The 1,153,433-nt window shown below is 41.2% G+C and overlaps 1 protein-coding gene, 1 long non-coding RNA gene and 1 other non-coding gene across 3 annotated transcripts; 2 read left to right on the plus strand and 1 right to left on the minus strand.

Moving 5' to 3' along the window:
* The first annotated feature begins 425,882 nt into the window (after window positions 1-425,882).
* Window positions 425,883-426,655, plus strand: LOC132651352 (pro-adrenomedullin-like). Its single transcript, XM_060376577.1, has 3 exons — window positions 425,883-425,971; window positions 426,123-426,272; window positions 426,463-426,655. Exons 1-3 carry the CDS (start codon window positions 425,883-425,885, stop codon window positions 426,653-426,655), a joined length of 432 nt encoding a protein of 143 aa, XP_060232560.1.
* Window positions 426,656-1,144,230: 717,575 nt separating this feature from the next.
* LOC132651351 (uncharacterized) lies at window positions 1,144,231-1,150,445 on the minus strand. Its single transcript, XR_009589070.1, has 3 exons — window positions 1,150,159-1,150,445; window positions 1,144,506-1,144,632; window positions 1,144,231-1,144,293 (listed from the first exon to the last, which is right to left on the minus strand). It is a non-coding gene; the product is annotated as an uncharacterized LOC132651351 (long non-coding RNA).
* Window positions 1,146,162-1,146,298, plus strand: LOC132651354 (U4 spliceosomal RNA). The gene has a single exon (XR_009589071.1). It is a non-coding gene; the product is annotated as a U4 spliceosomal RNA (small nuclear RNA).
* Window positions 1,150,446-1,153,433: the final 2,988 nt, after the last annotated feature.

Here is a 1,153,433-nt window from a genome sequence, read left to right on the forward strand (position 1 = left end):
TATGTTGATCCTACTGATCCATAAGCATGAGAGATATTTCTATCTTCTGGTATCTTTTTCAATTTCTTTTTTGGGTTTTTTTTTTGTTGTTGTTGTTCATATAGGTTTTTTACTGGCTTGTTGAAGATAACACCAAAATACATTATGTTTTTTTTTTTTTTTTTTTTTTACTGGCTATTTTGAAGTGTGTTATTTTCCTAATTTTTTTCAGTCCATTTGTCCTTTGCATACAGGAGTGTATTTTTTTGAGTTTTCTTTTTCGTTTTTAGTTAACTTTATATCCAGCCACTTTGCTGTAGTGTTTTTCAACTGTAGGAGTTCCCTACAGTAGAATATTGGGGGTCATTTTTGTTTACTGTCATATCATCTGTGAATCAAGATACTTTGACTTCTTCCTTATCAATTTGTATCCCCTTAATCTCCTTTAGTTGTCTTATTGCCCTAGATAGGACTTCGAGTACTGTATTGAAGAGATTTGGAGAGAGTGTGTAGCCTTGTCTTGCCCCCAACATTTTTTTCATTTAGTTTGATGTTAGCTATATACTATTCTGTATATATTCTGTATATTCTGTATATATTCTGTATACTATCTTTACTATTTTTAGATATGTGCCTTTGTCCCTGGTCTCTCTAAGACTTTAAACAAGAATAACTGTTGGATATTGTCAAATGCTTTTTCAGCATCTAAGAAAATGGTCTTTTTTTTCAATTTGTTTATACAGTGGATTACATTGATGGATTCCATATACTTAACCACCCTTGCATGCCTGGGATGAAGCCTAATTGGTCATGGTGGATGACATCTTTGATATGTTCTTGGATTTGGTTTGCAAGTATTTTATAGAGTATTTTTACATCATTGTTCATAAAAGAGATTGGTCTGAAGTTCTCTTTCTTTTTGGGGATCTTTGAGGATTTATCAAGGTGACTGTGGTCTCACCAAAGGAATTTGGTCATGTTGCATCTATTTCTAGTTTGTGAAATAATTTGGAGAATATCAGTATTCGCTCTTCTTTGAAGGTCTTGTAGAATTCTGCTCTGAAATCATCTGGCCCTTGGCTTTTTTTTGGTTGGGAGTATTTTGATGGCTGCCTCTATTGCCTTATTCACTATAAGGCTATTTAATATCTTTACCTGATGTTGATTCAACTTTGCTAAGTGGATTTTAAAGAGAATTGTATATTTCATTTAGATTTTCAAATTTTGGAGCATATAGGCTTTTGACATAAAAGGTAATGGTTCTTTGGATTTTCTCAGTGTATATTATATCTTTTTCTTTCAGACTTTGTTGATTTGGATAGTGTCTTTCCGCCATTTACTTAGTTTGGCTAAGAATTTGTCTGTGTTTTTTATTTTCTCAAAGAACTAGCTCTTGGTTTCGTTGATTCTTTGAATTATTATCTTTGTTTCTAATTTATTGATATCAGGCCTGAGTTTGTTTTTTCCTAGTGGTCTACTCTTGCTGGGTGTGTCTGTTTCTTTTTTCTTAGGTCTTTCAGGTATGCCATTAAGTTGCTTGTATGGGATGCCTCCATTAGCTTATGATGGCCTTTGTTGGTATTCAAACTCCTCTTCGGACTGCTTTCATTGCATCCCATATGAAGTTGAGAAATCTTCTATCAAGGTTTGTAAAATATTCTGTTGGTATTTTGATGGAAATTTCATTGAATCTGTACATTACTTTTGGTAAGATGTCCATTTTTACTATGTTAACCCTGCCAAGCCATGAGTATCGGAGATAGTTCCATATTCTGATATCTTCTTCTAATTCTTTCTTCAGAGACTTGAAGTTTTTTTTATACAAGTCTTTGACTTGCTTGGATATGGTCACACCAAGGTACTTTATGTCCTTTGTGGCTATTGTGAACGGTGTTGTTTCACAAATTTCTTTCTCAGCCCTTTTATCTTTTGTATACAAGAGGGCTACTGATTTTTTTTTTGAGATAATTTTGTATCCAGCCACTTTGCTGATGGTGTTTATCATCTGTAGGAGTTCCCTGGTAGAAGTTTTGGAGTTACTCAAGTATACTATCATATAATCTGCAAATAGTGATACTTTGACTTCTTCCTTACCAATTTGTATCCTTTTGGTCTCCTTTAATTTTCTTCTTCTTCTAGCAAGGACTTCAAGAACTATGTTGAAGAGATATGGAGAGAGTGGGCAGCCTTGCCTTGTCCCTGAATTCAGTGGGATTGCTTTAAGTTTCTCTCTGTTTACTTGATGTTGGCTACAGGCTTGCTGTATATTGCTTTTACTATGTTTAGGTATGTGCCTTGTATCCCTGATCTCTCCAATAGTTTAAACATGAATGGATGCTGGATTTTTTCAAATGCTTTTTCAGCATCTAAGGAGATTATCATGTTTTTTTCTTTCAATTTTTTAATATTGTGGATCACATTAATGGATTTCCGTTTGTTGAACCACCCCTGCATACCTGGCATGAAGCCTACATCGTCATAGTGGATGATATATTTGATGTGTTCTTGTATTGGGTTTTCAAAGTATTTTGTTGTGTATTTTTGCATCAATGTTCATAAGGGAGATTGGCCTGAAATTCTCTTTCTTTGTTGGGTCTTTGTGAGGTTTAGGTTACAAAGTGACTGTGGCTTCAATGAATGAGTTTCGTAGTGTTCCTTCTGTTCCTATTTTGTGGAATAAATTGAAGATAGCTGGAGTTACCTCTTCTTTGAAGGTGTGGTAGAATTCTGCACTGAAACCATCTGGTCCTGAGCTTTTTGTGGATTGGAGTCTTTTGAGGAATGCTATTTCCTTAGTGGATAAAGGACTATTTTATTGATTCAGCTTTGGTAAGTGTAATTGATTAAGAAAATTGTCTATTTCATTTAGATTTTCAAATTTTATGGCATATAGACTTTTGAAGTAAGTCCTAACGATTGTTTGGATTTCCTTAGTGTCTTTTGTTTTGTCCCATTTTCATTTCTGATTTTGTTAATTTGGACAATCTCTCTCTGCCTTTTAGTTAGTTTAGCTAAGGTTTGTCTATCTTGTTAATTTTCTCAAAGAACCAGGTCTTGGTTTCATTGATTCTTTGAAATGTTTTATTTATTTCTAATTTATTGATTTCAGTCCTGAGTTTGATTATTTCCAGGTGTCTCTTCTTTTTCGGTGTGTCTGCTTCTTTTTTTCTAGGGCCATTAGATGAGCTATTAAGTTGATTGTGTGAGATGTTACAAATTTCTTCTTGAAGGCACTTAGTGCTATGAACTTTCCTCTTAGCACTGCTTTCATTGTCTCCCATAAGTTTGGTTGTGTTGGGTCTTCGAATTCTAGGAAAACTTTAAGTTCTTTCTTTATTTCTTCCCTGACCCAGCTGTCATTTAGTAGTGAGTTGTTTAGTTTCCATGTGAGTGTAGGCTTTTTGCTATTTCTGTTGTTGTTGAGGTCCAGCTTTAGTCCATGGTAATTAGATAGGATACAAGGCATTATTTCAATCTTCTTATATCTGTTGAGATTCACTTTGTGACCAACGACATGGTCTATTTTGGAGAAGGTTCCATGAGGTGCTGAGAAGAAGGTAAATTCTTTTGTCTTTGAGTGTAAGATTCTGTAGATATCTGTTAGGTCCATTTGATACATGACCTCTATTAGAGATATTGTTTCTTTGTTTAATTTCTGTTGTTTACTTGTCCTTTGTTGAGAGTGGGGTGTTGAAGTTTCCCAGTAGTAATGTATGGGGATTTGTGTGCGGTTTAGGTTTTATTGATCTTTCTTTTACAAACGTGGGTATCTTTGTATTTGGAGCATAGATGTTCAGAATTATGATTTCTTCTTGGCGGAATTTTCCTTTGATGAGTATGAAATGACCTTCCTCATGTCTTTTGATTAATTTTGGTTGAAAATCTACTTTATTAGATATTAAAATGGCTACTCCTGCATGTTTCTTGGCTCCATTTGCTTGGAACCTTCCACCTTTCTATTTTGTGACTTAGATGTGTTTCTTGTATGCAACAGATTGTTGGGTCTTGTTTACATATCCATTCTGTAAGTCTGTGTCTTTATTGGAGTGTTAAGTCCATTGATGTTGAGGGAAATTAATGACCAGTGGCTGTTAGTTCCTTTTATTTTGATGTTGCTTGTGGTAGTGTGTTCGTGTGCTTGGTTACTTTTAGTTTTGCTCTAGTGACATTATTTCTTTCCTGTGTTTTCCTGAATGTAGTTAGCTTTCCTGGGTTGTAGTTTTCCTTCTAGGAGCTTCTGTACCCCTGGATTTGTGGGTAGGTGTTGTTTAAATTTGTTTTTGTCATTAAATATCTTGTTTGCTCCATCTATGATGACTGAGATTTTGCTGGGTATAGTAGCCTGGGTGGTCATCTGTGTTCTCTTAGGGTCTTCATGATATCTGTTCAGGCCCTTCTGGCTTTCATAGTCTCTGATGAAAAGTCAGGTGTGATTCTTATGGGTTTGCCATTATATGTTAAGTTGGCCTTTTTCCTTTGCAGCTTTTAGTATTTTTTCTTTGTTCTGTATACTTACTGTTTATTATGTGGTGGGAGGATTTTCTATTCTGGTCTAATTTATTGGGTGTTCTGTAGACCTCTTGTATTCTTATAGACCTCTCTTTTAAGTTGGGGAAATTTTCTTCTATGATTTTGTTGAAAATATTTTGTGGGCCTTGGAGGAGGGAATCTTCTTTTTCCTCTATTCCTATTATTTTTAGGTTTTGCTTTTCATGTTGTCTTGGATTTCTTGGATGGTCTGTGTCAGGAATTTTTTAGATTTAACATTTTCTTTGATAGCTACATCTATTTCTTCCATGTGTCTTCCACACCTAAGATTCTTTCTTCCATCTCTCGTAGTCTATTTCTTATGCTTACCTCTGTAGTTCCTCTTTTCCTCTCTAAATTCTTTCTCTCCACAGTTTCCTCCACTTGTGTTTTCTTTAATTTTTTTCCAATTCTCTTATCAGATCTTGAGCCATTTTATTGATTTCCTTCACTTCTCTGACTGTATTTTCTTTCAATTCTGTCAGCTGTTTGTTCGAACAATCCTCTGTTTCATTAATATCTTTTCGTGATTTAAGTATTTCCTCTCTAAAGGCCACAAATTGTTTGGCTGCAACTTCCTGTATTTCTTTAAGGATGGCCATAATCTGTTTGACTTTATCTTCCTCCATTTCTTTGCAAATGGCAATAATCTGTTTGACTTTATCTTCATCTAGGTCTTTACGCAGTTTATTTTTTTTTTCCTCTATTATCCTGTTCATAAGCACAGATGTAAGGTCATCTTCTTGAATTTCATTTACCCTGGTATGTCCAGGGCTGCTTGCCCCGAATAACTGGGTTCTGGAGATGCCATATTGCTTTGTCTTTTTGAGCTTTTACACTTGCCTCTACCCTTTTGGCTATCTTAGGTGTTGGGTGTTAGTTTCTGGTGCTTCCTGGAATCCTGTGGTGGGGATAATCCCCTTGGCAGGAAGATGATTTTTCCTGAAGGAGGCCTCCTCAGCTTTTGGGATACAGTCACTGAATAGCAGGTATTTTTCAGGAATTGCCAAAACTCACCACAGGCATAGAGACCTGAGTGGTAATTGTGGTCTTTGTTAGTCAAGGGGGCTCTCCTCTCACCCAGAGAAGTCCTGGAGACAGCTGTCCTGCTTCTGGCTTTCTTGCTGTAAAGTTAGTAAGCTGCAGCTGCAACCTGGGCACCCCATGGTTTGGTCTGCTTAGTTAGGGATAACTGGTCGTCCCTTGGAGCAGTATCTGGGGTTGATCTTGGGGATCCCAGGCTTCTGTATGTCTGAGGTTAGAGCTCTGTGCCCCAGTACCCAAGCAGTAATCCATGGCAGCTTGGCACTGCTCTCCCATGTGCAGCAGGAGGCTAGAGTCTGGAGCCTGTGAATAAACAGAAACTTCTCCAGAGCTAGGTGTCCTGAGGTAGGGCCAGATGTTTTCCCCACCTTTGGGTTTTCTCCCAACATGAAGACCTAATCTGTGGTTTTTGATATGGTGTGTAGAAAGGGTAGGCACTTGCCAGATGGCTACCAAGCCGGTGACTGGGAAAGAACCTGCGAACATTTCCAAGAATGTTCCCATTTGTGGTGGTGGTAGTGTGTGTGTGGGGGAGGTTGGCTGAGTGCTCTAAGCTGGGACCTGCTTTTTCCCTGTCTGTGGGTTTTTCTCCAGACAGGGAAACCTATCCTCTAGTGTCCTGGGGCACACAGTTCTGTCTGTGATGGAGAATAGGGCATGCCGGTCTAGTGACTGGAGGCCCACTCAAGGCTGGCAGCTGTGCACCCACCAGTCTGCAGGATCTTTTCCAGGGATAGACTGGGTGACCTGAGGTCAGTCCCACTTTCTTCTTCCCTGTTTTTTTTTTTTTTTTTTTTTTTTTGACACTTGGCTCCCAGTCTCTGGTGCCCTGGAGCACACAGTTTGGCCTGGGAAGGTGATCAGGACACACAAGTGTATCCTGAGCCTGGAATATTTTCCGGGTTCTCACTGAGTGACCTGAGAGTGGAACTGAGTGATCCCCACACCATGGAGTTTCCTCTCACCTGGGAAACACGATTGCTGTTGTTTTAGGGCCCAGAATTCAGTCTTTTAGTTGCTGTACCAATATTGCTGTCCTGTTCCTGTCCTGTTCCTGTTCTGTTCCTGTCCTGTTCCTCCTGGCAATGCCATCTTGGATTCCCTCTTTATCATCCCTTTCAATTAATTTTGGTTGAAAGTCTGTTTTATTAGATATTAGAATAGCTACTCCTGCTTGCTTCATGGGTCCATTTGCTTGAAAACCTTATTCCTGCTGCAACATCCAAGAAATTTTCCCAGAGATTAGTGGGGTTCTCTGAGGTTGGACCCAATTGTTTCCCTCATCATTGGTTTTCTTCTTACCTAGGAAACACAGTCAGTGGTGTTTGGGGGCCCACAGATCCAACTATTGGTCACTGTGCAGTCTCTGCTACCCATCTTATCAGAACAGTGTGAAATCAGTCCAGCCATCTGGGATCTATTTTTAGTTTTTACTGAATATAAGTATTTTGATTGTATGCATGAATATGCATCTCTTCTGTGCCTAATCCTCACAGTAGTCTGAAGATGTCTTCAGAACTCATGAACTTATAGCAATTGAAAGTAGCGGGTCCCAGGTAAACACTAACAATTGAGCCCAATTATTTGCAAGAGCAGTAAGAGCTCCTTACTGCTGAGCCATCTCTCCTATCTTATGTGGCTCTTTTATGATCAGCATTTACACTGCTAATATTTTTGTCTTCTATTTTTACCTGTTTAAACATGCATTCCCTTTTAGTAAGATATCATTGCAGTTGCAGTTTAAGCTGGGGCAGTACAGATTTCTGGAAAATAAATATACAATAGGAGTGAATGTATAACTCCTTGTAGAAGCTTCAGTAAAGACCTCTGAGTTCTTTCAATATTTTGTGTTTGTTTGATTGACTTTTAGGGGAGGCTCTGTCTTAATATATAGGTCTGGCTGTCCTAGAACTCTTTGAATAGATAATGCTGACATCCAGTTCAATAAGATACACCTGCATCTGCCTCCTGAGTGATGGAATTGAAGGCATGACAGAATACACCCAGCTTGTCCACCATTTTTTGTAGTTAGTAACTGTTAATAAATTTCTCTGATTTGTACTTAGTATTGTTCATCTGTTAATTTCTCTCTCTCTGTGTCTCTGTCTCTATGTCTCTGTCTCTCTATTTCACACTCTTCTCTCTGTTTGTCTTTGTCCACATTAATTGCCATGTCTATTTCAAAGCTATATCCTCTTCAAAAAGTTTAGATATGATACAGTTAAAACTTGTTATTCCATTTTCTTCTAAAATGACTTAGTGATAACATTAACACTTCTTTTTTAATAGAAAAGTTTTAATCTTTATTTTTAATCTATAGACTACATTATTTAGTAAGGAGGATATACAAAACAATGATCAAAGAATAATCACGTGTTCTATTCCTATTCTTTTGTCTGGTCACTCAGAAATATGATGTTATTGGCTATGATTGTTGTTGCTTGCCACTCCCATTATTTTTATCCATGTATTCACTGTAGTCCACTTTCCCTTCCACAATTATATGAGCCCCCCTCTTCACATACTGATATGCCACATCCCTGAGCCCTGGTCAAAACATAATATTCAGTACCATGTTGTCTTTTGACTGATGTTACCCATCTGTTCAGTGTCCCCTGATCAATACATCTCATTTATTGCTATATAAAATATCATGACTGTGTTTTGTCCTTCCACTTGTCTCATGACAGAGTCCTGACCTACTCACCCAAGTAACTGAAGATGATTCATAGATTGCTCAAGAACCCAACTAATGGCTACTTTATATTAATGTCTTACCAACTGATGAAACACAGGTTTTTGAAGCATGCCTTTTTTTTCAATCTAACCCTTAGGCTTTTTCATCTCCCCTACTGCACATCACGCACAGCACCCAACTATATAACAGTCACACTTCTGTGTCAGAAAATAAATTGAAGAAGCAGTAGAATTATATGATTATATTGACAATGAAGTATAAATTTATATTGTTGCCACTGTTTCTGTTGTACAAATGTATGGCATATTTTAGAATTCAGTGACCTTCAATGATGTGCATGTGAAATTCAGCCAAGAAGAGTGGGCCTTGCTGGAACCTTCCCAGAAGCAACTCTACAAAGATGTGATGCTAGAGACCTGTGAAAACCTCACTGCTATAGGTAAGACTGCAATTTTTCTTTCACTTTTAAAATAAAGAGACAACTCTTACTTTGTTATTGATCCTCTTCTGTTATTCCAATTGAGAATGAGGAGGAATGAGGTAAATAAATCAGGCATGGTTCTAAGGATCACAGATCATAGTGATTTAAGTTTTGCCTTAATAATAACATGATATTTCCAATAATATATATTTTCTCATACTATATTTTAGGCTACAATTGGGATGACCATGATATTGAAGAACATTTTCAAAGTTCTACAAGTAATAAAAGGTAACTTTATGTACATGTTGACACAGATGTAAATCTTAAATTTTAATGTGTCCTGGAAGTTTGGTGTTTTTTGTTTGTTTGTTTGTTTGTTTATTGGCTGCTTTTTATTTTCTGTTTTTGAAATATATTTTTTTCTGGGTATCTGTGATTTTCTTAGACTTACTTGTTAGACCAGCCTGACCTCAAAATCACAGAGATATGCCTGCTTCTGCCTCCACAAGTGCTGGGATTGAAGGCATGTACCAGCACACATGGCTGTGTCCTGGAAGTTTTAAAGAAAAGCAACAGTGTAAAAACAGCACTACTTTAAGTGTACTGATGATCATTAAAATCTCATAATTCCATGTACTTCAATGTCAGGTATCTGATTTGTGTTTACAAGGCACTCCCCTAAGATAGAAGAAAATAAAATAATGTTGTAACAAAAATAACATTTGAATCATATGGACATTACAGCTACTGACTTGAACTGCCAATCTCTTTAGTCTCATTCTGTCTATTCAGATATTGTAAGAGGTATACACACTGAATTGGTGATCAGTATGTGTCCAAAACCTTCTAATAAGCAAAAGTTTCATAGTAGACCCAGTGCTACTCATTTTCGTGCAGTAACATTGTAAAGTTTAGTGAAAGGAGCAGCTTATGAGAATCAAGAATATTGTTGTGGAGAAATCTTAATCCCTATATGACATGTCTATGATGAACAAAAAACAAAATGTTTTAATTCAATGTGGGAATCTTTATTATTTTTGTAAATTAAACTGGTATATCATATGTCAAAATGATTCTAAGACACAGGAACATAGGGTTATTGAAAGAAGCAGTGTCCCTGTCTTTCTCCAAGAACAATTGATTTGGTAGTAGTCCCCACTGTGAGTAAATTTTCTGAATGTGATAAATGGTTACTGTTAATTGGTTTTGCAACTTCACTGAGAATTCATTAGCAAACACATATTGCTGAAAATATCTATGAATACAAGGAATTTGGAACTTCTGCTTGTCTTGGCTCACATTGTAAATGAAGTATCATTCATACAGTACAAAAATTTGTGAATGGGATTGCTGTGGTAAAACTCTGAATTCTTACAATACTCTTCATATATAGGAGAAAACCTCATATAGAAAAATGATGCTATAAAAGTGATCCACATAACAAATGCTCTTACCATCACAGGGATCTTCAAAAATACCCATAATGAAGGCGAATACCGTGAAAGTAAATAAAGTGATAAAACTTTAAAATTTGATTCTTCTTTACCATTAGACCAAATTATGATATTAATTCATATAGATAAATATATTTATTAGTGTAATGAAATCACTGTGGTAAATCTTTCACATGTGTCAATTTTCTTTGCAGGCATGAATATAGTCATACTGGAGAGAAACCCTTTAAATGCACTGTATGTCATAAAGCCTTCCCGTATAAAAGTTTTCTCATACGGCATAAAAGAACACACACTGGAGAGAAACCTTACGAATGTAACCAGTGTGGTAAAGCCTTTGCAGAAAAGAATAATCTCATATGGCATAAAAGAACACACACTGGAGAGAAACGTTATGAATGTAACCAGTGTGGTAAAGCCTTTACACGAAACAGTCATCTCATAAGACATAAAAGAACACACACTGGAGAGAAACCTTATGAATGTAACCATTGTGGTAAAACCTTTGCAGAAAACAGTACTCTCTTAAGCCATAAAAGAACACACACTGGAGAGAAACCTTATGAATGTAACCAGTGTGGTAAAACCTTTGCAGAAAAGAATAATCTCATACGGCATAAAAGAACACACACTGGAGAGAAACCTTATGAATGTAACCAGTGTGGTAAAACCTTTGCAGAAAAGAATAATCTCATACGGCATAAAAGAACACACACTGGAGAGAAACCTTATGAATGTAACCAGTGTGGTAAAGCCTTTGCAGAAAACAGTACTCTATTAAGCCACAAAAGAACACACAGTGGAGAGAAACCTTATGAATGTAACCAGTGCGGTAAAGCCTTTGCACAAAACAGTGCTCTCATAAGCCATAAAAGAACACACACTGGAGAGAAACCTTATGAATGTAACCAGTGTGGTAAAGCCTTTGCACAAAACAGTGCTCTCATAAGCCATAAAAGAACACACACTGGAGAGAAACCTTATGAATGTAACCAGTGTGGTAAAGCCTTTGCACAAACCAGTACTCTCTTAAGCCATAAAAGAAAACACACTGGAAAGAAACCTTATACGTATACTCAACATGATAAAGCCCTTGCACAACAGAGTAGTCTCCAAAAACATGAAAAAACACACAGTGGAGAGAAGCCTGGTGAGGGTAATTAGTTTGATAAATTCTTTGCATGTAACAATCATCTCCTAAGACAACAACACATTCTGGAGGGAAACCATATGAATATAATTATGTGGCAAAGCCTTTGCATATAACATCTCTTAATACATAAAAGAGCACATACTGGAAAGAAGCTGTCTCACTGCATCCAATGTGAATAAACTTTTGCACTTCAGAATCATCTTCAAACTCATGAAAGATATCCTAATGGACAGAAAGCCTATGAGTCCTTTTAACATGGTGAAACCATTCTATATTTGTACAATCTTCATCATCATGAAAGGATTCATACTTGAGAGAACTTATGAATATGTTAAAATAGTGAGGCCTTGCACAAATCTAGAGTCGTCATCATCATCATAAAATTATCCTTACTGGAGAGGAATTCTGTGACTATAAGCAAGGTGGAAAGCCCTTTGTGTACTTTGGTCCACTGAGATGCAACAGAAGTGTAAAACTAGCACATTGGAAATGACCTCACTTTTCTGAAGGGGAAAGGGAATAGAGGCAATAAGAATGGAGGGTAGTAATGGGGGAGTGAAAGGGGGGAGACTTAAATTGGAATGTAAAGTAAATAAACTCATTTTTTAAAAGAATACAATGGATAGTGAATATGAATTACACGCAACAGTATTATATGATAAGGTGTTTATGGAAGACTTATTGATAATCCTGATTCTCAACATTTAGTGTTTTCTTTTTTTTTCCTACTCCATCATTTATTTTTCCATAATATGTAAGAACAAAGCATCGAGAGCATGATAAAGTGGGGAGCAGAGAGTGTTTTAATCATCACTTCTTGAAGGATGGAGTACATTTAGATAGTTTCAAGGTTGAGGGCCATTACCTCCCTACACAGATGTGAAGGGGTTGCTCGACTCCCTACCCTTCCCTCTTTTTCAGCACCCCTGGGGCAAGCTGTGAAACTCATGGTGTTCTCCTGAGAAAGGTATTGCATGCCTTCTTCTGCCATTGTGCAATCACAAAGGACAGGACACAGAACTTATCATACTATAGCATATCTTAGGGAACAAAAATACATTACAAGGAACAAAAATCAAACTTAATTGCCGCACTTTACACAAGAAACTGTTAGTTCAGTGGATGAATATGTAGGAAATGAACTTTCACCAGCCAGGAAGTTCTCTGAGAGTATCACAAGATTGGTAGCCTGTAGAAGTTTCTTTGTGTACATCTACCTATTGTTCCAGGGGTACTATTGAAAAAAATCACTTTTTTTTCTATGTATGACTGCTTCTGGCCTAGATGGGTAACCATGTCAAGGGTGTGTTTTCTCTGCCTGACTTCATCTGGAGAGTATCTTTAGACATGGAAACCACCAATCAAATTTGATAGATGGCCTTTGACACAGATCCCTGATAACTCTCCCCTCCCTTCAAATATAGGATAATTTGGTTCTGTGTTCTTGTTCTTCTTATTCATATAATAGGAATGTGCTGTTTAATGCAAATCTAGCATTCTTGAATTTCCTAGTATTAAACAATTATCTACACCTATGCTTGGAACATCCCTGGTACTCCCCAAGGGATACAAGCCACTGTGTTCTGTTTTCTGGAATTAAAGTTGAACTTACTTTCTGAAGTGGTTCCCAGAGTGGCTAACCAATGTTATGCTTGTGAGCTTTCCAAGCTTTATACTACTCATCTTCTGCCCCTCATGCCTTCCTGGGCTGGTGGGAAACAGCCATCCAGGTAGCAAGAGAATCACATTCTCTGAAATGCCTGTGATAAAATATTTCAGACTGCATAGCATTTCAAATTTCACATGTTTCTGGATTTGAGATGGTCAATCAAACACTATCTTGGGATGGGACTCATTAAAATGAGTTATACTTATTGTTTAGTTCAAGGTAAGGTTGCAGGCAAGCTTCATGGTATGAAATCTTCTAAGGTGAGTACAGTGGCCCATGGAAAATAAATACAAGCAGAAATTTTATTTTTCTGTTTTTAATAGCTGAGTATTGTTCTGATAATGTAAGGGTGAATGGCAGGCGAGAGGAACTCTCCTTTTGAGTAGTCTATGGGAAGGGGATGGGGGAAGGTGGAGGGAGGGACCAGTAGGAGTTGAGGGAGTGACCTTCAATCAGCATATATAATGAATAAATTGTGAATAAATTGTGAAAAATAAAAACAATTGATAAAATAATATATAGTAAAGAAAACAAAGCAAAACAGCAAAAATTTGAGTCTAGTTTGGGTAACTGCCCTCCCTCAAAGAAAAGAAAGAAGATATATAGAAAGAAAAGAAAAACAGAATCTTTGTCTTTGTCACCTTTCTTCCCTATGAGCTCAGTTGAAGATCATTATGCAATGGAGACCATGATTCTCTCTCTGAAGTTTATGTTACCATAGAAGTAGGATTCAAACCTGAAACTAATGGCAGAGTTTCCTAGTTAACATATCAAATCAAACCCACCTGCCATTTTCTCTCAGAAATCCTTCAGTCCTTCCATGTTATCTGGCCATCCAGGCTAGTACAGCCCATGCATTACCCTGAATTCTCCTTCCCAGGTCCTGAGATAACCTTACCCCCCCACACACATATAGGCAAACTATTTTGGCTACCTGGTTCTGTCAAGCGCCATGCAGGAGCAACAGCAGAACAGCTGTAGAACTCATGGAATGTGGCTCCCCTGTTAGCATAATCATGATGAGTTTGTCTTGGAGAAGCATAATCCCAAAAACTGATTTTCCAGATGAATTTGTGTTCTTATGTAGCATATCTCTGCTTGTTGCCCTTATGATGTCCATAATCCTTATAACATGAGTTGTATGAAAACTTTAAGAAGGCTTCTAGCTCTTCACTGGGAAATATCACTGACATTTAAAATTAACAATGCTTGATCTCTTTTCACATGTTAACTGGAGCAGATTAATGAATTAACCACTGTCCTTGAAATGAGCCATAGATATAGATTGTTAGCAATGACCATTATACTTAGAAACAATTTGGAAAAATAGATTGTTTCACAAGGTCAGGGAAGATGTTTGGCTCTGATGTAAAAAATCTTAGAGAACAATTTAAAGTTAAGAAAAGTACACTATTAATAGTAAATCCAGGGATATTTTAAGGTTGATGAGCTGAAACAATAGCCCAAGGTAGCATTGGCCGTCTGGGCACCCGCAAACTAGGTCTAAACCTGAGACAGCAGTTGATTCCCTTATATTTGTTTTTCCCCTCAGCTTCTTGATATGATTTAATAAAAATGATTAATGAGTAGATGCACACCCCTTTAAGATTTAAAGTACAGGTGCCAGTACCATGCCATTTTTTATTACTGTTGCCCTATAGTACTACTTGAGATTGTGGATGAAGATACCTCCAGAAAATATTTATTGTGCAGGCATTTTTTTTAAAATCAATTCTGGGTTTCTTGTTTTTCCATATGAAACTGAGAATTGTTCTTTGGAGGTCTGTAATGAGTTGTGCTGGTGTTTTGATTGGAATTGCATTGAGTCTTTAGATTTCTTTTGGTAGAGTGGCCATTTTTACTATGTTAATCCTACCAATTCTGGAGTATGGGAGATTTTCTGATATCTTCCTTGAAGTTCTTTTTTTTCATACAAGTCGTTCACTGGCTTGATTAGAGTCACACCAATGTACTTTATATTATCTCTGGCTTCTGTAAAGGGGTTTTGTTTCCCTAATTTCTTTCTGAGCTCATTTGTCTTCTGTATACAGGAGGGCTTCAGATTTTTTTAAATTTAATTTTGTATCCAGTCATTTTGCTAAAGTTGTTTATCAGCTGTAGGAGTTCCCTGGTTGAATTTTTAGGGTTATTCATGTATACTATCACATTATCTGCAACACAAGCTGGACTGGATATGGAGAAAAGGGAACCCTTCTCCATTGCTGGTGGGAATGTAAACTTGTACAACCACTTTGGAAATCAATCTGGTGCTTTCTCAGAAAACTATGAATAGTACTACTAGAATATTCAGTTATACCAACTCTGGGCATATATTCAGAAGATTATCAAACAAACAACAGGGACATTTGTTCAACTGTACTCATAACAGCTTTACTGATAATAGCCAGAATCTGGAAACAACTTAGATGTCCCCAAACCGAGGAATAGACATAGAAATTGTGGCACATTTATACAATGCAATACTATTTAGCAATTAAAAACAAGGAAATCAGCAGGCAAATGGATTGAACTAGAAAAGATCACTCTGAGTGAGGTATCCAGAAGCAGAAAGACACTCATGGTATATCCTCACTTATATGTGGGAATTAGTCAAATAATGTAGGATTAAAATACTAAAATTTATAGTCCTAAAGCAACAGGAAGAACCCTAGGGAAGATGCTTAATCCTCGTTTAGAAAGGCAAATGGGATAGACATCAGTAATGGGAGAAGACAGGGAACAGGGCACGAACCAACCACAGAGGGCCTCTGAAAGAATCTACCTAGCAGGGTACTGAAGCAGATGGTTAGCCACAAAGCCAAACTTTGGGTAGAGAGCATGGAATAATATGGAAGATTCAGGAGATAGAAAGACCTGGATGAGAGAGGCCCTCCACAAGGAGGCCAATTGAGCCAAAAAATATGGGCCCAGGGGGTCCTTTTCCAACCAAGGACCATGCATGAAGAACACCTAGAACCCCTGCTCAGATGTAGCTCATAAGTATCTCGGTTTCCATGTGAGTTCCCTATTAAGGGTAACAGCAGCTGTCTCTGACATGAACTCAGTGGCAGGCTCCTTGATAACCTACTCCTGGAAGGTGCAGCCTTGCCAGGCCACAGAGGAAGATGCAGCCATTCTTGGTAAGACTTGATAAGATAGGCTAGGATAAGACAGTAGGGAAGTAGGACTTCCCCTATCAGTGGACTAGGAGAGGGGCATAGGGGTAGAAGAGGGAGGTAGGTTGTAATTGATGGAAGATGAGGGAAGGTCTTACAGCCAGAAAACAAAGTGAATAAATTGTAATAATCAATAAAAAAGAAAAAAAATAAGTTTTTTTTTCCTGAAATGGCTGCACTCAGGCAACTGTCTCTTAAAAACAACTAGAAAGAATAGTATTTCACCTCTTCACATTTTCCTTTTTCCTGTATATAATAAATACCCTTGATAAAATTCAGTGGTTTGTTATATATTCCTAGTATTATAATATTATAAAATATTTTACAAATCAAATTTTGATATATTAAGTGTGTAAAAATAGTTTATGAAAAAGTGGCTTGAATTTTCAAAAGAGCAAAGAATGTTTACTCAAAACTCAGGAGGGTGAAAATGGAAGGAAAATTGATGGAAGAATAAATAATATATAAATAAATATCTCTTACACAGTAATTATAACATTTTGATTATTGAGATTTAAAAAAAATATACAGAATATTTCTCAAGTAAACAATGTAAGGTATTAGTAATAGCTCTTATGCATGTACCCTGAGATATTTCTTTAAATTATTCCTCTTGTCACTTAAATGTGTTCTTTGACAAGTCATGCCACTACACCCTGATGTTCAGGCTCTAATACTGACTTTTCAGTTCTTATTTCAGTGTACTGACTTCTTTTAGCCCAATTAGGACTGAAGTCATACAATGTTTGATTTCTGCGTCTAGCTAAGGTCACAATTTTTGATGATACATTTTTAGTTCATCCACAATTTCAAAGTAAAATGATTGCCTTTCTTAAAATGTTAAATGTTCTCTCTCACACACATGCGCACACACACACATAATGCATGATACATGTAATAGTAGTTATTGGAAACACAAGACTTGAAATTGAAAGAACCAAAAGAGGGCTGTATGGGAGATTTTGTATGTGGGGAACAGAGAAATGAGAAAAAAAAATGTGATTATATTAAAATCTCGAAAAACAAATGTACATGTTTTCTATGAATAAAAAAATTGAATAATATAATATTTTGCACTGATGTGATTCAGGACAATCAGGTGTATTCTATCTTAGCACACAGTCAGCTGTGTTTCAGTAAACATGAGTATATATGTGTGCTGGACCTGCCCAAGTCATCTGTTGTTTTTATGTGGATAATGGTAGAACTCCTCATTCAGTGTGTACAGTATATATTCTCTTTTAAATTGACTCAAGAATTTTAGGTATTTTGTGTGTGTGAACTGTATAAAATAAAGCGCCCCTAAACTTCTTTCTTGGTCCACTTTCTTCTACTGTCTCCTTCCATCCTTTTACACAAAAATGCTATCTAATGTGGATGGTACAGAGTGTTCCGTAGATGCAGCAGAAGAATGGACATTTTTTGTCTAGTCCATTCTGTTAGTTCCTGTCTTTCTATTGGAGAATTGAACATTCAAGTTGAGAGTTTTCAATGAACAATGTTTATTATTTCCCTTTATTTTGTAGTTATGGTGTGGGGAGTTTACTTCTTTATATTTGATGCTTGGGATTATTCACTTTTTGTCTGTTATTGGGTGTGGTTAACATTTTTAGATAGGAGTTTTGCTTTGATTGGCTTCTGTAGTGAAGGAGTTTTACAGAGATATTGCTCATATTTGGTTTAATTGTGCAATATATTTTTATTCACCATTTATTATTGAAAGTATACTGGATATAGTAATAAGGATCCCTTAAAGATTATATACAATTTGTCTCAGCCATTCTAGGTTTAGAATTTTTCTTGAGAGATCAGGAGTTACTCTAATGAGCCTGAATTTATATGCAACTTAGTCTTTTCAACTTGCAACTTTTAATATACCTTCTTTGTTTAATATAATTTTCTTTACATTTAGGGTTTTGATTTTATATGCTGAGCACAATTTCTTTTCTGGTATGCTTTGTTGTTTTCTATACTTTTTGTACTTTTATAGGCTACCCCGTCTTCATTAGGTTAAGGATATATTCTATTATTTTGCTGAAAATATTTCAGGGATTTTGATGTGAGTTTTGTCTTCTTCCTCTATTTCTATTATTCATAAATTATTTTTTTGCACTTTTTAGATATTCTGGATCTTTTGTGCATGGCTATTTAACATTTCTTTTGATGCAATTATCCAGTTGTTGTTGTTTCTTTATTCTTGTTGTTCATAATCATCTTCAACTTCATCTCTTCGTCCTCCTCCTGCTTTTCTTCTTGCTCCTCCTCCTCCTTTTTTTCTTTTCAAAATAGTCACTTTACTCATATATTCACCCTGATTAAAGTTTTCCCTTCCTCTAATCCTGGCAATTCTTTCCCATCTCCCCTTCTATCCTGTTTAAATTTACCCTCATATAAAACAAGAAGGGCTATAATGTATAATAAGAAAGTAAAATAGAGAAAATACAAAAACAATCACATCTTATTATAAAAGACCAACAAAAGAAAAAGAGCTCAAGGGGGGAAAATATGTAGACTTGTTCACACATGCAGAAATTTCATAAAATATTAAACATGAAACAGTAGTACACACAGAGGGTCCATGTAGCTTTAAAACTAGGAAAAAACTCTTCAGCAAATTAAAATGAGAAATGTGATAAAATTTTTAAAATGCATACCAGAATTACAGGACATGGAAATCCAAACGTGCCAGTGAGTGAAATTTTTGGCCATCTACCTTTTGGAATGTATGCTTAAAAGTACAATTAAGTGTAGTTCATTGGATAAAATGAGTGCACCTTGGAGAAAACTACATTTTCATTTGCAAGCACTTATCAATTAGAGATAGGGCTAGGGATAACATTAAATTCCTTTTGCATGCTGCCTCAGTCTCTCACAGCTTATATATTCTTCAGTCCTCTTAATTTATAATGCTTTCTTCTTTGATATCCTCTATCCTTTCTGGCTCTTATACTCTTCTGGCTGAATTACTGAAGAGTCTGAAGGGCATATTCTGAGGTCTCTCACTGACTGTCTATTTTCTCTATGGGTCTCTGAATTTGTCTCCATCAGATGCAGGATGACTTTTTTTTTATGATGGCTGAACAAGATACTGGTCTATGAGTATAGCAGAATGGTGTCAATGGTCATTTTATTACTTTTAGTAGAATGCAGTATTTGCTTTTCCCCCAGAACCATGGTCTGTGTAATTTCTTTTTCTTGATCAATAAACCAGTGTCAGGTATGGATTCCATCATGTGAAGTGGGCCTTAAGTCAAACTATAGATTGGTTATTTACTCCTACAACTCTTGCACTAATATGTCTTACAGGTAGGAAACTGTCATAGTTCAAAAGTTTGGTAGCTGGCTTAGTGTTTGTATTTCTCCTCTTGTAGTTGCAGTATACTTCTCATATCAAAGTTGCTAGAATGTAAGTGTGAAGGTTCTATGTAAGCACAAGCTCTATTTATCTATGTTCCATGTAAGTGTAAGTGTTATCTCCAGCAAAAGGGCACTGCAGTCAATTTGTGGAGAGCAGCCTATAGTCTTGGCAAAAGCCTATATTGTTTTGGCATTACAATCACACTACTTTGGCCAATACCTCAGTTAAATATAGACTATTACCAGTACTGGATGCTTTACTTAGTGACAAGAGATTTCCAGTTGGGACTTTCTTTTCTGGTGATTTCATTTATATTGGCTCTTAATATGAACATGATTTAAAATGTTTCTATTGCATTAGGTTTCCACTGTACCAAACAAATGACCCTTAATTTTACCTGTCTTTCCTCATGTTACCTTTTCATTGCCCTCTTCCTTTCCCAATATCCTTCAATTCTATCTTTTTAGCCCACCTTCCATTTGTTCCAAGTATTTTATTTCCCTTTCCTATGGAGAAATCTCTGCCTCCCCTAACCTCCAGTTTTTAATTTGTATGTATCCCCTGTGGTATTATGTCCAGTTGCTTGCATATCATACATCTTGCAACTAATATATATGTAAAAGCAAATACATACCCTATTTGTCTTTGGGGGTCTAGGTTCTCTCACTCTCAGTTACCTGCAAAGGTGCATTTACCTTCATGTTTCATGATTTGATTTTTTAAATGTCTGAGTAATGTTTTATTATGTAAATGCACTAGTACTATAACAAAAATAGTACTATGACAGAAAAACAGTTAAAATCTTCACAAATGATGCTGACCAAACTAGATGTCTATATGTAGAAACATGGAAATTGATGCTTATTTTCACTCAAAAGTCACCTCCAAGTGGATTAAAACCTCACAAAAGTTTATATACACTTAAAGTCTTGAAGTCAGCACAGATATTTGACAAAGATCAAGCATATCTGAGTTGCATGTTACAATAGCCTTCATACTATCTTTCAGCCTTGGTCTTGATCTCCACTTGCTACATGCTTAGAGGGCTTTCAATACATGTACAACCTGGGGCCATTGGAGCAATGGGAATTTTTTTCATGAATCATTTATGCCTTCACCCTGGAGTACTGCTTCTTAGCTTCTCCAGAAAAATCCTGAGCATACTGCTCCTCTCATATTTAGGGGAAATATCCATTATCTGGCCCTACATAAATGTCTTTCTCATAAAAATGTCAGAAAACTCCTTATGAGACTTTAGCTTCAAGATAGTCTTGCAAAATCTACCCCTGTGTTTCCTCAAGAAGAAAATAATCAGAACATACTCTTAAAAAGGCAAACAAATTTTCTAGAGCCAGGAGAGTTGATAGTATTTGAGATTAAATACCTTGTACTGCTGTATCCTCAGATGAATACTTGGCATATAAGATTAGGAGTTACATATGGTATGCCCTCAATGATTAGATAAAGATGTAAATGAATGACTGGAGACATCTTCACCTTACACTAGGGTCTGTAATGATGGACAAAGAATGTTTTATAAAAATGATTTTTAAAGTGAGGTATTAGGACCTCCTTTTCCTAGAAATATCAGCTTTCACATTATCACTGTGATGTTGTATGACCAAAATAATGAAAGAATACTTAGATTTAGCACCTAAGTAAATTCTACAAAGATATGAGATATAGACAATGCATTATGCCAGGAATTTAATAACAACTGTTGCTGCTTTGGCTTAAATTGTTTTTCTTGAGGCTGTCCATTAAAATATGATAATATACTAATTGGGACAAAGCAATATGCCCAGGCTGGCTTGAAGATTTTCTACCTATTGCCATTGAATCTGAGAATGCATCCAACCTGAGAATGGGGTTTCAGGCTGTGGCAAATATGCCTCCATATTCTCAAAAATGTCAGGTTATGGCATTGATGAAGAAAAATGATAGTAAAAAGATAAGGTTTATCAATGATGACTAAATTTATGACAGATAAAACACCTGTCTGGAGACAAAAAGGATATAATCTATGTTTTAGAAGAATGCGAATCTATCTTTTATTATTGAAATCTGTCTAAATAAAGAAGTACTCTGACTGCCAGTCCATCAAGACTTTAAGTTTCTTTGGACAACCATGTCTGACTCGTTTCTGCACCAACTTATTCTTCTCTCCCTCAACTGCTGGGGCTGATCCCCAGTCTTTTGCCACACTCTTTCTATTCTTTCACAGTAGGGTGAATAATCACAACTGAAGATCTAGAACTATATTCTTCAGAGTAGATAGGACATGTGATATCTGTTTTCTGGATTTGAGTTACCTAAATCAATATCGTCATTTATATTTCTATCTACTAATGTGCATACCATTTCACTTATCTATATCAGTTGAAGGATATTTAAGTGTTCTCATTTTGTACCTATTGTGAACAGAATAGCAATGAGTATGGTTGAGAAAATATTTTTGAAGGAGTATATTGAGTCCATTGTGCATAAGTCAATGAAAGTCATAAGTGGTTCATATGGTAGATTTATTTTCATCATTTTGAGAATTCTGAACACTGATTTCTGCTATGGATGTACAATTTTGCAAGCTCCCTTTGCCAGAGGTCCAGGTTTTTGTCTGTCCAACAGAAGATGTTAACTGTCAACCTAATTCCTGTTTTCTCCAGAAAAAAAAATACTAAGGAAAAATATATAGTACCTGTGTTATTTATCACAATTACTATTATGTAATTAAAATTTGAATACTTATATTGTCCACAAATTAAAAAGTAACATGTATAACTTACTAAAATGTGTTTTCAGAAGTAGTTTATATTCTGAAATAGAGTGTATCTATATAACATTGCTTAAATGAAGGGCTCTTTTAGTTATGGTTAGATATACATTTTATATAAACTTACTAAAATTAAGGGTAAATAATTTCATTTGAAGACACTAAGGTATTTTATTATAGTCCAGTTATTGGACTTAATGATGGGTAGGTCATGGTGCTTGAGAAAGATCCCCAAAACTATAGCTGTGCTGACAGATAAACACAAAGCCATGCAGGCCAGGACCAAACCCAGAGGATCCTCAAATGACAGGAAGGTCACTGCCATGGGCAGGCACTTGTTTCTCTCAAGGTTTGGGTACTCTTGAATTCAGCAAGGGATACACTCCTGCTGATCTGTGGGGAGAAAGTAAATCAACATCTCAACTCCTACAAGTCACTCCATGTTCAGTGCATGAAGAAAGATTTCCAATGATACTGTGTGCATCCTATCACATTCTCTTTTACTATAGTACCAAGAAGGACACTAAACATACATTATTTGTCATTTGAGGTAATGGTTGCCTAAGGTTTTTTTTCTAGCTAGATCTATGATTAAAGATGTGAGTATTTTTTGTGTTTTTCTCAGTCAATTGTGTTATTTATGCTTTATTCTGTCACCCTTGTTTATCATTAATTTTTACAATTTATTCACTTTGTATCCCAATTGTAGCCCCCTCTTTCTTCTCCTCTAGGTCCCAGCATCCCTCCCTACTTCTCTCCTATCCTTCTCCTGTAGTCCTCTGATAGGGAAGGTCCTATCAGACCCTGTCCTATCAGGTTCCTTTAAGACTCCCTGTATCCTATTCATCTGTAGGTTGACTAGGTGGTCCCACCAGGGAGAAGTGATCAAGAAGCAGGCAGCCAAGTTCAGAGACTGTCTCTTCTCCCCTTACTAGGGATCCCATAGGGACACTGAGCTGTCTATGTGCTACATCTGAGCAGGGGGTCTAATTCCTCTCATGCTCTTTGGTTGATGCATGAGTCTATGCAGGGCCCCAGGACCCAGATTTTTTTTTGTCGGTCTCCTTGTGTGACTCCTGTCCCCTTTAGGTCCTTCTATCTCCCACTTCTTCAATAAGACATTTTGTGCTCTATACAAAATTTTGCTGTGGGTCTCTGTATCTGCTTCAATCACCTCTTGAGTGGAGTCACTTAGTGTTCATCTGTGAAAGGCTCCTATCCTGTTCTCTCTCTTCTATGCGTTCTGGCGTCTATCCTGTTTTCTTTTCTGAATGAGAATTAAGCATCTTCCCTATGTTTCTCTGTTTCTCCTTGTACTTTAGGTTTTTAAGGTCTGTAGATTTTAGTATGTCCAATCTATATTGTATGGGTAATAATCACTTGTAAATGAATATATACCATACATGTATTTCTGCTTCTGAGATATATCACTCAGGGTGATTTTTTTTAGTTCCATCCATTTGCCTGCAAATTTCATGATTTTCTTGTTTTTAATATCTGAGTAGTATTTCCTTGTGTAAATGTACCACAATTTCTGTATCCATTCCCCCATTGAGGGACATCTAGTTTGATTCCAGATTCTGGCTATTATGAATAAAGCTGTTATTGTCATAGTTGAGCAAATGTCCTTGTTGTATGGTTGAGCATCTTTCTGATATATGCCTAGGATTTTTTTAGCTGAGTCTTGGGGTAGCAGTATTCCCAGTTTTCTGAAAAAGCACCAGACTGATTTCCGAAGCAGCTGTACAAGTTTAGATTTTCACCAGCAATGGAGGAGGGTTCTCCTTTCTGCACATCTTCTCCAGCATGAGTTGTCCCTTGAGTTTTTTCTCTTAGTCATTCTGTTGGGTGAGAGGTGGAGTCTCAGAGTCGTTTTGATTTTCATTTCTCAGATTTTTAAGGATGTTGAGCATTTTAAGTGTTTCTACACCATTCAATATTTCTCTGTTGAGAATTTCTGTTTAGCCTTGAATCATATTTTAAATTGGATTATTTGATTTGTTGGGTTATTTATATATTCTGGATATTAGCCTTCTGTCAGATGTAGAGTTGGTGAAGATCCTTTCCCAGTCTGTAAGCCATCCTTTTGTTCTGCTGACAGTGTCCTTTGCTTTAGGGAAGATTTTCAGTTTCATGAGATCCCATTTATTGATTGTTGATCTTTGAGCCTGTGCTGCTGGTGTTCTCTTCAAGAAGTTGTCTCCTGTGCAAATATGTTCAAGCCTCTTCCTCAATTTTTTTAATAACAGATCAAGAATGTTAGTTTTATGTTGAGGTATCTGATCCACAAGGAATTTACTTTTGTGCAGGGTGATAAGTATGGATCTATTTGTATGTGTGGACATCCAGTTAGACAAGCACCATTGATTGAAGATGTTCTTTTTTCCATTGAATGGTTTTGGCTTCTTTGTCAAAAATCAGGCATTGTAGGTGTGTGGGTTTATTTCTGGGTCTTTGATTCAATTCCACAGATCCACCAGTATGTTTCTATGCCAGTACCACACCGTTTTTACTGTTTTTCTGTAGTACAGCTTGAGATCCAGGATGGAGATACCTCCAGAAGTTTTTTATTGTACTGAATTCTTTTAACTATTCTGGATTTTTTGTGTTTTTTATGTAATGTTGAGAATTGTTATTTCAAGGTCTGTAAAGAATTGTGTTGATATTTTGATGGGAATTGCATTGAATCTCTACATTTCTTTTGGTAGAATGGCCATTTTGCTGTTTTTTCTTACTGGTCAATGAGTATGGGAGATCATTCCATCTTATGATATCTTCTTCAATTTCTTTCTTCAAAGACTTGAAGTTTTTTATACAGATTTTGCACTTGCTTGGTTAGTCACACCAGTGCACTTTATGCTATTTGTAGCTATTGCAAGGTTGTTTTTTCTCCCTAATTTCTTTCTCAGCCCTCTTGTCTTTTCTATACAAGAGGGCTTCAGATATTTTTTAGCATCTTTGTATACAGCCACTTTGCTGAAGGTGTTTATCAGCTGTAGTACTTCTCTGGTAGAATTTTTAGGGTCACTCATGTATACTGTCATATCATTTGTGAATAGTGATACTTTGACTTTTTCCCTTCTGCTTTGTATCCCCTTGATTTCCTTTAGTTGTTTTACTGCTGTAGCTAGAACTTCCAGTACAATGTTGAAGAGAAAGGAGAGAGTGAGCAAAGTTGGCTTGTCTCTGATTTCAGTGGGATTGATTTAAATTGCTTTCCATTTAGTTTGCTATAGGCTTGTTGTATATTATCTTTGCTGTGTTTAGGCATGTGCCTTTTATCTGTGATATCTCCAAAACTTTAAATATTAATGGAACTTGGATTTTATTAAATGCCTTTCAGCATCTATTGAGATGATTTTGTGGTTTTTGTTTCTCAGTTTGTTTAAGTCGTGGATTACACTGATGGATTTCTGTAGATTGTACCTCCCCTGCATGCCTAGAATGAAGCCTACTTGGTCAGGATAGGTGAGATATTTGATGTTTTCTTGGATTCATTTTGCGAGTATTTTATTGAGTATTTTTGTTTCAATATTCATAAGAGAGATTGGTTTGAAATTATCTTTTTTAGTGTATCCCTGCCTTTTAGTTAGCCTTTGTGAGGTTTAGGTATCAAGATGAATGTGGCCTCATAGAATGAGTTTGGTAATGTTCCTTATTTTTCTGTTTTGTGAAATAGTTTGAAGAGTATTGGTGTTACCTCTTCTTTGAAGGTCTAGTAAAATTCTGCGCTGAAACCATCAGGCTCTGGGCTTTGTTTGGCAGGGAGAATTTGATGATTGCTTCTATTTCATTAGGGCATATAGGTCTATTAATTTAGTTACCTGATCCAGATTCAACTTTGATAAGTGGAATCTAGCAAGAAAATATTCCATTTCATTTAGATTTTCAAATTTTGTGGCATATAGACTTTTAAGGTAAAACCTAATGATTTTTGAATTTCCTCAGTGTCTGTAATTATACCTCCTTTTATTTTCTGATTTTGCTGATTTGTATAGTGTCCCCCTGTGTTTTAGTTAGTTATGCTAAAGGTTTCTCTATCTTTGTCATTTTCTCCAAGAACAAGCTCTTGCTTTTGTTTATTTTTTGAATTGCTTTCTTTGTTTCTAATTTATTGATTTCTGCCCTAAGTTTGATTATTTCTAGCCATATACTCCTCTTGTGTATGTCTGCTTCCTTTTGACTAGGTCTTTCAAGTGTGCTGTTATGTTGATTTGAGATGCTTCAGATTTCTTTATGAAGTCACTTAGTTCTATGAACTTTCCTCTTAGAATTACTTTCATTATGTCTCATTAGTTTGGGTGAGTTGTGCCTTCATTTTTGTTAAATTCTAGAAAGTCTAATTAGTTTATTTTTTCCATAATCCAGCTGTCATTGAGTAGAGTTCACTTTCCATGCATATGCAGGCTGTTTACTATTTTTGTTACTATTAAGGTCTATCTTTAGACCATGTTTTTCTAATATGATACAAGGGATTATATTGGTATAATGTTTTTTTTGGATGTATACAATTTACCCTTATTCATTCAAATGCTGATTTCTCTATTCCACTGCCTGGTTTCAATGCAAATATTGCATTGTGATGCTTTTTCTAAGCATCGCCTGTCTCAAGTTTGCATAAACATGCCACCATTTGTTCTCTATATTGTCAATTAAAACAACCAGCCCCAATACTGAATAATGGAGAGGATAAGGTGAGACATCCTGGTCCAGAGTGGGAGGAAGAGAAAGGAGACAGGAGAGGAGAGGAGGAGAATCTGCAGGAGAGGGCTTGGCACCACATGCAGAAATTAACTGGAACTAAAATATCACAAAAAGCAAGTATGATGGGTGAATCTGAATCCGAGGAATCTCTGCGGGCTTGGAGGTTTAGGATGGAGTAACTGTTAGCCAACATTGTGCTCTAGGTTAATTAATTAAATCCTAGTCTCTGTGTGGTGATTTGGTTATACAGCTGTTTAGGAATAACCACTGCTTAACCAAAAGATTTATCAATAGTAAATATTAATAATCTACAACAAATGGCACTCAACTAATCTAAGTATCCACACCCTTTAAATCCTACTTTAATTTAATTTGGTGGGGGAGAGGAATAAGCTCTCAGTGATACAACCCAAACTTTAAACCTAAAAACTCCCAGATAAATTACTGGCTCTTTAAAAGAGACTCTTAAACATGCCTCAGAGCAAAAGACAGCCTACTGTGGGCAGACCTGAGACTGAACAAAACTGGTTGCAACTACAGTCTAACAGGATGAGAGATAAAACAGACTTCTTTGAGCTTGGCTGATAATCTCTTCTACAGTTTTAAGACAGAAATAAAGGAAAGTTTAGAAATTATGACCATGGTTACATTCATATTCCTCAATTTAACTTTAAAAATTGATTTAGCCTTTTATGTGTTCTCAAAGGCAAAGGCTTTCGAAAAGATACTGGAACAACACAAAGAACAAGTAGAACAATATGAAGAAAAAAATGAAGGTTGGAAACAGGACATAAAACGAGATACAAAAACTTACAGAACATGATAAACAACAGGAAAAGAGGGCAGAGGTTTTAGAAAATATACTGGAAAACACAAAGAACAAGTAGAACAATATAAAGAAAAAATTAAAAGTTAGAAGCAAGGCATAAAACAAGACATTCCAGAGATTATTGAACAAAACAAAAAAATAGAGAGATGGGTGTAAAATATGGGTACAGACCTTAAAAAAAGAGTTTAGAATACTAAGTAATACTCAGGCAGACGCAAAAGATAATAATATAGAAAGCCAAACAAAGTTGGTTAGAAAACAAATGTTAGCTTATCCAGTCAGTGTACAACAGAGACCAGCAGATGATTACCCACAGGATTACCATGAGGCTGAATGGCACCCTGTGGAAGTGCTAGACCTGAGAAAGTTTAAAGAGAGTGTCACCAATTTTGGAATGCATTCACCATTTGTTAAACAAATGCTGACTTCCTGGCCAATCAGTATAGTAATCCCAAAGGACTGGGAGGATATGGCAAAGACAATAAAAGAACCTGAGCCATATTTACAATGGCTATCATGGTGAAGAGAAGAGGCTAGAGAGATAGCATACAAAATAGAGCCAGGGCTGTTGGTATTTTTAAGGAATGGCTGCTTGGTGATGGCCAATAGGCTCACACAGAGATACAAGCTGTATATAATGAAGAAACCTTAGTATTATGTCACCTAGCAGCCTTAAATACCTGGGACAAGGTTGAGGGATCAGGAAAAAGGCTTGAGCCATTCTCTCAGGTCATACAAGCTCCAAGTGAAACATTCACTAATGTTTTGCAAAGCTGGGGATACAAGTATATCAGATCCACTAGCTAGAAAAGCACTAATAGAACCTTTAGCTTTTGAAAATGCAAAGATTTTGATTGTAAAGAGGTAATACGGCCATTAAAAGCAAGGTGTGCACAAATAGACGAATGTGTTATAAATAGGATTGACATCAGACCTCAATTTGACCTTGATAGGAGAAGCTACCCCTAAAAACATTGGGAAATGTCTTAATTTTGATGAGCAAGGTTGCTGCAAATGGAGTTACCAGGAAAAACAAAATAATTCAAAAAGGGAGCTTATACGTCCTAGAATATGCAGAAGATGTGCAAGGGTTGACATCGGATAAGTGAATATAGAGCACAGATAAATGGGGTAATTCTTTATCAAAAAATGCCTGAAGGGGCCTGTCTCAAGCCCCAATACAGGACAGGGATACTCCTCCACAAGAAAGATAAACACCACTGCTCTGGGAATAAACATTAAAAATTTCAACAGTGAGGCCAGGGTAGGTTTTATAGGTAAATAAATAAAAAAAAAAAGGAAGGGAAGGGAACAAAAAAGCAAATATATTGGCAAACCTCTATAAATGATCATAGGGCAAAGTTAAAGATAATTTTAAATAGTATTGAAATTGAATGTGTGGTGGATACTGGGACTGATGTCACAATTATTACTTGTAAATCCTGGCCTCCAAATTGGCCACTTCAGGAGGTGGATATTCAATTCCAAGGAGTTGGGACTTTATCTAAAGTGAAACAAAGTGTTAGATGGTTTAAATGTACAGAACCAGAAGGTCAAATAAGAAAACTAAGACCATATGTGGCTGAGATAGCCATAAATTTATGGAGAAGAGATGTGTTACAATAATGGAAGACCCACATTAACATCCCCCCATGTTATGAGGCAAAAAACAGGTAATACTCCTGATAAAGAAGCTAAAATTATTTTAAAATGCCATCAAAAACAGTTTCAGACTGTCCAGGCTGTCCATAAACAAAATACAGCAGAGGCCATTTTTTCAACTGCCTGTTGGAAAGCCACTGCTGATAAAATTCCCACAGCCTTACCACTAAGGTGGTTGGAAAACCAACCTATTTGTATTGAACAATGGTCTATGAGTAAAGAAAAATTACTGGCACTAGAACAGCTAGTCCTGGAACAACTGGAGGCTCAGCATATAGAGGAGTCCAACAACCCTTGGAATTCTCTGGTATTTGTCATCAAGAAGAAATCTGGCAAATGGAAGATGTTAACAGATCTCAGAGCCATTAACAAAATTATTCCAGCAATGGGGTCATTACAATCCGGAATCCCATTGCCTTCCGTGTTACCTAAACAATGGCCTATTACAGTGATTGATATAAAGGATTGCTTTTTCACAATTCCTTTACATGAGTATGATAGGGAAAGGTTTGATTTCTCAGGACCCACTTTGAATAGAAGCTGTCCAATAAAGAGATACCACTCGAGGGTCTTACCACAAGGGATGTTGAACAGTCCTACTTTGTGCCAATATTTTGTACAACAACTGTTGGAGGTAATTTGTAAGCAGTTTCCTCAATGAATAATTTACCACTATATGGATGATATCTTATTGGCTGATTCAGATAGAAAAACATTAGAAAATATATTTGATGAAATAAATAGAACTTTGCCTTGTTGGGGTTTAGAGATTGCGCCCGAAAAAGTACAAAGAGGAGATTCTATTAATTACCTAGGATACAAAATAGGTCTACAAAAAAACTCAACAACTTGGAAGAACCCAATTAAAAACTCTCAATGATTTTCAAAAAATTACTGTAAGATATTAACTGGCTATAGCCTACATTTTGTTTAGCTACTCAAAGCTAAATAACTTATTTTATACCTTATATGATGATAAGGACTTTAAATGTCCAAGAACGTTATCAACTGAAGATGAAAATGAATTGGCTCTGGTAGAAAGGAAATTACAAGATGCATATATAGACCATATTGATCCAAAGATGGCCTATATTTTGGTTATCTTGCTTTTCACTCATTCTCCCACAGGAATTCTAATGCATAAGGTGGACTGTGTCTTAGAATGGGGTATTTTTGGTACACAAGCAAAATAAAAAAAAATTAAAAATCGATATAGAAAAGTTCCTGAATTACTCTTAAAAGGAAAAATGAGACTTCATCAGTTGGCTGGAATAGATCCATCTGGAATTGTGGTGACCTTTCCCAATGCTGAGATTGTATCATTATGGGCAGTGAACGGATATTGGCAAAGAGCTTGTTGTGAGTTTTTTGGAGAAATCAGCAACAGATACCCCAAAATCAAGTCACTTCAGTTTATAAAAAGAAACAATTGGATTCTTCCTCATATAATAAAAGGAACTCCAATTTTTGGAGCTCCCATATTTTATACGGATGCCAATAAATCAAAAATGGCAGGTTCTAAGTCAGAAAATCTGAGTAAAGTGATGGAGAGTGCTTATGATTCAGTTCAAAAATCAGAATTATATGCAATTCTCTTGGTGTCATCAAATTTTCAAGAATTTCTTAATATAGTCACTGACTCAATATGCAGAAATTATTGTTCTACATATAGAAACTTCTGATCTAATTCAGGATTATTTGGACTTAACTTCACTGTTTCTTCAATTACACCGAGTAATAAGAAATAAAAATAATACATTGTATATAACATAGATCAGATCTGATATGCATCCACCAGGCACTCTAGCACAGGCAATGATGAAATTGATCAACTATTGACAGGAAGTTTGTTTGAGGCCTCAGAATTTCATTTGAAAAACAGTATGTTAACAGCAAAGGTTTAAAAAGAGAGTTTTCTATCACTTGGCAACAAGCCAAAGAAATTGTGCGAAAATGTCCCACTTGTTCTTTATATAATTAAACTCCACTACCTGCAGGAAGTAACCCAAATGGTAAACAAAGAAATGAAATTTAGCAAATCATGTGTTTTATTTTATAGAGTTTGGTAAACTGAAATATGTGCACCATACTATAGACACATATTCAGGGTTCTAATGAACAAAAGCCACAAGTTCTTTTTTCTTTTTTCAATGCAGTTTATTCAGGAACCTTGAACAATCATCTGACCCTGGGAAAAGCCAGCCCACAGGTTAAATATCCTCTGGGTAGCCAACCTCAGCATGCCACGTGGGCAATGAAGATAGGTCCACATACATGGAAGCAAGCCAGATCCTCAGCCTTAGCCAAATGCGGAGTTGTTTGTGACAGAGAGCACTCACCATCGGGAAGGTGGAAGGCGGAAACCAGCTCCATCTTTCAGGCGAAGCCACAAGTTCTAAGAAGGCTGATTTAGTTATTACAAATTTATTAGAAGTTCTGGAAGTTATGGTTATGCCTACACAAATCAAGTCTGATAATGTTACAGCATATGTCTTTAATAAAATGGAAAGATTTTTTTACATATTATAAGCTAAAACATGTAACAGGTATTCCGCAGAATCCTGCCAGTCAAGCAGTCATTGAAAAATTGAATCATACTTTAAGGGACATGCTTAACAAACAGAGAGGGGTTTTAACCCCCCCCCCACGAGATAGATTACATAATGCTTTTTTGACCTTAAATTTCTTAAATGTTAATGAACAACAAACAACAGCTGCACAAAGACACTGGGTTATAGAAAAAAAATTGCTGAATTATTTCAGCCTATATATTTCAAAGATACCCTAACTTCACAATGAACAGTAGGGGATGTATTACATACTGGGGAAGAGGTTTTTCATATGTTCATACAGGAGAAGAGAAATTATGGGTTCCTTCAAAACAAATAAAAATCAGATATCACAGAGGAAGACCACCCGAAAACCTTGGTCACACACAAGAAGAAAGAAATTAAGAATACCAAACAAAACAGGCAATATAAATTGATAATCGCTTCACATAATTCTAAAGCTGACTGAGACATAAAAAATGTCTCTAGCCAGAACTTCAGCAGTACATGACCAATAAATCCTTGGCTATAATATCCTCAATTTTTATTATGTCATTCTTTTAATTGGCATTGATAAAATTGGTTTACAGTTTAATTTCATTCTGAACATCTCATACATTTATAATTTTAGAACTGTATAATGCTTGTGAGAAATTATATGTTTGCAGAACAAAAGGAGTGAATACTGGAGATGCTGGACCAAACCTGACAGAATTTTTCTTCCAGCATGCTGAGATATTGACACATCTGTTTGTATCTTGCATGTTCCAGAATTGTGCTTGTTCCTGCCTCAACAACTTCAATTGCTGTTTCTCATCACGGCCTGCTCCCAAGAGAGCTTTGAAGAAAGCTACAAATCTTAATTGGTCCAGCATTTTAAACTGTTCTAAACAGGACTTTTATTATTTTCTCAACATTCAAAGAGTGGACCACAAATATTGCTTACTTAATTAAACATTTTTCCAATTTTCTTTGGGCCCCCAACAGGATTTCTGCATGTCCAAAATGTCAGCTAGAAGAAATCAATGAGAATGATGTCATATTTTCCTTAAGGGGGATTGGGTAGGTTTTTGGTTGTTTTCTGTGGCTACAAGTGTTTATTGTCATTGGGAGATGTTTATAAATTACTAATGGTATTATTCAGAGTGAAACTGTTATGCCATTTTAGGAAACCCAAAAGACCTGGGATACACTCTGCTGTAAATACATGAGGTTTTTAAAATTGTATACGTGTTCAGACATGGGACACAAACTTCCTGTGGACACAGGACAGGAATGTAGCCCTGAGATCTAGGGAAGCAAGGTTTTTATGGGGCAAAACTGCAAGCAGGGACTTACATGCTTTGGCTTTACATGATTGTGTAATGGAAACTCAGTTTGAAATGATTGGTTACTTTGGGCATCAAGACCACAAACAGTTCTGGCCTGGTCCTATGGGCCAGTTTCCTAGCAACTGTATAATTAGTGGGCAGGAAAGAATGCAGTAAGGTTAATTTGTCCCCTTAAGGCTAGTTCTTCCCCAAAGGAGGCTGGACATGTTTCCAACTAACTAGGCTTTATTCATGCTTATGCTTTAAACTTTAAAACAATACCCACTGATTTTAAGTCTTTGCTCTCTCAAATCCACTAAGAATTAATGTAATTGAGATTTTAAAAATGAAATAAAATGAAGTTTCAAATCTTTCTTCCATCTGCTATTTTTCCCATAAACTCTACTGTGTGCCTTCCTTGGGAAAGGAACCTGTTTCTGACAATGTGCCAGCAGGCCTGGCTCTGATTTTTTTAATTTCAATCTTATTATTATTATCATTATTATTATTAATTTGGGTTTTTGAGACAGGTTTTCTCTGTGTAGCCCTGGCTTTCCAGGCCTCATTGTATACCAGGCTGGCCTCGAACTCCCAGACATACTCACAGACATCTACCTGCCTCTGCCTCCCGAGTGTTGGGATTAAAGGTGTGTGCACTGTGCTTGGCAGGACTTTCTTATAGCCTGGTTGAAGTCATACTTTATGACTTAGGACATGTGAGTGTGAAGAGCTGGCAGGGGTGCAAACCCTTCCTTTTGGAGAGAGGGTTTCTCTTGTGGCCTTGCATGTCCTGAACTCGTTTTGCAAACCCAGATGGCCTGGAACTCACACCAGCCTCTGCTTGCCCCACTGACAGCCACAGGCATGCAACACCACACCTGGCTTCTTGTTATAGTCTTTAAGAATGATTAATCTCTGTCTGCCTTCCTGGGACCAGCTCTGTTTTGACTGGGAGAGTTTGCAATCACTAAAAGAAAGGGGGGCAGGGACCCCAGGATTCCTTCTGCAGTGAGCAGGGACTGGCTGGGCCCTGGCTGAGCAGGGAATTTAAACTGGACACATTTAAACTGGGAATACATAAATTTAAGCTGGGGCTGTGTGTGCAATAAACTAGCTTTACTTACTAATGGACCCTTGTGCTTTTTTCCCTTCTTCTAAGAAGTGTAAATCCCATCTATTTGTTTATTTTTACACGTATGACTGTTTTGCCTGCATGGATAGGTGTGCCTGTGTACCAGGTGGATGCCTGGTGCCTGAAGAGGCAGCATTGACAACCCACAAGTATACCTTTGAGTTTTTCTTTTGCCATCTATTGCTTCTCATGGGACCTACACATTAGTCTGGTTTGTTGCCTCAATGAGAGTCCCTTGGAGAAAAATAAGATTTTCATTTATTATCATTGTTATTATTATTGTTATTATTATTATTAAATAGGGAATGAGTGTTCTTTTTGGAGGGATGGACACTTTATTTATGATTCATAGTGTAGTTCTCTTTATTATGGAAGATTTTTTTATTATTTGTACACTATTCTGTCTGTATGCCAGAGGAGGGCACCAGGTCTCACGATAGATTGATATGACCATGTGGGTGCTGGGAATTGAGCTCAGAAACTCTGGAAGAGCAGCCTGTGATCTTAAACTCTGTGCTATCTCTCCTGCCCCCTTATTTCTTATTTTTATTTTTTAAATTTTTATTTATTCATTTTACATCCCTGTCTTAGACCTCCCCTTCTTCTCATTCTCCTTCCAGTCATACCCTCCCTTTTTTCCACTATCATCCCTCACCTGGCTCTTCAGAAAAGAGGATCACCCTGCCTCTCCTGTGCATACCCACCCACCCCAGCATATCAAGTGGCATCAGGACGGAACACATACTCTTTGCCTGTTGAGGCAACCCCAACAGGGGAAAGTGAAAGAAAAGATAGCTTGTGGGTCAGGGTGCATTCATATGTGTATTGGTCCTGCTGTGTTTACAAGGCCTTGTTACCCTTGTGTCCTTCATCCAATCTGGCGCTTACACTCTGCACACAGAGTTTCTTGAGCCCTTAGGGGCTTAGGGTTTCTTGCAGACATCTCATTTAGGGTGGAATGGTCCAAGGCTTCTCACTGTTTGCATATCAACTGGATGTGGGTCTCTGTATTTATTCCCATCTCCTGCAGGAGAAATTTCCAATGATGGCCTAGCAAGGCACTAATCTGTGAGTATGGCTGTGCTCCTTTAGCACAACTGTAGCATTTAGATTTCTCTTATGTCCTTGGCCTCTGTAGACTCAGGTTCCTGGCCAATCAAGCAGTATTGGATCAAGGTTCCTTCTCATGGAGTGGGCCTCCTGAAACCCAACTAGATATTAGTTGGTCTCTTCTGTGACCTTTATACCACAAGTGCACCAGAAAATCTTGTAGGCAGGTCACTGTTGGAGAGTGAAGGGTGTATGGCTGGGTTGGTGTGTACTTTTCTCTTCTGGTGGCATGCAGCGTATGTTCCTGTATCGCAAACAGCAGTCTATAAGGGTGAAGGTTCTCGGTAGGGGCCAGCTGGGATTCGCTGTGTCCAATGACTTGTGAAGGTGTTGTCCTCAGCAACAGAATCTTACCATCAGGTTGGGGAGAGCACTGGAGGATGGACACAGGTGGGGGGGCCCAGGCCCTGCTTTGATCTAGCACAGAGACCTCCTGCGTACCGACTCCACAGGACTCTGGGAAGCCTGCTCTCAAGACACGCCCTTGTCTGTTCTTATTAAATTGAAATAAATACATAGTATTAAATGAAAACATCATATATATAAAGCTAGTTATTAAGTGACACGTGTGCTCCACCAGAGGGCACCAGATTCCTTGACAGATGGTTGGAGCGCCACCGTGTGGTCCCTGGGATGGAACCTGGCACCTTGATAAGAGAGGGATTTTCTGTGTCTGATGGCTGTTGCGATGACAAAGGTCGGCTTGTTTTTTTAAGATTCATCCATCCATGTATTCATTCATCCATTCATTCATTCTGCTTGTGCACCAGAAGAGGGCACCAGATCCCATTACAGCTGGCTGTGAGCCACCATGTGGTTGCTGGGAATTGAACTCAGGAACTCTAGAAGAGCAGCCAGCGTTGTTAACCTCTGAGCCATCTCTCCTGCCTCCAGTTATTTTTTAATATTTAAAAGACATTTATTTTCCCTGTGAGCGCGTTTCTGCCTTCCCAAGACTAGTCCTCCTTTGACTGGGCGACTCAAAATTAATTTTCAAAAGGGGGAGGGACCTCAGGATCCCTTCTCCAGGGACCAGGGACCAGCTGGACTTCCTCTGATCAGGAGAATTCAAAGCGCTCATTTTTCCTGCACACAAGTGCAGCAGCCCTGTGTGTTTACTTCCGGTACCAGGGGGCGGGGCGATGGCATCACAAATTGGCTTCGAAAGGCTCCTGAACCTGAAGACTGCGAGGGGCACAGGGCAGGGACATTGACAGAACACCAGGGACCAGGGAAAACACTGTGCGCTTTGTGACGACGGGGAAAGCGCTTCCGGGGGATACTTCTGGGTCCTGACAGAGCTCTAGGCTAAGTAGGGAGGAGGAGGATAGCTTGTGAGGGTGTAATGCGATAAATACAGCATTCTGGGAATTGTATTTTTGCGTCTGCAACTCGGCAAAGCGACGATATAGTGAGACCTGGCTATGTTACTACAAACAATCCCAGAAGTCCTTGCTCTGAGACAGTTCTCACTGAGGCTCCCAGCAGGCACAATGCACTCTGGGATTATTTGTAGTTCCCTGGCTATGGAGTGCTTGGCTTTAAGAATTTCCGTGTCTGGGACATTTCATCATGAATTCAGTAAGGATGTTCACAATCGTACAAGATAAAACAGATAATTTTTTTTTTTTTTTTTTGTCTATGAGACACTTATAATACAATGTGAGTGGCTGGAAGTGCAGCTGAGATGCGGTAGATAGATTTAAGATTGATTTAAAGCCTGGACAGCTCCTAAGAGGGTGGATGGGGTATTGGAGCTTTTGGACAGGACTGTGCTGGATGTTAAGTGGAACGCAAGCACCCACAAGCATACATGCCATGTCTTCAATGTGTTATGTACTGTTGAAAAAGCAGGCGCTTGAGGACAACTATAAGTTTATATTCCAAGAAGCTGGCAGTTGGCGTAAATTCAAAGTTCAAGAGTTAGCACAGCACCTCTTCATTTTCCTAGTTCCTCATTCTGCATCCTGTTATTTTCAGGTATTTCAGACCGAACAAACAGCATCTTTTCAGGCTGAAAATGGACTGTAGTTTTCAGTTCAGATAGGTAGTAGCATATGATTCTTGAGGATTCTCTTAGAAAACCCTTCCCAGTAACTCAAAAGTTGACTTCTCATGCCTGGTGTTGGAGTTTTTGTTAGATGGAGGGACAATTGTCATCACAGATGGCAAAATTTCATTTAAACTAAATTTTAGTTTTATACAATAGCTTACATGGATTATACATATCTTAGATAGTTACTAATATTATTCCATATTACTTTTTCAGACATCCTTACCTTACCATCTTCCCTTTTGTATTTCTTTCTGTCTTACCTCCGAAATTATTATACCCCCTTCAAGTTTTTCCCATTTCCTCTTTCAAATCTCTATACCTTTCTACTTCCTTCTGCCCCCACACACTTCCATTCTCACCTTGGAAATGGTCACTATTTCATTCTTGGTTTTTTAATTACTGCCGGATATAGACTCACATATGAGTACACACATATTCCGTTTAAAGCTGGGAAACTTAGAAGAGAGAATATGTGGAATTTGTCTTTCTGTGTTTGGATTACCTCATATAACATGATTTTTTTTTCTAGTTCCATCTATCTACCTGCAAGTTTTATGTTTGCATACTACTCAATAGTGATACATTTTAAAATCATGACCTAAAGAGCTTATATTTAATTCATTTTAAGGTTATTTAATAATTACATCATTTTGTGCCTTCTCTTTTCTTCCCTCCAAACCTTCCCACAGACCTCTCCTATTTCTCTTTCAAATTCATCTTCTTTTTTCAAATTTGTATTATGCTCTTAATATAAGTTGCTCAGTTTAATAATGTTACTTCCATGCATGTTTTCAGGGTTGATTGCTTGGTATTGGATAACTAAATGATTTTATGCTCTTTCCTGGAAAGATTTTTTTTCTCATACTCTCAGCATTTATTAGTTCCCTGCAGATTTTTGTGTAGGATTAAGGACAATGGTTTCTTCCTAGACCACTTTTGCATGTCTATTAGCATTTTCAATTTTTAGTTCGTTTTTATACAGGTATATTGGTAAGCCTTTTTTTCTTTATTTTTTTTTATATTGGCCCATCTTATGGGTGTAGCTTCTGGTATTATTAGGAGACACATTACCAGACCATACTCTGATCCTCTGCCATATATATATATATATATATATATATATATATATATATATATATTACCTCCTGTTATGCATGATCACTGAGTCTTAGATCTGGGAATTGTTTTGTAGATGTATCAGATGTGACTGTTCTCCAGAATTCTGCCTTGTGATTGGTTGTGGTTTTCAGTCATGATTGTGGTTCAAGGAAAAGCTTCCTTGGTCAGTGGTGAACTATACTTATCTATGTGCATTATTAAAAGCATTTAGGTTGCTACATGTTTATATTCATGCATGTACTTACATGTATTATAGGGATTTATGTAGATAATTCACAGTATGATTGCTTAAAACTCTTTAAAAAATTTACTGTTATTTTACCTACTTCCTTCTTTTATATTTATCCTGTAAAAGACCTGGGGTCTTACAGCTCAGGAGTTCAAGATCGCACTCTTCTCAGGAATTCCCACAGACCACAACTCAATGCAAAAGCAAGAGCATTTTTTTTATTTCAATCGCGATAGGGTCACCCCTCAAAAGGCAGGAGATGGCCCCAAGCATGCAAAGCACCGGGTTTTTATACTTAAAAATCTGGCCACTTTTGCTCTATACATTGATTGGTCAGCAAGAATAGCATGAAGATAGTTTATGCCTAGTTGTTTGCAGTTTTTGGCCATTTGTGAGTTTTCTCAAAACAACTCACCCTGCCCTTCAAGAGCTACCTGCCTTTGGCTTCAATTCAAGGCTATCTCAGAGCAGTTCATCCTGCCATTTGAGACCTATGTGCCTCTGGCTTTAATTCAAGAATGGGAATGGTCACAGCTGTTTTTCTTTTACAGTTGTTTTCATTCTCGGGTGAGCTCTCATCCCCCTTTTCTTTGTGCTCCAATTTTAACCCTAAAATTGTGGATCAATCTCAGAGAGAGATCGATACTGCCTCTGGAGCATCAGGACCTGAACCACACTTACACATTCCCTGACAAAGGCCAGTAATTGGTTAACAATACAGGGTAATATTGTGACAAGGAGCAAAAGGGTAGCAAAAGGTCCCAGTAAGAGAAGCACATAGGGGAGCATACCATTAAACCCATTCCAAAAAGGATATTCTATTAATTCTCATCTTCTGTTTTCAAGATCTTTTTTTTAATCTTTCCTTTAACAATGCCTGATTTATTAGTGTAAAAAACGGCATTTCTCCTGTGGGGCTAAGCAGATTCCTCCTTTTTCAACCGTAAGGAGGTCTAATCCCCTCTGGGTCTGGAGAACTACTTCTGCTAAGGAATTGAGCTGGTCTTGGAGGTCATTGATGGTGCTCGAAAGCAATTGTACATCATTAATTAACTGTTGGGACAGTTTGTTGTATTTATATAATAAAACACCCAAGCCAGCTGACCCAGCGCCTATGGAAGCACTCAGCCCAGTTCCCACTAACAGAGGAATGAACTGAATGGCTCTCTTCATTCTTCCAGCCATTAAGTCAAAGGTGGTGACTAGGACTGGCTCATCCCCTGGAATGATGCTAAGATCAGGGAGTTGCCTGTACACAGGTCCCAGTCCAATCTGTGGGCAAGAATGTATAGGCTTTATTATTCCTGCATAAGAAAACAGTGTTATTGTCAGGGCAGAGAGCTGTGGAGATGTCAATTGCTGAATCACAAATGGCAAAGGTAGCATCCCCTACAGGTAGAGCTGAGCTATCATTTTTGTAGGGTTTTGTCAAACAAGTAACATTTTGCTTGAAGAGAGGCTGCACTCTCAGAGAGGGTGCTGAGTGTCAGGACCCCTCAGCAGTGGAATAAGTGGCGTTGGGGGGGAGCTCCAGAGGAACAGGCTGCCCTTGTCAGAGGCGGAGCCAGAAGTCACTTGCAAGCGAAGGGTTGGTGTCATTTAGGAGGCTATGAGTGGCAGTAATAACATCTACAGTCTGGGGGTCTAAAATAAAGTTTCCTCTACTATCAGGAAGAACCAGAGGGTGGTAATTGAGGGACGAGTATTCTTTTTTCTATTAACCCTTCAATGCATTGTTTAACCTGTTCTTGTCTGGCCTGATCCTGCACCCCTCCTCCATCTGAGAGGTGAATGGGAGGTACCTTTCTTCAGCGTACAGGCTTTCCTACCATCCCAGAACAAGGGGCTTGGAGTAATTAAGATCCATGGACTCCTGTTGGCATACTGTGGAAACAATCGTCTATCCTCATCTCCTCCCTGACTTGGTTCAATATGGCAGTGAAATAGGTGATGTTATCTTTTCCAGTACATTGTTGCACAACCCTATAGCAACTGCTATGCACAACCTGTTGATAGGTATCACAAGGGCAAGGCACGGGGCACCCATTTACATAAGGAATCATCTTAGGCTTAGTTACACAATGCCATTCTAAACTTGGGGTACTCCCTGAAGGTTGTAGGGCTCTATATGCCCATGTATCGCCAAACTCAACTTGAGCATAGGCCTTGTTGGGGCTCCAAATCTTACCAATAAGTAAGGCTCTGCCATTCATCACACCACCCTTGCAATCACAGGGTTTACCATACATTGCTTCCAGGGCCTTGTGAGCCTGGTGAGGATCACCAAAACTCCAATTGAGTAAAAACAGCACCACCCAGAGGTACCATTGTCTGTCCACTTTACTGGTCAAAGAGTTCATTGTCCCTGATGAGTTTCAGTTTTAACAGGTTGCTGGAGGCTTGGACTTTCCAGGTGTCAGAAGGTTTATGAAGAGCAGGCTTGACATATGACCCATGGATCCAAGCTGCAATGCTCTCTACTTTGACGGCTGTTGGGGTGTTGAGCAGGACACAATAAGGAACCTTCCAATGAGGTTCCAAATTCTGGCTGCGGTGTCATAACAAGTACACCATCTCTCCAACCTAGAACTAATGGGGGACCTCCAAGGACCTGGGCGCATATGCACTACCAACCTTGCTCCAAATCTCTTTCTGAATAAGTTGCAGTCCTTTTCACCTGGACAACAAGTCAGAGTTACCACTAATTATGTCAATGGGGTCCCCAAGAAGAGTCAGGGTAGCAGGAACCCCATATAGTAGTTCAAAGGGAGTTAAACCTAGTATGGAGGGAGTACTTCTGACTCTAAAGAGGGCCAAGGGAAGGATCACTGCCCAGTCACCATCAGTCTTCATGGTCAATTTAGTGAGAGTCTCTTTGAGAGTTCTATTCATTCTCTCTACCTGTCCTGAACTTTGAAGTCTATAAGCACAATGTAACTTCTAATCAAGTCCCAGAAACCTGACCACCTCCTGGTTTACCTGAACAACAAAGGTTGGCCCATTGTTTGACCCAATTACCTTTGGAATACCAAACCGAGGAAAAATGTCTTCCAGAATCTTTTTGGCCATGACCAGGGAGGTTTCTTTCTTTGTGGGAAAAGCTTCCACCCATCCTGAGAAAGTGTACACAAAAACCAGGAGATATTTATTGCCATCTCTAGATGGTCTACTTTCAGTGAAATCCACTTCCCAATGCATTCCAGGTCTAGTTCCTTGTCACTGGCCAGCAGTGACACCTGAATACCACCTGAGAGAGGGCTGGGAAAGAGAGAGAGAGACAGGGTGACACAGAGAAGGACACTGAGTCTACATGCTGATCCAAGTGTCAGTTTAATGGACGTCAGGTTAACACTTAAGTAGGCCAAAAAGTACAAGCAGTTTCTCCTGTAGGAGCTTTACATGGTCAAAACATAGGAGAGCTCACTCAAGGTTACACAGTGCCTGCTGTCTGGTTACTATGGTTGCACACAGTTTCGCAGGGTCAGAGCTGTTTGCTGTAGGACCACCAAGGTCAGTTTATAAGAAATTGGACTTTGGAAAATAGCCAAAGCCAAGAGGCCAGATTCCACTGTTCAGATGCCATTAACTCCAAATTTGCCATATACTCCAAAAAGGCTGCCACAGTTCCTCTCAGCTGCTTCCCTGGAAGCAGCTCTGGAAACTCTTACCTATGTTTACCTACTGGCAAGGTTCACATGCCCTAGTCACTGTCTCAGTCAGGGTGGTGAGGTTTAGTATTCAGTACTGGGATGGGTAGGCAATTTCAGCTAAATTCTTTGCCCGCAAGTGAGTCCACTTACACATCTGAGTAATTTATCTCTCAGCGTCTTCCTGTGGTAGAATGATCTTACCTTTAGAGTCAATCCATGCCCCCACATAGGTGTCAAATATCCCCTGTGTTTTACCATATTAACTTTAAGTCACTTTCTGAGTAGTTTAGTCATTCTTCTCTGGGCAGTTCAGCAGTTAGTACCACTAGGACAGTTCCTCTAGCAGCTGCTTTAGCCTCCTGATCGGCCATGTTATTCCCCTTTCCTGCCTCAGAAATCCCCTTCTGATGTCCCAGACAATGAATAATGCTTACCTTTTCCAGCAGCAACAAGGCATTGAGCAAAGTCAGAATCTCATTTTTATTTTTTATCTCTACCAGCTGATGTTAGCAGAAATCTCTGCTGATAGATGGCCCCATGTACATGGGCTGTTGGTAAGGCGAACCAACTATCAGTGTAGATGTTTATCTTTTTAACCTTTTCCAGTGTTAATGCCTGGATTAAAGCAATCAATTCAGCTCGCTGAACAGATGTGCCCTCCGGCAACGCCTGGGCCCATATTACCTGATGTCCATCTACCACCACTGCCTCTGCCTTTCTCTTCCCGTTCTACAAAAAACTGCTCCCATCCTTATAGTGTGTCACCTCAGCATCAGGAAGAGGTTGATCTTTCAAGGCCTTTAGCCATCCCTGTTCCTCTGCTAGAACCTGTAAGCAATCATGCTCCAGGGGCTGGATTTCTGGATCTGGCAATCAGGTGGCAGGGTTTAGCCCTGTAGCCGGGGCAAAGGTGACTCTATCATTATTCAAGAGCAAGGCCTGGTAATGTGTCTTGCTGGCATTCATGAGCCAGAAATCAGGTGGCTGCCTTAAGACACTCTCAAGGGCATGAGGAGCACAGATGATGAGGTCCTGTCCCAGAGTCAGTTTGTCTGCATGTTTTACTAGTGCCGCCACTGCTGCTATTATTTACAGGCAGGTTGGCCATCTTGCCACTACTCAATCAAGTGTTTTGGATAGATAGGCTACTGGTCTCTTCCAGGGTCCAATTTTCTGTGTTAGCACCCCATTGGCCATTCCCTGATTCTCATACACATAGAGATGGAAGGGTTTGGTTACATCAGGGAGTCCCAATGCTGGGGCCAATATTAAGGCTTGTTTGTTATTACCAAATGCAGCTTGTTCATCCTTTCCCCAGATGAAAGAGTCACTGCCCTTTGTAAGGGCATGCAGAAGGGCTGCCATGTTGGCAAATCCCGGGATCCACAGCCGGCAAAACCCCGCTGTACCTAAAATTTCCCTCAGTTGTTCAGTAGTCTGTAGAGGGGGAATATGAAATACAGTCTTTTTTCTAGCCTCCGACGGCCATCTCTTTCCCTCTTTTAATATATATCCCAGATAACTGACCTGTTTCCTGCAGAGATGGGTCTTTTTCTCTGTAGCTGAGCTTACCCATCTCTTGCAACAGCTGATCGATGGCCTCAAAACAGGTTTCTTTACAATTTGCAGCTAATAGAATGTCATCCACATATTGGAGAAGAGTTACCTGTGGATTGGTGGCCCGGAGGTGTGCCAGGTCCCAAAGAAGGGTTTCATCTTCCTTTTGGGACAATTCTTGATCCAGTGTCCTTTCTCCTTGCAATAGGCACACTGATCCTTAGACAGAGGGCCCTCTGATTTCCAGGATCTCTCTCCCTATCATTATGACTGCACTGCGGTGGCCAGGATCTTAGTCAACTTTCTGTCTTGCCTCTTATCCTTTCTCTTTCTCTTGCTTCCTGCTCTTTCTGCTTTCTTTCCTCTTTCTCTTCTTCCATCTCCCAGCTGTAGAAAACCTTTTCTGCTACCTGCACTAAATCCTTAAAGAACTTGTCCTGTAAACCCTCTATTTTCTGGAGTTTTCTACAAATATCTCTGGCTGACTGGTCTATAAAGGTAATAGTCACCATTGGTTTATGCTCATCTATGATAGGGTCATAGGGCGTAAACTGACAGTATGCCTCTATCAGCCATTCCAGAAAGGCTGCAGGAGATTCATGCAGCCCCTGAACCATCTCTCTTACCTTCATCAAATCAGTGGGATTTCAAGCAGCCCCATGGAAACCCGCAATTAGAGTCTGACGGTAGACCTCCAGTCATTCCCTACCTCCAGATGTGTTGTAATTCCCGTTCAGTGGGTGAGGGGAAAGCCATCATCAATCTCATTAGGGAGGATAGAAGGCCTCCTGTCCATTCCAGGCACAGTCTTTCTCTTCCCAAGGAGGACCCGTCTCGTTCCTCAGTAGTTAAGAGGGCCTGCAAGCGTTTCTGGCAATCATCCCAAGTGGGCTGGTGAATAGGACAGATTCAAACAAATATGTGCCTTTTATCTCACCTCCAAGAAATGATAGTCACCGCCTGTCCCATAATAAAGTCGTCCATCAAGAAAGTCAAAGAAGCAACAATGATAGAGACAAAGAAAACAAGAAAGGCAGTTACACAAGGACATCCTTACGGGTGGTACTACAGAATTCTGATTGAGAGGCTGCCTCATGGCGGCTGTCTCTGAAGAGAAACAGATGGGAGGAAAACCATCCCGGAACTAGCCTCCCAAATGGAATCTGGAAGGTCCTCCAGTTCCCAGGCAACCGATATTCTGACAAGTTTGTCTATCGCAGGGAATGAGCAGATGACCAAAAATGTCTAGATAGGTGACTAAAGAGAAACAGTGGTATACCAAAAATCAGACTAACCTGTTCTGAGCTCACTTCTGAGCCCAGCCAGCTGAGTGTTAAGGAAGGGCACACTGTTTTCCGGGCAACGCACCAAAATGGAAGACCTAGAGTCTCACTTCTCAGGAGCTCAGGATCTCGCCCTTCACAGGAAAACTCACAGACCACAATTCAATGCAATAGCAAAAGGTTTTATTGCTGTTGAGATAGGGCCGCACCTACAAAGACAGGACATGACCCTGAACATACAAAACAGGATTTTTATGCATGAAAATCAGATCACTTTTGCTCTACACTTTACAGCTGGTTGTTCCTCAGAACAGTTCACCCTGCCCTTCAAGAGCTATCTGCACCTGGCTTCAATTCAAATAATAACAGTTGTTTTTCTCATTCCCAGGTGGTCCCTCATTTGTTCTGATGATGAAATCACTGAATAATGTCATGTTGCAGTGTTAAGGGTGAAGGGATCTGTTTAGGAGCCTGTGCAAAACAACAGCCTCATTCACTAAGGTAATTCAAGGCCCTGGAGAAGACTGTTCACCAACTTCATACAGAGATTGGATTCAGCTCTAAAGAGGGTAGTACCGGACTGACACCAGATAAGCACTGATGTCATTCTTGGCGCATGATACTGCAAATACCACATGTAGGAGAGCATTTAGAGCATGAAAAGGAGGAGCAGCCCCAAGAGAAGATTGATTAAGAGAGACAACTGCTATTGACTCTCAGGAACATCATGCCGACCTCACAGGACAAGCTACAGCTAGAGTTCCCAGTTCTCAAAACACCTGGTGTGCTATTTTGGGTGAATCCAGGAATTTACCAAAAGAACTGTGAGGTTAAAATCTCTAGAATGCAAAATAGGAGGTGTGTTAACACAGAGGCAAGTTGTGCCTTTACTCACAGAAGGGAACAAGCAGATTTTGGCTCCAAGGGAATTCAAAGGTTCCCGGGGTTTCATGGCAGCTGTGGCAAGGGAAAGCACAGGTCTAGGGATTACTGCTCTGAGAGGGACAAACAGGCTAACCTCTTGCCATCAGGAAACCAACAGAGGGGCCTGTCAGGCTTAGGCCCCTCATGCAACAATACGAGCTGTCTCCCATCACGCAGCCATGAGGTACTAGGCAGGTAGGAAAATCTCAACTGAGCGCAGCTTTGCATCTGGCTGCATATAAACCTCTGACCCTAAGCACAAGGGTTCTATGTCACAAAGGAAATACAGCTGTTTATGGACCTGTGTATTCAGGGATGCTAAAGAGGATCTCTGGAAGAAGCAGAATAACTTCTACAGGATCTATTGTACACCCAGTTACTGTAGATGGGGACTGCAAGGAAGAAGTTAAAATCATGGTGCATGTAAAACACGAGATGCAAAAATAAGGCAGGGGTAGAATTGCTCAGCTGTTACTGTTCTCCTCCATCTAGGGCAAAGCCGAACCCTTAGGAAGGACAGGCACATTTGGCAGTACGGGAAATTGTGTGTTCTGGAAAGCAGTGTCTAATGATCAGAGATCCAAATTAATGGCAGCAACAAGTGGTGTTCATTGAAATGCAGGAGATGACTTCAGTATCCTCTCCCAAAAGTCTTGGGATCCACAATGTGTGCTTCTGAAGGTTCATATACAGTTTCTAGGAATCTGTAAAATTTCTCCAGTAGGACAAAGTGTATGGGGGATTAAATAGGTGGAACCAGAGGGTCCAAGAGGGAAGTTGACACCTTCTGTAGCCTGCCACTGAAGGAGAAATTCAGAAATAATTCCAGGAATCTTTCTGCAGGATAAGTCTCCTCTCTGCCCAAATGCTTATACTTGCAGTTTCCTAACCATATTTAGATTGTTGAAATCATACACTGGGAGACTGAAGCTGAAAGGAACTTAAGGCAGAAGCACACGCAGAATGCAAGATCTGTTCTAGCCACGTTCCTCCTTGAGCATCAGCCAGAGCTGAATGAATGACTTCGTTAAAGTAGGCAAAGACTGCTCCTGGCTTCTGCCCCTTCTCCTTGCCTGATCATCAGAAGCCGTGCCTTAGACTCTCCCCTCAAACTCCTTGTGGGCCAACACAGGTGCGTACTGTGAGCTAAGCAGTGGAATTTGGGTAGAACACAAGACCACCTGTATCTGGAAAGGGTGCTTTAGGGTGGGATATGGGAAAATTCGCAGGAGGAAGGAAGGGTTTCACAGTTTGGAAGCAGAAGGGCGTTCCACGGTTTAGCCTGTAATTGGAAGCCTCGAGGGAGTGGGTGGTGCCTAGGTCGGTATTTAAGGGTGAGCAGCGGACCCCTTTACGCATTTGCCATAGCCTGCACTGTCCTGGGTGTTGTTCTGAGTACACACTGGAGAGGAAGAACCCCTGTCAAAGTGTCCTCGGCAGGATGGAAGATCAGGCAGATGTGAGTGGCTGCAGTAAGACAAAGACATCCTTGCGTCTAAAAACTGTTTGGCAGGCTAAGCAGAAGGAGGTCTTGCTCTCAGTTTTCGCCAAGACACTTTAACCGAGCTTCAGGACCAGGCAGGAACTGGCCAGGGAATTTGGGGTTCCAGAGTCCTGCATCTGCATGTGGTTTCAAAACTGCAGAAATAAGACTGGCGTGTCGAGGAAGACCTCAAAACAGACCACCGCAGGCTCCAGCCTTGAAGCCTCCCAACAGCCTCCTGAAAAGCTTGTCGCCAGGGTACAACAAGCAAGAGGCCCGCCCTCAGAACGGAGAAGGCCTCGAACGCGGCTTAGTCCAGCGCAGATCAGCATGCTAATCTTTTGAGATCTCTCCATCCCCAGACTATGCCACGAGAGTGCAACTGGCACTGAGCACAGGTTTGCCTGAGGACACCGACCACATATGGTTCCAGAACAGAAAGGCCGCGCTGGAGGCAGCACAGCTAAAGGTGAGGACCTGCCTGCCTCTCCTGACCCAGAAAGGGCTCCTGGAGCATCGTATTGCATTGAGCAGGAGGCTTCCCGCGACAGCTTGTTGACACCGGGTTCTGCAGGAGGCGAGTATGGAGAAACGTTGATGCCAACATCCGAGCTCACCTTCTCCACAGAGGCCTACCCAGAACCCAGCAACTCCTGCCCTGTCCAGCTCTTCCTGGATCAACTGCTGAGTACAGCGGAAGTCAAGGAACAGGTACCAGCTGCTCTGGACCCAGATGACCCATGAGAGCAGATCGAACCAACACTTGAGGCTCCTCTCACGGAAGAAGAATATCAGTCTCTGTTGTATGATATTTGACCCCATTGGTAACCCCTAGAATTAGGACTGTAAAACTCTGTTGCTTGGACCCTCACCTGACCATTGTCTCAGAGACTCCAGCCAGAAATGAGCTTGGACAGATGCTCAGGCTTGCACCTATGAAAGGTGCAGAGCTCTAGCGATCCTGAGTAAGTGTTGGGAAAAAGATGGAAGGCCCTGGAGGTGCGAGGAACCTCACAAGAAGACCAACAGAAACAGGTGACCCAGACCCCAGGGGGCTTGCAGAAACTGAGACATCAAATAAGGAGCATGCTTGGTCTGGACCTAAGGACCCTGCACACACGTAGCAGGTGGGAGGTGAATCCTTGGGCTTAATGTGGGTTGCCCTATGAGGGAGGTGTTGTGGAGTGGCACAGCGGCGGTGGAAAGTTGTTTCTAGCCTGGACTTTGTTGTTTCTAACCTGGACGGTTTTTGAAGGACAGTTATATCATGTTAGCTTCAATTATGATGAGTATAAATATGTAATTTGTCTGTTATTGTACTCTGCATCATTAAATTACTTTTAGGCATTACTATGACCTGGTTATTGTTTTCATTTGGAAGTTAATGTAAAGAGGAGATATGATTATCTTTCAAGCTGAAAAGAGGTGTGATCATGAGTCTTGGTTTTTAACTTGACTGCATGTGGAATTAAGCAAAACACCTAAATTAAGGACACAATTGTGAAGTACTCTTCCTTATTTGAAGTAGTCTTCTCTACTTCTCTTCTGGATCTATAAGGCTGAAAAACACACCTTTAATCCATATCTTCATACTGCAAAACCAACCACTCACCTTTGCCTCATCTTCTACTGGAAACCTATACAAGGACATGGAAGAAGGAATGTTTTACTCTTTGCCTGTTCTTTTTCGCTTTGGTAGCAAGTCTATTTCTTCATTGACTATAGAACCTTCTTCTTGAGGATTTCAGTGTATTTGAAGGTGAGTTGCACCAACCAGCCTCATGGACCAAGCCACTGATAGATTCCTTGATTTTCCATTTTTAGCCATCCACTGTTGAATTAATTGACTCACAGATTGTAAATCATTCTCATAAATTTTTTCCTATAAAGAGAGAGTTAGAGGGAAACATAAACTATGCGTATAATTATCTTTCACATAGAACTACCAAATTTTCTGCTTTTAATAATGTTATGTAATTCATTCAGGAATCACTTAAACAACAGTAATTTTCATATGAGGAGTTATAGAAAAAATATTCATCACCATGCAAAATCAAAATGCTACATAACTTTTTGGGTATATTGATGGACTAGGAATTAATTTTTTTGATGCAGTTATATTCTAAAATATCGTAATTGAATTACAAGTATTTTAATTTTTTGCAGCATTTATATATAGTTTATTTTTACCTCAAATTAATCCCTTCTTTGTCTTAATTCCCTCAACACACATTAAAGTGTGTTCATTTTTCATTTTCATAGGTTACAGAGATTCTATTTTATATGGGGATGACATCATGAAAATTAACTGTTCTATGCATGACACTGCTAATACCAAAACATCATTCAAATAATAAGTAGACCTATCAGAATCACACTAGAATTCTCAGCAGAGATTATGAAAGCCAGAAGGGCTTGGATGGATATCATGCAGACACTAAGAGACCACTGATGCCAACCCAGACTACTATACCCAGTATATATGCAGCCATCCAGCCCTACAGAAGATACTAGAAGGAAAACCCCAACCCATTAATATTAAATACACTCCAGAAAACACATTGTGGCCCACACCATGAGGGGAAGTCCATGCCTGACACTGCCTGGATGACCATGAACCAGAGTCAAGATAACCTAGAGACACACAATATCTGTAAACATGACAGGCAAAAAAATGTCAATGAAAGATACTCCGCTATAATCATATATGAGTGCCTAGCCCAGTTGTCATCAGAGAGACATCACCCGGCATCTGATGGGAGCAGATGCAGAGAACCACAGCCAAACACAATTATGTATCTAGGGGAACGCCACAAATGATGGAATATGTATTGTAGGAATCAGAGATATCAAGGACAGAACAAGAACATGGCTCACTAAGTCAACTGGGCTCATAGGGGATCACAGAGACTGAAAGAAAAAGGCAAACATTCTATGAGTCTTGTGAGCTAGGTTGTCTGCATACATCTTAGATGTTGCTGAGGGACTTCCAACAGTGAGTGTGTGTGTGTGTGTCCGTGGGTGACTCTGACTCTTTTTCCTGCTCTAGCTACACTTTCCTCATGTATTGCTTTGACCAACTCTCATGTGAGGGATTGTTCCTAGTCTTATTGTAACTTGTTATGCCATCAGAATTTTTTTCATTGAAAATAAAGAAGCAGTGGATCTGAAGGAGAGGTGAGTTGGGCAGAGTAGAGGTGGATAGATTGTGGGTAGGAGGAATGGAGGAACAGGAAACTGCAGTTGGGATGTAGTGCATGAAGCAAGAACAAAAAATAAAATGCTAAAACAAAATAAACTATCAGCAGCTAGGGCTGTTGGTGAGTACCTGCAGTGCTAGCACTCAGGAAGTTAAAGGTAGGTGGGTCTCTGTGAGCACAGAGAGCACAGGCTGTTCTACAAACAGAGTCCAGGACAGCCAAAATTATTCAGAAAAATCCTGTCTTCAAACAAACAAAAAACTGTCAGCATTTTGTGTTTCATCTTTAGGAACTTTGTTTTATGTCCTACTTTTTTTAATTTTTTATTTTTTAATATGAGATACAGTTTCTTAACTTTGTATCCTAGCTGTAGCCCAGTCCCTCATTTCGTCCCTTTCCCACCCACCCTCTCATCTCCTCCCTACCCCTTTCCAAGTCCACTGATAGGGAAGGGCCTCCTCCTGTTCCAACTGACCATAGCATATCAGGTATCATCAGGACTGGCTGTAATGTCCTCCTCTGTGGCCTAGCAAGTCTCATCCTCCCTTGGGAGGGGGGAGGTCAAAGAGCCAGCCATTGAGTTCATGTCCAAAATAGTCCCTGTTGCACTTAGTATGGTACCCACTTAGATACAGAGCTGACATGGATATATTTGAGCAGGGGTGCTAGGTTACATGCATACATGGTCCTTGGGTAGAGATACAGTCTCATAGAAGACCCCTGTGCCCTGATATATTTGGTTCTTGTGGAGTTCCTTTCCTTTCCAGGTCACACAAACAACCCCTTCTTTCATATGATTCTCTGTGCTCTGCCCAAGGTTTGGTTATGAGTCTCAGCATCTGCTTTGATACACTGCTAGGTAGAGTCTTTCACAGGGCCTCTGTGGTAGGCTTCTGTCCTGTTTCTTGTTTTCTCCTATGTCCATCCCATTTGTTTTTTTAAGTGAGGATTGATCATCTTAACCCAGGTCCTCTTTCTTGTTTGTCATCTTTAGGTGTACAGATTTTAGTATGTTTTTCCTATGTTATAGGTCTAGCATCCACTTAAAAGTGAGTGTATACCATGTATGTCTTTCTGCTTCTGGGATACCTTACTCAGGATGATCTTTTCTAGATTTTTTTTTTGTTTCTTTATGTTTATATCTCATGATTTCTTTGAATGGACTAGATAAAAACCTGTCTGTTGCACAGCTGGTAAATAGGTTTCCCATTTTATAAGCTGCTTCACCACCTAAAGAATGGATAGCAAAAGCATTTTAGTCTCCTGTTGTTAGACCTGGAGTCTCACTGCTCAGGAGCTCAGGATTGTGCACTTCCCAGGAACACTCAGAGACCACAACTCAATGCAAAATCAAGAGTTTTATTCCAATTGTGATAGGGTCGCCCCTCCAAAGACAGGAGATGACCCTGAACATGCAAAGCACAGGGTTTTTATACCTGAAATTCAAACCACTTTTGCTGTATCCATTGATTGGTCAGCAAGAATAGTATGATAGTGTACAGCTGATTGTAGATAGTGTACAGCTGGTTGTAGATTGTGTACAGCTGGTTGTAGATAGTTTTTCTCAGAACAGTTGACCCTTCCCTTCAAGAGTTATCTACACATGACTTTTCAATTCAAATAATCACAGTTGTTTTTCTCATGCTGAGGTTGTCCCTCACCCCCCCTTTTTTCCTCAATTGTAACCCTAAAATTGTGGATCAACGTCAGGGAGAGGTTGATACTGTCTCTGGAGCATCAGGAACTGAACTGCACTTATAAGTTCCCTGACAAAGGCGAGTTCTGGTCGGAGAGTTTATTGTCCTTGATGAGTTTCAGTTTTAGCAGGTTGTTGGAGGCTTGGACTTTCCAGGTGTTGCAGGTTGATGAAGGGCAGGCTTTACATGTCACAGGTGGACCTGAGCTGTGATGCCCTCTACTTTGACATCAGTTGGGGTGTTGAGCAGGAGGTAATAAGGACCCTTCCACCCAGGTTCCAGATTTTGTCTGCAGTGTCATGACACATATACCAGATCTCCAACCTGGGATTGATGGGGCACCTCCAAGGACTCAGGTGCATATGCACTGCCATCCTTGCTTCAAATCTCTTTCTGAATAATTTGCAGTCCTTTTAGCATGGACAATAAGTCAGAGTAACCACTACTGATGTCAAGGGGGTCCCCAAGAAGAGTCAGGGGAGCAGGAACCCCATATCATAGTTTGAATGGAGTCAGGCCTTGTACAGAGGGAGTATTTCTGACTCTAAAGAGGGCCAAGGGAAGGAGCACCACCCAGTCACTGCCAGTCATCACTGTCAATTTGGTGAGAATCTCTTTTAACAGTCTATTCATTCTCTCTACCTGTCCTGAACTTTGGGGTCTATAAGCACAATGTAACTTAGAGTCAAGCCCCAGAAACCTGGCCACCTCCTGGCTTACCAGAGCAACGAAGGCTGGCCCATTGTCTGACACAATTACTTTTGGAATACCTTACTGTGGAAAAAATGTCTTCCAGAATCTTTTTGGCCATGACCAGGGTTGTTTCTTTCTTTGTGGAAAAAGCTTCTTCCCATCTTGAGAAAGTGTCCACAAAAACCAGGAGATATTTATTGTCGTACCTGGCTGGTTTAATTTCACTGAAATCCACTTCCCAATGCATTCTGGGTCTAGTTCCTCTCAGCTGCTTCCCTGGGCTCTGGAAATTCTTACCTATGTTTACCCTCTGGCAAGGTTCACATGCCCTAGTCACTCTCTCATTCAGGATGGTGAGTTTTAGTATTTGGTACTGGGATTCGTGGGCAACTTCAGCCAATTTCTTTGCCCTCAAGTGAGTCCATTTATACATCTGAGTTATTAATCTCTCAGTGTCTTCCTGGGGTAGAATAATCTTACCTTTGGAGTTAATCCATGCCCCCAAGTCAGTGTCAAATATCTCCTGTTGTTGCCATATTAATTTTAAGTCACTTTCTGAGTAGTTTAGTCATTCTTCTCTGGGCAGTTCAGCAGTTAGTACCACCAGGACAGAGTTTCCTCTAGCAGCTGTTTTAGCCTCTTGATCAGCCATGTTATTCCCCTTTGCTGCCCTGGAAGTTCCCTTCTGATGTCCAGGGAAATGAATAAAGCTTCGCTTGGCAGGCAGCAACAAGGCATTGAGCAAAGCCAGAATCTCGTTTTTATTTTTTATCTCTTTACCAGCTGATGTTAGCAGGCCTCTCTGATGATAGATGGTCCCTTGCACATGGGCTGTTGCGAAGGTGTACTGACTATCAGAGTAGATGTTTCTTTTTACCCTTTCCCAGAGTTAATGCCTGTGTTAAAGCAACCAATTCAGCTCGCTGAGCAGAAGTGCCCTTCAGTAACGCCTGGACCCATATTAACTTATGTCCATCTATTACTGCTGCCATTGCCTTTCTTTTCCCATTCTCCCAAAACTGCTCCCATCCATATAGTATGTCATCTCACAGTAGGGCAGAGGCTGATCTTTCATGTCCTTTCGCCATCCCTGTTCCTCTGCTAGAACCTGGATTTGTGGATCTGGCAATAAGGTGGCAGGGTTTAGCCCTGTAGCCGGGGCAAAGGTGACTCTATCATCATTCAAAAGCAAGGCTTGGTAATGTGTCATGCGGGCATTCATGAGCCAGAAATCAGGTGGCTGCCTTATGACACTCTCAAGGGCATGAGGAGCACAGATGGTGAGGTCCTGTCCCAGAGTCAGTTTGTCTGCATGTTATACTAGTGCCGCCACTGCTTCTATTATTTCCAGGCAGGTTGGCCATCTTGCCACTAGTGAATCAAGTGTTTTGGATAGATAGGCTACCGGTCTCTTCCAGGGTCCAATTTTCTGTGTTAGCACCCCATTGACCATTCCCTGATTCTCAGCCACATAGAGATGGAAGGGTTTGGTTACATCAGGGAGTCCCAATGCAGGAGCCAATATTAAGGCTTGTTTGATATTATCAAATGCAGCTTGTTCATCCTTTCCCCAGATGAAAGAGTCACTGCCCTTTGTAAGGGCATGCAGAAGGGCTACCATCTTGGCAAATCCCGGAATCCACAGCCAGCAAAACCCTGCTGTACCGAAAATTTCCCTCAGTTGTTCAGTAGTCCCTGGAGGGGGAATGTGAAATACAGTCTCTTTTCTAGCCTCCGAAGGCCATCTCTTTCCCGCTTTTAATATATATCCCAGGTAACTGACCTGCAGGATGGGAGTTTTTCGCTGTAGCTGAGCTCACCCATCTCTTGCAACAGCTGGTCGGTGGCGTCAAAACAACTTTCTTTACAATCTGCTGCTAATAGTATATCATCCACATATTGGAGATGAGTTACCTGGGGATTGGTAGCCTGGAGGTGCGCCAGGTTTAAGTGTAGGGCTTCATCTTCCATTTGGGACAATCCTGGATCCAATGTCCTTTCTCCTTGCAATAGGCACACTGATCCTTAGACAGAGGGCCCCTCCGATTTCCAGGAACTCTCTCCCTATCATTATGACTGCACTGTGGTGGCCAGGATCTTAGTCAACTTTCTGTCTTGCCTCTTATCCTTTCTCTTTCTCTCACTTCCTGCTCATTTTGCTTTCTTTCCTCTTTCTCTTCTTTCATCTCCCGGCTGTAAAAAACCTTTTCTGCTACCTGCACTAAATCCTTTAACGACTTTTCCTGTAAACCCTCTATTTTCTGGAGTTTTCTACAAATATCTCTGGCTGACTGGTCTATAAAGATTATAGTCACCATTGCCTTATACTCATCTGAGGTAGGGTCATAAGGTGTAAACCAGCTATATGCCTCCATCAGCCATTGAAGAAAGGCTGTGGGAGATTCATCTGGCTCCTGAACCATCTCTCTTACCTTCATCAAAATGGTGGGCTTTTGAGCAGCCCCATGGACACATGATAGTAGAGTCTGGCGGTAGACCTGCAGGTATTCCCTACATCTGGATACGTTGTAATCCCAGTTGGGGTGGGTGAGGGGAAAGCCATCATCAATCTCATTAGGGAGGATGGAAGGCCTCCTGTCCATTCCTGGCACAGTCTTTCTTGTCTAAAGGAGGACCCGTCTCCTTCCTCACTAGTCAAAAAGGGCCTGCAAGAGTAGCTGGCAATCATCCCAAGTGGGCTGGTGTGAGAATAGGACATATTCAAAGAAATATGTGCCTTGTATCTCACCTCCAAGACATGATAGTCACAGCCTGTCCTATAATAAAGTCATCCATCAAGAAAGTCAAAGAAGCAACAATGATAGAGACAAAAAGAACAAGACGGGCTATTTGACAAGGACACCCTTTTGGGTGGTACCACAGAATTCTGATTGAGAGGCTGCCTCACGGCAGCTGTCTCTGAAGAGAAACAGATGGGAGGAAGACCATGCAGGACCTAGCCTCCCCAAATGGAATCCGGAATGTCCTCCAGTTCCCAGTCAATCGATATTCTGACAAATATGTCTATCGCAGTGACTGAGCAGACGACCAAAAAGGTCCAGTTAGGTGACTAAAGAGAAACAGTGGTATACCAGAAATCAGACTAACCTGTTCCGAGCTCGACCTCTGAGCCCAGTCTGTTGAGGGTTAAGGAAGGGCACGCTGTTTTCTGGGCAACGCACCAAAATGTAAGACCTGGAGTCTCACTGCTCAGGAGCTCAGGATTGCGCCCTTCACAGGAACAATCACAGACCACATCTCAATGCAATAGCAAAAGGTTTTATTGCTGTCGAGATAGGTCGCACCTCCAAAGACAGGACATGACCCTGAACATGCAAAGCACAGGGTTTTTATGCCTGAAAATCAGATCACTTTTGCTCTATACTTTACAGCTGGTTGTTTCTCAGAACAGTTCACCCTGCCCTTCAAGAGCTATCAGCACCTGGTTTCAATTCAAATTATCACAGTTGTTTTTTTTTTTCATTCCCAGGTGGTCCCTCATTTGTTCTGATGATGAAGTCACTGAATAATGTCATGTTGCAGTGTTAAGGGTGCAGGGATCTGTTTAGGAGCCTATGCAAAACAACTGCCTCATTCAGTAAGGTAATTCAAGGCCCTGGAGAAGACTGTTCACCAACTTCATACAGAGATTGGGTTCAGCTCAAAAGAAGGCAGTAACAGACTGACACCAGATAAACACTGATGCAATTATTGGCACATGATATTGCAAATACCACATGTAGGAGAGCATTTAGAGCATGAAAAGGAGGAGCGGCCCCAAGAGATGAATGATTAAGAGAGACAACTGCTATTGGCTCTCAGGAGCATCATGCCGACCTCACAGGACAAGCTACAGCTAGAGTTCCCAGTTCTCAAAACACCTGGTGTGCTATTTTGGGTGAATCCAGGCATTTACCAAAAAAAAAAAAAAAAACTGTGAGGTTAAAATCTCTAGAACCCAAAATAGGAGGTGTGTTAACACAAAGGCAAGTGGTCCCTTTACTCACAGAAGGGAACAAGCAGATTCTGGCTCCAAGGGAATGCAAAGGTTCCCGGGGTTTCATGGCAGCTGTGGCAAAGGAAAGCACTGTACTAGGGATCACTGCCCAAGAGGGACATACAGGCTAACCTCTTGCCATCAGGAAACCAACAGAGGGGCCTGTCAGGCTTAGGCCCCTCATGCAACAATACGAGCTGTCTCCCATCACGCAGCCATGAGGTACTAGGCAGGTAGGAAAATATCAACTGAGGATTTTAGACTTGATACACACCACTGCATGCAGCAGCACAGCTTTGCATCTGGCTGCAGATAAACCTCTAACCCTATCCACAAGGCTTCTATGTTACAAAGGAAATACAGCTGTTTATGGACCTGTGTATTCAGGGATGGTAAAGCGGATCTCTGGAAGAAGCAGAATAACTTCTACAGTATCTATTGTACACCCAGGTACTGTTGATGGGGACTGCAAGGAAAAAGTTAAAATTATGGCACATGTAAAACATGAGATGCAAAAATAAGGCAGGGTTAGAATTTCTCAGCTGTTACTGTTCTCCTCCATCTAGGGCAAAGCCGCACCCTTAGGAAGGACAGGCACATTTGGCAGTACCGGAAATTGTGTGTTCTGGAAAACAGTGCCTAATGATCAGAGATCCAAATTAATGGCAGCAACAAATGTTGTTCCTTGAAATGAAGGAAATGACTTCAGTATCCTCTCCCAAAAGTCTTGGGATCCACAATGTGTGCTTCTGAAGGTTCATACAGTTTCTAGGAATCTGTAAAATTTCTCCAGTAGGACAAAGTGTATGGTGGACTAAATAGGTGGAACCAGAGGAACTGCCACACCCACGCCAGTGTCGCCATAGTAGCATAAGCTACAGGGCGGGGGATATGATTTCCTCGGAAATAATGCCCCCTGCAAGGTCCCTGGCAAACTCATCCCACTTGGAAAAGAGACGTGTTCTGAGATTTCTACGCTTCTTCAGTTGTGGCTCTGGGGCTAAAATAATAAATTCTTTGATCTTTCCCTGTGATACCTGAAACAGCACAATTAACTTTATAAAGAAATTTATTATTAGTAGATTGTTAAAGGCTTTAATAAAAATAAGTTTAAGAAAAGTAATGAATTAAATTTAGTATTAATAGGCATTAAGGATAGTAAAATAATAATAGGCTCCTTCTTAAGAAATAGTAGCATGAGAGGTGCAGCTGGCGGGAGTTTCCCCCTCCCTTCAGTGCCTTGTTCCTAGAGAAGATCATAAATCTTGGGCAGGACATATGGGAGGAGGGTTAACAAAGATGTAGTTAGATTTTGATATAGAGAAGGAACTTTGGCAGGCATCTGATTTAGCTCCTGACTTTCCTCTTCATTGGTTAGCAATAATAAAACTATATTTGAGGTTTCTTTTCCTTTGTTTGCTCTGATCAAAAAGTTTCTAGGCCAAGATTATTTGTGGGTACTGCTTTATGTTTAATTGCATTTTGAGTTAAAATGTAAACTTTGTATTCTTGGTGAAAGTCTGAATGTTCTGGAAAATATGCCAATTTTAAGGTGCCTTTTGTGAAATCATTATAAAAATACTAGCTTGATTTCAGTAAAGTTGCAGCAGAGTCAAAACCATCAAGGTGTCTCTATCAATTCTTTGCCGAAACCGTGTCTCCCTGTCTAAAGCCTTGTTCTCCCGCGGAAGACAGGAGCCAGACTGGGCCGGTCCGTGGCAGGGAACCAAGAGGGAACTTGACACCTTCTGTGGCCTGCCACTGAAAGAGAAATTCAGAAATAATTCCAGGAGTCTTTCTGCAGGATAAGTCTACTCTTTGCCCAAATGCTTAGACTTGCAGGGTCCTAACCATATTTAGATTGTTGAAATCATACACCGGGTGACTGGAGCTCAAAGGAACTTAAGGCAGACGGCACACGCAGAGTGCAAGATTTGTTCTAGCCACGTTCCTCCTTGAGCATCAGCCAGAGCTGAATGAATGACCTTGTGAAAGTAGGCAAAGACTGCTCCTGGCTTATGCCTCTTCTCCTTGCCTGATCATCAGAAGCCGTGCTTTAGACTCTCCCCTCAAACTCCTTGTGGGCCAACACAGGTGCGTACTGTGAGCTAAGCAGTGGAATTTGGGTAGAACACAAGGCCAACTGTTTCTGGAAAGGCTGCTTTAGGGTGGGATATGGGAAAATTCGCAAGAGGAAGGAAAGGTTTCACAGTTTGGAAGCAGAAGTGCGTTCCACGGTTTGGCCTGTAATTGGAGGCTTCGAGGGAGTGGGTGGGGCTTCAGGTCGGTATTTAAGGGTGAGCAGCGGACTAATTTACGCATTTGCCATAGTCTGCACTTTCCTGGGTGTTGTTCTGAGTACACACTGGAGAGGAAGAACTCCTGTCAAAGTGTCTTCAGCAGGATGGAAGATCAGGCAGATGTGGGTGGCTGCAGCACGGCAAAGACATCCCGGCGTCAAAAGACTGTTTGGCAGGCCAAGCAGAAGGAGGTCTTGCTCTCAGTTTTCGCCAAGACACCTTACCCGAGCTTCAGGACCAGGCAGGAACTGGCCAGGGAATTCGGAGTTCCAGAGTCCTCCATCCGCGTGTGGTTTCAAAACCGCAGAAACAAAACTGGCATGTCGAGGAAGACCTCAAAGCAGACCACCGCAGGCTCCAGCCATGAAGCCTCCCAACAGCCTCCTGAAAAGCTTGTCGCCAGGGTACAACAAGCAAGAGGCCCGCCCTCAGAACGGAGAAGGCCTCGAACGCGGCTTAGTCCAGCGCAGTTCAGCATGCTAGTGCAAGCTTTTGAAATCTCTCCATCCCTAGACTATGCCACGAGGGTGCAACTGGCCCTGAGCACAGGTTTGCCAGAGGACACCGTCCACATATGGTTCCAGAACAGAAAGGCCAGGCAGAAAGGCCGCGCTGGAGGCAGCACAGCTAAAGGTGAGGACCTGCCTGCCTCTCCTGGCCCGGAAAGGGCTCCTGGAGCATCGTGTTGCATTGAGCAGGAGGCTTCCCGCGACAGCTTGTTGACATCGGGTTCTGCAGGAGGCCAGTGTGCAGAAGCGTTGATGTCAAGACCCGAACTCACCTTCTTCACAGAGGCCTACCCAGAATCCAGCAACTCCTGCCCTGTCCAGCTCTTCCTGGAGCAACTGGTGCGAATAGTGGAAGAGGAACAGGGACCAGCCGCTCTGGACCCAGATGTACCATGGGAGCAGATCGAACCAACACTCGAGGCTCCTCTCACAGAAGAAGAATATCAGGCTCTGTTGGACGATATTTGACCACATTGAGAACGCCCAGAATTGGGACTGTAAAACCCGGTTGCCTGGACCCTAACCTGACCATTGTCTCAGAGACTCCAGCCAGAAATAAGCTTGGACAGATGCTCAGACTTGCACCTAAGAAAGGTGCAGAGCTCTAGCGATCCTGAGTAAGTGTTGGGGAAAAGATGGAAGGCCCTGGAGGTGCGAGGAACCTCACAAGAAGACCAACAGAAACAGCTGCCCCAGCCCCCAGGGGGCTTGCAGAGACTGAGCCATCAAATAAGGAGCATGCTTGGTCTGGACCTAGGGACCCTATATACACATAGCAGGTGGGAGGTGAATCCTTGTGCTTAATGTGGGTTGCCCTATGAGGGAGGTGTTGTGGAGTGGCCCAGCGGCGGTGGAGAGTTGTTTCTAACCTGGACTTTGTTGTTTCTAACCTGGACGGTTTTGAAGGACAGTTATATAATGGTAGCTTTAGTTATTATCAAGATAAATATGTAATTTGTCTGCTGTTGTACTCTGCGTCATTAAATTATTTTTAGGCATTACTATGACCTGTTATTCTTTTCATTTGGAAGTTAATGTAAAGAGGAGATATGATTATCTTTCAAGCTGAAAAGAGGTGTGATCATGACTCTTGGTTTTTAACTTGACTGCATATGAAATTAAGCAAAACACCCAAATTAAGGACACAATTGTAAAGTACTCTTGCTTGTTTGAAATAGTCTTCTCTACTTCTCTTCTGGATCTATAAAGCTGAAAAATATAACTTTAATCCATATCTTCATACTGCAAAACCAACCACTGATCTTTGCCTCATCTTCTACTGGAAACCTATACAAGGACATGGAAGAAGGAATGTTTTACTCTTTGCCTGTTCTTTTTCGCTTTGGGAGCAAGTCTATTTCTTCATTGACTATAGAACCTTCTTCTTGAGGAGTTCTGTGTATATGAAGGTGAGTTGAGCCAACCAGCCTCATGGACTAAGCCACTGATAGATTCCTCGATTTTCCATTTTTAGGCATCCACTGTTGAATTAATTGACTCACAGATTGTAAATCATTTTCATAAATCCTTTCCTATAAAGAGAGAGTTAGAGGGAAACATAAACTATGCATATAATTATCTTTCACATAGAACTACCAAATTTTCTGCTTTTAATAATGTTATGTAATTCATTCAGAAATCACTTAAACAACAGTACTTTTCATATGAGGAGTTATAGAAAAATATTCATCATCATGCAAAGGCAAAATGCTACCTACATTTTTGGGTATATTGATGGCATAGGAATTAAATTTTTTGATGCAGTTATATTCTAAAATATCATAATTGAATTACAAGTATTTTAATTTTTTGCAGCATTTATATATAGTTTATTTTTACCTCAAATTAGTCCCTTCTTCGTCTTAATTCACTCAACACACATTATAGTGTGTTCATTTTTTATTTTCTCAGGTTACAGAGATTCTATTTTATATGGGGATGACACCATGAAAATTAACTGTTCTATGCATGACACTGCTAATACCAAAATAGCATTCAAATAATGAGTAGACCTATCCGAATCACACTAGAATTCTCAGCAGAGACTATGAAAGCCAGAAGGGCTTGGATGGATATCATGCAGACACGAAGAGACCACCGATGCCAACCCAGACTACTATACCCAGTATATATGCAGCCATCCAGCCCTACAGAAGATACTAGAAGGAAAACCCCAACCCAATAATGTGAAATACACTCCAGAAAACACATTGAGGCCCACACCATGAGGGGAAGTCCATGCCTGACACTGCCTGGATGACCATGAACCAGAGTCAAGATAACCTAGAGACACACGATATCTGTAAACATGACAGACAAAAAGTGACAATGAAAGATACTATGCTATAATCATTGATGAGTGCCTAGCCCAGTTGTCATCAGAGAGACATCACGAGGCATCTCATGGGAACAGATGCAGAGACCCTTATCCAAACACAATGATGTATCCAGGGGAACCCCACAAATGAGGGAATATGTATTGTAGGAACCAGAGATATTAAGGACACAACAAGCACATGGCCCACTGAGTCAACTGAGTTCATAGGGGATCAGAGACTGAAGGACAAAAACATAAACATTCTATGAGTCTTGTGAGCTAGGTTGTTGGCATACACCTTATGATTATTATCCTGATTTCGCTGAGGGACTTCCAACAGTGAGAATGGGGGTGTCTCTGACTCTTTTTCCTGCTTTAGCTACACTTTCTCTCCTCATGTATTGCTTTGACCAACTCTGATGTGAGGGATTGTTCCTAGTTTTATTATAACTTGCTATGCCATCACATTTTTTTTTCATTGAAAATAAAATAAATGGAAAAAAAGCAGTGGATGAAGGAGAGGTGAGCTGGGCAGAGTTGGGCAGAGTAGTGGTGGATAGATTGTGTCTGGGAGGAGTGGAGGAAGAGGAAACTGCAGTTCAGATGTAGTGCATGAAACAACAACAAAAATAAAATGCTAAAACTAAATAAACTGTCAGCACCTAGGGCTGTTGGTGAGCGCCTGCATTCCTAGCACTCAGGAAGTTAAAGGTAGGTGGATCTCTGTGCGTTCAAGCACAGGTTGTTCTATAAAGAGAGCCTGGGACAGGAAAATTGTTCAGAAAAAAAATTCTGTTTTCAAAGAAACAAAAAACTGTCAGCATTTTGTGTTTCATCTTTAGGAACTTTGTTTTATGTTCCACTTTTTTACTTTTTATTTTTTTAATATTAGATACAGTTTATTAACTTTGTATCCAAGCTGTAGACCAGTCCCCTCATTCCCTCCCTTTCCTACCCTCCTTCCCTCATCTACTACCTACACCTTTCCAAGTCTACTGATAGGCGAGGGCTTCTGCCTGTTCCAACTGACCCTAGATTATCAGGCATCATCAGGTTTGCTGCAATGTCCTCCTCTGTGGCCTAGCAAATCTGATCCTGCCTTGTGAGGGGGGAAGTCAAAGAGCCAGCCATTGAGTTCATGTCTGTAATAGTCCCTGTTCCACTTAGTATGGTACCCACTTGGAGACAGAGCTAACATGGACTATATTTGAGCAGGGGTGCTAGGTTCTATGCGTACATTGTCCTTGGTTGGAGATACAGTCTCATAAAAGACCCCTGTGCCCTGATATATTTGGTCCTTGTGGAGTTCCTGCCCTCTCCAGGTCACACTAACTCCCCCTTTTTTTATATGATTCCCTGTGCTCTGCCCAAGGTTTGGTTATGAGTCTCAGCACCTGCTTTGATATACTACTAGGTAGAGTCTTTCCCAGGTCCTCTGTGGTAGGCTAGGGTCCTGTTTCTTGTTTTCTCCTATGTCCATCCCATTTGTCTTTCTACGTGAGGATTGATCATCTTATCCCAGGTCCTCTTTCTTGTTTATCTTTTTTATAGATTTTAGTATGTTTATCCTATATTATAGGTCTAGCCTCCAGTTAAAATCGAGTATATACCGTGTATGTCTTTCTGCTTCTGAGATACCTCACTCAGGATGATCTTTTCTAGATTGTTTGTTTGTTTGTTTCTTCATGTTTACATTTTATGACTTCTTTGAATGGTCTAGATATAAACCTGTCTGTTGCATAGCTGGAACAGTGGTTTCCCATTTTATAAGCTGCTTCACCACCTAAAGAATGGATGGCAAAAGCGTTTTAGTTTCATGTTGTTAGACCTGGAGTCTCACTGCTCAGGAGCTCAGGATTGTGCACTTCCCAGGAACACTCATAGACCACAACTTGAGGCAAAAGCAAGAGTTTTATTCCAATTTCTATAGGGTCCCCCTACAAAGACAGGAGACAGCCCTAAATATGCAAAGGACAGGGTTTTATACCTGAAATTGAAACCACTTTTGCTCTATACATTGATTGTTCAGCAAGAATAGCATGAAGATAGTTTACACCTGGTTTTAGGTAGTATACAGCTGGTTGTAGATAGTTTACAGGTGGTTGTAGATAGTTGTTCTCAGAACAGTTGACCCTTTCCTTCAAGAGTTATCTACACCTGACTTCAATTCAAATAATCACTGTTGTTTTTCTCATTCCCAGGTGGTCTCTCACCCCCCCCTTTTTTGCCTCAATTTTAACCCTCAAATTGTGGATCAACCTCATGGAGAGGTTGATACTCTTTCTGGAGCATCAGGACCTGAACTGCACTTATACTTTCCCAGAAAAAGGCGAGTTCTTGTCTGAGAGTTTATTGTCCCTGATGAGTTTCAGTTTCAGCCGGTAGCTGGAGGCTTGGAGTTTCCAGGTGTTGCAGGTTGATGAAAAGCCGGCTTAACATGTGACACGTGGATTCAAGCTATGATGCCCTCTATTTTGACGGCAGTTGGCGTGGTGAGGAAGATGTAATAAGGACCCTTCAACTGAGGTTCCAGATTCTGGCTGCCATGTCACTGCACATATACCAGATCTTCAACGTGGAACTGATGGGGCACCTAAAAGGACCCAGGCACATATGCACTGCCAACCTTGCTCCAAATTTCTTTCTGAATAAGCTGCAATTCTTTCAGCCTGTACAAGTCAGATTTACCACTAGTTTTATCAAGGGGGTACCCAAGAAGAGTCAGGGAACAGAAACCCATATAGTAGTTCGAAGGGTGTTAAACCTATATGGAGAGAGTATTTCTGACCCTAAAGAGGGCCAAGGGAAGGAGCACTGCCCTGTCACCGCCAGTCTCCATGTTCAACTTGGTGAGAATCTCTTTGAGATTTCTATTCGTTCTCTCTAAATGTCCTGAACTTTGGGGTCTATAAGCACAATGTAACTTACAGTCAAGCCCCAGAAACCTGGCCACCTCCTGGCTTAACTGAGCAATGAAGGTTGACCCATTGTCTGACCCAATTACCTTTGGAATACCAAACCGAGGAAAAATGTCTTCCAGAATCTTTTTGGCCATGACCAGGGAGGTTTCTTTCTTTGTGGGAAAAGCTTCCACCCATCCTGAGAAAGTGTCTACAAAAACCAGGAGATATTTATTGCTGTACCTGGGTGGTTTACTTTCAGTGAAATCCACTTCCCAATGCATTCCAGGTCTAGTTCCTTGTCACTGGCCAGCAGTGACAGCTGAATACCACCTGAGAGAGGGCTGGGAGAAAGAGAGAGACAGGGTGACACAGAGAAGGACACCAAGTCTACATGCTTATCCAGGTGTTGATTTAATGGACGTCAGGTTAACACTTAAGTAGGCAGAAAAGTACAAGCAGTTTCTCATGTAGGAGCTTTACTTGGTCAGAACATAGGAGAGCTCACTCAAGGTTACACAGAGCCTGCTGTCTGGTTACTATGGTTGCACACAGTTTCTCAGGGTCAGAGCAGTCTGCTGTAGGACCACCAAGGTCAGTTTATAAGAAACTGGACTTTGGAAAATAGCCAAAGCCAATAGGCAGCGTTCCACTGCTCAGAGGCCATTAACTCAAAATTAGCCATATACTCCAAAAAGGCTGCCACAGTTCCTCTCAGCCACTTCCCTGGGCTCTGGAAATTCTTACCTATGTTTACACTCTGGCAAGGTTCACACGCCCTAGTCACTCACTCACTCAAGGGGGTGAGGTTTAGTATTAGGGACTGGGATTGGTGGACAACTTAGGCAATTTCTTTGCCTTCAAGTGAATCCATTTATACATCTGAGTTATTAATCTCTCAGCATCTTCCTGGGGTAGAATGATCTTACCTTTGGAGTTAATCCATGCCCCCACGTCGGTGTCAAATATCCCCTTTTTTTTTGGTTTTTTTTTTTTTTTCCATATTAACTTTAAGTCACTTTCTGAGTAGTTTAGTCATTCTTCTCTGGGCAGTTCAGCAGTTAGTACCACCAGGACAGAGTTTCCTCTAGCAGCTGCTTTAGCCTCCCGATTGGCCATGTTATCCCCCTTTGCTGCCCTGGAAGTCCCCTTCTGCTGTCCCGGGAAATGAATAATGCTTACCTTGTCGGGCAGCAACAGGGCATTGACCAAAGCCAGAATCTCATTTTTTATTTTTTATCTCTTTACCGGCTGATGTTAGCAGGCCTCTCTGCTGATAGATGGCCCCATGTACATGGGTTGTTGGTAAGGTGAACCAACTATCAGTGTAGATGTTTGTCTTTTTACCCTTTTCCAGAGTTAATGCTTGGATTAAAACAATCAATTCAGCTCCCTGAACAGATGTGCCCTCCGGCAACGCCTGGGCCCAGAATACCTTATGTCCATTTACCACCACTGCCTCTGCCTTTCTCTTTCCGTTCTACAAAAATCTGCTCCCATCCATATAGTATGTCACCTCCGCATCAGGAATTGGTTGCTCTTTCAAGTCCTTTCGCCATCCCTGTTCCTTTGCTAGAACCTGCAAATCATGCTCCATGGTCTGGATTTCTGGATCCTACAATAAGGTGGCAGGGTTTAGCTCCATAGCCAGGGCAAGGGTGACTCTACCTTTATTCAATAGCAAAGCCTGGTATTATGTCATACAGGTGTTCGTGAGCCAGTGATCAGTTGGCTGCCTTATGACACTCTCAGGGGCAAGACGAGCATAGATGGTGAGGTCCTGTCCCACAGTCAGTTTGTCTGCATCGTTTACTAGTGCCGCCACTGCTGCTATTATTCACAGGCAGGTTGGCCATCCTGCCACTGCTGAATCAAGGTTTTTGGATAGATAGGCTACTAGTCTCTTCCAGGGTCCAATTTACTGTGTTAGCATCTGTTGGCCATTCCCTGATTCTCGGCCACATAGAGATGGAAGGTTTTGGTCACAATCTGAGTACCAAAGCTGGGGCAGACATTAAGGCTTGTTTGATATTATCAAATGCAGCTTGTTCATCCTTTCCCCAGATGCAAGAATCAATGCCCTTTGTAAGGGGATACAGAGGGGCTGCCATCTTGGCAAATACTTCTTTACTTAAAATTTCCCTCAGTTGTTCAGTAGTCCATGAAGGGGGAATATAAAATACAGTCTCTTTTCTAGCCTCCGATAGCCACCTCTTAACTGACCTGTTTCCTGCAGAGATGAGCATTTTTCGCCGACAGTCTATAGCCAAGGTCACCCAGTTCTTGCAACAGCTGATCTGTGGATTCAAGTAAGGTTTCTTTATAATCTGCAGCTAATAGTATATGATCCACATATCAGAAAAGAGTTACCTGGGGATTGGTGGCCCAGAAGTGTGCCAGGTCCCGGTGTAGGGCTTCAATTTTCTTTTGGGACAATTCTTGATCCAGTGTCCTTTCTCCTTGCAATAGGCATACTATTCCTTAGACAGAGGGCCCCTCTGATTTCCAGGAACTCTCTCCCTATCATTATGACTGCACTACAGTGGCCAGGATCTTAGTCAACTTTCTGTCTTGCCTCTTTTCCTTTCTCTTTCTCTCACTTCCTGCTCTTTCTGCTTTCTTTCCTCTTTCTCTTCTTCCATATCCCAGCTGTCTAAAACCTTTTCTGCCACCTGCACTAAATCCTTCAACGACTTGTCCTGTAAACCCTTTATTTTCTGGAGCTTTCTACAAATATCTCTGGCTGACTGGTCTATAAAGATTATAGTCACCATTGGCTTACACTCATCTGAGGTAGGGTCATAGGTTGTAAACCAGCTGTATGCCTCCATCAGACATTCAAGAAAGGCTGTGGGAGATTGCCTTCTACACGCACAAAGTGTATGGTGGATTAAATAGGTGGAACCAGAGGGTCCAAGAGTGAAGTTGACACCTTCTGTAGTCTGCCACTGAAGGAGAAATTCAGAAATAATTCCAGGAGTCTTTCTGCAGGATAAGTCTACTCTTTGCCCAAATGCTTAGACTTGCAGGGTCCTAACCATATTTAGATTGTTGAAATCATACACCGGGTGACTGGAGCTCAAAGGAACTTAAGGCAGACGGCACACGCAGAGTGCAAGATCTGTTCTAGCCACGTTCCTCTTGAGCATCAGCCAGAGCTGAATTAATGACCTTGTTAAAGTACGCAAAGACTGCTCCTGGCTTATGCCTCTTCTCCTTGCCTGATCATCAGAAGCCGAGCCTTAGACTCTCCCCTCAAACTCCTTGTGGGCCAACACAGGTGCGTACTGTGAGCTAAGCAGTGGAATTTGGGTAGAACACAAGGCCAACTGTTTCTGGAAAGGCTGCTTTAGGGTGGGATATGGGAAAATTCGCAAGAGGAAGGAAGGGTTTCACAGTTTGGAAGCAGAAGAGCGTTCCACGGTTTGGCCTGTAATTGGAGGCCTCGAGGGAGTGGGTGGGGCTTCAGGTCGGTATTTAAGGGTGAGCAGCGGACTAATTTACGCATTTGCCATAGTCTGCACTTTCCTGGGTGTTGTTCTGAGTACACACTGGAGAGGAAGAACTCCTGTCAAAGTGTCTTCAGCAGGATGGAAGATCAGGCAGATGTGGGTGGCTGCAGCACGGCAAAGACATCCCGGCGTCAAAAGACTGTTTGGCAGGCCAAGCAGAAGGAGGTCTTGCTCTCAGTTTTCGCCAAGACACCTTATCCGAGCTTCAGGACCAGGAACTGGCCAGGGAATTCGGAGTTCCAGAGTCCTCCATCCGCGTGTGGTTTCAAAACCGCAGAAATAGAACTGGCATGTCGAGGAAGACCTCAAAGCAGACCACCGCAGGCTCCAGCCATGAAGCCTCCCAACAGCCTCCTGAAAAGCTCGTCGCCAGGGTACAACAAGCAAGAGGCCCGCCCTCAGAACGGAAAAGGCCTCGAACGCGGCTTAGTCCAGCGCAGATCAGCATGCTAGTGCAAGCTTTTGAGATCTCTCCATCCCCAGACTATGCCACGAGGGTGCAACTGGCCCTGAGCACAGGTTTGCCTGAGGACACCGTCCACATATGGTTCCAGAACAGAAAGGCCAGGCAGAAAGGCCGCGCTGGAGGCAGCACAGCTAAAGGTGAGGACCTGCCTGCCTCTCCTGGCCCGGAAAGGGCTCCTGGAGCATCGTGTTGCATTGAGCAGGAGGCTTCCCGCGACAGCTTGTTGACATCGGGTTCTGCAGGAGGCCAGTGTGCAGAAGCGTTGATGTCAAGACCCGAACTCACCTTCTTCACAGAGGCCTACCCAGAATCCAGCAACTCCTGCCCTGTCCAGCTCTTCCTGGAGCAACTGGCGAGAACAGTGGAAGAGGAACAGGGACCAGCCGCTCTGGACCCAGATGTACCATGGGAGCAGATCGAACCAACACTCGAGGCTCCTCTCACAGAAGAAGAATATCAGGCTCTGTTGGACGATATTTGACCACATTGAGAACGCCCAGAATTGGGACTGTAAAACCCGGTTGCCTGGACCCTAACCTGACCATTGTTTCAGAGACTCCAGCCAGAAATAAGCTTGGACAGATGCTCAGATTTGCACCTAAGAAAGGTGCAGAGCTCTAGCGATCCTGAGTAAGTGTTGGGGAAAAGATGGAAGGCCCTGGAGGTGCGAGGAACCTCACAAGAAGACCAACAGAAACAGCTGCCCCAGCCCCCAGGGGGCTTGCAGAGACTGAGCCATCAAATAAGGAGCATGCTTGGTCTGGACCTAGGGACCCTATATACACATAGCAGGTGGGAGGTGAATCCTTGTGCTTAATGTGGGTTGCCCTATGAGGGAGGTGTTGTGGAGTGGCCCAGCGGCGGTGGAGAGTTGTTTCTAACCTGGACTTTGTTGTTTCTAACCTGGACGGTTTTGAAGGACAGTTATATAATGTTAGCTTCAGTTATTATCAAGATAAATATGTAATTTGTCTGCTGTTGTACTCTGCGTCATTAAATTATTTTTAGGCATTACTATGACCTGTTATTCTTTTCATTTGGAAGTTAATGTAAAGAGGAGATATGATTATCTTTCAAGCTGAAAAGAGGTGTGATCATGACTCTTGGTTTTTAACTTGACTGCATATGGAATTAAGCAAAACACCCAAATTAAGGACACAATTGTAAAGTACTCTTGCTTGTTTGAAATAGTCTTCTCTACTTCTCTTCTGGATCTATAAAGCTGAAAAATATAACTTTAATCCATATCTTCATACTGCAAAACCAACCACTGATCTTTGCCTCATCTTCTACTGGAAACCTATACAAGGACATGGAAGAAGGAATGTTTTACTCTTTGCCTGTTCTTTTTCGCTTTGGGAGCAAGTCTATTTCTTCATTGACTATAGAACCTTCTTCTTGAGGAGTTCTGTGTATATGAAGGTGAGTTGAGCCAACCAGCCTCATGGATTAAGCCACTGATAGATTCCTCGATTTTCCATTTTTAGGCATCCACTGTTGAATTAATTGACTCACAGATTGTAAATCATTTTCATAAATCCTTTCCTATAAAGAGAGAGTTAGAGGGAAACATAAACTATGCATATAATTATCTTTCACATAGAACTACCAAATTTTCTGCTTTTAATAATGTTATGTAATTCATTCAGAAATCACTTAAACAACAGTACTTTTCATATGAGGAGTTATAGAAAAATATTCATCATCATGCAAAGGCAAAATGCTACCTACATTTTTGGGTATATTGATGGCATAGGAATTAAATTTTTTGATGCAGTTATATTCTAAAATATCATAATTGAATTACAAGTATTTTAAGTTTTTGCAGCATTTATATATAGTTTATTTTTACCTCAAATTAGTCCCTTCTTCGTCTTAATTCACTCAACACACATTATAGTGTGTTCATTTTTTATTTTCTCAGGTTACAGAGATTCTATTTTATATGGGGATGACACCATGAAAATTAACTGTTCTATGCATGACACTGCTAATACCAAAATAGCATTCAAATAATGAGTAGACCTATCCGAATCACACTAGAATTCTCAGCAGAGACTATGAAAGCCAGAAGGGCTTGGATGGATATCATGCAGACACGAAGAGACCACCGATGCCAACCCAGACTACTATACCCAGTATATATGCAGCCATCCAGCCCTACAGAAGATACTAGAAGGAAAACCCCAACCCAATAATGTGAAATACACTCCAGAAAACACATTGAGGCCCACACCATGAGGGGAAGTCCATGCCTGACACTGCCTGGATGACCATGAACCAGAGTCAAGATAACCTAGAGACACACGATATCTGTAAACATGACAGACAAAAAGTGACAATGAAAGATACTATGCTATAATCATTGATGAGTGCCTAGCCCAGTTGTCATCAGAGAGACATCACGAGGCATCTCATGGGAACAGATGCAGAGACCCTTATCCAAACACAATGATGTATCCAGGGGAACCCCACAAATGAGGGAATATGTATTGTAGGAACCAGAGATATTAAGGACACAACAAGCACATGGCCCACTGAGTCAACTGAGTTCATAGGGGATCAGAGACTGAAGGACAAAAACATAAACATTCTATGAGTCTTGTGAGCTAGGTTGTTGGCATACACCTTATGATTATTATCCTGATTTCGCTGAGGGACTTCCAACAGTGAGAATGGGGGTGTCTCTGACTCTTTTTCCTGCTTTAGCTACACTTTCTCTCCTCATGTATTGCTTTGACCAACTCTGATGTGAGGGATTGTTCCTAGTTTTATTATAACTTGCTATGCCATCACATTTTTTTTTCATTGAAAATAAAATAAATGGAAAAAAAGCAGTGGATGAAGGAGAGGTGAGCTGGGCAGAGTTGGGCAGAGTAGTGGTGGATAGATTGTGTCTGGGAGGAGTGGAGGAAGAGGAAACTGCAGTTCAGATGTAGTGCATGAAACAACAACAAAAATAAAATGCTAAAACTAAATAAACTGTCAGCACCTAGGGCTGTTGGTGAGCGCCTGCATTCCTAGCACTCAGGAAGTTAAAGGTAGGTGGATCTCTGTGCGTTCAAGCACAGGTTGTTCTATAAAGAGAGCCTGGGACAGGAAAATTGTTCAGAAAAAAAATTCTGTTTTCAAAGAAACAAAAAACTGTCAGCATTTTGTGTTTCATCTTTAGGAACTTTGTTTTATGTTCCACTTTTTTACTTTTTATTTTTTTAATATTAGATACAGTTTATTAACTTTGTATCCAAGCTGTAGACCAGTCCCCTCATTCCCTCCCTTTCCTACCCTCCTTCCCTCATCTACTACCTACACCTTTCCAAGTCTACTGATAGGCGAGGGCTTCTGCCTGTTCCAACTGACCCTAGATTATCAGGCATCATCAGGTTTGCTGCAATGTCCTCCTCTGTGGCCTAGCAAATCTGATCCTGCCTTGTGAGGGGGGAAGTCAAAGAGCCAGCCATTGAGTTCATGTCTGTAATAGTCCCTGTTCCACTTAGTATGGTACCCACTTGGAGACAGAGCTAACATGGACTATATTTGAGCAGGGGTGCTAGGTTCTATGCGTACATTGTCCTTGGTTGGAGATACAGTCTCATAAAAGACCCCTGTGCCCTGATATATTTGGTCCTTGTGGAGTTCCTGCCCTCTCCAGGTCACACTAACTCCCCCTTTTTTTATATGATTCCCTGTGCTCTGCCCAAGGTTTGGTTATGAGTCTCAGCACCTGCTTTGATATACTACTAGGTAGAGTCTTTCCCAGGTCCTCTGTGGTAGGCTAGGGTCCTGTTTCTTGTTTTCTCCTATGTCCATCCCATTTGTCTTTCTACGTGAGGATTGATCATCTTATCCCAGGTCCTCTTTCTTGTTTATCTTTTTTATAGATTTTAGTATGTTTATCCTATATTATAGGTCTAGCCTCCAGTTAAAATCGAGTATATACCGTGTATGTCTTTCTGCTTCTGAGATACCTCACTCAGGATGATCTTTTCTAGATTGTTTGTTTGTTTGTTTCTTCATGTTTACATTTTATGACTTCTTTGAATGGTCTAGATATAAACCTGTCTGTTGCATAGCTGGAACAGTGGTTTCCCATTTTATAAGCTGCTTCACCACCTAAAGAATGGATGGCAAAAGCGTTTTAGTTTCATGTTGTTAGACCTGGAGTCTCACTGCTCAGGAGCTCAGGATTGTGCACTTCCCAGGAACACTCATAGACCACAACTTGAGGCAAAAGCAAGAGTTTTATTCCAATTTCTATAGGGTCCCCCTACAAAGACAGGAGACAGCCCTAAATATGCAAAGGACAGGGTTTTATACCTGAAATTGAAACCACTTTTGCTCTATACATTGATTGTTCAGCAAGAATAGCATGAAGATAGTTTACACCTGGTTTTAGGTAGTATACAGCTGGTTGTAGATAGTTTACAGGTGGTTGTAGATAGTTGTTCTCAGAACAGTTGACCCTTTCCTTCAAGAGTTATCTACACCTGACTTCAATTCAAATAATCACTGTTGTTTTTCTCATTCCCAGGTGGTCTCTCACCCCCCCCTTTTTTGCCTCAATTTTAACCCTCAAATTGTGGATCAACCTCATGGAGAGGTTGATACTCTTTCTGGAGCATCAGGACCTGAACTGCACTTATACTTTCCCAGAAAAAGGCGAGTTCTTGTCTGAGAGTTTATTGTCCCTGATGAGTTTCAGTTTCAGCCGGTAGCTGGAGGCTTGGAGTTTCCAGGTGTTGCAGGTTGATGAAAAGCCGGCTTAACATGTGACACGTGGATTCAAGCTATGATGCCCTCTATTTTGACGGCAGTTGGCGTGGTGAGGAAGATGTAATAAGGACCCTTCAACTGAGGTTCCAGATTCTGGCTGCCATGTCACTGCACATATACCAGATCTTCAACGTGGAACTGATGGGGCACCTAAAAGGACCCAGGCACATATGCACTGCCAACCTTGCTCCAAATTTCTTTCTGAATAAGCTGCAATTCTTTCAGCCTGTACAAGTCAGATTTACCACTAGTTTTATCAAGGGGGTACCCAAGAAGAGTCAGGGAACAGAAACCCATATAGTAGTTCGAAGGGTGTTAAACCTATATGGAGAGAGTATTTCTGACCCTAAAGAGGGCCAAGGGAAGGAGCACTGCCCTGTCACCGCCAGTCTCCATGTTCAACTTGGTGAGAATCTCTTTGAGATTTCTATTCGTTCTCTCTAAATGTCCTGAACTTTGGGGTCTATAAGCACAATGTAACTTACAGTCAAGCCCCAGAAACCTGGCCACCTCCTGGCTTAACTGAGCAATGAAGGTTGACCCATTGTCTGACCCAATTACCTTTGGAATACCAAACCGAGGAAAAATGTCTTCCAGAATCTTTTTGGCCATGACCAGGGAGGTTTCTTTCTTTGTGGGAAAAGCTTCCACCCATCCTGAGAAAGTGTCTACAAAAACCAGGAGATATTTATTGCTGTACCTGGGTGGTTTACTTTCAGTGAAATCCACTTCCCAATGCATTCCAGGTCTAGTTCCTTGTCACTGGCCAGCAGTGACAGCTGAATACCACCTGAGAGAGGGCTGGGAGAAAGAGAGAGACAGGGTGACACAGAGAAGGACACCAAGTCTACATGCTTATCCAGGTGTTGATTTAATGGACGTCAGGTTAACACTTAAGTAGGCAGAAAAGTACAAGCAGTTTCTCATGTAGGAGCTTTACTTGGTCAGAACATAGGAGAGCTCACTCAAGGTTACACAGAGCCTGCTGTCTGGTTACTATGGTTGCACACAGTTTCTCAGGGTCAGAGCAGTCTGCTGTAGGACCACCAAGGTCAGTTTATAAGAAACTGGACTTTGGAAAATAGCCAAAGCCAATAGGCAGCGTTCCACTGCTCAGAGGCCATTAACTCAAAATTAGCCATATACTCCAAAAAGGCTGCCACAGTTCCTCTCAGCCACTTCCCTGGGCTCTGGAAATTCTTACCTATGTTTACACTCTGGCAAGGTTCACACGCCCTAGTCACTCACTCACTCAAGGGGGTGAGGTTTAGTATTAGGGACTGGGATTGGTGGACAACTTAGGCAATTTCTTTGCCTTCAAGTGAATCCATTTATACATCTGAGTTATTAATCTCTCAGCATCTTCCTGGGGTAGAATGATCTTACCTTTGGAGTTAATCCATGCCCCCACGTCGGTGTCAAATATCCCCTTTTTTTTTTGTTTTTTTTTTTTTTTTCCATATTAACTTTAAGTCACTTTCTGAGTAGTTTAGTCATTCTTCTCTGGGCAGTTCAGCAGTTAGTACCACCAGGACAGAGTTTCCTCTAGCAGCTGCTTTAGCCTCCCGATTGGCCATGTTATCCCCCTTTGCTGCCCTGGAAGTCCCCTTCTGCTGTCCCGGGAAATGAATAATGCTTACCTTGTCGGGCAGCAACAGGGCATTGACCAAAGCCAGAATCTCATTTTTTATTTTTTATCTCTTTACCGGCTGATGTTAGCAGGCCTCTCTGCTGATAGATGGCCCCATGTACATGGGTTGTTGGTAAGGTGAACCAACTATCAGTGTAGATGTTTGTCTTTTTACCCTTTTCCAGAGTTAATGCTTGGATTAAAACAATCAATTCAGCTCCCTGAACAGATGTGCCCTCCGGCAACGCCTGGGCCCAGAATACCTTATGTCCATTTACCACCACTGCCTCTGCCTTTCTCTTTCCGTTCTACAAAAATCTGCTCCCATCCATATAGTATGTCACCTCCGCATCAGGAATTGGTTGCTCTTTCAAGTCCTTTCGCCATCCCTGTTCCTTTGCTAGAACCTGCAAATCATGCTCCATGGTCTGGATTTCTGGATCCTACAATAAGGTGGCAGGGTTTAGCTCCATAGCCAGGGCAAGGGTGACTCTACCTTTATTCAATAGCAAAGCCTGGTATTATGTCATACAGGTGTTCGTGAGCCAGTGATCAGTTGGCTGCCTTATGACACTCTCAGGGGCAAGACGAGCATAGATGGTGAGGTCCTGTCCCACAGTCAGTTTGTCTGCATCGTTTACTAGTGCCGCCACTGCTGCTATTATTCACAGGCAGGTTGGCCATCCTGCCACTGCTGAATCAAGGTTTTTGGATAGATAGGCTACTAGTCTCTTCCAGGGTCCAATTTACTGTGTTAGCATCTGTTGGCCATTCCCTGATTCTCGGCCACATAGAGATGGAAGGTTTTGGTCACAATCTGAGTACCAAAGCTGGGGCAGACATTAAGGCTTGTTTGATATTATCAAATGCAGCTTGTTCATCCTTTCCCCAGATGCAAGAATCAATGCCCTTTGTAAGGGGATACAGAGGGGCTGCCATCTTGGCAAATACTTCTTTACTTAAAATTTCCCTCAGTTGTTCAGTAGTCCATGAAGGGGGAATATAAAATACAGTCTCTTTTCTAGCCTCCGATAGCCACCTCTTAACTGACCTGTTTCCTGCAGAGATGAGCATTTTTCGCCGACAGTCTATAGCCAAGGTCACCCAGTTCTTGCAACAGCTGATCTGTGGATTCAAGTAAGGTTTCTTTATAATCTGCAGCTAATAGTATATGATCCACATATCAGAAAAGAGTTACCTGGGGATTGGTGGCCCAGAAGTGTGCCAGGTCCCGGTGTAGGGCTTCAATTTTCTTTTGGGACAATTCTTGATCCAGTGTCCTTTCTCCTTGCAATAGGCATACTATTCCTTAGACAGAGGGCCCCTCTGATTTCCAGGAACTCTCTCCCTATCATTATGACTGCACTACAGTGGCCAGGATCTTAGTCAACTTTCTGTCTTGCCTCTTTTCCTTTCTCTTTCTCTCACTTCCTGCTCTTTCTGCTTTCTTTCCTCTTTCTCTTCTTCCATATCCCAGCTGTCTAAAACCTTTTCTGCCACCTGCACTAAATCCTTCAACGACTTGTCCTGTAAACCCTTTATTTTCTGGAGCTTTCTACAAATATCTCTGGCTGACTGGTCTATAAAGATTATAGTCACCATTGGCTTACACTCATCTGAGGTAGGGTCATAGGTTGTAAACCAGCTGTATGCCTCCATCAGACATTCAAGAAAGGCTGTGGGAGATTGCCTTCTACACGCACAAAGTGTATGGTGGATTAAATAGGTGGAACCAGAGGGTCCAAGAGTGAAGTTGACACCTTCTGTAGTCTGCCACTGAAGGAGAAATTCAGAAATAATTCCAGGAGTCTTTCTGCAGGATAAGTCTACTCTTTGCCCAAATGCTTAGACTTGCAGGGTCCTAACCATATTTAGATTGTTGAAATCATACACCGGGTGACTGGAGCTCAAAGGAACTTAAGGCAGACGGCACACGCAGAGTGCAAGATCTGTTCTAGCCACGTTCCTCTTGAGCATCAGCCAGAGCTGAATTAATGACCTTGTTAAAGTACGCAAAGACTGCTCCTGGCTTATGCCTCTTCTCCTTGCCTGATCATCAGAAGCCGAGCCTTAGACTCTCCCCTCAAACTCCTTGTGGGCCAACACAGGTGCGTACTGTGAGCTAAGCAGTGGAATTTGGGTAGAACACAAGGCCAACTGTTTCTGGAAAGGCTGCTTTAGGGTTGGATATGGGAAAATTCGCAAGAGGAAGGAAGGGTTTCACAGTTTGGAAGCAGAAGAGCGTTCCACGGTTTGGCCTGTAATTGGAGGCCTCGAGGGAGTGGGTGGGGCTTCAGGTCGGTATTTAAGGGTGAGCAGCGGACTAATTTACGCATTTGCCATAGTCTGCACTTTCCTGGGTGTTGTTCTGAGTACACACTGGAGAGGAAGAACTCCTGTCAAAGTGTCTTCAGCAGGATGGAAGATCAGGCAGATGTGGGTGGCTGCAGCACGGCAAAGACATCCCGGCGTCAAAAGACTGTTTGGCAGGCCAAGCAGAAGGAGGTCTTGCTCTCAGTTTTCGCCAAGACACCTTATCCGAGCTTCAGGACCAGGAACTGGCCAGGGAATTCGGAGTTCCAGAGTCCTCCATCCGCGTGTGGTTTCAAAACCGCAGAAATAGAACTGGCATGTCGAGGAAGACCTCAAAGCAGACCACCGCAGGCTCCAGCCATGAAGCCTCCCAACAGCCTCCTGAAAAGCTCGTCGCCAGGGTACAACAAGCAAGAGGCCCGCCCTCAGAACGGAAAAGGCCTCGAACGCGGCTTAGTCCAGCGCAGATCAGCATGCTAGTGCAAGCTTTTGAGATCTCTCCATCCCCAGACTATGCCACGAGGGTGCAACTGGCCCTGAGCACAGGTTTGCCTGAGGACACCGTCCACATATGGTTCCAGAACAGAAAGGCCAGGCAGAAAGGCCGCGCTGGAGGCAGCACAGCTAAAGGTGAGGACCTGCCTGCCTCTCCTGGCCCGGAAAGGGCTCCTGGAGCATCGTGTTGCATTGAGCAGGAGGCTTCCCGCGACAGCTTGTTGACATCGGGTTCTGCAGGAGGCCAGTGTGCAGAAGCGTTGATGTCAAGACCCGAACTCACCTTCTTCACAGAGGCCTACCCAGAATCCAGCAACTCCTGCCCTGTCCAGCTCTTCCTGGAGCAACTGGCGAGAACAGTGGAAGAGGAACAGGGACCAGCCGCTCTGGACCCAGATGTACCATGGGAGCAGATCGAACCAACACTCGAGGCTCCTCTCACAGAAGAAGAATATCAGGCTCTGTTGGACGATATTTGACCACATTGAGAACGCCCAGAATTGGGACTGTAAAACCCGGTTGCCTGGACCCTAACCTGACCATTGTTTCAGAGACTCCAGCCAGAAATAAGCTTGGACAGATGCTCAGATTTGCACCTAAGAAAGGTGCAGAGCTCTAGCGATCCTGAGTAAGTGTTGGGGAAAAGATGGAAGGCCCTGGAGGTGCGAGGAACCTCACAAGAAGACCAACAGAAACAGCTGCCCCAGCCCCCAGGGGGCTTGCAGAGACTGAGCCATCAAATAAGGAGCATGCTTGGTCTGGACCTAGGGACCCTATATACACATAGCAGGTGGGAGGTGAATCCTTGTGCTTAATGTGGGTTGCCCTATGAGGGAGGTGTTGTGGAGTGGCCCAGCGGCGGTGGAGAGTTGTTTCTAACCTGGACTTTGTTGTTTCTAACCTGGACGGTTTTGAAGGACAGTTATATAATGTTAGCTTCAGTTATTATCAAGATAAATATGTAATTTGTCTGCTGTTGTACTCTGCGTCATTAAATTATTTTTAGGCATTACTATGACCTGTTATTCTTTTCATTTGGAAGTTAATGTAAAGAGGAGATATGATTATCTTTCAAGCTGAAAAGAGGTGTGATCATGACTCTTGGTTTTTAACTTGACTGCATATGGAATTAAGCAAAACACCCAAATTAAGGACACAATTGTAAAGTACTCTTGCTTGTTTGAAATAGTCTTCTCTACTTCTCTTCTGGATCTATAAAGCTGAAAAATATAACTTTAATCCATATCTTCATACTGCAAAACCAACCACTGATCTTTGCCTCATCTTCTACTGGAAACCTATACAAGGACATGGAAGAAGGAATGTTTTACTCTTTGCCTGTTCTTTTTCGCTTTGGGAGCAAGTCTATTTCTTCATTGACTATAGAACCTTCTTCTTGAGGAGTTCTGTGTATATGAAGGTGAGTTGAGCCAACCAGCCTCATGGATTAAGCCACTGATAGATTCCTCGATTTTCCATTTTTAGGCATCCACTGTTGAATTAATTGACTCACAGATTGTAAATCATTTTCATAAATCCTTTCCTATAAAGAGAGAGTTAGAGGGAAACATAAACTATGCATATAATTATCTTTCACATAGAACTACCAAATTTTCTGCTTTTAATAATGTTATGTAATTCATTCAGAAATCACTTAAACAACAGTACTTTTCATATGAGGAGTTATAGAAAAATATTCATCATCATGCAAAGGCAAAATGCTACCTACATTTTTGGGTATATTGATGGCATAGGAATTAAATTTTTTGATGCAGTTATATTCTAAAATATCATAATTGAATTACAAGTATTTTAATTTTTTGCAGCATTTATATATAGTTTATTTTTACCTCAAATTAGTCCCTTCTTCGTCTTAATTCACTCAACACACATTATAGTGTGTTCATTTTTTATTTTCTCAGGTTACAGAGATTCTATTTTATATGGGGATGACACCATGAAAATTAACTGTTCTATGCATGACACTGCTAATACCAAAATAGCATTCAAATAATGAGTAGACCTATCCGAATCACACTAGAATTCTCAGCAGAGACTATGAAAGCCAGAAGGGCTTGGATGGATATCATGCAGACACGAAGAGACCACCGATGCCAACCCAGACTACTATACCCAGTATATATGCAGCCATCCAGCCCTACAGAAGATACTAGAAGGAAAACCCCAACCCAATAATGTGAAATACACTCCAGAAAACACATTGAGGCCCACACCATGAGGGGAAGTCCATGCCTGACACTGCCTGGATGACCATGAACCAGAGTCAAGATAACCTAGAGACACACGATATCTGTAAACATGACAGACAAAAAGTGACAATGAAAGATACTATGCTATAATCATTGATGAGTGCCTAGCCCAGTTGTCATCAGAGAGACATCACGAGGCATCTCATGGGAACAGATGCAGAGACCCTTATCCAAACACAATGATGTATCCAGGGGAACCCCACAAATGAGGGAATATGTATTGTAGGAACCAGAGATATTAAGGACACAACAAGCACATGGCCCACTGAGTCAACTGAGTTCATAGGGGATCAGAGACTGAAGGACAAAAACATAAACATTCTATGAGTCTTGTGAGCTAGGTTGTTGGCATACACCTTATGATTATTATCCTGATTTCGCTGAGGGACTTCCAACAGTGAGAATGGGGGTGTCTCTGACTCTTTTTCCTGCTTTAGCTACACTTTCTCTCCTCATGTATTGCTTTGACCAACTCTGATGTGAGGGATTGTTCCTAGTTTTATTATAACTTGCTATGCCATCACATTTTTTTTTTCATTGAAAATAAAATAAATGGAAAAAAAGCAGTGGATGAAGGAGAGGTGAGCTGGGCAGAGTTGGGCAGAGTAGTGGTGGATAGATTGTGTCTGGGAGGAGTGGAGGAAGAGGAAACTGCAGTTCAGATGTAGTGCATGAAACAACAACAAAAATAAAATGCTAAAACTAAATAAACTGTCAGCACCTAGGGCTGTTGGTGAGCGCCTGCATTCCTAGCACTCAGGAAGTTAAAGGTAGGTGGATCTCTGTGCGTTCAAGCACAGGTTGTTCTATAAAGAGAGCCTGGGACAGGAAAATTGTTCAGAAAAAAAATTCTGTTTTCAAAGAAACAAAAAACTGTCAGCATTTTGTGTTTCATCTTTAGGAACTTTGTTTTATGTTCCACTTTTTTACTTTTTATTTTTTTTAATATTAGATACAGTTTATTAACTTTGTATCCAAGCTGTAGACCAGTCCCCTCATTCCCTCCCTTTCTTACCCTCCTTCCCTCATCTACTACCTACACCTTTCCAAGTCTACTGATAGGCGAGGGCTTCTGCCTGTTCCAACTGACCCTAGATTATCAGGCATCATCAGGTTTGCTGCAATGTCCTCCTCTGTGGCCTAGCAAATCTGATCCTGCCTTGTGAGGGGGGAAGTCAAAGAGCCAGCCATTGAGTTCATGTCTGTAATAGTCCCTGTTCCACTTAGTATGGTACCCACTTGGAGACAGAGCTAACATGGACTATATTTGAGCAGGGGTGCTAGGTTCTATGCGTACATTGTCCTTGGTTGGAGATACAGTCTCATAAAAGACCCCTGTGCCCTGATATATTTGGTCCTTGTGGATTTCCTGCCCTCTCCAGGTCACACTAACTCCCCCTTTTTTTATATGATTCCCTGTGCTCTGCCCAAGGTTTGGTTATGAGTCTCAGCACCTGCTTTGATATACTACTAGGTAGAGTCTTTCCCAGGTCCTCTGTGGTAGGCTAGGGTCCTGTTTCTTGTTTTCTCCTATGTCCATCCCATTTGTCTTTCTACGTGAGGATTGATCATCTTATCCCAGGTCCTCTTTCTTGTTTATCTTTTTATAGATTTTAGTATGTTTATCCTATATTATAGGTCTAGCCTCCACTTAAAATCGAGTATATACCGTGTATGTCTTTCTGCTTCTGAGATACCTCACTCAGGATGATCTTTTCTAGATTGTTTGTTGGTTTGTTTCTTCATGTTTACATTTTATGACTTCTTTGAATGGTCTAGATATAAACCTGTCTGTTGCATAGCTGGAACAGTGGTTTCCCATTTTATAAGCTGCTTCACCACCTAAAGAATGAATGGCAAAAGCGTTTTAGTTTCATGTTTTTAGACCTGGAGTCTCACTGCTCAGGAGCTCAAGATTGTGCACTTCCCACGAACACTCATAGACCACAACTTGAGGCAAAAGCAAGAGTTTTATTCCAATTTCTATAGGGTCCCCCTACAAAGACAGGAGACAGCCCTAAATATGCAAAGGACAGGGTTTTATACCTGAAATTGAAACCACTTTTGCTCTATACATTGATTGTTCAGCAAGAATAGCATGAAGATAGTTTACACCTGGTTTTAGGTAGTATACAGCTGGTTGTAGATAGTTTACAGGTGGTTGTAGATAGTTGTTCTCAGAACAGTTGACCCTTTCCTTCAAGAGTTATCTACACCTGACTTCAATTCAAATAATCACTGTTGTTTTTCTCATTCCCAGGTGGTCTCTCACCCCCCACTTTTTTGCCGCAATTTTAACCCTAAAATTGTGGATCAACCTCATGGAGAGGTTGATACTCTTTCTGGAGCATCAGGACCTGAACTGCACTTATACTTTCCCAGAAAAAGGGGAGTTCTTGTCTGAGAGTTTATTGTCCCTGATGAGTTTCAGTTTCAGCCGGTAGCTGGAGGCTTGGAGTTTCCAGGTGTTGCAGGTTGATGAAAAGCCGGCTTAACATGTGACACGTGGATTCAAGCTATGATGCCCTCTATTTTGACGGCAGTTGGCGTGGTGAGGAAGATGTAATAAGGACCCTTCAACTGAGGTTCCAGATTCTGGCTGCCATGTCACTGCACATATACCAGATCTTCAACGTGGAACTGATGGGGCACCTAAAAGGACCCAGGCACATATGCACTGCCAACCTTGCTCCAAATTTCTTTCTGAATAAGCTGCAATTCTTTCAGCCTGTACAAGTCAGATTTACCACTAGTTTTATCAAGGGGGTACCCAAGAAGAGTCAGGGAACAGAAACCCATATAGTAGTTCGAAGGGTGTTAAACCTATATGGAGAGAGTATTTCTGACCCTAAAGAGGGCCAAGGGAAGGAGCACTGCCCTGTCACCGCCAGTCTCCATGTTCAACTTGGTGAGAATCTCTTTGAGATTTCTATTCGTTCTCTCTAAATGTCCTGAACTTTGGGGTCTATAAGCACAATGTAACTTACAGTCAAGCCCCAGAAACCTGGCCACCTCCTGGCTTAACTGAGCAATGAAGGTTGACCCATTGTCTGACCCAATTACCTTTGGAATACCAAACCGAGGAAAAATGTCTTCCAGAATCTTTTTGGCCATGACCAGGGAGGTTTCTTTCTTTGTGGGAAAAGCTTCCACCCATCCTGAGAAAGTGTCTTCAAAAACCAGGAGATATTTATTGCTGTACCTGGGTGGTTTACTTTCAGTGAAATCCACTTCCCAATGCATTCCAGGTCTAGTTCCTTGTCACTGGCCAGCAGTGACAGCTGAATACCACCTGAGAGAGGGCTGGGAGAAAGAGAGAGACAGGGTGACACAGAGAAGGACACCAAGTCTACATGCTTATCCAGGTGTTGATTTAATGGACGTCAGGTTAACACTTAAGTAGGCAGAAAAGTACAAGCAGTTTCTCATGTAGGAGCTTTACTTGGTCAGAACATAGGAGAGCTCACTCAAGGTTACACAGAGCCTGCTGTCTGGTTACTATGGTTGCACACAGTTTCTCAGGGTCAGAGCAGTCTGCTGTAGGACCACCAAGGTCAGTTTATAAGAAACTGGACTTTGGAAAATAGCCAAAGCCAATAGGCAGCGTTCCACTGCTCAGAGGCCATTAACTCAAAATTTGCCATATACTCCAAAAAGGCTGCCACAGTTCCTCTCAGCCACTTCCCTGGGCTCTGGAAATTCTTACCTATGTTTACACTCTGGCAAGGTTCACACGCCCTAGTCACTCACTCACTCAAGGGGGTGAGGTTTAGTATTAGGGACTGGGATTGGCGGACAACTTCAGCCAATTTCTTTGCCTTCAAGTGAATCCATTTATACATCTGAGTTATTAATCTCTCAGCATCTTCCTGGGGTAGAATGATCTTACCTTTGGAGTTAATCCATGCCCCCACGTCGGTGTCAAATATCCCCTTTTTTTTTTTTTTTTTTTTTTTTTTTTTTTTTTTGCCATATTAACTTTAAGTCACTTTCTGAGTAGTTTAGTCATTCTTCTCTGGGCAGTTCAGCAGTTAGTACCACCAGGACAGAGTTTCCTCTAGCAGCTGCTTTAGCCTCCCGATTGGCCATGTTATCCCCCTTTGCTGCCCTGGAAATCCCCTTCTGCTGTCCCGGGAATTGAATAATGCTTACCTTGTCGGGCAGCAACAGGGCATTGACCAAAGCCAGAATCTCATTTTTTATTTTTTATCTCTTTACCGGCTGATGTTCGCAGGCCTCTCTGCTGATAGATGGCCCCATGTACATGGGCTGTTGGTAAGGTGAACCAACTATCAGTGTAGATGTTTGTCTTTTTACCCTTTTCCAGAGTTAATGCTTGGATTAAAACAATCAATTCAGCTCCCTGAACAGATGTGCCCTCCGGCAACGCCTGGGCCCAGAATACCTTATGTCCATTTACCACCACTGCCTCTGCCTTTCTCTTTCCGTTCTACAAAAAACTGCTCCCATCCATATAGTATGTCACCTCCGCATCAGGAATTGGTTGCTCTTTCAAGTCCTTTCGCCATCCCTGTTCCTTTGCTAGAACCTGCAAATCATGCTCCATGGTCTGGATTTCTGGATCCTACAATAAGGTGGCAGGGTTTAGCTCCATAGCCAGGGCAAGGGTGACTCTACCTTTATTCAATAGCAAAGCCTGGTATTATGTCATACAGGTGTTCTGAGCCAGCGATCAGTTGGCTGCCTTATGACACTCTCAGGGGCAAGACGAGCATAGATGGTGAGGTCCTGTCCCACAGTCAGTTTGTCTGCATCGTTTACTAGTGCCGCCACTGCTGCTATTATTCACAGGCAGGTTGGCCATCCTGCCACTGCTGAATCAAGGTTTTTGGATAGATAGGCTACTAGTCTCTTCCAGGGTCCAATTTACTGTGTTAGCATCTGTTGGCCATTCCCTGATTCTCGGCCACATAGAGATGGAAGGTTTTGGTCACAATCTGAGTACCAAAGCTGGGGCAGACATTAAGGCTTGTTTGATATTATCAAATGCAGCTTGTTCATCCTTTCCCCAGATGCAAGAATCAATGCCCTTTGTAAGGGGATACAGAGGGGCTGCCATCTTGGCAAATACTTCTTTACTTAAAATTTCCCTCAGTTGTTCAGTAGTCCATGAAGGGGGAATATAAAATACAGTCTCTTTTCTAGCCTCCGATAGCCACCTCTTAACTGACCTGTTTCCTGCAGAGATGAGCATTTTTCGCCGACAGTCTATAGCCAAGGTCACCCAGCTCTTGCAACAGCTGATCTGTGGATTCAAGTAAGGTTTCTTTATAATCTGCAGCTAATAGTATATGATCCACATATCAGAAAAGAGTTACCTGGGGATTGGTGGCCCAGAAGTGTGCCAGGTCCCGGTGTAGGGCTTCAATTTTCTTTTGGGACAATTCTTGATCCAGTGTCCTTTCTCCTTGCAATAGGCATACTATTCCTTAGACAGAGGGCCCCTCTGATTTCCAGGAACTCTCTCCCTATCATTATGACTGCACTACAGTGGCCAGGATCTTAGTCAACTTTCTGTCTTGCCTCTTTTCCTTTCTCTTTCTCTCACTTCCTGCTCTTTCTGCTTTCTTTCCTCTTTCTCTTCTTCCATCTCCCAGCTGTCTAAAACCTTTTCTGCCACCTGCACTAAATCCTTCAATGACTTGTCCTGTAAACCCTTTATTTTCTGGAGCTTTCTACAAATATCTCTGGCTGACTGGTCTATAAAGATTATAGTCACCATTGGCTTACACTCATCTGAGGTAGGGTCATAGGTTGTAAACCAGCTGTATGCCTCCATCAGACATTCAAGAAAGGCTGTGGGAGATTGCCTTCTACACGCACAAAGTGTATGGTGGACTAAATAGGTGGAACCAGAGGGTCCAAGAGTGAAGTTGACACCTTCTGTAGTCTGCCACTGAAGGAGAAATTCAGAAATAATTCCAGGAGTCTTTCTGCAGGATAAGTCTACTCTTTGCCCAAATGCTTAGACTTGCAGGGTCCTAACCATATTTAGATTGTTGAAATCATACACCGGGTGACTGGAAAAAAATACAACCGGATGAAGGAGAGGTGAGCTGGGCAGAGTAGAGGTGGATAGATTGTGGCTGCGAGGAGTGGAGGAAGAGGAAACTGCAGTTCAGATGTAGTGCATGAAACAACAACAAAAATAAAATGCTAAAACTAAATAAACTGTCAGCACCTAGGGCTGTTGGTGAGCGCCTGCATTCCTAGCACTCAGGAAGTTAAAGGTAGGTGGATCTCTGTGCGTTCAAGCACAGGTTGTTCTATAAAGAGAGCCTGGGACAGGAAAATTGTTCAGAAAAAAAATCCTGTTTTCAAAGAAACAAAAAAACTGTCAGCATTTTGTGTTTCATCTTTAGGAAATTTGTTATATGTCCCACTTTTATATTTTTATTTTTTAATATTAGATACAGTTTATTAACTTTGTATCCCAGCTGTATCCCAGTCCCTCATTTTCTCCCTATCCTACCCTCCTTCCCTCATCTCTTCCCTACCCCTTTCTAAGTCCACTGATAGGGGAGGGCCTCCTCCTATTCCAACTGACCCTAGCTTATCAGGTATCATCAGGACTAGCTGAAATATCCTCCTCTGTGGCCTAGCAGTCTGATTCTCTCTTGGGAGGGGGGAGGTCAAAGAGTGAGCCACTGAATTCATGTCTAAAATAGTCCCTGTTCCACTTAGTATGGTACCCACTTGGATACAGAGCTCACATGGACTACATTTGAGCAGGGGTGGTAGGTTATATGCATACAAGGTCCTTGGTTGGAGAAACAGTCTCATAAAAGACCCCTGTGCTGATATATTTGGTCCTTGTATAGTTCCTGTCCTCTCCAGGTCACACTAACTCTCCCTTCTTTCATATGATTCCCTGTGCTCTGCCCAAGGTTTGGATATGAGTCTCAGCATCTGCTTTGATACACTGTTAGGTAGAGTCTTTCATTGGTCCTCTGGAGCAGGCTTCTGTCCTGTTTCTTGTTTTTGCCTATATCCATCCCATTGGTCTTTCTAAGTGAGGATTGATCATCTTAACCTAGGTCCTCTTTCTCAATTATCTTCTTTAGGTGTACAGATTTTAGTTTGTTTATCATATCTTATAGGTCTAGCATCCACTTGAAAGTGAGTGTATACCGTGTATGTCTTTCTGCTTCTGGGACACCTCACTGAGGATTATCTTTCTGGATTGTGTTTTTTTTTTTTTTTGTTGTTCATGTTTACATTTTATGACTTCTTTGAATGGTCTAGAATTGAACCTGTCTGTTGTATAGCTTGTAAAGAGGTTTCCCATTTTATAAGCTGCTCCACCACCTAAAGAATGGATTGTAAAAGCATTTTAGTTTCATGTTGTAAGACCTGGAGTCTCACTGCTCAAGAGCTCAGGATTGTGCCCTTCCCAGGAACACTCATAGACCACAACTTGAGGCAAAAGCAAGAGTTTTATTTCAATTTCTATAGGGTCCCCCCTCCAAAGACAGGAGACAGCCCTAAATATGCAAAGGACAGGGTTTTATACCTGAAGTTGAAACCACTTTTGCTCTATACATTGATTGTTCAGCAAGAATAGCATGAAGATAGTTTACACCTGGTTTTAGGTAGTATACAGCTGGTTGTAGATAGTTTACAGGTGGTTGTAGATAGTTTACAGGTGGTTGTAGATAGTTGTTCTCAGAACAGTTGACCCTTTCCTTCAAGAGTTATCTACACCTGACTTCAATTCAAATAATCACTGTTGTTTTTCTCATTCCCAGGTGGTCTCTCACACCCCTCCTTTTTGCCTCAATTTTAACCCTAAAACTGTAGATCAACCTCATGGAGAGGTTGATACTCTTTCTGGAGCATCAGGACCTGAACTTCACTTATACTTTCCCTGACAAAGGGGAGTTCTGGTCTGAGAGTTTATTGTCCCTGATGAGTTTCAGTTTTAGTGGGTTGCTGTAGGCTTGGACTTTCCAGGTGTTGCAGGTTGATGAAGAGCAGGCTTAACGTGTGACACATGGACCCAAGCTGTGATGCTCTCTACTTTGGCAGTTGGGGTGGTGAGCAGGATGTAATAAGGACCCTTCAACTGAGGTTCCAGATTCTGGCTGCCATGTCACTGCACATATACCAGATCTCCCACCTGGAACTGATGGGGCACCTCCAAGGACCTGGGCGCATAAGCACTGTCAACCTTGCTCCATATTTCTTTCTGCATAAGCTGCAGTCCCTTTAGCCTGGACAAGTCAGAGTTATCACTAGTTATGTCAAGAGGGTCCCCAAGAAGAGTCAAGGTAGGAGAGCAGGAACCCCATATAGTAATTCAAAGGGAGTTAAGCCTAGTAGGGAGTGAGTATTTCTGACTCTAAAGAGGGCCAAGGGAAGAAGCACCACCCAGTCACCCCCAGTCTCCATTGTCAATTTTGTGAGAGTCTCTTTTAGAGTTCTATTTATTCTCTCTACTTGTCCTGAGATTTGGGGTCTATAAGCATGATGTAACTTCCAATCAAGTCCCAGAAATCTGGCCACCTCCTGGTTTACCTGAGCAAGGAAGGCTGGCCCATTGTCTGACCCATTTAGCTTTGGAATACCTTACTGAGGGAAAATGTCTTCCAGAATCTTTTGGTCATGACCATTGTGGTTTCTTTCTTTGTGGGAAAATCTTCCACCCATCCTGAAAAAGTGTCCACAAAAACCAGGAGATATTTATTGTCATACCTGTCTGGTTTAATTTCTGTGAAATCCACCTCCCAATGCATTCTGGGTCTACTTCATCTTAGCCGCTTTCCTGGGCTCTGGAAATTCTTACCTATGTTTACTCTCTGGCAAGGTTCACATGTCCTAGTCACTCTCTCAGTTAGGATGGTGAGGTTTAGTATTCGGTACGGGTATTGGAGGGCAACTTCAGCCAATTTCTTTGCCCCCAAGTAAGTCCACTTATGCATCTGAGTTATCAATCTCTCAGCATCTTCCTGGGGTAGAATTATCTTACCTTTAGAGTCAATCTATGCCCCCACATTGGTGTTAAATATCCCATTTTTGCCATATTAACTTTAAGTCAGTTTCTGAGCAGTTTAGTCATTCTTCTCTGGGCAGTTCAGCTGTTAATACCACTGGGGCAGAGTTTCCTCTAGCAGCTACTTTAGCCTCCTGATCGGCCATGTTATTCCCCTTTGCTGCCCTGGAAGTCTCAACCTTCTGCTGTCCTAGGAATTGAATAATGCTTACCTTGTTGGGCAGCAACAGTGCATTGAGCAAAGTCAGAATCTTGTTTTTATTTTTTATCTCTTTTTATTTTTTATCTCTTTACCAGCTGATGTTAGCAGGCCTCTCTGATGATAGATGGCCCCATGCACATGGGCTTTTTATGAGGCGTACTGACTATCAGTGTAGATGTTTATCTTTTTACCCTTTTCCAGAGTTAAATCCTGGGTTAAAGCAATCAATTCAGCCTGCTGAACAGAAGTGCCCTCTGGCAATGCCTGGGCCCATATTACCTTATGTCCATCTACCACCACTGCCTCTGCCTTTCTCTTCCATTCTCAAAAAAACTGCTCCTATCCATATAGTATGTCACCTCAGCTTTATGAAGAGGGTGATCTCTCAAGTCCTTGCACCATCCCTGTTCCTTTGCTAGAACGTGCAAACAATCATGCTCCAGGGGCTGGATTTCTAGATCCGTAAATAAGGTGGCAGGGTTTAGCTCCATAGCCAGTTCAAAGGTGACTCTATCATTATTCAAGTGCAAAGCCTGGTAAGGTGTCATGCAAGTGTTCGTGAGCCAGCAATCAGGTGGCTGCCTTATGACACTCTCAGGGGCATGAGGAGCATAGATGGTGAGGTCCTGTCATAGAGTCAGTTTGTCTGCATCTTTTACTAGTGCCACTACTACTGCTATTATTCGAAGGCAGGTTGGCCATCTTGCCACTACTGAATCAAGCGTTTTGGATAGATAGGCTACTGGTCTCTTCCAGGGTCCAATTTTCTGTGTTAGCAACTCCTTGGCCATTCCCTGTTTCTCAGCCACATAAAGATGGAAGGGTTTGGTTACATCAGGGAGTCCCAATGCTAGGGCCGACATTAAGGCTTGTTTGATATTATCGAATGTGGCTTGTTCATCCTTTCCCCAGATGAAAGTCTTTGCCCTTTGTAAGGGCATACAGATGGGCTGCCATCTTGGCAAATCCTGCAATCCACAGCTGGCAAAACCCTGCTGTACCTAAAATTTCCCTCAGTTGTTTAGTAGTCCATGGAGGGGGAATATGAAATACAGTCTCTTTTCTAGCCTCTGATAGCCATTTCTTTTCCTCTCTTAATATATATCCCTGATAACTGACCTGTTTCCTGCAGAGCTGGGCCTTTATTGCTGATGCTCTATATCCAAGGTCACCCAGCTCTTGTAACAGCTAGTTGGTGGCTTTAAGGCAGGTTTCTTTACAATTTGCAGCTAATAGAATGTCATCCACATATTGGGGAAAAGTTACCTGGGGATTGGTGGCCCGGAAGTGTCAGGTCCCAGTGTAGGGCTTCATCAAATATAGTAGAAGAATTTTTAAACCTTGAGGAAGTTGAGTCCATGTAAGCTCACCTGAGTCCCCTGAGTCTGGGTCTTTCCATTCAAAAGCAAAAATGTCTTGCCTGGTAGGGCTGAGTTGGAGACAAAAAAATAAAATGTGTCCTTAAGGTCCAGGACCATATACCAAACCCTGTCAGGGGGAGGGGAACTCAACAGGTTATATGTGTTGGGTGCGGTAGGGTGTAAGTCCATGACCTGTTTGTTAACTTCCCTCAAGTCCTGTAGGGGTCAATAGTCATTGCATCCAGGCTTCTGAATTGGCAGCAATAGAGTATTCCAGGCAGAATAGCCCCTTCTGAGAACCCCTAGATCAAGGAACCTCTGTTTGTGAGGGTGGATCCTCACGGGTTATCTTAGACATTGGATATTGTTACACCGTAATGGGGTAGCCTGAGGCTTCAGCTCTATCAGAACTGGAGCTGTTTCTCTGCTTTTCCTAGGCCATCTGTTTCAGCCCATGCCCGGGGAATCTCTGTAGCCACCAGTCAATGTCTTTTTCTGGACTTACCACCTTTTCAGAAAGGCGGCATTCATCTTCCAGTTGAATTTTCAGTACATGAATGGGATCTCCTTTATTGTCTGTCAAATGTGGGCCATCTGGTCTAAAATGGATATGGGCTCCTATCTTAGTTAGAATATCTCACCCTAACAGCGGGTATGGGCATTCAGGGAGAACTAAGAATGAGTGGTATACCCGGTCCACTCCAAGGTCCACCATTCTTCGGGTAGTCCATGAGTATTGTTTACATCCAGTGGCTCCTTGGACCGATGATTTCTTCTTTTTTAGCTTCAAAATCTTGTAACAGAACAGAATGCTGGAAGCCAGTGTCCACCAAGAAGTCGACTGGCTTCCCGTCCATCTTAAGGGTTACCCTGGGCTCTGGGTGAGGGCTCAAACTCTGTCCCCCCCTAATCATTGTCATCATCCAGGGTTAGGACCTGGGTCTCCAGGGCTTGGGCATTCGGTTTTTCTGGCTTTTTCGTCCTTTTAGGACAATCCTTGATCCAATGTCCTTTCTCCTTGCAATATGCACACTGATCCTTAGACAGAGGGCCTCCTGGAGTCTGGAGGGTCTTAATCTTGACAGCAAGGATCTTGTCAAGGTGAAGGGTGCCCTCGTGTGGCCATTCAACCTGAAAAGTAGGCCACTCTGAGGAACAGAAAGTTTGCCATTTTCCCTTTTTAACTTCAACTGAAATGTTATGTGCCCTATATCTCACCTCTGAGAAATGATCAAGGGTGAGGGATAAGGGTGTAGTCACAGTTTGTCCCATAATAAAGTCATCTGTCAAGAAAGTCAAAGAGGAAACACAGATAGAGACAAAGAGAACAAGACAGACAATTAGACAAGGACGCCCTTGCGGGTGGTACCACAGAACTCTGATTGAAAGGCTGCCTGGCGGCAGCCATCTCTAACAGGAAATAGATGGGAGGAGGAGCGTCCCAATCCTAGCCTCCCAAACCGGAGCGTCCTCCAGTTCCCAGTCAAGTGATAGTCTGATACGTCTGTCTATCACAATGAATGATCAGATGACTAAAAAAAGGTCTAGATAGGCGCCTAAACAGAAACAGATTGGTAAGACAGAAACAAGCAAAGCAAAACAGAAATTAGACTAACCTGTTTTGAGCTCAACCTCCGAACTCAGTCTGATGAGGGTTGGGGAAGGGGCACGCCCTTTCCCGGTCAAACGCACCAAAAATGTAAGGCCTGGGGTCTCACAGCTCAGGAGTTCAAGATTGCGCCCTTCCCAGAAATCCCCACAGACCACGACTCCATGCAAAAGCAAGAGTTTTTTGTTTGTTTGTTTGTTTGTTTGTTTTTTGTTTTTCCAATCGTGATACGGTCACCCCTCCAAAGACAGGAGACGACCCCAAGCATGCAAAGCACAGGATTTTTATACTTAAAAATCTGGCCACTTTTGCTCTATACATTGATTGGTCAGCAAGAATAGCATGAAGATAGTTTACAGCTAGTTGTTTGCAGTTTTTGGCCATTTGTGAGTTTTCTCAAAACAATTCACCCTGCCGTTATTTTTTAAAACCTATCTCAGAGCAGTTTATCCTACCTTTTGAGAGCTACGTGGCTCTGGCTTTAATTCAAAGATGGGAATAGTCACAGCTGTTTTTTATTTTACAGTTGTTTGCATACTCAGGTGGTCTCTCGGATGGAGATGAAGAGAGAGAGAGAAGGAGACAGCAGGACATGATAGCAGAAGAGAGAGAAGGGGGCACCCCAACAGAGAAGGGGGAGAGCGCAAGAAGGCAATAGCAAGAGGGCGAGAGGCCAAGAGAGAGACAAAGTGGGCAGGCAGATCCTTTTAAGGAGCAAAGTAACCACACCTGCCCTCCCTGGCAGTCAACACGTAATGTCATCACAGGTTGCTAGGAAAGCCAGAAACAGGTGCCTAAATACTAAGAGTTGGCATAGGCCTTTAATCCCAGTACTCTGCCAGGCAGAAGCAGGCCAGTCTCTGTGAGTTCAAGGTCAGGCTGGTCTACAGATCTAGTCCAAGATAGCCAAGGCTAAAAGGAGAAACCCTCTCTCAAAATACCAAAATATTCATATGTATAATTAATATATTCTCACTAAATATAGTAATATAAACCAATATATTTAATAAATATGTTATATATTAATATATACATTTTGTTTTAATCATATGTATATGTTTCAATTTATGTTTTAATCATATAGATATATTATTGAAATAAAAAATCTGAGCCAGGCTTTGTGGCACATATCTCTAATCCTGTCTCTCTAGGAGACACAAGCATGCTGCTGTGTAAGTTCAGTGTCACCCTGGTCTACAAAGCAAGTCCAGGACATGCACGGCTAGAGAGAAACATTGTCTAAAAAAACAGGCTAGATGTGTGGCTAGATATATCTGAAATCACATAGTGTGACAAGGCTATAAGAAAGTCTTACAAGGCATGGTGACACACATCCATAGTCCCAGCACTTGAGAGGCAGATGAAGGTAGGTCTCTGTGAGTTCAAGGTCAGCCTGGTTTACAAAGAGAATCCTGGATTGGCAATGATGCACTGAGATACCATGTCGCAAAAATAAAACATTAAATTAAATTTAAAAAATCAAAGCCTGGCTTGTTGGCAAATGCCTCTAATACTAGCACTATGACTGGCAGAAGGAAATGGATCTGTGTTAGTTTAAGGCCTGCCTGGTCTAGAAAGTATGACAGGTCAGTCAAGGCTATACAGAAAATCTCTTTCTTAAAAAACAATATCCTGGGATGTAAACAAAAAAACCTTCTAGTATCTGAAGGTTGTTTCTTTTTTTTAACTTTTAAAAAATTTATGTTTTTGTAAATTACAGTTTATTCACATTGTATCCATGCTGTGGCTCCATCCTTCATCCCCTCCTTTATTCAAACTCCTAACTTCCTCCTATTTCTGTCCTAAAGTCCACTGATATGGGAGGTCCTCCTCCAATTTCCTCTGACCCTAGCCTATGAGATCTCATCAGAACTGGCTGCATTGTCCTCTACTGTGGCCTGCTACCCCATCAAGGAGAGGTGACCAAAGAGCCAGACACTGAGTTCATATCAAAGACAGTTCCTGTTCCCATTACTAGGAAACTCACTTGGAGACTGAGCTGCCATGGAATATATCTGGGCAGGAGTTGAAGAGGTTCAAGGTTATCTCCATGCATGGTCTTTGGTTGGAGTATCAGTCCCAATGCCCTCCTTGTGGAACTCCTGCCCCCTCAAAAGTCTTCCTTAGTCATCAGGGAAATACAAATCAAAATGAACCCAGGATATCACATTACACCTATCAGAACAGAAAAGATCGAAAACTCAAGTGACAACACATTCTGGAGAGGATGTGTGAAAAGGGGAACACTCCTCCATGTCTGGTCGTGATGTAAACTTGTACAACCACTTTGGAAATCAATGTGGTAATTTCTCAGAAAATTAGGAATAGTGCTACCTCCAGATCCAGCTATACCACTCCTAGGTATATATCCAAAATTTGATCAAGTGTACAACAAGGACATTTGCTGGACCATGTTTGTAGCTGCTTTATTTGTAATAGCCAGAAGCTGGAAACAACCCAGGTCCCACTCCATTGAGGAATGGATATAGGAATTGTGGTACTTTTACACATGGGAATACTACTAAGCATTTAAAAATAAGGAAATCATGAAACTGGCAGGCAAATGGTGGGATCTAGAAAAGATCATCCTGAGTGAGGTATCCCAAAAGCAGAAAGACACACAGGGTATATACTCACTCATAAGTGGGTATTAGACATATAATACAGGATAAACATACTAAAATCTGTACTCCCTAAGAATCTACTAAAAAAAATTTTTTTAATCTGTTTTTCATCATAGCCTTGGAGGAAGTAAATTATTTACCATGTTCACTTATAACGTAATGGAGGAAGTCACCAATTGTGGTTGTGTTCTATATTTTGAAACATTGGAGTAGGTATTGAAGTTTGATGTATGTGTATCAAATCCAATCACAGAAGTTTATTAGGTAAATCTGTTATTCTTTCTGTGGCTGCTGTTGATCTAATGCATTTCCACTTGCTGATAGGTATTTTTCTGCTGAAAAGTATAGAATGGGATTCCCATCATCTATGTGATCCATTGCTTATTTATACCATGTGGTATGTGATCATGCTTTTCAATGAAGGGCCTCTGAGAAAGCATGGTGCTTTTGTTTTTCATTTTCACAAATTCCTTTAAGATGTTTGTTTTCAAACCTGATTTGGATGTCAGTAATTAGGCAAAGCTGCATTTGAAGTCTTGATTCTCATGTCAGCTTTCTGAGTACACGTCCAAGGGTGGAAGATGTTCCCCCAATGTGTTCTATTTTTACCAACATTAATGTTAAAATGCTTAATAGTGTATATGTATGTATGTATATATGCATAAATATATATGAATATATATATACACACATATATATGTTATTTGAAGTTCCATTCTTCTTATGTTCCCATTAGTTACTACATGACACATAATGTTGAAGTACTGCCTTCTGAAAGAATTATCTAGAGGTGCTGAATAATGTAACAGCAATGATATTTATTTCAAAACAGCATGTTGTGTGTGTATGTGTAATCTGACTATGGGTTCTTAGGCCATGACAAATGTATGAAGACTTGGTGACAGCTTTGTGGGGTTTATTTTAGTCATTGTTATATGTTCAAAGTCATGTTGCCAGTTTTGCTTACCACAGACATTCCCCACTGAGTTCATTGATACTCAAATAAACTTAATTGAAATATTACATCAGTAAAACATTGTCTTCTATCCAGATTATAAACCTATTGTCCTATAAGGATGGAAGAACATGAAATAATAATAATAATAATAATAATAATAATAATAATAATAATAATAATAAATGCTATGTACAAATTAAAATGATATAATGCTGTCATTTTTTTTTTGGAATGTGTTAGTTCATTCTTAGGAGTAAAGACTTATTCATAAAACTGTCTCAGATCTACAAGTGAATGTCAGAGAGTTGTCTCAGTGGGAATACTTGGTTGTTTCTAAGCCTGATGATTTGAGCTCAATTTCTGGGTAGCCAATATTACTCCTATAGAATTTTTCTAATATTTCTATACTTGGGCCTTTGTATGTACAAATTCACACACCAGCACATACATAAATCATTTTTAAACCTAAATAAGGGCCAGTTCTTTCACTGGTCAAAAGACTCTTTGGGTTTCATGTTGAAAACTCATATATGGGATGTAAACAGATAGTAAACAGCAATAAGTTGTCCTCTCATGGCACATACATACTCAAACATTTTTCAATGGATGAAATTAAAGCAAAGGAGAAAACCCACTTACTGACAACATCAGAAATGATTTTGCAATTGTAAATAAATGTAGAATTTGAAGACTTATTACTGTTCATTAAAAGAAAAAAAATGTTACCTGTGTACATCTTATTTTATCCATTCATTCCTTGATTCAAGAATAAGTCATTAAAAATATCTTAGCTTTGCTCAGAGATGCATCCCTGTCATCGTAGACCTGGGAGTCCATGGAAACCTAATCTTTCTGAGATTATGGTCAGCTTGGTCCACACAATTAGCTCTCTTTTGTGTTTGTTCGTTCATTTATTTGTTTGTTTTTTAGACAAAATTTCCTTGTGTAGTCTTGGCTGTCCTAGATCTACTTTGTAGACCTGGCTGGCCTCAAATTCAAGTCTCTTCTTCCCTGAGTGCTGGGATTACAGGTGTGTGCCACCATGCCCAGCTCCAAAACTGAGTTCTAAAACAGGCATGGCTATGTAGAAATATCATGTATTTAAATGATCCCCCAAAATGTACTCTGTATCTCAAATTATAGGGTTTTTTTCCCCTCAGGGATAGTGTCCACAGAGCTGGGTCCTGGTACTGTTCCTGGTCCTGGTCCTGGTCCTGGTCCTCAGAGCCTAGCTCTTGGCCCAGCTGTGGCCCCAAAATTCTGCTGTCAAGCACTGGCCCTGTTGGGCTTTTTTTTCTGGGGCTCAATCTATCCCAGTAGACCCCCTGCGCACCAACTACACACCTGGCAGCATCTTCTATAGATGGATGCACATGCCCAACTCGCAGGAAACTCTCAACAAAAACAGGCTCCATACCCCTTGGCTAAGCCACCCACTGTGGGCCGATGGGGAGGCCCCATCTCTGAATACATCACTTAAGTTGAGTAAGCAACACGTTTTAAATAATAATAATATGAAACCAACAACAATAACACAAGAGTGAAAAACAGCAATTTAAAAATATACAAAATTAAGGGAATCTTTTCTCTAAGGGGAGAAGGCGCTGGATGCAGCTCAGCCGGCAATTGTACGAACTATATGTCTACCTCGGGCAGCGGGGACAGGGGAATGGGTGCCCCCAAGTGCACTACAGTGGAGAGAAACAGTAGCTCATCCGCCAAGTCCACAAGGGCCTGTGTGTCCTCTGATGCTAAAGCCAGAGGTTGCACTGGTCCAGCTTCTGGCAAGACTGGGGATCCTGCAGCCATGGGATCCAGGATCTCAGCATCCTCTTTGGGCTTAGCATCTGCCTCCAAAACCAGGCTCCGTTTCTCCTGTACCACCAAGGTGTCTTGCATGGACAGCTCTGCAGTTGAGGCCCCAAGTAGCCCCGGATCTGGGCAAAGAAAGGGGTGAGCCGTCATCTGGGATAAGGGAGCAGCCTGAAGGCACGCAGAATGGGGTGAGCTAACCCAAGATGGCCTCTCCATGCCAGGGAAGGCACAGTCCCCTCTCCTACCCGCAGGACAGTCGATTTGACAGTCTTCCTCCTCTGCTTCCTTGGCCAGAGCTTCAGGACACTTCCCCTGTGGGACACGGGGTTGGAATCAGCTGCTACCTCACTAGGCGCCTCCCTCGGTTCCTCATCCTCCTCCTAATTCTCCTCCTCCTTCTCAGGCTTAAGCTTATCTAGGGCTTATCCATTGCCCGGAGGATCTCCCCAGATTGGCAGTCCGACTCTGCAGTGGGCACATGGATCCTTGCATAGTCCAGCAGCCGTCTCACGATGGCCAGGTCCGGGGGCCCAGAGAAATCCTGGGGGAATTTCTGCAGCCACTGGGACAAGAACGAGAAGATGGCACTGTGGGTGAGAGCAGGGCAAAGGGACACTGTGTCGGGAGTCTGGCCTCTCTTTGGAACTGCGGGGGGGCATTGGTATCCCCCAGGGCCTTTCCTTTTTTGTCTCTCCCTCTGCTGCTCAAAACCTAGGAGCCCAGTGGGAAACCTCTATCCTCTACCAGCAGGTTAGGTCGTGAGGACAGTCCCTAGGTAGAGAACCCCAAAGGTGAGGCTCCTGGCCAAAATTGGCCCTCCACCCTGGCCTTAAACGCCCCTTCCTGCTCACCTCCCCCTCCACCCCAAGCCTACTCATGTCTTTGTCTGCTTTTCCGCCTGAAGGATCTATACCTGTGACAGTTCATGGGGGTGATACCCCTACTGCCCCATGTCCCCAAGCCACCCAGACATCTAGAAGGAACTATTAGAATCTTCCCAGGGATGGGTGTGGGGGTGCTAGGGGCTCCATCCATAACAAACAGTGCAAATGGGGTCCAGAATCCTTTACACAAACGGGGAAAGGTCGCTCAGGGCATGAGAAATGGTGGTGTGTGAGATTCCCTGGGGAAGGTGAATGGCACCTGTGAGAGCCCCACCCTGCCACAATCACCCATGTTTGGCCATGTCACTTTAAGGGGTCTGGCCTGGGACTCAGGCTGCTGGGACTCACACGTCCGGTTCTGTGAGGGCACAGGGCACTGGCCCTGGGAAACAGCAGGAGAAGATCTGAGAGCTGGCTAGATCCCTGGTGGAACCACTCTCCTGCCTTTTCAGCATCAGGTCCAGAACCAACCAGATGGTGGCAATCTTTGGATAAAGGGCCAGAAGGTGGGCAAATAGGGAATCATCTGCTTCACATAGTCCATGTGATCATTGCTGAGCATAAGGATGCCATGAAGGAAGGCTCACTACCTTTCGCTATGAGGAAGGACCAGGGCAGGAGGGAGGCTTTAAGTGTGCAAACCCCGAGGGGCACCAATGACCAATTTCCCTACACCTAAGCGGGAAGCAGGCATGAAAAGCGTTCCTCAGTGTCCCAACAGGAACACTTTTCCAGGCTGCGATCGCGGTGGATGGGGGGTGGGGTGGACCAGAAAGCTTCCCTGCTGCAGGACGGCCCTGGTTACCTTGGTCTCCCAGTGGGGAACAGGCCAGAAATGTGTCAGGGAGCGCACCACATGTCTCCAGCAGCGGCACAGGCGACCACCGCTGTCTTCTCTGAGACCTGAGCCCGTGGAGGTCTGGAAGCAGAAGAGACTCATCTCTCCAGCTCCTCTGGACCGGCTGGTCTGTCCAGGCTGCTGTTGCTGCTGCTGGCCTCCCGTTACCTGGCAACCAGGGTTCCGAGTTCCATCCAGAACCGGGCTGAGGAAGCATGGTCACTTCCTGGAGTCACCCTGCCAGAGCCTCCAGTTCATGGGTTCTCCCTGGAGGCCACCAGCCCTGCAGGCTCTGCTGATTAAACAAACCATCAACAGTTCCAGAGAGAAATGATGGAGAAGTTGCCTCCCGTCACCACTAGAGGGCATAGAGTCACATGAGAGGGTTGCAAGGATGAAAAAAAACAGCAGCAGCAGAGAGGGATGGCTACCATCCTTCTTTAATCTTTTTATTATTATTATCATCATCATCATCATCACCATCATCATCATCATCATCATCATCATTCCATTCTTCTTCCCTAGTATACTGAAAACAAATTCACCTTCTTTCATTTCACCTACTGAACTAAAATGTTCTCATCTCTCAGCCTTTGAATATGTATGTTCTTTATCTTTTCTGGGGTGTTAGGTACCTCTTGCTTTCCTTTAGGTTTCATAGTGGAATTTATAGTGATGTATACATTTCTATGCATGGTCTATGGGTTTGTTTATGGTGGATTACCCCACAAGACTGTAAGCTTATAGAGAAAGTGGTGTTTACATCAATCATTTTTGTGTGTTCAGGACTTAGCAGAGTATTGGGTACCTAATTCACAATAACTCTCTGTGAAAGGACAAATAACCTTTTAAAAAGTAAATTCCTTTAACAAAGTCTTCATAATCTGATAGTAAAACAGAATTCTCACCTAAAGGATGGGAGCATGTAGCATTTTATTTGTTAATGCCAGCCATTGTGCCATCTGTAAAAAATTTTTCCTGGAGTCTTTTTATCTTGTTCTGTTACTGCTGTTACTAGGACACCCTACTCTATGCCTGTTGCCTTCTCTGTGTTCTCTTTAATTTATCCCATAACAAGTTACTTCCTTTAAGCTTTAGTGAGATTTAGCATCTGGCTTCATTATATCCAAAGATTATCTGTTTCTGCCTGTTTTGTACAGAAGGCAGGAATACAACTAAGAGGTAGAACATTTGCTTCATATATAGGAGGTAAGGAAGGAGGAGGAAGGGGAGAAGAAAAAAAGAACAGGAGAATTGAAACATTGCTTTTCTTTATGCAGATGCACTTCCTTCAATACAGGAGTTAACAGTCTTCTTGTCTCTGCATTCCAAATAAGGTAGAAATTCCAGATACAGCAACAGTGATACTTATTTGGTGTTAGTTTTTAACCTGGTCCTTCTCCTGACATTTACCTGCTTTATATGTATTTGGTTTTATGTATATGTTCATTTTCTGGGATGAATCAATTTTTTCATTAGGTTTTATGAGAAGTCATATTCTCAGAAAGTGTCCTGAGCTTTGAATCCTACCATACTTATCCCTAGGAGCCCATATCTGCAAAGGTGATTATGTCCTCTCTGTACATCATTTGATGTTATGACTTCAGGATTCATCTTGAACCTTGTTTTCAAGAGAATGTTGTAAACAAGCCTTAAGCTTAGCAGGCATTTTGTGCCTCATGAAAAAAATTTCATCATAAAATGTCCTGTCTGAAAAGAGCATCTGAGATCATTGTACAATGCACTCAGTTATTTTCATTTTAGTCATTAACATTATTAGTACTATTTAATGTTTTTCATTACTTTGTTAGAGACACAAATATGATGACCCTGGTGTAAGGGACTGTGTACACACTGTTAACTAAGAAAATAAAACCACACATTCAAAACAAGTAAAACCTCCAAATATTGATAAGAATTAGGTTTAGATTTAGTGCCCAAAAATAATTCAGTTGAAATGTGGGAACGACATTGAAACACCATTATTCAGCAAACGTTTAGAGTATATATGTAAATATGATGAAAGGAATGTACACATAAACACAACTTAAAAATTCTTGGCACACGGTATATACTCACTCATATAGACATATAATATAGGATAAACCTACTAAAATCTGTACATCCAAAGAAACTAATCAAGAGGGAGGATCCTGACTAAAACGCTCAATCCCTGTCCTGTAAGGCAAAGAGGATGGACATCAGAAGAAGAAGAAAACAGGAAACAAGTTCGGAACCTGCCACAGAGGCCCTCTAAAAGGCTCTGCCCTGCAGACTATCAAAGCAGATGCTGAGACTTATGGCCAAGTGTTGGGCAGAGTACATGGAATCTTATGAAAGAAGTGGGAAATAGTAAGATCTGGAGAGGACAGAAACTCCACAAGGAGAGCAACAGAATGAGAAAATTTGAACACCAAGGTCTTTCCAGAGACTCATACTCCAACCAAGTACTATGCATGGAGATAACCTAGAACCCCTGCATAGATGTAGCCCATGACAGTTAGTGTCCAAGTGGGTTACATAGTAATGGGAAGAGGGACTGCCTGTAACATAAACTGATTGGCCTGCTCTTTGATCTCAGGCCACAGAGGAAGACAATGCAGCCACTCCTCATGAGACCTAACAGACTAAGATCAGAAGGAAGGAAAGGGAGACCTCCCCTATCAGTGGACTTGGAGAGGATCATTCATGAAGAAAGGGAAAAGTAGGTGGGGTTAGGAGGGGAGGAAGGAGGGGCTTATGGGGGGGATACAAAGTGAATAAAGTGTAATTAATAAAAGTTTAAAAAATTAAAAAAATATTTGACACAAATAATTAAATAAATAATGATAAAAAAATTCTTGGGCACACATACAAAAAGTGGGACTTCATTAAGATTTTTTTTTCTTTTCGTTTTCTTGACAGGAAAAGTTTGAACATGTTTCTCCCCTGTCCTCCTTTTTATTCTCCTCCCTCCCCTTCCCTTCCCTGCCTTCCTTGCTCAGTGTGAATTTACAAACATTGCACTTGAATGGATGCAGTTCTTCAAAGCATTGCCAAATGGACCCCTGCAGCCTCACTTCTAAACCTTGAACCTCAAATGCATTCTAGCTATTTTTTTTTCTTGCATTGGTGATTAATTAAAGCAACCCATTTTCTGGGGGGTAGGGGTAGATACTCAGACATGGTGAATTCCTCATCTACTCCTCCCCATTCCCCATGCTTACGACCTTTAGCACTTTGGGGAGCACATTGACAGAGGTTCCCCACCCATTCAAACCACAATCATACATGTGCTTTCTAAGATTTTCTAATAAAATTCTTTTAGTTGCCAGTATGAGACCTTAACTAAAAAAGAATTGTTTTCATTCTCAGGTGACAATCTCATAAGTACAGCCATGATAATAAGTGACATATCAAGATGCTCAGGTGGGTATTCTGTGTACAGTGCCAGTACACAGGCTCAGACCCAGGAACTCAGTGGAGCCAAGCCTTCCCTATTTGAGTTTGGTTCACTTCCTTGTTGAAGCCACCTATGGCTAAAAAAAGAAGTTTGTGGGATTGGGAGTGTACCTCACTTGATACGAGGTGGAGCAGAAGGATCAGAAATTCAAGGTCATCTTATAGCTGTTTAGTTTAAGGCTGGGCTGGGCTACAGGGGACCCTAACCAAATAATAATAATAGTAATAACTACAATACCTTTCAACTAAGAGCATTATTTGGTGGTCATTGTTCCAAGCTAGAGCTAACCTCAGGTCACCGAACTTCCTCATAGAGATAGCAAGGAGGCAACAAGATCAAGCCCAGAAAGACTATCTGCACACAGACCCCTCTCCAACCGAGCCTTCCTCGCCAAATATGTGGAAATATGTGTTTCCACTGATGACCAGAGGTGCCCCAGCTTGTAGTGTTGGGAGCATGGGGAAGGCAAAGTCACAATGGAGCACAGCTGTTTGATCACCAGCCCACTGAGACCATCACAAGCAAACAAAATCACAAAAGTACAACAAAGGAAAAAAAAATGTACTGGGTATAATGCGCTCGAAGAGAATGGAAGAAAAAATACCAAAAACTCAGAACAGTGGCCTGTCTCTCTATGGGCCCTCTATCCTATTCCATTAGTGGTGACCTACCCCCAAATCAGGCTCCATCCAACTACACCCGAGTTTGGAATGATGACCTGCATTCAGCCAGACCAGAGAATGGAGCAGCAACATATTTGTTGATCTCTGTCTACCAGACCAGAGCCCAAAGCACCAGCCAAACTCTGCCAGACCAGAGACCACAGCAGCAGCAAATTTCTGCCAGATCAGAGGCCAGAGCAGGGGACACACTCTGCCAGACCCGAGGCCAGAGTAGTGGATAAGATCTGCCAGACCAGAGACCAGAGAACATTGGCAGAGGTGCCAATCCTGAGCTCCACATACTGTATCAATCCCTTGCCACATTCTTGCCACTCTCACTGGAGACTGTGAAGCATGGCTCAAGCCTCCTGAAATGGGAAAAAAATCAGGTCTAGGGGCATAGAAGGATTTTGTCCCATGTCCTCAGTCAGTCCCAGAGACAAAAAATGACAGCGAGAGTCAAAACAGTTAAACAAGACACAGACTAGATCCCATTGCTTGTGCAGCAGAAAAATACACAGAGCCAGACAGCAGATCCCACCACTCCTGCAGTGGAAAAGGAAAGTAGGATATCAGTGAATCTCTGCTGCAGGAGCTATCTGCATTATCCTTGTCCAAAGATCCAGAGATCAAAGAAAACTCGGTGCTCAACTCCCTTTACAGATGTACCCTTTTGGGGGGATCTGGAAAGTCTTCCAGACCCCCTGTGGCCCACAGCTGTCCAGAGCATCAGCTCTAACCTTTCTGACGACACATATTACACATTTTGCCTTGAGTCCCAAAAAAACAAACTAGAGAAACACCGAGAAAGACACAGACAGATACAGACAGAGTGCTCATTTACTGGCTGTTGTTCAGCTCCATGTGCCTGGGGTGCTTGGGAGACTTGGGGATCCAATATAAGAACCCATATGTTATGGCCAGATCTTAGGGTGACCAAAGATCATCAGGAGCCAGACCACATATGCAAGAGCAAAGAGTTTTATTTGGGCTTATGCTGGGTCTCTCCATTTTTACAAACACAGTGGATCAGAGAGAGCCCTGAGCAGGTGCATGGCAGGGTTTTGATTGGGGTTTTAGGAAGGACCAGGAAGTTCTGGTTTAATAGTTACAGGATTGGTTGACATTCAGCAAGGGCAAGCTTTTTACAAAGTGATTGGCTAGCTAACATAACTAACATTGAGGGAGCTATCTCTAGGCCTCAGGAATGTTGGGTATTTTCTTTATCACTGAAGGTTCTACTACAAAGTTGGTAGACTGCTCAGCACAAATGCCCCACTTTGAGATAAGATACCTTCCCATTCTTGTTATCCTGAGGCTGTTCCTTGGGTAAGGAATCTTACGACCTTGTATTTAGAATTGGTGACCCATGGTCCAATTCCTGGTGGCTTTATAATAGAGTCACAATTCTGGTGAAATTTAAGTGCCCTTTTTTAGGCCTAGTTCCTGGTGACCTTTGAAGATGTCTCTCCATTCTAAAAGATCCATTTGGATTTTGTGGGGGTTATAAATTATATGTCCTGTGTCAGAGAGCACTCAAATATTAAGCTGTGATATAGAAGAGTAGAACTGATGATGTAAAGGATTTCCTATCGCTGAGAAACTAGTGGTACCAGTTAGAATTTAGCTGAGGGAAGACTGCCTGTAAAACACTCCACAGATACGCAGTATGCTAACCAGACCTGTTAGAGATTAGGATCCCGGGATACACATGTTTGCTCACCAGGATTGTGTAGAAATGTGTCAGGGTTATGTCTTTTTAATTTGTAAATTCCCAATGTGTATTTATTAATTCATGAATGCAAATGAAAGCAGACAAGATTGGTGGGTGTACAATTTGGGTCAGGTATCTTGCTCCAGTAAATATTGAATTTCAAATTAAGGGACTGTCCTATGCCCATATGTACAATCCTCATTGACACAGTTCTGTCAGTTCAAATTTGAGACACAGGCTATGGGCTTAAGCTGTGTCTGTCAGGTTACAGGTCTCAGCAGCTAATATTGTACACAGGGATAACATCAAACAGTATCTTATTAATGGCTTTCCCTCTACAAGAGAATGGCCTGTGTTTTTCAAAGTCAGTATGCTATGTGTTTTTTTTTTCAACTCTGAGTTTAAGAGCACTGGCTGCTCTTCCAGAGGTCAGGAGTTCAATTCCCACCAACCACATGGTGGCTTACAACATCTATAATGAGATATGGTGCTCTTTTCTGGCATGCAAGTGTAGATACATGCAGAACACTGTATCCACAATAAATAAATATATGAATAAATAAATAAATAAATAAGTCAGTTGTTGGTATTATTAAATTTTATTTTGTTGATGCATTACTGCTCTAGTCTCATATTAAATAATATTCTTTGATAATCCAGTCATTAAGAATTTCATTCCTTTTCCCCTAGTGCTTTGATATTTGTTTTTGTTAAAGCAATGTCTCCTGTAGATCAGCCTTTCACATGCTATGTGGTTTACACTTTATTGGAACACTGAATGCTGCCCCTACTGCCTAGTGCCTAGAACATAGTCCTGCAGCTCTTTTTAGGTGGGCCCTGACTAGTGAGTGTGAAGTAAAATAGAACAGTGAATTAATGTCCCCTGAAGACCCTAAAGTTTTAGAGGTGGGCAATTACAAATAAAGAGGGACCTGTGTAAGAATTGAGTTCACTAACCTACTTTGAAGCTGGTGTAGTCACAACACAGAAAGGGAGGGGGAGAAGGGAAGATGGTAATGAGTCATGTAATCAATTTTAGATGGTCAATAAAAGTGAAAACTGTACATTTGGGGGGAGTCATACACAAAGGGAATCAAGAATATGGATTAGTTGCTGAGCTTGTTTCTGGGAAGCAAATTTCTATAGTTGCATGAGTTCAAACAAAACAGAAGTTCTGGATAAACTGCTGTGGTAGTGACTAACAGGGATGTTTCCCCTCCCCACATTTGAAAATGCACAACCTGAGAAAAGAAGTTGTGAGTAATACTTGGTGTTCTCTAATACATATTCAAAGTCTCTGAAGAATATTGGACCATAAGGCCATTTTCAACTTTTAAAAATAATTTTAAGGTTATAATGAAATCATTTCAACCTTTTCATTCCTCTCTGCTCTTACGTCTCAAATGCTGGGATGAATCTTTAAGGAGGCTACTTAACAATCAAAGCAGACCTGGCTGTCAGGTTCTCCCAGCATCCCTCAATCTTTTCCTGTTACAAGGTATGGGTGTCATACACAGATCTCTACCTCAGAAGTTGAGCTGCCCTCCTCCCAGCTCTCATTCCTTATGTATTCCAACCATTTTGGTTACCTGGTCTTTTTCATTTATCATTTACCTTCCCACCCTTTTCATCTGGCTCTCTTCTCCTCTCACATGGCTCAAGTTCATGTCAATCCTAGACTGTCCCAGATGTTCCTGTGTCTGACTATGTTCTCTCATATATCTATAATAAACTTTCTATTCCAACATTCCTAGGTACAGCCATATCCTTTTTGTTTTATTTCTCATTTTCATTGAGCTCTCATTACCTACTCCTTTCTTTCAAATTCATGGCCATTTGTTTCTTTAATGGTTGTTACTATTTGGCTTTGACTAAAGTTTGGCTGAAGGACTTCCCAAATATGAGGTAGAGATGACTGCGTTGGACACTGATCATGTAATGGAATGTGCAACATAAATGACCTGTATCTTGGAAGATGAGCAGGTGCCCTGGGAAAGTAGAAGATTGTATTTTAAAACATTTCCAAGATGAGGATGTTGCAGGATATTTGATCCCAGTGTGATCCCATAGATTGTGAACAGTAAAAACCTGTGCTTTGTTTGGTATGGTTGAGCCCTAACACAAACCTTAATTCCAACAACTTTCTGTTTATTCTAAAGAGGTGATTATGGTATGGTTCCGTCAGCCCTGGAACATACCTTTAATTCAAAAGCTCTCTGTGCACAGGATTTAATAATGTTAACCCTAGATCAAGAGGCAAAGCAAGAAGCCAGCTGACAGGGATTAAAGAGTAAGTGGAACTTTCAGCTGAAATGTATTTAAGAAAGAGTGTAAAAGTGGAAGGAGTTTTAACATAGTAGATTTTGGGCTTTTTGAGCTTTGAGCTAGAAAGCCTTTGGCCTTGGGTTCCTTTGGCCTATCTCCCCTGATCTGTCATCTGAACTGGTGAGCTTTTGGGGCTTTTTACTCTTGGAGTTGAGGTGAGTAGGATGGTCAGATGGGTGCTTTCTCTGCCTCTCTTCACTGGAAGGTTTTAAAATAGAATAATTGAAATTTTCATTCTTTTATAACAACATTAGCATTCTGTGTGCCCATAGGGGTTAGGGCAAAGCTAGAATGCCTCTGCTATCAGCATCATTTGATCTTTGATCCACTGGTAGAGGAGCTACTACTGTCCTAAGACTCAGCTGTAGTGTTCAAGCTAATGAGGGATTCTGGGTAGGCCTAGCAGTCAGGAGCAATAGTGGGAGATAATTTATGGGTTTGTTTTGGGATTTTCCTCTGATATAGCTCTAAAGAGCTGTGAGTGAGAACAGAGGCCATGTCATGCTGAGTGTGGGGCCATTGTCCCCAGGCCAGGAATAGCAGGCTCCTGAGCTATCACAGCCTGATCTGCTTTGAATGAGATGGACTGTGGTTCAGGCTGTGGTTCTGTTGGTCTCCATGTGGTGATCTTGACAGAGACCCTTGGCCTCTGACCCTTCCTGAGTGTTGATTGTCCAGAGAAGTGAGGACTTTGCCACCTGGGCAGTAGAAAATTGTGGTGCTTATAATATCACTATCTAGTGTACACACGCAAGCATTGGTTTTGCAGTGGACAGATTGGAAAACTGAAGGTCTCATTTCTAGAAATGATTAATGTTGTATTCCACATAGAGATTTGCATAACAAATTTTACAACTCGTTTTGAACCTGGAAGAAAAGAGGGGTGGTGGTCATCTTTCAGCAATACTTGATTACATTTTTTTTAACCTTTCAACTACCACCAGTCACAATGGCATGATTTAGGGAAATTCAATTCCAGGGTACAAAAGGAATTTCTGAGATGCAGAATTTTGTCAGGTGTGCCTGGTTTTAAATAAGAGGATAGGAAAGATTCCACATATTGTGACATAAATCATGCAGAAGGAAACAGAAACTAAATTATTCTCCATCATTTTTTGTGTGTGAGTGTCTGCAAGGGCTGGGCTGTGCCTGAACCCACAAGGGGACATGAGGGACTGCAAGCCATAGCCCAGCTTATGATCACCTCCATTTTTTAAGAGACTTCTAAAGCAAAAGGACTCTCTGTAAAGGAGGTTAGTAGTAGCTGGAGGGTCAGGAAAATATAACTGTTTAGGTGTCACTTTGAGTTTGTCTTGTAGCAGTTGTGAAATCTGTGTTTATTTAATTTGTATTAATTAGAAAATCAAAGGTATCTCTGGTTCCATGCCAATTTTTCATGATAGGAGTTACTTATGTCTTTTCATGTTAGCTTGGCTATATTTTAGGCTTATTTTTTTGGCTTTTTTTCTCACCCCCTTATTCTTTCACAAACACTGTACACATTCTTGATTATTGAAGTTTGTAGTAAGTACAAAAGTCACATCATGCCAGAAGATTATGAGATTCATGGCAATGGAATCATCCCTTATTTTTCTGTTTTCCTCTGTTTCTTACCAGGTGGCTTTTCTGATATGAGATAGAGATTTTGGATTGTTCTTTAGCAATCACATAAAGACAATTTGCACTTATATCTGTAGAAGACAGAAGAGATAACATGAAGGTGAGTGATACCAGTTGGCCAGTTTACTCCTTCTCTTTTCACATTTTTTTTGGTGATCTGTCATTTTCTTCAGAAGTTTCATGTGTCCAGTGGTCTCCATATTCTTTAGTTGGATGATTTTATTCTCCTGAAAAGATTAAATCAAAACCCTGCCCCATCCCTAATTCTGGGGTGAGGGTTGTAGCTTTTTAGGCATGTTATATCTTTTATAGAGCAAAATGTTTTTTTCGAAATAGAAAAAGTATAATATCTCAATTAAAGTTAAAAAAAATCTTTGAAAGTTTCCAAATATACCTTAAAGTGTATTTATTTCTAGATAATAAAGGATATTCACTTTGATTTTCAGCCTGCCTTTTATAAGCAGCTTTTAAATAAAATCAGTGTAAATCCTGTGTGCCTGCCTCTGCCTCCCAGGTGGTATGAAAAGGCACGTGCCTCCCAAATGCTGGGATTAAGGCTATGAACCACCAACACCCTGTCATTGTAACTCCTGAATTTAGAAAACAACTAATTAATATAGAACTGCTTGTCTCTTCTGGGATTAAATGCATGGTCTATCACCATGCTGCTCAGATATGTTATAGTCACTCCAAATTATTCCAACTCAAAAAATTTATACCTTAGAATTAACTTAAAACTTTTTAAAGCTCTTAACTGTTTTTAATATGAAACAACAAAAGTATCTTTTTTATTTAAGAAAAAAAACTTCAGTCTTTATTAAGTTAGTTTGGAGTGAATGACCACACTGTCTGATGAAAAGTTACCTCTGCTTATTCAGGAGATCTCCACTATTAAAATCTAATCATTATCAATTTTGTTAGGATCCTCCTTTCTTTTCCTGTGGTAACATTTGGTTTTACCAGTGAAGACATAGTTCAGTAATTTCTCACTGTCTACTCCTTTTAGTTTTGTTTACTTCATTTTTTTTCTAGAGTATTCAGGTGTGCTGTTAAGTTGCTACTAAGAGATCTTTCTGATTATTTTTTCTGAATGTACTTAGTGGTATGAACTGTCTTCTGGTCAACAATTCCGTTGTGTACTATGACTTTTGATATCTTATGTATTCATTTCATCGACTTTTAGAAAGTCTTTAATTTCTTTATTTCAGTTTTGATCCAATTTTTATTTAATAGAGTGTTGTTCAATTTTTATGAGTTTGTAAGCTTTCTATTGTTTTTGTTATTGGTGATGTGCTGCTTTAAACCTTAGTGGTCTGATAGGATGCAGGAGGTTATTGAAAGTTTCTTATATCTTTTGAGACTTCCACAGTTCAAGTATATCATCAATTATGGAGAACAATATATGTGTTGCTGAGAAGAGAGAACAATCTTTTTGTTTGGGTGGATGTTCTGTAAACATCATTTGGGTAGTGTTTTGATGTCAGTTATCTGGACCATTTCTCTGTTCAGTTTGGTCAGGAGGACCTGTCCATTGGTGAGAGTGATATATTGAAGTCTTCTCCTATCGGTTTATGAGGGCCAGGATGTGATGCCAGCTGCAGAAGTGTTTCTTTTATAACTTGGGTGCTCTTAGGTTAGGGGCATTGATGTTAAGTATTGAAATGTTATATTGCTGGATGTTTTTTTAATATGTCATGTCTTTTGCCATCTTTTGATTAGTTGATTTTGAAGTCTGTTTTGTTAGATATTAAAATTGCTTTACAAGCTTGATATTCTAATTCATTTATTTGGAATATCTTTTCCAACCCTTTACCTTGAGATAATGTCTATCTTGATGTGAAGCTGTGTTTGATGTATTTAGAAGAAGGGTGGATTTTGTTTTATCATCCATTTTTGTGAGCCTGTGTCTTTTTATTGGTGAATTTGCGTCAATGGTATTAAGAGATATCAACAAACAGCGATTGTAAATCCTGGTATTTTGGTGGTGGTGGTGGTGGTGGTTTTAGCACCCTGTGTTGGGCTATATTTATAGATACATATTGTTTAAATTTGACCTTATCATGAAACATCTTATTTTTCTTCATTTGCTGATTGAAACTTTCTGGGCATGGTTAGTAATTTGTCTTGGCTTCTGTAGTTTTTTAGAGTCAGAAGCACTCTGTCTAAGCTGTTCAACTTCTAGCATTTTTACTGAGAATACAGGATTAATTCCAATAGATCTGCCTCTTTTTTTTTTTTTTTGGTTGGTTTTTGTGGGTTATTTTTTGTTTTGTTTGGTTTGGTTTGGTTTGTCTGGTTGGTTAGTTTGGTTTGTTTTTGTTTTTGTTTTCAGTTGCAGCTTTTTATATTCTTTCTTTGTTCTGCATGTTTTGTATTTTGATTATTCTGTGCTAAGAGGACTTTCTTTTCTGGTCCAGTCTCTTTGGTGTTTTTATGCTTCTTGTGCCTTCATAGACATCTTCTTTAGGTTAAGAAATTTTTCTTGTATGATTTTGTTGAAAATATCTTCTGGAACTTTGATCTCATCCTTCTTCTTCTAATCTGATTATTAGTATGTTTTGTGTTATCATAATGTCCCAGAGTTCCTGGATGTTTCCTGAAAGTTTGTATGTAGACCAGGCTGGTTTTGAACTTAACAGCTCTAACTCAAGTCAAGTGTTGGGCTTAAATCTAGGCCAACATGCCTGGCATCAACATCACCATCATTGGCTGCTGAGCATGGAATATAGAGTTTTAGGTATTTATTTTCTTTTGTTTTGTATATGTAAGCATAGGTTATTGTGTTGATCTTCATCAACATCTTGCATTTGAAATTTGGCAGGGAGTATATTTAATTTCTTAGGATGCCCTTTATTTATGACACTAACACTATCTGAGCTTTCCAAGTCATTGAATTGTAGGTGTGTGACGCTCTTCTTACCAGTTGTATTTGTTTTATTTTAATTTTGTTTGTTTTATTCACATTTAATTTATTTTTAATTTAAATTGTTTTTTTTTTTTGTTTTTATTTATTCTCTGACATGAACTTGAGTCTTGATCACCTCCTCCTGGGTGGTGCAACCTTGCAAGGCCACAGAGGATGACCTTGATGAGGTCTGATGAGACCTGATAATCTAGAAGGGAAGGAATCCCTCCCCAATTAGGAGACTAGAGAAAGGGCATAGGAGCAGAAGAAGGAGGGTGGGTGGGACTGGCAGGAGATGAGGGAGGGGGCTATGGCAAGGATACAAAGTGAACACATTGTAATAAATAACTTAATTAAATTAAAAAAATAATTTATCCACTTAACATCCCAATTGTAATCTTCTCCCTTGACTCTTCCTTGTCTCACCCTCCATTTTTTTCCTCCTTATCCCATTTCCTATATCTCAGATACAGGGAACCCTCCTCTCCTACCATCTGAAACCAGCCTATCAAGTCTCACTAGGACTTCCTGCATCCTCTTCCTCTGTGGCATAGCAATGCCCCTCCACCACGGGGAAATGATCAAATAGCACACAACAGAGTCCATGTCAAAGCCAGCACCTTCTCCCCTTACTATGGATCAAACATGGAGACTGAGCTGCCTATCAGCTACATCTGAGCAGGGGTCTGTTTCCTCTTCATGAATGGTCTTTGGTGGGTCCATCAATCTCTGCAAGTCCCCATGGGCCCAGATTTGTTGTCCTTGTTGGTCTTCTTATGGAGGTCCTGCCAGCTCTGGGTCTTTCTACATTCTATCCTCTCACTCTTTCCTATGATTCCCTGTGCTCTACCCAAAGTTTGGCTGTGAATCTTAGCATCTGTTTCGAACCCCTGCTGGGCGTCTTTTGGAGGATATGTATGTTAGGCTCTCATCCTCTTCCCTCTCCTCAGTCACTTCTGGTGTCGATTTTATATGCACTTTTGCATAAGAATTAAGCATCCTCCATAGGGTCCTCCTTTTTATTTAGCTCCTTTAGGTCTATAAATTGTAGTATGTTTATCCTATATTATGACCATTATCCATTTACAAATGAGTATATACCATGCATGTCTTTCTGGTTTTGGAATAACTCACTTAGGATGATCATTTCTAGTTCCATCTACTTGCCTGAAAATTTTATAGTTTCCTTTTTTTTTTAATACCCGAGGTGCATTCCATTGTGTAAATGTACCACAATTTCTGTAAAACAATGGTTTGGTTGAGAGACATATAGTTTGTTTCCTTATTATGGCTATTATGAATATAGATGTTATGAACACAGTTGAGCAAATATCTTTGTTGAATGGTGGAGCATCTTTTTGATATATGCCCAGAAATGGTATAGCTGGGTCTTGAAGTAACATTATTTCTAATTGTCTGAGAAAGTATCAGATTGATTTCTAAAGCGGTTGTATAAGTTTTCACTCCCACAGCAATGGAGGAGTGTTCCTTTCTTCACATTCTCACTAACTTGCTGTCACTTCAGGTTTTGACCTTAGCCATGATGGGTTTAAGATGGAATGTCATTTGCATTTCCATGATGACTACAGATATTGAGCATTTAATGTCCACCATTTGATATTCCTCTGTGGAGAAATCTTTGTATAGTTCTGTACCCCAGTTTTAAATTGGATTATTTGGATTATTGGAGTTTAATTTCTTCAGCTCTTTATATATATTGTTTTTTAGCTCTTTCAGTTGTATGAAGGGTTGGTGAAGATCTTTTGTCAGTCGGTAGGCGGTCATTTTGTTCTATTGACAGAGTTCTTTGCTTCATAGAAGCTTTTTGTTTCATGAGATCCTATTCATTAATTCTTGATCTTAGAGCCAGTGTTCTTGGTGTTCTGTTGAGGAAGTTACCTTCTATGCGAATGAGATCCAGGATCTTTCCCAATTTTTTTTCTAACAGATTTAGTGTATCTGGTTTTATGTTGAGGTCTTTGAACAACTTGGACTGCAGTTTAGTGCAGGGTGATAAATATGGATCTATTTTCATTTTTCAACATGTAAACTTCAGGTTAGACCAGCACTGTTTGTTGAAGATGCTGTCCTTTTTCCATTGCATGGTTTTGGCTTCTTTGTCAAAAATCAAGTGGCCATAGGTGTGTGGGTTTATTTATGTGTCTTCACTTCAATTCCATTGATCCACTAATTGTTTTTATTATAGTACCATGCAGTTTTTATTACTATTGATTTATAATAGAGCTTGAGATGAAGAATGGTGATACCTCCTGAAGATCTCCTATTGTACAGGATTGTTTTAGCTATTCTGGCTTTTTTATTTTTCCATATGAAGCTGAGAATTGTTCTTTCAAGTTCTTTAATGAATTGTGTTGATATTTTGATGGGAATATCATTGAATCTGTAGATTGTTTTGTTACGATGGCAATTTTTACTATGTTGGTCCTACTGATCCATGAGCACGAGAGATATTTCTATCTTCTGGTTTCTTTTTCAATTTCTTTCTTCAGAGGCTTGAAGTTTTTGGTTTTGTTGTTGTTGTTGTTCATATAGGCTTTTTACTGGCTTGTTGAGGATAACACCAAAATACATTTTTTTTACTGCCTATTGTGAAGGGTGTTATTTTCCTATTTTTTTTCAGTCCATTTGTCTTTGGCATCCAGGAGTGTATTTTTTTGAGGTTCCCTACAGTAGAATTTTGGGGGTCATTTTTGTATACTGTCATATCATCTGTGAATAGAGGTACTTTGACTTCTTCCTTATCACTTTGTATCCCCTTAATCTCCTTTAGTTGTCTTATTGCCCTAGATAGGACTTTGAGTACTGTATTGAAGAGATTTGGAGAGAGTGTGTAGCCTTGTCTTTTCCCCAAGTCCAGTGGAATTGACTTAACAATCTTTTCATTTAGTTTGATGTTAGCTATATACTATTCTGTATATATTCTGTATATTTTCTGTATACTATCTTTACTCTTTTTAGATATGTGCCTTTGTCCCTGGTCTCTCCAAGACTTTAAACAAGAATAACTGTTGGATATTGTCAAATGCTTTTTCAGCATCTAACAAAATGGCTTTTTTCAATTTGTTTATACAGTGGATTACATTGATGGATTCCATATACTTAACCACCCTCGCATGCCTGGGATGAAGCCTACTTGGTCATGGTGGATGATACCTTTGATATGTTCTTGGATTTGGTTTGCAAGTATTTTATTGAGTATCTTTACATCATTGTTCATAAAAGAGATTGGTCTGAAGTTCTCTTTCTTTTTGGGGATCTTTGAGGATTTATCAAGTTGACTGTGGTCTCACCAAAGGAATTTGGTCATGTTGCATCCATTTCTATTTTATGAAATAATTTGGAGAATATCAGTATTCACTCTTCTTTGAAGGTCTTGTAGAATTCTGCTCTGAAATCATCTGGCCCTTGGCTTTTTTTTTGGTTGGGAGTATTTTGATGGATGCCTCTATTGCCTTATTTACTATAAGACTATTTAATATCTTTACCTGATGTTGATTCAACTTTGCTAAGTGGATTTTAAATAGAATTGTATATTTCATTTAGATTTTCAAATTTTGGGGCATATAGGCTTTTGACATAAAAGGTAATGGTTCTTTGGATTTTCTCAGTGTCTATTATATCTTTTTCTTTCAGACTTTGTTGGTTTGGATAGTATCTTTCTACCATTTACTTAGTTTGGCTAAGAATTTGTCTGTGTTTTTTATTTTCTCAAAGAACTAGCTCTTGGTTTCGTTGATTCTTTGAATTATTATCTTTGTTTCTAATTTATTGATATCAGCCCTGAGTTTGGTTTTTCCTAGTGGTCTACTCTTGCTGGGTGTGTCTGCTTCTTTTTTCCTAGGTCTTTCAGGTATACCATTAAGTTGCTTGTATGAGATGTCTCCAATAGCTTATGATGGCCTTTGTTGCTATTCAAACTCCTCTTAGGACTGCTTTCATTGCATCGCATATGAAGTTGAGAACTCTTCTATCAAGGTCTGTAAAGTATTCTGTTGGTATTTTGATGGAAATTGCATTGAATCTGTAGATTGTTTTTGGTAAGGTGTCCATTTTTACTATGTTAACTCTGCCAAGCCATGAGTATCAGATAGTTCCATATTCTGATATCTTCTTCTAATCTTTCTTCAGAGACTTGAAGTTTTTTCATACAAGTCTTTGACTTAATTGATTATGGTCACACCAAAGTACTTTATGTCCTTTGAGGCTATTGCGAAGGGTGTTGTTTCCCTAATTTCTTTCTCAGCCCTTTTATCTTTTGTATACAGGAGGGCTAAATTTTTTATGAATTAATTTTGTATCCAGCCACTTTACTGATGCTGTTTATCATCTGTAGAAGTTCCCTAGTAGAAGTTTTGGAGTTATTCAGGTATACTATCATATCATCTGCAAATAGTGATACTTTGACTTCTCCCTTTCCAATTTGTATTCTTTTGATCTCCTTTAATTGTCTTATTGCTCTAGTAAGGACTTCAAGAACTATGTTGAAGAGATATGGAGAGAGTGGACAGCCTTGCCTTGTCCCTGAGTTCAGTGGGACTGCTTTAATTTTCTCTCCATTTAGCTTGATGTTGGCTATAGGCTTGTTGTATATTGCCTTTACTATGTTTAGGTATGTGCCCTTTATCCCTGATCTCTCCAATACTTTAAACATGAATGGATGCTGGATTTTTTCAAATGCTTTTTCAGCAACTAAGGAGATTATCATGTGTTTATTTTTCTTTCAATTTGTTAATATGGTGGATCATATCAATGGATTTTTGTATATTGAACCACCCCTGCATACCTGCCATGAAGCCTGTTTGGTTGTAGTGGATGATATATTTGATGTGTTCTTTTATTGGGTTTGCAAAGTATTTTGTTGAGTATTTTTGCATCAATGTTCATAAGGGAAATTGGCCTGAAATTGTTTTTTATGCTGCGGTATCCAGGGCTGCTTGCTCCTGGATAACTGGGTTCTGGAGATGCCATTTTGCTCTGTCTTTTGTTGGTTGAGCTTTTATGCTGGCCTCTATCCATTTGGCTATCTTAGGTGTTGGGTGTTAGTTTCTGGTGGTTCCTAGAATCCTGTGCTGGGGAGAAGGAGAATCCCTTTGGCAGGAAGAAAATTTTTTCAAAGGAGGCTTCCTTAGCTTTTGGGGTACGGTCACTGAATGACAGGTGTTTTTCAGGAATTGTCACAGCTCACCTTAGGCATACAGACGTTAGTAGAAATTTTCCATGTTAGTCAAGGGGGCTCTCTTCTCACCCAGAGAAATCCTGGAGACAGCTGCCCTGATGTTGGGGTTCTTGCTGTAAATTTAGTGAGCTGAAGCTGTAATCTGGGTACCCCATGGTTTGGTCAGTTTAGTTAGGGATAACTGGTTGTCCCTTGGAGCAGTATCTGGGGGTTGTTCTCAGGGAACCCAGGCTTCTGTAGGTCTGATTTTGGAGCTCTGTGCCCCAGTACCCAGGTGGTAATCAGTGGCAGGTGAGCACCACTCTCATGTGTACAGCAGGAGGCTAGAGTCTGGAGCCTGTAGATAACCAGAAACTTTTCTGGAGCTAGGTGTCCTAAAGTAGGGCCAGATATTTCCCCCACCTTTGCGTTTTCTCCCAACAGAAAGATCCAGTCTGTACTGTTGGGGGGTGTAGAGTGCATAGGCACTTGCTTGCGAATGGTGGCTCCAAGCTGGTGACTGGACAGGAACCTGGAAAATTTTTCCGATATTATTCCCATATGTGGTCGTGGTAGTGGTGGTGGTAGTGGTGGTGGGAGGGTCAGCTGAGTGCTCTAAGCTGGGACCTGCTGTTTCCCTCCCTGTGGGGTTTTCTTTCTACAGGGAAACCCATCCTTTAGTTCCCTGGGGCACACAGTTCTGTCTGTGATGGAGAGTTGGTTACGTGGGTCTGGCGGCTGAAGTCCCACTCAGGGCTGGCTGCTGTGCACCTGCAAGTCTACAGGACCTTTTCCATGGATAGACTGGATGACATTCAGTCAGTCCCACTTGCTTCCTTCCCTGTGGGTTTTTCTTGAGAGTGGGACTCCCAGTCTCTTGTGCTCTGGGGCACACAGTTCAGCCTGGGAAGGTGATCAGGACACACTTCTTGGGTCTATTTTCTTGAAAACTTTATTCCTGCCAAAACAGCCCAGGAAATTTTCCAGGGATTAGCTGGGTGCTCTGAGGTTGAACCCAATTGTTTTTCTCATCATTGGGTTTCTTATCACCTGGTAAACACAGTCAATGTTGTTTAGGGACCAACTGTTCCAACTATTTGTCACTGTGCAGTCTCTGTTACCCCACTGATCAGTATGCAATCAGCCCTACCATCTGGAATCTGTTTTTAATTTTTACTGAATATGAGTATTTTGATTGAAGTCATGAATATGAACCTCTTGTGTGCCTGATCGTCACAGTAGTCCAAAGATGTGTTCAGAACTTATGAACTTATAGCAATTGATAATAGTGGGTCCCAGTTAAACACTGACATTTCAGACCAATTATTTGCAAGAGCAGCAAGAGCTCCTCACTGCTGAGCCATCTCTCCTGCCTTATGTTGCTTACATATATCATCATTTACATTGCTAATATTTTCATCTTTCTATTTTTAGCTATTTAAACATGCATTCCTTTTAGTAAGATCTTATTAAAGTTACAGTTTAAGCTAGGGCATTGTAGATTTCTGAAAACTGAATACACAACTGGAGTGAATGTATAATTCCTTGTAGAAGCTTCAGTAAACACCTCTCAGTTTTTTCCATGTTTTATGTTTGTTTTATTGATTTAAAGGGGTGACTCTGTCTTACTATATAGGTCTGGCTGTCCTAGAACTCTTTGTATAGATCATGCTGGCATCCAATTAAATAATATATACCTGTGTTTGCCTCCTGAGTGATGGAATTAAAGGCATGACAGAATATACCCAGCTTGTCCATCATTTTTTTTGTAGTTAGTAACTGTTCATATTTCTCTGATGTGTACTTAGTACTGTTCATCTGTTAATTTCTCTCTGTGTGTCTCTGTCTCTCTCTTTCTATTTTGCTCTCTTCTCTCTGTTTGTCTTTGTCCACATTAATTGCCATGAGTATTCCAAACCTCTATCCTATTCAGATATGGCACAGTTAAACTTTTTTATTCCGTTTTATTCTAAAATGACTTAGTGATAACATTCACACTTATTTTTTAATAGAAAAGTTTTAATCTTTATTTTAAACTATAGCCTATACATGATTTAAAAAGGAAAATATACAAAACAATGATCAAAGAATAATCATGTGTTCTATGCCTTTTCTTTTGTCTGGGAACTCAGAAATATGATGTTATCAGCTATGATTATTGTTGCTTGCCACTCACATTATTTTTATCCATCTATTCACTGTAGTACAATTTCCCCTCCACAAATATATGAGCCCCCATTTTCATATACTGGTATGCCACATCTCTGATCCCTGGTCAAAACATGATATCCAGTGCCATGTTGTCTTTTGACTGACACCACCCATCTGTTCACTGTCACCTGATAGCCACATCTCATTTGTTGCTAGATAAAATATGATGACTGTGTTTTTTCCTTCTACCTGTCTCATGACAGGGTCCTGACCTACTTGCCCAAGTAACTAAAGATGATTCATACATTACTCAAGAACCCAACTAATGTCTAATTCATATTCATGCCTTACAAACTAATGAAACGCCTTTAACAAAGGTTTCCAAAGCATGCCTTTGGTTTTCCTTACAATCTAACCTTTAAGCTTTTTCTTCTCCTCTTGTTCACCTCATGCACAACACCCAACTATCTAACACTAGCACTTCTGTGTCAGAAAATAAATGGAAGCAGCACTAGAATTATATGATTCTATTGCCAATGAAGTATAAATTAATATTGTTGCTACTCTTTCTGTTGTACAAATGCATGGCATATTTTAGGATTCAGTGACCTTCAATGATGTGCATGTGAAATTCAGCCAAGAAGAGTGGGCTTTGCTGGAACCATCACAGAAACAACTCTACAATGATGTGATGCTAGAGACCTGTAAAAACCTCACTGCTATAGGTAAGACAGCAAATTTTCTTTCACTTTTAAAATAAGGAGACAAGTCTTACTTTGTTATTTATCCTTTTCTATGATTCCAATTGAGAATGAGGAGGAATGAGGTGACTAAATCAGGCATGGTTCTAAGGGTCATAGAAGATAGTGATTTAAGTTTTGCTTTAATAATAATATGATATTTCCAGTCATATATATTTTCTGGTACTCTATTTTAGGATACAATTTGGAAGACCATACCATTGAAGAACATTTTCAAAGTTCTACAAGTAATAAAAGGTAACTTTATGTGCACACTGATATAGATATGAATCTTAAGAAATTTTAATGTGTCCTGGAAGTTTGTTTTTTTTTTTGTTTGTTTGTTTGTTGGCTGCTTTTTATTTTCTGTTTTTGAAATAGTTTTTTTATTCTGTGTAGCTGTGGCTTGACTTAGACTTGCTTGTTAGAACAATGTGATCTCAAAATCACACAGATCTGCCTGCTTCTGCCTCCACAAATGCTGGGATTAAAGGAATGTACCAGTACACCTGGCTGTGTCCAGGAGGTTTTAAAGAAAAGCAACAGTGTAAAAAGAGCACTGCTTTAAGTGTACTGATGATCATTAAAATCTCATAATTCCACGTACCTCAATGTCAGGTATCTGATTTGTGTTTGCAAGGTACTCCCCTAAGATAGAAGAAAATAAAATAATGTTGTAACAGAAAATACCATTGAAATCATATAGACATTACAGCTACTGAGTTAAACTGCCAATCTGTTTAGTCTCATTCTATCTACTCAGATATTGTAAGAGGTATACACATTGAATAGGTGATCAGTATGTTTCAAAACCTTCTAATGAGCAGATATTTCATAGTACAACCAGTGTTACACATATTCATGTAGTAACACTGTAAAGTTTAGTGAAAGGAGCAGCTTCTGAGAGTCAATAATAAAATTGTGGAGAAATCTTAATCCCTATATGACATGTCTATGATGAACAAAAAAAAAAAAAACGTGTTAATTCAATGTGGAAATCTTTTATTATTCTTGTAATTTAAATTGGTATATCATATGTCACAATGTTTATAAGACACATGAGCATAGAGATATTGAAAGAAGCAGTGTAACTATGTTTCTCCAAGAATAATTAATTTTGTAAAAGTCCCCACTTTGAGTAGATTTTCTGAATGTGATAAAAGGTAACAGTTAATTGGTTTTGCAACTTCACTGAGAATTCATTAGCAAAATCATACTGCTGAAAATACCTATGAATGCTAGAAATTTGGAACTTCTTCTGCTTGTCCTGGCTCACTTTGTAAATGAAGTGTCATTCATACCGTACAAAAATTTGTGAATGGGATTGCTTTGGTAAAACTCTGAATTCTTACAATACTCTTCATATACACGAGAAAACCTCTTATAGAAAAATGATGCTATTAAAGTGAACCACATAATAAATGCTCTTACCATCACAGAGATCTTCAAAAATACCCATAATGAAGGGGAATGCGATGAATGTAAATAAAATGATAAAAGTTTAAGATTTGATTATTCTTTTTATCATTAGACCAAATTATAAAATTGATTCACATAGATAAATATATTTATTAGTGTAATCAAATGACTGTGGTCAATATTTCACATGTGCCAATTATCTTTGCAGGCATGAAAGCAATTGTACTGGAGAGAAACCTTTTAAACGCACTCTATGTGGTAAATCCTTCCACCATACCACTGTTCTCATAAGCCATGAAAGAACACACACTGGAGAGAAGCCTTACAAATGTAATCAATGGGGTAAAGCCTTTACAAAAAACAGTCAGCTCATAAGGCATAAAAGAACACATACTGGAGAGAAACCTTATGAGTGTAACCAGTGTGGTAAAGCTTTTGCAAAAAACAGTCATCTCATAAGCCATGAAAGAACACACACTGGAGAGAAGCCTTACAAATGTAACCAGTGTGGCAAAGCCTTTGCAGAAAACAGTACTCTCTTAAGCCATAAAAGAACACACACTGGAGAGAAATCTTATAAATGTAACCAGTGTTGTAAAGCCTTTGCACAAAACAGTCATCTCATAAGCCATAAAAGAACACACAATGTAGAGAAACCTTATGAATGTAATGAGTGTGGAAAAGCCTTTGCACGCCACAATAATCTCATAAGCCATAAAAGAACACATACTGGAAAGCAACCTTATGAATATACCCAATATGATAAAGCCTTTGCACAGCTGTCTCCGGAAACATGAAAAACGCACAGTGGAGAGAAGCCTGGTGAGGATAATTAGTGTGATAAAACCTTTGCATATTACAGTCATCTCCTAAGACAACAACACATTTTGGAGGGAAACCATATGAATTAACTGTGTGGCAAAGCCTTTGCACATAACATCTCCTAATACATACAAGAAAACATACTGGAAAGAAGCTATCTGACTTTAACCAATGTGAAAAAACTTTTGCACTTCAGAATCATCCTCACAATCATGAAAGAAATCCTAATGGACAGTGGTTTTAACATGGTGAAACCATTCCATATTTGTATAATCTTCATCATCATGAAAGGATTCATACTGGAGAGAGCTTTTGAATGTGTTAAAATGGTGAAGCCTTGCACAAATCTAGAGTCATCATCATCATAAAAGTATCCTTACTGGAGAGGAATTCTTTGACTATAACCAATATGGAAAGGCCTTTGTGTTCTTTGGTCTACTGAGATCCAACAGAACTGAAAAACTAGCTCAATGGAAATGACTTTCCTTTTGTGAAGGGGAAGGGGAAAGGGAATAGGGGCAATAGGAATGGAGGGTAGTAATGGGGGAGAGAAGGGAGTGGGACTACAATTGGAATTTAAAGCAAATAAAATTATTTTTAAAAAGAATACAATGAATGGTGAATATCAATTACATGCAAAAGTATTATAAAATGTGTTTAGGGAAGACTTATTGATAAATCTGATTCTCAATATTTACTGTTTTCCATTGCCTCACTTTAGACAAGAAAAGTTCAGTCCAGTGGATGAATATGTAGGGAATGGTGAACTAACACCAGCCAGGAAGTTCTCTGAGAGTAATATAATAGTGGTAACCTGTAGAAGTTTCTTTGTGTATACATATATATTGTTCCAGGGGTTCTATTGAAAACCATCACAACCCAGACTGAATTTTGAGATGTGAAGGAGGAGGCTTTCTCTTCCATGTATGACCCTGGTGCTGGCCTAGTTGTGTAACAATGTAAGGGTGAGTTTTCTGTGCCTGACTTCAACTGGCGAGTGTCTTTAGACATAGATGCTACTAGCCAAATTTGATAGATGGCTTTTGACACTGATCCCTGCTAACTCTCTCCTCCTTTTAAATATAGGATGATTAGGATCTATGCTCTTGTTCATATGATAGGAATGTGCTATCTAATGCAAATCAAGCATTATTGAAGTACCTAGTTTTGAACGATTATATACACCTATCCATGGAGCATCCCAATCATTTCCCAAGGGGTATATAGCCTCTGTTTTCTGGAATTCAATTTGAACTTATTTCCTGAGGTGGTTCCTCTAGACAGAAGGAGAACCAAATTCTTTGAAATGCGTGTGATCAAATGTATCAGACTTCATAGCATTTCATATTTCACATGTTTCTGGATGTGAGATGGTCAATTAAACATTGTCTTGTGTGTGGGACTCTGTAAAATGAGTTATACTTAGTGTTAATTTCACAGTAAGGTTGCAGGCAAGCTTCAGGGTATGGAGTCTTCTGACGTGAGCAGAGTGGCCTATGGAGAAGTAATAAGAGCACAAATATTATTTCCTTGTTTTAATAGCTGAGTAGTATTGTGATAAGACATGGGTGGATGGCAGAGGAGGGAAACTCACCTTTTGAGTGGGATAGAGGGAAGAGAAAGGATGTGACCAGTAGGAGTTGAGGGAGGGGCCTTCAGTCAGGATATATAATGAATAAACTGTGAAAAATTAAAAATAATTAATAAAAGAAAAACGAATTAGAAAAACAAAACCAGAGAGCAAAAATTTGAGTTCAGTCTGGGTAACTGCCCTTGCTCAAAAAAAAAAAAAAGATATAAAGAAAGAAAAGATTAAGCATCTTACCATGGTCTTCCTTCTTGATTACCTTCCCTAGGTCTACAGATTTTAATATGAGCATCCTATATTATATGTCTAATATCCACTTATATGTGAGTATGTACCATGTGTGTCTTTTTGCTTCTGAGATACCTTACTCAGGATGATAATTTCTAGATCTCACCATTTGCCAGCAAATTTCATGATTTCTTTGTTTTTAATTGCTGAGTAGTATTCCATTGTGTAAATGTACCACAATTTCTTTATCCATTCCTCAACTGAGGGATATCTGGCTTGTTTCCAGCTTCTGGCTATTACAAGTAAAGCTGCTGTGAACATGGTTGAGCAAATATCCTAGTTGTATACTTGAGCATTTTTTGGATATATGCCTAGGCGTGGTATAGCTGGATCTTGAGGTATCACTATTCCTAATTGTCTGAGAAATAACAGGAGCCTATCACAGAGGTCCTCTGAAAGACTCTACCCAGCAGGGTATCAAAACATATGCTGAGATTCAGAGCTAAACATTTTGCAGAGTGCAGGGAATGTTATGATAGAAGGGGAAGATAGAAATATCTGGATGGAACAGAAGCTCCACAAGGAGAACAACAGAATCAAAAGGTCTGGGCACAGGAGTCTTTTTGAGACTGATATGCTAAACAAGGACCATGCATGGAGATAAATTAGAACCCTTACACAGAAATAGTCCAATGCGTCTCTGTATCCAAGAGGGTTCCCAATAATAGTACTAGGGACCATCTCTGACATGAACTCATGGGCTAGTTCTTGGATCAGCTCCACCTGAGTGGGGAACTATCCTTCCAATCCACAGAGAAAGACAAAGAAGCCAGTCCTGATGAGACCTGATTGACTATAGTCAGATGGAAGGGGAGGAAGTCCTCCCCTATTACTGGACTGGGGGAGAGACATAGGAGAAGAAGAGGGAGGGAGGGTGAGATTGAAAGGGGGTGGTGGAGGGGCTACACCTGGGATACAGAGTGAATAAACTGTAATTATTAAAATAAAAAAGAAAAGAAAAATTAAAAAAAAATGTTTAATAAAAGAAAGGAGAATCAAAGATGGTGGTACCAAGAGGACAGTTTCTGCAGAGCAGTAGAGCAGTGACTACACAGCAAGCAACAGACCAAACTCTGAGCCCTAAAACAACAGCAATTGTGTTTCCAAGTTAAGAACAAACCCCATGGAGTGGGAAGTAATCGCTTCTTTTCTCAGGCCACCCAGATAAACCATGGAAGATTTCCTGGGTCCCTGCAGGCAATAGGTCACCAGCCCAGAGCCACATGACTGTGCTCTGGCTCTGGTCACCATCCCAGACTGTACTGTGGGCCCCACAACACCAGAGATTGGGATTTCCAGGCTATAGAAAACCCCATGGAGTAGGAAGCAATCAGGACTGACCTCAGGTCACCCAGAAAATCCCTGAAAAAGGTCTGGGCTCTAGAAGGTGCTCAGGCCAGAGAGCTGCTTGTATGCCCAAATCACTGTCCCACACAGAACTGTGGGTACCAAAGCACCAGGGACCAGGTTTCCTGTTGGGAGGAAACCCCATGGTGAAAGAAACATCAAGTCCAACCTCAGGGCATCCAGTGGAATTCCACCACACTCCCCCAACAACTTCTAATGAAAAGTTTTTGGGTTCCTTCAGATGCCCAGTCAGCAGCATAGAGCCACTTACCTGCTCCTGTTTGTTCTACTCAACATCCTAGACTGAACTGTGGACCCGAAAACAGGACAGACTGGGTCACCCTGTTGGGAGGTAACCATAGGGTGGGGGAAACATCAGTTCCAAACTCAGGACAGCAGTTCAGGAAAAGTTTCTGGGTTCCCACTGGCTCCAGGATCTAGCATCCTGCTGTATGCATGACTGCTGCACTTACCTGCTGCTGATTACCGCTTGGGTACTGAGGCACAGAGCTCCAACCTCAGATCTACAAAAACCTGGGATCCACAGATCAACACTAGACAAAACAGTCCCAGCATGATTCTTAAATTTCTAGCAGGGTGGCAGTTCTACCCTAGCCTCGCCCTAACAACAGAGGAAACACTCTGTCTGTACACCCTCAGGGACACAGAGCTAAAGTCAGTTTCACTGTTATCTGCAGTCTGTGGCCTGGAACACAAAATGTGGACCTGAAACCATTCAAGAAAAAGACTGGCAGGCATGAAGGTGCAGGCTTGTAATTGGAGGACAAGAAGCTGAGGGAGGATGATGAGTTCCAGACCAACCTGGGCTTCATGTTTCCAACTGCTTGTCCCATCAAAACCCAGAGAACTGGACTGAAGATATAGATCAGTAGTTAAGACACATGCTGCTCTTGCAGAGGACTGCATTAGGCTCCCAGAATCTGTATCAGGTGGATCACAATGATGTCTAGCTCTTGAGCATCTCCTACCCTCTTCTGGCCCTTGCCAGGCATGTATACCCACATGCACACAGATAAATAAAATAAAGCTACTTAAAAACTGAGAATGACAGACAGAGAGATGGACAGGTGGACACAGCATGAGCTTGCCCTGCACTGGAGACTACTACTGTGCCTAAGAACCCTCACTGTGCCTGCCAAGCTGCTGTGCCCATCGACCTGCTGCAGTTCCTGCTAACCCTACTGCCAAGTCCATCAAATCTTCTGCCACTTTCTCTGTTCATCACTGCACAGTAGTTCACTGTTTTTTTTTTCTTTCTTGAGATGGGATCTCATATACCCTGGCTGCCCATAATCCTGGTCTGTAGCTGAGGGGGACCACAAGCCTGAATAGTCTTTTGAGCTTTTGCCATTCTGATGGGTGTAAGGTGAAATCTCAGGGTCATTTTGATTTGCATCTCTCTGATAACTAAGGGCATTAAGCATTTTTAAGTGTTTCTCTGAGATATTCCTCTACTGAAAATTCTATGTGTAGCTCTGTCCCCATTTTTGATTGGATTACTTTTGATTTAAAACATAGTTTTTGAACAATTTTTGAACCATGTTTCTTTGGAAGAAATAACAGATTTTTACAACAATATGTGTGTGTAATAGATATATGACAAAGATGATAGATAGACAGATAATAGATGTGAGATAGATGGTTATATAACTGTAATAATATGTGTGCAACAATAGGAGGGAGACTTGTATAAAACATCATGATAGGCTAGGGTCAAATAGAAGGGGAGTAGGATCTTGCCTATCAGTGGGCTAGGGGAGGGGCTTAGGCACAGAAGAGGGAAGGAGGATGTGAGCAGATGGAGATGAGGGAGGAGGCACAGCCACAGTACAATTTGAATAAATTGTAATAAATGATAATAATAAACAGTAATGTAAAAAAATCACCTTGAAATTTATATTCATCTCCAAAGATTATGAATACCTAATTCTTTTAAACTGTTAAAGGTCCATAGTGAAAATAAAAGAACAATAAGGCAAGAATTCTAGAAAAACCAGAGTGTGTAATCTTGACTGCTTAGAAGGACAGAAAGGCCCCAGGTGAGGCTTATTATTAACTACTATCAAGCATTATTAACTACTCATACAATGTCTTTGAGTCCTTTAAAAAATAAAGATTTGAAGTTGGGCATCTTGGTGCAAGCCTACAATTCCAGCATCTCAGGGAGGCAGAGGCAGATGGATCTTTTTGATTTCCAGGCCAGCCTGGTCTACAAAATGAGTCCAGGATAGCCAAGCTATAAAGATCAAAGAAGGAAGAAGGAAGGAAGGGAAGGAAGAAAGGAAAGTAAAAAGTCAGACCACACTAGTACATGGAGCTGGTCTTTTTAAGTTTTAATAAAACGCATTCAAAGTTTTCCAAACATATGTTCATACCTATCACAATGAGATTTCTCACATGGGGGGGAGTGTTTAATCAGCTAACCTCAATTCTTATAATTACTTCTACCAATATTCTGCAATTTGGTTAGTAAAAACAACAATCAAATAAGGAAAGTTAGAGTTAAAAATGATTCTTTATGCCAAGCAGTGATGGCACACACCTTTAATCCCAGCAGTGTTCAGGAGGCAGAGACAGGCAGATCTCTGAGTTTGAGAACATTCTTGATTTACAGAGGAAGTTCCAGGACAGTCAGGGCTACATGGAGAAACCCTATCTTGGGAAAACAAACAAACAAACAACAACAACCAAAACCTGAAAAAAAAATGTATAAATTCTCAAAAGAGTACATCATTCATTAGAGTAAACTTGCAGTTCATGATTTGCTATTCAATGATGGAGTTAAATACTCACAAGAAAAAATGGGAGGCCACAGGAAGGAGGGAGACTTTACAGTCTTCTCCTTATCTGTACAATGCATATAAGTAGATCATCTGTACATTCAATCACAAAGTTTTTCAATAACTGCTTCTCTCAATGGTGCCCTCAATTGGTTACACATAACACTGAAAAACATTCCTTCACTATCTATGTCCCTGGATCCTGATAACCCATCCTGTCACCTTGTACCTGTTTTGACAGCATGTAACTGAAAACTCAGATTTATATTGCTTTAAACATATAATGTTTTTATTTATCGTGTTAAGAACAAAGAAAAACAAACCACAAAGCAGCTATCTAGACTTGCTATGGCAACCCTACTGTCTGTCATTAGTTATCCTACCCAAGATGGCTGCTACATCTCCAGTCCATTTCTTGCTTGCTTGCTTGGACTGGGTTTCTCTGTGTAGGTTTCCCTGCTGTCCTGGAACTAGATCTATAGACCAGGATGGCTGTTAATGCAGAGATCCAAATGCTTCTGCCTTGCCTCCCAAATTCTGGGATTAAAGATGAGCCACCACCTCCCAGCCAATCTCCAGTCTCAGCTAAAGAAAGGCTAGGAGGGAATACACACCATTATCCCCTTAGAACACTTTTGAAACATTATATTCATCATTCTATTTATATTCAACTAATGTAGACATAGTCACATGATTATATCTGTTAAAAATTTTAAAAGCACTGGAGTTGACTCAGTGATTAAGAGTATTGACTGCTTATCAAGTGGTGCAAGCCTTTAATCCAAGTGCTTTTGAGGCAAATGCAGGTGGATCTCTGTGAGTCTGAGGACGAGTTCTAGAACAGCCTGGACTACACACCCAGAGTCCATGTCTTGATGACTCCTTCTCTCCCCCACAAAAAAGTAGAAAAAAAGAAATGTAAAAAATTCGTTTTAATTTGAAAACAATCTCTTCTATACAGCCATGTAACTAGACAAAAATTATGGCTCATATCACCTACAAGAAATATAATATCTATTAGGGAGAGCTGAATATCTCTTCCAAGTTCACAAAATGCATTTGCTGCTCCTCTTCTTTCACCCCTAAGCAATGGTGTACCCCAAAGCCTGGGCCTTCGTCATTTAATCATATCTTTGCTATGCTTGTAGACAGGAGACCAGCATAACTGTCATCTGAGAGGCTTCATCCAGGAAATAATGGAAACAGTTGCACAGACCCACAGTCAAACAAACATTAGGCAGAACTCTGGGAATCTTGTGGAAGAGTTACAGGAAGGATTGGAGAGGTAGGAGACCATAAGAAAACCTACATAGTCAGCTCACCTGGGACTATGGGGCCTCATACAAACTGAACCACCAACAAATGAACATGCCTGGCCTAGCCCTGGGCCTCTTACACATATGAAACTGATGGGTTTCTTGTCCTCAAGTCAGTCCCCTAGCAACTAGAGCAGGAGCTGTCTCTGACTTGGACTCTGTTGCCTCCCTTTGGATCCCATATTCTTATCCAGGGCTGCCTTGTCTTGCTGCAGTGAAAGAGAAGGTACTTAATCCTGATATAACTTGATGTGCCTGGGTGGGTTGGTTGGGGGAAGTACAGGGAAAGTGTTTGGGAGTTTGGGACTGGCAAAAGATGAGGGAGTAGGGTTGTGAGTGGACTGTAAAATGAACAAATAAATAAATTAATGAAGAAAAAATGTTACTGACCTATAGTCATCAAAGTGACAAGATCATGAAAAAGTTGAGGGAACTGTTCCATACTGAAAGAGACTAAAGAGATAAAAAAAAATGAAACACTTAAATATACCAGCTTCTTTTGACATTTTTGTGAGTAATAACATAGTCAATAAAACCCACATTAAATGGAATATTATGTCAACGTGAATTTCCTATTTTGATAACTGCATTGCCATTATGTAGGACAACATTCTTGTTTGCATAAAATTGACACTAAACCATTCAGAGTGACAGGGCATAAGGTCAACAGCTTCCTCTCAAAATGTCCAAAACAGCACTTAACTGTGTACCATACTTGGAACTTTTTTCAAGTTTGTTATTGTTTTAAAATTGTTGTGGAGGAAGCTGGGCATGGTCTTTAACCCCAGCAATTGGAAGGAAGAGGAAGGCGGATCTCTGTAGGTTCAAGACCAGCCTCTACTACATAGGGAATCCCAGAACAGCCAGCCAGGGTTCTGTAGATAGAATTCTCAAAAAAACCCTAAATAAAATTATTTTAGGGGGAAGAACAATGTAACTGAAAACTGAACAAGATTAAAAACAAAACTGAATCTCCACGCTAGCAGTCTGGGTAAGATTATGTCTGTAAGAAACTGACAAGTGAAATGACATGACATTTTGGAGCAGCAAGAATATTCTCTAAATAAAGCCCAATGTCGTCTTTGTGTGTGTGTGTTCATGATGCTGGTGAAGCATGCATACTAGGGAACACATAGGAAGGTTAGAAGACAACTCTGTGCAATCACTTCTTGCCTTCCACCTTTTCATAAATTCAGGGATTGAACTCAGGTCTCCAGGCTTGCCCAACAAGAGCTTTTATCTGCTGAGCCATCTCATCGACCTGCAAGTGGTTTTTTAAGTGACCTCAATTAGGCAGTAGTGAGAAAAAACTGGGAAGAATCCCTTCTCTGAAACAAATTCTTAGGAATGAATAAATAATAAACATTGGTACTCTAGTGCTACCAACGACTAACAATCGGCAAACACAACCTAAGCACCTCCAGAGACAAGGGGATGCAGGGCTGGTAGCTAAAATTCCTTGCAAGTGTAAAACTGGAATTACCCTGAAATAAAAGAGCTTTCCCAAGTCTATAGTAACCTTGTTATTATGTCCTGGTTATCTATACATAACAACACAAAGAGATAAAAATAAGAAAATAAGCCTGCGTGAACCGTGTATACTCCTGGTTGTGCAAGTCCATTAAAGTATAAACAGCAGTGTATCTGCCAAACTGTTCCTTATGAAGAATTCTCGGACAAATAAACGGAACAATCAAAACTCATGAAAGCCCAGTGAGAGAGAGCACTGGCTCTCTTTACCCAAGAGTCTGGCTGTCTACTTAAGAAGAATCATTTCATTCTGGAATGCTGGCATATACATCCTGAAAAAAATAATGTTCCTAGAAATGTGCATGGATCCTTTAGCCTTTCCAAGTACGCTGATTTCTTTCAGCCCAGATGTGTAAGCTCCCCACCCCACGAGCTCCAGAGCAGGGGGGAGGCAGCACCGGACTCTCTGCTCTTACTTTCCAGGAGGACTGGTCCCAGCATCACTCTTCCTCAGGATGCAGGGCACAAGTGTATCCCTAGGAACTCCACACAGTGTGGTCCTGCCCTCCCAACTCAGGCGGCCCGAGGGCGTGGCTCCGGGTAGCAACAGCCTCCACAGAAGCTCATGGAGGAACTCGGGCAGGCTCTCCCGACCCGGCCAGCCCACCAGCCTCCAACTGCACAACCCTGGCCTCCTCCACAACCGCCGTCTTGCGGGTCCCTCACATATGCCGACAGCCAGCCAGACTCAACCGCTCCGAGATGGCCGACACCCGTGGACCCGCCGCTCCTCCACCGCGGGACACAACCGTCTCTCCTCCTCGCCTCCCAGCCAGGACGCCAGGCCCAGCACCATCTAGCCCAATGGATGGCTGCTAGGGGCGGAGGCTGAGCCCAGAGGCGGAGGAGGGGGAGGAGCCCAGGGCAGGGACAGAGCCCGAGGGGGCGGAGGCGGAGCCCGGGGCGGAGAAGGGGGAGGAGCCCGGAAGATGAGGGAGGCGGAGCCCGCAGTAGCAGAGGCGGAGCCTAGTGGAGGCGGAGGCGGAGCTCGGAGCGGAGACGGGGAGGGGCCTGGAAGCGGAGAAAGGCGGAGCCCTGGGAGGTGAAGGCGGAGCCCGGGGGAGGAGGGACGCGGAGCCCGGGGCGGAGGCGGAGCCTAGGAGGCACCCGCTCCACACCCTTACCTGGCTTCTCCTGGTCTCAGCCTACCATGATGAAGTAGTCCACTAGCTGAGCCATGACCGCCGCCATCGTGCCAGGGAAGCGGGTTCCGGTCCACCAGCCCTCGCCGCCACCGCCCACCAGGCCCAGGAGAGCCCAGCGTTTTCCCTTTAGCGTCTGTAGCCATAGCAACGGCGTTTACGCCAAGCTTGACAATGGAGGCGCGCACTGCGCCTGCGCTGCGCCTCGCGCAAGCCCCTCCCCCGCCCCATCTGAGAGGGCTCGGCCTTCGGGTTTCCCCGAGGCCGCTTGGACCCTGGGCTCAGGAAGTGGGCGGCTGCTCCGAGGGGGAGCTCTTAGAGTCCGCTCTCTGCCTCAACGCCCCCCTCCCCTATTCTTTATTTTCCTCTATCAGGGGTCTTTCCTTCCGCCTTCTCTCTCCCTTTTGCAGTGGGAGGAGAAGGGCTTGGAGGATCGTGAGGTCACTGGAAAGCTTGCTCTTTGCTGCCTGCTTGCCACTGGCCGCGCAGCAAAGATTCTCCCGCCCTCTGCTGGAAGCTTGTAATTTGCACCACCGAGGCTTTCTGGCTGCACGTTTTCTGTTTATGTTGTGCAGATTGGGATTTTAGAAACATGCCACCGAGCTGGCCGGGGGGGAAAAAGACTTGCGCAATCTTCAGAGACACCTATGGTTTCTGGGATTCCTGGGCTGGGAGCGTTCACCTTGGGCTTTCCTCTGAGTGCCCAAGAGAGTTGGGTTCCACCTAAGAACAGGGCATCCCAGGGATCCTCCTGAAATGGTCCTGTCGCTCCCCAGGGAGCCCTGCCCACCTGAATTTCACTGCTTTTTTGTTTCAAAGCTCTGGTAGCTGAAACAGGTATTAACTTCCAAGTTGCTCTATTGCAAAAGTGCAATCAGATAAATTCATGGGGCTCTTTGTCCAGTCTAGAGATTATCCTAGTCGATTGAGTTTATTTTTTATTTCTTTTTTATTTTTTTTAATTTTCATTAGTTACAATTTATTCACTTTGTATCCCCCCTGTAGCTCCCTTCCTCCTCCTCTCCCAATCCCACTCACCCTCTCCCTTCTCCACCCATGCCCCTCTGCCAGTCCACTGATTAGGGGTGGTTTTCCTCCCCTTCATTCTGATCCTAGTCTATCAGGTCTCATAAGGACTGGCTGCACTGTCTTCCTCTGTGGCCTGGTAAGGCTGCTCCCTAAAGGGGAGGTGAACAAAGAACAGGCCAGTCAGTTCATGTCAGAGACATGCAAAATCCATACACATAAAATAAACAATCTTTTTATACTTGGAATAAATTTATATATCATAAAAGTAGATATACACTCCATTGGCATTTAATATATCTCACCATTGGACAATGAATACAGCTGTCTTGTTTCAAACCATTTTCATCACCCACCCAAAATCCATTAAATATACACTACCATTTCTCTCTCTAGGCCCTGGCAATAACCACTCACTTTCTGATTCTATGGGTTTTCCTGTTTCTTATAACTTGAATTAATCTTGTCTGTAATATTGTTTCCTAGGTTTTGGGGTTTTGCTTTTGGGTTGGTTGGTTGGTTGATATTTTGAGTGAGGGTCTCTCTGTGTAACCTTGGATGTCCTGGAACTCTCTTTGTAGACAAGGCTGACCTTGAACTCACAGAGATCTGCCTACCTCAGCCCCCTGAGTGCTGGGATTAAATGTGTGAGCCATCACACCACCACCTGGCTTTTTTCCTAGTTTTATCCATGCTCTATCATTAGTGCTGCCTTGTACTATATCAGAGCATCAGTACTGCATTCTCCTTTACTGTTGAATAACCCTCTTCTCTATGTACAAATCAGGCCTTGCTTATCCACTGGTGATTTAGAGCATTGTTTCTGTCTAGCGCCATGACCATGTATAGAAAATATGTGAGTGGGGCTAAAGAGATATCTCAGTGGTTAAGAGTACTGGTTGCTCTTTCAGAGGTCCTGAGTTCAATTCCCAGCACCCACATGGTAGCTCATAACCATCTGTACTGAGATCAGATGCCCTCTTCTGCCATGCAAGTGTACATACAGATAGAGCACTCACATACATAAAATGAATAAATCTTAAAAGAAAAAAAAAGTGCCTGAGTACCAGTTTGCAATTCTCTTGGTATATCCTTAAGAGTAGCACTAATGGACAGTAGTAAATTACATATGGTAATGATTTTACCTACCAACACTGAACAAGAATTCTAACTTTATTTCTATCTTTATATCTTTGTCAGCAGTTGTTTCCTTGGTTGTTTCTTTTTTAAATATTATAGATATCTTAAGAGGTATAGATTACTGTTTGTTTGTTTGTTTGGGATTTTGTTGTTTTGCTTTACTTTTTTAGCTTGTTTAAAAAAAAAAAGGGGGTTTTCTCTGTGTAGCCCTGGCTGTCCTAAAACTCACTCTGTAGACCAGGCTGGCCTCATACTCAGAGATCTCTCTGCCTTGTACTCCTGACTGAGTGCTGGGATTAAGAGTGTGCCACCACTGCCTGGCCCAATAAGTGTGAATTATTAATTTATGCTGTTGCTCTTAAGACAGGGTCTCACTAGAGACCCAACTAACCTGTGACCTAGTTTACTCTTGTACTCTGGATCCTCCAGCCTAATTTTCACCCCCAATACTGAGGTTAACAGCATTGAATTAACCACCAGGCCTAGCTGAGTAGATGTCTTACTGTCCTCCTGATTTATATTTCTTTAATGACTCATGGTGTTCAGCATATTTTCCTCTGTATGTCTGCCATTTCTAAATCTTCCTTGGAGAAATATCTATTCTAGTCCTCTGCCTAACTACACCTTTACCACACCCTGCTGAGGTGTCTAACCCTTGGCTTCCCCCATGCTAGGCAAGCTCTGTTGTACTGAGCCATATCCCTAGCCCAGCCCTGTTTGTTTTTGTTGTGTTTGTTATTCTAAAAACTAGACTTCTGTCAAATAAAAACTCTGCAGACTTTCTTTCTGTAGACTGTCATGTTATCTTCTTGATATTACACTTTGGTTCAAAAAAGTATTTTACTTTGATGAAGTCCAAAGTTTTATTGGTTTTCTATGATTTTTGTGTCATATTTAAAAATTAATTATTGAATTTAACATCATGAAAGTTCACTTCTATGTAACCTTTACACACTTATAGCTCTTATATTTTGGCCTTTGATCCATTTTGGGTTGACTTTGTAATGATAGGGTTCTCATTTTATCTTTTTTAAAAGATCTATGTTTATTTTGTGTGTGTATAACTCTTTGTGTGTACGTATGTATGTGTGTGCATGTGATGACCAAAAGAGAGTGTCAGAGACCCCAGATCTAGAGGGAGAGACAACTGTGAGCATCCAGCATGGATGCTAGGAACTGAACTTAGTTCTTTGGATGAGAATCAAGTTCTCTTAACCACTAAGCCATCTCCCCAGCCCCCATTTACTGTTTAAATGCATATTGTTTAAATTCTCTTTGAAAATATTGACATTAACCTGAGGTAATCATTGTTCATCTAATCATTGTTCTACTAATACTAAACTACATTCCCAACTTGCAAGTTTATTTTAATTTCTTTCTTTTTCTTTATCGAAGTTGTTTTCCAAATCTAGAATTGAGAACTACCTTCTTGACTATGTTTATTCTATTAATGTCTTAGATAGACTAGTGGACATTTAAATGGCTGTTTTGTAAATGAAGTTTTCCCATGACATAAGGTAAAGGCCTAAAAGTACTGTGTGTTTCTATCTATGCATGAACACATTAACATCCACTGAAGATATACTTTGGTTTCTCACCTAACAACTGCCAGGCTGCTGAAACTAATAAGCCTGGACAGGACAGCCTGATTGATGAGGCTGGCTAAAGGCCATTCCACCCCCTAAGATAACTACCATCATCTTTCACTAACAAGGGAGAGAAAAATCCAAGTCCAGATTTGTTTTGCTGAGGGCTGGGAGCCTCAAGTGATAAAGCTATGCAAGAGAGAAGACAGCCTTTCTTGCCTTACAAGACAAGATGAAGCTGATTCCTAGTGTGGGGGGGATTTCTCAGCCTGATACTCCCCATGTGGACTGTGGTGGGGTAAGTGGTTTCACTGTACAGTCATTGCCAATGCTTGCTGTGGTTAGCCACTACAGTTTAGGCAGGCAGTCTGAGAGTTGGATTTGATCACATTTCCTGCAGCCACAACCAGGGCTCCTTCAGATTTCTTCTCCCAATCCATAACTTAGGAGACTGAGAGATGTGGAAATTTCCCTGATGACTGCCATATCTCAAAACACACAGTTGCCTAAGCAAAAATCTCAATGACTGCTACCCTCGATACTGGCCTTTCACTCAGGCCCACATTCGTCTTTCAGTCCTGTTGCTCCTACTTCCCACATGTCCATTTCACACTCACATCATTGTCATTTCCCATCTTGATAGTTTATAATACCTTCCTTACCCTTTTCCCTCTTCATTGGTTCCATGTGTGTAAAAAAATGGCTTTTTATATGTAAAACTTATTTTTTAAAATCAGGTTTTACTTATCTCAGGCTAGCCTCAAAAATTCCAAGCACATTAAGATGATGCTGAACTTCTGATGCCCCTGACTGCACCTCCTTATTAGGATTACAGGTGTGTACAAAACACGAGGTTTGATGGATGCAAGGCAAGCACTTTACCAACTGAGCTATGTTCCAAGTCCTTATATAGAAAACCTAAAGACAAAAAGCAAGATATTGACCCAGTCTTAAAATTAAGTCTGTAAGCCTGGAGCAGTGGCACACACCTGTGAGCCCGCACTCAGAGAAGCAGAGGCAGGTGGGTCGCACTGAGTTCAGGGCCAGCCTGGTCTACACAGAAAAGCCCTATTTTGAGAAAAAAAAGTTAGTGTACCAAGCACACATTTTCAGTTTGAACTATGTTTGGAGTGCAGGAAAGAGAAATCCAGAGATGGCTGACAGACTGTATCTTAGGCCATTGTGTCTTGACATTTTTTTTTTCGAAATATCTGGGACTGCAGTGGTCACAGTGGTACTGAGAGGCTTTGCAGGCTGTTCTTATATAGACTGAATATTTGGTACACAGGCCTTGGTTACATAATTTGCAGAGTCCAGTGCAAAACAAAAGTGAAGGATCCCTTGTTCAAAAGTTAAAGATTTCAAAAGCTTTAGCAGAGCATTAGAACAAAGGTGGGCTCCTCTGAGTGCAGATCCCTAGTACCTGAACAGGGTATGTTTCCACAAAGCTGACTCTGTTGGTGCAGTCTGTGTGCATGCTGGAGTAGAGAGGGGGGGTGGTTGCTGGGAATTGAGCTCAGGACCTTTAGAAAAGTAGCTAGTGTTTTTAACCTCTGAGCCATCTCTTCGGCCCATTTTTTTTTCTTTTTTTGATTTTGATTTTTATGTCTATGAGTTCTCTACATGCATATACACCTGCATGCCAGAAGAGGGCATCAGATCCCTGTATAGTTGGTTGTGAACCACAATGTGGTTGCCAGGAATTGAACTCAGGTCCTCTGGAAGGACAGCCAGTTCTATTAGCCTCCAAGTCATCTCTCCAGCCCCAATATTCTGCTTTGGTTGTTTGGTATTTTGGAGATAACAACAAAACCTAGAACCACCTTGTGCATTCTTAGCACATGATTTACCACTGAGCTACATACCCCAGCCTCAAAACAATCTCTAGTTGTTCTAGTCTTGTCATTATTGTTGAGATGATCTCACTACATAGCCCAAGTTCACCATCCTTCTGCCCCAACCTCCTAAGAGCCAGGATTACAGAAGTGTACCATTACACCCAACACTCAAAACTATTGTTTCTAAAGTGTGTGTGTGTGTGTGTGTGTGTGTGTGCATATTTTCAGCTTTTAGGAACTTTATTTTCATTCCACCTTTTCTGTTTGCACAGGTTTCTGCAGAGGAGCTCAGGACCCCTCAGGGGTGGCTCCAACCCAATCAATGGCCTATGCTGTGGGAGCTGTTCACCAGTCCTCAGTGTCTGGCTGGACACTCCAGTCTTCAGTAGGGAACTTCTGGATGGGTACAGAGGGCACCTGCATACCCTCAGACCGGTCTGCCACCTCGGGATGAGCGACAGTGAACTCAGGAGCTGGCACAGTCCATTCACCCTGGAATTCCTCCTCGGTCATGGCCTTCTCAGCAGCAGCCTGCTATTCTTTCTCAGTCTCCTCTGGGTATATGTAGAAGTAAAGATCAAGCATAACCTCCCATGACTGCTCACAGGAGATAGTGCCATGCATGAGGTGTACTTCCTCGGCCAGCATCCACCACTGAGTGAACTCCCTTGTTACGTGGATGGCAATGTTCACATAGTGCAGAGAATCTGTCTTGCACTGAGCAATGGTAGGCAGGTTGACCTAAGCAGCCTCTGGGAAGGGCTGGTTTCAGCCCTGAGATCAGTTACCACTAGAAGCCATGGCTCCCTGAAGCTGCTTGCATCTGGTTAGTGAAGATCCCAGGTGTGAAGGGGGCAGCAATTGGAGTGGCTACAGTGGTAGCGGCAAACTTCAGCACAGCTTGCTCACCAGTGTTCCTGGAGGCGATGACACTGCCATCAGCAAGGTTCTCAATGGCAACAATAGCCTGAGCTGCAAGCAACAGGTCCTTTTCAGATTTATGATGTAGATACCATCACTTTCCTTTTTGTAGATGCATTGCTCCATCTGAAAGTCAAGGTTCCTGCCACCTAACTGGGTTCCTGTGGCAAGGCACTTGAGGACATCCTCCTACTTCATCTGCAGGACATCAAGGGCTCAGAACATTGTGTAAGTTTCCCCTTTAAATTATGCTGGGAATCAAGAACAAGACCATATGGACCCATCCACAGGCAGTGCATAAAAGTGTGTGTATGTTTAAATTTTTGTAATCTTACTATTAAGTTTATAGGACAAAAAGATCTTTGAGATAAGTGTACACTAAATCATTTCTATCCTATTTTCAAACCACTTGTCTTAGTTACTTTTCTATCACTATGCTAAGATATCATGACCAAAGCAGCTTATAGAAGAAACAGTTGTTTGGGTACTTAGAGTTTCAGATGATAAGTCCATGAATATCATGGCAGGGACCATGGTGGCAGACAGTAATGGCAGACAGAGCACCAGAGAGAACAGTGGTTCAGAGCTTACATCCTGATCTATAAGTATGAGGCAAAGAGCTAACTGAGAATGTGTGGGATTTTAAAACCTCAGAGCTGACCCACAGTGACACACCTCTTCAACAAGATCACACTTATTTTTCCAAAATTGTTCCACCAATGGGAGATCAGATTTTCAAACATATGAGATAGTAGGGGTCATTTTCATTCAAAGAACTACACTCCTCAATAGCTTCCTATGTAGCCAGGAATTAAGATAAAAATTTGAATGTCCCAAAGCATCTCAGGCACTCAGATTCTTGTGCTGTTTTGTTGTTGCTGCTGCTGTTTTGTTTTTGAGACCGAGTTTCATATAGTCCAGGTTGACCTTCATTCCTGACCTCCCTGTTGCTCCATTTACAGGCATGTGTCACCACACTTGCTTTATGATAGTTTTTGTTTTGTTTTGTTTATTTGTTTGTTTGTTTTGGTTGGTTGGTTGTTTTGCTTTGCTTTTCAAGACAGAATCTCCCTGTGTAGCTTTGCCTGGACTGGACTAGCTCTGTTGACCAGGATGGCCTCAAAATCACTGAGATCCAGTGTGTGCCACCATGCCTGCTGACCTCTTTTTTTTGAGGGGGTATTTTTATCTTTTCTTTAGATGAGTGATAAGATTATTTTACTTGTATGTATATAAGTGTACCACATGTGTGCCTTATATCCCAGGAGGCCATATGGCATCAAATTTTCTGTAACAGGAGTTACAGAAGATTGTGAACCACCATGGACATGCTAGGAACTCTGCAAAAAAAAAGTAGAGAATGTTTTGCTTTGTTCTAAGATTTATTATGTATACAATGTTGTGTTTTCATATACACCTGCATGCCAGAAGAGGGCAACAGATTTCATTGTGAGCCACCATGTGGTTGTTGGGAATTGAACTCATGACAAAAAGCAGCCAGTCCTCTTAAGGAATGAGGCATCCCTCCAGCCCCACAAAAAATACAGAAAAATACAGAAAGTATTTTTCATCACTAAGCCATCTCTTCAGCCCCTCTGGCTTCCTCTTTAATCTTTGTTATTTCTTTTTGAGAAGCACATGGTGGGAGTGTAGCTCAGTTGATAAGAGGTGGATCAGACGGATCAGAAATTTAAGCTGTTTAGTATAAGGCCAGGCTGGGGTACAGGGGACCCTAACCAAGTAATAATAATAGTAATAACTATAATACGCTTCAGGTAAAAGAATTATTTGGCGATCATTGTTCCAAGCCAGAGCTAACCTCATGTCACCAACTTTCCTCAGAGAAAAAGCAAGGAGGCAACATGGTCCAGCCCAACAGGATTTTCTGCATACCGATCCCTCTCCAACCGAGATTTCCCAGCCAACCATGTGGAAATGTGTGCTCCCACAGGAGACCAGAGGTGCCCCAGCTTGTAGCGCTGGCAGTATGGGGCAGGCAAAGTCACAATGGATCACAACTGTTTTGTCACCAGCCCACTGAGACCATCACAAGCAAACAAAACCGCAAAAGAACAACACAAGAAAAAATGCACTGGGTACAATGCGTGCAAAGAAAATGGAAGAAGAAAATACCAAAACTCAAAACAGTGACCTGTCTCTCTATGGGCCCTCTATCCTGTTCCATAAGTGGTGACCTACACCGAAATCAGGATCCAACCAACTACACCAGAGTTTGGAATGGTGTCCTGCATTCAGCCAGACCAGAGAATGACGCAGTAAAATATCTGTTGATCTCTACCAGACCAGAGTCCAAACACCAGCCAAACTCTGCCAGACCAGAGACCACAGCAGCAGCAAATCTCGGCCAGATCACAGTCCAGAGCAGCATCCAAACTCTGCCAGACCTGAGGCCAGAGTAGTGGCTAAGCTCTGCCAGACCAGAGACCAGAGAACATTGGCAGAGGTGCCAAGCCTGGGGCTCCACATACTGTATCCATCCTTTGGCACCTCCTTGCCACTCTCATGGGAGCCTGTGGAGCATAGCTCAAGCTTCCCTGAAATGGGAAAGAATCAAGTCTAGAGGGATAGAAGGATTCTGTCCCATGTCCTCAGTCAGTCTCAGAGACAAAAAAATGGCAACAAGGGACAAAACAGTTAAACAAGACACAAACAGCTAGATCCCATTGCTTGTGCAGCAGAAAAATACACAGAGCTAGACAGCAGATTCCACCATTCCTGCAGTGGAAAAAAATGAAAGTAGGATATCAGAGAATCTCTGCTACCTGCATTGTCCTTGTCCAACGATCCAGAGATCACAGAAAACTGGGTACTCTACCACCCTTTACAGATAGGGGCACATTCATCCTCTCTGAGGTCCAGAGATCACAGAAAACTCAGTACTCAATTACCTTTACAAATTTGCCTCTTTGAGGGGGGTCTGGAAAGTCTTCCAGGCCCCCTCTGCCCCACAGCTGTCCAAAGCATCAGCTCTAACCTTTCTGACCACACAGATTACACATTTTGCCTCGAGTCTTGAAAAAAGAAACTACAGAAACACAGAGCCAGACACAGAGAGATACTGACAGAGTGCTCACTTACTGGCTGTTGTTCAGCTCCATGTGCTGGGGGTGCTTGGGAGACTTGGGAATCCAATATGAGACCCCATATGTTATGGCCAGCACTTAGGGTCACCAAAGATCATCAGGAGCTGGACCATATATGCAAGAGCAAAGAGTTTTATTTGGGCTTAAGCTGGGTCTCTCCATCATTACCAACACAATGGATCAGAGAGGAGAGCCCTGAGCAGCTGCATGGCAGGGTTTTGATTGGGGTCTGAGGAAGGACCAGGAAGTTGTAGTTTAACAGTTAAAGGATTGGGTGACATTCAGCAAGGGCAAGCTTTTTATCAAGTGATTGGCTAGCTAACATAACTCTAGGCCTCAGGAATGTTAGGTATTTTCTGTGTCATTGAATCTTCTACAAGGTTGGTAGGGTGCTCAGCACAATTGTCCCACTTTAAGATACTTTTCCATCCTTGTGGTTATCCTCAGACTGTTCCTTGGGTAGGGAATCTTATGACATGGCCCAATTCCTGGTGATCTTGGGGTAGAGTCACTAGTCTGGTGACCTTTAGGTGACCTTTTTTAGTCCTAGTTCCTGGTGATCTTTGGGGGTGTCAGGTAGGTTCTCTAAGTTCTAAAAGATCCATTTGGATTTTGTGGGGGTTGTAAATGATATGTCCTGTGTCAGAAAGCACTCCAATATCAAGCTATGATATAGAAGAGTAGAACTGATGATGTAAAGGATTTACTATTGCTGAGAAACTAGAATTTAGCCGAGGGAAAACTGCCTGTAAAACACTACACAAATAAGTAGTATGATAACCAGGCCTGTTAGAGATTAGGATCGGAGGATGCACATGTTTGCTGACCAGGATTATCTAGAAATGTGGCAGGATGAGTTCTTTTAATTTGTAATTTTCCAACGTGTATTTATTAATTCATGAATGTGAATGAAAACAGACCAGATTGGTGGGTGTACAATTTGGGTCAGGTAGCTTGATCCAGTGAATATTGAATTTCAAATTAATGGACTTTCCTATGCCCATATGTACAATCCTCATTGAAATAGTTCTGTCAGTTCAAATTTGAGCCACAGGCTAGTGGATAAAGCTGTGTCTGTCAGGTTACAGGTCTCAGCAGCTAATATTGTACACAGGGACAACATTAAACAGTATCTTATTAATGGCTTTCACTCTACAAGAGATTGACCTGTGTTTTTCAAAGTCAGTATGCTATGTGTATTTTTCAACTAAGAGGTTAAGATCACTGGCTGCTCTTTCAGAGATCACAAGTTTAATTCCCAACAACCACATGGTGGCTCACAACATCTATATGAAATCTGGTGCTCTCTTCTGGCGTGCAAGTGTACATGCATGCAGAACACTGTATACATAATAAATAAATAAATAAATAAATAAATAAATAAGTCAGTTGTTGGTATTACTAAATTTTATTTTGTTGATGAATCACTGCTCTAGTCTATTAGTTAATATTCTCTGATAATCCCCAGTCATTAAGAATTTCATTCCTTTTTCTTTAGTGCTTTGATTTTTGTTTTTGTTTAAAGCAATGTCTCCTGTAGATCAGCCTTTCACATGTTATGTAGTTTACACTTTATTTGAACACTGAATGCTACCTCTACAGCCCAGTGCCTAGAATATAATCCTCCAACTCTTTTCAGGTGGGCCCTGACTGGTTAGTGTGAAGTAAAAGAGATCAGTGAATGAGTGTCCACTGACTTCCCTGGGTTTTGTTTGTTTGTTTGTTTGGAGCTGGGTGATTACAAATAAAGCGAGACCTGTGTAAGAATTGAGCTCACTGAGCTACTTTGAAGCTGGTGTTGTCACAACACAGAAAGGGAGGGGAAGAGGGAAGATGGCAATGATAATGGTAATCAATTTTAGATGGTCAGTAAATGTGAAAAGTGTATACTTAGGGCTGGGAGTTATACACAAAGAGAATCAAGAATATGGAATAGTTGCTGAACTTGTTTCTGGAAAGCAAATTTTTACAGTTACACTAGTTCAAACACACAGAAGATCTGGACAAAGTGGGGTGGTAGTGCCTAGCAGGAATGCTTTCCCCTCCCCCCATTTGAAAATGCACAACCTGAGAGAGAAAAGGTGTGAGTAATATTTTGTGTGCTCTAATACATACTTGAATTCCCTGAAGAATATTGGACCATAAAGCCATTTTCAACTTTTAAAAATAATTTTTAAGATTATAATGAAATCGTTTCAACTTTCTCATTCCTCTCTACTCTTACATCTCAAAAGATGGGATAAATCCTTAAGGTGGCTACTTAACAATCAAAGCAGATTTGGCTGTCAGGTTCTCCCAGCATCCCTCAGTCCTTACCTGTTACAAGGTATGGGTGTCAAACAGAGTTCTCTAGCCCAGGAGTTAAGCTGCCCTCCTCCCAGCTGTCCTCCCTTATGTATTCTAACCGTTTTGGTTACCTGGTCTTTTTCATTTATCATTTATCCTCCTGGCCCTTTGTTCTGGCTCTCTACTTCCCTCTGTCCTCTCTTCTCACATAGCTCAGGGTCATGTCAACTCTAGACTGTCCCACATTTCCCTGTGTCTATCTATAATAAACTTTCTACTCCAACATACCTAGGAACAGCCACATCCTTTTTGTTTTATATCTCATTTTCGATGAGCTTAACTACTCCTTGATTCGAATTCATGGCCATTTGTTTCTTTAATGGTTGTTACTGTTTGTCTTTGACTGAAGTTTCGATGAAGGACTTCCCAACTATGAGGTAGAGATGAATGCACTGGACACTGAGTGTGTAACATAAATTACCTGTATCATGGAAAATGAACAGGTGCCCTGGGAGAGTAGAAGACTGTATTTTAAATTATTTCCAAAATGAGGGTGTTGCAGGATTTGATCCCAGTGTGATTCCTTAGATTGTGAACTGTAAAAACCTGGGCTTTGTTTGGTATGGTTGAGCCCTAACACAAATCTTAATTCCAAGAACTTTCCATTTATTCTAAACAGGTGATTATGGTATGAATCCGTCAGCCCTGGAACATACCTTTAATTCAAAAGCTCCCTGTGCATAGGATTAAATAATGTTAACCCTAGGTCAAGAGGCAAAGCAAGAAGCCAGCTGACAGGGATTAAAGAGTAAGTGGAAATTTCAGCTGAAATGTATTTAAGACAGAGTGTAAAAGTGGAAGGAGTTTTAGCTTGGTAGCTATGGGGCTTTTTGAGCTTTGAGCTAGAACGCCTTTGGTGTTGGATTAGTTTGGCCTATCCCCCCTGAGCTGTCATCTGAACTGGTGAGCTTTTGGAGCTTTTTCCTCTTAGATGTGAGGTGAGTAGCAGGGTCAGATGGATGCTTTATCTGACTTTCTGAACTACCAGGTTTTCTCCCCAGTACCTAGCTCCTGGGTCTGTATTGGTAAACTCAAACAATTGGGATTTTCATTTTTTTATAACAACACTAGGGTTCTGTGAGCCCCTAGGGGTTGGGGCAAAGCTAGAATACCTCTGCTATCTGCATCAGTTGATCTTTTATACACTGGTAGAAGAGCTACTACTGTCCTGAGACTCAGCTGTATTGTCCAAGCTAATGAGAGAGTCTGCATGGGACTAGCAGTAAGGACCAACAGTGGGAGGTAGCTTATGGGTTCGTTCTGGGATTGTACTCTGATGTAGCTGTAGGGAGCTGTGAATGAGACCAGAGCCCATGCCATGGTGAGTGAGGGGCCATTGTTCCCAGGCCAGGCAGAGCAGGTCTGCTAAGCTATCACGGCCTATTCTGCTTTGACCGAGATGGGCTGTGTTTCAGACTCTGATTCTGTTGTTTTCCATGTGGTGACTTCAGCAGAGATCCTTGTCCTCTTACCCTTCTTGAGTGTTGACTGTTCAAGGAGGAGGGGACCCTGTGGCTTGGGCAGTAGAAAGTTGTGGTGCTTATAGTATCACTATCTAGTGTGCACACCCAGGCATTGCTTTTGCTGTGCATTAGATAGATAGATTGGAAAACTGAAAGTCTCATTTCTAGAAATGCCTCATGTTATATTCCACACATGGTTTTGTGTAACAAATTTTATAAATAGTTTTGAAAGTGGTAAAAAAGAAGTGGTGGTGGTCATCTTAAGCAATACTTGCTTATTTTTTTTTAATTTATTTTTTACCTTTCAACTATCAATGAACACACTGGTGTAATTCAGGAAAATTGAATTCTTGGGTTCAAAAGGATTTTCTGAGGTGCAAAATTTTGTCCGTGTCAGGTGTGCCTGGTTTTAGATAAGTGAATAGGGCAGATTCCACATCTTGTGACATAATCCACACAGCAGGAAACATTAAATTATTCTCCAACTTTGTTTTGGGTGTGAGTGTTGGCAAGGGCAGAGATGTGCCTGAACCCACAAGGCGACATGAGGGACTGAAAGCCATAGCTCATCTTTTTGATCACCTCCACTTTCTAAGAGACATCCAGAACAAAAGGACTCTCTGGAAAGGACATTAGGAGTAGCTGCAAAGTCAAAAATATAACAGTTTTGGTGTACTTTGAGTTTGTCTTGTAGGAGTTGTGAAATCTGTGTTTATTTAATTTGTATTAAATTTAAAAAAAATCAAAGGTATCTCTGATCCAGTGTACATTTTTCATGTTAGAGTTTCTTTAGGTTTTTTCATGTAAAATTGGCTATATTTTAGGCTTATGTTTTTGGCTTTTTTCTCCCACAAATACTGAACATATTCTTGATTGTTGAAGTTTGTGGGGAGTACAGAAGTCACATCATGCCAGAAGATTTATGAGATTAGTGGCAATAGAGTCTTCATTTATTTTTCTGTTTTCCTCTATTTCTTACCAGGTGGCTTTTCTGATATTAGAGTTAGAGATTTTGGATTGTCCTTTAGCAAGCACATAAAGACAATTTGCACTTATGTCTGTAAAAGGCCGAAGAGACAACATTAAGGTGAGTGATACCACTTGACCAGTTACTCCTTTTCTTTGGGCATATTCTTTTGGTGACATATTCTGTCCTTTTTCTTCAGAAGTTTCATGTGGTGGTCCAGTGGTATCCATATTATTTAGTTGGATGTTTTTATTCTCCTGAAAAGATTACATCAAAACCCTGCCCCATACCCATTTTTTTATTTAAGAAGAAATCACTAGTCTTTATAAGTTTGTTTGGACTCAATGACCAAGGTCTCTGATGAAGAGTTACCTCTGCTTATTCAGAAGATCTCTACTATTCAAATCTTATCATTATCAATTTTGATAGGATCCACCTTTCTTTTCCTGTTAAAACATTCGGTTTTACCAGTGAAGACACAGTTCAGTAGTTTCTCACTGTCTACTCCTTTTAGTTATGTTTACTTCTTTTTTTTCTAGAGTATTTAGGTGTGCTGTTAAGTTGCTACTAAGAGATCTTTCTGATTATTTTTTTCTGAATGTACTTAGTGCTATGAACTGTCTTCTGTTCAACATTTACATTGTGTACTATAAGTTTTGATATGCTGTGTATTCATTTCATTTACTTCTAGAAAGTCTTTAATTTCTTTATTTCAGTTTTGATCCATTTTTTATTCAGTAGAGAGTTGTTGAATTTCTATGAGTTCGTAAGCTTTCTATTGTTTTTGTTATTGGTGATGTGCTGCTTTAAACCTTAGTGGTCTGATAGGATGCAGGAGGTTATTGCAAATTTCTTATATCTTTTGAGACTTCCACTGTTCAAGTATATCATCAATTTTGGAGAGCAATATATGATTTGCTGAGAAGAAGGAACAATCTTTTGTGCTTGGGTAGATGTTCTGTAAATATTATTTGGGTATATTTAGATTTTTGATGTTAGCTGGAGCATTTCTCTGTTCAGTTTGGTCAGGAGGAACTGTCCATTGGTGAGAGTGATATATTGAAGTCTTTCCCTATCAGTTTATGAGGGCCAGGATGTGATGCAAGCACTGCAGAAGTGTTTCTTTTATAACTTAGGTGCTCTTAGGTTGGGAGCATACATGTTAAGTATTGAAATGTTATATTGCTGGATTTTTTGAATACATCATGTCCTTTGCCATCTTTTGATTAGGTTTTTGAAAGCTGTTTCATTGGATATTAAAATTGATATACAAGCTTGATACTCCAGTCCACTTATTTAGAATATCTTTTTCCAAACCTTTACCTTGAGATAATGTCTATCTTGATGTGAAGCTGTGTTTTTTTGTATTTAGAAAAAGGGTGGATTCTATTTTATCATCCATTTTGTGAGTCTGTGTTTTTTTATTGGTGAATTTGGGTTAATGTTATTAAGAGATATCATTGAACAGTGATTGTTATTTTGGTGGTGGTGGTGGTTTTAGCACCTTGAGTGGGGCTGTATTTATAGATACATATTATTTAAAATTGGCCTTTTTATGGAACATCTTATTTTCCCCATTTGGTGATTGAAAGTTTCTGGGCATAGTTAGTAATTTGTGTTGGCTTCTGTAGTTTTTTAGAATCAGAAGCACTGTGTCTAAGCCCTTCAACTTCTAGCATTTTTACTGAGAATACAGGATTAATTCCAATAGATCTGCCTTTTTTTTGGTTGGTTTTTGTTTGTTTTGGTTTGTCTGATTGGTTGGTTAGTTTGGTTTCTTTGTTTGTTTTTAGTTGCAGCTTTTCATATTCTTTCTTCATTCTGTATATTTAGAGTTTTGATTATTCTCTGGTAAGAGGACTTTCTTTTCTGGTCCAGTGTCTTTGATATTTTGTATGCTTCGTGTGCCTTGATAGACATCTTCTTCTTTAGGTTAAGAAATTTTTCTTGTATGATTTTGTTGAAAATGTCTTCTGGACCTTTGATCTCATCCTTCTTCTTCTAATCTGATTATCAGCATGTTGTGTGTTGTCATACTGTCCCGTAAATCCTGAATGTTCCCTGAAAGTTTGTATGTAGACAGGCTAGTTTTGAACTTACAGCTCTAACTCCACTCAAGTGTTGGGCTTAAATGTAGGCCAACATGCCTGGCATCAACATCACCATCATTGGCTGCTGATCATGGAATATACGGATTTAGGTATTTATTTTGTTTTGTTTTGTATATGTAAGCATAGGTTATTGTGTTGATCTTCATCAACATCTTGCATTTGAAATATTGGCAGGGAGTATATTTAATTTCTTAGGATGGCATTTATTCATTGACACTAACACTATCTGAGCTTTCTGAGACATTGAATTGTGGGTTTGTGACGCTCTTCTTACCTGTTGTATTTTTTTATTTTATTCGTTTGTTTTATTCACATTTAATTTATTTTTAATTTAAATTTGTTTTTTTTTAATTTATTCTCTGACATGAACTTGAGCCTTTGATTACCTCCTCCTAAGTGTTGCAGCCTTGCAATGCCACAGAGGAAGATGATGCAGCTATCCTTGATGAGACCTGATAAGCTAAAAGGGAAGGAGTTCCTCCTCAATTAGAAGACTAGAGAAAGGGAATAGGGGCAGAAGAAGGAGGGTGGGTGGGACTGAGAGGATATGAGGGAGGGGCTACAGCAAGGATACAAAGTGAACACATTGTAATAAATAAATAAATTAAATTAAAAATAATTTATTCACTTAACATCCCAATTGTAATCCTCTCTCTCGTCTCTTCCTAGTCTCACCCTCCATTCTTCTTTCTCCTTTATGCCATTTCCAATATCTCAGATACAGGGAGCCCTCCTCTCCTACCATCTGAACCCAGCCTATCAAGTCTCACTAGGATTGCCTGCATCCTCATCCTCTGTGGCATAGCAATGCCCCCTCCACCAAGGGGAAGTGATCAAATAGCAGACAACAGAGTCCATGTCAGAGCAGGCACCTTCTCCCCTTACTACGGATAGAACATGGAGACTGAGCTTCCTATCAGCTACATCTGAGCAGCGGTCTAGGTCCTCTTCATGAATGGTCTTTGGTGGGTGCATCAATCTCTCCAAGTCCCCATGGGCCCAGATTTGTTGTCCTTGTTGGTCTTCTTATGGAGGTCCTGCCAGCTCTGGGTCTTTCTATATTCTATCCTCCCACTCTTTCCTATGATTCCCTGTGCTCTACCCAAAGTTTGGCTGTGAATCTTAGCATCTGCTTCGATCCCCTCCTGGGCAGAGTCTTTCGGAGGATATGTTTGTTAGGCTCTCATTCTCTTCCCTCTCTTCAGTCACTTCTGGTGTCGATTCTATTTGCCCTTTTGAATAAGACTTGACCATCTTCCATAGGGTACTCCTTTTTATTTAGCTCCTTTAGGTCTGTAGATTGTAGTATGTTTATCCTATATTATGGCCATTACCATTTACAAGTGAGTATATACCATGCATGTCTTTCTGGTTTTGGAATAACTCACTTAGGATGATCATTTTTAGTTCCATCTACTTGCCTGAAAATTTTATAATTTCCTTGTTTTTTTAAAATACCCGAGGTGCATTCCATTGTGTGAATGTACCACAATTTCTGTAAAACAATGGTTTGGTTGAGAGATGTGTAGTTTGTTTCTCTGTTATTGCCATTATGAATATAGATGCTATGAACACAGTTGAGCAAATATTTTTGTTGAATGGTGGAGCATCTTTTTGATATATTCCCAGGAATGGTAGAGCTGGGTCTTGAAGTAACACTATTTTCAATGTCTGGGAAAGCATCAGATTGATTTCTAAAGTGGTTGTATAAGTTTGCACTCCCACCAGCAATGGAGGAGTATTCTTCTTTCTCCACATTCTCATTAGCTTGCTGTCACTTCACGTTTTGACCTTAGCCATGATGGGTTTAAGATGGAATGTCATTTGCATTTCCATGATGACTACAGATATTGAGCATTTAATGTCCACCATTTGATATTCCTCTGTGGAGAAATCTCTGTATAGTTCTGTACCCCAGTTTTAAATTGGATTATTTGGATTGTTGGAGTTTAATTTCTTGAGCTCTTTATAAATATTGTTTATTAGCTCTTCCTGTTGTATGTAGGGTTGGTGGAGATCTTTTGTCAGGCTGTAGGCAGTCATCTTGTTCTACTGACAGAGTTCTTTGCTTCATAAAAGATTTTTTCTTTCATGAGATCCTATTTGTTAATTCTTCATCTTCGAGCCAGTGTTCTTGGTGTTCTGTTAAGGAAGTTACCTTCTATGCCAATGAGATCAAGCTCTTTCCCAATTTTTCTTCTAACAGATTTAGTGTATCTGGTTTTATGTTGAGGTCTTTAGAACAACTTGGACTGTAGTTTGATGCAGGGTGATAAATATGGATCTATTTTCATTTTTCTACATGTAGACATCCAGTTAGACCAGCACCATTTGTTGAAGATGCTGTCATTTTTCCATTGCATGCTTTTGGCTTCTTTGTCAAAAATCAAGTGGCCATAGGTGTGTGGGTTCACTTATGGGTCTTCACTTCAATTCCATTCATCCACCATTCTGTTTTTATCACAGTACTGTGCAGTTTTTATTACTATTGTTTTATAGTAGAGCTTGAGATCAGGGAAGGTGATACCTAATGAAGATCTGTCTTTGAACATGATTGTTTTAGCTATTCTGGCTTTTTATTTTTCCATATGAAGCTGGGAATAATTTTTTCAAATTCCTTAAGAATTATATTGATATTTTGATGGGAATATCATTGAATCTGTAGATTGTTTTTGTTACGATGACAATTTTTACTATGTTGATCCTACTGATCCATAAGCATGAGAGATATTTCTATCTTCTGGTATCTTTTTCAATTTCTTTTTTGGGTTTTTTTTTTTGTTGTTGTTGTTCATATAGGTTTTTTACTGGCTTGTTGAAGATAACACCAAAATACATTATGTTTTTTTTTTTTTTTTTTACTGGCTATTTTGAAGTGTGTTATTTTCCTAATTTTTTTCAGTCCATTTGTCCTTTGCATACAGGAGTGTATTTTTTTGAGTTTTCTTTTTCGTTTTTAGTTAACTTTATATCCAGCCACTTTGCTGTAGTGTTTTTCAACTGTAGGAGTTCCCTACAGTAGAATATTGGGGGTCATTTTTGTTTACTGTCATATCATCTGTGAATCAAGATACTTTGACTTCTTCCTTATCAATTTGTATCCCCTTAATCTCCTTTAGTTGTCTTATTGCCCTAGATAGGACTTCGAGTACTGTATTGAAGAGATTTGGAGAGAGTGTGTAGCCTTGTCTTGTCCCCAAGTCCAGTGGAATTGACTTAACATTTTTTTCATTTAGTTTGATGTTAGCTATATACTATTCTGTATATATTCTGTATATTCTGTATATATTCTGTATACTATCTTTACTATTTTTAGATATGTGCCTTTGTCCCTGGTCTCTCTAAGACTTTAAACAAGAATAACTGTTGGATATTGTCAAATGCTTTTTCAGCATCTAAGAAAATGGTCTTTTTTTTCAATTTGTTTATACAGTGGATTACATTGATGGATTCCATATACTTAACCACCCTTGCATGCCTGGGATGAAGCCTACTTGGTCATGGTGGATGACATCTTTGATATGTTCTTGGATTTGGTTTGCAAGTATTTTATAGAGTATTTTTACATCATTGTTCATAAAAGAGATTGGTCTGAAGTTCTCTTTCTTTTTGGGGATCTTTGAGGATTTATCAAGGTGACTGTGGTCTCACCAAAGGAATTTGGTCATTTTGCATCTATTTCTATTTTGTGAAATAATTTGGAGAATATCAGTATTCGCTCTTCTTTGAAGGTCTTGTAGAATTCTGCTCTGAAATCATCTGACCCTTGGATTTTTTTTGGTTGGGAGTATTTTGATGGCTGCCTCTATTGCCTTATTCACTATAAGGCTATTTAATATCTTTACCTGATGTTGATTCAACTTTGCTAAGTGGATTTTAAAGAGAATTGTATATTTCATTTAGATTTTCAAATTTTGGAGCATATAGGCTTTTGACATAAAAGGTAATGGTTCTTTGGATTTTCTCAGTGTATATTATATCTTTTTCTTTCAGACTTTGTTGATTTGGATAGTGTCTTTCCGCCATTTACTTAGTTTGGCTAAGAATTTGTCTGTGTGTTTTATTTTCTCAAAGAACTAGCTCTTGGTTTCGTTGATTCTTTGAATTATTATCTTTGTTTCTAATTTATTGATATCAGGCCTGAGTTTGTTTTTTCCTAGTGGTCTACTCTTGCTGGGTGTGTCTGCTTCTTTTTTCTTAGGTCTTTCCGGTATGCCATTAAGTTGCTTGTATGGGATGCCTCCATTAGCTTATGATGGCCTTTGTTGGTATTCAAACTCCTCTTCGGACTGCTTTCATTGCATCCCATATGAAGTTGAGAAATCTTCTATCAAGGTTTGTAAAATATTCTGTTGGTATTTTGATGGAAATTTCATTGAATCTGTACATTACTTTTGGTAAGATGTCCATTTTTACTATGTTAACCCTGCCAAGCCATGAGTATCGGAGATAGTTCCATATTCTGATATCTTCTTCTAATTCTTTCTTCAGAGACTTGAAGTTTTTTTTATACAAGTCTTTGACTTGCTTGGATATGGTCACACCAAGGTACTTTATGTCCTTTGTGGCTATTGTGAACGGTGTTGTTTCACAAATTTCTTTCTCAGCCCTTTTATCTTTTGTATACAGGAGGGCTACTGATTTTTTTTTTGAGATAATTTTGTATCCAGCCACTTTGCTGATGGTGTTTATCATCTGTAGGAGTTCCCTGGTAGAAGTTTTGGAGTTACTCAAGTATACTATCATATAATCTGCAAATAGTGATACTTTGACTTCTTCCTTACCAATTTGTATCCTTTTGGTCTCCTTTAATTTTCTTCTTGTTCTAGCAAGGACTTCAAGAACTATGTTGAAGAGATATGGAGAGAGTGGGCAGCCTTGCCTTGTCCCTGAATTCAGTGGGATTGCTTTAAGTTTCTCTCTGTTTACTTGATGTTGGCTACAGGCTTGCTGTATATTGCTTTTACTATGTTTAGGTATGTGCCTTGTATCCCTGAGCTCTCCAATAGTTTAAACATGAATGGATGCTGGATTTTTTCAAATGCTTTTTCAGCATCTAAGGAGATTATCATGTTTTTTTCTTTCAATTTTTTAATATTGTGGATCACATTAATGGATTTCCGTTTGTTGAACCACCCCTGCATACCTGGCATGAAGCCTACATCGTCATAGTGGATGATATATTTGATGTGTTCTTGTATTGGGTTTTCAAAGTATTTTGTTGTGTATTTTTGCATCAATGTTCATAAGGGAGATTGGCCTGAAATTCTCTTTCTTTGTTGGGTCTTTGTGAGGTTTAGGTTACAAAGTGACTGTGGCTTCAATGAATGAGTTTCGTAGTGTTCCTTCTGTTCCTATTTTGTGGAATAAATTGAAGATAGCTGGAGTTACCTCTTCTTTGAAGGTGTGGTAGAATTCTGCACTGAAACCTTCTGGTCCTGAGCTTTTTGTGGATTGGAGTCTTTTGAGGAATGCTATTTCCTTAGTGGATAAAGGACTATTTTATTGATTCAGCTTTGGTAAGTGTAATTGATTAAGAAAATTGTCTATTTCATTTAGATTTTCAAATTTTATGGCATATAGACTTTTGAAGTAAGTCCTAACGATTGTTTGGATTTCCTTAGTGTCTTTTGTTTTGTCCCATTTTCATTTCTGATTTTGTTAATTTGGACAATCTCTCTCTGCCTTTTAGTTAGTTTAGCTAAGGGTTTGTCTATCTTGTTAATTTTCTCAAAGAACCAGGTCTTGGTTTCATTGATTCTTTGAAATGTTTTATTTATTTCTAATTTATTGATTTCAGTCCTGAGTTTGATTATTTCCAGGTGTCTCTTCTTTTTCAGTGTGTCTGCTTCTTTTTTTCTAGAGCCATTAGATGGGCTATTAAGTTGATTGTGTGAGATGTTACAAATTTCTTCTTGAAGGCACTTAGTGCTATGAACTTTCCTCTTAGCACTGCTTTCATTGTCTCCCATAAGTTTGGTTGTGTTGTGTCTTCGAATTCTAGGAAGACTTTAAGTTCTTTCTTTATTTCTTCCCTGACCCAGCTGTCATTTAGTAGTGAGTTGTTTAGTTTCCATGTGAGTGTAGGCTTTTTGCTATTTCTGTTGTTGTTGAGGTCCAGCTTTAGTCCATGGTAATTAGATAGGATACAAGGCATTATTTCAATCTTCTTATATCTGTTGAGATTCACTTTGTGACCAACTACATGGTCTATTTTGGAGAAGGTTCCATGAGGTGCTGAGAAGAAGGTAAATTCTTTTGTCTTTGAGTGTAAGATTCTGTAGATATCTGTTAGGTCCATTTGATACATGACCTCTATTAGAGATATTGTTTCTTTGTTTAATTTCTGTTGTTTACTTGTCCTTTGTTGAGAGTGGGGTGTTGAAGTTTCCCAGTAGTAATGTATGGGGATTTGTGTGCGGTTTAGGTTTTATTGATCTTTCTTTTACAAACGTGGGTATCTTTGTATTTGGAGCATAGATGTTCAGAATTATGATTTCTTCTTGGGGGAATTTTCCTTTGATGAGTATGAAATGACCTTCCTCATGTCTTTTGATTAATTTTGGTTGAAAATCTACTTTATTAGATATTAAAATGGCTACTCCTGCATGTTTCTTGGCTCCATTTGCTTGGAACCTTCCACCTTTCTATTTTGTGACTTAGATGTGTTTCTTGTATGCAACAGATTGTTGGGTCTTGTTTACATATCCATTCTGTAAGTCTGTGTCTTTATTGGAGTGTTAAGTCCATTGATGTTGAGGGAAATTAATGACCAGTGGCTGTTAGTTCCTTTTATTTTGATGTTGCTTGTGGTAGTGTGTTTGTGTGCTTGGTTACTTTTAGTTTTGCTCTAGTGACATTATTTCTTTCCTGTGTTTTCCTGAATGTAGTTAGCTTTCCTGGGTTGTAGTTTTCCTTCTAGGAGCTTCTGTACCCCTGGATTTGTGGGTAGGTGTTGTTTAAATTTGTTTTTGTCATTAAATATCTTGTTTGCTCCATCTATGATGACTGAGATTTTGCTGGGTATAGTAGCCTGGGTGGTCATCTGTGTTCTCTTAGGGTCTTCATGATATCTGTTCAGGCCCTTCTGGCTTTCATAGTCTCTGATGAAAAGTCAGATGTGATTCTTATGGGTTTGCCATTATATGTTAAGTTGGCCTTTTTCCTTTGCAGCTTTTAGTATTTTTTCTTTGTTCTGTATACTTACTGTTTATTATGTGGTGGGAGGATTTTCTATTCTGGTCTAATTTATTGGGTGTTCTGTAGACCTCTTGTATTCTTATAGACCTCTCTTTTAAGTTGGGGAAATTTTCTTCTATGATTTTGTTGAAAATATTTTGTGGGCCTTGGAGGAGGGAATCTTCTTTTTCCTCTATTCCTATTATTTTTAGGTTTTGCTTTTCATGTTGTCTTGGATTTCTTGGATGGTCTGTGTCAGGAATTTTTTAGATTTAACATTTTCTTTGATAGCTACATCTATTTCTTCCATTGTGTCTTCCACACCTAAGATTCTTTCTTCCATCTCTCGTAGTCTATTTCTTATGCTTACCTCTGTAGTTCCTCTTTTCCTCTCTAAGTTCTTTCTCTCCACAGTTTCCTCCACTTGTGTTTTCTTTAATTTTTTTCCAATTCTCTTATCAGATCTTGAGCCATTTTATTGATTTCCTTCACTTCTCTGACTGTATTTTCCTTCAATTCTGTCAGCTTTTTGTTCGAACAATCCTCTGTTTCATTAATATCTTTTCGTGATTTAAGTATTTCCTCTCTAAAGGCCACAAATTGTTTGGCTGCAACTTCCTGTATTTCTTTAAGGATGGCCATAATCTGTTTGACTTTATCTTCCTCCATTTCTTTGCAAATGGCAATAATCTGTTTGACTTTATCTTCATCTAGGTCTTTACGCAGTTTATTTTTTTTCCTCTATTATCCTGTTCATAAGCACAGATGTAAGGTCATCTTCTTGAATTTCATTTACCCTGGTGTGTCCAGGGCTGCTTGCCCCGAATAACTGGGTTCTGGAGATGCCATATTGCTTTGTCTTTTTGAGCTTTTACACTTACCTCTACCCTTTTGGCTATCTTAGGTGTTGGGTGTTAGTTTCTGGTGCTTCCTGGAATCCTGTGGTGGGGATAATCCCCTTGGCAGGAAGATGATTTTTCCTGAAGGAGGCCTCCTCAGCTTTTGGGATACAGTCACTGAATAGCAGGTATTTTTCAGGAATTGCCAAAACTCACCACAGGCATAGAGACCTGAGCGGTAATTGTGGTCTTTGTTAGTCAAGGGGGCTCTCCTCTCACCCAGAGAAGTCCTGGAGACAGCTGTCCTGCTTCTGGCTTTCTTGCTGTAAAGTTAGTAAGCTGCAGCTGCAACCTGGGCACCCCATGGTTTGGTCTGCTTAGTTAGGGATAACTGGTCGTCCCTTGGAGCAGTATCTGGGGTTGATCTTGGGGATCCCAGGCTTCTGTATGTCTGAGGTTAGAGCTCTGTGCCCCAGTACCCAAGCAGTAATCCATGGCAGCTTGGCACTGCTCTCCCATGTACAGCAGGAGGCTAGAGTCTGGAGCCTGTGAATAACCAGAAACTTTTCCAGAGCTAGGTGTCCTGAGGTAGGGCCAGATGTTTTCCCCACCTTTGGGTTTTCTCCCAACATGAAGACCTAATCTGTGGTTTTTGACATGGTGTGTAGAATGGGTAGGCACTTGCCAGATGGCTACCAAGCTGGTGACTGGGAAAGAACCTGCGAACATTTCCAAGAATGTTCCCATTTGTGGTGGTGGTAGTGTGTGTGTGGGGGGAGTTGGCTGAGTGCTCTAAGCTGGGACCTGCTTTTTCCCTGTCTGTGGGTTTTTCTCCAGACAGGGAAACCTATCCTCTAGTGTCCTGGGGCACACAGTTCTGTCTGTGATGGAGAATAGGGCATGCCGGTCTAGTGACTGGAGGCCCACTCAAGGCTGGCAGCTGTGCACCCACCAGTCTGCAGGATCTTTTCCAGGGATAGACTGGGTGACCTGAGGTCAGTCCCACTTTCTTCTTCCCTGTTTTTTTTTTTTTTTTTTTTTTTGACACTTGGCTCCCAGTCTCTGGTGCCCTGGAGCACACAGTTTGGCCTGGGAAGGTGATCAGGACACACAAGTGTATCCTGAGCCTGGAATATTTTCCGGGTTCTCACTGAGTGACCTGAGAGTGGAACTGAGTGATCCCCACACCATGGAGTTTCCTCTCACCTGGGAAACACGATTGCTGTTGTTTTAGGGCCCAGAATTCAGTCTTTTAGTTGCTGTACCAATATTGCTGTCCTGTTCCTGTCCTGTTCCTGTTCTGTTCCTGTCCTGTTCCTCCTGGCAATGCCATCTTGGATTCCCTCTTTATCATCCCTTTCAATTAATTTTGGTTGAAAGTCTGTTTTATTAGATATTAGAATAGCTACTCCTGCTTGCTTCATGGGTCCATTTGCTTGAAAACCTTATTCCTGCTGCAACATCCAAGAAATTTTCCCAGAGATTAGTGGGGTTCTCTGAGGTTGGACCCAATTGTTTCCCTCATCATTGGTTTTCTTCTTACCTAGGAAACACAGTCAGTGGTGTTTGGGGGCCCACAGATCCAACTATTGGTCACTGTGCAGTCTCTGCTACCCATCTTATCAGAACAGTGTGAAATCAGTCCAGCCATCTGGGATCTATTTTTAGTTTTTACTGAATATAAGTATTTTGATTGTATGCATGAATATGCATCTCTTCTGTGCCTAATCCTCACAGTAGTCTGAAGATGTCTTCAGAACTCATGAACTTATAGCAATTGAAAGTAGCGGGTCCCAGGTAAACACTAACAATTGAGCCCAATTATTTGCAAGAGCAGTAAGAGCTCCTTACTGCTGAGCCATCTCTCCTATCTTATGTGGCTCTTTTATGATCAGCATTTACACTGCTAATATTTTTGTCTTCTATTTTTACCTGTTTAAACATGCATTCCCTTTTAGTAAGATATCATTGCAGTTGCAGTTTAAGCTGGGGCAGTACAGATTTCTGGAAAATAAATATACAATAGGAGTGAATGTATAACTCCTTGTAGAAGCTTCAGTAAAGACCTCTGAGTTCTTTCAATATTTTGTGTTTGTTTGATTGACTTTTAGGGGAGGCTCTGTCTTAATATATAGGTCTGGCTGTCCTAGAACTCTTTGAATAGATAATGCTGACATCCAGTTCAATAAGATACACCTGCATCTGCCTCCTGAGTGATGGAATTGAAGGCATGACAGAATACACCCAGCTTGTCCACCATTTTTTGTAGTTAGTAACTGTTAATAAATTTCTCTGATTTGTACTTAGTATTGTTCATCTGTTAATTTCTCTCTCTCTGTGTCTCTCTCTCTATGTCTCTGTCTCTCTATTTCACACTCTTCTCTCTGTTTGTCTTTGTCCACATTAATTGCCATGTCTATTCCAAAGCTATATCCTCTTCAAAAAGTTTAGATATGATACAGTTAAAACTTGTTATTCCGTTTTCTTCTAAAATGACTTAGTGATAACATTAACACTTCTTTTTTAATAGAAAAGTTTTAATCTTTATTTTTAATCTATAGACTACATTATTTAGTAAGGAGGATATACAAAACAATGATCAAAGAATAATCACGTGTTCTATTCCTTTTCTTTTGTCTGGTCACTCAGAAATATGATGTTATTGGCTATGATTGTTGTTGCTTGCCACTCACATTATTTTTATCCATGTATTGACTGTAGTCCACTTTCCCTTCCACAATTATATGAGCCCCCCTCTTCACATACTGATATGCCACATCCCTGAGCCCTGGTCAAAACATAATATTCAGTACCATGTTGTCTTTTGACTGATGTTACCCATCTGTTCAGTTTCCCCTGATCAATACATCTCATTTATTGCTATATAAAATATCATGACTGTGTTTTGTCCTTCCACTTGTCTCATGACAGAGTCCTGACCTACTCACCCAAGTAACTGAAGATGATTCATAGATTGCTCAAGAACCCAACTAATGGCTACTTTATATTAATGTCTTACCAACTGATGAAACACAGGTTTTTGAAGCATGCCTTTTTTTTCAATCTAACCCTTACGCTTTTTCATCTCCCCTACTGCACATCACGCACAGCACCCAACTATATAACAGTCACACTTCTGTGTCAGAAAATAAATTGAAGAAGCAGTAGAATTATATGATTATATTGACGATGAAGTATAAATTTATATTGTTGCCACTGTTTCTGTTGTACAAATGTATGGCATATTTTAGAATTCAGTGACCTTCAATGATGTGCATGTGAAATTCAGCCAAGAAGAGTGGGCCTTGCTGGAACCTTCCCAGAAGCAACTCTACAAAGATGTGATGCTAGAGACCTGTGAAAACCTCACTGCTATAGGTAAGACTGCAATTTTTCTTTCACTTTTAAAATAAAGAGACAACTCTTACTTTGTTATTGATCCTCTTCTGTTATTCCAATTGAGAATGAGGAGGAATGAGGTAAATAAATCAGGCATGGTTCTAAGGATCACAGATCATAGTGATTTAAGTTTTGCCTTAATAATAACATGATATTTCCAATAATATATATTTTCTCATACTATATTTTAGGCTACAATTGGGATGACCATGATATTGAAGAACATTTTCAAAGTTCTACAAGTAATAAAAGATAACTTTATGTGCATGTTGACACAGATGTAAATCTTAAATTTTAATGTGTCCTGGAAGTTTGGTGTTTTTTGTTTGTTTGTTTGTTTGTTTATTGGCTGCTTTTTATTTTCTGTTTTTGAAATATATTTTTTTCTGGGTATCTGTGATTTTCTTAGACTTACTTGTTAGACCAGCCTGACCTCAAAATCACAGAGATATGCCTGCTTCTGCCTCCACAAGTGCTGGGATTGAAGGCATGTTCCAGCACACATGGCTGTGTCCTGGAAGTTTTAAAGAAAAGCAACAGTGTAAAAACAGCACTATTTTAAGTGTACTGATGATCATTAAAATCTCATAATTCCATGTACTTCAATGTCAGGTATCTGATTTGTGTTTACAAGGCACTTCCCTAAGATAGAAGAAAATAAAATAATGTTGTAACAAAAATAACATTTGAATCATATGGACATTACAGCTACTGACTTGAACTGCCAATCTGTTTAGTCTCATTCTGTCTATTCAGATATTGTAAGAGGTATACACACTGAATTGGTGATCAGTATGTGTCCAAAACCTTCTAATAAGCAAAAGTTTCATAGTAGACCCAGTGCTACTCATTTTCGTGCAGTAACATTGTAAAGTTTAGTGAAAGGAGCAGCTTATGAGAATCAAGAATATTGTTGTGGAGAAATCTTAATCCCTATATGACATGTCTATGATGAACAAAAAACAAAATGTTTTAATTCAATGTGGGAATCTTTATTATTTTTGTAAATTAAACTGGTATATCATATGTCAAAATGATTCTAAGACACAGGAACATAGGGTTATTGAAAGAAGCAGTGTCCCTGTCTTTCTCCAAGAACAATTGATTTGGTAGTAGTCCCCACTGTGAGTAAATTTTCTGAATGTGATAAATGGTTACTGTTAATTGGTTTTGCAACTTCACTGAGAATTCATTAGCAAACACATATTGCTGAAAATATCTATGAATACTAGGAATTTGGAACTTCTGCTTGTCTTGGCTCACATTGTAAATGAAGTATCATTCATACAGTACAAAAATTTGTGAATGGGATTGCTGTGGTAAAACTCTGAATTCTTACAATACTCTTCATATATAGGAGAAAACCTCATATAGAAAAATGATGCTATAAAAGTGATCCACATAACAAATGCTCTTACCATCACAGGGATCTTCAAAAATACCCATAATGAAGGTGAATACCGTGAAAGTAAATAAAGTGATAAAACTTTAAAATTTGATTCTTCTTTACCATTAGACCAAATTAGGATATTAATTCATATAGATAAATATATTTATTAGTGTAATGAAATCACTGTGGTAAATCTTTCACATGTGTCAATTTTCTTTGCAGGCATGAATATAGTCATACTGGAGAGAAACCCTTTAAATGCACTGTATGTCGTAAAGCCTTCCCGTATACAACTTTTCTCATACGGCATAAAAGAACACACACTGGAGAGAAACCTTACGAATGTAACCAGTGTGGTAAAGCCTTTGCAGAAAAGAATAATCTCATACGGCATAAAAGAACACACACTGGAGAGAAACGTTATGAATGTAACCAGTGTGGTAAAGCCTTTACACAAAACAGTCATCTCATAAGACATAAAAGAACACACACTGGAGAGAAACCTTATGAATGTAACCATTGTGGTAAAACCTTTGCAGAAAACAGTACTCTCTTAAGCCATAAAAGAACACACACTGGAGAGAAACCTTATGAATGTAACCAGTGTGGTAAAGCCTTTGCACAAAACAGTACTCTCTTAAGCCATAAAAGAAAACACACTGGAAAGAAACCTTATACGTATACTCAACATGATAAAGCCCTTGCACAACAGAGTAGTCTCCAAAAACATGAAAAAACACACAGTGGAGAGAAGCCTGGTGAGGGTAATTAGTGTGATAAATTCTTTGCATGTAACAATCATCTCCTAAGACAACAACACATTCTGGAGGGAAACCATATGAATGTAATTATGTGCATATAACATCTCTTAATACATAAAAGAACACATACTGGAAAGAAGCTGTCTCACTGCATCCAATGTGAATAAACTTTTGCACTTCAGAATCATCTTCAAACTCATGAAAGATATCCTAATGGACAGAATGCCTATGAGTCCTTTTAACATGGTGAAACCATTCTATATTTGTACAATCTTCATCATCATGAAAGGATTCATACTTGAGAGAACTTATGAATATGTTAAAATAGTGAGGCCTTGCACAAATCTAGAGTCGTCATCATCATCATAAAATTATCCTTACTGGAGAGGAATTCTGTGACTATAAGCAAGGTGGAAAGCCCTTTGTGTACTTTGGTCCACTGAGATGCAACAGAAGTGTAAAACTAGCTCATTGGAAATGACCTCACTTTTCTGAAGGGGAAAGGGAATAGAGGCAATAAGAATGGAGGGTAGTAATGGGGGAGTGAAAGGGGGGAGACTTAAATTGGAATGTAAAGTAAATAAACTCATTTTTTAAAAGAATACAATGGATAGTGAATATGAATTACACGCAACAGTATTATATGATAAGGTGTTTATGGAAGACTTATTGATAATCCTGATTCTCAACATTTAGTGTTTTCTTTTTTTTTTCCTACTCCATCATTTATTTTTCCATAATATGTAAGAACAAAGCATCGAGAGCATGATAAAGTGGGGAGCAGAGAGTGTTTTAATCATCACCTCTTGAAGGATGGAGTACATTTAGATAGTTTCAAGGTTGAGGGCCATTACCTCCCTACACAGATGTGAAGGGGTTGCTCGACTCCCTACCCTTCCCTCTTTTTCAGCACCCCTGGGGCAAGCTGTGAAACTCATGGTGTTCCCCTGAGAAAGGTATTGCATGCCTTCTTCTGCCATTGTGCAATCACAAAGGACAGGACACAGAACTTATCATACTATAGCATATCTTAGGCAACAAAAATACATTACAAGGAACAAAAATCAAACTTAATTGCCGCACTTTACACAAGAAACTGTTAGTTCAGTGGATGAATATGTAGGAAATGAACTTTCACCAGCCAGGAAGTTCTCTGAGAGTATCACAAGATTGGTAGCCTGTAGAAGTTTCTTTGTGTACATCTACCTATTGTTCCAGGGGTACTATTGAAAAAAATCACTTTTTTTTTCTATGTATGACTGCTTCTGGCCTAGATGGGTAACCATGTCAAGGGTGTGTTTTCTCTGCCTGACTTCATCTGGAGAGTATCTTTAGACATGGAAACCACCAATCAAATTTGATAGATGGCCTTTGACACAGATCCCTGATAACTCTCCCCTCCCTTCAAATATAGGATAATTTGGTTCTGTGTTCTTGTTCTTCTTATTCATATAATAGGAATGTGCTGTTTAATGCAAATCTAGCATTCTTGAATTTCCTAGTATTAAACAATTATCTAGACCTATGCTTGGAACATCCCTGGTACTCCCCAAGGGATACAAGCCACTGTGTTCTGTTTTCTGGAATTAAAGTTGAACTTACTTTCTGAAGTGGTTCCCAGAGTGGCTAACCAATGTTATGCTTGTGAGCTTTCCAAGCTTTATACTACTCATCTTCTGCCCCTCATGCCTTCCTGGGCTGGTGGGAAACAGCCATCCAGGTAGCAAGAGAGTCACATTCTCTGAAATGCCTGTGATAAAATATTTCAGACTGCATAGCATTTCAAATTTCACATGTTTCTGGATTTGAGATGGTCAATCAAACAGTATCTTGGGATGGGACTCATTAAAATGAGTTATACTTATTGTTTAGTTCAAGGTAAGGTTGCAGGCAAGCTTCATGGTATGAAATCTTCTAAGGTGAGTACAGTGGCCCATGGAAAATAAATACAAGCAGAAATTTTATTTTTCTGTTTTTAATAGCTGAGTATTGTTCTGATAATGTAAGGGTGAATGGCAGGCGAGAGGAACTCTCCTTTTGAGTAGTCTATGGGAAGGGGATGGGGGAAGGTGGAGGGAGGGACCAGTAGGAGTTGAGGGAGTGACCTTCAATCAGCATATATAATGAATAAATTGTGAATAAATTGTGAAAAATAAAAACAATTGATAAAATAATATATAGTAAAGAAAACAAAGCAAAACAGCAAAAATTTGAGTCTAGTTTGGGTAACTGCCCTCCCTCAAAGAAAAGAAAGAAGATATATAGAAAGAAAAGAAAAACAGAATCTTTGTCTTTGTCACCTTTCTTCCCTATGAGCTCAGTTGAAGATCATTATGCAATGGAGACCATGATTCTCTCTCTGAAGTTTATGTTACCATAGAAGTAGGATTCAAACCTGAAACTAATGGCAGAGTTTCCTAGTTAACATATCAAATCAAACCCACCTGCCATTTTCTCTCAGAAATCCTTCAGTCCTTCCATGTTATCTGGCCATCCAGGCTAGTACAGCCCATGCATTACCCTGAATTCTCCTTCCCAGGTCCTGAGATAACCTTACCCCCCACACACACATATAGGCAAACTATTTTGGCTACCTGGTTCTGTCAAGCGCCATGCAGGAGCAACAGCAGAACAGCTGTAGAACTCATGGAATGTGGCTCCCCTGTTAGCATAATCATGATGAGTTTGTCTTGGAGAAGCATAATCCCAAAAACTGATTTTCCAGATGAATTTGTGTTCTTATGTAGCATATCTCTGCTTGTTGCCCTTATGATGTCCATAATCCTTATAACATGAGTTGTATGAAAACTTTAAGAAGGCTTCTAGCTCTTCACTGGGAAATATCACTGACATTTAAAATTAACAATGCTTGATCTCTTTTCACATGTTAACTGGAGCAGATTAATGAATTAACCACTGTCCTTGAAATGAGCCATAGATATAGATTGTTAGCAATGACCATTATACTTAGAAACAATTTGGAAAAATAGATTGTTTCACAAGGTCAGGGAAGATGTTTGGCTCTGATGTAAAAAATCTTAGAGAACAATTTAAAGTTAAGAAAAGTACACTATTAATAGTAAATCCAGGGATATTTTAAGGTTGATGAGCTGAAACAATAGCCCAAGGTAGCATTGGCCGTCTGGGCACCCGCAAACTAGGTCTAAACCTGAGACAGCAGTTGATTCCCTTATATTTGTTTTTCCCCTCAGCTTCTTGATATGATTTAATAAAAATGATTAATGAGTAGATGCACACCCCTTTAAGATTTAAAGTACAGGTGCCAGTACCATGCCATTTTTTATTACTGTTGCCCTATAGTACTACTTGAGATTGTGGATGAAGATACCTCCAGAAAATATTTATTGTGCAGGCATTTTTTTTAAAATCAATTCTGGGTTTCTTGTTTTTCCATATGAAACTGAGAATTGTTCTTTGGAGGTCTGTAATGAGTTGTGCTGGTGTTTTGATTGGAATTGCATTGAGTCTTTAGATTTCTTTTGGTAGAGTGGCCATTTTTACTATGTTAATCCTACCAATTCTGGAGTATGGGAGATTTTCTGATATCTTCCTTGAAGTTCTTTTTTTTCATACAAGTCGTTCACTGGCTTGATTAGAGTCACACCAATGTACTTTATATTATCTCTGGCTTCTGTAAAGGGGTTTTGTTTCCCTAATTTCTTTCTGAGCTCATTTGTCTTCTGTATACAGGAGGGCTTCAGATTTTTTTAAATTTAATTTTGTATCCAGTCATTTTGCTAAAGTTGTTTATCAGCTGTAGGAGTTCCCTGGTTGAATTTTTAGGGTTATTCATGTATACTATCACATTATCTGCAACACAAGCTGGACTGGATATGGAGAAAAGGGAACCCTTCTCCATTGCTGGTGGGAATGTAAACTTGTACAACCACTTTGGAAATCAATCTGGTGCTTTCTCAGAAAACTATGAATAGTACTACTAGAATATTCAGTTATACCAACTCTGGGCATATATTCAGATTATCAAACAAACAACAGGGACATTTGTTCAACTGTACTCATAACAGCTTTACTGATAATAGCCAGAATCTGGAAACAACTTAGATGTCCCCAAACCGAGGAATAGACATAGAAATTGTGGCACATTTATACAATGCAATACTATTTAGCAATTAAAAACAAGGAAATCAGCAGGCAAATGGATTGAACTAGAAAAGATCACTCTGAGTGAGGTATCCAGAAGCAGAAAGACACTCATGGTATATCCTCACTTATATGTGGGAATTAGTCAAATAATGTAGGATTAAAATACTAAAATTTATAGTCCTAAAGCAACAGGAAGAACCCTAGGGAAGATGCTTAATCCTCGTTTAGAAAGGCAAATGGGATAGACATCAGTAATGGGAGAAGACAGGGAACAGGGCACGAACCAACCACAGAGGGCCTCTGAAAGAATCTACCTAGCAGGGTACTGAAGCAGATGGTTAGCCACAAAGCCAAACTTTGGGCAGAGAGCATGGAATAATATGGAAGATTCAGGAGATAGAAAGACCTGGATGAGAGAGGCCCTCCATAAGGAGGCCAATTGAGCCAAAAAATATGGGCCCAGGGGGTCCTTTTCCAACCAAGGACCATGCATGAAGAACACCTAGAACCCCTGCTCAGATGTAGCTCATAAGTATCTCGGTTTCCATGTGAGTTCCCTATTAAGGGTAACAGCAGCTGTCTCTGACATGAACTCAGTGGCAGGCTCCTTGATAACCTACTCCTGGAAGGTGCAGCCTTGCCAGGCCACAGAGGAAGATGCAGCCATTCTTGGTAAGACTTGATAAGATAGGCTAGGATAAGACAGTAGGGAAGTAGGACTTCCCCTATCAGTGGACTAGGAGAGGGGCATAGGGGTAGAAGAGGGAGGTAGGTTGTAATTGATGGAAGATGAGGGAAGGTCTTACAGCCAGAAAACAAAGTGAATAAATTGTAATAATCAATAAAAAAGAAAAAAATAAGTTTTTTTTCCTGAAATGGCTGCACTCAGGCAACTGTCTCTTAAAAACAACTAGAAAGAATAGTATTTCACCTCTTCACATTTTCCTTTTTCCTGTATATAATAAATACCCTTGATAAAATTCAGTGGTTTGTTATATATTCCTAGTATTATAATATTATAAAATATTTTACAAATCAAATTTTGATATATTAAGTGTGTAAAAATAGTTTATGAAAAAGTGGCTTGAATTTTCAAAAGAGCAAAGAATGTTTACTCAAAACTCAGGAGGGTGAAAATGGAAGGAAAATTGATGGAAGAATAAATAATATATAAATAAATATTTCTTACACAGTAATTATAACATTTTGATTATTGAGATTTAAAAAAATATATACAGAATATTTCTCAAGTAAACAATGTAAGGTATTAGTAATAGCTCTTATGCATGTACCCTGAGATATTTCTTTAAATTATTCCTCTTGTCACTTAAATGTGTTCTTTGACAAGTCATGCCACTACACCCTGATGTTCAGGCTCTAATACTGACTTTTCAGTTCTTATTTCAGTGTACTGACTTCTTTTAGCCCAATTAGGACTGAAGTCATACAATGTTTGATTTCTGCGTCTAGCTAAGGTCACAATTTTTGATGATACATTTTTAGTTCATCCACAATTTCAAAGTAAAATGATTGCCTTTCTTAAAATGTTAAATGTTCTCTCTCACACACATGCACACACACACACATAATGCATGATACATGTAATAGTAGTTATTGGAAACACAAGACTTGAAATTGAAAGAACCAAAAGAGGGCTGTATGGGAGATTTTGTATGTGGGGAACAGAGAAATGAGAAAAAAAAATGTGATTATATTAAAATCTCGAAAAACAAATGTACATGTTTTCTATGAATAAAAAAATTGAATAATATAATATTTTGCACTGATGTGATTCAGGACAATCAGGTGTATTCTATCTTAGCACACAGTCAGCTGTGTTTCAGTAAACATGAGTATATATGTGTGCTGGACCTGCCCAAGTCATCTGTTGTTTTTATGTGGATAATGGTAGAACTCCTCATTCAGTGTGTACAGTATATATTCTCTTTTAAATTGACTCAAGAATTTTAGGTATTTTGTGTGTGTGAACTGTATAAAATAAAGCGCCCCTAAACTTCTTTCTTGGTCCACTTTCTTCTACTGTCTCCTTCCATCCTTTTACACAAAAATGCTATCTAATGTGGATGGTACAGAGTGTTCCGTAGATGCAGCAGAAGAATGGACATTTTTTGTCTAGTCCATTCTGTTAGTTCCTGTCTTTCTATTGGAGAATTGAACATTCAAGTTGAGAGTTTTCAATGAACAATGTTTATTATTTCCCTTTATTTTGTAGTTATGGTGTGGGGAGTTTACTTCTTTATATTTGATGCTTGGGATTATTCACTTTTTGTCTGTTATTGGGTGTGGTTAACATTTTTAGATAGGAGTTTTGCTTTGATTGGCTTCTGTAGTGAAGGAGTTTTACAGAGATATTGCTCATATTTGGTTTAATTGTGCAATATATTTTTATTCACCATTTATTATTGAAAGTATACTGGATATAGTAATAAGGATCCCTTAAAGATTATATACAATTTGTCTCAGCCATTCTAGGTTTAGAATTTTTCTTGAGAGATCAGGAGTTACTCTAATTAGCCTGAATTTATATGCAACTTAGTCTTTTCAACTTGCAACTTTTAATATACCTTCTTTGTTTAATATAATTTTCTTTACATTTAGGGTTTTGATTTTATATGCTGAGCACAATTTCTTTTCTGGTATGCTTTGTTGTTTTCTATACTTTTTGTACTTTTATAGGCTACCCCGTCTTCATTAGGTTAAGGATATATTCTATTATTTTGCTGAAAATATTTCAGGGATTTTGATGTGAGTTTTGTCTTCTTCCTCTATTTCTATTATTCATAAATTATTTTTTTGCACTTTTTAGATATTCTGGATCTTTTGTGCATGGCTATTTAACATTTCTTTTGATGCAATTATCCAGTTGTTGTTGTTTCTTTATTCTTGTTGTTCATAATCATCTTCAACTTCATCTCTTCGTCCTCCTCCTGCTTTTCTTCTTGCTCCTCCTCCTCCTTTTTTTCTTTTCAAAATAGTCACTTTACTCATATATTCACCCTGATTAAAGTTTTCCCTTCCTCTAATCCTGGCAATTCTTTCCCATCTCCCCTTCTATCCTGTTTAAATTTACCCTCATATAAAACAAGAAGGGCTATAATGTATAATAAGAAAGTAAAATAGAGAAAATACAAAAACAATCACATCTTATTATAAAAGACCAACAAAAGAAAAAGAGCTCAAGGGGGGAAAATATGTAGACTTGTTCACACATGCAGAAATTTCATAAAATATTAAACATGAAACAGTAGTACACACAGAGGGTCCATGTAGCTTTAAAACTAGGAAAAAACTCTTCAGCAAATTAAAATGAGAAATGTGATAAAATTTTTAAAATGCATACCAGAATTACAGGACATGGAAATCCAAACGTGCCAGTGAGTGAAATTTTTGGCCATCTACCTTTTGGAATGTATGCTTAAAAGTACAATTAAGTGTAGTTCATTGGATAAAATGAGTGCACCTTGGAGAAAACTACATTTTCATTTGCAAGCACTTATCAATTAGAGATAGGGCTAGGGATAACATTAAATTCCTTTTGCATGCTGCCTCAGTCTCTCACAGCTTATATATTCTTCAGTCCTCTTAATTTATAATGCTTTCTTCTTTGATATCCTCTATCCTTTCTGGCTCTTATACTCTTCTGGCTGAATTACTGAAGAGTCTGAAGGGCATATTCTGAGGTCTCTCACTGACTGTCTATTTTCTCTATGGGTCTCTGAATTTGTCTCCATCAGATGCAGGATGACTTTTTTTTTATGATGGCTGAACAAGATACTGGTCTATGAGTATAGCAGAATGGTGTCAATGGTCATTTTATTACTTTTAGTAGAATGCAGTATTTGCTTTTCCCCCAGAACCATGGTCTGTGTAATTTCTTTTTCTTGATCAATAAACCAGTGTCAGGTATGGATTCCATCATGTGAAGTGGGCCTTAAGTCAAACTATAGATTGGTTATTTACTCCTACAACTCTTGCACTAATATGTCTTACAGGTAGGAAACTGTCATAGTTCAAAAGTTTGGTAGCTGGCTTAGTGTTTGTATTTCTCCTCTTGTAGTTGCAGTGTACTTCTCATATCAAAGTTGCTAGAATGTAAGTGTGAAGGTTCTATGTAAGCACAAGCTCTATTTATCTATGTTCCATGTAAGTGTAAGTGTTATCTCCAGCAAAAGGGCACTGCAGTCAATTTGTGGAGAGCAGCCTATAGTCTTGGCAAAAGCCTATATTGTTTTGGCATTACAATCACACTACTTTGGCCAATACCTCAGTTAAATATAGACTATTACCAGTACTGGATGCTTTACTTAGTGACAAGAGATTTCCTGTTGGGACTTTCTTCTCTGGTGATTTCATTTATATTGGCTCTTAATATGAACATGATTTAAAATGTTTCTATTGCATTAGGTTTCCACTGTACCAAACAAATGACCCTTAATTTTACCTGTCTTTCCTCATGTTACCTTTTCATTGCCCTCTTCCTTTCCCCAAATCCTTCAATTCTATCTTTTTAGCCCACCTTCCATTTGTTCCAAGTATTTTATTTCCCTTTCCTATGGAGAAATCTCTGCCTCCCCTAACCTCCAGTTTTTAATTTGTATGTATCCCCTGTGGTATTATGTCCAGTTGCTTGCATATCATACATCTTGCAACTAATATATATGTAAAAGCAAATACATACCCTATTTGTCTTTGGGGGTCTAGGTTCTCTCACTCTCAGTTACCTGCAAAGGTGCATTTACCTTCATGTTTCATGATTTGATTTTTTAAATGTCTGAGTAATGTTTTATTATGTAAATGCACTAGTACTATAACAAAAATAGTACTATGACAGAAAAACAGTTAAAATCTTCACAAATGATGCTGACCAAACTAGATGTCTATATGTAGAAACATGGAAATTGATGCTTATTTTCACTCAAAAGTCACCTCCAAGTGGATTAAAACCTCACAAAAGTTTATATACACTTAAAGTCTTGAAGTCAGCACAGATATTTGACAAAGATCAAGCATATCTGAGTTGCATGTTACAATAGCCTTCATACTATCTTTCAGCCTTGGTCTTGATCTCCACTTGCTACATGCTTAGAGGGCTTTCAATACATGTACAACCTGGGGCCATTGGAGCAATGGGAATTTTTTTCATGAATCATTTATGCCTTCACCCTGGAGTACTGCTTCTTAGCTTCTCCAGAAAAATCCTGAGCATAGTGCTCCTCTCATATTTAGGGGAAATATCAATTATCTGGCCCTACATAAATGTCTTTCTCATAAAAATGTCAGAAAACTCCTTATGAGACTTTAGCTTCAAGATAGTCTTGCAAAATCTACCCCTGTGTTTCCTCAAGAAGAAAATAATCAGAACATACTCTTAAAAAGGCAAACAAAGTTTCTAGAGCCAGGAGAGTTGATAGTATTTGAGATTAAATACCTTGTACTGCTGTATCCTCAGATGAATACTTGGCATATAAGATTAGGAGTTACATATGGTATGCCCTCAATGATTAGATAAAGATGTAAATGAATGACTGGAGACATCTTCACCTTACACTAGGGTCTGTAATGATGGACAAAGAATGTTTTATAAAAATGATTTTTAAAGTGAGGTATTAGGACCTCCTTTTCCTAGAAATATCAGCTTTCACATTATCACTGTGATGTTGTATGACCAAAATAATGAAAGAATACTTAGATTTAGCACATAAGTAAATTCTACAAAGATATGAGATATAGACAATGCATTATGCCAGGAATTTAATAACAACTGTTGCTGCTTTGGCTTAAATTGTTTTTCTTGAGGCTGTCCATTAAAATATGATAATATACTAATTGGGACAAAGCAATATGCCCAGGCTGGCTTGAAGATTTTCTACCTATTGCCATTGAATCTGAGAATGCGTCCAACCTGAGAATGGGGTTTCAGGCTGTGGCAAATATGCCTCCATATTCTCAAAAATGTCAGATTATGGCATTGATGAAGAAAAATGATAGTAAAAAGATAAGGTTTATCAATGATGACTAAATTTATGACAGATAAAACACCTGTCTGGAGACAAAAAGGATATAATCTATGTTTTAGAAGAATGTGAATCTATCTTTTATTATTGAAATCTGTCTAAATAAAGAAGTACTCTGACTGCCAGTCCATCAAGACTTTAAGTTTCTTTGGACAACCATGTCTGACTCGTTTCTGCACCAACTTATTCTTCTCTCCCTCAACTGCTGGGGCTGATCCCCAGTCTTTTGCCACACTCTTTCTATTCTTTCACAGTAGGGTGAATAATCACAACTGAAGATCTAGAACTATATTCTTCAGAGTAGATAGGACATGTGATATCTGTTTTCTGGATTTGAGTTACCTAAATCAATATCGTCATTTATATTTCTATCTACTAATGTGCATACCATTTCACTTATCTATATCAGTTGAAGGATATTTAAGTGTTCTCATTTTGTACCTATTGTGAACAGAATAGCAATGAGTATGGTTGAGAAAATATTTTTGAAGGAGTATATTGAGTCCATTGTGCATAAGTCAATGAAAGTCATAAGTGGTTCATATGGTAGATTTATTTTCATCATTTTGAGAATTCTGAACACTGATTTCTGCTATGGATGTACAATTTTGCAAGCTCCCTTTGCCATAGGTCCAGGTTTTTGTCTGTCCAACAGAAGATGTTAACTGTCAACCTAATTCCTGTTTTCTCCAGAAAAAAAAATACTAAGGAAAAATATATAGTACCTGTGTTATTTATCACAATTACTATTATGTAATTAAAATTTGAATACTTATATTGTCCACAAATTAAAAAGTAACATGTATAACTTACTAAAATGTGTTTTCAGAAGTAGTTTATATTCTGAAATAGAGTGTATCTATATAACATTGCTTAAATGAAGGGCTCTTTTAGTTATGGTTAGATATACATTTTATATAAACTTACTAAAATTAAGGGTAAATAATTTCATTTGAAGACACTAAGGTATTTTATTATAGTCCAGTTATTGGACTTAATGATGGGTAGGTCATGGTGCTTGAGAAAGATCCCCAAAACTATAGCTGTGCTGACAGATAAACACAAAGCCATGCAGGCCAGGACCAAACCCAGAGGATCCTCAAATGACAGGAAGGTCACTGCCATGGGCAGGCACTTGTTTCTCTCAAGGTTTGGGTACTCTTGAATTCAGCAAGGGATACACTCCTGCTGATCTGTGGGGAGAAAGTAAATCAACATCTCAACTCCTACAAGTCACTCCATGTTCAGTGCATGAAGAAAGATTTCCAATGATACTGTGTGCATCCTATCACATTCTCTTTTACTATAGTACCAAGAAGGACACTAAACATACATTATTTGTCATTTGAGGTAATGGTTGCCTAAGGTTTTTTTTTCTAGCTAGATCTATGATTAAAGATGTGAGTATTTTTTGTGTTTTTCTCAGTCAATTGTGTTATTCATGCTTTATTCTGTCACCCTTGTTTATCATTAATTTTTACAATTTATTCACTTTGTATCCCAATTGTAGCCCTCTCTCTCTTCTCCTCTAGGTCCCAGCATCCCTCCCTACTTCTCTCCTATCCTTCTCCTGTAGTCCTCTGATAGGGAAGGTCCTATCAGACCCTGTCCTATCAGGTTCCTTTAAGACTCCCTGTATCCTATTCATCTGTAGGTTGACTAGGTGGTCCCACCAGGGAGAAGTGATCAAGAAGCAGGCAGCCAAGTTCAGAGACTGTCTCTTCTCCCCTTACTAGGAATCCCATAGGGACACTGAGCTGTCTATGTGCTACATCTGAGCAGGGGGTCTAATTCCTCTCATGCTCTTTGGTTGATGCATGAGTCTATGCAGGGCCCCAGGACCCAGATTTTTTTTTGTCGGTCTCCTTGTGTGACTCCTGTCCCCTTTAGGTCCTTCTATCTCCCACTTCTTCAATAAGACATTTTGTGCTCTATACAAAATTTTGCTGTGGGTCTCTGTATCTGCTTCAATCACCTCTTGAGTGGAGTCACTTAGTGTTCATCTGTGAAAGGCTCCTATCCTGTTCTCTCTCTTCTATGCGTTCTGGCGTCTATCCTGTTTTCTTTTCTGAATGAGAATTAAGCATCTCCCCTATGTTTCTCTGTTTCTCCTTGTACTTTAGGTTTTTAAGGTCTGTAGATTTTAGTATGTCCAATCTATATTGTATGGGTAATAATCACTTGTAAATGAATATATACCATACATGTATTTCTGCTTCTGAGATATATCACTCAGGGTGATTTTTTTTAGTTCCATCCATTTGCCTGCAAATTTCATGATTTTCTTGTTTTTAATATCTGAGTAGTATTTCCTTGTGTAAATGTACCACAATTTCTGTATCCATTCCCCCATTGAGGGACATCTAGTTTTATTCCAGATTCTGGCTATTATGAATAAAGCTGTTATTGTCATAGTTGAGCAAATGTCCTTGTTGTATGGTTGAGCATCTTTCTGATATATGCCTAGGAGTTTTTTAGCTGAGTCTTGGGGTAGCAATATTCCCAGTTTTCTGAAAAAGCACCAGACTGATTTCCGAAGCAGCTGTACAAGTTTAGATTTTCACCAGCAATGGAGGAGGGTTCTCCTTTCTGCACATCTTCTCCAGCATGAGTTGTCCCTTGAGTTTTTTCTCTTAGTCATTCTGTTGGGTGAGAGGTGGAGTCTCAGAGTCGTTTTGATTTTCATTTCTCAGATTTTTAAGGATGTTGAGCATTTTAAGTGTTTCTACACCATTCAATATTTCTCTGTTGAGAATTTCTGTTTAGCCTTGAATCATATTTTAAATTGGATTATTTGATTTGTTGGGTTATTTATATATTCTGGATATTAGCCTTCTGTCAGATGTAGAGTTGGTGAAGATCCTTTCCCAGTCTGTAAGCCATCCTTTTGTTCTGCTGACAGTGTCCTTTGCTTTAGGGAAGATTTTCAGTTTCATGAGATCCCATTTATTGATTGTTGATCTTTGAGCCTGTGCTGCTGGTGTTCTGTTCAAGAAGTTGTCTCCTGTGCAAATATGTTCAAGCCTCTTCCTCAATTTTTTTAATAACAGATTAAGAATGTTAGTTTTATGTTGAGGTATCTGATCCACAAGGAATTTACTTTTGTGCAGGGTGATAAGTATGGATCTATTTGTATGTGTGGACATCCAGTTAGACAAGCACCATTGGTTGAAGATGTTCTTTTTTCCATTGAATGGTTTTGGCTTCTTTGTCAAAAATCAGGCATTGTAGGTGTGTGGGTTTATTTCTGGGTCTTTGATTCAATTCCACAGATCCACCAGTATGTTTCTATGCCAGTACCACACCGTTTTTACTGTTTTTCTGTAGTACAGCTTGAGATCCAGGATGGAGATACCTCCAGAAGTTTTTTATTGTACTGAATTCTTTTAACTATTCTGGACTTTTTGTGTTTTTTATGTAATGTTGAGAATTGTTATTTCAAGGTCTGTAAAGAATTGTGTTGGTATTTTGATGGGAATTGCATTGAATCTCTACATTTCTTTTGGTAGAATGGCCATTTTGCTGTTTTTTCTTACTGGTCAATGAGTATGGGAGATCATTCCATCTTATGATATCTTCTTCAATTTCTTTCTTCAAAGACTTGAAGTTTTTTATACAGATTTTGCACTTGCTTGGTTAGTCACACCAGTGCACTTTATGCTATTTGTAGCTATTGCAAGGTTGTTTTTTCTCCCTAATTTCTTTCTCAGCCCTCTTGTCTTTTCTATACAAGAGGGCTTCAGATATTTTTTAGCATCTTTGTATACAGCCACTTTGCTGAAGGTGTTTATCAGCTGTAGTACTTCTCTGGTAGAATTTTTAGGGTCACTCATGTATACTGTCATATCATTTGTGAATAGTGATACTTTGACTTTTTCCCTTCTGCTTTGTATCCCCTTGATTTCCTTTAGTTGTTTTACTGCTCTAGCTAGAACTTCCAGTACTATGTTGAAGAGAAAGGAGAGAGTGAGCAAAGTTGGCTTGTCTCTGATTTCAGTGGGATTGATTTAAATTGCTTTCCATTTAGTTTGCTATAGGCTTGTTGTATATTATCTTTGCTGTGTTTAGGCATGTGCCTTTTATCTCTGATATCTCCAAAACTTTAAATATTAATGGAACTTGGATTTTATTAAATGCCTTTCAGCATCTATTGAGATGATTTTGTGGTTTTTGTTTCTCAGTTTATTTAAGTCGTGGATTACACTGATGGATTTCTGTAGATTGTACCTCCCCTGCATGCCTAGAATGAAGCCTACTTGGTCAGGATAGGTGAGATATTTGATGTTTTCTTGGATTCATTTTGCGAGTATTTTATTGAGTATTTTTGTTTCAATATTCATAAGAGATATTGGTTTGAAATTATCTTTTTTAGTGTATCCCTGCCTTTTAGTTAGCCTTTGTGAGGTTTAGGTATCAAGGTGAATGTGGCCTCATAGAATGAGTTTGGAAATGTTCCTTATTTTTCTGTTTTGTGAAATAGTTTGAAGAGTATTGGTGTTACCTCTTCTTTGAAGGTCTAGTAAAATTCTGCGCTGAAACCATCAGGCTCTGGGCTTTGTTTGGCAGGGAGAATTTGATGATTGCTTCTATTTCATTAGGGCATATAGGTCTATTAATTTAGTTACCTGATCCAGATTCAACTTTGATAAGTGGAATCTAGCAAGAAAATATTCCATTTCATTTAGATTTTCAAATTTTGTGGCATATAGACTTTTAAGGTAAAACCTAATGATTTTTTAATTTCCTCAGTGTCTGTAATTATACCTCCTTTTATTTTCTGATTTTGCTGATTTGTATAGTGTCCCCCTGTGTTTTAGTTAGTTATGCTAAAGGTTTCTCTATCTTTGTCATTTTCTCCAAGAACAAGCTCTTGCTTTTGTTTATTTTTTGAATTGCTTTCTTTGTTTCTAATTTATTGATTTCTGCCCTAAGTTTGATTATTTCTAGCCATATACTCCTCTTGTGTATGTCTGCTTCCTTTTGACTAGGTCTTTCAAGTGTGCTGTTATGTTGATTTGAGATGCTTCAGATTTCTTTATGAAGTCACTTAGTTCTATGAACTTTCCTCTTAGAATTACTTTCATTATGTCTCATTAGTTTGGGTGAGTTGTGCCTTCATTTTTGTTAAATTCTAGAAAGTCTAATTAGTTTATTTTTTCCATAATCCAGCTGTCATTGAGTAGAGTTCACTTTCCATGCATATGCAGGCTGTTTACTATTTTTGTTACTATTAAGGTCTATCTTTAGACCATGTTTTTCTAATATGATACAAGGGATTATATTGGTATAATGTTTTTTTTTGGATGTATACAATTTACCCTTATTCATTCAAATGCTGATTTCTCTATTCCACTGCCTGGTTTCAATGCAAATATTGCATTGTGATGCTTTTTCTAAGCATCGCCTGTCTCAAGTTTGCATAAACATGCCACCATTTGTTCTCTATATTGTCAATTAAAACAACCAGCCCCAATACTGAATAATGGAGAGGATAAGGTGAGACATCCTGGTCCAGAGTGGGAGGAAGAGAAAGGAGACAGGAGAGGAGAGGAGGAGAATCTGCAGGAGAGGGCTTGGCACCACATGCAGAAATTAACTGGAACTAAAATATCACAAAAAGCAAGTATGATGGGTGAATCTGAATCCTAGGAATCTCTGCGGGCTTGGAGGTTTAGGATGGAGTAACTGTTAGCCAACATTGTGCTCTAGGTTAATTAATTAAATCCTAGTCTCTGTGTGGTGATTTGGTTATACAGCTGTTTAGGAATAACCACTGCTTAACCAAAAGATTTATCAATAGTAAATATTAATAATCTACAACAAATGGCACTCAACTAATCTAAGTATCCACACCCTTTAAATCCTACTTTAATTTAATTTGGTGGGGGAGAGGAATAAGCTCTCAGTGATACAACCCAAACTTTAAACCTAAAAACTCCCAGATAAATTACTGGCTCTTTAAAAGAGACTCTTAAACATGCCTCAGAGCAAAAGACAGCCTACTGTGGGCAGACCTGAGACTGAACAAAACTGGTTGCAACTACAGTCTAACAGGATGAGAGATAAAACAGACTTCTTTGAGCTTGGCTGATAATCTCTTCTACAGTTTTAAGACAGAAATAAAGGAAAGTTTAGAAATTATGACCATGGTTACATTCATATTCCTCAATTTAACTTTAAAAATTGATTTAGCCTTTTATGTGTTCTCAAAGGCAAAGGCTTTTGAAAAGATACTGGAACAACACAAAGAACAAGTAGAACAATATGAAGAAAAAAATGAAGGTTGGAAACAGGACATAAAACGAGATACAAAAACTTACAGAACATGATAAACAACAGGAAAAGAGGGCAGAGGTTTTAGAAAATATACTGGAAAACACAAAGAACAAGTAGAACAATATAAAGAAAAAATTAAAAGTTAGAAGCAAGGCATAAAACAAGACATTCCAGAGATTATTGAACAAAACAAAAAATAGAGAGATGGGTGTAAAATATGGGTACAGACCTTAAAAAAGAGTTTAGAATACTAAGTAATACTCAGGCAGACGCAAAAGATAATAATATAGAAAGCCAAACAAAGTTGGTTAGAAAACACATGTTAGCTTATCCAGTCAGTGTACAACAGAGACCAGCAGATGATTACCCACAGGATTACCATGAGGCTGAATGGCACCCTGTGGAAGTGCTAGACCTGAGAAAGTTTAAAGAGAGTGTCACCAATTTTGGAATGCATTCACCATTTGTTAAACAAATGCTGACTTCCTGGCCAATCAGTATAGTAATCCCAAAGGACTGGGAGGATATGGCAAAGACAATAAAAGAACCTGAGCCATATTTACAATGGCTATCATGGTGAAGAGAAGAGGCTAGAGAGATAGCATACAAAATAGAGCCAGGGCTGTTGGTATTTTTAAGGAATGGCTGCTTGGTGATGGCCAATAGGCTCACACAGAGATACAAGCTGTATATAATGAAGAAACCTTAGTATTATGTCACCTAGCAGCCTTAAATACCTGGGACAAGGTTGAGGGATCAGGAAAAAGGCTTGAGCCATTCTCTCAGGTCATACAAGCTCCAAGTGAAACATTCACTAATGTTTTGCAAAGCTGGGGATACAAGTATATCAGATCCACTAGCTAGAAAAGCACTAATAGAACCTTTAGCTTTTGAAAATGCAAAGATTTTGATTGTAAAGAGGTAATACGGCCATTAAAAGCAAGGTGTGCACAAATAGACGAATGTGTTATAAATAGGATTGACATCAGACCTCAATTTGACCTTGATAGGAGAAGCTACCCCTAAAAACATTGGGAAATGTCTTAATTTTGATGAGCAAGGTTGCTGCAAATGGAGTTACCAGGAAAAACAAAATAATTCAAAAAGGGAGCCTATACGTCCTAGAATATGCAGAAGATGTGCAAGGGTTGACATCGGATAAGTGAATATAGAGCACAGATAAATGGGGTAATTCTTTATCAAAAAATGCCTGAAGGGGCCTGTCTCAAGCCCCAATACAGGATAGGGATACTCCTCCACAAGAAAGATAAACACCACTGCTCTGGGAATAAACATTAAAAATTTCAACAGTGAGGCCAGGGTAGGTTTTATAGGTAAATAAATAAAAAAAAAAAGGAAGGGAAGGGAACAAAAAAGCAAATATATTGGCAAACCTCTATAAATGATCATAGGGCAAAGTTAAAGATAATTTTAAATAGTATTGAAATTGAATGTGTGGTGGATACTGGGACTGATGTCACAATTATTACTTGTAAATCCTGGCCTCCAAATTGGCCACTTCAGGAGGTGGATATTCAATTCCAAGGAGTTGGGACTTTATCTAAAGTGAAACAAAGTGTTAGATGGTTTAAATGTACAGAACCAGAAGGTCAAATAAGAAAACTAAGACCATATGTGGCTGAGATAGCCATAAACTTATGGAGAAGAGATGTGTTACAATAATGGAAGACCCACATTAACATCCCCCCATGTTATGAGGCAAAAAACAGGTAATACTCCTGATAAAGAAGCTAAAATTATTTTAAAATGCCATCAAAAACAGTTTCAGACTGTCCAGGCTGTCCATAAACAAAATACAGCAGAGGCCATTTTTTCAACTGCCTGTTGGAAAGCCACTGCTGATAAAATTCCCACAGCCTTACCACTAAGGTGGTTGGAAAACCAACCTATTTGTATTGAACAATGGTCTATGAGTAAAGAAAAATTACTGGCACTAGAACAGCTAGTCCTGGAACAACTGGAGGCTCAGCATATAGAGGAGTCCAACAACCCTTGGAATTCTCTGGTATTTGTCATCAAGAAGAAATCTGGCAAATGGAAGATGTTAACAGATCTCAGAGCCATTAACAAAATTATTCCAGCAATGGGGTCATTACAATCTGGAATCCCATTGCCTTCCGTGTTACCTAAACAATGGCCTATTACAGTGATTGATATAAAGGATTGCTTTTTCACAATTCCTTTACATGAGTATGATAGGGAAAGGTTTGCTTTCTCAGGACCCACTTTGAATAGAAGCTGTCCAATAAAGAGATACCACTCGAGGGTCTTACCACAAGGGATGTTGAACAGTCCTACTTTGTGCCAATATTTTGTACAACAACTGTTGGAGGTAATTTGTAAGCAGTTTCCTCAATGAATAATTTACCACTATATGGATGATATCTTATTGGCTGATTCAGATAGAAAAACATTAGAAAATATATTTGATGAAATAAATAGAACTTTGCCTTGTTGGGGTTTAGAGATTGCGCCCGAAAAAGTACAAAGAGGAGATTCTATTAATTACCTAGGATACAAAATAGGTCTACAAAAAAACTCAACAACTTGGAAGAACCCAATTAAAAACTCTCAATGATTTTCAAAAAATTACTGTAAGATATTAACTGGCTATAGCCTACATTTTGTTTAGCTACTCAAAGCTAAATAACTTATTTTAAACCTTATATGATGATAAGGACTTTAAATGTCCAAGAACGTTATCAACTGAAGATGAAAATGAATTGGCTCTGGTAGAAAGGAAATTACAAGATGCATATATAGACCATATTGATCCAAAGACGGCCTATATTTTGGTTATCTTGCTTTTCACTCATTCTCCCACAGGAATTCTAATGCATAAGGTGGACTGTGTCTTAGAATGGGGTATTTTTGGTACACAAGCAAAATAAAAAAAAAAATAAAAATCGATATAGAAAAGTTCCTGAATTACTCTTAAAAGGAAAAATGAGACTTCATCAGTTGGCTGGAATAGATCCAGCTGGAATTGTGGTGACCTTTCCCAATGCTGAGATTGTATCATTATGGGCAGTGAACGGATATTGGCAAAGAGCTTGTTGTGAGTTTTTCGGAGAAATCAGCAACAGATACCCCAAAATCAAGTCACTTCAGTTTATAAAAAGAAACAATTGGATTCTTCCTCATATAATAAAAGGAACTCCAATTTTTGGAGCTCCCATATTTTATACGGATGCCAATAAATCAAAAATGGCAGGTTCTAAGTCAGAAAATCTGAGTAAAGTGATGGAGAGTGCTTATGATTCAGTTCAAAAATCAGAATTATATGCAATTCTCTTGGTGTCATCAAATTTTCAAGAATTTCTTAATATAGTCACTGACTCTCAATATGCAGAAATTATTGTTCTACATATAGAAACTTCTGATCTAATTCAGGATTATTTGGACTTAACTTCACTGTTTCTTCAATTACACCGAGTAATAAGAAATAAAAATAATACATTGTATATAACATAGATCAGATCTGATATGCATCCACCAGGCACTCTAGCACAGGCAATGATGAAATTGATCAACTATTGACAGGAAGTTTGTTTGAGGCCTCAGAATTTCATTTTAAAAACAGTATGTTAACAGCAAAGGTTTAAAAAGAGAGTTTTCTATCACTTGGCAACAAGCCAAAGAAATTGTGCGAAAATGTCCCACTTGTTCTTTATATAATTAAACTCCACTACCTGCAGGAAGTAACCCAAATGGTAAACAAAGAAATGAAATTTAGCAAATCATGTGTTTTATTTTATAGAGTTTGGTAAACTGAAATATGTGCACCATACTATAGACACATATTCAGGGTTCCAATGAACAAAAGCCACAAGTTCTTTTTTCTTTTTTCAATGCAGTTTATTCAGGAACCTTGAACAATCATCTGACCCTGGGAAAAGCCAGCCCACAGGTTAAATATCCTCTGGGTAGCCAACCTCAGCATGCCACGTGGGCAATGAAGATAGGTCCACATACATGGAAGCAAGCCAGATCCTCAGCCTTAGCCAAATGCGGAGTTGTTTGTGACAGAGAGCACTCACCATCGGGAAGGTGGAAGGCGGAAACCAGCTCCATCTTTCAGGCGAAGCCACAAGTTCTAAGAAGGCTGATTTAGTTATTACAAATTTATTAGAAGTTCTGGAAGTTATGGTTATGCCTACACAAATCAAGTCTGATAATGTTACAGCATATGTCTTTAATAAAATGGAAAGATTTTTTTACATATTATAAGCTAAAACATGTAACAGGTATTCCGCAGAATCCTGCCAGTCAAGCAGTCATTGAAAAATTGAATCATACTTTAAGGGACATGCTTAACAAACAGAGAGGGGTTTTAACCCCCCCCCCACGAGATAGATTACATAATGCTTTTTTGACCTTAAATTTCTTAAATGTTAATGAACAACAAACAACAGCTGCACAAAGACACTGGGTTATAGAAAAAAAATTGCTGAATTATTTCAGCCTATATATTTCAAAGATACCCTAACTTCACAATGAACAGTAGGGGATGTATTACATACTGGGGAAGAGGTTTTTCATATGTTCATACAGGAGAAGAGAAATTATGGGTTCCTTCAAAACAAATAAAAATCAGATATCACAGAGGAAGACCACCCGAAAACCTTGGTCACACACAAGAAGAAAGAAATTAAGAATACCAAACAAAACAGGCAATATAAATTGATAATCGCTTCACATAATTCTAAAGCTGACTGAGACATAAAAAATGTCTCTAGCCAGAACTTCAGCAGTACATGACCAATAAATCCTTGGCTATAATATCCTCAATTTTTATTATGTCATTCTTTTAATTGGCATTGATAAAATTGGTTTACAGTTTAATTTCATTCTGAACATCTCATACATTTATAATTTTAGAACTGTATAATGCTTGTGAGAAATTATATGTTTGCAGAACAAAAGGAGTGAATACTGGAGATGCTGGACCAAACCTGACAGAATTTTTCTTCCAGCATGCTGAGATATTGACACATCTGTTTGTATCTTGCATGTTCCAGAATTGTGCTTGTTCCTGCCTCAACAACTTCAATTGCTGTTTCTCATCACGGCCTGCTCCCAAGAGAGCTTTGAAGAAAGCTACAAATCTTAATTGGTCCAGCATTTTAAACTGTTCTAAACAGGACTTTTATTATTTTCTCAACATTCAAAGACTGGACCACAAATATTGCTTACTTAATTAAACATTTTTCCAATTTTCTTTGGGCCCCCAACAGGATTTCTGCATGTCCAAAATGTCAGCTAGAAGAAATCAATGAGAATGATGTCATATTTTCCTTAAGGGGGATTGGGTAGGTTTTTGGTTGTTTTCTGTGGCTACAAGTGTTTATTGTCATTGGGAGATGTTTATAAATTACTAATGGTATTATTCAGAGTGAAACTGTTATGCCATTTTAGGAAACCCAAAAGACCTGGGATACACTCTGCTGTAAATACATGAGGTTTTTAAAATTGTATACGTGTTCAGACATGGGACACAAACTTCCTGTGGACACAGGACAGGAATGTAGCCCTGAGATCTAGGGAAGCAAGGTTTTTATGGGGCAAAACTGCAAGCAGGGACTTACATGCTTTGGCTTTACATGATTGTGTAGTGGAAACTCAGTTTGAAATGATTGGTTACTTTGGGCATCAAGACCACAAACAGTTCTGGCCTGGTCCTATGGGCCAGTTTCCTAGCAACTGTATAATTAGTGGGCAGGAAAGAATGCAGTAAGGTTAATTTGTCCCCTTAAGGCTAGTTCTTCCCCAAAGGAGGCTGGACATGTTTCCAACTAACTAGGCTTTATTCATGCTTATGCTTTAAACTTTAAAACAATACCCACTGATTTTAAGTCTTTGCTCTCTCAAATCCACTAAGAATTAATGTAATTGAGATTTTAAAAATGAAATAAAATGAAGTTTCAAATCTTTCTTCCATCTGCTATTTTTCCCATAAACTCTACTGTGTGCCTTCCTTGGGAAAGGAACCTGTTTCTGACAATGTGCCAGCAGGCCTGGCTCTGATTTTTTTTATTTCAATCTTATTATTATTATCATTATTATTATTAATTTGGGTTTTTGAGACAGGTTTTCTCTGTGTAGCCCTGGCTTTCCAGGCCTCATTGTATACCAGGCTGGCCTCGAACTCCCAGACATACTCACAGACATCTACCTGCCTCTGCCTCCCGAGTGTTGGGATTAAAGGTGTGTGCACTGTGCTTGGCAGGACTTTCTTATAGCCTGCTTGAAGTCATACTTTATGACTTAGGACATGTGAGTGTGAAGAGCTGGCAGGGGTGCAAACCCTTCCTTTTGGAGAGAGGGTTTCTCTTGTGGCCTTGCATGTCCTGAACTCGATTTGCAAACCCAGATGGCTTGGAACTCACACCAGCCTCTGCTTGCCCCACTGACAGCCACAGGCATGCGACACCACACCTGGCTTCTTGTTATAGTCTTTAAGAATAATTTATAATCTCTGTCTGCCTTCCTGGGACCAGCTCTGTTTTGACTGGGAGAGTTTGCAATCACTAAAAGAAAGGGGGGCAGGAACCCCAGGATTCCTTCTGCAGTGAGCAGGGACTGGCTGGGCCCTGGCTGGCAGGGAATTTAAACTGGACACATTTAAACTGGGAATACATAATTTTAAGCTGGGGCTGTGTGTGCAATAAACTAGCTTTACTTACTAATGGACCTTTGTGCTTTTTTCCCTTCTTCTAAGAAGTGTAAATCCCATCTATTTGTTTATTTTTACACGTATGACTGTTTTGCCTGCATGGATAGGTGTGCCTGTGTACCAGGTGGATGCCTGGTGCCTGAAGAGGCAGCATTGACAACCCACAAGTATACCTCTGAGTTTTTCTTTTGCCATCTATTGCTTCTCATGGGACCTACACATTAGTCTGGTTTGTTGCCTCAATGAGAGTCCCTTGGAGAAAAATAAGATTTTCATTTATTATCATTGTTATTATTATTGTTATTATTATTATTAAATAGGGAATGAGTGTTCTTTTTGGAGGGATGGACACTTTATTTATGATTCATAGTGTAGTTCTCTTTATTATGGAAGATTTTTTTATTATTTGTACACTATTCTGTCTGTATGCCAGAGGAGGGCACCAGGTCTCACGATAGATTGATATGACCATGTGGGTGCTGGGAATTGAGCTCAGAAACTCTGGAAGAGCAGCCTGTGATCTTAAACTCTGTGCTATCTCTCCTGCCCCCTTATTTCTTATTTTTATTTTTTTAAATTTTTATTTATTCATTTTACATCCCTGTCTTAGACCTCCCCTTCTTCTCCTTCTCCTTCCAGTCATACCCTCCCTTTTTTCCACTATCATCCCTCACCTGGCTCTTCAGAAAAGAGGATCACCCTGCCTCTCCTGTGCATACCCACCCACCCCAGCATATCAAGTGGCATCAGGACGGAACACATACTCTTTGCCTGTTGAGGCAACCCCAACAGGGGAAAGTGAAAGAAAAGATAGCTTGTGGGTCAGGGTGCATTCATATGTGTGTTGGTCCTGCTGTGTTTACAAGGCCTTGTTACCCTTGTGTCCTTCATCCACTCTGGCGCTTACACTCTGCACACAGAGTTTCTTGAGCCCTTAGGGGCTTAGGGTTTCTTGCAGACATCTCATTTAGGGTGGAATGGTCCAAGGCTTCTCACTGTTTGCATATCAACTGGATGTGGGTCTCTGTATTTATTCCCATCTCCTGCAGGAGAAATTTCCAATGATGGCCTAGCAAGGCACTAATCTGTGAGTATGGCTGTGCTCCTTTAGCACAACTGTAGCATTTAGATTTCTCTTATGTCCTTGGCCTCTGTAGACTCAGGTTCCTGGCCAATCAAGCAGTATTGGATCAAGGTTCCTTCTCATGGAGTGGGCCTCCTGAAACCCAACTAGATATTAGTTGGTCTCTTCTGTGACCTTTATACCACAAGTGCACCAGAAAATCTTGTAGGCAGGTCACTGTTGGAGAGTGAAGGGTGTATGGCTGGGTTGTTGTGTACTTTTCTCTTCTGGTGGCATGCAGCGTATGTTCCTGTATCGCAAACAGCAGTCTATAAGGGTGAAGGTTCTCGGTAGGGGCCAGCTGGGATTCGCTGTGTCCATTGACTTGTGAAGGTGTTGTCCTCAGCAACAGAATCTTACCATCAGGTTGGGGAGAGCACTGGAGGATGGACACAGGTGGGGGGCCCCAGGCCCTGCTTTGATCTAGCACAGAGACCTCCTGTGTACCGACTCCACAGGACTCTGGGAAGCGCTTCCGGGGGATACTTCTGGGTCCTGACAGAGCTCTAGGCTAAGTAGGGAGGAGGAGGATAGCTTGTGAGGGTGTAATGCGATAAATACAGCATTCTGGGAATTGTATTTTTGCGTCTGCAACTCGGCAAAGCGACGATATAGTGAGACCTGGCTATGTTACTACAAACAATCCCAGAAGTCCTTGCTCTGAGACAGTTCTCACTGAGGCTCCCAGCAGGCACAATGCACTCTGGGATTATTTGTAGTTCCCTGGCTATGGAGTGCTTGGCTTTAAGAATTTCCGTGTCTGGGACATTTCATCATGAATTCAGTAAGGATGTTCACAATCGTACAAGATAAAACAGATAATTTTTTTTTTTTTTTTTTTTTTTTGTCTATGAGACACCTATAATACAATGTGAGTGGCTGGAAGTGGAGCTGAAATGCGGTAGATAGATTTAAGATTGATTTAAAGCCTGGACAGCTCCTAAGAGGGTGGATGGGGTATTGGAGCTTTTGGACAGGACTGTGCTGGATGTTAAGTGGAACGCGAGCACCCACAAGCATACATGCCATGTCTTCAATGTGTTATGTACTGTTGAAAAAGCAGGCGCTTGAGGACAACTATAAGTTTATATTCCAAGAAGCTGGCAGTTGGCGTAAATTCAAAGTTCAAGAGTTAGCACAGCACCTCTTCATTTTCCTAGTTCCTCATTCTGCATCCTGTTATTTTCAGGTATTTCAGACCGAACAAACAGCATCTTTTCAGGCTGAAAATGGACTGTAGTTTTCAGTTCAGATAGGTAGTAGCATATGATTCTTGAGGATTCTCTTAGAAAACCCTTCCCAGTAACTCAAAAGTTGACTTCTCATGCCTGGTGTTGGAGTTTTTGTTAGATGGAGGGACAATTGTCATCACAGATGGCAAAATTTCATTTAAACTAAATTTTAGTTTTATAAATTAAAACTAAAATTAGTTTAGTTTTATAGCTTACATGGATTATACATATTTTAGATAGTTACTAATATTATTCCATATTACTTTTTCAGACATCCTTACCTTACCATCTTCCCTTTTGTATTTCTTTCTGTCTTACCTCCGAAATTATTATACCCCCTTCAAGTTTTTCCCATTTCCTCTTTCAAATCTCTATACCTTTCTACTTCCTTCTGCCCCCACACACTTCCATTCTCACCTTGGAAATGGTCACTATTTCATTCTTGGTTTTTTAATTACTGCCGGATATAGACTCACATATGAGTACACACATATTCCGTTTAAAGCTGGGAAACTTAGAAGAGAGAATATGTGGAATTTGTCTTTCTGTGTTTGGATTACCTCATATAACATGATTTTTTTTTTCTAGTTCCATCTATCTACCTGCAAGTTTTATGTTTGCATACTACTCAATAGTGATACATTTTAAAATCATGACCTAAAGAGCTTATATTTAATTCATTTTTAAGGTTATTTAATAATTACATCATTTTGTGCCTTCTCTTTTCTTCCCTCCAAACCTTCCCACAGACCTCTCCTATTTCTCTTTCAAATTCATCTTCTTTTTTCAAATTTGTATTATGCTCTTAATATAAGTTGCTCAGTTTAATAATGTTACTTCCATGCATGTTTTCAGGGTTGATTGCTTGGTATTGGATAACTAAATGATTTTATGCTCTTTCCTGGAAAGATTTTTTTCTCATACTCTCAGCATTTATTAGTTCCCTGCAGATTTTTGTGTAGGATTAAGGACAATGGTTTCTTCCTAGACCACTTTTGCATGTCTATTAGCATTTTCAATTTTTAGTTCGTTTTTATACAGGTATATTGGTAAGCCTTTTTTTCTTTATTTTTTTTATATTGGTCCATCTTATGGGTGTAGCTTCTGGTATTATTAGGAGACACATTACCAGACCATACTCTGATCCTCTGCCATATATATATATATATATATATATATATATATATATATATATTTACCTCCTGTTATGCATGATCACTGAGTCTTAGATCTGGGAATTGTTTTGTAGATGTATCAGATGTGACTGTTCTCCAGAATTCTGCCTTGTGATTGGTTGTGGTTTTCAGTCATGATTGTGGTTCAAGGAAAAGCTTCCTTGGTCAGTGGTGAACTATACTTATCTATGTGCATTATTAAAAGCATTTAGGTTGCTACATGTTTATATTCATGCATGTACTTACATGTATTATAGGGATTTATGTAGATAATTCACAGTATGATTGCTTAAAACTCTTTAAAAAATTTACTGTTATTTTACCTACTTCCTTCTTTTATATTTATCCTGTAAAAGACCTGGGGTCTTACAGCTCAGGAGTTCAAGATCGCACTCTTCTCAGGAATTCCCACAGACCACAACTCAATGCAAAAGCAAGAGCATTTTTTTTATTTCAATCGCGATAGGGTCACCCCTCAAAAGGCAGGAGATGGCCCCAAGCATGCAAAGCACAGGGTTTTTATACTTAAAAATCTGGCCACTTTTGCTCTATACATTGATTGGTCAGCAAGAATAGCATGAAGATAGTTTACGCCTAGTTGTTTGCAGTTTTTGGCCATTTGTGAGTTTTCTCAAAACAACTCACCCTGCCCTTCAAGAGCTACCTGCCTTTGGCTTCAATTCAAGGCTATCTCAGAGCAGTTCATCCTGCCATTTGAGACCTATGTGCCTCTGGCTTTAATTCAAGAATGGGAATGGTTACAGCTGTTTTTCTTTTACAGTTGTTTTCATTCTCGGGTGAGCTCTCATCCCCCTTTTCTTTGTGCTCCAATTTTAACCCTAAAATTGTGGATCAATCTCAGAGAGAGATCGATACTGCCTCTGGAGCATCAGGACCTGAACCACACTTACACATTCCCTGACAAAGGCCAGTAATTGGTTAACAATACAGGGTAATATTGTGACAAGGAGCAAAAGGGTAGCAAAAGGTCCCAGTAAGAGAAGCACATAGGGGAGCATACCATTAAACCCATTCCAAAAAGGATATTCTATTAATTCTCATCTTCTGTTTTCAAGATCTTTTTTTAATCTTTCCTTTAACAATGCCTGATTTATTAGTGTAAAAAACGGCATTTCTCCTGTGGGGCTAAGCAGATTCCTCCTTTTTCAACCGTAAGGAGGTCTAATCCCCTCTGGGTCTGGAGAACTACTTCTGCTAAGGAATTGAGCTGGTCTTGGAGGTCATTGATGGTGCTCGAAAGCAATTGTACATCATTAATTAACTGTTGGGACAGTTTGTTGTATTTATATAATAAAACACCCAAGCCAGCTGACCCAGCGCCTATGGAAGCACTCAGCCCAGTTCCCACTAACAGAGGAATGAACTGAATGGCTCTCTTCATTCTTCCAGCCATTAAGTCAAAGGTGGTGACTAGGACTGGCTCATCCCCTGGAATGATGCTAAGATCAGGGAGTTGCCTGTACACAGGTCCCAGTCCAATCTGTGGGCAAGAATGTATAGGCTTTATTATTCCTGCATAAGAAAACAGTGTTATTGTCAGGGCAGAGAGCTGTGGAGATGTCAATTGCTGAATCACAAATGGCAAAGGTAGCATCCCCTACAGGTAGAGCTGAGCTATCATTTTTGTAGGGTTTTGTCAAACAAGTAACATTTTGCTTGAAGAGAGGCTGCACTCTCAGAGAGGGTGCTGAGTGTCAGGACCCCTCAGCAGTGGAATAAGTGGCGTTGGGGGGGAGCTCCAGAGGAACAGGCTGCCCTTGTCAGAGGCGGAGCCAGAAGTCACTTGCAAGCGAAGGGTTGGTGTCATTTAGGAGGCTATGAGTGGCAGTAATAACATCTACAGTCTGGGGGTCTAAAATAAAGTTTCCTCTACCATCAGGAAGAACCAGAGGGTGGTAATTGAGGGACGAGTATTCTTTTTTCTATTAACCCTTCAATGCATTGTTTAACCTGTTCTTGTCTGGCCTGATCCTGCACCCCTCCTCCATCTGAGAGGTGAATGGGAGGTACCTTTCTTCAGCGTACAGGCTTTCCTACCATCCCAGAACAAGGGGCTTGGAGTAATTAAGATCCATGGACTCCTGTTGGCATACTGTGGAAACAATCGTCTATCCTCATCTCCTCCCTGACTTGGTTCAATATGGCAGTGAAATAGGTGATGTTATCTTTTCCAGTACATTGTTGCACAACCCTATAGCAACTGCTATGCACAACCTGTTGATAGGTATCACAAGGGCAAGGCACGGGGCACCCATTTACATAAGGAATCATCTTAGGCTTAGTTACACAATGCCATTCTAAACTTGGGGTACTCCCTGAAGGTTGTAGGGCTCTATATGCCCATGTATCGCCAAACTCAACTTGAGCATAGGCCTTGTTGGGGCTCCAAATCTTACCAATAAGTAAGGCTCTGCCATTCATCACACCACCCTTGCAATCACAGGGTTTACCATACATTGCTTCCAGGGCCTTGTGAGCCTGGTGAGGATCACCAAAACTCCAATTGAGTAAAAACAGCACCACCCAGAGGTACCATTGTCTGTCCACTTTACTGGTCAAAGAGTTCATTGTCCCTGATGAGTTTCAGTTTTAACAGGTTGCTGGAGGCTTGGACTTTCCAGGTGTCAGAAGGTTTATGAAGAGCAGGCTTGACATATGACCCATGGATCCAAGCTGCAATGCTCTCTACTTTGACGGCTGTTGGGGTGTTGAGCAGGACACAATAAGGAACCTTCCAACGAGGTTCCAAATTCTGGCTGCGGTGTCATAACAAGTACACAATCTCTCCAACCTAGAACTAATGGGGGACCTCCAAGGACCTGGGCGCATATGCACTACCAACCTTGCTCCAAATCTCTTTCTGAATAAGTTGCAGTCCTTTTCACCTGGACAACAAGTCAGAGTTACCACTAATTATGTCAATGGGGTCCCCAAGAAGAGTCAGGGTAGCAGGAACCCCATATAGTAGTTCAAAGGGAGTTAAACCTAGTATGGAGGGAGTACTTCTGACTCTAAAGAGGGCCAAGGGAAGGATCACTGCCCAGTCACCATCAGTCTTCATGGTCAATTTAGTGAGAGTCTCTTTGAGAGTTCTATTCATTCTCTCTACCTGTCCTGAACTTTGAAGTCTATAAGCACAATGTAACTTCTAATCAAGTCCCAGAAACCTGACCACCTCCTGGTTTACCTGAACAACAAAGGTTGGCCCATTGTTTGACCCAATTACCTTTGGAATACCAAACCGAGGAAAAATGTCTTCCAGAATCTTTTTGGCCATGACCAGGGAGGTTTCTTTCTTTGTGGGAAAAGCTTCCACCCATCCTGAGAAAGTGTACACAAAAACCAGGAGATATTTATTGCCATCTCTAGATGGTCTACTTTCAGTGAAATCCACTTCCCAATGCATTCCAGGTCTAGTTCCTTGTCACTGGCCAGCAGTGACACCTGAATACCACCTGAGAGAGGGCTGGGAAAGAGAGAGAGAGACAGGGTGACACAGAGAAGGACACTGAGTCTACATGCTGATCCAAGTGTCAGTTTAATGGACGTCAGGTTAACACTTAAGTAGGCCAAAAAGTACAAGCAGTTTCTCCTGTAGGAGCTTTACATGGTCAAAACATAGAGCTCACTCAAGGTTACACAGCGCCTGCTGTCTGGTTACTATGGTTGCACACAGTTTCGCAGGGTCAGAGCTGTTTGCTGTAGGACCACCAAGGTCAGTTTATAAGAAACTGGACTTTGGAAAATAGCCAAAGCCAAGAGGCCAGATTCCACTGTTCAGATGCCATTAACTCCAAATTTGCCATATACTCCAAAAAGGCTGCCACAGTTCCTCTCAGCTGCTTCCCTGGAAGCAGCTCTGGAAACTCTTACCTATGTTTACCTACTGGCAAGGTTCACATGCCCTAGTCACTGTCTCAGTCAGGGTGGTGAGGTTTAGTATTCAGTACTGGGATGGGTAGGCAATTTCAGCTAAATTCTTTGCCCGCAAGTGAGTCCACTTATGCATCTGAGTAATTAATCTCTCAGCGTCTTCCTGTGGTAGAATGATCTTACCTTTAGAGTCAATCCATGCCCCCACATAGGTGTCAAATATCCCCTGTGTTTTACCATATTAACTTTAAGTCACTTTCTGAGTAGTTTAGTCATTCTTCTCTGGGCAGTTCAGCAGTTAGTACCACTAGGACAGTTTCCTCTAGCAGCTGCTTTAGCCTCCTGATCGGCCATGTTATTCCCCTTTCCTGCCTCAGAAATCCCCTTCTGATGTCCCAGACAATGAATAATGCTTACCTTTTCCAGCAGCAACAAGGCATTGAGCAAAGTCAGAATCTCATTTTTATTTTTTATCTCTACCAGCTGATGTTAGCAGAAATCTCTGCTGATAGATGGCCCCATGTACATGGGCTGTTGGTAAGGCGAACCAACTATCAGTGTAGATGTTTATCTTTTTACCCTTTTCCAGTGTTAATGCCTGGATTAAAGCAATCAATTCAGCTCGCTGAACAGATGTGCCCTCCGGCAACGCCTGGGCCCATATTACCTGATGTCCATCTACCACCACTGCCTCTGCCTTTCTCTTCCCGTTCTACAAAAAACTGCTCCCATCCTTATAGTGTGTCACCTCAGCATCAGGAAGAGGTTGATCTTTCAAGGCCTTTAGCCATCCCTGTTCCTCTGCTAGAACCTGTAAGCAATCATGCTCCAGGGGCTGGTTTTCTGGATCTGGCAATAAGGTGGGAGGGTTTAGCCCTGTAGCCGGGGCAAAGGTGACTCTATCATTATTCAAGAGCAAGGCCTGGTAATGTGTCTTGCTGGCATTCATGAGCCAGAAATCAGGTGGCTGCCTTAAGACACTCTCAAGGGCATGAGGAGCACAGATGATGAGGTCCTGTCCCAGAGTCAGTTTGTCTGCATGTTTTACTAGTGCCGCCACTGCTGCTATTATTTACAGGCAGGTTGGCCATCTTGCCACTACTCAATCAAGTGTTTTGGATACATAGGCTACTGGTCTCTTCCAGGGTCCAATTTTCTGTGTTAGCACCCCATTGGCCATTCCCTGATTCTCACACACATAGAGATGGAAGGGTTTGGTTACATCAGGGAGTCCCAATGCTGGGGCCAATATTAAGGCTTGTTTGTTATTACCAAATGCAGCTTGTTCATCCTTTCCCCAGATGAAAGAGTCACTGCCCTTTGTAAGGGCATGCAGAAGGGCTGCCATGTTGGCAAATCCCGGGATCCACAGCCGGCAAAACCCCGCTGTACCTAAAATTTCCCTCAGTTGTTCAGTAGTCTGTAGAGGGGGAATATGAAATACAGTCTTTTTTCTAGCCTCCGACGGCCATCTCTTTCCCTCTTTTAATATATATCCCAGATAACTGACCTGTTTCCTGCAGAGATGGGTCTTTTTCTCTGTAGCTGAGCTTACCCATCTCTTGCAACAGCTGGTTGGTGGCCTCAAAACAGGTTTCTTTACAATTTGCAGCTAATAGAATGTCATCCACATATTGGAGAAGAGTTACCTGTGGATTGGTGGCCCGGAGGTGTGCCAGGTCCCAAAGAAGGGTTTCATCTTCCTTTTGGGACAATTCTTGATCCAGTGTCCTTTCTCCTTGCAATAGGCACACTGATCCTTAGACAGAGGGCCCTCTGATTTCCAGGATCTCTCTCCCTATCATTATGACTGCACTGCGGTGGCCAGGATCTTAGTCAACTTTCTGTCTTGCCTCTTATCCTTTCTCTTTCTCTTGCTTCCTGCTCTTTCTGCTTTCTTTCCTCTTTCTCTTCTTCCATCTCCCAGCTGTAGAAAACCTTTTCTGCTACCTGCACTAAATCCTTAAAGAACTTGTCCTGTAAACCCTCTATTTTCTGGAGTTTTCTACAAATATCTCTGGCTGACTGGTCTATAAAGGTAATAGTCACCATTGGTTTATGCTCATCTATGATATGGTCATAGGGCGTAAACTGACAGTATGCCTCTATCAGCCATTCCAGAAAGGCTGCAGGAGATTCATGCAGCCCCTGAACCATCTCTCTTACCTTCATCAAATCAGTGGGATTTCAAGCAGCCCCATGGAAACCCGCAATTAGAGGCTGACGGTAGACCTCCAGTCATTCCCTACCTCCAGATGTGTTGTAATTCCCGTTCAGTGGGTGAGGGGAAAGCCATCATCAATCTCATTAGGGAGGATAGAAGGCCTCCTGTCCATTCCAGGCACAGTCTTTCTCTTCCCAAGGAGGACCCGTCTCGTTCCTCAGTAGTTAAGAGGGCCTGCAAGCGTTTCTGGCAATCATCCCAAGTGGGCTGGTGAATAGGACAGATTCAAACAAATATGTGCCTTTTATCTCACCTCCAAGAAATGATAGTCACCGCCTGTCCCATAATAAAGTCGTCCATCAAGAAAGTCAAAGAAGCAACAATGATAGAGACAAAGAAAACAAGAAAGGCAGTTACACAAGGACACCCTTACGGGTGGTACTACAGAATTCTGATTGAGAGGCTGCCTCATGGCGGCTGTCTCTGAAGAGAAACAGATGGGAGGAAAACCATCCCGGAACTAGCCTCCCAAATGGAATCTGGAAGGTCCTCCAGTTCCCAGGCAACCGATATTCTGACAAGTTTGTCTATCGCAGGGAATGAGCAGATGACCAAAAATGTCCAGATAGGTGACTAAAGAGAAACAGTGGTATACCAAAAATCAGACTAACCTGTTCTGAGCTCACTTCTGAGCCCAGCCAGCTGAGTGTTAAGGAAGGGCACACTGTTTTCCGGGCAACGCACCAAAATGGAAGACCTAGAGTCTCACTTCTCAGGAGCTCAGGATCTCGCCCTTCACAGGAAAACTCACAGACCACAATTCAATGCAATAGCAAAAGGTTTTATTGCTGTTGAGATAGGGTCGCACCTACAAAGACAGGACATGACCCTGAACATACAAAACAGGATTTTTATGCATGAAAATCAGATCACTTTTGCTCTACACTTTACAGCTGGTTGTTCCTCAGAACAGTTCACCCCGCCCTTCAAGAGCTATCTGCACCTGGCTTCAATTCAAATAATAACAGTTGTTTTTCTCATTCCCAGGTGGTCCCTCATTTGTTCTGATGATGAAATCACTGAATAATGTCATGTTGCAGTGTTAAGGGTGCAGGGATCTGTTTAGGAGCCTGTGCAAAACAACAGCCTCATTCACTAAGGTAATTCAGGGCCCTGGAGAAGACTGTTCACCAACTTCATACAGAGATTGGATTCAGCTCTAAAGAGGGTAGTACCGGACTGACACCAGATAAGCACTGATGTCATTCTTGGCGCATGATACTGCAAATACCACATGTAGGAGAGCATTTAGAGCATGAAAAGGAGGAGCAGCCCCAAGAGAAGATTGATTAAGAGAGACAACTGCTATTGACTCTCAGGAACATCATGCCGACCTCACAGGACAAGCTACAGCTAGAGTTCCCAGTTCTCAAAAGAAAAAAAAAAAAAAACGTTGTGCTATTTTGGGTGAATCCAGGAATTTACCAAAAGAACTGTGAGGTTAAAATCTCTAGAATGCAAAATAGGAGGTGTGTTAACACAGAGGCAAGTTGTGCCTTTACTCACAGAAGGGAACAAGCAGATTTTGGCTCCAAGGGAATTCAAAGGTTCCCGGGGTTTCATGGCAGCTGTGGCAAGGGAAAGCACAGGTCTAGGGATTACTGCTCTGAGAGGGACAAACAGGCTAACCTCTTGCCATCAGGAAACCAACAGAGGGGCCTGTCAGGCTTAGGCCCCTCATGCAACAATACGAGCTGTCTCCCATCACGCAGCCATGAGGTACTAGGCAGGTAGGAAAATCTCAACTGAGCGCAGCTTTGCATCTGGCTGCATATAAACCTCTGACCCTAAGCACAAGGGTTCTATGTCACAAAGGAAATACAGCTGTTTATGGACCTGTGTATTCAGGGATGCTAAAGAGGATCTCTGGAAGAAGCAGAATAACTTCTACAGGATCTATTGTACACCCAGGTACTGTAGATGGGGACTGCAAGGAAGAAGTTAAAATCATGGTGCATGTAAAACACGAGATGCAAAAATAAGGCAGGGGTAGAATTGCTCAGCTGTTACTGTTCTCCTCCATCTAGGGCAAAGCCGCACCCTTAGGAAGGACAGGCACATTTGGCAGTACCGGAAATTGTGTGTTCTGGAAAGCAGTGTCTAATGATCATAGATCCAAATTAATGGCAGCAACAAGTGGTGTTCATTGAAATGCAGGAGATGACTTCAGTATCCTCTCCCAAAAGTCTTGGGATCCACAATGTGTGCTTCTGAAGGTTCATATACAGTTTCTAGGAATCTGTAAAATTTCTCCAGTAGGACAAAGTGTATGGGGGATTAAATAGGTGGAACCAGAGGGTCCAAGAGGGAAGTTGACACCTTCTGTAGCCTGCCACTGAAGGAGAAATTCAGAAATAATTCCAGGAGTCTTTCGGCAGGATAAGTCTCCTCTCTGCCCAAATGCTTATACTTGCAGTTTCCTAACCATATTTAGATTGTTGAAATCATACACTGGGAGACTGAAGCTGAAAGGAACTTAAGGCAGAAGCACACGCAGAATGCAAGATCTGTTCTAGCCACGTTCCTCCTTGAGCATCAGCCAGAGCTGAATGAATGACCTTGTTAAAGTAGGCAAAGACTGCTCCTGGCTTCTGCCCCTTCTCCTTGCCTGATCATCAGAAGCCGTGCCTTAGACTCTCCCCTCAAACTCCTTGTGGGCCAACACAGGTGCGTACTGTGAGCTAAGCAGTGGAATTTGGGTAGAACACAAGACCACCTGTATCTGGAAAGGGTGCTTTAGGGTGGGATATGGGAAAATTCGCAGGAGGAAGGAAGGGTTTCACAGTTTGGAAGCAGAAGGGCGTTCCACGGTTTAGCCTGTAATTGGAAGCCTCGAGGGAGTGGGTGGTGCCTAGGTCGGTATTTAAGGGTGAGCAGCGGACCCCTTTACGCATTTGCCATAGCCTGCACTGTCCTGGGTGTTGTTCTGAGTACACACTGGAGAGGAAGAACCCCTGTCAAAGTGTCCTCGGCAGGATGGAAGATCAGGCAGATGTGAGTGGCTGCAGTAAGACAAAGACATCCTGGCGTCTAAAAACTGTTTGGCAGGCTAAGCAGAAGGAGGTCTTGCTCTCAGTTTTCGCCAAGACACCTTAACCGAGCTTCAGGACCAGGCAGGAACTGGCCAGGGAATTTGAGGTTCCAGAGTCCTGCATCTGCATGTGGTTTCAAAACTGCAGAAATAAGACTGGCGTGTCGAGGAAGACCTCAAAACAGACCACCGCAGGCTCCAGCCTTGAAGCCTCCCAACAGCCTCCTGAAAAGCTTGTCGCCAGGGTACAACAAGCAAGAGGCCCGCCCTCAGAACGGAGAAGGCCTCGAACGCGGCTTAGTCCAGCGCAGATCAGCATGCTAATCTTTTGAGATCTCTCCATCCCCAGACTATGCCACGAGAGTGCAACTGGCACTGAGCACAGGTTTGCCTGAGGACACCGACCATATATGGTTCCAGAACAGAAAGGCCGCGCTGGAGGCAGCACAGCTAAAGGTGAGGACCTGCCTGCCTCTCCTGACCCAGAAAGGGCTCCTGGAGCATCGTATTGCATTGAGCAGGAGGCTTCCCGCGACAGCTTGTTGACACCGGGTTCTGCAGGAGGCGAGTATGGAGAAACGTTGATGCCAACATCCGAGCTCACCTTCTCCACAGAGGCCTACCCAGAACCCAGCAACTCCTGCCCTGCACAGCTTTTCCTGGATCAACTGCTGAGTACAGCGGAAGTCAAGGAACAGGTACCAGCTGCTCTGGACCCAGATGACCCATGAGAGCAGATCGAACCAACACTTGAGGCTCCTCTCACGGAAGAAGAATATCAGTCTCTGTTGTATGATATTTGACCCCATTGGTAACCCCTAGAATTGGGACTGTAAAACTCTGTTGCTTGGACCCTCACCTGACCATTGTCTCAGAGACTCCAGCCAGAAATGAGCTTGGACAGATGCTCAGGCTTGCACCTATGAAAGGTGCAGAGCTCTAGCGATCCTGAGTAAGTGTTGGGAAAAAGATGGAAGGCCCTGGAGGTGCGAGGAACCTCACAAGAAGACCAACAGAAACAGGTGACCCAGACCCCAGGGGGCTTGCAGAAACTGAGCCATCAAATAAGGAGCATGCTTGGTCTGGACCTAAGGACCCTGCACACACGTAGCAGGTGGGAGGTGAATCCTTGGGCTTAATGTGGGTTGCCCTATGAGGGAGGTGTTGTGGAGTGGCACAGCGGCGGTGGAAAGTTGTTTCTAGCCTGGACTTTGTTGTTTCTAACCTGGACGGTTTTTGAAGGACAGTTATATCATGTTAGCTTCAATTATGATGAGTATAAATATGTAATTTGTCTGTTATTGTACTCTGCATCATTAAATTACTTTTAGGCATTACTATGACCTGGTTATTGTTTTCATTTGGAAGTTAATGTAAAGAGGAGATATGATTATCTTTCAAGCTGAAAAGAGGTGTGATCATGAGTCTTGGTTTTTAACTTGACTGCATGTGGAATTAAGCAAAACACCTAAATTAAGGACACAATTGTGAAGTACTCTTCCTTATTTGAAGTAGTCTTCTCTACTTCTCTTCTGGATCTATAAGGCTGAAAAACACACCTTTAATCCATATCTTCATACTGCAAAACCAACCACTCACCTTTGCCTCATCTTCTACTGGAAACCTATACAAGGACATGGAAGAAGGAATATTTTACTCTTTTCCTGTTCCTTTTTGCTTTGGTAGCAAGTCTATTTCTTCATTGACTATAGAACCTTCTTCTTGAGGATTTCAGTGTATTTGAAGGTGAGTTGCACCAACCAGCCTCATGGACCAAGCCACTGATAGATTCCTTGATTTTCCATTTTTAGCCATCCACTGTTGAATTAATTGACTCACAGATTGTAAATCATTCTCGTAAATCCTTTCCTATAAAGAGAGAGTTAGAGGGAAAATAAACTATGCATATAATTATCTTTCACATAGAACTACCAAATTTTCTGCTTTTAATAATGTTATGTAATTCATTCAGGAATCACTTAAACAACAGTAATTTTCATATGAGGAGTTATAGAAAAAATATTCATCACCATGCAAAATCAAAATGCTACATAACTTTTTGGGTATATTGATGGACTAGGAATTAATTTTTTTGATGCAGTTATATTCTAAAATATCGTAATTGAATTACAAGTATTTTAATTTTTTGCAGCATTTATATATAGTTTATTTTTACCTCAAATTAATCCCTTCTTTGTCTTAATTCCCTCAACACACATTAAAGTGTGTTCATTTTTCATTTTCATAGGTTACAGAGATTCTATTTTATATGGGGATGACATCATGAAAATTAACTGTTCTATGCATGACACTGCTAATACCAAAACATCATTCAAATAATAAGTAGACCTATCAGAATCACACTAGAATTCTCAGCAGAGATTATGAAAGCCAGAAGGGCTTGGATGGATATCATGCAGACACTAAGAGACCACTGATGCCAACCCAGACTACTATACCCAGTATATATGCAGCCATCCAGCCCTACAGAAGATACTAGAAGGAAAAACCCAACCCATTAATATTAAATACACTCCAGAAAACACATTGTGGCCCACACCATGAGGGGAAGTCCATGCCTGACACTGCCTGGATGACCATGAACCAGAGTCAAGATAACCTAGAGACACATGATATCTGTAAACATGACAGGCAAAAAAATGTCAATGAAAGATACTCCGCTATAATCATATATGAGTGCCTAGCCCAGTTGTCATCAGAGAGACATCACCCGGCATCTGATGGGAGCAGATGCAGAGAACCACAGCCAAACACAATTATGTATCTAGGGGAACGCCACAAATGATGGAATATGTATTGTAGGAATCAGAGATATCAAGGACAGAACAAGAACATGGCTCACTAAGTCAACTGGGCTCATAGGGGATCACAGAGACTGAAAGAAAAAGGCAAACATTCTATGAGTCTTGTGAGCTAGGTTGTCTGCATACATCTTAGATGTTGCTGAGGGACTTCCAACAGTGAGTGTGTGTGTGTGTGTCCGTGGGTGACTCTGACTCTTTTTCCTGCTCTAGCTACACTTTCCTCATGTATTGCTTTGACCAACTCTCATGTGAGGGATTGTTCCTAGTCTTATTGTAACTTGTTATGCCATCAGAATTTTTTTCATTGAAAATAAAGAAGCAGTGGATCTGAAGGAGAGGTGAGTTGGGCAGAGTAGAGGTGGATAGATTGTGGGTAGGAGGAATGGAGGAACAGGAAACTGCAGTTGGGATGTAGTGCATGAAGCAAGAACAAAAAATAAAATGCTAAAACAAAATAAACTATCAGCAGCTAGGGCTGTTGGTGAGTACCTGCAGTGCTAGCACTCAGGAAGTTAAAGGTAGGTGGGTCTCTGTGAGCACAGAGAGCACAGGCTGTTCTACAAACAGAGTCCAGGACAGCCAAAATTATTCAGAAAAATCCTGTCTTCAAACAAACAAAAAACTGTCAGCATTTTGTGTTTCATCTTTAGGAACTTTGTTTTATGTCCTACTTTTTTAATTTTTTATTTTTTAATATGAGATACAGTTTCTTAACTTTGTATCCTAGCTGTAGCCCAGTCCCTCATTTCGTCCCTTTCCCACCCACCCTCTCATCTCCTCCCTACCCCTTTCCAAGTCCACTGATAGGGAAGGGCCTCCTCCTGTTCCAACTGACCATAGCTTATCAGGTATCATCAGGACTGACTGTAATGTCCTCCTCTGTGGCCTAGCAAGTCTCATCCTCCCTTGGGAGGGGGGAGGTCAAAGAGCCAGCCATTGAGTTCATGTCCAAAATAGTCCCTGTTGCACTTAGTATGGTACCCACTTAGATACAGAGCTGACATGGATATATTTGAGCAGGGGTGCTAGGTTACATGCATACATGGTCCTTGGGTAGAGATACAGTCTCATAGAAGACCCCTGTGCCCTGATATATTTGGTTCTTGTGGAGTTCCTTTCCTTTCCAGGTCACACAAACAACCCCTTCTTTCATATGATTCTCTGTGCTCTGCCCAAGGTTTGGTTATGAGTCTCAGCATCTGCTTTGATACACTGCTAGGTAGAGTCTTTTACAGGGCCTCTGTGGTAGGCTTCTGTCCTGTTTCTTGTTTTCTCCTATGTCCATCCCATTTGTTTTTTTAAGTGAGGATTGATCATCTTAACCCAGGTCCTCTTTCTTGTTTGTCATCTTTAGGTGTACAGATTTTAGTATGTTTTTCCTATGTTATAGGTCTAGCATCCACTTAAAAGTGAGTGTATACCATGTATGTCTTTCTGCTTCTGGGATACCTTACTCAGGATGATCTTTTCTAGATTTTTTTTTGTTTCTTTATGTTTATATCTCATAATTTCTTTGAATGGACTAGATAAAAACCTGTCTGTTGCACAGCTGGTAAATAGGTTTCCCATTTTATAAGCTGCTTCACCACCTAAAGAATGGATAGCAAAAGCATTTTAGTCTCCTGTTGTTAGACCTGGAGTCTCACTGCTCAGGAGCTCAGGATTGTGCACTTCCCAGGAACACTCAGAGACCACAACTCAATGCAAAATCAAGAGTTTTATTCCAATTGTGATAGGGTCGCCCCTCCAAAGACAGGAGATGACCCTGAACATGCAAAGCACAGGGTTTTTATACCTGAAATTCAAACCACTTTTGCTGTATCCATTGATTGGTCAGCAAGAATAGTATGATAGTGTACAGCTGATTGTAGATAGTGTACAGCTGGTTGTAGATCGTGTACAGCTGGTTGTAGATAGTTTTTCTCAGAACAGTTGACCCTTCCCTTCAAGAGTTATCTACACATGACTTTTCAATTCAAATAATCACAGTTGTTTTTCTCATGCTGAGGTTGTCCCTCACCCCCCCTTTTTTCCTCATTTGTAACCCTAAAATTGTGGATCAACGTCAGGGAGAGGTTGATACTGTCTCTGGAGCATCAGGAACTGAACTGCACTTATAAGTTCCCTGACAAAGGCGAGTTCTTGTCGGAGAGTTTATTGTCCTTGATGAGTTTCAGTTTTAGCAGGTTGTTGGAGGCTTGGACTTTCCAGGTGTTGCAGGTTGATGAAGGGCAGGCATTACATGTCACAGGTGGACCTGAGCTGTGATGCCCTCTACTTTGACATCAGTTGGGGTGTTGAGCAGGAGGTAATAAGGACCCTTCCACCCAGGTTCCAGATTTTGGCTGCAGTGTCATGACACATATACCAGATCTCCAACCTGGGATTGATGGGGCACCTCCAAGGACTCAGGTGCATATGCACTGCCATCCTTGCTTCAAATCTCTTTCTGAATAATTTGCAGTCCTTTTAGCATGGACAATAAGTCAGAGTAACCACTACTGATGTCAAGGGGGTCCCCAAGAAGAGTCAGGGGAGCAGGAACCCCATATCATAGTTTGAATGGAGTCAGGCCTTGTACAGAGGGAGTATTTCTGACTCTAAAGAGGGCCAAGGGAAGGAGCACCACCCAGTCACTGCCAGTCATCACTGTCAATTTGGTGAGATTCTCTTTTAACAGTCTATTCATTCTCTCTACCTGTCCTGAACTTTGGGGTCTATAAGCACAATGTAACTTAGAGTCAAGCCCCAGAAACCTGGCCACCTCCTGGCTTACCTGAGCAACGAAGGCTGGCCCATTGTCTGACACAATTACTTTTGCAATACCTTACTGTGGAAAAAATGTCTTCCAGAATCTTTTTGGCCATGACCAGGGTTGTTTCTTTCTTTGTGGAAAAAGCTTCTTCCCATCTTGAGAAAGTGTCCACAAAAACCAGGAGATATTTATTGTCGTACCTGGCTGGTTTAATTTCACTGAAATCCACTTCCCAATGCATTCTGGGTCTAGTTCCTCTCAGCTGCTTCCCTGGGCTCTGGAAATTCTTACCTATGTTTACCCTCTGGCAAGGTTCACATGCCCTAGTCACTCTCTCATTCAGGATGGTGAGTTTTAGTATTTGGTACTGGGATTTGTGGGCAACTTCAGCCAATTTCTTTGCCCTCAAGTGAGTCCATTTATACATCTGAGTTATTAATCTCTCAGTAGCTTCCTGGGGTAGAATAATCTTACCTTTGGAGTTAATCCATGCCCCCAAGTCAGTGTCAAATATCTCCTGTTGTTGCCATATTAACTTTAAGTCACTTTCTGAGTAGTTTAGTCATTCTTCTCTGGGCAGTTCAGCAGTTAGTACCACCAGGACAGAGTTTCCTCTAGCAGCTGTTTTAGCCTCTTGATCAGCCATGTTATTCCCCTTTGCTGTCCTGGAAGTTCCCTTCTTATGTCCAGGGAAATGAATAAAGCTTCGCTTGGAAGGCAGCAACAAGGCATTGAGCAAAGCCAGAATCTCGTTTTTATTTTTTATCTCTTTACCAGCTGATGTTAGCAGGCCTTTCTGATGATAGATGGTCCCTTGCACATGGGCTGTTGCGAAGGTGTACTGACTATCAGAGTAGATGTTTCTTTTTACCCTTTCCCAGAGTTAATGCCTGTGTTAAAGCAACCAATTCAGCTCGCTGAGCAGAAGTGCCCTTCAGTAACGCCTGGACCCATATTAACTTATGTCCATCTATTACTGCTGCCATTGCCTTTCTTTTCCCATTCTCCCAAAACTGCTCCCATCCATATAGTATGTCATCTCACAGTAGGGCAGAGGCTGATCTTTCATGTCCTTTCGCCATCCCTGTTCCTCTGCTAGAACCTGGATTTGTGGATCTGGCAATAAGGTGGCAGGGTTTAGCCCTGTAGCCGGGGCAAAGGTGACTCTATCATCATTCAAAAGCAAGGCTTGGTAATGTGTCATGCGGGCATTCATGAGCCAGCAATCAGGTGGCTGCCTTATGACACTCTCAAGGGCATGAGGAGCACAGATGGTGAGGTCCTGTCCCAGAGTCAGTTTGTCTGCATGTTATACTAGTGCCGCCACTGCTTCTATTATTTCCAGGCAGGTTGGCCATCTTGCCACTAGTGAATCAAGTGTTTTGGATAGATAGGCTACCGGTCTCTTCCAGGGTCCAATTTTCTGTATTAGCACCCCATTGACCATTCCCTGATTCTCAGCCACATAGAGATGGAAGGGTTTGGTTACATCAGGGAGTCCCAATGCAGGAGCCAATATTAAGGCTTGTTTGATATTATCAAATGCAGCTTGTTCATCCTTTCCCCAGATGAAAGAGTCACTGCCCTTTGTAAGGGCATGCAGAAGGGCTACCATCTTGGCAAATCCCGGAATCCACAGCCAGCAAAACCCTGCTGTACCGAAAATTTCCCTCAGTTGTTCAGTAGTCCCTGGAGGGGGAATGTGAAATACAGTCTCTTTTCTAGCCTCCGAAGGCCATCTCTTTCCCGCTTTTAATATATATCCCAGGTAACTGACCTGCAGGATGGGAGTTTTTCGCTGTAGCTGAGCTCACCCATCTCTTGCAACAGCTGGTCGGTGGCGTCAAAACAACTTTCTTTACAATCTGCTGCTAATAGTATATCATCCACATATTGGAGATGAGTTACCTGGAGATTGTTAGCCTGGAGGTGCGCCAGGTTTAAGTGTAGGGCTTCATCTTCCATTTGGGACAATCCTGGATCCAATGTCCTTTCTCCTTGCAATAGGCACACTGATCCTTAGACAGAGGGCCCCTCCGATTTCCAGGAACTCTCTCCCTATCATTATGACTGCACTGTGGTGGCCAGGATCTTAGTCAACTTTCTGTCTTGCCTCTTATCCTTTCTCTTTCTCTCACTTCCTGCTCATTTTGCTTTCTTTCCTCTTTCTCTTCTTTCATCTCCCGGCTGTAAAAAACCTTTTCTGCTACCTGCACTAAATCCTTTAACGACTTTTCCTGTAAACCCTCTATTTTCTGGAGTTTTCTACAAATATCTCTGGCTGACTGGTCTATAAAGATTATAGTCACCATTGCCTTATACTCATCTGAGGTAGGGTCATAAGGTGTAAACCAGCTATATGCCTCCATCAGCCATTGAAGAAAGGCTGTGGGAGATTCATCTGGCTCCTGAACCATCTCTCTTACCTTCATCAAAATGGTGGGCTTTTGAGCGGCCCCATGGACACATGATAGTAGAGTCTGGCGGTAGACCTGCAGGCATTCCCTACATCTGGATACGTTGTAATCCCAGTTGGGGTGGGTGAGGGGAAAGCCATCATCAATCTCATTAGGGAGGATGGAAGGCCTCCTGTCCATTCCTGGCACAGTCTTTCTTGTCTAAAGGAGGACCCGTCTCCTTCCTCACTAGTCAAAAGGGCCTGCAAGAATAGCTGGCAATCATCCCAAGTGGGCTGGTGTGAGAATAGGACATATTCAAAGAAATATGTGGCTTGTATCTCACCTCCAAGACATGATAGTCACAGCCTGTCCTATAATAAAGTCATCCATCAAGAAAGTCAAAGAAGCAACAATGATAGAGACAAAAAGAACAAGACAGGCAATTTGACAAGGACACCCTTTTGGGTGGTACCACAGAATTCTGATTGAGAGGCTGCCTCACGGCAGCTGTCTCTGAAGAGAAACAGATGGGAGGAAGACCATGCAGGACCTAGCCTCCCCAAATGGAATCCGGAATGTCCTCCAGTTCCCAGTCAATCGATATTCTGACAAATATGTCTATCGCAGTGACTGAGCAGACGACCAAAAAGGTCCAGTTAGGTGACTAAAGAGAAACAGTGGTATACCAGAAATCAGACTAACCTGTTCCGAGCTCGACCTCTGAGCCCAGTCTGTTGAGGGTTAAGGAAGGGCACGCTGTTTTCTGGGCAACGCACCAAAATGTAAGACCTGGAGTCTCACTGCTCAGGAGCTCAGGATTGCGCCCTTCACAGGAACAATCACAGACCACATCTCAATGCAATAGCAAAAGGTTTTATTGCTGTCGAGATAGGTCACACCTCCAAAGACAGGACATGACCCTGAACATGCAAAGCACAGGGTTTTTATGCCTGAAAATCAGATCACTTTTGCTCTATACTTTACAGCTGGTTGTTTCTCAGAACAGTTCACCCTGCCCTTCAAGAGCTATCAGCACCTGGTTTCAATTCAAATTATCACAGTTGTTTTTTTTTTTCATTCCCAGGTGGTCCCTCATTTGTTCTGATGATGAAGTCACTGAATAATGTCATGTTGCAGTGTTAAGGGTGCAGGGATCTGTTTAGGAGCCTGTGCAAAACAACTGCCTCATTCAGTAAGGTAATTCAAGGCCCTGGAGAAGACTGTTCACCAACTTCATACAGAGATTGGGTTCAGCTCTAAAGAAGGCAGTACCAGACTGACACCAGATAAACACTGATGCAATTATTGGCACATGATATTGCAAATACCACATGTAGGAGAGCATTTAGAGCATGAAAAGGAGGAGCGGCCCCAAGAGATGAATGATTAAGAGAGACAACTGCTATTGGCTCTCAGGAGCATCATGCCGACCTCACAGGACAAGCTACAGCTAGAGTTCCCAGTTCTCAAAACACCTGGTGTGCTATTTTGGGTGAATCCAGGCATTTACCAAAAAAAAAAAAAAACTGTGAGGTTAAAATCTCTAGAACCCAAAATAGGAGGTGTGTTAACACAGAGGCAAGTGGTCCCTTTACTCACAGAAGGGAACAAGCAGATTCTGGCTCCAAGGGAATGCAAAGGTTCCCGGGGTTTCATGGCAGCTGTGGCAAAGGAAAGCACTGTACTAGGGATCACTGCCCAAGAGGGACATACAGGCTAACCTCTTGCCATCAGGAAACCAACAGAGGGGCCTGTCAGGCTTAGGCCCCTCATGCAACAATACGAGCTGTCTCCCATCACGCAGCCATGAGGTACTAGGCAGGTAGGAAAATATTAACTGAGGATTTTAGACTTGATACACACCACTGCATGCAGCAGCACAGCTTTGCATCTGGCTGCAGATAAACCTCTAACCCTATCCACAAGGCTTCTATGTTACAAAGGAAATACAGCTGTTTATGGACCTGTGTATTCAGGGATGGTAAAGCGGATCTCTGGAAGAAGCAGAATAACTTCTACAGTATCTATTGTACACCCAGGTACTGTTGATGGGGACTGCAAGGAAAAAGTTAAAATTATGGCACATGTAAAACATGAGATGCAAAAATAAGGCAGGGTTAGAATTTCTCAACTGTTACTGTTCTCCTCCATCTAGGGCAAAGCCGCACCCTTAGGAAGGACAGGCACATTTGGCAGTACCGGAAATTGTGTGTTCTGGAAAACAGTGCCTAATGATCAGAGATCCAAATTAATGGCAGCAACAAATGTTGTTCCTTGAAATGAAGGAAATGACTTCAGTATCCTCTCCCAAAAGTCTTGGGATCCACAATGTGTGCTTCTGAAGGTTCATACAGTTTCTAGGAATCTGTAAAATTTCTCCAGTAGGACAAAGTGTATGGTGGATTAAATAGGTGGAACCAGAGGAACTGCCACACCCACGCCAGTGTCGCCATAGTAGCATAAGCTACAGGGCGGGGGATATGATTTCCTCGGAAATAATGCCCCCTGGAAGGTCCCTGGCAAACTCATCCCACTTGGAAAAGAGACGTGTTCTGAGATTTCTACGCTTCTTCAGTTGTGGCTCTGGGGCTAAAATAATAAAATCTTTGATCTTTCCCTGTGATACCTGAAACAGCACAATTAACTTTATAAAGAAATTTATTATTAGTAGATTGTTAAAGGCTTTAATAAAAATAAGTTTAAGAAAAGTAATGAATTAAATTTAGTATTAATAGGCATTAAGGATAGTAAAATAATAATAGGCTCCTTCTTAAGAAATAGTAGCATGAGAGGTGCAGCTGGCGGGAGTTTCCCCCTCCCTTCAGTGCCTTGTTCCTAGAGAAGATCATAAATCTTGGGCAGGACATATGGGAGGAGGGTTAACAAAGATGTAGTTAGATTTTGATATAGAGAAGGAACTTTGGCAGGCATCTGATTTAGCTCCTGACTTTCCTCTTCATTGGTTAGCAATAATAAAACTATATTTGAGGTTTCTTTTCCTTTGTTTGCTCTGATCAAAAAGTTTCTAGGCCAAGATTATTTGTGGGTACTGCTTTATGTTTAATTGCATTTTGAGTTAAAATGTAAACTTTGTATTCTTGGTGAAAGTCTGAATGTTCTGGAAAATATGCCAATTTTAAGGTGCCTTTTGTGAAATCATTATAAAAATACTAGCTTGATTTCAGTAAAGTTGCAGCAGAGTCAAAACCATCAAGGTGTCTCTGTCAATTCTTTGCCGAAACCGTGTCTCCCTGTCTAAAGCCTTGTTCTCCCGCGGAAGACAGGAGCCAGACTGGGCCGGTCCGTGGCAGGGAACCAAGAGGGAACTTGACACCTTCTGTGGCCTGCCACTGAAAGAGAAATTCAGAAATAATTCCAGGAGTCTTTCTGCAGGATAAGTCTACTCTTTGCCCAAATGCTTAGACTTGCAGGGTCCTAACCATATTTAGATTGTTGAAATCATACACCGGGTGACTGGAGCTCAAAGGAACTTAAGGCAGACGGCACACGCAGAGTGCAAGATTTGTTCTAGCCACGTTCCTCCTTGAGCATCAGCCAGAGCTGAATGAATGACCTTGTTAAAGTAGGCAAAGACTGCTCCTGGCTTATGCCTCTTCTCCTTGCCTGATCATCAGAAGCCGTGCCTTAGACTCTCCCCTCAAACTCCTTGTGGGCCAACACAGGTGCGTACTGTGAGCTAAGCAGTGGAATTTGGGTAGAACACAAGGCCAACTGTTTCTGGAAAGGCTGCTTTAGGGTGGGATATGGGAAAATTCGCAAGAGGAAGGAAGGGTTTCACAGTTTGGAAGCAGAAGAGCGTTCCACGGTTTGGCCTGTAATTGGAGGCCTCGAGGGAGTGGGTGGGGCTTCAGGTCGGTATTTAAGGGTGAGCAGCGGACACTTTACGCATTTGCCATAGTCTGCACTTTCCTGGGTGTTGTTCTGAGTACACACTGGAGTTGAAGAACTCCTGTCAAAGTGTCTTCAGCAGGATGGAAGATCAGGCAGATGTGGGTGGCTGCAGCACGGCAAAGACATCCCGGCGTCAAAAGACTGTTTGGCAGGCCAAGCAGAAGGAGGTCTTGCTCTCAGTTTTCGCCAAGACACCTTACCCGAGCTTCAGGACCAGGCAGGAACTGGCCAGGGAATTCGGATTCCAGAGTCCTCCATCCGCGTGTGGTTTCAAAACCGCAGAAATAGAACTGGCATGTCGAGGAAGACCTCAAAGCAGACCACCGCAGGCTCCAGCCATGAAGCCTCCCAACAAGCCTCCTGAAAAGCTTGTCGCCAGGGTACAACAAGCAAGAGGCCCGCCCTCAGAACGGAGAAGGCCTCGAACGTGGCTTAGTCCAGCGCAGATCAGCATGCTAGTGCAAGCTTTTGAGATCTCTCCATCCCCAGACTATGCCACGAGGGTGCAACTGGCCCTGAGCACAGGTTTGCCTGAGGACACGGTCCACATATGGTTCCAGAACAGAAAGGCCAGGCAGAAAGGCCGCGCTGGAGGCAGCACAGCTAAAGGTGAGGACCTGCCTGCCTCTCCTGGCCCGGAAAGGGCTCCTGGAGCATCGTGTTGCATTGAGCAGGAGGCTTCCCGCGACAGCTTGTTGACATCGGGTTCTGCAGGAGGCCAGTGTGCAGAAGCGTTGATGTCAAGACCCGAACTCACCTTCTTCACAGAGGCCTACCCAGAATCCAGCAACTCCTGCCCTGTCCAGCTCTTCCTGGAGCAACTGGCGAGAACAGTGGAAGAGGAACAGGGACCAGCCGCTCTGGACCCAGATGTACCATGGGAGCAGATCGAACCAACACTCGAGGCTCCTCTCACAGAAGAAGAATATCAGGCTCTGTTGGACGATATTTGACCACATTGAGAACGCCCAGAATTGGGACTGTAAAACCCGGTTGCCTGGACCCTAACCTGACCATTGTCTCAGAGACTCCAGCCAGAAATAAGCTTGGACAGATGCTCAGACTTGCACCTAAGAAAGGTGCAGAGCTCTAGCGATCCTGAGTAAGTGTTGGGGAAAAGATGGAAGGCCCTGGAGGTGCGAGGAACCTCACAAGAAGACCAACAGAAACAGCTGCCCCAGCCCCCAGGGGGCTTGCAGAGACTGAGCCATCAAATAAGGAGCATGCTTGGTCTGGACCTAGGGACCCTACATACACCTAGCAGGTGGGAGGTGAATCCTTGTGCTTAATGTGGGTTGCCCTATGAGGGAGGTGTTGTGGAGTGGCCCAGCGGCGGTGGAGAGTTGTTTCTAACCTGGACTTTGTTGTTTCTAACCTGGACGGTTTTGAAGGACAGTTATATAATGTTAGCTTCAGTTATTATCAAGATAAATATGTAATTTGTCTGCTGTTGTACTCTGCGTCATTAAATTATTTTTAGGCATTACTATGACCTGTTATTCTTTTCATTTGGAAGTTAATGTAAAGAGGAGATATGATTATCTTTCAAGCTGAAAAGAGGTGTGATCATGACTCTTGGTTTTTAACTTGACTGCATATGGAATTAAGCAAAACACCCAAATTAAGGACACAATTGTAAAGTACTCTTGCTTGTTTGAAATAGTCTTCTCTACTTCTCTTCTGGATCTATAAAGCTGAAAAATATAACTTTAATCCATATCTTCATACTGCAAAACCAACCACTCATCTTTGCCTCATCTTCTACTGGAAACCTATACAAGGACATGGAAGAAGGAATGTTTTACTCTTTGCCTGTTCTTTTTCGCTTTGGTAGCAAGTCTATTTCTTCATTGACTATAGAACCTTCTTCTTGAGGTGTTCTGTGTATATGAAGGTGAGTTGAGCCAACCGGCCTCATGGACTAAGCCACTGATAGATTCCTCGATTTTCCATTTTTAGGCATCCACTGTTGAATTAATTGACTCACAGATTGTAAATCATTTTCATAAATCCTTTCCTATAAAGAGAGAGTTAGAGGGAAACATAAACTATGCATATAATTATCTTTCACATAGAAATACCAAATTTTCTGCTTTTAATAATGTTATGTAATTCATTCAGAAATCACTTAAACAACAGTACTTTTCATATGAGGAGTTATAGAAAAATATTCATCATCATGCAAAAGCAAAATGCTACCTACATTTTTGGGTATATTGATGGCATAGGAATTAAATTTTTTGATGCAGTTATATTCTAAAATATCATAATTGAATTACAAGTATTTTAATTTTTTGCAGCATTTATATATAGTTTATTTTTACCTCAAATTAGTCCCTTCTTCGTCTTAATTCACTCAACACACATTATAGTGTGTTCATTTTTTATTTTCTCAGGTTACAGAGATTCTATTTTATATGGGGATGACACCATGAAAATTAACTGTTCTATGCATGACACTGCTAATACCAAAATAGCATTCAAATAAAGAGTAGACCTATCCGAATCACACTAGAATTCTCAGCAGAGACTATGAAAGCCAGAAGGGCTTGGATGGATAACATGCAGACACGAAGAGACCACCGATGCCAACCCAGACTACTATACCCAGTATATATGCAGCCATCCAGCCCTACAGAAGATACTAGAAGGAAAACCCCAACCCAATAATGTGAAATACACTCCAGAAAACACATTGAGGCCCACACCATGAGGGGAAGTCCATGCCTGACACTTCCTGGATGACCATGAACCAGAGTCAAGATAACCTAGAGACACACGATATCTGTAAACATGACAGACAAAAAGTGACAATGAAAGATACTATGCTATAATCATTGATGAGTGCCTAGCCCAGTTGTCATCAGAGAGACATCACGAGGCATCTCATGGGAACAGATGCAGAGACCCTTATCCAAACACAATGATGTATCCAGGGGAACCCCACAAATGAGGGAATATGTATTGTAGGAACCAGAGATATTAAGGACACAACAAGCACATGGCCCACTGAGTCAACTGAGTTCATAGGGGATCAGAGACTGAAGGACAAAAACATAAACATTCTATGAGTCTTGTGACCTAGGTTGTTGGCATACACCTTATGATTATTATCCTGATTTCGCTGAGGGACTTCCAACAGTGAGAATGGGGGTGTCTCTGACTCTTTTTCCTGCTTTAGCTACACTTTCTCTCCTCATGTATTGCTTTGACCAACTCTGATGTGAGGGATTGTTCCTAGTTTTATTATAACTTGCTATGTCATCACATTTTTTTTTCATTGAAAATAAAATAAATGGCAAAAAAGCAGTGGATGAAGGAGAGGTGAGCTGGGCAGAGTTGGGCAGAGTAGTGGTGGATAGATTGTGTCTGGGAGGAGTGGAGGAAGAGGAAACTGCAGTTCAGATGTAGTGCATGAAACAACAACAAAAATAAAATGCTAAAACTAAATAAACTGTCAGCAGCTAGGGCTGTTGGTGAGCGCCTGCATTCCTAGCACTCAGGAAGTTAGAGGTAGGTGGATCTCTGTGCGTTCAAGCACAGGTTGTTCTATAAAGAGAGCCTGGGACAGGAAAATTGTTCAGAAAAAAAATTCTGTTATCAAAGAAACAAAAAACTGTCAGCATTTTGTGTTTCATCTTTAGGAACTTTGTTTTATGTTCCACTTTTTTACTTTTTATTTTTTTAATATTAGATACCGTTTATTAACTTTGTATCCAAGCTGTAGACCAGTCCCCTCATTCCCTCCCTTTCCTACCCTCCTTCCCTCATCTACTACCTACACCTTTCCAAGTCTACTGATAGGCGAGGGCTTCTGCCTGTTCCAACTGACCCTAGATTATCAGGCATCATCAGGTTTGCTGCAATGTCCTCCTCTGTGGCCTAGCAAATCTGATCCTGCCTTGTGAGGGGGGAAGTCAAAGAGCCAGCCATTGAGTTCATGTCTGTAATAGTCCCTGTTCCACTTAGTATGGTACCCACTTGGAGACAGAGCTAACATGGACTATATTTGAGCAGGGGTGCTAGGTTCTATGCGTACATTGTCCTTGGTTGGAGATACAGTCTCATAAAAGACCCCTGTGCCCTGATATATTTGGTCCTTGTGGAGTTCCTGCCCTCTCCAGGTCACACTAACTCCCCCTTTTTTTATATGATTCCCTGTGCTCTGCCCAAGGTTTGGTTATGAGTCTCAGCACCTGCTTTGATATACTACTAGGTAGAGTCTTTCCCAGGTCCTCTGTGGTAGGCTAGGGTCCTGTTTCTTGTTTTCTCCTATGTCCATCCCATTTGTCTTTCTACGTGAGGATTGATCATCTTAACCCAGGTCCTCTTTCTTGTTTATCTTTTTGTTTATCTTCTTATAGATTTTAGTATGTTTATCCTTTATAATAGGTCTAGCCTCCACTTAAAATCGAGTATATACCGTGTATGTCTTTCTGCTTCTGAGATACCTCACTCAGGATGATCTTTTCTAGATTGTTTGTTTGTTTGTTTCTTCATGTTTACATTTTATGACTTCTTTGAATGGTCTAGATATAAACCTGTCTGTTGCATAGCTGAAACAGTGGTTTCAATTTTATAAGCTGCTTCACCACCTAAAGAATGGATGGCAAAAGCGTTTTAGTTTCATGTTGTTAGCCCTGGAGTCTCACTGCTCAGGAGCTCAGGATTGTGCACTTCCCAGGAACACTCATAGACCACAACTTGAGGCAAAAGCAAGAGTTTTATTCCAATTTCTATAGGGTCCCTCTACAAAGACAGGAGACAGCCCTAAATATGCAAAGGACAGGGTTTTATACCTGAAATTGAAGCCACTTTTGCTCTATACATTGATTGTTCAGCAAGAATAGCATGAAGATAGTTTACACCTGGTTTTAGGTAGTATACAGCTGGTTGTATATAGTTTACAGGTGGTTGTAGATAGTTGTTCTCAGAACAGTTGACCCTTTCCTTCAAGAGTTATCTACACCTGACTTCAATTCAAATAATCACTGTTGTTTTTCTCATTCCCAGGTGGTCTCTCACCCCCCCCCTATTTTGCCTCAATTTTAACCCTAAAATTGTGGATCAACCTCATGGAGAGGTTGATACTCTTTCTGGAGCATCAGGACCTGAACTGCACTTATACTTTCCCAGAAAAAGGGGAGTTCTTGTCTGAGAGTTTATTGTCCCTGATGAGTTTCAGTTTCAGCCGGTAGCTGGAGGCTTGGAGTTTCCAGGTGTTGCAGGTTGATGAAAAGCCGGTTTAACATGTGACACGTGGATTCAAGCTATGATGCCCTCTATTTTGACGGCAGTTGGCGTGGTGAGGAAGATGTAATAATGACCCTTCAACTGAGGTTCCAGATTCTGGCTGCCATGTCACTGCACATATACCAGATCTTCAACGTGGAACTGATGGGGCACCTAAAAGGACCCAGGCACATATGCACTGCCAACCTTGCTCCAAATTTCTTTCTGAATAAGCTGCAATTCTTTCAGCCTGTACAAGCAGATTTACCACTAGTTTTATCAAGGGGGTACCCAAGAAGAGTCAGGGAACAGAAACCCATATAGTAGTTCGAAGGGTGTTAAACCTATATGGAGAGAGTATTTCTGACCCTAAAGAGGGCCAAGGGAAGGAGCACCGCCTTGTCACCGCCAGTCTCCATGTTCAATTTGGTGAGTATCTCTTTGAGAGTTCTATTCATTCTCTCTAAATGTCCTGAACTTTGGGGTCTATAAGCACAATGTAACTTACAGTCAAGCCCCAGAAACCTGGCCACCTCCTGGCTTAACTGAGCAATGAAGGTTGACCCATTGTCTGACCCAATTACCTTTGGAATACCAAACCGAGGAAAAATGTCTTCCAGAATCTTTTTGGCCATGACCAGGGAGGTTTCTTTCTTTGTGGGAAAAGCTTCCACCCATCCTGAGAAAGTGTCTACAAAAACCAGGAGATATTTATTGCTGTACCTGGATGGTTTACTTTCAGTGAAATCCACTTCCCAATGCATTCCAGGTCTAGTTCCTTTTCACTGGCCAGCAGTGACAGCTGAATACCACCTGAGAGAGGGCTGGGAGAAAGAGAGAGACAGGGTGACACAGAGAAGGACACCAAGTCTACATGCTTATCCAGGTGTTGATTTAATGGACGTCAGGTTAACACTTAAGTAGGCAGAAAAGTACAAGCAGTTTCTCATGTAGGAGCTTTACTTGGTCAGAACATAGGAGAGCTCACTCATGGTTACACAGAGCCTGCTGTCTGGTTACTATGGTTGCACACAGTTTCTCAGGGTCAGAGCAGTCTGCTGTAGGACCACCAAGGTCAGTTTATAAGAAACTGGACTTTGGAAAATAGCCAAAGCCAATAGGCAGCGTTCCACTGCTCAGAGGCCATTAACTCAAAATTTGCCATATACTCCAAAAAGGCTGCCACAGTTCCTCTCAGCCACTTCCCTGGGCTCTGGAAATTCTTACCTATGTTTACACTCTGGCAAGGTTCACACGCCCTAGTCACTCACTCACTCAAGGGGGTGAGGTTTAGTATTAGGGACTGGGATTGGCGGACAACTTAGGCAATTTCTTTGCCTTCAAGTGAATCCATTTATACATCTGAGTTATTAATCTCTCAGCATCTTCCTGGGGTAGAATGATCTTACCTTTGGAGTTAATCCATGCCCCCACGTCGGTGTCAAATATCCCCCTTTTTTTTTTTTTTTTTTTTTTGCCATATTAACTTTAAGTCACTTTCTGAGTAGTTTAGTCATTCTTCTCTGGGCAGTTCAGCAGTTAGTACCACCAGGACAGAGTTTCCTCTAGCAGCTGCTTTAGCCTCCCGATTGGCCATGTTATCCCCCTTTGCTGCCCTGGAAGTCCCCTTCTGCTGTCCCGGGAAATGAATAATGCTTACCTTGTCGGGCAGCAACAGGGCATTGACCAAAGCCAGAATCTCATTTTTTATTTTTTATCTCTTTACCGGCTGATGTTAGCAGGCCTCTCTGCTGATAGATGGCCCCATGTACATGGGCTGTTGGTAAGGTGAACCAACTATCAGTGTAGATGTTTGTCTTTTTACCCTTTTCCAGAGTTAATGCTTGGATTAAACAATCAATTCAGCTCCCTGAACAGATGTGCCCTCCGGCAACGCCTGGGCCCAGAATACCTTATGTCCATTTACCACCACTGCCTCTGCCTTTCTCTTTCCGTTCTACAAAAAAACTGCTCCCATCCATATAGTATGTCACCTCCGCATCAGGAATTGGTTGCTCTTTCAAGTCCTTTCGCCATCCCTGTTCCTTTGCTAGAACCTGCAAATCATGCTCCATGGTCTGGATTTCTGGATCCTACAATAAGGTGGCAGGGTTTAGCTCCATAGCCAGGGCAAGGGTGACTCTACCTTTATTCAATAGCAAAGCCTGGTATTATGTCATACAGGTGTTCGTGAGCCAGCGATCAGTTGGCTGCCTTATGACACTCTCAGGGGCAAGACGAGCATAGATGGTGAGGTCCTGTCCCACAGTCAGTTTGTCTGCATCGTTTACTAGTGCCGCCACTGCTGCTATTATTCACAGGCAGGTTGGCCATCCTGCCGCTGCTGAATCAAGCTTTTTGGATAGATAGGCTACTAGTCTCTTCCAGGGTCCAATTTACTGTGTTAGCATCTGTTGGCCATTCCCTGATTCTCGGCCACATAGAGATGGAAGGTTTTGGTCACAATCTGAGTACCAAAGCTGGGGCAGACATTAAGGCTTGTTTGATATTATCAAATGCAGCTTGTTCATCCTTTCCCCAGATGCAAGAATCAATGCCCTTTGTAAGGGGATACAGAGGGGCTGCCATCTTGGCAAATACTTCTTTACTTAAAATTTCCCTCAGTTGTTCAGTAGTCCATGAAGGGGGAATATAAAATACAGTCTCTTTTCTAGCCTCCGATAGCCACCTCTTAACTGACCTGTTTCCTGCAGAGATGAGCATTTTTCGCCGACAGTCTATAGCCAAGGTCACCCAGCTCTTGCAACAGCTGATCTGTGGCTTCAAGTAAGGTTTCTTTATAATCTGCAGCTAATAGTATATGATCCACATATCAGAAAATAGTTACCTGGGGATTGGTGGCCCAGAAGTGTGCCAGGTCCCGGTGTAGGGCTTCAAATTTCTTTTGGGACAATTCTTGATCCAGTGTCCTTTCTCCTTGCAATAGGCATACTATTCCTTAGACAGAGGGCCCCTCTGATTTCCAGGAACTCTCTCCCTATCATTATGACTGCACTACAGTGGCCAGGATCTTAGTCAACTTTCTGTCTTGCCTCTTTTCCTTTCTCTTTCTCTCACTTCCTGCTCTTTCTGCTTTCTTTCCTCTTTCTCTTCTTCCATATCCTAGCTGTCTAAAACCTTTTCTACCACCTGCACTAAATCCTTCAACGACTTGTCCTGTAAACCCTTTATTTTCTGGAGCTTTCTACAAATATCTCTGGCTGACTGGTCTATAAAGATTATAGTCACCATTGGCTTACACTCATCTGAGGTAGGGTCATAGGTTGTAAACCAGCTGTATGCCTCCATCAGACATTCAAGAAAGGCTGTGGGAGATTGCCTTCTACACGCACAAAGTGTATGGTGGATTAAATAGGTGGAACCAGAGGGTCCAAGAGTGAAGTTGACACCTTCTGTAGTCTGCCACTGAAGGAGAAATTCAGAAATAATTCCAGGAGTCTTTCTGCAGGATAAGTCTACTCTTTGCCCAAATGCTTAGACTTGCAGGGTCCTAACCATATTTAGATTGTTGAAATCATACACCGGGTGACTGGAGCTCAAAGGAACTTAAGGCATACAGCACACGCAGAGTGCAAGATCTGTTCTAGCCACGATCCTCCTTGAGCATCAGCCAGAGCTGAATGAATGACCTTGTTAAAGTAGGCAAAGACTGCTCCTGGCTTATGCCTCTTCTCCTTGCCTGATCATCAGAAGCCGTGCCTTAGACTCTCCCCTCAAACTCCTTGTGGGCCAACACAGGTGCGTACTGTGAGCTAAGCAGTGGAATTTGGGTAGAACACAAGGCCAACTGTTTCTGGAAAGGCTGCTTTAGGGTGGGATATGGGAAAATTCGCAAGAGGAAGGAAGGGTTTCACAGTTTGGAAGCAGAAGAGCGTTCCACGGTTTGGCCTGTAATTGGAGGCCTCGAGGGAGTGGGTGGGGCTTCAGGTCGGTATTTAAGGGTGAGCAGCGGACACTTTACGCATTTGCCATAGTCTGCACTTTCCTGGGTGTTGTTCTGAGTACACACTGGAGAGGAAGAACTCCTGTCAAAGTGTCTTCAGCAGGATGGAAGATCAGGCAGATGTGGGTGGCTGCAGGCAAAGACATCCCGGCGTCAAAAGACTGTTTGGCAGGCCAAGCAGAAGGAGGTCTTGCTCTCAGTTTTCGCCAAGACACCTTACCCGAGCTTCAGGACCAGGCAGGAACTGGCCAGGGAATTCAGAGTTCCAGAGTCCTCCATCCGCGTGTGGTTTCAAAACCGCAGAAACAAAACTGGCATGTCGAGGAAGACCTCAAAGCAGACCACCGCAGGCTCGAGCCATGAGGCCTCCCAACAGCCTCCTGAAAAGCTTGTCGCCAGGGTACAACAAGCAAGAGGCCCGCCCTCAGAACGGAGAAGGCCTCGAACGCGGCTTAGTCCAGCGCAGATCAGCATGCTAGTGCAAGCTTTTGAGATCTCTCCGTCCCCAGACTATGCCACGAGGGTGCAACTGGCCCTGAGCACAGGTTTGCCTGAGGACACCGTCCACATATGGTTCCAGAACAGAAAGGCCAGGCAGAAAGGCCGCGCTGGAGGCAGCACAGCTGAAGGTGAGGACCTGCCTGCCTCTCCTGGCCCGGAAAGGGCTCCTGGAGCATCGTGTTGCATTGAGCAGGAGGCTTCCCGCGACAGCTTGTTGACATCGGGTTCTGCAGGAGGCCAGTGTGCAGAAGCGTTGATGTCAAGACCCGAACTCACCTTCTTCACAGAGGCCTACCCAGAATCCAGCAACTCCTGCCCTGTCCAGCTCTTCCTGGAGCAACTGGCGAGAACAGTGGAAGAGGAACAGGGACCAGCCGCTCTGGACCCAGATGTACCATGGGAGCAGATCGAACCAACACTCGAGGCTCCTCTCACAGAAGAAGAATATCAGGCTCTGTGGACGAAATTTGACCACATTGAGAACGCCCAGAATTGGGACTGTAAAACCCGGTTGCCTGGACCCTATCCTGACCATTGTCTCAGAGACTCCAGCCAGAAATAAGCTTGGACAGATGCTCAGACTTGCACCTAAGAAAGGTGCAGAGCTCTAGCGATCCTGAGTAAGTGTTGGGGAAAAGATGGAAGGTCCTGGAGGTGCGAGGAACCTCACAAGAAGACCAACAGAAACAGCTGCCCCAGCCCCCAGGGGGCTTGCAGAGACTGAGCCATCAAATAAGGAGCATGCTTGGTCTGGACCTAGGGACCCTACATACACCTAGCAGGTGGGAGGTGAATCCTTGTGCTTAATGTGGGTTGCCCTATGAAGGAGGTGTTGTGGAGTGGCCCAGCGGCGGTGGAGAGTTGTTTCTAACCTGGACTTTGTTGTTTCTAACCTGGACGGTTTTGAAGGACAGTAATATAATGTTAGCTTCAGTTATTATCAAGATAAATATGTAATTTGTCTGCTGTTGTACTCTGCGTCATTAAATTATTTTTAGGCATTACTATGACCTGTTATTCTTTTCATTTGGAAGTTAATGTAAAGAGGAGATATGATTATCTTTCAAGCTGAAAAGAGGTGTGATCATGACTCTTGGTTTTTAACTTGACTGCATATGGAATTAAGCAAAACACCCAAATTAAGGACACGATTGTAAAGTACTCTTGCTTGTTTGAAATAGTCTTCTCTACTTCTCTTCTGGATCTATAAAGCTGAAAAATATAACTTTAATCCATATCTTCATACTGCAAAACCAACCACTCATCTTTGCCTCATCTTCTACTGGAAACCTATACAAGGACATGGAAGAAGGAATGTTTTACTCTTTGCCTGTTCTTTTTCGCTTTGGTAGCAAGTCTATTTCTTCATTGACTATAGAACCTTCTTCTTGAGGAGTTCTGTGTATATGAAGGTGAGTTGAGCCAACCGGCCTCATGGACTAAGCCACTGATAGATTCCTCGATTTTCCATTTTTAGGCATCCACTGTTGAATTAATTGACTCACAGATTGTAATCATTTTCATAAATCCTTTCCTATAAAGAGAGAGTTAGAGGGAACATAAACTATGCATATAATTATCTTTCACATAGAACTACCAAATTTTCTGCTTTTAATAATGTTATGTAATTCATTCAGAAATCACTTAAACAACAGTACTTTTCATATGAGGAGTTATAGAAAAATATTCATCATCATGCAAAGGCAAAATGCTACATACATTTTTGGGTATATTGATGGCATAGGAATTAAATTTTTTGATGCAGTTATATTCTAATATATCATAATTGAATTACAAGTATTTTAATTTTTTGCAGCATTTATATATAGTTTATTTTTACCTCAAATTAGTCCCTTCTTCGTCTTAATTCACTCAACACACATTATAGTGTGTTCTTTTTTTATTTTCTTAGGTTACAGAGATTCTATTTTATATGGGGATGACACCATGAAAATTAACTGTTCTATGCATGACACTGCTAATACCAAAATAGCATTCAAATAATGAGTAGACCTATCCGAATCACATTAGAATTCTCAGCAGAGACTATGAAAGCCAGAAGGGCTTGGATGGATATCATGCAGACACGAAGAGACCACCGATGCCAACCCAGACTACTATACCCAGTATATATGCAGCCATCCAGCCCTACAGAAGATACTAGAAGGAAAACCCCAACCCAATAATGTGAAATACACTCCAGAAAACACATTGAGGCCCACACCATGAGGGGAAGGCATCTCATGGGAACAGATGCAGAGACCCTTATCCAAACACAATGGTGTATCCAGGGGAACCCCACAAATGAGGGAATATGTATTGTAGGAACCAGAGATATTAAGGACACAACAAGCACATGGCCCACTGAGTCAACTGATTTCATAGGGGATCAGAGACTGAAGGACAAAAACATAAACATTCTATGAGTCTTGTGACCTAGGTTGTTGGCATACACCTTATGATTATTATCCTGATTTCGCTGAGGGACTTCCAACAGTGAGAATGGGGGTGTCTCTGACTCTTTTTCCTGCTTTAGCTACACTTTCTCTCCTCATGTATTGCTTTGACCACCTCTGATGTGAGGGATTGTTCCTAGTTTTATTATAACTTGCTATGCCATCACATTTTTTTTTCATTGAAAATAAAATAAATGGAAAAAAAGCAGTGGATGAAGGAGAGGTGAGCTGGGCAGAGTTGGGCAGAGTAGTGGTGGATAGATTGTGTCTGGGAGGAGTGGAGGAAGAGGAATCTGCAGTTCAGATGTAGTGCATGAAACAACAACAAAAATAAAATGCTAAAACTAAATAAACTGTCAGCAGCTAGGGCTGTTGGTGAGCGCCTGCATTCCTAGCACTCAGGAAGTTAGAGGTAGGTGGATCTCTGTGCGTTCAAGCACAGGTTGTTCTATAAAGAGAGCCTGGGACAGGAAAATTGTTCAGAAAAAAAATTCTGTTTTCAAAGAAACAAAAAACTGTCAGCATTTTGTGTTTCATCTTTAGGAAATTTGTTATATGTCCCACTTTTTTATTTTTATTTTTTAATATTAGATACAGTTTATTAACTTTGTATCCCAGCTGTATCCCAGTCCCTCATTCCCTCCCTATCCTACCCTCCTTCCCTCATCTCTTTCCTACCCCTTTCTAAGTCCACTGATAGGGGAGGGCCTCCTCCTATTCCAACTGACCCTAGCTTATCAGGTATCATCAGGACTAGCTGAAATATCCTCCTCTGTGGCCTAGCAGTCTGATTCTCTCTTGGGAGGGGGGAGGTCAAAGAGTGAGCCACTGAATTCATGTCTAAAATAGTCCCTGTTCCACTTAGTATGGTACCCACTTGGATACAGAGCTCACATGGACTACATTTGAGCAGGGGTGGTAGGTTATATGCATACAAGGTCCTTGGTTGGAGAAACAGTCTCATAAAAGACCCCTGTGCTGATATATTTGGTCCTTGTATAGTTCCTGTCCTCTCCAGGTCACACTAACTCTCCCTTCTTTCATATGATTCCCTGTGCTCTGCCCAAGGTTTGGATATGAGTCTCAGCATCTGCTTTGATACACTGCTAGGTAGAGTCTTTCATTGGTCCTCTGGAGCAGGCTTCTGTCCTGTTTCTTGTTTTTGCCTATATCCATCCCATTGGTCTTTCTAAGTGAGGATTGATCATCTTACCTAGGTCCTCTTTCTCATTTATCTTCTTTAGGTGTACAGATTTTAGTTTGTTTATCCTATCTTATAGGTCTAGCATCCACTTGAAAGTGAGTGTATACCGTGTATATCTTTCTGCTTCTGGGACACCTCACTGAGGATTATCTTTCTGGATTGTTCTTTTTTTGTTCATGTTTACATTTTATGACTTCTTTGAATGGTCTAGAATTGAACCTGTCTGTTGTATAGCTTGTAAAGAGGTTTCCCATTTTATAAGCTGCTCCACCACCTAAAGAATGGATTGCAAAATCATTTTAGTTTCATGTTGTAAGACCTGGAGTCTCACTGCTCAAGAGCTCAGGATTGTGCCCTTCCCAGGAACACTCATAGACCACAACTTGAGGCAAAAGCAAGCATTTTATTTCAATTTCTATAGGGTCCCCCCTCCAAAGACAGGAGACAGCCCTAAATATGCAAAGGACAGGGTTTTATACCTGAAATTGAAACCACTTTTGCTCTATACATTGATTGTTCAGCAAGAATAGCATGAAGATAGTTTACACCTGGTTTTAGGTAGTATACAGCTGGTTGTACATAGTTTACAGGTGGTTGTAGATAGTTTACAGGTGGTTGTAGATAGTTGTTCTCAGAACAGTTGACCCTTTCCTTCAAGAGTTATCTACACCTGACTTCAATTCAAATAATCACTGTTGTTTTTCTCATTCCCAGGTGGTCTCTCACACCCCCCCTTTTTGCCTCAATTTTAACCCTAAAATTGTAGATCAACCTCATGGAGAGGTTGATACTCTTTCTGGAGCATCAGGACCTGAACTTCACTTATACTTTCCCTGACAAAGGGGTGTTCTGGTCTGAGAGTTTATTGTCCCTGATGAGTTTCAGTTTTAGTGGGTTGCTGTAGGCTTGGACTTTCCAGGTGTTGCAGGTTGATGAAGAGCAGGCTTAACGTGTGACACATGGACCCAAGCTGTGATGCTCTCTACTTTGGCAGTTGGGGTGGTGAGCAGGATGTAATAAGGACCCTTCAACTGAGGTTCCAGATTCTGGCTGCCATGTCACTGCACATATACCAGATCTCCCACCTGGAACTGATGGGGCACCTCCAAGGACCTGGGCGCATATGCACTGTCAACCTTGCTCCATATTTCTTTCTGCATAAGCTGCAGTCCTTTTAGCCTGGACAAGTCAGAGTTACCACTAGTTACGTCAAGAGGGTCCCCAAGAAGAGTCAAGGTAGGAGAGCAGGAACCCCATATAGTAATTCAAAGGGAGTTAAGCCTACTAGGGAGTGAGTATTTCTGACTCTAAAGAGGGCCAAGGGAAGAAGCACCACCCAGTCACCCCCAGTCTCCATTGTCAATTTTGTGAGAGTCTCTTTTAGAGTTCTATTTATTCTCTCTACTTGTCCTGAGATTTGGGGTCTATAAGCATGATGTAACTTCCAATCAAGTCCCAGAAATCTGGCCACCTCCTGGTTTACCTGAGCAAGGAAGGCTGGCCCATTGTCTGACCCAATTAGCTTTGGAATACCTTACTGAGGAAAAATGTCTTCCAGAATCTTTTGGTCACGACCATTGTGGTTTCTTTCTTTGTGGGAAAATCTTCCACCCATCCTGAAAAAGTGTCCACAAAAACCAGGAGATATTTATTGTCATACCTGTCTGGTTTAATTTCAGTGAAATCCACCTCCCAATGCATTCTGGGTCTACTTCCTCTTAGCCGCTTTCCTGGGCTCTGGAAATTCTTACCTATGTTTACTCTCTGGCAAGGTTCACATGTCGTAGTCACTCTCTCAGTTAGGATGGTGAGGTTTAGTATTCGGTACGGGTATTGGAGGGCAACTTCAGCCAATTTCTTTGCCCCCAAGTAAGTCCACTTATGCATCTGAGTTATCAATCTCTCAGCATCTTCCTGGGGTAGAATGATCTTACCTTTAAAGTCAATCCATGCCCCCACATTGGTGTTAAATATCCCATTTTTGCCATATTAACTTTAAGTCAGTTTCTGAGCAGTTTAGTCATTCTTCTCTGGGCAATTCGGCTGTTAATACCACTGGGGCAGAGTTTCCTCTAGCAGCTACTTTAGCCTCCTGATCGGCCATGTTATTCCCCTTTGGTGCCCTGGAAGTCTCGACCTTCTGCTGTCCTAGGAATTGAATAATGCTTACCTTGTTGGGCAGCAACAGTGCATTGAGCAAAGTCAGAATCTTGTTTTTATTTTTTATCTCTTTTTATTTTTTATCTCTTTACCAGCTGATGTTTGCAGGCCATGATGATAGATGGCCCCGTGCACATGGGCTGTTTATGAGGCGTACTGACTATCAGTGTAGATGTTTATCTTTTTACCCTTTTCCAGAGTTAAATCCTGGGTTAAAGCAATCAATTCAGCCTGCTGAACAGAAGTGCCCTCTGGCAATGCCTGGGCCCATATTACCTTATGTCCATCTACCACCACTGCCTCTGCCTTTCTCTTCCATTCTCAAAAAAAACTGCTCCTATCCATATAGTATGTCACCTCAGCTTTATGAAGAGGGTGATCTTTCAAGTCCTTGCACCATCCCTGTTCCTTTGCTAGAACGTGCAAGCAATCATGCTCCAGGGGCTGGATTTCTAGATCCATAAATAAGGTTGCAGGGTTTAGCTCCATAGCCAGTTCAAAGGTGACTCTATCATTATTCAAGTGCAAAGCCTGGTAAGGTGTCATGCAAGTGTTGGTGAGCCAGCAATCAGGTGGCTGCCTTATGACACTCTCAGGGGCATGAGGAGAATAGATGGTGAGGTCCTGTCATAGAGTCAGTTTGTCTGCATCTTTTACTAGTGCCACTATTACTGCTATTATTCGAAAGCAGGTTGGCCATCTTGCCACTACTGAATCAAGCGTTTTGGATAGATAGGCTACTGGTCTCTTCCAGGGTCCAATTATCTGTGTTAGCAACTCGTTGGCCATTCCCTGTTTCTCAGCCACATAAAGATGGAAAGGTTTGGTTACATCAGGGAGTCCCAATGCTAGGGCCGACATTAAGGCTTGTTTGATATTATCGAATGTGGCTTGTTCATCCTTTCCCCAGATGAAAGTCTTTGCCCTTTGTAAGGGCATACAGATGGGCTGCCATCTTGGCAAATCCTGCAATCCACAGCTGGCAAAACCCTGCTGTACCTAAAATTTCCCTCAGTTGTTTAGTAGTCCGTGGAGGGGGAATATGAAATACAGTCTCTTTTCTAGCCTCTTATAGCCATTTCTTTTCCTCTCTTAATATATATCCCTGATAACTGACCTGTTTCCTGCAGAGCTGGGCCTTTATTGCTGATGCTCTATATCCAAGGTCACCCAGCTCTTGTAACAGCTAGTTGGTGGCTTTAAGGCAGGTTTCTTTACAATTTGCAGCTAATAGAATGTCATCCACATATTGGGGAAAAGTTACCTGGGGATTGGTGGCCCGGAAGTGTGCCAGGTCCAAGTGTAGGGCTTCATCAAATATAGTAGAAGAATTTTTAAACCTTGAGGAAGTTGAGTCCATGTAAGCTCACCTGAGTCCCCTGAGTCTGGGTCTTTCCATTCAAAAGCAAAAATGTCTTGCCTGGTAGGGCTGAGTTGGAGACAAAAAAAATAAAATGTGTCCTTAAGGTCCAGGACCATATACCAAACCCTGTCAGGGGGAGGGGAACTCAACAGGTTATATGTGTTGGGTGCGGTAGGGTGTAAGTCCATGACCTGTTTGTTAACTTCCCTCAAGTCCTGTAGGGGTCAATAGTCATTGCATCCAGGCTTCTGAATTGGCAGCAATAGAGTATTCCAGGCAGAATAGCCCCTTCTGAGAACCCCTAGATCAAGGAACCTCTGTTTGTGAGGGTGGATCCTCACGGGTTATCTTAGACATTGGATATTGTTACACCGTGATTGGGGTAGCCTGAGGCTTCAGCTCTATCAGAACTGGAGCTGTTTCTCTGCTTTTCCTAGGCCATCTGTTTCAGCCCATGCCTGGGGAATCTCTGTAGCCACCAGTCAATGTCTTTTTCTGGACTTACCACCTTTTCAGAAAGGCGGCATTCATCTTCCAGTTGAATTGTCAGTACATGAATGGGATCTCCTTTATTGTCTGTCAAATGTGGGCCATCTGGTCTAAAATGGATATGGGCTCCTATCTTAGTTAGAATATCTCGCCCTAACAGCGGGTATGGGCATTCAGGGAGAACTAAGAATGAGTGGTATACCCGGTCCACTCCAACGTCCACCATTCTTCGGGTAATCCATGAGTATTGTTTACATCCAGTGGCTCCTTGGACCGATGATTTCTTCTTTTTTAGCTTCAAAATCTTGTAACAGAACAGAATGCTGGAAGCCAGTGTCCACCAAGAAGTCGACTGGCTTCCCGTCCATCTTAAGGGTTACCCTGGGCTCTGGGTAAGGGGTCAAACTCTTTACCCCCCTAATCACTGTCATCATCCAGGGTTAGGACCTGGGTCTCCAGGGCTTGGGCATTCGGTTTTTCTGGCTTTTTCGTCCTTTTAGGACAATCCTTGATCCAATGTCCTTTCTCCTTGCAATATGCACACTGATCCTTAGACAGAGGGCCTCCTGGAGTCTGGAGGGTCTTAATCTTGACAGCAAGGATTTTGTCAAGGTGAAGGGTGCCCTCGTGTGGCCATTCAACCTGAAAAGTAGGCCACTCTGAGGAACAGAAAGTTTGCCATTTTCCCTTTTTAACTTCAACTGAAATGTTATGTGCCCTATATCTCACCTCTGAGAAATGATCAAGGGTGAGGGATAAGGGTGTAGTCACAGTTTGTCCCATAATAAAGTCGTCTGTCAAGAAAGTCAAAGAGGAAACACAGATAGAGACAAAGAGAACGAGACAGACAATTAGACAAGGACGCCCTTGAGGGTGGTACCACAGAACTCTGATTGAAAGGCTGCCTGGCGGCAGCCATCTCTAACAGGAAATAGATGGGAGGAGGAGCGTCCCAATCCTAGCCTCCCAAACCGGAGCGTCCTCCAGTTCCCAGTCAAGTGATAGTCTGATACGTCTGTCTATCACAATGAATGATCAGATGACTAAAAAAAGGTCTAGATAGGCGCCTAAACAGAAACAGATTGGTAAGACAGAAACAAGCAAAGCAAAACAGAAATTAGACTAACCTGTTTTGAGCTCAACCTCCGAACTCAGTCTGATGAGGGTTGGGGAAGGGGCACGCCCTTTCCTGGTCAAACGCACCAAAAATGTAAGGCCTGGGGTCTCACAGCTCAGGAGTTCAAGATTGCGCCCTTCCCAGAAATCCCCACAGACCACGACTCCATGCAAAAGCAAGAGTTTTTTGTTTGTTTGTTTGTTTGTTTTTTGTTTTTCCAATCGTGATACGGTCACCCCTCCAAAGACAGGAGACGACCCCAAGCATGCAAAGCACAGGATTTTTATACTTAAAAATCTGGCCACTTTTGCTCTATACATTGATTGGTCAGCAAGAATAGCATGAAGATAGTTTACAGCTAGTTGTTTGCAGTTTTTGGCCATTTGTGAGTTTTCTCAAAACAATTCACCCTGCCGTTATTTTTTAAAACCTATCTCAGAGCAGTTCATCCTGCCTTTTGAGAGCTACGTGGCTCTGGCTTTAATTCAAAGATGGGAATAGTCACAGCTGTTTTTTATTTTACAGTTGTTTGCATTCTCAGGTGGTCTCTCAGATGGAGATGAAGAGAGAGAGAGAAGGAGACAGCAGGACATGATAGCAGAAGAGAGAGAAGGGGGCACCCCAACAGAGAAGGGGGAGAGCGCAAGAAGGCAATAGCAAGAGGGCGAGAGGCCAAGAGAGAGACAAAGTGGGCAGGCAGATCCTTTTAAGGAGCAAAGTAACCACACCTGCCCTCCCTGGCAGTCAACACGTAATGACATCACAGGTTGCTAGGAAAGCCAGAAACAGGTGCCTAAATACTAAGAGTTGGCATAGGCCTTTAATCCCAGTACTCTGCCAGGCAGAAGCAGGCCAGTCTCTGTGAGTTCAAGGTCAGGCTGGTCTACAGATCTAGTCCAAGATAGCCAAGGCTAAAAGGAGAAACCCTCTCTCAAAATACCAAAATATTCATATGTATAATTAATATATTCTCACTAAATATAGTAATATAAACCAATATATTTAATAAATATGTTATATATTAATATATACATTTTGTTTTAATCATATGTATATGTTTCAATTTATGTTTTAATCATATAGATATATTATTGAAATAAAAAATCTGAGCCAGGCTTTGTGGCACATATCTCTAATCCTGTCTCTCTAGGAGACACAAGCATGCTGCTGTGTAAGTTCAGTGTCACCCTGGTCTACAAAGCAAGTCCAGGACATGCATGGCTAGAGAGAAACATTGTCTAAAAAAACAGGCTAGATGTGTGGCTAGATATATCTGAAATCACATAGTGTGACAAGGCTATAAGAAAGTCTTACGAGGCATGGTGACACACATCCATAGTCCCAGCACTTGAGAGGCAGATGAAGGTAGGTCTCTGTGAGTTCAAGGTCAGCCTGGTTTACAAAGAGAGTCCTGGATTGGCAATGATGCACTGAGATACCATGTCGCAAAAATAAAACATTAAATTAAATTAAAAAAATCAAAGCCTGGATTGTTGGCAAATGCCTCTAATACTAGCACTATGACTGGCAGAAGGAAATGGATCTGTGTTAGTTTAAGGCCTGCCTGGTCTAGAAAGTATGACAGGTCAGTCAAGGCTATACAGAAAATCTCTTTCTCAAAAAACAATATCCTGGGATGTAAACAAAAAAACCTTCTAGTATCTGAAGGTTGTTTCTTTTTTTTAACTTTTAAAAAATTTATGTTTTTGTAAATTACAGTTTATTCACATTGTATCCATGCTGTGGCTCCATCCTTCATCCCCTCCTTTATTCAACCTCCTAACTTCCTCCTATTTCTGTCCTAAAGTCCACTGATATGGGAGGTCCTCCTCCACTTTCATCTGACCCTAGCCTATGAGATCTCATCAGAACTGGCTGCATTGTCCTCTACTGTGGCCTGCTCCCCCATCAAGGGGAGGTGACCAAAGAGCCAGACACTGAGTTCATATCAAAGACAGTTCCTGTTCCCATTACTAGGAAACTCACTTGGAGACTGAGCTGCCATGGAATATATCTGGGCAGGAGTTGAAGAGGTTCAAGGTTATCTCCATGCATGGTCTTTGGTTGGAGTATCAGTCCCAATGCTCTCCTTGTGGAACTCCTGCCCCCTCAAAAGTCTTCCTTAGTCATCAGGGAAATACAAATCAAAATGAACCCAGGATATCACATTACACCTATCCGAACAGAAAAGATCGAAAACTCAAGTGACAACACATGCTGGAGAGGATGTGTGAAAAGGGGAACACTCCTCCATGTCTGGTCGTGATGTAAACTTGTACAACCACTTTGGAAATCAATGTGGTAATTTCTCAGAAAATTAGGAATAGTGCTACCTCCAGATCCAGCTATACCACTCCTAGGTATATATCCAAAATTTGATCAAGTGTACAACAAGGACATTTGCTGGACCATGTTTGTAGCTGCTTTATTTGTAATAGCCAGAAGCTGGAAACAACCCAGGTCCCACTCCATTGAGGAATGGATATAGGAATTGTGGTACTTTTACACATGGGAATACTACTAAGCATTTAAAAATAAGGAAATCATGAAACTGGCAGGCAAATGGTGGGATCTAGAAAAGATCATCCTGAGTGAGGTATCCCAAAAGCAGAAAGACACACAGGGTATTTACTCACTCATAAGTGGGTATTAGACATATAATACAGGATAAACATACTAAAATCTGTACTCCCTAAGAATCTACTAAAATTTTTTTTTAATCTGTTTTTCATCATAGCCTTGGAGGAAGTAAATTATTTACCATGTTCACTTATAACGTAAAGGAGGAAGTCACCAATTGTGGTTGTGTTCTATATTTTGAAACATTGGAGTAGGTATTGAAGTTTGATGTATGTGTATCAAATCCAATCACAGAAGTTTATTAGGTAAATCTGTTATTCTTTCTGTGGCTGCTGTTGATCTAATGCATTTCCACTTGCTGATAGGTATTTTTCTGCTGAAAAGTATAGAATGGGATTCCCATCATCTATGTGATCCATTGCTTATTTATACCATGTGGTATGTGATCATGCTTTTCAATGAAGGGCCTCTGAGAAAGCATGGTGCTTTTGTTTTTCATTTTCACAAATTCCTTTAAGATGTTTGTTTTCAAGCCTGATTTGGATGTCAGTAATTAGGCAAAGCTGCATTTGAAGTCTTGATTCTCATGTCAGCTTTCTGAGTACACGTCCAAGGGTGGAAGATGTTCCCCCAATGTGTTCTATTTTTACCAACATTAATGTTAAAATGCTTAATAGTGTATATGTATGTATGTATATATGCATAAATATATATGAATATATATATACACACATATATATGTTATTTGAAGTTCCATTCTTCTTATGTTCCCATTAGTTACTACATGACACATAATGTTGAAGTACTGCCTTCTGAAAGAATTATCTAGAGGTGCTGAATAATGTAACAGCAATGATATTTATTTCAAAACAGCATGTTGTGTGTGTATGTGTAATCTGACTATGGGTTCTTAGGCCATGACAAATGTATGAAGACTTGGTGACAGCTTTGTGGGGTTTATTTTAGTCATTGTTATATGTTCAAAGTCATGTTGCCAGTTTTGCTTACCACAGACATTCCCCACTGAGTTCATTGATACTCAAATAAACTTAATTGAAATATTACATCAGTAAAACATTGTCTTCTATCCAGATTATAAACCTATTGTCCTATAAGGATGGAAGAACATGAAATAATAATAATAATAATAATAATAATAATAATAATAATAATAATAAATGCTATGTACAAATTAAAATGATATAATGCTGTCATTTTTTTTTTGGAATGTGTTAGTTCATTCTTAGGAGTAAAGACTTATTCATAAAACTGTCTCAGATCTACAAGTGAATGTCAGAGAGTTGTCTCAGTGGGAATACTTGGTTGTTTCTAAGCCTGATGATTTGAGCTCAATTTCTGGGTAGCCAATATTACTCCTATAGAATTTTTCTAATATTTCTATACTTGGGCCTTTGTATGTACAAATTCACACACCAGCACATACATAAATCATTTTTAAACCTAAATAAGGGCCAGTTCTTTCACTGGTCAAAAGACTCTTTGGGTTTCATGTTGAAAACTCATATATGGGATGTAAACAGATAGTAAACAGCAATAAGTTGTCCTCTCATGGCACATACATACTCAAACATTTTTCAATGGATGAAATTAAAGCAAAGGAGAAAACCCACTTACTGACAACATCAGAAATGATTTTGCAATTGTAAATAAATGTAGAATTTGAAGACTTATTACTGTTCATTAAAAGAAAAAAAATGTTACCTGTGTACATCTTATTTTATCCATTCATTCCTTGATTCAAGAATAAGTCATTAAAAATATCTTAGCTTTGCTCAGAGATGCATCCCTGTCATCGTAGACCTGGGAGTCCATGGAAACCTAATCTTTCTGAGATTATGGTCAGCTTGGTCCACACAATTAGCTCTCTTTTGTGTTTGTTCGTTCATTTATTTGTTTGTTTTTTAGACAAAATTTCCTTGTGTAGTCTTGGCTGTCCTAGATCTACTTTGTAGACCTGGCTGGCCTCAAATTCAAGTCTCTTCTTCCCTGAGTGCTGGGATTACAGGGGTGTGCCACCATGCCCAGCTCCAAAACTGAGTTCTAAAACAGGCATGGCTATGTAGAAATATCATGTATTTAAATGATCCCCCAAAATGTACTCTGTATCTCAAATTATAGGGTTTTTTTTCCCCTCAGGGATAGTGTCCACAGAGCTGGGTCCTGGTACTGTTCCTGGTCCTGTTCCTGGTCCTGGTCCTCAGAGCCTAGCTCTTGGCCCAGCTGTGGCCCCAAAATTCTGCTGTCAAGCACTGGCCCTGTTGGGCTTTTTTTTCTGGGGCTCAATCTATCCCAGTAGACCCCCTGCGCACCAACTACACACCTGGCAGCATCTTCTATAGATGGATGCACATGCCCAACTCGCAGGAAACTCTCAACAAAAACAGGCTCCATACCCCTTGGCTAAGCCACCCACTGTGGGCCGATGGGGAGGCCCCATCTCTGAATACATCACTTAAGTTGAGTAAGCAACACGTTTTAAATAATAATAATATGAAACCAACAACAATAACACAAGAGTGAAAAACAGCAATTTAAAAATATACAAAATTAAGGGAATCTTTTCTCTAAGGGGAGAAGGCGCTGGATGCAGCTCAGCTGGCAATTGTACGAACTATATGTCTACCTCGGGCAGCGGGGACAGGGGAATGGGTGCCCCCAAGTGCACTACAGTGGAGAGAAACAGTAGCTCATCCGCCAAGTCCACAAGGGCCTGTGTGTCCTCTGATGCTAAAGCCAGAGGTTGCACTGGTCCAGCTTCTGGCAAGACTGGGGATCCTGCAGCCATGGGATCCAGGATCTCAGCATCCTCTTTGGGCTTAGCATCTGCCTCCAAAACCAGGCTCCGTTTCTCCTGTGCCACCAAGGTGTCTTGCATGGACAGCTCTGCAGTTGAGGCCCCAAGTAGCCCCGGATCTGGGCAAAGAAAGGGGTGAGCTGTCATCTGGGATAAGGGAGCAGCCTGAAGGCACGCAGAATGGGGTGAGCTAACCCAAGATGGCCTCTCCATGCCAGGGAAGGCACAGTCCCCTCTCCTACCCGCAGGACAGTCGATTTGACAGTCTTCCTCCTCTGCTTCCTTGGCCAGAGCTTCAGGACATTTCCCCTGTGGGACACGGGGTTGGAATCAGCTGCTACCTCACTAGGCGCCTCCCTCGGGTCCTCATCCTCCTCCTAATTCTCCTCCTCCTTCTCAGGCTTAAGCTTATCTAGGGCTTATCCATTGCCCGGAGGATCTCCCCAGATTGGCAGTCCGACTCTGCAGTGGGCACATGGATCCTTGCATAGTCCAGCAGCCGTCTCACGATGGCCAGGTCCGGGGGCCCAGAGAAATCCTGGGGGAATTTCTGCAGCCACTGGGACAAGAACGAGAAGATGGCACTGTGGGTGAGAGCAGGGCAAAGGGACACTGTGTCGGGAGTCTGGCCTCTCTTTGGAACTGCGGGGGGGGCATTGGTATCCCCCAGGGCCTTTCCTTTTTTGTCTCTCCCTCTGCTGCTCAAAACCTAGGAGCCCAGTGGGAAACCTCTATCCTCTACCAGCAGGTTAGGTCGTGAGGACAGTCCCTAGGTAGAGAACCCCAAAGGTGAGGTTCCTGGCCAAAATTGGCCCTCCACCCTGGCCTTAAACGCCCCTTCCTGCTCACCTCCCCCTCCACCCCAAGCCTACTCATGTCTTTGTCTGCTTTTCCGCCTGAAGGATCTATACCTGTGACAGTTCATGGGGGTGATACCCCTACTGCCCCATGTCCCCAAGCCACCCAGACATCTAGAAGGAACTATTAGAATCTTCCCAGGGATGGGTGTGGGGGTGCTAGGGGCTCCATCCATAACAAACAGTGCAAATGGGGTCCAGAATCCTTTACACAAACGGGGAAAGGTCGCTCAGGGCATGAGAAATGGTGGTGTGTGAGATTCCCTGGGGAAGGTGAATGGCACCTGTGAGAGCCCCACCCTGCCACAATCACCCATGTTTGGCCATGTCACTTTAAGGGGTCTGGCCTGGGACTCAGGCTGCTGGGACTCACACGTCCGGTTCTGTGAGGGCACAGGGCACTGGCCCTGGGAAACAGCAGGAGAAGATCTGAGAGCTGGCTAGATCCCTGGTGGAACCACTCTCCTGCCTTTTCAGCATCAGGTCCAGAACCAACCAGATGGTGGCAATCTTTGGATAAAGGGCCAGAAGGTGGGCAAATAGGGAATCATCTGCTTCACATAGTCCATGTGATCATTGCTGAGCATGAGGATGCCATGAAGGAAGGCTCACTACCTTTCGCTATGAGGAAGGACCAGGGCAGGAGGGAGGCTTTACGTGTGCAAACCCCGAGGGGCACCAATGACCAATTTCCCTACACCTAAGCGGGAAGCAGGCATGAAAAGCGTTCCTCAGTGTCCCAACAGGAACACTCTTCCAGGCTGCGATCGCGGTGGATGGGGGGTGGGGTGGACCAGAAAGCTTCCCTGCTGCAGGACGGCCCTGGTTACCTTGGTCTCCCAGTGGGGAACAGGCCAGAAATGTGTCAGGGAGCGCACCACATGTCTCCAGCAGCGGCACAGGTGACCACCGCTGTCTTCTCTGAGACCTGAGCCCGTGGAGGTCTGGAAGCAGAAGAGACTCATCTCTCCAGCTCCTCTGGACCGGCTGGTCTGTCCAGGCTGCTGTTGCTGCTGCTGGCCTCCCGTTACCTGGCAACCAGGGTTCCGAGTTCCATCCAGAACCGGGCTGAGGAAGCATGGTCACTTCCTGGAGTCACCCTGCCAGAGCCTCCAGTTCATGGGTTCTCCCTGGAGGCCACCAGCCCTGCAGGCTCTGCTGATTAAACAAACCATCAACAGTTCCAGAGAGAAATGATGGAGAAGTTGCCTCCCGTCACCACTAGAGGGCATAGAGTCACATGAGAGGGTGCAAGGATGAAAAAAACAGCAGCAGCAGAGAGGGATGGCTACCATCCTTCTTTAATCTTTTTATTATTATTATCATCATCATCATCATCATCATCATCATCATCATCATCATTCCATTCTTCTTCCCTAGTATACTGAAAACAAATTCACCTTCTTTCATTTCACCTACTGAACTAAAATGTTCTCATCTCTCAGCCTTTGAATATGTATGTTCTTTATCTTTTCTGGGGTGTTAGGTACCTCTTGCTTTCCTTTAGGTTTCATAGTGGAATTCATAGTGATGTATACATTTCTATGCATGGTCTATGGGTTTGTTTATGGTGGATTACCCCACAAGACTGTAAGCTTATAGAGAAAGTGGTGTTTACATCAATCATTTTTGTGTGTTCAGGACTTAGCAGAGTATTGGGTACCTAATTCACAATAACTCTCTGTGAAAGGACAAATAACCTTTTAAAAAGTAAATTCCTTTAACAAAGTCTTCATAATCTGATAGTAAAACAGAATTCTCACCTAAAGGATGGGAGCATGTAGCATTTTATTTGTTAATGCCAGCCATTGTGCCATCTGTAAAAAATTTTTCCTGGAGTCTTTTTATCTTGTTCTGTTACTGCTGTTACTAGGACACCCTACTCTATGCCTGTTGCCTTCTCTGTGTTCTCTTTAATTTATCCCATAACAAGTTACTTCCTTTAAGCTTTAGTGAGATTTAGCATCTGGCTTCATTATATCCAAAGATTATCTGTTTCTGCCTGTTTTGTACAGAAGGCAGGGATACAACTAAGAGGTAGAACATTTGCTTCATATATAGGAGGTAAGGAAGGAGGAGGAAGGGGAGAAGAAAAAAAGAACAGGAGAATTGAAACATTGCTTTTCTTTATGCAGATGCACTTCCTTCAATACAGGAGTTAACAGTCTTCTTGTCTCTGCATTCCAAATAAGGTAGAAATTCCAGATACAGCAACAGTGATAGTTATTTGGTGTTAGTTTTTAACCTGGTCCTTCTCCTGACATTTACCTGCTTTATATATATTTGGTTTTATGTATATGTTCATTTTCTGGGATGAATCAATTTTTTTCATTAGGTTTTATGAGAAGTCATATTCTCAGAAAGTGTCCTGAGCTTTGAATCCTACCATACTTATCCCTAGGAGCCCATATCTGCAAAGGTGATTATGTCCTCTCTGTACATCATTTGATGTTATGACTTCAGGATTCATCTTGAACCTTGTTTTCAAGAGAATGTTGTAAACAAGCCTTAAGCTTAGCAGGCATTTTGTGCCTCATGAAAAAAATTTCATCATAAAATGTCCTGTCTGAAAAGAGCATCTGAGATCATTGTACAATGCACTCAGTTATTTTCATTTTAGTCATTAACATTATTAGTACTATTTAATGTTTTTCATTACTTTGTTAGAGACACAAATATGATGAACCTGGTGTAAGGGACTGTGTACACACTGTTAACTAAGAAAATAAAACCACACATTCAAAACAAGTAAAACCTCCAAATATGGATAAGAATTAGGTTTAGATTTAGTGCCCAAAAATAATTCAGTTGAAATGTGGGAACGACATTGAAACACCATTATTCAGCAAACGTTTAGAGTATATATGTAAATATGATGAAAGGAATGTACACATAAACACAACTTAAAAATTCTTGGCACACGGTATATACTCACTCATATAGACATATAATATAGGATAAACCTACTAAAATCTGTACATCCAAAGAAACTAATCAAGAGGGAGGATGCTGACTAAAACGCTCAATCCCTATCCTGTAAGGCAAAGAGGATGGACATCAGAAGAAGAAGAAAACAGGAAACAAGTTCGGAACCTGCCACAGAGGCCCTCTAAAAGGCTCTGCCCTGCAGACTATCAAAGCAGATGCTGAGACTTATGGCCAAGTGTTGGGCACAGTACATGGAATCTTATGAAAGAAGTGGGAAATAGTAAGATCTGGAGAGGACAGAAACTCCACAAGGAGAGCAACAGAATGAGAAAATTTGAACACCAAGGTCTTTCCAGAGACTCATACTCCAACCAAGTACCATGCATGGAGATAACCTAGAACCCCTGCATAGATGTAGCCCATGACAGTTAGTGTCCAAGTGGGTTACATAGTAATGGGAAGAGGGACTGCCTGTAACATAAACTGATTGGCCTGCTCTTTGATCTCAGGCCACAGAGGAAGACAATGCAGCCACTCCTCATGAGACCTAACAGACTAAGATCAGAAGGAAGGAAAGGGAGACCTCCCCTATCAGTGGACTTGGGGAGGATCATTCATGAAGAAAGGGAAAAGTAGGTGGGGTTAGGAGGGGAGGAAGGAGGGGCTTATGGGGGGATACAAAGTGAATAAAGTGTAATTAATAAAAGTTTAAAAAATTAAAAAAATATTTGACACAAATAATTAAATAAATAATGATAAAAAATTCTTGGGCACACATACAAAAAGTGGGACTTCATTAAGATTTTTTTTTCTTTTCGTTTTCTTGACAGGAAAAGTTTGAACATGTTTCTCCCCTGTCCTCCTTTTTATTCTCCTCCCTCCCCTTCCCTTCCCTGCCTTCCTTGCTCAGTGTGAATTTACAAACATTGCACTTGAATGGATGCAGTTCTTCAAAAGCATTGCCAAAAGGACCCCTGCAGCCTCACTTCTAAACCTTGAACCTCAAATGCATTCTAGCTATTTTTTTTCTTGCATTGGTGATTAATTAAAGCAACTCATTTTCTGGGGGGTAGGGGTAGATACTCAGACATGGTGAATTCCTCATCTACTCCTCCCCATTCCCCATGCTTATGACCTTCAGCACTTTGGGGAGCACATTGACAGAGGTTCCCCACCCATTCAAACCACAATCATACATGTGCTTTCTAAGATTTTCTAATAAAATTCTTTTAGTTGCCAGTATGAGACCTTAACTAAAAAAGAATTGTTTTCATTCTCAGGTGACAATCTCATAAGTACAGCCATGATAATAAGTGACATATCAAGATGCTCAGGTGGGTATTCTGTGTACAGTGCCAGTACACAGGCTCAGACCCAGGAACTCAGTGGAGTCAAGCCTTCCCTATTTGAGTTTGGTTCACTTCCTTGTTGAAGCCACCTATGGCTAAAAAAAAGAAGTTTGTGGGATTGGGAGTGTACCTCACTTGATACGAGGTGGAGCAGAAGGATCAGAAATTCAAGGTCATCTTATAGCTGTTTAGTTTAAGGCCGGGCTGGGCTACAGGGGACCCTAACCAAATAATAATAATAGTAATAACTACAATACCTTTCAACCAAGAGCATTATTTGGTGGTCATTGTTCCAAGCTAGAGCTAACCTCAGGTCACCGAACTTCCTCATAGAGATAGCAAGGAGGCAACAAGGTCAAGCCCAGAAAGACTATCTGCACACAGACCCCTCTCCAACCGAGCCTTCCTCGCCAAATATGTGGAAATATGTGTTTCCACTGATGACCAGAGGTGCCCCAGCTTGTAGTGTTGGGAGCATGGGGAAGGCAAAGTCACAATGGAGCACAGCTGTTTGATCACCAGCCCACTGAGACCATCACAAGCAAACAAAATCACAAAAGTACAACAAAGGAAAAAAATGTACTGGGTATAATGTGCTCAAAGAGTATGGAAGAAGAAAATACCAAAACTCAAAACAGTTGCCTGTCTCTCTATGGGCCCTCTATCCTGTTCCATTAGTGGTGACCTACCCCCAAATCAGGCTCCATCCAACTACACCCGAGTTTGGAATGATGACCTGCATTCAGCCAGACCAGAGAATGGAGCAGCAACATATTTGTTGATCTCTGTCTACCAGACCAGAGCCCAAAGCACCAGCCAAACTCTGCCAGACCAGAGACCACAGCAGCAGCAAATTTCTGCCAGATCAGAGGCCAGAGCAGGGGACACACTCTGCCAGACCCGAGGCCAGAGTAGTGGATAAGATCTGCCAGACCAGAGACCAGAGAACATTGGCAGAGGTGCCAATCCTGGGGCTCCACATACTGTATCAATCCCTTGCCACATTCTTGCCACTCTCACTGGAGACTATGAAGCATGGCTCAAGCCTCCTGAAATGGGAAAAAAATCAGGTCTAGGGGGATAGAAGGATTTTGTCCCATGTCCTCAGTCAGTCCCAGAGACAAAAAATGACAGCGAGAGTCAAAACAGTTAAACAAGACACAGACTAGATCCCATTGCTTGTGCAGCAGAAAAATACACAGAGCCAGACAGCAGATCCCACCACTCCTGCAGTGGAAAAGGAAAGTAGGATATCAGTGAATCTCTGCTGCAGGAGCTACCTGCATTGTCCTTGTCCAAAGATCCAGAGATCAAAGAAAACTCGGTGCTCAACTCCCTTTACAGATGTGCCCTTTTGGGGGGGATCTGGAAAGTCTTCCAGACCCCCTGTGGCCCACAGCTGTCCAGAGCATCAGCTCTAACCTTTCTGACGACACATATTACACATTTTGCCTTGAGTCCCAAAAAAACAAACTAGAGAAACACCGAGAAAGACACAGACAGATACAGACAGAGTGCTCATTTACTGGCTGTTGTTCAGCTCCATTTGCCTGGGGTGCTTGGGAGACTTGGGGATCCAATATAAGAACCCATATGTTATGGCCAGATCTTAGGGTGACCAAAGATCATCAGGAGCCAGACCACATATGCAAGAGCAAAGAGTTTTATTTGGGCTTATGCTGGGTCTCTCCATTTTTACAAACACAGTGGATCAGAGAGAGCCCTGAGCAGGTGCATGGCAGGGTTTTGATTGGGGTTTTAGGAAGGACCAGGAAGTTCTGGTTTAATAGTTACAGGATTGGTTGACATTCAGCAAGGGCAAGCTTTTTACAAAGTGATTGGCTAGCTAACATAACTAACATTGAGGGAGCTATCTCTATGCCTCAGGAATGTTGGGTATTTTCTTTGTCACTGAAGGTTCTACTACAAAGTTGGTAGACTTCTCAGCACAAATGCCCCACTTTGAGATAAGATACCTTCCCATTCTTGTTATCCTCAGGCTGTTCCTTGGGTAAGGAATCTTACAACCTTGTATTTGGAATTGGTGACCCATGGTCCAATTCCTGGTGGCTTTATAATAGAGTCACAATTCTGGTGAAATTTAAGTGCCCTTTTTTAGGCCTAGTTCTTGGTGACCTTTGAAGATGTCTCTCCATTCTAAAAGATCCATTTGGATTTTGTGGGGGTTATAAATTATATGTCCTGTGTCAGAGAGCACTCAAATATTAAGCTGTGATATAGAAGAGTAGAACTGATGATGTAAAGGATTTACTATCGCTGAGAAACTAGTGGTACCAGTTAGAATTTAGCTGAGGGAAGACTGCCTGTAAAACACTCCACAGATACGCAGTATGCTAACCAGACCTGTTAGAGATTAGGATCCCGGGATACACATGTTTGCTCACCAGGATTGTGTAGAAATGTGTCAGGGTTATGTCTTTTTAATTTGTAAATTCCCAATGTGTATTTATTAATTCATGAATGCAAATGAAAGCAGACAAGATTGGTGGGTGTACAATTTGGGTCAGGTATCTTGCTCCAGTAAATATTGAATTTCAAATTAAGGGACTGTCCTATGCCCATATGTACAATCCTCATTGACACAGTTCTGTCAGTTCAAATTTGAGACACAGGCTATGGGCTTAAGCTGTGTCTGTCAGGTTACAGGTCTCAGCAGCTAATATTGTACACAGGGATAACATCAAACAGTATCTTATTAATGGCTTTCCCTCTACAAGAGAATGGCCTGTGTTTTTCAAAGTCAGTATGCTATGTGTTTTTTTTTTTTTTTTTCAACTCTGAGTTTAAGAGCACTGGCTGCTCTTCCAGAGGTCAGGAGTTCAATTCCCACCAACCACATGGTGGCTTACAACATCTATAATGAGATATGGTGCTCTTTTCTGGCATGCAAGTGTAGATGCATGCAGAACACTGTATCCACAATAAATAAATATATGAATAAATAAATAAATAAATAAATAAATGAGTCAGTTGTAGGTATTATTAAATTTTATTTTGTTGATGCATTACTGCTCTAGTCTCTTATTAGATAATATTCTTTGATAATCCAGTCATTAAGAATTTCATTCCTTTTCCCCTAGTGCTTTGATATTTGTTTTTGTTAAAGCAATGTCTCCTGTAGATCAGCCTTTCACATGCTATGTAGTTTACACTTTATTGGAACACTGAATGCTGCCCCTACTGCCTAGTGCCTAGAACATAGTCCTGCAGCTCTTTTTAGGTGGGCCCTGACTAGTGAGTGTGAAGTAAAATAGAACAGTGAATTAATGTCCCCTGAAGACCCTAAATTTTTAGAGGTGGGCAATTACAAATAAAGAGGGACCTGTGTAAGAATTGAGTTCACTAACCTACTTTGAAGCTGGTGTAGTCACAACACAGAAAGGGAGGGGGAGAAGGGAAGATGGTAATGAGTCATGTAATCAATTTTAGATGGTCAATAAAAGTGAAAACTGTACATTTGGGGGGAGTCATACACAAAGGGAATCAAGAATATGGATTAGTTGCTGAGCTTGTTTCTGGGAAGCAAATTTCTATAGTTGCATGAGTTCAAACAAAACAGAAGTTCTGGATAAACTGCTGTGGTAGTGACTAACAGGGATGTTTCCCCTCCCCACATTTGAAAATGCACAACCTGAGAAAAGAAGTTGTGAGTAATACTTGGTGTTCTCTAATACATATTCAAAGTCTCTGAAGAATATTGGACCATAAGGCCATTTTCAACTTTTAAAAATAATTTTAAGGTTATAATGAAATCGTTTCAACCTTTTCATTCCTCTCTGCTCTTACGTCTCAAATGCTGGGATGAATCTTTAAGGAGGCTACTTAACAATCAAAGCAGACCTGGCTGTCAGGTTCTCCCAGCATCCCTCAATCTTTTCCTGTTACAAGGTATGGGTGTCATACACAGATCTCTACCTCAGAAGTTGAGCTGCCCTCCTCCCAGCTCTCATTCCTTATGTATTCCAACCATTTTGGTTACCTGGTCTTTTTCATTTATCATTTACCTTCCCACCCTTTTCATCTGGCTCTCTTCTCCTCTCACATGGCTCAAGTTCATGTCAATCCTAGACTGTCCCAGATGTTCCTGTGTCTGACTATGTTCTCTCATATATCTATAATAAACTTTCTATTCCAACATTCCTAGGTACAGCCATATCCTTTTTGTTTTATTTCTCATTTTCATTGAGCTCTCATTACCTACTCCTTTCTTTCAAATTCATGGCCATTTGTTTCTTTAATGGTTGTTACTATTTGGCTTTGACTAAAGTTTGGCTGAAGGACTTCCCAAATATGAGGTAGAGATGACTGCGTTGGACACTGATCATGTAATGGAATGTGCAACATAAATGACCTGTATCTTGGAAGATGAGCAGGTGCCCTGGGAAAGTAGAAGATTGTATTTTAAAACATTTCCAAGATGAGGATGTTGCAGGATATTTGATCCCAGTGTGATCCCATAGATTGTGAACAGTAAAAACCTGTGCTTTGTTTGGTATGGTTGAGCCCTAACACAAACCTTAATTCCAACAACTTTCTGTTTATTCTAAAGAGGTGATTATGGTATGGTTCCGTCAGCCCTGGAACATACCTTTAATTCAAAAGCTCTCTGTGCACAGGATTTAATAATGTTAACCCTAGATCAAGAGGCAAAGCAAGAAGCCAGCTGACAGGGATTAAAGAGTAAGTGGAACTTTCAGCTGAAATGTATTTAAGAAAGAGTGTAAAAGTGGAAGGAGTTTTAACATAGTAGATTTTGGGCTTTTTGAGCTTTGAGCTAGAAAGCCTTTGGCCTTGGGTTCCTTTGGCCTATCTCCCCTGATCTGTCATCTGAACTGGTGAGCTTTTGGGGCTTTTTACTCTTGGAGTTGAGGTGAGTAGGATGGCCAGATGGGTGCTTTCTCTGCCTCTCTTCACTGGAAGATTTTAAAATAGAATAATTGGAATTTTCATTCTTTTATAACAACATTAGCATTCTGTGTGCCCATAGGGGTTAGGGCAAAGCTAGAATGCCTCTGCTATCAGCATCATTTGATCTTTGATCCACTGGTAGAGGAGCTACTACTGTCCTAAGACTCAGCTGTATTGTTCAAGCTAATGAGGGATTCTGGGTAGGCCTAGCAGTGAGGAGCAATAGTGAGAGGTAATTTATGGGTTTGTTTTGGGATTTTCCTCTGATATAGCTCTAAAGAGCTGTGAGTGAGACCAGAGGCCATGTCATGCTGAGTGTGGGGCCATTGTCCCCAGGCCAGGAATAGCAGGCTCCTGAGCTATCACAGCCTGATCTGCTTTGAATGAGATGGACTGTGGTTCAGGCTGTGGTTCTGTTGGTCTCCATGTGGTGATCATGACAGAGACCCTTGGCCTCTGACCCTTCCTGAGTGTTGATTGTCCAGAGAAGTGAGGACTTTGCCGCCTGGGCAGTAGAAAATTGTGGTGCTTATAATATCACTATCTAGTGTACACACGCAAGCATAAGTTTTGCAGTGGACAGATTGGAAAACTGAAGGTCTCATTTCTAGAAATGATTAATGTTGTATTCCACATAGAGATTTGCATAACAAATTTTACAACTCGTTTTGAACCTGGAAGAAAAGAGGGGTGGTGGTCATCTTTCAGCAATACTTGATTACATTTTTTTAACCTTTCAACTACCACCAGTCACAATGGCATGATTTAGGGAAATTCAATTCCAGGGTACAAAAGGAATTTCTGAGATGCAGAATTTTGTCAGGTGTGCCTGGTTTTAAATAAGAGGATAGGAAAGATTCCACATATTGTGACATAAATCATGCAGAAGGAAACAGAAACTAAATTATTCTCCATCATTTTTTGTGTGTGAGTGTCTGCAAGGGCTGGGCTGTGCCTGAACCCACAAGGGGACATGAGGGACTGCAAGCCATAGCCCAGCTTATGATTTTTTAAGAGACTTCTAAAGCAAAAGGACTCTCTGTAAAGGAGGTTAGTAGTAGCTGGAGGGTCAGGAAAATATAACTGTTTAGGTGTCACTTTGAGTTTGTTTTGTAGCAGTTGTGAAATCTGTGTTTATTTAATTTGTATTAATTAGAAAATCAAAGGTATCTCTGGTTCCATGCCAATTTTTCATGCTAGGAGTTACTTATGTCTTTTCATGTTAGCTTGGCTATATTTTAGGCTTATTTTTTGGGCTTTTTTTTTCTCACCCCCTTATTCTTTCACAAACACTGTACACATTCTTGATTATTGAAGTTTGTAGTAAGTACAAAAGTCACATCATGCCAGAAGATTATGAGATTCATGGCAATGGAATCATCCCTTATTTTTCTGTTTTCCTCTGTTTCTTACCAGGTGGCTTTTCTGATATGAGATAGAGATTTTGGATTGTTCTTTAGCAATCACATAAAGACAATTTGCACTTATATCTGTAGAAGACAGAAGAGATAACATGAAGGTGAGTGATACCAGTTGGCCAGTTTACTCCTTCTCTTTTCACATTTTTTTTGGTGATCTGTCATTTTCTTCAGAAGTTTCATGTGTCCAGTGGTCTCCATATTCTTTAGTTGGATGATTTTATTCTCCTGAAAAGATTAAATCAAAACCCTGCCCCATCCCTAATTCTGGGGTGAGGGTTGTAGCTTTTTAGGCATGTTATATCTTTTATAGAGCAAAATGTTTTTTTCGAAATAGAAAAAGTATAATATCTCAATTAAAGTTAAAAAAATCTTTGAAAGTTTCCAAATATACCTTAAAGTGTATTTATTTCTAGATAATAAAGGATATTCACTTTGATTTTCAGCCTGCCTTTTACAAGCAGCTTTTAAATAAAATCAGTGTAAATCCTGTGTGCCTGCCTCTGCCTCCCAGGTGGTATGAAAAGGCACGTGCCTCCCAAATGCTGGGATTAAGGCTATGAACCACCAACACCCTGTCATTGTAACTCCTGAATTTAGAAAACAACTAATTAATATAGAACTGCTTGTCTCTTCTGGGATTAAATGCATGGTCTATCACCATGCTGCTCAGATATGTTATAGTCACTCCAAATTATTCCAACTCAAAAAATTTATACCTTAGAATTTACTTAAAACTTTTTAAAGCTCTTAACTGTTTTTAATATGAAACAACAAAAGTATCTTTTTTATTTAAGAAAAAAAACTTCAGTCTTTATTAAGTTAGTTTGGAGTGAATGACCACACTGTCTGATGAAAAGTTACCTCTGCTTATTCAGGAGATCTCCACTATTAAAATCTAATCATTATCAATTTTGTTAGGATCCTCCTTTCTTTTCCTGTGGTAACATTTGGTTTTACCAGTGAAGACATAGTTCAGTAATTTCTCACTGTCTACTCCTTTTAGTTTTGTTTACTTCATTTTTTTTCTAGAGTATTTAGGTGTGCTGTTAAGTTGCTACTAAGAGATCTTTCTGATTATTTTTTCTGAATGTACTTAGTGGTATGAACTGTCTTCTGGTCAACAATTCCGTTGTGTACTATGACTTTTGATATCTTATGTATTCATTTCATCGACTTTTAGAAAGTCTTTAATTTCTTTATTTCAGTTTTGATCCAATTTTTATTTAATAGAGTGTTGTTCAATTTTTATGAGTTTGTAAGCTTTCTATTGTTTTTGTTATTGGTGATGTGCTGCTTTAAACCTTAGTGGTCTGATAGGATGCAGGAGGTTATTGAAAGTTTCTTATATCTTTTGAGACTTCCACAGTTCAAGTATATCATCAATTATGGAGAACAATATATGTGTTGCTGAGAAGAGAGAACAATCTTTTTGTTTGGGTGGATGTTCTGTAAACATCATTTGGGTAGTGTTTTGATGTCAGTTATCTGGACCATTTCTCTGTTCAGTTTGGTCAGGAGGACCTGTCCATTGGTGAGAGTGATATATTGAAGTCTTCTCCTATCGGTTTATGAGGGCCAGGATGTGATGCCAGCTGCAGAAGTGTTTCTTTTATAACTTGGGTGCTCTTAGGTTAGGGGCATTGATGTTAAGTATTGAAATGTTATATTGCTGGATGTTTTTTTAATATGTCATGTCTTTTGCCATCTTTTGATTAGTTGATTTTGAAGTCTGTTTTGTTAGATATTAAAATTGCTTTACAAGCTTGATATTCTAATTCATTTATTTGGAATATCTTTTCCAACCCTTTACCTTGAGATAATGTCTATCTTGATGTGAAGCTGTGTTTGATGTATTTAGAAGAAGGGTGGATTTTGTTTTATCATCCATTTTTGTGAGCCTGTGTCTTTTTATTGGTGAATTTGGGTCAATGGTATTAAGAGATATCAACAGTGATTGTAAATCCTGGTATTTTGGTGGTGGTGGTGGTGGTGGTTTTAGCACCCTGTGTTGGGCTATATTTATAGATACATATTGTTTAAATTTGACCTTATCATGAAACATCTTATTTTTCTTCATTTGCTGATTGAAACTTTCTGGGCATGGTTAGTAATTTGTCTTGGCTTCTGTAGTTTTTTAGAGTCAGAAGCACTCTGTCTAAGCTGTTCAACTTCTAGCATTTTTACTGAGAATACAGGATTAATTCCAATAGATCTGCCTCTTTTTTTTTGGTTGGTTTTTGTGGGTTATTTTTTGTTTTGTTTGGTTTGGTTTGGTTTGTCTGGTTGGTTAGTTTGGTTTGTTTTTGTTTTTGTTTTCAGTTGCAGCTTTTTATATTCTTTCTTTGTTCTGCATGTTTTGGATTTTGATTATTCTGTGCTAAGAGGACTTTCTTTTCTGGTCCAGTCTCTTTGGTGTTTTTATGCTTCTTGTGCCTTCATAGATATCTTCTTTAGGTTAAGAAATTTTTCTTGTATGATTTTGTTGAAAATATCTTCTGGAACTTTGATCTCATCCTTCTTCTTCTAATCTGATTATTAGTATGTTTTGTGTTATCATAATGTCCCAGAGTTCCTGGATGTTTCCTGAAAGTTTGTATGTAGACCAGGCTGGTTTTGAACTTAACAGCTCTAACTCAAGTCAAGTGTTGGGCTTAAATCTAGGCCAACATGCCTGGCATCAACATCACCATCATAGGCTGCTGAGCATGGAATATAGAGTTTTAGGTATTTATTTTCTTTTGTTTTGTATATGTAAGCATAGGTTATTGTGTTGATCTTCATCAACATCTTGCATTTGAAATTTGGCAGGGAGTATATTTAATTTCTTAGGATTCCCTTTATTTATGACACTAACACTATCTGAGCTTTCCAAGTCATTGAATTGTAGGTGTGTGACGCTCTTCTTACCAGTTGTATTTGTTTTATTTTAATTTTGTTTGTTTTATTCACATTTAATTTATTTTTAATTTAAATTGTTTTTTTTTATTTATTCTCTGACATGAACTTGAGTCTTTGATCACCTCCTCCTGGGTGGTGCAACCTTGCAAGGCCACAGAGGATGACCTTGATGAGGTCTGATGAGACCTGATAATCTAGAAGGGGAGGAATCCCTCTCCAATTAGGAGACTAGAGAAAGGGCATAGGAGCAGAAGAAGGAGGGTGGGTGGGACTGGCAGGAGATGAGGGAGGGGGCTATGGCAAGGATACAAAGTGAACACATTGTAATAAATAACTTAATTAAATTAAAAAAATAATTTATCCACTTAACATCCCAATTGTAATCTTCTCCCTTGACTCTTCCTTGTCTCACCCTCCATTTTTTTCCTCCTTATCCCATTTCCTATATCTCAGATACAGGGAACCCTCCTCTCCTACCATCTGAAACCAGCCTATCAAGTCTCACTAGGACTTCCTGCATCCTCTTCCTCTGTGGCATAGCAATGCCCCTCCACCACGGGGAAATGATCAAATAGCACACAACAGAGTCCATGTCAAAGCCAGCACCTTCTCCCCTTACTATGGATCAAACATGGAGACTGAGCTGCCTATCAGCTACATCTGAGCAGGGGTCTGTTTCCTCTTCATGAATGGTCTTTGGTGGGTCCATCAATCTCTGCAAGTCCCCATGGGCCCAGATTTGTTGTCCTTGTTGGTCTTCTTATGGAGGTCCTGCCAGCTCTGGGTCTTTCTACATTCTATCCTCTCACTCTTTCCTATGATTCCCTGTGCTCTACCCAAAGTTTGGCTGTGAATCTTAGCATCTGTTTCGAACCCCTGCTGGGCGTCTTTTGGAGGATATGTATGTTAGGCTCTCATCCTCTTCCCTCTCCTCAGTCACTTCTGGTGTCGATTTTATATGCACTTTTGCATAAGAATTAAGCATCCTCCATAGGGTCCTCCTTTTTATTTAGCTCCTTTAGGTCTATAAATTGTAGTATGTTTATCCTATATTATGACCATTATCCATTTACAAATGAGTATATACCATGCATGTCTTTCTGGTTTTGGAATAACTCACTTAGGATGATCATTTCTAGTTCCATCTACTTGCCTGAATATTTTATAGTTTCCTTTTTTTTTAATACCCGAGGTGCATTCCATTGTGTAAATGTACCACAATTTCTGTAAAACAATGGTTTGGTTGAGAGACATATAGTTTGTTTCCCTATTATGGCTATTATGAATATAGATGTTATGAACACAGTTGAGCAAATATCTTTGTTGAATGGTGGAGCATCTTTTTGATATATGCCCAGAAATGGTATAGCTGGGTCTTGAAGTAACACTATTTCTAATTGTCTGAGAAAGTATCAGATTGATTTCTAAAGCGGTTGTATAAGTTTTCACTCCCACAGCAATGGAGGAGTGTTCCTTTCTTCACATTCTCACTAACTTGCTGTCACTTCAGGTTTTGACCTTAGCCATGATGGGTTTAAGATGGAATGCCATTTGCATTTCCATGATGACTACAGATATTGAGCATTTAATGTCCACCATTTGATATTCCTCTGTGGAGAAATCTTTGTATAGTTCTGTACCCCAGTTTTAAATTGGATTATTTGGATTATTGGAGTTTAATTTCTTCAGCTCTTTATATATATTGTTTTTTAGCTCTTTCAGTTGTATGAAGGGTTGGTGAAGATCTTTTGTCAGTCGGTAGGCGGTCATTTTGTTCTATTGACAGAGTTCTTTGCTTCATAGAAGCTTTTTGTTTCATGAGATCCTATTCATTAATTCTTGATCTTAGAGCCAGTGTTCTTGGTGTTCTGTTGAGGAAGTTACCTTCTATGCCAATGAGATCGAGGATCTTTCCCACTTTTTTTTCTAACAGATTTAGTGTATCTGGTTTTATGTTGAGGTCTTTGAACAACTTGGACTGCAGTTTAGTGCAGGGTGATAAATATGGATCTATTTTCATTTTTCAACATGTAAACTTCAGGTTAGACCAGCACTGTTTGTTGAAGATGCTGTCCTTTTTCCATTGCATGGTTTTGGCTTCTTTGTCAAAAATCAAGTGGCCATAGGTGTGTGGGTTTATTTATGTGTCTTCACTTCAATTCCATTGATCCACTAATTGTTTTTATTATAGTACCATGCAGTTTTTATTACTATTGATTTATAATAGAGCTTGAGATGAAGAATGGTGATACCTCCTGAAGATCTCCTATTGTACAGGATTGTTTTAGCTATTCTGGCTTTTTTATTTTTCCATATGAAGCTGAGAATTGTTCTTTCAAGTTCTTTAATGAATTGTGTTGATATTTTGATGGGAATATCATTGAATCTGTAGATTGTTTTGTTACGATGGCAATTTTTACTATGTTGGTCCTACTGATCCATGAGCACGAGAGATATTTCTATCTTCTGGTTTCTTTTTCAATTTCTTTCTTCAGAGGCTTGAAGTTTTTGGTTTTGTTGTTGTTGTTGTTCATATAGGCTTTTTACTGGCTTGTTGAGGATAACACCAAAATACATTTTTTTTTTTACTGCCTATTGTGAAGGGCGTTATTTTCCTTTTTTTTTTTTCAGTCCATTTGTCTTTGGCATCCAGGAGTGTATTTTTTTGAGGTTCCCTACAGTAGAATTTTGGGGGTCATTTTTGTATACTGTCATATCATCTGTGAATAGAGATACTTTGACTTCTTCCTTATCACTTTGTATCCCCTTAATCTCCTTTAGTTGTCTTATTGCCCTAGATAGGACTTTGAGTACTGTATTGAAGAGATTTGGAGAGAGTGTGTAGCCTTGTCTTTTCCCCAAGTCCAGTGGAATTGACTTAACAATCTTTTCATTTAGTTTGATGTTAGCTATATACTATTCTGTATATATTCTGTATATTTTCTGTATACTATCTTTACTCTTTTTAGATATGTGCCTTTGTCCCTGGTCTCTCCAAGACTTTAAACAAGAATAACTGTTGGATATTGTCAAATGCTTTTTCAGCATCTAACAAAATGGCTTTTTTCAATTTGTTTATACAGTGGATTACATTGATGGAAAAATTAAAAAAAATGTTTAATAAAAGAAAGGAGAATCAAAGATGGTGGTACCAAGAGGACAGTTTCTGCAGAGCAGTAGAGCAGTGACTACACAGCAAGCAACAGACCAAACTCTGAGCCCTAAAACAACAGCAATTGTGTTTCCAAGTTAAGAACAAACCCCATGGAGTGGGAAGTAATCGCTTCTTTTCTCAGGCTACCCAGATAAACCATGGAAGATTTCCTGGGTCCCTGCAGGCAATAGGTCACCAGCCCAGAGCCACATGACTGTGCTCTGGCTCTGGTCACCATCCCAAGACTGTACTGTGGGCCCCACAACACCAGAGATTGGGATTTCCAGGCTATAGAAAACCCCATGGAGTAGGAAGCAATCAGGACTGACCTCAGGTCACCCAGAAAATCCCTGAAAAAGGTCTGGGCTCTAGAAGGTGCTCAGGCCAGAGAGCTGCTTGTATGCCCAAATCACTGTCCCACACAGAACTGTGGGTACCAAAGCACCAGGGACCAGGTTTCCTGTTGGGAGGAAACCCCATGGTGAAAGAAACATCAAGTCCAACCTCAGGGCATCCAGTGGAATTCCACCACACTCCCCCAACAACTTCTAATGAAAAGTTTTTGGGTTCCTTCAGATGCCCAGTCAGCAGCATAGAGCCACTTACCTGCTCCTGTTTGTTCTACTCAACATCCTAGACTGAACTGTGGACCCGAAAACAGGACAGACTGGGTCACCCTGTTGGGAGGTAACCATAGGGTGGGGGAAACATCAGTTCCAAACTCAGGACAGCAGTTCAGGAAAAGTTTCTGGGTTCCCACTGGCTCCAGGATCTAGCATCCTGCTGTATGCATGACTGCTGCACTTACCTGCTGCTGATTACCGCTTGGGTACTGAGGCACAGAGCTCCAACCTCAGATCTACAAAAACCTGGGATCCACAGATCAACACTAGACAAAACAGTCCCAGCATGATTCTTAAATTTCTAGCAGGGTGGCAGTTCTACCCTAGCCTCGCCCTAACAACAGAGGAAACACTCTGTCTGTACACCCTCAGGGACACAGAGCTAAAGTCAGTTTCACTGTTATCTGCAGTCTGTGGCCTGGAACACAAAATGTGGACCTGAAACCATTCAAGAAAAAGACTGGCAGGCATGAAGGTGCAGGCTTGTAATTGGAGGACAAGAAGCTGAGGGAGGATGATGAGTTCCAGACCAACCTGGGCTTCATGTTTCCAACTGCTTGTCCCATCAAAACCCAGAGAACTGGACTGAAGATATAGATCAGTAGTTAAGACACATGCTGCTCTTGCAGAGGACTGCATTAGGCTCCCAGAATCTGTATCAGGTGGATCACAATGATGTCTAGCTCTTGAGCATCTCCTACCCTCTTCTGGCCCTTGCCAGGCATGTATACCCACATGCACACAGATAAATAAAATAAAGCTACTTAAAAACTGAGAATGACAGACAGAGAGATGGACAGGTGGACACAGCATGAGCTTGCCCTGCACTGGAGACTACTACTGTGCCTAAGAACCCTCACTGTGCCTGCCAAGCTGCTGTGCCCATCGACCTGCTGCAGTTCCTGCTAACCCTACTGCCAAGTCCATCAAATCTTCTGCCACTTTCTCTGTTCATCACTGCACAGTAGTTCACTGTTTTTTTTTTCTTTCTTGAGATGGGATCTCATATACCCTGGCTGCCCATAATCCTGGTCTGTAGCTGAGGGGGACCACAAGCCTGAATAGTCTTTTGAGCTTTTGCCATTCTGATGGGTGTAAGGTGAAATCTCAGGGTCATTTTGATTTGCATCTCTCTGATAACTAAGGGCATTGAGCATTTTTAAGTGTTTCTCTGAGATATTCCTCTACCGAAAATTCTATGTGTAGCTCTGTCCCCATTTTTGATTGGATTACTTTTGATTTAAAACATAGTTTTTGAACAATTTTTGAACCATGTTTCTTTGGAAGAAATAACAGATTTTCACAACAATATGTGTGTGTAATAGATATATGACAAAGATGATAGATAGACAGATAATAGATGTGAGATAGATGGTTATATAACTGTAATAATATGTGTGCAACAATAGGAGGGAGACTTGTATAAAACATCATGATAGGCTAGGGTCAAATAGAAGGGGAGTAGGATCTTGCCTATCAGTGGGCTAGGGGAGGGGCTTAGGCACAGAAGAGGGAAGGAGGATGTGAGCAGATGGAGATGAGGGAGGAGGCACAGCCACAGTACAATTTGAATAAATTGTAATAAATGATAATAATAAACAGTAATGTAAAAAAATCACCTTGAAATTTATATTCATCTCCAAAGATTATGAATACCTAATTCTTTTAAACTGTTAAAGGTCCATAGTGAAAATAAAAGAACAATAAGGCAAGAATTCTAGAAAAACCAGAGTGTGTAATCTTGACTGCTTAGAAGGACAGAAAGGCCCCAGGTGAGGCTTATTATTAACTACTATCAAGCATTATTAACTACTCATACAATGTCTTTGAGTCCTTTAAAAAATAAAGATTTGAAGTTGGGCATCTTGGTGCAAGCCTACAATTCCAGCATCTCAGGGAGGCAGAGGCAGGTGGATCTTTTTGATTTCCAGGCCAGCCTGGTCTACAAAATGAGTCCAGGATAGCCAAGCTATAAAGATCAAAGAAGGAAGAAGGAAGGAAGGGAAGGAAGAAAGGAAAGTAAAAAGTCAGACCACACTAGTACATGGAGCTGGTCTTTTTAAGTTTTAATAAAACGCATTCAAAGTTTTCCAAACATATGTTCATACCTATCACAATGAGATTTCTCACATGGGGGGGAGTGTTTAATCAGCTAACCTCAATTCTTATCATTACTTCTACCAATATTCTGCAATTTGGTTAGTAAAAACAACAATCAAATAAGGAAAGTTAGAGTTAAAAATGATTCTTTATGCCAAGCAGTGATGGCACACACCTTTAATCCCAGCAGTGTTCAGGAGGCAGAGACAGGCAGATCTCTGAGTTTGAGAACATTCTTGATTTACAGAGGAAGTTCCAGGACAGTCAGGGCTACATGGAGAAACACTATCTTGGGAAAACAAACAAACAAACAACAACAACCAAAACCTGAAAAAAAAATGTATAAATTCTCAAAAGAGTACATCATTCATTAGAGTAAACTTGCAGTTCATGATTTGCTATTCAATGATGGAGTTAAATACTCACAAGAAAAAATGGGAGGCCACAGGAAGGAGGGAGACTTTACAGTCTTCTCCTTATCTGTACAATGCATATAAGTAGATCATCTGTACATTCAATCACAAAGTTTTTCAATAACTGCTTCTCTCAATGGTGCCCTCAATTGGTTACACATAACACTGAAAAACATTCCTTCACTATCTATGTCCCTGGATCCTGATAACCCATCCTGTCACCTTGTACCTGTTTTGCCAGCATGTAACTGAAAACTCAGATTTATATTGCTTTAAACATATAATGTTGTTATTTATCGTGTTAAGAACAAAGAAAAACAAACCACAAAGCAGCTATCTAGACTTGCTATGGCAACCCTACTGTCTGTCATTAGTTATCCTACCCAAGATGGCTGCTACATCTCCAGTCCATTTCTTGCTTGCTTGCTTGGATTGGGTTTCTCTGTGTAGGTTTCCCTGCTGTCCTGGAACTAGATCTATAGACCAGGATGGCTGTTAATGCAGAGATCCAAATGCTTCTGCCTTGCCTCCCAAATTCTGGGATTAAAGATGAGCCACCACCTCCCAGCCAATCTCCAGTCTCAGCTAAAGAAAGGCTAGGAGGGAATACACACCATTATCCCCTTAGAAAACTTTTGAAACATTATATTCATCATTCTATTTATATTCAACTAATGTAGACATAGTCACATGATTATATCTGTTAAAAATTTTAAAAGCACTGGAGTTGACTCAGTGATTAAGAGTACTGACTGCTTATCAAGTGGTGCAAGCCTTTAATCCAAGTGCTTTTGAGGCAAATGCAGGTGGATCTCTGTGAGTCTGAGGACGAGTTCTAGAACAGCCTGGACTACACACCCAGAGTCCATGTCTTGATGACTCCTTCTCTCCCCCACAAAAAAGTAGAAAAAAAGAAATGTAAAAAATTCGTTTTAATTTGAAAACAATCTCTTCTATACAGCCATGTAACTAGACAAAAATTATGGCTCATATCACCTACAAGAAATATAATATCTATTAGGGAGAGCTGAATATCTCTTCCAAGTTCACAAAATGCATTTGCTGCTCCTCTTCTTTCACCCCTAAGCAATGGTGTACCCCAAAGCCTGGGCCTTCGTCATTTAATCATATCTTTGCTATGCTTGTAGACAGGAGACCAGCATAACTGTCATCTGAGAGGCTTCATCCAGGAAATAATGGAAACAGTTACACAGACCCACAGTCAAACAAACATTAGGCAGAACTCTGGGAATCTTGTGGAAGAGTTACAGGAAGGATTGGAGAGGTAGGAGACCATAAGAAAACCTACATAGTCAGCTCACCTGGGACTATGGGGCCTCATACAAACTGAACCACCAACAAATGAACATGCCTGGCCTAGCCCTGGGCCTCTTACACATATGAAACTGATGGGTTTCTTGTCCTCAAGTCAGTCCCCTAGCAACTAGAGCAGGAGCTGTCTCTGACTTGGACTCTGTTGCCTCCCTTTGGATCCCATATTCTTATCCAGGGCTGCCTTGTCTTGCTGCAGTGAAAGAGAAGGTACTTAATCCTGATATAACTTGATGTGCCTGGGTGGGTTGGTTGGGGGAAGTACAGGGAAAGTGTTTGGGAGTTTGGGACTGGCAAAAGATGAGGGAGTAGGGTTGTGAGTGGACTGTAAAATGAACAAATAAATAAATTAATGAAGAAAAAATGTTACTGACCTATAGTCATCAAAGTGACAAGATCATGAAAAAGTTGAGGGAACTGTTCCATACTGAAAGAGACTAAAGAGATAAAAAAAAATGAAACACTTAAATATACCAGCTTCTTTTGACATTTTTGTGAGTAATAACATAGTCAATAAAACCCACATTAAATGGAATATTATGTCAACGTGAATTTCCTATTTTGATAACTGCATTGCCATTATGTAGGACAACATTCTTGTTTGCATAAAATTGACACTAAACCATTCAGAGTGACAGGGCATAAGGTCAACAGCTTCCTCTCAAAATGTCCAAAACAGCACTTAACTGTGTACCATACTTGGAACTTTTTTCAAGTTTGTTATTGTTTTAAAATTGTTGTGGAGGAAGCTGGGCATGGTCTTTAACCCCAGCAATTGGAAGGAAGAGGAAGGCGGATCTCTGTAGGTTCAAGACCAGCCTCTACTACATAGGGAATCCCAGAACAGCCAGCCAGGGTTCTGTAGAGAGAATTCTCAAAAAAACCCTAAATAAAATTATTTTAGGGGGAAGAACAATGTAACTGAAAACTGAACAAGATTAAAAACAAAACTGAATCTCCACGCTAGCAGTCTGGGTAAGATTATGTCTGTAAGAAACTGACAAGTGAAATGACATGACATTTTGGAGCAGCAAGAATATTCTCTAAATAAAGCCCAATGTCGTCTTTGTGTGTGTGTGTTCATGATGCTGGTGAAGCATGCATACTAGGGAACACATAGGAAGGTTAGAAGACAACTCTGTGCAATCACTTCTTGCCTTCCACCTTTTCATAAATTCAGGGATTGAACTCAGGTCTCCAGGCTTGCCCAACAAGAGCTTTTATCTGCTGAGCCATCTCATCGACCTGCAAGCGGTTTTTTAAGTGACCTCAATTAGGCAGTAGTGAGAAAAAACTGGGAAGAATCCCTTCTCTGAAACAAATTCTTAGGAATGAATAAATAATAAACATTGGTACTCTAGTGCTACCAACGACTAACAATCGGCAAACACAACCTAAGCACCTCCAGAGACAAGGGGATGCAGGGCTGGTAGCTAAAATTCCTTGCAAGTGTAAAACTGGAATTACCCTGAAATAAAAGAGCTTTCCCAAGTCTATAGTAACCTTGTTATTATGTCCTGGTTATCTATACATAACAACACAAAGAGATAAAAATAAGAAAATAAGCCTGCGTGAACCGTGTATACTCCTGGTTGTGCAAGTCCATTAAAGTATAAACAGCAGTGTATCTGCCAAACTGTTCCTTATGAAGAATTCTCGGACAAATAAACGGAACAATCAAAACTCATGAAAGCCCAGTGAGAGAGAGCACTGGCTCTCTTTACCCAAGAGTCTGGCTGTCTACTTAAGAAGAATCATTTCATTCTGGAATGCTGGCATATACATCCTGAAAAAAATAATGTTCCTAGAAATGTGCATGGATCCTTTAGCCTTTCCAAGTACGCTGATTTCTTTCAGCCCAGATGTGTAAGCTCCCCACCCCACGAGCTTCAGAGCAGGGGGGAGGCAGCACCGGACTCTCTGCTCTTACTTTCCAGGAGGACTGGTCCCAGCATCACTCTTCCTCAGGATGCAGGGCACAAGTGTATCCCTAGGAACTCCACACAGTGTGGTCCTGCCCTCCCAACTCAGGCGGCCCGAGGGCGTGGCTCCGGGTAGCAACAGCCTCCACAGAAGCTCATGGAGGAACTCGGGCAGGCTCTCCCGACCCGGCCAGCCCACCAGCCTCCAACTGCACAACCCTGGCCTCCTCCACAACCGCCGTCCTGCGGGTCCCTCACATATGCCGACAGCCAGCCAGACTCAACCGCTCCGAGATGGCCGACACCCGTGGACCCGCCGCTCCTCCACCGCGGGACACAACCGTCTCTCCTCCTCGCCTCCCAGCCAGGACGCCAGGCCCAGCACCATCTAGCCCAATGGATGGCTGCTAGGGGCGGAGGCTGAGCCCAGAGGCGGAGGAGGGGGAGGAGCCCAGGGCAGGGACAGAGCCCGAGGGGGCGGAGGCGGAGCCCGGGGCGGAGAAGGGGGAGGAGCCCGGAAGATGAGGGAGGCGGAGCCCGCAGTAGCAGAGGCGGAGCCTAGTGGAGGCGGAGGCGGAGCTCGGAGCGGAGACGGGGAGGGGCCTGGAAGCGGAGAAAGGCGGAGCCCTGGGAGGTGAAGGCGGAGCCCGGGGGAGGAGGGACGCGGAGCCCGGGGCGGAGGCGGAGCCTAGGAGGCACCCGCTCCACACCCTTACCTGGCTTCTCCTGGTCTCAGCCTACCATGATGAAGTAGTCCACTAGCTGAGCCATGACCGCCGCCATCGTGCCAGGGAAGCGGGTTCCGGTCCACCAGCCCTCGCCGCCACCGCCCACCAGGCCCAGGAGAGCCCAGCGTTTTCCCTTTAGCGTCTGTAGCCATAGCAACGGCGTTTACGCCAAGCTTGACAATGGAGGCGCGCACTGCGCCTGCGCTGCGCCTCGCGCAAGCCCCTCCCCCGCCCCATCTGAGAGGGCTCGGCCTTCGGGTTTCCCCGAGGCCGCTTGGACCCTGGGCTCAGGAAGTGGGCGGCTGCTCCGAGGGGGAGCTCTTAGAGTCCGCTCTCTGCCTCAACGCCCCCCTCCCCTATTCTTTATTTTCCTCTATCAGGGGTCTTTCCTTCCGCCTTCTCTCTCCCTTTTGCAGTGGGAGGAGAAGGGCTTGGAGGATCGTGAGGTCACTGGAAAGCTTGCTCTTTGCTGCCTGCTTGCCACTGGCCGCGCAGCAAAGATTCTCCCGCCCTCTGCTGGAAGCTTGTAATTTGCACCACCGAGGCTTTCTGGCTGCACGTTTTCTGTTTATGTTGTGCAGATTGGGATTTTAGAAACATGCCACCGAGCTGGCCGGGGGGGAAAAAGACTTGCGCAATCTTCAGAGACACCTATGGTTTCTGGGATTCCTGGGCTGGGAGCGTTCACCTTGGGCTTTCCTCTGAGTGCCCAAGAGAGTTGGGTTCCACCTAAGAACAGGGCATCCCAGGGATCCTCCTGAAATGGTCCTGTCGCTCCCCAGGGAGCCCTGCCCACCTGAATTTCACTGCTTTTTTGTTTCAAAGCTCTGGTAGCTGAAACAGGTATTAACTTCCAAGTTGCTCTATTGCAAAAGTGCAATCAGATAAATTCATGGGGCTCTTTGTCCAGTCTAGAGATTATCCTAGTCGATTGAGTTTATTTTTTATTTCTTTTTTATTTTTTTTAATTTTCATTAGTTACAATTTATTCACTTTGTATCCCCCCTGTAGCTCCCTCCCTCCTCCTCTCCCAATCCCACTCACCCTCTCCCTTCTCCACCCATGCCCCTCTGCCAGTCCACTGATTAGGGGTGGTTTTCCTCCCCTTCATTCTGATCCTAGTCTATCAGGTCTCATAAGGACTGGCTGCACTGTCTTCCTCTGTGGCCTGGTAAGGCTGCTCCCTAAAGGGGAGGTGAACAAAGAACAGGCCAGTCAGTTCATGTCAGAGACATGCAAAATCCATACACATAAAATAAACAATCTTTTTATACTTGGAATAAATTTATATATCATAAAAGTAGATATACACTCCATTGGCATTTAATATATCTCACCATTGGACAATGAATACAGCTGTCTTGTTTCAAACCATTTTCATCACCCACCCAAAATCCATTAAATATACACTACCATTTCTCTCTCTAGGCCCTGGCAATAACCACTCACTTTCTGATTCTATGGGTTTGCCTGTTTCTTATAACTTGAATTAATCTTGTCTGGAATATTGTTTCCTAGGTTTTGGGGTTTTGCTTTTGGGTTGGTTGGTTGGTTGATATTTTGAGTGAGGGTCTCTCTGTGTAACCTTGGATGTCCTGGAACTCTCTTTGTAGACAAGGCTGACCTTGAACTCACAGAGATCTGCCTACCTCAGCCCCCTGAGTGCTGGGATTAAATGTGTGAGCCATCACACCACCACCTGGCTTTTTTCCTAGTTTTATCCATGCTCTATCATTAGTGCTGCCTTGTACTATATCAGAGCATCAGTACTGCATTCTCCTTTACTGTTGAATAACCCTCTTCTCTATGTACAAATCAGGCCTTGCTTATCCACTGGTGATTTAGAGCATTGTTTCTGTCTAGCGCCATGACCATGTATAGAAAATATGTGAGTGGGGCTAAAGAGATATCTCAGTGGTTAAGAGTACTGGTTGCTCTTTCAGAGGTCCTGAGTTCAATTCCCAGCACCCACATGGTAGCTCATAACCATCTGTACTGAGATCTGATGCCCTCTTCTGCCATGCAAGTGTACATACAGATAGAGCACTCACATACATAAAATGAATAAATCTTTAAAGAAAAAAAAAGTGCCTGAGTACCAGTTTGCAATTCTCTTGGTATATCCTTAAGAGTAGCACTAATGGACAGTAGTAAATTACATATGGTAATGATTTTACCTACCAACACTGAACAAGAATTCTAACTTTATTTCTATCTTTATATCTTTGTCAGCAGTTGTTTCCTTGGTTGTTTCTTTTTTAAATATTATAGATATCTTAAGAGGTATAGATTACTGTTTGTTTGTTTGTTTGGGATTTTGTTGTTTTGCTTTACTTTTTTAGCTTGTTTAAAAAAAAGGGGGGGGGTTTCTCTGTGTAGCCCTGGCTGTCCTAAAACTCACTCTGTAGACCAGGCTGGCCTCATACTCAGAGATCTCTCTGCCTTGTACTCCTGACTGAGTGCTGGGATTAAGAGTGTGCCACCACTGCCTGGCCCAATAAGTGTGAATTATTAATTTATGCTGTTGCTCTTAAGACAGGGTCTCACTAGAGACCCAACTAACCTGTAACCTAGTTTACTCTTGTACTCTGGATCCTCCAGCCTAATTTTCACCCCCAATACTGAGGTTAACAGCATTGAATTAACCACCAGGCCTAGCTGAGTAGATGTCTTACTGTCCTCCTGATTTATATTTCTTTAATGACTCATGGTGTTCAGCATATTTTCCTCTGTATGTCTGCCATTTCTAAATCTTCCTTGGAGAAATATCTATTCTAGTCCTCTGCCTAACTACACCTTTACCACACCCTGCTGAGGTGTCTAACCCTTGGCTTCCCCCATGCTAGGCAAGCTCTGTTGTACTGAGCCATATCCCTAGCCCAGCCCTGTTTGTTTTTGTTGTGTTTGTTATTCTAAAAACTAGACTTCTGTCAAATAAAAACTCTGCAGACTTTCTTTCTGTAGACTGTCATGTTATCTTCTTGATATTACACTTTGGTTCAAAAAAGTATTTTACTTTGATGAAGTCCAAAGTTTTATTGGTTTTCTATGATTTTTGTGTCATATTTAAAAATTAATTATTGAATTTAACATCATGAAAGTTCACTTCTATGTAACCTTTACACACTTATAGCTCTTATATTTTGGCCTTTGATCCATTTTGGGTTGACTTTGTAATGATAGGGTTCTCATTTTATCTTTTTTAAAAGATCTATGTTTATTTTGTGTGTGTATAACTCTTTGTGTGTACGTATGTATGTGTGTGCATGTGATGACCAAAAGAGAGTGTCAGAGACCCCAGATCTAGAGGGAGAGACAACTGTGAGCATCCAGCATGGATGCTAGGAACTGAACTTAGTTCTTTGGATGAGAATCAAGTTCTCTTAACCACTAAGCTATCTCCCCAGCCCCCATTTACTCTTTAAATGCATATTGTTTAAATTCTCTTTGAAAATATTGACATTAACCTGAGGTAATCATTGTTCATCTAATCATTGTTCTACTAATACTAAACTACATTCCCAACCTGCAAGTTTATTTTAATTTCTTTCTTTTTCTTTATCGAAGTTGTTTTCCAAATCTAGAATTGAGAACTACCTTCTTGACTATGTTTATTCTATTAATGTCTTAGATAGACTAGTGGACATTTAAATGGCTGTTTTGTAAATGAAGTTTTCCCATGACATAAGGTAAAGGCCTAAAAGTACTGTGTGTTTCTATCTATGCATGAACACATTAACATCCACTGAAGATATACTTTGGTTTCTCACCTAACAACTGCCAGGCTGCTGAAACTAATAAGCCTGGACAGGACAGCCTGATTGATGAGGCTGGCTAAAGGCCATTCCACCCCCTAAGATAACTACCATCATCTTTCACTAACAAGGGAGAGAAAAATCCAAGTCCAGATTTGTTTTGCTGAGGGCTGGGAGCCTCAAGTGATAAAGCTATGCAAGAGAGAAGACAGCCTTTCTTGCCTTACAAGACAAGATGAAGCTGATTCCTAGTGTGGGGGGGATTTCTCAGCCTGATACTCCCCATGTGGACTGTGGTGGGGTAAGTGGTTTCACTGTACAGTCATTGCCAATGCTTGCTGTGGTTAGCCACTACAGTTTAGGCAGGCAGTCTGAGAGTTGGATTTGATCACATTTCCTGCAGCCACAACCAGGGCTCCTTCAGATTTCTTCTCCCAATCCATAACTTAGGAGACTGAGAGATGTGGAAATTTCCCTGATGACTGCCATATCTCAAAACACACAGTTGCCTAAGCAAAAATCTCAATGACTGCTACCCTCGATACTGGCCTTTCACTCAGGCCCACATTCGTCTTTCAGTCCTGTTGCTCCTACTTCCCACATGTCCATTTCACACTCACATCATTGTCATTTCCCATCTTGATAGTTTATAATACCTTCCTTACCCTTTTCCCTCTTCATTGGTTCCATGTGTGTAAAAAAATGGCTTTTTATATGTAAAACTTATTTTTTAAAATCAGGTTTTACTTATCTCAGGCTAGCCTCAAAAATTCCAAGCACATTAAGATGATGTTGAACTTCTGATGCCCCTGACTGCACCTCCTTATTGGGATTACAGGTGTGTACAAAACACGAGGTTTGATGGATGCAAGGCAAGCACTTTACCAACTGAGCTATGTTCCAAGTCCTTATATAGAAAACCTAAAGACAAAAAGCAAGATATTGACCCAGTCTTAAAATTAAGTCTGTAAGCCTGGAGCAGTGGCACACACCTGTGAGCCCGCACTCAGAGAAGCAGAGGCAGGTGGGTCGCACTGAGTTCAGGGCCAGCCTGGTCTACACAGAAAAGCCCTATTTTGAGAAAAATAAGTTAGTGTACCAAGCACACATTTTCAGTTTGAACTATGTTTGGAGTGCAGGAAAGAGAAATCCAGAGATGGCTGACAGACTGTATCTTAGGCCATTGTGTCTTGACATTTTTTTTTCGAAATATCTGGGACTGCAGTGGTCACAGTGGTACTGAGAGGCTTTGCAGGCTGTTCTTATATAGACTGAATATTTGGTACACAGGCCTTGGTTACATAATTTGCAGAGTCCAGTGCAAAACAAAAGTGAAGGATCCCTTGTTCAAAAGTTAAAGATTTCAAAAGCTTTAGCAGAGCATTAGAACAAAGGTGGGCTCCTCTGAGTGCAGATCCCTAGTACCTGAACAGGGTATGTTTCCACAAAGCTGACTCTGTTGGTGCAGTCTGTGTGCATGCTGGAGTAGAGAGGGGGGGTGGTTGCTGGGAATTGAGCTCAGGACCTTTAGAAAAGTAGCTAGTGTTTTTAACCTCTGAGCCATCTCTTCGGCCCATTTTTTTTTCTTTTTTTGATTTTGATTTTTATGTCTATGAGTTCTCTACATGCATATACACCTGCATGCCAGAAGAGGGCATCAGATCCCTGTATAGTTGGTTGTGAACCACAATGTGGTTGCCAGGAATTGAACTCAGGTCCTCTGGAAGGACAGCCAGTTCTATTAGCCTCCAAGTCATCTCTCCAGCCCCAATATTCTGCTTTGGTTGTTTGGTATTTTGGAGATAACAACAAAACCTAGAACCACCTTGTGCATTCTTAGCACATGATTTACCACTGAGCTACATACCCCAGCCTCAAAACAATCTCTAGTTGTTCTAGTCTTGTCATTATTGTTGAGATGATCTCACTACATAGCCCAAGTTCACCATCCTTCTGCCCCAACCTCCTAAGAGCCAGGATTACAGAAGTGTACCATTACACCCAACACTCAAAACTATTGTTTCTAAAGTGTGTGTGTGTGTGTGTGTGTGTGTGTGTGCATATTTTCAGCTTTTAGGAACTTTATTTTCATTCCACCTTTTCTGTTTGCACAGGTTTCTGCAGAGGAGCTCAGGACCCCTCAGGGGTGGCTCCAACCCAATCAATGGCCTATGCTGTGGGAGCTGTTCACCAGTCCTCAGTGTCTGGCTGGACACTCCAGTCTTCAGTAGGGAACTTCTGGATGGGTACAGAGGGCACCTGCATACCCTCAGACTGGTCTGCCACCTCGGGATGAGCGACAGTGAACTCAGGAGCTGGCACAGTCCATTCACCCTGGAATTCCTCCTCGGTCATGGCCTTCTCAGCAGCAGCCTGCTATTCTTTCTCAGTCTCCTCTGGGTATATGTAGAAGTAAAGATCAAGCATAACCTCCCATGACTGCTCACAGGAGATAGTGCCATGCATGAGGTGTACTTCCTCGGCCAGCATCCACCACTGAGTGAACTCCCTTGTTACGTGGATGGCAATGTTCACATAGTGCAGAGAATCTGTCTTGCACTGAGCAATGGTAGGCAGGTTGACCTAAGCAGCCTCTGGGAAGGGCTGGTTTCAGCCCTGAGATCAGTTACCACTAGAAGCCATGGCTCCCTGAAGCTGCTTGCATCTGGTTAGTGAAGATCCCAGGTGTGAAGGGGGCAGCAATTGGAGTGGCTACAGTGGTAGCGGCAAACTTCAGCACAGCTTGCTCACCAGTGTTCCTGGAGGCGATGACACTGCCATCAGCAAGGTTCTCAATGGCAACAATAGCCTGAGCTGCAAGCAACAGGTCCTTTTCAGATTTATGATGTAGATACCATCACTTTCCTTTTGTAGATGCATTGTTCCATCTGAAAGTCAAGGTTCCTGCCACCTAACTGGGTTCCTGTGGCAAGGCACTTGAGGACATCCTCCTACTTCATCTGCAGGACATCAAGGGCTCAGAACATTGTGTAAGTTTCCCCTTTAAATTATGCTGGGAATCAAGAACAAGACCATATGGACCCATCCACAGGCAGTGCATAAAAGTGTGTGTATGTTTAAATTTTTGTAATCTTACTATTAAGTTTATAGGACAAAAAGATCTTTGAGATAAGTGTACACTAAATCATTTCTATCCTATTTTCAAACCACTTGTCTTAGTTACTTTTCTATCACTATGCTAAGATATCATGACCAAAGCAGCTTATAGAAGAAACAGTTGTTTGGGTACTTAGAGTTTCAGATGATAAGTCCATGAATATCATGGCAGGGACCATGGTGGCAGACAGTAATGGCAGACAGAGCACCAGAGAGAACAGTGGTTCAGAGCTTACATCCTGATCTATAAGTATGAGGCAAAGAGCTAACTGAGAATGTGTGGGATTTTAAAACCTCAGAGCTGACCCACAGTGACACACCTCTTCAACAAGATTACACTTATTTTTCCAAAATTGTTCCACCAATGGGAGACCAGATTTTCAAACATATGAGATAGTAGGGGTCATTTTCATTCAAAGAACTACACTCCTCAATAGCTTCCTATGTAGCCAGGAATTAAGATAAAAATTTGAATGTCCCAAAGCATCTCAGGCACTCAGATTCTTGTGCTGTTTTGTTGTTGCTGCTGCTGTTTTGTTTTTGAGACCGAGTTTCATATAGTCCAGGTTGACCTTCATTCCTGACCTCCCTGTTGCTCCATTTACAGGCATGTGTCACCACACTTGCTTTATGATAGTTTTTGTTTTGTTTTGTTTATTTGTTTGTTTGTTTTGGTTGGTTGGTTGTTTTGCTTTGCTTTTCAAGACAGAATCTCCCTGTGTAGCTTTGCCTGGACTGGACTAGCTCTGTTGACCAGGATGGCCTCAAAATCACTGAGATCCAGTGTGTGCCACCATGCCTGCTGACCTCTTTTTTTTGAGGGGGTATTTTTATCTTTTCTTTAGATGAGTGATAAGATTATTTTACTTGTATGTATATAAGTGTACCACATGTGTGCCTTATATCCCAGGAGGCCATATGGCATCAAATTTTCTGTAACAGGAGTTACAGAAGATTGTGAACCACCATGGACATGCTAGGAACTCTGCAAAAAAAAAAGTAGAGAATGTTTTGCTTTGTTCTAAGATTTATTATGTATACAATGTTGTGTTTTCATATACACCTGCATGCCAGAAGAGGGCAACAGATTTCATTGTGAGCCACCATGTGGTTGTTGGGAATTGAACTCATGACAAAAAGCAGCCAGTCCTCTTAAGGAATGAGGCATCCCTCCAGCCCCACAAAAAATACAGAAAAATACAGAAAGTATTTTTCATCACTAAGCCATCTCTTCAGCCCCTCTGGCTTCCTCTTTAATCTTTGTTATTTCTTTTTGAGAAGCACATGGTGGGAGTGTAGCTCAGTTGATAAGAGGTGGATCAGACGGATCAGAAATTTAAGCTGTTTAGTATAAGGCCAGGCTGGGGTACAGAGGACCCTAACCAAGTAATAATAATAGTAATAACTATAATACGCTTCAGGTAAAAGCATTATTTGGCGATCATTGTTCCAAGCCAGAGCTAACCTCATGTCACCAACTTTCCTCAGAGAAAAAGCAAGGAGGCAACATGGTCCATCCCAACAGGATTTTCTGCATACTGATCCCTCTCCAACCGAGATTTCCCAGCCAACCATGTGGAAATGTGTGCTCCCACAGGAGACCAGAGGTGCCCCAGCTTGTAGCGCTGGCAGTATGGGGCAGGCAAAGTCACAATGGATCACAACTGTTTTGTCACCAGCCCACTGAGACCATCACAAGCAAACAAAACCGCAAAAGAACAACACAAGAAAAAATGCACTGGGTACAATGCGTGCAAAGAAAATGGAAGAAGAAAATACCAAAACTCAAAACAGTGACCTGTCTCTCTATGGGCCCTCTATCCTGTTCCATAAGTGGTGACCTACACCGAAATCAGGATCCAACCAACTACACCAGAGTTTGGAATGGTGTCCTGCATTCAGCCAGACCAGAGAATGACGCAGTAAAATATCTGTTGATCTCTACCAGACCAGAGTCCAAACACCAGCCAAACTCTGCCAGACCAGAGACCACAGCAGCAGCAAATCTCGGCCAGATCACAGTCCAGAGCAGCATCCAAACTCTGCCAGACCTGAGGCCAGAGTAGTGGCTAAGCTCTGCCAGACCAGAGACCAGAGAACATTGGCAGAGGTGCCAAGCCTGGGGCTCCACATACTGTATCCATCCTTTGGCACCTCCTTGCCACTCTCATGGGAGCCTGTGGAGCATAGCTCAAGCTTCCCTGAAATGGGAAAGAATCAAGTCTAGAGGGATAGAAGGATTCTGTCCCATGTCCTCAGTCAGTCTCAGAGACAAAAAAATGGCAACAAGGGACAAAACAGTTAAACAAGACACAAACAGCTAGATCCCATTGCTTGTGCAGCAGAAAAATACACAGAGCTAGACAGCAGATTCCACCATTCCTGCAGTGGAAAAAAATGAAAGTAGGATATCAGAGAATCTCTGCTACAGGAGATACCTGCATTGTCCTTGTCCAACGATCCAGAGATCACAGAAAACTGGGTACTCTACCACCCTTTACAGATAGGGGCACATTCATCCTCTCTGAGGTCCAGAGATCACAGAAAACTCAGTACTCAATTACCTTTACAAATTTGCCTCTTTGAGGGGGGTCTGGAAAGTCTTCCAGGCCCCCTCTGCCCCACAGCTGTCCAAAGCATCAGCTCTAACCTTTCTGACCACACAGATTACACATTTTGCCTCGAGTCTTGAAAAAAGAAACTACAGAAACACAGAGCCAGACACAGAGAGATACTGACAGAGTGCTCACTTACTGGCTGTTGTTCAGCTCCATGTGCTGGGGGTGCTTGGGAGACTTGGGAATCCAATATGAGACCCCATATGTTATGGCCAGCACTTAGGGTCACCAAAGATCATCAGGAGCTGGACCATATATGCAAGAGCAAAGAGTTTTATTTGGGCTTAAGCTGGGTCTCTCCATCATTACCAACACAATGGATCAGAGAGGAGAGCCCTGAGCAGCTGCATGGCAGGGTTTTGATTGGGGTCTGAGGAAGGACCAGGAAGTTGTAGTTTAACAGTTAAAGGATTGGGTGACATTCAGCAAGGGCAAGCTTTTTATCAAGTGATTGGCTAGCTAACATAACTCTAGGCCTCAGGAATGTTAGGTATTTTCTGTGTCATTGAATCTTCTACAAGGTTGGTAGGGTGCTCAGCACAATTGTCCCACTTTAAGATACTTTTCCATCCTTGTGGTTATCCTCAGACTGTTCCTTGGGTAGGGAATCTTATGACATGGCCCAATTCCTGGTGATCTTGGGGTAGAGTCACTAGTCTGGTGACCTTTAGGTGACCTTTTTTAGTCCTAATTCCTGGTGATCTTTGGGGGTGTCAGGTAGGTTCTCTAAGTTCTAAAAGATCCATTTGGATTTTGTGGGGGTTGTAAATGATATGTCCTGTGTCAGAAAGCACTCCAATATCAAGCTATGATATAGAAGAGTAGAACTGATGATGTAAAGGATTTACTATTGCTGAGAAACTAGAATTTAGCCGAGGGAAAACTGCCTGTAAAACACTACACAAATAAGTAGTATGATAACCAGGCCTGTTAGAGATTAGGATCGGAGGATGCACATGTTTGCTGACCAGGATTATCTAGAAATGTGGCAGGATGAGTTCTTTTAATTTGTAATTTTCCAACGTGTATTTATTAATTCATGAATGTGAATGAAAACAGACCAGATTGGTGGGTGTACAATTTGGGTCAGGTAGCTTGATCCAGTGAATATTGAATTTCAAATTAATGGACTTTCCTATGCCCATATGTACAATCCTCATTGAAATAGTTCTGTCAGTTCAAATTTGAGCCACAGGCTAGTGGATAAAGCTGTGTCTGTCAGGTTACAGGTCTCAGCAGCTAATATTGTACACAGGGACAACATTAAACAGTATCTTATTAATGGCTTTCACTCTACAAGAGATTGACCTGTGTTTTTCAAAGTCAGTATGCTATGTGTATTTTTCAACTAAGAGGTTAAGATCACTGGCTGCTCTTTCAGAGATCACAAGTTTAATTCCCAACAACCACATGGTGGCTCACAACATCTATATGAAATCTGGTGCTCTCTTCTGGCGTGCAAGTGTACATGCATGCAGAACACTGTATACATAATAAATAAATAAATAAATAAATAAATAAATAAATAAGTCAGTTGTTGGTATTACTAAATTTTATTTTGTTGATGAATCACTGCTCTAGTCTATTAGTTAATATTCTCTGATAATCCCCAGTCATTAAGAATTTCATTCCTTTTTCTTTAGTGCTTTGATTTTTGTTTTTGTTTAAAGCAATGTCTCCTGTAGATCAGCCTTTCACATGTTATGTAGTTTACACTTTATTTGAACACTGAATGCTACCTCTACAGCCCAGTGCCTAGAATATAATCCTCCAACTCTTTTCAGGTGGGCCCTGACAGGTTAGTGTGAAGTAAAAGAGATCAGTGAATGAGTGTCCACTGACTTCCCTGGGTTTTGTTTGTTTGTTTGTTTGGAGCTGGGTGATTACAAATAAAGCGAGACCTGTGTAAGAATTGAGCTCACTGAGCTACTTTGAAGCTGGTGTTGTCACAACACAGAAAGGGAGGGGAAGAGGGAAGATGGCAATGATAATGGTAATCAATTTTAGATGGTCAGTAAATGTGAAAAGTGTATACTTAGGGCTGGGAGTTATACACAAAGAGAATCAAGAATACGGATTAGTTGCTGAACTTGTTTCTGGAAAGCAAATTTTTACAGTTACACTAGTTCAAACACACAGAAGATCTGGACAAAGTGGGGTGGTAGTGCCTAGCAGGAATGCTTTCCCCTCCCCCCATTTGAAAATGCACAACCTGAGAGAGAAAAGGTGTGAGTAATATTTTGTGTGCTCTAATACATACTTGAATTCCCTGAAGAATATTGGACCATAAAGCCATTTTCAACTTTTAAAAATAATTTTTAAGATTATAATGAAATCGTTTCAACTTTCTCATTCCTCTCTACTCTTACATCTCAAAAGATGGGATAAATCCTTAAGGTGGCTACTTAACAATCAAAGCAGATTTGGCTGTCAGGTTCTCCCAGCATCCCTCAGTCCTTACCTGTTACAAGGTATGGGTGTCAAACAGAGTTCTCTAGCCCAGGAGTTAAGCTGCCCTCCTCCCAGCTGTCCTCCCTTATGTATTCTAACCGTTTTGGTTACCTGGTCCTTTTCATTTATCATTTATCCTCCTGGCCCTTTGTTCTGGCTCTCTACTTCCCTCTGTCCTCTCTTCTCACATAGCTCAGGGTCATGTCAACTCTAGACTGTCCCACATTTCCATGTGTCTATCTATAATAAACTTTCTACTCCAACATACCTAGGAACAGCCACATCCTTTTTGTTTTATATCTCATTTTCGATGAGCTTAACTACTCCTTGATTCGAATTCATGGCCGTTTGTTTCTTTAATGGTTGTTACTGTTTGTCTTTGACTGAAGTTTCGATGAAGGACTTCCCAACTATGAGGTAGAGATGAATGCACTGGACACTGAGTGTGTAACATAAATTACCTGTATCATGGAAAATGAACAGGTGCCCTGGGAGAGTAGAAGACTGTATTTTAAATTATTTCCAAAATGAGGGTGTTGCAGGATTTGATCCCAGTGTGATTCCTTAGATTGTGAACTGTAAAAACCTGGGCTTTGTTTGGTATGGTTGAGCCCTAACACAAATCTTAATTCCAAGAACTTTCCATTTATTCTAAACAGGTGATTATGGTATGAATCCGTCAGCCCTGGAACATACCTTTAATTCAAAAGCTCCCTGTGCATAGGATTAAATAATGTTAACCCTAGGTCAAGAGGCAAAGCAAGAAGCCAGCTGACAGGGATTAAAGAGTAAGTGGAAATTTCAGCTGAAATGTATTTAAGACAGAGTGTAAAAGTGGAAGGAGTTTTAGCTTGGTAGCTATGGGGCTTTTTGAGCTTTGAGCTAGAACACCTTTGGTGTTGGATTAGTTTGGCCTATCCCCCCTGAGCTGTCATCTGAACTGGTGAGCTTTTGGAGCTTTTTCCTCTTAGATGTGAGGTGAGTAGCAGGGTCAGATGGATGCTTTATCTGACTTTCTGAACTACCAGGTTTTCTCCCCAGTACCTAGCTCCTGGGTCTGTATTGGTAAACTCAAACAATTGGGATTTTCATTTTTTTATAACAACACTAGGGTTCTGTGAGCCCCTAGGGGTTGGGGCAAAGCTAGAATACCTCTGCTATCTGCATCAGTTGATCTTTTATACACTGGTAGAAGAGCAACTACTGTCCTGAGACTCAGCTGTATTGTCCAAGCTAATGAGAGAGTCTGCATGGGACTAGCAATAAGGACCAACAGTGGGAGGTAGCTTATGGGTTTGTTCTGGGATTGTACTCTGATGTAGCTGTAGGGAGCTGTGAATGAGACCAGAGCCCATGCCATGGTGAGTGAGGGGCCATTGTTCCCAGGCCAGGCAGAGCAGGTCTGCTAAGCTATCACGGCCTATTCTGCTTTGACCGAGATGGGCTGTGTTTCAGACTCTGATTCTGTTGTTTTCCATGTGGTGACTTCAGCAGAGATCCTTGTCCTCTTACCCTTCTTGAGTGTTGACTGTTCAAGGAGGAGGGGACCCTGTGGCTTGGGCAGTAGAAAGTTGTGGTGCTTATAGTATCACTATCTAGTGTGCACACCCAGGCATTGCTTTTGCTGTGCATTAGATAGATAGATTGGAAAACTGAAAGTCTCATTTCTAGAAATGCCTCATGTTATATTCCACACATGGTTTTGTGTAACAAATTTTATAAATAGTTTTGAAAGTGGTAAAAAAAAAGTAGTGGTGGTCATCTTAAGCAATACTTGCTTATTTTTTTTTTAAATTTATTTTTTACCTTTCAACTATCAATGAACACACTGGTGTAATTCAGGAAAATTGAATTCTTGGGTTCAAAAGGATTTTCTGAGGTGCAAAATTTTGTCCGTATCAGGTGTGCCTGGTTTTAGATAAGTGAATAGGGCAGATTCCACATCTTGTGACATAATCCACACAGCAGGAAACATTAAATTATTCTCCAACTTTGTTTTGGGTGTGAGTGTTGGCAAGGGCAGAGATGTGTCTGAACCCACAAGGCGACATGAGGGACTGAAAGCCATAGCTCATCTTTTTGATCACCTCCACTTTCTAAGAGACATCCAGAACAAAAGGACTCTCTGGAAAGGACATTAGGAGTAGCTGCAAAGTCAAAAATATAACAGTTTTGGTGTACTTTGAGTTTGTCTTGTAGGAGTTGTGAAATCTGTGTTTATTTAATTTGTATTAAATTTAAAAAAATCAAAGGTATCTCTGATCCAGTGTACATTTTTCATGTTAGAGTTTCTTTAGGTTTTTTCATGTAAAATTGGCTATATTTTAGGCTTATGTTTTTGGCTTTTTTCTCCCACAAATACTGAACATATTCTTGATTGTTGAAGTTTGTGGAGAGTACAGAAGTCACATCATGCCAGAAGATTTATGAGATTAGTGGCAATAGAGTCTTCATTTATTTTTCTGTTTTCCTCTATTTCTTACCAGGTGGCTTTTCTGATATTAGAGTTAGAGATTTTGGATTGTCCTTTAGCAAGCACATAAAGACAATTTGCACTTATGTCTGTAAAAGGCCGAAGAGACAACATTAAGGTGAGTGATACCACTTGACCAGTTACTCCTTTTCTTTGGGCATATTCTTTTGGTGACATATTCTGTCCTTTTTCTTCAGAAGTTTCATGTGGTGGTCCAGTGGTATCCATATTATTTAGTTGGATGTTTTTATTCTCCTGAAAAGATTACATCAAAACCCTGCCCCATACCCATTTTTTATTTAAGAAGAAATCACTAGTCTTTATAAGTTTGTTTGGACTCAATGACCAAGGTCTCTGATGAAGAGTTACCTCTGCTTATTCAGAAGATCTCTACTATTCAAATCTTATCATTATCAATTTTGATAGGATCCACCTTTCTTTTCCTGTTAAAACTTTCGGTTTTATCAGTGAAGACACAGTTCAGTAGTTTCTCACTGTCTACTCCTTTTAGTTATGTTTACTTCTTTTTTTCTAGAGTATTTAGGTGTGCTGTTAAGTTGCTACTAAGAGATCTTTCTGATTATTTTTTTCTGAATGTACTTAATGCTATGAACTGTCTTCTGTTCAACATTTACATTGTGTACTATAAGTTTTGATATGCTGTGTATTCATTTCATTTACTTCTAGAAAGTCTTTAATTTCTTTATTTCAGTTTTGATCCATTTTTTATTCAGTAGAGAGTTGTTGAATTTCTATGAGTTCGTAAGCTTTCTATTGTTTTTGTTATTGGTGATGTGCTGCTTTAAACCTTAGTGGTCTGATAGGATGCAGGAGGTTATTGCAAATTTCTTATATCTTTTGAGACTTCCACTGTTCAAGTATATCATCAATTTTGGAGAGCAATATATGATTTGCTGAGAAGAAGGAACAATCTTTTATGCTTGGGTAGATGTTCTGTAAATATTATTTGGGTATATTTAGATTTTTGATGTTAGCTGGAGCATTTCTCTGTTCAGTTTGGTCAGGAGGAACTGTCCATTTGTGAGAGTGATATATTGAAGTCTTTCCCTATCAGTTTATGAGGGCCAGGATGTGATGCAAGCACTGCAGAAGTGTTTCTTTTATAACTTAGGTGCTCTTAGGTTGGGAGCATAGATGTTAAGTATTGAAATGTTATATTGCTGGATTTTTTGAATACATCATGTCCTTTGCCATCTTTTGATTAGGTTTTTGAAAGCTGTTTCATTGGATATTAAAATTGATATACAAGCTTGATACTCCAGTCCACTTATTTAGAATATCTTTTTCCAAACCTTTACCTTGAGATAATGTCTATCTTGATGTGAAGCTGTATTTTTTTGTATTTAGAAAAAGGGTGGATTCTATTTTATCATCCATTTTGTGAGTCTGTGTTTTTTTATTGGTGAATTTGGGTTAATGTTATTAAGAGATATCATTGAACAGTGATTGTTATTTTGGTGGTGGTGGTGGTTTTAGCACCTTGAGTGGGGCTGTATTTATAGATACATATTATTTAAAATTGACCTTTTTATGGAACATCTTATTTTCCCCATTTGGTGATTGAAAGTTTCTGGGCATAGTTAGTAATTTGTGTTGGCTTCTGTAGTTTTTTAGAATCAGAAGCACTGTGTCTAAGCCCTTCAACTTCTAGCATTTTTACTGAGAATACAGGATTAATTCCAATAGATCTGCCTTTTTTTTGGTTGGTTTTTGTTTGTTTTGGTTTGTCTGATTGGTTGGTTAGTTTGGTTTCTTTGTTTGTTTTTAGTTGCAGCTTTTCATATTCTTTCTTCATTCTGTATATTTAGAGTTTTGATTATTCTCTGGTAAGAGGACTTTCTTTTCTGGTCCAGTGTCTTTGATATTTTGTATGCTTCGTGTGCCTTGATAGACATCTTCTTCTTTAGGTTAAGAAATTTTTCTTGTATGATTTTGTTGAAAATGTCTTCTGGACCTTTGATCTCATCCTTCTTCTTCTAATCTGATTATCAGCATGTTGTGTGTTGTCATACTGTCCCGTAAATCCTGAATGCTCCCTGAAAGTTTGTATGTAGACAGGCTAGTTTTGAACTTACAGCTCTAACTCCACTCAAGTGTTGGGCTTAAATGTAGGCCAACATGCCTGGCATCAACATCACCATCATTGGCTGCTGAGCATGGAATATACGGATTTAGGTATTTATTTTGTTTTGTTTTGTATATGTAAGCATAGGTTATTGTGTTGATCTTCATCAACATCTTGCATTTGAAATATTGGCAGGGAGTATATTTAATTTCTTAGGATGGCATTTATTCATTGACACTAACACTATCTGAGCTTTCTGAGACATTGAATTGTGGGTTTGTGACGCTCTTCTTACCTGTTGTATTTTTTTATTTTATTCGTTTGTTTTATTCACATTTAATTTATTTTTAATTTAAATTTGTTTTTTTTTTAATTTATTCTCTGACATGAACTTGAGCCTTTGATTACCTCCTCCTAAGTGTTGCAGCCTTGCAATGCCACAGAGGAAGATGATGCAGCTATCCTTGATGAGACCTGATAAGCTAAAAGGGAAGGAGTTCCTCCTCAATTAGAAGACTAGAGAAAGGGAATAGGGGCAGAAGAAGGAGGGTGGGTGGGACTGAGAGGATATGAGGGAGGGGCTACAGCAAGGATACAAAGTGAACACATTGTAATAAATAAATAAATTAAATTAAAAATAATTTATTCACTTAACATCCCAATTGTAATCCTCTCTCTCGTCTCTTCCTAGTCTCACCCTCCATTCTTCTTTCTCCTTTATGCCATTTCCAATATCTCAGATACAGGGAGCCCTCCTCTCCTACCATCTGAACCCAGCCTATCAAGTCTCACTAGGATTGCCTGCATCCTCATCCTCTGTGGCATAGCAATGCCCCCTCCACCAAGGGGAAGTGATCAAATAGCAGACAACAGAGTCCATGTCAGAGCAGGCACCTTCTCCCCTTACTACGGATAGAACATGGAGACTGAGCTTCCTATCAGCTACATCTGAGCAGCGGTCTAGGTCCTCTTCATGAATGGTCTTTGGTGGGTGCATCAATCTCTCCAAGTCCCCATGGGCCCAGATTTGTTGTCCTTGTTGGTCTTCTTATGGAGGTCCTGCCAGCTCTGGGTCTTTCTATATTCTATCCTCCCACTCTTTCCTATGATTCCCTGTGCTCTACCCAAAGTTTGGCTGTGAATCTTAGCATCTGCTTCGATCCCCTCCTAGGCAGAGTCTTTCGGAGGATATGTTTGTTAGGCTCTCATTCTCTTCCCTCTCCTCAGTCACTTCTGGTGTCGATTCTATTTGCCCTTTTGAATAAGACTTGACCATCTTCCATAGGGTACTCCTTTTTATTTAGCTCCTTTAGGTCTGTAGATTGTAGTATGTTTATCCTATATTATGGCCATTACCATTTACAAGTGAGTATATACCATGCATGTCTTTCTGGTTTTGGAATAACTCACTTAGGATGATCATTTTTAGTTCTATCTACTTGCCTGAAAATTTTATAATTTCCTTGTTTTTTTAAAATACCCGAGGTGCATTCCATTGTGTGAATGTACCACAATTTCTGTAAAACAATGGTTTGGTTGAGAGATGTGTAGTTTGTTTCTCTGTTATTGCCATTATGAATATAGATGCTATGAACACAGTTGAGCAAATATTTTTGTTGAATGGTGGAGCATCTTTTTGATATATTCCCAGGAATGGTAGAGCTGGGTCTTGAAGTAACACTATTTTCAATGTCTGAGAAAGCATCAGATTGATTTCTAAAGTGGTTGTATAAGTTTGCACTCCCACCAGCAATGGAGGAGTATTCTTCTTTCTCCACATTCTCATTAGCTTGCTGTCACTTCACGTTTTGACCTTAGCCATGATGGGTTTAAGATGGAATGTCATTTGCATTTCCATGATGACTACAGATATTGAGCATTTAATGTCCACCATTTGATATTCCTCTGTGGAGAAATCTCTGTATAGTTCTGTACCCCAGTTTTAAATTGGATTATTTGGATTGTTGGAGTTTAATTTCTTGAGCTCTTTATAAATATTGTTTATTAGCTCTTCCTGTTGTATGTAGGGTTGGTGGAGATCTTTTGTCAGGCTGTAGGCAGTCATCTTGTTCTACTGACAGAGTTCTTTGCTTCATAAAAGCTTTTTTCTTTCATGAGATCCTATTTGTTAATTCTTCATCTTCGAGCCAGTGTTCTTGGTGTTCTGTTAAGGAAGTTACCTTCTATGCCAATGAGATCAAGCTCTTTCCCAATTTTTCTTCTAACAGATTTAGTGTATCTGGTTTTATGTTGAGGTCTTTAGAACAACTTGGACTGTAGTTTGATGCAGGGTGATAAATATGGATCTATTTTCATTTTTCTACATGTAGACATCCAGTTAGACCAGCACCATTTGTTGAAGATGCTGTCATTTTTCCATTGCATGCTTTTGGCTTCTTTGTCAAAAATCAAGTGGCCATAGGTGTGTGGGTTCACTTATGGGTCTTCACTTCAATTCCATTCATCCACCATTCTGTTTTTATCACAGTACTGTGCAGTTTTTATTACTATTGTTTTATAGTAGAGCTTGAGATCAGGGAAGGTGATACCTAATGAAGATCTGTCTTTGAACATGATTGTTTTAGCTATTCTGGCTTTTTATTTTTCCATATGAAGCTGGGAATAATTTTTTCAAATTCCTTAAGAATTATATTGATATTTTGATGGGAATATCATTGAATCTGTAGATTGTTTTTGTTACGATGACAATTTTTACTATGTTGATCCTACTGATCCATAAGCATGAGAGATATTTCTATCTTCTGGTATCTTTTTCAATTTCTTTTTTGGGTTTTTTGTTGTTGTTGTTGTTGTTCATATAGGTTTTTTACTGGCTTGTTGAAGATAACACCAAAATACATTATGTTTTTTTTTTTTTTTTTTTTTTTTTTTTTTACTGGCTATTGTGAAGTGTGTTATTTTCCTAATTTTTTTCAGTCCATTTGTCCTTTGCATACAGGAGTGTATTTTTTTGAGTTTTCTTTTTCGTTTTTAGTTAACTTTATATCCAGCCACTTTGCTGAAGTGTTTTTCAACTGTAGGAGTTCCCTACAGTAGAATATTGGGGGTCATTTTTGTTTACTGTCATATCATCTGTGAATCAAGATACTTTGACTTCTTCCTTATCAATTTGTATCCCCTTAATCTCCTTTAGTTGTCTTATTGCCCTAGATAGGACTTCGAGTACTGTATTGAAGAGATTTGGAGAGAGTGTGTAGCCTTGTCTTGTCCCCAAGTCCAGTGGAATTGACTTAACATTTTTTTCATTTAGTTTGATGTTAGCTATATACTATTCTGTATATATTCTGTATATTCTGTATATATTCTGTATACTATCTTTACTATTTTTAGAAATGTGCCTTTGTCCCTGGTCTCTCTAAGACTTTAAACAAGAATAACTGTTGGATATTGTCAAATGCTTTTTCAGCATCTAAGAAAATGGTCTTTTTTTTCAATTTGTTTATACAGTGGATTACATTGATGGATTCCATATACTTAACCACCCTTGCATGCCTGGGATGAAGCCTACTTGGTCATGGTGGATGACATCTTTGATATGTTCTTGGATTTGGTTTGCAAGTATTTTATAGAGTATTTTTACATCATTGTTCATAAAAGAGATTGGTCTGAAGTTCTCTTTCTTTTTGGGGATCTTTGAGGATTTATCAAGGTGACTGTGGTCTCACCAAAGGAATTTGGTCATGTTGCATCTATTTCTATTTTGTGAAATAATTTGGAGAATATCAGTATTCGCTCTTCTTTGAAGGTCTTGTAGAATTCTGCTCTGAAATCATCTGACCCTTGGATTTTTTTTGGTTGGGAGTATTTTGATGGCTGCCTCTATTGCCTTATTCACTATAAGGCTATTTAATATCTTTACCTGATGTTGATTCAACTTTGCTAAGTGGATTTTAAAGAGAATTGTATATTTCATTTAGATTTTCAAATTTTGGAGCATATAGGCTTTTGACATAAAAGGTAATGGTTCTTTGGATTTTCTCAGTGTATATTATATCTTTTTCTTTCAGACTTTGTTGATTTGGATAGTGTCTTTCCGCCATTTACTTAGTTTGGCTAAGAATTTGTCTGTGTTTTTTATTTTCTCAAAGAACTAGCTCTTGGTTTCGTTGATTCTTTGAATTATTATCTTTGTTTCTAATTTATTGATATCAGGCCTGAGTTTGTTTTTTCCTAGTGGTCTACTCTTGCTGGGTGTGTCTGCTTCTTTTTTCTTAGGTCTTTCAGGTATGCCATTAAGTTGCTTGTATGGGATGCCTCCATTAGCTTATGATGGCCTTTGTTGGTATTCAAACTCCTCTTCGGACTGCTTTCATTGCATCCCATATGAAGTTGAGAAATCTTCTATCAAGGTTTGTAAAATATTCTGTTGGTATTTTGATGGAAATTTCATTGAATCTGTACATTACTTTTGGTAAGATGTCCATTTTTACTATGTTAACCCTGCCAAGCCATGAGTATCGGAGATAGTTCCATATTCTGATATCTTCTTCTAATTCTTTCTTCAGAGACTTGAAGTTTTTTTTATACAAGTCTTTGACTTGCTTGGATATGGTCACACCAAGGTACTTTATGTCCTTTGTGGCTATTGTGAATGGTGTTGTTTCACAAATTTCTTTCTCAGCCCTTTTATCTTTTGTATACAGGAGGGCTACTGATTTTTTTTTTTGAGATAATTTTGTATCCAGCCACTTTGCTGATGGTGTTTATCATCTGTAGGAGTTCCCTGGTAGAAGTTTTGGAGTTACTCAAGTATACTATCATATAATCTGCAAATAGTGATACTTTGACTTCTTCCTTACCAATTTGTATCCTTTTGGTCTCCTTTAATTTTCTTCTTGTTCTAGCAAGGATTTCAAGAACTATGTTGAAGAGATATGGAGAGAGTGGGCAGCCTTGCCTTGTCCCTGAATTCAGTGGGATTGCTTTAAGTTTCTCTCTGTTTACTTGATGTTGGCTACAGGCTTGCTGTATATTGCTTTTACTATGTTTAGGTATGTGCCTTGTATCCCTGATCTCTCCAATAGTTTAAACATGAATGGATGCTGGATTTTTTCAAATGCTTTTTCAGCATCTAAGGAGATTATCATGTTTTTTTCTTTCAATTTTTTAATATTGTGGATCACATTAATGGATTTCCGTTTGTTGAACCACCCCTGCATACCTGGCATGAAGCCTACATCGTCATAGTGGATGATATATTTGATGTGTTCTTGTATTGGGTTTGCAAAGTATTTTGTTGTGTATTTTTGCATCAATGTTCATAAGGGAGATTGGCCTGAAATTCTCTTTCTTTGTTGGGTCTTTGTGAGGTTTAGGTTACAAAGTGACTGTGGCTTCAATGAATGAGTTTCGTAGTGTTCCTTCTGTTCCTATTTTGTGGAATAAATTGAAGATAGCTGGAGTTACCTCTTCTTTGAAGGTGTGGTAGAATTCTGCACTGAAACCATCTGGTCCTGAGCTTTTTGTGGATTGGAGTCTTTTGAGGAATGCTATTTCCTTAGTGGATAAAGGACTATTTTATTGATTCAGCTTTGGTAAGTGTAAATGATTAAGAAAATTGTCTATTTCATTTAGATTTTCAAATTTTATGGCATATAGACTTTTGAAGTAAGTCCTAACGATTGTTTGGATTTCCTTAGTGTCTTTTGTTTTGTCCCATTTTCATTTCTGATTTTGTTAATTTGGACAATCTCTCTCTGCCTTTTAGTTAGTTTAGCTAAGGGTTTGTCTATCTTGTTAATTTTCTCAAAGAACCAGGTCTTGGTTTCATTGATTCTTTGAAATGTTTTATTTATTTCTAATTTATTGATTCAGTCCTGAGTTTGATTATTTCCAGGTGTCTCTTCTTTTTCGGTGTGTCTGCTTCTTTTTTTCTAGGGCCATTAGATGGGCTATTAAGTTGATTGTGTGAGATGTTACAAATTTCTTCTTGAAGGCACTTAGTGCTATGAACTTTCCTCTTAGCACTGCTTTCATTGTCTCCCATAAGTTTGGTTGTGTTGTGTCTTCGAATTCTAGGAAGACTTTAAGTTCTTTCTTTATTTCTTCCCTGACCCAGCTGTCATTTAGTAGTGAGTTGTTTAGTTTCCATGTGAGTGTAGGCTTTTTGCTATTTCTGTTGTTGTTGAGGTCCAGCTTTAGTCCATGGTAATTAGATAGGATACAAGGCATTATTTCAATCTTCTTATATCTGTTGAGATTCACTTTGTGACCAACGACATGGTCTATTTTGGAGAAGGTTCCATGAGGTGCTGAGAAGAAGGTAAATTCTTTTGTCTTTGAGTGTAAGATTCTGTAGATATCTGTTAGGTCCATTTGATACATGACCTCTATTAGAGATATTGTTTCTTTGTTTAATTTCTGTTGTTTACTTGTCCTTTGTTGAGAGTGGGGTGTTGAAGTTTCCCAGTAGTAATGTATGGGGATTTGTGTGCGGTTTAGGTTTTATTGATCTTTCTTTTACAAACGTGGGTATCTTTGTATTTGGAGCATAGATGTTCAGAATTATGATTTCTTCTTGGCGGAATTTTCCTTTGATGAGTATGAAATGACCTTCCTCATGTCTTTTGATTAATTTTGGTTGAAAATCTACTTTATTAGATATTAAAATGGCTACTCCTGCATGTTTCTTGGCTCCATTTGCTTGGAACCTTCCACCTTTCTATTTTGTGACTTAGATGTGTTTCTTGTATGCAACAGATTGTTGGGTCTTGTTTACATATCCATTCTGTAAGTCTGTGTCTTTATTGGAGTGTTAAGTCCATTGATGTTGAGGGAAATTAATGACCAGTGGCTGTTAGTTCCTTTTATTTTGATGTTGCTTGTGGTAGTGTGTTTGTGTGCTTGGTTACTTTTAGTTTTGCTCTAGTGACATTATTTATTTCCTGTGTTTTCCTGAATGTAGTTAGCTTTCCTGGGTTGTAGTTTTCCTTCTAGGAGCTTCTGTACCCCTGGATTTGTGGGTAGGTGTTGTTTAAATTTGTTTTTGTCATTAAATATCTTGTTTGCTCCATCTATGATGACTGAGATTTTGCTGGGTATAGTAGCCTGGGTGGTCATCTGTGTTCTCTTAGGGTCTTCATGATATCTGTTCAGGCCCTTCTGGCTTTCATAGTCTCTGATGAAAAGTCAGGTGTGATTCTTATGGGTTTGCCATTATATGTTAAGTTGGCCTTTTTCCTTTGCAGCTTTTAGTATTTTTTCTTTGTTCTGTATACTTACTGTTTATTATGTGGTGGGAGGATTTTCTATTCTGGTCTAATTTATTGGGTGTTCTGTAGACCTCTTGTATTCTTATAGACCTCTCTTTTAAGTTGGGGAAATTTTCTTCTATGATTTTGTTGAAAATATTTTGTGGGCCTTGGAGGAGGGAATCTTCTTTTTCCTCTATTCCTATTATTTTTAGGTTTTGCTTTTCATGTTGTCTTGGATTTCTTGGATGGTCTGTGTCAGGAATTTTTTAGATTTAACATTTTCTTTGATAGCTACATCTATTTCTTCCATTGTGTCTTCCACACCTAAGATTCTTTCTTCCATCTCTCGTAGTCTATTTCTTATGCTTACCTCTGTAGTTCCTCTTTTCCTCTCTAAGTTCTTTCTCTCCACAGTTTCCTCCACTTGTGTTTTCTTTAATTTTTTTCCAATTCTCTTATCAGATCTTGAGCCATTTTATTGATTTCCTTCACTTCTCTGACTGTATTTTCCTTCAATTCTGTCAGCTGTTTGTTCGAACAATCCTCTGTTTCATTAATATCTTTTCGTGATTTAAGTATTTCCTCTCTAAAGGCCACAAATTGTTTGGCTGCAACTTCCTGTATTTCTTTAAGGATGGCCATAATCTGTTTGACTTTATCTTCCTCCATTTCTTTGCAAATGGCAATAATCTGTTTTACTTTATCTTCATCTAGGTCTTTACGCAGTTTATTTTTTTTTCCTCTATTATCCTGTTCATAAGCACAGATGTAAGGTCATCTTCTTGAATTTCATTTACCCTGGTGTGTCCAGGGCTGCTTGCCCCGAATAACTGGGTTCTGGAGATGCCATATTGCTTTGTCTTTTTGAGCTTTTACACTTGCCTCTACCCTTTTGGCTATCTTAGGTGTTGGGTGTTAGTTTCTGGTGCTTCCTGGAATCCTGTGGTGGGGATAATCCCCTTGGCAGGAAGATGACTTTTCCTGAAGGAGGCCTCCTCAGCTTTTGGGATACAGTCACTGAATAGCAGGTATTTTTCAGGAATTGCCAAAACTCACCACAGGCATAGAGACCTGAGCGGTAATTGTGGTCTTTGTTAGTCAAGGGGGCTCTCCTCTCACCCAGAGAAGTCCTGGAGACAGCTGTCCTGCTTCTGGCTTTCTTGCTGTAAAGTTAGTAAGCTGCAGCTGCAACCTGGGCACCCCATGGTTTGGTCTGCTTAGTTAGGGATAACTGGTCGTCCCTTGGAGCAGTATCTGGGGTTGATCTTGGGGATCCCAGGCTTCTGTATGTCTGAGGTTAGAGCTCTGTGCCCCAGTACCCAAGCAGTAATCCATGGCAGCTTGGCACTGCTCTCCCATGTGCAGCAGGAGGCTAGAGTCTGGAGCCTGTGAATAACCAGAAACTTTTCCAGAGCTAGGTGTCCTGAGGTAGGGCCAGATGTTTTCCCCACCTTTGGGTTTTCTCCCAACATGAAGACCTAATCTGTGGTTTTTGACATGGTGTGTAGAATGGGTAGGCACTTGCCAGATGGCTACCAAGCTGGTGACTGGGAAAGAACCTGCGAACATTTCCAAGAATGTTCCCATTTGTGGTGGTGGTAGTGTGTGTGTGGGGGGAGTTGGCTGAGTGCTCTAAGCTGGGACCTGCTTTTTCCCTGTCTGTGGGTTTTTCTCCAGACAGGGAAACCTATCCTCTAGTGTCCTGGGGCACACAGTTCTGTCTGTGATGGAGAATAGGGCATGCCGGTCTAGTGACTGGAGGCCCACTCAAGGCTGGCAGCTGTGCACCCACCAGTCTGCAGGATCTTTTCCAGGGATAGACTGGGTGACCTGAGGTCAGTCCCACTTTCTTCTTCCCTGTTTTTTTTTTTTTTTTTGACACTTGGCTCCCAGTCTCTGGTGCCCTGGAGCACACAGTTTGGCCTGGGAAGGTGATCAGGACACACAAGTGTATCCTGAGCCTGGAATATTTTCCGGGTTCTCACTGAGTGACCTGAGAGTGGAACTGAGTGATCCCCACACCATGGAGTTTCCTCTCACCTGGGAAACACGATTGCTGTTGTTTTAGGGCCCAGAATTCAGTCTTTTAGTTGCTGTACCAATATTGCTGTCCTGTTCCTGTCCTGTTCCTGTTCTGTTCCTGTCCTGTTCCTCCTGGCAATGCCATCTTGGATTCCCTCTTTATCATCCCTTTCAATTAATTTTGGTTGAAAGTCTGTTTTATTAGATATTAGAATAGCTACTCCTGCTTGCTTCATGGGTCCATTTGCTTGAAAACCTTATTCCTGCTACAACATCCAAGAAATTTTCCCAGTGATTAGTGGGGTTCTCTGAGGTTGGACCCAATTGTTTCCCTCATCATTGGTTTTCTTCTTACCTAGGAAACACAGTCAGTGGTGTTTGGGGGCCCACAGATCCAACTATTGGTCACTGTGCAGTCTCTGCTACCCATCTTATCAGAACAGTGTGAAATCAGTCCAGCCATCTGGGATCTATTTTTAGTTTTTACTGAATATAAGTATTTTGATTGTATGCATGAATATGCATCTCTTCTGTGCCTAATCCTCACAGTAGTCTGAAGATGTCTTCAGAACTCATGAACTTATAGCAATTGAAAGTAGCGGGTCCCAGGTAAACACTAACAATTGAGCCCAATTATTTGCAAGAGCAGTAAGAGCTCCTTACTGCTGAGCCATCTCTCCTATCTTATGTGGCTCTTTTATGATCAGCATTTACACTGCTAATATTTTTGTCTTCTATTTTTACCTGTTTAAACATGCATTCCCTTTTAGTAAGATATCATTGCAGTTGCAGTTTAAGCTGGGGCAGTACAGATTTCTGGAAAATAAATATACAATAGGAGTGAATGTATAACTCCTTGTAGAAGCTTCAGTAAAGACCTCTGAGTTCTTTCAATATTTTGTGTTTGTTTGATTGACTTTTAGGGGAGGCTCTGTCTTAATATATAAGTCTGGCTGTCCTAGAACTCTTTGAATAGATAATGCTGACATCCAGTTCAATAAGATACACCTGCATCTGCCTCCTGAGTGATGGAATTGAAGGCATGACAGAATACACCCAGCTTGTCCACCATTTTTTGTAGTTAGTAACTGTTAATAAATTTCTCTGATTTGTACTTAGTATTGTTCATCTGTTAATTTCTCTCTCTCTGTGTCTCTCTCTCTATGTCCCTGTCTCTCTATTTCACACTCTTCTCTCTGTTTGTCTTTGTCCACATTAATTGCCATGTCTATTCCAAAGCTATATCCTCTTCAAAAAGTTTAGATATGATACAGTTAAAACTTGTTATTCCGTTTTCTTCTAAAATGACTTAGTGATAACATTAACACTTCTTTTTTAATAGAAAAGTTTTAATCTTTATTTTTAATCTATAGACTACATTATTTAGTAAGGAGGATATACAAAACAATGATCAAAGAATAATCACGTGTTCTATTCCTTTTCTTTTGTCTGGTCACTCAGAAATATGATGTTATTGGCTATGATTGTTGTTGCTTGCCACTCACATTATTTTTATCCATGTATTCACTGTAGTCCACTTTCCCTTCCACAATTATATGAGCCCCCCTCTTCACATACTGATATGCCACATCCCTGAGCCCTGGTCAAAACATAATATTCAGTACCATGTTGTCTTTTGACTGATGTTACCCATCTGTTCAGTTTCCCCTGATCAATACATCTCATTTATTGCTATATAAAATATCATGACTGTGTTTTGTCCTTCCACTTGTCTCATGACAGAGTCCTGACCTACTCACCCAAGTAACTGAAGATGATTCATAGATTGCTCAAGAACCCAACTAATGGCTACTTTATATTAATGTCTTACCAACTGATGAAACACAGGTTTTTGAAGCATGCCTTTTTTTTCAATCTAACCCTTAGGCTTTTTCATCTCCCCGACTGCACATCACGCACAGCACCCAACTATATAACAGTCACACTTCTGTGTCAGAAAATAAATTGAAGAAGCAGTAGAATTATATGATTATATTGACAATGAAGTATAAATTTATATTGTTGCCACTGTTTCTGTTGTACAAATGTATGGCATATTTTAGAATTCAGTGACCTTCAATGATGTGCATGTGAAATTCAGCCAAGAAGAGTGGGCCTTGCTGGAACCTTCCCAGAAGCAACTCTACAAAGATGTGATGCTAGAGACCTGTGAAAACCTCACTGCTATAGGTAAGACTGCAATTTTTCTTTCACTTTTAAAATAAAGAGACAACTCTTACTTTGTTATTGATCCTCTTCTGTTATTCCAATTGAGAATGAGGAGGAATGAGGTAAATAAATCAGGCATGGTTCTAAGGATCACAGATCATAGTGATTTAAGTTTTGCCTTAATAATAACATGATATTTCCAATAATATATATTTTCTCATACTATATTTTAGGCTACAATTGAGATGACCATGATATTGAAGAACATTTTCAAAGTTCTACAAGTAATAAAAGGTAACTTTATGTGCATGTTGACACAGATGTAAATTTTAAATTTTAATGTGTCCTGGAAGTTTGGTGTTTTTTGTTTGTTTGTTTGTTTATTGGCTGCTTTTTATTTTCTGTTTTTGAAATATAATTTTTTCTGGATATCTGTGATTTTCTTAGACTTACTTGTTAGACCAGCCTGACCTCAAAATCACAGAGATATGCCTGCTTCTGCCTCCACAAGTGCTGGGATTGAAGGCATGTTCCAGCACACATGGCTGTGTCCTGGAAGTTTTAAAGAAAAGCAACAGTGTAAAAACAGCACTACTTTAAGTGTACTGATGATCATTAAAATCTCATAATTCCATGTACTTCAATGTCAGGTATCTGATTTGTGTTTACAAGGCACTCCCCTAAGATAGAAGAAAATAAAATAATGTTGTAACAAAAATAACATTTGAATCATATGGACATTACAGCTACTGACTTGAACTGCCAATCTGTTTAGTCTCATTCTGTCTATTCAGATATTGTAAGAGGTATACACACTGAATTGGTGATCAGTATGTGTCCAAAACCTTCTAATAAGCAAAAGTTTCATAGTAGACCCAGTGCTACTCATTTTCGTGCAGTAACATTGTAAAGTTTAGTGAAAGGAGCAGCTTATGAGAATCAAGAATATTGTTGTGGAGAAATCTTAATCCCTATATGACATGTCTATGATGAACAAAAAACAAAATGTTTTAATTCAATGTGGGAATCTTTATTATTTTTGTAAATTAAACTGGTATATCATATGTCAAAATGATTCTAAGACACAGGAACATAGGGTTATTGAAAGAAGCAGTGTCCCTGTCTTTCTCCAAGAACAATTGATTTGGTAGTAGTCCCCACTGTGAGTAAATTTTCTGAATGTGATAAATGGTTACTGTTAATTGGTTTTGCAACTTCACTGAGAATTCATTAGCAAACACATATTGCTGAAAATATCTATGAATACTAGGAATTTGGAACTTCTGCTTGTCTTGGCTCACATTGTAAATGAAGTATCATTCATACAGTACAAAAATTTGTGAATGGGATTGCTGTGGTAAAACTCTGAATTCTTACAATACTCTTCATATATAGGAGAAAACCTCATATAGAAAAATGATGCTATAAAAGTGATCCACATAACAAATGCTCTTACCATCACAGGGATCTTCAAAAATACCCATAATGAAGGTGAATACCGTGAAAGTAAATAAAGTGATAAAACTTTAAAATTTGATTCTTCTTTACCATTAGACCAAATTAGGATATTAATTCATATAGATAAATATATTTATTAGTGTAATGAAATCACTGTGGTAAATCTTTCACATGTGTCAATTTTCTTTGCAGGCATGAATATAGTCATACTGGAGAGAAACCCTTTAAATGCACTATATGTCGTAAAGCCTTCCCGTATACAACTTTTCTCATACGGCATAAAAGAACACACACTGGAGAGAAACCTTACGAATGTAACCAGTGTGGTAAAGCCTTTGCAGAAAAGAATAATCTCATACGGCATAAAAGAACACACACTGGAGAGAAACGTTATGAATGTAACCAGTGTGGTAAAGCCTTTACACGAAACAGTCATCTCATAAGACATAAAAGAACACACACTGGAGAGAAACCTTATGAATGTAACCATTGTGGTAAAACCTTTGCAGAAAACAGTACTCTCTTAAGCCATAAAAGAACACACACTGGAGAGAAACCTTATGAATGTAACCAGTGTGGTAAAACCTTTGCAGAAAAGAATAATCTCATACGGCATAAAAGAACACACACTGGAGAGAAACCTTATGAATGTAACCAGTGTGGTAAAACCTTTGCAGAAAAGAATAATCTCATACGGCATAAAAGAACACACACTGGAGAGAAACCTTATGAATGTAACCAGTGTGGTAAAGCCTTTGCAGAAAACAGTACTCTATTAAGCCACAAAAGAACACACAGTGGAGAGAAACCTTATGAATGTAACCAGTGCGGTAAAGCCTTTGCACAAAACAGTGCTCTCATAAGCCATAAAAGAACACACACTGGAGAGAAACCTTATGAATGTAACCAGTGTGGTAAGCCTTTGCACAAAACAGTGCTCTCATAAGCCATAAAAGAACACACACTGGAGAGAAACCTTATGAATGTAACCAGTGTGGTAAAGCCTTTGCACAAACCAGTACTCTCTTAAGCCATAAAAGAAAACACACTGGAAAGAAACCTTATACGTATACTCAACATGATAAAGCCCTTGCACAACAGAGTAGTCTCCAAAAACATGAAAAAACACACAGTGGAGAGAAGCCTGGTGAGGGTAATTAGTGTGATAAATTCTTTGCATGTAACAATCATCTCCTAAGACAACAACACATTCTGGAGGGAAACCATATGAATATAATTATGTGGCAAAGCCTTTGCATATAACATCTCTTAATACATAAAAGAACACATACTGGAAAGAAGCTGTCTCACTGCATCCAATGTGAATAAACTTTTGCACTTCAGAATCATCTTCAAACTCATGAAAGATATCCTAATGGACAGAAAGCCTATGAGTCCTTTTAACATGGTGAAACCATTCTATATTTGTACAATCTTCATCATCATGAAAGGATTCATACTTGAGAGAACTTATGAATATGTTAAAATAGTGAGGCCTTGCACAAATCTAGAGTCGTCATCATCATCATAAAATTATCCTTACTGGAGAGGAATTCTGTGACTATAAGCAAGGTGGAAAGCCCTTTGTGTACTTTGGTCCACTGAGATGCAACAGAAGTGTAAAACTAGCTCATTGGAAATGACCTCACTTTTCTGAAGGGGAAAGGGAATAGAGGCAATAAGAATGGAGGGTAGTAATGGGGGAGTGAAAGGGGGGAGACTTAAATTGGAATGTAAAGTAAATAAACTCATTTTTTAAAAGAATACAATGGATAGTGAATATGAATTACACGCAATAGTATTATATGATAAGGTGTTTATGGAAGACTTATTGATAATCCTGATTCTCAACATTTAGTGTTTTCTTTTTTTTTTTCCTACTCCATCATTTATTTTTCCATAATATGTAAGAACAAAGCATCAAGAGCATGATAAAGTGGGGAGCAGAGAGTGTTTTAATCATCACCTCTTGAAGGATGGAGTACATTTAGATAGTTTCAAGGTTGAGGGCCATTACCTCCCTACACAGATGTGAAGGGGTTGCTCGACTCCCTACCCTTCCCTCTTTTTCAGCACCCCTGGGGCAAGCTGTGAAACTCATGGTGTTCCCCTGAGAAAGGTATTGCATGCCTTCTTCTGCCATTGTGCAATCACAAAGGACAGGACACAGAACTTATCATATTATAGCATATCTTAGGGAACAAAAATACATTACAAGGAACAAAAATCAAACTTAATTGCCGCACTTTACACAAGAAACTGTTAGTTCAGTGGATGAATATGTAGGAAATGAACTTTCACCAGCCAGGAAGTTCTCTGAGAGTATCACAAGATTGGTAGCCTGTAGAAGTTTCTTTGTGTACATCTACCTATTGTTCCAGGGGTACTATTGAAAAAAATCACTTTTTTTTCTATGTATGACTGCTTCTGGCCTAGATGGGTAACCATGTCAAGGGTGTGTTTTCTCTGCCTGACTTCATCTGGAGAGTATCTTTAGACATGGAAACCACCAATCAAATTTGATAGATGGCCTTTGACACAGATCCCTGATAATTCTCCCCTCCCTTCAAATATAGGATAATTTGGTTCTGTGTTCTTGTTCTTCTTATTCATATAATAGGAATGTGCTGTTTAATGCAAATCTAGCATTCTTGAATTTCCTAGTATTAAACAATTATCTACACCTATGCTTGGAACATCCCTGGTACTCCCCAAGGGATACAAGCCACTGTGTTCTGTTTTCTGGAATTAAAGTTGAACTTACTTTCTGAAGTGATTCCCAGAGTGGCTAACCAATGTTATGCTTGTGAGCTTTCCAAGCTTTATACTACTCATCTTCTGCCCCTCATGCCTTCCTGGGCTGGTGGGAAACAGCCATCCAGGTAGCAAGAGAATCACATTCTCTGAAATGCCTGTGATAAAATATTTCAGACTGCATAGCATTTCAAATTTCACATGTTTCTGGATTTGAGATGGTCAATCAAACAGTATCTTGGGATGGGACTCATTAAAATGACTTATACTTATTGTTTTGTTCAAGGTAAGGTTGCAGGCAAGCTTCATGGTATGAAATCTTCTAAGGTGAGTACAGTGGCCCATGGAAAATAAATACAAGCAGAAATTTTATTTTTCTGTTTTTAATAGCTGAGTATTGTTCTGATAATGTAAGGGTGAATGGCAGGCGAGAGGAACTCTCCTTTTGAGTAGTCTATGGGAAGGGGATGGGGGAAGGTGGAGGGAGGGACCAGTAGGAGTTGAGGGAGTGACCTTCAATCAGCATATATAATGAATAAATTGTGAATAAATTGTGAAAAATAAAAACAATTGATAAAATAAAATATAGTAAAGAAAACAAAGCAAAACAGCAAAAATTTGAGTCTAGTTTGGGTAACTGCCCTCCCTCAAAGAAAAGAAAGAAGATATATAGAAAGAAAAGAAAAACAGAATCTTTGTCTTTGTCACCTTTCTTCCCTATGAGCTCAGTTGAAGATCATTATGCAATGGAGACCATGATTCTTTCTCTGAAGTTTATGTTACCATAGAAGTAGGATTCAAACCTGAAACTAATGGCAGAGTTTCCTAGTTAACATATCAAATCAAACCCACCTGCCATTTTCTCTCAGAAATCCTTCAGTCCTTCCATGTTATCTGGCCATCCAGGCTAGTACAGCCCATGCATTACCCTGAATTCTCCTTCCCAGGTCCTGAGATAACCTTACCCCCCCCACACACATATAGGCAAACTATTTTGGCTACCTGGTTCTGTCAAGCGCCATGCAGGAGCAACAGCAGAACAGCTGTAGAACTCATGGAATGTGGCTCCCCTGTTAGCATAATCATGATGAGTTTGTCTTGGAGAAGCATAATCCCAAAAACTGATTTTCCAGATGAATTTGTGTTCTTATGTAGCATATCTCTGCTTGTTGCCCTTATGATGTCCATAATCCTTATAACATGAGTTGTATGAAAACTTTAAGAAGGCTTCTAGCTCTTCACTGGGAAATATCACTGACATTTAAAATTAACAATGCTTGATCTCTTTTCACATGTTAACTGGAGCAGATTAATGAATTAACCACTGTCCTTGAAATGAGCCATAGATATAGATTGTTAGCAATGACCATTATACTTAGAAACAATTTGGAAAAATAGATTGTTTCACAAGGTCAGGGAAGATGTTTGGCTCTGATGTAAAAAATCTTAGAGAACAATTTAAAGTTAAGAAAAGTACACTATTAATAGTAAATCCAGGGATATTTTAAGGTTGATGAGCTGAAACAATAGCCCAAGGTAGCATTGGCCGTCTGGGCACCCGCAAACTAGGTCTAAACCTGAGACAGCAGTTGATTCCCTTATATTTGTTTTTCCCCTCAGCTTCTTGATATGATTTAATAAAAATGATTAATGAGTAGATGCACACCCCTTTAAGATTTAAAGTACAGGTGCCAGTACCATGCCATTTTTTATTACTGTTGCCCTATAGTACTACTTGAGATTGTGGATGAAGATACCTCCAGAAAATATTTATTGTGCAGGCATTTTTTTTAAAATCAATTCTGGGTTTTTTGTTTTTCCATATGAAACTGAGAATTGTTCTTTGGAGGTCTGTAATGAGTTGTGCTGGTGTTTTGATTGGAATTGCATTGAGTCTTTAGATTTCTTTTGGTAGAGTGGCCATTTTTACTATGTTAATCCTACCAATTCTGGAGTATGGGAGATTTTCTGATATCTTCCTTGAAGTTCTTTTTTTTCATACAAGTCGTTCACTGGCTTGATTAGAGTCACACCAATGTACTTTATATTATCTCTGGCTTCTGTAAAGGGGTTTTGTTTCCCTAATTTCTTTCTGAGCTCATTTGTCTTCTGTATACAGGAGGGCTTCAGATTTTTTTAAATTTAATTTTGTATCCAGTCATTTTGCTAAAGTTGTTTATCAGCTGTAGGAGTTCCCTGGTTGAATTTTTAGGGTTATTCATGTATACTATCACATTATCTGCAACACAAGCTGGACTGGATATGGAGAAAAGGGAACCCTTCTCCATTGCTGGTGGGAATGTAAACTTGTACAACCACTTTGGAAATCAATCTGGTGCTTTCTCAGAAAACTATGAATAGTACTACTAGAATATTCAGTTATACCAACTCTGGGCATATATTCAGAAGATTATCAAACAAACAACAGGGACATTTGTTCAACTGTACTCATAACAGCTTTACTGATAATAGCCAGAATCTGGAAACAACTTAGATGTCCCCAAACCGAGGAATAGACATAGAAATTGTGGCACATTTATACAATGCAATACTATTTAGCAATTAAAAACAAGGAAATCAGCAGGCAAATGGATTGAACTAGAAAAGATCACTCTGAGTGAGGTATCCAGAAGCAGAAAGACACTCATGGTATATCCTCACTTATATGTGGGAATTAGTCAAATAATGTAGGATTAAAATACTAAAATTTATAGTCCTAAAGCAACAGGAAGAACCCTAGGGAAGATGCTTAATCCTCGTTTAGAAAGGCAAATGGGATAGACATCAGTAATGGGAGAAGACAGGGAACAGGGCACGAACCAACCACAGAGGGCCTCTGAAAGAATCTACCTAGCAGGGTACTGAAGCAGATGGTTAGCCACAAAGCCAAACTTTGGGCAGAGAGCATGGAATAATATGGAAGATTCAGGAGATAGAAAGACCTGGATGAGAGAGGCCCTCCACAAGGAGGCCAATTGAGCCAAAAAATATGGGCCCAGGGGGTCCTTTTCCAACCAAGGACCATGCATGAAGAACACCTAGAACCCCTGCTCAGATGTAGCTCATAAGTATCTCGGTTTCCATGTGAGTTCCCTATTAAGGGTAACAGCAGCTGTCTCTGACATGAACTCAGTGGCAGGCTCCTTGATAACCTACTCCTGGAAGGTGCAGCCTTGCCAGGCCACAGAGAAAGATGCAGCCATTCTTGGTAAGACTTGATAAGATAGGCTAGGATAAGACAGTAGGGAAGTAGGACTTCCCCTATCAGTGGACTAGGAGAGGGGCATAGGGGTAGAAGAGGGAGGTAGGTTGTAATTGATGGAAGATGAGGGAAGGTCTTACAGCCAGAAAACAAAGTGAATAAATTGTAATAATCAATAAAAAAGAAAAAAAATAAGTTTTTTTTTCCTGAAATGGCTGCACTCAGGCAACTGTCTCTTAAAAACAACTAGAAAGAATAGTATTTCACCTCTTCACATTTTCCTTTTTCCTGTATATAATAAATACCCTTGATAAAATTCAGTGGTTTGTTATATATTCCTAGTATTATAATATTATAAAATATTTTACAAATCAAATTTTGATATATTAAGTGTGTAAAAATAGTTTATGAAAAAGTGGCTTGAATTTTCAAAAGAGCAAAGAATGTTTACTCAAAACTCAGGAGGGTGAAAATGGAAGGAAAATTGATGGAAGAATAAATAATATATAAATAAATATCTCTTACACAGTAATTATAACATTTTGATTATTGAGATTTAAAAAAAATATACAGAATATTTCTCAAGTAAACAATGTAAGGTATTAGTAATAGCTCTTATGCATGTACCCTGAGATATTTCTTTAAATTATTCCTCTTGTCACTTAAATGTGTTCTTTGACAAGTCATGCCACTACACCCTGATGTTCAGGCTCTAATACTGACTTTTCAGTTCTTATTTCAGTGTACTGACTTCTTTTAGCCCAATTAGGACTGAAGTCATACAATGTTTGATTTCTGCGTCTAGCTAAGGTCACAATTTTTGATGATACATTTTTAGTTCATCCACAATTTCAAAGTAAAATGATTGCCTTTCTTAAAATGTTAAATGTTCTCTCTCACACACATGCGCACACACACACATAATGCATGATACATGTAATAGTAGTTATTGGAAACACAAGACTTGAAATTGAAAGAACCAAAAGAGGGCTGTATGGGAGATTTTGTATGTGGGGAACAGAGAAATGAGAAAAAAAAATGTGATTATATTAAAATCTCGAAAAACAAATGTACATGTTTTCTATGAATAAAAAAATTGAATAATATAATATTTTGCACTGATGTGATTCAGGACAATCAGGTGTATTCTATCTTAGCACACAGTCAGCTGTGTTTCAGTAAACATGAGTATATATGTGTGCTGGACCTGCCCAAGTCATCTGTTGTTTTTATGTGGATAATGGTAGAACTCCTCATTCAGTGTGTACAGTATATATTCTCTTTTAAATTGACTCAAGAATTTTAGGTATTTTGTGTGTGTGAACTGTATAAAATAAAGCGCCCCTAAACTTCTTTCTTGGTCCACTTTCTTCTACTGTCTCCTTCCATCCTTTTACACAAAAATGCTATCTAATGTGGATGGTACAGAGTGTTCCGTAGATGCAGCAGAAGAATGGACATTTTTTGTCTAGTCCATTCTGTTAGTTCCTGTCTTTCTATTGGAGAATTGAACATTCAAGTTGAGAGTTTTCAATGAACAATGTTTATTATTTCCCTTTATTTTGTAGTTATGGTGTGGGGAGTTTACTTCTTTATATTTGATGCTTGGGATTATTCACTTTTTGTCTGTTATTGGGTGTGGTTAACATTTTTAGATAGGAGTTTTGCTTTGATTGGCTTCTGTAGTGAAGGAGTTTTACAGAGATATTGCTCATATTTGGTTTAATTGTGCAATATATTTTTATTCACCATTTATTATTGAAAGTATACTGGATATAGTAATAAGGATCCCTTAAAGATTATATACAATTTGTCTCAGCCATTCTAGGTTTAGAATTTTTCTTGAGAGATCAGGAGTTACTCTAATGAGCCTGAATTTATATGCAACTTAGTCTTTTCAACTTGCAACTTTTAATATACCTTCTTTGTTTAATATAATTTTCTTTACATTTAGGGTTTTGATTTTATATGCTGAGCACAATTTCTTTTCTGGTATGCTTTGTTGTTTTCTATACTTTTTGTACTTTTATAGGCTACCCCGTCTTCATTAGGTTAAGGATATATTCTATTATTTTGCTGAAAATATTTCAGGGATTTTGATGTGAGTTTTGTCTTCTTCCTCTATTTCTATTATTCATAAATTATTTTTTTACACTTTTTAGATATTCTGGATCTTTTGTGCATGGCTATTTAACATTTCTTTTGATGCAATTATCCAGTTGTTGTTGTTTCTTTATTCTTGTTGTTCATAATCATCTTCAACTTCATCTCTTCGTCCTCCTCCTGCTTTTCTTCTTGCTCCTCCTCCTCCTTTTTTTCTTTTCAAAATAGTCACTTTACTCATATATTCACCCTGATTAAAGTTTTCCCTTCCTCTAATCCTGGCAATTCTTTCCCATCTCCCCTTCTATTCTGTTTAAATTTACCCTCATATAAAACAAGAAGGGCTATAATGTATAATAAGAAAGTAAAATAGAGAAAATACAAAAACAATCACATCTTATTATAAAAGACCAACAAAAGAAAAAGAGCTCAAGGGGGGAAAATATGTAGACTTGTTCACACATGCAGAAATTTCATAAAATATTAAACATGAAACAGTAGTACACACAGAGGGTCCATGTAGCTTTAAAACTAGGAAAAAACTCTTCAGCAAATTAAAATGAGAAATGTGATAAAATTTTTAAAATGCATACCAGAATTACAGGACATGGAAATCCAAACGTGCCAGTGAGTGAAATTTTTGGCCATCTACCTTTTGGAATGTATGCTTAAAAGTACAATTAAGTGTAGTTCATTGGATAAAATGAGTGCACCTTGGAGAAAACTACATTTTCATTTGCAAGCACTTATCAATTAGAGATAGGGCTAGGGATAACATTAAATTCCTTTTGCATGCTGCCTCAGTCTCTCACAGCTTATATATTCTTCAGTCCTCTTAATTTATAATGCTTTCTTCTTTGATATCCTCTATCCTTTCTGGCTCTTATACTCTTCTGGCTGAATTACTGAAGAGTCTGAAGGGCATATTCTGAGGTCTCTCACTGACTGTCTATTTTCTCTATGGGTCTCTGAATTTGTCTCCATCAGATGCAGGATGACTTTTTTTTTATGATGGCTGAACAAGATACTGGTCTATGAGTATAGCAGAATGGTGTCAATGGTCATTTTATTACTTTTAGTAGAATGCAGTATTTGCTTTTCCCCCAGAACCATGGTCTGTGTAATTTCTTTTTCTTGATCAATAAACCAGTGTCAGGTATGGATTCCATCATGTGAAGTGGGCCTTAAGTCAAACTATAGATTGGTTATTTACTCCTACAACTCTTGCACTAATATGTCTTACAGGTAGGAAACTGTCATAGTTCAAAAGTTTGGTAGCTGGCTTAGTGTTTGTATTTCTCCTCTTGTAGTTGCAGTGTACTTCTCATATCAAAGTTGCTAGAATGTAAGTGTGAAGGTTCTATGTAAGCACAAGCTCTATTTATCTATGTTCCATGTAAGTGTAAGTGTTATCTCCAGCAAAAGGGCACTGCAGTCAATTTGTGGAGAGCAGCCTATAGTCTTGGCAAAAGCCTATATTGTTTTGGCATTACAATCACACTACTTTGGCCAATACCTCAGTTAAATATAGACTATTACCAGTACTGGATGCTTTACTTAGTGACAAGAGATTTCCAGTTGGGACTTTCTTCTCTGGTGATTTCATTTATATTGGCTCTTAATATGAACATGATTTAAAATGTTTCTATTGCATTAGGTTTCCACTGTACCAAACAAATGACCCTTAATTTTACCTGTCTTTCCTCATGTTACCTTTTCATTGCCCTCTTCCTTTCCCAATATCCTTCAATTCTATCTTTTTAGCCCACCTTCCATTTGTTCCAAGTATTTTATTTCCCTTTCCTATGGAGAAATCTCTGCCTCCCCTAACCTCCAGTTTTTAATTTGTATGTATCCCCTGTGGTATTATGTCCAGTTGCTTGCATATCATACATCTTGCAACTAATATATATGTAAAAGCAAATACATACCCTATTTGTCTTTGGGGGTCTAGGTTCTCTCACTCTCAGTTACCTGCAAAGGTGCATTTACCTTCATGTTTCATGATTTGATTTTTTAAATGTCTTAGTAATGTTTTATTATGTAAATGCACTAGTACTATAACAAAAATAGTACTATGACAGAAAAACAGTTAAAATCTTCACAAATGATGCTGACCAAACTAGATGTCTATATGTAGAAACATGGAAATTGATGCTTATTTTCACTCAAAAGTCACCTCCAAGTGGATTAAAACCTCACAAAAGTTTATATACACTTAAAGTCTTGAAGTCAGCACAGATATTTGACAAAGATCAAGCATATCTGAGTTGCATGTTACAATAGCCTTCATACTATCTTTCAGCCTTGGTCTTGATCTCCACTTGCTACATGCTTAGAGGGCTTTCAATACATGTACAACCTGGGGCCATTGGAGCAATGGGAATTTTTTTCATGAATCATTTATGCCTTCACCCTGGAGTACTGCTTCTTAGCTTCTCCAGAAAAACCCTGAGCATACTGCTCCTCTCATATTTAGGGGAAATATCAATTATCTGGCCCTACATAAATGTCTTTCTCATAAAAATGTCAGAAAACTCCTTATGAGACTTTAGCTTCAAGATAGTCTTGCAAAATCTACCCCTGTGTTTCCTCAAGAAGAAAATAATCAGAACATACTCTTAAAAAGGCAAACAAAGTTTCTAGAGCCAGGAGAGTTGATAGTATTTGAGATTAAATACCTTGTACTGCTGTATCCTCAGATGAATACTTGGCATATAAGATTAGGAGTTACATATGGTATGCCCTCAATGATTAGATAAAGATGTAAATGAATGACTGGAGACATCTTCACCTTACACTAGGGTCTGTAATGATGGACAAAGAATGTTTTATAAAAATGATTTTTAAAGTGAGGTATTAGGACCTCCTTTTCCTAGAAATATCAGCTTTCACATTATCACTGTGATGTTGTATGACCAAAATAATGAAAGAATACTTAGATTTAGCACATAAGTAAATTCTACAAAGATATGAGATATAGACAATGCATTATGCCAGGAATTTAATAACAACTGTTGCTGCTTTGGCTTAAATTGTTTTTCTTGAGGCTGTCCATTAAAATATGATAATATACTAATTGGGACAAAGCAATATGCCCAGGCTGGCTTGAAGATTTTCTACCTATTGCCATTGAATCTGAGAATGCGTCCAACCTGAGAATGGGGTTTCAGGCTGTGGCAAATATGCCTCCATATTCTCAAAAATGTCAGATTATGGCATTGATGAAGAAAAATGATAGTAAAAAGATAAGGTTTATCAATGATGACTAAATTTATGACAGATAAAACACCTGTCTGGAGACAAAAAGGATATAATCTATGTTTTAGAAGAATGTGAATCTATCTTTTATTATTGAAATCTGTCTAAATAAAGAAGTACTCTGACTGCCAGTCCATCAAGACTTTAAGTTTCTTTGGACAACCATGTCTGACTCGTTTCTGCACCAACTTATTCTTCTCTCCCTCAACTGCTGGGGCTGATCCCCAGTCTTTTGCCACACTCTTTCTATTCTTTCACAGTAGGGTGAATAATCACAACTGAAGATCTAGAACTATATTCTTCAGAGTAGATAGGACATGTGATATCTGTTTTCTGGATTTGAGTTACCTAAATCAATATCGTCATTTATATTTCTATCTACTAATGTGCATACCATTTCACTTATCTATATCAGTTGAAGGATATTTAAGTGTTCTCATTTTGTACCTATTGTGAACAGAATAGCAATGAGTATGGTTGAGAAAATATTTTTGAAGGAGTATATTGAGTCCATTGTGCATAAGTCAATGAAAGTCATAAGTGGTTCATATGGTAGATTTATTTTCATCATTTTGAGAATTCTGAACACTGATTTCTGCTATGGATGTACAATTTTGCAAGCTCCCTTTGCCATAGGTCCAGGTTTTTGTCTGTCCAACAGAAGATGTTAACTGTCAACCTAATTCCTGTTTTCTCCAGAAAAAAAAAATACTAAGGAAAAATATATAGTACCTGTGTTATTTATCACAATTACTATTATGTAATTAAAATTTGAATACTTATATTGTCCACAAATTAAAAAGTAACATGTATAACTTACTAAAATGTGTTTTCAGAAGTAGTTTATATTCTGAAATAGAGTGTATCTATATAACATTGCTTAAATGAAGGGCTCTTTTAGTTATGGTTAGATATACATTTTATATAAACTTACTAAAATTAAGGGTAAATAATTTCATTTGAAGACACTAAGGTATTTTATTATAGTCCAGTTATTGGACTTAATGATGGGTAGGTCATGGTGCTTGAGAAAGATCCCCAAAACTATAGCTGTGCTGACAGATAAACACAAAGCCATGCAGGCCAGGACCAAACCCAGAGGATCCTCAAATGACAGGAAGGTCACTGCCATGGGCAGGCACTTGTTTCTCTCAAGGTTTGGGTACTCTTGAATTCAGCAAGGGATACACTCCTGCTGATCTGTGGGGAGAAAGTAAATCAACATCTCAACTCCTACAAGTCACTCCATGTTCAGTGCATGAAGAAAGATTTCCAATGATACTGTGTGCATCCTATCACATTCTCTTTTACTATAGTACCAAGAAGGACACTAAACATACATTATTTGTCATTTGAGGTAATGGTTGCCTAAGGTTTTTTTTCTAGCTAGATCTATGATTAAAGATGTGAGTATTTTTTGTGTTTTTCTCAGTCAATTGTGTTATTTATGCTTTATTCTGTCACCCTTGTTTATCATTAATTTTTACAATTTATTCACTTTGTATCCCAATTGTAGCCCCCTCTCTCTTCTCCTCTAGGTCCCAGCATCCCTCCCTACTTCTCTCCTATCCTTCTCCTGTAGTCCTCTGATAGGGAAGGTCCTATCAGACCCTGTCCTATCAGGTTCCTTTAAGACTCCCTGTATCCTATTCATCTGTAGGTTGACTAGGTGGTCCCACCAGGGAGAAGTGATCAAGAAGCAGGCAGCCAAGTTCAGAGACTGTCTCTTCTCCCCTTACTAGGGATCCCATAGGGACACTGAGCTGTCTATGTGCTACATCTGAGCAGGGGGTCTAATTCCTCTCATGCTCTTTGGTTGATGCATGAGTCTATGCAGGGCCCCAGGACCCAGATTTTTTTTTGTCGGTCTCCTTGTGTGACTCCTGTCCCCTTTAGGTCCTTCTATCTCCCACTTCTTCAATAAGACATTTTGTGCTCTATACAAAATTTTGCTGTGGGTCTCTGTATCTGCTTCAATCACCTCTTGAGTGGAGTCACTTAGTGTTCATCTGTGAAAGGCTCCTATCCTGTTCTCTCTCTTCTATGCGTTCTGGCGTCTATCCTGTTTTCTTTTCTGAATGAGAATTAAGCATCTTCCCTATGTTTCTCTGTTTCTCCTTGTACTTTAGGTTTTTAAGGTCTGTAGATTTTAGTATGTCCAATCTATATTGTATGGGTAATAATCACTTGTAAATGAATATATACCATACATGTATTTCTGCTTCTGAGATATATCACTCAGGGTGATTTTTTTTAGTTCCATCCATTTGCCTGCAAATTTCATGATTTTCTTGTTTTTAATATCTGAGTAGTATTTCCTTGTGTAAATGTACCACAATTTCTGTATCCATTCCCCCATTGAGGGACATCTAGTTTGATTCCAGATTCTGGCTATTATGAATAAAGCTGTTATTGTCATAGTTGAGCAAATGTCCTTGTTGTATGGTTGAGCATCTTTCTGATATATGCCTAGGAGTTTTTTAGCTGAGTCTTGGGGTAGCAGTATTCCCAGTTTTCTGAAAAAGCACCAGACTGATTTCCGAAGCAGCTGTACAAGTTGAGATTTTCACCAGCAATGGAGGAGGGTTCTCCTTTCTGCACATCTTCTCCAGCATGAGTTGTCCCTTGAGTTTTTTCTCTTAGTCATTCTGTTGGGTGAGAGGTGGAGTCTCAGAGTCGTTTTGATTTTCATTTCTCAGATTTTTAAGGATGTTGAGCATTTTAAGTGTTTCTACACCATTCAATATTTCTCTGTTGAGAATTTCTGTTTAGCCTTGAATCATATTTTAAATTGGATTATTTGATTTGTTGGGTTATTTATATATTCTGGATATTAGCCTTCTGTCAGATGTAGAGTTGGTGAAGATCCTTTCCCAGTCTGTAAGCCATCCTTTTGTTCTGCTGACAGTGTCCTTTGCTTTAGGGAAGATTTTCAGTTTCATGAGATCCCATTTATTGATTGTTGATCTTTGAGCCTGTGCTGCTGGTGTTCTGTTCAAGAAGTTGTCTCCTGTGCAAATATGTTCAAGCCTCTTCCTCAATTTTTTTAATAACAGATTAAGAATGTTAGTTTTATGTTGAGGTATCTGATCCACAAGGAATTTACTTTTGTGCAGGGTGATAAGTATGGATCTATTTGTATGTGTGGACATCCAGTTAGACAAGCACCATTGGTTGAAGATGTTCTTTTTTCCATTGAATGGTTTTGGCTTCTTTGTCAAAAATCAGGCATTGTAGGTGTGTGGGTTTATTTCTGGGTCTTTGATTCAATTCCACAGATCCACCAGTATGTTTCTATGCCAGTACCACACCGTTTTTACTGTTTTTCTGTAGTACAGCTTGAGATCCAGGATGGAGATACCTCCAGAAGTTTTTTATTGTACTGAATTCTTTTAACTATTCTGGACTTTTTGTGTTTTTTATGTAATGTTGAGAATTGTTATTTCAAGGTCTGTAAAGAATTGTGTTGGTATTTTGATGGGAATTGCATTGAATCTCTACATTTCTTTTGGTAGAATGGCCATTTTGCTGTTTTTTCTTACTGGTCAATGAGTATGGGAGATCATTCCATCTTATGATATCTTCTTCAATTTCTTTCTTCAAAGACTTGAAGTTTTTTATACAGATTTTGCACTTGCTTGGTTAGTCACACCAGTGCACTTTATGCTATTTGTAGCTATTGCAAGGTTGTTTTTTCTCCCTAATTTCTTTCTCAGCCCTCTTGTCTTTTCTATACAAGAGGGCTTCAGATATTTTTTAGCATCTTTGTATACAGCCACTTTGCTGAAGGTGTTTATCAGCTGTAGTACTTCTCTGGTAGAATTTTTAGGGTCACTCATGTATACTGTCATATCATTTGTGAATAGTGATACTTTGACTTTTTCCCTTCTGCTTTGTATCCCCTTGATTTCCTTTAGTTGTTTTACTGCTCTAGCTAGAACTTCCAGTACTATGTTGAAGAGAAAGGAGAGAGTGAGCAAAGTTGGCTTGTCTCTGATTTCAGTGGGATTGATTTAAATTGCTTTCCATTTAGTTTGCTATAGGCTTGTTGTATATTATCTTTGCTGTGTTTAGGCATGTGCCTTTTATCTCTGATATCTCCAAAACTTTAAATATTAATGGAACTTGGATTTTATTAAATGCCTTTCAGCATCTATTGAGATGATTTTGTGGTTTTTGTTTCTCAGTTTGTTTAAGTCGTGGATTACACTGATGGATTTCTGTAGATTGTACCTCCCCTGCATGCCTAGAATGAAGCCTACTTGGTCAGGATAGGTGAGATATTTGATGTTTTCTTGGATTCATTTTGCGAGTATTTTATTGAGTATTTTTGTTTCAATATTCATAAGAGAGATTGGTTTGAAATTATCTTTTTTAGTGTATCCCTGCCTTTTAGTTAGCCTTTGTGAGGTTTAGGTATCAAGGTGAATGTGGCCTCATAGAATGAGTTTGGTAATGTTCCTTATTTTTCTGTTTTGTGAAATAGTTTGAAGAGTATTGGTGTTACCTCTTCTTTGAAGGTCTAGTAAAATTCTGCGCTGAAACCATCAGGCTCTGGGCTTTGTTTGGCAGGGAGAATTTGATGATTGCTTCTATTTCATTAGGGCATATAGGTCTATTAATTTAGTTACCTGATCCAGATTCAACTTTGATAAGTGGAATCTAGCAAGAAAATATTCCATTTCATTTAGATTTTCAAATTTTGTGGCATATAGACTTTTAAGGTAAAACCTAATGATTTTTTAATTTCCTCAGTGTCTGTAATTATACCTCCTTTTATTTTCTGATTTTGCTGATTTGTATAGTGTCCCCCTGTGTTTTAGTTAGTTATGCTAAAGGTTTCTCTATCTTTGTCATTTTCTCCAAGAACAAGCTCTTGCTTTTGTTTATTTTTTGAATTGCTTTCTTTGTTTCTAATTTATTGATTTCTGCCCTAAGTTTGATTATTTCTAGCCATATACTCCTCTTGTGTATGTCTGCTTCCTTTTGACTAGGTCTTTCAAGTGTGCTGTTATGTTGATTTGAGATGCTTCAGATTTCTTTATGAAGTCACTTAGTTCTATGAACTTTCCTCTTAGAATTACTTTCATTATGTCTCATTAGTTTGGGTGAGTTGTGCCTTCATTTTTGTTAAATTCTAGAAAGTCTAATTAGTTTATTTTTTCCATAATCCAGCTGTCATTGAGTAGAGTTCACTTTCCATGCATATGCAGGCTGTTTACTATTTTTGTTACTATTAAGGTCTATCTTTAGACCATGTTTTTCTAATATGATACAAGGGATTATATTGGTATAATGTTTTTTTTTGGATGTATACAATTTACCCTTGTTCATTCAAATGCTGATTTCTCTATTCCACTGCCTGGTTTCAATGCAAATATTGCATTGTGATGCTTTTTCTAAGCATCGCCTGTCTCAAGTTTGCATAAACATGCCACCATTTGTTCTCTATATTGTCAATTAAAACAACCAGCCCCAATACTGAATAATGGAGAGGATAAGGTGAGACATCCTGGTCCAGAGTGGGAGGAAGAGAAAGGAGACAGGAGAGGAGAGGAGGAGAATCTGCAGGAGAGGGCTTGGCACCACATGCAGAAATTAACTGGAACTAAAATATCACAAAAAGCAAGTATGATGGGTGAATCTGAATCCTAGGAATCTCTGCGGGCTTGGAGGTTTAGGATGGAGTAACTGTTAGCCAACATTGTGCTCTAGGTTAATTAATTAAATCCTAGTCTCTGTGTGGTGATTTGGTTATACAGCTGTTTAGGAATAACCACTGCTTAACCAAAAGATTTATCAATAGTAAATATTAATAATCTACAACAAATGGCACTCAACTAATCTAAGTATCCACACCCTTTAAATCCTACTTTAATTTAATTTGGTGGGGGAGAGGAATAAGCTCTCAGTGATACAACCCAAACTTTAAACCTAAAAACTCCCAGATAAATTACTGGCTCTTTAAAAGAGACTCTTAAACATGCCTCAGAGCAAAAGACAGCCTACTGTGGGCAGACCTGAGACTGAACAAAACTGGTTGCAACTACAGTCTAACAGGATGAGAGATAAAACAGACTTCTTTGAGCTTGGCTGATAATCTCTTCTACAGTTTTAAGACAGAAATAAAGGAAAGTTTAGAAATTATGACCATGGTTACATTCATATTCCTCAATTTAACTTTAAAAATTGATTTAGCCTTTTATGTGTTCTCAAAGGCAAAGGCTTTCGAAAAGATACTGGAACAACACAAAGAACAAGTAGAACAATATGAAGAAAAAAATGAAGGTTGGAAACAGGACATAAAACGAGATACAAAAACTTACAGAACATGATAAACAACAGGAAAAGAGGGCAGAGGTTTTAGAAAATATACTGGAAAACACAAAGAACAAGTAGAACAATATAAAGAAAAAATTAAAAGTTAGAAGCAAGGCATAAAACAAGACATTCCAGAGATTATTGAACAAAACAAAAAATAGAGAGATGGGTGTAAAATATGGGTACAGACCTTAAAAAAAGAGTTTAGAATACTAAGTAATACTCAGGCAGACGCAAAAGATAATAATATAGAAAGCCAAACAAAGTTGGTTAGAAAACAAATGTTAGCTTATCCAGTCAGTGTACAACAGAGACCAGCAGATGATTACCCACAGGATTACCATGAGGCTGAATGGCACCCTGTGGAAGTGCTAGACCTGAGAAAGTTTAAAGAGAGTGTCACCAATTTTGGAATGCATTCACCATTTGTTAAACAAATGCTGACTTCCTGGCCAATCAGTATAGTAATCCCAAAGGAATGGGAGGATATGGCAAAGACAATAAAAGAACCTGAGCCATATTTACAATGGCTATCATGGTGAAGAGAAGAGGCTAGAGAGATAGCATACAAAATAGAGCCAGGGCTGTTGGTATTTTTAAGGAATGGCTGCTTGGTGATGGCCAATAGGCTCACACAGAGATACAAGCTGTATATAATGAAGAAACCTTAGTATTATGTCACCTAGCAGCCTTAAATACCTGGGACAAGGTTGAGGGATCAGGAAAAAGGCTTGAGCCATTCTCTCAGGTCATACAAGCTCCAAGTGAAACATTCACTAATGTTTTGCAAAGCTGGGGATACAAGTATATCAGATCCACTAGCTAGAAAAGCACTAATAGAACCTTTAGCTTTTGAAAATGCAAAGATTTTGATTGTAAAGAGGTAATACGGCCATTAAAAGCAAGGTGTGCACAAATAGACGAATGTGTTATAAATAGGATTGACATCAGACCTCAATTTGACCTTGATAGGAGAAGCTACCCCTAAAAACATTGGGAAATGTCTTAATTTTGATGAGCAAGGTTGCTGCAAATGGAGTTACCAGGAAAAACAAAATAATTCAAAAAGGGAGCCTATACGTCCTAGAATATGCAGAAGATGTGCAAGGGTTGACATCGGATAAGTGAATATAGAGCACAGATAAATGGGGTAATTCTTTATCAAAAAATGCCTGAAGGGGCCTGTCTCAAGCCCCAATACAGGACAGGGATACTCCTTCACAAGAAAGATAAACACCACTGCTCTGGGAATAAACATTAAAAATTTCAACAGTGAGGCCAGGGTAGGTTTTATAGGTAAATAAATAAAAAAAAAGGAAGGGAAGGGAACAAAAAAGCAAATATATTGGCAAACCTCTATAAATGATCATAGGGCAAAGTTAAAGATAATTTTAAATAGTATTGAAATTGAATGTGTGGTGGATACTGGGACTGATGTCACAATTATTACTTGTAAATCCTGGCCTCCAAATTGGCCACTTCAGGAGGTGGATATTCAATTCCAAGGAGTTGGGACTTTATCTAAAGTGAAACAAAGTGTTAGATGGTTTAAATGTACAGAACCAGAAGGTCAAATAAGAAAACTAAGACCATATGTGGCTGAGATAGCCATAAATTTATGGAGAAGAGATGTGTTACAATAATGGAAGACCCACATTAACATCCCCCCATGTTATGAGGCAAAAAACAGGTAATACTCCTGATAAAGAAGCTAAAATTATTTTAAAATGCCATCAAAAACAGTTTCAGACTGTCCAGGCTGTCCATAAACAAAATACAGCAGAGGCCATTTTTTCAACTGCCTGTTGGAAAGCCACTGCTGATAAAATTCCCACAGCCTTACCACTAAGGTGGTTGGAAAACCAACCTATTTGTATTGAACAATGGTCTATGAGTAAAGAAAAATTACTGGCACTAGAACAGCTAGTCCTGGAACAACTGGAGGCTCAGCATATAGAGGAGTCCAACAACCCTTGGAATTCTCTGGTATTTGTCATCAAGAAGAAATCTGGCAAATGGAAGATGTTAACAGATCTCAGAGCCATTAACAAAATTATTCCAGCAATGGGGTCATTACAATCCGGAATCCCATTGCCTTCCGTGTTACCTAAACAATGGCCTATTACAGTGATTGATATAAAGGATTGCTTTTTCACAATTCCTTTACATGAGTATGATAGGGAAAGGTTTGATTTCTCAGGACCCACTTTGAATAGAAGCTGTCCAATAAAGAGATACCACTCGAGGGTCTTACCACAAGGGATGTTGAACAGTCCTACTTTGTGCCAATATTTTGTACAACAACTGTTGGAGGTAATTTGTAAGCAGTTTCCTCAATGAATAATTTACCACTATATGGATGATATCTTATTGGCTGATTCAGATAGAAAAACATTAGAAAATATATTTGATGAAATAAATAGAACTTTGCCTTGTTGGGGTTTAGAGATTGCGCCCGAAAAAGTACAAAGAGGAGATTCTATTAATTACCTAGGATACAAAATAGGTCTACAAAAAAACTCAACAACTTGGAAGAACCCAATTAAAAACTCTCAATGATTTTCAAAAAATTACTGTAAGATATTAACTGGCTATAGCCTACATTTTGTTTAGCTACTCAAAGCTAAATAACTTATTTTATACCTTATATGATGATAAGGACTTTAAATGTCCAAGAACGTTATCAACTGAAGATGAAAATGAATTGGCTCTGGTAGAAAGGAAATTACAAGATGCATATATAGACCATATTGATCCAAAGATGGCCTATATTTTGGTTATCTTGCTTTTCACTCATTCTCCCACAGGAATTCTAATGCATAAGGTGGACTGTGTCTTAGAATGGGGTATTTTTGGTACACAAGCAAAATAAAAAAAAATTAAAAATCGATATAGAAAAGTTCCTGAATTACTCTTAAAAGGAAAAATGAGACTTCATCAGTTGGCTGGAATAGATCCATCTGGAATTGTGGTGACCTTTCCCAATGCTGAGATTGTATCATTATGGGCAGTGAACGGATATTGGCAAAGAGCTTGTTGTGAGTTTTTTGGAGAAATCAGCAACAGATACCCCAAAATCAAGTCACTTCAGTTTATAAAAAGAAACAATTGGATTCTTCCTCATATAATAAAAGGAACTCCAATTTTTGGAGCTCCCATATTTTATACGGATGCCAATAAATCAAAAATGGCAGGTTCTAAGTCAGAAAATCTGAGTAAAGTGATGGAGAGTGCTTATGATTCAGTTCAAAAATCAGAATTATATGCAATTCTCTTGGTGTCATCAAATTTTCAAGAATTTCTTAATATAGTCACTGACTCAATATGCAGAAATTATTGTTCTACATATAGAAACTTCTGATCTAATTCAGGATTATTTGGACTTAACTTCACTGTTTCTTCAATTACACCGAGTAATAAGAAATAAAAATAATACATTGTATATAACATAGATCAGATCTGATATGCATCCACCAGGCACTCTAGCACAGGCAATGATGAAATTGATCAACTATTGACAGGAAGTTTGTTTGAGGCCTCAGAATTTCATTTTAAAAACAGTATGTTAACAGCAAAGGTTTAAAAAGAGAGTTTTCTATCACTTGGCAACAAGCCAAAGAAATTGTGCGAAAATGTCCCACTTGTTCTTTATATAATTAAACTCCACTACCTGCAGGAAGTAACCCAAATGGTAAACAAAGAAATGAAATTTAGCAAATCATGTGTTTTATTTTATAGAGTTTGGTAAACTGAAATATGTGCACCATACTATAGACACATATTCAGGGTTCCAATGAACAAAAGCCACAAGTTCTTTTTTCTTTTTTCAATGCAGTTTATTCAGGAACCTTGAACAATCATCTGACCCTGGGAAAAGCCAGCCCACAGGTTAAATATCCTCTGGGTAGCCAACCTCAGCATGCCACGTGGGCAATGAAGATAGGTCCACATACATGGAAGCAAGCCAGATCCTCAGCCTTAGCCAAATGCGGAGTTGTTTGTGACAGAGAGCACTCACCATCGGGAAGGTGGAAGGCGGAAACCAGCTCCATCTTTCAGGTGAAGCCACAAGTTCTAAGAAGGCTGATTTAGTTATTACAAATTTATTAGAAGTTCTGGAAGTTATGGTTATGCCTACACAAATCAAGTCTGATAATGTTACAGCATATGTCTTTAATAAAATGGAAAGATTTTTTTACATATTATAAGCTAAAACATGTAACAGGTATTCCGCAGAATCCTGCCAGTCAAGCAGTCATTGAAAAATTGAATCATACTTTAAGGGACATGCTTAACAAACAGAGAGGGGTTTTAACCCCCCCCCCACGAGATAGATTACATAATGCTTTTTTGACCTTAAATTTCTTAAATGTTAATGAACAACAAACAACAGCTGCACAAAGACACTGGGTTATAGAAAAAAAATTGCTGAATTATTTCAGCCTATATATTTCAAAGATACCCTAACTTCACAATGAACAGTAGGGGATGTATTACATACTGGGGAAGAGGTTTTTCATATGTTCATACAGGAGAAGAGAAATTATGGGTTCCTTCAAAACAAATAAAAATCAGATATCACAGAGGAAGACCACCCGAAAACCTTGGTCACACACAAGAAGAAAGAAATTAAGAATACCAAACAAAACAGGCAATATAAATTGATAATCGCTTCACATAATTCTAAAGCTGACTGAGACATAAAAAATGTCTCTAGCCAGAACTTCAGCAGTACATGACCAATAAATCCTTGGCTATAATATCCTCAATTTTTATTATGTCATTCTTTTAATTGGCATTGATAAAATTGGTTTACAGTTTAATTTCATTCTGAACATCTCATACATTTATAATTTTAGAACTGTATAATGCTTGTGAGAAATTATATGTTTGCAGAACAAAAGGAGTGAATACTGGAGATGCTGGACCAAACCTGACAGAATTTTTCTTCCAGCATGCTGAGATATTGACACATCTGTTTGTATCTTGCATGTTCCAGAATTGTGCTTGTTCCTGCCTCAACAACTTCAATTGCTGTTTCTCATCACGGCCTGCTCCCAAGAGAGCTTTGAAGAAAGCTACAAATCTTAATTGGTCCAGCATTTTAAACTGTTCTAAACAGGACTTTTATTATTTTCTCAACATTCAAAGACTGGACCACAAATATTGCTTACTTAATTAAACATTTTTCCAATTTTCTTTGGGCCCCCAACAGGATTTCTGCATGTCCAAAATGTCAGCTAGAAGAAATCAATGAGAATGATGTCATATTTTCCTTAAGGGGGATTGGGTAGGTTTTTGGTTGTTTTCTGTGGCTACAAGTGTTTATTGTCATTGGGAGATGTTTATAAATTACTAATGGTATTATTCAGAGTGAAACTGTTATGCCATTTTGGGAAACCCAAAAGACCTGGGATACACTCTGCTGTAAATACATGAGGTTTTTAAAATTCTATACGTGTTCAGACATGGGACACAAACTTCCTGTGGACACAGGACAGGAATGTAGCCCTGAGATCTAGGGAAGCAAGGTTTTTATGGGGCAAAACTGCAAGCAGGGACTTACATGCTTTGGCTTTACATGATTGTGTAATGGAAACTCAGTTTGAAATGATTGGTTACTTTGGGCATCAAGACCACAAACAGTTCTGGCCTGGTCCTATGGTCCAGTTTCCTAGCAACTGTATAATTAGTGGGCAGGAAAGAATGCAGTAAGGTTAATTTGTCCCCTTAAGGCTAGTTCTTCCCCAAAGGAGGCTGGACATGTTTCCAACTAACTAGGCTTTATTCATGCTTATGCTTTAAACTTTAAAACAATACCCACTGATTTTAAGTCTTTGCTCTCTCAAATCCACTAAGAATTAATGTAATTGAGATTTTAAAAATGAAATAAAATGAAGTTTCAAATCTTTCTTCCATCTGCTATTTTTCCCATAAACTCTACTGTGTGCCTTCCTTGGGAAAGGAACCTGTTTCTGACAATGTGCCAGCAGGCCTGGCTCTGATTTTTTTTTATTTCAATCTTATTATTATTATCATTATTATTATTAATTTGGGTTTTTGAGACAGGTTTTCTCTGTGTAGCCCTGGCTTTCCAGGCCTCATTGTATACCAGGCTGGCCTCGAACTCCCAGACATACTCACAGACATCTACCTGCCTCTGCCTCCCGAGTGTTGGGATTAAAGGTGTGTGCACTGTGCTTGGCAGGACTTTCTTATAGCCTGGTTGAAGTCATACTTTATGACTTAGGACATGTGAGTGTGAAGAGCTGGCAGGGGTGCAAACCCTTCCTTTTGGAGAGAGGGTTTCTCTTGTGGCCTTGCATGTCCTGAACTCGTTTTGCAAACCCAGATGGCCTGGAACTCACACCAGCCTCTGCTTGCCCCACTGACAGCCACAGGCATGCGACACCACACCTGGCTTCTTGTTATAGTCTTTAAGAATGATTTATAATCTCTGTCTGCCTTCCTGGGACCAGCTCTGTTTTGACTGGGAGAGTTTGCAATCACTAAAAGAAAGGGGGGCAGGGACCCCAGGATTCCTTCTGCAGTGAGCAGGGACTGGCTGGGCCCTGGCTGAGCAGGGAATTTAAACTGGACACATTTAAACTGGGAATACATAAATTTAAGCTGGGGCTGTGTGTGCAATAAACTAGCTTTACTTACTAATGGACCCTTGTGCTTTTTTCCCTTCTTCTAAGAAGTGTAAATCCCATCTATTTGTTTATTTTTACACGTATGACTGTTTTGCCTGCATGGATAGGTGTGCCTGTGTACCAGGTGGATGCCTGGTGCCTGAAGAGGCAGCATTGACAACCCACAAGTATACCTTTGAGTTTTTCTTTTGCCATCTATTGCTTCTCATGGGACCTACACATTAGTCTGGTTTGTTGCCTCAATGAGAGTCCCTTGGAGAAAAATAAGATTTTCATTTATTATCATTGTTATTATTATTGTTATTATTATTATTAAATAGGGAATGAGTGTTCTTTTTGGAGGGATGGACACTTTATTTATGATTCATAGTGTAGTTCTCTTTATTATGGAAGATTTTTTTATTATTTGTACACTATTCTGTCTGTATGCCAGAGGAGGGCACCAGGTCTCACGATAGATTGATATGACCATGTGGGTGCTGGGAATTGAGCTCAGAAACTCTGGAAGAGCAGCCTGTGATCTTAAACTCTGTGCTATCTCTCCTGCCCCCTTATTTCTTATTTTTATTTTTTAAATTTTTATTTATTCATTTTACATCCCTGTCTTAGACCTCCCCTTCTTCTCCTTCTCCTTCCAGTCATACCCTCCCTTTTTTTCCACTATCATCCCTCACCTGGCTCTTCAGAAAAGAGGATCACCCTGCCTCTCCTGTGCATACCCACCCACCCCAGCATATCAAGTGGCATCAGGACGGAACACATACTCTTTGCCTGTTGAGGCAACCCCAACAGGGGAAAGTGAAAGAAAAGATAGCTTGTGGGTCAGGGTGCATTCATATGTGTGTTGTTCCTGCTGTGTTTACAAGGCCTTGTTACCCTTGTGTCCTTCATCCACTCTGGCGCTTACACTCTGCACACAGAGTTTCTTGAGCCCTTAGGGGCTTAGGGTTTCTTGCAGACATCTCATTTAGGGTGGAATGGTCCAAGGCTTCTCACTGTTTGCATATCAACTGGATGTGGGTCTCTGTATTTGTTCCCATCTCCTGCAGGAGAAATTTCCAATGATGGCCTAGCAAGGCACTAATCTGTGAGTATGGCTGTGCTCCTTTAGCACAACTGTAGCATTTAGATTTCTCTTATGTCCTTGGCCTCTGTAGACTCAGGTTCCTGGCCAATCAAGCAGTATTGGATCAAGGTTCCTTCTCATGGAGTGGGCCTCCTGAAACCCAACTAGATATTAGTTGGTCTCTTCTGTGACCTTTATACCACAAGTGCACCAGAAAATCTTGTAGGCAGGTCACTGTTGGAGAGTGAAGGGTGTATGGCTGGGTTGGTGTGTACTTTTCTCTTCTGGTGGCATGCAGCGTATGTTCCTGTATCGCAAACAGCAGTCTATAAGGGTGAAGGTTCTCGGTAGGGGCCAGCTGGGATTCGCTGTGTCCAATGACTTGTGAAGGTGTTGTCCTCAGCAACAGAATCTTACCATCAGCTTGGGGAGAGCACTGGAGGATGGACACAGGTGGGGGGCCCCAGGCCCTGCTTTGATCTAGCACAGAGACCTCCTGCGTACCGACTCCACAGGACTCTGGGAAGCCTGCTCTCAAGACACGCCCTTGTCTGTTCTTATTAAATTGAAATAAATACATAGTATTAAATGAAAACATCATATATATAAAGCTAGTTATTAAGTGACACGTGTGCTCCACCAGAGGGCACCAGATTCCTTGACAGATGGTTGGAGCGCCACCGTGTGGTCCCCGGGATGGAACCTGGCACCTTGATAAGAGAGGGATTTTCTGTGTCTGATGGCTGTTGCGATGACAAAGGTCGGCTTTTTTTTTTTTTTACGATTCATCCATCCATGTATTCATTCATCCATTCATTCATTCTGCTTGTGCACCAGAAGAGGGCACCAGATCCCATTACAGCTGGCTGTGAGCCACCATGTGGTTGCTGGGAATTGAACTCAGGAACTCTAGAAGAGCAGCCAGCGTTGTTAACCTCTGAGCCATCTCTCCTGCCTCCAGTTATTTTTTAATATTTAAAAGACATTTATTTTCCCTGTGAGCGCGTTTCTGCCTTCCCAAGACTAGTCCTCCTTTGACTGGGCGACTCAAAATTAATTTTAAAAAGGGGGAGGGACCTCAGGATCCCTTCTCCAGGGACCAGGGACCAGCTGGACTTCCTCTGATCAGGAGAATTCAAAGCGCTCATTTTTCCTGCACACAAGTGCAGCAGCCCTGTGTGTTTACTTCCGGTACCAGGGGGCGGGGCGATGGCATCACAAATTGGCTCTGAAAGGCTCCTGAACCTGAAGACTGCGAGGGGCACAGGGCAGGGACATTGACAGAACACCAGGGACCAGGGAAAACACTGTGCGCTTTGTGACGACGGGGAAAGCGCTTCCGGGGGATACTTCTGGGTCCTGACAGAGCTCTAGGCTAAGTAGGGAGGAGGAGGATAGCTTGTGAGGGTGTAATGCGATAAATACAGCATTCTGGGAATTGTATTTTTGCGTCTGCAACTCGGCAAAGCGACGATATAGTGAGACCTGGCTATGTTACTACAAACAATCCCAGAAGTCCTTGCTCTGAGACAGTTCTCACTGAGGCTCCCAGCAGGCACAATGCACTCTGGGATTATTTGTAGTTCCCTGCCTATGGAGTGCTTGGCTTTAAGAATTTCCGTGTCTGGGACATTTCATCATGAATTCAGTAAGGATGTTCACAATCGTACAAGATAAAACAGATAATTTTTTTTTTTTTTTTTTTTTTTTTTTTTTTTTTTTGTCTATGAGACACCTATAATACAATGTGAGTGGCTGGAAGTGGAGCTGAAATGCGGTAGATAGATTTAAGATTGATTTAAAGCCTGGACAGCTCCTAAGAGGGTGGATGGGGTATTGGAGCTTTTGGACAGGACTGTGCTGGATGTTAAGTGGAACGCGAGCACCCACAAGCATACATGCCATGTCTTCAATGTGTTATGTACTGTTGAAAAAGCAGGCGCTTGAGGACAACTATAAGTTTATATTCCAAGAAGCTGGCAGTTGGCGTAAATTCAAAGTTCAAGAGTTAGCACAGCACCTCTTCATTTTCCTAGTTCCTCATTCTGCATCCTGTTATTTTCAGGTATTTCAGACCGAACAAACAGCATCTTTTCAGGCTGAAAATGGACTGTAGTTTTCAGTTCAGATAGGTAGTAGCATATGATTCTTGAGGATTCTCTTAGAAAACCCTTCCCAGTAACTCAAAAGTTGACTTCTCATGCCTGGTGTTGGAGTTTTTGTTAGATGGAGGGACAATTGTCATCACAGATGGCAAAATTTCATTTAAACTAAATTTTAGTTTTATACAATAGCTTACATGGATTATACATATCTTAGATAGTTACTAATATTATTCCATATTACTTTTTCAGACATCCTTACCTTACCATCTTCCCTTTTGTATTTCTTTCTGTCTTACCTCCGAAATTATTATACCCCCTTCAAGTTTTTCCCATTTCCTCTTTCAAATCTCTATACCTTTCTACTTCCTTCTGCCCCCACACACTTCCATTCTCACCTTGGAAATGGTCACTATTTCATTCTTGGTTTTTTAATTACTGCCGGATATAGACTCACATATGAGTACACACATATTCCGTTTAAAGCTGGGAAACTTAGAAGAGAGAATATGTGGAATTTGTCTTTCTGTGTTTGGATTACCTCATATAACATGATTTTTTTTTCTAGTTCCATCTATCTACCTGCAAGTTTTATGTTTGCATACTACTCAATAGTGATACATTTTAAAATCATGACCTAAAGAGCTTATATTTAATTCATTTTTAAGGTTATTTAATAATTACATCATTTTGTGCCTTCTCTTTTCTTCCCTCCAAACCTTCCCACAGACCTCTCCTATTTCTCTTTCAAATTCATCTTCTTTTTTCAAATTTGTATTATGCTCTTAATATAAGTTGCTCAGTTTAATAATGTTACTTCCATGCATGTTTTCAGGGTTGATTGCTTGGTATTGGATAACTAAATGATTTTATGCTCTTTCCTGGAAAGATTTTTTTTCTCATACTCTCAGCATTTATTAGTTCCCTGCAGATTTTTGTGTAGGATTAAGGACAATGGTTTCTTCCTAGACCACTTTTGCATGTCTATTAGCATTTTCAATTTTTAGTTCGTTTTTATACAGGTATATTGGTAAGCCTTTTTTTCTTTATTTTTTTATATTGGTCCATCTTATGGGTGTAGCTTCTGGTATTATTAGGAGACACATTACCAGACCATACTCTGATCCTCTGCCATATATATATATATATATATATATATATATATATATATATATATTTACCTCCTGTTATGCATGATCACTGAGTCTTAGATCTGGGAATTGTTTTGTAGATGTATCAGATGTGACTGTTCTCCAGAATTCTGCCTTGTGATTGGTTGTGGTTTTCAGTCATGATTGTGGTTCAAGGAAAAGCTTCCTTGGTCAGTGGTGAACTATACTTATCTATGTGCATTATTAAAAGCATTTAGGTTGCTACATGTTTATATTCATGCATGTACTTACATGTATTATAGGGATTTATGTAGATAATTCACAGTATGATTGCTTAAAACTCTTTAAAAAATTTACTGTTATTTTACCTACTTCCTTCTTTTATATTTATCCTGTAAAAGACCTGGGATCTTACAGCTCAGGAGTTCAAGATCGCACTCTTCTCAGGAATTCCCACAGACCACAACTCAATGCAAAAGCAAGAGCATTTTTTTTATTTCAATCGCGATAGGGTCACCCCTCAAAAGGCAGGAGATGGCCCCAAGCATGCAAAGCACAGGGTTTTTATACTTAAAAATCTGGCCACTTTTGCTCTATACATTGATTGGTCAGCAAGAATAGCATGAAGATAGTTTACGCCTAGTTGTTTGCAGTTTTTGGCCATTTGTGAGTTTTCTCAAAACAACTCACCCTGCCCTTCAAGAGCTACCTGCCTTTGGCTTCAATTCAAGGCTATCTCAGAGCAGTTCATCCTGCCATTTGAGACCTATGTGCCTCTGGCTTTAATTCAAGAATGGGAATGGTCACAGCTGTTTTTCTTTTACAGCTGTTTTCATTCTCGGGTGAGCTCTCATCCCCCTTTTCTTTGTGCTCCAATTTTAACCCTAAAATTGTGGATCAATCTCAGAGAGAGATCGATACTGCCTCTGGAGCATCAGGACCTGAACCACACTTACACATTCCCTGACAAAGGCCAGTAATTGGTTAACAATACAGGGTAATATTGTGACAAGGAGCAAAAGGGTAGCAAAAGGTCCCAGTAAGAGAAGCACATAGGGGAGCATACCATTAAACCCATTCCAAAAAGGATATTCTATTAATTCTCATCTTCTGTTTTCAAGATCTTTTTTTTAATCTTTCCTTTAACAATGCCTGATTTATTAGTGTAAAAAACGGCATTTCTCCTGTGGGGCTAAGCAGATTCCTCCTTTTTCAACCGTAAGGAGGTCTAATCCCCTCTGGGTCTGGAGAACTACTTCTGCTAAGGAATTGAGCTGGTCTTGGAGGTCATTGATGGTGCTCGAAAGCAATTGTACATCATTAATTAACTGTTGGGACAGTTTGTTGTATTTATATAATAAAACACCCAAGCCAGCTGACCCAGCGCCTATGGAAGCACTCAGCCCAGTTCCCACTAACAGAGGAATGAACTGAATGGCTCTCTTCATTCTTCCAGCCATTAGGTCAAAGGTGGTGACTAGGACTGGCTCATCCCCTGGAATGATGCTAAGATCAGGGAGTTGCCTGTACACAGGTCCCAGTCCAATCTGTGGGCAAGAATGTATAGGCTTTATTATTCCTGCATAAGAAAACAGTGTTATTGTCAGGGCAGAGAGCTGTGGAGATGTCAATTGCTGAATCACAAATGGCAAAGGTAGCATCCCCTACAGGTAGATCTGAGCTATCATTTTTGTAGGGTTTTGTCAAACAAGTAACATTTTGCTTGAAGAGAGGCTGCACTCTCAGAGAGGGTGCTGAGTGTCAGGACCCCTCAGCAGTGGAATAAGTGGCGTTGGGGGGGAGCTCCAGAGGAACAGGCTGCCCTTGTCAGAGGCGGAGCCAGAAGTCACTTGCAAGCGAAGGGTTGGTGTCATTTAGGAGGCTATGAGTGGCAGTAATAACATCTACAGTCTGGGGGTCTAAAATAAAGTTTCCTCTACTATCAGGAAGAACCAGAGGGTGGTAATTGAGGGACGAGTATTCTTTTTTCTATTAACCCTTCAATGCATTGTTTAACCTGTTCTTGTCTGGCCTGATCCTGCACCCCTCCTCCATCTGAGAGGTGAATGGGAGGTACCTTTCTTCAGCGTACAGGCTTTCCTACCATCCCAGAACAAGGGGCTTGGAGTAATTAAGATCCATGGACTCCTGTTGGCATACTGTGGAAACAATCGTCTATCCTCATCTCCTCCCTGACTTGGTTCAATATGGCAGTGAAATAGGTGATGTTATCTTTTCCAGTACATTGTTGCACAACCCTATAGCAACTGCTATGCACAACCTGTTGATAGGTATCACAAGGGCAAGGCAGGGGGCACCCATTTACATAAGGAATCATCTTAGGCTTAGTTACACAATGCCATTCTAAACTTGGGGTACTCCCTGAAGGTTGTAGGGCTCTATATGCCCATGTATCACCAAACTCAACTTGAGCATAGGCCTTGTTGGGGCTCCAAATCTTACCAATAAGTAAGGCTCTGCCATTCATCACACCACACTTGCAATCACAGGGTTTACCATACATTGCTTCCAGGGCCTTGTGAGCCTGGTGAGGATCACCAAAACTCCAATTGAGTAAAAACAGCACCACCCAGAGGTACCATTGTCTGTCCACTTTACTGGTCAAAGAGTTCATTGTCCCTGATGAGTTTCAGTTTTAACAGGTTGCTGGAGGCTTGGACTTTCCAGGTGTCAGAAGGTTTATGAAGAGCAGGCTTGACATATGACCCATGGATCCAAGCTGCAATGCTCTCTACTTTGACGGCTGTTGGGGTGTTGAGCAGGACACAATAAGGAACCTTCCAACGAGGTTCCAAATTCTGGCTGCGGTGTCATAACAAGTACACCATCTCTCCAACCTAGAACTAATGGGGGACCTCCAAGGACCTGGGCGCATATGCACTACCAACCTTGCTCCAAATCTCTTTCTGAATAAGTTGCAGTCCTTTTCACCTGGACAACAAGTCAGAGTTACCACTAATTATGTTAATGGGGTCCCCAAGAAGAGTCAGGGTAGCAGGAACCCCATATAGTAGTTCAAAGGGAGTTAAACCTAGTATGGAGGGAGTACTTCTGACTCTAAAGAGGGCCAAGGGAAGGATCACTGCCCAGTCACCATCAGTCTTCATGGTCAATTTAGTGAGAGTCTCTTTGAGAGTTCTATTCATTCTCTCTACCTGTCCTGAACTTTGAAGTCTATAAGCACAATGTAACTTCTAATCAAGTCCCAGAAACCTGACCACCTCCTGGTTTACCTGAACAACAAAGGTTGGCCCATTGTTTGACCCAATTACCTTTGGAATACCAAACCGAGGAAAAATGTCTTCCAGAATCTTTTTGGCCATGACCAGGGAGGTTTCTTTCTTTGTGGGAAAAGCATCCACCCATCCTGAGAAAGTGTACACAAAAACCAGGAGATATTTATTGCCATCTCTAGATGGTCTACTTTCAGTGAAATCCACTTCCCAATGCATTCCAGGTCTAGTTCCTTGTCACTGGCCAGCAGTGACACCTGAATACCACCTGAGAGAGGGCTGGGAAAGAGAGAGAGAGACAGGGTGACACAGAGAAGGACACTGAGTCTACATGCTGATCCAAGTGTCAGTTTAATGGACGTCAGGTTAACACTTAAGTAGGCCAAAAAGTACAAGCAGTTTCTCCTGTAGGAGCTTTACATGGTCAAAACATAGGAGAGCTCACTCAAGGTTACACAGTGCCTGCTGTCTGGTTACTATGGTTGCACACAGTTTCGCAGGGTCAGAGCTGTTTGCTGTAGGACCACCAAGGTCAGTTTATAAGAAACTGGACTTTGGAAAATAGCCAAAGCCAAGAGGCCAGATTCCACTGTTCAGATGCCATTAACTCCAAATTTGCCATATACTCCAAAAAGGCTGCCACAGTTCCTCTCAGCTGCTTCCCTGGAAGCAGCTCTGGAAACTCTTACCTATGTTTACCTACTGGCAAGGTTCACATGCCCTAGTCACTGTCTCAATCAGGGTGGTGAGGTTTAGTATTCAGTACTGGGATGGGTAGGCAATTTCAGCTAAATTCTTTGCCCGCAAGTGAGTCCACTTATGCATCTGAGTAATTAATCTCTCAGTGTCTTCCTGTGGTAGAATGATCTTACCTTTAGAGTCAATCCATGCCCCCACATAGGTGTCAAATATCCCCTGTGTTTTACCATATTAACTTTAAGTCACTTTCTGAGTAGTTTAGTCATTCTTCTCTGGGCAGTTCAGCAGTTAGTACCACTAGGACAGTTTCCTCTAGCAGCTGCTTTACCCTCCTGATCGGCCATGTTATTCCCCTTTCCTGCCTCAGAAATCCCCTTCTGATGTCCCAGACAATGAATAATGCTTACCTTTTCCAGCAGCACAAGGCATTGAGCAAAGTCAGAATCTCATTTTTATTTTTCATCTCTACCAGCTGATGTTAGCAGAAATCTCTGCTGATAGATGGCCCCATGTACATGGGCTGTTGGTAAGGCGAACCAACTATCAGTGTAGATGTTTATCTTTTTACCCTTTTCCAGTGTTAATGCCTGGATTAAAGCAATCAATTCAGCTCGCTGAACAGATGTGCCCTCCGGCAATGCCTGGGCCCATATTACCTGATGTCCATCTACCACCACTGCCTCTGCCTTTCTCTTCCCGTTCTACAAAAAACTGCTCCCATCCTTATAGTGTGTCACCTCAGCATCAGGAAGAGGTTGATCTTTCAAGGCCTTTAGCCATCCCTGTTCCTCTGCTAGAACCTGTAAGCAATCATGCTCCAGGGGCTGGATTTCTGGATCTGGCAATCAGGTGGCAGGGTTTAGCCCTGTAGCCGGGGCAAAGGTGACTCTATCATTATTCAAGAGCAAGGCCTGGTAATGTGTCTTGCTGGCATTCATGAGCCAGAAATCAGGTGGCTGCCTTAAGACACTCTCAAGGGCATGAGGAGCACAGATGATGAGGTCCTGTCCCAGAGTCAGTTTGTCTGCATGTTTTACTAGTGCCGCCACTGCTGCTATTATTTACAGGCAGGTTGGCCATCTTGCCACTACTCAATCAAGTGTTTTGGATAGATAGGCTACTGGTCTCTTCCAGGGTCCAATTTTCTGTGTTAGCACCCCATTGGCCATTCCCTGATTCTCACACACATAGAGATGGAAGGGTTTGGTTACATCAGGGAGTCCCAATGCTGGGGCCAATATTAAGGCTTGTTTGTTATTACCAAATGCAGCTTGTTCATCCTTTCCCCAGATGAAAGAGTCACTGCCCTTTGTAAGGGCATGCAGAAGGGCTGCCATGTTGGCAAATCCCGGGATCCACAGCCGGCAAAACCCCGCTGTACCTAAAATTTCCCTCAGTTGTTCAGTAGTCTGTAGAGGGGGAATATGAAATACAGTCTTTTTTCTAGCCTCCGACGGCCATCTCTTTCCCTCTTTTAATATATATCCCAGATAACTGACCTGTTTCCTGCAGAGATGGGTCTTTTTCTCTGTAGCTGAGCTTACCCATCTCTTGCAACAGCTGGTCGGTGGCCTCAAAACAGGTTTCTTTACAATTTGCAGCTAATAGAATGTCATCCACATATTGGAGAAGAGTTACCTGTGGATTGGTGGCCCGGAGGTGTGCCAGGTCCCAAAGAAGGGTTTCATCTTCCTTTTGGGACAATTCTTGATCCAGTGTCCTTTCTCCTTGCAATAGGCACACTGATCCTTAGACAGAGGGCCCTCTGATTTCCAGGATCTCTCTCCCTATCATTATGACTGCACTGCGGTGGCCAGGATCTTAGTCAACTTTCTGTCTTGCCTCTTATCCTTTCTCTTTCTCTTGCTTCCTGCTCTTTCTGCTTTCTTTCCTCTTTCTCTTCTTCCATCTCCCAGCTGTAGAAAACCTTTTCTGCTACCTGCACTAAATCCTTAAAGAACTTGTCCTGTAAACCCTCTATTTTCTGGAGTTTTCTACAAATATCTCTGGCTGACTGGTCTATAAAGGTAATAGTCACCATTGGTTTATGCTCATCTATGATAGGGTCATAGGGCGTAAACTGACAGTATGCCTCTATCAGCCATTCCAGAAAGGCTGCAGGAGATTCATGCAGCCCCTGAACCATCTCTCTTACCTTCATCAAATCAGTGGGATTTCAAGCAGCCCCATGGAAACCCGCAATTAGAGTCTGACGGTAGACCTCCAGTCATTCCCTACCTCCAGATGTGTTGTAATTCCCGTTCAGTGGGTGAGGGGAAAGCCATCATCAATCTCATTAGGGAGGATAGAAGGCCTCCTGTCCATTCCAGGCACAGTCTTTCTCTTCCCAAGGAGGACCCGTCTCGTTCCTCAGTAGTTAAGAGGGCCTGCAAGCGTTTCTGGCAATCATCCCAAGTGGGCTGGTGAATAGGACAGATTCAAACAAATATGTGCCTTTTATCTCACCTCCAAGAAATGATAGTCACCGCCTGTCCCATAATAAAGTCGTCCATCAAGAAAGTCAAAGAAGCAACAATGATAGAGACAAAGAAAACAAGAAAGGCAGTTACACAAGGACACCCTTACGGGTGGTACTACAGAATTCTGATTGAGAGGCTGCCTCATGGCGGCTGTCTCTGAAGAGAAACAGATGGGAGGAAAACCATCCCGGAACTAGCCTCCCAAATGGAATCTGGAAGGTCCTCCAGTTCCCAGGCAACCGATATTCTGACAAGTTTGTCTATCGCAGGGAATGAGCAGATGACCAAAAATGTCTAGATAGGTGACTAAAGAGAAACAGTGGTATACCAAAAATCAGACTAACCTGTTCTGAGCTCACTTCTGTGCCCAGCCAGCTGAGTGTTAAGGAAGGGCACACTGTTTTCCGGGCAACGCACCAAAATGGAAGACCTAGAGTCTCACTTCTCAGGAGCTCAGGATCTCGCCCTTCACAGGAAAACTCACAGACCACAATTCAATGCAATAGCAAAAGGTTTTATTGCTGTTGAGATAGGGTCGCACCTACAAAGACAGGACATGACCCTGAACATACAAAACAGGATTTTTATGCATGAAAATCAGATCACTTTTGCTCTACACTTTACAGCTGGTTGTTCCTCAGAACAGTTCACCCCGCCCTTCAAGAGCTATCTGCACCTGGCTTCAATTCAAATAATAACAGTTGTTTTTCTCATTCCCAGGTGGTCCCTCATTTGTTCTGATGATGAAATCACTGAATAATGTCATGTTGCAGTGTTAAGGGTGCAGGGATCTGTTTAGGAGCCTGTGCAAAACAACAGCCTCATTCACTAAGGTAATTCAAGGCCCTGGAGAAGACTGTTCACCAACTTCATACAGAGATTGGATTCAGCTCTAAAGAGGGTAGTACCGGACTGACACCAGATAAGCACTGATGTCATTCTTGGCGCATGATACTGCAAATACCACATGTAGGAGAGCATTTAGAGCATGAAAAGGAGGAGCAGCCCCAAGAGAAGATTGATTAAGAGAGACAACTGCTATTGACTCTCAGGAACATCATGCCGACCTCACAGGACAAGCTACAGCTAGAGTTCCCAGTTCTCAAAACACCTGGTGTGCTACTTTGGGTGAATCCAGGAATTTACCAAAAGAACTGTGAGGTTAAAATCTCTAGAATGCAAAATAGGAGGTGTGTTAACACAGAGGCAAGTTGTGCCTTTACTCACAGAAGGGAACAAGCAGATTTTGGCTCCAAAGGAATTCAAAGGTTCCCGGGGTTTCATGGCAGCTGTGGCAAGGGAAAGCACAGGTCTAGGGATTACTGCTCTGAGAGGGACAAACAGGCTAACCTCTTGCCATCAGGAAACCAACAGAGGGGCCTGTCAGGCTTAGGCCCCTCATGCAACAATACGAGCTGTCTCCCATCACGCAGCCATGAGGTACTAGGCAGGTAGGAAAATCTCAACTGAGCGCAGCTTTGCATCTGGCTGCATATAAACCTCTGACCCTAAGCACAAGGGTTCTATGTCACAAAGGAAATACAGCTGTTTATGGACCTGTGTATTCAGGGATGCTAAAGAGGATCTCTGGAAGAAGCAGAATAACTTCTACAGGATCTATTGTACACCCAGGTACTGTAGATGGGGACTGCAAGGAAGAAGTTAAAATCATGGTGCATGTAAAACACGAGATGCAAAAATAATGCAGGGGTAGAATTGCTCAGCTGTTACTGTTCTCCTCCATCTAGGGCAAAGCCGAACCCTTAGGAAGGACAGGCACATTTGGCAGTACGGGAAATTGTGTGTTCTGGAAAGCAGTGTCTAATGATCAGAGATCCAAATTAATGGCAGCAACAAGTGGTGTTCATTGAAATGCAGGAGATGACTTCAGTATCCTCTCCCAAAAGTCTTGGGATCCACAATGTGTGCTTCTGAAGGTTCATATACAGTTTCTAGGAATCTGTAAAATTTCTCCAGTAGGATAAAGTGTATGGGGGATTAAATAGGTGGAACCAGAGGGTCCAAGAGGGAAGTTGACACCTTCTGTAGCCTGCCACTGAAGGAGAAATTCAGAAATAATTCCAGGAGTCTTTCTGCAGGATAAGTCTCCTCTCTGCCCAAATGCTTATACTTGCAGTTTCCTAACCATATTTAGATTGTTGAAATCATACACTGGGAGACTGAAGCTGAAAGGAACTTAAGGCAGAAGCACACGCAGAATGCAAGATCTGTTCTAGCCACGTTCCTCCTTGAGCATCAGCCAGAGCTGAATGAATGACTTCGTTAAAGTAGGCAAAGACTGCTCCTGGCTTCTGCCCCTTCTCCTTGCCTGATCATCAGAAGCCGTGCCTTAGACTCTCCCCTCAAACTCCTTGTGGGCCAACACAGGTGCGTACTGTGAGCTAAGCAGTGGAATTTGGGTAGAACACAAGACCACCTGTATCTGGAAAGGGTGCTTTAGGGTGGGATATGGGAAAATTCGCAGGAGGAAGGAAGGGTTTCACAGTTTGGAAGCTGAAGGGCGTTCCACGGTTTAGCCTGTAATTGGAAGCCTCGAGGGAGTGGGTGGTGCCTAGGTCGGTATTTAAGGGTGAGCAGCGGACCCCTTTACGCATTTGCCATAGCCTGCACTGTCCTGGGTGTTGTTCTGAGTACACACTGGAGAGGAAGAACCCCTGTCAAAGTGTCCTCGGCAGGATGGAAGATCAGGCAGATGTGAGTGGCTGCAGTAAGACAAAGACATCCTTGCGTCTAAAAACTGTTTGGCAGGCTAAGCAGAAGGAGGTCTTGCTCTCAGTTTTCGCCAAGACACCTTAACCGAGCTTCAGGACCAGGCAGGAACTGGCCAGGGAATTTGGGGTTCCAGAGTCCTGCATCTGCATGTGGTTTCAAAACTGCAGAAATAAGACTGGCGTGTCGAGGAAGACCTCAAAACAGACCACCGCAGGCTCCAGCCTTGAAGCCTCCCAACAGCCTCCTGAAAAGCTTGTCGCCAGGGTACAACAAGCAAGAGGCCCGCCCTCAGAACGGAGAAGGCCTCGAACGCGGCTTAGTCCAGCGCAGATCAGCATGCTAATCTTTTGAGATCTCTCCATCCCCAGACTATGCCACGAGAGTGCACCTGGCACTGAGCACAGGTTTGCCTGAGGACACCGACCACATATGGTTCCAGAACAGAAAGGCCAGGCAGAAAGGCCGCGCTGGAGGCAGCACAGCTAAAGGTGAGGACCTGCCTGCCTCTCCTGACCCAGAAAGGGCTCCTTGAGCATCGTATTGCATTGAGCAGGAGGCTTCCCGCGACAGCTTGTTGACACCGGGTTCTGCAGGAGGCGAGTATGGAGAAACGTTGATGCCAACATCCGAGCTCACCTTCTCCACAGAGGCCTACCCAGAACCCAGCAACTCCTGCCCTGCACAGCTTTTCCTGGATCAACTGCTGAGTACAGCGGAAGTCAAGGAACAGGTACCAGCTGCTCTGGACCCAGATGACCCATGAGAGCAGATCGAACCAACACTTGAGGCTCCTCTCACGGAAGAAGAATATCAGTCTCTGTTGTATGATATTTGACCCCATTGGTAACCCCTAGAATTGGGACTGTAAAACTCTGTTGCTTGGACCCTCACCTGACCATTGTCTCAGAGACTCCAGCCAGAAATGAGCTTGGACAGATGCTCAGGCTTGCACCTATGAAAGGTGCAGAGCTCTAGCGATCCTGAGTAAGTGTTGGGAAAAAGATGGAAGGCCCTGGAGGTGCGAGGAACCTCACAAGAAGACCAACAGAAACAGGTGACCCAGACCCCAGGGGGCTTGCAGAAACTGAGCCATCAAATAAGGAGCATGCTTGGTCTGGACCTAAGGACCCTGCACACACGTAGCAGGTGGGAGGTGAATCCTTGGGCTTAATGTGGGTTGCCCTATGAGGGAGGTGTTGTGGAGTGGCACAGCGGCGGTGGAAAGTTGTTTCTAGCCTGGACTTTGTTGTTTCTAACCTGGACGGTTTTTGAAGGACAGTTATATCATGTTAGCTTCAATTATGATGAGTATAAATATGTAATTTGTCTGTTATTGTACTCTGCATCATTAAATTACTTTTAGGCATTACTATGACCTGGTTATTGTTTTCATTTGGAAGTTAATGTAAAGAGGAGATATGATTATCTTTCAAGCTGAAAAGAGGTGTGATCATGAGTCTTGGTTTTTAACTTGACTGCATGTGGAATTAAGCAAAACACCTAAATTAAGGACACAATTGTGAAGTACTCTTCCTTATTTGAAGTAGTCTTCTCTACTTCTCTTCTGGATCTATAAGGCTGAAAAACACACCTTTAATCCATATCTTCATACTGCAAAACCAACCACTCACCTTTGCCTCATCTTCTACTGGAAACCTATACAAGGACATGGAAGAAGGAATATTTTACTCTTTTCCTGTTCCTTTTTGCTTTGGTAGCAAGTCTATTTCTTCATTGACTATAGAACCTTCTTCTTGAGGATTTCAGTGTATTTGAAGGTGAGTTGCACCAACCAGCCTCATGGACCAAGCCACTGATAGATTCCTTGATTTTCCATTTTTAGCCATCCACTGTTGAATTAATTGACTCACAGATTGTAAATCATTCTCGTAAATCCTTTCCTATAAAGAGAGAGTTAGAGGGAAAATAAACTATGCGTATAATTATCTTTCACATAGAACTACCAAATTTTCTGCTTTTAATAATGTTATGTAATTCATTCAGGAATCACTTAAACAACAGTAATTTTCATATGAGGAGTTATAGAAAAAATATTCATCACCATGCAAAATCAAAATGCTACATAACTTTTTGGGTATATTGATGGACTAGGAATTAATTTTTTTGATGCAGTTATATTCTAAAATATCGTAATTGAATTACAAGTATTTTAATTTTTTGCAGCATTTATATATAGTTTATTTTTACCTCAAATTAATCCCTTCTTTGTCTTAATTCCCTCAACACACATTAAAGTGTGTTCATTTTTCATTTTCATAGGTTACAGAGATTCTATTTTATATGGGGATGACATCATGAAAATTAACTGTTCTATGCATGACACTGCTAATACCAAAACATCATTCAAATAATAAGTAGACCTATCAGAATCACACTAGAATTCTCAGCAGAGATTATGAAAGCCAGAAGGGCTTGGATGGATATCATGCAGACACGAAGAGACCACTGATGCCAACCCAGACTACTATACCCAGTATATATGCAGCCATCCAGCCCTACAGAAGATACTAGAAGGAAAACCCCAACCCATTAATATTAAATACACTCCAGAAAACACATTGTGGCCCACACCATGAGGGGAAGTCCATGCCTGACACTGCCTGGATGACCATGAACCAGAGTCAAGATAACCTAGAGACACACGATATCTTTAAACATGACAGGCAAAAAAATGTCAATGCAAGATACTCCGCTATAATCATATATGAGTGCCTAGCCCAGTTGTCATCAGAGAGACATCACCCGGCATCTGATGGGAGCAGATGCAGAGAACCACAGCCAAACACAATTATGTATCTAGGGGAACGCCACAAATGATGGAATATGTATTGTAGGAATCAGAGATATCAAGGACAGAACAAGAACATGGCTCACTAAGTCAACTGGGCTCATAGGGGATCACAGAGACTGAAAGAAAAAGGCAAACATTCTATGAGTCTTGTGAGCTAGGTTGTCTGCATACATCTTAGATGTTGCTGAGGGACTTCCAACAGTGAGTGTGTGTGTGTGTGTCCGTGGGTGACTCTGACTCTTTTTCCTGCTCTAGCTACACTTTCCTCATGTATTGCTTTGACCAACTCTGATGTGAGGGATTGTTCCTAGTCTTATTGTAACTTGTTATGCCATCAGAATTTTTTTCATTGAAAATAAAGAAGCAGTGGATCTGAAGGAGAGGTGAGTTGGGCAGAGTAGAGGTGGATAGATTGTGGGTAGGAGGAATGGAGGAACAGGAAACTGCAGTTGGGATGTAGTGCATGAAGCAAGAACAAAAAATAAAATGCTAAAACAAAATAAACTATCAGCAGCTAGGGCTGTTGGTGAGTACCTGCAGTGCTAGCACTCAGGAAGTTAAAGGTAGGTGGGTCTCTGTGAGCACAGAGAGCACAGGCTGTTCTACAAACAGAGTCCAGGACAGCCAAAATTATTCAGAAAAATCCTGTCTTCAAACAAACAAAAAACTGTCAGCATTTTGTGTTTCATCTTTAGGAACTTTGTTTTATGTCCTACTTTTTTTAATTTTTTATTTTTTAATATGAGATACAGTTTCTTAACTTTGTATCCTAGCTGTAGCCCAGTCCCTCATTTCGTCCCTTTCCCACCCACCCTCTCATCTCCTCCCTACTCCTTTCCAAGTCCACTGATAGGGAAGGGCCTCCTCCTGTTCCAACTGACCATAGCTTATCAGGTATCATCAGGACTGGCTGTAATGTCCTCCTCTGTGGCCTAGCAAGTCTCATCCTCCCTTGGGAGGGGGGAGGTCAAAGAGCCAGCCATTGAGTTCATGTCCAAAATAGTCCCTGTTGCACTTAGTATGGTACCCACTTAGATACAGAGCTGACATGGATATATTTGAGCAGGAGTGCTAGGTTACATTCATACATGGTCCTTGGGTAGAGATACAGTCTCATAGAAGACCCCTGTGCCCTGACATATTTGGTTCTTGTGGAGTTCCTTTCCTTTCCAGGTCACACAAACAACCCCTTCTTTCATATGATTCTCTGTGCTCTGCCCAAAGCATCTGCTTTGATACACTGCTAGGTAGAGTCTTTCACAGGGCCTCTGTGGTAGGCTTCTGTCCTGTTTCTTGTTTTCTCCTATGTCCATCCCATTTGTTTTTTTAAGTGAGGATTGATCATCTTAACCCAGGTCCTCTTTCTTGTTTGTCATCTTTAGGTGTACAGATTTTAGTATGTTTTTCCTATGTTATAGGTCTAGCATCCACTTAAAAGTGAGTGTATACCATGTATGTCTTTCTGCTTCTGGGATACCTTACTCAGGATGATCTTTTCTAGATTTTTTTTTGTTTCTTTATGTTTATATCTCATGATTTCTTTGAATGGACTAGATAAAAACCTGTCTGTTGCACAGCTGGTAAATAGGTTTCCCATTTTATAAGCTGCTTCACCACCTAAAGAATGGATAGCAAAAGCATTTTAGTCTCCTGTTGTTAGACCTGGAGTCTCACTGCTCAGGAGCTCAGGATTGTGCACTTCCCAGGAACACTCAGAGACCACAACTCAATGCAAAATCAAGAGTTTTATTCCAATTGTGATAGGGTCGCCCCTCCAAAGACAGGAGATGACCCTGAACATGCAAAGCACAGGGTTTTTATACCTGAAATTCAAACCACTTTTGCTGTATCCATTGATTGGTCAGCAAGAATAGTATGATAGTGTACAGCTGATTGTAGATAGTGTACAGCTGGTTGTAGATCGTGTACAGCTGGTTGTAGATAGTTTTTCTCAGAACAGTTGACCCTTCCCTTCAAGAGTTATCTACACATGACTTTTCAATTCAAATAATCACAGTTGTTTTTCTCATGCTGAGGTTGTCCCTCACCCCCCCTTTTTTCCTCAATTGTAACCCTAAAATTGTGGATCAACGTCAGGGAGAGGTTGATACTGTCTCTGGAGCATCAGGAACTGAACTGCACTTATAAGTTCCCTGACAAAGGCGAGTTCTGGTCGGAGAGTTTATTGTCCTTGATGAGTTTCAGTTTTAGCAGGTTGTTGGAGGCTTGGACTTTCCAGGTGTTGCAGGCTGATGAAGGGCAGGCTTTACATGTCACAGGTGGACCTGAGCTGTGATGCCCTCTACTTTGACATCAGTTGGGGTGTTGAGCAGGAGGTAATAAGGACCCTTCCACCCAGGTTCCAGATTTTGGCTGCAGTGTCATGACACATATACCAGATCTCCAACCTGGGATTGATGGGGCACCTCCAAGGACTCAGGTGCATATGCACTGCCATCCTTGCTTCAAATCTCTTTCTGAATAATTTGCAGTCCTTTTAGCATGGACAATAAGTCAGAGTAACCACTACTGATGTCAAGGGGGTCCCCAAGAAGAGTCAGGGGAGCAGGAACCCCATATCATAGTTTGAATGGAGTCAGGCCTTGTACAGAGGGAGTATTTCTGACTCTAAAGAGGGCCAAGGGAAGGAGCACCACCCAGTCACTGCCAGTCATCACTGTCAATTTGGTGAGATTCTCTTTTAACAGTCTATTCATTCTCTCTACCTGTCCTGAACTTTGGGGTCTATAAGCACAATGTAACTTAGAGTCAAGCCCCAGAAACCTGGCCACCTCCTGGCTTACCTGAGCAACGAAGGCTGGCCCATTGTCTGACACAATTACTTTTGCAATACCTTACTGTGGAAAAAATGTCTTCCAGAATCTTTTTGGCCATGACCAGGGTTGTTTCTTTCTTTGTGGAAAAAGCTTCTTCCCATCTTGAGAAAGTGTCCACAAAAACCAGGAGATATTTATTGTCGTACCTAGCTGGTTTAATTTCACTGAAATCCACTTCCCAATGCATTCTGGGTCTAGTTCCTCTCAGCTGCTTCCCTGGGCTCTGGAAATTCTTACCTATGTTTACCCTCTGGCAAGGTTCACATGCCCTAGTCACTCTCTCATTCAGGATGGTGAGTTTTAGTATTTGGTACTGGGATTTGTGGGCAACTTCAGCCAATTTCTTTGCCCTCAAGTGAGTCCATTTATACATCTGAGTTATTAATCTCTCAGTGTCTTCCTGGGGTAGAATAATCTTACCTTTGGAGTTAATCCATGCCCCCAAGTCAGTGTCAAATATCTCCTGTTGTTGCCATATTAACTTTAAGTCACTTTCTGAGTAGTTTAGTCATTCTTCTCTGGGCAGTTCAGCAGTTAGTACCACCAGGACAGAGTTTCCTCTAGCAGCTGTTTTAGCCTCTTGATCAGCCATGTTATTCCCCTTTGCTGCCCTGGAAGTTCCCTTCTGATGTCCAGGGAAATGAATAAAGCTTCGCTTGGCAGGCAGCAACAAGGCATTGAGCAAAGCCAGAATCTCGTTTTTATTTTTTATCTCTTTACCAGCTGATGTTAGCAGGCCTCTCTGATGATAGATGGTCCCTTGCACATGGGCTGTTGCGAAGGTGTACTGACTATCAGAGTAGATGTTTCTTTTTACCCTTTCCCAGAGTTAATGCCTGTGTTAAAGCAACCAATTCAGCTCGCTGAGCAGAAGTGCCCTTCAGTAACGCCTGGACCCATATTAACTTATGTCCATCTATTACTGCTGCCATTGCCTTTCTTTTCCCATTCTCCCAAAACTGCTCCCATCCATATAGTATGTCATCTCACAGTAGGGCAGAGGCTGATCTTTCATGTCCTTTCGCCATCCCTGTTCCTCTGCTAGAACCTGGATTTGTGGATCTGGCAATAAGGTGGCAGGGTTTAGCCCTGTAGCCGGGGCAAAGGTGACTCTATCATCATTCAAAAGCAAGGCTTGGTAATGTGTCATGCGGGCATTCATGAGCCAGCAATCAGGTGGCTGCCTTATGACACTCTCAAGGGCATGAGGAGCACAGATGGTGAGGTCCTGTCCCAGAGTCAGTTTGTCTGCATGTTATACTAGTGCCGCCACTGCTTCTATTATTTCCAGGCAGGTTGGCCATCTTGCCACTAGTGAATCAAGTGTTTTGGATAGATAGGCTACCGGTCTCTTCCAGGGTCCAATTTTCTGTATTAGCACCCCATTGACCATTCCCTGATTCTCAGCCACATAGAGATGGAAGGGTTTGGTTACATCAGGGAGTCCCAATGCAGGAGCCAATATTAAGGCTTGTTTGATATTATCAAATGCAGCTTGTTCATCCTTTCCCCAGATGAAAGAGTCATTGCCCTTTGTAAGGGCATGCAGAAGGGCTACCATCTTGGCAAATCCCGGAATCCACAGCCAGCAAAACCCTGCTGTACCGAAAATTTCCCTCAGTTGTTCAGTAGTCCCTGGAGGGGGAATGTGAAATACAGTCTCTTTTCTAGCCTCCGAAGGCCATCTCTTTCCCGCTTTTAATATATATCCCAGGTAACTGACCTGCAGGATGGGAGTTTTTCGCTGTAGCTGAGCTCACCCATCTCTTGCAACAGCTGGTCGGTGGCGTCAAAACAACTTTCTTTACAATCTGCTGCTAATAGTATATCATCCACATATTGGAGATGAGTTACCTGGGGATTGGTAGCCTGGAGGTGCGCCAGGTTTAAGTGTAGGGCTTCATCTTCCATTTGGGACAATCCTGGATCCAATGTCCTTTCTCCTTGCAATAGGCACACTGATCCTTAGACAGAGGGCCCCTCCAATTTCCAGGAACTCTCTCCCTATCATTATGACTGCACTGTGGTGGCCAGGATCTTAGTCAACTTTCTGTCTTGCCTCTTATCCTTTCTCTTTCTCTCACTTCCTGCTCATTTTGCTTTCTTTCCTCTTTCTCTTCTTTCATCTCCCGGCTGTAAAAAACCTTTTCTGCTACCTGCACTAAATCCTTTAACGACTTTTCCTGTAAACCCTCTATTTTCTGGAGTTTTCTACAAATATCTCTGGCTGACTGGTCTATAAAGATTATAGTCACCATTGCCTTATACTCATCTGAGGTAGGGTCATAAGGTGTATACCAGCTATATGCCTCCATCAGCCATTGAAGAAAGGCTGTGGGAGATTCATCTGGCTCCTGAACCATCTCTCTTACCTTCATCAAAATGGTGGGCTTTTGAGCGGCCCCATGGACACATGATAGTAGAGTCTGGCGGTAGACCTGCAGGCATTCCCTACATCTGGATACGTTGTAATCCCAGTTGGGGTGGGTGAGGGGAAAGCCATCATCAATCTCATTAGGGAGGATGGAAGGCCTCCTGTCCATTCCTGGCACAGTCTTTCTTGTCTAAAGGAGGACCCGTCTCCTTCCTCACTAGTCAAAAGGGCCTGCAAGAGTAGCTGGCAATCATCCCAAGTGGGCTGGTGTGAGAATAGGACATATTCAAAGAAATATGTGCCTTGTATCTCACCTCCAAGACATGATAGTCACAGCCTGTCCTATAATAAAGTCATCCATCAAGAAAGTCAAAGAAGCAACAATGATAGAGACAAAAAGAACAAGATGGGCAATTTGACAAGGACACCCTTTTGGGTGGTACCACAGAATTCTGATTGAGAGGCTGCCTCACGGCAGCTGTCTCTGAAGAGAAACAGATGGGAGGAAGACCATGCAGGACCTAGCCTCCCCAAATGGAATCCGGAATGTCCTCCAGTTCCCAGTCAATCGATATTCTGACAAATATGTCTATCGCAGTGACTGAGCAGACGACCAAAAAGGTCCAGTTAGGTGACTAAAGAGAAACAGTGGTATACCAGAAATCAGACTAACCTGTTCCGAGCTCAACCTCTGAGCCCAGTCTGTTGAGGGTTAAGGAAGGGCACGCTGTTTTCTGGGCAACGCACCAAAATGTAAGACCTGGAGTCTCACTGCTCAGGAGCTCAGGATTGCGCCCTTCACAGGAACAATCACAGACCACATCTCAATGCAATAGCAAAAGGTTTTATTGCTGTCGAGATAGGTCGCACCTCCAAAGACAGGACATGACCCTGAACATGCAAAGCACAGGGTTTTTATGCCTGAAAATCAGATCACTTTTGCTCTATACTTTACAGCTGGTTGTTTCTCAGAACAGTTCACCCTGCCCTTCAAGAGCTATCAGCACCTGGTTTCAATTCAAATTATCACAGTTGTTTTTTTTTTCATTCCCAGGTGGTCCCTCATTTGTTCTGATGATGAAGTCACTGAATAATGTCATGTTGCAGTGTTAAGGGTGCAGGGATCTGTTTAGGAGCCTGTGCAAAACAACTGCCTCATTCAGTAAGGTAATTCAAGGCCCTGGAGAAGACTGTTCACCAACTTCATACAGAGATTGGGTTCAGCTCTAAAGAAGGCAGTAACAGACTGACACCAGATAAACACTGATGCAATTATTGGCACATGATATTGCAAATACCACATGTAGGAGAGCATTTAGAGCATGAAAAGGAGGAGCGGCCCCAAGATATGAATGATTAAGAGAGACAACTGCTATTGGCTCTCAGGAGCATCATGCCGACCTCACAGGACAAGCTACAGCTAGAGTTCCCAGTTCTCAAAACACCTGGTGTGCTATTTTGGGTGAATCCAGGCATTTACCAAAAAAAAAAAAAAACTGTGAGGTTAAAATCTCTAGAACCCAAAATAGGAGGTGTGTTAACACAGAGGCAAGTGGTCCCTTTACTCACAGAAGGGAACAAGCAGATTCTGGCTCCAAGGGAATGCAAAGGTTCCCGGGGTTTCATGGCAGCTGTGGCAAAGGAAAGCACTGTACTAGGGATCACTGCCCAAGAGGGACATACAGGCTAACCTCTTGCCATCAGGAAACCAACAGAGGGGCCTGTCAGGCTTAGGCCCCTCATGCAACAATACGAGCTGTCTCCCATCACGCAGCCATGAGGTACTAGGCAGGTAGGAAAATATCAACTGAGGATTTTAGACTTGATACACACCACTGCATGCAGCAGCACAGCTTTGCATCTGGCTGCAGATAAACCTCTAACCCTATCCACAAGGCTTCTATGTTACAAAGGAAATACAGCTGTTTATGGACCTGTGTATTCAGGGATGGTAAAGCGGATCTCTGGAAGAAGCAGAATAACTTCTACAGTATCTATTGTACACCCAGGTACTGTTGATGGGGACTGCAAGGAAAAAGTTAAAATTATGGCACATGTAAAACATGAGATGCAAAAATAAGGCAGGGTTAGAATTTCTCAGCTGTTACTGTTCTCCTCCATCTAGGGCAAAGCCGAACCCTTAGGAAGGACAGGCACATTTGGCAGTACGGGAAATTGTGTGTTCTGGAAAGCAGTGTCTAATGATCAGAGATCCAAATTAATGGCAGCAACAAGTGGTGTTCATTGAAATGCAGGAGATGACTTCAGTATCCTCTCCCAAAAGTCTTGGGATCCACAATGTGTGCTTCTGAAGGTTCATACAGTTTCTAGGAATCTGTAAAATTTCTCCAGCAGGACAAAGTGTATGGTGGATTAAATAGGTGGAACCAGAGGAACTGCCACACCCACGCCAGTGTCGCCATAGTAGCATAAGCTACAGGGCGGGGGATATGATTTCCTCGGAAATAATGCCCCCTGCAAGGTCCCTGGCAAACTCATCCCACTTGGAAAAGAGACGTGTTCTGAGATTTCTACGCTTCTTCAGTTGTGGCTCTGGGGCTAAAATAATAAATTCTTTGATCTTTCCCTGTGATACCTGAAACAGCACAATTAACTTGATAAAGAAATTTATTATTAGTAGATTGTTAAAGGCTTTAATAAAAATAAGTTTAAGAAAAGTAATGAATTAAATTTAGTATTAATAGGCATTAAGGATAGTAAAATAATAATAGGCTCCTTCTTAAGAAATAGTAGCATGAGAGGTGCAGCTGGCGGGAGTTTCCCCCTCCCTTCAGTGCCTTGTTCCTAGAGAAGATCATAAATCTTGGGCAGGACATATGGGAGGAGGGTTAACAAAGATGTAGTTAGATTTTGATATAGAGAAGGAACTTTGGCAGGCATCTGATTTAGCTCCTGACTTTCCTCTTCATTGGTTAGCAATAATAAAACTATATTTGAGGTTTCTTTTCCTTTGTTTGCTCTGATCAAAAAGTTTCTAGGCCAAGATTATTTGTGGGTACTGCTTTATGTTTAATTGCATTTTGAGTTAAAATGTAAACTTTGTATTCTTGGTGAAAGTCTGAATGTTCTGGAAAATATGCCAATTTTAAGGTGCCTTTTGTGAAATCATTATAAAAATACTAGCTTGATTTCAGTAAAGTTGCAGCAGAGTCAAAACCATCAAGGTGTCTCTGTCAATTCTTTGCCGAAACCGTGTCTTCCTGTCTAAAGCCTTGTTCTCCCGCGGAAGACAGGAGCCCGACTGGGCCGGTCCGTGGCAGGGAACCAAGAGGGAACTTGACACCTTCTGTGGCCTGCCACTGAAAGAGAAATTCAGAAATAATTCCAGGAGTCTTTCTGCAGGATAAGTCTACTCTTTGCCCAAATGCTTAGACTTGCAGGGTCCTAACCATATTTAGATTGTTGAAATCATACACCGGGTGACTGGAGCTCAAAGGAACTTAAGGCAGACGGCACACGCAGAGTGCAAGATCTGTTCTAGCCACGTTCCTCCTTGAGCATCAGCCAGAGCTGAATGAATGACCTTGTTAAAGTAGGCAAAGACTGCTCCTGGCTTATGCCTCTTCTCCTCGCCTGATCATCAGAAGCCGTGCCTTAGACTCTCCCCTCAAACTCCTTGTGGGCCAACACAGGTGCGTACTGTGAGCTAAGCAGTGGAATTTGGGTAGAACACAAGGCCAACTGTTTCTGGAAAGGCTGCTTTAGGGTGGGATATGGGAAAATTCGCAAGAGGAAGGAAAGGTTTCACAGTTTGGAAGCAGAAGAGCGTTCCACGGTTTGGCCTGTAATTGGAGGCTTCGAGGGAGTGGGTGGGGCTTCAGGTCGGTATTTAAGGGTGAGCAGCGGACTAATTTACGCATTTGCCATAGTCTGCACTTTCCTGGGTGTTGTTCTGAGTACACACTGGAGAGGAAGAACTCCTGTCAAAGTGTCTTCAGCAGGATGGAAGATCAGGCAGATGTGGGTGGCTGCAGCACGGCAAAGACATCCCGGTGTCAAAAGACTGTTTGGCAGGCCAAGCAGAAGGAGGTCTTGCTCTCAGTTTTCGCCAAGACACCTTACCCGAGCTTCAGGACCAGGCAGGAACTGGCCAGGGAATTCGGAGTTCCAGAGTCCTCCATCCGCGTGTGGTTTCAAAACCGCAGAAATAGAACTGGCATGTCGAGGAAGACCTCAAAGCAGACCACCGCAGGCTCTAGCCATGAAGCCTCCCAACAGCCTCCTGAAAAGCTTGTCGCCAGGGTACAACAAGCAAGAGGCCCGCCCTCAGAACGGAGAAGGCCTCGAACGCGGCTTAGTCCAGCGCAGATCAGCATGCTAGTGCAAGCTTTTGAGATCTCTCCATCCCCAGACTATGCCACGAGGGTGCAACTGGCCCTGAGCACAGGTTTGCCTGAGGACACGGTCCACATATGGTTCCAGAACAGAAAGGCCAGGCAGAAAGGCCGCGCTGGAGGCAGCACAGCTAAAGGTGAGGACCTGCCTGCCTCTCCTGGCCCGGAAAGGGCTCCTGGAGCATCGTGTTGCATTGAGCAGGAGGCTTCCCGCGACAGCTTGTTGACATCGGGTTCTGCAGGAGGCCAGTGTGCAGAAGCGTTGATGTCAAGACCCGAACTCACCTTCTTCACAGAGGCCTACCCAGAATCCAGCAACTCCTGCCCTGTCCAGCTCTTCCTGGAGCAACTGGCGAGAACAGTGGAAGAGGAACAGGGACCAGCCGCTCTGGACCCAGATGTACCATGGGAGCAGATCGAACCAACACTCGAGGCTCCTCTCACAGAAGAAGAATATCAGGCTCTGTTGGACGATATTTGACCACATTGAGAACGCCCAGAATTGGGACTGTAAAACCCGGTTGCCTGGACCCTAACCTGACCATTGTCTCAGATACTCCAGCCAGAAATAAGCTTGGACAGATGCTCAGACTTGCACCTAAGAAAGGTGCAGAGCTCTAGCGATCCTGAGTAAGTGTTGGGGAAAAGATGGAAGGCCCTGGAGGTGCGAGGAACCTCACAAGAAGACCAACAGAAACAGCTGCCCCAGCCCCCAGGGGGCTTGCAGAGACTGAGCCATCAAATAAGGAGCATGCTTGGTCTGGACCTAGGGACCCTATATACACATAGCAGGTGGGAGGTGAATCCTTGTGCTTAATGTGGGTTGCCCTATGAGGGAGGTGTTGTGGAGTGGCCCAGCGGCGGTGGAGAGTTGTTTCTAACCTGGACTTTGTTGTTTCTAACCTGGACGGTTTTGAAGGACAGTTATATAATGTTAGCTTCAGTTATTATCAAGATAAATATGTAATTTGTCTGCTGTTGTACTCTGCGTCATTAAATTATTTTTAGGCATTACTATGACCTGTTATTCTTTTCATTTGGAAGTTAATGTAAAGAGGAGATATGATTATCTTTCAAGCTGAAAAGAGGTGTGATCATGACTCTTGGTTTTTAACTTGACTGCATATGGAATTAAGCAAAACACCCAAATTAAGGACACAATTGTAAAGTACTCTTGCTTGTTTGAAATAGTCTTCTCTACTTCTCTTCTGGATCTATAAAGCTGAAAAATATAACTTTAATCCATATCTTCATACTGCAAAACCAACCACTCATCTTTGCCTCATCTTCTACTGGAAACCTATACAAGGACATGGAAGAAGGAATGTTTTACTCTTTGCCTGTTCTTTTTTGCTTTGGTAGCAAGTCTATTTCTTCATTGACTATAGAACCTTCTTCTTGAGGAGTTCTGTGTATATGAAGGTGAGTTGAGCCAACCAGCCTCATGGACTAAGCCACTGATAGATTCCTCGATTTTCCATTTTTAGGCATCCACTGTTGAATTAATTGACTCACAGATTGTAAATCATTTTCATAAATCCTTTCCTATAAAGAGAGAGTTAGAGGGAAACATAAACTATGCATATAATTATCTTTCACATAGAACTACCAAATTTTCTGCTTTTAATAATGTTATGTAATTCATTCAGAAATCACTTAAACAACAGTACTTTTCATATGAGGAGTTATAGAAAAATATTCATCATCATGCAAAGGCAAAATGCTACCTACATTTTTGGGTATATTGATGGCATAGGAATTAAATTTTTTGATGCAGTTATATTCTAAAATATCATAATTGAATTACACGTATTTTAATTTTTTGCAGCATTTATATATAGTTTATTTTTACCTCAAATTAGTCCCTTCTTCGTCTTAATTCACTCAACACACATTATAGTGTGTTCATTTTTTATTTTCTCAGGTTACAGAGATTCTATTTTATATGGGGATGACACCATGAAAATTAACTGTTCTATGCATGACACTGCTAATACCAAAATAGCATTCAAATAATGAGTAGACCTATCCGAATCACACTAGAATTCTCAGCAGAGACTATGAAAGCCAGAAGGGCTTGGATAGATATCATGCAGACACGAAGAGACCACCGATGCCAACCCAGACTACTATACCCAGTATATATGCAGCCATCCAGCCCTACAGAAGATACTAGAAGGAAAACCCCAACCCAATAAGGTGAAATACACTCCAGAAAACACATTGAGGCCCACACCATGAGGGGAAGTCCATGCCTGACACTGCCTGGATGACCATGAACCAGAGTCAAGATAACCTAGAGACACACGATATCTGTAAACATGACAGACAAAAAGTGACAATGAAAGATACTATGCTATAATCATTGATGAGTGCCTAGCCCAGTTGTCATCAGAGAGACATCACGAGGCATCTCATGGGAACAGATGCAGAGACCCTTATCCAAACACAATGATGTATCCAGGGGAACCCCACAAATGAGGGAAAATGTATTGTAGGAACCAGAGATATTAAGGACACAACAAGCACATGGCCCACTGAGTCAACTGAGTTCATAGGGGATCAGAGACTGAAGGACAAAAACATAAACATTCTATGAGTCTTGTGAGCTAGGTTGTTGGCATACACCTTATGATTATTATCCTGATTTCGCTGAGGGACTTCCAACAGTGAGAATGGGGGTGTCTCTGACTCTTTTTCCTGCTTTAGCTACACTTTCTCTCCTCATGTATTGCTTTGACCAACTCTGATGTGAGGGATTGTTCCTAGTTTTATTATAACTTGCTATGCCATCACATTTTTTTTTCATTGAAAATAAAATAAATGGAAAAAAAGCAGTGGATGAAGGAGAGGTGAGCTGGGCAGAGTTGGGCAGAGTAGTGGTGGATAGATTGTGTCTGGGAGGAGTGGAGGAAGAGGAAACTGCAGTTCAGATGTAGTGCATGAAACAACAACAAAAATAAAATGCTAAAACTAAATAAACTGTCAGTACCTAGGGCTGTTGGTGAGCGCCTGCATTCCTAGCACTCAGGAAGTTAAAGGTAGGTGGATCTCTGTGCGTTCAAGCACAGGTTGTTCTATAAAGAGAGCCTGGGACAGGAAAATTGTTCAGAAAAAAAATTCTGTTTTCAAAGAAACAAAAAACTGTCAGCATTTTCTGTTTCATCTTTAGGAACTTTGTTTTATGTTCCACTTTTTTACTTTTTATATTTTTAATATTAGATACAGTTTATTAACTTTGTATCCAAGCTGTAGACCAGTCCCCTCATTCCCTCCCTTTCCTACCCTCCTTCCCTCATCTACTACCTACACCTTTCCAAGTCTACTGATAGGCGAGGGCTTCTGCCTGTTCCAACTGACCCTAGATTATCAGGCATCATCAGGTTTGCTGCAATGTCCTCCTCTGTGGCCTAGCAAATCTGATCCTGCCTTGTGAGGGGGGAAGTCAAAGAGCCAGCCATTGAGTTCATGTCTGTAATAGTCCCTGTTCCACTTAGTATGGTACCCACTTGGAGACAGAGCTAACATGGACTATATTTGAGCAGGGATGCTAGGTTCTATGCGTACATTGTCCTTGGTTGGAGATACAGTCTCATAAAAGACCCCTGTGCCCTGATATATTTGGTCCTTGTGGAGTTCCTGCCCTCTCCAGGTCACACTAACTCCCCCTTTTTTTATATGATTCCCTGTGCTCTGCCCAAGGTTTGGTTATGAGTCTCAGCACCTGCTTTGATATACTACTAGGTAGAGTCTTTCCCAGGTCCTCTGTGGTAGGCTAGGGTCCTGTTTCTTGTTTTCTCCTATGTCCATCCCATTTGTCTTTCTACGTGAGGATTGATCATCTTAACCCAGGTCCTCTTTCTTGTTTATCTTTTTGTTTATCTTCTTATAGATTTTAGTATGTTTATCCTATATTATAGGTCTAGCCTCCACTTAAAATCGAGTATATACCGTGTATGTCTTTCTGCTTCTGAGATACCTCACTCAGGATGATCTTTTCTAGATTGTTTGTTTCTTTGTTTCTTCATGTTTACATTTTATGACTTCTTTGAATGGTCTAGATATAAACCTGTCTGTTGCATAGCTGGAACAGTGGTTTCCCATTTTATAAGCTGCTTCACCACCTAAAGAATGGATGGCAAAAGCGTTTTAGTTTCATGTTGTTAGACCTGGAGTCTCACTGCTCAGGAGCTCAGGATTGTGCACTTCCCAGGAACACTCATAGACCACAACTTGAGGCAAAAGCAAGAGTTTTATTCCAATTTCTATAGGGTCCCCCTACAAAGACAGGAGACAGCCCTAAATATGCAAAGGACAGGGTTTTATACCTGAAATTGAAACCACTTTTGCTCTATACATTGATTGTTCAGCAAGAATAACATGAAGACAGTATACACCTGGTTTTAGGTTGTATACAGCTGGTTGTAGATAGTTTACAGGTGGTTGTAGATAGTTGTTCTCAGAACAGTTGACCCTTTCCTTCAAGAGTTATCTACACCTGACTTCAATTCAAATAATCACTGTTGTTTTTCTCATTCCCATGTGGTCTCTCACCCTCCACCCCTTTTTTGCCTCAATTTTAACCCTAAAATTGTGGATCAACCTCATGGAGAGGTTGATACTCTTTCTGGAGCATCAGGACCTGAACTGCACTTATACTTTCCCAGAAAAAGGGGAGTTCTTGTCTGAGGGTTTATTGTCCCTGATGAGTTTCAGTTTCAGCCGGTAGCTGGAGGCTTGGAGTTTCCAGGTGTTGCAGGTTGATGAAAAGCCGGCTTAACATGTGGCACGTGGATTCACGCTATGATGCCCTCTATTTTGACGGCAGTTGGCGTGGTGAGGAAGATGTAATAAGGACCCTTCAACTGAGGTTCCAGATTCTGGCTGCCATGTCACTGCACATATACCAGATCTTCAACGTGGAACTGATGGGGCACCTAAAAGGACCCAGGCACATATGCACTGCCAACCTTGCTCCAAATTTCTTTCTGAATAAGCTGCAATTCTTTCAGCCTGTACAAGTCAGATTTACCACTAGTTTTATCAAGGGGGTACCCAAGAAGAGTCAGGGAACAGAAACCCATATAGTAGTTCGAAGGGTGTTAAACCTATATGGAGAGAGTATTTCTGACCCTAAAGAGGGCCAAGGGAAGGAGCACCGCCTTCTCACCGCCAATCTCCATGTTCAATTTGGTGAGAATCTCTTTGAGAGTTCTATTCTTTCTCTCTAAATGTCCTGAACTTTGGGGTCTATAAGTACAATGTAATTTACAGTCAAGCCCCAGAAACCTGGCCACCTCCTGGCTTAACTGAGCAATGAAGGTTGACCCATTGTCTGACCCAATTACCTTTGGAATACCAAACCGAGGAAAAATGTCTTCCAGAATCTTTTTGGCCATGACCAGGGAGGTTTCTTTCTTTGTGGGAAAAGCTTCCACCCATCCTGAGAAAGTGTCTACAAAAACCAGGAGATATTTATTGCTGTACCTGGATGGTTTACTTTCAGTGAAATCCACTTCCCAATGCATTCCAGGTCTAGTTCCTTGTCACTGGCCAGCAGTGACAGCTGAATACCACCTGAGAGAGGGCTGGGAGAAAGAGAGAGACAGGGTGACACAGAGAAGGACACCAAGTCTACATGCTTATCTAGGTGTTGATTTAATGGACGTCAGGTTAACACTTAAGTAGGCCGAAAAGTACAAGCAGTTTCTCATGTAGGAGCTTTACTTGGTCAGAACATAGGAGAGCTCACTCAAGGTTACACAGAGCCTGCTGTCTGGTTACTATGGTTGCACACAGTTTCTCAGGGTCAGAGCAGTCTGCTGTAGGACCACCAAGGTCAGTTTATAAGAAACTGGACTTTGGAAAATAGCCAAAGCCAATAGGCAGCGTTCCACTGCTCAGAGGCCATTAACTCAAAATTTGCCATATACTCCAAAAAGGCTGCCACAGTTCCTCTCAGCCACCTCCCTGGGCTCTAGAAATTCTTACCTATGTTTACACTCTGGCAAGGTTCACACGCCCTAGTCACTCACTCACTCAAGGGGGTGAAGTTTAGTATTAGGGACTGGGATTGGCGGACAACTTCAGCCAAATTCTTTGCCTTTAAGTGAATCCATTTATACATCTGAGTTATTAATCTCTCAGCATCTTCCTGGGGTAGAATGATCTTACCTTTGGAGTTAATCCATGCCCCCACGTCGGTGTCAAATATCCCCCCTTTTTTTTTTGCCATATTAACTTTAAGTCACTTTCTGAGTAGTTTAGTCATTCTTCTCTGGGCAGTTCAGCAGTTAGTACCACCAGGACAGAGTTTCCTCTAGCAGCTGCTTTAGCCTCCCGATTGGCCATGTTATCCCCCTTTGCTGCCCTGGAAGTCCCCTTCTGCTGTCCCGGGAAATGAATAATGCTTACCTTGTCGGGCAGCAACAGGGCATTGACCAAAGCCAGAATCTCATTTTTTATTTTTTATCTCTTTACCGGCTGATGTTAGCAGGCCTCTCTGCTGATAGATGGCCCCATGTACATGGGCTGTTGGTAAGGTGAACCAACTATCAGTGTAGATGTTTGTCTTTTTACCCTTTTCCAGAGTTAATGCTTGGATTAAAACAATCAATTCAGCTCCCTGAACAGATGTGCCCTCCGGCAACGCCTGGGCCCAGAATACCTTATGTCCATTTACCACCACTGCCTCTGCCTTTCTCTTTCCGTTCTACAAAAAAACTGCTCCCATCCATATAGTATGTCACCTCCGCATCAGGAATTGGTTGCTCTTTCAAGTCCTTTCGCCATCCCTGTTCCTTTGCTAGAACCTGCAAATCATGCTCCATGGTCTGGATTTCTGGATCCTACAATAAGGTGGCAGGGTTTAGCTCCATAGCCAGGGCAAGGGTGACTCTACCTTTATTCAATAGCAAAGCCTGGTATTATGTCATACAGGTGTTCGTGAGCCAGCGATCAGTTGGCTACCTTATGACACTCTCAGGGGCAAGACAAGCATAGATGGTGAGGTCCTGTCCCACAGTCAGTTTGTCTGCATCGTTTACTAGTGCCGCCACTGCTGCTATTATTCACAGGCAGGTTGGCCATCCTGCCGCTGCTGAATCAAGGTTTTTGGATAGATAGGCTACTAGTCTCTTCCAGGGTCCAATTTACTGTGTTAGCATCTGTTGGCCATTCCCTGATTCTCGGCCACATAGAGATGGAAGGTTTTGGTCACAATCTGAGTACCAAAGCTGGGGCAGACATTAAGGCTTGTTTGATATTATCAAATGCAGCTTGTTCATCCTTTCCCCAGATGCAAGAATCAATGCCCTTTGTAAGGGGATACAGAGGGGCTGCCATCTTGGCAAATACTTCTTTACTTAAAATTTCCCTCAGTTGTTCAGTAGTCCATGAAGGGGGAATATAAAATACAGTCTCTTTTCTAGCCTCCGATAGCCACCTCTTAACTGACCTGTTTCCTGCAGAGATGAGCATTTTTCGCCGACAGTCTATAGCCAAGGTCACCCAGCTCTTGCAACAGCTGATCTGTGGCTTCAAGTAAGGTTTCTTTATAATCTGCAGCTAATAGTATATGATCCACATATCAGAAAAGAGTTACCTGGGGATTGGTGGCCCAGAAGTGTGCCAGGTCCCGGTGTAGGGCTTCAATTTTCTTTTGGGACAATTCTTGATCCAGTGTCCTTTCTCCTTGCAATAGGCATACTATTCCTTAGACAGAGGGCCCCTCTGATTTCCAGGAACTCTCTCCCTATCATTATGACTGCACTACAGTGGCCAGGATCTTAGTCAACTTTCTGTCTTGCCTCTTTTCCTTTCTCTTTCTCTCACTTCCTGCTCTTTCTGCTTTCTTTCCTCTTTCTCTTCTTCCATATCCCAGCTGTCTAAAACCTTTTCTGCCACCTGCACTAAATCCTTCAACGACTTGTCCTGTAAACCCTTTATTTTCTGGAGCTTTCTACAAATATCTCTGGCTGACTGGTCTATAAAGATTATAGTCACCATTGGCTTACACTCATCTGAGGTAGGGTCATAGGTTGTAAACCAGCTGTATGCCTCCATCAGACATTCAAGAAAGGCTGTGGGAGATTGCCTTCTACACGCACAAAGTGTATGGTGGATTAAATAGGTGGAACCAGAGGGTCCAAGAGTGAAGTTGACACCTTCTGTAGTCTGCCACTGAAGGAGAAATTCAGAAATAATTCCAGGAGTCTTTCTGCAGGATAAGTCTACTCTTTGCCCAAATGCTTAGACTTGCAGGGTCCTAACCATATTTAGATTGTTGAAATCATACACCGGGTGACTGGAGCTCAAAGGAACTTAAGGCAGACGGCACACGCAGAGTGCAAGATCTGTTCTAGCCACGTTCCTCCTTGAGCATCAGCCAGAGCTGAATGAATGACCTTGTTAAAGTACGCAAAGACTGCTCCTGGCTTATGCCTCTTCTCCTTGCCTGATCATCAGAAGCCGTGCCTTAGACTCTCCCCTCAAACTCCTTGTGGGCCAACACAGGTGCGTACTGTGAGCTAAGCAGTGGAATTTGGGTAGAACACAAGGCCAACTGTTTCTGGAAAGGCTGCTTTAGGGTGGGATATGGGAAAATTCGCAAGAGGAAGGAAGGGTTTCACAGTTTGGAAGCAGAAGAGCGTTCCACGGTTTGGCCTGTAATTGGAGGCTTCGAGGGAGTGGGTGGGGCTTCAGGTCGGTATTTAAGGGTGAGCAGCGGACTAATTTACGCATTTGCCATAGTCTGCACTTTCCTGGGTGTTGTTCTGAGTACACACTGGAGAGGAAGAACTCCTGTCAAAGTGTCTTCAGCAGGATGGAAGATCAGGCAGATGTGGGTGGCTGCAGCACGGCAAAGACATCCCGGCGTCAAAAGACTGTTTGGCAGGCCAAGCAGAAGGAGGTCTTGCTCTCAGTTTTCGCCAAGACACCTTACCCGAGCTTCAGGACCAGGCAGGAACTGGCCAGGGAATTCGGAGTTCCAGAGTCCTCCATCCGCGTGTGGTTTCAAAACCGCAGAAATAGAACTGGCATGTCGAGGAAGACCTCAAAGCAGACCACCGCAGGCTCCAGCCATGAAGCCTCCCAACAGCCTCCTGAAAAGCTTGTCGCCAGGGTACAACAAGCAAGAGGCCCGCCCTCAGAACGGAGAAGGCCTCGAACGCGGCTTAGTCCAGCGCAGATCAGCATGCTAGTGCAAGCTTTTGAGATCTCTCCATCCCCAGACTATGCCACGAGGGTGCAACTGGCCCTGAGCACAGGTTTGCCTGAGGACACCGTCCACATATGGTTCCAGAACAGAAAGTCCAGGCAGAAAGGCCGCGCTGGAGGCAGCACAGCTAAAGGTGAGGACCTGCCTGCCTCTCCTGGCCCGGAAAGGGCTCCTGGAGCATCGTGTTGCATTGAGCAGGAGGCTTCCCGCGACAGCTTGTTGACATCGGGTTCTGCAGGAGGCCAGTGTGCAGAAGCGTTGATGTCAAGACCCGAACTCACCTTCTTCACAGAGGCCTACCCAGAATCCAGCAACTCCTGCCCTGTCCAGCTCTTCCTGGAGCAACTTGCGAGAACAGTGGAAGAGGAACAGGGACCAGCCGCTCTGGACCCAGATGTACCATGGGAGCAGATCGAACCAACACTCGAGGCTCCTCTCACAGAAGAAGAATATCAGGCTCTGTTGGACGATATTTGACCACATTGAGAACGCCCAGAATTGGGACTGTAAAACCCGGTTGCCTGGACCCTAACCTGACCATTGTCTCAGAGACTCCAGCCAGAAATAAGCTTGGACAGATGCTCAGACTTGCACCTAAGAAAGGTGCAGAGATCTAGCGATCCTGAGTAAGTGTTGGGGAAAAGATGGAAGGCCCTGGAGGTGCGAGGATCCTCACAAGAAGACCAGCAGAAACAGCTGCCCCAGCCCCCAGGGGGCTTGCAGAGACTGAGCCATCAAATAAGGAGCATGCTTGGTCTGGACCTAGGGACCCTATATACACATAGCAGGTGGGAGGTGAATCCTTGTGCTTAATGTGGGTTGCCCTATGAGGGAGGTGTTGTGGAGTGGCCCAGCGGCGGTGGAGAGTTGTTTCTAACCTGGACTTTGTTGTTTCTAACCTGGACGGTTTTGAAGGACAGTTATATAATGTTAGCTTCAGTTATTATCAAGATAAATATGTAATTTGTCTGCTGTTGTACTCTGCGTCATTAAATTATTTTTAGGCATTACTATGACCTGTTATTCTTTTCATTTGGAAGTTAATGTAAAGAGGAGATATGATTATCTTTCAAGCTGAAAAGAGGTGTGATCATGACTCTTGGTTTTTAACTTGACTGCATATGGAATTAAGCAAAACACCCAAATTAAGGACACAATTGTAAAGTACTCTTGCTTGTTTGAAATAGTCTTCTCTACTTCTCTTCTGGATCTATAAAGCTGAAAAATATAACTTTAATCCATATCTTCATACTGCAAAACCAACCACTCATCTTTGCCTCATCTTCTACTGGAAACCTATACAAGGACATGGAAGAAGGAATGTTTTACTCTTTGCCTGTTCTTTTTCGCTTTGGTAGCAAGTCTATTTCTTCATTGACTATAGAACCTTCTTCTTGAGGAGTTCTGTGTATATGAAGGTGAGTTGAGCCAACCAGCCTCATGGACTAAGCCACTGATAGATTCCTCGATTTTCCATTTTTAGGCATCCACTGTTGAATTAATTGACTCACAGATTGTAAATCATTTTCATAAATCCTTTCCTATAAAGAGAGAGTTAGGGGGAAACATAAACTATGCATATAATTATCTTTCACATAGAACTACCAAATTTTCTGCTTTTAATAATGTTATGTAATTCATTCAGAAATCACTTAAACAACAGTACTTTTCACATGAGGAGTTATAGAAAAATATTCATCATCATGCAAAGGCAAAATGCTACATACATTTTTGGGTATATTGATGGCATAGGAATTAAATTTTTTGATGCAGTTATATTCTAAAATATCATAATTGAATTACAAGCATTTTAATTTTTTGCAGCATTTATATATAGTTTATTTTTACCTCAAATTAGTCCCTTCTTCGTCTTAATTCACTCAGCACACATTATAGTGTGTTCATTTATTATTTTCTCAGGTTACAGAGATTCTATTTTATATGGGGATGACACCATGAAAATTAACTGTTCTATGCATGACACTGCAAATACCAAAATAGCATTCAAATAATGAGTAGACCTATCCGAATCACACTAGAATTCTCAGCAGAGACTTTGAAAGCCAGAAGGGCTTGGATGGATATCATGCAGACACGAAGAGACCACCGATGCCAACCCAGACTACTATACCCAGTATATATGCAGCCATCCAGCCCTACAGAAGATACTAGAAGGAAAACCCCAACCCAATAATGTGAAATACACTCCAGAAAACACATTGAGGCCTACACCATGAGGGGAAGTCCATGCCTGACACTGCCTGGATGACCATGAACCAGAGTCAAGATAACCTAGAGACACACGATATCTGTAAACATGACAGACAAAAAATGACAATGAAAGATACTATGCTATAATCATTGATGAGTGCCTAGCCCAGTTGTCATCAGAGAGACATCACGAGGCATCTCATGGGAACAGATGCAGAGACCCTTATCCAAACACAATGATGTATCCAGGGGAACCCCACAAATGAGGGAATATGTATTGTAGGAACCAGAGATATTAAGGACGCAACAAGCACATGGCCCACTGAGTCAACTGAGTTCATAGGGGATCAGAGACTGAAGGACAAAAACATAAACATTCTATGAGTCTTGTGAGCTAGGTTGTTGGCATACACCTTATGATTATTATCCTGATTTCGCTGAGGGACTTCGAACAGTGAGAATGGGGGTGTCTCTGACTCTTTTTCCTGGTTTAGCTACACTTTCTCTCCTCATGTATTGCTTTGACCAACTCTGATGTGAGGGATTGTTCCTAGTTTTATTATAACTTGCTATGCCATCACATTTTTTTTTTCATTGAAAATAAAATAAATGGAAAAAAAGCAGTGGATGAAGGAGAGGTGAGCTGGGCAGAGTTGGGCAGAGTAGTGGTGGATAGATTGTGTCTGGGAGGAGTGGAGGAAGAGGAAACTGCAGTTCAGATGTAGTGCATGAAACAACAACAAAAATAAAATGCTAAAACTAAATAAACTGTCAGCAGCTAGGGCTGTTGGTGAGCGCCTGCATTCCTAGCACTCAGGAAGTTAAAGGTAGGTGGATCTCTGTGCGTTCAAGCACAGGTTGTTCTATAAAGAGAGCCTGGGACAGGAAAGTTGTTCAGAAAAAAAAATTATGTTTTCAAAGAAACAAAAAACTGTCAGCATTTTGTGTTTCATCTTTAGGAACTTTGTTTTATGTTCCACTTTTTTACTTTTTATTTTTTTAATATTAGATACAGTTTATTAACTTTGTATCCAAGCTGTAGACCAGTCCCCTCATTCCCTCCCTTTCCTACCCTCCTTCCCTCATCTACTACCTACACCTTTCCAAGTCTACTGATAGGCGAGGGCTTCTGCCTGTTCCAACTGACCCTAGATTATCAGGCATCATCAGGTTTGCTGCAATGTCCTCCTCTGTGACCTAGCAAATCTGATCCTGCCTTGTGAGGGGGGAAGTCAAAGAGACAGCCATTGAGTTCATGTCTGTAATAGTCCCTGTTCCACTTAGTATGGTACCCACTTGGAGACAGAGCTAACATGGATTATATTTGAGCAGGGGTGCTAGGTTCTATGCGTACATTGTCTTTGGTTGGAGATACAGTCTCATAAAAGACCCCTGTGCCCTGATATATTTGGTCCTTGTGGAGTTCCTGCCCTCTCCAGGTCACACTAACTCCCCCTTTTTTTATATGATTCCCTGTGCTCTGCCCAAGGTTTGGTTATGAGTCTCAGCACCTGCTTTGATATACTACTAGGTAGAGTCTTTCCCAGGTCCTCTGTGGTAGGCTAGGGTCCTGTTTCTTGTTTTCTCCTATGTCCATCCCATTTGTCTTTCTACGTGAGGATTGATCATCTTAACCCAGGTCCTCTTTCTTGTTTATCTTTTTATTTATCTTCTTATAGATTTTAGTATGTTTATCCTATATTATAGGTCTAGCCTCCACTTAAAATCGAGTATATACCGTGTATGTCTTTCTGCTTCTGAGATACCTCACTCAGGATGATCTTTTCTAGATTGTTTGTTTGTTTGTTTCTTCATGTTTACATTTTATGACTTCTTTGAATGGTCTAGATATAAACCTGTCTGTTGCATAGCTGGAACAGTGGTTTCCCATTTTATAAGCTGCTTCACCACCTAAAGAATGGATGGCAAAAGCGTTTTAGTTTCATGTTGTTAGACCTGGAGTCTCACTGCTCAGGAGCTCAGGATTGTGCACTTCCCAGGAACACTCATAGACCACAACTTGAGGCAAAAGCAAGAGTTTTATTCCAATTTCTATAGGGTCCCCCTACAAAGACAGGAGACAGCCCTCAATATGCAAAGGACAGGGTTTTATACCTGAAATTGAAACCACTTTTGCTCTATACATTGATTGTTCAGCAAGAATAGCATGAAGATAGTTTACACCTGGTTTTAGGTAGTATACAGCTGGTTGTAGATAGTTTACAGGTGGTTGTAGATAGTTGTTCTCAGAACAGTTGACCCTTTCCTTCAAGAGTTATCTACACCTGACTTCAATTCAAATAATCACTGTTGTTTTTCTCATTCCCAGGTGGTCTCTCACCCCCCCCCCCCTTTTTTGCCTCAATTTTAACCCTAAAATTGTGGATCAACCTCATGGAGAGGTTGATACTCTTTCTGGAGCATCAGGACCTGAACTGCACTTATACTTTCCCAGAAAAAGGGGAGTTCTTGTCTGAGAGTTTATTGTCCCTGATGAGTTTCAGTTTCAGCCGGTAGCTGGAGGCTTGGAGTTTCCAGGTGTTGCAGGTTGATGAAAAGCCGGCCAAACATGTGACACGTGGTTTCAAGCTATGATGCCCTCTATTTTGACAGCAGTTGGCGTGGTGAGGAACATGTAATAAGGACCCTTCAACTGAGGTTCCAGATTCTGGCTGCCATGTCACTGCACATATACCAGATCTTCAACGTGGAACTGATGGAGCACCTAAAAGGACCCAGGCACATATGCACTGCCAACCTTGCTCCAAATTTCTTTCTGAATAAGCTGCAATTCTTTCAGCCTGTACAAGCAGATTTACCACTAGTTTTATCAAGGGGGTACCCAAGAAGAGTCAGGGAACAGAAACCCATATAGTAGTTCGAAGGGTGTTAAACCTATATGGAGAGAGTATTTCTGACCCTAAAGAGGGCCAAGGGAAGGAGCACCGCCTTGTCACCGCCAGTCTCCATGTTCAATTTGGTGAGAATCTCTTTGAGAGTTCTATTCATTCTCTCTAAATGTCCTGAACTTTGGGGTCTATAAGCACAATGTAACTTACAGTCAAGCCCCAGAAACCTGGCCACCTCCTGGCTTAACTGAGCAATGAAGGTTGACCCATTGTCTGACCAATTACCTTTGGAATACCAAACCGAGGAAAAATGTCTTCCAGAATCTTTTTGGCCATGACCAGGGAGGTTTCTTTCTTTGTGGGAAAAGCTTCCACCCATCCTGAGAAAGTGTCTACAAAAACCAGGAGATATTTATTGCTGTACCTGGATGGTTTACTTTCAGTGAAATCCACTTCCCAATGCATTCCAGGTCTAGTTCCTTGTCACTGGCCAGCAATGACAGCTGAATACCACCTGAGAGAGGGCTGGGAGAAAGAGAGAGACAGGGTGACACAGAGAAGGACACCAAGTCTACATGCTTATCCAGGTGTTGATTTAATGGACGTCAGGTTAACACTTAAGTAGGCAGAAAAGTACAAGCAGTTTCTCATGTAGGAGCTTTACTTGGTCAGAACATAGGAGAGCTCACTCAAGGTTACACAGAGCCTGCTGTCTGGTTACTATGGTTGCACACAGTTTCTCAGGGTCAGAGCAGTCTGCTGTAGGACCACCAAGGTCAGTTTATAAGAAACTGGACTTTGGAAAATAGCCAAAGCCAATAGGCAGCGTTCCACTGCTCAGAGGCCATTAACTCAAAATTTGCCATATACTCCAAAAAGGCTGCCACAGTTCCTCTCAGCCACTTCCCTGGGCTCTGGAAATTCTTACCTATGTTTACACTCTGGCAAGGTTCACACGCCCTAGTCACTCACTCACTCAAGGGGGTGAGGTTTAGTATTAGGGACTGGGATTGGCGGACAACTTAGGCAATTTCTTTGCCTTCAAGTGAATCCATTTATACATCTGAGTTATTAATCTCTCAGCATCTTCCTGGGGTAGAATGATCTTACCTTTGGAGTTAATCCATGCCCCCACGTCGGTGTCAAATATCCCCTTTTGTTTTTTTTTTTGTTTTTTTGCCATATTAACTTTAAGTCACATTCTGAGTAGTTTAGTCATTCTTCTCTGGGCAGTTCAGCAGTTAGTACCACCAGGACAGAGTTTCCTCTAGCAGCTGCTTTAGCCTCCCGATTGGCCATGTTATCCCCCTTTGCTGCCCTGGAAGTCCCCTTCTGCTGTCCCGGGAAATGAATAATGCTTACCTTGTCGGGCAGCAACAGGGCATTGACCAAAGCCAGAATCTCATTTTTTATTTTTTATCTCTTTACCGGCTGATGTTAGCAGGCCTCTCTGCTGATAGATGGCCCCATGTACATGGGCTGTTGGTAAGGTGAACCAACTATCAGTGTAGATGTTTGTCTTTTTACCCTTTTCCAGAGTTAATGCTTGGATTAAAACAATCGATTCAGCTCCCTGAACAGATGTGCCCTCCGGCAACGCCTGGGCCCAGAATACCTTATGTCCATTTACCACCACTGCCTCTGCCTTTCTCTTTCCGTTCTACAAAAAACTGCTCCCATCCATATAGTATGTCACCTCCGCATCAGGAATTGGTTGCTCTTTCAAGTCCTTTCGCCATCCCTGTTCCTTTGCTAGAACCTGCAAATCATGCTCCATGGTCTGGATTTCTGGATCCTACAATAAGGTGGCAGGGTTTAGCTCCATAGCCAGGGCAAGGGTGACTCTACCTTTATTCAATAGCAAAGCCTGGTATTATGTCATACAGGTGTTCGTGAGCCAGCGATCAGTTGGCTGCCTTATGACACTCTCAGGGGCAAGACGAGCATAGATGGTGAGGTCCTGTCCCACAGTCAGTTTGTCTGCATCGTTTACTAGTGCCGCCACTGCTGCTATTATTCACAGGCAGGTTTGCCATCCTGCCACTGCTGAATCAAGGTTTTTGGATAGATAGGCTACTAGTCTCTTCCAGGGTCCAATTTACTGTGTTAGCATCTGTTGGCCATTCCCTGATTCTCGGCCACATAGAGATGGAAGGTTTTGGTCACAATCTGAGTACCAAAGCTGGGGCAGACATTAAGGCTTGTTTGATATTATCAAATGCAGCTTGTTCATCCTTTCCCCAGATGCAAGAATCAATGCCCTTTGTAAGGGGATACAGAGGGGCTGCCATCTTGGCAAATACTTCTTTACTTAAAATTTCCCTCAGTTGTTCAGTAGTCCATGAAGGGGGAATATAAAATACAGTCTCTTTTCTAGCCTCCGATAGCCACCTCTTAACTGACCTGTTTCCTGCAGAGATGAGCATTTTTCGCCGACAGTCTATAGCCAAGGTCACCCAGCTCTTGCAACAGCTGATCTGTGGATTCAAGTAAGGTTTCTTTATAATCTGCAGCTAATAGTATATGATCCACATATCAGAAAAGAGTTACCTGGGGATTGGTGGCCCAGAAGTGTGCCAGGTCCCGGTGTAGGGCTTCAATTTTCTTTTGGGACAATTCTTGATCCAGTGTCCTTTCTCCTTGCAATAGGCATACTCTTCCTTAGACAGAGGGCCCCTCTGATTTCCAGGAACTCTCTCCCTATCATTATGACTGCACTACAGTGGCCAGGATCTTAGTCAACTTTCTGTCTTGCCTCTTTTCCTTTCTCTTTCTCTCACTTCCTGCTCTTTCTGCTTTCTTTCCTCTTTCTCTTCTTCCATATCCCAGCTGTCTAAAACCTTTTCTGCCACCTGCACTAAATCCTTCAACGACTTGTCCTGTAAACCCTTTATTTTCTGGAGCTTTCTACAAATATCTCTGGCTGACTGGTCTATAAAGATTATAGTCACCATTGGCTTACACTCATCTGAGGTAGGGTCATAGGTTGTAAACCAGCTGTATGCCTCCATCAGACATTCAAGAAAGGCTGTGGGAGATTGCCTTCTACACGCACAAAGTGTATGGTGGACTAAATAGGTGGAACCAGAGGGTCCAAGAGTGAAGTTGACACCTTCTGTAGTCTGCCACTGAAGGAGAAATTCAGAAATAATTCCAGGAGTCTTTCTGCAGGATAAGTCTACTCTTTGCCCAAATGCTTAGACTTGCAGGGTCCTAACCATATTTAGATTGTTGAAATCATACACCGGGTGACTGGAGCTCAAAGGAACTTAAGGCAGACGGCACACGCAGAGTGCAAGATCTGTTCTAGCCACTTTCCTCCTTGAGCATCAGCCAGAGCTGAATGAATGACCTTGTTAAAGTACGCAAAGACTGCTCCTGGCTTATGCCTCTTCTCCTTGCCTGATCATCAGAAGCCGAGCCTTAGACTCTCCCCTCAAACTCCTTGTGGGCCAACACAGGTGCGTACTGTGAGCTAAGCAGTGGAATTTGGGTAGAACACAAGGCCAACTGTTTCTGGAAAGGCTGCTTTAGGGTGGGATATGGGAAAATTCGCAAGAGGAAGGAAGGGTTTCACAGTTTGGAAGCAGAAGAGCGTTCCACGGTTTGGCCTGTAATTGGAGGCCTCGAGGGAGTGGGTGGGGCTTCAGGTCGGTATTTAAGGGTGAGCAGCGGACTAATTTACGCATTTGCCATAGTCTGCACTTTCCTGGGTGTTGTTCTGAGTACACACTGGAGAGGAAGAACTCCTGTCAAAGTGTCTTCAGCAGGATGGAAGATCAGGCAGATGTGGGTGGCTCCAGCACGGCAAAGACATCCCGGCGTCAAAAGACTGTTTGGCAGGCCAAGCAGAAGGAGGTCTTGCTCTCAGTTTTCGCCAAGACACCTTACCCGAGCTTCAGGACCAGGCAGGAACTGGCCAGGGAATTCGGAGTTCCAGAGTCCTCCATCCGCGTGTGGTTTCAAAACCGCAGAAATAGAACTGGCATGTCGAGGAAGACCTCAAAGCAGACCACCGCAGGCTCCAGCCATGAAGCCTCCCAACAGCCTCCTAAAAAGCTTGTCGCCAGGGTACAACAAGCAAGAGGCCCGCCCTCAGAACGGAGAAGGCCTCCAACGCGGCTTAGTCCAGCGCAGATCAGCATGCTAGTGCAAGCTTTTGAGATCTCTCCATCCCCAGACTATGCCACGAGGGTGCAACTGGCCCTGAACACAGGTTTGCCTGAGGACACCGTCCACATATGGTTCCAGAACAGAAAGGCCAGGCAGAAAGGCCGCGCTGGAGGCAGCACAGCTAAAGGTGAGGACCTGCCTGCCTCTCCTGGCCCGGAAAGGGCTCCTGGAGCATCGTGTTGCATTGAGCAGGAGGCTTCCCGCGACAGCTTGTTGACATCGGGTTCTGCAGGAGGCCAGTGTGCAGAAGCGTTGATGTCAAGACGCGAACTCACCTTCTTCACAGAGGCCTACCCAGAATCCAGCAACTCCTGCCCTGTCCAGCTCTTCCTGGAGCAACTGGCGAGAACAGTGGAAGTGGAACAGGGACCAGCCGCTCTGGACCCAGATGTACCATGGGAGCAGATCGAACCAACACTCGAGGCTCCTCTCACAAAAGAAGAATATCAGGCTCTGTTGGACGATATTTGACCACATTGAGAACGCCCAGAATTGGGACTGTAAAACCCGGTTGCCTGGACCCTAACCTGACCATTGTCTCAGAGACTCCAGCCAGAAATAAGCTTGGACAGATGCTCAGACTTGCACCTAAGAAAGGTGCAGAGCTCTAGCGATCCTGAGTAAGTGTTGGGGAAAAGATGGAAGGCCCTGGAGGTGCGAGGAACCTCACAAGAAGACCAGCAGAAACAGCTGCTCCAGCCCCCAGGGGGCTTGCAGAGACTGAGCCATCAAATAAGGAGCATGCTTGGTCTGGACCTAGGGACCCTATATACACATAGCAGGTGGGAGGTGAATCCTTGTGCTTAATGTGGGTTGCCCTATGTGGGAGGTGTTGTGGAGTGGCCCAGCGGCGGTGGAGAGTTGTTTCTAACCTGGACTTTGTTGTTTCTAACCCGGACGGTTTTGAAGGACAGTTATATAATGTTAGCTTCAGTTATTATCAAGATAAATATGTAATTTGTCTGCTGTTGTACTCTGCGTCATTAAATTATTTTTAGGCATTACTATGACCTGTTATTCTTTTCATTTGGAAGTTAATGTAAAGAGGAGATATGATTATCTTTCAAGCTGAAAAGAGGTGTGATCATGACTCTTGGTTTTTAACTTGACTGCATATGGAATTAAGCAAAACACCCAAATTAAGGACACAATTGTAAAGTACTCTTGCTTGTTTGAAATAGTCTTCTCTACTTCTCTTCTGGATCTATAAAGCTGAAAAATATAACTTTAATCCATATCTTCATACTGCAAAACCAACCACTCATCTTTGCCTCATCTTCTACTGGAAACCTATACAAGGACATGGAAGAAGGAATGTTTTACTCTTTGCCTGTTCTTTTTTGCTTTGGGAGCAAGTCTATTTCTTCATTGACTATAGAACCTTCTTCTTGAGGAGTTCTGTGTATATGAAGGTGAGTTGAGCCAACCAGCCTCATGGACTAAGCCACTGATAGATTCCTCGATTTTCCATTTTTAGGCATCCACTGTTGAATTAATTGACTCACAGATTGTAAATCATTTTCATAAATCCTTTCCTATAAAGAGAGAGTTAGAGGGAAACATAAACTATGCATATAATTATCTTTCACATAGAACTACCAAATTTTCTGCTTTTAATAATGTTATGTAATTCATTCAGAAATCACTTAAACAACAGTACTTTTCATATGAGGAGTTATAGAAAAATATTCATCATCATGCAAAGGCAAAATGCTACCTACATTTTTGGGTATATTGATGGTATAGGAATTAAATTTTTTGATGCAGTTATATTCTAAAATATCATAATTGAATTACAAGTATTTTAATTTTTTGCAGCATTTATATATAGTTTATTTTTACCTCAAATTAGTCCCTTCTTCGTCTTAATTCACTCAACACACATTATAGTGTGTTCATTTTTTATTTTCTCAGGTTACAGAGATTCTATTTTATATGGGGATGACACCATGAAAATTAACTGTTCTATGCATGACACTGCTAATACCAAAATAGCATTCAAATAATGAGTAGACCTATCCGAATCACACTAGAATTCTCAGCAGAGACTATGAAAGCCAGAAGGGCTTGGATGGATATCATGCAGACACGAAGAGACCACCGATGCCAACCCAGACTACTATACCCAGTATATATGCAGCCATCCAGCCCTACAGAAGATACTAGAAGGAAAACCCCAACCCAATAATGTGAAATACACTCCAGAAAACACATTGAGGCCCACACCATGAGGGGAAGTCCATGCCTGACACTGCCTGGATGACCATGAACCAGAGTCAAGATAACCTAGAGACACACGATATCTGTAAACATGACAGACAAAAAGTGACAATGAAAGATACTATGCTATAATCATTGATGAGTGCCTAGCCCAGTTGTCATCAGAGAGACATCACGAGGCATCTCATGGGAACAGATGCAGAGACCCTTATCCAAACACAATGATGTATCCAGGGGAACCCCACAAATGAGGGAATATGTATTGTAGGAACCAGAGATATTAAGGACACAACAAGCACATGGCCCACTGAGTCAACTGAGTTCATAGGGGATCAGAGACTGAAGGACAAAAACATAAACATTCTATGAGTCTTGTGAGCTAGGTTGTTGGCATACACCTTATGATTATTATCCTGATTTCGCTGAGGGACTTCCAACAGTGAGAATGGGGGTGTCTCTGACTCTTTTTCCTGCTTTAGCTACACTTTCTCTCCTCATGTATTGCTTTGACCAACTCTGATGGGAGGGATTGTTCCTAGTTTTATTATAACTTGCTATGCCATCACATTTTTTTTCATTGAAAATAAAATAAATGGAAAAAAAGCAGTGGATGAAGGAGAGGTGAGCTGGGCAGAGTTGGGCAGAGTAGTGGTGGATAGATTGTGTCTGGGAGGAGTGGAGGAAGAGGAAACTGCAGTTCAGATGTAGTGCATGAAACAACAACAAAAATAAAATGCTAAAACTAAATAAACTGTCAGCAGCTAGGGCTGTTGGTGAGCGCCTGCATTCCTAGCACTCAGGAAGTTAAAGGTAGGTGGATCTCTGTGCGTTCAAGCACAGGTTGTTCTATAAAGAGAGCCTGGGACAGGAAAATTGTTCAGAAAAAAAATTCTGTTTTCAAAGAAACAAAAAACTGTCAGCATTTTGTGTTTCATCTTTAGGAACTTTGTTTTATGTTCCACTTTTTTACTTTTTATTTTTTTTAATATTAGATACAGTTTATTAACTTTGTATCCAAGCTGTAGACCAGTCCCCTTATTCCCTCCCTTTCCTACCCTCCTTCCCTCATCTACTACCTACACCTTTCCAAGTCTACTGATAGGCGAGGGCTTCTGCCTGTTCCAACTGACCCTAGATTATCAGGCATCATCAGGTTTGCTGCAATGTCCTCCTCTGTGGCCTAGCAAATCTGATCCTGCCTTGTGAGGGGGGAAGTCAAAGAGCCAGCCATTGAGTTCATGTCTGTAATAGTCCCTGTTCCACTTAGTATGGTACCCACTTGGAGACAGAGCTAACATGGACTATATTTGAGCAGGGATGCTAGGTTCTATGCGTACATTGTCCTTGGTTGGAGATACAGTCTCATAAAAGACCCCTGTGCCCTGATATATTTGGTCCTTGTGGAGTTCCTGCCCTCTCCAGGTCACACTAACTCCCCCTTTTTTTATATGATTCCCTGTGCTCTGCCCAAGGTTTGGTTATGAGTCTCAGCACCTGCTTTGATATACTACTAGGTAGAGTCTTTCCCAGGTCCTCTGTGGTAGGCTAGGGTCCTGTTTCTTGTTTTCTCCTATGTCCATCCCATTTGTCTTTCTACGTGAGGATTGATCATCTTAACCCAGGTCCTCTTTCTTGTTTATCTTTTTGTTTATCTTCTTATAGATTTTAGTATGTTTATCCTATATTATAGGTCTAGCCTCCACTTAAAATCGAGTATATACCGTGTATGTCTTTCTGCTTCTGAGATACCTCACTCAGGATGATCTTTTCTAGATTGTTTGTTTGTTTGTTTCTTCATGTTTACATTTTATGACTTCTTTGAATGGTCTAGATATAAACCTGTCTGTTGCTTAGCTGGAACAGTGGTTTCCCATTTTATAAGCTGCTTCACCACCTAAAGAATGGATGGCAAAAGCGTTTTAGTTTCATGTTGTTAGACCTGGAGTCTCACTGCTCAGGAGCTCAGGATTGTGCACTTCCCAGGAACACTCATAGACCACAACTTGAGGCAAAAGCAAGAGTTTTATTCCAATTTCTATAGGGTCCCCCTACAAAGACAGGAGACAGCCCTAAATATGCAAAGGACAGGGTTTTATACCTGAAATTGAAACCACTTTTGCTCTATACATTGATTGTTCAGCAAGAATAGCATGAAGATAGTTTACACCTGGTTTTAGGTAGTATACAGCTGGTTATAGATAGTTTACAGGTGGTTGTAGATAGTTGCTCTCAGAACAGTTGACCCTTTCCTTCAAGAGTTATCTACACCTGACTTCAATTCAAATAATCACTGTTGTTTTTCTCATTCCCAGGTGGTCTCTCACCCCCCCCCTTTTTGCCTCAATTTTAACCCTAAAATTGTGGATCAACCTCATGGAGAGGTTGATACTCTTTCTGGAGCATCAGGACCTGAACTGCACTTATACTTTCCCAGAAAAAGGGGAGTTCTTGTCTGAGAGTTTATTGTCCCTGATGAGTTTCAGTTTCAGCCGGTAGCTGGAGGCTTGGAGTTTCCAGGTGTTGCAGGTTGAAGAAAAGCCTGCTTAACATGTGACACGTGGATTCAAGCTATGATGCCCTCTATTTTGACGGCAGTTGGCGTGGTGAGGAATATGTAATAAGGACCCTTCAACTGAGGTCCAGATTCTGGCTGCCATGTCACTGCACATATACCAGATCTTCAACGTGGAACTGATGGGGCACCTAAAAGGACCCAGGCACATATGCACTGCCAACCTTGCTCCAAATTTCTTTCTGAATAAGCTGCAATTCTTTCAGCCTGTACAAGTCAGATTTACCACTAGTTTTATCAAGGGGGTACCCAAGAAGAGTCAGGGAACAGAAACCCATATAGTAGTTCGAAGGGTTTTAAACCTATATGGAGAGAGTATTTCTGACCCTAAAGAGGGCCAAGGGAAGGAGCACTGCCCTGTCACCGCCAGTCTCCATGTTCAACTTGGTGAGAATCTCTTTGAGAGTTCTATTCGTTCTCTCTAAATGTCCTGAACTTTGGGGTCTATAAGCACAATGTAACTTACAGTCAAGCCCCAGAAACCTGGCCACCTCCTGGCTTAACTGAGCAATGAAGGTTGACCCATTGTCTGACCCAATTACCTTTGGAATACCAAACCGAGGAAAAATGTCTTCCAGAATCTTTTTGGCCATGACCAGGGAGGTTTCTTTCTTTGTGGGAAAAGCTTCCACCCATCCTGAGAAAGTGTCTACAAAAACCAGGAGATATTTATTGCTGTACCTGGATGGTTTACTTTCAGTGAAATCCACTTCCCAATGCATTCCAGGTCTAGTTCCTTGTCACTGGCCAGCAGTGACAGCTGAATACCACCTGAGAGAGGGCTGGGAGAAAGAGAGAGACAGGGTGACACAGAGAAGGACACCAAGTCTACATGCTTATCCAGGTGTTGATTTAATGGACGTCAGGTTAACACTTAAGTAGGCAGAAAAGTACAAGCAGTTTCTCATGTAGGAGCTTTACTTGGTCAGAACATAGGAGAGCTCACTCAAGGTTACACAGAGCCTGCTGTCTGGTTACTATGGTTGCACACAGTTTCTCAGGGTCAGAGCAGTCTGCTGTAGGACCACCAAGGTCAGTTTATAAGAAACTGGACTTGGAAAATAGCCAAAGCCAATAGGCAGCGTTCCACTGCTCAGAGGCCATTAACTCAAAATTTGCCATATACTCCAAAAAGGCTGCCACAGTTCCTCTCAGCCACTTCCCTGGGCTCTGGAAATTCTTACCTATGTTTACACTCTGGCAGGGTTCACACGCCCTAGTCACTCACTCACTCAAGGGGGTGAGGTTTAGTATTAGGGACTGGGATTGGCGGACAACTTAGGCAATTTCTTTGCCTTCAAGTGAATCCATTTATACATCTGAGTTATTAATCTCTCAGCATCTTCCTGGGGTAGAATGATCTTACCTTTGGAGTTAATCCATGCCCCCACGTCGGTGTCAAATATCCCCTTTTGTTTTGTTTTGTTTTTTTTTTTTTTTTTTTTTTTTGCCATATTAACTTTAAGTCACTTTCTGAGAGGTTTAGTCATTCTTCTCTAGGCAGTTCAGCAGTTAGTACCACCAGGACAGACTTTCCTCTAGCAGCTGCTTTAGCCTCCCGATTGGCCATGTTATCCCCCTTTGCTGCCCTGGAAGTCCCCTTCTGCTGTCCCGGGAAATGAATAATGCTTACCTTGTCGGGCAGCAACAGGGCATTGACCAAAGCCAGAATCTCATTTTTTATTTTTTATATCTTTACCGGCTGATGTTAGCAGGCCTCTCTGCTGATAGATGGCCCCATGTACATGGGCTGTTGGTAAGGTGAACCAACTATCAGTGTAGATGTTTGTCTTTTTACCCTTTTCCAGAGTTAATGCTTGGATTAAAACAATCGATTCAGCTCCCTGAACAGATGTGCCCTCCGGCAACGCCTGGGCCCAGAATACCTTATGTCCATTTACCACCACTGCCTCTGCCTTTCTCTTTCCGTTCTACAAAAAACTGCTCCCATCCATATAGTATGTCACCTCCGCATCAGGAATTGGTTGCTCTTTCAAGTCCTTTCGCCATCCCTGTTCCTTTGCTAGAACCTGCAAATCATGCTCCATGGTCTGGATTTCTGGATCCTACAATAAGGTGGCAGGGTTTAGCTCCATAGCCAGGGCAAGGGTGACTCTACCTTTATTCAATAGCAAAGCCTGGTATTATGTCATACAGGTGTTCGTGAGCCAGCGATCAGTTGGCTGCCTTATGACACTCTCAGGGGCAAGACGAGCATAGATGGTGAGGTCCTGTCCCACAGTCAGTTTGTCTGCATCGTTTACTAGTGCCGCCACTGCTGCTATTATTCACAGGCAGGTTGGCCATCCTGCCACTGCTGAATCAAGGTTTTTGGATAGATAGGCTACTAGTCTCTTCCAGGGTCCAATTTACTGTGTTAGCATCTGTTGGCCATTCCCTGATTCTCGGCCACATAGAGATGGAAGGTTTTGGTCACAATCTGAGTACCAAAGCTGGGGCAGACATTAAGGCTTGTTTGATATTATCAAATGCAGCTTGTTCATCCTTTCCCCAGATGCAAGAATCAATGCCCTTTGTAAGGGGATACAGAGGGGCTGCCATCTTGGCAAATACTTCTTTACTTAAAATTTCCCTCAGTTGTTCAGTAGTCCATGAAGGGGGAATATAAAATACAGTCTCTTTTCTAGCCTCCGATAGCCACCTCTTAACTGACCTGTTTCCTGCAGAGATGAGCATTTTTCGCCGACAGTCTATAGCCAAGGTCACCCAGCTCTTGCAACAGCTGATCTGTGGCTTCAAGTAAGGTTTCTTTATAATCTGCAGCTAATAGTATATGATCCACATATCAGAAAAGAGTTACCTGGGGATTGGTGGCCCAGAAGTGTGCCAGGTCCCGGTGTAGGGCTTCAATTTTCTTTTGGGACAATTCTTGATCCAGTGTCCTTTCTCCTTGCAATAGGCATACTATTCCTTAGACAGAGGGCCCCTCTGATTTCCAGGAACTCTCTCCCTATCATTATGACTGCACTACAGTGGCCAGGATCTTAGTCAACTTTCTGTCTTGCCTCTTTTCCTTTCTCTTTCTCTCACTTCCTGCTCTTTCTGCTTTCTTTCCTCTTTCTCTTCTTCCATATCCCAGCTATCTAAAACCTTTTCTGCCACCTGCACTAAATCCTTCAACGACTTGTCCTGTAAACCCTTTATTTTCTGGAGCTTTCTACAAATATCTCTGGCTGACTGGTCTATAAAGATTATAGTCACCATTGGCTTACACTCATCTGAGGTAGAGTCATAGGTTGTAAACCAGCTGTATGCCTCCATCAGACATTCAAGAAAGGCTGTGGGAGATTGCCTTCTACACGCACAAAGTGTATGGTGGACTAAATAGGTGGAACCAGAGGGTCCAAGAGTGAAGTTGACACCTTCTGTAGTCTGCCACTGAAGGAGAAATTCAGAAATAATTCCAGGAGTCTTTCTGCAGGATAAGTCTACTCTTTGCCCAAATGCTTAGACTTGCAGGGTCCTAACCATATTTAGATTGTTGAAATCATACACCGGGTGACTGGAGCTCAAAGGAACTTAAGGCAGACGGCACACGCAGAGTGCAAGATCTGTTCTAGCCACTTTCCTCCTTGAGCATCAGCCAGAGCTGAATGAATGACCTTGTTAAAGTACGCAAAGACTGCTCCTGGCTTATGCCTCTTCTCCTTGCCTGATCATCAGAAGCCGTGCCTTAGACTCTCCCCTCAAACTCCTTGTGGGCCAACACAGGTGCGTACTTGAGCTAAGCAGTGGAATTTGGGTAGAACACAAGGCCAACTGTTTCTGGAAAGGCTGCTTTAGGGTGGGATATGGGAAAATTCGCAAGAGGAAGGAAGGGTTTCACAGTTTTGAAGCAGAAGAGCGTTCCACGGTTTGGCCTGTAATTGGAGGCCTCGAGGGAGTGGGTGAGGCTTCAGGTCGGTATTTAAGGGTGAGCAGCGGACTAATTTACGCATTTGCCATAGTCTGCACTTTCCTGGGTGTTGTTCTGAGTACACACTGGAGAGGAAGAACTCCTGTCAAAGTGTCTTCAGCAGGATGGAAGATCAGGCAGATGTGGGTGGCTGCAGCACGGCAAAGACATCCCGGCGTCAAAAGACTGTTTGGCAGGCCAAGCAGAAGGAGGTCTTGCTCTCAGTTTTCGCCAAGACACCTTACCCGAGCTTCAGGACCAGGCAGGAACTGGCCAGGGAATTCGGAGTTCCAGAGTCCTCCATCCGCGTGTGGTTTCAAAACCGCAGAAATAGAACTGGCATGTCGAGGAAGACCTCAAAGCAGACCACCGCAGGCTCCAGCCATGAAGCCTCCCAACAGCCTCCTGAAAAGCTTGTCGCCAGGGTACAACAAGCAAGAGGCCCGCCCTCAGAACGGAGAAGGCCTCGAACGCGGCTTAGTCCAGCGCAGATCAGCATGCTAGTGCAAGCTTTTGAGATCTCTCCATCCCCAGACTATGCCACGAGGGTGCAACTGGCCCTGAGCACAGGTTTGCCTGAGGACACCGTCCACATATGGTTCCAGAACAGAAAGGCCAGGCAGAAAGGCCGCGCTGGAGGCAGCACAGCTAAAGGTGAGGACCTGCCTGCCTCTCCTGGCCCGGAAAGGGCTCCTGGAGCATCGTGTTGCATTGAGCAGGAGGCTTCCCGCGACAGCTTGTTGACATCGGGTTCTGCAGGAGGCCAGTGTGCAGAAGCGTTGATGTCAAGACCCGAACTCACCTTCTTCACAGAGGCCTACCCAGAATCCAGCAACTCCTGCCCTGTCCAGCTCTTCCTGGAGCAACTGGCGAGAACAGTGGAAGAGGAACAGGGACCAGCCGCTCTGGACCCAGATGTACCATGGGAGCAGATCGAACCAACACTCGAGGCTCCTCTCACAGAAGAAGAATATCAGGCTCTGTTGGACGATATTTGACCACATTGAGAACGCCCAGAATTGGGACTGTAAAACCCGGTTGCCTGGACCCTAACCTGACCATTGTCTCAGAGACTCCAGCCAGAAATAAGCTTGGACAGATGCTCAGACTTGCACCTAAGAAAGGTGCAGAGCTCTAGCGATCCTGAGTAAGTGTTGGGGAAAAGATGGAAGGCCCTGGAGGTGCGAGGAACCTCACAAGAAGACCAACAGAAACAGCTGCCCCAGCCCCCAGGGGGCTTGCAGAGACTGAGCCATCAAATAAGGAGCATGCTTGGTCTGGACCTAGGGACCCTATATACACATAGCAGGTGGGAGGTGAATCCTTGTGCTTAATGTGGGTTGCCCTATGAGGGAGGTGATGTGGAGTGGCCCAGCGGCGGTGGAGAGTTGTTTCTAACCTGGACTTTGTTGTTTCTAACCTGGACGGTTTTGAAGGACAGTTATATAATGTTAGCTTCAGTTATTATCAAGATAAATATGTAATTTGTCTGCTGTTGTACTCTGCGTCATTAAATTATTTTTAGGCATTACTATGACCTGTTATTCTTTTCATTTGGAAGTTAATGTAAAGAGGAGATATGATTATCTTTCAAGCTGAAAAGAGGTGTGATCATGACTCTTGGTTTTTAACTTGACTGCATATGGAATTAAGCAAAACACCCAAATTAAGGACACAATTGTAAAGTACTCTTGCTTGTTTGAAATAGTCTTCTCTACTTCTCTTCTGGATCTATAAAGCTGAAAAATATAACTTTAATCCATATCTTCATACTGCAAAACCAACCACTCATCTTTGCCTCATCTTCTACTGGAAACCTATACAAGGACATGGAAGAAGGAATGTTTTACTCTTTGCCTGTTCTTTTTCGCTTTGGGAGCAAGTCTATTTCTTCATTGACTATAGAACCTTCTTCTTGAGGAGTTCTGTGTATATGAAGGTGAGTTGAGCCAACCAGCCTCATGGACTAAGCCACTGATAGATTCCTCGATTTTCCATTTTTAGGCATCCACTGTTGAATTAATTGACTCACAGATTGTAAATCATTTTCATAAATCCTTTCCTATAAAGAGAGAGTTAGAGGGAAACATAAACTATGCATATAATTATCTTTCACATAGAACTACCAAATTTTCTGCTTTTAATAATGTTATGTAATTCATTCAGAAATCACTTAAACAACAGTACTTTTCATATGAGGAGTTATAGAAAAATATTCATCATCATGCAAAGGCAAAATGCTACCTACATTTTTGGGTATATTGATGGCATAGGAATTAAATTTTTTGATGCAGTTATATTCTAAAATATCATAATTGAATTACAAGTATTTTAATTTTTTGCAGCATTTATATATAGTTTATTTTTACCTCAAATTAGTCCCTTCTTCGTCTTAATTCACTCAACACACATTATAGTGTGTTCATTTTTTATTTTCTCAGGTTACAGAGATTCTATTTTATATGGGGATGATACCATGAAAATTAACTGTTCTATGCATGACACTGCTAATACCAAAATAGCATTCAAATAATGAGTAGACCTATCCGAATCACACTAGAATTCTCAGCAGAGACTATGAAAGCCAGAAGGGCTTGGATGGATATCATGCAGACACGAAGAGACCACCGATGCCAACCCAGACTACTATAGCCAGTATATATGCAGCCATCCAGCCCTACAGAAGATACTAGAAGGAAAACCCCAACCCAATAATGTGAAATACACTCCAGAAAACACATTGAGGCCCACACCATGAGGGGAAGTCCATGCCTGACACTGCATGGATGACCATGAACCAGAGAAAAGATAACCTAGAGACACACGATATCTGTAAACATGACAGACAAAAAGTGACAATGAAAGATACTATGCTATAATCATTGATGAGTGCCTAGCCCAGTTGTCATCAGAGAGACATCACGAGGCATCTCATGGGAACAGATGCAGAGACCCTTATCCAAACACAATGATATATCCAGGGGAACACCACAAATGAGGGAATATGTATTGTAGGAACCAGAGATATTAAGGACACAACAAGCACATGGCCCACTGAGTCTACTGAGTTCATAGGGGATCAGAGACTGAAGGACAAAAACATAAACATTCTATGAGTCTTGTGAGCTAGGTTGTTGGCATACACCTTATGATTATTATCCTGATTTCGCTGAGGGACTTCCAACAGTGAGAATGGGGGTGTCTCTGACTCTTTTTCCTGCTTTAGCTACACTTTCTCTCCTCATGTATTGCTTTGACCAACTCTGATGTGAGGGATTGTTCCTAGTTTTATTATAACTTGCTATGCCATCACATTTTTTTTTCATTGAAAATAAAATAAATGGAAAAAAAGCAGTGGATGAAGGAGAGGTGAGCTGGGCAGAGTTGGGCAGAGTAGTGGTGGATAGATTGTGTCTGGGAGGAGTGGAGGAAGAGGAAACTGCAGTTCAGATGTAGTGCATGAAACAACAACAAAAATAAAATGCTAAAACTAAATAAACTGTCAGCACCTAGGGCTGTTGGTGAGTGCCTGCATTCCCAGCACTCCGGAAGTTAAAGGTAGGTGGATCTCTGTGCGTTCAAGCACAGGTTTTTCTATAAAGAGAGTCTGGGACAGGAAAATTGTTCAGAAAAAAAATTCTGTTTTCAAAGAAACAAAAAACTGTCAGCATTTTGTGTTTCATCTTTAGGAACTTTGTTTTATGTTCCACTTTTTTACTTTTTATTTTTTTAATATTAGATACAGTTTATTAACTTTGTATCCAAGCTGTAGACCAGTCCCCTCATTCCCTCCCTTTCCTACCCTCCTTCCCTCATCTACTACCTACACCTTTCCAAGTCTACTGATAGGCGAGGGCTTCTGCCTGTTCCAAATGACCCTAGATTATCAGGCATCATCAGGTTTGCTGCAATGTCCTCCTCTGTGGCCTAGCAAATCTGATCCTGCCTTGTGAGGGGGGAAGTCAAAGAGCCAGCCATTGAGTTCATGTCTGTAATAGTCCCTGTTCCACTTAGTATGGTACCCACTTGGAGACAGAGCTAACATGGACTATATTTGAGCAGGGGTGCTAGGTTCTATGCGTACATTGTCCTTGGTTGGAGATACAGTCTCATAAAAGACCCCTGTGCCCTGATATATTTGGTCCTTGTGGAGTTCCTGCCCTCTCCAGGTCACACTAACTCCCCCTTTTTTTATATGATTCCCTGTGCTCTGCCCAAGGTTTGGTTATGAGTCTCAGCACCTGCTTTGATATACTACTAGGTAGAGTCTTTCCCAGGTCCTCTGTGGTAGGCTAGGGTCCTGTTCCTTGTTTTCTCCTATGTCCATCCCATTTGTCTTTCTACGTGAGGATTGATCATCTTAACCCAGGTCTCTTTCTTGTTTATCTTTTTGTTTATCTTCTTATAGATTTTAGTATGTTTATCCTATATTATAGGTCTAGCCTCCACTTAAAATCGAGTTTATACCGTGTATGTCTTTCTGCTTCTGAGATACCTCACTCAGGATGATCTTTTCTAGATTGTTTGTTTGTTTGTTTCTTCATGTTTACATTTTATGACTTCTTTGAATGGTCTAGATATAAACCTGTCTGTTGCATAGCTGGAACAGTGGATTCCCATTTTATAAGCTGCTTCACCACCTAAAGAATGGATGGCAAAAGCGTTTTAGTTTCATGTTGTTAGACCTGGAGTCTCACTGCTCAGGAGCTCAGGATTGTGCACTTCCCAGGAACACTCATAGACCACAACTTGAGGCAAAAGCAAGAGTTTTATTCCAATTTCTATAGGGTCCCCCTACAAAGACAGGAGACAGCCCTCAATATGCAAAGGACAGGGTTTTATACCTGAAATTGAAGCCACTTTTGCTCTATACATTGATTGTTCAGCAAGAATAGCATGAAGATAGTTTACACCTGGTTTTAGGTAGTATACAGCTGGTTGTAGATAGTTTACAGGTGGTTGTAGATAGTTGTTCTCAGAACAGTTGACCCTTTCCTTCAAGAGTTATCTACACCTGACTTCAATTCAAATAATCACTGTTGTTTTTCTCATTCCCAGGTGGTCTCTCACCCCCCCCCCCTTTTTTGCCTCAATTTTAACCCTAAAATTGAGGATCAACCTCATGGAGAGGTTGATACTCTTTCTGGAGCATCAGGACCTGAACTGCACGTATACTTTCCCAGAAAAAGGGGAGTTCTTGTCTGAGAGTTTATTGTCCCTGATGAGTTTCAGTTTCAGCCGGTAGCTGAAGGCTTGGAGTTTCCAGGTGTTGCAGGTTGATGAAAAGCCGGCTTAACATGTGACACGTGGATTCAAGCTATGATGCCCTCTATTTTGACGGCAGTTGGCGTGGTGAGGAAGATGTAATAAGGACCCTTCAACTGAGGTTCCAGATTCTGGCTGCCATGTCACTGCACATATACCAGATCTTCAACGTGGAACTGATGGGGCACCTAAAAGGACCCAGGCACATATGCACTGCCATCCTTGCTCCAAATTTCTTTCTGAATAAGCTGCAATTCTTTCAGCCTGTACAAGTCAGATTTACCACTAGTTTTATCAAGGGGGTACCCAAGAAGAGTCAGGGAACAGAAACCCATATAGTAGTTCGAAGGGTGTTAAACCTATATGGAGAGAGTATTTCTGACCCTAAAGAGGGCCAAGGGAAGGAGCACCGCCTTGTCACCGCCAGTCTCCATGTTCAATTTGGTGAGAATCTCTTTGAGAGTTCTATTCATTCTCTCTAAATGTCCTGAACTTTGGGGTCTATAAGCACAATGTAACTTACAGTCAAGCCCCAGAAACCTGGCCACCTCCTGGCTTAACTGAGCAATGAAGGTTGACCCATTGTCTGACCAATTACCTTTGGAATACCAAACCGAGGAAAAATGTCTTCCAGAATCTTTTTGGCCATGACCAGGGAGGTTTCTTTCTTTGTGGGAAAAGCTTCCACCCATCCTGAGAAAGTGTCTACAAAAACCAGGAGATATTTATTGCTGTACCTGGATGGTTTACTTTCAGTGAAATCCACTTCCCAATGCATTCCAGGTCTAGTTCCTTGTCACTGACCAGCAGTGACAGCTGAATACCACCTGAGAGAGGGCTGAGAGAAAGAGAGAGACAGGGTGACACAGAGAAGGACACCAAGTCTACATGCTTATCCAGGTGTTGATTTAATGGACGTCAGGTTAACACTTAAGTAGGCAGAAAAGTACAAGCAGTTTCTCATGTAGGAGCTTTACTTGGTCAGAACATAGGAGAGCTCACTCAAGGTTACACAGAGCCTGCTGTCTGGTTACTATGGTTGCACACAGTTTCTCAGGGTCAGAGCAGTCTGCTGTAGGACCACCAAGGTCAGTTTATAAGAAACTGGACTTTGGAAAATAGCCAAAGCCAATAGGCAGCGTTCCACTGCTCAGAGGCCATTAACTCAAAATCTGCCATATACTCCAAAAAGGCGGCCACAGTTCCTCTCAGCCACCTCCCTGGGCTCTGGAAATTCTTACCTATGTTTACACTCTGGCAAGGTTCACACGCCCTAGTCACTCACTCACTCAAGGGGGTGAGGTTTAGTATTAGGGACTGGGATTGGCGGACAACTTAGGCAATTTCTTTGCCTTCAAGTGAATCCATTTATACATCTGAGTTATTAATCTCTCAGCATCTTCCTGGGGTAGAATGATCTTACCTTTGGAGTTAATCCATGCCCCCACGTCGGTGTCAAATATCCCCTTTTGTTTTGTTTTGTTTTTTTGTTTTTTTTTTTTGCCATATTAACTTTAAGTCACTTTCTGAGAGGTTTAGTCATTCTTCTCTAGGCAGTTCAGCAGTTAGTACCACCAGGACAGAGTTTCCTCTAGCAGCTGCTTTAGCCTCCCGATTGGCCATGTTATCCCCCTTTGCTGCCCTGGAAGTCCCCTTCTGCTGTCCCGGGAAATGAATAATGCTTACCTTGTCGGGCAGCAACAGGGCATTGACCAAAGCTAGAATCTCATTTTTTATTTTTTATCTCTTTACCGTCTGATGTTAGCAGGCCTCTCTGCTGATAGATGGCCCCATGTACATGGGCTGTTGGTAAGGTGAACCAACTATCAGTGTAGATGTTTGTCTTTTTACCCTTTTCCAGAGTTAATGCTTGGATTAAAACAATCGATTCAGCTCCCTGAACAGATGTGCCCTCCGGCAACGCCTGGGCCCAGAATACCTTATGTCCATTTACCACCACTGCCTCTGCCTTTCTCTTTCCGTTCTACAAAAAACTGCTCCCATCCATATAGTATGTCACCTCCGCATCAGGAATTGGTTGCTCTTTCAAGTCCTTTCGCCATCCCTGTTCCTTTGCTAGAACCTGCAAATCATGCTCAATGGTCTGGATTTCTGGATCCTACAATAAGGTGGCAGGGTTTAGCTCCATAGCCAGGGCAAGGGTGACTCTACCTTTATTCAATAGCAAAGCCTGGTATTATGTCATACAGGTGTTCGTGAGCCAGCGATCAGTTGGCTGCCTTATGACACTCTCAGGGGCAAGACGAGCATAGATGGTGAGGTCCTGTCCCACAGTCAGTTTGTCTGCATCGTTTACTAGTGCCGCCACTGCTGCTATTATTCACAGGCAGGTTGGCCATCCTGCCACTGCTGAATCAAGGTTTTTGGATAGATAGGCTACTAGTCTCTTCCAGGGTCCAATTTACTGTGTTAGCATCTGTTGGCCATTCCCTGATTCTCGGCCACATAGAGATGGAAGGTTTTGGTCACAATCTGAGTACCAAAGCTGGGGCAGACATTAAGGCTTGTTTGATATTATCAAATGCAGCTTGTTCATCCTTTCCCCAGATGCAAGAATCAATGCCCTTTGTAAGGGGATACAGAGGGGCTGCCATCTTGGCAAATACTTCTTTACTTAAAATTTCCCTCAGTTGTTCAGTAGTCCATGAAGGGGGAATATAAAATACAGTCTCTTTTCTAGCCTCCGATAGCCACCTCTTAACTGACCTGTTTCCTGCAGAGATGAGCATTTTTCGCCGACAGTCTATAGCCAAGGTCACCCAGCTCTTGCAACAGCTGATCTGTGGCTTCAAGTAAGGTTTCTTTATAATCTGCAGCTAATAGTATATGATCCACATATCAGAAAAGAGTTACCTGGGGATTGGTGGCCCAGAAGTGTGCCAGGTCCCGGTGTAGGGCTTCAATTTTCTTTTGGGACAATTCTTGATCCAGTGTCCTTTCTCCTTGCAATAGGCATACTATTCCTTAGACAGAGGGCCCCTCTGATTTCCAGGAACTCTCTCCCTATCATTATGACTGCACTACAGTGGCCAGGATCTTAGTCAACTTTCTGTCTTGCCTCTTTTCCTTTCTCTTTCTCTCACTTCCTGCTCTTTCTGCTTTCTTTCCTCTTTCTCTTCTTCCATATCCCAGCTGTCTAAAACCTTTTCTGCCACCTGCACTAAATCCTTCAACGACTTGTCCTGTAAACCCTTTATTTTCTGGAGCTTTCTACAAATATCTCTGGCTGACTGGTCTATAAAGATTATAGTCACCATTGGCTTACACTCATCTGAGGTAGGGTCATAGGTTGTAAACCAGCTGTATGCCTCCATCAGACATTCAAGAAAGGCTGTGGGAGATTGCCTTCTACACGCACAAAGTGTATGGTGGATTAAATAGGTGGAAACAGAGGGTCCAAGAGTGAAGTTGACACCTTCTGTAGTCTGCCACTGAAGGAGAAATTCAGAAATAATTCCAGGAGTCTTTCTGCAGGATAAGTCTACTCTTTGCCCAAATGCTTAGACTTGCAGGGTCCTAACCATATTTAGATTGTTGAAATCATACACCGGGTGACTGGAGCTCAAAGGAACTTAAGGCAGACGGCACACGCAGAGTGCAAGATCTGTTCTAGCCACATTCCTCCTTGAGCATCAGCCAGAGCTGAATGAATGACCTTGTTAAAGTAGGCAAAGACTGCTCCTGGCTTATGCCTCTTCTCCTCGCCTGATCATCAGAAGCCGTGCCTTAGACTCTCCCCTCAAACTCCTTGTGGGCCAACACAGGTGCGTACTGTGAGCTAAGCAGTGGAATTTGGGTAGAACACAAGGCCAACTGTTTCTGGAAAGGCTGCTTTAGGGTGGGATATGGGAAAATTCGCAAGAGGAAGGAAGGGTTTCACAGTTTGGAAGCAGAAGAGCGTTCCACGGTTTGGCCTGTAATTGGAGGCCTCGAGGGAGTGGGTGGGGCTTCAGGTCGGTATTTAAGGGTGAGCAGCGGACACTTTACGCATTTGCCATAGTCTGCACTTTCCTGGGTGTTGTTCTGAGTACACACTGGAGAGGAAGAACTCCTGTCAAAGTGTCTTCAGCAGGATGGAAGATCAGGCAGATGTGGGTGGCTGCAGCACGGCAAAGACATCCCGGCGTCAAAAGACTGTTTGGCAGGCCAAGCAGAAGGAGGTCTTGCTCTCAGTTTTCGCCAAGACACCTTACCCGAGCTTCAGGACCAGGCAGGAACTGGCCAGGGAATTCGGAGTTCCAGAGTCCTCCATCCGCGTGTGGTTTCAAAACCGCAGAAACAGAACTGGCATGTCGAGGAAGACCTCAAAGCAGACCACCGCAGGCTCCAGCCATGAAGCCTCCCAACAGCCTCCTGAAAAGCTTGTCGACAGGGTACAACAAGCAAGAGGCCCGTCCTCAGAACGGAGAAGGCCTCGAACGCGGCTTAGTCCAGCGCAGATCAGCATGCTAGTGCAAGCTTTTGAGATCTCTCCATCCCCAGACTATGCCACGAGGGTGCAACTGGCCCTGAGCACAGGTTTGCCTGAGGACACTGTCCACATATGGTTCCAGAACAGAAAGGCCAGGCAGAAAGGCCGCGCTGGAGGCAGCACACCTAAAGGTGAGGACCTGCCTGCCTCTCCTGGCCCGGAAAGGGCTCCTGGAGCATCGTGTTGCATTGAGCAGGAGGCTTCCCGCGACCGCTTGTTGACATCGGGTTCTGCAGGAGGCCAGTGTGCAGAAGCGTTGATGTCAAGACCCGAACTCACCTTCTTCGCAGAAGCCTACCCAGAATCCAGCAACTCCTGCCCTGTCCAGCTCTTCCTGGAGCAACTGGCGAGAACAGTGGAAGAGGAACAGGGACCAGCCGCTCTGGACCCAGATGTACCATGGGAGCAGATCGAACCAACACTCGAGGCTCCTCTCACAGAAGAAGAATATCAGGCTCTGTTGGACGATATTTGACCACATTGAGAACGCCCAGAATTGGGACTGTAAAACCCGGTTGCCTGGACCCTAACCTGACCATTGTCTCAGAGCCTCCAGCCAGAAATAAGCTTGATCAGATGCTCAGACTTGCACCTAAGAAAGGTGCAGAGCTCTAGCGATCCTGAGTAAGTGTTGGGGAAAAGATGGAAGGCCCTGGAGGTGCGAGGAACCTCACAAGAAGACCAACAGAAACAGCTGCCCCAGCCCCCAGGGGGCTTGCAGAGACTGAGCCATCAAATAAGGAGCATGCTTGGTCTGGACCTAGGGACCCTACATACACATAGCAGGTGGGAGGTGAATCCTTGTGCTTAATGTGGGTTGCCCTATGAGGGAGGTGTTGTGGAGTGGCCCAGCGGCGGTGGAGAGTTGTTTCTAACCTGGACTTTGTTGTTTCTAACCTGGACGGTTTTGAAGGACAGTTATATAATGTTAGCTTCAGTTATTATGAAGATAAATATGTAATTTGTCTGCTGTTGTACTCTGCGTCATTAAATTATTTTTAGGCATTACTATGACCTGTTATTCTTTTCATTTGGAAGTTAATGTGAAGAGGAGATATGATTATCTTTCAAGCTGAAAAGAGGTGTGATCATGACTCTTGGTTTTTAACTTGACTGCATATGGAATTAAGCAAAACACCCAAATTAAGGACACAATTGTAAAGTACTCTTGCTTGTTTGAAATAGTCTTCTCTACTTCTCTTCTGGATCTATAAAGCTGAAAAATATAACTTTAATCCATATCTTCATACTGCAAAACCAACCACTCATCTTTGCCTCATCTTCTACTGGAAACCTATACAAGGACATGGAAGAAGGAATGTTTTACTCTTTGCCTGTTCTTTTTCGCTTTGGTAGCAAGTCTATTTCTTCATTGACTATAGAACCTTCTTCTTGAGGAGTTCTGTGTATATGAAGGTGAGTTGAGCCAACCAGCCTCATGGACTAAGCCACTGATAGATTCCTCGATTTTCCATTTTTAGGCATCCACTGTTGAATTAATTGACTCACAGATTGTAAATCATTTTCATAAATCCTTTCCTATAAAGAGAGAGTTAGAGGGAAACATAAACTATGCATATAATTATCTTTCACATAGAACTACCAAATTTTCTGCTTTTAATAATGTTATGTAATTCATTCAGAAATCACTTAAACAACAGTACTTTACATATGAGGAGTTATAGAAAAATATTCATCATCATGCAAAGGCAAAATGCTACCTACATTTTTGGGTATATTGATGGCATTGGAATTAAATTTTTTGATGCAGTTATATTCTAAAATATCATAATTGAATTACAAGTATTTTAATTTTTTGCAGCATTTATATATAGTTTATTTTTACCTCAAATTAGTCCCTTCTTCGTCTTAATTCACTCAACACACATTATAGTGTGTTCATTTTTTATTTTCTCAGGTTACAGAGATTCTATTTTATATGGGGATGACACCATGAAAATTAACTGTTCTATGCATGACACTGCTAATACCAAAATAGCATTCAAATAATGAGTAGACCTATCCGAATCACACTAGAATTCTCAGCAGAGACTATGAAAGCCAGAAGGGCTTGGATGGATATCATGCAGACACGAAGAGACCACCGATGCCAACCCAGACTACTATACCCAGTATATATGCAGCCATCCAGCCCTACAGAAGATACTAGAAGGAAAACCCCAACCCAATAATGTGAAATACACTCCAGAAAACACATTGAGGCCCACACCATGAGGGGAAGTCCATGCCTGACACTGCCTGGATGACCATGAACCAGAGTCAAGATAACCTAGAGACACACGATATCTGTAAACATGACAGACAAAAAGTGACAATGAAAGATACTATGCTATAATCATTGATGAGTGCCTAGCCCAGTTGTCATCAGAGAGACATCACGAGGCATCTCATGGGAACAGATGCAGAGACCCTTATCCAAACACAATGATGTATCCAGGGGAACCCCACAAATGAGGGAATATGTATTGTAGGAACCAGAGATATTAAGGACACAACAAGCACATGGCCCACTGAGTCAACTGAGTTCATAGGGGATCAGAGACTGAAGGACAAAAACATAAACATTCTATGAGTCTTGTGAGCTAGGTTGTTGGCATACACCTTATGATTATTATCCTGATTTCGCTGAGGGACTTCCAACAGTGAGAATGGGGGTGTCTCTGACTCTTTTTCCTGCTTTAGCTACACTTTCTCTCCTCATGTATTGCTTTGACCAACTCTGATGTGAGGGATTGTTCCTAGTTTTATTATAACTTGCTATGCCATCACATTTTTTTTTCATTGAAAATAAAATAAATGGAAAAAAAGCAGTGGATGAAGGAGAGGTGAGCTGGGCAGAGTTGGGCAGAGTAGTGGTGGATAGATTGTGTCTGGGAGGAGTGGAGGAAGAGGAAACTGCAGTTCAGATGTAGTGCATGAAACAACAACAAAAATAAAATGCTAAAACTAAATAAACTGTCAGCACCTAGGGCTGTTGGTGAGCGCCTGCATTCCTAGCACTCAGGAAGTTAAAGGTAGGTGGATCTCTGTGCGTTCAAGCACAGGTTGTTCTATAAAGAGAGTCTGGGACAGGAAAATTGTTCAGAAAAAAAATTCTGTTTTCAAAGAAAAAAAAAACTGTCAACATTTTGTGTTTCATCTTTAGGAACTTTGTTTTATGTTCCACTTTTTTACTTTTTATTTTTTTAATATTAGATACAGTTTATTAACTTTGTATTCAAGCTGTAGACCAGTCCCCTCATTCCCTCCCTTTCCTACCCTCCTTCCCTCATCTACTACCTACACCTTTCCAAGTCTACTGATAGGCGAGGGCTTCTGCCTGTTCCAACTGACCCTAGATTATCAGGCATCATCAGGTTTGCTGCAATGTCCTCCTCTGTGGCCTAGCAAATCTGATCCTGCCTTGTGAGGGGGGAAGTCAAAGAGCCAGCCATTGAGTTCATGTCTGTAATAGTCCCTGTTCCACTTAGTATGGTACCCACTTGGAGACAGAGCTAACATGGACTATATTTGAGCAGGGGTGCTAGGTTCTATGCGTACATTGTCCTTGGTTTTAGATACAGTCTCATAAAAGACCCCTGTGCCCTGATATATTTGGTCCTTGTGGAGTTCCTGCCCTCTCCAGGTCACACTAACTCTCCCTTTTTTTATATGATTCCCTGTGCTCTGCCCAAGGTTTGGTTATGAGTCTCAGCACCTGCTTTGATATACTACTAGGTAGAGTCTTTCCCAGGTCCTCTGTGGTAGGCTAGGGTCCTGTTTCTTGTTTTCTCCTATGTCCATCCCATTTGTCTTTCTAGGTGAGGATTGATCATCTTAACCCAGGTCCTCTTTCTTGTTTATCTTTTTATAGATTTTAGTATGTTTATCCTATATTATAGGTCTAGCCTCCACGTAAAATCGCGTATATACCGTGTATGTCTTTCTGCTTCTGAGATACCTCACTCAGGATGATCTTTTCTAGATTGTTTGTTTGTTTGTTTCTTCATGTTAACATCTTATGACTTCTTTGAATGGTCTAGATATAAACCTGTCTGTTGCATAGCTGGAACAGTGGTTTCCCATTTTATAAGCTGCTTCACCACCTAAAGAATGGATGGCAAAAGCGTTTTAGTTTCATGTTGTTAGACCTGGAGTCTCACTGCTCAGGAGCTCAGGATTGTGCACTTCCCAGGAACACTCATAGACCACAACTTGAGGCAAAAGCAAGAGTTTTATTCCAATTTCTATAGGGTCCCCCTACACAGACAGGAGACAGCCCTCAATATGCAAAGGACAGGGTTTTATACCTGAAATTGAAACCACTTTTGCTCTATACATTGATTGTTCAGCAAGAATAGCATGAAGATAGTTTACACCTGGTTTTAGGTAGTATACAGCTGGTTGTAGATAGTTTACAGGTGGTTGTAGATAGTTGTTCTCAGAACAGTTGACCCTTTCCTTCAAGAGTTATCTACACCTGACTTCAATTCAAATAATCGCTGTTGTTTTTCTCATTCCCAGGTGGTCTCTCACCCCCCCTTTTTTGCCTCAATTTTAACCCTAAAATTGTGGATCAACCTCATGGAGAGGTTGATACTCTTTCTGGAGCATCAGGACCTGAACTGCACTTATACTTTCCCAGAAAAAAGGGAGTTCTTGTCTGAGAGTTTATTGTCCCTGATGAGTTTCAGTTTCAGCCGGTAGCTGGAGGCTTGGAGTTTCCAGGTGTTGCAGGTTGATGAAAAGCCAGCTTAACATGTGACACGTGGATTCAAGCTATGATGCCCTCTATTTTGACGGCAATTGGCGTGGTGAGGAAGATGTAATAAGGACCCTTCAACTGAGGTTCCAGATTCTGGCTGCCATGTCACTGCACATATACCAGATCTTCAACGTGGAACTGATGGGGCACCTAAAAGGACCCAGGCACATATGCACTGCCAACCTTGCTCCAAATTTCTTTCTGAATAAGCTGCAATTCTTTCAGCCTGTACAAGCAGATTTACCACTAGTTTTATCAAGGGGGTACCCAAGAAGAGTCAGGGAACAGAAACCCATATAGTAGTTCGAAGGGTGTTAAACCTATATGGAGAGAGTATTTCTGACCCTAAAGAGGGCCAAGGGAAGGAGCACCGCCTTGTCACCGCCAGTCTCCATGTTCAATTTGGTGAGAATCTCTTTGAGAGTTCTATTCATTCTCTCTAAATGTCCTGAACTTTGGGGTCTATAAGCACAATGTAACTTACAGTCAAGCCCCAGAAACCTGGCCACCTCCTGGCTTAACTGAGCAATGAAGGTTGACCCATTGTCTGACCCAATTACCTATGAATACCAAACCGAGGAAAAATGTCTTCCAGAATCTTTTTGGCCATGACCAGGGAGGTTTCTTTCTTTGTGGGAAAAGCTTCCACCCATCCTGAGAAAGTGTCTACAAAAACCAGGATATATTTATTGCTGTACCTGGATGGTTTACTTTCAGTGAAATCCACTTCCCAATGCATTCCAGGTCTAGTTCCTTGTCACTGGCCAGCAGTGACAGCTGAATACCACCTGAGAGAGGGCTGGGAGAAAGAGAGAGACAGGGTGACACAGAGAAGGACACCAAGTCTACATGCTTATCCAGGTGTTGATTTAATGGACGTCAGGTTAACACTTAAGTAGGCAGAAAAGTACAAGCAGTTTCTCATGTAGGAGCTTTACTTGATCAGAACATAGGAGAGCTCACTCAAGGTTACACAGAGCCTGCTGTCTGGTTACTATGGTTGCACACAGTTTCTCAGGTTCAGAGCAGTCTGCTGTAGGACCACCAAGGTCAGTTTAAGAAACTGGACTTTGGAAAATAGCCAAAGCCAATAGGCAGCGTTCCACTGCTCAGAGGCCATTAACTCAAAATTTGCCATATACTCCAAAAAGGCTGCCACAGTTCCTCTCAGCCACTTCCCTGGGCTCTGGAAATTCTTACCTATGTTTACACTCTGGCAAGGTTCACACGCCCTAGTCACTCACTCACTCAAGGGGGTGAGGTTTAGTATTAGGGACTGGGATTGGCGGACAACTTCAGCCAATTTCTTTGCCTTCAAGTGAATCCATTTATACATCTGAGTTATTAATCTCTCAGCATCTTCCTGGGGTAGAATGATCTTACCTTTGTAATTAATCCATGCCCCCACGTCGGTGTCAAATATCCCTTTTTTTTTTTTGCCATATTAACTTTAAGTCACTTTCTGAGTAGTTTAGTCATTCTTCTCTGGGCAGTTCAGCAGTTAGTACCACCAGGACAGAGTTTCCTCTAGCAGCTGCTTTAGCCTCCCGATTGGCCATGTTATCCCCCTTTGCTGCCCTGGAAGTCTCCTTCTGCTGTTCCGGGAAATGAATAATGCTTACCTTGTCGGGCAGCAACAGGGCATTGACCAAAGCCAGAATCTCATTTTTTAATTTTTATCTCTTTACCGGCTGATGTTAGCAGGCCTCTCTGCTGATAGATGGCCCCATGTACATGGGCTGTTGGTAAGGTGAACCAACTATCAGTGTAGATGTTTGTCTTTTTACCCTTTTCCAGAGTTAATGCTTGGATTAAAACAATCGATTCAGCTCCCTGAACAGATGTGCCCTCCGGCAACGCCTGGGCCCAGAATACCTTATGTCCATTTACCACCACTGCCTCTGCCTTTCTCTTTCCGTTCTACAAAAAACTGCTCCCATCCATATAGTATGTCACCTCCGCATCAGGAATTGGTTGCTCTTTCAAGTCCTTTCGCCATCCCTGTTCCTTTGCTAGAACCTGCAAATCATGCTCCATGGTCTGGATTTCTGGATCCTACAATAAGGTGGCAGGGTTTAGCTCCATAGCCAGGGCAAGGGTGACTCTACCTTTATTCAATAGCAAAGCCTGGTATTATGTCATACAGGTGTTCTGAGCCAGCGATCAGTTGGCTGCCTTATGACACTCTCAGGGGCAAGACGAGCATAGATGGTGAGGTCCTGTCCCACAGTCAGTTTGTCTGCATCGTTTACTAGTGCCGCCACTGCTGCTATTATTCACAGGCAGGTTGGCCATCCTGCCACTGCTGAATCAAGGTTTTTGGATAGATAGGCTACTAGTCTCTTCCAGGGTCCAATTTACTGTGTTAGCATCTGTTGGCCATTCCCTGATTCTCGGCCACATAGAGATGGAAGGTTTTGGTCACAATCTGAGTACCAAAGCTGGGGCAGACATTAAGGCTTGTTTGATATTATCAAATGCAGCTTGTTCATCCTTTCCCCAGATGCAAGAATCAATGCACTTTGTAAGGGGATACAGAGGGGCTGCCATCTTGGCAAATACTTCTTTACTTAAAATTTCCCTCAGTTGTTCAGTAGTCCATGAAGGGGGAATATAAAATACAGTCTCTTTTCTAGCCTCCGATAGCCACCTCTTAACTGACCTGTTTCCTGCAGAGATGAGCATTTTTCGCCAACAGTCTATAGCCAAGGTCACCCAGCTCTTGCAACAGCTGATCTGTGGATTCAAGTAAGGTTTCTTTATAATCTGCAGCTAATAGTATATGATCCACATATCAGAAAAGAGTTACCTGGGGATTGGTGGCCCAGAAGTGTGCCAGGTCCCGGTGTAGGGCTTCAATTTTCTTTTGGGACAATTCTTGATCCAGTGTCCTTTCTCCTTGCAATAGGCATACTATTCCTTAGACAGAGGGCCCCTCTGATTTCCAGGAACTCTCTCCCTATCATTATGACTGCACTACAGTGGCCAGGATCTTAGTCAACTTTCTGTCTTGCCTCTTTTCCTTTCTCTTTCTCTCACTTCCTGCTCTTTCTGCTTTCTTTCCTCTTTCTCTTCTTCCATATCCCAGCTGTCTAAAACCTTTTCTGCCACCTGCACTAAATCCTTCAACGACTTGTCCTGTAAACCCTTTATTTTCTGGAGCTTTCTACAAATATCTCTGGCTGACTGGTCTATAAAGATTATAGTCACCATTGGCTTACACTCATCTGAGGTAGGGTCATAGGTTGTAAACCAGCTGTATGCCTCCATCAGACATTCAAGAAAGGCTGTGGGAGATTGCCTTCTACACGCACAAAGTGTATGGTGGACTAAATAGGTGGAACCAGAGGGTCCAAGAGTGAAGTTGACACCTTCTGTAGTCTGCCACTGAAGGAGAAATTCAGAAATAATTCCAGGAGTCTTTCTGCAGGATAAGTCTACTCTTTGCCCAAATGCTTAGACTTGCAGGGTCCTAACCATATTTAGATTGTTGAAATCATACACCGGGTGACTGGAGCTCAAAGGAACTTAAGGCAGACGGCACACGCAGAGTGCAAGATCTGTTCTAGCCACGTTCCTCCTTGAGCATCAGCCAGAGCTGAATGAATGACCTTGTTAAAGTACGCAAAGACTGCTCCTGGCTTATGCCTCTTCTCCTTGCCTGATCATCAGAAGCCGAGCCTTAGACTCTCCCCTCAAACTCCTTGTGGGCCAACACAGGTGCGTACTGTGAGCTAAGCAGTGGAATTTGGGTAGAACACAAGGCCAACTGTTTCTGCAAAGGCTGCTTTAGGGTGGGATATGGGAAAATTCGCAAGAGGAAGGAAGGGTTTCACAGTTTGGAAGCAGAAGAGCGTTCCACGGTTTGGCCTGTAATTGGAGGCCTCGAGGGAGTGGGTGGGGCTTCAGGTCGGTATTTAAGGGTGAGCAGCGGACTAATTTACGCATTTGCCATAGTCTGCACTTTCCTGGGTGTTGTTCTGAGTACACACTGGAGAGGAAGAACTCCTGTCAAAGTGTCTTCAGCAGGATGGAAGATCAGGCAGATGTGGGTGACTGCAGCACGGCAAAGACATCCCGGCGTCAAAAGACTGTTTGGCAGGCCAAGCAGAAGGAGGTCTTGCTCTCAGTTTTCGCCAAGACACCTTACCCGAGCTTCAGGACCAGGCAGGAACTGGCCAGGGAATTCGGAGTTCCAGAGTCCTCCATCCGCGTGTGGTTTCAAAACCGCAGAAACAGAACTGGCATGTCGAGGAAGACCTCAAAGCAGACCACCGCAGGCTCCAGCCATGAAGCCTCCCAACAGCCTCCTGAAAAGCTTGTCGCCAGGGTACAACAAGCAAGAGGCCCGCCCTCAGAACGGAGAAGGCCTCGAACGCGGCTTAGTCCAGCGCAGATCAGCATGCTAGTGCAAGCTTTTGAGATCTCTCCATCCCCAGACTATGCCACGAGGGTGCAACTGGCCCTGAGCACAGGTTTGCCTGAGGACACCGTCCACATATGGTTCCAGAACAGAAAGGCCAGGCAGAAAGGCCGCGCTGGAGGCAGCACAGCTAAAGGTGAGGACCTGCCTGCCTCTCCTGGCCCGGAAAGGGCTCCTGGAGCATCGTGTTGCATTGAGCAGGAGGCTTCCCGCGACAGCTTGTTGACATCGGGTTCTGCAGGAGGCCAGTGTGCAGAAGCGTTGATGTCAAGACCCGAACTCACCTTCTTCACAGAGGCCTACCCAGAATCCAGCAACTCCTGCCCTGTCCAGCTCTTCCTGGAGCAACTGGCGAGAACAGTGGAAGAGGAACAGGGACCAGCCGCTCTGGACCCAGATGTACCATGGGAGCAGATCGAACCAACACTCGAGGCTCCTCTCACAGAAGAAGAATATCAGGCTCTGTTGGACGATATTTGACCACATTGAGAACGCCCAGAATTGGGACTGTAAAACCCGGTTGCCTGGACCCTAACCTGACCATTGTCTCAGAGACTCCAGCCAGAAATAAGCTTGGACAGATGCTCAGACTTGCACCTAAGAAAGGTGCAGAGCTCTAGCGATCCTGAGTAAGTGTTGGGGAAAAGATGGAAGGCCCTGGAGGTGCGAGGAACCTCACAAGAAGACCAACAGAAACAGCTGCCCCAGCCCCCAGGGGGCTTGCAGAGACTGAGCCATCAAATAAGGAGCATGCTTGGTCTGGACCTAGGGACCCTATATACACATAGCAGGTGGGAGGTGAATCCTTGTGCTTAATGTGGGTTGCCCTATGAGGGAGGTGTTGTGGAGTGGCCCAGCGGCGGTGGAGAGTTGTTTCTAACCTGGACTTTGTTGTTTCTAACCCGGACGGTTTTGAAGGACAGTTATATAATGTTAGCTTCAGTTATTATCAAGATAAATATGTAATTTGTCTGCTGTTGTACTCTGCGTCATTAAATTATTTTTAGGCATTACTATGACCTGTTATTCTTTTCATTTGGAAGTTAATGTAAAGAGGAGATATGATTATCTTTCAAGCTGAAAAGAGGTGTGATCATGACTCTTGGTTTTTAACTTGACAGCATATGGAATTAAGCAAAACACCCAAATTAAGGACACAATTGTAAAGTACTCTTGCTTGTTTGAAATAGTCTTCTCTACTTCTCTTCTGGATCTATAAAGCTGAAAAATATAACTTTAATCCATATCTTCATAGTGCAAAACCAACCACTCATCTTTGCCTCATCTTCTACTGGAAACCTATACAAGGACATGGAAGAAGGAATGTTTTACTCTTTGCCTGTTCTTTTTCGCTTTGGGAGCAAGTCTATTTCTTCATTGACTATAGAACCTTCTTCTTGAGGAGTTCTGTGTATATGAAGGTGAGTTGAGCCAACCAGCCTCATGGACTAAGCCACTGATAGATTCCTCGATTTTCCATTTTTAGGCATCCACTGTTGAATTAATTGACTCACAGATTGTAAATCATTTTCATAAATCCTTTCCTATAAAGAGAGAGTTAGAGGGAAACATAAACTATGCATATAATTATCTTTCACATAGAACTACCAAATTTTCTGCTTTTAATAATGTTATGTAATTCATTCAGAAATCACTTAAACAACAGTACTTTTCATATGAGGAGTTATAGAAAAATATTCATCATCATGCAAAGGCAAAATGCTACCTACATTTTTGGGTATATTGATGGCATAGGAATTAAATTTTTTGATGCAGTTATATTCGAAAATATCATAATTGAATTACAAGTATTTTAAGTTTTTGCAGCATTTATATATAGTTTATTTTTACCTCAAATTAGTCCCTTCTTCGTCTTAATTCACTCAACACACATTATAGTGTGTTCATTTTTTATTTTCTCAGGTTACAGAGATTCTATTTTATATGGGGATGACACCATGAAAATTAACTGTTCTATGCATGACACTGCTAATACCAAAATAGCATTCAAATAATGAGTAGACCTATCCGAATCACACTAGAATTCTCAGCAGAGACTATGAAAGCCAGAAGGGCTTGGATGGATATCATGCAGACACGAAGAGACCACCGATGCCAACCCAGACTACTATACCCAGTATATATGCAGCCATCCAGCCCTACAGAAGATACTAGAAGGAAAACCCCAACCCAATAATGTGAAATACACTCCAGAAAACACATTGAGGCCCACACCATGAGGGGAAGTCCATGCCTGACACTGCCTGGATGACCATGAACCAGAGTCAAGATAACCTAGAGACACACGATATCTGTAAACATGACAGACAAAAAGTGACAATGAAAGATACTATGCTATAATCATTGATGAGTGCCTAGCCCAGTTGTCATCAGAGAGACATCACGAGGCATCTCATGGGAACAGATGCAGAGACCCTTATCCAAACACAATGATGTATCCAGGGGAACCCCACAAATGAGGGAATATGTATTGTAGCAACCAGAGATATTAAGGACACAACAAGCACATGGCCCACTGAGTCAACTGAGTTCATAGGGGATCAGAGACTGAAGGACAAAAACATAAACATTCTATGAGTCTTGTGAGCTAGGTTGTTGGCATACACCTTATGATTATTATCCTGATTTCGCTGAGGGACTTCCAACAGTGAGAATGGGGGTGTCTCTGACTCTTTTTCCTGCTTTAGCTACACTTTCTCTCCTCATGTATTGCTTTGACCAACTCTGATGTGAGGGATTGTTCCTAGTTTTATTATAACTTGCTATGCCATCACATTTTTTTTTCATTGAAAATAAAATAAATGGCAAAAAAGCAGTGGATGAAGGAGAGGTGAGCTGGGCAGAGTTGGGCAGAGTAGTGGTGGATAGATTGTGTCTGGGAGGAGTGGAGGAAGAGGAAACTGCAGTTCAGATGTAGTGCATGAAACAACAACAAAAATAAAATGCTAAAACTAAATAAACTGTCAGCAGCTAGGGCTGTTGGTGAGCGCCTGCATTCCTAGCACTCAGGAAGTTAAAGGTAGGTGGATCTCTGTGCGTTCAAGCACAGGTTGTTCTATAAAGAGAGCCTGGGACAGGAAAATTGTTCAGAAAAAAAATTCTGTTTTCAAAGAAACAAAAAACTGTCAGCATTTTGTGTTTCATCTTTAGGAACTTTGTTTTATGTTCCACTTTTTTACTTTTTATTTTTTTAATATTAGATACAGTTTATTAACTTTGTATCCAAGCTGTAGACCAGTCCCCTCATTCCCTCCCTTTCCTACCCTCCTTCCCTCATCTACTACCTACACCTTTCCAAGTCTACTGATAGGCGAGGGCTTCTGCCTGTTCCAAATGACCCTAGATTATCAGGCATCATCAGGTTTGCTGCAATGTCCTCCTCTGTGGCCTAGCAAATCTGATCCTGCCTTGTGAGGGGGGAAGTCAAAGAGCCAGCCATTGAGTTCATGTCTGTAATAGTCCCTGTTCCACTTAGTATGGTACCCACTTGGAGACAGAGCTAACATGGACTATATTTGAGCAGGGGTGCTAGGTTCTATGCGTACATTGTCCTTGGTTGGAGATACAGTCTCATAAAAGACCCCTGTGCCCTGATATATTTGGTCCTTGTGGAGTTCCTGCCCTCTCCAGGTCACACTAACTCCCCCTTTTTTTATATGATTCCCTGTGCTCTGCCCAAGGTTTGGTTATGAGTCTCAGCACCTGCTTTGATATACTACTAGGTAGAGTCTTTCCCAGGTCCTCTGTGGTAGGCTAGGGTCCTGTTTCTTGTTTTCTCCTATGTCCATCCCATTTGTCTTTCTACGTGAGGATTGATCATCTTATCCCAGGTCCTCTTTCTTGTTTATCTTTTTATAGATTTTAGTATGTTTATCCTATATTATAGGTCTAGCCTCCACTTAAAATTGAGTATATACCGTGTATGTCTTTCTGCTTCTGAGATACCTCACTCAGGATGATCTTTTCTAGATTGTTTGTTTGTTTGTTTCTTCATGTTTACATTTTATGACTTCTTTGAATGGTCTAGATATAAACCTGTCTGTTGCATAGCTGGAACAGTGGGTTCCCATTTTATAAGCTGCTTCACCACCTAAAGAATGGATGGCAAAAGCATTTTAGTTTCATGTTGTTAGACCTGGAGTCTCACTGCTCAGGAGCTCAGGATTGTGCACTTCCCAGGAACACTCATAGACCACAACTTGAGGCAAAAGCAAGAGTTTTATTCCAATTTTATAGGGTCCCCCTACAAAGACAGGAGACAGCCCTAAATATGCAAAGGACAGGGTTTTATACCTGAAATTGAAACCACTTTTGCTCTATACATTGATTGTTCAGCAAGAATAGCATGAAGATAGTTTACACCTGGTTTTAGGTAGTATACAGCTGGTTGTAGATAGTTTACAGGTGGTTGTAGATAGTTGTTCTCAGAACAGTTGACCCTTTCCTTCAAGAGTTATCTACACCTGACTTCAATTCAAATAATCACTGTTGTTTTTCTCATTCCCAGGTGGTCTCTCACCCCCCCCCCTTTTTTGCCTCAATTTTAACCCTAAAATTGTGGAGCAACCTCATGGAGAGGTTGATACTCTTTCTGGAGCATCAGGACCTGAACTGCACTTATACTTTCCCAGAAAAAGGGGAGTTCTTGTCTGAGAGTTTATTGTCCCTGATGAGTTTCAGTTTCAGCCAGTAGCTGGAGGCTTGGAGTTTCCAGGTGTTGCAGGTTGATGAAAAGCCGGCTTAACATGTGACACGTGGATTCAAGCTATGATGCCCTCTATTTTGACGGCAGTTGGCGTGGTGAGGAAGATGTAATAAGGACCCTTCAACTGAGGTTCCAGATTCTGGCTGCCATGTCACTGCACATATACCAGATCTTCAACGTGGAACTGATGGGGCACCTAAAAGGACCCAGGCACATATGCACTGCCAACCTTGCTCCAAATTTCTTTCTGAATAAGCTGCAATTCTTTCAGCCTGTACAAGTCAGATTTACCACTAGTTTTATCAAGGGGGTACCCAAGAAGAGTCAGGGAACAGAAACCCATATAGTTGTTCGAAGGGTGTTAAACCTATATGGAGAGAGTATTTCTGACCCTAAAGAGGGCCAAGGGAAGGAGCACTGCCCTGTCACCGCCAGTCTCCATGTTCAACTTGGTGAGAATCTCTTTGAGAGTTCTATTCGTTCTCTCTAAATGTCCTGAACTTTGGGGTCTATAAGCACAATGTAACTTACAGTCAAGCCCCAGAAACCTGGCCACCTCCTGGCTTAACTGAGCAATGAAGGTTGACCCATTGTCTGACCCAATTACCTTTGGAATACCAAACCGAGGAAAAATGTCTTCCAGAATCTTTTTGGCCATGACCAGGGAGGTTTCTTTCTTTGTGGGAAAAGCTTCCACCCATCCTGAGAAAGTGTCTACAAAAACCAGGAGATATTTATTGCTGTACCTGGATGGTTTACTTTCAGTGAAATCCACTTCCCAATGCATTCCAGGTCTAGTTCCTTGTCACTGGCCAGCAGTGACAGCTGAATACCACCTGAGAGAGGGCTGGGAGAAAGAGAGAGACAGGGTGACACAGAGAAGGACACCAAGTCTACATGCTTATCCAGGTGTTGATTTAATGGACGTCAGGTTAACACTTAAGTAGGCAGAAAAGTACAAGCAGTTTCTCATGTAGGAGCTTTACTTGGTCAGAACATAGGAGAGCTCACTCAAGGTTACACAGAGCCTGCTGTCTGGTTACTATGGTTGCACACAGTTTCTCAGGGTCAGAGCAGTCTGCTGTAGGACCACCAAGGTCAGTTTATAAGAAACTGGACTTTGGAAAATAGCCAAAGCCAATAGGCAGCGTTCCACTGCTCAGAGGCCATTAACTCAAAATTTGCCATATACTCCAAAAAGGCTGCCACAGTTCCTCTCAGCCACTTCCCTGGGCTCTGGAAATTCTTACCTATGTTTACACTCTGGCAAGGTTCACACGCCCTAGTCACTCACTCACTCAAGGGGGTGAGGTTTAGTATTAGGGACTGGGATTGGCGGACAACTTCAGCCAATTTCTTTGCCTTCAAGTGAATCCATTTATACATCTGAGTTATTAATCTCTCAGCATCTTCCTGGGGTAGAATGATCTTACCTTTGGAGTTAATCCATGCCCCCACGTCGGTGTCAAATATCCCCTTTTGTTTTGTTTTGTTTTTTTTTTTTTTTTTTTTTTTTTGCCATATTAACTTTAAGTCACTTTCTGAGAGGTTTAGTCATTCTTCTCTAGGCAGTTCAGCAATTAGTACCACCAGGACAGCCTTTCCTCTAGCAGCTGCTTTAGCCTCCCGATTGGCCATGTTATCCCCCTTTGCTGCCCTGGAAGTCCCCTTCTGCTGTCCCGGGAAATGAATAATGCTTACCTTGTCGGGCAGCAACAGGGCATTGACCAAAGCCAGAATCTCATTTTTTATTTTTTATCTCTTTACCGGCTGATGTTAGCAGGCCTCTCTGCTGATAGATGGCCCCATGTACATGGGCTGTTGGTAAGGTGAACCAACTATCAGTGTAGATGTTTGTCTTTTTACCCTTTTCCAGAGTTAATGCTTGGATTAAAACAATCGATTCAGCTCCCTGAACAGATGTGCCCTCCGGCAACGCCTGGGCCCAGAATACCTTATGTCCATTTACCACCACTGCCTCTGCCTTTCTCTTTCCGTTCTACAAAAAACTGCTCCCATCCATATAGTATGTCACCTCCGCATCAGGAATTGGTTGCTCTTTCAAGTCCTTTCGTCATCCCTGTTCCTTTGCTAGAACCTGCAAATCATGCTCCATGGTCTGGATTTCTGGATCCTACAATAAGGTGGCAGGGTTTAGCTCCATAGCCAGGGCAAGGGTGACTCTACCTTTATTCAATAGCAAAGCCTGGTATTATGTCATACAGGTGTTCGTGAGCCAGCGATCAGTTGGCTGCCTTATGACACTCTCAGGGGCAAGACGAGCATAGATGGTGAGGTCCTGTCCCACAGTCAGTTTGTCTGCATCGTTTACTAGTGCCGCCACTGCTGCTATTATTCACAGGCAGGTTGGCCATCCTGCCGCTGCTGAATCAAGGTTTTTGGATAGATAGGCTACTAGTCTCTTCCAGGGTCCAATTTACTGTGTTAGCATCTGTTGGCCATTCCCTGATTCTCGGCCACATAGAGATGGAAGGTTTTGGTCACAATCTGAGTACCAAAGCTGGGGCAGACATTAAGGCTTGTTTGATATTATCAAATGCAGCTTGTTCATCCTTTCCCCAGATGCAAGAATCAATGCCCTTTGTAAGGGGATACAGAGGGGCTGCCATCTTGGCAAATACTTCTTTACTTAAAATTTCCCTCAGTTGTTCAGTAGTCCATGAAGGGGGAATATAAAATACAGTCTCTTTTCTAGCCTCCGATAGCCACCTCTTAACTGACCTGTTTCCTGCAGAGATGAGCATTTTTCGCCGACAGTCTATAGCCAAGGTCACCCAGCTCTTGCAACAGCTGATCCGTGGATTCAAGTAAGGTTTCTTTATAATCTGCAGCTAATAGTATATGATCCACATATCAGAAAAGAGTTACCTGGGGATTGGTGGCCCAGAAGTGTGCCAGGTCCCGGTGTAGGGCTTCAATTTTCTTTTGGGACAATTCTTGATCCAGTGTCCTTTCTCCTTGCAATAGGCATACTATTCCTTAGACAGAGGGCCCCTCTGATTTCCAGGAACTCTCTCCCTATCATTATGACTGCACTACAGTGGCCAGGATCTTAGTCAACTTTCTGTCTTGCCTCTTTTCCTTTCTCTTTCTCTCACTTCCTGCTCTTTCTGCTTTCTTTCCTCTTTATCTTCTTCCATATCCCAGCTGTCAAAAACCTTTTCTGCCACCTGCACTAAATTCTTCAACAACTTGTCCTAAAAACCCTTTATTTTCTGGAGCTTTCTATAAATATCTCTGGCTGACTGGTCTATAAAGATTATAGTCACCATTGGCTTACACTCATCTGAGGTAGGGTCATAGGTTGTAAACCAGCTGTATGCCTCCATCAGACATTCAAGAAAGGCTGTGGGAGATTGCCTTCTACACGCACAAAGTGTATGGTGGATTAAATAGGTGGAACCAGAGGGTCCAAGAGTGAAGTTGACACCTTCTGTAGTCTGCCACTGAAGGAGAAATTCAGAAATAATTCCAGGAGTCTTTCTGCAGTATAAGTCTACTCTTTGCCCAAATGCTTAGACTTGCAGGGTCCTAACCATATTTAGATTGTTGAAATCATACACCGGGTGACTGGAGCTCAAAGGAACTTAAGGCAGACGGCACACGCAGAGTGCAAGATCTGTTCTAGCCACGTTCCTCCTTGAGCATCAGCCAGAGCTGAATGAATGACCTTGTTAAAGTAGGCAAAGACTGCTCCTGGCTTATGCCTCTTCTCCTTGCCTGATCATCAGAAGCCGTGCCTTAGACTCTCCCCTCAAACTCCTTGTGGGCCAACACAGGTGCGTACTGTGAGCTAAGCAGTGGAATTTGGGTAGAACACAAGGCCAACTGTTTCTGGAAAGGCTGCTTTAGGGTGAGATATGGGAAAATTCGCAAGAGGAAGGAAGGGTTTCACAGTTTGGAAGTAGAAGAGCGTTCCACGGTTTGGCCTGTAATTGGAGGCCTCGAGGGAGTGGGTGGGGCTTCAGGTCGGTATTTAAGGGTGAGCAGCGGACTAATTTACGCATTTGCCATAGTCTGCACTTTCCTGGGTGTTGTTCTGAGTACACACTGGAGAGGAAGAACTCCTGTCAAAGTGTCTTCAGCAGGATGGAAGATCAGGCAGATGTGGGTGGCTGCAGCACGGCAAAGACATCCCGGCGTCAAAAGACTGTTTGGCAGGCCAAGCAGAAGGAGGTCTTGCTCTCAGTTTTCGCCAAGACACCTTACCCGAGCTTCAGGACCAGGCCGGAACTGGCCAGGGAATTCAGAGTTCCAGAGTCCTCCATCCGCGTGTGGTTTCAAAACCGCAGAAACAGAACTGGCATGTCGAGGAAGACCTCAAAGCAGACCACCGCAGGCTCCAGCCATGAAGCCTCCCAACAGCCTCCTGAAAAGCTTGTCGCCAGGGTACAACAAGCAAGAGGCCCGCCCTCAGAACGGAGAAGGCCTCGAACGCGGCTTAGTCCAGCGCAGATCAGCATGCTAGTGCAAGCTTTTGAGATCTCTCCATCCCCAGACTATGCCACGAGGGTGCAACTGGCCCTGAGCACAGGTTTGCCTGAGGACACCGTCCACATATGGTTCCAGAACAGAAAGGCCAGGCAGAAAGGCCGCGCTGGAGGCAGCACAGCTAAAGGTGAGGACCTGCCTGCCTCTCCTGGCCCGGAAAGGGCTCCTGGAGCATCGTGTTGCATTGAGCAGGAGGCTTCCCGCGACAGCTTGTTGACATCGGGTTCTGCAGGAGGCCAGTGTGCAGAAGCGTTGATGTCAAGACCCGAACTCACCTTCTTCACAGAGGCCTACCCAGAATCCAGCAACTCCTGCCCTGTCCAGCTCTTCCTGGAGCAACTGGCGAGAACAGTGGAAGAGGAACAGGGACCAGCCGCTCTGGACCCAGATGTACCATGGGAGCAGATCGAACCAACACTCGAGGCTCCTCTCACAGAAGAAGAATATCAGGCTCTGTTGGACGATATTTGACCACATTGAGAACGCCCAGAATTGGGACTGTAAAACCCGGTTGCCTGGACCCTAACCTGACCATTGTCTCAGAGACTCCAGCCAGAAATAAGCTTGGACAGATGCTCAGACTTGCACCTAAGAAAGGTGCAGAGCTCTAGCGATCCTGAGTAAGTGTTGGGGAAAAGATGGAAGGCCCTGGAGGTGCGAGGAACCTCACAAGAAGACCAACAGAAACAGCTGCCCCAGCCCCCAGGGGGCTTGCAGAGACTGAGCCATCAAATAAGGAGCATGCTTGGTCTGGACCTAGGGACCCTATATACACATAGCAGGTGGGAGGTGAATCCTTGTGCTTAATGTGGGTTGCCCTATGAGGGAGGTGTTGTGGAGTGGCCCAGCGGCGGTGGAGAGTTGTTTCTAACCTGGACTTTGTTGTTTCTAACCTGGACGGTTTTGAAGGACAGTTATATAATGTTAGCTTCAGTTATTATCAAGATAAATATGTAATTTGTCTGCTGTTGTACTCTGCGTCATTAAATTATTTTTAGGCATTACTATGACCTGTTATTCTTTTCATTTGGAAGTTAATGTGAAGAGGAGATATGATTATCTTTCAAGCTGAAAAGAGGTGTGATCATGACTCTTCGTTGTTAACTTGACTGCATATGGAATTAAGCAAAACACCCAAATTAAGGACACAATTGTAAAGTACTCTTGCTTGTTTGAAATAGTCTTCTCTACTTCTCTTCTGGATCTATAAAGCTGAAAAATATAACTTTAATCCATATCTTCATACTGCAAAACCAACCACTCATCTTTGCCTCATCTTCTACTGGAAACCTATACAAGGACATGGAAGAAGGAATGTTTTACTCTTTGCCTGTTCTTTTTCGCTTTGGGAGCAAGTCTATTTCTTCATTGACTATAGAACCTTCTTCTTGAGGAGTTCTGTGTATATGAAGGTGAGTTGAGCCAACCAGCCTCATGGACTAAGCCACTGATAGATTCCTCGATTTTCCATTTTTAGGCATCCACTGTTGAATTAATTGACTCACAGATTGTAAATCATTTTCATAAATCCTTTCCTATAAAGAGAGAGTTAGAGGGAAACATAAACTATGGATATAATTATCTTTCACATAGAACTACCAAATTTTCTGCTTTTAATAATGTTATGTAATTCATTCAGAAATCACTTAAACAACAGTACTTTTCATATGAGGAGTTATAGAAAAATATTCATCATCATGCAAAGGCAAAATGCTACCTACATTTTTGGGTATATTGATGGCATAGGAATTAAATTTTTTGATGCAGTTATATTCTAAAATATCATAATTGAATTACAAGTATTTTAAGTTTTTGCAGCATTTATATATAGTTTATTTTTACCTCAAATTTGTCCCTTCTTCGTCTTAATTCACTCAACACACATTATAGTGTGTTCATTTTTTATTTTCTCAGGTTACAGAGATTCTATTTTATATGGGGATGACACCATGAAAATTAACTGTTCTATGCATGACACTGCTAATACCAAAATAGCATTCAAATAATGAGTAGACCTATCCGAATCACACTAGAATTCTCAGCAGAGACTATGAAAGCCAGAAGGGCTTGGATGGATATCATGCAGACACGAAGAGACCACCGATGCCAACCCAGACTACTATACCCAGTATATATGCAGCCATCCAGCCCTACAGAAGATACTAGAAGGAAAACCCCAACCCAATAATGTGAAATACACTCCAGAAAACACATTGAGGCCCACACCATGAGGGGAAGTCCATGCCTGACACTGCCTGGATGACCATGAACCAGAGTCAAGATAACCTAGAGACACACGATATCTGTAAACATGACAGACAAAAAGTGACAATGAAAGATACTATGCTATAATCATTGATGAGTGCCTAGCCCAGTTGTCATCAGAGAGACATCACGAGGCATCTCATGGGAACAGATGCAGAGACCCTTATCCAAACACAATGATGTATCCAGGGGAACCCCACAAATGAGGGAATATGTATTGTAGGAACCAGAGATATTAAGGACACAACAAGCACATGGTCCACTGAGTCAACTGAGTTCATAGGGGATCAGAGACTGAAGGACAAAAACATAAACATTCTATGAGTCTTGTGAGCTAGGTTGTTGGCATACACCTTATGATTATTATCCTGATTTCGCTGAGGGACTTCCAACAGTGAGAATGGGGGTGTCTCTGACTCTTTTTCCTGCTTTAGCTACACTTTCTCTCCTCATGTATTGCTTTGACCAACTCTGATGTGAGGGATTGTTCCTAGTTTTATTATAACTTGCTATGCCATCACATTTTTTTTTCATTGAAAATAAAATAAATGGCAAAAAAGCAGTGGATGAAGGAGAGGTGAGCTGGGCAGAGTTGGGCAGAGTAGTGGTGGATAGATTGTGTCTGGGAGGAGTGGAGGAAGAGGAAACTGCAGTTCAGATGTAGTGCATGAAACAACAACAAAAATAAAATGCTAAAACTAAATAAACTGTCAGCAGCTAGGGCTGTTGGTGAGCGCCTGCATTCCTAGCACTCAGGAAGTTAAAGGTAGGTGGATCTCTGTGCGTTCAAGCACAGGTTGTTCTATAAAGAGAGCCTGGGACAGGAAAATTGTTCAGAAAAAAAATTCTGTTTTCAAAGAAACAAAAAACTGTCAGCATTTTGTGTTTCATCTTTAGGAACTTTGTTTTATGTTCCACTTTTTTACTTTTTATTTTTTTAATATTAGATACAGTTTATTAACTTTGTATCCAAGCTGTAGACCAGTCCCCTCATTCCCTCCCTTTCCTACCCTCCTTCCCTCATCTACTACCTACACCTTTCCAAGTCTACTGATAGGCGAGGGCTTCTGCCTGTTCCAAATGACCCTAGATTATCAGGCATCATCAGGTTTGCTGCAATGTCCTCCTCTGTGGCCTAGCAAATCTGATCCTGCCTTGTGAGGGGGGAAGTCAAAGAGCCAGCCATTGAGTTCATGTCTGTAATAGTCCCTGTTCCACTTAGTATGGTACCCACTTGGAGACAGAGCTAACATGGACTATATTTGAGCAGGGGTGCTAGGTTCTATGCGTACATTGTCCTTGGTTGGAGATACAGTCTCATAAAAGACCCCTGTGCCCTGATATATTTGGTCCTTGTGGAGTTCCTGCCCTCTCCAGGTCACACTAACTCCCCCTTTTTTTATATGATTCCCTGTGCTCTACCCAAGGTTTGGTTATGAGTCTCAGCACCTGCTTTGATATACTACTAGGTAGAGTCTTTCCCAGGTCCTCTGTGGTAGGCTAGGGTCCTGTTTCTTGTTTTCTCCTATGTCCATCCCATTTGTCTTTCTACGTGAGGATTGATCATCTTAACCCAGGTCCTCTTTCTTGTTTATCTTTTTGTTTATCTTCTTATAGATTTTAGTATGTTTATCCTATATTATAGGTCTAGCCTCCACTTAAAATCGAGTATATACCGTGTATGTCTTTCTGCTTCTGAGATACCTCACTCAGGATGATCTTTTCTAGATGGTTTGTTTGTTTGTTTCTTCATGTTTACATTTTATGACTTCTTTGAATGGTCTAGATATAAACCTGTCTGTTGCATAGCTGGAACAGTGGTTTCCCATTTTATAAGCTGCTTCACCACCTAAAGAATGGATGGCAAAAGCGTTTTAGTTTCATGTTGTTAGACCTGGAGTCTCACTGCTCAGGAGCTCAGGATTGTGCACTTCCCAGGAACACTCATAGACCACAACTTGAGGCAAAAGCAAGAGTTTTATTCCAATTTCTATAGGGTCCCCCTACAAAGACAGGAGACAGCCCTAAATATGCAAAGGACAGGGTTTTATACCTGAAATTGAAACCACTTTTGCTCTATACATTGATTGTTCAGCAAGAATAGCATGAAGATAGTTTACACCTGGTTTTAGGTAGTATACAGCTGGTTATAGATAGTTTACAGGTGGTTGTAGATAGTTGTTCTCAGAACAGTTGACCCTTTCCTTCAAGAGTTATCTACACCTGACTTCAATTCAAATAATCACTGTTGTTTTTCTCATTCCCAGGTGGTCTCTCACCCCCCCCCTATTTTGCCTCAATTTTAACCCTAAAATTGTGGATCAACCTCATGGAGAGGTTGATACTCTTTCTGGAGCATCAGGACCTAAACTGCACTTATACTTTCCCAGAAAAAGGGGAGTTCTTGTCTGAGAGTTTATTGTCCCTGATGAGTTTCAGTTTCAGCCGGTAGCTGGAGGCTTGGAGTTTCCAGGTGTTGCAGGTTGATGAAAAGCCGGCTTAACATGTGACACGTGGATTCAAGCTATGATGCCCTCTATTTTGACGGCAGTTGGCATGGTGAGGAAGATGTAATAAGGACCCTTCAACTGAGGTTCCAGATTCTGGCTGCCATGTCACTGCACATATACCAGATCTTCAACGTGGAACTGATGGGGCACCTAAAAGGACCCAGGCACATATGCACTGCCAACCTTGCTCCAAATTTCTTTCTGAATAAGCTGCAATTCTTTCAGCCTGTATAAGTCAGATTTACCACTAGTTTTATCAAGGGGGTACCCAAGAAGAGTCAGGGAACAGAAACCCATATAGTAGTTCGAAGGGTGTTAAACCTATATGGAGAGAGTATTTCTGACCCTAAAGAGGGCCAAGGGAAGGAGCACTGCCCTGTCACCGCCAGTCTCCATGTTCAACTTGGTGAGAATCTCTTTGAGAGTTCTATTCGTTCTCTCTAAATGTCCTGAACTTTGGGGTCTATAAGCACAATGTAACTTACAGTCAAGCCCCAGAAACCTGGCCACCTCCTGGCTTAACTGAGCAATGAAGGTTGACCCATTGTCTGACCCAATTACCTTTGGAATACCAAACCGAGGAAAAATGTCTTCCAGAATCTTTTTGGCCATGACCAGGGAGGTTTCTTTCTTTGTGGGAAAAGCTTCCACCCATCCTGAGAAAGTGTCTACAAAAACCAGGAGATATTTATTGCTGTACCTGGATGGTTTACTTTCAGTGAAATCCACTTCCCAATGCATTCCAGGTCTAGTTCCTTGTCACTGGCCAGCAGTGACAGCTGAATACCACCTGAGAGAGGGCTGGGAGTAAGAGAGAGACAGGGTGACACAGAGAAGGACACCAAGTCTACATGCTTATCCAGGTGTTGATTTAATGGACGTCAGGTTAACACTTAAGTAGGCAGAAAAGTACAAGCAGTTTCTCATGTAGGAGCTTTACTTGGTCAGAACATAGGAGAGCTCACTCAAGGTTACACAGAGCCTGCTGTCTGGTTACTATGGTTGCACACAGTTTCTCATGGTCAGAGCAGTCTGCTGTAGGACCACCAAGGTCAGTTTATAAGAAACTGGACTTTGGAAAATAGCCAAAGCCAATAGGCAGCGTTCCACTGCTCAGAGGCCATTAACTCAAAATTTGCCATATACTCCAAAAAGGCTGCCACAGTTCCTCTCAGCCACTTCCCTGGGCTCTGGAAATTCTTACCTATGTTTACACTCTGGCAAGGTTCACACGCCCTAGTCACTCACTCACTCAAGGGGGTGAGGTTTAGTATTAGGGACTGGGATTGGCGGACAACTTCAGCCAATTTCTTTGCCTTCAAGTGAATCCATTTATACATCTGAGTTATTAATCTCTCAGCATCTTCCTGGGGTAGAATGATCTTACCTTTGGAGTTAATCCATGCCCCCACGTCGGTGTCAAATATCCCCTTTTGTTTTGTTTTGTTTTTTTGTTTTTTTTTTTTTTTGCCATATTAACTTTAAGTCACTTTCTGAGAGGTTTAGTCATTCTTCTCTAGGCAGTTCAGCAGTTAGTACCACCAGGACAGCCTTTCCTCTAGCAGCTGCTTTAGCCTCCCGATTGGCCATGTTATCCCCCTTTGCTGCCCTGGAAGTCCCCTTCTGCTGTCCCGGGAAATGAATAATGCTTACCTTGTCGGGCAGCAACAGGGCATTGACCAAAGCCAGAATCTCATTTTTTATTTTTTATCTCTTTACCGGCTGATGTTAGCAGGCCTCTCTGCTGATAGATGGCCCCATGTACATGGGCTGTTGGTAAGGTGAACCAACTATCAGTGTAGATGTTTGTCTTTTTACCCTTTTCCAGAGTTAATGCTTGGATTAAAACAATCGATTCAGCTCCCTGAACAGATGTGCCCTCCCGCAACGCCTGGGCCCAGAATACCTTATGTCCATTTACCACCACTGCCTCTGCCTTTCTCTTTCCGTTCTACAAAAAACTGCTCCCATCCATATAGTATGTCACCTCCGCATCAGGAATTGGTTGCTCTTTCAAGTCCTTTCGCCATCCCTGTTCCTTTGCTAGAACCTGCAAATCATGCTCCATGGTCTGGATTTCTGGATCCTACAATAAGGTGGCAGGGTTTAGCTCCATAGCCAGGGCAAGGGTGACTCTACCTTTATTCAATAGCAAAGCCTGGTATTATGTCATATAGGTGTTCGTGAGCCAGCGATCAGTTGGCTGCCTTATGACACTCTCAGGGGCAAGACGAGCATAGATGGTGAGGTCCTGTCCCACAGTCAGTTTGTCTGCATCGTTTACTAGTGCCGCCACTGCTGCTATTATTCACAGGCAGGTTGGCCATCCTGCCAGTGCTGAATCAAGCTTTTTGGATAGATAGGCTACTAGTCTCTTCCAGGGTCCAATTTACTGTGTTAGCATCTGTTGGCCATTCCCTGATTCTCGGCCACATAGAGATGGAAGGTTTTGGTCACAATCTGAGTACCAAAGCTGGGGCAGACATTAAGGCTTGTTTGATATTATCAAATGCAGCTTGTTCATCCTTTCCCCAGATGCAAGAATCAATGCCCTTTGTAAGGGGATACAGAGGGGCTGCCATCTTGGCAAATACTTCTTTACTTAAAATTTCCCTCAGTTTTTCAGTAGTCCATGAAGGGGGAATATAAAATACAGTCTCTTTTCTAGCCTCCGATAGCCACCTCTTAACTGACCTGTTTCCTGCAGAGATGAGCATTTTTCGCCGACAGTCTATAGCCAAGGTCACCCAGCTCTTGCAACAGCTGATCTGTGGCTTCAAGTAAGGTTTCTTCATAATCTGCAGCTAATAGTATATGATCCACATATCAGAAAAGAGTTACCTGGGGATTGGTGGCCCAGAAGTGTGCCAGGTCCCGGTGTAGGGCTTCAATTTTCTTTTGGGACAATTCTTGATCCAGTGTCCTTTCTCCTTGCAATAGGCATACTATTCCTTAGACAGAGGGCCCCTCTGATTTCCAGGAACTCTCTCCCTATCATTATGACTGCACTACAGTGGCCAGGATCTTAGTCAACTTTCTGTCTTGCCTCTTTTCCTTTCTCTTTCTCTCACTTCCTGCTCTTTCTGCTTTCTTTCCTCTTTCTCTTCTTCCATCTCCCAGCTGTCTAAAACCTTTTCTGCCACCTGCACTAAATCCTTCAACGACTTGTCCTGTAAACCCTTTATTTTCTGGAGCTTTCTACAAATATCTCTGGCTGACTGGTCTATAAAGATTATAGTCACCATTGGCTTACACTCATCTGAGGTAGGGTCATAGGTTGTAAACCAGCTGTATGCCTCCATCAGACATTCAAGAAAGGCTGTGGGAGATTGCCTTCTACACGCACAAAGTGTATGGTGGACTAAATAGGTGGAACCAGAGGGTCCAAGAGTGAAGTTGACACCTTCTGTAGTCTGCCACTGAAGGAGAAATTCAGAAATAATTCCAGGAGTCTTTCTGCAGGATAAGTCTACTCTTTGCCCAAATGCTTAGACTTGCAGGGTCCTAACCATATTTAGATTGTTGAAATCATACACCGGGTGACTGGAGCTCAAAGGAACTTAAGGCAGACGGCACACGCAGAGTGCAAGATCTGTTCTAGCCACTTTACTCCTTGAGCATCAGCCAGAGCTGAATGAATGACCTTGTTAAAGTACGCAAAGACTGCTCCTGGCTTATGCCTCTTCTCCTTGCCTGATCATCAGAAGCCGAGCCTTAGACTCTCCCCTCAAACTCCTTGTGGGCCAACACAGGTGCGTACTGTGAGCTAAGCAGTGGAATTTGGGTAGAACACAAGGCCAACTGTTTCTGGAAAGGCTGCTTTAGGGTGGGATATGGGAAAATTCGCAAGAGGAAAGAAGGGTTTCACAGTTTGGAAGCAGAAGAGCATTCCACGGTTTGGCCTGTAATTGGAGGCCTCGAGGGAGTGGGTGGGGCTTCAGGTCGGTATTTAAGGGTGAGCAGCGGACTAATTTACGCATTTGCCATAGTCTGCACTTTCCTGGGTGTTGTTCTGAGTACACACTGGAGAGGAAGAACTCCTGTCAAAGTGTCTTCAGCAGGATGGAAGATCAGGCAGATGTGGGTGGCTGCAGCACGGCAAAGACATCCCGGCGTCAAAAGACTGTTTGGCAGGCCAAGCAGAAGGAGGTCTTGCTCTCAGTTTTCGCCAAGACACCTTACCCAAGCTTCAGGACCAGGCAGGAACTGGCCAGGGAATTCGGAGTTCCAGAGTCCTCCATCCGCGTGTGGTTTCAAAACCGCAGAAATAGAACTGGCATGTCGAGGAAGACCTCAAAGCAGACCACCGCAGGCTCCAGCCATGAAGCCTCCCAACAGCCTCCTGAAAAGCTTGTCGCCAGGGTACAACAAGCAAGAGGCCCGCCCTCAGAACGGAGAAGGCCTCGAACGCGGCTTAGTCCAGCGCAGATCAGCATGCTAGTGCATGCTTTTGAGATCTCTCCATCCCCAGACTATGCCACGAGGGTGCAACTGGCCCTGAGCACAGGTTTGCCTGAGGACACCGTCCACATATGGTTCCAGAACAGAAAGGCCAGGCAGAAAGGCCGCGCTGGAGGCAGCACAGCTAAAGGTGAGGACCTGCCTGCCTCTCCTGGCCCGGAAAGGGCTCCTGGAGCATCGTGTTGCATTGAGCAGGAGGCTTCCCGCGACAGCTTGTTGACATCGGGTTCTGCAGGAGGCCAGTGTGCAGAAGCGTTGATGTCAAGACCCGAACTCACCTTCTTCACAGAGGCCTACCCAGAATCCAGCAACTCCTGCCCTGTCCAGCTCTTCCTGGAGCAACTGGCGAGAACAGTGGAAGAGGAACAGGGACCAGCCGCTCTGGACCCAGATGTACCATGGGAGCAGATCGGACCAACACTCGAGGCTCCTCTCACAGAAGAAGAATATCAGGCTCTGTTGGACGATATTTGACCACATTGAGAACGCCCAGAATTGGGACTGTAAAACCCGGTTGCCTGGACCCTAACCTGACCATTGTCTCAGAGACTCCAGCCAGAAATAAGCTTGGACAGATGCTCAGACTTGCACCTAAGAAAGGTGCAGAGCTCTAGCGATCCTGAGTAAGTGTTGGGGAAAAGATGGAAGGCCCTGGAGGTGCGAGGAACCTCACAAGAAGACCAACAGAAACAGCTGCCCCAGCCCCCAGGGGGCTTGCAGAGACTGAGCCATCAAATAAGGAGCATGCTTGGTCTGGACCTAGGGACCCTATATACACATAGCAGGTGGGAGGTGAATCCTTGTGCTTAATGTGGGTTGCCCTATGAGGGAGGTGTTGTGGAGTGGCCCAGCGGCGGTGGAGAGTTGTTTCTAACCTGGACTTTGTTGTTTCTAACCTGGACGGTTTTGAAGGACAGTTATATAATGTTAGCTTCAGTTATTATCAAGATAAATATGTAATTTGTCTGCTGTTGTACTCTGCGTCATTAAATTATTTTTAGGCATTACTATGACCTGTTATTCTTTTCATTTGGAAGTTAATGTGAAGAGGAGATATGATTATCTTTCAAGCTGAAAAGAGGTGTGATCATGACTCTTGGTTGTTAACTTGACTGCATATGGAATTAAGCAAAACACCCAAATTAAGGACACAATTGTAAAGTACTCTTGCTTGTTTGAAATAGTCTTCTCTACTTCTCTTCTGGATCTATAAAGCTGAAAAATATAACTTTAATCCATATCTTCATACTGCAAAACCAACCACTCATCTTTGCCTCATCTTCTACTGGAAACCTATACAAGGACATGGAAGAAGGAATGTTTTACTCTTTGCCTGTTCTTTTTCGCTTTGGGAGCAAGTCTATTTCTTCATTGACTATAGAACCTTCTTCTTGAGGAGTTCTGTGTATATGAAGGTGAGTTGAGCCAACCAGCCTCATGGACTAAGCCACTGATAGATTCCTCGATTTTCCATTTTTAGGCATCCACTGTTGAATTAATTGACTCACAGATTGTAAATCATTTTCATAAATCCTTTCCTATAAAGAGAGAGTTAGAGGGAAACATAAACTATGCATATAATTATCTTTCACATAGAACTACCAAATTTTCTGCTTTTAATAATGTTATGTAATTCATTCAGAAATCACTTAAACAACAGTACTTTTCATATGAGGAGTTATAGAAAAATATTCATCATCATGCAAAGGCAAAATGCTACCTACATTTTTGGGTATATTGATGGCATAGGAATTAAATTTTTTGATGCAGTTATATTCTAAAATATCATAATTGAATTACAAGTATTTTAATTTTTTGCAGCATTTATATATAGTTTATTTTTACCTCAAATTAGTCCCTTCTTCGTCTTAATTCACTCAACACACATTATAGTGTGTTCATTTTTTATTTTCTCAGGTTACAGAGATTCTATTTTATATGGGGATGACACCATGAAAATTAACTGTTCTATGCATGACACTGCTAATACCAAAATAGCATTCAAATAATGAGTAGACCTATCCGAATCACACTAGAATTCTCAGCAGAGACTATGAAAGCCAGAAGAGCTTGGATGGATATCATGCAGACACGAAGAGACCACCGATGCCAACCCAGACTACTATACCCAGTATATATGCAGCCATCTAGCCCTACAGAAGATACTAGAAGGAAAACCCCAACCCAATAATGTGAAATACACTCCAGAAAACACATTGAGGCCCACACCATGAGGGGAAGTCCATGCCTGACACTGCCTGGATGACCATGAACCAGAGTCAAGATAACCTAGAGACACACGATATCTGTAAACATGACAGACAAAAAGTGACAATGAAAGATACTATGCTATAATCATTGATGAATGCCTAGCCCAGTTGTCATCAGAGAGACATCACGAGGCATCTCATGGGAACAGATGCAGAGACCCTTATCCAAACACAATGATGTATCCAGGGGAACCCCACAAATGAGGGAAAATGTATTGTAGGAACCAGAGATATTAAGGACACAACAAGCACATGGCCCACTGAGTCAACTGAGTTCATAGGGGATCAGAGACTGAAGGACAAAAACATAAACATTCTATGAGTCTTGTGAGCTAGGTTGTTGGCATACACCTTATGATTATTATCCTGATTTCGCTGAGGGACTTCCAACAGTGAGAATGGGGGTGTCTCTGACTCTTTTTCCTGCTTTAGCTACACTTTCTCTCCTCATGTATTGCTTTGACCAACTCTGATGTGAGGGATTTTTCCTAGTCTTATTATAACTTGCCATGCCATCACATTTTTTTTTTCATTGAAAATAAAATGAATGGAAAAAAATACAACCGGATGAAGGAGAGGTGAGCTGGGCAGAGTAGAGGTGGATAGATTGTGGCTGCGAGGAGTGGAGGAAGAGGAAACTGCAGTTCAGATGTAGTGCATGAAACAACAAAAATAAAATGCTAAAACAAAATAAACTGTCAGCAGCTCAGGCTATTGGTGAGCACCTACATTCCTAGCACTCAGGAAGTTAAAGGTAGGTGGATCTCTGTGAATTCAAGCACAGGATGTTCTATAAAGAGAGCCTGGGACAGCCAAAATTATTCAGAAAAAAATCCTGTTTTCAAAGAAACAAAAAAACTGTCAGCATTTTGTGTTTCATCTTTAGGAAATTTGTTATATGTCCCACTTTATATTTTTATTTTTTAATATTAGATACAGTTTATTAACTTTGTATCCCAGCTGTATCCCAGTCCCTCATTTTCTCCCTATCCTACCCTCCTTCCCTCATCTCTTCCCTACCCCTTTCTAAGTCCACTGATAGGGGAGGGCCTCCTCCTATTCCAACTGACCCTAGCTTATCAGGTATCATCAGGACTAGCTGAAATATCCTCCTCTGTGGCCTAGCAGTCTGATTCTCTCTTGGGAGGGGGGAGGTCAAAGAGTGAGCCACTGAATTCATGTCTAAAATAGTCCCTGTTCCACTTAGTATGGTACCCACTTGGATACAGAGCTCACATGGACTACATTTGAGCAGGGGTGGTAGGTTATATGCATACAAGGTCCTTGGTTGGAGAAACAGTCTCATAAAAGAGCCCTGTGCTGATATATTTGGTCCTTGTATAGTTCCTGTCCTCTCCAGGTCACACTAACTCTCCCTTCTTTCATATGATTCCCTGTGCTCTGCCCAAGGTTTGGATATGAGTCTCAGCATCTGCTTTGATACACTGCTAGGTAGAGTCTTTCATTGGTCCTCTGGAGCAGGCTTCTGTCCTGTTTCTTGTTTTTGCCTATATCCATCCCATTGGTCTTTATAAGTGAGGATTGATCATCTTAACCTAGGTCCTCTTTCTCATTTATCTTCTTTAGGTGTACAGATTTTAGTTTGTTTATCCTATCTTATAGGTCTAGCATCCACTTGAAAGTGAGTGTATACCGTGTATGTCTTTCTGCTTCTGGGACACCTCACTGAGGATTATCTTTCTGGATTGTTTTTTTTTTTTTTTGTTCATGTTTACATTTTATGACTTCTTTGAATGGTCTAGAATTGAACCTGTCTGTTGTATAGCTTGTAAAGAGGTTTCCCATTTTATAAGCTGCTCCACCACCTAAAGAATGGATTGCAAAAGCATTTTAGTTTCATGTTGTAAGACCTGTAGTCTCACTGCTCAAGAGCTCAGGATTGTGCCCTTCCCAGGAACACTCATAGACCACAACTTGAGGCAAAAGCAAGAGTTTTATTTCAATTTCTATAGGGTCCCCCCTCCAAAGACAGGAGACAGCCCTAAATATGCAAAGGACAGGGTTTTATACCTGAAGTTGAAACCACTTTTGCTCTATACATTGATTGTTCAGCAAGAATAGCATGAAGATAGTTTACACCTGGTTTTAGGTAGTATACAGCTGGTTGTAGATAGTTTACAGGTGGTTGTAGATAGTTTACAGGTGGTTGTAGATAGTTGTTCTCAGAACAGTTGACCCTTTCCTTCAAGAGTTATCTACACCTGACTTCAATTCAAATAATCACTGTTGTTTTTCTCATTCCCAGGTGGTCTCTCACACCCCCCCTTTTTGCCTCAATTTTAACCCTAAAACTGTAGATCAACCTCATGGAGAGGTTGATACTCTTTCTGGAGCATCAGTACCTGAACTTCACTTATACTTTCCCTGACAAAGGGGAGTTCTGGTCTGAGAGTTTATTGTCCCTGATGAGTTTCAGTTTTAGTGGGTTGCTGTAGGCTTGGACTTTCCAGGTGTTGCAGGTTGATGAAGAGCAGGCTTAACGTGTGACACATGGACCCAAGCTGTGATGCTCTCTACTTTGGCAGTTGGGGTGGTGAGCAGGATGTAATAAGGACCCTTCAACTGAGGTTCCAGATTCTGGCTGCCATGTCACTGCACATATACCAGATCTCCCACCTGGAACTGATGGGGCACCTCCAAGGACCTGGGCGCATAAGCACTGTCAACCTTGCTCCATATTTCTTTCTGCATAAGCTGCAGTCCCTTTAGCCTGGACAAGTCAGATTTATCACTAGTTATGTCAAGAGGGTCCCCAAGAAGAGTCAAGGTAGGAGAGCAGGAACCCCATATAGTAATTCAAAGGGAGTTAAGCCTAGTAGGGAGTGAGTATTTCTGACTCTAAAGAGGGCCAAGGGAAGAAGCACCACCCAGTCACCCCCAGTCTCCATTGTCAATTTTGTGAGAGTCTCTTTTAGAGTTCTATTTATTCTCTCTACTTGTCCTGAGATTTGGGGTCTATAAGCATGATGTAACTTCCAATCAAGTCCCAGAAATCTGGCCACCTCCTGGTTTACCTGAGCAAGGAAGGCTGGCCCATTGTCTGACCCAATTAGCTTTGGAATACCTTACTGAGGGAAAATGTCTTCCAGAATCTTTTGGTCATGACCATTGTGGTTTCTTTCTTTGTGGGAAAATCTTCCACCCATCCTGAAAAAGTGTCCACAAAAACCAGGAGATATTTATTGTCATACCTGTCTGGTTTAATTTCAGTGAAATCCACCTCCCAATGCATTCTGGGTCTACTTCCTCTTAGCCGCTTTCCTGGGCTCTGGAAATTCTTACCTATGTTTACTCTCTGGCAAGGTTCACATGTCCTAGTCACTCTCTCAGTTAGGATGGTGAGGTTTAGTATTCAGTACGGGTATTGGAGGGCAACTTCAGCCAATTTCTTTGCCCCCAAGTAAGTCCACTTATGCATCTGAGTTATCAATCTCTCAGCATCTTCCTGGGGTAGAATTATCTTACCTTTAGAGTCAATCTATGCCCCCACATTGGTGTTAAATATCCCATTTTTGCCATATTAACTTTAAGTCAGTTTCTGAGCAGTTTAGTCATTCTTCTCTGGGCAGTTCAGCTGTTAATACCACTGGGGCAGAGTTTCCTCTAGCAGCTACTTTAGCCTCCTGATCGGCCATGTTATTCCCCTTTGGTGCCCTGGAAGTCTCAACCTTCTGCTGTCCTAGGAATTGAATAATGCTTACCTTGTTGGGCAGCAACAGTGCATTGAGCAAAGTCAGAATCTTGTTTTTATTTTTTATCTCTTTTTATTTTTTATCTCTTTACCAGCTGATGTTAGCAGGCCTCTCTGATGATAGATGGCCCCATGCACATGGGCTTTTTATGAGGCGTACTGACTATCAGTGTAGATGTTTATCTTTTTACCCTTTTCCAGAGTTAAATCCTGGGTTAAAGCAATCAATTCAGCCTGCTGAACAGAAGTGCCCTCTGGCAATGCCTGGGCCCATATTACCTTATGTCCATCTACCACCACTGCCTCTGCCTTTCTCTTCCATTCTCAAAAAAACTGCTCCTATCCATATAGTATGTCACCTCAGCTTTATGAAGAGGGTGATCTTTCAAGTCCTTGCACCATCCCTGTTCCTTTGCTAGAACGTGCAAACAATCATGCTCCAGGGGCTGGATTTCTAGATCCGTAAATAAGGTGGCAGGGTTTAGCTCCATAGCCAGTTCAAAGGTGACTCTATCATTATTCAAGTGCAAAGCCTGGTAAGGTGTCATGCAAGTGTTCGTGAGCCAGCAATCAGGTGGCTGCCTTATGACACTCTCAGGGGCATGAGGAGCATAGATGGTGAGGTCCTGTCATAGAGTCAGTTTGTCTGCATCTTTTACTAGTGCCACTACTACTGCTATTATTCGAAGGCAGGTTGGCCATCTTGCCACTACTGAATCAAGCGTTTTGGATAGATAGGCTACTGTCTCTTCCAGGGTCCAATTTTCTGTGTTAGCAACTCCTTGGCCATTCCCTGTTTCTCAGCCACATAAAGATGGAAGGGTTTGGTTACATCAGGGAGTCCCAATGCTAGGGCAGACATTAAGGCTTGTTTGATATTATCGAATGTGCCTTGTTCATCCTTTCCCCAGATGAAAGTCTTTGCCCTTTGTAAGGGCATACAGATGGGCTGCCATCTTGGCAAATCCTGCAATCCACAGCTGGCAAAACCCTGCTGTACCTAAAATTTCCCTCAGTTGTTTAGTAGTCCATGGAGGGGGAATATGAAATACAGTCTCTTTTCTAGCCTCTGATAGCCATTTCTTTTCCTCTCTTAATATATATCCCTGATAACTGACCTGTTTCCTGCAGAGCTGGGCCTTTATTGCTGATGCTCTATATCCAAGGTCACCCAGCTCTTGTAACAGCTAGTTGGTGGCTTTAAGGCAGGTTTCTTTACAATTTGCAGCTAATAGAATGTCATCCACATATTGGGGAAAAGTTACCTGGGGATTGGTGGCCCGGAAGTGTGCCAGGTCCCAGTGTAGGGCTTCATCAAATATAGTAGAAGAATTTTTAAACCTTGAGGAAGTTGAGTCCATGTAAGCTCACCTGAGTCCCCTGAGTCTGGGTCTTTCCATTCAAAAGCAAAAATGTCTTGCCTGGTAGGGCTGAGTTGGAGACAAAAAAATAAAATGTGTCCTTAAGGTCCAGGACCATATACCAAACCCTGTCAGGGGGAGGGGAACTCAACAGGTTATATGTGTTGGGTGCGGTAGGGTGTAAGTCCATGACCTGTTTGTTAACTTCCCTCAAGTCCTGTAGGGGTCAATAGTCATTGCATCCAGGCTTCTGAATTGGCAGCAATAGAGTATTCCAGGCAGAATAGCCCCTTCTGAGAACCCCTAGATCAAGGAACCTCTGTTTGTGAGGGTGGATCCTCACGGGTTATCTTAGACATTGGATATTGTTACACCGTGATTGGGGTAGCCTGAGGCTTCAGCTCTATCAGAACTGGAGCTGTTTCTCTGCTTTTCCTAGGCCATCTGTTTCAGCCCATGCCCGGGGAATCTCTGTAGCCACCAGTCAATGTCTTTTTCTGGACTTACCACCTTTTCAGAAAGGCGGCATTCATCTTCCAGTTGAATTTTCAGTACATGAATGGGATCTCCTTTATTGTCTGTCAAATGTGGGCCATCTGGTCTAAAATGGATATGGGCTCCTATCTTAGTTAGAATATCTCACCCTAACAGCGGGTATGGGCATTCAGGGAGAACTAAGAATGAGTGGTATACCCGGTCCACTCCAAGGTCCACCATTCTTCGGGTAGTCCATGAGTATTGTTTACATCCAGTGGCTCCTTGGACCGATGATTTCTTCTTTTTTAGCTTCAAAATCTTGTAACAGAACAGAATGCTGGAAGCCAGTGTCCACCAAGAAGTCGACTGGCTTCCCGTCCATCTTAAGGGTTACCCTGGGCTCTGGGTGAGGGCTCAAACTCTGTCCCCCCCTAATCATTGTCATCATCCAGGGTTAGGACCTGGGTCTCCAGGGCTTGGGCATTCGGTTTTTCTGGCTTTTTCGTCCTTTTAGGACAATCCTTGATCCAATGTCCTTTCTCCTTGCAATATGCACACTGATCCTTAGACAGAGGGCCTCCTGGAGTCTGGAGGGTCTTAATCTTGACAGCAAGGATCTTGTCAAGGTGAAGGGTGCCCTCGTGTGGCCATTCAACCTGAAAAGTAGGCCACTCTGAGGAACAGAAAGTTTGCCATTTTCCCTTTTTAACTTCAACTGAAATGTTATGTGCCCTATATCTCACCTCTGAGAAATGATCAAGGGTGAGGGATAAGGGTGTAGTCACAGTTTGTCCCATAATAAAGTCATCTGTCAAGAAAGTCAAAGAGGAAACACAGATAGAGACAAAGAGAACAAGACAGACAATTAGACAAGGACGCCCTTGCGGGTGGTACCACAGAACGCTGATTGAAAGGCTGCCTGGCGGCAGCCATCTCTAACAGGAAATAGATGGGAGGAGGAGCGTCCCAATCCTAGCCTCCCAAACCGGAGCGTCCTCCAGTTCCCAGTCAAGTGATAGTCTGATACGTCTGTCTATCACAATGAATGATCAGATGACTAAAAAAAGGTCTAGATAGGCGCCTAAACAGAAACAGATTGGTAAGACAGAAACAAGCAAAGCAAAACAGAAATTAGACTAACCTGTTTTGAGCTCAACCTCCGAACTCAGTCTGATGAGGGTTGGGGAAGGGGCACGCCCTTTCCCGGTCAAACGCACCAAAAATGTAAGGCCTGGGGTCTCACAGCTCAGGAGTTCAAGATTGCGCCCTTCCCAGAAATCCCCACAGACCACGACTCCATGCAAAAGCAAGAGTTTTTTGTTTGTTTGTTTGTTTGTTTGTTTTTTGTTTTTCCAATCGTGATACGGTCACCCCTCCAAAGACAGGAGACGACCCCAAGCATGCAAAGCACAGGATTTTTATACTTAAAAATCTGGCCACTTTTGCTCTATACATTGATTGGTCAGCAAGAATAGCATGAAGATAGTTTACAGCTAGTTGTTTGCAGTTTTTGGCCATTTGTGAGTTTTCTCAAAACAATTCACCCTGCCGTTATTTTTTAAAACCTATCTCGGAGCAGTTTATCCTGCCTTTTGAGAGCTACGTGGCTCTGGCTTTAATTCAAAGATGGGAATAGTCACAGCTGTTTTTTATTTTACAGTTGTTTGCATACTCAGGTGGTCTCTCGGATGGAGATGAAGAGAGAGAGAGAAGGAGACAGCAGGACATGATAGCAGAAGAGAGAGAAGGGGGCACCCCAACAGAGAAGGGGGAGAGCGCAAGAAGGCAATAGCAAGAGGGCGAGAGGCCAAGAGAGAGACAAAGTGGGCAGGCAGATCCTTTTAAGGAGCAAAGTAACCACACCTGCCCTCCCTGGCAGTCAACACGTAATGTCATCACAGGTTGCTAGGAAAGCCAGAAACAGGTGCCTAAATACTAAGAGTTGGCATAGGCCTTTAATCCCAGTACTCTGCCAGGCAGAAGCAGGCCAGTCTCTGTGAGTTCAAGGTCAGGCTGGTCTACAGATCTAGTCCAAGATAGCCAAGGCTAAAAGGAGAAACCCTCTCTCAAAATACCAAAATATTCATATGTATAATTAATACATTCTCACTAAATATAGTAATATAAACCAATATATTTAATAAATATGTTATATATTAATATATACATTTTGTTTTAATCATATGTATATGTTTCAATTTATGTTTTAATCATATAGATATATTATTGAAATAAAAAATCTGAGCCAGGCTTTGTGGCACATATGTCTAATCCTGTCTCTCTAGGAGACACAAGCATGCTGCTGTGTAAGTTCAGTGTCACCCTGGTCTACAAAGCAAGTCCAGGACATGCACGGCTAGAGAGAAACATTGTCTAAAAAAACAGGCTAGTTGTGTGGCTAGATATATCTGAAATCACATAGTGTGACAAGGCTATAAGAAAGTCTTACAAGGCATGGTGACACACATCCATAGTCCCAGCACTTGAGAGGCAGATGAAGGTAGGTCTCTGTGAGTTCAAGGTCAGCCTGGTTTACAAAGAGAATCCTGGATTGGCAATGATGCACTGAGATACCATGTCGCAAAAATAAAACATTAAATTAAATTAAAAAAATCAAAGCCTGGATTGTTGGCAAATGCCTCTAATACTAGCACTATGACTGGCAGAAGGAAATGGATCTGTGTTAGTTTAAGGCCTGCCTGGTCTAGAAAGTATGACAGGTCAGTCAAGGCTATACAGAAAATCTCTTTCTTAAAAAACAATATCCTGGGATGTAAACAAAAAAACCTTCTAGTATCTGAAGGTTGTTTCTTTTTTTTAACTTTTAAAAAATTTATGTTTTTGTAAATTACAGTTTATTCACATTGTATCCATGCTGTGGCTCCATCCTTCATCCCCTCCTTTATTCAACCTCCTAACTTCCTCCTATTTCTGTCCTAAAGTCCACTGATATGGGAGGTCCTCCTCCAATTTCATCTGACCCTAGCCTATGAGATCTCATCAGAACTGGCTGCATTGTCCTCTACTGTGGCCTGCTCCCCCATCAAGGAGAGGTGACCAAAGAGCCAGACACTGAGTTCATATCAAAGACAGTTCCTGTTCCCATTACTAGGAAACTCACTTGGAGACTGAGCTGCCATGGAATATATCTGGGCAGGAGTTGAAGAGGTTCAAGGTTATCTCCATGCATGGTCTTTGGTTGGAGTATCAGTCCCAATGCCCTCCTTGTTGAACTCCTGCCCCCTCAAAAGTCTTCCTTAGTCATCAGGGAAATACAAATCAAAATGAACCCAGGATATCACATTACACCTATCAGAACAGAAAAGATCGAAAACTCAAATGACAACACATTCTGGAGAGGATGTGTGAAAAGGGGAACACTCCTCCATGTCTGGTCGTGATGTAAACTTGTACAACCACTTTGGAAATCAATGTGGTAATTTCTCAGAAAATTAGGAATAGTGCTACCTCCAGATCCAGCTATACCACTCCTAGGTATATATCCAAAATTTGATCAAGTGTACAACAAGGACATTTGCTGGACCATGTTTGTAGCTGCTTTATTTGTAATAGCCAGAAGCTGGAAACAACCCAGGTCCCACTCCATTGAGGAATGGATATAGGAATTGTGGTACTTTTACACATGGGAATACTACTAAGCATTTAAAAATAAGGAAATCATGAAACTGGCAGGCAAATGGTGGGATCTAGAAAAGATCATCCTGAGTGAGGTATCCCAAAAGCAGAAAGACACACAGGGTATATACTCACTCATAAGTGGGTATTAGACATATAATACAGGATAAACATACTAAAATCTGTACTCCCTAAGAATCTACTAAAAAAAATTTTTTTAATCTGTTTTTCATCATAGCCTTGGAGGAAGTAAATTATTTACCATGTTCACTTATAACGTAATGGAGGAAGTCACCAATTGTGGTTGTGTTCTATATTTTGAAACATTGGAGTAGGTATTGAAGTTTGATGTATGTGTATCAAATCCAATCACAGAAGTTTATTAGGTAAATCTGTTATTCTTTCTGTGGCTGCTGTTGATCTAATGCATTTCCACTTGCTGATAGGTATTTTTCTGCTGAAAAGTATAGAATGGGATTCCCATCATCTATGTGATCCATTGCTTATTTATACCATGTGGTATGTGATCATGCTTTTCAATGAAGGGCCTCTGAGAAAGCATGGTGCTTTTGTTTTTCATTTTCACAAATTCCTTTAAGATGTTTGTTTTCAAGCCTGATTTGGATGTCAGTAATTAGGCAAAGCTGCATTTGAAGTCTTGATTCTCATGTCAGCTTTCTGAGTACACGTCCAAGGGTGGAAGATGTTCCCCCAATGTGTTCTATTTTTACCAACATTAATGTTAAAATGCTTAATAGTGTATATGTATGTATGTATATATGCATAAATATATATGAATATATATATACACACATATATATGTTATTTGAAGTTCCATTCTTCTTATGTTCCCATTAGTTACTACATGACACATAATGTTGAAGTACTGCCTTCTGAGAGAATTATCTAGAGGTGCTGAATAATGTAACAGCAATGATATTTATTTCAAAACAGCATGTTGTGTGTGTATGTGTAATCTGACTATGGGTTCTTAGGCCATGACAAATGTATGAAGACTTGGTGACAGCTTTGTGGGGTTTATTTTAGTCATTGTTATATGTTCAAAGTCATGTTGCCAGTTTTGCTTACCACAGACATTCCCCACTGAGTTCATTGATACTCAAATAAACTTAATTGAAATATTACATCAGTAAAACATTGTCTTCTATCCAGATTATAAACCTATTGTCCTATAAGGATGGAAGAACATGAAATAATAATAATAATAATAATAATAATAATAATAATAATAAATGCTATGTACAAATTAAAATGATATAATGCTGTCATTTTTTTTTGGAATGTGTTAGTTCATTCTTAGGAGTAAAGACTTATTCATAAAACTGTCTCAGATCTACAAGTGAATGTCAGAGAGTTGTCTCAGTGGGAATACTTGGTTGTTTCTAAGCCTGATGATTTGAGCTCAATTTCTGGGTAGCCAATATTACTCCTATAGAATTTTTCTAATATTTCTATACTTGGGCCTTTGTATGTACAAATTCACACACCAGCACATACATAAATCATTTTTAAACCTAAATAAGGGCCAGTTCTTTCACTGGTCAAAAGACTCTTTGGGTTTCATGTTGAAAACTCATATATGGGATGTAAACAGATAGTAAACAGCAATAAGTTGTCCTCTCATGGCACATACATACTCAAACATTTTTCAATGGATGAAATTAAAGCAAAGGAGAAAACCCACTTACTGACAACATCAGAAATGATTTTGCAATTGTAAATAAATGTAGAATTTGAAGACTTATTACTGTTCATTAAAAGAAAAAAAATGTTACCTGTGTACATCTTATTTTATCCATTCATTCCTTGATTCAAGAATAAGTCATTAAAAATATCTTAGCTTTGCTCAGAGATGCATCCCTGTCATCGTAGACCTGGGAGTCCATGGAAACCTAATCTTTCTGAGATTATGGTCAGCTTGGTCCACACAATTAGCTCTCTTTTGTGTTTGTTCGTTCATTTATTTGTTTGTTTTTTAGACAAAATTTCCTTGTGTAGTCTTGGCTGTCCTAGATCTACTTTGTAGACCTGGCTGGCCACAAATTCAAGTCTCTTCTTCCCTGAGTGCTGGGATTACAGGGGTGTGCCACCATGCCCAGCTCCAAAACTGAGTTCTAAAACAGGCATGGCTATGTAGAAATATCATGTATTTAAATGATCCCCCAAAATGTACTCTGTATCTCAAATTATAGGGTTTTTTTCCCCCTCAGGGATAGTGTCCACAGAGCTGGGTCCTGGTACTGTTCCTGGTACTGTTCCTGGTCCTGGTCCTCAGAGCCTAGCTCTTGGCCCAGCTGTGGCCCCAAAATTCTGCTGTCAAGCACTGGCCCTGTTGGGCTTTTTTTTCTGGGGCTCAATCTATCCCAGTAGACCCCCTGCGCACCAACTACACACCTGGCAGCATCTTCTATAGATGGATGCACATGCCCAACTCGCAGGAAACTCTCAACAAAAACAGGCTCCATACCCCTTGGCTAAGCCACCCACTGTGGGCCGATGGGGAGGCCCCATCTCTGAATACATCACTTAAGTTGAGTAAGCAACACGTTTTAAATAATAATAATATGAAACCAACAACAATAACACAAGAGTGAAAAACAGCAATTTAAAAATATACAAAATTAAGGGAATCTTTTCTCTAAGGGGAGAAGGCGCTGGATGCAGCTCAGCCGGCAATTGTACGAACTATATGTCTACCTCGGGCAGCGGGGACAGGGGAATGGGTGCCCCCAAGTGCACTACAGTGGAGAGAAACAGTAGCTCATCCGCCAAGTCCACAAGGGCCTGTGTGTCCTCTGATGCTAAAGCCAGAGGTTGCACTGGTCCAGCTTCTGGCAAGACTGGGGATCCTGCAGCCATGGGATCCAGGATCTCAGCATCCTCTTTGGGCTTAGCATCTGCCTCCAAAACCAGGCTCCGTTTCTCCTGTACCACCAAGGTGTCTTGCATGGACAGCTCTGCAGTTGAGGCCCCAAGTAGCCCCGGATCTGGGCAAAGAAAGGGGTGAGCCGTCATCTGGGATAAGGGAGCAGCCTGAAGGCACGCAGAATGGGGTGAGCTAACCCAAGATGGCCTCTCCATGCCAGGGAAGGCACAGTCCCCTCTCCTACCCGCAGGACAGTCGATTTGACAGTCTTCCTCCTCTGCTTCCTTGGCCAGAGCTTCAGGACACTTCCCCTGTGGGACACGGGGTTGGAATCAGCTGCTACCTCACTAGGCGCCTCCCTCGGGTCCTCATCCTCCTCCTAATTCTCCTCCTCCTTCTCAGGCTTAAGCTTATCTAGGGCTTATCCATTGCCCGGAGGATCTCCCCAGATTGGCAGTCCGACTCTGCAGTGGGCACATGGATCCTTGCATAGTCCAGCAGCCGTCTCACGATGGCCAGGTCCGGGGGCCCAGAGAAATCCTGGGGGAATTTCTGCAGCCACTGGGACAAGAACGAGAAGATGGCACTGTGGGTGAGAGCAGGGCAAAGGGACACTGTGTCGGGAGTCTGGCCTCTCTTTGGAACTGCGGGGGGGCATTGGTATCCCCCAGGGCCTTTCCTTTTTTGTCTCTCCCTCTGCTGCTCAAAACCTAGGAGCCCAGTGGGAAATCTCTATCCTCTACCAGCAGGTTAGGTCGTGAGGACAGTCCCTAGGTAGAGAACCCCAAAGGTGAGGCTCCTGGCCAAAATTGGCCCTCCACCCTGGCCTTAAATGCCCCTTCCTGCTCACCACCCCCTCCACCCCAAGCCTACTCATGTCTTTGTCTGCTTTTCCGCCTGAAGGATCTATACCTGTGACAGTTCACGGGGGTGATACCCCTACTGCCCCGTGTCCCCAAGCCACCCAGACATCTAGAAGGAACTATTAGAATCTTCCCAGGGATGGGTGTGGGGGTGCTAGGGGCTCCATCCATAACAAACACCGCAAATGGGGTCCAGAATCCTTTACACAAATGGGGAAATGTCGCTCAGGGCATGAGAAATGGTGGTGTGTGAGATTCCCTGGGGAAGGTGAATGGCACCTGTGAGAGCCCCACCCTGCCACAATCACCCATGTTTGGCCATGTCACTTTAAGGGGTCTGGCCTGGGACTCAGGATGCTGGGACTCACACGTCCGGTTCTGTGAGGGCACAGGGCACTGGCCCTGGGAAACAGCAGGAGAAGATCTGAGAGCTGGCTAGATCCCTGGTGGAACCACTCTCCTGCCTTTTCAGCATCAGGTCCAGAACCAACCAGATGGTGGCAATCTTTGGATAAAGGGCCAGAAGGTGGGCAAATAGGGAATCATCTACTTCACATCGTCCATGTGATCATTGCTGAGCATGAGGATGCCATAAAGGAAGGCTCACTACCTTTCGCTATGAGGAAGGACCAGGGCAGGAGGGAGGCTTTAAGTGTGCAAACCCCGAGGGGCACCAATGACCACTTTCCCTACACCTAAGCGGGAAGCAGGCATGAAAAGCGTTCCTCAGTGTCCCAACAGGAACACTCTTCCAGGCTGCGATCGCGGTGGATGGGGGGTGGGGTGGACCAGAAAGCTTCCCTGCTGCAGGACAGCCCTGGTTACCTTGGTCTCCCAGTGGGGAACAGGCCAGAAATGTGTCAGGGAGCGCACCACATGTCTCCAGCAGCGGCACAGGCGACCACCGCTGTCTTCTCTGAGACCTCAGCCCGTGGAGGTCTGGAAGCAGAAAAGACTCATCTCTCCAGCTCCTTTGGACCGGCTGGTCTGTCCAGGCTGCTGTTGCTGCTGCTGGCCTCCCGTTACCTGGCAACCAGGGTTCCGAGTTCCATCCGGAACCGGGCTGAGGAAGCGTGGTCACTTCCTGGAGTCACCCTGACAGAGCCTCCCCATCCTGGGCTCTCCCTGGGGACCACCAGCCCTGCAAGCTCTGCTGATTAAACCATCAACAGTTCCAGAGAGAAATGATGGAGAAGTTGCCTCCCGTCACCACTAGAGGGCATAGAGGCACATGAGAGGGTGCAAGGATGAAAAGAACAGCAGCAGCGGAGAGGGATGGCTACCATCCCTCTTCAATCTTTTATTATTATTATTATTATTATTAATATTATTATCATTCCTTTCTTCTTCCCTAGTATACTGCAAACAAATTCACCTTCTTTCATCTCCCCTACTGAACTAAAATGTTCTCATCTCTCAGCCTTTGAATATGTAAGTTCTTTATCTTTTCTGGGGTGTTAGGTACCTCTTGCTTTCCGTTAGGTTTCATAGTAGAATTTATAGTGATGTATACATTTCTATGCATGGTCTATAGGTTTTATTATGGTGGATTAACCCACAAGGCTGTAAGCTTATAGAGAAAGAATGGTGTTTTCATGAATCATTTTCTGTGTGCTCAGGATTTAGCACAGTATTGGGTACCTAATTCACAATAACTATCTGTGGAAGGACAAATAACCTTTTAATCAGTAAATTCCTTTAATAAAGTCTTCATAATCTGATAGTAATACAGAATTCCCACCTCAAGGATGGGAGCATATAGCATTTTATTTGTTAATGCCAGCCATTGGGCCACCTGTAAAAATCATTTCCTAAATTCTTTTTCCTGAATTCTTGTTCTGTTACTGCTGTTACTAGGACAGTCTCCTCTATGCCTGTTGCCTTCTCTGTGTTCTCTTTAATTTATCCCATAACAAGATACTTCCTTTAAGCTTTAGTGAGCTTTAGCATCTGGCTTCATTATATCCAAAGACTATCTGTTTCTGCCTGTTTTGTACAGAAGGCAGGAATACAACTCAGAGGTAGAACATTTGCTTCACATATAGGAGGTAAGGAAGGAGGAGGAAGGGGAGGAGAAAAAAAGGAGCAGGAGAAGTGAAACATTGTTTTTCTTTATGCAGATGCACTTCCTTCAATACAGGGGTTAACAGTCTTCTTGTCTCTGCATTCCAAATAAGGTAGAAATTCCAGATACAGCAACAGTGATACTTATTTGGTGTTAGTTTTTAACCTGGTCCTTCTCCTGACATTTACTCTGTAACTGCTTTATATGTAGTTGGTTTTATGTACATGTTCATTTTCTGGGAAGAATAATTTTTTTTCATTAGGTTTTATGAGAAGTCATATCCTCAGAAAGTGTCCTGAGCTTTTAATCCTACCATACTTATCCCTAGGAGACCATATCTTCAAAGGTGATTATATCCTCTTTGTACATCATTTGATGTTATGACTTCAGGATGCATCTCGAACCTTGTTTTCAAGAGAATGTTATAAACAAGTCTTAAACTTAACAGACATTTGTGCCTCATGAAAAAATTTTCATCATAAAATGTCCTGTCTGAAAAGAAGATCTGAGAACATTGTAAAATGCACTCTGTTACTTTCATTTTTGTCATTAACATTATTAGTACTATTTACAGTTTTTCATTATTTTGTTAGAGACCCAAATATGATGACTCTGGTGTAAGAGACTGTGTACACACTGTTAACTAAAAAAAATAAAACCACACATTCAAAACAAGTAAAACCTCCAAATATTGATAAGAATTAGGTTTAGATTTAGTGCCCAAAAATAATTCAGTTGAAATGTGGGAAAGATATTGAAAGACCATTATTCAGCAAGCGTTTAGAGTATATTTGTAAATATGATGAAAGGATGTACACATAAACACAACCTAAGAATATAATATAGGATAAACCTACTAAAATCTGTACATCTAAAGAAACTAATCAAGAGGGAGGACCCTGACTAAAATGCTCAATCCCTATCCCGAAAGGCAAAGAGGATGGACATTAGAAGAAGAAGAAAACAAGAAACAAGTTAGGAACCTGCCACAAAGGGCCTCTAAAAGGCTCTGCCCTGCAGACTATCAAAGCAGATGCTGAGTCTTATGGCCAAATGTTGGGCAGAGTGCATGAAATCTTATGAAAGAAGTGGGAAATAGTAAGATCTGGAGAGGACAGGAACTCCACAAGGAGAGCAACAGAACCAGAAAATTTGAACACAGGTTTCTTTCCAGAGACTCATACTCCAAACAAGTACCATGCATGGAGATAACCTAGAACCCCTGCACAGATGTAGCCCATGATAGTTTAGTCCAAGTGGGTTACATAGTAATGGGAAGAGGGACTGCCTCTGACATAAACTTATTGGCCTGCTCTTTGATCACCTCCCCTGATGGAGGAGCAGCCTTACCAGGCCACAGAAGAAGACAATACAGCCACTCCTGATGAGATATGATAGACTAAGATCAGAAGGAAAGAGAGGGGAACCTCCCCTATCAATGGACTTGGGAAGGAGCATGCATGAAGAAGGAGAAAGGAAGGTGGAATTAGGAGGGGAGAGGGGTTATAGGAAGATACAAAGTGAATAAAGTGTAGTTAATAAAAGTTAAAAAAATAAGAAATATTTAACACAAAAAAATAAATAATAAAAAAATTCTTGAGCACACACACAAAAGGTGGAATTTCATTAAGCAGGATATTTTTTTTCCTTTTTGTTTTCTTGCCAGGAAAAGTTTGAATATGTTTCTCCCCTCTCCTCTTTTTTGTTCCTGTCCCCTTCCACTCCTGCCTTCCTTGCTCAGTGTGAATTTACAAACATTGCACTTGAATGGATGCAATTCTGATTCTGCGAAAGCATTGCCAAAAGGACCCCTGAAGCCTCACTTCTAAACCTTGAACCCCAAATGCATTCTAGCTATTTTTTTCTTGCACTGGTGATGCAACTCATTTTCTGGGGGGGGGGGTAGATATCCAGACATGGTGAATTCCTCATCTACCCCTCCCTTTCCCCATGCTTATGTCCTTTAGCACTTTGGGAAGCACATTGACAGAGGTTCCCCACCCATGCAAACCACAATCATACATGTGCTTTCTAAGATTTTCTAACAATTTTTTTCTAGTTGCCAGTCTGTTACCTCGCCTAAAAAATAATCAGCTTGGTTCTCAGGTAACAATCTCTTAAGTGCAGCCAGGCTAATAAGGCAAGTGTCAAAGCACTCAGATGGGTATTCTTCGCACATTGCCAGTAAACTGGCACAGACCCAGGAGCCCAGTGGAGTCAAGCCTTCCCCATTTGGGTTCAGTTCACTTCCTTATTGAAGCCACCTAAGGCTCAAAAAAAAAGTTTGAGGGATTGAAGGTGTAGCTCAGTTGATAAGAGGCAGAGCAGAAGGATCAGACATTCAAGGTCATCTTATAGCTCTTTAGTTTCAGGCCAGACTAGGCTACAGAGAACCCTATCCAAATAATAATAATATTAATAACCACAATACGTTTTATCTAAGAGCATATTTGGCGATCATTGTTCGAAGCCAGAGCTAACCTCAAGTCACCTACTTTCCTCAGAGAGGAAGCAAGGAGGCAACGAGGTCCGGCCTGGCAGGATTTTCTGCACATAGAACCCTCAAGATTGGTAGAGGCTGGAGAGAGGAGTTCAGCTTATGAGACATATCCTGGCTGTGAGCCAACATCTGGCTGTCCTTGACTTGAATAGACTGGCCCAAGGAAATGAAAGTAAGACCTGATGTGGCTCAGGCCCAGATGGAAATTCATGACAGGTAGGTCACATCCTCAGAGAGACTGACAGAGGGTGCATTGACAGTTAATCCAGCGATGAAGTGAAAGGAAGGGCGAAGAAAGGGCAGAAGCCAGACAAACTATAGTGAAGATGGTGCAGACAAACCACCACCTTAGTGGGGCTGCTGCATTGACTGTCATGGGACCCAGAAGGCCCTAACGAGGGCCAGTTCATCAAGATGTAGCCCTTTCTATATCCATATCTCAAGCCCCTACCAGAAGCAGAACCTGGAATCTATCCCCTGCCCCAGGTGGAACTCAGAACTCCTCTTCTAGGAAGATTCCCAGAATAAGTGACCTCAGTGCAGCCATTTATCCCCTTGGTTCAAAGTTCATGGTTTATTCTGGAGAGTGATAACTGGGCTGAGCCAGCAGTGCTCAACCCAGGCCTTGCTTTGAGCAATGTCCATGGGACACAGTGGCCAACTGGCTTTGTGTGTGGTCTCAGATCTGGTAGGAATGTTGGAGATCTGCTGGCCAGGATATGAATCAGACAGAGCTTATCTGTGTCCAGATCACTAAGACTTGAGGCTAGCAGCTGGGTAGATCATATCTTTAACTTCAGGAACCTTCTAGGAAACTTGCCTGCAGAGCTATGCCTTGTTTCCCTATTTGGCTCTAGAAGGGAAGAAAGTGAACTCAAGGATCCATGAAGATTACAAATCAGAGGCAAAAGTGTTTGAGCTGATTCATCATGAATTAGCACATACCTCTGGGTGGGGGCAAGAATTTTCTTCTTCACCCTTGATGAGAATGATGACCCCAGCCAGAAAAAATACAGCCCTCTCACCCACACCGCTGTCTTTCAAGTTTGGGCTCTAAAGCTTCCCACCTTTAGTATGACTGGGCAATATACTTCCAATCTTTGAACTTTACTTTGATACATGAGAACCCCAGTTCGGGAGCATGTATAAGATCAAAAGAGACAGCAAGTAGCACACATGTAGTACTAGTGTTCTCCCTGTCAGTCAATCCTTATGTTTGCAAATGGGTGAATGAAGGTAGTCAGGCCAATTCTCAGGTCACAGCCTTATAAGGATATAGCATTATGAGGAAAACAGAACTATCTGTCTTCCTAATTTTGGCTATTCCTGTATTTCCAAATAGGAATGTGAGTTCTCAATCTTCAGATAACTACCCTCTCCAAACCCTAATTTTCAATTCAGCTGTTTCCAGCTTTGCCCTTATTATGAAATCTTGCTAGCCAGGACCTAACCCTTCCAGGTATACTCTGCATGAAGAGGTAGGGATCAAGGCTCAGCCAGGTGCTAAGCTGGCAGGGGGCAAGGCCCATTTGAGGCCATAGCTCCCCAAGCCTAAGGTCTAGGTTAGCCACGTGTCCCGCCTGTCCCCCAGTTCTTGCAGCTCTATCCTGAAAGCGCAGACCAGCACCCTGGGGTGTAGTCTCTCAAGGAAAAGGATTCCTCTAACCCAAATTGTTCTGGCTTTCTTTTCCTTCTCACTGCATGAGCCCTAAGCCAGGAAATAGGGCAGCGGAAGTCCTGCACCAGTCTAATCTCTCGACACCGATCTCCGAAATGCCTGGCCACAAAGGACCTCTACCCTTATCCCTATACCCACAGGCAAGCTTCTGGGCAGGCCTTATCTTAGAAGCCAGCACGCTGGAGGAAAGAGAAGTCTCCAGGGCAGAGCAGGCCCCGACAGACCCTTAGTGTATAAAATGCTGGAGCTGGCTTTGGCTGTTCAGTGGTTTATTGGTGGCACTAGGCAGGAGAGCTCCAGCGTTACCGCTCCTGGTGTCTCATCGCAGTGAGTCTTGGACTTGGGGGTTTTGCCAGGGTCAGCCAGACATCTCAAACTTTCTCCTATTGCTTGACAACTTACTCCTTCAGCAGATAGGGACCGCTGTTCTCCAGCGTGTTGGGGAGTGGGGTGTGGCTTTGCCAAATCCCCAAAGCTTGGAGACCTGGACAAGTGGATCCCACAGGGATCCACTGTAGAGCACACCTCATGTCCCAGGTCTAACTCATGCACCCTGCTCTATCTCACCTGAAATCTGTGGGCCAGGATCCTAGGACTTGAGTTGGAGACCTCTGGAAGCCTGGCACTCCGGCTTCCTTTGCTTTGCTTGTCACCAACCTGACCAGCCCAAAAGCCTCTGGGTGCCTCTCTGCTCCAAGAAGAGAAAATCAGCAGAACCAGGCAGAGCGCCGCCAAGATGCTCCCCCTCCTGCCACTGCCCTTCCTTCTGCTCCAGGGCTGTGCAGCTGGCCCGTTTGAAAACCCTCAGCTTCTTGCTCCTTTCCAGGGTATATGAGCATCTGCACAGAATGAAGCTGGTTTCCATCATCCTGATGTTTCTGGGTTCACTCGCCTTTCTAGGCGTGGATGCTGCACAGCCAGAGGATGTGTCCTTGCAGTGAGTTTGGGGCAGTGCTTTCTTCATTCCTAATACATGGCAGTCATGGAACAATGAGTGATGGCCTGGAGGGGTTAGAAGGAAGTGGAGATGGGAGCTGGCCGGGACATCACTTGAACTCAAGCCAAACACACCTGCTTGTGTTTTCTAGGTGGGATAAGCTGGCACTAAGTAGTGGAGAGATGGAACTGCAGGCATCCAGCAGCGATTCCTCAGAACTCACTGGTGGGGAGACAGTTCCTATGGAGACTTTTGTTCTGGACCAGGAGAAGGAGAGCACATCTAAAACTCCACAAGCCAGGTAACTACACCCTCTGCAGAGGATGTGCCCTTTCGACTACCCAGGCCCCGGGAGGATTGTCCAGGCCAGACTGCAGCTCTGGTGGAGGGAGCAGGTCCCAGGTCCCTCAGGTTCTGTTTGGCCCTGGTCCGAGGTGCTTAGGGCCAAAGCCCTGGTTGGTTAAGTTTCAAGTGTCCTTCCTTCTCTGCAGCACTCCAAGCTCAGCCCACTTTCGAGTCAAACGCTACCGCAAGATGATGAACCCTGGCTCCCACAACTCTCGATGCCGCTTTGGGACCTGCATGTTGCAGAAATTGGCCCAACAGATCTACCAGTTGACAGACAAAAGGAAGGACCCTGTTGCCCCCAAAAACAAGATCGGCCCTCAAGGCTATGGCCGTTGATGCCGGCGTTCCCTGCCGGAGGTCCTCCAGGCCCCATCTGTGATGTCCTCCCAAGAGCAGACACAGGTAACCGCAGCCTCCGGGACCCACTGAGTCATCCCTAAGCGCTTTAGGATTTAGTTAAGGGTGGCAGCAATGAACAGTTGGGGTACTTTCCCTTTGGCACCTGCTTTGCACCAGGGAGGACTGAGACAAACCTGCAGAGATCTGCCTGGCTGCCCCTAACGGAGGTAGAGGAACCCAAGATCAAGCCAGGCTCACCACACACACTGAGAAGTACAGACTGTTACTCTTCAGGCAGGGTTCTGAGCCGCTGCCTAGCCTGCTCACAAACTGGTTTCTCACGGGAAAATAAGCCTCATTACTACTTGAACTTTCCAAAACCCAGTGAGTAAAAGTGCAATGCTTGTTATACAAAAGTAACTGTCATATTTAAGTTTGTTTGTATCAAGAGGTGCTTTTCTTATAACTTCAAATATGTAGAGATATTTTTGTACATTATATATTGCATTAAGGGCATTTTAAAGGAAATTATATTGTCACCATCCCCTACTTTAAGAAGTGAAGGTCTCAGCGAGCTATAAGGTTGTTTGGTTGAGTATGTGTGAGTGTGTGTGTGTGTAAAGAGGAGAGCGCCGGATTACCACCTGTGGAAGAAGAAAAGACATTATGTCTCTTATAATCTATTTACTTAAAATATGTGACCTGGGAAAAAGCAAACCAATAAACTGTCTCAATGCTGATTCATTTTCAGTTCATGCATCTAAGGAAGGGTGGTCTTGGTTTGGGTTGGCCTGTGGGTGCTGGTGTCTTGCTTCTTGTTTTGGGAAGACAGAACTTCAGTGTGGGTGTAAGCCAACATTTCTTTACACGGCTTTATCTGTCACGAGTTCTGTTGTCCATATGGGTGTACAAAGCGCGTGTCCTGGGTTCACCACCTTGCGTGGCGGCCAGACCAGGAGAGATAGGGTGAGCCCCAGTAGGTAGGCAAGCATGGGCTTCTCAGATTGCCCAATACACTCCCAATTTTATGGGGGTTGCTCACCGAACCTGAGCTAAGGCATTCTTTGGAGACTTTCTAAGTAGAGAGTTTATGCTGCAGCTGCAGGTATTAAATAGCTACTCAGGCAAAGCCAGCAAAATGTTCTCAAGTCTCTGAGAAACTCTCAGCTAGGAGCCCAAGTCCTCACTAGACCCTAGCATCCATGAGTGGGGCTGTATCACCCTCTGCTGTTTGTCACACATGGTCCCTGAGAGTGGTGGACAGTTTAATAAGTGCAGTTTAATAAGTTCTCCTATGTGGGAGTCAGCACATAGCCTTAATGAAAGAAGAAAGAAAGAAAAAAAACAGTTTGCAGATGCCAACTGCCCCCCCCGCAACTGCATGATGGCTTGCTGTGCCAGGATAGTTACTCGATGCCCTCATGCTGTGCAGCGAGCAGCTGCTGGCCAGAGACCAAAAGACAGACAGACAGACGTGCAGCCAGAATCGTGCGCCTCTGAGGGCCTGAGACCTTCAATGTTCCTTCTCCCCTTCCAGGCACCTCTTCCTTTCTCTTTCCCAAGTCTTTTTCATGCTCCCTTCCCTTGCCTCTCTCTCCCTTTCCTTTGTCCTTGCTTTCTGTCACCTCCAGAGCAGGTGAGGAGTGCTAGATTCTAAGCTTGAAGGCCAGGTGGCACCATATACATGCCTACGTAGTAGGCTGTGTATTGTCTTGATCAGCCAATCCTGGAAGATCAATTATTGTGCTTTCCTGAAAGATTTACTGGCCATTTGAACACTCTGAGTTGCTTGTGTCTCTAGCTAGTATAGAATATCTGGAAGCTCTTTGGTTTGAAGGATGGAAGTGTCTGAGAATGGCATTAAAGAGCCCTAGCTAAGGGGCAGGATCTTTTCTTCCTTGCAGAAGAAGAGAATTATACACAATGAAAAGAACTGGGCCTGGGTCTGAGTCTACACACAACCTGATAGAGGCAGCTCATGCTTCAGAAGAAAGTAGCCTACATAGCATGTAGAATGTCCCCACAAGGCTTCAATTGTTGACCCCTTGATATAGGTAGTATCAGTCCCATCCAGTTCCATGCCCTATTTGATCTTAACAATTTCATGAGGCTCCCAGTGAGAGAAGATCATAAATTCAGCAACAGACCATCCTGGCCCCAAGTACTTCTTGCTAAGCAGTAACTCAGAACTGTGCCAGGCACTGAAGAGGCACAAGGCATGTATGCAAGAAGAAATGACTAGAAGCTCCAATCCTGTGCCAGTGGGTTCACGGTGGTCTGAAGGGCCTATGGAAACTGACAAGAGCAAAGACTACTTTGGCCTCATTGACAGTGGCCCAAGCCTCTCACTCATTTCCAAAGTTTGTCCCATAGCCACAGAGACATCCAGCCAAAACCTCACTCTGGCAGAACTTCAACTTACCAGACAAAGTTGCCAAAGACAGGTTGGGCACCAGCTTAGGGGCAGCTGCAAGCAGCGAACAGGCATCTAGCCTTCATCTGAGGGATTCTTATGACTTCAGGGAATTCAAGGCAAGTATAAGCACTGTGGTTCAGCTGCTCAACTAAAGTCTTTCCCATTGCTAAACCTGTGACTTGAGACATTTCGGAGGAGACAGAGACCCTCTTATGACCAGCCTGGTACAGTATTTGGGATTAACTAAAGGTCATCACAAAGCCTTGGACCCTACTCTGGAAGATGTTCAACTGACTTTATGGATATATATCCATCTCTATACAACAGCATTTTCATTTCCTGCATGGATTATCATTAGATGAAAACATCACAATTTGTTTAACTGTTCCTGTCTGCTGTTACACAATATAATTTCCTTTATTTTTCCCATTAAAAATGTTTCTTTTGCATTTATTTTTGGGTCATTTTATGACTTATTTAGGATAAATAATTGGAAGCAAAATGTTGGCAGCGTGAGGGGGGCAGAAGTAGGAGGATCACTATGAATTCTAGGCTAGTTTGATCTACATAGCAAGTCACAAGCCAGCCAAAGTTACATAGAGAGACCTTACTTGAAAGAAAGAAAGAAAGAAAGAAAGAAAGAAAGAAGAAAGAAAGAAAGAAAGAAAGAAAGAAAGAAAGAAAGAAAGAAAGAAAGAAAGAAAGAAAAGACTATGATTTGGGCTTGTGGGTGTGGGCATACAGGTGGGGGCAGAAGACAGCTGTTGGGAGTTTGTTCTCTCCTTCCGATGTAGGCTGGGGGTCAGTGGGGAGAATGCAGGAGGTCAGTCCTGTGCAGAGCTTCTGCCCACTGACCCACCTCACAGGCCCTTATGATTCTCATACTGTCCTTTATATCTTGAGTACTTAAAAAATCCTTAATTTATTATCTTGTTCTAATAACATGGTTATAATTGTCAGCTGAATCTTCTTCATGCTTCATTTCCTACTATAATCTGAACTTTCTGGTTCATTTTATTAAAGCTTGTTCTGTGTTGTCTGTGTGGACTGGACAGAGGTGAGTCACTCCAGAGAGGCTGTTTGCTTCTTTTTGACTGGTGTGTGTGTGTGTAAAATATAAAATGACTTTTTCCTTCTATGGAGATCAGACAATGTCTCGATCCAATTATTTCCTATTGTATGGAACACTAACATTCAGCCTGTGTCTTGCCTCAAATGGTTCTATTTGTAAATAGCAGTAGGATACATTTTGAGTGCAAAAGCTTAAACAGAATGACTCCATGTCTTGTTTGTGTAAGTAAATAACTGGCACAGAGAATGAAACAAAAACTTATAAATAACACACACAGCAAATACTAGCACCTATGAAGTTATCAAAGTAAATTGGGAACACATGGATATATCAAAACCCTGTCAGAATAAAATAAAATAAAACAGGCTTGTGAGTATACCAAACACACAAGACCAACAAAGGATGCAAACCTTCAACTGGTTCATGTAAAAAGAGGAACTCCTTGCCCTGGGGAATGGCACTCATCAACCTGTCCTTAGACCATCAGGTATGCATGTCTTCAAGGAGCACCTGAATGCCCGATTCCTTCCCCAGGGCTTCTGCTCTGTGCTGGATCAGCTTTGTGACTGTAGTGACACCAGCTCTTTGCAATAACTCTGGGCTCTTTCACTAAGGTCATTGGAGTCCTGTTATCCTTTTAACCCTTTATTTACAATTCTGTAACATTAAATATATGTGTGTATGAGAAGTGTAATGTGTGGTCTGAGAGTTAAGATTAATAATTGTGGTTGGAATAAAAGACTTGTGTTTGCCCTTTTAAGGCTTTGGCTACCGAGTGATATCTGTAATACTTGGTGATATAACACCAAGGGAACTGATATAGCTGTTAATTTGTTAATTCAATAATTAAAAGTATCCATCTGTATGTATGTATATATGTGTGTATGTATATATGAGTCGCTATGAAGGGCTGGCTTGCTTGGAACTCAAAGCAATAGCCTGCCTTTGAATCCCCACTGCTGGGATAAAGGAACTACAAACTGGCTCAGGTATAATTCTGACATAGCTCCCTTCTGCCACCTTCATAATTTACATCTTCAATGGTCTATATGCAGTCTTTTTCTGCCTTAATATCTTAGAACATCCACTTTTTAAAATAATGTCATGTTTTGTTTTGTTTGTTTGTTTGTTTGTTTATTCTTTAAACATTTTAATGTAAAGGAATTTATTTTTGCTTATGATGAGAGGCAGGGATTTCTCTCTCCAAACTGCCAGCCAGTTGTTTAGCATGCATATGAAATAAGATGCACACAGCCTTGCAAGCTGCTTTCTTCAGTCTCCACAAAGAAATCTGAAGTTCTCTGGGGTGACAATGGGGAGAAAGCTAGCCAGGCTCTGTCTTCTACTTCCAGGAAAACAGCTCCACTCCTTTTCTGTTTTATATGTTGGGGCTTCATGTCAGGTTTACATCTTCTTGTAAATGGGTGCTATGATAACTTCTCCAACAGTAAATAGTTGAGTGTTTCTGGTCCTCTCATTCTCTTCTGTTGCTCAGTTTCTCATTTCCTGCACTACCTTAACAATATTTGAAAGCTTATTCTGAAACTGTTCAAACTCACGCAAAAGGTACAGATGATAAAATGAAGATTCTTATATTATTAAAACCCAGCAAATAAAGTTGGTTGTGGTATGGGCCAGCATCCTGTCAACTGTATTCTTTTGACTGCAGGAAGACTGACTGTCATCCACAGCACCCTGCAGGTCCTGCTTCAGATGATCCCAGAGTGACTGCTGAACACCACCCTCCACCTCCCATCCAGATTGCTCTACTCCACCAAAGACAGTCATGAGCTACCCTCACATTGTTAGACAGGCGGTAGTGGTGCATACCTTTAATCCTAGCACCCTGGAGGTAGAGGCAGGCAGATCTCTGAGTTTGAGGCCAGCCTGGTCTACAAAGTGAGTTCCAGGACAGCCAGAGCTATACAGAGAAACCTTGTTCTGAAAAACAACAACAAAAATGCTCACTCAAGTTACACAAGTTGCACATGGTCCAGGATTGCCAGGCTCTTGTTGCTTTTTCATTGAGCCTAGTTGGTAACCTTTGGTGTCAGTTTGATGGACACCAGTTAGAACAGCGATCCTTAACCTCTTTAGCCTATTACAAACACATGAACTTTGTAGAAACTCTGATAAGACCACCTTGCCAAACTAACTGAACTGGATGCTCTCTGGGCATGGCATGGCACCATTGCTATTTCGAGTGTTTAGCTCCTGAGACCACTCCACTTTGTTTAGCTCATACATTGTCATACCTAGGCATCTCCAAAAATGGATACATAACAGATTAGAACAAAAGGTGACTGGTTTATTTGTTTTAGACTCAGGGCTTCATCTAGTGGAACAGCCAGAAACAAAAGGGCTAACTGCAGCCAGAAGGGCAGGTGTTTAGAGAGAAGGCAAGCTGCAGCAATGAGAAGAAAGCCAGCTTGTGATGAGGCAGCATGAAACAGGTGTTCTGGTGGCCTGTGCAGGCATCCAGGAGGAGCTGCAGTGTGCTACTGGGCACCGGGAACAGCAGAGAGCAAGTCAAATTGTGTGAATTTGTAGTTCCAAGCCTCAGGCAGGAAGACTGTAGGTTCAATGCCAGCCTGGGATGCATACTGAGACATTGCTGCAAAAATCAAAACAACAGCACAAACTTAATAGTAAATAAACAAATGAAAAGAATGAAAGAAAGCCTTCTAGAAACAAGCACACCAAAAGAAGTCCTCCTTGGAATTCAGAAAAAGAACTGGAATTAGTGATGAATTGTATCCACCATTCATATGTTAAACTCTTAACCCTCAGACTCTCAGGACCTGACTTTGAAAGAAAATTCAGAAAAATTTAAGAGGGCTGGAGCCAGGACTCAGCAGTTAAGAGTGCTGCTACTGCTGCTGCTGCTCTCATAGTAAAACCAGGGTTCAAGCCTGCACATGCCTTCAATCCCAGCTGTAGGCAGGCAGAGGAAGGCAGATCTCTGTGAGTTCCAGGCCATTCTGGTCTGCAGAGTAAGTTCCAGGACAGCCAAGGCTACACAAAGAAGCCCTGTCTTGAAAAACCATTTTTTTAAATAAGAGAGAGAGAGAGAGAGAGAGAGAGAGAGAGAGAGAGAGAGAGAGAGAAGAAAGGAGAAAGGGAAAGAAAAGAAAAGAAAACTACAGTCTATTCCCCACCATCCACATCATGGCTCACAAACATCTATAACTTCAGTGCCAGAGACTCTGCTGCCCTTTTCTGCCCTCCAAACCCAGTGGCACCTAGCATGAATTTGGTGTACATGCACACACACAAATAAACACTCACACACATAAACTTGAAAAACGAACAAACGAATAAATGAATGTTTAAAACAAGAAGAAAATAATAATATGAGTGTGTCTTAATCTAATCTGTACCTTCTTGTTTCTATTTATTTTTGTGGCCATGAATTTAAGACTCTTTCAGCCTCCTGAGTGCTGGGATTAGAGATGTGCCCACCATTTTCTGTGTCCACAGGAAGGCCCATCCCTAAGTACACAGAGAGAAGTTAGCTATCTGTAAGCCAAGGAGAAGGGACATCCAACCCACAGAATCACAAGAAAACATATGTCTACTGCTTAATTTACCAGCCCTTAGTATTTTGTTGTGGTCCCAACAATTCAATACTTGTTGAAGGAATTTGCAGGAACAGGGCATAGCTAACACCTCAGAGACATAGTACTGTGGCTAGATCTCAGACAATTATGTGACAGGGTCACTAATTCAGGACAAATAGAATTTCGTGTGTGTGTGTGTGTGTGTGTGTGTGTGTGTGTGTGTGTGTGCATGCTCACATACATGTGTTCCCATGATTATGCCAGAAGACTGTCCAGTGTCTTTCTTTATTGCCCTCATTTTTGAAACAGAGCCTCTAATTGAACCTGGAATTGACCAGTTCAGCTGGACTGGCTGAGCAGGTAAGCCCTAAGGTACCCCTGTCTATCTTCTCGGTACTAGGGTTAAAGGCATACTGCTACTCCTGGCATTTTATATACAAGTTGGGAATCTGAACTCAGGTCCTTGTGATTGTACAGCAAGCACCTTACCCACTGACATATCTCCCCACCCCATGGTTTTTATTCATTCATTTAATAATGTACAGCCTTTGCATATACTTTGTACTGGGTCCTGTTCCAGGCATCAGGTATATTGCCAGTAGGATGCTCCAGATGAAAGAGGATGTTGGAGTGGATTGGAGTGATAGAGAATGAGGTATTGACATTGGAACAACTAGCCATGGAGGTGATATTTGTTAAGTCAGCTTGGCCTTGAATATACTGCTCACAGAGGGGATCAGAGACCCTATTTACAAAGAGGAAACTGAGAGTTGGATCAAATGGGTTATCTATACCCATTCCAAGTATACTATTTTTTCCTAGAGAAGGAAGCTGATTTTCTGTGCCTATAGTTTCCATTGGCCCTAGGTGAACAAACTTAAATATTTCCACCGAAGGCTCCATTTCGTTTCATTGATTTTTTTTTTCTAGATAACAAATTTATTCTTTATAACAAATTATAATATTAAAGGAAATAAATCAGTTTTGCATTTCTGTTTACATCTATACCTTTTCAATCTTGGGGCTGTCCAAAATTATTTTCTTTCTTTTTTTTTTTTTTCAATGCAGTTTATTCAGGAACATTGAACAATCCTCGGACCCCGGGGAAAGCCAGCCCACAGCTTAAATAGCCTCTGGGTAGCCAACCCAGGCGTGCCATGGGGGCAATGCAGATAGGTCCACATACATGGAAGCAAGCCAGATCCTCGGCCTTAGCCTAATGTGGAGTTGTTCGTTTCATTGATTTTATAAGCAATATTACAACTGTATCTAAACTTTGCTGGTTTTTCTGAAAGGCCAAAGCCCCCCCCCAAAGTGGGAAGCTGGTGTTTCCATGCAGTAATTCCCATGCCACTGTAGACATCTGTGCCACTCTAGACAACAATCAGATACCCTAATACAGACCACACTCATGGTCCAGCACTATATGACCTGGATTGAGGAAAAAAAGGACCAACAACAAAAAATGTCCTCCAAACTAATAGTTTGGTTCCAGATAAAAATCCATCCCAAATTCTCTCCACCACTTTTTTATTACATGATAGACAAATCATTAACACCAAGTCAGAAGACTCTCACTAGTATCTAGGAAGCTTTAGAGTAAACTATCAGGTTAGACCTGACAAGCTGATAACAGGAAATAGCCAGGCCTTTAAGATCTTGCTCTTAGACACAGGCACCCTGTCTGCTTTATCACTGTGGAGGACTCTTCACTCACCTCATTATTTGAAGCCCTGAATTAATGTGAGAGTCCAAGAGAGCCTGGGTGACTTATACTCTGGCCTTGTTTCATTTGGCAGTCAGTAGAGAGGACAGTAAAGGGGTTGGGTGTTGAAATCAGGCAACCTTGAATTTGAACACTGACTCTCCCTCCTCCGAGCCCTGTAATTGTGGACAAATGCCTTTAACATCAGTCTCTATTTCATTAGGTATAAAGCCAGGGGAATCATGTTTACCTTATGGGCTGGTAAGGGTGAATGATACAAGGTGTAGGAAAGCTTCAACCCCTGGTTGGCAGTACAGTCAATGCTCATTAACTGGCCACTTTTAAAAGTAGTAACAACTAAGGATGCCATCTCCTAAAACAAAAGGTGTCTGTTCTTGTGTGTGTGTGTGTGTGTCTGTGTTTGTGTGTGTTTGTGGTGTTTTCCTACATTGATACAGGTGCATGTGCCGGTGATAAATGTGGAAACCAGAAAAAGAGTTTGAGTGCCTTGTTTTGTCCTTTCCCTTCTCAGTTTCTTGAGACAGGATCTCAAGAGCTATGCTGGCAGTCAGCAAGTCCCCATCATTGTTCTGTCTCCCTCCCCATTCTCCCAGCACAGACACACTGGATTTTCACATGGTCCCTAGGATCTGAACTCAAGTCTTCGTGTTTGCTCAACAACTACTCTTACTCACTAAGCCATCTCTCCAGCCCATTCCTGTTCTTTTTCCAACTGAGAAGAGAGAGCTGAAGCAGTTGATAGACTGGTTTGGCATAATTCATATGCAAGAACTAGACTTGAGGATTTCTAACACCCCACCCCAACTCCAATATTCTAAGATATTTCGTTCAGGGAGAGATGAATATCAAAGAGACACAGAAAAAGGCAGTCATGTTTTCTAAGCAGTTCCTCTGGACACATGCTCCCCAGAACTTCCAGTCCTACTTACAAGAACCAGTTATTCAAAGAGACCATGGCTTGGAAAAGGAAGTCTGGAAACAGAATACCAGCTAATTTCATGAATTTCATGGTGCAAAATGATTCTTTCTTTGCAGACATTTGACTCTTCCAAGATGTTTTCTTGGAAGGTATGCACACAATCTTGTTTTCTGAGAGATCCTTGAAAAAAAAAATCTGGTGTATTAATGATCTCTCTTAAAATACCAAATATGGTGGCCAGAAGGGAACTTTTCTTTCTGAATAATAACCAAGAAGGGAATTCTAATGAATATTTTGGCACACAGATGTCATTTTCTGGCTCTTTCAGGACCCAAGAGCAGTAGGTCATAATGAAAGCTGCTGATGGCAACTCTAGTCAATCCAAATGTTTTCTCCATGCTATCAGTTCTCTACATGAAATGATTTAACAGCATGTTTGTGTAGTTGAATGTATACACAGAGTGAAAATTAAATGTTGATATGAAGTGTGGAACATTTCTGTGAAAGATATCGCTTATTACATTCAATGGATTTGTATAGAGTTTTCCTCAGCTGATAAAGTGAAATGACCCTTTCCATGTAGAGAGATGAGAAGTTCATCCTGAAGATGATGCCTATCTGCTTCCCTCCCTCTTTGCCTTCCTCTTCCCTTCCTTCTTTTTCTTGATAGGATATCTTGAAGTTCAGTCTGTCATTGAACTCTGTGTATAGCGGAGAGTGACCTTGAATATCTCACCCTTCTGCCTCCACTTCCCAAGTGCTGGGATCTTGAGAATATGTTGAAACCCTGGTTTTATGCAGTGCTGTTGATTCAATACTGGGATTCAGATGCTAGGTAAGTACTCTACCAATTGAGTCACACTCCCAGCCTCAAGACCATGTTTGATGTAGGAAAGTAAAATAAGCTCATTTGTTTGGAGTCAAAGCCACACAATAAGGCAATGAATGTCATCCCCATCTGGTATACCACCTATCCGGAGGCTCTTCTATGAGCTGTTGATGCTGTATGTTCGTGTTTGATTGTGTAACTTAAAAAAAGGTCAAGGCAGCTCATTTTTCAGTTTGCATTCCATGCCAGAGTAAAAAAAAAAAAAAGTAACCCTCTACTTCCACCTGCTGTTTTCTTTGAAATACATTTGTTGGTTGATCTTTGTCAAATGTCTTGAAGAATTTGGGGGCTGTGAAATGTTTGTTTATATAGCTCTGTACTAACAGATCTGATATGTTATGTTAGGTGCTAGGATAAATTGTATGGTCCCATGGATGCTTGCTCTATGTTAAGCTAGTTTAATGGCTATGTGCACCATCCACTAGAATAAGCTTGCTGAGACTCAAGAGGACCTAGGGAGTACCTATAGGGTCTTGCCCAGTGAGACCCCCAAGCAAGGTCCAAGACTTAAGAGTTTGGGTATCTCTTCCTCATGGAGCATCTATAGCATAAGAGCCATAACTGAAGGCTGGTTCCCACACAGGACTGTTCTCTGATGGGTATGTCAAAGGTTAGCATTCCCATCCCACCCCACCCTGGAAGCAAAAAATGCTCTTCCTAGTAGAACTGGCTGGCAGGCTTCAGATGGAGTTCACTTGTGATGTCTTTGGGTGTTTTATCTTTGTCTTCTTTGAGGAAACTGAGGCAGATGAAGGAAGAAGCATTTTCCGGGAAGTGAAGATAACACTCCCAGGTGGAAGACTCTAGGTTACATATGGAGATATTGGTAAAGAGTTCACAGTCTGGAGAGCTGGACTGGCCTGATAGGGGCTCTTAGTCATCTTATGGGAGTCATAGAGGATAGAGATGAGCTATCTTGACTGTTCTAGAAAGTGGGATTTTCCTCTTTACCGTCTTCGGGAAGATGTAATCATTTGCAAGAGTTTCTTTCTTGTTGTCCCTTAGGAATTCTCTAAATTGTAATATTTTTATTGGCAGAGATTAATGTGCCTGATAAATGTTTTTTTTTTTTGTAGTATTCTTTTTAATGTCACATCTAATATTTTTTAAATGACATAGAGCATTAAGGAAATGACCTTGGAAATTTTCTCCTATCAGATGGTGCCTGATAAAACAAAGTATGAGTTATTGCACTCCTGTGTCTTGCACTACAGCTCATACACAAGGGCACATTTGTTGAATACCTGAGCCCAATCACCTTTCCACATATCTTCAGAAGTCCTGGTGTGGGTGGAGGTAGGGAGGAGTAGGAGGAAGCTTCCCAGGATAACTGAGATGGACAGTTCATGGCAAACAAACCCTGAGTGCTTGAGTGTGATAAGGAGATGGAAAGCCATACTGTATAAGCTTCAAAATACAGATGCATTTCCTACAGAGTAAAAATGACTCTCAAAAAACTAACAAGAAAGTCGTACCATGGAAAATCCCTTCCTCCCATGTCTGGTTCTCCAACTCTTGCCCTTGTTAATGTGGTTCACAAGCCTGCTCTTTATACATCATACATTTTCTTGTTTATGTCCTGTTTTTCTGTAGGGCTGTGTAAAAGCTTTGGGAACTTTCCAGCCTGGCACAAGCCATGTCAAGAGGCCAGTTATTAAAGTAGTATTTTCTTGGAGGGTGGGAGCAATGGGATCATGGAAATGGAAATTAAGAGAACCCAAGTTGAAAGAAAACTCCTGAAGGTCTAAGGTAATGACTCAATTGTCCCCTCCTCCCAAGGTACTCTTGACAGTTCTTATTTCTAGAAGATTCTGGGTTGTCTCACTTTTCGTTTCCAGTCAGGGAAACAACTGTTCAGGTGAATAATAAGGTGAGTGCTTACTGGTATACTTGATTTGAGAAGTGTGGGAGCCCACTATTCCTTGCATCTGTTGTGTCCTTGGCTTACCCCAGAAGCCTTACCCCAAACTCAAAGCTCCAGCCAGAAAGCGCAGCCAGCTTCCTCACTTTGAGTTTGTTGGGAGAGTAGAGACAGCTATTGCTGAGAGAACTGAATATGACCAGTAGGTTGTACAAATGAACCGATTAGTCATAAGGTCACCACAGCTGCAGCCTGAGAAAGGTTTTCAATAGAAGGACATGGGTAGGATCCATGATGAACAGGTGGACAAGGCTATGCCTTCTTTAGCAAGTTTGTCTGTTGATGAGCAAGAAGTCTGTTGGGCAGTGTTAAGGCAGGATTGTTTTGTAGTGTTTGCCATGCCAGCTTTCATGTCTCTTGTTGTGTCTGGTGAGTAGGATGCTGTCAAGAAAATACAGTGAGGCTTCTCTGAGCTGAAAAAGAGCACTTTTGCAATTTGCCTTTTGTCCCTTCCGTCTGTTCAGTCTGTAATCTTAGTCACTACAGACTGTTTAAGTGAGTCACCTAAAGCAAAGCTGCAGATATGCTATTATTTCAGCCATAACAGGTTTGACATGCAAGCCAGCTCCTAGTTATCACTCATGAGGGAGCAAGGGACTGTAGCTGTACACTCCCATGTATTTTGAGGCCAACTTTAAGAACATCCAGAGAGCATGAAATGCCTCAGATGATGCATTGGTCCACACATCTTGGAAATTCAATATGCTGCAGAGGCAAAGGGTCTTTGCAAGCTCCACATTCCTCAGGACCCAAAACACATGAGGGTTTGCCCTCATTCATTACCTCTCCCTTTGCCCCGTCCCCACATGAGTGTGTGCAGAACCTTAGGGAAATTTCCCGGAGGCCACACAAAGGGGTTAGAGGACTTTGAGAATGCTCTGAGAAGGAAATAAAAGCTTTAAACAGAACATTGTGCCGTGCCTTGAAAAGTCATCTAGTTCACACTTGTGTCAGAATCTAAATATTGTCTGAAAAATGGCTAAATTTGCCAGGATCGTGAGCACTGAAACCACTCAAAATAGCTCTCAGGAATCTTGAAAGCCAATGTGGCTCTGGTAGGGAGTGGCACTCAAACCGGTAGCTGATTATAGGGAGGTTTTACTCTGCAACTCTTGGAAATGGCAGATGCCTCTCATCTTCAAGTGAGTCAGTCTCTCTTTCATCAGCTTCAAGTGTGGGAAGGGGACTTGTGCCTATCAAGTAAAGTCCTTAGTACTGTAGGCTCTGAGCCTTTTCTCCCAGTTCTGTCAGAGTGTTGCATCTTAGTATGCAGCAACAGCAGCAGCAACAGCATCTACCAGCTTTCCTCTGCTTCTGACCCCACCCTGGATTGGCTAAATCCAGGTTCTCTTCTGCCAGGCAGCTGCAGGGTAGAATTCCAGAGCTGTCCCAAGGCAGTTCCCAGCAGTGGATGGTGCTGCACTACAGAAGTCAGTTTGCAAGTCCATCCTTTGGAATCTGGAAGACTGTTCCTCAGGAGAATGTTATGCAGTTTGGCAAGGTTTCCAGGCTAGCCCAAACCACTGAATAAACCCAGAATGGAGTTAGAAGGAAGTGCTCTGATCACACCATTGTAGGTGATAGAGACATTTCCTGTGTCCTGTGGGATGCACTGTGATGTGTGATTTTAAAGTTACCTGAACCCCTGCTTTGTAGGGTGTTGACATAGTAGCTCCCACACTGCACTTCCCCTTGGGCTCAAGTCCAGACTGAATCATAAAGAGGAAAAAAAAGCTGATTGCTGGCACTTCTTTCTCTGCTTCCTGACTTCACACATGATGTGACCAGATGCCTTATGCTGTCACCATAAACTTTCCACCCACAATGGACTGTACTCTCAAACTGTGAGCAAAAATAGATCCTTCCTTCCTTAAACTATTTTAGGTGTTTTTGAAATTTATTTTAATTTTATGTGTGTGGATGTTTGGCTCACATTGTATCTGTTCACCACATGCATGCACATAGAGGTCAGAAGAGAGAAGCAGATTCCCCCAAGCTGGAGTTACATATTGATATGAGCTACCACATAGGTGCTGTGGACCCAACCCAGGTCCTTTGGAAGAGCAGCCCATGATCTTAACATCTGAGTCTGCCCCCGCTTTTTATTCTTTGTTAGGGACTCATGTCATTTGCTGCTTCCAGCTCTTGAATGCTGAGATTAGAGGCCGAGATCCAATGTGTGGCTCCTTCCTCTCTCTCTTTTTCTCCTCCTCCTTTTCTGGTATTCTCCAAACTCCCACTTCTCATCAGGGCAAGGATAGAGAGGGAAGTGAGAATTGGGACAGATCCCTGGGCAGGGAAGAACTATTAACTTGAAGGGCAGAGAGGAACTTCTTTTAGAGAAATTATTGTTTTACTAATTATAGTTTATTCACTTTGTATTCCAGCCGTAGCCCCATTCCTCATCCCCTCCCAACCCCACCCTCTCTCTTTCATCTCCTCCCATTTCCGTATGTCAGTCCACTGATAGAGGAGATCCTCCTCCCCTTCCATCTGATCCTAGTCTGTCCGTTCTTATCAGGATTGGCTGCATTGTCTTCCTGTGTGTCCTGGTAAGGCTGCACCACCCTCGGGGGGAGGTGTTCAAAGAGCAGGCCACTGAGTTCATGTCAAAGACAGTCCCTGTTCCCCTTAGTAGGGAACCCACTTGGACACTGAGCTGCCAGGGGCTACCTCTGTGCAAGGGTTCTAGATTATCTCCATGAATGGTCCTTGGTTGGTGTATCAGTCTCAGAAAAAGCCCCCTTGTGTCCAGATTGTTTTTCTCTCCTTGTGAAGCTCCTGTTCCCTCTAGATGTTTCTATCTCCCCCTTCTTTCATAAGATTCCCTCCCTCTGCCTAAAGTTTGGCTATGAGTCTCAGCCTCTGCTTTGATACCATGCTGGATAGAGTCATTCGAAGGCCCTATGTGGTAGGCTCCTTTCCTGTTCCCCGTTTTATTCCTCTTATGATATCCATTCCATTTGCCTTTTTAATGAAGATTGAGTATTTTACCCAGGTACCCCTTCTTGCATAGCTTCCTTAGGTGTACAGATTTTAGTATGTTTATCCTATATTATATGTCTAATATCCACTTATAAGTGAGTATATACCAGGTGTGTCTTTCTGCATCTGGGATACCTCACTTAGGATGATCTTTTATAGTTCCCACATTTTGCCTGCAAATTTCATGTTTTCCTTGTTTTTAATTGCTGAGTAGTATTCCATTGTGTAAATGTACCACAATTTCTGTATCAGTTCCTCAACAGAGGGACATCTGGGTTGTTTCCAGCTTCTGGCTATTACAAATAAAGCTACTGCAAACATGGTTGAACAAATGTCCTTGTTGTGTACTAGAGCATATATTGGATATATGCCTAGGAGTGGCATAGCTGGATCTTGAGGAAACACTATTCCTAATTGTCTGAGAAAGCAGCAGATTGATTTCTAAAGTGGTTGTACAAGTTTAAATTCCCACCAGCAGTAGAGGAGGGTTTCCCTTTCTCCACATCCTCTCTAGCATGTGTTGTCACTTGAGTTTTTGATCTTAGCCATTCTGATGGGTGTAAGGTGAGATCTCAGGGTTGTTTTGATTTTCATTTTTCTGATAACTAAGGATGTTGAACATTTCCTTAATTGTTTCTTTGTCATTCGATGTTCCTCTATTGAGAATCAGAGAGGAACTTCTACAGTTTTGTTCTGGTAACAACTTTGCTCACAGCATCCTAGGTTTCAGACTAAATGGAAGATTTAGAGTCCTACAGAAGTTTGGTAAGACTGGTCTCTTGTGTCTTTGGTGGAAGTAGGAATCTAGGAAGGACAAAATGCCTGGTTAAGATTAAGGCATGGGAGTCTGGAGTATATATAATGGCTGAAAAGCATGACTTCCACATTTAGGCCCAGGTTCCAAATGAGAAGAGACTATAATAACAGAATCACTTAACAAAGCCAGTATGGTGGCATTTTCAGGAAAGAACCAGGTTATCTGGTTAGTACCACTTTGTTATCTTTATATGTATAGTGTTTTGTTATATTTCTTTGTCTGTTCTCACATACTGTTTTCAAAAACATGTTGGAATGGAGAACAGAAAAGGCATGTGAGGAAACATTTCTTCACAGTAATGAGGTCAAGCAGGGGGTGGAAGGATTGTGAGATGGCTCCATGGTTAAAGATGCTTTTTGCCATACCCAATGACCTGAATTTAATCCACAGAACCAACATGGAGAAAGCTGACTCTCAGAAGTTGTCCTCTGACCTCCACATGAGTGCCATGACACTTGTATGTGAATGCAGAAATACTTCTGAAAAATAAATAATTGTATAAAAAATGGTCAAGGATGCCGAGTTACAACAGGGAAATGGATGCCTCACTGTGAAAATAGTGTGTGGTCTGCCTAGAACAGGATCAAAACACCACCATCTTATCTGGACAGTAGATTTATGGCTGTGTTGAAGAATTGCCCTAACCTTTGTTTTTATCAGCCACATACCTTTAATGCCTCAGAACAAATCTGTGGTCAATTAAAAGCCCAGTTGTTTTTTATTTTATTTTATTATTTTATTTTATTCTTTTTTACATGAATTACTATCAATCCAGGTATCCCTGTGAATCTGTGCTCTTGAGGGTTTTTTGTTTTGTTTTGTTTTTGTTTTTTTATTCTGTTTTTGTTTTTTTAATTTCTTTTTGGAAACTAAGTGCAAAAGTTTACAATGGTCCTCATTGAAAAGCAGGCCAGCTCACATCTTGCGTCTTTATCCAGCAGCTAAATTTAAACTTTTTCTTACCTTTGTATAAGTCAGACTTTTAAAAATGTAGGTCGGGGCCGGGTATAAGACAAGTGACTGGGTCACATGGCAGGCTCCTTTGTGGGGCATCCAGTGTATCAACTTCTGTAGGGAAGGAGATTCAGACAGCTGGAAACCCAGCTCATAATAGCTTTATACCATTCATCTTCAGGGGCTCTGTCATCTCAAGTAACACTACCCTTGACATTTCTACCTCTGGAATTTTGTCCCTGCGCTTAATTCCTTGCAGGTAGAGAATGCTCAATAAAAGTTTGTGGAATTACATTGAATCCTGTGACTCATAAGTCTCTCAACCATATATTTACAAAGGGGAGCAGAGGTGCATTTCTCTTGTTTTTTTTTTTTTTTTTGTCTCCTTTTTTTAAAATTAAATTTTTATTTTTATATTAATTACAGTTTATTCACTTTGTATCCTGGCTGTATCTCTCTCCCTCATTCCCACCCAATCCCACCCTCCATCCTTCCCATGCTCCTCTCCTCCACTGATAGAGGAGGTCCTCCCCCCTTCCGTCTGACCCTAGCTTATCAGGTCTCATCAGGACTGGCTGAAAAGTCCTCCTCTGTGGTCTGGCAAAGCTTTTCCCAGCCTCAGTGGGGGTGGGCAAAGAACCTGCCACTGAGTTCATGTCAGAGACATTCCCTGTTTCCCTTACTAGGGTACCCACTGGGATACTGAGATGCCATGGGCTACATCTGAGCAGTGGGTCCAAGTTATATCTATGAATGGTCCTTGGTTGGAGTATCAGTCTCAGTAAAGACCCTGTGCCCAGATATTTTGATTCTGTTGCTCTCCTTGTGGAACTCCTGTCCTCTCCAGGTCTTACTATCTTTGCCTTCTTTCATATGATTTCCTGCACTCTGCCTAAAGTTTGGTCATGAGTCTCAGCATTGACTTTGATACACTGCTGGGTAGAGTCTCTCAGAGGCCCTCTGTAGTAGGCTCCTGTCCTGTTTCCTGTTTTCTCCTACTTCCAATGTCCATACCTTTTGTCTTTTTGAGTGAGGATTGATCTTACCCAGGGTGCTCCTTGTTGCTTAGCTTCTTAAGTGTACAGATTTTAGTATGTTTATCATATATTATAGGACTAGTATCCTATAAGTATCCACTTATAAGTGAGTATATACAATGGGTGTGTTTCTGCTTCTGGGATACTTCACTCAGGATGATCTTTTCTTTTTTTAATATTATTTTAGTCATTTTATTATATTTGTGAGATAGAATTTTATCCTGTAGACCATGCTGATCCAGAACACAGTGTGTAGTCCAGGTTGGCCTTGACTGCACAGTGATTCTCCTGCCTCTGCTTCCCAAGTGCAGGGGTTGAAGGTACAAATTATGACCTCTTTTTGTTCTTCTAAAACAGAGTTTCTCTGTGTAACCTGAGTCCTGTACTCACTTGTAGACTAGGCTGGCTTTGAACTCACAGAGATCCGCTTGCCTCTGCCTCCCTGAGTGCTGGGATTAAAGGTGTGCACCACCACTGCCCAGCTTTATTTCATTCTTAAAAGGTCACCATTAATGAAGAGTGTACTTATATATGTCCACTAGACAAGACTCAAATTCTTTAAAGAATTTTTAAAATTATGTTTATTTTATGTGTATGCCTATGCACATGTGTATCAGGTCCCTGAGGATGCCAGAAGAGTGCAATGGATCTCCTGAGACTGGTGTCAGGCAGTTTTGAACTGTTATGTGGGTTCTGGGAATTGAAAATGGGTCCTTTGAAAGAGCATCCAGTGCTCTTAGTCACTTAGCCATCTCATCTCACCAGGCCCCCTAGACTCAGATTCTTAAATGCTACAATAGGTTAGTCATCTATACTGTAATTCCCTCCTGCCTTTATGAAATAGGATTTATGGATGCACACAAAGAAGAACAAATAGTGCTTAGCTCCCAGTTCCACTATTTTTAAAACTTATTTAGTTTTTGTTTTGTTTTGTTTTGTATTTTTTGAGATAGGTTTTCATATAAGCCTCGCTTTCCTCAAACTTTTTATGTAATTGAGAAAAAAGCTTGAGCTATTGATTCTCATGCTCTGGCCTTTCAAGTGTTGAGATCATGAACACACATCACCACACCTTCCTTCTGTTATTAACACCTTACATCAGCATGGTGCATTTGCTACAACTACTGAATGTCATCCATCCAACCATTCATCCATCCATCCATCCATCCATCCATCTGCAGTACTGAGGATTGAATCCAGGTGTCACTTGTGCTAGGAAGCTGTTTCAGTACTGAGCTATATCTTCAGCTCCTGTTACTTTTTAATTTATTTTGTTAAGGGGTTTTATGAAACCCAAGTTGGTCTTGAACTTGCCATGTAACTAAGAATGATTCCAAGTTTCTGATCCTCCTACCTCCAAGTGCCAGTTTCCAGGCTTGTGCTATTATCCACAGAATACATGGTGCAGGTGATCAACCCCAGGCTTTGTGCTCCTGAAGCAAGCATTCTACCATGTAGACGCTATCCCCATCTCCTTTCCCTTGCTCTTTATGCCCAGGTCTGCAGGCTTCTACTGGCTTTTGTTTCCTTCTCCTGGAAGTGCAAGCTTGCCTCCCTTCAAGACACTGAATTCACTTTTTCTAGGTGGTCCAGATAGAAGATGTCTTCAGTCAGGAATTAGAGAAGAAGAGGACAAGTTTAGAGAGCATTTATGTGGTTCTATGTAAAAGTAAGGGAATCTGTGAGACCAGATTATAAGTTTGAGGCCAGGCTGGTCTACATTGAGAGTTCCAAGATAGCCAAGGCTACATAGCTATCTAAAAAAAGTCTCATTTATTGATTTTTTTGTCTTAGAGCCTGTGCTGTTGGTGTTTTGTTCACGAAGTTGTCTCCTGTGCCAATGAGTTCTAGGCTCTTCCCCACTTTTTCTTCTAACCAATTTAGTGCGTGTCTGGTTTTTTTTTTTTTTTTTTTTTCAATGCAGTTTATTCAGGAACATTGAACAATCCTCGGACCCCGGGGAAAGCCAGCCCACAGCTTAAATAGCCTCTCGGTAGCCAACCCAGGCGTGCCACGGGCGCAATGCAGATAGGTCCACATACATGGAAGCAAGCCAGATCCTCGGCCTTAGCCAAATGTGGAGTTGTTCGTGACAGAGAGCACTCACCATCGGGAAGGTGGAAGGCGGAAACCAGCTCCATCTTTAAGGCATAGCATTCCGCAGCTTTCTACAGTTCCCCCTTTTTATTTTAGACGCATCAGTCAAGAGTAGAGGTCTGATCTCTGATATTAGAAATAAATTGGGACTTTGTACAGATGTTCATTTAGGTGTCATCCACCCAAAGAGCATCAGACCGTCCGATACCTTTTTCTCAGAGGCGGGACCTGGGGCATCAACCCGCATGCAATCAGACATGCTCTTCTCTGGGTCCAAAGCGGCTGACCCTGAGTGCAGTGCTTAGCCTCGCATCCTGAGCGTATCATTTTAGCTTTTTATGGTATCCAACCATGCTTGGGGAGAATGTCCTGCTTCAATGGCTGTAAAGGCCTGAATGATCATGGCTGCATCACACTGTTGTTAGACTCTAATCTTGCATATATACCACAGGCAAACCAAGGAGACCAACACCAGAAGGCCTGCTAACACTCCCATGCCCGCCCATTCCTTCAGATGATTCATGGCTGCAGCAATCCATGTTGATAATCCTGTGGCTAGTCCTGCGTCCACTCCGGTAGAATTTACTGTGACAATGGCCACTCTCAGCTGCTCCATCGTAGTATCGAATTCTCCAGTCCAATTACCTAAAATATAGCTCGACAATTGTTTAGACAGATTTGCAGCGCAGGAAAAATTCTCATGTTGTATGCTAGTGACACAAAGTCCAGCATACTTTCATTGACAGCCAGGTTGAGCGATTTGCCATAGGGTATCAATTTGCTCCTGCAAGAGGTCAATCCTCTGATTGAACACCATCAAGCTTCCTTTTAGTTGAGCATTAATTCCTTTATGTACAACTAAGGCATGAGCTACATTGGCTAAATGATTATTCAGGGTTTGAGCAGTCTGCCCAGTATGACTCATGGCTAATGCCCTGGTGGTAGCTCCAACAGCCGTCAATGAGATGGTAGTAACAATGGTGGCTGTAGTTCCAAGATCCCTTTTCTGTCTGAAGAGAGTCATAGCATGAGGGGCATCAATGGGCATAGGCACCCAGTGAGGCATGGGAGTAACCAGGGCATACCTAACTTTACTAGCATTCCAGCATTGGGCAAAAAAGCAAGTATCATTACCACAATTACTTGGCTCTATCTGGCTAATAATGAATAAAAATGGGGGATATAGACAAACAGGTGTGGGCTTATAGGGAATATTATGAGAAGCCTTAACCCCTCGTTGGGACATCCTGCGTCAGTTCTAGAACTAGCAGTGGTGGTGTCCGAGGTCTGAGTAGGTTCGACAAAACCTAAGAATAATAGGTATAGAGGAAAAAGAAGACTCCCTTCTCCAAGGCCCAGAAAATATTTTCAACAAAATCATTGAAGAAAATTTCCCCAAGCTAAAGGAGAGGCCAATTAGAATACATGAGGCCTACAGAACACCCAGCAAATTTGACCAGAAAAGAAAATCCTCCCGCCACATAATAATCAAAACAGTAAGTATACAGAACAAAGAAAAAATACTAAAAGCTGCAAGGGAAAAAGGCCAAGTAACATATAATGGCAAACCCATTAGAATCACACCTGACTTTTCAACAGAGACTATGAAAGCCAGAAGGGCCTGGACAGATATCATGCAGACCCTAAGAGAACACAGATGTCAGCCCAGGCTACTATACCCAGCAAAACTCTCAGTCCTCATAGATGGAGAAAACAAGATATTCAATGACAAAAACAAATTTCAACAATACCTACAATCAAATCCAGCATTACAGAAGACACTGGAAGGGAAAATACAACCCAAGAAAGCTAGCTACATTCAAGAAAACACAGGAAATAAATAACCTCACTTCAGTAAAACAAAAAGCAACCAAGCACACAACCTGATGACCACAGCCAACATCAAAATCAAGAGATCTAACAGCCACTGGTCATTAATCTCTCTCAACATCAATGGACTCAACTCTCCAATAAAAAGACACAGATTAACAGAATGGATACGTAAACAAAACCCAGCAATCTGTTGCATACAAGAAACACACCTAAGACACAAAGATAGACATTACCTGAGGGTAAAGGGTTGGAAGACGACTGTCCAAGCAAACGGACCCAAGAAGCAAGCAGGAGTAGCCATTCTAATATCTGATAAAATAGACTTTCAACCAAAATTAATCAAAAGAGATGGGGAAGGACACTTCATACTCATCAAGGGAAAATTCCACCAGGAAGACATCACAATCCTGAACATATATGCCCAAATACAAGGGCACCCACATTTGTGAAAGAAACATTGATAAAATTTAAAGCACATATAGATCCACACACATTAATAGTGGGAGACTTCAACACCCCACTCTCAACAAAGGACAGGTCAACCAAACAGAAATTAAACAAAGAAACAATGTCTCTGACAGAGGTCATGAATCAAATGGACCTAACAGACATTTACAGAACTTTACACCCAAACACAAAAGAATTTACCTTCTTCTCAGCACCTCATGGAACCTTCTCCAAAATAGACCACATAGTGGGTCACAAAGCAAGCCTCAACAAATACAAGAAGATTGAAATAATCCCATGTATCTTGTCTGATCACCATGGAATAAAGCTGGACCTCAACAATAACAGAAATAACAAAAAGCCTACACACACATGGAAACTGAACAACTTGTTACTAAATGACAGCTGGGTCAGGGAAGAAATAAAGAAAGAAATTAAAGTCTTTCTAGAAATCAATGAAAATGAAGACACAACATACCCGAACTTGTGGGACACAATGAAAGCAGTGCTAAGAGGAAAGTTCATAGCACTAAGTGCCTTCAAAAAGAAATTCGAGACAGCTCATTCAAGCACCCTAATGGCTCACTTAAAAACCCTAGAAAAAGAAGCAGACACACCAAGAAGGAGTAGACGGCTGGAAATAATCAAACTCAGGGCTGAAATCAATCAATTGGAAACAAATAAAACAATTCAAAGAATCAATGAAACCAAGAGCTGGTTCTTTGAGAAAATCAACAAGATCGACAAACCCTTAGCCAGGCTAACTAAAAGGCAGAGAGACACCACCCAAATCAACAAAATCAGAAATGAAAAGGGGGATATAACTACAGACACTGAGGAAATCCAAACAATCATTAGGACTTACTTCAAAAGTCTATATGCCACAAAATTTGAAAATCTAAATGAAATGGACAATTTTCTTGATCGATTTGACTTACCAAAGCTGAACCAGGACCAGGTAAATCAACTAAATAGACCTATATCCCCCAAAGAAATAGAAGCGGTCATCAAAAGTCTCCCATCCAAAAAAAGCGTGTCTGGTTTTATGTTGAGGTGTTTGATCCACTTGTACTTTAGTTTTGTGCAGGGTGATAAATATGGTTTATTTGCATTTTTCTACTTGTAGACATCCAGTTGTCCAGCACCACTTGTTGAAGATGCTGTCTTTTTATCACTGTATCGTTTTGGCTGTCTTGAAGCTCACTTTGTTGGCCATGCAACAAACTGGACTTAAACTCACAGACATAAGCCTGACACTATGTTCTGAGTGCTGGGATTAAAGACATGAGCCACTAGGCCCTGCCCTATCCATACACTCATATAAAACTTGAATTATTTTCTCTTCTTGCCTTTCATTAGCCTACATTATAATTAAATCTGTTTATCTGTATCCTGCCCTAGAGGGAAACAAACAAAGCTTGATAGAATAGGGTCTATATAGGCAGTACCTATTAGTTTATCACAGTGCTCCTTTACATCTGGACACAGCAACTTTTTTGATAAGTAATTATCATATAGTTTCTGGAGAGGTTTGTGTGTCTATGAAGTGATTATTATATAGAACTATGGTAAGATAATAACAAACTACAGTAGGTGCTGGATTCAAGTCCTCGCTCTCAATCAATCATTTAGAGCCACTTTTGGGGAGTGCCAAAAATATTATGCAGAGCTGTCTTGAGACAAGCCCTAGAGTCTCTTCCCCATCTAACCTGTTCTACAATACTAGGAAGAGACCACAGATGCAACCGAAGGGAAGAAGCATTGTTAACCTTTTCTTATGCAAAGTATTTATCCCTTCCGGATTTCCATGATCCTGATTCATGTAAAGCATTTTCATTTAATAATGGAAAACTGTTCAAAATGGCCAACTTTATGCCTTGGAGGGCTGGATGGCACCCAATTCATAATGGGGAACTTAGCTCCCCTGATAACTTGGTGACTTGTGGTCAAGCATCTACAGTCATTCTTCAAAACACTTCTGTCACACACATGAAAAGATAAACCCACAAAGATCTCCATATACTGTTCAGTGAACAGCTAGGATTTCTAGGAAATTGGTTGCTTGTTTGGAGGGAGGGATGTTGGCTGGTTGCTTTGGGTTGGGTTTAGTTTTTTGTTGTTGTTGTTGTTGTTGTTTTGTTTTGTTTTGTTTTTTTTAACAGGTTCTTATGTGGGTATCCTAAACTTACTATGTAGCCGAGGCTGGCTTTGAAATACTGAATCTTCTGCCTCCATCCCCAGGCTCTGGGCTTACAACCCTATGTCAGTCATGTTCTCTTCCTCCTGGGAGTAGTTGTCTGGTACAGTGACAGGATGAACTTTCAGAGATTTGGTTACAGTGAGGATTGTATAAAGCTCCTTGGAGCATCATCTTCTAGGATGTTACACATGTGTAAATTAGATTCACACATGTTGCTGTATTTCTCATCACCAGTTTTTAGGGCTCCAAGAATCAAGAATAGAGATGTTTATTTTTAACTATTGCTTTTAGCAATTCACTAGGAATTTGTTTTCTCTTCTTGCTGCTACCACTTTATGTTTTCCTGGACTACAGGTCTTATTGACAAGGCAGGAATTGGGAAATGGCACATTGGCATGTATTTGAAAGCCACTTGGAACACCTAAGATGAACAGGAATGAAGAGCTCTCTTAAGTTTTTGAAACAGGATGTCCTAGTTAAGGTTACCATTGCTCTGAAGAAATACCACAACTAAAGCAATTTCAGGAGGAAAGGGTTTATTTGGCTTACATACTGGCATCATTTATTTATCGTTGTATATGTGTATGAGTGCTGCCAAGCAAGAGGAACTTAGAGAAAAGTGTTTTAGACTTACTTCTCTCCTTGTTCTTTGGAACTGGGTGTTTAATTCAGGTTATCATGTTTGGGCCAGTAGAGTGCCTTTATCTGCTGAGGCATCTCACTGGCTCTTATTCACTTATTTTTGAGATAAGGTCTCACAGAGTGTGCTGCCTGAGGATGATGGCCCCTTAAGGCCTACCTGGGATATTTCAGCAACTTTTCCTGGGCTGGATTTTATTCCCATGCTCCATGTGTGTCTGACTCTGTGGGATATGCTGATCCTGGACCCAATTTCTCACAAGCAAAAATTATTGAGAACAACAGTGCAGTTTTCCTACATTTATTATACCTGGAAATTTGCCAATTATCTGTTACATGATGAATTTAAACTCAAGGCTTATGAGGGTTCTACGTGAGGGAAAACTAGATATTGTGTTTGTTTGTTTGTTTGTAAAGATTGGGGATTTTTTTGCATGGTCCTTGTAGACCAGGCTGACCTCGAACTCACAGAGAGACCTGTGCCTTGTTTCCCTTAGTGCTGGGATTTACAGGTATGCACCAACATGCCTTGATATTATGGACATTCTTGATATTGGCTGAGTATTAAGGGAAGTACCAATTTATCCCTGTGGGATAGGACAGAACTAAGGCTGGAAGTCCACTGAACAGACCCTGGCAGGTATTTTTTTTAGGCCACATGATCTTCCCTCCTTTACGACTTGTCCTGTTTAGAAACCAAACTGTGTGCCTTTCCACCATTTCTCCTAACAGTGTCTTCTGGGAACAAGAAGCCACCATCTCAGTGATCCTCATTTATCCTTTTTTTTTTTTTTTTTTTTTTTTTTACCTGGTGTTGCTGTGTCTTTGTCAGGATTTCTATTATGGTGATGAACCACCATGACCAAAAGCAACTTGGAAAGAAAAATGTTTACTTCAACTTAAATTCTGTAGTCCACTAGACAGAAATTAATGATGAGAATTCAAGGCAGAATCTGAAGCAGAGGCCATGGAAGAATGCTGTTCACTTTCTTGATTATCACGAATTGCCAAGCCAACTGTCCTCCTCCTCCTTCTTCTTAAATTTTTAATGATGGAAACAAAAATGCACCTAAAAGTGAAGCTTCTGGAGAAACCACTTGTTCTTCCCTGTCTTGTATCATTCTTCAAACTTGACCTTGGCCTCCCACCTGGACTTGTACATCAGAGCTACATCGCTAAAAATAAAAATCCCCTTTGACAACAGTCTTGTCCAAGGGGATGTCCGCAGTATACCTTGTGGCCACAAGGTGATTGTAGTTATAAATTTTCACAAAGGCTTGATCTTTCATCTCTTGGCAATTTTTGTCTTCTCCATGGCAGCTGTCACTTTTGGGGAATAGCAGTCAATTCCAGCCACCAAGGCATGGCTGTAAGAGATCTCTGAGGTGTCATTATCAATATTCTTCACAATGATGGCTTTGCATCTGGAGTGGCATCCAGCCAGGACCAGCACCACTTTCCCAAGTTTCATGAACTTTCCCATTTCAACAGCAAGCAGCCAGGACCCAGCAGAGAAGAAAGAAGGACATTTTTTGCTCAAGCCAGCTTTTTAACAGTATCCAGGACCACCGGCCCAGTCCAAGAATGGCACTGACCATAGCAGCCCGGAGAGACCCCATATGGACCATCATTTAAGAATACATACCACAGGGCTTGCCTACAGGCCAGACTGGTGGAAGAATTTTCTCAGCTGAGGTTCTTCTTCCCAAATGACACAAGTTTATGTCAAGTTGATGTAAATTAGCCAGCACACCTTTCAGTATGAAGAGGATTACAAGGAGGATGTCTACTAAGCCAGCAAGACATCTCAGTCAGTAAAATCACTTGTTGCTAGGCCTGATAAACTGAGTTTAATTCCTGGGACCCACATGGTGCATGGAGGGTAACCATTCCCTCAAGCTGTCCTCTGACCTCTGTGAAGGAGAGTCTCTGGAAAGAAGTTGGGTCTGCAAAGTTTCATTGCTTAGAGATGCAGTGATGTGCAGAGATGGGAAAGTTGCAGCCTGGCGCCAAATTGTATCTTAGCCTGCAAGTAGTTTTTTCCTTCCATTAGCTATTTCCTTGCCCACCTATGTGTTGGAAGAAACGTCCTGTAGTTAACAGATAAAAACCATCTGCTCAGTTAACTGAGCAGACCACTAGCATCCACCAACCTTGAAGCTGATGATGTCATCAGATAGCATCTGAGACCTGGGGAAGTGACTCCAGCATTTTGCTGTCACTGTCTCTTTGATGAACCCAACAGTGTATTTTAAAATGGCTCTGGTTTTAGGGTTTTCTTTATTCTGAAACTATAAAACATAAACATAAAACTACATTAGTGAAACCTGGGCTGACTTATCTGCATGTTTCCTGGGCCTCTGTCACTCAAATTTGGCTCCAGAATAAACTGAGTTTTTTTTTTCCTTTGAGGCCTGAGCTGTGCTTTTTGTGTCCATGTATACACCACTACATCCTTGTATCTTTATATTACCTCTCCTGCCTACACAATAGGAAAATGAAATGTAGTTTCTACAAAAAGATTTATTTAAATTTTTTTCTATTATTTATTTTATGTGTATAGGTATTGTTCCTGTGTATCTGGGCACTTTGTGCATGTTTAGGGTCTGTAGAGGCCAATAAAAAATAATAATAAGATTCCCTGTAACTGGAGTAATCAGCATTTGTGAGGTGCCATATGGGTGTTAGGAATTAAAGCCTAGCACCCTGGAGGAACAGCCAGCATTCTTAACATTCAGGCCATCTGTTCAGCCCAAGACCCAGTTTAAAAAAAATGTCTATATGTGTATGTATCTGTATATATGAGTTTAAGAAGAGGTCAAAGAGGCTGTGGGATGTCCTGAAGCTGGAGCTACAGGTTATAAGCCCTCTTTGGTGGGTGCTAGGAAGTGATACATGCTTTTAACTGCTTAGTACCTCTTTTACTCCAATAAAATGTAACTTTGTTTTTTTTAATTTTTATTAAGTTTATCCACTTTATATTCCAGCTGTAGTCCCCTTCCCCACATCCTCCCAATTCCACCCTCCCTCCCTCTTTTTCTCCCATGCCCCTCCCCCCAGTCCAATGATAGGGGAGGTCCTCCTCCCATTCCATCTGATGCTAGTCTATCAGGTTCCCTCAGGACTGCCTTCTTTGTCTTCCTTTGTGGACTGGTGAGGCTGCCCCCCACTCAGGTGGAGGTGATCAAAGAGCCAGCCCATGAGTTCATGTCAGAGATCGTCCTTGTTCATATTATTGGGGAACCTTCTTGGACACTGAGTTGCCATGGGCTACTTCTATGCAGGGGTTCTGTGTTATCTCCATGCATGGTCCTTTTTTGGAGTATCAGTCTCAGAAAAAAACCCTGTGCCCTGCTTTTTTGCTTCTGTTGCTCTCCTTGTGGAGCTCCTTAAAATGTAATTTTCAAAAGCAGGTGACTCATGGATTTCTAAATTAACATAGTAAAAATTATCAAAAGCCATTTACAAATCCGATGCAACCCCAATCAACTTCCCCTCCATTTCTTTCTTCATGGAAACAGTAAAACAAAAACAAAAACAAACAAATGAACAAACAAAAAACAAAACAAAAACTACCTTAAAACTCACATGGAATCACAAAAGACCTGGATAGCCGGAAGAACCATGAACCATGCTGAAGGAATTTCCATCCCAGATCTCAAGATACATTACATAGCTATACTACTAAAACAGTATGCTATGGATACAGAAACAGAATTGGAAACTAAGGGAATAAGACTGAAACCCAAACATGAGTGTATTTAGCTGCAGCTATTTAATATTTGACAAAGAACCCAAATAACAAACAAACAAACAAACAAACAAGCAGCAATCAATCACTGGAGAAAAGACAGCATCTTCAACAGATAGTGCTGGGAGAAGGGGATGTCCACAGGTACAAAAATGAAATTAGAGCCAAACCTATTACCTTGCACAAGAACTGACTACAAATGGGCCAAAGACCTAAATTTGAAACCGAGAACACTGAAACTTCTAGAACAAACAAACAAACAAAAACCAGGCAATGTCCTGCATGGTGTAGGTACAAAAAAAAAGAAGACTTTCTCAATAGGACTCCATTTGCTCAAAAATTAAAGCCAATAATTAGTTTTATGAGTGGGACCTAGGAAAACTCAAACGCCTTTGCACAGCTAAAGAAATGATGGAGTGAAGAAGAAGCTCACAGAAATGGGGTCTTGCCAGTTATACATATGACAGGATTAATATTAAGAATATTTGAAAAACTCAAAAAACAAAACAAACAAACAAAAACCAAAGAGACAAAAATAAAACAAAAACAAAGTATTCATTAAAAAAAAATTGGGTCTTATCAGGAGTGGCTGCATTGTCTTCTTCTGTGACCTAGTAATGCTGCTTCCCCCTCAGGGAGAGGTAATTAAAGAGCAGGCCAATCAGTTCATGTCAGAGACAGTCCCTGTTCCTATTACAATGGAACCCACTTGGATACTGAACTGCCATAGGCTACATATGTGCAAGGGTCTTAGGTTAAATCATGCATAGTCCTTGGTTGGAGTATCAGTCTCAAGAAAGAAGGAAGGAAAAGAAGACCTCCCCTATCAGTGGACTTGGGGAGGGGCATGCATGGGGAGGGTGGAGGAAGGGAAGGATTGGGATGGGAGCAGGGAGGGAACCACAGTGGGGATTCAAAGGGAATAAAGTGTAATTAGGAAAAAAAAAATGGGGCCTGGGACCGAAACAGAGAGTTCTCAAAAGTAGAAAAAAATGGCTAAGAAATATCTCAAAAATATATATTATTCCGAGTAATTATGGAAATGTGAATCAAAACAACTTGAAGTTTCATTTACCCTACTAAGAATGTCTAAAAGCAACAAAACAATAAACAAGAATGCTAGAGAAATGCAGGGAAAAATAAAGCCTTATTCATTGCTGGTGAAATTGCAAACTGCTCCAGCCACCCTGCAATTCAGCGTGGAGACCCTTAAAAAGTTAAAAATCAACCTACAGTATGAGTCAGCTATACTACTCCTTGACACATGCCCAGAGGACTCACATCCTACTCCACAGATCCCCACATAGCCATGTTCACTCACAATAGCTAGGAAATGGAAACACCTCCGCAGCCCAGGTAGCCTTAACTCAAAAACATCCTGCCTCAGCCTCCCTAGTTCTGGGATTACAGATATGTGTTACCATGCCTGGCATTTTCTTCTGAGTGTTTTCTATCTGCAGCCAGTTGTCTCTTTGAATATGCAGCATGTGGGTATGCAGCCAGACTCTCTTTACCACGTACAGCATGATGTTTTGAATATACATGTGTAAACACACACACTTATGGAATTATTCAACTGAACTCATTAAAATAAAAATTTCTTCACATATTTGTGTGTCTGTTTAATTATTAATTCCTTCACATTTATTTAGTTACTGTGCATGTGCACAGGCAGGCGTAGAATCCCAAGCCAAACCAACTTGAGAGAAGCAAGGAGTTCACTGACAGAAGTGTTTCCTCAAATTCAAGAACAAGTTTGCATCAGCCCTTAGGTACTGGCCCAGCTCTGCATCTCCTGTCCCCATGCCCTACTGTTTACCACCATCATTCCCAGATAGGTAGTTGGCTGAAAAAAATTGCTGGGTTGTTTTTCTTGTCAAGGTTGATTTGCTTCTTTTCTTAAAATTTATTTTATTTTATTTGGTGTGTGTGTGTGCGCATGTGTCCATGAGCACATATGTAAGTTAGGCCACAAATGTGTGGAATAGATGTCTTCTATCTGTATGTGGGTTTCTGAGTCTTGAGCTCAGTGTATCAGGCTTGCATAGGGCATCTGCTGAGGGATTTCCTCACCTTTGGTTCAAGCTTTCCACTTAATAATAATGACAGCAAATATAAGCTAATTAACAAGAACTAATATGTTATTCATTTTGTACTGCCACCCCATACTGTGGGGTTTGGCACAGGATATGGGGACTTAATGGGTTGTGTATGCATACATGTGTTGTATTTGTAGTCTGTAAGCTAAGTTGAACTTTACATTTTTATTTATATGCACTAATTGTACAAAAATAATTGGTTTCACTGTGACATTTTCATATTTACATATATTGCACTTTGATCATAGTTTCTTCCTGGAATTTTAATTTAAAAATTGTTTAGAAATTAAATATAATTCTTTCTTTTTCCTCTTTCCTTTCTCTCTCTCTACAACCCTTCCATTGTACCCATTCCCTTGCTCTTTCTCAAATTCCTGGCCTATATTCTTTCATTGTTGTTACCTATTTGTATATATATTCCTAAATTTATATATACAGCAAGCTTGCTCTACATAACATAAGGTGTGTATATGATTTCAGCACTGACCACTTGTCATTGGATAACCAAATTGGAAGCTCTTCCTGAGGAAGACTATTTCCCTGCTCTGAGCATTCCTTAGTTGGCTGTAGTTCTTCTAGCATTGGGGCCCCTTGAGCCCTTCCTCTTGTCTACGTGTTTTGTCTTTGTTCAGGTCTTGTTTAGGCAGCCATGTTGCTGAGGCTTCATTGGTGTAGCTTCTCTGACATTTCTAGGAATGCCTTGTTCCTTCTGCTCTTACAATCTTTCCACCCAATCTTCCACTATGATTCCTGAGCCTTAGCTGAAGGAGTTGTGCTTTAGATAATTTGGGGCTCAGCTCTACATCTCTGCATTGTGATCTGCTGTGGTTTTCTACAATGGTCTGTGTCTGTTGCAAGGAGATGTGTCTTTACTGAGAGGTAGGTTCTATGTTTATCTGTGGGTAGAAACTTTAATTTTATCCATGCCTTATCGATGAGGAAACTAAGACTAAGAGAAAAATAAGTAATTGATTCATGTAAATGGCTGACTTAGAATTTTAAGCTAGACCTTCTTGTTTTTAAGGACATTTGTTTCTTCTTTTCTCTTAGCTTTTTGGGGCTGGGTCTCACTATGTGTGCCTGAACTATCCTGGATTTCACTCTGCAGGTCCAAGTTAGCTTTGAATTCTCAACTATCCCCATGCTTCAGTTCTGAGTAAGGATGTGAGTCAGTACACCTGGATTCCAAGGGCTAACTTGTCAGGTGACAAGATAAGATACCTGCCTCACCTTGACCTCCCTTTAGTTCTGCTTCTCCAGCATATGCTCACACACCCAAAAACTTCCAGGTGTCAGCTGATCTGCTTGAAAGCCACGCTGGGATGAGTCAGCTACTTTTACTGATTTTGCCTCTGGGTTTGGTGTGCCTGTCTCTGTGGGATTCTCTGACCATGAGCCCAATTTCTCATGTATAAGAATAGATGGTTCTGAGAATCATGGGAAGTCATTGAAGCAAATGGTTTGGTCTATAGTGTTCACCGATGACTTCTGCTTCCAAATTTGACCCCTTGTCAATTAATTATTAAAGAATGTTTTTTTTAAACTGGTATCCCAAATGTCTTACTAGAGGGATAATTAACTGGATATTCTTATTTTCTGCTACATATTAGATTTTTGTTTGTTTGTTTCTTTGGAGAGAGATATGGAAATATATGGAGGAGGCTGTGTTTTGGCCCAGAAAGATGGCTAGAATGTAAAAGCAATTGTCTCTAAGCTTAAATACCTGAGTCCAATCCCTATGACCCACATGGTTGAAGGAGAGAACCCATTCTCTTAGATTATCCTCTGACATGCCATGTACACAAAATGAACAAATAAAATGTAATATAAATGTGGTTAAAAGCTGGATGTGGTGGTGTGCATCTTTAATCCCAGCACCCTGGGAAGCAGAGGCAGGTGGATATCTGAGAGTTCGAGGCAAACCTTGTCTACAAAGTGAGTCCAGGACAGTCGAGTATACACAGACACACCCTGCCTAGAAAAAACCTTAAGCATTTTTAAATTATGTGTGTGTGTGTTTGTGCACATGAGTGCAGATGTCTGTGAGGTCCAGAGGAGAGAGCCCCTGGAGCTGGAGTTACAGAGGTGTGCTAGCCCTCCAAAATGGGCTTTTGGAATTAACTTGGATCCTTTTCAAGAGCAATAAGTGCTCTGAACTGCTGAGCAGTGTCTCCATCCCCAATATAGTATGATTTTAAAAAGGAGGGTATGTCCATGGAGAGAGAGAGAGAGAGAGAGAGAGAGAGAGAGAGAGAGAAAGAGATGGAGAAAAGGTTGTGGGTGTATGGTAGGAAATTCTCCTCTAGGAATGTTAGAAAGATTAGAGATGGAGCAAAGTGAACAAGAAGACAGTGGAGACAAGTGATTAATGCTTTTTTCTGACTTATTTAGCTTAAAAATAACTTTTGAATATACAGTTTTTTCTTGATATGCACAGTTGTTTAGTTCAAGATTCTCTCACACAGATCTAAATCTTTGGATGTCCCTGTCACATTTACTTATTAATTTTTTAGGCTAGCAAGAAAATGTACTGGGTTTCAACACGGCATCTTCAAACATATTCCAGTCTTTTACACTAAAGAATTTAGCATTTGTGTAAAACAAACCTTTTACAGACTTTAAAGTTGAAATCATCTTTAGGTGTCACTGTTACATAAGTAGTCACTAGAGTATTTCTTAGGAAATAGAAACAAGTAAAGATTATCTGTACATATTCAGAATACATGAAGTTAAAAAATGTCCTTCTTCCTTCCTCATTTCCTCTGTGCATCTTCTTCTCCCTCCCTTCCTCCCTCCTTACTTCCCTCTCTCCCTTCCTTTACCCCCTTCCTTCTATTTTCTTTTTCTTGGCAAAGCAGGTCTTACTAAATGTAATCTCTTCTCACTGATGCTCACTGTGTAAACCTGGCAGCCTTCAACTCTCCTGCTCACCCCCCCACACATTAGCCTCCAAAGTGCTGGGATTACATGGGCCACAGACATGAGCCACCATGGCTGCTTTTGATTTTCCTCCTCAGTATTTTCCACCTGTATTCAGTTGACTTTGAAGATATGAAATATATGGGCATGGAAGGCAGACTGTCTTTAGGATGTTCAGCATAGAGCAGTTTAAATATTTGTACTTTGTAGAATGGCTAAATATTGTGATTAAAATATTATATTACTTCATATACTTTTTAGTGATATATGAAGAGTTAAAAATTATATTCTTCCTGGGTGGTGGTGGCACACACCTTAGTCCCAGCACTTGGGAAACAGAGGCAGGCAGATCTCTGTGAGTTTGAGGCCAGCCTGGTCTACAGAGTAATGTTCCAAGACAGCCAAGGCTACACAGAGAAACGGTGTCATGAATAACCAAATATATATGCCAAGCCATTCTCTGAGGACTCTGTTGGATATCCTGGCAAAACAGTGATCTGAGGAGATGTTTGTCTGTCTTCGCTACAGCTGTCATATTACATGAGGCTGAAGCAGAATTAACACACACACACACACACACACACACACACGTTTTAAACACAGCACTCTTTAGCCTGCTTGGGAGACTTCTGAGTAAGTGCTGATGTAATCTGTTTTCTTCAGAAACTATAACAGGCTTCTGAGTTAAGCATTTGCTCAACTGGTCTTTGCCAAAGACAGCTAGTGCTTTCTGTCACTGCCTGTTGACAATGACTGTGTTCTAGACTGACAACTTTCTCTTTTGCTACATCATGAGGCTTGGGAAGGCAGGAGCCTCTGACTTTCTGATTGTCATCTGCCTGCCTCTTAGCACAAGGTGAGGCACAGAGAATGCACTGGCAAAAGCTTATGAGATGGACAGATCTATGCGATGATTCCCGAGTCCTCTCTTTCCTAATTCTTTACACTCCTTGGCACAGGCCCCTGCTCACCACAGGTTTCTCCTAAGAGCTTATGTCCCAGTGTTTCCTTCAAGTCCTGGAAATGGAAGTTCACTTTGAAAGCAGCTCTATTGTTTGTCCGGTTAAACCTTCAGCTGATCCAGAGCAACTGGCTGCATGTTTGGCCACTTTGTACACACAGTGTTTTTGTGATATGTAACATTTCCTTTCAGATTAAGTACAGCCTGCCATAACCGAAAGAGTCAGCACATCCAGAGTAGCTAGGATCCTAGGTTTCAGCTTTTCCTACTCTCCATTGGTATAATTCAAACTATGACTTCCACAGACCCTGACTTTCCTCTATCCAGAAAAATGGAACAAGGTCTGGGTGGATGAGATTGGACCTAAAGATTTTTTAATTTAGGTCTGGAGAGATGATTTCATGTACTATGTTGCTCTTGAAGAGAACCTGCATTCAGTTCCTAGCATCCACACCAGGAGGCCTATGACTGCCTGTAACTCAGCTCCAAGGGGTTTACTGCCCTCTTGTGGACTCCCCAAGCACCTGTATGCACATGTACATACTCTACTTCCATTAAAAATAATATAAATTAAAAATAAGGTTTTTGGATCACCTTTATGGAGAATGTGAAACAAAATAAACTTTTCATTTGTAAGAATTACATATCAAATTAATCAGACCCAAAGTCTAAACAACTTAACGAACTTATACACAGTTAGGACTGGCATTAAAAGTAGAAGCTGGTTTAACCTACTAAAATCTCTACTCCTAAAGAAACTAATCAATAGGGAGTACTCTGGCTAAAATGCTCAATCCCTATTCAGAAAGGCAAAGAGAAAATGGAAATCAGAAGAAGGTGAAAAGAGGGAACAAGTCAGGAGCCTGACACAGAGGACCTCAGAAAGGCCTCTGCCCTGAAGACTATCAATGCAAATGCTGAGACTTATGGGCAACCTTTGGGCAGAGTTCAGGGAATCTTAGGAAGGAAGTGGGAAACAGTAAGATCTGGAGAGGACAGGAACTCCATAAGGAGAGCAACAGAACAAAAAAAAAATCTGAGCATAGGTGTCTTTCCAGAGACTCATATTCCAACCAAGGATCATGCATGGAGATAACCTAAGACCCCTGCACAAATGTAGCCCATGGCAGTTCAGTATCCAAGTGGGTTCCATTATAGTAGAACAGGGACTGTCTCTGACATGAACTGATTGGCCTGCTCTTTAATTATCTCCCCCTGAGGGGGAAGCAGCATTGCCAGGCCACAGAAGACAATGCAGCCACTCCTTATGAGACATAATTGACTAGGATCAGAAGGAAGGAAAAGAAGACCTCCCCTATCAGTGAACTTGGGGAAGGGCATGCATGAAGAGGGTGGAGGAGGGGAGGGACTGGAACAGGAGGAGGGAGGGAACCACAGGGGAGATACAAAGTAAATAAAGTGTAATTAATAAAGAATCATTAAAAAAAAACTAAACAAAAAGTAGGAGCTCTGGGGGCTGAAGAGATGGCTCAGAGGTTAAGAGCACTGGTTGCTCTTCCAGAGGCTCTAAATTCAATTCCAGGCAACCATATGGTGGCTTACAACCATCTATAATGAGATCTGGTGCCCTCTTCTGGCATGCAGAGATACATGCATGCAGAACATTGTGAACATACGAATAAATACATAAATCTTTTTTTAAAAGTAAAAGCTGTGAATGTTCTCATTACATTTTACACTTTTAGTATGAAATCCATTTTATACATGTATCCGACATCCAAACCAAAAAGTCCAGACAGGGTCTCATAATGTAATTCTGGTTGGCCTGGAGATTGCTTTGTAGACCAGCCTGGCCTTGAATTCACAGAGCTCCACCTGCCTCTATCTTCTGAGTTCAGGCATTAAAACCATAACACCACCATGCTCTGCTATGTTTTGATTTTTAAAGACAAAGATAGTGGCAAGCCATGAACTCCTAACCTTCCTGCTTCTACTTCCCAAATGTTGGAATTACAGCTATGAACTAACCCATACTCCATGCTTTTCCTGCTGTGGGCTGAACCCAGAGCTTTGTTCATGCCAGGACAACACTGTACTGGCCATGTTCCAGCTCTAGCCATAAGAAAACAAAAAACAAGCAAAAAAAAAAAAATAAGTAAATGAAACCTTAATTCAGAATGAGGAAGTTCTAATAACTTGTCTCTAAGAACCTGAAATTTTTGCTTGGCAAAATTAGGTCAGTTGCTGTCATGAATTATAGGGTTGACTTTTCCAAACGGCTTTGTCATAATTTTATTTTGTTGCTGTGATAAAACACTTACCAAAAGCAACTTAAGGAAGAGATGGGTTTATTTCAGCTTGCACTAACAGGTCACAGCCCAGAAACCATTGGCGCCTCTGAAGATTGCGCAAGTCTTTTCCTACCCCCGCCAGCTTGGTGGCATATTTCTAAAATCCCCATCTGCACAACATAAACAGGAAACTTGCAGCAAAAAGCCTCGGCGGTGCAAATTCCAAGCTTCCAGCAGAGGGCGGGAGAATCTCCTCCCTGCTGCCAGTGGCAAGCAGGCAGCAGAGAAGAGCAAACTTTTCAAGGGACCCAGCGCCCCTCCACCTTCTTCTCCCCCTGCAAAAGGGAGAGAGAAGGTGGAAGGAAAGACCCCGCTCCAGGAAAATAAAGAATAGGGGAGGGGGACGTTGAGGCAGAGGCCCAGCCTCTAAGAGCTCAGCCTCCGTGGCGAGGCTGCGCCCGGCCGCCCATTCTCCAAGCCGCGGGTCCGAGCGGCCTCGGAGGAACCCGAAGTCCGAGCCCTCTCGGGTGGGGCGGAGGAGGGGCTGGCACGAGGTGCAGCGCAGGCGCAGTGCGCGCCTCCATTGTCAAGCGTGATGGAAGCGCCGTCGCTATAGATACAGACGCTGAAAGGTTTTCGCTGAGCTCGCCTGGGCCTGGTGGGCGGCGGCGGTGAGGGCGGCGATGGGAATCCGCTTCCCGAGCGTGGTGGCGGGGGTCGTGGTTCCTCTAGTGGACTACTTCATCTTGGTCGGCTGAGACTAGGAGAAGCCAGGTAAGAATGTGGGGCGGGCGCCGCCTGGGCTCCGCCTCCGCCCCTGGGCTCCGCCTCCGCCCCTGGGCTCCGCCTCCGCCCCTGGGCTCCGCCTCCGCCCCGGCTCCGTTTCCGCCCACCTAGGCTCCGCCTCCCCCATCGGGCTCCGCCTACAACCCTTGACTCCGCCTCTGCTCCCGGGCTCCTCCCCCGTCTCCGCCCCGGGCTCCGCCTCCGTTCTCGGGCTCCTCCCCCGCCTCTGCCTCTGGGCTCCGCCTCCGCCCCCAGCAGCCCTCCAGTGGGCTAGGTGGTGCTGGGCCTGGCATCGCGGCTGGGAGGCGGGAAGGAGAGAGGGTTGGGTCCCGAGGTGGAGGAGCAGCGGGTCCACGGGTATCAGCAGCCATCCCAGTGCAGCCGAGCTTGGCTGGCTGTGGGCGTGTGTGAGGGACCCGCAGGATGGCGGTCGCGGGGAGAGACCGCAGCGTTGCAGCCGGGGGCTGGGCGGGTCGGGAGAGCCTGCCTGCATCCAGACAAGAGCTTCTGTGCTGGCTGCTGGTACCCGGGACTGTGCCCTCCTGCCGCCGGGGTTGGGAGGCTGGGGCGCAGTGTGCAGAGTTCCTCGGGATACACTTGTGCCATGCATCCTGAGGAATAGTGATAATGGGCCAGTCCTCCCGGAAAGGAAGTGCAGAGGGTCCAGTGCTGCCTCTGCCTGCCCTAGGACAGGAGAGGTGGGGGAGCTTGGACCTCCCAGTCTAACGAATGTACTTGGAAAGGCCAATTATTTTTTAGGCCAGGTCCCAGAGTGGCAACTAGAAGAATTTTGTTAGAAAATCTAAGAAAGCATATGTATATGATTGTGGTTTGCATGGGTGGGGAACCTCTGTCAATGTGCTCCCCAAAGTGCTAAAGGGGAGGGGAGGGGAGGAGAGAGGAAGAACATGTTCAAAAATTTCCTGGCAAAAAAACAGAAAGGAAAACAAATCCTGCTTAATTAAGTTCCACCTTTTGTGTGTATGCCGAAGAATTCTTAAGTTGTGTTTATGTGTACATCCTTTCATCATAGTTACGTGCATATATATATATATATATATATATATATATATATACTCTAAAAGCTTGCTGTTTCAATGTCTTCCTCACATTTCAACTGAATTATTTTGGGGCCCTAAATCTAAACCTAATTCTTATCAATATTTGGAGGTTTTGCTTGTACTGAATGTGTGGTTTTATTTTCATAGTTAACAGTGTGTACACAGTCCCTTACACCAGGGTCATCATGCTTACGTCTCTTAAAAAAGGAATGAAAAACAATAAATCGTTCTAATAATGTTAATGACTAAAATGAAGGTAACTGAGTGCATTTTACAATGATCTCAGATGCTCACTTCAGACAGAACATTTTATGATGAAATATTTTTCATGAGGCACAAAATGCCTGTTAAGCTTAGGGCATGTTTACAACATTCTCTTGAAAACAAGGTTCAAGATGCATCCTGAAGTCGTAACATCAAATGATGTACAGAGAGGAGGTAATCAGATTCACAGACATGGTCTCCTAGGGATAAGTATGGCAGAATGCAAAACCCAGGACATTTTTTGAGGATCTGACCTCTCATAAAATTTAATGAAAACATAGATTCTTTGCAGAAAATGTACATGCACATGAACCCAACTATGTACAAAGCAGGTACAGAGTGAATGTCAGGAGAGGGACCAGGTTAAAAACTAATACCAAATAAGTAGCACTGTTGCTGTATCTGCAATTTCTATCTTGCTTGGAAGGCAGAGACTGTTAACCTCCCTATTTATGGCAGAGCATCTGCATAAAGAAAAGCAATGCTTTGCTTCTCCTGTTCCTTTTCTTTCTCCTCCTTCTTTACCTCATATATGTGATGCAAATGTTCTACTTCCAAGCTTTATTCCGAGCTCCTGTACAAAACAGGTAGATACAGATAGTCCTTGCATATGATAAAGCCAGATGCTAAACCTCATTAAAGATTAAAGGAAGTAACTTGTTATGGGAGAAATGAAAGAGAACACAGAGAAGGCAACAGGCATAGAGGAGGCTATACTAGTCACAACAGTAACAGAACAAGATAAAAAGACTTCATGAGAAGTTTATTACAGATAGCACAATGGCTGGCATTAACAAATAAAATGCTACATACTCCCATCCTCTGTGTGGGAATTCTGTATTACTATCAAATTATGAAGAAATTGTTAAAGCCATTTACTGTTTAAAAGGTTATTTGTCCTTCCCCAGATAGTTACTGTTTGTGCATTAGGTACCAAATACTGTGCTAAGTCCTGAACACACAGAAAATAATTCATGCAAACACAATTCTTTCTCTATAAGCTTACAGTTTTGTGGGCTACTCCACCATAAACAAACCCATAGACCATGCAGAGAAATGTGTACGTCACTATAAAATCTACTATGAAACCTAAAGAAAACAAGAGGGATTTAACAGCACAAGATGATAAAGAACATATCAAAGGCCCAGAGTTGAGAACATTTTAGTTAAGTAGGGGAAATGAAAGAAGGTGAATTTTCAATCCTCGTTTAGAAAGACAGATGGGATGTGCATTGAACGTATGACAGGAGTCTACTGAGCGCATCTGAAAGACTCTAACTAGCAGTGTTTTCAAAGCAAAGACTCAAGACCAAACCTTTGGCAGAGTACAGGGAATCATAAGAAAGAAGGGGAGTTAGTCTGATTGGGAAAGGATAGGAGCTCCACAAGGACCAAATATATCTGGGCACAGGGTCTTTTCTGAGACTGACATTCAACCAAGGACCATGTATGGATATAACCTAGAACCTCTGCTCAGATGTAGCCTGTGGTAGCTCAGTAACCAATTGTTTTCCCAAAGTGAGGGGAACAAAGACTATTTCTAACAGGAACTCAATGACTGGCTCTTTGGCCTCTCCACCCACAAAGGGAGGAGCAGTCCTGTTAGGCCACAGAGGAGGGCTTTGCAGCCAGTCCTGAAGATACCTGATAAAACAGGATCAGATGAATGGGGAGGAGACTTTCCAAGTCCATCAGTGGACTTGGAAAGGGGCAGGGAGGAGATGAGGGAGGGAGGGAGGGATTGGGAGGGAATGAGGGATTGGGACACAGCTGGGATACAGAGTTTATAAAATGTAACTGATAAGAAAAAAATAAATAATAATAATAATAAACGATGGGGCTGGAGAGATGTCACAGAGCTTAAGAGTGCAGGTTTCTCTTCCAAAGATCCCGAGTTTGATTTCCAGCACCCACGTGGTGGCTCACAACCATCTATAGTGAGATCTGGCTCCTTTTTCTGGTATGCAGACAGAATACTCTACAAATAATAAATTTTCAAAGAAAAAAAAAGAAATGCACCATGGATCATCAATAAAATTCCCCTCCCTCCAAAAAGAACACTCACTACCTCTTTAAATAATAATAATAATGAATTTTAAAGTTAGTTTTCTCCAAGGGGCCACAAACCAGACTAACTGGTTAGCCTCATGAGCAGTAACAGAAAAACTCAAGGGCATATTTGTGGGTTGTCAAGGCTACAATATATATTCAGTTCTTTTGTATGCATATGGCTTCTAATTTCACACTTTTATGGTATTTCTGTGTGAGTGAATATCTGTATCTTTGTACCCACGTTTCCCTCGTGTTTTTTCTTTGCTATTTTTATTGATAACATTAGACACCTCAACCGTTTTATTGATTTCTGGAAGATTGGAGCCTGACGATTTCCTCTTTATGAAATACGAAAGTGTGTGCCTGTGACATAAATCCACCTCCCCAAACTCATGATCTGGCTTGCCCTTTAGGGTTTTCTGGTCTAGGTTTTGGTACATCTCTGTGCTTCTTTGCTATCACTGCTGTGGTTTAAATCAATTTGTGAAGTACTAAGCCTTTCCTGGCCATTGTCAAGGGCAATCCCAGAATTCTAAGCGATCCCTTGATTATCTGCTGCTACTGCTTCTTCTACTATTTATTCTTTGTTGGCCACCACAGCACAGTCATCTGTATTACCCAGCAAGACACTCTGAGACTCTGTTCATGATTCATTTGGGGTGTATATGTTTGAGAGAGAGAGAGAAAGAAAGGGAGACAGAGAAGTAGAGACAGACAGACAGAGAAAGAATACTGCTATATGTGTATGTGTGGATCTTTCTATAATTCTGGAACACTGAGGTGGTTTCTGGTATCAGTCGCCTGTCTGTCCTTCTCATTTGCTCTTGGATTTGACTTGTTGTCTGTGGAGTTCGGTGGGAATGTCTCTCCCACGTTGACAGATTTGCAAACCCTGAACCTGACCACCTACCTCATCATAGGAATGAGAATTCCTACAGAGGAAACATGTGGACAGATCTGACTGACCAATCAGAAATGGAGTGAGGTGGAGACAGTATGTCCACAGCCTAATAACAATTTGTCTTGGCCCTCTTTAGCTCCTATTAGCCATTCCTTGCCAGCCTCTTTGTTGGACCTAGTATCCTAGGACTGATGAATACCTGTAGGGTGGTGCTAACTAGAACACAAGCGTCTGGCAGGCCTGATGTTAAAATTTTCACCTGATGGCATTGGAGTCCCATAGCTGTTTTCTATGCTTTGCCATAACCCACTTTTCTAAGGTCTAACTGAAGAGCATTTATGGCTGTTCTGCTATTATAAATATTTCATGGGACTCCCTCCACATTGGAACATGGAATTTGGAGTGACACAAATCTATGCTCTCGGGCCATGGCAATTGTCATATTCAACAAGCACACAACTCTTGCTTTCTACTGTATCCTGGGATACCCAGCTGTCCTGTCACTGAGGAGTGTCTACTATCACTTTACTGGCTAGAGCTTTACATATTTACAGAAGCCAGGCTTCTGACATCCAGAATGATGGTGTTCTGCAATGTGGTTTCCACTTTCCTTACTAACCCCCATAGCACCGGGAGCAAGGTCATGCTGGCTGCAGAGCATCGCAGGATCCCAGAAATTTCAGTGACCTCCTTCTAGACTTATGGTCAATATTGTGAGAGGATTTCTTCCAATATGCCACAACACTGAGGACGAGATGATGGATGCCTTTTATAGTTCAGGGGCTACATCGATGATTCAGGGGTTAAGAGTACTTGTTCTTGCCAAGGACCAGTTCTGTTTTGCACCTGGTATCTACCCCCATCTGTAAGTCCAGTTCCAGGGACTTTAGCTCCCTCTTCTGCCCTCTTCACACACCTTCACCTCCATCTGATACACAGGCACACCTACCCATGCAGACAAAACACTCATACATATAAAAACAAACAATCAGATGAGAATTACACTTCCTAAGAGAGGGGGAAAAAGCACACCCTTCCATTAGTAAGTAAAGCTAGTTTATTGCACATACAGCCCCAGCCACAAATTCACATAATCCCAGTTTAAATGTGTCCAGTTTAAATTCTTCTATTCAGCCAGGGCCCAACCAGTCCCTGCTCACTGAAAAAAGAATCCTGGGTCCCTGGCCCCCTTTATTTTAGTGAGTGCCGACTCTCCCAGTCAAAACAAGCCTGGTCTTGGGAAGGTAGACAGAGATTATAAATCATTTTTAAGGATTATAACAAAAGCCAGCTGTGATGTCATATGCCTGTGACCCTCAGGGGGCAAGCAGTGGTATGAGTTCCAGATCATCTAGGTTTACAAAGCGAGTCCAGGACATGCAAGGCTACACAGAGAAACCCTGTCTCCAAAAAACAAGGGCTTGTGCCCCCTGCCAGCTCTTTACACTCACAACACTGGACATGTTCTAAGTCACATAGTATGACTTCAAACAGGCTATAAGAAAGTCCTGCCAAGCACATTGGTACACACATTTAATGCCAGGACTTGGGAGGCAGAGGCAGGTGAATATCTATGAGTTTGAGGACAGCCTGGTCTACAGAGAAAGTACAAGACAGCCAGTGTTACACAGAGAAACCCTGTCTCAAAACCCCATAATAATTAAAATAAGAAGATTGAAATAAAAAAAATCAGAGCTAGGCCTACTGGCATATTGCCAGGTTCCATTAACAAGGAAGGCACACAGTAGAGTTTATATTTTTAAAAAAGCAGATGGAAGAAAGATTTGAACCTTCATTTTATCTCATTTTTAAAATCTCCATCACAAGAAATTTTTAGTGGGTTTGAGAGCCCAAAGACTTGCAATTCAGTGGGTATTGTTTTAAAGTTTAAAGCAAAAGCCTAAAGGAAGGCTAGCTAGGTGGAAACACATCCAGCCACCTTCTGGGAAGAACTAACCTTAATGCCCTGAGGGGACAAATTAGCCTTACTGCACTCTTTCCTGCCCACTAATTATACAGTTGCTAGGAAACCAGCCCATAGGACCAGGCCAGAACTGTTTGAAGTCTTGGTGCCTAAAGTGGACCAATCATTTCAAAAGTCAATTTCCCTTACCCAATCATGAAATGCCAAAGCATGAAAGTCCCTGCTTGTAAAACCACTCTGGAAATCAATCTGGCGCTTTCTCAGACAACTAGGAATAGTGCTTTCCCAAGATCCAGCCATACCACTCCTGGGCATATATCCAAAAGGAGCTCAAGTACACAAAAGGACATTTGCTCAACCATGTTTGTAGCAGCTTTATTTGTAATAGCCAGAAGCTGGAAACAACCCAGATGCCCCTCAACTGAAGAATGGATGCAGAAATTGTGGTACATCTATACAATGGAATATTACTCAGCAATGAAAAATAAGGAAATCATGAAATTTGAAGGTAAATGGTGGGACCTGGAAAGGATCATTCTGAGTGAGTTGTCCCAGAAGCAAAAAGATACACATGGTATATACTCACTCATATAGACATACAACATAGGACAAACCCTCTAAAATCTGTGCATTTAAAGAAACTAAGCAAGAGAGAGGACCCTAACTAAAACACTCAATCCCCATCCTGAAAGGCAAAGAGGATGGATATCAGAAGAAGAAGAAAACAGGAAACAACCTAGGAACCTTCTACAGAGGGCTTCTGAAAGCCAGAAGAAGAAAACAGGAAACAAAGTAGGAACCTACCACAGAGGGCCTCTGAAAGCCTCTGCCCTACAGACTATCAAAGCAGATGCTGAGCCTGATGGGCAACTGTTGGGCAGAGTGAATGGAATTTTATGTAAGAAGTGGAAATAGTAAGAGCTGGAGAGGACAGAGTCTCCACAAGGAGAGCAACAGAACAAGAAAATTTGAACAGAGGGAACTTCCCAGAGACTCATACTCCAACCAAGGACTATTCATGGAGATAACCTAGAACCCCTGCACAGATGTAGCCATGGCATTTCAGTGTCCAAGTGGGTTACATAGTAATGGGAAGAGGGACTGACTCTGACATAATCTGATTGGCCTGCTCTTTGATCACCTCCCCTGGGGGGGGGCAGCCTTACCAGGCCACAGTAGAGGACAATGCAGCCACTTTTGATGTGAACTGACAGACTAAGATCAGAAAGGAGAGGAGAACCTCCCCTATCAGTGGACTAGGGGAGTGGCATGCATGCAGAAAGGGGAGGGAGGGTGGGTTTGGGAGGGGAGGAGGGAGGAGCCTATGGGGGATACAAAATGAATAAAGTTTAAAAATGCAGGAAAAAAAAAGAAAGTCCCTGCTTGCAGTTTTGCCCCATAAAAATCTTGCTTCCCTATATCTCAGGGCTACATTGGAAGTTTGTGTACCATGTCCGAACACGTATACAATTTTAAAAACCTCATGTATTTACAGCCGAGTGTATTTCTGGTTTTTTGGGGTTCCCCAACTGGGCATAACAGTTTCACTTTGAATAAACCATTAGTAATTTATAAACATCTCCCAATGACAATAAACACTTGTAGCCACAGAAAACAACCCAAAACCTACCCAAACCCCCTTAAGGAAAATAGGACATCATTCTCATTGATTTATTCTAGCTGACATTTTGGACATGCAGAAATCCTGTAGGGGACCCAAAGAAAATTGGAATAATGTTTAATTAAGTAAGCAATATTTGTGGTCCAGTCTTTGATGTTGAGAAAATAATAAAAGTCCTGTTTAGAACAGTCTAAAATGCTGGACCAATTAAGATTTGTAGCTTTCTTCAGGCCGTGATGAGAAACAGCAATTGAAGCAGTTGAGGCAGGAACAAGCAGAATTCTGGAACATGCAAGATACTGAAACAGATGTGTCAATGTCTCAGCATGCTGGAAGGAGGATTCTGTCAGGTTTGGTCCAGCATGTCCAGTATTCACTCCTTTTGTTCTGCAAACATATAATTTCTCATAAGCATTATACAGTTCTAAAATTATAAATGTAAGAGATGTTCAGAATAAAATTAAACTGTAAACCAGTTTTATCAATGCCAATTAAAAAGAATGGCATAATAGATACTGAGGATATTATAGCCAAGGATTTATTGGCCATGTATTGCTGAAGTTATGGTTAGAGACATTTATTTTTTATGTCTCAGTCAGTTTTAGAGTTTTTCCCAAGTGAAGGGATTATCAATTTATATTAACTATTTTGTTTGGTCTTTTTGATTTCTCTTTTCTTGTGTGTGACCTAAGTCTTCAGGTAGTCTTCCTCTGTGAAATCTGATTTTTATTAGTTTTGAAGGAACCCATAATTTCTCTTCTCCTGTATGAACATATGAAAAACCTCTTCCCCAGTACGTAACACATTCCCTACTGTCCATTGTGAAGTTGGGGTATCTTTGAAATATATAGGCTGAAATAATTCAGCAGTTTTTTTTCTATAATCCAGTGTCTTTGTGCAGCTGTTGTTTGTTGTTCATTAACATTTAAGAAACTTAAGGTCAATAAAGCATTATGTAATCTATCTCTGTGGTATTTTAATACCTTTCTCTGTTTGTTAAGCATGTCCTTTAAAGTACAATTTGATTTTTCAATGACTGCTTGACTGGCAGGATTGTGAGGTATACCTGTTACATATTTTATCTTAAAATATGTAAAAAAAAAAAACTTTTCATTTTATTGGAGACATATACTGTAGCATTATCAGTCTTAATTTGTGTAGGCATAACCATAACTTCCATCATTTCTAATAAATGTGTAATAACTGAATCAGCCTTCTCAGAAATTATGGCTTTTTCTCATTGGAACCCTGAATGTGTGTCTATAGTGTGGTGCACATATTTCAGTTTACCAAACTCTATAAAATAAAAGTGATTTGCCAAATTTCATTTTTTTTGGTTACCATTAGGGTTACTTCCTGCAGGTAGTGGAGTTTAGTTATATAAAGAACAAGTGGGATATTTTCGCACAATTTCTTTGGCTTGTTGCCAAGTGATAGAAAACTCTCATTTTAAACCTTTGCTGTTTAACAAGGTGTTTTTTAATGAAATTCTGAGGCCTCTAACATACTCCTGTCAATAGCTGATCAATTTCATCATTGCCTTGTGCTACAGGGCCTGGTGGACCCAAATCAGATCTGATATACGTTATATACAATGGATTATTTCTATTTCTGATTACTTGTAATTGAAGAAACAGTGAAATTAAGTCCAAATTATCCTGAATTAGATCAGAAGTTTCTATCTGCAGAACAAATCTTTCTGCATATTGAGAGTCAGTGACTATATTAAGAGTTTCTTGAAAAATTGATAACACCAAGATAATTGCATATAATTCTGGTTTTTGAACTGAATCATAAGGACCCCCCACCACTTTACTCAGATTTTCTGACTTACAACCTACCCTTTTTGATTTATTGGCATCCGTATAGAATGTGGGAACTCCAAAAATTGGAGTTTCTTTTATTATACGAGGGAGAATCCAATTGTTTCTTTTTATAAACTGAAGTGACTTGATTTTTGGGTATCTGTTACTGATTTCTCCCAAAAACTCACAACAAGCTCTTTGCCAATATCTCTACCCATAACGATACAATCTCAGCATTGGTACAGGGCACCAGAATTTCAGCTGGATCTGTTCCAGCCAACTGATGAAGTCTCATTTTTCCTTTTAGGATCAATTCAGGAACTTTTCTATATAGGTTTTAAATTTTTTATTTTGTTTGTGTGCCAAAAATATCAATTTTAAGACACAGTTGACCTTCTGCATAAGAATTCCCGCGGGAGAATGAGTGGAAAGCAAGATAACCAAAATACAGGTCCTATTTGGATCAATATGGTCTATATATGCAGCTTGTAATTTCCTTTCTACCAGAGCCAATTCACTTTCATCTTCAATTGATAATGTTCTTGGACTTTTAAAGTCCTTATCATCCTGTAAGTTTTGAAATAAGTTATTTAGCTCTTGAGTAGCTAAACCAAATGTAGGCTATAGCCAGTTAATATCTCACAGCAAGTTTTGAAAATCATTGAGAGTTTTTAATTGGGTTCTTCTAATTTGTACTTTTTGTGGTGGAGTTTTCTGTAGACCTATTTTGTACCCTAGGTAATTAATAGAATCTCCTCTTTGTACTTTTTCGGGAGCAATCTCTAAACACCAACAAGACAAAGTTCTATTTATTTCATCAAAAATATTTTCTAATGTTTTTCTATCTGAATCAGCTAATAAGATATCATCCATATAGTAAATTATGGATTGAGGAAACTGCTTATGAATTATCTCTAACAGCTGTTGTACAAAATATTGGCACAAAGTAGGACTGTTCAACATCCCCTGTGGTAAGACCCTCGAGTGATATCTCTTTATTGGACAGCTTCTATTAAAAGTGGGTGCTGAGAAAGCAAACCTTTCCCTATCATGTTCATGTAAAGAAATTGTGAAAAAGCAATCCTTTAAATCAATCACTATAATAGGCCATTGTTTAGGTAAGATGGAAGGCAATGGGATTCCGGATTGTAATGACCCCATTGCCGGAATAATTTTGTTAATGGCTCTGAGATCTGTTAACATCCTCCATTTGTCAGATTTCTTTTTTATGACAAATACCGGAGAATTACAAGGGCTGTTGGACTCCTCTATATGTTGAGCCTCCAGTTCTTCCAGGACTAGCTGTTTTAATGCCAGTAATTTTTCTTTACTCATAGACCAGAGTTCAATCCAAATAGGTTGGTCAACCAACCACCTTGGTAAGGTGGTGGGGGTTTTATTAGCAGTGGCTTCCCAACATGAAGTTGAAAAGAATGCTTGTATCTGGTTTATGGACAGCCTGGGCAGCCTGTATATTTTTTGATGGCATTTTAAAATAATTTTAACTTCTTTATCAGGAGTATTACCTGTTTTGCCTCTGAAACTGGGGGTTGTTAATCTGGGTCTCCCATTGTTGTAACAGATCTCTTTCCCATAAGTTTATGGCTATCTCAGCCACATATGGCCTTAATTTTCCTATTTGACCTTCTGGTCCTATACATTTAAGCCACCTGACATATTGTTTCACTTTAGATAAAGTTCCAACTCTTTGGAATTGGATATCGACCTCTTGAATTGGCTAATTTGGGGGTCAAAATTTAGGAGTGATAATTGCGACATCAGCCCCAGTATCCACCATTCCTTCAATTTCAATATTATTTAAAATTATCTTTAACTTTGGCCTATGATCATTTATAGAGGTTTGCCAATATATTTGGTTTTTTCCCTTCCTGTTTTGTTTTTTGTTTTGTTTTGTTTTGTTTTGTTTTGATTTATCTATAAAACTTACCCTGGCCTCACTGTTGAAGTTTTTAATGTTTATTCCCAGGGCAGTGGCATTTAACTTTCTTGTGGAAGAGTATCCCTGTCCTGTATTGAGGCCTGAGAAAGGTCCCCTCAGGCATTTTTGATAAAGGATTACCCTATTTCTCTGTGCTCTACATTCACTAATCTGATGTCAACCCTTGCCACATCTTCTGCATATTCTAAAAAGTATAGACTCCCTTTTGAATTATTTTGTTTTGTTTTTTTTTTTTTTTTTTTTTTTGGTAACTCCGTTTGCCCATCAAAATTAAGACATTTCCCAATGTCTTTAGGGATAGCTTCTCTTATCAAGGCCAAATTGGGTGATTGAGGTCTGTTGTCAATTGTATTTATAACCCATTTGTCTTTTTGTGCACACCTTGCTTTGAATGGCCGTATTACCTCTTTGCATTCAAAATCTTTGCATTTTCAAAGGCTTTTCTAGCTAGTGGATCTGATATGCTTGTGCTACCAGCTGAGGTCAATCTTTGCAAAACGTTAATGAATGGTTCACGTGGAGCTTGTATGACCTGAGAGAATGGCTCAATCGTTTCCCTGATTCCTCAACCTTGTCCCAGGTATTTAAGGCTGCTAGGTGACATAATGCTAAGGTTTCTTCATTATATACAGCTTGTATCTCTGTGTCAGCCTATTGGCCATCACCAAGCAACTGTTCCTTAGAAACACCAACAGCCCTGGCTCTATTTTTGTATGCTATCTCTCTAGCCTCTTCTCTTCATCATGATAGTGATTGTAAATATGGGTCAGGTTCTTTTATTGCCTTTGACATATCCTCCCAGTCCTTTGGGATTCCTCTACTGATTGACCAGAAAGTCAGCATTTGTTTTACAAATGGTGAATGCATTCCAAAATTGGTGACACTTTCTTTAAATTTTCTTGGGTCTGGCACTTCCACAGGGTGCCATTCAGTCTCATGGTAATCCTGTGGGTGATCATCATTTGCTGGTCTCTGTTGTACACCGACTGGATAAGCTAACGTTTGTTTTCTAACCACCTTTGTTTGGCTTTCTTTATTATTATCTTTTGCCTCTGCCTGAGTATGTTCTTTACTTAGTATTCTAAACTTTTTCTTAAGTCTGTACCCATATTTCATACCTATCTCTCTGTTGTTTGTTTTGTTCAATAATCTCTTCAATCTCTTGTTTTATGCCTCCCTTCTAACTTTTAATTTTTCTTTGTAGTGTTCTAATTGTTTGTGTTTTCCAGTATCTTTTCTAAATCCTCTGCCCTCATTTCCTGTTGTTTATCATGTTCTATAAGTTTTTGTGTCTCTTGTTTTATGTCCTGTTTCCAACCTTCATTTTTTTCTTCACATTGTTCTACATGTTCTTTGTGTTCTTCCAGTATCTTTCCTAATGCCTTTGCCTTTGAGAAGACATAAAAGGCTAAATCAATTATTAAAGTTAAATTGAGGAATATGAATGTAACCATAGTCATAATTTCTAAACTTTCCTTTATTTCTGTCTTAAAACCATAGAAGAGATTATCTGCCAAGCTCAAAGAAGTCTGTATTAATGTTTCTCTCATCCTGTTAGAATGTAGTGGCAGCCAGTTTTGTTCAGTCTCAGTTCTGCCCAAAGTAGGCTGTCTTTTGCTCTGAGGCATGTTTAAGAGTCTCTCTTAAAGAGCCAGTAATTTATCTGGGAGTTTTTAGGTTTAAAGTTTGGGTTGTATCGCTGAGAGCTTATTCCTCTCCCCCACCAAATTATATTAAAGTAGGATTGAAAGTGTGTGGATACTAGATTAGTTGGATACCATTTGTTGTAGATTATTAATATTTACTATTGATAAATCTTTTAGTTAAGCAGTGGTTATTCCTAAACAGCTGTATAACCAAATCACCACACAGAGACTAGGATTTATTTAATTAACCTAGAGCACAATGCTGGCCAAAATTTCTCCATTCTAAACCTCCAAGTCTGCAGAGTTTCCTATGATTCAGATTCACCCATCATACTTGCTTTTTGTGATATTTTAGTTCCAGTTAATTTCTACATGCGGTGCCAAGCCCTCTCCTGCAGATTCTCCTAGTCTCCTCTCCTGTCTCCTTCCTCTTCCTCCCACTCTGGACCAGAATGTCTCACCTTATCCTCTCCATTACTCAGTATTGGGGCTGGTTGTTTTGATTGACAATATAAAGAACAAATGGTGGCATGTTTATGCAAACTTGAGACAGGTGATGCTTATAAAAAGCATCACAATGCAGTATCTGGATTTAAACCAGACAACGGAGCAGAGAAACCAGCTTTTGAATGAACAAGGGTAAATTGTATACATTCCAACAAAAGAATATTATAACAATATAATATCTTGTATCATATTAAAACAACATGGTCTAAAACTAGACCTCAATAATAACAAAAAATAGTAAATAGCCTGCATATGCATGGAAACTGAACTCTAATCAATCACAGCTGGATTATGAAGAAATAAACTAATTAGACTTTCTAGAATTTAACAAAAATGAAGGCACAACTCACCCAAACTAATGAGACATAATGAAAGTAATTCTAAGAGGAAAGTTCATAGAACTAAGTGACTTCATAAAGAAATCTGAAGCATCTCAAATCAACATAACAGCACACTTGAAAGACCTAGTCAAAAGGAAGCAGACATACACAAGAGGAGTATATGGATAGAAATAATCAAACTTAGGGCAGAAATCAATAAATTAGAAACAAAGAAAGCAATTCAAAAAATAAACAAAAGCAAGAGCTTGTTCTTGGAGAAAATGACAAAGATAGAGAAACCTTTAGCATAACTAACTAAAACACAGGGGACACTATACAAATCAGCAAAATCAGAAAATAAAAGGAGGTATAATTACAGACACTGAGGAAATTCAAAAATCATTCGGTTTTACCTTAAAAGTCTATATGCCACAAAATTTGAAAATCTAAATGAAATGGAATATTTTCTTGCTAGATTCCACTTATCAAAGTTGAATCTGGATCAGGTAACTAAATTAATAGACCTATATGCCCTAATGAAATAGAAGCAATCATCAAATTCTCCCTGCCAAACAAAGCCCAGAGCCTGATGGTTTCAGCGCAGAATTTTACTAGACCTTCAAAGAAGAGGTAACACCAATACTCTTCAAACTATTTCACAAAACAGAAAAATAAGGAACATTACCAAACTCATTCTATGAGGCCACATTCACCTTGATACCTAAACCTCACAAAGGCTAACTAAAAGGTAGGGATACACTAAAAAAAGATAATTTCAAACCAATCTCTCTTATGAATATTGAAACAAAAATACTCAATAAAATACTCGCAAAATGAATCCAAGAAAACATCAAATATCTCACCTATCCTGACCAAGTAGGCTTCATTCTAGGCATGCAGGGGAGGTACAATCTACAGAAATCCATCAGTGTAATCCACGACTTAAACAAACTGAGAAACAAAAACCACAAAATCATCTCAATAGATGCCGAAAGGCATTTAATAAAATCCAAGTTCCATTAATATTTAAAGTTTTGGAGATATCAGAGATAAAAGGCACATGCCTAAACACAGCAAAGATAATATACAACAAGCCTATAGCAAACTAAATGGAAAGCAATTTAAATCAATCCCACTGAAATCAGAGACAAGTCAACTTTGCTCACTCTCTCCTTTCTCTTCAACATAGTACTGGAAGTTCTAGCTAGAGCAGTAAAACAACTAAAGGAAATCAAGGGGCTACAAAGCAGAAGGGAAAAAGTCAAAGTATCACTATTCACAAATGATATGACAGTATACATGAGTGACCCTAAAAATTCTACCAGAGAAGTACTACAGCTGATAAACACCTTCAGCAAAGTGGCTGTATACAAAAATGTTAAAAAAATATCTGAAGCCCTCTTGTATAGAAAAGACAAGAGGGCTGAGAAAGAAATTAGGGAAAAAACAACCTTGCAATAGCTACAAATAGCATAAAGTGCACTGGTGTGACTAACCAAGCAAGTGCAAAATCTGTATAAAAAACTTCAAGTCTTTGAAGAAAGAAATTGAAGAAGATATCATAAGATGGAATGATTTCCCATACTCATTGACCAGTAAGAAAAAACAGCAAAATGGCCATTCTACCAAAAGAAATGTAGAGATTCAATGCAATTCCCATCAAAATACCAACACAATTCTTTACAGACCTTGAAATAACAATTCTCAACATTACATAAAAAACACAAAAAATCCAGAATAGTTAAAAGAATTCAGTACAATAAAAAACTTCTGGAGGTATCTCCATCCTGGATCTCAAGCTGTACTACAGAAAAACAGTAAAAACGGTGTGGTACTGGCATAGAAACATACTGGTGGATCTGTGGAATTGAATCAAAGACCCAGAAATAAACCCACACACCTACAATGCCTGATTTTTGACAAAGAAGCCAAAACCATTCAATGGAAAAAAGAACATCTTCAACCAATGGTGCTTGTCTAACTGGATGTCCACACATACAAATAGATCCATACTTATCACCCTGCACAAAAGTAAATTCCTTGTGGATCAGATACCTCAACATAAAACTAACATTCTTAATCTGTTATTAAAAAAATTGAGGAAGAGGCTTGAACATATTTGCACAGGAGACAACTTCTTGAACAGAACACCAGCAGCACAGGCTCAAAGATCAACAATCAATAAATGGGATCTCATGAAACTGAAAATCTTCCCTAAAGCAAAGGACACTGTCAGCAGAACAAAAGGATGGCTTACAGACTGGGAAAGGATCTTCACCAACTCTACATCTGACAGAAGGCTAATATCCAGAATATATAAATAACCCAACAAATCAAATAATCCAATTTAAAATATGATTCAAGGCTAAACAGAAATTCTCAACAGAGAAATATTGAATGGTGTAGAAACACTTAAAATGCTCAACATCCTTAAAAATCTGAGAAATGAAAATCAAAACGACTCTGAGACTCCACCTCTCACCCAACAGAATGACTAAGAGAAAAAACTCAAGGGACAACTCATGCTGGAGAAGATGTGCAGAAAGGAGAACCCTCCTCCATTGCTGGTGAAAATCTCAACTTGTACAGCTGCTTCGGAAATCAGTCTGGTGCTTTTTCAGAAAACTGGGAATACTGCTACCCCAAGACTCAGCTAAAAAACTCCTAGGCATATATCAGAAAGATGCTCAACCATACAACAAGGACATTTGCTCAACTATGACAATAACAGCTTTATTCATAATAGCCAGAATCTGGAATCAAACTAGATGTCCCTCAATGGGGGAATGGATACAGAAATTGTGGTACATTTACACAAGGAAATACTACTCAGATATTAAAAACAAGAAAATCATGAAATTTGCAGGCAAATGGATGGAACTAAAAAAAATCACCCTGAGTGATGTATCTCAGAAGCAGAAATACATGTATGGTATATATTCATTTACAAGTGATTATTACCCATACAATATAGATTGGACATACTAAATTCTACAGACCTTAAAAACCTAAAGTACAAGGAGAAACAGAGAAACATAGGGAAGATGCTTAATTCTCATTCAGAAAAGAAAACAGGATAGACGCCAGAACGCATAGAAGAGAGAGAACAGGATAGGAGCCTTTCACAGATGAACACTAAGTGACTCCACTCAAGAGGTGATTGAAGCAGATACAGAGACCCACAGCAAAATTTTGTATAGAGCACAAAATGTCTTATTGAAGAAGTGGGAGATAGAAGGACCTAAAGGGGACAGGAGTCACACAAGGAGACCGACAAACAAAAAAAAATCTGGGTCCTGGGGCCCTGCATAGACTCATGCATCAACCAAAGAGCATGAGAGGAATTAGACCCCCTGCTCAGATGTAGCACATAGACAGCTCAGTGTCCATATGGGATTCCTAGTAAGGGGAGAAGAGACAGTCTCTGAACTTGGCTGCCTGCTTCTTGATCACTTCTCCCTGGTGGGACCACCTAGTCAACCTACAGATGAATAGGATACAGGGAGTCTTAAAGGAACCTGATAGGATAGGGTCTGATAGGATCTTCCCTATGAGAGGACTACAGGAGAAGGATAGGAGAGAAGTAGAGAGGGATGCTGGGACCTAGAGGAGAAGAGAGAGGCGGCTAAAATTGGGATACAAAGTGAATAAATTGTAAAAATTAATGATAAACAAGGGTGATAGAATAAAGCATAAATAAGACACAATTGACTGAGAAAAACACAAAAAATACTCACATCTTTAATCATAGATCTAGCTAGGAAAAAAAAAAAACCTTAGGCAACCATTACCTCAAATGACAAATAATGTATGTTTAGTGTCCTTCTTGGTACTATAGTAAAAGAGAATGTGATAGGATGCACACAGTATCATTGGAAATCTTTCTTCATGCACTGAACATGGAGTGACTTGTAGGAGTTGAGATGTTGATTTACTTTCTCGCCACAGATCAGCAGGAGTGTATCCCTTGCTGAATTCAAGAGTACCCACACCTTGAGAGAAACAAGTGCCTGCCCATGGCAGTGACCTTCCTGTCATTTGAGGATCCTCTCGGTTTGGACCTGGCCTGCATGGCTTTGTGTTTATCTGTCAGCACAGCTATAGTTTTGGGGATCTTTCTCAAGCACCATGACCTACCCATCATTAAGTCCAATAACTGGACTATAATAAAATACCTTAGTGTCTTCAAATGAAATTATTTACCCTTACTTTTAGTAAGTTTATATAAAATGTATATCTAACCATAACTAAAAGAGCCCTTCATTTAAGCAATGTTATATAGATACACTCTATTTCAGAATAGAAACTACTTCTGAAAACACATTTTAGTAAGTTATACAATTTACTTTTTAATTTGTGGACAATATAAGTATTCAAATTTTAATTACATAATAGTAATTGTGATAAATAACACAGGTACTATATATTTTTCCCTTAGTATTTTTTTTCTGGAGAAAACAGGAATTAGGTTGACAGTTAACATCTTCTGTTGGACAGACAAAAACCTGGACCTCTGGCAAAGGGAGCTTGCAAAATTGTACATCCATAGCAGAAATCAGTGTTCAGAATTCTCAAAATGATGAAAATAAATCTACCATATGAACCACTTATGACTTTCATTGACTTATGCACAATGGACTCAATATACTCCTTCAAAAATATTTTCTCAACCATACTCATTGCTATTCTGTTCACAATAGGTACAAAATGAGAACACCTAAATATCCTTCAACGGATATAGATAAGTGAAATGGTATGCACATTAGTAGTTAGAAATATAAATGACGATATTGATTTAGGTAACTCAAATCCAGAAAACAGATATCACATGTCCTATCTACTCTGAAGAATATAGTTCTAGATCTTCAGTTGTGATTATTCATCCTACTGTGAAAGAATAGAAAGAGTGTGGCAAAAGACTGGGGATCAGCCCCAGCAGTTGAGGGAGAGAAGAATAAGTTGGTGCAGCAACGAGTCAGACATGGTTGTCCAAAGAAACTTAAAGTCTTGATGGACTGGCAGTCAGAGTACTTCTTTATTTAGACAGATTTCAATAATAAAAGATAGATTCACATTCTTCTAAAACGTAGATTATATCCTTTTTGTCTCCAGACAGGTGTTTTATCTGTCATAAATTTAGTCATCATTGATAAACCTTATCTTTTTACTATCATTTTTCTTCATCAATGCCATAACCTGACATTTTTGAGAATATGGAGGCATATTTGCCACAGCCTGAAACCCCATTCTCAAGTTGGACGCATTCTCAGATTCAATGGCAATAGGTAGAAAATCTTCAAGCCAGCCTGGGCATATTGCTTTGTCCCAATTAGTATATTATCATATTTTAATGGACAGCCTCATGAAAAACAATTTATGCCAAAGCAGCAACAGTTGTTATTAAATTCCTAGCATAATGCATTGTCTATACCTCATATCTTTGTAGAATTTACTTATGTGCTAAATCTAAGTATTCTTTCACTATTTTGGTCATACAACACCACAGTGATACTGTGAAGCTGATATTTCTAGGAAAAGGAGGTCCTAATACCTCATTTTAAAAATCATTTTTATAAAACATTCTTTGTCCATCATTATAGATCCTAGTGTAAGGTGAACATGTCTCCAGCCATTCATTTACATCTTTAATCATTGAGGGCATACCATATGTAACTCCTAATCTTATATGCCAAGTATTCATCTGAGGATACAGCAGTACAAGGTATTTAATCTCAAATACTATCAACTCTCCTGGCTCTAGAAACTTTGTTTGCCTTTTTAAGAGTATGTTCTGATTATTTTCTTCTTGAGGAAACACAGGGGTAGATTTTGCAAGACTATCTTGAAGCTAAAGTCTCATAAGGAATTTTCTGATATTTTTATGAGAAAGACATTTATGTAGGGCCAGATAATTGATATTTCCCCTAAATATGAGAGGAGCAGTATGCTCAGGATTTTTCTGGAGAAGTTTAGAAGAAGTACTCCAGGGTGAAGGCATAAATGATTCATGAAAAAAATTCCCATTGCTCCAATGGCCTCAGGTTGTACATGTATTGAAAGCCCTCTAAGCATGTAGCAAGTGGAGATCAAGAACAAGCCTGAAAGATAGTATGAAGGCTATTGTAACATGCAACTCAGCTATGCTAGATCTTTGTCAAATAGCTGTGCTGACTTCAAGACTTTAAATGTATGTAAACTTTGGTGACGATTTAATCCATTTGGAGGTGACTTTTGAGGGAAAATAAGAATAAGCATCTATTTCCATGTTTCTACATATAGGCATCTAATTTGGTCAGCACCATTTGTGAAGATTTTGTCTGTTTTTCCAGTGTTTATTTCTATTTTTGTTATAGTACTACTGTATTTACATAATCAACTATTACTCAGACATTTAAAAAATCAAATCATGAAACGTGAAAGCAAATGCACATTTGCAGGTAACTGAGAGTGAGAGTGCCTAGACCCCAAAAGAGAAATAGGATATGTATTTGTTTTACATATATATTAGTTGCAAGATGTATGATATGCAAGCAACTGAATATAATAATGCAGGGGATACATACAGATTAAGAACTAGAGGTTAGGGGAGGCAGAGATTTCTCCATAGGAAAGGGAAATAAAATATTTGGTACAAATGGAAGGTGGGCTAAAAAGATAGAACTGAAGGGGATTGGGAAAGGAAGAGGGCAATGAAAAGGTAACATGAGGAAAGACAGGTAAAATTAAGGGTCATTTGTTTGGTACAGTGGAAACCTAATGCAATAGAAACTTTCTAAAATATATACATATAACAAGCCAATATAAATGAAATCACCACACAAGAAGAAAGTTCCAACTGGAAATCTCTTGTCACTAAATAAAGCATCCAGTACTGGTAATGGTTTATATTTAACTGAGGTATTGGCCAAAGTGGTGTGATTGTAATGCCAAAACAATACAGGCTTTTGCCAAGACTATAGGCTGCACTCCACAAATTGAATGCAGTGCCCTCTTGCTGGAGACAACACTTACACTTAAATGGAACATAGATAAATAGAGCTTGTGCCTACATAGAACCTTCACACTTACATTCTAGCAACTTTTATATGGTAACTACTCTGCAACTACAAGAGGAAAAATATAAACATTAACCAGCTACCAAACTTTTGAACTTTAACAATGTTCTACCTGTAAGACATATTAGTGCAAGAGTTGTAGGAGTAAATAACCAATCTATAGTTGACTTAAGGCCCATTTCACATGATGGAATCCACACCTTACACTGCTTTATTGATCAAGAAAAAGAAATTACACAGACCATGGTTCTGGGGAAAAAGCAAATACTACATTCTACTAAAAGTAATAAAATGACCATTGACACCATTCTGCTATACTCATAGACCAGTATCTTGTTCAGCCATCATCAAAAAAATGTCATCCTGCATTTGATGGAGACAAATGCAGAGACCCATAGAGAAAATAGACAGTCAGTGAGAGACCTCAGAATATGCCCTTCAGGCTCTTAAGTAATTCAGCCAGAAGAGTGTAAGAGCCAGAAAAGAAAGAGGATATCAAAGAACAAATCACCATAAATTAAGACGACTGAAGAATAGATGAACTGTGAGAGACTGAGGCAGCATACACAAGGCCTTTAGTGTTCTGTCCTTAGCCCTATCTCTAATTGATAAGTGCTTGCAAATGAAAATGTAGTTTTCTCCAAGGTACACTCATTGTATCCAAGGGACTATTCTTTTTTTTTATCAGTTACATTTTATTAACTCTGTAGGGACTATTCTTAATTGTATTTTTAAGAGTACATTCTAATAGGTAGATGGGCAAAAATTTCCCTCACTGGCAAGTTTGGATTCTCATGTCCTAGAATTCTGACATTCATTTAAAAAATGTTTATCATAATTTTCATTTTAATTTGCTGAAGATTTTTTCTATTTTTAAAGCTACATGTCCTCTGTGTGTATACCATTGTTTCAAGTTTACTATTTTGTGAGATTCCTGCATGTTTGAGCAAGTCTACATCATTTCCCATCTTGGGCTCTTTTTCTTTTTTTTTTTTTCCTACTCAGATGTGTTTGCTTTTGTCTTTTTGCTATTTTATTTTCTTATTATACATTATAGCCCTCCTTGTTTAATATGAGGGTGAATTTAGACAGGATAGAAGGGGTGATGAGAAAGAGTTGCCATGATTACAGGAACAGAAGACTTTAATCCGGATGAATATATAAGTAAAATGACTATTTTTAAAACAATAAAAAGGAGGAGGAGAAGGAGGACGATGAAGAGAAAGAAAAAAAAAGAAGGAGGAGTTGGAGAAAGAAGAGAAGCAGGAGGAGAAGGATGAGAAGATGAAGATGAAGAAGAAGAAGAAAAATAAGAAGAAAAAGAGTTTGTCAAAAGAAAGGTTAAATAACTGCACAAAAGATCCAGCAATTCTAAAAAGTGCAAAAAAGTAATTTATGAATAAAAAAATAGAAAAAGAAGACAAAACTCACATCAAAATTCTAGAAAATATTTTCAGGAAAATAATAGAAGAATGTATCCTTAACCTAATGAAGAAGGGGTAGCCTATGAAAGTACAAAAAGTATATAGAACAACAATTAAAGTGTACCAGAAAATAAATTGTGCTCAGCACATAAAAATCAAAACATTAAATGTAAAGAAAAGTATATTAAACAAAGAAGGGATATTAAAAGTTACAAGTTGAAAATACTAAGTTGCATATAAATTCAGACTCTTTAGAGTAACTCCTTATTTCTCAAGAGAGATTCTAAACCTAGAATGGCTGAGACACATTATATATAATCTTTAAGGGACCCTTATTCCTACATCCAGTAAACTTTCAATAATAAATGATGAATAAAGATATATTGCATAATAAAACCAAATATGAGCAGTATCTCTGTAAAATTTCACTACAGAAGCCAATCAATGGAACACTCCAATCTAAAGTGTTAACCACACCCAAGACAACACAAAGAATGAATAATCCCAAGCATCAAATCAGGAGGCAAAAACCCCGCACCATAACTACAAAATAAAGGGAAATAATAAACATTGCTCATTGAAAACTCTCAACTTGGGTGTTCAATTCTCCAATAGAAAGACAGGAACTAACAGAATGGACTAGACAACAATGTCCATTCTTCTGCATCTACGGAACACTCTTTATCATCCAGGTTGGACAGCATCTCTGTGTAAAAAGAAGAAAGGAGACAGGAGAAGAAAGTGGACCAAAAAAGAACTTTAGGGGAACTTTATTTTATACAGTTCACACAAACAACTACCTAAAATTCTTGAGTCAATTTAAAAGAGAGTATGTAGTGGACACAGTGAATGAGGAGTTCCACCATTATCCATATGAAACAGATGACTTGGACTGGTCCAGCACACATCTACACTCATGTTTACTGAAGCAAAGCTTACCATGTGCTAAGATAGAATGGACTTGATTGTCCTGAATCACATGAGTGCAAAATATAATATTATTCATTTTTTATTCATGGAAAACATGTACTTTTGTTTTTTGAGATTTTTAATATAATCACATTATTTCTCATTTCTCTGTCCTACCTACAAAATCTCTCATATATCCCTCTTTTGGCTCTTTCAATTTCAAGTCTTGGGTTGCCAATAACTGCTATTACATGTATCATGCATGTGCATGTGTGTGTGTGTGTGTGTGTGTGTGTGTGTGTGTGTATGAGAGAGGGACAGAGAACATTTAACATTTCAAGAAAGGCAATCATTTTACTTTGAAATTGTGGATGAACTCAAAATGTATCATCAAAAGTTATGACCTGACCTAGATAAAGAAATCAAACATTGTCTGACTTCAGTCCTAATTGGGCTAAAAGAAGTTAGTACTCTGAAATAAGAACTGAATAGTCAGTATTAGAGCCTGAACATCACGCGGTAGTGGCATGACTTGTCAAAGAACACATTTCAGTGACAAGAGGAATAATATAAAGAAACACTTCAGCGTGCATGCATAAAAGCTATTAATAATAGCTTACATTGTTTACTTGAGAAATATTCTGTGTATATTTTTTAAATCTCAATGACCAAATGTTAAAATTACTGTGTAAGAGATATTAATTTATTTATATATTATTTATTCTTCCATCAATTTTCCTTCCATTTTCACCCTCCTGAGTTTTGAATAATCATCCTTTGCTCTTTTGAAAATTCAAGCCACTTTTTCATAAACTATTTTTACACACTTAACATATCAAAATTTGATTTGTAAAATATTTTACAATATTATAGTACTAGGAATATATAACAAACCACTGATTTTTATCAAGGGTATTTATTATATATAGTATTAAAGGAAAAAGGGAAATGTGAAGAGATGAAATACTATTCTTTCTAGTTGTTTTTAAGAGACATTTGCCTGAGTGCAGCCATTTCAGGAAAAAAAAAAACTCATTTATTTCTTTTTTATTGATTATTGCAATTTATTCGCTTGTTTTCTGGCTGTAAGTCCCTCCCTCATCTTCCACCTGTTACAACCTACCTCCCTCTTCTACCCCTATGCCCCTTTCCTAGTCCAATGATAGGGGAAATCTTCCTTTCCTACTATCTTCTTACCAAGAATGGCTGCACCTTCTTCCTCTGTGGCCTGGCAAGGCTGCACCTTCCAGGAGTAGGTGATCAAGTAGTCTTCCACTGAGTTCATGTCACAGACAGCCCCTGTCACCCTTAATAGGGAACTCACATGGAAACTGAGATACTTATGAGCTACATCTGAGCAGGGGTTCTAGGTGTTCTTCATGCATGGTCCTTCGTTGGAACAGGGCCCCCAGGGCCCATATTTTTTGACTCAATTGGCCTCCTTGTGGAGGACCTCCCCCATCCAGGTCTTTCTATCTCCTGAATCCTCCATATTAGTCCATGCTCTCTGCCCAAAGTTTGGCTATGAGTCTAATCATCTGCTTTAATACCCTGCTAGGTAGATTCTTTCAGAGGCCCTCTGTGGTAGGTGCCTGCCCTGTCCCCTGTCTTCTCACATTGCCGATGTCTATACTATTTGCCCGTCTGAATGAGGATTAAGCATCTTCCCTAGGGTACTTCGTGTTGTTTAGATCCTTGAGGACTTTAGATTTTAGTATTTTAATCCTATATTGTATGACTAATATCCACATATAAGTGAGGATATACCATGAGCATCTTTCTGCTTCTGGATACCTCACTCAGAGTGATCTTTTCTAGTTGCATCCATTTACCTGCTGATTTCCTTGTTTTTAATTGCTGAATAGTATTGCATTGTATAAATGTGCCACAATTTCTGTTTCCATTCCTCGGTTTGGGGACATCTAAGTTGTTTCCAGATTCTGGATATTGTCAATAAAGCTGTTATGAGTAGAGTTGAGCAAATGTCCTTGTTGTATGGTTGAATATATGCCCACAGTTGATATAACTGAATATTCTAGTTGCACTATTCATAATTTTCTGAGAAAGCACCCGATTGATTTCCAAAGTGGTTGTACAAGTTTATATTCCCACCAGCAATGGAGGAGGGTTCACTTTTCTCCATAGAAGTCCAGCTTGTGTTGCAGATGATGTGATAGTATATATGAATATCCCTAAAAATTCAACCAGGGAACTTCTACAGCTGATAAACATCTTCAGCAAAATGGCTTGATACAAAATTAAATTAAAAAAAAAATCTGAAGCCCTCCTGTATCAAAAGACAAATGGGCTCAGAAAGAAATTAGGGAAACAAAACCCTTTCACAAAAGCCACAAATAACATAAAGTACCTTGGTGTGACTCTAATCAAGCAAGTGAACAACTTGTATGAAAAAAAAAAGAACTTCAAGGAAGATATCAGAAGATTGCCCATACTACAGAATTGGAGGATTAACATAGTAAAAATGGCCACTCTACCAAAAGAAATCTAAAGACTCAATGCAATTCCAATCAAAATACCAGCACAACTCATTACAGACCTTGAAAGAACAATTCTCAATTTCATATGGAAAAACAAAACAAGACAAAACAAAACAAAACAAAACAGAATTGATTTTAAAAGAATGCCTGTACAGTAAAAGATTTTCTGGAGGTATCTTCATCTGAGATATCAAGTAGTACTATAGCGCAACAGTAATAAAAAAATGGCATGGTACTGGCACCTGTACTTTAAATCTTAAAGGGGTGTGCATCTACTCATTAATCATTTTTATTAAATCATATCAAGAAGCTGAGGGGAAAAACAAATGTAGAGGAATCAACTGCTGTCTCAGTTTTAAACCCAGTTTGAGGGTGCCCAGACAGCCAATGCTACCTTGGGCTATTGTTTCAGCTCATCAACCTTAAAACATCCATGGCTTTACTATTAATAGTGTACTATTCTTAACTTTAAATTGTTCTCTAAGATTTTTTACATCAGAGCCATTAGCAAAAACATCTTCCCTGACCTTGTTAAACAATCTATTTTTCCAAATTGTTTCTAAGTATAATGGTCATTGCTAACAATCTACATCTATGGCTCCTATCAAGGGCAGTGGTTAATTCATTAATCTGCTCCAGTAAACAGGTGGAAAGAGATCAAACATTGTTAATTTTAAATGCCAGTGATATTGCCCAGTGATGAGATAGAAGACTACTTATGGTTTTCATACAACTCATGTTATAAGGAATATGAGCATCATAAAGACAACAAGCAGAGATATGCTACATAAGAACACAAAGTCCTCTGGAAAATCAGTTCTTGGGATTATGCTTCTCCAAGACAAACTCATCGTAAGTATGCTAACAGGGGAGCAACATTCCATGAAATCTACAGCTGTTTTGCTGTTGCTACTGCATGGCTCTTGACAGTGGCAGGAAGCCAAAATAGTTTGCCTATAGATGGGTAAGGGGGGAGTGAGGTTAGCTCAGGCCCTGGAAAGGAGAATTCAGGGTATTGCATGGGCTGTACTAGCCTGGAAGACCAGGTAACATGGAAGGACTGAAGGATTGCTGGGAGAAAATAGCAGGTAGATTTGATTTGGTATGTTAAATAGGAACCTCTGCCATTAGTTCCAGGTTTGAATCCTACTTCTATGGTAACATAAACTTCAGAGAGAGAAGCATGGTCTCCGTTGGATAGTGATCTTCAAGTGAGCCCACAGGGAAGAAAGGTGACAAAGACAAAGATTATGTTTTTCTTTTCTTTCTATATATCTTCTTTCTTCTCTTTGAGGGAGAGCAGTTACCAAACTAGACTCAAAATTTTGCTATTTTGCTCTTTTGTTTTTCTTACTATTTTTTTATTTTATTAATTGTTTTTATTTTTTGCAATTTATTCATTATGTATGATGGTTGAAGGTCACTCCCTCAACTCCTACTGGTCCTACCCTCCCTTCATCTTCCCCCATCCCCTTTCCCTAGCCTACTAAAAAGGGGAGTTCCTCTCCTCTGCCATCCACCCATACCTTATTGGAACAATGCTCAGCTACTAAAAACAGAGAAATAAAATTTCTGCTCTTATTTCTTTTTATGGGCCACTGTACTCACCTCAGAAGATTTTATACCATGAAGCTTGCCTGCAAACTTACCATGAACTAAACACTAAGTATAACTCATTTTAAAGAGTCCCACCCCAAGACAGTGTTTGATTGACCATTTCACATCCAGAAACATGTGAAATTTGAAATGCTATGAAGTCTGAGACATTTCATCACAAGCATTTCAGAGATCGTGACTCTCTTCCTGCCTGGAGGGCTGTTTCCCACCAGCCCAGGAAGGCAAAAGGGGCAAAAGATGATTAGCATAAAGCTTGGAAAGCCCGCAAGCATAACTGTGGTCAGCCACTCTGGGAACCACCTCAGAAAGTAAGTTCAACTTTAATTTCAGAAAACAGAAAACAGAGGCTTATATCCCTTGGGGAGTGCCTGGGATGCTCCAAGCATAGGTGTAGATAATTGTTAAATGCTAGGCAATTCAAGGATGCTTGATTTGCATTAAACAGCACATTCCTATTATATGAATAAGAACAACGACACAGATCCAAATTATCCTATATTTGAAGGGAGGGGAGAGTTATCAGGGATCTGTGTCAAAGGCCATCTATCAAATTTGATTGGTGGTATCCATGTCTAAGGATACTCTCCAGATGAAGTCAGGCAGAAAAAACTCACCCTTGACATGGTTACCCATCTAGGCCAGAAGCAGAGTCATACATGGAAGAGAAAGCCTCCTCCCTCACATCTCAAAATTCAGTCTGAGTTGTGATGGTTTTCAATAGAACCCCTCGAACAATAGGTATGTGTACACAAAGAAACTTCTACAGGCTGCCACTGTTGTGTTACTCTCAGAGAACTTCCTGGCTGGTGTTAGTTCACCATTCCCTACATATTCATCCACTGGACTCAAAGTTTCTTGCGTAAAGTGAGGCAATTGAAAACAGTAAATATTGAGAATCAGGATTATCAATAAGTCTTCCATAAACACCTTATTATATAATACTGTTGCATGTAATTGTTCACCATTATTCACCATTCATTGTATTCTTTTTTAAAAATAAGTTTATTTACTTTAAAATCCAATCGTAGTCCCCCTCCCTTCTCTCCCCCAGTACTACCCTCCATTCCTATTCCCCGTATTCCCTTTACCCTTTAGAAAAGGGAGGTCATTTCCATTGAGCTAGTTTTTCAGTTCTATTGGATCTCAGTAGACCAAAGAACACAAAGGCCTTTCCATATCGCTTATAGTCACAGAACTCCTCTCCAGTAAGGATACTTTTATGATGATGACTCCAGATTTGTGAAAAGCCTCACCATTTTAACACATTCATAAGTTTTCCTCCATTATGAATCCTTTCATGATGATGAAGATTATACAAATGTGGAATGGTTTCACCATGTTAAAAGCACTCACAAGATTTCTTTCCATTAGGATTTCTTTCATGAGTGTGAAGATGATTCTGAAATCCAAAAGTTTTATTCACATTGGTTACAGACAGACAGCTTCTTTCCAGTATATGTTCTTTTATGCATTAGGTGATGTTATGTGCAAAGGCTTTGCCACGTAGGTATATTCGTGTGGTTTCCCTCCAGAATGTGTTGTTGTCTTAGGAGATGATTATTAAATGCAAAGGCTTTATCTCACTAATTACCTTCACAAGGCTCCTCTCCACTGTTTTTTTTTTCATGTTTTCAGAGACTACTCTGCTGTGCAAACGCTTTATCACATTGCGTATATTTATAAGGTTTCTTTCCGGTATGTGTTCTTTTATGGCTTATGAGATTACTGTTTCGTGCAAAGGCTTTACCACACTCGTCACATTCATAAGGTTTCTTTCCAGTGTGTGTTCTTTTATGTCTTATGAGATGACTGTTTTCTGTAAAGGCTTTGCCTCACTGGTTACATTCATAAGATTTCTCTCCAGTGTGTGTTCTTTTATGCCGTATGAGATTACTGTTTTCTGCAAAGGCTTTACCACACTCGTTACATTCATAAGGTTTCTCTCCAGTGTGTATTCTTTTATGGCTTATGAGATGACTGTTTTGTGCAAAGGCTTTACAACACTGGGTACATTCATAAGGTTTCTCTCCAGTGTGTGTTCTTTTGTGGTTTAAGAGAGTACTGTTTTCTGCAAAGGCTTTACCACACTCATTACATTCATAAGGTTTCTCTCCAGTGTGTGTTCTTTTATGGCTTATGAGAGCACTGTTTTGTGCAAAGGCTTTACCACACTGCTTACATTCATAAGGTTTCTCTCCAGTGTGTGTTCTTTTGTGGCTTAAGAGAATACTGTTTTTTGCAAAGGCTTTACCACACTCATTACATTCATAACGTTTCTCTCCAGTGTGTGTTCTTTTATGCTGTATGAGATCACTGTTTTCTGCAAAGGCTTTACCACACTGGTTACATTCATAAAGTTTCTCTCCAGTATGTGTTCTTTTATGCCGCGTGAGAACAGTGGTATAGGGGAAGGCTTTACCACATAAAGTGCATTTAAAGGATTTCTCTCCAGTATGACTACTGTCATGCCTGCAAAGATAATTGGCACATGTGAAAGATTTACTCCAGTAATTTCATTACACTAATAAATATATTTATGTAAATGAATTAATTTTAAAATTCAGTCTAATGGTAAAGAAGAATAAAATTTTAAAATTTTATCACTTTATTTACATTCATGGTATTCCCCTTCATTATGGGTATTTTTGAAGATTCCTATGATGGTAAGAGAATTTGTTACTTGATTACATCATTTTTCTATAAGAGATTTTCTCAAATATATCAAGAGTATTGTAAGAATTCAGAGTTTTACCACAGCAATCCCATTCGCAAATTTTTGTACTGTATGAATGACACTTCATTTAAGAAGTGAGCAGAACAAGCAGAAGAAGTTCCAAATTCCTATTATTCATAGGTATTTTCAGCAGTAAGTGTTTGCTGATGAATTCTCAGTGAAGTTGCAAAACCAATTAAGAGTAACCATTTATCACATTCACAAAAATCTACTCAAAGTGGGGACTACTACAAAATCAATTGTTCTTGGAGAAAGATAGGTACACTGCTTCTTTCAATATCCCTATGCTCATGTGTCTGAGAAACATTGTGACATATGATACACCTATTTAAATTAAAAGATTAATAAAAGATTCCCACATTGAATTAACACATTTTTTTGTTCATCATAGATATGTCATATAGGGATTAGTGTTTCTCCACAACAATATTCTTGATTCTCATAAGCTGCTCATTTCACTAAACTTTACAATGTTACTGCATGAATATGAGTAACACTGGTTGTACTATGAAATATTTGCTCATTAGAAGGTTTTGGACATATACTGATAACCTATTCAATGTGTATACCTCTTACAATATCTGAGTAGATAAAATGAGACTAAAGAGATTGGCAGTTCAAGTCAGTAGCTGTAATATCCATATGATTCAAATGGTATTTTCTGTTACAATATTATTTTATTTTCTTCTATCTTAGGGGAGTGCCTTGTAAACACAAATCAGATACATGACATTTAAGTTCATGGAATTGTGAGATTTTAATGATCATCATCACACTTAAAGCAGTGCTGTTTTTGCACTGTTGATTTTTTTAAAACTTCCAGGACACAGCCAGGGGTGCTGGTACATGTCTTTAATCCCAGCACTTGTGGAGGCAGAAGCAGGCAGATCTGTGTGATGTTAAGGTCAGGCTGGTCTAACAAGTAAGTCTAAGTCAAGCCACAGCTACACAGAAAAAAAAAAAACTATTTCAAAAACAGAAAATAAAAAAGCAGCCAACAAAGAAACAGACAAACATACTTCCAGGACACATTAAAATTTCTTAAGATTCATATCTGTATCATTGTGCACATAAAGTTACCTTTTATTACTTGTAGAACTTTGAAAATGTTCTTCAATATTATGGTGTTCCCAATTGTAGCCTAAAATATAGTACCAGAAAATATATATTATTGGAAATATATTATTATTAAGGCAAAACTTAAATCATTATCTTCTTGTGACCCTTAGAACCATGCCTGATTTCTTCACTTCATTCCTCCTCAGTCTCAATTGGAATTACAGAAGAGAATCAATAACAAAGTAAGAGTTGTCTCCTTATTTTAAAAGTGAAAGAAAATTTGCAGTCTTACCTATAGCAGTGAGGTTTTTACAGGTCTCTAACATCACATCTTTGTAGAGTTGTTTCTGAGATGGTTCCAGCAAAGGCCACTCTTCTTGGCTGAATTTCACATGCACATCATTGAAGGTCACTGAATTCTAAAATATACCATACATTTGTACAAAAGAAAGACTGGCAACAATATAAATTTATACTTCATTGGCAATATAATCATATAATTCTAGTGCTTCTTCCATTTATTTTCTGACACAGAAGTGCTAGTGTTAGACAGTTGGGTGCTGTGCATCAGGTGAAGGATGGGAGAAGAAAAAGCCTAAAGGTTAGATTGTAACGGAAACAAAAGACTTGCTTTGAAAACCTGTGTTAAAGGTTTTGTATTAGTTTGTAAGACATGAATATGAAGTAGCCATTAGTTGGGTTCTTGAGTGATCTATGAATCATCTTCAGTTACTTGGGTGAGTAGCTCAGGACACTGTCCTGAGACAGGTGGAAGGAAAAAATACAGTCATGATATTTTATCTAGCAACAAATGATAGGTGGCTATCAGGTGACAGTGAACAGATGGGTGGTGTCAGTCAAAAGACAACATGGCACTGGATATCATGTTTTGACCAGGGATCAGAGATGTGGCATACCAGTAGATGAAAATGGGGGCTCATATATTTGTGGAAGAGAAATTGTACTACAGTGAATAGATGGATAAAAACAATGTGGGTGGCAAGCAACAATGATCATAGCTGATAACATCATATTTCTGAGTTCCCAGACAAAAGAAAAGGCATAGAACACATGATTATTCTTTGATCATTGTTTTGTATATTCTCTTTTCTAAATCAGGTATAGTCTATAGTTTAAAAATAAAGATTAAAACTTTTCTATTAAAACATAAGTGCTAAAGTTATCACTAAGTCATTTTAGAAGAAAACTGAATAATGAAGTTTAACTATGTCATATCTGAACTTTTTTGAATAGGATATAGCTTCTGAATAGTCATGGTAATTAATGTGGACAAAGACAAACAGAGAGAAGAGAGCAAAATAGAAAGAGAGAGACAGAGACACAGAGAAATTAAGAGATGAGCAGTACTAAGTACACATCAGAGAAATTTATGAACAGTTACTAACTACAAAAATTATGGACAAGCTGAGTGTATTCTGTTATGCCTTAATTCCATCACTCAGGAGGCAGAGGCAGGTGTATCTTATTGAATTGGATGCCAGCATGATATATGCAAAGAGTTCCAGGACAGCCATACCTATATAGTAAGACAGAGCCTCCCCTAAATGTCAAACAAACATAAAACATTGAAAGAACTCAGAGGTCTTTACTGAAGCTTCTACAAGAAATTATACATTCAATCCAGTTGTGCATTCCTTTTCCAGAAATCTGCACTGCCCCAGCTTAAACTGTAACTCTAATAACATCTTACTAAAAGGGAATGCATGTTTAAAGAGCTAAAAATAGAAAAATGAAAATATTAGCAATGTCAATGCTGATCATAAATAAGCAACATAAGGTAGAAGAGATGGCTCAGCAGTGAGGAGCTCTTGCTACTCTTCCAAATAAGTGGGCTCAATTGTCCTTGTTTACCTGGACCCCACTACTATCAGTTCATGAGTTCTGAACACATCTTCAGACTATAGTGAAGATCAGGCACACAAGAGGTGCATATTCATGCATACAATCAAGATACTCATATTCAGTAAAAATTAAAAACAGATCCCAGCTGGAAGGGCTGAACACACACTGTGCCTGATCAGCAGGGTAGCAGAGACTACACAGTGACCAATAGTTGGAACTGTGGGCCTCCAAACACCACTGACTGTATTTACCAGGTGAGATGAACCCCAATGATGAGAAAAGCAATTGGGTTCAACCTGAGAGCACTCAGCTAATCCCTTGAAAATTTCCTGGGCTGTTTTAGCAGGAATAAGGTTTTCAAGCAAATAGACCCAAGAAACAAGCAGGAGTAACCATTCTAATATCTAATAAAATAGACTTTCAACAACCATTAATTGAAAGAGATGAGGAAGAAGGCAATCCAAGATGGTGGCACCGGGATGACACTGTCTGAGAAGCAGGGCAGCAATCTTAGTACAGTGCCTAGGAGACTGAACTCTGGACACTAAAACAACAGTGATTGTGTTTTCCAGGTCAGAGGAAACACCAAAGTGTGGGAATCAGTCGGGTCTACTCTCAGGTCACCCAGCAAGAACCCAGGTCACACAGGCACTGGGTCACTAGACCAGAGCCACATGCCCGCATGTCCTGATCAACTTTCCAGGCTGAACTGTGCACCCTGGGGCACCAGAGACTGGGATCCCAGTCTCGAGAAAACCCCACAGGGAAGGAAGCAAGCGGATCTGACCTCAGGTCAACCAGTCTATCCCTGTAAAAGGTCCTGTAGCCTTTCGGGTGCACAGCAGCCAGCCCTGAGTAGGGCTCCAGCTTCCAGCTCTGCGCACCTGACTCTGTCACAGACAGAACTGTGTGCCCCAGGACACTAGAGGCTGGGTTTCCCTGTCGGAAGAAAACCCCACAAAGAGGGAAACAGCAGGTCCCAGCTTAGAGAACTCAGATGACCCCCACCACCACTACCACCACCACACACAGGAATGTTTTCAGGAAAATTTCTCAGGTTTCTGCCAGTCACCAGCTTGGAGCAACAAATCACAATTGAGTGCCTATGCACTCTACACGCCCCCCCCCCGAACAGTACAGACTGGGTCTTCATGTAGGGAGAAAACCCAAAGGTGGGGGAAAATATCTGGCCCTACCTCAGGGCCAGAAACTTTTCTAGCTCCAGAAAAGTTTCTGGTTATCCACAGCCTCCTGCTGCACACATGAAAGTGGTGCTCACCTGCCACTGATTACCACTTGGGTACTGGGGCACAAAGCTCCAAACTTAGACCTACAGGAGGCTGGGTTCCCTGAGATCAACCCCCAGATACTGTTCCAAGGGACAACCAGTTTTACCTAACTAAACTGACCAAACCATGGGGCACTCAGGTTACAGCAGCGCTCTCTAAATTTACAGCAAGAAACCCAGCAGCAGGGCAACTCTCTCCAGGACTTCTCTGGGTGAGGGGATAGCCCCCTTTACTAACAAAGGCAACAATTAGTACTCAGGTATGTACACCTGAGATGAGCTGTGGCAATTCCTGAAAAACACCTGCCATTCAGTAACCATACCTAAAAAACGGAGGAGAGCTCCTTTGGGAAAAATCATCTTCCTGCCAGGGGTATTCTACCCACCACAGGATTCCAGGAAGTACCAGAAACTAACACCCAACATCTAAGATATCCCAACGGGTAGAGGCCAGTGTAAAAGCTCAACCAACAAAAGACAAAGCAATATGGCATCTCCAGAACCCAATTATTCAGGAGCAAGCAGCCCTGGATACCCCAGCATAAAGACAATTTCAGGCCAATCTCCCTTATGAACATTGATGCAAAAATACTCAACAAAATACTTTGCAAACCCAATACAAAACACATAAAAGATATCATCCACTACAACCAAGTAGGCTTCAGGCCAGGTATTCAGGGGTGGTTCAATATGCAAAAATCCATAGATATGACCCACCATATTAACAAATTGAAAGAAAAATAAACAGATGATAATATCCTTAGTTGCTGAAAAAGCATTTGAAAAAATCCAGCATTCATTCATGTTTGAAGTATTGGAGAGATCAGGGATACAGGGCACATACCTAAACACAGTAAAGGTGATATACAGCAATCCTATAGCCAACATCAAGCTAAACAGAGAGAAACTTAAAGCAATCCCACTGAATTAAGCGACAAGGCGAGGCTGCCCACTCTCTCCATATCTCTTCAACATAGTTCTCCAAGTCCTTGCTAGAGTAATAAGACAATTAAAGAAGATCAAGGGAATACAAATGGGAAAGGAAGAAGTCAAAGTATCACTATTTGCAGATGATATGATAGTATACCTGAGTGCCCCAAAAATTCTACCAGGGAATGCCTAAATCTGACAAATACTTTCAGCAATGTGACTGGATACAAAATCAACTCAAAAATTAAGTAGCCCTCCTGTATGCAAAAGACAAAAGTGCTGAAAAAGAAATTAGGTAAACAACACCTTTCACAATAGTCAAAAAGGACATAAAGTATATTGGTGTGACCCTAACCAAGCAAGTCAAAGACTTGTATAAAAAAATTTCAAGTCTCTAAAGAAAGAAATAGAAGAAGATATCAGAAGATGGAAAGATCTCTCATGCTCATGGCTTGGCAGGATTAACATAGTAAAAATGGTCCTCTTACCAAACGCAATTTACAGATTTAATGTAATTCCCATTAAATTACCAACACAATTCTATACAGACCTTGAAAGAAAAATTCCCAACTTCATATGGAATAACAAGAAACCCAGAATTGCTAAAACAATCTTCCATAAAGAAGATCTTCTGGGGGTATCTCCATCCCTGATCTCAAGCTGTACTATTAGAGCAACAGTGATGAGAACTACATGGTACTTCCATAGACACCAACTAGTGAATCAACAGAATCGGATAGAAGTCTCAGAAATACACCCACACACTATGGACTCCTGATTTTTGACAAAGATGCCAAAACCATACAATGGAAAAAAGATAGCATCTTCAACAAAAGGTGCTGGTCTAAATGGATGTCTACATGTAGGAAAATGCAAATAGATCCATATTTATCACTCTGCACAAAACTAAAGTTCAGGTGGATCAAAGACCTCAGTATAAAACCAGACATACTAACCCTGTTAGAAGAAAAAGTGAGGAAGAGCCTTGAACTCATTGGAACAGGAAACGACATCCTGAACAGAACTTCAACAGTACAGGTTCTAAGAGCAACAATAAATAAATGGGACCTCATGAAACTGAAAAACTTCTATAAGTCAAAGGAAACTGTTGTCAAAACAAAATGACTGCCTGCAGATTGGGAAAGGATCTTCACCAACACTATATCTGACAGAAGGTTAATATCCAGTATTTATAAAGATTTCAAGAAGTTAAACACCAACAAATCAAGTAAGCCAAATTAAAAAATGGGGTACAGAGCTACACAGAGAATTCTCAATAGAGGAATATAGAATGGCAGAGAAACACTTAAAGAAATGTTCAACATTCTTAGTCATCAGGGAAATGCAAATCAAAACCACCCTGAGATTTCACCTTACACCCATCAAAATGACTGAGACAAATAACTCAAGTGACAACTCATGCTGGATAGGATTTGGAGAAAGGGGAACCCTCCTTCATTGCTGGTAGGAATGTAAACTTATACAACCACTTTCCAAATCAACCTGGCACTTTCTTAGACAATCAGGAATAGTGCCTCCTCAAGATCCAGCTATACCACTCCTAAGCATATATCCAAAAGGCGCTCAAGTATACAACAAAGACATCTGCTCAACTATGTTTATCATAGCTTTATTTGTAATAGCTAGAAGCTGGAAACAGCACAGATGGCCCTCAGTTGAGGAATGGATACAGAAATTATGGTATATCTATATGATGAAATATTACTCAGCAATGAAAAACAAGGAAAACATGAAATTTGCAAGTAAATGGTGGGAAATGGAAAAGATCATCCTGAGTGAAGTATCCCAGAAGCAGAAAGACTCACAGGGTATATACTCACTCATAAGTGAATATAGGACATAAAATATAGTATAAAAATACTAAAAGCTGTACACCTAAGGAAGTTAATCAGGAAGGAGTATGCTGGTTAAGATGCTCAAATCCCATGCAGAAAGGCAAAGAGGATGGACATCAGATGAGAGAGAATACAGGGACAGGACAGGAGCCTACCACAGAGGGCCTTTGAAAGGCTCTACCCTGCAGGGTGTCAAGGCAGATGCTGAGACTCATAGCCAAACTTTGGGCAGAGTGCAGGGAATCTTATGGAAGAACTGGGAGGTAGTAAACCTGGAGAGGACAGGAGCTCCACAAGAACAGTAACAGTTCCAAAAATTCTGGGCACAGGGGTCTTTTTTGAAACTGATATGCCAGCCAAGGACCACTCATGGAGATGGCCTGAAACCCTTAAACAAAAGGTAGCCTATGGAAGTTCAGAATCTATGTGGTCTTCATAGTAATGGGGACAGGGACTATCTCTGACAGGAACTCATTGGCCTGCTCTTTGATCACCTCACATTGAGGGGGAATCAGCCTTGCCAGGCCATAGAAGAAGACAATGCAGCCACTCCTAATGAGACCTGATAGACTAGGATCAGAGTGAAGGGGAGGAGGACCTCACTTATCAGTGAACTGGAAAAGGGTCAGGGGTGGGAAAGATGGAGGGTGGGATTGGAAGGGGTGGAACGAGGGAGGTACAGAGGGGATACAAAGTGAATAAACTGTTATTAATAAAAATTTAAAAGGAACACAATAAAATGTTGAAAGATTTTTTAAAAACTATGCTGTTTCATATACTTTTAAACTTTAAAAATATTGCCTGATATTAGTTATTGCTCCTAAATAAAAATAAATAAATAGATAGATAAATAGATAAATAAATAAATAAATAAATAAATAAATAAATAAAAATGAGGAAGGATACTTCATACTCATCAAAGGAATATTCCACCAAGATGGCATCTGTATTCTGAGCAACAATGCCCCAAATACAAGGACACCCACATTTGTAAAAGAAACATTAATAAAACTTAAAGAACATATCAATCACCGTACATTAATAGTGGGAGAGGTCAACATGTCACTATCATCAAGGGACAGAGCAATGGAAAAGGACTTAAACTGAGAGATAATGACACAAATGGATGTCATGAATCAAATGAACCTAACAGATATCTAGAGAATTTTTTAACCCAAACAGAAAAGAATCTATCTTCTTTCAGCACCTCATGGACCCTTCTCCAAAACTGAACATATAGTAGGTCACAAACCAGGTCTCAACAGATACAATAAGATTGAAATAATATCTTGTATCCTATCAGACAATGATGGACTAAAGATGGACCTCAACAATAACAGAAATAACAAAAAGCCTTCACACACGTGGGAACTGAACAACTCCCTACTCAATGAAATGTAGGTCAGGGAAGAAATAAAGAAAAAACTTCCTACAATTCAATGAAAATGAAGGTACCTCATACCCAAACTGCAATGAAAGCAGTCCTAAGAGGAGTTTTAATAGCATTAAAGGCCTTCATAAGCTATTGGAGACATCCCATACAAGCAACTGAATGGCACACTTGAAAGCCCTAGAAAAAAGAAGCAGACACACTCAACAGGAGTAGACTACTAGGACTAACCAAACTCAGGGCTGAAATCAATAAATTAGAAACAAAGAGAATAATTCAAAGAATCAACAAAACCAAGAGCTAGTTCTTTGAGAAAATCAAATACATAGACAAACTCTTAGTCAAACTAAGTAAATGGCAGAAAGACACTATCCAAATCAACAGTCTGAAAGGAAAAGAGAGAGAGATAACAGACACTGAGAAAATCCAAAGAACCATTAGATCTTATGTCAAAAACCCATATGCCGCATAATTTAAAAATCTAAATGAAATATACAATTCTCTTGTTAGATTCCACTTACCAAAGTTGAATCAAAATCAGGTAAAGATATTAAATAGTCTTTTACTGCCTAAGGGAATAGAAGCAGCCATCTAAATACTTGCAACCAAAAAAAGCCAAGAGCGAGATGATTTCAGAGCAGAATTCTACAAGACCGTCAATGAAGAGTCAATATTGATATTCTTCAAATTATTCCACAAAATAGAAATGGACGCAACATGACCAAACTCCTTTTGTAAGACCACAGTCACCTTGATAAATCCTCAAAGAACCCCAAAAAGAAAGAGAACTTCAGACCAATCTCTTTTATGAACAATGATGCAAAAATACTGAATAAAATAATCGCAAACCAAATCCAAGAACATATCAAAGATATCATCCACCATTACCAAGTAGGCTTAATCCCAGGTATGCAGGGATAGTTCAATATAGGGAATCTTAATCCATCATATAAACAAATTTAAAAAAAAGGATCATTTCCTTAGATGCTGAAAAAACATTTGACAATATCCAACAGTTATTCTTGTTTAAAGTCTTGGAGAGACTGGGAACAGAGGCACAGATCTAAAAATAGTAAAGACAATATACAGCAATCATATAGCTAACATCAAACTAAATGAAAAGAAAGTTAAATCAATTCCACTGAACTCAGGGACAAGACAAGGCCACACACTCTCTCCAAATCTCTTCAGTACAGTACTCAAAGTCCTATCTAGGGCAATAAGACAACTAAAGGAGATCAAGGGGATACAAATTGATAAGAAAGAAGTCAAAGTATTGCTATTCACATATATGACAGTATATAAAAGTGATCCCAGATATTCTACTGTAGGGAACTCCTACAGTTGAAAAACACTTTATCAAAGTGGTTGGATATAAAGTTAACTCAAAAAAAAAATCAGTAGCACTCCTGGATGCAAAAGATAAATGGACTGAGAAAGAATTAGGAGAAAAACACCCTTCACAATAGGCAGGGAAAGAAACCATAATGTATCTTGGAGTTATCCTCAACAAGCAAGTGAAAAACCTGCATGAAAAAAAAAAACAAAACAAAGCTTTAAGCCTCTGAAGAAAGAAATTGAAAAAGATACCAGAAAATAGAAATATCTCTCATGCTCATGGATCAGTAAGATCAACATAGTAAAAATTGCCATTGTACTAAAAACAATCTACAGATTCAATGATATTCCCATCAAAATATCAAAACAATTCAATAAGGAACTTGAAAAAACAATTCTCAGCTTCATATGAAAAAAATAAAAAAGCCAGAATAGCTAAAACAATCCTGTACAATAGAAGATCTTCAGTAGGTATCACCATTCTTCATCTCAAGCTCTATTATAAATCTATAGTAATAAAAAATGCATGGTACTCTAATAAAAACAATCAGTGGATCAATGGAATTGAAGTGAAGACCCATAAATAAACCCACACACCTATGGCCACTTGATTTTTGACAAAGAAGCCAAAACCATGCAAGGAAAAAGGACAGCATCTTCAACAAATGGTGCTGGTCTAACCTGAAGTTTACATGTGGAAAATGAAAAATAGATCCATATTTATCACCCTGCACTAAACTGAAGTCCAAGTCATTCAAAGACCTCAACATGAAACCAGATACACTAAATCTGTTAGAAAAAAAAAGTGGTAAAGATCCTCGATCTCATTGGCATAGAAGGTAACTTCCTCAACAGAACACCAAGAACACTTGCTCTAAGATCAAGAATTAATAAATAGGATCTCATGAAACAAAAAGCTTCTATGAAGCAAAGAACTCTGTCAATAGAACAAAATGACAGCCTACAGCCTGACAAAAGATCTTCAACAACCCTTCATACAACAGAGAGGGCTAATAAACAAGATATAGAAAGAGTTCAAGAAATTAAACTCCAGCAATCCAAATAATCCACTTGAAAACTGGGCTACAGAACTAAACAGAGAATTCTCCACAGAGGAATATCAAATGGTGGACATTAAATGCTCAATATCTGTAGTCATCATGGAAATGCAAATGGCATTCCATCTTAAACCCATCATGGCTAAGATCAAAACCTGAAGTGACAGCAAGCTAGTGAGAATGTGGAGAAAGAGGAATACTCCTCCATTGCTGGTGGGAGTGCAAATTTATACAACCACTTTAGGAATCCATCTGATGCTTTCTCAGACAATTGGAAATAGTGTTACTTCAAGACCCAGCTCTACCATTCCTGGGCATATATCAAAAAGATGCTTTACCATTCAACAAAGATATTTGCTCAACTATGTTCATAGCATCTATATTCATAATAGCCAGAATAGGGAAATAAACTACATGTATCTCAAACGAACCATTGTTTTACAGAAATTGTGGTACATTTACACAGTGCAATGCTACTCGGGTATTTAAAAAAGAAAAAAGGAAACCATGAAAATTTCAGGCAAGTGATGGAACTAGAAATGATCATCCTAAGTGAGTTATTCCAAAACCAGAAAGACATGCACAGTATATACTCATTTGTAAGTGGATAATGGCCATAATATAGGATAAACATACTACAATCTTCAGACCTAAAGGAGCTAAATAAAAAGGAGGACCCCATGGAGGATGGTTAATTCTTATTCAAAAGGGCAAATAGAATCAACACCAGAAGTGACTGAGGAGAGGGAATAGAATGAGAGCCTAACATATATATCGTCTGAAATACTTTACCTAGTAGGGGTTCGAAGCAGATGCTAAGACTCACAGTTATCCTTTGGGTAGAGCACAGGGAATCATAGGAAAGAGTGGGGGGATAGAAAGTAGAAAGATGCAGAGCTGGAAGGACTTACATAAGACCAACAAGGACAACAAATCTGGGCCCATGGGGACTTGCAGAGATTGATGCACCCACCAAAGACCATTCATGAAAAGGAACCATTACCCTGCTCAGATGTAGCTGATAGAAAGCTCAGTCTCATGGGGGATCCATAGTAAGAAGAGTAGGAGCTGGCTCTGACATGGACTTGTTGCCTGCTCTTTGATCACTTTCCCCTGGTAGAGGAGGCATTGCTATACCACAAAGGAAGAGGATGTAAACAGTCCCAGTGAGCCTTGATAGGCTGGAGTCTGATGGTAGGAGATGAGGTCTCCCCTTATCTGAGAAATTAGAAATGGGATAAGGGTGAAAGAGGAACAGAGGGGTGAAACCAGGAAGAGACAAGGGAGGGGGGTAAAATTGGGATGTTAAGTGGATAAATTATTTTTAAATTTTATTTATTTATTTATCATAATTTATTCACTTTGTATACCCACTGTAGCCCTCTCCATCGTCTCCTCCTAGTCCCACCCACTCTCCTTCTTCTCCCCCTATGCCCTTTCCATAGTCTCCTGATAGTTGTCCCCTTCTGTCTGACCCTAGCTTTTCAGGTCTCATCAAGGATGGCTGCACCATATTCCTCTGTGGCCTCACAAGGCTACACCCCCCAGGAGGACGTGTTCAAAGAGCCGAGTTCATGTCAGAGAATAAATTATAGAAAAACAAATTTATATTAAAACAAATTAAGTGTGAATAAAATAAATAAATAAAGTCAAAAAAAACAAATACAGCAGGTAGAAAGAATGTTACACACCTGCAATTCAATAACTCAGAAAGCTCAGACCTGTTAGTATCATGAATACATGTCATCCTAAGAAATTAAATATACTCTCTGCCAAATTTCAAATGCTGGATATGGATGAAGATCAGCACAACAACCTATGCTTACATGTACAAAACAAAACAAAACAAAATTAAAAAACAAAACCCAAAATGCTACATTCCAGACTCAGCAGATAATGTTGATATGTATGTTGATGCCAGGCATTTTGGACTATATTTAAGCCCAACACTAGACTGGAGTTAGATCTGTAAGTTCAAAACCTTTTTGGTCTACATACCAACTTTCAGGACAGCCAAGGCTACAAAGAAACTTTTTCTTCAGTGTCAAAGATAGAAACATGTTCTTTGCTGGGAGCTTTTTGATTCAATCAAATATGTTCTGACCAAATTCACTATAGGATTATTGTCATACAATGATGAAAATGCAGTCTAACTTCAATGATCCTAAAATTCTGCAATAGCTCATACACTGTTCAAATTTTCACAGTCTCTTCTGACACACAAGAGAATTTTTTGGGTGCCACATCTTGTAACATCAGAAGCAAGTTACATCATTCCAACATAGATGCACAGAATACCCCTTTCCCATTCTTGTAGAGAGGAATGTGTACATATTTAGGGAAGAGTAGACCAAGGAAAGAAGATCAGCAAGGAAAACAACAAAGCCTGATGCTGTTTGAAAAGGCTTAGATGGTCCTATCCCTGAAACATCTCATACATTTTCAAGATTGCTTACTTCCACTCCCTATAGGTAGCACTTTATGGTAGGTATCTCATAACTTAGGCACCTCAACATCTTGTACTGTCAAGACACAACTCAGGCTTCACCCTCACTGCTTCATGCAATGAACAGTTACAGTATCTTTTCTGGGGAGCTGACTCTGCCAAACACAGATGGCTGTCACAGTGTTGAACTGAAAACACAAAGTAAGAATCTATTATCTTAAATTTTGCATTTTTCTTGTTTCCAGAATGTGCATAACATGAGTGAGACTGTCAAGTTGGGTTTTAAGTTGGGATGGACAAAATGGGATGGATCGTGCCACCCTTGGAACACATTTGGAGCAGGTTTTATATGAAGTTCTTTCCTGGTATTAGGAATCACTTAGCCTACTTCTTTGATTAATGGAAGAATTATCAGGAGGGAGTGTTAATTTAAGGACACCATCTTAGGCTTCAAATCCAGACCTAGGACCTTCTCTTTGATGATGATCTCCTTAAAAATTCCTGTCTCTGTTTCAGCATGTGACTGCCATCTGAAACTACCTAGTGATGCTTTTCTCTACAAACCAAAGACTACATTTATTTCTGCTCCACTTGACTCTTTCTTTCACTGTGGTCCTGAACATCTCATTAATAATAACCATTCAACAGATTCAATGTTCTTTCTAAGAAATCCAGCCCATGCTGGGGGTGCATGTGTGCTGGTAGGTTGTATGCCAACTGATACCATCAGCCTTCCATCATGGCCTCTGAAATTCATCATTTATCCCCATCTGGGCTTGCTCACTGGCCCATGGGCCTAGGCCTCACTGGGTCTGTGTCTCACTAGGCCTATGTCTTGGTTGCAAGCCAACAAGGCATGGACTTTTACTTGAACCTGTGAGGTGAAAGTCCTTAGAGCAAGGCACAGCAGCTTATCCAAGAATGGTAACACTTTGGTATTGCCATAGGCTCTGGAATACCAAAATTTCCACTACCACTGGGGATTTCATTCTAAAAGAGCTATCTACCTGTAACAGTCAATAGAAAATTCTTTCCACACCCCCATGTAGTGAACATGGGTGTTGCCCTAAACTGTTCTAGCTGCCCCTGAGAGAAATGGAACCACTGTTCTCCATCTGGAAGCTGAGCTCCAGGCCTCTGCTGAATGGAGAATGACAGAATGAAACACATTCTGGAAATATGGAAATATGATCAATAAAGAAAGCAAAAACAAGCTGGCCATGGTGGTGCACACCTGTGATCCCAGCACTTTGGTAGGTAGAGGCAGAGAGATCTCTGTGACTTGGAGGCAAGCATGGTCTACAAAGCAAGGCAAGGACAGCATATGCTACACAGAGAATTCTAGACTCAAAAAAAAATTTTAAATGCAGAAATTTAAGGAATCCTGGAAATGAAAAATTTAAAGACTACAGCAAAGAAATACAGAGGCAAGTTTCACACAGAAAACAGAGATCAATGAGATAAATTTATGCACTGAATACAAAATAGAAGAAATGGAAGACAGGTGTGTTTATACACTCCTTTAACACCAGAAGTCAGGGATGCAGAAACAGCTGGATTGTTGTGAGTTTGAGGCCATCAAAGTGATTCCAGGGCAGCAAAGGCTACAAAAAGCAATCCAGTCTGAAAATAAACAACAACAACAACAACAACAAACAGAAAAAAAGATGAAATAGATACATGTGTCAAAGAAAATGTTAAATCCAAAAGTTCCCTATCAAAAAACATCCAGGAACTCTGAGACAATATGAAAAGACAAAACATGATTATAATCAGATTAGCAAAAGGAGGATGAGATCAAGGTTCTGGAAGATATTTTTAACAAAATCATACAAGAAAAATATCTTAACCTAAAGAATAAGATGTCCATCAAGGCAAGAAAAGCATACAAATATACCAAAGACACTGGAACAGAAAAGAATGTCCTCTTACTGGAGAATAATCAAAACACTAAATATACAGAACAAAGAAAGAATATTAAAAGCTGTAACAGAAAAAAAAATTAAACAGACCACACTAACCAATAAAACAGACAAACCAAATAAATAAATAAATAAATAAATAAATAACATAAAATAAAATCCAACCAAAAAATAAATTGAGGCAGATCTATTGGAATTAATCCTGTATTATCAGTAAAGATACTAGAAATTGAAGGATATAGCCAGTGTTCTTGTGGCTCTAAAAAAACTAGAGAAGCCAAGAAAAATTACTAACTATGCCCAGAACCTTTTAATCAGAAAGTGGAGAAAATAAGATGTTGCATGTTAAGGTCAAATTTAAACAATATGTATCTATAAATACAGCCCCACACAAGTGCTAAAACCACCACCACCTCCACCACCAAAATACCAAGATGAACAATCACTGTTCATTGATATCACTTAATACTATTGACCCAAATTCACCAATAAAAAGACACAGGCTCACAAAATGGATGATAAAACAGAATCCACCCTTCTTCTAAACACATCAAACACAGCTTCATATCAAGATAGACATTATCTCAAGGTAAATGTTTGGAAAAGATATTCCAAACAAATGTACTAGAGAATCAAGGTTGTATAGCAATTTTAATATCTAATGAAACAGCTTTCAAAAAACTAATCAAAAGATGGCAAAGGACATGATGTATTCAAAAAATCCAGCAATATAACATTTCAATACTTAACATCTATGCCCCCAACCTAAGAACACCCAAGTTATAAAAGAAACCCTTATGCAGCTTGCATCACATCCTAGCCCTCATAAACTGATAGGAGAAAACTTCAATATATCACTTTCACCAATGGACAGGTCCTCCTGACCAAACTGAACAGATAAATGCTCCAGCTAACTAGCATCAAAAAACTAAATATGCCCAAATGATGTTTACAGAACATCCACCCAAACACAAAAGATTGATCCCTCTTCTCAGCAACTCATATATTCTTCTCCAAAATTGATGATATACTTGAACAGTGGAAGTCTCAAAAGATATAAGAAACTTGCAATAACCTCCTGCATCCTATTAGACCACTAAGGTTTAAAGCAGCACATCACCAGTAACAAAAACAATAGAAAGCTTACAAACTCATAGAAATTGAACAATTCTCTACTGAATAAAAAATGGATCAAAACTGAAATAAAGAAAGAAATTAAAGACTTTCTAGAAGTCAGTGAAATGAATATACAAAATATCAAAATTCATAGTACACAATGTAAGTGTTGACAAGAAGACATAGCACTAATTACATTCAGAAAAAATAATTAGAAATATCTCTTAGTAGCAACTTAACAGCACATCAAAGTACTCTAGAACAAAATGAAGTAAACATAACTGAAAGGAGTAGACAGTGAGAAACTACTGAACTGTGTCTTCACTGGTAAAACTGAATGTTTCCACAGGAAAAGAAAGGTGGATCCTATCAAAATTGATCATGATTAGATTTGAATAGTAGAGATCTTCTGAATAAGCAGATGTAACTATTCATCAGACAGCGTGGTCATTCAGTCCAAACTAACTTAATAAAAACTAGTTTTTTTCTTAAATAAAAAAGGATACTTTTGTTGTTTCATATCAAATACAGTTAAGAGGTTTAAAATGTTTTAAATAAGTTCAAAGGTATAAACTTGTTTGAGTTGGTCTAATTTGGAGTGAATAAAAAATTTTAGCAGCCTGGTGATAGACCATGCATTTAAGCCCAGCAGAGACAAGCATTTCTGTATTAATTAGTTGTTCTCTAAATTTAGGAGTTACAAGGACAGGGTGTTGGTGGTTCACAGCCTTACTCCCAGCATTTGGGAGTTACGTGCCTTTTACATACCACCTGGGAGACAGAGGCAGGCACATAGGACTTACAGTGATTTTATTTAAAATCTGCTTATAAAAGGCAGGCTGGAAAATCAAAGTAAATGCCCTTTATTATCTACAAATAAATACACTTTAAGGTATATTTGTAAACTTTCAAAGATTTTTAATTTTAATTGAGATATTATATTTTTTATTTCCAAAAAACACATTTTGCCCTATAAAAGATATAACATGCCTAAAAAGGTATGAACCTCACCCCTGAATTAGGGTTGGGGCAGGGTTTTGATTTAATCTTTTCAGGAGAATAAAATCATCCAACTAAAGAATATGGAGACCACTGGATACATGAAACTTCTGAAGAAAATAACAGATCACCAAAAGAAAATGTCAAAAGAGAAGGAGTAAACTGGCCAACTGGTATCACTCACCTTCATGTTTTCTCTTCTATCTTCTACAGACATAAGTGCAAATTGTCTTTAAGTGATTGCTAAAGAACAATCCAAAATCTCTACCTCATATCAGAAAAGCCACCTGGTAAGAAACAGAGGAAAACAGAAAATTAAGGGATGATTCTATTGTCATGAATTTCATAACCTTCTGGCATGATGTGACTTCTATACTTACCACAAACTTCAATAATTAAGAATGTGTACAGTGTTTGTGAAAGAATGAGGGGGTGAGAGAAAAAGCCAAAAAATAAGCCTAAAATATAGACAAGTTTACATGAAAAGAGGTAAGTAATCTCTAGCATGAAAAATTTGCACTGGACCAGAGATACCTTTTATTTTCTAATTAATACAAATTAAATAAACACAGATTTCAGAACTGCTACAAGACAAACACAAAGTGACACCTAAACTTTTATATTTTTGACCCTTCAGCTACTACTAACCTCCTTTACAGAGAGTCCTTTTGCTCTGGATCTCTCTTAGAAAATGGAGGTGATCATAAAGCTGGGCTATGGCTTGCAGTCCCTCATGTCCCCTTGTGGGTTCAGGCACAGCCCAGCCCTTGCCAACACTCACACACAAAAAAATTTTGGAGAATATTTTAGTTTCTGTTTCCTGCTGCATGAATTATGTCACAATATGTGGAATCTTTCCTATCCACTTATTTAAAATGAGGCACACCTGACAAAATTTTGCATCTCAGAAGTTACTTTTGTACCCTGGAATTGAATTTCCCTAAATCACGCCATTGTGACTGGTGGTAGTTGAAAGGTTAAAAAAAACGTAGGTATTGATGAGAGATCACCACCACCACTTCTTTTCTTCCAGTTTCAAAACGAGTTGTAAAATTTCTTATGCAAAGCTCTATGTGGGATACAACATTCATCATTTCTAGAAATGAGACCTTCAGTTTTCCAATCTGTCCACTGCAAAACCAATGCCTGGGTGTGCACACTAGATAGTGATATTATAAGCACCACAACTTTCTACTGCCCAGGCGGCAAAGTCCTCACTTCTCTGGACAATCAACACTCAGGAAGGGTCAGAGGCCAAGGGTCTCTGTCAAGATCACCACATGGAGACCAACAGAACCACAGCCTGAACCACAGTCCATCTCATTCAAAGCAGATCAGGCTGTGATAGCTCAGGAGCCTGCTATTCCTGGCCTGGGGACAATGGCCCCACACTCAGCATGACGTGGCCTCTGGTCTCACTCACAGCTCTTTAGAGCTACATCAGAGGAAAATCCCAAAACAAACCCATAAATTACCTCCCACTATTGCTCCTGACTGCTAGGCCTACCCAGAATCCCTCATTAGCTTGAACAATACAGCTGAGTCTTAGGACAGTAGTAGCTCCTCTACCAGTGGATCAAAGATCAAATGATGCTGATAGCAGAGGCATTCTAGCTTTGCCCTAACCCCTATGGGCACACAGAATGCTAATGTTGTTATAAAAGAATGAAAATCCCAATTATTCTATTTTAAAACCTTCCAGTGCAGAGAGGCAGAGAAAGCACCCATCTGACCATCCTACTCACCTCAACTCCAAGAGTAAAAAGCCCCAAAAGCTCACCAGTTCAGATGACAGATCAGGGTGGATAGGCCAAAGGAACCCAAGGCCAAAGGCTTTCTAGCTCAAAGCTCAAAAAGCCCAAAATCTACTATGCTAAAACTCCTTCCACTTTTACACTCTTTCTTAAATACATTTCAGCTGAAAGTTCCACTTACTCTTTAATCCCTGTCAGCTGGCTTCTTGCTTTGCCTCTTGATCTAGGGTTAACATTATTAAATCCTGTGCACAGAGAGATTTTGAATTAAAGGTATGTTCCAGGGCTGACGGAACCATACCATAATCACCTGTTTAGAATAAACAGAAAGTTCTTGGAATTAAGTTTTGTGTTAGGGCTCAACCATACCAAACAAAGCACAGGTTTTTACAGTTCACAATCTATGGGATCACACTGGGATCAAATATCCTGCAACATCCTCATCTTGGAAATGTTTTAAAATACAATCTTCTACTTTCCCAGGGCACCTGATCATCTTCCAAGATACTGGTCATTTATGTTGCACATTCCATTACATGATCAGTGTCCAACACAGTCATCTCTACCTCATATTTGGGAAGTCCTTCAGCCAAACTTTAGTCAAAGCCAAATAGTAACAACCATTAAAGAAACAAATGGCCATGAATTTGAAAGAAAGGAGTAGGTAATGGGAGCTCAATGAAAATGAGAAATAAAACAAAAAGGATATGGCTGTACCTAGGAATGTTGGAATAGAAAGTTTATTATAGATATATGAGAGAACATAGTCAGACACAGGAACATCTGGGACAGTCTAGGATTGACATGAACTTGAGCCATGTGAGAGGAGAAGAGAGATGGAAGTCGAGAGCCAGATGAAAAGGGTGGGAAGGTAAATGATAAATGAAAAAGACCAGATAACCAAAATGGTTGGAATACATAAGGAATGGGAGCTGGGAGGAGGCAGCTCAACTTCTGGGGTAGAGATCTGTGTATGACACCCATACCTTGTAACAGGAAAAGATTGAGGGATGCTGGGAGAACCTGACAGCCAGGTCTGCTTTGATTGTTAAGTAGCCTCCTTAACGATTCATCCCAGCATTTGAGATGTAAGAGCAGAGAGGAATGAAAAGGTTGAAATGATTTCATTATAACCTTAAAATTATTTTTAAAAGTTGAAAATGGCCTTATGGTCCAATATTCTTCAGAGACTTTGAATATGTATTAGAGAACACCAAGTATTACTCACAACTTTTTTTCTCAGGTTGTGCACTTTCAAATGTGGGGAGGGGAAACATACCTATTAGTCACTACCACAGCAGTTTATCCAGAACTTCTGTTTTGTTTGAACTCATGCAACTATAGAAATTTGCTTCCCAGAAACAAGCTCAGCAACCAATCCATATTCTTGATTCCCTTTGTGTATGACTCCCCCCAAATGTACAGTTTTCACTTTTATTGACCATCTAAAATTGATTACATGATTCATTACCATCTTCCCTTCTCCCCCTCCCTTTCTGTGTTGTGACTACACCAGCTTCAAAGTAGGTTAGTGAACTCAATTCTTACACAGGTCCCTCTTTATTTGTAATTGCCCACCTCTAAAAATTTAGGGTCTTCAGGGGACATTAATTCACTCTTCTATTTTACTTCACACTCACTAGTCAGGGCCCACCTAAAAAGAGCTGCAGGACTATGTTCTAGGCACTAGGCAGTAGGGGCAGCATTCAATGTTCCAATAAAGTGTAAACTACATAGCATGTGAAAGGCTGATCTACAGGAGACATTGCTTTAACAAAAACAAATATCAAAGCACTAGGGGAAAAGGAATGAAATTCTTAATGACTGGATTATCAAAGAATATTAACTAATAAGAGACTAGAGCAGTAATGCATTAACAAAATAAAATTTAATAATACCAACAACTGACTTTTTATTTATTTATTCATATATTTATTTATTGTGGATACAGTGTTCTGCATGCATCTACACTTGCATGCCAGAAAAGAGCACCAGATCTCATTATAGATGTTGTAAGCCACCATGTGGTTGGTGGGAATTAAACTCCTGACCTCTGGAAGAGCAGCCAGTGCTCTTAAACTCAGAGTTGAAAAAAAAAAAACACATAGCATACTGACTTTGAAAAACACAGGCTATTCTCTTGTAGAGGGAAAGCCATTAATAAGATACTGTTTGATGTTATCCTTGTGTACAATATTAGCTGCTGAGACCTGTAACCTGACAGACACAGCTTAAGCCCATAGCCTGTGTCTCAAATTTGAACTGACAGAACTGTGTCAATGAGGATTGTACATATGGGCATAGGACAGTCCCTTAATTTGAAATTCAATATTTACTGGAGCAAGATACCTGACCCAAATTGTACACCCACCAATCTTGTCAGCTTTCATTTGCATTCATGAATTAATAAATACACATTGGGAATTTACAAATTAAAAAGACATAACCCTGACACATTTCTACACAATCCTGGTGAGCAAACGTGTATCCCAGGATCCTAATCTCTAACAGGTCTGGTTAGCATACTGCTTATCTGTGGAATGTTTTACAGGCAGTCTTCCCTCAGCTAAATTCTAACTGGTACCACTAGTTTCTCAGCGATAGTAAATCCTTTACATCATCAGTTCTACTCTTCTATATCACAGCTTAATATTTGAGTGCTCTCTGACACAGGACATATAATTTATAACCCCCACAAAATCCAAATGGATCTTTTAGAATGGAGAGACATCTTCAAAGGTCACCAGGAACTAGGCCTAAAAAAGGGCACTTAAATTTCACCAGAATAGTGACTCTATTATAAAGCCACCAGGAATTGGACCATGGGTCACCAATTCCAAATAGAAGGTCGTAAGATTCCTTACCCAAGGAACAGCCTGAGGATAACCACAAGAACGGGAAGGTATCTTATCTCAAAGTGGGGCATTTGTGCTGAGCAGTCTACCAACTTTGAAGTAGAACCTTCAGTGACAAAGAAAATACCCAACATTCCTGAGGCCTAGAGATAGCTCCCTCAATGTTAGTTATGTTAGCTAGCCAATCACTTTGTAAAAAGCTTGCCCTTGCTGAATGTCACCCAATCATGTAACTATTAAACCGGAACTTCCTGGTCCTTCCTAAAACCCCAATCAAAACCCTGCCATGCACCTGCTCAGGGCTCTCTCTGATCCACTGTGTTTGTGAAAATGGAGAGACCTAGCATAAGCCCAAATAAAACTCTTTGCTCTTGCATATGTGGTCTGGCTCCTGATGATCTTTGGTCACCCTAAGATCTGGCCATAACATATGGGTTCTTATATTGGATCCCCAAGTTTCCCAAGCACCCCAGGCACATGGAGCTGAACAACAGCCAGTAAATGAGCACTCTGTCTGTATTTGTCTGTGTCTTTCTCTGTGTTTCTCTAGTTTGATTTTTGGGACTCAAGGCAAAATGTGTAATATGTGTCATCAGAAAGGTTAGAGCTGATGCTCTGGACAGCTGTGGGCCACAGGGGGTCTGGAAGACTTTCCAGACCCCCCCAAAAGGGCACATCTGTAAATGGAGTTGAGCACCGAGTTTTCTTTGATCTCTGGATCTTTGGACAAGGATAATGCAGGTAGCTCCTGCAGCAGAGATTCACTGATATCCTACTTTCCTTTTCCACTGCAGGAGTGGTGGGATCTGCTGTCTGGCTCTGTGTATTTTTCTGCTGCACAAGCAATGGGATCTAGTCTGTGTCTTGTTTAACTCTTTTGACTCTCGCTGTCATTTTTTGTCTCTGGGACTGACTGAGGACATGGGACAAAATCCTTCTATCCCCCTAGACCTGATTTTTTTCCCATTTCAGGAGGCTTGAGCCATGCTTCACAGTCTCCAGTGAGAGTGGCAAGAATGTGGCAAGGGATTGATACAGTATGTGGAGCTCAGGATTGGCACCTCTGCCAATGTTCTCTGGTCTCTGGTCTGGCAGATCTTATCCACTACTCTGGCCTCGGGTCTGGCAGAGTGTGTCCCCTGCTCTGGCCTCTGATCTGGCAGAAATTTGCTGCTGCTGTGGTCTCTGGTCTGGCAGAGTTTGGCTGGTGCTTTGGGCTCTGGTCTGGTAGACAGAGATCAACAAATATGTTGCTGCTCCATTCTCTGGTCTGGCTGAATGCAGGTCATCATTCCAAACTCGGGTGTAGTTGGATGGAGCCTGATTTGGGGGTAGGTCACCACTAATGGAATAGGATAGAGGGCCCATAGAGAGACAGGCCACTGTTCTGAGTTTTTGGTATTTTTTCTTCCATTCTCTTCGAGTGCATTATACCCAGTACATTTTTTTTCCTTTATTGTACTTTTGTGATTTTGTTTGCTTGTGATGGTCTCAGTGGGCTGGTGATCAAACAGCTGTGCTCCATTGTGACTTTGCCTTCCCCATGCTCCCAACACTACAAGCTGGGGCACCTCTGGTCATCAGTGGAAACACATATTTCCACATATTTGGCGAGGAAGGCTCGGTTGGAGAGGGGTCTGTGTGCAGATAGTCTTTCTGGGCTTGACCTTGTTGCCTCCTTGCTATCTCTATGAGGAAGTTCGGTAACCTGAGGTTAGCTCTAGCTTGGAACAATGACCACCAAATAATGCTCTTAGTTGAAAGGTATTGTAGTTATTACTATTATTATTATTTGGTTAGGGTCCCCTGTAGCCCAGCCCGGCCTTAAACTAAACAGCTATAAGATGACCTTGAATTTCTGATCCTTCTGCTCCACCTCGTATCAAGTGAGGTACACTCCCAATCCCACAAACTTCTTTTTTTTAGCCATAGGTGGCTTCAACAAGGAAGTGAACCAAACTCAAATAGGGAAGGCTTGGCTCCACTGAGTTCCTGGGTCTGAGCCTGTGTACTGGCACTGTACACAGAATACCCACCTGAGCATCTTGATATGTCACTTATTATCATGGCTGTACTTATGAGATTGTCACCTGAGAATGAAAACAATTCTTTTTTAGTTAAGGTCTCATACTGGCAACTAAAAGAATTTTATTAGAAAATCTTAGAAAGCACATGTATGATTGTGGTTTGAATGGGTGGGGAACCTCTGTCAATGTGCTCCCCAAAGTGCTAAAGGTCGTAAGCATGGGGAATGGGGAGGAGTAGATGAGGAATTCACCATGTCTGAGTATCTACCCCTACCCCCCAGAAAATGAGTTGCTTTAATTAATCACCAATGCAAGAAAAAAAATAGCTAGAATGCATTTGAGGTTCAAGGTTTAGAAGTGAGGCTGCAGGGGTCCTTTTGGCAATGCTTTGAAGAACTGCATCCATTCAAGTGCAATGTTTGTAAATTCACACTGAGCAAGGAAGGCAGGGAAGGGAAGGGGAGGGAGGAGAATAAAAAGGAGGACAGGGGAGAAACAGGTTCAAACTTTTCCTGTCAAGAAAACGAAAAGAAAAAAAAATCTTAATGAAGTCCCACTTTTTGTATGTGTGCCCAAGAATTTTTTTATCATTATTTATTTAATTATTTGTGTCAAATATTTTTTTAATTTTTTAAACTTTTATTAATTACACTTTATTCACTTTGTTTCCCCCCATAAGCCCCTCCTTCCTCCCCTCCTAACCCCACCTACTTTTCCCTTTCTTCATGAATGATCCTCCCCAAGTCCACTGATAGGGGAGGTCTCTCTTTCCTTCCTTCTGATCTTAGTCTGTTAGGTCTCATGAGGAGTGGCTGCATTGTCTTCCTCTGTGGCCTGAGATCAAAGAGCAGGCCAATCAGTTTATGTTACAGGCAGTCCCTCTTCCCATTACTATGTAACCCACTTGGACACTAACTGTCATGGGCTACATCTATGCAGGGGTTCTAGGTTATCTCCATGCATGGTACTTGGTTGGAGTATGAGTCTCTGGAAAGACCTTGGTGTTCAAATTTTCTCATTCTGTTGCTCTCCTTGTGGAGTTTCTGTCCTCTCCAGATCTTACTATTTCCCACTTCTTTCATAAGATTCCATGTACTCTGCCCAACACTTGGCCATAAGTCTCAGCATCTGCTTTGATAGTCTGCAGGGCAGAGCCTTTTAGAGGGCCTCTGTGGCAGGTTCCGAACTTGTTTCCTGTTTTCTTCTTCTTCTGATGTCCATCCTCTTTGCCTTACACGATAGGGATTGAGCGTTTTAGTCAGGATCCTCCCTCTTGATTAGTTTCTTTGGATGTACAGATTTTAGTAGGTTTATCCTATATTATATGTCTATATGAGTGAGTATATACCGTGTGCCAAGAATTTTTAAGTTGTGTTTATGTGTACATTCCTTTCATCATATTTACATATATACTCTAAACGTTTGCTGAATAATGGTGTTTCAATGTCGTTCCCACATTTCAACTGAATTATTTTTGGGCACTAAATCTAAACCTAATTCTTATCAATATTTGGAGGTTTTACTTGTTTTGAATGTGTGGTTTTATTTTCTTAGTTAACAGTGTGTACACAGTCCCTTACACCAGGGTCATCATATTTGTGTCTCTAACAAAGTAATGAAAAACATTAAATAGTACTAATAATGTTAATGACTAAAATGAAAATAACTGAGTGCATTGTACAATGATCTCAGATGCTCTTTTCAGACAGGACATTTTATGATGAAATTTTTTTCATGAGGCACAAAATGCCTGCTAAGCTTAAGGCTTGTTTACAACATTCTCTTGAAAACAAGGTTCAAGATGAATCCTGAAGTCATAACATCAAATGATGTACAGAGAGGACATAATCACCTTTGCAGATATGGGCTCCTAGGGATAAGTATGGTAGGATTCAAAGCTCAGGACACTTTCTGAGAATATGACTTCTCATAAAACCTAATGAAAAAATTGATTCATCCCAGAAAATGAACATATACATAAAACCAAATACATATAAAGCAGGTAAATGTCAGGAGAAGGACCAGGTTAAAAACTAACACCAAATAAGTATCACTGTTGCTGTATCTGGAATTTCTACCTTATTTGGAATGCAGAGACAAGAAGACTGTTAACTCCTGTATTGAAGGAAGTGCATCTGCATAAAGAAAAGCAATGTTTCAATTCTCCTGTTCTTTTTTTCTTCTCCCCTTCCTCCTCCTTCCTTACCTCCTATATATGAAGCAAATGTTCTACCTCTTAGTTGTATTCCTGCCTTCTGTACAAAACAGGCAGAAACAGATAATCTTTGGATATAATGAAGCCAGATGCTAAATCTCACTAAAGCTTAAAGGAAGTAACTTGTTATGGGATAAATTAAAGAGAACACAGAGAAGGCAACAGGCATAGAGTAGGGTGTCCTAGTAACAGCAGTAACAGAACAAGATAAAAAGACTCCAGGAAAATTTTTTTACAGATGGCACAATGGCTGGCATTAACAAATAAAATGCTACATGCTCCCATCCTTTAGGTGAGAATTCTGTTTTACTATCAGATTATGAAGACTTTGTTAAAGGAATTTACTTTTTAAAAGGTTATTTGTCCTTTCACAGAGAGTTATTGTGAATTAGGTACCCAATACTCTGCTAAGTCCTGAACACACAAAAATGATTGATGTAAACACCACTTTCTCTATAAGCTTACAGTCTTGTGGGGTAATCCACCATAAACAAACCCATAGACCATGCATAGAAATGTATACATCACTATAAATTCCACTATGAAACCTAAAGGAAAGCAAGAGGTACCTAACACCCCAGAAAAGATAAAGAACATACATATTCAAAGGCTGAGAGATGAGAACATTTTAGTTCAGTAGGTGAAATGAAAGAAGGTGAATTTGTTTTCAGTATACTAGGGAAGAAGAATGGAATGATGATGATGATGATGATGATGATGATGATGATGATGATGATAATAATAATAAAAAGATTAAAGAAGGATGGTAGCCATCCCTCTCTGCTGCTGCTGTTTTTTTCATCCTTGCACCCTCTCATGTGACTCTATGCCCTCTAGTGGTGACGGGAGGCAACTTCTCCATCATTTCTCTCTGGAACTGTTGATGGTTTGTTTAATCAGCAGAGCCTGCAGGGCTGGTGGCCTCCAGGGAGAACCCATGAACTGGAGGCTCTGGCAGGGTGACTCCAGGAAGTGACCATGCTTCCTCAGCCCGGTTCTGGATGGAACTCGGAACCCTGGTTGCCAGGTAACGGGAGGCCAGCAGCAGCAACAGCAGCCTGGACAGACCAGCCGGTCCAGAGGAGCTGGAGAGATGAGTCTCTTCTGCTTCCAGACCTCCACGGGCTCAGGTCTCAGAGAAGACAGCGGTGGTCGCCTGTGCCGCTGCTGGAGACATGTGGTGCGCTCCTTGACACATTTCTGGCCTGTTCCCCACTGGGAGACCAAGGTAACCAGGGCCGTCCTGCAGCAGGGAAGCTTTCTGGTCCACCCCACCCCCCATCCACCGCGATCGCAGCCTGGAAGAGTGTTCCTGTTGGGACACTGAGGAACGCTTTTCATGCCTGCTTCCCGCTTAGGTGTAGGGAAATTGGTCATTGGTGCCCCTCGGGGTTTGCACACTTAAAGCCTCCCTCCTGCCCTGGTCCTTCCTCATAGCGAAAGGTAGTGAGCCTTCCTTCATGGCATCCTCATGCTCAGCAATGATCACATGGACTATGTGAAGCAGATGATTCCCTATTTGCCCACCTTCTGGCCCTTTATCCAAAGATTGCCACCATCTGGTTGGTTCTGGACCTGATGCTGAAAAGGCAGGAGAGTGGTTCCACCAGGGATCTAGCCAGCTCTCAGATCTTCTCCTGCTGTTTCCCAGGGCCAGTGCCCTGTGCCCTCACAGAACCGGACGTGTGAGTCCCAGCAGCCTGAGTCCCAGGCCAGACCCCTTAAAGTGACATGGCCAAACATGGGTGATTGTGGCAGGGTGGGGCTCTCACAGGTGCCATTCACCTTCCCCAGGGAATCTCACACACCACCCTTTCTCATGCCCTGAGCGACCTTTCCCAGTTTGTGTAAAGGATTCTGGACCCCATTTGCGGTGTTTGTTATGGATGGAGCCCCTAGCACCCCCACACCCATCCCTGGGAAGATTCTAATAGTTCCTTCTAGATGTCTGGGTGGCTTGGGGACACGGGGCAGTAGGGGTAACACCCCCGTGGACTGTCACAGGTATAGATCCTTCAGGCGGAAAAGCAGACAAAGACATGAGTAAGCTTGGGGTGGAGGGGGAGGTGAGCAGGAAGGGGCGTTTAAGGCCAGGGTGGAGGGCCAATTTTGGCCAGGAGCCTCACCTTTGGGGTTCTCTACCTAGGGACTGTCCTCACGACCTAACCTGCTGGTAGAGGATAGAGGTTTCCCACTGGGCTCCTAGGTTTTGAGCAGCAGAGGGAGAGACAAAAAAGGAAAGGCCCTGGGGGATACCAATGCCCCCCCGCAGTTCCAAAGAGAGGCCAGACTCCCGACACAGTGTCCCTTTGCCCTGCTCTCACCCACAGTGCCATCTTCTCGTTCTTGTCCCAGTGGCTGCAGAAATTCCCCCAGGATTTCTCTGGGCCCCCGGACCTGGCCATCGTGAGACGGCTGCTGGACTATGCAAGGATCCATGTGCCCACTGCAGAGTCGGACTGCCAATCTGGGGAGATCCTCCGGGCAATGGATAAGCCCTAGATAAGCTTAAGCCTGAGAAGGAGGAGGAGAATTAGGAGGAGGAGGAGGACCCGAGGGAGGCGCCTAGTGAGGTAGCAGCTGATTCCAACCCCGTGTCCCACAGGGGAAGTGTCCTGAAGCTCTGGCCAAGGAAGCAGAGGAGGAAGACTGTCAAATCGACTGTCCTGCGGGTAGGAGAGGGGACTGTGCCTTCCCTGGCATGGAGAGGCCATCTTGGGTTAGCTCACCCCATTCTGCGTGCCTTCAGGCTGCTCCCTTATCCCAGATGACGGCTCACCCCTTTCTTTGCCCAGATCCGGGGCTACTTGGGGCCTCAACTGCAGAGCTGTCCATGCAAGACACCTTGGTGGTACAGGAGAAACGGAGCCTGGTTTTGGAGGCAGATGCTAAGCCCAAAGAGGATGCTGAGATCCTGGATCCCATGGCTGCAGGATCCCCAGTCTTGCCAGAAGCTGGACCAGTGCAACCTCTGGCTTTAGCATCAGAGGACACACAGGCCCTTGTGGACTTGGCGGATGAGCTACTGTTTCTCTCCATTGTAGTGCACTTGGGGGCACCCATTCCCCTGTCCCCGCTGCCTGAGGTAGACATATAGTTCGTACAATTGCCGGCTGAGCTGCATCCAGCGCCTTCTCCCCTTAGAGAAAAGATTCCCTTAATTTTGTATATTTTTAAATTGCTGTTTTTCACTCTTGTGTTATTGTTGTTGGTTTCATATTATTATTATTTAAAACGTGTTGCTTACTCAACTTAAGTGATGTATTCAGAGATGGGGCCTCCCCATCGGCCCACAGTGGGTGGCTTAGCCAAGGGGTATGGAGCCTGTTTTTGTTGAGAGTTTCCTGGGAGTTGGGCATGTGCATCCATCTATAGAAGATGCTGCCAGGTGTGTAGTTGGTGCGCAGGGGGTCTACTGGGATAGATTGAGCCCCAGAAAAAAAAGCCCAACAGGGCCAGTGCTTGACAGCAGAATTTTGGGGCCACAGCTGGGCCAAGAGCTAGGCTCTGAGGACCAGGACCAGGACCAGGACCAGGAACAGTACCAGGACCCAGCTCTGTGGACACTATCCCTGAGGGGAAAAAAACCCTATAATTTGAGATACAGAGTACATTTTGGGGGATCATTTAAATACATGATATTTCTACATAGCCATGCCTGTTTTAGAACTCAGTTTTGGAGCTGGGCATGGTGGCACACACCTGTAATCCCAGCACTCAGGGAAGAAGAGACTTGAATTTGAGGCCAGCCAGGTCTACAAAGTAGATCTAGGACAGCCAAGACTACACAAGGAAATTTTGTCTAAAAAACAAACAAATAAATGAACGAACAAACACAAAAGAGAGCTAATTGTGTGGACCAAGCTGACCATAATCTCAGAAAGATTAGGTTTCCATGGACTCCCAGGTCTACGATGACAGGGATGCATCTCTGAGCAAAGCTAAGATATTTTTAATGACTTATTCTTGAATCAAGGAATGAATGGATAAAATAAGATGTACACAGGTAACATTTTTTTTCTTTTAATGAACAGTAATAAGTCTTCAAATTCTACATTTATTTACAATTGCAAAATCATTTCTGATGTTGTCAGTAAGTGGGTTTTCTCCTTTGCTTTAATTTCATCCATTGAAAAATGTTTGAGTATGTATGTGCCATGAGAGGACAACTTATTGCTGTTTACTATCTGTTTACATCCCATATATGAGTTTTCAACATGAAACCCAAAGAGTCTTTTGACCAGTGAAAGAACTGGCCCTTATTTAGGTTTAAAAATGATTTATGTATGTGCTGGTGTGTGAATTTGTACATACAAAGGCCCAAGTATAGAAATATTAGAAAAATTCTATAGGAGTAATATTGGCTACCCAGAAATTGAGCTCAAATCATCAGGCTTAGAAACAACCAAGTATTCCCACTGAGACAACTCTCTGACATTCACTTGTAGATCTGAGACAGTTTTATGAGTAAGTCTTTACTCCTAAGAATGAACTAACACATTCCAAAAAAAATGACAGCATTATATCATTTTACTTTGTACATAGCATTTATTATTATTATTATTATTATTATTATTATTATTATTATTATTATTATTATTATTTCATGTTCTTCCATCCTTATAGGACAATAGGTTTATAATCTGGATAGAAGACAATGTTTTACTGATGTAATATTTCAATTAAGTTTATTTGAGTATCAATGAACTCAGTGGGGAATGTCTGTGGTAAGCAAAACTGGCAACATGACTTTGAACATATAACAATGACTAAAATAAACCCCACAAAGCTGTCACCAAGTCTTCATACATTTGTCATGGCCTAAGAACCCATAGTCAGATTACACATACACACACAACATGCTGTTTTGAAATAAATATCATTGCTGTTACATTATTCAGCACCTCTAGATAATTCTCTCAGAAGGCAGTACTTCAACATTATGTGTCATGTAGTAACTAATGGGAACATAAGAATGGAACTTCAAATAACATATATATGTGTGTATATATATATTCATATATATTTATGCATATATACATACATACATATACACTATTAAGCATTTTAACATTAATGTTGGTAAAAATAGAACACATTGGGGGAACATCTTCCACCCTTGGACGTGTACTCAGAAAGCTGACATGAGAATCAAGACTTCAAATGCAGCTTTGCCTAATTACTGACATCCAAATCAGGCTTGAAAACAAACATCTTAAAGGAATTTGTGAAAATGAAAAACAAAAGCACCATGCTTTCTCAGAGGCCCTTCATTGAAAAGCATGATCACATACCACATGGTATAAATAAGCAATGGATCACATAGATGATGGGAATCCCATTCTATACTTTTCAGCAGAAAAATACCTATCAGCAAGTGGAAATGCATTAGATCAACAGCAGCCACAGAAAGAATAACAGATTTACCTAATAAACTTCTGTGATTGGATTTGATACACATACATCAAACTTCAATACCTACTCCAATGTTTCAAAATATAGAACACAACCACAATTGGTGACTTCCTCCTTTACGTTATAAGTGAACATGGTAAATAATTTACTTCCTCCAAGGCTATGATGAAAAACAGATTAAAAAAAATTTTTTAGTAGATTCTTAGGGAGTACAGATTTTAGTATGTTTATCCTGTATTATATGTCTAATACCCACTTATGAGTGAGTAAATACCCTGTGTGTCTTTCTGCTTTTGGGATACCTCACTCAGGATGATCTTTTCTAGATCCCACCATTTGCCTGCCAGTTTCATGATTTCCTTATTTTTAAATGCTTAGTAGTATTCCCATGTGTAAAAGTACCACAATTCCTATATCCATTCCTCAATGGAGTGGGACCTGGGTTGTTTCCAGCTTCTGGCTATTACAAATAAAGCAGCTACAAACATGGTCCAGCAAATGTCCTTGTTGTACACTTGATCAAATTTTGGATATATACCTAGGAGTGGTATAGCTGGATCTGGAGGTAGCACTATTCCTAATTTTCTGAGAAATTACCACATTGATTTCCAAAGTGGTTGTACAAGTTTACATCACAACCAGACATGGAGGAGTGTTCCCCTTTTCACACATCCTCTCCAGCATGTGTTGTCACTTGAGTTTTCGATCTTTTCTGTTCGGATAGGTGTAATGTGATATCCTGGGTTCATTTTGATTTGTATTTCCCTGAAGGAAAACTTTTGAGGGGGCAGGAGTTCCACAAGGAGAGCATTGGGACTGATACTCCAACCAAAGACCATGCATGGAGATAACCTTGAACCTCTTCAACTCCTGCCCAGATATATTCCATGGCAGCTCAGTCTCCAAGTGAGTTTCCTAGTAATGGGAAAAGGAACTGTCTTTGATATGAACTCAGTGTCTGGCTCTTTGGTCACCTCCCCTTGATGGGGGAGCAGGCCACAGTAGAGGACAATGCAGCCAGTTCTGATGAGATCTCATAGGCTAGGGTCAGATGAAAGTGGAGGAGGACCTCCCATATCAGTGGACTTTAGGACAGAAATAGGAGGAAGTTAGGAGGTTGAATAAAGGAGGGGATGAAGGATGGAGCCACAGCATGGATACAATGTGAATAAACTGTAATTTACAAAAACATAAATTTTTTAAAAGTTAAAAAAAAAGAAACAACCTTCAGATACTAGAAGGTTTTTTTGTTTACATCCCAGGATATTGTTTTTTGAGAAAGAGATTTTCTGTATAGCCTTGACTGACCTGTCATACTTTCTAGACCAGGCAGGCCTTAAACTAACACAGATCCATTTCCTTCTGCCAGTCATAGTGCTAGTATTAGAGGCATTTGCCAACAATCCAGGCTTTGATTTTTTTAATTTAATTTAATGTTTTATTTTTGCGACATGGTATCTCAGTGCATCATTGTCAATCCAGGACTCTCTTTGTAAACCAGGCTGACCTTGAACTCACAGAGACCTACCTTCATCTGCCTCTCAAGTGCTGGGACTATGGATGTGTGTCACCATGCCTCGTAAGACTTTCTTATAGCCTTGTCACACTATGTGATTTCAGATATATCTAGCCACACATCTAGCCTGTTTTTTTAGACAATGTTTCTCTCTAGCCATGCATGTCCTGGACTTGCTTTGTAGACCAGGGTGACACTGAACTTACACAGCAGCATGCTTGTGTCTCCTAGAGAGACAGGATTAGAGATATGTGCCACAAAGCCTGGCTCAGATTTTTTATTTCAATAATATATCTATATGATTAAAACATAAATTGAAACATATACATATGATTAAAACAAAATGTATATATTAATATATAACATATTTATTAAATATATTGGTTTATATTACTATATTTAGTGAGAATATATTAATTATACATATGAATATTTTGGTATTTTGAGAGAGGGTTTCTCCTTTTAGCCTTGGCTATCTTGGACTAGATCTGTAGACCAGCCTGACCTTGAACTCACAGAGACTGGCCTGCTTCTGCCTGGCAGAGTACTGGGATTAAAGGCCTATGCCAACTCTTAGTATTTAGGCACCTGTTTCTGGCTTTCCTAGCAACCTGTGATGTCATTACGTGTTGACTGCCAGGGAGGGCAGGTGTGGTTACTTTGCTCCTTAAAAGGATCTGCCTGCCCACTTTGTCTCTCTCTTGGCCTCTCGCCCTCTTGCTATTGCCTTCTTGCGCTCTCCCCCTTCTCTGTTGGGGTGCCCCCTTCTCTCTCTTCTGCTATCATGTCCTGCTGTCTCCTTCTCTCTCTCTCTTCATCTCCATCTGAGAGACCACCTGAGAAGGCAAACAACTGTAAAATAAAAAACAGCTGTGACTATTCCCATCTTTGAATTAAAGCCAGAGCCACGTAGCTCTCAAAAGGCAGGATGAACTGCTCCGAGATAGGTTTTAAAAAATAACGGCAGGGTGAATTGTTTTGAGAAAACTCACAAATGGCCAAAAACTGCAAACAACTAGCTGTAAACTATCTTCATGCTATTCTTGCTGACCAATCAATGTATAGAGCAAAAGTGGCCAGATTTTTAAGTATAAAAATCCTGTGCTTTGCATGCTTGGGGTCGTCTCCTGTCTTTGGAGGGGTGACCGTATCACGATTGGAAAAACAAAAAACAAACAAACAAACAAACAAAAAACTCTTGCTTTTGCATGGAGTCGTGGTCTGTGGGGATTTCTGGGAAGGGCGCAATCTTGAACTCCTGAGCTGTGAGACCCCAGGCCTTACATTTTTGGTGCGTTTGACCGGGAAAGGGCGTGCCCCTTCCCCAACCCTCATCAGACTGAGTTCGGAGGTTGAGCTCAAAACAGGTTAGTCTAATTTCTGTTTTGCTTTGCTTGTTTCTGTCTTACCAATCTGTTTCTGTTTAGGCGCCTATCTAGACCTTTTTTTAGTCATCTGATCATTCATTGTGATAGACAGACGTATCAGACTATCACTTGACTGGGAACTGGAGGACGCTCCGGTTTGGGAGGCTAGGATTGGGACGCTCCTCCTCCCATCTATTTCCTGTTAGAGATGGCTGCCGCCAGGCAGCCTTTCAATCAGAGTTCTGTGGTACCACCCTCAAGGGCGTCCTTGTCTAATTGTCTGTCTCGTTCTCTTTGTCTCTATCTGTGTTTCCTCTTTGACTTTCTTGACAGACGACTTTATTATGGGACAAACTGTGACTACACCCTTATCCCTCACCCTTGATCATTTCTCAGAGGTGAGATATAGGGCACATAACATTTCAGTTGAAGTTAAAAAGGGAAAATGGCAAACTTTCTGTTCCTCAGAGTGGCCTACTTTTCAGGTTGAATGGCCACACGAGGGCACCCTTCACCTTGACAAAATCCTTGCTGTCAAGATTAAGACCCTCCAGACTCCAGGAGGCCCTCTGTCTAAGGATCAGTGTGCATATTGCAAGGAGAAAGGACATTGGATCAAGGATTGTCCTAAAAGGACGAAAAAGCCAGAAAAACCGAATGCCCAAGCCCTGGAGACCCAGGTCCTAACCCTGGATGATGACAGTGATTAGGGGGGTAAAGAGTTTGACCCCTTACCCAGAGCCCAGGGTAACCCTTAAGATGGACGGGAAGCCAGTCGACTTCTTGGTGGACACTGGCTTCCAGCATTCTGTTCTGTTACAAGATTTTGAAGCTAAAAAAGAAGAAATCATCGGTCCAAGGAGCCACTGGATGTAAACAATACTCATGGACTACCCGAAGAATGGTGGACGTTGGAGTGGACCGGGTATACCACTCATTCTTAGTTCTCCCGGAATGCCCATACCCGCTGTTAGGGCGAGATATTCTAACTAAGATAGGAGCCCATATCCATTTTAGACCAGATGGCCCACATTTGACAGACAATAAAGGAGATCCCATTCATGTACTGACAATTCAACTGGAAGATGAATGCCGCCTTTCTGAAAAGGTGGTAAGTCCAGAAAAAGACATTGACTGGTGGCTACAGAGATTCCCCAGGCATGGGCTGAAACAGATGGCCTAGGAAAAGCAGAGAAACAGCTCCAGTTCTGATAGAGCTGAAGCCTCAGGCTACCCCAATCACGGTGTAACAATATCCAATGTCTAAGATAACCCGTGAGGATCCACCCTCACAAACAGAGGTTCCTTGATCTAGGGGTTCTCAGAAGGGGCTATTCTGCCTGGAATACTCTATTGCTGCCAATTCAGAAGCCTGGATGCAATGACTATTGACCCCTACAGGACTTGAGGGAAGTTAACAAACAGGTCATGGACTTACACCCTACCGCACCCAACACATATAACCTGTTGAGTTCCCCTCCCCCTGACAGGGTTTGGTATATGGTCCTGGACCTTAAGGACACATTTTATTTTTTTTTGTCTCCAACTCAGCCCTACCAGGCAAGACATTTTTGCTTTTGAATGGAAAGACCCAGACTCAGGGGACTCAGGTGAGCTTACATGGACTCAACTTCCTCAAGGTTTAAAAATTCTTCTACTATATTTGATGAAGCCCTACACTTGGACCTGGCACACTTCCGGGCCACCAATCCCCAGGTAACTTTTCCCCAATATGTGGATGACATTCTATTAGCTGCAAATTGTAAAGAAACCTGCCTTAAAGCCACCAACTAGCTGTTACAAGAGCTGGGTGACCTTGGATATAGAGCATCAGCAATAAAGGCCCAGCTCTGCAGGAAACAGGTCAGTTATCAGGGATATATATCAAGAGAGGAAAAGAAATGGCTATCAGAGGCTAGAAAAGAGACTGTATTTCATATTCCCCCTCCACGGACTACTAAACAACTGAGGGAAATTTTAGGTACAGCAGGGTTTTGCCAGCTGTGGATTGCAGGATTTGCCAAGATGGCAGCCCATCTGTATGCCCTTACAAAGGGCAAAGACTTTCATCTGGGGAAAGGATGAACAAGCCACATTCGATAATATCAAACAAGCCTTAATGTCGGCCCTAGCATTGGGACTCCCTGATGTAACCAAACCTTTCCATCTTTATGTGGCTGAGAAACAGGGAATGGCCAAGGAGTTGCTAACACAGATAATTGGACCCTGGAAGAGACCAGTAGCCTATCTATCCAAAACGCTTGATTCAGTAGTGGCAAGATGGCCAACCTGCCTTCGAATAATAGCAGTAGTAGTGGCACTAGTAAAAGATGCAGAGAAACTGACTCTATGACAGGACCTCACCATCTATGCTCCTCATGCCCCTGAGAGTGTCATAAGGCAGCCACCTGATTGCTGGCTCACGAACACTTGCATGACACCTTACCAGGCTTTGCACTTGAATAATGATAGAGTCACCTTTGAACTGGCTATGGAGCTAAACCCTGCCACCTTATTTACGGATCTAGAAATCCAGCCCCTGGAGCATGATTGTTTGCACGTTCTAGCAAAGGAACAGGGATGGTGCAAGGACTTGAAAGATCACCCTCTTCATAAAGCTGAGGTGACATACTATATGGATAGGAGCAGTTTTTTTTGAGAATGGAAGAGAAAGGCAGAGGCAGTGGTGGTAGATGGACATAAGGTAATATGGGCCCAGGCATTGCCAGAGGGCACTTCTGTTCAGCAGGCTGAATTGATTGCTTTAACCCAGGATTTAACTCTGGAAAAGGGTAAAAAGATAAACATCTACACTGATAGTCAGTACGCCTCATAAACAGCCCATGTGCACGGGGCCATCTATCATCAGAGAGGCCTGCAAACATCAGCTGGTAAAGAGATAAAAAATAAAAAGAGATAAAAAATAAAAACAAGATTCTGACTTTGCTCAATGCACTGTTGCTGCCCAACAAGGTAAGCATTATTCAATTCCTAGGACAGCAGAAGGTCGAGACTTCCAGGGCACCAAAGGGGAATAACATGGCCGATCAGGAGGCTAAAGTAGCTGCTAGAGGAAACTCTGCCCCAGTGGTATTAACAGCTGAATTGCCCAGAGAAGAATGACTAAACTGCTCAGAAACTGACTTAAAGTTAATATGGCAAAAATGGGATATTTAACACCAATGTGGGGGCATGGATTGACTTTAAAGGTAAGATCATTCTACCCCAGGAAGATGCTGAGAGATTGATAACTCAGATGCATAAGTGGACTTACTTGGGGGCAAAGAAATTGGCTGAAGTTGCCCTCCAATACCCGTACCGAATACTAAACCTCACCATCCTAACTGAGAGAGTGACTAGGACATGTGAACCTTGCCAGAGAGTAAACATAGGTAAGAATTTCCAGAGCCCAGGAAAGCGGCTAAGAGGAAGTAGACCCAGAATGCATTGGGAGGTGGATTTCACTGAAATTAAACCAGACAGGTATGACAATAAATATCTCCTGGTTTTTGTGGACACTTTTTCAGGATGGGTGGAAGATTTTCCCACAAAGAAAGAAACCACAATGGTCGTGACCAAAAGATTCTGGAAGACATTTTTCCTCAGTAAGGTATTCCAAAGCTAATTGGGTCAGACAATGGGCCAGCCTTCCTTGCTCAGGTAAACCAGGAGGTGGCCAGATTTCTGGGACTTGATTGGAAGTTACATCATGCTTATAGACCCCAAATCTCAGGACAAGTAGAGAGAATAAATAGAACTCTAAAAGGGACTCTCACAAAATTGACAATGGAGACTGGGGGTGACTGGGTGGTGCTTCTTCCCTTGGCCCTCTTTAGAGTCAGAAATACTCACTCCCTACTAGGCTTAACTCCCTTTGAATTACTATATGGGGTTCCTGCTCTCCTACCTTGACTCTTCTTGGGGACCCACTTGACATAACTAGTGGTAACTCTGACTTGTCCAGGCTAAAAGGACTGCAGCTTATGCAGAAAGAAATATGGAGCAAGGTTGACAGTGCATATGCGCCCAGGTCCTTGGAGGTGCCCCATCAGTTCCAGGTGGGAGATCTGGTATATGTGCAGTGACATGGCAGCCAGAATCTGGAACCTCAGTTGAAGGGTCCTTATTACATCCTGCTCACCACCCCAACTGCCAAAGTAGAGAGCATCACAGCTTGGGTCCATGTGTCACACGTTAAGCCTGCTCTTCATCAACCTGCAACATCTGGAAAGTCCAAGCCTACAGCAACCCACTAAAACTGAAACTCATCAGGGACAATAAACTCTCAGACCAGAACACCCCTTTGTCAGGGAAAGTATAAGTGAAGTTCAGGTCCTGATGCTCCAGAAAGAGTATCAACCTCTCCATGAGGTTGATCTACAATTTTAGGGTTAAAATTGAGGCAAAAAGGGGGGGTGTGAGAGACCACCTGGGAATGAGAAAAACAACAGTGATTATTTGAATTGAAGTCAGGTGTAGATAACTCTTGAAGGAAAGGGTCAACTGTTCTGAGAACAACTATCTACAACCACCTGTAAACTATCTACAACCACCTGTAAACTATCTACAACCAGCTGTATACTACCTAAAACCAGGTGTAAACTATCTTCATGCTATTCTTGCTGAACAATCAATGTATAGAGCAAAAGTGGTTTCAATTTCAGGTATAAAACCCTGTCCTTTGCATATTTAGGGCTGTCTCCTGTCTTTGGAGGGGGGACCCTATAGAAATTGAAATAAAACGCTTGCTTTTGCCTCAAGTTGTGGTCTATGAGTGTTCCTGGGAAGGGCACAATCCTGAGCTCTTGAGCAGTGAGACTCCAGGTCTTACAACATGAAACTAAAATGCTTTTGCAATCCATTCTTTAGGTGGTGGAGCAGCTTATAAAATGGGAAACCTCTTTACAAGCTATACAACAGACAGGTTCAATTCTAGACCATTCAAAGAAGTCATAAAATGTAAACATGAACAAAAAAAAAAAAACAATCCAGAAAGATAATCCTCAGTGAGGTGTCCCAGAAGCAGAAAGATATACACGGTATACACTCACTTTCAAGTGGATGCTAGACCTATAAGATAGGATAAACAAACTAAAATCTGTACACCTAAAGAAGATAAATGAGAAAGAGGACCTAGGTAAGATGATCAATCCTCACTTAGAAAGACCAATGGGATGGATATAGGCAAAAACAAGAAACAGGACAGAAGCCTGCTCCAGAGGACCAATGAAAGACTCTACCTAGCAGTGTATCAAAGCAGATGCTGAGACTCATATCCAAACCTTGGGCAGAGCACAGGGAATCATATGAAAGAAGGGAGAGTTAGTGTGACCTGGAGAGGACAGGAACTATACAAGGACCAAATATATCAGCACAGGGGTCTTTTATGAGACTGTTTCTCCAACCAAGGACCTTGTATGCATATAACCTACCACCCCTGCTCAAATATAGTCCATGTGAGCTCTGTATCCAAGTGGGTACCATACTAAGTGGAACAGGGACTATTTTAGACATGAATTCAGTGGCTCACTCTTTGAACTCTCCCCTCCCAAGAGAGAATCAGACTGCTAGGACACAGAGGAGGATATTTCAGCTAGTCCTGATGATACCTGATAAGCTAGGGTCAGTTGGAATAGGAGGAGGCCCTCCCCTATCAGTGGACTTAGAAAGGGGTAGGAAAGAGATGAGGGAAGGAGGGTAGGATAGGGAGGGAATGAGGGACTGGGATACAGCTGGGATACAAAGTTAATAAACTGTATCTAATATTAAAAAATAAAAATAAAAAAGTGGGACATATAACAAATTTCCTAAAGATGAAACACAAAATGCTGACAGTTTTTTGTTTCTTTGAAAACAGAATTTTTTTTCTGAACAATTTTCCTGTCCCAGGCTCTCTTTATAGAACAACCTGTGCTTGAACGCACAGAGATCCACCTACCTTTAACTTCCTGAGTGCTAGGAATGCAGGCGCTCACCAACAGCCCTAGCTGCTGACAGTTTATTTAGTTTTAGCATTTTATTTTTGTTGTTGTTTCATACACTACATCTGAACTGCAGTTTCCTCTTCCTCCACTCCTCCCAGACACAATCTATCCACCACTACTCTGCCCAACTCTGCCCAGCTCACCTCTCCTTCATCCACTGCTTTTTTTCCATTTATTTTATTTTCAATGAAAAAAAAATGTGATGGCATAGCAAGTTATAATAAAACTAGGAACAATCCCTCACATCAGAGTTGGTCAAAGCAATACATGAGGAGAGAAAGTGTAGCTAAAGCAGGAAAAAGAGTCAGAGACACCCCCATTCTCACTGTTGGAAGTCCCTCAGCGAAATCAGGATAATAATCATAAGGTGTATGCCAACAACCTAGCTCACAAGACTCATAGAATGTTTATGTTTTTGTCCTTCAGTCTCTGATCCCCTATGAACTCAGTTGACTCAGTGGGCCATGTGCTTGTTGTGTCCTTAATATCTCTGGTTCCTACAATACATATTCCCTCATTTGTGGGGTTCCCCTGGATACATCATTGTGTTTGGATAAGGGTCTCTGCATCTGTTCCCATGAGATGCCTCGTGATGTCTCTCTGATGACAACTGGGCTAGGCACTCATCAATGATTATAGCATAGTATCTTTCATTGTCACTTTTTGTCTGTCATGTTTACAGATATCGTGTGTCTCTAGGTTATCTTGACTCTGGTTCATGGTCATCCAGGCAGTGTCAGGCATGGACTTCCCCTCATGGTGTGGGCCTCAATGTGTTTTCTGGAGTGTATTTCACATTATTGGGTTGGGGTTTTCCTTCTAGTATCTTCTGTAGGGCTGGATGGCTGCATATATACTGGGTATAGTAGTCTGGGTTGGCATCGGTGGTCTCTTCGTGTCTGCATGATATCCATCCAAGCCCTTCTGGCTTTCATAGTCTCTGCTGAGAATTCTAGTGTGATTCGGATAGGTCTACTCATTATTTGAATGCTATTTTGGTATTAGCAGTGTCATGCATAGAACAGTTAATTTTCATGGTGTCATCCCCATATAAAATAGAATCTCTGTAACCTGAGAAAATAAAAAATGAACACACTATAATGTGTGTTGAGTGAATTAAGACGAAGAAGGGACTAATTTGAGGTAAAAATAAACTATATATAAATGCTGCAAAAAATTAAAATACTTGTAATTCAATTATGATATTTTGGAATATAACTGCATCAAAAAATTTAATTCCTATGCCATCAATATACCCAAAAATGTAGGTAGCATTTTGCCTTTGCATGATGATGAATATTTTTCTATAACTCCTCATATGAAAAGTACTGTTGTTTAAGTGATTTCTGAATGAATTACATAACATTATTAAAAGCAGAAAATTTGGTAGTTCTATGTGAAAGATAATTATATGCATAGTTTATGTTCCCTCTAACTCTCTCTTTATAGGAAAGGATTTATGAAAATGATTTACAATCTGTGAGTCAATTAATTCAACATTGGATGCCTAAAAATGGAAAATCGAGGAATCTATCAGTGGCTTAGTCCATGAGGCTGGTTGGCTCAACTCACCTTCATATACACAGAACTCCTCAAGAAGAAGGTTCTATAGTCAATGAAGAAATAGACTTGCTCCCAAAGCGAAAAAGAACAGGCAAAGAGTAAAACATTCCTTCTTCCATGTCCTTGTACAGGTTTCCAGTAGAAGATGAGGCAAAGATCAGTGGTTGGTTTTGCAGTATGAAGATATGGATTAAAGTTATATTTTTCAGCTTTATAGATCCAGAAGAGAAGTAGAGAAGACTATTTCAAACAAGCAAGAGTACTTTACAATCGTGTCCTTAATTTGGGTGTTTTGCTTAAATCCATATGCAGTCAAGTTAAAAACCAAGAGTCATGATCACACCTCTTTTCAGCTTGAAAGATAATCATATCTCCTCTTTACATTAACTTCCAAATGAAAAGAATAACAGGTCATAGTAATGCCTAAAAATAATTTAATGACGCAGAGTACAACAGCAGACAAATTACATATTTATCTTGATAATAACTGAAGCTAACATTATATAACTGTCCTTCAAAACCGTCCAGGTTAGAAACAACAAAGTCCAGGTTAGAAACAACTCTCCACCGCCGCTGGGCCACTCCACAACACCTCCCTCATAGGGCAACCCACATTAAGCACAAGGATTCACCTCCCACCTGCTAGGTGTATATAGGGTCCCTAGGTCCAGACCAAGCATGCTCCTTATTTGATGGCTCAGTCTCTGCAAGCCCCCTGGGGGCTGGGGCAGCTGTTTCTGTTGGTCTTCTTGTGAGGTTCCTCGCACCTCCAGGGCCTTCCATCTTTTCCCCAACACTTACTCAGGATCGCTAGAGCTCTGCACCTTTCTTAGGTGCAAGTCTGAGCATCTGTCCAAGCTTATTTCTGGCTGGAGTCTCTGAGACAATGGTCAGGTTAGGGTCCAGGCAACCGGGTTTTACAGTCCCAATTCTGGGCGTTCTCAATGTGGTCAAATATCGTCCAACAGAGCCTGATATTCTTCTTCTGTGAGAGGAGCCTCGAGTGTTGGTTCGATCTGCTCCCATGGTACATCTGGGTCCAGAGCGGCTGGTCCCTGTTCCTCTTCCACTGTTCTCGCCAGTTGCTCCAGGAAGAGCTGGACAGGGCAGGAGTTGCTGGATTCTGGGTAGGCCTCTGTGAAGAAGGTGAGTTCGGGTCTTGACATCAACGCTTCTGCACACTGGCCTCCTGCAGAACCCGATGTCAACAAGCTGTCGCGGGAAGCCTCCTGCTCAATGCAACACGATGCTCCAGGAGCCCTTTCCGGGCCAGGAGAGGCAGGCAGGTCCTCACCTTTAGCTGTGCTGCCTCCAGCGCGGCCTTTCTGCCTGGCCTTTCTGTTCTGGAACCATATGTGGACGGTGTCCTCAGGCAAACCTGTCCTCAGGGCCAGTTGCACCCTCGTGGCATAGTCTGGGGATGGAGAGATCTCAAAAGCTTGCACTAGCATGCTGATCTGCGCTGGACTAAGCCGCGTTCGAGGCCTTCGCCGTTCTGAGGACGGGCCTCTTGCTTGTTGTACCCTGGCGACAAGCTTTTCAGGAGGCTGTTGGGAGGCTTCATGGCTGGAGCCTGCGGTGGTCTGCTTTGAGGTCTTCCTCGACATGCCAGTTCTGTTTCTGCGGTTTTGAAACCACACGCGGATGGAGGACTCTGGAACTCCGAATTCCCTGCCCAGTTCCTGCCTGGTCCTGAAGCTCGGGTAAGGTGTCTTGGCGAAAACTGAGAGCAAGACCTCCTTCTGCTTGGCCTGCCAAACAGTCTTTTGACGCCGGGATGTCTTTGCCGTGCTGCAGCCACCCACATCTGCCTGATCTTCCATCCTGCTGAAGACACTTTGACTGGAGTTCTTCCTCTCCAGTGTGTACTCAGAACAACACCCAGGAAAGTGCAGACTATGGCAAATGCGTAAATTAGTCCGCTGCTCACCCTTAAATACCGACCTGAAGCCCCACCCACTCCCTCGAGGCCTCCAATTACAGGCCAAACCGTGGAACGCTCTTCTGCTTCCAAACTGTGAAACCCTTCCTTCCTCTTGCGAATTTTCCCATATCCCACCCTAAAGCAGCCTTTCCAGAAACAGTTGGCCTTGTGTTCTACCCAAATTCCACTGCTTAGCTCACAGTACGCACCTGTGTTGGCCCACAAGGAGTTTGAGGGGAGAGTCTAAGGCACGGCTTCTGATGATCAGGCAAGGAGAAGAGGCATAAGCCAGGAGCAGTCTTTGCCTACTTTCACAAGGTCATTCATTCAGCTCTGGCTGATGCTCAAGGAGGAACGTGGCTAGAACAGATCTTGCACTCTGCGTGTGCCGTCTGCCTTAAGTTCCTTTGAGCTCCAGTCACCCGGTGTATGATTTCAACAATCTAAATATGGTTAGGACCCTGCAAGTCTAAGCATTTGGGCAAAGAGTAGACTTATCCTGCAGAAAGACTCCTGGAATTATTTCTGAATTTCTCCTTCAGTGGCAGACTACAGAAGGTGTCAACTTCACTCTTGGACCCTCTGTTTCCACCTATTTAATCCACCATACACTTTGTGCGTGTAGAAGGCAATCTCCCACAGCCTTTCTTGAATGTCTGATGGAGGCATACAGCTGGTTTACAACCTATGACCCTACCTCAGATGAGTGTAAGCCAATGGTGACTATAATCTTTATAGACCAGTCAGCCAGAGATATTTGTAGAAAGCTCCAGAAAATAAAGGGTTTACAGGACAAGTCGTTGAAGGATTTAGTGCAGGTGGCAGAAAAGGTTTTAGACAGCTGGGAGATGGAAGAAGAGAAAGAGGAAAGAAAGCAGAAAGAGCAGGAAGTGAGAGAAAGAGAAAGGAAAAGAGGCAAGACAGAAAGTTGACTAAGATCCTGGCCACTGTAGTGCAGTCATAATGATAGGGAGAGAGTTCCTGGAAATCAGAGGGGCCCTCTGTCTAAGGAATAGTATGCCTATTGCAAGGAGAAAGGACACTGGATCAAGAATTGTCCCAAAAGAAAATTGAAGCCCTACACCGGGACCTGGCACACTTCTGGGCCACCAATCCCCAGGTAACTCTTTTCTAATATGTGGATCATATACTATTAGCTGCAGATTATAAAGAAACCTTACTTGAATCCACAGATCAGCTGTTGCAAGAGCTGGGTGACCTTGGCTATAGACTGTCGGCGAAAAATGCTCATCTCTGCAGGAAACAGGTCAGTTAAGAGGTGGCTATCGGAGGCTAGAAAATAGACTGTATTTTATATTCCCCCTTCATGGACTACTGAACAACTGAGGGAAATTTTAAGTAAAGAAGTATTTGCCAAGATGGCAGCCCCTCTGTATCCCCTTACAAAGGGCATTGATTCTTGCATCTGGGGAAAGGATGAACAAGCTGCATTTGATAATATCAAACAAGCCTTAATGTCTGCCCCAGCTTTGGTACTCAGATTGTGACCAAAACCTTCCATCTCTATGTGGCCGAGAATCAGGGAATGGCCAACAGATGCTAACACAGTAAATTGGACCCTGGAAGAGACTAGTAGCCTATCTATCCGAAAAGCTTGATTCAGCAGCGGCAGGATGGCCAACCTGCCTGTGAATAATAGCAGCAGTGGCGGCACTAGTAAACGATGCAGACAAACTGACTGTGGGACAGGACCTCACCATCTATGCTCGTCTTGCCCCTGAGAGTGTCATAAGGCAGCCAACTGATCGCTGGCTCACGAACACCTGTATGACATAATACCAGGCTTTGCTATTGAATAAAGGTAGAGTCACCCTTGCCCTGGCTATGGAGCTAAACCCTGCCACCTTATTGTAGGATCCAGAAATCCAGACCATGGAGCATGATTTGCAGGTTCTAGCAAAGGAACAGGGATGGCGAAAGGACTTGAAAGAGCAACCAATTCCTGATGCGGAGGTGACATACTATATGGATGGGAGCAGTTTTTTGTAGAACGGAAAGAGAAAGGCAGAGGCAGTGGTGGTAAATGGACATAAGGTATTCTGGGCCCAGGCGTTGCCGGAGGGCACATCTGTTCAGGGAGCTGAATTGATTGTTTTAATCCAAGCATTAACTCTGGAAAAGGGTAAAAAGACAAACATCTACACTGATAGTTGGTTCACCTTACCAACAGCCCATGTACATGGGGCCATCTATCAGCAGAGAGGCCTGCTAACATCAGCCGGTAAAGAGATAAAAAATAAAAAATGAGATTCTGGCTTTGGTCAATGCCCTGTTGCTGCCCGACAAGGTAAGCATTATTCATTTCCCGGGACAGCAGAAGGGGACTTCCAGGGCAGCAAAGGGGGATAACATGGCCAATCGGGAGGCTAAAGCAGCTGCTAGAGGAAACTGTGTCCTGGTGGTACTAACTGCTCAACTGCCCAGAGAAGAATGACTAAACTACTCAGAAAGTGACTTAAAGTTAATATGGCAAAAAAAAAAGGGATATTTGACACCAACGTGGGGGCATGGATTAACTCCAAAGGTAAGATCATTCTACCCCAGGAAGATGCTGAGAGATTAATAACTCAGATGTATAAATGGATTCACTTGAAGGCAAAGAAATTGGCTGAAGTTGTCCGCCAATCCCAGTCCCTAATACTAAACCTCACCCCCTTGAGTGAGTGAGTGACTAGGGCGTGTGAACCTTGCCAGAGTGTAAACATAGGTAAGAATTTCCAGAGCCCAGGGAAGTGGCTGAGAGGAACTGTGGCAGCCTTTTTGGAGTATATGGCAAATTTTGAGTTAATGGCCTCTGAGCAGTGGAACGCTGCCTATTGGCTTTGGCTATTTTCCAAAGTCCAGTTTCTTATAAACTGACCTTGGTGGTCCTACAGCAGACTGCTCTGACCCTGAGAAACTGTGTGCAACCATAGTAACCAGACAGCAGGCTCTGTGTAACCTTGAGTGAGCTCTCCTATGTTCTGACCAAGTAAAGCTCCTACATGAGAAACTGCTTGTACTTTTCTGCCTACTTAAGTGTTAACCTGACATCCATTAAATCAACACCTGGATAAGCATGTAGACTTGGTGTCCTTCTCTGTGTCACCCTGTCTCTCTCTTTCTCCCAGCCCTCTCTCAGGTGGTATTCAGCTGTCACTGCTGGCCAGTGACAAGGAACTAGACCTGGAATGCATTGGGAAGTGGATTTCACTGAAAGTAAACCACCCAGGTACAGCAATAAATATCTCCTGGTTTATGTAGACACTTTCTCAGGATGGGTGGAAGCTTTTCCCACAAAGAAAGAAACCTCCCTGGTCATGGCCAAAAAGATTCTGGAAGACATTTTTCCTCGGTTTGGTATTCCAAAGGTAATTGGGTCAGACAATGGGTCAACCTTCATTGCTCAGTTAAGCCAGGAGGTGGCCAGGTTTCTGGGGCTTGACTGTAAGTTACATTGTGCTTATAGACCCCAAAGTTCAGGACATTTAGAGAGAACGAATAGAACTCTCAAAGAGATTCTCACCAAGTTGAACATGGAGACTGGCGGTGACAGGGCAGTGCTCCTTCCCTTGGCCCTCTTTAGGGTCAGAAATACTCTCTCCATATAGGTTTAACACCCTTCGAACTACTATATGGGTTTCTGTTCCCTGACTCTTCTTGGGTACCCCCTTGATAAAACTAGTGGTAAATCTGACTTGTACAGGCTGAAAGAATTGCAGCTTATTCAGAAAGAAATTTGGAGCAAGGTTGGCAGTGCATATGTGCCTGGGTCCTTTTAGGTGCCCCATCAGTTCCACGTTGAAGATCTGGTATATGTGCAGTGACATGGCAGCCAGAATCTGGAACCTCAGTTGAAGGGTCCTTATTACATCTTCCTCACCACGCCAACTGCCGTCAAAATAGAGGGCATCATAGCTTGAATCCACGTGTCACATGTTAAGCCGGCTTTTCATCAACCTGCAACACCTGGAAACTCCAAGCCTCCAGCTACCGGCTGAAACTGAAACTCATCAGGGACAATAAACTCTCAGACAAGAACTCCCCTTTTTCTGGGAAAGTATAAGTGCAGTTCAGGTCCTGATGCTCCAGAAAGAGTATCAACCTCTCCATGAGGTTGATCCACAATTTTAGGGTTAAAATTGAGGCAAAAAAGGGGGGGGGGTGAGAGACCACCTGGGAATGAGAAAAACAACAGTGATTATTTGAATTGAAGTCAGGTGTAGATAACTCTTGAAGGAAAGGGTCAACTGTTCTGAGAACAACAATCTACAACCACCTGTAAACTATCTACAACCAGCTGTATACTACCTAAAACCAGGTGTAAACTATCTTCATGCTATTCTTGCTGAACAATCAATGTATAGAGCAAAAGTGGTTTCAATTTCAGGTATAAAACCCTGTCCTTTGCATATTTAGGGCTGTCTCCTGTCTTTGAGGGGGACACTATAGAAATTGGAATAAAACTCTTGCTTTTGCCTCAAGTTGTGGTCTATGAGTGTTCCTGGGAAGTGCACAATCCTGAGCTCCTGAGCAGTGAGACTCCAGGTCTAACAACATGAAACTAAAATGCTTTTGCCATCCATTCTTTAGGTGGTGAAGCAGCTTTTAAAATGGGAAACCACTGTTCCAGCTATGCAACAGACAGGTTTATATCTAGACCATTCAAAGAAGTCATAAAATGTAAACATGAAGAAACAAACAAACAATCTAGAAAAGATCATCCTGAGTGAGGTATCTCAGAAGCAGAAAGACATACATGGTATATACTCGATTTTAAGTGGAGGCTAGACCTATAATATAGGATAAACATACTAAAATCTATAAAAAGATAAACAAGAAAGAGGACCTGGGTTAAGATGATCAATCCTCACGTAGAAAGACAAATGGGATGGACATAGGAGAAAACAAGAAACAGGACCCTAGCCTACCACAGAGGACCTGGGAAAGACTCTACCTAGTAGTATATCAAAGCAGGTGCTGAGACTCATAACCAAACCTTGGGCAGAGCACAGGGAATCATATAAAAAAAGGGGGAGTTAGTGTGACCTGGAGAGGGCAGGAACTCCACAAGGGCACAGGGGTCTTTTATGAGACTGTATCTCCAACCAAGGACAATGTACGCATAGAACCTAGCACCCCTGCTCAAATATAGTCCATGTTAGCTCTGTCTCCAAGTGGGTACCATACTAAGTGGAACAGGGACTATTACAGACATGAACTCAATGGCTGGCTCTTTGACTTCCCCCCTCACAAGGCAGGATCAGATTTGCTAGGCCACAGAGGAGGACATTGCAGCAAACCTGATGATGCCTGATAATCTAGGGTCAGTTGGAACAGGCAGAAGCCCTCGCCTATCAGTAGACTTGGAAAGGTGTAGGTAGTAGATGAGGGAAGGAGGGTAGGAAAGGGAGGGAATGAGGGGACTGGTCTACAGCTTGGATACAAAGTTAATAAACTGTATCTAATATTAAAAAAATAAAAAGTAAAAAAGTGGAACATAAAACAAAGTTCCTAAAGATGAAACACAAAATGCTGACAGTTTTTTGTTTCTTTGAAAACAGAATTTTTTTTCTGAACAATTTTCCTGTCCCAGGCTCTCTTTATAGAACAACCTGTGCTTGAACGCACAGAGATCCACCTACCTTTAACTTCCTGAGTGCTAGGAATGCAGGCGCTCACCAACAGCCCTAGGTGCTGACAGTTTATTTAGTTTTAGCATTTTATTTTCGTTGTTGTTTCATGCACTACATCTGAACTGCAGTTTCCTCTTCCTCCACTCCTCCCAGACACAATCTATCCACCACTACTCTGCCCAACTCTGCCCAGCTCACCTCTCCTTCATCCACTGCTTTTTTTCCATTTATTTTATTTTCAATGAAAAAAAATGTGATGGCATAGCAAGTTATAATAAAACTAGGAACAATCCCTCACATCAGAGTTGGTCAAAGCAATACATGAGGAGAGAAAGTGTAGCTAAAGCAGGAAAAAGAGTCAGAGACACCCCCATTCTCACTGTTGGAATTCCCTCAGCGAAATCAGGAAAATAATCATAAGGTGTATGCCAACAACCTAGCTCACAAGACTCATAGAATGTTTATGTTTTTGTCCTTCAGTCTCTGATCCCCTATGAACTCAGTTGACTCAGTGGGCCATGTGCTTGTTGTGTCCTTAATATCTCTGGTTCCTACAATACATATTCCCTCATTTGTGGGGTTCCCCTGGATACATCATTGTGTTTGGATAAGGGTCTCTGCATCTGTTCCCATGAGATGCCTCGTGATGTCTCTCTGATGACAACTGGGCTAGGCACTCATCAATGATTATAGCATAGTATCTTTCATTGTCACTTTTTGTCTGTCATGTTTACAGATATCGTGTGTCTCTAGGTTATCTTGACTCTGGTTCATGGTCATCCAGGCAGTGTCAGGCATGGACTTCCCCTCATGGTGTGGGCCTCAATGTGTTTTCTGGAGTGTATTTCACATTATTGGGTTGGGGTTTTCCTTCTAGTATCTTCTGTAGGGCTGGATGGCTGCATATATACTGGGTATAGTAGTCTGGGTTGGCATCGGTGGTCTCTTCGTGTCTGCATGATATCCATCCAAGCCCTTCTGGCTTTCATAGTCTCTGCTGAGAATTCTAGTGTGATTCGGATAGGTCTACTCATTATTTGAATGCTATTTTGGTATTAGCAGTGTCATGCATAGAACAGTTAATTTTCATGGTGTCATCCCCATATAAAATAGAATCTCTGTAACCTGAGAAAATAAAAAATGAACACACTATAATGTGTGTTGAGTGAATTAAGACGAAGAAGGGACTAATTTGAGGTAAAAATAAACTATATATAAATGCTGCAAAAAATTAAAATACTTGTAATTCAATTATGATATTTTAGAATATAACTGCATCAAAAAATTTAATTCCTATGCCATCAATATACCCAAAAATGTAGGTAGCATTTTGCCTTTGCATGATGATGAATATTTTTCTATAACTCCTCATATGAAAAGTACTGTTGTTTAAGTGATTTCTGAATGAATTACATAACATTATTAAAAGCAGAAAATTTGGTAGTTCTATGTGAAAGATAATTATATGCATAGTTTATGTTTCCCTCTAACTCTCTCTTTATAGGAAAGGATTTATGAAAATGATTTACAATCTGTGAGTCAATTAATTCAACAGTGGATGCCTAAAAATGGAAAATCGAGGAATCTATCAGTGGCTTAGTCCATGAGGCTGGTTGGCTCAACTCACCTTCATATACACAGAACTCCTCAAGAAGAAGGTTCTATAGTCAATGAAGAAATAGACTTGCTCCCAAAGCAAAAAAGAACAGGCAAAGAGTAAAACATTCCTTCTTCCATGTCCTTGTATAGGTTTCCAGTAGAAGATGAGGCAAAGATCAGTGGTTGGTTTTGCAGTATGAAGATATGGATTAAAGTTATATTTTTCAGCTTTATAGATCCAGAAGAGAAGTAGAGAAGACTATTTCAAACAAGCAAGAGTACTTTACAATTGTGTCCTTAATTTGGGTGTTTTGCTTAATTCCATATGCAGTCAAGTTAAAAACCAAGAGTCATGATCACACCTCTTTTCAGCTTGAAAGATAATCATATCTCCTCTTTACATTAACTTCCAAATGAAAAGAATAACAGGTCATAGTAATGCCTAAAAATAATTTAATGACGCAGAGTACAACAGCAGACAAATTACATATTTATCTTGATAATAACTGAAGCTAACATTATATAACTGTCCTTCAAAACCGTCCAGGTTAGAAACAACAAAGTCCAGGTTAGAAACAACTCTCCACCGCCGCTGGGCCACTCCACAACACCTCCCTCATAGGGCAACCCACATTAAGCACAAGGATTCACCTCCCACCTGCTAGGTGTATATAGGGTCCCTAGGTCCAGACCAAGCATGCTCCTTATTTGATGGCTCAGTCTCTGCAAGCCCCCTGGGGGCTGGGGCAGCTGTTTCTGTTGGTCTTCTTGTGAGGTTCCTCGCACCTCCAGGGCCTTCCATCTTTTCCCCAACACTTACTCAGGATCGCTAGAGCTCTGCACCTTTCTTAGGTGCAAGTCTGAGCATCTGTCCAAGCTTATTTCTGGCTGGAGTCTCTGAGACAATGGTCAGGTTAGGGTCCAGGCAACCGGGTTTTACAGTCCCAATTCTGGGCGTTCTCAATGTGGTCAAATATCGTCCAACAGAGCCTGATATTCTTCTTCTGTGAGAGGAGCCTCGAGTGTTGGTTCGATCTGCTCCCATGGTACATCTGGGTCCAGAGCGGCTGGTCCCTGTTCCTCTTCCACTGTTCTCGCCAGTTGCTCCAGGAAGAGCTGGACAGGGCAGGAGTTGCTGGATTCTGGGTAGGCCTCTGTGAAGAAGGTGAGTTCGGGTCTTGACATCAACGCTTCTGCACACTGGCCTCCTGCAGAACCCGATGTCAACAAGCTGTCGCGGGAAGCCTCCTGCTCAATGCAACACGATGCTCCAGGAGCCCTTTCCGGGCCAGGAGAGGCAGGCAGGTCCTCACCTTTAGCTGTGCTGCCTCCAGCGCGGCCTTTCTGCCTGGCCTTTCTGTTCTGGAACCATATGTGGACGGTGTCCTCAGGCAAACCTGTGCTCAGGGCCAGTTGCACCCTCGTGGCATAGTCTGGGGATGGAGAGATCTCAAAAGCTTGCACTAGCATGCTGATCTGCGCTGGACTAAGCCGCGTTCGAGGCCTTCTCCGTTCTGAGGGCGGGCCTCTTGCTTGTTGTACCCTGGCGACAAGCTTTTCAGGAGGCTGTTGGGAGGCTTCATGGCTGGAGCCTGCGGTGGTCTGCTTTGAGGTCTTCCTCGACATGCCAGTTCTATTTCTGCGGTTTTGAAACCACACGCGGATGGAGGACTCTGGAACTCCGAATTCCCTGGCCAGTTCCTGCCTGGTCCTGAAGCTCGGGTAAGGTGTCTTGGCGAAAACTGAGAGCAAGACCTCCTTCTGCTTGGCCTGCCAAACAGTCTTTTGACGCCGGGATGTCTTTGCCGTGCTGCAGCCACCCACATCTGCCTGATCTTCCATCCTGCTGAAGACACTTTGACAGGAGTTCTTCCTCTCCAGTGTGTACTCAGAACAACACCCAGGAAAGTGCAGACTATGGCAAATGCGTAAATTAGTCCGCTGCTCACCCTTAAATACCGACCTGAAGCCCCACCCACTCCCTCGAGGCCTCCAATTACAGGCCAAACCGTGGAACGCTCTTCTGCTTCCAAACTGTGAAACCCTTCCTTCCTCTTGCGAATTTTCCCATATCCCACCCTAAAGCAGCCTTTCCAGAAACAGTTGGCCTTGTGTTCTACCCAAATTCCACTGCTTAGCTCACAGTACGCACCTGTGTTGGCCCACAAGGAGTTTGAGGGGAGAGTCTAAGGCTCGGCTTCTGATGATCAGGCAAGGAGAAGAGGCATAAGCCAGGAGCAGTCTTTGCGTACTTTAACAAGGTCATTCATTCAGCTCTGGCTGATGCTCAAGGGGGAAAGTGGCTAGAACAGATCTTGCACTCTGCGTGTGCCGTCTGCCTTAAGTTCCTTTGAGCTCCAGTCACCCGGTGTATGATTTCAACAATCTAAATATGGTTAGGACCCTGCAAGTCTAAGCATTTGGGCAAAGAGTAGACTTATCCTGCAGAAAGACTCCTGGAATTATTTCTGAATTTCTCCTTCAGTGGCAGACTACAGAAGGTGTCAACTTCACTCTTGGACCCTCTGGTTCCACCTATTTAGTCCACCATACACTTTGTGCGTGTAGAAGGCAATCTCCCACAGCCTTTCTTGAATGTCTGATGGAGGCATACAGCTGGTTTACAACCTATGACCCTACCTCAGATGAGTGTAAGCCAATGGTGACTATAATCTTTATAGACCAGTCAGCCAGAGATATTTGTAGAAAGCTCCAGAAAATAAAGGGTTTACAGGACAAGTCGTTGAAGGATTTAGTGCAGGGGGCAGAAAAGGTTTTAGACAGCTGGGAGATGGAAGAAGAGAAAGAGGAAAGAAAGCAGAAAGAGCAGGAAGTGAGAGAAAGAGAAAGGAAAAGAGGCAAGACAGAAAGTTGACTAAGATCCTGGCCACTGTAGTGCAGTCATAATGATAGGGAGAGAGTTCCTGGAAATCAGAGGGGCCCTCTGTCTAAGGAATAGTATGCCTATTGCAAGGAGAAAGGACACTGGATCAAGAATTGTCCCAAAAGAAAATTGAAGCCCTACACCGGGACCTGGCACACTTCTGGGCCACCAATCCCCAGGTAACTCTTTTCTGATATGTGGATCATATACTATTAGCTGCAGATTATAAAGAAACCTTACTTGAATCCACAGATCAGCTGTTGCAAGAGCTGGGTGACCTTGGCTATAGACTGTCGGCGAAAAATGCTCATCTCTGCAGGAAACAGGTCAGTTAAGAGGTGGCTATCGGAGGCTAGAAAAGAGACTGTATTTTATATTCCCCCTTCATGGACTACTGAACAACTGAGGGAAATTTTAAGTAAAGAAGTATTTGCCAAGATGGCAGCCCCTCTGTATCCCCTTACAAAGGGCATTGATTCTTGCATCTGGGGAAAGGATGAACAAGCTGCATTTGATAATATCAAACAAGCCTTAATGTCTGCCCCAGCTTTGGTACTCAGATTGTGACCAAAACCTTCCATCTCTATGTGGCCGAGAATCAGGGAATGGCCAACAGATGCTAACACAGTAAATTGGACCCTGGAAGAGACTAGTAGCATATCTATCCAAAAACCTTGATTCAGCAGTGGCAGGATGGCCAACCTGCCTGTGAATAATAGCAGCAGTGGCGGCACTAGTAAACGATGCAGACAAACTGACTGTGGGACAGGACCTCACCATCTATGCTCGTCTTGCCCCTGAGAGTGTCATAAGGCAGCCAACTGATCGCTGGCTCACGAACACCTGTATGACATAATACCAGGCTTTGCTATTGAATAAAGGTAGAGTCACCCTTGCCCTGGCTATGGAGCTAAACCCTGCCACCTTATTGTAGGATCCAGAAATCCAGACCATGGAGCATGATTTGCAGGTTCTAGCAAAGGAACAGGGATGGCGAAAGGACTTGAAAGAGCAACCAATTCCTGATGCGGAGGTGACATACTATATGGATGGGAGCAGTTTTTTGTAGAACGGAAAGAGAAAGGCAGAGGCAGTGGTGGTAAATGGACATAAGGTATTCTGGGCCCAGGCGTTGCCGGAGGGCACATCTGTTCAGGGAGCTGAATCGATTGTTTTAATCCAAGCATTAACTCTGGAAAAGGGTAAAAAGACAAACATCTACACTGATAGTTGGTTCACCTTACCAACAGCCCATGTACATGGGGCCATCTATCAGCAGAGAGGCCTGCTAACATCAGCCGGTAAAGAGATAAAAAATAAAAAATGAGATTCTGGCTTTGGTCAATGCCCTGTTGCTGCCCGACAAGGTAAGCATTATTCATTTCCCGGGACAGCAGAAGGGGACTTCCAGGGCAGCAAAGGGGGATAACATGGCCAATCGGGAGGCTAAAGCAGCTGCTAGAGGAAACTCTGTCCTGGTGGTACTAACTGCTGAACTGCCCAGAGAAGAATGACTAAACTACTCAGAAAGTGACTTAAAGTTAATATGGCAAAAAAAAAAAAAAAAAAGGGGATATTTGACACCGACGTGGGGGCATGGATTAACTCCAAAGGTAAGATCATTCTACCCCAGGAAGATGCTGAGAGATTAATAACTCAGATGTATAAATGGATTCACTTGAAGGCAAAGAAATTGGCTGAAGTTGTCCGCCAATCCCAGTCCCTAATACTAAACCTCACCCCCTTGAGTGAGTGAGTGACTAGGGCGTGTGAACCTTGCCAGAGTGTAAACATAGGTAAGAATTTCCAGAGCCCAGGGAAGTGGCTGAGAGGAACTGTGGCAGCCTTTTTGGAGTATATGGCAAATTTTGAGTTAATGGCCTCTGAGCAGTGGAACGCTGCCTATTGGCTTTGGCTATTTTCCAAAGTCCAGTTTCTTATAAACTGACCTTGGTGGTCCTACAGCAGACTGCTCTGTCCCTGAGAAACTGTGTGCAACCATAGTAACCAGACAGCAGGCTCTGTGTAACCTTGAGTGAGCTCTCCTATGTTCTGACCAAGTAAAGCTCCTACATGAGAAACTGCTTGTACTTTTCTGCCTACTTAAGTGTTAACCTGACGTCCATTAAATCAACACCTGGATAAGCATGTAGACTTGGTGTCCTTCTCTGTGTCACCCTGTCTCTCTCTTTCTCCCAGCCCTCTCTCAGGTGGTATTCAGCTGTCACTGCTGGCCAGTGACAAGGAACTAGACCTGGAATGCATTGGGAAGTGGATTTCACTGAAAGTAAACCATCCAGGTACAGCAATAAATATCTCCTGGTTTTTGTAGACACTTTCTCAGGATGGGTGGAAGCTTTTCCCACAAAGAAAGAAACCTCCCTGGTCATGGCCAAAAAGATTCTGGAAGACATTTTTCCTCGGTTTGGTATTCCAAAGGTAATTGGGTCAGACAATGGGTCAACCTTCATTGCTCAGTTAAGCCAGGAGGTGGCCAGGTTTCTGGGGCTTGACTGTAAGTTACATTGTGCTTATAGACCCCAAAGTTCAGGACATTTAGAGAGAATGAATAGAACTCTCAAAGAGATTCTCACCAAATTGAACATGGAGACTGGCGGTGACAAGGCGGTGCTCCTTCCCTTGGCCCTCTTTAGGGTCAGAAATACTCTCTCCATATAGGTTTAACACCCTTCGAACTACTATATGGGTTTCTGTTCCCTGACTCTTCTTGGGTACCCCCTTGATAAAACTAGTGGTAAATCTGCTTGTACAGGCTGAAAGAATTGCAGCTTATTCAGAAAGAAATTTGGAGCAAGGTTGGCAGTGCATATGTGCCTGGGTCCTTTTAGGTGCCCCATCAGTTCCACGTTGAAGATCTGGTATATGTGCAGTGACATGGCAGCCAGAATCTGGAACCTCAGTTGAAGGGTCCTTATTACATCTTCCTCACCACGCCAACTGCCGTCAAAATAGAGGGCATCATAGCTTGAATCCACGTGTCACATGTTAAGCCGGCTTTTCATCAACCTGCAACACCTGGAAACTCCAAGCCTCCAGCTACCGGCTGAAACTGAAACTCATCAGGGACAATAAACTCTCAGACAAGAACTCCCCTTTTTCTGGGAATGTATAAGTGCAGTTCAGGTCCTGATGCTCCAGAAAGAGTATCAACCTCTCCATGAGGTTGATCCACAATTTTAGGGTTAAAATTGAGGCAAAAAAGGGGGGGTGAGAGACCACCTGGGAATGAGAAAAACAACAGTGATTATTTGAATTGAAGTCTGGTGTAGATAACTCTTGAAGGAAAGGGTCAACTTTTCTGAGAACAACTATCTACAACCACCTGTAAACTATCTACAACCAGCTGTATACTACCTAAAACCAGGTGTAAACTATCTTCATGCTATTCTTGCTGAACAATCAATGTATAGAGCAAAAGTGGTTTCAATTTCAGGTATAAAACCCTGTCCTTTGCTTATTGAGGGCTGTCTCCTGTCTTTGTAGGGGGACCCTATAGAAATTGGAATAAAACTCTTGCTTTTTCCTCAAGTTGTGGTCTATGAGTGTTCCTGGGAAGTGCACAATCCTGAGCTCCTAAGCAGTGAGACTCCAGGTCTAACAACATGAAACTAAAACGCTTTTGCCATCCATTCTTTAGGTGGTGAAGCAGCTTATAAAATGGGAAACCACTGTTCCAGCTATGCAACAGACAGGTTTCTATCTAGACCATTCAAAGAAGTCATAAAATGTAAACATGAAGAAACAAACAAACAAACAATCTAGAAAAGATCATCCTGAGTGAGGTATCTCAGAAGCAGAAAGACATACACGGTATATACTCGATTTTAAGTGGAGGCTAGACCTATAATATAGGATAAACATACTAAAATCTATAAAAAGATAAACAAGAAAGAGGACCAGGGATAAGATGATCAATCCTCACGTAGAAAGACAAATGGGATGGACATAGGAGAAAACAAGAAACAGGACCCTAGCCTACCACAGAGGACCTGGGAAAGACTCTACCTAGTAGTATATCAAAGCAGGGGCTGAGACTCATAAGCAAACCTTGGGCAGAGCACAGGGTATCATATAAAAAAAGGGGGAGTTAGTGTGACCTGGAGAGGGCAGGAACTCCACAAGGACCAAATATATCAGGGCACAGGGGTCTTTTATGAGACTGTATCTCCAACCAAGGACAATGTACGCATAGAACCTAGCACCCCTGCTCAAATATAGTCCATGTTAGCTCTGTCTCCAAGTGGGTACCATACTAAGTGGAACAGGGACTATTACAGACATGAACTCAATGGCTGGCTCTTTGACTTCCCCCCTCACAAGGCAGGATCAGATTTGCTAGGTCACAGAGGAGGACATTGTAGCAAACCTGATGATGCCTGATAATCTAGGGCAGTTGGAACAGGCAGAAGCCCTCGCCTATCAGTAGACTTGGAAAGGTGTAGGTAGTAGATGAGGGAAGGAGGGTAGGAAAGGGAGGGAATGAGGGGACTGGTCTACAGCTTGGATACAAAGTTAATAAACTGTATCTAATATTAAAAAAATAAAAAGTAAAAAAGTGGAACATAAAACAAAGTTCCTAAAGATGAAACACAAAATGCTGACAGTTTTTTGTTTCTTTGAAAACAGAATTTTTTTTCTGAACAATTTTCATGTCCCAGGCTCTCTTTATAGAACAACGTGTGCTTGAACGCACAGAGATCCACCTACCTTTAACTTCCTGAGTGCTAGGAATGCAGGCGCTCACCAACAGCCCTAGCTGCTGACAGTTTATTTAGTTTTAGCATTTTATTTTTGTTGTTGTTTCATGCACTACATCTGAACTGCAGTTTCCTCTTCCTCCACTCCTCCCAGACACAATCTATCCACCACTACTCTGCCCAACTCTGCCCAGCTCACCTCTCCTTCATCCACTGCTTTTTTCCATTTATTTTATTTTCAATGAAAAAAAAATGTGATGGCATAGCAAGTTATAATAAAACTAGGAACAATCCCTCACATCAGAGTTGGTCAAAGCAATACATGAGGAGAGAAAGTGTAGCTAAAGCAGGAAAAAGAGTCAGAGACACCCCCATTCTCACTGTTGGAAGTCCCTCAGCGAAATCAGGATAATAATCATAAGGTGTATGCCAACAACCTAGCTCACAAGACTCATAGAATGTTTATGTTTTTGTCCTTCAGTCTCTGATCCCCTATGAACTCAGTTGACTCAGTGGGCCATGTGCTTGTTGTGTCCTTAATATCTCTGGTTCCTACAATACATATTCCCTCATTTGTGGGGTTCCCCTGGATACATCATTGTGTTTGGATAAGGGTCTCTGCATCTGTTCCCATGAGATGCCTCGTGATGTCTCTCTGATGACAACTGGGCTAGGCACTCATATATGATTATAGCGGAGTATCTTTCATTGTCACTTTTTGTCTGTCATGTTTACAGATATCGTGTGTCTCTAGGTTATCTTGACTCTGGTTCATGGTCATCCAGGCAGTGTCAGGCATGGACTTCCCCTCATGGTGTGGGCCTCAATGTGTTCTCTGGAGTGTATTTCACATTATTGAGTTGGGGTTTTCCTTCTAGTATCTTCTGTAGGGCTGGATGGCTGCATATATACTGGGTATAGTAGTCTGGGTTGGCATCGGTGGTCTCTTCGTGTCTGCATGATATCCATCCAAGCCCTTCTGGCTTTCATAGTCTCTGCTGAGAATTCTAGTGTGATTCGGATAGGTCTACTCATTATTTGAATGCTATTTTGGTATTAGCAGTGTCATGCATAGAACAGTTAATTTTCATGGTGTCATCCCCATATAAAATAGAATCTCTGTAACCTGAGAAAATAAAAAATGAACACACTATAATGTGTGTTGAGTGAATTAAGACGAAGAAGGGACTAATTTGAGGTAAAAATAAACTATATATAAATGCTGCAAAAAATTAAAATACTTGTAATTCAATTATGATATTTTAGAATATAACTGCATCAAAAAATTTAATTCCTATGCCATCAATATACCCAAAAATGTAGGTAGCATTTTGCCTTTGCATGATGATGAATATTTTTCTATAACTCCTCATATGAAAAGTACTGTTGTTTAAGTGATTTCTGAATGAATTACATAACATTATTAAAAGCAGAAAATTTGGTAGTTCTATGTGAAAGATAATTATATGCATAGTTTATGTTTCCCTCTAACTCTCTCTTTATAGGAAAGGATTTATGAAAATGATTTACAATCTGTGAGTCAATTAATTCAACAGTGGATGCCTAAAAATGGAAAATCGAGGAATCTATCAGTGGCTTAGTCCATGAGGCTGGTTGGCTCAACTCACCTTCATATACACAGAACTCCTCAAGAAGAAGGTTCTATAGTCAATGAAGAAATAGACTTGCTACCAAAGCGAAAAAGAACAGGCAAAGAGTAAAACATTCCTTCTTCCATGTCCTTGTATAGGTTTCCAGTAGAAGATGAGGCACAGAGGAGTGGTTGGTTTTGCAGTATGAAGATATGGATTAAAGTTATATTTTTCAGCTTTATAGATCCAGAAGAGAAGTAGAGAAGACTATTTCAAACAAGCAAGAGTACTTTACAATTGTGTCCTTAATTTGGGTGTTTTGCTTAATTCCATATGCAGTCAAGTTAAAAACCAAGAGTCATGATCACACCTCTTTTCAGCTTGAAAGATAATCATATCTCCTCTTCACATTAACTTCCAAATGAAAAGAATAACAGGTCATAGTAATGCCTAAAAATAATTTAATGACGCAGAGTACAACAGCAGACAAATTACATATTTATCTTGATAATAACTGAAGCTAACATTATATAACTGTCCTTCAAAACCGTCCAGCTTAGAAACAACAAAGTCCAGGTTAGAAACAACTCTCCACCGCCGCTGGGCCACTCCACAACACCTCCCTCATAGGGCAACCCACATTAAGCCCAAGGATTCACCTCCCACCTGCTACGTGTGTGCAGGGTCCTTAGGTCCAGACCAAGCATGCTCCTTATTTGATGGCTCAGTTTCTGCAAGCCCCCTGGGGTCTGGGTCACCTGTTTCTGTTGGTCTTCTTGTGAGGTTCCTCGCACCTCCAGGGCCTTCCATCTTTTCCCCAACATTTACTCAGGATCGCTAGAGCTCTGCACCTTTCTTAGGTGCAAGCCTGAGCATCTGTCCAAGCTCATTTCTGGCTGGAGTCTCTGAGACAATGGTCAGGTGAGGGTCCAAGCAACAGAGTTTTACAGTCCCAATTCTAGGGGTTACCAATGGGGTCAAATATCATACAACAGAGACTGATATTCTTCTTCCGTGAGAGGAGCCTCAAGTGTTGGTTCGATCTGCTCTCATGGGTCATCTGGGTCCAGAGCAGCTGGTACCTGTTCCTTGACTTCCGCTGTACTCATCAGTTGATCCAGGAAAAGCTGTGCAGGGCAGGAGTTGCTGGGTTCTGGGTAGGCCTCTGTGGAGAAGGTGAGCTCGGATGTTGGCATCAACGTTTCTCCATACTCGCCTCCTGCAGAACCCGGTGTCAACAAGCTGTCGCGGGAAGCCTCCTGCTCAATGCAATACGATGCTCCAGGAGCCCTTTCTGGGTCAGGAGAGGCAGGCAGGTCCTCACCTTTAGCTGTGCTGCCTCCAGCGCGGCCTTTCTGCCTGGCCTTTCTGTTCTGGAACCATATGTGGTCGGTGTCCTCAGGCAAACCTGTGCTCAGTGCCAGTTGCACTCTCGTGGCATAGTCTGGGGATGGAGAGATCTCAAAAGATTAGCATGCTGATCTGCGCTGGACTAAGCCGCGTTCGAGGCCTTCTCCGTTCTGAGGGCGGGCCTCTTGCTTGTTGTACCCTGGCGACAAGCTTTTCAGGAGGCTGTTGGGAGGCTTCAAGGCTGGAGCCTGCGGTGGTCTGTTTTGAGGTCTTCCTCGACACGCCAGTCTTATTTCTGCAGTTTTGAAACCACATGCAGATGCAGGACTCTGGAACCCCAAATTCCCTGGCCAGTTCCTGCCTGGTCCTGAAGCTCGGTTAAGGTGTCTTGGCGAAAACTGAGAGCAAGACCTCCTTCTGCTTAGCCTGCCAAACAGTTTTTAGACGCAAGGATGTCTTTGTCTTACTGCAGCCACTCACATCTGCCTGATCTTCCATCCTGCCGAGGACACTTTGACAGGGGTTCTTCCTCTCCAGTGTGTACTCAGAACAACACCCAGGACAGTGCAGGCTATGGCAAATGCGTAAAGGGGTCCGCTGCTCACCCTTAAATACCGACCTAGGCACCACCCACTCCCTCGAGGCTTCCAATTACAGGCTAAACCGTGGAACGCCCTTCTGCTTCCAAACTGTGAAACCCTTCCTTCCTCCTGCGAATTTTCCCATATCCCACCCTAAAGCACCCTTTCCAGATACAGGTGGTCTTGTGTTCTACCCAAATTCCACTGCTTAGCTCACAGTACGCACCTGTGTTGGCCCACAAGGAGTTTGAGGGGAGAGTCTAAGGCACGGCTTCTGATGATCAGGCAAGGAGAAGGGGCAGAAGCCAGGAGCAGTCTTTGCCTACTTTAACGAAGTCATTCATTCAGCTCTGGCTGATGCTCAAGGAGGAACGTGGCTAGAACAGATCTTGCATTCTGCGTGTGCTTCTGCCTTAAGTTCCTTTCAGCTTCAGTCTCCCAGTGTATGATTTCAACAATCTAAATATGGTTAGGAAACTGCAAGTATAAGCATTTGGGCAGAGAGGAGACTTATCCTGCAGAAAGACTCCTGGAATTATTTCTGAATTTCTCCTTCAGTGGCAGGCTACAGAAGGTGTCAACTTCCCTCTTGGACCCTCTGGTTCCACCTATTTAATCCCCCATACACTTTGTCCTACTGGAGAAATTTTACAGATTCCTAGAAACTGTATATGAACCTTCAGAAGCACACATTGTGGATCCCAAGACTTTTGGGAGAGGATACTGAAGTCATCTCCTGCATTTCAATGAACACCACTTGTTGCTGCCATTAATTTGGATCTCTGATCATTAGACACTGCTTTCCAGAACACACAATTTCCCGTACTGCCAAATGTGCCTGTCCTTCCTAAGGGTTCGGCTTTGCCCTAGATGGAGGAGAACAGTAACAGCTGAGCAATTCTACCCCTGCCTTATTTTTGCATCTCATGTTTTACATGCACCATGATTTTAACTTCTTCCTTGCAGTCCCCATCTACAGTACCTGGGTGTACAATAGATCCTGTAGAAGTTATTCTGCTTCTTCCAGAGATCCTCTTTAGCATCCCTGAATACACAGGTCCATAAACAGCTGTATTTCCTTTGTGACATAGAACCCTTGTGCTTAGGGTCAGAGGTTTATATGCAGCCAGATGCAAAGCTGCGCTCAGTTGAGATTTTCCTACCTGCCTAGTACCTCATGGCTGCGTGATGGGAGACAGCTCGTATTGTTGCATGAGGGGCCTAAGCCTGACAGGCCCCTCTGTTGGTTTCCTGATGGCAAGAGGTTAGCCTGTTTGTCCCTCTCAGAGCAGTAATCCCTAGACCTGTGCTTTCCCTTGCCACAGCTGCCATGAAACCCCGGGAACCTTTGAATTCCCTTGGAGCCAAAATCTGCTTGTTCCCTTCTGTGAGTAAAGGCACAACTTGCCTCTGTGTTAACACACCTCCTATTTTGCATTCTAGAGATTTTAACCTCACAGTTCTTTTGGTAAATTCCTGGATTCACCCAAAATAGCACACCAGGTGTTTTGAGAACTGGGAACTCTAGCTGTAGCTTGTCCTGTGAAGTCGGCATGATGTTCCTGAGAGTCAATAGCAGTTGTCTCTCTTAATCAATCTTCTCTTGGGGCTGCTCCTCCTTTTCATGCTCTAAATGCTCTCCTACATGTGGTATTTGCAGTATCATGCGCCAAGAATGACATCAGTGCTTATCTGGTGTCAGTCCGGTACTACCCTCTTTAGAGCTGAATCCAATCTCTGTATGAAGTTGGTGAACAGTCTTCTCCAGGGCCTTGAATTACCTTAGTGAATGAGGCTGTTGTTTTGCACAGGCTCCTAAACAGATCCCTGCACCCTTAACACTGCAACATGACATTATTCAGTGATTTCATCATCAGAACAAATGAGGGACCACCTGGGAATGAGAAAAACAACTGTTATTATTTGAATTGAAGCCAGGTGCAGATAGCTCTTGAAGGGCGGGGTGAACTGTTCTGAGGAACAACCAGCTGTAAAGTGTAGAGCAAAAGTGATCTGATTTTCATGCATAAAAATCCTGTTTTGTATGTTCAGGGTCATGTCCTGTCTTTGTAGGTGCGACCCTATCTCAACAGCAATAAAACCTTTTGCTATTGCATTGAATTGTGGTCTGTGAGTTTTCCTGTGAAGGGCGAGATCCTGAGCTCCTGAGAAGTGAGACTCTAGGTCTTCCATTTTGGTGCGTTGCCCGGAAAACAGTGTGCCCTTCCTTAACACTCAGCTGGCTGGGCTCAGAAGTGAGCTCAGAACAGGTTAGTCTGATTTTTGGTATACCACTGTTTCTCTTTAGTCACCTATCTAGACATTTTTGGTCATCTGCTCATTCCCTGCGATAGACAAACTTGTCAGAATATCGGTTGCCTGGGAACTGGAGGACCTTCCAGATTCCATTTGGGAGGCTAGTTCCGGGATGGTTTTCCTCCCATCTGTTTCTCTTCAGAGACAGCCGCCATGAGGCAGCCTCTCAATCAGAATTCTGTAGTACCACCCGTAAGGGTGTCCTTGTGTAACTGCCTTTCTTGTTTTCTTTGTCTCTATCATTGTTGCTTCTTTGACTTTCTTGATGGACGACTTTATTATGGGACAGGCGGTGACTATCATTTCTTGGAGGTGAGATAAAAGGCACATATTTGTTTGAATCTGTCCTATTCACCAGCCCACTTGGGATGATTGCCAGAAACGCTTGCAGGCCCTCTTAACTACTGAGGAACGAGACGGGTCCTCCTTGGGAAGAGAAAGACTGTGCCTGGAATGGACAGGAGGCCTTCTATCCTCCCTAATGAGATTGATGATGGCTTTCCCCTCACCCACTGAACGGGAATTACAACACATCTGGAGGTAGGGAATGACTGGAGGTCTACCGTCAGACTCTAATTGCGGGTTTCCATGGGGCTGCTTGAAATCCCACTGATTTGATGAAGGTAAGAGAGATGGTTCAGGGGCTGCATGAATCTCCTGCAGCCTTTCTGGAATGGCTGATAGAGGCATACTGTCAGTTTACGCCCTATGACCCTATCATAGATGAGCATAAACCAATGGTGACTATTACCTTTATAGACCAGTCAGCCAGAGATATTTGTAGAAAACTCCAGAAAATAGAGGGTTTACAGGACAAGTTCTTTAAGGATTTAGTGCAGGTAGCAGAAAAGGTTTTCTACAGCTGGGAGATGGAAGAAGAGAAAGAGGAAAGAAAGCAGAAAGAGCAGGAAGCAAGAGAAAGAGAAAGGATAAGAGGCAAGACAGAAAGTTGACTAAGATCCTGGCCACCGCAGTGCAGTCATAATGATAGGGAGAGAGATCCTGGAAATCAGAGGGCCCTCTGTCTAAGTATCAGTGTGCCTATTGCAAGGAGAAAGGACACTGGATCAAGAATTGTCCCAAAAGGAAGATGAAACCCTTCTTTGGGACCTGGCACACCTCCGGGCCACCAATCCACAGGTAACTCTTCTCCAATATGTGGATGACATTCTATTAGCTGCAAATTGTAAAGAAACCTGTTTTGAGGCCACCGACCAGCTGTTGCAAGAGATGGGTAAGCTCAGCTACAGAGAAAAAGACCCATCTCTGCAGGAAACAGGTCAGTTATCTGGGATATATATTAAAAGAGGGAAAGAGATGGCCGTCGGAGGCTAGAAAAAAGACTGTATTTCATATTCCCCCTCTACAGACTACTGAACAACTGAGGGAAATTTTAGGTACAGCTGGGTTTTGCCGGCTGTGGATCCCGGGATTTGCCAACATGGCAGCCCTTCTGCATGCCCTTACAAAGGGCAGTGACTCTTTCATCTGGGGAAAGGATGAACAAGCTGCATTTGGTAATAACAAACAAGCCTTAATATTGGCCCCAGCATTGGGACTCCCTGATGTAACCAAACCCTTCCATCTCTATGTGTATGAGAATCAGGGAATGGCCAATGGGGTGCTAACACAGAAAATTGGACCCTGGAAGAGACCAGTAGCCTATCTATCCAAAACACTTGATTGAGTAGTGGCAAGATGGCCAACCTGCCTGTAAATAATAGCAGCAGTGGCGGCACTAGTAAAACATGCAGACAAACTGACTCTGGGACAGGACCTCATCATCTGTGCTCCTCATGCACTTGAGAGTGTCTTAAGGCAGCCACCTGATTTCTGGCTCATGAATGCCAGCAAGACACATTACCAGGCCTTGCTCTTGAATAATGATAGAGTCACCTTTGCCCCGGCTACAGGGCTAAACCCTGCCACCTGATTGCCAGATCCAGAAATCCAGCCCCTGGAGCATGATTGCTTACAGGTTCTAGCAGAGGAACAGGGATGGCTAAAGGCCTTGAAAGATCAACCTCTTCCTGATGCTGAGGTGACACACTATAAGGATGGGAGCAGTTTTTTGTAGAACGGGAAGAGAAAGGCAGAGGCAGTGGTGGTAGATGGACATCAGGTAATATGGGCCCAGGCGTTGCCGGAGGGCACATCTGTTCAGCGAGCTGAATTGATTGCTTTAATCCAGGCATTAACACTGGAAAAGGTTAAAAAGATAAACATCTACACTGATAGTTGGTTCGCCTTACCAACAGCCCACGTACATGGGGCCATCTATCAGCAGAGATTTCTGCTAACATCAGCTGGTAGAGATAAAAAATAAAAATGAGATTCTGACTTTGCTCAATGCCTTGTTGCTGCTGGAAAAGGTAAGCATTATTCATTGTCTGGGACATCAGAAGGGGATTTCTGAGGCAGGAAAGGGGAATAACATGGCCGATCAGGAGGCTAAAGCAGCTGCTAGAGGAACTGTCCTAGTGGTACTAACTGCTGAACTGCCCAGAGAAGAATGACTAAACTACTCAGAAAGTGACTTAAAGTTAATATGGTAAAACACAGGGGATATTTGACACCTATGTGGGGGCATGGATTGACTCTAAAGGTAAGATCATTCTACCACAGGAAGACGCTTAGAGATTAATTACTCAGATGCGTAAGTGGACTCACTTGCGGGCAAAGAATTTAGCTGAAATTGCCTACCCATCCCAGTACTGAATACTAAACCTCACCACCCTGACTGAGACAGTGACTAGGGCATGTGAACCTTGCCAGTAGGTAAACATAGGTAAGAGTTTCCAGAGCTGCTTCCAGGGAAGCAGCTGAGAGGAACTGTGGCAGCCTTTTTGGAGTATATGGCAAATTTGGAGTTAATGGCATCTGAACAGTGGAATCTGGCCTCTTGGCTTTGGCTATTTTCCAAAGTCCAGTTTCTTATAAACTGACCTTGGTGGTCCTACAGCAAACAGCTCTGACCCTGCGAAACTGTGTGCAACCATAGTAACCAGACAGCAGGCGCTGTGTAACCTTGAGTGAGCTCTCCTATGTTTTGACCATGTAAAGCTCCTACAGGAGAAACTGCTTGTACTTTTTGGCCTACTTAAGTGTTAACCTGACGTCCATTAAACTGACACTTGGATCAGCATGTAGACTCAGTGTCCTTCTCTGTGTCACCCTGTCTCTCTCTCTCTTTCCCAGCCCTCTCTCAGGTGGTATTCAGGTGTCACTGCTGGCCAGTGACAAGGAACTAGACCTGGAATGCATTGGGAAGTGGATTTCACTGAAAGTAGACCATCTAGAGATGGCAATAAATATCTCCTGGTTTTTGTGTACACTTTCTCAGGATGGGTGGAAGCTTTTCCCACAAAGAAAGAAACCTCCCTGGTCATGGCCAAAAAGATTCTGGAAGACATTTTTCCTCGGTTTGGTATTCCAAAGGTAATTGGGTCAAACAATGGGCCAACCTTTGTTGTTCAGGTAAACCAGGAGGTGGTCAGGTTTCTGGGACTTGATTAGAAGTTACATTGTGCTTATAGACTTCAAAGTTCAGGACAGGTAGAGAGAATGAATAGAACTCTCAAAGAGACTCTCACTAAATTGACCATGAAGACTGATGGTGACTGGGCAGTGATCCTTCCCTTGGCCCTCTTTAGAGTCAGAAGTACTCCCTCCATACTAGGTTTAACTCCCTTTGAACTACTATATGGGGTTCCTGCTACCCTGACTCTTCTTGGGGACCCCATTGACATAATTAGTGGTAACTCTGACTTGTTGTCCAGGTGAAAAGGACTGCAACTTATTCAGAAAGAGATTTGGAGCAAGGTTGGTAGTGCATATGCGCCCAGGTCCTTGGAGGTCCCCCATTAGTTCTAGGTTGGAGAGATGGTGTACTTGTTATGACACCGCAGCCAGAATTTGGAACCTCGTTGGAAGGTTCCTTATTGTGTCCTGCTCAACACCCCAACAGCCGTCAAAGTAGAGAGCATTGCAGCTTGGATCCATGGGTCATATGTCAAGCCTGCTCTTCATAAACCTTCTGACACCTGGAAAGTCCAAGCCTCCAGCAACCTGTTAAAACTGAAACTCATCAGGGACAATGAACTCTTTGACCAGTAAAGTGGACAGACAATGGTACCTCTGGGTGGTGCTGTTTTTACTCAATTGGAGTTTTGGTGATCCTCACCAGGCTCACAAGGCCCTGGAAGCAATGTATGGTAAACCCTGTGATTGCAAGGGTGGTGTGATGAATGGCAGAGCCTTACTTATTGGTAAGATTTGGAGCCCCAACAAGGCCTATGCTCAAGTTGAGTTTGGCGATACATGGGCATATAGAGCCCTACAACCTTCAGGGAGTACCCCAAGTTTAGAATGGCATTGTGTAACTAAGCCTAAGATGATTCCTTATGTAAATGGGTGCCCCGTGCCTTGCCCTTGTGATACCTATCAACAGGTTGTGCATAGCAGTTGCTATAGGGTTGTGCAACAATGTACTGGAAAAGATAACATCACCTATTTCACTGCCATATTGAACCAAGTCAGGGAGGAGATGAGGATAGACGATTGTTTCCACAGTATGCCAACAGGAGTCCATGGATCTTAATTACTCCAAGCCCCTTGTTCTGGGATGGTAGGAAAGCCTGTACGCTGAAGAAAGGTACCTCCCATTCACCTCTCAGATGGAGGAGGGGTGCAGGATCAGGCCAGACAAGAACAGGTTAAACAATGCATTGAAGGGTTAATAGAAAAAAGAATACTTGTCCCTCAATTACCACCCTCTGGTTCTTCCTGATAGTAGAGGAAACTTTATTTTAGACCCCCAGACTGTAGATGTTATTACTGCCACTCATAGCCTCCTAAATGACACCAACCCTTCGCTTGCAAGTGACTTCTGGCTCCGCCTCTGACAAGGGCAGCCTGTTCCTCTGGAGCTCCCCCCCAATGCCACTTATTCCACTGCTGAGGGGTCCTGACACTCAGCACCCTCTCTGAGAGTGCAGCCTCTCTTCAAGCAAAATGTTACTTGTTTGACAAAACCCTACAAAAATGATAGCTCAGCTCTACCTGTAGGGGATGCTACCTTTGCCATTTGTGATTCAGCAATTGACATCTCCACAGCTCTCTGCCCTGACAATAACACTGTTTTCTTATGCAGGAATAATAAAGCCTATACATTCTTGCCCACAGATTGGACTGGGACCTGTGTACAGGCAACTCCCTGATCTTAGCATCATTCCAGGGGATGAGCCAGTCCTAGTCACCACCTTTGACTTAATGGCTGGAAGAATGAAGAGAGCCATTCAGTTCATTCCTCTGTTAGTGGGAACTGGGCTGAGTGCTTCCATAGGCGCTGGGTCAGCTGGCTTGGGTGTTTTATTATATAAATACAACAAACTGTCCCAACAGTTAATTAATGATGTACAATTGCTTTCGAGCACCATCAATGACCTCCAAGACCAGCTCAATTCCTTAGCAGAAGTAGTTCTCCAGACCCAGAGGGGATTAGACCTCCTTACGGTTGAAAAAGGAGGAATCTGCTTAGCCCCACAGGAGAAATGCCGTTTTTTACACTAATAAATCAGGCATTGTTAAAGGAAAGATTAAAAAAAAGATCTTGAAAACAGAAGATGAGAATTAATAGAATATCCTTTTTGGAATGGGTTTAATGGTATGCTCCCCTATGTGCTTCTCTTACTGGGACCTTTTGCTACCCTTTTGCTCCTTGTCACAATATTACCCTGTATTGTTAACCAATTACTGGCCTTTGTCAGGGAATGTGTAAGTGTGGTTCAGGTCCTGATGCTCCAGAGGCAGTATCGATCTCTCTCTGAGATTGATCCACAATTTTAGGGTTAAAATTGGAGCACAAAGAAAAGGGGGATGAGAGCTCACCCGAGAATGAAAACAACTGTAAAAGAAAAACAGCTGTGACCATTCCCATTCTTGAATTAAAGCCAGAGGCACATAGGTCTCAAATGGCAGGATGAACTGCTCTGAGATAGCCTTGAATTGAAGCCAAAGGCAGGTAGCTCTTGAAGGGCAGGGTGAGTTGTTTTGAGAAAACTCACAAATGGCCAAAAACTGCAAACAACTAGGCATAAACTATCTTCATGCTATTCTTGCTGACCAATCAATGTATAGAGCAAAAGTGGCCAGATTTTTAAGTATAAAAACCCGGTGCTTTGCATGCTTGGGGCCATCTCCTGCCTTTTGAGGGGTGACCCTATCGTGATTGAAATAAAAAAAATGCTCTTGCTTTTGCATTGAGTTGTGGTCTGTGGGAATTCCTGAGAAGAGTGCGATCTTGAACTCCTGAGCTGTAAGACCCCAGGTCTTTTACAGGATAAATATAAAAGAAGGAAGTAGGTAAAATAACAGTAAATTTTTTAAAGAGTTTTAAGCAATCATACTGTGAATTATCTACATAAATCCCTATAATACATGTAAGTACGTGCATGAATATAAACATGTAGCAACCTAAATGCTTTTAATAATGCACATAGATAAGTATAGTTCACCACTGACCAAGGAAGCTTTTCCTTGAACCACAATCATGACTGAAAACCACAACCAATCACAAGGCAGAATTCTGGAGAACAGTCACATCTGATACATCTACAAAACAATTCCCAGATCTAAGACTCAGTGATCATGCATAACAGGAGGTAAATATATATATATATATATATATATATATATATATATATATATGGCAGAGGATCAGAGTATGGTCTGGTAATGTGTCTCCTAATAATACCAGAAGCTACACCCATAAGATGGACCAATATAAAAAAAAATAAAGAAAAAAAGGCTTACCAATATACCTGTATAAAAACGAACTAAAAATTGAAAATGCTAATAGACATGCAAAAGTGGTCTAGGAAGAAACCATTGTCCTTAATCCTACACAAAAATCTGCAGGGAACTAATAAATGCTGAGAGTATGAGAAAAAAAATCTTTCCAGGAAAGAGCATAAAATCATTTAGTTATCCAATACCAAGCAATCAACCCTGAAAACATGCATGGAAGTAACATTATTAAACTGAGCAACTTATATTAAGAGCATAATACAAATTTGAAAAAAGAAGATGAATTTGAAAGAGAAATAGGAGAGGTCTGTGGGAAGGTTTGGAGGGAAGAAAAGAGAAGGCACAAAATGATGTAATTATTAAATAACCTTAAAAATGAATTAAATATAAACTCTTTAGGTCATGATTTTAAAATGTATCACTATTGAGTAGTATGCAAACATAAAACTTGCAGGTAGATAGATGGAACTAGAAAAAAAAATCATGTTATATGAGGTAATCCAAACACAGAAAGACAAATTCCACATATTCTCTCTTCTAAGTTTCCCAGCTTTAAACGGAATATGTGTGTACTCATATGTGAGTCTATATCCGGCAGTAATTAAAAAACCAAGAATGAAATAGTGACCATTTCCAAGGTGAGAATGGAAGTGTGTGGGGGCAGAAGGAAGTAGAAAGGTATAGAGATTTGAAAGAGGAAATGGGAAAAACTTGAAGGGGGTATAATAATTTCGGAGGTAAGACAGAAAGAAATACAAAAGGGAAGATGGTAAGGTAAGGATGTCTGAAAAAGTAATATGGAATAATATTAGTAACTATCTAAGATATGTATAATCCATGTAAGCTATTGTATAAAACTAAAATTTAGTTTAAATGAAATTTTGCCATCTGTGATGACAATTGTCCCTCCATCTAACAAAAACTCCAACACCAGGCATGAGAAGTCAACTTTTGAGTTACTGGGAAGGGTTTTCTAAGAGAATCCTCAAGAATCATATGCTACTACCTATCTGAACTGAAAACTACAGTCCATTTTCAGCCTGAAAAGATGCTGTTTGTTCGGTCTGAAATACCTGAAAATAACAGGATGCAGAATGAGGAACTAGGAAAATGAAGAGGTGCTGTGCTAACTCTTGAACTTTGAATTTACGCCAACTGCCAGCTTCTTGGAATATAAACTTATAGTTGTCCTCAAGCGCCTGCTTTTTCAACAGTACATAACACATTGAAGACATGGCATGTATGCTTGTGGGTGCTCGCGTTCCACTTAACATCCAGTACAGTCCTGTCCAAAAGCTCCAATACCCCATCCACCCTCTTAGGAGCTGTCCAGGCTTTAAATCAATCTTAAATCTATCTACCGCATTTCAGCTCCACTTCCAGCCACTCACATTGTATTATAGGTGTCTCATAGACAAAAAAAAAAAAAAATTATCTGTTTTATCTTGTACGATTGTGAACATCCTTACTGAATTCATGATGAAATGTCCCAGACACGGAAATTCTTAAAGCCAAGCACTCCATAGCCAGGGAACTGCAAATAATCCCAGAGTGCATTGTGCCTGCTGGGAGCCTCAGTGAGAACTGTCTCAGAGCAAGGACTTCTGGGATTGTTTGTAGTAACATAGCCAGGTCTCACTATATCGTCGCTTTGCCGAGTTGCAGACGCAAAAATACAATTCCCAGAATGCTGTATTTATCGCATTACACCCTCACAAGCTATCCTCCTCCTCCCTACTTAGCCTAGAGCTCTGTCAGGACCCAGAAGTATCCCCCGGAAGCGCTTTCCCCGTCGTCACAAAGCGCACAGTGTTTTCCCTGGTCCCTGGTGTTCTGTCAATGTCCCTGCCCTGTGCCCCTCGCAGTCTTCAGGTTCAGGAGCCTTTCGGAGCCAATTTGTGATGCCATCGCCCCGCCCCCTGGTACCGGAAGTAAACACACAGGGCTGCTGCACTTGTGTGCAGGAAAAATGAGCGCTTTGAATTCTCCTGATCAGAGGAAGTCCAGCTGGTCCCTGGTCCCTGGAGAAGGGATCCTGAGGTCCCTCCCCCTTTTTAAAATTAATTTTGAGTCGCCCAGTCAAAGGAGGACTAGTCTTGGGAAGGCAGAAACGCGCTCACAGGGAAAATAAATGTCTTTTAAATATTAAAAAATAACTGGAGGCAGGAGAGATGGCTCAGAGGTTAACAACGCTGGCTGCTCTTCTAGAGTTCCTGAGTTCAATTCCCAGCAACCACATGGTGGCTCACAGCCAGCTGTAATGGGATCTGGTGCCCTCTTCTGGTGCACAAGCAGAATGAATGAATGGATGAATGAATACATGGATGGATGAATCTTAAAAAAAAAAAAGCCGACCTTTGTCATCGCAACAGCCATCAGACACAGAAAATCCCTCTCTTATCAAGGTGCCAGGTTCCATCCCAGGGACCACACGGTGGCGCTCCAACCATCTGTCAAGGAATCTGGTGCCCTCTGGTGGAGCACACGTGTCACTTAATAACTAGCTTTATCTATATGATGTTTTCATTTAATACTATGTATTTATTTCAATTTAATAAGAACAGACAAGGGCGTGTCTTGAGAGCAGGCTTCCCAGAGTCCTGTGGAGTCGGTACGCAGGAGGTCTCTGTGCTAGATCAAAGCAGGGCCTGGGGCCCCCCACCTGTGTCCATCCTCCAGTGCTCTCCCCAACCTGATGGTAAGATTCTGTTGCTGAGGACAACACCTTCACAAGTCATTGGACACAGCGAATCCCAGCTGGCCCCTACCGAGAACCTTCACCCTTATAGACTGCTGTTTGCGATACAGGAACATACGCTGCATGCCACCAGAAGAGAAAAGTACACACCAACCCAGCCATACACCCTTCACTCTCCAACAGTGACCTGCCTACAAGATTTTCTGGTGCACTTGTGGTATAAAGGTCACAGAAGAGACCAACTAATATCTAGTTGGGTTTCAGGAGGCCCACTCCATGAGAAGGCACCTTGATCCAATACTGCTTGATTGGCCAGGAACCTGAGTCTACAGAGGCCAAGGACATAAGAGAAATCTAAATGCTACAGTTGTGCTAAAGGAGCACAGCCATACTCACAGATTAGTGCCTTGCTAGGCCATCATTGGAAATTTCTCCTGCAGGAGATGGGAATAAATACAGAGACCCACATCCAGTTGATATGCAAACAGTGAGAAGCCTTGGACCATTCCACCCTAAATGAGATGTCTGCAAGAAACCCTAAGCCCCTAAGGGCTCAAGAAACTCTGTGTGCAGAGTGTAAGCGCCAGAGTGGATGAAGGACACAAGGGTAACAAGGCCTTGTAAACACAGCAGGACCAAAACACATATGAATGCACCCTGACACACAAGCTATCTTTTCTTTCACTTTCCCCTGTTGGGGTTGCCTCAACAGGCAAAGAGTATGTGTTCCGTCCTGATGCCACTTGATATGCTGGGGTGGGTGGGTATGCACAGGAGAGGCAGGGTGATCCTCTTTTCTGAAGAGCCAGGTGAGGGATGATAGTGGAAAAAAAGGGAGGGTATGACTGGAAGGAGAAGGAGAAGAAGGGGAGGTCTAAGACAGGGATGTAAAATGAATAAATAAAAATTTAAAAAATAAAAATAAGAAATAAGGGGGCAGGAGAGATAGCACAGAGTTTAAGATCACAGGCTGCTCTTCCAGAGTTTCTGAGCTCAATTCCCAGCACCCACATGGTCATATCAATCTATCGTGAGACCTGGTGCCCTCCTCTGGCATACAGACAGAATAGTGTACAAATAATAAAAAAATCTTCCATAATAAAGAGAACTACACTATGAATCATAAATAAAGTGTCCATCCCTCCAAAAAGAACACTCATTCCCTATTTAATAATAATAATAACAATAATAATAACAATGATAATAAATGAAAATCTTATTTTTCTCCAAGGGACTCTCATTGAGGCAACAAACCAGACTAATGTGTAGGTCCCATGAGAAGCAATAGATGGCAAAAGAAAAACTCAAAGGTATACTTGTGGGTTGTCAATGCTGCCTCTTCAGGCACCAGGCATCCACCTGGTACACAGGCACACCTATCCATGCAGGCAAAACAGTCATACGTGTAAAAATAAACAAATAGATGGGATTTACACTTCTTAGAAGAAGGGAAAAAAGCACAAGGGTCCATTAGTAAGTAAAGCTAGTTTATTGCACACACAGCCCCAGCTTAAATTTATGTATTCCCAGTTTAAATGTGTCCAGTTTAAATTCCCTGCTTAGCCAGGGCCCAGCCAGTCCCTGCTCACTGCAGAAGGAATCCTGGGGTCCCTGCCCCCCTTTCTTTTAGTGATTGCAAACTCTCCCAGTCAAAACAGAGCTGGTCCCAGGAAGGCAGACAGAGATTATAAATCATTCTTAAAGACTATAACAAGAAGCCAGGTGTGGTGTCGCATGCCTGTGGCTGTCAGTGGGGCAAGCAGAGGCTGGTGTGAGTTCCAGGCCATCTGGGTTTGCAAAACGAGTTCAGGACATGCAAGGCCACAAGAGAAACCCTCTCTCCAAAAGGAAGGGTTTGCACCCCTGCCAGCTCTTCACACTCACATGTCCTAAGTCATAAAGTATGACTTCAACCAGGCTATAAGAAAGTCCTGCCAAGCACAGTGCACACACCTTTAATCCCAACACTCGGGAGGCAGAGGCAGGTAGATGTCTGTGAGTATGTCTGGGAGTTCGAGGCCAGCCTGGTATACAATGAGGCCTGGAAAGCCAGGGCTACACAGAGAAAACCTGTCTCAAAAACCCAAATTAATAATAATAATGATAATAATAATAAGATTGAAATAAAAAAAATCAGAGCCAGGCCTGCTGGCACATTGTCAGAAACAGGTTCCTTTCCCAAGGAAAGCACACAGTAGAGTTTATGGGAAAAATAGCAGATGGAAGAAAGATTTGAAACTTCATTTTATTTCATTTTTAAAATCTCAATTACATTAATTCTTAGTGGATTTGAGAGAGCAAAGACTTAAAATCAGTGGGTATTGTTTTAAAGTTTAAAGCATAAGCATGAATAAAGCCTAGTTAGTTGGAAACATGTCCAGCCTCCTTTGGGGAAGAACTAGCCTTAAGGGGACAAATTAACCTTACTGTATTCTTTCCTGCCCACTAATTATACAGTTGCTAGGAAACTGGCCCATAGGACCAGGCCAGAACTGTTTGTGGTCTTGATGCCCAAAGTAACCAATCATTTCAAACTGAGTTTCCATTACACAATCATGTAAAGCCAAAGCATGTAAGTCCCTGTTTGCAGTTTTGCCCCATAAAAACCTTGCTTCCCTAGATCTCAGGGCTACATTCCTGTCCTGTGTCCACAGGAAGTTTGTGTCCCATGTCTGAACACGTATACAATTTTAAAAACCTCATGTATTTACAGCAGAGTGTATCCCAGGTCTTTTGGGTTTCCCAAAATGGCATAACAGTTTCACTCTGAATAATACCATTAGTAATTTATAAACATCTCCCAATGACAATAAACACTTGTAGCCACAGAAAACAACCAAAAACCTACCCAATCCCCCTTAAGGAAAATATGACATCATTCTCATTGATTTCTTCTAGCTGACATTTTGGACATGCAGAAATCCTGTTGGGGGCCCAAAGAAAATTGGAAAAATGTTTAATTAAGTAAGCAATATTTGTGGTCCAGTCTTTGAATGTTGAGAAAATAATAAAAGTCCTGTTTAGAACAGTTTAAAATGCTGGACCAATTAAGATTTGTAGCTTTCTTCAAAGCTCTCTTGGGAGCAGGCAGTGATGAGAAACAGCAATTGAAGTTGTTGAGGCAGGAACAAGCACAATTCTGGAACATGCAAGATACAAACAGATGTGTCAATATCTCAGCATGCTGGAAGAAAAATTCTGTCAGGTTTGGTCCAGCATCTCCAGTATTCACTCCTTTTGTTCTGCAAACATATAATTTCTCACAAGCATTATACAGTTCTAAAATTATAAATGTATGAGATGTTCAGAATGAAATTAAACTGTAAACCAATTTTATCAATGCCAATTAAAAGAATGACATAATAAAAATTGAGGATATTATAGCCAAGGATTTATTGGTCATGTACTGCTGAAGTTCTGGCTAGAGACATTTTTTATGTCTCAGTCAGCTTTAGAATTATGTGAAGCTATTATCAATTTATATTGCCTGTTTTGTTTGGTATTCTTAATTTCTTTCTTCTTGTGTGTGACCAAGGTTTTCGGGTGGTCTTCCTCTGTGATATCTGATTTTTATTTGTTTTGAAGGAACCCATAATTTCTCTTCTCCTGTATGAACATATGAAAAACCTCTTCCCCAGTATGTAATACATCCCCTACTGTTCATTGTGAAGTTAGGGTATCTTTGAAATATATAGGCTGAAATAATTCAGCAATTTTTTTTTCTATAACCCAGTGTCTTTGTGCAGCTGTTGTTTGTTGTTCATTAACATTTAAGAAATTTAAGGTCAAAAAAGCATTATGTAATCTATCTCGTGGGGGGGGGGTTAAAACCCCTCTCTGTTTGTTAAGCATGTCCCTTAAAATATGATTCAATTTTTCAATGACTGCTTGACTGGCAGGATTCTGCGGAATACCTGTTACATGTTTTAGCTTATAATATGTAAGAAAATCTTTCCATTTTATTAAAGACATATGCTGTAACATTATCAGACTTGATTTGTGTAGGCATAACCAGAACTTCCAGAACTTCTAATAAATTTGTAATAACTAAATCAGCCTTCTTAGAACTTGTGGCTTCGCCTGAAAGATGGAGCTGGTTTCCGCCTTCCACCTTCCCGATGGTGAGTGCTCTCTGTCACAAACAACTCCGCATTTGGCTAAGGCTGAGGATCTGGCTTGCTTCCATGTATGTGGACCTATCTTCATTGCCCACGTGGCATGCTGAGGTTGGCTACCCAGAGGATATTTAACCTGTGGGCTGGCTTTTCCCAGGGTCAGATGATTGTTCAAGGTTCCTGAATAAACTGCATTGAAAAAAGAAAAAAGAACTTGTGGCTTTTGTTCATTGGAACCCTGAATATGTGTCTATAGTATGGTGCACATATTTCAGTTTACCAAACTCTATAAAATAAAACACATGATTTGCTAAATTTCATTTCTTTGTTTACCATTTGGGTTACTTCCTGCAGGTAGTGGAGTTTAATTATATAAAGAACAAGTGGGACATTTTCGCACAATTTCTTTGGCTTGTTGCCAAGTGATAGAAAACTCTCTTTTTAAACCTTTGCTGTTAACATACTGTTTTTCAAATGAAATTCTGAGGCCTCAAACAAACTTCCTGTCAATAGTTGATCAATTTCATCATTGCCTGTGCTAGAGTGCCTGGTGGATGCATATCAGATCTGATCTATGTTATATACAATGTATTATTTTTATTTCTTATTACTCGGTGTAATTGAAGAAACAGTGAAGTTAAGTCCAAATAAGCCTGAATTAGATCAGAAGTTTCTATATGTAGAACAATAATTTCTGCATATTGAGAGTCAGTGACTATACTAAGAAATTCTTGAAAATTTGATGACACCAAGAGAATTGCATATAATTCTGATTTTTGAACTGAATCATAAGCACTCTCCATCACTTTACTCAGATTTTCTGACTTAGAACCTGCCATTTTTGATTTATTGGCATCCGTATAAAATATGGGAGCTCCAAAAATTGGAGTTCCTTTTATTATATGAGGAAGAATCCAATTGTTTCTTTTTATAAACTGAAGTGACTTGATTTTGGGGTATCTGTTGCTGATTTCTCCGAAAAACTCACAACAAGCTCTTTGCCAATATCTGTTCACTGCCCATAATGATACAATCTCAGCATTGGGAAAGGTCACCACAATTCCAGATGGATCTATTCCAGCCAACTGATGAAGTCTCATTTTTCCTTTTAAGAGTAATTCAGGAACTTTTCTATATCGATTTTTAATTTTTTTTATTTTGCTTGTGTACCAAAAATACCCCATTCTAAGACACAGTCCACCTTATGCATTAGAATTCCTGTGGGAGAATGAGTGAAAAGCAAGATAACCAAAATATAGGCCGTCTTTGGATCAATATGGTCTATATATGCATCTTGTAATTTCCTTTCTACCAGAGCCAATTCATTTTCATCTTCAGTTGATAACGTTCTTGGACATTTAAAGTCCTTATCATCATATAAGGTTTAAAATAAGTTATTTAGCTTTGAGTAGCTAAACAAAATGTAGGCTATAGCCAGTTAATATCTTACAGTAATTTTTTGAAAATCATTGAGAGTTTTTAATTGGGTTCTTCCAAGTTGTTGAGTTTTTTTGTAGACCTATTTTGTATCCTAGGTAATTAATAGAATCTCCTCTTTGTACTTTTTCGGGCGCAATCTCTAAACCCCAACAAGGCAAAGTTCTATTTATTTCATCAAATATATTTTCTAATGTTTTTCTATCTGAATCAGCCAATAAGATATCATCCATATAGTGGTAAATTATTCATTGAGGAAACTGCTTACAAATTACCTCCAACAGTTGTTGTACAAAATATTGGCACAAAGTAGGACTGTTCAACATCCCTTGTGGTAAGACCCTCGAGTGGTATCTCTTTATTGGACAGCTTCTATTCAAAGTGGGTCCTGAGAAAGCAAACCTTTCCCTATCATACTCATGTAAAGGAATTGTGAAAAAGCAATCCTTTATATCAATCACTATAATAGGCCATTGTGTAGGTAACACGGAAGGCAATGGGATTCCGGATTGTAATGACCCCATTGCTGGAATAATTTTGTTAATGGCTCTGAGATCTGTTAACATCTTCCATTTGCCAGATTTCTTCTTGATGACAAATACCAGAGAATTCCAAGGGTTGTTGGACTCCTCTATATGCTGAGCCTCCAGTTGTTCCAGGACTAGCTGTTCTAGTGCCAGTAATTTTTCTTTACTCATAGACCATTGTTCAATACAAATAGGTTGGTTTTCCAACCACCTTAGTGGTAAGGCTGTGGGAATTTTATCAGCAGTGGCTTTCCAACAGGCAGTTGAAAAAATGGCCTCTGCTGTATTTTGTTTATGGACAGCCTGGACAGTCTGAAACTGTTTTTGATGGCATTTTAAAATAATTTTAGCTTCTTTATCAGGAGTATTACCTGTTTTTTGCCTCATAACATGGGGGGATGTTAATGTGGGTCTTCCATTATTGTAACACATCTCTTCTCCATAAGTTTATGGCTATCTCAGCCACATATGGTCTTAGTTTTCTTATTTGACCTTCTGGTTCTGTACATTTAAACCATCTAACACTTTGTTTCACTTTAGATAAAGTCCCAACTCCTTGGAATTGAATATCCACCTCCTGAAGTGGCCAATTTGGAGGCCAGGATTTACAAGTAATAATTGTGACATCAGTCCCAGTATCCACCACACATTCAATTTCAATACTATTTAAAATTATCTTTAACTTTGCCCTATGATCATTTATAGAGGTTTGCCAATATATTTGCTTTTTTGTTCCCTTCCCTTCCTTTTTTTTTATTTATTTACCTATAAAACCTACCCTGGCCTCACTGTTGAAATTTTTAATGTTTATTCCCAGAGCAGTGGTGTTTATCTTTCTTGTGGAGGAGTATCCCTGTCCTGTATTGGGGCTTGAGACAGGCCCCTTCAGGCATTTTTTGATAAAGAATTACCCCATTTATCTGTGCTCTATATTCACTTATCCGATGTCAACCCTTGCACATCTTCTGCATATTCTAGGACGTATAGGCTCCCTTTTTGAATTATTTTGTTTTTCCTGGTAACTCCATTTGCAGCAACCTTGCTCATCAAAATTAAGACATTTCCCAATGTTTTTAGGGGTAGCTTCTCCTATCAAGGTCAAATTGAGGTCTGATGTCAATCCTATTTATAACACATTCGTCTATTTGTGCACACCTTGCTTTTAATGGCCGTATTACCTCTTTACAATCAAAATCTTTGCATTTTCAAAAGCTAAAGGTTCTATTAGTGCTTTTCTAGCTAGTGGATCTGATATACTTGTATCCCCAGCTTTGCAAAACATTAGTGAATGTTTCACTTGGAGCTTGTATGACCTGAGAGAATGGCTCAAGCCTTTTTCCTGATCCCTCAACCTTGTCCCAGGTATTTAAGGCTGCTAGGTGACATAATACTAAGGTTTCTTCATTATATACAGCTTGTATCTCTGTGTGAGCCTATTGGCCATCACCAAGCAGCCATTCCTTAAAAATACCAACAGCCCTGGCTCTATTTTGTATGCTATCTCTCTAGCCTCTTCTCTTCACCATGATAGCCATTGTAAATATGGCTCAGGTTCTTTTATTGTCTTTGCCATATCCTCCCAGTCCTTTGGGATTACTATACTGATTGGCCAGGAAGTCAGCATTTGTTTAACAAATGGTGAATGCATTCCAAAATTGGTGACACTCTCTTTAAACTTTCTCAGGTCTAGCACTTCCACAGGGTGCCATTCAGCCTCATGGTAATCCTGTGGGTAATCATCTGCTGGTCTCTGTTGTACACTGACTGGATAAGCTAACATTTGTTTTCTAACCAACTTTGTTTGGCTTTCTATATTATTATCTTTTGCGTCTGCCTGAGTATTACTTAGTATTCTAAACTCTTTTTTTAAGGTCTGTACCCATATTTTACACCCATCTCTCTATTTTTTGTTTTGTTCAATAATCTCTGGAATGTCTTGTTTTATGCCTTGCTTCTAACTTTTAATTTTTTCTTTATATTGTTCTACTTGTTCTTTGTGTTTTCCAGTATATTTTCTAAAACCTCTGCCCTCTTTTCCTGTTGTTTATCATGTTCTGTAAGTTTTTGTATCTCGTTTTATGTCCTGTTTCCAACCTTCATTTTTTTCTTCATATTGTTCTACTTGTTCTTTGTGTTGTTCCAGTATCTTTTCGAAAGCCTTTGCCTTTGAGAACACATAAAAGGCTAAATCAATTTTTAAAGTTAAATTGAGGAATATGAATGTAACCATGGTCATAATTTCTAAACTTTCCTTTATTTCTGTCTTAAAACTGTAGAAGAGATTATCAGCCAAGCTCAAAGAAGTCTGTTTTATCTCTCATCCTGTTAGACTGTAGTTGCAACCAGTTTTGTTCAGTCTCAGGTCTGCCCACAGTAGGCTGTCTTTTGCTCTGAGGCATGTTTAAGAGTCTCTTTTAAAGAGCCAGTAATTTATCTGGGAGTTTTTAGGTTTAAAGTTTGGGTTGTATCACTGAGAGCTTATTCCTCTCCCCCACCAAATTAAATTAAAGTAGGATTTAAAGGGTGTGGATACTTAGATTAGTTGAGTGCCATTTGTTGTAGATTATTAATATTTACTATTGATAAATCTTTTGGTTAAGCAGTGGTTATTCCTAAACAGCTGTATAACCAAATCACCACACAGAGACTAGGATTTAATTAATTAACCTAGAGCACAATGTTGGCTAACAGTTACTCCATCCTAAACCTCCAAGCCCGCAGAGATTCCTAGGATTCAGATTCACCCATCATACTTGCTTTTTGTGATATTTTAGTTCCAGTTAATTTCTGCATGTGGTGCCAAGCCCTCTCCTGCAGATTCTCCTCCTCTCCTCTCCTGTCTCCTTTCTCTTCCTCCCACTCTGGACCAGGATGTCTCACCTTATCCTCTCCATTATTCAGTATTGGGGCTGGTTGTTTTAATTGACAATATAGAGAACAAATGGTGGCATGTTTATGCAAACTTGAGACAGGCGATGCTTAGAAAAAGCATCACAATGCAATATTTGCATTGAAACCAGGCAGTGGAATAGAGAAATCAGCATTTGAATGAACAAGGGTAAATTGTATACATCCAAAAAAAAAAACATTATACCAATATAATCCCTTGTATCATATTAGAAAAACATGGTCTAAAGATAGACCTTAATAGTAACAAAAATAGTAAACAGCCTGCATATGCATGGAAAGTGAACTCTACTCAATGACAGCTGGATTATGGAAAAAATAAACTAATTAGACTTTCTAGAATTTAACAAAAATGAAGGCACAACTCACCCAAACTAATGAGACATAATGAAAGTAATTCTAAGAGGAAAGTTCATAGAACTAAGTGACTTCATAAAGAAATCTGAAGCATCTCAAATCAACATAACAGCACACTTGAAAGACCTAGTCAAAAGGAAGCAGACATACACAAGAGGAGTATATGGCTAGAAATAATCAAACTTAGGGCAGAAATCAATAAATTAGAAACAAAGAAAGCAATTCAAAAAATAAACAAAAGCAAGAGCTTGTTCTTGGAGAAAATGACAAAGATAGAGAAACCTTTAGCATAACTAACTAAAACACAGGGGGACACTATACAAATCAGCAAAATCAGAAAATAAAAGGAGGTATAATTACAGACACTGAGGAAATTAAAAAATCATTAGGTTTTACCTTAAAAGTCTATATGCCACAAAATTTGAAAATCTAAATGAAATGGAATATTTTCTTGCTAGATTCCACTTATCAAAGTTGAATCTGGATCAGGTAACTAAATTAATAGACCTATATGCCCTAATGAAATAGAAGCAATCATCAAATTCTCCCTGCCAAACAAAGCCCAGAGCCTGATGGTTTCAGCGCAGAATTTTACTAGACCTTCAAAGAAGAGGTAACACCAATACTCTTCAAACTATTTCACAAAACAGAAAAATAAGGAACATTACCAAACTCATTCTATGAGGCCACATTCACCTTGATACCTAAACCTCACAAAGGCTAACTAAAAGGCAGGGATACACTAAAAAAGATAATTTCAAACCAATCTCTCTTATGAATATTGAAACAAAAATACTCAATAAAATACTCGCAAAATGAATCCAAGAAAACATCAAATATCTCACCTATCCTGACCAAGTAGGCTTCATTCTAGGCATGCAGGGGAGGTACAATCTACAGAAATCCATCAGTGTAATCCACGACTTAAACAAACTGAGAAACAAAAACCACAAAATCATCTCAATAGATGCTGAAAGGCATTTAATAAAATCCAAGTTCCATTAATATTTAAAGTTTTGGAGATATCAGAGATAAAAGGCACATGCCTAAACACAGCAAAGATAATATACAACAAGCCTATAGCAAACTAAATGGAAAGCAATTTAAATCAATCCCACTGAAATCAGAGACAAGCCAACTTTGCTCACTCTCTCCTTTCTCTTCAACATAGTACTGCAAGTTCTAGCTAGAGCAGTAAAACAACTAAAGGAAATCAAGGGGATACAAAGCAGAAGGGAAAAAGTCAAAGTATCACTATTCACAAATGATATGACAGTATACATGAGTGACCCTAAAAATTCTACCAGAGAAGTACTACAGCTGATAAACACCTTCAGCAAAGTGGCTGTATACAAAGATGCTAAAAAATATCTGAAGCCCTCTTGTATAGAAAAGACAAGAGGGCTGAGAAAGAAATTAGGGAGGAAAAACAACCTTGCAATAGCTACAAATAGCATAAAGTGCACTGGTGTGACTAACCAAGCAAGTGCAAAATCTGTATAAAAAACTTCAAGTCTTTGAAGAAAGAAATTGAAGAAGATATCATAAGATGGAATGATCTCCCATACTCATTGACCAGTAAGAAAAAACAGCAAAATGGCCATTCTACCAAAAGAAATGTAGAGATTCAATGCAATTCCCATCAAAATACCAACACAATTCTTTACAGACCTTGAAATAACAATTCTCAACATTACATAAAAAACACAAAAAATCCAGAATAGTTAAAAGAATTCAGTACAATAAAAAACTTCTGGAGGTATCTCCATCCTGGATCTCAAGCTGTACTACAGAAAAACAGTAAAAACGGTGTGGTACTGGCATAGAAACATACTGGTGGATCTGTGGAATTGAATCAAAGACCCAGAAATAAACCCACACACCTACAATGCCTGATTTTTGACAAAGAAGCCAAAACCATTCAATGGAAAAAAGAACATCTTCAACCAATGGTGCTTGTCTAACTGGATGTCCACACATACAAATAGATCCATACTTATCACCCTGCACAAAAGTAAATTCCTTGTGGATCAGATACCTCAACATAAAACTAACATTCTTAATCTGTTATTAAAAAAATTGAGGAAGAGGCTTGAACATATTTGCACAGGAGACAACTTCTTGAACAGAACACCAGCAGCACAGGCTCAAAGATCAACAATCAATAAATGGGATCTCATGAAACTGAAAATCTTCCCTAAAGCAAAGGACACTGTCAGCAGAACAAAAGGATGGCTTACAGACTGGGAAAGGATCTTCACCAACTCTACATCTGACAGAAGGCTAATATCCAGAATATATAAATAACCCAACAAATCAAATAATCCAATTTAAAATATGATTCAAGGCTAAACAGAAATTCTCAACAGAGAAATATTGAATGGTGTAGAAACACTTAAAATGCTCAACATCCTTAAAAATCTGAGAAATGAAAATCAAAACGACTCTGAGACTCCACCTCTCACCCAACAGAATGACTAAGAGAAAAAACTCAAGGGACAACTCATGCTGGAGAAGATGTGCAGAAAGGAGAACCCTCCTCCATTGCTGGTGAAAATCTAAACTTGTACAGCTGCTTCGGAAATCAGTCTGGTGCTTTTTCAGAAAACTGGGAATATTGCTACCCCAAGACTCAGCTAAAAAACTCCTAGGCATATATCAGAAAGATGCTCAACCATACAACAAGGACATTTGCTCAACTATGACAATAACAGCTTTATTCATAATAGCCAGAATCTGGAATAAAACTAGATGTCCCTCAATGGGGGAATGGATACAGAAATTGTGGTACATTTACACAAGGAAATACTATTCAGATATTAAAAACAAGAAAATCATGAAATTTGCAGGCAAATGGATGGAACTAAAAAAAATCACCCTGAGTGATATATCTCAGAAGCAGAAATACATGTATGGTATATATTCATTTACAAGTGATTATTACCCATACAATATAGATTGGACATACTAAAATCTACAGACCTTAAAAACCTAAAGTACAAGGAGAAACAGAGAAACATAGGGGAGATGCTTAATTCTCATTCAGAAAAGAAAACAGGATAGACGCCAGAACGCATAGAAGAGAGAGAACAGGATAGGAGCCTTTCACAGATGAACACTAAGTGACTCCACTCAAGAGGTGATTGAAGCAGATACAGAGACCCACAGCAAAATTTTGTATAGAGCACAAAATGTCTTATTGAAGAAGTGGGAGATAGAAGGACCTAAAGGGGACAGGAGTCACACAAGGAGACCGACAAAAAAAAAATCTGGGTCCTGGGGCCCTGCATAGACTCATGCATCAACCAAAGAGCATGAGAGGAATTAGACCCCCTGCTCAGATGTAGCACATAGACAGCTCAGTGTCCCTATGGGATTCCTAGTAAGGGGAGAAGAGACAGTCTCTGAACTTGGCTGCCTGCTTCTTGATCACTTCTCCCTGGTGGGACCACCTAGTCAACCTACAGATGAATAGGATACAGGGAGTCTTAAAGGAACCTGATAGGACAGGGTCTGATAGGACCTTCCCTATCAGAGGACTACAGGAGAAGGATAGGAGAGAAGTAGGGAGGGATGCTGGGACCTAGAGGAGAAGAGAGAGAGGGCTACAATTGGGATACAAAGTGAATAAATTGTAAAAATTAATGATAAACAAGGGTGACAGAATAAAGCATGAATAACACAATTGACTGAGAAAAACACAAAAAATACTCACATCTTTAATCATAGATCTAGCTAGAAAAAAAACCTTAGGCAACCATTACCTCAAATGACAAATAATGTATGTTTAGTGTCCTTCTTGGTACTATAGTAAAAGAGAATGTGATAGGATGCACACAGTATCATTGGAAATCTTTCTTCATGCACTGAACATGGAGTGACTTGTAGGAGTTGAGATGTTGATTTACTTTCTCCCCACAGATCAGCAGGAGTGTATCCCTTGCTGAATTCAAGAGTACCCAAACCTTGAGAGAAACAAGTGCCTGCCCATGGCAGTGACCTTCCTGTCATTTGAGGATCCTCTGGGTTTGGTCCTGGCCTGCATGGCTTTGTGTTTATCTGTCAGCACAGCTATAGTTTTGGGGATCTTTCTCAAGCACCATGACCTACCCATCATTAAGTCCAATAACTGGACTATAATAAAATACCTTAGTGTCTTCAAATGAAATTATTTACCCTTAATTTTAGTAAGTTTATATAAAATGTATATCTAACCATAACTAAAAGAGCCCTTCATTTAAGCAATGTTATATAGATACACTCTATTTCAGAATATAAACTACTTCTGAAAACACATTTTAGTAAGTTATACATGTTACTTTTTAATTTGTGGACAATATAAGTCTTCAAATTTTAATTACATAATAGTAATTGTGATAAATAACACAGGTACTATATATTTTTCCTTAGTATTTTTTTTTTCTGGAGAAAACAGGAATTAGGTTGACAGTTAACATCTTCTGTTGGACAGACAAAAACCTGGACCTATGGCAAAGGGAGCTTGCAAAATTGTACATCCATAGCAGAAATCAGTGTTCAGAATTCTCAAAATGATGAAAATAAATCTACCATATGAACCACTTATGACTTTCATTGACTTATGCACAATGGACTCAATATACTCCTTCAAAAATATTTTCTCAACCATACTCATTGCTATTCTGTTCACAATAGGTACAAAATGAGAACACTTAAATATCCTTCAACTGATATAGATAAGTGAAATGGTATGCACATTAGTAGATAGAAATATAAATGACGATATTGATTTAGGTAACTCAAATCCAGAAAACAGATATCACATGTCCTATCTACTCTGAAGAATATAGTTCTAGATCTTCAGTTGTGATTATTCACCCTACTGTGAAAGAATAGAAAGAGTGTGGCAAAAGACTGGGGATCAGCCCCAGCAGTTGAGGGAGAGAAGAATAAGTTGGTGCAGAAACGAGTCAGACATGGTTGTCCAAAGAAACTTAAAGTCTTGATGGACTGGCAGTCAGAGTACTTCTTTATTTAGACAGATTTCAATAATAAAAGATAGATTCACATTCTTCTAAAACATAGATTATATCCTTTTTGTCTCCAGACAGGTGTTTTATCTGTCATAAATTTAGTCATCATTGATAAACCTTATCTTTTTACTATCATTTTTCTTCATCAATGCCATAACCTGACATTTTTGAGAATATGGAGGCATATTTGCCACAGCCTGAAACCCCATTCTCAGGTTGGACGCATTCTCAGATTCAATGGCAATAGGTAGAAAATCTTCAAGCCAGCCTGGGCATATTGCTTTGTCCCAATTAGTATATTATCATATTTTAATGGACAGCCTCAAGAAAAACAATTTAAGCCAAAGCAGCAACAGTTGTTATTAAATTCCTGGCATAATGCATTGTCTATATCTCATATCTTTGTAGAATTTACTTATGTGCTAAATCTAAGTATTCTTTCATTATTTTGGTCATACAACATCACAGTGATAATGTGAAAGCTGATATTTCTAGGAAAAGGAGGTCCTAATACCTCACTTTAAAAATCATTTTTATAAAACATTCTTTGTCCATCATTACAGACCCTAGTGTAAGGTGAAGATGTCTCCAGTCATTCATTTACATCTTTATCTAATCATTGAGGGCATACCATATGTAACTCCTAATCTTATATGCCAAGTATTCATCTGAGGATACAGCAGTACAAGGTATTTAATCTCAAATACTATCAACTCTCCTGGCTCTAGAAACTTTGTTTGCCTTTTTAAGAGTATGTTCTGATTATTTTCTTCTTGAGGAAACACAGGGGTAGATTTTGCAAGACTATCTTGAAGCTAAAGTCTCATAAGGAGTTTTCTGACATTTTTATGAGAAAGACATTTATGTAGGGCCAGATAATTTATATTTCCCCTAAATATGAGAGGAGCAGTATGCTCAGGGTTTTTCTGGAGAAGCTAAGAAGCAGTACTCCAGGGTGAAGGCATAAATGATTCATGAAAAAAATTCCCATTGCTCCAATGGCCCCAGGTTGTACATGTATTGAAAGCCCTCTAAGCATGTAGCAAGTGGAGATCAAGACCAAGGCTGAAAGATAGTATGAAGGCTATTGTAACATGCAACTCAGATATGCTTGATCTTTGTCAAATATCTGTGCTGACTTCAAGACTTTAAGTGTATATAAACTTTTGTGAGGTTTTAATCCACTTGGAGGTGACTTTTGAGTGAAAATAAGCATCAATTTCCATGTTTCTACATATAGACATCTAGTTTGGTCAGCATCATTTGTGAAGATTTTAACTGTTTTTCTGTCATAGTACTATTTTTGTTATAGTACTAGTGCATTTACATAATAAAACATTACTCAGACATTTAAAAAATCAAATCATGAAACATGAAGGTAAATGCACCTTTGCAGGTAACTGAGAGTGAGAGAACCTAGACCCCCAAAGACAAATAGGGTATGTATTTGCTTTTACATATATATTAGTTGCAAGATGTATGATATGCAAGCAACTGGACATAATACCACAGGGGATACATACAAATTAAAAACTGGAGGTTAGGGGAGGCAGAGATTTCTCCATAGGAAAGGGAAATAAAATACTTGGAACAAATGGAAGGTGGGCTAAAAAGATAGAATTGAAGGATATTGGGAAAGGAAGAGGGCAATGAAAAGGTAACATGAGGAAAGACAGGTAAAATTAAGGGTCATTTGTTTGGTACAGTGGAAACCTAATGCAATAGAAACATTTTAAATCATGTTCATATTAAGAGCCAATATAAATGAAATCACCAGAGAAGAAAGTCCCAACTGGAAATCTCTTGTCACTAAGTAAAGCATCCAGTACTGGTAATAGTCTATATTTAACTGAGGTATTGGCCAAAGTAGTGTGATTGTAATGCCAAAACAATATAGGCTTTTGCCAAGACTATAGGCTGCTCTCCACAAATTGACTGCAGTGCCCTTTTGCTGGAGATAACACTTACACTTACATGGAACATAGATAAATAGAGCTTGTGCTTACATAGAACCTTCACACTTACATTCTAGCAACTTTGATATGAGAAGTACACTGCAACTACAAGAGGAGAAATACAAACACTAAGCCAGCTACCAAACTTTTGAACTATGACAGTTTCCTACCTGTAAGACATATTAGTGCAAGAGTTGTAGGAGTAAATAACCAATCTATAGTTTGACTTAAGGCCCACTTCACATGATGGAATCCATACCTGACACTGGTTTATTGATCAAGAAAAAGAAATTACACAGACCATGGTTCTGGGGGAAAAGCAAATACTGCATTCTACTAAAAGTAATAAAATGACCATTGACACCATTCTGCTATACTCATAGACCAGTATCTTGTTCAGCCATCATAAAAAAAGTCATCCTGCATCTGATGGAGACAAATTCAGAGACCCATAGAGAAAATAGACAGTCAGTGAGAGACCTCAGAATATGCCCTTCAGACTCTTCAGTAATTCAGCCAGAAGAGTATAAGAGCCAGAAAGGATAGAGGATATCAAAGAAGAAAGCATTATAAATTAAGAGGACTGAAGAATATATAAGCTGTGAGAGACTGAGGCAGCATGCAAAAGGAATTTAATGTTATCCCTAGCCCTATCTCTAATTGATAAGTGCTTGCAAATGAAAATGTAGTTTTCTCCAAGGTGCACTCATTTTATCCAATGAACTACACTTAATTGTACTTTTAAGCATACATTCCAAAAGGTAGATGGCCAAAAATTTCACTCACTGGCACGTTTGGATTTCCATGTCCTGTAATTCTGGTATGCATTTTAAAAATTTTATCACATTTCTCATTTTAATTTGCTGAAGAGTTTTTTCCTAGTTTTAAAGCTACATGGACCCTCTGTGTGTACTACTGTTTCATGTTTAATATTTTATGAAATTTCTGCATGTGTGAACAAGTCTACATATTTTCCCCCCTTGAGCTCTTTTTCTTTTGTTGGTCTTTTATAATAAGATGTGATTGTTTTTGTATTTTCTCTATTTTACTTTCTTATTATACATTATAGCCCTTCTTGTTTTATATGAGGGTAAATTTAAACAGGATAGAAGGGGAGATGGGAAAGAATTGCCAGGATTAGAGGAAGGGAAAACTTTAATCAGGGTGAATATATGAGTAAAGTGACTATTTTGAAAAGAAAAAAAGGAGGAGGAGGAGCAAGAAGAAAAGCAGGAGGAGGACGAAGAGATGAAGTTGAAGATGATTATGAACAACAAGAATAAAGAAACAACAACAACTGGATAATTGCATCAAAAGAAATGTTAAATAGCCATGCACAAAAGATCCAGAATATCTAAAAAGTGCAAAAAAATAATTTATGAATAATAGAAATAGAGGAAGAAGACAAAACTCACATCAAAATCCCTGAAATATTTTCAGCAAAATAATAGAATATATCCTTAACCTAATGAAGACGGGGTAGCCTATAAAAGTACAAAAAGTATAGAAAACAACAAAGCATACCAGAAAAGAAATTGTGCTCAGCATATAAAATCAAAACCCTAAATGTAAAGAAAATTATATTAAACAAAGAAGGTATATTAAAAGTTGCAAGTTGAAAAGACTAAATTGCATATAAATTCAGGCTCATTAGAGTAACTCCTGATCTCTCAAGAAAAATTCTAAACCTAGAATGGCTGAGACAAATTGTATATAATCTTTAAGGGATCCTTATTACTATATCCAGTATACTTTCAATAATAAATGGTGAATAAAAATATATTGCACAATTAAACCAAATATGAGCAATATCTCTGTAAAACTCCTTCACTACAGAAGCCAATCAAAGCAAAACTCCTATCTAAAAATGTTAACCACACCCAATAACAGACAAAAAGTGAATAATCCCAAGCATCAAATATAAAGAAGTAAACTCCCCACACCATAACTACAAAATAAAGGGAAATAATAAACATTGTTCATTGAAAACTCTCAACTTGAATGTTCAATTCTCCAATAGAAAGACAGGAACTAACAGAATGGACTAGACAAAAAATGTCCATTCTTCTGCTGCATCTACGGAACACTCTGTACCATCCACATTAGATAGCATTTTTGTGTAAAAGGATGGAAGGAGACAGTAGAAGAAAGTGGACCAAGAAAGAAGTTTAGGGGCGCTTTATTTTATACAGTTCACACACACAAAATACCTAAAATTCTTGAGTCAATTTAAAAGAGAATATATACTGTACACACTGAATGAGGAGTTCTACCATTATCCACATAAAAACAACAGATGACTTGGGCAGGTCCAGCACACATATATACTCATGTTTACTGAAACACAGCTGACTGTGTGCTAAGATAGAATACACCTGATTGTCCTGAATCACATCAGTGCAAAATATTATATTATTCAATTTTTTTATTCATAGAAAACATGTACATTTGTTTTTCGAGATTTTAATATAATCACATTTTTTTTTCTCATTTCTCTGTTCCCCACATACAAAATCTCCCATACAGCCCTCTTTTGGTTCTTTCAATTTCAAGTCTTGTGTTTCCAATAACTACTATTACATGTATCATGCATTATGTGTGTGTGTGTGCATGTGTGTGAGAGAGAACATTTAACATTTTAAGAAAGGCAATCATTTTACTTTGAAATTGTGGATGAACTAAAAATGTATCATCAAAAATTGTGACCTTAGCTAGACGCAGAAATCAAACATTGTATGACTTCAGTCCTAATTGGGCTAAAAGAAGTCAGTACACTGAAATAAGAACTGAAAAGTCAGTATTAGAGCCTGAACATCAGGGTGTAGTGGCATGACTTGTCAAAGAACACATTTAAGTGACAAGAGGAATAATTTAAAGAAATATCTCAGGGTACATGCATAAGAGCTATTACTAATACCTTACATTGTTTACTTGAGAAATATTCTGTATATATTTTTTTAAATCTCAATAATCAAAATGTTATAATTACTGTGTAAGAAATATTTATTTATATATTATTTATTCTTCCATCAATTTTCCTTCCATTTTCACCCTCCTGAGTTTTGAGTAAACATTCTTTGCTCTTTTGAAAATTCAAGCCACTTTTTCATAAACTATTTTTACACACTTAATATATCAAAATTTGATTTGTAAAATATTTTATAATATTATAATACTAGGAATATATAACAAACCACTGAATTTTATCAAGGGTATTTATTATATACAGGAAAAAGGAAAATGTGAAGAGGTGAAATACTATTCTTTCTAGTTGTTTTTAAGAGACAGTTGCCTGAATGCAGCCATTTCAGGAAAAAAAAACTTATTTTTTTCTTTTTTATTGATTATTACAATTTATTCACTTTGTTTTCTGGCTGTAAGACCTTCCCTCATCTTCCATCAATTACAACCTACCTCCCTCTTCTACCCCTATGCCCCTCTCCTAGTCCAATGATAGGGGAAGTCCTACTTCCCTACTGTCTTATCCTAGCCTATCTTATCAAGTCTTACCAAGAATGGCTGCATCTTCCTCTGTGGCCTGGCAAGGCTGCACCTTCCAGGAGTAGGTTATCAAGGAGCCTGCCACTGAGTTCATGTCAGAGACAGCTGCTGTTACCCTTAATAGGGAACTCACATGGAAACCGAGATACTTATGAGCTACATCTGAGCAGGGGTTCTAGGTGTTCTTCATGCATGGTCCTTGGTTGGAAAAGGACCCCCTGGGCCCATATTTTTTGGCTCAATTGGCCTCCTTGTGGAGGGCCTCTCTCATCCAGGTCTTTCTATCTCCTGAATCTTCCATATTATTCCATGCTCTCTGCCCAAAGTTTGGCTTTGTGGCTAACCATCTGCTTCAGTACCCTGCTAGGTAGATTCTTTCAGAGGCCCTCTGTGGTTGGTTCGTGCCCTGTTCCCTGTCTTCTCCCATTACTGATGTCTATCCCATTTGCCTTTCTAAACGAGGATTAAGCATCTTCCCTAGGGTTCTTCCTGTTGCTTTAGGACTATAAATTTTAGTATTTTAATCCTACATTATTTGACTAATTCCCACATATAAGTGAGGATATACCATGAGTGTCTTTCTGCTTCTGGATACCTCACTCAGAGTGATCTTTTCTAGTTCAATCCATTTGCCTGCTGATTTCCTTGTTTTTAATTGCTAAATAGTATTGCATTGTATAAATGTGCCACAATTTCTATGTCTATTCCTCGGTTTGGGGACATCTAAGTTGTTTCCAGATTCTGGCTATTATCAGTAAAGCTGTTATGAGTACAGTTGAACAAATGTCCCTGTTGTTTGTTTGATAATCTTCTGAATATATGCCCAGAGTTGGTATAACTGAATATTCTAGTAGTACTATTCATAGTTTTCTGAGAAAGCACCAGATTGATTTCCAAAGTTGTTGTACAAGTTTACATTCCCACCAGCAATGGAGAAGGGTTCCCTTTTCTCCATATCCAGTCCAGCTTGTGTTGCAGATAATGTGATAGTATACATGAATAACCCTAAAAATTCAACCAGGGAACTCCTACAGCTGATAAACAACTTTAGCAAAATGACTGGATACAAAATTAAATTTAAAAAAATCTGAAGCCCTCCTGTATACAGAAGACAAATGAGCTCAGAAAGAAATTAGGGAAACAAAACCCCTTTACAGAAGCCAGAGATAATATAAAGTACATTGGTGTGACTCTAATCAAGCCAGTGAACGACTTGTATGAAAAAAAAGAACTTCAAGGAAGATATCAGAAAATCTCCCATACTCCAGAATTGGTAGGATTAACATAGTAAAAATGGCCACTCTACCAAAAGAAATCTAAAGACTCAATGCAATTCCAATCAAAACACCAGCACAACTCATTACAGACCTCCAAAGAACAATTCTCAGTTTCATATGGAAAAACAAAAAACCCAGAATTGATTTTAAAAAAAATGCCTGCACAATAATATTTTCTGGAGGTATCTTCATCCACAATCTCAAGTAGTACTATAGGGCAACAGTAATAAAAAATGGCATGGTACTGGCACCTGTACTTTAAATCTTAAAGGGGTGTGCATCTACTCATTAATCATTTTTATTAAATCATATCAAGAAGCTGAGGGGAAAAACAAATATAAGGGAATCAACTGCTGTCTCAGGTTTAGACCTAGTTTGCGGGTGCCCAGACGGCCAATGCTACCTTGGGCTATTTTTTCAGCTCATCAACCTTAAAATATCCCTGGATTTACTATTAATAGTGTACTTTTCTTAACTTTAAATTGTTCTCTAAGATTTTTTACATCAGAGCCAAACATCTTCCCTGACCTTGTGAAACAATCTATTTTTCCAAATTGTTTCTAAGTATCATGGTCATTGCTAACAATCTATATCTATGGCTCATTTCAAGGACAGTGGTTAATTCATTAATCTGCTCCAGTTAACATGTGAAAAGAGATCAAGCATTGTTAATTTTAAATGTCAGTGATATTTCCCAGTGAAGAGCTAGAAGCCTTCTTAAAGTTTTCATACAACTCATGTTATAAGGATTATGGACATCATAAGGGCAACAAGCAGAGATATGCTACATAAGAACACAAATTCATCTGGAAAATCAGTTTTTGGGATTATGCTTCTCCAAGACAAACTCATCATGATTATGCTAACAGGGGAGCCACATTCCATGAGTTCTACAGCTGTTCTGCTGTTGCTCCTGCATGGCGCTTGACAGAACCAGGTAGCCAAAATAGTTTGCCTATATGTGTGTGTGTGGGGGTAAGGTTATCTCAGGACCTGGGAAGGAGAATTCAGGGTAATGCATGGGCTGTACTAGCCTGGATGGCCAGATAACATGGAAGGACTGAAGGATTTCTGAGAGAAAATGGCAGGTGGGTTTGATTTGATATGTTAACTAGGAAACTCTGCCATTAGTTTCAGGTTTGAATCCTACTTCTATGGTAACATAAACTTCAGAGAGAGAATCATGGTCTCCATTGCATAATGATCTTCAACTGAGCTCATAGGGAAGAAAGGTGACAAAGACAAAGATTCTGTTTTTCTTTTCTTTCTATATATCTTCTTTCTTTTCTTTGAGGGAGGGCAGTTACCCAAACTAGACTCAAATTTTTGCTGTTTTGCTTTGTTTTCTTTACTATATTTTATTTTATCAATTGTTTTTATTTTTCACAATTTATTCACAATTTATTCATTATATATGCTGATTGAAGGTCACTCCCTCAACTCCTACTGGTCCCTCCCTCCACCTTCCCCCATCCCCTTCCCATAGACTACTCAAAAGGAGAGTTCCTCTCGCCTGCCATTCACCCTTACATTATCAGAACAATACTCAGCTATTAAAAACAGAAAAATAAAATTTCTGCTTGTATTTATTTTCCATGGGCCACTGTACTCACCTTAGAAGATTTCATATCATGAAGCTTGCCTGCAACCTTACCTTGAACTAAACAATAAGTATAACTCATTTTAATGAGTCCCATCCCAAGATACTGTTTGATTGACCATCTCAAATCCAGAAACATGTGAAATTTGAAATGCTATGCAGTCTGAAATATTTTATCACAGGCATTTCAGAGAATGTGATTCTCTTGCTACCTGGATGGCTGTTTCCCACCAGCCCAGGAAGGCATGAGGGGCAGAAGATGAGTAGTATAAAGCTTGGAAAGCTCACAAGCATAACATTGGTTAGCCACTCTGGGAACCACTTCAGAAAGTAAGTTCAACTTTAATTCCAGAAAACAGAACACAGTGGCTTGTATCCCTTGGGGAGTACCAGGGATGTTCCAAGCATAGGTGTAGATAATTGTTTAATACTAGGAAATTCAAGAATGCTAGATTTGCATTAAACAGCACATTCCTATTATATGAATAAGAAGAACAAGAACACAGAACCAAATTATCCTATATTTGAAGGGAGGGGAGAGTTATCAGGGATCTGTGTCAAAGGCCATCTATCAAATTTGATTGGTGGTTTCCATGTCTAAAGATACTCTCCAGATGAAGTCAGGCAGAGAAAACACACTCTTGACATGGTTACCCATCTAGGCCAGAAGCAGTCATACATAGAAAAAAAAGTTATTTTTTTCAATAGTACCCCTGGAACAATAGGTAGATGTACACAAAGAAACTTCTACAGGCTACCAATCTTGTGATACTCTCAGAGAACTTCCTGGCTGGTGAAAGTTCATTTCCTACATATTCATCCACTGAACTAACAGTTTCTTGTGTAAAGTGCAGCAATTAAGTTTGATTTTTGTTCCTTGTAATGTATTTTTGTTCCCTAAGATATGCTATAGTATGATAAGTTCTGTGTCCTGTCCTTTGTGATTGCACAATGGCAGAAGAAGGCATGCAATACCTTTCTCAGGGGAACACCATGAGTTTCACAGCTTGCCCCAGGGGTGCTGAAAAAGAGGGAAGGGTAGGGAGTCGAGCAACCCCTTCACATCTGTGTAGGGAGGTAATGGCCCTCAACCTTGAAACTATCTAAATGTACTCCATCCTTCAAGAGGTGATGATTAAAACACTCTCTGCTCCCCACTTTATCATGCTCTCGATGCTTTGTTCTTACATATTATGGAAAAATAAATGATGGAGTAGGAAAAAAAAGAAAACACTAAATGTTGAGAATCAGGATTATCAATAAGTCTTCCATAAACACCTTATCATATAATACTGTTGCGTGTAATTCATATTCACTATCCATTGTATTCTTTTAAAAAATGAGTTTATTTACTTTACATTCCAATTTAACTCTCCCCCCTTTCACTCCCCCATTACTACCCTCCATTCTTATTGCCTCTATTCCCTTTCCCCTTCAGAAAAGTGAGGTCATTTCCAATGAGCTAGTTTTACACTTCTGTTGCATCTCAGTGGACCAAAGTACACAAAGGGCTTTCCACCTTGCTTATAGTCACAGAATTCCTCTCCAGTAAGGATAATTTTATGATGATGATGACGACTCTAGATTTGTGCAAGGCATCACTATTTTAACATATTCATAAGTTCTCTCAAGTATGAATCCTTTCATGATGATGAAGATTGTACAAATATAGAATGGTTTCACCATGTTAAAAGGACTCATAGGCTTTCTGTCCATTAGGATATCTTTCATGAGTTTGAAGATGATTCTGAAGTGCAAAAGTTTATTCACATTGGATGCAGTGAGACAGCTTCTTTCCAGTATGTGTTCTTTTATGTATTAAGAGATGTTATATGCAAAGGCTTTGCCACATAATTATATTCATATGGTTTCCCTCCAGAATGTGTTGTTGTCTTAGGAGATGATTGTTACATGCAAAGAATTTATCACACTAATTACCCTCACCAGGCTTCTCTCCACTGTGTGTTTTTTCATGTTTTTGGAAACTACTCTGTTGTGCAAGGGCTTTATCATGTTGAGTATACGTATAAGGTTTCTTTCCAGTGTGTTTTCTTTTATGGCTTAAGAGAGTACTGGTTTGTGCAAAGGCTTTACCACACTGGTTACATTCATAAGGTTTCTCTCCAGTGTGTGTTCTTTTATGGCTTATGAGAGCACTGTTTTGTGCAAAGGCTTTACCACACTGGTTACATTCATAAGGTTTCTCTCCAGTGTGTGTTATTTTATGGCTTATGAGAGCACTGTTTTGTGCAAAGGCTTTACCGCACTGGTTACATTCATAAGGTTTCTCTCCACTGTGTGTTCTTTTGTGGCTTAATAGAGTACTGTTTTCTGCAAAGGCTTTACCACACTGGTTACATTCATAAGGTTTCTCTCCAGTGTGTGTTCTTTTATGCCGTATGAGATTATTCTTTTCTGCAAAGGCTTTACCACACTGGTTACATTCATAAGGTTTCTCTCCAGTGTGTGTTCTTTTATGCCGTATGAGATTATTCTTTTCTGCAAAGGTTTTACCACACTGGTTACATTCATAAGGTTTCTCTCCAGTGTGTGTTCTTTTATGGCTTAAGAGAGTACTGTTTTCTGCAAAGGTTTTACCACAATGGTTACATTCATAAGGTTTCTCTCCAGTGTGTGTTCTTTTATGTCTTATGAGATGACTGTTTCGTGTAAAGGCTTTACCACACTGGTTACATTCATAACGTTTCTCTCCAGTGTGTGTTCTTTTATGCCGTATGAGATTATTCTTTTCTGCAAAGGCTTTACCACACTGGTTACATTCGTAAGGTTTCTCTCCAGTGTGTGTTCTTTTATGCCGTATGAGAAAAGTTGTATACGGGAAGGCTTTACGACATACAGTGCATTTAAAGGGTTTCTCTCCAGTATGACTATATTCATGCCTGCAAAGAAAATTGACACATGTGAAAGATTTACCACAGTGATTTCATTACACTAATAAATATATTTATCTATATGAATTAATATCCTAATTTGGTCTAATGGTAAAGAAGCATCAAATTTTAAAGTTTTATCACTTTATTTACTTTCACGGTATTCACCTTCATTATGGGTATTTTTGAAGATCCCTGTGATGGTAAGAGCATTTGTTATGTGGATCACTTTTATAGCATCATTTTTCTATATGAGATTTTCTCCTATATATGAAGAGTATTGTAAGAATTCAGAGTTTTACCACAGCAATCCCATTCACAAATTTTTGTACTGTATGAATGACACTTCATTTACAATGTGAGCCAAAACAAGCAGAAGTTCCAAATTCCTAGTATTCATAGATATTTTCAGCAATATGTGTTTGCTAATGAATTCTCAGTGAAGTTGCAAAACCAATTAACAGTAACCATTTATCACATTCAGAAAATTTACTCACAGTGGGGACTACTACCAAATCAATTGTTCTTGGAGAAAGACAGGGACACTGCTTCTTTCAATAACCCTATGTTCCTGTGTCTTAGAATCATTTTGACATATGATATACCAGTTTAATTTACAAAAATAATAAAGATTCCCACATTGAATTAAAACATTTTGTTTTTTGTTCATCATAGACATGTCATATAGGGATTAAGATTTCTCCACAACAATATTCTTGATTCTCATAAGCTGCTCCTTTCACTAAACTTTACAATGTTACTGCACGAAAATGAGTAGCACTGGGTCTACTATGAAACTTTTGCTTATTAGAAGGTTTTGGACACATACTGATCACCAATTCAGTGTGTATACCTCTTACAATATCTGAATAGACAGAATGAGACTAAACAGATTGGCAGTTCAAGTCAGTAGCTGTAATGTCCATATGATTCAAATGTTATTTTTGTTACAACATTATTTTATTTTCTTCTATCTTAGGGGAGTGCCTTGTAAACACAAATCAGATACCTGACATTGAAGTACATGGAATTATGAGATCTTAATGATCATCAGTACACTTAAAGTAGTGCTGTTTTTACACTGTTGCTTTTCTTTAAAACTTCCAGGACACAGCCATGTGTGCTGGAACATACCTTCAATCCCAGCACTTGTGGAGGCAGAAGCAGGCATATCTCTGTGATTTTGAGGTCAGGCTGGTCTAACAAGTAAGTCTAAGAAAATCACAGATACCCAGAAAAAATTATATTTCAAAAACAGAAAATAAAAAGAAGCCAATAAACAAACAAACAAACAAACAAACAAAAAACACCAAAATTCCAGGACACATTAAAATTTAAGATTTACATCTGTGTCAACATGCACATAAAGTTACCTTTTATTACTTGTAGAACTTTGAAAATGTTCTTCAATATCATGGTCATCCCAATTGTAGCCTAAAATATAGTATGAGAAAATATATATTATTGGAAATATCATGTTATTATTAAGGCAAAACTTAAATCACTATGATCTGTGATCCTTAGAACCATGCCTGATTTATTTACCTCATTCCTCCTCATTCTCAATTGGAATAACAGAAGAGGATCAATAACAAAGTAAGAGTTGTCTCTTTATTTTAAAAGTGAAAGAAAAATTGCAGTCTTACCTATAGCAGAGGTTTTCACAGGTCTCTAGCATCACATCTTTGTAGAGTTGCTTCTGGGAAGGTTCCAGCAAGGCCCACGCTTCTTGGCTGAATTTCACATGCACATCATTGAAGGTCACTGAATTCTAAAATATGCCATACATTTGTACAACAGAAACAGTGGCAACAATATAAATTTATACTTCATTGTCAATATAATCATATAATTCTACTGCTTCTTCAATTTATTTTCTGACACAGAAGTGTGACTGTTATATAGTTGGGTGCTGTGCGTGATGTGCAGTAGGGGAGATGAAAAAGCCTAAGGGTTAGATTGAAAAAAAGGCATGCTTCAAAAACCTGTGTTTCATCAGTTGGTAGGACATTAATATAAAGTAGCCATTAGTTGGGTTCTTGAGCAATCTATGAATCATCTTCAGTTACTTGGGTGAGTAGGTCAGGACTCTGTCATGAGACAAGTGGAAGGACAAAACACAGTCATGATATTTTATATAGCAATAAATGAGATGTATTGATCAGGGGAAACTGAACAGATGGGTAACATCAGTCAAAAGACAACATGGTACTGAATATTATGTTTTGACCAGGGCTCAGGGATGTGGCATATCAGTATGTGAAGAGGGGGGCTCATATAATTGTGGAAGGGAAAGTGGACTACAGTGAATACATGGATAAAAATAATGTGAGTGGCAAGCAACAACAATCATAGCCAATAACATCATATTTCTGAGTGACCAGACAAAAGAAAAGGAATAGAACACGTGATTATTCTTTGATCATTGTTTTGTATATCCTCCTTACTAAATAATGTAGTCTATAGATTAAAAATAAAGATTAAAACTTTTCTATTAAAAAAGAAGTGTTAATGTTATCACTAAGTCATTTTAGAAGAAAACGGAATAACAAGTTTTAACTGTATCATATCTAAACTTTTTGAAGAGGATATAGCTTTGGAATAGACATGGCAATTAATGTGGACAAAGACAAACAGAGAGAAGAGTGTGAAATAGAGAGACAGAGACATAGAGAGAGAGACACAGAGAGAGAGAAATTAACAGATGAACAATACTAAGTACAAATCAGAGAAATTTATTAACAGTTACTAACTACAAAAAATGGTGGACAAGCTGGGTGTATTCTGTCATGCCTTCAATTCCATCACTCAGGAGGCAGATGCAGGTGTATCTTATTGAACTGGATGTCAGCATTATCTATTCAAAGAGTTCTAGGACAGCCAGACCTATATATTAAGACAGAGCCTCCCCTAAAAGTCAATCAAACAAACACAAAATATTGAAAGAACTCAGAGGTCTTTACTGAAGCTTCTACAAGGAGTTATACATTCACTACTATTGTATATTTATTTTCCAGAAATCTGTACTGCCCCAGCTTAAACTGCAACTGCAATGATATCTTACAAAAGGGAATGCATGTTTAAACAGGTAAAAATAGAAGACAAAAATATTAGCAGTGTAAATGCTGATCATAAAAGAGCCACATAAGATAGGAGAGATGGCTCAGCAGTAAGGAGCTCTTACTGCTCTTGCAAATAATTGGGCTCAATTGTTAGTGTTTACCTGGGACCCGCTACTTTCAATTGCTATAAGTTCTTGAGTTCTGAAGACATCTTCAGACTACTGTGAGGATTAGGCACAGAAGAGATGCATATTCATGCATACAATCAAAATACTTATATTCAGTAAAAACTAAAAATAGATCCCAGATGGCTGGACTGATTTCACACTGTTCTGATAAGATGGGTAGCAGAGACTGCACAGTGACCAATAGTTGGATCTGTGGGCCCCCAAACACCACTGACTGTGTTTCCTAGGTAAGAAGAAAACCATTGATGAGGGAAACAATTGGGTCCAACCTCAGAGAACCCCACTAATCTCTGGGAAAATTTCTTGGATGTTGCAGCAGGAATAAGGTTTTCAAGCAAATGGACCCATGAAGCAAGCAGGAGTAGCTATTCTAATATCTAATAAAACAGACTTTCAACCAAAATTAATTGAAAGGGATGAGAAAGAGGGAATCCAAGATGGCATTGCCAGGAGGAACAGGACAGGAACAGAACAGGAACAGGACAGGAACAGGACAGCAATATTGGTACAGCAACTAAAAGACTGAATTCTGGGCCCTAAAACAACAGCAATCGTGTTTCCCAGGTGAGAGGAAACTCCATGGTGTGGGGATCACTCAGTTCCACTCTCAGGTCACTCAGTGAGAACCCGGAAAATATTCCAGGCTCAGGATACACTTGTGTGTCCTGATCACCTTCCCAGGCCAAACTGTGTGCTCCAGGGCACCAGAGATTGGGAGCCAAGTGTCAAAAAAAAAAAAAAAACAGGGAAGAAGAAAGTGGGACTGACCTCAGGTCACCCAGTCTATCCCTGGAAAAGATCCTGCAGACTGGTGGGTGCACAGCTGCCAGCCTTGAGTGGGCCTCCAGTCACTAGACCGGCATGCCCTATTCTCCATCACAGACAGAACTGTGTGCCCCAGGACACTAGAGGATAGGTTTCCCTGTCTGGAGAAAAACCCACAGACAGGGAAAAAGCAGGTCCCAGCTTAGAGCACTCAGCCAACTCCCCCCACACACACACTACCACCACCACAAATGGGAACATTCTTGGAAATGTTCGCAGGTTCTTTCCCAGTCACCAGCTTGGTAGCCATCTGGCAAGTGCCTACCCTTTCTACACACCATGTCAAAAACCACAGATTAGGTCTTCATGTTGGGAGAAAACCCAAAGGTGGGGAAAACATCTGGCCCTACCTCAGGACACCTAGCTCTGGAAAAGTTTCTGGTTATTCACAGGCTCCAGACTCTAGCCTCCTGCTGCACATGGGAGAGCAGTGCCAAGCTGCCATGGATTACTGCTTGGGTACTGGGGCACAGAGCTCTAACCTCAGACATACAGAAGCCTGGGATCCCCAAGATCAACCCCAGATACTGCTCCAAGGGACGACCAGTTATCCCTAACTAAGCAGACCAAACCATGGGGTGCCCAGGTTGCAGCTGCAGCTTACTAACTTTACAGCAAGAAAGCCAGAAGCAGGACAGCTGTCTCCAGGACTTCTCTGGGTGAGAGGAGAGCCCCCTTGACTAACAAAGACCACAATTACCGCTCAGGTCTCTATGCCTGTGGTGAGTTTTGGCAATTCCTGAAAAATACCTGCTATTCAGTGACTGTATCCCAAAAGCTGAGGAGGCCTCCTTCAGGAAAAATCATCTTCCTGCCAAGGGGATTATCCCCACCACAGGATTCCAGGAAGCACCAGAAACTAACACCCAACACCTAAGATAGCCAAAAGGGTAGAGGCAAGTGTAAAAGCTCAAAAAGACAAAGCAATATGGCATCTCCAGAACCCAGTTATTCGGGGCAAGCAGCTCTGGACACACCAGGGTAAATGAAATTCAAGAAGATGACCTTACATCTGTGCTTATGAACAGGATAATAGAGGAAAAAAAAATAAACTGCGTAAAGACCTAGATGAAGATAAAGTCAAACAGATTATTGCCATTTGCAAAGAAATGGAGGAAGATAAAGTCAAACAGATTATGGCCATCCTTAAAGAAATACAGGAAGTTGCAGCCAAACAATTTGTGGCCTTTAGAGAGGAAATACTTAAATCACGAAAAGATATTAATGAAACAGAGGATTGTTCGAACAAACAGCTGACAGAATTGAAGGAAAATACAGTCAGAGAAGTGAAGGAAATCAATAAAATGGCTCAAGATCTGATAAGAGAATTGGAAAAAAATTAAAGAAAACACAAGTGGAGGAAACTGTGGAGAGAAAGAACTTAGAGAGGAAAAGAGGAACTACAGAGGTAAGCATAAGAAATAGACTACGAGAGATGGAAGAAAGAATCTTAGGTGTGGAAGACACAATGGAAGAAATAGATGTAGCTATCAAAGAAAATGTTAAATCTAAAAAATTCCTGACACAGACCATCCAAGAAATCCAAGACAACATGAAAAGCAAAACCTAAAAATAATAGGAATAGAGGAAAAAGAAGATTCCCTCCTCCAAGGCCCACAAAATATTTTCAACAAAATCATAGAAGAAAATTTCCCCAACTTAAAAGAGAGGTCTATAAGAATACAAGAGGTCTACAGAACACCCAATAAATTAGACCAGAATAGAAAATCCTCCCACCACATAATAAACAGTAAGTATACAGAACAAAGAAAAAATACTAAAAGCTGCAAAGGAAAAAGGCCAACTTAACATATAATGGCAAACCCATAAGAATCACACCTGACTTTTCATCAGAGACTATGAAAGCCAGAAGGGCCTGAACAGATATCATGAAGACCCTAAGAGAACAAAGATGACCACCCAGGCTACTATACCCAGCAAAATCTCAGTCATCATAGATGGAGCAAACAAGATATTTAATGACAAAAACAAATTTAAACAACACCTACCCACAAATCCAGGGGTACAGAAGCTCCTAGAAGGAAAACTACAACCCAGGAAAGCTAACTACATTCAGGAAAACACAGGAAAGAAATAATGTCACTAGAGCAAAACTAAAAGTAACCAAGCACACAAACACACTACCACAAGCAACATCAAAATAAAAGGAACTAACAGCCACTGGTCATTAATTTCCCTCAACATCAATGGACTTAACACTCCAATAAAGACACAGACTTACAGAATGGATATGTAAACAAGACCCAACAATCTGTTGCATACAAGAAACACATCTAAGTCACAAAATAGAAAGGTGGAAGGTTCCAAGCAAATGGAGCCAAGAAACATGCAGGAGTAGCCATTTTAATATCTAATAAAGTAGATTTTCAACCAAAATTAATCAAAAGACATGAGGAAGGTCATTTCATACTCATCAAAGGAAAATTCCGCCAAGAAGAAATCATAATTCTGAACATCTATGCTCCAAATACAAAGATACCCACGTTTGTAAAAGAAAGATCAATAAAACCTAAACCGCACACAAATCCCCATACATTACTACTGGGAAACTTCAACACCCCACTCTCAACAAAGGACAAGTAAACAACAGAAATTAAACAAAGAAACAATATCTCTAATAGAGGTCATGTATCAAATGGACCTAACAGATATCTACAGAATCTTACACTCAAAGACAAAAGAATTTACCTTCTTCTCAGCACCTCATGGAACCTTCTCCAAAATAGACCATGTCGTTGGTCACAAAGTGAATCTCAACAGATATAAGAAGATTGAAATAATGCCTTGTATCCTATCTAATTACCATGGACTAAAGCTGGACCTCAACAACAACAGAAATAGCAAAAAGCCTACACTCACATGGAAACTAAACAACTCACTACTAAATGACAGCTGGGTCAGGGAAGAAATAAAGAAAGAACTTAAAGTCTTCCTAGAATTCGAAGACACAACACAACCAAACTTATGGGAGACAATGAAAGCAGTGCTAAGAGGAAAGTTCATAGCACTAAGTGCCTTCAAGAAGAAATTTGTAACATCTCACACAATCAACCTAATAGCCCATCTAATGGCCCTAGAAAAAAAGAAGCAGACACACCGAAAAAGAAGAGACACCTGGAAATAATCAAACTCAGGACTGAAATCAATAAATTAGAAATAAATAAAACATTTCAAAGAATCAATGAAACCAAGACCTGGTTCTTTGAGAAAATTAACAAGATAGACAAACCCTTAGCTAAACTAACTAAAAGGCAGAGAGAGATTGTCCAAATTAACAAAATCAGAAATGAAAATGGGACAAAACAAAAGACACTAAGGAAATCCAAACAATCGTTAGGACTTACTTCAAAAGTCTACATGCCATAAAATTTGAAAATCTAAATGAAATAGACAATTTTCTTAATCAATTACACTTACCAAAGCTGAATCAATAAAATAGTCCTTTATCCACTAAGGAAATAGCATTCCTCAAAAGACTCCAATCCACAAAAAGCTCAGGACCAGATGGTTTCAGTGCAGAATTCTACCACACCTTCAAAGAAGAGGTAACTCCAGCTATCTTCAATTTATTCCACAAAATAGGAACAGAAGGAACACTACGAAACTCATTCATTGAAGCCACAGTCACTTTGTAACCTAAACCTCACAAAGACCCAACAAAGAAAGAGAATTTCAGGCCAATCTCCCTTATGAACATTGATGCAAAAATACACAACAAAATACTTTGAAAACCCAATACAAGAACACATCAAATATATCATCCACTATGACGATGTAGGCTTCATGCCAGGTATGCAGGGGTGGTTCAACAAACGGAAATCCATTAATGTGATCCACAATATTAAAAAATTGAAAGAAAAAAACATGATAATCTCCTTAGATGCTGAAAAAGCATTTGAAAAAATCCAGCATCCATTCATGTTTAAACTATTGGAGAGATCAGGGATACAAGGCACATACCTAAACATAGTAAAAGCAATATACAGCAAGCCTGTAGCCAACATCAAGTAAACAGAGAGAAACTTAAAGCAATCCCACTGAATTCAGGGACAAGGCAAGGCTGCCCACTCTCTCCATATCTCTTCAACATAGTTCTTGAAGTCCTTGCTAGAACAAGAGGAAAATTAAAGGAGACCAAAAGGATACAAATTGGTAAGGAAGAAGTCAAAGTATCACTATTTGCAGATTATATGATAGTATACTTGAATAACTCCAAAACTTCTACCAGGGAACTCCTACAGATGATAAACACCATCAGCAAAGTGGCTGGATACAAAATTATCTCAAAAAAAAAAATCAGTAGCCCTCCTGTATACAAAAGATAAAAGGGCTGAGAAAGAAATTTGTGAAACAACACCGTTCACAATAGCCACAAAGGACATAAAGTACCTTGGTGTGACCATATCCAAGCAAGTCAAAGACTTGTATAAAAAAAACTTCAAGTCTCTGAAGAAAGAATTAGAAGAAGATATCAGAATATGGAACTATCTCCGATACTCATGGCTTGGCAGGGTTAACATAGTAAAAATGGACATCTTACCAAAAGTAATGTACAGATTCAATGAAATTTCCATCAAAATACCAACAGAATATTTTACAAACCTTGATAGAAGATTTCTCAACTTCATATGGGATGCAATGAAAGCAGTCCGAAGAGGAGTTTGAATACCAACAAAGGCCATCATAAGCTAATGGAGGCATCCCATACAAGCAACTTAATGGCATACCTGAAAGACCTAAGAAAAAAGAAGCAGACACACCCAGCAAGAGTAGACCACTAGGAAAAAACAAACTCAGGCCTGATATCAATAAATTAGAAACAAAGATAATAATTCAAAGAATCAACGAAACCAAGAGCTAGTTCTTTGAGAAAATAAAAAACACAGACAAATTCTTAGCCAAACTAAGTAAATGGCGGAAAGACACTATCCAAATCAACAAAGTCTGAAAGAAAAAGATATAATATACACTGAGAAAATCCAAAGAACCATTACCTTTTATGTCAAAAGCCTATATGCTCCAAAATTTGAAAATCTAAATGAAATATACAATTCTCTTTAAAATCCACTTAGCAAAGTTGAATCAACATCAGGTAAAGATATTAAATAGCCTTATAGTGAATAAGGCAATAGAGGCAGCCATCAAAATACTCCCAACCAAAAAAAATCCAAGGGTCAGATGATTTCAGAGCAGAATTCTACAAGACCTTCAAAGAAGAGCGAATACTGATATTCTCCAAATTATTTCACAAAATAGAAATAGATGCAACATGACCAAATTCCTTTGGTGAGACCACAGTCACCTTGATAAATCCTCAAAGATCCCCAAAAAGAAAGAGAATTTCAGACCAATCTCTTTTATGAACAATGATGTAAAAATACTCTATAAAATACTTGCAAACCAAATCCAAGAACATATCAAAGATGTCATCCACCATGACCAAGTAGGCTTCATCCCAGGCATGCAAGGGTGGTTAAGTATATGGAATCCATCAATGTAATCCACTGTATAAACAAATTGAAAAAAAAGACCATTTTCTTAGATGCTGAAAAAGCATTTGACAATATCCAACAGTTATTCTTGTTTAAAGTCTTAGAGAGACCAGGGACAAAGGCACATATCTAAAAATAGTAAAGATAGTATACAGAATATATACAGAATATACAGAATATATACAGAATAGTATATAGCTAACATCAAACTAAATGAAAAAAATGTTAAGTCAATTCCACTGGACTTGGGGACAAGACAAGGCTACACACTCTCTCCAAATCTCTTCAATACAGTACTCGAAGTCCTATCTAGGGCAATAAGACAACTAAAGGAGATTAAGGGGATACAAATTGATAAGGAAGAAGTCAAAGTATCTTGATTCACAGATGATATGACAGTAAACAAAAATGACCCCCAATATTCTACTGTAGGGAACTCCTACAGTTGAAAAACACTTAAGCAAAGTGGCTGGATATAAAGTTAACTAAAAACGAAAAAGAAAACTCAAAAAAATACACTCCTGTATGCAAAGGACAAATGGACTGAAAAAAATTAGGAAAATAACACACTTCACAATAGCCAGTAAAAAAAAAAAAAAAAAAAAAAAAAAACATAATGTATTTTGGTGTTATTTTCAACAAGCCAGTAAAAAACCTATATGAACAACAACAACAAAAAAAAAACCCAAAAAAGAAATTGAAAAAGATACCAGAAGATAGAAATATCTCTCATGCTTATGGATCAGTAGGATCAACATAGTAAAAATTGTCATCGTAACAAAAACAATCTACAGATTCAATGATATTCCCATCAAAATATCAATATAATTCTTAAGGAATTTGAAAAAATTATTCCCAGCTTCATATGGAAAAATAAAAAGCCAGAATAGCTAAAACAATCATGTTCAAAGACAGATCTTCATTAGGTATCACCTTCCCTGATCTCAAGCTCTACTATAAAACAATAGTAATAAAAACTGCACAGTACTGTGATAAAAACAGAATGGTGGATGAATGGAATTGAAGTGAAGACCCATAAGTGAACCCACACACCTATGGCCACTTGATTTTTGACAAAGAAGCCAAAAGCATGCAATGGAAAAATGACAGCATCTTCAACAAATGGTGCTGGTCTAACTGGATGTCTACATGTAGAAAAATGAAAATAGATCCATATTTATCACCCTGCATCAAACTACAGTCCAAGTTGTTCTAAAGACCTCAACATAAAACCAGATACACTAAATCTGTTAGAAGAAAAATTGGGAAAGAGCTTGATCTCATTGGCATAGAAGGTAACTTCCTTAACAGAACACCAAGAACACTGGCTCGAAGATGAAGAATTAACAAATAGGATCTCATGAAAGAAAAAAGCTTTTATGAAGCAAAGAACTCTGTCAGTAGAACAAGATGACTGCCTACAGCCTGACAAAAGATCTCCACCAACCCTACATACAACAGGAAGAGCTAATAAACAATATTTATAAAGAGCTCAAGAAATTAAACTCCAACAATCCAAATAATCCAATTTAAAACTGGGGTACAGAACTATACAGAGATTTCTCCACAGAGGAATATCAAATGGTGGACATTAAATGCTCAATATCTGTAGTCATCATGGAAATGCAAATGACATTCCATCTTAAACCCATCATGGCTAAGGTCAAAACGTGAAGTGACAGCAAGCTAATGAGAATGTGGAGAAAGAAGAATACTCCTCCATTGCTGGTGGGAGTGCAAACTTATACAACCACTTTAGAAATCAATCTGATGCTTTCTCAGACATTGAAAATAGTGTTACTTCAAGACCCAGCTCTACCATTCCTGGGAATATATCAAAAAGATGCTCCACCATTCAACAAAAATATTTGCTCAACTGTGTTCATAGCATCTATATTCATAATGGCAATAACAGAGAAACAAACTACACATCTCTCAACCAAACCATTGTTTTACAGAAATTGTGGTACATTCACACAATGGAATGCACCTCGGGTATTTTAAAAAAACAAGGAAATTATAAAATTTTCAGGCAAGTAGATGGAACTAAAAATGATCATCCTAAGTGAGTTATTCCAAAACCAGAAAGACATGCATGGTATATACTCACTTGTAAATGGTAATGGCCATAATATAGGATAAACATACTACAATCTACAGACCTAAAGGAGCTAAATAAAAAGGAGTACCCTATGGAAGATGGTCAAGTCTTATTCAAAAGGGCAAATAGAATCGACACCAGAAGTGACTGAGGAGAGGGAAGAGAATGAGAGCCTAACAAACATATCCTCCGAAAGACTCTGCCCAGGAGGGGATCGAAGCAGATGCTAAGATTCACAGCCAAACTTTGGGTAGAGCACAGGGAATCATAGGAAAGAGTGGGAGGATAGAATATAGAAAGACCCAGAGCTGGCAGGACCTCCATAAGAAGACCAACAAGGACAACAAATCTGGGCCCATGGGGACTTGGAGAGATTGATGCACCGACCAAAGACCATTCATGAAGAGGACCTAGACCGCTGCTCAGATGTAGCTGATAGGAAGCTCAGTCTCCATGTTCTATCCGTAGTAAGGGGAGAAGGTGCCTGCTCTGACATGGACTCTGTTGTCTGCTATTTGATCACTTCCCCTTGGTGGAGGGGGCATTGCTATGCCACAGAGGATGAGGATGCAGGCAATCCTAGTGAGACTTGATAGGCTGGGTTCAGATGGTAGGAGAGGAAGGTTCCTTGTATCTGAGATATAGGAAGTGGGATAAGGAGGAAAGAAGAATGGAGGGTGAGAAAAGGAAGAGTCAAGGGAGAAGATTACAATTGGGATGTTTAGTGGATAAATTATTTTTTAATTTAATTAATTTATTTATTGCAATGTGTTCACTTTGTATCCTTGCCATAGCCCCCTCCCTCATCTCCTCCCAGGCCCACCGACCCTCCTTCTTCTGCCCCTATGCCCTTTCTCTAGTCTCCTAATTGGGGAGGAATTCCTTCCCTTCTAGCTTATCAGGTCTCATCAAGGATGGCTGCATCATCTTCCTCTGTGGCATTGCAAGACTGCAACACTCAGGAGGAGGTAATCAAAGACTCGAGTTCATGTCAGAGAATAAATTAAAAAAAAAAAACAAATTTAAATTAAAAATGAATTAAATGGGAATAAAACAAACAAATAAAATTTTAAAAAACCCAAATACAACAGGTAAGGATAGTGTCACAAACACACAATTCAATGATTCAGAAAGCTCAGATAGTGTTAGTGTCATCATTAAATGCCATCCTAAGAAATTAAATATACTCCCTGCCAAATTTCAAATGCATGATGTTGATGAAAATCAACACAATAGCCTATGCTTACATATACAAAACAAAACAAAATAAATACCTAAAACCATATATTCCATGCTCAGCAGCCAATGATGGTGATGTTGATGCCAGGCATGTTGGCCTACATTTAAGCCCAACACTCGACTGGAGTTAGAGCTAGAAGTTCAAAACCAGCCTGTCTACATACAAACTTTCAGGAAACATCCAGGAACTCTGGGACATTATGACAACACACAACATGCTGATAATCAGATTAGAAGAAGAAGGATGAGATCAAAGGTCCAGAAGACATTTTCAACAAAATCATACAAGAAAAATTTCTTAACCTAAAGAAGAAGATGTCTATCAAAGCACAAGAAGCATACAAAATACCAAAGATACTGGATCAGAAAAGAAAGTCCTCTTACCAGAGAATAATCAAAACTCTAAATATACAGAACGAAGAAAGAATATGAAAAGCTGCAACTGAAAACAAACAAACAAACCAAACTAACCAACCAATCCGACAAACCAAAACAAACAAAAACCAACCAAAAAACAAAAAAGGCAGATCTCTTGGAATTAATCCTGTATTCTCAGTAAAAATGCTAGAAGATGAAGGGCTTAGACAGAGTGCTTCTGACTCTAAAAAACTGCAGAAGCCAATACAATACAATACAAATTACTAACCATGCCCAGAAAGTTTCAATCACCAAATGGGGAAAATAAGATGTTCCATAAAAAGGTCAATTTTAAATAATATGTATCTATAAATACAGCCCCACTCAAGGTGCTAAAACCACCACCACCACAAAAATAACAATCACTGTTCAATGATATTTCTTAATAACATCAACCCAAATTCACCAATAAAAAGACACAGACTCACAAAATTGATGATAAAATAGAATCCACCCTTCTTCTAAGTACAACAAACAAAGCTTCACATCAAGACAGACATTATCTCAAGGTAAAGGGTTGGAAAAAGATATTCTAAATAAATGGACTAGAGTATCAAGCTTGTATAGAAATTTTAATATGTAACGAAACAGTTTCCAAAAAAAACTAATCAAAAGATGGCAAATGACATGACATATTAAAATAAAACATCCAGCAATATAACATTTCAACACTTAACATCTATGCCCCCAACCTAAGAGCACCCAAGTTATAAAAGAAACACTTCTGCAGCTTGCATCACATCCTGGCCCTCATAAACCAATAGAGGAAGACTTCAATATATCACTCTCACCAATGGACACTCCTGACCAAACTAAACAGAGAAATGCTCCAGCTAACTAACATCAAAAACTAAATATACCCAAATGATGTTTACAGAACATCCACCCAAGCACAAAAGATTGTTCCATCTTCTCAGCAACTCATACATTGTTCTCCAAAACTGATGATATACTTGAACAGTGGAAGTATCAAAAGATATAAGAAACTTGCAATAATTCCATGAAATGAATATATAACATATCAAAACTCATAGTACACAATAGAAATGTTGACCAGAAGACAGTTCATAGCACTAAGTACATTTAGAAAAAAAAATCTGCAAGATCTCTTACTAGCAACTTAACAGCACACCTAAATACTGTACAACAAAAAGAAGTAAACAAAACTAAAAGGAGTAGACAATGAGAAACTGTTGAACTGTGTCTTCACAGGTAAAACTAAATGTCTCCACAGGAAAGGAATGGTGGATCCAATCAAAATTGATAATGATTAGATTTGAATAGTGGAGATCCCCTGAATAAGCAGAGGTAACTGTTCATCAGACAGCTTGGTCATTGAGTCCACACAAACTTATAAAGACTAGTTTTTTCTTCTTAAATAAAAAGGATACTTTTGTTGTTTCATATGAAAAACAGTTAAGAGGTTTAAATGTTTTAAGTTAATTCAAAGTTATAAACTTGTTTGAGATGGAATAATTTGGAGTGAATATAAAATTTTTGAGCAGTGTAGTGACAGACAGTGCCTTTAATCCCAGCAGAGACAAGCAGTTTACTATTAATTAGTTGTTTTCTGAATTCAGGAGTTACAATGACAGGGTGTTGGTGGTTCACAGCCTTAATCCCAGCATTTGGGAGGCACATGCCTTTTACATACCACCTGGGAAGCAGAGGCAGGCACATATGATTTACATTGATTTCATTTAAAAGCTACATGTAAAAGACAGGCTGAAAATCAAAGTGAATGCACTTTATTATCTAGAAATAAATACACTTTAAGGTATATTTATAAACTTTCAAAGATCTTTTAACTTTAATTGAGATATTATACTTTTTCTATTTCCAAAAAACCAATTTGCCCTATAAAAGATATAACATGCCTAAAAAGGTAGGACCCTCTCCCCTGAATTAGGGATGGGGCAGGGTTTTGATTTAATCTTTTCAGGAGAATAAAATCTTCCAACTAATGAATATGGAGACAACTGGACACATGAAACTTCTGAAGAAAATGACAGATCACCAAAAGAAATTGTCAAAAGGAAAGAAAAAACTGTCCAACTGGTATCACTCACCTTCATGTTGTCTCTTCTGCCTTCTAAAGACATAGTGCAAATTGTCTTTATGTGATTGCTAAGGAACAATCCAAAATCTCTATCTCATATCAGAAAAGTCACCTGGTAAGAAACAGAGGAAAACAGAAAAATGAGGGATGATTCTATTGTCATGAATCTCATAATCTTCTGGCATTATGTGACTTCTGTACTTACCACAAACTTCAATAATTAAGAACGTGTACAGTGTTTGTGAAAGAATGAAGGGGTGAGAGAAAAAGCCAAAAACATAAGCCTAAAATATAGCCAAGTTTACATGAAAAGACCTAAGGAAACTCTAACATGAAAAATGTGCACTGGACCAGAGATAACTTTGATTGTTTTTTAATAAAAATAAAATAAACACAGATTTCACAAATCACACAAGACAAACTCAAAGTGACACCTAAACTGTTATATTTCTAACCCTCCATCTACTACTAACCTCCTTTCCAGAGAGCCCTTTTGCTCTGGAAGTGGAAAATGGAGTTGATCATAAAGATAAGCTATAGCTTGCAGTCCCTCATGTTCCCTGGTGGGTTCAGGCACATCCCAGCCCTTGCCAAAAGTCACACACAAAGCAATGTTGGAGAATAATTTAATATGTTTTCTGATGCATGGATTATGTCACAAGATGTCGAATCTGACCTATCCACTTACCTAAAACCAGGCACACCTGACAAAATTCTGCATCTCAGAAATTCATTTTGTACCCTGGAATTGAATTTCTCTAAAGCATGCCATTGTGACTGGTGGTAGTTGAAAGTTAAAAAAAAAACATAATCAAGTATTCCTGAAAGATGAGCACCACCACCTATTTTCTTCCAGTTTCAAAACGATTTGTAAAATTTGTTACTCAAAGCTGTATGGGGAATACAACATTCATCATTTCTAGAAATGAGACCTTCAGTTTTCCAATCTGTCCACTGCAAAACCAATGCATGTGTGTGCACACTAGAAAGTGATATTATAAGCACCACAACTTTCTACTGCCCAGGCCACAAAGTCCTCACTTCTCTGGACACTCAAGAAGGGTTGGAGGCCAAGGGTCTCTGCCGAGATCACCACATGGAGACCAACAGAACCACAGCCTGAACCACAGTCTGAACCACAGTCCATCTCTTTCAAAGCAGAACAGGCTGTGATAGCTCAGCAGCCTGCTCTTCCTGGCCTGGGGACAATGGCCCCACACTCAGCATGACATGGTCTGGTCTCACTCACAGCTCTTTAGAGCTACCTCAGAGGAAAATCCCAGAACAAACCCATAAACTACCTCCCACTGTTGCTCCTGATTGTTAGGCCTGCCCAGAGTACATCATTATCTTGAACAATAGAGCTGAGTCTCAGGACAGTAGTAGCTCCTCTACCAGTGGATCAAAGATCAAATGATGCAGATAGCAGAGGCATTCTAGCTTTGTCCTAAACCCTATGGGCACACAGAAAACTAGTGTTGTTATAAAAGAATGAAAATCCCAATTATTCGATTTTAAAACCTGCTAGTGCAGAGAGGCAAAGAAAGCATCCATCTGACCCTGCTATTCACCTCACCTCTAAGAGGAAAAAGCCCCAAAAGCTCACCAGTTCAGATGACAGCTCAGGGAGGATAGGCTAAAGGAACCCAAGGCCAAAGGCTTCTAGCTCAAAGTTCAAAAAGCCCAAAATCTACAAAGCTAAAACTCCTTCCACTTTTACCCTGTCTTAAATATATTTCAGCTGAAAGTTCCACTTACTCTTTAATATCTGTCAGCTGGTTTCTTGCTTTGCCTCTTGACCTAGAATTAACACTATTAAATCCTGTGCACAGAGAGCTTTTGAATTAAAGGCATGTTCTAGGGCTGACGGAACCATACCGTAATCACCTGTTTACAATAAATTGTAAATTCTTGGAATTAAGATTTGTGTTAGGGCTCACCCACACCAAACAAAGCACGGGTTTTTACAGTTCACAATCTCAGGGATTACCCTGGGATCAAATATCCTCCAACACCCTCATCTTGGAAATGATTTAAAATTCAATCTTCCACTCTCCCAGGGCACCTGTTCATTTTCCAAGATACAGGTAATTTATGTTACACACTCAGTGTCCAGTGAATTCATCTCTACCTCATAGTTGGGAAGTCCATCAGCCAAACTTCAGTCAAAGCCAAAGAGTAACAACCAATAAAGAAACAAATGGCCATGAATTTGAAAGAAAGGAGTAGTTAATGGGAGCTCAATGAAAATGAGATATAAAACAAAAAGGATGTGGCTGTTCCTACGTATGTTGGAGTAGAAAGTTTATTATAGATAGACGAGAGAACATAGTCAGACACAGGGAAATCTGGGACAGTCTAGAGTTGACATGACCCTGAGCTATGTGAGAAGAGAGGAGAAAGAGAAGTGGAGAGCCTGAACAAAGGGCCAGGAGGATAAACGACAAATGAAAAAGACCAAGTAACCAAAACATTTAGAATACATAGTAAGGACAGCTGGGAGGAGGGCAACTCAACTCCTGGGCTAGAGATCTGTGTATGACACCCATACCTTATAACAGGTGAGGACTGAGGGATGCTGGGAGAACCTGACAGCCACGTCTGCTTTGATTGTTAAGTAGCCTCCTTAACGATTCATCCCAGCATTTGAGATGTAAGAGTAGAGAGAAGAGAGAAGGATGAAATAATTTCATTATAATCTCAAAAATTATTTTTAAAAGTTGAAAATGGCCTTATGGTCCAATATTCTTCAGGTACTTCAGGTATGTATTAGGGCACATCAATTATTACTCAAACCCTTTTTTTCCTCTCAGGTTGTGCATTTTCAAACAGGGACAGAGAGGACATTCCTGTTAGGAATTACCACATGAGTTTCTCCAGATCTATAGTTCAACTATAGAAATTTGCTTTCCAGAAACAAGCTCAGCTCCTAATCCATATTCTTGATTTCACTGTATATGAATCCCTCCAAATGTACAGTTTTCACTTTTACTGTCTAAAGTTGATTACCTGACTCATTGCCATCTTCCCTCCTCCCCCTCCCTTCTTGTGTTGTAACTAAAGCTTCAAAGTAGCTCAGTGAACTCAGTTCTTACACAGGTCCCTCTTTAGTTGTAATTACCCACCTCCAAAAACAAACAAACAAACAAACCAGGAAAGTCAATGGACACTCATTCACTGGTATTCTTTACTTCACACTGACCAGTCAGGGTACACCTGAAAAGAGTTGCAGAACTATGTTCTAAGCACTGGACATTAGAGGTAGCATTCAGTGTTCAAATAAAATGTAAACTACAAAACATGTGAAAGGCTTATCTACAGGAGTCATTGCTTTAAACAAAAACAAATGTCAAAGACTAGAGAAAAGAAATGAAATTCTTAATGACTAGGGATTATCAGAGAATATTAACTAATAAGAGACTAGAGCAATGATGCATCAACAAAACAAAATGTAACAATACCAACAACTGACTATTTTAAATATTCATTTATTACGTGTACAGTGTACTGCATGCATGTATACTTGCATGCCAGAAAAGAACACCAGATCTCATTATAGATGTTGTGAGTCACCACCATGTGGTTTATCAGTGGTTTATTGAACTTTTGACTTCTGGAAGAGCAGCCAGTGCTGTTAACCTCTTAGTTGAAAAAAAAAAACAAAAAACAAAAACAAAAACAAAACACATAGGTATACTGACTTTGAAAAACACAGGTCATTCTCTTATAGAGGGAAAGCAATTAATAAGATACTATTTGACCTTGCCCCTGTGTACAATATTAGCTGCTAAGACCTGTAACCTGACAGAACCAGCTTTAGCCAATAGCCTGTGTCTCAAATTTGAATTGACATTACTGTGTCAATCAGGATTCGACATATGGGCATAGGACAGTCCCTTAATTTGAAATTCAATATTCACTGGATCAAGCAACCTGACCCAAATTGAACACCCACCAATCTGGTCTGTTTTCATTCGCATTCACGAATTAATAAATACACGTTGGAAAATTACAAATTAAAAAACCTCACCCTGCCACATTTCTACATAATCCAGGATCCTAATCTCTAACAGGCCTGGTTAGCATACTACTTATCTGTGAAGTATTTTACAGGCAGCTTTCCTTCAGCTAAATTCTAACGGGACCACTAGTTTCTCAGCAATAGTAAATCCTTTACATCATCAGTTCTACTCTTCTATATCACAGCTTGATATTGGAGTGCTCTCTGACACAGGACATATCATTTACAACCCCCACGAAATTCAAATGGATCTTTTAGAACTGAGAGAACCTATCTGACACCTCCCAAAGGACACCAAGAACTAGGCCTTAAAAGGTCACTTAAAGGTCACCAGACTAGTGACTCTACCATAAGGTCACCAGGAATTGGGGCATGTTGTAAGATTCCTTACCCAAGGAACAGTCTGACGATAACCACAAGGATGGAAAAGTATCTTAACGTGGGACATATGTGCTGAGCACCCTACCAACCTTGTAGTAGAACATTCAGTGACACAGAAAATACCTAACATTCCTGAGGCCTAGAGATAGCTTGCTCAATGTTAGTTATGTTAGCTAGCCAATCACTTTATAAAAAGCTTGCCATTGCTGAATGTCACCCAATCCTGTAACTGTTAAACTGGAACTTCCTGGTCCTTCCTAAAACCCCAGTCAAAACCCTGCCATGCAGCTGCTCAGGGTTCTGCTCTCTGATCCACTCTGTTGGTGATGTTGGAGAGACCAAGCTTAAGCCCAAATAAAATTCTTTGCTCTTACATATGTGGTCCAGCTCCTGATGATCTTTGGGGACCCTAAGATCTGTGCATAACATGTGGGGTCTCATATTGGATCCTCAAGACTCCCAAGCACCCCGGGCACAAGGAACTGAACAACAGCCAGTAAGTGAGCACTCTGTCTGTATCTGTCTGTGTCTGTCTCTGTGTTTCTCTAGTTTCTTTTTTCAGGCCATGGGGCAAAATGCATCTATGTGGTCAGAAAGGTTAGAGCTGATGCTCTGGACAACTGTGGGCCACAGGGAGCCTGGAAGACATTCCAGACCCCCCCTTGAAGGGCCACATCTGTAAAGGGAGTTGAGCATCCACTTTTCTGTGTTCTCTGGACCTCAGAGAGGAGGAATGTGCCCCTATCTGTAAAGGGTGGTAGAGTACCCAGTTTTCTGTGATCTCTGGATCTTTGGACAAGGACAATGCAGGTAGCTCCTGCAGCAGAGATTCACTGATATCCTACTTTCCTTTTTCCACTGCAGGAGTGGTGGGATCTGCTGTCTGGCTCTGTGTATTTTTCTGCTGCACAAGCAATGGGATCTAGTCTGTGTCTTGTTTAACTGTTTTGACTCTCGCTGTCATTTTTTGTCTCTGGGACTGACTGAGGACATGGGACAAAATCCTTCTATCCCCCTAGACTTGATTTTTTTCCCATTTCAGGAGGCTTGAGCCATGCTTCACAGGCTCCAGTGAGAGTGGCAAGAATATGGCAATGGATTGATACAGTATGTGGAGCCCCAGGATTGGCACCTCTGCCAATGTTCTCTGGTCTCTGTTCTGGCAGATCTTATCCACTACTCTGGCCTCAGGTCTGGCAAAGTGTGTCCCCTGCTCTGGCCTCTGATCTGGCAGAAATTTGCTGCTGCTGTGGTCTCTGGTCTGGCAGAGTTTAGCTGGTGCTTTGGGCTCTGGTCTGGTAGACAGAGATCAACAAATATGTTGCTGCTCCGTTCTCTGGTCTGGCTGAATGCAGGTCATCATTCCAAACTCGGGTGTAGTTGGATGGAGCCTGATTTGGGGGTGGGTCACCACTAATGGAATAGGATAGAGGGCCCATAGAGAGACAGGCCACTGTTCTGAGTTTTGGTATTTTTTCTTCCATTCTCTTTGAGCGCATTATACCCAGTACATTTTTTTCCTTTGTTGTACTTTTGTGATTTTGTTTGCTTGTGATGGTCTCAGTGGGCTGGTGATCAAACAGCTGTGCTCCATTGTGACTTTGCCTTCCCCATGCTCCCAACACTACAAGCTGGGGCACCTCTGGTCATCAGTGGGAACACATATTTCCACATATTTGGCGAGGAAGGCTCTGTTGGAGAGGGGTCTGTGTGCAGATAATCTTTCTGGGCTTGACCTTGTTGCCTCCTTGCTATCTCTATGAGGAAGGTCAGTGACCTGAGGTTAGCTCTAGCTTGGAACAATGACCACCAAATAATGCTCTTAATTGAAAGGTATTGTAGTTATTACTATTATTATTATTTGGTTAGGGTCCCTGTAGCCCAGCCCGGCCTTAAACTAAACAGCTATCAGATGACCTTGAATTTCTGATCCTTCTGCTCCACCTCGTATCAAGTGAGCTACACTCCCAATCCCACAAACTTCTTTTTTTTTTAGCCATAGGTGGCTTCAACAAGGAAGTGAACCAAACTCAAATAGGGAAGGCTTGGCTCCACTGAGTTCCTGGGTCTGAGCCTGTGTACTGGCACTGTACACAGAATACCCACCTGAGCATCTTGATATGTCACTTATTAGCCTGGCTATACTTATGAGATTGTCACCTGAGAATGAAAACAATTCTTTTTTAGTTAAGGTCTCATACTGGCAACTAAAAGAATTTTATTAGAAAATCTTAGAAAGCACATGTATGATAGTGGTTTGAATGGGTGGGGAACCTCTGTCAATGTGCTCCCCAAAGTGCTAAAGGACATAAGCATGGGGAACGGGGAGGAGTAGATGAGGAATTCACCATGTCTGGTATCTACCCCTACCCCCCAGAAAATGAGTTGCTTTACTTAATCACCAATGCAAGAAAAAAATAGCTAGAATGCATTTGAGGTTCAAGGTTTAGAAGTGAGGTTGCAGGGGTCCTTTTGGCAATGCTTTTGAAGAACTGCATCCATTCAAGTGCAATGTTTGTAAATTCACACTGAGCAAGGAAGGCAGGGAAGGGAAGGAGAGGGAGGAGAATAAAAAGGAGGACAGGGGAGAAACAGGTTCAAACTTTTCCTGTCAAGAAAACAAAAAGGAAAAAAATCTTAATGAAGTCCCACTTTTTGTATGTGTGCCCAAGAATTTTTTATCATTATTTATTTAATTTTTTGTGTTAAATATTTTTTTTAATTTTTTAAACTTTTATTAATTACACTTTATTCACTTTGTATCCCCCCATAAACCCCTCCTTCCTCCCCTCCTAATCCCACCTACTTTTCCCTTTCTTCATGAATGATCCTCCCCAAGTCCACTGATAGGGGAGGTCTCCCTTTCCTTCCTTCTGATCTTAGTCTGTTAGGTCTCATAAGGAGTGGCTGCATTGTCTTCCTCTATGGCCTGAGATCAAAGAGCAGGCCAATCAGTTTATGTTACAGGCAGTCCCTCTTCCCATTACTATGTAACCCACTTGGACACTAACTGTCATGGGCTACATCTGTGCAGGGGTTCTAGGTTATCTCCATGCATGGTACTTGGTTGGAGTATGAGTATCTGGAAAGACCCTGGTGTTCAAATTTTCTCATTCTGTTGCTCTCCTTGTGGAGTTTCTGTCCTCTCCAGATCTTACTATTTCCCACTTCTTTCATAAGATTCCATGTACTCTGCCCAACACTTGGCCATAAGTCTCAGCATCTGCTTTGATAGTCTGCAGGGCAGAGCCTTTTAGAGGGCCTCTGTGGCAGGTTCCGAACTTGTTTCCTGTTTTCTTCTTCTTCTGATGTCCATCCTCTTTGCCTTCCAGGATAGGGATTGAGCGTTTCAGTCAGGATCCTCCCTCTTGATTAGTTTCTTTGGATGTACAGATTTTAGTAGGTTTATCCTATATTATATGTCTATATGAGTGAGTATATACCGTGTGCCAAGAATTTTTAAGTTGTGTTTATGTGTACATTCCTTTCATCATATTTACATATATACTCTAAATGTTTGCTGAATAATGGTGTTTCAATGTCGTTCCCACATTTCAACTGAATTATTTTTGGGCACTAAATCTAAACCTAATTCTTATCAATATTTGGAGGTTTTACTTGTTTTGAATGTGTGGTTTTATTTTCTTAGTTAACAGTGTGTACACAGTCCCTTACACCAGGGTCATCATATTTGTGTCTCTAACAAAGTAATGAAAAACATTAAATAGTACTAATAATGTTAATGACTAAAATGAAAATAACTGAGTGCATTGTACAATGATCTCAGATGCTCTTTTCAGACAGGACATTTTATGATGAAATTTTTTTCATGAGGCACAAAATGCCTGCTAAGCTTAAGGCTTGTTTACAACATTCTCTTGAAAACAAGGTTCAAGATGAATCCTGAAGTCATAACATCAAAAGATATACAGAGAGGACATAATCACCTTTGCAGATATGGGCTCCTAGGGATAAGTATGGTAGGATTCAAAGCTCAGGACACTTTCTGAGAATATGACTTCTCATAAAACCTAATGAAAAAATTGATTCATCCCAGAAAATGAACATATACATAAAACCAAATACATATAAAGCAGGTAAATGTCAGGAGAAGGACCAGGTTAAAAACTAACACCAAATAAGTATCACTGTTGCTGTATCTGGAATTTCTACCTTATTTGGAATGCAGAGACAAGAAGACTGTTAACTCCTGTATTGAAGGAAGTGCATCTGCATAAAGAAAAGCAATGTTTCAATTCTCCTGTTCTTTTTTTCTTCTCCCCTTCCTCCTCCTTCCTTACCTCCTATATATGAAGCAAATGTTCTACCTCTTAGTTGTATTCCTGCCTTCTGTACAAAACAGGCAGAAACAGATAATCTTTGGATATAATGAAGCCAGATGCTAAATCTCACTAAAGCTTAAAGGAAGTAACTTGTTATGGGATAAATTAAAGAGAACACAGAGAAGGCAACAGGCATAGAGTAGGGTGTCCTAGTAACAGCAGTAACAGAACAAGATAAAAAGACTCCAGGAAAAATTTTTTACAGATGGCACAATGGCTGGCATTAACAAATAAAATGCTACATGCTCCCATCCTTTAGGTGAGAATTCTGTTTTACTATCAGATTATGAAGACTTTGTTAAAGGAATTTACTTTTTAAAAGGTTATTTGTCCTTTCACAGAGAGTTATTGTGAATTAGGTACCCAATACTCTGCTAAGTCCTGAACACACAAAAATGATTGATGTAAACACCACTTTCTCTATAAGCTTACAGTCTTGTGGGGTAATCCACCATAAACAAACCCATAGACCATGCATAGAAATGTATACATCACTATAAATTCCACTATGAAACCTAAAGGAAAGCAAGAGGTACCTAACACCCCAGAAAAGATAAAGAACATACATATTCAAAGGCTGAGAGATGAGAACATTTTAGTTCAGTAGGTGAAATGAAAGAAGGTGAATTTGTTTTCAGTATACTAGGGAAGAAGAATGGAATGATGATGATGATGATGATGATGATGATGATGATGATGATGATGATGATAATAATAATAATAAAAAGATTAAAGAAGGATGGTAGCCATCCCTCTCTGCTGCTGCTGTTTTTTTCATCCTTGCAACCCTCTCATGTGACTCTATGCCCTCTAGTGGTGACGGGAGGCAACTTCTCCATCATTTCTCCCTGTAACTGTTGATGGTTTGTTTAATCAGCAGAGCCTGCAGGGCTGGTGGCCTCCAGGGAGAACCCATGAACTGGAGGCTCTGGCAGGGTGACTCCAGGAAGTGACCATGCTTCCTCAGCCCGGTTCTGGATGGAACTCGGAACCCTGGTTGCCAGGTAACGGGAGGCCAGCAGCAGCAACAGCAGCCTGGACAGACCAGCCGGTCCAGAGGAGCTGGAGAGATGAGTCTCTTCTGCTTCCAGACCTCCACGGGCTCAGGTCTCAGAGAAGACAGCGGTGGTCGCCTGTGCCGCTGCTGGAGACATGTGGTGCGCTCCCTGACACATTTCTGGCCTGTTCCCCACTGGGAGACCAAGGTAACCAGGGCCGTCCTGCAGCAGGGAAGCTTTCTGGTCCACCCCACCCCCCATCCACCGCGATCGCAGCCTGGAAGAGTGTTCCTGTTGGGACACTGAGGAACGCTTTTCATGCCTGCTTCCCGCTTAGGTGTAGGGAAATTGGTCATTGGTGCCCCTCGGGGTTTGCACACTTAAAGCCTCCCTCCTGCCCTGGTCCTTCCTCATAGCGAAAGGTAGTGAGCCTTCCTTCATGGCATCCTCATGCTCAGCAATGATCACATGGACTATGTGAAGCAGATGATTCCCTATTTGCCCACCTTCTGGCCCTTTATCCAAAGATTGCCACCATCTGGTTGGTTCTGGACCTGATGCTGAAAAGGCAGGAGAGTGGTTCCACCAGGGATCTAGCCAGCTCTCAGATCTTCTCCTGCTGTTTCCCAGGGCCAGTGCCCTGTGCCCTCACAGAACCGGACGTGTGAGTCCCAGCAGCCTGAGTCCCAGGCCAGACCCCTTAAAGTGACATGGCCAAACATGGGTGATTGTGGCAGGGTGGGGCTCTCACAGGTGCCATTCACCTTCCCCAGGGAATCTCACACACCACCATTTCTCATGCCCTGAGCGACCTTTCCCCGTTTGTGTAAAGGATTCTGGACCCCATTTGCACTGTTTGTTATGGATGGAGCCCCTAGCACCCCCACACCCATCCCTGGGAAGATTCTAATAGTTCCTTCTAGATGTCTGGGTGGCTTGGGGACATGGGGCAGTAGGGGTATCACCCCCATGAACTGTCACAGGTATAGATCCTTCAGGCGGAAAAGCAGACAAAGACATGAGTAGGCTTGGGGTGGAGGGGGAGGTGAGCAGGAAGGGGCGTTTAAGGCCAGGGTGGAGGGCCAATTTTGGCCAGGAGCCTCACCTTTGGGGTTCTCTACCTAGGGACTGTCCTCACGACCTAACCTGCTGGTAGAGGATAGAGGTTTCCCACTGGGCTCCTAGGTTTTGAGCAGCAGAGGGAGAGACAAAAAAGGAAAGTCCCTGGGGGATACCAATGCCCCCCCGCAGTTCCAAAGAGAGGCCAGACTCCCGACACAGTGTCCCTTTGCCCTGCTCTCACCCACAGTGCCATCTTCTCGTTCTTGTCCCAGTGGCTGCAGAAATTCCCCCAGGATTTCTCTGGGCCCCCGGACCTGGCCATCGTGAGACGGCTGCTGGACTATGCAAGGATCCATGTGCCCACTGCAGAGTCGGACTGCCAATCTGGGGAGATCCTCCGGGCAATGGATAAGCCCTAGATAAGCTTAAGCCTGAGAAGGAGGAGGAGAATTAGGAGGAGGAGGAGGACCCGAGGGAGGCGCCTAGTGAGGTAGCAGCTGATTCCAACCCCGTGTCCCACAGGGGAAGTGTCCTGAAGCTCTGGCCAAGGAAGCAGAGGAGGAAGACTGTCAAATCGACTGTCCTGCGGGTAGGAGAGGGGACTGTGCCTTCCCTGGCATGGAGAGGCCATCTTGGGTTAGCTCACCCCATTCTGCGTGCCTTCAGGCTGCTCCCTTATCCCAGATGACGGCTCACCCCTTTCTTTGCCCAGATCCGGGGCTACTTGGGGCCTCAACTGCAGAGCTGTCCATGCAAGACACCTTGGTGGTACAGGAGAAACGGAGCCTGGTTTTGGAGGCAGATGCTAAGCCCAAAGAGGATGCTGAGATCCTGGATCCCATGGCTGCAGGATCCCCAGTCTTGCCAGAAGCTGGACCAGTGCAACCTCTGGCTTTAGCATCAGAGGACACACAGGCCCTTGTGGACTTGGCGGATGAGCTACTGTTTCTCTCCACTGTAGTGCACTTGGGGGCACCCATTCCCCTGTCCCCGCTGCCCGAGGTAGACATATAGTTCGTACAATTGCCGGCTGAGCTGCATCCAGCGCCTTCTCCCCTTAGAGAAAAGATTCCCTTAATTTTGTATATTTTTAAATTGCTGTTTTTCACTCTTGTGTTATTGTTGTTGGTTTCATATTATTATTATTTAAAACGTGTTGCTTACTCAACTTAAGTGATGTATTCAGAGATGGGTCCTCCCCATCGGCCCACAGTGGGTGGCTTAGCCAAGGGGTATGGAGCCTGTTTTTGTTGAGAGTTTCCTGCGAGTTGGGCATGTGCATCCATCTATAGAAGATGCTGCCAGGTGTGTAGTTGGTGCGCAGGGGGTCTACTGGGATAGATTGAGCCCCAGAAAAAAAAGCCCAACAGGGCCAGTGCTTGACAGCAGAATTTTGGGGCCACAGCTGGGCCAAGAGCTAGGCTCTGAGGACCAGGACCAGGACCAGGACCAGGAACAGTACCAGGACCCAGCTCTGTGGACACTATCCCTGAGGGGAAAAAAACCCTATAATTTGAGATACAGAGTACATTTTGGGGGATCATTTAAATACATGATATTTCTACATAGCCATGCCTGTTTTAGAACTCAGTTTTGGAGCTGGGCATGGTGGCACACACCTGTAATCCCAGCACTCAGGGAAGAAGAGACTTGAATTTGAGGCCAGCCAGGTCTACAAAGTAGATCTAGGACAGCCAAGACTACACAAGGAAATTTTGTCTAAAAAACAAACAAATAAATGAACGAACAAACACAAAAGAGAGCTAATTGTGTGGACCAAGCTGACCATAATCTCAGAAAGATTAGGTTTCCATGGACTCCCAGGTCTACGATGACAGGGATGCATCTCTGAGCAAAGCTAAGATATTTTTAATGACTTATTCTTGAATCAAGGAATGAATGGATAAAATAAGATGTACACAGGTAACATTTTTTTTCTTTTAATGAACAGTAATAAGTCTTCAAATTCTACATTTATTTACAATTGCAAAATCATTTCTGATGTTGTCAGTAAGTGGGTTTTCTCCTTTGCTTTAATTTCATCCATTGAAAAATGTTTGAGTATGTATGTGCCATGAGAGGACAACTTATTGCTGTTTACTATCTGTTTACATCCCATATATGAGTTTTCAACATGAAACCCAAAGAGTCTTTTGACCAGTGAAAGAACTGGCCCTTATTTAGGTTTAAAAATGATTTATGTATGTGCTGGTGTGTGAATTTGTACATACAAAGGCCCAAGTATAGAAATATTAGAAAAATTCTATAGGAGTAATATTGGCTACCCAGAAATTGAGCTCAAATCATCAGGCTTAGAAACAACCAACTATTCCCACTGAGACAACTCTCTGACATTCACTTGTAGATCTGAGACAGTTTTATGAATAAGTCTTTACTCCTAAGAATGAACTAACACATTCCAAAAAAAAATGACAGCATTATATCATTTTAATTTGTACATAGCATTTATTATTATTATTATTATTATTATTATTATTATTATTTCATGTTCTTCCATCCTTATAGGACAATAGGTTTATAATCTGGATAGAAGACAATGTTTTACTGATGTAATATTTCAATTAAGTTTATTTGAGTATCAATGAACTCAGTGGGGAATGTCTGTGGTAAGCAAAACTGGCAACATGACTTTGAACATATAACAATGACTAAAATAAACCCCACAAAGCTGTCACCAAGTCTTCATACATTTGTCATGGCCTAAGAACCCATAGTCAGATTACACATACACACACAACATGCTGTTTTGAAATAAATATCATTGCTGTTACATTATTCAGCACCTCTAGATAATTCTCTCAGAAGGCAGTACTTCAACATTATGTGTCATGTAGTAACTAATGGGAACATAAGAAGAATGGAACTTCAAATAACATATATATGTGTGTATATATATATTCATATATATTTATGCATATATACATACATACATATACACTATTAAGCATTTTAACATTAATGTTGGTAAAAATAGAACACATTGGGGGAACATCTTCCACCCTTGGACGTGTACTCAGAAAGCTGACATGAGAATCAAGACTTCAAATGCAGCTTTGCCTAATTACTGACATCCAAATCAGGCTTGAAAACAAACATCTTAAAGGAATTTGTGAAAATGAAAAACAAAAGCACCATGCTTTCTCAGAGGCCCTTCATTGAAAAGCATGATCACATACCACATGGTATAAATAAGCAATGGATCACATAGATGATGGGAATCCCATTCTATACTTTTCAGCAGAAAAATACCTATCAGCAAGTGGAAATGCATTAGATCAACAGCAGCCACAGAAAGAATAACAGATTTACCTAATAAACTTCTGTGATTGGATTTGATACACATACATCAAACTTCAATACCTACTCCAATGTTTCAAAATATAGAACACAACCACAATTGGTGACTTCCTCCATTACGTTATAAGTGAACATGGTAAATAATTTACTTCCTCCAAGGCTATGATGAAAAACAGATTAAAAAAAAATTTTTTTAGTAGATTCTTAGGGAGTACAGATTTTAGTATGTTTATCCTGTATTATATGTCTAATACCCACTTATGAGTGAGTATATACCCTGTGTGTCTTTCTGCTTTTGGGATACCTCACTCAGGATGATCTTTTCTAGATCCCACCATTTGCCTGCCAGTTTCATGATTTCCTTATTTTTAAATGCTTAGTAGTATTCCCATGTGTAAAAGTACCACAATTCCTATATCCATTCCTCAATGGAGTGGGACCTGGGTTGTTTCCAGCTTCTGGCTATTACAAATAAAGCAGCTACAAACATGGTCCAGCAAATGTCCTTGTTGTACACTTGATCAAATTTTGGATATATACCTAGGAGTGGTATAGCTGGATCTGGAGGTAGCACTATTCCTAATTTTCTGAGAAATTACCACATTGATTTCCAAAGTGGTTGTACAAGTTTACATCACGACCAGACATGGAGGAGTGTTCCCCTTTTCACACATCCTCTCCAGAATGTGTTGTCACTTGAGTTTTCGATCTTTTCTGTTCTGATAGGTGTAATGTGATATCCTGGGTTCATTTTGATTTGTATTTCCCTGATGACTAAGGAAGACTTTTGAGGGGGCAGGAGTTCCACAAGGAGGGCATTGGGACTGATACTCCAACCAAAGACCATGCATGGAGATAACCTTGAACCTCTTCAACTCCTGCCCAGATATATTCCATGGCAGCTCAGTCTCCAAGTGAGTTTCCTAGTAATGGGAAAAGGAACTGTCTTTGATATGAACTCAGTGTCTGGCTCTTTGGTCACCTCTCCTTGATGGGGGAGCAGGCCACAGTAGAGGACAATGCAGCCAGTTCTGATGAGATCTCATAGGCTAGGGTCAGATGAAATTGGAGGAGGACCTCCCATATCAGTGGACTTTAGGACAGAAATAGGAGGAAGTTAGGAGGTTGAATAAAGGAGGGGATGAAGGATGGAGCCACAGCATGGATACAATGTGAATAAACTGTAATTTACAAAAACATAAATTTTTTAAAAGTTAAAAAAAAGAAACAACCTTCAGATACTAGAAGGTTTTTTTGTTTACATCCCAGGATATTGTTTTTTAAGAAAGAGATTTTCTGTATAGCCTTGACTGACCTGTCATACTTTCTAGACCAGGCAGGCCTTAAACTAACACAGATCCATTTCCTTCTGCCAGTCATAGTGCTAGTATTAGAGGCATTTGCCAACAAGCCAGGCTTTGATTTTTTAAATTTAATTTAATGTTTTATTTTTGCGACATGGTATCTCAGTGCATCATTGCCAATCCAGGATTCTCTTTGTAAACCAGGCTGACCTTGAACTCACAGAGACCTACCTTCATCTGCCTCTCAAGTGCTGGGACTATGGATGTGTGTCACCATGCCTTGTAAGACTTTCTTATAGCCTTGTCACACTATGTGATTTCAGATATATCTAGCCACACATCTAGCCTGTTTTTTTAGACAATGTTTCTCTCTAGCCGTGCATGTCCTGGACTTGCTTTGTAGACCAGGGTGACACTGAACTTACACAGCAGCATGCTTGTGTCTCCTAGAGAGACAGGATTAGAGATATGTGCCACAAAGCCTGGCTCAGATTTTTTATTTCAATAATATATCTATATGATTAAAACATAAATTGAAACATATACATATGATTAAAACAAAATGTATATATTAATATATAACATATTTATTAAATATATTGGTTTATATTACTATATTTAGTGAGAATATATTAATTATACATATGAATATTTTGGTATTTTGAGAGAGGGTTTCTCTTTTTAGCCTTGGCTATCTTGGACTAGATCTGTAGACCAGCCTGACCTTGAACTCACAGAGACTGGCCTGCTTCTGCCTGGCAGAGTACTGGGATTAAAGGCCTCTGCCAACTCTTAGTATTTAGGCACCTGTTTCTGGCTTTCCTAGCAACCTGTGATGACATTACGTGTTGACTGCCAGGGAGGGCAGGTGTGGTTACTTTGCTCCTTAAAAGGATCTGCCTGCCCACTTTGTCTCTCTCTTGGCCTCTCGCCCTCTTGCTATTGCCTTCTTGCGCTCTCCCCCTTCTCTGTTGGGGTGCCCCCTTCTCTCTCTTCTGCTATCATGTCCTGCTGTCTCCTTCTCTCTCTCTCTTCATCTCCATCCGAGAGACCACCTGAGTATGCAAACAACTGTAAAATAAAAAACAGCTGTGACTATTCCCATCTTTGAATTAAAGCCAGAGCCACGTAGCTCTCAAAAGGCAGGATAAACTGCTCCGAGATAGGTTTTAAAAAATAACGGCAGGGTGAATTGTTTTGAGAAAACTCACAAATGGCCAAAAACTGCAAACAACTAGCTGTAAACTATCTTCATGCTATTCTTGCTGACCAATCAATGTATAGAGCAAAAGTGGCCAGATTTTTAAGTATAAAAATCCTGTGCTTTGCATGCTTGGGGTCGTCTCCTGTCTTTGGAGGGGTGACCGTATCACGATTGGAAAAACAAAAAACAAAAAACAAACAAACAAACAAAAAACTCTTGCTTTTGCATGGAGTCGTGGTCTGTGGGGATTTCTGGGAAGGGCGCAATCTTGAACTCCTGAGCTGTGAGACCCCAGGCCTTACATTTTTGGTGCGTTTGACCGGGAAAGGGCGTGCCCCTTCCCCAACCCTCATCAGACTGAGTTCGGAGGTTGAGCTCAAAACAGGTTAGTCTAATTTCTGTTTTGCTTTGCTTGTTTCTGTCTTACCAATCTGTTTCTGTTTAGGCGCCTATCTAGACCTTTTTTTAGTCATCTGATCATTCATTGTGATAGACAGACGTATCAGACTATCACTTGACTGGGAACTGGAGGACGCTCCGGTTTGGGAGGCTAGGATTGGGACGCTCCTCCTCCCATCTATTTCCTGTTAGAGATGGCTGCCGCCAGGCAGCCTTTCAATCAGAGTTCTGTGGTACCACCCGCAAGGGCGTCCTTGTCTAATTGTCTGTCTTGTTCTCTTTGTCTCTATCTGTGTTTCCTCTTTGACTTTCTTGACAGATGACTTTATTATGGGACAAACTGTGACTACACCCTTATCCCTCACCCTTGATCATTTCTCAGAGGTGAGATATAGGGCACATAACATTTCAGTTGAAGTTAAAAAGGGAAAATGGCAAACTTTCTGTTCCTCAGAGTGGCCTACTTTTCAGGTTGAATGGCCACACGAGGGCACCCTTCACCTTGACAAGATCCTTGCTGTCAAGATTAAGACCCTCCAGACTCCAGGAGGCCCTCTGTCTAAGGATCAGTGTGCATATTGCAAGGAGAAAGGACATTGGATCAAGGATTGTCCTAAAAGGACGAAAAAGCCAGAAAAACCGAATGCCCAAGCCCTGGAGACCCAGGTCCTAACCCTGGATGATGACAATGATTAGGGGGGGACAGAGTTTGAGCCCTCACCCAGAGCCCAGGGTAACCCTTAAGATGGACGGGAAGCCAGTCGACTTCTTGGTGGACACTGGCTTCCAGCATTCTGTTCTGTTACAAGATTTTGAAGCTAAAAAAGAAGAAATCATCGGTCCAAGGAGCCACTGGATGTAAACAATACTCATGGACTACCCGAAGAATGGTGGACCTTGGAGTGGACCGGGTATACCACTCATTCTTAGTTCTCCCTGAATGCCCATACCCGCTGTTAGGGTGAGATATTCTAACTAAGATAGGAGCCCATATCCATTTTAGACCAGATGGCCCACATTTGACAGACAATAAAGGAGATCCCATTCATGTACTGACAATTCAACTGGAAGATGAATGCCGCCTTTCTGAAAAGGTGGTAAGTCCAGAAAAAGACATTGACTGGTGGCTACAGAGATTCCCCGGGCATGGGCTGAAACAGATGGCCTAGGAAAAGCAGAGAAACAGCTCCAGTTCTGATAGAGCTGAAGCCTCAGGCTACCCCAATTACGGTGTAACAATATCCAATGTCTAAGATAACCCGTGAGGATCCACCCTCACAAACAGAGGTTCCTTGATCTAGGGGTTCTCAGAAGGTGCTATTCTGCCTGGAATACTCTATTGCTGCCAATTCAGAAGCCTGGATGCAATGACTATTGACCCCTACAGGACTTGAGGGAAGTTAACAAACAGGTCATGGACTTACACCCTACTGCACCCAACACATATAACCTGTTGAGTTCCCCTCCCCCTGACAGGGTTTGGTATATGGTCCTGGACCTTAAGGACACATTTTATTTTTTTGTCTCCAACTCAGCCCTACCAGGCAAGACATTTTTGCTTTTGAATGGAAAGACCCAGACTCAGGGGACTCAGGTGAGCTTACATGGACTCAACTTCCTCAAGGTTTAAAAATTCTTCTACTATATTTGATGAAGCCCTACACTGGGACCTGGCACACTTCCGGGCCACCAATCCCCAGGTAACTTTTCCCCAATATGTGGATGACATTCTATTAGCTGCAAATTGTAAAGAAACCTGCCTTAAAGCCACCAACTAGCTGTTACAAGAGCTGGGTGACCTTGGATATAGAGCATCAGCAATAAAGGCCCAGCTCTGCAGGAAACAGGTCAGTTATCAGGGATATATATTAAGAGAGGAAAAGAAATGGCTATCAGAGGCTAGAAAAGAGACTGTATTTCATATTCCCCCTCCATGGACTACTAAACAACTGAGGGAAATTTTAGGTACAGCAGGGTTTTGCCAGCTGTGGATTGCAGGATTTGCCAAGATGGCAGCCCATCTGTATGCCCTTACAAAGGGCAAAGACTTTCATCTGGGGAAAGGATGAACAAGCCACATTCGATAATATCAAACAAGCCTTAATGTCGGCCCTAGCATTGGGACTCCCTGATGTAACCAAACCCTTCCATCTTTATGTGGCTGAGAAACAGGGAATGGCCAAGGAGTTGCTAACACAGAAAATTGGACCCTGGAAGAGACCAGTAGCCTATCTATCCAAAACGCTTGATTCAGTAGTGGCAAGATGGCCAACCTGCCTTCGAATAATAGCAGTAGTAGTGGCACTAGTAAAAGATGCAGACAAACTGACTCTATGACAGGACCTCACCATCTATGCTCCTCATGCCCCTGAGAGTGTCATAAGGCAGCCACCTGATTGCTGGCTCACGAACACTTGCATGACACCTTACCAGGCTTTGCACTTGAATAATGATAGAGTCACCTTTGAACTGGCTATGGAGCTAAACCCTGCCACCTTATTTACGGATCTAGAAATCCAGCCCCTGGAGCATGATTGTTTGCACGTTCTAGCAAAGGAACAGGGATGGTGCAAGGACTTGAGAGATCACCCTCTTCATAAAGCTGAGGTGACATACTATATGGATAGGAGCAGTTTTTTTGAGAATGGAAGAGAAAGGCAGAGGCAGTGGTGGTAGATGGACATAAGGTAATATGGGCCCAGGCATTGCCAGAGGGCACTTCTGTTCAGCAGGCTGAATTGATTGCTTTAACCCAGGATTTAACTCTGGAAAAGGGTAAAAAGATAAATATCTACACTGATAGTCAGTACGCCTCATAAAAAGCCCATGTGCATGGGGCCATCTATCATCAGAGAGGCCTGCTAACATCAGCTGGTAAAGAGATAAAAAATAAAAAGAGATAAAAAATAAAAACAAGATTCTGACTTTGCTCAATGCACTGTTGCTGCCCAACAAGGTAAGCATTATTCAATTCCTAGGACAGCAGAAGGTTGAGACTTCCAGGGCACCAAAGGGGAATAACATGGCCGATCAGGAGGCTAAAGTAGCTGCTAGAGGAAACTCTGCCCCAGTGGTATTAACAGCTGAACTGCCCAGAGAAGAATGACTAAACTGCTCAGAAACTGACTTAAAGTTAATATGGCAAAAATGGGATATTTAACACCAATGTGGGGGCATAGATTGACTCTAAAGGTAAGATAATTCTACCCCAGGAAGATGCTGAGAGATTGATAACTCAGATGCATAAGTGGACTTACTTGGGGGCAAAGAAATTGGCTGAAGTTGCCCTCCAATACCCGTACCGAATACTAAACCTCACCATCCTAACTGAGAGAGTGACTAGGACATGTGAACCTTGCCAGAGAGTAAACATAGGTAAGAATTTCCAGAGCCCAGGAAAGCGGCTAAGAGGAAGTAGACCCAGAATGCATTGGGTGGTGGATTTCACTGAAATTAAACCAGACAGGTATGACAATAAATATCTCCTGGTTTTTGTGGACACTTTTTCAGGATGGGTGGAAGATTTTCCCACAAAGAAAGAAACCACAATGGTCATGACCAAAAGATTCTGGAAGACATTTTCCCTCAGTAAGGTATTCCAAAGCTAATTGGGTCAGACAATGGGCCAGCCTTCCTTGCTCAGGTAAACCAGGAGGTGGCCAGATTTCTGGGACTTGATTGGAAGTTACATCATGCTTATAGACCCCAAATCTCAGGACAAGTAGAGAGAATAAATAGAACTCTAAAAGAGACTCTCACAAAATTGACAATGGAGACTGGGGGTGACTGGGTGGTGCTTCTTCCCTTGGCCCTCTTTAGAGTCAGAAATACTCACTCCCTACTAGGCTTAACTCCCTTTGAATTACTATATGGGGTTCCTGCTCTCCTACCTTGACTCTTCTTGGGGACCCTCTTGACATAACTAGTGATAACTCTGACTTGTCCAGGCTAAAGGGACTGCAGCTTATGCAGAAAGAAATATGGAGCAAGGTTGACAGTGCTTATGCGCCCAGGTCCTTGGAGGTGCCCCATCAGTTCCAGGTGGGAGATCTGGTATATGTGCAGTGACATGGCAGCCAGAATCTGGAACCTCAGTTGAAGGGTCCTTATTACATCCTGCTCACCACCCCAACTGCCAAAGTAGAGAGCATCACAGCTTGGGTCCATGTGTCACACGTTAAGCCTGCTCTTCATCAACCTGCAACACCTGGAAAGTCCAAGCCTACAGCAACCCACTAAAACTGAAACTCATCAGGGACAATAAACTCTCAGACCAGAACTCCCCTTTGTCAGGGAAAGTATAAGTGAAGTTCAGGTCCTGATGCTCCAGAAAGAGTATCAACCTCTCCATGAGGTTGATCTACAGTTTTAGGGTTAAAATTGAGGCAAAAAGGGGGGGTGTGAGAGACCACCTGGGAATGAGAAAAACAACAGTGATTATTTGAATTGAAGTCAGGTGTAGATAACTCTTGAAGGAAAGGGTCAACTGTTCTGAGAACAACTATCTACAACCACCTGTAAACTATCTACAACCACCTGTAAACTATCTACAACCAGCTGTATACTACCTAAAACCAGGTGTAAACTATCTTCATGCTATTCTTGCTGAACAATCAATGTATAGAGCAAAAGTGGTTTCAACTTCAGGTATAAAACCCTGTCCTTTGCATATTTAGGGCTGTCTCCTGTCTTTGGAGGGGGGACCCTATAGAAATTGAAATAAAACTCTTGCTTTTGCCTCAAGTTGTGGTCTATGAGTGTTCCTGGGAAGGGCACAATCCTGAGCACTTGAGCAGTGAGACTCCAGGTCTTACAACATGAAACTAAAATGCTTTTGCAATCCATTCTTTAGGTGGTGGAGCAGCTTATAAAATGGGAAACCTCTTTACAAGCTATAGAACAGACAGGTTCAATTCTAGACCATTCAAAGAAGTCATAAAATGTAAACATGAACAAAAAAAAAAAACACAATCCAGAAAGATAATCCTCAGTGAGGTGTCCCAGAAGCAGAAAGACATACACGGTATACACTCACTTTCAAGTGGATGCTAGACCTATAAGATAGGATAAACAAACTAAAATCTGTACACCTAAAGAAGATAAATGAGAAAGAGGACCTAGGTTAAGATGATCAATCCTCACTTAGAAAGACCAATGGGATGGATATAGGCAAAAACAAGAAACAGGACAGAAGCCTGCTCCAGAGGACCAATGAAAGACTCTACCTAGCAGTGTATCAAAGCAGATGCTGAGACTCATATCCAAACCTTGGGCAGAGCACAGGGAATCATATGAAAGAAGGGAGAGTTAGTGTGACCTGGAGAGGACAGGAACTATACAAGGACCAAATATATCAGCACAGGGCTCTTTTATGAGACTGTTTCTCCAACCAAGGACCTTGTATGCATATAACCTACCACCCCTGCTCAAATGTAGTCCATGTGAGCTCTGTATCCAAGTGGGTACCATACTAAGTGGAACAGGGACTATTTTAGACATGAATTCAGTGGCTCACTCTTTGACCTCCCCCCTCCCAAGAGAGAATCAGACTGCTAGGCCACAGAGGAGGATATTTCAGCTAGTCCTGATGATACCTGATAAGCTAGGGTCAGTTGGAATAGGAGGAGGCCCTCCCCTATCAGTGGACTTAGAAAGGGGTAGGGAAGAGATGAGGGAAGGAGGGTAGGATAGGGAGAAAATGAGGGACTGGGATACAGCTGGGATACAAAGTTAATAAACTGTATCTAATATTAAAAAATAAAAATATAAAAGTGGGACATATAACAAATTTCCTAAAGATGAAACACAAAATGCTGACAGTTTTTTTGTTTCTTTGAAAACAGGATTTTTTTCTGAATAATTTTGGCTGTCCCAGGCTCTCTTTATAGAACATCCTGTGCTTGAATTCACAGAGATCCACCTACCTTTAACTTCCTGAGTGCTAGGAATGTAGGTGCTCACCAATAGCCTGAGCTGCTGACAGTTTATTTTGTTTTAGCATTTTATTTTTGTTGTTTCATGCACTACATCTGAACTGCAGTTTCCTCTTCCTCCACTCCTCGCAGCCACAATCTATCCACCTCTACTCTGCCCAGCTCACCTCTCCTTCATCCGGTTGTATTTTTTTCCATTCATTTTATTTTCAATGAAAAAAAAAAATGTGATGGCATGGCAAGTTATAATAAGACTAGGAAAAATCCCTCATATCAGAGTTGGTCAAAGCAATACATGAGGAGAGAAAGTGTAGCTAAAGCAGGAAAAAGAGTCAGAGACACCCCCATTCTCACTGTTGGAAGTCCCTCAGCGAAATCAGGATAATAATCATAAGGTGTATGCCAACAACCTAGCTCACAAGACTCATAGAATGTTTATGTTTTTGTCCTTCAGTCTCTGATCCCCTATGAACTCAGTTGACTCAGTGGGCCATGTGCTTGTTGTGTCCTTAATATCTCTGGTTCCTACAATACATTTTCCCTCATTTGTGGGGTTCCCCTGGATACATCATTGTGTTTGGATAAGGGTCTCTGCATCTGTTCCCATGAGATGCCTCGTGATGTCTCTCTGATGACAACTGGGCTAGGCACTCATCAATGATTATAGCATAGTATCTTTCATTGTCACTTTTTGTCTGTCATGTTTACAGATATCGTGTGTCTCTAGGTTATCTTGACTCTGGTTCATGGTCATCCAGGCAGTGTCAGGCATGGACTTCCCCTCATGGTGTGGGCCTCAATGTGTTTTCTGGAGTGTATTTCACATTATTGGGTTGGGGTTTTCCTTCTAGTATCTTCTGTAGGGCTGGATGGCTGCATATATACTGGGTATAGTAGTCTGGGTTGGCATCGGTGGTCTCTTCGTGTCTGCATGATATCCATCCAAGCCCTTCTGGCTTTCATAGTCTCTGCTGAGAATTCTAGTGTGATTCGGATAGGTCTACTCATTATTTGAATGCTATTTTGGTATTAGCAGTGTCATGCATAGAACAGTTAATTTTCATGGTGTCATCCCCATATAAAATAGAATCTCTGTAACCTGAGAAAATAAAAAATGAACACACTATAATGTGTGTTGAGTGAATTAAGACGAAGAAGGGACTAATTTGAGGTAAAAATAAACTATATATAAATGCTGCAAAAAATTAAAATACTTGTAATTCAATTATGATATTTTAGAATATAACTGCATCAAAAAATTTAATTCCTATGCCATCAATATACCCAAAAATGTAGGTAGCATTTTGCCTTTGCATGATGATGAATATTTTTCTATAACTCCTCATGTGAAAAGTACTGTTGTTTAAGTGATTTCTGAATGAATTACATAACATTATTAAAAGCAGAAAATTTGGTAGTTCTATGTGAAAGATAATTATATGCATAGTTTATGTTCCCTCTTACTCTCTCTTTATAGGAAAGGAATTATGAAAATGATTTACAATCTGTGAGTCAATTAATTCAACAGTGGATGCCTAAAAATGGAAAATCGAGGAATCTATCAGTGGCTTAGTCCATGAGGCTGGTTGGCTCAACTCACCTTCATATACACAGAACTCCTCGAGAAGAAGGTTCTATAGTCAATGAAGAAATAGACTTGCTCCCAAAGCGAAAAAGAACAGGCAAAGAGTAAAACTTTCCTTTTTCCTTGTCCTTGTATAGGTTTCCAGTAGAAGATGAGGCAAAGATCAGTGGTTGGTTTTGCAGTATGAAGATATGGATTAAAGTTATATTTTTCAGCTTTATAGATCCAGAAGAGAAGTAGAGAAGACTATTTCAAACAAGCAAGAGTACTTTACAATTGTGTCCTTAATTTGGGTGTTTTGCTTAATTCCATATGCAGTCAAGTTAAAAACCAAGAGTCATGATCACACCTCTTTTCAGCTTGAAAGATAATCATATCTCCTCTTTACATTAACTTCCAAATGAAAAGAATAACAGGTCATAGTAATGCCTAAAAATAATTTAATGACGCAGAGTACAACAGCAGACAAATTACATATTTATCTTGATAATAACTGAAGCTAACATTATATAACTGTCCTTCAAAACCGTCCAGGTTAGAAACAACAAAGTCCAGGTTAGAAACAACTCTCCACCGCCGCTGGGCCACTCCACAACACCTCCCTCATAGGGCAACCCACATTAAGCACAAGGATTCACCTCCCACCTGCTAGGTGTATATAGGGTCCCTAGGTCCAGACCAAGCATGCTCCTTATTTGATGGCTCAGTCTCTGCAAGCCCCCTGGGGGCTGGAGCAGCTGTTTCTGTTGGTCTTCTTGTGAGGTTCCTCGCACCTCCAGGGCCTTCCATCTTTTCCCCAACACTTACTCAGGATCGCTAGAGCTCTGCACCTTTCTTAGGTGCAAGTCTGAGCATCTGTCCAAGCTTATTTCTGGCTGGAGTCTCTGAGACAATGGTCAGGTTAGGGTCCAGGCAACCGGGTTTTACAGTCCCAATTCTGGGCGTTCTCAATGTGGTCAAATATCGTCCAACAGAGCCTGATATTCTTCTTCTGTGAGAGGAGCCTCGAGTGTTGGTTCGATCTGCTCCCATGGTACATCTGGGTCCAGAGCGGCTGGTCCCTGTTCCTCTTCCACTGTTCTCGCCAGTTGCTCCAGGAAGAGCTGGACAGGGCAGGAGTTGCTGGATTCTGGGTAGGCCTCTGTGAAGAAGGTGAGTTCGGGTCTTGACATCAACGCTTCTGCACACTGGCCTCCTGCAGAACCCGATGTCAACAAGCTGTCGCGGGAAGCCTCCTGCTCAATGCAACACGATGCTCCAGGAGCCCTTTCCGGGCCAGGAGAGGCAGGCAGGTCCTCACCTTTAGCTGTGCTGCCTCCAGCGCGGCCTTTCTGCCTGGCCTTTCTGTTCTGGAACCATATGTGGACGGTGTCCTCAGGCAAACCTGTGCTCAGGGCCAGTTGCACCCTCGTGGCATAGTCTGGGGATGGAGAGATCTCAAAAGCTTGCACTAGCATGCTGATCTGCGCTGGACTAAGCCGCGTTCGAGGCCTTCTCCGTTCTGAGGGCGGGCCTCTTGCTTGTTGTACCCTGGCGACAAGCTTTTCAGGAGGCTGTTGGGAGGCTTCATGGCTGGAGCCTGCGGTGGTCTGCTTTGAGGTCTTCCTCGACATGCCAGTTCTGTTTCTGCGGTTTTGAAACCACACGCGGATGGAGGACTCTGGAACTCCGAATTCCCTGGCCAGTTCCTGCCTGGTCCTGAAGCTCGGGTAAGGTGTCTTGGCGAAAACTGAGAGCAAGACCTCCTTCTGCTTGGCCTGCCAAACAGTCTTTTGACGCCGGGATGTCTTTGCCGTGCTGCAGCCACCCACATCTGCCTGATCTTCCATCCTGCTGAAGACACTTTGATAGGAGTTCTTCCTCTCCAGTGTGTACTCAGAACAACACCCAGGAAAGTGCAGACTATGGCAAATGCGTAAAGTGTCCGCTGCTCACCCTTAAATACCGACCTGAAGCCCCACCCACTCCCTCGAGGCCTCCAATTACAGGCCAAACCGTGGAACGCTCTTCTGCTTCCAAACTGTGAAACCCTTCCTTCTTCTTGCGAATTTTCCCATATCCCACCCTAAAGCAGCCTTTCCAGAAACAGTTGGCCTTGTGTTCTACCCAAATTCCACTGCTTAGCTCACAGTACGCACCTGTGTTGGCCCACAAGGAGTTTGAGGGGAGAGTCTAAGGCACGGCTTCTGATGATCAGGCAAGGAGAAGAGGCATAAGCCAGGAGCAGTCTTTGCCTACTTTAACAAGGTCATTCATTCAGCTCTGGCTGATGCTCAAGGAGGAACGTGGCTAGAACAGATCTTGCACTCTGCGTGTGCCGTCTGCCTTAAGTTCCTTTGAGCTCCAGTCACCCGGTGTATGATTTCAACAATCTAAATATGGTTAGGACCCTGCAAGTCTAAGCATTTGGGCAAAGAGTAGACTTATCCTGCAGAAAGACTCCTGGAATTATTTCTGAATTTCTCCTTCAGTGGCAGACTACAGAAGGTGTCAACTTCACTCTTGGACCCTCTGGTTCCACCTATTTAATCCACCATACACTTTGTGCGTGTAGAAGGCAATCTCCCACAGCCTTTCTTGACTGTCTGATGGAGGCATACAGCTGGTTTACAACCTATGACCCTACCTCAGATGAGTGTAAGCCAATGGTGACTATAATCTTTATAGACCAGTCAGCCAGAGATATTTGTAGAAAGCTCCAGAAAATAAAGGGTTTACAGGACAAGTCGTTGAAGGATTTAGTGCAGGTGGCAGAAAAGGTTTTAGACAGCTGGGATATGGAAGAAGAGAAAGAGGAAAGAAAGCAGAAAGAGCAGGAAGTGAGAGAAAGAGAAAGGAAAAGAGGCAAGACAGAAAGTTGACTAAGATCCTGGCCACTGTAGTGCAGTCATAATGATAGGGAGAGAGTTCCTGGAAATCAGAGGGGCCCTCTGTCTAAGGAATAGTATGCCTATTGCAAGGAGAAAGGACACTGGATCAAGAATTGTCCCAAAAGAAAATTGAAGCCCTACACCGGGACCTGGCACACTTCTGGGCCACCAATCCCCAGGTAACTCTTTTCTGATATGTGGATCATATACTATTAGCTGCAGATTATAAAGAAACCTTACTTGAATCCACAGATCAGCTGTTGCAAGAGCTGGGTGACCTTGGCTATAGACTGTCGGCGAAAAATGCTCATCTCTGCAGGAAACAGGTCAGTTAAGAGGTGGCTATCGGAGGCTAGAAAAGAGACTGCATTTTATATTCCCCCTTCATGGACTACTGAACAACTGAGGGAAATTTTAAGTAAAGAAGTATTTGCCAAGATGGCAGCCCCTCTGTATCCCCTTACAAAGGGCATTGATTCTTGCATCTGGGGAAAGGATGAACAAGCTGCATTTGATAATATCAAACAAGCCTTAATGTCTGCCCCAGCTTTGGTACTCAGATTGTGACCAAAACCTTCCATCTCTATGTGGCCGAGAATCAGGGAATGGCCAACAGATGCTAACACAGTAAATTGGACCCTGGAAGAGACTAGTAGCCTATCTATCCAAAAACCTTGATTCAGCAGCGGCAGGATGGCCAACCTGCCTGTGAATAATAGCAGCAGTGGCGGCACTAGTAAACGATGCAGACAAACTGACTGTGGGACAGGACCTCACCATCTATGCTCGTCTTGCCCCTGAGAGTGTCATAAGGCAGCCAACTGATCGCTGGCTCACGAACACCTGTATGACATAATACCAGGCTTTGCTATTGAATAAAGGTAGAGTCACCCTTGCCCTGGCTATGGAGCTAAACCCTGCCACCTTATTGTAGGATCCAGAAATCCAGACCATGGAGCATGATTTGCAGGTTCTAGCAAAGGAACAGGGATGGCGAAAGGACTTGAAAGAGCAACCAATTCCTGATGCGGAGGTGACATACTATATGGATGGGAGCAGTTTTTTGTAGAACGAAAAGAGAAAGGCAGAGGCAGTGGTGGTAAATGGACATAAGGTATTCTGGGCCCAGGCGTTGCCGGAGGGCACATCTGTTCAGGGAGCTGAATTGATTGTTTTAATCCAAGCATTAACTCTGGAAAAGGGTAAAAAGACAAACATCTACACTGATAGTTGGTTCACCTTACCAACAGCCCATGTACATGGGGCCATCTATCAGCAGAGAGGCCTGCTAACATCAGCCGGTAAAGAGATAAAAAATAAAAAATGAGATTCTGGCTTTGGTCAATGCCCTGTTGCTGCCCGACAAGGTAAGCATTATTCATTTCCCGGGACAGCAGAAGGGGACTTCCAGGGCAGCAAAGGGGGATAACATGGCCAATCGGGAGGCTAAAGCAGCTGCTAGAGGAAACTCTGTCCTGGTGGTACTAACTGCTGAACTGCCCAGAGAAGAATGACTAAACTACTCAGAAAGTGACTTAAAGTTAATATGGCAAAAAAAAAACAAAAAAAAACAAAAAAAAACAAAACAAACAAACAAAAAAAAAAACAAAAGGGGATATTTGACACCGACGTGGGGGCATGGATTAACTCCAAAGGTAAGATCATTCTACCCCAGGAAGATGCTGAGAGATTAATAACTCAGATGTATAAATGGATTCACTTGAAGGCAAAGAAATTGCCTAAGTTGTCCACCAATCCCAGTCCCTAATACTAAACCTCACCCCCTTGAGTGAGTAAGTGACTAGGGCGTGTGAACCTTGCCAGAGTGTAAACATAGGTAAGAATTTCCAGAGCCCAGGGAGGTGGCTGAGAGGAACTGTGGCAGCCTTTTTGGAGTATATGGCAAATTTTGAGTTAATGGCCTCTGAGCAGTGGAACGCTGCCTATTGGCTTTGGCTATTTTCCAAAGTCCAGTTTCTTATAAACTGACCTTGGTGGTCCTACAGCAGACTGCTCTGACCCTGAGAAACTGTGTGCAACCATAGTAACCAGACAGCAGGCTCTGTGTAACCTTGAGTGAGCTCTCCTATGTTCTGACCAAGTAAAGCTCCTACATGAGAAACTGCTTGTACTTTTCTGCCTACTTAAGTGTTAACCTGACGTCCATTAAATCAACACCTGGATAAGCATGTAGACTTGGTGTCCTTCTCTGTGTCACCCTGTCTCTCTCTTTCTCCCAGCCCTCTCTCAGGTGGTATTCAGCTGTCACTGCTGGCCAGTGACAAGGAACTAGACCTGGAATGCATTGGGAAGTGGATTTCACTGAAAGTAAACCACCCAGGTACAGCAATAAATATCTCCTGGTTTTTGTAGACACTTTCTCAGGATGGGTGGAAGCTTTTCCCACAAAGAAAGAAACCTCCCTGGTCATGGCCAAAAAGATTCTGGAAGACATTTTTCCTCGGTTTGGTATTCCAAAGGTAATTGGGTCAGACAATGGGTCAACCTTCATTGCTCAGTTAAGCCAGGAGGTGGCCAGGTTTCTGGGGCTTGACTGTAAGTTACATTGTGCTTATAGACCCCAAAGTTCAGGACATTTAGAGAGAATGAATAGAACTCTCAAAGAGATTCTCACCAAATTATACATGGAGAATGGCGGTGACAAGGCGGTGCTCCTTCCCTTGGCCCTCTTTAGGGTCAGAAATACTCTCTCCATATAGGTTTAACACCCTTCGAACTACTATATGGGTTTCTGTTCCCTGACTCTTCTTGGGTACCCCCTTGATAAAACTAGTGGTAAATCTGCTTGTACAGGCTGAAAGAATTGCAGCTTATTCAGAAAGAAATTTGGAGCAAGGTTGGCAGTGCATATGTGCCTGGGTCCTTTTAGGTGCCCCATCAGTTCCACGTTGAAGATCTGGTATATGTGCAGTGACATGGCAGCCAGAATCTGGAACCTCAGTTGAAGGGTCCTTATTACATCTTCCTCACCACGCCAACTGCCATCAAAATAGAGGGCATCATAGCTTGAATCCACGTGTCACATGTTAAGCCGGCTTTTCATCAACCTGCAACACCTGGAAACTCCAAGCCTCCAGCTACCGGCTGAAACTGAAACTCATCAGGGACAATAAACTCTCAGACAAGAACTCCCCTTTTTCTGGGAAAGTATAAGTGCAGTTCAGGTCCTGATGCTCCAGAAAGAGTATCAACCTCTCCATGAGGTTGATCCACAATTTTAGGGTTAAAATTGAGACAAAAAAGGGGGGGTGAGAGACCACCTGGGAATGAGAAAAACAACAGTGATTATTTGAATTGAAGTCAGGTGTAGGTAACTCTTGAAGGAAAGGGTCAACTGTTCTGAGAACAACTATCTACAACCACCTGTAAACTATCTACAACCAGCTGTATACTACCTAAAACCAGGTGTAAACTATCTTCATGCTATTCTTGCTGAACAATCAATGTATAGAGCAAAAGTGGTTTCAATTTCAGGTATAAAACCCTGTCCTTTGCATATTTAGGGCTGTCTCCTGTCTTTGTAGGGGGACCCTATAGAAATTGGAATAAAACTCTTGCTTTTGCCTCAAGTTGTGGTCTATGAGTGTTCCTGGGAAGTGCACCATCCTGAGCTCCTGAGCAGTGAGACTCCAGGTCTAACAACATGAAACTAAAACGCTTTTGCCATCCATTCTTTAGGTGGTGAAGCAGCTTATAAAATGGGAAACCACTGTTCCAGCTATGCAACAGACAGGTTTATATCTAGACCATTCAAAGAAGTCATAAAATGTAAACATGAAGGAACAAACAAACAAACAATCTAGAAAAGATCATCCTGAGTGAGGTATCTCAGAAGCAGAAAGACATACACGGTATATACTCGATTTTGAGTGGAGGCTAGACCTATAATATAGGATAAACATACTAAAATCTATAAGAAGATAAACAAAAAGATAAACAAGAAAGAGGACTTGGGTTAAGATGATCAATCCTCACGTAGAAAGACAAATGGGATGGACATAGGAGAAAACAAGAAACAGGACCCTAGCCTACCACAGAGGACCTGGGAAAGACTCTACCTAGTAGTATATCAAAGCAGGTGCTGAGACTCATAACCAAACCTTGGGCAGAGCACAGGGAATCATATAAAAAAAGGGGGAGTTAGTGTGACCTGGAGAGGGCAGGAACTCCACAAGGACCAAATATATCAGGGCACAGGGGTCTTTTATGAGACTGTATCTCCAACCAAGGACAATGTACGCATAGAACCTAGCACCCCTGCTCAAATATAGTCCATGTTAGCTCTTTCTCCAAGTGGGTACCATACTAAGTGGAACAGGGACTATTACAGACATGAACTCAATGGCTGGCTCTTTGACTTCCCCCCTCACAAGGCAGGATCAGATTTGCTAGGCCACAGAGGAGGACATTGCAGCAAACCTGATGATGCCTGATAATCTAGGGTCAGTTGGAACAGGCAGAAGCCCTCGCCTATCAGTAGACTTGGAAAAGTGTAGGTAGTAGATGAGGGAAGGAGGGTAGGAAAGGGAGGGAATGAGGGGACTGGTCTACAGCTTGGATACAAAGTTAATAAACTGTATCTAATATTAAAAAAAATAAAAAGTAAAAAAGTGGAACATAAAACAAAGTTCTTAAAGATGAAACACAAAATGCTGACAGTTTTTTGTTTCTTTGAAAACAGAATTTTTTTTCTGAACAATTTTCCTGTCCCAGGCTCTCTTTATAGAACAACCTATGCTTGAACGCACAGAGATCCACCTACCTTTAACTTCCTGAGTGCTAGGAATGCAGGCGCTCACCAACAGCCCTAGCTGCTGACAGTTTATTTAGTTTTAGCATTTTATTTTTGTTGTTGTTTCATGCACTACATCTGAACTGCAGTTTCCTCTTCCTCCACTCCTCCCAGACACAATCTATCCACCACTACTCTGCCCAACTCTGCCCAGCTCACCTCTCCTTCATCCACTGCTTTTTTTCCATTTATTTTATTTTCAATGAAAAAAAAATGTGATGGCATAGCAAGTTATAATAAAACTAGGAACAATCCCTCACATCAGAGTTGGTCAAAGCAATATATGAGGAGAGAAAGTGTAGCTAAAGCAGGAAAAAGAGTCAGAGACACCCCCATTCTCACTGTTGGAAGTCCCTCAGCGAAATCAGGATAATAATCATAAGGTGTATGCCAACAACCTAGCTCACAAGACTCATAGAATGTTTATGTTTTTGTCCTTCAGTCTCTGATCCCCTATGAACTCAGTTGACTCAGTGGGCCATGTGCTTGTTGTGTCCTTAATATCTCTGGTTCCTACAATACATTTTCCCTCATTTGTGGGGTTCCCCTGGATACATCATTGTGTTTGGATAAGGGTCTCTGCATCTGTTCCCATGAGATGCCTCGTGATGTCTCTCTGATGACAACTGGGCTAGGCACTCATCAATGATTATAGCATAGTATCTTTCATTGTCACTTTTTGTCTGTCATGTTTACAGATATCATGTGTCTCTAGGTTATCTTGACTCTGGTTCATGGTCATCCAGGCAGTGTCAGGCATGGACTTCCCCTCATGGTGTGGGCCTCAATGTGTTTTCTGGAGTGTATTTCACATTATTGGGTTGGGGTTTTCCTTCTAGTATCTTCTGTAGGGCTGGATGGCTGCATATATACTGGGTATAGTAGTCTGGGTTGGCATCGGTGGTCTCTTCGTGTCTGCATGATATCCATCCAAGCCCTTCTGGCTTTCATAGTCTCTGCTGAGAATTCTAGTGTGATTCGGATAGGTCTACTCATTATTTGAATGCTATTTTGGTATTAGCAGTGTCATATATAGAACAGTTAATTTTCATGGTGTCATCCCCATATAAAATAGACTCTCTGTAACCTGAGAAAATAAAAAATGAACACACTATAATGTGTGTTGAGTGAATTAAGACGAAGAAGGGACTAATTTGAGGTAAAAATAAACTATATATAAATGCTGCAAAAAATTAAAATACTTGTAATTCAATTATGATATTTTAGAATATAACTGCATCAAAAAATTTAATTCCTATGCCATCAATATACCCAAAAATGTAGGTAGCATTTTGCCTTTGCATGATGATGAATATTTTTCTATAACTCCTCATGTGAAAAGTACTGTTGTTTAAGTGATTTCTGAATGAATTACATAACATTATTAAAAGCAGAAAATTTGGTAGTTCTATGTGAAAGATAATTATATGCATAGTTTATGTTCCCTCTAACTCTCTCTTTATAGGAAAGGATTTATGAAAATGATTTACAATCTGTGAGTCAATTAATTCAACAGTGGATGCCTAAAAATGGAAAATCGAGGAATCTATCAGTGGCTTAGTCCATGAGGCTGGTTGGCTCAACTCACCTTCATATACACAGAACTCCTCGAGAAGAAGGTTCTATAGTCAATGAAGAAATAGACTTGCTCCCAAAGCGAAAAAGAACAGGCAAAGAGTAAAACTTTCCTTTTTCCATGTCCTTGTATAGGTTTCCAGTAGAAGATGAGGCAAAGATGAGTGGTTGGTTTTGCAGTATGAAGATATGGATTAAAGTTATATTTTTCAGCTTTATAGATCCAGAAGAGAAGTAGAGAAGACTATTTCAAACAAGCAAGAGTACTTTACAATTGTGTCCTTAATTTGGGTGTTTTGCTTAATTCCATATGCAGTCAAGTTAAAAACCAAGAGTCATGATCACACCTCTTTTCAGCTTGAAAGATAATCATATCTCCTCTTTACATTAACTTCCAAATGAAAAGAATAACAGGTCATAGTAATGCCTAAAAATAATTTAATGACGCAGAGTACAACAGCAGACAAATTACATATTTATCTTGATAATAACTGAAGCTAACATTATATAACTGTCCTTCAAAACCGTCCAGGTTAGAAACAACAAAGTCCAGGTTAGAAACAACTCTCCACCGCCGCTGGGCCACTCCACAACACCTCCCTCATAGGGCAACCCACATTAAGCACAAGGATTCACCTCCCACCTGCTAGGTGTATATAGGGTCCCTAGGTCCAGACCAAGCATGCTCCTTATTTGATGGCTCAGTCTCTGCAAGCCCCCTGGGGGCTGGAGCAGCTGTTTCTGTTGGTCTTCTTGTGAGGTTCCTCGCACCTCCAGGGCCTTCCATCTTTTCCCCAACACTTACTCAGGATCGCTAGAGCTCTGCACCTTTCTTAGGTGCAAGTCTGAGCATCTGTCCAAGCTTATTTCTGGCTGGAGTCTCTGAGACAATGGTCAGGTTAGGGTCCAGGCAACCGGGTTTTACAGTCCCAATTCTGGGCATTCTCAATGTGGTCAAATATCGTCCAACAGAGCCTGATATTCTTCTTCTGTGAGAGGAGCCTCGAGTGTTGGTTCGATCTGCTCCCATGGTACATCTGGGTCCAGAGCGGCTGGTCCCTGTTCCTCTTCCACTGTTCTCGCCAGTTGCTCCAGGAAGAGCTGGACAGGGCAGGAGTTGCTGGATTCTGGGTAGGCCTCTGTGAAGAAGGTGAGTTCGGGTCTTGACATCAACGCTTCTGCACACTGGCCTCCTGCAGAACCCGATGTCAACAAGCTGTCGCGGGAAGCCTCCTGCTCAATGCAACACGATGCTCCAGGAGCCCTTTCCGGGCCAGGAGAGGCAGGCAGGTCCTCACCTTTAGCTGTGCTGCCTCCAGCGCGGCCTTTCTGCCTGGCCTTTCTGTTCTGGAACCATATGTGGACGGTGTCCTCAGGCAAACCTGTGCTCAGGGCCAGTTGCACCCTCGTGGCATAGTCTGGGGATGGAGAGATCTCAAAAGCTTGCACTAGCATGCTGATCTGCGCTGGACTAAGCCGCGTTCGAGGCCTTCTCCGTTCTGAGGACGGGCCTCTTGCTTGTTGTACCCTGGCGACAAGCTTTTCAGGAGGCTGTTGGGAGGCTTCATGGCTGGAGCCTGCGGTGGTCTGCTTTGAGGTCTTCCTCGACATGCCAGTTCTGTTTCTGCGGTTTTGAAACCACACGCGGATGGAGGACTCTGGAACTCCGAATTCCCTGGCCAGTTCCTGCCTGGTCCTGAAGCTCGGGTAAGGTGTCTTGGCGAAAACTGAGAGCAAGACCTCCTTCTGCTTGGCCTGCCAAACAGTCTTTTGACGCCGGGATGTCTTTGCCGTGCTGCAGCCACCCACATCTGCCTGATCTTCCATCCTGCTGAAGACACTTTGACAGGAGTTCTTCCTCTCCAGTGTGTACTCAGAACAACACCCAGGAAAGTGCAGACTATGGCAAATGCGTAAAGTGTCCGCTGCTCACCCTTAAATACCGACCTGAAGCCCCACCCACTCCCTCGAGGCCTCCAATTACAGGCCAAACCGTTGAACGCTCTTCTGCTTCCAAACTGTGAAACCCTTCCTTCCTCTTGCGAATTTTCCCATATCCCACCCTAAAGCAGCCTTTCCAGAAACAGTTGGCCTTGTGTTCTACCCAAATTCCACTGCTTAGCTCACAGTACGCACCTGTGTTGGCCCACAAGGAGTTTGAGGGGAGAGTCTAAGGCACGGCTTCTGATGATCAGGCAAGGAGAAGAGGCATAAGCCAGGAGCAGTCTTTGCCTACTTTAACAAGGTCATTCATTCAGCTCTGGCTGATGCTCAAGGAGGAACGTGGCTAGAACAGATCTTGCACTCTGCGTGTGCCGTCTGCCTTAAGTTCCTTTGAGCTCCAGTCACCCGGTGTATGATTTCAACAATCTAAATATGGTTAGGACCCTGCAAGTCTAAGCATTTGGGCAAAGAGTAGACTTATCCTGCAGAAAGACTCCTGGAATTATTTCTGAATTTCTCCTTCAGTGGCAGACTACAGAAGGTGTCAACTTCACTCTTGGACCCTCTGGTTCCACCTATTTAATCCACCATACACTTTGTGCGTGTAGAAGGCAATCTCCCACAGCCTTTCTTGACTGTCTGATGGAGGCATACAGCTGGTTTACAACCTATGACCCTACCTCAGATGAGTGTAAGCCAATGGTGACTATAATCTTTATAGACCAGTCAGCCAGAGATATTTGTAGAAAGCTCCAGAAAATAAAGGGTTTACAGGATAAGTCGTTGAAGGATTTAGTGCAGGTGGCAGAAAGGGTTTTAGACAGCTGGGATATGGAAGAAGAGAAAGAGGAAAGAAAGCAGAAAGAGCAGGAAGTGAGAGAAAGAGAAAAGAAAAGAGGCAAGACAGAAAGTTGACTAAGATCCTGGCCACTGTAGTGCAGTCATAATGATAGGGAGAGAGTTCCTGGAAATCAGAGGGGCCCTCTGTCTAAGGAATAGTATGCCTATTGCAAGGAGAAAGGACACTGGATCAAGAATTGTCCCAAAAGAAAATTGAAGCCCTACACCGGGACCTGGCACACTTCTGGGCCACCAATCCCCAGGTAACTCTTTTCTGATATGTGGATCATATACTATTAGCTGCAGATTATAAAGAAACCTTACTTGAAGCCACAGATCAGCTGTTGCAAGAGCTGGGTGACCTTGGCTATAGACTGTCGGCGAAAAATGCTCATCTCTGCAGGAAACAGGTCAGTTAAGAGGTGGCTATCGGAGGCTAGAAAAGAGACTGTATTTTATATTCCCCCTTCATGGACTACTGAACAACTGAGGGAAATTTTAAGTAAAGAAGTATTTGCCAAGATGGCAGCCCCTCTGTATCCCCTTACAAAGGGCATTGATTCTTGCATCTGGGCAAAGGATGAACAAGCTGCATTTGATAATATCAAACAAGCCTTAATGTCTGCCCCAGCTTTGGTACTCAGATTGTGACCAAAACCTTCCATCTCTATGTGGCCGAGAATCAGGGAATGGCCAACAGATGCTAACACAGTAAATTGGACCCTGGAAGAGACTAGTAGCCTATCTATCCAAAAAGCTTGATTCAGCAGCGGCAGGATGGCCAACCTGCCTGTGAATAATAGCAGCAGTGGCGGCACTAGTAAACGATGCAGACAAACTGACTGTGGGACAGGACCTCACCATCTATGCTCGTCTTGCCCCTGAGAGTGTCATAAGGCAGCCAACTGATCGCTGGCTCACGAACACCTGTATGACATAATACCAGGCTTTGCTATTGAATAAAGGTAGAGTCACCCTTGCCCTGGCTATGGAGCTAAACCCTGCCACCTTATTGTAGGATCCAGAAATCCAGACCATGGAGCATGATTTGCAGGTTCTAGCAAAGGAACAGGGATGGCGAAAGGACTTGAAAGAGCAACCAATTCCTGATGCGGAGGTGACATACTATATGGATGGGAGCAGTTTTTTGTAGAACGGAAAGAGAAAGGCAGAGGCAGTGGTGGTCAATGGACATAAGGTATTCTGGGCCCAGGCGTTGCCGGAGGGCACATCTGTTCAGGGAGCTGAATTGATTGTTTTAATCCAAGCATTAACTCTGGAAAAGGGTAAAAAGACAAACATCTACACTGATAGTTGGTTCACCTTACCAACAGCCCATGTACATGGGGCCATCTATCAGCAGAGAGGCCTGCTAACATCAGCCGGTAAAGAGATAAAAAATAAAAAATGAGATTCTGGCTTTGGTCAATGCCCTGTTGCTGCCCGACAAGGTAAGCATTATTCATTTCCCGGGACAGCAGAAGGGGACTTCCAGGGCAGCAAAGGGGGATAACATGGCCAATCGGGAGGCTAAAGCAGCTGCTAGAGGAAACTCTGTCCTGGTGGTACTAACTGCTGAACTGCCCAGAGAAGAATGACTAAACTACTCAGAAAGTGACTTAAAGTTAATATGGCAAAAAAAAAAAAAAAAAGGGGATATTTGACACCGACGTGGGGGCATGGATTAACTCCAAAGGTAAGATCATTCTACCCCAGGAAGATGCTGAGAGATTAATAACTCAGATGTATAAATGGATTCACTTGAAGGCAAAGAAATTGGCTGAAGTTGTCCGCCAATCCCAGTCCCTAATACTAAACCTCACCCCCTTGAGTGAGTGAGTGACTAGGGCGTGTGAACCTTGCCAGAGTGTAAACATAGGTAAGAATTTCCAGAGCCCAGGGAGGTGGCTGAGAGGAACTGTGGCAGCCTTTTTGGAGTATATGGCAAATTTTGAGTTAATGGCCTCTGAGCAGTGGAACGCTGCCTATTGGCTTTGGCTATTTTCCAAAGTCCAGTTTCTTATAAACTGACCTTGGTGGTCCTACAGCAGACTGCTCTGACCCTGAGAAACTGTGTGCAACCATAGTAACCAGACAGCAGGCTCTGTGTAACCTTGAGTGAGCTCTCCTATGTTCTGACCAAGTAAAGCTCCTACATGAGAAACTGCTTGTACTTTTCTGCCTACTTAAGTGTTAACCTGACGTCCATTAAATCAACACCTGGATAAGCATGTAGACTTGGTGTCCTTCTCTGTGTCACCCTGTCTTTCTCTTTCTCCCAGCCCTCTCTCAGGTGGTATTCAGCTGTCACTGCTGGCCAGTGACAAGGAACTAGACCTGGAATGCATTGGGAAGTGGATTTCACTGAAAGTAAACCATCCAGGTACAGCAATAAATATCTCCTGGTTTTTGTAGACACTTTCTCAGGATGGGTGGAAGCTTTTCCCACAAAGAAAGAAACCTCCCTGGTCATGGCCAAAAAGATTCTGGAAGACATTTTTCCTCGGTTTGGTATTCCAAAGGTAATTGGGTCAGACAATGGGTCAACCTTCATTGCTCAGTTGAGCCAGGAGGTGGCCAGGTTTCTGGGGCTTGACTGTAAGTTACATTGTGCTTATAGACCCCAAAGTTCAGGACATTTAGAGAGAATGAATAGAACTCTCAAAGAGATTCTCACCAAATTGAACATGGAGACTGGCGGTGACAAGACGGTGCTCCTTCCCTTGGCCCTCTTTAGGGTCAGAATTACTCTCTCCATATAGGTTTAACACCCTTCGAACTACTATATGGGTTTCTGTACCCTGACTCTTCTTGGGTACCCCCTTGATAAAACTAGTGGTAAATCTGACTTGTACAGGCTGAAAGAATTGCAGCTTATTCAGAAAGAAATTTGGAGCAAGGTTGGCAGTGCATATGTGCCTGGGTCCTTTTAGGTGCCCCATCAGTTCCACGTTGAAGATCTGGTATATGTGCAGTGACATGGCAGCCAGAATCTGGAACCTCAGTTGAAGGGTCCTTATTACATCTTCCTCACCACGCCAACTGCCGTCAAAATAGAGGGCATCATAGCTTGAATCCACGTGTCACATGTTAAACCGGCTTTTCATCAACCTGCAACACCTGGAAACTCCAAGCCTCCAGCTACCGGCTGAAACTGAAACTCATCAGGGACAATAAACTCTCAGACAAGAACTCCCCTTTTTCTGGGAAAGTATAAGTGCAGTTCAGGTCCTGATGCTCCAGAAAGAGTATCAACCTCTCCATGAGGTTGATCCACAATTTTAGGGTTAAAATTGAGGCAAAAAAGGGGGGGGTGAGAGACCACCTGGGAATGAGAAAAACAACAGTGATTATTTGAATTGAAGTCAGGTGTAGATAACTCTTGAAGGAAAGGGTCAACTGTTCTGAGAACAACTATCTACAACCACCTGTAAACTAACTACAACCAGCTGTATACTACCTAAAACCAGGTGTAAACTATCTTCATGCTATTCTTGCTGAACAATCAATGTATAGAGCAAAAGTGGTTTCAATTTCAGGTATAAAACCCTGTCCTTTGCATATTGAGGGCTGTCTCCTGTCTTTGTAGGGGGACCCTATAGAAATTGGAATAAAACTCTTGCTTTTGCCTCAAGTTGTGGTCTATGAGTGTTCCTGGAAAGTGCACAATCCTGAGCTCCTGAGCAGTGAGACTCCAGGTCTAACAACATGAAACTAAAACGCTTTTGCCATCCATTCTTTAGGTGGTGAAGCAGCTTATAAAATGGGAAACCACTGTTCCAGCTATGCAACAGACAGGTTTATATCTAGACCATTCAAAGAAGTCATAAAATGTAAACATGAAGAAACAAACAAACAAACAATCTAGAAAAGATCATCCTGAGTGAGGTATCTCAGAAGCAGAAAGACATACACGGTATATACTCGATTTTAAGTGGAGGCTAGACCTATAATATAGGATAAACATACTAAAATCTATAAAAAGATAAACAAGAAAGAGGACCTGGGATAAGATGATCAATCCTCACGTAGAAAGACAAATGGGATGGACATAGGAGAAAACAAGAAACAGGACCCTAGCCTACCACAGAGGACCTGGGAAAGACTCTACCTAGTAGTATATCAAAGCAGGTGCTGAGACTCATAACCAAACCTTGGGCAGAGCACAGGGAATCATATAAAAAAAGGGGGAGTTAGTGTGACCTGGAGAGGGCAGGAACTCCACAAGGACCAAATATATCAGGGCACAGGGGTCTTTTATGAGACTGTATCTCCAACCAAGGACAATGTACGCATAGAACCTAGCACCCCTGCTCAAATATAGTCCATGTTAGCTCTGTCTCCAAGTGGGTACCATACTAAGTGGAACAGGGACTATTACAGACATGAACTCAATGGCTGGCTCTTTGACTTCCCCCCTCACAAGGCAGGATCAGATTTGCTAGGCCACAGAGGAGGACATTGCAGCAAACCTGATGATGCCTGATAATCTAGGGCAGTTGGAACAGGCAGAAGCCCTCGCCTATCAGTAGACTTGGAAAGGTGTAGGTAGTAGATGAGGGAAGGAGGGTAGGAAAGGGAGGGAATGAGGGGACTGGTCTACAGCTTGGATACAAAGTTAATAAACTGTATCTAATATTAAAAAAATAAAAAGTAAAAAAGTGGAACATAAAACAAAGTTCCTAAAGATGAAACAAAAAATGCTGACAGTTTTTTGTTTCTTTGAAAACAGAATTTTTTTTTCTGAACAATTTTCCTGTCCCAGGCTCTCTTTATAGAACAACCTGTGCTTGAACGCACAGAGATCCACCTACCTTTAACTTCCTGAGTGCTAGGAATGCAGGCGCTCACCAACAGCATTAGCTGCTGACAGTTTATTTAGTTTTAGCATTTTATTTTTGTTGTTGTTTCATGCACTACATCTGAACTGCAGTTTCCTCTTCCTCCACTCCTCCCAGACACAATCTATCCACCATTACTCTGCCCAACTCTGCCCAGCTCACCTCTCCTTCATCCACTGCTTTTTTCCATTTATTTTATTTTCAATGAAAAAAAAATGTGATGGCATAGCAAGTTATAATAAAACTAGGAACAATCCCTCACATCAGAGTTGGTCAAAGCAATACATGAGGAGAGAAAGTGTAGCTAAAGCAGGAAAAAGAGTCAGAGACACCCCCATTCTCACTGTCGGAAGTCCCTCAGCGAAATCAGGATAATAATCATAAGGTGTATGCCAACAACCTAGCTCACAAGACTCATAGAATGTTTATGTTTTTGTCCTTCAGTCTCTGATCCCCTATGAACTCAGTTGACTCAGTGGGCCATGTGCTTGTTGTGTCCTTAATATCTCTGGTTCCTACAATACATATTCCCTCATTTGTGGGGTTCCCCTGGATACATCATTGTGTTTGGATAAGGGTCTCTGCATCTGTTCCCATGAGATGCCTCGTGATGTCTCTCTGATGACAACTGGGCTAGGCACTCATCAATGATTATAGCATAGTATCTTTCATTGTCATTTTTTGTCTGTCATGTTTACAGATATCGTGTGTCTCTAGGTTATCTTGACTCTGGTTCATGGTCATCCAGGCAGTGTCAGGCATGGACTTCCCCTCATGGTGTGGGCCTCAATGTGTTTTCTGGAGTGTATTTCACGTTATTGGGTTGGGGTTTTCTTTCTAGTATCTTCTGTAGGGCTGGATGGCTGCATATATACTGGGTATAGTAGTCTGGGTTGGCATCGGTGGTCTCTTCGTGTCTGCATGATATCCATCCAAGCCCTTCTGGCTTTCATAGTCTCTGCTGAGAATTCTAGTGTGATTCGGATAGGTCTACTCATTATTTGAATGCTATTTTGGTATTAGCAGTGTCATGCATAGAACAGTTAATTTTCATGGTGTCATCCCCATATAAAATAGAATCTCTGTAACCTGAGAAAATAAAAAATGAACACACTATAATGTGTGTTGAGTGAATTAAGACGAAGAAGGGACTAATTTGAGGTAAAAATAAACTATATATAAATGCTGCAAAAAATTAAAATACTTGTAATTCAATTATGATATTTTAGAATATAACTGCATCAAAAAATTTAATTCCTATGCCATCAATATACCCAAAAATGTAGGTAGCATTTTTGCCTTTGCATGATGATGAATATTTTTCTATAACTCCTCATGTGAAAAGTACTGTTGTTTAAGTGATTTCTGAATGAATTATATAACATTATTAAAAGCAAAAAATTTGGTAGTTCTATGTGAAAGATAATTATATGCGTAGTTTATGGTCCCTCTAACACTCTCTTTATAGGAAAGGATTTATGAAAATGATTTACAATCTGTGAGTCAATTAATTCAACAGTGGATGCCTAAAAATGGAAAATCGAGGAATCTATCAGTGGCTTAGTCCATGAGGCTGGTTGGCTCAACTCACCTTCATATACACAGAACTCCTCAAGAAGAAGGTTCGATAGTCAATGAAGAAATAGACTTGCTACCAAAGCGAAAAAGAACAGGCAAAGAGTAAAACATTCCTTCTTCCATGTCCGTGTATAGGTTTCCAGTGGAAGATGAGGCAAAGATGAGTGGTTGGTTTTGCAGTATGAAGATATGGATTAAAGTTATATTTTTCAGCTTTATAGATCCAGAAGAGAAGTAGAGAAGACTATTTCAAAAAAGCAAGAGTACTTTACAATTGTGTCCTTAATTTGGGTGTTTTGCTTAATTCCTTATGCAGTCAAGTTAAAAACCAAGAGTCATGATCACACCTCTTTTCAGCTTGAAAGATAATCATATCTCCTCTTTACATTAACTTCCAAATGAAAAGAAGAACAGGTCATAGTAATGCCTAAAAATAATTTAATGACGCAGAGTACAACAGCAGACAAATTACATATTTATCTTGATAATAACTGAAGCTAACATTATATAACTGTCCTTCAAAACCGTCCAGGTTAGAAACAACAAAGTCCAGGTTAGAAACAACTCTCCACCGCCACTGGGCCACTCCACAACACCTCCCTCATAGGGCAACCCACATTACGCACAAGGATTCACCTCCCACCTGCTAGGTGTATATACGGTCCCTAGGTCCAGACCAAGCATGCTCCTTATTTGATGGCTCAGTCTCTGCAAGCCCCCTGGGGGCTGGAGCAGCTGTTTCTGTTGGTCTTCTTGTGAGGTTCCTCGCACCTCCAGGACCTTCCAACTTTTCCCCAACACTTACTCAGGATCGCTAGAGCTCTGCACCTTTCTTAGGTGCAAGTCTGAGCATCTGTCCAAGCTTATTTCTGGCTGGAGTCTCTGAGACAATGGTCAGGTTAGGGTCCAGGCAACCGGGTTTTACAGTCCCAATTCTGGGCGTTCTCAATGTGGTCAAATATTGTCCAACAGAGCCTGATATTCTTCTTCTGTGAGAGGAGCCTCGAGTGTTGTTTCGATCTGCTCCCATGGTACATCTGGGTCCAGAGCGGCTGGTCCCTGTTCCTCTTCCACTGTTCTCGCCAGTTGCTCCAGGAAGAGCTGGACAGGGCAGGAGTTGCTGGATTCTGGGTAGGCCTCTGTGAAGAAGGTGAGTTCGGGTCTTGACATCAACGCCTCTGCACACTGGCCTCCTACAGAACCCGATGTCAACAAGCTGTCGCGGGAAGCCTCCTGCTCAATGCAACACGATGCTCCAGGAGCCCTTTCCGGGCCAGGAGAGGCAGGCAGGTCCTCACCTTTAGCTGTGCTGCCTCCAGCGCGGCCTTTCTGCCTGGCCTTTCTGTTCTGGAACCATATGTGGACGGTGTCCTCAGGCAAACCTGTGCTCAGGGCCAGTTGCACCCTCGTGGCATAGTCTGGGGATGGAGAGATCTCAAAAGCTTGCACTAGCATGCTGATCTGCGCTGGACTAAGCCGCGTTCGAGGCCTTCTCCGTTCTGAGGGCGGGCCTCTTGCTTGTTGTACCCTGGCGACAAGCTTTTCAGGAGGCTGTTGGGAGGCTTCATGGCTGGAGCCTGCGGTGGTCTGCTTTGAGGTCTTCCTCGACATGCCAGTTCTGTTTCTGCGGTTTTGAAACCACACGCGGATGGAGGACTCTGGAACTCCGAATTCCCTGGCCAGTTCCTGCCTGGTCCTGAAGCTCGGGTAAGGTGTCTTGGCGAAAACTGAGAGCAAGACCTCCTTCTGCTTGGCCTGTCAAACAGTCTTTTGACGCCGGGATGTCTTTGCCGTGCTGCAGCCACCCACATCTGCCTGATCTTCCATCCTGCTGAAGACACTTTGACAGGAGTTCTTCCTCTCCAGTGTGTACTCAGAACAACACCCAGGAAAGTGCAGACTATGGCAAATGCGTAAAGTGTCCGCTGCTCACCCTTAAATACCGACCTGAAGCCCCACCCACTCCCTCGAGGCCTCCAATTACAGGCCAAACCGTGGAACGCTCTTCTGCTTCCAAACTGTGAAACCCTTCCTTCCTCTTGCGAATTTTCCCATATCCCACCCTAAAGCAGCCTTTCCAGAAACAGTTGGCCTTGTGTTCTACCCAAATTCCACTGCTTAGCTCACAGTACGCACCTGTGTTGGCCCACAAGGAGTTTGAGGGGAGAGTCTAAGGCACGGCTTCTGATGATCAGGCAAGGAGAAGAGGCATAAGCCAGGAGCAGTCTTTGCCTACTTTAACAAGGTCATTCATTCAGCTCTGGCTGATGCTCAAGGAGGAACGTGGCTAGAACAGATCTTGCACTCTGCGTGTGCCGTCTGCCTTAAGTTCCTTTGAGCTCCAGTCACCCGGTGTATGATTTCAACAATCTAAATATGGTTAGGACCCTGCAAGTCTAAGCATTTGGGCAAAGAGTAGACTTATCCTGCAGAAAGACTCCTGGAATTATTTCTGAATTTCTCCTTCAGTGGCAGACTACAGAAGGTGTCAACTTCACTCTTGGACCCTCTGGTTCCACCTATTTAATCCACCATACACTTTGTGCGTGTAGAAGGCAATCTCCCACAGCCTTTCTTGAATGTCTGATGGAGGCATACAGCTGGTTTACAACCTATGACCCTACCTCAGATGAGTGTAAGCCAATGGTGACTATAATCTTTATAGACCAGTCAGCCAGAGATATTTGTAGAAAGCTCCAGAAAATAAAGGGTTTACAGGACAAGTCGTTGAAGGATTTAGTGCAGGTGGGAGAAAAGGTTTTAGACAGCTGGGATATGGAAGAAGAGAAAGAGGAAAGAAAGCAGAAAGAGCAGGAAGTGAGAGAAAGAGAAAGGAAAAGAGGCAAGACAGAAAGTTGACTAAGATCCTGGCCACTGTAGTGCAGTCATAATGATAGGGAGAGAGTTCCTGGAAATCAGAGGGGCCCTCTGTCTAAGGAATAGTATGCCTATTGCAAGGAGAAAGGACACTGGATCAAGAATTGTCCCAAAAGAAAATTGAAGCCCTACACCGGGACCTGGCACACTTCTGGGCCACCAATCCCCAGGTAACTCTTTTCTGATATGTGGATCATATACTATTAGCTGCAGATTATAAAGAAACCTTACTTGAAGCCACAGATCAGCTGTTGCAAGAGCTGGGTGACCTTGGCTATAGACTGTCGGCGAAAAATGCTCATCTCTGCAGGAAACAGGTCAGTTAAGAGGTGGCTATCGGAGGCTAGAAAAGAGACTGTATTTTATATTCCCCCTTCATGGACTACTGAACAACTGAGGGAAATTTTAAGTAAAGATGTATTTGCCAAGATGGCAGCCCCTCTGTATCCCCTTACAAAGGGCATTGATTCTTGCATCTGGGGAAAGGATGAACAAGCTGCATTTGATAATATCAAACAAGCCTTAATGTCTGCCCCAGCTTTGGTACTCAGATTGTGACCAAAACCTTCCATCTCTATGTGGCCGAGAATCAGGGAATGGCCAACAGATGCTAACACAGTAAATTGGACCCTGGAAGAGACTAGTAGCCTATCTATCCGAAAAGCTTGATTCAGCAGCAGCAGGATGGCCAACCTGCCTGTGAATAATAGCAGCAGTGGCGGCACTAGTAAACGATGCAGACAAACTGACTGTGGGACAGGACCTCACCATCTATGCTCGTCTTGCCCCTGAGAGTGTCATAAGGCAGCCAACTGATCGCTGGCTCACGAACACCTGTATGACATAATACCAGGCTTTGCTATTGAATAAAGGTAGAGTCACCCTTGCCCTGGCTATGGAGCTAAACCCTGCCACCTTATTGTAGGATCCAGAAATCCAGACCATGGAGCATGATTTGCAGGTTCTAGCAAAGGAACAGGGATGGCGAAAGGACTTGAAAGAGCAACCAATTCCTGATGCGGAGGTGACATACTATATGGATGGGAGCAGTTTTTTGTAGAACGGAAAGAGAAAGGCAGAGGCAGTGGTGGTAAATGGACATAAGGTATTCTGGGCCCAGTCGTTGCCGGAGGGCACATCTGTTCAGGGAGCTGAATTGATTGTTTTAATCCAAGCATTAACTCTGGAAAAGGGTAAAAAGACAAACATCTACACTGATAGTTGGTTCACCTTACCAACAGCCCATGTACATGGGGCCATCTATCAGCAGAGAGGCCTGCTAACATCAGCCGGTAAAGAGATAAAAAATAAAAAATGAGATTCTGGCTTTGGTCAATGCCCTGTTGCTGCCCGACAAGGTAAGCATTATTCATTTCCCGGGACAGCAGAAGGGGACTTCCAGGGCAGCAAAGGGGGATAACATGGCCAATCGGGAGGCTAAAGCAGCTGCTAGAGGAAACTCTGTCCTGGTGGTACTAACTGCTCAACTGCCCAGAGAAGAATGACTAAACTACTCAGAAAGTGACTTAAAGTTAATATGGCAAAAAAAAAAGGGAATATTTGACACCGACGTGGGGGCATGGATTAACTCCAAAGGTAAGATCATTCTACCCCAGGAAGATGCTGAGAGATTAATAACTTAGATGTATAAATGGATTCACTTGAAGGCAAAGAAATTGGCTGAAGTTGTCCGCCAATCCCAGTCCCTAATACTAAACCTCACCCCCTTGAGTGAGTGAGTAACTAGGGCGTGTGAACCTTGCCAGAGTATAAACATAGGTAAGAATTTCCAGAGCCCAGGGAAGTGGCTGAGAGGAACTGTGGCAGCCTTTTTGGAGTATATGGCAAATTTTGAGTTAATGGCCTCTGAGCAGTGGAACGCTGCCTATTGGCTTTGGCTATTTTCCAAAGTCCAGTTTCTTATAAACTGACCTTGGTGGTCCTACAGCAGACTGCTCTGACCCTGAGAAACTGTGTGCAACCATAGTAACCAGACAGCAGGCTCTGTGTAACCTTGAGTGAGCTCTCCTATGTTCTGACCAAGTAAAGCTCCTACATGAGAAACTGCTTGTACTTTTCTGCCTACTTAAGTGTTAACCTGACGTCCATTAAATCAACACCTGGATAAGCATGTAGACTTGGTGTCCTTCTCTGTGTCACCCTGTCTCTCTCTTTCTCCCAGCCCTCTCTCAGGTGGTATTCAGCTGTCACTGCTGGCCAGTGACAAGGAACTAGACCTGGAATGCATTGGGAAGTGGATTTCACTGAAAGTAAACCATCCAGGTACAGCAATAAATATCTCCTGGTTTTTGTAGACACTTTCTCAGTGGAAGTGAGAAAGTGGAAGCTTTTCCCACAAAGAAAGAAACCTCCCTGGTCATGGCCAAAAAGATTCTGGAAGACATTTTTCCTCGGTTTGGTATTCCAAAGGTAATTGGGTCAGACAATGGGTCAACCTTCAATGCTCAGTTAAGCCAGGAGGTGGCCAGGTTTCTGGGGCTTGACTGTAAGTTACATTGTGCTTATAGACCCCAAAGTTCAGGACATTTAGAGAGAATGAATAGAACTCTCAAAGAGATTCTCACCAAATTGAACATGGAGACTGGCGGTGACAAGGCGGTGCTCCTTCCCTTGGCCCTCTTTAGGGTCAGAAATACTCTCTCCATATAGGTTTAACACCCTTCGAACTACTATATGGGTTTCTGTTCCCTGACTCTTCTTGGGTACCCCCTTGATAAAACTAGTGGTAAATCTGCTTGTACAGGCTGAAAGAATTGCAGCTTATTCAGAAAGAAATTTGGAGCAAGGTTGGCAGTGCATATGTGCCTGGGTCCTTTTAGGTGCCCCATCAGTTCCACGTTGAAGATCTGGTATATGTGCAGTGACATGGCAGCCAGAATCTGGAACCTCAGTTGAAGGGTCCTTATTACATCTTCCTCACCACGCCAACTGCCGTCAAAATAGAGGGCATCATATCTTGAATCCATGTGTCACATGTTAAGCCGGCTTTTCATCAACCTGCAACACCTGGAAACTCCAAGCCTCCAGCTACCGGCTGAAACTGAAACTCATCAGGGACAATAAACTCTGAGACAAGAACTCCCCTTTTTCTGGGAAAGTATAAGTGCAGTTCAGGTCCTGATGCTCCAGAAAGAGTATCAACCTCTCCATGAGGTTGATCCACAATTTTAGGGTTAAAATTGAGGCAAAAAAGGGGGGGTGAGAGACCACCTGGGAATGAGAAAAACAACAGTGATTATTTGAATTGAAGTCAGGTGTAGATAACTCTTGAAGGAAAGGGTCAACTGTTCTGAGAACAACTATCTACAACCACCTGTAAACTATCTACAACCAGCTGTATACTACCTAAAACCAGGTGTAAACTATCTTCATGCTATTCTTGCTGAACAATCAATGTATAGAGCAAAAGTGGTTTCAATTTCAGGTATAAAACCCTGTCCTTTGCATATTTAGGGCTGTCTCCTGTCTTTGTAGGGGGACCCTATAGAAATTGGAATAAAACTCTTGCTTTTGCCTCAAGTTGTGGTCTATGAGTGTTCCTGGAAAGTGCACCATCCTGAGCTCCTGAGCAGTGAGACTCCAGGTCTAACAACATGAAACTAAAACGCTTTTGCCATCCATTCTTTAGGTGGTGAAGCAGCTTATAAAATGGGAAACCACTGTTCCAGCTATGCAACAGACAGGTTTATATCTAGACCATTCAAAGAAGTCATAAAATGTAAACATGAAGAAACAAACAAACAAACAATCTAGAAAAGATCATCCTGAGTGAGGTATCTCAGAAGCAGAAAGACATACACGGTATATACTCGATTTTAAGTGGAGGCTAGACCTATAATATAGGATAAACATACTAAAATCTATAAGAAGATAAACAAAAAGATAAACAAGAAAGAGCACCTGGGTTAAGATGATCAATCCTCACGTAGAAAGACAAATGGGATGGACATAGGAGAAAACAAGAAACAGGACCCTAGCCTACCACAGAGGACCTGGGAAAGACTCTACCTAGTAGTATATCAAAGCAGGTGCTGAGACTCATAACCAAACCTTGGGCAGAGCACAGGGAATCATATAAAAAAAGGGGGAGTTAGTGTGACCTGGAGAGGGCAGGAACTCCACAAGGACCAAATATATCAGGGCACAGGGGTCTTTTATGAGACTGTATCTCCAACCAAGGACAATGTACGCATAGAACCTAGCACCCCTGCTCAAATATAGTCCATGTTAGCTCTGTCTCCAAGTGGGTACCATACTAAGTGGAACAGGGACTATTACAGACATGAACTCAATGGCTGGCTCTTTGACTTCCCCCCTCACAAGGCAGGATCAGATTTGCTAGGCCACAGAGGAGGACATTGCAGCAAACCTGATGATGCCTGATAATCTAGGGTCAGTTGGAACAGGCAGAAGCCCTCGCCTATCAGTAGACTTGGAAAGGTGTAGGTAGTAGATGAGGGAAGGAGGGTAGGAAAGGGAGGGAATGAGGGGACTGGTCTACAGCTTGGATACAAAGTTAATAAACTGTATCTAATATTAAAAAATAAAAAGTAAAAAAGTGGAACATAAAACAAAGTTCCTAAAGATGAAACACAAAATACTGACAGTTTTTTGTTTCTTTGAAAACAGAATTTTTTTTCTGAACAATTTTCCTGTCCCAGGCTCTCTTTATAGAACAACCTGTGCTTGAACGCACAGAGATCCACCTACCTTTAACTTCCTGAGTGCTAGGAATGCAGGCGCTCACCAACAGCCCTAGCTGCTGACAGTTTATTTAGTTTTAGCATTTTATTTTTGTTGTTGTTTCATGCACTACATCTGAACTGCAGTTTCCTCTTCCTCAACTCCTCCCAGACACAATCTATCCACCACTACTCTGCCCAACTCTGCCCAGCTCACCTCTCCTTCATCCACTGCTTTTTTTCCATTTATTTTATTTTCAATGAAAAAAAAAATGTGATGGCATAGCAAGTTATAATAAAACTAGGAACAATCCCTCACATCAGAGTTGGTCAAAGCAATACATGAGGAGAGAAAGTGTAGCTAAAGCAGGAAAAAGAGTCAGAGACACCCCCATTCTCACTGTTGGAAGTCCCTCAGCGAAATCAGGATAATAATCATAAGGTGTATGCCAACAACCTAGCTCACAAGACTCATAGAATGTTTATGTTTTTGTCCTTCAGTCTCTGATCCCCTATGAACTCAGTTGACTCAGTGGGCCATGTGCTTGTTGTGTCCTTAATATCTCTGGTTCCTACAATACATATTCCCTCATTTGTGGGGTTCCCCTGGATACATCATTGTGTTTGGATAAGGGTCTCTGCATCTGTTCCCATGAGATGCCTCGTGATGTCTCTCTGATGACAACTGGGCTAGGCACTCATCAATGATTATAGCATAGTATCTTTCATTGTCATTTTTTGTCTGTCATGTTTACAGATATCGTGAGTCTCTAGGTTATCTTGACTCTGGTTCATGGTCATCCAGGCAGTGTCAGGCATGGACTTCCCCTCATGGTGTGGGCCTCAATGTGTTTTCTGGAGTGTATTTCACATTATTGGGTTGGGGTTTTCCTTCTAGTATCTTCTGTAGGGCTGGATGGCTGCATATATACTGGGTATAGTAGTCTGGGTTGGCATCGGTGGTCTCTTTGTGTCTGCATGATATCCATCCAAGCCCTTCTGGCTTTCATAGTCTCTGCTGAGAATTCTAGTGTGATTCGGATAGGTCTACTCATTATTTGAATGCTATTTTGGTATTAGCAGTGTCATGCATAGAACAGTTAATTTTCATGGTGTCATCCCCATATAAAATAGAATCTCTGTAACCTGAGAAAATAAAAAATGAACACACTAAAATGTGTGTTGAGTGAATTAAGACGAAGAAGGGACTAATTTGAGGTAAAAATAAACTATATATAAATGCTGCAAAAAATTAAAATACTTGTAATTCAATTATGATATTTTAGAATATAACTGCATCAAAAAATTTAATTCCTATGCCATCAATATACCCAAAAATGTAGGTAGCATTTTGCCTTTGCATGATGATGAATATTTTTCTATAACTCCTCATATGAAAAGTACTGTTGTTTAAGTGATTTCTGAATGAATTACATAACATTATTAAAAGCAGAAAATTTGGTAGTTCTATGTGAAAGATAATTATATGCATAGTTTATGTTCCCTCTAACTCTCTCTTTATAGGAAAGGATTTATGAAAATGATTTACAATCTGTGAGTCAATTAATTCAACAGTGGATGCCTAAAAATGGAAAATCGAGGAATCTATCAGTGGCTTAGTCCATGAGGTTGGTTGGCTCAACTCACCTTCATATACACAGAACTCCTCAAGAAGAAGGTTTTATAGTCAATGAAGAAATAGACTTGCTCCCAAAGCAAAAAGAACAGGCAAAGAGTAAAACATTCCTTCTTCCATGTCCTTGTATAGGTTTCCAGTAGAAGATGAGGCAAAGATGAGTGGTTGGTTTTGCAGTATGAAGATATGGATTAAAGTTATATTTTTCAGCTTTATAGATCCAGAAGAGAAGTAGAGAAGACTATTTCAAACAAGCAAGAGTACTTTACAATTGTGTCCTTAATTTGGGTGTTTTGCTTAATTCCATATGCAGTCAAGTTAAAAACCAAGAGTCATGATCACACCTCTTTTCAGCTTGAAAGATAATCATATCTCCTCTTTACATTAACTTCCAAATGAAAAGAATAACAGGTCATAGTAATGCCTAAAAATAATTTAATGACGCAGAGTACAACAGCAGACAAATTACATATTTATCTTGATAATAACTGAAGCTAACATTATATTACTGTCCTTCAAAACCGTCCAGGTTAGAAACAACAAAGTCCAGGTTAGAAACAACTCTCCACCGCCGCTGGGCCACTCCACAACACCTCCCTCATAGGGCAACCCACATTAAGCACAAGGATTCACCTCCCACCTGCTAGGTGTATGTAGGGTCCCTAGGTCCAGACCAAGCATGCTCCTTATTTGATGGCTCAGTCTCTGCAAGCCCCCTGGGGGCTGGGGCAGCTGTTTCTGTTGGTCTTCTTGTGAGGTTCCTCGCACCTCCAGGACCTTCCATCTTTTCCCCAACACTTACTCAGGATCGCTAGAGCTCTGCACCTTTCTTAGGTGCAAGTCTGAGCATCTGTCCAAGCTTATTTCTGGCTGGAGTCTCTGAGACAATGGTCAGGTTAGGGTCCAGGCAACCGGGTTTTACAGTCCCAATTCTGGGCGTTCTCAATGTGGTCAAATATCGTCCAACAGAGCCTGATATTCTTCTTCTGTGAGAGGAGCCTCGAGTGTTGGTTCGATCTGCTCCCATGGTACATCTGGGTCCAGAGCGGCTGGTCCCTGTTCCTCTTCCACTGTTCTCGCCAGTTGCTCCAGGAAGAGCTGGACAGGGCAGGAGTTGCTGGATTCTGGGTAGACCTCTGTGAAGAAGGTGAGTTCGGGTCTTGACATCAACGCTTCTGCACACTGGCCTCCTGCAGAACCCGATGTCAACAAGCTGTCGCGGGAAGCCTCCTGCTCAATGCAACACGATGCTCCAGGAGCCCTTTCCGGGCCAGGAGAGGCAGGCAGGTCCTCACCTTTAGCTGTGCTGCCTCCAGCGCGGCCTTTCTGCCTGGCCTTTCTGTTCTGGAACCATATGTGGACGGTGTCCTCAGGCAAACCTGTGCTCAGGGCCAGTTGCACCCTCGTGGCATAGTCTGGGGATGGAGAGATCTCAAAAGCTTGCACTAGCATGCTGATCTGCGCTGGACTAAGCCGCGTTCGAGGCCTTCTCCGTTCTGAGGGCGGGCCTCTTGCTTGTTGTACCCTGGCGACAAGCTTTTCAGGAGGCTGTTGGGAGGCTTCATGGCTGGAGCCTGCGGTGGTCTGCTTTGAGGTCTTCCTCGACATGCCAGTTCTGTTTCTGCGGTTTTGAAACCACACGCGGATGGAGGACTCTGGAACTCTGAATTCCCTGGCCAGTTCATGCCTGGTCCTGAAGCTCGGGTAAGGTGTCTTGGCGAAAACTGAGAGCAAGACCTCCTTCTGCTTGGCCTGCCAAACAGTCTTTTGACGCCGGGATGTCTTTGCCGTGCTGCAGCCACCCACATCTGCCTGATCTTCCATCCTGCTGAAGACACTTTGACAGGAGTTCTTCCTCTCCAGTGTGTACTCAGAACAACACCCAGGAAAGTGCAGACTATGGCAAATGCGTAAAGTGTCCGCTGCTCACCCTTAAATACCGACCTGAAGCCCCACCCACTCCCTCGAGGCCTCCAATTACAGGCCAAACCGTGGAACGCTCTTCTGCTTCCAAACTGTGAAACCCTTCTTTCCTCTTGCGAATTTTCCCATATCCCACCCTAAAGCAGCCTTTCCAGAAACAGTTGGCCTTGTGTTCTACCCAAATTCCACTGCTTAGCTCACAGTACGCACCTGTGTTGGCCCACAAGGAGTTTGAGGGGAGAGTCTAAGGCACGGCTTCTGATGATCAGGCAAGGAGAAGAGGCATAAGCCAGGAGCAGTCTTTGCCTACTTTAACAAGGTCATTCATTCAGCTCTGGCTGATGCTCAAGGAGGAACGTGGCTAGAACAGATCTTGCACTCTGCGTGTGCCGTCTGCCTTAAGTTCCTTTGAGCTCCAGTCACCCGGTGTATGATTTCAACAATCTAAATATGGTTAGGACCCTGCAAGTCTAAGCATTTGGGCAAAGAGTAGACTTATCCTGCAGAAAGACTCCTGGAATTATTTCTGAATTTCTCCTTCAGTGGCAGACTACAGAAGGTGTCAACTTCACTCTTGGACCCTCTGGTTCCACCTATTTAATCCACCATACACTTTGTGCGTGTAGAAGGCAATCTCCCACAGCCTTTCTTGACTGTCTGATGGAGGCATACAGCTGGTTTACAACCTATGACCCTACCTCAGATGAGTGTAAGCCAATGGTGACTATAATCTTTATAGACCAGTCAGCCAGAGATATTTGTAGAAAGCTCCAGAAAATAAAGGGTTTACAGGACAAGTCGTTGAAGGATTTAGTGCAGGTGGCAGAAAAGGTTTTAGACAGCTGGGATATGGAAGAAGAGAAAGAGGAAAGAAAGCAGAAAGAGCAGGAAGTGAGAGAAAGAGAAAGGAAAAGAGGCAAGACAGAAAGTTGACTAAGATCCTGGCCACTGTAGTGCAGTCATAATGATAGGGAGAGAGTTCCTGGAAATCAGAAGGGCCCTCTGTCTAAGGAATAGTATGCCTATTGCAAGGAGAAAGGACACTGGATCAAGAATTGTCCCAAAAGAAAATTGAAGCCCTACACCGGGACCTGGCACACTTCTGGGCCACCAATCCCCAGGTAACTCTTTTCTGATATGTGGATCATACACTATTAGCTGCAGATTATAAAGAAACCTTACTTGAATCCACAGATCAGCTGTTGCAAGAGCTGGGTGACCTTGGCTATAGACTGTCGGCGAAAAATGCTCATCTCTGCAGGAAACAGGTCAGTTAAGAGGTGGCTATCGGAGGCTAGAAAAGAGACTGTATTTTATATTCCCCCTTCATGGACTACTGAACAACTGAGGGAAATTTTAAGTAAAGAAGTATTTGCCAAGATGGCAGCCCCTCTGTATCCCCTTACAAAGGGCATTGATTCTTGCATCTGGGCAAAGGATGAACAAGCTGCATTTGATAATATCAAACAAGCCTTAATGTCTGCCCCAGCTTTGGTACTCAGATTGTGACCAAAACCTTCCATCTCTATGTGGCCGAGAATCAGGGATTGGCCAACAGATGCTAACACAGTAAATTGGACCCTGGAAGAGACTAGTAGCCTATCTATCCAAAAAGCTTGATTCAGCAGCGGCAGGATGGCCAACCTGCCTGTGAATAATAGCAGCAGTGGTGGCACTCGTAAACGATTCAGACAAACTGACTGTGGGACAGGACCTCACCATCTATGCTCGTCTTGCCCCTGAGAGTGTCATAAGGCAGCCAACTGATCGCTGGCTCACGAACACCTGTATGACATAATACCAGGCTTTGCTATTGAATAAAGGTAGAGTCACCCTTGCCCTGGCTATGGAGCTAAACCCTGCCACCTTATTGTAGGATCCAGAAATCCAGACCATGGAGCATGATTTGCAGGTTCTAGCAAAGGAACAGGGATGGCGAAAGGACTTGAAAGATCAACCAATTCCTGATGCGGAGGTGACATACTATATGGATGGGAGCAGTTTTTTGTAGAATGGAAAGAGAAAGGCAGAGGCAGTGGTGGTAAAGGGACATAAGGTATTCTGGGCCCAGGCGTTGCCGGAGGGCACATCTGTTCAGGGAGCTGAATTGATTGTTTTAATCCAAGCATTAACTCTGGAAAAGGGTAAAAAGACAAACATCTACACTGATAGTTGGTTCACCTTACCAACAGCCCATGTACATGGGGCCATCTATCAGCAGAGAGGCCTGCTAACATCAGCCGGTAAAGAGATAAAAAATAAAAAATGAGATTCTGGCTTTGGTCAATGCCCTGTTGCTGCCCGACAAGGTAAGCATTATTCATTTCCCGGGACAGCAGAAGGGGACTTCCAGGGCAGCAAAGGGGGATAACATGGCCAATCGGGAGGCTAAAGCAGCTGCTAGAGGAAACTCTGTCCTGGTGGTACTAACTGCTGAACTGCCCAGAGAAGAATGACTAAACTACTCAGAAAGTGACTTAAAGTTAATATGGCAAAAAAAAAAAAGGGGATATTTGACACCGACGTGGGGGCATGGATTAACTCCAAAGGTAAGATCATTCTACCCCAGGAAGATGCTGAGAGATTAATAACTCAGATGTATAAATGGATTCACTTGAAGGCAAAGAAATTGGCTGAAGATGTCCGCCAATCCCAGTCCCTAATACTAAACCTCACCCCCTTGAGTGAGTGAGTGACTAGGGCGTGTGAACCTTGTCAGAGTGTAAACATAGGTAAGAATTTCCAGAGCCCAGGGAAGTGGCTGAGAGGAACTGTGGCAGCCTTTTTGGAGTATATGGCAAATTTTGAGTTAATGGCCTCTGAGCAGTGGAAGGCTGCCTATTGGAGTTGGCTATTTTCCAAAGTCCAGTTTCTTATAAACTGACCTTGGTGGTCCTACAGCAGACTGCTCTGACCCTGAGAAACTGTGTGCAACCATAGTAACCAGACAGCAGGCTCTGTGTAACCTTGAGTGAGCTCTCCTATGTCCTGACCAAGTAAAGCTCCTACATGAGAAACTGCTTGTACTTTTCTGCCTACTTAAGTGTTAACCTGACGTCCATTAAATCAACACCTGGATAAGCATGTAGACTTGGTGTCCTTCTCTGTGTCACCCTGTCTCTCTCTTTCTCCCAGCCCTCTCTCAGGTGGTATTCAGCTGTCACTGCTGGCCAGTGACAAGGAACTAGACCTGGAATGCATTGGGAAGTGGATTTCACTGAAAGTAAACCATCCAGGTACAGCAATAAATATCTCCTGGTTTTTGTAGACACTTTCTCAGGATGGGTGGAAGCTTTTCCCACAAAGAAAGAAACCTCCCTGGTCATGGCCAAAAAGATTCTGGAAGACATTTTTCCTCGGTTTGGTATTCCAAAGGTAATTGGTCAGACAATGGGTCAACCTTCATTGCTCAGTTAAGCCAGGAGGTGGCCAGGTTTTTGGGGCTTGACTGTAAGTTACATTGTGCTTATAGACCCCAAAGTTCAGGACATTTAGAGAGAATGAATAGAACTCTCAAAGAGATTCTCACCAAATTGAACATGGAGACTGGCGGTGACAAGGCGGTGCTCCTTCCCTTGGCCCTCTTTAGGGTCAGAAATACTCTCTCCATATAGGTTTAACACCCTTCGAACTACTATATGGGTTTCTGTTCCCTGACTCTTCTTGGGTACCCCCTTGATAAAACTAGTGGTAAATCTTACTTGTACAGGCTGAAAGAATTGCAGCTTATTCAGAAAGAAATTTGGAGCAAGGTTGGCAGTGCATATGTTCCTGGGTCCTTTTAGGTGCCCCATCAGTTCCACGTTGAAGATCTGGTATATGTGCAGTGACATGGCAGCCAGAATCTGGAACCTCAGTTGAAGGGTCCTTATTACATCTTCCTCACCACGCCAACTGCCGTCAAAATAGAGGGCATCATAGCTTGAATCCACGTGTCACATGTTAAGCCGGCTTTTCATCAACCTGCAACACCTGGAAACTCCAAGCCTCCAGCTACCGGCTGAAACTGAAACTCATCAGGGACAATAAACTCTCAGACAAGAACTCCCCCTTTTCTGGGAAAGTATAAGTGCAGTTCAGGTCCTGATGCTCCAGAAAGAGTATCAACCTCTCCATGAGGTTGATCCACAATTTTAGGGTTAAAATTGAGGCAAAAAAGGGGGGGTGAGAGACCACCTGGGAATGAGAAAAACAACAGTGATTATTTGAATTGAAGTCAGGTGTAGATAACTCTTGAAGGAAAGGGTCAACTGTTCTGAGAACAACTATTTACAACCACCTGTAAACTATCTACAACCAGCTGTATACTACCTAAAACCAGGTGTAAACTATCTTCATGCTATTCTTGCTGAACAATCAATGTATAGAGCAAAAGTGGTTTCAATTTCAGGTATAAAACCCTGTCCTTTGCATATTGAGGGCTGTCTCCTGTCTTTGTAGGGGGACCCTATAGAAATTGGAATAAAACTCTTGCTTTTGCCTCAAGTTGTGGTCTATGAGTGTTCCTGGGAAGTGCACAATCCTGAGCTCCTGAGCAGTGAGACTCCAGGTCTAACAACATGAAACTAAAACGCTTTTGCCATCCATTCTTTAGGTGGTGAAGCAGCTTATAAAATGGGAAACCACTGTTCCAGCTATGCAACAGACAGGTTTATATCTAGACCATTCAAAGAAGTCATAAAATGTAAACATGAAGAAACAAAGAAACAAACAATCTAGAAAAGATCATCCTGAGTGAGGTATCTCAGAAGCAGAAAGACATACACGGTATATACTCGATTTTAAGTGGAGGCTAGACCTATAATATAGGATAAACATACTAAAATCTATAAAAAGATAAACAAGAAAGAGGACCTGGGTTAAGATGATCAATCCTCACCTAGAAAGACAAATGGGATGGACATAGGAGAAAACAAGAAACAGGACCCTAGCCTACCACAGAGGACCTGGGAAAGACTCTACCTAGTAGTATATCAAAGCAGGTGCTGAGACTCATAACCAAACCTTGGGCAGAGCACAGGGAATCATATAAAAAAAGGGGGAGTTAGTGTGACCTGGAGAGGGCAGGAACTCCACAAGGACCAAATATATCAGGGCACAGGGGTCTTTTATGAGACTGTATCTCCAACCAAGGACAATGTACGCATAGAACCTAGCACCCCTGCTCAAATATAGTCCATGTTAGCTCTGTCTCCAAGTGGGTACCATACTAAGTGGAACAGGGACTATTACAGACATGAACTCAATGGCTGTCTCTTTGACTTCCCCCCTCACAAGGCAGGATCAGATTTGCTAGGTCACAGAGGAGGACATTGCAGCAAACCTGATGATGCCTGATAATCTAGGGTCAGTTGGAACAGGCAGAAGCCCTCGCCTATCAGTAGACTTGGAAAGGTGTAGGTAGTAGATGAGGGAAGGAGGGTAGGAAAGGGAGGGAATGAGGGGACGGGTCTACAGCTTGGATACAAAGTTAATAAACTGTATCTAATATTAAAAAAATAAAAAGTAAAAAAGTGGAACATAAAACAAAGTTCCTAAAGATGAAACACAAAATACTGACAGTTTTTTGTTTCTTTGAAAACAGAATTTTTTTTTTCTGAACAATTTTCAAGTCCCAGGCTCTCTTTATAAAATAACCTGTGCTTGAACGCACAGAGATCCACCTACCTTTAACTTCCTGAGTGCTAGGAATGCAGGCGCTCACCAACAGCCCTAGCTGCTGACAGTTTATTTAGTTTTAGCATTTTATTTTTGTTGTTGTTTCATGCACTACATCTGAACTGCAGTTTCCTCTTCTTCCACTCCTCCCAGACACAATCTATCCACCACTACTCTGCCCAACTCTGCCCAGCTCACCTCTCCTTCATCCACTGCTTTTTTTCCATTTATTTTATTTTCAATGAAAAAAAATGTGATGGCATAGCAAGTTATAATAAAACTAGGAACAATCCCTCACATCAGAGTTGGTCAAAGCAATACATGAGGAGAGAAAGTGTAGCTAAAGCAGGAAAAAGAGTCAGAGACACCCCCATTCTCACTGTTGGAAGTCCCTCAGCGAAATCAGGATAATAATCATAAGGTGTATGCCAACAACCTAGCTCACAAGACTCATAGAATGTTTATGTTTTTGTCCTTCAGTCTCTGATCCACTATGAACTCAGTTGACTCAGTGGGCCATGTGCTTGTTGTGTCCTTAATATCTCTGGTTCCTACAATACATATTCCCTCATTTGTGGGGTTCCCCTGGATACATCATTGTGTTTGGATAAGGGTCTCTGCATCTGTTCCCATGAGATGCCTCGTGATGTCTCTCTGATGACAACTGGGCTAGGCACTCATCAATGATTATAGCATAGTATCTTTCATTGTCACTTTTTGTCTGTCATGTTTACAGATATCGTGTGTCTCTAGGTTATCTTGACTCTGGTTCATGGTCATCCAGGCAGTGTCAGGCATGGACTTCCCCTCATGGTGTGGGCCTCAATGTGTTTTCTGGAGTGTATTTCACATTATTGGGTATTGGGTTGGGGTTTTCCTTCTAGTATCTTCTGTAGGGCTGGATGGCTGCATATATACTGGGTATAGTAGTCTGGGTTGGCATCGGTGGTCTCTTCGTGTCTGCATGATATCCATCCAAGCCCTTCTGGTTTTCATAGTCTCTGCTGAGAATTCTAGTGTGATTCGGATAGGTCTACTCATTATTTGAATGCTATTTTGGTATTAGCAGTGTCATGCATAGAACAGTTAATTTTCATGGTGTCATCCCCATATAAAATAGAATCTCTGTAACCTGAGAAAATAAAAAATGAACACACTATAATGTGTGTTGAGTGAATTAAGACGAAGAAGGGACTAATTTGAGGTAAAAATAAACTATATATAAATGCTGCAAAAAATTAAAATACTTGTAATTCAATTATGATATTTTAGAATATAACTGCATCAAAAAATTTAATTCCTATGCCATCAATATACCCAAAAATGTAGGTAGCATTTTGCCTTTGCATGATGATGAATATTTTTCTATACCTCCTCATGTGAAAAGTACTGTTGTTTAAGTGATTTCTGAATGAATTACATAACATTATTAAAAGCAGAAAATTTGGTAGTTCTATGTGAAAGATAATTATATGCATAGTTTATGTTCCCTCTAACTCTCTCTTTATAGGAAAGGATTTATGAAAATGATTTACAATCTGTGAGTCAATTAATTCAACAGTGGATGCCTAAAAATGGAAAATCGAGGAATCTATCAGTGGCTTAGTCCATGAGGCTGGTTGGCTCAACTCACCTTCATATACACAGAACTCCTCGAGAAGAAGGTTCTATAGTCAATGAAGAAATAGACTTGCTCCCAAAGCGAAAAAGAACAGGCAAAGAGTAAAACATTCCTTCTTCCATGTCCTTGTATAGGTTTCCAGTAGAAGATGAGGCAAAGATGAGTGGTTGGTTTTGCAGTATGAAGATATGGATTAAAGTTATATTTTTCAGCTTTATAGATCCAGAAGAGAAGTAGAGAAGACTATTTCAAACAAGCAAGAGTACTTTACAATTGTGTCCTTAATTTGGGTGTTTTGCTTAATTCCATATGCAGTCAAGTTAAAAACCAAGAGTCATGATCACACCTCTTTTCAGCTTGAAAGATAATCATATCTCCTCTTTACATTAACTTCCAAATGAAAAGAATAACAGGTCATAGTAATGCCTAAAAATAATTTAATGACGCAGAGTACAACAGCAGACAAATTACATATTTATCTTGATAATAACTGAAGCTAACATTATATAACTGTCCTTCAAAACCGTCCAGGTTAGAAACAACAAAGTCCAGGTTAGAAACAACTCTCCACCGCCGCTGGGCCACTCCACAACACCTCCCTCATAGGGCAACCCACATTAAGCACAAGGATTCACCTCCCACCTGCTACGTGTATGTAGGGTCCCTAGGTCCAGACCAAGCATGCTCCTTATTTGATGGCTCAGTCTCTGCAAGCCCCCTGGGGGCTGGGGCAGCTGTTTCTGTTGGTCTTCTTGTGAGGTTCCTCGCACCTCCAGGGCCTTCCATCTTTTCCCCAACACTTACTCAGGATCGCTAGAGCTCTGCACCTTTCTTAGGTGCAAGTCTGAGCATCTGTCCAAGCTTATTTCTGGCTGGAGTCTCTGAGACAATGGTCAGGTTAGGGTCCAGGCAACCGGGTTTTACAGTCCCAATTCTGGGCGTTCTCAATGTGGTCAAATATCGTCCAACAGAGCCTGATATTCTTCTTCTGTGAGAGGAGCCTCGAGTGTTGGTTCGATCTGCTCCCATGGTACATCTGGGTCCAGAGCGGCTGGTCCCTGTTCCTCTTCCACTGTTCTCGCCAGTTGCTCCAGGAAGAGCTGGACAGGGCAGGAGTTGCTGGATTCTGGGTAGGCCTCTGTGAAGAAGGTGAGTTCGGGTCTTGACATCAACGCTTCTGCACACTGGCCTCCTGCAGAACCCGATGTCAACAAGCTGTCGCGGGAAGCCTCCTGCTCAATGCAACACGATGCTCCAGGAGCCCTTTCCGGGCCAGGAGAGGCAGGCAGGTCCTCACCTTTAGCTGTGCTGCCTCCAGCGCGGCCTTTCTGCCTGGCCTTTCTGTTCTGGAACCATATGTGGACGGTGTCCTCAGGCAAACCTGTGCTCAGGGCCAGTTGCACCCTCGTGGCATAGTCTGGGGATGGAGAGATCTCAAAAGCTTGCACTAGCATGCTGATCTGCGCTGGACTAAGCCGCGTTCGAGGCCTTCTCCGTTCTGAGGGCGGGCCTCTTGCTTGTTGTACCCTGGCGACAAGCCTTTCAGGAGGCTGTTGGGAGGCTTCATGGCTGGAGCCTGCGGTGGTCTGCTTTGAGGTCTTCCTCGACATGCCAGTTCTGTTTCTGCGGTTTTGAAACCACACGCGGATGGAGGACTCTGGAACTCTGAATTCCCTGGCCAGTTCATGCCTGGTCCTGAAGCTCGGGTAAGGTGTCTTGGCGAAAACTGAGAGCAAGACCTCCTTCTGCTTGGCCTGCCAAACAGTCTTTTGACGCCGGGATGTCTTTGCCGTGCTGCAGCCACCCACATCTGCCTGATCTTCCATCCTGCTGAAGACACTTTGACAGGAGTTCTTCCTCTCCAGTGTGTACTCAGAACAACACCCAGGAAAGTGCAGACTATGGCAAATGCGTAAAGTGTCCGCTGCTCACCCTTAAATACCGACCTGAAGCCCCACCCACTCCCTCGAGGCCTCCAATTACAGGCCAAACCGTGGAACGCTCTTCTGCTTCCAAACTGTGAAACCCTTCCTTCCTCTTGCGAATTTTCCCATATCCCACCCTAAAGCAGCCTTTCCAGAAACAGTTGGCCTTGTGTTCTACCCAAATTCCACTGCTTAGCTCACAGTACGCACCTGTGTTGGCCCACAAGGAGTTTGAGGGGAGAGTCTAAGGCACGGCTTCTGATGATCAGGCAAGGAGAAGAGGCATAAGCCAGGAGCAGTCTTTGCCTACTTTAACAAGGTCATTCATTCAGCTCTGGCTGATGCTCAAGGAGGAACGTGGCTAGAACAGATCTTGCACTCTGCGTGTGCCGTCTGCCTTAAGTTCCTTTGAGCTCCAGTCACCCGGTGTATGATTTCAACAATCTAAATATGGTTAGGACCCTGCAAGTCTAAGCATTTGGGCAAAGAGTAGACTTATCCTGCAGAAAGACTCCTGGAATTATTTCTGAATTTCTCCTTCAGTGGCAGACTACAGAAGGTGTCAACTTCACTCTTGGACCCTCTGGTTCCACCTATTTAATCCACCATACACTTTGTGCGTGTAGAAGGCAATCTCCCACAGCCTTTCTTGAATGTCTGATGGAGGCATACAGCTGGTTTACAACCTATGACCCTACCTCAGATGAGTGTAAGCCAATGGTGACTATAATCTTTATAGACCAGTCAGCCAGAGATATTTGTAGAAAGCTCCAGAAAATAAAGGGTTTACAGGACAAGTCGTTGAAGGATTTAGTGCAGGTGGGAGAAAAGGTTTTAGACAGCTGGGATATGGAAGAAGAGAAAGAGGAAAGAAAGCAGAAAGAGCAGGAAGTGAGAGAAAGAGAAAGGAAAAGAGGCAAGACAGAAAGTTGACTAAGATCCTGGCCACTGTAGTGCAGTCATAATGATAGGGAGAGAGTTCCTGGAAATCAGAGGGGCCCTCTGTCTAAGGAATAGTATGCCTATTGCAAGGAGAAAGGACACTGGATCAAGAATTGTCCCAAAAGAAAATTGAAGCCCTACACCGGGACCTGGCACACTTCTGGGCCACCAATCCCCAGGTAACTCTTTTCTGATATGTGGATCATATACTATTAGCTGCAGATTATAAAGAAACCTTACTTGAAGCCACAGATCAGCTGTTGCAAGAGCTGGGTGACCTTGGCTATAGACTGTCGGTGAAAAATGCTCATCTCTGCAGGAAACAGGTCAGTTAAGAGGTGGCTATCGGAGGCTAGAAAAGAGACTGTATTTTATATTCCCCCTTCATGGACTACTGAACAACTGAGGGAAATTTTAAGTAAAGAAGTATTTGCCAAGATGGCAGCCCCTCTGTATCCCCTTACAAAGGGCATTGATTCTTGCATCTGGGCAAAGGATGAACAAGCTGCATTTGATAATATCAAACAAGCCTTAATGTCTGCCCCAGCTTTGGTACTCAGATTGTGACCAAAACCTTCCATCTCTATGTGGCCGAGAATCAGGGAATGGCCAACAGATGCTAACACAGTAAATTGGACCCTGGAAGAGACTAGTAGCCTATCTATCCAAAAAGCTTGATTCAGCAGCGGCAGGATGGCCAACCTGCCTGTGAATAATAGCAGCAGTGGCGGCACTAGTAAACGATGCAGACAAACTGACTGTGGGACAGGACCTCACCTTCTATGCTCGTCTTGCCCCTGAGAGTGTCATAAGGCAGCCAACTGATCGCTGGCTCACGAACACCTGTATGACATAATACCAGGCTTTGCTATTGAATAAAGGTAGAGTCACCCTTGCCCTGGCTATGGAGCTAAACCCTGCCACCTTATTGTAGGATCCAGAAATCCAGACCATGGAGCATGATTTGCAGGTTCTAGCAAAGGAACAGGGATGGCGAAAGGACTTGAAAGAGCAACCAATTCCTGATGCGGAGGTGACATACTATATGGATGGGAGCAGTTTTTTGTAGAACGGAAAGAGAAAGGCAGAGGCAGTGGTGGTAAATGGACATAAGGTATTCTGGGCCCAGGCGTTGCCGGAGGGCACATCTGTTCAGGGAGCTGAATTGATTGTTTTAATCCAAGCATTAACTCTGGAAAAGGGTAAAAAGACAAACATCTACACTGATAGTTGGTTCACCTTACCAACAGCCCATGTACATGGGGCCATCTATCAGCAGAGAGGCCTGCTAACATCAGCCGGTAAAGAGATAAAAAATAAAAAATGAGATTCTGGCTTTGGTCAATGCCCTGTTGCTGCCCGACAAGGTAAGCATTATTCATTTCCCGGGACAGCAGAAGGGGACTTCCAGGGCAGCAAAGGGGGATAACATGGCCAATCGGGAGGCTAAAGCAGCTGCTAGAGGAAACTCTGTCCTGGTGGTACTAACTGCTGAACTGCCCAGAGAAGAATGACTAAACTACTCAGAAAGTGACTTAAAGTTAATATGGCAAAAAAAAAAAAAAAAAAGGGGATATTTGACACCGACGTGGGGGCATGGATTAACTCCAAAGGTAAGATCATTCTACCCCAGGAAGATGCTGAGAGATTAATAACTCAGATGTATAAATGGATTCACTTGAAGGCAAAGAAATTGGCTGAAGTTGTCTGCCAATCCCAGTCCCTAATACTAAACCTCACCCCCTTGAGTGAGTGAGTGACTAGGGCGTGTGAACCTTGTCAGAGTGTAAACATAGGTAAGAATTTCCAGAGCCCAGGGAAGTGGCTGAGAGGAACTCTGGCATCCTATTTGGAGTATATGGCAAATTTTGAGTTAATGGCCTCTGAGCAGTGGAACGCTGCCTATTGGCTTTGGCTATTTTCCAAAGTCCAGTTTCTTATAAACTGACCTTGGTGGTCCTACAGCAGACTGCTCTGACCCTGAGAAACTATGTGCAACCATAGTAACCAGACAGCAGGCTCTGTGTAACCTTGAGTGAGCTCTCCTATGTTCTGACCAAGTAAAGCTCCTACATGAGAAACTGCTTGTACTTTTCTGCCTACTTAAGTGTTAACCTGACGTCCATTAAATCAACACCTGGATAAGCATGTAGATTTGGTGTCCTTCTCTGTGTCACCCTGTCTCTCTCTTTCTCCCAGCCCTCTCTCAGGTGGTATTCAGCTGTCACTGCTGGCCAGTGACAAGGAACTAGACCTGGAATGCATTGGGAAGTGGATTTCACTGAAAGTAAACCATCCAGGTACAGCAATAAATATCTCCTGGTTTTTGTAGACACTTTCTCAGGATGGGTGGAAGCTTTTCCCACATAGAAAGAAACCTCCCTGGTCATGGCCAAAAAGATTCTGGAAGACATTTTTCCTCGGTTTGGTATTCCAAAGGTAAGTGGGTCAGACAATGGGTCAACCTTCATTGCTCAGTTAAGCCAGGAGGTGGCCAGGTTTCTGGGGCTTGACTGTAAGTTACATTGTGCTTATAGACCCCAAAGTTCAGGACATTTAGAGAGAATGAATAGAACTCTCAAAGAGATTCTCACCAAATTGAACATGGAGACTGGCGGTGACAAGGCGGTGCTCCTTCCCTTGGCCCTCTTTAGGGTCAGAAATACTCTCTCCATATAGGTTTAACACCCTTCGAACTACTATATGGGTTTCTGTTCCCTGACTCTTCTTGGGTACCCCCTTGATAAAACTAGTGGTAAATCTGACTTGTACAGGCTGAAAGAATTGCAGCTTATTCAGAAAGAAATTTGGAGCAAGGTTGGCAGTGCATATGTTCCTGGGTCCTTTTAGGTGCCCCATCAGTTCCACGTTGAAGATCTGGTATATGTGCAGTGACATGGCAGCCAGAATCTGGAACCTCAGTTGAAGGGTCCTTATTACATCTTCCTCACCACGCCAACTGCCGTCAAAATAGAGGGCATCATAGCTTGAATCCACGTGTCACATGTTAAGCCGGCTTTTCATCAACCTGCAACACCGGGAAACTCCAAGCCTCCAGCTACTGGCTGAAACTGAAACTCATCAGGGACAATAAACCCTCAGACAAGAACTCCCCTTTTTCTGGGAAAGTATAAGTGCAGTTCAGGTCCTGATTCTCCAGAAAGAGTATCAACCTCTCCATGAGGTTGATCCACAATTTTAGGGTTAAAATTGAGGCAAAAAAGGGGGGGGGTGAGAGACCACCTGGGAATGAGAAAAACAACAGTGATTATTTGAATTGAAGTCAGGTGTAGATAACTCTTGAAGGAAAGGGTCAACTGTTCTGAGAACAACTATCTACAACCACCTGTAAACTATCTACAACCAGCTGTATACTACCTAAAACCAGGTGTAAACTATCTTCATGCTATTCTTGCTGAACAATCAATGTATAGAGCAAAAGTGGCTTCAATTTCAGGTATAAAACCCTGTCCTTTGCATATTTAGGGCTGTCTCCTGTCTTTGTAGGGGGACCCTATAGAAATTGGAATAAAACTCTTGCTTTTGCCTCAAGTTGTGGTCTATGAGTGTTCCTGGGAAGTGCACAATCCTGAGCTCCTGAGCAGTGAGACTCCAGGTCTAACAACATGAAACTAAAACGCTTTTGCCATCCATTCTTTAGGTGGTGAAGCAGCTTATAAAATGGGAAACCACTGTTCCAGCTATGCAACAGACAGGTTTATATCTAGACCAATCAAAGAAGTCATAAAATGTAAACATGAAGAAACAAACAAACAATCTAGAAAAGATCATCCTGAGTGAGGTATCTCAGAAGCAGAAAGACATACACGGTATATACTCGATTTTAAGTGGAGGCTAGACCTATAATATAGGATAAACATACTAAAATCTATAAAAAGATAAACAAGAAAGAGGACCTGGGTTAAGATGATCAATCCTCACCTAGAAAGACAAATGGGATGGACATAGGAGAAAACAAGAAACAGGACCCTAGCCTACCACAGAGGACCTGGGAAAGACTCTACCTAGTAGTATATCAAAGCAGGTGCTGAGACTCATAAACAAACCTTGGGCAGAGCACAGGGAATCATATAAAAAAAGGGGGAGTTAGTGTGACCTGGAGAGGGCAGGAACTCCACAAGGACCAAATATATCAGGGCACAGGTGTAGATAACTCTTGAAGGAAAGGGTCAACTGTTCTGAGAACAACTATCTACAACCACCTGTAAACTATCTACAACCAGCTGTATACTACCTAAAACCAGGTGTAAACTATCTTCATGCTATTCTTGCTGAACAATCAATGTATAGAGCAAAAGTGGTTTCAATTTCAGGTATAAAACCCTGTCCTTTGCATATTTAGGGCTGTCTCCTGTCTTTTATGAGACTGTATCTCCAACCAAGGACAATGTACGCATAGAACCTAGCACCCCTGCTCAAATATAGTCCATGTTAGCTCTGTCTCCAAGTGGGTACCATACTAAGTGGAACAGGGACTATTACAGACATGAACTCAATGGCTGGCTCTTTGACTTCCCCCCTCACAAGGCAGGATCAGATTTCCTAGGTCACAGAGGAGGACATTGCAGCAAACCTGATGATGCCTGATAATCTAGGATCAGTTGGAACAGGCAGAAGCCCTCGCCTAACAGTAGACTTTGAAAGGTGTAGGTAGTAGATGAGGGAAGGAGGGTAGGAAAGGGAGGGAATGAGGGGACTGGTCTACAGCTTGGATACAAAGTTAATAAACTGTATCTAATATTAAAAAAATAAAAAGTAAAAAAGTGGAACATAAAACAAAGTTCCTAAAGATGAAACACAAAATGCTGACAGTTTTTTGTTTCTTTGAAAACAGAATTTTTTTTCTGAACAATTTTCCTGTCCCAGGCTCTCTTTATAGAACAACCTGTGCTTGAACGCACAGAGATCCACCTACCTTTAACTTCCTGAGTGCTAGGGATGCAGGCGCTCACCAACAGCCCTAGCTGCTGACAGTTTATTTAGTTTTAGCATTTTATTTTTGTTGTTGTTTCATGCACTACATCTGAACTGCAGTTTCCTCTTCCTCCACTCCTCCCAGACACAATCTATCCACCACTACTCTGCCCAACTCTGCCCAGCTCACCTCTCCTTCATCCACTGCTTTTTTTCCATTTATTTTATTTTCAATGAAAAAAAAATATGATGGCATAGCAAGTTATAATAAAACTAGGAACAATCCCTCACATCAGAGTTGGTCAAAGCAATACATGAGGAGAGAAAGTGTAGCTAAAGCAGGAAAAAGAGTCAGAGACACCCCCATTCTCACTGTTGGAAGTCCCTCAGCGAAATCAGGATAATAATCATAAGGTGTATGCCAACAACCTAGCTCACAAGACTCATAGAATGTTTATGTTTTTGTCCTTCAGTCTCTGATCCCCTATGAACTCAGTTGACTCAGTGGGCCATGTGTTTGTTGTGTCCTTAATATCTCTGGTTCCTACAATACATATTCCCTCATTTGTGGGGTTCCCCTGGATACATCATTGTGTTTGGATAAGGGTCTCTGCATCTGTTCCCATGAGATGCCTCGTGATGTCTCTCTGATGACAACTGGGCTAGGCACTCATCAATGATTATAGCATAGTATCTTTCATTGTCACTTTTTGTCTGTCATGTTTACAGATATCGTGTGTCTCTAGGTTATCTTGACTCTGGTTCATGGTCATCCAGGCAGTGTCAGGCATGGACTTCCCCTCATGGTGTGGGCCTCAATGTGTTTTCTGGAGTGTATTTCACATTATTGGGTTGGGGTTTTCCTTCTAGTATCTTCTGTAGGGCTGATGGCTGCATATATACTGGGTATAGTAGTCTGGGTTGGCATCGGTGGTCTCTTCGTGTCTGCATGATATCCATCCAAGCCCTTCTGGCTTTCATAGTCTCTGCTGAGAATTCTAGTGTGATTCGGATAGGTCTACTCATTATTTGAATGCTATTTTGGTATTAGCAGTGTCATGCATAGAACAGTTAATTTTCATGGTGTCATCCCCATATAAAATAGAATCTCTGTAACCTGAGAAAATAAAAAATGAACACACTATAATGTGTGTTGAGTGAATTAAGACGAAGAAGGGACTAATTTGAGGTAAAAATAAACTATATATAAATGCTGCAAAAAATTAAAATACTTGTAATTCAATTATGATATTTTAGAATATAACTGCATCAAAAAATTTAATTCCTATGCCATCAATATACCCAAAAATGTAGGTAGCATTTTGCCTTTGCATGATGATGAATATTTTTCTATAACTCCTCATATGAAAAGTACTGTTGTTTAAGTGATTTCTGAATGAATTACATAACATTATTAAAAGCAGAAAATTTGGTAGTTCTATGTGAAAGATAATTATATGCATAGTTTATGTTTCCCTCTAACTCTCTCTTTATAGGAAAGGATTTATGAAAATGATTTACAATCTGTGAGTCAATTAATTCAACAGTGGATGCCTAAAAATGGAAAATCGAGGAATCTATCAGTGGCTTAGTCCATGAGGCTGGTTGGCTCAACTCACCTTCATATACACAGAACTCCTCAAGAAGAAGGTTCTATAGTCAATGAAGAAATAGACTTGCTACCAAAGCGAAAAAGAACAGGCAAAGAGTAAAACATTCCTTCTTCCATGTCCTTGTATAGGTTTCCAGTAGAAGATGAGGCAAAGATGAGTGGTTGGTTTTGCAGTATGAAGATATGGATTAAAGTTATATTTTTCAGCTTTATAGATCCAGAAGAGAAGTAGAGAAGACTATTTCAAACAAGCAAGAGTACTTTACAATTGTGTCCTTAATTTGGGTGTTTTGCTTAATTCCATATGCAGTCAAGTTAAAAACCAAGAGTCATGATCACACCTCTTTTCAGCTTGAAAGATAATCATATCTCCTCTTTACATTAACTTCCAAATGAAAAGAATAACAGGTCATAGTAATGCCTAAAAATAATTTAATGACGCAGAGTACAACAGCAGACAAATTACATATTTATCTTGATAATAACTGAAGCTAACATTATATAACTGTCCTTCAAAACCGTCCAGGTTAGAAACAACAAAGTCCAGGTTAGAAACAACTCTCCACCGCCGCTGGGCCACTCCACAACACCTCCCTCATAGGGCAACCCAAATTAAGCACAAGGATTCACCTCCCACCTGCTACGTGTATGTAGGGTCCCTAGGTCCAGACCAAGCATGCTCCTTATTTGATGGCTCAGTCTCTGCAAGCCCCCTGGGGGCTGGGGCAGCTGTTTCTGTTGGTCTTCTTGTGAGGTTCCTCGCACCTCCAGGGCCTTCCATCTTTTCCCCAACACTTACTCAGGATCGCTAGAGCTCTGCACCTTTCTTAGGTGCAAGTCTGAGCATCTGTCCAAGCTTATTTCTGGCTGGAGTCTCTGAGACAATGGTCAGGTTAGGGTCCAGGCAACCGGGTTTTACAGTCCCAATTCTGGGCGTTCTCAATGTGGTCAAATATCGTCCAACAGAGCCTGATATTCTTCTTCTGTGAGAGGAGCCTCGAGTGTTGGTTCGATCTGCTCCCATGGTACATCTGGGTCCAGAGCGGCTGGTCCCTGTTCCTCTTCCACTGTTCTCGCCAGTTGCTCCAGGAAGAGCTGGACAGGGCAGGAGTTGCTGGATTCTGGGTAGGCCTCTGTGAAGAAGGTGAGTTCGGGTCTTGACATCAACGCTTCTGCACACTGGCCTCCTGCAGAACCCGATGTCAACAAGCTGTCGCGGGAAGCCTCCTGCTCAATGCAACACGATGCTCCAGGAGCCCTTTCCGGGCCAGGAGAGGCAGGCAGGTCCTCACCTTTAGCTGTGCTGCCTCCAGCGCGGCCTTTCTGCCTGGCCTTTCTGTTCTGGAACCATATGTGGACGGTGTCCTCAGGCAAACCTGTGCTCAGGGCCAGTTGCACCCTCGTGGCATAGTCTGGGGATGGAGAGATCTCAAAAGCTTGCACTAGCATGCTGATCTGCGCTGGACTTTAGCCGCGTTCGAGGCCTTCTCCGTTCTGAGGGCGGGCCTCTTGCTTGTTGTACCCTGGCGACAAGCTTTTCAGGAGGCTGTTGGGAGGCTTCATGGCTGGAGCCTGCGGTGGTCTGCTTTGAGGTCTTCCTCGACATGCCAGTTCTGTTTCTGCGGTTTTGAAACCACACGCGGATGGAGGACTCTGGAACTCTGAATTCCCTGGCCAGTTCATGCCTGGTCCTGAAGCTCGGGTAAGGTGTCTTGGCGAAAACTGAGAGCAAGACCTCCTTCTGCTTGGCCTGCCAAACAGTCTTTTGACGCCGGGATGTCTTTGCCGTGCTGCAGCCACCCACATCTGCCTGATCTTCCATCCTGCTGAAGACACTTTGACAGGAGTTCTTCCTCTCCAGTGTGTACTCAGAACAACACCCAGGAAAGTGCAGACTATGGCAAATGCGTAAAGTGTCCGCTGCTCACCCTTAAATACCGACCTGAAGCCCCACCCACTCCCTCGAGGCCTCCAATTACAGGCCAAACCGTGGAACGCTCTTCTGCTTCCAAACTGTGAAACCCTTCCTTCCTCTTGCGAATTTTCCCATATCCCACCCTAAAGCAGCCTTTCCAGAAACAGTTGGCCTTGTGTTCTACCCAAATTCCACTGCTTAGCTCACAGTACGCACCTGTGTTGGCCCACAAGGAGTTTGAGGGGAGAGTCTAAGGCACGGCTTCTGATGATCAGGCAAGGAGAAGAGGCATAAGCCAGGAGCAGTCTTTGCCTACTTTAACAAGGTCATTCATTCAGCTCTGGCTGATGCTCAAGGAGGAACGTGGCTAGAACAGATCTTGCACTCTGCGTGTGCCGTCTGCCTTAAGTTCCTTTGAGCTCCAGTCACCCGGTGTATGATTTCAACAATCTAAATATGGTTAGGACCCTGCAAGTCTAAGCATTTGGGCAAAGAGTAGACTTATCCTGCAGAAAGACTCCTGGAATTATTTCTGAATTTCTCCTTCAGTGGCAGACTACAGAAGGTGTCAACTTCACTCTTGGACCCTCTGGTTCCACCTATTTAATCCACCATACACTTTGTGCGTGTAGAAGGCAATCTCCCACAGCCTTTCTTGAATGTCTGATGGAGGCATACAGCTGGTTTACAACCTATGACCCTACCTCAGATGAGTGTAAGCCAATGGTGACTATAATCTTTATAGACCAGTCAGCCAGAGATATTTGTAGAAAGCTCCAGAAAATAAAGGGTTTACAGGACAAGTCGTTGAAGGATTTAGTGCAGGTGGGAGAAAAGGTTTTAGACAGCTGGGATATGGAAGAAGAGAAAGAGGAAAGAAAGCAGAAAGAGCAGGAAGTGAGAGAAAGAGAAAGGAAAAGAGGCAAGACAGAAAGTTGACTAAGATCCTGGCCACTGTAGTGCAGTCATAATGATAGGGAGAGAGTTCCTGGAAATCAGAGGGGCCCTCTGTCTAAGGAATAGTATGCCTATTGAAAGGAGAAAGGACACTGGATCAAGAATTGTCCCAAAAGAAAATTGAAGCCCTACACCGGGACCTGGCACACTTCTGGGCCACCAATCCCCAGGTAACTCTTTTCTGATATGTGGATCATATACTATTAGCTGCAGATTATAAAGAAACCTTACTTGAAGCCACAGATCAGCTGTTGCAAGAGCTGGGTGACCTTGGCTATAGACTGTCGGTGAAAAATGCTCATCTCTGCAGGAAACAGGTCAGTTAAGAGGTGGCTATCAGAGGCTAGAAAAGAGACTGTATTTTATATTCCCCCTTCATGGACTACTGAACAACTGAGGGAAATTTTAAGTAAAGAAGTATTTGCCAAGATGGCAGCCCCTCTGTATCCCCTTACAAAGGGCATTGATTCTTGCATCTGGGCAAAGGATGAACAAGCTGCATTTGATAATATCAAACAAGCCTTAATGTCTGCCCCAGCTTTGGTACTCAGATTGTGACCAAAACCTTCCATCTCTATGTGGCCGAGAATCAGGGAATGGCCAACAGATGCTAACACAGTAAATTGGACCCTGGAAGAGACTAGTAGCCTATCTATCCAAAAAGCTTGATTCAGCAGCGGCAGGATGGCCAACCTGCCTGTGAATAATAGCAGCAGTGGCGGCACTAGTAAACGATGCAGACAAACTGACTGTGGGACAGGACCTCACCTTCTATGCTCGTCTTGCCCCTGAGAGTGTCATAAGGCAGCCAACTGATCGCTGGCTCACGAACACCTGTATGACATAATACCAGGCTTTGCTATTGAATAAAGGTAGAGTCACCCTTGCCCTGGCTATGGAGCTAAACCCTGCCACCTTATTGTAGGATCCAGAAATCCAGACCATGGAGCATGATTTGCAGGTTCTAGCAAAGGAACAGGGATGGCGAAAGGACTTGAAAGAGCAACCAATTCCTGATGCGGAGGTGACATACTATATGGATGGGAGCAGTTTTTTGTAGAACGGAAAGAGAAAGGCAGAGGCAGTGGTGGTAAAGGGACATAAGGTATTCTGGGCCCAGGCGTTGCCGGAGGGCACATCTGTTCAGGGAGCTGAATTGATTGTTTTAATCCAAGCATTAACTCTGGAAAAGGGTAAAAAGACAAACATCTACACTGATAGTTGGTTCACCTTACCAACAGCCCATGTACATGGGGCCATCTATCAGCAGAGAGGCCTGCTAACATCAGCTGGTAAAGAGATAAAAAATAAAAAATGAGATTCTGGCTTTGGTCAATGCCCTGTTGCTGCCCGACAAGGTAAGCATTATTCATTTCCCGGGACAGCAGAAGGGGACTTCCAGGGCAGCAAAGGGGGATAACATGGCCAATCGGGAGGCTAAAGCAGCTGCTAGAGGAAACTCTGTCCTGGTGGTACTAACTGCTGAACTGCCCAGAGAAGAATGACTAAACTACTCAGAAAGTGACTTAAAGTTAATATGGCAAAAAAAAAAAAAAACCAAAAGGGGATATTTGACACCGACGTGGGGGCATGGAATAACTCCAAAGGTAAGATCATTCTACCCCAGGAAGATGCTGAGAGATTAATAACTCAGATGTATAAATGGATTCACTTGAAGGCAAAGAAATTGGCTGAAGTTGTCCGCCAATCCCAGTCCCTAATACTAAACCTCACCCCCTTGAGTGAGTGAGTGACTAGGGCGTGTGAACCTTGCCAGAGTGTAAACATAGGTAAGAATTTCCAGAGCCCAGGGAGGTGGCTGAGAGGAACTGTGGCAGCCTTTTTGGAGTATATGGCAAATTTTGAGTTAATGGCCTCTGAGCAGTGGAACGCTGCCTATTGGCTTTGGCTATTTTCCAAAGTCCAGTTTCTTATAAACTGACCTTGGTGGTCCTACAGCAGACTGCTCTGACCCTGAGAAACTGTGTGCAACCATAGTAACCAGACAGCAGGCTCTGTGTAACCTTGAGTGAGCTCTCCTATGTTCTGACCAAGTAAAGCTCCTACATGAGAAACTGCTTGTACTTTTCTGCCTACTTAAGTGTTAACCTGACGTCCATTAAATCAACACCTGGATAAGCATGTAGACTTGGTGTCCTTCTCTGTGTCACCCTGTCTCTCTCTTTCTCCCAGCCCTCTCTCAGGTGGTATTCAGCTGTCACTGCTGGCCAGTGACAAGGAACTAGACCTGGAATGCATTGGGAAGTGGATTTCACTGAAAGTAAACCATCCAGGTACAGCAATAAATATCTCCTGGTTTTTGTAGACACTTTCTCAGGATGGGTGGAAGCTTTTCCCACAAAGAAAGAAACCTCCCTGGTCATGGCCAAAAAGATTCTGGAAGACATTTTTCCTCGGTTTGGTATTCCAAAGGTAATTGGGTCAGACAATGGGTCAACCTTCATTGCTCAGTTAAGCCAGGAGGTGGCCAGGTTTCTGGGGCTTGACTGTAAGTTACATTGTGCTTATAGACCCCAAAGTTCAGGACATTTAGAGAGAATGAATAGAACTCTCAAAGAGATTCTCACCAAATTGAACATGGAGACTGGCGGTGACAAGGCGGTGCTCCTTCCCTTGGCCCTCTTTAGGGTCAGAAATAATCTCTCCATATAGGTTTAACACCCTTCGAACTACTATATGGGTTTCTGTTCCCTGACTCTTCTTGGGTACCCCCTTGATGAAACTAGTGGTAAATCTGCTTGTACAGGCTGAAAGAATTGCAGCTTATTCAGAAAGAAATTTGGAGCAAGGTTGGCAGTGCATATGTGCCTGGGTCCTTTTAGGTGCCCCATCAGTTCCACGTTGAAGATCTGGTATATGTGCAGTGACATGGCAGCCAGAATCTGGAACCTCAGTTGAAGGGTCCTTATTACATCCTCCTCACCACGCCAACTGCCGTCAAAATAGAGGGCATCATAGCTTGAATCCACGTGTCACATGTTAAGCCGGCTTTTCATCAACCTGCAACACCTGGAAACTCCAAGCCTCCAGCTACCGGCTGAAACTGAAACTCATCAGGGACAATAAACTCTCAGACAAGAACTCCCCTTTTTCTGGGAAAGTATAAGTGCAGTTCAGGTCCTGATGCTCCAGAAAGAGTATCAACCTCTCCATGAGGTTGATCCACAATTTTAGGGTTAAAATTGAGGCAAAAAAGGGGGGGTGAGAGACCACCTGGGAATGAGAAAAACAACAGTGATTATTTGAATTGAAGTCAGGTGTAGATAACTCTTGAAGGAAAGGGTCAACTGTTCTGAGAACAACTATCTACAACCACCTGTAAACTATCTACAACCAGCTGTATACTACCTAAAACCAGGTGTAAACTATCTTCATGCTATTCTTGCTGAACAATCAATGTATAGAGCAAAAGTGGTTTCAATTTCAGGTATAAAACCCTGTCCTTTGCATATTGAGGGCTGTCTCCTGTCTTTGTAGGGGGACCCTATAGAAATTGGAATAAAACTCTTGCTTTTGCCTCAAGTTGTGGTCTATGAGTGTTCCTGGGAAGTGCACAATCCTGAGCTCCTGAGCAGTGAGACTCCAGGTCTAACAACATGAAACTAAAACGCTTTTGCCATCCATTCTTTAGGTGGTGAAGCAGCTTATAAAATGGGAAACCACTGTTCCAGCTATGCAACAGACAGGTTTATATCTAGACCATTCAAAGAAGTCATAAAATGTAAACATGAAGAAACAAACAAACAAACAATCTAGAAAAGATCATCCTGAGTGAGGTATCTCAGAAGCAGAAAGACATACACGGTATATACTCGATTTTAAGTGGAGGCTAGACCTATAATATAGGATAAACATACTAAAATCTATAAAAAGATAAACAAGAAAGAGGACCTGGGTTAAGATGATCAATCCTCACCTAGAAAGACAAATGGGATGGACATAGGAGAAAACAAGAAACAGGACCCTAGCCTACCACAGAGGACCTGGGAAAGACTCTACCTAGTAGTATATCAAAGCAGGTGCTGAGACTCATAACCAAACCTTGGGCAGAGCACAGGGAATCATATAAAAAAAGGGGGAGTTAGTGTGACCTGGAGAGGGCAGGAACTCCACAAGGACCAAATATATCAGGGCACAGGGGTCTTTTATGAGACTGTATCTCCAACCAAGGACAATGTACGCATAGAACCTAGCACCCCTGCTCAAATATAGTCCATGTTAGCTCTGTCTCCAAGTGGGTACCATACTAAGTGGAACAGGGACTATTACAGACATGAACTCAATGGCTGGCTCTTTGACTTCCCCCCTCACAAGGCAGGATCAGATTTGCTAGGTCACAGAGGAGGACATTGCAGCAAACCTGATGATGCCTGATAATCTAGGGTCAGTTGGAACAGGCAGAAGACCTCGCCTATCAGTAGACTTGGAAAGGTGTAGGTATTAGATGAGGGAAGGAGGGTAGGAAAGGGAGGGAATGAGGGGACTGGTCTACAGCTTGGATACAAAGTTAATAAACTGTATCTAATATTAAAAAAATAAAAAGTAAAAAAGTGGAACATAAAACAAAGTTCCTAAAGATGAAACACAAAATGCTGACAGTTTTTTGTTTCTTTGAAAACAGAATTTTTTTTCTGAACAATTTTCCTGTCCCAGGCTCTCTTTATAGAACAACCTGTGCTTGAACGCACAGAGATCCACCTACCTTTAACTTCCTGAGTGCTAGGAATGCAGGCGCTCACCAACAGCCCTAGGTGCTGACAGTTTATTTAGTTTTAGCATTTTATTTTTGTTGTTGTTTCATGCACTACATCTGAACTGCAGTTTCCTCTTCCTCCACTCCTCCCAGACACAATCCATCCACCACTACTCTGCCCAACTCTGCCCAGCTCACCTCTCCTTCATCCACTGCTTTTTTTCCATTTATTTTATTTTCAATGAAAAAAAAATGTGATGGCATAGCAAGTTATAATAAAACTAGGAACAATCCCTCACATCAGAGTTGGTCAAAGCAATACATGAGGAGAGAAAGTGTAGCTAAAGCAGGAAAAAGAGTCAGAGTCACCCCCATTCTCACTGTTGGAAGTCCCTCAGCGAAATCAGGATAATAATCATAAGGTGTATGCCAACAACCTAGCTCACAAGACTCATAGAATGTTTATGTTTTTGTCCTTCAGTCTCTGATCCCCTATGAACTCAGTTGACTCAGTGGGCCATGTGCTTGTTGTGTCCTTAATATCTCTGGTTCCTACAATACATATTCCCTCATTTGTGGGGTTCCCCTGGATACATCATTGTGTTTGGATAAGGGTCTCTGCATCTGTTCCCATGAGATGCCTCGTGATGTCTCTCTGATGACAACTGGGCTAGGCACTCATCAATGATTATAGCATAGTATCTTTCATTGTCATTTTTTGTCTGTCATGTTTACAGATATCGTGTGTCTCTAGGTTATCTTGACTCTGGTTCATGGTCATCCAGGCAGTGTCAGGCATGGACTTCCCCTCATGGTGTGGGCCTCAATGTGTTTTCTGGAGTGTATTTCACATTATTAGGTTGGGGTTTTCCTTCTAGTATCTTCTGTAGGGCTGGATGGCTGCATATATACTGGGTATAGTAGTCTGGGTTGGCATCGGTGGTCTCTTCGTGTCTGCATGATATCCATCCAAGCCCTTCTGGCTTTCATAGTCTCTGCTAAGAATTCTAGTGTGATTCGGATAGGTCTACTCATTATTTGAATGCTATTTTGGTATTAGCAGTGTCATGCATAGAACAGTTAATTTTCATGGTGTCATCCCCATATAAAATAGAATCTCTGTAACCTGAGAAAATAAAAAATGAACACACTATAATGTGTGCTGAGTGAATTAAGACGAAGAAGGGACTAATTTGAGGTAAAAATAAACTATATATAAATGCTGCAAAAAATTAAAATACTTGTAATTCAATTATGATATTTTAAAATATAACTGCATCAAAAAATTTAATTCCTATGCCATCAATATACCCAAAAATGTAGGTAGCATTTTGCCTTTGCATGATGATGAATATTTTTCTATAACTCCTCATGTGAAAAGTACTGTTGTTTAAGTGATTTCTGAATGAATTACAAAACATTATTAAAAGCAGAAAATTTGGTAGTTCTATGTGAAAGATAATTATATGCATAGTTTATGTTTCCCTCTAACTCTCTCTTTATAGGAAAGGATTTATGAAAATGATTTACAATCTGTGAGTCAATTAATTCAACAGTGGATGCCTAAAAATGGAAAATCGAGGAATCTATCAGTGGCTTAGTCCATGAGGCTGGTTGGCTCAACTCACCTTCATATACACAGAACTCCTCAAGAAGAAGGTTCTATAGTCAATGAAGAAATAGACTTGCTACCAAAGCGAAAAAGAACAGGCAAAGAGTAAAACATTCCTTCTTCCGTGTCCTTGTATAGGTTTCCAGTAGAAGATGAGGCAAAGATGAGTGGTTGGTTTTGCAGTATGAAGATATGGATTAAAGTTATATTTTTCAGCTTTATAGATCCAGAAGAGAAGTAGAGAAGACTATTTCAAACAAGCAAGAGTACTTTACAATTGTGTCCTTAATTTGGGTGTTTTGCTTAATTCCATATGCAGTCAAGTTAAAATCCAAGAGTCATGATCACACCTCTTTTCAGCTTGAAAGATAATCATATCTCCTCTTCACATTAACTTCCAAATGAAAAGAATAACAGGTCATAGTAATGCCTAAAAATAATTTAATGACGCAGAGTACAACAGCAGACAAATTACATATTTATCTTGATAATAACTGAAGCTAACATTATATAACTGTCCTTCAAAACCGTCCAGGTTAGAAACAACAAAGTCCAGGTTAGAAACAACTCTCCACCGCCGCTGGGCCACTCCACAACACCTCCCTCATAGGGCAACCCACATTAAGCACAAGGATTCACCTCCCACCTGCTATGTGTATATAGGGTCCCTAGGTCCATACCAAGCATGCTCCTTATTTGATGGCTCAGTCTCTGCAAGCCCCCTGGGGGCTGGGGCAGCTGTTTCTGTTGGTCTTCTTGTGAGGTTCCTCGCACCTCCAGGGCCTTCCATCTTTTCCCCAACACTTACTCAGGATCGCTAGAGCTCTGCACCTTTCTTAGGTGCAAGTCTGAGCATCTGTCCAAGCTTATTTCTGGCTGGAGTCTCTGAGACAATGGTCAGGTTAGGGTCCAGGCAACCGGGTTTTACAGTCCCAATTCTGGGCGTTCTCAATGTGGTCAAATATCGTCCAACAGAGCCTGATATTCTTCTTCTGTGAGAGGAGCCTCGAGTGTTGGTTCGATCTGCTCCCATGGTACATCTGGGTCCAGAGCGGCTGGTCCCTGTTCCTCTTCCACTGTTCTCGCCAGTTGCTCCAGGAAGAGCTGGACAGGGCAGGAGTTGCTGGATTCTGGGTAGGCCTCTGTGAAGAAGGTGAGTTCGGGTCTTGACATCAACGCTTCTGCACACTGGCCTCCTGCAGAACCCGATGTCAACAAGCTGTCGCGGGAAGCCTCCTGCTCAATGCAACACGATGCTCCAGGAGCCCTTTCCGGGCCAGGAGAGGCAGGCAGGTCCTCACCTTTAGCTGTGCTGCCTCCAGCGCGGTCTTTCTGCCTGGCCTTTCTCTTCTGGAACCATATGTGGACGGTGTCCTCAGGCAAACCTGTGCTCAGGGCCAGTTGCACCCTCGTGGCATAGTCTGGGGATGGAGAGATCTCAAAAGCTTGCACTAGCATGCTGATCTGCGCTGGACTTTAGCCGCGTTCGAGGCCTTCTCCGTTCTGAGGGCGGGCCTCTTGCTTGTTGTACCCTGGCGACAAGCTTTTCAGGAGGCTTGTTGGGAGGCTTCATGGCTGGAGCCTGCGGTGGTCTGCTTTGATGTCTTCCTCGACATGCCAGTTCTATTTCTGCGGTTTTGAAACCACACGCGGATGGAGGACTCTGGAACTCCGAATTCCCTGGCCAGTTCCTGCCTGGTCCTGAAGCTCGGGTAAGGTGTCTTGGCGAAAACTGAGAGCAAGACCTCCTTCTGCTTGGCCTGCCAAACAGTCTTTTGACGCCGGGATGTCTTTGCCGTGCTGCAGCCACCCACATCTGCCTGATCTTCCATCCTGCTGAAGACACTTTGACAGGAGTTCTTCCTCTCCAGTGTGTACTCAGAACAACACCCAGGAAAGTGCAGACTATGGCAAATGCGTAAAGTGTCCGCTGCTCACCCTTAAATACCGACCTGAAGCCCCACCCACTCCCTCGAGGCCTCCAATTACAGGCCAAACCGTGGAACGCTCTTCTGCTTCCAAACTGTGAAACCCTTCCTTCCTCTTGCGAATTTTCCCATATCCCACCCTAAAGCAGCCTTTCCAGAAACAGTTGGCCTTGTGTTCTACCCAAATTCCACTGCTTAGCTCACAGTACGCACCTGTGTTGGCCCACAAGGAGTTTGAGGGGAGAGTCTAAGGCACAGCTTCTGATGATCAGGCAAGGGGAAGAGGCATAAGCCAGGAGCAGTCTTTGCCTACTTTAACAAGGTCATTCATTCAGCTCTGGCTGATGCTCAAGGAGGATCGTGGCTAGAACAGATCTTGCACTCTGCGTGTGCCGTCTGCCTTAAGTTCCTTTGAACTCCAGTCACCTGGTGTATGATTTCAACAATCTAAATATGGTTAGGACCCTGCAAGTCTAAGCATTTGGGCAAAGAGTAGACTTATCCTGCAGAAAGACTCCTGGAATTATTTCTGAATTTCTCTTTCAGTGGCAGGCCACAGAAGGTGTCAAGTTCCCTCTTGGTTCCCTGCCACTGACCGGCCCAGTCGGGCTCCTGTCTTCCGCGGGAGAACAAGGCTTTAGACAGGAAGACACGGTTTCGGCAAAGAATTGACAGAGACACCTTGATGGTTTTGACTCTGCTGCAACTTTACTGAAATCAAGCTAGTATTTTTATAATGATTTCACAAAAGGCACCTTAAAATTGGCATATTTTCCAGAACATTCAGACTTTCACCAAGAATACAAAGTTTACATTTTAACTCAAAATGCAATTAAACATAAAGCAGTACCCACAAATAATCTTGGCCTAGAAACTTTTTGATCAGAGCAAACAAAGGAAAAGAAACCTCAAATATAGTTTTATTATTGCTAACCAATGAAGAGGAAAGTCAGGAGCTAAATCAGATGCCTGCCAAAGTCCTTCTCTATATCAAAATCTAACTACATCTTTGTTAACCCTCCTCCCATATGTCCTGCCCAAGATTTATGATCTTCTCTAGGAACAAGGCACTGAAGGGAGGGGGAAACTCCCGCCAGCTGCACCTCTCATGCTACTATTTCTTAAGAAGGAGCCTATTATTATTTTACTATCCTTAATGCCTATTAATACTAAATTTAATTCATTACTTTTCTTAAACTTATTTTTATTAAAGCCTTTAACAATCTACTAATAATAAATTTCTTTATAAAGTTAATTGTGCTGTTTCAGGTATCACAGGGAAAGATCAAAGAATTTATTATTTTAGCCCCAGAGCCACAACTGAAGAAGTGTAGAAATCTCAGAACACGTCTCTTTTCCAAGTGGGATGAGTTTGCCAGGGACCTTCCAGGGGGCATTATTTCCGAGGAAATCATATCCCCCGCCCTGTAGCTTATGCTACTATGGCGACACTGGCGTGGGTGTGGCAGTTCCTCTGGTTCCACCTATTTAATCCACCATACACTTTGTCCTACTGGAGAAATTTTACAGATTCCTAGAAACTGTATGAACCTTCAGAAGCACACATTGTGGATCCCAAGACTTTTGGGAGAGGATACTGAAGTCATTTCCTTCATTTCAAGGAACATCATTTGTTGCTGCCATTAATTTGGATCTCTGATCATTAGGCACTGTTTTCCAGAACACACAATTTCCGGTACTGCCAAATGTGCCTGTCCTTCCTAAGGGTGTGGCTTTGCCCTAGATGGAGGAGAACAGTAACAGTTGAGAAATTCTAACCCTGCCTTATTTTTGCATCTCATGTTTTACATGTGCCATAATTTTAACTTTTTCCTTGCAGTCCCCATCAACAGTACCTGGGTGTACAATAGATACTGTAGAAGTTATTCTGCTTCTTCCAGAGATCCGCTTTACCATCCCTGAATACACAGGTCCATAAACAGCTGTATTTCCTTTGTAACATAGAAGCCTTGTGGATAGGGTTAGAGGTTTATCTGCAGCCAGATGCAAAGCTGTGCTGCTGCATGCAGTGGTGTGTATCAAGTCTAAAATCCTCAGTTGATATTTTCCTACCTGCCTAGTACCTCATGGCTGCGTGATGGGAGACAGCTCGTATTGTTGCATGAGGGGCCTAAGCCTGACAGGCCCCTCTGTTGGTTTCCTGATGGCAAGAGGTTAGCCTGTATGTCCCTCTTGGGCAGTGATCCCTAGTACAGTGCTTTCCTTTGCCACAGCTGCCATGAAACCCCGGGAACCTTTGCATTCCCTTGGAGCCAGAATCTGCTTGTTCCCTTCTGTGAGTAAAGGGACCACTTGCCTCTGTGTTAACACACCTCCTATTTTGGGTTCTAGAGATTTTAACCTCACAGTTTTTTTTTTTTGGTAAATGCCTGGATTCACCCAAAATAGCACACCAGGTGTTTTGAGAACTGGAAACTCTAGCTGTAGCTTGTCCTGTGAGGTCGACATGATGCTCCTGAGAGCCAATAGCAGTTGTCTCTCTTAATCATTCATCTCTTGGGGCCGCTCCTCCTTTTCATGCTCTAAATGCTCTACTACATGTGGTATTTGCAATATCATGTGCCAATAATTGCATCAGTGTTTATCTGGTGTCAGTCTGTTACTGCCTTCTTTAGAGCTGAACCCAATCTCTGTATGAAGTTGGTGAACAGTCTTCTCCAGGGCCTTGAATTACCTTACTGAATGAGGCAGTTGTTTTGCACAGGCTCCTAAACAGATCCCTGCACCCTTAACACTGCAACATGACATTATTCAGTGACTTCATCATCAGAACAAATGAGGGACCACCTGGGAATGAAAAAAAAAAAACAACTGTGATAATTTGAATTGAAACCAGGTGCTGATAGCTCTTGAAGGGCAGGGTGAACTGTTCTGAGAAACAACCAGCTGTAAAGTATAGAGCAAAAGTGATCTGATTTTCAGGCATAAAAACCCTGTGCTTTGCATGTTCAGGGTCATGTCCTGTCTTTGGAGGTGCGACCTATCTCGACAGCAATAAAACCTTTTGCTATTGCATTGAGATGTGGTCTGTGATTGTTCCTGTGAAGGGCGCAATCCTGAGCTCCTGAGCAGTGAGACTCCAGGTCTTACATTTTGGTGCGTTGCCCGGAAAACAGCGTGCCCTTCCTTAACCCTCAACAGACTGGGCTCAGAGGTCGAGCTCGGAACAGGTTAGTCTGATTTCTGGTATAGCACTGTTTCTCTTTAGTCACCTATCTGGACCTTTTTGGTCGTCTGCTCAGTCACTGCGATAGACATATTTGTCAGAATATCGATTGACTGGGAACTGGAGGACATTCCGGATTCCATTTGGGGAGGCTAGGTCCTGCATGGTCTTCCTCCCATCTGTTTCTCTTCAGAGACAGCTGCCGTGAGGCAGCCTCTCAATCAGAATTCTGTGGTACCACCCAAAAGGGTGTCCTTGTCAAATTGCCTGTCTTGTTCTTTTTGTCTCTATCATTGTTGCTTCTTTGACTTTCTTGATGGATGACTTTATTATAGGACAGGCTGTGACTATCATGTCTTGGAGATGAGATACAAGGCACATATTTCTTTGAATATGTCCTATTCTCACACCAGCCCACTTGGGATGATTGCCAGCTACTCTTGCAGGCCCTTTTGACTAGTGAGGAAGGAGACGGGTCCTCCTTTTGACAAGAAAGACTGTGCCAGGAATGGACAGGAGGCCTTCCATCCTCCCTAATGAGATTGATGATGGCTTTCCCCTCATCCACCCCAACTGGGATTACAATGTATCCAGATGTAGGGAATGCCTGCAGGTCTACCGCCAGACTCTAATATCATGTGTCCATGGGGCCGCTCAAAAGCCCACCAATTTGATGAAGGTAAGAGAGATGGTTCAGGAGCCAGATGAATCTCCCACAGCCTATCTTCAATGGCTGATGGAGGCATATAGCTGGTTTACACCTTATGACCCTACCTCAGATGAGTATAAGGCAATGGTGACTATAATCTTTATAGACCAGTCAGCCAGAGATATTTGTAGAAAACTCCAGAAAATAGAGGGTTTACAGGAAAAGTCGTTAAAGGATTTAGTGCAGGTAGCAGAAAAGGTTTTTTACAGCCGGGAGATGAAAGAAGAGAAAGAGGAAAGAAAGCAAAATGAGCAGGAAGTGAGAGAAAGAGAAAGGATAAGAGGCAAGACAGAAAGTTGACTAAGATCCTGGCCACCACAGTGCAGTCATAATGATAGGGAGAGAGTTTCTGGAAATCAGAGGGGCCCTCTGTCTAAGGATCAGTGTGCCTATTACAAGGAGAAAGGACATTGGATCCAGGATTGTCCCAAAAGGAAGATGAAGCCCTACACTTAAACCTGGCGCACCTCCAGGCTACCAATCCCCAGGTAACTCATCTCCAATATGTGGATGATATACTATTAGCAGCAGATTGTAAAGAAAGTTGTTTTGACGCCACCGACCAGCTGTTGCAAGAGATGGGTGAGCTCAGCTACAGCGAAAAACTCCCATCCTGCAGGTCAGTTACCTGGGATATATATTAAAAGCGGGAAAGAGATGGCCTTCGGAGGCTAGAAAAGAGACTGTATTTCACATTCCCCCTCCAGGGACTACTGAACAACTGAGGGAAATTTTCGGTACAGCAGGGTTTTGCTGGCTGTGGATTCCGGGATTTGCCAAGATGGTAGCCCTTCTGCATGCCCTTACAAAGGGCAATGACTCTTTCATCTGGGGAAAGGATGAACAAGCTGCATTTGATAATATCAAACAAGCCTTAATATTGGCTCCTGCATTGGGACTCCCTGATGTAACCAAACCCTTCCATCTCTATGTGGCTGAGAATCAGGGAATGGTCAATGGGGTGCTAACACAGAAAATTGGACCCTGGAAGAGACCGGTAACCTATCTATCCAAAACACTTGATTCACTAGTGGCAAGATGGCCAACCTGCCTGGAAATAATAGAAGCAGTGGCGGCACTAGTATAACATGCAGACAAACTGACTCTGGGACAGGACCTCACCATCTGTGCTCCTCATGCCCTTGAGAGTGTCATAAGGCAGCCACCTGATTGCTGGCTCATGAATGCCCGCATGACACATTACCAAGCCTTGCTTTTGAATGATGATAGAGTCACCTTTGCCCCAGCTACAGGGCTAAACCCTGCCACCTTATTGCCAGATCCACAAATCCAGCCCCTGGAGCATGATTGTTTCCAGGTTCTAGCAGAGGAACAGGGATGGCGAAAGGACATGAAAGATCAGCCTCTGCCCTACTGTGAGATGACATACTATATGGATGGGAGCAGTTTTGGGAGAATGGGAAAAGAAAGGCAATGGCAGCAGTAATAGATGGACATAAGTTAATATGGGTCCAGGCGTTACTGAAGGGCACTTCTGCTTAGCGAGCTGAATTGGTTGCTTTAACACAGGCATTAACTCTGGGAAAGGGTAAAAAGAAACATCTACTCTGATAGTCAGTACACCTTCGCAACATCCCATGTGCAAGGGATCATCTATCATCAGAGAGGCCTGCTAACATCAGCTGGTAAAGAGATAAAAAATAAAAACGAGATTCTGGCTTTGCTCAATGCCTTGTTGCTGCCTGCCAAGTGAAGCTTTATTCATTGCCCTGGACATCAGAAGGGAACTTCCAGGGCAGCAAAGGGGAATAACATGGCTGATCAAGAGGCTAAAACAGCTGCTAGAGGAAACTCTGTCCTGGTGGTACTAACTGCTGAACTGCCCAGAGAAGAATGACTAAACTACTCAGAAAGTGACTTAAAGTTAATATGGCAACAACAGGAGATATTTGACACTGACTTGGGGGCATGGATTAACTCCAAAGGTAAGATTATTCTACCCCAGGAAGACGCTGAGAGATTAATAACTCAGATGTATAAATGGACTCACTTGAGGGCAAAGAAATTGGCTGAAGTTGCCCACAAATCCCAGTACCAAATACTAAAACTCACCATCCTGAATGAGAGAGTGACTAGGGCATGTGAACCTTGCCAGAGGGTAAACATAGGTAAGAATTTCCAGAGCCCAGGGAAGCAGCTGAGAGGAACTAGACCCAGAATGCATTGGGAAGTGGATTTCAGTGAAATTAAACCAGCTAGGTACGACAATAAATATCTCCTGGTTTTTGTGGACACTTTCTCAAGATGGGAAGAATCTTTTTCCACAAAGAATGAAACAACCCTGGTCATGGCCAAAAAGATTCTGGAAGACATTTTTTCCACAGTAAGGTATTCCAAAAGTAATTGGGTCAGACAATGGGCCAGCCTTCGTTGCTCAGGTAAGCCAGGAGGTGGCCAGGTTTCTGGGGCTTGACTCTAAGTTACATTGTGCTTATAGACCCCAAAGTTCAGGACAGGTAGAGAGAATGAATAGACTGTTAAAAGAAAATCTCACCAAATTGACAATGATGACTGGCAGTGACTAGGTGGTGCTCCTTCCCTTGGCCCTCTTTAGAGTCAGAAATACTCCCTCTGTACAAGGCCTGACTCCATTCAAACTATGATATGGGGTTCCTGCTCCCCTGACTCTTCTTGGGGACCCCCTTGACATCAGTAGTGGTTACTCTGACTTGTTGTCCATGCTAAAAGGACTGCAAATTATTCAGAAAGAGATTTGAAGCAAGGATGGCAGTGCATATGCACCTGAGTCCTTGGAGGTGCCCCATCAATCCCAGGTTGGAGAGCTGGTATATGTGTCATGACACTGCAGCCAAAATCTGGAACCTGGGTGGAAGGGTCCTTATTACCTCCTGCTCAACACCCCAACTGATGTCAAAGTAGAGGGCATCACAGCTCAGGTCCACCTGTGACATGTAATGCCTGCCCTTCATCAACCTGCAACACCTGGAAAGTCCAAGCCTCCAACAACCTGCTAAAACTGAAACTCATCAAGGACAATAAACTCTCCGACCAGAACTCGCCTTTGTCAGGGAACTTATAAGTGCAGTTCAGTTCCTGATGCTCCAGAGACAGTATCAACCTCTCCCTGATGTTGATCCACAATTTTAGGGTTACAATTGAGGAAAAAAGGGGGGGTGAGGGACCACCTCAGCATGAGAAAAACAACTGTGATTATTTGAATTGAAAAGTCATGTGTAGATAACTCTTGAAGGGAAGGGTCAACTGTTCTGAGAAAAACTATCTACAACCAGCTGTACACGATCTACAACCAGCTGTACACTATTATACTATTCTTGCTGACCAATCAATGGATACAGCAAAAGTGGTTTGAATTTCAGGTATAAAAACCCTGTGCTTTGCATGTTCAGGGTCATCTCCTGTCTTTGGAGGGGCAACCAAAGACAGAAATAAAATTGGAATAAAACTCTTGATTTCGCATCGAGTTGTGGTCTCTGAGTGTTCCTGGGAAGTTCACAATCCTGAGCTCCTGAGCAGTGAGACTCCAGGTCTAACAACAGGAGACTAAAATGCTTTTGCTATCCATTCTTTAGGTGGTGAAGCAGCTTATAAAATGGGAAACCTATTTACCAGCTGTGCAACAGACAGGTTTTTATCTAGTCCATTCAAAGAAATCATGAGATATAAACATAAAGAAACAAGAAAAAATCTAGAAAAGATCATCCTGAGTAAGGTATCCCAGAAGCAGAAAGACATACATGGTATACACTCACTTTTAAGTGGATGCTAGACCTATAACATAGGAAAAACATACTAAAATCTGTACACCTAAAGATGACAAACAAGAAAGAGGACCTGGGTTAAGATGATCAATCCTCACTTAAAAAAACAAATGGGATGGACATAGGAGAAAACAAGAAACAGGACCCTAGCCTACCACAGAGGACCTGGGAAAGACTCTACCTAGCAGTGTATCAAAGCAGATGCTGAGACTCATAACCAAACCTTGGGCAGAGGACAGAGAATCATATGAAAGAAGGGGTTGTTTGTGTGACCTGGAAAGGAAAGGAACTCCACAAGAACCAAATATATCAGGGCACAGGGGTCTTTTATGAGACTGTATCTCTACCCAAGGACCATGTATGCATGTAACCTAGCACCCCTGCTGAAATATATCCATGTCAGCTCTGTATCTAAGTAGGTACCATACTAAGTGCAACAGGGACTATTTTGGACATGAACTCAATGGCTGGCTCTTTGACCTTCCCCCTCCCTAGGGAGGATCAGACTTGCTAGGCCACAGAGGAGGACATTACAGCCAGTCCTGATGATACCTGATAAGCTATGGTCAGTTGGAACAGGAGGAGGCCCTTCCCTATCAGTGGACTTGGAAAGGGGTAGGGAGGAGATGAGAGGGTGGGTGGGAAAGGGACGAAATGAGGGACTGGGCTACAGCTAGGATACAAAGTTAAGAAACTGTATCTCATATTAAAAAATAAAAAATTAAAAAAGTAGGACATAAAACAAAGTTCCTAAAGATGAAACACAAAATGCTGACAGTTTTTTGTTTGTTTGAAGACAGGATTTTTCTGAATAATTTTGGCTGTCCTGGACTCTGTTTGTAGAACAGCCTGTGCTCTCTGTGCTCACAGAGACCCACCTACCTTTAACTTCCTGAGTGCTAGCACTGCAGGTACTCACCAACAGCCCTAGCTGATGATAGTTTATTTTGTTTTAGCATTTTATTTTTTGTTCTTGCTTCATGCACTACATCCCAACTGCAGTTTCCTGTTCCTCCATTCCTCCTACCCACAATCTATCCACCTCTACTCTGCCCAACTCACCTCTCCTTCAGATCCACTGCTTCATTATTTTCAATGAAAAAAAATTCTGATGGCATAACAAGTTACAATAAGACTAGGAACAATCCCTCACATCAGAGTTGGTCAAAGCAATACATGAGGAAAGTGTAGCTAGAGCAGGAAAAAGAGTCAGAGTCACCCCTCGACACACACACACACACTCACTGTTGGAAGTCCCTCAGCAACATCTAAGATGTATGCAGACAACCTAGCTCACAAGACTCATAGAATGTTTGCCTTTTTCTTTCAGTCTCTGTGATCCCCTATGAGCCCAGTTGACTTAGTGAGCCATGTTCTTGTTCTGTCCTTGATATCTCTGATTCCTACAATACATATTCCATCATTTGTGGCGTTCCCCTAGATACATAATTGTGTTTGGCTGTGGTTCTCTGCATCTGCTCCCATCAGATGCCGGGTAATGTCTCTCTGATGACAACTGGGCTAGGCACTCATATATGATTATAGCGGAGTATCTTTCATTGACATTTTTTTGCCTGTCATGTTTACAGATATCATGTGTCTCTAGGTTATCTTGACTCTGGTTCATGGTCATCCAGGCAGTGTCAGGCATGGACTTCCCCTCATGGTGTGGGCCACAATATGTTTTCTGGAGTGTATTTAATATTAATGGGTTGGGGTTTTCCTTCTAGTATCTTCTGTAGGGCTGGATGGCTGCATATATACTGGGTATAGTAGTCTGGGTTGGCATCGGTGGTCTCTTAGTGTCTGCATGATATCCATCCAAGCCCTTCTGTCTTTCATAGTCTCTGCCATCAATATACCCAAAAAGTTATGTAGCATTTTGATTTTGCATGGTGATGAATATTTTTCTATAACTCCTCATATGAAAATTACTGTTGTTTAAGTGATTCCTGAATGAATTACATAACATTATTAAAAGCAGAAAATTTGGTAGTTCTATGTGAAAGATAATTATATGCATAGTTTATTTTCCCTCTAACTTTCTCTTTATAGGAAAGGATTTATGAGAATGATTTACAATCTGTGAGTCAATTAATTCAACAGTGGATGGCTAAAAATGGAAAATCAAGGAATCTATCAGTGGCTTGGTCCATGAGGCTGGTTGGTGCAACTCACCTTCAAATACACTGAAATCCTCAAGAAGAAGGTTCTATAGTCAATGAAGAAATAGACTTGCTACCAAAGCAAAAAGGAACAGGAAAAGAGTAAAATATTCCTTCTTCCATGTCCTTGTATAGGTTTCCAGTAGAAGATGAGGCAAAGGTGAGTGGTTGGTTTTGCAGTATGAAGATATGGATTAAAGGTGTGTTTTTCAGGCTTATAGATCCAGAAGAGAAGTAGAGAAGACTACTTCAAATAAGGAAGAGTACTTCACAATTGTGTCCTTAATTTGGGTGTTTTGCTTAATTCCATATGCAGTCAAGTTAAAAACCAAGACTCATGATCACACCTCTTTTCAGCTTGAAAGATAATCATATCTCCTCTTTACATTAACTTCCAAATGAAAACAATAACCAGGTCATAGTAATGCCTAAAAGTAATTTAATGATGCAGAGTACAATAACAGACAAATTACATATTTATACTCATCATAATTGAAGCTAACATGATATAACTGTCCTTCAAAAACCGTCCAGGTTAGAAACAACAAAGTCCAGGCTAGAAACAACTTTCCACCGCCGCTGTGCCACTCCACAACACTTCCCTCATAGGGCAACCCACATTAAGCCCAAGGATTCACCTCCCACCTGCTACGTGTGTGCAGGGTCCTTAGGTCCAGACCAAGCATGCTCCTTATTTGATGGCTCAGTTTCTGCAAGCCCCCTGGGGTCTGGGTCACCTGTTTCTGTTGGTCTTCTTGTGAGGTTCCTCGCACCTCCAGGGCCTTCCATCTCTTTCCCAACACTTACTCAGGATCGCTAGAGCTCTGCACCTTTCATAGGTGCAAGCCTGAGCATCTGTCCAAGCTCATTTCTGGCTGGAGTCTCTGAGACAATGGTCAGGTGAGGGTCCAAGCAACAGAGTTTTACAGTCCCAATTCTAGGGGTTACCAATGGGGTCAAATATCATACAACAGAGACTGATATTCTTCTTCCGTGAGAGGAGCCTCAAGTGTTGGTTCGATCTGCTCTCATGGGTCATCTGGGTCCAGAGCAGCTGGTACCTGTTCCTTGACTTCCGCTGTACTCAGCAGTTGATCCAGGAAAAGCTGTGCAGGGCAGGAGTTGCTGGGTTCTGGGTAGGCCTCTGTGGAGAAGGTGAGCTCGGATGTTGGCATCAACGTTTCTCCATACTCGCCTCCTGCAGAACCCGGTGTCAACAAGCTGTCGCGGGAAGCCTCCTGCTCAATGCAATACGATGCTCCAGGAGCCCTTTCTGGGCCAGGAGAGGCAGGCAGGTCCTCACCTTTAGCTGTGCTGCCTCCAGCGCGGCCTTTCTGCCTGGCCTTTCTGTTCTGGAACCATATGTGGTCGGTGTCCTCAGGCAAACCTGTGCTCAGTGCCAGTTGCACTCTCGTGGCATAGTCTGGGGATGGAGAGATCTCAAAAGATTAGCATGCTGATCTGCGCTGGACAAAGCCGCGTTCGAGGCCTTCTCCGTTCTGAGGGCGGGCCTCTTGCTTGTTGTACCCTGGCGACAAGCTTTTCAGGAGGCTGTTGGGAGGCTTCATGGCTGGAGCCTGCGGTGGTCTGTTTTGAGGTCTTCCTCTACACGCCAGTCTTATTTCTGCAGTTTTGAAACCACATGCAGATGCAGGACTCTGGAACCCCAAATTCCCTGGCCAGTTCCTGCCTGGTCCTGAAGCTCAGTTAAGGTGTCTTGGCGAAAACTGAGAGCAAGACCTCCTTCTGCTTAGCCTGCCAAACAGTCTTTAGACGCCAGGATGTCTTTGTCTTACTGCAGCCACCCACATCTGCCTGATCTTCCATCCTGCCGAGGACACTTTGACAGGAGTTCTTCCTCTCCAGTGTGTACTCAGAACAACACCCAGGACAGTGCAGGCTATGGCAAATGGGTAAAGGTGTCCGCTGCTCACCCTTAAATACCGACCTAGGCCCCACCCACTCCCTCGAGGCTTCCAATTACAGGCTAAACCGTGGAACGCCCTTCTGCTTCCTAACTGTGAAACCCTTCCTTCCTCCTGCGAATTTTCCCATATCCCACCCTAAAGCACCCTTTCCAGATACAGGTGGTCTTGTGTTCTACCCAAATTCCACTGCTTAGCTCACATTACGCACCTGTGTTGGCCCACAAGGAGTTTGAGGGGAGAGTCTAAGGCACGGCTTCTGATGATCAGGCAAGGAAAAGGGGCAGAAGCCAGGAGCAGTCTTTGCCTACTTTAACGAAGTCATTCATTCAGCTCTGGCTGATGCTCAAGGAGGAACGTGGCTAGAACAGATCTTGCATTCTGCGTGTGCTTCTGCCTTAAGTTCCTTTCAGCTTCAGTCTCCCAGTGTATGATTTCAACAATCTAAATATGGTTAGGAAACTGCAAGTATAAGCATTTGGGCAGAGAGGAGACTTATCCTGCAGAAAGACTCCTGGAATTATTTCTGAATTTCTCCTTCAGTGGCAGGCTACAGAAGGTGTCAACTTCCCTCTTGGACCCTCTGGTTCCACCTATTTAATCCCCCATACACTTTGTCCTACTGGAGAAATTTTACAGATTCCTAGAAACTGTATATGAACCTTCAGAAGCACACATTGTGGATCCCAAGACTTTTGGGAGAGGATACTGAAGTCATCTCCTGCATTTCAATGAACACCACTTGTTGCTGCCATTAATTTGAATCTCTGATCATTAGACACTGCTTTCCAGAACACACAATTTCCGGTACTGCCAAATGTGCCTGTCCTTCCTAAGGGTGCGGCTTTGCCCTAGATGGAGGAGAACAGTAACAGCTGAGCAATACTACCCCTGCCTTATTTTTGCATCTCGTGTTTTACATGCACCATGATTTTAACTTCTTCCTTGCAGTCCCCATCTACAGTACCTGGGTGTACAATAGATCCTGTAGAAGTTATTCTGCTTCTTCCAGAGATCCTCTTTAGCATCCCTGAATACACAGGTCCATAAACTGCTGCATTTCCTTTGTGACATAGAACCCTTGTGCTTAGGGTCAGAGGTTTATATGCAGCCAGATGCAAAGCTGCGCTCAGTTGAGATTTTCCTACCTGCCTAGTACCTCATGGCTGCCTGATGGGAGACAGCTCGTATTGTTGCATGAGGGGCCTAAGCCTGACAGGCCCCTCTGTTGGTTTCCTGATGGCAAGAGGTTAGCCTGTTTGTCCCTCTCAGAGCAGTAATCCCTAGACCTGTGCTTTCCCTTGCCACAGCTGCCATGAAACCCTGGGAACCTTTGAATTCCCTTGGAGCCAAAATCTGCTTGTTCCCTTCTGTGAGTAAAGGCACAACTTGCCTCTGTGTTAACACACCTCCTATTTTGCATTCTAGAGATTTTAACCTCACAGTTCTTTCGGTAAATTCCTGGATTTACCCAAAATAGCACAATGTTTTTTTTTGTTTGTTTGTTTTTGTTTTTGTTTTTTTTTTTTGAGAACTGGGAACTCTAGGTTTAGCTTGTCCTGTGAGGTCGGCATGATGTTCCTGAGAGTCAATAGCAGTTGTCTTTCTTAATCAATCTTCTCTTGGGGCTGCTCCTCCTTTTCATGCTCTAAATGCTCTCCTACATGTGGTATTTGCAGTATCATGCGCCAAGAATGGCATCAGTGCTTATCTGGTGTCAGTCTGGTACTACCCTCTTTAGAGCTGAATCCAATCTCTGTATGAAGTTGGTGAACAATTTTCTCCAGGGCCTTGAATTACCTTAGTGAATGAGGCTGTTGTTTTGCACAGGCTCCTAAACAGATCCCTGCACCCTTAACACTGCAACATGACATTATTCAGTGATTTCATCATCAGAACAAATGAGGGACCACCTGGGAATGAGAAAAACAACTGTTATTATTTGAATTGAAGCCAGGTGCAGATAGCTCTTGAAGGGCGGGGTGAACTGTTCTGAGGAACAACCAGCTGTAAAGTGTAGAGCAAAAGTGATCTGATTTTCATGCATAAAAATCCTGTTTTGTATGTTCAGGGTCATGTCCTGTCTTTGTAGGTGCGACCCTATCTCGACAGCAATAAAACCTTTTGCTATTGCATTGAATTGTGGTCTGTGAGTTTTCCTGTGAAGGGCGAGATCCTGAGCTCCTGAGAAGTGAGACTCTTGGTCTTACATTTTGGTGCGTTGCCCGGAAAACAGTGTGCCCTTCCTTAACACTCAACTGGCTGGGCTCAGAAGTGAGATCAGAACAGGTTAGTCTGATTTTTGGTATACCACTGTTTCTCTTTAGTCACCTATCTAGACATTTTTGGTCATCTGCTCAGTCCCTGCGATAGACAAACTTGTCAGAATATCGGTTGCCTGGGAACTGGAGGACCTTCCAGATTCCATTTGGGGAGGCTAGTTCCGGGATGGTTTTCCTCCCATCTGTTTCTCTTCAGAGACAGCCGCCATGAGGCAGCCTCTCAATCAGAATTCTGTAGTACCACCCATAAGGGTGTTCTTGTGTAACTGCCTTTCTTGTTTTCTTTGTCTCTATCATTGTTGCTTCTTTGACTTTCTTGATGGACGACTTTATTATGGGACAGGCGGTGACTATCATTTCTTGGAGGTGAGATAAAAAGCACATATTTGTTTGAATCTGTCCTATTCACCAGCCCACTTGGGATGATTGCCAGAAACTCTTGCAGGCCCTCTTAACTACTGAGGAACGAGACGGGTCCTCCTTGGGAAGAGAAAGACTGTGCCTGGAATGGACAGAAGGCCTTCCATCCTCCCTAATGAGATTGATGATGGCGTTCCCCTCACCCACTGAACGGGAATTACAACACATCTGGAGGTAGGGAATGACTGGAGGTCTACTGTCAGACTCTAATTGCGGGTTTCCATGGGGCTGCTTGAAATCCCACTGATTTGATGAAGGTAAGAGAGATGGTTCAGGGGCTGCATGAATCTCCTGCAGCCTTTCTGGAATGGCTGATAGAGGCATACTGTCAGTTTACGCCCTATGACCCTATCTTAGATGAGCATAAACCAATGGTGACTATTACCTTTATAGACAAGTCAGCCAGAGATATTTGTAGAAAACTCCAGAAAATAGAGGGTTTACAGGACAAGTTCTTTAAGGATTTAGTGCAGGTAGCAGAAAAGGTTTTCTACAGCTGGGAGATGGAAGAAGAGAAAGAGGAAAGAAAGCAGAAAGAGCAGGAAGCAAGAGAAAGAGAAAGGATAAGAGGCAAGACAGAAAGTTGACTAAGATCCTGGCCACCGCAGTGCAGTCATAATGATAGGGAGAGAGATCCTGGAAATCAGAGGGCCCTCTGTCTAAGGATCAGTGTGCCTATTGCAAGGAGAAAGGACACTGGATCAAGAATTGTCCCAAAAGGAAGATGAAACCCTTCTTTGGGACCTGGCACACCTCCGGGCCACCAATCCACAGGTAACTCTTCTCCAATATGTGGATGACATTCTATTAGCTGCAAATTGTAAAGAAACCTGTTTTGAGGCCACCGACCAGCTGTTGCAAGAGATGGGTAAGCTCAGCTACAGCAAAAAAGACCCATCTCTGCAGGAAATTTTGTCAGTTATCTGGGATATATATTAAAAGAGGGAAAGAGATGGCCGTTGGAGGCTAGAAAAAAGACTGTATTTCATATTCCCCCTCTACAGACTACTGAACAACTGAGGGAAATTTTAGGTACAGCGGAGTTTTGCCGGCTGTGGATCCCGGGATTTGCCAACATGGCAGCCCTTCTGCATGCCCTTACAAAGGGCAGTGACTCTTTCATCTGGGGAAAGGATGAACAAGCTGCATTTGGTAATATCAAACAAGCCTTAATATTGGCCTCAGCATTGGGACTCCCTGATGTAACCAAACCCTTCCATCTCTATGTGTGTGAGAATCAGGGAATGGCCAATGGGGTGCTAACACAGAAAATTGGACCCTGGAAGAGACCAGTAGCCTATCTATCCAAAACACTTGATTGAGTAGTGGCAAGATGGCCAACCTGCCTGTAAATAATAGCAGCAGTGGCGGCACTAGTAAAACATGCAGACAAACTGACTCTGGGACAGGACCTCATCATCTGTGCTCCTCATGCCCTTGAGAGTGTCTTAAGGCAGCCACCTGATTTCTGGCTCATGAATGCCAGCAAGACACATTACCAGGCCTTGCTCTTGAATAATGATAGAGTCACCTTTGCCCCGGCTACAGGGCTAAACCCTGCCACCTTATTGCCAGATCCAGAAATCCAGCCCCTGGAGCATGATTGCTTACAGGTTCTAGCAGAGGAACAGGGATGGCTAAAGGACTTGAAAGATCAACCAATTCCTGATGCTGAGGTGACACACTATAAGGATGGGAGCAGTTTTTTGTAGAACGGGAAGAGAAAGGCAGAGGCAGTGGTGGTAGATGGACATCAGGTAATCTGGGCCCAGGCGTTGCCGGAGGGCACATCTGTTCAGCGAGCTGAATTGATTGCTTTAATCCAGGCAATAACACTGGAAAAGGGTAAAAAGATAAACATCTACACTGATAGTTGGTTCGCCTTACCAACAGCCCATGTACATGGGGCCATCTATCAGCAGAGATTTCTGCTAACATCAGCTGGTAGAGATAAAAAATAAAAATGAGATTCTGACTTTGCTCAATGCCTTGTTGCTGCTGGAAAAGGTAAGCATTATTCATTGTCTGGGACATCAGAAGGGGATTTCTGAGGCAGGAAAGGGGAATAACATGGCCGATCAGGAGGCTAAAGCAGCTGCTAGAGGAAACTGTCCTAGTGGTACTAACTGCTGAACTGCCCAGAGAAGAATGACTAAACTACTCAGAAAGTGACTTAAAGTTAATATGGTAAAACACAGGGGATATTTGACACCTATGTGGGGGCATGGATTGACTCTAAAGGTAAGATCATTCTACCAAAGGAAGACGCTGAGAGATTAATTACTCAGATGCGTAAGTGGACTCACTTGTGGGCAAAGAATTTAGCTGAAGTTGCCCACCCATCCCAGTACTGAATACTAAACCTCACCACCCTGACTGAGACAGTGACTAGGGCATGTGAACCTTGCCAGTAGGTAAACATAGGTAAGAGTTTCCAGAGCTGCTTCCAGGGAAGCAGCTGAGAGGAACTGTGGCAGCCTTTTTGGAGTATATGGCAAATTTGGAGTTAATGGCATCTGAACAGTGGAATCTGGCCTCTTGGCTTTGGCTATTTTCCAAAGTCCAGTTTCTTATAAACTGACCTTGGTGGTCCTACAGCAGACAGCTCTGACCCTGCGAAACTGTGTGCAACCATAGTAACCAGACAGCAGGTGCTGTGTAACCTTGAGTGAGCTCTCCTATGTTTTGACCATGTAAAGTTCCTACAGGAGAAACTGCTTGTACTTTTTGGCCTACTTAAGTGTTAACCTGACGTCCATTAAACTAACACTTGGATCAGCATGTAGACTCAGTGTCCTTCTCTGTGTCACCCTGTCTCTCTCTCTCTTTCCCAGCCCTCTCTCAGGTGGTATTCAGGTGTCACTGCTGGCCAGTGACAAGGAACTAGACCTGGAATGCATTGGGAAGTGGATTTCACTGAAAGTAGACCATCTAGAGATGGCAATAAATATCTCCTGGTTTTTGTGTACACTTTCTCAGGATGGGTGGAAGCTTTTCCCACAAAGAAAGAAACCTCCCTGGTCATGGCCAAAAAGATTCTGGAAGACATTTTTCCTCGGTTTGGTATTCCAAAGGTAATTGGTCAAACAATGGGCCAACCTTTGTTGTTCAGGTAAACCAGGAGGTGGTCAGGTTTCTGGGACTTGATTAGAAGTTACATTGTGCTTATAGACTTCAAAGTTCAGGACAGGTAGAGAGAATGAATAGAACTCTCAAAGAGACTCTCACTAAATTGACCATGAAGACTGATGGTGACTGGGCAGTGATCCTTCCCTTGGCCCTCTTTAGAGTCAGAAATACTCCCTCCATACTAGGCTTAACTCCCTTTGAATACTATATGGGGTTCCTGCTACCCTGACTCTTCTTGGGGACCCCATTGACATAACTAGTGGTAACTCTGACTTGTTGTCCAGGTGAAAAGGACTGCAACTTATTCAGAAAGAGATTTGGAGCAAGGTTGGTAGTGCATATGCGCCCCGGTCCTTGGAGGTGCCCCATTAGTTCCAGGTTGGAGAGATGGTGTACTTGTTATGACACCACAGCCAGAATTTGGAACCTCGTTGGAAGGTTCCTTATTGTGTCCTGCTCAACACCCCAACAGCCGTCAAAGTAGAGAGCATTGCAGCTTGGATCCATGGGTCATATGTCAAGCCTGCTCTTCATAAACCTTCTGACACCTGGAAAGTCCAAGCCTCCAGCAACCTGTTAAAACTGAAACTCATCAGGGACAATGAACTCTTTGACCAGTAAAGTGGACAGACAATGGTACCTCTGGGTGGTGCTGTTTTTACTCAATTGGAGTTTTGGTGATCCTCGCCAGGCTCACAAGGCCCTGGAAGCAATGTATGGTAAACCCTGTGATTGCAAGGGTGGTGTGATGAATGGCAGAACCTTACTTATTGGTGAGATTTGGAGCCCCAACAAGGCCTATGCTCAAGTTGAGTTTGGCGATACATGGGCATATAGAGCCCTACAACCTTCAGGGAGTACCCCAAGTTTAGAATGGCATTGTGTAACCAAGCCTAAGATGATTCCTTATGTAAATGGGTGCCCCGTGCCTTGCCCTTGTGATACCTATCAACAGGTTGTGCATAGCAGTTGCTATAGGGTTGTGCAACAATGTACTGGAAAAGATATCATCACCTATTTCACTGCCATATTGAACCAAGTCAGGGAGGAGATGAGGATAGACGATTGTTTCCACAGTGTGCCAACAGGAGTCCATGGATCTTAATTACTCCAAGCCCCTTGTTCTGGGATGGTAGGAAAGCCTGTACGCTGAAGAAAGGTACCTCCCATTCACCTCTCAGATGGAGGAGGGGTGAAGGATCAGGCCAGACAAGAACAGGTTAAACAATGCATTGAAGAGTTAATAGAAAAAAGAATACTCGTCCCTCAATTACCACCCTCTGGTTCTTCCTGATAGTAGAGGAAACTTTATTTTAGACCCCCAGACTGTACATGTTATTACTGCCACTCATAGCCTCCTAAATGACACCAACCCTTCGCTTGCAAGTGACTTCTGGCTCCGCCTCTGACGAGGGCAGCCTGTTCCTCTGGAGCTCCCCCCCAACGCCACTTATTCCACTGCTGAGGGGTCCTGACACTCAGCACCCCCTATGAGAGTGCAGCCTCTCTTCAAGAAAAATGTTACCTGTTTGACAAAACCCTACAAAAATGATAGCTCAGGTCTACCTGTAGGGGATGCTATCTTTGCCATTTGTGATTCAGCAATTGACATCTCCACAGCTCTCTGCCCTGACAATAACACTGTTTTCTTATGCAGGAATAATAAAGCCTATACATTCTTGCCCACAGATTGGACTGGGACCTGTGTACAGGCAACTCCCTGATCTTAGCATCATTCCAGGGGATGAGCCAGTCCTAGTCACCACCTTTGACTTAATGGCTGGAAGAATGAAGAGAGCCATTCAGTTCATTCCTCTGTTAGTGGGAACTGGGCTGAGTGCTTCCATAGGCGCTGGGTCAACTGGCTTGGGTGTTTTATTATATAAATACAACAAACTGTCCCAACAGTTAATTAATGATGTACAATTGCTTTCGAGCACCATCAATGACCTCCAAGACCAGCTCAATTCCTTAGCAGAAGTAGTTCTCCAGACCCAAAGGGGATTAGACCTCCTTACGGTTGAAAAAGGAGGAATCTGCTTAGCCTCACAGGAGAAATGCCGTTTTTTACACTAATCAGGCATTGTTAAAGGAAAGATTAAAAAAAAGATCTTGAAAAAAGGAGATGAGAATTAATAGAATCTCCTTTTTGGAATGGGTTTAATGGTATGCTTCCCTATGTGCTTCTCTTACTGGGACCTTTTGCTACCCTTTTGCTCCTTGTCACAATAGTACCCTGTATTGTTAACCAATTAGTGGCCTTTGTCAGGGAATGTGTAAGGGTGGTTCAGGTCCTGATGCTCCAGAGGCAGTATCGATCTCTCTCTGAGATTGATCCACAATTTTAGGGTTAAAATTGGAGCACAAAGAAAAGGGGGATGAGAGCTCACCCGAGAATGAAAACAACTGTAAAAGAAAAACAGCTGTGACCATTCCCATTCTTGAATTAAAGCCAGAGGCACATAGGTCTCAAATGGCAGGATGAACTGCTCTGAGATAGCCTTGAATTGAAGCCAAAGGCAGGTAGCTCTTGAAGGGCAGGGTGAGTTGTTTTGAGAAAACTCACAAATGGCCAAAAACTGCAAACAACTAGGCATAAACTATCTTCATGCTATTCTTGCTGACCAATCAATGTATAGAGCAAAAGTGGCCAGATTTTTAAGTATAAAAACCCTGTGCTTTGCATGCTTGGGGCCATCTCCTGCCTTTTGAGGGGTGACCCTATCACGATTGAAATAAAAAAAAATGCTCTTGCTTTTGCATTGAGTTGTGGTCTGTGGAAATTCCCGAGAAGGGTGCGATCTTGAACTCCTGAGCTGTAAGACCCCAGGTCTTTTACAGGATAAATATAAAAGAAGGAAGTAGGTAAAATAACAGTAAATTTTTTAAAGAGTTTTAAGCAATCATACTGTGAATTATCTACATAAATCCCTATAATACATGTAAGTACATGCATGAATATAAACATGTAGCAACCTAAATGCTTTTAATAATGCACATAGATAAGTATAGTTCACCACTGACCAAGGAAGCTTTTCCTGAACCACAATCATGACTTAAAACCACAACCAATCACAAGGCAGAATTCTGGAGAACAGTCACATCTGATACATCTACAAAACAATTCCCAGATCTAAGACTCAGTGATCATGCATAACAGGAGGTAAATATATATATATATATATATATATATATATATATATATATATATGGCAGAGGATCAGAGTATGGTCTGGTAATGTGTCTCCTAATAATACCAGAAGCTACACCCAAAAGATGGACCAATATAAAAAAAATAAAGAAAAAAAGGCTTACCAATATACCTGTATAAAAACGAACTAAAAATTGAAAATGCTAATAGACATGCAAAAGTGGTCTAGGAAGAAACCATTGTCCTTAATCCTACACAAAAATCTGCAGGGAACTAATAAATGCTGAGAGTATGAGAAAAAAAAAAATCTTTCCAGGAAAGAGCATAAAATCATTTAGTTATCCAATACCAAGCAATCAACCCTGAAAACATGCATGGAAGTAACATTATTAAACTGAGCAACTTATATTAAGAGCATAATACAAATTTGAAAAAAGAAGATGAATTTGAAAGAGAAATAGGAGAGGTCTGTGGGAAGGTTTGGAGGGAAGAAAAGAGAAGGCACAAAATGATGTAATTATTAAATAACCTTAAAAATGAATTAAATATAAGCTCTTTAGGTCATGATTTTAAAATGCATCACTATTGAGTAGTATGCAAACATAAAACTTGCAGGTAGATAGATGGAACTAGAAAAAAAAATCATGTTATATGAGGTAATCCAAACACAGAAAGACAAATTCCACATATTCTCTCTTCTAAGTTTCCCAGCTTTAAACGGAATATGTGTGTACTCATATGTGAGTCTATATCCGGCAGTAATTAAAAAACCAAGAATGAAATAGTGACCATTTCCAAGGTGAGAATGGAAGTGTGTGGGGGCAGAAGGAAGTAGAAAGGTATAGAGATTTGAAAGAGGAAATGGGAAAAACTTGAAGGGGGTATAATAATTTCGGAGGTAAGACAGAAAGAAATACAAAAGGGAAGATGGTAAGGTAAGGATGTCTGAAAAAGTAATATGGAATAATATTAGTAACTATCTAAAATATGTATAATCCATGTAAGCTATAAAACTAAACTAATTTTAGTTTTAATTTATAAAACTAAAATTTAGTTTAAATGAAATTTTGCCATCTGTGATGACAATTGTCCCTCCATCTAACAAAAACTCCAACACCAGGCATGAGAAGTCAACTTTTGAGTTACTGGGAAGGGTTTTCTAAGAGAATCCTCAAGAATCATATGCTACTACCTATCTGAACTGAAAACTACAGTCCATTTTCAGCCTGAAAAGATGCTGTTTGTTCGGTCTGAAATACCTGAAAATAACAGGATGCAGAATGAGGAACTAGGAAAATGAAGAGGTGCTGTGCTAACTCTTGAACTTTGAATTTCCACCAACTGCCAGCTTCTTGGAATATAACCTTATAGTTGTCCTCAAGCGCCTGCTTTTTCAACAGTACATAACACATTGAAGACATGGCATGTATGCTTGTGGGTGCTCGCGTTCCACTTAACATCCAGCACAGTCCTGTCCAAAAGCTCCAATACCCCATCCACCCTCTTAGGAGCTGTCCAGGCTTTAAATCAATCTTAAATCTATCTACCGCATTTCAGCTCCACTTCCAGCCACTCACATTGTATTATAGGTGTCTCATAGACAAAAAAAAAAAAAAAAAAATTATCTGTTTTATCTTGTACGATTGTGAACAACCTTACTGAATTCATGATGAAATGTCCCAGACACGGAAATTCTTAAAGCCAAGCACTCCATAGCCAGGGAACTACAAATAATCCCAGAGTGCATTGTGCCTGCTGGGAGCCTCAGTGAGAACTGTCTCAGAGCAAGGACTTCTGGGATTGTTTGTAGTAACATAGCCAGGTCTCACTATATCGTCGCTTTGCCGAGTTGCAGACGCAAAAATACAATTCCCAGAATGCTGTATTTATCGCATTACACCCTCACAAGCTATCCTCCTCCTCCCTACTTAGCCTAGAGCTCTGTCAGGACCCAGAAGTATCCCCCGGAAGCGCTTTCCCCGTCGTCATAAAGCGCACAGTATTTTCCCTGGTCCCTGGTGTTCTGTCAATGTCCCCGCCCTGTGCCCCTCGCAGTCTTCAGGTTCAGGAGCCTTTCGGAGCCAATTTGCGATGCCATCGCCCCGCCCCCTGGTACCGGAAGTAAACACACAGGGCTGCTGCACTTGTGTGCAGGAAAAAAGAGCGCTTTGAATTCTCCTGATCAGAGGAAGTCCAGCTGGTCCCTGGTCCCTGGAGAAGGGATCCTGAGGTCCCTCCCCCTTTTTTAAATTAATTTTGAGTCGCCCAGTCAAAGGAGGACTAGTCTTGGGACGGCAGAAACGCGCTCACATGGAAAATAAATGTCTTTTAAATATTAAAAAAATAACTGGAGGCAGGAGAGATGGCTCAGAGGTTAACAACGCTGGCTGCTCTTCTAGAGTTCCTGAGTTCAATTCCCAGCAACCACATGGTGGCTCACAGCCAGCTGTAATGGGATCTGGTGCCCTCTTCTGGTGCACAAGCAGAATGAATGAATGGATGAATGAATACATGGATGGATGAATCTTAAAAAAAAAGCCGACCTTTGTCATCGCAACAGCCATCAGACACAGAGAATCCCTCTCTTATCAAGGTGCCAGGTTCCATCCCAGGGACCACACGGTGGCGCTCCAACCATCTGTCAAGGAATCTGGTGCCCTCTGGTGGAGCACACGTGTCACTTAATAACTAGCTTTATATATATGATGTTTTCATTTAATACTATGTATTTATTTCAATTTAATAAGAACAGACAAGGGCGTGTCTTGATAGCAGGCTTCCCAGAGTCCTGTGGAGTCGGTACGCAGGAGGTCTCTGTGCTAGATCAAAGCAGGGCCTGGGGCCCCCCACCTGTGTCCATCCTCCAGTGCTCTCCCCAACCTGATGGTAAGATTCTGTTGCTGGGGACAACACCTTCACAAGTCATTGGACACAGCGAATCCCAGCTGGCCCCTACCGAGAACCTTCACCCTTATAGACTGCTGTTTGCGATACAGGAACATACGCTGCATGCCACCAGAAGAGAAAAGTACACACCAACCCAGCCATACACCCTTCACTCTCCAACAGTGACCTGCCTACAAGATTTGCTGGTGCACTTGTGGTATAAAGGTCACAGAAGAGACCAACTAATATCTAGTTGGGTTTCAGGAGGCCCACTCCATGAGAAGGAACCTTGATCCAATACTGCTTGATTGGCCAGGAACCTGAGTCTACAGAGGCCAAGGACATAAGAGAAATCTAAATGCTACAGTTGTGCTAAAGGAGCACAGCCATACTCACAGATTAGTGCCTTGCTAGGCCATCATTGGAAATTCCTCCTGCAGGAGATGGGAATAAATACAGAGACCCACATCCAGTCGATATGCAAACAGTGAGAAGCCTTGGACCATTCCACCCTAAATGAGATGTCTGCAAGAAACCCTAAGCCCCTAAGGGCTCAAGAAACTCTGTGTGCAGAGTGTAAGCACCAGAGTGGATGAAGGACACAAGGGTAACAAGGCCTTGTAAACACAGCAGGACCAACACACATATGAATGCACCCTGACCCACAAGCTATCTTTTCTTTCACTTTCCCCTGTTGGGGTTGCCTCGACAGGCAAAGAGTATGTGTTCGGTCCTGATGCCACTTGATATGCTGGGGTGGGTGGGTATGCACAGGAGAGGCAGGGTGATCCTCTTTTCTGAAGAGCCAGGTGAGGGATGATAGTGGAAAAAAAGGGAGGGTATGACTGGAAGGAGAAGAAGGGGAGGTCTAAGACAGGGATGTAAAATGAATAAATAAAAATTTAAAAAATAAAAATAAGAAATAAGGGGGCAGGAGAGATAGCACAGAGTTTAAGATCACAGGCTGCTCTTCCAGAGTTTCTGAGCTCAATTCCCAGCACCCACATGGTCATATCAATCTATAGTGAGACCTGGTGCCCTCCTCTGGCATGCAGACAGAATAGTGTACAAATAATAAGAAAATCTTCCATAATAAAGAGAAGTACACCAGGAATCATAAATAAAGTTTCCCTCACTCCAAAAAGAACACTCATTCCCAATAATAATAATAATAATAATAATAATAATAATAAAATGAAAATCTTTTTTTTCTCCAAGGGACTCTCATTGAGGCAACAAACCAGACTAATGTGTAGGTCCCATGAGAAGCAATAGATGGCAAAAGAAAAACTCAAGGGTATACTTGTGGGTTGTCAATGCTGCCTCTTCAGGCACCAGGCATCCACCTGGTACACAGGCACACCTATCCATGCAGGCAAAACAGTCATACGTGTAAAAATAAACAAATAGATGGGATTTACACTTCTTAGAAGAAGGGAAAAAAGCACAAGGGTCCATTAGTAAGTAAAGCTAGTTTATTGCACACACAGCCCCAGCTTAAATTTATGTATTCCCAGTTTAAATGTGTCCAGTTTAAATTCCCTGCTCAGCCAGGGCCCAGCCAGTCCCTGCTCACTGCAGAAGGAATCCTGGGTTCCCTGCCCCCCTTTCTTTTAGTGATTGCAAACTCTCCCAGTCAAAACAGAGCTGGTCCCAGGAAGGCAGACAGAGATTATAAATCATTCTTAAAGACTATAACAAGAAGCCAGGTGTGGTGTCGCATGCCTGTGGCTGTCAGTGGGGCAAGCAGAGGCTGGTGTGAGTTCCAGGCCATCTGGGTTTGCAAAACGAGTTCAGGACATGCAAGGCCACAAGAGAAACCCTCTCTCCAAAAGGAAGGGTTTGCACCCCTGCCAGCTCTTCACACTCACATGTCCTAAGTCATAAAGTATGACTTCAACCAGGCTATAAGAAAGTCCTGCCAAGCACAGTGCACACACCTTTAATCCCAACACTCGGGAGGCAGAGGCAGGTAGATGTCTGTGAGTATGTCTGGGAGTTCGAGGCCAGCCTGGTATACAATGAGGCCTGGAAAGCCAGGGCTACACAGAGAAAACCTGTCTCAAAAACCCAAATTAATAATAATAATGATAATAATAATAAGATTGAAATAAAAAAATCAGAGCCAGGCCTGCTGGCACATTGTCAGAAACAGGTTCCTTTCCCAAGGAAGGCACACAGTAGAGTTTATGGGAAAAATAGCAGATGGAAGAAAGATTTGAAACTTCATTTTATTTCATTTTTAAAATCTCAATTACATTAATTCTTAGTGGATTTGAGAGAGCAAAGACTTAAAATCAGTGGGTATTGTTTTAAAGTTTAAAGCATAAGCATGAATAAAGCCTAGTTAGTTGGAAACATGTCCAGCCTCCTTTGGGGAAGAACTAGCCTTAAGGGGACAAATTAACCTTACTGCATTCTTTCCTGCCCACTAATTATACAGTTGCTAGGAAACTGGCCCATAGGACCAGGCCAGAACTGTTTGTGGTCTTGATGCCCAAAGTAACCAATCATTTCAAACTGAGTTTCCATTACACAATCATGTAAAGCCAAAGCATGTAAGTCCCTGCTTGCAGTTTTGCCCCATAAAAACCTTGCTTCCCTAGATCTCAGGGCTACATTCCTGTCCTGTGTCCACAGGAAGTTTGTGTCCCATGTCTGAACACGTATACAATTTTAAAAACCTCATGTATTTACAGCAGAGTGTATCCCAGGTCTTTTGGGTTTCCTAAAATGGCATAACAGTTTCACTCTGAATAATACCATTAGTAATTTATAAACATCTCCCAATGACAATAAACACTTGTAGCCACAGAAAATAACCAAAAACCTACCCAATCCCCCTTAAGGAAAATATGACATCATTCTCATTGATTTCTTCTAGCTGACATTTTGGACATGCAGAAATCCTGTTGGGGGCCCAAAGAAAATTGGAAAAATGTTTAATTAAGTAAGCAATATTTGTGGTCCAGTCTTTGAATGTTGAGAAAATAATAAAAGTCCTGTTTAGAACAGTTTAAAATGCTGGACCAATTAAGATTTGTAGCTTTCTTCAAAGCTCTCTTGGGAGCAGGCCGTGATGAGAAACAGCAATTGAAGTTGTTGAGGCAGGAACAAGCACAATTCTGGAACATGCAAGATACAAACAGATGTGTCAATATCTCAGCATGCTGGAAGAAAAATTCTGTCAGGTTTGGTCCAGCATCTCCAGTATTCACTCCTTTTGTTCTGCAAACATATAATTTCTCACAAGCATTATACAGTTCTAAAATTATAAATGTATGAGATGTTCAGAATGAAATTAAACTGTAAACCAATTTTATCAATGCCAATTAAAAGAATGACATAATAAAAATTGAGGATATTATAGCCAAGGATTTATTGGTCATGTACTGCTGAAGTTCTGGCTAGAGACATTTTTTATGTCTCAGTCAGCTTTAGAATTATGTGAAGCGATTATCAATTTATATTGCCTGTTTTGTTTGGTATTCTTAATTTCTTTCTTCTTGTGTGTGACCAAGGTTTTCGGGTGGTCTTCCTCTGTGATATCTGATTTTTATTTGTTTTGAAGGAACCCATAATTTCTCTTCTCCTGTATGAACATATGAAAAACCTCTTCCCCAGTATGTAATACATCCCCTACTGTTCATTGTGAAGTTAGGGTATCTTTGAAATATATAGGCTGAAATAATTCAGCAATTTTTTTTCTATAACCCAGTGTCTTTGTGCAGCTGTTGTTTGTTGTTCATTAACATTTAAGAAATTTAAGGTCAAAAAAGCATTATGTAATCTATCTCGTGGGGGGGGGGGTTAAAACCCCTCTCTGTTTGTTAAGCATGTCCCTTAAAGTATGATTCAATTTTTCAATGACTGCTTGACTGGCAGGATTCTGCGGAATACCTGTTACATGTTTTAGCTTATAATATGTAAAAAAATCTTTCCATTTTATTAAAGACATATGCTGTAACATTATCAGACTTGATTTGTGTAGGCATAACCATAACTTCCAGAACTTCTAATAAATTTGTAATAACTAAATCAGCCTTCTTAAAACTTGTGGCTTCGCCTGAAAGATGGAGCTGGTTTCCACCTTCCACCTTCCCGATGGTGAGTGCTCTCTGTCACAAACAACTCCGCATTTGGCTAAGGCTGAGGATCTGGCTTGCTTCCATGTATGTGGAGCTATCTTCATTGCCCACGTGGCATGCTGAGGTTGGCTACCCAGAGGATATTTAACCTGTGGGCTGGCTTTTCCCAGGGTCAGATGATTGTTCAAGGTTCCTGAATAAACTGCATTGAAAAAAGAAAAAAGAACTTGTGGCTTTTGTTTATTGGAACCCTGAATATGTGTCTATAGTATGGTGCACATATTTCAGTTTACCAAACTCTATAAAATAAAACACATGATTTGCTAAATTTCATTTCTTTGTTTACCATTTGGGTTACTTCCTGCAGGTAGTGGAGTTTAATTATATAAAGAACAAGTGGGACATTTTCGCACAATTTCTTTGGCTTGTTGCCAAGTGATAGAAAACTCTCTTTTTAAATCTTTGCTGTTAACATACTGTTTTTAAAATGAAATTCTGAGGCCTCAAACAAACTTCCTGTCAATAGTTGATCAATTTCATCATTGCCTGTGCTAGAGTGCCTGGTGGATGCATATCAGATCTGATCTATGTTATATACAATGTATTATTTTTATTTCTTATTACTCGGTGTAATTGAAGAAACAGTGAAGTTAAGTCCAAATAATCCTGAATTAGATCAGAAGTTTCTATATGTAGAACAATAATTTCTGCATATTGAGAGTCAGTGACTATATTAAGAAATTCTTGAAAATTTGATGACACCAAGAGAATTGCATATAATTCTGATTTTTGAACTGAATCATAAGCACTCTCCATCACTTTACTCAGATTTTCTGACTTAGAACCTGCCATTTTTGATTTATTGGCATCCGTATAAAATATGGGAGCTCCAAAAATTGGAGTTCCTTTTATTATATGAGGAAGAATCCAATTGTTTCTTTTTATAAACTGAAGTGACTTGATTTTGGGGTATCTGTTGCTGATTTCTCCGAAAAACTCACAACAAGCTCTTTGCCAATATCCGTTCACTGCCCATAATGATACAATCTCAGCATTGGGAAAGGTCACCACAATTCCAGGTGGATCTATTCCAGCCAACTGATGAAGTCTCATTTTTCCTTTTAAGAGTAATTCAGGAACTTTTCTATATCGATTTTTAATTTTTTTTTATTTTGCTTGTGTACCAAAAATACTCCATTCTAAGACACAGTCCACCTTATGCATTAGAATTCCTGTGGGAGAATGAGTGAAAAGCAAGATAACCAAAATATAGGCCGTCTTTGGATCAATATGGTCTATATATGCATCTTGTAATTTCCTTTCTACCAGATCCAATTCATTTTCATCTTCAGTTGATAACGTTCTTGGACATTTAAAGTCCTTATCATCATATAAGGTTTAAAATAAGTTATTTAGCTTTGAGTAGCTAAACAAAATGTAGGCTATAGCCAGTTAATATCTTACAGTAATTTTTTGAAAATCATTGAGAGTTTTTAATTGGGTTCTTCCAAGTTGTTGAGTTTTTTTGTAGACCTATTTTGTATCCTAGGTAATTAATAGAATCTCCTCTTTGTACTTTTTCGGGCGCAATCTCTAAACCCCAACAAGGCAAAGTTTTATTTATTTCATCAAATATATTTTCTAATGTTTTTCTATCTGAATCAGCCAATAAGATATCATCCATATAGTGGTAAATTATTCATTGAGGAAACTGCTTACAAATTACCTCCAACAGTTGTTGTACAAAATATTGGCACAAAGTAGGACTGTTCAACATCCCTTGTGGTAAGACCCTCGAGTGGTATCTCTTTATTGGACAGCTTCTATTCAAAGTGGGTCCTGAGAAAGCAAACCTTTCCCTATCATACTCATGTAAAGGAATTGTGAAAAAGCAATCCTTTATACCAATCACTGTAATAGGCCATTGTTTAGGTAACACGGAAGGCAATGGGATTCCGGATTGTAATGACCCCATTGCTGGAATAATTTTGTTAATGGCTCTGAGATCTGTTAACATCTTCCATTTGCCAGATTTCTTCTTGATGACAAATACCAGAGAATTCCAAGGGTTGTTGGACTCCTCTATATGCTGAGCCTCCAGTTGTTCCAGGACTAGCTGTTCTAGTGCCAGTAATTTTTCTTTACTCATAGACCATTGTTCAATACAAATAGGTTGGTTTTCCAACCACCTTAGTGGTAAGGCTGTGGGAATTTTATCAGCAGTGGCTTTCCAACAGGCAGTTGAAAAAATGGCCTCTGCTGTATTTTGTTTATGGACAGCCTGGACAGTCTGAAACTGTTTTTGATGGCATTTTAAAATAATTTTAGCTTCTTTATCAGGAGTATTACCTGTTTTTTGCCTCATAACATGGGGGGATGTTAATGTGGGTCTTCCATTATTGTAACACATCTCTTCTCCATAAGTTTATGGCTATCTCAGCCACATATGGTCTTAGTTTTCTTATTTGACCTTCTGGTTCTGTACATTTAAACCATCTAACACTTTGTTTCACTTTAGATAAAGTCCCAACTCCTTGGAATTGAATATCCACCTCCTGAAGTGGCCAATTTGGAGGCCAGGATTTACAAGTAATAATTGTGACATCAGTCCCAGTATCCACCACACATTCAATTTCAATACTATTTAAAATTATCTTTAACTTTGCCCTATGATCATTTATAGAGGTTTGCCAATATATTTGCTTTTTTGTTCCCTTCCCTTCCTTTTTTTTTATTTATTTACCTATAAAACCTACCCTGGCCTCACTGTTGAAATTTTTAATGTTTATTCCCAGAGCAGTGGTGTTTATCTTTCTTGTGGAGGAGTATCCCTGTCCTGTATTGGGGCTTGAGACAGGCCCCTTCAGGCATTTTTTGATAAAGAATTACCCCATTTATCTGTGCTCTATATTCACTTATCCGATGTCAACCCTTGCACATCTTCTGCATATTCTAGGACGTATAGGCTCCCTTTTTGAATTATTTTGTTTTTCCTGGTAACTCCATTTGCAGCAACCTTGCTCATCAAAATTAAGACATTTCCCAATGTTTTTAGGGGTAGCTTCTCCTATCAAGGTCAAATTGAGGTCTGATGTCAATCCTATTTATAACACATTCGTCTATTTGTGCACACCTTGCTTTTAATGGCCGTATTACCTCTTTACAATCAAAATCTTTGCATTTTCAAAAGCTAAAGGTTCTATTAGTGCTTTTCTAGCTAGTGGATCTGATATACTTGTATCCCCAGCTTTGCAAAACATTAGTGAATGTTTCACTTGGAGCTTGTATGACCTGAGAGAATGGCTCAAGCCTTTTTCCTGATCCCTCAACCTTGTCCCAGGTATTTAAGGCTGCTAGGTGACATAATACTAAGGTTTCTTCATTATATACAGCTTGTATCTCTGTGTGAGCCTATTGGCCATCACCAAGCAGCCATTCCTTAAAAATACCAACAGCCCTGGCTCTATTTTGTATGCTATCTCTCTAGCCTCTTCTCTTCACCATGATAGCCATTGTAAATATGGCTCAGGTTCTTTTATTGTCTTTGCCATATCCTCCCAGTCCTTTGGGATTACTATACTGATTGGCCAGGAAGTCAGCATTTGTTTAACAAATGGTGAATGCATTCCAAAATTGGTGACACTCTCTTTAAACTTTCTCAGGTCTAGCACTTCCACAGGGTGCCATTCAGCCTCATGGTAATCCTGTGGGTAATCATCTGCTGGTCTCTGTTGTACACTGACTGGATAAGCTAACATTTGTTTTCTAACCAACTTTGTTTGGCTTTCTATATTATTATCTTTTGCGTCTGCCTGAGTATTACTTAGTATTCTAAACTCTTTTTTTAAGGTCTGTACCCATATTTTACACCCATCTCTCTATTTTTTGTTTTGTTCAATAATCTCTGGAATGTCTTGTTTTATGCCTTGCTTCTAACTTTTAATTTTTTCTTTATATTGTTCTACTTGTTCTTTGTGTTTTCCAGTATATCTTCTAAAACCTCTGCCCTCTTTTCCTGTTGTTTATCATGTTCTGTAAGTTTTTGTATCTCGTTTTATGTCCTGTTTCCAACCTTCATTTTTTTCTTCATATTGTTCTACTTGTTCTTTGTGTTGTTCCAGTATCTTTTCGAAAGCCTTTGCCTTTGAGAACACATAAAAGGCTAAATCAATTTTTAAAGTTAAATTGAGGAATATGAATGTAACCATGGTCATAATTTCTAAACTTCCCTTTATTTCTGTCTTAAAACTGTAGAAGAGATTATCAGCCAAGCTCAAAGAAGTCTGTTTTATCTCTCATCCTGTTAGACTGTAGTTGCAACCAGTTTTGTTCAGTCTCAGGTCTGCCCACAGTAGGCTGTCTTTTGCTCTGAGGCATGTTTAAGAGTCTCTTTTAAAGAGCCAGTAATTTATCTGGGAGTTTTTAGGTTTAAAGTTTGGGTTGTATCACTGAGAGCTTATTCCTCTCCCCCACCAAATTAAATTAAAGTAGGATTTAAAGGGTGTGGATACTTAGATTAGTTGAGTGCCATTTGTTGTAGATTATTAATATTTACTATTGATAAATCTTTTGGTTAAGCAGTGGTTATTCCTAAACAGCTGTATAACCAAATCACCACACAGAGACTAGGATTTAATTAATTAACCTAGAGCACAATGTTGGCTAACAGTTACTCCATCCTAAACCTCCAAGCCCGCAGAGATTCCTAGGATTCAGATTCACCCATCATACTTGCTTTTTGTGATATTTTAGTTCCAGTTAATTTCTGCATGTGGTGCCAAGCCCTCTCCTGCAGATTCTCCTCCTCTCCTCTCCTGTCTCCTTTCTCTTCCTCCCACTCTGGACCAGGATGTCTCACCTTATCCTCTCCATTATTCAGTATTGGGGCTGGTTGTTTTAATTGACAATATAGAGAACAAATGGTGGCATGTTTATGCAAACTTGAGACAGGCGATGCTTAGAAAAAGCATCACAATGCAATATTTGCATTGAAACCAGGCAGTGGAATAGAGAAATCAGCATTTGAATGAACAAGGGTAAATTGTATACATCCAAAAAAAAAACATTATACCAATATAATCCCTTGTATCATATTAGAAAAACATGGTCTAAAGATAGACCTTAATAGTAACAAAAATAGTAAACAGCCTGCATATGCATGGAAAGTGAACTCTACTCAATGACAGCTGGATTATGGAAAAAATAAACTAATTAGACTTTCTAGAATTTAACAAAAATGAAGGCACAACTCACCCAAACTAATGAGACATAATGAAAGTAATTCTAAGAGGAAAGTTCATAGAACTAAGTGACTTCATAAAGAAATCTGAAGCATCTCAAATCAACATAACAGCACACTTGAAAGACCTAGTCAAAAGGAAGCAGACATACACAAGAGGAGTATATGGCTAGAAATAATCAAACTTAGGGCAGAAATCAATAAATTAGAAACAAAGAAAGCAATTCAAAAAATAAACAAAAGCAAGAGCTTGTTCTTGGAGAAAATGACAAAGATAGAGAAACCTTTAGCATAACTAACTAAAACACAGGGGGACACTATACAAATCAGCAAAATCAGAAAATAAAAGGAGGTATAATTACAGACACTGAGGAAATTAAAAAATCATTAGGTTTTACCTTAAAAGTCTATATGCCACAAAATTTGAAAATCTAAATGAAATGGAATATTTTCTTGCTAGATTCCACTTATCAAAGTTGAATCTGGATCAGGTAACTAAATTAATAGACCTATATGCCCTAATGAAATAGAAGCAATCATCAAATTCTCCCTGCCAAACAAAGCCCAGAGCCTGATGGTTTCAGCGCAGAATTTTACTAGACCTTCAAAGAAGAGGTAACACCAATACTCTTCAAACTATTTCACAAAACAGAAAAATAAGGAACATTACCAAACTCATTCTATGAGGCCACATTCACCTTGATACCTAAACCTCACAAAGGCTAACTAAAAGGCAGGGATACACTAAAAAAGATAATTTCAAACCAATCTCTCTTATGAATATTGAAACAAAAATACTCAATAAAATACTCGCAAAATGAATCCAAGAAAACATCAAATATCTCACCTATCCTGACCAAGTAGGCTTCATTCTAGGCATGCAGGGGAGGTACAATCTACAGAAATCCATCAGTGTAATCCACGACTTAAACAAACTGAGAAACAAAAACCACAAAATCATCTCAATAGATGCTGAAAGGCATTTAATAAAATCCAAGTTCCATTAATATTTAAAGTTTTGGAGATATCAGAGATAAAAGGCACATGCCTAAACACAGCAAAGATAATATACAACAAGCCTATAGCAAACTAAATGGAAAGCAATTTAAATCAATCCCACTGAAATCAGAGACAAGCCAACTTTGCTCACTCTCTCCTTTCTCTTCAACATAGTACTGGAAGTTCTAGCTAGAGCAGTAAAACAACTAAAGGAAATCAAGGGGATACAAAGCAGAAGGGAAAAAGTCAAAGTATCACTATTCACAAATGATATGACAGTATACATGAGTGACCCTAAAAATTCTACCAGAGAAGTACTACAGCTGATAAACACCTTCAGCAAAGTGGCTGTATACAAAGATGCTAAAAAATATCTGAAGCCCTCTTGTATAGAAAAGACAAGAGGGCTGAGAAAGAAATTAGGGAGGAAAAACAACCTTGCAATAGCTACAAATAGCATAAAGTGCACTGGTGTGACTAACCAAGCAAGTGCAAAATCTGTATAAAAAACTTCAAGTCTTTGAAGAAAGAAATTGAAGAAGATATCATAAGATGGAATGATCTCCCATACTCATTGACCAGTAAGAAAAAACAGCAAAATGGCCATTCTACCAAAAGAAATGTAGAGATTCAATGCAATTCCCATCAAAATACCAACACAATTCTTTACAGACCTTGAAATAACAATTCTCAACATTACATAAAAAACACAAAAAATCCAGAATAGTTAAAAGAATGCAGTACAATAAAAAATTTCTGGAGGTATCTCCATCCTGGATCTCAAGCTGTACTACAGAAAAACAGTAAAAACGGTGTGGTACTGGCATAGAAACATACTGGTGGATCTGTGGAATTGAATCAAAGACCCAGAAATAAACCCACACACCTACAATGCCTGATTTTTGACAAAGAAGCCAAAACCATTCAATGGAAAAAAGAACATCTTCAACCAATGGTGCTTGTCCACACATACAAATAGATCCATACTTATCACCCTGCACAAAAGTAAATTCCTTGTGGATCAGATACCTCAACATAAAACTAACATTCTTAATCTGTTATTAAAAAAATTGAGGAAGAGGCTTGAACATATTTGCACAGGAGACAACTTCTTGAACAGAACACCAGCAGCACAGGCTCAAAGATCAACAATCAATAAATGGGATCTCATGAAACTGAAAATCTTCCCTAAAGCAAAGGACACTGTCAGCAGAACAAAAGGATGGCTTACAGACTGGGAAAGGATCTTCACCAACTCTACATCTGACAGAAGGCTAATATCCAGAATATATAAATAACCCAACAAATCAAATAATCCAATTTAAAATATGATTCAAGGCTAAACAGAAATTCTCAACAGAGAAATATTGAATGGTGTAGAAACACTTAAAATGCTCAACATCCTTAAAAATCTGAGAAATGAAAATCAAAACGACTCTGAGACTCCACCTCTCACCCAACAGAATGACTAAGAGAAAAAACTCAAGGGACAACTCATGCTGGAGAAGATGTGCAGAAAGGAGAACCCTCCTCCATTGCTGGTGAAAATCTAAACTTGTACAGCTGCTTCGGAAATCAGTCTGGTGCTTTTTCAGAAAACTGGGAATACTGCTACCCCAAGACTCAGCTAAAAAACTCCTAGGCATATATCAGAAAGATGCTCAACCATACAACAAGGACATTTGCTCAACTATGACAATAACAGCTTTATTCATAATATCCAGAATCTGGAATCAAACTAGATGTCCCTCAATGGGGGAATGGATACAGAAATTGTGGTACATTTACACAAGGAAATACTACTCAGATATTAAAAACAAGAAAATCATGAAATTTGCAGGCAAATGGATGGAACTAAAAAAAATCACCCTGAGTGATATATCTCAGAAGCAGAAATACATGTATGGTATATATTCATTTACAAGTGATTATTACCCATACAATATAGATTGGACATACTAAAATCTACAGACCTTAAAAACCTAAAGTACAAGGAGAAACAGAGAAACATAGGGAAGATGCTTAATTCTCATTCAGAAAAGAAAACAGGATAGACGCCAGAACGCATAGAAGAGAGAGAACAGGATAGGAGCCTTTCACAGATGAACACTAAGTGACTCCACTCAAGAGGTGATTGAAGCAGATACAGAGACCCACAGCAAAATTTTGTATAGAACACAAAATGTCTTATTGAAGAAGTGGGAGATAGAAGGACCTAAAGGGGACAGGAGTCACACAAGGAGACTGACAAAAAAAAAAAATCTGGGTCCTGGGGCCCTGCATAGACTCATGCATCAACCAAAGAGCATGAGAGGAATTAGACCCCCTGCTCAGTTGTAGCACATAGACAGCTCAGTGTCCCTATGGGATCCCTAGTAAGGGGAGAAGAGACAGTCTCTGAACTTGGCTGCCTGCTTCTTGATCACTTCTCCCTGGTGGGACCACCTAGTCAACCTACAGATGAATAGGATACAGGGAGTCTTAAAGGAACCTGATAGGACAGGGTCTGATAGGACCTTCCCTATCAGAGGACTACAGGAGAAGGATAGGAGAGAAGTAGGGAGGGATGCTGGGACCTAGAGGAGAAGAGAGAGGGGGCTACAATTGGGATACAAAGTGAATAAATTGTAAAAATTAATGATAAACAAGGGTGACAGAATAAAGCATAAATAACACAATTGACTGAGAAAAACACAAAAAATACTCACATCTTTAATCATAGATCTAGCTAGAAAAAAAACCTTAGGCAACCATTACCTCAAATGACAAATAATGTATGTTTAGTGTCCTTCTTGGTACTATAGTAAAAGAGAATGTGATAGGATGCACACAGTATCATTGGAAATCTTTCTTCATGCACTGAACATGGAGTGACTTGTAGGAGTTGAGATGTTGATTTACTTTCTCCCCACAGATCAGCAGGAGTGTATCCCTTGCTGAATTCAAGAGTACCCAAACCTTGAGAGAAACAAGTGCCTGCCCATGGCAGTGACCTTCCTGTCATTTGAGGATCCTCTGGGTTTGGTCCTGGCCTGCATGGCTTTGTGTTTATCTGTCAGCACAGCTATAGTTTTGGGGATCTTTCTCAAGCACCATGACCTACCCATCATTAAGTCCAATAACTGGACTATAATAAAATACCTTAGTGTCTTCAAATGAAATTATTTACCCTTAATTTTAGTAAGTTTATATAAAATGTATATCTAACCATAACTAAAAGAGCCCTTCATTTAAGCAATGTTATATAGATACACTCTATTTCAGAATATAAACTACTTCTGAAAACACATTTTAGTAAGTTATACATGTTACTTTTTAATTTGTGGACAATATAAGTCTTCAAATTTTAATTACATAATAGTAATTGTGATAAATAACACAGGTACTATATATTTTTCCTTAGTATTTTTTTTTCTGGAGAAAACAGGAATTAGGTTGACAGTTAACATCTTCTGTTGGACAGACAAAAACCTGGACCTATGGCAAAGGGAGCTTGCAAAATTGTACATCCATAGCAGAAATCAGTGTTCAGAATTCTCAAAATGATGAAAATAAATCTACCATATGAACCACTTATGACTTTCATTGACTTATGCACAATGGACTCAATATACTCCTTCAAAAATATTTTCTCAACCATACTCATTGCTATTCTGTTCACAATAGGTACAAAATGAGAACACTTAAATATCCTTCAACTGATATAGATAAGTGAAATGGTATGCACATTAGTAGATAGAAATATAAATGACGATATTGATTTAGGTAACTCAAATCCAGAAAACAGATATCACATGTCCTATCTACTCTGAAGAATATAGTTCTAGATCTTCAGTTGTGATTATTCACCCTACTGTGAAAGAATAGAAAGAGTGTGGCAAAAGACTGGGGATCAGCCCCAGCAGTTGAGGGAGAGAAGAATAAGTTGGTGCAGAAACGAGTCAGACATGGTTGTCCAAAGAAACTTAAAGTCTTGATGGACTGGCAGTCAGAGTACTTCTTTATTTAGACAGATTTCAATAATAAAAGATAGATTCACATTCTTCTAAAACATAGATTATATCCTTTTTGTCTCCAGACAGGTGTTTTATCTGTCATAAATTTAGTCATCATTGATAAACCTTATCTTTTTACTATCATTTTTCTTCATCAATGCCATAACCTGACAGTTTTGAGAATATGGAGGCATATTTGCCACAGCCTGAAACCCCATTCTCAGGTTGGACGCATTCTCAGATTCAATGGCAATAGGTAGAAAATCTTCAAGCCAGCCTGGGCATATTGCTTTGTCCCAATTAGTATATTATCATATTTTAATGGACAGCCTCAAGAAAAACAATTTAAGCCAAAGCAGCAACAGTTGTTATTAAATTCCTGGCATAATGCATTGTCTATATCTCATATCTTTGTAGAATTTACTTATGTGCTAAATCTAAGTATTCTTTCATTATTTTGGTCATACAACATCACAGTGATAATGTGAAAGCTGATATTTCTAGGAAAAGGAGGTCCTAATACCTCACTTTAAAAATCATTTTTATAAAACATTCTTTGTCCATCATTACAGACCCTAGTGTAAGGTGAAGATGTCTCCAGTCATTCATTTACATCTTTATCTAATCATTGAGGGCATACCATATGTAACTCCTAATCTTATATGCCAAGTATTCATCTGAGGATACAGCAGTACAAGGTATTTAATCTCAAATACTATCAACTCTCCTGGCTCTAGAAACTTTGTTTGCCTTTTTAAGAGTATGTTCTGATTATTTTCTTCTTGAGGAAACACAGGGGTAGATTTTGCAAGACTATCTTGAAGCTAAAGTCTCATAAGGAGTTTTCTGACATTTTTATGAGAAAGACATTTATGTAGGGCCAGATAATTGATATTTCCCCTAAATATGAGAGGAGCAGTATGCTCAGGATTTTTCTGGAGAAGCTAAGAAGCAGTACTCCAGGGTGAAGGCATAAATGATTCATGAAAAAAATTCCCATTGCTCCAATGGCCCCAGGTTGTACATGTATTGAAAGCCCTCTAAGCATGTAGCAAGTGGAGATCAAGACCAAGGCTGAAAGATAGTATGAAGGCTATTGTAACATGCAACTCAGATATGCATGATCTTTGTCAAATATCTGTGCTGACTTCAAGACTTTAAGTGTATATAAACTTTTGTGAGGTTTTAATCCACTTGGAGGTGACTTTTGAGTGAAAATAAGCATCAATTTCCATGTTTCTACATATAGACATCTAGTTTGGTCAGCATCATTTGTGAAGATTTTAACTGTTTTTCTGTCATAGTACTATTTTTGTTATAGTACTAGTGCATTTACATAATAAAACATTACTCAGACATTTAAAAAATCAAATCATGAAACATGAAGGTAAATGCACCTTTGCAGGTAACTGAGAGTGAGAGAACCTAGACCCCCAAAGACAAATAGGGTATGTATTTGCTTTTACATATATATTAGTTGCAAGATGTATGATATGCAAGCAACTGGACATAATACCACAGGGGATACATACAAATTAAAAACTGGAGGTTAGGGGAGGCAGAGATTTCTCCATAGGAAAGGGAAATAAAATACTTGGAACAAATGGAAGGTGGGCTAAAAAGATAGAATTGAAGGATATTGGGAAAGGAAGAGGGCAATGAAAAGGTAACATGAGGAAAGACAGGTAAAATTAAGGGTCATTTGTTTGGTACAGTGGAAACCTAATGCAATAGAAACATTTTAAATCATGTTCATATTAAGAGCCAATATAAATGAAATCACCAGAGAAGAAAGTCCCAACTGGAAATCTCTTGTCACTAAGTAAAGCATCCAGTACTGGTAATAGTCTATATTTAACTGAGGTATTGGCCAAAGTAGTGTGATTGTAATGCCAAAACAATATAGGCTTTTGCCAAGACTATAGGCTGCTCTCCACAAATTGACTGCAGTGCCCTTTTGCTGGAGATAACACTTACACTTACATGGAACATAGATAAATAGAGCTTGTGCTTACATAGAACCTTCACACTTAAATTCTAGCAACTTTGATATGAGAAGTACACTGCAACTACAAGAGGAGAAATACAAACACTAAGCCAGCTACCAAACTTTTGAACTATGACAGTTTCCTACCTGTAAGACATATTAGTGCAAGAGTTGTAGGAGTAAATAACCAATCTATAGTTTGACTTAAGGCCCACTTCACATGATGGAATCCATACCTGACACTGGTTTATTGATCAAGAAAAAGAAATTACACAGACCATGGTTCTGGGGGAAAAGCAAATACTGCATTCTACTAAAAGTAATAAAATGACCATTGACACCATTCTGCTATACTCATAGACCAGTATCTTGTTCAGCCATCATAAAAAAAAAGTCATCCTGCATCTGATGGAGACAAATTCAGAGACCCATAGAGAAAATAGACAGTCAGTGAGAGACCTCAGAATATGCCCTTCAGACTCTTCAGTAATTCAGCCAGAAGAGTATAAGAGCCAGAAAGGATAGGGGATATCAAAGAAGAAAGCATTATAAATTAAGAGGACTGAAGAATATATAAGCTGTGAGAGACTGAGGCAGCATGCAAAAGGAATTTAATGTTATCCCTAGCCCTATCTCTAATTGATAAGTGCTTGCAAATGAAAATGTAGTTTTCTCCAAGGTGCACTCATTTTATCCAATGAACTACACTTAATTGTACTTTTAAGCATACATTCCAAAAGGTAGATGCCCAAAAATTTCACTCACTGGCACGTTTGGATTTCCATGTCCTGTAATTCTGGTATGCATTTTAAAAATTTTATCACATTTCTCATTTTAATTTGCTGAAGAGTTTTTTCCTAGTTTTAAAGCTACATGGACCCTCTGTGTGTACTACTGTTTCATGTTTAATATTTTATGAAATTTCTGCATGTGTGAACAAGTCTACATATTTTCCCCCCTTGAGCTCTTTTTCTTTTGTTGGTCTTTTATAATAAGATGTGATTGTTTTTGTATTTTCTCTATTTTACTTTCTTATTATACATTATAGCCCTTCTTGTTTTATATGAGGGTAAATTTAAACAGGATAGAAGGGGAGATGGGAAAGAATTGCCAGGATTAGAGGAAGGGAAAACTTTAATCAGGGTGAATATATGAGTAAAGTGACTATTTTGAAAAGAAAAAAAGGAGGAGGAGGAGCAAGAAGAAAAGCAGGAGGAGGACGAAGAGATGAAGTTGAAGATGATTATGAACAACAAGAATAAAGAAACAACAACAACTGGATAATTGCATCAAAAGAAATGTTAAATAGCCATGCACAAAAGATCCAGAATATCTAAAAAGTGCAAAAAAATAATTTATGAATAATAGAAATAGAGGAAGAAGACAAAACTCACATCAAAATCCCTGAAATATTTTCAGCAAAATAATAGAATATATCCTTAACCTAATGAAGACGGGGTAGCCTATAAAAGTACAAAAAGTATAGAAAACAACAAAGCATACCAGAAAAGAAATTGTGCTCAGCATATAAAATCAAAACCCTAAATGTAAAGAAAATTATATTAAACAAAGAAGGTATATTAAAAGTTGCAAGTTGAAAAGATTAAGTTGCATATAAATTCAGGCTCATTAGAGTAACTCCTGATCTCTCAAGAAAAATTCTAAACCTAGAATGGCTGAGACAAATTGTATATAATCTTTAAGGGATCCTTATTACTATATCCAGTATACTTTCAATAATAAATGGTGAATAAAAATATATTGCACAATTAAACCAAATATGAGCAATATCTCTGTAAAACTCCTTCACTACAGAAGCCAATCAAAGCAAAACTCCTATCTAAAAATGTTAACCACACCCAATAACAGACAAAAAGTGAATAATCCCAAGCATCAAATATAAAGAAGTAAACTCCCCACACCATAACTACAAAATAAAGGGAAATAATAAACATTGTTCATTGAAAACTCTCAACTTGAATGTTCAATTCTCCAATAGAAAGACAGGAACTAACAGAATGGACTAGACAAAAAATGTCCATTCTTCTGCTGCATCTACGGAACACTCTGTACCATCCACATTAGATAGCATTTTTGTGTAAAAGGATGGAAGAAGACAGTAGAAGAAAGTGGACCAAGAAAGAAGTTTAGGGGCGCTTTATTTTATACAGTTCACACACACAAAATACCTAAAATTCTTGAGTCAATTTAAAAGAGAATATATACTGTACACACTGAATGAGGAGTTCTGCCATTATCCACATAAAAACAACAGATGACTTGGGCAGGTCCAGCACACATATATACTCATGTTTACTGAAACACAGCTGACTGTGTGCTAAGATAGAATACACCTGATTGTCCTGAATCACATCAGTGCAAAATATTATATTATTCAATTTTTTTATTCATAGAAAACATGTACATTTGTTTTTCGAGATTTTAATATAATCACATTTTTTTTCTCATTTCTCTGTTCCCCACATACAAAATCTCCCATACAGCCCTCTTTTGGTTCTTTCAATTTCAAGTCTTGTGTTTCCAATAACTACTATTACATGTATCATGCATTATGTGTGTGTGTGTGCATGTGTGTGAGAGAGAACATTTAACATTTTAAGAAAGGCAATCATTTTACTTTGAAATTGTGGATGAACTAAAAATGTATCATCAAAAATTGTGACCTTAGCTAGACGCAGAAATCAAACATTGTATGACTTCAGTCCTAATTGGGCTAAAAGAAGTCAGTACACTGAAATAAGAACTGAAAAGTCAGTATTAGAGCCTGAACATCAGGGTGTAGTGGCATGACTTGTCAAAGAACACATTTAAGTGACAAGAGGAATAATTTAAAGAAATATCTCAGGGTACATGCATAAGAGCTATTACTAATACCTTACATTGTTTACTTGAGAAATATTCCGTATATATTTTTTTAAATCTCAATAATCAAAATGTTATAATTACTGTGTAAGAAATATTTATTTATATATTATTTATTCTTCCATCAATTTTCCTTCCATTTTCACCCTCCTGAGTTTTGAGTAAACATTCTTTGCTCTTTTGAAAATTCAAGCCACTTTTTCATAAACTATTTTTACACACTTAATATATCAAAATTTGATTTGTAAAATATTTTATAATATTATAATACTAGGAATATATAACAAACCACTGAATTTTATCAAGGGTATTTATTATATACAGGAAAAAGGAAAATGTGAAGAGGTGAAATACTATTCTTTCTAGTTGTTTTTAAGAGACAGTTACCTGAGTGCAGCCATTTCAGGAAAAAAAACTTATTTTTTTCTTTTTTATTGATTATTACAATTTATTCACTTTGTTTTCTGGCTGTAAGACCTTCCCTCATCTTCCATCAATTACAACCTACCTCCCTCTTCTACCCCTATGCCCTTCTCCTAGTCCACTGATAGGGGAAGTCCTACTTCCCTACTGTCTTATCCTAGCCTATCTTATCAAGTCTTACCAAGAATGGCTGCATCTTCCTCTGTGGCCTGGCAAGGCTGCACCTTCCAGGAGTAGGTTATCAAGGAGCCTGCCACTGAGTTCATGTCAGAGACAGCTGCTGTTACCCTTAATAGGGAACTCACATGGAAACCGAGATACTTATGAGCTACATCTGAGCAGGGGTTCTAGGTGTTCTTTATGCATGGTCCTTGGTTGGAAAAGGACCCCCTGGGCCCATATTTTTTGGCTCAATTGGCCTCCTTGTGGAGGGCCTCTCTCATCCAGGTCTTTCTATCTCCTGAATCTTCCATATTATTCCATGCTCTCTGCCCAAAGTTTGGCTTTGTGGCTAACCATCTGCTTCAGTACCCTGCTAGGTAGATTCTTTCAGAGGCCCTCTGTGGTTGGTTCGTGCCCTGTTCCCTGTCTTCTCCCATTACTGATGTCTATCCCATTTGCCTTTCTAAACGAGGATTAAGCATCTTCCCTAGGGTTCTTCCTGTTGCTTTAGGACTATAAATTTTAGTATTTTAATCCTACATTATTTGACTAATTCCCACATATAAGTGAGGATATACCATGAGTGTCTTTCTGCTTCTGGATACCTCTCTCAGAGTGATCTTTTCTAGTTCAATCCATTTGCCTGCTGATTTCCTTGTTTTTAATTGCTAAATAGTATTGCATTGTATAAATGTGCCACAATTTCTATGTCTATTCCTCGGTTTGGGGACATCTAAGTTGTTTCCAGATTCTGGCTATTATCAGTAAAGCTGTTATGAGTACAGTTGAACAAATGTCCCTGTTGTTTGTTTGATAATCTTCTGAATATATGCCCAGAGATGGTATAACTGAATATTCTAGTAGTACTATTCATAGTTTTCTGAGAAAGCACCAGATTGATTTCCAAAGTGGTTGTACAAGTTTACATTCCCACCAGCAATGGAGAAGGGTTCCCTTTTCTCCATATCCAGTCCAGCTTGTGTTGCAGATAATGTGATAGTATACATGAATAACCCTAAAAATTCAACCAGGGAACTCCTACAGCTGATAAACAACTTTAGCAAAATGACTGGATACAAAATTAAATTTAAAAAAATCTGAAGCCCTCCTGTATACAGAAGACAAATGAGCTCAGAAAGAAATTAGGGAAACAAAACCCCTTTACAGAAGCCAGAGATAATATAAAGTACATTGGTGTGACTCTAATCAAGCCAGTGAACGACTTGTATGAAAAAAAAGAACTTCAAGGAAGATATCAGAAAATCTCCCATACTCCAGAATTGGTAGGATTAACATAGTAAAAATGGCCACTCTACCAAAAGAAATCTAAAGACTCAATGCAATTCCAATCAAAACACCAGCACAACTCATTACAGACCTCCAAAGAACAATTCTCAGTTTCATATGGAAAAACAAAAAACCCAGAATTGATTTTAAAAAAAATGCCTGCACAATAAATATTTTCTGGAGGTATCTTCATCCACAATCTCAAGTAGTACTATAGGGCAACAGTAATAAAAAATGGCATGGTACTGGCACCTGTACTTTAAATCTTAAAGGGGTGTGCATCTACTCATTAATCATTTTTATTAAATCATATCAAGAAGCTGAGGGGAAAAACAAATATAAGGGAATCAACTGCTGTCTCAGGTTTAGACCTAGTTTGCGGGTGCCCAGACGGCCAATGCTACCTTGGGCTATTGTTTCAGCTCATCAACCTTAAAATATCCCTGGATTTACTATTAATAGTGTACTTTTCTTAACTTTAAATTGTTCTCTAAGATTTTTTACATCAGAGCCAAACATCTTCCCTGACCTTGTGAAACAATCTATTTTTCCAAATTGTTTCTAAGTATAATGGTCATTGCTAACAATCTATATCTATGGCTCATTTCAAGGACAGTGGTTAATTCATTAATCTGCTCCAGTTAACATGTGAAAAGAGATCAAGCATTGTTAATTTTAAATGTCAGTGATATTTCCCAGTGAAGAGCTAGAAGCCTTCTTAAAGTTTTCATACAACTCATGTTATAAGGATTATGGACATCATAAGGGCAACAAGCAGAGATATGCTACATAAGAACACAAATTCATCTGGAAAATCAGTTTTTGGGATTATGCTTCTCCAAGACAAACTCATCATGATTATGCTAACAGGGGAGCCACATTCCATGAGTTCTACAGCTGTTCTGCTGTTGCTCCTGCATGGCGCTTGACAGAACCAGGTAGCCAAAATAGTTTGCCTATATGTGTGTGGGGGGGGTAAGGTTATCTCAGGACCTGGGAAGGAGAATTCAGGGTAATGCATGGGCTGTACTAGCCTGGATGGCCAGATAACATGGAAGGACTGAAGGATTTCTGAGAGAAAATGGCAGGTGGGTTTGATTTGATATGTTAACTAGGAAACTCTGCCATTAGTTTCAGGTTTGAATCCTACTTCTATGGTAACATAAACTTCAGAGAGAGAATCATGGTCTCCATTGCATAATGATCTTCAACTGAGCTCATAGGGAAGAAAGGTGACAAAGACAAAGATTCTGTTTTTCTTTTCTTTCTATATATCTTCTTTCTTTTCTTTGAGGGAGGGCAGTTACCCAAACTAGACTCAAATTTTTGCTGTTTTGCTTTGTTTTCTTTACTATATTTTATTTTATCAATTGTTTTTATTTTTCACAATTTATTCACAATTTATCCATTATATATGCTGATTGAAGGTCACTCCCTCAACTCCTACTGGTCCCTCCCTCCACCTTCCCCCATCCCCTTCCCATAGACTACTCAAAAGGAGAGTTCCTCTCGCCTGCCATTCACCCTTACATTATCAGAACAATACTCAGCTATTAAAAACAGAAAAATAAAATTTCTGCTTGTATTTATTTTCCATGGGCCACTGTACTCACCTTAGAAGATTTCATACCATGAAGCTTGCCTGCAACCTTACCTTGAACTAAACAATAAGTATAACTCATTTTAATGAGTCCCATCCCAAGATACTGTTTGATTGACCATCTCAAATCCAGAAACATGTGAAATTTGAAATGCTATGCAGTCTGAAATATTTTATCACAGGCATTTCAGAGAATGTGATTCTCTTGCTACCTGGATGGCTGTTTCCCACCAGCCCAGGAAGGCATGAGGGGCAGAAGATGAGTAGTATAAAGCTTGGAAAGCTCACAAGCATAACATTGGTTAGCCACTCTGGGAACCACTTCAGAAAGTAAGTTCAACTTTAATTCCAGAAAACAGAACACAGTGGCTTGTATCCCTTGGGGAGTACCAGGGATGTTCCAAGCATAGGTGTAGATAATTGTTTAATACTAGGAAATTCAAGAATGCTAGATTTGCATTAAACAGCACATTCCTATTATATGAATAAGAAGAACAAGAACACAGAACCAAATTATCCTATATTTGAAGGGAGGGGAGAGTTATCAGGGATCTGTGTCAAAGGCCATCTATCAAATTTGATTGGTGGTTTCCATGTCTAAAGATACTCTCCAGATGAAGTCAGGCAGAGAAAACACACCCTTGACATGGTTACCCATCTAGGCCAGAAGCAGTCATACATAGAAAAAAAAGTGATTTTTTTCAATAGTACCCCTGGAACAATAGGTAGATGTACACAAAGAAACTTCTACAGGCTACCAATCTTGTGATACTCTCAGAGAACTTCCTGGCTGGTGAAAGTTCATTTCCTACATATTCATCCACTGAACTAACAGTTTCTTGTGTAAAGTGCGGCAATTAAGTTTGATTTTTGTTCCTTGTAATGTATTTTTGTTCCCTAAGATATGCTATAGTATGATAAGTTCTGTGTCCTGTCCTTTGTGATTGCACAATGGCAGAAGAAGGCATGCAATACCTTTCTCAGGGGAACACCATGAGTTTCACAGCTTGCCCCAGGGGTGCTGAAAAAGAGGGAAGGGTAGGGAGTCGAGCAACCCCTTCACATCTGTGTAGGGAGGTAATGGCCCTCAACCTTGAAACTATCTAAATGTACTCCATCCTTCAAGAGATGATGATTAAAACACTCTCTGCTCCCCACTTTATCATGCTCTCGATGCTTTGTTCTTACATATTATGGAAAAATAAATGATGGAGTAGGAAAAAAAAAGAAAACACTAAATGTTGAGAATCAGGATTATCAATAAGTCTTCCATAAACACCTTATCATATAATACTGTTGCGTGTAATTCATATTCACTATCCATTGTATTCTTTTAAAAAATGAGTTTATTTACTTTACATTCCAATTTAAGTCTCCCCCCTTTCACTACCCCATTACTACCCTCCATTCTTATTGCCTCTATTCCCTTTCCCCTTCAGAAAAGTGAGGTCATTTCCAATGAGCTAGTTTTACACTTCTGTTGCATCTCAGTGGACCAAAGTACACAAAGGGCTTTCCACCTTGCTTATAGTCACAGAATTCCTCTCCAGTAAGGATAATTTTATGATGATGATGACGACTCTAGATTTGTGCAAGGCATCACTATTTTAACATATTCATAAGTTCTCTCAAGTATGAATCCTTTCATGATGATGAAGATTGTACAAATATAGAATGGTTTCACCATGTTAAAAGGACTCATAGGCTTTCTGTCCATTAGGATATCTTTCATGAGTTTGAAGATGATTCTGAAGTGCAAAAGTTTATTCACATTGGATGCAGTGAGACAGCTTCTTTCCAGTATGTGTTCTTTTATGTATTAAGAGATGTTATATGCAAAGGCTTTGCCACATAATTATATTCATATGGTTTCCCTCCAGAATGTGTTGTTGTCTTAGGAGATGATTGTTACATGCAAAGAATTTATCACACTAATTACCCTCACCAGGCTTCTCTCCACTGTGTGTTTTTTCATGTTTTTGGAGACTACTCTGTTGTGCAAGGGCTTTCTCATGTTGAGTATACGTATAAGGTTTCTTTCCAGTGTGTTTTCTTTTATGGCTTAAGAGAGTACTGTTTTCTGCAAAGGCTTTACCACACTGGTTACATTCATAAGGTTTCTCTCCAGTGTGTGTTCTTTTATGGCTTATGAGAGCACTGTTTTGTGCAAATGCTTTACCACACTGGTTACATTCATAAGGTTTCTCTCCAGTGTGTATTCTTTTATGGCTTATGAGAGCACTGTTTTGTGCAAAGGCTTTACCGCACTGGTTACATTCATAAGGTTTCTCTCCACTGTGTGTTCTTTTGTGGCTTAATAGAGTACTGTTTTCTGCAAAGGCTTTACCACACTGGTTACATTCATAAGGTTTCTCTCCAGTGTGTGTTCTTTTATGCCGTATGAGATTATTCTTTTCTGCAAAGGTTTTACCACACTGGTTACATTCATAAGGTTTCTCTCCAGTGTGTGTTCTTTTATGCCGTATGAGATTATTCTTTTCTGCAAAGGTTTTACCACACTGGTTACATTCATAAGGTTTCTCTCCAGTGTGTGTTCTTTTATGGCTTAAGAGAGTACTGTTTTCTGCAAAGGTTTTACCACAATGGTTACATTCATAAGGTTTCTCTCCAGTGTGTGTTCTTTTATGTCTTATGAGATGACTGTTTCGTGTAAAGGCTTTACCACACTGGTTACATTCATAACGTTTCTCTCCAGTGTGTGTTCTTTTATGCCGTATGAGATTATTCTTTTCTGCAAAGGCTTTACCACACTGGTTACATTCGTAAGGTTTCTCTCCAGTGTGTGTTCTTTTATGCCGTATGAGAAAAGTTGTATACGGGAAGGCTTTACGACATACAGTGCATTTAAAGGGTTTCTCTCCAGTATGACTATATTCATGCCTGCAAAGAAAATTGACACATGTGAAAGATTTACCACAGTGATTTCATTACACTAATAAATATATTTATCTATATGAATTAATATCCTAATTTGGTCTAATGGTAAAGAAGAATCAAATTTTAAAGTTTTATCACTTTATTTACTTTCACGGTATTCACCTTCATTATGGGTATTTTTGAAGATCCCTGTGATGGTAAGAGCATTTGTTATGTGGATCACTTTTATAGCATCATTTTTCTATATGAGGTTTTCTCCTATATATGAAGAGTATTGTAAGAATTCAGAGTTTTACCACAGCAATCCCATTCACAAATTTTTGTACTGTATGAATGATACTTCATTTACAATGTGAGCCAAGACAAGCAGAAGTTCCAAATTCCTAGTATTCATAGATATTTTCAGCAATATGTGTTTGCTAATGAATTCTCAGTGAAGTTGCAAAACCAATTAACAGTAACCATTTATCACATTCAGAAAATTTACTCACAGTGGGGACTACTACCAAATCAATTGTTCTTGGAGAAAGACAGGGACACTGCTTCTTTCAATAACCCTATGTTCCTGTGTCTTAGAATCATTTTGACATATGATATACCAGTTTAATTTACAAAAATAATAAAGATTCCCACATTGAATTAAAACATTTTGTTTTTTGTTCATCATAGACATGTCATATAGGGATTAAGATTTCTCCACAACAATATTCTTGATTCTCATAAGCTGCTCCTTTCACTAAACTTTACAATGTTACTGCACGAAAATGAGTAGCACTGGGTCTATTATGAAACTTTTGCTTATTAGAAGGTTTTGGACACATACTGATCACCAATTCAGTGTGTATACCTCTTACAATATCTGAATAGACAGAATGAGACTAAACAGATTGGCAGTTCAAGTCAGTAGCTGTAATGTCCATATGATTCAAATGTTATTTTTGTTACAACATTGTTTTATTTTCTTCTATCTTAGGGGAGTGCCTTGTAAACACAAATCAGATACCTGACATTGAAGTACATGGAATTATGAGATTTTAATGATCATCAGTACACTTAAAGTAGTGCTGTTTTTACACTGTTGCTTTTCTTTAAAACTTCCAGGACACAGCCATGTGTGCTGGAACATGCCTTCAATCCCAGCACTTGTGGAGGCAGAAGCAGGCATATCTCTGTGATTTTGAGGTCAGGCTGGTCTAACAAGTAAGTCTAAGAAAATCACAGATACCCAGAAAAAAATATATTTCAAAAACAGAAAATAAAAAGCAGCCAATAAACAAACAAACAAACAAACAAACAAACAAACAAACAAACAAAAACCACCAAACTTCCAGGACACATTAAAATTTAAGATTTACATCTGTGTCAACATGCACATAAAGTTACCTTTTATTACTTGTAGAACTTTGAAAATGTTCTTCAATATCATGGTCATCCCAATTGTAGCCTAAAATATAGTATGAGAAAATATATATTATTGGAAATATCATGTTATTATTAAGGCAAAACTTAAATCACTATGATCTGTGATCCTTAGAACCATGCCTGATTTATTTACCTCATTCCTCCTCATTCTCAATTGGAATAACAGAAGAGGATCAATAACAAAGTAAGAGTTGTCTCTTTATTTTAAAAGTGAAAGAAAAATTGCAGTCTTACCTATAGCAGTGAGGTTTTCACAGGTCTCTAGCATCACATCTTTGTAGAGTTGCTTCTGGGAAGGTTCCAGCAAGGCCCACTCTTCTTGGCTGAATTTCACATGCACATCATTGAAGGTCACTGAATTCTAAAATATGCCAAACATTTGTACAACAGAAACAGTGGCAACAATATAAATTTATACTTCATTGTCAATATAATCATATAATTCTACTGCTTCTTCAATTTATTTTCTGACACAGAAGTGTGACTGTTATATAGTTGGGTGCTGTGCGTGATGTGCAGTAGGGGAGATGAAAAAGCCTAAGGGTTAGATTGAAAAAAAAGGCATGCTTCAAAAACCTGTGTTTCATCAGTTGGTAAGACATTAATATAAAGTAGCCATTAGTTGGGTTCTTGAGCAATCTATGAATCATCTTCAGTTACTTGGGTGAGTAGGTCAGGACTCTGTCATGAGACAAGTGGAAGGACAAAACACAGTCATGATATTTTATATAGCAATAAATGAGATGTATTGATCAGGGGAAACTGAACAGATGGGTAACATCAGTCAAAAGACAACATGGTACTGAATATTATGTTTTGACCAGGGCTCAGGGATGTGGCATATCAGTATGTGAAGAGGGGGGCTCATATAATTGTGGAAGGGAAAGTGGACTACAGTGAATACATGGATAAAAATAATGTGAGTGGCAAGCAACAACAATCATAGCCAATAACATCATATTTCTGAGTGACCAGACAAAAGAAAAGGAATAGAACACGTGATTATTCTTTGATCATTGTTTTGTATATCCTCCTTACTAAATAATGTAGTCTATAGATTAAAAATAAAGATTAAAACTTTTCTATTAAAAAAGAAGTGTTAATGTTATCACTAAGTCATTTTAGAAGAAAACGGAATAACAAGTTTTAACTGTATCATATCTAAACTTTTTGAAGAGGATATAGCTTTGGAATAGACATGGCAATTAATGTGGACAAAGACAAACAGAGAGAAGAGTGTGAAATAGAGAGACAGAGACATAGAGAGAGAGACACAGAGAGAGAGAAATTAACAGATGAACAATACTAAGTACAAATCAGAGAAATTTATTAACAGTTACTAACTACAAAAAATGGTGGACAAGCTGGGTGTATTCTGTCATGCCTTCAATTCCATCACTCAGGAGGCAGATGCAGGTGTATCTTATTGAACTGGATGTCAGCATTATCTATTCAAAGAGTTCTAGGACAGCCAGACCTATATATTAAGACAGAGCCTCCCCTAAAAGTCAATCAAACAAACACAAAATATTGAAAGAACTCAGAGGTCTTTACTGAAGCTTCTACAAGGAGTTATACATTCACTCCTATTGTATATTTATTTTCCAGAAATCTGTACTGCCCCAGCTTAAACTGCAACTGCAATGATATCTTACTAAAAGGGAATGCATGTTTAAACAGGTAAAAATAGAAGACAAAAATATTAGCAGTGTAAATACTGATCATAAAAGAGCCACATAAGATAGGAGAGATGGCTCAGCAGTAAGGAGCTCTTACTGCTCTTGCAAATAATTGGGCTCAATTGTTAGTGTTTACCTGGGACCCGCTACTTTCAATTGCTATAAGTTCATGAGTTCTGAAGACATCTTCAGACTACTGTGAGGATTAGGCACAGAAGAGATGCATATTCATGCATACAATCAAAATACTTATATTCAGTAAAAACTAAAAATAGATCCCAGATGGCTGGACTGATTTCACACTGTTCTGATAAGATGGGTGGCAGAGACTGCACAGTGACCAATAGTTGGATCTGTGGGCCCCCAAACACCACTGACTGTGTTTCCTAGGTAAGAAGAAAACCAATGATGAGGGAAACAATTGGGTCCAACCTCAGAGAACCCCACTAATCTCTGGGAAAATTTCTTGGATGTTGCAGCAGGAATAATGTTTTCAAGCAAATGGACCCATGAAGCAAGCAGGAGTAGCTATTCTAATATCTAATAAAACAGACTTTCAACCAAAATTAATTGAAAGGGATGATAAAGAGGGAATCCAAGATGGCATTGCCAGGAGGAACAGGACAGGAACAGAACAGGAACAGGACAGGAACAGGACAGCAATATTGGTACAGCAACTAAAAGACTGAATTCTGGGCCCTAAAACAACAGCAATCGTGTTTCCCAGGTGAGAGGAAACTCCATGGTGTGGGGATCACTCAGTTCCACTCTCAGGTCACTCAGTGAGAACCCGGAAAATATTCCAGGCTCAGGATACACTTGTGTGTCCTGATCACCTTCCCAGGCCAAACTGTGTGTTCCAGGGCACCAGAGACTGGGAGCCAAGTGTCAAAAAAAAAAAACAGGGAAGAAGAAAGTGGGACTGACCTCAGGTCACCCAGTCTATCCCTGGAAAAGATCCTGCAGACTGGTGGGTGCACAGCTGCCAGCCTTGAGTGGGCCTCCAGTCACTAGACCGGCATGCCCTATTCTCCATCACAGACAGAACTGTGTGCCCCAGGACACTAGAGGATAGGTTTCCCTGTCTGGAGTAAAACCCACAGACAGGGAAAAAGCAGGTCCCAGCTTAGAGCACTCAGCCAACTCCCCCCACACACACACTACCACCACCACAAATGGGAACATTCTTGGAAATGTTCGCAGGTTCTTTCCCAGTCACCAGCTTGGTAGCCATCTGGCAAGTGCCTACCCATTCTACACACCATGTCAAAAACCACAGATTAGGTCTTCATGTTGGGAGAAAACCCAAAGGTGGGGAAAATATCTGGCCCTACCTCAGGACACCTAGCTCTGGAAAAGTTTCTGGTTATTCACAGGCTCCAGACTCTAGCCTCCTGCTGCACATGGGAGAGCAGTGCCAAGCTGCCATGGATTACTGCTTGGGTACTGGGGCACAGAGCTCTAACCTCAGACATACAGAAGCCTGGGATCCCCAAGATCAACCCCAGATACTGCTCCAAGGGACGACCAGTTATCCCTAACTAAGCAGACCAAACCATGGGGTGCCCAGGTTGCAGCTGCAGCTTACTAACTTTACAGCAAGAAAGCCAGAAGCAGGACAGCTGTCTCCAGGACTTCTCTGGGTGAGAGGAGAGCCCCCTTGACTAACAAAGACCACAATTACCGCTCAGGTCTCTATGCCTGTGGTGAGTTTTGGCAATTCCTGAAAAATACCTGCTATTCAGTGACTGTATCCCAAAAGCTGAGGAGGCCTCCTTCAGGAAAAATCATCTTCCTGCCAAGGGGATTATCCCCACCACAGGATTCCAGGAAGCACCAGAAACTAACACCCAACACCTAAGATAGCCAAAAGGGTAGAGGCAAGTGTAAAAGCTCAAAAAGACAAAGCAATATGGCATCTCCAGAACCCAGTTATTCGGGGCAAGCAGCCCTGGACACACCAGGGTAAATGAAATTCAAGAAGATGACCTTACATCTGTGCTTATGAACAGGATAATAGAGGAAAAAAAAATAAACTGCGTAAAGACCTAGATGAAGATAAAGTCAAACAGATTATTGCCATTTGCAAAGAAATGGAGGAAGATAAAGTCAAACAGATTATGGCCATCCTTAAAGAAATACAGGAAGTTGCAGCCAAACAATTTGTGGCCTTTAGAGAGGAAATACTTAAATCACGAAAAGATATTAATGAAACAGAGGATTGTTCGAACAAACAGCTGACAGAATTGAAGGAAAATACAGTCAGAGAAGTGAAGGAAATCAATAAAATGGCTCAAGATCTGATAAGAGAATTGGAAAAAAAATAAAGAAAACACAAGTGGAGGAAACTGTGGAGAGAAAGAACTTAGAGAGGAAAAGAGGAACTACAGAGGTAAGCATAAGAAATAGACTACGAGAGATGGAAGAAAGAATCTTAGGTGTGGAAGACACAGTGGAAGAAATAGATGTAGCTATCAAAGAAAATGTTAAATCTAAAAAATTCCTGACACAGACCATCCAAGAAATCCAAGACAACATGAAAAGCAAAACCTAAAAATAATAGGAATAGAGGAAAAAGAAGGTTCCCTCCTCCAAGGCCCACAAAATATTTTCAACAAAATCATAGAAGAAAATTTCCCCAACTTAAAAGAGAGGTCTATAAGAATACAAGAGGTCTACAGAACACCCAATAAATTAGACCAGAATAGAAAATCCTCCCACCACATAATAAACAGTAAGTATACAGAACAAAGAAAAAATACTAAAAGCTGCAAAGGAAAAAGGCCAACTTAACATATAATGGCAAACCCATAAGAATCACACCTGACTTTTCATCAGAGACTATGAAAGCCAGAAGGGCCTGAACAGATATCATGAAGACCCTAAGAGAACACAGATGACCACCCAGGCTACTATACCCAGCAAAATCTCAGTCATCATAGATGGAGCAAACAAGATATTTAATGACAAAAACAAATTTAAACAACACCTACCCACAAATCCAGGGGTACAGAAGCTCCTAGAAGGAAAACTACAACCCAGGAAAGCTAACTACATTCAGGAAAACACAGGAAAGAAATAATGTCACTAGAGCAAAACTAAAAGTAACCAAGCACACAAACACACTACCACAAGCAACATCAAAATAAAAGGAACTAACAGCCACTGGTCATTAATTTCCCTCAACATCAATGGACTTAACACTCCAATAAAGACACAGACTTACAGAATGGATATGTAAACAAGACCCAACAATCTGTTGCATACAAGAAACACATCTAAGTCACAAAATAGAAAGGTGGAAGGTTCCAAGCAAATGGAGCCAAGAAACATGCAGGAGTAGCCATTTTAATATCTAATAAAGTAGATTTTCAACCAAAATTAATCAAAAGACATGAGGAAGGTCATTTCATACTCATCAAAGGAAAATTCCGCCAAGAAGAAATCATAATTCTGAACATCTATGCTCCAAATACAAAGATACCCACGTTTGTAAAAGAAAGATCAATAAAACCTAAACCGCACACAAATCCCCATACATTACTACTGGGAAACTTCAACACCCCACTCTCAACAAAGGACAAGTAAACAACAGAAATTAAACAAAGAAACAATATCTCTAATAGAGGTCATGTATCAAATGGACCTAACAGATATCTACAGAATCTTACACTCAAAGACAAAAGAATTTACCTTCTTCTCAGCACCTCATGGAACCTTCTCCAAAATAGACCATGTCGTTGGTCACAAAGTGAATCTCAACAGATATAAGAAGATTGAAATAATGCCTTGTATCCTATCTAATTACCATGGACTAAAGCTGGACCTCAACAACAACAGAAATAGCAAAAAGCCTACACTCACATGGAAACTAAACAACTCACTACTAAATGACAGCTGGGTCAGGGAAGAAATAAAGAAAGAACTTAAAGTCTTCCTAGAATTCGAAGACACAACACAACCAAACTTATGGGAGACAATGAAAGCAGTGCTAAGAGGAAAGTTCATAGCACTAAGTGCCTTCAAGAAGAAATTTGTAACATCTCACACAATCAACCTAATAGCCCATCTAATGGCCCTAGAAAAAAAGAAGCAGACACACCGAAAAAGAAGAGACACCTGGAAATAATCAAACTCAGGACTGAAATCAATAAATTAGAAATAAATAAAACATTTCAAAGAATCAATGAAACCAAGACCTGGTTCTTTGAGAAAATTAACAAGATAGACAAACCCTTAGCTAAACTAACTAAAAGGCAGAGAGAGATTGTCCAAATTAACAAAATCAGAAATGAAAATGGGACAAAACAAAAGACACTAAGGAAATCCAAACAATCGTTAGGACTTACTTCAAAAGTCTACATGCCATAAAATTTGAAAATCTAAATGAAATAGACAATTTTCTTAATCAATTACACTTACCAAAGCTGAATCAATAAAATAGTCCTTTATCCACTAAGGAAATAGCATTCCTCAAAAGACTCCAATCCACAAAAAGCTCAGGACCAGATGGTTTCAGTGCAGAATTCTACCACACCTTCAAAGAAGAGGTAACTCCAGCTATCTTCAATTTATTCCACAAAATAGGAACAGAAGGAACACTACGAAACTCATTCATTGAAGCCACAGTCACTTTGTAACCTAAACCTCACAAAGACCCAACAAAGAAAGAGAATTTCAGGCCAATCTCCCTTATGAACATTGATGCAAAAATACACAACAAAATACTTTGAAAACCCAATACAAGAACACATCAAATATATCATCCACTATGACGATGTAGGCTTCATGCCAGGTATGCAGGGGTGGTTCAACAAACGGAAATCCATTAATGTGATCCACAATATTAAAAAATTGAAAGAAAAAAACATGATAATCTCCTTAGATGCTGAAAAAGCATTTGAAAAAATCCAGCATCCATTCATGTTTAAACTATTGGAGAGATCAGGGATACAAGGCACATACCTAAACATAGTAAAAGCAATATACAGCAAGCCTGTAGCCAACATCAAGTAAACAGAGAGAAACTTAAAGCAATCCCACTGAATTCAGGGACAAGGCAAGGCTGCCCACTCTCTCCATATCTCTTCAACATAGTTCTTGAAGTCCTTGCTAGAACAAGAGGAAAATTAAAGGAGACCAAAAGGATACAAATTGGTAAGGAAGAAGTCAAAGTATCACTATTTGCAGATTATATGATAGTATACTTGAGTAACTCCAAAACTTCTACCAGGGGACTCCTACAGATGATAAACACCATCAGCAAAGTGGCTGGATACAAAATTATCTCAAAAAAAAATCAGTAGCCCTCCTGTATACAAAAGATAAAAGGGCTGAGAAAGAAATTTGTGAAACAACACCGTTCACAATAGCCACAAAGGACATAAAGTACCTTGGTGTGACCATATCCAAGCAAGTCAAAGACTTGTATAAAAAAAACTTCAAGTCTCTGAAGAAAGAATTAGAAGAAGATATCAGAATATGGAACTATCTCCGATACTCATGGCTTGGCAGGGTTAACATAGTAAAAATGGACATCTTACCAAAAGTAATGTACAGATTCAATGAAATTTCCATCAAAATACCAACAGAATATTTTACAAACCTTGATAGAAGATTTCTCAACTTCATATGGGATGCAATGAAAGCAGTCCGAAGAGGAGTTTGAATACCAACAAAGGCCATCATAAGCTAATGGAGGCATCCCATACAAGCAACTTAATGGCATACCTGAAAGACCTAAGAAAAAAGAAGCAGACACACCCAGCAAGAGTAGACCACTAGGAAAAAACAAACTCAGGCCTGATATCAATAAATTAGAAACAAAGATAATAATTCAAAGAATCAACGAAACCAAGAGCTAGTTCTTTGAGAAAATAAAAAACACAGACAAATTCTTAGCCAAACTAAGTAAATGGCGGAAAGACACTATCCAAATCAACAAAGTCTGAAAGAAAAAGATATAATATACACTGAGAAAATCCAAAGAACCATTACCTTTTATGTCAAAAGCCTATATGCTCCAAAATTTGAAAATCTAAATGAAATATACAATTCTCTTTAAAATCCACTTAGCAAAGTTGAATCAACATCAGGTAAAGATATTAAATAGCCTTATAGTGAATAAGGCAATAGAGGCAGCCATCAAAATACTCCCAACCAAAAAAAATCCAAGGGTCAGATGATTTCAGAGCAGAATTCTACAAGACCTTCAAAGAAGAGCGAATACTGATATTCTCCAAATTATTTCACAAAATAGAAATAGATGCAACATGACCAAATTCCTTTGGTGAGACCACAGTCACCTTGATAAATCCTCAAAGATCCCCAAAAAGAAAGAGAATTTCAGACCAATCTCTTTTATGAACAATGATGTAAAAATACTCTATAAAATACTTGCAAACCAAATCCAAGAACATATCAAAGATGTCATCCACCATGACCAAGTAGGCTTCATCCCAGGCATGCAAGGGTGGTTAAGTATATGGAATCCATCAATGTAATCCACTGTATAAACAAATTGAAAAAAAAGACCATTTTCTTAGATGCTGAAAAAGCATTTGACAATATCCAACAGTTATTCTTGTTTAAAGTCTTAGAGAGACCAGGGACAAAGGCACATATCTAAAAATAGTAAAGATAGTATACAGAATATATACAGAATATACAGAATATATACAGAATAGTATATAGCTAACATCAAACTAAATGAAAAAAATGTTAAGTCAATTCCACTGGACTTGGGGACAAGACAAGGCTACACACTCTCTCCAAATCTCTTCAATACAGTACTCGAAGTCCTATCTAGGGCAATAAGACAACTAAAGGAGATTAAGGGGATACAAATTGATAAGGAAGAAGTCAAAGTATCTTGATTCACAGATGATATGACAGTAAACAAAAATGACCCCCAATATTCTACTGTAGGGAACTCCTACAGTTGAAAAACACTTAAGCAAAGTGGCTGGATATAAAGTTAACTAAAAACGAAAAAGAAAACTCAAAAAAATACACTCCTGTATGCAAAGGACAAATGGACTGAAAAAAATTAGGAAAATAACACACTTCACAATAGCCAGTAAAAAAAAAAAAAAAAAAAAAAAAAAACATAATGTATTTTGGTGTTATTTTCAACAAGCCAGTAAAAAACCTATATGAACAACAACAACAAAAAAAAAACCCAAAAAAGAAATTGAAAAAGATACCAGAAGATAGAAATATCTCTCATGCTTATGGATCAGTAGGATCAACATAGTAAAAATTGTCATCGTAACAAAAACAATCTACAGATTCAATGATATTCCCATCAAAATATCAATATAATTCTTAAGGAATTTGAAAAAATTATTCCCAGCTTCATATGGAAAAATAAAAAGCCAGAATAGCTAAAACAATCATGTTCAAAGACAGATCTTCATTAGGTATCACCTTCCCTGATCTCAAGCTCTACTATAAAACAATAGTAATAAAAACTGCACAGTACTGTGATAAAAACAGAATGGTGGATGAATGGAATTGAAGTGAAGACCCATAAGTGAACCCACACACCTATGGCCACTTGATTTTTGACAAAGAAGCCAAAAGCATGCAATGGAAAAATGACAGCATCTTCAACAAATGGTGCTGGTCTAACTGGATGTCTACATGTAGAAAAATGAAAATAGATCCATATTTATCACCCTGCATCAAACTACAGTCCAAGTTGTTCTAAAGACCTCAACATAAAACCAGATACACTAAATCTGTTAGAAGAAAAATTGGGAAAGAGCTTGATCTCATTGGCATAGAAGGTAACTTCCTTAACAGAACACCAAGAACACTGGCTCGAAGATGAAGAATTAACAAATAGGATCTCATGAAAGAAAAAAGCTTTTATGAAGCAAAGAACTCTGTCAGTAGAACAAGATGACTGCCTACAGCCTGACAAAAGATCTCCACCAACCCTACATACAACAGGAAGAGCTAATAAACAATATTTATAAAGAGCTCAAGAAATTAAACTCCAACAATCCAAATAATCCAATTTAAAACTGGGGTACAGAACTATACAGAGATTTCTCCACAGAGGAATATCAAATGGTGGACATTAAATGCTCAATATCTGTAGTCATCATGGAAATGCAAATGACATTCCATCTTAAACCCATCATGGCTAAGGTCAAAACGTGAAGTGACAGCAAGCTAATGAGAATGTGGAGAAAGAAGAATACTCCTCCATTGCTGGTGGGAGTGCAAACTTATACAACCACTTTAGAAATCAATCTGATGCTTTCTCAGACATTGAAAATAGTGTTACTTCAAGACCCAGCTCTACCATTCCTGGGAATATATCAAAAAGATGCTCCACCATTCAACAAAAATATTTGCTCAACTGTGTTCATAGCATCTATATTCATAATGGCAATAACAGAGAAACAAACTACACATCTCTCAACCAAACCATTGTTTTACAGAAATTGTGGTACATTCACACAATGGAATGCACCTCGGGTATTTTAAAAAAACAAGGAAATTATAAAATTTTCAGGCAAGTAGATGGAACTAAAAATGATCATCCTAAGTGAGTTATTCCAAAACCAGAAAGACATGCATGGTATATACTCACTTGTAAATGGTAATGGCCATAATATAGGATAAACATACTACAATCTACAGACCTAAAGGAGCTAAATAAAAAGGAGTACCCTATGGAAGATGGTCAAGTCTTATTCAAAAGGGCAAATAGAATCGACACCAGAAGTGACTGAGGAGAGGGAAGAGAATGAGAGCCTAACAAACATATCCTCCGAAAGACTCTGCCCAGGAGGGGATCGAAGCAGATGCTAAGATTCACAGCCAAACTTTGGGTAGAGCACAGGGAATCATAGGAAAGAGTGGGAGGATAGAATATAGAAAGACCCAGAGCTGGCAGGACCTCCATAAGAAGACCAACAAGGACAACAAATCTGGGCCCATGGGGACTTGGAGAGATTGATGCACCGACCAAAGACCATTCATGAAGAGGACCTAGACCGCTGCTCAGATGTAGCTGATAGGAAGCTCAGTCTCCATGTTCTATCCGTAGTAAGGGGAGAAGGTGCCTGCTCTGACATGGACTCTGTTGTCTGCTATTTGATCACTTCCCCTTGGTGGAGGGGGCATTGCTATGCCACAGAGGATGAGGATGCAGGCAATCCTAGTGAGACTTGATAGGCTGGGTTCAGATGGTAGGAGAGGAAGGTTCCTTGTATCTGAGATATAGGAAGTGGGATAAGGAGGAAAGAAGAATGGAGGGTGAGAAAAGGAAGAGTCAAGGGAGAAGATTACAATTGGGATGTTTAGTGGATAAATTATTTTTTAATTTAATTAATTTATTTATTGCAATGTGTTCACTTTGTATCCTTGCCATAGCCCCCTCCCTCATCTCCTCCCAGGCCCACCGACCCTCCTTCTTCTGCCCCTATGCCCTTTCTCTAGTCTCCTAATTGGGGAGGAATTCCTTCCCTTCTAGCTTATCAGGTCTCATCAAGGATGGCTGCATCATCTTCCTCTGTGGCATTGCAAGACTGCAACACTCAGGAGGAGGTAATCAAAGACTCGAGTTCATGTCAGAGAATAAATTAAAAAAAAAAAACAAATTTAAATTAAAAATGAATTAAATGGGAATAAAACAAACAAATAAAATTTTAAAAAACCCAAATACAACAGGTAAGGATAGTGTCACAAACACACAATTCAATGATTCAGAAAGCTCAGATAGTGTTAGTGTCATCATTAAATGCCATCCTAAGAAATTAAATATACTCCCTGCCAAATTTCAAATGCATGATGTTGATGAAAATCAACACAATAGCCTATGCTTACATATACAAAACAAAACAAAATAAATACCTAAAACCATATATTCCATGCTCAGCAGCCAATGATGGTGATGTTGATGCCAGGCATGTTGGCCTACATTTAAGCCCAACACTCGACTGGAGTTAGAGCTAGAAGTTCAAAACCAGCCTGTCTACATACAAACTTTCAGGAAACATCCAGGAACTCTGGGACATTATGACAACACACAACATGCTGATAATCAGATTAGAAGAAGAAGGATGAGATCAAAGGTCCAGAAGACATTTTCAACAAAATCATACAAGAAAAATTTCTTAACCTAAAGAAGAAGATGTCTATCAAAGCACAAGAAGCATACAAAATACCAAAGATACTGGATCAGAAAAGAAAGTCCTCTTACCAGAGAATAATCAAAACTCTAAATATACAGAACGAAGAAAGAATATGAAAAGCTGCAACTGAAAACAAACAAACAAACCAAACTAACCAACCAATCCGACAAACCAAAACAAACAAAAACCAACCAAAAAACAAAAAAGGCAGATCTCTTGGAATTAATCCTGTATTCTCAGTAAAAATGCTAGAAGATGAAGGGCTTAGACAGAGTGCTTCTGACTCTAAAAAACTGCAGAAGCCAATACAATACAATACAAATTACTAACCATGCCCAGAAAGTTTCAATCACCAAATGGGGAAAATAAGATGTTCCATAAAAAGGTCAATTTTAAATAATATGTATCTATAAATACAGCCCCACTCAAGGTGCTAAAACCACCACCACCACAAAAATAACAATCACTGTTCAATGATATTTCTTAATAACATCAACCCAAATTCACCAATAAAAAGACACAGACTCACAAAATTGATGATAAAATAGAATCCACCCTTCTTCTAAGTACAACAAACAAAGCTTCACATCAAGACAGACATTATCTCAAGGTAAAGGGTTGGAAAAAGATATTCTAAATAAATGGACTAGAGTATCAAGCTTGTATAGAAATTTTAATATGTAACGAAACAGTTTCCAAAAAAAACTAATCAAAAGATGGCAAATGACATGACATATTAAAATAAAACATCCAGCAATATAACATTTCAACACTTAACATCTATGCCCCCAACCTAAGAGCACCCAAGTTATAAAAGAAACACTTCTGCAGCTTGCATCACATCCTGGCCCTCATAAACCAATAGAGGAAGACTTCAATATATCACTCTCACCAATGGACACTCCTGACCAAACTAAACAGAGAAATGCTCCAGCTAACTAACATCAAAAACTAAATATACCCAAATGATGTTTACAGAACATCCACCCAAGCACAAAAGATTGTTCCATCTTCTCAGCAACTCATACATTGTTCTCCAAAACTGATGATATACTTGAACAGTGGAAGTATCAAAAGATATAAGAAACTTGCAATAATTCCATGAAATGAATATATAACATATCAAAACTCATAGTACACAATAGAAATGTTGACCAGAAGACAGTTCATAGCACTAAGTACATTTAGAAAAAAAAATCTGCAAGATCTCTTACTAGCAACTTAACAGCACACCTAAATACTGTACAACAAAAAGAAGTAAACAAAACTAAAAGGAGTAGACAATGAGAAACTGTTGAACTGTGTCTTCACAGGTAAAACTAAATGTCTCCACAGGAAAGGAATGGTGGATCCAATCAAAATTGATAATGATTAGATTTGAATAGTGGAGATCCCCTGAATAAGCAGAGGTAACTGTTCATCAGACAGCTTGGTCATTGAGTCCACACAAACTTATAAAGACTAGTTTTTTCTTCTTAAATAAAAAGGATACTTTTGTTGTTTCATATGAAAAACAGTTAAGAGGTTTAAATGTTTTAAGTTAATTCAAAGTTATAAACTTGTTTGAGATGGAATAATTTGGAGTGAATATAAAATTTTTGAGCAGTGTAGTGACAGACAGTGCCTTTAATCCCAGCAGAGACAAGCAGTTTACTATTAATTAGTTGTTTTCTGAATTCAGGAGTTACAATGACAGGGTGTTGGTGGTTCACAGCCTTAATCCCAGCATTTGGGAGGCACATGCCTTTTACATACCACCTGGGAAGCAGAGGCAGGCACATATGATTTACATTGATTTCATTTAAAAGCTACATGTAAAAGACAGGCTGAAAATCAAAGTGAATGCACTTTATTATCTAGAAATAAATACACTTTAAGGTATATTTATAAACTTTCAAAGATCTTTTAACTTTAATTGAGATATTATACTTTTTCTATTTCCAAAAAACCAATTTGCCCTATAAAAGATATAACATGCCTAAAAAGGTAGGACCCTCTCCCCTGAATTAGGGATGGGGCAGGGTTTTGATTTAATCTTTTCAGGAGAATAAAATCTTCCAACTAATGAATATGGAGACAACTGGACACATGAAACTTCTGAAGAAAATGACAGATCACCAAAAGAAATTGTCAAAAGGAAAGAAAAAACTGTCCAACTGGTATCACTCACCTTCATGTTGTCTCTTCTGCCTTCTAAAGACATAGTGCAAATTGTCTTTATGTGATTGCTAAGGAACAATCCAAAATCTCTATCTCATATCAGAAAAGTCACCTGGTAAGAAACAGAGGAAAACAGAAAAATGAGGGATGATTCTATTGTCATGAATCTCATAATCTTCTGGCATTATGTGACTTCTGTACTTACCACAAACTTCAATAATTAAGAACGTGTACAGTGTTTGTGAAAGAATGAAGGGGTGAGAGAAAAAGCCAAAAACATAAGCCTAAAATATAGCCAAGTTTACATGAAAAGACCTAAGGAAACTCTAACATGAAAAATGTGCACTGGACCAGAGATAACTTTGATTGTTTTTTAATAAAAATAAAATAAACACAGATTTCACAAATCACACAAGACAAACTCAAAGTGACACCTAAACTGTTATATTTCTAACCCTCCATCTACTACTAACCTCCTTTCCAGAGAGCCCTTTTGCTCTGGAAGTGGAAAATGGAGTTGATCATAAAGATAAGCTATAGCTTGCAGTCCCTCATGTTCCCTGGTGGGTTCAGGCACATCCCAGCCCTTGCCAAAAGTCACACACAAAGCAATGTTGGAGAATAATTTAATATGTTTTCTGATGCATGGATTATGTCACAAGATGTCGAATCTGACCTATCCACTTACCTAAAACCAGGCACACCTGACAAAATTCTGCATCTCAGAAATTCATTTTGTACCCTGGAATTGAATTTCTCTAAAGCATGCCATTGTGACTGGTGGTAGTTGAAAGTTAAAAAAAAAACATAATCAAGTATTCCTGAAAGATGAGCACCACCACCTATTTTCTTCCAGTTTCAAAACGATTTGTAAAATTTGTTACTCAAAGCTGTATGGGGAATACAACATTCATCATTTCTAGAAATGAGACCTTCAGTTTTCCAATCTGTCCACTGCAAAACCAATGCATGTGTGTGCACACTAGAAAGTGATATTATAAGCACCACAACTTTCTACTGCCCAGGCCACAAAGTCCTCACTTCTCTGGACACTCAAGAAGGGTTGGAGGCCAAGGGTCTCTGCCGAGATCACCACATGGAGACCAACAGAACCACAGCCTGAACCACAGTCTGAACCACAGTCCATCTCTTTCAAAGCAGAACAGGCTGTGATAGCTCAGCAGCCTGCTCTTCCTGGCCTGGGGACAATGGCCCCACACTCAGCATGACATGGTCTGGTCTCACTCACAGCTCTTTAGAGCTACCTCAGAGGAAAATCCCAGAACAAACCCATAAACTACCTCCCACTGTTGCTCCTGATTGTTAGGCCTGCCCAGAGTACATCATTATCTTGAACAATAGAGCTGAGTCTCAGGACAGTAGTAGCTCCTCTACCAGTGGATCAAAGATCAAATGATGCAGATAGCAGAGGCATTCTAGCTTTGTCCTAAACCCTATGGGCACACAGAAAACTAGTGTTGTTATAAAAGAATGAAAATCCCAATTATTCGATTTTAAAACCTGCTAGTGCAGAGAGGCAAAGAAAGCATCCATCTGACCCTGCTATTCACCTCACCTCTAAGAGGAAAAAGCCCCAAAAGCTCACCAGTTCAGATGACAGCTCAGGGAGGATAGGCTAAAGGAACCCAAGGCCAAAGGCTTCTAGCTCAAAGTTCAAAAAGCCCAAAATCTACAAAGCTAAAACTCCTTCCACTTTTACCCTGTCTTAAATATATTTCAGCTGAAAGTTCCACTTACTCTTTAATATCTGTCAGCTGGTTTCTTGCTTTGCCTCTTGACCTAGAATTAACACTATTAAATCCTGTGCACAGAGAGCTTTTGAATTAAAGGCATGTTCTAGGGCTGACGGAACCATACCGTAATCACCTGTTTACAATAAATTGTAAATTCTTGGAATTAAGATTTGTGTTAGGGCTCACCCACACCAAACAAAGCACGGGTTTTTACAGTTCACAATCTCAGGGATTACCCTGGGATCAAATATCCTCCAACACCCTCATCTTGGAAATGATTTAAAATTCAATCTTCCACTCTCCCAGGGCACCTGTTCATTTTCCAAGATACAGGTAATTTATGTTACACACTCAGTGTCCAGTGAATTCATCTCTACCTCATAGTTGGGAAGTCCATCAGCCAAACTTCAGTCAAAGCCAAAGAGTAACAACCAATAAAGAAACAAATGGCCATGAATTTGAAAGAAAGGAGTAGTTAATGGGAGCTCAATGAAAATGAGATATAAAACAAAAAGGATGTGGCTGTTCCTACGTATGTTGGAGTAGAAAGTTTATTATAGATAGACGAGAGAACATAGTCAGACACAGGGAAATCTGGGACAGTCTAGAGTTGACATGACCCTGAGCTATGTGAGAAGAGAGGAGAAAGAGAAGTGGAGAGCCTGAACAAAGGGCCAGGAGGATAAACGACAAATGAAAAAGACCAAGTAACCAAAACATTTAGAATACATAGTAAGGACAGCTGGGAGGAGGGCAACTCAACTCCTGGGCTAGAGATCTGTGTATGACACCCATACCTTATAACAGGTGAGGACTGAGGGATGCTGGGAGAACCTGACAGCCACGTCTGCTTTGATTGTTAAGTAGCCTCCTTAACGATTCATCCCAGCATTTGAGATGTAAGAGTAGAGAGAAGAGAGAAGGATGAAATAATTTCATTATAATCTCAAAAATTATTTTTAAAAGTTGAAAATGGCCTTATGGTCCAATATTCTTCAGGTACTTCAGGTATGTATTAGGGCACATCAATTATTACTCAAACCCTTTTTTTCCTCTCAGGTTGTGCATTTTCAAACAGGGACAGAGAGGACATTCCTGTTAGGAATTACCACATGAGTTTCTCCAGATCTATAGTTCAACTATAGAAATTTGCTTTCCAGAAACAAGCTCAGCTCCTAATCCATATTCTTGATTTCACTGTATATGAATCCCTCCAAATGTACAGTTTTCACTTTTACTGTCTAAAGTTGATTACCTGACTCATTGCCATCTTCCCTCCTCCCCCTCCCTTCTTGTGTTGTAACTAAAGCTTCAAAGTAGCTCAGTGAACTCAGTTCTTACACAGGTCCCTCTTTAGTTGTAATTACCCACCTCCAAAAACAAACAAACAAACAAACCAGGAAAGTCAATGGACACTCATTCACTGGTATTCTTTACTTCACACTGACCAGTCAGGGTACACCTGAAAAGAGTTGCAGAACTATGTTCTAAGCACTGGACATTAGAGGTAGCATTCAGTGTTCAAATAAAATGTAAACTACAAAACATGTGAAAGGCTTATCTACAGGAGTCATTGCTTTAAACAAAAACAAATGTCAAAGACTAGAGAAAAGAAATGAAATTCTTAATGACTAGGGATTATCAGAGAATATTAACTAATAAGAGACTAGAGCAATGATGCATCAACAAAACAAAATGTAACAATACCAACAACTGACTATTTTAAATATTCATTTATTACGTGTACAGTGTACTGCATGCATGTATACTTGCATGCCAGAAAAGAACACCAGATCTCATTATAGATGTTGTGAGTCACCACCATGTGGTTTATCAGTGGTTTATTGAACTTTTGACTTCTGGAAGAGCAGCCAGTGCTGTTAACCTCTTAGTTGAAAAAAAAAAACAAAAAACAAAAACAAAAACAAAACACATAGGTATACTGACTTTGAAAAACACAGGTCATTCTCTTATAGAGGGAAAGCAATTAATAAGATACTATTTGACCTTGCCCCTGTGTACAATATTAGCTGCTAAGACCTGTAACCTGACAGAACCAGCTTTAGCCAATAGCCTGTGTCTCAAATTTGAATTGACATTACTGTGTCAATCAGGATTCGACATATGGGCATAGGACAGTCCCTTAATTTGAAATTCAATATTCACTGGATCAAGCAACCTGACCCAAATTGAACACCCACCAATCTGGTCTGTTTTCATTCGCATTCACGAATTAATAAATACACGTTGGAAAATTACAAATTAAAAAACCTCACCCTGCCACATTTCTACATAATCCAGGATCCTAATCTCTAACAGGCCTGGTTAGCATACTACTTATCTGTGAAGTATTTTACAGGCAGCTTTCCTTCAGCTAAATTCTAACGGGACCACTAGTTTCTCAGCAATAGTAAATCCTTTACATCATCAGTTCTACTCTTCTATATCACAGCTTGATATTGGAGTGCTCTCTGACACAGGACATATCATTTACAACCCCCACGAAATTCAAATGGATCTTTTAGAACTGAGAGAACCTATCTGACACCTCCCAAAGGACACCAAGAACTAGGCCTTAAAAGGTCACTTAAAGGTCACCAGACTAGTGACTCTACCATAAGGTCACCAGGAATTGGGGCATGTTGTAAGATTCCTTACCCAAGGAACAGTCTGACGATAACCACAAGGATGGAAAAGTATCTTAACGTGGGACATATGTGCTGAGCACCCTACCAACCTTGTAGTAGAACATTCAGTGACACAGAAAATACCTAACATTCCTGAGGCCTAGAGATAGCTTGCTCAATGTTAGTTATGTTAGCTAGCCAATCACTTTATAAAAAGCTTGCCATTGCTGAATGTCACCCAATCCTGTAACTGTTAAACTGGAACTTCCTGGTCCTTCCTAAAACCCCAGTCAAAACCCTGCCATGCAGCTGCTCAGGGTTCTGCTCTCTGATCCACTCTGTTGGTGATGTTGGAGAGACCAAGCTTAAGCCCAAATAAAATTCTTTGCTCTTACATATGTGGTCCAGCTCCTGATGATCTTTGGGGACCCTAAGATCTGTGCATAACATGTGGGGTCTCATATTGGATCCTCAAGACTCCCAAGCACCCCGGGCACAAGGAACTGAACAACAGCCAGTAAGTGAGCACTCTGTCTGTATCTGTCTGTGTCTGTCTCTGTGTTTCTCTAGTTTCTTTTTTCAGGCCATGGGGCAAAATGCATCTATGTGGTCAGAAAGGTTAGAGCTGATGCTCTGGACAACTGTGGGCCACAGGGAGCCTGGAAGACATTCCAGACCCCCCCTTGAAGGGCCACATCTGTAAAGGGAGTTGAGCATCCACTTTTCTGTGTTCTCTGGACCTCAGAGAGGAGGAATGTGCCCCTATCTGTAAAGGGTGGTAGAGTACCCAGTTTTCTGTGATCTCTGGATCTTTGGACAAGGACAATGCAGGTAGCTCCTGCAGCAGAGATTCACTGATATCCTACTTTCCTTTTTCCACTGCAGGAGTGGTGGGATCTGCTGTCTGGCTCTGTGTATTTTTCTGCTGCACAAGCAATGGGATCTAGTCTGTGTCTTGTTTAACTGTTTTGACTCTCGCTGTCATTTTTTGTCTCTGGGACTGACTGAGGACATGGGACAAAATCCTTCTATCCCCCTAGACTTGATTTTTTTCCCATTTCAGGAGGCTTGAGCCATGCTTCACAGGCTCCAGTGAGAGTGGCAAGAATATGGCAATGGATTGATACAGTATGTGGAGCCCCAGGATTGGCACCTCTGCCAATGTTCTCTGGTCTCTGTTCTGGCAGATCTTATCCACTACTCTGGCCTCAGGTCTGGCAAAGTGTGTCCCCTGCTCTGGCCTCTGATCTGGCAGAAATTTGCTGCTGCTGTGGTCTCTGGTCTGGCAGAGTTTAGCTGGTGCTTTGGGCTCTGGTCTGGTAGACAGAGATCAACAAATATGTTGCTGCTCCGTTCTCTGGTCTGGCTGAATGCAGGTCATCATTCCAAACTCGGGTGTAGTTGGATGGAGCCTGATTTGGGGGTGGGTCACCACTAATGGAATAGGATAGAGGGCCCATAGAGAGACAGGCCACTGTTCTGAGTTTTGGTATTTTTTCTTCCATTCTCTTTGAGCGCATTATACCCAGTACATTTTTTTCCTTTGTTGTACTTTTGTGATTTTGTTTGCTTGTGATGGTCTCAGTGGGCTGGTGATCAAACAGCTGTGCTCCATTGTGACTTTGCCTTCCCCATGCTCCCAACACTACAAGCTGGGGCACCTCTGGTCATCAGTGGGAACACATATTTCCACATATTTGGCGAGGAAGGCTCTGTTGGAGAGGGGTCTGTGTGCAGATAATCTTTCTGGGCTTGACCTTGTTGCCTCCTTGCTATCTCTATGAGGAAGGTCAGTGACCTGAGGTTAGCTCTAGCTTGGAACAATGACCACCAAATAATGCTCTTAATTGAAAGGTATTGTAGTTATTACTATTATTATTATTTGGTTAGGGTCCCTGTAGCCCAGCCCGGCCTTAAACTAAACAGCTATCAGATGACCTTGAATTTCTGATCCTTCTGCTCCACCTCGTATCAAGTGAGCTACACTCCCAATCCCACAAACTTCTTTTTTTTTTAGCCATAGGTGGCTTCAACAAGGAAGTGAACCAAACTCAAATAGGGAAGGCTTGGCTCCACTGAGTTCCTGGGTCTGAGCCTGTGTACTGGCACTGTACACAGAATACCCACCTGAGCATCTTGATATGTCACTTATTAGCCTGGCTATACTTATGAGATTGTCACCTGAGAATGAAAACAATTCTTTTTTAGTTAAGGTCTCATACTGGCAACTAAAAGAATTTTATTAGAAAATCTTAGAAAGCACATGTATGATAGTGGTTTGAATGGGTGGGGAACCTCTGTCAATGTGCTCCCCAAAGTGCTAAAGGACATAAGCATGGGGAACGGGGAGGAGTAGATGAGGAATTCACCATGTCTGGTATCTACCCCTACCCCCCAGAAAATGAGTTGCTTTACTTAATCACCAATGCAAGAAAAAAATAGCTAGAATGCATTTGAGGTTCAAGGTTTAGAAGTGAGGTTGCAGGGGTCCTTTTGGCAATGCTTTTGAAGAACTGCATCCATTCAAGTGCAATGTTTGTAAATTCACACTGAGCAAGGAAGGCAGGGAAGGGAAGGAGAGGGAGGAGAATAAAAAGGAGGACAGGGGAGAAACAGGTTCAAACTTTTCCTGTCAAGAAAACAAAAAGGAAAAAAATCTTAATGAAGTCCCACTTTTTGTATGTGTGCCCAAGAATTTTTTATCATTATTTATTTAATTTTTTGTGTTAAATATTTTTTTTAATTTTTTAAACTTTTATTAATTACACTTTATTCACTTTGTATCCCCCCATAAACCCCTCCTTCCTCCCCTCCTAATCCCACCTACTTTTCCCTTTCTTCATGAATGATCCTCCCCAAGTCCACTGATAGGGGAGGTCTCCCTTTCCTTCCTTCTGATCTTAGTCTGTTAGGTCTCATAAGGAGTGGCTGCATTGTCTTCCTCTATGGCCTGAGATCAAAGAGCAGGCCAATCAGTTTATGTTACAGGCAGTCCCTCTTCCCATTACTATGTAACCCACTTGGACACTAACTGTCATGGGCTACATCTGTGCAGGGGTTCTAGGTTATCTCCATGCATGGTACTTGGTTGGAGTATGAGTATCTGGAAAGACCCTGGTGTTCAAATTTTCTCATTCTGTTGCTCTCCTTGTGGAGTTTCTGTCCTCTCCAGATCTTACTATTTCCCACTTCTTTCATAAGATTCCATGTACTCTGCCCAACACTTGGCCATAAGTCTCAGCATCTGCTTTGATAGTCTGCAGGGCAGAGCCTTTTAGAGGGCCTCTGTGGCAGGTTCCGAACTTGTTTCCTGTTTTCTTCTTCTTCTGATGTCCATCCTCTTTGCCTTCCAGGATAGGGATTGAGCGTTTCAGTCAGGATCCTCCCTCTTGATTAGTTTCTTTGGATGTACAGATTTTAGTAGGTTTATCCTATATTATATGTCTATATGAGTGAGTATATACCGTGTGCCAAGAATTTTTAAGTTGTGTTTATGTGTACATTCCTTTCATCATATTTACATATATACTCTAAATGTTTGCTGAATAATGGTGTTTCAATGTCGTTCCCACATTTCAACTGAATTATTTTTGGGCACTAAATCTAAACCTAATTCTTATCAATATTTGGAGGTTTTACTTGTTTTGAATGTGTGGTTTTATTTTCTTAGTTAACAGTGTGTACACAGTCCCTTACACCAGGGTCATCATATTTGTGTCTCTAACAAAGTAATGAAAAACATTAAATAGTACTAATAATGTTAATGACTAAAATGAAAATAACTGAGTGCATTGTACAATGATCTCAGATGCTCTTTTCAGACAGGACATTTTATGATGAAATTTTTTTCATGAGGCACAAAATGCCTGCTAAGCTTAAGGCTTGTTTACAACATTCTCTTGAAAACAAGGTTCAAGATGAATCCTGAAGTCATAACATCAAAAGATATACAGAGAGGACATAATCACCTTTGCAGATATGGGCTCCTAGGGATAAGTATGGTAGGATTCAAAGCTCAGGACACTTTCTGAGAATATGACTTCTCATAAAACCTAATGAAAAAATTGATTCATCCCAGAAAATGAACATATACATAAAACCAAATACATATAAAGCAGGTAAATGTCAGGAGAAGGACCAGGTTAAAAACTAACACCAAATAAGTATCACTGTTGCTGTATCTGGAATTTCTACCTTATTTGGAATGCAGAGACAAGAAGACTGTTAACTCCTGTATTGAAGGAAGTGCATCTGCATAAAGAAAAGCAATGTTTCAATTCTCCTGTTCTTTTTTTCTTCTCCCCTTCCTCCTCCTTCCTTACCTCCTATATATGAAGCAAATGTTCTACCTCTTAGTTGTATTCCTGCCTTCTGTACAAAACAGGCAGAAACAGATAATCTTTGGATATAATGAAGCCAGATGCTAAATCTCACTAAAGCTTAAAGGAAGTAACTTGTTATGGGATAAATTAAAGAGAACACAGAGAAGGCAACAGGCATAGAGTAGGGTGTCCTAGTAACAGCAGTAACAGAACAAGATAAAAAGACTCCAGGAAAAATTTTTTACAGATGGCACAATGGCTGGCATTAACAAATAAAATGCTACATGCTCCCATCCTTTAGGTGAGAATTCTGTTTTACTATCAGATTATGAAGACTTTGTTAAAGGAATTTACTTTTTAAAAGGTTATTTGTCCTTTCACAGAGAGTTATTGTGAATTAGGTACCCAATACTCTGCTAAGTCCTGAACACACAAAAATGATTGATGTAAACACCACTTTCTCTATAAGCTTACAGTCTTGTGGGGTAATCCACCATAAACAAACCCATAGACCATGCATAGAAATGTATACATCACTATAAATTCCACTATGAAACCTAAAGGAAAGCAAGAGGTACCTAACACCCCAGAAAAGATAAAGAACATACATATTCAAAGGCTGAGAGATGAGAACATTTTAGTTCAGTAGGTGAAATGAAAGAAGGTGAATTTGTTTTCAGTATACTAGGGAAGAAGAATGGAATGATGATGATGATGATGATGATGATGATGATGATGATGATGATGATGATAATAATAATAATAAAAAGATTAAAGAAGGATGGTAGCCATCCCTCTCTGCTGCTGCTGTTTTTTTCATCCTTGCAACCCTCTCATGTGACTCTATGCCCTCTAGTGGTGACGGGAGGCAACTTCTCCATCATTTCTCCCTGTAACTGTTGATGGTTTGTTTAATCAGCAGAGCCTGCAGGGCTGGTGGCCTCCAGGGAGAACCCATGAACTGGAGGCTCTGGCAGGGTGACTCCAGGAAGTGACCATGCTTCCTCAGCCCGGTTCTGGATGGAACTCGGAACCCTGGTTGCCAGGTAACGGGAGGCCAGCAGCAGCAACAGCAGCCTGGACAGACCAGCCGGTCCAGAGGAGCTGGAGAGATGAGTCTCTTCTGCTTCCAGACCTCCACGGGCTCAGGTCTCAGAGAAGACAGCGGTGGTCGCCTGTGCCGCTGCTGGAGACATGTGGTGCGCTCCCTGACACATTTCTGGCCTGTTCCCCACTGGGAGACCAAGGTAACCAGGGCCGTCCTGCAGCAGGGAAGCTTTCTGGTCCACCCCACCCCCCATCCACCGCGATCGCAGCCTGGAAGAGTGTTCCTGTTGGGACACTGAGGAACGCTTTTCATGCCTGCTTCCCGCTTAGGTGTAGGGAAATTGGTCATTGGTGCCCCTCGGGGTTTGCACACTTAAAGCCTCCCTCCTGCCCTGGTCCTTCCTCATAGCGAAAGGTAGTGAGCCTTCCTTCATGGCATCCTCATGCTCAGCAATGATCACATGGACTATGTGAAGCAGATGATTCCCTATTTGCCCACCTTCTGGCCCTTTATCCAAAGATTGCCACCATCTGGTTGGTTCTGGACCTGATGCTGAAAAGGCAGGAGAGTGGTTCCACCAGGGATCTAGCCAGCTCTCAGATCTTCTCCTGCTGTTTCCCAGGGCCAGTGCCCTGTGCCCTCACAGAACCGGACGTGTGAGTCCCAGCAGCCTGAGTCCCAGGCCAGACCCCTTAAAGTGACATGGCCAAACATGGGTGATTGTGGCAGGGTGGGGCTCTCACAGGTGCCATTCACCTTCCCCAGGGAATCTCACACACCACCATTTCTCATGCCCTGAGCGACCTTTCCCCGTTTGTGTAAAGGATTCTGGACCCCATTTGCACTGTTTGTTATGGATGGAGCCCCTAGCACCCCCACACCCATCCCTGGGAAGATTCTAATAGTTCCTTCTAGATGTCTGGGTGGCTTGGGGACATGGGGCAGTAGGGGTATCACCCCCATGAACTGTCACAGGTATAGATCCTTCAGGCGGAAAAGCAGACAAAGACATGAGTAGGCTTGGGGTGGAGGGGGAGGTGAGCAGGAAGGGGCGTTTAAGGCCAGGGTGGAGGGCCAATTTTGGCCAGGAGCCTCACCTTTGGGGTTCTCTACCTAGGGACTGTCCTCACGACCTAACCTGCTGGTAGAGGATAGAGGTTTCCCACTGGGCTCCTAGGTTTTGAGCAGCAGAGGGAGAGACAAAAAAGGAAAGTCCCTGGGGGATACCAATGCCCCCCCGCAGTTCCAAAGAGAGGCCAGACTCCCGACACAGTGTCCCTTTGCCCTGCTCTCACCCACAGTGCCATCTTCTCGTTCTTGTCCCAGTGGCTGCAGAAATTCCCCCAGGATTTCTCTGGGCCCCCGGACCTGGCCATCGTGAGACGGCTGCTGGACTATGCAAGGATCCATGTGCCCACTGCAGAGTCGGACTGCCAATCTGGGGAGATCCTCCGGGCAATGGATAAGCCCTAGATAAGCTTAAGCCTGAGAAGGAGGAGGAGAATTAGGAGGAGGAGGAGGACCCGAGGGAGGCGCCTAGTGAGGTAGCAGCTGATTCCAACCCCGTGTCCCACAGGGGAAGTGTCCTGAAGCTCTGGCCAAGGAAGCAGAGGAGGAAGACTGTCAAATCGACTGTCCTGCGGGTAGGAGAGGGGACTGTGCCTTCCCTGGCATGGAGAGGCCATCTTGGGTTAGCTCACCCCATTCTGCGTGCCTTCAGGCTGCTCCCTTATCCCAGATGACGGCTCACCCCTTTCTTTGCCCAGATCCGGGGCTACTTGGGGCCTCAACTGCAGAGCTGTCCATGCAAGACACCTTGGTGGTACAGGAGAAACGGAGCCTGGTTTTGGAGGCAGATGCTAAGCCCAAAGAGGATGCTGAGATCCTGGATCCCATGGCTGCAGGATCCCCAGTCTTGCCAGAAGCTGGACCAGTGCAACCTCTGGCTTTAGCATCAGAGGACACACAGGCCCTTGTGGACTTGGCGGATGAGCTACTGTTTCTCTCCACTGTAGTGCACTTGGGGGCACCCATTCCCCTGTCCCCGCTGCCCGAGGTAGACATATAGTTCGTACAATTGCCGGCTGAGCTGCATCCAGCGCCTTCTCCCCTTAGAGAAAAGATTCCCTTAATTTTGTATATTTTTAAATTGCTGTTTTTCACTCTTGTGTTATTGTTGTTGGTTTCATATTATTATTATTTAAAACGTGTTGCTTACTCAACTTAAGTGATGTATTCAGAGATGGGTCCTCCCCATCGGCCCACAGTGGGTGGCTTAGCCAAGGGGTATGGAGCCTGTTTTTGTTGAGAGTTTCCTGCGAGTTGGGCATGTGCATCCATCTATAGAAGATGCTGCCAGGTGTGTAGTTGGTGCGCAGGGGGTCTACTGGGATAGATTGAGCCCCAGAAAAAAAAGCCCAACAGGGCCAGTGCTTGACAGCAGAATTTTGGGGCCACAGCTGGGCCAAGAGCTAGGCTCTGAGGACCAGGACCAGGACCAGGACCAGGAACAGTACCAGGACCCAGCTCTGTGGACACTATCCCTGAGGGGAAAAAAACCCTATAATTTGAGATACAGAGTACATTTTGGGGGATCATTTAAATACATGATATTTCTACATAGCCATGCCTGTTTTAGAACTCAGTTTTGGAGCTGGGCATGGTGGCACACACCTGTAATCCCAGCACTCAGGGAAGAAGAGACTTGAATTTGAGGCCAGCCAGGTCTACAAAGTAGATCTAGGACAGCCAAGACTACACAAGGAAATTTTGTCTAAAAAACAAACAAATAAATGAACGAACAAACACAAAAGAGAGCTAATTGTGTGGACCAAGCTGACCATAATCTCAGAAAGATTAGGTTTCCATGGACTCCCAGGTCTACGATGACAGGGATGCATCTCTGAGCAAAGCTAAGATATTTTTAATGACTTATTCTTGAATCAAGGAATGAATGGATAAAATAAGATGTACACAGGTAACATTTTTTTTCTTTTAATGAACAGTAATAAGTCTTCAAATTCTACATTTATTTACAATTGCAAAATCATTTCTGATGTTGTCAGTAAGTGGGTTTTCTCCTTTGCTTTAATTTCATCCATTGAAAAATGTTTGAGTATGTATGTGCCATGAGAGGACAACTTATTGCTGTTTACTATCTGTTTACATCCCATATATGAGTTTTCAACATGAAACCCAAAGAGTCTTTTGACCAGTGAAAGAACTGGCCCTTATTTAGGTTTAAAAATGATTTATGTATGTGCTGGTGTGTGAATTTGTACATACAAAGGCCCAAGTATAGAAATATTAGAAAAATTCTATAGGAGTAATATTGGCTACCCAGAAATTGAGCTCAAATCATCAGGCTTAGAAACAACCAACTATTCCCACTGAGACAACTCTCTGACATTCACTTGTAGATCTGAGACAGTTTTATGAATAAGTCTTTACTCCTAAGAATGAACTAACACATTCCAAAAAAAAATGACAGCATTATATCATTTTAATTTGTACATAGCATTTATTATTATTATTATTATTATTATTATTATTATTATTTCATGTTCTTCCATCCTTATAGGACAATAGGTTTATAATCTGGATAGAAGACAATGTTTTACTGATGTAATATTTCAATTAAGTTTATTTGAGTATCAATGAACTCAGTGGGGAATGTCTGTGGTAAGCAAAACTGGCAACATGACTTTGAACATATAACAATGACTAAAATAAACCCCACAAAGCTGTCACCAAGTCTTCATACATTTGTCATGGCCTAAGAACCCATAGTCAGATTACACATACACACACAACATGCTGTTTTGAAATAAATATCATTGCTGTTACATTATTCAGCACCTCTAGATAATTCTCTCAGAAGGCAGTACTTCAACATTATGTGTCATGTAGTAACTAATGGGAACATAAGAAGAATGGAACTTCAAATAACATATATATGTGTGTATATATATATTCATATATATTTATGCATATATACATACATACATATACACTATTAAGCATTTTAACATTAATGTTGGTAAAAATAGAACACATTGGGGGAACATCTTCCACCCTTGGACGTGTACTCAGAAAGCTGACATGAGAATCAAGACTTCAAATGCAGCTTTGCCTAATTACTGACATCCAAATCAGGCTTGAAAACAAACATCTTAAAGGAATTTGTGAAAATGAAAAACAAAAGCACCATGCTTTCTCAGAGGCCCTTCATTGAAAAGCATGATCACATACCACATGGTATAAATAAGCAATGGATCACATAGATGATGGGAATCCCATTCTATACTTTTCAGCAGAAAAATACCTATCAGCAAGTGGAAATGCATTAGATCAACAGCAGCCACAGAAAGAATAACAGATTTACCTAATAAACTTCTGTGATTGGATTTGATACACATACATCAAACTTCAATACCTACTCCAATGTTTCAAAATATAGAACACAACCACAATTGGTGACTTCCTCCATTACGTTATAAGTGAACATGGTAAATAATTTACTTCCTCCAAGGCTATGATGAAAAACAGATTAAAAAAAAATTTTTTTAGTAGATTCTTAGGGAGTACAGATTTTAGTATGTTTATCCTGTATTATATGTCTAATACCCACTTATGAGTGAGTATATACCCTGTGTGTCTTTCTGCTTTTGGGATACCTCACTCAGGATGATCTTTTCTAGATCCCACCATTTGCCTGCCAGTTTCATGATTTCCTTATTTTTAAATGCTTAGTAGTATTCCCATGTGTAAAAGTACCACAATTCCTATATCCATTCCTCAATGGAGTGGGACCTGGGTTGTTTCCAGCTTCTGGCTATTACAAATAAAGCAGCTACAAACATGGTCCAGCAAATGTCCTTGTTGTACACTTGATCAAATTTTGGATATATACCTAGGAGTGGTATAGCTGGATCTGGAGGTAGCACTATTCCTAATTTTCTGAGAAATTACCACATTGATTTCCAAAGTGGTTGTACAAGTTTACATCACGACCAGACATGGAGGAGTGTTCCCCTTTTCACACATCCTCTCCAGAATGTGTTGTCACTTGAGTTTTCGATCTTTTCTGTTCTGATAGGTGTAATGTGATATCCTGGGTTCATTTTGATTTGTATTTCCCTGATGACTAAGGAAGACTTTTGAGGGGGCAGGAGTTCCACAAGGAGGGCATTGGGACTGATACTCCAACCAAAGACCATGCATGGAGATAACCTTGAACCTCTTCAACTCCTGCCCAGATATATTCCATGGCAGCTCAGTCTCCAAGTGAGTTTCCTAGTAATGGGAAAAGGAACTGTCTTTGATATGAACTCAGTGTCTGGCTCTTTGGTCACCTCTCCTTGATGGGGGAGCAGGCCACAGTAGAGGACAATGCAGCCAGTTCTGATGAGATCTCATAGGCTAGGGTCAGATGAAATTGGAGGAGGACCTCCCATATCAGTGGACTTTAGGACAGAAATAGGAGGAAGTTAGGAGGTTGAATAAAGGAGGGGATGAAGGATGGAGCCACAGCATGGATACAATGTGAATAAACTGTAATTTACAAAAACATAAATTTTTTAAAAGTTAAAAAAAAGAAACAACCTTCAGATACTAGAAGGTTTTTTTGTTTACATCCCAGGATATTGTTTTTTAAGAAAGAGATTTTCTGTATAGCCTTGACTGACCTGTCATACTTTCTAGACCAGGCAGGCCTTAAACTAACACAGATCCATTTCCTTCTGCCAGTCATAGTGCTAGTATTAGAGGCATTTGCCAACAAGCCAGGCTTTGATTTTTTAAATTTAATTTAATGTTTTATTTTTGCGACATGGTATCTCAGTGCATCATTGCCAATCCAGGATTCTCTTTGTAAACCAGGCTGACCTTGAACTCACAGAGACCTACCTTCATCTGCCTCTCAAGTGCTGGGACTATGGATGTGTGTCACCATGCCTTGTAAGACTTTCTTATAGCCTTGTCACACTATGTGATTTCAGATATATCTAGCCACACATCTAGCCTGTTTTTTTAGACAATGTTTCTCTCTAGCCGTGCATGTCCTGGACTTGCTTTGTAGACCAGGGTGACACTGAACTTACACAGCAGCATGCTTGTGTCTCCTAGAGAGACAGGATTAGAGATATGTGCCACAAAGCCTGGCTCAGATTTTTTATTTCAATAATATATCTATATGATTAAAACATAAATTGAAACATATACATATGATTAAAACAAAATGTATATATTAATATATAACATATTTATTAAATATATTGGTTTATATTACTATATTTAGTGAGAATATATTAATTATACATATGAATATTTTGGTATTTTGAGAGAGGGTTTCTCTTTTTAGCCTTGGCTATCTTGGACTAGATCTGTAGACCAGCCTGACCTTGAACTCACAGAGACTGGCCTGCTTCTGCCTGGCAGAGTACTGGGATTAAAGGCCTCTGCCAACTCTTAGTATTTAGGCACCTGTTTCTGGCTTTCCTAGCAACCTGTGATGACATTACGTGTTGACTGCCAGGGAGGGCAGGTGTGGTTACTTTGCTCCTTAAAAGGATCTGCCTGCCCACTTTGTCTCTCTCTTGGCCTCTCGCCCTCTTGCTATTGCCTTCTTGCGCTCTCCCCCTTCTCTGTTGGGGTGCCCCCTTCTCTCTCTTCTGCTATCATGTCCTGCTGTCTCCTTCTCTCTCTCTCTTCATCTCCATCCGAGAGACCACCTGAGTATGCAAACAACTGTAAAATAAAAAACAGCTGTGACTATTCCCATCTTTGAATTAAAGCCAGAGCCACGTAGCTCTCAAAAGGCAGGATAAACTGCTCCGAGATAGGTTTTAAAAAATAACGGCAGGGTGAATTGTTTTGAGAAAACTCACAAATGGCCAAAAACTGCAAACAACTAGCTGTAAACTATCTTCATGCTATTCTTGCTGACCAATCAATGTATAGAGCAAAAGTGGCCAGATTTTTAAGTATAAAAATCCTGTGCTTTGCATGCTTGGGGTCGTCTCCTGTCTTTGGAGGGGTGACCGTATCACGATTGGAAAAACAAAAAACAAAAAACAAACAAACAAACAAAAAACTCTTGCTTTTGCATGGAGTCGTGGTCTGTGGGGATTTCTGGGAAGGGCGCAATCTTGAACTCCTGAGCTGTGAGACCCCAGGCCTTACATTTTTGGTGCGTTTGACCGGGAAAGGGCGTGCCCCTTCCCCAACCCTCATCAGACTGAGTTCGGAGGTTGAGCTCAAAACAGGTTAGTCTAATTTCTGTTTTGCTTTGCTTGTTTCTGTCTTACCAATCTGTTTCTGTTTAGGCGCCTATCTAGACCTTTTTTTAGTCATCTGATCATTCATTGTGATAGACAGACGTATCAGACTATCACTTGACTGGGAACTGGAGGACGCTCCGGTTTGGGAGGCTAGGATTGGGACGCTCCTCCTCCCATCTATTTCCTGTTAGAGATGGCTGCCGCCAGGCAGCCTTTCAATCAGAGTTCTGTGGTACCACCCGCAAGGGCGTCCTTGTCTAATTGTCTGTCTTGTTCTCTTTGTCTCTATCTGTGTTTCCTCTTTGACTTTCTTGACAGATGACTTTATTATGGGACAAACTGTGACTACACCCTTATCCCTCACCCTTGATCATTTCTCAGAGGTGAGATATAGGGCACATAACATTTCAGTTGAAGTTAAAAAGGGAAAATGGCAAACTTTCTGTTCCTCAGAGTGGCCTACTTTTCAGGTTGAATGGCCACACGAGGGCACCCTTCACCTTGACAAGATCCTTGCTGTCAAGATTAAGACCCTCCAGACTCCAGGAGGCCCTCTGTCTAAGGATCAGTGTGCATATTGCAAGGAGAAAGGACATTGGATCAAGGATTGTCCTAAAAGGACGAAAAAGCCAGAAAAACCGAATGCCCAAGCCCTGGAGACCCAGGTCCTAACCCTGGATGATGACAATGATTAGGGGGGGACAGAGTTTGAGCCCTCACCCAGAGCCCAGGGTAACCCTTAAGATGGACGGGAAGCCAGTCGACTTCTTGGTGGACACTGGCTTCCAGCATTCTGTTCTGTTACAAGATTTTGAAGCTAAAAAAGAAGAAATCATCGGTCCAAGGAGCCACTGGATGTAAACAATACTCATGGACTACCCGAAGAATGGTGGACCTTGGAGTGGACCGGGTATACCACTCATTCTTAGTTCTCCCTGAATGCCCATACCCGCTGTTAGGGTGAGATATTCTAACTAAGATAGGAGCCCATATCCATTTTAGACCAGATGGCCCACATTTGACAGACAATAAAGGAGATCCCATTCATGTACTGACAATTCAACTGGAAGATGAATGCCGCCTTTCTGAAAAGGTGGTAAGTCCAGAAAAAGACATTGACTGGTGGCTACAGAGATTCCCCGGGCATGGGCTGAAACAGATGGCCTAGGAAAAGCAGAGAAACAGCTCCAGTTCTGATAGAGCTGAAGCCTCAGGCTACCCCAATTACGGTGTAACAATATCCAATGTCTAAGATAACCCGTGAGGATCCACCCTCACAAACAGAGGTTCCTTGATCTAGGGGTTCTCAGAAGGTGCTATTCTGCCTGGAATACTCTATTGCTGCCAATTCAGAAGCCTGGATGCAATGACTATTGACCCCTACAGGACTTGAGGGAAGTTAACAAACAGGTCATGGACTTACACCCTACTGCACCCAACACATATAACCTGTTGAGTTCCCCTCCCCCTGACAGGGTTTGGTATATGGTCCTGGACCTTAAGGACACATTTTATTTTTTTGTCTCCAACTCAGCCCTACCAGGCAAGACATTTTTGCTTTTGAATGGAAAGACCCAGACTCAGGGGACTCAGGTGAGCTTACATGGACTCAACTTCCTCAAGGTTTAAAAATTCTTCTACTATATTTGATGAAGCCCTACACTGGGACCTGGCACACTTCCGGGCCACCAATCCCCAGGTAACTTTTCCCCAATATGTGGATGACATTCTATTAGCTGCAAATTGTAAAGAAACCTGCCTTAAAGCCACCAACTAGCTGTTACAAGAGCTGGGTGACCTTGGATATAGAGCATCAGCAATAAAGGCCCAGCTCTGCAGGAAACAGGTCAGTTATCAGGGATATATATTAAGAGAGGAAAAGAAATGGCTATCAGAGGCTAGAAAAGAGACTGTATTTCATATTCCCCCTCCATGGACTACTAAACAACTGAGGGAAATTTTAGGTACAGCAGGGTTTTGCCAGCTGTGGATTGCAGGATTTGCCAAGATGGCAGCCCATCTGTATGCCCTTACAAAGGGCAAAGACTTTCATCTGGGGAAAGGATGAACAAGCCACATTCGATAATATCAAACAAGCCTTAATGTCGGCCCTAGCATTGGGACTCCCTGATGTAACCAAACCCTTCCATCTTTATGTGGCTGAGAAACAGGGAATGGCCAAGGAGTTGCTAACACAGAAAATTGGACCCTGGAAGAGACCAGTAGCCTATCTATCCAAAACGCTTGATTCAGTAGTGGCAAGATGGCCAACCTGCCTTCGAATAATAGCAGTAGTAGTGGCACTAGTAAAAGATGCAGACAAACTGACTCTATGACAGGACCTCACCATCTATGCTCCTCATGCCCCTGAGAGTGTCATAAGGCAGCCACCTGATTGCTGGCTCACGAACACTTGCATGACACCTTACCAGGCTTTGCACTTGAATAATGATAGAGTCACCTTTGAACTGGCTATGGAGCTAAACCCTGCCACCTTATTTACGGATCTAGAAATCCAGCCCCTGGAGCATGATTGTTTGCACGTTCTAGCAAAGGAACAGGGATGGTGCAAGGACTTGAGAGATCACCCTCTTCATAAAGCTGAGGTGACATACTATATGGATAGGAGCAGTTTTTTTGAGAATGGAAGAGAAAGGCAGAGGCAGTGGTGGTAGATGGACATAAGGTAATATGGGCCCAGGCATTGCCAGAGGGCACTTCTGTTCAGCAGGCTGAATTGATTGCTTTAACCCAGGATTTAACTCTGGAAAAGGGTAAAAAGATAAATATCTACACTGATAGTCAGTACGCCTCATAAAAAGCCCATGTGCATGGGGCCATCTATCATCAGAGAGGCCTGCTAACATCAGCTGGTAAAGAGATAAAAAATAAAAAGAGATAAAAAATAAAAACAAGATTCTGACTTTGCTCAATGCACTGTTGCTGCCCAACAAGGTAAGCATTATTCAATTCCTAGGACAGCAGAAGGTTGAGACTTCCAGGGCACCAAAGGGGAATAACATGGCCGATCAGGAGGCTAAAGTAGCTGCTAGAGGAAACTCTGCCCCAGTGGTATTAACAGCTGAACTGCCCAGAGAAGAATGACTAAACTGCTCAGAAACTGACTTAAAGTTAATATGGCAAAAATGGGATATTTAACACCAATGTGGGGGCATAGATTGACTCTAAAGGTAAGATAATTCTACCCCAGGAAGATGCTGAGAGATTGATAACTCAGATGCATAAGTGGACTTACTTGGGGGCAAAGAAATTGGCTGAAGTTGCCCTCCAATACCCGTACCGAATACTAAACCTCACCATCCTAACTGAGAGAGTGACTAGGACATGTGAACCTTGCCAGAGAGTAAACATAGGTAAGAATTTCCAGAGCCCAGGAAAGCGGCTAAGAGGAAGTAGACCCAGAATGCATTGGGTGGTGGATTTCACTGAAATTAAACCAGACAGGTATGACAATAAATATCTCCTGGTTTTTGTGGACACTTTTTCAGGATGGGTGGAAGATTTTCCCACAAAGAAAGAAACCACAATGGTCATGACCAAAAGATTCTGGAAGACATTTTCCCTCAGTAAGGTATTCCAAAGCTAATTGGGTCAGACAATGGGCCAGCCTTCCTTGCTCAGGTAAACCAGGAGGTGGCCAGATTTCTGGGACTTGATTGGAAGTTACATCATGCTTATAGACCCCAAATCTCAGGACAAGTAGAGAGAATAAATAGAACTCTAAAAGAGACTCTCACAAAATTGACAATGGAGACTGGGGGTGACTGGGTGGTGCTTCTTCCCTTGGCCCTCTTTAGAGTCAGAAATACTCACTCCCTACTAGGCTTAACTCCCTTTGAATTACTATATGGGGTTCCTGCTCTCCTACCTTGACTCTTCTTGGGGACCCTCTTGACATAACTAGTGATAACTCTGACTTGTCCAGGCTAAAGGGACTGCAGCTTATGCAGAAAGAAATATGGAGCAAGGTTGACAGTGCTTATGCGCCCAGGTCCTTGGAGGTGCCCCATCAGTTCCAGGTGGGAGATCTGGTATATGTGCAGTGACATGGCAGCCAGAATCTGGAACCTCAGTTGAAGGGTCCTTATTACATCCTGCTCACCACCCCAACTGCCAAAGTAGAGAGCATCACAGCTTGGGTCCATGTGTCACACGTTAAGCCTGCTCTTCATCAACCTGCAACACCTGGAAAGTCCAAGCCTACAGCAACCCACTAAAACTGAAACTCATCAGGGACAATAAACTCTCAGACCAGAACTCCCCTTTGTCAGGGAAAGTATAAGTGAAGTTCAGGTCCTGATGCTCCAGAAAGAGTATCAACCTCTCCATGAGGTTGATCTACAGTTTTAGGGTTAAAATTGAGGCAAAAAGGGGGGGTGTGAGAGACCACCTGGGAATGAGAAAAACAACAGTGATTATTTGAATTGAAGTCAGGTGTAGATAACTCTTGAAGGAAAGGGTCAACTGTTCTGAGAACAACTATCTACAACCACCTGTAAACTATCTACAACCACCTGTAAACTATCTACAACCAGCTGTATACTACCTAAAACCAGGTGTAAACTATCTTCATGCTATTCTTGCTGAACAATCAATGTATAGAGCAAAAGTGGTTTCAACTTCAGGTATAAAACCCTGTCCTTTGCATATTTAGGGCTGTCTCCTGTCTTTGGAGGGGGGACCCTATAGAAATTGAAATAAAACTCTTGCTTTTGCCTCAAGTTGTGGTCTATGAGTGTTCCTGGGAAGGGCACAATCCTGAGCACTTGAGCAGTGAGACTCCAGGTCTTACAACATGAAACTAAAATGCTTTTGCAATCCATTCTTTAGGTGGTGGAGCAGCTTATAAAATGGGAAACCTCTTTACAAGCTATAGAACAGACAGGTTCAATTCTAGACCATTCAAAGAAGTCATAAAATGTAAACATGAACAAAAAAAAAAAACACAATCCAGAAAGATAATCCTCAGTGAGGTGTCCCAGAAGCAGAAAGACATACACGGTATACACTCACTTTCAAGTGGATGCTAGACCTATAAGATAGGATAAACAAACTAAAATCTGTACACCTAAAGAAGATAAATGAGAAAGAGGACCTAGGTTAAGATGATCAATCCTCACTTAGAAAGACCAATGGGATGGATATAGGCAAAAACAAGAAACAGGACAGAAGCCTGCTCCAGAGGACCAATGAAAGACTCTACCTAGCAGTGTATCAAAGCAGATGCTGAGACTCATATCCAAACCTTGGGCAGAGCACAGGGAATCATATGAAAGAAGGGAGAGTTAGTGTGACCTGGAGAGGACAGGAACTATACAAGGACCAAATATATCAGCACAGGGCTCTTTTATGAGACTGTTTCTCCAACCAAGGACCTTGTATGCATATAACCTACCACCCCTGCTCAAATGTAGTCCATGTGAGCTCTGTATCCAAGTGGGTACCATACTAAGTGGAACAGGGACTATTTTAGACATGAATTCAGTGGCTCACTCTTTGACCTCCCCCCTCCCAAGAGAGAATCAGACTGCTAGGCCACAGAGGAGGATATTTCAGCTAGTCCTGATGATACCTGATAAGCTAGGGTCAGTTGGAATAGGAGGAGGCCCTCCCCTATCAGTGGACTTAGAAAGGGGTAGGGAAGAGATGAGGGAAGGAGGGTAGGATAGGGAGAAAATGAGGGACTGGGATACAGCTGGGATACAAAGTTAATAAACTGTATCTAATATTAAAAAATAAAAATATAAAAGTGGGACATATAACAAATTTCCTAAAGATGAAACACAAAATGCTGACAGTTTTTTTGTTTCTTTGAAAACAGGATTTTTTTCTGAATAATTTTGGCTGTCCCAGGCTCTCTTTATAGAACATCCTGTGCTTGAATTCACAGAGATCCACCTACCTTTAACTTCCTGAGTGCTAGGAATGTAGGTGCTCACCAATAGCCTGAGCTGCTGACAGTTTATTTTGTTTTAGCATTTTATTTTTGTTGTTTCATGCACTACATCTGAACTGCAGTTTCCTCTTCCTCCACTCCTCGCAGCCACAATCTATCCACCTCTACTCTGCCCAGCTCACCTCTCCTTCATCCGGTTGTATTTTTTTCCATTCATTTTATTTTCAATGAAAAAAAAAAATGTGATGGCATGGCAAGTTATAATAAGACTAGGAAAAATCCCTCATATCAGAGTTGGTCAAAGCAATACATGAGGAGAGAAAGTGTAGCTAAAGCAGGAAAAAGAGTCAGAGACACCCCCATTCTCACTGTTGGAAGTCCCTCAGCGAAATCAGGATAATAATCATAAGGTGTATGCCAACAACCTAGCTCACAAGACTCATAGAATGTTTATGTTTTTGTCCTTCAGTCTCTGATCCCCTATGAACTCAGTTGACTCAGTGGGCCATGTGCTTGTTGTGTCCTTAATATCTCTGGTTCCTACAATACATTTTCCCTCATTTGTGGGGTTCCCCTGGATACATCATTGTGTTTGGATAAGGGTCTCTGCATCTGTTCCCATGAGATGCCTCGTGATGTCTCTCTGATGACAACTGGGCTAGGCACTCATCAATGATTATAGCATAGTATCTTTCATTGTCACTTTTTGTCTGTCATGTTTACAGATATCGTGTGTCTCTAGGTTATCTTGACTCTGGTTCATGGTCATCCAGGCAGTGTCAGGCATGGACTTCCCCTCATGGTGTGGGCCTCAATGTGTTTTCTGGAGTGTATTTCACATTATTGGGTTGGGGTTTTCCTTCTAGTATCTTCTGTAGGGCTGGATGGCTGCATATATACTGGGTATAGTAGTCTGGGTTGGCATCGGTGGTCTCTTCGTGTCTGCATGATATCCATCCAAGCCCTTCTGGCTTTCATAGTCTCTGCTGAGAATTCTAGTGTGATTCGGATAGGTCTACTCATTATTTGAATGCTATTTTGGTATTAGCAGTGTCATGCATAGAACAGTTAATTTTCATGGTGTCATCCCCATATAAAATAGAATCTCTGTAACCTGAGAAAATAAAAAATGAACACACTATAATGTGTGTTGAGTGAATTAAGACGAAGAAGGGACTAATTTGAGGTAAAAATAAACTATATATAAATGCTGCAAAAAATTAAAATACTTGTAATTCAATTATGATATTTTAGAATATAACTGCATCAAAAAATTTAATTCCTATGCCATCAATATACCCAAAAATGTAGGTAGCATTTTGCCTTTGCATGATGATGAATATTTTTCTATAACTCCTCATGTGAAAAGTACTGTTGTTTAAGTGATTTCTGAATGAATTACATAACATTATTAAAAGCAGAAAATTTGGTAGTTCTATGTGAAAGATAATTATATGCATAGTTTATGTTCCCTCTTACTCTCTCTTTATAGGAAAGGAATTATGAAAATGATTTACAATCTGTGAGTCAATTAATTCAACAGTGGATGCCTAAAAATGGAAAATCGAGGAATCTATCAGTGGCTTAGTCCATGAGGCTGGTTGGCTCAACTCACCTTCATATACACAGAACTCCTCGAGAAGAAGGTTCTATAGTCAATGAAGAAATAGACTTGCTCCCAAAGCGAAAAAGAACAGGCAAAGAGTAAAACTTTCCTTTTTCCTTGTCCTTGTATAGGTTTCCAGTAGAAGATGAGGCAAAGATCAGTGGTTGGTTTTGCAGTATGAAGATATGGATTAAAGTTATATTTTTCAGCTTTATAGATCCAGAAGAGAAGTAGAGAAGACTATTTCAAACAAGCAAGAGTACTTTACAATTGTGTCCTTAATTTGGGTGTTTTGCTTAATTCCATATGCAGTCAAGTTAAAAACCAAGAGTCATGATCACACCTCTTTTCAGCTTGAAAGATAATCATATCTCCTCTTTACATTAACTTCCAAATGAAAAGAATAACAGGTCATAGTAATGCCTAAAAATAATTTAATGACGCAGAGTACAACAGCAGACAAATTACATATTTATCTTGATAATAACTGAAGCTAACATTATATAACTGTCCTTCAAAACCGTCCAGGTTAGAAACAACAAAGTCCAGGTTAGAAACAACTCTCCACCGCCGCTGGGCCACTCCACAACACCTCCCTCATAGGGCAACCCACATTAAGCACAAGGATTCACCTCCCACCTGCTAGGTGTATATAGGGTCCCTAGGTCCAGACCAAGCATGCTCCTTATTTGATGGCTCAGTCTCTGCAAGCCCCCTGGGGGCTGGAGCAGCTGTTTCTGTTGGTCTTCTTGTGAGGTTCCTCGCACCTCCAGGGCCTTCCATCTTTTCCCCAACACTTACTCAGGATCGCTAGAGCTCTGCACCTTTCTTAGGTGCAAGTCTGAGCATCTGTCCAAGCTTATTTCTGGCTGGAGTCTCTGAGACAATGGTCAGGTTAGGGTCCAGGCAACCGGGTTTTACAGTCCCAATTCTGGGCGTTCTCAATGTGGTCAAATATCGTCCAACAGAGCCTGATATTCTTCTTCTGTGAGAGGAGCCTCGAGTGTTGGTTCGATCTGCTCCCATGGTACATCTGGGTCCAGAGCGGCTGGTCCCTGTTCCTCTTCCACTGTTCTCGCCAGTTGCTCCAGGAAGAGCTGGACAGGGCAGGAGTTGCTGGATTCTGGGTAGGCCTCTGTGAAGAAGGTGAGTTCGGGTCTTGACATCAACGCTTCTGCACACTGGCCTCCTGCAGAACCCGATGTCAACAAGCTGTCGCGGGAAGCCTCCTGCTCAATGCAACACGATGCTCCAGGAGCCCTTTCCGGGCCAGGAGAGGCAGGCAGGTCCTCACCTTTAGCTGTGCTGCCTCCAGCGCGGCCTTTCTGCCTGGCCTTTCTGTTCTGGAACCATATGTGGACGGTGTCCTCAGGCAAACCTGTGCTCAGGGCCAGTTGCACCCTCGTGGCATAGTCTGGGGATGGAGAGATCTCAAAAGCTTGCACTAGCATGCTGATCTGCGCTGGACTAAGCCGCGTTCGAGGCCTTCTCCGTTCTGAGGGCGGGCCTCTTGCTTGTTGTACCCTGGCGACAAGCTTTTCAGGAGGCTGTTGGGAGGCTTCATGGCTGGAGCCTGCGGTGGTCTGCTTTGAGGTCTTCCTCGACATGCCAGTTCTGTTTCTGCGGTTTTGAAACCACACGCGGATGGAGGACTCTGGAACTCCGAATTCCCTGGCCAGTTCCTGCCTGGTCCTGAAGCTCGGGTAAGGTGTCTTGGCGAAAACTGAGAGCAAGACCTCCTTCTGCTTGGCCTGCCAAACAGTCTTTTGACGCCGGGATGTCTTTGCCGTGCTGCAGCCACCCACATCTGCCTGATCTTCCATCCTGCTGAAGACACTTTGATAGGAGTTCTTCCTCTCCAGTGTGTACTCAGAACAACACCCAGGAAAGTGCAGACTATGGCAAATGCGTAAAGTGTCCGCTGCTCACCCTTAAATACCGACCTGAAGCCCCACCCACTCCCTCGAGGCCTCCAATTACAGGCCAAACCGTGGAACGCTCTTCTGCTTCCAAACTGTGAAACCCTTCCTTCTTCTTGCGAATTTTCCCATATCCCACCCTAAAGCAGCCTTTCCAGAAACAGTTGGCCTTGTGTTCTACCCAAATTCCACTGCTTAGCTCACAGTACGCACCTGTGTTGGCCCACAAGGAGTTTGAGGGGAGAGTCTAAGGCACGGCTTCTGATGATCAGGCAAGGAGAAGAGGCATAAGCCAGGAGCAGTCTTTGCCTACTTTAACAAGGTCATTCATTCAGCTCTGGCTGATGCTCAAGGAGGAACGTGGCTAGAACAGATCTTGCACTCTGCGTGTGCCGTCTGCCTTAAGTTCCTTTGAGCTCCAGTCACCCGGTGTATGATTTCAACAATCTAAATATGGTTAGGACCCTGCAAGTCTAAGCATTTGGGCAAAGAGTAGACTTATCCTGCAGAAAGACTCCTGGAATTATTTCTGAATTTCTCCTTCAGTGGCAGACTACAGAAGGTGTCAACTTCACTCTTGGACCCTCTGGTTCCACCTATTTAATCCACCATACACTTTGTGCGTGTAGAAGGCAATCTCCCACAGCCTTTCTTGACTGTCTGATGGAGGCATACAGCTGGTTTACAACCTATGACCCTACCTCAGATGAGTGTAAGCCAATGGTGACTATAATCTTTATAGACCAGTCAGCCAGAGATATTTGTAGAAAGCTCCAGAAAATAAAGGGTTTACAGGACAAGTCGTTGAAGGATTTAGTGCAGGTGGCAGAAAAGGTTTTAGACAGCTGGGATATGGAAGAAGAGAAAGAGGAAAGAAAGCAGAAAGAGCAGGAAGTGAGAGAAAGAGAAAGGAAAAGAGGCAAGACAGAAAGTTGACTAAGATCCTGGCCACTGTAGTGCAGTCATAATGATAGGGAGAGAGTTCCTGGAAATCAGAGGGGCCCTCTGTCTAAGGAATAGTATGCCTATTGCAAGGAGAAAGGACACTGGATCAAGAATTGTCCCAAAAGAAAATTGAAGCCCTACACCGGGACCTGGCACACTTCTGGGCCACCAATCCCCAGGTAACTCTTTTCTGATATGTGGATCATATACTATTAGCTGCAGATTATAAAGAAACCTTACTTGAATCCACAGATCAGCTGTTGCAAGAGCTGGGTGACCTTGGCTATAGACTGTCGGCGAAAAATGCTCATCTCTGCAGGAAACAGGTCAGTTAAGAGGTGGCTATCGGAGGCTAGAAAAGAGACTGCATTTTATATTCCCCCTTCATGGACTACTGAACAACTGAGGGAAATTTTAAGTAAAGAAGTATTTGCCAAGATGGCAGCCCCTCTGTATCCCCTTACAAAGGGCATTGATTCTTGCATCTGGGGAAAGGATGAACAAGCTGCATTTGATAATATCAAACAAGCCTTAATGTCTGCCCCAGCTTTGGTACTCAGATTGTGACCAAAACCTTCCATCTCTATGTGGCCGAGAATCAGGGAATGGCCAACAGATGCTAACACAGTAAATTGGACCCTGGAAGAGACTAGTAGCCTATCTATCCAAAAACCTTGATTCAGCAGCGGCAGGATGGCCAACCTGCCTGTGAATAATAGCAGCAGTGGCGGCACTAGTAAACGATGCAGACAAACTGACTGTGGGACAGGACCTCACCATCTATGCTCGTCTTGCCCCTGAGAGTGTCATAAGGCAGCCAACTGATCGCTGGCTCACGAACACCTGTATGACATAATACCAGGCTTTGCTATTGAATAAAGGTAGAGTCACCCTTGCCCTGGCTATGGAGCTAAACCCTGCCACCTTATTGTAGGATCCAGAAATCCAGACCATGGAGCATGATTTGCAGGTTCTAGCAAAGGAACAGGGATGGCGAAAGGACTTGAAAGAGCAACCAATTCCTGATGCGGAGGTGACATACTATATGGATGGGAGCAGTTTTTTGTAGAACGAAAAGAGAAAGGCAGAGGCAGTGGTGGTAAATGGACATAAGGTATTCTGGGCCCAGGCGTTGCCGGAGGGCACATCTGTTCAGGGAGCTGAATTGATTGTTTTAATCCAAGCATTAACTCTGGAAAAGGGTAAAAAGACAAACATCTACACTGATAGTTGGTTCACCTTACCAACAGCCCATGTACATGGGGCCATCTATCAGCAGAGAGGCCTGCTAACATCAGCCGGTAAAGAGATAAAAAATAAAAAATGAGATTCTGGCTTTGGTCAATGCCCTGTTGCTGCCCGACAAGGTAAGCATTATTCATTTCCCGGGACAGCAGAAGGGGACTTCCAGGGCAGCAAAGGGGGATAACATGGCCAATCGGGAGGCTAAAGCAGCTGCTAGAGGAAACTCTGTCCTGGTGGTACTAACTGCTGAACTGCCCAGAGAAGAATGACTAAACTACTCAGAAAGTGACTTAAAGTTAATATGGCAAAAAAAAAACAAAAAAAAACAAAAAAAAACAAAACAAACAAACAAAAAAAAAAACAAAAGGGGATATTTGACACCGACGTGGGGGCATGGATTAACTCCAAAGGTAAGATCATTCTACCCCAGGAAGATGCTGAGAGATTAATAACTCAGATGTATAAATGGATTCACTTGAAGGCAAAGAAATTGCCTAAGTTGTCCACCAATCCCAGTCCCTAATACTAAACCTCACCCCCTTGAGTGAGTAAGTGACTAGGGCGTGTGAACCTTGCCAGAGTGTAAACATAGGTAAGAATTTCCAGAGCCCAGGGAGGTGGCTGAGAGGAACTGTGGCAGCCTTTTTGGAGTATATGGCAAATTTTGAGTTAATGGCCTCTGAGCAGTGGAACGCTGCCTATTGGCTTTGGCTATTTTCCAAAGTCCAGTTTCTTATAAACTGACCTTGGTGGTCCTACAGCAGACTGCTCTGACCCTGAGAAACTGTGTGCAACCATAGTAACCAGACAGCAGGCTCTGTGTAACCTTGAGTGAGCTCTCCTATGTTCTGACCAAGTAAAGCTCCTACATGAGAAACTGCTTGTACTTTTCTGCCTACTTAAGTGTTAACCTGACGTCCATTAAATCAACACCTGGATAAGCATGTAGACTTGGTGTCCTTCTCTGTGTCACCCTGTCTCTCTCTTTCTCCCAGCCCTCTCTCAGGTGGTATTCAGCTGTCACTGCTGGCCAGTGACAAGGAACTAGACCTGGAATGCATTGGGAAGTGGATTTCACTGAAAGTAAACCACCCAGGTACAGCAATAAATATCTCCTGGTTTTTGTAGACACTTTCTCAGGATGGGTGGAAGCTTTTCCCACAAAGAAAGAAACCTCCCTGGTCATGGCCAAAAAGATTCTGGAAGACATTTTTCCTCGGTTTGGTATTCCAAAGGTAATTGGGTCAGACAATGGGTCAACCTTCATTGCTCAGTTAAGCCAGGAGGTGGCCAGGTTTCTGGGGCTTGACTGTAAGTTACATTGTGCTTATAGACCCCAAAGTTCAGGACATTTAGAGAGAATGAATAGAACTCTCAAAGAGATTCTCACCAAATTATACATGGAGAATGGCGGTGACAAGGCGGTGCTCCTTCCCTTGGCCCTCTTTAGGGTCAGAAATACTCTCTCCATATAGGTTTAACACCCTTCGAACTACTATATGGGTTTCTGTTCCCTGACTCTTCTTGGGTACCCCCTTGATAAAACTAGTGGTAAATCTGCTTGTACAGGCTGAAAGAATTGCAGCTTATTCAGAAAGAAATTTGGAGCAAGGTTGGCAGTGCATATGTGCCTGGGTCCTTTTAGGTGCCCCATCAGTTCCACGTTGAAGATCTGGTATATGTGCAGTGACATGGCAGCCAGAATCTGGAACCTCAGTTGAAGGGTCCTTATTACATCTTCCTCACCACGCCAACTGCCATCAAAATAGAGGGCATCATAGCTTGAATCCACGTGTCACATGTTAAGCCGGCTTTTCATCAACCTGCAACACCTGGAAACTCCAAGCCTCCAGCTACCGGCTGAAACTGAAACTCATCAGGGACAATAAACTCTCAGACAAGAACTCCCCTTTTTCTGGGAAAGTATAAGTGCAGTTCAGGTCCTGATGCTCCAGAAAGAGTATCAACCTCTCCATGAGGTTGATCCACAATTTTAGGGTTAAAATTGAGACAAAAAAGGGGGGGTGAGAGACCACCTGGGAATGAGAAAAACAACAGTGATTATTTGAATTGAAGTCAGGTGTAGGTAACTCTTGAAGGAAAGGGTCAACTGTTCTGAGAACAACTATCTACAACCACCTGTAAACTATCTACAACCAGCTGTATACTACCTAAAACCAGGTGTAAACTATCTTCATGCTATTCTTGCTGAACAATCAATGTATAGAGCAAAAGTGGTTTCAATTTCAGGTATAAAACCCTGTCCTTTGCATATTTAGGGCTGTCTCCTGTCTTTGTAGGGGGACCCTATAGAAATTGGAATAAAACTCTTGCTTTTGCCTCAAGTTGTGGTCTATGAGTGTTCCTGGGAAGTGCACCATCCTGAGCTCCTGAGCAGTGAGACTCCAGGTCTAACAACATGAAACTAAAACGCTTTTGCCATCCATTCTTTAGGTGGTGAAGCAGCTTATAAAATGGGAAACCACTGTTCCAGCTATGCAACAGACAGGTTTATATCTAGACCATTCAAAGAAGTCATAAAATGTAAACATGAAGGAACAAACAAACAAACAATCTAGAAAAGATCATCCTGAGTGAGGTATCTCAGAAGCAGAAAGACATACACGGTATATACTCGATTTTGAGTGGAGGCTAGACCTATAATATAGGATAAACATACTAAAATCTATAAGAAGATAAACAAAAAGATAAACAAGAAAGAGGACTTGGGTTAAGATGATCAATCCTCACGTAGAAAGACAAATGGGATGGACATAGGAGAAAACAAGAAACAGGACCCTAGCCTACCACAGAGGACCTGGGAAAGACTCTACCTAGTAGTATATCAAAGCAGGTGCTGAGACTCATAACCAAACCTTGGGCAGAGCACAGGGAATCATATAAAAAAAGGGGGAGTTAGTGTGACCTGGAGAGGGCAGGAACTCCACAAGGACCAAATATATCAGGGCACAGGGGTCTTTTATGAGACTGTATCTCCAACCAAGGACAATGTACGCATAGAACCTAGCACCCCTGCTCAAATATAGTCCATGTTAGCTCTTTCTCCAAGTGGGTACCATACTAAGTGGAACAGGGACTATTACAGACATGAACTCAATGGCTGGCTCTTTGACTTCCCCCCTCACAAGGCAGGATCAGATTTGCTAGGCCACAGAGGAGGACATTGCAGCAAACCTGATGATGCCTGATAATCTAGGGTCAGTTGGAACAGGCAGAAGCCCTCGCCTATCAGTAGACTTGGAAAAGTGTAGGTAGTAGATGAGGGAAGGAGGGTAGGAAAGGGAGGGAATGAGGGGACTGGTCTACAGCTTGGATACAAAGTTAATAAACTGTATCTAATATTAAAAAAAATAAAAAGTAAAAAAGTGGAACATAAAACAAAGTTCTTAAAGATGAAACACAAAATGCTGACAGTTTTTTGTTTCTTTGAAAACAGAATTTTTTTTCTGAACAATTTTCCTGTCCCAGGCTCTCTTTATAGAACAACCTATGCTTGAACGCACAGAGATCCACCTACCTTTAACTTCCTGAGTGCTAGGAATGCAGGCGCTCACCAACAGCCCTAGCTGCTGACAGTTTATTTAGTTTTAGCATTTTATTTTTGTTGTTGTTTCATGCACTACATCTGAACTGCAGTTTCCTCTTCCTCCACTCCTCCCAGACACAATCTATCCACCACTACTCTGCCCAACTCTGCCCAGCTCACCTCTCCTTCATCCACTGCTTTTTTTCCATTTATTTTATTTTCAATGAAAAAAAAATGTGATGGCATAGCAAGTTATAATAAAACTAGGAACAATCCCTCACATCAGAGTTGGTCAAAGCAATATATGAGGAGAGAAAGTGTAGCTAAAGCAGGAAAAAGAGTCAGAGACACCCCCATTCTCACTGTTGGAAGTCCCTCAGCGAAATCAGGATAATAATCATAAGGTGTATGCCAACAACCTAGCTCACAAGACTCATAGAATGTTTATGTTTTTGTCCTTCAGTCTCTGATCCCCTATGAACTCAGTTGACTCAGTGGGCCATGTGCTTGTTGTGTCCTTAATATCTCTGGTTCCTACAATACATTTTCCCTCATTTGTGGGGTTCCCCTGGATACATCATTGTGTTTGGATAAGGGTCTCTGCATCTGTTCCCATGAGATGCCTCGTGATGTCTCTCTGATGACAACTGGGCTAGGCACTCATCAATGATTATAGCATAGTATCTTTCATTGTCACTTTTTGTCTGTCATGTTTACAGATATCATGTGTCTCTAGGTTATCTTGACTCTGGTTCATGGTCATCCAGGCAGTGTCAGGCATGGACTTCCCCTCATGGTGTGGGCCTCAATGTGTTTTCTGGAGTGTATTTCACATTATTGGGTTGGGGTTTTCCTTCTAGTATCTTCTGTAGGGCTGGATGGCTGCATATATACTGGGTATAGTAGTCTGGGTTGGCATCGGTGGTCTCTTCGTGTCTGCATGATATCCATCCAAGCCCTTCTGGCTTTCATAGTCTCTGCTGAGAATTCTAGTGTGATTCGGATAGGTCTACTCATTATTTGAATGCTATTTTGGTATTAGCAGTGTCATATATAGAACAGTTAATTTTCATGGTGTCATCCCCATATAAAATAGACTCTCTGTAACCTGAGAAAATAAAAAATGAACACACTATAATGTGTGTTGAGTGAATTAAGACGAAGAAGGGACTAATTTGAGGTAAAAATAAACTATATATAAATGCTGCAAAAAATTAAAATACTTGTAATTCAATTATGATATTTTAGAATATAACTGCATCAAAAAATTTAATTCCTATGCCATCAATATACCCAAAAATGTAGGTAGCATTTTGCCTTTGCATGATGATGAATATTTTTCTATAACTCCTCATGTGAAAAGTACTGTTGTTTAAGTGATTTCTGAATGAATTACATAACATTATTAAAAGCAGAAAATTTGGTAGTTCTATGTGAAAGATAATTATATGCATAGTTTATGTTCCCTCTAACTCTCTCTTTATAGGAAAGGATTTATGAAAATGATTTACAATCTGTGAGTCAATTAATTCAACAGTGGATGCCTAAAAATGGAAAATCGAGGAATCTATCAGTGGCTTAGTCCATGAGGCTGGTTGGCTCAACTCACCTTCATATACACAGAACTCCTCGAGAAGAAGGTTCTATAGTCAATGAAGAAATAGACTTGCTCCCAAAGCGAAAAAGAACAGGCAAAGAGTAAAACTTTCCTTTTTCCATGTCCTTGTATAGGTTTCCAGTAGAAGATGAGGCAAAGATGAGTGGTTGGTTTTGCAGTATGAAGATATGGATTAAAGTTATATTTTTCAGCTTTATAGATCCAGAAGAGAAGTAGAGAAGACTATTTCAAACAAGCAAGAGTACTTTACAATTGTGTCCTTAATTTGGGTGTTTTGCTTAATTCCATATGCAGTCAAGTTAAAAACCAAGAGTCATGATCACACCTCTTTTCAGCTTGAAAGATAATCATATCTCCTCTTTACATTAACTTCCAAATGAAAAGAATAACAGGTCATAGTAATGCCTAAAAATAATTTAATGACGCAGAGTACAACAGCAGACAAATTACATATTTATCTTGATAATAACTGAAGCTAACATTATATAACTGTCCTTCAAAACCGTCCAGGTTAGAAACAACAAAGTCCAGGTTAGAAACAACTCTCCACCGCCGCTGGGCCACTCCACAACACCTCCCTCATAGGGCAACCCACATTAAGCACAAGGATTCACCTCCCACCTGCTAGGTGTATATAGGGTCCCTAGGTCCAGACCAAGCATGCTCCTTATTTGATGGCTCAGTCTCTGCAAGCCCCCTGGGGGCTGGAGCAGCTGTTTCTGTTGGTCTTCTTGTGAGGTTCCTCGCACCTCCAGGGCCTTCCATCTTTTCCCCAACACTTACTCAGGATCGCTAGAGCTCTGCACCTTTCTTAGGTGCAAGTCTGAGCATCTGTCCAAGCTTATTTCTGGCTGGAGTCTCTGAGACAATGGTCAGGTTAGGGTCCAGGCAACCGGGTTTTACAGTCCCAATTCTGGGCATTCTCAATGTGGTCAAATATCGTCCAACAGAGCCTGATATTCTTCTTCTGTGAGAGGAGCCTCGAGTGTTGGTTCGATCTGCTCCCATGGTACATCTGGGTCCAGAGCGGCTGGTCCCTGTTCCTCTTCCACTGTTCTCGCCAGTTGCTCCAGGAAGAGCTGGACAGGGCAGGAGTTGCTGGATTCTGGGTAGGCCTCTGTGAAGAAGGTGAGTTCGGGTCTTGACATCAACGCTTCTGCACACTGGCCTCCTGCAGAACCCGATGTCAACAAGCTGTCGCGGGAAGCCTCCTGCTCAATGCAACACGATGCTCCAGGAGCCCTTTCCGGGCCAGGAGAGGCAGGCAGGTCCTCACCTTTAGCTGTGCTGCCTCCAGCGCGGCCTTTCTGCCTGGCCTTTCTGTTCTGGAACCATATGTGGACGGTGTCCTCAGGCAAACCTGTGCTCAGGGCCAGTTGCACCCTCGTGGCATAGTCTGGGGATGGAGAGATCTCAAAAGCTTGCACTAGCATGCTGATCTGCGCTGGACTAAGCCGCGTTCGAGGCCTTCTCCGTTCTGAGGACGGGCCTCTTGCTTGTTGTACCCTGGCGACAAGCTTTTCAGGAGGCTGTTGGGAGGCTTCATGGCTGGAGCCTGCGGTGGTCTGCTTTGAGGTCTTCCTCGACATGCCAGTTCTGTTTCTGCGGTTTTGAAACCACACGCGGATGGAGGACTCTGGAACTCCGAATTCCCTGGCCAGTTCCTGCCTGGTCCTGAAGCTCGGGTAAGGTGTCTTGGCGAAAACTGAGAGCAAGACCTCCTTCTGCTTGGCCTGCCAAACAGTCTTTTGACGCCGGGATGTCTTTGCCGTGCTGCAGCCACCCACATCTGCCTGATCTTCCATCCTGCTGAAGACACTTTGACAGGAGTTCTTCCTCTCCAGTGTGTACTCAGAACAACACCCAGGAAAGTGCAGACTATGGCAAATGCGTAAAGTGTCCGCTGCTCACCCTTAAATACCGACCTGAAGCCCCACCCACTCCCTCGAGGCCTCCAATTACAGGCCAAACCGTTGAACGCTCTTCTGCTTCCAAACTGTGAAACCCTTCCTTCCTCTTGCGAATTTTCCCATATCCCACCCTAAAGCAGCCTTTCCAGAAACAGTTGGCCTTGTGTTCTACCCAAATTCCACTGCTTAGCTCACAGTACGCACCTGTGTTGGCCCACAAGGAGTTTGAGGGGAGAGTCTAAGGCACGGCTTCTGATGATCAGGCAAGGAGAAGAGGCATAAGCCAGGAGCAGTCTTTGCCTACTTTAACAAGGTCATTCATTCAGCTCTGGCTGATGCTCAAGGAGGAACGTGGCTAGAACAGATCTTGCACTCTGCGTGTGCCGTCTGCCTTAAGTTCCTTTGAGCTCCAGTCACCCGGTGTATGATTTCAACAATCTAAATATGGTTAGGACCCTGCAAGTCTAAGCATTTGGGCAAAGAGTAGACTTATCCTGCAGAAAGACTCCTGGAATTATTTCTGAATTTCTCCTTCAGTGGCAGACTACAGAAGGTGTCAACTTCACTCTTGGACCCTCTGGTTCCACCTATTTAATCCACCATACACTTTGTGCGTGTAGAAGGCAATCTCCCACAGCCTTTCTTGACTGTCTGATGGAGGCATACAGCTGGTTTACAACCTATGACCCTACCTCAGATGAGTGTAAGCCAATGGTGACTATAATCTTTATAGACCAGTCAGCCAGAGATATTTGTAGAAAGCTCCAGAAAATAAAGGGTTTACAGGATAAGTCGTTGAAGGATTTAGTGCAGGTGGCAGAAAGGGTTTTAGACAGCTGGGATATGGAAGAAGAGAAAGAGGAAAGAAAGCAGAAAGAGCAGGAAGTGAGAGAAAGAGAAAAGAAAAGAGGCAAGACAGAAAGTTGACTAAGATCCTGGCCACTGTAGTGCAGTCATAATGATAGGGAGAGAGTTCCTGGAAATCAGAGGGGCCCTCTGTCTAAGGAATAGTATGCCTATTGCAAGGAGAAAGGACACTGGATCAAGAATTGTCCCAAAAGAAAATTGAAGCCCTACACCGGGACCTGGCACACTTCTGGGCCACCAATCCCCAGGTAACTCTTTTCTGATATGTGGATCATATACTATTAGCTGCAGATTATAAAGAAACCTTACTTGAAGCCACAGATCAGCTGTTGCAAGAGCTGGGTGACCTTGGCTATAGACTGTCGGCGAAAAATGCTCATCTCTGCAGGAAACAGGTCAGTTAAGAGGTGGCTATCGGAGGCTAGAAAAGAGACTGTATTTTATATTCCCCCTTCATGGACTACTGAACAACTGAGGGAAATTTTAAGTAAAGAAGTATTTGCCAAGATGGCAGCCCCTCTGTATCCCCTTACAAAGGGCATTGATTCTTGCATCTGGGCAAAGGATGAACAAGCTGCATTTGATAATATCAAACAAGCCTTAATGTCTGCCCCAGCTTTGGTACTCAGATTGTGACCAAAACCTTCCATCTCTATGTGGCCGAGAATCAGGGAATGGCCAACAGATGCTAACACAGTAAATTGGACCCTGGAAGAGACTAGTAGCCTATCTATCCAAAAAGCTTGATTCAGCAGCGGCAGGATGGCCAACCTGCCTGTGAATAATAGCAGCAGTGGCGGCACTAGTAAACGATGCAGACAAACTGACTGTGGGACAGGACCTCACCATCTATGCTCGTCTTGCCCCTGAGAGTGTCATAAGGCAGCCAACTGATCGCTGGCTCACGAACACCTGTATGACATAATACCAGGCTTTGCTATTGAATAAAGGTAGAGTCACCCTTGCCCTGGCTATGGAGCTAAACCCTGCCACCTTATTGTAGGATCCAGAAATCCAGACCATGGAGCATGATTTGCAGGTTCTAGCAAAGGAACAGGGATGGCGAAAGGACTTGAAAGAGCAACCAATTCCTGATGCGGAGGTGACATACTATATGGATGGGAGCAGTTTTTTGTAGAACGGAAAGAGAAAGGCAGAGGCAGTGGTGGTCAATGGACATAAGGTATTCTGGGCCCAGGCGTTGCCGGAGGGCACATCTGTTCAGGGAGCTGAATTGATTGTTTTAATCCAAGCATTAACTCTGGAAAAGGGTAAAAAGACAAACATCTACACTGATAGTTGGTTCACCTTACCAACAGCCCATGTACATGGGGCCATCTATCAGCAGAGAGGCCTGCTAACATCAGCCGGTAAAGAGATAAAAAATAAAAAATGAGATTCTGGCTTTGGTCAATGCCCTGTTGCTGCCCGACAAGGTAAGCATTATTCATTTCCCGGGACAGCAGAAGGGGACTTCCAGGGCAGCAAAGGGGGATAACATGGCCAATCGGGAGGCTAAAGCAGCTGCTAGAGGAAACTCTGTCCTGGTGGTACTAACTGCTGAACTGCCCAGAGAAGAATGACTAAACTACTCAGAAAGTGACTTAAAGTTAATATGGCAAAAAAAAAAAAAAAAAGGGGATATTTGACACCGACGTGGGGGCATGGATTAACTCCAAAGGTAAGATCATTCTACCCCAGGAAGATGCTGAGAGATTAATAACTCAGATGTATAAATGGATTCACTTGAAGGCAAAGAAATTGGCTGAAGTTGTCCGCCAATCCCAGTCCCTAATACTAAACCTCACCCCCTTGAGTGAGTGAGTGACTAGGGCGTGTGAACCTTGCCAGAGTGTAAACATAGGTAAGAATTTCCAGAGCCCAGGGAGGTGGCTGAGAGGAACTGTGGCAGCCTTTTTGGAGTATATGGCAAATTTTGAGTTAATGGCCTCTGAGCAGTGGAACGCTGCCTATTGGCTTTGGCTATTTTCCAAAGTCCAGTTTCTTATAAACTGACCTTGGTGGTCCTACAGCAGACTGCTCTGACCCTGAGAAACTGTGTGCAACCATAGTAACCAGACAGCAGGCTCTGTGTAACCTTGAGTGAGCTCTCCTATGTTCTGACCAAGTAAAGCTCCTACATGAGAAACTGCTTGTACTTTTCTGCCTACTTAAGTGTTAACCTGACGTCCATTAAATCAACACCTGGATAAGCATGTAGACTTGGTGTCCTTCTCTGTGTCACCCTGTCTTTCTCTTTCTCCCAGCCCTCTCTCAGGTGGTATTCAGCTGTCACTGCTGGCCAGTGACAAGGAACTAGACCTGGAATGCATTGGGAAGTGGATTTCACTGAAAGTAAACCATCCAGGTACAGCAATAAATATCTCCTGGTTTTTGTAGACACTTTCTCAGGATGGGTGGAAGCTTTTCCCACAAAGAAAGAAACCTCCCTGGTCATGGCCAAAAAGATTCTGGAAGACATTTTTCCTCGGTTTGGTATTCCAAAGGTAATTGGGTCAGACAATGGGTCAACCTTCATTGCTCAGTTGAGCCAGGAGGTGGCCAGGTTTCTGGGGCTTGACTGTAAGTTACATTGTGCTTATAGACCCCAAAGTTCAGGACATTTAGAGAGAATGAATAGAACTCTCAAAGAGATTCTCACCAAATTGAACATGGAGACTGGCGGTGACAAGACGGTGCTCCTTCCCTTGGCCCTCTTTAGGGTCAGAATTACTCTCTCCATATAGGTTTAACACCCTTCGAACTACTATATGGGTTTCTGTACCCTGACTCTTCTTGGGTACCCCCTTGATAAAACTAGTGGTAAATCTGACTTGTACAGGCTGAAAGAATTGCAGCTTATTCAGAAAGAAATTTGGAGCAAGGTTGGCAGTGCATATGTGCCTGGGTCCTTTTAGGTGCCCCATCAGTTCCACGTTGAAGATCTGGTATATGTGCAGTGACATGGCAGCCAGAATCTGGAACCTCAGTTGAAGGGTCCTTATTACATCTTCCTCACCACGCCAACTGCCGTCAAAATAGAGGGCATCATAGCTTGAATCCACGTGTCACATGTTAAACCGGCTTTTCATCAACCTGCAACACCTGGAAACTCCAAGCCTCCAGCTACCGGCTGAAACTGAAACTCATCAGGGACAATAAACTCTCAGACAAGAACTCCCCTTTTTCTGGGAAAGTATAAGTGCAGTTCAGGTCCTGATGCTCCAGAAAGAGTATCAACCTCTCCATGAGGTTGATCCACAATTTTAGGGTTAAAATTGAGGCAAAAAAGGGGGGGGTGAGAGACCACCTGGGAATGAGAAAAACAACAGTGATTATTTGAATTGAAGTCAGGTGTAGATAACTCTTGAAGGAAAGGGTCAACTGTTCTGAGAACAACTATCTACAACCACCTGTAAACTAACTACAACCAGCTGTATACTACCTAAAACCAGGTGTAAACTATCTTCATGCTATTCTTGCTGAACAATCAATGTATAGAGCAAAAGTGGTTTCAATTTCAGGTATAAAACCCTGTCCTTTGCATATTGAGGGCTGTCTCCTGTCTTTGTAGGGGGACCCTATAGAAATTGGAATAAAACTCTTGCTTTTGCCTCAAGTTGTGGTCTATGAGTGTTCCTGGAAAGTGCACAATCCTGAGCTCCTGAGCAGTGAGACTCCAGGTCTAACAACATGAAACTAAAACGCTTTTGCCATCCATTCTTTAGGTGGTGAAGCAGCTTATAAAATGGGAAACCACTGTTCCAGCTATGCAACAGACAGGTTTATATCTAGACCATTCAAAGAAGTCATAAAATGTAAACATGAAGAAACAAACAAACAAACAATCTAGAAAAGATCATCCTGAGTGAGGTATCTCAGAAGCAGAAAGACATACACGGTATATACTCGATTTTAAGTGGAGGCTAGACCTATAATATAGGATAAACATACTAAAATCTATAAAAAGATAAACAAGAAAGAGGACCTGGGATAAGATGATCAATCCTCACGTAGAAAGACAAATGGGATGGACATAGGAGAAAACAAGAAACAGGACCCTAGCCTACCACAGAGGACCTGGGAAAGACTCTACCTAGTAGTATATCAAAGCAGGTGCTGAGACTCATAACCAAACCTTGGGCAGAGCACAGGGAATCATATAAAAAAAGGGGGAGTTAGTGTGACCTGGAGAGGGCAGGAACTCCACAAGGACCAAATATATCAGGGCACAGGGGTCTTTTATGAGACTGTATCTCCAACCAAGGACAATGTACGCATAGAACCTAGCACCCCTGCTCAAATATAGTCCATGTTAGCTCTGTCTCCAAGTGGGTACCATACTAAGTGGAACAGGGACTATTACAGACATGAACTCAATGGCTGGCTCTTTGACTTCCCCCCTCACAAGGCAGGATCAGATTTGCTAGGCCACAGAGGAGGACATTGCAGCAAACCTGATGATGCCTGATAATCTAGGGCAGTTGGAACAGGCAGAAGCCCTCGCCTATCAGTAGACTTGGAAAGGTGTAGGTAGTAGATGAGGGAAGGAGGGTAGGAAAGGGAGGGAATGAGGGGACTGGTCTACAGCTTGGATACAAAGTTAATAAACTGTATCTAATATTAAAAAAATAAAAAGTAAAAAAGTGGAACATAAAACAAAGTTCCTAAAGATGAAACAAAAAATGCTGACAGTTTTTTGTTTCTTTGAAAACAGAATTTTTTTTTCTGAACAATTTTCCTGTCCCAGGCTCTCTTTATAGAACAACCTGTGCTTGAACGCACAGAGATCCACCTACCTTTAACTTCCTGAGTGCTAGGAATGCAGGCGCTCACCAACAGCATTAGCTGCTGACAGTTTATTTAGTTTTAGCATTTTATTTTTGTTGTTGTTTCATGCACTACATCTGAACTGCAGTTTCCTCTTCCTCCACTCCTCCCAGACACAATCTATCCACCATTACTCTGCCCAACTCTGCCCAGCTCACCTCTCCTTCATCCACTGCTTTTTTCCATTTATTTTATTTTCAATGAAAAAAAAATGTGATGGCATAGCAAGTTATAATAAAACTAGGAACAATCCCTCACATCAGAGTTGGTCAAAGCAATACATGAGGAGAGAAAGTGTAGCTAAAGCAGGAAAAAGAGTCAGAGACACCCCCATTCTCACTGTCGGAAGTCCCTCAGCGAAATCAGGATAATAATCATAAGGTGTATGCCAACAACCTAGCTCACAAGACTCATAGAATGTTTATGTTTTTGTCCTTCAGTCTCTGATCCCCTATGAACTCAGTTGACTCAGTGGGCCATGTGCTTGTTGTGTCCTTAATATCTCTGGTTCCTACAATACATATTCCCTCATTTGTGGGGTTCCCCTGGATACATCATTGTGTTTGGATAAGGGTCTCTGCATCTGTTCCCATGAGATGCCTCGTGATGTCTCTCTGATGACAACTGGGCTAGGCACTCATCAATGATTATAGCATAGTATCTTTCATTGTCATTTTTTGTCTGTCATGTTTACAGATATCGTGTGTCTCTAGGTTATCTTGACTCTGGTTCATGGTCATCCAGGCAGTGTCAGGCATGGACTTCCCCTCATGGTGTGGGCCTCAATGTGTTTTCTGGAGTGTATTTCACGTTATTGGGTTGGGGTTTTCTTTCTAGTATCTTCTGTAGGGCTGGATGGCTGCATATATACTGGGTATAGTAGTCTGGGTTGGCATCGGTGGTCTCTTCGTGTCTGCATGATATCCATCCAAGCCCTTCTGGCTTTCATAGTCTCTGCTGAGAATTCTAGTGTGATTCGGATAGGTCTACTCATTATTTGAATGCTATTTTGGTATTAGCAGTGTCATGCATAGAACAGTTAATTTTCATGGTGTCATCCCCATATAAAATAGAATCTCTGTAACCTGAGAAAATAAAAAATGAACACACTATAATGTGTGTTGAGTGAATTAAGACGAAGAAGGGACTAATTTGAGGTAAAAATAAACTATATATAAATGCTGCAAAAAATTAAAATACTTGTAATTCAATTATGATATTTTAGAATATAACTGCATCAAAAAATTTAATTCCTATGCCATCAATATACCCAAAAATGTAGGTAGCATTTTTGCCTTTGCATGATGATGAATATTTTTCTATAACTCCTCATGTGAAAAGTACTGTTGTTTAAGTGATTTCTGAATGAATTATATAACATTATTAAAAGCAAAAAATTTGGTAGTTCTATGTGAAAGATAATTATATGCGTAGTTTATGGTCCCTCTAACACTCTCTTTATAGGAAAGGATTTATGAAAATGATTTACAATCTGTGAGTCAATTAATTCAACAGTGGATGCCTAAAAATGGAAAATCGAGGAATCTATCAGTGGCTTAGTCCATGAGGCTGGTTGGCTCAACTCACCTTCATATACACAGAACTCCTCAAGAAGAAGGTTCGATAGTCAATGAAGAAATAGACTTGCTACCAAAGCGAAAAAGAACAGGCAAAGAGTAAAACATTCCTTCTTCCATGTCCGTGTATAGGTTTCCAGTGGAAGATGAGGCAAAGATGAGTGGTTGGTTTTGCAGTATGAAGATATGGATTAAAGTTATATTTTTCAGCTTTATAGATCCAGAAGAGAAGTAGAGAAGACTATTTCAAAAAAGCAAGAGTACTTTACAATTGTGTCCTTAATTTGGGTGTTTTGCTTAATTCCTTATGCAGTCAAGTTAAAAACCAAGAGTCATGATCACACCTCTTTTCAGCTTGAAAGATAATCATATCTCCTCTTTACATTAACTTCCAAATGAAAAGAAGAACAGGTCATAGTAATGCCTAAAAATAATTTAATGACGCAGAGTACAACAGCAGACAAATTACATATTTATCTTGATAATAACTGAAGCTAACATTATATAACTGTCCTTCAAAACCGTCCAGGTTAGAAACAACAAAGTCCAGGTTAGAAACAACTCTCCACCGCCACTGGGCCACTCCACAACACCTCCCTCATAGGGCAACCCACATTACGCACAAGGATTCACCTCCCACCTGCTAGGTGTATATACGGTCCCTAGGTCCAGACCAAGCATGCTCCTTATTTGATGGCTCAGTCTCTGCAAGCCCCCTGGGGGCTGGAGCAGCTGTTTCTGTTGGTCTTCTTGTGAGGTTCCTCGCACCTCCAGGACCTTCCAACTTTTCCCCAACACTTACTCAGGATCGCTAGAGCTCTGCACCTTTCTTAGGTGCAAGTCTGAGCATCTGTCCAAGCTTATTTCTGGCTGGAGTCTCTGAGACAATGGTCAGGTTAGGGTCCAGGCAACCGGGTTTTACAGTCCCAATTCTGGGCGTTCTCAATGTGGTCAAATATTGTCCAACAGAGCCTGATATTCTTCTTCTGTGAGAGGAGCCTCGAGTGTTGTTTCGATCTGCTCCCATGGTACATCTGGGTCCAGAGCGGCTGGTCCCTGTTCCTCTTCCACTGTTCTCGCCAGTTGCTCCAGGAAGAGCTGGACAGGGCAGGAGTTGCTGGATTCTGGGTAGGCCTCTGTGAAGAAGGTGAGTTCGGGTCTTGACATCAACGCCTCTGCACACTGGCCTCCTACAGAACCCGATGTCAACAAGCTGTCGCGGGAAGCCTCCTGCTCAATGCAACACGATGCTCCAGGAGCCCTTTCCGGGCCAGGAGAGGCAGGCAGGTCCTCACCTTTAGCTGTGCTGCCTCCAGCGCGGCCTTTCTGCCTGGCCTTTCTGTTCTGGAACCATATGTGGACGGTGTCCTCAGGCAAACCTGTGCTCAGGGCCAGTTGCACCCTCGTGGCATAGTCTGGGGATGGAGAGATCTCAAAAGCTTGCACTAGCATGCTGATCTGCGCTGGACTAAGCCGCGTTCGAGGCCTTCTCCGTTCTGAGGGCGGGCCTCTTGCTTGTTGTACCCTGGCGACAAGCTTTTCAGGAGGCTGTTGGGAGGCTTCATGGCTGGAGCCTGCGGTGGTCTGCTTTGAGGTCTTCCTCGACATGCCAGTTCTGTTTCTGCGGTTTTGAAACCACACGCGGATGGAGGACTCTGGAACTCCGAATTCCCTGGCCAGTTCCTGCCTGGTCCTGAAGCTCGGGTAAGGTGTCTTGGCGAAAACTGAGAGCAAGACCTCCTTCTGCTTGGCCTGTCAAACAGTCTTTTGACGCCGGGATGTCTTTGCCGTGCTGCAGCCACCCACATCTGCCTGATCTTCCATCCTGCTGAAGACACTTTGACAGGAGTTCTTCCTCTCCAGTGTGTACTCAGAACAACACCCAGGAAAGTGCAGACTATGGCAAATGCGTAAAGTGTCCGCTGCTCACCCTTAAATACCGACCTGAAGCCCCACCCACTCCCTCGAGGCCTCCAATTACAGGCCAAACCGTGGAACGCTCTTCTGCTTCCAAACTGTGAAACCCTTCCTTCCTCTTGCGAATTTTCCCATATCCCACCCTAAAGCAGCCTTTCCAGAAACAGTTGGCCTTGTGTTCTACCCAAATTCCACTGCTTAGCTCACAGTACGCACCTGTGTTGGCCCACAAGGAGTTTGAGGGGAGAGTCTAAGGCACGGCTTCTGATGATCAGGCAAGGAGAAGAGGCATAAGCCAGGAGCAGTCTTTGCCTACTTTAACAAGGTCATTCATTCAGCTCTGGCTGATGCTCAAGGAGGAACGTGGCTAGAACAGATCTTGCACTCTGCGTGTGCCGTCTGCCTTAAGTTCCTTTGAGCTCCAGTCACCCGGTGTATGATTTCAACAATCTAAATATGGTTAGGACCCTGCAAGTCTAAGCATTTGGGCAAAGAGTAGACTTATCCTGCAGAAAGACTCCTGGAATTATTTCTGAATTTCTCCTTCAGTGGCAGACTACAGAAGGTGTCAACTTCACTCTTGGACCCTCTGGTTCCACCTATTTAATCCACCATACACTTTGTGCGTGTAGAAGGCAATCTCCCACAGCCTTTCTTGAATGTCTGATGGAGGCATACAGCTGGTTTACAACCTATGACCCTACCTCAGATGAGTGTAAGCCAATGGTGACTATAATCTTTATAGACCAGTCAGCCAGAGATATTTGTAGAAAGCTCCAGAAAATAAAGGGTTTACAGGACAAGTCGTTGAAGGATTTAGTGCAGGTGGGAGAAAAGGTTTTAGACAGCTGGGATATGGAAGAAGAGAAAGAGGAAAGAAAGCAGAAAGAGCAGGAAGTGAGAGAAAGAGAAAGGAAAAGAGGCAAGACAGAAAGTTGACTAAGATCCTGGCCACTGTAGTGCAGTCATAATGATAGGGAGAGAGTTCCTGGAAATCAGAGGGGCCCTCTGTCTAAGGAATAGTATGCCTATTGCAAGGAGAAAGGACACTGGATCAAGAATTGTCCCAAAAGAAAATTGAAGCCCTACACCGGGACCTGGCACACTTCTGGGCCACCAATCCCCAGGTAACTCTTTTCTGATATGTGGATCATATACTATTAGCTGCAGATTATAAAGAAACCTTACTTGAAGCCACAGATCAGCTGTTGCAAGAGCTGGGTGACCTTGGCTATAGACTGTCGGCGAAAAATGCTCATCTCTGCAGGAAACAGGTCAGTTAAGAGGTGGCTATCGGAGGCTAGAAAAGAGACTGTATTTTATATTCCCCCTTCATGGACTACTGAACAACTGAGGGAAATTTTAAGTAAAGATGTATTTGCCAAGATGGCAGCCCCTCTGTATCCCCTTACAAAGGGCATTGATTCTTGCATCTGGGGAAAGGATGAACAAGCTGCATTTGATAATATCAAACAAGCCTTAATGTCTGCCCCAGCTTTGGTACTCAGATTGTGACCAAAACCTTCCATCTCTATGTGGCCGAGAATCAGGGAATGGCCAACAGATGCTAACACAGTAAATTGGACCCTGGAAGAGACTAGTAGCCTATCTATCCGAAAAGCTTGATTCAGCAGCAGCAGGATGGCCAACCTGCCTGTGAATAATAGCAGCAGTGGCGGCACTAGTAAACGATGCAGACAAACTGACTGTGGGACAGGACCTCACCATCTATGCTCGTCTTGCCCCTGAGAGTGTCATAAGGCAGCCAACTGATCGCTGGCTCACGAACACCTGTATGACATAATACCAGGCTTTGCTATTGAATAAAGGTAGAGTCACCCTTGCCCTGGCTATGGAGCTAAACCCTGCCACCTTATTGTAGGATCCAGAAATCCAGACCATGGAGCATGATTTGCAGGTTCTAGCAAAGGAACAGGGATGGCGAAAGGACTTGAAAGAGCAACCAATTCCTGATGCGGAGGTGACATACTATATGGATGGGAGCAGTTTTTTGTAGAACGGAAAGAGAAAGGCAGAGGCAGTGGTGGTAAATGGACATAAGGTATTCTGGGCCCAGTCGTTGCCGGAGGGCACATCTGTTCAGGGAGCTGAATTGATTGTTTTAATCCAAGCATTAACTCTGGAAAAGGGTAAAAAGACAAACATCTACACTGATAGTTGGTTCACCTTACCAACAGCCCATGTACATGGGGCCATCTATCAGCAGAGAGGCCTGCTAACATCAGCCGGTAAAGAGATAAAAAATAAAAAATGAGATTCTGGCTTTGGTCAATGCCCTGTTGCTGCCCGACAAGGTAAGCATTATTCATTTCCCGGGACAGCAGAAGGGGACTTCCAGGGCAGCAAAGGGGGATAACATGGCCAATCGGGAGGCTAAAGCAGCTGCTAGAGGAAACTCTGTCCTGGTGGTACTAACTGCTCAACTGCCCAGAGAAGAATGACTAAACTACTCAGAAAGTGACTTAAAGTTAATATGGCAAAAAAAAAAGGGAATATTTGACACCGACGTGGGGGCATGGATTAACTCCAAAGGTAAGATCATTCTACCCCAGGAAGATGCTGAGAGATTAATAACTTAGATGTATAAATGGATTCACTTGAAGGCAAAGAAATTGGCTGAAGTTGTCCGCCAATCCCAGTCCCTAATACTAAACCTCACCCCCTTGAGTGAGTGAGTAACTAGGGCGTGTGAACCTTGCCAGAGTATAAACATAGGTAAGAATTTCCAGAGCCCAGGGAAGTGGCTGAGAGGAACTGTGGCAGCCTTTTTGGAGTATATGGCAAATTTTGAGTTAATGGCCTCTGAGCAGTGGAACGCTGCCTATTGGCTTTGGCTATTTTCCAAAGTCCAGTTTCTTATAAACTGACCTTGGTGGTCCTACAGCAGACTGCTCTGACCCTGAGAAACTGTGTGCAACCATAGTAACCAGACAGCAGGCTCTGTGTAACCTTGAGTGAGCTCTCCTATGTTCTGACCAAGTAAAGCTCCTACATGAGAAACTGCTTGTACTTTTCTGCCTACTTAAGTGTTAACCTGACGTCCATTAAATCAACACCTGGATAAGCATGTAGACTTGGTGTCCTTCTCTGTGTCACCCTGTCTCTCTCTTTCTCCCAGCCCTCTCTCAGGTGGTATTCAGCTGTCACTGCTGGCCAGTGACAAGGAACTAGACCTGGAATGCATTGGGAAGTGGATTTCACTGAAAGTAAACCATCCAGGTACAGCAATAAATATCTCCTGGTTTTTGTAGACACTTTCTCAGTGGAAGTGAGAAAGTGGAAGCTTTTCCCACAAAGAAAGAAACCTCCCTGGTCATGGCCAAAAAGATTCTGGAAGACATTTTTCCTCGGTTTGGTATTCCAAAGGTAATTGGGTCAGACAATGGGTCAACCTTCAATGCTCAGTTAAGCCAGGAGGTGGCCAGGTTTCTGGGGCTTGACTGTAAGTTACATTGTGCTTATAGACCCCAAAGTTCAGGACATTTAGAGAGAATGAATAGAACTCTCAAAGAGATTCTCACCAAATTGAACATGGAGACTGGCGGTGACAAGGCGGTGCTCCTTCCCTTGGCCCTCTTTAGGGTCAGAAATACTCTCTCCATATAGGTTTAACACCCTTCGAACTACTATATGGGTTTCTGTTCCCTGACTCTTCTTGGGTACCCCCTTGATAAAACTAGTGGTAAATCTGCTTGTACAGGCTGAAAGAATTGCAGCTTATTCAGAAAGAAATTTGGAGCAAGGTTGGCAGTGCATATGTGCCTGGGTCCTTTTAGGTGCCCCATCAGTTCCACGTTGAAGATCTGGTATATGTGCAGTGACATGGCAGCCAGAATCTGGAACCTCAGTTGAAGGGTCCTTATTACATCTTCCTCACCACGCCAACTGCCGTCAAAATAGAGGGCATCATATCTTGAATCCATGTGTCACATGTTAAGCCGGCTTTTCATCAACCTGCAACACCTGGAAACTCCAAGCCTCCAGCTACCGGCTGAAACTGAAACTCATCAGGGACAATAAACTCTGAGACAAGAACTCCCCTTTTTCTGGGAAAGTATAAGTGCAGTTCAGGTCCTGATGCTCCAGAAAGAGTATCAACCTCTCCATGAGGTTGATCCACAATTTTAGGGTTAAAATTGAGGCAAAAAAGGGGGGGTGAGAGACCACCTGGGAATGAGAAAAACAACAGTGATTATTTGAATTGAAGTCAGGTGTAGATAACTCTTGAAGGAAAGGGTCAACTGTTCTGAGAACAACTATCTACAACCACCTGTAAACTATCTACAACCAGCTGTATACTACCTAAAACCAGGTGTAAACTATCTTCATGCTATTCTTGCTGAACAATCAATGTATAGAGCAAAAGTGGTTTCAATTTCAGGTATAAAACCCTGTCCTTTGCATATTTAGGGCTGTCTCCTGTCTTTGTAGGGGGACCCTATAGAAATTGGAATAAAACTCTTGCTTTTGCCTCAAGTTGTGGTCTATGAGTGTTCCTGGAAAGTGCACCATCCTGAGCTCCTGAGCAGTGAGACTCCAGGTCTAACAACATGAAACTAAAACGCTTTTGCCATCCATTCTTTAGGTGGTGAAGCAGCTTATAAAATGGGAAACCACTGTTCCAGCTATGCAACAGACAGGTTTATATCTAGACCATTCAAAGAAGTCATAAAATGTAAACATGAAGAAACAAACAAACAAACAATCTAGAAAAGATCATCCTGAGTGAGGTATCTCAGAAGCAGAAAGACATACACGGTATATACTCGATTTTAAGTGGAGGCTAGACCTATAATATAGGATAAACATACTAAAATCTATAAGAAGATAAACAAAAAGATAAACAAGAAAGAGCACCTGGGTTAAGATGATCAATCCTCACGTAGAAAGACAAATGGGATGGACATAGGAGAAAACAAGAAACAGGACCCTAGCCTACCACAGAGGACCTGGGAAAGACTCTACCTAGTAGTATATCAAAGCAGGTGCTGAGACTCATAACCAAACCTTGGGCAGAGCACAGGGAATCATATAAAAAAAGGGGGAGTTAGTGTGACCTGGAGAGGGCAGGAACTCCACAAGGACCAAATATATCAGGGCACAGGGGTCTTTTATGAGACTGTATCTCCAACCAAGGACAATGTACGCATAGAACCTAGCACCCCTGCTCAAATATAGTCCATGTTAGCTCTGTCTCCAAGTGGGTACCATACTAAGTGGAACAGGGACTATTACAGACATGAACTCAATGGCTGGCTCTTTGACTTCCCCCCTCACAAGGCAGGATCAGATTTGCTAGGCCACAGAGGAGGACATTGCAGCAAACCTGATGATGCCTGATAATCTAGGGTCAGTTGGAACAGGCAGAAGCCCTCGCCTATCAGTAGACTTGGAAAGGTGTAGGTAGTAGATGAGGGAAGGAGGGTAGGAAAGGGAGGGAATGAGGGGACTGGTCTACAGCTTGGATACAAAGTTAATAAACTGTATCTAATATTAAAAAATAAAAAGTAAAAAAGTGGAACATAAAACAAAGTTCCTAAAGATGAAACACAAAATACTGACAGTTTTTTGTTTCTTTGAAAACAGAATTTTTTTTCTGAACAATTTTCCTGTCCCAGGCTCTCTTTATAGAACAACCTGTGCTTGAACGCACAGAGATCCACCTACCTTTAACTTCCTGAGTGCTAGGAATGCAGGCGCTCACCAACAGCCCTAGCTGCTGACAGTTTATTTAGTTTTAGCATTTTATTTTTGTTGTTGTTTCATGCACTACATCTGAACTGCAGTTTCCTCTTCCTCAACTCCTCCCAGACACAATCTATCCACCACTACTCTGCCCAACTCTGCCCAGCTCACCTCTCCTTCATCCACTGCTTTTTTTCCATTTATTTTATTTTCAATGAAAAAAAAAATGTGATGGCATAGCAAGTTATAATAAAACTAGGAACAATCCCTCACATCAGAGTTGGTCAAAGCAATACATGAGGAGAGAAAGTGTAGCTAAAGCAGGAAAAAGAGTCAGAGACACCCCCATTCTCACTGTTGGAAGTCCCTCAGCGAAATCAGGATAATAATCATAAGGTGTATGCCAACAACCTAGCTCACAAGACTCATAGAATGTTTATGTTTTTGTCCTTCAGTCTCTGATCCCCTATGAACTCAGTTGACTCAGTGGGCCATGTGCTTGTTGTGTCCTTAATATCTCTGGTTCCTACAATACATATTCCCTCATTTGTGGGGTTCCCCTGGATACATCATTGTGTTTGGATAAGGGTCTCTGCATCTGTTCCCATGAGATGCCTCGTGATGTCTCTCTGATGACAACTGGGCTAGGCACTCATCAATGATTATAGCATAGTATCTTTCATTGTCATTTTTTGTCTGTCATGTTTACAGATATCGTGAGTCTCTAGGTTATCTTGACTCTGGTTCATGGTCATCCAGGCAGTGTCAGGCATGGACTTCCCCTCATGGTGTGGGCCTCAATGTGTTTTCTGGAGTGTATTTCACATTATTGGGTTGGGGTTTTCCTTCTAGTATCTTCTGTAGGGCTGGATGGCTGCATATATACTGGGTATAGTAGTCTGGGTTGGCATCGGTGGTCTCTTTGTGTCTGCATGATATCCATCCAAGCCCTTCTGGCTTTCATAGTCTCTGCTGAGAATTCTAGTGTGATTCGGATAGGTCTACTCATTATTTGAATGCTATTTTGGTATTAGCAGTGTCATGCATAGAACAGTTAATTTTCATGGTGTCATCCCCATATAAAATAGAATCTCTGTAACCTGAGAAAATAAAAAATGAACACACTAAAATGTGTGTTGAGTGAATTAAGACGAAGAAGGGACTAATTTGAGGTAAAAATAAACTATATATAAATGCTGCAAAAAATTAAAATACTTGTAATTCAATTATGATATTTTAGAATATAACTGCATCAAAAAATTTAATTCCTATGCCATCAATATACCCAAAAATGTAGGTAGCATTTTGCCTTTGCATGATGATGAATATTTTTCTATAACTCCTCATATGAAAAGTACTGTTGTTTAAGTGATTTCTGAATGAATTACATAACATTATTAAAAGCAGAAAATTTGGTAGTTCTATGTGAAAGATAATTATATGCATAGTTTATGTTCCCTCTAACTCTCTCTTTATAGGAAAGGATTTATGAAAATGATTTACAATCTGTGAGTCAATTAATTCAACAGTGGATGCCTAAAAATGGAAAATCGAGGAATCTATCAGTGGCTTAGTCCATGAGGTTGGTTGGCTCAACTCACCTTCATATACACAGAACTCCTCAAGAAGAAGGTTTTATAGTCAATGAAGAAATAGACTTGCTCCCAAAGCAAAAAGAACAGGCAAAGAGTAAAACATTCCTTCTTCCATGTCCTTGTATAGGTTTCCAGTAGAAGATGAGGCAAAGATGAGTGGTTGGTTTTGCAGTATGAAGATATGGATTAAAGTTATATTTTTCAGCTTTATAGATCCAGAAGAGAAGTAGAGAAGACTATTTCAAACAAGCAAGAGTACTTTACAATTGTGTCCTTAATTTGGGTGTTTTGCTTAATTCCATATGCAGTCAAGTTAAAAACCAAGAGTCATGATCACACCTCTTTTCAGCTTGAAAGATAATCATATCTCCTCTTTACATTAACTTCCAAATGAAAAGAATAACAGGTCATAGTAATGCCTAAAAATAATTTAATGACGCAGAGTACAACAGCAGACAAATTACATATTTATCTTGATAATAACTGAAGCTAACATTATATTACTGTCCTTCAAAACCGTCCAGGTTAGAAACAACAAAGTCCAGGTTAGAAACAACTCTCCACCGCCGCTGGGCCACTCCACAACACCTCCCTCATAGGGCAACCCACATTAAGCACAAGGATTCACCTCCCACCTGCTAGGTGTATGTAGGGTCCCTAGGTCCAGACCAAGCATGCTCCTTATTTGATGGCTCAGTCTCTGCAAGCCCCCTGGGGGCTGGGGCAGCTGTTTCTGTTGGTCTTCTTGTGAGGTTCCTCGCACCTCCAGGACCTTCCATCTTTTCCCCAACACTTACTCAGGATCGCTAGAGCTCTGCACCTTTCTTAGGTGCAAGTCTGAGCATCTGTCCAAGCTTATTTCTGGCTGGAGTCTCTGAGACAATGGTCAGGTTAGGGTCCAGGCAACCGGGTTTTACAGTCCCAATTCTGGGCGTTCTCAATGTGGTCAAATATCGTCCAACAGAGCCTGATATTCTTCTTCTGTGAGAGGAGCCTCGAGTGTTGGTTCGATCTGCTCCCATGGTACATCTGGGTCCAGAGCGGCTGGTCCCTGTTCCTCTTCCACTGTTCTCGCCAGTTGCTCCAGGAAGAGCTGGACAGGGCAGGAGTTGCTGGATTCTGGGTAGACCTCTGTGAAGAAGGTGAGTTCGGGTCTTGACATCAACGCTTCTGCACACTGGCCTCCTGCAGAACCCGATGTCAACAAGCTGTCGCGGGAAGCCTCCTGCTCAATGCAACACGATGCTCCAGGAGCCCTTTCCGGGCCAGGAGAGGCAGGCAGGTCCTCACCTTTAGCTGTGCTGCCTCCAGCGCGGCCTTTCTGCCTGGCCTTTCTGTTCTGGAACCATATGTGGACGGTGTCCTCAGGCAAACCTGTGCTCAGGGCCAGTTGCACCCTCGTGGCATAGTCTGGGGATGGAGAGATCTCAAAAGCTTGCACTAGCATGCTGATCTGCGCTGGACTAAGCCGCGTTCGAGGCCTTCTCCGTTCTGAGGGCGGGCCTCTTGCTTGTTGTACCCTGGCGACAAGCTTTTCAGGAGGCTGTTGGGAGGCTTCATGGCTGGAGCCTGCGGTGGTCTGCTTTGAGGTCTTCCTCGACATGCCAGTTCTGTTTCTGCGGTTTTGAAACCACACGCGGATGGAGGACTCTGGAACTCTGAATTCCCTGGCCAGTTCATGCCTGGTCCTGAAGCTCGGGTAAGGTGTCTTGGCGAAAACTGAGAGCAAGACCTCCTTCTGCTTGGCCTGCCAAACAGTCTTTTGACGCCGGGATGTCTTTGCCGTGCTGCAGCCACCCACATCTGCCTGATCTTCCATCCTGCTGAAGACACTTTGACAGGAGTTCTTCCTCTCCAGTGTGTACTCAGAACAACACCCAGGAAAGTGCAGACTATGGCAAATGCGTAAAGTGTCCGCTGCTCACCCTTAAATACCGACCTGAAGCCCCACCCACTCCCTCGAGGCCTCCAATTACAGGCCAAACCGTGGAACGCTCTTCTGCTTCCAAACTGTGAAACCCTTCTTTCCTCTTGCGAATTTTCCCATATCCCACCCTAAAGCAGCCTTTCCAGAAACAGTTGGCCTTGTGTTCTACCCAAATTCCACTGCTTAGCTCACAGTACGCACCTGTGTTGGCCCACAAGGAGTTTGAGGGGAGAGTCTAAGGCACGGCTTCTGATGATCAGGCAAGGAGAAGAGGCATAAGCCAGGAGCAGTCTTTGCCTACTTTAACAAGGTCATTCATTCAGCTCTGGCTGATGCTCAAGGAGGAACGTGGCTAGAACAGATCTTGCACTCTGCGTGTGCCGTCTGCCTTAAGTTCCTTTGAGCTCCAGTCACCCGGTGTATGATTTCAACAATCTAAATATGGTTAGGACCCTGCAAGTCTAAGCATTTGGGCAAAGAGTAGACTTATCCTGCAGAAAGACTCCTGGAATTATTTCTGAATTTCTCCTTCAGTGGCAGACTACAGAAGGTGTCAACTTCACTCTTGGACCCTCTGGTTCCACCTATTTAATCCACCATACACTTTGTGCGTGTAGAAGGCAATCTCCCACAGCCTTTCTTGACTGTCTGATGGAGGCATACAGCTGGTTTACAACCTATGACCCTACCTCAGATGAGTGTAAGCCAATGGTGACTATAATCTTTATAGACCAGTCAGCCAGAGATATTTGTAGAAAGCTCCAGAAAATAAAGGGTTTACAGGACAAGTCGTTGAAGGATTTAGTGCAGGTGGCAGAAAAGGTTTTAGACAGCTGGGATATGGAAGAAGAGAAAGAGGAAAGAAAGCAGAAAGAGCAGGAAGTGAGAGAAAGAGAAAGGAAAAGAGGCAAGACAGAAAGTTGACTAAGATCCTGGCCACTGTAGTGCAGTCATAATGATAGGGAGAGAGTTCCTGGAAATCAGAAGGGCCCTCTGTCTAAGGAATAGTATGCCTATTGCAAGGAGAAAGGACACTGGATCAAGAATTGTCCCAAAAGAAAATTGAAGCCCTACACCGGGACCTGGCACACTTCTGGGCCACCAATCCCCAGGTAACTCTTTTCTGATATGTGGATCATACACTATTAGCTGCAGATTATAAAGAAACCTTACTTGAATCCACAGATCAGCTGTTGCAAGAGCTGGGTGACCTTGGCTATAGACTGTCGGCGAAAAATGCTCATCTCTGCAGGAAACAGGTCAGTTAAGAGGTGGCTATCGGAGGCTAGAAAAGAGACTGTATTTTATATTCCCCCTTCATGGACTACTGAACAACTGAGGGAAATTTTAAGTAAAGAAGTATTTGCCAAGATGGCAGCCCCTCTGTATCCCCTTACAAAGGGCATTGATTCTTGCATCTGGGCAAAGGATGAACAAGCTGCATTTGATAATATCAAACAAGCCTTAATGTCTGCCCCAGCTTTGGTACTCAGATTGTGACCAAAACCTTCCATCTCTATGTGGCCGAGAATCAGGGATTGGCCAACAGATGCTAACACAGTAAATTGGACCCTGGAAGAGACTAGTAGCCTATCTATCCAAAAAGCTTGATTCAGCAGCGGCAGGATGGCCAACCTGCCTGTGAATAATAGCAGCAGTGGTGGCACTCGTAAACGATTCAGACAAACTGACTGTGGGACAGGACCTCACCATCTATGCTCGTCTTGCCCCTGAGAGTGTCATAAGGCAGCCAACTGATCGCTGGCTCACGAACACCTGTATGACATAATACCAGGCTTTGCTATTGAATAAAGGTAGAGTCACCCTTGCCCTGGCTATGGAGCTAAACCCTGCCACCTTATTGTAGGATCCAGAAATCCAGACCATGGAGCATGATTTGCAGGTTCTAGCAAAGGAACAGGGATGGCGAAAGGACTTGAAAGATCAACCAATTCCTGATGCGGAGGTGACATACTATATGGATGGGAGCAGTTTTTTGTAGAATGGAAAGAGAAAGGCAGAGGCAGTGGTGGTAAAGGGACATAAGGTATTCTGGGCCCAGGCGTTGCCGGAGGGCACATCTGTTCAGGGAGCTGAATTGATTGTTTTAATCCAAGCATTAACTCTGGAAAAGGGTAAAAAGACAAACATCTACACTGATAGTTGGTTCACCTTACCAACAGCCCATGTACATGGGGCCATCTATCAGCAGAGAGGCCTGCTAACATCAGCCGGTAAAGAGATAAAAAATAAAAAATGAGATTCTGGCTTTGGTCAATGCCCTGTTGCTGCCCGACAAGGTAAGCATTATTCATTTCCCGGGACAGCAGAAGGGGACTTCCAGGGCAGCAAAGGGGGATAACATGGCCAATCGGGAGGCTAAAGCAGCTGCTAGAGGAAACTCTGTCCTGGTGGTACTAACTGCTGAACTGCCCAGAGAAGAATGACTAAACTACTCAGAAAGTGACTTAAAGTTAATATGGCAAAAAAAAAAAAGGGGATATTTGACACCGACGTGGGGGCATGGATTAACTCCAAAGGTAAGATCATTCTACCCCAGGAAGATGCTGAGAGATTAATAACTCAGATGTATAAATGGATTCACTTGAAGGCAAAGAAATTGGCTGAAGATGTCCGCCAATCCCAGTCCCTAATACTAAACCTCACCCCCTTGAGTGAGTGAGTGACTAGGGCGTGTGAACCTTGTCAGAGTGTAAACATAGGTAAGAATTTCCAGAGCCCAGGGAAGTGGCTGAGAGGAACTGTGGCAGCCTTTTTGGAGTATATGGCAAATTTTGAGTTAATGGCCTCTGAGCAGTGGAAGGCTGCCTATTGGAGTTGGCTATTTTCCAAAGTCCAGTTTCTTATAAACTGACCTTGGTGGTCCTACAGCAGACTGCTCTGACCCTGAGAAACTGTGTGCAACCATAGTAACCAGACAGCAGGCTCTGTGTAACCTTGAGTGAGCTCTCCTATGTCCTGACCAAGTAAAGCTCCTACATGAGAAACTGCTTGTACTTTTCTGCCTACTTAAGTGTTAACCTGACGTCCATTAAATCAACACCTGGATAAGCATGTAGACTTGGTGTCCTTCTCTGTGTCACCCTGTCTCTCTCTTTCTCCCAGCCCTCTCTCAGGTGGTATTCAGCTGTCACTGCTGGCCAGTGACAAGGAACTAGACCTGGAATGCATTGGGAAGTGGATTTCACTGAAAGTAAACCATCCAGGTACAGCAATAAATATCTCCTGGTTTTTGTAGACACTTTCTCAGGATGGGTGGAAGCTTTTCCCACAAAGAAAGAAACCTCCCTGGTCATGGCCAAAAAGATTCTGGAAGACATTTTTCCTCGGTTTGGTATTCCAAAGGTAATTGGTCAGACAATGGGTCAACCTTCATTGCTCAGTTAAGCCAGGAGGTGGCCAGGTTTTTGGGGCTTGACTGTAAGTTACATTGTGCTTATAGACCCCAAAGTTCAGGACATTTAGAGAGAATGAATAGAACTCTCAAAGAGATTCTCACCAAATTGAACATGGAGACTGGCGGTGACAAGGCGGTGCTCCTTCCCTTGGCCCTCTTTAGGGTCAGAAATACTCTCTCCATATAGGTTTAACACCCTTCGAACTACTATATGGGTTTCTGTTCCCTGACTCTTCTTGGGTACCCCCTTGATAAAACTAGTGGTAAATCTTACTTGTACAGGCTGAAAGAATTGCAGCTTATTCAGAAAGAAATTTGGAGCAAGGTTGGCAGTGCATATGTTCCTGGGTCCTTTTAGGTGCCCCATCAGTTCCACGTTGAAGATCTGGTATATGTGCAGTGACATGGCAGCCAGAATCTGGAACCTCAGTTGAAGGGTCCTTATTACATCTTCCTCACCACGCCAACTGCCGTCAAAATAGAGGGCATCATAGCTTGAATCCACGTGTCACATGTTAAGCCGGCTTTTCATCAACCTGCAACACCTGGAAACTCCAAGCCTCCAGCTACCGGCTGAAACTGAAACTCATCAGGGACAATAAACTCTCAGACAAGAACTCCCCCTTTTCTGGGAAAGTATAAGTGCAGTTCAGGTCCTGATGCTCCAGAAAGAGTATCAACCTCTCCATGAGGTTGATCCACAATTTTAGGGTTAAAATTGAGGCAAAAAAGGGGGGGTGAGAGACCACCTGGGAATGAGAAAAACAACAGTGATTATTTGAATTGAAGTCAGGTGTAGATAACTCTTGAAGGAAAGGGTCAACTGTTCTGAGAACAACTATTTACAACCACCTGTAAACTATCTACAACCAGCTGTATACTACCTAAAACCAGGTGTAAACTATCTTCATGCTATTCTTGCTGAACAATCAATGTATAGAGCAAAAGTGGTTTCAATTTCAGGTATAAAACCCTGTCCTTTGCATATTGAGGGCTGTCTCCTGTCTTTGTAGGGGGACCCTATAGAAATTGGAATAAAACTCTTGCTTTTGCCTCAAGTTGTGGTCTATGAGTGTTCCTGGGAAGTGCACAATCCTGAGCTCCTGAGCAGTGAGACTCCAGGTCTAACAACATGAAACTAAAACGCTTTTGCCATCCATTCTTTAGGTGGTGAAGCAGCTTATAAAATGGGAAACCACTGTTCCAGCTATGCAACAGACAGGTTTATATCTAGACCATTCAAAGAAGTCATAAAATGTAAACATGAAGAAACAAAGAAACAAACAATCTAGAAAAGATCATCCTGAGTGAGGTATCTCAGAAGCAGAAAGACATACACGGTATATACTCGATTTTAAGTGGAGGCTAGACCTATAATATAGGATAAACATACTAAAATCTATAAAAAGATAAACAAGAAAGAGGACCTGGGTTAAGATGATCAATCCTCACCTAGAAAGACAAATGGGATGGACATAGGAGAAAACAAGAAACAGGACCCTAGCCTACCACAGAGGACCTGGGAAAGACTCTACCTAGTAGTATATCAAAGCAGGTGCTGAGACTCATAACCAAACCTTGGGCAGAGCACAGGGAATCATATAAAAAAAGGGGGAGTTAGTGTGACCTGGAGAGGGCAGGAACTCCACAAGGACCAAATATATCAGGGCACAGGGGTCTTTTATGAGACTGTATCTCCAACCAAGGACAATGTACGCATAGAACCTAGCACCCCTGCTCAAATATAGTCCATGTTAGCTCTGTCTCCAAGTGGGTACCATACTAAGTGGAACAGGGACTATTACAGACATGAACTCAATGGCTGTCTCTTTGACTTCCCCCCTCACAAGGCAGGATCAGATTTGCTAGGTCACAGAGGAGGACATTGCAGCAAACCTGATGATGCCTGATAATCTAGGGTCAGTTGGAACAGGCAGAAGCCCTCGCCTATCAGTAGACTTGGAAAGGTGTAGGTAGTAGATGAGGGAAGGAGGGTAGGAAAGGGAGGGAATGAGGGGACGGGTCTACAGCTTGGATACAAAGTTAATAAACTGTATCTAATATTAAAAAAATAAAAAGTAAAAAAGTGGAACATAAAACAAAGTTCCTAAAGATGAAACACAAAATACTGACAGTTTTTTGTTTCTTTGAAAACAGAATTTTTTTTTTCTGAACAATTTTCAAGTCCCAGGCTCTCTTTATAAAATAACCTGTGCTTGAACGCACAGAGATCCACCTACCTTTAACTTCCTGAGTGCTAGGAATGCAGGCGCTCACCAACAGCCCTAGCTGCTGACAGTTTATTTAGTTTTAGCATTTTATTTTTGTTGTTGTTTCATGCACTACATCTGAACTGCAGTTTCCTCTTCTTCCACTCCTCCCAGACACAATCTATCCACCACTACTCTGCCCAACTCTGCCCAGCTCACCTCTCCTTCATCCACTGCTTTTTTTCCATTTATTTTATTTTCAATGAAAAAAAATGTGATGGCATAGCAAGTTATAATAAAACTAGGAACAATCCCTCACATCAGAGTTGGTCAAAGCAATACATGAGGAGAGAAAGTGTAGCTAAAGCAGGAAAAAGAGTCAGAGACACCCCCATTCTCACTGTTGGAAGTCCCTCAGCGAAATCAGGATAATAATCATAAGGTGTATGCCAACAACCTAGCTCACAAGACTCATAGAATGTTTATGTTTTTGTCCTTCAGTCTCTGATCCACTATGAACTCAGTTGACTCAGTGGGCCATGTGCTTGTTGTGTCCTTAATATCTCTGGTTCCTACAATACATATTCCCTCATTTGTGGGGTTCCCCTGGATACATCATTGTGTTTGGATAAGGGTCTCTGCATCTGTTCCCATGAGATGCCTCGTGATGTCTCTCTGATGACAACTGGGCTAGGCACTCATCAATGATTATAGCATAGTATCTTTCATTGTCACTTTTTGTCTGTCATGTTTACAGATATCGTGTGTCTCTAGGTTATCTTGACTCTGGTTCATGGTCATCCAGGCAGTGTCAGGCATGGACTTCCCCTCATGGTGTGGGCCTCAATGTGTTTTCTGGAGTGTATTTCACATTATTGGGTATTGGGTTGGGGTTTTCCTTCTAGTATCTTCTGTAGGGCTGGATGGCTGCATATATACTGGGTATAGTAGTCTGGGTTGGCATCGGTGGTCTCTTCGTGTCTGCATGATATCCATCCAAGCCCTTCTGGTTTTCATAGTCTCTGCTGAGAATTCTAGTGTGATTCGGATAGGTCTACTCATTATTTGAATGCTATTTTGGTATTAGCAGTGTCATGCATAGAACAGTTAATTTTCATGGTGTCATCCCCATATAAAATAGAATCTCTGTAACCTGAGAAAATAAAAAATGAACACACTATAATGTGTGTTGAGTGAATTAAGACGAAGAAGGGACTAATTTGAGGTAAAAATAAACTATATATAAATGCTGCAAAAAATTAAAATACTTGTAATTCAATTATGATATTTTAGAATATAACTGCATCAAAAAATTTAATTCCTATGCCATCAATATACCCAAAAATGTAGGTAGCATTTTGCCTTTGCATGATGATGAATATTTTTCTATACCTCCTCATGTGAAAAGTACTGTTGTTTAAGTGATTTCTGAATGAATTACATAACATTATTAAAAGCAGAAAATTTGGTAGTTCTATGTGAAAGATAATTATATGCATAGTTTATGTTCCCTCTAACTCTCTCTTTATAGGAAAGGATTTATGAAAATGATTTACAATCTGTGAGTCAATTAATTCAACAGTGGATGCCTAAAAATGGAAAATCGAGGAATCTATCAGTGGCTTAGTCCATGAGGCTGGTTGGCTCAACTCACCTTCATATACACAGAACTCCTCGAGAAGAAGGTTCTATAGTCAATGAAGAAATAGACTTGCTCCCAAAGCGAAAAAGAACAGGCAAAGAGTAAAACATTCCTTCTTCCATGTCCTTGTATAGGTTTCCAGTAGAAGATGAGGCAAAGATGAGTGGTTGGTTTTGCAGTATGAAGATATGGATTAAAGTTATATTTTTCAGCTTTATAGATCCAGAAGAGAAGTAGAGAAGACTATTTCAAACAAGCAAGAGTACTTTACAATTGTGTCCTTAATTTGGGTGTTTTGCTTAATTCCATATGCAGTCAAGTTAAAAACCAAGAGTCATGATCACACCTCTTTTCAGCTTGAAAGATAATCATATCTCCTCTTTACATTAACTTCCAAATGAAAAGAATAACAGGTCATAGTAATGCCTAAAAATAATTTAATGACGCAGAGTACAACAGCAGACAAATTACATATTTATCTTGATAATAACTGAAGCTAACATTATATAACTGTCCTTCAAAACCGTCCAGGTTAGAAACAACAAAGTCCAGGTTAGAAACAACTCTCCACCGCCGCTGGGCCACTCCACAACACCTCCCTCATAGGGCAACCCACATTAAGCACAAGGATTCACCTCCCACCTGCTACGTGTATGTAGGGTCCCTAGGTCCAGACCAAGCATGCTCCTTATTTGATGGCTCAGTCTCTGCAAGCCCCCTGGGGGCTGGGGCAGCTGTTTCTGTTGGTCTTCTTGTGAGGTTCCTCGCACCTCCAGGGCCTTCCATCTTTTCCCCAACACTTACTCAGGATCGCTAGAGCTCTGCACCTTTCTTAGGTGCAAGTCTGAGCATCTGTCCAAGCTTATTTCTGGCTGGAGTCTCTGAGACAATGGTCAGGTTAGGGTCCAGGCAACCGGGTTTTACAGTCCCAATTCTGGGCGTTCTCAATGTGGTCAAATATCGTCCAACAGAGCCTGATATTCTTCTTCTGTGAGAGGAGCCTCGAGTGTTGGTTCGATCTGCTCCCATGGTACATCTGGGTCCAGAGCGGCTGGTCCCTGTTCCTCTTCCACTGTTCTCGCCAGTTGCTCCAGGAAGAGCTGGACAGGGCAGGAGTTGCTGGATTCTGGGTAGGCCTCTGTGAAGAAGGTGAGTTCGGGTCTTGACATCAACGCTTCTGCACACTGGCCTCCTGCAGAACCCGATGTCAACAAGCTGTCGCGGGAAGCCTCCTGCTCAATGCAACACGATGCTCCAGGAGCCCTTTCCGGGCCAGGAGAGGCAGGCAGGTCCTCACCTTTAGCTGTGCTGCCTCCAGCGCGGCCTTTCTGCCTGGCCTTTCTGTTCTGGAACCATATGTGGACGGTGTCCTCAGGCAAACCTGTGCTCAGGGCCAGTTGCACCCTCGTGGCATAGTCTGGGGATGGAGAGATCTCAAAAGCTTGCACTAGCATGCTGATCTGCGCTGGACTAAGCCGCGTTCGAGGCCTTCTCCGTTCTGAGGGCGGGCCTCTTGCTTGTTGTACCCTGGCGACAAGCCTTTCAGGAGGCTGTTGGGAGGCTTCATGGCTGGAGCCTGCGGTGGTCTGCTTTGAGGTCTTCCTCGACATGCCAGTTCTGTTTCTGCGGTTTTGAAACCACACGCGGATGGAGGACTCTGGAACTCTGAATTCCCTGGCCAGTTCATGCCTGGTCCTGAAGCTCGGGTAAGGTGTCTTGGCGAAAACTGAGAGCAAGACCTCCTTCTGCTTGGCCTGCCAAACAGTCTTTTGACGCCGGGATGTCTTTGCCGTGCTGCAGCCACCCACATCTGCCTGATCTTCCATCCTGCTGAAGACACTTTGACAGGAGTTCTTCCTCTCCAGTGTGTACTCAGAACAACACCCAGGAAAGTGCAGACTATGGCAAATGCGTAAAGTGTCCGCTGCTCACCCTTAAATACCGACCTGAAGCCCCACCCACTCCCTCGAGGCCTCCAATTACAGGCCAAACCGTGGAACGCTCTTCTGCTTCCAAACTGTGAAACCCTTCCTTCCTCTTGCGAATTTTCCCATATCCCACCCTAAAGCAGCCTTTCCAGAAACAGTTGGCCTTGTGTTCTACCCAAATTCCACTGCTTAGCTCACAGTACGCACCTGTGTTGGCCCACAAGGAGTTTGAGGGGAGAGTCTAAGGCACGGCTTCTGATGATCAGGCAAGGAGAAGAGGCATAAGCCAGGAGCAGTCTTTGCCTACTTTAACAAGGTCATTCATTCAGCTCTGGCTGATGCTCAAGGAGGAACGTGGCTAGAACAGATCTTGCACTCTGCGTGTGCCGTCTGCCTTAAGTTCCTTTGAGCTCCAGTCACCCGGTGTATGATTTCAACAATCTAAATATGGTTAGGACCCTGCAAGTCTAAGCATTTGGGCAAAGAGTAGACTTATCCTGCAGAAAGACTCCTGGAATTATTTCTGAATTTCTCCTTCAGTGGCAGACTACAGAAGGTGTCAACTTCACTCTTGGACCCTCTGGTTCCACCTATTTAATCCACCATACACTTTGTGCGTGTAGAAGGCAATCTCCCACAGCCTTTCTTGAATGTCTGATGGAGGCATACAGCTGGTTTACAACCTATGACCCTACCTCAGATGAGTGTAAGCCAATGGTGACTATAATCTTTATAGACCAGTCAGCCAGAGATATTTGTAGAAAGCTCCAGAAAATAAAGGGTTTACAGGACAAGTCGTTGAAGGATTTAGTGCAGGTGGGAGAAAAGGTTTTAGACAGCTGGGATATGGAAGAAGAGAAAGAGGAAAGAAAGCAGAAAGAGCAGGAAGTGAGAGAAAGAGAAAGGAAAAGAGGCAAGACAGAAAGTTGACTAAGATCCTGGCCACTGTAGTGCAGTCATAATGATAGGGAGAGAGTTCCTGGAAATCAGAGGGGCCCTCTGTCTAAGGAATAGTATGCCTATTGCAAGGAGAAAGGACACTGGATCAAGAATTGTCCCAAAAGAAAATTGAAGCCCTACACCGGGACCTGGCACACTTCTGGGCCACCAATCCCCAGGTAACTCTTTTCTGATATGTGGATCATATACTATTAGCTGCAGATTATAAAGAAACCTTACTTGAAGCCACAGATCAGCTGTTGCAAGAGCTGGGTGACCTTGGCTATAGACTGTCGGTGAAAAATGCTCATCTCTGCAGGAAACAGGTCAGTTAAGAGGTGGCTATCGGAGGCTAGAAAAGAGACTGTATTTTATATTCCCCCTTCATGGACTACTGAACAACTGAGGGAAATTTTAAGTAAAGAAGTATTTGCCAAGATGGCAGCCCCTCTGTATCCCCTTACAAAGGGCATTGATTCTTGCATCTGGGCAAAGGATGAACAAGCTGCATTTGATAATATCAAACAAGCCTTAATGTCTGCCCCAGCTTTGGTACTCAGATTGTGACCAAAACCTTCCATCTCTATGTGGCCGAGAATCAGGGAATGGCCAACAGATGCTAACACAGTAAATTGGACCCTGGAAGAGACTAGTAGCCTATCTATCCAAAAAGCTTGATTCAGCAGCGGCAGGATGGCCAACCTGCCTGTGAATAATAGCAGCAGTGGCGGCACTAGTAAACGATGCAGACAAACTGACTGTGGGACAGGACCTCACCTTCTATGCTCGTCTTGCCCCTGAGAGTGTCATAAGGCAGCCAACTGATCGCTGGCTCACGAACACCTGTATGACATAATACCAGGCTTTGCTATTGAATAAAGGTAGAGTCACCCTTGCCCTGGCTATGGAGCTAAACCCTGCCACCTTATTGTAGGATCCAGAAATCCAGACCATGGAGCATGATTTGCAGGTTCTAGCAAAGGAACAGGGATGGCGAAAGGACTTGAAAGAGCAACCAATTCCTGATGCGGAGGTGACATACTATATGGATGGGAGCAGTTTTTTGTAGAACGGAAAGAGAAAGGCAGAGGCAGTGGTGGTAAATGGACATAAGGTATTCTGGGCCCAGGCGTTGCCGGAGGGCACATCTGTTCAGGGAGCTGAATTGATTGTTTTAATCCAAGCATTAACTCTGGAAAAGGGTAAAAAGACAAACATCTACACTGATAGTTGGTTCACCTTACCAACAGCCCATGTACATGGGGCCATCTATCAGCAGAGAGGCCTGCTAACATCAGCCGGTAAAGAGATAAAAAATAAAAAATGAGATTCTGGCTTTGGTCAATGCCCTGTTGCTGCCCGACAAGGTAAGCATTATTCATTTCCCGGGACAGCAGAAGGGGACTTCCAGGGCAGCAAAGGGGGATAACATGGCCAATCGGGAGGCTAAAGCAGCTGCTAGAGGAAACTCTGTCCTGGTGGTACTAACTGCTGAACTGCCCAGAGAAGAATGACTAAACTACTCAGAAAGTGACTTAAAGTTAATATGGCAAAAAAAAAAAAAAAAAAGGGGATATTTGACACCGACGTGGGGGCATGGATTAACTCCAAAGGTAAGATCATTCTACCCCAGGAAGATGCTGAGAGATTAATAACTCAGATGTATAAATGGATTCACTTGAAGGCAAAGAAATTGGCTGAAGTTGTCTGCCAATCCCAGTCCCTAATACTAAACCTCACCCCCTTGAGTGAGTGAGTGACTAGGGCGTGTGAACCTTGTCAGAGTGTAAACATAGGTAAGAATTTCCAGAGCCCAGGGAAGTGGCTGAGAGGAACTCTGGCATCCTATTTGGAGTATATGGCAAATTTTGAGTTAATGGCCTCTGAGCAGTGGAACGCTGCCTATTGGCTTTGGCTATTTTCCAAAGTCCAGTTTCTTATAAACTGACCTTGGTGGTCCTACAGCAGACTGCTCTGACCCTGAGAAACTATGTGCAACCATAGTAACCAGACAGCAGGCTCTGTGTAACCTTGAGTGAGCTCTCCTATGTTCTGACCAAGTAAAGCTCCTACATGAGAAACTGCTTGTACTTTTCTGCCTACTTAAGTGTTAACCTGACGTCCATTAAATCAACACCTGGATAAGCATGTAGATTTGGTGTCCTTCTCTGTGTCACCCTGTCTCTCTCTTTCTCCCAGCCCTCTCTCAGGTGGTATTCAGCTGTCACTGCTGGCCAGTGACAAGGAACTAGACCTGGAATGCATTGGGAAGTGGATTTCACTGAAAGTAAACCATCCAGGTACAGCAATAAATATCTCCTGGTTTTTGTAGACACTTTCTCAGGATGGGTGGAAGCTTTTCCCACATAGAAAGAAACCTCCCTGGTCATGGCCAAAAAGATTCTGGAAGACATTTTTCCTCGGTTTGGTATTCCAAAGGTAAGTGGGTCAGACAATGGGTCAACCTTCATTGCTCAGTTAAGCCAGGAGGTGGCCAGGTTTCTGGGGCTTGACTGTAAGTTACATTGTGCTTATAGACCCCAAAGTTCAGGACATTTAGAGAGAATGAATAGAACTCTCAAAGAGATTCTCACCAAATTGAACATGGAGACTGGCGGTGACAAGGCGGTGCTCCTTCCCTTGGCCCTCTTTAGGGTCAGAAATACTCTCTCCATATAGGTTTAACACCCTTCGAACTACTATATGGGTTTCTGTTCCCTGACTCTTCTTGGGTACCCCCTTGATAAAACTAGTGGTAAATCTGACTTGTACAGGCTGAAAGAATTGCAGCTTATTCAGAAAGAAATTTGGAGCAAGGTTGGCAGTGCATATGTTCCTGGGTCCTTTTAGGTGCCCCATCAGTTCCACGTTGAAGATCTGGTATATGTGCAGTGACATGGCAGCCAGAATCTGGAACCTCAGTTGAAGGGTCCTTATTACATCTTCCTCACCACGCCAACTGCCGTCAAAATAGAGGGCATCATAGCTTGAATCCACGTGTCACATGTTAAGCCGGCTTTTCATCAACCTGCAACACCGGGAAACTCCAAGCCTCCAGCTACTGGCTGAAACTGAAACTCATCAGGGACAATAAACCCTCAGACAAGAACTCCCCTTTTTCTGGGAAAGTATAAGTGCAGTTCAGGTCCTGATTCTCCAGAAAGAGTATCAACCTCTCCATGAGGTTGATCCACAATTTTAGGGTTAAAATTGAGGCAAAAAAGGGGGGGGGTGAGAGACCACCTGGGAATGAGAAAAACAACAGTGATTATTTGAATTGAAGTCAGGTGTAGATAACTCTTGAAGGAAAGGGTCAACTGTTCTGAGAACAACTATCTACAACCACCTGTAAACTATCTACAACCAGCTGTATACTACCTAAAACCAGGTGTAAACTATCTTCATGCTATTCTTGCTGAACAATCAATGTATAGAGCAAAAGTGGCTTCAATTTCAGGTATAAAACCCTGTCCTTTGCATATTTAGGGCTGTCTCCTGTCTTTGTAGGGGGACCCTATAGAAATTGGAATAAAACTCTTGCTTTTGCCTCAAGTTGTGGTCTATGAGTGTTCCTGGGAAGTGCACAATCCTGAGCTCCTGAGCAGTGAGACTCCAGGTCTAACAACATGAAACTAAAACGCTTTTGCCATCCATTCTTTAGGTGGTGAAGCAGCTTATAAAATGGGAAACCACTGTTCCAGCTATGCAACAGACAGGTTTATATCTAGACCAATCAAAGAAGTCATAAAATGTAAACATGAAGAAACAAACAAACAATCTAGAAAAGATCATCCTGAGTGAGGTATCTCAGAAGCAGAAAGACATACACGGTATATACTCGATTTTAAGTGGAGGCTAGACCTATAATATAGGATAAACATACTAAAATCTATAAAAAGATAAACAAGAAAGAGGACCTGGGTTAAGATGATCAATCCTCACCTAGAAAGACAAATGGGATGGACATAGGAGAAAACAAGAAACAGGACCCTAGCCTACCACAGAGGACCTGGGAAAGACTCTACCTAGTAGTATATCAAAGCAGGTGCTGAGACTCATAAACAAACCTTGGGCAGAGCACAGGGAATCATATAAAAAAAGGGGGAGTTAGTGTGACCTGGAGAGGGCAGGAACTCCACAAGGACCAAATATATCAGGGCACAGGTGTAGATAACTCTTGAAGGAAAGGGTCAACTGTTCTGAGAACAACTATCTACAACCACCTGTAAACTATCTACAACCAGCTGTATACTACCTAAAACCAGGTGTAAACTATCTTCATGCTATTCTTGCTGAACAATCAATGTATAGAGCAAAAGTGGTTTCAATTTCAGGTATAAAACCCTGTCCTTTGCATATTTAGGGCTGTCTCCTGTCTTTTATGAGACTGTATCTCCAACCAAGGACAATGTACGCATAGAACCTAGCACCCCTGCTCAAATATAGTCCATGTTAGCTCTGTCTCCAAGTGGGTACCATACTAAGTGGAACAGGGACTATTACAGACATGAACTCAATGGCTGGCTCTTTGACTTCCCCCCTCACAAGGCAGGATCAGATTTCCTAGGTCACAGAGGAGGACATTGCAGCAAACCTGATGATGCCTGATAATCTAGGATCAGTTGGAACAGGCAGAAGCCCTCGCCTAACAGTAGACTTTGAAAGGTGTAGGTAGTAGATGAGGGAAGGAGGGTAGGAAAGGGAGGGAATGAGGGGACTGGTCTACAGCTTGGATACAAAGTTAATAAACTGTATCTAATATTAAAAAAATAAAAAGTAAAAAAGTGGAACATAAAACAAAGTTCCTAAAGATGAAACACAAAATGCTGACAGTTTTTTGTTTCTTTGAAAACAGAATTTTTTTTCTGAACAATTTTCCTGTCCCAGGCTCTCTTTATAGAACAACCTGTGCTTGAACGCACAGAGATCCACCTACCTTTAACTTCCTGAGTGCTAGGGATGCAGGCGCTCACCAACAGCCCTAGCTGCTGACAGTTTATTTAGTTTTAGCATTTTATTTTTGTTGTTGTTTCATGCACTACATCTGAACTGCAGTTTCCTCTTCCTCCACTCCTCCCAGACACAATCTATCCACCACTACTCTGCCCAACTCTGCCCAGCTCACCTCTCCTTCATCCACTGCTTTTTTTCCATTTATTTTATTTTCAATGAAAAAAAAATATGATGGCATAGCAAGTTATAATAAAACTAGGAACAATCCCTCACATCAGAGTTGGTCAAAGCAATACATGAGGAGAGAAAGTGTAGCTAAAGCAGGAAAAAGAGTCAGAGACACCCCCATTCTCACTGTTGGAAGTCCCTCAGCGAAATCAGGATAATAATCATAAGGTGTATGCCAACAACCTAGCTCACAAGACTCATAGAATGTTTATGTTTTTGTCCTTCAGTCTCTGATCCCCTATGAACTCAGTTGACTCAGTGGGCCATGTGTTTGTTGTGTCCTTAATATCTCTGGTTCCTACAATACATATTCCCTCATTTGTGGGGTTCCCCTGGATACATCATTGTGTTTGGATAAGGGTCTCTGCATCTGTTCCCATGAGATGCCTCGTGATGTCTCTCTGATGACAACTGGGCTAGGCACTCATCAATGATTATAGCATAGTATCTTTCATTGTCACTTTTTGTCTGTCATGTTTACAGATATCGTGTGTCTCTAGGTTATCTTGACTCTGGTTCATGGTCATCCAGGCAGTGTCAGGCATGGACTTCCCCTCATGGTGTGGGCCTCAATGTGTTTTCTGGAGTGTATTTCACATTATTGGGTTGGGGTTTTCCTTCTAGTATCTTCTGTAGGGCTGATGGCTGCATATATACTGGGTATAGTAGTCTGGGTTGGCATCGGTGGTCTCTTCGTGTCTGCATGATATCCATCCAAGCCCTTCTGGCTTTCATAGTCTCTGCTGAGAATTCTAGTGTGATTCGGATAGGTCTACTCATTATTTGAATGCTATTTTGGTATTAGCAGTGTCATGCATAGAACAGTTAATTTTCATGGTGTCATCCCCATATAAAATAGAATCTCTGTAACCTGAGAAAATAAAAAATGAACACACTATAATGTGTGTTGAGTGAATTAAGACGAAGAAGGGACTAATTTGAGGTAAAAATAAACTATATATAAATGCTGCAAAAAATTAAAATACTTGTAATTCAATTATGATATTTTAGAATATAACTGCATCAAAAAATTTAATTCCTATGCCATCAATATACCCAAAAATGTAGGTAGCATTTTGCCTTTGCATGATGATGAATATTTTTCTATAACTCCTCATATGAAAAGTACTGTTGTTTAAGTGATTTCTGAATGAATTACATAACATTATTAAAAGCAGAAAATTTGGTAGTTCTATGTGAAAGATAATTATATGCATAGTTTATGTTTCCCTCTAACTCTCTCTTTATAGGAAAGGATTTATGAAAATGATTTACAATCTGTGAGTCAATTAATTCAACAGTGGATGCCTAAAAATGGAAAATCGAGGAATCTATCAGTGGCTTAGTCCATGAGGCTGGTTGGCTCAACTCACCTTCATATACACAGAACTCCTCAAGAAGAAGGTTCTATAGTCAATGAAGAAATAGACTTGCTACCAAAGCGAAAAAGAACAGGCAAAGAGTAAAACATTCCTTCTTCCATGTCCTTGTATAGGTTTCCAGTAGAAGATGAGGCAAAGATGAGTGGTTGGTTTTGCAGTATGAAGATATGGATTAAAGTTATATTTTTCAGCTTTATAGATCCAGAAGAGAAGTAGAGAAGACTATTTCAAACAAGCAAGAGTACTTTACAATTGTGTCCTTAATTTGGGTGTTTTGCTTAATTCCATATGCAGTCAAGTTAAAAACCAAGAGTCATGATCACACCTCTTTTCAGCTTGAAAGATAATCATATCTCCTCTTTACATTAACTTCCAAATGAAAAGAATAACAGGTCATAGTAATGCCTAAAAATAATTTAATGACGCAGAGTACAACAGCAGACAAATTACATATTTATCTTGATAATAACTGAAGCTAACATTATATAACTGTCCTTCAAAACCGTCCAGGTTAGAAACAACAAAGTCCAGGTTAGAAACAACTCTCCACCGCCGCTGGGCCACTCCACAACACCTCCCTCATAGGGCAACCCAAATTAAGCACAAGGATTCACCTCCCACCTGCTACGTGTATGTAGGGTCCCTAGGTCCAGACCAAGCATGCTCCTTATTTGATGGCTCAGTCTCTGCAAGCCCCCTGGGGGCTGGGGCAGCTGTTTCTGTTGGTCTTCTTGTGAGGTTCCTCGCACCTCCAGGGCCTTCCATCTTTTCCCCAACACTTACTCAGGATCGCTAGAGCTCTGCACCTTTCTTAGGTGCAAGTCTGAGCATCTGTCCAAGCTTATTTCTGGCTGGAGTCTCTGAGACAATGGTCAGGTTAGGGTCCAGGCAACCGGGTTTTACAGTCCCAATTCTGGGCGTTCTCAATGTGGTCAAATATCGTCCAACAGAGCCTGATATTCTTCTTCTGTGAGAGGAGCCTCGAGTGTTGGTTCGATCTGCTCCCATGGTACATCTGGGTCCAGAGCGGCTGGTCCCTGTTCCTCTTCCACTGTTCTCGCCAGTTGCTCCAGGAAGAGCTGGACAGGGCAGGAGTTGCTGGATTCTGGGTAGGCCTCTGTGAAGAAGGTGAGTTCGGGTCTTGACATCAACGCTTCTGCACACTGGCCTCCTGCAGAACCCGATGTCAACAAGCTGTCGCGGGAAGCCTCCTGCTCAATGCAACACGATGCTCCAGGAGCCCTTTCCGGGCCAGGAGAGGCAGGCAGGTCCTCACCTTTAGCTGTGCTGCCTCCAGCGCGGCCTTTCTGCCTGGCCTTTCTGTTCTGGAACCATATGTGGACGGTGTCCTCAGGCAAACCTGTGCTCAGGGCCAGTTGCACCCTCGTGGCATAGTCTGGGGATGGAGAGATCTCAAAAGCTTGCACTAGCATGCTGATCTGCGCTGGACTTTAGCCGCGTTCGAGGCCTTCTCCGTTCTGAGGGCGGGCCTCTTGCTTGTTGTACCCTGGCGACAAGCTTTTCAGGAGGCTGTTGGGAGGCTTCATGGCTGGAGCCTGCGGTGGTCTGCTTTGAGGTCTTCCTCGACATGCCAGTTCTGTTTCTGCGGTTTTGAAACCACACGCGGATGGAGGACTCTGGAACTCTGAATTCCCTGGCCAGTTCATGCCTGGTCCTGAAGCTCGGGTAAGGTGTCTTGGCGAAAACTGAGAGCAAGACCTCCTTCTGCTTGGCCTGCCAAACAGTCTTTTGACGCCGGGATGTCTTTGCCGTGCTGCAGCCACCCACATCTGCCTGATCTTCCATCCTGCTGAAGACACTTTGACAGGAGTTCTTCCTCTCCAGTGTGTACTCAGAACAACACCCAGGAAAGTGCAGACTATGGCAAATGCGTAAAGTGTCCGCTGCTCACCCTTAAATACCGACCTGAAGCCCCACCCACTCCCTCGAGGCCTCCAATTACAGGCCAAACCGTGGAACGCTCTTCTGCTTCCAAACTGTGAAACCCTTCCTTCCTCTTGCGAATTTTCCCATATCCCACCCTAAAGCAGCCTTTCCAGAAACAGTTGGCCTTGTGTTCTACCCAAATTCCACTGCTTAGCTCACAGTACGCACCTGTGTTGGCCCACAAGGAGTTTGAGGGGAGAGTCTAAGGCACGGCTTCTGATGATCAGGCAAGGAGAAGAGGCATAAGCCAGGAGCAGTCTTTGCCTACTTTAACAAGGTCATTCATTCAGCTCTGGCTGATGCTCAAGGAGGAACGTGGCTAGAACAGATCTTGCACTCTGCGTGTGCCGTCTGCCTTAAGTTCCTTTGAGCTCCAGTCACCCGGTGTATGATTTCAACAATCTAAATATGGTTAGGACCCTGCAAGTCTAAGCATTTGGGCAAAGAGTAGACTTATCCTGCAGAAAGACTCCTGGAATTATTTCTGAATTTCTCCTTCAGTGGCAGACTACAGAAGGTGTCAACTTCACTCTTGGACCCTCTGGTTCCACCTATTTAATCCACCATACACTTTGTGCGTGTAGAAGGCAATCTCCCACAGCCTTTCTTGAATGTCTGATGGAGGCATACAGCTGGTTTACAACCTATGACCCTACCTCAGATGAGTGTAAGCCAATGGTGACTATAATCTTTATAGACCAGTCAGCCAGAGATATTTGTAGAAAGCTCCAGAAAATAAAGGGTTTACAGGACAAGTCGTTGAAGGATTTAGTGCAGGTGGGAGAAAAGGTTTTAGACAGCTGGGATATGGAAGAAGAGAAAGAGGAAAGAAAGCAGAAAGAGCAGGAAGTGAGAGAAAGAGAAAGGAAAAGAGGCAAGACAGAAAGTTGACTAAGATCCTGGCCACTGTAGTGCAGTCATAATGATAGGGAGAGAGTTCCTGGAAATCAGAGGGGCCCTCTGTCTAAGGAATAGTATGCCTATTGAAAGGAGAAAGGACACTGGATCAAGAATTGTCCCAAAAGAAAATTGAAGCCCTACACCGGGACCTGGCACACTTCTGGGCCACCAATCCCCAGGTAACTCTTTTCTGATATGTGGATCATATACTATTAGCTGCAGATTATAAAGAAACCTTACTTGAAGCCACAGATCAGCTGTTGCAAGAGCTGGGTGACCTTGGCTATAGACTGTCGGTGAAAAATGCTCATCTCTGCAGGAAACAGGTCAGTTAAGAGGTGGCTATCAGAGGCTAGAAAAGAGACTGTATTTTATATTCCCCCTTCATGGACTACTGAACAACTGAGGGAAATTTTAAGTAAAGAAGTATTTGCCAAGATGGCAGCCCCTCTGTATCCCCTTACAAAGGGCATTGATTCTTGCATCTGGGCAAAGGATGAACAAGCTGCATTTGATAATATCAAACAAGCCTTAATGTCTGCCCCAGCTTTGGTACTCAGATTGTGACCAAAACCTTCCATCTCTATGTGGCCGAGAATCAGGGAATGGCCAACAGATGCTAACACAGTAAATTGGACCCTGGAAGAGACTAGTAGCCTATCTATCCAAAAAGCTTGATTCAGCAGCGGCAGGATGGCCAACCTGCCTGTGAATAATAGCAGCAGTGGCGGCACTAGTAAACGATGCAGACAAACTGACTGTGGGACAGGACCTCACCTTCTATGCTCGTCTTGCCCCTGAGAGTGTCATAAGGCAGCCAACTGATCGCTGGCTCACGAACACCTGTATGACATAATACCAGGCTTTGCTATTGAATAAAGGTAGAGTCACCCTTGCCCTGGCTATGGAGCTAAACCCTGCCACCTTATTGTAGGATCCAGAAATCCAGACCATGGAGCATGATTTGCAGGTTCTAGCAAAGGAACAGGGATGGCGAAAGGACTTGAAAGAGCAACCAATTCCTGATGCGGAGGTGACATACTATATGGATGGGAGCAGTTTTTTGTAGAACGGAAAGAGAAAGGCAGAGGCAGTGGTGGTAAAGGGACATAAGGTATTCTGGGCCCAGGCGTTGCCGGAGGGCACATCTGTTCAGGGAGCTGAATTGATTGTTTTAATCCAAGCATTAACTCTGGAAAAGGGTAAAAAGACAAACATCTACACTGATAGTTGGTTCACCTTACCAACAGCCCATGTACATGGGGCCATCTATCAGCAGAGAGGCCTGCTAACATCAGCTGGTAAAGAGATAAAAAATAAAAAATGAGATTCTGGCTTTGGTCAATGCCCTGTTGCTGCCCGACAAGGTAAGCATTATTCATTTCCCGGGACAGCAGAAGGGGACTTCCAGGGCAGCAAAGGGGGATAACATGGCCAATCGGGAGGCTAAAGCAGCTGCTAGAGGAAACTCTGTCCTGGTGGTACTAACTGCTGAACTGCCCAGAGAAGAATGACTAAACTACTCAGAAAGTGACTTAAAGTTAATATGGCAAAAAAAAAAAAAAACCAAAAGGGGATATTTGACACCGACGTGGGGGCATGGAATAACTCCAAAGGTAAGATCATTCTACCCCAGGAAGATGCTGAGAGATTAATAACTCAGATGTATAAATGGATTCACTTGAAGGCAAAGAAATTGGCTGAAGTTGTCCGCCAATCCCAGTCCCTAATACTAAACCTCACCCCCTTGAGTGAGTGAGTGACTAGGGCGTGTGAACCTTGCCAGAGTGTAAACATAGGTAAGAATTTCCAGAGCCCAGGGAGGTGGCTGAGAGGAACTGTGGCAGCCTTTTTGGAGTATATGGCAAATTTTGAGTTAATGGCCTCTGAGCAGTGGAACGCTGCCTATTGGCTTTGGCTATTTTCCAAAGTCCAGTTTCTTATAAACTGACCTTGGTGGTCCTACAGCAGACTGCTCTGACCCTGAGAAACTGTGTGCAACCATAGTAACCAGACAGCAGGCTCTGTGTAACCTTGAGTGAGCTCTCCTATGTTCTGACCAAGTAAAGCTCCTACATGAGAAACTGCTTGTACTTTTCTGCCTACTTAAGTGTTAACCTGACGTCCATTAAATCAACACCTGGATAAGCATGTAGACTTGGTGTCCTTCTCTGTGTCACCCTGTCTCTCTCTTTCTCCCAGCCCTCTCTCAGGTGGTATTCAGCTGTCACTGCTGGCCAGTGACAAGGAACTAGACCTGGAATGCATTGGGAAGTGGATTTCACTGAAAGTAAACCATCCAGGTACAGCAATAAATATCTCCTGGTTTTTGTAGACACTTTCTCAGGATGGGTGGAAGCTTTTCCCACAAAGAAAGAAACCTCCCTGGTCATGGCCAAAAAGATTCTGGAAGACATTTTTCCTCGGTTTGGTATTCCAAAGGTAATTGGGTCAGACAATGGGTCAACCTTCATTGCTCAGTTAAGCCAGGAGGTGGCCAGGTTTCTGGGGCTTGACTGTAAGTTACATTGTGCTTATAGACCCCAAAGTTCAGGACATTTAGAGAGAATGAATAGAACTCTCAAAGAGATTCTCACCAAATTGAACATGGAGACTGGCGGTGACAAGGCGGTGCTCCTTCCCTTGGCCCTCTTTAGGGTCAGAAATAATCTCTCCATATAGGTTTAACACCCTTCGAACTACTATATGGGTTTCTGTTCCCTGACTCTTCTTGGGTACCCCCTTGATGAAACTAGTGGTAAATCTGCTTGTACAGGCTGAAAGAATTGCAGCTTATTCAGAAAGAAATTTGGAGCAAGGTTGGCAGTGCATATGTGCCTGGGTCCTTTTAGGTGCCCCATCAGTTCCACGTTGAAGATCTGGTATATGTGCAGTGACATGGCAGCCAGAATCTGGAACCTCAGTTGAAGGGTCCTTATTACATCCTCCTCACCACGCCAACTGCCGTCAAAATAGAGGGCATCATAGCTTGAATCCACGTGTCACATGTTAAGCCGGCTTTTCATCAACCTGCAACACCTGGAAACTCCAAGCCTCCAGCTACCGGCTGAAACTGAAACTCATCAGGGACAATAAACTCTCAGACAAGAACTCCCCTTTTTCTGGGAAAGTATAAGTGCAGTTCAGGTCCTGATGCTCCAGAAAGAGTATCAACCTCTCCATGAGGTTGATCCACAATTTTAGGGTTAAAATTGAGGCAAAAAAGGGGGGGTGAGAGACCACCTGGGAATGAGAAAAACAACAGTGATTATTTGAATTGAAGTCAGGTGTAGATAACTCTTGAAGGAAAGGGTCAACTGTTCTGAGAACAACTATCTACAACCACCTGTAAACTATCTACAACCAGCTGTATACTACCTAAAACCAGGTGTAAACTATCTTCATGCTATTCTTGCTGAACAATCAATGTATAGAGCAAAAGTGGTTTCAATTTCAGGTATAAAACCCTGTCCTTTGCATATTGAGGGCTGTCTCCTGTCTTTGTAGGGGGACCCTATAGAAATTGGAATAAAACTCTTGCTTTTGCCTCAAGTTGTGGTCTATGAGTGTTCCTGGGAAGTGCACAATCCTGAGCTCCTGAGCAGTGAGACTCCAGGTCTAACAACATGAAACTAAAACGCTTTTGCCATCCATTCTTTAGGTGGTGAAGCAGCTTATAAAATGGGAAACCACTGTTCCAGCTATGCAACAGACAGGTTTATATCTAGACCATTCAAAGAAGTCATAAAATGTAAACATGAAGAAACAAACAAACAAACAATCTAGAAAAGATCATCCTGAGTGAGGTATCTCAGAAGCAGAAAGACATACACGGTATATACTCGATTTTAAGTGGAGGCTAGACCTATAATATAGGATAAACATACTAAAATCTATAAAAAGATAAACAAGAAAGAGGACCTGGGTTAAGATGATCAATCCTCACCTAGAAAGACAAATGGGATGGACATAGGAGAAAACAAGAAACAGGACCCTAGCCTACCACAGAGGACCTGGGAAAGACTCTACCTAGTAGTATATCAAAGCAGGTGCTGAGACTCATAACCAAACCTTGGGCAGAGCACAGGGAATCATATAAAAAAAGGGGGAGTTAGTGTGACCTGGAGAGGGCAGGAACTCCACAAGGACCAAATATATCAGGGCACAGGGGTCTTTTATGAGACTGTATCTCCAACCAAGGACAATGTACGCATAGAACCTAGCACCCCTGCTCAAATATAGTCCATGTTAGCTCTGTCTCCAAGTGGGTACCATACTAAGTGGAACAGGGACTATTACAGACATGAACTCAATGGCTGGCTCTTTGACTTCCCCCCTCACAAGGCAGGATCAGATTTGCTAGGTCACAGAGGAGGACATTGCAGCAAACCTGATGATGCCTGATAATCTAGGGTCAGTTGGAACAGGCAGAAGACCTCGCCTATCAGTAGACTTGGAAAGGTGTAGGTATTAGATGAGGGAAGGAGGGTAGGAAAGGGAGGGAATGAGGGGACTGGTCTACAGCTTGGATACAAAGTTAATAAACTGTATCTAATATTAAAAAAATAAAAAGTAAAAAAGTGGAACATAAAACAAAGTTCCTAAAGATGAAACACAAAATGCTGACAGTTTTTTGTTTCTTTGAAAACAGAATTTTTTTTCTGAACAATTTTCCTGTCCCAGGCTCTCTTTATAGAACAACCTGTGCTTGAACGCACAGAGATCCACCTACCTTTAACTTCCTGAGTGCTAGGAATGCAGGCGCTCACCAACAGCCCTAGGTGCTGACAGTTTATTTAGTTTTAGCATTTTATTTTTGTTGTTGTTTCATGCACTACATCTGAACTGCAGTTTCCTCTTCCTCCACTCCTCCCAGACACAATCCATCCACCACTACTCTGCCCAACTCTGCCCAGCTCACCTCTCCTTCATCCACTGCTTTTTTTCCATTTATTTTATTTTCAATGAAAAAAAAATGTGATGGCATAGCAAGTTATAATAAAACTAGGAACAATCCCTCACATCAGAGTTGGTCAAAGCAATACATGAGGAGAGAAAGTGTAGCTAAAGCAGGAAAAAGAGTCAGAGTCACCCCCATTCTCACTGTTGGAAGTCCCTCAGCGAAATCAGGATAATAATCATAAGGTGTATGCCAACAACCTAGCTCACAAGACTCATAGAATGTTTATGTTTTTGTCCTTCAGTCTCTGATCCCCTATGAACTCAGTTGACTCAGTGGGCCATGTGCTTGTTGTGTCCTTAATATCTCTGGTTCCTACAATACATATTCCCTCATTTGTGGGGTTCCCCTGGATACATCATTGTGTTTGGATAAGGGTCTCTGCATCTGTTCCCATGAGATGCCTCGTGATGTCTCTCTGATGACAACTGGGCTAGGCACTCATCAATGATTATAGCATAGTATCTTTCATTGTCATTTTTTGTCTGTCATGTTTACAGATATCGTGTGTCTCTAGGTTATCTTGACTCTGGTTCATGGTCATCCAGGCAGTGTCAGGCATGGACTTCCCCTCATGGTGTGGGCCTCAATGTGTTTTCTGGAGTGTATTTCACATTATTAGGTTGGGGTTTTCCTTCTAGTATCTTCTGTAGGGCTGGATGGCTGCATATATACTGGGTATAGTAGTCTGGGTTGGCATCGGTGGTCTCTTCGTGTCTGCATGATATCCATCCAAGCCCTTCTGGCTTTCATAGTCTCTGCTAAGAATTCTAGTGTGATTCGGATAGGTCTACTCATTATTTGAATGCTATTTTGGTATTAGCAGTGTCATGCATAGAACAGTTAATTTTCATGGTGTCATCCCCATATAAAATAGAATCTCTGTAACCTGAGAAAATAAAAAATGAACACACTATAATGTGTGCTGAGTGAATTAAGACGAAGAAGGGACTAATTTGAGGTAAAAATAAACTATATATAAATGCTGCAAAAAATTAAAATACTTGTAATTCAATTATGATATTTTAAAATATAACTGCATCAAAAAATTTAATTCCTATGCCATCAATATACCCAAAAATGTAGGTAGCATTTTGCCTTTGCATGATGATGAATATTTTTCTATAACTCCTCATGTGAAAAGTACTGTTGTTTAAGTGATTTCTGAATGAATTACAAAACATTATTAAAAGCAGAAAATTTGGTAGTTCTATGTGAAAGATAATTATATGCATAGTTTATGTTTCCCTCTAACTCTCTCTTTATAGGAAAGGATTTATGAAAATGATTTACAATCTGTGAGTCAATTAATTCAACAGTGGATGCCTAAAAATGGAAAATCGAGGAATCTATCAGTGGCTTAGTCCATGAGGCTGGTTGGCTCAACTCACCTTCATATACACAGAACTCCTCAAGAAGAAGGTTCTATAGTCAATGAAGAAATAGACTTGCTACCAAAGCGAAAAAGAACAGGCAAAGAGTAAAACATTCCTTCTTCCGTGTCCTTGTATAGGTTTCCAGTAGAAGATGAGGCAAAGATGAGTGGTTGGTTTTGCAGTATGAAGATATGGATTAAAGTTATATTTTTCAGCTTTATAGATCCAGAAGAGAAGTAGAGAAGACTATTTCAAACAAGCAAGAGTACTTTACAATTGTGTCCTTAATTTGGGTGTTTTGCTTAATTCCATATGCAGTCAAGTTAAAATCCAAGAGTCATGATCACACCTCTTTTCAGCTTGAAAGATAATCATATCTCCTCTTCACATTAACTTCCAAATGAAAAGAATAACAGGTCATAGTAATGCCTAAAAATAATTTAATGACGCAGAGTACAACAGCAGACAAATTACATATTTATCTTGATAATAACTGAAGCTAACATTATATAACTGTCCTTCAAAACCGTCCAGGTTAGAAACAACAAAGTCCAGGTTAGAAACAACTCTCCACCGCCGCTGGGCCACTCCACAACACCTCCCTCATAGGGCAACCCACATTAAGCACAAGGATTCACCTCCCACCTGCTATGTGTATATAGGGTCCCTAGGTCCATACCAAGCATGCTCCTTATTTGATGGCTCAGTCTCTGCAAGCCCCCTGGGGGCTGGGGCAGCTGTTTCTGTTGGTCTTCTTGTGAGGTTCCTCGCACCTCCAGGGCCTTCCATCTTTTCCCCAACACTTACTCAGGATCGCTAGAGCTCTGCACCTTTCTTAGGTGCAAGTCTGAGCATCTGTCCAAGCTTATTTCTGGCTGGAGTCTCTGAGACAATGGTCAGGTTAGGGTCCAGGCAACCGGGTTTTACAGTCCCAATTCTGGGCGTTCTCAATGTGGTCAAATATCGTCCAACAGAGCCTGATATTCTTCTTCTGTGAGAGGAGCCTCGAGTGTTGGTTCGATCTGCTCCCATGGTACATCTGGGTCCAGAGCGGCTGGTCCCTGTTCCTCTTCCACTGTTCTCGCCAGTTGCTCCAGGAAGAGCTGGACAGGGCAGGAGTTGCTGGATTCTGGGTAGGCCTCTGTGAAGAAGGTGAGTTCGGGTCTTGACATCAACGCTTCTGCACACTGGCCTCCTGCAGAACCCGATGTCAACAAGCTGTCGCGGGAAGCCTCCTGCTCAATGCAACACGATGCTCCAGGAGCCCTTTCCGGGCCAGGAGAGGCAGGCAGGTCCTCACCTTTAGCTGTGCTGCCTCCAGCGCGGTCTTTCTGCCTGGCCTTTCTCTTCTGGAACCATATGTGGACGGTGTCCTCAGGCAAACCTGTGCTCAGGGCCAGTTGCACCCTCGTGGCATAGTCTGGGGATGGAGAGATCTCAAAAGCTTGCACTAGCATGCTGATCTGCGCTGGACTTTAGCCGCGTTCGAGGCCTTCTCCGTTCTGAGGGCGGGCCTCTTGCTTGTTGTACCCTGGCGACAAGCTTTTCAGGAGGCTTGTTGGGAGGCTTCATGGCTGGAGCCTGCGGTGGTCTGCTTTGATGTCTTCCTCGACATGCCAGTTCTATTTCTGCGGTTTTGAAACCACACGCGGATGGAGGACTCTGGAACTCCGAATTCCCTGGCCAGTTCCTGCCTGGTCCTGAAGCTCGGGTAAGGTGTCTTGGCGAAAACTGAGAGCAAGACCTCCTTCTGCTTGGCCTGCCAAACAGTCTTTTGACGCCGGGATGTCTTTGCCGTGCTGCAGCCACCCACATCTGCCTGATCTTCCATCCTGCTGAAGACACTTTGACAGGAGTTCTTCCTCTCCAGTGTGTACTCAGAACAACACCCAGGAAAGTGCAGACTATGGCAAATGCGTAAAGTGTCCGCTGCTCACCCTTAAATACCGACCTGAAGCCCCACCCACTCCCTCGAGGCCTCCAATTACAGGCCAAACCGTGGAACGCTCTTCTGCTTCCAAACTGTGAAACCCTTCCTTCCTCTTGCGAATTTTCCCATATCCCACCCTAAAGCAGCCTTTCCAGAAACAGTTGGCCTTGTGTTCTACCCAAATTCCACTGCTTAGCTCACAGTACGCACCTGTGTTGGCCCACAAGGAGTTTGAGGGGAGAGTCTAAGGCACAGCTTCTGATGATCAGGCAAGGGGAAGAGGCATAAGCCAGGAGCAGTCTTTGCCTACTTTAACAAGGTCATTCATTCAGCTCTGGCTGATGCTCAAGGAGGATCGTGGCTAGAACAGATCTTGCACTCTGCGTGTGCCGTCTGCCTTAAGTTCCTTTGAACTCCAGTCACCTGGTGTATGATTTCAACAATCTAAATATGGTTAGGACCCTGCAAGTCTAAGCATTTGGGCAAAGAGTAGACTTATCCTGCAGAAAGACTCCTGGAATTATTTCTGAATTTCTCTTTCAGTGGCAGGCCACAGAAGGTGTCAAGTTCCCTCTTGGTTCCCTGCCACTGACCGGCCCAGTCGGGCTCCTGTCTTCCGCGGGAGAACAAGGCTTTAGACAGGAAGACACGGTTTCGGCAAAGAATTGACAGAGACACCTTGATGGTTTTGACTCTGCTGCAACTTTACTGAAATCAAGCTAGTATTTTTATAATGATTTCACAAAAGGCACCTTAAAATTGGCATATTTTCCAGAACATTCAGACTTTCACCAAGAATACAAAGTTTACATTTTAACTCAAAATGCAATTAAACATAAAGCAGTACCCACAAATAATCTTGGCCTAGAAACTTTTTGATCAGAGCAAACAAAGGAAAAGAAACCTCAAATATAGTTTTATTATTGCTAACCAATGAAGAGGAAAGTCAGGAGCTAAATCAGATGCCTGCCAAAGTCCTTCTCTATATCAAAATCTAACTACATCTTTGTTAACCCTCCTCCCATATGTCCTGCCCAAGATTTATGATCTTCTCTAGGAACAAGGCACTGAAGGGAGGGGGAAACTCCCGCCAGCTGCACCTCTCATGCTACTATTTCTTAAGAAGGAGCCTATTATTATTTTACTATCCTTAATGCCTATTAATACTAAATTTAATTCATTACTTTTCTTAAACTTATTTTTATTAAAGCCTTTAACAATCTACTAATAATAAATTTCTTTATAAAGTTAATTGTGCTGTTTCAGGTATCACAGGGAAAGATCAAAGAATTTATTATTTTAGCCCCAGAGCCACAACTGAAGAAGTGTAGAAATCTCAGAACACGTCTCTTTTCCAAGTGGGATGAGTTTGCCAGGGACCTTCCAGGGGGCATTATTTCCGAGGAAATCATATCCCCCGCCCTGTAGCTTATGCTACTATGGCGACACTGGCGTGGGTGTGGCAGTTCCTCTGGTTCCACCTATTTAATCCACCATACACTTTGTCCTACTGGAGAAATTTTACAGATTCCTAGAAACTGTATGAACCTTCAGAAGCACACATTGTGGATCCCAAGACTTTTGGGAGAGGATACTGAAGTCATTTCCTTCATTTCAAGGAACATCATTTGTTGCTGCCATTAATTTGGATCTCTGATCATTAGGCACTGTTTTCCAGAACACACAATTTCCGGTACTGCCAAATGTGCCTGTCCTTCCTAAGGGTGTGGCTTTGCCCTAGATGGAGGAGAACAGTAACAGTTGAGAAATTCTAACCCTGCCTTATTTTTGCATCTCATGTTTTACATGTGCCATAATTTTAACTTTTTCCTTGCAGTCCCCATCAACAGTACCTGGGTGTACAATAGATACTGTAGAAGTTATTCTGCTTCTTCCAGAGATCCGCTTTACCATCCCTGAATACACAGGTCCATAAACAGCTGTATTTCCTTTGTAACATAGAAGCCTTGTGGATAGGGTTAGAGGTTTATCTGCAGCCAGATGCAAAGCTGTGCTGCTGCATGCAGTGGTGTGTATCAAGTCTAAAATCCTCAGTTGATATTTTCCTACCTGCCTAGTACCTCATGGCTGCGTGATGGGAGACAGCTCGTATTGTTGCATGAGGGGCCTAAGCCTGACAGGCCCCTCTGTTGGTTTCCTGATGGCAAGAGGTTAGCCTGTATGTCCCTCTTGGGCAGTGATCCCTAGTACAGTGCTTTCCTTTGCCACAGCTGCCATGAAACCCCGGGAACCTTTGCATTCCCTTGGAGCCAGAATCTGCTTGTTCCCTTCTGTGAGTAAAGGGACCACTTGCCTCTGTGTTAACACACCTCCTATTTTGGGTTCTAGAGATTTTAACCTCACAGTTTTTTTTTTTTGGTAAATGCCTGGATTCACCCAAAATAGCACACCAGGTGTTTTGAGAACTGGAAACTCTAGCTGTAGCTTGTCCTGTGAGGTCGACATGATGCTCCTGAGAGCCAATAGCAGTTGTCTCTCTTAATCATTCATCTCTTGGGGCCGCTCCTCCTTTTCATGCTCTAAATGCTCTACTACATGTGGTATTTGCAATATCATGTGCCAATAATTGCATCAGTGTTTATCTGGTGTCAGTCTGTTACTGCCTTCTTTAGAGCTGAACCCAATCTCTGTATGAAGTTGGTGAACAGTCTTCTCCAGGGCCTTGAATTACCTTACTGAATGAGGCAGTTGTTTTGCACAGGCTCCTAAACAGATCCCTGCACCCTTAACACTGCAACATGACATTATTCAGTGACTTCATCATCAGAACAAATGAGGGACCACCTGGGAATGAAAAAAAAAAAACAACTGTGATAATTTGAATTGAAACCAGGTGCTGATAGCTCTTGAAGGGCAGGGTGAACTGTTCTGAGAAACAACCAGCTGTAAAGTATAGAGCAAAAGTGATCTGATTTTCAGGCATAAAAACCCTGTGCTTTGCATGTTCAGGGTCATGTCCTGTCTTTGGAGGTGCGACCTATCTCGACAGCAATAAAACCTTTTGCTATTGCATTGAGATGTGGTCTGTGATTGTTCCTGTGAAGGGCGCAATCCTGAGCTCCTGAGCAGTGAGACTCCAGGTCTTACATTTTGGTGCGTTGCCCGGAAAACAGCGTGCCCTTCCTTAACCCTCAACAGACTGGGCTCAGAGGTCGAGCTCGGAACAGGTTAGTCTGATTTCTGGTATAGCACTGTTTCTCTTTAGTCACCTATCTGGACCTTTTTGGTCGTCTGCTCAGTCACTGCGATAGACATATTTGTCAGAATATCGATTGACTGGGAACTGGAGGACATTCCGGATTCCATTTGGGGAGGCTAGGTCCTGCATGGTCTTCCTCCCATCTGTTTCTCTTCAGAGACAGCTGCCGTGAGGCAGCCTCTCAATCAGAATTCTGTGGTACCACCCAAAAGGGTGTCCTTGTCAAATTGCCTGTCTTGTTCTTTTTGTCTCTATCATTGTTGCTTCTTTGACTTTCTTGATGGATGACTTTATTATAGGACAGGCTGTGACTATCATGTCTTGGAGATGAGATACAAGGCACATATTTCTTTGAATATGTCCTATTCTCACACCAGCCCACTTGGGATGATTGCCAGCTACTCTTGCAGGCCCTTTTGACTAGTGAGGAAGGAGACGGGTCCTCCTTTTGACAAGAAAGACTGTGCCAGGAATGGACAGGAGGCCTTCCATCCTCCCTAATGAGATTGATGATGGCTTTCCCCTCATCCACCCCAACTGGGATTACAATGTATCCAGATGTAGGGAATGCCTGCAGGTCTACCGCCAGACTCTAATATCATGTGTCCATGGGGCCGCTCAAAAGCCCACCAATTTGATGAAGGTAAGAGAGATGGTTCAGGAGCCAGATGAATCTCCCACAGCCTATCTTCAATGGCTGATGGAGGCATATAGCTGGTTTACACCTTATGACCCTACCTCAGATGAGTATAAGGCAATGGTGACTATAATCTTTATAGACCAGTCAGCCAGAGATATTTGTAGAAAACTCCAGAAAATAGAGGGTTTACAGGAAAAGTCGTTAAAGGATTTAGTGCAGGTAGCAGAAAAGGTTTTTTACAGCCGGGAGATGAAAGAAGAGAAAGAGGAAAGAAAGCAAAATGAGCAGGAAGTGAGAGAAAGAGAAAGGATAAGAGGCAAGACAGAAAGTTGACTAAGATCCTGGCCACCACAGTGCAGTCATAATGATAGGGAGAGAGTTTCTGGAAATCAGAGGGGCCCTCTGTCTAAGGATCAGTGTGCCTATTACAAGGAGAAAGGACATTGGATCCAGGATTGTCCCAAAAGGAAGATGAAGCCCTACACTTAAACCTGGCGCACCTCCAGGCTACCAATCCCCAGGTAACTCATCTCCAATATGTGGATGATATACTATTAGCAGCAGATTGTAAAGAAAGTTGTTTTGACGCCACCGACCAGCTGTTGCAAGAGATGGGTGAGCTCAGCTACAGCGAAAAACTCCCATCCTGCAGGTCAGTTACCTGGGATATATATTAAAAGCGGGAAAGAGATGGCCTTCGGAGGCTAGAAAAGAGACTGTATTTCACATTCCCCCTCCAGGGACTACTGAACAACTGAGGGAAATTTTCGGTACAGCAGGGTTTTGCTGGCTGTGGATTCCGGGATTTGCCAAGATGGTAGCCCTTCTGCATGCCCTTACAAAGGGCAATGACTCTTTCATCTGGGGAAAGGATGAACAAGCTGCATTTGATAATATCAAACAAGCCTTAATATTGGCTCCTGCATTGGGACTCCCTGATGTAACCAAACCCTTCCATCTCTATGTGGCTGAGAATCAGGGAATGGTCAATGGGGTGCTAACACAGAAAATTGGACCCTGGAAGAGACCGGTAACCTATCTATCCAAAACACTTGATTCACTAGTGGCAAGATGGCCAACCTGCCTGGAAATAATAGAAGCAGTGGCGGCACTAGTATAACATGCAGACAAACTGACTCTGGGACAGGACCTCACCATCTGTGCTCCTCATGCCCTTGAGAGTGTCATAAGGCAGCCACCTGATTGCTGGCTCATGAATGCCCGCATGACACATTACCAAGCCTTGCTTTTGAATGATGATAGAGTCACCTTTGCCCCAGCTACAGGGCTAAACCCTGCCACCTTATTGCCAGATCCACAAATCCAGCCCCTGGAGCATGATTGTTTCCAGGTTCTAGCAGAGGAACAGGGATGGCGAAAGGACATGAAAGATCAGCCTCTGCCCTACTGTGAGATGACATACTATATGGATGGGAGCAGTTTTGGGAGAATGGGAAAAGAAAGGCAATGGCAGCAGTAATAGATGGACATAAGTTAATATGGGTCCAGGCGTTACTGAAGGGCACTTCTGCTTAGCGAGCTGAATTGGTTGCTTTAACACAGGCATTAACTCTGGGAAAGGGTAAAAAGAAACATCTACTCTGATAGTCAGTACACCTTCGCAACATCCCATGTGCAAGGGATCATCTATCATCAGAGAGGCCTGCTAACATCAGCTGGTAAAGAGATAAAAAATAAAAACGAGATTCTGGCTTTGCTCAATGCCTTGTTGCTGCCTGCCAAGTGAAGCTTTATTCATTGCCCTGGACATCAGAAGGGAACTTCCAGGGCAGCAAAGGGGAATAACATGGCTGATCAAGAGGCTAAAACAGCTGCTAGAGGAAACTCTGTCCTGGTGGTACTAACTGCTGAACTGCCCAGAGAAGAATGACTAAACTACTCAGAAAGTGACTTAAAGTTAATATGGCAACAACAGGAGATATTTGACACTGACTTGGGGGCATGGATTAACTCCAAAGGTAAGATTATTCTACCCCAGGAAGACGCTGAGAGATTAATAACTCAGATGTATAAATGGACTCACTTGAGGGCAAAGAAATTGGCTGAAGTTGCCCACAAATCCCAGTACCAAATACTAAAACTCACCATCCTGAATGAGAGAGTGACTAGGGCATGTGAACCTTGCCAGAGGGTAAACATAGGTAAGAATTTCCAGAGCCCAGGGAAGCAGCTGAGAGGAACTAGACCCAGAATGCATTGGGAAGTGGATTTCAGTGAAATTAAACCAGCTAGGTACGACAATAAATATCTCCTGGTTTTTGTGGACACTTTCTCAAGATGGGAAGAATCTTTTTCCACAAAGAATGAAACAACCCTGGTCATGGCCAAAAAGATTCTGGAAGACATTTTTTCCACAGTAAGGTATTCCAAAAGTAATTGGGTCAGACAATGGGCCAGCCTTCGTTGCTCAGGTAAGCCAGGAGGTGGCCAGGTTTCTGGGGCTTGACTCTAAGTTACATTGTGCTTATAGACCCCAAAGTTCAGGACAGGTAGAGAGAATGAATAGACTGTTAAAAGAAAATCTCACCAAATTGACAATGATGACTGGCAGTGACTAGGTGGTGCTCCTTCCCTTGGCCCTCTTTAGAGTCAGAAATACTCCCTCTGTACAAGGCCTGACTCCATTCAAACTATGATATGGGGTTCCTGCTCCCCTGACTCTTCTTGGGGACCCCCTTGACATCAGTAGTGGTTACTCTGACTTGTTGTCCATGCTAAAAGGACTGCAAATTATTCAGAAAGAGATTTGAAGCAAGGATGGCAGTGCATATGCACCTGAGTCCTTGGAGGTGCCCCATCAATCCCAGGTTGGAGAGCTGGTATATGTGTCATGACACTGCAGCCAAAATCTGGAACCTGGGTGGAAGGGTCCTTATTACCTCCTGCTCAACACCCCAACTGATGTCAAAGTAGAGGGCATCACAGCTCAGGTCCACCTGTGACATGTAATGCCTGCCCTTCATCAACCTGCAACACCTGGAAAGTCCAAGCCTCCAACAACCTGCTAAAACTGAAACTCATCAAGGACAATAAACTCTCCGACCAGAACTCGCCTTTGTCAGGGAACTTATAAGTGCAGTTCAGTTCCTGATGCTCCAGAGACAGTATCAACCTCTCCCTGATGTTGATCCACAATTTTAGGGTTACAATTGAGGAAAAAAGGGGGGGTGAGGGACCACCTCAGCATGAGAAAAACAACTGTGATTATTTGAATTGAAAAGTCATGTGTAGATAACTCTTGAAGGGAAGGGTCAACTGTTCTGAGAAAAACTATCTACAACCAGCTGTACACGATCTACAACCAGCTGTACACTATTATACTATTCTTGCTGACCAATCAATGGATACAGCAAAAGTGGTTTGAATTTCAGGTATAAAAACCCTGTGCTTTGCATGTTCAGGGTCATCTCCTGTCTTTGGAGGGGCAACCAAAGACAGAAATAAAATTGGAATAAAACTCTTGATTTCGCATCGAGTTGTGGTCTCTGAGTGTTCCTGGGAAGTTCACAATCCTGAGCTCCTGAGCAGTGAGACTCCAGGTCTAACAACAGGAGACTAAAATGCTTTTGCTATCCATTCTTTAGGTGGTGAAGCAGCTTATAAAATGGGAAACCTATTTACCAGCTGTGCAACAGACAGGTTTTTATCTAGTCCATTCAAAGAAATCATGAGATATAAACATAAAGAAACAAGAAAAAATCTAGAAAAGATCATCCTGAGTAAGGTATCCCAGAAGCAGAAAGACATACATGGTATACACTCACTTTTAAGTGGATGCTAGACCTATAACATAGGAAAAACATACTAAAATCTGTACACCTAAAGATGACAAACAAGAAAGAGGACCTGGGTTAAGATGATCAATCCTCACTTAAAAAAACAAATGGGATGGACATAGGAGAAAACAAGAAACAGGACCCTAGCCTACCACAGAGGACCTGGGAAAGACTCTACCTAGCAGTGTATCAAAGCAGATGCTGAGACTCATAACCAAACCTTGGGCAGAGGACAGAGAATCATATGAAAGAAGGGGTTGTTTGTGTGACCTGGAAAGGAAAGGAACTCCACAAGAACCAAATATATCAGGGCACAGGGGTCTTTTATGAGACTGTATCTCTACCCAAGGACCATGTATGCATGTAACCTAGCACCCCTGCTGAAATATATCCATGTCAGCTCTGTATCTAAGTAGGTACCATACTAAGTGCAACAGGGACTATTTTGGACATGAACTCAATGGCTGGCTCTTTGACCTTCCCCCTCCCTAGGGAGGATCAGACTTGCTAGGCCACAGAGGAGGACATTACAGCCAGTCCTGATGATACCTGATAAGCTATGGTCAGTTGGAACAGGAGGAGGCCCTTCCCTATCAGTGGACTTGGAAAGGGGTAGGGAGGAGATGAGAGGGTGGGTGGGAAAGGGACGAAATGAGGGACTGGGCTACAGCTAGGATACAAAGTTAAGAAACTGTATCTCATATTAAAAAATAAAAAATTAAAAAAGTAGGACATAAAACAAAGTTCCTAAAGATGAAACACAAAATGCTGACAGTTTTTTGTTTGTTTGAAGACAGGATTTTTCTGAATAATTTTGGCTGTCCTGGACTCTGTTTGTAGAACAGCCTGTGCTCTCTGTGCTCACAGAGACCCACCTACCTTTAACTTCCTGAGTGCTAGCACTGCAGGTACTCACCAACAGCCCTAGCTGATGATAGTTTATTTTGTTTTAGCATTTTATTTTTTGTTCTTGCTTCATGCACTACATCCCAACTGCAGTTTCCTGTTCCTCCATTCCTCCTACCCACAATCTATCCACCTCTACTCTGCCCAACTCACCTCTCCTTCAGATCCACTGCTTCATTATTTTCAATGAAAAAAAATTCTGATGGCATAACAAGTTACAATAAGACTAGGAACAATCCCTCACATCAGAGTTGGTCAAAGCAATACATGAGGAAAGTGTAGCTAGAGCAGGAAAAAGAGTCAGAGTCACCCCTCGACACACACACACACACTCACTGTTGGAAGTCCCTCAGCAACATCTAAGATGTATGCAGACAACCTAGCTCACAAGACTCATAGAATGTTTGCCTTTTTCTTTCAGTCTCTGTGATCCCCTATGAGCCCAGTTGACTTAGTGAGCCATGTTCTTGTTCTGTCCTTGATATCTCTGATTCCTACAATACATATTCCATCATTTGTGGCGTTCCCCTAGATACATAATTGTGTTTGGCTGTGGTTCTCTGCATCTGCTCCCATCAGATGCCGGGTAATGTCTCTCTGATGACAACTGGGCTAGGCACTCATATATGATTATAGCGGAGTATCTTTCATTGACATTTTTTTGCCTGTCATGTTTACAGATATCATGTGTCTCTAGGTTATCTTGACTCTGGTTCATGGTCATCCAGGCAGTGTCAGGCATGGACTTCCCCTCATGGTGTGGGCCACAATATGTTTTCTGGAGTGTATTTAATATTAATGGGTTGGGGTTTTCCTTCTAGTATCTTCTGTAGGGCTGGATGGCTGCATATATACTGGGTATAGTAGTCTGGGTTGGCATCGGTGGTCTCTTAGTGTCTGCATGATATCCATCCAAGCCCTTCTGTCTTTCATAGTCTCTGCCATCAATATACCCAAAAAGTTATGTAGCATTTTGATTTTGCATGGTGATGAATATTTTTCTATAACTCCTCATATGAAAATTACTGTTGTTTAAGTGATTCCTGAATGAATTACATAACATTATTAAAAGCAGAAAATTTGGTAGTTCTATGTGAAAGATAATTATATGCATAGTTTATTTTCCCTCTAACTTTCTCTTTATAGGAAAGGATTTATGAGAATGATTTACAATCTGTGAGTCAATTAATTCAACAGTGGATGGCTAAAAATGGAAAATCAAGGAATCTATCAGTGGCTTGGTCCATGAGGCTGGTTGGTGCAACTCACCTTCAAATACACTGAAATCCTCAAGAAGAAGGTTCTATAGTCAATGAAGAAATAGACTTGCTACCAAAGCAAAAAGGAACAGGAAAAGAGTAAAATATTCCTTCTTCCATGTCCTTGTATAGGTTTCCAGTAGAAGATGAGGCAAAGGTGAGTGGTTGGTTTTGCAGTATGAAGATATGGATTAAAGGTGTGTTTTTCAGGCTTATAGATCCAGAAGAGAAGTAGAGAAGACTACTTCAAATAAGGAAGAGTACTTCACAATTGTGTCCTTAATTTGGGTGTTTTGCTTAATTCCATATGCAGTCAAGTTAAAAACCAAGACTCATGATCACACCTCTTTTCAGCTTGAAAGATAATCATATCTCCTCTTTACATTAACTTCCAAATGAAAACAATAACCAGGTCATAGTAATGCCTAAAAGTAATTTAATGATGCAGAGTACAATAACAGACAAATTACATATTTATACTCATCATAATTGAAGCTAACATGATATAACTGTCCTTCAAAAACCGTCCAGGTTAGAAACAACAAAGTCCAGGCTAGAAACAACTTTCCACCGCCGCTGTGCCACTCCACAACACTTCCCTCATAGGGCAACCCACATTAAGCCCAAGGATTCACCTCCCACCTGCTACGTGTGTGCAGGGTCCTTAGGTCCAGACCAAGCATGCTCCTTATTTGATGGCTCAGTTTCTGCAAGCCCCCTGGGGTCTGGGTCACCTGTTTCTGTTGGTCTTCTTGTGAGGTTCCTCGCACCTCCAGGGCCTTCCATCTCTTTCCCAACACTTACTCAGGATCGCTAGAGCTCTGCACCTTTCATAGGTGCAAGCCTGAGCATCTGTCCAAGCTCATTTCTGGCTGGAGTCTCTGAGACAATGGTCAGGTGAGGGTCCAAGCAACAGAGTTTTACAGTCCCAATTCTAGGGGTTACCAATGGGGTCAAATATCATACAACAGAGACTGATATTCTTCTTCCGTGAGAGGAGCCTCAAGTGTTGGTTCGATCTGCTCTCATGGGTCATCTGGGTCCAGAGCAGCTGGTACCTGTTCCTTGACTTCCGCTGTACTCAGCAGTTGATCCAGGAAAAGCTGTGCAGGGCAGGAGTTGCTGGGTTCTGGGTAGGCCTCTGTGGAGAAGGTGAGCTCGGATGTTGGCATCAACGTTTCTCCATACTCGCCTCCTGCAGAACCCGGTGTCAACAAGCTGTCGCGGGAAGCCTCCTGCTCAATGCAATACGATGCTCCAGGAGCCCTTTCTGGGCCAGGAGAGGCAGGCAGGTCCTCACCTTTAGCTGTGCTGCCTCCAGCGCGGCCTTTCTGCCTGGCCTTTCTGTTCTGGAACCATATGTGGTCGGTGTCCTCAGGCAAACCTGTGCTCAGTGCCAGTTGCACTCTCGTGGCATAGTCTGGGGATGGAGAGATCTCAAAAGATTAGCATGCTGATCTGCGCTGGACAAAGCCGCGTTCGAGGCCTTCTCCGTTCTGAGGGCGGGCCTCTTGCTTGTTGTACCCTGGCGACAAGCTTTTCAGGAGGCTGTTGGGAGGCTTCATGGCTGGAGCCTGCGGTGGTCTGTTTTGAGGTCTTCCTCTACACGCCAGTCTTATTTCTGCAGTTTTGAAACCACATGCAGATGCAGGACTCTGGAACCCCAAATTCCCTGGCCAGTTCCTGCCTGGTCCTGAAGCTCAGTTAAGGTGTCTTGGCGAAAACTGAGAGCAAGACCTCCTTCTGCTTAGCCTGCCAAACAGTCTTTAGACGCCAGGATGTCTTTGTCTTACTGCAGCCACCCACATCTGCCTGATCTTCCATCCTGCCGAGGACACTTTGACAGGAGTTCTTCCTCTCCAGTGTGTACTCAGAACAACACCCAGGACAGTGCAGGCTATGGCAAATGGGTAAAGGTGTCCGCTGCTCACCCTTAAATACCGACCTAGGCCCCACCCACTCCCTCGAGGCTTCCAATTACAGGCTAAACCGTGGAACGCCCTTCTGCTTCCTAACTGTGAAACCCTTCCTTCCTCCTGCGAATTTTCCCATATCCCACCCTAAAGCACCCTTTCCAGATACAGGTGGTCTTGTGTTCTACCCAAATTCCACTGCTTAGCTCACATTACGCACCTGTGTTGGCCCACAAGGAGTTTGAGGGGAGAGTCTAAGGCACGGCTTCTGATGATCAGGCAAGGAAAAGGGGCAGAAGCCAGGAGCAGTCTTTGCCTACTTTAACGAAGTCATTCATTCAGCTCTGGCTGATGCTCAAGGAGGAACGTGGCTAGAACAGATCTTGCATTCTGCGTGTGCTTCTGCCTTAAGTTCCTTTCAGCTTCAGTCTCCCAGTGTATGATTTCAACAATCTAAATATGGTTAGGAAACTGCAAGTATAAGCATTTGGGCAGAGAGGAGACTTATCCTGCAGAAAGACTCCTGGAATTATTTCTGAATTTCTCCTTCAGTGGCAGGCTACAGAAGGTGTCAACTTCCCTCTTGGACCCTCTGGTTCCACCTATTTAATCCCCCATACACTTTGTCCTACTGGAGAAATTTTACAGATTCCTAGAAACTGTATATGAACCTTCAGAAGCACACATTGTGGATCCCAAGACTTTTGGGAGAGGATACTGAAGTCATCTCCTGCATTTCAATGAACACCACTTGTTGCTGCCATTAATTTGAATCTCTGATCATTAGACACTGCTTTCCAGAACACACAATTTCCGGTACTGCCAAATGTGCCTGTCCTTCCTAAGGGTGCGGCTTTGCCCTAGATGGAGGAGAACAGTAACAGCTGAGCAATACTACCCCTGCCTTATTTTTGCATCTCGTGTTTTACATGCACCATGATTTTAACTTCTTCCTTGCAGTCCCCATCTACAGTACCTGGGTGTACAATAGATCCTGTAGAAGTTATTCTGCTTCTTCCAGAGATCCTCTTTAGCATCCCTGAATACACAGGTCCATAAACTGCTGCATTTCCTTTGTGACATAGAACCCTTGTGCTTAGGGTCAGAGGTTTATATGCAGCCAGATGCAAAGCTGCGCTCAGTTGAGATTTTCCTACCTGCCTAGTACCTCATGGCTGCCTGATGGGAGACAGCTCGTATTGTTGCATGAGGGGCCTAAGCCTGACAGGCCCCTCTGTTGGTTTCCTGATGGCAAGAGGTTAGCCTGTTTGTCCCTCTCAGAGCAGTAATCCCTAGACCTGTGCTTTCCCTTGCCACAGCTGCCATGAAACCCTGGGAACCTTTGAATTCCCTTGGAGCCAAAATCTGCTTGTTCCCTTCTGTGAGTAAAGGCACAACTTGCCTCTGTGTTAACACACCTCCTATTTTGCATTCTAGAGATTTTAACCTCACAGTTCTTTCGGTAAATTCCTGGATTTACCCAAAATAGCACAATGTTTTTTTTTGTTTGTTTGTTTTTGTTTTTGTTTTTTTTTTTTGAGAACTGGGAACTCTAGGTTTAGCTTGTCCTGTGAGGTCGGCATGATGTTCCTGAGAGTCAATAGCAGTTGTCTTTCTTAATCAATCTTCTCTTGGGGCTGCTCCTCCTTTTCATGCTCTAAATGCTCTCCTACATGTGGTATTTGCAGTATCATGCGCCAAGAATGGCATCAGTGCTTATCTGGTGTCAGTCTGGTACTACCCTCTTTAGAGCTGAATCCAATCTCTGTATGAAGTTGGTGAACAATTTTCTCCAGGGCCTTGAATTACCTTAGTGAATGAGGCTGTTGTTTTGCACAGGCTCCTAAACAGATCCCTGCACCCTTAACACTGCAACATGACATTATTCAGTGATTTCATCATCAGAACAAATGAGGGACCACCTGGGAATGAGAAAAACAACTGTTATTATTTGAATTGAAGCCAGGTGCAGATAGCTCTTGAAGGGCGGGGTGAACTGTTCTGAGGAACAACCAGCTGTAAAGTGTAGAGCAAAAGTGATCTGATTTTCATGCATAAAAATCCTGTTTTGTATGTTCAGGGTCATGTCCTGTCTTTGTAGGTGCGACCCTATCTCGACAGCAATAAAACCTTTTGCTATTGCATTGAATTGTGGTCTGTGAGTTTTCCTGTGAAGGGCGAGATCCTGAGCTCCTGAGAAGTGAGACTCTTGGTCTTACATTTTGGTGCGTTGCCCGGAAAACAGTGTGCCCTTCCTTAACACTCAACTGGCTGGGCTCAGAAGTGAGATCAGAACAGGTTAGTCTGATTTTTGGTATACCACTGTTTCTCTTTAGTCACCTATCTAGACATTTTTGGTCATCTGCTCAGTCCCTGCGATAGACAAACTTGTCAGAATATCGGTTGCCTGGGAACTGGAGGACCTTCCAGATTCCATTTGGGGAGGCTAGTTCCGGGATGGTTTTCCTCCCATCTGTTTCTCTTCAGAGACAGCCGCCATGAGGCAGCCTCTCAATCAGAATTCTGTAGTACCACCCATAAGGGTGTTCTTGTGTAACTGCCTTTCTTGTTTTCTTTGTCTCTATCATTGTTGCTTCTTTGACTTTCTTGATGGACGACTTTATTATGGGACAGGCGGTGACTATCATTTCTTGGAGGTGAGATAAAAAGCACATATTTGTTTGAATCTGTCCTATTCACCAGCCCACTTGGGATGATTGCCAGAAACTCTTGCAGGCCCTCTTAACTACTGAGGAACGAGACGGGTCCTCCTTGGGAAGAGAAAGACTGTGCCTGGAATGGACAGAAGGCCTTCCATCCTCCCTAATGAGATTGATGATGGCGTTCCCCTCACCCACTGAACGGGAATTACAACACATCTGGAGGTAGGGAATGACTGGAGGTCTACTGTCAGACTCTAATTGCGGGTTTCCATGGGGCTGCTTGAAATCCCACTGATTTGATGAAGGTAAGAGAGATGGTTCAGGGGCTGCATGAATCTCCTGCAGCCTTTCTGGAATGGCTGATAGAGGCATACTGTCAGTTTACGCCCTATGACCCTATCTTAGATGAGCATAAACCAATGGTGACTATTACCTTTATAGACAAGTCAGCCAGAGATATTTGTAGAAAACTCCAGAAAATAGAGGGTTTACAGGACAAGTTCTTTAAGGATTTAGTGCAGGTAGCAGAAAAGGTTTTCTACAGCTGGGAGATGGAAGAAGAGAAAGAGGAAAGAAAGCAGAAAGAGCAGGAAGCAAGAGAAAGAGAAAGGATAAGAGGCAAGACAGAAAGTTGACTAAGATCCTGGCCACCGCAGTGCAGTCATAATGATAGGGAGAGAGATCCTGGAAATCAGAGGGCCCTCTGTCTAAGGATCAGTGTGCCTATTGCAAGGAGAAAGGACACTGGATCAAGAATTGTCCCAAAAGGAAGATGAAACCCTTCTTTGGGACCTGGCACACCTCCGGGCCACCAATCCACAGGTAACTCTTCTCCAATATGTGGATGACATTCTATTAGCTGCAAATTGTAAAGAAACCTGTTTTGAGGCCACCGACCAGCTGTTGCAAGAGATGGGTAAGCTCAGCTACAGCAAAAAAGACCCATCTCTGCAGGAAATTTTGTCAGTTATCTGGGATATATATTAAAAGAGGGAAAGAGATGGCCGTTGGAGGCTAGAAAAAAGACTGTATTTCATATTCCCCCTCTACAGACTACTGAACAACTGAGGGAAATTTTAGGTACAGCGGAGTTTTGCCGGCTGTGGATCCCGGGATTTGCCAACATGGCAGCCCTTCTGCATGCCCTTACAAAGGGCAGTGACTCTTTCATCTGGGGAAAGGATGAACAAGCTGCATTTGGTAATATCAAACAAGCCTTAATATTGGCCTCAGCATTGGGACTCCCTGATGTAACCAAACCCTTCCATCTCTATGTGTGTGAGAATCAGGGAATGGCCAATGGGGTGCTAACACAGAAAATTGGACCCTGGAAGAGACCAGTAGCCTATCTATCCAAAACACTTGATTGAGTAGTGGCAAGATGGCCAACCTGCCTGTAAATAATAGCAGCAGTGGCGGCACTAGTAAAACATGCAGACAAACTGACTCTGGGACAGGACCTCATCATCTGTGCTCCTCATGCCCTTGAGAGTGTCTTAAGGCAGCCACCTGATTTCTGGCTCATGAATGCCAGCAAGACACATTACCAGGCCTTGCTCTTGAATAATGATAGAGTCACCTTTGCCCCGGCTACAGGGCTAAACCCTGCCACCTTATTGCCAGATCCAGAAATCCAGCCCCTGGAGCATGATTGCTTACAGGTTCTAGCAGAGGAACAGGGATGGCTAAAGGACTTGAAAGATCAACCAATTCCTGATGCTGAGGTGACACACTATAAGGATGGGAGCAGTTTTTTGTAGAACGGGAAGAGAAAGGCAGAGGCAGTGGTGGTAGATGGACATCAGGTAATCTGGGCCCAGGCGTTGCCGGAGGGCACATCTGTTCAGCGAGCTGAATTGATTGCTTTAATCCAGGCAATAACACTGGAAAAGGGTAAAAAGATAAACATCTACACTGATAGTTGGTTCGCCTTACCAACAGCCCATGTACATGGGGCCATCTATCAGCAGAGATTTCTGCTAACATCAGCTGGTAGAGATAAAAAATAAAAATGAGATTCTGACTTTGCTCAATGCCTTGTTGCTGCTGGAAAAGGTAAGCATTATTCATTGTCTGGGACATCAGAAGGGGATTTCTGAGGCAGGAAAGGGGAATAACATGGCCGATCAGGAGGCTAAAGCAGCTGCTAGAGGAAACTGTCCTAGTGGTACTAACTGCTGAACTGCCCAGAGAAGAATGACTAAACTACTCAGAAAGTGACTTAAAGTTAATATGGTAAAACACAGGGGATATTTGACACCTATGTGGGGGCATGGATTGACTCTAAAGGTAAGATCATTCTACCAAAGGAAGACGCTGAGAGATTAATTACTCAGATGCGTAAGTGGACTCACTTGTGGGCAAAGAATTTAGCTGAAGTTGCCCACCCATCCCAGTACTGAATACTAAACCTCACCACCCTGACTGAGACAGTGACTAGGGCATGTGAACCTTGCCAGTAGGTAAACATAGGTAAGAGTTTCCAGAGCTGCTTCCAGGGAAGCAGCTGAGAGGAACTGTGGCAGCCTTTTTGGAGTATATGGCAAATTTGGAGTTAATGGCATCTGAACAGTGGAATCTGGCCTCTTGGCTTTGGCTATTTTCCAAAGTCCAGTTTCTTATAAACTGACCTTGGTGGTCCTACAGCAGACAGCTCTGACCCTGCGAAACTGTGTGCAACCATAGTAACCAGACAGCAGGTGCTGTGTAACCTTGAGTGAGCTCTCCTATGTTTTGACCATGTAAAGTTCCTACAGGAGAAACTGCTTGTACTTTTTGGCCTACTTAAGTGTTAACCTGACGTCCATTAAACTAACACTTGGATCAGCATGTAGACTCAGTGTCCTTCTCTGTGTCACCCTGTCTCTCTCTCTCTTTCCCAGCCCTCTCTCAGGTGGTATTCAGGTGTCACTGCTGGCCAGTGACAAGGAACTAGACCTGGAATGCATTGGGAAGTGGATTTCACTGAAAGTAGACCATCTAGAGATGGCAATAAATATCTCCTGGTTTTTGTGTACACTTTCTCAGGATGGGTGGAAGCTTTTCCCACAAAGAAAGAAACCTCCCTGGTCATGGCCAAAAAGATTCTGGAAGACATTTTTCCTCGGTTTGGTATTCCAAAGGTAATTGGTCAAACAATGGGCCAACCTTTGTTGTTCAGGTAAACCAGGAGGTGGTCAGGTTTCTGGGACTTGATTAGAAGTTACATTGTGCTTATAGACTTCAAAGTTCAGGACAGGTAGAGAGAATGAATAGAACTCTCAAAGAGACTCTCACTAAATTGACCATGAAGACTGATGGTGACTGGGCAGTGATCCTTCCCTTGGCCCTCTTTAGAGTCAGAAATACTCCCTCCATACTAGGCTTAACTCCCTTTGAATACTATATGGGGTTCCTGCTACCCTGACTCTTCTTGGGGACCCCATTGACATAACTAGTGGTAACTCTGACTTGTTGTCCAGGTGAAAAGGACTGCAACTTATTCAGAAAGAGATTTGGAGCAAGGTTGGTAGTGCATATGCGCCCCGGTCCTTGGAGGTGCCCCATTAGTTCCAGGTTGGAGAGATGGTGTACTTGTTATGACACCACAGCCAGAATTTGGAACCTCGTTGGAAGGTTCCTTATTGTGTCCTGCTCAACACCCCAACAGCCGTCAAAGTAGAGAGCATTGCAGCTTGGATCCATGGGTCATATGTCAAGCCTGCTCTTCATAAACCTTCTGACACCTGGAAAGTCCAAGCCTCCAGCAACCTGTTAAAACTGAAACTCATCAGGGACAATGAACTCTTTGACCAGTAAAGTGGACAGACAATGGTACCTCTGGGTGGTGCTGTTTTTACTCAATTGGAGTTTTGGTGATCCTCGCCAGGCTCACAAGGCCCTGGAAGCAATGTATGGTAAACCCTGTGATTGCAAGGGTGGTGTGATGAATGGCAGAACCTTACTTATTGGTGAGATTTGGAGCCCCAACAAGGCCTATGCTCAAGTTGAGTTTGGCGATACATGGGCATATAGAGCCCTACAACCTTCAGGGAGTACCCCAAGTTTAGAATGGCATTGTGTAACCAAGCCTAAGATGATTCCTTATGTAAATGGGTGCCCCGTGCCTTGCCCTTGTGATACCTATCAACAGGTTGTGCATAGCAGTTGCTATAGGGTTGTGCAACAATGTACTGGAAAAGATATCATCACCTATTTCACTGCCATATTGAACCAAGTCAGGGAGGAGATGAGGATAGACGATTGTTTCCACAGTGTGCCAACAGGAGTCCATGGATCTTAATTACTCCAAGCCCCTTGTTCTGGGATGGTAGGAAAGCCTGTACGCTGAAGAAAGGTACCTCCCATTCACCTCTCAGATGGAGGAGGGGTGAAGGATCAGGCCAGACAAGAACAGGTTAAACAATGCATTGAAGAGTTAATAGAAAAAAGAATACTCGTCCCTCAATTACCACCCTCTGGTTCTTCCTGATAGTAGAGGAAACTTTATTTTAGACCCCCAGACTGTACATGTTATTACTGCCACTCATAGCCTCCTAAATGACACCAACCCTTCGCTTGCAAGTGACTTCTGGCTCCGCCTCTGACGAGGGCAGCCTGTTCCTCTGGAGCTCCCCCCCAACGCCACTTATTCCACTGCTGAGGGGTCCTGACACTCAGCACCCCCTATGAGAGTGCAGCCTCTCTTCAAGAAAAATGTTACCTGTTTGACAAAACCCTACAAAAATGATAGCTCAGGTCTACCTGTAGGGGATGCTATCTTTGCCATTTGTGATTCAGCAATTGACATCTCCACAGCTCTCTGCCCTGACAATAACACTGTTTTCTTATGCAGGAATAATAAAGCCTATACATTCTTGCCCACAGATTGGACTGGGACCTGTGTACAGGCAACTCCCTGATCTTAGCATCATTCCAGGGGATGAGCCAGTCCTAGTCACCACCTTTGACTTAATGGCTGGAAGAATGAAGAGAGCCATTCAGTTCATTCCTCTGTTAGTGGGAACTGGGCTGAGTGCTTCCATAGGCGCTGGGTCAACTGGCTTGGGTGTTTTATTATATAAATACAACAAACTGTCCCAACAGTTAATTAATGATGTACAATTGCTTTCGAGCACCATCAATGACCTCCAAGACCAGCTCAATTCCTTAGCAGAAGTAGTTCTCCAGACCCAAAGGGGATTAGACCTCCTTACGGTTGAAAAAGGAGGAATCTGCTTAGCCTCACAGGAGAAATGCCGTTTTTTACACTAATCAGGCATTGTTAAAGGAAAGATTAAAAAAAAGATCTTGAAAAAAGGAGATGAGAATTAATAGAATCTCCTTTTTGGAATGGGTTTAATGGTATGCTTCCCTATGTGCTTCTCTTACTGGGACCTTTTGCTACCCTTTTGCTCCTTGTCACAATAGTACCCTGTATTGTTAACCAATTAGTGGCCTTTGTCAGGGAATGTGTAAGGGTGGTTCAGGTCCTGATGCTCCAGAGGCAGTATCGATCTCTCTCTGAGATTGATCCACAATTTTAGGGTTAAAATTGGAGCACAAAGAAAAGGGGGATGAGAGCTCACCCGAGAATGAAAACAACTGTAAAAGAAAAACAGCTGTGACCATTCCCATTCTTGAATTAAAGCCAGAGGCACATAGGTCTCAAATGGCAGGATGAACTGCTCTGAGATAGCCTTGAATTGAAGCCAAAGGCAGGTAGCTCTTGAAGGGCAGGGTGAGTTGTTTTGAGAAAACTCACAAATGGCCAAAAACTGCAAACAACTAGGCATAAACTATCTTCATGCTATTCTTGCTGACCAATCAATGTATAGAGCAAAAGTGGCCAGATTTTTAAGTATAAAAACCCTGTGCTTTGCATGCTTGGGGCCATCTCCTGCCTTTTGAGGGGTGACCCTATCACGATTGAAATAAAAAAAAATGCTCTTGCTTTTGCATTGAGTTGTGGTCTGTGGAAATTCCCGAGAAGGGTGCGATCTTGAACTCCTGAGCTGTAAGACCCCAGGTCTTTTACAGGATAAATATAAAAGAAGGAAGTAGGTAAAATAACAGTAAATTTTTTAAAGAGTTTTAAGCAATCATACTGTGAATTATCTACATAAATCCCTATAATACATGTAAGTACATGCATGAATATAAACATGTAGCAACCTAAATGCTTTTAATAATGCACATAGATAAGTATAGTTCACCACTGACCAAGGAAGCTTTTCCTGAACCACAATCATGACTTAAAACCACAACCAATCACAAGGCAGAATTCTGGAGAACAGTCACATCTGATACATCTACAAAACAATTCCCAGATCTAAGACTCAGTGATCATGCATAACAGGAGGTAAATATATATATATATATATATATATATATATATATATATATATATGGCAGAGGATCAGAGTATGGTCTGGTAATGTGTCTCCTAATAATACCAGAAGCTACACCCAAAAGATGGACCAATATAAAAAAAATAAAGAAAAAAAGGCTTACCAATATACCTGTATAAAAACGAACTAAAAATTGAAAATGCTAATAGACATGCAAAAGTGGTCTAGGAAGAAACCATTGTCCTTAATCCTACACAAAAATCTGCAGGGAACTAATAAATGCTGAGAGTATGAGAAAAAAAAAAATCTTTCCAGGAAAGAGCATAAAATCATTTAGTTATCCAATACCAAGCAATCAACCCTGAAAACATGCATGGAAGTAACATTATTAAACTGAGCAACTTATATTAAGAGCATAATACAAATTTGAAAAAAGAAGATGAATTTGAAAGAGAAATAGGAGAGGTCTGTGGGAAGGTTTGGAGGGAAGAAAAGAGAAGGCACAAAATGATGTAATTATTAAATAACCTTAAAAATGAATTAAATATAAGCTCTTTAGGTCATGATTTTAAAATGCATCACTATTGAGTAGTATGCAAACATAAAACTTGCAGGTAGATAGATGGAACTAGAAAAAAAAATCATGTTATATGAGGTAATCCAAACACAGAAAGACAAATTCCACATATTCTCTCTTCTAAGTTTCCCAGCTTTAAACGGAATATGTGTGTACTCATATGTGAGTCTATATCCGGCAGTAATTAAAAAACCAAGAATGAAATAGTGACCATTTCCAAGGTGAGAATGGAAGTGTGTGGGGGCAGAAGGAAGTAGAAAGGTATAGAGATTTGAAAGAGGAAATGGGAAAAACTTGAAGGGGGTATAATAATTTCGGAGGTAAGACAGAAAGAAATACAAAAGGGAAGATGGTAAGGTAAGGATGTCTGAAAAAGTAATATGGAATAATATTAGTAACTATCTAAAATATGTATAATCCATGTAAGCTATAAAACTAAACTAATTTTAGTTTTAATTTATAAAACTAAAATTTAGTTTAAATGAAATTTTGCCATCTGTGATGACAATTGTCCCTCCATCTAACAAAAACTCCAACACCAGGCATGAGAAGTCAACTTTTGAGTTACTGGGAAGGGTTTTCTAAGAGAATCCTCAAGAATCATATGCTACTACCTATCTGAACTGAAAACTACAGTCCATTTTCAGCCTGAAAAGATGCTGTTTGTTCGGTCTGAAATACCTGAAAATAACAGGATGCAGAATGAGGAACTAGGAAAATGAAGAGGTGCTGTGCTAACTCTTGAACTTTGAATTTCCACCAACTGCCAGCTTCTTGGAATATAACCTTATAGTTGTCCTCAAGCGCCTGCTTTTTCAACAGTACATAACACATTGAAGACATGGCATGTATGCTTGTGGGTGCTCGCGTTCCACTTAACATCCAGCACAGTCCTGTCCAAAAGCTCCAATACCCCATCCACCCTCTTAGGAGCTGTCCAGGCTTTAAATCAATCTTAAATCTATCTACCGCATTTCAGCTCCACTTCCAGCCACTCACATTGTATTATAGGTGTCTCATAGACAAAAAAAAAAAAAAAAAAATTATCTGTTTTATCTTGTACGATTGTGAACAACCTTACTGAATTCATGATGAAATGTCCCAGACACGGAAATTCTTAAAGCCAAGCACTCCATAGCCAGGGAACTACAAATAATCCCAGAGTGCATTGTGCCTGCTGGGAGCCTCAGTGAGAACTGTCTCAGAGCAAGGACTTCTGGGATTGTTTGTAGTAACATAGCCAGGTCTCACTATATCGTCGCTTTGCCGAGTTGCAGACGCAAAAATACAATTCCCAGAATGCTGTATTTATCGCATTACACCCTCACAAGCTATCCTCCTCCTCCCTACTTAGCCTAGAGCTCTGTCAGGACCCAGAAGTATCCCCCGGAAGCGCTTTCCCCGTCGTCATAAAGCGCACAGTATTTTCCCTGGTCCCTGGTGTTCTGTCAATGTCCCCGCCCTGTGCCCCTCGCAGTCTTCAGGTTCAGGAGCCTTTCGGAGCCAATTTGCGATGCCATCGCCCCGCCCCCTGGTACCGGAAGTAAACACACAGGGCTGCTGCACTTGTGTGCAGGAAAAAAGAGCGCTTTGAATTCTCCTGATCAGAGGAAGTCCAGCTGGTCCCTGGTCCCTGGAGAAGGGATCCTGAGGTCCCTCCCCCTTTTTTAAATTAATTTTGAGTCGCCCAGTCAAAGGAGGACTAGTCTTGGGACGGCAGAAACGCGCTCACATGGAAAATAAATGTCTTTTAAATATTAAAAAAATAACTGGAGGCAGGAGAGATGGCTCAGAGGTTAACAACGCTGGCTGCTCTTCTAGAGTTCCTGAGTTCAATTCCCAGCAACCACATGGTGGCTCACAGCCAGCTGTAATGGGATCTGGTGCCCTCTTCTGGTGCACAAGCAGAATGAATGAATGGATGAATGAATACATGGATGGATGAATCTTAAAAAAAAAGCCGACCTTTGTCATCGCAACAGCCATCAGACACAGAGAATCCCTCTCTTATCAAGGTGCCAGGTTCCATCCCAGGGACCACACGGTGGCGCTCCAACCATCTGTCAAGGAATCTGGTGCCCTCTGGTGGAGCACACGTGTCACTTAATAACTAGCTTTATATATATGATGTTTTCATTTAATACTATGTATTTATTTCAATTTAATAAGAACAGACAAGGGCGTGTCTTGATAGCAGGCTTCCCAGAGTCCTGTGGAGTCGGTACGCAGGAGGTCTCTGTGCTAGATCAAAGCAGGGCCTGGGGCCCCCCACCTGTGTCCATCCTCCAGTGCTCTCCCCAACCTGATGGTAAGATTCTGTTGCTGGGGACAACACCTTCACAAGTCATTGGACACAGCGAATCCCAGCTGGCCCCTACCGAGAACCTTCACCCTTATAGACTGCTGTTTGCGATACAGGAACATACGCTGCATGCCACCAGAAGAGAAAAGTACACACCAACCCAGCCATACACCCTTCACTCTCCAACAGTGACCTGCCTACAAGATTTGCTGGTGCACTTGTGGTATAAAGGTCACAGAAGAGACCAACTAATATCTAGTTGGGTTTCAGGAGGCCCACTCCATGAGAAGGAACCTTGATCCAATACTGCTTGATTGGCCAGGAACCTGAGTCTACAGAGGCCAAGGACATAAGAGAAATCTAAATGCTACAGTTGTGCTAAAGGAGCACAGCCATACTCACAGATTAGTGCCTTGCTAGGCCATCATTGGAAATTCCTCCTGCAGGAGATGGGAATAAATACAGAGACCCACATCCAGTCGATATGCAAACAGTGAGAAGCCTTGGACCATTCCACCCTAAATGAGATGTCTGCAAGAAACCCTAAGCCCCTAAGGGCTCAAGAAACTCTGTGTGCAGAGTGTAAGCACCAGAGTGGATGAAGGACACAAGGGTAACAAGGCCTTGTAAACACAGCAGGACCAACACACATATGAATGCACCCTGACCCACAAGCTATCTTTTCTTTCACTTTCCCCTGTTGGGGTTGCCTCGACAGGCAAAGAGTATGTGTTCGGTCCTGATGCCACTTGATATGCTGGGGTGGGTGGGTATGCACAGGAGAGGCAGGGTGATCCTCTTTTCTGAAGAGCCAGGTGAGGGATGATAGTGGAAAAAAAGGGAGGGTATGACTGGAAGGAGAAGAAGGGGAGGTCTAAGACAGGGATGTAAAATGAATAAATAAAAATTTAAAAAATAAAAATAAGAAATAAGGGGGCAGGAGAGATAGCACAGAGTTTAAGATCACAGGCTGCTCTTCCAGAGTTTCTGAGCTCAATTCCCAGCACCCACATGGTCATATCAATCTATAGTGAGACCTGGTGCCCTCCTCTGGCATGCAGACAGAATAGTGTACAAATAATAAGAAAATCTTCCATAATAAAGAGAAGTACACCAGGAATCATAAATAAAGTTTCCCTCACTCCAAAAAGAACACTCATTCCCAATAATAATAATAATAATAATAATAATAATAATAAAATGAAAATCTTTTTTTTCTCCAAGGGACTCTCATTGAGGCAACAAACCAGACTAATGTGTAGGTCCCATGAGAAGCAATAGATGGCAAAAGAAAAACTCAAGGGTATACTTGTGGGTTGTCAATGCTGCCTCTTCAGGCACCAGGCATCCACCTGGTACACAGGCACACCTATCCATGCAGGCAAAACAGTCATACGTGTAAAAATAAACAAATAGATGGGATTTACACTTCTTAGAAGAAGGGAAAAAAGCACAAGGGTCCATTAGTAAGTAAAGCTAGTTTATTGCACACACAGCCCCAGCTTAAATTTATGTATTCCCAGTTTAAATGTGTCCAGTTTAAATTCCCTGCTCAGCCAGGGCCCAGCCAGTCCCTGCTCACTGCAGAAGGAATCCTGGGTTCCCTGCCCCCCTTTCTTTTAGTGATTGCAAACTCTCCCAGTCAAAACAGAGCTGGTCCCAGGAAGGCAGACAGAGATTATAAATCATTCTTAAAGACTATAACAAGAAGCCAGGTGTGGTGTCGCATGCCTGTGGCTGTCAGTGGGGCAAGCAGAGGCTGGTGTGAGTTCCAGGCCATCTGGGTTTGCAAAACGAGTTCAGGACATGCAAGGCCACAAGAGAAACCCTCTCTCCAAAAGGAAGGGTTTGCACCCCTGCCAGCTCTTCACACTCACATGTCCTAAGTCATAAAGTATGACTTCAACCAGGCTATAAGAAAGTCCTGCCAAGCACAGTGCACACACCTTTAATCCCAACACTCGGGAGGCAGAGGCAGGTAGATGTCTGTGAGTATGTCTGGGAGTTCGAGGCCAGCCTGGTATACAATGAGGCCTGGAAAGCCAGGGCTACACAGAGAAAACCTGTCTCAAAAACCCAAATTAATAATAATAATGATAATAATAATAAGATTGAAATAAAAAAATCAGAGCCAGGCCTGCTGGCACATTGTCAGAAACAGGTTCCTTTCCCAAGGAAGGCACACAGTAGAGTTTATGGGAAAAATAGCAGATGGAAGAAAGATTTGAAACTTCATTTTATTTCATTTTTAAAATCTCAATTACATTAATTCTTAGTGGATTTGAGAGAGCAAAGACTTAAAATCAGTGGGTATTGTTTTAAAGTTTAAAGCATAAGCATGAATAAAGCCTAGTTAGTTGGAAACATGTCCAGCCTCCTTTGGGGAAGAACTAGCCTTAAGGGGACAAATTAACCTTACTGCATTCTTTCCTGCCCACTAATTATACAGTTGCTAGGAAACTGGCCCATAGGACCAGGCCAGAACTGTTTGTGGTCTTGATGCCCAAAGTAACCAATCATTTCAAACTGAGTTTCCATTACACAATCATGTAAAGCCAAAGCATGTAAGTCCCTGCTTGCAGTTTTGCCCCATAAAAACCTTGCTTCCCTAGATCTCAGGGCTACATTCCTGTCCTGTGTCCACAGGAAGTTTGTGTCCCATGTCTGAACACGTATACAATTTTAAAAACCTCATGTATTTACAGCAGAGTGTATCCCAGGTCTTTTGGGTTTCCTAAAATGGCATAACAGTTTCACTCTGAATAATACCATTAGTAATTTATAAACATCTCCCAATGACAATAAACACTTGTAGCCACAGAAAATAACCAAAAACCTACCCAATCCCCCTTAAGGAAAATATGACATCATTCTCATTGATTTCTTCTAGCTGACATTTTGGACATGCAGAAATCCTGTTGGGGGCCCAAAGAAAATTGGAAAAATGTTTAATTAAGTAAGCAATATTTGTGGTCCAGTCTTTGAATGTTGAGAAAATAATAAAAGTCCTGTTTAGAACAGTTTAAAATGCTGGACCAATTAAGATTTGTAGCTTTCTTCAAAGCTCTCTTGGGAGCAGGCCGTGATGAGAAACAGCAATTGAAGTTGTTGAGGCAGGAACAAGCACAATTCTGGAACATGCAAGATACAAACAGATGTGTCAATATCTCAGCATGCTGGAAGAAAAATTCTGTCAGGTTTGGTCCAGCATCTCCAGTATTCACTCCTTTTGTTCTGCAAACATATAATTTCTCACAAGCATTATACAGTTCTAAAATTATAAATGTATGAGATGTTCAGAATGAAATTAAACTGTAAACCAATTTTATCAATGCCAATTAAAAGAATGACATAATAAAAATTGAGGATATTATAGCCAAGGATTTATTGGTCATGTACTGCTGAAGTTCTGGCTAGAGACATTTTTTATGTCTCAGTCAGCTTTAGAATTATGTGAAGCGATTATCAATTTATATTGCCTGTTTTGTTTGGTATTCTTAATTTCTTTCTTCTTGTGTGTGACCAAGGTTTTCGGGTGGTCTTCCTCTGTGATATCTGATTTTTATTTGTTTTGAAGGAACCCATAATTTCTCTTCTCCTGTATGAACATATGAAAAACCTCTTCCCCAGTATGTAATACATCCCCTACTGTTCATTGTGAAGTTAGGGTATCTTTGAAATATATAGGCTGAAATAATTCAGCAATTTTTTTTCTATAACCCAGTGTCTTTGTGCAGCTGTTGTTTGTTGTTCATTAACATTTAAGAAATTTAAGGTCAAAAAAGCATTATGTAATCTATCTCGTGGGGGGGGGGGTTAAAACCCCTCTCTGTTTGTTAAGCATGTCCCTTAAAGTATGATTCAATTTTTCAATGACTGCTTGACTGGCAGGATTCTGCGGAATACCTGTTACATGTTTTAGCTTATAATATGTAAAAAAATCTTTCCATTTTATTAAAGACATATGCTGTAACATTATCAGACTTGATTTGTGTAGGCATAACCATAACTTCCAGAACTTCTAATAAATTTGTAATAACTAAATCAGCCTTCTTAAAACTTGTGGCTTCGCCTGAAAGATGGAGCTGGTTTCCACCTTCCACCTTCCCGATGGTGAGTGCTCTCTGTCACAAACAACTCCGCATTTGGCTAAGGCTGAGGATCTGGCTTGCTTCCATGTATGTGGAGCTATCTTCATTGCCCACGTGGCATGCTGAGGTTGGCTACCCAGAGGATATTTAACCTGTGGGCTGGCTTTTCCCAGGGTCAGATGATTGTTCAAGGTTCCTGAATAAACTGCATTGAAAAAAGAAAAAAGAACTTGTGGCTTTTGTTTATTGGAACCCTGAATATGTGTCTATAGTATGGTGCACATATTTCAGTTTACCAAACTCTATAAAATAAAACACATGATTTGCTAAATTTCATTTCTTTGTTTACCATTTGGGTTACTTCCTGCAGGTAGTGGAGTTTAATTATATAAAGAACAAGTGGGACATTTTCGCACAATTTCTTTGGCTTGTTGCCAAGTGATAGAAAACTCTCTTTTTAAATCTTTGCTGTTAACATACTGTTTTTAAAATGAAATTCTGAGGCCTCAAACAAACTTCCTGTCAATAGTTGATCAATTTCATCATTGCCTGTGCTAGAGTGCCTGGTGGATGCATATCAGATCTGATCTATGTTATATACAATGTATTATTTTTATTTCTTATTACTCGGTGTAATTGAAGAAACAGTGAAGTTAAGTCCAAATAATCCTGAATTAGATCAGAAGTTTCTATATGTAGAACAATAATTTCTGCATATTGAGAGTCAGTGACTATATTAAGAAATTCTTGAAAATTTGATGACACCAAGAGAATTGCATATAATTCTGATTTTTGAACTGAATCATAAGCACTCTCCATCACTTTACTCAGATTTTCTGACTTAGAACCTGCCATTTTTGATTTATTGGCATCCGTATAAAATATGGGAGCTCCAAAAATTGGAGTTCCTTTTATTATATGAGGAAGAATCCAATTGTTTCTTTTTATAAACTGAAGTGACTTGATTTTGGGGTATCTGTTGCTGATTTCTCCGAAAAACTCACAACAAGCTCTTTGCCAATATCCGTTCACTGCCCATAATGATACAATCTCAGCATTGGGAAAGGTCACCACAATTCCAGGTGGATCTATTCCAGCCAACTGATGAAGTCTCATTTTTCCTTTTAAGAGTAATTCAGGAACTTTTCTATATCGATTTTTAATTTTTTTTTATTTTGCTTGTGTACCAAAAATACTCCATTCTAAGACACAGTCCACCTTATGCATTAGAATTCCTGTGGGAGAATGAGTGAAAAGCAAGATAACCAAAATATAGGCCGTCTTTGGATCAATATGGTCTATATATGCATCTTGTAATTTCCTTTCTACCAGATCCAATTCATTTTCATCTTCAGTTGATAACGTTCTTGGACATTTAAAGTCCTTATCATCATATAAGGTTTAAAATAAGTTATTTAGCTTTGAGTAGCTAAACAAAATGTAGGCTATAGCCAGTTAATATCTTACAGTAATTTTTTGAAAATCATTGAGAGTTTTTAATTGGGTTCTTCCAAGTTGTTGAGTTTTTTTGTAGACCTATTTTGTATCCTAGGTAATTAATAGAATCTCCTCTTTGTACTTTTTCGGGCGCAATCTCTAAACCCCAACAAGGCAAAGTTTTATTTATTTCATCAAATATATTTTCTAATGTTTTTCTATCTGAATCAGCCAATAAGATATCATCCATATAGTGGTAAATTATTCATTGAGGAAACTGCTTACAAATTACCTCCAACAGTTGTTGTACAAAATATTGGCACAAAGTAGGACTGTTCAACATCCCTTGTGGTAAGACCCTCGAGTGGTATCTCTTTATTGGACAGCTTCTATTCAAAGTGGGTCCTGAGAAAGCAAACCTTTCCCTATCATACTCATGTAAAGGAATTGTGAAAAAGCAATCCTTTATACCAATCACTGTAATAGGCCATTGTTTAGGTAACACGGAAGGCAATGGGATTCCGGATTGTAATGACCCCATTGCTGGAATAATTTTGTTAATGGCTCTGAGATCTGTTAACATCTTCCATTTGCCAGATTTCTTCTTGATGACAAATACCAGAGAATTCCAAGGGTTGTTGGACTCCTCTATATGCTGAGCCTCCAGTTGTTCCAGGACTAGCTGTTCTAGTGCCAGTAATTTTTCTTTACTCATAGACCATTGTTCAATACAAATAGGTTGGTTTTCCAACCACCTTAGTGGTAAGGCTGTGGGAATTTTATCAGCAGTGGCTTTCCAACAGGCAGTTGAAAAAATGGCCTCTGCTGTATTTTGTTTATGGACAGCCTGGACAGTCTGAAACTGTTTTTGATGGCATTTTAAAATAATTTTAGCTTCTTTATCAGGAGTATTACCTGTTTTTTGCCTCATAACATGGGGGGATGTTAATGTGGGTCTTCCATTATTGTAACACATCTCTTCTCCATAAGTTTATGGCTATCTCAGCCACATATGGTCTTAGTTTTCTTATTTGACCTTCTGGTTCTGTACATTTAAACCATCTAACACTTTGTTTCACTTTAGATAAAGTCCCAACTCCTTGGAATTGAATATCCACCTCCTGAAGTGGCCAATTTGGAGGCCAGGATTTACAAGTAATAATTGTGACATCAGTCCCAGTATCCACCACACATTCAATTTCAATACTATTTAAAATTATCTTTAACTTTGCCCTATGATCATTTATAGAGGTTTGCCAATATATTTGCTTTTTTGTTCCCTTCCCTTCCTTTTTTTTTATTTATTTACCTATAAAACCTACCCTGGCCTCACTGTTGAAATTTTTAATGTTTATTCCCAGAGCAGTGGTGTTTATCTTTCTTGTGGAGGAGTATCCCTGTCCTGTATTGGGGCTTGAGACAGGCCCCTTCAGGCATTTTTTGATAAAGAATTACCCCATTTATCTGTGCTCTATATTCACTTATCCGATGTCAACCCTTGCACATCTTCTGCATATTCTAGGACGTATAGGCTCCCTTTTTGAATTATTTTGTTTTTCCTGGTAACTCCATTTGCAGCAACCTTGCTCATCAAAATTAAGACATTTCCCAATGTTTTTAGGGGTAGCTTCTCCTATCAAGGTCAAATTGAGGTCTGATGTCAATCCTATTTATAACACATTCGTCTATTTGTGCACACCTTGCTTTTAATGGCCGTATTACCTCTTTACAATCAAAATCTTTGCATTTTCAAAAGCTAAAGGTTCTATTAGTGCTTTTCTAGCTAGTGGATCTGATATACTTGTATCCCCAGCTTTGCAAAACATTAGTGAATGTTTCACTTGGAGCTTGTATGACCTGAGAGAATGGCTCAAGCCTTTTTCCTGATCCCTCAACCTTGTCCCAGGTATTTAAGGCTGCTAGGTGACATAATACTAAGGTTTCTTCATTATATACAGCTTGTATCTCTGTGTGAGCCTATTGGCCATCACCAAGCAGCCATTCCTTAAAAATACCAACAGCCCTGGCTCTATTTTGTATGCTATCTCTCTAGCCTCTTCTCTTCACCATGATAGCCATTGTAAATATGGCTCAGGTTCTTTTATTGTCTTTGCCATATCCTCCCAGTCCTTTGGGATTACTATACTGATTGGCCAGGAAGTCAGCATTTGTTTAACAAATGGTGAATGCATTCCAAAATTGGTGACACTCTCTTTAAACTTTCTCAGGTCTAGCACTTCCACAGGGTGCCATTCAGCCTCATGGTAATCCTGTGGGTAATCATCTGCTGGTCTCTGTTGTACACTGACTGGATAAGCTAACATTTGTTTTCTAACCAACTTTGTTTGGCTTTCTATATTATTATCTTTTGCGTCTGCCTGAGTATTACTTAGTATTCTAAACTCTTTTTTTAAGGTCTGTACCCATATTTTACACCCATCTCTCTATTTTTTGTTTTGTTCAATAATCTCTGGAATGTCTTGTTTTATGCCTTGCTTCTAACTTTTAATTTTTTCTTTATATTGTTCTACTTGTTCTTTGTGTTTTCCAGTATATCTTCTAAAACCTCTGCCCTCTTTTCCTGTTGTTTATCATGTTCTGTAAGTTTTTGTATCTCGTTTTATGTCCTGTTTCCAACCTTCATTTTTTTCTTCATATTGTTCTACTTGTTCTTTGTGTTGTTCCAGTATCTTTTCGAAAGCCTTTGCCTTTGAGAACACATAAAAGGCTAAATCAATTTTTAAAGTTAAATTGAGGAATATGAATGTAACCATGGTCATAATTTCTAAACTTCCCTTTATTTCTGTCTTAAAACTGTAGAAGAGATTATCAGCCAAGCTCAAAGAAGTCTGTTTTATCTCTCATCCTGTTAGACTGTAGTTGCAACCAGTTTTGTTCAGTCTCAGGTCTGCCCACAGTAGGCTGTCTTTTGCTCTGAGGCATGTTTAAGAGTCTCTTTTAAAGAGCCAGTAATTTATCTGGGAGTTTTTAGGTTTAAAGTTTGGGTTGTATCACTGAGAGCTTATTCCTCTCCCCCACCAAATTAAATTAAAGTAGGATTTAAAGGGTGTGGATACTTAGATTAGTTGAGTGCCATTTGTTGTAGATTATTAATATTTACTATTGATAAATCTTTTGGTTAAGCAGTGGTTATTCCTAAACAGCTGTATAACCAAATCACCACACAGAGACTAGGATTTAATTAATTAACCTAGAGCACAATGTTGGCTAACAGTTACTCCATCCTAAACCTCCAAGCCCGCAGAGATTCCTAGGATTCAGATTCACCCATCATACTTGCTTTTTGTGATATTTTAGTTCCAGTTAATTTCTGCATGTGGTGCCAAGCCCTCTCCTGCAGATTCTCCTCCTCTCCTCTCCTGTCTCCTTTCTCTTCCTCCCACTCTGGACCAGGATGTCTCACCTTATCCTCTCCATTATTCAGTATTGGGGCTGGTTGTTTTAATTGACAATATAGAGAACAAATGGTGGCATGTTTATGCAAACTTGAGACAGGCGATGCTTAGAAAAAGCATCACAATGCAATATTTGCATTGAAACCAGGCAGTGGAATAGAGAAATCAGCATTTGAATGAACAAGGGTAAATTGTATACATCCAAAAAAAAAACATTATACCAATATAATCCCTTGTATCATATTAGAAAAACATGGTCTAAAGATAGACCTTAATAGTAACAAAAATAGTAAACAGCCTGCATATGCATGGAAAGTGAACTCTACTCAATGACAGCTGGATTATGGAAAAAATAAACTAATTAGACTTTCTAGAATTTAACAAAAATGAAGGCACAACTCACCCAAACTAATGAGACATAATGAAAGTAATTCTAAGAGGAAAGTTCATAGAACTAAGTGACTTCATAAAGAAATCTGAAGCATCTCAAATCAACATAACAGCACACTTGAAAGACCTAGTCAAAAGGAAGCAGACATACACAAGAGGAGTATATGGCTAGAAATAATCAAACTTAGGGCAGAAATCAATAAATTAGAAACAAAGAAAGCAATTCAAAAAATAAACAAAAGCAAGAGCTTGTTCTTGGAGAAAATGACAAAGATAGAGAAACCTTTAGCATAACTAACTAAAACACAGGGGGACACTATACAAATCAGCAAAATCAGAAAATAAAAGGAGGTATAATTACAGACACTGAGGAAATTAAAAAATCATTAGGTTTTACCTTAAAAGTCTATATGCCACAAAATTTGAAAATCTAAATGAAATGGAATATTTTCTTGCTAGATTCCACTTATCAAAGTTGAATCTGGATCAGGTAACTAAATTAATAGACCTATATGCCCTAATGAAATAGAAGCAATCATCAAATTCTCCCTGCCAAACAAAGCCCAGAGCCTGATGGTTTCAGCGCAGAATTTTACTAGACCTTCAAAGAAGAGGTAACACCAATACTCTTCAAACTATTTCACAAAACAGAAAAATAAGGAACATTACCAAACTCATTCTATGAGGCCACATTCACCTTGATACCTAAACCTCACAAAGGCTAACTAAAAGGCAGGGATACACTAAAAAAGATAATTTCAAACCAATCTCTCTTATGAATATTGAAACAAAAATACTCAATAAAATACTCGCAAAATGAATCCAAGAAAACATCAAATATCTCACCTATCCTGACCAAGTAGGCTTCATTCTAGGCATGCAGGGGAGGTACAATCTACAGAAATCCATCAGTGTAATCCACGACTTAAACAAACTGAGAAACAAAAACCACAAAATCATCTCAATAGATGCTGAAAGGCATTTAATAAAATCCAAGTTCCATTAATATTTAAAGTTTTGGAGATATCAGAGATAAAAGGCACATGCCTAAACACAGCAAAGATAATATACAACAAGCCTATAGCAAACTAAATGGAAAGCAATTTAAATCAATCCCACTGAAATCAGAGACAAGCCAACTTTGCTCACTCTCTCCTTTCTCTTCAACATAGTACTGGAAGTTCTAGCTAGAGCAGTAAAACAACTAAAGGAAATCAAGGGGATACAAAGCAGAAGGGAAAAAGTCAAAGTATCACTATTCACAAATGATATGACAGTATACATGAGTGACCCTAAAAATTCTACCAGAGAAGTACTACAGCTGATAAACACCTTCAGCAAAGTGGCTGTATACAAAGATGCTAAAAAATATCTGAAGCCCTCTTGTATAGAAAAGACAAGAGGGCTGAGAAAGAAATTAGGGAGGAAAAACAACCTTGCAATAGCTACAAATAGCATAAAGTGCACTGGTGTGACTAACCAAGCAAGTGCAAAATCTGTATAAAAAACTTCAAGTCTTTGAAGAAAGAAATTGAAGAAGATATCATAAGATGGAATGATCTCCCATACTCATTGACCAGTAAGAAAAAACAGCAAAATGGCCATTCTACCAAAAGAAATGTAGAGATTCAATGCAATTCCCATCAAAATACCAACACAATTCTTTACAGACCTTGAAATAACAATTCTCAACATTACATAAAAAACACAAAAAATCCAGAATAGTTAAAAGAATGCAGTACAATAAAAAATTTCTGGAGGTATCTCCATCCTGGATCTCAAGCTGTACTACAGAAAAACAGTAAAAACGGTGTGGTACTGGCATAGAAACATACTGGTGGATCTGTGGAATTGAATCAAAGACCCAGAAATAAACCCACACACCTACAATGCCTGATTTTTGACAAAGAAGCCAAAACCATTCAATGGAAAAAAGAACATCTTCAACCAATGGTGCTTGTCCACACATACAAATAGATCCATACTTATCACCCTGCACAAAAGTAAATTCCTTGTGGATCAGATACCTCAACATAAAACTAACATTCTTAATCTGTTATTAAAAAAATTGAGGAAGAGGCTTGAACATATTTGCACAGGAGACAACTTCTTGAACAGAACACCAGCAGCACAGGCTCAAAGATCAACAATCAATAAATGGGATCTCATGAAACTGAAAATCTTCCCTAAAGCAAAGGACACTGTCAGCAGAACAAAAGGATGGCTTACAGACTGGGAAAGGATCTTCACCAACTCTACATCTGACAGAAGGCTAATATCCAGAATATATAAATAACCCAACAAATCAAATAATCCAATTTAAAATATGATTCAAGGCTAAACAGAAATTCTCAACAGAGAAATATTGAATGGTGTAGAAACACTTAAAATGCTCAACATCCTTAAAAATCTGAGAAATGAAAATCAAAACGACTCTGAGACTCCACCTCTCACCCAACAGAATGACTAAGAGAAAAAACTCAAGGGACAACTCATGCTGGAGAAGATGTGCAGAAAGGAGAACCCTCCTCCATTGCTGGTGAAAATCTAAACTTGTACAGCTGCTTCGGAAATCAGTCTGGTGCTTTTTCAGAAAACTGGGAATACTGCTACCCCAAGACTCAGCTAAAAAACTCCTAGGCATATATCAGAAAGATGCTCAACCATACAACAAGGACATTTGCTCAACTATGACAATAACAGCTTTATTCATAATATCCAGAATCTGGAATCAAACTAGATGTCCCTCAATGGGGGAATGGATACAGAAATTGTGGTACATTTACACAAGGAAATACTACTCAGATATTAAAAACAAGAAAATCATGAAATTTGCAGGCAAATGGATGGAACTAAAAAAAATCACCCTGAGTGATATATCTCAGAAGCAGAAATACATGTATGGTATATATTCATTTACAAGTGATTATTACCCATACAATATAGATTGGACATACTAAAATCTACAGACCTTAAAAACCTAAAGTACAAGGAGAAACAGAGAAACATAGGGAAGATGCTTAATTCTCATTCAGAAAAGAAAACAGGATAGACGCCAGAACGCATAGAAGAGAGAGAACAGGATAGGAGCCTTTCACAGATGAACACTAAGTGACTCCACTCAAGAGGTGATTGAAGCAGATACAGAGACCCACAGCAAAATTTTGTATAGAACACAAAATGTCTTATTGAAGAAGTGGGAGATAGAAGGACCTAAAGGGGACAGGAGTCACACAAGGAGACTGACAAAAAAAAAAAATCTGGGTCCTGGGGCCCTGCATAGACTCATGCATCAACCAAAGAGCATGAGAGGAATTAGACCCCCTGCTCAGTTGTAGCACATAGACAGCTCAGTGTCCCTATGGGATCCCTAGTAAGGGGAGAAGAGACAGTCTCTGAACTTGGCTGCCTGCTTCTTGATCACTTCTCCCTGGTGGGACCACCTAGTCAACCTACAGATGAATAGGATACAGGGAGTCTTAAAGGAACCTGATAGGACAGGGTCTGATAGGACCTTCCCTATCAGAGGACTACAGGAGAAGGATAGGAGAGAAGTAGGGAGGGATGCTGGGACCTAGAGGAGAAGAGAGAGGGGGCTACAATTGGGATACAAAGTGAATAAATTGTAAAAATTAATGATAAACAAGGGTGACAGAATAAAGCATAAATAACACAATTGACTGAGAAAAACACAAAAAATACTCACATCTTTAATCATAGATCTAGCTAGAAAAAAAACCTTAGGCAACCATTACCTCAAATGACAAATAATGTATGTTTAGTGTCCTTCTTGGTACTATAGTAAAAGAGAATGTGATAGGATGCACACAGTATCATTGGAAATCTTTCTTCATGCACTGAACATGGAGTGACTTGTAGGAGTTGAGATGTTGATTTACTTTCTCCCCACAGATCAGCAGGAGTGTATCCCTTGCTGAATTCAAGAGTACCCAAACCTTGAGAGAAACAAGTGCCTGCCCATGGCAGTGACCTTCCTGTCATTTGAGGATCCTCTGGGTTTGGTCCTGGCCTGCATGGCTTTGTGTTTATCTGTCAGCACAGCTATAGTTTTGGGGATCTTTCTCAAGCACCATGACCTACCCATCATTAAGTCCAATAACTGGACTATAATAAAATACCTTAGTGTCTTCAAATGAAATTATTTACCCTTAATTTTAGTAAGTTTATATAAAATGTATATCTAACCATAACTAAAAGAGCCCTTCATTTAAGCAATGTTATATAGATACACTCTATTTCAGAATATAAACTACTTCTGAAAACACATTTTAGTAAGTTATACATGTTACTTTTTAATTTGTGGACAATATAAGTCTTCAAATTTTAATTACATAATAGTAATTGTGATAAATAACACAGGTACTATATATTTTTCCTTAGTATTTTTTTTTCTGGAGAAAACAGGAATTAGGTTGACAGTTAACATCTTCTGTTGGACAGACAAAAACCTGGACCTATGGCAAAGGGAGCTTGCAAAATTGTACATCCATAGCAGAAATCAGTGTTCAGAATTCTCAAAATGATGAAAATAAATCTACCATATGAACCACTTATGACTTTCATTGACTTATGCACAATGGACTCAATATACTCCTTCAAAAATATTTTCTCAACCATACTCATTGCTATTCTGTTCACAATAGGTACAAAATGAGAACACTTAAATATCCTTCAACTGATATAGATAAGTGAAATGGTATGCACATTAGTAGATAGAAATATAAATGACGATATTGATTTAGGTAACTCAAATCCAGAAAACAGATATCACATGTCCTATCTACTCTGAAGAATATAGTTCTAGATCTTCAGTTGTGATTATTCACCCTACTGTGAAAGAATAGAAAGAGTGTGGCAAAAGACTGGGGATCAGCCCCAGCAGTTGAGGGAGAGAAGAATAAGTTGGTGCAGAAACGAGTCAGACATGGTTGTCCAAAGAAACTTAAAGTCTTGATGGACTGGCAGTCAGAGTACTTCTTTATTTAGACAGATTTCAATAATAAAAGATAGATTCACATTCTTCTAAAACATAGATTATATCCTTTTTGTCTCCAGACAGGTGTTTTATCTGTCATAAATTTAGTCATCATTGATAAACCTTATCTTTTTACTATCATTTTTCTTCATCAATGCCATAACCTGACAGTTTTGAGAATATGGAGGCATATTTGCCACAGCCTGAAACCCCATTCTCAGGTTGGACGCATTCTCAGATTCAATGGCAATAGGTAGAAAATCTTCAAGCCAGCCTGGGCATATTGCTTTGTCCCAATTAGTATATTATCATATTTTAATGGACAGCCTCAAGAAAAACAATTTAAGCCAAAGCAGCAACAGTTGTTATTAAATTCCTGGCATAATGCATTGTCTATATCTCATATCTTTGTAGAATTTACTTATGTGCTAAATCTAAGTATTCTTTCATTATTTTGGTCATACAACATCACAGTGATAATGTGAAAGCTGATATTTCTAGGAAAAGGAGGTCCTAATACCTCACTTTAAAAATCATTTTTATAAAACATTCTTTGTCCATCATTACAGACCCTAGTGTAAGGTGAAGATGTCTCCAGTCATTCATTTACATCTTTATCTAATCATTGAGGGCATACCATATGTAACTCCTAATCTTATATGCCAAGTATTCATCTGAGGATACAGCAGTACAAGGTATTTAATCTCAAATACTATCAACTCTCCTGGCTCTAGAAACTTTGTTTGCCTTTTTAAGAGTATGTTCTGATTATTTTCTTCTTGAGGAAACACAGGGGTAGATTTTGCAAGACTATCTTGAAGCTAAAGTCTCATAAGGAGTTTTCTGACATTTTTATGAGAAAGACATTTATGTAGGGCCAGATAATTGATATTTCCCCTAAATATGAGAGGAGCAGTATGCTCAGGATTTTTCTGGAGAAGCTAAGAAGCAGTACTCCAGGGTGAAGGCATAAATGATTCATGAAAAAAATTCCCATTGCTCCAATGGCCCCAGGTTGTACATGTATTGAAAGCCCTCTAAGCATGTAGCAAGTGGAGATCAAGACCAAGGCTGAAAGATAGTATGAAGGCTATTGTAACATGCAACTCAGATATGCATGATCTTTGTCAAATATCTGTGCTGACTTCAAGACTTTAAGTGTATATAAACTTTTGTGAGGTTTTAATCCACTTGGAGGTGACTTTTGAGTGAAAATAAGCATCAATTTCCATGTTTCTACATATAGACATCTAGTTTGGTCAGCATCATTTGTGAAGATTTTAACTGTTTTTCTGTCATAGTACTATTTTTGTTATAGTACTAGTGCATTTACATAATAAAACATTACTCAGACATTTAAAAAATCAAATCATGAAACATGAAGGTAAATGCACCTTTGCAGGTAACTGAGAGTGAGAGAACCTAGACCCCCAAAGACAAATAGGGTATGTATTTGCTTTTACATATATATTAGTTGCAAGATGTATGATATGCAAGCAACTGGACATAATACCACAGGGGATACATACAAATTAAAAACTGGAGGTTAGGGGAGGCAGAGATTTCTCCATAGGAAAGGGAAATAAAATACTTGGAACAAATGGAAGGTGGGCTAAAAAGATAGAATTGAAGGATATTGGGAAAGGAAGAGGGCAATGAAAAGGTAACATGAGGAAAGACAGGTAAAATTAAGGGTCATTTGTTTGGTACAGTGGAAACCTAATGCAATAGAAACATTTTAAATCATGTTCATATTAAGAGCCAATATAAATGAAATCACCAGAGAAGAAAGTCCCAACTGGAAATCTCTTGTCACTAAGTAAAGCATCCAGTACTGGTAATAGTCTATATTTAACTGAGGTATTGGCCAAAGTAGTGTGATTGTAATGCCAAAACAATATAGGCTTTTGCCAAGACTATAGGCTGCTCTCCACAAATTGACTGCAGTGCCCTTTTGCTGGAGATAACACTTACACTTACATGGAACATAGATAAATAGAGCTTGTGCTTACATAGAACCTTCACACTTAAATTCTAGCAACTTTGATATGAGAAGTACACTGCAACTACAAGAGGAGAAATACAAACACTAAGCCAGCTACCAAACTTTTGAACTATGACAGTTTCCTACCTGTAAGACATATTAGTGCAAGAGTTGTAGGAGTAAATAACCAATCTATAGTTTGACTTAAGGCCCACTTCACATGATGGAATCCATACCTGACACTGGTTTATTGATCAAGAAAAAGAAATTACACAGACCATGGTTCTGGGGGAAAAGCAAATACTGCATTCTACTAAAAGTAATAAAATGACCATTGACACCATTCTGCTATACTCATAGACCAGTATCTTGTTCAGCCATCATAAAAAAAAAGTCATCCTGCATCTGATGGAGACAAATTCAGAGACCCATAGAGAAAATAGACAGTCAGTGAGAGACCTCAGAATATGCCCTTCAGACTCTTCAGTAATTCAGCCAGAAGAGTATAAGAGCCAGAAAGGATAGGGGATATCAAAGAAGAAAGCATTATAAATTAAGAGGACTGAAGAATATATAAGCTGTGAGAGACTGAGGCAGCATGCAAAAGGAATTTAATGTTATCCCTAGCCCTATCTCTAATTGATAAGTGCTTGCAAATGAAAATGTAGTTTTCTCCAAGGTGCACTCATTTTATCCAATGAACTACACTTAATTGTACTTTTAAGCATACATTCCAAAAGGTAGATGCCCAAAAATTTCACTCACTGGCACGTTTGGATTTCCATGTCCTGTAATTCTGGTATGCATTTTAAAAATTTTATCACATTTCTCATTTTAATTTGCTGAAGAGTTTTTTCCTAGTTTTAAAGCTACATGGACCCTCTGTGTGTACTACTGTTTCATGTTTAATATTTTATGAAATTTCTGCATGTGTGAACAAGTCTACATATTTTCCCCCCTTGAGCTCTTTTTCTTTTGTTGGTCTTTTATAATAAGATGTGATTGTTTTTGTATTTTCTCTATTTTACTTTCTTATTATACATTATAGCCCTTCTTGTTTTATATGAGGGTAAATTTAAACAGGATAGAAGGGGAGATGGGAAAGAATTGCCAGGATTAGAGGAAGGGAAAACTTTAATCAGGGTGAATATATGAGTAAAGTGACTATTTTGAAAAGAAAAAAAGGAGGAGGAGGAGCAAGAAGAAAAGCAGGAGGAGGACGAAGAGATGAAGTTGAAGATGATTATGAACAACAAGAATAAAGAAACAACAACAACTGGATAATTGCATCAAAAGAAATGTTAAATAGCCATGCACAAAAGATCCAGAATATCTAAAAAGTGCAAAAAAATAATTTATGAATAATAGAAATAGAGGAAGAAGACAAAACTCACATCAAAATCCCTGAAATATTTTCAGCAAAATAATAGAATATATCCTTAACCTAATGAAGACGGGGTAGCCTATAAAAGTACAAAAAGTATAGAAAACAACAAAGCATACCAGAAAAGAAATTGTGCTCAGCATATAAAATCAAAACCCTAAATGTAAAGAAAATTATATTAAACAAAGAAGGTATATTAAAAGTTGCAAGTTGAAAAGATTAAGTTGCATATAAATTCAGGCTCATTAGAGTAACTCCTGATCTCTCAAGAAAAATTCTAAACCTAGAATGGCTGAGACAAATTGTATATAATCTTTAAGGGATCCTTATTACTATATCCAGTATACTTTCAATAATAAATGGTGAATAAAAATATATTGCACAATTAAACCAAATATGAGCAATATCTCTGTAAAACTCCTTCACTACAGAAGCCAATCAAAGCAAAACTCCTATCTAAAAATGTTAACCACACCCAATAACAGACAAAAAGTGAATAATCCCAAGCATCAAATATAAAGAAGTAAACTCCCCACACCATAACTACAAAATAAAGGGAAATAATAAACATTGTTCATTGAAAACTCTCAACTTGAATGTTCAATTCTCCAATAGAAAGACAGGAACTAACAGAATGGACTAGACAAAAAATGTCCATTCTTCTGCTGCATCTACGGAACACTCTGTACCATCCACATTAGATAGCATTTTTGTGTAAAAGGATGGAAGAAGACAGTAGAAGAAAGTGGACCAAGAAAGAAGTTTAGGGGCGCTTTATTTTATACAGTTCACACACACAAAATACCTAAAATTCTTGAGTCAATTTAAAAGAGAATATATACTGTACACACTGAATGAGGAGTTCTGCCATTATCCACATAAAAACAACAGATGACTTGGGCAGGTCCAGCACACATATATACTCATGTTTACTGAAACACAGCTGACTGTGTGCTAAGATAGAATACACCTGATTGTCCTGAATCACATCAGTGCAAAATATTATATTATTCAATTTTTTTATTCATAGAAAACATGTACATTTGTTTTTCGAGATTTTAATATAATCACATTTTTTTTCTCATTTCTCTGTTCCCCACATACAAAATCTCCCATACAGCCCTCTTTTGGTTCTTTCAATTTCAAGTCTTGTGTTTCCAATAACTACTATTACATGTATCATGCATTATGTGTGTGTGTGTGCATGTGTGTGAGAGAGAACATTTAACATTTTAAGAAAGGCAATCATTTTACTTTGAAATTGTGGATGAACTAAAAATGTATCATCAAAAATTGTGACCTTAGCTAGACGCAGAAATCAAACATTGTATGACTTCAGTCCTAATTGGGCTAAAAGAAGTCAGTACACTGAAATAAGAACTGAAAAGTCAGTATTAGAGCCTGAACATCAGGGTGTAGTGGCATGACTTGTCAAAGAACACATTTAAGTGACAAGAGGAATAATTTAAAGAAATATCTCAGGGTACATGCATAAGAGCTATTACTAATACCTTACATTGTTTACTTGAGAAATATTCCGTATATATTTTTTTAAATCTCAATAATCAAAATGTTATAATTACTGTGTAAGAAATATTTATTTATATATTATTTATTCTTCCATCAATTTTCCTTCCATTTTCACCCTCCTGAGTTTTGAGTAAACATTCTTTGCTCTTTTGAAAATTCAAGCCACTTTTTCATAAACTATTTTTACACACTTAATATATCAAAATTTGATTTGTAAAATATTTTATAATATTATAATACTAGGAATATATAACAAACCACTGAATTTTATCAAGGGTATTTATTATATACAGGAAAAAGGAAAATGTGAAGAGGTGAAATACTATTCTTTCTAGTTGTTTTTAAGAGACAGTTACCTGAGTGCAGCCATTTCAGGAAAAAAAACTTATTTTTTTCTTTTTTATTGATTATTACAATTTATTCACTTTGTTTTCTGGCTGTAAGACCTTCCCTCATCTTCCATCAATTACAACCTACCTCCCTCTTCTACCCCTATGCCCTTCTCCTAGTCCACTGATAGGGGAAGTCCTACTTCCCTACTGTCTTATCCTAGCCTATCTTATCAAGTCTTACCAAGAATGGCTGCATCTTCCTCTGTGGCCTGGCAAGGCTGCACCTTCCAGGAGTAGGTTATCAAGGAGCCTGCCACTGAGTTCATGTCAGAGACAGCTGCTGTTACCCTTAATAGGGAACTCACATGGAAACCGAGATACTTATGAGCTACATCTGAGCAGGGGTTCTAGGTGTTCTTTATGCATGGTCCTTGGTTGGAAAAGGACCCCCTGGGCCCATATTTTTTGGCTCAATTGGCCTCCTTGTGGAGGGCCTCTCTCATCCAGGTCTTTCTATCTCCTGAATCTTCCATATTATTCCATGCTCTCTGCCCAAAGTTTGGCTTTGTGGCTAACCATCTGCTTCAGTACCCTGCTAGGTAGATTCTTTCAGAGGCCCTCTGTGGTTGGTTCGTGCCCTGTTCCCTGTCTTCTCCCATTACTGATGTCTATCCCATTTGCCTTTCTAAACGAGGATTAAGCATCTTCCCTAGGGTTCTTCCTGTTGCTTTAGGACTATAAATTTTAGTATTTTAATCCTACATTATTTGACTAATTCCCACATATAAGTGAGGATATACCATGAGTGTCTTTCTGCTTCTGGATACCTCTCTCAGAGTGATCTTTTCTAGTTCAATCCATTTGCCTGCTGATTTCCTTGTTTTTAATTGCTAAATAGTATTGCATTGTATAAATGTGCCACAATTTCTATGTCTATTCCTCGGTTTGGGGACATCTAAGTTGTTTCCAGATTCTGGCTATTATCAGTAAAGCTGTTATGAGTACAGTTGAACAAATGTCCCTGTTGTTTGTTTGATAATCTTCTGAATATATGCCCAGAGATGGTATAACTGAATATTCTAGTAGTACTATTCATAGTTTTCTGAGAAAGCACCAGATTGATTTCCAAAGTGGTTGTACAAGTTTACATTCCCACCAGCAATGGAGAAGGGTTCCCTTTTCTCCATATCCAGTCCAGCTTGTGTTGCAGATAATGTGATAGTATACATGAATAACCCTAAAAATTCAACCAGGGAACTCCTACAGCTGATAAACAACTTTAGCAAAATGACTGGATACAAAATTAAATTTAAAAAAATCTGAAGCCCTCCTGTATACAGAAGACAAATGAGCTCAGAAAGAAATTAGGGAAACAAAACCCCTTTACAGAAGCCAGAGATAATATAAAGTACATTGGTGTGACTCTAATCAAGCCAGTGAACGACTTGTATGAAAAAAAAGAACTTCAAGGAAGATATCAGAAAATCTCCCATACTCCAGAATTGGTAGGATTAACATAGTAAAAATGGCCACTCTACCAAAAGAAATCTAAAGACTCAATGCAATTCCAATCAAAACACCAGCACAACTCATTACAGACCTCCAAAGAACAATTCTCAGTTTCATATGGAAAAACAAAAAACCCAGAATTGATTTTAAAAAAAATGCCTGCACAATAAATATTTTCTGGAGGTATCTTCATCCACAATCTCAAGTAGTACTATAGGGCAACAGTAATAAAAAATGGCATGGTACTGGCACCTGTACTTTAAATCTTAAAGGGGTGTGCATCTACTCATTAATCATTTTTATTAAATCATATCAAGAAGCTGAGGGGAAAAACAAATATAAGGGAATCAACTGCTGTCTCAGGTTTAGACCTAGTTTGCGGGTGCCCAGACGGCCAATGCTACCTTGGGCTATTGTTTCAGCTCATCAACCTTAAAATATCCCTGGATTTACTATTAATAGTGTACTTTTCTTAACTTTAAATTGTTCTCTAAGATTTTTTACATCAGAGCCAAACATCTTCCCTGACCTTGTGAAACAATCTATTTTTCCAAATTGTTTCTAAGTATAATGGTCATTGCTAACAATCTATATCTATGGCTCATTTCAAGGACAGTGGTTAATTCATTAATCTGCTCCAGTTAACATGTGAAAAGAGATCAAGCATTGTTAATTTTAAATGTCAGTGATATTTCCCAGTGAAGAGCTAGAAGCCTTCTTAAAGTTTTCATACAACTCATGTTATAAGGATTATGGACATCATAAGGGCAACAAGCAGAGATATGCTACATAAGAACACAAATTCATCTGGAAAATCAGTTTTTGGGATTATGCTTCTCCAAGACAAACTCATCATGATTATGCTAACAGGGGAGCCACATTCCATGAGTTCTACAGCTGTTCTGCTGTTGCTCCTGCATGGCGCTTGACAGAACCAGGTAGCCAAAATAGTTTGCCTATATGTGTGTGGGGGGGGTAAGGTTATCTCAGGACCTGGGAAGGAGAATTCAGGGTAATGCATGGGCTGTACTAGCCTGGATGGCCAGATAACATGGAAGGACTGAAGGATTTCTGAGAGAAAATGGCAGGTGGGTTTGATTTGATATGTTAACTAGGAAACTCTGCCATTAGTTTCAGGTTTGAATCCTACTTCTATGGTAACATAAACTTCAGAGAGAGAATCATGGTCTCCATTGCATAATGATCTTCAACTGAGCTCATAGGGAAGAAAGGTGACAAAGACAAAGATTCTGTTTTTCTTTTCTTTCTATATATCTTCTTTCTTTTCTTTGAGGGAGGGCAGTTACCCAAACTAGACTCAAATTTTTGCTGTTTTGCTTTGTTTTCTTTACTATATTTTATTTTATCAATTGTTTTTATTTTTCACAATTTATTCACAATTTATCCATTATATATGCTGATTGAAGGTCACTCCCTCAACTCCTACTGGTCCCTCCCTCCACCTTCCCCCATCCCCTTCCCATAGACTACTCAAAAGGAGAGTTCCTCTCGCCTGCCATTCACCCTTACATTATCAGAACAATACTCAGCTATTAAAAACAGAAAAATAAAATTTCTGCTTGTATTTATTTTCCATGGGCCACTGTACTCACCTTAGAAGATTTCATACCATGAAGCTTGCCTGCAACCTTACCTTGAACTAAACAATAAGTATAACTCATTTTAATGAGTCCCATCCCAAGATACTGTTTGATTGACCATCTCAAATCCAGAAACATGTGAAATTTGAAATGCTATGCAGTCTGAAATATTTTATCACAGGCATTTCAGAGAATGTGATTCTCTTGCTACCTGGATGGCTGTTTCCCACCAGCCCAGGAAGGCATGAGGGGCAGAAGATGAGTAGTATAAAGCTTGGAAAGCTCACAAGCATAACATTGGTTAGCCACTCTGGGAACCACTTCAGAAAGTAAGTTCAACTTTAATTCCAGAAAACAGAACACAGTGGCTTGTATCCCTTGGGGAGTACCAGGGATGTTCCAAGCATAGGTGTAGATAATTGTTTAATACTAGGAAATTCAAGAATGCTAGATTTGCATTAAACAGCACATTCCTATTATATGAATAAGAAGAACAAGAACACAGAACCAAATTATCCTATATTTGAAGGGAGGGGAGAGTTATCAGGGATCTGTGTCAAAGGCCATCTATCAAATTTGATTGGTGGTTTCCATGTCTAAAGATACTCTCCAGATGAAGTCAGGCAGAGAAAACACACCCTTGACATGGTTACCCATCTAGGCCAGAAGCAGTCATACATAGAAAAAAAAGTGATTTTTTTCAATAGTACCCCTGGAACAATAGGTAGATGTACACAAAGAAACTTCTACAGGCTACCAATCTTGTGATACTCTCAGAGAACTTCCTGGCTGGTGAAAGTTCATTTCCTACATATTCATCCACTGAACTAACAGTTTCTTGTGTAAAGTGCGGCAATTAAGTTTGATTTTTGTTCCTTGTAATGTATTTTTGTTCCCTAAGATATGCTATAGTATGATAAGTTCTGTGTCCTGTCCTTTGTGATTGCACAATGGCAGAAGAAGGCATGCAATACCTTTCTCAGGGGAACACCATGAGTTTCACAGCTTGCCCCAGGGGTGCTGAAAAAGAGGGAAGGGTAGGGAGTCGAGCAACCCCTTCACATCTGTGTAGGGAGGTAATGGCCCTCAACCTTGAAACTATCTAAATGTACTCCATCCTTCAAGAGATGATGATTAAAACACTCTCTGCTCCCCACTTTATCATGCTCTCGATGCTTTGTTCTTACATATTATGGAAAAATAAATGATGGAGTAGGAAAAAAAAAGAAAACACTAAATGTTGAGAATCAGGATTATCAATAAGTCTTCCATAAACACCTTATCATATAATACTGTTGCGTGTAATTCATATTCACTATCCATTGTATTCTTTTAAAAAATGAGTTTATTTACTTTACATTCCAATTTAAGTCTCCCCCCTTTCACTACCCCATTACTACCCTCCATTCTTATTGCCTCTATTCCCTTTCCCCTTCAGAAAAGTGAGGTCATTTCCAATGAGCTAGTTTTACACTTCTGTTGCATCTCAGTGGACCAAAGTACACAAAGGGCTTTCCACCTTGCTTATAGTCACAGAATTCCTCTCCAGTAAGGATAATTTTATGATGATGATGACGACTCTAGATTTGTGCAAGGCATCACTATTTTAACATATTCATAAGTTCTCTCAAGTATGAATCCTTTCATGATGATGAAGATTGTACAAATATAGAATGGTTTCACCATGTTAAAAGGACTCATAGGCTTTCTGTCCATTAGGATATCTTTCATGAGTTTGAAGATGATTCTGAAGTGCAAAAGTTTATTCACATTGGATGCAGTGAGACAGCTTCTTTCCAGTATGTGTTCTTTTATGTATTAAGAGATGTTATATGCAAAGGCTTTGCCACATAATTATATTCATATGGTTTCCCTCCAGAATGTGTTGTTGTCTTAGGAGATGATTGTTACATGCAAAGAATTTATCACACTAATTACCCTCACCAGGCTTCTCTCCACTGTGTGTTTTTTCATGTTTTTGGAGACTACTCTGTTGTGCAAGGGCTTTCTCATGTTGAGTATACGTATAAGGTTTCTTTCCAGTGTGTTTTCTTTTATGGCTTAAGAGAGTACTGTTTTCTGCAAAGGCTTTACCACACTGGTTACATTCATAAGGTTTCTCTCCAGTGTGTGTTCTTTTATGGCTTATGAGAGCACTGTTTTGTGCAAATGCTTTACCACACTGGTTACATTCATAAGGTTTCTCTCCAGTGTGTATTCTTTTATGGCTTATGAGAGCACTGTTTTGTGCAAAGGCTTTACCGCACTGGTTACATTCATAAGGTTTCTCTCCACTGTGTGTTCTTTTGTGGCTTAATAGAGTACTGTTTTCTGCAAAGGCTTTACCACACTGGTTACATTCATAAGGTTTCTCTCCAGTGTGTGTTCTTTTATGCCGTATGAGATTATTCTTTTCTGCAAAGGTTTTACCACACTGGTTACATTCATAAGGTTTCTCTCCAGTGTGTGTTCTTTTATGCCGTATGAGATTATTCTTTTCTGCAAAGGTTTTACCACACTGGTTACATTCATAAGGTTTCTCTCCAGTGTGTGTTCTTTTATGGCTTAAGAGAGTACTGTTTTCTGCAAAGGTTTTACCACAATGGTTACATTCATAAGGTTTCTCTCCAGTGTGTGTTCTTTTATGTCTTATGAGATGACTGTTTCGTGTAAAGGCTTTACCACACTGGTTACATTCATAACGTTTCTCTCCAGTGTGTGTTCTTTTATGCCGTATGAGATTATTCTTTTCTGCAAAGGCTTTACCACACTGGTTACATTCGTAAGGTTTCTCTCCAGTGTGTGTTCTTTTATGCCGTATGAGAAAAGTTGTATACGGGAAGGCTTTACGACATACAGTGCATTTAAAGGGTTTCTCTCCAGTATGACTATATTCATGCCTGCAAAGAAAATTGACACATGTGAAAGATTTACCACAGTGATTTCATTACACTAATAAATATATTTATCTATATGAATTAATATCCTAATTTGGTCTAATGGTAAAGAAGAATCAAATTTTAAAGTTTTATCACTTTATTTACTTTCACGGTATTCACCTTCATTATGGGTATTTTTGAAGATCCCTGTGATGGTAAGAGCATTTGTTATGTGGATCACTTTTATAGCATCATTTTTCTATATGAGGTTTTCTCCTATATATGAAGAGTATTGTAAGAATTCAGAGTTTTACCACAGCAATCCCATTCACAAATTTTTGTACTGTATGAATGATACTTCATTTACAATGTGAGCCAAGACAAGCAGAAGTTCCAAATTCCTAGTATTCATAGATATTTTCAGCAATATGTGTTTGCTAATGAATTCTCAGTGAAGTTGCAAAACCAATTAACAGTAACCATTTATCACATTCAGAAAATTTACTCACAGTGGGGACTACTACCAAATCAATTGTTCTTGGAGAAAGACAGGGACACTGCTTCTTTCAATAACCCTATGTTCCTGTGTCTTAGAATCATTTTGACATATGATATACCAGTTTAATTTACAAAAATAATAAAGATTCCCACATTGAATTAAAACATTTTGTTTTTTGTTCATCATAGACATGTCATATAGGGATTAAGATTTCTCCACAACAATATTCTTGATTCTCATAAGCTGCTCCTTTCACTAAACTTTACAATGTTACTGCACGAAAATGAGTAGCACTGGGTCTATTATGAAACTTTTGCTTATTAGAAGGTTTTGGACACATACTGATCACCAATTCAGTGTGTATACCTCTTACAATATCTGAATAGACAGAATGAGACTAAACAGATTGGCAGTTCAAGTCAGTAGCTGTAATGTCCATATGATTCAAATGTTATTTTTGTTACAACATTGTTTTATTTTCTTCTATCTTAGGGGAGTGCCTTGTAAACACAAATCAGATACCTGACATTGAAGTACATGGAATTATGAGATTTTAATGATCATCAGTACACTTAAAGTAGTGCTGTTTTTACACTGTTGCTTTTCTTTAAAACTTCCAGGACACAGCCATGTGTGCTGGAACATGCCTTCAATCCCAGCACTTGTGGAGGCAGAAGCAGGCATATCTCTGTGATTTTGAGGTCAGGCTGGTCTAACAAGTAAGTCTAAGAAAATCACAGATACCCAGAAAAAAATATATTTCAAAAACAGAAAATAAAAAGCAGCCAATAAACAAACAAACAAACAAACAAACAAACAAACAAACAAACAAAAACCACCAAACTTCCAGGACACATTAAAATTTAAGATTTACATCTGTGTCAACATGCACATAAAGTTACCTTTTATTACTTGTAGAACTTTGAAAATGTTCTTCAATATCATGGTCATCCCAATTGTAGCCTAAAATATAGTATGAGAAAATATATATTATTGGAAATATCATGTTATTATTAAGGCAAAACTTAAATCACTATGATCTGTGATCCTTAGAACCATGCCTGATTTATTTACCTCATTCCTCCTCATTCTCAATTGGAATAACAGAAGAGGATCAATAACAAAGTAAGAGTTGTCTCTTTATTTTAAAAGTGAAAGAAAAATTGCAGTCTTACCTATAGCAGTGAGGTTTTCACAGGTCTCTAGCATCACATCTTTGTAGAGTTGCTTCTGGGAAGGTTCCAGCAAGGCCCACTCTTCTTGGCTGAATTTCACATGCACATCATTGAAGGTCACTGAATTCTAAAATATGCCAAACATTTGTACAACAGAAACAGTGGCAACAATATAAATTTATACTTCATTGTCAATATAATCATATAATTCTACTGCTTCTTCAATTTATTTTCTGACACAGAAGTGTGACTGTTATATAGTTGGGTGCTGTGCGTGATGTGCAGTAGGGGAGATGAAAAAGCCTAAGGGTTAGATTGAAAAAAAAGGCATGCTTCAAAAACCTGTGTTTCATCAGTTGGTAAGACATTAATATAAAGTAGCCATTAGTTGGGTTCTTGAGCAATCTATGAATCATCTTCAGTTACTTGGGTGAGTAGGTCAGGACTCTGTCATGAGACAAGTGGAAGGACAAAACACAGTCATGATATTTTATATAGCAATAAATGAGATGTATTGATCAGGGGAAACTGAACAGATGGGTAACATCAGTCAAAAGACAACATGGTACTGAATATTATGTTTTGACCAGGGCTCAGGGATGTGGCATATCAGTATGTGAAGAGGGGGGCTCATATAATTGTGGAAGGGAAAGTGGACTACAGTGAATACATGGATAAAAATAATGTGAGTGGCAAGCAACAACAATCATAGCCAATAACATCATATTTCTGAGTGACCAGACAAAAGAAAAGGAATAGAACACGTGATTATTCTTTGATCATTGTTTTGTATATCCTCCTTACTAAATAATGTAGTCTATAGATTAAAAATAAAGATTAAAACTTTTCTATTAAAAAAGAAGTGTTAATGTTATCACTAAGTCATTTTAGAAGAAAACGGAATAACAAGTTTTAACTGTATCATATCTAAACTTTTTGAAGAGGATATAGCTTTGGAATAGACATGGCAATTAATGTGGACAAAGACAAACAGAGAGAAGAGTGTGAAATAGAGAGACAGAGACATAGAGAGAGAGACACAGAGAGAGAGAAATTAACAGATGAACAATACTAAGTACAAATCAGAGAAATTTATTAACAGTTACTAACTACAAAAAATGGTGGACAAGCTGGGTGTATTCTGTCATGCCTTCAATTCCATCACTCAGGAGGCAGATGCAGGTGTATCTTATTGAACTGGATGTCAGCATTATCTATTCAAAGAGTTCTAGGACAGCCAGACCTATATATTAAGACAGAGCCTCCCCTAAAAGTCAATCAAACAAACACAAAATATTGAAAGAACTCAGAGGTCTTTACTGAAGCTTCTACAAGGAGTTATACATTCACTCCTATTGTATATTTATTTTCCAGAAATCTGTACTGCCCCAGCTTAAACTGCAACTGCAATGATATCTTACTAAAAGGGAATGCATGTTTAAACAGGTAAAAATAGAAGACAAAAATATTAGCAGTGTAAATACTGATCATAAAAGAGCCACATAAGATAGGAGAGATGGCTCAGCAGTAAGGAGCTCTTACTGCTCTTGCAAATAATTGGGCTCAATTGTTAGTGTTTACCTGGGACCCGCTACTTTCAATTGCTATAAGTTCATGAGTTCTGAAGACATCTTCAGACTACTGTGAGGATTAGGCACAGAAGAGATGCATATTCATGCATACAATCAAAATACTTATATTCAGTAAAAACTAAAAATAGATCCCAGATGGCTGGACTGATTTCACACTGTTCTGATAAGATGGGTGGCAGAGACTGCACAGTGACCAATAGTTGGATCTGTGGGCCCCCAAACACCACTGACTGTGTTTCCTAGGTAAGAAGAAAACCAATGATGAGGGAAACAATTGGGTCCAACCTCAGAGAACCCCACTAATCTCTGGGAAAATTTCTTGGATGTTGCAGCAGGAATAATGTTTTCAAGCAAATGGACCCATGAAGCAAGCAGGAGTAGCTATTCTAATATCTAATAAAACAGACTTTCAACCAAAATTAATTGAAAGGGATGATAAAGAGGGAATCCAAGATGGCATTGCCAGGAGGAACAGGACAGGAACAGAACAGGAACAGGACAGGAACAGGACAGCAATATTGGTACAGCAACTAAAAGACTGAATTCTGGGCCCTAAAACAACAGCAATCGTGTTTCCCAGGTGAGAGGAAACTCCATGGTGTGGGGATCACTCAGTTCCACTCTCAGGTCACTCAGTGAGAACCCGGAAAATATTCCAGGCTCAGGATACACTTGTGTGTCCTGATCACCTTCCCAGGCCAAACTGTGTGTTCCAGGGCACCAGAGACTGGGAGCCAAGTGTCAAAAAAAAAAAAACAGGGAAGAAGAAAGTGGGACTGACCTCAGGTCACCCAGTCTATCCCTGGAAAAGATCCTGCAGACTGGTGGGTGCACAGCTGCCAGCCTTGAGTGGGCCTCCAGTCACTAGACCGGCATGCCCTATTCTCCATCACAGACAGAACTGTGTGCCCCAGGACACTAGAGGATAGGTTTCCCTGTCTGGAGTAAAACCCACAGACAGGGAAAAAGCAGGTCCCAGCTTAGAGCACTCAGCCAACTCCCCCCACACACACACTACCACCACCACAAATGGGAACATTCTTGGAAATGTTCGCAGGTTCTTTCCCAGTCACCAGCTTGGTAGCCATCTGGCAAGTGCCTACCCATTCTACACACCATGTCAAAAACCACAGATTAGGTCTTCATGTTGGGAGAAAACCCAAAGGTGGGGAAAATATCTGGCCCTACCTCAGGACACCTAGCTCTGGAAAAGTTTCTGGTTATTCACAGGCTCCAGACTCTAGCCTCCTGCTGCACATGGGAGAGCAGTGCCAAGCTGCCATGGATTACTGCTTGGGTACTGGGGCACAGAGCTCTAACCTCAGACATACAGAAGCCTGGGATCCCCAAGATCAACCCCAGATACTGCTCCAAGGGACGACCAGTTATCCCTAACTAAGCAGACCAAACCATGGGGTGCCCAGGTTGCAGCTGCAGCTTACTAACTTTACAGCAAGAAAGCCAGAAGCAGGACAGCTGTCTCCAGGACTTCTCTGGGTGAGAGGAGAGCCCCCTTGACTAACAAAGACCACAATTACCGCTCAGGTCTCTATGCCTGTGGTGAGTTTTGGCAATTCCTGAAAAATACCTGCTATTCAGTGACTGTATCCCAAAAGCTGAGGAGGCCTCCTTCAGGAAAAATCATCTTCCTGCCAAGGGGATTATCCCCACCACAGGATTCCAGGAAGCACCAGAAACTAACACCCAACACCTAAGATAGCCAAAAGGGTAGAGGCAAGTGTAAAAGCTCAAAAAGACAAAGCAATATGGCATCTCCAGAACCCAGTTATTCGGGGCAAGCAGCCCTGGACACACCAGGGTAAATGAAATTCAAGAAGATGACCTTACATCTGTGCTTATGAACAGGATAATAGAGGAAAAAAAAATAAACTGCGTAAAGACCTAGATGAAGATAAAGTCAAACAGATTATTGCCATTTGCAAAGAAATGGAGGAAGATAAAGTCAAACAGATTATGGCCATCCTTAAAGAAATACAGGAAGTTGCAGCCAAACAATTTGTGGCCTTTAGAGAGGAAATACTTAAATCACGAAAAGATATTAATGAAACAGAGGATTGTTCGAACAAACAGCTGACAGAATTGAAGGAAAATACAGTCAGAGAAGTGAAGGAAATCAATAAAATGGCTCAAGATCTGATAAGAGAATTGGAAAAAAAATAAAGAAAACACAAGTGGAGGAAACTGTGGAGAGAAAGAACTTAGAGAGGAAAAGAGGAACTACAGAGGTAAGCATAAGAAATAGACTACGAGAGATGGAAGAAAGAATCTTAGGTGTGGAAGACACAGTGGAAGAAATAGATGTAGCTATCAAAGAAAATGTTAAATCTAAAAAATTCCTGACACAGACCATCCAAGAAATCCAAGACAACATGAAAAGCAAAACCTAAAAATAATAGGAATAGAGGAAAAAGAAGGTTCCCTCCTCCAAGGCCCACAAAATATTTTCAACAAAATCATAGAAGAAAATTTCCCCAACTTAAAAGAGAGGTCTATAAGAATACAAGAGGTCTACAGAACACCCAATAAATTAGACCAGAATAGAAAATCCTCCCACCACATAATAAACAGTAAGTATACAGAACAAAGAAAAAATACTAAAAGCTGCAAAGGAAAAAGGCCAACTTAACATATAATGGCAAACCCATAAGAATCACACCTGACTTTTCATCAGAGACTATGAAAGCCAGAAGGGCCTGAACAGATATCATGAAGACCCTAAGAGAACACAGATGACCACCCAGGCTACTATACCCAGCAAAATCTCAGTCATCATAGATGGAGCAAACAAGATATTTAATGACAAAAACAAATTTAAACAACACCTACCCACAAATCCAGGGGTACAGAAGCTCCTAGAAGGAAAACTACAACCCAGGAAAGCTAACTACATTCAGGAAAACACAGGAAAGAAATAATGTCACTAGAGCAAAACTAAAAGTAACCAAGCACACAAACACACTACCACAAGCAACATCAAAATAAAAGGAACTAACAGCCACTGGTCATTAATTTCCCTCAACATCAATGGACTTAACACTCCAATAAAGACACAGACTTACAGAATGGATATGTAAACAAGACCCAACAATCTGTTGCATACAAGAAACACATCTAAGTCACAAAATAGAAAGGTGGAAGGTTCCAAGCAAATGGAGCCAAGAAACATGCAGGAGTAGCCATTTTAATATCTAATAAAGTAGATTTTCAACCAAAATTAATCAAAAGACATGAGGAAGGTCATTTCATACTCATCAAAGGAAAATTCCGCCAAGAAGAAATCATAATTCTGAACATCTATGCTCCAAATACAAAGATACCCACGTTTGTAAAAGAAAGATCAATAAAACCTAAACCGCACACAAATCCCCATACATTACTACTGGGAAACTTCAACACCCCACTCTCAACAAAGGACAAGTAAACAACAGAAATTAAACAAAGAAACAATATCTCTAATAGAGGTCATGTATCAAATGGACCTAACAGATATCTACAGAATCTTACACTCAAAGACAAAAGAATTTACCTTCTTCTCAGCACCTCATGGAACCTTCTCCAAAATAGACCATGTCGTTGGTCACAAAGTGAATCTCAACAGATATAAGAAGATTGAAATAATGCCTTGTATCCTATCTAATTACCATGGACTAAAGCTGGACCTCAACAACAACAGAAATAGCAAAAAGCCTACACTCACATGGAAACTAAACAACTCACTACTAAATGACAGCTGGGTCAGGGAAGAAATAAAGAAAGAACTTAAAGTCTTCCTAGAATTCGAAGACACAACACAACCAAACTTATGGGAGACAATGAAAGCAGTGCTAAGAGGAAAGTTCATAGCACTAAGTGCCTTCAAGAAGAAATTTGTAACATCTCACACAATCAACCTAATAGCCCATCTAATGGCCCTAGAAAAAAAGAAGCAGACACACCGAAAAAGAAGAGACACCTGGAAATAATCAAACTCAGGACTGAAATCAATAAATTAGAAATAAATAAAACATTTCAAAGAATCAATGAAACCAAGACCTGGTTCTTTGAGAAAATTAACAAGATAGACAAACCCTTAGCTAAACTAACTAAAAGGCAGAGAGAGATTGTCCAAATTAACAAAATCAGAAATGAAAATGGGACAAAACAAAAGACACTAAGGAAATCCAAACAATCGTTAGGACTTACTTCAAAAGTCTATATGCCATAAAATTTGAAAATCTAAATGAAATAGACAATTTTCTTAATCAATTACACTTACCAAAGCTGAATCAATAAAATAGTCCTTTATCCACTAAGGAAATAGCATTCCTCAAAAGACTCCAATCCACAAAAAGCTCAGGACCAGATGTTTTCAGTGCAGAATTCTACCACACCTTCAAAGAAGAGGTAACTCCAGCTATCTTCAATTTATTCCACAAAATAGGAACAGAAGGAACACTACGAAACTCATTCATTGAAGCCACAGTCACTTTGTAACCTAAACCTCACAAAGACCCAACAAAGAAAGAGAATTTCAGGCCAATCTCCCTTATGAACATTGATGCAAAAATACACAACAAAATACTTTGCAAACCCAATACAAGAACACATCAAATATATCATCCACTATGACGATGTAGGCTTCATGCCAGGTATGCAGGGGTGGTTCAACAAACGGAAATCCATTAATGTGATCCACAATATTAAAAAATTGAAAGAAAAAAACATGATAATCTCCTTAGATGCTGAAAAAGCATTTGAAAAAATCCAGCATCCATTCATGTTTAAACTATTGGAGAGATCAGGGATACAAGGCACATACCTAAACATAGTAAAAGCAATATACAGCAAGCCTGTAGCCAACATCAAGTAAACAGAGAGAAACTTAAAGCAATCCCACTGAATTCAGGGACAAGGCAAGGCTGCCCACTCTCTCCATATCTCTTCAACATAGTTCTTGAAGTCCTTGCTAGAACAAGAAGAAAATTAAAGGAGACCAAAAGGATACAAATTGGTAAGGAAGAAGTCAAAGTATCACTATTTGCAGATTATATGATAGTATACTTGAGTAACTCCAAAACTTCTACCAGGGGACTCCTACAGATGATAAACACCATCAGCAAAGTGGCTGGATACAAAATTATCTCAAAAAAAAATCAGTAGCCCTCCTGTATACAAAAGATAAAAGGGCTGAGAAAGAAATTTGTGAAACAACACCGTTCACAATAGCCACAAAGGACATAAAGTATCTTGGTGTGACCATATCCAAGCAAGTCAAAGACTTATATAAAAAAAACTTCAAGTCTCTGAAGAAAGAATTAGAAGAAGATATCAGAATATGGAACTATCTCCGATACTCATGGCTTGGCAGGGTTAACATAGTAAAAATGGACATCTTACCAAAAGTAATGTACAGATTCAATGAAATTTCCATCAAAATACCAACAGAATATTTTACAAACCTTGATAGAAGATTTCTCAACTTCATATGGGATGCAATGAAAGCAGTCCGAAGAGGAGTTTGAATACCAACAAAGGCCATCATAAGCTAATGGAGGCATCCCATACAAGCAACTTAATGGCATACCGGAAAGACCTAAGAAAAAAGAAGCAGACACACCCAGCAAGAGTAGACCACTAGGAAAAAACAAACTCAGGCCTGATATCAATAAATTAGAAACAAAGATAATAATTCAAAGAATCAACGAAACCAAGAGCTAGTTCTTTGAGAAAATAAAAAACACAGACAAATTCTTAGCCAAACTAAGTAAATGGCGGAAAGACACTATCCAAATCAACAAAGTCTGAAAGAAAAAGATATAATATACACTGAGAAAATCCAAAGAACCATTACCTTTTATGTCAAAAGCCTATATGCTCCAAAATTTGAAAATCTAAATGAAATATACAATTCTCTTTAAAATCCACTTAGCAAAGTTGAATCAACATCAGGTAAAGATATTAAATAGCCTTATAGTGAATAAGGCAATAGAGGCAGCCATCAAAATACTCCCAACCAAAAAAAATCCAAGGGTCAGATGATTTCAGAGCAGAATTCTACAAGACCTTCAAAGAAGAGCGAATACTGATATTCTCCAAATTATTTCACAAAATAGAAATAGATGCAACATGACCAAATTCCTTTGGTGAGACCACAGTCACCTTGATAAATCCTCAAAGATCCCCAAAAAGAAAGAGAACTTCAGACCAATCTCTTTTATGAACAATGATGTAAAAATACTCTATAAAATACTTGCAAACCAAATCCAAGAACATATCAAAGATGTCATCCACCATGACCAAGTAGGCTTCATCCCAGGCATGCAAGGGTGGTTAAGCATATGGAATCCATCAATGTAATCCACTGTATAAACAAATTGAAAAAAAAGACCATTTTCTTAGATGCTGAAAAAGCATTTGACAATATCCAACAGTTATTCTTGTTTAAAGTCTTAGAGAGACCAGGGACAAAGGCACATATCTAAAAATAGTAAAGATAGTATACAGAATATATACAGAATATACAGAATATATACAGAATAGTATATAGCTAACAGCAAACTAAATGAAAAAAATGTTAAGTCAATTCCACTGGACTTGGGGACAAGACAAGGCTACACACTCTCTCCAAATCTCTTCAATACAGTACTCGAAGTCCTATCTAGGGCAATAAGACAACTAAAGGAGATTAAGGGGATACAAATTGATAAGGAAGAAGTCAAAGTATCTTGATTCACAGATGATATGACAGTAAACAAAAATGACCCCCAATATTCTACTGTAGGGAACTCCTACAGTTGAAAAACACTTCAGCAAAGTGGCTGGATATAAAGTTAACTAAAAACGAAAAAGAAAACTCAAAAAAATACACTCCTGTATGCAAAGGACAAATGGACTGAAAAAAATTAGGAAAATAACACACTTCACAATAGCCAGTAAAAAAAAAAAAAAAAAAAAAAAAAAAAAACATAATGTATTTTGGTGTTATCTTCAACAAGCCAGTAAAAAACCTATATGAACAACAACAACAACAAAAAACCCAAAAAAGAAATTGAAAAAGATACCAGAAGATAGAAATATCTCTCATGCTTATGGATCAGTAGGATCAACATAGTAAAAATTGTCATTGTAACAAAAACAATCTACAGATTCAATGATATTCCCATCAAAATATCAATATAATTCTTAAGGAATTTGAAAAAATTATTCCCAGCTTCATATGGAAAAATAAAAAGCCAGAATAGCTAAAACAATCATGTTCAAAGACAGATCTTCATTAGGTATCACCTTCCCTGATCTCAAGCTCTACTATAAAACAATAGTAATAAAAACTGCACAGTACTGTGATAAAAACAGAATGGTGGATGAATGGAATTGAAGTGAAGACCCATAAGTGAACCAACACACCTATGGCCACTTGATTTTTGACAAAGAAGCCAAAAGCATGCAATGGAAAAATGACAGCATCTTCAACAAATGGTGCTGGTCTAACTGGATGTCTACATGTAGAAAAATGAAAATAGATCCATATTTATCACCCTGCATCAAACTACAGTCCAAGTTGTTCTAAAGACCTCAACATAAAACCAGATACACTAAATCTGTTAGAAGAAAAATTGGGAAAGAGCTTGATCTCATTGGCATAGAAGGTAACTTCCTTAACAGAACACCAAGAACACTGGCTCGAAGATGAAGAATTAACAAATAGGATCTCGTGAAAGAAAAAAGCTTTTATGAAGCAAAGAACTCTGTCAGTAGAACAAGATGACTGCCTACAGCCTGACAAAAGATCTCCACCAACCCTACATACAACAGGAAGAGCTAATAAACAATATTTATAAAGAGCTCAAGAAATTAAACTCCAACAATCCAAATAATCCAATTTAAAACTGGGGTACAGAACTATACAGAGATTTCTCCACAGAGGAATATCAAATGGTGGACATTAAATGCTCAATATCTGTAGTCATCATGGAAATGCAAATGACATTCCATCTTAAACCCATCATGGCTAAGGTCAAAACGTGAAGTGACAGCAAGCTAATGAGAATGTGGAGAAAGAAGAATACTCCTCCATTGCTGGTGGGAGTGCAAACTTATACAACCACTTTAGAAATCAATCTGATGCTTTCTCAGACATTGAAAATAGTGTTACTTCAAGACCCAGCTCTACCATTCCTGGGAATATATCAAAAAGATGCTCCACCATTCAACAAAAATATTTGCTCAACTGTGTTCATAGCATCTATATTCATAATGGCAATAACAGAGAAACAAACTACACATCTCTCAACCAAACCATTGTTTTACAGAAATTGTGGTACATTCACACAATGGAATGCACCTCGGGTATTTTAAAAAAACAAGGAAATTATAAAATTTTCAGGCAAGTAGATGGAACTAAAAATGATCATCCTAAGTGAGTTATTCCAAAACCAGAAAGACATGCATGGTATATACTCACTTGTAAATGGTAATGGCCATAATATAGGATAAACATACTACAATCTACAGACCTAAAGGAGCTAAATAAAAAGGAGTACCCTATGGAAGATGGTCAAGTCTTATTCAAAAGGGCAAATAGAATCGACACCAGAAGTGACTGAGGAGAGGGAAGAGAATGAGAGCCTAACAAACATATCCTCCGAAAGACTCTGCCCAGGAGGGGATCGAAGCAGATGCTAAGATTCACAGCCAAACTTTGGGTAGAGCACAGGGAATCATAGGAAAGAGTGGGAGGATAGAATATAGAAAGACCCAGAGCTGGCAGGACCTCCATAAGAAGACCAACAAGGACAACAAATCTGGGCCCATGGGGACTTGGAGAGATTGATGCACCCACCAAAGACCATTCATGAAGAGGACCTAGACCGCTGCTCAGATGTAGCTGATAGGAAGCTCAGTCTCCATGTTCTATCCGTAGTAAGGGGAGAAGGTGCCTGCTCTGACATGGACTCTGTTGTCTGCTATTTGATCACTTCCCCTTGGTGGAGGGGGCATTGCTATGCCACAGAGGATGAGGATGCAGGAAATCCTAGTGAGACTTGATAGGCTGGGTTCAGATGGTAGGAGAGGAGGGCTCCCTGTATCTGAGATATTGGAAATGGCATAAAGGAGAAAGAAGAATGGAGGGTGAGACTAGGAAGAGATGAGAGAGAGGATTACAATTGGGATGTTAAGTGAATAAATTATTTTTAATTTAATTTATTTATTTATTACAATGTGTTCACTTTGTATCCTTGCTGTAGCCCCTCCCTCATATCCTCTCAGTCCCACCCACCCTCCTTCTTCTGCCCCTATTCCCTTTCTCTAGTCTTCTAATTGAGGAGGAACTCCTTCCCTTTTAGCTTATCAGGTCTCATCAAGGATAGCTGCATCATCTTCCTCTGTGGCATTGCAAGGCTGCAACACTTAGGAGGAGGTAATCAAAGGCTCAAGTTCATGTCAGAGAATAAATTAAAAAAAACAAATTTAAATTAAAAATAAATTAAATGTGAATAAAACAAACGAATAAAATAAAAAAATACAACAGGTAAGAAGAGCGTCACAAACCCACAATTCAATGTCTCAGAAAGCTCAGATAGTGTTAGTGTCAATGAATAAATGCCATCCCAAGAAATTAAATATACTCCCTGCCAATATTTCAAATGCAAGATGTTGATGAAGATCAACACAATAACCTATGCTTACATATACAAAACAAAACAAAATAAATACCTAAATCCGTATATTCCATGCTCAGCAGCCAATGATGGTGATGTTGATGCCAGGCATGTTGGCCTACATTTAAGCCCAACACTTGAGTGGAGTTAGAGCTGTAAGTTCAAAACCAGCCTGTCTACATACAAACTTTCAGGGAACATTCAGGATTTACGGGACAGTATGACAACACACAACATGCTGATAATCAGATTAGAAGAAGAAGGATGAGATCAAAGGTCCAGAAGACATTTTCAACAAAATCATACAAGAAAAATTTCTTAACCTAAAGAAGAAGATGTCTATCAAGGCACAAGAAGCATACAAAATATCAAAGACACTGGACCAGAAAAGAAAGTCCTCTTACCAGAGAATAATCAAAACTCTAAATATACAGAATGAAGAAAGAATATGAAAAGCTGCAACTAAAAACAAACAAAGAAACCAAACTAACCAACCAATCAGACAAACCAAAACAAACAAAAACCAACCAAAAAAAGGCAGATCTATTGGAATTAATCCTGTATTCTCAGTAAAAATGCTAGAAGTTGAAGGGCTTAGACACAGTGCTTCTGATTCTAAAAAACTACAGAAGCCAACACAAATTACTAACTATGCCCAGAAACTTTCAATCACCAAATGGGGAAAATAAGATGTTCCATAAAAAGGTCAATTTTAAATAATATGTATCTATAAATACAGCCCCACTCAAGGTGCTAAAACCACCACCACCACCAAAATAACAATCACTGTTCAATGATATCTCTTAATAACATTAACCCAAATTCACCAATAAAAAAACACAGACTCACAAAATGGATGATAAAATAGAATCCACCCTTTTTCTAAATACAGAAAAACACAGCTTCACATCAAGATAGACATTATCTCAAGGTAAAGGTTTGGAAAAAGATATTCTAAATAAGTGGACTGGAGTATCAAGCTTGTATATCAATTTTAATATCCAATGAAACAGCTTTCAAAAACCTAATCAAAGATGGCAAAGGACATGATGTATTAAAAAAATCCAGCAATATAACATTTCAATACTTAACATGTATGCTCCCAACCTAAGAGCACCTAAGTTATAAAAGAAACACTTCTGCAGTGCTTGCATCACATCCTGGCCCTCATAAACTGATAGGGAAAGACTTCAATATATCACTCTCACCAAAGGACAGTTCCTCCTGACCAAACTGAACAGAGAAATGCTCCAGCTAACATCAAAAATCTAAATATACCCAAATAATATTTACAGAACATCTACCCAAGCACAAAAGATTGTTCCTTCTTCTCAGCAAATCATATATTGCTCTCCAAAATTGATGATATACTTGAACAGTGGAAGTCTCAAAAGATATAAGAAATTTGCAATAACCTCCTGCATCCTATCAGACCACTAAGGTTTAAAGCAGCACATCACCAATAACAAAAACAATAGAAAGCTTATGAACTCATAGAAATTCAACAACTCTCTACTGAATAAAAAACGGATCAAAACTGAAATAAAGAAATTAAAGACTTTCTAGAAGTAAATGAAATGAATACACAGCATATCAAAACTTATAGTACACAATGTAAATGTTGAACAGAAGACAGTTCATAGCACTAAGTACATTCAGAAAAAAATAATCAGAAAGATCTCTTAGTAGCAACTTAACAGCACACCTAAATACTCTAGAAAAAAAGAAGTAAACATAACTAAAAGGAGTAGACAGTGAGAAACTACTGAACTGTGTCTTCACTGGTAAAACAGAATGTTTTAACAGGAAAAGAAAGGTGGATCCTATCAAAATTGATAATGATAAGATTTGAATAGTAGAGATCTTCTGAATAAGCAGAGGTAACTCTTCATCAGAGACCTTGGTCATTGAGTCCAAACAAACTTATAAAGACTAGTGATTTCTTCTTAAATAAAAAATGGGTATGGGGCAGGGTTTTGATGTAATCTTTTCAGGAGAATAAAAACATCCAACTAAATAATATGGATACCACTGGACCACCACATGAAACTTCTGAAGAAAAAGGACAGAATATGTCACCAAAAGAATATGCCCAAAGAAAAGGAGTAACTGGTCAAGTGGTATCACTCACCTTAATGTTGTCTCTTCGGCCTTTTACAGACATAAGTGCAAATTGTCTTTATGTGCTTGCTAAAGGACAATCCAAAATCTCTAACTCTAATATCAGAAAAGCCACCTGGTAAGAAATAGAGGAAAACAAATGAAGACTCTATTGCCACTAATCTCATAAATCTTCTGGCATGATGTGACTTCTGTACTCCCCACAAACTTCAACAATCAAGAATATGTTCAGTATTTGTGGGAGAAAAAAGCCAAAAACATAAGCCTAAAATATAGCCAATTTTACATGAAAAAAACTAAAGAAACTCTAACATGAAAAATGTACACTGGATCAGAGATATCTTTGATTTTTTTAAATTTAATACAAATTAAATAAACACAGATTTCACAACTCCTACAAGACAAACTCAAAGTACACCAAAACTGTTATATTTTTGACTTTGCAGCTACTCCTAATGTCCTTTCCAGAGAGTCCTTTTGTTCTGGATGTCTCTTAGAAAGTGGAGGTGATCAAAAAGATGAGCTATGGCTTTCAGTCCCTCATGTCGCCTTGTGGGTTCAGGCACATCTCTGCCCTTGCCAACACTCACACCCAAAACAAAGTTGGAGAATAATTTAATGTTTCCTGCTGTGTGGATTATGTCACAAGATGTGGAATCTGCCCTATTCACTTATCTAAAACCAGGCACACCTGACACGGACAAAATTTTGCACCTCAGAAAATCCTTTTGAACCCAAGAATTCAATTTTCCTGAATTACACCAGTGTGTTCATTGATAGTTGAAAGGTAAAAAATAAATTAAAAAAAATAAGCAAGTATTGCTTAAGATGACCACCACCACTTTTTTTTTACCACTTTCAAAACTATTTATAAAATTTGTTACACAAAACCATGTGTGGAATATAACATGAGGCATTTCTAGAAATGAGACTTTCAGTTTTCCAATCTATCTATCTAATGCACAGCAAAAGCAATGCCTGGGTGTGCACACTAGATAGTGATACTATAAGCACCACAACTTTCTACTGCCCAAGCCACAGGGTCCCCTCCTCCTTGAACAGTCAACACTCAAGAAGGGTAAGAGGACAAGGATCTCTGCTGAAGTCACCACATGGAAAACAACAGAATCAGAGTCTGAAACACAGCCCATCTCGGTCAAAGCAGAATAGGCCGTGATAGCTTAGCAGACCTGCTCTGCCTGGCCTGGGAACAATGGCCCCTCACTCACCATGGCATGGGCTCTGGTCTCATTCACAGCTCCCTACAGCTACATCAGAGTACAATCCCAGAACAAACCCATAAGCTACCTCCCACTGTTGGTCCTTACTGCTAGTCCCATGCAGACTCTCTCATTAGCTTGGACAATACAGCTGAGTCTCAGGACAGTAGTAGCTCTTCTACCAGTGTATAAAAGATCAACTGATGCAGATAGCAGAGGTATTCTAGCTTTGCCCCAACCCCTAGGGGCTCACAGAACCCTAGTGTTGTTATAAAAAAATGAAAATCCCAATTGTTTGAGTTTACCAATACAGACCCAGGAGCTAGGTACTGGGGAGAAAACCTGGTAGTTCAGAAAGTCAGATAAAGCATCCATCTGACCCTGCTACTCACCTCACATCTAAGAGGAAAAAGCTCCAAAAGCTCACCAGTTCAGATGACAGCTCAGGGGGGATAGGCCAAACTGATCCAACACCAAAGGCGTTCTAGCTCAAAGCTCAAAAAGCCCCATAGCTACCAAGCTAAAACTCCTTCCACTTTTACACTCTGTCTTAAATACATTTCAGCTGAAATTTCCACTTACTCTTTAATCCCTGTCAGCTGGCTTCTTGCTTTGCCTCTTGACCTAGGGTTAACATTATTTAATCCTATGCACAGGGAGCTTTTGAATTAAAGGTATGTTCCAGGGCTGACGGATTCATACCATAATCACCTGTTTAGAATAAATGGAAAGTTCTTGGAATTAAGATTTGTGTTAGGGCTCAACCATACCAAACAAAGCCCAGGTTTTTACAGTTCACAATCTAAGGAATCACACTGGGATCAAATCCTGCAACACCCTCATTTTGGAAATAATTTAAAATACAGTCTTCCACTCTCCCAGGGCACCTGTTCATTTTCCATGATACAGGTAATTTATGTTACACACTCAGTGTCCAGTGCATTCATCTCTACCTCATAGTTGGGAAGTCCTTCATCGAAACTTCAGTCAAAGACAAACAGTAACAACCATTAAAGAAACAAACGGCCATGAATTCGAATCAAGGAGTAGTTAAGCTCATCGAAAATGAGATATAAAACAAAAAGGATGTGGCTGTTCCTAGGTATGTTGGAGTAGAAAGTTTATTATAGATAGACACAGGGAAATGTGGGACAGTCTAGAGTTGACATGACCCTGAGCTATGTGAGAAGAGAGGACAGAGGGAAGTAGAGAGCCAGAACAAAGGGCCAGGAGGATAAATGATAAATGAAAAAGACCAGGTAACCAAAACGGTTAGAATACATAAGGGAGGACAGCTGGGAGGAGGGCAGCTTAACTCCTGGGCTAGAGAACTCTGTTTGACACCCATACCTTGTAACAGGTAAGGACTGAGGGATGCTGGGAGAACCTGACAGCCAAATCTGCTTTGATTGTTAAGTAGCCACCTTAAGGATTTATCCCATCTTTTGAGATGTAAGAGTAGAGAGGAATGAGAAAGTTGAAACGATTTCATTATAATCTTAAAAATTATTTTTAAAAGTTGAAAATGGCTTTATGGTCCAATATTCTTCAGGGAATTCAAGTATGTATTAGAGCACACAAAATATTACTCACACCTTTTCTCTCTCAGGTTGTGCATTTTCAAATGGGGGGAGGGGAAAGCATTCCTGCTAGGCACTACCACCCCACTTTGTCCAGATCTTCTCTGTGTTTGAACTAGTGTAACTGTAAAAATTTGCTTTCCAGAAACAAGTTCAGCAACTAATCCATATTCTTGATTCTCTTTGTGTATAACTCCCAGCCCTAAGTATACACTTTTCACATTTACTGACCATCTAAAATTGATTACCATTATCATTGCCATCTTCCCTCTTCCCCTCCCTTTCTGTGTTGTGACAACACCAGCTTCAAAGTAGCTCAGTGAGCTCAATTCTTACACAGGTCTCGCTTTATTTGTAATCACCCAGCTCCAAACAAACAAACAAACAAAACCCAGGGAAGTCAGTGGACACTCATTCACTGATCTCTTTTACTTCACACTAACCAGTCAGGGCCCACCTGAAAAGAGTTGGAGGATTATATTGTAGGCACTGGGCTGTAGAGGTAGCATTCAGTGTTCAAATAAAGTGTAAACTACATAACATGTGAAAGGCTGATCTACAGGAGACATTGCTTTAAACAAAAACAAAAATCAAAGCACTAAAGAAAAAGGAATGAAATTCTTAATGACTGGGGATTATCAGAGAATATTAACTAATAGACTAGAGCAGTGATTCATCAACAAAATAAAATTTAGTAATACCAACAACTGACTTATTTATTTATTTATTTATTTATTTATTTATTTATTATGTATACAGTGTTCTGCATGCATGTACACTTGCACGCCAGAAGAGAGCACCAGATTTCATATAGATGTTGTGAGCCACCATGTGGTTGTTGGGAATTAAACTTGTGATCTCTGAAAGAGCAGCCAGTGATCTTAACCTCTTAGTTGAAAAATACACATAGCATACTGACTTTGAAAAACACAGGTCAATCTCTTGTAGAGTGAAAGCCATTAATAAGATACTGTTTAATGTTGTCCCTGTGTACAATATTAGCTGCTGAGACCTGTAACCTGACAGACACAGCTTTATCCACTAGCCTGTGGCTCAAATTTGAACTGACAGAACTATTTCAATGAGGATTGTACATATGGGCATAGGAAAGTCCATTAATTTGAAATTCAATATTCACTGGATCAAGCTACCTGACCCAAATTGTACACCCACCAATCTGGTCTGTTTTCATTCACATTCATGAATTAATAAATACACGTTGGAAAATTACAAATTAAAAGAACTCATCCTGCCACATTTCTAGATAATCCTGGTCAGCAAACATGTGCATCCTCCGATCCTAATCTCTAACAGGCCTGGTTATCATACTACTTATTTGTGTAGTGTTTTACAGGCAGTTTTCCCTCGGCTAAATTCTAGTTTCTCAGCACTAGTAAATCCTTTACATCATCAGTTCTACTCTTCTATATCATAGCTTGATATTGGAGTGCTTTCTGACACAGGACATATCATTTACAACCCCCACAAAATCCAAATGGATCTTTTAGAACTTAGAGAACCTACCTGACACCCCCAAAGATCACCAGGAACTAGGACTAAAAAAGGTCACCTAAAGGTCACCAGACTAGTGACTCTACCCCAAGATCACCAGGAATTGGGCCATGTCATAAGATTCCCTACCCAAGGAACAGTCTGAGGATAACCACAAGGATGGAAAAGTATCTTAAAGTGGGACAATTGTGCTGAGCACCCTACCAACCTTGTAGAAGATTCAATGACACAGAAAATACCTAACATTCCTGAGGCCTAGAGTTATGTTAGCTAGCCAATCACTTGATAAAAAGCTTGCCCTTGCTGAATGTCACCCAATCCTTTAACTGTTAAACTACAACTTCCTGGTCCTTCCTCAGACCCCAATCAAAACCCTGCCATGCAGCTGCTCAGGGCTCTCCTCTCTGATCCATTGTGTTGGTAATGATGGAGAGACCCAGCTTAAGCCCAAATAAAACTCTTTGCTCTTGCATATATGGTCCAGCTCCTGATGATCTTTGGTGACCCTAAGTGCTGGCCATAACATATGGGTTCTCATATTGGATTCCCAAGTCTCCCAAGCACCCCCAGCACATGGAGCTGAACAACAGCCAGTAAGTGAGCACTCTGTCAGTATCTCTCTGTGTCTGGCTCTGTGTTTCTGTAGTTTCTTTTTTCAAGACTCGAGGCAAAATGTGTAATCTGTGTGGTCAGAAAGGTTAGAGCTGATGCTTTGGACAGCTGTGGGGCAGAGGGGGCCTGGAAGACTTTCCAGACCCCCCCTCAAAGAGGCACATTTGTAAAGGTAATTGAGTACTGAGTTTTCTGTGATCTCTGGACCTCAGAGAGGATGAATGTGCCCCTATCTGTAAAGGGTGGTAGAGTACCCAGTTTTCTGTGATCTCTGGATCGTTGGACAAGGACAATGCAGGTATCTCCTGTAGCAGAGATTCTCTGATATCCTACTTTCATTTTTTTCCACTGCAGGAATGGTGGAATCTGCTGTCTAGCTCTGTGTATTTTTCTGCTGCACAAGCAATGGGATCTAGCTGTTTGTGTCTTGTTTAACTGTTTTGTCCCTTGTTGCCATTTTTTTTGTCTCTGAGACTGACTGAGGACATGGGACAGAATCCTTCTATCCCTCTAGACTTGATTCTTTCCCATTTCAGGGAAGCTTGAGCTATGCTCCACAGGCTCCCATGAGAGTGGCAAGGAGGTGCCAAAGGATGGATACAGTATGTGGAGCCCCAGGCTTGGCACCTCTGCCAATGTTCTCTGGTCTCTGGAATGGCAGAGCTTAGCCACTACTCTGGCCTCAGGTCTGGCAGAGTTTGGATGCTGCTCTGGACTGTGATCTGGCCGAGATTTGCTGCTGCTGTGGTCTCTGGTCTGGCAGAGTTTGGCTGGTGTTTGGACTCTGGTCTGGTAGAGATCAACAGATATTTTACTGCGTCATTCTCTGGTCTGGCTGAATGCAGGACACCATTCCAAACTCTGGTGTAGTTGGTTGGATCCTGATTTCGGTGTAGGTCACCACTTATGGAACAGGATAGAGGGCCCATAGAGAGACAGGTCACTGTTTTGAGTTTTGGTATTTTCTTCTTCCATTTTCTTTGCACGCATTGTACCCAGTGCATTTTTTCTTGTGTTGTTCTTTTGCGGTTTTGTTTGCTTGTGATGGTCTCAGTGGGCTGGTGACAAAACAGTTGTGATCCATTGTGACTTTGCCTGCCCCATACTGCCAGCGCTACAAGCTGGGGCACCTCTGGTCTCCTGTGGGAGCACACATTTCCACATGGTTGGCTGGGAAATCTCGGTTGGAGAGGGATCAGTATGCAGAAAATCCTGTTGGGCTGGACCATGTTGCCTCCTTGCTTTTTCTCTGAGGAAAGTTGGTGACATGAGGTTAGCTCTGGCTTGGAACAATGATCGCCAAATAATGCTTTTACCTGAAGCGTATTATAGTTATTACTATTATTATTACTTGGTTAGGGTCCCCTGTACCCCAGCCTGGCCTTATACTAAACAGCTTAAATTTCTGATCCGTCTGATCCACCTCTTATCAACTGAGCTACACTCCCACCATGTGCTTCTCAAAAAGAAATAACAAAGATTAAAGAGGAAGCCAGAGGGGCTGAAGAGATGGCTTAGTGATGAAAAATACTTTCTGTATTTTTCTGTATTTTTTGTGGGGCTGGAGGGATGCCTCATTCCTTAAGAGGACTGGCTGCTTTTTGTCATGAGTTCAATTCCCAACAACCACATGGTGGCTCACAATGAAATCTGTTGCCCTCTTCTGGCATGCAGGTGTATATGAAAACACAACATTGTATACATAATAAATCTTAGAACAAAGCAAAACATTCTCTACTTTTTTTTTTGCAGAGTTCCTAGCATGTCCATGGTGGTTCACAATCTTCTGTAACTCCTGTTACAGAAAAGTTGATGCCATATGGCCTCCTGGGATATAAGGCACACATGTGGTACACTTATATACATACAAGTAAAATAATCTTATCACTCATCTAAAGAAAAGATAAAAATACCCCCTCAAAAAAAAAAGAGGTCAGCAGGCATGGTGGCACACACTGGATCTCAGTGATTTTGAGGCCATCCTGGTCAACAGAGCTAGTCCAGTCCAGGCAAAGCTACACAGGGAGATTCTGTCTTGAAAAGCAAAGCAAAACAACCAACCAACCAAAACAAACAAACAAATAAACAAAACAAAACAAAAACTATCATAAAGCAAGTGTGGTGACACATGCCTGTAAATGGAGCAACAGGGAGGTCAGGAATGAAGGTCAACCTGGACTATATGAAACTCGGTCTCAAAAACAAAACAGCAGCAGCAACAACAAAACAGCACAAGAATCTGAGTGCCTGAGATGCTTTGGGACATTCAAATTTTTATCTTAATTCCTGGCTACATAGGAAGCTATTGAGGAGTGTAGTTCTTTGAATGAAAATGACCCCTACTATCTCATATGTTTGAAAATCTGGTCTCCCATTGGTGGAACAATTTTGGAAAAATAAGTGTGATCTTGTTGAAGAGGTGTGTCACTGTGGGTCAGCTCTGAGGTTTTAAAATCCCACACATTCTCAGTTAGCTCTTTGCCTCATACTTATAGATCAGGATGTAAGCTCTGAACCACTGTTCTCTCTGGTGCTCTGTCTGCCATTACTGTCTGCCACCATGGTCCCTGCCATGATATTCATGGACTTATCATCTGAAACTCTAAGTACCCAAACAACTGTTTCTTCTATAAGCTGCTTTGGTCATGATATCTTAGCATAGTGATAGAAAAGTAACTAAGACAAGTGGTTTGAAAATAGGATAGAAATGATTTAGTGTACACTTATCTCAAAGATCTTTTTGTCCTATAAACTTAATAGTAAGATTACAAAAATTTAAACATACACACACTTTTATGCACTGCCTGTGGATGGGTCCATATGGTCTTGTTCTTGATTCCCAGCATAATTTAAAGGGGAAACTTACACAATGTTCTGAGCCCTTGATGTCCTGCAGATGAAGTAGGAGGATGTCCTCAAGTGCCTTGCCACAGGAACCCAGTTAGGTGGCAGGAACCTTGACTTTCAGATGGAGCAATGCATCTACAAAAGGAAAGTGATGGTATCTACATCATAAATCTGAAAAGGACCTGTTGCTTGCAGCTCAGGCTATTGTTGCCATTGAGAACCTTGCTGATGGCAGTGTCATCGCCTCCAGGAACACTGGTGAGCAAGCTGTGCTGAAGTTTGCCGCTACCACTGTAGCCACTCCAATTGCTGCCCCCTTCACACCTGGGATCTTCACTAACCAGATGCAAGCAGCTTCAGGGAGCCATGGCTTCTAGTGGTAACTGATCTCAGGGCTGAAACCAGCCCTTCCCAGAGGCTGCTTAGGTCAACCTGCCTACCATTGCTCAGTGCAAGACAGATTCTCTGCACTATGTGAACATTGCCATCCACGTAACAAGGGAGTTCACTCAGTGGTGGATGCTGGCCGAGGAAGTACACCTCATGCATGGCACTATCTCCTGTGAGCAGTCATGGGAGGTTATGCTTGATCTTTACTTCTACATATACCCAGAGGAGACTGAGAAAGAATAGCAGGCTGCTGCTGAGAAGGCCATGACCGAGGAGGAATTCCAGGGTGAATGGACTGTGCCAGCTCCTGAGTTCACTGTCGCTCATCCCGAGGTGGCAGACCGGTCTGAGGGTATGCAGGTGCCCTCTGTACCCATCCAGAAGTTCCCTACTGAAGACTGGAGTGTCCAGCCAGACACTGAGGACTGGTGAACAGCTCCCACAGCATAGGCCATTGATTGGGTTGGAGCCACCCCTGAGGGGTCCTGAGCTCCTCTGCAGAAACCTGTGCAAACAGAAAAGGTGGAATGAAAATAAAGTTCCTAAAAGCTGAAAATATGCACACACACACACACACACACACACACACTTTAGAAACAATAGTTTTGAGTGTTGGGTGTAATGGTACACTTCTGTAATCCTGGCTCTTAGGAGGTTGGGGCAGAAGGATGGTGAACTTGGGCTATGTAGTGAGATCATCTCAACAATAATGACAAGACTAGAACAACTAGAGATTGTTTTGAGGCTGGGGTATGTAGCTCAGTGGTAAATCATGTGCTAAGAATGCACAAGGTGGTTCTAGGTTTTGTTGTTATCTCCAAAATACCAAACAACCAAAGCAGAATATTGGGGCTGGAGAGATGACTTGGAGGCTAATAGAACTGGCTGTCCTTCCAGAGGACCTGAGTTCAATTCCTGGCAACCACATTGTGGTTCACAACCAACTATACAGGGATCTGATGCCCTCTTCTGGCATGCAGGTGTATATGCATGTAGAGAACTCATAGACATAAAAATCAAAATCAAAAAAAGAAAAAAAAATGGGCCGAAGAGATGGCTCAGAGGTTAAAAACACTAGCTACTTTTCTAAAGGTCCTGAGCTCAATTCCCAGCAACCACCCCCCCTCTCTACTCCAGCATGCACACAGACTGCACCAACAGAGTCAGCTTTGTGGAAACATACCCTGTTCAGGTACTAGGGATCTGCACTCAGAGGAGCCCACCTTTGTTCTAATGCTCTGCTAACGCTTTTGAAATCTTTAACTTTTGAACAAGGGATCCTTCACTTTTGTTTTGCACTGGACTCTGCAAATTATGTAACCAAGGCCTGTGTACCAAATATTCAGTCTATATAAGAACAGCCTGCAAAGCCTCTCAGTACCACTGTGACCACTGCAGTCCCAGATATTTCGAAAAAAAAATGTCAAGACACAATGGCCTAAGATACAGTCTGTCAGCCATCTCTGGATTTCTCTTTCCTGCACTCCAAACATAGTTCAAACTGAAAATGTGTGCTTGGTACACTAACTTTTTTTTTCTCAAAATAGGGCTTTTCTGTGTAGACCAGGCTGGCCCTGAACTCAGTGCGACCCACCTGCCTCTGCTTCTCTGAGTGCGGGCTCACAGGTGTGTGCCACTGCTCCAGGCTTACAGACTTAATTTTAAGACTGGGTCAATATCTTGCTTTTTGTCTTTAGGTTTTCTATATAAGGACTTGGAACATAGCTCAGTTGGTAAAGTGCTTGCCTTGCATCCATCAAACCTCGTGTTTTGTACACACCTGTAATCCTAATAAGGAGGTGCAGTCAGGGGCATCAGAAGTTCAACATCATCTTAATGTGCTTGGAATTTTTGAGGCTAGCCTGAGATAAGTAAAACCTGATTTTAAAAAATAAGTTTTACATATAAAAAGCCATTTTTTTACACACATGGAACCAATGAAGAGGGAAAAGGGTAAGGAAGGTATTATAAACTATCAAGATGGGAAATGACAATGATGTGAGTGTGAAATGGACATGTGGGAAGTAGGAGCAACAGGACTGAAAGACGAATGTGGGCCTGAGTGAAAGGCCAGTATCGAGGGTAGCAGTCATTGAGATTTTTGCTTAGGCAACTGTGTGTTTTGAGATATGGCAGTCATCAGGGAAATTTCCACATCTCTCAGTCTCCTAAGTTATGGATTGGGAGAAGAAATCTGAAGGAGCCCTGGTTGTGGCTGCAGGAAATGTGATCAAATCCAACTCTCAGACTGCCTGCCTAAACTGTAGTGGCTAACCACAGCAAGCATTGGCAATGACTGTACAGTGAAACCACTTACCCCACCACAGTCCACATGGGGAGTATCAGGCTGAGAAATCCCCCCACACTAGGAATCAGCTTCATCTTGTCTTGTAAGGCAAGAAAGGCTGTCTTCTCTCTTGCATAGCTTTATCACTTGAGGCTCCCAGCCCTCAGCAAAACAAATCTGGACTTGGATTTTTCTCTCCCTTTTTAGTGAAAGATGATGGTAGTTATCTTAGGGGGTGGAATGGCCTTTAGCCAGCCTCATCAATCAGGCTGTCCTGTCCAGGCTTATTAGTTTCAGCAGCCTGGCAGTTGTTAGGTGAGAAACCAAAGTATATCTTCAGTGGATGTTAATGTGTTCATGCATAGATAGAAACACACAGTACTTTTAGGCCTTTACCTTATGTCATGGGAAAACTTCATTTACAAAACAGCCATTTAAATGTCCACTAGTCTATCTAAGACATTAATAGAATAAACATAGTCAAGAAGGTAGTTCTCAATTCTAGATTTGGAAAACAACTTCGATAAAGAAAAAGAAAGAAATTAAAATAAACTTGCAAGTTGGGAATGTAGTTTAGTATTAGTAGAACAATGATTAGATGAACAATGATTACCTCAGGTTAATGTCAATATTTTCAAAGAGAATTTAAACAATATGCATTTAAAGAGTAAATGGGGGCTGGGGAGATGGCTTAGTGGTTAAGAGAACTTGATTCTCATCCAAAGAACTAAGTTCAGTTCCTAGCATCCATGCTGGATGCTCACAGTTGTCTCTCCCTCTAGATCTGGGGTCTCTGACACTCTCTTTTGGTCATCACATGCACACACATACATACGTACACACAAAGAGTTATACACACACAAAATAAACATAGATCTTTTAAAAAAGATAAAATGAGAACCCTATCATTATAAAGTCAACCCAAAATGGATCAAAGGCCAAAATATAAGAGCTATAAGTGTGTAAAGGTTACATAGAAGTGAACTTTCATGATGTTAAATTCAATAATTAATTTTTAAATATGACACAAAAATCATAGAAAACCAATAAAACTTTGGACTTCATCAAAGTAAAATACTTTTTTGAACCAAAGTGTAATATCAAGAAGATAACATGACAGTCTACAGAAAGAAAGTCTGCAGAGTTTTTATTTGACAGAAGTCTAGTTTTTAGAATAACAAACACAACAAAAACAAACAGGGCTGGGCTAGGGATATGGCTCAGTACAACAGAGCTTGCCTAGCATGGGGGAAGCCAAGGGTTAGACACCTCAGCAGGGTGTGGTAAAGGTGTAGTTAGGCAGAGGACTAGAATAGATATTTCTCCAAGGAAGATTTAGAAATGGCAGACATACAGAGGAAAATATGCTGAACACCATGAGTCATTAAAGAAATATAAATCAGGAGGACAGTAAGACATCTACTCAGCTAGGCCTGGTGGTTAATTCAATGCTGTTAACCTCAGTATTGGGGGTGAAAATTAGGCTGGAGGATCCAGAGTACAAGAGTAAACTAGGTCACAGGTTAGTTGGGTCTCTAGTGAGACCCTGTCTTAAGAGCAACAGCATAAATTAATAATTCACACTTATTGGGCCAGGCAGTGGTGGCACACTCTTAATCCCAGCACTCAGTCAGGAGTACAAGGCAGAGAGATCTCTGAGTATGAGGCCAGCCTGGTCTACAGAGTGAGTTTTAGGACAGCCAGGGCTACACAGAGAAAACCCCCTTTTTTTAAACAAGCTAAAAAAGTAAAGCAAAACAACAAAATCCCAAACAAACAAACAAACAAACAGTAATCTATACCTCTTAAGATATCTATAATATTTAAAAAGGAAACAACTGCTGACAAAGATATAAAGATAGAAATAAAGTTAGAATTCTTGTTCAGTGTTGGTAGGTAAAATCATTACCATATGTAATTTACTACTGTCCATTAGTGCTACTCTTAAGGATATACCAAGAGAATTGCAAACTGGTACTCAGGCACTTTTTTTTTCTTTTAAGATTTATTCATTTTATGTATGTGAGTGCTCTATCTGTATGTACACTTGCATGGCAGAAGAGGGCATCAGATCTCAGTACAGATGGTTATGAGCTACCATGTGGGTGCTGGGAATTGAACTCAGGACCTCTGAAAGAGCAACCAGTACTCTTAACCACTGAGATATCTCTTTAGCCCCACTCACATATTTTCTATACATGGTCATGGCGCTAGACAGAAACAATGCTCTAAATCACCAGTGGATAAGCAAGGCCTGATTTGTACATAGAGAAGAGGGTTATTCAACAGTAAAGGAGAATGCAGTACTGATGCTCTGATATAGTACAAGGCAGCACTAATGATAGAGCATGGATAAAACTAGGAAAAAAGCCAGGTGGTGGTGTGATGGCTCACACATTTAATCCCAGCACTCAGGGGGCTGAGGTAGGCAGATCTCTGTGAGTTCAAGGTCAGCCTTGTCTACAAAGAGAGTTCCAGGACATCCAAGGTTACACAGAGAGACCCTCACTCAAAATATCAACCAACCAACCAACCCCAAAGCAAAACCCCAAAAGCTAGGAAACAATATTCCAGACAAGATTAATTCAAGTTATAAGAAACAGGCAAACCCATAGAATCAGAAAGTGAGTGGTTATTGCCAGGGCCTAGAGAGAGAAATGGTAGTGTATATTTAATGGATTTTGGGTGGGTGATGAAAATGGTTTGAAACAAGACAGCTGTATTCATTGTCCAATGGTGAGATATATTAAATGCCAATGGAGTGTATATCTACGTTTATGATATATAAATTTATTCCAAGTATAAAAAGATTGTTTATTTTATGTGTATGGATTTTGCATGTCTCTGACATGAACTGACTGGCCTGTTCTTTGTTCACCTCCCCTTTAGGGAGCAGCCTTACCAGGCCACAGAGGAAGACAGTGCAGCCAGTCCTTATGAGATCTGATAGACTAGGATCAGAATGAAGGGGAGGAAAACCACCCCTAATCAGTGGACTGGCAGAGGGGCATGGGTGGAGAAGGGAGAGGGTGAGTGGGATTGGGAGAGAAGGAGGGAGGGAGCTACAGGGGGGATACAAAGTGAATAAATTGTAACTAATGAAAATTAAAAAAAATAAAAAAGAAATAAAAAATAAACTCAATCGACTAGGATAATCTCTAGACTGGACAAAGAGCCCCATGAATTTATCTGATTGCACTTTTGCAATAGAGCAACTTGGAAGTTAATACCTGTTTCAGCTACCAGAGCTTTGAAACAAAAAAGCAGTGAAATTCAGGTGGGCAGGGCTCCCTGGGGAGCGACAGGACCATTTCAGGAGGATCCCTGGGATGCCCTGTTCTTAGGTGGAACCCAACTCTCTTGGGCACTCAGAGGAAAGCCCAAGGTGAACGCTCCCAGCCCAGGAATCCCAGAAACCATAGGTGTCTCTGAAGATTGCTCAAGTCTTTTTCCCCCCCGGCCAGCTCGGTGGCATGTTTCTAAAATCCCAATCTGCACAACATAAACAGAAAACGTGCAGCCAGAAAGCCTCGGTGGTGCAAATTACAAGCTTCCAGCAGAGGGCGGGAGAATCTTTGCTGCGCGGCCAGTGGCAAGCAGGCAGCAAAAAGCAAGCTTTCCAGTGACCTCACGATCCTCCAAGCCCTTCTCCTCCCACTGCAAAAGGGAGAGAGAAGGCGGAAGGAAAGACCCCTGATAGAGGAAAATAAAGAATAGGGGAGGGGGGCGTTGAGGCAGAGAGCGGACTCTAAGAGCTCCCCCTCGGAGCAGCCGCCCACTTCCTGAGCCCAGGGTCCAAGCGGCCTCGGGGAAACCCGAAGGCCGAGCCCTCTCAGATGGGGCGGGGGAGGGGCTTGCGCGAGGCGCAGCGCAGGCGCAGTGCGCGCCTCCATTGTCAAGCTTGGCGTAAACGCCGTTGCTATGGCTACAGACGCTAAAGGGAAAACGCTGGGCTCTCCTGGGCCTGGTGGGCGGTGGCGGCGAGGGCTGGTGGACCGGAACCCGCTTCCCTGGCACGATGGCGGCGGTCATGGCTCAGCTAGTGGACTACTTCATCATGGTAGGCTGAGACCAGGAGAAGCCAGGTAAGGGTGTGGAGCGGGTGCCTCCTAGGCTCCGCCTCCGCCCCGGGCTCCGCGTCCCTCCTCCCCCGGGCTCCGCCTTCACCTCCCAGGGCTCCGCCTTTCTCCGCTTCCAGGCCCCTCCCCGTCTCCGCTCCGAGCTCCGCCTCCGCCTCCACTAGGCTCCGCCTCTGCTACTGCGGGCTCCGCCTCCCTCATCTTCCGGGCTCCTCCCCCTTCTCCGCCCCGGGCTCCGCCTCCGCCCCCTCGGGCTCTGTCCCTGCCCTGGGCTCCTCCCCCTCCTCCGCCTCTGGGCTCAGCCTCCGCCCCTAGCAGCCATCCATTGGGCTAGATGGTGCTGGGCCTGGCGTCCTGGCTGGGAGGCGAGGAGGAGAGACGGTTGTGTCCCGCGGTGGAGGAGCGGCGGGTCCACGGGTGTCGGCCATCTCGGAGCGGTTGAGTCTGGCTGGCTGTCGGCATATGTGAGGGACCCGCAGGACGGCGGTTGTGGAGGAGGCCAGGGTTGTGCAGTTGGAGGCTGGTGGGCTGGCCGGGTCGGGAGAGCCTGCCCGAATTCCTCCATGAGCTTCTGTGGAGGCTGTTGCTACCCGGAGCCACGCCCTCGGGCCGCCTGAGTTGGGAGGGCAGGACCACACTGTGTGGAGTTCCTAGGGATACACTTGTGCCCTGCATCCTGAGGAAGAGTGATGCTGGGACCAGTCCTCCTGGAAAGTAAGAGCAGAGAGTCCGGTGCTGCCTCCCCCCTGCTCTGGAGCTTACACATCTGGGCTGAAAGAAATCAGCGTACTTGGAAAGGCTAAAGGATCCATGCACATTTCTAGGAACATTATTTTTTTCAGGATGTATATGCCAGCATTCCAGAATGAAATGATTCTTCTTAAGTAGACAGCCAGACTCTTGGGTAAAGAGAGCCAGTGCTCTCTCTCACTGGGCTTTCATGAGTTTTGATTGTTCCGTTTATTTGTCCGAGAATTCTTCATAAGGAACAGTTTGGCAGATACACTGCTGTTTATACTTTAATGGACTTGCACAACCAGGAGTATACACGGTTCACGCAGGCTTATTTTCTTATTTTTATCTCTTTGTGTTGTTATGTATAGATAACCAGGACATAATAACAAGGTTACTATAGACTTGGGAAAGCTCTTTTATTTCAGGGTAATTCCAGTTTTACACTTGCAAGGAATTTTAGCTACCAGCCCTGCATCCCCTTGTCTCTGGAGGTGCTTAGGTTGTGTTTGCCGATTGTTAGTCGTTGGTAGCACTAGAGTACCAATGTTTATTATTTATTCATTCCTAAGAATTTGTTTCAGAGAAGGGATTCTTCCCAGTTTTTTCTCACTACTGCCTAATTGAGGTCACTTAAAAAACCGCTTGCAGGTCGATGAGATGGCTCAGCAGATAAAAGCTCTTGTTGGGCAAGCCTGGAGACCTGAGTTCAATCCCTGAATTTATGAAAAGGTGGAAGGCAAGAAGTGATTGCACAGAGTTGTCTTCTAACCTTCCTATGTGTTCCCTAGTATGCATGCTTCACCAGCATCATGAACACACACACACAAAGACGACATTGGGCTTTATTTAGAGAATATTCTTGCTGCTCCAAAATGTCATGTCATTTCACTTGTCAGTTTCTTACAGACATAATCTTACCCAGACTGCTAGCGTGGAGATTCAGTTTTGTTTTTAATCTTGTTCAGTTTTCAGTTACATTGTTCTTCCCCCTAAAATAATTTTATTTAGGGTTTTTTTGAGAATTCTCTCTACAGAACCCTGGCTGGCTGTTCTGGGATTCCCTATGTAGTAGAGGCTGGTCTTGAACCTACAGAGATCCGCCTTCCTCTTCCTTCCAATTGCTGGGGTTAAAGACCATGCCCAGCTTCCTCCACAACAATTTTAAAACAATAACAAACTTGAAAAAAGTTCCAAGTATGGTACACAGTTAAGTGCTGTTTTGGACATTTTGAGAGGAAGCTGTTGACCTTATGCCCTGTCACTCTGAATGGTTTAGTGTCAATTTTATGCAAACAAGAATGTTGTCCTACATAATGGCAATGCAGTTATCAAAATAGGAAATTCACGTTGACATAATATTCCATTTAATGTGGGTTTTATTGACTATGTTATTACTCACAAAAATGTCAAAAGAAGCTGGTATATTTAAGTGTTTCATTTTTTTTTATCTCTTTAGTCTCTTTCAGTATGGAACAGTTCCCTCAACTTTTTCATGATCTTGTCACTTTGATGACTATAGGTCAGTAACATTTTTTCTTCATTAATTTATTTATTTGTTCATTTTACAGTCCACTCACAACCCTACTCCCTCATCTTTTGCCAGTCCCAAACTCCCAAACACTTTCCCTGTACTTCCCCCAACCAACCCACCCAGGCACATCAAGTTATATCAGGATTAAGTACCTTCTCTTTCACTGCAGCAAGACAAGGCAGCCCTGGATAAGAATATGGGATCCAAAGGGAGGCAACAGAGTCCAAGTCAGAGACAGCTCCTGCTCTAGTTGCTAGGGGACTGACTTGAGGACAAGAAACCCATCAGTTTCATATGTGTAAGAGGCCCAGGGCTAGGCCAGGCATGTTCATTTGTTGGTGGTTCAGTTTGTATGAGGCCCCATAGTCCCAGGTGAGCTGACTATGTAGGTTTTCTTATGGTCTCCTACCACTCCAATCCTTCCTGTAACTCTTCCACAAGATTCCCAGAGTTCTGCCTAATGTTTGTTTGACTGTGGGTCTGTGCAACTGTTTCCATTATTTCCTGGATGAAGCCTCTCAGATGACAGTTATGCTGGTCTCCTGTCTACAAGCATAGCAAAGATATGATTAAATGACGAAGGCCCAGGCTTTGGGGTACACCATTGCTTAGGGGTGAAAGAAGAGGAGCAGCAAATGCATTTTGTGAACTTGGAAGAGATATTCAGCTCTCCCTAATAGATATTATATTTCTTGTAGGTGATATGAGCCATAATTTTTGTCTAGTTACATGGCTGTATAGAAGAGATTGTTTTCAAATTAAAACGAATTTTTTACATTTCTTTTTTTCTACTTTTTTGTGGGGGAGAGAAGGAGTCATCAAGACATGGACTCTGGGTGTGTAGTCCAGGCTGTTCTAGAACTCGTCCTCAGACTCACAGAGATCCACCTGCATTTGCCTCAAAAGCACTTGGATTAAAGGCTTGCACCACTTGATAAGCAGTCAGTACTCTTAATCACTGAGTCAACTCCAGTGCTTTTAAAATTTTTAACAGATATAATCATGTGACTATGTCTACATTAGTTGAATATAAATAGAATGATGAATATAATGTTTCAAAAGTTTTCTAAGGGGATAATGGTGTGTATTCCCTCCTAGCCTTTCTTTAGCTGAGACTGGAGATTGGCTGGGAGGTGGTGGCTCATCTTTAATCCCAGAATTTGGGAGGCAAGGCAGAAGCATTTGGATCTCTGCATTAACAGCCATCCTGGTCTATAGATCTAGTTCCAGGACAGCAGGGAAACCTACACAGAGAAACCCAATCCAAGCAAGCAAGCAAGAAATGGACTGGAGATGTAGCAGCCATCTTGGGTAGGATAACTAATGACAGACAGTAGGGTTGCCATAGCAAGTCTAGATAGCTGCTTTGTGGTTTGTTTTTCTTTGTTCTTAACACGATAAATAACAACATTATATGTTTAAAGCAATATAAATCTGAGTTTTCAGTTACATGCTGGCAAAACAGGTACAAGGTGACAGGATGGGTTATCAGGATCCAGGGACATAGATAGTGAAGGAATGTTTTTCAGTGTTATGTGTAACCAATTGAGGGCACCATTGAGAGAAGCAGTTATTGAAAAACTTTGTGATTGAATGTACAGATGATCTACTGATATGCATTGTACAGATAAGGAGAAGACTGTAAAGTCTCCCTCCTTCCTGTGGCCTCCCATTTTTTCTTGTGAGTATTTAACTCCATCATTGAATAGCAAATCATGAACTGCAAGTTTACTCTAATGAATGATGTACTCTTTTGAGAATTTATACATTTTTTTTCAGGTTTTGGTTGTTGTTGTTTGTTTGTTTGTTTTCCCAAGATAGGGTTTCTCCATGTAGCCCTGACTGTCCTGGAACTTCCTCTGTAAATCAAGAATGTTCTCAAACTCAGAGATCTGCCTGTCTCTGCCTCCTGAACACTGCTGGGATTAAAGGTGTGTGCCATCACTGCTTGGCATAAAGAATCATTTTTAACTCTAACTTTCCTTATTTGATTGTTGTTTTTACTAACCAAATTGCAGAATATTGGTAGAAGTAATGATAAGAATTGAGGTTAGCTGATTAAACACTCCCCCCCATGTGAGAAATCTCATTGTGATAGGTATGAACATATGTTTGGAAAACTTTGAATGCGTTTTATTAAAACTTAAAAAGACCAGCTCCATGTACTAGTGTGGTCTGACTTTTTACTTTCCTTTCTTCCTTCCCTTCCTTCCTTCTTCCTTCTTTGATCTTTATAGCTTGGCTATCCTGGACTCATTTTGTAGACCAGGCTGGCCTGGAAATCAAAAAGATCCACCTGCCTCTGCCTCCCTGAGATGCTGGAATTGTAGGCTTGCACCAAGATGCCCAACTTCAAATCTTTATTTTTTAAAGGACTCAAAGACATTGTATGAGTAGTTAATAATGCTTGATAGTAGTTAATAATAAGCCTCACCTGGGGCCTTTCTGTCCTTCTAAGCAGTCAAGATTACACACTCTGGTTTTTCTAGAATTCTTGCCTTATTGTTCTTTTATTTTCACTATGGACCTTTAACAGTTTAAAAGAATTAGGTATTCATAATCTTTGGAGATGAATATAAATTTCAAGGTGATTTTTTTACATTACTGTTTATTATTATCATTTATTACAATTTATTCAAATTGTACTGTGGCTGTGCCTCCTCCCTCATCTCCATCTGCTCACATCCTCCTTCCCTCTTCTGTGCCTAAGCCCCTCCCCTAGCCCACTGATAGGCAAGATCCTACTCCCCTTCTATTTGACCCTAGCCTATCATGATGTTTTATACAAGTCTCCCTCCTATTGTTGCACACATATTATTACAGTTATATAACCATCTATCTCACATCTATTATCTGTCTATCTATCATCTTTGTCATATATGTATTACACACACATATTGTTGTGAAAATCTGTTATTTCTTCCAAAGAAACATGGTTCAAAAATTGTTCAAAAACTATGTTTTAAATCAAAAGTAATCCAATCAAAAATGGGGACAGAGCTACACATAGAATTTTCGGTAGAGGAATATCTCAGAGAAACACTTAAAAATGCTCAATGCCCTTAGTTATCAGAGAGATGCAAATCAAAATGACCCTGAGATTTCACCTTACACCCATCAGAATGGCAAAAGCTCAAAAGACTATTCAGGCTTGTGGCCCCCTCAGCTACAGACCAGGATTATGGGCAGCCAGGGTATATGAGATCCCATCTCAAGAAAGAAAAAAAAAAAACAAAAAACAGTGAACTACTGTGCAGTGATGAACAGAGAAAGTGGCAGAAGATTTGATGGACTTGGCAGTAGGGTTAGCAGGAACTGCAGCAGGTCGATGGGCACAGCAGCTTGGCAGGCACAGTGAGGGTTCTTAGGCACAGTAGTAGTCTCCAGTGCAGGGCAAGCTCATGCTGTGTCCACCTGTCCATCTCTCTGTCTGTCATTCTCAGTTTTTAAGTAGCTTTATTTTATTTATCTGTGTGCATGTGGGTATACATGCCTGGCAAGGGCCAGAAGAGGGTAGGAGATGCTCAAGAGCTAGACATCATTGTGATCCACCTGATACAGATTCTGGGAGCCTAATGCAGTCCTCTGCAAGAGCAGCATGTGTCTTAACTACTGATCTATATCTTCAGTCCAGTTCTCTGGGTTTTGATGGGACAAGCAGTTGGAAACATGAAGCCCAGGTTGGTCTGGAACTCATCATCCTCCCTCAGCTTCTTGTCCTCCAATTACAAGCCTGCACCTTCATGCCTGCCAGTCTTTTTCTTGAATGGTTTCAGGTCCACATTTTGTGTTCCAGGCCACAGACTGCAGATAACAGTGAAACTGACTTTAGCTCTGTGTCCCTGAGGGTGTACAGACAGAGTGTTTCCTCTGTTGTTAGGGCGAGGCTAGGGTAGAACTGCCACCCTGCTAGAAATTTAAGAATCATGCTGGGACTGTTTTGTCTAGTGTTGATCTGTGGATCCCAGGTTTTTGTAGATCTGAGGTTGGAGCTCTGTGCCTCAGTACCCAAGCGGTAATCAGCAGCAGGTAAGTGCAGCAGTCATGCATACAGCAGGATGCTAGATCCTGGAGCCAGTGGGAACCCAGAAACTTTTCCTGAACTGCTGTCCTGAGTTTGGAACTGATGTTTCCCCCACCCTATGGTTACCTCCCAACAGGGTGACCCAGTCTGTCCTGTTTTCGGGTCCACAGTTCAGTCTAGGATGTTGAGTAGAACAAACAGGAGCAGGTAAGTGGCTCTATGCTGCTGACTGGGCATCTGAAGGAACCCAAAAACTTTTCATTAGAAGTTGTTGGGGGAGTGTGGTGGAATTCCACTGGATGCCCTGAGGTTGGACTTGATGTTTCTTTCACCATGGGGTTTCCTCCCAACAGGAAACCTGGTCCCTGGTGCTTTGGTACCCACAGTTCTGTGTGGGACAGTGATTTGGGCATACAAGCAGCTCTCTGGCCTGAGCACCTTCTAGAGCCCAGACCTTTTTCAGGGATTTTCTGGGTGACCTGAGGTCAGTCCTGATTGCTTCCTACTCCATGGGGTTTTCTATAGCCTGGAAATCCCAATCTCTGGTGTTGTGGGGCCCACAGTACAGTCTGGGATGGTGACCAGAGCCAGAGCACAGTCATGTGGCTCTGGGCTGGTGACCTATTGCCTGCAGGGACCCAGGAAATCTTCCATGGTTTATCTGGGTGGCCTGAGAAAAGAAGCGATTACTTCCCACTCCATGGGGTTTGTTCTTAACTTGGAAACACAATTGCTGTTGTTTTAGGGCTCAGAGTTTGGTCTGTTGCTTGCTGTGTAGTCACTGCTCTACTGCTCTGCAGAAACTGTCCTCTTGGTACCACCATCTTTGATTCTCCTTTCTTTTATTAAACATTTTTTTTAATTTTTCTTTTCTTTTTTATTTTAATAATTACAGTTTATTCACTCTGTATCCCAGCTGTAGCCCCTCCACCACCCCCTTTCAATCTCACCCTCCCTCCCTCTTCTTCTCCTATGTCTCTCCCCCAGTCCAGTAATAGGGGAGGACTTCCTCCCCTTCCATCTGACTATAGTCAATCAGGTCTCATCAGGACTGGCTTCTTTGTCTTTCTCTGTGGATTGGAAGGATAGTTCCCCACTCAGGTGGAGCTGATCCAAGAACTAGCCCATGAGTTCATGTCAGAGATGGTCCCTAGTACTATCATTGGGAACCCTCTTGGATACAGAGACGCATTGGACTATTTCTGTGTAAGGGTTCTAATTTATCTCCATGCATGGTCCTTGTTTAGCATATCAGTCTCAAAAAGACTCCTGTGCCCAGACCTTTTGATTCTGTTGTTCTCCTTGTGGAGCTTCTGTTCCATCCAGATATTTCTATCTTCCCCTTCTATCATAACATTCCCTGCACTCTGCAAAATGTTTAGCTCTGAATCTCAGCATATGTTTTGATACCCTGCTGGGTAGAGTCTTTCAGAGGACCTCTGTGATAGGCTCCTGTTATTTCTCAGACAATTAGGAATAGTGATACCTCAAGATCCAGCTATACCACGCCTAGGCATATATCCAAAAAATGCTCAAGTATACAACTAGGATATTTGCTCAACCATGTTCACAGCAGCTTTACTTGTAATAGCCAGAAGCTGGAAACAAGCCAGATATCCCTCAGTTGAGGAATGGATAAAGAAATTGTGGTACATTTACACAATGGAATACTACTCAGCAATTAAAAACAAAGAAATCATGAAATTTGCTGGCAAATGGTGAGATCTAGAAATTATCATCCTGAGTAAGGTATCTCAGAAGCAAAAAGACACACATGGTACATACTCACATATAAGTGGATATTAGACATATAATATAGGATGCTCATATTAAAATCTGTAGACCTAGGGAAGGTAATCAAGAAGGAAGACCATGGTAAGATGCTTAATCTTTTCTTTCTTTATATCTTTTTTTTTTTTTTTGAGCAAGGGCAGTTACCCAGACTGAACTCAAATTTTTGCTCTCTGGTTTTGTTTTTCTAATTCGTTTTTCTTTTATTAATTATTTTTAATTTTTCACAGTTTATTCATTATATATCCTGACTGAAGGCCCCTCCCTCAACTCCTACTGGTCACATCCTTTCTCTTCCCTCTATCCCACTCAAAAGGTGAGTTTCCCTCCTCTGCCATCCACCCATGTCTTATCACAATACTACTCAGCTATTAAAACAAGGAAATAATATTTGTGCTCTTATTACTTCTCCATAGGCCACTCTGCTCACGTCAGAAGACTCCATACCCTGAAGCTTGCCTGCAACCTTACTGTGAAATTAACACTAAGTATAACTCATTTTACAGAGTCCCACACACAAGACAATGTTTAATTGACCATCTCAAATCCAGAAACATGTGAAATATGAAATGCTATGAAGTCTGATACATTTGATCACACGCATTTCAAAGAATTTGGTTCTCCTTCTGTCTAGAGGAACCACCTCAGGAAATAAGTTCAAATTGAATTCCAGAAAACAGAGGCTATATACCCCTTGGGAAATGATTGGGATGCTCCATGGATAGGTGTATATAATCGTTCAAAACTAGGTACTTCAATAATGCTTGATTTGCATTAGATAGCACATTCCTATCATATGAACAAGAGCATAGATCCTAATCATCCTATATTTAAAAGGAGGAGAGAGTTAGCAGGGATCAGTGTCAAAAGCCATCTATCAAATTTGGCTAGTAGCATCTATGTCTAAAGACACTCGCCAGTTGAAGTCAGGCACAGAAAACTCACCCTTACATTGTTACACAACTAGGCCAGCACCAGGGTCATACATGGAAGAGAAAGCCTCCTCCTTCACATCTCAAAATTCAGTCTGGGTTGTGATGGTTTTCAATAGAACCCCTGGAACAATATATATGTATACACAAAGAAACTTCTACAGGTTACCACTATTATATTACTCTCAGAGAACTTCCTGGCTGGTGTTAGTTCACCATTCCCTACATATTCATCCACTGGACTGAACTTTTCTTGTCTAAAGTGAGGCAATGGAAAACAGTAAATATTGAGAATCAGATTTATCAATAAGTCTTCCCTAAACACATTTTATAATACTTTTGCATGTAATTGATATTCACCATTCATTGTATTCTTTTTAAAAATAATTTTATTTGCTTTAAATTCCAATTGTAGTCCCACTCCCTTCTCTCCCCCATTACTACCCTCCATTCCTATTGCCCCTATTCCCTTTCCCCTTCCCCTTCACAAAAGGGAAGTCATTTCCATTGAGCTAGTTTTTCAGTTCTGTTGGATCTCAGTAGACCAAAGAACACAAAGGCCTTTCCATATTGGTTATAGTCAAAGAATTCCTCTCCAGTAAGGATACTTTTATGATGATGATGACTCTAGATTTGTGCAAGGCTTCACCATTTTAACACATTCAAAAGCTCTCTCCAGTATGAATCCTTTCATGATGATGAAGATTATACAAATATGGAATGGTTTCACCATGTTAAAACCACTGTCCATTAGGATTTCTTTCATGATTGTGAGGATGATTCTGAAGTGCAAAAGTTTTTTCACATTGGTTAAAGTCAGATAGCTTCTTTCCAGTATGTTTTCTTGTATGTATTAGGAGATGTTATGTGCAAAGGCTTTGCCACACAGTTAATTCATATGGTTTCCCTCCAAAATGTGTTGTTGTCTTAGGAGATGACTGTAATATGCAAAGGTTTTATCACACTAATTATCCTCACCAGGCTTCTCTCCACTGTGCGTTTTTCATGTTTCCGGAGACAGCTGTGCAAAGGCTTTATCATATTGGGTATATTCATAAGGTTGCTTTCCAGTATGTGTTCTTTTATGGCTTATGAGATTATTGTGGCGTGCAAAGGCTTTACCACACTCATTACATTCATAAGGTTTCTCTACATTGTGTGTTCTTTTATGGCTTATGAGATGACTGTTTTGTGCAAAGGCTTTACAACACTGGTTACATTTATAAGATTTCTCTCCAGTGTGTGTTCTTTTATGGCTTAAGAGAGTACTGTTTTCTGCAAAGGCTTTGCCACACTGGTTACATTTGTAAGGCTTCTCTCCAGTGTGTGTTCTTTCATGGCTTATGAGATGACTGTTTTTTGCAAAAGCTTTACCACACTGGTTACACTCATAAGGTTTCTCTCCAGTATGTGTTCTTTTATGCCTTATGAGCTGACTGTTTTTTGTAAAGGCTTTACCCCATTGATTACATTTGTAAGGCTTCTCTCCAGTGTGTGTTCTTTCATGGCTTATGAGAACAGTGGTATGGTGGAAGGATTTACCACATAGAGTGCGTTTAAAAGGTTTCTCTCCAGTACAATTGCTTTCATGCCTGCAAAGATAATTGGCACATGTGAAATATTGACCACAGTCATTTGATTACACTAATAAATATATTTATCTATGTGAATCAATTTTATAATTTGGTCTAATGATAAAAAGAATAATCAAATCTTAAACTTTTATCATTTTATTTACATTCATCGCATTCCCCTTCATTATGGGTATTTTTGAAGATCTCTGTGATGGTAAGAGCATTTATTATGTGGTTCACTTTAATAGCATCATTTTTCTATAAGAGGTTTTCTCGTGTATATGAAGAGTATTGTAAGAATTCAGAGTTTTACCAAAGCAATCCCATTCACAAATTTTTGTACGGTATGAATGACACTTCATTTACAAAGTGAGCCAGGACAAGCAGAAGAAGTTCCAAATTTCTAGCATTCATAGGTATTTTCAGCAGTATGATTTTGCTAATGAATTCTCAGTGAAGTTGCAAAACCAATTAACTGTTACCTTTTATCACATTCAGAAAATCTACTCAAAGTGGGGACTTTTACAAAATTAATTATTCTTGGAGAAACATAGTTACACTGCTTCTTTCAATATCTCTATGCTCATGTGTCTTATAAACATTGTGACATATGATATACCAATTTAAATTACAAGAATAATAAAAGATTTCCACATTGAATTAACACGTTTTTTTTTTTTTTTTTGTTCATCATAGACATGTCATATAGGGATTAAGATTTCTCCACAATTTTATTATTGACTCTCAGAAGCTGCTCCTTTCACTAAACTTTACAGTGTTACTACATGAATATGTGTAACACTGGTTGTACTATGAAATATCTGCTCATTAGAAGGTTTTGAAACATACTGATCACCTATTCAATGTGTATACCTCTTACAATATCTGAGTAGATAGAATGAGACTAAACAGATTGGCAGTTTAACTCAGTAGCTGTAATGTCTATATGATTTCAATGGTATTTTCTGTTACAACATTATTTTATTTTCTTCTATCTTAGGGGAGTACCTTGCAAACACAAATCAGATACCTGACATTGAGGTACGTGGAATTATGAGATTTTAATGATCATCAGTACACTTAAAGCAGTGCTCTTTTTACACTGTTGCTTTTCTTTAAAACCTCCTGGACACAGCCAGGTGTACTGGTACATTCCTTTAATCCCAGCATTTGTGGAGGCAGAAGCAGGCAGATCTGTGTGATTTTGAGATCACATTGTTCTAACAAGCAAGTCTAAGTCAAGCCACAGCTACACAGAATAAAAAAACTATTTCAAAAACAGAAAATAAAAAGCAGCCAACAAACAAACAAACAAAAAAAAAACCAAACTTCCAGGACACATTAAAATTTCTTAAGATTCATATCTATATCAGTGTGCACATAAAGTTACCTTTTATTACTTGTAGAACTTTGAAAATGTTCTTCAATGGTATGGTCTTCCAAATTGTATCCTAAAATAGAGTACCAGAAAATATATATGACTGGAAATATCATATTATTATTAAAGCAAAACTTAAATCACTATCTTCTATGACCCTTAGAACCATGCCTGATTTAGTCACCTCATTCCTCCTCATTCTCAATTGGAATCATAGAAAAGGATAAATAACAAAGTAAGACTTGTCTCCTTATTTTAAAAGTGAAAGAAAATTTGCTGTCTTACCTATAGCAGTGAGGTTTTTACAGGTCTCTAGCATCACATCATTGTAGAGTTGTTTCTGTGATGGTTCCAGCAAAGCCCACTCTTCTTGGCTGAATTTCACATGCACATCATTGAAGGTCACTGAATCCTAAAATATGCCATGCATTTGTACAACAGAAAGAGTAGCAACAATATTAATTTATACTTCATTGGCAATAGAATCATATAATTCTAGTGCTGCTTCCATTTATTTTCTGACACAGAAGTGCTAGTGTTAGATAGTTGGGTGTTGTGCATGAGGTGAACAAGAGGAGAAGAAAAAGCTTAAAGGTTAGATTGTAAGGAAAACCAAAGGCATGCTTTGGAAACCTTTGTTAAAGGCGTTTCATTAGTTTGTAAGGCATGAATATGAATTAGACATTAGTTGGGTTCTTGAGTAATGTATGAATCATCTTTAGTTACTTGGGCAAGTAGGTCAGGACCCTGTCATGAGACAGGTAGAAGGAAAAAACACAGTCATCATATTTTATCTAGCAACAAATGAGATGTGGCTATCAGGTGACAGTGAACAGATGGGTGGTGTCAGTCAAAAGACAACATGGCACTGGATATCATGTTTTGACCAGGGATCAGAGATGTGGCATACCAGTATATGAAAATGGGGGCTCATATATTTGTGGAGGGGAAATTGTACTACAGTGAATAGATGGATAAAAATAATGTGAGTGGCAAGAAACAATAATCATAGCTGATAACATCATATTTCTGAGTTCCCAGACAAAAGAAAAGGCATAGAACACATGATTATTCTTTGATCATTGTTTTGTATATTTTCCTTTTTAAATCATGTATAGGCTATAGTTTAAAATAAAGATTAAAACTTTTCTATTAAAAAATAAGTGTGAATGTTATCACTAAGTCATTTTAGAATAAAACGGAATAAAAAAGTTTAACTGTGCCATATCTGAATAGGATAGAGGTTTGGAATACTCATGGCAATTAATGTGGACAAAGACAAACAGAGAGAAGAGAGCAAAATAGAAAGAGAGAGACAGAGACACACAGAGAGAAATTAACAGATGAACAGTACTAAGTACACATCAGAGAAATATGAACAGTTACTAACTACAAAAAAAATGATGGACAAGCTGGGTATATTCTGTCATGCCTTTAATTCCATCACTCAGGAGGCAAACACAGGTATATATTATTTAATTGGATGCCAGCATGATCTATACAAAGAGTTCTAGGACAGCCAGACCTATATAGTAAGACAGAGTCACCCCTTTAAATCAATAAAACAAACATAAAACATGGAAAAAACTGAGAGGTGTTTACTGAAGCTTCTACAAGGAATTATACATTCACTCCAGTTGTGTATTCAGTTTTCAGAAATCTACAATGCCCTAGCTTAAACTGTAACTTTAATAAGATCTTACTAAAAGGAATGCATGTTTAAATAGCTAAAAATAGAAAGATGAAAATATTAGCAATGTAAATGATGATATATGTAAGCAACATAAGGCAGGAGAGATGGCTCAGCAGTGAGGAGCTCTTGCTGCTCTTGCAAATAATTGGTCTGAAATGTCAGTATTTAACTGGGACCCACTATTATCAATTGCTATAAGTTCATAAGTTCTGAACACATCTTTGGACTACTGTGACGATCAGGCACACAAGAGGTTCATATTCATGACTTCAATCAAAATACTCATATTCAGTAAAAATTAAAAACAGATTCCAGATGGTAGGGCTGATTGCATACTGATCAGTGGGGTAACAGAGACTGCACAGTGACAAATAGTTGGAACAGTTGGTCCCTAAACAACATTGACTGTGTTTACCAGGTGATAAGAAACCCAATGATGAGAAAAACAATTGGGTTCAACCTCAGAGCACCCAGCTAATCCCTGGAAAATTTCCTGGGCTGTTTTGGCAGGAATAAAGTTTTCAAGAAAATAGACCCAAGAAGTGTGTCCTGATCACCTTCCCAGGCTGAACTGTGTGCCCCAGAGCACAAGAGACTGGGAGTCCCACTCTCAAGAAAAACCCACAGGGAAGGAAGCAAGTGGGACTGACTGAATGTCATCCAGTCTATCCATGGAAAAGGTCCTGTAGACTTGCAGGTGCACAGCAGCCAGCCCTGAGTGGGACTTCAGCCGCCAGACCCACGTAACCAACTCTCCATCACAGACAGAACTGTGTGCCCCAGGGAACTAAAGGATGGGTTTCCCTGTAGAAAGAAAACCCCACAGGGAGGGAAACAGCAGGTCCCAGCTTAGAGCACTCAGCTGACCCTCCCACCACCACTACCACCACCACTACCACGACCACATATGGGAATAATATCGGAAAAATTTTCCAGGTTCCTGTCCAGTCACCAGCTTGGAGCCACCATTCGCAAGCAAGTGCCTATGCACTCTACACCCCCCAACAGTACAGACTGGATCTTTCTGTTGGGAGAAAACGCAAAGGTGGGGGAAATATCTGGCCCTACTTTAGGACACCTAGCTCCAGAAAAGTTTCTGGTTATCTACAGGCTCCAGACTCTAGCCTCCTGCTGTACACATGAGAGTGGTGCTCACCTGCCACTGATTACCACCTGGGTACTGGGGCACAGAGCTCCAAAATCAGACCTACAGAAGCCTGGGTTCCCTGAGAACAACCCCCAGATACTGCTCCAAGGGACAACCAGTTATCCCTAACTAAACTGACCAAACCATGGGGTACCCAGATTACAGCTTCAGCTCACTAAATTTACAGCAAGAACCCCAACATCAGGGCAGCTGTCTCCAGGATTTCTCTGGGTGAGAAGAGAGCCCCCTTGACTAACATGGAAAATTTCTACTAACGTCTGTATGCCTAAGGTGAGCTGTGACAATTCCTGAAAAACACCTGTCATTCAGTGACCGTACCCCAAAAGCTAAGGAAGCCTCCTTTGAAAAAATTTTCTTCCTGCCAAAGGGATTCTCCTTCTCCCCAGCACAGGATTCTAGGAACCACCAGAAACTAACACCCAACACCTAAGATAGCCAAATGGATAGAGGCCAGCATAAAAGCTCAACCAACAAAAGACAGAGCAAAATGGCATCTCCAGAACCCAGTTATCCAGGAGCAAGCAGCCCTGGATACCGCAGCATAAAAAACAATTTCAGGCCAATTTCCCTTATGAACATTGATGCAAAAATACTCAACAAAATACTTTGCAAACCCAATAAAAGAACACATCAAATATATCATCCACTACAACCAAACAGGCTTCATGGCAGGTATGCAGGGGTGGTTCAATATACAAAAATCCATTGATATGATCCACCATATTAACAAATTGAAAGAAAAATAAACACATGATAATCTCCTTAGTTGCTGAAAAAGCATTTGAAAAAATCCAGCATCCATTCATGTTTAAAGTATTGGAGAGATCAGGGATAAAGGGCACATACCTAAACATAGTAAAGGCAATATACAACAAGCCTATAGCCAACATCAAGCTAAATGGAGAGAAAATTAAAGCAGTCCCACTGAACTCAGGGACAAGGCAAGGCTGTCCACTCTCTCCATATCTCTTCAACATAGTTCTTGAAGTCCTTACTAGAGCAATAAGACAATTAAAGGAGATCAAAAGAATACAAATTGGAAAGGGAGAAGTCAAAGTATCACTATTTGCAGATGATATGATAGTATACCTGAATAACTCCAAAACTTCTACTAGGGAACTTCTACAGATGATAAACAGCATCAGTAAAGTGGCTGGATACAAAATTAATTCATAAAAAATTTAGCCCTCCTGTATACAAAAGATAAAAGGGCTGAGAAAGAAATTAGGGAAACAACACCCTTCGCAATAGCCTCAAAGGACATAAAGTACTTTGGTGTGACCATAATCAATTAAGTCAAAGACTTGTATGAAAAAACTTCAAGTCTCTGAAGAAAGATTAGAAGAAGATATCAGAATATGGAACTATCTGATACTCATGGCTTGGCAGAGTTAACATAGTAAAAATGGACACCTTACCAAAAACAATCTACAGATTCAATGCAATTTCCATCAAAATACCAACAGAATACTTTACAGACCTTGATAGAAGAGTTCTCAACTTCATATGCGATGCAATGAAAGCAGTCCTAAGAGGAGTTTGAATAGCAACAAAGGCCATCATAAGCTATTGGAGACATCTCATACAAGCAACTTAATGGTATACCTGAAAGACCTAGGAAAAAAGAAGCAGACACACCCAGCAAGAGTAGACCACTAGGAAAAACCAAACTCAGGGCTGATATCAATAAATTAGAAACAAAGATAATAATTCAAAGAATCAACGAAACCAAGAGCTAGTTCTTTGAGAAAATAAAAAACACAGACAAATTCTTAGCCAAACTAAGTAAATGGTAGAAAGATACTATCCAAACCAACAAAGTCTGAAAGAAAAAGATATAATAGACACTGAGAAAATCCAAAGAACCATTACCTTTTATGTCAAAAGCCTATATGCCCCAAAATTTGAAAATCTAAATGAAATATACAATTCTATTTAAAATCCACTTAGCAAAGTTGAATCAACATCAGGTAAAGATATTAAATAGTCTTATAGTAAATAAGGCAATAGAGGCATCCATCAAAATACTCCCAACCAAAAAAAAAGCCAAGGGCCAGATGATTTCAGAGCAGAATTCTACAAGACCTTCAAAGAAGAGTGAATACTGATATTCTCCAAATTATTTCATAAAATAGAAATGGATGCAACATGACCAAATTCCTTTGGTGAGACCACAGTCAACTTGATAAATCCTCAAAGATCCCCAAAAAGAAAGAGAACTTCAGACCAATCTCTTTTATGAACAATGATGTAAAGATACTCAATAAAATACTTGCAAACCAAATCCAAGAACATATCAAAGGTATCATCCACCATGACCAAGTAGGCTTCATCCCAGGCATGCGAGGGTGGTTAAGTATATGGAATCCATCAATGTAATCCACTGTATAAACAAATTGAAAAAAGCCATTTTGTTAGATGCTGAAAAAGCATTTGACAATATCCAACAGTTATTCTTGTTTAAAGTCTTGGAGAGACCAGGGACAAAGGCACATATCTAAAAATAGTAAAGATAGTATACAGAAAATATACAGAATATATACAGAATAGTATATAGCTAACATCAAACTAAATGAAAAGATTGTTAAGTCAATTCCACTGGACTTGGGGAAAAGACAAGGCTACACACTCTCTCCAAATCTCTTCAATACAGTACTCAAAGTCCTATCTAGGGCAATAAGACAACTAAAGGAGATTAAGGGGATACAAAGTGATAAGGAAGAAGTCAAAGTACCTCTATTCACAGATGATATGACAGTATACAAAAATGACCCCCAAAATTCTACTGTAGGGAACCTCAAAAAAATACACTCCTGGATGCCAAAGACAAATGGACTGAAAAAAAATAGGAAAATAACACCCTTCACAATAGGCAGTAAAAAAAATGTATTTTGGTGTTATCCTCAACAAGCCAGTAAAAAGCCTATATGAACAACAACAACAACAAAACCAAAAACTTCAAGCCTCTGAAGAAAGAAATTGAAAAAGAAACCAGAAGATAGAAATATCTCTCGTGCTCATGGATCAGTAGGACCAACATAGTAAAAATTGCCATCGTAACAAAACAATCTACAGATTCAATGATATTCCCATCAAAATATCAACACAATTCATTAAAGAACTTGAAAGAACAATTCTCAGCTTCATATGGAAAAATAAAAAAGCCAGAATAGCTAAAACAATCCTGTACAATAGGAGATCTTCAGGAGGTATCACCATTCTTCATCTCAAGCTCTATTATAAATCAATAGTAATAAAAACTGCATGGTACTATAATAAAAACAATTAGTGGATCAATGGAATTGAAGTGAAGACACATAAATAAACCCACACACCTATGGCCACTTGATTTTTGACAAAGAAGCCAAAACCATGCAATGGAAAAAGGACAGCATCTTCAACAAACAGTGCTGGTCTAACCTGAAGTTTACATGTTGAAAAATGAAAATAGATCCATATTTATCACCCTGCACTAAACTGCAGTCCAAGTTGTTCAAAGACCTCAACATAAAACCAGATACACTAAATCTGTTAGAAAAAAAATTGGGAAAGATCCTGGATCTCATTCGCATAGAAGGTAACTTCCTCAACAGAACACCAAGAACACTGGCTCTAAGATCAAGAATTAATGAATAGGATCTCATGAAACAAAAAGCTTCTATGAAGCAAAGAACTCTGTCAATAGAACAAAATGACCGCCTACCGACTGACAAAAGATCTTCACCAACCCTTCATACAACTGAAAGAGCTAAAAAACAATATATATAAAGAGCTGAAGAAATTAAACTCCAATAATCCAAATAATCCAATTTAAAACTGGGGTATAGAACTATACAAAGATTTCTCCACAGAGGAATATCAAATGGTGGACATTAAATGCTCAATATCTGTAGTCATCATGGAAATGCAAATGACATTCCATCTTAAACCCATCATGGCTAAGGTCAAAACCTGAAGTGACAGCAAGTTAGTGAGAATGTGAAGAAAGGAACACTCCTCCATTGCTGTGGGAGTGAAAACTTATACAACCGCTTTAGAAATCAATCTGATACTTTCTCAGACAATTAGAAATAATGTTACTTCAAGACCCAGCTATACCATTTCTGGGCATATATCAAAAAGATGCTCCACCATTCAACAAAGATATTTGCTCAACTGTGTTCATAACATCTATATTCATAATAGCCATAATAGGGAAACAAACTATATGTCTCTCAACCAAAACATTGTTTTACAGAAATTGTGGTACATTTACACAATGGAATGCACCTCGGGTATTAAAAAAAAAAGGAAACTATAAAATTTTCAGGCAAGTAGATGGAACTAGAAATGATCATCCTAAGTGAGTTATTCCAAAACCAGAAAGACATGCATGGTATATACTCATTTGTAAATGGATAATGGTCATAATATAGGATAAACATACTACAATTTATAGACCTAAAGGAGCTAAATAAAAAGGAGGACCCTATGGAGGATGCTTAATTCTTATGCAAAAGTGCATATAAAATCGACACCAGAAGTGACTGAGGAGAGGGAAGAGGATGAGAGCCTAACATACATATCCTCCAAAAGACGCCCAGCAGGGGTTCGAAACAGATGCTAAGATTCACAGCCAAACTTTGGGTAGAGCACAGGGAATCATAGGAAAGAGTGAGAGGATAGAATGTAGAAAGACCCAGAGCTGGCAGGACCTCCATAAGAAGACCAACAAGGACAACAAATCTGGGCCCATGGGGACTTGCAGAGATTGATGGACCCACCAAAGACCATTCATGAAGAGGAAACAGACCCCTGCTCAGATGTAGCTGATAGGCAGCTCAGTCTCCATGTTTGATCCATAGTAAGGGGAGAAGGTGCTGGCTTTGACATGGACTCTGTTGTGTGCTATTTGATCATTTCCCCGTGGTGGAGGGGCATTGCTATGCCACAGAGGAAGAGGATGCAGGAAGTCCTAGTGAGACTTGATAGGCTGGTTTCAGATGGTAGGAGAGGAGGGTTCCCTGTATCTGAGATATAGGAAATGGGATAAGGAGGAAAAAAATGGAGGGTGAGACAAGGAAGAGTCAAGGGAGAAGATTACAATTGGGATGTTAAGTGGATAAATTATTTTTTTAATTTAATTAAGTTATTTATTACAATGTGTTCACTTTGTATCCTTGCCATAGCCCCCTCCCTCATCTCCTGCCAGTCCCACCCACCCTCCTTCTTCTGCTCCTATGCCCTTTCTCTAGTCTCCTAATTGGGGAGGGATTCCTTCCCTTCTAGATTATCAGGTCTCATCAGACCTCATCAAGGTCATCCTCTGTGGCCTTGCAAGGTTGCACCACCCAGGAGGAGGTGATCAAGACTCAAGTTCATGTCAGAGAATAAATAAAAACAAAAAAAAAACAATTTAAATTAAAAATAAATTAAATGTGAATAAAACAAACAAAATTAAAATAAAACAAATACAACTGGTAAGAAGAGCGTCACACACCTACAATTCAATGACTTGGAAAGCTCAGATAGTGTTAGTGTCATAAATAAAGGGCATCCTAAGAAATTAAATATACTCCCTGCCAAATTTCAAATGCAAGATGTTGATGAAGATCAACACAATAACCTATGCTTACATATACAAAACAAAAGAAAATAAATACCTAAAACTCTATATTCCATGCTCAGCAGCCAATGATGGTGATGTTGATGCCAGGCATGTTGGCCTAGATTTAAGCCCAACACTTGACTTGAGTTAGAGCTGTTAAGTTCAAAACCAGCCTGGTCTACATACAAACTTTCAGGAAACATCCAGGAACTCTGGGACATTATGATAACACAAAACATACTAATAATCAGATTAGAAGAAGAAGGATGAGATCAAAGTTCCAGAAGATATTTTCAACAAAATCATACAAGAAAAATTTCTTAACCTAAAGAAGATGTCTATGAAGGCACAAGAAGCATAAAAACACCAAAGAGACTGGACCAGAAAAGAAAGTCCTCTTAGCACAGAATAATCAAAATACAAAACATGCAGAACAAAGAAAGAATATAAAAAGCTGCAACTGAAAACAAAAACAAAAACAAACCAAACTAACCAACCAGACAAACCAAACCAAACCAAACAAAACAAAAAATAACCCACAAAAACCAACCAAAAAAAAAAAAAAAGAGGCAGATCTATTGGAATTAATCCTGTATTCTCAGTAAAAATGCTAGAAGTTGAACAGCTTAGACAGAGTGCTTCTGACTCTAAAAAACTACAGAAGCCAAGACAAATTACTAACCATGCCCAGAAAGTTTCAATCAGCAAATGAAGAAAAATAAGATGTTTCATGATAAGGTCAAATTTAAACAATATGTATCTATAAATATAGCCCAACACAGGGTGCTAAAACCACCACCACCACCACCACCAAAATACCAGGATTTACAATCACTGTTTGTTGATATCTCTTAATACCATTGACGCAAATTCACCAATAAAAAGACACAGGCTCACAAAAATGGATGATAAAACAAAATCCACCCTTCTTCTAAATACATCAAACACAGCTTCACATCAAGATAGACATTATCTCAAGGTAAAGGGTTGGAAAAGATATTCCAAATAAATGAATTAGAATATCAAGCTTGTAAAGCAATTTTAATATCTAACAAAACAGACTTCAAAATCAACTAATCAAAAGATGGCAAAAGACATGACATATTAAAAAAACATCCAGCAATATAACATTTCAATACTTAACATCAATGCCCCTAACCTAAGAGCACCCAAGTTATAAAAGAAACACTTCTGCAGCTGGCATCACATCCTGGCCCTCATAAACCGATAGGAGAAGACTTCAATATATCACTCTCACCAATGGACAGGTCCTCCTGACCAAACTGAACAGAGAAATGGTCCAGATAACTGACATCAAAACACTACCCAAATGATGTTTACAGAACATCCACCCAAACAAAAAGATTGTTCTCTCTTCTCAGCAACACATATATTGTTCTCCATAATTGATGATATACTTGAACTGTGGAAGTCTCAAAAGATATAAGAAACTTTCAATAACCTCCTGCATCCTATCAGACCACTAAGGTTTAAAGCAGCACATCACCAATAACAAAAACAATAGAAAGCTTACAAACTCATAAAAATTGAACAACACTCTATTAAATAAAAATTGGATCAAAACTGAAATAAAGAAATTAAAGACTTTCTAAAAGTCGATGAAATGAATACATAAGATATCAAAAGTCATAGTACACAACGGAATTGTTGACCAGAAGACAGTTCATACCACTAAGTACATTCAGAAAAAATAATCAGAAAGATCTCTTAGTAGCAACTTAACAGCACACCTGAATACTCTAGAAAAAAAATGAAGTAAACAAAACTAAAAGGAGTAGACAGTGAGAAATTACTGAACTATGTCTTCACTGGTAAAACCAAATGTTACCACAGGAAAAGAAAGGAGGATCCTAACAAAATTGATAATGATTAGATTTTAATAGTGGAGATCTCCTGAATAAGCAGAGGTAACTTTTCATCAGACAGTGTGGTCATTCACTCCAAACTAACTTAATAAAGACTGAAGTTTTTTTTCTTAAATAAAAAAGATACTTTTGTTGTTTCATATTAAAAACAGTTAAGAGCTTTAAAAAGTTTTAAGTAAATTCTAAGGTATAAATTTTTTGAGTTGGAATAATTTGGAGTGACTATAACATATCTGAGCAGCATGGTGATAGACCATGCATTTAATCCCAGAAGAGACAAGCAGTTCTATATTAATTAGTTGTTTTCTAAATTCAGGAGTTACAATGACAGGGTGTTGGTGGTTCATAGCCTTAATCCCAGCATTTGGGAGGCACGTGCCTTTTCATACCACCTGGGAGGCAGAGGCAGGCACACAGGATTTACACTGATTTTATTTAAAAGCTGCTTATAAAAGGCAGGCTGAAAATCAAAGTGAATATCCTTTATTATCTAGAAATAAATACACTTTAAGGTATATTTGGAAACTTTCAAAGATTTTTTTTAACTTTAATTGAGATATTATACTTTTTCTATTTCGAAAAAAACATTTTGCTCTATAAAAGATATAACATGCCTAAAAAGCTACAACCCTCACCCCAGAATTAGGGATGGGGCAGGGTTTTGATTTAATCTTTTCAGGAGAATAAAATCATCCAACTAAAGAATATGGAGACCACTGGACACATGAAACTTCTGAAGAAAATGACAGATCACCAAAAAAAATGTGAAAAGAGAAGGAGTAAACTGGCCAACTGGTATCACTCACCTTCATGTTATCTCTTCTGTCTTCTACAGATATAAGTGCAAATTGTCTTTATGTGATTGCTAAAGAACAATCCAAAATCTCTATCTCATATCAGAAAAGCCACCTGGTAAGAAACAGAGGAAAACAGAAAAATAAGGGATGATTCCATTGCCATGAATCTCATAATCTTCTGGCATGATGTGACTTTTGTACTTACTACAAACTTCAATAATCAAGAATGTGTACAGTGTTTGTGAAAGAATAAGGGGGTGAGAAAAAAAGCCAAAAAAATAAGCCTAAAATATAGCCAAGCTAACATGAAAAGACATAAGTAACTCCTATCATGAAAAATTGGCATGGAACCAGAGATACCTTTGATTTTCTAATTAATACAAATTAAATAAACACAGATTTCACAACTGCTACAAGACAAACTCAAAGTGACACCTAAACAGTTATATTTTCCTGACCCTCCAGCTACTACTAACCTCCTTTACAGAGAGTCCTTTTGCTTTAGAAGTCTCTTAAAAAATGGAGGTGATCATAAGCTGGGCTATGGCTTGCAGTCCCTCATGTCCCCTTGTGGGTTCAGGCACAGCCCAGCCCTTGCAGACACTCACACACAAAAAATGATGGAGAATAATTTAGTTTCTGTTTCCTTCTGCATGATTTATGTCACAATATGTGGAATCTTTCCTATCCTCTTATTTAAAACCAGGCACACCTGACAAAATTCTGCATCTCAGAAATTCCTTTTGTACCCTGGAATTGAATTTCCCTAAATCATGCCATTGTGACTGGTGGTAGTTGAAAGGTTAAAAAAAATGTAAACAAGTATTGCTGAAAGATGACCACCACCCCTCTTTTCTTCCAGGTTCAAAACGAGTTGTAAAATTTGTTATGCAAATCTCTATGTGGAATACAACATTAATCATTTCTAGAAATGAGACCTTCAGTTTTCCAATCTGTCCACTGCAAAACCAATGCTTGCGTGTGTACACTAGATAGTGATATTATAAGCACCACAATTTTCTACTGCCCAGGTGGCAAAGTCCTCACTTCTCTGGACAATCAACACTCAGGAAGGGTCAGAGGCCAAGGGTCTCTGTCAAGATCACCACATGGAGACCAACAGAACCACAGCCTGAACCACAGTCCATCTCATTCAAAGCAGATCAGGCTGTGATAGCTCAGGAGCCTGCTATTCCTGGCCTGGGGACAATGGCCCCACACTCAGCATGACATGGCCTCTGGTCTCACTCACAGCTCTTTAGAGCTATATCAGAGGAAAATCCCAAAACAAACCCATAAATTATCTCCCACTATTGCTCCTGACTGCTAGGCCTACCCAGAATCCCTCATTAGCTTGAACAATACAGCTGAGTCTTAGGACAGTAGTAGCTCCTCTACCAGTGGATCAAAGATCAAATGATGCTGATAGCAGAGGCATTCTAGCTTTGCCCTAACCCCTATGGGCACACAGAATGCTAATGTTGTTATAAAAGAATGAAAATTTCAATTATTCTATTTTAAAACCTTCCAGTGAAGAGAGGCAGAGAAAGCACCCATCTGACCATCCTACTCACCTCAACTCCAAGAGTAAAAAGCCCCAAAAGCTCACCAGTTCAGATGACAGATCAGGGGAGATAGGCCAAAGGAACCCAAGGCCAAAGGCTTTCTAGCTCAAAGCTCAAAAAGCCCAAAATCTACTATGTTAAAACTCCTTCCACTTTTACACTCTTTCTTAAATACATTTCAGCTGAAAGTTCCACTTACTCTTTAATCCCTGTCAGCTGGCTTCTTGCTTTGCCTCTTGATCTAGGGTTAACATTATTAAATCCTGTGCACAGAGAGCTTTTGAATTAAAGGTATGTTCCAGGGCTGACGGAACCATACCATAATCACCTCTTTAGAATAAACAGAAAGTTGTTGGAATTAAGGTTTGTGTTAGGGCTCAACCATACCAAACAAAGCACAGGTTTTTACTGTTCACAATCTATGGGATCACACTGGGATCAAATATCCTGCAACATCCTCATCTTGGAAATGTTTTAAAATACAATCTTCTACTTTCCCAGGGCACCTGCTCATCTTCCAAGATACAGGTCATTTATGTTGCACATTCCATTACATGATCAGTGTCCAACGCAGTCATCTCTACCTCATATTTGGGAAGTCCTTCAGCCAAACTTTAGTCAAAGCCAAATAGTAACAACCATTAAAGAAACAAATGGCCATGAATTTGAAAGAAAGGAGTAGGTAATGAGAGCTCAATGAAAATGAGAAATAAAACAAAAAGGATATGGCTGTACCTAGGAATGTTGGAATAGAAAGTTTATTATAGATATATGAGAGAACATAGTCAGACACAGGAACATCTGGGACAGTCTAGGATTGACATGAACTTGAGCCATGTGAGAGGAGAAGAGAGCCAGATGAAAAGGGTGGGAAGGTAAATGATAAATGAAAAAGACCAGGTAACCAAAATGGTTGGAATACATAAGGAATGAGAGCTGGGAGGAGGGCAGCTCAACTTCTGAGGTAGAGATCTGTGTATGACACCCATACCTTGTAACAGGAAAATATTGAGGGATGCTGGGAGAACCTGACAGCCAGGTCTGCTTTGATTGTTAAGTAGCCTCCTTAAAGATTCATCCCAGCATTTGAGACGTAAGAGCAGAGAGGAATGAAAAGGTTGAAATGATTTCATTATAACCTTAAAATTATTTTTAAAAGTTGAAAATGGCCTTATGGTCCAATATTCTTCAGAGACTTTGAATATGTATTAGAGAACACCAAGTATTACTCACAACTTCTTTTCTCAGGTTGTGCATTTTCAAATGTGGGGAGGGGAAACATCCCTGTTAGTCACTACCACAGCAGTTTATCCAGAACTTCTGTTTTGTTTGAACTCATGCAACTATAGAAATTTGCTTCCCAGAAACAAGCTCAGCAACTAATCCATATTCTTGATTCCCTTTGTGTATGACTCCCCCCAAATGTACAGTTTTCACTTTTATTGACCATCTAAAATTGATTACATGACTCATTACCATCTTCCCTTCTCCCCCTCCCTTTCTGTGTTGTGACTACACCAGCTTCAAAGTAGGTTAGTGAACTCAATTCTTATACAGGTCCCTCTTTATTTGTAATTGCCCACCTCTAAAACTTTAGGGTCTTCAGGGGACATTAATTCACTGTTCTATTTTACTTCACACTCACTAGTCAGGGCCCACCTAAAAAGAGCTGCAGGACTATGTTCTAGGCACTAGGCAGTAGGGGCAGCATTCAGTGTTCCAATAAAGTGTAAACCACATAGCATGTGAAAGGCTGATCTACAGGAGACATTGCTTTAACAAAAACAAATATCAAAGCACTAGGGGAAAAGGAATGAAATTCTTAATGACTGGATTATCAAAGAATATTATTTAATATGAGACTAGAGCAGTAATGCATCAACAAAATAAAATTTAATAATACCAACAACTGACTTATTTATTTATTTATTTATTCATATATTTATTTATTGTGGATACAGTGTTCTGCATGTATCTACACTTGCATGCCAGAAAAGAGCACCATATCTCATTATAGATGTTGTAAGCCACCATGTGGTTGGTGGGAATTGAACTCCTGACCTCTGGAAGAGCAGCCAGTGCTCTTAAACTCAGAGTTGAAAAAAAAAACACATAGCATACTGACTTTGAAAAACACAGGCCATTCTCTTGTAGAGGGAAAGCCATTAATAAGATACTGTTTGATGTTATCCCTGTGTACAATATTAGCTGCTGAGACCTGTAACCTGACAGACACAGCTTAAGCCCATAGCCTGTGTCTCAAATTTGAACTGACAGAACTGTGTCAATGAGGATTGTACATATGGGCATAGGACAGTCCCTTAATTTGAAATTCAATATTTACTGGAGCAAGATACCTGACCCAAATTGTACACCCACCAATCTTGTCTGCTTTCATTTGCATTCATGAATTAATAAATACACATTGGGAATTTACAAATTAAAAAGACATAACCCTGACACATTTCTACACAATCCTGGTGAGCAAACATGTGTATCCCGGGATCCTAATCTCTAACAGGTCTGGTTAGCATACTGCGTATCTGTGGAGTGTTTTACAGGCAGTCTTCCCTCAGCTAAATTCTAACTGGTACCACTAGTTTCTCAGCGATAGGAAATCCTTTACATCATCAGTTCTACTCTTCTATATCACAGCTTAATATTTGAGTGCTCTCTGACACAGGACATATAATTTATAACCCCCACAAAATCCAAATGGATCTTTTAGAATGGAGAGACATCTTCAAAGGTCACCAGGAACTAGGCCTAAAAAAGGGCACTTAAATTTCACCAGAATTGTGACTCTATTATAAAGCCACCAGGAATTGGACCATGGGTCACCAATTCTAAATACAAGGTCGTAAGATTCCTTACCCAAGGAACAGCCTGAGGATAACAAGAATGGGAAGGTATCTTATCTCAAAGTGGGGCATTTGTGCTGAGCAGTCTACCAACTTTGTAGTAGAACCTTCAGTGATAAAGAAAATACCCAACATTCCTGAGGCCTAGAGATAGCTCCCTCAATGTTAGTTATGTTAGCTAGCCAATCACTTTGTAAAAAGCTTGCCCTTGCTGAATGTCAACCAATCCTGTAACTATTAAACCAGAACTTCCTGGTCCTTCCTAAAACCCCAATCAAAACCCTGCCATGCACCTGCTCAGGGCTCTCTCTGATCCACTGTGTTTGTAAAAATGGAGAGACCCAGCATAAGCCCAAATAAAACTCTTTGCTCTTGCATATGTGGTCTGGCTCCTGATGATCTTTGGTCACCCTAAGATCTGGCCATAACATATGGGTTCTTATATTGGATCCCCAAGTCTCCCAAGCACCCCAGGCACATGGAGCTGAACAACAGCCAGTAAATGAGCACTCTGTCTGTATCTGTCTGTGTCTTTCTCGGTGTTTCTCTAGTTTGTTTTTTTGGGACTCAAGGCAAAATGTGTAATATGTGTCGTCAGAAAGGTTAGAGCTGATGCTCTGGACAGCTGTGGGCCACAGGGGGTCTGGAAGACTTTCCAGATCCCCCCAAAAGGGTACATCTGTAAAGGGAGTTGAGCACCGAGTTTTCTTTGATCTCTGGATCTTTGGACAAGGATAATGCAGATAGCTCCTGCAGCAGAGATTCACTGATATCCTACTTTCCTTTTCCACTGCAGGAGTGGTGGGATCTGCTGTCTGGCTCTGTGTATTTTTCTGCTGCACAAGCAATGGGATCTAGTCTGTGTCTTGTTTAACTGTTTTGACTCTCGCTGTCATTTTTTGTCTCTGGGACTGACTGAGGACATGGGACAAAATCCTTCTATGCCCCTAGACCTGATTTTTTTCCCATTTCAGGAGGCTTGAGCCATGCTTCACAGTCTCCAGTGAGAGTGGCAAGAATGTGGCAAGGGATTGATACAGTATGTGGAGCTCAGGATTGGCACCTCTGCCAATGTTCTCTGGTCTCTGGTCTGGCAGATCTTATCCACTACTCTGGCCTCGGGTCTGGCAGAGTGTGTCCCCTGCTCTGGCCTCTGATCTGGCAGAAATTTGCTGCTGCTGTGGTCTCTGGTCTGGCAGAGTTTGGCTGGTGCTTTGGGCTCTGGTCTGGTAGACAGAGATCAACAAATATGTTGCTGCTCCATTCTCTGGTCTGGCTGAATGCAGGTCATCATTCCAAACTCGGGTGTAGTTGGATGGAGCCTGATTTGGGGGTAGGTCACCACTAATGGAATAGGATAGAGGGCCCATAGAGAGACAGGCCACTGTTCTGAGTTTTTGGTATTTTTTCTTCCATTCTCTTCGAGCGCATTATACCCAGTACATTTTTTTTTTCCTTTGTTGTACTTTTGTGATTTTGTTTGCTTGTGATGGTCTCAGTGGGCTGGTGATCAAACAGCTGTGCTCCATTGTGACTTTGCCTTCCCCATGCTCCCAACACTACAAGCTGGGGCACCTCTGGTCATCAGTGGAAACACATATTTCCACATATTTGGCGAGGAAGGCTCGGTTGGAGAGGGGTCTGTGTGCAGATAGTCTTTCTGGGCTTGATCTTGTTGCCTCCTTGCTATCTCTATGAGGAAGTTCGGTGACCTGAGGTTAGCTCTAGCTTGGAACAATGACCACCAAATAATGCTCTTAGTTGAAAGGTATTGTAGTTATTACTATTATTATTATTTGGTTAGGGTCCCCTGTAGCCCAGCCCAGCCTTAAACTAAACAGCTATAAGATGACCTTGAATTTCTGATCCTTCTGCTCCACCTCGTATCAAGTGAGGTACACTCCCAATCCCACAAACTTCTTTTTTTTAGCCATAGGTGGCTTCAACAAGGAAGTGAACCAAACTCAAATAGGGAAGGCTTGGCTCCACTGAGTTCCTGGGTCTGAGCCTGTGTACTGGCACTGTACACAGAATACCCACCTGAGCATCTTGATATGTCACTTATTATCATGGCTGTACTTATGAGATTGTCACCTGAGAATGAAAACAATTCTTTTTTAGTTAAGGTCTCATACTGGCAACTAAAAGAATTTTATTAGAAAATCTTAGAAAGCACATGTATGATTGTGGTTTGAATGGGTGGGGAACCTCTGTCAATGTGCTCCCCAAAGTGCTAAAGGTCGTAAGCATGGGGAATGGGGAGGAGTAGATGAGGAATTCACCATGTCTGAGTATCTACCCCTACCCCCCAGAAAATGAGTTGCTTTAATTAATCACCAATGCAAGAAAAAAAATAGCTAGAATGCATTTGAGGTTCAAGGTTTAGAAGTGAGGCTGCAGGGGTCCATTTGGCAATGCTTTGAAGAACTGCATCCATTCAAGTGCAATGTTTGTAAATTCACACTGAGCAAGGAAGGCAGGGAAGGGAAGGGGAGGGAGGAGAATAAAAAGGAGGACAGGGGAGAAACATGTTCAAACTTTTCCTGTCAAGAAAACGAAAAGAAAAAAAAATCTTAATGAAGTCCCACTTTTTGTATGTGTGCCCAAGAATTTTTTTATCATTATTTATTTAATTATTTGTGTCAAATATTTTTTTAATTTTTTAAACTTTTATTAATTACACTTTATTCACTTTGTATCCCCCCCCATAAGCCCCTCCTTCCTCCCCTCCTAACCCCACCTACTTTTCCCTTTCTTCATGAATGATCCTCCCCAAGTCCACTGATAGGGGAGGTCTCCCTTTCCTTCCTTCTGATCTTAGTCTGTTAGGTCTCATGAGGAGTGGCTGCATTGTCTTCCTCTGTGGCCTGAGATCAAAGAGCAGGCCAATCAGTTTATGTTACAGGCAGTCCCTCTTCCCATTACTATGTAACCCACTTGGACACTAACTGTCATGGGCTACATCTATGCAGGGGTTCTAGGTTATCTCCATGCATAGTACTTGGTTGGAGTATGAGTCTCTGGAAAGACCTTGGTGTTCAAATTTTCTCATTCTGTTGCTCTCCTTGTGGAGTTTCTGTCCTCTCCAGATCTTACTATTTCCCACTTCTTTCATAAGATTCCATGTACTCTGCCCAACACTTGGCCATAAGTCTCAGCATCTGCTTTGATAGTCTGCAGGGCAGAGCCTTTTAGAGGGCCTCTGTGGCAGGTTCCGAACTTGTTTCCTGTTTTCTTCTTCTTCTGATGTCCATCCTCTTTGCCTTACAGGACAGGGATTGAGCGTTTTAGTCAGGATCCTCCCTCTTGATTAGTTTCTTTGGATGTACAGATTTTAGTAGGTTTATCCTATATTATATGTCTATATGAGTGAGTATATACCGTGTGCCAAGAATTTTTAAGTTGTGTTTATGTGTACATTCCTTTCATCATATTTACATATATACTCTAAACGTTTGCTGAATAATGGTGTTTCAATGTCGTTCCCACATTTCAACTGAATTATTTTTGGGCACTAAATCTAAACCTAATTCTTATCAATATTTGGAGGTTTTACTTGTTTTGAATGTGTGGTTTTATTTTCTTAGTTAACAGTGTGTACACAGTCCCTTACACCAGGGTCATCATATTTGTGTCTCTAACAAAGTAATGAAAAACATTAAATAGTACTAATAATGTTAATGACTAAAATGAAAATAACTGAGTGCATTGTACAATGATCTCAGATGCTCTTTTCAGACAGGACATTTTATGATGAAATTTTTTTCATGAGGCACAAAATGCCTGCTAAGCTTAAGGCTTGTTTACAACATTCTCTTGAAAACAAGGTTCAAGATGAATCCTGAAGTCATAACATCAAATGATGTACAGAGAGGACATAATCACCTTTGCAGATATGGGCTCCTAGGGATAAGTATGGTAGGATTCAAAGCTCAGGACACTTTCTGAGAATATGACTTCTCATAAAACCTAATGAAAAAATTGATTCATCCCAGAAAATGAACATATACATAAAACCAAATACATATAAAGCAGGTAAATGTCAGGAGAAGGACCAGGTTAAAAACTAACACCAAATAAGTATCACTGTTGCTGTATCTGGAATTTCTACCTTATTTGGAATGCAGAGACAAGAAGACTGTTAACTCCTGTATTGAAGGAAGTGCATCTGCATAAAGAAAAGCAATGTTTCAATTCTCCTGTTCTTTTTTTCTTCTCCCCTTCCTCCTCCTTCCTTACCTCCTATATATGAAGCAAATGTTCTACCTCTGAGTTGTATTCCTGCCTTCTGTACAAAACAGGCAGAAACAGATAATCTTTGGATATAATGAAGCCAGATGCTAAATCTCACTAAAGCTTAAAGGAAGTAACTTGTTATGGGATAAATTAAAGAGAACACAGAGAAGGCAACAGGCATAGAGTAGGGTGTCCTAGTAACAGCAGTAACAGAACAAGATAAAAAGACTCCAGGAAAAATTTTTTACAGATGGCACAATGGCTGGCATTAACAAATAAAATGCTACATGCTCCCATCCTTTAGGTGAGAATTCTGTTTTACTATCAGATTATGAAGACTTTGTTAAAGGAATTTACTTTTTAAAAGGTTATTTGTCCTTTCACAGAGAGTTATTGTGAATTAGGTACCCAATACTCTGCTAAGTCCTGAACACACAAAAATGATTGATGTAAACACCACTTTCTCTATAAGCTTACAGTCTTGTGGGGTAATCCACCATAAACAAACCCATAGACCATGCATAGAAATGTATACATCACTATAAATTCCACTATGAAACCTAAAGGAAAGCAAGAGGTACCTAACACCCCAGAAAAGATAAAGAACATACATATTCAAAGGCTGAGAGATGAGAACATTTTAGTTCAGTAGGTGAAATGAAAGAAGGTGAATTTGTTTTCAGTATACTAGGGAAGAAGAATGGAATGATGATGATGATGATGATGATGATGATGATGATGATGATGATGATGATAATAATAATAAAAAGATTAAAGAAGGATGGTAGCCATCCCTCTCTGCTGCTGCTGTTTTTTTTCATCCTTGCAACCCTCTCATGTGACTCTATGCCCTCTAGTGGTGACGGGAGGCAACTTCTCCATCATTTCTCTCTGGAACTGTTGATGGTTTGTTTAATCAGCAGAGCCTGCAGGGCTGGTGGCCTCCAGGGAGAACCCATGAACTGGAGGCTCTGGCAGGGTGACTCCAGGAAGTGACCATGCTTCCTCAGCCCGGTTCTGGATGGAACTCGGAACCCTGGTTGCCAGGTAACGGGAGGCCAGCAGCAGCAACAGCAGCCTGGACAGACCAGCCGGTCCAGAGGAGCTGGAGAGATGAGTCTCTTCTGCTTCCAGACCTCCACGGGCTCTGGTCTCAGAGAAGACAGCGGTGGTCGCCTGTGCCGCTGCTGGAGACATGTGGTGCGCTCCCTGACACATTTCTGGCCTGTTCCCCACTGGGAGACCAAGGTAACCAGGGCCGTCCTGCAGCAGGGAAGCTTTCTGGTCCACCCCACCCCCCATCCACCGCGATCGCAGCCTGGAAGAGTGTTCCTGTTGGGACACTGAGGAACGCCTTTCATGCCTGCTTCCCGCTTAGGTGTAGGGAAATTGGTCATTGGTGCCCCTCGGGGTTTGCACACTTAAAGCCTCCCTCCTGCCCTGGTCCTTCCTCATAGCGAAAGGTAGTGAGCCTTCCTTCATGGCATCCTTATGCTCAGCAATGATCACATGGACTATGTGAAGCAGATGATTCCCTATTTGCCCACCTTCTGGCCCTTTATCCAAAGATTGCCACCATCTGGTTGGTTCTGGACCTGATGCTGAAAAGGCAGGAGAGTGGTTCCACCAGGGATCTAGCCAGCTCTCAGATCTTCTCCTGCTGTTTCCCAGGGCCAGTGCCCTGTGCCCTCACAGAACCGGACGTGTGAGTCCCAGCAGCCTGAGTCCCAGGCCAGACCCCTTAAAGTGACATGGCCAAACATGGGTGATTGTGGCAGGGTGGGGCTCTCACAGGTGCCATTCACCTTCCCCAGGGAATCTCACACACCACCATTTCTCATGCCCTGAGCGACCTTTCCCCGTTTGTGTAAAGGATTCTGGACCCCATTTGCACTGTTTGTTATGGATGGAGCCCCTAGCACCCCCACACCCATCCCTGGGAAGATTCTAATAGTTCCTTCTAGATGTCTGGGTGGCTTGGGGACATGGGGCAGTAGGGGTATCACCCCCATGAACTGTCACAGGTATAGATCCTTCAGGCGGAAAAGCAGACAAAGACATGAGTAGGCTTGGGGTGGAGGGGGAGGTGAGCAGGAAGGGGCGTTTAAGGCCAGGGTGGAGGGCCAATTTTGGCCAAGAGCCTCACCTTTGGGGTTCTCTACCTAGGGACTGTCCTCACGACCTAACCTGCTGGTAGAGGATAGAGGTTTCCCACTGGGCTCCTAGGTTTTGAGCAGCAGAGGGAGAGACAAAAAAGGAAAGGCCCTGGGGGATACCAATGCCCCCCCGCAGTTCCAAAGAGAGGCCAGACTCCCGACACAGTGTCCCTTTGCCCTGCTCTCACCCACAGTGCCATCTTCTCGTTCTTGTCCCAGTGGCTGCAGAAATTCCCCCAGGATTTCTCTGGGCCCCCGGACCTGGCCATCGTGAGACGGCTGCTGGACTATGCAAGGATCCATGTGCCCACTGCAGAGTCGGACTGCCAATCTGGGGAGATCCTCCGGGCAATGGATAAGCCCTAGATAAGCTTAAGCCTGAGAAGGAGGAGGAGAATTAGGAGGAGGATGAGGACCCGAGGGAGGCGCCTAGTGAGGTAGCAGCTGATTCCAACCCCGTGTCCCACAGGGGAAGTGTCCTGAAGCTCTGGCCAAGGAAGCAGAGGAGGAAGACTGTCAAATCGACTGTCCTGCGGGTAGGAGAGGGGACTGTGCCTTCCCTGGCATGGAGAGGCCATCTTGGGTTAGCTCACCCCATTCTGCGTGCCTTCAGGCTGCTCCCTTATCCCAGATGACGGCTCACCCCTTTCTTTGCCCAGATCCGGGGCTACTTGGGGCCTCAACTGCAGAGCTGTCCATGCAAGACACCTTGGTGGTACAGGAGAAACGGAGCCTGGTTTTGGAGGCAGATGCTAAGCCCAAAGAGGATGCTGAGATCCTGGATCCCATGGCTGCAGGATCCCCAGTCTTGCCAGAAGCTGGACCAGTGCAACCTCTGGCTTTAGCATCAGAGGACACACAGGCCCTTGTGGACTTGGCGGATGAGCTACTGTTTCTCTCCACTGTAGTGCACTTGGGGGCACCCATTCCCCTGTCCCCGCTGCCCGAGGTAGACATATAGTTCGTACAATTGCCGGCTGAGCTGCATCCAGCGCCTTCTCCCCTTAGAGAAAAGATTCCCTTAATTTTGTATATTTTTAAATTGCTGTTTTTCACTCTTGTGTTATTGTTGTTGGTTTCATATTATTATTATTTAAAACGTGTTGCTTACTCAACTTAAGTGATGTATTCAGAGATGGGGCCTCCCCATCGGCCCACAGTGGGTGGCTTAGCCAAGGGGTATGGAGCCTGTTTTTGTTGAGAGTTTCCTGGGAGTTGGGCATGTGCATCCATCTATAGAAGATGCTGCCAGGTGTGTAGTTGGTGCGCAGGGGGTCTACTGGGATAGATTGAGCCCCAGAAAAAAAAGCCCAACAGGGCCAGTGCTTGACAGCAGAATTTTGGGGCCACAGCTGGGCCAAGAGCTAGGCTCTGAGGACCAGGACCAGGACCAGGACCAGGAACAGTACCAGGACCCAGCTCTGTGGACACTATCCCTGAGGGGAAAAAAACCCTATAATTTGAGATACAGAGTACATTTTGGGGGATCATTTAAATACATGATATTTCTACATAGCCATGCCTGTTTTAGAACTCAGTTTTGGAGCTGGGCATGGTGGCACACACCTGTAATCCCAGCACTCAGGGAAGAAGAGACTTGAATTTGAGGCCAGCCAGGTCTACAAAGTAGATCTAGGACAGCCAAGACTACACAAGGAAATTTTGTCTAAAAAACAAACAAATAAATGAACGAACAAACACAAAAGAGAGCTAATTGTGTGGACCAAGCTGACCATAATCTCAGAAAGATTAGGTTTCCATGGACTCCCAGGTCTACGATGACAGGGATGCATCTCTGAGCAAAGCTAAGATATTTTTAATGACTTATTCTTGAATCAAGGAATGAATGGATAAAATAAGATGTACACAGGTAACATTTTTTTTCTTTTAATGAACAGTAATAAGTCTTCAAATTCTACATTTATTTACAATTGCAAAATCATTTCTGATGTTGTCAGTAAGTGGGTTTTCTCCTTTGCTTTAATTTCATCCATTGAAAAATGTTTGAGTATGTATGTGCCATGAGAGGACAACTTATTGCTGTTTACTATCTGTTTACATCCCATATATGAGTTTTCAACATGAAACCCAAAGAGTCTTTTGACCAGTGAAAGAACTGGCCCTTATTTAGGTTTAAAAATGATTTATGTATGTGCTGGTGTGTGAATTTGTACATACAAAGGCCCAAGTATAGAAATATTAGAAAAATTCTATAGGAGTAATATTGGCTACCCAGAAATTGAGCTCAAATCATCAGGCTTAGAAACAACCAAGTATTCCCACTGAGACAACTCTCTGACATTCACTTGTAGATCTGAGACAGTTTTATGAATAAGTCTTTACTCCTAAGAATGAACTAACACATTCCAAAAAAAAAATGACAGCATTATATCATTTTAATTTGTACATAGCATTTATTTTTATTATTATTATTATTATTATTATTATTATTATTATTATTATTATTATTTCATGTTCTTCCATCCTTATAGGACAATAGGTTTATAATCTGGATAGAAGACAATGTTTTACTGATGTAATATTTCAATTAAGTTTATTTGAGTATCAATGAACTCAGTGGGGAATGTCTGTGGTAAGCAAAACTGGCAACATGACTTTGAACATATAACAATGACTAAAATAAACCCCACAAAGCTGTCACCAAGTCTTCATACATTTGTCATGGCCTAAGAACCCATAGTCAGATTACACATACACACACAACATGCTGTTTTGAAATAAATATCATTGCTGTTACATTATTCAGCACCTCTAGATAATTCTTTCAGAAGGCAGTACTTCAACATTATGTGTCATGTAGTAACTAATGGGAACATAAGAAGAATGGAACTTCAAATAACATATATATGTGTGTATATATATATTCATATATATTTATGCATATATACATACATACATATACACTATTAAGCATTTTAACATTAATGTTGGTAAAAATAGAACACATTGGGGGAACATCTTCCACCCTTGGACGTGTACTCAGAAAGCTGACATGAGAATCAAGACTTCAAATGCAGCTTTGCCTAATTACTGACATCCAAATCAGGTTTGAAAACAAACATCTTAAAGGAATTTGTGAAAATGAAAAACAAAAGCACCATGCTTTCTCAGAGGCCCTTCATTGAAAAGCATGATCACATACCACATGGTATAAATAAGCAATGGATCACATAGATGATGGGAATCCCATTCTATACTTTTCAGCAGAAAAATACCTATCAGCAAGTGGAAATGCATTAGATCAACAGCAGCCACAGAAAGAATAACAGATTTACCTAATAAACTTCTGTGATTGGATTTGATACACATACATCAAACTTCAATACCTACTCCAATGTTTCAAAATATAGAACACAACCACAATTGGTGACTTCCTCCATTACGTTATAAGTGAACATGGTAAATAATTTACTTCCTCCAAGGCTATGATGAAAAACAGATTAAAAAAATTTTTTTTAGTAGATTCTTAGGGAGTACAGATTTTAGTATGTTTATCCTGTATTATATGTCTAATACCCACTTATGAGTGAGTATATACCCTGTGTGTCTTTCTGCTTTTGGGATACCTCACTCAGGATGATCTTTTCTAGATCCCACCATTTGCCTGCCAGTTTCATGATTTCCTTATTTTTAAATGCTTAGTAGTATTCCCATGTGTAAAAGTACCACAATTCCTATATCCATTCCTCAATGGAGTGGGACCTGGGTTGTTTCCAGCTTCTGGCTATTACAAATAAAGCAGCTACAAACATGGTCCAGCAAATGTCCTTGTTGTACACTTGATCAAATTTTGGATATATACCTAGGAGTGGTATAGCTGGATCTGGAGGTAGCACTATTCCTAATTTTCTGAGAAATTACCACATTGATTTCCAAAGTGGTTGTACAAGTTTACATCACGACCAGACATGGAGGAGTGTTCCCCTTTTCACACATCCTCTCCAGAATGTGTTGTCACTTGAGTTTTCGATCTTTTCTGTTCTGATAGGTGTAATGTGATATCCTGGGTTCATTTTGATTTGTATTTCCCTGATGACTAAGGAAGACTTTTGAGGGGGCAGGAGTTCCACAAGGAGGGCATTGGGACTGATACTCCAACCAAAGACCATGCATGGAGATAACCTTGAACCTCTTCAACTCCTGCCCAGATATATTCCATGGCAGCTCAGTCTCCAAGTGAGTTTCCTAGTAATGGGAACAGGAACTGTCTTTGATATGAACTCAGTGTCTGGCTCTTTGGTCACCTCTCCTTGATGGGGTAGCAGGCCACAGTAGAGGACAATGCAGCCAGTTCTGATGAGATCTCATAGGCTAGGGTCAGAGGAAATTGGAGGAGGACCTCCCATATCAGTGGACTTTAGGACAGAAATAGGAGGAAGTTAGGAGGTTGAATAAAGGAGGGGATGAAGGATGGAGCCACAGCATGGATACAATGTGAATAAACTGTAATTTACAAAAACATAAATTTTTTAAAAGTTAAAAAAAAGAAACAACCTTCAGATACTAGAAGGTTTTTTTGTTTACATCCCAGGATATTGTTTTTTAAGAAAGAGATTTTCTGTATAGCCTTGACTGACCTGTCATACTTTCTAGACCAGGCAGGCCTTAAACTAACACAGATCCATTTCCTTCTGCCAGTCATAGTGCTAGTATTAGAGGCATTTGCCAACAAGCCAGGCTTTGATTTTTTAAATTTAATTTAATGTTTTATTTTTGCGACATGGTATCTCAGTGCATCATTGCCAATCCAGGATTCTCTTTGTAAACCAGGCTGACCTTGAACTCACAGAGACCTACCTTCATCTGCCTCTCAAGTGCTGGGACTATGGATGTGTGTCACCATGCCTTGTAAGACTTTCTTATAGCCTTGTCACACTATGTGATTTCAGATATATCTAGCCACACATCTAGCCTGTTTTTTTAGACAATGTTTCTCTCTAGCCGTGCATGTCCTGGACTTGCTTTGTAGACCAGGGTGACACTGAACTTACACAGCAGCATGCTTGTGTCTCCTAGAGAGACAGGATTAGAGATATGTGCCACAAAGCCTGGCTCAGATTTTTTATTTCAATAATATATCTATATGATTAAAACATAAATTGAAACATATACATATGATTAAAACAAAATGTATATATTAATATATAACATATTTATTAAATATATTGGTTTATATTACTATATTTAGTGAGAATATATTAATTATACATATGAATATTTTGGTATTTTGAGAGAGGGTTTCTCCTTTTAGCCTTGGCTATCTTGGACTAGATCTGTAGACCAGCCTGACCTTGAACTCACAGAGACTGGCCTGCTTCTGCCTGGCAGAGTACTGGGATTAAAGGCCTATGCCAACTCTTAGTATTTAGGCACCTGTTTCTGGCTTTCCTAGCAACCTGTGATGACATTACGTGTTGACTGCCAGGGAGGGCAGGTGTGGTTACTTTGCTCCTTAAAAGGATCTGCCTGCCCACTTTGTCTCTCTCTTGGCCTCTCGCCCTCTTGCTATTGCCTTCTTGCGCTCTCCCCCTTCTCTGTTGGGGTGCCCCCTTCTCTCTCTTCTGCTATCATGTCCTGCTGTCTCCTTCTCTCTCTCTCTTCATCTCCATCCGAGAGACCACCTGAGTATGCAAACAACTGTAAAATAAAAAACAGCTGTGACTATTCCCATCTTTGAATTAAAGCCAGAGCCACGTAGCTCTCAAAAGGCAGGATAAACTGCTCTGAGATAGGTTTTAAAAAATAACGGCAGGGTGAATTGTTTTGAGAAAACTCACAAATGGCCAAAAACTGCAAACAACTAGCTGTAAACTATCTTCATGCTATTCTTGCTGACCAATCAATGTATAGAGCAAAAGTGGCCAGATTTTTAAGTATAAAAATCCTGTGCTTTGCATGCTTGGGGTCGTCTCCTGTCTTTGGAGGGGTGACCGTATCACGATTGGAAAAACAAAAAACAAACAAACAAACAAACAAACAAAAAACTCTTGCTTTTGCATGGAGTCGTGGTCTGTGGGGATTTCTGGGAAGGGCGCAATCTTGAACTCCTGAGCTGTGAGACCCCAGGCCTTACATTTTTGGTGCGTTTGACCGGGAAAGGGCGTGCCCCTTCCCCAACCCTCATCAGACTGAGTTCGGAGGTTGAGCTCAAAACAGGTTAGTCTAATTTCTGTTTTGCTTTGCTTGTTTCTGTCTTACCAATCTGTTTCTGTTTAGGCGCCTATCTAGACCTTTTTTTAGTCATCTGATCATTCATTGTGATAGACAGACGTATCAGACTATCACTTGACTGGGAACTGGAGGACGCTCCGGTTTGGGAGGCTAGGATTGGGACGCTCCTCCTCCCATCTATTTCCTGTTAGAGATGGCTGCCGCCAGGCAGCCTTTCAATCAGAGTTCTGTGGTACCACCCGCAAGGGCGTCCTTGTCTAATTGTCTGTCTTGTTCTCTTTGTCTCTATCTGTGTTTCCTCTTTGACTTTCTTGACAGATGACTTTATTATGGGACAAACTGTGACTACACCCTTATCCCTCACCCTTGATCATTTCTCAGAGGTGAGATATAGGGCACATAACATTTCAGTTGAAGTTAAAAAGGGAAAATGGCAAACTTTCTGTTCCTCAGAGTGGCCTACTTTTCAGGTTGAATGGCCACACGAGGGCACCCTTCACCTTGACAAGATCCTTGCTGTCAAGATTAAGACCCTCCAGACTCCAGGAGGCCCTCTGTCTAAGGATCAGTGTGCATATTGCAAGGAGAAAGGACATTGGATCAAGGATTGTCCTAAAAGGACGAAAAAGCCAGAAAAACCGAATGCCCAAGCCCTGGAGACCCAGGTCCTAACCCTGGATGATGACAATGATTAGGGGGGGACAGAGTTTGAGCCCTCACCCAGAGCCCAGGGTAACCCTTAAGATGGACGGGAAGCCAGTCGACTTCTTGGTGGACACTGGCTTCCAGCATTCTGTTCTGTTACAAGATTTTGAAGCTAAAAAAGAAGAAATCATCGGTCCAAGGAGCCACTGGATGTAAACAATACTCATGGACTACCCGAAGAATGGTGGACCTTGGAGTGGACCGGGTATACCACTCATTCTTAGTTCTCCCTGAATGCCCATACCCGCTGTTAGGGTGAGATATTCTAACTAAGATAGGAGCCCATATCCATTTTAGACCAGATGGCCCACATTTGACAGACAATAAAGGAGATCCCATTCATGTACTGAAAATTCAACTGGAAGATGAATGCCGCCTTTCTGAAAAGGTGGTAAGTCCAGAAAAAGACATTGACTGGTGGCTACAGAGATTCCCCGGGCATGGGCTGAAACAGATGGCCTAGGAAAAGCAGAGAAACAGCTCCAGTTCTGATAGAGCTGAAGCCTCAGGCTACCCCAATTACGGTGTAACAATATCCAATGTCTAAGATAACCCGTGAGGATCCACCCTCACAAACAGAGGTTCCTTGATCTAGGGGTTCTCAGAAGGGGCTATTCTGCCTGGAATACTCTATTGCTGCCAATTCAGAAGCCTGGATGCAATGACTATTGACCCCTACAGGACTTGAGGGAAGTTAACAAACAGGTCATGGACTTACACCCTACCGCACCCAACACATATAACCTGTTGAGTTCCCCTCCCCCTGACAGGGTTTGGTATATGGTCCTGGACCTTAAGGACACATTTTATTTTTTTGTCTCCAACTCAGCCCTACCAGGCAAGACATTTTTGCTTTTGAATGGAAAGACCCAGACTCAGGGGACTCAGGTGAGCTTACATGGACTCAACTTCCTCAAGGTTTAAAAATTCTTCTACTATATTTGATGAAGCCCTACACTGGGACCTGGCACACTTCCGGGCCACCAATCCCCAGGTAACTTTTCCCCAATATGTGGATGACATTCTATTAGCTGCAAATTGTAAAGAAACCTGCCTTAAAGCCACCAACTAGCTGTTACAAGAGCTGGGTGACCTTGGATATAGAGCATCAGCAATAAAGGCCCAGCTCTGCAGGAAACAGGTCAGTTATCAGGGATATATATTAAGAGAGGAAAAGAAATGGCTATCAGAGGCTAGAAAAGAGACTGTATTTCATATTCCCCCTCCATGGACTACTAAACAACTGAGGGAAATTTTAGGTACAGCAGGGTTTTGCCAGCTGTGGATTGCAGGATTTGCCAAGATGGCAGCCCATCTGTATGCCCTTACAAAGGGCAAAGACTTTCATCTGGGGAAAGGATGAACAAGCCACATTCGATAATATCAAACAAGCCTTAATGTCGGCCCTAGCATTGGGACTCCCTGATGTAACCAAACCCTTCCATCTTTATTTGGCTGAGAAACAGGGAATGGCCAAGGAGTTGCTAACACAGAAAATTGGACCCTGGAAGAGACCAGTAGCCTATCTATCCAAAACGCTTGATTCAGTAGTGGCAAGATGGCCAACCTGCCTTCGAATAATAGCAGTAGTAGTGGCACTAGTAAAAGATGCAGACAAACTGACTCTATGACAGGACCTCACCATCTATGCTCCTCATGCCCCTGAGAGTGTCATAAGGCAGCCACCTGATTGCTGGCTCACGAACACTTGCATGACACCTTACCAGGCTTTGCACTTGAATAATGATAGAGTCACCTTTGAACTGGCTATGGAGCTAAACCCTGCCACCTTATTTACGGATCTAGAAATCCAGCCCCTGGAGCATGATTGTTTGCACGTTCTAGCAAAGGAACAGGGATGGTGCAAGGACTTGAGAGATCACCCTCTTCATAAAGCTGAGGTGACATACTATATGGATAGGAGCAGTTTTTTTGAGAATGGAAGAGAAAGGCAGAGGCAGTGGTGGTAGATGGACATAAGGTAATATGGGCCCAGGCATTGCCAGAGGGCACTTCTGTTCAGCAGGCTGAATTGATTGCTTTAACCCAGGATTTAACTCTGGAAAAGGGTAAAAAGATAAACATCTACACTGATAGTCAGTACGCCTCATAAAAAGCCCATGTGCATGGGGCCATCTATCATCAGAGAGGCCTGCTAACATCAGCTGGTAAAGAGATAAAAAATAAAAAGAGATAAAAAATAAAAACAAGATTCTGACTTTGCTCAATGCACTGTTGCTGCCCAACAAGGTAAGCATTATTCAATTCCTAGGACAGCAGAAGGTTGAGACTTCCAGGGCAGCAAAGGGGAATAACATGGCCGATCAGGAGGCTAAAGTAGCTGCTAGAGGAAACTCTGCCCCAGTGGTATTAACAGCTGAACTGCCCAGAGAAGAATGACTAAACTGCTCAGAAACTGACTTAAAGTTAATATGGCAAAAATGGGATATTTAACACCAATGTGGGGGCATAGATTGACTCTAAAGGTAAGATAATTCTACCCCAGGAAGATGCTGAGAGATTGATAACTCAGATGCATAAGTGGACTTACTTGGGGGCAAAGAAATTGGCTGAAGTTGCCCTCCAATACCCGTACCGAATACTAAACCTCACCATCCTAACTGAGAGAGTGACTAGGACATGTGAACCTTGCCAGAGAGTAAACATAGGTAAGAATTTCCAGAGCCCAGGAAAGCGGCTAAGAGGAAGTAGACCCAGAATGCATTGGGAGGTGGATTTCACAGAAATTAAACCAGACAGGTATGACAATAAATATCTCCTGGTTTTTGTGGACACTTTTTCAGGATGGGTGGAAGATTTTCCCACAAAGAAAGAAACCACAATGGTCATGACCAAAAGATTCTGGAAGACATTTTCCCTCAGTAAGGTATTCCAAAGCTAAATGGGTCAGACAATGGGCCAGCCTTCCTTGCTCAGGTAAACCAGGAGGTGGCCAGATTTCTGGGACTTGATTGGAAGTTACATCATGCTTATAGACCCCAAATCTCAGGACAAGTAGAGAGAATAAATAGAACTCTAAAAGAGACTCTCACAAAATTGACAATGGAGACTGGGGGTGACTGGGTGGTGCTTCTTCCCTTGGCCCTCTTTAGAGTCAGAAATACTCACTCCCTACTAGGCTTAACTCCCTTTGAATTACTATATGGGGTTCCTGCTCTCCTACCTTGACTCTTCTTGGGGACCCTCTTGACATAACTAGTGATAACTCTGACTTGTCCAGGCTAAAGGGACTGCAGCTTATGCAGAAAGAAATATGGAGCAAGGTTGACAGTGCTTATGCGCCCAGGTCCTTGGAGGTGCCCCATCAGTTCCAGGTGGGAGATTTGGTATATGTGCAGTGACATGGCAGCCAGAATCTGGAACCTCAGTTGAAGGGTCCTTATTACATCCTGCTCACCACCCCAACTGCCAAAGTAGAGAGCATCACAGCTTGGGTCCATGTGTCACACGTTAAGCCTGCTCTTCATCAACCTGCAACACCTGGAAAGTCCAAGCCTACAGCAACCCACTAAAACTGAAACTCATCAGGGACAATAAACTCTCAGACCAGAACTCCCCTTTGTCAGGGAAAGTATAAGTGAAGTTCAGGTCCTGATGCTCCAGAAAGAGTATCAACCTCTCCATGAGGTTGATCTACAGTTTTAGGGTTAAAATTGAGGCAAAAAGGAGGGGTGTGAGAGACCACCTGGGAATGAGAAAAACAACAGTGATTATTTGAATTGAAGTCAGGTGTAGATAACTCTTGAAGGAAAGGGTCAACTGTTCTGAGAACAACTATCTACAACCACCTGTAAACTATCTACAACCACCTGTAAACTATCTACAACCAGCTGTATACTACCTAAAACCAGGTGTAAACTATCTTCATGCTATTCTTGCTGAACAATCAATGTATAGAGCAAAAGTGGTTTCAACTTCAGGTATAAAACCCTGTCCTTTGCATATTTAGGGCTGTCTCCTGTCTTTGGAGGGGGGACCCTATAGAAATTGAAATAAAACTCTTGCTTTTGCCTCAAGTTGTGGTCTATGAGTGTTCCTGGGAAGGGCACAATCCTGAGCTCTTGAGCAGTGAGACTCCAGGTCTTACAACATGAAACTAAAATGCTTTTGCAATCCATTCTTTAGGTGGTGGAGCAGCTTATAAAATGGGAAGCCTCTTTACAAGCTATACAACAGACAGGTTCAATTCTAGACCATTCAAAGAAGTCATAAAATGTAAACATGAACAAAAAAAAAAAAAAAAAAAAACACAATCCAGAAAGATAATCCTCAGTGAGGTGTCCCAGAAGCAGAAAGACATACACGGTATACACTCACTTTCAAGTGGATGCTAGACCTATAAGATAGGATAAACAAACTAAAATCTGTACACCTAAAGAAGATAATTGAGAAAGAGGACCTAGGTTAAGATGATCAATCCTCACTTAGAAAGACCAATGGGATGGATATAGGCAAAAACAAGAAACAGGACAGAAGCCTGCTCCAGAGGACCAATGAAAGACTCTACCTAGCAGTGTATCAAAGCAGATGCTGAGACTCATATCCAAACCTTGGGCAGAGCACAGGGAATCATATGAAAGAAGGGAGAGTTAGTGTGACCTGGAGAGGACAGGAACTATACAAGGACCAAATATATCAGCACAGGGGTCTTTTATGAGACTGTTTCTCCAACCAAGGACCTTGTATGCATATAACCTACCACCCCTGCTCAAATGTAGTCCATGTGAGCTCTGTATCCAAGTGGGTACCATACTAAGTGGAACAGGGACTATTTTAGACATGAATTCAGTGGCTCACTCTTTGACCTCCCCCCTCCCAAGAGAGAATCAGACTGCTAGGCCACAGAGGAGGATATTTCAGCTAGTCCTGATGATACCTGATAAGCTAGGGTCAGTTGGAATAGGAGGAGGCCCTATCAGTGGACTTAGAAAGGGGTAGGGAAGAGATGAGGGAAGGAGGGTAGGATAGGGAGAAAATGAGGGACTGGGATACAGCTGGGATACAAAGTTAATAAACTGTATCTAATATTAAAAAATAAAAATATAAAAGTGGGACATATAACAAATTTCCTAAAGATGAAACACAAAATGCTGACAGTTTTTTTGTTTCTTTGAAAACAGGATTTTTTTTCTGAACAATTTTCCTGTCCCAGGCTCTCTATATAGAACAACCTGTGCTTGAACGCACAGAGATCCACCTACCTTTAACTTCTTGAGTGCTAGGAATGCAGGCGCTCACCAACAGCCCTAGGTGCTGACAGTTTATTTAGTTTTAGCATTTTATTTTTGTTGTTGTTTCATGCACTACATCTGAACTGCAGTTTCCTCTTCCTCCACTCCTCGCAGCCACAATCTATCCACCTCTACTCTGCCCAGCTCACCTCTCCTTCATCCGGTTGTATTTTTTTCCAGTCACCCGGTGTATGATTTCAACAATCTAAATATGGTTAGGACCCTGCAAGTCTAAGCATTTGGGCAAAGAGTAGACTTATCCTGCAGAAAGACTCCTGGAATTATTTCTGAATTTCTCCTTCAGTGGCAGACTACAGAAGGTGTCAACTTCACTCTTGGACCCTCTGGTTCCACCTATTTAGTCCACCATACACTTTGTGCGTGTAGAAGGCAATCTCCCACAGCCTTTCTTGAATGTCTGATGGAGGCATACAGCTGGTTTACAACCTATGACCCTACCTCAGATGAGTGTAAGCCAATGGTGACTATAATCTTTATAGACCAGTCAGCCAGAGATATTTGTAGAAAGCTCCAGAAAATAAAGGGTTTACAGGACAAGTCGTTGAAGGATGTAGTGCAGGTGGCAGAAAAGGTTTTAGACAGCTGGGAGATGGAAGAAGAGAAAGAGGAAAGAAAGCAGAAAGAGCAGGAAGTGAGAGAAAGAGAAAGGAAAAGAGGCAAGACAGAAAGTTGACTAAGATCCTGGCCACTGTAGTGCAGTCATAATGATAGGGAGAGAGTTCCTGGAAATCAGAGGGGCCCTCTGTCTAAGGAATAGTATGCCTATTGCAAGGAGAAAGGACACTGGATCAAGAATTGTCCCAAAAGAAAATTGAAGCCCTACACCGGGACCTGGCACACTTCTGGGCCACCAATCCCCAGGTAACTCTTTTCTGATATGTGGATCATATACTATTAGCTGCAGATTATAAAGAAACCTTACTTGAATCCACAGATCAGCTGTTGCAAGAGCTGGGTGACCTTGGCTATAGACTGTCGGCGAAAAATGCTCATCTCTGCAGGAAACAGGTCAGTTAAGAGGTGGCTATCGGAGGCTAGAAAAGAGACTGTATTTTATATTCCCCCTTCATGGACTACTGAACAACTGAGGGAAATTTTAAGTAAAGAAGTATTTGCCAAGATGGCAGCCCCTCTGTATCCCCTTACAAAGGGCATTGATTCTTGCATCTGGGGAAAGGATGAACAAGCTGCATTTGATAATATCAAACAAGCCTTAATGTCTGCCCCAGCTTTGGTACTCAGATTGTGACCAAAACCTTCCATCTCTATGTGGCCGAGAATCAGGGAATGGCCAACAGATGCTAACACAGTAAATTGGACCCTGGAAGAGACTAGTAGCCTATCTATCCAAAAACCTTGATTCAGCAGTGGCAGGATGGCCAACCTGCCTGTGAATAATAGCAGCAGTGGCGGCACTAGTAAACGATGCAGACAAACTGACTGTGGGACAGGACCTCACCATCTATGCTCGTCTTGCCCCTGAGAGTGTCATAAGGCAGCCAACTGATCGCTGGCTCAGAACACCTGTATGACATAATACCAGGCTTTGCTATTGAATAAAGGTAGAGTCACCCTTGCCCTGGCTATGGAGCTAAACCCTGCCACCTTATTGTAGGATCCAGAAATCCAGACCATGGAGCATGATTTGCAGGTTCTAGCAAAGGAACAGGGATGGCGAAAGGACTTGAAAGAGCAACCAATTCCTGATGCGGAGGTGACATACTATATGGATGGGAGCAGTTTTTTGTAGAACGGAAAGAGAAAGGCAGAGGCAGTGGTGGTAAATGGACATAAGGTATTCTGGGCCCAGGCGTTGCCGGAGGGCACATCTGTTCAGGGAGCTGAATTGATTGTTTTAATCCAAGCATTAACTCTGGAAAAGGGTAAAAAGACAAACATCTACACTGATAGTTGGTTCACCTTACCAACAGCCCATGTACATGGGGCCATCTATCAGCAGAGAGGCCTGCGAACATCAGCCGGTAAAGAGATAAAAAATAAAAAATGAGATTCTGGCTTTGGTCAATGCCCTGTTGCTGCCCGACAAGGTAAGCATTATTCATTTCCCGGGACAGCAGAAGGGGACTTCCAGGGCAGCAAAGGGGGATAACATGGCCAATCGGGAGGCTAAAGCAGCTGCTAGAGGAAACTCTGTCCTGGTGGTACTAACTGCTGAACTGCCCAGAGAAGAATGACTAAACTACTCAGAAAGTGACTTAAAGTTAATATGGCAAAAAAAAAAACAGGGGATATTTGACACCGACGTGGGGGCATGGATTAACTCCAAAGGTAAGATCATTCTACCCCAGGAAGATGCTGAGAGATTAATAACTCAGATGTATAAATGGATTCACTTGAAGGCAAAGAAATTGGCTGAAGTTGTCCGCCAATCCCAGTCCCTAATACTAAACCTCACCCCCTTGAGTGAGTGAGTGACTAGGGCGTGTGAACCTTGCCAGAGTGTAAACATAGGTAAGAATTTCCAGAGCCCAGGGAAGTGGCTGAGAGGAACTGTGGCAGCCTTTTTGGAGTATATGGCAAATTTTGAGTTAATGGCCTCTGAGCAGTGGAACGCTGCCTATTGGCTTTGGCTATTTTCCAAAGTCCAGTTTCTTATAAACTGACCTTGGTGGTCCTACAGCAGACTGCTCTGACCCTGAGAAACTGTGTGCAACCATAGTAACCAGACAGCAGGCTCTGTGTAACCTTGAGTGAGCTCTCCTATGTTCTGACCAAGTAAAGCTCCTACATGAGAAACTGCTTGTACTTTTCTGCCTACTTAAGTGTTAACCTGACGTCCATTAAATCAACACCTGGATAAGCATGTAGACTTGGTGTCCTTCTCTGTGTCACCCTGTCTCACTCTTTCTCCCAGCCCTCTCTCAGGTGGTATTCAGCTGTCACTGCTGGCCAGTGACAAGGAACTAGACCTGGAATGCATTGGGAAGTGGATTTCACTGAAAGTAAACCACCCAGGTACAGCAATAAATATCTCCTGGTTTTTGTAGACACTTTCTCAGGATGGGTGGAAGCTTTTCCCACAAAGAAAGAAACCTCCCTGGTCATGGCCAAAAAGATTCTGGAAGACATTTTTCCTCGGTTTGGTATTCCAAAGGTAATTGGGTCAGACAATGGGTCAACCTTCATTGCTCAGTTAAGCCAGGAGGTGGCCAGGTTTCTGGGGCTTGACTGTAAGTTACATTGTGCTTATAGACCCCAAAGTTCAGGACATTTAGAGAGAACGAATAGAACTCTCAAAGAGATTCTCACCAAGTTGAACATGGAGACTGGCGGTGACAGGGCAGTGCTCCTTCCCTTGGCCCTCTTTAGGGTCAGAAATACTCTCTCCATATAGGTTTAACACCCTTCGAACTACTATATGGGTTTCTGTTCCCTGACTCTTCTTGGGTACCCCCTTGATAAAACTAGTGGTAAATCTGACTTGTACAGGCTGAAAGAATTGCAGCTTATTCAGAAAGAAATTTGGAGCAAGGTTGGCAGTGCATATGTGCCTGGGTCCTTTTAGGTGCCCCATCAGTTCCACGTTGAAGATCTGGTATATGTGCAGTGACATGGCAGCCAGAATCTGGAACCTCAGTTGAAGGGTCCTTATTACATCTTCCTCACCACGCCAACTGCCGTCAAAATAGAGGGCATCATAGCTTGAATCCACGTGTCACATGTTAAGCCGGCTTTTCATCAACCTGCAACACCTGGAAACTCCAAGCCTCCAGCTACCGGCTGAAACTGAAACTCATCAGGGACAATAAACTCTCAGACAAGAACTCCCCTTTTTCTGGGAAAGTATAAGTGCAGTTCAGGTCCTGATGCTCCAGAAAGAGTATCAACCTCTCCATGAGGTTGATCCACAATTTTAGGGTTAAAATTGAGGCAAAAAAGGGGGGGGTGAGAGACCACCTGGGAATGAGAAAAACAACAGTGATTATTTGAATTGAAGTCAGGTGTAGATAACTCTTGAAGGAAAGGGTCAACTGTTCTGAGAACAACTATCTACAACCACCTGTAAACTATCTACAACCAGCTGTATACTACCTAAAACCAGGTGTAAACTATCTTCATGCTATTCTTGCTGAACAATCAATGTATAGAGCAAAAGTGGTTTCAATTTCAGGTATAAAACCCTGTCCTTTGCATATTTAGGGCTGTCTCCTGTCTTTGTAGGGGGACCCTATAGAAATTGGAATAAAACTCTTGCTTTTGCCTCAAGTTGTGGTCTATGAGTGTTCCTGGGAAGTGCACAATCCTGAGCTCCTGAGCAGTGAGACTCCAGGTCTAACAACATGAAACTAAAATGCTTTTGCCATTCATTCTTTAGGTGGTGAAGCAGCTTATAAAACGGGAAACCACTGTTCCAGCTATGCAACAGACAGGTTTATATCTAGACCATTCAAAGAAGTCATAAAATGTAAACATGAAGAAACAAACAAACAAACAATCTAGAAAAGATCATCCTGAGTGAGGTATCTCAGAAGCAGAAAGACATACACGGTATATACTCGATTTTAAGTGGAGGCTAGACCTATAATATAGGATAAACATACTAAAATCTATAAAAAGATAAACAAGAAAGAGGACCTGGGATAAGATGATCAATCCTCACGTAGAAAGACAAATGGGATGGACATAGGAGAAAACAAAAAACAGGACCCTAGCCTACCACAGAGGACCTGGGAAAGACTCTACCTAGTAGTATATCAAAGCAGGTGCTGAGACTCATAACCAAACCTTGGGCAGAGCACAGGGAATCATATAAAAAAAGGGGGAGTTAGTGTGACCTGGAGAGGGCAGGAACTCCACAAGGACCAAATATATCAGGGCACAGGGGTCTTTTATGAGACTGTATCTCCAACCAAGGACAATGTACGCATAGAACCTAGCACCCCTGCTCAAATATAGTCCATGTTAGCTCTGTCTCCAAGTGGGTACCATACTAAGTGGAACAGGGACTATTACAGACATGAACTCAATGGCTGGCTCTTTGACTTCCCCCCTCACAAGGCAGGATCAGATTTGCTAGGCCACAGAGGAGGACATTGCAGCAAACCTGATGATGCCTGATAATCTAGGGTCAGTTGGAACAGGCAGAAGCCCTCGCCTATCAGTAGACTTGGAAAGGTGTAGGTAGTAGATGAGGGAAGGAGGGTAAGAAAGGGAGGGAATGAGGGGACTGGTCTACAGCTTGGATACAAAGTTAATAAACTGTATCTAATATTAAAAAAATAAAAAGTAAAAAAGTGGAACATAAAACAAAGTTCCTAAAGATGAAACACAAAATGCTGACAGTTTTTTGTTTCTTTGAAAACAGAATTTTTTTTCTGAACAATTTTCCTGTCCCAGGCTCTCTTTATAGAACAACCTGTGCTTGAACGCACAGAGATCCACCTACCTTTAACTTCCTGAGTGCTAGGAATGCAGGCGCTCACCAACAGCCCTAGCTGCTGACAGTTTATTTAGTTTTAGCATTTTATTTTTGTTGTTGTTTCATGCACTACATCTGAACTGCAGTTTCCTCTTCCTCCACTCCTCCCAGACACAATCTATCCACCACTACTCTGCCCAACTCTGCCCAGCTCACCTCTCCTTCATCCACTGCTTTTTTTCCATTTATTTTATTTTCAATGAAAAAAAAATGTGATGGCATAGCAAGTTATAATAAAACTAGGAACAATCCCTCACATCAGAGTTGGTCAAAGCAATACATGAGGAGAGAAAGTGTAGCTAAAGCAGGAAAAAGAGTCAGAGACACCCCCATTCTCACTGTTGGAAGTCCCTCAGCGAAATCAGGATAATAATCATAAGGTGTATGCCAACAACCTAGCTCACAAGACTCATAGAATGTTTATGTTTTTGTCCTTCAGTCTCTGATCCCCTATGAACTCAGTTGACTCAGTGGGCCATGTGCTTGTTGTGTCCTTAATATCTCTGGTTCCTACAATACATATTCCCTCATTTGTGGGGTTCCCCTGGATACATCATTGTGTTTGGATAAGGGTCTCTGCATCTGTTCCCATGAGATGCCTCGTGATGTCTCTCTGATGACAACTGGGCTAGGCACTCATCAATGATTATAGCATAGTATCTTTCATTGTCACTTTTTGTCTGTCATGTTTACAGATATCGTGTGTCTCTAGGTTATCTTGACTCTGGTTCATGGTCATCCAGGCAGTGTCAGGCATGGACTTCCCCTCATGGTGTGGGCCTCAATGTGTTTTCTGGAGGGTATTTCACATTATTGGGTTGGGGTTTTCCTTCTAGTATCTTCTGTAGGGCTGGATGGCTGCATATATACTGGGTATAGTAGTCTGGGTTGGCATCGGTGGTCTCTTCGTGTCTGCATGATATCCATCCAAGCCCTTCTGGCTTTCATAGTCTCTGCTGAGAATTCTAGTGTGATTCGGATAGGTCTACTCATTATTTGAATGCTATTTTGGTATTAGCAGTGTCATGCATAGAACAGTTAATTTTCATGGTGTCATCCCCATATAAAATAGAATCTCTGTAACCTGAGAAAATAAAAAATGAACACACTATAATGTGTGTTGAGTGAATTAAGACGAAGAAGGGACTAATTTGAGGTAAAAATAAACTATATATAAATGCTGCAAAAAATTAAAATACTTGTAATTCAATTATGATATTTTAGAATATAACTGCATCAAAAAATTTAATTCCTATGCCATCAATATACCCAAAAATGTAGGTAGCATTTTGCCTTTGCATGATGATGAATATTTTTCTATAACTCCTCATATGAAAAGTACTGTTGTTTAAGTGATTTCTGAATGAATTACATAACATTATTAAAAGCAGAAAATTTGGTAGTTCTATGTGAAAGATAATTACATGCATAGTTTATGTTCCCTCTAACTCTCTCTTTATAGGAAAGGATTTATGAAAATGATTTACAATCTGTGAGTCAATTAATTCAACAGTGGATGCCTAAAAATGGAAAATCGAGGAATCTATCAGTGGCTTAGTCCATGAGGCTGGTTGGCTCAACTCACCTTCATATACACAGAACTCCTCAAGAAGAAGGTTCTATAGTCAATGAAGAAATAGACTTGCTCCCAAAGCAAAAAAGAACAGGCAAAGAGTAAAACATTCCTTCTTCCATGTCCTTGTATAGGTTTCCAGTAGAAGATGAGGCAAAGATGAGTGGTTGGTTTTGCAGTATGAAGATATGGATTAAAGTTATATTTTTCAGCTTTATAGATCCAGAAGAGAAGTAGAGAAGACTATTTCAAACAAGCAAGAGTACTTTACAATTGTGTCCTTAATTTGGGTGTTGTGCTTAATTCCATATGCAGTCAAGTTAAAAACCAAGAGTCATGATCACACCTCTTTTCATCTTGAAAGATAATCATATCTCCTCTTTACATTAACTTCCAAATGAAAAGAATAACAGGTCATAGTAATGCCTAAAAATAATTTAATGACGCAGAGTACAACAGCAGACAAATTACATATTTATCTTGATAATAACTGAAGCTAACATCATATTACTGTCCTTCAAAACCGTCCAGGTTAGAAACAACAAAGTCCAGGTTAGAAACAACTCTCCACCGCCGCTGGGCCACTCCACAACACCTCCCTCATAGGGCAACCCACATTAAGCACAAGGATTCACCTCCCACCTGCTAGGTGTATGTAGGGTCCCTAGGTCCAGACCAAGCATGCTCCTTATTTGATGGCTCAGTCTCTGCAAGCCCCCTGGGGGCTGGAGCAGCTGTTTCTGTTGGTCTTCTTGTGAGGTTCCTCGCACCTCCAGGGCCTTCCATCTTTTCCCCAACACTTACTCAGGATCGCTAGAGCTCTGCACCTTTCTTAGGTGCAAGTCTGAGCATCTGTCCAAGCTTATTTCTGGCTGGAGTCTCTGAGACAATGGTCAGGTTAGGGTCCAGGCAACCGGGTTTTACAGTCCCAATTCTGGGCGTTCTCAATGTGGTCAAATATCGTCCAACAGAGCCTGATATTCTTCTTCTGTGAGAGGAGCCTCGAGTGTTGGTTCGATCTGCTCCCATGGTACATCTGGGTCCAGAGCGGCTGGTCCCTGTTCCTCTTCCACTGTTCTCGCCAGTTGCTCCAGGAAGAGCTGGACAGGGCAGGAGTTGCTGGATTCTGGGTAGGCCTCTGTGAAGAAGGTGAGTTCGGGTCTTGACATCAACGCTTCTGCACACTGGCCTCCTGCAGAACCCGATGTCAACAAGCTGTTGCGGGAAGCCTCCTGCTCAATGCAACACGATGCTCCAGGAGCCCTTTCCGGGCCAGGAGAGGCAGGCAGGTCCTCACCTTTAGCTGTGCTGCCTCCAGCGCGGCCTTTCTGCCTGGCCTTTCTGTTCTGGAACCATATGTGGACGGTGTCCTCAGGCAAACCTGTGCTCAGGGCCAGTTGCACCCTCGTGGCATAGTCTGGGGATGGAGAGATCTCAAAAGCTTGCACTAGCACGCTGATCTGCGCTGGACTAAGCCGCGTTCGAGGCCTTCTCCGTTCTGAGGGCGGGCCTCTTGCTTGTTGTACCCTGGCGACAAGCTTTTCAGGAGGCTGTTGGGAGGCTTCATGGCTGGAGCCTGCGGTGGTCTGCTTTGAGGTCTTCCTCGACATGCCAGTTCTGTTTCTGCGGTTTTGAAACCACACGCGGATGGAGGACTCTGGAATTCCGAATTCCCTGGCCAGTTCCTGCCTGGTCCTGAAGCTCGGGTAAGGTGTCTTGGCGAAAACTGAGAGCAAGACCTCCTTCTGCTTGGCCTGCCAAACAGTCTTTTGACGCCGGGATGTCTTTGCCGTGCTGCAGCCACCCACATCTGCCTGATCTTCCATCCTGCTGAAGACACTTTGACAGGAGTTCTTCCTCTCCAGTGTGAACTCAGAACAACACCCAGGAAAGTGCAGACTATGGCAAATGTGTAAAGTGTCCGCTGCTCACCCTTAAATACCGACCTGAAGCCCCACCCACTCCCTCGAGGCCTCCAATTACAGGCCAAACCGTGGAACGCTCTTCTGCTTCCAAACTGTGAAACCCTTCCTTCCTCTTGCGAATTTTCCCATATCCCACCCTAAAGCAGCCTTTCCAGAAACAGTTGGCCTTGTGTTCTACCCAAATTCCACTGCTTAGCTCACAGTACGCACCTGTGTTGGCCCACAAGGAGTTTGAGGGGAGAGTCTAAGGCACGGCTTCTGATGATCAGGCAAGGAGAAGAGGCATAAGCCAGGAGCAGTCTTTGCCTACTTTAACAAGGTCATTCATTCAGCTCTGGCTGATGCTCAAGGAGGAACGTGGCTAGAACAGATCTTGCACTCTGCGTGTGCCGTCTGCCTTAAGTTCCTTTGAGCTCCAGTCACCCGGTGTATGATTTCAACAATCTAAATATGGTTAGGACCCTGCAAGTCTACGCATTTATGCAAAGAGTAGACTTATCCTGCAGAAAGACTCCTGGAATTATTTCTGAATTTCTCCTTCAGTGGCAGACTACAGAAGGTGTCAACTTCACTCTTGGACCCTCTGGTTCCACCTATTTAATCCACCATACACTTTGTGCGTGTAGAAGGCAATCTCCCACAGCCTGTCTTGAATGTCTGATGGAGGCATACAGCTGGTTTACAACCTATGACCCTACCTCAGATGAGTGTAAGCCAATGGTGACTATAATCTTTATAGACCAGTCAGCCAGAGATATTTGTAGAAAGCTCCAGAAAATAAAGGGTTTACAGGACAAGTCGTTGAAGGATTTAGTGCAGGTGGCAGAAAAGGTTTTAGACAGCTGGGATATGGAAGAAGAGAAAGAGGAAAGAAAGCAGAAAGAGCAGGAAGTGAGAGAAAGAGAAAGGAAAAGAGGCAAGACAGAAAGTTGACTAAGATCCTGGCCACTGTAGTGCAGTCATAATGATAGGGAGAGAGTTCCTGGAAATCAGAGGGGCCCTCTGTCTAAGGAATAGTATGCCTATTGCAAGGAGAAAGGACACTGAATCAAGAATTGTCCCAAAAGAAAATTGAAGCCCTACACCGGGACCTGGCACACTTCTGGGCCACCAATCCCCAGGTAACTCTTTTCTGATATGTGGATCATATACTATTAGCTGCAGATTATAAAGAAACCTTACTTGAAGCCACAGATCAGCTGTTGCAAGAGCTGGGTGAACTTGGCTATAGACTGTCGGCGAAAAATGCTCATCTCTGCAGGAAACAGGTCAGTTAAGAGGTGGCTATCGGAGGCTAGAAAAGAGACTGTATTTTATATTCCCCCTTCATGGACTACTGAACAACTGAGGGAAATTTTAAGTAAAGAAGTATTTGCCAAGATGGCAGCCCCTCTGTATCCCCTTACAAAGGGCATTGATTCTTGCATCTGGGGAAAGGATGAACAAGCTGCATTTGATAATATCAAACAAGCCTTAATGTCTGCCCCAGCTTTGGTACTCAGATTGTGACCAAAACCTTCCATCTCTATGTGGCCGAGAATCAGGGAATGGCCAACAGATGCTAACACAGTAAATTGGACCCTGGAAGAGACTAGTAGCCTATCTATCCAAAAAGCTTGATTCAGCAGCGGCAGGATGGCCAACCTGCCTGTGAATAATAGCAGCAGTGGCGGCACTCGTAAACGATGCAGACAAACTGACTGTGGGACAGGACCTCACCATCTATGCTCGTCTTGCCCCTGAGAGTGTCATAAGGCAGCCAACTGATCGCTGGCTCACGAACACCTGTATGACATAATACCAGGCTTTGCTATTGAATAAAGGTAGAGTCACCCTTGCCCTGGCTATGGAGCTAAACCCTGCCACCTTATTGTAGGATCCAGAAATCCAGACCATGGAGCATGATTTGCAGGTTCTAGCAAAGGAACAGGGATGGCGAAAGGACTTGAAAGAGCAACCAATTCCTGATGCGGAGGTGACATACTATATGGATGGGAGCAGTTTTTTGTAGAACGGAAAGAGAAAGGCAGAGGCAGTGGTGGTAAATGGACATAAGGTATTCTGGGCCCAGGCGTTGCCGGAGGGCACATCTGTTCAGGGAGCTGAATTGATTGTTTTAATCCAAGCATTAACCCTGGAAAAGGGTAAAAAGACAAACATCTACACTGATAGTTGGTTCACCTTACCAACAGCCCATGTACATGGGGCCATCTATCAGCAGAGAGTCCTGCTAACATCAGCCGGTAAAGAGATAAAAAATAAAAAATGAGATTCTGGCTTTGGTCAATGCCCTGTTGCTGCCCGACAAGGTAAGCATTATTCATTTCCCGGGACAGCAGAAGGGGACTTCCAGGGCAGCAAAGGGGGATAACATGGCCAATCGGGAGGCTAAAGCAGCTGCTAGAGGAAACTCTGTCCTGGTGGTACTAACTGCTGAACTGCCCAGAGAAGAATGACTAAACTACTCAGAAAGTGACTTAAAGTTAATATGGCAAAAAAAAAAAAAGGGGATATTTGACACCGACGTGGGGGCATGGATTAACTCCAAAGGAAGATCATTCTACCCCAGGAAGATGCTGAGAGATTAATAACTCAGATGTATAAATGGATTCACTTGAAGGCAAAGAAATTGGCTGAAGTTGTCCGCCAATCCCAGTCCCTAATACTAAACCTCACCCCCTTGAGTGAGTGAGTGACTAGGGCGTGTGAACCTTGCCAGAGTGTAAACATAGGTAAGAATTTCCAGAGCCCAGGGAAGTGGCTGAGAGGAACTGTGGCAGCCTTTTTGGAGTATATGGCAAATTTTGAGTTAATGGCCTCTGAGCAGTGGAACGCTGCCTATTGGCTTTGGCTATTTTCCAAAGTCCAGTTTCTTATAAACTGACCTTGGTGGTCCTACAGCAGACTGCTCTGACCCTGAGAAACTGTGTGCAACCATAGTAACCAGACAGCAGGCTCTGTGTAACCTTGAGTGAGCTCTCCTATGTCCTGACCAAGTAAAGCTCCTACATGAGAAACTGCTTGTACTTTTCTGCCTACTTAAGTGTTAACCTGACGTCCATTAAATCAACACCTGGATAAGCATGTAGACTTGGTGTCCTTCTCTGTGTCACCCTGTCTCTCTCTTTCTCCCAGCCCTCTCTCAGGTGGTATTCAGCTGTCACTGCTGGCCAGGGACAAGGAACTAGACCTGGAATGCAATGGGAAGTGGATTTCACTGAAAGTAAACCATCCAGGTACAGCAATAAATATCTCCTGGTTTTTGTAGACACTTTCTCAGGATGGGTGGAAGCTTTTCCCACAAAGAAAGAAACCTCCCTGGTCATGGCCAAAAAGATTCTGGAAGACATTTTTCCTCGGTTTGGTATTCCAAAGGTAATTGGTCAGACAATGGGTCAACCTTCATTGCTCAGTTAAGCCAGGAGGTGGCCAGGTTTCTGGGGCTTGACTGTAAGTTACATTGTGCTTATAGACCCCAAAGTTCAGGACATTTAGAGAGAATGAATAGAACTCTCAAAGAGATTCTCACCAAATTGAACATGGAGACTGGCGGTGACAAGGCGGTGCTCCTTCCCTTGGCCCTCTTTAGGGTCAGAAATACTCTCTCCATATAGGTTTAACACCCTTCGAACTACTATATGGGTTTCTGTTCCCTGACTCTTCTTGGGTACCCCCTTGATAAAACTAGTGGTAAATCTGACTTGTACAGGCTGAAAGAATTGCAGCTTATTCAGAAAGAAATTTGGAGCAAGGTTGGCAGTGCATATGTGCCTGGGTCCTTTTAGGTGCCCCATCAGTTCCCCGTTGAAGATCTGGTATATGTGCAGTGACATGGCAGCCAGAATCTGGAACCTCAGTTGAAGGGTCCTTATTACATCTTCCTCACCACGCCAACTGCCGTCAAAATAGAGGGCATCATAGCTTGAATCCACGTGTCACATCTTAAGCCGGCTTTTCATCAACCTGCAACACCTGGAAACTCCAAGCCTCCAGCTACCGGCTGAAACTGAAACTCATCAGGGACAATAAACTCTCAGACAAGAACTCCCCTTTTTCTGGGAAAGTATAAGTGCAGTTCAGGTCCTGATGCTCCAGAAAGAGTATCAACCTCTCCATGAGGTTGATCCACAATTTTAGGGTTAAAATTGAGGCAAAAAAGGGGGGGTGAGAGACCACCTGGGAATGAGAAAAACAACAGTGATTATTTGAATTGAAGTCAGGTGTAGATAACTCTTGAAGGAAAGGGTCAACTGTTCTGAGAACAACTATCTACAACCACCTGTAAACTATCTACAACCAGCTGTATACTACCTAAAACCAGGTGTAAACTATCTTCATGCTATTCTTGCTGAAAAATCAATGTATAGAGCAAAAGTGGTTTCAATTTCAGGTATAAAACCCTGTCCTTTGCATATTTAGGGCTGTCTCCTGTCTTTGTAGGGGGACCCTTTAGAAATTGGAATAAAACTCTTGCTTTTGCCTCAAGTTGTGGTCTATGAGTGTTCCTGGGAAGTGCACAGTCCTGAGCTCCTGAGCAGTGAGACTCCAGGTCTAACAACATGAAACTAAAACGCTTTTGCCATCCATTCTTTAGGTGGTGAAGCAGCTTATAAAATGGGAAACCACTGTTCCAGCTATGCAACAGACATGTTTATATCTAGACCATTCAAAGAAGTCATAAAATGTAAACATGAAGAAACAAACAAACAAACAATCTAGAAAAGATCATCCTGAGTGAGGTATCTCAGAAGCAGAAAGACATACACGGTATATACTCGATTTTAAGTGGAGGCTAGACCTATAATATAGGATAAACATACTAAAATCTATAAGAAGATAAACAAGAAAGAGGACCTGGGTTAAGATGATCAATCCTCACGTAGAAAGACAAATGGGATGGACATAGGAGAAAACAAGAAACAGGACCCTAGCCTACCACAGAGGACCTGGGAAAGACTCTACCTAGTAGTATATCAAAGCAGGTGCTGAGACTCATAACCAAACCTTGGGCAGAGCACAGGGAATCATATAAAAAAGGGGGGAGTTAGTGTGACCTGGAGAGGGCAGGAACTCCACAAGGACCAAATATATCAGGGCACAGGGGTCTTTTATGAGACTGTATCTCCAACCAAGGACAATGTACGCATAGAACCTAGCACCCCTGCTCAAATATAGTCCATGTTAGCTCTGTCTCCAAGTGGGTACCATACTAAGTGGAACAGGGACTATTACAGACATGAACTCAATGGCTGGCTCTTTGACTTCCCCCCTCACAAGGCAGGATAAGATTTGCTAGGCCACAGAGGAGGACATTGCAGCAAACCTGATGATGCCTGATAATCTAGGGTCAGTTGGAACAGGCAGAAGCCCTCGCCTATCAGTAGACTTGGAAAGGTGTAGGTAGTAGATGAGGGAAGGAGGGTAGGAAAAGGAGGGAATGAGGGGACTGGTCTACAGCTTGGATACAAAGTTAATAAACTGTATCTAATATTAAAAAAATAAAAAGTAAAAAAGTGGAACATAAAACAAAGTTCCTAAAGATGAAACACAAAATGCTGACAGTTTTTTGTTTCTTTGAAAACAGAATTTTTTTTCTGAACAATTTTCCTGTCCCAGGCTCTCTTTATAGAACAACCTGTGCTTGAACGCACAGAGATCCACCTACCTTTAACTTCCTGAGTGCTAGGAATGCAGGCGCTCACCAACAGCCCTAGCTGCTGACAGTTTATTTAGTTTTAGCATTTTATTTTTGTTGTTGTTTCATGCACTACATCTGAACTGCAGTTTCCTCTTCCTCCACTCCTCCCAGACACAATCTATCCACCACTACTCTGCCCAACTCTGCCCAGCTCACCTCTCCTTCATCCACTGCTTTTTTTCCATTTATTTTATTTTCAATGAAAAAAAATGTGATGGCATAGCAAGTTATAATAAAACTAGGAACAATCCCTCACATCAGAGTTGGTCAAAGCAATACATGAGGAGAGAAAGTGTAGCTAAAGCAGGAAAAAGAGTCAGAGACACCCCCATTCTCACTGTTGGAAGTCCCTCAGCGAAATCAGGATAATAATCATAAGGTGTATGCCAACAACCTAGCTCACAAGACTCATAGAATGTTTATGATTTTGTCCTTCAGTCTCTGATCCCCTATGAACTCAGTTGACTCAGTGGGCCATGTGCTTGTTGTGTCCTTAATATCTCTGGTTCCTACAATACCCTCATTTGTGGGGTTCCCCTGGATACATCATTGTGTTTGGATAAGGGTCTCTGCCTCGTGATGTCTCTCTGATGACAACTGGGCTAGGCACTCATCAATGATTATAGCATAGTATCTTTCATTGTCACTTTTTGTCTGTCATGTTTACAGATATCGTGTGTCTCTAGGTTATCTTGACTCTGGTTCATGGTCATCCAGGCAGTGTCAGGCATGGACTTCCCCTCATGGTGTGGGCCTCAATGTGTTTTCTGGAGGGTATTTCACATTATTGGGTTGGGGTTTTCCTTCTAGTATCTTCTGTAGGGCTGGACGGCTGCATATATACTGGGTATAGTAGTCTGGGTTGGCATCGGTGGTCTCTTCGTGTCTGCATGATATCCATCCAAGCCCTTCTGGCTTTCATAGTCTCTGCTGAGAATTCTAGTGTGATTCGGATAGGTCTACTCATTATTTGAATGCTATTTTGGTATTAGCAGTGTCATGCATAGAACAGTTAATTTTCATGATGTCATCCGCATATAAAATAGAATCTCTGTAACCTAAGAAAATAAAAAATGAACACACTATAATGTGTGTTGAGTGAATTAAGACGAAGAAGGGACTAATTTGAGGTAAAAATAAACTATATATAAATGCTGCAAAAAATTAAAATACTTGTAATTCAATTATGATATTTTAGAATATAACTGCATCAAAAAATTTAATTCCTATGCCATCAATATACCCAAAAATGTAGGTAGCATTTTGCCTTTGCATGATGATGAATATTTTTCTATAACTCCTCATATGAAAAGTACTGTTGTTTAAGTGATTTCTGAATGAATTACATAACATTATTAAAAGCAGAAAATTTGGTAGTTCTATGTGAAAGATAATTATATGCATAGTTTATGTTTCCCTCTAACTCTCTCTTTATAGGAAAGGATTTATGAAAATGATTGACAATCTGTGAGTCAATTAATTCAACAGTGGATGCCTAAAAATGGAAAATCGAGGAATCTATCAGTGGCTTAGTCCATGAGGCTGGTTGGCTCAACTCACCTTCATATACACAGAACTCCTCAAGAAGAAGGTTCTATAGTCAATGAAGAAATAGACTTGCTACCAAAGTGAAAAAGAACAGGCAAAGAGTAAAACATTCCTTCTTCCATGTCCTTGTATAGGTTTCCAGTAGAAGATGAGGCAAAGATGAGTGGTTGGTTTTGCAGTATGAAGATATGGATTAAAGTTATATTTTTCAGCTTTATAGATCCAGAAGAGAAGTAGAGAAGACTATTTCAAACAAGCAAGAGTACTTTACAATTGTGTCCTTAATTTGGGTGTTTTGCTTAATTCCATATGCAGTCAAGTTAAAAACCAAGAGTCATGATCACACCTCTTTTCAGCTTGAAAGATAATCATATCTCCTCTTTACATTAACTTCCAAATGAAAAGAATAACAGGTCATAGTAATGCCTAAAAATAATTTAATGACGCAGAGTACAACAGCAGACAAATTACATATTTATCTTGATAATAACTGAAGCTAACATTATATAACTGTCCTTCAAAACCGTCCAGGTTAGAAACAACAAAGTCCAGGTTAGAAACAACTCTCCACCGCCGCTGGGCCACTCCACAACACCTCCCTCATAGGGCGACCCACATTAAGCACAAGGATTCACCTCCCACCTGCTATGTGTATGTAGGGTCCCTAGGTCCAGACCAAGCATGCTCCTTATTTGATGGCTCAGTCTCTGCAAGCCCCCTGGGGGCTGGGGCAGCTGTTTCTGTTGGTCTTCTTGTGAGGTTCCTCGCACCTCCAGGGCCTTCCATCTTTTCCCCAACACTTACTCAGGATCGCTAGAGCTCTGCACCTTTCTTAGGTGCAAGTCTGAGCATCTGTCCAAGCTTATTTCTGGCTGGAGTCTCTGAGACAATGGTCAGGTTAGGGTCCAGGCAACCGGGTTTTGCAGTCCCAATTCTGGGCGTTCTCAATGTGGTCAAATATCGTCCAACAGAGCCTGATATTCTTCTTCTGTGAGAGGAGCCTCGAGTGTTGGTTCGATCTGCTCCCATGGTACATCTGGGTCCAGAGCGGCTGGTCCCTGTTCCTCTTCCACTGTTCTCACCAGTTGCTCCAGGAAGAGCTGGACAGGGCAGGAGTTGCTGGATTCTGGGTAGGCCTCTGTGAAGAAGGTGAGTTCGGGTCTTGACATCAACGCTTCTGCACACTGGCCTCCTGCAGAACCCGATGTCAACAAGCTGTCGCGGGAAGCCTCCTGTTCAATGCAACACGATGCTCCAGGAGCCCTTTCCGGGCCAGGAGAGGCAGGCAGGTCCTCACCTTTAGCTGTGCTGCCTCCAGCGCGGCCTTTCTGCCTGGCCTTTCTGTTCCGGTATCATAAGTGGCCGGTGTCCTCGGGCAAACCTGTGCTCAGGGCCAGTTGCACCCTCGTGGCATAGTCTGGGGATGGAGAGATCTCAAAAGCTTGCACTAGCATGCTGATCTGCGCTGGACTAAGCCGCGTTCGAGGCCTTCTCCGTTCTGAGGGCGGGCCTCTTGCTTGTTGTACCCTGGCGACAAGCTTTTCAGGAGGCTGTTGGGAGGCTTCATGGCTGGAGCCTGCGGTGGTCTGCTTTGAGGTCTTCCTCGACATGCCAGTTCTGTTTCTGCGGTTTTGAAACCACACGCGGATGGAGGACTCTGGAACTCCGAATTCCCTGGCCAGTTCCTGCCTGGTCCTGAAGCTCGGGTAAGGTGTCTTGGCGAAAACTGAGAGCAAGACCTCCTTCTGCTTGGCCTGCCAAACAGTCTTTTGACGCCGGGATGTCTTTGCCGTGCTGCAGCCACCCACATCTGCCTGATCTTCCATCCTGCTGAAGACACTTTGACAGGAGTTCTTCCTCTCCAGTGTGTACTCAGAACAACACCCAGGAAAGTGCAGACTATGGCAAATGCGTAAATTAGTCCGCTGCTCACCCTTAAATACCGACCTGAAGCCCCACCCACTCCCTCGAGGCCTCCAATTACAGGCCAAACCGTGGAACGCTCTTCTGCTTCCAAACTGTGAAACCCTTCCTTCCTCTTGCGAATTTTCCCATATCCCACCCTAAAGCAGCCTTTCCAGAAACAGTTGGCCTTGTGTTCTACCCAAATTCCACTGCTTAGCTCACAGTACGCATCTGTGTTGGCCCACAAGGAGTTTGAGGGGAGAGTCTAAGGCACGGCTTCTGATGATCAGGCAAGGAGAAGAGGCATAAGCCAGGAGCAGTCTTTGCCTACTTTAACAAGGTCATTCATTCAGCTCTGGCTGATGCTCAAGGAGGAACGTGGCTAGAACAGATCTTGCACTCTGCGTGTGCCGTCTGCCTTAAGTTCCTTTGAGCTCCAGTCACCCGGTGTATGATTTCAACAATCTAAATATGGTTAGGACCCTGCAAGTCTAAGCATTTGGGCAAAGAGTAGACTTATCTTGCAGAAAGACTCCTGGAATTATTTCTGAATTTCTCCTTCAGTGGCAGGCCACAGAAGGTGTCAAGTTCCCTCTTGGTTCCCTGCCACGGACCGGCCCAGTGGGCTCCTGTCTTCCGCGGGAGAACAAGGCTTTAGACAGGAAGACACGGTTTCGGCAAAGAATTGACAGAGACACCTTGATGGTTTTGACTCTGCTGCAACTTTACTGAAATCAAGCTAGTATTTTTATAATGATTTCACAAAAGGCACCTTAAAATTGGCATATTTTCCAGAACATTCAGACTTTCACCAAGAATACAAAGTTTACATTTTAACTCAAAATGCAATTAAACATAAAGCAGTACCCACAAATAATCTTGGCCTAGAAACTTTTTGATCAGAGCAAACAAAGGAAAAGAAACCTCAAATATAGTTTTATTATTGCTAACCAATGAAGAGGAAAGTCAGGAGCTAAATCAGATGCCTGCCAAAGTCCTTCTGTATATCCAAATCTAACTACATCTTTGTTAACCCTCCTCCCATATGTCCTGCCCAAGATTTATGATCTTCTCTAGGAACAAGGCACTGAAGGGAGGGGGAAACTCCCGCCAGCTGCACCTCTCATGCTATTATTTCTTAAGAAGGAGCCTATTATAATTTTACTATTCTTAATGCCTATTAATACTAAATTTAATTCATTACTTTTCTTAAACTTATTTTTATTAAAGCCTTTAACAATCTACTAATAATAAATTTCTTTATAAAGTTAATTGCGCTGTTTCAGGTATCACAGGGAAAGATCAAAGAATTTATTATTTTAGCCCCAGAGCCACAACTGAAGAAGCGTAGAAATCTCAGAACACGTCTCTTTTCCAAGTGGGATGAGTTTGCCAGGGACCTTCCAGGGGGCATTATTTCCGAGGAAATCATATCCCCCACCCTGTAGCTTATGCTACTATGGCGACACTGGCGTGGGTGTGGCAGTTCCTCTGGTTCCACCTATTTAATCCACCATACACTTTGTCCTACTGGAGAAATTTTACAGATTCCTAGAAACTGTATGAACCTTCAGAAGCACACATTGTGGATCCCAAGACTTTTGGGAGAGGATACTGAAGTCATTTCCTTCATTTCAAGGAACAACATTTGTTGCTGCCATTAATTTGGATCTCTGATCATTAGGCACTGTTTTCCAGAACACACAATTTCCGGTACTGCCAAATGTGCCTGTCGTTCTTCAGGGTGTGGCTTTGCCCTAGATGGAGGAGAACAGTATCAGCTGAGAAATTCTAGCCCTGCCTTATTTTTGCATCTCATGTTTTACATGTGCCATAATTTTAACTTTTTCCTTGCAGTCCCCATCAACAGTACCTGGGTGTACAATAGATACTGTAGAAGTTATTCTGCTTCTTCCAGAGATCCACTTTACCATACCTGAATACACAGGTCCATAAACAGCTGTATTTCCTTTGTAACATAGAAGCCTTGTGGATAGGGTTAGAGGTTTATCTGCAACCAGATGCAAAGCTGTGATGCTGCATGCAGTGGTGTGTATCAAGTCTAAAATCCTCAGTTGATATTTTCCTACCTGCCTAGTACCTCATGGCTGCCTGATGGGAGACAGCTCGTATTGTTGCATGAGGGGCCTAAGCCTGACAGGCCCCTCTGTTGGTTTCCTGATGGCAAGAGGTTAGCCTGTATGTCCCTCTTGGGCAGTGATCCCTAGTCCAGTGCTTTCCTTTGCCACAGCTGCCATGAAACCCCGGGAACCTTTGCATTCCCTTGGAGCCAGAATCTGCTTGTTCCCTTCTGTGAGTAAAGGGACCACCTGCCTCTCTGTTAACACACCTCCTATTTTGGGTTCTAGAGATTTTATCCTCACAGTTTTTTTTGGTAAATGCCCGGATTCACCCAAAATAGCACACCAGGTGTTTTGAGAACTGGGAACTCTAGCTGTAGCTTGTCCTGTGAGGTCGGCATGATGCTCCTGAGAGCCAATAGCAGTTGTCTCTCTTAATCATTCATCTCTTGGGGCCGCTCCTCCTTTTCATGCTCTAAATGCTCTCCTACATGTGGTATTTGCAGTATCACGTGCCAATAATTGCATCAGTGTTTATCTGGTGTCAGTCTGGTACTGCCCTCTTTAGAGATGAATCCAATCTCTGTATGAAGTTGGTGAACAGTCTTCTCCAGGGCCTTGAATTACCTTACTGAATGAGGCAGTTGTTTTGCACAGGCTCCTAAACAGATCCCTGCACCCTTAACACTGCAACATGACATTATTCAGTTACTTCATCATCAGAACAAATGAGGGACCACCTGGGAATGAAAAAAACAACTGTGATTATTTGAATTGAAGCCAGGTGCTGATAGCTCTTGAAGGGCAGGGTGAACTGTTCTGAGAAACAACCAGCTGTAAAGTATAGAGCAAAAGTGATCTGATTTTCAGGCATAAAAACCCTGTGATTTGCATGTTCAAGGTCATGTCCTGTCTTTGGAGGTGCGACCTATCTCGACAGCAATAAAACCTTTTGCTATTGCATTGAGATGTGGTCTGTGATTGTTCCTGTGAAGGGCGCAATCCTGAGCTCCTGAGCAGTGAGACTCCAGGTCTTACATTTTGGTGCGTTGCCCGGAAAACAGCGTGCCCTTCCTTAACCCTCAACAGACTGGGCTCAGAGGTCGAGCTCGGAACAGGTTAGTCTGATTTCTGGTATACCACTGTTTCTCTTTAGTCACCTATCTGGACCTTTTTGGTCGTCTGCTCAGTCACTGCGATAGACATATTTGTCAGAATATCGATTGACTGGGAACTGGAGGACATTCCAGATTCCATTTGGGGAGGCTAGGTCCTGCATGGTCTTCCTCCCATCTGTTTCTCTTCAGAGACAGCTGCCGTGAGGCAGCCTCTCAATCAGAATTCTGTGGTACCACCCAAAAGGGTGTCCTTGTCAAATTGCCTGTCTTGTTCTTTTTGTCTCTATCATTGTTGCTTCTTTGACTTTCTTGATGGATGACTTTATTATAGGACAGGCTGTGACTATCATGTCTTGGAGGTGAGATACAAGGCACATATTTTTTTGAATATGTCCTATTCTCACACCAGCCCACTTGGGATGATTGCCAGCTACTCTTGAAGGCCCTTTTGACTAGTGAGGAAGGAGACAGGTCCTCCTTTAGACAAGAAAGACTGTGCCAGGAATGGACAGGAGGCCTTCCATCCTCCCTAATGAGATTGATGATGGCTTTCCCCTCACCCACCCCAACTGGGATTACAACGTATCCGGAGGTAGGGAATGCCTGCAGGTCTACCGCCAGACTCTAATATCATGTGTCCATGGGGCCGCTCAAAAGCCCACCATTTGATGAAGGTAAGAGAGATGGTTCAGGAGCCAGATGAATCTCACACAGCCTTTCTTCAATGGCTGATGGAGGCATATAGCTGGTTTACACCTTATGACCCTACCTCAGATGAGCATAAGGCAATGGTGACTATAATCTTTATAGACCAGTCAGCCACAGATATTTGTAGAAAACTCCAGAAAATAGAGGGTTTACAGGAAAAGTCGTTAAAGGATTTAGTGCAGGTAGCAGAAAAGGTTTTTTACAGCCCGGAGATGAAAGAAGAGAAAGAGGAAAGAAAGTAAAATGAGCAGGAAGTGAGAGAAAGAGAAAGGATAAGAGGCAAGACAGAAAGTTTACTAAGATCCTGGCCACCACAGTACAGTCATAATGATAGGGGGAGAGTTCCTGGAAATCAGAGGGGCCCTCTGTCTAAGGATCAGTGTGCCTATTGCAAGGAGAAAGGACATTGGATCCAGGATTGTCCCAAAAGGAAGATGAAGCCCTACACCTAAACCTGGCGCACCTCCAGGCTACCAATCCCCAGGTAACTCATCTCCAATATGTGGATGATATACTATTAGCAGCAGATTGTAAAGAAAGTTGTTTTGACGCCACCGACCAGCTGTTGCAAGAGATGGATGAGCTCAGCTACAGCGAAAAACTACCATCCTGCAGGTCAGTTATCTGGGATATATATTAAAAGCGGGAAAGAGATGGCCTTCGGAGGCTAGAAAAGAAACTGTATTTCATATTCCCCCTCCAGGGACTACTGAACAACTGAGGGAAATTTTTGGTACAGCAGGGTTTTGCTGGCTGTGGATTCCGGGATTTGCCAAGATGGCAGCCCTTCTGCATGCCCTTACAAAGGGCAGTGACTCTTTCATCTGGGGAAAGGATGAACAAGCTGCATTTGATAATATCAAACAAGCCTTAATATTGGCTCCTGCATTGGGACTCCCTGATGTAACCAAACCCTTCCATCTCTATGTGTGTGAGAATCAGGGAATGGTCAATGGGGTGCTAACACAGAAAATTGGACCCTGGAAGAGACCGGTAGCCTATCTATCCAAAACACTTGATTCACTAGTGGCAAGATGGCCAACCTGCCTGGAAATAATAGAAGCAGTGGCGGCACTAGTATAACCTGCAGACAAACTGACTCTGGGACAGGACCTCACCATCTGTGCTCCTCATGCCCTTGAGAGTGTCATAAGGCAGCCACCTGATTGCTGGCTCATGAATGCCCGCATGACACATTACCAAGCCTTGCTTTTGAATAATGATAGAGTCACCTTTGCCCCGGCTACCGGGCTAAACCCTGCCACCTTATTGCCAGATCCACAAATCCAGCCCCTGGAGCATGATTGTTTGCAGGTTCTAGCAGAAGAACAGGGATGGCGAAAGGACATGAAAGATCAGCCTCTGCCCTACTGTGAGATGACATACTATATGGATGGGAGCAGTTTTGGGAGAATGGAAAAAGAAAGGCAATGGCAGCAGTAATAGATGGACATAAGTTAATATGGGTCCAGGCGTTACTGAAGGGCACTTCTGCTCAGCGAGCTGAATTGGTTGCTTTAACCCAGGCATTAACTCTGGGAAAGGATAAAAAGAAACATCTACTCTGATAGTCAGTACACCTTCGCAACAGCCCATGTGCAAGGGACCATCTATCATCAGAGAGGCCTGCTAACATCAGCTGGTAAAGAGATAAAAAATAAAAACGAGATTCTGGCTTTGCTCAATGCCTTGTTGCTGCCTGCCAAGCGAAGCTTTATTCATTGCCCGGGACATCAGAAGGGAACTTCCAGGGCAGCAAAGGGGAATAACATGGCTGATCAAGAGGCTAAAACAGCTGCTAGAGGAAACTCTGCCCTGGTGGTACTAACTGCTGAACTGCCCAGAGAAGAATGACTAAACTACTCAGAAAGTGACTTAAAGTTAATATGGCAACAACAGGAGATATTTGACACTGACTTGGGGGCATGGATTAACTCCAAAGGTAAGATTATTCTACCCCAGGAAGACGCTGAGAGATTAATAACTCAGATGTATAAATGGACTCACTCGAGGGCAAAGAAATTGGCTGAAGTTGCCCACAAATCCCAGTACCAAATACTAAAACTCACCATCCTGAATGAGAGAGTGACTAGGGCATGTGAACCTTGCCAGAGGTTAAACATAGGTAAGAATTTCCAGAGCCCAGGGAAGCAGCTGAGAGGAACTAGACCCAGAATGCATTGGGAAGTGGATTTCAGTGAAATTAAACCAGCCAGGTACGACAATAAATATCTCCTGGTTTTTGTGGACACTTTCTCAAGATGGGAAGAAGCTTTTTCCACAAAGAAAGAAACAACCCTGGTCATGGCCAAAAAGATTCTGGAAGACATTTTTTCCACAGTAAGGTATTCCAAAAGTAATTGGGTCAGACAATGGGCCAGCCTTCGTTGCTCAGGTAAGCCAGGAGGTGGCCAGGTTTCTGGGGCTTGACTCTAAGTTACATTGTGCTTATAGACCCCAAAGTTCAAGACAGGTAGAGAGAATGAATAGACTGTTAAAAGAGAATCTCACCAAATTGACAATGATGACTGGCAGTGACTGGGTGGTGCTCCTTCCCTTGGCCCTCTTTAGAGTCAGAAATACTCCCTCTGTACAAGGCCTGACTCCATTCAAACTATGATATGGGGTTCCTGCTCCCCTGACTCTTCTTGGGGACCCCCTTGACATAAGTAGTGGTTACTCTGACTTGTTGTCCATGCTAAAAGGACTGCAAATTATTCAGAAAGAGATTTGAAGCAAGGATGGCAGTGCATATGCACCTGAGTCCTTGGAGGTGCCCCATCAATCCCAGGTTAGAGATCTGGTATATGTGTCATGACACTGCAGCCAAAATCTGGAACCTGGGTGGAAGGGTCCTTATTACCTCCTGCTCAACACCCCAACTGATGTCAAAGTAGAGGGCATCACAGCTCAGGTCCACCTGTGACATGTAAAGCCTGCTCTTCATCAACCTGCAACACCTGGAAAGTCCAAGCCTCCAACAACCTGCTAAAACTGAAACTCATCAAGGACAATAAACTCTCCGACCAGAACTCGCCTTTGTCAGGGAACTTCTAAGTGCAGTTCAGTTCCTGATGCTCCAGAGACAGTATCAACCTCTCCCTGACGTTGATCCACAATTTTAGGGTTAAAATTGAGGAAAAAAGCGGGGGGTGAGGGACCACCTCAGCATGAGAAAAACAACTGTGATTATTTGAATTGAAAAGTCATGTGTAGATAACTCTTGAAAGGAAGGGTCAACTGTTCTGAGAAAAACTATCTACAACCAGCTGTAAACTATCTACAACCAGCTGTACATGATCTACAACCAGCTGTACACTATCTACAATCAGCTGTACACTATCATACTATTCTTGCTGACCAATCAATGGATACAGCAAAAGTGGTTTGAATTTCAGGTATAAAAACCCTGTGCTTTGCATGTTCAGGGTCATCTCCTGTCTTTGGAGGGGTGACCCTATCACAATTGGAATAAAACTCTTGATTTTGCATCGAGTTGTGGTCTCTGAGTGTTCCTGGGAAGTGCACAATCCTGAGCTCCTGAGCAGTGAGACTCCAGGTCTAACAACAGGAGACTAAAATGCTTTTGCTATCCATTCTTTAGGTGGTGAAGCAGCTTATAAAATGGGAAACCTATTTACCAGCTGTGCAACAGACAGGTTTTTATCTAGTCCATTCAAAGAAATCATGAGATATAAACATAAAGAAACAAGAAAAAATATAGAAAAGATCATCTTGAGTAAGGTATCCCAAAAGCAGAAAGACATACATGGTATACACTCACTTTTAAGTGGATGCTAGACCTATAACATAGGAAAAACATACTAAAATCTGTACACCTAAAGATAACAAACAAGAAAGAGGACCTGGGTTAAGATGATCAATCCTCACTTAAAAAAACAAATGGGATGGACATAGGAGAAAACAAGAAACAGGACAGAAGCCTACCACAGAGGCCCTGTGAAAGACTCTACCTAGCAGTGTATCAAAGCAGATGCTGAGACTCACAACCAAACCTTGGGCAGAGCACAGAGAATCATATGAAAGAAGGGGTTGTTTGTGTGACCTGGAAAGGAAAGGAACTCCACAAGAACCAAATATATCAGGGCACAGGGGTCTTTTATGAGACTGTATCTCTACCCAAGGACCATGTATGCATGTAACCTAGCACCCCTGCTCAAATATATCCATGTCAGCTCTGTATCTAAGTGGGTACCATACTAAGTGGAACAGGAACTATTTTGGACATGAACTCAATGCCTGGCTCTTTGACCTCCCCCCTCCCAAGGGAGGATCAGACTTGCTAGGCCACAGAGGAGGACATTACAGCCAGTCCTGATGATACCTGATAAGCTATGGTCAGTTGGAACAGGAGGAGGCCCTTCCCTATCAGTGGACTTGGAAAGGGGTAGGGAGGAGATGGGAGGGTGGGTGGGAAAGGGATGAAATGAGGGACTGGGCTACAGCTAGGATACAAAGTTAATAAACTGTATCTCATATTAAAAAAATAAAAAAATTAAAAAAGTAGGACATAAAACAAAGTTCCTAAAGATGAAACACAAAATGCTGACAGTTTTTTGTTTGTTTGAAGACAGGATTTTTCTGAATAATTTTGGCTGTCCTGGACTCTGTTTGTAGAACAGCCTGTGCTCTCTGTGCTCACAGAGACCCACCTACCTTTAACTTCCTGAGTGCTAGCACTGCAGGTACTCACCAACAGCCCTAGCTGCTGATAGTTTATTTTGTTTTAGCATTTTATTTTTTGTTCTTGCTTCATGCACTACATCCCAACTGCAGTTTCCTGTTCCTCCATTTCTCCTAGCCACAATCTATCCACCTCTACTCTGCCCAACTCACCTCTCCTTCAGATCCACTGCTTCTTTATTTTCAATGAAAAAAATTCTGATGGCATAACAAATTACAATAAGACTAGGAACAATCCCTCACATCAGAGTTCGTCAAAGCAATACATGAGGAAAGTGTAGCTAGAGCAGGAAAAAGAGTCAGAGTCACCCCCCAACACACACACACACTCACTGTTGGAAGTCCCTCAGCAACATCTAAGATGTATGCAGACAACCTAGCTCACAAGACTCATAGAATGTTTGCCTTTTTCTTTCAGTCTCTGTGATCCCCTATGAGCCCAGTTGACTTAGTGAGCCATGTTCTTGTTCTGTCCTTGATATCTCTGATTCCTACAATACATATTCCATCATTTGTGGCGTTCCCCTAGATACATAATTGTGTTTGGCTGTGGGTCTCTGCATCTGCTCCCATCAGATGCCGGGTGATGTCTCTCTGATGACAACTGGGCTAGGCACTCATATATGATTATAGCAGAGTATCTTTCATTGACATTTTTTTGCCTGTCATGTTTACAGATATCGTGTGTCTCTACACTATCTTGACTCTGGTTCATGGTCATCCAGGCAGTGTCAGGCATGGACTTCCCCTCATGGTGTGGGCCACAATGTGTTTTCTGGAGTGTATTTAATATTAATGGGTTGGGGTTTTCCTTCTAGTATCTTCTGTAGGGCTGGATGGCTGCATATAAACTGGGTATAGTAGTCTGGGTTGGCATCAGTGGTCTCTTAGTTTCTGCATGATATCCATCCAAGCCCTTCTGGCTTTCATAATCTCTGCTGAGAATTCTAGTGTGATTCTGATAGGTCTACTTATTATTTGAATGATGTTTTGGTATTAGCAGTGTCATGCACAGAACAGTTAATTTTCATGATGTCATCCCCATATAAAATAGAATCTCTGTAACCTATGAAAATGAAAAATGAACACACTTTAATGTGTGTTGAGGGAATTAAGACAAAGAAGGGACTAATTTGAGATAAAAATAAACTATATATAAATGCTGCAAAAATTAAAATACTTGTAATTCAATTACGATATTTTAGAATATAACTGCATCAAAAAAATTAATTCCTAGTCCATCAATATACCCAAAAAGTTATGTAGCATTTTGACTTTGCATAGTGATGAATATTTTTTCTATAACTCCTCATATGAAAATTACTGTTGTTTAAGTGATTCCTGAATGAATTACATAACATTATTAAAAGCAGAAAATTTGGTAGTTCTATGTGAAAGATAATTATATGCATAGTTTATGTTCCCTCTAACTCTCTCTTTATAGGAAAGGATTTATGAGAATGATTTACAATCTGTGAGTCAATTAATTCAACAGTGGATGGCTAAAAATGGAAAATCAAGGAATCTATCAGTGGCTTGGTCCATGAGGCTGGTTGGCGCAACTCACCTTCAAATACACTGAAATCCTCAAGAAGAAGGTTCTATACTCACTGAAGAAATAGACTTGCTACCAAAGCAAAAGGGAACAGGAAAAGAGTAAAATATTCCTTCTTCCATGTCCTTGTATAGGTTTCCAGTAGAAGATGAGGCAAAGGTGAGTGGTTGGTTTTGCAGTATGAAGATATGGATTAAAGGTGTGTTTTTCAGCGTTATAGATCCAGAAGAGAAGTAGAGAAGACTACTTCAAATAAGGAAGAGTACTTCACAATTGTGTCCTTAATTTGGGTGTTTTGCTTAATTCCACATGCAGTCAAGTTAAAAACCAAGACTCATGATCACACATCTTCTCAGCTTGAAGGATAATCATATCTCCTCTTTATATTAACTTCCAAATGAAAACAATAACCAGGTCATAGTAATGCCTAAAAGTAATTTAATGATGCAGAGTACAATAACAGACAAATTACATATTTATCCTCATCATAATTGAAGCTAACATGATATAACTGTCCTTCAAAAACCGTCCAGGTTAGAAACAACAAAGTCCAGGCTAGAAACAACTCTCCACCGCCGCTGTGCCACTCCACAACACCTCCCTCATAGGGTAACCCACATTAAGCACAAGGATTCACCTCCCACCTGCTACGTGTGTGCAGGGTCCTTAGGTCCAGACCAAGCATGCTCCTTATTTGATGGCTCAGTTTCTGCAAACCCCCTGGGGTCTGGGTCACCTGTTTCTGTTGGTCTTCTTGTGAGGTTCCTCGCACCTCCAGGGCCTTTCATCTTTTTCCCAACACTTACTCAGGATCGCTAGAGCTCTGCACCTTTCTTAGGTGCAAGCCTGAGCATCTGTTCAAGCTCATTTCTGGCTGGAGTCTCTGAGACAATGGTCAGGTGAGGGTCCAAGCAACAGAGTTTTACAGTCCCAATTCTAGGGGTTACCAATGGGGTCAAATATCATACAACAGAGACTGATATTCTTCTTCCGTGAGAGGAGCCTCAAGTGTTGGTTCGATCTGCTCTCATGGGTCATCTGGGTCCAGAGCAGCTGGTACCTGTTCCTTGACTTCCGCTGTACTCAGCAGTTGATCCAGGAAAAGCTGTGCAGGGCAGGAGTTGCTGGGTTCTGAGTAGGCCTCTGTGGAGAAGGTGAGCTCGGATGTTGGCATCAACGTTTCTCCATACTCGCCTCCTGCAGAACCCTGTGTCAACAAGCTGTCGCGGGAAGCCTCCTGCTCAATGCAATACGATGCTCCAGGAGCCCTTTCTGGGCCAGGAGAGGCAGGCAGGTCCTCACCTTTAGCTGTGCTGCCTCCAGCGCGGCCTTTCTGCCTGGCCTTTCTGTTCTGGAACCATATGTGGTCGGTGTCCTCAGGCAAACCTGTGCTCAGGGCCAGTTGCACTCTCGTGGCATAGTCTGGGGATGGAGAGATCTCAAAAGATTAGCATGCTGATCTGCGCTGGACTAAGCCGCGTTCGAGGCCTTCTCCGTTCTGAGGGCGGGCCTCTTGCTTGTTGTACCGTGGCGACAATCTTTTCAGGAGGCTGTTGGGAGGCTTCATGGCTGGAGCCTGCGGTGGTCTGTTTTGAGGTCTTCCTCGACACGCCAGTCTTATTTCTGCAGTTTTGAAACCACATGCAGATGCAGGACTCTGGAACCCCAAATTCCCTGGCCAGTTCCTGCCTGGTCCTGAAGCTCGGGTAAGGTGTCTTGGCAAAAACTGAGAGCAAGACCTCCTTCTGCTTAGCCTGCCAAACAGTCTTTAGACGCCGGGATGTCTTTGTCTTACTGCAGCCACCCACATCTGCCTGATCTTCCATCCTGCCGAGGACACTTTGACAGGAGTTCATCCTCTCCAGTGTGTACTCAGAACAACACCCAGGACAGTGCAGGCTATGGCAAATGCGTAAAGGGGTCCACTGCTCACCCTTAAATACCGACCTAGGCCCCACCCACTCCCTCGAGGCTTCCAATTACAGGCTAAACCGTGGAACGCCCCTTCTGCTTCCAAACTGTGAAACCCTTCCTTCCTCCTGCGAATTTTCCCATATCCCACCCTAAAGCAGCCTTTCCAGATACAGGTGGTCTTGTGTTCTACCCAAATTCCACTGCTTAGCTCACAGTACGCACCTGTGTTGGCCCACAAGGAGTTTGAGGGGAGAGTCTAAGGCACGGCTTCTGATGATCAGGCAAGGAGAAGGGGCAGAAGCCAGGAGCAGTCTTTGCCTACTTTAACGAAGTCATTCATTCAGCTCTGGCTGATGCTCAAGGAGGAACGTGGCTAGAACAGATCTTGCATTCTGCGTGTGCTTCTGCCTTAAGTTCCTTTCAGCTTCAGTCTCCCGGTGTATGATTTCAACAATCTAAATATGGTTAGGACCCTGCAAGTATAAGCATTTGGGCAGAGAGGAGACTTATCCTGCAGAAAGACTCCTGGAATTATTTCTGAATTTCTCCTTCAATGGCAGGCTACAGAAGGTGTCAACTTCCCTCTTGGACCCTCTGGTTCCACCTATTTAATCCCCCATACACTTTGTCCTACTGGAGAAATTTTACAGATTCCTAGAAACTGTATATGAACCTTCAGAAGCACACATTGTGGATCCCAAGACTTTTGGGAGAGGATACTGAAGTCATCTCCTGCATTTCAATGAACACCACTTGTTGCTGCCATTAATTTGGATCTCTGATCATTAGACACTGCTTTCCAGAACACACAATTTCCGGTACTGCCAGATGTGCCTGTCCTTCCTAAGGGTGCGGCTTTGCCCTAGATGGAGGAGAACAATAACAGCTGAGAAATTCTACCCCTGCCTTATTTTTGCATCTCGTGTTTTACATGCACCATGATTTTAACTTCTTCCTTGCAGTCCCCATCTACAGTACCTGGGTGTACAATAGATCCTGTAGAAGTTATTCTGCTTCTTCCAGAGATCCTCTTTAGCATCCCTGAATACACAGGTCCATAAACTGCTGTATTTCCTTTGTGACATACAACCCTTGTGCTTAGGGTCAGAGGTTTATATGCAGCCAGATGCAAAGCTGTGCTGCTGCATGCAGTGGGGTGTATCAAATCTGAAATCCTCAGTTGATATTTTCCTACCTGCCTAGTACCTCATGGCTGCCTGATGGGAGACAGATCGTATTGTTGCATGAGGGGCCTAAGCCTGACAGGCACCTCTGTTGGTTTCCTGATGGCAAGAGGTTAGCCTGTTTGTCCCTCTCAGAGCAGTCATCCCTAGACCTGTGCTTTCCCTTGCCACAGCTGCCATGAAACACTGGGAACCTTTGAATTCCCTTGGAGCCAAAATCTGCTTGTTCCCTTCTGTGAGTAAAGGCACAACTTGCCTCTGTGTTAACACACCTCCTATTTTGCATTCTAGAGATTTTAACCTCACAGTTCTTTTGGTAAATTCCTGGATTCACCCAAAATAGCACAAAGGTTTTTTTTGTTTGTTTTTTTTTTGTTTTTTTTTTTTGTTTTTTTTTTTTTTTTTTTTTTTTTTTTTTTTTTGAGAACTGGGAACTCTAGCTGTAGCTTGTCCTGTGAGGTCGGCATGATGTTCCTGAGAGCCAATAGCAGTTGTCTCTCTTAATCAATCTTCTCTTGGGGCTACTCCTCCTTTTCATGCTCTAAATGCTCTCCTACATGTGGTATTTGCAGTATCATGCGCCAAGAATGGCATCAGTGCTTATCTGGTGTCAATCCGGTACTACCCTCTTTAGAGCTGAATCCAATCTCTGTATGAAGTTGGTGAACAGTCTTCTCCAGGGCCTTGAATTACCTTAGTGAATGAGGCTGTTGTTTTGCACAGGCTCCTAAACAGATCCCTGCACTCTTAACACTGCAACATGACATTATTCAGTGATTTCATCATCAGAACAAATGAGGGACCACCTGGGAATGAAAAAAACAACTGTTATTATTTGAATTGAAGCCAGGTGCAGATAGCTCTTGAAGGGCGGGGTGAACTGTTCTGAGGAACAACCAGCTGTAAAGTATAGAGCAAAAGTGATCTGATTTTCATGCATAAAAATCCTGTTTTGTATGTTCAGGGTCATGTCCTGTCTTTGTAGGTGCGACCCTATCTCAACAGCAATAAAACCTTTTGCTATTGCATTGAATTGTGGTCTGTGAGTTTTCCTGTGAAGGGCGAGATCCTGAGCTCCTGAGAAGTGAGACTCTAGGTCTTCCATTTTGGTGCGTTGCCCGGAAAACAGTGTGCCCTTCCTTAACACTCAGCTGGCTGGGCTCAGAAGTGAGCTCAGAACAGGTTAGTCTGATTTTTGGTATACCACTGTTTCTCTTTAGTCACCTATCTAGACATTTTTGGTCATCTGCTCATTCCCTGCGATAGACAAACTTGTCAGAATATCGGTTGCCTGGGAACTGGAGGACCTTCCAGATTCCATTTGGGAGGCTAGTTCCGGGATGGTTTTCCTCCCATCTGTTTCTCTTCAGAGACAGCCGCCATGAGGCAGCCTCTCAATCAGAATTCTGTAGTACCACCTGTAAGGGTGTCCTTGTGTAACTGCCTTTCTTGTTTTCTTTGTCTCTATCATTGTTGCTTCTTTGACTTTCTTGATGGACGACTTTATTATGGGACAGGCGGTGACTATCATTTCTTGGAGGTGAGATAAAAGGCACATATTTGTTTGAATCTGTCCTATTCACCAGCCCACTTGGGATGATTGCCAGAAACGCTTGCAAGCCCTCTTAACTACTGAGGAACGAGACGGGTCCTCCTTGGGAAGAGAAAGACTGTGCCTGGAATGGACAGGAGGCCTTCTATCCTCCCTAATGAGATTGATGATGGCTTTCCCCTCACCCACTGAACGGGAATTACAACACATCTCGAGGTAGGGAATGACTGGAGGTCTACCGTCAGACTCTAATTGCGGGTTTCCATGGGGCTGCTTGAAATCCCACTGATTTGATGAAGGTAAGAGAGATGGTTCAGGGGCTGCATGAATCTCCTGCAGCCTTTCTGGAATGGCTGATAGAGGCATACTGTCAGTTTACGCCCTATGACCCTATCATAGATGAGCATAAACCAATGGTGACTATTACCTTTATAGACCAGTCAGCCAGAGATATTTGTAGAAAACTCCAGAAAATAGAGGGTTTACAGGACAAGTTCTTTAAGGATTTAGTGCAGGTAGCAGAAAAGGTTTTCTACAGCTGGGAGATGGAAGAAGAGAAAGAGGAAAGAAAGCAGAAAGAGCAGGAAGCAAGAGAAAGAGAAAGGATAAGAGGCAAGACAGAAAGTTGACTAAGATCCTGGCCACCGCAGTGCAGTCATAATGATAGGGAGAGAGATCCTGGAAATCAGAGGGCCCTCTGTCTAAGGATCAGTGTGCCTATTGCAAGGAGAAAGGACACTGGATCAAGAATTGTCCCAAAAGGAAGATGAAACCCTTCTTTGGGACCTGGCACACCTCCGGGCCACCAATCCACAGGTAACTCTTCTCCAATATGTGGATGACATTCTATTAGCTGCAAATTGTAAAGAAACCTGTTTTGAGGCCACCGACCAGCTGTTGCAAGAGATGGGTAAGCTCAGCTACAGAGAAAAAGACCCATCTCTGCAGGAAACAGGTCAGTTATCTGGGATATATATTAAAAGAGGGAAAGAGATGGCCGTCGGAGGCTAGAAAAAAGACTGTATTTCATATTCCCCCTCTACAGACTACTGAACAACTGAGGGAAATTTTAGGTACAGCGGGGTTTTGCCGGCTGTGGATCCCGGGATTTGCCAACATGGCAGCCCTTCTGCATGCCCTTACAAAGGGCAGTGACTCTTTCATCTGGGGAAAGGATGAACAAGCTGCATTTGGCAATAACAAACAAGCCTTAATATTGGCCCCAGCATTGGGACTCCCTGATGTAACCAAACCGTTCTATCTCTATGTGTGTGAGAATCAGGGAATGGCCAATGGGGTGCTAACGCAGAAAATTGGACCCTGGAAGAGACCAATAGCCTATCTATCCAAAACTCTTGATTGAGTAGTGGCAAGATGGTCAACCTGCCTGTAAATAATAGCAGCAGTGGTGGCACTAGTAAAACATGCAGACAAACTGACTCTGGGACAGGACCTCACCATCTGTGCTCCTCATGCCCTTGAGAGTGTCATAAGGCAGCCACCCGATTGCTGGCTCATGAATGCCCGAATGACACAATGCCAGGCCTTGCTTTTGAATAATGATAGAGTCATTTTTGCTCTGGCTACAAGGCTAAACCCTGCCACCGTATTGCAGTATCCAGAAATCCAGCCCCTGGAGCATGATTTTTTGCAGGTTCTCATAGAGGAACATGGATTGCAAAAGGTATTGAAAGATCAGCCTCTGCCCAATGCCGAGGTAACATACTGTATGGATGGGAGCAGTGTTTTGAGAACAGGAAGAGAAAGGCAGGGGCAGCAGTAGCAGATGGACATAAGGTAATATGGGCCCAGACGTTGCTGGAGGGCACATCTGTTCAGCGAGCTGAATTGATTGCTTTAACCCAGGCATTATCTCTGGAAAAGGGTAAAAAGATAAACATCTACACTGATAGTTGGTACGCCTTACCAATAGCCCATGAGATCGGGGCCATCTATCAGCAGAGAGGCCTGCTAACATCAGCCAGTAAAGAGATAAAAAATAAAAACAAGGTTTTGGCTTTGCTCAATGCCTTGTTGCTGCTGGACAAGGTAAGCATTATTCATTGCCCAGGACATCAGAAGGGGACTTCCACGGCAGCAAAGGGGAATAACATGGCCGATCAGGAGGCTAAAGCAGCTGGTGGAGGAAACTCTGTCCCAGTGGTACTAACTGCTGAACTGCCCAGAGAAGAATAAATAAACTACTCAGAAAGTGACTTAAAGTTAATATGGCAAAAAAAGGGGATAATTGACACCGACGTGGGGTTATGGATTAACTCCAAAGGTAAGATCATTCTACCACAGGAAGACGCTGAGAGATTAATAACTCAGATGTATAAATGGATTCACTTGAGGGCAAAGAAATTGGCTGCAGTTGCCCACCAATCCAAGTACCTAATACTAAACCTCACCACCTTGAGTGAGTGAGTGACTAGGGTGTGTGAACCTTGTCAGAGTGTAAACATAGGTGAGAGTTTCCAGAGCCCAGGGAAGCGGCTCAGAGGAACCGTGGCAGCCTTTTTGGAGTTAATGGCAAATTTGGAGTTAATGGCATCTGAGCAGTGGAACTTTGCCTCTTGGCTTTGGCTATTTTCCAAAGTCCAGTTTCTTATAAACTGACCTTGGTGGTCCTACAGCAGACTGCTCTGACCCTGAGAAACTGTGTGCAACCATAGTAACCAGACAGCAGGCTCTGTGTAACCTTGAGTGAGCTCTCCTATGTTCTGACCAAGTAAAGCTCCTACATGAGAAACTGCTTGTACTTTTTTGCCTACTTGTTAACCTGACGTCCATTAAATCGACACCTGGGTCAGCATGTAGACTTGGTGTCCTTCTCTGTGTCACTCTCTCTCTCTCTCTCTCTCTCTCTCTCTCTCTCTCTGTCTCTCAGCCCTCTCTCAGGTGATACAGGTGATATTCAGGTGTCACTGCTGGCCTGTGACAAGGAACTAGACCTGGAATGCATTGGGAAGTAGATTTCACTGAAATTAAACCAGCCAGGTACAGCAATAAATATCTCCTGTTTTTTGTGGACACTTTTTCAGGATGGATGGAAGCTTTTCCCACAAAGAAAGAAATATCCCTGGTCATGGCCAAAAAGATTCTGGAAGACATTTTTCCTCAGTTTGGTATTCCAAAGGTAATTGGATCAGACATTGGGCCAACCTTTGTTGTTCAGGTAAGCCAGGAGGTGGCCAGGTTTCTCAGGCTTGATTGGAAGTTACATTGTGCTTATAGACATCAAAGTCCAGGACAGGTAGAGAGAATGAATAGAACTCGCAAAGAGACTCTCACCAAATTGACCATGGAGACTGATGCTTACTTGGCAGTGATCCTACCATTGTCCCTCTTTAGAGTCAGAAATACTCCCTCCCTACTAGGCTTAACTCCCTTTGAACTACTATATAAGGTTCCTGCTCCCTTGACTCTTCTTGGGGACCCCGTTGACATAACTAGTGGTAACCTCTTGTTGTACAACTGTACAACAAACTGTCCCAACAGGTAATTAGTGATGTACAATTGCTTTCGAGCACCATCAATGACCTCCAAGACCAGCTCAATTCCTTAGCAGAAGTAGTTCTCCAGACCTGGAGTGGATTAGACCTCCTTATGGCCGAAAAAGGAGGAATCTGCTTAACCCTACAGGAAAAATGTTGTTTTTACACTAATAAATCAGGCATTGTCAAAGGAAAGATTAAAACATTACAAAAAGATCTTGAAAAAAGGAGATGAGAATTAATAGAATCTCCCTTTTGAAATGGGTTTAATGGTCGGCTCCCCTATGTGCTTCTCTTACTGGGACCATTTGCTACCCTTTTGCTCCTTGTCACAATAGTACCCTGTATTGTTAACAGACTACTCGCCTTCTTTAGGGAATGTGTAAGTGTGGTTCAGGTCCTGATGCTCCAGAGGCAGTATCAACCTCTCTTTGAGGTTGATCCACAATTTTAGGGTTAAAATTGGAGCACAAAGAAAATGGGGAGATGAGAGCCCACCTGATAATGAAAACAACTCTAAAAGAAAAACAGCTGTGACTATTCCCATCCTTGAATTAAAGCCAGAGGCATATAGCTCTTAAATGGCAGGATGAACTGCTCCAAGATAGCCTTGAATTGAAGCCAGAAGCAGGCAGCTCTTGAAGGGCAGGGTGAGTTGTTTTGAGAAAAGTCACAAACAGCCAAAAACTGCAAACAACTAGCTGTAAACTATCTTCATGCTATTCTTGCTGACCAATCAATGTATAGAGCAAAAGTGGCCAGATTTTTAAGTATAAAAACCCTGTGGTTTGCATGCTCGGGGTCATCTCCTGCCTTAGGAGGGGTGACCCTATCATGATTGAAATAATAATAATAATCATAATAAAAAAAAACTCTTGCTTTTGCATCGAGTTGTGGTCTCTGGGAATTCCCAAGAAGGGCACAATCGTGAACTCCTGAGCTGTGAAACCCTAGGTCTTAAAGGATAAATATAAAAGAAGTAAGTGGGTGAAATAACATTAAATTTTTGAAGAGTTTTAAGCAATCATACTGTGAATTATCTACATGAAATCCCTATAATACATGTAAGTACATGCATGAATATAAACATGTTGCAAACTAAATACTTTTAATAATGCACATAGATAAGTATAGTTCAACACTGACCAAGGAAGCTTTTCTTTGAACCACAATCATGACTGAAAACCACAACCAATCACAAGGCAGAATTCTGGAGAACAGTCACATCTGATACATCTACAAAACAATTCCCAGATCTAAGACTCAGTGATCATGCATAATAGGAGGTAAAAAAAAATTATATAGGACAGAGGATGAGAGTATGTTCTGGTAATGTGTCTCCTAATAATACCAGAAGCTACACCCATAAGATGGACCAATATAAAAAAAAATAAAGAAAAAGGGTCTTACCAATATACCTGTATAAAAACGAGCTGAAAATTAGAAATGCTAATAGATATGCAAAAGTGGTCTAGGAAGAAACCATTTTCCTTAATCCTATGCAAAAATCTGCAGGGAACTAATAAATGCTGAGAGTGTGAGAAAAAACTATTTCCAGGAAAGTGCATAAAATCAGTTAGTTATCCAATACCAAGCAATCAACCCTGAAAACATGCATGGAAGTAACATTATTAAACTAAGCAACTTATATTAAGAGCATAATACCATTTTGAAAAAAGAAGATGAATTTGAAAGAAAAATAGGAGAGGTCTGTGGGAAGGTTTGGAGGGAAAAAAAGAGAAGGCACAAAATGATGTAATTATTAAATAACCTTAAAATGAATTAAATATTAGCTCTTTAGGTCATGATTTTAAAATGCATCACTATTGAGTAGTATGCAAACATAAAACTTGCAGGTAGATAGATGGAACTAGAAAAAAAAATCATGTTAAATGAGGTAATCCCAGAGATCAGACCTCTACTCTTGCCTGATGCGTCTAAAACAAAAAGGGGGTACTGTAGAGAGCTGCGGAATGCTGTGCCTTAAAGATAGAGCTTGTTTCCGCCTTCCGCCTTCCTGATGGTGAGTGCTCTCTGTCACGAACAATTCCACATTTGGCTAAGGCTGAGGATCTGGCTTGATTCCATGTATGTGGACCTATCTGCATTGCCCACGTGGCACGCTGGGGTTGGCTACCCAGAGGCTATTTAAGCTGTGGGCTGGCTTTCCCCAGGGTCAGATGATTGTTCAAGGTTCCTGAATAAACTGCATTGAAAAAAATGAGGTAATCCAAACACAAACTTCACATAGTCCGTCTTCTATGTTTCCCAGCTCTAAACTGAATATGTGTGTTCTCATATGTGAGTCCATATCCGGCAGTAATTGAAAAACCAAGAATGAAATAGTGACAATTTCCAAGGTGAGAATGGAAGTGTGTGGGGGCAGTAGGACGTAGAATGGTATAGAGATATGAAAGAGGAAATGCGAAAAATATAAAGGGGTTAAAATAATTTCGGAGGTAAGACAGAAAGAAATACAAAAGGGAAGATGGTAAAATAACAATAAGGATGTCTGAAAAAGTAATATGTAATAATACTAGTAACTATCTAAGATATGTACAATCCATGTAAGCTGTTGTATAAAACTAAAATTTAGTTTCAATGAAATTTTGCCATCTGTGATGACAATTGTCCATCTAACAAAAACTCCAACATCAGGCATGAGAAGTCAACTTTTGAGCTATTGGGAAGGGTTTTCTAAGAGAATCCTCAAAAATTATATGCTACTACCTATCTGAACTGAAAACTACAGTCCATTTCCAGCCCGAAAAGATGCTGTTTGTTCGGTCTGAAATACCTGAAAATAACAGGATGCAGAATGAGAAACTAGAAAAATGAAGAGGTGCCGAGCTAACTCTTAAACTTTAAATTTCAACTGCCAGCTTCTTGGAATATAACCTTATAGTTTTCCTCAAGTGCCTGCTTTTTCAACAGTACATAACACATTGAAGACATGGCATGTATGCTTGTGGGTGCTCGCGTTCCACTTAACATTCAGCACAGTCCTGTCCAAAAGCTCCAATACCCCATCCACCCTCTTAGGAGCTGTCCAGGCTTTAAATCTATCTACCGCATTTAAGCTCCACTTCTAGCCATTCACGTTGTATTATATGTGTAAAAAAAGAGAATTATCTATTTTATCTTGTACGACTGTGAACATCCTTACGACAGAGCACTGAACTCAGGATGAAATGTCCCAGACACGGAAATTCTTAAAGCCAAGCACTCCATAGCCAGGGAACTACAAATAATCCCAGAGTGCATTGTGCCAGCTGGGCTGGGAGCCTCTGTGAGAACTGCCTCAGAGCAAGGACTTCTGGGATTGTTTGTAGTAACATAGCCAGGTCTCACTGTATCGTCAACTTTGCCAATTCGCAGATGCAGAAATACAATTCCCAGAAGGCTGTGCGCACTGCTTATGCCCTCACAAGCCATCCTCCTCCTCCTTACTTTGTCAGGACCCAGAAGTATACCCCGAAAGCGCTTTCCCCGTCGTCACAAAGCACACAGCGTTTTCTCTGGTCCCTGGTGTTCTGTCAATGTCCCCACCCTGTGCCCCTCGCAGTCTTCAGGATCAGGAGCCTTTCAAAGCCAGTTTGTGATGCCATCGCCCCGCCCCCTAGTACCGGAAGTAAACACACAGGGCTGCTGAAAGCCACTTGTGTGCGGGGGGGGGGGAAATGTACAGCGCTTTGAATTCTCCTGATCAGACACAGTCCAGCTGGTCCCTGGTTTCTGGAGAAGGGATCCTGGGGTCCCTGTCCCTTTTTAAAATTAATTTCGAGTCTCCCAGTCAGAGCAGGACTAGTCTTAAAAAAAATAAAAAACTGAAGGCAGGAGAGATGGCTCAGAGGTTAACAACGCTGGCTGCTCTTCTAGAGGTTCTGAGTTCAATTCCCAGCAACCACATGGTGGCTCACAGCCAGCTGTAATGGGATCTGGTGCCCTCTTCTGGTGCACAGGCAGAATGAATGAATGAATGAATGAATGAATGAATACATGGATGGATGAATCTTTAAAAAAAAAGCCGACCTTTGTCATCACAACAGCCATCAGACACAGAGAATCCCTCTCTTACCAAGGTGCCAGGTTCCATCCCAGGGACCACACGGTGGCGCTCAAACCATCTGTCAAGGAATCTGGTGCCCTCTGGTGGAGCACACGTGTCACTTAATAACTAGCTTTATATATATGATGTTTTCATTTAATACTATGTATTTATTTCAATTTAATAAGAATAGACAAGGGCGTGTCTTGAGAGCAGGCTTCCCAGAGTCCTGTGGAGTCGGTACGCAGGAGGTCTCTGTGCTAGATCAAAGCAGGGCCTGGAGCCACCCAACCTGTGTCCATCCTCCAGTGCTCTCCCCAACCTGATGGTAAGATTCTGTTGCTGAGGACAACACCTTCACAAGTCATTGGACACAACGAATCCCAGCTGGCACCTACCAAGAACCTTCACCCATATAGACTGTTGTTTGCGATACTGGGACATATGCTGCATGCCACCAGGAGAGAAAAGTACACACCAACCCTGCCATGGAGGCCCACTCCATGAGAAGGAACCTTGATCCAATACTGCTTGAATGGCCAGGAACCTGAGTCTACAGAAGCCAAGTACATTAGAGAAATCTAAATGCTACAGTTGTGCTAAAGGAGCACAGCCATACTCATGGATTGGTGCCTTGCTGGACCATCATTAGAACTTCCTCCTGCAGTAGATAGGAATAAATACAATGACCCACATCCATTCGATATGCAAACAGTGAGAGGCCTTGGACCATTCCACCCTAAATGAGATGTCTCCAAGAAACCCTAAGCCCCTAAGGGCTCAAGAAACTCTGTGTGCAAAGTGTAAGCGCCCGAGTGGATGAAGGACACAAGGGTAACAAGGCGTTATAAACACAGCAGGACCAACACACATATGAATGCACCCTGACCCACAAACTAGCTCTTCTTTCACTTTCCCCTGTTTGGGTTGCCTCATCAGGCAAAGAGTATGTGCTCAGTCCTGATGCCACTTGATATGCTGGGGTGGATAGATGTGCACAGGAGAGACTGTATGATCCCCTTCTCTGAGGAGCCAGGTGAGGGGTGATAGGGGAAACAAGGTGGGTAGGACTTGGAGAAGAAGAGGGAAAGGTCTAAGACAGGGATGTAAAATGAATAAATAAAAATTTAAAAATTAAAATAAGAAATGAGGGGGCAGGAGAGATGGCACAGAGTTTAAGATCACAGGCTGCTCTTCTAGTGGTCCTGAGCTCAATTCCCAGCAACCACATGGTGGCTCATAAGAATCTATACTGAGACCTGGTGCCCTCCTCTGTTGTGCAGACAGAATAGTGTGCAAATAATAAACAAATCTTTCATAATAAAGAGAACTGCACCATGAATCATAAATAAATAAAGTTTCCTCCAAAAATAACACTCATTCCCTTTTTAATAATAATAATAATAATAATAATAATAATAATAATAATAATAATTGAAAATCTTAGTTTTCTCCAAGGGACTCTCATTGAGGTAACAAACCGGACTAATGTGTAGGTCCCATGAGAAGCAACAGATGGCAACAGAAAAACTCAAGGGTATACTTGTGGGTTGTCAATGCTGCCACTTCAGGCACCAGGCATCCACCTGGTACACAGGCACACCTATCCACGAAGGCAAAACAGTCATACGTGTAAAAATAAACAAATAGATCAGAATTATACTTCTTAGAAGAGGGGGGAAAAAGCAAAAGGGTCCATTAGTAAGTAAATCTAGTTAATTGCACACAGAGCTTCAGCTTAAATTTATGTATTTCCAGTTTAAATGTGTCCAGTTTAAATTCCCCTGCTCAGCCAGGGTCCAGCCAGTCCCTGCTCACTACAGAAGGAATCCTGGGGTCCCTGCCCCCCTTTCTTTTAGTGATTGCAAACTCTCCCAGTCAAAACAGAGCTGGTCCCAGGAAGGCAGACAGAGATTGTAAATCATTCTTAAAGACTATAACAAGAAGCCAGGTGTGGTGTCGCATGCCTGTGGCTGTCAGTGGGGCAAGCAGAGGCTGGTGTGAGTTCCAGGCCATCTGGGTTTGCAAAACGAGTTCAGGACATGCAAGTCCACAAGAGAAACCCTGTCTCCAAAAGCAAGGGTTTGCACCCCTGCCAGCTCTTCACACTCACTTGTATAGACATGTCCTAAGTCATAAAGTATGACTTCAAAAAGGCCATAAGAAAGTCCTGCCAAGCACAGTGCACCCACCTTTAACCCCAGCACTCAGGAGGCAGAGGCAGGTAGATGTCTCTGAGTATGTCTGTGAGTTTGAGGCCAGCCTGGTATACAAAAAGGCCTGGACAGCCAGGGATACACAGAGAAACCCTGTCTCAAAAACCCAAATTAATAATAATAATAAGATTGAAATAAAAAAAATCAGAGCCAGGCCTGCTGGCACATTGCCAGGTTCCTTTCACAAGGAAGGCACACAGTAGTTTATGGAAAAAATAGCAGATGGAAGAAAGATTTGAAACTTCATTTTATTTCATTTTTAAAATCTCAATTACATGAATTCTTAGTGGATTTGAGAGACCAAAGACTTAAAAATCAGTGGGTATTGTTTTAAAGTTTAAAGCGGAAGCATGAATAAAGGCTAGTTAGTAGGAAACATGTCCAGCCTCCTTTGGGAAGAGCTAGCATTAATGCCCTGAGGGGAAGAATTCGCCTTACTGCATTCTTTCCTGCCCACTAATTATACAGTTACTAGGAAACCAGCCCATAGGACCAGGCCAGAACTGTTTGTAGTCTTGCTGCCCAAAGTGGATCAATCATTTCAAAAGTCAATTTCCCTTCCCCAATCATGTAATGCCAAAGCATGTAAGTCCCTGCTTGCGGTTTTGCCCCATAAAAACCTTGCTTCCCTAGATCTCAGGGCTACATTACTCTCCTGTGTCCAAAGGAAGTTTGTGTCCCATGTCCAAACATGTATACAATTTTAAAAACCTCATGTATTTACAGCAGAGTGTATCCCTGGTCTTTTGGGGTTCCCAAAACTGGCATAACAATTTCACGCAGAATAAAATCATTAGTAATTTATAAACATCTCCGAGTGACAATAAACACTTGTAACCACAGAAAACAACCCCAAACCTACCCAATCCCTCTTAAGAAAAATAGGACATCATTCTCATTGATTTCTTCTAGCTGACATTTTGGACATGCAGAAATCCTTTTGGGGGCCCAAAGAAAATTGGAAAAATGTTTAATTAAGCAAGCAATTTTTGTGGTCCAGTCTTTGAATGTTGAGAAAATAATAAAAGTCCTGTTTAGAACAGTCTAAAACGCTGGACCAATTAAGATTTATAGCTTTCTTCGAAGCTCTCTTGGGAACATGTCATGATGAGAAACAGCAATTGAAGCAGTTGAGGCAGGAACAAGCAGAATTCTGGAACATGCAAGATACTGAAACAGGTGTCAATGTCTCAGCATGCTGGAAGGAGGATTCTGTCAGGTTTGGTCCAGCATCTCCAGTATTCATTCCTTTTGTTCTGCAAACATATAATTTCTCACAAGGATTATACAGTTCTAAAAGTATAAATGTAAGAGATGTTCAGAATGAAATTAAACTGCAAAGCAATTTTATCAATGCCAATTAAAAGAATGGCATAATAAATATTGAGGATATTATAGGCAAGGATTTATTGGCCTGGCCATGTATTGTTGAAGTTCTGGCTAGAGACATTTTTCATGTCTCCGTCAGTTTTAGAGTTTTTCCGATGTGAAGGGATTATCAATTTATATTACCTGTTCTGTTTGATATTCTTGATTTCTCTCTTCTTGTGTGTGGCCAAGGTTTCAGGTGGTCTTCCTCTGTGATATATGATTTTTATTAGTTTTGAAGGAACGCATAATTTCTCTTCTCCTGTATGAACATATGAAAAACCTCTTCCCCAGTGTGTAACACATTCCCTACTGTCCATTGTGAAGTTAGGGTATTTTTGAAATGTATAGGCTGAAATAATTCAGCAGTTTTTTCTATAACCCAGTGTCTTTGTGCAGCTGTTTTTTGTTCTTCATTAACTTTGAAGAAATTTAAGGTCAATAAAGCATTATGTAATCTATCTCTGGGAGGGTTTAATACCCCTCTCTGTTGGTTAAGCATTTCCCTTAAAGTATGATTCAATTTTTCAATGACTGCTTGACCGGCAGGATTGTGAGGTATACCTGTTACATGTTTTATCTTATAATATGTAAAAAAAAAAATATTTCCATTTTATTAGAGACATATGCTGTAGCATTATCAGTCTTAATTTGTGTAGGCATAACCATAATTTCCATCATTTCTAATAAATGTGTAATAACAGAATCAGCCTTCTCAGAACTTATGGGTTTTGCTCATTGGAACGCTGAATATGTGTCGATAGTATAGTGCACATATTTCAGTTTACCAAACTCTATAAAATAAAACACGTGATTTGCCAAATTTCATTTTTTTGGTTGCCATTAGGGTTACTTCCTGCAGTTAGTGGAGTTTAGTTAGATAATGAACAAGTGGGACATTTTCACACAATTTCTTTGGCTTGTTGCCAAGTGATAGAAAACTCTCTTTTGAAACCTTTGCTGTTAACATGGTGTTTAAATGAAATTCTGAGGCCTCTAACACACTTCCTATCAATAGTTGATCAATTTCATCATTGTCTTGTGCTAGAGGGCCTTGTGGACCCATATCACATCTGATCTATGTTATATACAGTGGACTATTACTATTTCTGATTACTCGTAATTGAAGAAACAGTGAAGTTAAGTCCAAATTATCCTGAATTAGATCAGCAGTTTCCATATGCAAAAAAACTCTTTCTGCATATTGAGAGTCAGTGGCTATATTAAGAGATTCTTGAAAATATGATAACACCAAAAGAATTGTATATAATTTTGATTTTTGAACTGAATCATAAGGATTCAGTTTTTAAGATTTTATTTTGTTTGTGTGCCAAAAATATCCATTCTAAGACAGTCCTCCCTTTGCATAAGAATTCCTGTGGGAGAATGAGTGGAAAGCAAGGTAACCAAAATACAGGCCCTCTTTGAATCAATATGGTCTATATATGCATTTTGTAATTTCCTTTCTACCAGAGCCAATTCATTTTCATCTTCAGTTGACAACGTTCTTGGACTTTTAAAGTCCTTATTATCCTGTAAGGTTTGAAGTAAGTTACTTAGCTCTTGAGTAGCTAAACCAAAGGTAGGCTATAGCCAGTTAATATTCCACAGCACTTTTGAAAATCATTAAGAGTTTTTAATTGGGTTCTTCTAATTTGTACTTTTTGTGGTCGAGTTTTCTGTAGACCTATTTTGTATCCTAGGTAATTAATAGAATCTCCTCTTAGTAATCTTTTGGGAGCAATCTCTAAACCCCAACAAGGCAAAGTTCTATTTATATCATCAAAAATATTTTCTAATGTTTTTGTATCTGAATCAGCTAATAAGTTAGCATCTATATAGTTGTAAATTATGGATTGAGGAAACTGCTTATGAATTATCTCCAACAGGTCTTGTACAAAATATTGGCATAAAATAGAACTGTTCAACATCCCCTGTGGTAAGACCCTCAAGTGATATCTCTTTATTGGACAGCTTCTATTCAAATGGGTCCTGAGAAAGCAAACCTTTTCCTATCATGCTCATGTAACGGAATTGTGAAAAAGCAATCCTTTAAATCAATCACCATAATAGCCCATTCCTTAGGTAACAAGGATGGCAATGGAATTCTGGATCATTAACGATCTCATTGGCTGAATAATTTTGTTTACATCTCTGAGATATGTTAACATCCTCCATTTGCCAGATTTCTTTTTGGTGACAAATACAGGAGAATTCCAAGGGCTGCTGGACTCCTCTATATGTTGAACCTCCAGCTATTCCAACACTAACTGTTCTAGTGCCAGTAATTTTTCTTTACTCATAGACCATTGTTCAATCCAAATAAGTTGGTTTGCCAACCACCTTAGTGGTAAGGCTGTGGAAATTTTATTAGCAGTGGCTTTCCAACATGAAGTTGAAAAGATGGCCTCTGCTCTATTTTGTTTATGAACAGCCTGGACAGTCTGAAACTGTTTTTGATGACATTTTAAAATATTTTTAGCTTCTTTATCAGGAATATTACCTGTTTTACTGGCTTGTCTCAGAACTTGGGGGGATGTTAATCTGGGGCCTCAATTGTTGTAACAGATCTCTTGTCCATTAGTTTATGGCTATCTCAGCCACATATGGTCTTAGTTTTCTTATTTGACCTTCTGGTCCTGTACATTTAAGCCATCTAACACTTTGTTTCACTTTAGATAAAGTTTCAACTCCTTGGAATTGAATATCCACCTCTTGAAGTGGCCAATTTGGGGGCCAGGATTTAGAACTAATAATTGTGACATCAGTCCCAGTATCTACCATGCCTTCAATTTCAATATTATTTAAAATTATCTTTAACTTTGGCTTTTGATCATTTATAAAGGCTTGCAAATATAAATGTTTTTTGTTCTCTTCCTGTTTTTTTAATTTATATATAGAAACTGCTTTGTCCTTGCTGTCCAAGTTTTTAATGTTTATTCCCAGAGCAGTGGCATTTAACTTCCTTGTGGAAGAGTATCCCTGTCCTGTATTGGGGCCTGAGAAAGGCCCCCTCAGGCATTTTTTATAAAGGATTACCCCATTTATCTGTGCTCTACATTCACTAATCTAATGTCAACCCTTGCCACATCTTCTGCATATTCTAGGACATATAGGCTCCCTTTTTGAATTATTTTGTTTTTCCTGGTAACTCCATTTGCAGCAACCTTGCTCATTAAAATTAAGACATTTCCCAATGTTTTTAGGGGTAGCTTCTCCTATCAAGGTCAAATTGAGGTCTGATGTCAATCCTATTTATAACACATTCGTCTATTTGTGCACACCTTGCTTTTAATGGCCGTATTACCTCTTTACATTCAAAATCTTTGCATTTTCAAAAGCTAAAGGTTCTATTAGTGCTTTTCTAGCTAGTGGATCTGATATACTTGTATCCCCAGCTTTGCAAAACATTAGTGAATGTTTCATTTGGAGCTTGTATGACCTGAGAGACTGGCTCAAGCCTTTTTCCTGATTCCTCAACCTGGTCCCAGGAATTTAAGGCTGCTAGGTGACATAATGCTAAGTTTTCTTCATTATATACAGCTTGTATCTCTGTGTCAGCCTATTGGCCATCACCAAGCAGCTGTTCCTTAGAAACACCAACAGCCCTGGCTCTATTTTTGTATGCTATCTCTCTAGCCTCTTCTCTTCACCATAATAGCCATTGTAAATATGGCTCAGGGTCTTCTATTGGCTTTGACATATCCTCCCAGTCCTTTGGGATTACTCTACTGATTGGCCAGGAAGTCAGCATTTCTTTTACAAATGGTGAATGCATTCCAAAATTGGTGACACTTTCTTTAAATTTTCTCAGGTCTAGCACTTCCACAGGGTGCCATTCAGCCTTATGGTAATCCTGTGGGTGATCATCTTCTGCTGGTCTCTGTTGTACATTGACTGGATAAACTAGCATATGTTTTCTAACCACCTTTGTTTGGCTTTCTTTATTATTATCTTTTGTGTCTGCCTGAGTATTTTCTTTACTTAGTATTATAGACTCTTCTTTTAAGGTCTGTACCCATATTTCACACCTATCTCTCTGTTGTTTGTTTTGTTCAATAATCTTTTGAATTTCTTGTTTTATGCCTCCTTTCTAACTTTTAATTTTTCTTTATAGTGTTCTAGTTGTTTGTGTTTTCCAGTATCTTTTCTAAAACCTCTGTCCTATTTTCCTGTTGTTTCTTATGTTCTGTAAGTTTTTGTATCTCTAATTTTATTTCCTGTTTCCAACCTTTGTTATTTCTTTATATTGTTCTACTTGTTCTTTGTGTTGTTCCAGTAACTTTTCTAAAGCCTTTGCCTTTGAGAAGACATAAAAGGGTAAATCAATTATTAAAGTTAAATTGAGGAATATGAATGTAACCATAGTCATAATTTCTAAACTTTCCTTTATTTCTGTCTTAAAACCATAGAAGAGATTATCAGCCAAGCTCCGAGAAGTCTGTTTTAATGTTTCTCTCATCCTGTTACACTGTAGGGGCAACCAATTTTTTTCAGTCTCAGGTCTGCCCACAGTAGGCTGCCTTTTGCTCTGACTCTTGTTTAAGAGTCTCTCTTAAAGAGACAGTAATTTATCTGTGAGTTTTTAGGTTTAAATTTTGGGATGTATCACTGGGAGCTTATTCCTCTCCCCCACCAAATTATATTAAAGTAAGATTTAAAGGGTCTGGATACTTAGATTAGTTGGGTGCCATTTGTTGTAGGTTATTAATATTAACTATTGATAAATCTTTTAGTTAAGCAGTGGTTATTCCTAAACAGCTGTATAAGCAAATCACCACACAGAGACTAGGATTTATTTAATTAACCTAGAGCACAATGCTGGCCAACAGTTACTCCATCCTAAACCTCTAAGCCTACAGAGTTTCCTACCATTCAGATTCACACATCATACTTGCTTTTTGTGATATCTTAGTTCCAGCTCATTTCCACATGTGGTGCCAAGACCTCTCCTGCAGATTCTCCTCTTCTCCTCTTCTGCCTCCTTCCTCTTCCTCCCACTCTGGAACAGGATGTATCACCCTATCCTCTCTATTTCTCATTATTGTGGCTGGTTGTTTTAATTGACAATATTGAGAACAAATGGTGGCATGTTTATGCAAACTTGAGACAGGTGATGTTTATAAAAAGTATCACAATGCAGTATCTGGATTGAAACCAGACAATGGAGGAGAGAAATCAGCTTTTGAATGAACAAGGTTAAATTGTTTACATTCCAACAAAAGAATATTATACCAATACAATCTCTTGTATCATATTAAAACAACATGGTCTAAAACTAGACCTTAATAATGACAAAAAATAGTAAACAGCCTGTATATGCAGGGAAACTGAACTCTACTCAATGACAGCTGGATAATGGAAGAAATAAACTAATTAGACTTTCTAGAATTTAACACAAATGAAGGCACAACTTTCCCAAACTAATGAGACATAATGAAGGTAATTGTAAGAGGAAAGTTCATAGAACTAAGTGCCTTCATAAAGAAATCTGACGCATCTCAAATCAACATAACAACACATGTGAAAGACCTAGTCAAAAGGAAGCAGACATGCACAAGAGGAGTAGATGGCTAGAAATAATCAAACTTTAGCAGAAATCAATAAACTAGAAACAAAGAAAACAATTCAAACAATAAACAAAAACAAGAGCTAGTTCTTGGAGAAAATGACAAAGATAGACAAACTTTTAGCCTAACTAACTAAAACACAGGGAGACACTATACAAATCAGCACAATCAGAAAATAAAGGGGGGTATAATTACAGACACTGAGGAAATTTAAAAAAATCATTAGGTTTTACCTTAAAAGTCTATATGCCACAAAATTTGAAAATCTAAATGAAATGGAATATTTTCTGGCTAGATTTCACTTATCAAAGTTGAATCTGGATCAGGTAACTAAATTAATAGACCTATATGCCTTAATGAAACAGAAGCAGTCATCAAAAGTCTCCCTGCCAAACATCCCAGGGACTGATGGTTACAGCACAGAATTCTACCAGACCTTCAAAGAAGAGCTAATTCCAATACTCTTCAAACTATTTCACAAAACAGAAAAAGAAGGAACATTACCAAACTCTTTCTATGAAGCCACATTCACCTTGATACCTAAACCTCACAAAAGCTAACTAAAAGGCAGAGATATACTAAGGAAGATTATTTCAGACCAATCTCTCTTATGAATATTGAAACAAAAATACTCAATAAAATACTTGCAAAATGAATCCAAGAAAACATCAAAAATCTCATTTACCATGACCAAGTGGCTTCATCCTAGGCATGCAGGGGAGATACAATATATAGAAAACCATCAGTGTAATCCACCACATAAACAAACTGAAAAAGAAAAACCACATGCTCATCTCAATAGATGCTGAAAAGCATTTAATAAAATCCAAGCTCCATTAATGTTTAAAGTCTTAGAGATATCAGAGATAAAAGGCACATGCCTAAACACAGTAAAGATAATATACAACAAGCCTATAGCAAACATCAAACTAAATGGAAAGCAATTTAAACCAGTCCCACTGAAATCAGAGACAAGTCAAGTTTGCTCACTCACTCCTTTCTCGTCAATATAGTACTGGAAGTTCTAGCTATAGCAGTAAAACAACTAGAGAAAATCCAGGGGATACAAAGCAGAAAGGAAGAAGTCAAAGTATCACTATTCACAGATGATATGATAGTATACATGAGTGACCCTAAAAATTCTACCAGAGAACTATTACAGCTGATAAACACCTTCAGCAAAGTGGCTGAAAACAAAGTTGCTAAAAAATATCTGAAGCCCTTTTGTATAGAAAAGAAAAGAGGACTGAGAAAAAAATTAGGAAAAAAACAACCTTGCAATAGCCACAAATAACATAAAGTGCACTGGTGTCACTCTAACCAAGCAAGTGAAAATCTGTATAAAAAACCTTCAAGTGTTTGAAGAAAGAAATTGAAGAAGATATCATAAGATGGAAAGATCTCCCATACTCATGGATCAGTAGGAATAACTGCAAAATGACCACTCTACCAAAAGAAATGTAGAGATTCAATGCAATTCCCATCAAAATAACAACACAATTCTTTACAGACCTTGAAAGAACAATTCTCAACATCACATAAAAACACAAAAAAGCCAGAATAGTTAAAATAATCCAGTGGTCAGGCCACCGTCAAGGCCATTACTGTCAGAACTGCCCTGAAGTGCAGCTGTGGTTCACGATGGCCCTCTACATCAAAATGTCACTGGCACCGCAGAAGAACAAAAGTTTTCGTTTAAATACATATTTCAGTCCAGTTACTGAGGAACACTGTTAAGTATAGCTGTAAAGGCTTGGGTGGATGGATCTACTTTTTCAGATATGGCTGTTGTGAAATCTCAACACAAAGAGAAATATTTTAAATCCAAATTTGCATCCAAATAAACACAGTCAGTGTCAAATACATAATTTAAAATATCTTCTGAATAATGTCTTTATATATTGACCATACATTGGATTATATTTTGGTAATATCGAGATATTGAGTTAAATAAAATGTACCCGGATCTTCTCTGAAAAAAAAAAAAAAACAAAAAACAAACAAAAAAAAAAACTTCTGGAGGTATCTCCATCCTGGATCTCAAGCTGTACTACAGAGAAACAGTAAAAAAGGTGTGGTATTGGCATAGAAACATACTGGTGGATCAGTGGAATTGAATCAAAGACCCAGAAATAAACCCACACAACTACAAAACCTGATTTTTGACAATGAAGCCAAAACCATTCAATGGAAAAAAGAACATCTTCAACCAGTGGTGCTTGTCTAACTGGATGTCCACACATAGAAAGATACAAATAGATTCATACTTATCACCCTGCACCAAAGTAAATTCCTTGTGGATCAAATACCTCAACATAAAACTAACATTCTTAATCTGTTATTTAAAAAAATGAGGAAGAGGCTTGAACACATTTGCACAGGAGACAACTTCCTGAACAGAACACCAGCAGCACAGGCTCTAAGATCAACAATGAATAAATGGGATCTCATAAAACTTAAAAGCTTCTCTAAAGCAAAGGACACTGTCAGGAGAACAAAAGGATGGTTTACAGACTGGGAAAGGATCTTCACCAACTCTGCATCTGATAGAAAGCTAATACCAGAATATATAAAGAACCCAACAAATCAAATAATCCAATTTAATATAGGGTTCAAGGCTAAACAGAAATTCTCAACAGAGGAATATTGAATGGTGTAGAAACACTTAAAAAAGCTCAACATCCTTAAAAATCTGAGAAATAAAAATCAAAACAATTCTGAGACTCCACCTCACACCCATCAGAATGGCTAAGATCAAAAACTCAAGGGACAACACATGCTGGAGAAGATGTGCAGAAAGGAGAACCCTCCTCTATTGCTGGTGAGAATCTAAACTTGTACAGCTGCTTTGGAAATCAGTCTGGTGCTTTCTCAGAAAACTTGGAATACTGCTACCCCAAGACTCAGCTAAACAACTCCTAGGAATATATCAGAAAGTTGCTCAACCATACAAGGACATTTGCTCAAATATGACAATAATAGCTTTATTCATAATAGCCAGAATCTGGAATCAAACTAGATGTCCCTCAGTGGGGGAATGGATACAGAAATGGTGGTAGATTTACACAAGGAAATATTACTGAGCTATTAAAAACAAGAAAATCATGAAATTTGCAGACAAATGGATGGAACTATAAAAAGATCACCCTGAGTGATGTATTCCAGAAGCAGAAATAAATGTTTGGTATATATTCACTTATAAGTGGACATTACCCATACAATATAGATTGGACATACTAAAGTCTACAGACTTTTTAAAGCTAAAATACAAGGAGGAACATAGGGAAGATGCTTAATTCTCATTCAGGAAAGAAAACAGAATAGACGCCAGAACCCAAAGAAGAGAGAGAACAAGATGGGAGCCTTCCACGGATGTACACTAAGTGACTCCACTCAACAGGTGATTGAAGCAGATGCAGAGACCCACAGCAAAATTTTGTATAGAGCACAAAAAGCCTTATTGAAGAAGTGGGAGATAGAAGAACCTAAAGGGGACAGAAGTCACAGAATGAGACCAACAAATCCAAAAATTCTGGGTCCTGGGGCCCTGCAGAGACTGATGCATCAACCAAAGAGCATGAGAGGACTTAGACCCCCTGCTAAGATGTAGCACATAGACAGCTCAGTCTCCATATGGGATTCCTAGTAAGGGGAGAAGAGACAGTCTCTGAACACGGCTGCCTGCTTCTTGATAACTTCTCCCTGGTGGGACCACCTAGTCAACCCACAGATGAATAAGATACACGGAGTCTTAAAGGAACCTGATAGGATATGGTCTGATAGGACCTTCCCTATCAGAGGACTACAGGAGAAGGAGAGGAGAGGAGGAGGGAGGGATGGTGGGACCTAGAGGAGATGAGGGAGGGGGGCTACAATTGGGATACAAAGTGAATAAATTGTAAAAATTAATGATAAACAAGGGTGACAAAATAAAGCATAAATAAGACACAATTGACTGAGAAACACACAAAAAAATACTCACCATCTTTAAACATAGATCTAGGTAGAAAAAAAGAACTTAGGCAACCAATACCTCAAATTTCAAATAATGTAGGTTTAGTGTCCTTCTTGGCACTATAGTAAAAGAGAATGTGATAGGATACACACATTATCATTGGAAATCTTTCTTCATGGACTGAACATGGAATGACTTGTAGGAGTTGAGATGTTGATTTACTTTCTCCCCACAGATCAGCAGGAATGTATCCCTTGCTGAATTCAAGAGTACCCAAACCTTGAGAGAAACCAGTGCCTGGCCATGGCAGTGACCTTCCTGTCCTTTGAGGATCCTCTGAGCTTGATCCTGGCCTGCATGTCTCTGTGCTTATCTGTCAGCACAGCTGTCGTTTTGGGGATCTTTCTCAAGCATCATTACTCACCCATCATTAAGTCCAATAATTGTACTATAATAAAATACATTAGTGTCTTCAAATGAAATTATTTACTTCTACTTTATTAAGTTTATGTAAAATGTATATCTAACCATAAATATAAGAGCCCTTCATTTAAGCAATGTTATATAAATACACTCTATTTTAGAATAGAAACTACTTCTGAAAACATATTTTAGTAAGTTATGCATGTTACTTTTTAATTTGTGGACAATATAAATATTCAAATTTTAATTACATAATAGTAATTGTGATAAATAATACAGGTATTATATATATTTTTCCCTTAGTATTTTATTTTTCTGGAGGAAACAGGAATTAAGTTGACAGTTGACATCTTCTGTTGGACAGGCAAAAATATGGATCTCTGGCAAAGGGTGCTTGCAAAATTCTACATCCACAGCGGAAATCAGTGTGCAGAATTCTCAAAATGATAAAACTAAATCTACCATATAAGCCACTAATAACTTTCCTTGAAATACAAACAATGGACTTACCCTACTCCATCAAAAATATTTTTTCAACCATGCTTGTTGCTATTCTACTCAAAATAAGTACAAATTGGGAACACATAAACATTCTTCAACTGATAGATAACTGAAATGGTATGTACATAAATAAGTAGAAATATAAACGATGATATTGTTTTAGGTAACTCAGATCCAGAAAACAGAAATCACATGCCCTGTCTACTCTAAACCATGTAGCTCTAGATCTTTAGTTGTGAATATTCAACAAACCATGGAAGAAAAGAGAGAGTGTGGTGAAAGACTGGGGACCATCCCCAGAAGTTGATAGTTTCCAGAGAGGAGGGAAAAATAAGGCAAGGCAGAAATGAATCAGGCATGGTTGTCCAAAGAAACTTAGAGTCTTGACTGACTGGCATTCAGAGTACTTCCTTATTTAGACAGATTTCAATAATAAAAGATAGATTCACATTGTTCTAAAGCATAGATGATATCCTTTTTGTTCCCAGACAGGAGTTTTAACTGTCTCTTGGTCATAAATTTAGTCATCATTGATAAACCTTATCTTTTTACTATCATTTTTCTTCATCAATCCCATAACCTGACATTTTTTTAGAATCTGGAGGCATATTTGCCACAGCCTGAAAGCCCAATCTCAGGTTGGACACATTCTCAGATTCAATGGCAAAGAAAGAAAATCTTCAAGCCAGCTTTTGCATATTGCTTTGTCCCAAGAAGTATATTATCAAATTTTAATGGACAGCCTTAAGAAAAACCATTTACACCAAAGCAGCAACAGTTATTATTAAATTCCTGGCATAATGCATTGTCTATACCTCATGTCTTTGTAGAATTTACTTATATGCTAAATCTAAGTATTCTTTCATTATTTTGGTCATACTACACCACAGTGATACTGTGAAAGCTGATATTTGTAGGAAAAGGAGGTCATAATACCTCACTTTAAAAATAATTTTTATAAAACATTCTTTGTCCATCATTATATACCCTAGTGTAATGTGAAGATGTCTCCAGCCATTCATTTACATCTTTATCTAATCACTGAGAACATACGATATGGAACTCCTAATCTTATTTGCCAAGTAATCATCTGAGGATACAGAAGTACAAGGTATCTAATCTCAAATACTATCAACTCTCCTAGCTCTAGAAACTTTGTTTGCCTTTTTAAGAGTATGTTGTTCTTATCATTTTCTTCTTGAGGAAGCCCAAGGGTAGATTTTGCAAGACTATCTTGGAGCTGAAGTCTCATAAGGAGTTTTCTGCCATTTTTATGTGAGTTAAAACTTCCATGAGGAAGATATTCATGTAGGGCCAGATAATTGATATTCCCCCTAAAAATGAGAGTAGCAGTATGCTCAGGATTTTTCTGGAGAAGCTTAGAAGCAGTACTCCAGGGTGAAGGCATAAATGATTCATTAAAAAATTTCCCATTGCTCCAATGGCCCCACGTTGTACATGTATTGAAAGTCCTCTAAGCATGTAGCAAGTGGAGATCAAGACCAAGCCTGAAAGATAGCATGAGCTGCATATTGTAACATGCAGCTCAGCTGTGCTGGATCTTTGTCAAATAGTTGTGCTAACTTCATGGCTTTAACTGTATATGAACTTTGGTGAGGTTTTAATCCATTCGGAGGTGACTTTCAATGAAAATAAGCTCCTATTTCTGTTTCTACATATATACATCTAGTTTGGTCAGCACCATTTATGAAGATTTTATTTATTTTTCTAATGTGTATTTCTTGCTTTCCAGTGTGTATTTCTATTTTTTGTTATAATACTAGTGCATTTACATAATCAAATATTACTCAGACATTTAAAAAATCAAATCATGAAACGTGAAGGTAAATACAGCTTTGCAGGTAACTGAGAGTGAGAGAACCTAGACCCCAAAAGACAAATAGGGTATGTATTTGCTTTTACATATATATCAGTTGCAAGATGTATGATATGCAAGCAACTGAACATAATACTGCAGGGGATACATACAGCTTAAGAACTGGAGGTTAGGGGAGGCAGATATTTCTCCATAGGAAAGGGAAATAAAATACTTGGTACAAGTGGAAGGTGGGCTAAAAAGATAGAATTGAAGGGGATTGGGAAAGGAAGAGGGCAATGAAAAGGTAACATGAGAAAAGACAGGTAAATTTAAGGATCATTTTTTTTTTTGGTACAGTGGAAACCTAATGCAAGAGAAACTTTCTAAAATATATACATATAAGTAGCTAATATAAATGAAATCACCACACAAGGAGAAAGCCCAACTGGAAATCTCTTGTCACTAAGTAAAGCATCCAGTACTGGTAATAGTCTATATTTAACTGAGGTATTGGCCAAAGCAGTGTGATGCTTTGTAACAAAAGCTGTAATGCTTTTGTCAAGACTATAGGCAGCTTTCCACAAATTGACTGCAATGCCCTATTGCTGGAGACAACACTTACACTTACATTGAACATAGATAAATAGAGCTTGTGCCTACATAGAACCTTCACACTTACATCCTAGCAACTTTGATATGGGAAGTACTCTGCAACTACAAGAGGAGAAATGTAAACACTAACCCAGCTACCAAACTTTTGAACTATAACATTGTCCTACCTGTAAGACATATTAGTGCAAGAGTTGTAGGAGTGAATAACCAATCTATAGTTTGACTTAAGGCCCACTTCACATGATGCAATCCACACCTGACACTGGATTATTGATCAAGAAAAATAAATTACATAGCCCAGGGTTCTAGGAAAAAAGCAAATACTATGTTCTACTAAAAGTAATAAAATGACCATTGACACCATTCTGCTATACTCATAGACCAGTATCTTGTTCAGACATCAAAAAATGTCATCCTGCATCTGATGGAGACAAATTCAGAGACCCATAGAGAAAATAGACAGTCAGTGAGAGACCTCAGAATATTCCCTCCAGGCTCATCAGTAATTCAGCCAGAAGAGTGTAAGAGCCAGAAAGGAAAGAGGATATCAAAGAACAAAGCACTATAAATTAAGAGGACTGAAGAATAGATAAACTGTGAGAGACTGAGGCAGCATGCACTAGGCCTTTAGTGTTCTGTCCCTAGCCCTATCTCTAATTGATAAGTGCTTGCAAATGAAAATGTAGTTTTCTCCAAGGGACACTCATTTTATCCAAGGGACTACTCTTAATTGTATTTTTAAGAGTACATTCCAATAGGTAGATGGCCAAAAATTTCCCTCACTGGCAAGTTTGGATTATCATGTCCTAGAATTCTGGCATGCATTTAAAATTTTTTTTATCATAGTTCTCATTTTAATTTGCTGAAGATTTTTTTTCTGTTTTTAAAGCTACATGTCCTCTGTGTGTATTCAAGTCTTGTGTGGTGATTTCATTTATATTGCTTCTTATATATATATATTTTAGAAAGTTTCTATTGCATTAGGTTTCCACTATAACAAACAAATGACCCTTATTTTTACCTGTCTTTCCTCATGTTACCTTTTCATTGCCCTCTTCTTTTCTTTCCCAATCCCCTTCAATTCTATCTTTTTAGCCCACCTTCTATTGTTTCAAGTTTAATATTTTATGAGATTCCTGCATATATGAATAAGTCTGCATCATTTCCCAACTTGGGCTCTTTTTCTTTTTTTTTCCTACTCAGATGTGTTTGCTTTTGTCTTTTTGCTATTTTATTTTCTTATTATACATTATATCCCTCCTTTTTTAATATGAGGGTGAATTTAGACAGGATAGAATGGGAGATGGGAAAGAGTTGTCAAGATTAGAGGAAGGGAAAACTTTAATCCGGATGAATATATGAGTAAAGTGACTATTTAAAAAAAAAGGAGAAAGGGACGATGAAAAGAAAGAAAAAGAAGAAGGAGGAGTTAGAGAAAGAAGAGAAGCAGGAGGAGTAGAAGGATGAGAAGGTGAAGAAGAAGAAGAAGAAGAACAACAACAACAACAACAACAATTGTCTCCAAAGAAATGTTAAATAGCCATGCACAAAAGATCCAGAAAATTTAAAAAGTGCAAAAAAGTAATTTATGAATAATACAAATAGAAAAAGAAGAAAAACTCACATCAAAATCCTAGAAAATATTTTCAGCAAAATAATAGAAGGATGTATCCTTAACCTGATGAAGAAGGGGTAGCCTATGAAAGTACAAAATGTATATAGAACAACAATTAGAGTGTACTGAAAAGAAATTGTGCTCAGCACATAAAATCAAAACATTAAATGTAAAGAAAAGTATATTAAACAAAGAAGGGATAGTAAAAGTTGAAAATAGTAAATTGCATTTAAGTCAGGCTCTTTAGAATAACTCCTGATCTCTCAAGAGAGATTCTAAACCTAGAATGGCTGAGTCAGATTATATATAATCTTTGAGGGACCCTTATTCCTATATCCAGTAAACTTTCAATAATAAATGAGGAATAAAGACATATTGCATAATAAAATCAAATATGAGCAGTATCTCTGTAAAACTTCACTACAGAAGCCAATCAATGAAATACTCCAATCTAAAGTGTTAACCACACCCAAGACAACACAAAGAATGAATAATCCCAAGCATAAAAGCAGAAGGCAAAAACCCCACACTATAACTACAAAATAAAGGGAAATAATAAACATTGCTCATTGAAATCTCTCAACTTGGATGTTCACTTCTCCAATAGAAAGACAGGAACTAACAGAATGGACTAGACAACAATGTCCATTCTTCTGCTGCATTTACTGAACACTCTTTATCATCCAGGTTGGACAGCATCTCTGTGTAAAAGGATGGAAGGAGACAGTAGAAGAAAGTGGACCAAAAAAGAAGTTTAGTGGAACTTTATTTTATAATGTTCACACAAAAAAATACTAAAATTCTTGAGTCAATTTAAAAGAGAGTATGTACTGTACGCACTGAATGAGGAGTTCCACCATTATCCATATGAAAACAACAGATGACTTGGGCAGGTCCAGCACACATCTACACTCATGTTTACTGAAGCAAAGCTTACCATGCGTTAAGATAGAATGGACTTGATTGTCCTGAACCACATGAGTCCAAAATATAATATTATTCAATTTTTTTTTATTCATGGAAAACATTTACTTTTGTTTTTTGAGATTTTTAATATAATCACATTATTTCTCGTTTCTCTGTCCTCCCTAAAAAAATCTCTCATATATCCCTCTTTTGGCTCTTTCAATTTCAAGTCTTGGGTTGACAATAACAGCTATTACATGTATCATGCATGTGTGTGTGTGTGTGTGTATGCAAGAGTGAGAGAGAACATTTAACATTTCAAGAAAGGCAATCATTTTACTTTGAAATTGTGGATGAACTAAAAATGTATTATCAAAAGTTATGACCTGAGCTAGACACAGAAATGAAACATTGTCTGACTTCAGTCCTAACTGGGCTAAAAGCAGTCAGTGCTCTGAAATAAGAATTGAATAGTCAGTATTAGAGCCTGAACATCAGGGTGTAGTGTCATGACTTGTCAAAGAACACATTTCAGTGACAAGAGGAATAATATAAAGAAATACCTCTGGGTGCATGCATAAGAGCTATTAATAATAGCTTACATTTTTTACTTGAGAAATATTCTGTGTATATTTTTTAAATCTCAATAACCAAAATGTTATAATTACTGTGTAAGAGATATTAATTTATTTATATATTATGTATTCTTCCATCAATTTTTCTTCCATTTTTACCCTCCTGAGTTTTGAGTAATCATTCTTTGCTCTTTTGAAAACTCAAGCCACTTTTTCATAAACTATTTTTACACACTTAACATACCAAAATTTGAATTGTACAATATTTTACGATATTATAATACTAGGAATATATGACAAACCACTGAATTTTATCAAGGGTATTTATTATATATAGTATTACAGGAAAAAGGAAAATGAGTAGAGATGAAATACTATTCTTTCTAGTTGTTTTTAAGAGACAGTTGCCTGAGTCCAGCCATCTCAGGAAAAAAAAAACTCATTTTTTTATTATTACAATTTATTTACTTTGTTTTCTGGCTGTAAGCCCCTCCCTCATCTTCCACCAGTTACAACCTACCTCCTTCTTCTACCCCTATGCCCCTCTTCTAGTCCACTGTTAGGGAACATCCTACTTCCCTACTATCTTATCCTAGCCTATCTTTTCATGTCTTAACAAGAATGGCTGCACCTCCTTCCTCTGTGACCTGGCAAGGCTGCACAGTCCACGAGTAGGTGATCAAGGAGCCTGCAACTAAGTTCATCTCAGAGACAGCCACTGTTACCCTTAATAGGGAACTCACAGAGAAACTGAGATACTTATGAGCTACATCTGAGCAGGGGTTCTAGGTGTTCTTCATGCATGGTCCTTGGTTGGAATAGGACCCACTGGGCACATATGTTTGGCTCAGTTGGCCTCCTCTTACATCCAGATCTTCCTACCTCCTGAATCTTCCATATTAATCCATGCTTTCTGCCCAAAATTTGGCTATGAGTCTAACCATCTGCTTCAATACCCTGCTATGTAGATTCTTTCAGAGGCCCTCTGTGGTAGTTTCCTGCCCTGTTCCCTATTTTCCCCCATTACCGATGTCTATCCCATTTGCCCTTCGGAATGAGGATTAAGCATCTTCCTTAGGGATCTTCCTGTTGTTTAGATCCTTTAGGACTATAGATTTTAGTATTTTTAATCCTATATTATATGGCTAATATCCACCTATAAGTGAGTATATACCATGAGTGTCTTTCTGCTTCTGGATACCTCACTCAGAGTGATATTTTCTAGTTACATCCATTTGCCTGCTGATTTCCTTGTTTTTAATTGCTGAATAGTATTGCATTGTATAAATGTGCCACAATTTCTGTGTTTATTCCTCAGTTTGGGGACATCTAAGTTGTTTCCAGATTCTGGCTATTGTCAATAGACCTGTTATGAGCATAGTTGAGCAAATGTCCTTGTTGTATGGTTGATAATCTTCTTAATATATGCCCAGGGTCGATATAACTGAATATTCTACTAGCACTATTCATAATTTTCTGATAAAGCACCAGATTGATTTCCAAAGTGGTTGTATAAGTTTATATTCCCACCAGCAATGGAGGAGGGTTCACTTTTCTCCACATCCAGTCCAGCTTGTGTTGCAGATGATGTGATAGTACACATGAATAACACTAAAAATTCAACCAGGGAACTCCTACAGCTGATAAACAACTTCAGCAAAATGACTGGATACAAAATTAAATTTTAAAATAAGTGAAGCCCTCCTGTATACAAAAGACAAATGGGCTCAGAAGGAAGTTAGGTAAACAAAACCCCTTCACAAAAGCCACAAATAACATAAAGTACCTTGGTGTGACTCTAATCAAACAAGTGAATAACTTGTATGAAAAAAAAAAAAGAACTTCAAGGAAGATATCAGAAGATCTCCCATACTCCAGGATTGGTAGGATTAACATAGGAAAAATGGCCACTCTACCAAAAGAAATCTAAAGACTCAATGCAATTCCAATCAAAATACCAGCATAAGTCAATACAGACCTTGAAAGAACAATTCTCAGTTTCATATGGAAAAACAAAAAACCCAGAATTGATTTTAAAAAATGCCTGTACAATAAAAGGTTTTCTGGAGGTATCTTCATCCGAGATCTCAGTTAGTACTATAGCGCAACAGTAATAAAAATGGCATGGTACTGGCACCTGTACTTTAAATCTTAAAGGGGTGTGCATCTACTCATTAATCATTTTTATTAAATCATATCAAGAAGCTGAGGGGAAAAACAAATATAGGGGAATCAACTGCTGTTTCAGTTTTAGACCCAGTTTGAGGGTGCCCAGACAGCCAATGCTACCTTGGGCTGTTGTTTTGGCTCATCAACCTTAAAATATCCATGGCTTTACTATTACTAGTGTACTTTTCTTAACTTTAAATTGTTCTCTAAGATTTTTTACATCAGAGCCATTAGCCAAAACATCTTCCCTGACCTTGTTAAACAATCTATTTTTCCAAATTGTTTCTAAGCATAATGGTCATTACTAACACTCTACATCTATGGCTCCTTTCAAGGGCAGTGGGTAATTCATTAATCTGCTCCAGTAAACATGTGAAAAGAGATCAAGCATTGTTAATTATAAATGTCAGTGCTATTGCCCAGTGAAGAGCTAGAAGCCTTCTTAAAGTTTTCATACAACATATGTTATAAGGATTATGGACATCATAAGGGCAACAAGCAGAGATATGCTACATAAGAACACAAAGTCCTTTGGAAAATCAGTTCTTGGGATTATGCTTCTCCAAGACAAACTCATCATAAGTATGCTAACAGGGGAGCAACATTCCATGAGATCTACAGCTGTTTTGCTGTTGCTACTGCATGGCTCTTGACAGTGGCAGGAAGCCAAAATAGTTTGCCTATAGACGGGTAAGGGGGGGAATGAGGTTAGCTCAGGCCCTGGGAAGGAGAATTTAGGGTATTGCATGGGCTATACTAGCCTGGAAGACCAGATAACATGGAAGGAGTGAAGGATTGCTGGGAGAAAATGGCAGGTAGTTTTGATTTGATATGTTAACAACAAACCTCTGCTATTAGTTCCAGGTTCGAATCCTACTTATATGGTAACATAAACTTCAGAGAGAGAAGCATGTTCTCCATTGGATAATGATTATCAAGTGAGCCCACAGGGAAGAAAAGTGGCAAAGACAAATATTTTGTTTTTCTTTTCTTTCTATATATCTTCTTTCATTTCTTTGAGGAAGGGTGGTTACTCAAACTGACTCAAATTTTTGCTCTTTTGTTTTGTTTTTTTCTTAATATTTATTATTTTATTATTTTTTCTATTTTTCAGAGTTTATTCATTATATATGCTGATTGAAGGTCCCACCCTCCCTCCATCGTCCCTCATCCCCTTTCCCTAGTCCACTCAAAAGGGGAGTTCCTCTCCTCTGCCATCCATCCATACGTTATTGGAACATTACTCAGCTATTAAAAACAGAGAAATAAAATTTCTGCTTTTATTTCTTTTCCATAGGCAAGTGTACTCAGCTCAGAAGATTTTATAATATGAAGCTTGCCTGCAACCTTACCGTGAAATAAACACTAAGTATAACTCATTTTAAAGGGTCCTACTCTAAGACACTGTTTGATTGACCATCTCACATCCAGAAACATGTGAACTTTGAAATGCTATGATGTCTGAAACATTTTATCACAGGCATTTCAGAGAATGTGGTTCTCTTGCTGCCTGGAGGGCTGTTTCCCACCAGCCCAGGAAGGCATGAGGGGTAGAAGATGAGGTTTAAAGCTTGGAAAGCCCACAAGCCTAACAGTGGTCAGCCACTCTGAGAACCATCTCAGAAAGTAAGTTCAACTTTAATTCTAGAAAACAGAAAACAGAGGCTTATATCCCTTGGGGAGTGACTGGGATGCTCCAAGCATAGGTGTAGATAATTGTTTAATACTAGGCAATTCAAGGATGCTTGATTTGCATTAAACAGCACATTCCTAGTATATGAATAAGAACAAGAACACAGAACCAAATTATCCTATATTTGAAGGGAGGGGAGAGTTATCAGGAATCTGTGTCAAAGGCCATCTATCAAATTTGATTGGTGGTGTCGATGTTTAATGACACTCTCCAGATGAAGTCAGGCAGAGAAAACTCACCCTTGACATGGTTACACATCTAGGCCAGAAGCAGGGTCATACAAGGAAGAGAAAGCCTCCTCCCTCATATCTCAAAATTCAGTGTGGGTTGTGATACTTTTCAATAGTACCGCTAGACCAATAAGTATGTGTACACAAAGAAACTTCTACAGGCTACCACTCTTATGATACTCTCAGAGATCTTCCTGGCTGGTGTTAGTTCACCATTCCGTACATATTCATCCACTGGACTAAAAGTTTCTTGTGTAAAGTGAGGCAATTGAAAACAGTAAACGTTGAGAATCAGGATTATCAGTAAGTCTCCCCTAAAAACCTTATTATATAATACTGTTGCATGTAATTGATATTCACCATTCATTGTATTCTTTTTAAAAATAAGTTTATTTACTTTAAATTCCAATCGTAGTTCCCCTCCCTTCTCTCCCCCAGTACTACCCTCCATTCCTATTCCCCCTATTCCCTTTCCCCTCTTGAAAAGGGAGGTCATTTCCATTGAGCTAGTTTTACAGTTCTGTTGGATCTCAGTGGATCAAAGTACACAAAGGCCTTTCCACATTGCTTATACTCACAGAATTCCTCTCCAGTAAAGATACTTTTATGCTAATGATGACTCTAGATTTGTGCAAGGCCTCACCATTTTAACACATTCAAAAGTTTTTCCTCCATTATGAATCCTTTCATGATGATGAAGATTATACAAATGTGGAATGGTTTCACCATGTTAAAAACACTCACAGGCTTTCTGTACATTAGGATTTCTTTCATGAGTGTGGAGATTATTCTGAAGTCCAAAAGTTTTTTTTCACATTGGTTACAGTTAGACATCTTTCCAGTATGTGTTCCTTTATGTATTAGGAGATGTTATGTGCAAAGGCTTTACCACATAGTTGTATTCATATGGTTTCCCTCCAGAATGTGTTGTTGTCTTAGGAGATGACTGTTACTTGCAAAGGCTTTATCACAGTAATTACCCTCACAAGGTTTCTCTCCACTGTGTGTTTTTTCATGTTTTTGGTGACTACTCTGTTGTGCAAGGGCTTTATCATGTTGAGTATATTTATAAGGTTTCTTTCCAGTATGTGTTGTTTTATGCCGTTTGAGATTATTCTTTTCTGCAAAGGCTTTACCACACTGGTCACATTCATAATGTTTCTCCCCAGTGTGTGTTCTTTTATGGCTTAAGAGAGTACTGTTTTGTGAAAAGGCTTTACCACACTGGTTACATTCATGAGGCTTCTCTCCAATATGTGTTCTTCTATGGCTTTTGAGATGACTGTTTTGTGCAAAGGTTTACCACATTGATTACATTTGTAAGACTTCTCTACAGTGTGTGTTCTTTTATGCCATACGAGTTTAGTGGTATAGAGGAAGGCTTTACCACATAGAGTGCATTTAGAAAGTTTCTCTCCAGTATGACTTCTTTCATGCCTGCAAAGATAATTAGCACATGTGAAAGATTTACCACAGTCATTGCATTATACTAATAAATATATTTATCTATATGAATTAATTTCATAATTTTATCTAATGGTAAAGAAGCATCAAATTTTAAATTTTTATCACTTTATTTATATTCATGTCTTTTCCCTTCATTATGGGTATTTTTGAAGATCCCTGTGATGGTAAGAGCATTTGTTACGTGGTTCACTTTTATAATATTATTTTTCACAAGAGGTTTTTTGTATATACGAAGAGTATTGTAATAATTCAGAGCTTTACCACAGCAATTCCATTCACAATTTTTTGTACTGTATGAATGACACTTCCTTTGCAAAGTGAGCCAGGACACGCAGAAGAAGTTCCAAATTCCTAGTATTCATAGGTATTTTCAGTTGTATGCGTTTTCTGATCAATTCTCAGTGAAGTTGCAAAACCAATTAACAGTAACCGTTTATAGCATTCAGAAAATCTACTCAAAGTGGGGACTACTACAAAATTAATTGTTCTTGGAGAAAGGCAGGTCCACTGCTTCTTTCAATATCCCTATGTTCATGTGTCTTAGAAACATTGTGACATATGATATGACAATTTAAATTACAAGAATAAGAAAAGATTCTCCATTGAATTAACACAGTTGGTTTTTTGTTCATCATAGACATGTCATACAGCAATTAAGGTTTCTCCACAACAATATTCTTGACTCTCATAAGCTCCTCCTTTCACTAAACATTACAATGTTTTGCATGAATATGAGTAACACTGGTTATACTATGAAATATTTGTGTATTAGAACGTTTTGGACACATACTAATCACCTATTGTATACCTCTTACAATATCTGAGTAGATAGAATGAGACTAAAGAGATTGGCAATTCAACTCAGTAGCTGTAATGTCCATATGATTCAAATGGTACTTTCAGTTACAACATTATTTTATTTTCTTCTATCCTAGGGGAGTGCCTTGCAAACACAAATCAGATACCTGAGATTGAAGTACATGGAATTGTGAGATTTTAATGATTATCATTACACTTAAATCAGTGCTATTTTTACACTGTTGCTTTTCTTTAAAACTTCCAGGACACAGCCAGGTGTGCTGGTCTATGCCTTTAATCCCTGCACTTGTGGAGGCAGAAGTAGGCAGATCTGTGTGATTTTGAGGTCAGGCTGGTCTAACAAGCAATTCTATGTCAAGCCATAGCTACATAAAAAAAAACTATTTAAGAAACAGAAAATAAAAACCTGCCAACAAACAAACAAACAAACAAAAAAGCAAACAGAAAATAAAAACCAGCCAACAAACAAACAAACAAAAAACAAACTTTCAGGACACAGTAAAATTTATTAAGATTCATATCTGTATCAGCATGCAAATAAATTTACCTTTTATTACTTGTAGAACTTTGAAAATATTCTTCAATAGTGTGCTCTTCCCAATTGTAGCCTAAAATATAGTACCAGGAAATATATATTGTTGGAAATATCATATTATTATTAAGGCAAAACTTAAATCACTATCTTCTGTGACCCTTAGAAACATACCTGATTTATTCACCCCATTCCTCCTCATTTTCAATTGAAATTACAGAAGAGGATCAATAACAAAGTAAGAATTGTCTCCTTATTTTTAAAAGAAAATTTGCTGTCTTACCTATAGCAGTAAGGTTTTTACAAGTCTCCAGCATCACATCTTTGTAGAGTTGCTTCTGGGAAGGTTCCAGCAAAACCCACTCTTCTTGGCTAAATTTCACGTGCACATCATTGAAGGTCACTGAATTCTAAAATATGCCATACATTTGTATGGCAGAAAGAGTGGCAGCAGTATAAATTTATACTTCATTGGCAATATAATCATATAATTCTAGTGCTTCTTCCATTTATTTTCTGACACAGAAGTGCTAGTGTTAGACAGTTGGGTTCTGTGCATCAGGAGAAGGAGGGGAGAAGAAAAAGCCTAAAGGTTAGATTGTAAGGAAAATCAAAGGTGTGCTTTGAAAACCTGTGTTAAAGGAGTTTCATTAGTTTATAAGACATGAATATGAAGTAGCCATTAGTTGGGTTCTTGAGCAACCTATGAATCATCTTCAGTTACTTGGGCGAGTAGGTCACAACCCTGTCATGAGACAGTTGGAAAGAAAAAAACACAGTCATCATATTTTATCTGCAACAAATGAGATGTGGCTATCAGGAGACAGTGAACAGTTGGTGGCATCAGTCAAAAGACAACATGGCACTGAATATCATGTTTTGACCAGGGATCAGAGATGTGGCTTATCAGTATGTGAAGAAGGAGGCTCATATATATGTGGAAGTGAAAGTGGACTACAGTGAATACATGGATAAAAATAATGTGAGTGGCAAGCAACAATAATCATAGCTGATAACATCATTTTTTGAGTGACCAGACAAAAGAAAAGGCATAGGACACATGATTATTCTTTGATCATTGTTTTGTATATTCTCCTTTCTAAATCATGTATATAGTCTATAGGTTAAAAATAAAAAGTAAAACACTTCTATTAAAAAATAAGTGTTGGGGGGGCGGAGCCAAGATGGCGACTAGCACACACAGTTTCTGAGTGGTGGGATACCTGATCTTCTGAGTTGGAGAATGGAAGGACCCCCAACCCAGGAAAACCACAGCGAGGCTTTCTGAACACCAGGGAACATCGCAGAAGGTGAAAACTTTGGCCTCCAGTCACCGAGAGACTTGCTTGGGGAAGGAGAGAAACGATCCTTTGTTCTTGCTGCACTCCCTTCCCCCAGACCTCCTTCCTCCTCAGCACAGTGGCACAGCGGACTCATCTTTCTCAGCACAGACCTAACTGCCTGGGGTATACAGCCACTGAGACGGAGCCCCAAGCACTTTAGCGGCAGACAAAAGCCAGCAGTACGTGCCCCGAAGTCCCAGATTCGCGCAGCAGCTGCACCATCCTCTCAGGGCGCTAGACACCATACTAGCTCCGCAGGATCGCCATCACTGACGGTACGGCCCGCCCAATCCCACAGTGACAGAGAATACGCTATATACTCACCAAAACCAGGCAGAAATGTCATACAACCTGGACACACCAGGCGCTGGGCTTCCCAAGCTTGGAGAGCACAACAAAGAGATCCCAGGACTTCCCAGAAAGCATAGGGACTAGCAACCCAGTCTCCAGTTACAGCGGGAAGTGGCAGCAGAGCAGCACTGAACTGGCGGGGCACCACAGCCCTCCAGTTTAAGACTAACCAGGGCCAAACCAGAGAACAGAGAGCCTGGTTACCCCATCCCTGCTGAAGTGACCACCCTGAAATCTCCAGCTGCAGCAAGACCTCAGAACCTGGCAGTGACAGCAGCACAGAACTGGCGGAACACATCAAAGAAGCAGGGCCAAACCAGAGAGCAGAGAGCCCTGGATACCAAGATCTCTGCCAAGAGACCTGCCTGTACAGCTAGTCCTCAGCACACGCTGAGAGTGCTCAGCTTCCTGAAGAACTCTCCAGACACCAGAGAGAGACAGCACCAGTCTGATCTGCAGAATCCAAAAACAAACAGGGAAGGTTTCAGATAAGCCAATGGCCAGAGGTAGGCGAAAGAACACTTCCAACATAAATCAGGACATCATGACTTCACCAGCAAACCCCAAAATCGATGGATACACCAATTCAGCAGAAGCACAGTAAAATGATTTTAAAGCCATGCTTGCCCAATTATTTGAGGCTCATAAGGAGGAAATAAACAAATATTTCAAAGAGATGGCCAGTCAATTGGAGGCAAAGAAAGAAGAAATAGACAATATCCTTAAAGAAACACAGGCAAACATAGCCAAACAAATAGATACACAAGTAGAGGAAAAATTAGTGGCATATAAGAAGGAAATGAAAAAAGAAACAGAGACCATCGTAGAGAGACAGGAATCCATATTCAAACACATGAAAGAAATGGTGGTGCAAGGCATGAAAACTAAATTAGAATCAATAAAGAAAACACAAAATGAGAAAACCCTTGAGCTGGAGAACTTGGAGAAAAGATCAGGAACCACAAAAGTAAGCATCACCAACAGAATACAAGGGATGGAAGAGAGAATCTCTGGAGGTGAAGACACACTTGCAGAAATGGATACTTCTCTCAAAGAAAAAGTAAAATCAGAAAAGTTCCAATCACAAAATATCCAAGAAATCAAGGATGCTATGAAAAGACAGAAATCTAAGAATAATAGGAATTCATGAAAAAGAAGACTCCAGACTCCAAGGTCCAGAAAATGTTTTCAAGAAAATCATAGAAGAAAATTTTCCCAACTTAAAGAAAGAGATGTCCATAAATATACAAGAGGCCTACAGAACTCCAAATAGACTAGACCAGAAAAGAAACACATCACGTCACATCATAGTCAAAACACTAAATCTACACAACAAAGAAAAGATATTAAAAGCAGCAAGGGAAAAAGGCCAAGTAACATATGAAGGTAGACCTATCAGAATCACATCGGACTTCTCATCAGAAACTATGAAAGCCAGAAGGGCCTGGGCAAGTATCATGGAGACTCTAAGAGATCACAAATGTCAACCCAGACTACTATACCCTGCAAAGCTTTCAATCAACATAGATGGAGAAAACAAAATATTCCATGACAAAACTAAATTTACATAATATCTACACAGCAAACCATCCCTACAGAAGATACTAGAAGGAAAACTCCAATCCAATGAAAAGAAATTCACCCAAGAAAACAGGGCATACAGATAATGTCCCAACAAAAATGAAAAGAAAACAAGCAATGAAACAGGGTTAGATCATTGACTCCATTACAAAAGGAACTAACATGCATTGGTCACTATTATCTATCAATATCAATGGACTCAACTCACCAATAAAAAGACACAGGCTAACAGAATGGTTAAGGAAACAGGATCCAACATTCTGTTGCATCCAAGAAACACACCTATGCAACAAAGACAAACACTACCTCAGAGTAAAGGGCTGGAAAACTGTTTTTCAAGCAAATGGTTCCAGAAAACAAGCTGGAGTAGCCATCCGAATATCTAATAAAATAGACTTTCAACCCAAGTTAATCAAAAAAGATAAGGAGGGCCACTATATTCTCATCAAAGGAAAAATCCACCAAGAGGACATCACAATCTTGAATATCTATGCCCCAAACACAAGAGCACCGACATTCGTAAATGAAACATTATTAAAGCTTAAATCATACATTGATCCTAATACCTTAATAGTGGGAGACTTCAACACTCCACTCTCACCAAGGGACAGATCAACTAGACAGGCACCAAATAGGGAAATAAAAGCACTTACAGAGTCCCTAAATCAAATGGACCTAATAGACGTCTACAGATCATTTCACTCAAACTCAAAAGAGTACACCTTCTTTTCAGCACCGCATGGAACCTTTTCCAAAATAGACCATATAGTGGGTCACAAAGCAAGCCTCAACAGATATAAAAAGATTGAGATAATCCCTTGTATTCTATCAGACCACCATGGACTAAAGCTGGACATCAACAACAAGGGAAACAACAAAAAGCCGACACGCACATGGAAACTGAACAACTTACTACTCAATGACAGCTGGGTTAAGGAAGAAATAAAGAAAGAAATTAAAGACTTCCTAGAATTCAATGAAAAGGAAGGCACAACATACCCAAATTTATGGGACACATTGAAAGCAGTGCTCAGAGGAAAATTTATAGCACTAAGTGCCTGCAAGAAGAAATTCGTAACATCACATACAAACAACTTAATGGCCCAACTGAAAACCCTAGAAAAAAAAAAGAAGCAGATACACCCAAGAGGAGCAGACGGCTGGAGATAATCAAACTAAGGGCTGAAATCAATCAACTAGAAACAAATAAAACTATCCAAAGAATCAATGAAACAAAAAGCTGGTTCTTTGAGAAAATCAACAAGATAGACAAACCCTTAGCCAAACTAACTAAAAAGTAGAGAGAAACTATCCAGATCAGCAAAATCAGAAATGAAAATGGGGACATAACCACAGACATTGAGGAAATCCAAACAATTATTAGGTCATACTACAAAAGCCTATATGCCACAAAATTTGAGAATCTAAATGAAATGGATAATTTTCTTGAAAGATTCCATCTACCAAAACTAAGTCAACATCAGGTAGAAAGACTGAATAGCCCTATATCTCCCAAGGAAATCGAAGCAGTCATTAACAGTCTCCCCTCCAAAAAAAGCCCTGGACCAGATGGCTTCAGCGCAGAATTCTACAAGACCTTCAAAGAAGTGCTAACTCCAATTCTCCTCAAGCTATTCCACAAAATAGAAACAGAAGGAACACTACCAAACTCATTCTATGAAGCCACAGTCACCTTAATACCTAAACCACACAAAGACCCAACAAAAAAAGAGAACTTCAGGCCTATCTCTCTTATGAACATTGACGCAAAAATACTTAATAAAATACTTGCAAACCGAATCCAAGAACACATCAAAGATATCATCCACCATGACCAAGTAGGCTTCATCCCAGGCATGCAAGGGTGGTTCAACATACGGAAATCCATCAATGTAATCCACTACATAAACGAACTGAAGGAGAAAAACCACATGATCATCTCCTTAGATGCCGAAAAAGTATTTGACAAAGTCCAACATACATTCATGTTTAAAGTCTTGGAGAGATCAGGGATACAAGGCACATACCTAAACATAGTAAAGGCAATATATAGCAAGCCTATAGCTAACATCAAACTCAATGGAGAGAAACTTAAATCAATCCCACTGAAATCAGGGACAAGACAAGGCTGTCCATTGTCCCCATATCTCTTCAACATAGTACTTGAAGTCCTAGCCAGAGCAATAAGACAACTAAAGGAGATCAAGGGGATACAAATCGGAAAGGAAGAGGTCAAAGTGTCACTATTTGCAGATGATATGATAGTATACATGAGCGACCCCAAAAATTCAACCAGAGAACTCCTTCAGCTGATAAACACCTTCAGCAAAGTGGCAGGATACAAAATCAACTCAAAAAAATCAGAAGCCCTCCTATATACCAAAGACAAAAAGGCTGAGAAAGAAATTAGGGAAACAACACCCTTCACAATAGCCACTAATACCATAAAGTACCTTGGTGTGACTCTAACCAAGCAAGTGAAAGACCTGTTTGAGAAAAACTTTAAGTCTCTGAAGAAAGAAATCGAAGAAGATATCAGAAGATGGAAAGATCTCCCATGCTCATGGATTGTTAGGATTAACATTGTGAAAATGGCCATACTGCCAAAAGCAATCTACAGAGTCAATGCAATTCCCATCAAAATACCAACTCAATTCTTTACAGACCTTGAAGAAAAGATTCTCAGCTTCATATGGAGAAACAAAAAACCCAGAATCTCCAAAACGATCCTGTATGACAACAGATCATCTGGAGGTATCTCCATTCCTGATCTCAAGCTGTACTACAGGGCAACAGTAATAAAAACTGCATGGTATTGGCATAGAAACAGAAAGGAGGATCAATGGAACTGCATAGAAGACCCAGAAATAAATCCACACACCCATGAATACTTGATATTCGACAAAGAAGCCAATTCCATTCAATGGAAAAAAGACAGCATCTTCAACAAATGGTGCTGGACCAACTGGATGTCTACATGCAGAAAAATGAAAATAGATCCATATTTATCACCCTGCACAAAACTAAAGTCAAAGTGGATCAAGGACCTCAACATAAAACCAGATACCCTAAATCAATTGGAAAAAAAAGTGGGGAACAGCCTAGAACTCATTGGCACAGGAGACAACTTCCTGAACAGAACACCAACAGCACAGGCTCTAAGAGCAACAATAAATGGGACCTCATGAAACTGAAAAGTTTCTGTAAAGCAAAGGATACCGTCATCAAAACAAAACGACTGCCTACAGATTGGGAAAGAATTTTCACTAACCCTTTATCTGACAGAGGACTAATATCCAGTATATACAAAGAACTAAAGAAGCTGAAAAGCAGCAAACCAAGTAATCCAATTAAAAAATGGGGAACAGAGCTAAACAGAGAATTCTCGACAGAGGAATATCAAATGGCAGAAAAACACTTAAAGAAATGCTCATCCTCATTAGCCATCAGGGAAATGCAAATCAAAACGACCCTGAGATATCACCTTACACCCATCAGAATGGCCAAGGTGAAAAACTCAAGCGATAACACATGCTGGAGAGGTTGTGGAGAAAGGGGAACCCTCCTCCACTGCTGGTGGGAATGTAAACTGGTACAACCACTCTGGAAAGCTATCTGGCGCTTTCTAAGACAAATAGGAATAGTGCTTCCTCCAGACCCAGCTATACCACTGCTAGGTATATACCCAAAGTTTGTTCAAGTACACAAAAAGGACACTTGCTCAACCATGTTTATAGCAGCTCTATTTGTAATAGCCAGAACCTGGAAACAACCCAGATGTCCATCAACGGTGGAATGGGTACAGAAATTGTGGTATTTTTATACAATGGAATACTACTCAGCAATCAAAAAGGAGGAAATCATGAAATTTGCAGGCAAATGGTGGGATCTAGAAAAGATCATTCTGAGTGAAATATCCCAGAAGGAGAAAGACAAACATGGGATATACTCACTTATATAGACCTATAAGATATGATAAACATAATGAAATCTATGTGCCTAAAAAAGATAATCAATTGAGCGGACATGGGGTAAGATGATCAATCCTCATTTAGAAAGACAGAGAGGATGTGCATTGAACGTATGACAGGAGTCTACTGAGCGCATCTGAAAGACTCTAACTAGCAGTGTTTTCAAAGCAAAGACTCATGACCAAACCTTTGGCAGAGTACAGGGAATCATAAGAAAGAAGGGGAGTTAGTCTGATGGGGAAAGGATAGGAGCTCCACAAGGACCAAATATATCTGGGCCCAGGGTCTTTTCTGAGACTGACATTCAACCAAGGACCATGTATGGATATAACCTAGAACCTCCACTCAGATGTAGCCTGTGGTAGCTCAGTAACCAATTGGTTTCCCAAAGTGAGGGGATCAGGGACTATTTCTAACAGGAACTCAATGACTGGCTCTTTGGTCTCCCCACCCCCGAAGGGAGGAGCAGTCCTGTTAGGCCACAGAGGAGGGCTTTGCAGCCAGTCCTAAAGATATCTGATAAAACAGGATCAGATGAATGGGGAGGAGGTGCCCCTTATCAGTGGACTTGGAAAGGGGCACGGTGGAGATGAGGGAGGGAGGGAGGGAGGGACTGGGAGGGAATGAGGGATCGGGACACAGCTGGGATACAGAGTTAATAAAATGTAACTGATAAAAAAAATAAAATAAATAAAAAAAGATTTATTTATTTTATGTGAGTGCTCTATTTGCATGTATACTTGCATGTCAGAAGAGGGCATCAGATCCCAGTACAGATGGTCATGAGCCACCATGTGGGTGCTGAGAATTGAACTCAGGACCTCTGGAAGAGCAACCAGTGCTTTAGAGTTAAGACCACTGAGCCATCTCTTTAGCCCCACTCATATACTTTCTATACATGGTCATGGTGCTAGATAGAAATAATGCCCCAAACCACCAGTGGATAAGAAAAGCCTGGTTTGTACATACAGTGGAGGGTTATTCAACAGTAAGGAAGAATGCATTACTGATGATCTGATTTAGAAGAAGGGAGTACTAATGATACAGCAGGGATAAAACTAGGAAACAAGCCAGGGGATGGTGTGGTGGCTCACACCTTTAATACCAGCACTCAGGAGCCTGAGGCAGGCAGATGTCTGTGAGTTCTAGGCCACCCTTGTCTACAAACAGAATTCCAGGACAGCCAAAGCAACATAGGGAAACCCTGTCTCAAAAACCCAAGTAACAAGCAAAACCCAAAAACCTAGGAAACAATATACCAATCATGATTAATTCAAGTTATATTGAAGAGTTTAAGTTAGCCTGAATATAACTCCATTTTTAAATAAAGATCATGACTGGAAACTGAATTCAGGTACCAGGAAATATCAAAGAATGTACACCTGGCAGAAAACAAAGTTAACTCTCCTAGCAACAGCCTCCAGGAAATGTAACAGAATAAATGCTTCATAGAAAATAGAGACAAACTCCCTTGTAATAATCAATGGGAATCAGTTGGAAATCGGGTGGGAAAATTCAGATGTTTCAGATATGCTTGAAAAAAATAGCCATTGTGATTATATGTAGCCATTGTGATTGTGTGTCTCAGAAAAGGTCACCCCTCACTGCTAAACTTCACTCAATTCTGTAAGCCAAGACTTGTGCTCCCCTGCTTGTTGCCATGGAAACCCAACCCCTGATCAGACTTTCCCTTTAAAAATCCTATTCACTCAAAGCTCATGGTCACACTTCTCTACTGCTGTGTCAGTGGAACTTGGGTCCTGAGTTTGATCACTCTCAGAATAAAGCTCTCTTGCTATTGCATCACGTCTATTACACCATCTCCTGGTGGTCTCTGAGGGTCCCATGAACCTGGCATTACAATATGAAATAGGCAAACCCATAGAATCAGAAAGCAAGTGTTATTGGCAGGGACTAGAGATGGAAATGGTAGTGTCTGTTTAATGGATTTTAAAGAAGAAGAAGAAGAGGAAAATATTTTGAAACTAGATAGATGTATTCATTGTCCAACAGTGAGATATATTAAATGCCACTGGAGTGTACATATAATTTGATGATATATAAACTTTATCACAGGTATAAAAAGATTTAAAAAATTATGTGTGTGGATTTTGCATGTTCATGTTCCCCATGCATGTCTGTTTCTGGAGGAGACCAGAGGAGGATCCCATGTACCTGGTGTTACAGATGGATGGTTGTGGACTGTCAAGCAAATGCTGGGAGTCAAATCTGGTCTTCTGGAAGAGAAACACAGTGCTCTCAACTGTGTAGTCATCTCTCCAGTCCCTTATCTCAAATTTCAAAAAGAAGGTAAAATTGGTGGGGGAGGGGACCCCACATGAATAATTTTTAAAAAAATCACACACAGTCATGTGGTGTCCCTCCCCTTCTGGTAGCTTCAGAGAACATGTGGGAGATTACAGGGGGCCAACTCTGACTTCATAACTCTGCTGTTAAGCCATGGAACAGGTTGTCTCTCGAGGAATTGAGATTACTCTTTTCTGAAAAGGTAGAGGAAGAGCTCCCAGGGACATGACGGGGAAAATGTCTACAGGAAATGTGGTGGGAGTTTTTTTTTTTGCTTTAATTATTTTGAAAACCAACCTACTCTTCATCACTTATGCTGACTCCCCCGGCCGACGAGGAACCATTTACAAAGGAGGTCCTGACTTAAAGGACCCCCTCAGTTTCAATTCTTCTGTCATGGCCCGGCCCAAATGGGCCGCTCAGACCCCTGCTGAAAAAGTCTGCCCTGTCACTGGGAATATAGCTTAATGGTAGAAGGCTTTCCTAGCATGTATGAGACCATAAGTTCAATTACCAGCACGGAATCGGGAAGGGAAACGCTGGCCCATAAAAGCGAACTAGTCAATCAGAGCGTCTGAGCTCATGACTCTGAGTTCACAGCTCTAGTCACTAGCATTCTGCTAGTCATTGGCAGAGGGTGTATGTGTTGCAATAAGCACATTGGCATCTACTATATATAACATGTAAGGATCAAACTCCTCAGCTAATGATGTCCTTACAAAGATAGTTTTTAAACCACAGGTTTTGAAAACTTCAGTTTTAATTTGGGTACATATTCAACTACTAAAACTTCATGATCATTAAGAAGTGACAAAGTAAACTCATCCAAATGTTGTGCCAGCCAAATCTGAAAACATCAATAGCGGATATTTTGACAACAGTGACTCTCTCTGACATGAACTGATTGGCCTGCTCTTTGATCACCTTCCCCTGAGGGGGGAGCAGCTTTACCAATCCACAGAGGAAGACAATGCAGCCAGTCCTTATGAGACTTGATAGACTAGGATCAGAATGAAGGGGAGGAAAACCACCCCTATCAGTGGACTGGCGGAGGGACATGGGTGGAGATGGGTGGAGGGTGGGTGGCATTTGGGAGGGGAAGAGGCAGGGAGCTATGGGGGGGATACAAAGTGAATAAATTGTAACTAATGGAAATTAAAAAAAATAAAAATAAAGAAATAAAAAATAAACTCAATTGACTAGGATAATCTCTTGACTGGACAAAGAGCCCGATGAATTTATTCGATTGTGTTTTCACAGCAGAACAACTTGGAAGTTAACACCTGCTTCAGCTACCAGAGCCTTGAAACAAAAAAGCAGTGAAAGTCAGGTGGGCAGGGCCGGGGGGGGGAGGATACAGGGCCATTTCAGGAGGATCCCTGGGATGCCTTGATGCCCTGTCCCTAGGAGGAACCCAACTCTCTTGGGCACTCAGAGGAAAGCACAAGGTGAACGCCCCCAGCCCAGGAATCCCAGAAACCATAGGCGCTTCTGAGGATTGCACAAGTCTTTTCCTCCCCCCGCCAGCTCGGTGTCTTGTTTCTAAAATCCCCCTCTGCACAACATAAGCAGGAAACGTGCAGCAAAAAGCCTTGGAGGTGCAAATTCCAACCTTCCAGCAGAGGGCGGGAGAATCTTTGCTGTGCGACCAGTGGCAAGCAGGCAGCAGGGAAGTGCAAACTTTCCAGTGACCCCGCGACCCTCCATGCCCTTCTCCCCACACTGCAAAAGAGAGAGAGAAGGCAGAAGGAAAGACCCCTGATACAGGAAAATAAAGAATAGGGGAGGGGGGTATTGAGGCAGAGGCCGGGCATCTAAGAGCTCGGCCTTGGTGGTGAGAATGCGCCCAGCCGCCCACTGTCCAAGCCGAGGGTCCGAGAGGCCTCGGAGGAACCCGAAGGCGGAACCCTTTCGGGTAGGGTGGGGGAGGGGCTGTCACGAGGCTCGGCGCAGGCGCAGTGCGGGCCTCCATTGTCAAGTGTGATGTAAGTGCCATTGCTATAGCTACAGACGCTGAAGGGAAAACTCTGAGCTCCTCCCGGACCTCATGGGCGGCGGCGGCGAGGGCAGCGACGGGAACCCTCTTCCAGGCACTCCACTAGTGGACTACTTCATCTTGGTAGGCTGAGACCAGGAGAAGCCAGGTAAGGCTGTGGGGTGGGCGCTGCCTGGGCTCCGCCTCCCCTGGCTCTGCCTCCGCCTCCCTCCTCCGCTCTGCCTCCCCACGGGCTCCCCCTCCGCCTCTCCCCGTCCCCGGCTCCGCCTCCAGCCCTGCAGCCTTCCAGTAGGCTGGGCGGGGTGGGGCTTTGAGGCTGGGTGGCGGGGAGGCTAGAAGGTTGATTCCCACGGTGGAGGAACAGCGGGTCAGGTGTCAGAGCCTAGCTGGCTGTGGGCACGTGTGAGGGACCACCCGGCAGGCGGTCGCAGGGTTAAGCCTCAGTATTGCAGCCAGGGGCTGGCGGGCTAGGCGGGTCGGGAGTGCCTGCCCGTGTTCAGACAAGAGCTTCTGTGCTGGCTACTGGTACCCGGGACCGCCCCCTTTGGCCACCAGTGATGGGAGGGCGGGAGCATATTGTGTGGAGTTCCTAGGGATACACTTTGCGCCCTGCATCCTGAGGAAGAGTGATTCAGGCCCAGGCCTCCTGGAAAGGAAGTACAGAGAGTCCAGTTCTGCCTCCTGCCTGCCCTCGGGCTCGTGGGGTGGGGGAGCTGGGACATTCGGGTCGAAAGAAAGCAGGGTACTTGGAAAGTCCACAGAATCCATGCACATTTCTAGGAACATTGTTTGAGGACCTATGTGCAGGCATTCCAGAATGAAGTGACTCTTCTTAAGTAAAGACAGCCACTGCAGGTGCTCTCTTTCTCTCACTTAGCTTCCACGTGATTTGATTGTTCTCTTTATTCCTCAGAGAATTCTTCATAAGGAACAGTTTGGCAGATACATTGTTGTTTATACTTTGATGGACTTGCACAACCAGGAGTATGAAGGGTTCATGCCGGCTTATTTTCCTATTTGTATTTCTTTGTGTTGCTATGTGTAGATAATCAGGATGTAATAACAAGGTTACTGTAGAGCTGGGAAAGCTCTTTTATTTCAGGTTTAATCCAGTTTTACACTTGCAAGGAATTTTAGCTACCAGCCCAGCATCCTCTTGTCTCAGGAGGTGCTTAGGTTGTTTTTGGATGATTGTTAGTCGTTGATAGCACTAGTGTACTAATGTTCTACTCTTCTCTCTTTTCATTGTTTATTCATCCCTAAGAAATTGTTTAGGAGAAGGAACCCTTCACATTTTTTTTCTCATTATTACCTAATTGAGGTCATTTAAGAGAATCGCTTGCAGGTCGGTAGGATGGCTTAGCAGATAAAGGCTCTTCCTGGGCAAGCCTGGAGACCTGAGTTTGATCCCTGAATTCCTGAAAAGGTGGAAGGGACAGAGTTGTCATCTGACCTTCCCATGTGCTCACTAGTATTCATCCTTTACCTACATCATGAACACTCCTCCCACTCACACATACACAATAAAAAAATAAGACTGTGGGCTGTATTTAGAGAATCTTCTTGCTGCTCCAAAATGTCATGACATTTCATTTTTCAATCTCTTACATAGTCTTATCCAGACTGCCAGTGTGGAGAATCAGCTTTGTTTTTAATCTTGTTCAGTTTTCAGTTACATTGTTCTCCTTACAACAATTTTATTTAGTTTGTTTTTTTGAAACAAATTCTCTCTACAGAGACCTGGTTGTCCTGGGCTTCCCTATGTAGACTAGGCTGGTGTTGAACCTACAGAGATCTGCCTTCCTCTGCCTCCCAAGTGCTAGAGTTAAAGACCACGTGCAGCTTTCCCACAACAATTTTGAAACAATAACAAACTTGAAGATTGTTCCAACTATGTACAGTTAATTGCTCTTTCACTTTGGACATTTTGAGAGGAAGCTGCTGACCTTTTGCCCTGTCACTCAGAATGGTTTAGTGTTGATTTTATACAAACAAGAACTTTGTCTTACATAATGACAGTGTAGTTATCAAAACGGGTAATTCACAATGACACATTATTGCATTTAATTTGGGCTATGTTGACTATGTTATTATTCACATAATTGTCGAGGAAGTTGGTACATTTAAGTGTTGTATTGTTTTCTTATCTCTTTAGTCTCTTTCAATATGGAATAGTTCCATCATCTTTTTCACGATCCTGTCACTTTTGATGACTGTGGGTCAATTGTATTTTGTTTTCATTAATTTATTTATTTGTTGATTTTACATCCCACTCACAACCTCATTCCCTCCTCTCCTCTGAGTCCCGCCCTCATCCCATTCACCCATTTTCCCCAAATAGCCACCAACCAACCCACCCTGTCACATCAAGTTACATCAGTATTAAGTGCCTCCTCTTTGACTGAGGCAAGACAAGGCAGCCCTGCTAGGAAAATGGGATCCAGAGGGAGGAACAGAGATAGGAGCCCAAGTCAGAGACAGCTCCTGATCTAGTTGTTAGGGGACCCACTTGAGGACAAACAGCCCATCAATTTCATATGTGGAGGGGTCCTAGGACTAGTCCAGGCATGTTCTTTTATTGGTGGTTCAGTCTCTATGAGGCCCCATGGTCCCAGGTGAGCTGGATATGTAAGTCTTCTGGTGTACTACCCCCCTCCCAGGTCCCTAAATCTTTCCTCTAACTCTTTCAAAAGACTCTCCAAATTCTGCCTAATGTTTGTTTGGCTGAGGGTCTCTGTAACTGTTTCCATTATCTGTTGGATGAAGCCTCTCAGATGATAGTTAAGCTAGTCCCCTATCTACAAACATAACAGAGTATTATTAACAGTGTCAGAAGTTGAGTTTTTCCCATGGGTTAGGTCTCAAGTTGTGCCAGTTATTGGTTGGCCATTTCCTCAATCTCTATTCCATCTTTTATTCCTGCATGTCTTGTAGGTGACAAATTTGGGTGGAGGGTTTTGTGAGTTGATTGGTGTCCCCCTCCCTCCACTGGCTAAAAGATGGGTCCACTTCAGTCTCAATATCCCTGCTGCTGGGCATCTCAGATACACAAGAGAACCACATATTTTCCCAGGTACCTCCAGAATTTCAGGTCTTCATCTTATCTCAGAGATGCTGCAACACTAATTTCCCTTCTCTCCTAGCCCTCTCATCCCCATCTGCACTTTTCCCCCACCTGATCCATCCTGTTTCTCTCTTCATTCCCTCTCCCACCCACTTCCTCTCTCCCTCCACTTCCCATGTCTGTCCCCTCCTTAGTGGGATTCAAGTATCCTCTCTTCTACCCTCCATGTTATTTAGTTTATTTAGGTCTGTGGGTTGTAACATGGTTATCTTGTACTATATGGCTAATATCCCAGGTTAGTTATTTTTATAGTCTCTCTATAAGCTCTCTGTGTTCTCATGCATCAATACATAAACTGGGACAAGGGTATCACAAAAGTGTAACACATTGTGTCCTATCAGGTGGGACATATTTTCACTTTGCTTACTTGTAATCAGTGTTTTCCAGGCTTTTCTGCTATACAGTTAACACCCTGCACCCCCATGAGTACCTTGACATTCTGTGTCTTTGGTGCTCATCAGAATGTTAATGCATTTGCCATACACTTACATCAATATGGATTCATGATTTATGTGTCTTCTGTAGTGGACTTGACTGTTACTGTTTGTTTTAGTCTGCTGGAGCTAAGTGACAAATGATTTATAAACAAAGGCTTTACTTTTCATAGTAGTGAACTCTGGAAAGTCTAAAGTTAAATTATGAGGTCTAGTTGGGTCCATGCTTGTCTACAGTCATGTTCTCACTTTAAACTCAGTGTTTTAAATGGCCACATGATTTTATAGGATCTCTTCAATAAAGTTATGAACCTATTTATAAGGGCTTCACCTCCCAGACCTGAGTACCTCCCAAAGATCTCATGCAGTTATGTTACTTTTGGTCTCAGGACTTCAATACAGGAATTTTGGGAGGATATAGATATGCAGATCATTTTGATGTTTAAATTGTTTTGTCATTTGACCAATGAGAGCTTATATATCTGGCTTCTGTGTCTTTTTTTCTTTCCATTTTTCCCTCCATGTCCCCTCCCTCCTCCTCTCACAATCCCATTCTCCCTCCTCCTTCTCCACACATGTGCCTCCCCAAGTCCACTGATAGGGAAGGTCCTCCTCTCCCTCCTTCTGATCATTGTCTATCAGGGCTGATCAGGAATAGATTCACTGGATTCCTCTGTGGCCTGGTAAGGTTGCTTTCCCCCCAGGGGGAAGTGATCAAAGAGCAGGCTAATCAGTTCATGTCAGAGACAGTCCCTCTTCCCATTACAATGGAACCCAGTTGGACAATGAACTGCCATTGGCAACATCTGTGCAGGGTTCTAGTTTATCTCCATCAATGGTCCTTGGTTAGAATATCAGTCTCAGAAAAGACCCCTGTGCCCAGATATTTTGGTTCTCTTGCTCTCCTTGTGGAGCACCTGTCCGCTCCATGTCTTATTTCCTACTTCTTTCATGAAGTGCTCTGCACTCTGCCTAAAATTTGGCTACAAGTCTCAGCATCTTCTCTGATACCCTGCAGGGTAGAGCCTTTCAGATTTCCTCTGTCGTAGGCTCCTATCACATTCCCTGTTTACTCCCTCTTCTGATGTCCATCCTCTTTGCCTTTCTGAATGAGGATTCAGCATCTTAGCTAGAGTCCTCCTCCTTCATAAGTTTCTTTAGTTGTACAGATTTTAGTATGTTTATCCTATATTATATATCTAATATCCACTTATGAGAGAGTATATCCCATGTGTGTCTTTCTGCTTCTGGGATACCTCACTCAGGATGATCTTTTTCAGTCCCCATCATTTGCCTGCAATTTTCATGATTTTCTTATTTTTTTATTGCTGAATAATATTCCATTATGTAGATGTACCAAAATTTTTGTATCCATTCCTCAGTTGAGGGGCATTTGGGTTGTTTCCAACTTCTGACTATTACAAATAAAGCTGTTACAAACATGGTTGGACAAATGTCTTTGTTGTATTCTTGAGCAACTTTTGGATATATGCCTAGGAGTGGTATAGCTGAATCTTGAGAAAGCACTATTCCTAATTGTCTGAGAAAGTGACAGATTGATTTCCAAAGTGATTGTACAAATTTACATTCCTACCAGGAGTGGAGCAGGGTTCCTTTTTCTCAACATTCTCTTCAGCATGTATTGTTATTTGAGCATTAGATCTTAGCTATTCTGATGGCTGTAAGGTGAAATCTCATGACTGTCTTGATTTGCATTTCCCTGATGACTAAGGGCATTGAGCATTTCTTTAAGTGTTTCTCTGTCATTCGTCTATTGAGAATTCTCTGTTTAGCTCTGTGTCCCATTTTTTATTGGATTACTTGAATTGTTGCTGTTTAACTTCTTGAGTTTTCTATATATTCTAGATATTAGCCCTTTTGTCAGATATAGGGTTAGTGAACCCTATATTCTTTCCCAATCTGTAGACAGTGTCCTTTGCTTTACAGAAGCTTTTCAGCTTCATGAGGTCCCATTTATTGATTGTTGCTTAGAGCCTGTGTTGTTGGTGTTTTGTTACACCAGCCAAGACACAAGACCTGAGAAAGATATTTTCCTGGCACAGTCAAGAGGAGCACAAGAGGCCTTTCCAAAGCAATGATTTTCTTCAACAAAGCAAGCACCAGGATTTAACTTAGGGCATGTGGATATGTTCAAATGTGGGTTCCCTACTCAGAGCCATGCTAAATTAAGTCATATTCTGAAAGTGATCATATTGTAAAATCAGAAATAAAAAGGCACTTTTGGCTCGAAGTCATGTGGAAATATGTGTAAAATTTTTAAAATGGACAGAAATGACACTGAGATGTTTAATTGTGATCACAAGTTCTTAACTGAAAATGAAGTAAATGAGGCCATGAAACTAGACTGCACAGGAGGCAATGCCATCTGGTAATCATGACGTCTGATCTATGAGGGGGATGTTTCAATGCTACTTTTCTCACTTACACAAAGGACAGAGAGCACAAATTCAGAAAAGTTCTAGCATCCCTGTGTATACTATCCCTCAGGAAAAAAATCTATAACTTTAAATATAGTTTTCATTTTGAAATCATTTTGATACATGATATTTCTACATAGCCATGGCTGTTTTAGAACTGTCCATGGAGCTGGGAATGGTGGGACACACCTGTAATCCCAGCACTCAAGGAAGAAGAGGCAGACAGATTTATGTGATTTTGAGGATGCCTGGGACTACAAAGTGAGTTCAGAACAGGCAAAGCTACACAACAAAGTTGTGTCTCAAAAACAAACAAACAAAAACAGAGAACACACTCTGTGGAACAATCTGGCCTCAGTCTCAGAGAGATCAGCCTGCCACTGAATCCTAGGTTTAGGATGAGAGGGATGCACGTCTGAGCCAAGCTGTGATTTTTAAGTGGTCTATTCTTGAATGAATGAATTAAAGGATAAAATAAGATGTACAAAAGAACCATTTTCCTTTTAATGAACAGCAATAAGTCTTCAAATTCTACCAAAAAAAATTCTGTCATCTATAAGTGGCTGCATTGCTTTATTAATTTCATAATTTATAACTGGATATTAGACATATAATATAGGATAATCATACTAAAATCTGTACAGCTAAAGAAGCTAATTAAGAAGGCAGACCCTGGGTAAGATGTTCAATCTTCATTCAGAAAGGCAAACGGGATGGACATCAGAAGACAGAGAAAACAAGGATCTGGACAGGAACCTACCATAGAGGGCCACTGAAAGACTGTATCGAGTAGGGTATCAAAACATATGCTAAGACTTATAACCAACCTTTGGGCAGAGTACAGGTAATCTTATGAAAGAAGGGGAAGATAGAAAGAACTGGAGGGGACAGGAGCTCCACAAGGAGAGAAATAGAAGGAAAAAATCTGGGCACAGGGATCTTTGGAGACTCATACTCCAAACAAGGACCACAAATGGAGATAATATAGTACCACTGACAGATTTAACACATTGCACTTCAGTGTCCAACAGGGTACCCTAGTAATGGGAAAAAAGACTGTCTCTGACCTGAACTGAGGGCCTGGCTCTTTGATCACCTCTGCTTGTGGGGGAACAGCCTTACCAGTCCACAGAGGAAGACAATGAAGACAGTCCGGATGAGACCTGATAGACTAGGTTCAGATGGAAGGAGAGAAGTACCTCCCCTATCAGTGGATTGGGGGAGGGGCATAGGAGAAGAGGGAGAGAGGGTAGGATTGGGAGGGGATGAGGAGGGGTCTATAGCAGAGATACAAAGTGAATGAACTGTAATCAATAAAAATAAAAATAAATTTTAAAATGCTGGAGTGTGTTTGTGTATACATACATGTTATTGTGTATACGTGCTAGTGAGAGTACAAATTATTGCTATTTATTATCTACATCCCATATATAAGTTCCTGACATGGAACACATAGAGTCTTTTGGCCAATGACCACACTGGCCCTTATTTAGCCTGAAAATATATTTATGTATCTGCTAGTGTGTGAATCTGCATATACAGCAGCCCAAATATAGAAACATTAGAAAAATCTGTAGCAGTGACATGGACTACTCAGAGATTGAGCTCAAATCATCAGGCTTAGCAATAACTAATAATTTACCCACTGAGACAATTCTCTGACATTCACTTGCAGTTTTGAGAAAGTCTTATGAACAAGTCTTTACTCCTAAGAAAGAACCAAAACGAACCAAAATGAGACAGGAGTGTATAATTTTCATTTGCAAGTAGCATTTATTATTCAAATCATTTTATATTTTTCCATCCTCAGATGACAATATATTCATAATTTGAATAAAATACAATATTGTACTGATGTAATGTTTCAACTAAGTTTTATGAATCTCAATGAGCTTAGTGGGAAGACTTTGTGTTGTGCAAAACTGACAACATAAACTTGAAGATCATATAAGTATGACTAAAATAAACCCCACAAAGTGTCACACAGTCTTCATATATCTGTCATAGCCTAAGAATGAATAGTCCACTAAACACACAACATGTTTTGAAATAAATCTCATTGCTGTTACATTAATTAGCACCTCTTAGATAAATCTCTAAGAAGGCTAGATAAATCTCTAAGAAAGCTAGATAAATCTCTAGGAAGATGATGGGCACATAAACACACAAAGACAAAGTGTAATCACATAATGGAAATTAAAACAAATTCTTAAACAAATATATGTTTATATATAGTAAATATGGGAACATGTAGAAGCATGGAACTTTAAACAATATATACATATATATACACACACATACTATTAACCATTAATTAAATATTGATATCCAAGCAAGGACTAAAAACAAACATCTTAAATGAATTTGTGAAAACATAAAAAACAATACCACACATTCTCAGAGACCCTTCTTTTAAAACTATGATCACACACTGCCTGATATAAATAAGCAATGGACCACATAGATGATGGAGATCCCATTCTATACATTGCACAGAAAAATACCTATTACCAGGTTGAAATGCATTAAAACATGAATAACCACCACAGAAGCAATATCAGAACAACCTAATAAACTTCTGTGAATGGATTTGCTACACATACAGAAAATTCAATCCCTACTCCAATGTTTCAAAATTCAGACCACAATCAGTTGGTGATCTCCTCCATTACATTTAAGGGAACATGGTAAATAATTTACTTCCTGCAAGGTTATGATAAAAACCTTCGAAAAAGTTTATTTTCTTGAAAGTAAATATATTTATTATGTCCCAAATAATCAATTCTTTTGTATAAATAGGGTTCCTTCCTTTTATGAATTCTCTTGTACTTCCTGACGTCACAATGATCCATAAAGATTTAACATATTTACAGTACTAGAGACATGGCTTTGCAGTTAAGACAAATTTCATTCCCAGGACCTAGGTTAGGTTTTGAGAACTTTCTATAATTCCTGGTATAAGACAGTCTCATCTCAAGAAGAGCAGATGAAAAGGTCTGGTCTTCATGGAAACTAGAATGGAGGGACACATAAACACACAAAGACAAAGAGTTATCACATAATGGAATTTAAAACAAATTCTTAAACAAATGTATGTTTACTCACAAATGTTTTACTTATATAAGCATTCATTACTGAACTCAGGTGTTGAGGCAACTACAGGCTTACCTACAAATATTTTCTTCATCATGAATTCTTTCATGTAACAGAAATCAAACACATAGGTTTGAAGTCATAGAAATGAATCGTTCTCAGTTGGTGGTATCATTTTTGAAATTTTAAGAAATGTATCTCTGTTGGAGAAAGTATGTTATTTGGGGGTGCTTGATAGTTTTCAGCTTTATACTTTCTGTAGTTCCCACTCTCTGCTTCATGCTAAAGGTGGAGGTTGTGAGCTCCAAGTTTCCTACTTTAGCTGCCATGTATGACACTTGTTTTGCCCAATTTAAAGTGATCCCATATCCTCTCTCATATCATAAGGCAAAGTAAACATATTTGGAAGTTGCCTTAGACCTTGTGTTTGGTCACAGAAAATGCACTAATACGCAACATAAATTTTACAACTGGCTGATTTATTTCATGTAATTGAAGTGAATTGTGAAATAAAAATGGATTATCTTATTGTTTCAATTCATATGCCTTCGGTCCATGAATCTTCAATTGGAAACAAAATAAGGATGGATGTCACAAATACATGCATACATTGTTGACACTTGTTAGAATTTTCCTGCAAAATAATCTAGTGTAATTGAATGCAAGTTGGTGGGTCAAAGAACTTAACAAATCTTTTATTCTAATAGATGTTCTACAGAATGAGTTCTTTTAGGTTCTCAAAGACTACCCTGATATGCAAAGGTTTTAAGACGTAGCCCACACAGTAAGGCTTTTACTCTTATATAATGGTAGCATGAAGCAGAAAACCTTACCATACTGACTACATTCATGGGGTTTCTCTGCAGCATGACATTTTCTCATGATTTCAAAGAAAACCCTATGAAAAGGATTTACCACATTGCTTATTCAGAGGGTTTCACTGCAGTGTATGTTCTTTTATGTATTTGGAGATAACTGTATTAAGAAAAGGCATTATCACATTGAAGACATGTGTAAGGTTTCTCTCTACTATCTGCTCATTTGTATACTTGAAGATGATTTTATATGCAAAATATGTAAATGCAAATTGTATGTGGGAAGATGAGAAAGCAATTTGTCCTAAGTATTTCCTTTTAGTTACCAGCATTCATTGATTTATAGGATTTAAGTTCATAGTCCCTAGGAAAGCTGTAGACTTCTCAATAGCTGACCGACTTTAATTACTTAGCTTTTGTTGCCCAAAACATGACTGTTCCATACCATGATTTCTGGACCCCTAACATAATGACTGACCCAAACCACAGATTCTCTTTACTAAAACATAATACCTTTTCCTAACCACAAAAGAACAAATGGATATGAATGTTTTGACTGTTAAAGCTACATTTTGTGTCAGGTGACTTCCTCAAAGACATAAACAAATCCCATATGCCTAAACCATGACTGATGGAAATAATTCAGTTGTAAAACGCTAAAGATGTTTATGATTTTCAAACTCAGAACCTCTGTAACTTTCTGGCTTATTGGATGGTTAGGCATCACAGTTCAACATTATGTGTCCTTCATCAAACTGGATGACAATATTTTCTTTTCATCTGTATTGACCTGTTTGAGTTGTATTGGATTCAGTGAACAGAAGAACACAAAAGCCTTACCATATTAATTATATTCTCAGATTTTTCTCTCCGTTTTGAAACTTTTATGAGGATGTAGAATAAAGATATGTGTAACGGTCTCCCATTTTAACACATTCATAAATTTTCTCTCTGTATGAATTCTTTCATGATGACAAAGATTATACAAATGTGGAGTAGCTTCACCATGTAAATACACTCAAAGTCTTTCGTTCCAGTATGAATTCTTTCATGATGTTGAAGATGATTGTGAACAGCACGTTTTCATTAGATGACAGGCTTTACCACATAAGTTACATTAATAAGGTTTCTCTCAAGTGTGAGGTCTTTTATGTATTAGGAGATGACTGTTACATGCAAAGGCTTTCACACATTGATTACATCCATAAGAGTTCTCTCCAGTGTTAGTTCTTTTTTGTATTAGGAGACTACTGTTACATGCAATGGCTTCACCACCTTAGTTACATTCATAAGGTTTCTCTCTAGTATGCGTTCTTTATGTCATAGGAGATTACTATTACATCAAAATGCTTTATCACATTGGTTTCATTCAAAAAGTTTCTATCCAGTGTGCTTCTTATATGTACATGGAGATTATTATGGCATGCAAACTTTTTCACACATTGGTCATATTCATAGCGTTTCACTTCAATAAGTGTTCTTGTTCAAGATAAGTCTTACATGAAAAGACTTCATGACATTAGTTATATTAATAAGGATTTCTGCAACATGGATTTTTATGTCTTCAGAGAACACTTATCTACGAAGGTTTTACCACATTGGTTACATTCATAAGGTTTCTCTCCAGTGTTTGTTCTTTTATGTATTAGGAATTGACTGTTCTGTGAAAAGGTTTTACCACATTGGTTACATTCATGAGGTTTTTCTCCAGTGTGAGTTCTTTTATGTACTAGGAGATTACTGTTCTGTGCAAAGGCTTTACAACACTGGTTACATTCATAAGGTTTCTCTCCGGTGTGAATTCTTTTATGTACTAGGAGATTACTGTTCTGTGCAAAGGCTTTACCACATTGGTTACATTCATAAGGTTTCTCTCCGGTGTGAATTCTTTTATGTACTCGTAGATTACTGTTAGATGCAAAGGCTTTACCACATTGGTTACATTCATAAGGTTTCTCTCCTGTGTGAGTTCTTTTATGTCTTTGGAGACTACTGTTATCTGCAAAGGCTTTCCCACATTGATTACATTCATAAGGTTTTTCTCCAGTGTGAGTTCGTTTATGTACTAAAAGTTTACTGTTATATGCAAAGGCTTTACCACATTGGATATATTCATAAAGTTTCTCTCCAGTGTGAGTTAATTTATGTATTAGGAGATGACTGTTACGTACAAAGGCTTTCCCACATTGATTACATTCATAAGGTTTTTCTCCAGTGTGAGTTCCTTTATGTCTTAGGAGATCACTGTTAGATGCAGAGGCTTTACCACATCGGTTACATTCATGAAGTTTTTCTCCAGTGTGAGTTCTTTTATGTACTAGGAGATTCCTGTTCTGTGCAAAGGCTTTACCACATTGGTTACATTCATAAGGTTTCTCTCCAGTGTGAATTCTTTTATGTACTCGTAGATTACTGTTAGATGCAAAGGCTTTACCACATTGGTTACATTCATAAGGTTTCTCTCCAGTGTGAGTTCTTTTATGTCTTTGGAGACTACTGTTATCTGCAAAGGCTATAGCACATTGGTCACATTCATAAGGTTTCTCTCCACTGTGAGTTCTTTTATGTTTTTGGAGATCACTGTTCCATGCAAAGGCTTTCCCACATTGATTACATTCATAAGGTTTTTCTCCAGTGTGAGTTCGTTTATGTACTAAAAGTTTACTGTTATATGCAAAGGCTTTACCACATTGGATATATTCATAAGGTTTCTCTCCAGTGTGAGTTCTTGATGTATTAGGAATTGACTGTTACGTACAAAGGCTTTACCACATTAATTACATTCATAAGGTTTTTCTCCAGTGTGAGTTCCTTTATGTCTTAGGAGATCACTGTTAGATGCATAGGCTTTACCACATCGGTTACATTCATGAGGTTTCTCTCCTATATGTATCCTTTTATGTCTTAGGATATGACTTTTATTTGCAAAGGCATTACTATATAGGCTACATTCATAGTGGTCCGCACCAGTATGCATACTTTTACATGTCTGGGGACTACTGTGATGTGCAAAGACTTCATATTGAGTATCTTCAGGGAGTTTATCTGCACATTGATTGTTTTCATACCTGCAAAGATAATTGGCACATATGACAGCTTTTCCACATTCATTACACTAATGGATGTTTTTGCCACATGACTTAATTTTGCAGTTTGAATTAAAAGTAAAGAATAATTACATTTTGAATTTTCATCATTATTTTTACATTCACAGTGTTCTCCTCTACTGGTTGTTTTGCTGAGCCAGCAATCAGCTAAGTACTGATGAAATCATAGTGTTGTTAGTTCTATGGCTGATCACCTGTCGTATATTTTGTAAACCTTTGCCCTTCCTTACTTATCTATTGGAAATAATAAAGAGCTAACAAGTGATAGCAGGGTGCAAAATGCAGGACAGAACTTCTGAGTGAGAAAGGGTTGCTGGGAAGAAGAAAGCAAATGACACACCATTCACCAGCATGACAGTGAGGTTAACAGATGGACATGACCATGAACAAAGAAGTAGAGCTGGCCATGCATCCGGACACTGTGCTAGGTTTGTGTTAGGGAAAAAAAGGTTCAGAATCTGCCCAGTAAATTGCCTAAGCTTTAAAATATTAAAAAGCCTCTGCATCATTATTTGTACTGCTGGAAGCTCTAAATAGCCCATATAAAGCATAATAGGTATCAATTTTTAAACATCTACTCAAAATGGGGACTACTATACCTTTTAGTTGTTCTGGGTGGTACATTGTTTCTTTCAATATACACATATTAAAATGACTTGTACTCATTGTGATATATGATATAATTATTAAAATAATAATAATAAATGACATGGTTCCATGATGCATTCACACATTTGATTTTTGTTCATCACAGACATGTGATATAGGGATTATGGTTTTTCCACAACAACATTCCTGACTCTAAAAAAACTGCCCTTCTCACAAAACTTAGCAACATTACTACAAGTATATGAGTAACCCCATTTTATTATGGATGAGTTGATTAGTATAATCTTTTGGATATACTTTCATCACCTATTTACTGTGAATACATTTAGCAATATCTGAGTTGTAGGATACTAAACAAATTGCAGTTTTACCTCAGCGCTAATGAGTAAACAATTTAAACATTGATCTTGTGTGAGTATTATTTCCTTGCATTCTTTCTTAGAGGAGTGCCTTGCAAACACACATCAAATACCTAACGTGGACGTACATAGTTTAGTAACAAGTTAGTCATCATCAATAAATACACTTAAAACAGATCATTTACACTGTCCCTTCTCTTTCAAACTTCCAGAACATATTAAATTTTTTTTCAGAACCATATTCATATCAGCTTACAATGAAAATTACCTTGTATGTCTTCTAGAATTTTGACAATGCTCTTCTATATTATGACTTTCCCAATTGTAGCCTAAAATACAGTAACAGAAAATGTATGCTTTATTATTGGAAATAATACAAAGTTTAAGTCGTGATCTATGGTCAATCAAAGATCGATTCATCTAATTCTTCCTCATCCTCAAGAGAAATTACAGAAGCACATCAATAATGAATAGTGTTTCCCCATATTTTAAGAAGTAAAGAAAATTCATTGCCCTGCCTATTGCAGTGAGGTTCCTGTAGGTCTCTAGCATCACATCTTTGTAGAGATTCCTTTGGGAAGGATCCAGCAAAGCCCACTCTTCTTGAGTGAAGTTCACATGCACATCATTGTAGGTCAATGCAGTCTAAAATATCCACACACATGTACAACAGAAAGTATGATACTTAGAATACTGGAAATGTATCCTTCTTTTACAATATTTTCAATGTATTCTGGTGGTTCTTCTACTTAGTTTCTGACACACAAGTTGTAATGTGATCACCAACTCTTTTTCGGAGTAAACTCAAGAGTGAGGTTCACCCCTCTAATTTCTGCATCCTTTTAGTAGGATATAGGCTTACAAGAGAAATGTCAATTAACAGATAAAGAGAGAGAGAGAGAGTAAAGAGAAAAACAGTACAGAGCCCACATGAGAAAAATAGTATAAATGATTCCTGACTCTTATAGAATGGGCAGGCTGGGTGTATTATCTGATGACTTTAATTCCAAAATCACTCAGGAAACAGAGGCTGGTGTATTTCACAGAGGTGGACGGTAGACAGCTCTTTGCAATAAATTCCAGGACACTCAGGGGTACATAATAAGATCCTGAACAATATGCAAAAATTAATCAAACAAACAAGATAAAAAACATTAAAGATCTTTCTCAACTTTTTATAAAGAGTTACACATTCACTCCAGTTCTGCATACATGTGTAGAAACCTGAAGTACCTCATTTTAAACTGTAATATTAATATGATCTTTTTAAAAATGAAATGTATGTTTGAACAATTACAAAAGGAGAGATGAAAATATTAGCAATGTAAATGTTGATCATAAATAAGCAACATGGGTATGGAGGTATGGCTCAGTAGTTAAGAACACTGTCTGTTCTTCCAGAGGACATGGGTTAAATTCCCAGCACACATATGACAGCTAATAGCTGTCTGTAACACAAATATATTCAATAAAATACTCGTAAAACATATGCAAGAATACATCAAAGATATACACGATGAAAAAATTGGCTTAATCTTGGGAATACAGGGAGAGTTCAGTATATGAAAATCCATCTGTAATTCACCATATAAACTGACTGAAAGACCAAGATCACATGATCATCTCATTAGATGAAAAAAAAAGGCTTTGACAAAATTCAACAACCCTTCATGTTAAAAGACTTGGAGAAATCAAGCATACAAGGATTCAGGCACACACTTAACATAATAAAGGTAGTAAAAAGCGAACTGAGGGCTAACATCAAATTATTTGGAGAGAAACTTAAAGAAATTCCACTCATATGAGGTACATATCTCCATATCTCTTCAATATACTCCTTAAGTCCTAGCCAAAACAATAAGACAACTGAAGGTTATAAAGGAGATACAAATTTGAAAGGAAGAATTCAAAGTATCACTATTCGTAGATGATTTCTTAGTATACCTAGGTGACCCAAGAAATCCTACCAGGGAATTCCTACAGTTGAAATACACTTTCCACAAAGTGGCTGGGAGCACAACTAAAATTTTCATTATTCCTTCTGTATACAAATAAAAAATGGGCTGAGAATAAAATTTGGGAAACAACACCCTGAACAGTAGCCACAAACAAGATGAAGTGAAAGACCTCTCTGACTAGAATTTGAAGTCTTTAAAGAAAGAAACTGAAGAAAATATCAAAAGATGGAAAGATCTCCCAAACTCATGGATATATAGGATTAACATAGAAAAACAGCATTCTTTTTTTAAATATTTTATTAATTACAGTTTATTCACTTTGCATCCGTCCTCCTTCTCCCCTCCCAAATGCTCCCTTTATTCCCTTTCTCTAAAGCAGCATTCTTAAAAATGGAGTCTACAGATTCAATCCATTTCCCAACAACATTCCAACACAGTTCTTTAAAGACCTTGAAAGAGCAAACATTAAATTTAAGTGGAAAAATAAAATACCCTTGATAACAGTACAATCCTATAAAATTGGAATGACACAGAAATAAACCCACACCCCTATTGGAACTTTACTTTCAACAAAGAAGCCAAAATTATACAATGGAAAAAAGACAGCATCTTAAACAAATTGTGGTAGATGTCCGCACATAGAAAAATGAAAATAGACCCTTTGTATGACCCTGCAGAAACTGAAGTCCAAGGGAATCAAAGACCGTCACATAAACCCAGAGACTCTAAATCATATAGACAAGGTGGAGAAAATTCTGGAACTAATTAACACAGGAGAACAACATCAGCACAGGCTCTGAGATCAACAATAAATGGCATCTCAAACTGAAAAGCTTCTGTACATCAAAGGACACTATCAATAGAACAAAACAGCAGTCAACAGATTGGGAAAATATCTACACCAACCCTACATCAGACAGAAAAGTAATATCCAAAGAACTTAAGAAATTAAACACCAACAAATAAAATAAACCAATTTAAAAATGGGGTTCAGAGCTAAACTGAGAAGTCATAAGAGAGAAAAGTCAAATAGCTGAGAAACACTTAAAGAAAAGATCAAAGTTCTTAGCCATTAGACAAATGGAAATCAAAATGACTCTAAGATTCCATCGTACACCAATGAAGTTGCTAAGATAAAAAAACTCAAGTGACAACACATTCTGGTGAGGATGTAGAGAAAAGGGAACTTTCCTCCAGGTCTGATGGGAGTGCAAACTTGTACTACTTCTCTGGTAATCAAACTGGTGCATTCTCAGAAAATTGGGCATATTTCTACCTCAATACCCATCTATACCACTCCAGGGAATACATCCCAAAGATGTTCCATTATAGAACAAGGACATTTGTTCTACTATGTTCATAGCTGTTTTATTCATAACATCCAGAAAGTGAAGAATGGATAAAGAACTACTAATACATTTACACAATGGAATACACCTCAGTTATTAAAAATAAATCATGGAAATTGCAGGCAAATGGATCAAACTAGAAAAGATCATCCTGAGAGAGGTAACCCAGACACAGAAAGAAACGCATTGCTTATAAGCAGATATTAGACCTATAGTACAGCATACGCATTCTACAATCCACACCCAATGAAGCTAAGTAAGAAGGGTCCATGGGAGGTTGGCAGAATATCACTCAGAATAAAAAAAGAGAACAGACAGCAGAAGTAGATGAATAGAGGGAACTGTGCAGAAGTTAGAATGGGGAGGGAAACAAATGTGGGTAGCAGATGTGGGGAGAATTGTAGTAGGACATGAGAGGCCTGAGAACAAGAAGGGTAACTGAGGGGGCTTCTCCTTGGAGTCATTTGACAGGGAAGTTTCATGAGAGGACCTGGGTGTGACTAGGTGTGACTCTAGCTGAGAATCCTAATGGAGGGGCAGGAGAAGAGAGACATGAAAAATTAAGTATGAAGTGACCACCTCTTAGCCAGTCAGGACTAGTGGAGAGAGGGAACAACAACTGGACAACAAAACCCACTATCCAAAAATTACCCTGACTGCAATAAGTTTAGGGATAATGATGGAACAAAGATTGAGGGAATGTCCAACCAATAATTGGGCCAACCTGAGACCCACACTACACTAGAGAGCCAGCCAATGAAACTGTAAATGTTGCATTGCTGAGCTTGTAGAAAAGAGCCTAATTATGCCTGTTACCTCAGAGGCTCTACCCAATAGCCAATGGAGACAGATACTGGAACTTGCAACTAAGCATGGGGAGGATTTCTGGGGGTCTTATGGAAGTACTGGGGGAAACATGGAAGAACCCGAAGGGGATAGAAAGCCACAAGAAGACCAACAAAGAAAAGTAACCCAGACCTGGGGGGGGGTTAAGAAAATGAGACATCAACTAAGGAGCATGCATGTTCTAGACCTAGGCTTCTTGAACTTATCTGTACTAAGGGTAGTTGGGTCCATGTGGGTTGAGTGGTAAGTTGAGGGGACTGTTTCTAAAAGGAACTCTACTGCCCGCTTTTAGAAAATCTCCCCCTGTCAAGTGTGCCTTGAATGGCCTTAGTGGATGAGGATATGCTCAGTCCTGATGTGACTTGATGTGCTGCAATGAGGTGATACAGGAAGACTAAGGCTCTATTTTTGTGAGAGGGGAGGAAGAAGGGTGAGGGTGGACTGAGAGCAGAGGAAGGAAGGATCACACTTTGGATGTAAAGTCAAAAAACAAACTAATCTCTCTAAAAAATTTAATACACTCAGAGAGAGAGACAATGGAATTGAAAGGTGATAACGGAGGGGGCTGTAGGTGGGACATGAAATAAGCATAATAAATAAAAATGAAAAAGAATAATATTAATACATTCTCTGAAATATCCAGAGGGAAAACTGGCAACATGACCTTGCCCATCAAATTAGAATTCGTCCAAATAAACCTCCAAAACTGTCATCAAATCTTCATATATCTGTCATAGTCTAAGAACACAGTCATATTATACATCTATAACATGCTTTTTTGAAATTAATCTAATTATTGTGTCATTATATAGAATCTGTAGGAAATTCTCTTACAAGGCAGAACTTCAGCACGATGTGACATAAAGAAGTATGTAACTTCAAACAATACATATATACATACATACATTTTATTAAACATTTTAATGTTAATGTCCAGGAGCAAAGTCACTTTTAGCATACTTTTTTTTCTTCTAACCTGCTACTGTGCTGCTGTGATTGAATCCCCTAACCACCAACATCTCAGGTCATGAATGGGTTTACTTTTTTGGCCCATCATTTTGAAAACTAGGATAAAAACTCAAATTTCAAGAAAACTAAGGCAAAAATCAGGGCAAATATTGTTTCCTGTCTTGCTCTCGTTTCTTCATTGTCTCAGGCTCAGCTAGCTTTTTTATGCAGCCCAGGGCCACTTAATTAGGGATACTGCCATCCTCAATTGAAGAACCTTCTATAGAAATCATCAGTCAATGCAATCTCTCGTTTACATAGAAACCAGCCATTTTCTCATTAGTTTACTTTTTCACCTTATAGCCTGCTCAAAGCTCTGTACCTCCTCTCCTGCTGTTATCATCCCCACCATCATCCTTCACTCCTCCTCCCCTTCTTCAAAGGAAAGGGGAGACTCCCCATAACAAATCTCAGCACATCAAGTTGCATACAGACTAAGTGCATCTTCTTCCACTGAGGCCAGAGAAGGCTTCCAAGCTAGGGCAAAATGATTCATAAGCAGTCAACTGTGTCCATGTCACAGACAGCCCCTGTTTCAGATTCTAGGTGACCAACATGAAGACAAAGCTGACCATCAACTAGACATGTGTAAGTGCCTAGGTCCATTCCATGCATGTTCTTTGAATGGTGGCAACCAACAATTTTAGGCTGGCATGCTGTGAACTGAATTTATCATGTAAAAAACCCACAGTATTATGAAACGCAGGATTATGAAGATATATTACGGACACAAAAATATGACTTCTGTACTTACTGTTCAGCAAAAGTGATGAAGATTGTATACAATATGTGTGAAGGAATATAGCAAAAATTCCAAAACATAAGCCCAACAATATACTCAAGTTTTCATCAAGACACCTAAGGAAACTCAACCAAGTAAAAAAGGTAGACCAATGTTTCCTATGATTATATACATATAGAAATTAAATAAACACAAACATCACAACTCCCACAAAAATAACTCAAAGTAACTCCTACACTGTTCAAATTATGCTCTACGTACTACTGACCTTATTTTCAAACAGAGTCCCCATGACCTGTCTCTCTAAATGGAGGTTACCAAAATGACAGACTATGGCACTGTAGCCCTGCATGGCCCCCTAGTGACTGCAGGCAAATCCAGTCCCACTGATGCCCCTAAACAAAACAGTGTTAAATAATAATTTTATAACTGTTTCCTGCCACATCTATTATGTCACAAGCTGTGAAATCTGCCCTAGTTAACTATATAACACAATGTGCATCTGTGACACCACTGCAGCTCAGAAACTCCTTTTAACCCTGGAATTGAGTTCCTTAAGTCCCAGAAATTTGACCTTCATTTTTTCAAGTTGTCTTCCCACTTCGCACACATAAATAGGCAGCTCATTACATGACTCAAATGAGTAATTTTTAGAACTCAGCTGTGGTACAGGCTTTACCTTAAAATTTTGGGAATTTTAACCAAGAGGAAAGCAAAGTCATGCTGCTGGGAAGCAATAGACTGGGATCTAAGAGACCTGTACCAATAAAGCTTGCCTTAGAAATATTTTTCCAAAAGGCTGAAGATGCAGCTGTTCTAGAATTAATATCCACCCCCACAGTGAAAGTACACCATACATAATTAAATGGTTAACTAAAAAATAATCTCTTTAATAGGAGCACGTATCTAGCTCTACTTAATGCTATAAGTGAAGTCAGCCTAAAACTGATTTTGTATTCCATACACACAGTCTTTCTTAAGTCTCTTAATTTTAGGCTTCAGTTTATACATTAAACAATTTTAATATGGACCAGAGATTTCAAGTCTAGCCACTGAAACAAATGGGAGATTTACACAGCAAAGATATTCCTTGAATGATTTAAGTACTCCACTTCCATAATACAGCAGGTCATTATTCAGTGTCAAGGTAGAAGAGAGAGGACTCAGTGGTTTCAAATGTTAAGAAAAGTAGAAGGTAGAAAAAGTGCCAAAACCATACAATGAAAAAAAAAGACATCTTAACAAATGGTGTTGGACTAACTGGATGTGTACATGTACAAAAATGCAAACAGACAAATACTTATCACCCTGCACAAAACTAAAATACATATGGATCAAAGACCTCAATATAAAAACGGACACACTAAACCTGTTAGAAGAAAAAGTGGGGAAGAGCCTAGAACACATTGGCACAGGAGACAACTTCCTGAACAGAACACCAACAGCACAGGCTCTAAAATCAACAATCAATAAATGGGACCTCATGAAACTGAAAGGCTTCTGTAAAACAAAGGACACTGTCATCAGAACAAAACAGTTTACAGACGATCTACAGGTTGGGAAAGGATCTTCACCAACTCTATATCTGACAGAGGGCTGATATCTAGAATATATAAAGAAATTAAGAAGCAACAAATCAAGTAATCCAATTTAAAAAATGGGATACAGAGCTAAACAGAATTCTCAATAAAGGAACATCAAATCACAAAGAAACACGTAAAGAAAGGCCCAACATCTTTAGTCTCATGGAAATGCAAACCAACACAACCCTGAGATTTCACCTTACACCCATAAGAATGGCTAACATCAAAAACTCAAGTGACAACACATGCTGGAGATTATGTGAAGTGGAACCCTCCTCCATTGCTGGTGGAAAAGTAAACTTGTACAACCACCTTGGAAATCAATCTGGTCTTTTCTCAGACACTTAGGAATAGTGCTAACTCAAGATCCAGCTATACCACTCCTAGGCATATATCCAAAAGTTACTCAAGGATACAACAAGGACATTTGCTCAGCCATGTTCATAGAAGCTTTATTTGTAATAGTCAGAAGCTGGAAACAACCCAGATGTCCCTCAACGGAGAAATGGATACAGAAATTATGGTACATTTACACAATGGAATACTACTCAGCAAAGAAAGCATGAAATCAGCAAGCAAAAGGTGGGATCTAGAAATGATCATCCTGAGTGAGGTATCCCAGAAGCAGAAAGAGGCACATGGTATATACTCACTTATAAGTGGATATTAGACATATAATATAGGATAATCATACTAAAATCTGTACACCTAAGGAAGCTGATCAAGAGGGAGGACCCTGGTACGATACTCAATCTTCATTGAGAAAGGCAAACAAGACAGACATCGGAAGAGGGAGAAAACAGAAAACAGGACAGGAGCCTATCACAGAGGGCTTCTGAAAGACTTTACTCAGCAGGATATCAAAAAATATGCTGAGATTCATAGCCCACCTTTTTGCAGAGTGCAGGGAATTTGGGGGAGGAAGGGGGAGATAGAGGGACCTGGAAGGAAAAAAAGCCCCACAAGAGCAACAAAACCAAGAACTCTGGGCACAGGGGTCATTTCTGAGACTGATACTCCAAGGAAGGATCATGCATGGAGATAACTTGGAACTCCTGCATAGAAGTGCCCCATGGCAGTTCAGTGTCCAAGGGGGTTCCCTGGTAGAGGGAACAGGGACTGTCTCTGACATGAACTCAATGACTGGCTCTTTGATCACCTCCACCTGAGGGGGGAACAGCCTTGTCAGTCCACAGAGGAAGACAGAGAAGCTGGTCCTGATGAAACCTGATGGACTAGGGTTAGATGGAAGTGGGAAGGACCTACCCTGTTATTGGAATGGGGGAGGGGCATGGGAGAGAAGGAGAAAGGGAATGTGGGATTAGGAGAGGAAACGGGAAGGGGATGCAGCTGGGATAGAAAGTGAATAAACTAATAAAATAAAAATTAATAAAAATAAAATTAAAAAAATACAACAACAACAAAAAGCTAGGGTGGGAAAGTCTTGCACAAGCTACATCTTATCCTAACTAAGCTTCTTGAGAAGAATAGCATCTTGTACACTACTTCCTTGAAAGAAATGGAAGGAAACAGGAAACGTCTATGAATTGATCAGAAATTCTCATACAATGGGATAAAATCATGAGGAGTCTAAAAAAACAATACTGCATGAGGGAAACACAAGATCTCAATAACATTATTTACCAACACCACAGTGACTTTGGAACTGATGAGGGTATCTCCATGTGTTTGAAAGAGGTGGGTTCTCAAAATGAGAAGCAAGCACTCCTCAAATGTCCTTACCCTGCTGCTCACCCTATTTCTGGTTTTAGAAAAGGAACAGTGCTTTATTTTAAATAACTCAGAATCTTGGGGAAATCTCCCAAGGCCTAGGCCACAGGATATACTGGCTCTGCAAAGCATATTTGAGGAGTGTGAGAAGTTAGATTATTCTCCATCATGAGGACCTCAAGGAAGGTTTTGTTTGGTCAGGGCAGCCCTCAACACAACAGTGTTTTCTCTGTTCAACTGTTTTCATCAGATGTCTTGCCCGTGTGGCTGAACTATGCTTTTCTTAAGAAGAAAATTGCAACTTTATGGCACATCAGGCTTTAATGTTGGCTCTGATTCTGTAATGGCCCACTAAGCAGCTTGTTAGATGTCTCTTTTTTGACATGGAGATGGGCCAATGGTTGGTATGAATCAGGGGCTTTCTCCTTGGTTATGGCTGGAGACAAATTTGTTGACTATCCTCTTGAGCAAATGGGTTTCCTAGCATCCCAATGTCTAACAGGCTGGGTTGGCATGCTACTTATCTGTTTTAAAACAGCCCTTAGCTATTCTACTTGGTGTGATGTCCTGTCACCTAAGCACTGAAAATTTCTGTACATCAACTGTTCTATGAATTTACATCACAGCTTTACACTGAAGTGCTACTCAATACATATGTTACCTACAACTTCCACTAAACATGCATACACATAGTGTGTAAGAGGTGGCCTCCGGAGCCCAACCTCCCTCAAACAGCTCTTCCATTTTATTAGCAAGATAAATCTAACTTTAAAGTCCCAATGTTGCAGTGCCGTTTTCCACTGAACACATTGAAACATTTTCCTAATTATCAGTTAACTGGTTAAACTTGCTGTTACTTTAACCAGGTGCCTTAAATTGTATAAGTAAGCCCTCACTTACTAACAGTCAGAGGACACACTTCTCTGTTGCCTTATCACCTTGAGCTCTGGAACAAATGTCAAGTGATTAAAAATTAGAGGCCTTAGGTTCAAGGCCGAATGTCTTAGAAAACATTTAAAAGTGTTGAGCCCAGGTGTACTGGATCAGCATAGCCTCCAACATAAACTCCCTTGCTTAACCCACATTTGATTGGATGACCCCGACTCTCTCCAAGGGGCCCTCACCTTGTGAATTTAAACCTTTAAATATACAATAAAGCATACCCTGGGGCACCATTCAGATCTGAACTGGCCACTTTCCTGAGCTCAGAAAATAAAGCATTCATTCTAACCTCCTGTTCCAGAAGTGAGTTCTCTCTGTTCGGAACCAAAAGTCAATATACTCAAGATATTCAGATGCCCGGCTATGTTCAGGGCTAGGAAAGGGGGCCTCTCTGGTTGCTGTTTCTGGTTGCCAGCTCCCACCCAGCCTCAGGAAGGACCCTAAACAGCTTCTACTGCTGTTCAGCCTCCTGGCTGGGGGCAGTGGACACACACCATGTTGCAACTTCGGAACTTGGCTGAAATCCCCTCACAGTACACAGCAGCAGCGCTTATACTAGAGCAGACCAACCATTCAACCCTGCTCAGCTAAAGAGCGAACTTGCAGCAAGGCGCCAGGAAGAACCCGCCTCTCCCTCTGACTGCAGGAATGAAAGCATCTGATTGGCCAATGAGTCTTAAGTGACATGAGCACCTCCCTTAGGATTACAGTGTACTGAAGGGACAAGACTTAGTGATTCCTGGTCCAGGCTTCTCTTTTAGGACCAAACTTTCTTCAGATCTGGACATGTTTGCATTTCATCATCATTTGTGCCTGTTCTCCCATAGCCTACCCTGTGTCTTTCAGCACTCAGAATACAATTACCCTCTTCCTCCTCGAATCAGCTTGCATAGCTGCACAAACATTATTCAACCTGTAGCAGAGTGAACACTCTGTCCAACAGGTGGAAGAAGGCCAAGAATTTTAAGAATTAAAGAGAGATTTAAGAAAATGCAAAGAGTTTTTTGTTCTGTGACTTCAGGTAAACTGGAGCCACTTTTCTCCTGGAAGAGACCCAGGAGAAAAAAAAGCAGGGAAAACATGACACTTTGGAGTACTATCATCAGGTAAAACTTCTTCCTCAATAGGAAGATGAAGAACACAGAAACCTGCACTAGTGAAGGCTCTCTGCATGAAATGACCTGACAGAATAAATTTTTCTGTGTATGTATACAGCTAATACATATATATTTATGTATACACACACAGACGATTTGGTATTTTGAGACAGGGCCTCTTCTTTTAGCCCTGGTTGTCTTGGACTAGATCTGTAGACCAGGCTGACCTTGGACTCGCTGAGACTGGCCTGCTTCTTCCTGCCAGAAGGCTGGGATTCAAGCCCTGTGCCACTAAATCCATCTTAGATTTTCTGTTTTATTTTATTTTTTTTTAAAGACCGGGTTTCATCATGTAGGCCCGTTTGTGCTGGACTCTTTGTCAACGAGGCCAACACTGAACTCACAGAGCACAGCCTGTGTCTGCCTTTCAGGTGCCTGGATTAAAGGCTTGTGCAAGCATGGCTGGCAAGACCTTAGACTTTTAAGGATATGTTTAAAGGAGGGTTTCTTATCTAACTATTTTTTTTAAGATTTTTGAGTAGGTGGATGAGGAGACCTCTGACTATTATTATCTGTATGTGTCTGTGTGTGCATTAAATCAGACATTGTTGCCATGCTCACAGACCTTCTTAGATCAGAGTTTTTACTCTTATGCCTAAGAAATTTTTATTTTATTTTATTTTATTTTATTTTATTTTATTTTATTTTATTAGAAAAACATCTCCCCAGGCAGTGAGTTCTGTGCTGAGCATCACTTGCACTGTGGGTCTGATCCTCTGAGGGCAAGGAATCATATGAAAGAAGAGAGACTTAGTATCATCTGGAGAGGACAGGAGCTCTACAAGGACCAAATATATCTGGGCACAGGGGTCTTTTATGAGACTGTATCTCCAGTCAAGGACCATGCATGGATATAACCTAGAACCCCTGCTCGGATGGAACCCATGGTAGCTTAGTAGCCAAGTGTGTTCTATAGTAATGGGAACAGGGACTGTTTATGACATGAATTCAATGGCTGGCTCTTTGATCTACCCCCCACCTCCAGGGAGGAGCAGCCTTCCTAGAACACAAAGGTGGATATTGTAGTCAGTCCTGAAGATACCTGATAAGCTAAGGTGAGGTGGACCTCTCTTATCAGTGGCCTTGGAAAGGGGCATGGAGGAAATGAAGGAGAGAGGGTGGGATTGGAAGGGAGTGAGGGAGTGGGCTACAGAGGGAATAAAAAGTTAATAAACTGTAACTAATATTAAAAAAATAAAATAAATAAAATAAAAAACAGAGAACAGATCTCAATGTAGAATTCTCAACAGGAGAATCTCAGATGGCTGAGAAACACTGTTCAGGTTCAGCATCCTTAGCCTTTAAGGTAATGCAAATGGAAACTACTTTGAGCTTTAAATTTACACATGTTAGATGGTGAAGTTTAACAGGACAAGTGAAAGCTCACTCACACTGACAAAGGTGTTGGGGAAGGGGGACACTCCTCCATTGCTGGTTGGAGGTCAAACAAATACAGCCAACATTGTATTTTCTCACACAACTGAGTTGTTGTCCCAGGAGGTTGTATGAGGATGCCCAAAAGCCCAGGCTGATGTTACGAGAGAGCATTGCTCTCTGAAAAACAACAGCAGGGCCACACTCTGGAGGAAAGCTTATACACAGTGCACTGAAAGTGGAGAGGTGGACGAAGTGCAGGTTAAAAGATTTCACCCCTATGTTCTAGTCTCTTTGGGGTAAGAAAGTACTGTACAGGCTATCAAAAGAGAAACCTGGACATAAACCCAGAATAAAAACCACTCCACCTAAAATCTGTACTGCTTACAAGATGTAAAGGGGGCATGATTATACCAAACTTGCTTGAGTGGTGAGCTAATGTTTGGTTTAACTTGCAGCACAATCCATTAAATGGAACCCACTCCCTTGATGGCCAAGAATGTCTCCAAGACATAAACAGCAAGGACTGTGTTTGTATGTGTCCACTCCAGGTCCACTGCAGAGATGTCTTGGCTGTTAGTTCTATATTTTTGTGAGACTCCTAACATTAAGAACAGGTATAACTTTGACTCTCTCACCTGCTCTTGAGACTCTTTTTCCCCTATTTAGGGTTCCTTGTCCATCCTCACTGTGAGGTCTGTTGGCCTTATCTTTTTTGTATTTTGTTTGGCAGTCCTATCTTAGAGGCCTGTTCTTTTCTGAAATGGATACAGAGGAAGGAAGTAGATATGGGGAAAGAAGGGAGGTATGCTGGATGTGAGAGAAGTGGAGGGAGGGAAAACAGTGGTCAGAATATATTGTATGAGGGAAGAATCCTTTTCAATTAAAAAGCATTAATTTAATTTTCCTACCTAAAAATGCAAAGAAGAGAAGCAATCAAAGAGAAGTGAAATAGTGAAGACAAGGAAAAAAAATCATGATGTACAGTTATTATTCGGTGTGCAAAGAGGGGAAACATCATTCAGGAGTTTAACAAGCTTATTCTTTAGTCTTATCTAGATCTATGAAATCAGATGTTTTGCTCTCACCAATATGAAATATATATCACACAGGTAAAATGAGGTAATTTTCTGCTGTTGTGTGGAATTACAGGGGTTCCTGCTCACTTAATTCCAAAACAGTACTCTTTCTTCTCTATAATAAAAACTAAAGTTTGGAGCTAGAGAGGTGGCTCAGCAGATAAGAACACCCTCTGTTCCTTCAGATGTCCTGAGTTCAATTCTCAGAAACCACATGGTGGCTCACAATCATCTATACTGAGATATGTTGCCCTCTTCTGGCATGCAGGTACAAATGCCGATAGAACATTAATTAAATATATAGTCTTTAAAAACAAAAAAAATAATTTGAATAATATTCACAATAATGGAAATAAGCACGTAATGTTATACACTATTTATGCATTAACTATATAATACATTAAGTATATACAAACTGATATTTTAAAATGCTAAGTGTTTAAACATGTTTTCCCAGTAAAAATAAACATGTCATCATCTAAGGTGGGTTAGCTGATCAAAACAAAACTAAGTGTTACTTGTCTAAGACTATTACATTTTTATTCAACTGTAATTTGTCATTATTTCAATACAAACAAAACAAGTCAGTCTGTTTCTTAACTCATTTTCACTTCATGCAGCATGACTCATTGGCAGAAAACTCTTACGCCATCAAAATAAACCAACATTCTGCATTTTTATAGTATATTATATTGTAAAAGTACATTTGCTTTTTATTTCTATAACAACATTTGCTCTAAAAAGCCTGACATTTGATTTTCCTTCTCCACATACCAAATAAAAATATATTAAAAAAATTATTTGAAAGTGATTGCTTCTGCTAGGTTGTGTTGTTTCTGCCCTTCATTTTCTATTGTGAACTATAAGGTAGACAAGTTGACTAAAGCTCTCCTACCCAATGGACAAATGGGAATGTAGCAAGATTGGAATCAGAGAGAGAGAGAGAGAAGTTTGTTGATTTGACACTGCTTATGCTGTAATTATACACTGTTTCATGACCAATAAAGCAATGACTGTGAAAGTCTTTTATAAGTGTGTAATCCCTTTACCATTGCTATTGTTGTCATTCATTTATCATACTGTCCTTCTGAGTCACAAACCATGACCTCAACAAATAAGGAATTAGGTTACTTTAAAAGTTATCCACCACAAACATAAACACAATAAACATGAGAATTCAGATACATTTTATAACTAATCAAAAGTACATGAAACTTTACTGAGAAGACTGCTGGGATCAATAGCCATTTTGTCATTTTATGAGAGCTACGTGCAATGTAGGCACACGTAAACATGGATACAATGAGAATGTGTGAAAAACATGGTTTATTGTAGGTTTTTTGTTTGGGTAATGAGGAGGTGTGGGTGTAGGTAACACCAACAAATGCATCAGATTACAAATAATAAATCCTTGCAGTTTTACATGAACTATAAGAACACAACCTGATGTTCCTTAATTTTAGTACGAATCTGTGGGAATTCCTAAATTCTGCTATCAAGAGATTATTTTGTATGCTAATACATGATCCCATACCACATTCAAATTTATTATTCAATTGAGAACCATGTTTTATTTTCACTTTTTTTCTTCTTAAATTATACATGGGGGGATAGCTTTTGTGACCATAGCAGTGTATTTTGTGTCAGTAAACTCTATACTGAAGTCTTCTTTCTATGGCTGTGTAAATTATTTCATTACTTTCAATTTTATATACTAACTATAGTTTGCTAAACAAATGATTATGTAGGATATCATTTACACTTTTATACTAGAGTAAACAAAACCAATGGAATGATGTATTTTTAAAAAAGATGTTGGCTATTTTCTATTTCAATATGAATTCACCAGAATCCAAAGAAAATTTCTATGAATTTCTAAGAGGAAAGCTGATTCCAAAGCTATGTCCCATGAAAAACGACACAGAATTCCAAATAGGATAATGAAGTAAGAGTACACACATATGCAGCTGTGACCTCAGAACATGTCTCAGAGCTACAACTATCAAGAATGTGTACAACAGTTGCGACCAAATTAGGAGACAAAGAGAAAAAGCCAAAATCATAAGCCTAAAAATATATTCAAGTTTTCCTCAAAAGGCCCAAGGAAACTCTGCCAGGAAAAATGTGACTTGTCCAAGGTTACTTATGTTTATATGTGTATAGAAATTAAATAAGCACAGACTGCAAAACTCTTACAAAAGCAACTCAAGCTGACCCCTAAAGTATATTTCTGACAAACCAGCTACTGTAGATCGCTCTTCTAAAAGGAGAGACCACATGCTCAATGGTCTGGAGCTCACTGTGGAAAAAAAGTGATCAAAAAAGAGGGCTACGATTCTAAAGCCCCTCATGCCTTCTTGTGGTTTCAGGCAAATCCAACACCACTAAAAGCAATACACAAACCAATGTGGTGAGTGTTTTCATGTTTGCTTACTCCCACATGGATTGTGCCATAAGATATGGAATCTGCCTTATCCACCTCCCCAACACTAGCACATCTTAAAAACCTCTGCATCTCAGAAATTCCTATTGTGTCCTGAAATTAAATTTTCCTGAATCACACCACTATGGCTGAAAGAAAGAAAAAGATAAAAAGATTCCAAACAAAAATTGATAGAGGATTCACATCACCCACTTTTTCCAGCTTCAAAACTATTATAAAATTTGCCACACAAACCTGAATGTGGAATGCAAAGTTAAGAACTTCTAGAGAGCAGACCATCAGTTTTCCAATTTCTCTTCTTACCACACACCAAAAACAACGTGTGTGTGTGTGAACACTGGACAGTGATATTTTAACTATCACAGCTTTAAGCTGCCAGGGATGCAGAGGAATTCTCCCAGCCCCCACCCACTGCCCCCAAGGAATCTACACTCAAGGAAGAGTCAGAGACCAGGGACCAATCCCCAAGTCACCACATAGATCAACAGAAGGACAGTTAACCCACAGTCTCAGCATCACAATATCAGACTCTGAGAGCTTAGCAGACCTTTTCCTCCTGGTTTTGGTACAGTGGCCCACACACTCACCATTGCATACTTTGAAGTCCCCCTCACAGTTCTCTTCAGCTGCATCAGAAAAGAATCCTGGAAAGAAAATATGAGCTACCTCCCATTGGTGCTGCTGACTGATAGGTCTGCCTAGAGTCCCTCATTTCCTTTGACCACCCAGCTGGGCTTAAGGACACTAACAGCTACTCTACTGGGGGATGAGATCAAATAGCTCAGAGAGCTGAGACCTTCCCAACTGGGTCCACACCTTAGGCACACACAGAGCCCTACTCTAAGAAATTTGTATTTTAGTATGACTTTCCCATCTCCAAGACACAAGGAGATAGTTCCTCTTCTACTTCACAGGGTCCTTTGTGTGCACATTCCAACACACAATAATTGTTCAGTGTCACTATCTCTACATTATAGCTGAGAAATCCTGAAGCCAAACAAGTCAAAGTCAAACAGTAACAATTAAAACAAAAATTGATGAAGAATATGAAAGGAGTGGTAAATGGGAAATGAATGAAAAAAAAGAAATAAAAAGGAAAGGTCATAAATGATTCTAGGTATGGTGGGGTAGAGTTTATTATAGAGAAAAGGGACAGAATAGCCAGATGCAGGGACATCTGGGAGAGTCCAGAGGAAACATGACTGAGCATTATGAGGAAAAGTAGGAGGGGAGAGGGGAAAGCTAGACCAAGAGGCCTGGATAGTAAATGATAGATGAAAAAGCCCAGGTAACCAAAATGGTTGGATTACATAAGGAAGACCACCCAGGGGAAGGGGAACTCAGACCCTGGGCTAGAAGGCTGGGGATGCCAACCATTACCCTATCACAGGTAGAAACAGAGGGATTCTAGGAGAACCAGAAGCTGGGCCTCCTTTGATTTGTTAAATAGGTACCTCAGATATTTGTCCCAGCATTTGAGACTTAACAGTAGGGAAGAATGAGGGGGTTGAAATTATTTAACTATAATCTCAAAAATTGTAAAAAGTTAAAACACGCTTCATGCTCCAATAGTATTTTGGTACTAGACATGCGTAGCAGAGCACACCAAGAATTATAAACTCCTTTTCTCTAGGGGTGCACCATTGTTAGAATAATAACATTCCATTTATGCTTGGCCACACCAGATTATCCAGTTCTTCTTTGTTTGTTGAACTAGTGTAACTACAGATATTTGGTTTCTAGAAATAAGTTTAGTTGCTTTTCCAGAATCTTGATTGCCTTGGTCTGTGAACTCCAAGTATTGCCAGTTTGGACATTTCCTAATCATCTAAAATTGAATAACTGACACTTCTGTCCAAGCAGGAAAGCTCTCACCATCCTTCTTCTCCATCCCTTTCTGTGCTATGATGACACCAGCTTCAAATTTAGTCACTTAACTCAATTCATACACTGGTGCTTCTTTATTTGTAATTACCCACCCTATGAAAGCCAGAGATGTTTGAGGAACCTCATTCACTGGTCCCTTTTCCATTTCACTGAGCAGGTTAAGGTCCAGCCTGAAATGAGTTGCAAGACACTGGGCCACAAAGGCAGGATTAGGTGGTTCAAAGCAAGTCTTAACTATATAGCATGAAGGCTGAGTTTTGGAAGACATTGCTCTAAACAGAAACTAATGAAAAATCCATTTTTAATTAGGAATGAAATTCTTTTTAAAAGATATTTAATTTTATTTTCTGTGCATTAGTGTGTAGGTGTCAGATTGTTTGGAATTGGCATTACAGACAGTTGTGAGCTGTTACATGGGTGCTAGGAATTGAATCTGGGTCCTTTAGAAGAGGAGGCAGTGCTCTTAACCACTGAGCCATCTCTCCAGTCCCAAGAATGAAATCCTTAATGACTGATAAATGTTGGAGAAGAGAAAGAAATAAGAGATTAGAGCAGTGATGCATAAAGAAAATAAAACTTACTAATTAATACCAACAATTGACTTTTTTAGAAAGAGAAATATAATTGAAAAACTACATAGGTATATTTACTGAGTTTGAACAAAAGCAGCCCCTTCTCTGGTAGAGCTAATAGCATTAATCAGATACTGATTTACCTTGATTCTACCTGCAGTGTTAGCTGCTGAGATTGGTAACCTGACATACAAAGCTACCGCAAATAGCTGAGTCTCAAATTTCTGAGCAGACTTAGCCCTATCTATGAAGACGGCACATAAATGCATAGGATAGACCTACTTGCAAATTCAATATTCACTGGTTCAACCTAACCTGCCCAAATTGAATACCCACCAATCTGGTCTGTTTTCACTCACATGCAAGAGTTAATGTGTGCTAGATATTGAAAAATCACTAACTATGTGGGGATCATATCCTTCTTCGTAGCCTGATCCCTGCAGCTGACTGCCTTAAAGTTTAGTTTTTGATCTAGCTATTGCCTACCCTGTTTCACCTAGCAATTGTACATAAAGAATTGTTCTTACTGTTGTGAACAGAAGGCAGAAACCATGCTCCACATGCAAATCCTTTCACTGTAACTACAATGGACAGTATTACACTCCCAAACATGTTCCTGGCTTTTGAGAGGGAACTCCATTTTATTCTCAATGCATGGAGAACTTAGTGAAAGCTCTCAAGGCCTAGGCCCCAGTCTATTACTGGCTATGATAAGAATGATAATGGGTTTGAGAAACAACTATGCCATTTCCCTCATATGAAGGCCTCACGGAATGCCTTCATTGATCCAGGTCAGCCAAGAACACAAACAAGTTTTGTTTTGTTTTGTTTCTTTGTTTTTTTCCCCTTTTCAAAGAGATATCAACCAGTATAGACTTGCCCCTGTGGAAAAATTATTCTTTTCTCAAAAAGAAAACTGGATCTTTAGGTAAATGAATTTTAATTCAGAACATGGCTGTTCTGGCAAGAGATCACATCCAAAGGCTATAAGATCTAGTTGGAATTCAGGCACACCTTTAATACCAGGAGAAAGAGATAAGCAGATCTTTGTGGTCAAGGCCAGGCAGGTATAGAGCAAGCTTCAGGTATGGAAAAGTTTAGGTCTGGGTGTGGTGGTGCAAACCTTTAATCCTAGCCCTAAGGAAACAGAGAGATGCAGATGTTTGAGTTCTAGCCATTTCTGCTCAGGCTGTTCAGCTGAGTCAGTGAGTTGAGAGGCAATGCTGTCAAGTTGAGTTTTCAGAATTCAGAAAAAGTTTTACTGGGAGACTTTTACAGACACAAGTTGAAGACAGAAACTAGACACAGGTGAAGACAGACTGATCCAGAGAATGAGAACCATCCAGAAGATTATAACATATTGCCAAAGTTAGTATGAGGCCAAGCAGAACAATTCAGTCATAAACTAAGAAAAGCCAAATTGATTCAGTCACCTTGGAGGGGAGTCTGAGCCAGAACAGCTGAGTTGAACAGGCCAGCAAGATTCAGGAAAAACTAGAAAGGATGAGCTTATTCAGCACTAAGTCTCAAAGGATGAAAACATTCTCGATTACATTGTATGGAGGCTAGAGGCTTGCAGGACTAGGCCTAGGTTAGCAGATGAAGGCACTAAGCGCCTGGAGGACAATTATTTCAGGGGAATAAAAGTTACTTTAACACCTTTATGTCACCACAGGCTGTAATGTTGGTAGTGACCCTGTAGGATCACCTTGAGCAGCTTGGTAGAGGCCTGTTGTTTGATATGAGGATCGGCCTGGTAGCTGGTTGTAAATCATAGTTTTCTCTCTCCTTTGCTAGGGTTGGGGCCAAATTTCTGGACAAGCTTGGTCAACATGTGTATGCTAGGATGCTAATCTCTAACAGGCCTGGTTAGCATACTATTTACCTGTGGGGTGATTTGGAGGCAGTCCTCCCCCTGGCTAAATTCTATTTAGTGACACCTATTATTTCCCAAGTATTGGCTATCCTTTACATCATCAATTCTACTCTTCCTCATCACAGCTTAATATTGGAGTGCTACTCAACACATAAGATGGCGTTTACAACCCCCACAAAACTACCTCCGAATGGATCTCACACTTAAAGATTAATTGCTAAGAGCAGAACTTGTAGAGGATGCAAGAAAAACTGGAACACCAAAGACAAATTAAGTACTCCGAGTTTGGCGTCCCACCATGAGGATGATTCTGCTCACAAACCCCTGATGCAAACGCTCTGCATGGATGCGGCCCCCTCAGTGAAGTGACTCAGATACAACCGCTGGGTCCAGCGATCGCCCAGGACCACAATTTCCCTCCCCAGTGGCCGCCGATGACCAGCCAGTTCCAGAAGAGACCCCGCACAGCAGCTCCAGCCACTCAGCCACCTTCTCCTCCCTGAACTCACCATGTTGCGACTTCGGAGCTTGCCTCAGTTTCTCTCACAGCACCCAAGTAGCGGCAGCAGCGGCGCTCAGAGCACTTCAAAGGGAACCACACGAGCCTACTCAGCAGTGGTAGCTGAACAAGCAGAAAGGCATCCAGAAGGACACGCCCCCTCTCTTGACTGGCAGGTCCGCTCAGAGACCCTGATTGGCCAGAGAGTCTTGAGTGACAGGAGCCCCTCCCTTAGGGCTATGGTGTCTCCCTTAGGGTTAGAGTGTGCGGAAGGGGCACAGCTCTTTAGTCCCTGACACTGACTTCCAGTCCAGGACTGCGCCTTCTCCAGATCTGCGGAGATTCGCATTTCAGCAGCACTAATGCCTGTCCTCCGATAGCCTATGTCTGCCTGCACACCCAGCCTCCAGATCGCCCAGCCCTCCCACCCTGGCCACTCAGCCACTTGCTGCTCCCCTCTGTGGGAGGGGACCCTAGGCTCCCCAACTCAAGATCTCAGGGTATGCCTAAGCTCCCACACAGCAGCACTCAGGAGGCAGTTCTGCTTCTTCCTCCTGGTGGATCAGGCTTCCATAGCCCATTACTCAACTGCAGTGAAGTTACCCATCTGTCCCACAAATGAAAGGGATCCTAGAATATTAACAAGACAATTTTTAATTATTTATACATTTTATAATTAAAAAACAAAATACAAATTTAGGTGACTTCTCTATTAAATTACCATGGCGTTTAAATGCTTTAGCAGTAATATACACATATATAATGTAAATATAAAACGTTTGAATCACATACTCCAAGAAACCCATTCCTAGATGATTAACATATCTAGAGAACATATTCAGTACAATCAAACAATTCTGACAAAATGATTGCAGGATTCTTAAGTTGTGCTAAATCATATTCATCTTTGGTGGAATGTCTAGTTTATAGTGATTTACAAGTACCACAAAGGAATTTATTAGATTTTATAAATGACTCTCACAGGAGTTATATAGTCTTCTCAGAAAACAATATGAATTGTGTTTTGTAATAAATACAAAATGCATGCTAGGCAAAAAGTATAAAAGCTGATAACAGAATTTTGGTTGGGACTGTGTGTTCCTTATATATTTCATTTCTTAATGTTATGAATATTTTATATTTTTTATATTAAAATTTATTCACTTTGTATCCCAGCTGTAGCCCCCTCACTCAATCCCTCCCAGTCTCATTATTTTCCCCTCATTTCCATCCATGCCCCACTCTATCTCTCTTTTCTGAGACTGATTCTCCAACCAAGGACCATGCATGGAGATAACCTAGAACTGAGCCCATGGTAGCTCAGTATCCATGTGGGATCCATAGTAACGGGAACAGGGACTGTCTCTGACCATGACTCAGTGGCTAGCTCTTTGATCACCTCCTCCTGAATGGGGAGCAGGCCATAGAGGAAGACATTACAGCCAGTCCTGATGAGACCTGATAGGCTAGGGTCAGATGAAAGGGGAGGAGGACCTTCCCTATCAGAGAAATTTCAAGAAACAAGATTTGTGTTTTGTGGCTTCATACTGGGCTAAGATAACTGCACCTACGTTTCACCTGGTACCTGTGAACATCCTGAGAGAAAAACAGTTAACAGATGACAAACTTTATGGAGCAGTGTTTTTAGCAGCCATAGCAAAATGGGAAGGGAAACAAAACAAAACATCTGTATTAGTAAAGATTCTCTAGCTGAACAGAACAAATGGAATGAATGTACATATGTAGAAAGTGGGTTTATTAGAATGGCTCACAGGCTGTGTTCCAACTGGTCCAACAATGCCTAACTACCGATGGAAAGTTGAAGAACCCATGTTGCAGGATTATTTAGTTATACTGTGAACCCTGAGATGGTATCCTGGAAAAATCTGTCTCTAGTTGTGGAGTGGTTTAGTGTAAGCATACACCACAAGTTCTCTGTTAAAACAGGCTTGGATAAACTCAACCATAGGTCAAGAGGCCAAGCAAGCAACCAGTTTGGAGAGATTCACATGAAGTGGAATGTAGGGACATTCAGTTTGAGAGGATTTTAAAAAAGCATGGAAGGAGAAGTAGTTTTTGTTTTGTTTTGTTTTCTGAGCCTTTGGCTGAGTAGGAAGGTAGGCTGCCTCCTTGAGATAGCAAGTTTTCACCTAGGCATCTGACTCCAGCATCTTTATTGGTGACATCAAATGTTTTGGATTTTGCTTAAAAACAAAAACAAAAACAAAATACAGTAATGGTTCAGCCAATGTAGCTGGATGTCTCAGATGGTCTTCAGTATATACCATAATTCTTAAGAAATAAGCTTTAATGCCAGTTTTTTTTTTAATGAGCTTGCTATCCAGAGGTAGGGCCAGCAGACAAAGAAAAAGAGCTGCCATCTCCAATATTATATGTATGTATTGTGTGTGTGTATATATATGTATGTATGTTACCATCAGAGACTGTGGATGAGATGAAAGGTGGGTTTTATCACAACAAAAATCTAGATCTAGATTGAAGAGTTTTTCCGCTTCCCAACAGTTTCGGTTTTAGTTAATTCCAGACATATAGTCAATTTGGCTGCCTAGAATAACCATCATAACAGTGAAAACAGAAGAGCTGAGAAAGATTTTTTTTTTCCTGTGGCAGTAAAGGAGATCATGGGAGTCTTTTCCAAAGCATGATTTTCTTCAACAAAGGAAGCTTTGATGTTTTACTTTGGGAATCTGGAAAAGTTCAATTATAGGTTTGCCTATGTTAAAGCATGCTAAGTTAAATCCTTTTCTTAACATGGTGGTAGTGTGTAAGGAGATATATTTAAGTGCATCTTAACTCAAAGTCATGCAGAAACATATGTAAATTATAAAAGTGGACAGAAATGCCTCTGGAATGTTCATCTTGTACCACAAGGTCTAAGATGAAAATAAGGGACAGTGGATATCGTTTGCATGCGGCCAGTGCTACCTGTCAATCATGTTGTATGATTTCACAGATAGAAGTATCAAGGCCATTTTCTCACACATACAAAGACAGAGAATACAGATTCAGAAAATATCAAGGAAGTCACCAATCAGCACCATGGACACTATTATTAGAGAAACAGCTTTGCTGAGCTAGTCTAACCTCACAATGAGCCTGTTTTTGCCTGTGAGATGGCTGGTTCAGAGGAATTATGCAGCTACTTTCATACAGGAGTAGAAAGAGTTCATTTTAAGTAGCCCTGGCTGCTGTCTGTCTCACTGCTGTGATATCTCTGTAGAGATTACTACAATTTTAAGCTTTATTTTTATTTTATATACATGGGTGTTTTTCTGTGTGTGTCTATGTTCAGTAACAACAGAAGCCAGAAGATGGCAGGAGATGACATTGACTGGAATTAGAGCAAATGGCTAGCTACCATGTGATTTCTGGAGATGGAACCTCTATGTTCTGTACCAATATCCATTGTTCTTAACTGCTAAACTATCTGTATAGCCATGTTCTAATTTAATATGTATTTTTATATATTTTGATTAAAATATATTACATTGCTTTACCCATTTCTTGTCCTTTCTCTATCCCTTCTTATTCTTCCCAGGTGATTTCTTCCATGCTAAGTATGGGTGAATAAGCATGCTCAAATATTTGAATAAAACTTGCTGAGTCCCTTTCTGTTGTTTGTGTATATATGGTTTCAGGACTGACCATATTGTATTGGAAAAGCAATTAGGAAGCTCATCCTTGTTTGATGCTAATTATCCTACTTTCAGGAAAATTCCACTCTTCAATGAACAAGATGTTGAACCACAAAGGTCCTTGTACCCACAGATCACTAGGGAAACCAGGAATGTTAAACATGCAAAGGCCTCTTCTCAGTGCATTAGATAAAATAACTGCATTCAATCCAAAAGGTGGGAGTGGAATTTGTTAATGACCTCTTTGCTAGCTGTGGAGGCAGACCTCACCTACCTCTTGCTACAGAGGCAGACTTTACCAAAATTTTCCAGAATGATTATCTCAGACTATTTCTTTCCTAGACAGTTACCCATCTGAGTGACCAAAGACGTGCCCCTATATGAAAAGGGTGACAGAATACCCAGTTTTCTGTGATCTTTGGATCTTGGAGGGGACAGATGCACCCCTCTCTGTAACAGTTTTCTATGAGGACAAGGTAGGTATGTTGTGCCCGATTCGAGAGATACCAAAAGACTACTAGGAGTCCAGTCCATTGAAAATCACACGAGGATCTTTATTCAAGCTAAATCTCAGGCTGCCAATCTTCCCCAACATAGCAGGTTAGAAAGTGAGGCCCTGAATCTCAGGGAGGCAGACTTTTTAAAGGAAAAAACGGCAAGCGGGGGATTCCAAGCCTTAGAGCTACAGAGAAGGATAAGTTTTGGGTAGGGGGTTCAGCAACCTTTTGGTTAATTGTTCCAAGCCACCTGGCCAAACCTACAGATAGCAATCTACATGATAGCCAACTGGGTGGAGTGGAGGATCCACTAACACATTCTGTGGCATTTATGATAACATGTGGGGTGGAGGCCTGGCTATAATTATCTATTTACACATTTTGTGGTATCCACAAAACCTGCAGGGTGGAGGGCCATGTGGCCTTTTCGGAACCCAAAGGTGGTGATCAAATCATTCCAAGGTCAGTCAACTTAAGACAGAGTCTGAGAAACAAAATGGAGCCACCCCTGCCATCCTCAGTTCCTTCAATACAAACAAACTACATCTGAAAAGGCCAGAATGAACCTGAGTTCTGTGTTATTTGTATACCACTAGCTTAAGACAGTCACACTGTGAATCCCAAATCTGTCTATAGATTAAAAAATTCTGTTGCCCTGGAACTCAGTATGAATGGTGAAATTGCCATCCTGACTCACAGGGACCCACAGCCCTGCTAATGCATTCTCTAATTCATGTCTCCCCGCAAGTGTCAGTGGATGTACCCTGAACTGAAAATGGCAAGACTGAAGAGCTAGCAAAGAGGGAAGCTCAGGCAGAAGGGTCTATGCAAATGAGTGCAGGTGTCCTCAGTCTCCCGAAGAACGCATTTTGCGCAACAGGAGCACTGCAGACACAATGGATTGTCACAGGACACCGCATAAATAACATGCGAATTTTTAAATGCTCATGGTGTGTACTGTTCGGCTTTAAATTGAATGAGTGCAGATGAGAAATTGGGTAGGTGATGCATTTTCCATTGTTAATGGTTTTTAAACTATGAGAATATTCACTCCGAAGCATTCCTGAGACATAAACAAAAAGTTGGGAAGATGACTCAGCAGTTAGGACATTGGCTCAGCGGCCTCCCCACTATCTCCCGGGCCCAACAGCGGATACGCACCACATTTCTGAACTGTAAACACAAACCTGGAAAAAACAGGAGCCATTTACCCCTTTCATTGATCAATACAGAGTGCACCAAAGTCAGGGAACTACAAACAATCCCAGAGTGCATTGTGGCCACAGCAAGCTTCTGTGAGAACTACAAGCATGGCTCCTCAATGAGAACTACAAACATGGCGGGCTGCAGAGCAAAGACTTCTGGGATTGTTTGCAGTCATCTCAGCTTATGGCCAAGCTGTAATGTGGTGCAGGCGCAGAAATACAATTCCCAGAATGCTACGGACACTGTTTATGCCTTCACAAGCTTGCCTGGGTCGTTTTCCCTCAAAGGTAGGGTAGCCTGGACCAGAAGTCGCCCTGAAGCTCTTTTCCACCGCTGCAGAGGCCCTGGTCTGGGAAGTCACCAACCGACCAGGGCACACAGTGTTTCCCCGGGTCCCAAGGTTCTGGAAATGTCCCCTCGCTTTGCCCCTCGCCTTCTTAGGAATCAAGACCTTTCTAGGAGCATCTCCGTGACGTCATCGCCCCGCCCACTGGAAGTCGCTTGTGTAGAGGCAGAAAGTACAGTTTGCATTCTCCTGCTCAGAGGCCGCACAGCTGGTCTATGGGAAAGGAATCCTGGGGTCTTGCCCCCCCTTTTTTTGTAATCGCGGCCCTCCCAGTCAAAGCAGCGCAGCTCTCTCGGGAAGGCAGAAATGTGCTCACCCTGATAAATATTTTTAAAGATTAAACAACAACAACAAAAGGCGGCGCAGTGGCATACACCTGGGATCCCAGCACTGGGGAGGCAGGGGCAGGCGGGTATCAGTGTGTCCCAGACCAGCGTGCTCCAGAAAGCGAGTCCAGGACAGACAGGGACACAGAATCGCTATTTCTTTCCCAGTTGCCAGGTTGGATCCCCAGGGACAACAGGGTGGTGCACAAATGTCTGGTTCCCTCCGGTGATGCGCATGAGTCCATGAAGACAGAGCGCTCCTGCACCTAATAGCTAGATTTATATATGTGATAATTTTAATACTATATATTTTAATTTAGTAAAGGCAGAACTGTCTCGAGAGCCCACATCCTCTAGTCCTGTGGCATCGTTGGATGAACCACTGAAAGATAAAGGCCTTATTCTGCCCTAAGCATAGAGGGACCCTGTGCCAGAATTAAGCTAAACAGAGTGGAGGAGAGGGGGATGCTAAGGCGATTACCTGGGCCCCTGCACCTGTATCCAACCTCTAAAAGTTGTTGCTGCAGGCTATGGAGGACACAGGTTTTCCCTTAATTTAGAAAAAAAAAGCCTGAGAGAATTTATTCCAAATTTTAATACAAACAAGTAACTGACCTGTATTATACATGCACAACAATTTCAGTTCTTCTCCTCTGCTCACACACACAAAAAGCATATACTGTATATGACGCTACTTCACTCTTGGAGGAAAAGATGGCTGTGCTTTGGGCTCGTTTTGTGTTTCTGAGTTTTCTGCAGTGCTGTAGCAGTTATGATCCCACAGATGATGACACATACGGTGATCAGGTGTAGCCACCCAGGTACATATAGGAGCAAGGTGCAGCAACTTTGATACAAAGGATAAAGACAAAAAAAGCCATTCCTGGATGTGTAAATGGACAAACACACACACACACACACGCACACACATTTGAGGACCCCTTCATTCCTTCTCAAATAATAAGGGTTCCAGGTCCAGATGTAGTTTTGAACAAGTTTTGTTTCGTTTTCATTTTAATGGCCCACATACAGATAAAAATTTGGTCAGGGATTTGGTTCTGGCTCCTGATTGGTATCACATGAGACCAAATTCCCACTGTTCTCCATTTCTTGAGGAATAACTGAGGATGCATATGCCTTCAGTCATGGCCTCTTAAAAGACTATCATATTATTTAGTGTAGTTTAAATAGCAAATGATGATGTTATTCCTATTACTCAATTTCATCTCTGGTGAAAATTCATATTCTGAGGAACATGTGGAAGGTTTTCTAAAACAACTCTCCCTCCCCTACATGCACCACTTTCACACACTCAAAAAAAATACAGCATTATTCTTTTCCCATGTCTGACAAAATCATAATTTCTGAAGAGCCTATGCTGCCAAAAACTCACTAGCTAGCACCCAGAACACATGCACCTATCATGAAGTATAAGAACCTTTGATACAATGACCATCATCATCTACCAAAATGGCCAGTATGAAACAGACCATCACAGAGAGGATGCCCACTGACCAGTGTTATAGTGGAATTCAAATAAAATTATAGTCTTTAACCCAATAATCACTCTGCATGGTAGACGGTCCAGGTGAGTCAGTGAGGGTGACTTGTGCTTATGAGGGTAGCATCACTCCCAGCAGCCACAGAAATAGACATGAAGCTCAGCTCTTCCTGCCAATCTTCACATTCTCCCAAACTGTGCTCAGCCTAAACCCAGAATACCATCAGCACCCCTACCTTCCAGCTAGCTCCAAATGACAGTGAAGCATCTCCAACAGATCCAAGAACATGAACACTTCCTGATGTGTGCTTGACATCACTGAACCAGCCAGGAAAATGTCTGTTATTATCCTGGAAGTAGTAACTGCATGGCTTTCACCACGATCATACAAAATGTTTAAATAATGTGACATCTTCCAAAACACACAACAGGAAGCATCAATGTAACTTGGTATTGTTGCTTTTTTTCCTCTCTCATTCATCACAGCAAATTCTCAGTGTAGCTGATTTTCTAGGTCCCAAATTTCCTTTCTTACAATCCTAATATCTTCTCAAACCAAAATGAATGTTATAACCCAGCAGCTATTTGTTTCCTCCTGAGCAAACGTAGTTATCAAAATGGAATTGGTGAATTTCTTTTGGATGGGGTCACCGAAGCTGGTGCACCTCTCCAGAGAAGATGGAAAAGAGTAAATTCCCTAGGATGGTGTCTTAAAGTGAATCAAGTATGGCAAAGCATAATAACAGGAGCCATGCTGGCCCTGCCTTGATTTCCAGAGTCTTCAATATTTCACAAGGACAAACAGTGAGGTCAACCAAATCTCAGCATATGGTTCCTATATTATCATTTAAGATATGCTCAGGAAAACAATAGGTTTTTTAATTAGGATTTCCCCCAAATACCTTCACATTGGCTGTTTGTGCAAGAAGTGCCCACAAATATCCAGTCTCATGGGTCTGAAAAAGGTAAGAAATAATGGTCAGAGAACCAAAAAACACCCTTGAGAGAAGACAAATCCTGTACAATTGGAATAAGGACACATAAATAAACCCACACTTCTACTAAAACTTTACTTTCAACAAAGACAAAACCATACAATGGAAAAATGACAGCATTTTCAAAAAATAGTTGTGGTCTAACTAGATGTCTGCCTGTAGGAAAATGCAAATAGATCCTTTTGTATATCACCATGCAGAAACTCAAGTCCAAGTGGATCAAAGACCTTGACAGAAAACCAGAGACTCTAAATCATTTAGAAGACAAGGTAGAAAAATGTTTGGAACTCAGTAACATGGGAGACAATAGAACAAATCAGTGCAGGCTCTGAGATTAACGATTAATGAATGGGATCTCAAGAAACTGAAAAGCTTCTGAAAGTCAAAGGACATTATCAAAAGAACAAAACAGCAGCCAATAGATTGGGAAAATAGCAACACCAACCCTACATCAGACAGAGTATTAAAAATCCAAAATACACAAAGAACTTAAGAAATTAAACACCAACAAATCAACTAATCCAATTTAAAAATGGGGTTCAGAGCTAAACTGAGAATTCATCACAGAGGAATCTCGAATGGTTGAGAAACACTAAAGGAAATCATCAAAGTCCTTAGTCATCAAACAGAAATCAAAATGACTCCAGGATTCCATCTTGCACCACTTGAATGGCTAAGATAAAAAACTCAAGTGACAACATATGCTGGTGAGGATGTGGTAAAAAGGGAACATTCCTCCACTGCTGATGGGAGTGCAAATTTGTACAACTTCTCTGGAAATCAATCTGGTGCATTCGCAGAAAATTGGAAATAGTTCTACCTCCAGACCCAGCTATACCACTCCAGGGAATGTATCTGAAAGATGTTCCATTATAGAACAAGAACATTTGTTCTACTATGTTTATAGCTTTTTATTCATAATAGCTAGAAACTGGAAACAACCTAGGTGTCCCTCAAATCTAGAAGAATGGATAAATTACTTCTGGTATATTTACACAATGGAATACTAATCAGTTATTAAAAATAAGAAATCATGGAAACTGCAGGCAAATGGATTGAACTAGAAAAAATCATCCTGAGTGAGGTAGCACAGACACAGACAGAAACACATAGTATATACTCACTTATGAGCGGATATTAGACCTATAATACAAGATAACTGTACTACAATCCACAGATCCAAAGAAGCTAAATAACAAGGAGGGTCCACAGGAGGGTGCCAGAATGTCACCCAGAATAGAAAACGGAATAGACAGCAGAAGTGGATGAAGAGAGGGAACTGAGCAGAATTTTTTTTTTACTCTAAGACAGGCTATTTATTGTCCACAAAAGAATCTTTTTTTATGTTTTTTTTGCCATAAATATAGATTCTATTTTATTTGAAATGGTTGCTTTGGATACAGTCCTCTTGTATATATATCTTATGGCACTGGACATATTCCATGAAATCATAAAAATTTTGGTTATTGAACTTGCCATATTTTTACATATTTACACATATATCTTACAGGATTTCATCTCACACTAGGAAAGCATTTGTTGAAAGACATTCAAATTAAATGTCTTCAAATGAGTGCTTTCAGTCTCCAAATCATTTAAGATACATATATATACACATACACGTTGACAGAACCTTTTTCCATTTTAATTTGTACTTTCAACTATAAGGTGAAAATGTTTTATTGGCTTGATGACAGTGAATTACTTACCAATAATATAAGATATGATGCTACCCTTGCTTACCAGTGAGGCTTACCTGGCATGAAAAAAGCCGGTCCATGTTTCTGTATGCTTTAGATCCCATTTCAAATTTGTTCAACAGTGTTTTATGGACGGCACAGGACACTGCATTCCATATGGAATAGCTGGGCTCAGAAAGGGTCACCACATCATTTTCTTCTGTTAATCTCTATAGAAATTGGGCATGGGTCATGATTTTCACATAGTAAAGCAGGAGATGCAATCAAACCTGTCAATCCAGAATTTATGGAAGTAAAAATCTCCTGGGTACTGGGAGGCTGTAGAAGACTAGAAATAGCTCATTAAGTCAGGGATAACTCTTGTTTTCAAATACGAGAAGCTTCCTCAAAAAGTTCATCAAGTCATTACTATTTGATAGGGACTCAAAATAAAATGTGTTGGTTTGCCATGTTCTACACCTTCCTTCTGGTTGAAAATAATTTATTTACCATGTGGAAAAACTTCAGTTACTTATGTGAGTACAGAATACCTGCACTTTTACCTGTGTATGTTGGTTCAAATTCAGCAAATCAACACCAAATAGTACCCAAGTTTCAATTAGCTGGCTGTTTTTCTGCAAAGCCACAAAGATCTTTCTTTCTTTCTTTCTTCCTTTCTCTTTCTTTCTTTCTTTCTTTCTTTCTTTCTTTCTTTCTTTCTTTCTTTCTTTCTTTCTTTCTTCCTCCCTCCCTCTCTCTGTCTCTCTCTTCTCCTTCCTTCCTTCCCTCTTCTTCCTCCTCCATCTCTTACTTTTTCTCTTTGCCCATTAGACCAGCAGAGGTGGCCAGATCCTTCTGTACTGAGTCCCCAGCACCCTATCAACTAAGCCCAGTGCACCTTACCTACTCAACCCCCAGCCCCCCCCACCTCGCTCGTGCACCCGCGGGGCCCAGCAGAGGGCACCAGAAACTTGGGAACTCAGCAAATACTACCCAAGTTTCAATTAGTTGGGAGTCTTTTTCTTTCTTCCTTTATATTCTCTTTTTCTTTCTTTTCTTCCTTCCTCTTCTTCCTCCTCATCAGAGGACGCCAGAACAACATATACAAGGTCGTGCACAGCCTCACCCCGGGCTGGGTGCACCATCTCCCCCAGGAAGCACGCAGGCCTGGTGGGAGCAGAGGACTGTGCCTTTTCTCTTCCCGCCATGCCCCTGCCTGCGTGGCCGCTCAGGAACTCCAGGCGGATGGATGGAAGGCGAGGGGTGGACAAGAGAGGAAGGCGGGGAACCCCAAATCCCTCCTACTCCCCTTCCTCCCCGCCCGCACCCCACGTGTGAGCAGGACTATGTATTCATAACTGCTTGGGATAAGATGATTGCTGACCTGGGAAAACCATTCCGGGTAGCAGGGCATTTCTGGCGGAAGTCCCGCCCCTTATGGCTTCGCTTCCGTATCCGCCCCGCAGACTTCCAGGCTCAGAGACACGGAGGCCGCCCTACCATCTCCCTGGCCTCTGCCACGGGGATGAAAACGCAAACCCTCTAGTCACAGACAGACCTTTACCCCTTTGTTTCTCACTTCGGAGCTCTTGCTGGTCACGTAAGTCCCAACGATCCCAAGATGCTTCACGCCAGAAACCCCCCACCCCCTGCCTGAGAACTACAAACAAGGCTTCGGAGCTAAGACTTCTGGAATTGTATCTGAGAACTACAAAAATGGCGTCCAGGCGGCGCGATGCATCCTGGGATTGCTCGTAGTCGCGAGCCTGCGTCTCTCCCTGTCGGCTGTCTGGACTGTGGCCCAGGTGTTGCCTACAAATCCCAGAATCCCCTGCGTGCTGTTCCCACCATCATAAGCCTTTGTTCCTAAGCTTCTCACCTGGTGCCTTGGCTAGGACCCTGGAAAAAGGCTCTGGAAGCATCTTCTAGGTGCTGAAGGCCGCTGTGGCACATCTTTGTCCTCAGACCTTACACAGCCTTTCCCCTGGTTCTGGTGTCTGTAAATCTCTCTCTCTCACACCATACTGTCCCTGGCATCACAATTGGGCAGGAGCTTTGTGACGTCTACTCCTCGCCCCCATCCCATAAGTTAACACGCTTGGCTGCTGTTTTTATTGCTCCTGTTACTACATTAAAATGCCCAGTCCCTGGTAGCTGGAGAAGGGGTCCTTGGGTCTCCTTTAATTATGTCAGGAGCTAATCTCAGAACAAAGGGCCCCTGTTTTATAACCCTTTGAAATTTTGGCTAGATGCTGTTTTGTTTGTTTGTTTGTTTTGTTTTGTTTTTTAGTAAGGGAAAAAGAAGTGGTCAGTTTTAGTTTTCCTCCTTAGCAGCTGTGTAGCCAGTCTCTAATTCTAGAGAAGAAATACTGGGCTCCCTCCCCTATTTCTTTTCCTTTGAATAATTCTTCCTGGTCAGTTTCCTGGATTGCCTTGCAAACCTTAACAATGTATTATAGTTAAAACATTAGAAACACAAAATCTTAAAAACTGTTATTAAAAGGTGCATTGACAAAGATCAAGTAACTTACTCATGCTGCAAGCCTATTAGAATAATACCAAACTGTTTGACATTAACTTTAACATAAGAAGGAAATCAAAAGATATACTCTAACTCCCAAAACATCGTAATTGTTAGTCAAGATGTTTTAGTCAGCAAAGGTATGTACCAAAATGAAGGAGTTTTCTTTTATGGTAGAAAACTTATTAAAAGAGTTTATGTGTACAAAGACAGCTCTATAGACAAAATTAGCCAAAGCAATAAAATAACTAAAGGAGATTATTGAGATACAAATTGGTAAGTAGGAAGTCAAACAATCACTAATCACAAATGATATGATAGTATAAAAAAGTGACCCCTGAAAATTCTACTAGAGATTTCCTACAGCTGATGAACATGTTCAGCAAAGTGATTGACACAAAATTAAATTAAAAAAATCAGTAGTCCCCCTGTATACAAAAGAATATGCTGAGAATGAAATTATATAAACAACACCCTTCACAATAGTCCCAAATAAAATAAAATTTCTTGCTGTAACTCTAACCAAGCAAGTGAAAGACATGTATGACAAGAACTTTAAGTCTATGAAAAAAAAAAAAAAAGAAGAAGAACTGGAAAGATTTCCCATGTCCGTGGCTCAAACTTTTTTCGTACACCTGGTTACCTGGTTATGTTTTTATGAATAAAAAGCCTAACTTAGAAACAAACCAGCATCATATTCTGGCTCCTGATTCCAGATTATGGTCCTGAATGGTCAATTTTTGTTTAGCATTCAATAACTTCCATCAGTCTGAGTTTGGTGTTTGAGCGGTTAGTGTGTGGCTATTCCTGAACCTATAACACCTCCACAGGTACAGGTGCCAATGTGAAAATTCTGCTAGCTTTTATGTAAACTACCCCCATTATACCTTCTCAGACTGGGTAATATCATTGGATCACTGGACCAATTGTAATTTGGGTGTTGACCAAAACTCTATTAAACACCTGACCTCCAAAGGCCCCTACTTTATGTGAAGTGATGCAATATTTCTTGGTATCTCCAGGAATCCATATTAATTCAGACCTAGCATATAATAGATACAAGAAAGTTTGATTTTTCCTTTACCCTTGGATGAAATTACTCTTGTAAAAGGTAGTAGGGTCCTTCTGGGCAAGGACTGCAGAAAGGCTAAAAGTAAAACTTTTAGGGGATTTGTCAGGCTCCTTCTTCAGGGAAACCTTGTAGTCCCTTCATTCAAGAGGTACTGGATTCATTCACCACTATCCCACATGTTTAAAATCCATTCCTAAGATTTCAGTTTACCATCACACAGCTTTTTAAAGTAATTTATCACATGGAGTGTCTGCACAAGGTAATAAACTCCTTTATAACATGAACTGAAGGCAGTTAGCAAAGTTTGCTTAAGGTGTTTTCATACATCACTAAACTTGTTAGTTTAGTGCACTTCTAGACGCATTCCTGTGTGAAAGCACAATAAATAATACAGTACATTTACACATGCTTAAGTTTGTTTAAGCAATTAACCTCATGGTGTCTTTGCACAAGGTAATGACAGCCACACGTAGAAGGCAGAGGCCATCTTGTTTAACACATATATTTCACATTTCTTTAAGTTATGAGAATCAAATTTATGTTGTCATGTTTGCACAGAAAGAACATTGATTATCTAGCTGTCATACATATCACGTTGCTATAGAACTACTGCATGCTGTTCTTGTCTTCAAAAATTGTGTAAGAATGAATTAAAAAGTAACAGACCAATTACTATTGCACAGGAAATGAAGACATCAAATTTACACAAGTAATGGTTATTGCTTATTATTTCAATTAAGGACTAAAATAAAAAGAACAAGATATAGAAGGAAAATTGTGGGAAATTGTTCAAATAAAGTGCTTGATTATTGGCTTGCCTTTACATATGAGAAGATTGGTTTTTGGCCTATTTTTGTTCCCTGAGAAATTTCAGAGTGAATGCTCCATGGACTTTAAGATTCAGTATAAGAAAGTGCAGAGGAGGGTAATCCAAGATGTTGGCGTCCAACACACACCAGATCTGAGGGGCACAGGATCTGAAATGACAAAATTGTTGAGCAGAGGGGCAGCTGAAGCCAGAACATCAACTCTGAGGCTTCCTGGGTAAGAGGGGACAAACCCATTGACAGTTTCATATAAACTTAAGCAGATACTTGCCCATGATCTAAGAGTTTTTCTGTTTTAACCCAAGAAAAATAAAAACATGCCAATATTCAAAGATCCTGTCAAATATTTATTTTATTCCGAATAACCAAAATCTGGAAACATAAATATCCACCAACTGATGAATGAATGAACAAACTGTATTTTACATCTCAATATAAACTAAGAATGTTATTGCTAAGGCTGGAGATGCAGCTCTATTGATAAGAATGCTTGCTTAGCATGTAGTAATTCCATTTCTAGGATCACAGAAACTGGCCTTGTGTGTACACGACTATAATCATAGCACTGGAGATATAGGCATGAAGATGATAATTTCAAAGTCAAGGTCATCCTTGACTATATCATAAATTTGAGGTTTGCCTGAGCTGCAAGGGAAAGTATAAATTAGCCTCCACTGAGGGAAAGCAGGGATCCCTAGAGGAATAGCTGATTACAGGGCCCCACTTGCTTAGTGTGTAAATGGCCCTATGTCAGAGACTTAATACCACAAAGGAGAACAAATGGGTGTGTATGTATGCCAGAAATATCTTGGCTCAAAAGTAGTGATGCTCAAAGAATGATGGAAATAGAACATGTCAAAAAGACAAAGAAGGAGTTGGAGAAATGACTCAGAGGTTAAGAGGACTGGCTGTTCTTCCAAAGGTCCTGAATTCAATTTACAGCAACCACATGGTGGCTCACAACAAGCCCATCTATAATGAGATCTGTTACCCTCTTTCTGGCCTGCAGGCATATATGCAGGCAGAGCACTGTATAAGTAATAAAAATTCTTTTAAAAAAGACATGGAAGCCAGATATATAAGCTCTCATTGGTCAAATGACAAAACAATTCAAACATCAAAATGATCTGCATATCTATGTCCTCCCAAAATTCCTACATTGGAGTCCAAAGACCCAAAGTAATAGAACTGCATGAGATCTTTGGGAGGTACTTAGGTCTTGGGAGTGAAGTCCTTATAACAGGTTCATAACCTTACTGAAGAGATCCTATAAAATCAAGTGGCCCTTTATAACACTGAGTTTGAAGTGAGAAAAGGACTGTAGATAAGCATGCCCCCAACTAGACCTCATAATTTAACTTTAGATTTTCCAGAGTTTGCAACTGTGAAAAGTAAAGCCTTTATTTATAAATCATTTCTCACATTGCCCCAGCAAACTAAAACAAACAATAACAGTACAGTCCACTACAGAAGGCACATAAATCATGAATCCATATTGATGTAAGCATATGGCAAGTGCATTAACATTCTGATGTGGACCAAGACACAGAATATCAAGGTTCTCATGGGGGTGCAGGGTATTAACTCTTCAATAGGAAATCCTGGCAGACACTTATTACAAGTAATCAAGGTGAAAGTATGCACCACCTGACAAGACACTGTGTGCCACTGTTGTGATACCCTTGTCTAAGTGTATGTATCTATCCATGATCCATGAGAGCACAGAGAGCTTAAAGACATTCTACAAAAATAACTAACCTGGGGTATTAGCCATATAGTAAAGAATAACCATGGTACAACCCACAGACCCAAATAAACTAAGTAACAAGAAGGGTTCAAAAGAGGATATTTGACTACCACTAAGAAGGGAAAATAAAATAGACATCACAGACATGGGAAGTGGAGGGAGAGAGGAATTGGTAAGAGAAGGGGATAAAGAAAAAAACTGGAGGGGGTTTCAGGTGTAGAAAATGTGGGGATGAGAGGACTAGAAGAAAAGGAAAATATGTGTTGGGGCATCTGTGAGACAAGATGAAGACCTGGAATTTTGGAGGTGACTGGTAAGATATGGGGGTGATGCTGGCTGAGACTCCTAGCAGCAGGATTATTGGGACTGAAGTGGACACATCATGTAGCCAGTGGAGGGAGGAGGACACCAACCAACTCACAAAACCTCGACCCAAGTTTGTCTGCCTACAATATATGCAGTGATAAAAGATGGAAAAGAGATTGAGTAAATGGTCATCCAATGAATGACATGAGACCCAACTCATGGGAGAGACCCAACTTCTGACATTATTAATAATACTCTGCTATGCTGGTAGAAGGAGACTAGCATAACTGTCATCTGAGAGGCTTCATCCAGCAGAAAATGGAAACAGTTGCAGAGACCCACAGCCAAACAAACATTAGGCAGAATTTGGGGAGTCTTGTGGAAGAGTGAGGAGGAAGGATTGAGGGAGCTGGAGGGATAGGACACCACAAGAAGACCTACATAGCCAGGTAACCTGGGACCATGGGGCCTCATAGAGACTTAACCTCTAACAAAAGAACATGCCTGGACTAGTCCTAGCCCCTCTACACATATGAAACTGATGGGCTGCTTTTCCTCACGTGGGTCCCCTAGCAACTAGAGCAGGAGCTATCTCATATTGGGACTCTATTGCCTCCCTCTGGATCCTATTTCCCTAGCAGGGGTGCCTTGTCTTGCCTCAGTGAAAGAGGTGGTACTTAATCCTGATGTAACTTGATGTGCCAGAGTAGGTTTTTTGGGGGGAAGGGTATATGGGGAAAGTGGGTGAAAGAGTGGGACTGGGAGGAGAAGAGGAAGTGGGGTTTTGAGTGGTATATAAAATAAACAAATAAATTAATGAAGTGATGTGTAGTGACAAGATCATTAAAAACATGAGGGAACTGTTCCATATTGAAAGAGACCAAAGAGATAATGAAACAATGCAACACTTAAATGTACCAACTTCTTCTGACATTTTTGTAATGACATAGTCATTCAAACCAAAATTAAATGGAATTCTATGTCAGCATGAATTTACTATTTTGATAACTGCACTGTCATTATGTAGGATAACATTCTTGTATAAAATTGTAAATAAACCATTCCAAGTGACAGGGCATAAGGTCAGTAGCTTCCTCTCAAAATGTTCAAAGTAAAGCAGCAATTAACTGTGTACCATACTTGGAACATTTTTCAAATTTGTTATTGTTTCAAAATTGTTATTGGGGAAGCTGGGCATGGTCTTTAACCCCAGCACTTGGGAGGCAGAGAAAGGCAGATCTCTGTAGGCTCAAGGCCAGCCTGGTCTACATAGGGAATCTCAGGACAGCCAGGGCTCTGTAGAGAGAATTTGTATCAAAAAACAAACTAAATAAAAATGTTGTAAGGAGAAGAACAATGTAACTGAAAACTGAACAAGATTAAAAACAAAGCTGATTCTTCACACTGGCAGTCTGGGTAAGACTATGTCTGTAAGAGACTGAAAAGTAAAATGACATGACATTTTGGAGCAGTAAGAAGTTTCTCTAAATACAGCCCAATGTCTTATTATTTTTTTATTATTTTGTGTGTGGGGGGTGTTCATGATGTGGTTGAAGGTTGAATACTAGGGAACACATGGGAAGGTCAGAAGACAACTCTGTGCAATCATTCTTGTCTTCCACTTTTTCATGAATTCAGGGATCAAATTCAGGTCTCCACACTTGCCCAGCAAGAGCCTTTATCCACTGAGCCATCTGACTGACCTTTGAGAGGTTCTCTTCAGTGACCTCAATTAGTAGTATTGAGGAAAAAAAATGTGAAGGATCCCTTCTCTTAAACAAATTTTTAGGGATGGATAAATAATAAAAAGATATGAGTAGAACAGTGGTACTCTAGGGCTACCAACGACTAACAATCATCCAAACACAACCTAAGCACCTCCTGAGACAAGGGGCTGCAGGGCTGGTAGCTAAAATTCCTTGCAAGGGTAAAAGTGAATTAACCTGAAATAAAAGAGGTTTCCCCAGCTCTACAGTAATTTTGTTATTACATGGTGCTTATCTATGCATAGCAACACAAAGAGACACAAACAGGAAAATAAGCTTGTGTGAACCCTGTATACTCTTGGTTGTGCAAGTCCATCAAAGTATAAACAGCAACGTATCCGCCAAACTGTTCCTTATAAAGAATCTCTGATGAATAAAGGGAGCAATCAAATCATGTGAAAGTTAAGTGATAGAGAGCACCTGCAGTGGTTGGCTGGCTGTCTTTTATTTAAGAAGCATCATTTCATTCTGGAACGCCGGCACATACATTCTGAAACAATGTTGCGAGAAATGTGCAAGGCTCCTGTCGCCTTTCCCAGTACATTCGTTAGACTGGGATGACCAAGCTCCCCCACCCCACCCCACGCAGCACTGGACTCTCTGCATGTCCTTTCCTGGAGAACTGGCCCCAGCGTCACTCTTCAGTGTGCTCCTTCCCTCCCAACCCCAGCGGCCCTAGGGTGCGGTCCCGGGTACCAGCAGCCTCCACAGAAGCTCTTGGCAGAATACCCACAGGCTCTCCCGACCCGCCCAGCCCGCCAGCCCCTGGATGCAATGCTGAAGCCTCGCCCCGTGACCGCCATCCTGCGGGTCCCTCACACACCACAGTCAGCTAGGCTCGGCTGCTCCATGATGGCCGACACCCGTGAACCCGCAGCTTCTCCACCACGGGACCCAACCCTCTCTCCTCCCGACCTCCCAGCCGGGATGCCAGGCCCAGCGCCACCTAGCCTACCGGATGGCTGCTGGGGGCGGAGGAGGAGCGCAGAGGCAGAGGCAGGGGAGAAGCCCAGCCGGGGGGCGGAGCCTGGGGAGCGGAGGCGGAGCCCGGGGGAGGAGGTGGAGCTCAGGGCGTGGACAGGGGAAGAGCCAGGGTGTGGAGGCGGAGCCCAGGAGCGGGGGAGGAGCTCGGGGATGGAGGCAGAGCCTGGGGGTCGGAGGCAGAGCCCCGGTGCGGAGGTGGACCCTGGGGGCGGAGCCTGAGGCGAAGGCGGAGCCCAGGCGGCGCCCGCCCCACACCCTTACCTGGCTTCTTCAGGTCTCAGCCTACCACGAGGAAGTAGTCAGCTAGCCAAGCCACGACCGCTGCCACCGCCCCCGGGAAGAGGGTTCTCATTGCTGCCCTCACTGCCGCCGCCCACCAGGCCCGGGATGTGCTCAGCGTTTTCCTTTCAGCGTCTGTAGCCATAGCAACGGCGCTTCCATCACGCTTTACAATGGAGGCATGCACTGCGCCTGAGCTACGCCTCACGCCAGCCCCTCCCCCGCCCCTCCTGAGTAGGTTCTGCCTTCTGGGTCAGGTCGCTCTGAGGCCTGAAATTTCTGAAATCTTGTTATTAATTTTACAGGACAAAAGGATCTTTGAGATGAGTGTACATCAAAGAATTTCTCTCCTGTTCTCAAAACTCTTGTCTTAGCTACTTTTCTATCACTGTGCTAAGATATCATGACCAACGCTGCTTATAGAAGAAACGGTTGGGTACCTAGAGTTTCAGAGGGTAAGTCCATGAACATCATGGCAGGGACCATGGTGGCAGACAGGAATGGTAGGCAGAGAACCAGAGATAACAGTGGCTGAGAGCTTACACTCTGATCTACAAGTATGAGGCAGAGAGCTAACTGAGAATGCTGTGGGATTTTAAAATCTCAAAGCCCACCCATAGTGACACACCTCTTCAACAAGATCACACTTCCCAATTTTTCTAAAACAGTTCCACCAACGGGGAACCATATTTTCAAACATATGAGATTATAGGGGTGATTTTCATTCAAACAAATACACTCCTCAATAGCTTCCTATGTAGCCAAGAATTAAGATAAAGAACTTGAATGTCCCAAAGCATCCTAGACACTCAGATTCTTGTGCTGTTTTGTTGTTGCTGCTGCTGTTTTATTTCTGAGACAGAGTTTCTTATAGTCCAGGTTGACCTTCATTCCTGACCTTCCTGATGCTCCATTTACAGGCATGTGTCACAACACTTGATTTATGAACTTTTTTGTTTGTTTTGTTTTGTTGTTGTTTTGCTTTGCTTTTCAAGAGAGCATTTCCTGCAGCTTTGTTTGGACTGGACTAGGTCTGCAGACCAGGATGGACTTGAACTCACAGAGATCCAGTGTGTGCCACTAAGCCAGCTGACCTCTTTTTTTTGATGGGAGTATTTTTATCTTTTACGTAGATGAGTGATAAGAGTATTTTACTTGTATGAATATAAGTGTACCACATGTGTACCTTATATGGTAGGAACTTGGCAAAAAAAATAAAAATAACAGAATGTTTTGTTTTAAGATTTATTACATATATAATGTTGTGTTTGCAAGTACACCTGCATGACAGAAGAGGGCATCAGATTTCATTATATATAGAAGGTTGTGAGCCACCATGTGGTTCCTGGGAATTGCACTCATGACCTCTGGAAGAGCAGCTAGTGCTCTTAACCTCTAAGCCATCTCTCCAGCCCCACAGAAATTATTTTTCATCACTAAGTCATATCTTCAGCCCCTCTGACTTCCTTTTTAATTATTATTATTATTATTATTATTATTATTATTATTATTATTTATTTCTTCCTCCCTATTATATTCCAAACAAATTCACCTTCTTTCATTTCCCCTACTGAACTAAAATGTTCTCACCTCTGGGCCCTTGAATACATATATTCTTTATCCCTTCTGGGGTGTTAGGTCCCTCTTGGTTTTCTTTAGGTTTCATAGTGGATTTTATAGTGATGTATACATTTCTATGCGTGGTCTATAAGTTTGTTTATGGTGGATAACCCCACAAGACTGTAAGCTTCTAGAGAAAGAATGATGTGTCATTCTTTTGCATCAATCATTTTTGTGTGTTCAGGACTTAGCACGGTATTGGGTACCTAATTCACAAACAGTAACTATCTGTGGAAGGACAAATAACCTTTTAAACAGTAAATACCTTTAACAAAGTCTTCATAATCTGATAGTAATAAAAAATAAAAAATTCTCACCTAGAAGATGGGAGCATGTAGCATTTTATTTAATGTCAGCCATTGTGCTTTCTGTAATAAACTTCTCTTGAAGTCTTTTTATCTTGTTCTGTTACTGCTGTTAATAGGACAGCCTCCTCTATGCCTGATGCCTTCTCTGTGTTCTCTTTCATTTATCCCATAACAAGTTACTTCCTTTAAGCTTTAGTGAGCTTTAGCATCTGTCTTTATTATACTCAAAGACTATCTGTATCTGCCTGTTTTGTACAGAAGCTAGGAATACAGCTCAGAGGTAGAACATTTGCTTCACATATAGGAGATAAGGAAGGAGGAAGAAGGGGAGGAGAAAAAAGGAACAGGAGAAGCAAAGCATTGATTTTCTTTATACAGATGCCCTTCCTTAAATACAGGGGTTAGCAGTCTTCCTGTTTCTGACATCAAAACATTATAGAAATTTCAGATACAGCAACAATGCTACTTATTTGGTGCTAGTTTTTAACCCAGTCACTCTCCTAATATTCACTCTGCAAGTGCTTTATATGTAGTTGGTTTTATGTACATGTTCATTTTCTGGGAAGAATCTATATTTTCATTAGGTTTTATGAGAGATCACATCCTCAGAAAATGTCCTGGGCTTTGCATCCTATCATACTTATCCCTAGGAGACCATATCTGGAAAGCTGATTATCTCCTCTTTGTACAGCATTTGATGTTATGATTTCAGGATTCATCTTGAACCTTATTTTCAACAAAATGTTGTAAACATGGCTTGAGCTTAAGAGGCATTTTGTGCCTCATGAAAAAAAAATCATCATAAAATGTCCTGTCTGAAAAGAGCATCTGAGTTCATTGTACAATGCACTCAGTAACTTTAATTTATTCACTAACATTATTAGTACTGTTTGTTGTTTTTCATTACTTTTCTAGAGATCCAAGCATGATGACCCTGGTGTAAGGGACTGTGCACACACTGTTAACTAAGACAATAAAACCACACATTCAAAACAAGCAAAACCTCTAAATATTGATAAGAATTAGGTTTAGATTTATGGCCCAAAAATAATTCAGTTGAAATGTGAGGAAGACATTGAAACACCATTATTCAGCAAGCTTTTAGAGTATATACATGTGTGTGTGTGTGTGTGTGTGTGTGTGTGTGTGTGTGTAAAAAAGATGAAAGGATGCATGCATAAACACAACTTAAAGAATTCTTGGGCACACACACAAAAGGTGGAACATCATTAAGCAGGATTTTTTCCTTTCTGTTTTCTTGCAAGGGAGATTTTGAATATGTTCCTTCCCTCCCCTCCCCTTCATTTCCTAGTTCCTTCCTTGCTCAGTGTGAATTTACAAACATTGCACTTGAATGGATGCAGTTCTGTGAAAGCATTGCCCAAAGGCCCCCTGCTACCTCACTTCTAGACCTTGAATACAAAATGCATTCTAGCTATTTTTTTTCTTGCACTAGTGATTTTTTGGGGGGGAGTAGACACACAGACATGGTGAATTCCTCATCTATCCCTCCCTCCTACCCTGGCTTATGTCCTGTAGCACTTTGGGGAGCACACTGACAAAGGTTTCCCACCCATGCAAACCACAATCATACATGTGCTTTCTAAGATTTTCTAACAAAATTATTCCAGTTGCCAGATTGAGACTTAACCTACAAAAGAATTGGCTTGGTTCTCAAGCAACAATCTCATAAGTGCAGCCAGGCTAATAAGTCATGTGCCAAGGTGCTCAGATGGGTACTCTTGGCACGGTGCCAGTACACTGGCAAAGACCCAGGGAACTCGGTGGAGCCAAGTCTTCTTTTGAGTTCTGTCCACTTCCTAGTTGAAGTCACCTATGGCTCAAAAAGAAGTTTGAGGGATTAGAGATGTAGCACAGTTGATAAGTGGTGGAGCAGAAGGATCAGAAATTCAAGGTTATCTTATAGCTGTTTAGTTTCAGGCCATGCTGGACTACAGGGAACCCTAACCAAATAAAAATAATAGTAATAACCACAATACGTTCTGGTTAAGAGCATATTTGGAGATCATTGTTCCAAGCCAGAGCTAACCTCAGGTCACCTCAGAGAAGAAGCAAAGAGGCAACAAGGTCCAGCCCAACAGGATTTTCTGTACACAGACCCCTCTCCAACTGAGCTTTCCCAGCCAACCATGTGGAAATGTGTGCTCCCACTGGAGACCAGAGGTGCCCCAGCTTGTAGTGCTGGGAGGATGGGGCAGGCAAAGTCACCATAGAGCACAGCTGTTTGGTCACCGGCCCACTGAGACCAACACATGCAAACAAAACCACAAAAGAACAGCACAAGAAAAAATGTACTGGGTACAGTGCGTGCAAAGAAAATGAAGAAGAAAATAACAAAACTCAAAACAGTGGCCTGTCTCTCTATGGGCCCTCTATCCTGTTCCATAAGTGGTGACCTACCCCAAAGTCAGGCTCCACCCAACTACACCAGAGTTTGGAATGGTGTCCTGAATTCAGCCAGACCAGTGAATGAAGCAGTAAAATATCTGTTGATCTCTACCAGACCAGAGTCTAAACACCAGCCAAACTCTGCCAGACCAGAGACCACAGCAGCAGCAAATCTTGGCCAGATCAGAGTCCAGAGCAGTGGCCAAGCTCTGCCAGACCCCAGGCCAGAGTAATGGCTAAGCTCTGCCAAACCAGAAACCAGAGAACATTGGCAGAGGTGCCAAGCCTGGAGCTGCACATACTGTATCCATCCCTTGGCACCTCCTCGCCACTCTCACTGGAACTTGTGGAGCATGGCTCAAGCTTCTCTGAAATGGGAAAGAATCAAGTCTAGAGGGATAGAAAGATTCTGTCCCATGTCCTCAGTCAGTCCCAAAGACAAAAAAAAATGGCAACAAGGGACAAAACAGTTAAACAAGACACAAACAGCTAGATCCCGTTGTTTGTGCAGCAGAAAAATACACAGAGCCAGACAGAAGATTCCACCACTCCTGCAGTGGAGAAAATGAAAGTAGGATATCAGAGAATCTCTGCTGCAGGAGATACCTGCATTGTCCTTTTCCAACAATCCAGATATCACAGAAAATTGGGTACTCTACCACCCTTTACAAATAGGAGCACAGTCATCCTCTCTGAGGTCCAGAGATCACAGAAAACTCGGTGCTCAATTACCTTTACAAATGTACCCAATTGAGGGGGGTCTGGAAAGTCTTGCAGGCCCCTTCTGGCCCACAGCTGTCCAAAGCATCAGCTCTAACCTTTCTGACCACACAGATTACACATTTTGCCTCGAGCCCTGAAAAATGAAACTACAGAAACAAAGAGACAGAAACAGACAGATACTGACAGAGTGCTCACTTACTGGCTGTTGTTCAGCTCCATGTGCCCAGGGTGTGTGGGAGACTTGGGGATCCAATATGAGAACCCATATCTTATGGCCAGCACTTAGGGTCACCAAAGACCATCAGGAGCTGGACCATATATGCAAGAGCAAAGAGTTTTATTTGGGCTTAAGCTGGGTCTCTCCATCATTACCAACACAGTGGATCAGAGAGGAGAGCCCTGAGCAGCTGCATGGCAGGGTTTTGATTGGGGTTTCAGGAAGGACCAGGAAGTTCCAGTTTAACAGTTACAAGATTGGGTGACATTCAGCAAGGGCAAGCTTTTTACAAAGTGATTGGCTAGCTAAGATAATTAACATTGAGTGAGCTATCTCTAGGCCTCAGGAATGTTAGGTATTTTCTGTGTCATTAATGTTCTACTACAAGGTTGGTAGGCTGCTCAGCACAAATGCCCCATTTTGCTATAAGATATTTCCCATTCTTGTAGTTATCCTCAGGCTGTTCCTTGGATAGGGAATCTTACGACATTGTTTTTGGAATTGGTGACCCATGGCCCAATTCCTGGTGACCATGGGGCAGACTCACTAGTCTGGTGACCTTGAGGTGACCTTTTTTAGGCCTAGTTCCTAGTGACCTTGGGGGTGACAGATAGGTTCTCTCAGTTCTAAAAGATACATTTGAATTTTGTGGGGGTTGTAAATGGTATGTCCTATGTCAGGGAGTACTCCAATATTAAGCTGTGATATAGAAGAGTAGAACCAATGATATAAAGGATTTACTATTGCTTAGAAACTAGTGGTCCCAGATAGAATTTAGCTGAGGGAAGAATGTCTATAAAATACTCCACAGATAAGTAATATGCTAACCAGGCCTGTTAGAGATTAGGATTCCGGGAAACTCATGTTTGCTCACCAGGATTATCTAGAAATGTGGCAGGGTGAGGTTTTTTAATTTGTAACTTCCCAACATATATTTATTAATTTATGAATGCAAATGAAAACAGACCAGATTGATGGGTGTACAGTTTATGTCAGGTAACTTGATCCAGTGAATATTGAATTTTGAATTACGGGACTGTATTATGCCCATATGTACAATCCTTATTGACACAGTTCTGCCAGTTCAAATTTGAGAAACAGGCTATTGACTAATGCTTTGTCAGGTTACAGGTCTCAGCAGCTTATATTGTACACAGGGACAACATCGAACAGTATCTTATTAATGGATTTCCCTCTACAAGAGAATAGCCTGTGTTTTTCAAAGTCTTTATGCCTATGTATTTTCTTTTTCAACTCTGAGGTTAAGAGCACTGGGTGCTCTTCCAGAGGTCAGAAGTTCAATTCCCACCAACCACATGGTGGCTCACAACATCTATAATGAGATCTGGTGTTCTCTTCTGGTGTGCAAGTGTACATGCATGCAGAACACTGTATACATAATAAATAAATAAATAAATAAATAAATAAGTCAGTCAGTTGTTGGTATTATTAAATTTATTTTGTTGATGCATCACTGCTCTACTCTCTTATTCGTTAATATTCTCTGATAATCCCCAGTCATTAAGAATTCCATTCCTTTTTCTCTAGTGCTTTGATTTTTGTTTTTGTTTAAAGCAATGTCTCCTGCAGATCATGTTATGTAGCTTACACTTTATTTAAACACTGAATGCTACCTCTACTGCTCAGGGCCTAGAACATAGTCCTGCAACTCTTTTCAGGTGGGCCCTGACTGGTCAGTGTGAGGTAAAAGAGATCAGCAAATGAGTGTCTACTGACCTCCCTGGGTTTTGTTTGTTTGTTTGTTTGTTTGTTTGTTTGGAGGTGGGTGATTACAAATAAAGAGAGACCTGTGTAAGAATTGAGTTCACTGACCTACTTTGAAGCTGGTGTTGTCACAACACAGAAAGGGAGGGGGAAGAGGGAAGATGGCAATGATAATGGTAATCAATTTTAGATGGTCAGTAAATGTGAAAAGTGTATGCTTAGGGATGGGAGTTATACACAAAGAGAATCAAGAATATGGATTAGTTGCTGAACTTGTTTCTGGAAAGCAAGTTTTTACAGTTACACTAGTTCAAACACACAGAAGATCTGGACAAAGTGGGGTGGTAGTGCCTAACAGGAATGCTTTCCCCTCCCCCCATTTGAAAATGCACAACCTGAGAGAGAAAAGGTGTGAGTAAAACTTTGTGTGCTCTAATATATACTTGAATTCCCTGAAGAATATTGGACCATAAAGCAATTTTCAACTTTTAAAAATAATTTTTAAGATTATAATGAAATAATTTCAATCTTCTCATTCTTCTCTACTCTTACGTCTCAAATGATGGGATAAATTGTTAAGGTGGCTACTTAACAATCAAAGCAGATTTGGCTGTCAGGTTCTCCTGGCATCCCTCAGTCCTTACCTGTTACAAGGTATGGGTGTCAATCACAATTCTCTAGCCCAGGAGTTGAGCTGCCTTCCTCCCAGCTGTCCTTCCTTATGTATTCCAAACATTTTGTTTACCTGGTATTTTTTCATTTATCATTTATCCTCCTGGCCCTTTGTTCTGGCTCTTCCTTTGTTCTCTCACTTCCCTCTCTCCTCTTATCTCACATAGCTCAGGGTCATGTCAACTTTAGACTGTCCCAGATGTCCCTGTGTCTGACTATGTTCTCTCATCTGTCTATAATAAACTTTCTACTCCAACATTCCTAGGTACAGCCAAATCCTTCTTGTTTTATTTCTCATTTTCATTGAGTTCCCATTAACTACTCCTTGCTTTCAAATTCATGGCCATTTGTTTCTTTAATGGGTGTAATTATTTGGCTTTGACTGAAGTTTGTCTGAAGGACTTCCCAACTATGAGGTAGAGGTGACTGCACTGGACACTGATCGTGTAATGGAATGTGCAACATAAATGGCTTGTATCTGGGAAGATGAACAGGTGCCCTGGTACAGTGGAAGATTGTATTTTAAAACATTTCCAAGATGAGAATGTTGCAGGATATTTGATCCAAGTGTGATTCCTCAGATTGTGAACTGTAAAAACCTGTCCTTTGTTTGGTGTGGGTGAGCCCTAACACAAACCTTAATTCTGAGAACTTTCTGTTTATTGTAAACAGGTAATAATGGTATAGATCTGTCAGCCCTAGAACATACCTTTAATTAAAAAGCCCTCTGTGAAGAGGATTTAATAATGTTAACCCTAGGACAAGAGGCAAAGTGAGAAACCAGCTGACAGGAATTAAAGAGTAAGTGGAACTTTCAGCTGAAATGTATTTAAGACAGAGTGTAAAAGTGGAAGTTTTAGCTTGGTAGATTTGAGGCTTTTTGAGCTTTGAGCTAGAAAGCCTTTGGCATTGGGTTCCTTTGGCCTATCCCCCGTGAGCTGTCATCTGAGCTGGTGAGATTTTGGGGCTTTTTTCTCTTGGAAATGAGGTGAGTAGCAGGGTCAGATGGGTGCTTTTTCTGCCTCTCTGAGCTAGAAGGTTTTAAAATTGTATAATTGGGATTTTCATTCTTTTATAACAACACTAGGATTCTGTGTGCCCATAGGGGTTAGGGCAAAGCTGGAATGCCTCTGCACTCTGCATCATTTGATCATTGATCCACTGGTAGAGGAGCTACTACTGTCCTGAGACTCAGCTCTATTTTTCAAGCTAATGAGGGACTCTGGGAAGACCTATCTGGCAGTCAGTAGCAACAGTGGGAGGTAGTTTATGGGTTTGTTCTGGGATTTTCCTCTGATGTAGCTTTAAAGAGCTGTGAGTGAGACCAGAGGCCATGTCATACTGAGTGTGGGACCATTGTCCCCAGGCCAGGAAGAGCAGGCTGCTGAACTATCACAACCTGATCTGCTTTGAACGAGATGGACTGTGGTTCAGACTGTGTTTCAGGCTGTGTTTCTGTTGCTCTCCATGTGGTAATCTCAGCAGAGACCCTTGGCCTCCAACCCTTCCTGAGTGTTGATTGTCCAGAGAAGTCAGGATTTTGTCGCCTGGGCAGTAGAAAGTTGTGGTGCTTATAATATCACTGTCTAGTGTGCACACACAGGCATTGGTTTTGCAGTGGACAGATTGGAAAACTGAAGGTCTCATTTCAAGAAATGATGAATGTTGTATTTCACATACAGCTTTGCGTAACAAATTTTACATATCATTTTGAAACTGGAAGAAAAGAGGTGGTGGTGGTCATCTTTAAGCAATACTTGATTACATTTTTTTAACCTTTCAATTACCACCAGTCACAATGGCGTGATTTAGGGAAATTCAATTCCAGGGTACAAAAGGAATTTCTGAGATGCAGAATTTTGTCAAGTGTGCCTGGTTTTAAATAAGTGAATAGGGCAGATTTCACTTCTTGTGACATAATTCATGCAGCAGGAAACAGATACTAAATTATTCTCCAACATTTTTTGTGTGTGAGTGTCCGCAAGGGCTGGCCTGTGCCTGAACCCACAAGGGGACATGAGGGACTGCAAGCCATAGCCCAGCTTTATGATCACCTCCATTTTCCAAAAGACTTCCAGAGCAAAAGGACTCTCTGTAAAGGAGGTTAGTAGTAGCTGGAGGGTCAGAAATATAACAGTTTAGGTATCACTTTGTGTTTTCCTTGTAGCAGTTGTGAAATCTGTGTTCATTTAATTTGTATTAATTAGAAATCAAACGAATCTCTGGTCCAATGCACATTTTTCATGCTAGAGTTTCCTTATGTCTTTTCATGTAAACTTGACTATATTTTAGGCTTGTGTTTTTGGCTTTTTCTCCCACCCCCTCATTCTTTCACAAACACTGTACACATTCTTGATTGTTGAAGTTTGTGGTAAGTACAGAAGTCACATCATGCCAGAAGATTATGAGATTCGTGACAATAGAATAATCCCTTATTTTTCTACTTTCCTCTGTTTCTTGGCAGGTGGCTTTTCTGAAATGAAGTAGAGACTTTGGATTGTTCTTTAGCAATCACATAAAGACAATTTGCACTTATGTCTGTAGAAGGCAGAAGAGATAACATGAAGGTGAGTGATACCAGTTGGCCAGTTTACTCCTTCTCTGTTGACATTTTCTTTTGGTGATCTGTCATTTTCTTCATAAGTTTCATGTGTCCAGTGGTCTCCATATTCTTTAGCTGGATGATTTTATTCTCCTGAATAGATTAAATCAAAACCTTGCCCCATCCCTAAATAAGGTTGAGGGTTGTACCTTTTTAGGCATGTTATATCTTTTATAGGGCAAAATGTTTTTTTGGAAATGGAAAAAATATAGTATCTCAATTAAAGTTAAAAATCTTTGAAAGTTTACAAATATACCTTAAAGTGTATTTATTTTTAGATAATAAAGGGCATTCACTTTGATTTTCTCCCTGCCTTTTACAAGAAGCTTTTAAATAAAATCACTGTAAATCCTATGTGCCTGCCTCTACCTCCCAGGTGGTATGTAAAAGGCATGTGCCTCCTAAATGCTGGGATTAAGGCTATGAACCACCAACACCCTGTCATTGTAACTCTTGAATTTAGAAAACAACTAATTAATACAGAACTGCCTGTCTCTGCTGGGATTAAATGCATGGTCTATCACCACACTGCTCAAGTATGTTATATTCACTCCAAGTTATTCCAACACAAAGAAGTTTATACCTTTGAATTTACTTCAAACATTTTAAACCTCTTAACTGTTTTTAATATGAAACAACAAAAGTATCTTTTCTTTTTTTTTTTTTCAATGCAGTTTATTCAGGAACCTTGAACAATCCTCGGACCCTGGGGAAAGCCAGCCCACAGCTTAAATAGCCTCTGGGTAGCCAACCCAGGCGTGCCACGGGGGCAATGCAGATAGGTCCACATACATGGAAGCAAGCCAGATCCTCAGCCTTAGCCAAATGTGGAATTGTTCATGACAGAGAGCACTCACCATCGGGAAGGTGGAAGGCGGAAAAGTATCTTTTCTATTAAAAAAAAAAAAAACTTTAGGCTTTATTAAGTTAGTTTGGAGTGAATGACCACACTGTCTGATGAAAAGTTACCTCTATTTATTCAGGAGATCTCCACTATTAAAATCTAATCATTATCAATTTTGTTAGGATCCACCTTTCTTTTCCTGTGGAAACATTCTGTTTTACCAGTGAAGACACAGTTCAGTAGTTTCTCACTGTCTACTCCTTTTAGTTTTGTTTACTTCTTTTTGTTCTAGAGTATTTAGATATGATGTTAAGTTGCTACTAAGAGATCTTTCTGATTATTTTTTCTGAATGTACTTAGTGCTATGAACTGTCTTCTGGTCAACACTTCCATTGTGTATTATGAGTTTTAATATGTTGTATATTCATTTCATTGACTTCTAGAAAGTCTTTAATTTATTTCTTTATTTCAGTTTTGATCCATTTTTTTTATTCAGTAGAGAGTTGTTCAATTCCTATGAGTTTGTAAGTTTTCTATTGTTTTTGTTATTGGTGATGTGCTGCTTTAAACCTTAGTGGTCTGATAGAATGCAGGAGGTTATTGCAAGTTTCTTATATCTTTTGAGATTTCCACTGTTCAAGCATATCATCAATTTTTGAGAACAATATATGAGTTGCTGAGAAGAGGGAACAATCTTTTGTGCTTTGGTGGATGTTCTGTAAACATCATTTGGGTATATTTAGTTTTTTGATGTTAGTTAACTGGAGCATTTCTCTGTTCAGTTTGGTCAGGAGAATCTGTTCATTGGTGAGAGTGATATATTGAAGTCTTCACCTGTCAGTTTAAGAGGACTAGGCTGTGATGCAACCTACAGAAGAGTTTCTTTTATAACTTGGGTGCTCTTATGTTTGGGACATCGATGTTAAGTATTGAAATGTTATACTGCTGGATGTTTTTTTTTTTTTAATATGCCATGTCCTTTTGCCATCTTTTGATTAGTTGTTTTTGAAGTTTGTTTTGTTAGATATTAAAATTGCTATACGATCTTGATACTCTAATCCATTTATTTGGAATATCTTTTCCAACCCTTTACCTTGAGATAATGTCTATCTTGATGTGAAGCCATGTTTGATGTATTTAGAAGAAGGGTGGATTCTGTTTAATCATCCATTTTGTGAGCCTGTGTCTTTTCATTGGTGAATTTGAGTCAATGGTATTAAGAGATATCAATGAACAGTGATTGTTAATCTTGGTATTTTGGTGGTAGTGGTGGTGGTGGTTTTAGCACTTGTGTGGGGCTGTATTTATAGATACATATTGTTTAAATTCGACCTTAACATGCAACATCTTATTTTCTCCATTTGCTGATTGAAACTTTCTGGGCATAGTTAGTAATTTTTCTTGGCTTCTGTAGTTTTTTAGAGTTAGAAGCACTCTGTCTAAGCCCTTCAACTTGTAGAATTTTTACTGAGAATACAAGATTACTTCAAATAGATCTGCCTTTTTTGTTTCTTGGTTGGTTTTTGTTTGTTTTGCTTTGTCTGTTTGATTGGTTAGTGTGTTCTGTTTGATTTTTTTCTGTTATATCTTTTCATATTCTTTCTTTGTACTCTATATTTAGTGTTTTGATTATTCTCCGGTAAGAGGACTTTCTTTTCTGTTCCAGTGTCTTTGGTATTTTTGTATGCTTTTCTTGCCTTGATGGACATCTTATTCTTTAGGTTAAGAAATTTTTCTTGTATGATTTTGTTAAAAATATCTTCCAAAACCTTGATCTCATCCTCCTTTTGCTAATCTGATTATCAGCATGTTTTGTCTTTTCATAATGTCTCAGAGTTCCTGGATGTTTTGTGATAGAGAACTTTTGGATTTAACATTTTCTTTGACATGTGTATCTATTTCATCTTTTTTCTGTGTTGTTGTTGTTGTTGTTGTTGTTGTTTATTTTCAGACAGGATTGCTTTTTATAGGCTTTGCTGTCCTGGAATCACTTTGTAGACCAGGCTAGCCTCAAACTCACAACAGTCTAGCTGTTTGTGCCTCCCTGAGTTCTGGCATTAAAGGAGTGTGTAATCACACCTGTCTTCCATTTCTTCTATTTTTTATTCAGAGCATAAATTGATCTCCTTGATCTCTGTTTTCTGTGTGAACCTTGCCTCTGTATTTCCTTGCTGTAGTCTTTAAATTTTTCATTTCCAGGATTCCCTAAATTTCTGCATTTAAAAAATAAATTTCTTTTGTTTTTTTTGAGCCTGGGATTCTCTGTGTAGCATATGATATCCTTGCTTTGCATTGTAGACCAGGCTAGCCTCAAAGTCACAGAGATCTCTCTGCCTCTACATACCAAAGTGCTGGGATCACAGGTGTGCACTACCATGACCAGCTTGTTTTTGCTTTCTTTATTGATCATATTTCCATATTTCCCGAATGTGTTTCATTCTGTCATTCTCAATTCAGCAGAGGCCTGGAGCTCAGCTTCCAGATGTAGAACAGTGGTTCCTTTACTCTCAGGGGTACCTAGAACCCTTTGGGGCAAAACCCATGTTCACTAGGTGGAGGTGTGGAAAGACTTCTCTATTGACCGCTACAGGTAGCTCGCTCTTTTAGAATGAAATCACCAATGGTAGTGGAAATTCTGGTATTCCAGAGCCTATGGCCATACCAAAGTGTTACCATTCTCAGTTACACTGCTGTGCCTTGCTCTGAAGTCTTTCACCTCGGAGGTTCAAGTAAAAGTCCATGCCTGGTTGGCTTGCAACCAAGACATAGGCCTAGTGAGACACAGACCCAGTGAGGCCTAGGCCGAGTGGGTCAAAGAGCATGCCCAGAGGGGGATAAATGATGAATATCAGGGGCAATGATGGAAGGCTGATGGTATCAGGTGGCATATAAACCTGCCATCATGCATGCACCCCCAGCATGTTTGTTTGAGGTCAGAATTAATAAACTTTGGCCAGAGGGACAGATTTCGAGTATGAATGTTTGGTTTTCTGGTGTCTAGGGATCAAGGATACTTGGCTTAAATATTGGGCTATGATGCCTCATTTTCCATGCAGTAGCATGGTCCTATCACAAGAAGGAGATCACAGTACTCAATTATCCTATATATGTAGAGGGAAAAATCTCTGAGTACAGTTGATAGTCACTGCTGAAGACTATGATCCTTAGCAGGGTGATCCATTTCTATGAATTCCCAGATGCTTATTGGAGCAGTTTTCTTCTCAGGAAAGGCTTTGGATAATAATCTTCCCTGAGGACTATGTGAGACCTTTTATAAAAATTGGAGTCATACAGATCAGAAGGCAGATTTTTAGGCCCTTCACTGAGAAAAGAGAGTTCACCATCTTAGCCCGAGTAGAAATAAATGGTTATCCAGAGATGTCAGACTTCATCCTAATCAAACAAAGCCTCACATCCCTCAAATGTTTGTTTGTTGTTTCATGGCTTTATTTGAGGAATTTAATGGTTACCTCCAATTGTTTGATTATGTTTTGCCTGGATTTCTTTATGGAATTTCTTCATACCACATATCATAGGAAATCCTGAATATATAAACATAGCTGAAAGCACAGGAAAAAGATCTTGACACAAATTACATGAAGATAATATTGGTCATTAAAGCATTTGTTACAAAAGGGGGTATGTACGTGTATAATACAAACACACTGTTTCTTTGAAAATCTGCTTTCTTCTACTTGGCTTTTAAAAGGTTACATATTCTCACACTGATGCAGACATATACCCAATCATCAGCCAAAGAAAACAATATGGTTTCCAAGTGATCCTAGCAGACATCATTTTCTTTATCATAAGAGTATGAGATAATTTTAGTAGTCAAAAATAGTTTTTCTAATGTTGAAACATTTGTATGCTTTAATGGAATCTCTTCAATTGGAACATCCCTCCACCTCCAATGTATTTATATTGTTGGTAAAGGAATAAACAATCAAACAATGCACAAGTTGAGTGATGGCCAGTGAGTTCTTTGATTTTGGTTTTGACTATAATCCTATTATATTTTCTTATAGGACTGTGTTATATTTATAGGCCTATCTTTGTGTTTCCTTTTGGCAGGGCTGCTATGTATATTGTGTGATTTGATTAGTTATAATCTAACTATATTGTTTCTTTTGAAAGTGAAACCTTCACATATTTTTGCCTTCTGAAAATTTATTATATTATGTTATAATTCTTTGAATTTTGTTGCTTTGGAGACCTGATTTAGAGAAACAGTTTTACTTTACTCTCACTGATCTTTTTTTTATTTTATTATTTTTTTATTAGTTACATTTTATTAACTCTGTATCCTAGCCGTGTCCCAATCCCTCATTCCCTCGCAGTCCCTCCCTCCCTCCCTCATCTCCACTGTGCCCCTTTCCAAGTCCACTGATAGGGGTGACCTCCTCCCCATTCATCTGATCCTGTTTTATCAGGTATCTTCAGGACTGGCTGCAAAGCCCTCCTCTGTGGCCTAACAGGACTGCTCCTCCCTTTGGGGGTGGGGAGACCAAAGAGCCAGTCATTGAGTTCCTGTTAGAAATAATCCTTGTTCCCCTCACTTTGGGAAACCAATTGGTTACTGAGCTACCACAGGCTACATCTGAGTGGAGGTTCTAGGTTATATCCATACATGGTCCTTGGTTGAATGTCAGTCTCAGAAAAGACCCTGTGCCCAGATATATTTGGTCCCTGTGGAGCTCCTATCCTTTCCCCATCAGACTAACTCCCCTTCTTTCTTATGATTCCCTGTACTCTGCCAAAGGTTTGGTCATGAGTCTTTGCTTTGAAAACACTGCTAGTTAGAATCTTTTAGATGCGCTCAGTAGACTCCTGTCATACGTTCAATGCATATCCCATCTGTCTTTCTAAACGAGGATTGATCATCTTACCCCATGTCCGCTCTATTGATTATCTTTTTTAGGTGTATAGATTTCATTATGTTTATCATATCTTATAGGTCTATATAAGTGAGTATATCCCATGTTTGTCTAAAGGATACCATCATCAAAACAAAACGACTGCCTACAGATTGGGAAAGAATCTTCACTAACCCTTTATCTGACAGAGGACTAATATCCAGTATATACAAAGACCTAAAGAAGCTGAAAAGCAGCAAACCAAGTAATCCAATTAAAAAATGGGGAACAGAGCTAAACAGAGAATTCTCGACAGAGGAATATCGAATGGCAGAAAAACACTTAAAGAAATGCTCATCCTCATTAGCCATCAGGGAGATGCAAATCAAAACGACCCTGAGATATCACTCTTATTGATCTTAAAGACTTGCCTCTCCTCATTTCTTGGTGTATCTGTGTTTTTCATGTTGTTGCAATCATCAATGTCTCAGTTTTTGCTACTTAAGTGACTGATAGAATTAACACATTGGTTTGGGGGTTTTAAAACTTTCTCATATATTGTTGTCTCTTTGTCCTTATTAACTTCAGTTGTCAACATTTCAAAGCCTACAGTCATTTGAGAGAGCCTCAGTTAAGGGAATGCACTCATCAGAGAAGCTGGTTGTTATATCTGTGAGAGATTGTGTTGATGGATGATTGATGTGGAAAGGCTCTTTCACTGAGAGCCTAAGCAAGTAGGCCTGGACCGTGTTAGACAACTACCTAAGTATGAGACAGTGACGAAGCAAGAGACCAACCCAGGAAATGTTTGCCCATGGCTTTTGCCCTAATTTTCTTCAAGCTTGACTTTCTATGCCAAGCTCCCAAAATAATGGACTGTGATCTGAAGGTACCAAAATCAATGAATAAACCCATTCATGACCTGAGATTCTTTTGGTTAGGGGGATATAGTCACAGAACAAAGTAGCAAATTAGAACTAGAGTGATTTAGCTGCTGGACAGAACCTTGGAATGTTCTTTTCATAAGAAATGTGGAAAACACCAGGATTTAAGATGGCAAAAGCTTTAGAAAGCTGTATATAGAGCTTCATCAGCTGTTCTGGTAGTACCTAGCAGAGTGTTGAGAGAACTGCAGACAGAGTAAGCCCAGGTCATAGGATTTCAGTGAAAAATAGACTCATGGAAAATTAAGCTAGAGGTCATTTGTGTGATATTTTAGCTGCAAATCATATTTATTCTGCCTATGCCTTGAGAAATTGAGTAATGCAAAATTAAAAAATAATGGGCTGGGTTTCTTAGGAAGAACATTGAATCTGTTGAATGGTTATTATTAATGAGATGTTCAGGACCACAGTGAAAGAAAGAGTCAAGTGGAGCAGAAATAAATGTAGTCTTTGGTTTGTTGAGAAAAGCATCAGTAGGTAACTTCAGATGGCAGTCACGTGCTAAAACAGAGACAGTAATTTTCAAGGAGATTATCACCATCAAAGAGAAGGTCCTAGCTCTGTATTTGAAGCTTAAAATGGTGTCCATACAGTAATACTCCCCACTGCTAATTCTTCTGTTAATGGAAGGAGTAGGCAAAGTGATTCCTAGTGCCAGGAAGGAACTTCATATAAAACCTGCTCCAAAAGTGGTCCAAGTGTGGCACTGTCCATCCCAATTAGTCCACCCCAATGTAGAATCCAACTTGACAGTCTCACCCATGTTGTGCTGGTTCTAGAAACAAGAAAGATGAAAATTTTAAGGTAATAGATTCTTTCTTTGTAGCTTCAGTTCAGCCCAATGCCAGCCATCAGTGTTTAGCAGAGTCAGATTACCAGTGAAGATACTGTAAAGTTTCATTGCATGAAGCAGTGAGGGTGAAGACTGAGTTGTATCTTGACACTACAAGATGTTTAGATACCTAAGTTAGGAGACACCTACCATATATTGTTGCCTATAGGGAGTGGAAGTAAGCAATCTTGGGATTGTATGAGATGTTTCAGGGATAGGAACATCTATGCCTTTTCAAACAGCATCAGGATTTATTGTTTTCCTTGTAGATCTTCTTTCCTTGGTCCAGTCTTCCCTAAATATGTACACATTCCTCTCTATAAGAATGGGAAAGGGGTATTCTGTGCATCTATGTTGTAATTATGTAACTTGCTTCTGATGTTACAAGATGTGGCACCCAAGAGATTATCTTGTGTGTCAGAAGAGACTGTGAACATTTGAACAGTGTATGAGCTATGGCAGAATTTTAGGATCATTGAAGTTAGACTACCTTTGTATCATGGGATGACAATGAGCCTACAGTGAATTTGGTCAGAACATGATTTAATCAAAAAAGCTACCAGAGAAGAACATGTTTCTGTTTTTGACACTGAAGAAACAGTTTCTTTGTAGCCTTGGCTGTCCTGAAATTTGGTATGTAGACCAAAAAGGTTTTGAACTTTCAGCTGTAACTCCAGTCTAGTGTTGGGGTTAAATTTAGTCCAACACGCCTGGCGTCAACATCACCATCATTGGCTGCTGAGCCTGGAATATAGGGTTTTATATATTTTATTTTATTTTGTTTTGTTTTGTATATGTAAGCATAGGTTGTTGTGCTGACCTTCATCCACATCTTGCATTTGAAATTTGGCAGAGAGTATATTTAATTTCTTAGGATGGCATGTATTCATGACACCAACAGTGTGTGAGCTTTCTGTGTTATTGAATTGCAGGTGTGTGACATTCTTTCTACCTGTTGTATTTGTTTTTGTTTTTTTTTTTTTTTACTTTATTTATCTATTTATTTTATTCAAACTTTATTTGTTTTAATTTAAATTTGTTTTTCTATAATTTATTCTCTGACATAAACTCAGCTCTTTGAACAGCTCCTCCTAGGGGGTGCAGCCTTGTGGGGCCGCAGAAGAATATGGTGCAGCTATCCTTAATGAAACCTGATAAGCTAGGGTCAGATAGAAGAGGATGAGTTCCTCTACTATCAGGAGAATATGGAAAGGGCATAGAGGGAGAAGAAGGAGAGTGGGTGGGACTGGGAGGAGATGGTAGAGGGGGCTACAGTGGGTATACAAAGTGAATAAATTCTAATAAATAAATAAATAAAATTTAAAAATAATTTATCCACTTATCCCAATTTTAACCTTCTCCCTTGTCTCTTCCTGGTTTCACCCCTCTGTTCCTCTTTCATCCTTATCCCATTTCCAATTCTCAGATAAGGAGAGCCCTCCTCTCCTACCATTGGAATCCAGCCTATCAAGGCTCACTAGGACTACCTGCATTTTCTTCCTTGTGGTGTGGCAATGCCCCCTCTACCAGGGGGAAGTGATCAAAGAGCAGGCAACAGAGTCCATGTCAGAGCCAGCCCCTACTCTTCTTACTATGGATCCCCCATGAGACTGAGCTGCCTATCAGCTACATCTGAGCAGGGGTCTGGTTCCTCTTCATGAATGGCCTTTGGTGGGTGCATCAATCTCTGCAAGTCCCCATAGGCCCAGATTTGTTGTCCTTGTTGGTCTTCTTATGGAGGTCCTGCCAGGTCTGGGTCTTTCTACTTTCTATCCCCCTACTCTTTCCTATGATTCTTTGTGCTCTACCCAAAGTTTGGCTGTGAGTCTTAGCATCTGCTTTGAACTCCTGCTGGGTAGAATCTTTTGGAGGAAAGATTAGGCTTTCATCCTGTTCCCTCTCCTCAGTCACTTCTGGTGTCGATTCTATTTTCCCTTTTGCATAAGAATTGACCATCCTCCATAGGGTCTTCCTTTTTTTTAGCCCATTTAGATCTGTGGATTGTAGGATGTTTATCCTATATTACGGCCCTTATCCACTTACAAATGAGTATATACCATGCATGTCTTTCTGGTTTTGGAATAACTCACTTAGGATGATTATTTCTAGTTCCATCTACTTGCCTGAAAATTTTATAGTTTCCTTTATTTTTTAAATACCCGAGGTGCATTCCATTGTGTAAATGTACTACAATTTCTGTAAAACAATGGTTTGGTTGAGAGACATGTAGTTTGTTTCCCTGTTATGGCTATTATGAATAGAGATGCTATGAACACAGTTGAGCAAATATCTTTGTTGAATGGTGGATCATCTTTTTGATATATGCCCAGGAATGGTAGACCTGTGTCTTGAAGTAACACTATTTCCAATTGTCTGAGAAAGCATCGGATTGATTTTTATAGTGGTTGTATAAGTTTGCACTCTCACTAGCAATGGAGGAGTGTTCCTCTTTCTCCACATTCTCACTAGCTTGCTGTCACTTCAGGTTTTGACCTTAATCATGATGGGTTTAAGATGGAATGTCATTTGCATTTCCATGATGACTACAGATATTGAGCATTTAATGTCCACCATTTTATATTTCTCTGTGGAGAAATCTCTGTATAGTTCTGTACCCCAGTTTTAAATTGGATTATTTGGATTATTGGAGTTTAATTTCTTCAGCTCTTTATATATATTGTTTATTAGCTCTTTCTGTTGTATGTAGGGTTGGTGAAGATCTTTTGCCAGGCTGTAGGCTGTCATTTTGTTCTGTTGACAGAGTTCTTTGCTTCATAGAAGCTTTTTGTTTCATGAGATCCTATTCCTTAATTCTTGATCTTAGAGCCAGTGTTCTTGGTGTTCTGTTGAGGAATTTATTATCTATGCCAATGAGATCAAGACTCTTTCCCACTTTTTCTTCTAACAGATTTAGTGTATCTGGTTTTATGTTGAGGTCTTTGAACAACTTGGACTGTAGTTTGATGTGGGGTGATAAATATGGATCTATTTTCATTTTTCTGCATGTGAACATCCAGTTAGACCAGCACCATTTGTTGAAGATGCTGTCCTTTTTCCATTGCATGGTTTTGGCTTCTTTGTGAAAAATCAAGTGTCAATAGGTGTGTGGGTTTATTTATGACTCTTCACTTCAATTCCATTCATCCACCATTCTGATTTTATTTCAGTACCGTGCATTTATTTATTAATATTGATTTATAGTAGAGCTTGAGATTAGGAATGGTGATACCTACTGAAGATCTGCTATAGTACAGGAGTGTTTTAGCTATTCTGGCTTTTTTATTTATCCATATGAAGCTGAGAATTGTTTTTTTCAAGTTCGTTAAGGAATTGTGTTGATATTTTGATGGGAATATTATTTAATCTATAGATTGTTTTTGGTATGATAGCAATTTTTACTATGTTGATCCTACTGACCCATGAGCATGAGAGATATTTCTCTCTTCTGGTATCTTTTTCAATTTCTTTCTTCAGAGGCTTAAAGTTGTTTTTTTTTTTTTCATGCAGGTTTTTCACTTGCTTGTTGAGGATAACTCCAAGATACATTATGTTGTTTTGTTTTTTTCCTACCTATTGTGAAGGGTGTTGTTCTCCTAATTCTTTCTCAGTCCATTTGTCTTTTGCATACAGGAGTGCTATTGATTTTTTTTTAGTTAACTTTATATCCAACCACTTTGATAAAGTGTTATTCAACTGTAGGAGTTTCCTACAGTAGAATATTTGGGGTCACTTTTATATACTGTCATATATGTGAATAGCAATACTTTGACTTCTTCCTTATCAATTTGTATCCCCTTGATCACCTTTAGTTGTCTTATTGCCCTAGATAGGACTTTGAGTACTGTACTGAAGAGATTTGGAGAAAGTGTGTGGCCTTGTCTTGTCCCTGAGTTCAGTGGAATTGATTTAACTTTCTTTTCATTTAGTTTGATGTTAGCTATAGGACTACTGTATATTGTTTTTACTATTTTTAGATCTGTGCCTCTGTCCCCAGTCACTCCAAGACTTTAAACAAGAATAACTGTTGGATATTGTCAAATGTTTTTTCAGCATCTAAGGAAATGATCCTGTTTTTTTTTTTCAATTTGTTTATATGACGGATTAAGATTCCCTATATTGAAATATCCCTGCATGCCTGGGATGAAGCCTACTTGGTAATGGTGGATGATATCTTTGATATGTTGTTGGATTTGGTTTGCAATTATTTTATTCAGTATTTTTGCATCATTGTTCATAAAAGAGATTGGTCTGAAGTTCTCTTTCTTTTTGGGGGTCTTTGAGGATTTATCAAGGTAACTGTGGTCTTACAAAAGGAGTTTGGTCATGTTGCGTCCATTTTTATTTTGTGGAATAATTTGAAGAATATCGATATTGACACTTCATTGACGGTCTTGTAGAATTCTGCTCTGAAATCATCTCACTCTTGGCTTTTTTTTGGTTGCAAGTATTTAGATGGCTGCTTCTATTCCCTTAGGCAGTAAAAGACTATTTAATATCTTTACCTGATTTTGATTCAACTTTGGTAAGTGGAATCTAACAAGAGAATTGTATATTTCATTTAGATTTTTAAATTATGTGGCATATAGGTTTTTGACATAAGATCTAATGGTTCTTTGGATTTTCTCAGTGTCTGTTATCTCTCTCTCTCTCTTCCTTTCAGACTGTTGATTTGGATAGTGTCTTTCTGCCATTTACTTAGTTTGGCTAAGAGTTTGTCTATGTATTTGATTTTCTCAAAGAACTAGCTCTTGGTTTTGTTGATTCTTTGAATTATTCTCTTTGTTTCTAATTTATTGATTTCAGCCCTGATTTGACTACTAGGAGACTACTAGGAGTAGTCCTAGTAGTCTACTCCTGTTGAGTGTGTCTGCTTCTTTTTTCTAAGACTTTCAAGTGTGCCATTCAGTTGCTTGTATGGGATGTCTCTAATAGCCTAAGAATGCCTTTAGTGCTATTAAAACTCCTCTTAGGACTGCTTTCATTGCAGTTTGGGTATGAGGTACCTTCATTTTCATTAAATTTCAGGAAGTTCTGTCTTTATTTCTTCCCTGACCTAGATTTCATTGAGTAGGGAGTTGTTCAGTTCCCACGTGTGTGTAGGCATTTTGTTATTTCTGTTATTGTTGAGGTTCATCTTTAGTCCATCATGGTCTGATAGGATACAAGATATTATTTCAATCTTATTGTATCTGTTGAGACCTGGTTTGTGACGTACTGTATGTTCAGTTTTGGAGAAGGGTCGTGAGGTGCTGAAAGAAGATAGATTCTTTTCTGTTTGGGTTAAAAAATTCTCTAGATATCTGTTAGGTTCATTTGATTCATGACATCAATTTGTGGTGTCATTATCTCTTAGTTTAAGTCCTTTTCCATTGCTCTGTCCATTGATGATAGTAACATGTTGACCTCTCCCACTATTAATGTGCGGTGATTGATATGTTCTTTAAGTTTTATTAATGTTTCTTTTACAAATGTGGGTGTCCTTGCATTTGGGGCATTGTTGCTCAGAATACAGATGCCATGTTGGTGGAATTTTCCTTTGATGAGTATGAAGTATCCTTCCTCATTTTTATTTATTTATTTATTTATATTTATTTATTTAGGAGCAATAACTGATATCAGGCAATATTTTCATAGTTTGAAACTATGTGTAACAGCATAGTTTTTAAAAAATCTTTCAACATTTTATTGTGGTCTTTTTAAATTTTTATTAATAACAGTTTATTCACTTTGTATCCCCCTTATACCTCCCTCCTTCCTCCCCTTCCGATCCCACCTTCCATCTTTCCCACCCCTGTCCCTTTCCCAGTTCACTGATAAGGGAGGTCCTCCTCCCCTTCATTCTGATCCTAGTCTATCAGGTCTCATTAGGAGTGGCTGCATTGTCTTCTTCTGTGGCCTAGCAAGGCTGATCCCCCCTCAATGGGAGATGATCAAAGAGCAGGCCAATGAGTTCTTGTCAGAGACAGTCCCTGTCCCCATTACTATGAAGCCCATTTGAATACTGAACTGCCATAGGCTACCTTTTGTGCAGAGGTTTCAGGCCATCTCCATGAGTGGTCCTTGGCTGGCGTATCAGTTTCTAAAAAGACCCCTGTGCCCAGAATTTTTGGAACTGTTACTGTCCTTGTGGAGCTCCTGTCCTCTCCAGGTTTACTATCTCCCAGTTCTTCCATAAGATTCCCTGCACTCTGCCCAAAGTTTGGCTATGAGTCTCAGCATCTGCCTTGACACCCTGCAGGGTAGGGCCTTTCAAAGGCCCTCTATGGTAGGCTCCTGTCCTGTCCCTGTATTCTCCCTCATCTGATGTCCATCCTCTTTGCCTTTCTGCATGGGGTTTGAGCATCTTAGCCAGCATACTCCTTCCTGATTAACTTCCTTAGGTGTACAGATTTTAGTATCTTTATCCTATATTTTATATACTATATCCACTTATGAGTGAGTATATACCCTGTGAGTCTTTCTGCTTCTGGGATACCTCACTCAGGATGATCTTTTCCACTTCCCACCATTTACCTGCAAATTTCACATTTTCCTTGTTTTTCATTGCTGAGTAATATTCCATCATATAGATATACCACAATTTCTGTATCCATTGCTCAACTGAGGGGCATCTGTGCTCTTTCCAGCTTCTGGCTATTACAAATAAAGCTATTACAAACATAGTTGAGCAGATGTCCTTGTTGTATACTTGAGCGCCTTTTGGATATATGCTTAGGAGTGGCATAGCTGGATCTTGAGGTGGTGCTATTCCTAATTGTCTGAGAAAGTGTCAGGTTGATTTGTAAAGTCGTTGTATAATTTTACATTCCCACCAGCAATGAAGGAGGGTTCCCCTTTCTCCAAATCCTATCCAGCATGAGTTGTCACTTGAGTTATTTGTCTCCGTCATTTTGATGGGTGTAAAGTGAAATCTCAGGGTGGTTTTGTTTTGCATTTCCCTGATGACTAAGAATGTTGAATATTTCTTTAAGTGTTTCTCTGCCATTCTATATTCCTCTATTGAGAATTCTCTGTGTAGCTCTGTACCCCATTTTTTAATTTGGGTTACTTGATTTGTTGGTGTTTAACTTCTTGAAATCTTTATAAATACTGGATATTAACCTTCTGTCAGATATAGGGTTGGTGAAGATCCTTTCCCAATCTGCAGGCAGTCATTTTGTTTTGATAATAATTTCCTTTGACTCATAGAAGTTTTTGAGTTTCATGAGGTCCCATTTATTGATTGTTGCTCTTAGAGCCTATACTGTTGAAGATATGTTCAGGAAGTTGTCTCCTGTTCCAATGAGTTCAAGGCACTTCCTCACTTTTTCTTCTAACAGGGTTAGTATGTCTGGTTTTATACTGAGGTCTTTGATCCACCTGAACTTTAGTTTTGTGCAGAGTGATAAATATGGATCTATTTGCATTTTCCTACATGTAGACATCTATTTAGACCAGCACCTTTTGGTGAAGATGCTATCTTTTTTCCATTGTATGGTTTTGGCATCTTTGTCAAAAATCAGGAGTCCATAGTATGTGAATGTATTTCTGGGACTTCTATCTGATCCCGTTGATCCACTAGTTGGTGTCTATGCAAGTACCATGCAGTTCTTATTACTGTTGCTCTATAGTACAGCTTGAGATCAGGGATGGAGATACTGCCAGAAGATCTTTTATTATGGAAGATTGTTTTAGCAATTCTGGGTTTCTTGTTATTCCATATGAAGTCAGGAATTTTTCTTTCAATGTCTGTAAAGAATTGTGTTCGTAATTTGATGGGAATTACATTAAATCTGTAGATTGCATTTGGAAGAGGACCATTTTTACTATGTTAATCCTGCCAAGCTGTGAGCATGAGAGATCTATCCATCTTCTGATATCTTTTTCTATTTCTTTCTTTAGAGACTTGAATTTTTTTCATACAAGTCTTTGACTTGCGTGGTTAGGGTCACACCAAGGTACTTTATGTTCTTTTTGACTATTGCAAAGGGTGTTGTTTCCCTAATTTCTTTCTCAGCCCTTTTGTCTTTTGTATACAGGAGGGCTACTTATTTTTTGAGTTGATTTTGTATCCAGCCACATTGCTGAAAGTGTTTGTCAGCTTTAGGGTCTCCCTGGTAGAATTTTTGGGGTCACTCAGCTATACTATCATATCATCTGCAAATAGGGATACTTTGACTTCTTCCTTTCCCATTTGTATCCCCTTGATCTTCTTTAATTGTCTTATTACTCTAGCAAGGACATTGAGAATTATGTTGAAGAGATATGGAGAGAGGGAGCAGCCTTGCCTTGTCCCTGAATTCAGTGGGATTGCTTTATGTTTCTCTCCATTTAGCTTGATGTTGGCTATAGGATTGCTGTATATCACCTTTACTATGGTTAGGTATGTGCCCTGTATCTCTGATCTTTCCAATACTTTAAACATGAATGGATGATGAATTTTTTTCAAATGCTTTTTCAGCAACTAAGGAGATTATCATGTGTTTATTTGTCTTTCAATTTGTTAATATGGTGGATCATATCGATGGATTTTTACATATTGAACCACCCTGTATACCTGGCCTGAAGCCTACTTGGTTGTAGTGGATGATATCTTTGATGTGTTTTTGTATTGGGTTTGCAAAGTATTTTGTTGAGTATTTTTACATCAATGTTCATAAGGGATATTGGCCTGAAATTGTCTTTATGCTGGGGTATCCAGGGCTGCTTGCTCCTGAATAACTGGGTTCTGGAGATGCCATATTGCTTTGTCTTTTGTTGGTTGAGCTTTTCCGCTGGCCTCTACCCATTGGGATATATTAGGTGTTGAGTGGTAGTTTCTGGTACTTCTTGGAATCCTGTGGTGGGTTGAATCGCCTTGGCAGGAAGATGATTTTTTCCCAAAGGAGCTTTCCTCGTTTTTTAGGTATGGTCACTGAATGGCAGGTGTTTTTCAGGAATTGCCACAGCTCATCTCAGGCATACAGACCTGAGTAGTAATTGTTGCCTTTGCTAGTAAAAGGGGCTATTCTCTCACCCAGAGAAGTTCTGGAGACAGCTGCCCTGCTGCTGGGTTTCTTGCTGTAAATTTAGTGAGCTGCTGCTGTAACCTGGGTCCCCTGTGGCTTGGTCACTTTAGTTAGAGATAACTGGTTGTCCCTTGGAGCAGTATCTGGGGGTTGATCTCAGGATACCCAGACTTCTGTAGGTCTCAGTTTGGAGCTCTGTGCCCCAGTACCCAAGTGGTAATCAGTAGCAGGTGAGCACCACTCTCATGTGTACAGCAGGAGGCTAGAGTAGGAGCCTGTGGATAACCAGAAACTTTTCTGAAGCTAGGTGTCCTGAGGTAGGGCTAGATATTTCCCCCACCTTTGGGTTTTCTTTCAATAGGAAGACTCAGTCTGTGGTGTTTGACATAGTATGTAGAATGCGTAGGCACTTGCCAATGATGGCTCCAAGCCAATGACTGGGAAAGAATCTGAGAACTTTTCCATGAATGTTCCTGTGTATGGTAGATGTAGTGTGTGTGTGGGGAGTTGGCTGAATTCTCTAATCTGGGACCTGCTGTTTCCCTGCCTGTGGGGTTTTGTCCAGACAGGGAAACCCAGCCTCTAGTGTCCTGGGGCACACAGTTCTGTGATGGAGAGTAGGGCATGCAGGGCTAGCACCTGGCGGCATACTCAGGCCTGACGGCTGTGCACCCACCGGTCTGCAGGACTTTTCCAGGGATAGACTGGGTGACCTGAGGTCAGTCCTGCTTTCTTCTTCCCTATTTCTTTTCTAGACTGGGGCTCCCAGTCTCTGGTGCCCTGGAGAACATAATTTAGTTTGGAAAGGTTATCAGGACACAAAGGTGTATCCTGCGACCCAGGATATCTTCCAAGTTCTCGCTGAGTGACCTGAGAGTGGACCTGACTGACTCCCACACTTTGGAGTTTCCTCTCACCTGGGAAAAAGGATCTTTGTTGTTTTAGGGCCCAGAGTTCAGTCTTTTAGTTGATGTACCAACATTGCTGTCTTACTCCTTAGACACAATGTCCTCCTGGCACCGCCATCTTGGATTCCCCCCTTCCTCATCCCTTTCAAATAATTTTGGTTGAAAGTCTATTTTATTAGATATTAGAATAGCTACTCCTGATTGCTTCTTGGGTCCATTTGCTTGAAAAAATTATTCCTGCTGCAACATCCCAGGAACTTTCCCAGAGATTAGCTGGGTGCTGTGAGGTTGGACCCAATTGTTTCCCTCATCATTGCTTTTCTTCTTACATTTGAAACACAGTCAGTTGGGACCCACAGATCCAACTATTGGACACCATGCAGTCTCTGCTACCCAGCTTATCAGACACAGTATGTAATCAGCCCAACCATCTGGGATCTATTTTTAATTTTTACTGAATATGTGTATTTTGATTGTATGCATGAATATGCACCTCTTGTGTGCCTAATCCTCACAGTAGTCTGAAGATGTCTTCAGAACTCATGAACTTTTAGCAATTGATAGTAGTGTGTCCCAGGTAATCACTGACAATTGAGCCCAATTATTTGAAAGAGCAGCAAGAACTCCTCACTGCTGAGCCATCTGTCCTGTTTTATGTTGCTTATTTATGATCAGCATTTACATTGTTAATATTTTCATCTTTCTATTTTTAGCTGTTTAAACATGCATTCCCTTTTAATAAGATATCATTGAAGTTACAGTTTAAGCTGGGGCAGTGCAGATTTCTGGAAAATAAATATACAACAGGAGTGAATGTATAATACCTTGTAGAAGCTTCAGTAAAGACCTCTGAGTTCTTTCAATATTTTGTGTTTGTTTGATTGACTTTTAGGGGAGGCTCTGTCTTACTATATAGGTCTGGCTGTCCTAGAACTCTTTGAATAGATAATGCTGACATCTAGTTCAATAACATACACCTGTGTCTGCCTCCTGAGTGATGGAATTGAAGGCATGACAGAATACACCCAGCTTGTCCACCCTTTTTTGTAGTTAGTAACTGTTAATAAATTTCTCTGATCTGTACTTATTATAGTTCATCTGTTAATTTCTCTCTCTGTGTGTCTCTGTCTCTCTGTCTCTGTCTCTCTATTTCACACTCTTCTCTCTGTTTGTCTTTGTCCACATTAATTGCCATGTCTATTCCAAAGCTATATCCTCTTCAAAATTTTCAGATATGATACAGTTAAAACTTGTTATTCCGTTTTCTTCTAAAATGACTTAGTGATAACATTAACACTTCTTTTTAATAGAAAAGTTTTAATCTTTATTTTTAATCTATAGACTACATTATTTCATAAGGAGGATATACAAAACAATGATCAAAGAATAATCATGTGTTCTATTCCTTTTCTTTTGTCTGGTCACTCAGAAATATGGTATTATTGGCTATGATTGTTGTTGCTTGCCACTCACATTATTTTTATCCATGTATTCACTGTAGTCCACTTTCCCTTCCACAAATATATGAGCCCTCCTCTTTACATACTGATATGCCACATCCATGAGCCTTGGTCAAAACATAATATTCAGTACCATGTTGTCTTTTGACTGATGTTACCCATCTGTTCAGTGTCCCCTGATCAACACATCTCATTTGTTGCTATATAAAATATCATCACTGTGTTTTGTCCTTCCACTTGTCTCATTAAAGGGTCCTGACCTACTCACCCAAGTAACTGAACATGATTCATAGATTACTCAAGAACCCAACTAATGGCTACTTTATATTCATGTCTTACAAACTGATGAAACACAGGTTTTTGAAGCACATCTTTGGTTTTATTTTTTTTTCAATCTAACCTTTAGGCTTTTTCATCTCCCCTAGTTCACATCACGCACAGCACCCAACTGTATATCATTCACACTTCTGTGTCAGAAAATAAATTGAAGAAGCAGTAGAATTATATGATTATATTGACAATGACATATAAATTATATTGTTGCCACTATTTCTGCTGTACAAACGCATGGCATATTTTAGAATTCTGTGACCTTCAATGATGTGCATGTGAAATTCAGCCAAGAAGAGTGGGCCTTGCTGGAACCTTCACAGAAGCAACTCTACAAAGATGTGATGCTAGAGACCTGTAAACCTCACTGCTATAGGTAAGACTGCAATTTTTCTTTCACTTTTAAAATAAAGATACAACTTTTACTTTTTTATCGATCCTCTTCTGTAATTCTAATTGAGAATGAGGAGGAATGGGGTAAATAAATCAGTCATGGTTCTAAGGGTCACAGAAGATAGTGATTTAAGTTTTGCCTTAATAATAACATGATATTTCCAATAATATATATTTTCTGGTACTATATTTTAGGCTATAATTGGGATGACCATAATATTGAAGAACATTTTCAAAGTTCTACAAGTAATAAAAGGTAACTTTATGTGCATGTTGATACAGATATAAATCTTAAATTTTAATGTGTCCTGGAAGTCTGGTGTTTTTTGTTTGTTTGTTTGATTGTTTATTGGCTGCTTTTTATTTTCTGTTTTTGAAATAGATTTTTTTTCTGGGTATCTGTGACTTTCTTAGACTTGCTTGTTAGACCAGCCTGACCTCAAAATCACACAGATCTGCCTGCTCTGCCTCCACAAGTACTGGAATTGAAGGCATGTACCAGCACACATGGCTGTGTCCTGGAAGTTTTAAAGAAAAGCAACAGTGTACAAACCGCACTGCTTTAAGTGCACTGATGATCATTAAAATCTCATAATTCCATGTACTTCAATATCAGGTATCTGATTTGTGTTTACAAGGCACTCCCCTAAGATAGAAGAAAATAAAATAATATTATAACAAAAATACCATTTGAATCATATGGACATTACAGCTACTGACTTGAACTGCCAATCTGTTTAGTCCCATTCTATCTACTCAGATATTGTAAGAGGTATACACACTGAAATGGTGATCAGTATGTGTCCAAAACCTTCTAATAAGCAAAAATTACATAGTAGAACCAGTGTTACTCATTTTCGTGCAGTAACATTGTAAAATTTAGTGAAAGGAGCAGCTTATGAGAATCAAGAATATTGTTGTGGAGAAACTTAATCCCTATATGACATGTCTATGATGAACAAAACAAACTGTTAATTCAATGTGGGAATCTTTATTATTTTTGTAAATTAAACTGGTATATCATATGTCAAAATGATTCTAAGACACATGAGCATAGGGTTATTGAATGAAGCAGTGTCCCTGTCTTTCTCCAAGAACAATTGATTTGGTAGTAGTCCCCACTGTGAGTAAATTTTCTGAATGTGATAAATGGTTACTGTTAATTGGTTTTGCAACTTCAGTGAGAATTCATCAGCAAACTCATATTGTTGAAAATACCTATGAATACTAGGAATTTGGAACTTCTGCTTGTCTTGGCCCACTTTGTAAATGAAGTATCATTCATACAGTACAAAAATTTGTGAATGGGATTGCTGTGGTAAAACTCTGAATTCTTACAATACTCTTCATATATAGGAGAAAACCTCTTATAGAAAAATGATGCTATAAAAGTGATCCACATAACAAATGCTCTTACCATCACAGGGATCTTCAAAAATACCCATAATGAAGGGGAATACTGGAACGTGAATAAAGTGATAAAATTTTAAAATTTGATTCTTCTTTACCATTAGACCAAATTATGAAATTAATTCATATAGATAAATATATTTATTAGTGTAATGAAATGACTGTGGTAAATCTTTCACATGTGCCAATTTTCTTTGCAGGCATGAAAGCAGTCATACTGGAGAGAAACCCTTTAAATGCACTCTATGTGGTAAAGCCTTCCCCTATATCACTGTTCTCCTATGGCATAAAATAAAACACACTGGAGAGAAGCCTTACAAATGTAATCAATGTGGTAAAGCCTTTGCAAAAAGCAGTCAGCTCATAAGGCATAAAATAACACATACTGGAGAGAAACCTCATGGATGTAACCAATGTGGTAAAGCCTTTGCACAAAACAGTCATCTCATAAGCCATAAAAGAACACACACTGGAGAGAAACCTTATGAATGTAATGAGTGTGGCAAAGCCTTTGCAGAAAACAGTACTCTCTTAAGCCATAAAAAACACACACACTGGAGATAAACCTTATGAATGTAATGAGTGTGGTAAAGCCTTTGCACAAAACAGTCATCTCATAAGCCATAAAAGAACACACACTGGAGAGAAACCTTATGAATGTAATGAGTGTGGTAAAGCCTTTGCAGAAAACAATACTCTCTTAAGCCATAAAAGAACACACACTGGAGAGAAACCTTATGAATGTAACGAGTGTGGCAAAGTCTTTGCAGAAAAACAGTACTCTCTTAAGACATAAAAGAACACACACTGGAGAGAAACCTTATGAATGTAACCAGTGTGGTAAATCCTTTGCACAAAACAGTCATCTCATAAGACATAAAATAATTCACACTGGAGAGAAACCTTATGAATGTGACAAGTGTGGTAAAGCCTTTACACAAAACAGTACTCTCTTAAGCCATAAAAGAACACACACTGGAGAGAAACCTTGTGAATGTAACCAGTGTGGTAAAGCCTTTGCACGATACAGTCATCTCAGAAGACATAAAAGAACACATACTGGAAAGAAACCTTATGAATATACCCAACGTGATAAATCCTTTGCAAAGCAGAGTAGTCTCTGAAAACATGAAAAACGCACAGTGGAGAGAAGCCTGGTGAGGATAATTAGTGTGATTAAGCCTTTGCATGTAACAGTCATCTCCTAAGACAACAACACATTCTGGAGGGAAACCATATGAATTAACTGTGTGGCAAAGCCTTTGCATATAACATCTCCTAATACATAAAAGAACACATACTGGAAAGAAGCTGTCTGACTGCATCCAATGTGAATAAACTTTTGCACTTCAGAATCATCTTCACACTCATGAAAGAAATCCTAATGGACAGAAAGCCTACGAGTGCTTTTAACATGGTGAAACCATTTCATATTTGTATAATCTTCATCATCTTGAAAGGATTCATACCTGAGAGAACTTATGAATGTGTTAAACTGGTGAGGCCTTGCACATATCTAGAGTCATCATCATCATCATCATCATCATGAAAGTATCCTTACTGGAGAGGAATTCTGTGACTAAAAGCAATATGGAAAGGCCTCTGTGTTCTTTGGTCCAATGAGATCCAACAGAACTGAAAAACTAGCTCAATGGAAATGACCTCCCTTTTCTGAATGGGAAGGGGAAAGGGAATAGGGGCAAAAGGAATGGAGGGTATTAATGGGGGTAAAGGGAGGGGAGATTATGATTGGAATGTAAAGTAAATAATCTTATTTTTAGAAAGAATACAATGAATGGTCAATATCAATTACATTCAAAAGTATTATAAATTTTTTTTAGGAAAGACTTATTGATAAACCTGATTCTCAAAATTTACTGTTTTCAATTGCCTCACTTTAGACAAGAAAAGTTTAGTTCAGTGGGTGAATATGTAGGGAATGGAGAATAACACCAGCCAAGAAGTTCTCTGAGAGTAACACAACAGTGGTAGCCTGTAGAAGTTTCTTTGTGTACACATACCTATTGTTCCAGTGGTACTACTGAAAAACATCACAACCCAGACTGAATTTTGAGGTATGAGGAAGGAGGCTTTCTTTTCCATGTATGACCCTGTTTCTGGATTAGATGTGTAACCATGTAAAGGGTGAGTTTTCTCTGCCTGACTTCATATGGACAGTATCTTTAGACATAGACACCACCAATCAAATTTGATAGATGGCCTTTGACACAGATCCCTCATAACTCTCCCCTCCCTTCAAATATAGGATAATTAGGTTCTGTGTTCTTGTTCATATGATAAGGATGTGCTGTTTAATGAAAATCAAACATCCTTGAAGTGCCTAGTTTTAAACAATTATTGACATCTATCCTTGGAGCATCCCAGTGACTACCCAAGGTGTAGATAGCCTTTGTTTTCTGGAATTAAAGTTGAACTTATTTTCTGAGGTGGTTCCCAGAGTGTGTGATCACTGTCATGCTTGCTGGTCTTCCAAGATTTACACCTCATCTTCTGCCCCTCCTGCCTTCCTGGGCTGGTTGGAAACAGCCCTCCAGGCAGGAGGAGAACCACTTTCTCTGAAACACTTGTGATCAAGTGTTTCGCATTCCAAAGCATTTCATATTTCACATGTTTCTAGATGTGAGGTGGCCATTCAACCAGTGCCTTGAAGGTGGGACTCTATAAAATGAGTTATACCTAGTGTTTATTTCACAGTAATGTTGCAGACAAGTTTCAGTGTATGGAATCTTCTGAGGTGAGCACAGTGGCCTATGGAGAAGAAATAAGAGCAGAAATTTTATTTCCTTGTTTTTAATAGCTGAGTAGTATTCCGATAAGATATGGGTGGATGGCAGAGGAGGGTAACTCCTCTTTTCAGTGGACTAGGAAAAAGGGATTGGGGGAAAGAGGGAAGGAGGGTGGGTGAGGGAGTAGCATTTAATAGAGATATATAATGAATAAATTGTGAAAAAATAACAATGATTAATAAAATAAAAATGAATTAGAAAAACATTTTTTTTTCTTCTCAATATAGTTTATTCAGGAACCTTGAACAATCTTCTGAGCCTGGGGAAAGCCAGCCCACAGCTTAAATAGCCTCTGGGTAGCCAACCCCAGCGTGCCATGTGGGCAATGCAGATTTTTCCACATACACGGAAGCAAGCCAGATCCTCAGCCTTAGCCAAATATGGAGTTGTTTGTGATAGAGAGCACTCACCATTGGGAAGGTGGAAGGCAGAAACCAGCTCCATCTTTAAGGCGCGGCATTATGCAGCTCTCTACAGTTCCCCCTTTTTGTTTTGGAGGCATCAGGCAAGAGTAGAGGTCTGATCTCTGATATTAGATATAAATTGGGACGTTGTACCGATGTTCATTTAGGTGTCATCCACCCAAAGAGCATCAGACCCGTCCGATACCTTTTTCTCAGAGGCGGGACCTGGGGCATCAAACTGCATGCAATCAGACATGCTCTTCTCTGGGTCCAAAGCGGCTGACCCTGAGTGCAGTGCTTAGCCTCGCATTCTGAGCGTAACATTTTGGCTTTTTATGGTATCCAACCATGCTTGGGGAGACAGTCCTGCTTCAATGGCTGTAAAGGCCTGAATGATCATGGCTGCATCACACTGTTGTGAGACTCTAATCTTGCATATATATCACAGGCAAACCAAGGAGACCAACACCAGAAGGCCTGCTAACGCTCCCATGCCCGCCCATTCCTTCAGATGATTCATGGCTGCAGCAATCCATGATGATAATCCTGTGGCTAGTCCTGCGTCCACTCTGGTAGAATTTACCATGACAATGGCCACTTTCAGCTGCTCCATCGTAGTATTGAATTCTCCAGTCCAATTACCTAAAATATAGCTCGACAATTGTTTAGACAGATTTGTAGCACAGGAAAAATTCTCATGTTATATGCTAGTGACTCAAAGTCCAGCATATTTTCATTGACAGCCAAGTTGAGCGATTTGCCATAAGGTATCAATTTGCTCCTGCACGAGGTCAATCCTCTGATTGAACACCATCAAGCTTCCTTTTAGTTGAGCATTAATTCTTTTATGTACAACTAAGGCATGAGCTACATTGGCTAAATGATTATTCAGGGTCTGAGCAGTCTGCCCAGTATGACTCATGGCTAATGCCCCGGTGGTAGCTCCAACAGCCGACAATGATATGGTAGTAACAATGGTGGCTGTAGTTCCAAGATCCCTTTTCTGTCTGAAGAGAGTCATAGTGTGAGGGGCATCAACGGGCACAGTCACCCAGTGAGGCATGCGAGTAACCAGGGCATACCTAAATTTACTAGCATTCCAGCATTGGGCAAAAAAGCAAGTATCATTACCACAATTACTTGGCTCTATCTGTCTAATAATGAATAAAAATGGGGGATATAGACAAACAGGTGTGGGCTTATAGGAAATATTATGAGAAGCCTTAACCCCTTGTTGGAACATCCTGCGTCAGTTCTAGAACTAGCAGTGGTGGTGTCTGAGGTCTGAGTAGGTTCAGGAGACCATTGCCCCCAGGGGCGAGACGTGCTCCATGCCAATTGACTAACTCCATGTTTTCCTCCAATTTTGAAAGTCATTTAAGGTTCTTAAATTATTTTTTTCCCTTTTTTCTTAAATTTTTCATCAATTACACTTTATTCATTCTGCATCCCCCCATAAGCCCCTCCCTCCCCTCCCAATCCCACCCTCCCTCCTCCCTCTGCTTGCATGCCACTCCCCAAGTCCACTAATAGGGGAGGTTCTCCTCTCCTTTCTGATCTTAGTCTGTCAGTTCACATCAAAAGTGGTTGTATTGTCCTCTACTGTGGCCTGGTAAGGCTGCTCCCCCCCCCCCAGAGGGAGGTGATCAAAGAGCAGGCCAATCAGATTATGTCAGAGGCAGTCCCTCTTCACATTACTATGTAACGCAATTGGACTCTGAACTGCCCTGGGTATATCTGTGCAGGGGTTCTAGGTTATCTCCATGAATAGTCCTTGGTTGGAGTATGAGTCTCTGGGAAGTTCCCTATGTTCAAATTTTCTTGTTCTGTTGCTCTCCGTGTGGAGAATAAAGTCCTTTTCAATTTACAATATAAGAATACTGTAAGTATCTTGTACCTGCTTAGAGGTTTTGCCCTAGATTTTTATATGTAGCTATGTATAGCATTTTTTTATATGTAGCTATGTGTCCTATCCCTTTTTTATATGCAAGCGGTAGTTATGCCTTTATAGCCAAACTTTATATAAACTCCCTCTTACCTTTAGCATTTAAGCATACCCTAGGCATCTTGTACCTGGGCTTTACATTGATCATGGCTATTTTTTGGCTTGCCCCTTTTTTATACAGAGTGGACAGTTAAGCCTTTAGAGCCATACTTTATATAAACTTTCTTAGCATTAAGCATATAAACTCTCTTACCCTTAGCATTTAAGTATATCCCAAGCATCTTGTACCTGGGTTTTGACATTGGTTTGGGCTATTCTTTGGCTTGCCCTTTTTTGATATGGGATGGACAGTTTTGTTTTTTCAACATATGAATATAATTTTTGAGTGTTTCTTACTAAACTAAGATGGCATGTATTTTGCCATGTTTAAGCCTCTTGTGTCTTTTTTACATAGGCATGGCCAGCATTTTCCCCTGTGAAAATGTTTCACATTTAAAAGGATAAGGCAGTTTCTAGAGCAGTGTGACATTATCTCTCTTTACATAAACCTAAAATATATGTGAATCCAACCTTTAGAGCAGTAAGGACATAACATCTATTATTTAGACAAAAAGAATTTACATGGCAACCTTAAAGAAAATTTTGTCATTTTGAATCTTAGAGTATCCCTGCAAGTGGCTAAACAGCTGGAGTTGCCATCTTGGCTTTTATTATGTAAATTAGCTTGATCCAGAACTCAGAGACTTGCTTTTTTCTTTTTACTTTGTGTTGGGAGGAAAGGCATGTGCCTTCACTAGCCTGTTAAAATACATATATATATATATATATATATATATATATGTATTTGAACATATCTATCTATCTATCTATCTATCTATCTATCTATATATCTATCTATATGTATAGATATATATGTTCCTTTGCTATCTTTTGCTCCTCGGCGGGTTGAAGAGTCTTTCTTAAAGAGACAGTAATTGACCTGGGAGTTTTTAGGTTTTAAGTTTGGGTTTCATCACTGGGAGCTCATTACCCCCACAAAGTTATGATAAAGTATGATTTAAAGAATTGGGATACTTAGATTAGTTGGGTGTCATTTCTTGTAAGTTGCTGTTAAAATTTACTATTAATTATCTTTTAGTAATGCTTGCTGTTAATCTTAAACAGCTGTGCAACCAAATCACCACACAGACACAGGGATCTCTTGAGTTAACCTAGAGCAGAATGCTGGGCAATAGGTACTCCATCCTAAACCTCCAAGTCCTCACAGTTTCCTAACATTTAGATTTCCAAATTTTTCTTGCTTTCAGTGATATCTTTGGTCCAGTCCATCTCTCCACATAGTTCCAAGATCTCTCCCCAGCTCTCCTCTCACCCTTTCTCCTCCCACTCATTTCCTGTCCTCTAGCTCTTCCCCTCTTTCCTGCCCAATGGCTCCTCCCATTGCTCAACATTGTGTCTAGTTGCTTTATTTTGGCCTGTTTACACAAAGTTGAGACAGGATTCTTAGAGTAAGTATCACAATGCAATATCTGAATTGAAGCCACAGAGTGGGGAGGGGAGAAGAGAAATCAGCATTTGAATGAACAAGGGTAAGGTGTATACATTTCAAAGGAACATTAAAAAAGAGAACACACTAGCACTCCATGTGACTGGGTCTGTGTCCAGCCCTAGGATGATGTATGTGTTAAGGGTATGTAAGTGAACCCAGTCTGTGTGTATATACCACTAAGATGAATGGGGAGGGTTGGTCTATGGGGGATGGGATTCAGCGTCAAATTTGGGAAGTTTCTTCAGGAAGCTGGGATCTAGAAGGGTCAAGATCAGCAACAGTGTATGATCCCCTCAGAAGACTGTAAGTGATGTGTTTGGTGGTGCCCTTGACCAGAAGTCAAGGTGCCAAGGAGCAGGTTGATCTGATGTCTGTGGATTCAATTGGTAATTTTCACACTGACGAGGCAAGGCACTAGTTTCTGGAGAAGGAAAGAGTACAAGGCTCTGTCTTGGTGTCCTTGGAGAGAGTTGAAGGTACAGGGTAGACACAGAGGACAGGCGATTAAGTGAGGGGTTTAGGGGGAGAATTACAAGGGATTTTGTGCCAGACTTTGTGTCTCTGTTACTGAGACTCATTTGGGCTGGGCCATCCTGGATCCATGATCCAGGTGCTTCCACTGTTTGTGTGGTCTGGGTGACCAGTGAACTGTGGCTTCAGTGTTAGGAACTCATCCCCAGGAACCCCAATACTGCTTTCAGGGGACCAGGAGGGATCCAATATCTGGGTGCTGGAGAGGAAAGTGCCTGGACCTGGTGATCTCCATTCACTGGTATATCTGTCAAGTGCTGGGGGTCCAGGTTTCCTGACTGTCAGACCGGGGAAACACCAGTAGGGGTACCAGATCTATTGATACCCAAATGTCCCAAGAATCCTGAAGTTGCCTGAAGGGGAGCAGGAGTTATCATATATGTGGCTCTAAGAATGGAGGTTCCCTAGGCCTGCGAGTCCACAGTCACTGGCATAAGCCTAAAGTTTAGGGCCCCCATGGTTTATTACTCTCAGACCTGGGAGACAGCCATGGAGGGGCCTGGATGCAATTGACCATAACTGTCCCAGGAATACTAAAGCTCCCTTGAGGGGAGCATGGACCATCTGATGTCTGGTTGCTGGAGTGGAGGTTCCTGGACCTGGGGCTACTCACTGGCTGGATGTGCAGAAAGTTCAGTCACTCCAATGTTTGTGCCTTTCAAACTAAGGAGATGGCCCTGGAGGCCTGGGTCCAATTTGCCTCAACCAAATGCTATGCCCCTCTAATACAGTGCAGATTGGTCACCACCATCTTGGAATCCCCCCCCACACAGACCACACTTAGAACAATTTCAGTAGAAATTGAAGACTGCAAGTCTAGCTCCAAAAGCAGGTAGAGATATACTGAGCAAAACTACCTTAAGTTCATCCTGTATGATATAAACGGTACATTAACAAGATTCATCAAAGCCACAATTCTCTCACATACCAAGGGGAGAGATCACAAATACAGAAATCAGTGTAATGACACCTATCACCACTGTTTGCAATTCTTAGATGGACAGCTATGCAGAGCTAGTCTAACCACGGAATAAGGCTGCCTTTGACTTTAGGTAGATTGACTCAATAAAGGAAAAGGAGTTCATTGGAGCTACCCAAGTCTACTTTCTTTCTCAGAACTGTGACATCAATCTAGAGAATTCCATTTCCAAACTTTGTTTTTTATTTCATGTGCATTGATGTATTGTGAAAGTGATGGACCCTGGAGTTTTAGGCAGCTGTAAGATGCCATGTGGTTGTTGGGATAAAACTCAGGTCATCTGGAAGACCAGTTACTGCTTCAAACCACTGAGCACTCTGACCCTGAGAAACCACTTTTTAAAGCTTTAAATGTCTTTCAGATATACGGATGATTTGAGTTCATGTGTCTGTGCACCCTAATTGAAATGGGTAAAGTGGGCACCAGCTCCCATGGGAACACATTTACAGGGTACTTGCTGGCTAGCAAGTGATATCTGAAATGGAACTTGTCTTCTGTAACAACACCCAGTGCTGTTAACTTCCATGCTATCTCCAGCCACCATTTATTTAAAACTTTTTCTACAGATGTTAATTAAAATATATTACACCATTTCCCCTTTCCTTCTGCTTTCTCCATGCCTTTCTGAATTCCCTCCTTCCAATGTCTTAAAAAATAATGTGTGAATATATATGGACCTGTATATATATAAAACCTACTAAGTCTATTCCTATTGGTTGTGTGGATAAGGTTTCTGTGCTGAAACCTTTGTATAGGATATATAATTAAGGAGTGCATCCCTGCCTGAGGCAAATCCCCCAACTTGGAGGGAGTTCTAGTCTTCAATGCCCACAGGAGTCTAACCCTGAAGTGACCTAAGCTGTCTTGGACAGGAAACATTAGAAAGCACAGGATGACAAATTCCTTAGATAACACATGGTGCTGGAATGGCCCTGTTGTTCTGGAGCTGTGGGGAGGACTATGGACATTGGTCTTAGGCAGTCAGTCTCCCTTTGTTCTGTGGACCTCCCATTACATCATTGACCTTGGATATTTCCTTTGATTTCTTTGAAATCTTGTGAAGTTCCTGCCTCTTCTTTATGAACACCATGACTTTAGACCTGTGTTACCATGCCTGGCTTCATGATAACACAGGTGGTTTCATCCTCAGTGATTTAGGAGAATGTTGGGATGAGTGTAATGAGTACTTACACTTAACTATATTGAGAATCTCCTTATGTCTGTGAGGCTGCTTTTCGCTCTCTGTTGAATAATGGAAGAACTCCAACCTACTATGATGAGTGATAAAAAAATCATGTTAAAAATTAATTTTCTTAATAATTAAAGTTGAGGATTTTAAGCCAAACAACTGCAATTGAACAGTGCTTTTTTTCTATTAGTGTAGTTATGAGCCTGGACACAGAGCCTGTGTCCTGCCTACCATGACCATTTGCACTCAGTGACTTATTCTCAATAAGCACATTAAAAGAACTGAGTTATTGAGGTAGACCATGCCCAACTATATTGCAGGCATTAGGGAGGCAAGGTAAGCAGATATAGTATGTACACTAAGTTCAAGGTCAGCCTGAAATTCATACTAAGAATATTCTTTGGAAGAAAAAAGAAAACAATGGTTGAAAATGAAATTCATTTTAATTATTTATTACAATTTATTCATTTTGTACCTGGACTGTATCCACTTCCAAATCCACCCATCCCCTCCCACCATCCCCATCTCCCGCTGTGCTCCTTCCCTAGTCCACTGATAACGGGGTAGGGAAAAAAGAAAAAAGATAGTTAAAACACAAATTATTAGTAAAAACTGGAAACAAATTAACATATGTAGTCAGTGAATAATTTTGACCAGTGATTAATATATAAGGTTATACTTAATCTTTCTTCCCACAGGTGAAATTTGCTAAGTGAAGACATGATAAAGCATATAAATGCAGGCTTATTACAAATAGTTCTAAAACGGTTCCCAGCTCCTAAGGAATATGGCCATGGAGGCTCCCATGTAGGAGACATAAACATTGGTGAAGATAAGTATGTGAAGAGAGAGAAAGAGTGACAGAGAGAGAGAGAGAGATAAAAGAGGGATAGTAGAAAAATATAGACAAGAAAACAAAATATCTGGCTACATAGGGAAGAGCCTCTGGGAGAGGGCAAGCACATTCTACTAGACTGGAAAGTTAAGGGTATAGGTGGCGAATGCCAATCATGCCATTGAGAAGGTAGGGACTGAGGGATGCTGGGAGAATCCACTTATGTCAAAAAGCTACCTCAGCAGCTTGTCTCAGGTGTGAAGCACAAAATATGATAAGTAAAACATCCATTAGGTTTAATAGCTTTAGACAGCAGAGAAGACATAAACAACTAAGTAATCTCACCAAGCTATATATTAAAAATTTCCTGCCTGTAAACTCCTTCCCCATTCTCAGCTATTTCTCTCCTGCAAAGTATTCAAAGAATGACATTATCTTATTGAGCAGAATATATCTCATTTAAGGGGATAGGTCTTTTCAACAATGTCATTCCAGACCAGATTCGAATTTCATGGAATCCATTGATTTACTAGATGATCACCTAAGGGAGATATAGGAATGTTTATTCAGAATATCCTTATTCCAGCCAAGCAGAGAGGTTACAGCGATAACAGAGTGGAGACTGAGGAGATTTAAAACCCAATTTGAGACCACGAAGTGGCGGCCTGCATGGCATTCTGACTAACACACGTATCTGCGAAGAGAAGGAAAGCATTGAAGAGCTGGAGAATAGACACACTATAGCTGTGTAGATACAGAGAATACAGGAGGAGGCAGCTTGTCCTCAGGTACAGCCCAAAAATTAATTGCACTCTGGGACTTTCTTTAACATCCAAATCTCCTTCCTTTATAGTTCCTCTATGCTCCACAGGAATCTGTAAATGCCTGAATTCTCCAGCCTTCTATTGACAACTGTTTTAACCTCAGGCTTCCCTGACAACAACCTGCACAGCATCTGGAGTCTTCACCACTCAGGGCTCCTAACTCAATGTTTGCATGCATCAGGGGAACAGAATACAATCCACTTCAGAAAAGTTGGTCTTCATGCCTTCAAGTTCATTTTCTCTCTTTGCACTAGGCATAATTTCCAGAAAGAATATACCCGACATATGTCTTGGTGGGCTCCCATTGATACCTATTTACCACCTGTGAGATTAACTCAGTCTGGTGGGTTTGGTTCAGTGATCAGGCACTTTTAAAACACTTGTATTGTCAGTTGCTCTCCTGGCCATTTTTTGGATACTTCCATATTTTTGTGAAGATATTGGCTCAGAAACTTCTTTAAGCACCAAGCCTAAGTTACTTTCTTATGTTCTCAATCTTCTCATCCTTCTGGGTCATCAGGGCTGAGTTAAAGATGTAGTTAGGATCAACCATTCACATCTAAATGCTATTCATCACACTTTCATGGGGCTAAACATGTGGCTCAGCGCCTATGAGAACTGCCTGCACATTTTCATTTTCAAAGAAATTTTATCATTGAAATTGCCATGAATTCATCAATTATTACATAACAATATGTTTATAATGTGAAAAAAGACAATGTTTTATCGATGTAATATCTCAACTAATCTTATTGGAGCATCAGGGAAACAGAGCTGTAGGAAAGGATTTTGGTGTCCAAAGCTGGAAACCAGACCTCAATGCTCATATTGAGATGACGAAATGATATGTGAAAAAGTTGTCTCCCACTCTTTACATATATGACATGGATTAAAACCACATAATCCTGTCACATGCACACAGCAGAAGTGTTTCTTTTTAAGTAAAATCCTTGCTGTTACATTATCTAGAATATTTATACTATATGTTTCGTATAGAATGCAATATTTCAAGATGAAATGAAAAATGGATGATTTGGAGGAACATACAGAATCAGAACGTCCAATCATATATACATGTTCATATCACATGAAGCTATGCAGTGAGTTGCAGTTGATTCCTGATTAAACCACTTCATTACACCTCTATGAAACATGAAAACAAAGCCTTGAGTTACCATATGAAACACATTCCTAGGGCTTCTCTTCAGTATCATTCATTCATAAACGTGAAGCCTATAGAAATGTACAAAGGATTCATTATACTAAAAACATTCACAAGGTTTTCTCTCCAATATGATTTCTTTCAAGGCTTTGAAAAAATGTGACAAGGGTTTGCTGGTTATATTCATAGGGTTTCACTCCAGTATGAAATCTTTCATCCATTTGGAGATCACAGCAATGTGCAAAGGCCTTACAACATTGAGTATGTTCATTGGGTTTCACTCCAGTATGGAATCTTTCATGCCTTTGGAGATCACTGCAATGTGTGAAGGCTTTACCACCATGATTAGGTTCTCCAGTATATGTTCTTTTATTAATTTGGAGTTTTCCGTATCGTGAAAAGGCTTTCCCCCACAGATTACATTTTTATGGATTTCCCTCCAGTATGTGTTCTTTTATGCACATTGAGACAACTGGGTTGTGAAAAGCATTTAACACAATGATTACATTCATAAGGTTTCTTTGCAATGTGAATTTTTTCATGTCTCTGAAAACCACTACTACACACAATGGCTTTACCGTTTTGATTACATTCATAGGATATCTCTCCATTATGTGTTCCTTTATGCCTTTGAAGACTATTGGTTTTGAAAAGGCTTTCCCCACATTGATTATATTCCTAAGGTTTGTCTCCAGTATGTGTCCTTTTGTGCACTTGGAAATTACTGGACTGTGCAAAGGCTTTACCACAGTGATTACATTCATAGGGTTTCTCTCCAGTATGTGTTCTTTTATGCACTTGGAGTGTAAAGAGGTGTGAAAAAGCTTTACCACATTGAGTACATTCATAAGGTTTCTCTCCAGTATGTGTCCTTTTATGCACTTGGAGAATAGTGGAGCTTGCAAAGGCTTTACCACAGTGATTACATTCGTAGGTTTTCTCCCCAGTATGTGTCCTTTTGTGCGCTTGGAGAGCATTGGACTGTGTAAAGGCTTTACCACACTGATTACATTCATAGGGTTTCTCTCCAGTATGAATTCTTTCATGTTTCTGGAGACCACTACAACAAGCAAAGGCTTTACCACACTGATTACATTTATAGGGTTTCTCTCCAGTATGTGTTCTTTTATGAATCTGGAGACTAATCAATTGTGAAAATGTTTTCCCACACTGATAACATTCATAGGGCTTCTCTCCAGTATGTGTTCTTTTATGCTTTTCGAGATTTCCGAGTAGTGAAAAGGCTTTCCCACACTGATTACATGTGTAGGGCTTCTCTCCAGTATGTGTTCTTTTATGCATTTCGAGATTTCCATGCTGTGAAAAGGCTTTCCCACACTGATTACATTCATAGGGTTTTTCTCCAGTATGTGTTCTTTTGTGCATTAGGATACCACTGGTTTGGGAAAAGGCTTTACCATACTGCTTACATTCATGCTTCTCAAAAATAGGTCTTCTTTCATTCCTGTAAAGATAATTGGGTATCTGTAAGATTTACCATAGTCATTACACTGATGAATCTATTTGTTGGTGTAAATTAAGTTTGCAATTTCATCTAATTATAAAATGAAGTTGCATCTTAACGTTTTATCACTTTGTTTACATTCATAGCTACTCCCTTGACTGTGAGTGTTTTGTACTTTCCAAGATACCTTTGGTGGTAAGGAACTTTATTACATGGCTCACTTATAGGTTCATTTTTATGTAAGTGCGTATTCACATATTTAAAAAAGAACTAGGAGTCAGCTTTACCACAGTGACTGAATTCATAAACTTTCCTGTTGTTGGAGTCATACTACATTTGTAAATGAACCATCATAGACACAACAGTTTTCATAGGGCCAGAAATTATACAGATTTTCTGTAGTGAGAGGTTTTTTGGCTGTATTCCCAATGAGTTTAGAAAACTAATTAAGTATATTAGTATAATTTATTAAGAGTCCCCTGCTTTGCCTAGATTTTCTGAATGTGATACAAATTTATGATTTTTTTATTAATACTGAATGAATGAACACATGAGCAAATATAAACTTATAGTGTTGTCACCATCATGCTTTTTGTTGTATACATGTATAGGATAGTTTAGAATGCAATAGGATAGTTTAGAAGCACATGATGATGTGCTTCTGGAAAAAGCCTACTCAGGAAAAGCAGGTTTTGCTGGATCCTTCCCAAAAGTATCTCAACAAAGATGTAATGATGGAGATGTACAAGAACATCATAGCTATGGAGGACATGATGAATATCCTTTAACAATTAAATGATTATTTCATTATGAATAATTATTAATAAATTCAATGAAAACTTGCAGCACATTCAAAAAATCTACTCAAGTAAGGACTACGACGTCTTCTAATTGTTCTGGGAGAATAGGTATGTTTCTTCATTCCGCATCCTTACTCTCACATGGCTTGTATGAATTATGACAAAAGATACACCTATTAAAAGAGCAATAATAAATGAAAGATTCCAAATTCACAGAGTTTGACTCTTTGTTCTCCAAAGACATGTGCTATAGGGATTGTGGTACCTCCACAACAATATTCTTGACTCTCATACATTCTGTCTAACTTAGCTTAGCAACTTCAAGGATTTGAGTAACATCACCTTTGCTATGGAATATTTTCTCACAAGGAGGTTTTGCACATAAAATTATCACCTATTCAATGAATTTGCCTTTTGCAGTATGAACAGTAGGATACTCAACAGATAGGAATTTCTACAGAGTATCTAAAATGTGGATGTAAGTAATAATTTATCATTTATATAGAGGAATTTAAATTTAGAACATGGATGCTGTGGTAAAAAGATCCCATCCAAAGTCGTTCGATGTCTATGTGGTCTGGCTGGAATATAAATACACCTTTAATCCAGGAGACAGAGGCCAGCAGATCTGACTTCAATGCCAGCCTGGTATACACCAATGTCTAGTAAAGTAATGCTATGGTTCAGGCATGGTGGTACATGCCTGTAATCTCAAACAAAGGATGTAAAATATTGCTAGAATGAAGCACCCATATTTGAAAGGGATGTCTAGTTAAGTGGCACAAAAGGGGACAATATCTGAAAAATAACTGATAGAATAGAAAAGATTTATCTTTCATGAGAAGAGAGAGGAAAGGAAGCTCATTAAGGGGCACTGCATGAATAGAGTATGCAGGTTTACTGGCACAGTTATACAAAGACAGTTTGCAGGGAAAGAATTAAGGTTAACATCAAATGATCCAGAAAATTTGAAAGACTCTGATGATTAGAAAAAAATGCTTGAGTTATATGAAGCCAAACAATGCAATTCAGAGGGTGGGAGAAAAGCCAGATGTAATAACTTAGCTAGGAGAGTTGTTGGGCCAGAACTCAAAAGAACAAGATAGGGTGTGCATATGAAACAGTAATGCACACACGCTGAAAATGTTCTACACCTAAGATAGATCATATGGAACTTAGAAGCTGCCCTGCTCAGGCCGAGAATAGCAGACAAAGGAGCAGTAATCCTTAGAGACAGGAATTAAGAAAGGTGACTTATTATACAGTAATATCTGTTTCACAAGGGTTTCACCATCTTCTGTTGTTTCAAAATGCCTTGCGAACATAAATAATATACCTGACAGTGAGGAACATGGGATTGTGAGAATTTAATAGTCCTTAATACTCTTAGAGTGGTGTTTGTTTTCACACTGTCGCTTTTCTTTAAAACCTCTGGGACACATTATTATTTTTTACAGGGGCTGGGGATATGACCTGGAGGTTAATAGCACTAGTGGTTCCTCCAGAGGTCCTGAGTTCAATTCCCAGCAACCACAAGGTGGCTCACAACCATCTAAAATGAGATCTTATGTCCTCATCTGGTGTGCAGGTAGAATAACATATAAATAATGAATAAATAAATCATCTTTGAAAATTATTTTCACAAGAATATTTATATCAGCTTTCATGAAATAATTACCTTCCATATCTTCTAGAAGGTTGATAATGTTCTTCCATATTATGGTCTTCCCAATTGTAGCCTAAAATATGTACCAGAAAGGGTATAATATATTATTGAAAAATACCTAAATTTTCTGTTACTATGTTCAGTAAATCTCAGAAACATGCCTGATTTTTAACCTCAATCATCCCGATTCCAATTAAAATTATATAAGAGTATCAATAAAAACAAACAAAAGTAACAACAGATGTCCCCTTTATCTTAATAGTGAAAAAAAATTTACTGTCTTACCTATAGCTGTAAGGTGCTTGTAGGTCTCTATCATCACATCTTTGTAGAGACTCTTCTGGGAAGGATCCAACAGAGCCCACTCTTCCTGAGTGAAGTTTATATCCACATCAGCATAGGTAATTGAATTCTAAATGATCCCATACATGAGGATAGCAGAAAGGACAATGGTGACAACAGTGTAAATGCATACTTCATTGACAATATGTTCATACAATTCTGGTGCTTCCCTGACATCTCCTGACACAGAAGTTTCAATGTACTCACCACTCATTTTAGAAGGAAACTAAATGAGGAGGTTCACCTCATTTCTGCAACCTTTGAATAGAATATAGCCTTCCAAGAGAAATGTCAATTAACAGACATAAAGTAAGCAAGTCAAGGATGCTGATGAACAGAACAGACCGCAGATCACAGAAATTGTATGCACAATTACTAACTACAAAAATTAGGAGCAAGCAGGATGTACTGGTTCAAAACTTTAATTCCCGCACTCAGGAGGGAGAGGTATGTGTATCTCATTGAGTCAGAGGCCAGCCCAGCCTCTGAAACTAGTTTCATGACATGCAGAGGTACATTTAAGACCTGAATCCACCACAATCATTCAAATAAGAAAGATATAATGAACTCCATGGTATTTCTGAAGTTCCTACAAAGAATTATATATTCACAACATTTCTGTATCTATCTTAGAGAAACATGAACTGTCCCAGTTTAAACTCTAATATGAATGAGAGTTTACTAAAATGGAATCCGTGTTCAAACAGGCACAAATGGACAGATGAAAACATTAGTACTGGAATAGCTGGTCATAAATGAGCAACATAAGACGATTGAAGTGGATCATCAATGAAAAGCTCTTGTTTGTCTGGATATAACTGGGCTCAATTGCCAGAGCTTACATTCAGGCTCACAACTACCCATTACCCCAAATTCTGAAGTTCTGAGGCCATTGGCTGACTATTGTGAGGACCAGGTACACAAGAGGTGTATGGTCACACATACAGGAAAAATACTACTCGTATTACCTCATTTAAAAACTCAAAACAAACACAAGAGGTAGGAAGAATGTTACAGACTTGCAATTCAATGACACAGAAGTCTCAGGAAGTATTAATGTCATGAGTACATGACATCCCGAGACAAAGAATATACTCTCTGGCAAATATTAAAATATAAGGGTGGATTTGGATCAGCACAATAGCATATGCTTGCATGGAGTCTAAGGTGGTATACTGGGGATCTTCCCCAATATCTTTGTTAATTGAAACCCAATTCTCAGGATCTTCCCTAGTGCTCTAACTAAACACATGTGGCTCCTTCCTCTCCATACCATCCAGCAAACAGAACACCATGAATACAGTAGTCAAGCAAGCCATTAAAATAGCAACACTCATCCCACACTTTCTGAAACTTCAGAGTGCTAACAGAACCCCAAGAACAAAACTCCCACACATCAAATCAGCACTTGGCCTATAATTGCCCCAAACCCAGATGCATAGACACCAGTTTAGGGATAGATTAAAGAACAGTCAGGTAATATGTCACCACCTGAGCTCAGCTATATTACCACAGCAGGGACTAACTATCTGAAATTTACAAAACTTTTTACAGAAACATAAAGAAATACATCTTCTCATCATTTCATGAAATATCCATAGCTTTGCGTAGTGGCAGTATCATAGCCAATGAGGTTTATCCGAGGCACGATTATTGCTAATTGAAATATCCTCTATAATTGACCAAATACTCAAACAGAATATAAGTTTTTAGAGCACATTGAAATAACATCATGTATCCTATCAGACCACCCTGGCTTAAGGCTGGATATATATAGCATCAGAAAGAACACAAAGCTTACAAACTCATGGAAAGTGAATAACCTTCAAACAAGTGAAAAAAAAATAGTTTCAAACAGAAATAAAACAGTTGAAAAGCATAAAATTCATAGAAAATAAATACATATCACATGCAAACTCATGGAAAATAATGAGGAATGAAAAGTGATACTAAGAGGAAACTTCATAGCACAAAGTGCCTACATAAAGATACTGGAGAACATTCATACTATCCATGTAACAGCAGACCTGAAATGTCTAGAAGAAAAATATATAAGCACACAAAAGGAGTAGAGATCAAGAAATTATCAAATTGAGAGCAGAAATTTAAAAAAATATATAAAGAGATGATAAAGAATCCAAAAAATAAAGGTTTGGGTTTGGGAGAAAATAAAACATATGGACACACTCTAATCAAAACTAACTAAAAGAGAGAGAAGATATTAAATTATAAAATCAGAAACTGTGTTAAGAATTTTTGTTTCTTTAAAATCCCACTCATGTTATGTGAATGTGTTTTTCTTTTAACCCCAGGTGTGGAGCGCAAGGCTGCTTCAGTTTGTTCACAGCTGTTAGTTTTGATTGTCTCGTGCTCTAGCAGGCCTGTGGTTTTGTCACCTGCACATAGTTATTTCTGAGTCTTCTGGAGAAAGTTCACATGACAGAGCCATGAAAGGGGCCCGGGTTTTTGAAGAAGGAAGAAGCTGCTGCTCTTCCTGATGCTGTTCACCCACCGTGCTACTCCATTTGTCACTGCTGGTTTGTTGGACTGCTGGATATCCTGGTGACTAACAGGTATTGCCCCAAAGAACCTGGCCACCCTAAACCTCACAGAGTAGCTTTAAGGGACTTATAACTCTTTCCCTTCTAGCTTTTGTTCTCTTTTACCTAGTCAGGGTGTTGGAAGGAATAAAGTTTTGAAGGGAGGTAGACATTAAGAAATGGACAAAGAAAAGAGATTCAAGAAAACAGTTCCATTTGCTGTTTGAGTGGACTTCTAGAATCCAGATGACATAGACTGGTAATGCCCTAAAGAAGTCAATTGCCGTAACTCATTTTGTGTTCTCTTTCAATAGCTTAAATTGTGGCATTCCGGCTCATTTCATTCCAAAGCAAAATGTTTGCTTCTTAAAAAACAAAAACAAAAACAAAAAATACTAAACAACCTGTGACCTGTCCCTTCAAGGCATCTGTTCCCATGTTTCATCCTTTAGGTCACCTGTGCCTGTGTCCTTACATCAAAGCACCCACTACTGTGTGGCTACATCTGAAAGCCAACACCCATTTGTGTTCTCCTGGACATATTTTTTCAGACAAAGATTACTTCAGCCTAGAATGATGAACTTCTGGTAGTATCTCCATACGTGTCTTCAAGATATACTAATAGCAATAGTAATAAAAACTACCTGGGGCTGGCATAGAAATAAGCTGAGTGATCAATGGAAACAAATAAAAGACACAGATAAATAAATAAATACAATGGAAAAGACAGTATCTTCAACAAATAGTGTTGCTCCAAATACATGTCCACATGTAGAAAAATGCAAACAGATCCATATTTCTCACCCTGCAGAAAACTCAAATCCAAGTAGATCAAAAACTTAAACATAAAGCCAGATTCCCAAAATGTGCAAGAGGAGAAAGTAGGTAACACTCTTGAACTCATTGGTCCAGGAGAGACAACTTCCTGAACAGAATATCTGCAATGCAGGCGATAAGATCTACAATTAATAAATGGAGCATCTTGAATCTCAAAAGCTTTGTAAAGCAATGGACACTATCAAGACGAGAAGATGGCTATCTACAGATTGAGAAAAGGTCTTCACCACCCTACATCTGAAAAAGGGCTAATATCCAGAATTATGTTAAAGATATCAAGAAATTAAGCACCAACAGACCAAATAATACAATTAGTAATAGGACACAGGGATAGAGAATTCTCAACAGTGCATAAATACTTAAAAAAGTGCTCAACATCCTCACTCATCAGGGAAATGCAAATCAAAACTGTCTGTGAGACTCCATCTTACACTTGTCAGAATGTGTAACCATGAGACTATGGCCAAAACCTCAAGTAGCAACATATGCTGGCAAGAATGTGCAGAAAGGGGAACACTCCTCCATTGCTGGAGGGGGAGCAAATTTATATAACCACTTTGGAAATCAATCTGGCAATTTCTCAGAAAACTGGGAAAAGTCACACCTAAAGACCCAGCTATACCACTCCTGGGCACACACTTGAAAGTTGCTCCACCATCCAACAAGGACATTCCGTCAAAAATGCTCATAGCAGCATTATTTCTACTAACCAGAAACTGGAAACAATCTATATGCCTCTCAACGGAAGAATGGGTAAAGAAACTGATATTTACACAATAGAATACTACCCAGCAATTAAACACAAGGAAATCATGAAATTTGCAGGCAAATGGATGCAACTAGAAAAGATCTTCCTTGGTGACATACACAGACCTCAAAAGATAGTACTAAGCCTCAAGGACAAATATGAGAGGAGAATAATGAAAATCCCTTTTACACGACAGAGCTGTAGAATCTCCTCCTCCCCAGGGAATCCACACTCAGAAAGGCTGACAGGACAAGGGACTCTGTCCAGAGCACCACATACATACTGGCTCACAGTCCATCCCACTTCTAACACATCAGACTCTCCTAGCTCAGCAGACCAGCTTTTCTGGGACTGTCAACAATGAATCCCATGGTCTCCATGGCATAGCTAGCTTATTTTCCAGGATATTGATCACTATATAAGCACCAGAGAAGAATCTTGGAAAGACTCTGCAAGGTACTTTGTACTGTTCCTCCTTCCAGGATGTGAACTTTCCCCAGAATCCATCATAATATGCTTACTCCAAGCATTTGGTCCTCAGGACTCTGGCAGATCCTCTACTGGAGGATGAGAGATCAGGTGTCTCAGACAACACAAACTATCTCAGCTCTGCGCTTCCATTCTAGGGGCAGACAGAGCCTCAGCATAGTAAATTAGTAGTTTAATAAATGTTTCCACTCTCCCAGGGTACATGTTTATTTTACAAGTCACAGGGTGCTGCATGTACACATTTCATTACCCTCTCACTGTCCAATGCAGCCATCTCTACCTCACAGCTGAGAATTCCTGCATCATCCCTCAGTCAAATGCAAACAGTAACAAAAACTGAAGCCTAAGGGAGCTTTGCATTTGAAAGAAAGGAGTAGCAAATGGGAGGTGAATGAAAAAAATAAAAATTAAGTGACATGACTCTTCCTTGGTATTTTGGGGAGAAAGTTTATTATATATAGAAAGGCATCTGTGAGCCATGTGAGGAGAGGGAGGAGAGGAGAGGGAGGAGAGGAGAGGGGCACGCCAAACCATGAGACTACTGTAAATAATAGATGAAATAGAGCAGGTAAGCAAATTGGGTAGATAACAGAAAGAAGTGCAGCTGGGTTAAGGGCCCGAGCCCTGGGCTAGAGGGCAGTGTATGCCAGCTATAGCCTGTAAACAGGTAGGGACTCAGCGATGCTGGGCAAACCTGGTAGCTAATTCTTCTCTGAACTGTTAAATAGGCAACTCAGCCATTTGTCCCAGGATTTCATTCTTAACAGTGCCCAGGTCCCCACATGCAGTCTGCTCACAGTCCATCCCACTTCCAACACGTGGGACTCAGATAGCTCAGCATTCCTAAGGCCAGGACAAAGGACCTCACAAGCAGCTGATGACTGCCCTTTTCTGTCCAGCACAGGAAGGACAAACCACACCAGCTCCGGCTCTTCAGCCTCCTACTCCACCACCACGTTGGCGGCTGCAGCCGCACACTCACCATGTCGCCACTTTGAAGTCGCCTGAAATCCCCTCAGAGGACCCAGCAGCTGAGCTCAAATCACTGGATGCGAAACACTCCGGAAAGCTCAGCTTCCAAAGCGAACCTGCCACAAACCACCAGGAAAAACCCTCCCCTTCCTCTGATTACAAGCCTCCCCTGGAAGTCCTGATTGGTCAGTGAGCGACATGAGCACCTCCCCTAGGCTCACAGTGTACTGAAGAGACAAAGCATAGTGCTTCCTCGCCCAGGAGGAATGAATGCATGTTCGCTAATTACAAAAGCAATGAGGACCTGGCTTAGGGAAGAAGCTGACTCGGGAGAAGCCTATGCTCCGCGCAGACACCTTGGATCCATGACTTGAACTTTGGGTCCATATGTGGAGAATCAGGGCCACACCTTTTCCAGATCTGCGGAGATTTCTTTGTCAGTAGATTTGTGCCTGTTGTCTAATAGCCTACCCTTCTGTCTTCCAGCATTCAGGAATCACTTCCCCTTCTCCTCCTCCTGAAATCAAGGTGGATTGCTTGAACAACCCATTACTCATCTTTCAGTGGAGTGAACCATCTGTCCACAGGAGGAAGGCTGCCAAAACTGCTTGCAATTAAAGAGAGATTTTAGGAAAGCAAATGACATTGTTATCGTGTGCCTTTACAGTGGGGTCAGTGAAACTGCAGCTACTTTTTACCTGGTAGGTATCAGACAACCCTGGGAGAAACACAAAAACAAACAAACAGACAGACAAAAAAACCAAAACAACAACAACAACAACAAAACCCCATGTGATATACAATTTAGGGCAGGCATGTCTTCCTCTTGAGAAGGTTAGTTCTTTATTCTGATTCTTGAATGCCTGTGCTCTAGAACACACAAATATCCAATCAGGACATTTATTGATCATCTATAATTGACTACCTCACTTCATATTCTTAATGCTAACTACTGTCAAAGCATGAAAGCTTCCTCCCTCTTCTTGCCCATCCTTTTCAGTGTTGTGACTACAAAAACTCCAATACTGATCAGTTATTTCACTTCTTACACAGTTTCTTCTTCATTTGTAAGTCTCCAATAAAGGCCAGAATGTTTGGAAGTCTCATTCACTGGCCTAATTTATTTTCTCATTGACCAGTAAGGCCCAGACTGGAAGGAGTTTCAGGACTGTCTTCTCAGCACTAGGAAGCAGACACAGGTCTTGGTGTTCAAGACAATTTGCAATTACATAGCACGAGACACGCCTGGGCTATAGGAGACAATATTCTATACAGAAGTAAATAATACTGAGCACTTGAGAAAATAAAAAAAGTAACATTGTGAGTACTAAGAAACACTAGGGACTAAATAATAATAAGAGATTAGAGCTATGATGCATTTAAAGAAAATGCAATTTAAAGAAAGAAACCAAGAGTTGACTTTTTGAAAAGACGAATAAAGCTGAAAAATGCATAGCTATAGTGACCTTGAGAAAGTTCAGGCCATTCCCTGGTAGAAAGAATGTCGTTAATAAGACATCTCTAAGACATGTGTATGTGTATATATAGACATACATATAGTTTGTAAAAAGTTATGACACATGGGCCACCAATGCTCTCCACAGAGGACATAGACTACTATGTAATAAAAGCACCAGTGCCATGCATGGAAAACATTCTCTTTCACATGAAGAGTGTCCAACGCATGTGAAAAACCTTTAGGTTGATGCTGTGACCTTTGGTTCTATTCCAGAGTTTGAAGGCAAGCCCCCATTTCTGAAGCCAACATGCACTTCAGAAACAGGCCTCAGAGAATTCAAGTTGGGTTTGACCTGAAGCCTCCTGAATGAAGGAGGCTGATTTCATAGCACTGGATGGTTTTATTTAGGTTGATAGTGTAGGCAAGCAACCAACAGTGTTACACAGCTGTACCTATAAACTACAGCAGTGATTACCATGGCAATATAACTCTATGGTTTCCATAGGGCACTCATATCTTGATGGTAACTGACACCTGTTCATTTGAACTGAGGGCCCAACAAAGAAAATGGAAAACATGTCTGTTATTAGAAACCTAGCCAAGTACTCCAGGAGAGTAAATCATGGATCTTACAAAAAGAACCTACAGCATTCAACTTAATAAACCACAACTATTGACCTAATTCTAATTTATACACTTCTATCTACTTCTCTGTATCCACTGTCTTCCTCATAGAAAAATCTTGACACATGAAAATTAGTTGAAATGCCATAACAACGTATGGCACAATAACCAGGCTCTCTCTCTAAATATGTACATATAAAGATGAGCATAAATATAGCATTATTTATAAATATTTCATATGTAACTATAAAACATAAAATTTTATACCATGGAAGATATAAAAATCAACTCTAATGTTAGGATCAAGAACCATGAATTTTATGACTATGTTTTAAAAAGATTGTCATTAAAGTAGAATTCAATGCAATATAATTGGTATAATGGTTAATATTAAGTGTATGTGTAAAAAGCAATCTGTAATACTAGGCAAAACTGTTTAAAAAGTATTCATCACTTGGTGAACAAACTAGCTGTTTAACAGTGTATGATCTGAGTAAAATTATAATTATTCCCTGCATTATATATGAAAATATAAAAATTGTTATGTGAAGCTCACAGGTTTCTTACCAATGTTTTCGGTAGGGATAAGGTTATTGTGTAATTAAAACGCCTATTTCACTATCCTCTTTTGTGGTTGGAAGCCTTGTTCTGAGAATATCCTGTCTTAATGTTGTATAAACTTTGCTCTCCAGTGATCCCCTGATACATCAATAAAGCAGCTACAACCAGTTGCTGAGCAGGACAGAGAATAGGGCTGGACTTCCTGACAGACAGAGGAGAAGGATTTAGAAGAAGAATTAGGGAATTAGGCTAGGAGATTCAGCCACAGGAGAAGACCAGGAAACAGACCAGTAGAGAAAGCTTAGCAGGAAAGCTACAAAGAGCAATTATCCTGGATGTATGCTGGGAGGAAAGAAGATTAGCTCAGAGGGTTAAGAGTCAAGTAATAACTACTCAGTTCTGTTGTTGTGAAGCTTATTATTAAACAAATATTATAGAGTCTCAGTTATTTGTATGTTAGCTGGGTTAAAAGAGAAACCAATAAATTAACACAGCTGTATAAGAATAAGCATAACAAATGGCGTACCACCATGGGGCAGAATTTACAGTATTCTAGCAATAGTTTATGTAGAAAACAGAAGCACAGTGCAATTTCTTAGTTCTATACAAAAAGAGAGGAACCCCAGTTTCTCAGGCAGCAG

The sequence above is a fragment of the Meriones unguiculatus genome (assembly GCF_030254825.1).
Source record: "Meriones unguiculatus strain TT.TT164.6M chromosome 13 unlocalized genomic scaffold, Bangor_MerUng_6.1 Chr13_unordered_Scaffold_48, whole genome shotgun sequence".
In the NCBI taxonomy this organism is placed as follows: domain Eukaryota; kingdom Metazoa; phylum Chordata; class Mammalia; order Rodentia; family Muridae; genus Meriones; species Meriones unguiculatus.

Bases quoted from the DNA above. Each gene is read 5' to 3' on its own strand.
- LOC132651352 (XM_060376577.1), top strand. From the start codon at position 425,883: ATGAAGCTGGTTTCCATCATCCTGATGTTTCTGGGTTCACTCGCCTTT. The intron at 425,972-426,122 runs GTGAGTTTGGGG...TGTGTTTTCTAG, and splicing joins CCAGAGGATGTGTCCTTGCA to GTGGGATAAGCTGGCACTAA. The intron at 426,273-426,462 runs GTAACTACACCC...CCTTCTCTGCAG, and splicing joins TCTAAAACTCCACAAGCCAG to CACTCCAAGCTCAGCCCACT.